This window comes from Leguminivora glycinivorella, chromosome 12 (assembly GCF_023078275.1).
Source record: "Leguminivora glycinivorella isolate SPB_JAAS2020 chromosome 12, LegGlyc_1.1, whole genome shotgun sequence".
Taxonomy (NCBI): domain Eukaryota; kingdom Metazoa; phylum Arthropoda; class Insecta; order Lepidoptera; family Tortricidae; genus Leguminivora; species Leguminivora glycinivorella.
The window spans coordinates 23142340-24295772 of record NC_062982.1 but is presented as its reverse complement, the minus strand read 5'-3'; the positions used below and the strand labels follow the sequence as shown (position 1 = coordinate 24295772).

The 1153433-nt window shown below is 38.9% G+C and overlaps 23 protein-coding genes, 1 long non-coding RNA gene and 1 other non-coding gene across 48 annotated transcripts; 14 read left to right on the top strand and 11 right to left on the bottom strand.

Annotated features, from left to right (window-relative positions):
• Positions 1-93790: 93790 nt before the first annotated feature.
• On the bottom strand, positions 93791-102304 carry LOC125231792 (brain protein I3). The gene is made up of 3 exons (XM_048137370.1): positions 102135-102304; positions 97660-97796; positions 93791-95437 (listed from the first exon to the last, which is right to left on the bottom strand). The coding sequence occupies exons 1-3, from the start codon at positions 102193-102195 to the stop codon at positions 95273-95275; spliced, it is 363 nt and encodes a 120-aa protein (XP_047993327.1). The 5' UTR covers positions 102196-102304; the 3' UTR covers positions 93791-95272.
• Positions 102305-103193: 889 nt separating this feature from the next.
• LOC125231793 (tryptophan--tRNA ligase, mitochondrial) lies at positions 103194-119884 on the bottom strand. Its single transcript, XM_048137371.1, has 7 exons — positions 119667-119884; positions 118860-119033; positions 107009-107158; positions 105487-105721; positions 104891-105042; positions 103937-104062; positions 103194-103562 (listed from the first exon to the last, which is right to left on the bottom strand). Exons 1-7 carry the CDS (start codon positions 119757-119759, stop codon positions 103344-103346), a joined length of 1149 nt encoding a protein of 382 aa, XP_047993328.1. The 5' UTR covers positions 119760-119884; the 3' UTR covers positions 103194-103343.
• Positions 119885-120215: 331 nt separating this feature from the next.
• On the top strand, positions 120216-127266 carry LOC125232138 (reticulon-4-interacting protein 1, mitochondrial). 2 transcript variants are annotated; one of them, XM_048137768.1, is made up of 7 exons: positions 120216-120344; positions 122402-122618; positions 123405-123616; positions 123752-123949; positions 124141-124250; positions 124398-124590; positions 125743-127266. In XM_048137768.1, the coding sequence occupies exons 2-7, from the start codon at positions 122405-122407 to the stop codon at positions 125956-125958; spliced, it is 1143 nt and encodes a 380-aa protein (XP_047993725.1). In that variant the 5' UTR covers positions 120216-120344; positions 122402-122404; the 3' UTR covers positions 125959-127266. The 2 variants fall into 2 exon arrangements, with proteins under 2 accessions (XP_047993725.1, XP_047993726.1); XM_048137769.1 differs by lacking the exon at positions 120216-120344 and adding an exon at positions 120481-120566.
• A 10571-nt stretch (positions 127267-137837) lies between these two features.
• On the top strand, positions 137838-211797 carry LOC125232137 (fatty acid synthase). Of its 3 annotated transcripts, none has more exons than XM_048137766.1 (23): positions 137838-138087; positions 184137-184307; positions 191166-191932; positions 192701-192931; positions 193275-193911; positions 194742-194935; positions 196830-197058; positions 197494-197744; positions 198201-198428; positions 198816-199680; positions 200137-200234; positions 200929-201135; positions 201756-201954; positions 202460-202665; positions 203697-203906; positions 204125-204867; positions 205384-205526; positions 206555-206675; positions 206959-207158; positions 207531-207941; positions 208745-209070; positions 209450-209845; positions 210437-211797. In XM_048137766.1, exons 2-23 carry the CDS (start codon positions 184148-184150, stop codon positions 210794-210796), a joined length of 7182 nt encoding a protein of 2393 aa, XP_047993723.1. In that variant the 5' UTR covers positions 137838-138087; positions 184137-184147; the 3' UTR covers positions 210797-211797. The 3 variants fall into 3 exon arrangements, with proteins under 3 accessions (XP_047993723.1, XP_047993724.1, XP_047993722.1); XM_048137767.1 differs by lacking the exon at positions 137838-138087 and adding an exon at positions 179820-179941; XM_048137765.1 differs by lacking the exon at positions 137838-138087 and adding an exon at positions 183928-184067.
• On the bottom strand, positions 162969-170949 carry LOC125232139. Its single transcript, XR_007177709.1, has 3 exons — positions 170852-170949; positions 167285-167385; positions 162969-163557 (listed from the first exon to the last, which is right to left on the bottom strand). It is a non-coding gene; the product is annotated as an uncharacterized LOC125232139 (long non-coding RNA).
• A 2320-nt stretch (positions 211798-214117) lies between the features above and the next one.
• On the bottom strand, positions 214118-215335 carry LOC125231786 (TAR DNA-binding protein 43-like). The gene has a single exon (XM_048137359.1). The coding sequence runs from the start codon at positions 215127-215129 to the stop codon at positions 214224-214226; it is 906 nt and encodes a 301-aa protein (XP_047993316.1). The 5' UTR covers positions 215130-215335; the 3' UTR covers positions 214118-214223.
• Positions 215336-216065: 730 nt separating this feature from the next.
• LOC125231701 (respirasome Complex Assembly Factor 1) lies at positions 216066-219001 on the bottom strand. Its single transcript, XM_048137234.1, has 4 exons — positions 218816-219001; positions 218629-218732; positions 218301-218430; positions 216066-217786 (listed from the first exon to the last, which is right to left on the bottom strand). Exons 1-4 carry the CDS (start codon positions 218915-218917, stop codon positions 217739-217741), a joined length of 384 nt encoding a protein of 127 aa, XP_047993191.1. The 5' UTR covers positions 218918-219001; the 3' UTR covers positions 216066-217738.
• Positions 219002-219353: 352 nt separating this feature from the next.
• LOC125231788 (mini-chromosome maintenance complex-binding protein) lies at positions 219354-226374 on the bottom strand. Its single transcript, XM_048137362.1, has 9 exons — positions 226144-226374; positions 225868-226050; positions 225231-225581; positions 224580-224826; positions 224163-224280; positions 221406-221585; positions 220800-221043; positions 220299-220463; positions 219354-219664 (listed from the first exon to the last, which is right to left on the bottom strand). The coding sequence occupies exons 1-9, from the start codon at positions 226246-226248 to the stop codon at positions 219455-219457; spliced, it is 1803 nt and encodes a 600-aa protein (XP_047993319.1). The 5' UTR covers positions 226249-226374; the 3' UTR covers positions 219354-219454.
• Positions 226375-226653: 279 nt separating this feature from the next.
• Positions 226654-240240, top strand: LOC125232054 (putative sodium-coupled neutral amino acid transporter 10). Its single transcript, XM_048137667.1, has 10 exons — positions 226654-226828; positions 227029-227146; positions 227500-227656; positions 228132-228255; positions 228384-228502; positions 228986-229134; positions 235931-236067; positions 237002-237238; positions 237919-238075; positions 238169-240240. The coding sequence occupies exons 1-10, from the start codon at positions 226745-226747 to the stop codon at positions 239716-239718; spliced, it is 2832 nt and encodes a 943-aa protein (XP_047993624.1). The 5' UTR covers positions 226654-226744; the 3' UTR covers positions 239719-240240.
• A 1546-nt stretch (positions 240241-241786) lies between these two features.
• Positions 241787-299420, bottom strand: LOC125231645 (protein ELYS). The gene is made up of 39 exons (XM_048137129.1): positions 299125-299420; positions 298626-298755; positions 297654-297949; positions 296900-297291; positions 296020-296172; positions 295549-295684; positions 294676-294792; positions 293602-293769; positions 292402-292595; positions 286718-286843; positions 285337-285428; positions 284918-285021; positions 283862-284015; positions 280109-280228; positions 272498-272656; positions 270197-270308; positions 267895-268204; positions 267283-267427; positions 266343-266542; positions 265897-265979; positions 265689-265813; positions 264832-265045; positions 263928-264052; positions 262934-263090; positions 258456-258550; positions 257646-257921; positions 256131-256202; positions 255541-255672; positions 254839-255015; positions 253359-254190; positions 252870-253185; positions 247302-248016; positions 246012-246152; positions 244957-245096; positions 244136-244216; positions 243389-243469; positions 242935-243044; positions 242515-242642; positions 241787-242064 (listed from the first exon to the last, which is right to left on the bottom strand). The coding sequence occupies exons 1-39, from the start codon at positions 299216-299218 to the stop codon at positions 242019-242021; spliced, it is 7248 nt and encodes a 2415-aa protein (XP_047993086.1). The 5' UTR covers positions 299219-299420; the 3' UTR covers positions 241787-242018.
• A 2238-nt stretch (positions 299421-301658) lies between these two features.
• Positions 301659-308942, top strand: LOC125231580. Its single transcript, XM_048137039.1, has 5 exons — positions 301659-301737; positions 302322-303613; positions 303790-303870; positions 306086-308668; positions 308919-308942. The coding sequence occupies exons 4-5, from the start codon at positions 306119-306121 to the stop codon at positions 308940-308942; spliced, it is 2574 nt and encodes an 857-aa protein (XP_047992996.1). The 5' UTR covers positions 301659-301737; positions 302322-303613; positions 303790-303870; positions 306086-306118.
• A 4274-nt stretch (positions 308943-313216) lies between these two features.
• Positions 313217-324146, bottom strand: LOC125231720 (serine/threonine-protein kinase SBK1). Of its 4 annotated transcripts, none has more exons than XM_048137265.1 (9): positions 323753-324143; positions 320135-320231; positions 319338-319599; positions 316982-317264; positions 316572-316679; positions 316297-316490; positions 314619-314803; positions 314075-314386; positions 313594-313749 (listed from the first exon to the last, which is right to left on the bottom strand). In XM_048137265.1, the coding sequence occupies exons 2-9, from the start codon at positions 320201-320203 to the stop codon at positions 313723-313725; spliced, it is 1440 nt and encodes a 479-aa protein (XP_047993222.1). In that variant the 5' UTR covers positions 320204-320231; positions 323753-324143; the 3' UTR covers positions 313594-313722. The 4 variants fall into 4 exon arrangements, with proteins under 4 accessions (XP_047993221.1, XP_047993220.1, XP_047993222.1 ...); XM_048137266.1 differs by having other exon boundaries at positions 313621-313749; positions 314148-314386; XM_048137264.1 differs by having other exon boundaries at positions 313217-314386; positions 323772-324146.
• A 1426-nt stretch (positions 324147-325572) lies between these two features.
• Positions 325573-504656, top strand: LOC125232183 (protein N-terminal asparagine amidohydrolase). Of its 6 annotated transcripts, XM_048137816.1 has the most exons (11): positions 325573-325648; positions 362003-362034; positions 428859-428905; positions 460394-460441; positions 493633-493826; positions 495947-496012; positions 496925-497107; positions 499794-499951; positions 500388-500447; positions 500761-500922; positions 501932-504656. In XM_048137816.1, exons 5-11 carry the CDS (start codon positions 493640-493642, stop codon positions 502055-502057), a joined length of 942 nt encoding a protein of 313 aa, XP_047993773.1. In that variant the 5' UTR covers positions 325573-325648; positions 362003-362034; positions 428859-428905; positions 460394-460441; positions 493633-493639; the 3' UTR covers positions 502058-504656. The 6 variants fall into 6 exon arrangements, with proteins under 6 accessions (XP_047993773.1, XP_047993771.1, XP_047993772.1 ...); XM_048137814.1 differs by lacking the exons at positions 325573-325648; positions 362003-362034 and adding an exon at positions 400590-400729; XM_048137815.1 differs by lacking the exons at positions 325573-325648; positions 362003-362034; positions 428859-428905; positions 460394-460441 and adding an exon at positions 486913-487049.
• Positions 435139-460414, top strand: LOC125231579 (formin-like protein 3). Its single transcript, XM_048137038.1, has 3 exons — positions 435139-436011; positions 450341-450775; positions 460394-460414. Exons 1-3 carry the CDS (start codon positions 435139-435141, stop codon positions 460412-460414), a joined length of 1329 nt encoding a protein of 442 aa, XP_047992995.1.
• Positions 504657-505050: 394 nt separating the features above from the next.
• On the top strand, positions 505051-519636 carry LOC125232165 (serine/threonine-protein kinase ICK). 3 transcript variants are annotated; one of them, XM_048137794.1, is made up of 10 exons: positions 505051-505327; positions 506054-506220; positions 506859-507020; positions 513568-513750; positions 514159-514275; positions 515131-515345; positions 515695-515757; positions 515945-516067; positions 516909-517135; positions 517542-519636. In XM_048137794.1, exons 2-10 carry the CDS (start codon positions 506065-506067, stop codon positions 517601-517603), a joined length of 1308 nt encoding a protein of 435 aa, XP_047993751.1. In that variant the 5' UTR covers positions 505051-505327; positions 506054-506064; the 3' UTR covers positions 517604-519636. The 3 variants fall into 3 exon arrangements, with proteins under 3 accessions (XP_047993751.1, XP_047993752.1, XP_047993753.1); XM_048137795.1 differs by having other exon boundaries at positions 505051-506220; positions 516909-517123; XM_048137796.1 differs by lacking the exon at positions 516909-517135 and having other exon boundaries at positions 505051-506220.
• A 136-nt stretch (positions 519637-519772) lies between these two features.
• On the bottom strand, positions 519773-524303 carry LOC125231578 (ornithine decarboxylase-like). The gene is made up of 5 exons (XM_048137037.1): positions 524259-524303; positions 522877-523008; positions 521482-521607; positions 520898-521106; positions 519773-520258 (listed from the first exon to the last, which is right to left on the bottom strand). Exons 1-5 carry the CDS (start codon positions 524301-524303, stop codon positions 520108-520110), a joined length of 663 nt encoding a protein of 220 aa, XP_047992994.1. The 3' UTR covers positions 519773-520107.
• Positions 524304-527554: 3251 nt separating this feature from the next.
• On the top strand, positions 527555-544827 carry LOC125231703 (zinc finger protein 62 homolog). Of its 3 annotated transcripts, XM_048137237.1 has the most exons (7): positions 527555-527779; positions 537159-537308; positions 540244-540349; positions 541311-541979; positions 542308-542781; positions 543025-543100; positions 543518-544827. In XM_048137237.1, exons 2-7 carry the CDS (start codon positions 537201-537203, stop codon positions 544488-544490), a joined length of 2406 nt encoding a protein of 801 aa, XP_047993194.1. In that variant the 5' UTR covers positions 527555-527779; positions 537159-537200; the 3' UTR covers positions 544491-544827. The 3 variants fall into 3 exon arrangements, with proteins under 3 accessions (XP_047993194.1, XP_047993195.1, XP_047993193.1); XM_048137238.1 differs by lacking the exon at positions 527555-527779 and having other exon boundaries at positions 536924-537308; positions 542308-542776; positions 543020-543100; XM_048137236.1 differs by lacking the exon at positions 527555-527779 and having other exon boundaries at positions 536926-537308.
• Positions 527779-533992, top strand: LOC125231705. The gene is made up of 4 exons (XM_048137239.1): positions 527779-527928; positions 530242-530347; positions 531310-531472; positions 532597-533992. The coding sequence occupies exons 1-4, from the start codon at positions 527821-527823 to the stop codon at positions 533846-533848; spliced, it is 1629 nt and encodes a 542-aa protein (XP_047993196.1). The 5' UTR covers positions 527779-527820; the 3' UTR covers positions 533849-533992.
• An 8690-nt stretch (positions 544828-553517) lies between the features above and the next one.
• On the top strand, positions 553518-555763 carry LOC125231577. The gene is made up of 2 exons (XM_048137036.1): positions 553518-554034; positions 554685-555763. The coding sequence occupies exon 2, from the start codon at positions 554702-554704 to the stop codon at positions 555761-555763; it is 1062 nt and encodes a 353-aa protein (XP_047992993.1). The 5' UTR covers positions 553518-554034; positions 554685-554701.
• Positions 555764-564530: 8767 nt separating this feature from the next.
• LOC125231877 (glycine cleavage system H protein, mitochondrial) lies at positions 564531-566364 on the top strand. 2 transcript variants are annotated; one of them, XM_048137470.1, is made up of 2 exons: positions 564531-564679; positions 565780-566364. In XM_048137470.1, the coding sequence occupies exon 2, from the start codon at positions 565784-565786 to the stop codon at positions 566291-566293; it is 510 nt and encodes a 169-aa protein (XP_047993427.1). In that variant the 5' UTR covers positions 564531-564679; positions 565780-565783; the 3' UTR covers positions 566294-566364. The 2 variants fall into 2 exon arrangements, with proteins under 2 accessions (XP_047993427.1, XP_047993426.1); XM_048137469.1 differs by lacking the exon at positions 564531-564679 and adding an exon at positions 565205-565344.
• An 8822-nt stretch (positions 566365-575186) lies between these two features.
• On the bottom strand, positions 575187-627363 carry LOC125231653 (lysosomal alpha-glucosidase-like). 2 transcript variants are annotated; one of them, XM_048137145.1, is made up of 21 exons: positions 626547-627363; positions 611971-612138; positions 610122-610188; positions 609278-609400; positions 608741-608834; positions 607298-607506; positions 604172-604320; positions 603588-603762; positions 602977-603067; positions 602218-602386; positions 601201-601270; positions 600938-601070; positions 599679-599788; positions 597854-597970; positions 596870-597069; positions 595161-595294; positions 591944-592095; positions 591037-591185; positions 582347-582548; positions 581533-581677; positions 575187-576261 (listed from the first exon to the last, which is right to left on the bottom strand). In XM_048137145.1, exons 1-21 carry the CDS (start codon positions 626918-626920, stop codon positions 575933-575935), a joined length of 3360 nt encoding a protein of 1119 aa, XP_047993102.1. In that variant the 5' UTR covers positions 626921-627363; the 3' UTR covers positions 575187-575932. The 2 variants fall into 2 exon arrangements, with proteins under 2 accessions (XP_047993102.1, XP_047993103.1); XM_048137146.1 differs by lacking the exon at positions 626547-627363 and adding an exon at positions 613939-614010.
• Positions 627364-627996: 633 nt separating this feature from the next.
• On the top strand, positions 627997-869097 carry LOC125231666. 4 transcript variants are annotated; one of them, XM_048137170.1, is made up of 7 exons: positions 627998-628534; positions 628614-628936; positions 629021-629106; positions 631160-631430; positions 679702-679739; positions 853315-853357; positions 868095-869097. In XM_048137170.1, the coding sequence occupies exons 4-7, from the start codon at positions 631364-631366 to the stop codon at positions 868244-868246; spliced, it is 300 nt and encodes a 99-aa protein (XP_047993127.1). In that variant the 5' UTR covers positions 627998-628534; positions 628614-628936; positions 629021-629106; positions 631160-631363; the 3' UTR covers positions 868247-869097. The 4 variants fall into 4 exon arrangements, 2 of the variants coding, with proteins under 2 accessions (XP_047993127.1, XP_047993128.1); XR_007177654.1 differs by lacking the exon at positions 679702-679739 and having other exon boundaries at positions 627997-628534; positions 868095-868169; XM_048137171.1 differs by lacking the exons at positions 627998-628534; positions 628614-628936; positions 629021-629106 and adding an exon at positions 629290-629766.
• Positions 671896-677633, bottom strand: LOC125231665. 3 transcript variants are annotated; one of them, XM_048137167.1, is made up of 2 exons: positions 677250-677633; positions 671896-673396 (listed from the first exon to the last, which is right to left on the bottom strand). In XM_048137167.1, the coding sequence occupies exons 1-2, from the start codon at positions 677319-677321 to the stop codon at positions 672386-672388; spliced, it is 1083 nt and encodes a 360-aa protein (XP_047993124.1). In that variant the 5' UTR covers positions 677322-677633; the 3' UTR covers positions 671896-672385. The 3 variants fall into 3 exon arrangements, with proteins under 3 accessions (XP_047993124.1, XP_047993125.1, XP_047993126.1); XM_048137168.1 differs by lacking the exon at positions 677250-677633 and adding an exon at positions 675431-676064; XM_048137169.1 differs by lacking the exon at positions 677250-677633 and adding an exon at positions 675441-676064.
• A 36044-nt stretch (positions 869098-905141) lies between the features above and the next one.
• Trnat-ggu lies at positions 905142-905218 on the top strand. The gene has a single exon. It is a non-coding gene; the product is annotated as a tRNA-Thr (tRNA).
• A 103172-nt stretch (positions 905219-1008390) lies between these two features.
• On the top strand, positions 1008391-1025762 carry LOC125231759 (myc proto-oncogene protein). 2 transcript variants are annotated; one of them, XM_048137328.1, is made up of 3 exons: positions 1008391-1008669; positions 1011152-1011809; positions 1022676-1025762. In XM_048137328.1, exons 2-3 carry the CDS (start codon positions 1011263-1011265, stop codon positions 1023221-1023223), a joined length of 1095 nt encoding a protein of 364 aa, XP_047993285.1. In that variant the 5' UTR covers positions 1008391-1008669; positions 1011152-1011262; the 3' UTR covers positions 1023224-1025762. The 2 variants fall into 2 exon arrangements, with proteins under 2 accessions (XP_047993285.1, XP_047993286.1); XM_048137329.1 differs by lacking the exon at positions 1008391-1008669 and adding an exon at positions 1010438-1010682.
• The last annotated feature ends 127671 nt before the right edge of the window (positions 1025763-1153433 follow it).

Genomic DNA, 1153433 nt, shown 5'->3' with positions numbered 1-1153433 from the left:
CTAATCATTTTTCGTCCTTGAGATCCGTTGAAGGTTCAGAAGTTATTAAAACACAAGTAGCTGAAACCCTTTTCATAAGAAGATTGATAAACCCGAGGGCACACCCAATTGACCCGTGTGTTTGAGTTTGCGCGCGTAAACCTTATTGTAGACCTTTTTCATACCCGCTGACAGCCCGGGTTGGTTAGGCCTAAGTTACGAAATACCTAATAATATTATGCTTACTATCGTAATATTGTAAATGGAAAGTATGTCGGTCTGATGGTCTATTAATCCATACGATTCGATCTCTTAACCATCTCAAAACGGATTAGGACGGAATTTAGTTGTTCTGGTTGTTTGATTGTTGGTTTGGTTGTGGTTGTTTGGGGTAATATTGTTAAAACTATAGGTACCTTCAAACCTTAAAGAAAACTCACCTTCCCCTCCCCCAACGCCCTTAATATTTTGGAGTGTCCATGAGCGGCAGTGATCGCTTACCATCAGGCGACTTGTCTGCTCCTTTGCCTCCTATCGCTTCCTGTGATTTATGATAGAAGCCCTGAAAAAGGGGACATGTGAATTTTTTTAAATATTATATATTATTAACAAACTACCTACAAAAATAAAGTTGATTGGGAAGACAATATTTGTAGGTACATATCTATTTCTGCTGCTATTTATTTCACGGATAGTGTATGGGCATACATTAAATCTTATTAAACAGAGCAAACATTAATTTAATTAATCAACACGAGATTGTCACCCCGACCCAAATGTAAAGCTCCGTGAACATTGTTAAATAAATACACATGGAACTAAATTATTGCGCATTCGTTTCGGAGCAAAATCATATCATTTCACAACTAAAATATGACCACAGAGGGAGGTAAAACATAACCATCTATTACGCAGAATTTATTTATTATTTAGGACTTCATAATAAATACAAAAACCTATATTGGCATCGGCAGGACCAGAAAAACGATTTCCTCTTTCGAAGATATTACTAGTTTTCTGGGTAGTAGGTATACCCAGAAAACTAAAGTAATATCTTCGAACAAGATAGTAATGATAGCATCATCGTATTAACTATTCACAAGATCAAAATTCATGATCCAGGCCTCCTGAGTATCCCTTTTGATGTAATCGGGAGCCCGGGAGCAATGGAGTGACGTGGGGCAGGCGCCATCTCAGGCTTATAGTATGGTGTACCTGTCTATCTAGTATCTATTTAGCTCTTGTTTCATCTTAGGCGTAGTGTATTTGGTACGTAGAGCGTTCCGGGGAATTAAACTGTGACTTCAGAGGACGCTTTTACACCGTTCCAAATATTTAATAGTAAAACAACATGCGAGTGATAGGGTCGAGTGGAGGAAGAGAGGGGAGGCCTTTACCCAGCAGTGGGACACTAATGCAGGCTAAAAAAACACAGTAGGACACTAATGCAGGTTAAAAAAAAACACTACAGTAGCTAAAAAAAACTCTTATACTAAGTCCTCATTTAAGCCCCATTTAGATGGCACGAGTTTCTCGCCTCGAACGTACGATTATCGAAGTACGAGAAAAAATATCGTATCATGTAAACTATACTCCAATTGCTAATTCGAGTCCAAAAAAACTACGACAGATACGTCAATGTCACAGCTGTCAATGTCACTTATGTCACTGTCAAAATACTTTTCAGGTTTCGCCAACCTTCTACATTCTTTATTTGGCACGTAAGAAATCCAAGAATACTTGATGATAAAATTGTGAAGAAAATTCGTTTTAGTTTTTTTGTTTTAATTCTCATACGTCAAATTAGTTCCACCGGTCGCCACTACTGATAAATGTTAGTAATTCACATTATATTATGTGTATTTGTGACAATCAACATCACCTTCATTCACGTTGCTAATTAAAACTTAAACCAGACAAATGTATGCACTAAAGATGCCCTGTCTCAGTCAGGTGCAATTTTCGCCAATGTTTATTAAATTAGTCATTGGAGTCTAACAACCCATTACCAATATTAGAATGTTATTGCTGAAGGGTAGTACCTGAACTGGCTCTCAGAATGGCGCGTGGCGAAGTCAGGGGCTCACGAAAGGTATTTCCTTAGCGTATTGAACGAGTGCCCAATGTATCTCTGAGACTCCTCAGGAGATTTGGAACCATTAATTGAAGAACATTACTCAAACTTACTTACATACTTACAAATACTCTCTTTAAGGTAAAACAATAGATCATTACATGTGCCATTTTTTATCTATAGGTTCATAAGTGTCCGTTGTCAATAAAGCGCTACTTGCATATTAACGTCTGTCTATCATATATCAGAGATGTAGTCTGTATATCTGTGTATCATACATAATAATAAATTCAAATAAAGTTTGACAGACCATGGTGTCATGGCCGCTTCCAAAACAATGGCGGCCGTGGCAACCATAAAGCCCACTATACACTATTTCGCTGATTGTAAAATATATGTATAAAAAATTGGTCACAATATCTATATCATCAATAGTTTGTTCTATACCGCAAAATATAGCACCAAATGTTATTGATACCTGAAGTGATACAAGCGCAATACCAACTTTACAACTAAAAATCACGGAAAAAAAGAAAAAAAATCGAGCGTCCTAGTATTTATGTAAATAATAAAAGACTATTAAATATATAAATCAAAGGATTGAAATAAATAGTAAATAATTTATCTTGGCGTGTGTTTTTATAAAAAAGGATTATACTATTTTACAAACATTTTATTGCAGTGGCAACATCGTAGTAGTTTTTTTGGACTCGAATTAGCAATTGGAGTATATGCATACGATATCGCACGGGAGGAGGCGATAATCGCCTCGCCTTTGATGTTTGTATATGTCTCCGTGGAAACAAAACACGTATGCGAGAATCGTATACGAGTTTATGCGCTACTCAGTCGAAATTAATTCTCTTTACCTAGAAACAGAAATCATATAAATCATGGTATTTTTATATTTATAGCTAACTCTCAGTAACTGCTAAAACCCAAAATAAATTAGGGTTATCAATATTATAGAGTTAATTTACTGGCATTTTACCCCATATGGGGTATAATGCTATCATTTAAAATAAATCTTATCTATATTCTATGCTCAATTATGTCCTAAACCTAATCACAAGTATCGCAACCAAGATTTTATTAGCTAGGTAACGCTACGGTCGAATTCATTATTTTCCCTACTATATAATTATTATTTAGACCGTCATAAATAATTTATACTGTTTTTAATATTATAATTGGGTACCTACTATTCAACTTAAATCCAAAGTAGCCACGTATTTTAGGTTGTATTCAATCCTTTTCGCATTTATGAAATACTAGCTTTTCCCGCGGCTTCGCCCGCGTTAAAACCGATAATTGCGGAATGCTCCATATAAACTTCCTCCCTCCATTTTAGGGAAGTGGGGGGTTAGAAAGAGTAACAAAGTAGCTTACGAGTATGTTACTCTCCGTCCCTTCAACTATGTTCATTCAAATAATCACGTCTATTCGTCGCTCCGTTTAGCCGTAAAAGACGGACAAACAAACAGACACACACACTTGCCCATTTATAATACTCGTATTAGTATGGATAGGTGCATAATGCTTCCCTTCGATCCCTACAATCAAAATATTGTTCTACATAATATTGAGGTTACACTTTCGCCTCGGTGTGACAAGTCTCCTCAACAGCTTCCTAGTCTGACTACTGCGACTGCGGCGGTTTCTGACAAGTTGACAGCAGAAAATAATCGGCGCACTTATACTCGCACACATCCGTGTGAATGTGACACGTCTTCCTGTGCACCTCAGTTCCGGTGTTACATCATTCCTTCCCGTATTGCGGTGTTTAAACCCGTTTGCGCTTTAATATGTCTGCTCACATCATGGTGGCACGTAGCTAATAGTAACTACAATGATTCAGACTGCACCGAATCGTATTTATCTACCTCTGACGCTCTTTTGTATTAGTGCGACACAGACAGCTGCATATCGTTCGTCATGAAACGTGATCGATTCGATGGATTGTACTGTTGACTACTACAGGCCCAAATCCACAAATGAAAAATGAAATGAAAAAAAATGAAATTGAAATATTTATTTTTCAAGTAGGCATATTACAATGCGCATATGAACGTCAAATAAAATTACGCCGGCTCTAACCCTACGCCTCAGCCTCGAGAAGATTTCAGTCCCCCCTCAGTTGGGAGGGGGGTATCCACTATGGGACCGGCAAGAAACTCGGCGGGCCACTTCTTTTCAAAACATCAACTTCAACCAAAGAGCATGTATGAAGAATGCTAGGAAAGCGTAAGGAGCGAAAACCATCCCATCGCCCATCGCCCACATCAACTAGTGAACCTACCAGCAGCGGCTGGTCCATACAAGCCGATTCCCACCGGCTTGCCTAAAATTAATTACTAGTAAAGTACCTTAATGTTAAGACTTATTTATGCTCAGTGTTGCCTAGCAGAAATTTTCACCAGCCGCCACCGGAACTTACAGGCCTAAGTTGTTTTCTAAGACACACACAAAAGGAAAGGTAGTGAAATTCTTAACCCGTTATATGTATAGTTTGGTAAACAACCTAGCAGCTACCCAAAGGAAAGCCTGTTTAAAACAGTATCTTGTTAGGTAGTTCCGTCCCGCGTGGGCGCGGATTGAACTTGGAACTTGGCTTAATTAAGAGTTCTTGTGACTCGATACTGCGAACTTCCCGCACTTCGTTAGTTTTCGAACAACTTGTCTTTCGGTAATACAATTTAGCTAGTATAAATATACATATAGTAATATATATATATATACATATATAAATATAGTAAATATACATAAAAATATTTTTTTTTGCTTTTATAATTTTCCTTTTATTTGTGCGTTTGCGAAGAAATTAATTATATTCTATTCTAAAGGCGACGTCTTTGACATCCTACCTACTCGTATATCGGATAGGATAGTGTGAAACGTGACATGTGGACATGTCGGACATAAATGCTAACGGCTGTTAGAACTACTTATCTTGATTCTATAAGACAGAATAGCCTACAAAGTGTGGACAGCTCCAATCTTGCAGCTTACTAATAGAATCAACACGTGATCATCTATTCTTATCAATCGTCATAGAAAACGAAGTGTTTGTCGCTCTGGTCCCGGGGCCCATTTCTCGAAGGTAAGTTACTATATACACGGTTGTCAATCTTCTAAATATATAAAAGAAGAAGCTGACTGACTGACTGACTGACTGACTGACTGACTGACTGACTGACTGACATATCAACGCACAGCCGAAACCGCTGGTCCTAGAGATTTCAAATTTGGCACGTAGGTTCCCTATATAGTGTAGAGGAGCACTAAGAAAGGATTTTCCAAAATTCACCTCCAAAGGGGGTCAAATGGGGGTTCAAAGTTTGTATGGGGAAACAAGATTAGTTTGACTAATTTATTCGAAACTTCACAGGAAGATTCCTTAAGACATATGACTGAATACGTGTTTCAGGTTTTTTGAAAATTTAACCCCTAAAAGGGTGAAAAGGGGGTGATAAAGTCAAAAAATCAATATGGGTATCGTTTTTATGGTTTATCGGGTCGCTGATCACGATAAATACAACGTTTTTAATATCTAACGAGGCGGAAGTGAAATACCTTCTCCCCTGTTGTGGTGCAATGGGGTTTAAATATATAAAAGAAGATATTGACTGACTGATTGACATATCAACACACAGCCGAAACTGTTGGTCCTAGAGATTTCAAATTTGGTACATAGGTTCCTTATATGGCGTAGAGGAGCACTAAGAAAGGATTTTTCAAAATTCTCCTCTTAAAAGGGTGAAAAGGGGGTTCAAAGTTTGTATGGGGAAACAAGATTAGTTTGACTATTTTATTCGAAACTTCATAGGAGGATTTCTAAAGAAATTTGACCCCTAAAGGGGTGCAAAGGGGGTAAAGTCAAAAGCACAATATGGGTATCGTTTTTATGGTTTATCGGGTCGCTGATCACGATAAATACAACGATTTTAAAATTTAATGAGGTGGAAAAGAAATTTTCTCCCCTGTTGTTGTGCAATGAGGTTAAAATATCCAAAATAGCCATAAGTATAGCTTTAGTTTTTATCTTTACTTCTGGTTCAAGAGATTTCAAATTAACACGGAAGTTCCTTAGAGGAGCACTAAGAAAGGATTTTTTATAGTTCACCTCCTAACATGATAATTTGACAGGGGCAAGGACAGGGACAGGAACGGGATAGGGTTAGGGATAGGGATAGGGATAGAGACAGGGACAGGGACAGGGACAGGGACAGGGACAGGGACAGGGACAGGGACAGGGACAGGGACAGGGACAGGGACAGGGACAGGGACAGGGACAGGGACAGGGACAGGGACAGGGACAGGGACAGGGACAGGGACAGGGACAGGGACAGGGACAGGGACAGGGACAGGGACAGGGACAGGGACAGGGACAGGGACAGGGACAGGGACAGGGACAGGGACAGGGACAGGGACAGGGACAGGGACAGGGACAGGGACAGGGACAGGGACAGGGACAGGGACAGGGACAGGGACAGGGACAGGGACAGGGACAGGGACAGGGACAGGGACAGGGACAGGGACAGGGACAGGGACAGGGACAGGGACAGGGACAGGGACAGGGACAGGGACAGGGACAGGGACAGGGACAGGGACAGGGACAGGGACAGGGACAGGGACAGGGACAGGGACAGGGACAGGGACAGGGACAGGGACAGGGACAGGGACAGGGACAGGGACAGGGACAGGGACAGGGACAGGGACAGGGACAGGGACAGGGACAGGGACAGGGACAGGGACAGGGACAGGGACAGGGACAGGGACAGGGACAGGGACAGGGACAGGGACAGGGACAGGGACAGGGACAGGGACAGGGACAGGGACAGGGACAGGGACAGGGACAGGGACAGGGACAGGGACAGGGACAGGGACAGGGACAGGGACAGGGACAGGGACAGGGACAGGGACAGGGACAGGGACAGGGACAGGGACAGGGACAGGGACAGGGACAGGGACAGGGACAGGGACAGGGACAGGGACAGGGACAGGGACAGGGACAGGGACAGGGACAGGGACAGGGACAGGGACAGGGACAGGGACAGGGACAGGACAGGGACAGGGACAGGGACAGGGACAGGGACAGGGACAGGGACAGGGACAGGGACAGGGACAGGGACAGGGACAGGGACAGGGACAGGGACAGGGACAGGGACAGGGACAGGGACAGGGACAGGGACAGGGACGGAACGGGATAGGGTTAGGGATAGGGATAGGGATAGAAATAGGGGACGGGGACGGGGATAAAATACAGGTGGCTCAGTGGGAAGGTATTAGTAAGTAGGCATCGGCGAGTATCCTGCATCCGTAATAACTATTACATTCAATGTGCTGTAAGAAGATCGTTGTTTGCTTGCCTTTTATATGTTTACGTTTGCAATAAGTATAAGCAAAATGGAAAAAATTGTAAGCGATAATGCAAGGAAGTACTTTCTACCCTACCGACAATAGCGTCGAGATACTGGCTATGTGGGTTGTATGAAGTTTCCCCAGTATAAATATTTAAATAGGTAAAATACATACATATTCGTACCTACTACCTACGCTGTGGTCGCTTTGTAACAATTCTACAATCATTGCAAGAATTTATTTTAAAGCAATAGTAATATGTGTAAGGTACAGTCAGCCAAAACCGGACCGTACAGCAAATAGATCAGTTACAATGGCCCTCCAGTCGAGAATTGCCCCGCTTTACCTTAATCAAAATAATCGCGGACATCTGTACCTACAAAGAAACCTACGGATCCAAATGAAAATCTTATTTTTTGTAAACGTTTCAATAAGAATACTTTTATTACGCGGGCGAAGCCGCGGGTAAAAGCTAGTGTCTAAATATGACAAGTTGGAAGGAGACTCCCGCTTGTAACTTGTAACTTTTAGTTTTGAAAAATGGGCTCCAGACCATTTCTTGGATCTCTTTTTTCTTATGATATAGGCAGCAAACAAGTAGACGAGCCGTCTGATGGGAAGCAGACGTCACCGCCCATGGACATAGGCAACATCAGGTGAGCCACTTATACATTCCCGACCTTTGAGAATCCTAAATTACTGCTTCTTGAAGAACCCCATGTCAATAGCGCAGTTTACGTTGGAAGGTACCTAGCTCATTCTACAACTGAAATATACAGATTGGAACAAACTGCAGCATACAATCTTGCTTTCGCCTGTCTCGAAGATCTGCGGCTGCGCTATCCTGATCCCTATTTACATGGTTGTTACGGTGCCGCTTACCAAGAACAAGTTTCAATAAACCAACGCGTATAAGTAAGTAAGTAAGAAACTTTGATTATAGGATTATAGGATATGAATTGGATCCGGTCTACGCATCAAACTAAAGGCTCAATCGTTACCGCTCCGTGGCGAATGAAACTAAAATGGCTCTGTCGCACCAACACGGAAGAGCGAGAAAGAGAGAAAGCTGCGAAATGCTACGGAACGTGATAGATTTGCAATTTTATTTTATATCGGTTTGTTTGAGTAAATGTCTGGAAAGCTGTCGGAATAAGGAGACGGGCTCCAGACGGCGATCAGCGACTGTGATTAATGATACCCATTTATACCGGGATACTACTTCTGCTCAGGAAACTGAAAAATTGAGTTTTTAACCGAGTCTCCTATTCATTTTCAATTTGCTGCGTTGGGATTATGGGTTTTTTATTTATTTCAGTACCTTGTTAATACTACGTTGGTAAACAAGCATACTGTCCACCTGGTGGTAAATAGTCTTCGTAGCTTATGGACGCTTGCAACTCCAAACGTGTTACATGCGCGTTGCCGCTTAAACTCCGCATCCTCGTTGAGTTTTTTAGGGTTTACCCTTATGGTGCCGCTCTGTCCGTATATCTGTCTGTCTGTCTGTCACATTACTAAATATCTCGAGAACTACTTATGCTATCGCTTTGAAATTTGGAATATTTATTTTTAATTATAACTTGCAATGTTAGTACAATCTTTTTAATCAAAATTAAGCCCACTTTTCAATTCGATTTGCCTGAACAGTAATCACATATAAGTGTGTATGTCAGATGACAATGCAATGGACTGATGGACACAGGGGGTGGCTACAGGGCTTGTAAAAACTCTATGATTAATCAATTCAACTTAATCTAGATAAAAAAATATTTGAAACATATAAACGTATATTGATGGATATTTAATGTTTTTGTTTGAGTGAGACAGGAGCTGGAATTTTGTAACAATTAATATTTATAAAATACTAATCGGTTTGCCTAAGTATTTATAATCATCATAACAAATCTTGTTTGTCACATTGCGCAGTTTATAATTGAATGAAATCCAAGTCGGAATGAGTAATGATGGAGCCTAGACCAGCCCGCCGGTGATCCATCAAACTTGGAGCTGCATTAGCGATACTGGAGCTAGATTGCTGTCAAGTGACTTGGATTTTAGATTTGTATATTTAAATTAGGTTATTACTTGGTGATTTTTTTTGTCATCTTTCATATATATTATAAAGTTATATACAATGTGTACGTATATCACACCTATTTCGCGGAGGGCAATGCCTCGAACATCGACCTCGAATTTCTACTTGCTTCGATCCAGCGCCTACCTCTCTTGCTTCTTTCATACACGCACGCCGAAGAAAGGTGTTCCTGACAGCCTTGCCTTCAAGATTTCCCCGATTAGATTAGAGAAAGTCCACCGAGGTCTACCCGTTCCTACTCCGGCTTCTACTTCTAACTCATTACCTCTAACTCCCTCCCTCTTTGTCAGCCTTCTTTCACTGATTCTTACAATGTGTAGAGACCATCTCATCTACACACATTTCTCAGTTTTGCGAATGTAAGGGAATATTTTTTCTAAAAAGTATATTTTACGCAATACAGATGTAGTGCGCAAAGATTTGCCTTCGTATTGTTACGGAAACGTACGAACGTGTCATGCTATTTCAGTCAGTCTCAGTACAAGATGTACAAGACACAAGATGTACAAGATGTAAGAGTCTCAGTACAAGATTGACTGAACGTATTTGCGAAAAGTATTTTCGGTATGGCACCTAAGATTTACAATAAATTACCAAACAACATACTAGAATTAGGTGACATAGTAGATTTTAAAAAAAGTCTATTTAAATTTTTGGCAAGGAAAGCCTACTATTCTATTAAAGAATTTCTCTCCGATTCTGAATTGTAGAATATCATTAAGATTAGGTTTAGTCTCAGGTCTTATTTGTTTAATATTTGCTGCATGCTCAATCGCCACAAAAAAATATTTGTATGCCTAGAGGCAAAGCATAGCGACACTGACACAACTCCATGTAAGATCTGTATGTACCTATGTTTACAAATAAAATATTTATGATTATGATTATGAACTAGTATGACAAATACAAATGTTTCCGAAAAATTACGAAAGAAACCCTTTTCGCACTACATTCGTAACTTAATGTGTTCGTAATTAGCTCCAGTTTATTAACACGGCATATTAACATGCAATTAACACTCTTCCCATATCGCGATCGGTTGCTCGTGACGTCGAGGAGCGGTGCCGGTGTCGCGTCGAGCGCTCGGGAAATTTATTCATTGATAGCTAACTCGGTTTGCTTCGTCGTCGCTTAGGCCGCATAACCCCGCGTAGGCACTGACCTACATGCACATATGTACCTCTACATACAATATTAGGGAGCTTATTATTTGGACACCCTTAAGGTGCTGTTACATGGGCCAACACAATTGCCAGCAATTCACATACTATTGCCGCGTTTGCTCCATAGTTAATGGTGCGTATTGAACAAACGCGGCAATGGTATGTGGATTGCTGGCAATTGTGTTGGCCCGTGTAAAGTACCGTTAGGAGATAAACTAGGCAACTCATGAATGCGACACTTGTTCATAAGTAGCAAATTTTTCTCATAGACTTTAACTTTTTTAAGTTAGGTATTATGTATTGTCGTTAGTTACAATTTGGTATTTCTCAAAAACGCGTTGTAGATTGCCATAAAAACCAGAAGAGTGTTTTAAATGTACCGTGCACTATTGTATAGATTTTCTCAGTATAAATGTATCAGATGAGTCTGATCGGTTATACTAGTGTCGTCATAAAAACTTTCACCTGGGAGATACGTTTGCTAGTGTTGGGCAACGCTTGAGCTTCACAACTCACAAGATTTCAAGGACTGTTTTACGAGTCTTGGATACATAAACTAAATTAAAGTTCGTCTGATTCTACACTAGAGAAAAGAAAAAAGATCATCGAGCGCAATCTGACTAATATATCATGGCTAATATTAACAAGACAACCATTAGTATAACATCGCAACCATCCCATTAGAGTTTTGTATAGGAAATTATGAATGTAAGTTTTTTAATAAACATCATTAAAAATATGGCCGTTTGGTTGTATTTAATGAATGTTTGAAAAATGATTCCTAAAACTTAAAAATATACGAATACCTACTTAGAATGGAGTTCATATATAAGTAAATGTCAAGTCAACTGCCGGAGATCCGGTTACCGAATCGAGTCTTATTTAAGTCTTGAAGTTAGACTAGAATTTGTATTATAGTTTCTTTTATAGATAAATATACAAATTCGGTTGTTTTTTTTTCTACTTTTGTTTTGACCTGTTTTTTATAATGAGTTTGTACCAACATGAATATGTAATAATATGAAGTGGCCTAACGGAGCCGGCATAGTCCCATGGACCAAGGCTCCATATAAGCTAAAAAACAGATTAAAAAAAAAAAGAAGTTAGACTCCAAAGACTCGACGTGGCCAGCACTAACTTCAGCTCATACATGAAGCTATAAAGGTTGTAATTGGTTTAGTTTCACAACCAATCACAAGTGATCGTTTTATTATATTGGTGAAGCCGGCTTTAGGCCGGCGGGCCGGCCATTTTCGCGTCTCGTAAGTTTTCTCACGTTTGGGTTTAGAGAGATACAGACAATATTAAATGAAACCAATATGAGTATGAAATTAAAATCATAAATCTCTACGGTTTTTAAGCTGTGGTGGCCCCGGATGTTCAATTCAAAGTCCTCAGGGTAAAATTTTGACAGACACCGATGAGTTTTTCAAAACTTATTCAGATTCGGGTGGATCAAAAGCTCGATAATTATTCATTTTAAGTTACGTTGAATGCTTCGTTTTACTGGAGAATCCGGCCAATTATGGCTTTATAATTATTTACGAACCAGTGACCAGGGCAAAAATATGAAAATATCGTTGTTTCCTTCAGCGTGTACCGTACTTATTTTCTGGAATCGGTTTGTCCAATTGCATATTTCTCCCATTCCATTTTTAGCATTTATTTTTTTCTCGATAAGTAGCTTTTAGAATGTATTTTTTTACCATTTAGATATTCTTTATCAGCGGACGACGCTTACGCCACAATTTAACCGATTTCCCAAATGTTCCATAGTCGACTTCTACAGGTAGTAGTAACCCGTAACAACACTCATGTTAATTATTGACATTAATGCCTGTGAGCCCTACATTTTTCAAATAGCCGCCTTTTTCAGTGCAAGGACTTGGTCGACAGTTTATAATTAGGTTTTTAAAATGTTAAATACGTGCATCAGCAACATTGTTGGCAAAATTGATGGTCCAAATCCGTCCTAATTTAGATTCAAATGTGGAGCGAGCCGCTCGCAGCGGCGCTGCATTGTTCCCCAATTAACGGTGCCATATCGAACATGCAGCGTCATGTACGCGTAATGGCACAAATGGGAAACAAACATTGCTACAAACAAATTAAATGTTATGGAGGATTTCAATTTCTTTTTTCGTTTATTTGATTCAGCAAAAATAACATGTATTTGTTTATTACAAGTACCTATTTGGTGCTTACTATTTTTTATTCAACTTAATTAAATATAATGTTTACAAGTCAAACAAAAACTGACGAATGCTTAAAAAACTACAAACTTAAATACACATATTTTATAATAAAGTTAAAACAATAAAAACTATATGAATATTTCTTTTGTAGCGCTCCTTGCCATTCCCAGACAAATTGTTATTTTTCGAGCAGCAGGCGTATTATGCTTCCAATTTTATCACTTATCTATGTGGATAAAGCATCCGTCACGCTTTAGCAAGTATGTCAGTGTGAGAGTGACAGATGTCTTATCCACGTGGATAAGTGATAAAATTGGAATCATAATACGCCGGCTGCTTGTTATGAGTTGATTTGTTTGATTCTCACTTCACATTGTTACCTTATAGGTACTTTAATTTTTTCTCCAAACTGTGAGCAAAAACTAATACATTTAAATAATAGGCTACTTGACCTTTTTTTAAAGTCTGTCTTATATGATTAAGTACTGTCCAATTAACCGAAATAAAAAAATATCATATGAGGCCAGGGCCTTGAGGGTAGTTTTTAGGTTTTTTTTTTATTTATTTATATAAGTATAGTTTAAGATTTTTTATTCTCAATAGTGTAATATTTAATTTATACCCTATTTCATTTTAATGATTAAATATATATATTATAATATTTTATTATGACTTAAAAACAGCAAAAAATATTTTTAAAGTATACTTTTACGTAATCAGGCGAAAACAACACAGTCCTGTTAATCTATACATTATCTGTGTATCAGGTCATTCTACTCGAAAACAACATTTTCTGACTTTTTAAATATGAAGGCAGAAAGTTCAATATGTCAGTGTTTGTTTTGACGTGGTTTTGACATGCAGTAAGGTTCGAATTCGATGACGTCACTACATCGCTGCAAGCGTTTTCGGTGTAATAAAAAAATTACACACATTTTTAATCGAAAATACGTAGTCATCATACGCTTTTAATACCCAAAATCTATAAATATTGTTATTTATGTCAAATACTACAGAAGACAATCATTTGTTGGGCCAAATTCGATATGAGTCTAGTAGCCTATTTAGGATATCGATTCATTCTAAAGATTCATCACTTCGTCGGGTAAAATGACGTTGATTAATCCGGCACTTCCGCGGGTTCGTTATCTGGCTCGGGCTTGGTTAAGGACTTCGCCATAAATTTCACTAATAAATTGAACGGTTTCATATTTAAGGCATCTCGGGGCCCGATTCTTGGTCATTTTAAACTGGTATTGATACGATCTTGACGATCTCCTTGATGAATAAAGATTGTCAAGATCGTATAAGTACAGGTTCAAAGCCGTTACAAGAAGTTAGATCCGATCCGTGTCCCGGGGTCATCATAATGCGTCGGTATACTGGTACGAGTCGTACCGCATCGTTTTGAAAACCCACCGACTGTCTCTTATTTTTTTCAATTGCCATGGATTTTGGAGTGTGGTTAAATCAGTCCATTAAGGATTCAACTTTTTACACAGTAGCTGCAGAATAATCCTGTAGTACACAAGTATATATTAGAGCGGTTAAAGTAAATTAACTGGCTGCCTTTCATTACTTGTCCGCCGCTTGAGTACATCACTAAGGATATCATAGTGATGTGAATGTGGTGCGAGTTTACCTCACACTAATCCCCCACCCCGCCCCCGAAAGCGTCAGGATCGCGCCCTTATCTGCTGTAATTAGGTAATTAATCGGCATTAGGGCACAACCGAAGATTTTAAAGTTAAGGATAAGGCGACATATAAATTCGACTGAATAGCGTTTGATGCGCCTCGGTGAAACACTACGACTCGATCTGTTAAAGAGTTTGTATCACGCGCTCTAGGCTCGTATCCGTTCACTAATTTGTCACTGACACCACTTTGCCATTTTCGATGCCCGCCTGCCACGTCCTTACGAAGAAATTTATAAGTCATAAGGCTCAGCCTCTTGATCACGGCTTAATTGGCTTAATTTTATGTTCTGCGTTATGTTGACACGGCTGATTTGTCGACGAGATTACGCTGCCTGGATAAATGTTACACAGCTCTGCTCTTAAAGCCTATGAGGCTTAGCACAAAGTAGTGCGTTTAAATATATGTCGGATCGTGGGCGTATCATACCAGAACCGTTGTCTCTGTGAAGAATCTCCAACAACGCCAGCACTCCTCAACCATTTTCTCCTGCAGATCGATTGACAGCCTCCAACCATCTGTTCATCATCTGTTTTTCGATTGTATTCTTTTAGACAGTAGCGTCCTCTGTGACGTTTTGGCAGAACTCAGTCGAATACCAGCCAGGTTGTACAAAGTTGTAAAACCCTTGTTTGCTCTATTTGTCAAATATAGCGTCATAAAACGTATCTTAAACCGCATTTTGGTCATTCTCCGACATATAAATACTGTGGGTCTAGTGAAAAAGGGTATAACTCAAATTAACTCGGTGAAAAAGGGCACAAGTCCCACCTAAATATTTCCTTTTAGGGTTCCGTACCTCAAAAGGAAAAAACGGAACCCTTATAGGATCACTTTGTTGTCCGTCTGTCCGTCCGTCCGTCCGTCTGTCAAGACCCTTTTTCTCAGGAACGCGTGGAGGTATGAAGCTGAAATTTATATCAATTACTCAGGTCTACTGTCCCTTGAAGCTGTGAAAAAATCAAACTTCTAAGCCAACGCAATCAAAAGATACAGCCGTTTATGCCGCAAATTTTCGACACTTGCAAGGGAATCAAAACCTACAGGGTGCTTCCCGTGAACTCAGAATCTTGAAATTTGGTACGAAGCAACGTCTTATAGCATAGATAAAGGAAAAATTACGAAAACCATAAATTTTTAGTTACATCACATAATATATTTTTTTTTAATAATTTTAACCTTACTACCCATTTCCTCATAAACGCGTAGAGGTATTAAATTGAAATTCATACCAAATACTCAGGTCTATAATACCTTTAAGCTGTAACAAAATCAAACTTCAACGTAATCAAAAGAAACAGCAATTTAAGCTGCATATTTTGAAACTCGCAAGTACTCGCAAGGGAATCAAAACCTAAAGGGTACTTCCAGTCGACCTAGAATCTTGAAATTTGGCATGAAGCAACGTTTTATAGCACACATAAAGGAAAAATTCCGAAAACCTTAAATTTTTAGTTACATTACAAAATATATATTTTTTAATAAATATAAACTTATTACTTTTTTCCTCATGAACGCGTAGAGCTATCAAGTTGAAATTCATATCAAATGCAGGTTTGTACGGAACCCTCGGTGCGCGAGTCCGACTCGCACGTGGCCGGTTTTTTTTCACTAGACCCACGGTATAAGGATCATCATTTTAACTTTAAGTTGGACTTGACACATTTCAGTCAAGGGAAAAACCCTTTATGTATTTTAGGCAAGACCTTGATGAAAAAGAAAACATGTTTAATGGTCATTAACTTATTTCAAGCTGAGAATTGTAATCTTACGTATCAAGACAAGCAACAAGTTGAAATGAAACTAACATTTTATTATATACAGATTCGAATAGAAAATGAATACCTCAAAACTCCGAAGTCGGCTGACCCGGCCCGGCTGGGCTTTCTCCGAAACTTCGGAATGAGTTAGATTTCAAAGGGACTTCCGAATAATATCAGGTGAGCCGTTTGAAGCTTCCTGTTTAGTGTCAACCGCCAGTTACGCCTACTGACAAATTACATAACTCGTGAGATTAGACGTATTTCGATTTATGATTAAATATTTGCGTTGCTTGTTTGTCTGTGTTGTCGGCCTTTAAAATAATTAAGTTATGATTTCCTTGCAAAGTTGAAGACTGTCTTACTAAACACGCACCTAAGTAATCTGATAGTTATTTTTAATTGTAATTTACATATTTTATAAATGCGGCTACAGATTTGGACTGAGTAAATGCCTAGCCCTGCTCTAGTAGGATTATTTTTCTACTTAGGGATGTTACAGTCCGACGTTTCAAACGTAAACGTTACTCGACGTAACTAGAACCATCAATCACCACGTAAAAACGCGTCGGAATCGACACGCGCTCATCCCGGAATAAATGACGCCAGTCCAGTGAGCGAGCCTCTGGCTTGTATCTAACATATATAAAACACTCATCGCTACTTGACCTCTGCTTGCTTACCGTCTTATTTGGTACTTATTCGCACCGATATAAGTTTTCAGATATCAATATATCTAGTCTGTAGTCTACCAGGAAACAGGCTATTCAGAATTGCACTTCACTTGATGGGGTTAGGTACTTGGGTCGCGTGGAAACACAGATCGTTTCTTTTTAAGCAGGAGGGAATTAATTTTCACACGCAAGCATGAATTTTACATGACTGACAAACCTAATATTTAAAATATACGATGAACAATGCCTTATACTTGTGCTTATACTAAACTAATTTCACTGTAAAATAGCTGTGGTTAAGTAAAATATGTTTGCCTATTGCAAGATATCCTCATGACCCCTCCGGAGCAGATTTTCATGGAAATTCTTTGAAGTGAGCCATAAAGATCTACAAATATTCCTTTTTCTTCGAACCGCCACTTATTTAATATGCACTGTGATTCTTTTCATAAAGTCAAATGGAATTATATTTTTAATGTGTACCTACTGCGTAGGCATTTACTCGTATTATAATAAGATTAACTTTAGAAATGTGCCCGTAATATAATAAAAATCCTTTATTCTCATTATTCTCTTCTAAGAATATTATTACAATATTATACTATTGAGTTCCAGTGGTGCGCAGATTGAAGCAATCAAATTGAATCGCCATTAAAAGCAGCGGTGCGAAAATGAGACCCTTCAACGAACAGACGAAACTCGGAATAAGACCTTTTGACGCGGGCGAAACTTATAACGATGTAACCTACACAGGAATCGATTTAAACTTACATTTTCACTTCAAAGACATAACATTGTGTTATCATTTTTCCATAGCTAAGCACCGCTGGCTCCATTTTAATTTCAAAATATAAATCCGAATTGAACTCATAACTTAAGTAACGCAACGAAATCAAACAAACTCCATTAAATATTGAAATTGAAGTAGTGTATTTACTCAGCTGGGTCTCTCTTTAGTGAAGTGCTACTTGTTGAATCACTGGCTCGGGCAACTTAATTAAGATTGTACTTACTCAAATGTTGAATTTGATATGGGTTCGAATTCAGTGATTGATTTTAGCTGCAAGTGCTGCAATTTGGTTTTTAACAAGGTAATTATTGCTTTTTGCGAGTATACTCAATAGCATACGCTGAGATGAGGCCATTTTGTTGCACTTCATTCCTGGATTATGCGACGTTCTTGCCAATTTCACTTCTTCCTATTCGCAATTCTGGACAATCTGAATTCTACGCAATTAGTATTTCACCTCATTCGCTAGTAGTAGGGTACCCCCGTTACCAGCCCGGGTCTGGGGCCTGCCCCCAGGACCCCACCACCGCCCATCCATGGTCTTACTGAACCTAAAAAAAAAAAAAAAAAAAAAAAAAAAAAAAAAAAAAAAAAACTAATAGCCCCCCATTTAGATTCATTGCGCTGGGTCTCGACGCTCTCAGAAGCCTCCTTCTAGTATTTACAGAATACGTTCTTTACACAATAAACCTTGTGCACGACGGTCACAAAAGGATTACCGACCCTTTCTATTGTTCGATCTGGACTCGGCGCTAGACCATTGTTACCCTACCCAGCTACCTGGCAGTGTCATGCACACCTTTTCCTTGTGTCTCATACTGATAGGTATTTTATAATTAATTTTTAGTATAACTTTGTAATCATATGGATTGCGATTCTAACCTAACCTAATTAAAATACCTAACTTTTCCATTCGTAACCTAACCAAATTTAATTAAAACCTACTCTTAGTTAACCTAAGTAGTCTAGACTTACCTTTATGAAACCTAACTGAGTTTCACCTACTTTTACTTTTATTTCTATAAATGTAGGTATTTATGAAATGTATTATAATTACGTTTTATCTTAAGAACTTCTGAGTTACATTTAAGTTTATCCAAATACCTAAACTTAACGATCCTATCTAGCGTATCTTTCTTTTTCTCGAATATTTATGATATCTTATACCTATTTCTATCATACATCTCTTTGTTGTATTACCAAATTTGTACATATGATTAATAAGTCAATTTTTTGATTACGTCTTAATAAAAGTTAATTTCCCATCTTATCAAACTTTTTTTTATTTACATATATTTCAATGCTTTGTATCTGAATAAACCTCGGTAATTTTGTGAAGTTGCGTTTTTGCTTAATTGCTTTATTTATTGTACCTTCTTTGAATAATTTACTTACCTATGTCTATTATTATTTTTTATGACTTGTGTATTGTTTAAGAGAATGCATACTTTCAATAAACTTGTTACGACGTGAGAAACTGAGAACCGGTTAAAACATGTTTAAGGCTAATTCTATGTGAATAAAAATGTCTTTTGTGCATTTTTAAAGATAATATATATTTATTGTTTCCGCTTATTTGAATAATTCGGGTTTTGGGTAAAGAGATCCTTCGACGAACATGTCAAGGCATGATACTTTCTATTCATATTTAACAAAGAGCATTAACTGGTGTAAACATGTTTTAGACTAACGCACCGGTAATTCTTGTGACTTGAATTTATTATTGTAACAACTTAGTTGCTTTATTATAGATGTTTATTGTATTGTAAAATGACAAAAAGTTTATTGTTTGCGTTCAGGTATAAGATGAACTGGTTGAAACAAGATTTATGGTACGTTCCCCTGCTCTCTACATATTACGAGTATAAAAGCCAAAGAGAGTCGAGGCTGAATAAGTATTCCTGTAGAGGCAGCCTTCTGTACCAGAGCTCCTTGTATCTAGTGTGGTATATAGAGAAGTGGAGTGTGCGTTCAAAAGTGAAGTGTTTATAGACAGATCCAACAATGGACGTGAGTATGTTTTTCTTTTTAAATTACTGTAACCCATATTGCCTTTTTATAATATTGTTTCGTCTAGTGTTCTTTGTATTTAATTAATAGAATTGTTAATAGTGTTTAAAATATTGTCTTTCATTGTTTCAGTTCTCTGAAAATACTTTCAAGAACTATTACTACCCGGAAAATCAGGGTGATTCAACCGATGAGGAAGGTACAGCTGGTTTCAAAGTTAAGCAAGCCCTCGCAAAGAAACGTCCTGGAAATAATATTGACAGCTTCTTTGAACGACCTAAAAAGCAGTGTAAAACCTTGAAACGGTCTTCGAATGTAAGCAAAAGTTCGCCAGAAGGCGTGGCTAATTTATCATCTGGACAAGATGATGGGGCGTATTCATCTCACTTAATTAAAATAGAGATATATGATATGCAAACAATCAAAAACATCCCATCCACGGAACACTGGAAGCACGCGGACGTCAGACTGAAGTATTTTGCGTTGGAAGACGACTTGGAATTACAAAATACGCGAAATATTGTATATAATATTACAAAACAATTAGCTTCTAAGGACACATGTGTAAAATATTTTATAGATAATAAGAAACAGTGATAAATATAATTTTTAACGATAGCAGTAGGATAGTGTTAAAGTGTTTCACATTTCTTATCTTTCCTTTTTATGATTTAAGTAAATTTCCTTGTAAGATATTCTTTTGCATTGTTTCACATTAAAAATGACGAAAAGTGTTAAGTCGGTCCACTACATTTGTTAATATGTAATAACCCTCTTTGTTTTATAAAATGTATACTCTTTATTGAATTACTTAACGCAGAAACTCAATGTGGGGAGGCGGCTTCGTTTGACAATGGATTCTCTGAACTGTGATGTTTATGATGCGGAACTTATAAGACTCTGTGAAGTAATCGAACTAGATGAAGAGTTATATGAAGCCGCCCGACTTGTGAGCCAATGTCACGGAGAGACGTAAGTTATTTCCACTTAAAATATTCATGTTCCTGCATGTTCAAACCATTTAACGAATACCTGTTCATGTTGAGTTTTAACTTGTTATGACCGGATCTTGTTTCTACTTGTAGCGATTATTCCATTACCTGCTGAACAATAGGATAGTTTTTTAACGAGGCGATACTTGATCTTATTGTTACGTTGATGGTGAGGTGGGAGAGCCCACATATATAAACGGGGTATCTGAGATTGTTATCATTCAGTGTTTTACCACCGTGCTTCAATAATTGTAATACTTATTTGTGACGTTCATTTCCAAAATGGTTTTTACTTACTATCATATTGGTCCCACTTTACCTCGTGACAAGATTGCACAATTAAGTAAAGAATTTATTTTAAAATGTTTCCATAACAGTATAAGGCTCTGGTACACAGAAAATAAGTTACCTTCTACATTAGTGGAAGATTTTGATATTAAACCATACTTTACACCATGTAGTGGTCATTATATCAACGATTCCAAGAAGAAAACTGTATCTGAAGATGTAATTGACGGTGTTTTAATGATGCAAGCCTATTGTCAGCAGTGTCGAAAAGATTTGAGTTAGTATAAATGAAGTAACATTTAAATATTTTTAATTATATCTCGCATCAGAGTATTTATAAATGTATATGTTTTCGTTGTTTTAGATCTTCTCAAATAGGAGGTGGATTGAAAAGGTCGGCTACAGTTTTAGAGACAGAAGAAGAAGTATCTGTTAAGAAAAGTCGCCTAGCTGTTGAGCCTACATCATCAACGTCATCTAAACCAACCCCTTCTGTCATTGTAAGTACAAATAATAATGCTGAAATTGAATGTGTCTGTATGTAAAAAGTTAGTGTCTAAAAGATATTTTAAAAATCATTTAAACAGTAATCTTCATAAAAATAATGTTATAAGATCTGACTTAGAATGGATTGATGTTCAATTAATTGAGAATGCGTTTAAGAATAGGGTGGCCACTTATAGAATACTACTTAATGAAAAAGTTTACCAACCTTTTACACCTGAAACTATTTTACAAAAGAATAGAGATAAAATCTTTGCATTATTGGATCGTTCCCTTAGTAATCATTTTGCATTGAAAGTTAACTTTATTCTAAATGCCGATTTTACACAAGAGAGCAAACAAATCAATAATACTTTTGATTTCCAATTATGTAACAATATTATTGATACTAGTAGCGACAAGGATGAAATTTTCGAGTCCGTGATTAAGGATATATTAACAAAATTATCTAACTTTGAAAGAAAAGACAGTGGGTGGGGTTTAGTAAAATTTAACTATCTAGATGTTAATGTTAACAAATTTAATCCGTTGCGCGGTTCTTCTTATATTGAGTTACCACGAGATATTCAAAATAAAAAAGCAGTTATTAATGTAAAAAATAGTGATCAAGAATGTTTTAGATGGGCAGTATTGTCAGGATTATACCCCCAACAAACCATCGTTCAAACTGTACTAAATCGTATATTGTTCATAAAAATAAATTGAATTTTAGAGATTTAACTTTTCCAATAAAATTGGGGGATATTCCAAAATTTGAAAATAATAATAATATGAGCATAAACGTTTTTGGAATTGAATACAATTCGCAAAATAAAAAACATGATATAGTAGGACCATTGCATTTAACAAAGTGTAGAAAAGATATCCATTTGAACTTATTGTATATATCCAAAAATAGTAACGGACATTATTGCTTTATCAAAAACTTATCTAGATTAGTATCTAAGCAATTATCAAATACACAGCATGCTGTTCATATTTGCGATGGATGCTTATCCAACTTCACAACTCACGAAAATTTAATGAAACATCAAAAAAACGATTGTTTCCATGTTTGCACACATTTACCTTCAGAACAAGATAAAAAGAAAAACTGGTTCAATGAAAACGTTCCCACCAATGAAGTTACCTTCGATAATTACGAACGTAAATTAAGGGTGCCTTTTGTTGTTTATGCTGATTTTGAAGCCTTTTTAAACCCAATAGCAACACAGTCAAATAACCCTACAACATCTTCTACTACAAATATTCAAAAACATGAGGTATATAGTTTTGGATATTATATTAAGTGTTCTTATAATGATAAATTGTCTGTGTATAGAACATACAAAGGTAAAGATTGCACCCAGGTATTTATGAAGTACATAGAAAAAGATTTAAAAAGCATTTGTAAGAGGAATACTTTCGAAAAAACTCCATTGCCTTTATCCATTGAAAATAATAAACATATTGCTCAGAGTAGGACATGTTACATTTGTGATAGAAATTTAAATAGTGATTCTATCATTTCCTACAATTTCCATACTGGTCTTTACGAAGGCGTAGCACATACATTTTGTTCTGAAAAATACAAAGCACCTCAATTTATACCTGTATTTTTTCATAATTTGAGTAACTATGATAGTCATTTCATAGTACATGGACTTGGTATGGTGGAAGGGGACATTGAATTGATTCCACAGAACAAAGAAAAATACATTTCATTTTCTAAGAAGTTACAAATAAATAATCGCACAATCAAATTGAGGTTTGTAGATTCACTTAAATTTATGCCCAGCAGTCTTGATAAACTAGCAAAAAACTTGTTTCCTAAACAATTTCATGAATTAAAATTGAATTTCACTTGTGAGGACGATTTTAAACGCTTATTACGAAAGGGTGTGTATCCGTATGAATACATGACATCATACGATTCTTTAAAGTTAACTGATCTTCCCTCTAAAGACAATTTTTTTAGTTCTTTGACTGATAGTCACATCTCAGAAGATGATTATAATCATGCAAAAGATGTTTGGTCCCATTTTCGTTGCAAAAATATGGGTGAATACTCCGATTTATACCTAAAAACAGATGTTTTGTTACTGGCTGACGTATTTGAAAATTTTAGAAACCTTTGTCTTAAGACGTATGGTTTAGATCCCGCTCATTATTATACTGCTCCAGGATTAAGTTGGGATGCAATGTTATTTACTACAAAAATAAAATTAGAACTCCTAACTGATATAGATAAAATATCATTCATTGCAAAAAATATTCGAGGTGGCATATCGCAATGTAGTAACAGATATGCGAAAGCTAATAATAAATTTATGGGTGATTTTGATTCAAACATACCATCGTCCTATCTTATGTATTTTGATGCAAACAACCTTTACGGATGGGCTATGTCTCAATGTCTCCCTACAGGTAAATTTGAATGGGTTCATGTAGATACAGACTTCAATATAGCCGATGACGCTGATCATGGTTTCATATTAGAAGTTGACCTCGAATACCCTAACGAAATTCATGACTCACATTCAGATTTACCATTCTGTCCTGAAAACGTTTGTTTGGGTAATTGTAAAGAAAAAAAACTGATTCCTAATTTAAATAGAAAAACTAATTATGTAATTCATTATCGAAATCTAAAACAGTGTTTGAAGAATGGTTTGGTATTAAGTAAAATACATCGCATTCTTAAATTTCAGCAGTCTATGTGGTTAAAAAGTTACATAGATTTAAATACCCACATGAGATCGCTGGCATCATCTGATTTTGAAAAAGATTTTTTTAAACTAATGAACAATTCAGTGTTCGGTAAGACTATGGAAAATGTTGCAAAACGTGTAAACGTCAAATTATTAAATCACTGGGAAAATCGAGGGAAATCGCAAGGGGTTCAGTCTTTGATAGCTAGACCTGAGTTCCACAGTCTATCCATATTCTCAGAGAATTTAGTAGCTGTTCAATTGAAAAAAACTAAAGTCTTTTATAATAAACCGATTTATTTGGGGTTTTGTGTATTAGATATATCAAAAACTTTAATGTATGACTTTCACTACAACTACATGAAAATCAAATATCCTAACAAACTCAAACTTCTTTATACAGATACGGATAGTTTAATTTATCAAATTTTCACTGAAAATTTTTATGCAGATATAAAAAAAGATCTTAATTTCTATTTTGATACATCTGACTATCCTCCTATCAATAAATATAATTTCCCACTTATAAATAAAAAGCGATTAGGATTTTTCAAAGATGAAAATAATGGTAGAATTTTAAAAGAGTTCGTTGGTCTAAAATCTAAAATGTATGCCTTAGATGTTGAAAAATATGATGAGAATGATGACAAAAAAGGTAAATATGGTGTTTTATCAAAAGCTAAAGGAGTCAATGTATGTGTTACAAAGAAATTTACTCTAAATAATTTCAAAACATGTTTATTTAACAAAAATGTGCAACGTGCTCAAATGCTAAGATTTAAATCTATAAAACATGTAATATTCACTCAAAAAATTAATAAAATATCATTATCTCATGATGATACAAAACGTTACTTATTAGAAAACACTTGTGACACCCTTGCGTGGGGACATTGTAAAATAAAAAAATAATTTAAATTTTGTCATGTAAACGACAGAACATTCAAATTCGAATTATTGTTTGTAATATATATTTTGTATGTAAATTTGAATAGTTAACTTAAATTTAATTGTAAATTATATTTTAATTAATTGTTTAATTTAACATTTATTCGTGTTTTGGCATAAGAATATTGTAAACATAGATTTATTGTTTTTTATGTTTAAATTTAAATTGGTGGTTGGGTATATAAAATGTAACAATAGATTATAAAGAAAAGTGTTAATATCAGAATAAATATACATATTTTTTATCAGTTTTTTTTTTACTCTACTTTAGTTTAAATAGTAATATGTTTATTGAATAGCACCATTTAATGTCTATCCGCATTCATATCAACACTGTTAAACATATTACAGCATTCAAAGATGATTCATTTTTATCATCCTTTCACTACCATTGTCGCAGGTCCCAGTGGGTGTGGCAAAACTCAATTTGTTACAAATTTTTTGAATAATACTAAAGAGATATGTAACATAGAATTTGATGAAATTATTTGGTGTTATGATGAAATGCAACCTCTTTATAATCTAGAAAATGTAAATTATAGTCAAGGAATACCAGATTTTTCAACTTTCGATGGGAAAAAACCTAAACTTCTAATAATAGATGATTTAATGAGAGAATCAGATGGACGAGTTGTTGATATTTTTACTAAAGGAAGTCATCATAGAAATTTAAGTGTTTTTTATATAACACAAAACATATTTCATCAAGGAAGAGGTCAACGTGATATTTCACTGAACACAAGCTACATTGTATTTTTTAAGAACCCTAGAGATAAAACTCAAATACGATACCTGTCACGACAAGTTTGTCCTGAAAACTCAAAATTCGTGGATGAAGCCTACAAAGATGCTACAAAGGATGCTCATGGTTACCTTATGATTGATCTGAAACAAAATACAAATGACATATGTCGTTTTAAAACAAAAATATTTCCATTTGATGGACATTGCACAGTGTATGTACCCAAAAAAGGATTTAAATATGATAAAAATCAACAAATTTTAGTCAGTTCTACATGATGCATGCAAGAGTAAACACATATAAACATTTATTAGAAGCATTGCACTTGCTTAAACCCAAATATCGTACTGCATTACTTAAATCTTGTGATGATGAAGAGATCAACATTATATGCGAGTGCATTTATAACGTTCTGAATGGGAAAATTCCTTTAGAAAAAAGGAAAAAACAAAGTTAAAAAAGTACAAAGACATATTAAGGAAATTAGTTTCAAAAGGTAAACATAAATTAAGAAAAACGGTTATAATTCAAAAAGGAGGTGCCTTTTTACCTATTATTTTAGGAGCAGTTCTAAGTGCCTTAGTTAACTCTTTATCATAAATAAACAAAATGGAAAACACGAAAAAAATGTTATTAGTTGAATCGGACTTTATTGAAAAGTTGAAACGCAATGAGAACCCTCCTGAAAATTCCTCATCTCGGCTAGATGAAGAGATGCAAAAAATTCTCAAAAGTAAAATGAACGATCGTGAAAAATGGATGCTTTATTCTCAAGCATTGCAGCGGTTTCTACATTTTATTGAAACAGATCGAAAACCGTTTAAGATACCTATAGTAATGGAGGGGTTCGATCAATTCAACAAAGAAAGTAATGATATCATAAATTCAAAGATACCCAAAAAGGAGGAGACAGAATATAAGGAATCAGCGAAAGGTGATGTAACTGAGATAGCTGCACCATCTTTGTTTAACACGACACCTGGTGAAATAAATCAAGAATCAATGCCGATCAGTCCATCAAAAATAATAGAGATATTACCTAAATCTTATGAAAAAAAAGCTAGAACGCTATTAGATTACATTGTTTTAAGTAAACCTAAAATTTGGTGGAAGCAGACTGGTGAAGTTGTTATAAACAACCAGACTATTCAAAATAGCAATATTACTGATTTGGTGAGCGACACGGTTAGATGTCTTAAACGTCCTAAACCAATTGGCTGGGAAGTGTTTGCTTTACTTTTAAAAGATATCAAAGTTCCTAAGTCATGCATAGGTAATCCTACAAATTTAGCATTTATTAATGACACTCCTTTGATTGAGCCCTTTACCCCCTCTACTTCTATAAGAACACGAGCCTCGTTAGATAAAGAAAACAACACATCTACTCCTCTTACTACACGAGTACAAAAATCATCTGCAAAAACTATAAATTGGGAAAGATGGACTCCTTATTAGATATTAACAGAATCTACTATGATATCTCTCATCCCGCTGGTTATAGCAGTTTAAATAATTTAACAAAGGAAATGAAAGGTCAAATGAATAAAGAAGATGTAAAAAAATGGTTACAATCTCAAGACACGTATACACTACATAAACCTGTTCATAGGCGGTTTACTAGAAATAGATACATTCTATCTAACTTTAATGAACTTTGGCAAGCTGATTTGAGTGACATGAGTACATATAGTCAATTTAATGATGGTTACAAATATATTCTTTGTGTTATCGATGTATTCAGTAAATATGCTTTTGCAAGAGCCATGAAGAAGAAGGATTCAGCAACAGTTAAACATTGTTTTGAAAGCATATTTACTGAAGCCAACTCAGTTCCTCGTCATATCCAATCTGATAAAGGTACGGAATTCGTTTCAAAGGTGGTAAGAGATTATTTCAAAAGTAAAAATATTAATTATTATACCACTAATAACCCTGATATTAAAGCAAGTATAGTAGAAAGGTTCCAGAGAACTCTTAAAACGAAAATGTGGCGTTACTTCACTCATAAGAATACATATAATTACATAAATGTTCTACAAGATCTTCTTTATTCTTACAACCACAGCTATCATTCAAGCATAAAAATGTGTCCAGTTGATGTTAACTCTAATAATATTATGACTGTTTGGTGTAATTTATATGATCGCAATACAGATAGACAAATCTCACCAGAAACTGCAAAACTAAACGTAGGAGATCATGTTAGAATCACTAAATACAAACATATATTTCAAAAAGGTTACGAAAGTAATTGGAGTGATGAAATATTTATAATTAATTCAATTATTAAAAGATCTCCTCGGATTGTTTATACACTAAGGGATTTGGAAGGCGAACGCATAATTGGGACGTTTTATTCAAAAGAAATACAAAAAGTAACTTACCTCCCCTCCAACGAGTATAAAATTGATAAAATATTACGTTCACGTCGAGTTGCTGGCAGAAAGGAAATACTAGTGAAGTGGCAAGGTTATCCTAATAAATTTAATTCTTGGATACCTGAATCAAGCTTAAAGAAAATATGAGTGATAATAGCTTTTATTTAACTTTGTTAAGTAATAGTTCATCCGATTATTACACAGATAATACGACTGCACATTTTTTAACAAAATTACCAAAGACCATTAAATTGGATGGAGAATGGGTAGTTGGTTTGGTGGAATTTCAATACCCTTGTTCTATGTATAATGTACAAGAGCATGAAAACATAATTTATATAAAGAAAAAAGTGTTTTCGCCTGCTGACAAGACTTCAAAAATTGTGGATATAAAAGCTCATATACCAGCCACTACTTACGATAATATAGATCACTTTCTTCAAGCGTTTAATGAAAACCCTCAGTTAAAAAATAATGTTAAATTTCGTTATGATGAACTAACAAAAATGATAGGAGTAACAACATCAAATAAAGATATCACTTCTATCATAACAACTCCAATACTAAGTCTTCAAATGGGTTTTAAACCAAGAACAAATTTGAAACAAATCACATTGGGAAAAAACCCAGCAAATTTATATTTAGGTTTACCATCTCAAATATTTGTTTATACAGATATCATTCATCCACAAGTAGTTGGAGATGTTATAACATCGTTACTTAGAATAATACCTTTAGATCCAACTAAGTTCATTTATGGAGCTTATAAAACACATATTTTCTCACCTGCTCACTATGTACCAGTTTTACGAAGAGAGTTTGATACAATTGAAATAGATATAAGAACAACAACCGGTGTCAGAGTACCATTTCAATTTGGGTCTTCTTGCGTGAAACTACACTTTCAACGTGTAAAATGATGTATAACAGATTATCAACCTCTTGTCCTTACGAACATTATTATTCACACCAAGCCGGCTCTGGTGTAGGAATTGTCTATAAGGGAGTTCCATATCAAAGAGGACATGGTATAGGCAGTTTTTTGGGAGGACTATTTAGATCCGTACTCCCTTTATTATCTAGTGGTTTAAGAACCATTGGAAAAGAAACTTTAGGAGCAGGAGTTGGACTCTTATCTGATATGGTAAATGCTCGCCCTATAGACAGTTCCATACGATCACGATTCAAGGAAGCAAGTGCAAACCTGAAAAGAAAGGCCGATGAAAAAATTGATTCCCTTATGTCAGGATCTGGGTATAAAATGTCCAATAAAAGAAGGGAACCGCTCATTGCTCTAAAAGCATCGCGACGAAGAGGAAGTAAAAAAAATAAAAAAGATATAAATAACGATATATTTTCAAACTAAATAATGTCATTTTTACATAATCATTCATGTGAGTGTGCGAAATCTGAATTAGATATATTTGCCCTTCCATCAACTCAAACAAGCATTGAAAGCGGACAGTGGATTCATTATAAACCAATTTCATCTTTAAGCGATGACGGTCCAATCGAATTTCAAGTACCTGGATCAGGTGATGACTACATAGATCTATCACACACAATGATACACATTACTGCTAAAGTGTTGAACCAAGATGGTACTAAATTAAAAGCAGATGCTGCAGTTGGACCCACCAATAACTGGTTACATTCTCTTTTAATCAACTTGATGTATATTTAAATCAAAAACTCATATCACCACCAAACAATACATATGCCTACCGTGCTTATATGGAAAATCTTCTCAACTACGGACCAGCAGCCAAAACAACTCATCTTACTTGTGGATTGTGGTATGAAGATACGCCGGGCTATATGGATACTGTTGACGTTAACAACAAAGGGTTTAACAAAAGGCTGGAATTTATCAAGGAGAGTAAGGAAGTAGAAATGATTGGTCATTTACATGGTGATATATTTAATCAAGAGAAATTCTTAATAAATGGTGTAGAACTACGTATTAAGTTAGTTCGCTCAAAAGAATCATTCAATCTTATTTGCCACCAAGATAAAAAATTCAAAGTACAAATAATGGATGCCAGCCTCATTGTAAGGAGAACGAGAATCAATCCTAGTGTTTTGTTAGCCCATCAAAAAGTATTAGCCACAACAACTGCGAAGTACCCCATTACGAGGGCAGAAGTTAAGGTTCTCACAATACCAACGGGGGTTCAGGGTAAAACATTAGATAATATATTTCTCGGACAAATTCCTAAAAGATGTATTATTGGATTTGTATCAAATTCAGGTTTTAATGGTAATTTAGCATTAAATCCGTTTAATTTTCAACATTATAATATGAATTCATTTAGTTTGTTCGTAGATGGTCATGAAGTTCCTTCTAAAACATTACAACCTTCATTTAGTTCTGGTACAATAGCAGCAGCATATCACACTCTATTTTCTGGAACTGGTATTCATTTCCATAACGAGGGTAATGGAATAAGCAGAACAGATTTTGGTCAAGGTTATTGTTTATTGTGTTTTGATTTAACTCCTGATTTATCTGCTAATTCAACTTCACACTGGAATCTTGTTAGACATGGTAGCGTTCGGATAGAAGTACGTTTTGATTCCGCTCTAACTAGTACCATTAATTGTATTGTGTATGCAGAATTTGATAATATAATTGAAATAAATAAAAATCGTGATGTATCTGTAGATTACAATAGTTAAGAAACATATAAATACCCCGTTCTCTTTAATTTATTTTATTTGGAATTCACCATTGTTTGCATGATCATCAATAATTTGTATATGTTACTTAACTATGGATACTAAAGAAATTCAATTTTGTATGAGGAAACTAAACCCATTGTTTAATTCAAATGTTTTTGCTGCCAACAAAATACCTATTCGGGTTAATCTACCTACCTTTATTGTCAGTAATTTGGACCCTGATTCAAAACCGGGTTCCCATTGGGTTGCTATACACATTGATGTAAATGGTGTAGGTGAATATTTTGACTCCTTTGGCAGGAAACCTTCCGGTTATCATAAGTCATTTCTAGATAGAAATACGAGACGGTGGTTTTACAATAATAAATCACTTCAAAACCATTTCACTTCTGTTTGTGGTGAATATTGTTTAGTTTATTTGTATTTTAAGTTTCATGGAAAATCTATGAAACATATGCTTAACTTGTTTTCTGATAATTCTTTATGTAATGATCTAGTATTACGAAACATGTTTAAGACCTTTTTTGTGAAATAAATAAAAATACGTGTACTGGTAATAATGATTTTTATTTTGAATTCTCACATAGTAACCTTTATAAAACTACAGACATTTGACACCATTTTATTTCTTATTTATTTTGTTTGGAATGTGAAACAATGCAAAAGAATATCTTACAAGGAAATTTACTTAAATCATAAAAAGGAAAGATAAGAAATGTGAAACACTTTAACACTATCCTACTGCTATCGTTAAAAATTATATTTATCACTGTTTCTTATTATCTATAAAATATTTTACACATGTGTCCTTAGAAGCTAATTGTTTTGTAATATTATATACAATATTTCGCGTATTTTGTAATTCCAAGTCGTCTTCCAACGCAAAATACTTCAGTCTGACGTCCGCGTGCTTCCAGTGTTCCGTGGATGGGATGTTTTTGATTGTTTGCATATCATATATCTCTATTTTAATTAAGTGAGATGAATACGCCCCATCATCTTGTCCAGATGATAAATTAGCCACGCCTTCTGGCGAACTTTTGCTTACATTCGAAGACCGTTTCAAGGTTTTACACTGCTTTTTAGGTCGTTCAAAGAAGCTGTCAATATTATTTCCAGGACGTTTCTTTGCGAGGGCTTGCTTAACTTTGAAACCAGCTGTACCTTCCTCATCGGTTGAATTACCCTGATTTTCCGGGTAGTAATAGTTCTTGAAAGTATTTTCAGAGAACTGAAACAATGAAAGACAATATTTTAAACACTATTAACAATTCTATTAATTAAATACAAAGAACACTAGACGAAACAATATTATAAAAAGGCAATATGGGTTACAGTAATTTAAAAAGAAAAACATACTCACGTCCATTGTTGGATCTGTCTATAAACACTTCACTTTTGAACGCACACTCCACTTCTCTATATACCACACTAGATACAAGGAGCTCTGGTACAGAAGGCTGCCTCTACAGGAATACTTATTCAGCCTCGACTCTCTTTGGCTTTTATACTCGTAATATGGTAGAGAGCAGGGGAACGTACCATAAATCTTGTTTCAACCAGTTCATCTTATACCTGAACGCAAACAATAAACTTTTTGTCATTTTACAATACAATAAACATCTATAATAAAGCAACTAAGTTGTTACAATAATAAATTCAAGTCACAAGAATTACCGGTGCGTTAGTCTAAAACATGTTTACACCAGTTAATGCTCTTTGTTAAATATGAATAGAAAGTATCATGCCTTGACATGTTCGTCGAAGGATCTCTTTACCCAAAACCCGAATTATTCAAATAAGCGGAAACAATAAATATATATTATCTTTAAAAATGCACAAAAGACATTTTTATTCACATAGAATTAGCCTTAAACATGTTTTAACCGGTTCTCAGTTTCTCACGTCGTAACAAGTTTATTGAAAGTATGCATTCTCTTAAACAATACACAAGTCATAAAAAATAATAATAGACATAGGTAAGTAAATTATTCAAAGAAGGTACAATAAATAAAGCAATTAAGCAAAAACGCAACTTCACAAAATTACCGAGGTTTATTCAGATACAAAGCATTGAAATATATGTAAATAAAAAAAAGTTTGATAAGATGGGAAATTAACTTTTATTAAGACGTAATCAAAAAATTGACTTATTAATCATATGTACAAATTTGGTAATACAACAAAGAGATGTATGATAGAAATAGGTATAAGATATCATAAATATTCGAGAAAAAGAAAGATACGCTAGATAGGATCGTTAAGTTTAGGTATTTGGATAAACTTAAATGTAACTCAGAAGTTCTTAAGATAAAACGTAATTATAATACATTTCATAAATACCTACATTTATAGAAATAAAAGTAAAAGTAGGTGAAACTCAGTTAGGTTTCATAAAGGTAAGTCTAGACTACTTAGGTTAACTAAGAGTAGGTTTTAATTAAATTTGGTTAGGTTACGAATGGAAAAGTTAGGTATTTTAATTAGGTTAGGTTAGAATCGCAATCCATATGATTACAAAGTTATACTAAAAATTAATTATAAAATACCTATCAGTATGAGACACAAGGAAAAGGTGTGCATGACACTGCCAGGTAGCTGGGTAGGGTAACAATGGTCTAGCGCCGAGTCCAGATCGAACAATAGAAAGGGTCGGTAATCCTTTTGTGACCGTCGTGCACAAGGTTTATTGTTACGTATTCTGTAAATACTAGAAGGAGGCTTCTGAGAGCGTCGAGACCCAGCGCAATGAATCTAAAGGGGGGGCTATTAGTTTTTTTTTTTTTTTTTTTTTTTTTTTTTTTTTTTTTTTTTTTTTTTAGGTTCAGTAAGACCATGGATGGGCGGTGGTGGGGTCCTGGGGGCAGGCCCCAGACCCGGGCTGGTAACGGGGGTACCCTACTACTTTCGCTATTGTGCACAGTTATTACTTGTGAACAGTGGCGATTCTTCCTGTTCGCAATTCTGCACATTCTGAATTGCACACAGTAGTTTTTGACCTCATGCGCAGTCATTATTTGTGTACAATAGCGATTCTTTCTGTTCGCAATTCTGCACAATCTAAGTTCCACACAACAGGTATTTCGCCTCATTCGCAGTAGTGCACAGCCATTATTTGTGTACAGAATAGTTTCTTCCTATTCGCAATTCTACGCAATCCCAATTCGACGCAGTAGGTCCCATATAACCATAATCGGTAGTCGTTCCTACGCAAATCGTCCTATTTTGTGTACACACAGGTCGTCGGGTCTCAATGCTTAGTCGCAGTACGGTCGACGTTTAGTCGAGGCGACCCAAATGGGGACGATTGGTAACAGGCACAAATGGTCACAGAAGTGACAGAAGTGTGCACTACGCGTGCACACATTGTTACCGTTTGGCGACTACTTTACCAAAATCATTCGTTCATTTCATTCTTTTCAAATGGCGACTGTCAGAGACGTCAAAGTAAATAGTCAAAAAAAAGAAATAAAAACATTTGACATTAAAATGTAATGGCGTAAGAATTTGTTAAAGATAAATATTGTTTGCATTTGTAATATAATGTGGGCTAATTACTATGGCCAATTAAATTGCTCGAGTGATTTCATAAAATAAGTGTCAATTTATCAACGCGCCATCAATTTATCTCAGTTTAACCATCAATAATATTATTGACTACTCGGTGTTTGTGTACATATATTGAATATATTGAATCTGGACCTGCCTAAAAATAATGAAGGTTAGAATAATACTAACTACGTTATGTATAGGAATTTACTCTAGTATGCACTTCACAAGACATCTATTAATATCACAGTAAATACTCTATTTCATTTGATACCTACTTTATCTATTTGTATTATCGTTCTGTACTTTTCTTAACTTTCCCACATTTCTATAAAATGTCGAAGAGTGCTTAAATGGTCGTCGTTGTTTATTATTATTTAATTCGCTCATATTTAAATGATTCAAAGCAACCAGTCCACAACTTCACAAGACAGTTTGAGAAACCTTCGTATTTCAGATTGTCATTTGCGGGTACAGTGGTTTAGGAGCAGTTCGGTAATCAGACCTACACATGTGTGTACAAATTCTGTCAATGTCACTGTCAGAAGCCGTTCTGACAGTGACAATGACAGCCACATTCGTCCACATGTTGTTACCGTTATGTGTGCATACGTCGACTAATAAGGTGTCGTTAAAAATCATTCTGACAGTGACATTGACAGCCACAGATTCGTACACATTTTGTTACCGTAACAAGTGCACACGCCGACTACATTTTGTTATTGTATCAATACGGTCGCATTGATTGCACGATATTACCACGCGTTATGTCACATTTGATAGTTAGTTACTGATTTGAAGATTTTGCGACCGAAATGGTTGTATGGGGTATTTCACCTCATTCGTTATTGTGCACAGTCATTATTTGTATACAGTATAGTTTATTCCTATTCGCAATTCTACGCAATTCGATTTCCACACAATAGGTATTTCGCCTCATGCGCTATTGTGTACAGTCATTATTTGTGTACAGTATAGTTTCTTCCTATCCGCAATTCTACACAATCTGAATTCGACTCAGTAGTATTTCACCTCATTCGATTTTATGCACAGGCATTACTTGTATACAATCTCGTTTTGCACAATCTCAGCTTCCTCAATCCCCGCAAACACGCACACATAGAAACGCAGAAATCTCCTTACATGAGCAGTACGTCGCTGAGGAGTTTCGTTCTGATCTATTATCAGCAGTTTTACTTCATCAAATGTCACAATGTGAACTATTATAGCATGACAAATACGAACATTTCACGAAAAATACGAAGGAAACGCTTTTCGCACTACATCTGTAATTATTTAGTAAATATTGGCCTATACCTATAGTCAGCAAAGGTTTGATTTTAACATTTTGTTTACAAGATATTGATATGGTGACTGGTTAGATTTATTTTATTTTGAAATTGGGTGTCAAAATTGAATACAGTGCCTGTAACAACGCCATCTGACACCTAAATATTATTTTTGCTGAATATGTATAACGGTATAGTTAATATTAATAATGCTATTTGGAGCTTTGTCTACTCTAGTGCGCCGCGGAAGGCACTTTCTGCGTTTCTATGTGTGCGTGTTTGCGGGGATTGAGGAAGCTGAGATAATGCAAAACGAGATTGTACACAAGTAATGACTGTGCATAAAATCGAATGAGGTGAAATACTATTGGGTCGAATTCGAATTGCGTAGAATTGCGAATAGGAAGAAAGTACACAAATAATGACTGTGCACAAAAGCGCATGAGGCGAAATACCTATTGTGTGGAATTCGAATTGCGTAGAATTGCGAATAGGAAGAAACTAAACTGTATACAAATAATGACTGTGCACAATAACGAATTGCGTCGAATTCGGATTGCGTAGAATTGCGAATAGGAAGAAACTATTCTGTACACAAATAATGGCTGTGAACAGTAGCGAATGAGGCGAAATACCTGTTGTGTGGAACTTAGATTGTGCAGAATTGCGAACAGAAAGAATCGCTATTGTACACAAATAATGACTGCACACAATAGCGCATGAGGTCAAAAACTACTGTGTGCAATTCAGAAAGTGCAGAATTGCGAACAGGAAGAATCGCCACTGTTCACAAGTAATAACTGTGCACAATAGCGAATGTGGTGAAATACTAATTGCGTAGAATGCAGATTGTCCAGAACTGCGAATAGGAAGAAGTGACATTGGCAAGAACGTCGCATAATCCCTATTCATATATAATCGTCACGGAAAATTGTACGGAGAAAGTAAACATAATTTTCCATGACTTTTGCGCTGCCGAGTAATTAGTCAACGAATTTTAAAATGTAATGTACGTTGCATTGTAGAGGTTCAATTGATAAGCTAACAAAACGTTTAAACCGACGTGTCATCAAGTGAGAAAATGCGTGAAGTGTTAATTAAACAAGCACCTATGTTCACGGCGAGCGAACCGAGCGACACGACACCGCCAGCCGAGGTGCTTAGGGGTAAATGGAAATCACACTTCGCTTTACAAGTTACTACCAATATGCTTTTCTCAAACATGCAATGAAATATTGTCTTTACGTTCCTTAAAATGGGCTGGGAAGTATCGCTTTTTGGGCGCAACAACTCGAGAGAACTGTAAAGGGATTTCATATTATTTTTCAGGCCTAGGCCTGCAAAGTAACTTTTTTTTATAAAATATTGTCCTTTAGAGCATTTTTTTTTTATTTCATTGTATGTTTGAGAAAAGCACTATACATGCCTCGGCGTGAAAACGGATTCCCGGCCTCGTATCCCTATCCGGCCTCGCTCGCACGCTCGCTCGGCCGTATATACCCACTTGGCCGGAAATGTTCATTTTCCCGGCCTCTGATGTAATGTACTAATAGTATACCTACAAAATGAAAGGCTGCATTAATATCTAACACGCTTGATTATGGCTCTAAAAATAAGGTTGTGTCTGATTTTATCAGCTTTCGTTTTGAGCGACATTATTGCCGGTCACATGTTTATTATGGGACCTGCGGGGCCTGGTTGGGAAGACCAAAAGTTAAGCATAGAAGATTAACTATGTAGGTATTATGCTCAGACTCGGTCTGTAAGTTTTAAAATGTTCTGCCGAACCACTGTGAACGGAGCTTCCGTCAGAATAGTGTGGAGAAAGGCAAGAATTACAAGAGTAGTTAGAAAGAGCTTGTCTTCTGTATTACCTACGGTTCACTATTGTCTTGCAGACTCTTCTTTCGCATAAGTATATTTGATTTTTATAATAGTTCATGGCAGAAGTCACGTTTGGCAGAAACACCTTAGGTACGTAGAATATGCTTATAGCATAAATCATTTCGCAGATTTTTATAATACCGAATCTAGTTTGGCATAATGTTGATGAGCATAATAGTATTTTTTGATAGCGAGTCGGTTGTTTTGGGGATGGAAGATACCTAACACTCGTCCTCGCTTCGCTCGTCGTCGTACCTAACGGGACCTCTGGGGCTGTATTTCCTTTTCCATAGAGTGTCATAATTCTGCTCTTGTAATAGTATGCTATACGTGGCTATACGATTATTATGGTACATAAAATAGCGCTAAATCAAAGTCCACCAAAGTAATGTTCTGTAAAACAATATTCTGCCAAATGTGTCGTATGCCTGGTAGTAATAATGCCAACTAAGTTTTCTGCTAAATTACTATTCGACCGAAAGTGTTTCTGCGAAACATGTTATGTGAAGTGTGTTTCTGACCAAAATTATTCTGCCAGATGAGGGTAACCCATGCCGACTTTAGAGTCTTCACTTCCACACATTTACTTTAATAATTTGTTGAAAGTAGTTTAACACACCAGAGTTTTATCTGACACTGTGAAATATTTAATGCCTAAACGAAAATATATAATAATTGTAGAACATGAAATGACCCCAAAGCACTTCAGCCTCAAACGCTTTACTATGTTTACTCGTGTCGATCTAAATTCGACTACAATTATTTACACTCGCAAACCAGTTTCAACTTTATCATTAACGAATTAAAACACACTTGGGCTCGTTAACACTTGATATTAATTGACGAATTAGCGGAGCGGAATTTGCCTCGTGTAGTTAGCAACACCCTGAGTTGACTAGAGTTGGACCATATTGTCTATGCGATAACGTTTAAGAGTAACCAAATGATTGTGGAAGATGATCCTCATCTAATCGATGAGAGATATCTGAGATGAAGAGTTCCGGCCAAAACACAATCACTTACGTAAGACGTACGTCAGGTACTTACAACCTGTAAGTTACAAGTACCGTCACCGGCAATAACAGCGCACGAAAAGAAGACTTAAAAATATCTGACACAATTTCTCGGAATATTTGACTATTTTAACACATATCAAGTTAAGAAATATGGGCCAAATTGTCAAAAATAAAATAAAAAATAAAATAAAATAAAATAAAATAAAATGTGTTTATTTCAGGCAGGGCCCATATAATATTATTAGTAACATATTACATATAACACTTAAGCTATATTAGTGACTTAAATTATTATTTCCTTTATTTATTTCTTTTCTTAGATTAGGTTTTTTACAATATGAGTATAAAAGTAAAATAAAATAAAACACTTACAAAACAATATAAAACATATAAACACATTATAAAAAACCTAACCTAGGGTGCCGCCAGCAGCGGGGCAGGGCCCAAGCTGCCGGTGGTTAGGGCTGCAGAGAGAGGAACCGTCGGACTATCCGCGCTGTGTCCAAAATCACCGCCTTCTGCATCTGGCCCTTGATCCAACCACCGAGCGAGAGTCTCTTAAGATGTTGGTCGAGACTCTTCGCTATGAGACCGTTCGCTGAAACGACTATCGGGACAATGATCGTTGAATCAACATCCCACATGGTGGTTATCTCGTGAGCCAAGTCTAGGTACTTACTGGACTTGTCCTTCTCGGCTTTCACGAGATTCTCATCATGGGGGATGGTGATGTCAACGAGCACGGCCCGGCGTTGCGGTCGATCTATTATCACAATGTCAGGCTTATTGGCTACAATAGTCCTGTCAGTGATAATAGATCGATCCCAATAGAGCGTGGCACGGCCATTTTCAAGAACTGGCGCAGGTAAGTACTTGTAGTACGGTACTTCGCGGTCCACAAGGCCGTATTGAAGAGCAAGCTGCTGGTGAATGATCCGGGCTACGAGATTATGCCTGTGCAAGTACTCACCGTTAGCAAGATGAGAACAACCGGAAATGATATGCCTGAGTGATTCTCCGGGACGGCGGCATGCCCGACAAATGTCGACCGTGCCGTCCTTCAGGATATATTTCCGGTAGTTGTTCGTCATCATAACTTCGTCCGCAATTGCACAGGCAAAACCCTCAGTTTCTCCGAAGAGGTCCCCGAATCGTAACCAGTTCACCGATGCGAGCAGGTCTACATCGGGTCCCGTGAGGGCCTTGTAGAACCGCCCGTGTAGCTGCTTGCTCTCCCATACCGCCCTGCGGTCCGCAGTACTTAGTACCACAGGTTTGCGCCAGTTCTCTTTCGCCAAGGAGAGCGGCGTGAGGTTTCCGTCCACTGCCACCACATCACGATGCATCCCACACTCGTTGTTAAGGAAGTAATTCCTGAGATTGTACACCTCACGGTTGTGGAGATTTTTGGCGTTTAGGAAGCCTCGACCTCCGCACTTCCGTGGGATGTACAATCTCATAACAGACGAGCGCGGGTGTAACATACGGTGTGTGGTAAGCAGTGACCGGACCCTCCGATCCAGGGCGTCCAGCTCGGTCTGGGTCCACCTTAGTATGCCAAAGGAGTATGTGAGTAGAGGCATTACCCAGGCGTTAAAGGCGCGCACTTTATTGCCTCCTGACAAAAGACTGTTAAGGACTTTTGTGAGCCGACTGAAAAAGCGCTCCTTCACCGACCGTCTAATGCCAACATCCTCAATACCCAACGACTGTGACATACCAAGGTACTTATAGGTTTCTGATTCAGAGATAGATCTGAACGACATCGTCTCAGAAAGTTGTAAATTTTCTGAATTTACAACCTCCCCCCGCTGTACATGCATAACCGCACACTTATCAACACCAAACTCCATTCTGATGGCGGTACTGAAAACTTCTGTGGTTTTCAATAGCACCATCAGGTCTTGGGTGTTCGGTGCAAATAGTTTGAGATCGTCCATGTACAGAAGGTGAGAGATGACTTCACCCTCTCTCCGAAGCCGGCAACCTAGCCCAGAATCCTTCAGCAGGGTGCTGAGGGGATTCAGAGCTAGGCAGAACCATAATGGACTCAGACTGTCACCCTGGAATATTCCTCGCTCAATCCTTATGAAGTCCTGCGGGCCAGTGGGGTCATCCCTGCCTCCTGGTTGACGAAGGACTGTGGTCCACTGCCTCATACATGCAGCCAGGAAGGATATTAAAGCTGCATCAAGTTTATACAGCTCCAATACCCTTCTCAGCCATGAATGAGGCACCGAATCATAGGCCTTCTTATAGTCAATCCAAGCGGCCGAGATGGCCCCCTTGTTCCGCCGAACTTGTTGGCAAATGGTCATGTCTATGAGGAGGAGCTCTTTAGTACCACGGGACCCAACCCTACATCCATTTTGAGCGGGGGCCAGAATGTTGTTAGCGACAATATGCGCGTTAATTTTTGCTCTCAAAATGGATGTAAGGAGCTTGTAGAGTGTAGGCAAGCACGTGATGGGTCTGTAGTTTTTTGCTTCCGTGGTACTACCGGACTTGTAGAGCAGGAATGTAACACCAGTTGTTAAGGAAGGTGGGAGAGAACCAAGATCGAGGGCTTGTTGAAATTGCGTTGCCAAACGCGAGTGCGAGTATCGAAACCATTTTAGCCAGAAGTTGTGCAATCCGTCAGGTCCAGGACTTTTCCAGTTCTGGGCCGTACGGGTAGCACAACTTACGTCGTCGGGGCTGATGGTGATAGCCCCCATAGGTTCGATGTTCTCGCACTCGCGTTCGACAACGGTCATCCACTCACCCTCCGTGTGTTCGACGGGCACCGACCAGATGCTACGCCAGAAATCAGACATGGCAGTAGCATCCGGCAGCCGCACGTCAGACACACGAGGGTCGGTTTCCTCCCACCTCCGGTATACTTTCCTTTGGTCGCTTTGAAAAAGACGATTCTGCTGGAATCGGTCCACACGCTTTCTGTAGCGGCGAATACGGCTTGCCCATGCATAGACTTTCTGCTTCAGGAAGTCGATGCGCTCTGTGACATTGGCCAAATAGTCGCGGGGCCTGATGTCCGTCCCCGCGAACGCCTGGTTCACAAAGCGCATTACTCGGGGGCGATTATTACCCCCTCTGAAGCAGATCAGCTTTGCAATGAGAGTCCTAAACGAGTTGATACGACGCTCGATCCGTACTTGCCATGCAGGGACACCTCCGACGGTCCTAGTTGCACGGTCAGCGTCCGGAAACTTGACTCGAGCAACACGGCACGCCGCGATGGCTCCGCAGTACATGATCGAGTGTGTATCATCTAGATCTTTACTAGTCCGTATAAATGGCTCTAGTAAAGCGTTTAAGGCTCCCATTAACGCTAGATTGCGTCTATTCATAGGCAGACGTGGTAATCGTGGCCTAGGATTGTTTGTGGAGCGATACTGCGTAATCGCCTCTTCCAAAGACCTCCTCAGTTGCTCATTTATTATTATTATTTTAATTTAAATATCTGCCGCCCTCAGGGACACCCGGTACGTGCGTGTGCGTTCGTATCCAGTGACCCTGAATGGGGCAGTCCACCCTGTCACTGATGACCCTCAGGATGTTGTTGCGGCTCCCGCGTACTCTGCGCTGGAGTGATGCGATGCGGTGACGGATCACCGCGCCGAATCCCTCCGTTCGCGCGTGCGCAAACATGGCCGAGGCACTGCAATAACGCGGGAGCCCCAACAACATCCTAAAGGCATTATTATACTGTACTCGGAGGGCGTTGAAGGCTCTCTGCGTGTAATTGACCCACAGGTTGCAAGTGTACAAATTTTGGCAGAAGGCTTTAAAAAGAGTAATTTTCACTTCAACGCTAGATCTTGCGAACCTGCGGGCCAGCATGTTACAGCGAACTGCCATCGCCCTCCTTTCCCTCTCAATGTCGCTGTCATCTTTTAGGTTCTCGGTTACCACATGGCCGAGATACTTAAATTGACTAACCCTAACAAGGTCAACACCATTGAGCAGCACAGGTGGCAGAGTAGTCACTTTACGACTCTTTGGTTGAAATACCAACAGTTCACTTTTCTTTCCATTATATATGAGACCATGTGACTTAGCATACTCTTCACAAGTTGCTAGCAATCTTCTGAGCGCTGCGACCGATGGACTGAGCAGCACCATGTCGTCGGCGTAACTAATACTGTTGACAATATGTCCGCCAATCGAACAGCCGACCCTAGTGCTACCCAGCTCATCGATCAGCTGGTTCACATACAGGTTGAAAAGCGAAGGAGACGTCAACCCGCCTTGTCTCACTCCGCATTCCAACCCATACTGATCAGAAAATTCGCCCAGCCATTTAACTCGGTTAGTTTGATGCGCGTACCAATACCTAAAAACATTTACCAGCTCACCCGGTACTCCGGTGTTAATTAGTTTAGTCCACAGAATATCATACCTAACTAAGTCAAACGCTCTGGACAAATCAAGAAACGCAGCGTAAACAGGCGTATTTCTGTCGGTGTAATACCTGGCGACATGCTTGAGGGACAAGATGGCACTTTCCGTCGATAATCCAGGTCTAAACCCGAACTGCGCATCATGGAAATTTAGATGTTTTTTAAGTTGTCTCTCCAGCATGGCGTCAAGAACCTTGGCCGCTGTTGTCGCCAATGAGATCGGTCGGTAGTTGCATTTATCTGTAACATCTCCGGTTTTATTTTTAGTTATAGGTACCACGACCGTCATCATTAGCTCACTGGGCAGGTAAGAATGACGAATACACAATGTAAATAGTAGCCCTAACAACCTCGGAAGGTGTGGACCCGCATGCTGAAAGTGTTCGATGCTCAGGTCGTCGTGTCCAGGCGACTTGCCTCTCGTCATACCTTTTATTATAAGAGCAACTTGTTTTGAGGATACACGCTCGGGCACCCCGGACACCACGACCTCGACATCCCTGTGAACATTTTTAAGCGGAGAGTCCACTTGAAAATGGCATTTAAACATATCCGCTATACGTTTGGGGTCACTGATACCATCGACACTCACCGGAACGCTAGGTTTTGGACTCAACTTTTTTGTTTCCCGCCAAAAACCTTTAAAGTCTTTATTCTTATGTTTTGACGCTAAAATATTCATTTTAATTAACTCTTGGTTATTTTGACAATATTTTAATTTCTGTTTAAACACTTTTCTAGACTCAAACATATCATTATAAATATTCCCGCTTCTGGGCCGGCCGTACCACACCCAGGTCAAGAACTTGTGCCTAGCCTCCCGGTGAGCGTCACTAACATACCTATTCCAGCCAGCCACATGCCGGCCACGGCTAGGTATACGGGCTCTGTCACGCCCAGCGTGACTATACACAGCGGCCCCCTGCATGGTGGTTATAATCGTCTCATATAGGGTATCAATTACAGCCGTGTGTGCTAAACTTTTATTACTACACATGCTATCAGCACATAAATGGAATTCCTGCGGAAACTCAATATTTCGTAACTTATCACTACAGTAATTAGTATACATTTCTATTTGTTCTAAGCCCCTTTCGCCCCATAGGACTTTATTTGTCATAACGCGCGGAGTGTTAGTAGTTACACAGACAGAGTTTAAGTTACAAAGTACCTCTAACGGGAAGTGGTCTGACCAGTATACGTCATAGTGCACTTTGACCGCTAATACCGACTTCACTGCCGCCTGGGTAACCAGACAGTGATCAAGCCACCTACGGCTGCCGTGCGCTTCGCTAACAAATGTATATGTACCGGAATTTAACCCTAACATCGTAAAATCGATACAGTTCCAGTTTTGCTCCGCACAAAAGTCCAGCATTTCATTACCGAAAAGTTCTCCGGGGTGTGAGTTCAAGTCTCCTAAAATATAAGCTGTTTCGATATTGTTATTTTCAATTATAGCCACAATTTCACTTAAGCACTGAACGTATTCGATTAAGTTATCCGATGAGTCCGTAGGCATATATAGCGAAAAGAACAATATTGTCTGACCCGGCAAACTAGCTTTTATTGCTATAATCCGATCACTTTCACATTGAATTACTGATACATTATGAAACTTACTAGTTCTCCACAGTAATGCGACACCACCATATTTTCGGCCTCTTAAAATGCCACTTGAGGTATCCACCGCTGATTTTCCGCAAAACCTGTAGTCACTATTTACCGCACCAAGCTCCGGGATTTCCGACTCCAGCATCCAGGTTTCCTGGAGGGCAATGAGGTCAGCATTTTGACTTAGCATTCTTACACAATCTATAGACCTCCTGAAGGACTTACAATTAAAACTAATCAATTTTGCTGTATTGTTTGTACTATCCATTAAAGTTTTTGTTAGGCTGCACACTATCAGATTTTATTTTGACTTCTTCGAGATTGCGAAAATCGATAAACCGGCGGAAAGTTATACCATCGGGCCATATATTACAATTCATAAATAGGCTCAATTTATGTTTAGGTACAAACATTTTATAACAGTTATGTTTTTTCTGCTGCTTGGAATTTATTTTATACAAAGTCACTTCTACGCTCGTTTTATTCTTTATGTACGATACTATATCCATTTCACAGGTGTCCTTATGTACATTATCAATAAAAAGAGGTATACATGTGTCCGCCGCTTTAAACTTTCCGATCGCCTCAGTACAAGTACCATGTTTGCCTATAAGACGACGACTTTTATTCCTCTTTCTTTGCGCAATTTCCCAATCACCCTCCTCCTCAACATTGTTTACATTCAATGCGCGCTGAGTAGTTGAAAACAGCTGATTATTTGCCGCCGTCGAACTCGCTGTACCTACACGCCCGGCATAACTTGTTATCGGCGCGGCCGGTACGGTGAAGTCTTTTTGCGGTTGCGCTCCTAGTTCAACACAGAGCGGCCGCGGTTCATAGGGTTCATTATCGTGCGGCGGCGGTGATTCATGCGTGGTAAACGTTGACTGTTGCGCCTGTGCCCGCTGCATTGTCGAGTTTTCGTCCGTTATGACCAAATTATTTTTGACACCGTCACGAGACGATAAATCTTGAGAAATATGCAAGAACCCAACAGGGCCACTGTCGTTATTACACTCGTAGCTGGCTGGGGCCCTGTTAGAACCCCGTTTCTTATTTACGTTATCAAATTGGGAACTGTCGACTACCGACGATTGCTGCAAATTAGTGACCTCATTTTTTAACTCCAGAAACTGATCCATAGGTACATATGTTTCCTTAATCGTCTCAATTTCGTTTTTCATGGCGACTAAATCCCTCAATAATCTGGTCGCATCCAGGTGGTCAAAAGTAACAGGGGGTAGTTTTTGCAGGTCGCGGGCGACGAAGACTGGTAATTCTTCTGGGTCGACTTCCTTAATGACCAGGATTATATCCTCTAATTCCCGCTGGCTCTTGCCTTTCCTTTTGCGAGTTAAGTTATGCGAGTCAAAACGGAGGTTCAAAAGTTTTAATCCTGTGTTAAGGGACTGAGACTACACATTTTACTTTAACAGTAATTGTCTGATATACTCGATCACCTCTGCTTTTATAGACATCTGTCATCGCATGGACACTGACACGCCGCACGTGGTGCCGGATGCCGGGGACTGTCCCCGAGACCTCCCGGAGAATGCATTAGGCGGTAAAAGCCTACAAATTGAATCGGGAGGCTTTGTTTGTTCGGCGGAGTACAGCTAAACTTATTATTCTTGCGCTGTGGAAGTGGTAGGTACTCCTATGTGCTTGTATTTACTGTACTTGATAGTTTAGACCTCCTGTCAAAACACAAAAATCTAAAGCCTCACCAGAAATATATGACTACGCGCCATGTTCCGGAATTTCATTACAACTATTTTCTTCTTATACTGAACTGTCACCCCATACATCAGAATAACAGCGCCCTCCTGACAATAGTCATCTGGTCAGTCTTTAAATGACACTCTATGCCTTAAAAATCTTTATAATACTTAACTATTTCCCAAATTTGGTCAAAAGCCGCGGTCCGCCACTTTTACCATAAATTGAAAACCCCTTAACTCCTTAAACTCAAATTTAATTCACGAAAAACCCTATTGAAAACCGTAGACAATACTATGTAAATTATTACTTTAATTTTGTTCGTTACCCCTTCATTCAGTTGGTTCGTTTTGTCACCCTCAGGGCCGTGCCACACGATCGTTTTATAACTGATTTTTGATAGGACCTTCAATTTTTTACAGTAATTACTTAATATAAACTCAGACTCATAGATTTTTATTCGTTGTTTTTTTTTTACTAAAGCTTTATATCTTTTTATTTCGTATGCATGTGTATAACGAATATATAAACGAGACATACATTAGCAAAGTTCATAAAAACAAGAAAAGACCATTAACGCTAAGAAACTATAAAAGAAACAGCTACAAGAGGTCGATTCTAACTAAGATATTTGTCACACCGTTGAACTGGTTTTGATACAGCATCCAATTCTTTCTGATTCATTAGGTTTTGATACAAACACTTCGATCTTCAAGGTGTAAGTGCGTTTTCACATTATCCGATCCGATATCTCACATAGGAAGGATTTCAAAAGCAAAAATCAAAGATGGCGGCTTTAATACAGGGTGTAACAAAAATGGTGGTGATCCGTTTAAGGGCGTATTCAGTATCGTATTCTCATCAGGAAAAAGTAGGATAAAAATTTTTTTTTCGCAAAAAATTTTTTTATCTTTGTATGGAGATTCGACCGATTCGCGCGGCCCGGCTCATACAAAAATGGAAATTTTTTTAGCAAAAAAAAAAAAATTTCTTCTACTTTTTCCTGATAAGAATACGATACTGAGTATGCCCTTAAACGGATCACCACCATTTTTGTTACACTCTGTATATGGGAAATTGGTCATACATCCGATATCGGATCGGATAATGTGAACGCACTTAGGCGAGCATCTCGCATTACTTTCACTTCGTTTCGCATACGGCCATGCGCCAACTAGTGAGAGCGATTTACAAAGTAGTTTCAAAACCGTAACAATTTGCTATATCAGAGACTCCTTGCATTTTATGGGCTTCTACGGAGTGACTCTTTAATGTTCTAAGTTTTGAAAGCTTAAGGGGTTTTTACAATGCATTTGGATGGTAGCAGGCTCTAAAAGGGTTTATGGGTGTCGAAAAAACATCGTAAGTAGGTTGAAGTGACAGATTACTAGGCCATGCATCGCCCACACCACTATTGAATCCATATCCCACAGTCGACTTATACGATACCCATAGGAGTAAAAGGAGCAAAGAAAAACCTACTTCTTTATTAATCAACAACACTCTTAAAGTAAAAACAATAATACCAGGAACAAATTAAATTTTAAATTCTCTAAATCAGGTGAAAAAGTAAATGATGTGAAAATTCCCTTATTTTAATATTGCTCATATTTTGGAGCCTTACAAAGGTTTTTCTAGAAACTTTTACCTTATTTTTTACAAAAGTTACGACTGATTATCTGGAGTAACGAGGCATACAAACTGGAAGAAACGCAGCACAAATGGACTAAAAACGAGGACCTTTTTTCTTAGTTGAGGTAAGTTTATTTAATAGATAGACTATTTTAGAAGTCAGGTTCATATCACTAAATATTTTGACCTTGAAGTGAATTCCGACTCCACAATTATTTGTTATTGTTTTTCACTGTTTTTGATGAAACCTAAAAGCTATAGTTGTTGATTGTCGCGCACGACTTCCACTTCATTTTGCACCCTATTATCAGCGAGAACGATCTTCAAGGATATCAAAATAAGGTTAATTTGTTAAGGTTGATTCTGATGATCAAAATCGGGTCCCTCATGCTTAGTGTATTTTAAAGTATCGTTTCATGTTTGCGCGCAATCTCATTGGCGAGTGATTACCCGGCGTCGCGCGGCGATAATCGACTTGTGACATGGGTGCCAATTCGAACGTACATATATCTGAATCGTGTCATTTATGTCTCAATCTTGCGTGTGTTTCGCGCGTAATATACGTAAAATGTAACGAGAGTGCTGAGACGCACGAACAAAAAAGATCAAAATTAAAATATTTTGATGCTACCATGTAAGTCTGAATAATTCCCCAAGCATGTATTATCATGTAGGTTATGTAGGTACGATGACTAAGTTTCGCTTTGAATTTGCCGATAGCTTATTAGAATTTATACCAGTTGAACCTTCTTAAAAACCTTCACTTATTTTTCATATTCTAAAATGAATAAATAAACTACTCGGTACTCGTAACTCGTAATAGATAGTAGGTATAGTATAACCGCTCGCACTGCACACCGCGGGTATAAGCAACACTTGTTCCATTTGTGTAGTGACCGCTTCTATGAATAGATGATGCGTGCCACAGTCAATGCACACAGTCTGGTAACTTTGTGCCCATCGTACAATGTTATTAGAGTATTATAATAAAAAATAATAGTTACCCTAGATGCCCTTTCTATACCGCGGCATTATAATAAAACAGCACATAGGTATTCCAGTACGGTGTTACGGACGGATGGTCTACTTGACAACTACTGGGATAAAAAGCAAAAAGGTAATTACTCGTAAGCACTTACCTTTTAGTTTTTTCTGGGGCTCTCGATGTCGATGCAATTACATGCATCATGACCACCTGGTAACGCCTCCGGTCCCCGTGATCATGAACAGAGTGCCTGCAGTGCAGGCCCAGCACCGTCAACGTTTCTTTTAACTCCTTCAATAAATACATATTAAACTAACACAAATAAAACTACACTATGAACTAATAAATTAAACTATAACTAAACTATATCTACCTATAAAATAAAACCCAATAAATTGTGTTGTTATCTACATATATGTTGTATATCACAGTCAGTCAGTCATGAGGCTCTCAGTTTACTGCGCATTTTCCACTATGGCGACCACATCCATTACTGGGAAAACACTTTTAATGACGACATTCATATTTAAACTACACAGCCGGACGCGCGGCCGCAGAGACAACAAAAGAGACGCTCTACATTATTTGTATAGGTACCTAACGTAAATAACTACGTAGATAGTTGTTATTCCCATTATTATATGCCATACTGAATGACTTTTTAGGTAAAAGTACCAATACTCGACACACAAAGGCCCAACACAGTCATCTACCTAAATGACATGATGACCCCTTTCTGACAGATTTATTAACATTGTGGAGCACTGGTACTTTAAAAAAAACCGGCCAAGAGCGTGTCGGGCCACGCTCAGTGTAGGGTTCCGTAGTTTTCCGTATTTTTCTCAAAAACTACTGAACCTATCAAGTTCAAAACAATTTTCCTAAAAAGTCTTTATAAAGTTCTACTTTTGTGATTTTTTTCATATTTTTTAACCATATGGTTCAAAAGTTAGAGGGGGGGGGGGGACGCACTTTTTTTCCTTTAGGAGCGATTATTTCCGAAAATATTAATATTATCAAAAAACGATCTTAGTAAACCCTTATTCATTTTTAAATACCTATCCAACAATATATCACACGTTGGGGTTGGAATGAAAAAAAATATCAGCCCCCACTTTACATGTAGGGGGGGTACCCTAATAAAACATTTTTTTCCATTTTTTATTTTTGCACTTTGTCGGCGTGATTGATATACATATTGGTACCAAATTTCAGCTTTCTAGTGCTAACGGTTACTGAGATTATCCGCGGACGGACGGACGGACGGACGGACGGACGGACGGACGGACGGACGGACGGACGGACGGACGGACGGACGGACGGACGGACGGACGGACGGACGGACGGACGGACGGACGGACGGACGGACGGACGGACGGACGGACAGACAGACATGGCGAAACTATAAGGGTTCCTAGTTGACTACGGAACCCTAAAAAGGGTATTTCTTAGAATATTGGTACAAAAGGTGGTCAAATACGTGCGTCATATTCTGCCTAATGGATATCGGCGTAGAAATGCCTTAACCGAATAAAAGCACATATCAAGTAACCCATGAAATAATCTTTTCTGAAACTTATTACATACATACATATATAATCACGCCTGTATCCCACAAAGGGGCAGGCAGAACACATGAAACCACTAAAGCTTCAGTGCCACCACAGAATATATAATAGTACAATTTGATGTTCACAAAACGCCGCCATTCTAAATTCTTACCTACATTAACAAACGGACCGCACGCGTGCAGACGACATTGAATTCTATTGCGCCGCGCGAAGGTCGTCGCCAGTGAATGGGCCGCGAACTCGCGGCCGCCGGCATGTACTTGTAGCGCGGTGAAAGGATCGCGGAGTGAGCCGCCCCTGGTGCCACTCTTGGCAAACAAGGGGTTGAAAGAAAACGAAACTGTGACATTGCAGTGACAGGTTGCCAGCCTCCCGCCTACGCCACAATTTAAGCCATATCCCATAGTCGCCTTCTACGACACCCACAGGAAGGAAAAGGGGGTGGTGAAATTCTTAACCCGTCACCACACGACGAAACTTATTTATATCGGTTATTGATGTTATCTCATTTGGAATGACCTTACCATGAGACCAAATTTAATTAGAGGAAGCCATGATAATACGCATTCAATCTTCATGAAAAATGACTTGTTTTAAAGAACTGGCTGTAGACTCTCTTTAAAACTTAGAACTGACAAAGAGGGTAATGAGAAAATAAGGTTTCTTTTGATTAGTTCCAAGTTCCAACAGAAAATAGTATCCCAAATATAATTTTTATCGTTTTTTCATTCCATTACATGACACAGCGTTATACAAACTCTTGTTGCCTTTCCTAGCCAAAATAAACCTACTTAAAAAGTCATATCATTCCAGGATGTGCACCTCATTTTCAAACGAAACGTTGTTTAGTTTGAGTAAATATTAAACTTCATTAATTCTTATTTTACCGGAAAAACAATTATATTTTGTGATACATAGAGTTCAAATTTTCCATGTAGCTGTATGTGGATTGTCATGTAAAGAAAAGGTAACCAACTGTTATGTAAAATTAACCTTTGACCTAATTAACTAGAGAAATTCATAGCACTTTTTATCCAAAGAGTTAGGCAAGGGCCCAACATACCTAGGCTTTTCTTTTATTAGAGCCATTCACCCTAGCTAGGCTGACTAGTGTCCTACTCATCGTTGATGATTTTATGACCATCAAGCAATTCATTCGACCAAAGATGGTAAAATTAAATCTTAGACAGGAAAATAATTAAAAACTAGATTATATTTTTCAAACGGTTGTAATTGTTCAATCAACTTCAACAAATATTATGTATTACTTCCTATTATTTTATAATTTCATTTGAGTACCTACTGCATGTAATTTCATTATTCATATTATTATATAAGTAACTAAAGTTATCTACTTGTCTGTATATAAACATAACCAAAGTCGCTACACAAACAAACTCCTTGCACACGATTTTTTCTTCTCATTATAACTAGTGTGTTTAATTCTCTTCTATAATTTGTCATACAAAACCCAGCCGCCGAGCAGTGAATGGTTAGTGAATAGGTCTGAGCAGCAAACACGAGATAAGCACGAATTGCACATGTAGGTATGACGGGACACCGTTATCATATGCGGAGGCGTGCCGCATGCCGCATGCCGCATGCCACATGCCACACGCCACATGCCACGCAAACACTTTTGTAACGAACGAAGTCTCTACCTATTTGATGTTTTAATTCAAAATACATTGTGTAATTTTTGGTAAAAACAATCAAAGTTTGAATAAGCCTGTAGTTAAGTAAGTTGTATTGTATTGTATTGTATTGTATTGTATTTATTTAAGATCTTAATGTTGATATAAGTCAAATAATAGATATACATACGATACTATATATATTTTAGACATTAGCTAGCTTTTAAGTTTAGTCTTAGTTTCTTATACATGTAAATATTTACAAAATAAAAGTACACATATTTACATAATTGTAATAAGTATAATTACGTAAATATTTTCATGTAAATAGAGCGTTTTCGATACGATATATATATCGGACTTCAATTGCAAAAATGATATTATTGTTCGAAGCATTGTTCGATTACGGCAACGATTACACAGTAGCACAAAATATCAAAAAAAATTAGGAAAATGAAGTCCATTCCCTCGAATAGCATACAAAAATACGTGGAACTTCAGAGATAGCATCCTTCAAACAAGGGTGTGCAATGATGCCAAAGATTGTTTGAAGACACACGCTCACAGCCTTACAAAAGAACGCCAAACACAAAGGCAGAGGGACCAGTTACTTGTATTATTCGGCTAGCTTATTATTTACTTACCTATCCACATAATATTTAACTTATCAATTATGATTGAAAGTAGTCTTGCATAATTTAATAAATTCCATTGTAGGGTGCAATTTAAAAATGCAATGTAACTTATTTTTAATTTATTTTCTAAATGTGTTATAGGTATTTTTGCATTTCAAGACATTTTGTTACAAAATTGTTGTTGTTGTGTTGTTTTATTCATGCAAACAAAAATGATGGTTCTGTTTAACATAATATTTCTACGGACCATGTAGACTACGACACGACACACTTGCTGCTCCGTAGCGCGCTAAGAGCTACGAGCTACGGCGTAGCGCTCAATATATTGACCTGACATCTACAATGTTGGTATGCGCAATATTCCATTACATGTATCAAAATAACATCAAACTCGTAACAAATCGTTAAATGTGAATCGGTCCCCCAATAGTTTTAGCTACTTTGACATGTTTGGTGTATAAGACTTATGTATTTGGTATATACTCGTAAGACTTACATAAAATTACAAAATGCTTTTTAACTAATCAGTTTAGTGACTTTTTATGAATAAAGAGAATAGATTATTAGGTACGCAGACGTCAACGAGTATGTCACTTTAGTGGCAAGCTCGTGGTCGCCGCACAGAGGGAATGCGGGCCGGGCCGGCGCAATCCAAGCCGCTAAGAAAGTTGAGCGAAGTCGAGTCGTCCAAGTTTTTTAATAAGACACGTGCCTCCAGCCTCCAGCCTCCAGCCTCCAGCCTCCAGCCTCCAGCCCGCTGGCAGATGGAGACAGGTCGCGTACAAAACCTGACAATAGATAAATACAACTACAAATAAACCACAGTGGATTTAATTAGTATTTTACAGGTTTTTCTTATTCAACATCCTTATATTTTCAATCCCATCTAAGTATAAACTACGGTGACTGCTTACCAGTCTTACCACATGCGTAAAAATATAGATCAATTTCGCACAGTTGCTTAGTATTTATTTATAATTTTAATTCTCGAATTTGAGCAATAATAGTCTGTCAGCCATTAGGATATTTGATGGTTAATTGCATTCCTCATTGGATACGCCGTCGCGCAAATATATTATGCCTAAAGACAATGATAACAATATTATAGATACGTTAAACGAAAAGTTAGGAAACAGCAACTAATTAAAATATTTTTTTAGTGAGATAGAAGGCAAATGAGGGAGAACACCGTCCGCCATGGACAGCCGGACACCAGAAACATCAGACGCATTGTAGGTTCGTTGCCGGCCCTTAAGATAGAATACCTACGCTATTTTCTTCAAGTTTCAGTTCTTGTAGTGGGCGACGCATCTACTACTCTCGTAGATCTAGCCATCTCTTGTCCGTGATAAATCAGAATGAGTTATGGTGTGGTCGCGGGATGATACTTGATTATCGCGTGTAACTTGCCACCTTAGATGTTGCGCTCTAATTTGGGGACATTGCGGATAAATTACTGCAAATTAAAGCCACATTTTCGTTTCGGACAAAGTACTTATTTCCTTTTTTTAATTTTTCTGCCATAAAATTGTTTGACAAGAGGGTTTTAAACTGGGGCAGTAGGCATGCAGTAGTTACCACAATCATACACAACACCGCAGCTGGTTAAATTGTGTGCTTGTTTACCACGGATTTACTAAAAATAGTTATTTGTTTTACAAGGGGGCAAAGTTGTTGTTTAACCGCACGTGCCAATATTGATACCCGAGCAAGCGAAAGACTCCAATATTGAACCGCGAGCGTAGCGAATGGTTCAAAAAGTGGAATCTTGAGCGTTGCGAGGGTTTCAAGGCACGAAGGTTAAACAAACTTTGCCTCCGAGTGAAACACAACATTTTTCACCACACCAACACGAACAAAATACTGACTATAAAACATGAAACTAAATCAAATCCCATTAATTTATCTAATATTCAAAATCATCAATTATAGGAAAATTCTAGCTTAAGACATCAAGTTAAAATTTGTATGAAATTAGGTACTTTGCACTCTTGTGGATAGAATGCAATTTTGCTATCTGTTTTCGAAAGCAAAGTAAGCCTTTAACAGTTGGTGTGGTGAAAAATCTATTTAATACTTATATGAGCACCGTAAGTAGGTACTAGTACTCTGTTGTACAAGATGCCAACTCACGAAGGCAAACATCGCTCGATAGGGATATATAAAGAACAGAGGGGCTAATACATTATTGAAACGCGTCCATTCCAGACACGCGTTACTAAGGTATGTACCTATGTATGAATCTCTAGCTTTTGCCCGTGACTTCATCTGCGCTGCGACGAATTACCCTAGTAATGGATAGCACACGATAATAGTTATTTGTTATACAAGGGGGCAAAGTTGTATTTTAACGCCGAGTGTGGAATTGAAAAACGAGCAAGTGAAAGGATTCTATAGTTGAACCACGAGCGAAGCGAGTGGTTCGAGAATAGAATCCTGAACTTGCGAGTTTTTTTAACACACGAGAAGTAAAATACATTTGCACCCGAGTGTAACACAAAACTTTTCCTCTCACTATAGGGAGGAAACTACAACGCAAAAAATGCATTTATCACTGCTTCCAGTAGTTCCACAGGTGGTAAATCATCTTTATTACTAGATTCACCTACTTTTATCAATTTTAAAGCAGTTAATTTGACTTTATTCAAGGTCAAATTACTTTACCCACTAGTGGATAAAATGCGTTTTTACCCGCTGGTATTAAAGGACAAAACACGTGTTTCCGAGCTAGTGAGGGGAAAAAGTACATTATGCAACGTGGGCGGAGGTGGAATATTTCTAACGAGAGTAAGTTAAATCGCAAATCGACTTGCTGAAGCGATTGAAAGACTCAAGTTTCTTATGCCCGGAGTAACACTCAATGTTTCAACACAAATATGTACAAAAGAAAAAATAATAATACGATACTAGAAATTTCATAACTCCTTAAGAGCGTTATAACATTTCGGCGTCGGGCGAAATTAGGTATTTTACCCGCCGCGCGAGCCCAATATGCCGACCCTTTCTAGCACGTCTTATCACTCGCTCGCACTACAATAATGGACAAAACAATCTTGATCCTTTCTATGGAATTTTGATAACAACCACAATCTACTATCTCGATATAAACTTTTGGTTTCTAATAAACATTATTTTGTACGAAAATACGAGAATATAGCGCGAAATAATACCAATTATGTTAAAATTTATTTAAAAAATTAAAGTAATAATTATAAAAGTAGATCCCATCCCAAATATTTGCTTTTGTTATATGATAAGTATTAGAGTAAAGTATAATTATATTAATATGATGATAAAATAAGACAAATACAATTCTAATTACTTCAAGGTGGTGCTCAGGGTCTGATGATGGAGCCAGATGGTGGTCACCAATACCAATGAACAATACGAGTATGAGTATACAACTTCGTGGTTTACATGTCATTCTAGCATTTTCACTTTCACATTTCAAGTGCATATACCACGAGTATAGGTTTTCGGGTGTGCTGATTTAAAAATTAATGACCGATTTGGAATCTGACATTGCTGACTGTCACTTTGACACAAAAGTCGTCATGGGTGTCGTAAAATAGGTTTTAGGAGGTGCTGATTCCAAAATTAATGGCCAATGTGGAATCTGACATTGCTGACTGTCACTTTGACACAAAAGTCGTCATGGGTGTCGTCAAATAGGTTTGCGGGGGTGCTGATTCCAAAATTAATGAACAATGTGGAATCTGACATTGCTGACTGTCACTTTGACACAAAAGTCGTCATGGGTGTCGTAAAACAGGTTTTAGGGGTGCTGATTCCAAAATTAATGACCAATGTGGAATCTGACATTGCTGACTGTCACTTTGACACAAAAGTCGTCATGGGTGTCGTCAAATAGGTTTGCGGGGGTGCTGATTCCAAAATTAATGAACAATGTGGAATCTGACATTGCTGACTGTCACTTTGACACAAAAGTCGTCATGGGTGTCGTAAAATTGGTTTTAGGGGGTGCTGATTCCAAAATTAATGACCAATGTGGAATCTAACATTGCTGACTGCCACTTTGACACAAAAGTCATCATGGGTGTCGTAAAATAGGTTTTAGGGGGTGCTGATTCCAAAAATAATGACTAATGTGGAATCTAACATTGCTGACTGTCACTTTGACACAAAAGTCGTCATGGGTGTCGTCAAATAGGTTTCCGGAGGTGCTGATTTGAAAATTAATGACCGATTTGGAATCTTGACATTGCTGACTGTCACTTTGACACAAAAGTCGTCATGGGTGTCTTCAAAAAGGTTTCCGGGGGTGCTGATTCCAAAATTAACGACTATTTTGGAATCTCACAGTGCTAATTGTATTTTTGACACAAAAGGAATCATGGGTGTAGTCAAATAGTTTTTAGGGTGCACTGATTCCAAAATTAATGAAATGATTTAAAAAGTAATGACCGATTTGGAACCTGACATTGCACAGTACCCCTGGAAAGGAAACCTATTTGACGACACCCATAACGACTTTTATGTCAAAGTGACAGTCAGCAATGTCAGATTCCAAATTGATCATTAATATTGAGTTCAGTACCCATGAAAACCTATTTGAAGACACCCATGATCGCTTTTGTCTCAAAGTGACAGTCAACAGTGTCAGATTCCAAATTGGTCATTAGTTTTCAAACACCTCCGGATACCTATTTGACGACACCCATGACGACTTTTGTGTCAAAGTGACAGTCAGCAATGTCAGATTCCAAATTGGTCACTAATTTTGGAATCAGCACCCCCTAAAACCTATTTTACGACACCCATGACGACTTTTGTGTCAAAGTGACAGTCAGCAATGTCAGATTGAACATTGGTCATTAATTTTGGAATCAGCACCCCCTAAAACCTATTTTACGACACCCATGACGACTTTTGTGTCAGAGTGACAGTCAGCAATGTCAGATTGAACATTAGTCATTAATTTTGGAATCAGCACCCCCTAAAACCTATTTTACGACACCCATGACGACTTTTGTGTCAAAGTGACAGTCAGCAATGTCAGATTCCAAATTGGTCATTAATTTTGGAATCAGCACCCCCTAAAACCTATTTTACGACACCCATGACGACTTTTGTGTCAACGTGACAGTCAGCAATGTCAGATTCCAAATTGGTCATTAATTTTGGAATCAGCACCCCCTAAAACCTATTTTACGACACCCATGACGACTTTTGTGTCAGATTGACAGTCAGCAATGTCAGATTCCACATTGGTCATTAATTTTGGAATCAGCACCCCCTAAAACCTATTTTACGACACCCATGACGACTTTTGTGTCAAAGTGACAGTCAGCAATGTCAGATTCCAAATTGGTCATTCATTTTGGAATCAGGACCCCCTAAAACCTATTTTACGACACCCCTGACGACTTTTGTGTCAGAGTGACAGTCAGCAATGTCAGATTGAACATTAGTCATTAATTTTGGAATCAGCACCTCCTAAAACCTATTTTACGACACCCATGACGACTTTTGTGTCAAAGTGACAGTCAGCAATCTGAGGTACTACATATTCGTAATCTGAAAGTAATCAAGTCAATAATTTCAGTTATTTTGAATCGACTATGATTCCGAATTATTGGTAATAGTAATGATTGTATAGATGATTAGTGATTCCTTTACATGTAATGGTAATTTACCGTTTCACTTGATTACATTACAAGTAATCTGACACCCAGTAGTGTCAGATTACAAAGTAAAATCAAGTAATCGTGTAATCCGGAATCGATTACGATTGGTTGGTTGGTACTGGTGACCACCATCTGGCTCCATCATCAGACCCTGAGTACCACCTCTTGTCAAAGGTCTTGTTGAGACGAACCCAACGAGCCTAAACACGAAGTCGTTTACTTACATGGTTCACTGGTACTGGTGACCACCTTCTGGCTCCATCATCAGATCCCGAGTACCATCTTGATGTGTCTTATCATCTTGACCGTATTGTAATTTTCACATTTTTATCATCACAACGTTGTAATACTTTAACATTTAAACATAACAAAGTATTACAAAAGCAAATATTTACGGATCTAGGATCAAATTCGTTGGTCGCTGTTTACACACACACAATGCGAGGATAGCCCGTGTAGAAACAAGGCGTCCGACCCACACAACAATAAATATTCTCGACGTTTGCGATGAAAACTCGGAGACCAAAGCGACATACGTCTTACCTCCTCGAGCTCCGGCGCGGCACTGAAATCGCAGGCGTCCGTCGCCGGTAAAATAGCGACAGGAAGGCTAGTTTTCAAAAAATTGGCAAAAAATCATGATAAAATATTATAACGACAAATGGATAACAGCAGTTTAAGCACATTGTGCAGATTATTTATATACTAAAATAACTTTGATAACATGTAGATTTTCGGAGAAATGATCACTTGTTTCGATGTATTTTCAAGACAAAATTGAGTTCGTTTTACTTTCAATTTCTCAATTTCAAAGGATTAAATGATAAATATTGTTTAATGGGCCTTAAGTACAAGATATTTGGAACTTAAATTTACCTCATTTATGAGAGTGATCTTATCAAATTGTACATAATAAGAGCTCCGAATTCTGTGCTTCACGCGGTTTTTCCTAAACGAGCATCAGAAAAACAATCATTACTAATTGAAAAAGCTTTTTTTTTCATATGTTTTTTATTTAACCGACAGTTAATAAGATGTTCTAACTGAAACAAGTACTTTCACTGTCTTTTAGTATGAGTAAAGTGTACAATTTTGTCGATAAATATTGTGCATTTTACAATATATCGCCTTTTTTTGTCATAGCGCTCTGGGAGAAAGATTTTTCTACATATTACTTCCGCTCCGCCTTCGTGCAATTGCACATTTCCTGTATGATGAAAACAAATTTTAAAAATTCAAGTATTATAACTAGTATGGATAGTAATAGTAATCACACAAAAATAGAAGTACCCCCGCTGCGGCCGCGAGCGCTGTGCAATCTGTAAACACGATAATTTATATCGGCGAGTTACCAACTCGATTACAACTTCCAACTTGCCGAGTGTTGCGAATGAAATCTAACTTGACGAGATGCTTTACCGTAGTCTCCGTTCTGAGTGTTATTGATACAACTTGAAGGGTTTACTGGTGAAACCCGATAAATCGAGATAATTTGTCCTTGAAATAACAACATTGTGGAAATTACACACAGTTCTAATTTCAAAAACCAGTTTGCTCAACTTATCGGGTTTCACCAGTAAACCCTTAATTATATAATAATAATAATAATAATAATAATTTGTTTATTTTCGAATATCATGATCCATACATTACAATAACAATATTTACATTGAAAAGAGAAAAAAAAAAAAAAAAAACTAAAAACTAATTTCTTAATTCTAACATACCTTAATAACACACATCATCAAACCATAACATATAAATTAAAACATCACTTTCTACATATAAATTAAAAAGAAAGAAATAAAATCAAATAAAAATAAAAATCAAATAAAATAAATATTTTAATACTATGATGTCCCAATTTAAAATGTCACGATTTGTAAATACATGCAATATCAATTCAATAAAATTCAATAAAATTTACTAGCACTCGTATTGTCCATGTGCATGGCATTCCACTTAACAACTATTGGACTATGGAAATCGTCAATAATAGTGTTCAGAAGGCTGCTGGGGCTGTCCCTAACACGGCGCATCATGGAGGCCACTCTTTTGCGCATTATGGCGTGAAAGCCATCCACTCGGGCCTCGGTAAACATCCCCGATGCGCTACAAAATCTAGACAGTCCCAACAGCACCCTGAAACCGTTATTATACTGAATGCGTAAGGCATTGAGAGATCTCTGCGTACACTTGACCCACAGGCTGCACGTATAAAAAGACTGACAAAATGCCTTAAAAGGGTTATTTTGACACTCCTCGTACAACGGACAAACCTGCGTGCCAACATGTTGCTTCTCACCGCCAATGCCCTACGCTCCCGTTCCACGTCCAAGTCGTCAGAGAGGTCTTCGGTAATCCAGTGTCCCAGATACTTGAACTGAGTGACAGTTTTCAACTCAGCTCCTCCAAGTTTGAGTGGTGGTACGTGTTTCGGTTTTTTAGAACCGGCCTTAAAGACAAGAAGCTCACTTTTTTTTGAGTTGTATCTGAGACCATGGGCCCCCGCGTACCTCTCACAAATACCAATCAGAATCTCAAGACCTCCGATCGACGGGCTCAGCAGAGCCATGTCATCGGCGTAGCTGATATTATTCATAACTTTACCACCAATTGAGCACCCAATGCCGGCGCCACTGAGCTCCTCAATCAGGTTGTTAATGTACAGATTGAAAAGCCGCGGAGATGTCAAACCTCCTTGTCTTACTCCGCATTCCAACCTGTACCCCTCTGAGTATGCACCAGCCCATCTTACACTGTTATTCTGGTTCTGATACCAATACTTCATGATGTGGATTAACTCTCTGGGTGCAGACGTTTCCCTCAAGAGCTTATCCCACAGTACATTGTACGAAACAAGGTCAAACGCCTTCGACAAGTCCAAAAAACACGAGTATACTGGCGTACTTCGCGAAGTATAATATTGAACCGTGTGCTTAAGCCGCAAAATTGCCGTTTCCGTGGACAGTCCTGGCCTAAAACCGAATTGCGCCTCATTCAAATGTATATGACGAGCAAATTGCAGATCAAGCAGACGGTCCAATACCTTCGCCACCACCGTCGCTAACGAAATTGGCCGATAATTGTTCTTGTCGGAGGCATCACCTGTCCTGTTCTTTGGTATCGGAACAACTATGGTTTTCATAAGCTCCTGAGGAAGGTAACTATGGCCAATACACAAGTTGTATAACATTGCTAACACTCTGGGCAGATGCGCACCCGCGAACCGCAGGTGCTCAACACTGAGGCCGTCATGACCAGGTGACTTACCTTTAGTCATGTCTCTTATTACCGTAGCGACTTGCTTGGGACTCACAAGAGTGTAAGCACCTCCCACCACAGCCCCAGCATCGAACGACTCTGCTGTCCTCACACCCAAAGGAGACTTCACCTTAAAATGTTCTTTAAAGAGCTCAGCTATGCATTTAGGCTCACATTGCCCTTCCACACTAGCAGGCACGCATGTCCCTGTTCCCAGGCTCTTAGTATGATTCCAGAAACCCTTAAAGTCCTTAGTTGAGTGCCGAGTCGCTAATATATCCATCTTTATTTGCTCTTCGTTATCCTGACACCATTTCAACTTGGACTTAAAGAGCCTTCTAGTGTCACACATCCTATCATACACATTACCGTATCTAGGTCTTCCGTGCAATACCCAGTTCTTAAAACTAAGTCTAGCCTGCCCGTGCGCCTCCTTTACATGTCTATTCCATCCTATTATCTTCCTACGCCCCGCACGTGACCTTTTAGCATCATAACTGATTTCAGCTGACCGGCTTAAGATTTTAATAATAGAACAGTACAGTCTATCAATGACTAGTCTATGCTCAGTATCATTGCACATCACATCTGCACATTGTGAACACTCCGCTGGAAACTCAATGAGTCTTAGGTTCTCCTCACATGCTGTATGATAAGTACTAATTTGAAAATTGTCTCTTTCGCCCCATCTTACTTTGTTTACTACGTTTTCCTGATAAACAACTTTAGGAGTTAGGCAACCCATTCTACACTGAATTTCAAGCGGAAAGTGATCTGACCAAAATACATCATGACATACCTTTATATCTGTAATACATTGCGACGCCGCCTCTGTTACCACACAGTGATCAAGCCACCTCCTGGAACCATGACTTTCGCTGACAAACGTGTAAGTATTCGAAACCAGCTTAACCACATCGGCACAGAGCCACCTTCGCTCATCACAAAAACTTATTAATTCATTATAAAATAACTCGTTTGGATGCGCGTTAAAATCACCGAGCATAAAAACAGATTCAACTTCACAACTGTCAATTATTGCACTTAACTCGCTTAGCACCTCCGTAAATTCCGGTAAATTATCCATACCATTTGTAGGCATATATACCGAGAAAAACAACGCACTACGGTCTCCCGCGCACACTTACTTTGGCAACCCTTAATTTGGCACCAATCGATCACTCTTACAGGAAATACTGGAGACTGACGTAAAAACACCTTTCCGCCACATTAACGCAACACCGCCATAAGGACGCCCTCGGAATACTCCCAACGATGTATCAACGGCAGACTTGCTGATAAATTCAAAGTCCTTGTCTATCGTTCCGATGAAGCTCTCTTCGTGAGGTAATAACCACGATTCTTGAAGAGCTACTATGTGCGCAGTTTTACACAGTTGCCTCACTCCGTCTACAGATCTTTTAACAGACTTACAATTAAAACTTACTATTTTTGTTATTATATCCATATAACACAATTATGACCTTTTTTGATTATGTCCTTTTTTGATTTGCCTCAGGAGTTCCACATCCTTTCCTTAATTTATTTTCCACGAAACGACGGCATCTAATGTCCTCCGGCCACAGGTTCTCATCAAGAAACGTGTTTAACTTACTTTTAGGTATAAACATTTTGTAAGCTTTATATCCCGTTTGCCGCCTCATTTTTATAGACACTAAGTTAACGGACACCTGCGTTTTTTCCATTAGGTATTCCGAAATATCAGCTGTAGAAACGCCACTATCCACATTCGTAATAAAAATCGGAACGTTTATATCTGCCGCCTTAAATTTACCCGACGGATCTGTCGCCTGCCCTTTCACGCCTATAAACTGGTTCCGGTATCTCTTCGACTCCGCTAATCTCCAGCTGTTTTCCTTATCAGTTGACCCAGTTTTAAACGCGCCTCCGCTCCGAGCGACATACGAAAACGATCGCGTAGGCGTATTTGTCTCAGGTGGACCGCCATTATTACTAGAACTCGGCTGCGACTGCAATTGAGTCGTCAACAAGTCAACCCTTTTTTTATTTTCAGGCCGAGAACTGTCTTGTGTGTAACGTTTCGAGACACTAACACTCGTCGCCTCCGGGTTATTTGTTATCTCAGGAGTGCCTTTATTATTATTACTAGGGCTCGGACGCGCCAGCGACTGAGCTGCACCCAAGTCAACGCAAATTTCAGGCCTAGGAGTCCCTTCAGTACTAACTTGTGTGTTATTGTTCGATACATTAAAACCAGACTCTGCCAATTTACTCATTATCGAAACATCACCCGTATTGGCCCCCAAACCATCAATGTTTACATTCTGCCGCCCAGGTGAAACTGCCTGATTTAGTGAGTTCTTCGGAGACATACTATGAGTAGCATCCAAATTAAAACGCTTCGGCATTTGTGACTGGTCTTCTATCAAATCCTGAGACCAATTTACCATACCGTTTGGCCCGCTGTCCATATCTAATGTTTGATAATTTAGGTGATTTCTCTGACTACCTCTTATTGTATTAACAAAATTATTGGCGTCAAAAACGTTAACCAAAGAGGCTCGTTTTAAATTCACTAACTCCGCTTTCACCAATTCTAACTGCTCACTGGTCACATATTTTTCCTGGACTACTCTTAACTCCTCTCTTACTACAAGGATATCTTTAAGTAGCCGTGAGACATCAATATGATCAAAGCTGACCGCGGGTAGTTTGCGCAGATCTCTCGCTACAAATATAGGCACTAAGTCAGTGGGTGTACATTTCATTAGCGAAATAATATCCTGCATGTCTCTCCGCACCTTATCCTCAGCTTTGCCTTTCCGTAAAATCATTCTCTTCTTTGTCGTAACAGATTGATACAACAAACACTTTGCCTCTTCAATGTCTTTCACAGAAAATGTTGTTACACACAAACGGATTATACAGTCTTCATTCATTATATTAATTTGATTTTTAACAAATGTCAGAAGCTCATTAACCACCACATTACAACCATTACACTTAACCACAGTATTACTCGTCATGATAGCTTAAGACGGTCGATGAGTCATCGATAACTATATAATTATGTATATAATAATGTAAGGAAGAAGTATTTACCTAATCTTTGAATCTCTTTCCAGCTTTTTGCTCTTATCAGCCAACTATTACGATAACTAGAGAATTCCCGTTTCTTTAACATTCCACTGTTTAAGCCGATTATGTAATGTTTGCAATGTTCGCCACAGCTTACTTAACCCCAGCCAGTTCAATAATCACACCAAGATTACAAAGCCGTTCGATGACAGCATCGTCCCGACAGGCATTGTTAGATTTTTGTGTGCGGTCGTACCAAATATGAATCAAACCAGCTGTCGAGTGTCGACCATTGTGATATTGTGGATGGTAAATTCATCTGCTTGTTTGCTTTCAACATCATAAAATCAAACCAATGTCTAGTGTTGCAATGGTACGCTTTCTTACTCAATCTCATGAACAACCAACCAAGTTTTTTCCTGATCAGTTCATTGTAGCTGCTTTGTAGCAGCATCTGTTGCAAGAGTAAGTAATATGTACGTCCTTGATACTTACTAAGTATCAAGAACTTTTTATAATCTAGCTATTACTTTTGACGTCTGTATTAAGAGTACATTCTGTTCCTCTAGTTTATGTCACGATGTAGCAGCCTTTCCATTCAGCCTCACTTGAAAAATCAGTTCAAAAATAAATTCAGTTGCTCAAAAAATAAGATAGAGAATTGAAATCATCTCTCGAATGTCTGTTAGGGCAGTAATGTCTGTTGGGAGTCATTGTGCCGGCATCTGTTGCACTGTATCAAGAACCATTCTCCGCCGAGAGCTGCGTGCGGATGCGGACGACAGCGGCTTATTGTCAATCATTGCCATATGATTCATGTACTGACAGGCAAGCCTATATACTGTACATAAATGTGTCTTTTATGTTATGTCCTGTCCTGTTTTATATCTACTAACCATAGCTGCTATAATTATTTATTACTAATTACTAACACATGTTTTGTTTTGTAAATTTTGTGAATTTTTTTTTGTATATTTTAAATGTATATGGACCTGGTCTGAAATAAATGATTATTATTATTATTATCTCAGTATTTATTTTCATTCTCTAGGCTACTAGGTTTTTTACAATATGTATATAAAAATAAAATATAAAAACATTTACAAAACAATATAAAAACATATAAACATATTATAAAAAACCTAACCTAGGGTGCCGCCAGCAGCGGGGCAGGGCCCAAGCTGCCGGTGGTTAGGGCTGCAGAGAGAGGAACCGTCGGACTATCCGCGCCGTGTCCAAGATCACCGCCTTCTGCATCTGGCCCTTGATCCAGCCACCAAGCGAGAGTCTCTTAAGATGTTGGTCGAGACTCTTCGCTATGAGACCGTTCGCTGAAACGACTATCGGAACAATGATCGTTGAATCAACATCCCACATGGCGGTTATCTCGTGAGCCAAGTCTAGGTACTTACTGGACTTGTCCTTCTCGGCTTTCACGAGATTCTCATCATGGGGGATGGTGATGTCAACGAGCACGGCCCGGCGTTGCGGTCGATCTATTATCACAATGTCAGGCTTATTGGCTACAATAGTCCTGTCAGTGATAATAGATCGATCCCAATAGAGCGTGGCACGACCATTTTCAAGAACTGGCGCAGGCAAGTACTTGTAGTACGGTACTTCGCGGTCCACAAGGCCGTATTGAAGAGCAAGTTGCTGGTGAATAATCCTGGCTACGAGATTATGTCTGTGCAAGTACTCGCCGTTAGCAAGATGAGAACAACCGGAAATGATATGCCTGAGTGACTCTCCGGGACGGCGGCATGCCCGACAAATGTCGACCGTACCGTCCTTCAGGATATATTTCCGGTAGTTGTTCGTCATCATAACTTCGTCCGCAATTGCACAGGCAAAACCCTCGGTTTCTCCGAAGAGGTCCCCGAATCGTAACCAGTTCACCGATGCGAGCAGGTCTACATCGGGTCCCGTGAGGGCCTTGTAGAACCGCCCGTGTAGCTGCTTGCTCTCCCATACCGCCTTGCGGTCCGCAGTACTTAGTACCGCAGGTTTGCGCCAGTTCTCTTTCGCCAAGGAGAGCGGCGTGAGGTTTCCGTCAACTGCCACCACATCACGATGCATCCCACACTCGTTGTTAAGGAAGTAATTCCTGAGATTGTACACCTCACGGTTGTGGAGATCTTTGGCGTTTAGGAAGCCTCGACCTCCGCACTTCCGTGGGATGTACAATCTCATAACAGACGAGCGCGGGTGTAACATACGATGTGTGGTAAGCAGTGAACGGACCCTCCGATCCAGGGCGTCCAGCTCAGTCTGGGTCCACCGTAGTATGCCAAAGGAGTATGTGAGTAGAGGCATTACCCAGGCGTTAAAGGCGCGCACTTTGTTGCCTCCTGACAAAAGACTGTTAAGGACTTTTGTGAGCCGACTGAAAAAGCGCTCCTTCACCGACCGTCTAATGCCAACATCCTCAATACCCAACGACTGTGACATACCAAGGTACTTATAGGTTTCTGATTCAGAGATAGATCTGAACGACATCGTCTCAGAAAGTTGTAAATTTTCTGAATTTACAACCTCCCCCCGCTGTACATGCATGACCGCACACTTATCGACACCAAACTCCATTCTGATGGCGGTACTGAAAACTTCTGTGGTTTTCAATAGCACCATCAGGTCTTGGGTGTTCGGTGCAAATAGTTTGAGATCGTCCATGTACAGAAGGTGAGAGATGACTTCACCCTCTCTCCGAAGCCGGCAACCTAGCCCAGAATCCTTCAGCAGCGTGCTGAGGGGATTCAGAGCTAGGCAGAACCATAATGGACTCAAACTGTCACCCTGGAATATTCCTCGCTCAATCCTTATGAAGTCCTGCGGGCCAGGGGGCCATCCCTGCCTCCTGGTTGACGAAGGACTGTGATCCACTGCCTCATACATGCAGCCAGGAAGGATATTAAAGCTGCATCAAGTTTATACAGCTCCAATACCCTTCTCAGCCATGAATGAGGCACCGAATCATAGGCCTTCTTATAGTCAATCCAAGCGGCCGAGATGGCTCCCTTGTTCCGCCGAACTTGTTGGCAGATGGTCATGTCTATGAGGAGGAGCTCTTTAGTACCACGGGACCCAACCCTACATCCATTTTGAGCGGGAGCCAGAATGTTGTTAGCGACAATATGCGCGTTAATTTTTGCTCTCAAAATGGATGTAAGGAGCTTGTAAAGTGTAGGCAAGCACGTAATGGGTCTGTAGTTTTTTGCTTCCGTGGTACTACCGGACTTATAGAGCAGGAAAGTAACACCAGTTGTTAGGGAAGGTGGGAGAGAACCAAGATCGAGGGCTTGTTGAAATTGCGTTGCCAAACGCGAGTGCGAGCATCGAAACCATTTTAGCCAGAAGTTGTGCAATCCGTCCGGTCCAGGACTTTTCCAGTTCTGGGTCGTACGGGTAGCACAACTTACGTCGTCGGGGCTGATGGTGATAGCCCCCATAGGTTCGATGTTCTCGCACTCGCGTTCGACAACGGTCATCCACTCACTCTCCGTGTGTTCGACGGGCACCGACCAGATGCTACGCCAGAAATCAGACATGGCAGTAGCATCCGGCAGCTGCACGTCAGACACACGAGGGTCGGTTTCCTCCCACCTTCGGTATACTTTCCTTTGGTCGCTTTGAAAAAGACGATTCTGCTGGAATCGGTCCACACGCTTTCTGTAGCGGCGAATACGGCTTGCCCATGCATAGACTTTCTGCTTCAGGAAGTCGATGCGCTCTGTGACATTGGCCAAATAGTCGCGGGGCCTGATGTCCGTCCCCGCGAATGCCTGGTTCACAAAACGCATTACTCGAGGGCGATTATTACCCCTCTGAAGCAGATCAGCTTTGCAATGAGAGTCCTAAACGAGTTGATACGACGCTCGATCCGTACTTGCCATGCAGGGACACCTCCGGCGGTCCTAGTTGCACGGTCAGCGTCCGGAAACTTGACTCGAGCAACACGGCACGCCGCGATGGCTCCGCAGTACATGATCGAGTGTGTATCATCTAGATCTTTACTAGTCCGTATAAATGGCTCTAGTAAAGCGTTTAAGGCTCCCATTAACGCTAGATTGCGTCTATTCATAGGCAGACGTGGTAATCGTGGCCTAGGATTGTTTGTGGAGCGATACTGCGTAATCGCCTCTTCCAAAGACCTCCTCAGTTGCTCATTAGCAGGCTCACTCACGCTCTGACTCGCGAAGTCCCCGCCGTCGTTACCGGAATCAACCCGCGGCGCATCCGGTGCCAGGTCGGGTTCGGGCACCGGGTCCGGCGACATGGCGGGCAAATTCCGCCCCGAGGCGGGGTCCGCGCGAGCAGCGAGAGCCTCCTGGCGAAGCCGATCAAGTGTGGCGTCATCCAACCGCCTTGACCGCTGAATGACGCGCACCTGATCCGATAGTCGCTGCTCCGATACGGTGGTGGTGGGTTCAAGCGTCTGAAACAGAAGCAGCATTCTTGGACGATACGCTGACAGCCTAGTTCCCCCCTCTGTAGCCCCATAGTACGCTCGCATGACGTTCTCGTTCATCAACTGAGACCATCTCATGCGGCGCACTACACCACCGGCAGCGGGAGCCGTGGGCGGGGCAGGATGTCCCGCAGGCCCCAAGCGTGCCGGCAGCGGTGGCCGCCCTCGTCGCGCAGGTGGTCGTGGCGGCGGCGGCGGCGGCCCGCTCTCGTCGCTCGACTCGCTGGTGTCGGCCGCGGCGGTGGCGAACTCGTCGCTCGACGGCGGTTGCGAGGAGACGGACGAGGCGGGCGAGGGTGGTGGGCGTGCGCTTTGTAGAACCGCTGATTGTCCGCGTGCTTTACTTCTCGTAATCATTCCGTGATATTTGTCTTGTACATGTCGATCATTTTTATGGTGAAATATACCCAATATAAGTTTGGTCACATGTAGAACTGGCTTGGGTTCTGGTTTCCACAAAAAGTAACTCAAAAATCAACATGTAAATACAAAATATACAAAAAAATTTTAGAGAGATTAGAAAAACACGTTTGAAGTTGACAGCGTCTTTTTTTTTTTTTTTTTTTTATTATTATTCCCAGTATTTATTTTCTATCTTAGGCTAGGCTGTTTATAATATGGATATAAAAGTAAAATACAAAAACACATACAAAACAATATAAAAAAAACATATAAACACATTATAAAAAACCTAACCTAGGGTGCCGCCAGCAGCGGGGCAGGGCCCAAGCTGCCGGTGGTTAGGGCTGCAGAGAGAGGAACCGTCGGACTATCCGCGCCGTGTCCAAGATCACCGCCTTCTGCATCTGGCCCTTGATCCAGCCACCTAGCGAGAGTCTCTTAAGATGTTGGTCGAGACTCTTCGCTATGAGACCGTTCGCTGAAACGACTATCGGAACAATGATCGTTGAATCAACATCCCACATGGCGGTTATCTCGTTATTATTATTATTATTATTGTTTTTCATGCAAACTACCTACATACTTGCATTACTTACTTATCAAGATAGCAGACCTAAGAAGGTTTTTATTTAAATACCTAAATGGTCCTTCGAGTTTTGGTGCTACTCTAGAGTCTCTAGACGTAATTCCAATTTTAAAGAAAATGAATATTCGTTTGCATTTTTATAACCTTATTTTTGTTTTGAACTGGTTTTGTTAGGATTTTGTTGGATAGTCTTTGGACTCTCGGGAGCGCGCAACGCGCATGTTATAATCAATTGATCTACGTATACAGTAATAAGAACCAATATTCAACTCAGGTTTTATCAATATGAGATAAAAGGATACGATTGTTTAATTCTTAGCGTTCTTTAATGTAGATAGATGGGACTTCACAAATATTTCCTTATTCTGATCTTACGCGTAAACGTAAAAACATGATGATGCTAGTTATGAAAAAAAAGCTGCACTTTTAGATGGAAGCAAGCCGCTTTGCATGGTGATAGTAGACATCGTAGGAAACGATTTTTTCCGAGGATATCGAAATTTCATCCCTTAGGAAGCCGAGCGTAACGAGGCGTTTTATGAAAATGAAAAAAAGTCTATCTTTTTAGGGTTCCGTAGTCAACTAGGAACCCTTATAGTTTCGCCATGTCTGTCTGTCCGTCCGTCCGTCCGTCCGCGGATAATCTCAGTAACCGTAAGCACTAGAAAGCTGAAATTTAGTACCAATATCAATCACGCCAACAAAGTTCAAAAAAAGTAAATTTACGTATCGCACTGAATTAACTTCAAAGAATGACAGATAAAATGTACAATGTCGATATATGAGTTTTTTAAATTAAATACAGATAAATTCATAGTTGAAAACTAAAGACCGCATCGAAATCGGATTAACATTTTTTAAGATACAAGTTGCCAAAGTTTGCTTTATATGGCCACTTTGAAATTCCTTTGCCAGAAAGTCAGAAATAATATATTTTTCTTACACAGAAAAGTACATAGTGACAGTACACATAAAAAAAAAAAAATTCCGAGGATATCATAATTTCATCCCTTAGGACGACGAACGTAGCGAGGTCTGTTAAGAAAACCGAAAAAAAATCGAATTGTTTTGTACGTCGTCCGATTTTGACAAAACATATCTCAATTATTATGGTATTGATTTATGTCACTTAAAAAAAAATTGAAAAACATGTAAGATTTTAAAAAAAAAACCTAAATTTTACGTAGGTATCACACTGAATAACTGCAAAGAACGGTAGACAAGATGTACAATATTATGACAAATAAATTCATGATTATAAACTAAAAACCGGATCGAAATCGGATCAGTAGTTTTTAAGATACAAGTTACCAAAGTTAACTTTTATCTTAAAAAATGCTAATCCGATTTCGATGCGGTCTTTAGTTTTCAACTATGAATTTATCTGTCTTTGATTTTAAAAAACTCATAATCGACATTGTACATTTTGTCAGTCATTCTTTGAAGTTGTTCAGTGCGATACGTAAATTTTATTTTTTTATTCTTTTCTTCCTTTTTTTATAACATATTTTTTTCTAATTTTTTTTAAATTACATAAATCAATACCTTTAATTTGAGATACGTTTTGTTAAAATCGGACGATATGATAAAAAGATGCATTTTTTTACATACATACATAAAACATACATAAAATCACGCCTGTATCCCATAAAGGGGTAGGCAGAACACATGAAACTACTAAAGCTTCAGTGCCACTCTTGGCAAATAAGGGGTTGAAAGAAAACTAAACTGTGACATTGCAGTGACAGGTTGCCAGCCTCTCGCCTACGCCACAATTTAACCCATATCCCATAGTCGCCTTCTACGACACCCACGGGAAGAAAGGGGGTGGTGAAATTCTTTACCCATCACCACACAGGCACATTTTTTTTTTCATTTTCATAAAACACCTCGCTACGCTCGGCTTCCTAAGGGATGAAATTTCAATATCTTCGGAAAAAATCGTTTACTATGATGTCTATCACCATGCAAAGCGGCTTGCTTCCTTCTAAAAGTGCAGCTTTTGGCCAAAAATCCTCCATAACAAGTATGAATAATAAACACGGCTCGAATATATCAATAAGCTAAGTAAGCTTTCAGCCTCCCGTAGCCGTAAAACGAAATGACCCGGGACCGGGACAGGTTTGGAGTCCCGGGGGCTCCGAGCCCCACTTCTAGGTTATTTACATGTAAGGATGCAAGTGCCGGGTTTTCTACGGTTAAACTAGTGAATTTCGCCAATTTCAAGACTGCTAAAATGTTTCATTTCTGTCTGCCAAAACGCCTTCTAGTAAAATGGTTGCACCTGATTCACCTGAATGAGGTGATTTGATTATGTCGTATATCGTGTTATATTTTAATATATTATATGTAGCCCGCTTCCAACAGGCAGGCACTAACGATGGAATCGCTATCATCATTATCCATTAGTTCGCTCAATAGGTATTTGCAGAAGATAGTGATCTTAGGTGGAACGTAAAATCGTAAATTGACTGGTATTATTATGTGTAGGTACTAGTTACTCGTGGTCTAAGTTTGTTCAAGCTTTTAGAATGGGCACATTATCTATCTACCTCATTACCTATCCTAAGTAACATAAAAAACAATTGGAAAATTTATTACGCTAAATCTAAGGATTTTTCAGCTTTTATAATATTCAGACGCTTTGATCAATATAAAATTGGAAGTTTTCTTGGATACGTACTTAAAATAATGATGTTAAAATCAAACTCGATAAGTTTCCGAATTTACGATCAAGTTACAAGGATTTTACTTAGATTCTAGGAATTGTTTCAGAATCCCTAATCCTGTGAAAATGGCATGTTTACATGTCGGCGCGAGAAACCGAGGGAAAAATTGGGGATTTCGGGCCATGCATAATATTACTTAACGGGTGATATTACACTGTCCTTGAAAATAAAATGAATCCGTAGAAGGTCAGCACAAAAGCGCTGCGACAGTAGGTATATAGGCATCCAAATTAGGAATTTGTCCTAATTTCATAAAATTTCTTTTAGCAGCGCCTTCGGTATTTTATCTCAAACTATGAAATCGTAGAACATACTTTAATACTCACTGTCAAATCATATACAATAGTTAGTAATGCCGAACATATATTTTATAAGCAGTAACCATTATGATGAATTGATGATAGTATTTTTAAGGTTGTATCTAAATTAAATTAAAACCATAACTACTTGTTGGAGCTTAAGAGCTCGTAATGTTATAGGTACAACATACTACAAACGACATTATGTGCTACTGAGTTTTCTTTCAACTTTTCCACGATAAACAGGGGACCGTCTCAAATCAAATCAAATCAAAAAATCAAAATAATTTATTCAGCAAATAGGCCACAGGGGCACTTTTACACGTCACATGTAAGTACATAGGTATTTAAAAAAATATTTAAAATTGAGTTGAAATTACAATTGATACTATTATATACTAATTCTAAGTTCTAACTAAAGTTAACTCTATACAATTAATTAGAGATGTAGAAGGTCTCTAAATGTCGAATTACAACCAAGAACTACACTAAATTTTAATATAAAAAGTACAAATACAAAAAAAAAAGTCTAAAATTACTTTAGAGGTGCAAATGACTCTAAATGTCACAACTAAAAATAAAATGTATATCTACTTAATCTAATTCTCCTTAGAGATGTATATGGTCTCCATGAGTCAAAATAAAATAAAATATTCACTAAAAAAATAAATAAATAAATAAATAAAATAAATAAATATTTAAAATATTCACTAAAAGAAAGGAAACAAACGACAACCGAACAAAGTGTCCTAATTTAATAAAAATTAGAATTAAAGTTACTAAGTTATAACAGCCCCAGTAAGCTTAAACAGACCGGTCTTCACAGACGGCACCCGTTCACGAGTATGACGCGTATCTCAGCCATCGCCTCCTCAACCTTTATTCGGGAAGGTGGCGACCCGATCAACGACGCCACCGCAGCAAAGACTTTTAAGTGTGCATGACATGTTCAAGCTGCCAGGCTAAATTAAATATTCAAATAATAAAACATAGCTGTAAGACACTATATTCTGTGCTCGTATGTTACAAAGGAAGGAAATATAGATTTATACAATAAAATTAAAGTAAGATAAACATTAAACATTAAACACATAATCTTGAAGATGTATAAGGTCTCCAAGTGTCCACAACTAAACTTAAATAAAAACAATATAATCAGACGAGAATATGTTCTCATACGTCAATTGAACACTAGTATGCTTAATTACACAATGCAGAGAAAATGAAAAAATATATACGACTTCATTCATCTATTGACAAGCAACCACCTTAAAGGCATCCCTATCATCTATAAAATCCTTCACAGTGTAGTACGCCTTACATAACAACAAACGCTTAATGCGTGCCTTAAATTTGTCAAATGGCAAATCCACTATATCGGTTGGTACTTTGTTATAAAAACGTGTACAGTTCCCGACGAAAGACGTACCAACCTTACGGAGACGGTGGGCGGTCACAGCAAGTTTATGTTTGTTCCTTGTGTTATAGTTATGGATGTCACTGTTAAGCTTGAATTCGTGGATATTTTTCCGAACATACATAATATTTTCGTATATGTATTGAGAGGCAACGGTAAGAATGTTCACCTCTTTGAATTTTTCTCTTAAAGATGCTCGACCGCCCAATCCGTAGATTGAACGGACTGCTCGTTTTTGCAGCACAAAAATAGCCTGAATGTCTGCAGCTTTTCCCCATAACAGGATCCCATATGACATAACACTGTGGAAGTAGCTAAAGTATACCAGCCTGGCCGTCTCTACGTTTGTTAGTTGTCTGATTCGCCTTACGGCGTAAGCTGCAGAACTAAGTTTGCCAGCTAAAGTGGCTATATGTGCATGCCATTGCAGTTTTGAATCCAAAGTGACCACAAGGAAAACCGTTCGATCTTCAAATTCCAGCGTTTCACCTTTCATTTGGATCTTACTGTTATTTACCTGCTTAACGTTCGGAAGCGCAAATCTGATGCACTTGGTTTTCTTGGCGTTTAGAAGTAAGTTATTCGCCGTAAACCAGTCTGTTATGCTAGACAGTGCATCGTTGATGTTATCGAAGCTGCTTTCCTTTCTGTCAACTTTGAATATAAGAGAAGTGTCGTCAGCAAATAACACTATATCATGTTTATCTTGCACTAGTTTCGGTAGATCATTAATGTATACTAAGAACAGGAAGGGACCGAGAATTGAACCTTGAGGCACTCCAAGTGCTACCGGTGAACCTGCTGATTGAGTCCCATTGATAACAACTCGCTGAGTTCTGTCGGAAAGGTACGATGAAACAAGGTCAAGGGCAGCAGCTTTAACCCCATAGTGGCTCAATTTTCTCTTTAAATTCTCGTGATCAACGCAATCAAAGGCCTTTGATAGATCACAGAAAATTCCAACAGCATCTTGAGCTCTTTCCCAGGCGTCAAAGATGTGTTTTAGAAGTACCACACCGGCATCAGTAGTTGAACGACCTCTGGTAAAACCAAATTGATTATTGTCAAGCAATTTATTTCTGTTAAAGTGAGACAACAGTTGATTAAGAATAAGCTTCTCAAAGACCTTACTTAGCGCTGGTAATATTGAAATAGGTCTAAAGTTGGTCGGGTCTGATTTCGTTCCTGATTTAAACAGCGGGATAATTTTGCTGTGTTTCATAATATCAGGAAAAATGCCAGTTTCAATACATCTGTTGAAAATCTCAGCTAAATAGGGTGCGATTGATTCTACTATTGAGTGTAATACTTTAACTGACAAGCCCCATAGATCTTCAGTTTTCTTTAAATTTAAAGATCTGAACGTTTTAATAACTATGGTCGGAGTAACATAAGAAAATGTGAATATTTCTGAACATTCTTCTACATTAGCTTGCAGCATTTCTTCAGCGACAATTGGCGATGAGTTAAGAGACTTTGTTGTCTCTGCCGGTATATTCGAGAAAATCGCTCGAAGTGATCTGCCACTTCACGGTCGGAACTTACTAAAGTATCAGCAACTCGTAGGTTGTAGTGCCGTTCTTTTATTTTACGCTTTCCTGTTTCACTGCTGATCACTTGCCATGTAGTTTTAACTTTATCGCTGGAATTTAAGATCTTTTTGGATAAATAATCAGCTTTAGCGGCGACACACATCCTTTTAAAAGATTTCGAGAAATTCTTTACGTACTCTATAAATTCCGGCCTTTTATCAGTTGTTCGCAGATCATACAAATCATAGAGCCGGCGTCTCTTATCGTGAATATCCGGCGTAGCCCAGTCGCTAAATTTAACCTTGACCTTGCCCTGCATCTTCTTGGGGATGAAGCAGGCATCAAATTCCTTTTTTATACAGTTAAACAACTCAGAACTCAGACAGTCAGGGTTCTCTCGGTTACATGAAAGAAAAGGTAAGTTGTTCCTAATATTACGATTGAATGACTGTAAGCGCCTTTCGGAAATCAGTCTGCACACAGTGTCTTGTGGAATATCCTCTATCTTCCCGCCAAAAGAGGCTTTTAGTCCACAGTGGTCAGAACTCAAGGTGTTTATTACAGATTTACTAATCGCAATATCGTTACTGAAGATGTTGTCTATACATGTTGCACTGGTTGCCGTGATTCTAGTTGGTTCACAAAATAAATTTACTAAATTAAAAGATTTAAAGGTATTTAGTAACCTTCCACACAAAGGCGAATTTTCTAGCAAATTAATATTAAAATCGCCACATACAACTATAGTTTTCTGACTTCTAAAAACACGACTAAGGACTTCATCTATAACCGATTCAAATACATTATAGTCCGCCGATGGGGGCCTGTACACGCATACAACAATAAATCGTTCCAACTCGACACAAGAAAGTTCTATAACGCGTTCTACAGACAAGTCAACAATGTCTCTACGCTCTTTACTTTTTATACTATGTTTAACCTCATGTGTATACATCACATATGAATATAATATTCGCGGCTCATAAGGCCCGCGTCCGCATGCATACAAGATGGAGGCCGGACCATTAACTCCACCGTTTAAGGGTTGAGCTAGGGAAGGGACGGGACTGAGGAATGCAATTTTCAGGAATGAAGCCATCACAATATTTTTTCACATTCTTTTCGTAAATATCGCATCAAGAAACCCGCTGCTGTAAATTTTGGATTGCTTTCTTTAGGACCCATTGAAAAGCATGAAAGAATTGTCAGTCATTCGTAAAAAAGTACCAAGGCTTTATATGATAGGTTTTGTTTCCCCGGATTAAATACGACAAAACGCTGAACGAGATTGAAAGAATACTTAAATTTATTTATTTATTTAGGCTTGCCAACAGGTGTAATACAAAGATACTTATACATTAAATGTACTTATAAATAAATAAATAACTATTATAGGACATTCTTACACAGATTGACTGAGCCGTGGGCCTCAGCTCAAGAAGGCTTGTGTTGTGGGTACTCAGACAACGATACCTATATATAATATATAAATACTTATATAATTACATAGAAAACATCCATGACTCAGGAACAAATATCTGTTCTAAGATAAGCTTGCTCGAGTATTCACCCAATTACAGGCAAACACGGCATGCATGTAAATACAATACAATATACGTTTTTAAACTGTATCATTTTAAAAACGTATATTTAGGTAAGTACCTTATTTTTTCACGAGCAAGAGATCCCAGAGGTTACCCATCCGGGAAATACCCCCAGTAAATCCCAGCCCTAGGTTTAACGAGCCAGACCACGATCTCTATCTACGCTGCCTGACTTCGCTCGAGCCCGTAAGACTTGATAAAATCTTGCTAAGAGACCACGTGGTGGAACTGTTTTAAATAACCGGGATTTAAAAAAATATCCTTTTACCTCAAATTCATCCTGGAATACGCGTAAACCCCACACCTAAGTTTAATGAGCCGAGATGTTTGTCTGCGCTTCCTGTAACTTCGCCCGTTACACGCTTACGACAAAACCGTGATGCTTAAGCCTGCTAATCCAGCACTTGCTTTTTAATGGAGGAAAGAAACATTTTTAAATGACGAGTTTTTTTAATAATAAATCCCTAGTCCGATTTCACATTATCCGATGCGATATCGGATGTCGGAAGACTTTCAATAAACAAAATTCAAGATGGCGCCTGTAATGTATGGGAAATCGGTCCGTTTCCGATATCGGATCGAATAATGTGAAAACGCACTTAGGCAGGAGGCACTTACCGCGGGGCTAGCAGCGTCTCAGCAAACGCCGTCATGACAATTGTTGACGCTCGACGCCGACCGATATGCAGTCTGGCTCTGTCGCACCAATACGGAAGAGCGATAGAGATAGGTAGCTACGATAACGACATTATCGTGAGCATCAGTGCATTTGGGTGACTCCGCCCGGTCAGATTAGCTCGAGCCCTTTGCTCCCTGACGACTTAAGCCGTACACTTAAGCCTTGCTGAGACACCACTTCGTTTTGTGATGGATTAAATGTTTTAAAATTACGACCTCTTTTCATGAAACATACAGTAAAAAAATATGTATGGAAAACCTTTTTAAACGGGTACATAAAGTAGGTAGGCAAACACAGTGTCGAGATTTGCAAATAGCATAAAATTATGCAGATGAACAAGTCCGCTAATTTGTTTGCCCAAGAAGTGTGTTTTAGCTAACAAACCCGAGCCTTACCGGACTACGTGACTATACCCTGGCTTGTACGAGTATATACCTACATAAGATTTACGGAATTCCATATTCAGTTTCGCTTAAGTCAATTTATAAAAAGTCTCTAGATAAAACGTAACAAGTAGTAGATAGGTACAAGTAAAAATCTATTACTTACACTATTTCTCAAATGTTACGAATAGTATAGGTATTTGTTACGTTAAATCTTGGACGAGGTAAATTGAAAAGATATTTGAAGCTGAGTTTTCTTATTTTAAGCCAAGCAACAAACAAGTCTCTTAGGTCTTTGAAAAGGTTGAAGTGGTAATTAAAATGTACAAAGATTTAAAGATGAGAGACTTTCTTTTGATGAGCTAAAATTGTAGGTGCACGCCACAATAAGTTTTGTCTTAATTCTTCTCTTCCGAAGAACTTATAAAAATAAATATTACATAATTCTTATAAGAAAATCTATCTACGGAGACCAACATCTTGAAAGAAATTTAAAAAAAAAATTTAGAAACAGAATTTAAATCCAATGTATCACGTGCCAGAAACTTTTACGTGACAATCTCGGAACTAGGTTTTAAAGCAGCAAGATAAATGGGATTCAACGCTTCCCCAATCCATCTGCTTGATAAGCGACTAGTGAACTTTACTGCTCATAAAACGTGTTTTATTCACTAATAAAAATGCGCTTTTATTCACTACTTATCTGTTTTGGCGCTTCAAAAATGCTCATGAGCAAGCTTGCGCTATGACTTCATAAAAGAAAAATAACAGAAGCATGAAAATAAAGCAAGCCGGAGAGAATTAGCACCTACGGCTCCGTTACCTATAGTTTCGTTTGGCTTGAACATAAACAATTAATTTCAGCACTCATTACTCATTATTACCATTAATCGTTTATACAAAGTAAATTCGAGTCGACGCCATGCGAGTGAAGTCAAATTAACCTGACGTGACCTGCGTGGATACCTTGGCTCCGTCCAACGTCCAACGCTCGGCCCAGAAACCGGGGACTGCTGCTGAAAATGCCCAGTTTAACAAGTGCCGCAAATATGCATTTTTGAAAAACAACTACATATTTGCGGCACTTGCATTTGAAACATTTGGACCATGGTCATCAGACACCAAACAGTTCGTGAAGGAGGTTTCCACCAAACTTGTCTGGGTGTCTGGTGACCTACGCACGGCCAATTTCCTTTCACAACGGCTGAGCCTAGCAATACAGCGAGGAAACGCGGCAAGCGTCCTAGGGACGATGCCCCGGGCAAACGTAGAATTTATATAAGCTGCATGTATTTTGATAAGTCATGTGACGGGATAAAATAATTTGTATTTACAATAAATAGTAACGATACGTAAAAAAAAAAGTCGTTCAAGAAGGAGCACTCAATCTTTTTGTCTTGATATTGTTACATTACAGATTATGTATCTACTATAATCCATACTAATATTATAAATGGGAAAGTGTGTGTGTCTGTTTGTTTGTCCGTCTTTCACGGCAAAGCGGAGCTACGAATTGACGTGATTTTTTAAGTGGAGATAGTTGAAGGGATGGAGAGTGACATAGGCTACTTTTTGTCTCTTTTTATCGCGAGCGAAGCCGCGGGCAAAAGCTAGTTGCAATATACATACATAGGTAGTCCAATTTTAAATATGAAACAGTAGGTAATAGGTATGCCACTGTTGAGCTCAGCAAATTAAACACACCGTTCTATTTGAAAGTCGCCCGGGTGCTTTGGAACATATTACAAGTAGGTACCTATACTAGGTAAGGTAATTTTAATAGCTTACTTTCAAGTTAAGTTGTAAGTATTTCATGTTATACGCACCTAATATATGTGTATCGCAACGTTAAGTATTTAGGTAATGTATTTTTGACTTTTTAACGCATCTAAATTTGTAAAGTTCTGTTTTTAATCAAGACAAACATTACCATGAATTCGCCGTGCAAGAAATGATTGCAGCACTGGACACAGGCTTAATTAACAGCGCATGAAGTTCCAGTTAACTCACAGTTTAATGAATAAATTAACTATCTCGGTCTTTTTCTCGACTGCATCGGACCTACTTGTAAATGGCGAGGGAGTCGTAAACTCGATTAACGGGCAAAGTGCAGAGCAGGAACTTTTAACAGAACAGGGTACCTAGCGAAACGGATAAACGCTTACGATAATAAGTATCGTCACCTTAGCTGGCCATCTCTATCGCTCTTCCGTATTGACGCGACAGAGCCAGACTGTGATTTGATCGGCGAGTACTTAGCGTCAACGATTGTCGTTTCGTCTAGGTCAACAGGAACTTTTAACAGAGCTGATGGTGCATTTTAGGACTCCCTATATATATCTAAAGTACTAAGAACAATCATTGTTAACTCTAAGTCCATTTTCACTTTATCCGATCCGATATCGGATGTCGGAAGGATTTCAAAGGCAAAAATCAAAGATGGCGACTTCAATGTATGGGATATCGGTCCTACATCCGATACCGGATCGGATAATGTGAAAACGCACTAAGGGGTACACACAGCACTTGAAACTGCTCAAACTTTAGTGCCACTCTTAGCATTGAAAGGGTTAACAGAAAAATAAATTGTGATATTGCAGCAGTAGGTTTAAACATCATGTTTCAATTTCTGAATAATCCTCCGGTTAAGTGATATGAATAAGTTTACACCTGTGGTGATGTGAGTGTGTCAAAGTTCACAAGGTGGCAGGTCCGCCCACACCTTCCCTGTCACAGCCTGACCTGACACACTATAAATAAGTAATATGCCCCGTCTGATCCTGACTCTCGCAAAATGTTCTATGTCCTAACTTGTCTTATGTACAATAAAGTGTTTACATACATACATACATACATGAGCTTAAGCTAGATAGATACTAAGTAGTTTTTATTTATGAGAATCGAAGCAAACAATCATAGGGATGACTCATGGGACAGTTACGATAAGAGCGTTTTCACATTATCCAATCATATCCATCCTTACTTAGACTAAAAGACTAGATAGACCAAACAACAATTTAATATTCGAGAACTTCTCCAAATTTTCGGTACGAAGTTTGCCGAATTTCCACTTACCTTTGTGAGCGTTGTAGACTCAGGAGACGCATTCGCGCTTCTCCGATGGGATCTTGACTTGATTAAATATTGATATTCATTCAACAGCGGTCGGTCGGGAAGCACTGGTGGCCTAGCGGACCCCATGGCTCCCATGAACCGTGACGAATGCCGGGATAAGGCCGATGCATGGCAGTGCAGGAGTATTTCTTGGTCTTCTTCCATGTCACTGCGAGTAGGTATAGTTTGTGTCCTTCACGATCACGCGCTTTGTCAAATTTAACCAATAACATGATATTACCTACGAGTCAAGACAAATGCTTTCGTGAATGACTCTATAACATTTTCCAAATCAGATTTCTTTGTTTCGGAAACCGCTTCAAGTATCATTGCCGGTTGAGAAATCGTAGTAAATTTAATTTAGAGCAGTTGCCGACATCAAAACTGTAACGAACAGGTTTATAATTAATTTAATTAAAGAAACGAGAATATTTTCAAGTTAGAGTTAATATCTAACTAGGTACAAGTTTTCAGCTACAATCAAGCAATGCAAAGTACAAATGTATGTGTTTGTAACTCTACATCTATATCCACTAAAGAGTGCACTGTACTGCAAACAACAGAGACACTGACAAAAAAATTAAATGTTGAGAAAAACCCCGACCGCGACATAGTGGAGCAATCTTCATGAAACATGGCTAAGAACACTCCCGACTAATTCAGCCTTCAAACAAAAAAAAACTAAATCTAAATCGGTTCATATGTTCGGGAGCTACGATGCCACAGACAGACACACACAGGCAGATTTATTATTTATTTATCGTATGGCATATATACACTCAACGTCACTGGATTACAATTGTAAGATAGGCACGTCAAACTTGAAACACTCCGTCGTTTTTGCGTGGGGTTGTTAACAAATGCCTATACCGGGTGGATTTGTCTCTGCAGCTTACTAGAAACCTATCATCTCATGTCTCATGGTAGTCATGGCCCATGAACAGACTGGGCGCTAGTTTTCTACGAGATTTGCTGCTGCTATCTCTCAGACGCAGGCAAACTGTGCGCTTAAACGGGCAGGGCGCGTAGGCAAGATGCCAGTCGTTCAGGCTTCGTAGCGTATCGCACCGCACCCGTCTATCGCTCTTCAGTATTACAGAGAGAAAGTATTAGTTTAAATCGCCACGAGGCTTAACACTTTCGCTACCAAGAACCCGACTGTCGGGCACACCGCTCGTAGAAGCGTAGCCGATTACATGGGGAAACCCGTATGTAGCGAAAATGTCGTAGCGCCGCGTAGAGCCCGGTTTCGAAAGTGTTAAGTAATGGACAGTACGATGGCTAAGCTGCCAGGAGTCTCCGAGGAGGAAAACTTGTAAGTCCATTTTCACATTATCCGATCCGATATCGGATGTCGGAAGGATTTCAATGGAGAAAATCCAAGATAGCGCCTGTAATGTATGGGATAACGGTCCTACATCCGATGTCGGATCGGATAATGTGAAAACGCACTAAGGTTCAAAATGAATACACTGTACAGTCGTAGGTACGGTCACGGACTTTAATTGTTGATCCACTTCTAGCTCATCTTATACTGGACATTCATAGTTAAGCATAGTTAAGCTATGACGTCTCCAGTATAAAATGAGCTAGTAGATCAACAATTAAAGTCCGTGACTGTACAATGATTCAATTTAACTTGTGTTGTGTCTTCTGTATTAGACCCAGAGCCCAGGCCCGCCAGACCTTCCTCAAATTCTCAAGGATGAAACTTTGGGACAATGTAGAGTTCATATCGGCGTTTAATGTGTGCATATTTTCTAGTTCGGCCCATCGGCCAATTTTTTGCTATCAAGTGATGAAGGTGAAAAAAAAAGGGCTTACTTTCCTTAAATTCTCAAGGCTGATTTTTATATATGTGTTAGAGCACGTTGTTAGAAATTGGTTATCATCAATGCCAGACCGTTTCCGCCGGCCATAACTTTTACCAGACGCGACAAAGTTGGCAAAAAACGACTCTAACTTACCTCATTTTCTCAAGCCTGATTTTGATATATGATACGCAGGGACCTGTAACCAGACCGTTTGTAAGCAGCCAGACCAATCGGATGGACCCAACCATCTGCCAGACCGACTTAAAGTTTCGATATGAGCATTAGTAGAATTGAAATATTCCGGGTCTATAAAAGCTAAAAACTTGAATTTTCTACATTAAGCTACGTGTATATTGTATACTTGACGTAATAAGCGACTTTCAAAAATTTTACTTCGAAGGAAATAGAAAAATGAAAGTTTATATGTGGTGCAAGATTAATTTTAAGCTATGAATTTTATTTACACTGCGTAAGTACATGTGTATTTTATTATAAACATAACTTTTACCAGACGCGACAAAGTTGGCAAAAAACGACTCTAACTTACCTCATTTTCTCAAGCCTGATTTTGGTATATGATACGCAGGGACCTATAACCAGACCGTTTGTAAGCAGCCAGACCAATCGGATGGACCCAACCATCCGCCAGACCGACTTAAAGTTTCGATATGAGCATTAGTAGAATTGAAATATTCCGGGTCTATAAAAGCTAAAAACTTGAATTTTCTACATTAAGCTACGTGTATATTGTATACTTGACGTAATAAGCGACTTTCAAAAATTTTACTTCTAAGGAAATAAAAAAATGAAAGTTTATATGTAGTGCAAGATTAATTTTAAGCTATGAATTTTATTTACACTGCGTAAGTACATGTGTATTTTATTATAAATATAATTTTTACCAGACGCGACAAAGTTGGCAAAAAACGACTCTAACTTACCTCATTTTCTCAAGCCTGATTTTGGTATATGATACGCAGGGACCTGTAACCAGACCGTTTGTAAGCAGCCAGACCAATCGGATGGACCCAACCAGCGCCGGCCCGTGCACTCGATCAGGGTAGAGCGAGGTTGAGTTTCGGCGCCCCTTGGTAAGGTCTCACCACGTAGGAAAATAAATCGCGAGCGGAGCGAGCGCGAAATTTTTTTCATATTAATGCCGTAATTTGAAGATTAACGTAATACAGAATTTATGGATTTCATCATACAGATACAGAGTACGAAAGGGACAAACGGTTGAACTTTCGTAGTCGCACCCTAGTATAGTTACGTGGGGCTGAACGTGGATAATCATGTAAATACATAAAATAACAAAGAAAATGGAGCACTATAGTGGCTAAGTTAGGAAAGCAGATTCGGATTTTTTCCTAAGTAACTAAAAGAGAACATATAAATAGTAAGCGCGAGCGAAGCGAGCGCGATTTTTTTTACTGGATTTATTATAAGTCAACCCGCCACCGGGGAATCCGCGAACTTTCAAGCTTTTATGTTCTGCAGAGCTGCGGTCTTTGACATATTTTGGGATATCTTGACTTCACAGGGCGCCTATGTTCCCGACTTTTAGGCCTAATATTTCCCCATCACTATTATTTTTATAATACTAAGAGTTAATTAAGAGATTAACTGCGGACTCGATCGTCACCGTCGGGATACCCATTTCGTTATTTTGCCACTAAGTGATCTTAGTGCTTTAAAGTTCGCTCCCCATCTGCTGGGACTCACAAAATTCGATCAACGTAGGCAAGTAGATATTGCCTACTTTGACTTTCAGAAGGCTTTCGATAGAGTTGATAACGATGTGCTGCTTAAGAAGCTATCGGTTGCGGGTTTTGGTGCTGATCTACTTGAGTTTGTGGCCAGCTATCTCTCGGAAAGACACCAATATGTTCAGTACCAGGACGCGCGATCTACACCATTTTTGGTAACATCGGGCATCGGACAGGGAAGTAGTCTCGGGCCCCTTCTGTTTCTAATCCTAATTAACGACCTACCAACGGCACTTAGTCATTCATCATGCCTCCTTTTCGCGGATGATCTCAAATTAGCTAAGCCAATTAACAGCCTCCAAGACTTTTCCTTATTGCAACTCGACATAGATAGCGTTTGCGCCTGGGCGCGCGACAATAGCTTATCCCTCAACAATGAAAAATGCTCAGTTATCACATACACGCGTGCTCGGTTCCCTACAACCCACCCATATGTCATAGAGGGCAAACCGTTAAAACGCACTGAGATTATCAAGGATTTAGGAACGTGGTTTGATTCTCAGCTCACATTTAATCAGCACATTACAAAAACATGTAACGAGGCCCGTAGATGCCTGGGATTTGTCATGCGCCAAGCAAAACAATTTAACAATAAACATGCCATGACTACTCTCTATAACGCATTCGTTCGAAGTAAACTGGAAACTAATGCTGTTGTCTGGAATCCCCACGAAAAACACTACACGGTTCTATTAGAGAGAGTACAAAAGACTTTTATAAGGTTCCTCTATAAGAAGTTATACGGCTTTTACCCCCTTCTCTATCCCACCCTATTTGTTTTAGGTATGGTAGATTATACATCTTTAGAGTCACGCAGAAATATGTACTTAGTAAAATATATTTTTCAATTGATTCGCGGAAAAGTAACGAACCCATCTTTACTGGTACAAATATCACTGCGAGTCCCCCGTCTCACCGCAAAACAGCTACGGCCTCGTAGCCGTGGTCTGTTTGCCGCACAGATCAATACAACAAGATGGCCCTTACAGGGCGACTCGCGGTCACCAAGCATACGACAAATCAGGTTTATAAAAGTTTGAACGCGTACGACACCGATCAGTAGCGCCCAAGTATACGACCCGCTAACAGTGTCCGTGTCCGCTCGGGAAAAAATCTTAAATAATCAATTTTGGTTGCAAACAATGGTCTCTTACAGCATAAAGTGGTGTGGCAAGTCTTCTAACACTTCTACATGTAAAAAAGATGGAATAACATTCCACAGTTAAGTCAAATTAATTATTTTGTTGAATATTGTTTATTGTCCGCGGAGTTCATTTATACTGGTCAATATGGTTGTGCTGAGCGGCGCCGAGGCGCGTCCATCCCTCTTTACCGAGTTAACAATGTGATATGCTATCCCTTTCACGTAAACGACTAGGCATGGGGCCATGTTAGTTTATGTCTGTTGCGGGAACTTCGTACTGCCGTTCGTACCATGTGCTACCATTTTATGAAATATAAAAGAAAGCAGATTTGTAATAGTGAATAATTATTTAGAATCTGTAGAGTCTGTAGTGGTATTTAGTTCATTGATTAGTTTAGAATATTTAGTTGGTTATTTAACTTAGTAAACGTAAGTAAAAATGCACAGTTTAGTTATTAGTTACTAGAATGATTTTTATTGAGATGCTATCACAATTATCATCCTCCTTGCGTTATCCCGGCATCGGCATTCGCCACGGCTCATGGGAGCCTGGGGTCCGCTTTGGAAACTACTACCAAGATTTGGCGTAGGCACTAGTTTTATGAAAGCGACTGCCATCTGACCTTCCAACCCGAAGGGTAACTAGGCCTTATTATAATTTAATTATAATATTATAATTTGTTGCAAAACAAATTCACCACAGTACTGGTACCGGTACCATTGTCTATAATAGACATGTCCCATTCCCATCCCTACTGCTAATCATAAAGGCGCGCCATTATTTGAAACGACCAATGGCAGCACCGTGCGCGCCCGCCTCACCCCGCAAGGATTGGTGATTTGCGTCTCGAACAATGTCGCTTGCATTTGGCTTCTAGTGGGGTGTTCTGTGGTTTGCCGTGCCTGCGGGCCGCACGCGCCTGCTCGCCGCCTCCCCTCTCCACCTGGCACTGACGTTACTAAACGCCATCCTGGACAGCGACAGAGAACTAGATATATTTTTAACGACGGAAGCTAAATTCCTAGCCGCATCAAATTGTTACATCGAAACAACGGTTACCACTAGTTCCATTACCTGAATTGTTTTAAATAAAATTAAGTTTTAAAATTTGACTTCTTTAAATTATTAGGACCCATTTTCGCTATTTTGACATAATTTGAATTAACTTTTGTTTTTATTTTATATGTTTCTCAATTATTTTTATTTGAACATTTTGACTTTTCCGAACGATATTGTATTGCTATGAATTTAATAAATTTATTTCACTTCCCTCACATTTATATCAATGATCAATTTTATTCTCACAACCTGTTTAATGTACCTAAATGACATCTAAATTTGAATGTACCTAATGTAATGTGTTCTATTTAAATTTAATTTAATATTTGTTTCATTAATGAACAATGAACTGTTTCACTTCACTGTACTTGATATTGTATATTGCATGTTAGATCCTAAGAAATACAAAACTAATTAGCACGTAAGGTTTAACTGTCAGTGTTAATTTTATGCAATAAATTGATGTTGATGTTGAAAAAAAAAAATTGCGCCTCTCTGAAACGTTTGCGCCTTTGGCTTTATGAGGAACTCCGCTTTGGACTGCCGGGTAGACTCATACTTTTGCATTTGGATAGCGACGTAACTTTGTCGTTCGCCGCACAACAATGTGGTTCGTCAAGGGCTAGAATCCTCCTTTTACAGCGCCCTTATAAATGTTGGTATATGTTGGCAATGTGGTGCAACTTTCCACTTAATCTGAATTTTCAATAGTGGATTCATTCCCGACTCCTCTCGCCATTTTGTGATATGTGCGCGCCCACGCAACGTATCATTTTTTTGTATGAATTTTTCCACATTCTCGATTTTGGCGCCCCCTTGCCATGTAGCGCCTAGAGCGGCCGCTCCACTCGCTCTACCCTTAATCCGGCCCTGGACCCAACCATCCGCCAGACCGACTTAAAGTTTCGATATGAGCATTAGTAGAATTGAAATATTCCGGGTCTATAAAAGCTAAAAACTAGAATTTTCTACATTAAGCTACGTGTATATTGTATACTTGACGTAATAAGCGACTTTCAAATATGTTACTTCTAAGGAAATAAAAAAATGAAAGTTTATATGTAGTGCAAGATTAATTTTAAGCTATGAATTTTATTTACACTGCGTAAGTACATGTGTATTTTATTATAAATATAACTTTTACCAGACGCGACAAAGTTGGCAAAAAACGACTCTAACTTACCTCATTTTCTCAAGCCTGATTTTGATATATGATACGCAGGGACCCGTAACTAGACCATTTGTAAGCAGCCAGACCAGGGCCTGGGCTCTTGATCTATATCATTGTTTCCTGTTTGAAACAAACCAATCAACAATTGTGTGTGTGTGGATTGAGTGAGCACCTTCCGAAAATAAAAAAAAATATGCTGATCATTTAGTAAAAGTTCTAAAACAATTGTAAAACGAATCTCTGAATTTGTAAAAAGATAAATCAAAAGATACAGCTATTAACATGTGCTCACTCAGTTCTCACAAACTACCAACGAAAACAGTGAATATATTCATTTAACATATAATATTTATATACTAACATTTAGTAAAAAATAGGCCAACCTACCTCTATAAATATTAGATCACCTAGTGACGTATTAAATTTTTTACAAATAGTTTCTTATGCTCACTCAATCCACACACTTTTGAAAAGCCGAATTTTGATGAAAAACATAAGATTTAGACCGCTATTATATGTGTATAGTTTAGTAAAAGTGAAATGGGAATTTGTAAAATACAAAACGAACCACTAACGTGTCAGGTTTTTTTATAATATATTTTTGTAAGTGCTCACTCAGTCCACACGTTTTGAGAAAGTTAAAAATGTAAATATCTTACGATTTGTAGCACCTAAGACACTCGAAAGTACTTCAACATTTAGTAAAAATTTTTACTAAATATCCACCATCTAATATTTTATATTCGTTGTCTGGTTTTAAAGATATTCAGACATAACTTTTCTCATACAAATGTATCAAGTAGGGTGACCACACTATGTCGGCTCCTGATTTTCCCCACCTTCCCATTGTCATATTGAGATTGGGAGTTTCGTTCAATTTTGATAATAGTTTACCGGATTTGTAAGTGGGAGCGAGAAAAGAATAACTATTTCTCGCTCCCACTTACAAATCCGGTACGCTCATCTGTTAGCGCGATTAGATTACCAGGTTCTGGTTTCTTACTAGTGAAGTATTATATTCTTTGTTTCTTACCAATTATCATTCATGTCCTTTTTAATGCATGCATGTCGATATGGTTATTATCCTGACGTCGATAAAAATTACACAATACACATCATCACTAGGTCAAGAACATAACCTAAAAACAGTTTGCAGATGGATATTTATATGGTATTAGTTTAATATTATCAAAATTGAACGAACGAAACTCCCCAATCTCAATATGACAATGGGAAGGTGGGGAAAATCAGGAGCCGACATAGTGTGGTCACCCTACTTGATACATTTGTATGAGAAAAGTTATGTCTGAATATCTTTAAAACCAGACAACGAATATAAAATATTAGATGGTGGATATTTAGTAAAAATTTTTACTAAATGTTGAAGTACTTTCGAGTGTCTTAGGTGCTACAAATCGTAAGATATTTACATTTTTAACTTTCTCAAAACGTGTGGACTGAGTGAGCACTTAAAAAAATATATTATAAAAAAACCTGGCACGTTAGTGGTTCGTTTTGTATTTTACAAATTCCCATTTCACTTTTACTAAACTATACACATATAATAGCGGTCTAAATCTTATGTTTTTCATCAAAATTCTGCTTTTCAAAAGTGTGTGGATTGAGTGAGCATAAGAAACTATTTGTAAAAAATTTAATACGTCACTAGGTGATCTAATATTTATAGAGGTAGGTTGGCCTATTTTTTACTAAATGTTAGTATATAAATATTATATGTTAAATGAATATATTCACTGTTTTCGTTGGTAGTTTGTGAGAACTGAGTGAGCACATGTTAATGGCTGTATCTTTTGATTTATCTTTTTACAAATTCAGAGATTCGTTTTACAATTGTTTTAGAACTTTTACTAAATGATCAGCATATTTTTTTTTATTTTCGGAAGGTGCTCACTCAATCCACACACACACTCAACAATTTACCGGATCCAATTTCCAATTTACGGCTTTGTTGCAAATAATACACAGAAATACACGCGAACATGGTGGACCTTGTGAGTTTGCAATAAGGGTTATATTGAATTGTTTATAGTCCTAAGTCCGTTTTCACATTATCCGATCCGATATCGGATGTCGGAAGGATTTCAATGGAAAAAATTCAAGATGGCGCCTGTAATGTATGAGATATCGGTCCGACATCCGATATCGGATCGGATAATGTGAAAACGGACTTACAATGAAAACAAATTAAATAATATTGAATTTCAACTTTTATTGTATAAATCTTTACAAATTCAATAATCTTAAACTATCTGTTTCAAATAATAGATACCAGTACATACTTAGTGCCTACGTAACTGTAACTAGGGCTCCGTATACTAACTTCGAAATAAAGTAAAACGATACAAACGAACACGAACATTTAAAGGGAAAAAATCATTTAAATGATACCTAATCGAACGATTACTGTATAATAAATTGAAGGTGAAAAATAGTTGAAAAATAAGATATATTATTTTATCGTCGCCAACCAAAACTCAAAAGGCTTTTTGACTAACACCTGTCACTACCAAGAGATGGACTTCTTAGTCGCCGAAGAATATTGGCTGTTTAGAAACACGATATTTGAGAGTTGGTATTTGTCAAACATGTGTCAAAATATTCGCACAAGCATTAGGACAAAAACAGACAGATTGTATCAATGTGAAAGAAAGTTGTGTTAAAGATGATGAAAAATGTCAAAAGAACAAACAAATAATTAGTGTAGAATATGTTAAAACATATACTGAAAATATTAAGACAATGTTAAGACATACCTATGGCAATACAATTTGGTGGGTGATGTAGAAGGCACGTTTATGGCAACATTTGGCTTCCACTTACAGAAGGATCCTTACGCTTCAAGTGCTATACTGAAGGATTGTATCAGGAATCCTGTTGTAATTTTAGATGTAATGGCCCTTATTGCACTTGAAAATAATGATAGAAAACCAGAAATAAGTGCAATATAACACAGCACGAACCATCTTAAAACTATAAACCACTGCCATATTCCAATAACTAACAAACTCTACAGGTCTATCTGACCAGAATAAATGACGGTTTGATTGTATAATTACTGACATCTCACGGAAAGCTTCCAAAATAGCTCTTCAGATACGGTTTACTGACGATTCGCCAAAAAACGTTTCCCAAAGTTTCACATCCCAAACTATTATTCCCAAATTATCATTTCCCAAATAAACGTTTGGCAAAACAACTTATCGCAAATTGACATTTAGCAAAACTTTTTTTGGCAAGTATTTGTTTCCCAAAATATTTACTTGGTCAAATCTCATTTTACCAAATATTATTTAGTCAAATGTATTCTTAGGCAAAATTTCCATTTCCCAATATATTGTAGTTAAATGGCGCACTAGAAATTTGTTTGTTGATTTTATACTTTGTGTCCAAGATTTGTGTGAAATAATGTGTATGTCGTACTTTTTTTCGTCCTGCTGCAAATGTGATGCAGATGACATTTTCACTTACATGTCCGGATACATTTTATTAAAAAGAAACCTGATGTTTTCAAGACCATTTTGTTCTATTAATTTTTAATTACATTAAAAAGTAATTTCCGGTTTGCTCACTGTCAACCTAACACGCTCCTCCTCGCTTCGCTCGTCGTCGCACCTAAACTGACTCTGTCAGACACGAGTTTAATGTTACAATACTAATAAAATCATTACATTACATTTATGCCTTATATTTATTGTCAAACGTGGTTTTGCATGGTATAATTTGACAAAAAAAATTAATTTGACAAATAACATTTTTTGACAAAAAATTGTTGACAAAATAATTTTGTCCAGTAATTATAATTTGACAAAAATAAAGTTGAGAAAACTTTTCTTGTCCAGCTGAAGCACTTGGGAATTAAACAGTAAAAAAGTTTGGGAAATTATCATTTGACAGATTTTAAGTTTGTCAAATGTTAATATGGGTAGTTGGCAAAATTTGTTTGAGAAATTTGACAAAAAAATCTTCGGTAAATTAAATGGATTCCGTAGAAATGAAAATGCAAATGCCTAAATATTTTCGAAATTTGCGATGTGATATTTTGACCAAACACGTTTTTGGGATATAAGTTTTGCCATTAAAAACGTTTGCGAAATAAAGTTTTGTCTAAATAAAATTTGACTAAGTAAAATTGTGCCAAATGATAATTTGACCAAACAAATTCATTGCGAAACATACCTTTGCCAAACAATAATTTGGGAAATGAAACTTTTGCGATATGATTATTGGGAAATGAAATTTGACGAAACGTTTTTCGGCGAAACGGCAGGATACCCTTCAGATACAGCAACAAAACAAAATACAAATATTCGTGGTAATAGTAGACGAAATTTTTCATTTCTGAATTGATCAAAATTTTTAAACTTTCTGGAAACTTTAAAAAAGGTCCTCCGCTCCTCGAACATAGGTATATTTATGTAACCATACTTAACACTGTCAGCGACAGGGGAATATACAATACAAACACACTATGTCGTTGAAATCGCTTCTGAGATCCAGTCTCATCGCCTGTTTGTTCAAATATTTACCCATAACCCCATACACCGTACAATGCCAGGGTAACCTGTATGGAGTAGGCGTCACACTAATTTGTATTTACTATAGCTGTTCTTATTATTCCCCTGTCTGTCTTAAACCTGTATGAATTATTAACGATGATACTGGCCATCAAGTTCTTTTAAAACTGGAATCAAATATAACTTTTAATACACAAATTATTTAATACACTTAGAAAGTAGCAAACCAATTTAATTACGACTAATTGAAGATATTGCTCACACGTCTAAATTATCCATATTAAAATAATTCAAAGACTTACAACTAAACTTGACAGAATACATGAAAATATTTGTAGAGTAGGTTACGCTGAAGTATTTTCAGTTACCAACAGACCCTTTAGCACAACTTGCCTTGTCGCGCGCGAGTCCATACATCCAGCGCGACTTCAAGTATGGAATAGCGCGCGACAAGGCAAGTTGTGCTGGAGGGGCAGATCAAGCCCTACTTTAGGAGCCTGTAAGACATTGCGTAAAGCTGGTTTCATTAAAACTGCCTTTACGCAACTCTTTCTCTACGTTTATTGCATACCAAAATTGGCTTAGCTTTTCCCCGCTTTGAAGGTACCCCAATACCTGTCAGTAATGGCATAAAGCCGCCTCAAAAACTTCAACCTCGCCTAACCATCAATATCACAAAATTAATTGCTCAGTTTTCTCATTCTATATTACAAGTCACAGACTTCATTTTTTGTATACTTTGCAAGTAAGTCAGCCTACAAGCTACAAGTAAGTAGGCAGGCACCTACTTGCAGCAAGGCTTTCATTTTTCATTCCAATTTTGTACGTCATGTTGAAAATTCAGTTAAATAAATCGTGGAATGCAATTCTAGTTTACATGTTGTCCCTTTATGCAAAAAAGGTGATGGAAAATATTAAAATGTCAAATTAATTATGTTGGTACAGTTGGCAAAAAAGATGAATATTTTAATCGCAGGGACACTGGACGGATCGTGTTTGGTTGTATAATTTCAGGCCTTATTTTCGAATTGCCTGCATATCTCGATCCGATTTTAACTTTTTTAGCAAATTCACTACGTATTTATAGTCTGTCAAATCATATTTGTCAGAAGAAAAAAGCGACTTTTCTACTGACAAACTTGATTGACGGACTATACCTACTCCGAAATTCTTTAACTACATTCGTCGTTGTCAAATTTCCAAACCAGAGGCCCCCCGCGAAAATCAAAATTTCTTTGCCTGCCTTCACTTTATACTTAAGATGTAACAAAAATAGTGAGGACTCAGTAAATATTCAGTTCCGTTTACTGATTAGGAAAAAGTTGACGAACTCTTTACCTTTGTAAGGAGACTCAGGGTTTTCCCAAACTTATCGACGCGGAATCGGCTCTAGTCGACCAAAAGTCCCTCGTTAGTATGAAGACGTCGCGTGTCTGAGAAGATGCTAGGTCGCTGCGTCGATAGGTTTGGGGACACCCTTAATCACCGGCAAAAAAATATTTGTACTGTTTCCTAATCTGAACGAGACCCAATATGCCCTTAAAAAGATTCCCAACTATTTTTATTACGCCTTATTAAAGCATTCAAGTGGCAGATAAACCAATTTTTGTTCTCTCGGCAGACCCCTCAGTGGGAACCCCATTAGCCGAATATGGCCCCGCAGTTGGAGCAGCGGCGGTTCTTGAGCGCCAGGCAGCAGAGGATGCCGAGCGGGAAGAAGAAGATGGCGCACAGGATGCCGAGGCACGTGAAGTCGTCCTCCAGGATGCCCACGCGGCACGCCGGGCACGCGTTCACCGCGATTATCTGCACATTATGCACATAGTTATGGGTCAATAACAGTTTTGGAAACATACTAACTAAGAATGTAATAAATGGGTGAATCAACTTTTCTTTGCCAGCAAAATTTCGCATACTACATGTGATCAGAAAATTTAATTTGTATTTAGTGTAATTAATTTAGACTCGTTAAATTAAAGACAGATATACTTACTAGCTACGCAATACAACACATGTTTTTATAGGATTTGCTATGGTATAATTTGGTTTAGAGCAGTGACGCCAGTGACCCAGTGGACATAGCTGTCCCTCACTTTTGTAAAAAGTGTCTCTTACACTGGGTCACATATTGTTTTAATTAAAATGGATCGTTTTTTAATTTTTCCCTTAGGGACCGGCCACATCAGAGCGTCGCGTGTCTCGGGGCGCGCAACGGACGTCCGCGCCACGCCACCTGAGTGTAATTCAAAAAACGTCTCCTCAGTACATTTTGTATAGGAAGGACGTAAGACGCGCCGCTTTAGCGGCGCGGCGCGCGCCACACCGCCGCCACGCCACCTGGGGCGCGTCTTACGTCCTTCCTATACAAAATGTACTGAGGAGACGTTTTTAGGGTTCCGTAGTCAACTAGGAACCCTTATAGTTTCGCCATGTCTGTCTGTCCGTCCGTCCGTCCGTCCATCCGTCCGTCCGTCCGTCCATCCGTCCGTCCGTCCGCGGATAATCTCAGTAACCGTAAGCACTAGAAAGCTGAAATTTGGTACCAATATGTATATCAATCACGCCAACAAAGTGCAAAAATAAAAAATGAAAAAAAATGTTTTATTAGGGTACCCCCTCTACATGTAAAGTGGGAGCTGATATTTTTTTTCATTCCAACCCCAACGTGTGATATATTGTTGGATAGGTATTTAAAAATGAATAAGGGTTTACTAAGACCGTTTTTTGATAATATTAATATTTTCGGAAATAATCGCTCCTAAAGGAAAAAAAAAGTGCGTCCCCCCCCCCCCCCTCTAACTTTTGAACCATATGTTTAAAAAATATGAAAAAAATCACAAAAGTAGAACTTTATAAAGACTTTCTAGGAAAATTGTTTTGAACTTGATAGGTTTAGTAGTTTTTGAGAAAAATACGAAAAACTACAGAACCCTACACTGAGCGTGGCCCGACACGCTCTTGGCCGGTTTTTTGAATTACACTCAGGTGGCGTGGCGCGGACGTCCGTTGCGCGCCCCGAGACACGCGACGTTTAAGTGGGAACGCTGGCTTATGTAGAATAAGGATTTTTATTCACGATGGCCAGGTTAAAACTCACAAAATTAGAGCTAATAATAAGGGCAACTCTTGCAAAAAGCAAGAAAAAGTTGCTTCACCCAAATACAAGGACGTTTTGGCACAGGACGGACTTTTATCCATTAGGGGGATTCCGGCAACGCCAACGGTCGGCTCGCATATGCTCCGTAGCATACATATATTAGGGTTGGTACAGCTTAACGTCCCTTTGACAAGAAAGAAGATACCAAATCTCATTTAGAGAACTTATAATATGGATGTAGATAATAGTATTTTATGCAACTGGTGATTAAAAGAGGTCAAAAAAGGTGAGTGGCGTGGGTAACAATTTGAGGCGAAGCCGAAAATTGTTAATAAAGACGCCACGAGCATTTTTTGACTCAGTTAAACACCGTTGCATACAATACTTTTTCTACGACCAAGCAATTACTTTGAAAGAAAATTATAAATTCAACAAATACCTACTTTCAGTCATCTTAGTTATCTAGTGGACCACCTACCATTTTGAATATGCAATTTGAGTGCAAACATGAAAATAAAACTGTCTATGGTATGGTTCTCTGAAGCCTGGCCACTAAGACGAATCGAGCCGCGTCGAATCGAGTTTTCATATATTTGAATGCGATTCGACGCGTCGCCAATGAACGCAGCAGAAAACGAACGAGACTCGACTCTGCGAATGCCAGGCTTTATCTGACATTCTAAGGTTGGCAACAATGTATTTCAAACAATATTTTCATTTTCTACGATGAAGTGCGTGGTTTGTTAAGTTGGTAGCAATGTATTACAGAACTTTAACAGCTATAACGAGCTACTGCTACAAAATGTTTTCAGGGTATAGACTAGATAGACTTGTCCTGACATCTTTTATGTAGGGTTTTGAAGTTCTATATGCACCACCTTGTAACTCACGAATAACAGTACGGGAGTAGAAAAAATATGTTAATAATTACCTGTGGCGGTATGATAACCGTGGTGGCGCCATAGTTGGGCAGGTACGTGGTGTTGGGGGGCGCGGCGCCGTACGGCGTGTAGCCGGGCGGCGGCGGCGGGTACGGCGCGCCGGCCGGCTGCGGCTGCGGGGGGGCGCCTGGAAGTGGGGGGGCTGTTAGTTCCTTATGTACTACGCACAGTGCTCCAGCCAGTTCCACTGGCCAGCCAATGGAAACCAGGCGGAAAAACCATTATTCCGTTAAGATTCTTCTATAAAACGACACTAGAATGAAGAATTATAAACAGAAATAGATACCATACACCAAAGAAAAAACGATTAAGCAAACTGGTGGCGAAGCCGGGAATCGAACCTGGGTCTCCAGCTATCGCGGCTGACGAGCTCACCTCTACACGAGAATTTTCGAGAAGTTTCGTCAATACTATTACAGATGGCTATGAATGAACTATTACCGTGACGTGGGACCCGTGTGCGTAGCCGAATGCCCAGACGCTTCGCGATTCGCTCACGATCCGTGAGTGTTTCGCACATTCGGCTACACTACACACACTACTTATTATCCACGAGATATTAAATTATACTTACAAAACTAAGGCAACATCATCGTAAACATAATGTTTGATGTGTATACAAATGGTATATTATCGTATATTAGTCATTATTATATCAACAAGCAATTAAAAATAAACCTCATCAGCGATAAGATAAAGTCCAATTCTAATTATATAATGAACTTACTTGTTAACATACGGATCGAGATACAAGTGTAGAAAGGAGAAAATAATGGAGAAATGATTGAAGCCATCAACAACATTTCTTCAATGGAATTTCTGTGGTTACTTTAGCAGGTCAATTACAAAGTAAATCAAATCAATTCTAACTGTTCAAGTTTCCCTGTCTGGGGCAAAGTACAACAGCCAAAACGATTTGCATAAATTAAACATCAAATATTACTTTGTGCTAAAATCTTCTTTGTTACTGTTACAAGTATTATAGTTACTTGTTATCCAACATTATTTTTGGCATTCATTTCAGTTTTTTGCATGTTTTTGTCAGTCATGGAACAGATCCTGAGAATAAAGCCATTGGTTTAGTTGTGTACACATGTAATAGATTTTTTTAAATAACTGTTTCTCTCATGTTTCTTTTTCTATGTATGATCAAGGACTTTATTTAGCAGTCACAATTATTATTTATTTATTTATTTATTTAATAAGTTTACACGGCATTACAGCATAAACACCAATACACCGAATAAACTAACATAGACAAAAAATACAATTTACAAAAAAGTATTATAACGACACACAATTACTTAAAAATATCATACACCGACCGTGGAAGGCCTATCATCCATCGTCTCGCAATACCTCAGACACTCAAGATACACTGTCTTCCATCTCCATGCAAACAAATCGCAATCAGGTGCTGACGTCAGTAGCGCATTGAGAAGTATCAAAGCTCGAGGAAGCGGTGAGTTTTTGCGTGACACTGTGCGCGCCGTCGGCACCGCCAACAGTGGGCGCACACGCGGTCTCAGACTAATTCTGGGAATATCAGGCACATACAATCTGAGAACGCAATTCACCAGATCTGGGCAGTCTGATTCACCCCGCAGCATCCGACAAACGGTGACTAACAGGTTGCAGCTACGCCTTACCTCAATGGATAGTTCATAGTACCTACCTATAAGTATGCAGAAACAATTTCATAAACTTTAGTATTTTTATTAGTACTCGTATTATTCATAGTTCATATTCACAGTAGGCATGATTGATTCCAAAACATTTAGAAGAGTGGCTGAAGATTACTATGAATAAGCTGTCAATATTTTCGTTGCCTTGTCATTCAATATCTGATAACATTTTTATTGAATAAATAAGCAAATAAAGTAAATAATAAGTACAAACAAAAATCCACAGCACAGGCTTCGTCAAATATAGTATCTATGTCATGTCAAGTAGGTTATTAACATATATATATATATATAAAAAGGAACACAACATACACCTAAATCTAAAATAACCCTCCCTGGATCGTACCTGGCTCAAACGTCCCCATTATACCCGCCGCATTTCCCCGCTGAACTGCAATGGAGACCTGTTGGACCAGATACGACCCAGAACGAGGATCGCAGCCCCTCTCCCGCAAACGACGCCCTAATTCCCTGAAAAAGGAGCGAGCCTCTGAACCCCAAGGCCCCGCTGTCTCAATTGCCACCGGCACAAAGTCATAAGCGGTTTCCAACGCGGAGTACTTTGTGTGCTTAGACTTTGCCGCGGACTCCGTGATATCTGATATGAAAAATAACTAACATATCTCAGAAAAGGTGACTCATACAGATAAAAACAATATGTGACAGGCAGCTGATAAAATTAAATATTGAAATGTCATTGTTAAAGATAACTGTGATACAGATTCCAAACAAAAACTGACTCATGATCAATCAAGATATAAATAATTCCCTTATACTTAGACAGGCACTGGGGTACTGTGTTAAAACACCTTTTCCGTAATTCTCAATATTGCTGCGATGCTTCTATTTTCAGTGGAATTTGAATTCTGATAAATTAGAATTAGAACTGAAATTTTACAGAAAACAAATGAGTCTCAGTAATTAGAATTTGCCCTTAGGCAGCGTTCCCACTTATGCGTCGCGTGTCTCGGGGCGCGCAACGGGCGTCCGCGCCACGCCGCTTCAGTGTAATTCAAAAAACGTCTCCTCAGTACATTTTGTATAGGAAAGACGTAAGACGCGCCCCAGGTGGCGTGGCGGCGGCGGGGCGCGCGCCGCGCCGCTTGGCGGCGCGCCTTACGTCCTTCCTATACAAAATGTACTGAGGAGACGCTTTTTGAATTACATTCAGGTGGCGTGGCGCGGACGCCCTTTGCGCGCCCCGAGACACGCGACGCATAAGTGGGAACGCTGCCTTACATCTTGAGAATGACCGTTTTACAACATATGGTTAATAAACAAGAAAGTGTTAAATTTGTTTTTTATCATGCAGAAACGTCTGCGAGCGATATTACATATTTTTAAATTTAAAAAAAATGGAAAAATTCACACCTCCAGCAGGACTCGAACCTGCGACCTCTGGCCTTGCCGGGTGCGCCACCAAGGCCTGCTGGATGTGCGCGAATTTATCCATGTCTTCCCTCAATTCCCAACTGCCTTAGGGTGGCGTTATAGCAAACGTCTACCGGTAAGAATAGATCTTAACAGGCACTGGAGTCTCAATTTACATTGAGAATTCGCCAGTAACAATGTGCTAACCCATACTAAATTTGTTTTTTATCATGCAGAAACAGGCGACCTCTTGCCGGGCCCGGCAAGGCCAGAGGTTGCAGGTTCGAGTCCTGCCGGAGGTGTGAATTTTTCCATTTTTCCTTTAATTTAAAAATAAGAAAGTGTTAAATTAATTAAAATATATTATATTTTAGACAAGGTATAGGTTAAAAGTACATAACATTTTGACAACCCATCTTAAAGGCCAGCAACGCACCTCCAACACTTCTGGTGTTTTGGGCGTCCACGGGCAGCAGTGATTGCTTACCATCAGGCGACCTGTCTGCTCGTTTGCCTCCTATCCCATAAAAAAACACCCTAAGAACTGGCTGTAGCAATGCAGAGCCAGCAGAGCTGAGTGAGTTTAATGGTTTGGTGTGCAACTGTACACTATAGCACCTACACATTAGAAAACTGCCACAAAGCCTACGGCAACCTCAGAGTGACTGCTTTCAATTTCTTCCCATTTGGTTGGTTACACTTTCTGTACTAATTGGTAAAACTACATAATAATCAAAACTAGCAACAATGAGAGAATAAATCTTTTGTTTGTCAATTAATGGTTGTAACACTAATTACTTTGGTGGTTAAACTAATTAGAATATGTAAAAAACAAGTTCTTTAATTTGTATTGTTTAAAAACTCTCATCCACATAACAATGCAAAGAAACAATTAATGTCCCATTCAATCCATATTCAATATTTTAATGTTTCTTAATAACAATCACTCTATAACAAATAAAAAATAGGAATCAAAGGAAAACATTGATGGTCCTTGTTAAAAGGTACAGGTTAATCTGTGTAAGGCTTCTTATGTTATATTTGTTTTGTCTGTATTGTTATTGTTTGATAGATTCCACATTCACAAAGAGCACAAAACCGCAATAATAGTTATTCTATGTTAATTGACACCGGTTTCGATAAGAGCTCTCGTCACGCTGACAAATACATTGATAAACGAATTGTGTATCTCCACAGCCGCACATTTCTGACGAACTCATTGCAAGCTGAAAATTCATGTCATTACTAACTATTTTACTATACTGATGCATCAAAAAGGTTGAAATAATTTTGACTATGAATAAATATATGTAATTTCTCAATCGTTGCGCAGTTTGGAGATACATAAACGCTTATCTCATATGAATCACTAATCGAAAATTATAGGGCTTCATAAACTCTGCGCTTACCTGGCACCGCGGCGGAGTACGGTGGAGGCTGGTCAGTCACGGTAACTGTCGGCTTTTCCATTATTCCGTCTGCTTACAAACTAAAACACTTGCACGTAAAGTTTTGCAATAACTTTCTTTGTAGAACTCTAGAAGCAAGCCTCGCTCGCGAGACAATCAGCTGTCAAGTGGCTGTCAAACAGCAACAAACAACAAAAAAAGTTATCAGCTGTGTTACCATTCCAAAAAATCCGACCATTAAAACCGCTTTCAATAACGGTTATGTCCGAAAAATAACCGTTAGTCTGGTATATCGGTTACATAAACGGAAATAACGGGATAGACGGTCAACCAAATCTTGGCACTTAAAAAAAGGCGACAAATCTGATAAATGTAGGGCTCACCGATCATTTGCCGACACAAAATGTATGCCATCTTAAACCTTGATGTTGGTGGAATCGTGACCGAGCTTAACGCTTAAAAATGATTGTAATGTAGCGGTGACGGCTCAGCCACGACATTGGTCTAAGCGCGGCGGTCATACATTAGAGCGAGACACAGCGATGGGACTTTTCATTCGCACGTATGCCAGCCGCTCATCGCTGTCGCGCTTAGACCAATGTCGTGGCTGGGCCGTGAAGGTTTATCGTCCATAGAAAACTTGAATTTTGCGCCTTTTTATTAGTGACAATATTTACTTGACCGTCTATGGACCGTCTATTCAAGCAAGGTAATCAACCCGCAGCGCAAGCGGTAGGCCATAACAATCGTTCAGGAGTCCTTTCGTTAGTAGTTATATTATGAATTGTATTACACATTGTAATGTACTAATTTTTGTTGACCTGTAAATTTTGTTATAAATTTACCAATAAAGAAATCTAAATCTAGTATTAGACATAAGAAATGTAATTAGATAGGTAACTCACTTAGAATTTAAATTAAATTTTATTCATACAAAATAATTCGACCCTCAGTAAATTTCTAATTTGTCGCCTTCGGGAACGTCGAAGGGATATATGCAATCGTCGGTCGCTTGGTTGAATATAACCTTTTTTTTTATTGCAAATAAGAGCTACAACATTTACAACTTAACTTTTTTATTTAAAATAAAATATCATAACTCGATCTACTTAAATTAACTCTACTCGAACTCTTTCGTATTAGACCTTTTTTTTGTCTATTAGCTTTTGTCACAGACGATAGTCATCGGGTGAACTAGTGTTGCGCTATCTACTCGGCGGCGGCGTGCAGCACGGCGCGAGGCGGTAACGCCGGCGCGGCGACGCCGACACACGCGGCCACGTCGGCATAGGTCTCGTCGGCGCGGCGCCGCGCCGCCTCCGCGCCGCGCGCCAGCACGTCGCGCAGCACGCGCGGCCGCGACCGCAGCTCCAGGTAGCGCGTGCGCACGGGGCGCAGCTCGGCCGACACTGCGGCTGCCACCACGCCCTAGTAAACATAAAATACCGAAGATAAGATGAAGAAAATAAAGTACGAGGAACGCGATTCATATTCGGTTAGACGGCTCTAACATTAATATTTAACAATTTTGACACGTATGAAGCTATAAAGGTTAATGGCGTATAAATGAAACGTTCCTTTTTGTACGACATATTTTTAGTTCTTTATTTCATATTTTTAAATATTCATTTAAATACTTGTGCTTCTTACGCTTCTCTACTAAAAAATGTAAACGTGTTGTCTTTTTTTACATAAAATTGCAATGTGTCTTAGTACCGCGAAATATTTTTTTGTTAGGTCTCTAAATACTAATCTTTAAATATGATGAAAATTTTAAAGAGCTGTTTAAAGATTGACCTTACCTTGTATTGCGCCGTCGTCAGTCCTTTGGCTGCGTCGACCGCTTCGTCGGTAGTCATGCCCGTCGACAAGCAGTGCAGCTGTATGAGGTTCGACACGCCTAACCGATTTTCAGGGTCAAATGTCACCTGTAGAAGATACGAGTGCTTTAAAACAGTTGGATAAATCGAAAATGTAACTAATAACTAATTAAACTATCAGTGAACTTGAAGGAAAATTAGAGGTATCCTAATCCGAAATAGTTGTAGTGAATCTTTATTTAATGTTTTAATTTGGTTCAAAATATTTGTCACCTTTTCACCGTACAGTATAAGTTGGCAACGATTTTGTCGGTATACTCTTGGGTCGACACGTTCGTTTTTCGTCACGTTCCTAAATTTGTCCGATTCTGCTTTCGTCAGCCATTCTTTATTCGTCACGATCATCGATGGTCTTTCTCAACTACGGTCGATTTCGTTGTTCATCTTTATCTTAATTCGTTTCGTTCTGTACTCGTCATAATCTTCTTTCGGCATGTTCGCTGTTAAATCTATATTTTTCGTGTTTTTTCGTATTCTTAGGTCGGTACCAACTTAGAATATGACCAAATACGAAAATCGATTGAGTCGAAATAAGAAAAAAGCCAACAACTCATTATGGTCAAAGACGATAATGACTGCAGACTAAGTTGACGAATGAAGAATGGCTGACGAAAGCAGAATCGGACAAATTTAGGAACGTGACGCAAAACCATTTTGTCAGCCTCGCCAGTACAAACGTTATTTTAGGCGTCAATCTTCATGTCACATGACATCATGTCATTCTGTTCAAGACTAGGTCCCTCCATAGGCGTCTGTTCCTATATCCCCAAGCGCATTCGCGTTCGATTAAATTATGATGTTTATTTACCATTTCCTGTTATCAGTGTATTTTCTATCATCTTACATCCTACCTGGGTTTATCTGCAACCTGCTTACCTCCGGGGTGAAGTCGGTGACGGCTTTCCTGAGCTTGAGCGCGATGGCGGCGTCGTCGTCTGTCAATAAGATTCTTGATTTCCCCTCGGGGTCCGACTTGGACATCTTCTTGGCCGGGTCGCGGAGGTTACGAATACGGTCGCTGCCGTCATCTGTCGAATGAATTAGTAATTAATATACAGCGACAGTTGTTGCCTAATCAGAGTTATTCCAAGTTGGCAACTAATTTATTAGCCCCGCCTGTACAAGTAGGTAAACGTCATAAAAATTAAATAGGGTGTAGGAAACGCGGTACAGTCAGCAGCAAAGCTCTGAATATGTATACAGAACTTTATTGCCTGCCGGTCTAACATGCTTCCAATTTTATCACTTATCCACGCGGATAAGACAACCGTCACTGGCACTGACATACTTGCCAAAGCGTGACGGATGCTTTATCTACGTGGATAAGTGATAAAATTGGAAGCATGATACGCCGGCTGTCCATTATGGTGTGTATAAATTTTTTGGCACTTTTTGTCTGTATTCACAGCTTGGTTGTTGAGTGTACCAATAGTAACTTGTCAGAAAATAGCAGGGGGTCAAAGCTAAGTGACCTGGTAATAAAGGCGCGGGTGTAGGGAAGGCGGGCCCGTAGCGGTGCGCGAACTGGCGCGCCAGCGCCGAGGCCACCTGCAGGTGCTGCAGCTGGTCGGCGCCCACGGGCACGTGCGTGGCGCGGTACACCAGCACGTCGGCGGCCTGCAGCACCGGGTACAGCAGCAGCCCGAGCGGCACGTCGCGCAGTGTGGCGGACTTCTCGCGGAACTGCGGCAGCGCGGACAAACGCGCCTGGAACCAGACACCAAATTTTTCTACATTCTTCAATACATGGCAGCACTACCTCTCTCGCTATATCGTAATCCAGCAAAGGATTCATATAGGAGTTGCAAGCATAAATTGCTCGCCCTTAGAGTTGGTCAAAGGCGTCTAGCCTGCAAAGATAAGATACACTAGAGAAATTTCGACGGGTACCTCGGCGGTCGAGGTGGTGTAACGGTTTGGCAGGTCGCTGCGAGAGCTGGAGACCCGGGTTCGATTCCCGGCTTCGCCACCAGTGGGCTTGATCGATTTTTCTTTAGTGGTATCTATTTCAGTAGGCCTAGCACATGATGGCCGCGGGAGTATGTCGCCGCGAGATAGATGCCACGTCTTCTTCTAACTGTATTAATGACAAGGACGGGTAGTCTATCTCGCGGCGACATACTCCCGCGGCCATCATGTGCTAGGCCTACAGTTTATAATTCAACAACTGAATTATTTACACACTGCCTTCAGACTTGACCTGCCGTTAAAATTGGAGATAGGTATATTTCAAGTAGATAGGGTTTACCATGGTGGCGAGGCAGGAGAGCAGCCAGCAGAGCTCGGCGTGGCGCGGCACGGCCGACTGCACACGCCCGCCGCCAGCGCCAACACTGCCAGCTCTAGAGTGTCCTCACACAGCTGCCTTCAGACCTGTATGTCTCAAGTTATAGTTACCATGGTGGCGAGGCAGGAGAGCAGCCAGCAGAGCTCGGCGTGGCGCGGCACGGCCGACTGCACACGCCCGCCGCCAGCGCCAACACTGCCAGCTCTAGAGTGTCCTCACACAGCTGCCTTCAGACCTGTATGTCTCAAAGTTATAGTTACCATGGTGGCGAGGCAGGAGAGCAGCCAGCAGAGCTCGGCGTGGCGCGGCACGGCCGACTGCACACGCCCGCCGCCAGCGCCAACACTGCCAGCTCTAGAGTGTCCTCACACAGCTGCCTTCAGACCTGTATGTCTCAAGTTATAGTTACCATGGTGGCGAGGCAGGAGAGCAGCCAGCAGAGCTCGGCGTGGCGCGGCACGGCCGACTGCACACGCCCGCCGCCAGCGCCAACACTGCCAGCTCTAGAGTGTCCTCACACAGCTGCCTTCAGACCTGTATGTCTCAAGTTATAGTTACCATGGTGGCGAGGCAGGAGAGCAGCCAGCAGAGCTCGGCGTGGCGCGGCACGGCCGACTGCACACGCCCGCCGCCAGCGCCAACACTGCCAGCTCTAGAGTGTCCTCACACAGCTGCCTTCAGACCTGTATGTCTCAAGTTATAGTTACCATGGTGGCGAGGCAGGAGAGCAGCCAGCAGAGCTCGGCGTGGCGCGGCACGGCCGACTGCACGAACAGCGTCCCTCGCTCCGGACACACGCCGGACGCCAAAGCCAACGCTGCTAGTTCTAAAGTGTCTTCACGCAACGCTTTCGCGTCCTGAAAACAAAAAATGTGTTAGTTTTTAGTAAGACGTCCCACTTCATCGCTTACCCTAAACACAATATTTGCTTGTATACCTTTATATGAATAAACTGACAAAGCGGCTTTATATGTTTATATCAATCGACAAAGTAGGATGTTTTACTAAACTCCCTCACAAACATAAGTTGTTTTATTTCTAAGAAGGTAAGACCATCTTTGTCACAAATAAAATAACCTAACCACAACATTAAAATTTTGTAAAAACCCCAGACCGCGATAAGTAGACCGATTTTGATGAAACATGGCTAAAAATACTCCCGACTAACTCAGCTTTCAGACAAACAAAAACTAAATCTAAATCGGTTCATCCGTTCGGGAGCTACGATGCCACAGACAGACACACACACAGACAGACAGACAGACAGACAGACACGTCAAACTTATAACACCCCGTCGTTTTTGCGTCGGGGGTTAAAAATAAACACAAATGCTATTTTTACAAGTCAACCATAGGCCCAAACAGATGAAAGGGAAAGTTTATTTAATGATTACTCCGAACGAAATAACTGCATACGATCGTTACCTACGGCGGCACTGTGTGTGACATTTGCGCGTTTCTGTTTGATGGAAACGGCTGTAGATAAAATAAGGTTCAATTTTCAATACCAAATACTTATAGTTATGATAGGCTCTTGCTTTGCTCAGGTGTAACACAGGCAAACGCTGCTTTTTAGGGTTCCATAGTCAACTAGGAACCCTTATAGTTTCGCCATGTCTGTCTGTCCGTCCGTCCGTCCGTCCGCGGATAATTTCAGTAACCGTTAGCACTAGAAAGCTGAAATTTGGTCCCAATATGTATATCAATCACGCCAACAGAGTGCAAAAATAAAACATGAAAAAAATGTTTTATTAGGGTACCCCCCCTACATGTGAAGTGGGGGCTGATAATATTTTTCATTCCAACCCCAACGTGTGATATATTGTTGGATAGGTATTTAAGAATGAATAAAGGGTTTACTAAGATTGCTTTTTGATAATATTAATATTTTCGGAAATAATCGCTCCTAAAGGAAAAAAAAGTGCGTCCCCCCCCCCCCTCTAACTTTTGAACCACAAGTTTAAAAAATATGAAAAAAATCACAAAAGTAGAACTTTGTAAAGACTTTCTAGGAAAATTGTTTTGAACTTGATAGGTTCAGTAGTTTTTGAGAAAAATATGGAAAACTTCGGAACCCTACACTGAGCGTGGCCCGACACGCTCTTGGCCGGTTTTTTTTATCGGACTTGTCTTGATGAGTACCCGAAGTCTAGCTGATGCTGAACCCTGGCTGCACCTAGGGGAACTCGGGTTTAGTGTAATACAGGCAAACGCTGTTTTCGTCATCGGACTTGTCTTGATGAGTACTTGAGTGAGCAGTACCCGAAGTCCAGCTGATGCTGAACCCTGGCTGTACCTAGGGGAACTCGGGTTTAGTGTAACACAAGCAAACGCTGGTTTCGTCATCGGACTTGTCTTGATGAGTACTCGAGTGAGCAGTACCCGAAGTTCAGCTGATGCTGAACCCTGGCTGCACCTAGGGGAACTCGGGTTTAGTGTAACACAGGCAAACGCTGTTTTCGTCATCGGACTTGTCTTGATGAGTACTCGAGTGAGCAGTACCCGAAGTCCAGCTGATGCTGAACCCTGGCTGCACCTAGGGGAACTCGGGTTTAGTGTAACACAGGCAAACGCTGTTTTCGTCATCGGACTTGTCTTGATGAGTACTCGAGTGAGTAGTACCCGAAGTCCAGCTGATGCTGAACCCTGACTGCATCTAGGGGAACTCCGGTTTAGTATGCAAGGGCCAAAAACATGTTATTGTATGTGGAGATTTTAATGTTAACTTGCTCGAGTCATCTAGTAATACTGTTAAAATGTTCTGTTTGTTTAAATCATTTAATTTATTTAATTTATTTCTTGAACCTACTCGGGTAGGTGTGACTAGTGCAACATGCCTAGATAATATTTTTTGTAACTGTGAATGTACAGATAAGAAATTATTTAACTGTTTTCATTCCGATCACAGCGGCCAAAGGGCAGCTTTCTTAAACGTTATTCATGATACTCCACAAACAATAACATATAGACCCATTACTGGATCTCGCTTGGAATCATTCAAAAATGAAATTCAACATAGTTTGTCTATAATACCATTTTCGCATTATGACTGTAATCATTTGTATCAAGATGTTTTCAATGTAATTCTTAATCAATTTAATAACAATTTCAAAGTGAAATCTATTAGTGGGTCAAAAGTTAAAACAAAGTTTAGTGAATGGGCTACTGTAGGTATTCACAAAAGTAGAAAAAGACTTTATGAACTTTATGGTGAGAGAGAGCTGAACAAGAATTCAGAATTCCTGGACTATGTAAGAAACTACTCAAGAATCTTCAAGAAAGTGTGTTTAACTGCTAAGAAAAACTTTATTAGTTCTAAATTGAAAGTGTCGGACAACAAAGTGAAAACAACTTGGAGTATTATAAATAAAGAAGCTGGTAAATGTAAATCACGCGATTGTCAAGTCAACATTGTATCAGATAATCAACAAATAGTGTCGAACAGCGATGTTGCCTCGGCATTCGAAGATTATTTCTCAAATATAGCCGTTAACACCACAAAATGTTTACATTCTTCTGCGGCTCAAGCCCATTCATTACTTTGTGCTAATGTTAAGAAATGTAATAATTCATTTGAATTTAGTCAAGTAGACTCTGTAAATATTGTTAAAACATTCAAGTCACTCAATTTAAAGAAAACGGAAGACTTATGGGGAACATCAGTTAAAGTAATTAGTCATGTCATAGATATAATAGCACCTTACTTGGCCGTAATATATAATATTTCAATTTCACAAGGCACCTTTCCAGATCTTATGAAATGTACCAAAGTCATACCGCTTTTTAAATCGGGTGATTCGAGTGATATAACCAATTTCCGTCCCATATCAATACTTCCTGTACTAAGTAAAGTCTTTGAGAAGCTAATGTTAAATGATCTACTGGGACACTTCAACAGACATAGATTACTTACAAGCAAACAGTTCGGTTTCACAAGGGGCCGTTCCACGACCGATGCTGCTTCGGTACTCATTAAACATATATATAATTTTTGGGAAAATTCTTGTGATGCAATTGGCATATTTTGTGATCTTTCAAAAGCCTTTGATTGTGTGGATCATGGAACGCTCATTTTGAAATTAGAACACTATGGTTTGTCTATAAATGCCCTAAACTTTATGTCTTCTTACCTTAGCAATAGAACACAAACAGTAGTTGTTAACAAAACTCGCTCTAGCGGGACTGTAGTCCAATTAGGAGTGCCACAAGGCTCAATTTTAGGTCCATTCCTGTTTTTGGTTTATATAAATGATTTGCCATATATAGTAAAAAACTTTTGTGAAATAGTACTTTTTGCTGATGATACATCACTGCTTTTTAATGTTGACCGAAAATCTACGGATTACAATGTAATTAATAGCACGTTAGCTGATGTACTGCAGTGGTTTACTGTCAACAATTTACTTCTTAATTCTAAGAAAACCAAATGTATTCGATTTTCTCTGCCGAATGTTAAACCAATCGATACAAAAATACTTTTGAATGATGAATGCTTAGAGATGGTAGATACAACACTGTTTCTTGGTTTAACATTGGACAAAAATCTACAATGGAGTCCTCATATAAAGAAACTAGCAAGCAAATTAAGTTCAGCCGCATACGCCGTTAGGAGAATCAGGCAACTGACTAATGTTGAGACAGCTCGCCTAGTGTATCATAGTTATTTTCACAGTGTAATGTCATACGGTATTCTGGTTTGGGGCAAAGCAGCTGACATACAGACTATCTTTGTATTACAAAAGAGAGCCATTCGTTCTATTTACAACTTAGGAACACGTGAATCAGTAAGAGAACTCTTCAAAGAAATTAATATCTTAACTGTAGCTTCCCAATACATTTATGATAGTATAATTTATGTTGTTAAGAATTTCACTAAGACTGTTTCACTAAGAATTCTGATATCCATAATTATAACACTAGAAACAAAAATAAGCTTGCCATAAAGAAGTTTCGTGTCCGTAAAGTACAGAAGTCATTTGTTGGGCAATGCATTCATTTTTATAATAAGTTACCTGACACTGCTTTGAGATTACCCCTCCCAGCTCTTAAGAACTACTTAAAAAAAACATTGATGTTAAAGGCTTATTACAGAGTCGAGGACTATTTGACAGACAAACATGCATGGCCCGAACCAGAAACTACAAAAAACGAATAGCAATTAAAATAATTGTATTATGTATAGAGGACACAGTTCAGATAAGAAAGCACATCAAATATTTTATATTTTATGTTGTGTAGGTAAATTACATATTTAATGATATTGAGATTCATATTATCTTTTTCTTCTGTGACAATTTGATATGTTTTCTCTGAAGAAGAACGACGTATTATTAAGCAATAATATAATTTATTGAAATTAATTTCCATAGAGTACCTAGTCTGTTCATATTCTTTGATGAATACTTTTGCATGTTAAATTGTATCTTGTTATTTAATGCATGTTAATTATAAGATGTAATGTTTTGAAAAGAAGTTGCCCGCCGAGTTTCTTGCCGGTCCCATAGTGGATACCCCCCACCCAACTGAGGGGGGACTGAAATCTTCTCGAGGCTGAGGCGTAGGGTTAGAGCCGGCGTAGCTTTATTTGACGTTCATATGCGCATTGTAATATGCCTACTTGAAAAATAAATATTTCATTTTCATTTTCATTTCATTTTCATTTTCATTAGTGTAACACAGGCAAACGCTGTTTTCGTCATCGGACTTGTCTTGATGAGTACTCGGGTGAGCAGTACCCGAAGTCCAGCTGATGCTGAACCCTGGCTGCATCTAGGGGAACTCGGGTTTAGTGTAACACAGGCAAACGCTGTTTTCGTCATCGGACTTGTCTTGAGGAGTACTCGAGTGAGCAGTACCCAAAGTCCAGCTGATGCTGAACCCTGGCTGCACCTATGGGAACTCGGGTTTAGTGTAACACAGGCAAACGCTGTTTTCGTCATCGGACTTGTCTTGATGAGTACTCGAGTAAGCAGTACCCGAAGTCCAGTTGATGCTGAACCCTGACTGCACCTAGGGGAACTCGGGTTTAGTGTAACACAGGCAAACGCTGTTTTCGTCATCGGACTTGTCTTGATGACTACTCGAGTGAGCAATATCCAAAGTCCAGCTGATGCTGAACCCTGGCTGCACCTAGGGGAACTCGGGTTTAGTGTAACACAGGCAAACGCGGTTTTCGTCATCGGACTTGTCTTGATGAGTACTCGAGTGAGCAGTACCCGAAATCCAGCTGATGCTTAACCCTGGCTGCACCTAGGGGAACTCGGGTTTAGTGTAACACAGGCAAACGCTGTTTTCGTCATCGGACTTGTCTTGATGAGTACTCGAGTGAGCAATACCCGAAGTATAGCTGATGCTGAACTCTGTTTGCACCTAGGGGAACTCGGGTTTAGTGTAACACAGGCAAACGCTGTTTTCGTCATTGGACTTGTCTTAATGAGCATTTGGGTGAGCTGTACCCGAGATAGAGCTGATGCTGAAACCTGGCTGTACCTAGGGGAACTCGGGTTTGGTGTAACATAGGCAAACTCTGTTTGCGTCATCGGACTTGTCTTGACGAGGACTTGGGTGCGCAATAGCCAAGACAGCGCTGTAGCTGAGCCCTGGCGGTATCTAGTGCTACTCTGGTTTCGGTGCATTATAATATAGAAATCTTTCATGCAATGTCAAGTTAGGTATAAAACATAATATTAACTGAATAAAAATCCTACCAGAAGTGAATATTAACATCAAGTAGTTAGAACAAATTTATTAATTTGCCATACATAAAACACTTTATTTATGTCTAAAAAAATACGTATGTATATACATTTGAATATCAAAATTAAGTACAGTCGATTTCACTAATAGTAACACAGGGAATAAAGAGAATACTGGAGTTCCAAGCGTCCATAGACTGCGGTAACTATTTACTATCAGACGGGCTGTATGCTTGATTGCCACCAGAAAAGTATTTCTGTTTTAAACGATCTTCATAGAATTCACAACAATCAACAGAAATAGTTTGACAGATTCTATAGTACTACTCAACTCAACCAAGTACCAGTCATAAAGACGAGTCTAAGATATTTCACACGAAATATACTATGAACAGAAAACAGCGTTTATTTATATTGCACCGAACCTGAGTTCCCCTAGGTACCACCAGGTCTGAGCTACAGCACTGGCTTGGGTACTGCGCACCCAAGTCCTCATAAAGGTAGGGCCTATAACGAAAACCCGGTTTGTCTATGTTGCACCAAACCTAAGTTCCCCTAGGTACAGCCAGAGTTCAATATCAGCTTTACCAGTACTCATCAAGACAAGTCCGATGACAAAAACAGCGTTTACCTATGTTGCACGAAACCCGAGTTCCCCTAGGAATAGCCAGGGTTCAGCATCAGCTCTACCTTGGTTACTGCTTAGTGCTTACTCAAGTACTCATCAAGAAAAATCCGATGACGAAAACAGCGTTTGCCTATGTTGCACGAGACCCGAGTTCCCCTAGGAATAGCCAGGGTTCAGCATCAGCTCTACTCTGGTTACTGCTCACTAAAGTACTCATCAAAACAAGTCCGATGACGAAAACAGCGCTTGCCTATGTTACACCAAACCCGCGTTCCCCTGGGAAAAGCCAGGGTTCAGCATAAGCTCTATCTTGGTTACTGCTCACTCAAGTACTCATCAAGACAAGTCCGATGACGAAAACAGCGTTTGCCTATGTTGCACGAAACCCGAGTTCCCTTAGGAATAGCCAGGGTTCAGCATCAGCTCTACCTTGGTTACTGCTCACTCAAGTACTCATCAAGACAAGTCCGATGACGAAAACAGCGCTTGCCTATGTTACTCCAAACCCGCGTTCCCCTAGGAATAGCCAGGGTTCAGCATCAGCTCTACCTTGGTTACTGCTCACACAAGTACTCACCAAGACAAGTCCGGTGAAGAAAACAGCGCTTGCCTATGTTACTCCAAACCCGCGTTCCCCTGGGAAAAGCCAGGGTTCAGCATCAGCTCTACCTTGGTTACTGCTCACTCAAGTACTCATCAAGACAAGTCCGATTAGAGGTGTGCGCCGATGGCTAAGTCGTCGGCGGCGGCGTCTGGGTCAAAAATGGCCGGCGGCGTCGGCGTAATCGGCGTGATCGGCGTCATAATTAAAACCAAGTAAAATAAAATAAAAAACGGTTCCTTTATAATCTGCGTTACAAAGTACATAAATCAACTTTTTATCATGGGTCCTGTGAGGCAATTTCATGTTTCTATGATGTTTTTGACTCGAAATTTGTCACTAATTTCATATGAACTCGCATGGTGATGCTTTACAGAAGTTAGTTTGTTGGGTTAATGACGTCTGTGTCAATTTTATTTACCCTTTCGGGCTACAGAGCGCTGTTTGGTATATGGCTTGTTTGAAAAACATGTGCGACGCGCCGGCGCGCCGAGGCATTTTTGCCAAGCCGCCGCCGCCTCCCGTCATTAAACGGCGTGACCTTGGTGGTTACTAAACTGCTCAAACTTAGTATTTGGATACATTTTTGGACTTTTTATGCAATATTTTTTACAACTCCCTAATAAAGTTAACTATGAATAAAATATTTATTCAGCAGTAAGAAAGATGAGGGACTTTGGTATGAAGTTTTTAATGACATGCAAAAAACAGCATGAGGGGAGATCGGTGTACGTCTTTGCTCTGGCATACGGCTTGACACATTTGGTTTCAGCGCTTACGAGAATACCAGAGCCAAGGTCTTTTCCTGTTGGATCTTCTATCTATCTGGATGACTACCATGAGTACCATGTAATCCATTCAAGATTTCAGGACTCCTCGAAAAATACCCGCTGTGTGTAGAACTATTAAGAACTATTAGGTAAGGCTTCGAGGTGTCCTTTTATCCCGTTTTTTGGTCTTTGCCGGCCTGGCTGCGATAGTACGGTAACCATTCAGTTGCTACTTTGGCCTGCCGATCCGGGTATCATATAAATACATGGGAAATTAATCAGTGCTGCACGACACAAAAAACAAAACCAATTTTCTGGATAACTTATCTGCATCAAACTCAAATTTATATGACGAGAGCTCCGGACCTCCGTTTCCAGTGCCACAGTTCTGTGTGTAAAGCTTTTTTTTTCTCGACACTCATAAATTGACCGGGCACGATAGAATCCCTATGGTTGTGCTGAAGATGTGTGCTCTTTCGATGCCAAGGCCTCTTTATCAGCTTCCTAAGGCCTTCATAAAGAAAGAGTACCTTGCAGATTCAAGGACATTTAGAAATAAATCCTTCAATGGAAGCCAACATCGTCATTCACGTGTTCATTTACATGTTTTATTTAACTTAACTTACAGTTTATAAATAAAAATATACGTAGTACACCTATATTGATCAAATTTTCAAGAAATATTTTTATGTAAGAAACATGAAGTTCAAGGTCACGACAAATTTACGCCGAAAACACGCCGCCGCCGCCGATTTTTGGAAAACGCCGCTGCCGATCCTTTTGTAATCGGCGCACACGTCCTCATTTTAAATAGCACAGAAAAACAAAACAGAAATTGGGAATTAAATTCCGCTCAATTCTCACGCCGATTTCACGCCGGTGAAATGATCGGCGGCGTCGGCGTGGCAAAAATGACCGGCGGCGTACGCCACGCCGGTCGGCGCACACCTCTAAGTCCGATGACGAAAACAGCGTTTGCGTATGTTGCACGAAACCCGAGTTCCCCTAGGAATAGCCAGGGTTCAGCATCAGCTCTACCTTGGTTACTGCTCACTAAGGTACTCATCAATACAAGTCCGATGAAGAAAACAGCGTTTGTCTATGTTGCACGAAACCCGAGTTCCCTTAGGAATAGCCAGGGTTCAGCATCAGCTCTACCCTGATTACTGCTCACTAAAGTACTCATCAAAACAAGTCCGATGACGAAAACAGCGCTTGCCTATGTTACACCAAACCCGCGTTCCCCTGGGAAAAGCCAGGGTTCAGCATCAGCTCTACCTTGGTTACTGCTCACTCAAGTACTCATCAAGACAAGTCCGATGACGAAAACAGCGTTTGCCTATGTTGCACGAAACCCGAGTTCCCTTAGGAATAGCCAGGGTTCAGCATCAGCTCTACCTTGGTTACTGCTCACTCAAGTACTCACCAAGACAAGTCCGGTGAAGAAAACAGCGCTTGCCTATGTTACTCCAAACCCGCGTTCCCCTAGGAATAGCCAGGGTTCAGCATCAGCTCTACCTTGGTTACTGCTCACTCAAGTACTCATCAAGACAAGTCCGATGACGAAAACAGCGTTTGCCTATGTTGCACGAAACCCGAGTTCCCTTAGGAATAGCCAGGGTTCAGCATCAGCTCTACCTTGGTTACTGCTCACTCAATTGAGTGAAGAAAACAGCGTTTGCCTATGTTAAACCAAACCCGCGTTCCCCTGGGAAAACCCAGGGTTCAGCATCAGCTCTATCTTAGGAACTGCTCACCCAATTAATCAAGGCGAGTTGGATGACGAAAACGGCTTGTTTTTATGTTGGCAATTAACGTTTTCAATGTGTAATGTTAATGGTTAATTGTATTGATTTTCGGCCAACACTGTATATTTACACGCATACATACATATTTACATAATTATATTCATACATACATACCTACATACATTCATACATACCTACATACATTCATACGTACGAACATACATACTGATCTATGGGTGACGATGATCATTTACCAGTCATGTCCCTTGTCTCCCAGTTCATTAAAAATAATTTCTAGCCGTGTTCTACTTTTTATCCAACGAAAACATGTTTCGTTGCAAAATTAAAAATAGGGCGCATAGTGCGGAGTGGCAACAGCGCATTATCCTTCCTGTTCTTACAATAGCTTAGATTCATAATCCTGTCTCTTTCACGCAAGGCTCGACTACGCTTTAACAAAAGGGAAAGCCTTATATATAGCGCTTAAAATAAGGGTAACCCTTATTAAAGGATTGCAAGCCGTATCGGATAGCGCTAAGCCAATGCACAGGGCTAGCTTTATTGTTTTGCTTAGTTTTTTGTAAGGGCTAGTCAAATGAATGGGCTTGCAGTTCGAAAGGGAGAGTCTCTCGATTGGGTCGTCCTTACGTTAGGGATTCCCAATGAAAGGCTTGTAGCGCGGAAGGGGTTGTCCGGTCCCTGATTTAATCACGCTGATTTGACGCCGTCGCTAGAAAACATTGAAAAACGCGGCCGCCGATTGAGTTTAACACACACTCAGAGCTTCAAAAATTTGATTTCAATACTTCCTGCAGTTTAATGATCAGGGTGTCCACTAGGACACCCTGAATGAAAATTTTACTAAACCCAAAAAAATTCCCTGACTTTTCCCTGACTTTCCATGACCATTTAAGAAAATTTCCCTGACCAAATTTTCACTCTATGATGACATTTTTACCACTTTTGCTTAGGGTAGCAAAAAAATGTTGTTAGCAAAAAAAACCTGATAAAAAAGCAGTTTTTCTGGAATAAAGTGTGTGTGTCTGTTGGTTTGTCCGTCTTTCACGGCAAAACGGAGCAACGAATTGACGTGGGTTTTTAAGTGGAGATAGTTGAAGATATGGAGAGTGACATAGGCTACTTTTTGTCTCTTTCTAACGAAGCGAATCCGCGGGCAAAAAGCTAGTACTTTTATACCTACGTTTTTTTTATTTTTATGTTAACTATAATACTTTAATTTCTGGTTTTATAAAACTAAACTTAACGAAATTTGTAGTTGGTAGTTATCATTATTTAGTTTTAGCTACACCAGTTGCCGGCCCGTGCACTCTATCAGGACACTGGGCTAGAAAAAAATATCGCGAGCGCAGCGAGCGCGAAATTTTTTCCCCTTTTATATGTCCCTGGGGCTGATAGTATAGTTATTATGTACAAAAAGTAACAAACAAAATGGAGTAACGAGGGCAGAGTCAGGACAGCAGTCTTGAAATGAAAACGAGATTTCGAGCGTAGTGAGCACGAAATATTGACTAAGTAACTAAAAGATATTACCTATGTAGAAATAGTAAACGCGAGCGAAGCGAAATTTTCTCTGTTTAGGTGTTTTGCCACTAAGTACATGCCTTTAAGTTTCCAGGTGCTTTGAAGTTCTCTCATCGTCATGCTTACTATCCTCCTATGCTCCTTTGACTCATACAAAATTGCGCCTTTATGTGACGTTTTGCGCCATTGTGGCGTTTTGGCCGGACAAATTAAGGTCAGCTAGAGCATGAAGATAATAATTCATTAGCAATCACTGGGATGTAGGCCTATTTGTCAAAAAAAGTCTAAAGAGACAATTCTGAGTTGTCTTGCAATCACTACTAGGAATCCATCTTTGCTGTCATGGATATGTGGCCAACCCAAGAAATCATATTATTTTTTTCAATACTTTTTGAGTTTTTCTGACCTCCAAATCATTTCCCAGACTTTCCCTGACTTTTCATGACCACTATGAGCTTCCCTGACTTTTCTGATTATTTACATTTAGCCCTATTTGTACTACACTTTCTCTTACAGGGGTCACCCCCTTGGATAAGTGGTAAGTGGCCCACATGCATAAGAAAACATGAATTACATGTCTGGTGGTAAGTGAATGCAGGTCTGCTACGAACAGCGTGAGGTCTTCCCCGGCCTGCTGCAGGCGCGCGCAGCGGCGCAGGGCTCCGAAGTAGTTGCCGACGTGCAGCGTACCGGTCGGCTGCAGCCCCGACACCACGCGCCGCTCCCACGGCCCTCCATCTTTGGAACTCTGTCAAACGATTTTTTTAAATAAAAATTAAATAATCACTACTTTGGATAAATGCGAACTCCCAATCATTTGGAAAATTGTTTTTTTTTTTTTGTTTAAAATATATCTGCTAGGGGGGTCCACATTTGTATGAGAAAAATTTAAGCACATATTATTATAATAATAATAATAAAGACGTTTATTCAAAAGTTTGAACACAGGTACATTATAAAAGTACACAGGCATGCTTACAAACTAATTGAAAAGGTAGGTGGCTCAGCTAATGTCTGTGCCAGAGGGCCTCGAGGCGCAGCGGCCACAAGGACCATTCAAGGATTATTCATGGGACCTCATTGAAAAAAATTTAAAAAGGGATTTTTGGACCACACTAAACATGATATTAGAATTACTTAAAATAAAAAAGTGTTTATAGTAAGCCTATTTGAATAAAGAATATTTTGACTTTGAAAATAAAATATTGTGCCCAACCAATATTTGTGACTTATATTTACATACAAGTGTAAACCATTATATGTACCTTATCCTTGACTTGTAACTAACTTTATCAATAAATATATGAATATGAATGTATTAAAGATCTTATAATATAGTAGAGCTATACTTTATCTTATTTTCAGGCCTCCCTCGACTAACCTTGCTGGAAACTGCGGCAGCGCTACTCTGGTGTACCGCCCTGGAAGCTAAACACCGTTTACAATTCACCAAACTCCTTTTTAATATCTCCATGATCAGCCTAAATTAATTGTAGATACAAGTTTTCTTTAATAAATATCTATCATTTCCAAATTCACTTGCACCCAAATCAAATCCCAGCTCGGCTCGGAACTCAAAAAATTGACATGTACCGTTTAATTGATCCAAAATATAGTAAAGATTTTTAGCATCCTATCAAACGTTGTAAAAAGTGGACGATGCCTTTGGAACTAAAGTCTAATTCGGACCATGCTAACAGCTGATTGTCAATTGAACCTTTAGAAGCGTTCGGAGACTTAATTTCTATAGAGATGTTTGGATCATGTTCTGAGAAAATAAAATCCTACAAATGTGTGCTTATCACCCTTGAAACTTTTAAATTCAAGAAGTGCATTTATTTATGAACTACCTACTTGAGAATTACATATCAAATTATAATTTGTCTTTCAAAATTAGAGATTAGGATAAAGATTCCGACCGATTCCTTCGGCGACTGTCAATTCCGTAAAATGTCAAATACCAAAAACTTGACTGTCAAAACAAAATATACATAAGTCGTCTCACGGATTTAAGAAAAATAGACGGAATTAAGTTAGAGTATTTCGTTTCTCATAATAGGTAGGTAAAGGTATAGTTTAGTAATATTTAACCAGTGCCCTTTCCTAAAAGAATATATAATATTTCCTTTTGAGGTTATGTAGCAGAAATTTTAGTAGGTAAACAGTTGAAGTAGGTCACTGTGTATTTATACTTCCTCAAATAATTTATGTGAAAAGAATTGTTTCAGTTTCTGGCTTCACTTACATTTTACAGTTGTGGCGGGCACTTGGTTTGTAAGGTGTAATGTAGATATACTTTTACTCCCAGCATTTTCATCCCCGTCAATAGCTCACTGGCTCTGCTAATTTACCTCGGGTTAATTCACGTATTCAGAACCAGAACATTTTCATGTAGCTGTTCAATTTCAGGCCTTGCAATAATAATTAAAAAAAAAACCTACTTTGTATGGACTAAATAGGTGAACATGGCAATAGTCCACCCCTTGAGCCAGGGGTCAAATATTTTATAGATTTGGAGCCAGAGGATATCTGTTTTACTGCCTCAACACAGACAACAACGCAGTTTGAGGTCCATCTCCCAATTGGTCCTAGCCTATAAAATAGCGAAATGAAATCATATCCTGAATAAATGAGGAGGTAGACTAGGCCAAAAGGTCCCAAACCAACTTAACATGACCCCAGTAAAAGTTGCAAAATTTTCAAGTTGAAACTGTCACAAGTAGGGATTGCAATCCGGTCCAGCGGATCCGGTAATCCGGCCGGATCCTGTGCTTTTTTCATGCTACCGGATCCGGTGAAATTCTCCGGATCCGGTACCGGATCTGGTAATGTCATTTAATATGTTTGAATAGTGCAAAAAAATTACATTTACGCTAACATTTGAACGTAGCTCAACAGGGGATTGCAATCCGGTCTGATTTCCAATCAAAAAATAATTTAATACGTACGTTTTTTGCATTACTAGACCGTTTGGAAGTAAAATAATGTGCTCAAGTGACGCGTCAAACTTTCCGTCTTTGAATCTGTAGTGAAATCTGTGCAATTGTTTGCTTGGATGCAAAATGTGGAATAGTGGAGAGTGACAAAGGGCCATACGACAAAACTTTTCGTTAACATGTCACTGAGGTCGATCCTTCGCGTTTTCTGGCCAAACACTATCCGAAATCAAGACCTATTGAGTATATGCCAGCAAATACCCATTAGTGAGGAAACCGCGACACAAAAAGTACATTGGTAGCACACAATTCCAAGAGTTCCCTCTAACGAAATAACGCAACCATTTCTTTCGGCTGGAAACTCATGGAAGCGGTCCGTTGAGGATGAACTACGAGCGACCGGGTCGAGCTGGAGCGAGGCCACGAGGGTAGCTGAAGATAGGAAGGCATGGCGCGAGCTTGAGTACGCCCTTTGCATCTCTGTGGTGATGTAGGACTACAAGAACAACGTTTTCAGCATGATATAAAAAGTATGAGGGCACATTGCTACAAGAATCATAAAAAAACAATTCAAAGCTTAAATATGAACATTTTTAAAAGGTATCCGGTAAGATTGTGGTTTCAGCAATAGCAAATAATACTAAGGTCAATTACTCTTGATGACTTTAATTTAGCTACTGTAGTTTTTTTAGTTCTTCCTTGCGTGTGAGAAAAGTTAACTGTAAAATAACACAAAACATAATTATCTTTTTTTAAACAGTTATCTCATATGCATGTAGGTAATGTTATAATGTCCGTTCTTAATTGTATCTTAAAAGCTCTATAGGTATTACTGTAAAACAATACAGTAAAATTAATTTTGTTGTCTTATGAAAGTTTAAAAAGAACGAAAGAATTTTATTTGCGACTGATTATTTTAGTAAAATTTACTTGTTACCTGGTAAAAATGTTGATTTCTAAACTTTCAACTTCTGGTTTATTAATAGTGAAGCAAAATACTATCATATTTCTCATATTATGCTGAAAATATATAAAACAAGTTACTATTTGGGTACTTTTAATCCTCAAGGCCAATCCGGCCGGATCCGCCGGATTGGGACCAATATCCGGCCGGATTGGATATCAGACCGGATTGCAATCCCTAGTCACAAGTGAATGCTGAAATAATGTGTATGTGCAGGTAATGGCGGCGGCACGAGCGGCAGGAGCGGCGGAGGCGTGGGCGGGCGCGGCGCGCATGGCGGCGTGGCGCGCGCACTCGTACGCCGCCGACGACGCGGGCGCGGCCGCCGCGCTGCGCCTCGACGCCGCGCGCCGCCCCGTGCGCCGCGCGCCCGCCGAACTGCTGGTGCGGGTGCACGCCTCTTCCATCAACCCTATCGATCTCGCTATGATCCGTGAGTATATAAAGCCTGCCAACACTAAAAAAATTTGCTACACTTTATCGTCCCATAAAACTATAGCTGGTAGAAAACTTGCTTGACGAGATATAGTCTATTCAATATCGATTTAATGTTAATAAACAAACACAACGACACCCCTGTAGCCAATGAATTGTTACCTTATTTTACGAATCAAGGGTTCCGTTTAATACTTTATGCTGTGTCCCTACAGCATTACATTGTTGTAATAAAAACTGATGCAATAATTCACTATGGGTAATAATATAATGCTATTACGCAGCGTAAGACGTCAAAGAGATCACACGTATCGAGTCATAACGTACGTTACTTACTTTCAGAGACTTGCCACTATTCCACCTCGACACCTGAGTGCGACTTGTTTGCGTGGCGATGGGCGGCAATATGTAGTGAATGCTTGAGATTGTTTGAGGCGATGGATGCGAGGTGTTCAACTGTTCCTATATAAAATGTCTGTTAGGTGTATGCCTATTATTGTAAATGTATATGTCTACTTTGTTTTTCTTGTTATGTCAGCCTAAGATACGTGACGCAATGGTTAGCTGTAAAGTCATGTAATCATGTTTACCAATAAATAAATAAATAAATTCCATATTAATACATAATGTGGATCTACTGGTGAAACCCGATAAATCGAGATAATTTGTCCTTGAAATAACAACATTGTGGTAATTTCACATAGTTCGAATTAAAAAAACCAGTATGCTCAACTTTTCGGGTTTCACCAGTAAACCCTCGAATAACCTCTTTAATTTCCCTCAGGTGGTTACGGCTCACGCGTGCTAAACGCCTGGCGAGCGCTCGAAGGGAGCGAGGGCTTGGAGTTCCCATTGACACCGGGGCGAGACTTCGTAGGGACGGTGGCGGGGGCCGCCCCGGGCGCAGCGCTCACCCCGGGGGAGCGCGTGTGGGGCGTGCTGCCGCCGCATAGAGTAGGGGCGCACGCGGAGTACGTGCTCGCCAAGGACAGCTGGGTCAGTCATTATATTGTCATACTGTATTGAGGAAAGAAGTGAAACATTGGAGCGCATGCCACGTACGAATAATTTCACCTAAATGTACGCTTCATAATGTGTTCTATGGTCCAATAATGAAACCTCTTCACCCAGGTGAGCAAAGCGCCGGAGAACCTGGACGACCTGGAAGCGGGCGGCGCGCTGTACGGCGGGCTCACCGCGTGCGCCGCGCTGCGGGCCGCGGGGCTGGCTCCCGGCGGGGCGGGCGAGGGGGGGCGCCGCGTGCTGCTGCTGGGGCTCGGCGGCGTCGGCCACGCGGCCGCGCAGCTGCTCGTGCGCGACACCCACCATGTGAGTCACGTGACACGGCGACTGCGCGACAAGAGAGACGCGTACGCGCGGGCCTCACCGCACCGTAACTTATGGTATCAAAATCGTTATTAAGTTCAGTGATATTTCGAACGCCATAATTATACTCATACACTAATTATATTAATCCCTTATGTGAATTTCGTGGTTCTAATAATTTTATATGAATTGAGGTGGTGGTGAGCTGCGCCAGCGAGCAAGCGGAAGCGGCGCAAGCATTAGGAGCGGAGCCCCTCGACCGCCGCCAAGAAGGTTACGCCGAATCTCTGGCGCAGGCCGGCCCGTAAGTTATCTCTAATTCCTTATTTAAAATTACCCGGGTTCAACAATCTGGTACCTTTTTAATGGAAACCTCACAAATATCGATCGTAATAATCAGGACTGAAAACTAGAATGTGTATTTTATTGACATGTGTTTGTAATATGTTAGGTTCGACGTGGTGATAGACTGCGCAGGGCAGGGCGGCGCCGGCGCCGCGCTGCTTCCCTGCGCGTTCGGAGTCTACGTCACGCTGACGTCGCCGCTGCTGCGCCAGACCGACGCCAGCGGCATACTGCCGGGCACCGTGGCCGCGGCGGCTGATCTCATACAGCAGAACCTGGCTGTCAGACAACCTGCGCAGGTACAGACTAGACACCAGCCCCCTGTGATGTCACCACGCAAGACTGACGGCATCCTGCCAGGCACCGTGGCGGCGGCTGATCTCATACAGCAGAACCTGGCTGTCAGACAACCTGCGCAGGTACAGTATACTAGACACCAGCCCCCTGTGATGTCACCACGCAAGACTGACGGCATCCTGCCAGGCACCGTGGCGGCGGCTGATCTCATACAGCAGAACCTGGCTGTCAGACAACCTGCGCAGGTACACTATACTAGTCACCAGCTCCCTGTGACGTCACCACGCAAGACTGACGGCATCCTGCCAGGCACCGTGGCGGCGGCTGATCTCATACAGCAGAACCTGGCTGTCAGACAACCTGCGCAGGTACACCATACTAGACACCAGCTCCCTGTGACGTCACCACGCAAGACTGACGGCATCCTGCCAGGCACCGTGGCGGCGGCTGATCTCATACAGCAGAACCTGGCTGTCAGACAACCTGCGCAGGTACACCATACTAGACACCAGCTCCCTGTGACGTCACCACGCAAGACTGACGGCATCCTGCCAGGCACCGTGGTGGCGGCTGATCTGATACAGCAGAACTTGTATTTTTAGTATACCAAGTATTGATATATCCGCCCTTGTGACGTCACCGCTACTACCGAATACGACCAAAATACGACCCATATCCCAAAGTCGACTTCTAGGACACTCACTGGAGGAAAGGGGCGGTGAAATTCTCGGAGGACTGTGGAGGGAAACGGAAGACTAAAAACCTACTGCTAAAGAGTTCCGTGACTATTTTTGTATATTTAGATTCAGTTTGGTTCGTCAGGATCGTAGCAAATAGAAATCCATGATCTCTGCCTTATCCTCTAAGAAACAGACTTTAATCAATCTGTGTAAGTCAATCTGTATGAATAACCCGGCTACCTTCAAATCAGGGGTGAACTGGCATCTTCTTGGGGAGCTCACTCCATCGTAGGCACAGAACACCCACCGTTGGGTGTGGTCTATAATCGTAGGCCACGTCTTTGCCTTCGGCTAGTCTGTGATCAAGAGTAAGCCCATTTATAATAATAATAATAAAATAAGAAAAATAATCCTATGATATTTATTGATTGCGCTTGGCGTTTTCTATAGCGATTGTCATTTTGTTCCGTCCAGATAGCGTCTCTGTCCGCGTGGCTGCCGCGCGTGCGCTGGGCGTTCTTCTCGCCGCGCGCGGACGACATCGCGCTGCTGCGGCGGCGCGCGTCGCGCGGGCACTTCACGGTGTGCGTGGAGCGCGCGTGGGGCTGGCGGCACGCGGGCGACGCGTACGCGCGCGCGGCGCGGGGACACGCGCGCGGGAAACTCATGATCGACTTCACCGCACCGTAAATGCCTGACATATGAAAAAATAAAGTGTTGGTGGATCGTTTACAGTGTTCTAAGTCGTATTGGATTGTAGTGTGGTGGTTTTAACATGTAAAAATGTGAATTGACGCAGTTTTTGGTGACCGAGCGACGCGTACGCTCGGCTGTGCGCGCGGGAAACTTAGGTAAATGATAACAGTCATGATTGACTTCACCGCACCGTAATAACTTCACGAAAACAAGTAAAAGTGTGGGTGTGATCTTGTAGATAGTATTCATAGTCGCGTTGGATAGTGGTTTGGTGATTCTATAATATACAAATGTGTTAAAGTTTTCGGTGGCCGTGCGCGGGAAATTTTTAATTTCATACTCGACTTCACCGCATCGTAAGTGCGTTTTCACATTATCCGATCCGATATGTAGGACCGATATCCTATAAATATTAAAGGCGCCATCTTTGATTATTCCTTTGACATATTTTCTGAATCCGATATCGGATCAGATAATGTGAAAATCCCTCGATTCCTCTTACTCTTATATTTATTTTAATACTTACTGTTTCTCACTATCAAATCTAAGGCACATTTGTTAGAAGCCTTATCGCTAAACATACAAATGTAGCTTATCAATAAACAACCATTTCAGTTAGATGACATAAAAGTAAAATAGTAAAATACACAGCATAGAGTATAGAGTCAATACAGCTTGATGATATGAAAGTAAACTCATGATGATAGATAAACGCTTTATAAACCGGAATCCATACTAATATTATAAATGGGAAAGTGTGTGTGTCTGTTTGTTTGTCCGTCTTTCACGTCAAAACGGAGCTTTGGTGAAGATAGTTGAAGGGATGGAGAGTGACATAGGCTACTTTTTGTCTCTTTCTAATGCGGGCGAAGCCGCGGGCAAAAGCTAGTTAGCTTATAAATGTTTGTCTTTAACTATCATGTTGACTTTTGTATTTGTAAGAAAGAGACTAAATACTTTTAACCAATCAATTCAGTGACTTTTTTATGAATAAGGGGATTAGTCAGCAAATAATAATAAATTTTAAATTGCAACATTCGGAGGTCCAGACGTCTTACTAAAGATGAAATGAATTTAACCATGTGTATGTGGTCAGGAAGACAACACCATCTAGACATTTCAACTAATAAGGTATGTTTAAGGAACTGTTACCACCTGTTTAGCTTTAAAGTTGACTGTTGATCATGCGTCATGTCATGAAATAAATAATGTAGGTACATATTATGTACATGCAACATCTTAGATAGTCAGTATTATTTAAGATATTGAATAAAATTTAATATCAAATTTATAATTGTTGTATATGTATATCTTAATATATTCTTCTTCTTCCTCGGTTCCTCATGGCTGAGGGTCGCGACCACATGAGGTCGTTATTTTTCGCACCAAAGCTCTCCACTCCGCACGGTCTTCTGCAGTCCTCATAATAGGCGCCTGTGTTAAACCCTGGCAGGCCTTCTTAACGCTGTCCACCCAGCGGGTCGGTGGATGGCCACTTCCCCGTCCTCCATCCACCATGCCAACCATAATGCGTTTCTCTAGGTTTTCCGGCTCCCGTCTGGCCACGTGTCCAAAGTAGTACAGGATTCGCTGGAGGCATATGACAGACAAGCGGACGTGAATTTTAAGTTCCGCCAGGATCGACACATTGGTGCGGCGCGCCGTCCATGGGATAGCCAACATCTTACGCCAACACCACATCTCAAATGCATCGATTCTGCTCCGAGTACTCGCCTTCAGAGTCCAGGTTTCTGAACCATACAGGAATATAGAGAAGACCAGGGTACGCATTAGCTTGGTTTTCGTTGCTTTACTGATTCCTCTGTTCCTCCAGATCTTCTCTAACCGCTTAACCGCAGATTTTGCGATCTGTGCTCTTCTTATCACCTCACGTTCACAATCGCCATCCGCAGTTATTAGTGAACCGAGGTAGATGAACTCCTGTACGGTATCTATATCCGACAGCTCTCCAGTTCGGACAACAGAGCCTGTCCTCTGCACAAACATTAGTTTGGTCTTGGATCTATTAATATGGAGACCGTATTCCGCGCTCACTACTTGTACCCTTTGCAGAAGCTCAGCAAGTTCCGATTCGTTTGTGCCTATAATGGTAGTGTCATCTGCAAAGCGTAGATTGTTGATGAGCTTAATATATTATTCCCCTTTTTTTACTATAAGGTCGAGTTCACAAATATATTTACGCGTCTCTATGATAATGACCATAAGGTCGTGTATGGAATATTTGTCTGTGGACAAAAGAAATCGCTGTGAACTCGACTGAAAAATAGTACATTACTCTACAAGTGCAGAAAAAAGGGAAACCGACACGAGTTATTACGAAAAAGGCCCGACTGGCGAAATAATAGGTAGGTGGGCCATTTTAAATAAATAATAGGTAGGTAGGTATCTATAGAAAACAATTCCTTAGTGGAGAATTCCATGAAATGGTCTAGGTGCCGTTGTCCTGTACTAACGCGAATTTTCTGCTAATTGGCTTAGGTAAAAGGATATTTTTCTCAGGCAATGTGTCAAATTATGCCTAGAAAAATGATAGCCTTCATTTGAATTTTTTGTCAGCTTCTTTTAAGCTGAAATAGTGAATCTCAATTAGGGTTGCAAAAAAACGGATTTTTTCTGGCTTGAAAAAAAAACAGTTTTTTTTTTTGGAGTATGTTTTTTTTTCTAAAGTACGAAATCTCAAAATTTGCAAAGCAGTTAATACTTTTATACGTTTTTTTAGACTTAATGTTAACTATTAAACGAATTTAATCAAATAACTTTAATTTCTGGTCTTATAAAAGTAACATTTACGAAATCTGTAGTTGGTAGTTATCACTATTTACTATTGACAACACCACCGCCTCTCCACGCTGCACGCCGCATCGGGGATTCCCCAATAAACGTTAGTATACTGAATGTTATTCGAATTAAAATGTACGTTATTGTTATTGAAACACTTTAAGTCTCACGAAAAACTGTTATTGTCGTTTTATTTGTTCATCTAAAAAAAATACATATTTAGAAAAAAAAAACAATGGTGCTCGGTTTTTTTCTTCATAATTCTGAAAAAAAAAAACATTTGGTTTTTTTTCTATTTGCAACCCTAATCTCAATACATGACAATACATATAATGCGTTTGTGTACCATAGATATAAGATTGGTTTGTACGGGACAGGCCATAGAATGTTACACTATCCAATCCAATAGTAGGATTAGCCCGATCTCCTACTACAGGTCCGAGTGCCCGCTTTGTTGTTGCAGGTGCATCGCTATAGGTGTACCTACGCCGCCGCCCGCGCCGCAGCCCTAGCAGAATTCTCAAACCAACAATAACTTCAGTGCAAAAGGGTAAGGTTTACAGATCTCATGCTATTTCACTCAGTCTCAGTACAAGAAGTACTAACATTACCGAAATAACGCGACAAATACGATCGAAACATTATTACATAGTACATACATCACATACATGTAGCCCCGTAGCCTGCATTTCTGCGACGCGAACGCCATCGAAACCCCGCAGAAAGGTACTCTGGCTCTGTCGCGCCAATACGCATGAGCGATAGAGATAGATAATAGCTATGAAAGAGATATACATATTATTATCGTGAGCGTCTGACGCGTTTGATGTGCATTCGGCTACGCACACTGTACTTTACGTAGCAAAGTGAGTCAACGTTGCCGGAATCGCCCGATCGGGATTTGAGCTCTGTTGCACCGCTACAAGTGCTAAACCGTAACCCCCAGCAGGGTTCTCCCGGTATGTAGCGAATATTTCCCGTGGACCCACGTCCCGCAAGCGTGATCGTTAGCCTTGAACTTGCCTCTGTGCTGAAAACTTATTGTATGTAAAATAACCTGGCTATTTTTGCTTTTTAGCGATAATACCACCTGTTGTTAACTTGTTACCTATAGTGGTTTTTAGGGTTCCGTAGTCAACTAGGAACCCTTATAGTTTCGCCATGTCTGTCTGTCCGTCCGTCCGTCCGTCCGTCCGTCCGTCCGTCCGTCCGTCCGTCCGTCCGTCCGTCCGTCCGCGGATAATCTCAGTAACCGTTAGCACTAGAAAGCTGAAATTTGGTACCAATATGTATATCAATCACGCCAACAAAGTGCAAAAATAAAAAATGGAAAAAAATGTTTTATTAGGGTACCCCCCCTACATGTAAAGTGGGGGCTGATTTTTTTTTTTCATTCTAACACCAACGTGTGATATATTGTTGGATAGGTATTTAAAAATTAATAAGGGTTTACTAAGATCGTTTTTTTATAATATTAATATTTTCGGAAATAATCGCTCCTAAAGGAAAAAAAAGTGCGTCCCCCCCCCTTAACTTTTGAACCATAAGTTTAAAAAATATGAAAAAAATCATAAAAGTAGAACTTTATAAAGACTTTCTAGGAAAATTGTTTTGAACTTGATAGGTTCAGTAGTTTTTGAGAAAAATACGGAAAACTACGGAACCCTACACTGAGCGTGGCCCGACACGCTCTTGGCCGGTTTTATTTATACTTTGACAACTTAAACATATACTATGAGCTGCAAAAGTGCAAGGCGAATTTATCAATGAATTCATTCAATTTTATTCATAATTCCTCCATACAATTTTGCTCCAGAGATGTATCCACTTTTTCACCTTATTGCATTGTAATAAGGTATACATCGTTTTGTAGTCGACTGTACATAATGATGACATTTTAAACTTTGTCATATTATTATTAAGCTGGGGATGGGGTGGCCTAATAGAGTTCCAATTGGTTGACTGTACAGTCACCGGCATAAATAAGTGATGTGATTTCGGTAATACCTTGTCGCTTTTAACCATTTGACAACTGCGCGTATGACATTTCAAACGAAATGTTAAGTACTTAATGTGACAAGGTACAGAAATCATCACTTATTTATGCATCACTTATTCGTACAACAGGGGTTGTTAAGGTTCAGCATACGCAAAGTTACAAAGGCTTATGCACCGGTAATGCAGTAAAAAGGTCGCAGGTTCGAGTTCTGCCGGAGGTGTGAATTTTTCCTTTAATTTCAAAATATGTAGTATCGCTCGGAGATGTTTCTGCATCACAAAAAAATAGTCGTAGGTGCTTACTTCTGGGGTTGCAAGCCTTCATAAGTTCATAACATGGAGCTGGGAGCATATTGAATACCGTGACCGCTTACCGCCAGTCGTTTCATATGCGTCACCAATGTTGCTTAAAAACTACTGGCCCCGTAGTTGAATGGCATTTCTGCGATGCGTCTGGCTCTGTCGCGCCAATACGCAGGAGTGATAGAGATAGGAAGGTATGAGAGATATTATCGCGAGCATTTCGTGAGCGATGTGCATTCGGCTACGCACACTGATATATGGTTTTTAACCCCCGACGCAAAAACGAAAGTTTGACGTGTCTGTCTGTCTGTCTGTTTGTCTGTCTGTCTGTGTGTGTGTGTGTGTCTGTCTGTGGCATCGTAGCTCCTGAACGGATGAACCGATTTAGATTTCGTTTTTTTTAAAGCTGAGTTAGTCGGGAGTGTTCTTAGCCATGTTCAGGGCCGGATTAAGGGTAGAGCGAGTGGAGCGGCCGCTCTAGGCGCCACATGGTAAGGGGGCGCCAAAATCGAGAATGCGGAAAAATCCATACAAAAAAATTATACGTTTCGTGGGCGTGCACATATCACAAAATGGCGAGAGGAGTCGGGAATGAATCCAGCTATGGAAAATCTAGATTTGTAATTTAGATTAAGTGGAAAGTTGCACCACATTGCTAACATATACCAACATTCATAAGGCGCTGTTGCTAGGGCGCCGTAAAAGGATTGCCTTGATGAACCACATTGTTGTGCGGCGAACGACAAAGTTACGTCGCTATCCAAATGCAAAAATATGAGTCTACCCGATAGTCCAAAGCGGAGTTCCTCATAAAGCCAAAGGCGCAAAATGTCTCAGAGAGGCGCAATTTTGTAAGTCACAGCATCAGATGGTGAGCGAACTTCAAAGCACTAAGATCACTTAGTGCAAAATACCGAAATGGGCATCCCGACGATGACGATCAAGTCCGCAGCTAATCTCTTAATGAACTCTTAGTATTATAAAAATTATAGTGATGGCGAAATATAAGGGCTAAAAGTCGGGAACATGGGAGCCCTGTGAAGTCAAAATAAGGATGCAGAGGATAAAAGCTTGAAAGTTCGCGGATTCCTCGCTGGCGAGTTGAGCCAAAAAAAATCGCGCTTACTATTTATATGTTCTCTTTTAGTTTGGAAAAATTCTGAATCTGCTTTCCTGACTTGGCCACTATAGTGCTCCATTTTATTTGTTATTTTATGTACATGATATTCACGTTCAGCCACACGTAACTATACTAGGGTGTGACTGCGAAAGTTCAACCTGTTCAACCATTTGTCCCTTTCGTATTCTGTATGATGAAATCCATAAATTCTGTATTGCGTTAATCTTCAAATTACGGCATTACCTACTATGAAAAAAATTTCGCGCTCGCTACGCTCGCGATTTTATTTCCTACGTAGTGAATTTTCTTCCCAGGGGCGCCGAAACTCAAACTCGCTCTACCCTGATCGAGTGCACGGGCCGGCGCTGGCCATGTTTCATAAAAATCGGTCAACTATGTCGCAGTCGGGAGTTTTTTCCAAATTTTAATTTTGTGGTTAGGTTATAATTAGGTGAATATTTAATTGGTTATCATATGAAATGGTTGCGATGTCGTAAAATATAATGAATACGAGTAGGTAATGATGTAACCGCGTAAACCTGTTATCAATGCCAAGGTCGCCGACACGAAGAGAAGAAAGTTGTCGACACGTGCAAAATCGCTTTTTCATTGCACTGTTCCGGAAAGGGGCATTTTCACATTACCCATTTGGAAAGGAGACTTTTCATCCTTTTTAAGAAAGACACTCACCAGGCACTTTTACGTTGAATCACTTTACTATTTTGTATGTTAACGATTCATCGTTTAAATCATAACGAAACAGCCAAGAGCCACATATTTTTATTAAGTACTAGTATAGTTTGTGAAGTTAGTGCATGTAGAGATAAAAGGTATTAGGCTCTACAGGGTGTAATTTTTATAACCGTCAATATCTATAGAGGTACCGTGATCCTGGTCATCATAACTGATATAGAATCAAAAATACTCAAAAAAGATTACCCTAATTTTACCTTTAATATCCGTACTTTATGTGCGCGAAAGTGCATTTGAGTACAAAATCGTCCGAATTGCCCGATCAACTAAGGTATTTCAACTAGCCGCGCAGGTGACGTCACCGTTATGCGTGTGCGCACACGTTAGAGTGTTTTTGAGAAAGAATGAAAGGGGTGACATCTATGTAAAATTGAATAGATTTGAGATTACATAAGAGCGATATGGACAAATAGCTACGATACGCTTAAGAAGCGTAAGCGATTATGACGATGACTGGGTAAGTGGGTACCCTGATTCCTGACTAAAATTTTAATGTGAAAGTGCGCAAGTGACGTGTGACCATATGTTTCTTACCTTAACATACTAAACCTAAAATATAGATCTAACCTAATTTAAATGAAACTGGACATAGGTAGAGATAGTTTCAGGTCTCGGGACGGATTTAAGATAATTAGGAAATCATCATCATTCGAAGTGACGGAAAGAAGCTTAGTTTTTTACAATAGCAGCCATGATAGGTCTGTTGACGCATTTATAATAGCTCAAGCAACGGATACCTACTAGTTGTGTACTATCAGACTACCACTCATAGACTCCAAAATACTTAAGGAGCAGTTAGAAATACTGTGACATAGTAAAGTAGATACTTCATCAGTTTTTAGGGTTCCGTAGTCACTAGTCAACTATGCCTGTCTGTCTGTCTGTCCGTCTGTCCGTCCGTCCGTCCGTCCGTCCGTCCGTCCGTCCGTCCGTCCGTCCGTCCGTCCGTCCGTCCGTCCGTCCGTCCGTCCGTCCGTCCGTCCGTCCGTCCGCCGATAATCTCAGTAACCGTTAGCACTAGAAAGCTGAAATTTGGTACCAATATTTATATCAATCACGCCGACAAAGTGGTAAAATAAAAAGTGTTAGGGTACCCCCCCTACATGTAAAGTGGGGACTGTTTTTTTTTTTTTCATTCCAACCCCAACGTGTGATATATTGTTGGATAGGTATTTAAAAATGGATAAGGGTTTACTAAAATCGTTTTTTGATAATAATAATATTTTCGGAAATAATCGCTCCTAAAGGAAAAAAAAGTGTGTGTGTGTGTCCCTCTAACTTTTGAACCATATGTTTAAAAAATATAAACAAATCACAAAAGTAGAACTTTATAAAGACTTTCTAGGAAAATTGTTTTGAACTTGATAAGTTCAGTAGTTTTTGAGAAAAATACGGAAAACTACGGAACCCTACACTGAGCGTGGCCCGACACGCTCTTGGCCGGTTTTTTATATTTTGCCATGAGAGAGGAGGCAAACGAGCAGACAAGTCGGCTCATGGTAAGCGATCACCGCCGCCCATGGACACCCGAAACACCAGAATGGTTGTAAGTGCCACCATTTTCCCCAGGGATATTTCTGTTTTTTTTTTCTGGATATCCCGGTGTCAAAATATTGTGGAGTAAAATAGAGCACTGATCTAAATCCCCAATACGGACCATAAAAACACACCATAGAGTATATATAATTAATAGCACTCTATAGAATAGCACCAACAGTATCCTGAGGGCACTTGCTCACTGCACTGAACTGAATGAGTGAGCATTCTTGTTTTATAATGAGGAGGCTACTTACAAAATCCTAGTAGAAAGCGTTTTTTCTTGAGCTTTATACACTCTTCTACATATATCGTGTAAGTGATCTGTGTTACGAATCCCCAAGGTCACATTTTTGCATATTAGTTATACAAACACTCGCAGTTTGACAACATATAGGTGATCGGCAATCCGGTGCCTGCGTGCGTCACGCGCTCATTTGCATATGGAAAACGAAACGTACGAAACTCTGTTTGTCGCTTGTTTAAACCTAAAATTGGCGAATCATAAAACCTTACGTTCTAGAACCGGTCTAATAGAAAAAAAATATTGGAGTTATAAACCAATATTGTGTGTATTTACTATGTATATAGGTATTCAATATTCGTAAAAGTACTAATTAAATGGAATACAATTTAAAACCACGATGGAGCGAGATATCTAGATTAAAATTAGAATTGACACGAATAATTATATTCCTGATAAAAAAAAAATCTGGTTCGACGAGCGTTGTATTTGTACGGCAAAACTATTAGCTTAGCATTAGCACCTTCGCCTCCAATTTAACTTCTATGCAGGGGGGTGACTGCGGCTGACTGTACCTAACCTGTATGTATGTTAATCTCAGAGGGCCCTTGTTCAAAGCTCTACACATAAGATCGTGTTAGGTATTAGGTACGAGTGTATACACATTTTAGCACATCATCGTCTTTTTTGTAGGGCATTTATTTTTTGCTTTATTAGGCGCAACCGAGACTTGAACTCATGATTTACTTTGCCATGAAAAGGGAATTGAGATCTATATACACTTTCACCAAGTAGTCAAGGGTCAGAGGTAAAATGCTGAAGACAGTGAAGCACTGTGAAGCTTTTGATGCGTATAGTTCATACTCCGTAGGTTATTGTAATAATGATATAATTGCTTTATCAATCATCGATGCGACGTTGCGTTTTGTTCGCCGCGGAGTGTTAACGATAGACCACGTATCTCTATACTCAGTATACTCATCCAGTAATAGAACTGCCCACACATTAAAAAACTCAACCGTTTTTAAACTGCAATTTGGAACTGGAAACCAATGGTTAACATTGGTCGGGTTATTTGGAACCATTCTGTGTAATTAAGTTCCCATTCCCACTCCCACAGGTAGCAGGATGACGTCACTCGAGGGAGGCGAATGACCTTATGAACCTTTTACGTTCGTTCTCTATGAAAATAATGAACTGAACTGTGAATGAAAATTATGTTAAAGCCTACTAGCTCTACTAAGCCTCTACCATTAGCTTTAAACGATTTTGAATACGTTACTTTGTAATGTCCTAAACGTTACGTTATAATTATGTAGTACCTAAGTAGTAAATAACCGTTGGAGGGCGCTGTTGACTTTCTCCATACAATGATCGTTATTTTTCCGTGAAGTTTACGCTCACAAATTACGTATTCTAAAACGTCATAAGTTTATGGTGCACTCTCTACTGGTACCTTCAAGCAACGTGGAAGGGAGCCACCATTCGCACTAGTTCCTTCTGACGAAGCATAGCATATGCCATTATGTCCAAGTAGCATGCGCAAAGTGCGTGTAGTGAACTTACTTAGTGATTCGTCCGTAGGTACACAAAAACAAAGGGTGCAAAATTTGTCTATGAATTTTTTATGTACCCGATATAGGCCCGATTTAAAACCTTTCGAGACGTGTACGTCAAAAATCAACTCGCAATTTTGAATTATGCCACAATTATTAGGGCCATTTTTTTCAAAGTTGTCCCCACTCCCACTTTTTTTTTGGATTTGGAAATTTTTATGTGATTTCCACTCAGAATCGCGAGTTTTTTCAATCCTAATAGGAGAAAAAAAGTGTCCCAAGGTTTTTTCCCATTCCGTTACCATTTTTTCATACAATTTGTATGGCGGTAACGGAATGGAAGGTCTGAAGAATGTATGGAAATATTGGGACATTTTTTTTTTCTCCTATCAGGATCGAAAGACTTCGTGATTCTGAGTAATGTGAATCGCGCAAAAAATACCCATGTTACACAAAAAGTGGGGTGGACTACTTTGAAAAAAAAATGGCCCATTAACGTGTCGTTTAAATTTTCAAGATTCAGCTTCACTTCACTCCCAGGAAGCCGGCGCGACTCGAAAAACTCACGCCTGTATTCCCAAAAGGGACAGAACAGAGCACCTGCAACTGCTAAGTTTACCGCCATTACAGGATTGAAAGTTTACGAAATTGTAATATTGCAGTGACAGCTAGGTTGCTAGCCATCGCCGGTTATAAAAATTACACCCTGTATAAACTTTTTTCGCAATAAACTATTTATGATATCTATTCAAATGTCAACGTGTAGCTATCAGAATCGGAAATGACTAAAGTATGTTTCAGTTCGATTTTCCTCAAATATGACGTAGTATGTAAACTACACGTCATGTCATATGGAGTACCTACCTATAGTATTAGTCATCTGTAGTATTTTAGGACGAATGTTCCTCAATACAATACACAAGTCGTCGATGTAAACAGTTTGTACAAAAGATACCACGACAGTTAACTTGAAACCAATTTGAAGTATTTGAACCTACATATACTTATTTTAATCTTTCATACTTGACCGAATTCAAGCGAATGAGGCACCAGAGCAGATCGAATAACAAAATGATATCATATAATTATCAAAATCTTGAGTTCGAATTAGCCTCCTTGTTTGTTTGTTTGTTTTTACACGCTATTGCTCATTAGGGTTGAGATGAGATATATGGTTATTCTTTCGTAGCAATGACAAGCAGCAAAGTTTATAGTTTAGTTTCGACATCGACTGTACACGTTTACATGCAGAAATAAGTACCTAACCATGTTTTGCGATATTGGTTATCGGCAATGTTTAAAGTTCTACAAATGTCCAATTATGCAATTAATCAGTGCATATATCGCTGCTGATATTGTAGAGGTCACATCCGTGTTTAAATTGTGTAAGGTGAAGTCCGTGTCAAAAACTGTAATGATTAAGTAATTATAATTACACTAGTGGAGTAGTCTAGATTGGTGGGACTTGGCGGGACGGGACGGCGTTGAGCACTAAGCACGGCACGGCGCACGGCAGCCAGCTGATCGCCGCGTGCCGAGCACGGCGCGTGACGCGCGCGGGCCGGCTCGCCATTGGCCGCGTGCACGTGGCCTGATCTCGCACCATGGCAACGCCGCCCCGCGCCGCCGGCAGACACCGCGACGCGCCCGCCGCAGCGACCCGTCTCCAGTCCACCCCGTTCCCACCAGCGCGACGGACGCTCACGCGACAATCCCGTCGGTCGATATTGCCGTACAACCTTATTTAATCCTGTGACATATTGCTTGCAGTAAGCTGTAACATTACAAAGTGCTCCTCCCTAAATACTTAACAAGTGAGTGGTTTAAATTGTTTCCTTTTCGCTACTTACATCGAGGTTACACCTAGGAATTATACCGCAAGAGCACGGGAAGCTGTTGCGATCAATCGCATTTTTGACAAGTTCAAGGCCACGGTGGCCGTTCGGTCATTTTCCTGGTCCTATTAGAATTTGGTTTTGTGTTTAGATTTCTCTCATTTATTTATAGTTAGGAATAGTTTACAATGACTGCGGTCATCTCAGCAGGTCATTGTTTACAATCATCACATTGTTTGGTGTCAATGTTTATACATATTTCCGCGCCAAGTTAGTTCAATTAAATTCTTATTAGAACTATGATTAATTCACATTTGAACTCCGCTACTTAATTAAATTATTACATTTATGTATTTTTATAACTAATAACACACCATGTACAGTTGTGCAAACATTAAATAATTAATTTAAAATAATTCTAGGAAAGTCGGAATTAATCCTTCTCCGTTACGATTATGACACTTAGGACGATAATTTTCGTTTCGGTGGATTTTTCCCGTTGCATAGCAATGGGATTATTAGCAAATTAGAGTTTTTTTTAAGGCTGCTTTCAAAAAAAACGTCAAAAGAATGTAAAATTGATAGTTTTAGTCGGTGAAATACTACACTTTCCGTTATCCAATAGATTTATTTAATTCAAGTTCCAGTTAGAGCATCTTATTATCTTGATTTTTATAAGACTGGATTTTTGAAAACTAACTCACTAAAATAATTATGAATTTTTCTCTAATGCACGTTTAGAAAAACGCACGTATAGAGCTGAATCAGTCGATCTTATTTGTAAAATTTGGACAATTTTGAATATTAAAACGGGTAAATTTATAATTCGTATATCCTGTACCACAATCATTTCAGACTAGATTTTTATTTTAAGTTTTTGAAAAAGAGTAAACTAGCCTAAGGCGAATTCAATTTTTTTCAGAAATTACCTAAAATTAAGTGACAATTTCTTTGAAAATCTACATCACATCGAAGTAAGTTTTGTACTAAATTAATCTGCAACGTTTACTTAAATTGCTGTTATGCCTTAGTGATTATAAATTGCTATTATTGATTTTTGCCAATTTTTTGAAAACGAGCCTTCACCGGTACAATTATTACCACTTTTGGACATTTTCTCATATTTTGTTAGACCAAGTAGAAAAAGTCCTATAATGTGATATATACTCGTATTTATAAACTACTCGCAAAGCCCTTTAATTTGATACCACACACGGTATGATCGAGCGCTCGGTTGCGATTTCACTATTTTTAACACGAAAGCCCTCTTAAAACATTAGTTCTTTAAACAGTGAAACGAAGGTACAGTCGAGTTCATAAATATGTGTACATTTATTCACCTTATTGCAACGAGTTAAGGTGAAGAAATGTACACATTTATGAACTCGACTGTAGAATCGCTTCGGAGCGGCCTACTTGCTTACACATATCTGAACATGCCTCTACCTACGTATGCGTTAGAGCGTTTTCACATTATCCGATCGGACATCGGATATTGGTGCGTGTTCACATATGTATGAGCACCTCGGCCGCTCACATCACAGATACCCGATATCGGATGTAGGAAGGATGTCAAGGACGTGCGTATTATGTATCCATCCTACATCCGATATCGGAACGGATGATGTGAAAACTCACTTAGTCCTGATACCTTGCATTGACAATTGGAATTATGTGTTGTGCATTGCAATCCAAGAGTTTGCGCAGAGAGAGAGGATCGCATAATTAATATATGTATGGGGCCCCACCTCATACATTTTACGAGTCCTCTCTTTCCGTACAGACTAGTATCTAATCTATTTTTATTCTGCACTTAGTATTAGTAGTACCTACTTGTTAAGTAGCAGCTAAAGAAGTATCCATACTAATGTTATAAATGGGAAAGTGTGTGTGTCTGTTTGTTTGTCCGTCCTTCACGGCAAAACGGAGCGACGAATTGTCGTGATTTTTTAAGTGGAGATACTTGAAAGGACGGAGAGTGACATAGGCAATTTTTTGTTTTGTCTCTTTCTAACGCGATCGAAGCCGCGGGCAAAAGCTAGTCTAAAATAAAGCTATTTCAGGGCCTCAAAACTTTCAGGGTAGGATCAGATCAGATACCTAGAAAAATAATTAAATTAAAAAATAGAATAAAATAATAAATACAATGAAAGTCGTGGTCAAATTGCAGCCAGTTGCTAGTGATTAATTAATAATTGTGTAGTCGTCTCAATGTTATCGATATCGATATGAAGCATATTCAAAATCATAATGGCAATAATTTAATGTAACTTCTCGAACTAACCGTCATAAAAACTATGCCATGCAATTTATGACTGCAGCAGTATAAAGATAAAAAAATCCTCTCATAGGAGTAGAGTTACTCGATAGCCGAGCGTAAATGTATGCAAAAAATGAACAGCGCCCTCAAACGGTTAACAAAGTAACTAGAACCAAAAATGACATTACGTTTTCCGTTTTGTTTACGCTATTGAGTAACGTATATATAACGTCGAATACTCTGAAGTGCGGAGCAGTGTGATGCGAAATGTATGTCTAAGTTTATCGATATCGACAACTTTCATTTGCCCTTGCACAATTAATAGCGTCAAACCAAATTTACTGGGATAGCTAATTCTTATGAGGAGGTAGAAAAAACGCCGCCTTCATATGTTCTATTTTTACTTGTAGAATTCTCCTTTATAAAATCAAGTTCAATAATATGTTACATAATGAATAACGCAAATATACATTACAGGATCTTATTTGTAAAGTCATAAGAACTTATCACACATTTTTGCGTTTTTTTACGGCCTTCGAAGGGAAATTTTTCAATTTCAGCACCATCTTTTGGATTATTATTTTTATGATAGCAATCCGTTTGTTTCCGTTTTTGATCTCGAATTAGATCACCGACTTTAGTGGGAGTGCTAGCCCGTCCACTCAATGGCGAATTTGACAGTTTCCTTTGTTGTCATAATATGTTATAATACTTAGTGTTGTAAAGAGGGGGACATTGAGGACAATGGTTTACATCCCAAAAAAAATTCAATAAACCATTGCCAAAATTAATAAATATTTTTTTTTTAGTTTGATAAGGAAGTTTGTACTTGTGACATATTAAATCAATATAAAATAGCCGAAAACTCGTTGATTTGAAGCCATAAAAAGATTAAAAAGTATATTTTATTCACGACTCCATACTCGGTAGCTCTTGCGAATTTGTTCAAATAACACGAGAACAAATTTAACTCGTTTTCAATAACAAAGTGCGGAATCGCCAGAAACTATTACCAATTTTTATCATAAGGGCCGACAAAACAGACTGTTAACCAACTTTAGATCACATACAAGTTGCAGTTAGATTACAGTCCGTCTGTGTATAAATGTGACTTATGTGAGTATGTGACGATTAAAGTCACTGTAGGTACTGTCAAAGTCGCAAAACTGTCTTACATAGACTCAAGTAAATTTTCCACAATTAAAGTAGCAAAGACGCGAAAGCACGAAAGTTGATTGAAGGTGACCTCTATGACGAACTTGACCCAATGTTTATGTTCTGATCGACGTCCATTAAGATAACAATGTGTCAAATCGTACCTATCGGGGGAGCGGTAATAAACCACTTCACGATACTCGTATGTTTTAATAACAGTAAAACATATGTGCAAAAACTTACGAATACGATACGTAATCTGTCACTATGCTGAATTTAAGAACAGGCGGACGTTAACTTACGTACGTACGCGGACGGTCGCGCGACGGCGATGCGACGCATACGAAATCAAACCTTATCGATATGGAAGTAGACGATGCGATGAGACGCGGCGGCGACGGTCGCGCGACCGTCGCCCACGCAAGACACGGCGTTAGTCGTATGCTCTTGTCCGAGTAGGACTCGTGGTCATTGGGGTCGTTGTGCTGCCCATAGAGTATATTGAATATGGTGCTGCCTTTTAGGCGATTAAGAGCGCTATGACAAAAAAAGGCGATATATTGTAAAATGCACAATATTTATCGACAAAATTGTACACTTTGCTCATACTAAAAGACAGTGAAAGTACTTGTTTCAGTTAGAACATCTTATTAACTGTCGGTTAAATAAAAAACATATGAAAAAAAAAGCTTTTTCAATTAGTAATGATTGTTTTTCTGATGCTCGTTTAGGAAAAACCGCGTGAAGCACAGAATTCGGAGCTCTTATTATGTACAATTTGATAAGATCACTCTCATAAATGAGGTAAATTTAAGTTCCAAATATCTTGTACTTAAGGCCCATTAAACAATATTTATCATTTAATCCTTTGAAATTGAGAAATTGAAAGTAAAACGAACTCAATTTTGTCTTGAAAATACATCGAAACAAGTGATCATTTCTCCGAAAATCTACATGTTATCGAAGTTATTTTAGTATATAAATAATCTGCACAATGTGCTTAAACTGCTGTTATCCATTTGTCGTTATAATATTTTATCATGATTTTTTGCCAATTTTTTGAAAACTAGCCTTCCTGTCGCTATTTTACCGGCGACGGACGCCTGCGATTTCAGTGCCGCGCCGGAGCTCGAGCAGGTAAGACGTATGTCGCTTTGGTCTCCGAGTTTTCATCGCAAACGTCGAGAATATTTATTGTTGTGTGGGTCGGACGCCTTGTTTCTACACGGGCTATCCTCGCATTGTGTGTGTGTAAACAGCGACCAACGAATTTGATCCTAGATCCGTAAATATTTGCTTTTGTAATACTTTGTTATGTTTGAATGTTAAAGTATTACAACGTTGTGATGATAAAAATGTGAAAATTACAATACGGTCAAGATGATAAGACACATCAAGATGGTACTCGGGATCTGATGATGGAGCCAGAAGGTGGTCACCAGTACCAGTGAACCATGTAAGTAAACGACTTCGTGTTTAGGCTCGTTGGGTTCGTCTCAACAAGACCTTTGACAAGAGGTGGTACTCAGGGTCTGATGATGGAGCCAGATGGTGGTCACCAGTACCAATGAACCATATAACTAAACCCAGAGATGGGGAAATCGTAATCGATTCCGGATTACACGATTACTTGATTTTACTTTGTAATCTGACACTACTGGGTGTCAGATTACTTGTAATGTAATCAAGTGAAACGGTAAATTACCATTACATGTAAAGGAATCACTAATCATCTATACAATCATTACTATTACCAATAACTCGGAATCATAGTCGATTCAAAATAACTGAAATTATTGACTTGATTACTTTCAGATTACGAATATGTAGTACCTCAGATTGCCGACTGTCACTTTGACACAAAAGTCATCATGGGTGTCGTAAAATAGGTTTTAGGGGTGCTGATTCCAAAATTAATGACCAATGTGGAATCTGACATTGCTGACTGTCACTTTGACACAAAAGTCGTCATGGGTGTCGTAAAATAGGTTTTAGGGGTGCTGATTCCAAAATTAATGACCAATGTTCAATCTGACATTGCTGACTGTCACTCTGACACAAAAGTCGTCATGGGTGTCGTAAAATAGGTTTTAGGGGGTGCTGATTACAAAATGAATGACCAATTTGGAATCTGACAGTGCTGACTGTCACTTTGACACAAAAGTCGTCATGGGTGGCGTAAAATAGGTTTTAGGGGGTGCTGATTCCAAAATTAATGACCAATGTGGAATCTGACATTGCTGACTGTCACTTTGACACAAAAGTCGTCATGGGTGTCGTAAAATAGGTTTTAGGAGGTGCTGATTCCAAAATTAATGACCAATGTTCAATCTGACATTGCTGACTGTCACTCTGACACAAAAGTCGTCATGGGTGTCGTAAAATAGGTTTTAGGGGGTGCTGATTCCAAAATTAATGACCAATTTGGAATCTGACATTGCTGACTGTCACTTTGGCACAAAAGTCGTCATGGGTGTCGTCAAATAGGTATCCGGAGGTGTTTGAAAACTAATGACCAATTTGGAATCTGACACTGTTGACTGTCACTTTGACACAAAAGTGATCATGGGTGTCTTCAAATAGGTTTTCATGGGTACTGATCTCAATATTAATGATCAATTTGGAATCTGACATTGCTGACTGTCACTTTGACATAAAAGTCGTTATGGGTGTCGTCAAATAGGTTTCCAGGGGTACTGTGCAATGTCAGGTTCCAAATCGGTCATAACTTTTTAAATCATTTCATTAATTTTGGAATCAGTACCCCTAAAAACTATTTGACTACACCCATGATTCCTTTTGTGTCAAAATGACAATTAGCACTGTGAGATTCCAAAATAGTCGTTAATTTTGGAATCAGCACCCCCGGAAACCTTTTTGACGACACCCATGACGACTTTTGTGTCAAAGTGACAGTCAGCAATGTCAAGATTCCAAATCGGTCATTAATTTTCAAATCAGCACCTCCGGAAACCTATTTGACGACACCCATGATGACTTTTGTGTCAAAGTGACAGTCAGCAATGTTAGATTCCACATTAGTCATTATTTTTGGAATCAGCACCCCTAAAACCTATTTTACGACACCCATGATGACTTTTGTGTCAAAGTGGCAGTCAGCAATGTTAGATTCCACATTGGTCATTATTTTTGGAATCAGCACCCCCTAAAACCAATTTTACGACACCCATGACGACTTTTGTGTCAAAGTGACAGTCAGCAATGTCAGATTCCACATTGTTCATTAATTTTGGAATCAGCACCCCGGCAAACCTATTTGACGACACCCATGACGACTTTTGTGTCAAAGTGACAGTCAGCAATGTCAGATTCCACATTGGTCATTAATTTTGGAATCAGCACCCCCTAAAACCAATTTTACGACACCCATGACGACTTTTGTGTCAAAGTGACAGTCAGCAATGTCAGATTCCACATTGTTCATTAATTTTGGAATCAGCACCCCCTAAAACCTATTTTACGACACCCATGACGACTTTTGTGTCAAAGTGACAGTCAGCAATGTCAGATTCCACATTGTTGATTAATTTTGGAATCAGCACCCCCGCAAACCTATTTGACGACACCCATGACGACTTTTGTGTCAAAGTGACAGTCAGCAATGTCAGATTCCACATTGGTCATTAATTTTGGAATCAGCACCCCCTAAAACCAATTTTACGACACCCATGACGACTTTTGTGTCAAAGTGACAGTCAGCAATGTCAGATTCCACATTGTTCATTAATTTTGGAATCAGCACCCCCTAAAACCTATTTTACGACACCCATGACGACTTTTGTGTCAAAGTGACAGTCAGCAATGTCAGATTCCACATTGTTGATTAATTTTGGAATCAGCACCCCCGCAAACCTATTCGACGACACCCATGACGACTTTTGTGTCAAAGTGACAGTCAGCAATGTCAGATTCCACATTGGTCATTAATTTTGGAATCAGCACCCCCTAAAACCAATTTTACGACACCCATGACGACTTTTGTGTCAAAGTGACAGTCAGCAATGTCAGATTCCACATTGTTCATTAATTTTGGAATCAGCACCCCCGCAAACCTATTTGACGACACCCATGACGACTTTTGTGTCAAAGTGACAGTCAGCAATGTCAGATTCCACATTGGTCATTAATTTTGGAATCAGCACCCCCTAAAACCTATTTTACGACACCCATGATGACTTTTGTGTCAAAGTGACAGTCGGCAATGTCAGATTCCAAATCGGTCATTAATTTTTAAATCAGCACACCCGAAAACCTATACTCGTGGTATATGCACTTGAAATGTGAAAGTGAAAATGCTAGAATGACATGTAAACCACGAAGTTGTATAGTCATATTGTTCATTGGTATTGGTGACCACCATCTGGCTCCATCATCAGACCCTGAGCACCACCTTGAAGTAATTAGAATTGTATTTGTCTTATTTTATCATCATATTAATATATACTTTACTCTAATACTTATCATATAACAAAAGCAAATATTTGGGATGGGATCTACTTTTATAATTATTACTTTAATTTTTTAAATAAATTTTAACATAATTGATATTATTTCGCGCTATATTCTCGTATTTTCGTACAAAATAATGTTTATTAGAAACCAAAAGTTTATATCGAGATAGTAGATTGTGGTTGTTATCAAAATTCCATAGAAAGGATCAAGATTGTTTTGTCCATTATTGTAGTGCGAGCGAGTGATAAGACGTGCTAGAAAGGGTCGGCATATTGGGCTCGCGCGGCGGGTAAAATACCTAATTTCGCCCGACGCCGAAATGTTATAACGCTCTTAAGCCCAGTTTTGTGTTGCAGTGTTTGACTTTTATACAAACGTATTACATTTGCCAATGACTCGCGACAGATGTGCTTTCCGTCACCCTTAGATTCCTGCGTAGTAACGAAGTCTTCGTTTAAAATTTCAACAGAATGTATAATCATCATAAGGTCCCTTAAGAGGCCATTCAACGAAAACGTCGAAATAATGTAAAATTGTCAGTTTTAGTCGGCAAAATGCTACATTTTCCGTCATCTAACAGATATATTACGTTTAAGATTTCGATTAGGGCAGCTTCTTAACTTACAACTTGTAAGACTGTATTTTTAAAAACTAACTTAATTATGATTTTTTTTCTGATGCACGTTTAGGAAAACCCGCGTAAAGTGCTGACTTAGTCCGTCTAATTTGTAAAATTTGGACACTTGAATGTTTCGAGTGGTAATTTTGCATTAGGTATATCCTGTACTTGAAAATTCTAAGACCACTTCTTTGTTATAAGGCTTTAGAATAGAGTAAATGAGGATATGATGTATCCAATTTGTTTCAGAAATCACCTGAGAATAAGTGACAATTTCTTCGAAAAATTACGTGTTTTTGAAGTAGTTTTCATATAAAAATAATCGTGAGCGTCAGAATGGCGGGTGTACATTAAGCAATCTTTCAGGAGTAAGTGCTAGCAATGTGCCAAATGTGCGCCAAAATTCGAGCAATTTGGTTCGTACGTAAAAAGGAAAAAACAGAAACCTTTTATTTTAGGACTACTTTACTGCCCGTGTATTCGAGATTAAATTAAAACCATGATTATGTCCCTTTAGCGGCAACCCATACACACGCGCGACACGCCTCAAGCGACGCGCCCCAAGCGACGCGTCGCCTGGGGCGCGTCTTACGTCCTTCCTATACAAAAGGTACTGAGGAGACGTTTTTAGGGTTCCGTAGTCAACTAGGAACCCTTATAGTTTCGCCATGTCTGTCTGTCCGTCCGTCCGTCCGTCCGTCCGTCCGTCCGTCCGTCCGTCCGTCCGTCCGTCCGTCTGTCCGTCCGTCCGTCCGCGGATAATCTCAGTAACCGTTAGCACTAGAAAGCTGAAATTTGGTATCAATATGTATTTCAATCACGCCGACAAAGTGCAGAAATAAAAAATGGAAAAAAATGTTTTATTAGAGTACCCCCCCTACATGTAAAGTGGGGGCTGATATTTTTTTTCATTCCAACCCCAACGTGTGATATATTGTTGGATAGGTATTTAAAAATGAATAAGGGTTTACTAAAATAGTTTTTTGATAATATTAGTATTTTCGGAAATAATCGCTCCTAAAGGAAAAAAAAGTGCGTCCCCCCCCTCTAACTTTTGAACCGTATGTTTAAAAAATATGAAAAAAATCACAAAAGTAGAAATTTATAAAGACTTTCTAGGAAAATTGTTTTCAACTTGATACGTTCAGTAGTTTTTGAGAAAAATACGGAAAACTACGGAACCCTACACTGAGCGTGGCCCGACACGCTCTTGGCCGGTTTTTTAAATTACACTCGGGCGGTGTGGCGCTGACGTCCTTTCCGCGTCTTAAGACATGCGTCGCCTGTGTGTGGATAGTCCCTTAAGCTGTAAAAACATAAAATTGTAATTAAACGCGAAAAAACGGGTCGTTTATGCAAAAAAATATATATATTTCTACAGTCTCTCAACGTTCTCATAACGACGAACCACACGGAGGAGAAATGTGAAAACTATGTCATAAATAAATAAAAAAACAGTTAAATTGTACGGAACCTTATTAGGTGGGTAAGTCCAAATCGCACTTGGCCGGTTTTTTTAATCAAAGAAGTAGGTACTCGTAAACCGAAATTCGCATGATTGTTACAAGGTCAACTCAGAATTGACGTCTATCTGTTTAATTAATTAATTATAGCATTTCGCGTTAAACAACAAAATAAACTTACGGGAACGGAAAACGCCCTGACGACTTCAGCTGGCACGTACGTGACTACGTGTAATTAAATATCGTTTAATAAGAGACAGGATCATTTTATTATGAAAAGGGTAATTTTCTGAGAATACCCAACCAACCCATCCCTGACACTCCGTTTTCGTTAGTTTGCTCCATCAACGCCGGCGTAGCCGAAATGAAAATCGTTGAGACGTTGACACTAGACGCTAATAAAACCGCAGTCTGGCTCTGTCGCGCCAATACGGTAGAGCGATAGAGATAGCTACGATATTAATATTACCGTAAGCATTAGTGCATTTGGCTAACATACCCAGATCCAATTGCGTAGGTATCGTTCGCTACGGTGCGGCAACAATTGCACGTTTGGCTAAAGGCCTTAATTTTATTGCTACGAACATTTTATTTTCATTTTGAATGTTTCTTTCTTATTAAATATTGATATTCTCTGAAATTCCTCAAGATCCTCATTTATTTATTTACATATGCTCTGACGATATTCAAGTCATTGGCAAATATTCTTGACGAAACACTTAACGCAGCATACTTGTCTTGTACTTTAATGAACGTTTAGCGTAATTGTGTGACTTCCTTGAACTCGGCAAACAACTGTTCATATAGGTAATATCTATTCTGGTACGTTGAGGATATTTGTATGATTGTCAATTTCACTGAAACGTGAACAGTGTTATATGCTCTGCCTACCCCTTTTTGGAATCCAGTAGGGTAGGGTGTTGCTGTTGCTTATTTTATCGAAGTTAAAATAGTCTATGGCTCACCCTCTTGTTCTCTGTCACAAAAAAAACTATTGTAATTTATTTCATAATTTTCCGTTAGGTGCATTTTAGAACTTTTTTTTTCAAAGTGCGGTAGCGACCCCTAAAATGTTTTTTTTTTTAATTATCAATGGGCTTACTCTTCGCCACAGACTAGCCAAACTGCCAAAGGCAAAGGCGTGGCCTACGATGGAGTGAGCTCGCCCAGATGCCTGTTCCCCCTTAATTTGAAATGGAAAATTCAAAAAAAAAATACTAAGGTTTTTAGTGGCAGAGAACAATTTTAGGGGATGAGACAGAACATTTTCAATTCGAAAAAATAAGCAACACCCTATGGATAGTATTATGTACTAGCTTTTGCCCACAGCTTCGCTCGCGTCAGAAAGAGACAAAAAGTAGCCTATGTCACTCTCCATCCCTTCAACTATCTCCACTTAAAAAATCACGTCAATTCGTCGCTCCGCGTTTTGCCTTTTTTCAAACAAACAGACACAGACACTTTCCCATTTATAATATTAGTATGGATAATAATAATGTTGTATTCCCACAAAAACTTCAAGATATCTTGAGATCTAAAATGCTAGATTCTCAACTAGCGAACTCCGAGTTTAGCAAATGATCTCTGCAACGTAGATGTAGAGTTGTGAATGCTAATTCGTACCGGCGCTACCGGTTCCGAGGATGACGCAAGAGGACTTTTAAATATTACAATGTTGACGATAGAGCTTAGACACTCTACCAAGAGATTTTGACGTTTTTGAATACGTTGACTATTGGTTTGTATATATCTAGGTCCGATCTCCGTCATCCGATTTCTTTCCGTCGTCTTTCGGAGGTAGTGCGTAAATCCATACTTCCATACTTTTGTTTCTGATATTTTAAATAGGAGTGTGTGTGTAATTGTGTAATGTCCGTCTTTCACGCCAAAACGGAGCGACGAATTGACGTGATTTTTTAAGTGGAGATAGTTGAAGGGATGGAGAGTGACATAAGCTTTTTGTCTACATTTTACCCCCCCCCCCCTACTGATATCTTATTTTCACAAGTTCGGATCGGGCATAGTGCGAAACTGCGAAACCACCGCTTTGCTCTGTATGAAAAGAACATGACCGTTCTTCAAATGACGTTGCATGCTGTTTCTCGGCCATGTTTCATTTCAACGTGACATATGACGTTCAGCTATCAAGGGGTTAAGACTCGCGGAGTGGAAAGGTCGTCATTTCGATATGTCACGCGATAGACAAGATAAATACGTCTCTCCGAGGCATTGCCGAGTACACACGCAACATAAAATCTACCGCTCTTCCGTATTGGGATTGGGGCGACAGAGCTAGAGGGCAGAGGGAGGAAGGTTACCAAGAACACCTAAAGTCACCAAAGGCAATATGTGTGACAGATTCACGCAAAGGTGCCCATGACGCTCGCAGCATTTCGGCTTTAGAACACAGACAGCTTTTGCACCAGGAACGATTCGGAGCGCGGGCGGCGGCCCTCTTCCCTTCTGTCAGAATTGATGGACCAATCCGAAACGCATAGATATATTAAGTGAAATTAAAACTATTTTAACTAACCTTGACCTTGAAATCCAAGTCAGGCGTCAGTCAGGCTGTTTCTGTTTCTATATTTACAACGAAAGACAAGTCTTTGAATTGAAGCTTTAATGAGTTATTATTATAAAAATAGTACATATAATTGACATACTTTACAATTGCACCCAGGCATTTTATGAAATTTCTAGTACAGATGTAGTGCGAAAAGCTTTTCCTTCGTATTTTTCCGGAAACGTTCGTATTTTTTCATGCCTGTTCAGACAGTGTACACAGATAGAAAAGATATTTTAATTTAAGACGGAAAACTCTCTCAAACACTGTTATTTAAAAGGAATAATATAATTCTTCGTCTAATAACATGGTCTTAACCTAAAGGGATATTCCTTTTTCAAAGAAGAATCAAAATTGTTCAGTCGTAACTTTATATACATTTGGTACAAATAGGACAGATTTAAATCAAAGAAGTATTTATTTGCAACAAAATATTACACCGTTTTAGTATGAATATGCTAGTTCTTAAAAAACGTCTTTGGTTCAAGTAACCTTTATCAAAGCAAAAATAAAAACCTGTTAAAAGAAGATTCACCACAATTTAACTACAAGAATTCTGCGTTTTTAATAGGAAATCATAATTTCTTAATTTAACTTTTACGTTCTACAGTCAAGACATAAAAGTTTAATTAAAAAAAATACACGGTTTTACGTCAAGATTTAGTTCAATCTTGGCTTGATTTTAATAGTTCTTGATTTGATGCTTTGCAACTCCATTCAAAGTTCCAGAATAACTTAAAACAAAAATAAACACAGATTTATGTCAAGATTTATTAAGTTCTTGGCTTTGTGTCACAAATTCTTGATTTAATGTCTACAAGCTCCATTTGAGAATCAACAAGTTCAAATCAAAAAATATCAAGGTTTTACTTCAAGATTTAGAACAATCTTGGCTTGATTATAATAATTCTTGGTTTGATGCTTATAGACTTCATTCATAATTCGAGCAGGTTTTAAATAAAAAATCAACACGGACTTAGGTCAAGATTTATTACATTCTTGGCTTCATATCACAAATTCTTGATTTAATGCCTACAAGTTCCATTTGAGAATCAACACGTTTAGATCGAAAAATAATAAAGTTTTGCTTCAAGATTTAGTTCGCGCGCCGAGCGGCGACACCGGTTTAGTTACCAAAAAACCCGCTAGATGGCGCTGACCCCAGCCCATAGAATTCGTACATCGCGGTGTTAAGATTTTTCCCGATTTGGTTAGGCTCGCCGGTTGGAACTTAATATGTATCGAATCATAGGAATACAAATTCCGACATAATAGCCCCCTGCTTCCCTCTGGGAACTACGCGCTATTATTGAGGACTATCCTAAACGTGCTTCCGCTCCAGTTCTCTCTCTCTCTCTCTAACTGGCTGGGGAACTCGAAATTATATATTTTAAATGAAATAAGATAAATTACATCCAAGTAGAGATGGGTAGTGAGTAAATACTCAAGAGTAAATATCGAGTAAATACTCAGTATTTACTCAAAATACCCGTATTTACTCGTTTTTACTCAAATTGTTGGGTATAAACTATTTCGCGTGCTGAAATGGAAATACAAATAAGAAATATTGGTGTACTTTGTTATCGGCTACTAAGTAATCAAATTTATATGAATTTTATTTTAAAGACGTGCTCTCCATACATGTAACTATTTTTCACAAAAATAAAATTCAGAAATTACCAGTGTGTCATACATCATCTGTAGCCTTACCATGACTTTTTTGAGTTAAAAAATACGTTACGTTTTCAGTGAGAGTTACGGAAAATGTATGGAAAAACTTAACAGCGCTCCAAGCGGAAACGCTCACGTACTAAAATTTTCATCGGTACCATAAGTTATTAACGTGTTTACTCCGAGTTTTCAATACGTTCCTAACTTTACAGCTAAGGCGCTCTCTTTCTAACTGTATGAAGTCAATAGAACCAGAACTATTTGACAGTCTCTAGTGAAAACTCAATACTTTACGTGAGTAATCATTGACAGTCACTAGCAAAGAATATAATACTCACTAGGAGAAGAACGATAACTCCATACAGAAATATGTCCCCTTCAAAAAGTTCGTTTATACTAGTGGCGCGCTAAATGTATAGCAGACAACCGGTTTAGCCTAGCGGTTCTTGGTAGTAGGTAATCCAATTTATTGTTCCAATTTATCCTGGGTTCGAACCCCGGCGAGGGTGTTTCTTTTTGTATTTTTTGTTTTTGTTCCTATAGCTTGGCCCAGTATGTTTTAAAATTTGGAAGTTCTTTATATAAAAAAATAGTAATAAATAAACTGTAACACATTTTTGGGCCTATTAAAATAGAAAGAGCTTAGGTAAGGAAATTTAATTTCTTAAAAAATAGCCATTTATTAAGCATTAATAATTATGAGCTATTATTTCCTATCAGTGATAATAAATATCTCTTGATTTAAATAAAATGCAATTTTACATAAAATTGATTTATTTATTGTTAATACATAACATTTAAAATCCATGTAGGCATGAATTTATGGAAACCTGCACTGAAAAATACACCATGCTACCTGATAAAAGAAACAGGCGTTTAGAGCACATTACATTTTTTTCAAGTAATAAATACTTACAAATAACGTAAACCATCTTAGGTATGTCCAAAAATTACAGGGAAAAATAATTTCCCTACTTGCTCTTGGCCACTTATGATACATTATAAATTACTACGTATATAATTATTATACTTAATTAAGTTTTACTCATTCGCATTGCTTTGGTTTCGTAAGTAAGAATAACTTTATACAGTAAAACGACTCATCAAGATTGCGGCGCATTATAATGCCAAAAAAATCAGTAGATAGGCAATAAGAAGAACAAGTGGGTAATGCACACCTTTTTTTAAATATATAAATCTATCTATTACTTATGCATTTTTGACAAAGACATTTTTGATTCAACAAAGAGAGTTTTACTGGAATTCAAAAGTTTTTGCGTCGGAAACTTAATTTATTACTTGGCTTTTGACTGTAAGTACCTAAATATTTATGGCTTGTGTAAGAAAAATACTTTAATACAGTACATAATAAATAAAAGTAAGAATATCATATCTTCATCATGCTCAATAGAAAACAAAAACAAATAGGTGATTAAGCGAAACTTATGAGAAAGCATATCTTTTGTCGTCATTTCAGGGTTAAATCCACAATAATAGTATTTTATGCAACTGGCGTTTAAGTGGTTTAAGTGAGGTCAAAAAAGACGTCAGTAATAATTTGAGGCGAAGCCAAAAATTGTTAATAAGGACGCCAGGAGTATTTTTGACTCCGTTAAACACTGTTGCATACAATACTTTTTCTGCGACCATGAACTTACTTTTTAATAGTTTTCTAGAATAACTTTCGTTAAATTCGCACTGTTTCATGTATTTTGACGCGTCGGCCTCCCCTCTGTTCCTGCCTCACCCTGTCGCTCGCACTCCCCCGCGCCGCCGGCATCCCCCGGCGCCCCGCGCACCCACGCTATATCCATTAAAGGCTTGCTAACAATGCTTTATAGATCAGTCAATGAATGCTCAAAAGGGGGGTCTAGGTGGAATGGCCAAAAGCAGAAAGTTTCACTACGGGATGTTGTTAGGGATAGTCAGGAGACATACATACTAAAAGTCCTCGGACTTTGGACGTGAGCTCGAAGAGGGGAATGAAAAAGGTCCCATTTTTTGGTTTTTTGCTCATATTTCAAAAACCGGCCAAGAGCGTGTCGGGCCACGCTCAGTGTAGGGTTCCGTAGTTTTTCGTATTTTTCTCAAAAACTACTGAACCTATCAAGTTCAAAACAATTTTCCTAGAAAGTATTTATAAAGTTCTACTTTTGTGATTTTTTTCATATTTTTTAAACATATGGTTCAAAAGTTAGAGGGGGGGGGGACGCACTTTTTTTCCTTTAGGAGCGATTATTTCCGAAAATATTAATATTATCAAAAAACGGTCTTAGTAAACCCTTATTCATTTTTAAATACCTATCCAACAATATATCACACGTTGGGGTTGGAATGAAACAAAATATCAGCCCCCACTTTACATGTAGGGGGTACCCTAATAAAACATTTTTTTTCCATTTTTTATTTTTGCACTTTGTTGGCGTGATTGATATACGTATTGGTACCAAATTTCAGCTTTCTAGTGCTTACGGTTACTGAGATTATCCGCGGACGGACGGACGGACGGACGGACGGACGGACGGACGGACGGACGGACGGACGGACGGACGGACGGACGGACAGACGGACGGACAGACAGACATGGCGAAACTATAAGGGTTCCTAGTTGACTACGGAACCCTAAAAACTATGCGTCATAAGAAATTTTGATTTACTACACTTTGAAAGCTTATAAAATTCTCTATAACTTTGATCTAGAAACTTTTTTTCTATTCTTAACCATTGTCTAGGTATGAGCTCCTAAAAACTGTTATTTTTTTTTTAAATCGCCCCCCCCCCCCCCCACTTTTTGTTTCACTTGAAAAATATTTATCTTAGACAAAAGTTTTCTTAAAAAATCTTGTAGATCAGTCAAATACCTTTCATAATAATTATGTGTACATATGCTTCTGTGTCATGTACCGTTGAATAATTATACGACTTTAAAACGAAATGAAACAACAAATGTATGTGATAAACGTGTAAAATGTGTATTTCATGAACATGATTGTATTACATACATACAACATACATACAATCACGCCTGTATCCCATAAAGGGGTAGGCAGAGCACATGAAACTACTAAAGCTTCAGGGCCACTCTTGGCAAATAAGGGGTTAAAAGAAAACGAAACTGGCATTGCAGTGACAGGTTGCCAGCCTCTCGCCTACGCCACAATTTAACCCATATCCCATAGTCGCCTTCTACGACACCCACGGGAAGAAAGCTGTATTACGATGCTGTATAAATGCATTCACACAATAGGTAACAATACAATTAGGGGTAATTCTCAAAATAGTGGCATCGTACCCTGCCATCACGTTTTTGAATAGAAAGTATGCGAAATATATAATTTTGACATATAATTAAAATTTTCATAAGGAGACATTAACGTGACACATCGAGGCCAAAACATATTTTTTCAATAAATATAATACTTTTGTAAAAAAAAATTAAAGAAGACCGTTTTCTACTGTACCCTGCCTTGTCACAACGCGACACTGCTCAAGTTTTCGCTCTATAGATTATTGAATTGCAGTTGCATGATAATAAAATATCGTTTTTTGTAGAGAATAGACTACTATATTCTTAAATATACGTTGCACGGGATGTTTCGATTACTTTTGAACACAAATTTTCACGTTCAAAGTTTGTCCAGCGATATTTTCTCCATATCCTGTGCGTCGCAGTATTGCACCTTACTCACACACAGAAAGTCTTATTAAGACCCTAATATACGTAAAACACGTAGCCAGTACGGTTCTAGCCGCCGGTGTAAAGGTTTGTGTGTGAGGTGCTGCGGTCTTGTGGTTAGAAGTTTTCAAAGTGTGACGTTCGGAGTTTGTAACAGGTATGTCCACTTTATTCTGGCACGATTATTTTAAAATATTAATACGGCAGTTTTTTTACTAATAACATTTTAATGTTGTATTGAAGTATAACTATTTATATTATAGTTATGACAGTTGTATTATCAACAGTTTCGGAGATAATATCTAGTTAATCGGATTTTCACTACACCCTGTGTAACTTTATCCTGCCATCACTCTGCAGGGTAAAGTGACTGTTGACAGGATAAAGAAACACAAGTAAAAAAAAGCTATTTTGACATGGTTTTTACTAACTTGCAATGTATGTATGTATGTACATTTGTATGTATGTTGAGGTCAAATCTTGCAACCCAATTTGAAGCAGAAATTTTCAACCGACTGAGCTGAAATTTTGTATACACGCTGCGGATGACGTTCGCATATAAGCGCCGATATGGGGCATTGGGTCCTTCGATATTGGGCAATATTCTGCCCAGCGCCGAAGCAGCCCCGACGAGGCTAGGAACCAATTTGATTAAATGTTCCTCGGAGTCCCAATTTTGGTTTAAATTTAAGTCCAAGTATTTAATTTGGGGCGCAAACGGGACCGCCTCACCGCCAACAGGCAACATCCCTATCGCTCTTGCATATAGGCACGTCAGAACCAGATTGCGTTTCGATCGGCGTATAGCGTCAACGATTGTCATTTTGGCTAGGTCGGCAGCGATCACTTTCTTCGGGCAGAAGCCAACCTTACCCTCGAAAACCACGTCATCGGTCACGTCATCGTCGTGGCAAGTAACACCGCAAGCCCAAACAAATTAATGCGCCCAACTGTGAGCTCAGTTGCCACTGTGGCTCTCCTTATTATACTGGTACTTTCTTCCCCTCACGCCTATTATTGTGTCATCGGCATAACAAATGGTGATCATGCGGAAAAGTTGGACTATTCTGATAGCCAAGTCAAAGCCAATGCTCCAGAGCAGACGCCCAGTACCGACCCCTGTGGAAAACTGTGGGTAGGTTATGATTATTATGATCATATGCATGTGGATAAGAAGAAGAATAAGGAAGTTAGTCTTGAATTGAGCACGTAGTCTCATTGACCTGTCCCTATACGTTTACATGGCGCAGCCGGTTGGAGCACCACACTCCATTCGTCTTTCTAGGTATCTTCCTCCTGATTCATTGAGCACTACTCTATGTGCAAAGTGAATGATGATCTTCAAATAGAAAGGCGCATCGTGGAAGCAATGCGCCTTTTTTATTACCACATAAGGAAGAGAGCCGAAGTAATTGGCAATGTCAAGAGATACTGCGATGGCTCCCTGCCTTTTCTCTGCTACCAGACCGCTGTATTTATGCAGCGCATCAATTGCGTCTACCGCTCCTCCCAGAATCCGATCTCTGATGTTTGGGCACGTGTCTTCCAATATGCGTGCACAGCAGTAGATGAGACTTACGATGATGCGCTCAAACATCGTGCCAGTTTCATCTAGGAGGGCAATGGTACGGTATCCTAAGGGACAGTCAGCTGGACTACCCTTTTTTCGAAAGGCACAGTCTGCCCACCTTCCAACGAAAATTGATACCCTCACGGAGGCAGTTGTCAATGTGGCCACGTAATCTACATCTAAGATGTTTAAAGAGCCAAGGCACACCGTCCGGCCCTAGAGTGGCCCTCATTTTAAATGCTGACCTCATTATCTCGACATCTGTTACCAAGGGGACATCAAGGAGATGAACCGACTCCTCCACTGGGGCAGCCATTGCAGGCATTACATGCACAAGCACAACTCATATTGTGAATCATGATATGTGCTTTGTTGTTTTACAAGACTGTGATTATAGGTACTTATTTATTTATTCGTTATTGCACATAAAAAATAAGTACAAATGGAGGACATAATGCCTTAAGGCATTCTCTACCAGTCAACCACTGGGTCAAAAAGAAACATTTGATACGTGCAGGCATCGTGACAGAAAACAATAATCAGATATCACTTACTATACTTCAACTGTTTTGAATAAAAAATAATGGATTATTGTTTAAAAATATTTTTTTTTTTGTTTTTGTTTCTACTTAAAGAAAGTATTTATATATATTTGAATCCTAACAAAATCATAATAGTCGATATATGTTGAATTATTAGTGGTAAACTGGTTTTTTTCATTCAAACTCTCTTTATCCTGCCACGTTTTCCCTGCTACCCTGTCTATTCACTTTCTCCTGTATGTTTAAAATTTCAACTCGCCATAAGTTCTACGTTTTTACGACTATTTCGTTCCCTTCCGCAAATTCCGTATCATTGATGCACTCAAAAACATATTTAAATCCAAAAAGGTATGAAAAACCATTTTCATTTTTTTCTATTAACTTTACCCTGCCGGTGCCACTTTTTTGAGAATTAACCTTAGCTGTACATAAAGGCCTTCTCACACCCACATCTACCACTACTACAATCTCTGGTGCACCGGCAAAATATTAACTTCAGTATTTCTTCCGGAGCAGCTGGTACTTTGGTTTGCACAGGAATCAGTAAGTTGCTTTCGTTCCGTGCCCATCCCCATTCATCATCCTCCTTGCGTTAGATATCCCGGCATTTGCCACGGCTCATGGGAGCCTGGGGTCCACTTTGACAACTAATCCCAAGATTTGGCGTAGGCACTAGTTTTACGAAAGCGACTGCCATCTGACTTTCCAACCCTAACTAGGACTTATTGGAATTAGTCCGGTTTCTTCACGATGTTTTCCTTCATCGAAAAGCGACTGGCAAATATCAAATGACATTTCGCACATAAGTTCAGAAAAAAGTCACTGGTATATTAGCGAGGGAGGTAAAAAAAGTGTGGAATACTGATACAACTAACTAACATATAGTTTCGGAGGTAAGAACTGAAAATAACAGCTTAAGTTACAATTATGTCCTAACTCTTAAAAGTTTTACACTACTATTCTACTTTAAATCAAATTTTAACGTAAAAAACGGGCCAAGAGCGTGTCGGGCCACGCTCAGTATAGGGTTCCGTAGTTTTCCATATTTTTCTCAAAAACTACTGAACCCATCAAGTTCAAAACAATTTTCCTAGAAAGTCATCTTTAAAGTTCTACTTTTGTGATTTTTTTCATATTTTTTATTAAACATATGGTTCAAAAGTTAGAGGGGGGGGGGCGCACTTTTTTTCCTTTAGGAGCGATAATTTCCGAAAATATCAATATTATCAAAAAACGATCTGATTAAACTCTTATTCATTTTTAAATACCTATCCAACAATATGCCACATGTTGGGGTTGGAATGAAAAAAAATATCAGCCCCCACTTTACATGTAGGGGGGGTACACTAATAAAACATTTTTTTCCATTTTTTATTTTTGCACTTTGTTGGCGTGATTGATATACATATTGGTACCAAATTTCAGCTTTCTAGTGCTAACGGTTACTGAGATTATCCGCGGACGGACGGACGGACGGACGGACGGACGGACGGACGGACAGACAGACATGGCGAAACTATAAGGGTTCCTAGTTGACACCGGAACCCTAAAAAAGGTTTTTACTTGACGAATACTGGACCAAGTGCGCTAAATACTCGTATACTGGATCAAGTACTCTATATCATAAACTGTTATAAATTTGAAATCCTCATGAAAGCAGAAATAACCTCATTGATTTCGTTAAAACAAATCCGAATTTTTATGTTATTACGTGAACAAATATGTTAGTTAAAATGTTACTTTGTACCCTTGAACGGCTCTCCTGTAAAATCATGATTTTGCACTTGCCTCAGTATCCTTAGGAGGTATCGATATAACTTACACGTGTTTTAATTTACTCGCTGCCTCTTTGGGCGGGACGGTATTAATCGGTCTTCTTTGTTTGTTTGAAATGTTGTTGGTCTCACACCTTACTACTGTTGACAAACACTGCAATTCTCTATTATAACCTTGTGTGTTACTGTGTTTGTTGTCCCAAATAAATTAAACAAATTGAAACTGTTTCTTCCACGTCGTCTGGATCAGATGTGACAAATGTATCTTAGACAATATCCTCCCCGCCGTTATCATCAGTGTCTTCCTCTATCCTGGCGGTGTCGTTGACTTTCGATCCGGAGGTCGCGGGTTCGAACCCGACTCGTGCCAATGACTTTATTCGGAACTTATATGCGAAATGTCATTTGATATTTGCCAGTCGCTTTTCGGTGAAGGAAAACGTCGTGAGGAAGCCGGACTAATACCAATAAGTCCTAGTTACCCTTCGGGTTGGAAAGTCAAATGGCAGTCGCTTTCGTAAAACTAGTGCCTACGCCAAATCTTGGGATTAGTTGTCAAAGTGGACCCCAGGCTCCCATGAGCCGTGGCAAATGCCGGGATATCTAACGCAAGGAGGATGATGAATGGGGATGGGCACGGAACGAAAGCAACTTACTGATTCCTGTGCAAACCAAAGTACCAGCTGCTCCGGAAGAAATACTGAAGTTAATATTTTGCCGGTGCACCAGAGATTGTAGTACTGATAGATGTGGGTGTGAGAAGGCCTTTATGTACAGCTAATTGTATTGTTACCTATTGTGTGAATGCATTTATACAGCATCGTAATACAATCATGTTCATGAAATACATATTTTACACGTTTATCACATACATTTGTTGTTTCATTTCGTTTTAAAGTCGTATAATTATTCAACGGTACATGACACAGAAGCATATGTACACATAATTATTATGAAAGGTATTTGACTGATCTACAAGATTTTTTAAGAAAACTTTTGTCTAAGATAAATATTTTTCAAGATATGGAGCAATCTATGAAACAAAAAGTGGGGGGGGGGGGGACGATTTAAAAAAAAATTAACAGTTTTTAGGAGCTCATACCTAGACAATGGTTAAGAATAGAAAAAAAGTTTCTAGATCAAAGTTAAAGAGAATTTTATAAACTTTCAAAGTGTAGTACCTAAACCAAAATTTCGTATGACGCATAGTTTTTGAAATATGAGCAAAAAACCAATAAAATGGGACCTTTTTCATCCCCCCCTCTTCGAGCTCACGTCCAGTCCGAGGACTTTTAGTATGTATGTCTCCTGGCTATCCCTAATAACATCCCGTAGTGAAACTTTCTGGTTTCGGCCATTCCATCTACTCGTTGACCAAGCTATTAAGACGATACGGTAGGGGTCAATTTTCCATACAAACGCTCTCGACTATTTCCTCCCTGCAGGCCTAGCACATGATGGCCGCGGGAGTATGTCGCCGCGAGATAGACTACCTGTCCTTATGTCATTAATACAATTAGACAAAGACGTGTCATCTATCTCGCGGCGACATACTCCCGCGGCCATCATGTGCTAGGCCTACTGGTTTTTGAAGATAGAGCAATGATTTTTTCAACACAGATTGTTATTATTTTTATCTGTGTCGGACCGTTTTGATTTTTTTGATATTCTGCTTTTTTCATTGTGGCGCAAAAAAAGGTGTGATACTCAAGATTGGTAACAATTAACCAAAAAAAGCGAAACGGTCCGACATAGATTATTTCATTGTTATTCAGATTCTCAAATTTCGTTCCGATTAATTAAGTTTTGAAGGAGGAAAGAGTCGAGAGCGGAACCTCGATTTTAAAGATTTTTTTGAAATATCTTTTGACTGAGTTGTTCTTAATGGACAATTTTTTTTCGATAAATCTAGTTAATAACACTTGTATATTTAACTAAAATTCCCAAGTTGAAAAGGGGGCTCCTTTCCATTTTAGCATTTTCGCTACCGTATCCTCTTAAGAACATATCGTATGCGTGGGTGCGCGGGGCGCCGGGTGGGGGCGGGCATCTTTTATGTAGGGTTTTAACGATCTATGCACGACACTGTAAATGACGAATAACAACACGGGAGTAGAAAAAAGTTGTTAAGTACCCACGACCATGGTCATATTACACTGAAAATTTCAAATGTTGTCGTAAGGGACATTTTGTCGTAAGTACATTAAATACTGCATAGAAATCAGAAAAAATCTCTATCAGCCTATAATATAATATAGCCTAGACATGATCTATTGAAACCTTTAATTGAAAGTAGCATGTCTTTTTGGTGCCAGCAACAACAGTTACAATAAAGGCATTTGAAAATTACTGAGACATATACGAAATCTACATATAAGTACATTATAAAGACCCGTTTTATAATGAAGTTATGAGCTGAAAATACCTTGTCATTAACTTCCTAAGGTTTAGATAAAATAGTTCATATTAGGTAGGTACTTATAGATTTCGTATATGTCTCAGTAATTTTCAAATGCCTTTATTGTAACTGTTGTTGCTGGCACCAAAAAGAGATGCTACTTTCAATTAAAGGTACTGTTAGTACCAAGTATAAACAACAGAATAATGATTTTATTCTGACGGCATCTTTACCTACCGATTAGCTAAAACATTTTTGGCGTAAGGGGCGTTGGAAAATGCGTGAGAAAATAGACTCAAGCAACTATTCATATTTAGTTAATATGTTAACATAGACAAACTTATTTGGAAACTATTATTTTAAGATTCGTCTTAATAGGATAGGTAAGCAGATTCCAAGATATGAATTGGGTCTCTTGAAAAGTTACGTACTACGACATTTGAAATTTCCAGTGTTGATAAGGTATAATAACAGAATCACTCAATAGAAATTGAGTTATATAGATACGTAGGTAGGTACACATGTGCCCCAGAAACGGCTTCTATACTATTACTACTATATGAAAGTACCTTAGATTGCTCAGCATGCATTTGCAGCAGTAACGTCCTATTCATACATCTTTACGTTCTGAGCACAAATGACGCGTCGTCAAAAAAACTTTTTATATTATTTGATATCACTGCGTCATCGTCCTCGCTTCTTGTTCTATATCATTACTACTATATGAAGGTACCTCAGTCTAAGGCGTCTAAGCATCATCAATGATGTTCTATTCATAGACGTTTACGTTCTGAGCACGTGGCGCGTCGACAAAAAACTTTTTGTATTATTTGATAGCTCTGCGTTATCGTTCTCGCTTCTTGTTCTATATCATTACTCCTATCTGAAGGTACCTCAGTCTGCCCATCATCATTAATAAGTATTTATTTATAGATGTTTACGTTTGGAGCACATGCCGCGTCGTGAAAAAACTTTTCATATTGTTTTATATCACTTCGTCATCCTCCTCGCTTCTTGTTCTATATCATTACTACTATCTGAAGGTACTTCACAGTTTGCCCATCATCATTAATTTTCTATCCATAGACGTTTTTACGTTCTGAGCACATGACGCGCCGTCAAAAAACTTTTTCATATTATTTGATATCACTGCGTCATCGTCCTCGCTTCTTGTTCTATATCATTACAACTGTCTGAAGGTACTCTGCCTGCCTCTTTATTCTTTAAAAAATTGAGTCTGTTATCGATTTTAAACTCGGCTATAAACTTCTACCGGCCGTTCTTCTGAAACAAATTATAACTATTACATATTATGATCAAAGTTATAGACGTTATAGTACCTATACAAATAATATATAGTACCTATACAAATACAAGTAATAATAACATATTAAACAGAGGTAACAACAGGCGATCTTATCGCTTAAGAGCGATCTCTTCCAGACAACCTTCATTATATATGGACTTGAATGTATTATGAGCCGGCTCGATAAAGGGATAGAAGTATTGGGTTGGCACAAAAGTAATGACACACTCTACAAAACTTTATACATTTCCTTTCTTAAGTTAATTGTTTTCGATAATATTCTAGTATGTTCTAGAACATTCTAGGTACTTCTAATGTGAGGGTATATAATGCCGCCATCGTGATTGGTTTAGTTAGATTGAAATAAAATGGACGAGCGACAAGTTCGAACACTTTACTTATACGAGTACTTGTTAGGCCACAGTGCGCGGGCTGCGGTTGACAATATCAACACTGCATTGGGCGCTGGAAGTACAAGCCATGCCACGGTGTCCAGATGGTTTGACCGTTTTAAATCAGGAGACAGGAGCCTTGAAAGTCAGTCACGCTCAGGACGACCACCTGCATTCAATGATGACGATTTAAGCCGCGAACTACAGTCGAATCCTGATGCTACTACTCGTGAATTAGCGGAAGCACTTAACTGCAGTTACCACGCTGTGGAATACCATCTGCATGAGCTTGGGTATCGAAAGGTTTTGGCTCGATGGGTACCGCACATCCTTACCGACGCCAGTCGTGCAGTCCGTGTCGCCATCTGTCAATCACTTTTGCTACGACCCCGACGTAAAGAGTTTTTGACTGATCTGGTTACGGGAGATGAATCATGGATTTATTATGAGAACGATACTACACGTCGTGCTTTTTGGCTGCCTCGAGAAGAAACGCCACCAATTCAACCGAAGCTGAGTCAAAAGAACCACTTAAAAGTTTTGCTTTGTTGTTTCTGGGACTCGCAAAGCATGCTGTTTCATGAACTATTACACAATGAAACTGTAAACGCTAACAAATATTCAACACAGCTCACCGAACTATCTCCTGCTATCAAGAAAAAACGACGAAGACGAGCCACTGTAATTTTACTACATGATAACGCTCGACCTCATGTCGCATCTACCGTTCACCAACAGCTGCAGAACTTGGGCTGGGAGACGATACCCCACCCACCTTATTCTCCATCAGACATCGCACCATCAGACTTTCATTTGTTTAGAGCCCTGAAACGACATTTGCGGGGTAAACAATTCAATGATTTCCATGATGTAACAACTTTTTCGAGGCACAGCCATCAGAGTTCTGGGCGAAAGGCATCCAAACTTTGCCGGATCGTAGGCAAGAAGTCATAGATGCTAATGGTGATTACATCATCGACTAAGCTTTTTATATTGTAATAATAATAAAAAATATTCACCAGCAGCTTGCTCTTCAATACGGTCTTGTGGACCGCGAAGTACCGTACTACAAGTACATACCTGCGCCAGTTCTCGAAAATGGTCGTGCCACGCTCTATTGGGATCGATCTATTATCACTGACAGGACTATTGTAGCCAATAAGCCTGACATTGTCATAATAGATCGATCGCAACGCCGGACCGTGCTCGTCGACATCACCATCACCCATGATGAGAATCTCGTGAAAGCCGAGAAGGACAAGTCCAGTAAGTACCTAGACTTGGCTTACGAGATGACCGCCATGTGGGATGTTGATTCGACGATCATTGTCCCGATAGTCGTTTCAGCGAACGGTCTCATAGCGAAGAGTCTCGACCAACATCTCGAGAGACTCTCGCTAGGTGGTTGGATCAAGGGTCAGATGCAGAAGGCGGTGATCTTGGACACGGCGCGGATAGTCCGACGGTTCCTCTCTCTGCAGCCCTAACCACCGGCAGCTTGGGCCCTGCCCCGCTGCTGGCGGCACCCTAGGTTAGGTTTTTTATAATGTGTTTATATGTTTTATATTGTTTTGTAAGTGTTTTATTTTATTTTACTTTTATACTCATATTGTAAAAAACCTAATCTAAGAAAAGAGATAAATAAAAAATATAAAACGTAAACCAAGTGTCTCATTACTTTTGTGCCAACCCAATAGCTCCGTATACTTAGAGTCTAAAAAATCTAAAAGCTATTCGTGTGGGATCTTGTAATAATTGCTTTGTAAATAATTTTTAAGAAAAAAAACCGCCGCCTTTGGGTTTCTGGTGAAAGCTACTTGCGAATGTTGGATTATGTAGAAATGTGTAGGTATTTTTTAAAACTGCTTTTAATGCTTTAATTATTTGATGGCAACACAAATGAATATACGTATAACGTTAAGGTTTGAGGAGTTTCCTCAATTCCTCATGAATCCGATTATAAGAAATCAAATCTTGACAAAATTTGACTTGAAAACTCAATACTTAACAAACATAATTAAATAAATGTCACTGTTCTGAACTTAAATACTGCTTCTCTTACAAAAATACCAAAGTCATTATGAGTGTGCCGTTCATATTTGAGGAGTTCGGTTACAGAAGACCGCAGCCAAATAGCACTAGACCCTACTCATAGTGTTGTGTTCCTGCCGGTGAGTAAGGCTGCCAGAGCTCAACGAGGGTGCGGTGTGCTGATGACGGGAGGACTTACGGAACTAACTTGTTCCGTCTATTGTCCTTTGAGTCGTCGGCAACCCGAACCCTCCTTGGAACTTGTACACTCCTTTTTGCTGTGTACTTAACGCAGCAAAAGGGAATGTACAAGTTTCTAATGGGGTGGAAACGCGCATGTGACACTGTTTGAGTTGCAGGCGTCCATAGGTTATGGTGACCGCTTTACATCAGGCGGGCCGTATGCTTGTTTGCCACCGACGTAGTATAAAAAAAAACCATCATCAGCAGTTCCACTGCAGCAAATATCACTGTTCTGGACGTACGTGCATGCTGTTCTTATAAGAATACCAAAGTCACTATGACAGTGCCGTTCAGATTTGAAGAGTTCGGTTCTGACCATCATCAGCAGTTCCGGTGCACCAAAAATCACTGTTCTGGACGAAAGTGCATGCTGTTCTTATAAGAATACCAAAGTCACTATAAGTGTGCCGTTCAGATTTGAGGAGTTTGGTTCTGACCATCATCAGCAGTTCCACTGCACCAAATATCACTCTTCTGGACGTAAGTGCATGCTGTTCTTATAAAAATACCAAAGTCACTATAAGCGTGCCGTTCAGATTTGAGGAGTTCCGTTCTGACCATCATCAGCAGTTCCACTGCACCAAATGTCACTGTTCCGTACGTAAATGCATGCTGTTCCTTTAAAAACACAAAAATCGTCATATGTATGCCTTTCAGATTTGAGGAGTTCCCTCGATTTTTCCAGGATCCCATCATCAGAACTGGGTTCTGAGAAAAATGGGACCAATCTGTATGCATATACATTCAATAAAAAAAAATTTTCAACATCGGTCCAGTAACGACGGAGATATCGAGGAACAAACATTAAAAAAATATAAAAAATACAGACGAATAGAGAACCACCTTCTTTTGAGAGATTTGAGGCGGCGGTTAAAAAATAAGGTATTTGTGTGGCACATTATCTTGAGCTTGACAGGTAGGGAACTTCCTACTTATATCGATAAATAAAATTAGCGACGATCATTTGATGAACTATAGTGATCGCTTCTATTACAATACAACATTTTCTACTAAATTGTGGTGTACAATTAAAACATACCTACTTATTAGACCATTATCTACGTTCAGCACCAGCAACTAGCAGTGCTTCTGATACATCCTGTAGACTGGCTGGGTCTGAAGAGCTACCGGAAATTCCACCTGTGTAGGATTAAAATACTTCATTAAAGGTTTACAAAGTAGGCTTCGAAATATCAGCCAGACAATTATGGTAAATGAGAAAACATCAGGCCGTCCCTATTTGATAGGGACGGCCCGATGTTTTATCATTTATTGCGCGATCATGATTTAATTGCCCTGCAGGTTAATTGGGAAAATTCAAATATTAGGTACGTGGTACTTATAGATGTGTCTTTAGATACCTACTTACATCCTACTAGCATTTGCCTGCGGCTTCGCTCGCGTTAGAAAGAGACAAACAGTAGCCTATGTCACTCTCCATCCCTTCAACTATCTCCACTTAAAAAATCACGTCAATTCGTCGCTCCGTTTTGCCGTGAAAGACGGACAAACTAACAGACACACACTTTCCCATTATATGATATATATATAAATATGATCCTATGTATATCCTATGTATGATCTTAGAGCCTGGGATCGAGGGGTTAGGGCAGTTCGCTCTACGTAACATCATGGCCAGTCCAAATGGGGTGTCATGCTCCCTATCAGACACACCTTAGCTTTAATACGACTAGGCTTACGTACTCGTACTTACTAAGTACTTCAAGAAAAATCATAATACTCCCTATCAGTTTTACCACTAAATTTCTCTATCGCTACCGCACCTAAATTCACATGATATAATTATATAAAATTAAAATTGAAATAAATTACATATTATGGAAGACAAAAAATTACCAAGGCCCCCAGTGGTCAGTGGCTTACAGTTCCGAGGCTGGAATGGAACCAGCGATGCAACGTACTCTGCAATCGCGGCCTATGCCTGTATCCTCTCGGCCATTCGGGTCACAGCTGCATAGGTCATTAAAATTCTATAAAATTCTAATGAGCTGGGTTACAAAATTTACATTTAAATAAACGCTCGAGAAAATTAAATTCACAAATCTTGTGTCAATTGCCCGAGACATTTATTTCAGGCGCTACGATATTTTCCGTAGAAACTTTCAGTTAATATGTTACCATAGATTAAAATGTTACTCATTACAATTATTAAGAGCATATCACTTCTAGCGCCTATAGGCGTAAATTCTACGTATTACGCTATTAGGCGTCAGGTCATTTAGGCATATCATCTATGGTTATTACCACCTTATGCTAATAGTGGTTCTTTGCACAGGCATAATTTCGTCGCCATAATATTCACCAGCAACATGTTAGTTCATCTATACAACCTTGTGGACGCCAAGTGCCGTACTTCTACTAAATGACTTACTTACTACTTACCACGACCTTTTCTCTAAAATGGTCTTGGCAGGCTCTATTGGGATTGGGATTAATGCAACATTATTTAGTGTTAACAGAGTTTAGGCTTATAATTATCATTCAACATTAGGCTTATAATTATCATTCATCCCATTTGTAAACTCTTTAGCAGATGAATTTTAAAAACACTGTTCTTATATTTTACTAAACTTTTGAAGTTCCTAGCTTAAAAACCTTAATGCCCATGTCCATACAAATTTTCCACTTCTATCCAACTTTTGACTCCCAACGTGGTGGAATTTTGAACCCACATTTCATGTTCTTGTCTGAACTACCTTTTGACGATGTTGCAAGTTTCGTTTGAAATATATCATTCATTCCCATTTTAAAAGTTTTCAAATTTCTAGATTCGAATAAAGCTAGTTGCTCATACAAGCTTTCACTCCATTCCAGGTAAGATTTTCTAGAATGCTGAATTTGATAATCCTTCTTACTCTAATATTTTCATGAAGTTTCACTTAATATAAAACTTGATCCGAATAGAAACTTTCAACCCCTTATGGCCCTTATTAATCAATGCAACCTTAGTCTCTGTATAGTTTCGGCTGTGTATTTTCCCATCGGGAGACTTGTCTGGCTCGTTTGCCTCCTATCTAATAAAAAGTTGGATTTGTGACAGACAGGCAGATAAATTGACAGACAGACAGACTGACGGAGGCGCACCATACCTTTACTTTACAGAACCCGAATTGGTATTTTTTTCGTCGTCACTTCAATTATTTCGGTCATGATCAAATAATGTGAAATTTTATTTTGGCGTCCAGTCACTTAAAGTAAAACTCGATCCGCAATTCAGCAATATTCCACATACATACTTTCAATCGCTTATTAATCGCCTTATTATGGATCTAAACGCACGGTAGTGCGCAGGCCAAGTTCCAGCAAGAGGCCGCGAGCATGCCGTGCACTATTTACACGAACCGTTTCGACCCACTTTGACCCCCTGTAGCTCAGTGCCTAATAGTGCAGTGATAAAAGTGGACCTACGTACAGTATACAAGTACAGTGATAAAAGTGGACCTACGTAATCATATACTAGTACTAATTGATTTTTCTAAACTCGCTTCTTATTCTTACCTCTCGCACGTTTCATAAATCACATAAATGTTAATGCAACCTAGCCCTTGTAGTTTCGGCTTTGCATTGATAATTAAGTCAGTCAGGAGAACTCTTGCATTTATATATTTAACTATTAGCTTTTGCCCGCGGCTTCACTCGCGTCAAATTCGAAAATTGCGGAATGGTCCTTACAAACTTCTACCGACCACTTTAGGGAAGTGTGGGGTTAGAAAAAGAAAAAATAGCCTGTCAATCTCCATCCATTCATCTATCTCCACTTAAAAAAGTCAGGTAAATTCGTGGCTCTGTTTTGCCTTGAAAGACGGACATACAAACAGACACACACACACACACACACACACACACACACACACACACACACACACACACACACACTTTCCCAATTATAATATTAAGTACTGGACCACCCTGTATATATATGTATTATGAATGTATGTATACTCGTATAGACGATCTAGTACACTTACAATGCGACTGAGTTAGCCTTATTCATACTATCATAGACTTCAAATCGATAGCTTCAGTATTTCTCTATATCTCATGGTTCTGGGCGGTGATATTTTGCCATCAGGCGACTTGTCTGCTCGTTTGCTTCCTATCTCATAAAAAAGTGTGATCTCATCATACACTCAAATAAACTGACAGACTGACGGAGTCGCACCATAAGGGTTCCTTTTGTACCTTTTTAATATACGTACCTAATCCTACAAACAGTAGTTCTTCGTCGTCACCTCAATTTTTTCGGTCATTTTAATCATGATCTTATAATTAAATAACGTACAATCGGCGAGCCAACTTAATTTTTGCGTCCAGCCACCTAGGCTATTTACCAATAATGTGAATAGTAGATTGTACAACAGGGGCATAAAGTGACCCATTTTTACCGGAGGCAATTTTTTGGTCTCAGCGAAGGTATTTCCATAGCAACACCACCTTCAAATCTTCAGGAAAAGAGCATACTCCCATATTAAAGGCCGGCAACGCTTCTGCAACCCGTCAGGTGTTTCGAGGGTTTAAGGGTAGCGGTAATCGCTTACCATCAGGCGATCCGTCTCATTTCCCTTCGTTTATTTATCTACTTTACCTTAAAATATTTTTTCCCTCTCCCAGTTTAGGGAAGCGGTGAAATTTTACGGAAAAGTCCTCTGAGGCTGTGGCTCCGAATTTCGTACATTTCCTATGAGCATTGTTATAATTCATGACCATCAGAAGCAGCAACCTAGGTACTGCAAATATATAAGTTGGAAAGTGACATTGACAATAAACATCAATTCATAATATTCCAAAGACTAAACTGGAATAGATAATAATAATTATGTATAGAAACAAGTTCTATGAATAATAGTTTTTGTAAATGGAAGTGTGATAATAATCAAAATATTAAATAATATAATTTGATTTGTTTCCGAAATTTCGTCTTAGACAAAACCGAAACCATTAGAAGCAATGTTGCTACAGGAAAATATGATTGTGTTAATTACTAGCAACATAAAATCCAGCACTAGCACACATAGAAACATTTGGATCCGTTACTAAGAGACATACGTTTCTAAGGAAGTCAATAGGCCTTGGTCACTAGCGTAAAAGTAAACCACCAATTCACTGTGATGTGTCATTACTGTCAAATTATATAACAATCCCACAACATTTTCACGATTATATTTGCAATTTTAAATACAATTATGACTAATATGTATTAATTTATAATATTACGTGAAATTAAAGAACAGCTTAAATGTAGCAGTTAATCAGTAGTTCGATAAAAAGATAAACCAGTGATGAAACCAGTGTTTGATACTTTTACAAAGGTAATGAGTTATATTTATTCATCATTTTGTACTGTTTAGCTACAGTTGAGATGATTATATTGCTTGCTTTCAGAAAAAGAAGTTATTATTGAAAACAATATTTCCATGCCAGCCGTATGGTATTCAGCAAACCCAACGTAGAAGATTGTTCAAATTGATAAGGACTGAGGAAGTTACGAATCAACTGATTACCTACAGCAGCAGGCAGTACCAATTCATAGGCATTTTTGTTCCTCAATGCACAATACGTGTACCCATCCATATTAGAAGTGAACCAAAGGAAAAAAACTTCAAAAAAATTATCCTATTACTGAAATAAAGTATATCATTCTGTGACTTTGTTTATTTTGTGATATTCTTAAGTAAGAGGCTAAGTATTTAATAAATTGACGTGAAACGAAAACTTAAATCCTAAAATTCAGCGTTTCCGTACATATCAAACATCAATTACAACGACATCGACATAACGACAAAGTCTAAGGTAAGGTATGGAACTTTTGAAGGCCATTATGTGATGTATTTGTATATGAAGATTATAATTTGATACAAAAGTGAGAGCATAGTGAAAAGAATTTTGAAACAAGTAAAAATTATATCCCATTTTTTGGCGGGGCCCGTAGCCAAATGCACAAACGATTATGATAACATCGTTATCGTAGCTTAGCTATCTCTATCACTTTCCGTATTGACGTGACAGAGCTAGACTGAATTTCGATCGGCGTCTAGCGTCAACGATTGACATTTCAGCTAAGTCCTTGTGTCAAAATTGTCAAAGCTAATTTTTTTTAATTTATTGGGAGCATTGGCAACTTGGCCATCAGCTCAAACATACAATATTTAATACAACATACAAATAACAGGAATAACAATTACCATGTTAAACATAAAAGTAATAATTGCACATATTGAAATGCTAAACTTATGACTATTTAGTAACTACACAAAACATGTTTTATGACTGAAAAGAAGTATTTTTGAACAATTACTAAATTATTTACAAAGCGCCAATAGTGTGCATAATAAATTCATAAATTACAGGGTATAATAGTGGATATTTTAAAAGAGCCTTCAAGTTGATTTCCCGGTTCTTTTCTTGGCTGAAAATCCCGGGAATTCCCGGTATTTTCGGTAGGTACCGGTATTTCCCGGGAGCAAACTCTAATAGGGATAGGGTTAGGGATAGGGATAGGGATAGGGATAGGGATCGGGGTAATCTGTCGGCAAGCGGTAATTGTAAGCGATAATGCGAGAAAGTACTTTTTACCCACCGACAATAGTGTCGAGATACGGGCTATGACAGTTCTGTTGTATGTAGTTTCCCCATACCAGTGCTTATAGAATACATATCTACTCGTACCTACTACCTACGCTGTGGTCGCTGTGTAACATTTCTAGAATCATTGCAAGCATTTCTTTAAAGACAATAGTAATATGAGTAATCGAAAAAAACGCAGACAAACGTATGCATAGAAACCTACGGATCCAAATGAAAATTTTATTTTTTGTACATGTTTGAATAAGGATTCTTTTATTACGCGGGCGAAGCCGCCGGCAAAAGCTAATTCTATATATGATGCTATGTACCCTTTTTCTGCAAATAAAATATTTCTATTTCTTTACTACTCGAGAACATCACAAATAAACAAAGTCAATTAATGAAATACTTTATTTTAGTAACAGGATAATTTTTTTGGAGTTGAGGTTCCTTCCTCTATTTGAGCACTTCTATACATATACTTGTGATGATCATGGCCAATAATACCATTAAGTGCATCGCGGAACAAAAACACCTATAAATTGGTACTGCTTCCGAAGGTAATGAGTAGCGTATCTGCCACAGTGCCACTGTATTCATATTAATTGAACTATCTTCCATGTTGACTGAATACCATACGTGTTTGTTCGGAAATGTTGATTTCGATAATAGCCTCCATCATCTTTCTGAAACCAAAAACGGCTTTGAGCAATATAATCATCTCAACTGTAAATAGTACAAAATTATGGCCAAAAATAACTCATTACCTTATTTGATTTGTTTACTGGTTTATGATGAATTTCACGTAATATTATAAATTAATACAATATGCTAGTCATCATTTTATTTAAAACTGCAAAAATAATCGTGAAAATTCCGTGTGATTTTTGTATACTCGTAATTAAGTTGACAGAAATGTCACGTCAGAATGACTTGGCCTATGGTTTGAGGCCTACTACCGAAGTTATCGAAATGTGGACATGCGTCTCTTTTACTCTTATCAGTATGAAGTGAAAGAGGAAGAGTCCCTCAATGCGTATGTTTCGGAATTCACAGTAGACCCTATATTGACAGATTTCGATAGGTAAATTTATGGAGATTAGAGGTAAGGAGCGAAAGCTTTAAGTATCAGAAGTGCACATATAAAAGAAAAGATAGGTGGCACTGGAATAGCAGGTACATAAGGGTTTGACAATCTCTTAGCCTTCTCGGTAGTGACCCCGCCTACGGAGCAAGAGGTCCCGGGTGCAAAACCTGATAAGAGCTTTTTTATTTTTTTCTACTACATAATATCTTTTCCTGGATTATGTTATATTTTTACATACATACATACATACATACAATCACGCCAGTATCCCATGAAGAGGTAGGCAGAGCACATGAAACTACTCAAGTTCCAGTGCCACTTTTGGCAAATAAGGGGTTGAATGAAAACGAAATTGTGACATTGCAGTGACAGGTTGCCAGCCTCTCGCCTACGCCACAATTTAACCCATATCCCACTGTCGCCTTCTACGACACCCACGGGAAGAAAGGGGGTGATGAAATTCTTAACCCGTCACCACACGGCATATTTTATAATTTTAATATCAAAAAATATTTTTTGTTACAACTTTTCGAAATTTCATTCGCAAGACTTACAACATTACCTAAGAATCCTAAGATAGGGCAAACAATGTAAAAGGGCTTAAGTTGACATTTTTATTAATAAAACAATAATTAAACACAATTAAAATACACAAAATGAAAATTAAAAAAAAAATTAAAATCAAAAAGAACGCTGTCAGGATCGAACCTGAGAACATCTGCATACGAAGTCAGCGCACTACCACGGGACTACATCTTGACTTGTTCGGTATAACGAAATCAGCCTAGAGAATAGAACGTCTAATGTCATGTCACGTCGCTGATCATTGAGCAAGACATGAGAGATTTGTAACCTCAATTACAAGGCATCAGCCGGTCATTTTTGCGACTGTTCTACTTCGACAAATTTTCCTCCTTACCTCTATTCTCCCTGGGTTAATTACATTTACTTATGATTTTAGTTCCATCGCGTAAACACCAGAGGCGTAGCATTCGTCTATAGTTCTTTGTCCGTTTATTCATAAACTTAGAAAGGGACAGAAGCAGCTTCTTTGGAGTGAAGTTAGGTACAATATAATGTAAACAAACGTAAACTCACTCACTTTCTAAGTAAAGTAATACGGCTCTCACTTGGGCAGCCCATGGTAACGGTACTGATAGGTCTTTAAAAATTAATTGAATGTTTCTAAAAAAGTTTTTTAATAATATGAACAGTTTTGGAATAAACCGATAATTAAGGCCGAAATAATGTTTATACCTTAATAACTTTCGAATTCGTTGTTGGAAAAATATCTAGAAACCGTCAAATTATTGCCCATATAATACAAAACACAAAACTAGTACTTTAAACGTCACCAGCTGAGCCATTTTTGAGTTTTCTTTAGAAAACCCTTAATAAAAGGTCGTAAGTACCACATTAACAATCACTTCCGAACGTCATGCCGTTATCTAGAACATCAATTTAATTTAAGTCTCATACTTTTACTGTAAATACCTGCTTTTTTAAAACAAAACTGCTAACTAAAAATTATCACTATTTTTTTCTCACAATGATTACCTCTTTTTCGACAAACTAAGACTCCCATAAGCTTCTAATAATATAAATCTCATATAAAAATGTCCACAAAGTTAAAATAAACACGATTAAGTACTTAAATCTCATTTTTTAAATTATTTTTAGGTAACAGTTTCTACTCACCCAAATGAGTAAATACGAGTATTTACTCGGTGCTTTGAGTAAATTACGGGTAAATACTCAGTATTTACTCACCCCTACCCATCTCTACATCCAAGAAGTAAGTATATTTGGTTTAAGATACTTACTGTTTCACCCCAAGAAACATTAAATCTAACTTCAAACATGTAAATCTTCATCTAATACCGTCAGAACTTTTAAAATGAAAAATGTATATATTTGGTGTAAGTAACTAATTGTTTCACCCCAAGAAACATTAACTTTTACTTTAATTATGCATAACTCTTAACCGAAAACCGTCATAACTCTTAATACAACAATTTTATTACTTAGAACCAAGAAATATTATACTTGTTTTTAAGAACTTGCTGATTTGCTTCTGAGTAATAATTATCACTGAACAAAACGTTTACGCTCTTGGAATAAATGATTAAGTTTTTAAAAAAAGATTGTTTTGCTAATCATGTTAAGATATAAAATGGTTAGTGCAAGTAATAAACATCGAGACATTTTATGTTTTATATCAAGTAATTAAAATCTTCCTGATATGGGAAACTGGATATCTCTTGGTTCAAATAGGTTTCTTTGGTTGAAGAGATATTTTCTATCTGTGTAGGTAAGTACGTCTAGTACTTAGCATGACATGTTCGTACGAATACGAAATACCGTCAAAATACGAAGGAAATTCTTTTCGCACTACATCTCTACCGTATTTAATATTTTTTTTATGTTGCCAGTGTGATGAAAAACATTGTGTGTAACTCAGGGTGTAAGAATATTGCAAACTCAAGTATTTTGCTCTCGTGTTTAATATTTAACTTCTGCCCCGCTTTGTACAATGTAAACTGTCATACTTTTCGCGATCACGCATGCTTCGCTTAAAAACACTGCTAAAATATGTATATTGTTTAATAAACAGAGATCGGAAAAATTTGCGTCATTGCTCGCAAATCGCAATAATGTGGACATGTCTCCAAAATTAATCATTTAATTAATTTCTTACTTGACATATAATTTGATTCCTAGTCAATAAATACAAAAGTTTGTTAAAGTGTAGATTTTTTTAAACTAGTTCGTCTAGTTCTCTAGATATAAAACCTCCGTGGATTCACTTTTTCTTAATATACACTATGTAACATAATTGCCGAAGATAAATCCTACGGCTTATACATTACCTTCTATAGTACCTTTAATTTTCATGGTGTTTATTTAAAAAAAAAGGAAGTGGTATTCGTAACCGCTATTCGATACCGGTTATGCTCTTAAATGGATCACCAGCATTAATGTTACACCCTGTATATATATTGACATTGATAGTATTCAAATTACAGTCGTATTTGCCGTACCTAAATTACGTACGTACCTTACCTGAACGGCAGCAAAATTAAATAATGGCATTTTCTTTACTGATGAGTACCTACCTAATATCGCCAGGTTAAAAACGAATTAATGGCGAAAATTGAATTTAATATAATACGACGTGAAAATGGTACGTATGCGTATTTACCTATATTGATGATTGACCTACTTATATTGATGTAAATTCAAACAACTATGCAGATACTAAATCCCGATTTTGAGGTTATCGCCCACAACTTAGAACAGAAAATAACTCTGAATTATACTGGAATAATAATATTCCTATAAAACTACTTCAGTAGCGAAAATGCTAAAATGGAAAGGAGCCCCCCTTTCAACTTGGGAATTTTAGTTAAATATACAAGTGTTATTAACTCGATTTATCGAAAAAAAAAATGTCTATTAGTTTAGTTTAGTTTATTTATTCATGAACAATTTGACATCGTGTTTGAATGTGTATGTACAATAAATATTAACCTAGTAAGTCTAATATATACAGTAAAATAATACAAACAAAAACATATTATACAATAAAAACCCCCAATAAAAACGTCTGCTATTATACTTATTAAATAAAACAATGATAAAAATAATGATAAAAAAAAAATTAAAATTAATGAAAGAACATAATAACTAATAATAATAATACGCACTACATGTCAGAACAACTCAGTCAAAACATATTTCAAAAAAATCTTTAAAATCGAGATTCCGCTCTCGACTCTTTCCTCCTTCAAAACTTAATCAATCGAGCGAAATTTGAGAATCTGAATAACAATGAAATAATCTATGTCGGACCGTTTAGCTTTTTTGGTTAATTGTTACCAATCTTGAGTATCACACCTTTTTTTGCGCAACAATGAAAAAGGCCGTTTTTGGAAATTTTTGATTGGCTCTAGAGTCTTTAAAAAAGCAGAAAATCAAAAAAATCAAAACGGTCCGACACAGATAAAAATAATAACAATCTGTGTTGAAAAAATCATTGCTCTATCTTCAAAAACCAGGGAGGAAATAGTCGAGAGCGTTTGTATGGAGAATTGTCTTAACATCAGTGGATTGCGAGCGGAGTTTTTCAGCACTTAAGTATGTTTTTGATGTAAAAAAAATAAACTGACTGCTAAAAATTTGGAAAAAATTGTATTTGTTGACTAGGAATCAAATTATATGTCAAGTAAGAAATTAATTAAATGATTAATTATTTGATTAATTTTGGAGACATGTCCACATTATTGCGAGCAATGACGCAAATTTTTCCGATCTCTGATAATAAATAACATAAGAACATGACAAATGACGTTGTAATGACTGGAGCATGGCTTTGAACGTGATAATATGGCGTTTGTATCAAGCAATAGGCTAAGGCGCATAGTAGGAATTTTCGATGTGACCTGATGACCTATCACGTGGTCGAGACACGACATCACGACATAGATGTTAGACTTGACCGTTATCATATTTAAAAATATTTTAAGCGGGTTACTCACGTATTAAGTCGATATAGCGTTCGAAGCGTAGCGTAGCGTTGAAGGCGGGGTGTCGCTACTCTTGAGAAAGGTTCTCGAAATTGAACCGAAACATGTCGAACGCTATATCGACTTAATACGTGAGTAACCCGCTTAAATATTTTTAAATATGTATGAGTCTCACGGGAGTTTTATAGTTAAAATTGACCGTTATCATTTTATTTATTTTGATTGTGATGTTTATTTTACATTATTGTATTTTATCATGCTTTTCCCCGAGTGCGATCACGCATGCTTCATTAAAAACACTGGAGAGCTAAAACATACCTAGTAATCTTTTTTATAAACATACCTAATTAATATAATTAATAAACATACATAATTTGGCCGTTATACCGACTACCTCACCGGGCGCTCGTACCGTGTGCGGGTCGGCTCGGCGCTCAGCGACGAGCGACAGGTGTCGTGTGGAGTGCCGCAGGGCTCTTGTACCGGACCCGTCAGTTATCTGATGCACGTGAACAGCCTGTGCGGCGTGCTGCGGCGCTGCTCGGCGCACATGTTCGCCGACGACCTGTGCATATTGCGCGCCGGCAGTGCGAGCGAGCTGCCCGACACCTGCCGCTTGGTTCAGCAAGATGTCGATGCAGTAGTTCGTTGGTCGCATGATAATGGCATTGTGCTTAATTCTGATAAAACTAAGCTATTATTCATTCGATCTCCCTACCTAGAAGTATCTAACCTGTCAACTCCTATTATAACCCATAATTTTTCTTGTATGCATAATAATATATTAGTCTACCAATGTAATCCTAATATCTCGTGTTCAATGTGTAACATATTTAGGCCTTAAAGTAGATGAACACTTGACTTGTTGAACACGCAACATGTTGACTTTATTTATAGCAAGCTTAAAATATTATTAGGAAAATTTTATTATCTAAGATTCAAAGTACCTCTGCATATTCTAAAATATTTATATGTATCCTTAGTTGAATCGATAATTGGTTATGCTCTAGACTGTTACGGATTAACAACTAAAACGAATCTAAACAAGATAGAATGTATGCAAATAAATAAATAAATATTATAGGACATTCTTACACAGATTTACTGAGGCCCACGGTAAGCTCAAGAAGGCTTGTGTTGTGGGTACTCAGACAACGATATATAATAAATAAGATTCCTAAAATTGTTAGTAAGTAATAAAACTAGAGATAAAAATAAAAAAGACTACAGAAATTTGTTCAAAATATGTAATATTCTTCCGGTGAGCCATAAGCATAAATATTTAATTTTGTACAACAACCATGGCAGTCGAGAGCATACCCAGTTACACTCTAACGATGTTTGTGGAACCAGGTCGGTGTCTGCGGGCAAGTTTGTTGTGCCCAGGGTCACTAACTACTACGGCGATAGATGTCTTCACAAACGCCTTCCCTACATACTCAACAGCCTGCCCAAGTGCCCACTGACATCAGACAGGAAGCCAACAAAGTTAAATTTGGTAAAAAGCTGCGTAGTTACCTCATAAATTGTGTATAGAAATAGTTTATCATACCCAAGTATTTAATACTATAGATTATTTTATAATATAAGAGAGTAGAGACTGCACGATCCCACAGTCAAACCGTGGAAACTGTTTTGTGGGACACTGTACTTGTATAAGCTGTATACATTTATGTTAATGGGTCACTATCAAGTTTACCTTATCGCTAAACGACTATTTCGGCTAGATGTCAGAAAATTCAAATATACAGTCAGTATAAAGTCAATTCAGCTGGGATGACATGAAAGTAGAATACTCAATCAGCAAAAAGTAAATTTAACTGGATGGCTAAGACTTAGAATGAATGAGTAGCCAAACGTCTGGAAATATACATAGTCCGTATGATTAGCATATCTAAAAAGCCAAAAGTGTAGTTAGTTAATTGACGTCAACACAGAACTATTCAGTAGCAAAACGTCCGGAAATATAATGTGTCTTCGCCATGGTTTATAAATATGTAACAGAACAGTTCTTATTAACAGTGCGAGAAGGTTTGAATTCTCAAGACACTTAAGCATTTTAAAACCAGACGTTTTGCTAACGGGTCGTTTGGCGTATATTCTATTTAGCAATAAAAACATTAAACAATCCAGATTTTTTGCTCCTTGACTGTTTAGCGTTCATGTCTGTTTTGTAATACAGACATTCGAAGATGAAGATGTTTTGCAGTTAGATCATTTTAAATTGTTACGTTTTAAGATCCAGACGTTTTGCTAAAGACACATTTAGCATTCATGTCTACGTAGTCACAAAGACATAACACAATCCAGACGTGTCAGCTATATAGTCTTTTAGCGATAAGGTAAATTTGATAGTGACCCATGTTAATAAATAAATAATAAAATAAAATAAAGGCCCATTTAGACGGTACGACAACTCGCAAACGAGTTTTATTACATTGCGGTATGTAACCTCAACAGCCCGCAAAGTAACTAAAATCGCATGCGAGTTCGCACGCCGTCTAAATCAGGCCTAACAAAACAACATGACCCTACATTACATTCGTACGTAGACGTCAAAACGACGTGTAATGTCTGGAGCATGGCTTCCAACGTGATATGACGTTTCAGGCCATCACTGGGTGCGCAGGCGCACAGTAGGGAGGTTACAACTTCGATATCACACGGTGACCTGTCACGTGGCAGAGAAGATAAAGCGTTCCTGTCGTGACATCATGGAATAGGGAGATAGACTTTAGTGATTTGGCCGTTATCGTTTTATTTATTTATTTACACAAAGAAATTACACAGTATGACAGTATATAAAACTAAAACACATTACAACAAGTAACAACAAATATTAAACTATAAAACCTAACATAACACACTAAATATACTAAACAACAGATGAAGACCTAGCATCCAATCTCACACAAAACAAAACCTCAGACATTCGTCACGTATCAACACCCATCTTCTCGCAAGAATATATGAGTTAATGATTCTTCACAATATAACTTCAACTTGCGGTGGTATTTAAATTTGTTATTATTCAATTAATTATAATTAAATTACCTCTACGAAATTCATTAAAATTGAGATTGTAACTTAAAAACTCATTACTTTCCGTGAGTAAACAATGTAAACATACGCGCCTGTAGCCCCGTTCGTACTGTTCGTAGCGCCGTGCGTAGCGCTACGGCCTACGCCCTCAAGGGCTCGATCGCCTCTACAAGCCCTACCATGTACTTCAGTAATACTACTATCGCCCTTCCACTACCTATACGTGTTTGTATAACATGTCAGTACAGACAGCACTTCAAGAAATTGTAGTTCCACCTCTAAAAAATACTTAGGTAAAATACCTAAATTAAAAAATACATCACAAACTAGATACATTTTTGAGATTTATTTAATCAACAAAAATAACGAAACTTTGCAAGTTTTACGTTGATAATATAATCAGTTTTAAAAGGTTTCATTTTTATAATAATTTCTCCGCGACCAGGTATCAAAATTCATACTTACCTTGGTCCGACTTATTTACTAAAATAAAAACTAATGGTAACTAAATAACGGTCGTGGCGTCAAGAATTTGTTTACGTACACATTTGCAGTTTTTTGAACACGGACGTATTTGACCTGTGACCCGCGACGTATTGTCTCACAGATAGGTAAGCTGGTTCGCGCATGATACACATTATATACCATGTGCCGGCGAATGTTATTGTACGGTACCTACGACGTGAAATTCGAACAGGTTTACCCTTGAACTGACGCATCACTAACATAATGTAGATCACGCGTAGAAATTCATGATATGCAACTTTTCGCGTCCATGAATAGTTTAGTGAATATCACGTGAGATGGCGCTGACGATTTCTAAATCGCGTCAACGGAACTTTCTTTGGGGTTCTAATGTAAAGATGGAATCTACTTTAATTTATTTTGTGACTGGTTGTTATAGTGCCTAAAGTGTGATGCCCTCTTTACGGGTACGGGCCCTCTTCACGCAGCAGATTACATATTATCATGTGGCGTTGAATGTTATCGACTTATCGCACGTACATACAAATTCGTATTGGTTTTGCCGTTGACCTGACACTAATTAATGTAGGTACATAGAAGTAAACCACGCGTTAAAACATGAACTGTGACGTCAAATCAAGTTAAACATCTGTACAACTTTTGTTGGTGAATTAGGTACCTAAGTATATCACGCAGAAAATCCTCATCATCAGCACGTGGCGGTGAATGTACTGCTGCTCTGATAACAACGTGAGATTCGCATGGGGTTGACCCTCGACCTGGCATATCACTCGGGAAGAGAGATATCTTATTCACATTGCACACTGCGCCTTTTTTCGTCTCTATAATTTTTCTATATGAATATAGAGGCGGAAGATCTCTCAGATCCTGATATTTTTGGATTGGTTGAGCTCAGAATCACCAGCTGGTGCTTCCGTTTAGCTTGAGCTCGCTGTATATGAAAATATTGGAAATGTATGGACATTTTAGTTTCTATCTTGTCACGCGCATACAAACACAAAATCTTAACGTGATGTACGTAATGGAAGGGGTGTTTTCGGGACATTTTTTTAAATGGTGGAATGAAAAGTGCAGTAGAAACCGCTGTTCATTTCATAGCGAAAATAAGTTTATGCTAATAATAAGTTTCGACAGGCCTTGATCTCTCTCAGTGTAGGTACCTACTTTACCTATGTGACCTATGTCATGTACATATTTTTACACGTGCAATACGCAGGTAGGTAATGTACGCAGCAGCGTTAGACTAAGTCCTCAAGGAATATGTTTTCGTCTTTCTAATATATCATTTTCAAGCAGGTAGTTTTTATAAGAGCTATTCAAATCTCTCTTTTACTAACTTTCGAATTTTAGTGTCTACGCAGCATTCGTATAAAATTGAGCCCATTATATTTCATCCCGTCCTTTAGTACTAACGCTAAAATTATAAAGGATGAACGCTACTTCTCTCGGGTAATCTAATAATGTCCCGATTGTACTCAACTACTTACTGGCACGAACGGCCGATGACAGCAATTGGCACACAAAGCGCTATTGTACGATTGTCGTGGTAAATGTAGTAATGGCTCCACACGCTTGGTGTTAGACACTAATATCAAATACATACCAAACAGTACCGAACATAAACACGGGATCCCCACGCTTGTCGAACACGCTTTTCACCCCGGCACGCAAACACCAAAGAGAACAGGCAAACGTCTCTCCAACTGTCCGTGTTCGTTTGCCAAGCTTGGTGTTCCATGAGCTCGTATCGCGTCCCAGCGCCGCGCCGTCGCCACGGCTGCTGCACCCGCTAGCCCCGTGGAGGTCGAAGCGGACGGGTCACTCGGAAAACAGTCGACCTTGCTCGTCCTTGCGCCCGTGATAAGGCAGAGCCTCGACGTGCGTCGCAGCTGACAAGTCGCGACCCCGATATCGGGCCCTTTTAACCGCGCGCCGCCCGCGCCCGACTCCACTCTCCGCGTGCTCGCGCCGCTGTCCACGTCCCCAACTCCTCTCAATCTCACCCGGGAGGTAGCCGAGCTCGGTCGCATTTCAACAATCGAATCCGCGAAGTGATTTAGTGGAGACCATTCAGGTGTTTCATTGATCCGATAGAGGTGAGACACCCTCTTTCTCCGGTGCAGTGCAGACTGTGGAAAGTTGTGAAACGGTTGTGCTTGTTGCAGATTCGTGAAAGATGCCGAGCGTAGCGAACGGCCGCGGAGGCGCTGACGACGACGTGGTGCTGACGGGGCTGTCGGGCCGCCTGCCCGAGTCCAACAACATCGAGGAGTTCGCGCAGCAGCTGTTTGACGGCGTGGACCTGGTCACCGCTGATGACCGCCGCTGGACACCCGGTGAGCACGCACTTTATAAATAGTTATATGGTTTGGTAGTAGTGGTAGTGGTTGACCTCTATCAGCTGTTCATACCAACCTACTTATAAGTACTTATTAATGACACATTTGTACAGTATATGGTATGACTTCGTAACAGAACTTCAATTGATAAGAAGTGGATTAACTGTCAGCTGGTAAAAGCATCATAATAGTTACTCAAAGTTACTAAAGACATACCTAAATGGTTATGACTTTCGAAATTCGTAATAGAACTTCAACTCGATCAAGGGTTATGATTTTATGGTTTCAATTTCTATACAAAAATTTCTGCATCTTCTGGAAGTGTCACTGAATGCTTACTATTTTAACTATGGAACACAGTAATATCATAAAATAAAACCTCTTACAACAAATACTTAGAACATTAATAATAATGATATAATTATACCTATATTTCTCTGTTATATAATATTTTCTTGCTTCGTGATAATTTCATGATATTGTAACTTAATTTATTAATTTTATTTAGCTTGGCATGTGTATTTTCTTTCTTTGTAAATGACGATCCTTATTGGGAGACACAATTATTTTTATTTGGAATCTATTATGTAATTTTTGACGATCATGATGAGAAGATAAACATAATTTTGACATGTAGCAAATTTATAGTGTAATTTTTATCATGAAATAAAGAAATCTAAATCTAAATCATTAATGCTATAAGAGAACCTATCATATTAGAGGGTCATTAATGAAGGATAGTTTATTTATTTATTTTCCACTTATTCTTGGTTTTTGTAGTCCCATTTAATTCAGATAACTTGTAGACACATCGAGGGTGAATCCACGTAAAAGTAACGAGTTCATTGAGTGTTTATTAGAACTATAGCTATAGCTGTAAATTAAACGATCTATGCATATATCGGGAAAGTAACACTTATTTAGAGATAGATTATCACTTGAACTTGCATCGTGAATAAATGGAACATGCTAGAAAATCGTGACTCATGTTACTCTTGCCGCGGATTTACCCTCGAGATCATGGCACCCAAAAACCCTACACCTGAAATAGATGTAGAGTGTTATTTACACCTATCTACTTAAAATATAAGCGTGATAGTGATAGGTTGCGTGATTTACAGCTTAATAAAACTTAATGAAACTGCCCGTTGCATGCGGTTGACGTCGTGTACCTTCCGATTGTTTAGTGACACTTACATAACAACTCATAGAGATCTTGACAATTTATGTTGTGTACAATAAAAATCTACAATACCTAAGGGTATTACACAGAGGTTAAATACTTGCAATAGCTCTTCACCATCAAGTATAAGTAATGAAATATGTAATATGAGTCATTGAGTAATTAACCTTTTTATTGAATATATTAATAATTCATTGCTTACATCAATATACTTGCGTGTCCTTTTGTTTTGATAAACGAATCAAAGTCGTGAGAATATTGAGTCAGATTATTGTCTCAGATGTAGATCTTAATCAGACACTACATGTCATGTCAGGTGATCATGAAGGAAAAGTCCGGAAGAGAGCACAGTACAAAGGTATAACAAAGAGCTGTGTAGTGTAAAAAGAGCCTCACCTACTTCTTTTTTACTCCTTATCGTGACGATCATTCTAGCCTATTAGCGCTTAGTGACCCTGCCTGCTAAGCTGATGGTTCTGGGTTCGAATCCCTTAACGACATTTATTTGTGGGACGACACAGATATTTGTTCCTTATAGATTATAGACGGGATACCCCCATTTGCCAGAATTTCATTTGCCATAATTTTATTTGCCATCCTATTCAATAATCATAATATTGTTTCTCATAACATCTTATGCCATAATCATTGTTTACTATATTAATCTAGTGCCAGAAACTTTGTTTCCCATAAAGTCAGTTTCCATAATGTCATTTGTCAGAATCATCGAAATCCGTAATTACCACATTCCATACCATCATTTGTCATACAAATTAGCGTCCAGAAAAGTCAATTTCCATAATGTGCTTTGGCAGAATCGAAAACTACTATAATAGGTACTAGAAGGACTAGAGAATGAAACTGCTATCAGAAAGTAGGTTAGGTTAGGTTAGAACTGTGACCCCCTGGAAAATGAAACCGCTATCAGAAAGTAGGTTAGGTTAGGTTAGAATTGTGAACCTCTGGAAAAGGAAACTGCTTAAAAAGTAGGTTAGGTTAGGTTAGAACTGTGACCCCCCGGAAAATGAAAATACTATCAGACAGTAGGTTAGGTTAGGTTAGAACTACGACCCCCTGGAAAATGAAACTGCTATCAGAAAGTAGGTTAGGTTAGGTGAGAACTGTGACCCCCTGGAGAATGAAACTGCTGGAAAAGTAGGTTAGGTTAGGTTAGAACTGTGACCCCTGGAAAATGAAACTGCTATCAGAAAGTAGGTTAGGCTAGGTAATAATATGGGCAACAATTAATATGGCAATAATTGCTTATGGCGTTTGAATATTCTATGAAACCATATTATTGCACTTAATAATATGGCTAACAAATAGTATGGCATTGTATGATTATGGAAGGTAATATTCGGATAAACAACGAGTATGTCATATGATTTTTATGGTAAACAAATCATTCGGGCAAATGAAATTCAGGCAAGTTAGATTCGGGCAAATGAATATTATGTTAAATGACTGTCGGGCAAACAATAGACAACCATTATAGACAGATATTTGTTGTTATGGGATGATGGATGTTTTCTATATGTATTATTGTATTTGTATATTTGTTTATGTAGGTACCTATATGGTTGTCTGAGTATCCACAACACAAGCCTTCATGAGCTTATCGTGGGACTCAAACTCTATGTAAAAATGTCCTATTATATTTATTTATTTATTTCCTTCTTATTTATTTTTTTACTATGGTATGGTTCTAGTAATAACCTTTGAATGGGCAGAAAATTTGGAGCAAATATTTTACTAACTCAATAATATCATGATGTAATTAGGGGTCAATACGAGCGCAAACTGGCAGGTTGTGGTATCGGTTGATCCCGCATGTTATCTTATTTTCGCGGAACATTTCGGTATTATTGGCACAGTTTTACAAGGATTGCGGCAGAAATAAACACAATGCTCTGAAGGTATAAAGTACTTTTGCTTTTAAAGTCACACGCGGGTCGGACGCGGTAAAACAACATTAAGTATTTTACCTTTTTCTGACATTTCGGCCAGGTTGCAGTTGCATTGACTGTTTTTAGCGTGCATCTGGCCGAAACGTCGGTAAAAATGTCGGTGGTAAAAATGTGTACAAAACGCAAGAATTTAAAGTGTTATAAAGTAATTGTACTGACTTGTAACCGCTCTACTTGTGCATATAATCTATGAGATATAACAGTATTCGTATTGATATTATACATACTTATGTATAATACAGGTTCGCGTCTTTCCAATAGATATCGAGCGTCGCAAAGTTAAAGAAAACTAAACCTACTTTTTACATCACCCCCATACACAAGGGATACAAGTCATGCAAGTTTTCAGAATCAACTTGATACTGATTTATAATACGATACGAAATAACTCAGCTTTCAGACAAAAAAACTAAATCTAAATCGGTTCATCCGTTCGGGAGCTACGATGTCACAGACAGACACACACACAGACAGACAGACACGTCAAACTTATAACACCCCATCGTTTTGCGTCGGGGGTTAAAAAATAACTTTTACAATATTGTCTTCGCAAGAATTTTCTTTAGTGTCCCTCGCAACAGTTACAAAGATTTGCAAACGTGTATTGTAAATAAACAGAAAGATAACATTAGGTCAAGGGAAAAAACAAATTGTTTACAGGGCTACGTATCATCACCCACGCGAAGATACGCGTTACACGTCAAGTCTATATAGATCTCTTATTGCATACAGTTGTTACGGAAGTATGTCATGGATGGAATGGTTGTTGGATGATGTCGGGAGTGCGGCTTGAGATGGGCGCAGTTGTAAGGATTCCGCGGGCGTGGCTATAGAGGCATGCAATACAAAATGACGTGGAATACATTCATTTGTAATGTAGTTCTTTGTTTACTTTTATGGCATTTTGTCACGTGTACGGAAACTTTGTCTTTCTTCTTTCAATTCCTTCTTTACTATTTCTTGTCTTTTTCTATTTCTTTTTGCAGCATTTCTCTTTAGCTCTGTGTGTATATTTAGATTAAATTTGTAATTTATCTAAAACCTAAACGCCGGGTTTGAACCGCGATTATAATAGACAACTTCCATAATAAACTCTAAAAGTCTCTTCTTATTCTTTGGTTAAATTCAATAAGATGTCATATAGTTATACTGTATCATGATAGTTATACTATAGGTATGTATTTGTATACTATATCGACAAGGGGATTGATGAATAAAAAATGTAGTGGCATACATCAGTAGTATATCAACATAATCTCATGGTGATGTACATTGTACATACATATAGAAATTGAATGAATGTTACTGAATTATTTCAGTTTCGAATCAAACAATACAAAAGAAAATCTCTCTCCCATATGAATTGTGCAAATTTAATAACAATTAATTTGTACTAATATCAGAACCGTGGGCTAAATGTTAAATTATGATTAGTTACATGACATTAGGAACCACCGCGTACTCGTAAAATGCCAACGTGAGAGTATCGTGGCTATCGCGAGGGACCGCGTGCTCTTGGCCATTATCTCGCGCGCCGGCGCCGAGCGACCGCGAGGTCTCTCTCGGTCACCTTCCGCCACTCTTATGTCATACTCATACGTTACTAGAGATAACACGAACAAAATCTCTCAACTCGCGGAATGTATGCCAATTATAATTATTCTTTGGGAGCATCCATATTACGTCACAGCAACAGGCAGGGATAGTCGGCAATAAAAATATACATGCTTGAGGTCCCTGCACATTATGGTCGAGTATTCATATTTTTTGCACTTTGTATAAAGTGCCAGGGAAAAGCGTGACCAAAGTTGGCTTAAAAAAAGTCTGCGTAATATATGAATGAAAATAAGATTGCATAAATAAGTAATTGGTAAAATTCCTTTATCTTGATGAGGAGTAATTTGTATTGTATCATAACCGCGAGCGTGTCGTCATCGCATTGTTCCGGTAAATTGTAGGTCCGCCGTTATTGTGCGCGGGAGCATCGAACGCTCCGGATAACCAGTGTTAGTTGGTCCTTATATCTAACTAATGCCTTTAAGCGAGCAATTCTTGTAGATTTTTTTATGTATACCGGCGATCTCGGAAACAGTTCTAACGATTTCGCTGAAATTTGTTATGTGGGATTACAGATGTGAAAAATCGATCTAGCTTAGTCTTAGGTCCCGGAAAACGAGGATTTTCGAGAAACACGATATAATAAAAAAAATTGGCTGTGACAGACGGACAGACAGACGCATGAGTGATCCTATAAGGGTTCCGTTTTCCCTTTTTGAGGTACGGAACCCTAATAAAACCGAGCGAAGCTTAGAAACTAACTTTAGAACACAGGTAATACTAATACATAAAACTAATTATTAACACTTAATAAAAATCACATCAAATCATAAGTTATCACGGAAAATTTGTACTGAAATGTTATTTAAATTCAACTATTTTATATCGCTCTATAGAACTCGAACTGGCTTATATTGGTCCCTCGCGTTTTCCACGTGAGAAAGGGAATACAGCTTTGGTCGCGTGTTCGCGTCGGCTGATGGTGAATGGTGTACTATAACAACTGCAACCTGCCCGTGAACTCTGCGCCGTCGTGATAAGGCTCGCGATCTGCGCGGGCGGCGGCAGCTTTCACCGTTAGGTGGCGTGATGCGCGCGCGCCGGCATTGACCCTGAACTCGCCAAATCAAATATTATGTTACGAAGGGCCATGTGATCTCAGTGCCCGATCTCTGCGATGATCGCCGCAATTCAATTCAATAAATTATGTCAAAAATATTATGCAAAGGTAAAATACAACACAAAAATTTAAAAAAAAGTAATATTACATAAATTATTTTATATTCAGTTTACTATAAAACTCCGGAACCGGATGAATGCCCCGTCAATTAAAGAATCTTCTAGCCTTTTAACAAATAGCTCATAACTCTCATAAGAGTCTTAAAAGAAACGGCCTCTTTAAATTTATAGTGTAATTCTTATCATGAAACAAAGAAATCTGAATCTTATCTAATTTCAACACCCTCGACAAGTTTAGGTACCTACGATTAACATTGTTACATAAATTACTGTCAGGAGTTTACATTGTTAAATAAACAATGATTTGCAATTACGCTGATAATGTTGTCAAAATATTCAAAATGAAGTTCACATGACGCACTGGGAAATCAATGAAGACAGGCTGTTATATAAGGATATAATAATAAGGATATGCCTAAACAAAACAAATACCTAATAAGAGTTATATGTAAGTAATGTATGCACGACGGTCCTAATTTACGATCAGTTATTAATTCCTAGCTATGTCACGATATGTTTATCGCTTGTTCCTCACAACATATTTTTATGTATAGGTTAATCACGTTTCGATACCCTATTGTCACGTGTTTCCCCTGTAATACACGAGCGAATCCCAGGGCCATACAAATTGCGAAATATTTAATTTACAATATCTTTAGATTAAAAACCATTTTTCCTGTTAGAAGCGATGAAAGGGACATTTTGTTCTAGGACACGTTTTTTTGCATAGGTAATGAAAACAAATATGTACTTAACGTGAACATTTTTTCATATGTGATGTAAAAAATCAGTATGGTAGTTGTTCCCTTGTGACACACACCTTGTGTACTATATATTCCACTGTTCAGTGCTCAACCATTTTATTTCCGGTAAAACCAATATTGACATTTGTATTTGTTTTTATTGCAGGAGTACACGGGCTGCCGGAGCGCAATGGCAAACTCAAAGACCTGGCGCACTTCGACGCCACGTTCTTCGGCGTGCACGCCAAGCAGGCGCACCTCATGGACCCGCAGCTGCGGCTGCTGCTCGAGCTCACGCACGAGGTCATCGTCGACGCCGGCCTCAGCCCCGCCGAGCTGCGCGGCTCGCGCACCGGCGTCTACGTCGGCGTCTCCAACTCCGAGACCGAGGAGGTGTGGACCGCCGACGTCGACAAGATCAACGGCTACGCGCTCACCGGCTGCTGCCGCGCCATGTTCCCCAACCGGCTCTCATACACCTTCGACTTGAAGGGACCCTCGTACGCGATAGACACCGCCTGCTCCAGCTCCATGTTCGCCCTCGCGCAAGCCGCCAGCGCTATCCGCGCGGGACACTGCGACGCGGCTATCGTCGCCGGCACTAACCTGTGTCTGAAGCCCGCCAACTCGCTGAACTTCCACAGACTGAGCATGCTGTCGCCGGAAGGGCGCTGCGCGGCGTTCGACGCGAGCGGGCGCGGCTACGTGCGGTCGGAGGCGGCGGTGGCGGTGCTGCTGCAGCGGCGCGGCGCGGCGCGGCGCGTGTACTGCGCGGTGCGCGGCGCGCGCATGAACACGGACGGCAACAAGGCGCAGGGCATCACGTACCCGGACGGCCGCATGCAGCGCCGTCTCGCGCAGGAGACCTTCGAGGAGGCGCGCCTGCGCCCGCAGGACGTCGTCTACGTCGAGGCGCACGGCACCGGCACCAAGGTACTTAACAACTATTATATAACTTTAGTGTACGTTTATGGCTAAAAATATAAACAAAACCATCCGGCGTATCATGCTGCCAATTTTATCACTTATCCACGTGGATAAGACATCTGTCACTCTCACACTGACATGCTTGCTAAAGCGTGACGGATGCTTTATCCACGTGGATAAGTGATAAAATTGGCAGCATGATACGCCGGCATAGCTTCGCTTTAAGTAGTGATAATACTGATAATCCATTAAACTTATACGTGTATTTTTGCACGAAATTAACGCACATACCTAATAAATCACAAACATACTCGTAACAATGCAATAAACATAATAATCTACGCGAAATCATCTGTCTATAAAGCAAACTAAGGCGAACCTTATAAAGTTATAAACAAGAACTTCATTTTATCTCACGACATATCAACACTATCTAGGGACACATTCTTCCCGCTTAGGACTTTCGAACAAAAAAGTTCGCTCGCTTTTTCATTTTCATACTATATTATGAATTATACTTTGTATATTTTTTTTTTGAAGGCATACATTATAAGATTCAAGCTTTGAAACACCAGTGGCGTAGCGTCGATACCACTCGATTCCCAACGGGTTCCCTAAAATTCTGCAGTATCTGTAGAAATCCATACAAAACAGATCCCAAAAACCCCTCCGGCTTTACCAACAAAAATTTTCACGCGTCGCCACTGTGAAACACAAAACTACTTTGTATTAGTTTATATTTCTATATGCTTGACACTATTGCTCTATTACCAGGTCGGAGACCCCGAAGAGGTGAACGCGATCGCGGACCTGTTCTGCAAGGACCGACAGACGCCACTGCTCCTCGGCTCCGTCAAGTCCAACATGGGCCACTCCGAGCCCGCCTCCGGGCTCTGCTCCATCGCCAAGATGGTCGTGGCCATGGAGAGCGGCGTCATCCCCGGGAACCTGCACTTCAAGAGCCCCAACACTGACATCCCTGCGCTCAGCGACGGCCGCATTAAGGTAACTAACAACCAAACACTCCAAAACTAAGTCAACAAATTCATATTTTTTGATGAATACTTTTGCATGTTAAATTGTGTCTTGTTTTTTAATGCATGTTAATTATATGATGTAATGTTTTGAAAAGAAGTGCCCCGCCGAGTTTCTTGCCGGTCTCATAGTGGATACCCCCCTCCAACTGAGAGGGGACTGAAATTTTCTCGAGGCTGAGGCGTAGGGTTAGAGCCGAAGAAGCTTTATTTGACGTTCATATGCGCATTGGATTATGCCTACTCGGAAAAATAAATAGTTCATTTCATTTAACTTTCTATGAAGCAAATACTTACTGGATATTTTCTCTCAGGTCGTAGACAAAAACACCCCCTGGCAAGGAGGTCTAGTGGCCGTGAACTCGTTCGGGTTCGGCGGCGCCAACGCGCACATCATCCTCGAGTCCCAGAGCGGCAAGCGCCCCCCTCCCGCCGAGTACCCCGCGCCGCGTCTCGTGCTAGCCTCAGGAAGAACCGATGAAGCAGTAGAAAAGATGCTCAAGTTAGCCGCCGAGCACCAACGCGACGCTGAACTACACGGGTTGCTAGACGCTATTCACGCGCAAGCTATCCCCGGTCACCCTCGTCGCGGGTACGCCGTGTTAGACCCGGCGCGCGGCTCCGCACCCGTCATCGAAGTTTTAGAAAGCGAGAGCGAGCCACGGCCTGTATGGTTCGTGTTCAGCGGCATGGGCTCCCAGTGGGCCGGCATGGCTAAGACCCTGCTCAGACTGCCGACGTTCGCGGCGAGCATCGCGCGCTCGGCGGCGGCGCTGAAGCCGCACGGGCTGGACCTGCAGACGGTGATCACGGCGGCGCCGGACGCGGCGTTCGACAACGTGATCAACTCGTTCGTGTCGATCGCGGCCGTGCAGGTGGCGCTGGTGGACGTGCTGCGCGAGCTCGGCGTGCGCCCCGACGGCATCATCGGACACTCCGTCGGAGAAGTCGGTGAGTTGTATTCTTACATTATTTTACGACATTTTTGAAGTGAAACCGCTAATGCGGCTTCCTGACTGACAGCGTTAAACATTTAACGCTCGGTGTTGCCAATATTTAAAATACCCTTTCCTATTTTGATTTCCACATTACGAAGTTTCACTTCTTCCGCGCGAAGAAACTCCACGCACATTTCTTTTTATTGAGAGTAGTCCGATTTCCGATTTGATTATTAGTTGGAATTTAAACTTTAATAATTCAGTATTCACCCTATAGTTGAATATCACATCCGACATAAAAAGTTTTTGAGGATACATACCTACAGTTAATTCAGCACTTCCGGTTGAACATATAACTTAACATCTTGAAATATTAATCATAAGATGACAGCCAAGATTAAATTTAATATACTTTTGCTTAGTTATTTTTGTCTAAATTTAGTCACAGTCGATACTTCAAACATACTTAAAGTTATAAAATTAAAACCCACCAAATGAAACTTCTTATTGATATGATAATTAAATTATGACGAAACCTATACGAATCGGGTATTATCGTTTTCAATGCGACGCTAAATGTGCTAAACGGAAACAGATCGTATCGTACGTTTACAAATGAGTGTATTGAGCTAAGTATACGGAATTGGAAATTAATAAAATATGTTTTAGTAATACTGTCAGCATCGAAAGTATTGCGTCAGCTTATCTTATATGGCTATAACGCCTAAATCGTAATCGTAACACACCTTTGTAACCATAAAAACAAAGAGGCGGTCCGGTATATTAGGTGCCTCGGTTATCACAGCATTTTTTCACTCGTTTTCATGTATATTTCCCCGTCAGGCTGCGCGTACGCGGATGAGACGCTGACGGGCGAGCAGGCGGTGCTGTGCGCGTACTGGCGCGGGCGCAGCATCGTGGACGCCAAGCTGGCGCCGGGCGCCATGGCCGCTGTGGGGCTCTCCTGGGAGGACGCCGCGCGCCGCTGTCCCGCCGACATCGTGCCCGCCTGCCACAACTCCGCCGACAGCGTCACGGTGAGTACTCGCCAGCCCGTGTGCGAGAGGCCTGCAGGGAGACCTGTCCCGCCGACATCGTGCCCGCCTTCCACAACTCCGCAGACAGCGTCACGGTGAGTACTCGCCAGCCCGTGTGCGAGAGGCCTGCAGGGAGACCTGTCCCGCCGACATCGTGCCCGCCTGCCACAACTCCGCCGACAGCGTCACGGTGAGTACTCGCCAGCCCGTGTGCGAGAGGCCTGCAGGGAGACCTGTCCCGCCGACATCGTGCCCGCCTGCCACAACTCCGCCGACAGCGTCACGGTGAGTACTCGCCAGCCCGTGTGCGAGAGGCCTGCAGGGAGACCTGTCCCGCCGACATCGTGCCCGCCTTCCACAACTCCGCAGACAGCGTCACGGTGAGTACTCGCCAGCCCGTGTGCGAGAGGCCTGCAGGGAGACCTGTCCCGCCGACATCGTGCCCGCCTGCCACAACTCCGCAGACAGCGTCACGGTGAGTACTCGCCAGCCCGTGTGCGAGAGGCCTGCAGGGAGACCTGTCCCGCCGACATCGTGCCCGCCTGCCACAACTCCGCCGACAGCGTCACGGTGAGTACTCGCCAGCCCGTGTGCGAGAGGCCTGCAGGGAGACCTGTCCCGCCGACATCGTGCCCGCCTTCCACAACTCCGCAGACAGCGTCACGGTGAGTACTCGCCAGCCCGTGTGCGAGAGGCCTGCAGGGAGACCTGTCCCGCCGACATCGTGCCCGCCTGCCACAACTCCGCCGACAGCGTCACGGTGAGTACTCGCCAGCCCGTGTGCGAGAGGCCTGCAGGGAGACCTGTCCCGCCGACATCGTGCCCGCCTTCCACAACTCCGCAGACAGCGTCACGGTGAGTACTCGCCAGCCCGTGTGCGAGAGGCCTGCAGGGAGACCTGTCCCGCCGACATCGTGCCCGCCTGCCACAACTCCGCCGACAGCGTCACGGTGAGTACTGCCGGTGCCGGCCTCGCGAGCCCGTGTGCGAGAGGCCTACAAGGAACCCTGGGTACGTAGCCGAATGGCACAAACGCTCACGAAACGAAACGCTCGTAATAGATATCTATCCTATCGCTCTTGCGTATTGGCACGACAGAGCCAGACTACCTTTGCCATTCGGTTGCGGCACCTGTTCCGCCGATATTGTGCCCGCTTGTCAACTGGAAAAATTTAAAACCAAATATGTCTTTAAATTTTCCTAAAAAAAACCTACGGTCGCTTGCTCGATAGGAACGGTCTATTACCCTCTACCACACCAAGTTATAGTAACATCAAGCAAAATGAACGACACTTGTGGTATAACAGATCGCACAAAACTTTTAGGGCCAGTTGCATCAACCACATTTAACAGACACATCATCGTCACGCAGCAGTCGTCTATGGAACTTACCATACAATTGAATCAAATTTAACGAACGCTTTAACGGCCACAAACGGTTTGGTGCAACCGGCCCTTAAACTTCATACGTATTCAAATCGTCGCAACATGCTTGCTTAGTCTTCTCCGAGGCCACGGGGACAACGCCGTCCCTGAAACGTTGGAGGTCAGTTTAATAAGTAGTCATACGCGATTAAGTCCCGATTTTAAAAATAATTAGCTTGTTCTGCCTCCCCAATTCTATGATCTATCTTTCTATTATCTAAAAACAACCCTCGCAAACATTTTCTCAGCAACAGAGTGGTCAAAACATGGAACAAATTACCAGAGGACGTGATCTCAGCACTGAATGTTAACCAGTTTAAGAACCGACTAGATAACTACTTAACAAATTTAAAGAACACATCTTAAGAAAGAATTGTTGGATACATGCAACTATCACTTGTTATAACTGCCTGCCTGATTAATAAATAATAATAATAATTGATCCTATTAACGTTCCCGTCTTTCGCAGATCTCCGGGCCGCCGGCCTCCATCGAGAAGTTCGTGGCGGAGCTGTCGGCGGAGGGCGTGTTCGCGCGCCGCGTCAACAGCTCGGGCGTGGCCTTCCACAGCAAGTACATCGCCGCCGCCGCCACGCAGCTGCGCACCAGCTTGCTGCAGGTCATCCCCAAGCCTAAACCGCGCACTGCGCGCTGGCTCTCATCCTCCATCCCTCAGGATCAGTGGGGCTCGGATCTTGGTGAGTTTTCACTGATCAAAGAACGTCTGAGTAAAAAAAAAATAAGCTCGTTCAGATGACTCTTATTTGGTCGATAAACGGTTAAAGTGACCCTGATTACATTTAACAATATTAACATTATTTTGAGACATATAGTATCACTCGGCAAGGTTCGGACGAACGCCCGTCATTTGTTTAGAAAACGTTACGATGTTTCATACATAGACACCTATTTATGCCTAATATGTATGCTCTATATCGGCTCTAGACAGTCCGAACGATGCCAAGTTATAAGCGTGCCCTAAATGTCGGTCACGATTTCAAAAAGACCGGCCTTTATTCGAGCCTTGCATATTATCACTCATATCGGGTCAAATTATCACCGGTTTCCACGTACTTCAGCTTACTCTTGATATTCTCGTTGTGAGAAGAAATAAGTGATGTAATATTTTCCAGCTAAAATGAGCGACGCCGCGTACCACGTGAACAACCTGCTGTCGCCGGTGCGGTTCGCGTCGGTGCTGGCGCTGGTGCCCTCGCGCGCCGCGGTGGTGGAGGTGGCGCCGCACGCGCTGCTGCAGGCCGTGCTCAAGCGCGCGCTGCCCGACGCCGCGCACGTGCCGCTCGTGCGCCGCGACGCGCCCGACTGCCTGGTGCACCTGCTCAGTGCCGTGGGCAAGGCGTACGCGGCCGGCGCGCAACCACAGGTAACTACTACTCACACCCGATAGTCCTGTGTTGTGGTGTCTGAGCGTGCTAGGGTGATCAAAGTCGAGTTCTACTGTCAGCTGAGCTGAAGCGAGGCATGCCCGACAGTGTTTGTCGTCTAAAGAACGGGAAACAAAAAAAGACTTGTCTAATAATGTTCACTTATATGACAAAGACGATAATTAAAATAAAGTTGTCTGCTTTTGTTTTTTTTTCTGGGCGGGTGAATTGTGTGAATTTAGTTGTTACATTGGCAGTAATGTATTTTCTAGGTGGGAGAATTATATGAAATGTTATTAAAAAGTGCTTTTTATACGCCGTATCGAAAAGCGCCAAAAAGATACTGGTGTATGTACAAATTTAATAGCTTTTTGAGGAATATATTGATGTTAAAGGTACACGACTAATAAAAGTTCGAAAGTACAAAAAACTTACATTAATTATTAACTGTACAGGTGGCGCGACTGTACCCGGCCGTGTCGTTCCCGGTGTCGCGCGGCACGCCCGCGCTGGCGTCGGCCGTGGGCTGGGACCACTCCATCGAGTGGTCCGTGGCCGACTTCAAGCAGGCCAACAGGACCGGCGAGAACATCATCGAGTACGACCTCGGCAAGCCGGACGAGGCCTTCATCGCCGGACACAACATCGACGGGAGAATCCTCTTCCCCGCCACTGGATATCTAGTAAGTTATTATTTTGTTACACAGCGGTACTTACTGCGGTGCGCTAGCTCAGAGATCTGAAGTGGATCTTGGCTTCCGGCACTAGACTCCGCCATTCGTTCTTATCCTGTTCGATCTGATACCACTCGGTCACTTGAGGGTCACACAGATGTTTCTGGACCTCATCGATCCACAGTAGACCACTGCGGTGGACTTTAAATAGTCGCTCTTTAATAGAGCTCGACAAAAATCGAAAAGTTAATCACGGTCTGTATCCCGGTCAATATAAGTTTAACAAATTAATCGTGAATCATTCAAAACTTGTATAATATATAACCTATTTTCGTGCATCGTGAAAAACTAATTTCAAACAGGCCACATTCCTAATGTGTTCGTTTCTCCCGACAGACGCTAGTGTGGCGCACGGTGGCCAAGGTGCACAACCTGAAGATCGAGGAGGCGCCGGTGGTGTTGGAGAACGTGCAGTTCCGGCGCGCCACCATCGTGTCGCGCGACGCGCCGCTGCGCTTCCTCGTCACGCTGCTCGGCGGCACCGGCGACTTCGAGGTCTGCGAGGGCGGCGCCGTCGTCGTCACCGGCACCGCGCGTCTAACCGACGACCCGGCTTCGGAGCGACTGCCCGCCGCCGACCTCATCGACCCGGAAGAAAAGCAAGAAGACCTCCCCGCTCTCGACTCCGAGGACATCTACAAGGAACTCCGCCTCCGCGGCTACAACTACCAGGGCATCTTCCAGGGGATCAAATCCTCGGACGGGCGCGGCAAGAACGGCCAGCTCAAGTGGGAGGACAACTGGATCTCGTTCATGGACACGATGCTGCAGTTCGGCATCATCGGCGTCGACACTCGCGAGCTCTACTTGCCCACTCGTCTGCAACGCGCGTTGATCGACCCGATCGCGCAGCGTGAGGCCGCCGAGGCGGCCGCGCAGCAGACCGGCGGCACTATTCCGATCAAGCTGCACCGCAACGTGGACGTGACCGTGGCGGGTGGGGTAGAGTTCCGTGGCGTGAAGACGTCTCTGGCGCCTCGTCGCACCAACGCGCAGGCGGCGCCCAAGCTGGAGAAGTACGTGTGGGTGCCGCTGGACGGCGCGCGGGTGGGCACGGAGGACACGGGGCGCAGCAAGCGGCAGGCGCTGACGGCGGCGCTGCAGCTGGCGCTGGAGAACTGCAACGTGCTGAAGATGAAGCTGGCCGAGCCCGCGCTGCAGCGCCCCGCCGAGGCGCTGCTGCTGCCGCACGCCATGCAAGGTAACACTCCTTTATATCCTGTTGCTCTCTGCTGGAGTGTAGGGCTCCAATCATATTCCTCCATTGTCTCCGGTCTTGTCTTGGGCAACTTGGGTAACCTCCTCACACCCTGAGCTCTTGCACTCTTTTACTAATTCAAAAAGTACCTTCGATCTCTCGAACCGTGTACCACACTCGCCCACAATGTTTGAAACATCTACCCTGCAGCGGTTAGTTAATTTTACTTACTTGAACGAGTTTGAAGTAATTTTGTTACACAGGATGTTACACCAATCACAAAGTTATTGATTATACTGAACCGCGACCGACCCCAAAATCGCCAAAATTAAACCAAGTATTTTTGTTATTTTCGGAGTTGGTATCTCAGTTTGACTTACATCTATTATTACGTTTCTGTGTCTGTTTTGTCGTATAAGCTCTCGAGCTCCTAACTAACTGTGGGCACGTTGTCCACAGTCCTGGAAGCGGAGCCGGCGGTGCGCGTGGACGCGACGCTGGCGGCGGGCGCCGACGCGGCGCACTACAACGCCGCCATGGAGCCGCTCGGCATCAAGGTACGCATACTTCTCTCTGGGACTATTGCCAGCGTGACCAGTGGCGCTCACTCTCACTAATACAACTAATTTTATGGACAATCAAACACTAAACTGCACAGCTAAACTGTGGAATGAACTGTCGTCTGCAGTATTTCCGGACCTATACGATTTTCAAACCTTCAAGAAAAGAGCATACACCCGTTTTAAATGCCGGCAACGCACCTTCAGCTTCTGGTGTTTCAGGTGTCCATGGGCGGCAGTGATAGCTTACCATCGGGCGACCTGTCTGCTCGTTTGCCTCCTATCCCATTAAAAAAACCCCGAAAAGTTAACCGTTTCAGAATTATGACTAGGTAATGATAATCTTGCAATCACTTTCAATCATTATGTCAAACAAAAGGATCCGCAATCAAACACTAGTGGCACCTGTGGAAATTTCATTACAACCCCACACTCGTTTTAAAATTAGAACGAAACCGCTTACACATATAGTGCGAAAAGGGTTTCCTTCGTATTTATCATGCTAGTTCAATCAATCTCAGTACATCTTGTACTGAGACTGACTGAAATAGCATGACACGTTCATACGTGTCCGTAACAATACGAAGGTAATTCTTTTCACACTACATCAGTATTATGGGGAGCTGAATTCATCCGTGATTTTTCCTTTAGCTGTTAAGGTCCTACAGATTTTCTAATGTTATTTTTCCAGGTGACGAAGAAAGACGCCACCAGCGGTATTGAAACCGACTGCCACGTAGTACTAGGAGCGGACGTGTTGTCGCGTCACGGCGCCGCGATGCTGTCGGCTTTAGCCGCGGCCACCGGCCCGGCCGGCTTCGTGCTGCTGGAGGAGCCCGCGCGCGCCCTGGACGACGCCGCCGCGCAAGCTGTGCTCACGCAGGCTGGACTCACGCTGGTACGTATTTTATACTTCTGACACTCTGAAGGAGACAAGACGGAACAAAATACCTACTGGCTTGTAGTAAAGTGCAAAAATATGTATAATAGAAACCCCCAAGCCACGAAAAGGTTTCCGTGACCATTTGTCTCCGTGCGCGATACTTTCGTATAGTGGTTAACGGCCATAAATAAAGCAGTAGTAGTCAGCTGACACTGTGTTGGTGCAGGGTTCAAGATTGCTAGCCACGGAAACACGTAAAAAAATAACAGAAGTATGAAACGAGGCGATGACTGATTTTTTGTTGTCGTGGCTAGCATTCCTGAACCCACCTATGAAATAGCTGACTTTTACGAAGATTTATTATTTCTACTCGTTAAGTATTCTACATATTGTCGCATGGCAAGCGACAATCAATCAAGATAATCACCCATAATTTCGCCTAGTCCGCGCTCTAAAGCATTTTAGTTGAGTTAAGGCTCCAAAATGTCTGTAGTTTAAGTCGACATTTGTCGATCTATATAAGGAGGTATACTGCTATACTTTTCTTCAAAACCTGTGCAGAATCGCTTCGTACGAACCTCATACACTTCATGAACGTTTAGTTATGTTAGTAAACATTCGTGTTTACCCCACAGGTGTCCCGCGCGCGCGCCGCGTCCTGCGAGTACGTGCTCCTGCGCCGCGAGCCCGCCGTGCCGGCCACCAAGCTCACCATCGAGGCGCGCGACGACGACTACGCGTGGGTCGAGACCCTCAAGGACGCCATGAAGCGCGCCGAGACCGAGGACATAAGAATATATGTCTGGTCGCGCGACGCCGGCTCCGGCGTGCAAGGTATATAGTCATTTTAACTATAAACTCACGTGAGACTAACATATTTAAAAATATGCTACTCACGTGTTAAGTCGATATAACGCTCGACATGTTTCAATCCATTTCCGAAGATCTTTTTAAATAGTACTCGTAGCGACCCCGCCTTTACTCGTCGCGAGCGCGGCGCAGACTGCGGGCGCATACCATGCGCGCGCGGCTACTGAGTAGAGGCAGGGTCGCTACTGAAATGAATCGAAACATGTCGAGCGTTATATCGACTTAACACGTGAGTAATCCGTTTAAAATATTTTTAAATAGATGTAAAGTACCCATTTAATAACAGACTGAGATTTATATATTATACTTTCATACTTTATTAATCTTATATCTTTTTCTTCTGTAACAATTTGATATGTTTCTCTGAAGAAGAACGACATATTAGTATAATATAATGTATTGAAATGAAACTTCTATAGCCTCTAGGGAGTCAGACGATTACACAACTCACGTAAATAAAATTGTTCAGGGCTCGCCACATGTCTCCGACGCGAAGCGGGAGGAGACAAGGTCCGCATGTACTACCTCCCGGGGGCCAAGGAGGCGTTCAGCCCCGACGCGGCGGCGTACAAGACGCAAGTGCAGAAGGACCTCGCCTTCAACGTGCTGCGCTCCGGCGTGTGGGGCTGCTTCCGCCATCTGCTGCTCGACGACACCACCGAGGCGCAGCTGCAGGTATGTGCCGAACTTATATTTCATTCAATCGGGGGGGCTGAGGCGCCGCCTGCAGGAGGGGTCTCTACCCCGGCTCCGGGTCGTTCCTGGCGCAAAGGTTGTCCATCGCGGTTCAGCGCGCAAACGCAGCAAGCGTGATGGGTACCTTTGCGTCAGGAGTGATGCGGGGCGGGCTACTTGACTAGCATAATTAGGAATATTTAGTTAAGGTTTACTTTTTATTTTGTTTTAATTTAATATACGACCGGTCTGGCGCAGTCGGTAGTGACCCTGCCTGCTACGCCGCGGTCCCGGGTTCGAATCCCGGTAAGGGCATTTATTTGTGTGATGGGCACAGATATTTGTTCCTGAGTCATGGATGTTTTTTATGTATATAAGTATTTATATATTATATATATCGTTGTCTGAGTACCCACAACACAAGCCTTCTTGAGCTTACCGTGGGCCTCAGTCAATCTGTGTAAGAATGTCCTATATTTATTTATTATTATTATTTATAAGCAATAATAATGTAATGTATATTGTAAAATGATTGTCAATCTAGAAATTATATATTGATAAAAAAATAGTAATTAAATTTCATTAAAAAAAAAAACTGAAGCATTTTTTCGCCAAAGTGAACACAGTTTCTTGGCGAATAGTGAGCTCAAATTTATTCCACATAAATTATAACACACTTATTTGTAACTACTTACTGTTATGTGCAAAAAATATTTCGAAACAGTCTCTACGAAGTAGGTAGTAATTAGTAAATTCACCATCTTCCTAAAGTTGCCTCGGAATTTTGCTATAGCTCTCTTAAAAATTTGATATACTCGATAATATTCCCTCATATCGCTGAATAACTAAAGTATAAATAACTTTTATCCCATACATATTTAAATTCCAACAATTCATTAATTAAATTGGGGTTCAAATGCTAAGTGCGATTACACATTTTCCGATCCGACTATCGGATGTAGGACCGATTAAAGGCGCTCTAAAGCTACCAACACTCGTGACAGTATAGTTAACCGTGACATTCCCCTTAGGTGGAGCACGCGTACGTGAACACGCTGACCCGCGGCGACCTGTCCTCGCTGCGCTGGATCGAGAGCGACCTGCGCCACGCGTCCTCCGCGCCGCCGCGGCCGCACACCGACCTGTGCCGCGTGTACTACGCGCCGCTCAACTTCCGGGACATCATGCTCGCCACCGGCAAGCTGCCGCCCGACGCGCTGCCCGGAGACCTCGCCGGACAGGTATGTCTACACACTTCTCTCTTCCCGTAGCTGAATCGAAGCAACCCCACGCTGACTTCAGACGGCGACATTAGGCGTTCCATTGGATATAACTACCGCCTGATGTGATCCTTTGCGTGTCAATATAAACTTATAAGAAATATAATTGATTGATTTTAAAACGCTGAAAGTTTTTGCACACAGTCAAGCTCGTTCTAAGGTGAACGTTTCCTCCGCAGGAATGTATCCTCGGGCTGGAGTTCAGCGGGCGGTCGTCGAGCGGCAAGCGCGTGATGGGCATGGTGGCCGCCAAGGGGCTCGCCACCACCGTCATGGCCGACGAGGGCTTCATGTGGGAGGTGCCGAAGGAATGGTCGCTAGAAGAGGCCGCGACTGTACCTGTAGCCTACGCCACCGCGTACTACGCTCTCTCTGTCCGTGGGCGCATGCGTAAAGGAGAAGCCGTGCTCATACACGCGGGTACCGGTGGTGTAGGTCAAGCGGCGATCGCTATAGCGCTACACGCCGGTTGCACCGTGTTCACGACAGTCGGAACCCCGGACAAGCGCGCATTCCTCCGCGAGCGCTTCCCGCAACTACCCGAAGCCAACATCGGCAACTCTCGCGACTGCTCGTTCGAGCAGCTGGTACTCCGCAGGACCCGCGGGCGCGGCGTGGACCTGGTGCTGAACTCGCTGGCGGGCGACAAGCTGCAGGCGTCGCTGCGCTGCCTGGCGGTGGGCGGGCGCTTCCTGGAGATCGGCAAGCTGGACCTGAGCGCCAACAGCGCGCTGGGCATGGCCGTGCTGCTGAAGAACACCACGGTGCACGGCATCCTGCTGGACGCGCTGTTCGACGCGCGCGGCGACCACCCCGAGAAGGCGGAGGTCGTGCGGTGTGTGACGGAGGGCATGCGCGCCGGCGCCGTGCGCCCGCTGCCCGCCACCGTCTACGCCGACTCGCAGCTCGAGCAGGCCTTCCGGTGAGTCTCCGAACCGAACATCATATACTTTACTTTTCCTAATAGAATGTTAATACTTTTATGGCCAACATTTTCTTGTTTGATAAAAGAAACTTGATACTGAATACTTTTCCGGCGAAAACTTGTTATAACCTAACCAGATAATTAAAATTTTGAAAAAACCCCCGACCGCGACATAGTGGACCGATTTTCATGAAACATGTCTAATAAAAAAAATAAAAAAATAAACGCCGATAAAGAATTCACATCGGTCTTTGGAAAGAGCACATAAGCAAGAAAGAGACAACGCTCTATGAAGACGAAAAACCAATATGCCTTCTTTATCGCCGTTTACTGTGCTGTGCATGTTATTCTTTCTCAATATAATTTGAAATTACAATGTTTTTCGTCGTCTTTTGAACTTCTATAATCCGTCCTCGCAAAACGCTGTGTGTTTCGACAATAGCTGACGGTAGCAAACTGTAGTCAACCCGCTTTGTGACATTACCAGTATTTGAGTGAACATTAATTCCGCAGGTTCATGGCGACAGGCAAGCACATCGGCAAGGTGCTGATCCGCGTGCGCGAGGAGGAGGCCGGCAACAAGCCCGCGCCCGCCCGGCTGCTGTCCGCCATGCCGCGCACTTACATGCACCCCGCCAAGAGCTACGTGCTCGTCGGTATGTACCTATTTCACTTTTCCAATTAACTCACAAGGACCCGCAAAAATTTTATAAAAGTGTGGACTTCATAGGAACTTTTTGTTTTATAAAACACTAGCTTTTGCCTGCTGCTTTGCTCGCATTAGAAAGGGACAAAAAGTAGCCTATATCACTCTCCATCCCTTCAACTATCTCCACCTAAAAAATCACGTCAATTTATCGCTACGTTTAGCCGTGAAAGACGGACAAACAAACAGACACACACACTTTCCCATTTATAATATTAGTATGGATATATAATAATATAATATAATAAATTCTTTATTTCGAGTAACAGTATGACTCATAGTATTATGGTTAGTCTGCACTTAAGAGCTATGTTAGTACTTATTTTATTTACATTAATACTAGACTACTAGGGCAATGTTTCTAGGAGCACGTAATTAGTGGTTAAACATAATACGTACTTCTAGAAACATGCAAGTCCTCACAATGCCTTAAATATGGACAGTCCAACCTCTCGGCTATCAAACACATGAGGGGGTTGGGGCGTAGTCACCGATATAAGAACGTAGTCACCGATTTACGTGTATTAACAGTTATGATCAATTAATCAGTAATTTCCCGTTTGATGAGTTAAGAATTTCACCATCTCCTTGCCTCGTCTGGGTATCGTTGATGCGACTGTAGTGTAGGGTATGGGTTCAATGAGAAGGCACACTCAATGACAGATGGCGCCACCTTATTCATCCATTGCATAGATAAAACATTTTATACATGAGAGCGAGATATTTTTATCTCTCTCACATGACAGAACGACAGTGACATGCTTAGGCACTTGCACAGGCGCCGCCTGGCGGGATAAAATGTCAGTGAGCCTCCTCATTGTGAAGTGGGGGATGGGCTAGCAAGCCAGTGCAATATCAATTTCTTTTTCTTTCAAACCTCTGAAACTTGAGCATTTTCATATGCCTGCCCCTTTTAGTCCCTTTTGGGAATACAGACATGAGTTTACGTATGTGTAACGAGTAATATTCGTGCGACAGGTGGTCTGGGCGGCTTCGGTCTGGAGCTAGGCGAGTGGCTCGTCAAGAACGGCGCGCGCACGCTCGTCTTCAACTCGCGCAGTGGCGTGCGTACTGGCTACCAAGCTTGGTGCATCCGCAGGTACGCACCGTTTTCAATTTTAACTATTTCAGCTGTCTTTTCAGATATCTCTGCAGAATTTTGTCACCCCCCTTCTTCCCGCGGGTATCGTGAAAGTATGGGCGATGAGCTGCTAGCAGTCTGTCACTGCAATTTCAAAATATCGTTTTCTTTTAACCTCTTAATTACTGGCACTGAAGCTCGAGCAATAACACGTGTTCTACCTTGCCTGCTTGAGAATACAGGCGTATGCTCTATGCTGATTGCTCAGTGTGAGACTTTAATAATATATTTTGTTCCCCAGATGGCGCGAGAAGGGCATCAAAGTGCTGGTGTCGACCGCCGACGCCACCACGGAAGCCGGCGCCCGCGCGCTCCTGAAGGAGGCCGCGGCCGCCGCGCCGGTCGGGGGCATCTTCAACCTGGCCGCCGTGCTGCGGGACGCCTTCCTGGAGAACCAGACCCCGGAGGACTTCCGCATCTGCGCTAAACCTAAGATTGACGGTTAGTACCAGAACTTGCACTTAGATGACGTAAGAAGGGCTTCAAAGTGGTGCGCCTGTCGGGGGCATCTTCAATCTGGCTGCAATGCTGCGTGACGCATTTCTGGAGAACCACACCTCGGAGGACTTCCACATCTGCGCCAAGCCCAAGATTGATGGTTAGTACTAAAACACAAATATAGATGGCGTGAGAAATGCGAAGAGCTGGAATCGCTGGAATGATCGAAACGGTATCGTTTAGGATCCGTTCTGTTTATTTTTTGTCAAGTTCTTAAATTCATTCTGCATTCGTCCCCCATTCTTTATTGGTCACTTTTTAAATTGTTTTCATTATGATCGTATTGTATTTATTAAAGTTGAATTGTTCCCTCAGGTACCCGCGCGCTGGACGTGGCGTCCCGCGAGCTGGCGCCCGAGCTGGAGCACTTCGTGGCGTTCTCGTCCGTGTCGTGCGGGCGCGGCAACGCCGGCCAGACCAACTACGGGCTCGCCAACAGCGCCATGGAGCGCCTGTGCGAGCGCCGCCAGGCCCACGGGCTCCCGGCGCTCGCCGTGCAGTGGGGCGCCATCGGCGACGTGGGGCTCATCATGACGGCCATGCACGGCAGCGAGGACACGGAGGTGGGAGGCACCATGCCGCAGCGCATCGCCAGCTGTCTGACCACGCTGGGCACGCTGCTGGCGCTGCCGCACGCGGTGGCCTCCTCGGTCGTGTTGGCCGACAAGAGGAGAGCGCAGGACAAGCCTACGCAGGACCTCGTGCAGGCTGTGGCTAATATCCTTGGTACGTATATTATTATGTGCATATATTATATTTTGACGTAACAACGTCTAATAACTCCGCAAGCGAGAGCGCGGCACGGTTGTCCTTGTCACGTCAAACTACCGTCCGTAAATCGACTTTACAGACAACTATTTTTTTTAATGAAATATTCTGGGATATAGCCAAATACTATATACTATAATACGTGCAGCTTCTGACGTTTCCCATACAATTGAGCGGCAACAATTTTACTAGCGCCATCTAGCGGTTTGAGTTGATCAAAGTAGTTGTTCAGACTTTTATTTGAGTAAATTAAAATAGAAAATGCTATTACTTGATCTACTTTAACATTTTTAGACGGAATAAAACAAAAAAATAAGAATTTGTAATTTTTTTAAATTTTATGCTGTATGAAACTAAACTATTTTGATCAACTCATGCCGCTAGGAGCGCTAGTGTGCCTGTTGCCAACTTTGGCACCGAGCTGCACGTATTAACTCGTAGAGTTTACATAGTATTTGATATAGCTAATCATGTGTAAACAACGGTCGGCAAAATTCTCGAAATGTCGAAATACTTCGACAAGAATATGTATCGCTCTAATCATCATCCTCCTTGCGTTATCCAGGCATACGCTATCGCTCTTATCTCTTTAGAAAATCGAAGCATTGTCTCGAGAACCTACATTTTAAGCTTTAGTGTTAACAATATTGTGCGTCGCCGCGGTGATTGTGAATGACGCAGATAATGAAATGTAGACTATCGCGAGAAGCCCTTTATTTAATCTTTTTTGCAAAAATTCTCACAATTCCATTCACTTCCAGGCATCAAGGACCCGAGCAAGGTCTCCGAAACCGCGAACCTGGCCGAACTCGGCATGGACTCCCTCATGGGCGCCGAGATCAAGCAGACGCTCGAGCGCGGCTACGACGTCCTCCTGGGCGTGCAAGAGATCCGCGCGCTCACGTTCGCCAAGCTGCGCGACATGGGCGGCGACTCCGGCGCCGCGGAGCCCCCGGCCGGCGGCGCCCCGGCCCCCACAGACGAGCTGGTGCAGTTCGCGAGCTTCGGCGAGCTCATGCCCAAGCAGGTGCTCGTCAAGCTGCCGTCGCAGCCGCCCGCCAGCGCCGACGACAAGCCGATATTCATGGTGAGTTTGGATGATGGGATGGTATTATGTACATTTTGTTTGAAGGTAAATTTTGAATGGAGTAAAAAATGCGAAAGCTGTTAGTGTTAATGTACCTAGTGAACTCGTTTATCTAAGAGTATCTAGCTAGACAATAAATATGAAACCATAAGTAACATGTAATATGTAGAACATCCAAAGAACATCATTCGATATGGATACGCGGATCTCCTGATTGTTGTACTCCGATTACTTTTCATCATTCTCCGGATGTAGTACGTAGATGATCGTACAAATAGTTTGATGGTTACGACGGATTTCATTTATACGGATTCGGATCGGACGTAGTGCGAAACCATAATTTTTAAACCAATTGTCTTAACCATGTTTTTTGTGTCAGGTGCACCCGATCGAAGGCGTGGTGGACCTGCTGCGCGGCGTGGCGGCCAACGTGAAGGGCACGGTGTACGGGCTGCAGTGCGCCGCGTCCGCGCCGCTCGACGACATGGCGGCGCTCGCGCGCTTCTACGTCAAGCACGTGCGCACCGCGCAACCGCAACCCCCCTACACTTTGCTAGGCTACTCCTTCGGCGCCGGCGTGGCTTTCGAGATGGCGTTACAGCTGGAGAAGGAAGGCTGTGCGACGCGCCTGGTGCTCGTGGACGGGTCGCCGGCGTTCGTGGCGACGCACACGACGCGCGGCAAGAAGAAGCGCACCGCGCGGACGCCGCAGTCGGATGAAGCTGACGCGTTGGCGTACTTCGCGCAGGTCTTCCAGGACCTCGACGCGGCTAAGGTAATTGTCTAATGTTTCATTTTATTCTAGCTTTTGCCAGCGGCTTCGCTCGCGTTAACTTTCACCCCCCATTTTAGGAAAGTAGAGTAGGTAATCAAAGGGACAAAAAGCAGCCTATATCACTCTCCGTCCCTTCAACCATCTACACTTAAAAAATTACGTCAAGTCGTGGCTCCGTTTTGCCGTGAAAGACGGATAAACAAACGGACACACACTCCGTCCCATTTATAATATTACTAGCTTTTGCTCGCGGCTTCGCTCGCATTAGAAAGAGACAAAAGTAGCTTATGTCACTCTCCATCCCTTCAATTATCTCCACTTAAAAAGTCACGTCAATTCGTCGCTCCGTTTTGCCGTGAAAGACGGACAAACAAACAGACACACACACTTTCCCATTTATAATATTAGCATGGAAGTATCGATTATAGTGCCAGCTAGTGACTCACTTACTAGTATACAAGTTAAAGCTGGCAACGCTAAACGGTTCGTACGTTCAAGATGTTAGCTAAATTTTATCATTTGAATTCCTTTACAAATAGGACCGACGGATGGCCGTTATCAAGTTTCACTTAGTAGTTTTCCCTCGTACAGGTGGCCGGAGAGCTGGAGAAGCTGCCGAGCTGGGAGGCGCGCGTGGGGCGCGTGACGGAGCTCATCGTGGCGGGCGGCGCGCGCGCGGCGCCGGACGCGCTGCGCGGCGCCGCGCACAGCTTCTACCGCAAGCTCGTGCTCGGCGACCGCTACAAGCCCTCCGCCCGTCTGCGCGCGCCCGTCACGCTCTTCAAGGCGCGCGACAACTACGTGGCGCTCGACGACGACTACGGCCTCCAGGCGGTCTGCGCCGGCGACCTCACCACCGCGCAGCTGGCCGGCACGCACCGCACCATCCTCGCCGGCGACGCCGCCGCGCACATCGCCGCCTACGTCTCCGACCTGCTCGCCCAGCACTAGCCCCCCGTGTCCCCCGCTCCCGTGTCGCTCACGGTCGGAGCGACGGACTCGGACTTTTATAGAATATTTAATTTAACGATCTTGTGACCCAAGATTAGACGTAGTGTAAATATTACCGGATTTCGCGAATCTCTTTGAGAGTCTTTTTTATAATTGGTGAACTTTTATCGCTCGAGACGAGCGCGGCGGCGCCCGCGGCTTCTATACGAAGCGCGGGCGCCCCTTTATCTTCTACTTGACAGGTATTTTTTGTAAGCCTCTCTATTTAGTACCTCGGGGTATATTTAGTACATATTTACATGTGTCCATGTAAAATAGTTAGTTTTATAAGTGATTGTATTTATTTGGTCCGTTACTCGAATGTCTAAACTTTTCTTATAACAAAATTTCAACACTGAATTCATTACGATGTAATATGAAACCAAAGATATAAAAGCACTAAAATAGATCTGCCGTAATGATACAACACTATTAAGATGTGATGTTATTTATTTATATTGGGCGTATATAGTTAATATAATCATGAGTCAAATACTTGTACATTCCTAATGCAGACGGCCTGATTATGCTAGTTTACGAGAAAGCTAAGCTAAATGTCTGTTACTCGGGTTTGACTCGGTAATGGAGGGTTCAAAAATACACGCTTTAAGCTAGAAACATTATAAAATGTGTAAGAACGGATAAAAAAAGACCGCTTCGTAAAAATAATTCATACATTTTTTTAAATTGTAAATGTGATGCAAACTTACGTTTTGTAACGAATTTTTGAGTTTCGAACAAGAATTATAAATAATTTCAAGTCCAAAACTGGGTGTAAGACAGCTGTGATGTTTGTAGCTTAGATCAGGCCGCTGCAGCGCCGGGCGCGCTCCGCGAGCGACCCCGGCGATAGTCTAAGGTAGCGCTAAGTAGTTCCTGTGTATAAGTATGGTTGTTGTGCTAATTTATTTTGTTACTGACTTGGCGCAAGCGCTCTGTGATTAAACGTGCATTATTTTTCACCTTGGTTTTTATTTTACCATTCTCCTTGACATACGTGGTGTATTTGATAATGGGTCCGTTAGGTTAGGACAGCTACCCATCCCAGCTAAGGGCAAACAGTCTTGGAAATCCTCTCGATTTCAAAATAATGGTGATTCGTGTTACTGACATATTTTGGAAAAACATACTGTAGGTAGGTAGGCACATGCCCAAAAAGGTATGTAATTATAAACGAAAAAGATAAACTACCATACTAACCACCATACTACCATACTAACTACCATAATAGCACAGAATACATATTAGTACAAGTACAGAAAGCCCTCTCCAAAAACCTGTTTAAAGAAATAACGACTCATGCTACGATACTATTAAGTTCAAATTCCGACCGCGCAACGCTAAATGCCTATAATTATATTAGGGCCCCCACAGACGGGAGACAAAACTGTTTTGTCTCCGTCGCTCGGTCTATGGGCTAGTATGAAGGTGCGCAGACGAGGCGACGCAACTTTTCATACAAATACGAAAGTCGCCGAGCAACTTTGTCGCCCGTGTGCGCGCACCCTTAAAGTAGAAGTACGCTTTCTTTCTATCGCGTAACTCGTACCTTTTCTGACCATATAGGGTTGTCTCCTTTTAAAAAATAATATAATCTTAATATTTAATTCCTACCTTTTTTATATTGCTCTACTTAAGCTCGAAAAATCCTAAGATATGTCTTAGTGGTATGTAGGTTTAATTCTAATAAATTCGCGTGTAACTAAGGCGTACTTACTTACATAAGTACATAAGTAGGTTCTAATGTGTATGTAGGTTTATTTATTGTATTTGTGTATGTTTATTTTATAATGGTAGGTATCGACTTGTATTTAATCATTACAATCTCATACTGGCTTTATAATCTTGTGCACCAAACTAACTATCTCTGTTTTGCCCAATGGTTGACTGGTATATAGAGAATGCCTTAAGGCGTTAAGTCCGCCATTTGTACTTTTTATAGAAAATTTGTGCAATAAAGTTTAAATAGAGGTAAATAAGTACCTTAATTGAAACAGGCCTGATATGATATTACCTACTCAAAGGCCTTGAATAATTCCACCCTTTAGTTATTTTTGTAAACAAATGAGGTTTCGAATAGTACGATCACGATAAAATATCAATTCTGTGACAGCGGTCGAATCACTACTATACGTAGGTATGCGACGAACAACGCTCACGCGTGCGTCACTGCTCGCCCCTACTGATTTGCCCCTCGCGAGGGGACTTACAGTTCGATACCTACACGCGCGAGTGGGACAGGCCTGCTAATAGTTGTATGGCTACGACAGATCTTATTTTCACGGATTCGGATCGGGCGTAGTGTGAAACCGCTCTAACAGTAGCTAGACATGCTGCGCTGACCCCAAGTAATTGGGATAGGGCAAGCAAATGGTGATGATGTTCTAAAAGACAGTTGGTTGGATTAGAGACAGGTATAAGGTTCTTTAAATTCAAGGGCTGAAGCTACAAAACAAAGTTGAGTTATGGTAAACATAGTGACCCTACAAATTAAGGACGTAGCGATAATAGTGGCATGATGTTGTTGTTGCAGTCCTAAGGCACAGTATAATAAAGAGTACTATCGTACAGTATGGCCACTCCCGCTCCCCGCTGAAAGTGCCGCCCACCCCCTCGGTTACCGCCTGTCAAAAACGCGAACAGTCGACCTGTCATATTTCACTCATACAAGCATGGTATGCGTTTACCTACACGAGCTTAGACTGTGTGTTAGGAACGCGCCTCTTTCATATATTTTGAATTAATTTCTCTTACACTTCTTAATGTATTTAACTACACTGCCTATCATATAGTAGGTAATAAATATACTTTAATACTCTTATTGTAACTCGATTTTTGTAAATTGGAGAACTATAGGTCTATAATTAATTAAATTTTGGCAATATAGCTAAGTTTACATATGTATATTGTATGACTGTTTGTTCTTTAATAAATTAAAAAAAAAAAAAAAATATTTGATCGCCAGTTTCCGAGGTGTGCCTAAGCACCCCAGAGGTGCCAAGGGCCTTCATAAGTTCGCGCCACGCCTTCCTATCTTCAGCGACCCTCGTAACCTCGCTCCAGCTCAAACCAGCCATCAATAAAGTATGTAAATATCAAAATAATAGTACATTACGATACAAGTGCGAAACGAGTGGAGATAAATTAAATCGACACAAGACACGAATTTCCTTTTCGCACGCCGAGCTTTGCTAATCACATTGCTGATACAGTCCATCCAAAGACAACCAGCACCCAGGGTCTCCACATTTCGAGTAGAAAAACATAAATAAAACAAGCATGGACAACTTCATACTATTTATATTATATTATTTACACATTTCTTTCATATAAAATCTGACAGCAATCAACGAGAAGAGCATGTCCGTGGACAAAGTATGTACAGTGGTCACTCATATTTGAGGTAGGGCTTGGAGTCGAGTGGTGGAGCTTGCGTGGGCGGCGGAGGCCAGGCCTCGCCCACCCAGTTGTAGACCCGCGGCTCCGGCAGCACATTCCAGCCGAGCAAGGCGCCTCGGCCACGCTCACGCTTCGGCGATGCAGTGCTGATGTTCACCGACACGCCTTTGATGATGTGATCCTGCCCGCACAGAGACTGCGCCACCTCCGGGTCCAGGAACGTCACAAAGCTGAATGCGCGAAACGGTTTGGGTACGAACACATCAGTAACCTGGCCAAAGTTAGCAAAGTACTCACGAAGGTCATCAGCCGACAGGGCCTCCGTGCAGCGGCCCACAAACACTTTACGGGGTGCACCGCCACCCCCCTCTTTACTGTTCGGCACGCGCACGTCACACCAGCGTCCGTCTATCAGGTGCCGCCGGCCGAGCGCCCGCAGCTGCGCGCCGTAATCCGCAAACTTGATAAAGCCGAAGCCCTTGCTGAGCCCCGTGGCGGCGTCGCGCTTCACCTGCACCATCAGCAGCTCGCCGAAGGCGGCGAAGTACTCGCGCACCGCCTCCTCGCCCGTCTTCCACGGCAGCCCCAGCACGATGAGGTCGGAGCAGCGCGGCCTCGGCTCGTCGGGCTCGGAGCGCGGCTCGGGGCTGGCGCGGCGCGGGAACGCGCAGAAGTAGCGGTGCGCCGCCCAGCCGCCCGGCGGCGGCGACAGGCGCTGCTCCACCAGGCGCAGCCCGCGCAGGCGGCCGGCGGCGCGGTCGCGGTACTTGAGCCCGCTGGCGCCCGCGAACTGCGCCGCCACGGTGCTGAGCAGCAGCGATCCGTCCTCCTCGGTGGGCAGCTCGATGGGCTCGTCCTGCTCGCCCTCGCTCACCAGCACGTACTCGATCGACATGACGTCGCTGGGCCGCTCCGCCCCGAGCCTCGATGTCTGGCCTCGCTCACACGCCACGCTCGCTCTCGGTCCGGATCCAGCCACAGCTGATCCGCATGTTTACATGCCGTTCCGGTCGCGCCCGTGCTCGAGAGGCTCGGGCTTCTTTAAAGGGCAATTTCGCGACTTTGACTACGCGTATAATTCCTATTGCGTGACGTATGACGTGACGTTTCATGTCAAAAATATTTGCTGCGTTCGGAAATTGGAATCACGCCCTGTTATTTACGTTCGGAAATATGTAAACATGTTCGTTATGTAACGATGTTGATAACGATATAACGATTCATAATATAATAACAATAACGTTATCGTAAATAATACTGACATCAAGGCGTGATTGGCGCGAAGGTATGAAAATTGATTTGATCTTTATTTGACTTAATATTTTAGATGCTATTTAATAAGCATTTTTTTGTCGTTAGTACTTTATTTTAACGTACACTTTAAAAAACCAGTTAGTTTAGAATCTTAGTTCACTGGACTTAAATTGGTGCAAGTTATAAGTAGTCTTCCTAAATAAAGTTATAATATTGATTAATGGAGTCATGATAGCATACATATAATTAAAACATATACCGGACCGCCTTTCGGCCTAATGAACCAATTCAAATTCAATGGCGTATCAATTGTGATAAGAATGCACCTCAATCGTTGTTTCAATCAGTAGCCAATTAGCCAACATGCATGTGCTCTTTTGTCTCCTAAGTATTACAAACCTCACATAAACAAACATACACATAAGAAAAGAGCGTATGTACACCCATCTTAAGTTTCTGGTGTTTCGGGTGTCCATGGGCGGCAGTGATCGTTGACTGCAAGGCGACCTGTCTGCTCGTTTGCCGCCTATCTCATAAAAAAAATATAATTAGGTATTATGGATTAATAAAAAAAATGTTAAGTTATAAAAACTTTTATTAAATCAACCATGTTTGTTCTTAGAAACATACTGGAAACACAGGGCCTCGCGGGCTTAATAATATTAGAAACAAGGAAATACATTCATTATTGCATCAATATAAAGTTCACATTGCTACCACTCTACAATTCAAGTGACAATCATTTTATTCCCATATTTTTAAGATTCCTAAGAATCTATTGTTAACCCTGCTGGACGGAGCAGGATTATGCCCTGTCCCAGTCGCCAGATGCACAATAATGTAAAATTGAGTCCCGCATAAGCCTCTATGTGCACTGGTGATGCTGTTGGCTGTAGCCTCGGCGAGACTTTCCGGTGACGGCCACAGCCAACCACGCCTGTCAGAAGGAAGGTTGAACAAAAATAAATTCAGCCACTTATGATGTACAAATAATAGTCTGCAACTCTGCATGTAGAATGAAAGTGTGAATAGCTAATGGAGAAATAACAATCCATGATGGCTATATAAAATTCCCATCAAAACTTAACAATGATATTCTGCTTAAATAATTAATGCAAATTCTGGGATAAAATAGTTGAGAGGCAAAATAATATAATAGATGGACTCTTCATATATTTATTTACATTGATTCTGTTAGTAACAGCCTGAAATATTTGTAATTGGATGCATGTACGCTAGGATTCATGAGCAAGAGTAGCCTGTTTAAAAAGTGGTTAGTGCTAAGTTTGCATCAACTATTTTTGGTAGTGACGATCTATGGGAGCACCATATTTCATATAGAACTTGGCATGACAACTGAGCATTTTCAAACTATCAAAAGCACTTTATCAAAGGTAGAAATATATTTTAAGTGTCCCATTTACAAGTAAAATTTTTAGAATATGCCTACAAAGTTTTAGTATTATTATTAGTGACTCACAGGGTTGACTGATTTTTGGAGTAGCTAATATGTACACTAGTACAACATGGATTTCTCATTAAATATCAATTTACATTAACCATTTTCAACCTCCGAATTTTGAAAGCTTATTTTAGCAGCTCCAATCAATCAAATAATATAGATTTAAATATGAAGTAATATCAATTCCAATCATAATTTTCATTCCTTATACCACCCAACATTCAAAAAAATAAATGCCTGCTTTGAATGAAACCAAACTACATTTTTAATCCAAAAGAAACCATATGAAAACCCCTGTAGCACAAACTAGTACTTTTTCTGCATTTTTCTGCAACTATCAACATTGATCATTCTTAAACAAAGCACAGAAAATAGAATAAGGAAATTAGATAAAATGTAGATTGCTCTAATATACACTTATCATAGAAGTAGTTGATATCATTGGTGAGTGTGTACAGGAAAACATCCCACTTTGTTGATTGCTATAAAGCCACTTTGTGAGTTTATTTATATAAAGATACAAGTAACTCTCGCCTTAATGGTAACCGACAAAGTGGGACGTTTTACTAAACACGCTCACATGCGAGGTATCTAACAACTTATGATATTTTTTTTTTACACTTCATTGCATAATACATTAGAGTTACACAGTTTTTGCCGTTTGCACATTTTACCATTACAACACATCTTCAAGTATAAACTCTTTAACATATTGTCTTCCCAAGCTACTAACAATACTTGTACTTAGACTACATAGTCTGTCTGTCTGTACTTCACACGGGTGAACCTCATAAACTACTGCCGTGGAGTCCTGTGTACATGATTATCCAAGTGACCTGAAAATAATCACAAGATTTTTAACAGATTTGTCAATATTAGAAGCCATTTGTATGTTTTAAGTACCAAGAAAAAAGCTTTGCTGAAGTTAATAACTTTCTACAGTAAAAAGAAATACTAATCTTTATTTTTAGTAAAGTAGGTATATTATTATTATTTTTACTTTTATTTATCTTCCTTCTTAAGTTAAGTTTATTTTTTATTATTATTTATATAATTCAGGCAGGCAGTTGAAAAAACAACTGATATGGCCTGTATCCTGGTATCATATTCTAGGTTTATCTCATATTATTATGTTTGTCTAATTTGTTCTTAAAACTGTTGATGTCGGGTGCTGAGACTACTTCCTCTGGTAGCTTGTTCCTGTTGTTTGACATGCAGATTTTTTGTAGTTTTAAGTGGTGCCCTCTCAGTCGGGTATTGGTGTCTCTTTTGATATAGTATAATTTTATTGTTAGTTTGTGCAAAAAAGTTTAAGTAAATAAAAAATACTTTAACAAAATATAAACTCACCAAAAATCCAGCAAATGACGTCATAAATCCTTCCTTAGTTATTTCCCACATACCACCATACTCCTCTTCATCTATGTTTTGGAAATTGTTCACATAGAAGTATATTACCGCAGCATTCACTAACACAAATCTGGAGAGATAAGAATACACAGGTAAGCCATTTAAACCTGCCATGAACTGGAAAGATATCAATCTTTGTAAGGTTTAAACAAATACAAAATTATCTCATTTTTCTTACAGTATCTTGCACAACTCATAGAGTCAATTAACAGGATATATCTAACCCAATTAAATAGACGCTAATCAATTTGGGACAATGATTACTTACAATAATAATCCCAGGAATCCTTTCAAGGGGAGTAACCCCCAACACAACCCCAAAATTATGCCGATGGCTTGTCGCATCCAGTAAATAACGTCGAGGAACTCATCCTAAAACATTAATTATACATTATAGGACATTGTTAGTATGTTTTTTGTCACAAAATTACAAATCCCGTGATCGGAATCCTAACCTTATCGGGCCATTCTGCGTTCGCTTCGAAAATCTTCTTCCAAACAGATTCTGTGACTTTCCCTTTGTTGGCACTGTCAGAAGATTTATTTTTAACGGACATTGTGTTATCAGAGTGTTTTACTCTTTTTTTTAAGTTAAAATACACTTCATTAGTCTAATCAATAATCGCTCATAAAATGTTACACGTCACTGTGACATTGACAACAATTTGACAAGGTTGTGATATAGTTACCAGGAAAAAAAATTGAATCACTACTACTTTGCACGCAGGGCCTGTAGCTTGCACGTAATACTTGAGCTATAAGAAGTATTTTTTTGTGTAAATTCAAAAATCTCCAGTGTCTGACAAAAACAGGGAGAATAGAGGTATGACAAAAAGCACAAAAATGAGGTTTTTTTTCAGATCATTGAAGTCATTGTCAAAATTACACTCTGGCAGTGCCGTTTTGTCTGTAGGCAAAAGTGCGTTCTGTGAAAGTTAGTGACGATGACGGAAACGGAAGGGCAGGTAAAATGTGTAACGTTTAAAGACGGTATCAAAAAATAAAAACATTTAATAAATCACTGGTTCATGCTTAAAAATGCAATAAAAAAAGTTTCGCAAAATGATCTTTTAAAGATTCGAACAGTTTATTTTTTATATCGAAGGCACTCTATTTTTCAGCCGGTGCTGTAGTTCGGCCTCCATGGCCTTGGCGGTGTCCCAGCAGTCCTTGTTGAGCGTGTCGTGTCCGCGCGACAGACTGACTAGCCGGGCCAGCACGAGCAGCCGGTGCAGGTCGTCGGCTGTGACGGGAGCGTCGGTGGTCGAGCTGCGACGCATCTCGATGAAGTCGTCTTCTACAAACTGTAACAATTTTATAGTAATATTAACAGGGAGCAGAAACAAACTAACTATGGAAGCAGTGAGCAGTCTTCTATGGTATCTGATTTTTTTTAATTATCCTACTTGCATGTAGTTGAGCAACGAGATTTTTCTGTTAAAGTTCATAATGATATATTGCACAATAATTTATACAGGTTGTTTGGCGCATGACCCGACAACATTTTTTGGGGGGTTTGTGGTGTCATTTCCTTCATTTACGGTCTTGGAACCTTGGTCTTAGGAGCCACGATTTTGGAGATACGACTTTTTTTCCTTATTCATACAAAATCTCTCAATTAAAATTAGGTTAAATTTAAATTCAGCTTAGTTGTAATAAAAAGGCCCATGACCATGGCCCACGAGCACGTTTGATGCTGTAATTTGTAAGACTAAAGTTTGGGGCTTCGAATATCACATTTTGGATGATATAGGAAGAAAAGTAAAAAATCGTATCTCCAAAACCGTGACTCCTAGGACCAAGGTTCCAAGGACAAAATGGAAGGAAATGACACCACAAATCCCCCAAAAAAATGTTGTCGGTTCATGTGCCAAACACCCTGTATAAAGTGTTTAATGAACTGGTTAGAACATAGCAGCTTTTCCAGAAACTAGTTACCTTCAGATCTTCTGTGATGGTGTACTTGACTAGTTTGAGGTTGGTGAGGTAGGCGCGGATGAGGTTCATGATGTCCTCCTTCAGGTAGTAGGTGGCGGCCTCCACGATGGCGTCGAAGATTTCCAGTGAGGACTCCTCGGGCCGGAGTGGGACGTGATAGTCACTCTGCAACAAAAATTGGTCATTATTTTACTTTTTTACTTACAACAGTACCTATTTTATAAACTGCTTCTATCAATGTTGTCAAAGATTCCGCCAACGTCAAGGTTGAGGAAGGTGCGGGATTTATGAAGATAATTGGCCGGTAAACATTGGAGCAGATCGGATGAGGATTGAATATAGGTCTGTCTAAAACAGAACAAGTCTTACGAGGATTTACAAGGACAGTTTATTTAAAATTACAGATGACTTTGCTTTGCCCTTACTTCTTTACTGTGCCACACTCATATTTGAAGTTCTACTGAACTCACATGTTCTAAAATAAGCAAAAATGAAACGTACCGGTAATAACGATTTCCCCTCTGAAAGTATCAACACAGCCACATCCGACTCGAAGTCCATCTGGTAGTACTTGAAGTCGTACTTGACTTTCTGCGTGTTGATCAAGTTGCCGAGGGCGGATATGTTGTGCACGCCGGCGGCGTCGAGGCGGCCTTGCTCCATCCGGGTCTCGTCGAGGACGAGGTGCGTGTGTTTGCTCAGTTGCAGGATGCCGCTGGTTAGGCGGTTGCATTCATAGTCTTTTCTAAAAAAAAAAAAAAACAAACATTAGTCTGAAAAGTGCTAAATGCCAATTTCTAAGTTAAACAACCTAACCTAACCACGAAATTAAACTTTTGAAAAAACCCCGATCGCGACATAGTAGACCAATTTTCATGAAACGTGGCTAAGAACACTCCCGACTAACTCAGCTTTCAAACAAAATAAATTAAATCGGTTCATCCGTTCGGGAGCTACGATGCCACAGACAGACAGACACGTCAAACGTATAACACCCCGTCGTTTTTGCGTGGGGGGTTAAAAATCGGTCACTATGTCGCGGTCGGGGGTTTTTTCAAAATGTTAATTTTGTGGTTAGGTTATTGATTTATAATATGTACTACTTACTTGGGAAGCAGCGCCATAGTATTCATGTTGTCGACTGTGAGGGGCAAGTAGTAGCTCTTGGTGACGAACTGCTTGATGATGTCGTACAGCTGTCGCGCGTACTGCGGGTACTTGCGCGTCGGCAGGCTCGAGATGTTCAGGCAGAAGGACCCCAGGGTCAGCGTCTCTTGGCGGAGGTAGCTGGAGAAAAAAAAACTATACTGGCGCAATCAGTAGGATGAGTAGCGTTAGATTAGATCGTGTTTTTAGGTTGTCGTTGTTAGGTTCATTAATACGAATAGGCATTGTCGCATTTATAATCGCTTTTCTTCTGACAAAGTAAGTTTGGCACAAAATGCGTGGCAAGGCATAATTATGCCGCGTGTAGTTAGTTTAACATTTTGAGAGCTGTCGTAAACACAAACATCAAAGTGCAAGCGAGTGTGTATGTGTGGATTGAGTGAGCACCTTCCGAAAATAAAAAAAAATATGCTGATCATTTAGTAAAAGTTCTAAAACAATTGTAAAACGAATCTCTAAATTTGTAAAAAGATAAATCAAAAGATACAGCCATTAACATGTGCTCACTCAGTTCTCACAAACTACCAACGAAAACAGTGAATATATTCATTTAACATATAATATTTATATACTAACATTTAGTAAAAAATAGGCCAACCTACCTCTATAAATATTAGATCACCTAGTTACGTATTTAATTTTTTACAAATAGTTTCTTATGCTCACTCAATCCTCACACTTTTGAAAAGCCGAATTTTGATGAAAAACATAAGATTTAGACCGCTATTACATGTGTATAGTTTAGTAAAAGTGAAATGGGAATTTGTAAAATACAAAACGAACCACTAACGTGTCAGGTTTTTTTATAATAATTTTTTGTAAGTGCTCACTCAGTCCACACGTTTTGAGAAAGTTAAAAATGTAAATATCTTACGATTTGTAGCACCTAAGACACTCGAAAGTACTTCAACATTTAGTAAAAATTTTTACTAATTCAATTCAATTCAATTCAAAATATCTTTATTCATGTAGGCCTAGTTACAAGCTCTTATGAATAGTTCATTACATATATATTATGATCTTACTACTAAATATCCACCATCTAATATTTTAAATTCGTTGTCTGGTTTTAAAGATATTCAGACATAACTTTTCTCATACAAATGTATCAAGTAGGGTGACCACACTATGTCGGCTCCTGATTTTCCCCACCTTCCCATTGTCATATTGAGATTGGGGAGTTTCGTTCAATTTTGATAATAGTTTATATTAAACTAATACCATATTAATTCTCCATCTGCAAACTGTTTTTAGGTTATGTTCTTGGCCTAGTGATGATGTGTATTGTGTAATTTTTATCGACGTCAGGATAAAAACCATATCGACATTCATGCATTAAAAAGGACATGAATGATAATTGGCAAGAAACAAAGAATATAATACTTCACTAGTAAGAAACCAGAACCTGGTAATCTAATCGTGCTAACAGATGAGCGTACCGGATTTGTAAGTGGGAGCGAGAAAATAATAACTATTTCTCGCTCCCATTTACAAGCTAGCAAGCATCCATATGGATGACCTTGGTGCGGTACGGCGCTCGTACGGTCATGTGTTAGCTAGCAGCTTTACAGCGTGCGTAGCCGAATGGCATTACTCCGACGCCAAACGAAAACGAAACGCCGTGCCAGTTAGTCTGGCTCTGTCGCGCCAGTACGCACGAGCGATATAGATGTCGATATGGTTATTATCCTGACGTCGATAAAAATTACACAATACTCATCATCACTAGGCCAAGAACATAACCTAAAAACAGTTTGCAGATGGAGAATTAATATGGTATTAGTTTAATATAAACTATTATCAAAATTGAACGAAACTCCCCAATCTCAATATGACAATGGGAAGGTGGGGAAAATCAGGAGCCGACATAGTGTGGTCACCCTACTTGATACATTTGTATGAGAAAAGTTATGTCTGAATATCTTTAAAACCAGACAACGAATATAAAATATTAGATGGTGGATATTTAGTAAAAATTTTTACTAAATGTTGAAGTACTTTCGAGTGTCTTAGGTGCTACAAATCGTAAGATATTTACATTTTTAACTTTCTCAAAACGTGTGGACTGAGTGAGCACTTACAAAAATTTATTATAAAAAAACCTGACACGTTAGTGGTTCGTTTTGTATTTTACAAATTCCCATTTCACTTTTACTAAACTATACACATATAATAGCGGTCTAAATCTTATTTTTTTCATCAAAATTCGGCTTTTCAAAAGTGTGAGGATTGAGTGAGCATAAGAAACTATTTGTAAAAAATTAAATACGTCACTAGGTGATCTAATATTTATAGAGGTAGGTTGGCCTATTTTTTACTAAATGTTAGTATATAAATATTATATGTTAAATGAATATATTCACTGTTTTCGTTGGTAGTTTGTGATAACTGAGTGAGAACATGTTAATGGCTGTATCTTTTGATTTATCTTTTTACAAATTCAGAGATTCGTTTTACAATTGTTTTGGAACTTTTACTAAATGATCAGCATATTTTTTTTTAGTTTCGGAAGGTGCTCACTCAATCCACACACACACCAAGCGAGTTAATGTAAACCTCAGAAGTTTTAAAGGTACATTGTCAGCACCCCCATAACACATAGTTTCTTAGAGCTCAAAGGGTTAAAATGCATCTCAAGACGCGAAATAGTCGAAGAGAAATCGTTTAATGGTGGGATCAAAAGTTTTAGAAACTTACACGCAGGCTATGAGGTGGCATATGAGGTATTCGGCAGCGAGTTTGTCTCCCAGCAGTAGTTCTGTGAGAGCCTTTAGTAAATGCTCCCGCGCTGTGTTGGCCTCTCTTAACACTGTGTCTGAAAACAGAACAAAATAACTTACGTACTTTGGACGGAAACAAGACAGGTTTATCTTCTTTTCAATAGATATTATTTAAGGGTTGTGTTTGTCCTAAGACTCCTAGGGTCATCAATCAATTAATCATCAAATTCATAGTTACCAAACAAACCACACCAAACAATTGCTCATCAATGCCATAGATCAATATCAATTGATTGGTTTGGTAACACCCTAATTTAAGGGTGATGGCTATGAAAATGTTTCAACTCTTCAATTCAACTTCATGCTTTTCAAGTTTACCTAATCAAAAACTTACTTTGATCAAACTCTCCTTCAACTAGTGGGTTACAATGCTCTAACTTCTTCACATAAACTGCATGCAATCTCGGTACAAGGCTGGGCGGCGGGTTGTGTGTGATAGCTTCTACTTCGTTCTCACTATGTGGGTTGACCAGAGGGTCACTCTCCGGTTGGAACTCGCCGGACAGTGCTGGGTCTACGGATAGGAATCCTACAACTTCTATCATTTCGTTTAGCTTTAGTTGGTCATCTTCTGTGTATACCTGCAAACGATAAAAAACTATGTATGTTTGAGGAAATTGATTCTTTAGCAATTCCAGTATGTGTGTTTAATTAAAAAATCTGATAAGAAATTCACTAGGCAAAGATTATCATTATAATGAAACTTATACAATGCACACATATGTAAGCACCCCCCCTTGGTGTTGTCTACATTGACTAGTCATATGAACTCCCTACAATCCGGAATACTGGGCCTACTGGGAGTGGCACAGATATAGATATGTAACCAATAAAGAAAAAATAAAATAAATAAAATAAAAAAGCCTTTTATTCTAATTGCACTATTACATTTTTTTTCTACATTATTTTTTATTTAATTATGCTGGTGCATTAGACCCTTTTTGGGTGAAGGCCTCCTCCATCGATACCAATAAAGATAACTCACCTTAACTATACAAGACTGGCTGGCAACATCAGGCAGTGGGAAGTTTAACAAATGTTCCCGAGAAACAACATTTGCTGCTGCAGCTTCCGTCTCCTTAGTCCTAGGCTCCTTATTCGTAACCTCCTCTACAACTTCCATTGCATCATCCTCTGTCTCATCGTAGCTCCGTTTCAGCTTAGTGGAAGATGTGAGACGTTTGGAAGTGTTTGGTTGCTGCTTCAGGTGGTTTAAGTGGTTCCGCCGGTCCTCAAGTTGCTGTGCCCACTCATTTAGGCCCGGCATGGAAACTACAACCATTGTTTGACGTTGTGCACTCTGAAGGTTATTTGCATAGTTGATTTTCTCATTTTCCTGCAATTACAATTATATAAATTAAGTATATTTTCTTGTAAGTAGATTGAAGCATTGATTTTGAAACAATTAACAATAAAAATTGACACTAAGGTGAAGGTAAACCTAAGAATAACCATCAAATATAGATAAAACTTTTTGAAAATTGTTATCTGGTCTATAAATATGTTAAAAACTAATCTACTCTTTTAAATCTATAAGGATAAGGGACAAATTTTGGCAAAACGTCTTTGTGTATTTTTCATTACTCAATTAAAAACATTGTCTTTACAATTACATTACTTACCAGAATATTAGCAGTGTCCCGATATTTTCCCGACTTGCTCCTAACCTCATTAGTCTCCGAGTTGTACACTTCAAACTGCTCAAAGTAGAACTCCGGGTTGTGCATGTCTTGGATCATGCCGCGGAACCGCACCAGCGTCCCGTCGGGCAGGTTCTGAGAGGCATTCGAGTTTATAAGGGGTATCTGAAAAGGTTAACCAAAGGTCACAGTAATTGTTGAAAAAAAAAACTATTGTCCTGACTTAAATTAAAAGTAAAATCGTAGAAGATAGATTACCTGATACCAGTTAGGTAATTTTAGCAGGTTTTCTTTCCAAGTTTGCTCGTTTGCGAGCCATGAATCCGGAGTTACAGTTTCGAAACAAGAGGCAGTGTCGTGCATTTTGGGAAGCAGGACACAATTTAGAAGAATATGTTGCACTGACCTATGATCATTAAAACAAAGGATATTAATATCTTATTTAATTCACGTATTTAATTGTTTATCTCTGTAAAATGTGTGCACAAATTGACAGCGCGCCAAATAATCGAGATTGTTTATGATTTTAGTTTTTTTGGGTGTCGTTGTCGTTACCAATTTATTGACATTGAACATTTTCAATCAGTTTCATCTCCAAAATATTATTATATTTTTCATAATTTTATGCATGGAGAGAATATTTCGGAAAATATTTTTTTTACTATACATATAATTAAATATCTTTTATTGCCTTATACTACTGTGGGTCTACTTTGTCTATTACTAGAAGTTTTTTTTACAAATGTCAAAATCCTTGAGTGTCATTAGTGTCAAAACATTATTGTGATGTGGTCGTATATTATTTTAGTTTTGTAGGCGTTTTATTTAATTCTAACTAAAAGAAAATAATTCTATTACCATGGGCACGACAGGCCAGTCGATCACGCTAGCTAACAGTATTATAGGTGTCGGCATCCTGGCTATGCCGTTTTGTTTTCAGAAAGTAAGTAAGAACAGAGAAATCTCCTTATTTTCCTTAGTTACCATACAATACGTGCCTAATCGCATAAAACGTTATAAGCAATCAAATCTACTGATAGATTTTGCTATCAGTTAGTTTTTCTATGATTACGAACTATAAAGTACTTAATAGTTCTAATGATTTCACATAAAACAAAAATTTAACCTGCTGAATGTTTTCAGTGTGGAGTGTTATTGGCTACTCTGATATTGCTGTCGATGGGGCTCGTGTCCAGGCTTTGCTGTCACTTTCTACTCAAGTCTGCTCTTCTGGCTCGGAGGAGAAATTTCGAGTTCCTGGGTTAGTCAACAATTCCCACCAATTATTCCTATCATAATAAAAAGTCAATTTAAATTATGGTCAATGTTTGTGAGAAATCTCGTGTCAGTCTTCTGTTTTTGAATCTTGTTTATAGTTTATCAGGAGAAATGTGATTCTGCTTCTCATTTTTCGATAGTGACAAGACAACTGCCATTCTCTGATTTTCCCAGATTTGGACAAACTGTTGCAGAGTAATTTCTACAAAAAATAAAATTTATGAAGTAAAAAATAGCTGGTGATGGTATTATTATTGAGAAACTTCTTTTGTATCTGTCTTTCATATATTTTTTTACAGTTTATTGCAATATACTAAACTTCTGCCTATTTTCCAGCATTCCACGTGTTTGGGTCGGCAGGCAAGATGGCGGTTGAGCTGGGCATCATCGGGTTCCTCATGGGCACCTGTATAGCATACTTTGTGGTCGTCGGGGACCTGGGGCCTCAGATCATTGCCAAAATGTTTAATATCAACCAGAGTGATATACTCAGGTGAGAGCTTTAATAATGTTTAGACTATAAAATGGTGGTATTTGATAGCATTAGCTCTGAATTTTTGACATTGTATTGTCCCCTAGCACCTCAATACATCTGCAAAATATCTACACCTGAATTAAGGAGGGATCGATCTAACTTTGTAGTTAAGGGGAATGGAATAGGCTACTTGCCTCCTAGTCAAATCAACTTCTTTTTAAGAACTGTCAAAACGTTTTTGAACGACTTTTTAATATTGAATTTATATGAAATCGAATTGAGTGACGTCACATCAACTCTGTTACTTTTTTTTCCTACCTGACTTATTTAACAGAAATTAGATTTAAAAATATCTTCTGTCCATGTTTTTCTTATAATTATCTGATGCTTTATTTTGTTCATGGTATAAAATATTTTATTTTAACTACAGTCAAGTTATAGTCACAAGGTCATATTTACTTACCAAATTTTCTGCATCTGACCTGATTTACAGAACCTCCATAATGGTGATAGTGTCGCTGGTGTGCGTGCTGCCCCTCGGCCTCCTGAGGAATGTGGACAGCCTGAGCAATGTCTCCGCGGCCACCATCGGCTTCTACTTCTGCTTGGTTATAAAGGTGAGTTAGGTGAGGTGGTAGAGACCGGTGTTTTATTCCTGCCTTCGCTTTTTTTTGTGTATTGGTAATGGTATCTATTTCAGTTTAGAAAGTCAATATAAGTGTAGTGAACAATGATTGTATTGCAGGTGATATCGGAAGCCACGTCACAGCTCCTAACATCGGAGTGGGGCATGGTGGAGCACTGGAAGCCTGAAGGTGTGCTGCAGTGTGTGCCCATCTTCTCTATGGCACTCTTCTGCCAGACGTTAGTACCCTACTCTCTGCCTTTGCCAGTTTTGTGCATTTTAGATTAATAATTTCTCAAACAAATCTTCTCTATGAATCCGCTGCCACCTACTGCTCGCCGCTGGCCCGCTGCCGACCACTCTCGGCCGCTGCCATTCCAAGCGCGGATCCAGCATCGTGCCCAGGGGGGGGGCCACATGGTAAAGGCCCAGGCCCCAGGGGGGGTCACGTGGTCTATTTGTATGGCCAACCTAGGCTCCAGGGGGGGTCATGACCCCCCCCCCTGGATCCGCGCGTGTGCCATTCCTGTGTGAGCTGACCCTAAAATCCAATAACGTCTATTTTCCTCTGGACAGGAAGGTCGAGACAGCAATCAGTTTCACAAAACCTTCGTTAATCCTTGAGATTAGATGCCAAGCGGAGCTCCCAACTCCCGTTAACGTTAAATTGAAAAGATAAAAAGCTTTTTAGCATGTGCATTAACCACGTGTTGTTTTTCCAGACAATTATTCGAGATCTTCGAATCTATGCCGACCCTGTCTCTGGAGAAGATGAACGTGGTGACCAAGAACGCCATAAATATCTGCACGGCCGTGTACTTCACGCTGGGCCTCTTTGGATACATCGCGTTTAATAAACACGACATTTCAGGTCAGTGACCATTTTTTATTGAACACTTCCGCAACCAAGAGCCCGACTGGCACTCGTAAACTTTGCTCAGATGCCGGAGAACCCGCTGGACGTCGCCATACTAGTGGGTGTTTATAAATTACGACCGGTTTCTGATGGCGTAGTGCGCCATTTTTTGTCTAGATAGTATCTACTAGTGAATGTGTTAATCTATTTAAATTCCGTTCATTGTTGATAAAAGCCTATAATCAAACTATGTAAACGTATTATGTCGCGTGTAGTGTAATCAATTTATATCTATCTAAATATATAAAAGAAGAAGCTGACTGACTGACTGACTGACTGACTGACATATCAACGCACAGCCGAAACCGCTGGTCCTAGAGATTTCAAATTTGGCACGTAGGTTCCTTGTATAGTGTAGAGGAGCACTAAGAAAGGATTTTCCAAAATTCACCTCCTAAGGGGGTCAAATGGGGGTTCAAAGTTTGTATGGGGAAACAAGATTAGTTTGACTATTTTATTCGAAACTTCACAGGAAGATTCCTTAAGACATATGACTGAATACGTGTTTCAGGTTTTTTGAAAATTTAACCCCTAAAAGGGTGAAAAGGGGGTGATAAAGTCAAAAAATCAATATGGTATCGTTTTTATGGTTTATCGCGTCACTGATCACGAAAAATACAACGTTTTTAAAATCTAACGAGGCGGAAGTGAAATACCTTCTCCCCTGTTGTGGTGCAATGGGGTTTAAATATCAAAAAAATATATATTATTCATATTTATATTCATATTCATTTTATTGGTAGTGTTCAATTACAAGTCAACATATTATAAATTAGGAATTAATTTAAATACATAATCTTAAGACTAGGCATATTCAATGAAATAACACTGTTATTATTTAATTGTCCTACAAACTAACAGAGAATAGCTCCCTATGATCGTAGAACGCCTGTTCGAGAAGCCATTTTTTGAGCTTTGTCTTAAAAATAGGTGCACTTGATGCTCCTGTAATATCATCTGGAAGATGGTTTAGTACTTTACGGCCCATGACGTTCGTAAGTTTTTTAGATTTTGCCAGTTTGTGAGGCACAAGGGGCAGTTTCCCAGAGCAGGCGCTACGGGTTGCATACCTGCGCGGGGCCACATTCGCGATCTCGGGTGTTGCAGTGACCTCTTCTCGCGTAGTCACTGCCATTTGTAGTATTAAAAGTGACGGTAAGGTTAAAATGCCTAGCGATTTAAAGTGGGGTTTTGCAGAGTCCGTTTGGGGTACGCGCGCTATAGTCCTTACTGCGCGTTTTTGGAGACGAAATACCCTGTCCCAACCGGCAGCCGCTGCCCATAGCTCGACTCCATATTGCAGGTGCGCATGCACAGTCGCGAAATAGCACGATCGAACTACTTCCATTGGGAGGCATCGTGCTAGGCGTTTTAATATAAAACATGCTGTTGCGACCTTGTTGCATACTTTCTCTATTTGATGACTCCATGTTAGACCCTTATCGAGTTCGAATCCCAGAAATGTTGCATTTGTGACTTGATCAATAACGTCACCATTGATCGATACCGACAAGTTACCAATTTGCCGCCCTGAGAGGTTGAAATGCATATGGTGTGTTTTCTTTATATTTAGAATCAGACCATTATTTGTGAACCAATTAGAAACTGCTGCACCAGTCACATTTAGTTTCTCCTCCAGTTCGTCGAGGGTCGGGGCACTCACAACTATAAAAGAAGATATTGACTGACTGACTGACATATCAACGCACAGCCGAAACCGCTGGTCCTAGAGATGTCAAACTTGGCACGTAGGTTTTTTATATAGTGTAGAGGAGCACTAAGAAAGGATTTTTCAAAATTCGCCTCCTAAGGGGGTCAAATGGGGGTTCAAAGTTTGTATGGGGAAACAATGTTAGTTTCACTGTTTTATTCGAAACTTCACAGGAGGGATCCTAAAAACATATGACTAAAGACGTGTTTCAGGTTTTTTGAAAATTTAACCCCTAAAAGGGTGAAAAGGGGGTGATAAAGTAAAAAAAAAAACAATATGGGTATCGTTTTATGATTAATCGGGTCGCTATCACGATAAATACAACGCTTTTAAAATATAACGAGGCGGAAGTGAAATATCTTCTCCCCTGTTATAGTGCAATGGGGTTTAAATATCAAAAAATATATAAAAAAAGAAACTGACTGACTGACTAACTGACATATCAACACACAGCCGAAACCGCTGGTCCTAGAGATTTCAAATTTGGCACATAGGTTCCTTATATGGCGTAGAGGAGCACTAAGAAAGGATTTGTCAAAATTCTCCTCTTAAAAGGGTGAAATGGGGGTTCAAAGTTTGTATGGGGACACAAGATTAGTTTGACTATTTTATTCGAAACTTCACAGGAGGATTCCTAAAGATATATGACTAAATACATGTTTCAGGTTTTTTGAAAATTTAACCCCTAAGGGGTGCAAAGGGGGTAAAGTCAAAAACACAATATGGGTATCGTTTTTATGGTTTATCGGGTCGCTGATCACGATAAATACAACGATTTTAAAATCTAATGAGGTGGAAAAGAAATTTTCTCCCCTGTTGTTGAGCAACAGGGTTAAAATATCCAAAATAGTCATAAGTATAGGTTTAGTTTTTATCTTTACTTCTGGTTCAAGAGATTTCAAATTGACACGGAAGTTCCTTAGAGGAGCACTAAGAAAGGATTTTTCAAAGTTCACCTCCTAGCATGATAATTTGACAGGGGCAAGGACAGGGACAGGGACAGGGACAGGGTCAGGGACAGAGACAGGAACGGGATAGGGTTAGGGTTAGGGATAGGGTTAGGGATAGGGATAGGGTTAGGGATAGGGATAGGGACAGGGACAGGGTCAGGGACAGAGACAGGAACGGGATAGGGTTAGGGATAGGGTTAGGGTTAGGGTTAGGGATAGGGTTAGGGACGGGGACGGGGACGGGGACGGGGACGGGGACGGGGACAGGGATAGGGATAGGGGACGGGGATAGGGGAGGGACGGGGACAGGGACGGGACGGGGACGGGGTCGGGGACAAGGATAGAGATAGGGCCGGGGATAAGAATAGGGATTGGGGTCGGAATAATCGGTCGGCAATCGATATTTAGGCAGTGTGAAATGCAGGTGGCTCAGTGGGAAGGGATTAGTAAGTAGGCATCGGCGAGTATCCTGCATCCGTAATAACTATTACATTCAATGTGCTGTAAGAAGATCGTTGTTTGCTTGCCTTTCATATGTTTACGTTTGCAATAAGTATAAGCAAAATGGAAAAAATTGTAAGCGATAATGCAAGGAAGTACTTTTTACCCTACCGACCATAGCGTCGAGATACTGGCTATGTGGGTTGTATGAAGTTTCCCCAGTATAAATATTTATATAGGTAAAAGACATACATATTCGTACCTGACGCTGTGGTCGCTGTGTAACAACTCTACAATCATTGCAAGAATTTCTTTTAAAACAATAGTAATATGTGTAAGGTACAGTCAGCCAAAAAACAGTGTAAGGTTCTTGGCTGACCGTACAGCAAATAGATCAGTTACAATGGCCCCCCAGTCGAGAATTGCCCCGCTTTACCTTAATCGAAATAATCGCGGACAGATGTACCTACAAAGAAACCTACGGATCCAAATGAAAATCTTATTTTTTGTAAACGTTTCAATAAGAATACTTTTATTACGCGGGCGAAGCCGCGGGTAAAAGCTAGTCTAAATATATAAAAGAAGAAGCTGACTGACTGACTGACTGACATATCAACGCACAGCCGAAACCGCTGGTCCTAGAGATTTCAAATTTGGCACGTCGGTTCCTTATATAGTGTAGAGGAGCACTAAGAAAGGAATTTTCAAAATTCACCTCCTAAGGGGGTCAAATGGGGGTTCAAAGTTTGTATGGGGAAACAAGATTAGTTTGCCTATTTTATTCGAAACTTCACAGGAAGATTCCTTAAGACATATGACTAAATACGTGTTTCAGGTTTTTTGAAAATTTAACCCCTAAAATGGTGAAAAGGGGGTGATAAAGTCAAAAAATCAATATGGGTATCGTTTTTATGGGTTATCGGGTCGCTGATCACGATAAATACAACGTTTTTAAAATCTAACGAGGCGGAAGTGAAATACCTTCTCCCCTGTTGTGGTGCAATGGGGTTTAAATATCAAAAAAATATATAAAAGAAGATATTGACTGACTGACTGACATATCAACGCACAGCCGAAACCGCTGGTCCTAGAGATGTCAAATTTGGCACGTAGGTTCCTTATATAGTGTAGAGGAGCACTAAGAAAGGATTTTTCAAAATTCGCCTCCTAAGGGGGTCAAATGGGGGTTCAAAGTTTGTATGGGGAAACAATGTTAGTTTCACTGTTTTATTCGAAACTTCACAGGAGGGATCCTAAAAACATATGACTATAGACGTGTTTCAGGTTTTTTGAAAATTTAACCCCTAAAAGGGTGAAAAGGGGGTGATAAAGTCAAAAAACTAATATGGGTATCGTTTTTACGGTTTATTGGGTCGCTGATCACGATAAATACAACGTTTTTAAAATCTAACGAGGCGAAAGTGAAATACCTTCTCCCCTGTTGTAGTGCAATGGGGTTTAAATATCAAAAAATATATAAAAGAAGAAACTGACTGACTGACTAACTGACATAATATATCAACACACAGCCGAAACCGCTGGTCCTAGAGATTTCAAATTTGGCACATAGGTTCCTTATATGGTGTAGAGGAGCACTAAGAAAGGAATTTTCAAAGTTCACCTCCTAGCATGATAATTTGACAGGGGCAAGGACAGGGACAGGGACGGGGACGGGGACGGGATAGGGTTAGGGACAGGGACAGGGACAGGGACAGGGACAGGGACAGAGACAGGGACAGGGACAGGGACAGGGACAGGGACATAGGGATAGGGATAGGGATAGGCATAGGGATAGGGATAGGGATAGGATAGGGATAGGGATAGGGATAGGGATAGGGTTAGGGTTAGGGATAGAAATAGGCATAGGAATAGGGGACGGGGATAGGGATAGGGTAGGGATAGGGGAGGGACGGGGACAGGGACGGGACGGGACGGGGACGGGGACAAGGATAGAGATAGGGACGGGGATAAGAATAGGGATTGGGGTCGGAATAATCGGTCGGCAATCGATATCTAGGCAGTGTAAAATGCAGGTGGCTCAGTGGGAAGGGATTAGTAAGTAGGCATCGGCGAGTATCCGGCATCCGTAATAACTATTACATTCAATGTGCTGTAAGAAGATCGTTGTTTGCTTGCCTTTTATATGTTTACGTTTGCAATATGTATAAGCAAAATGGAAAAAATTGTAAGCGATAATGCAAGGAAGTACTTTTTACCCTACCGACCATAGCGTCGAGATACTGGCTATGTGGGTTGTATGAAGTTTCCCCAGTATAAATATTTATATAGGTAAAATACATATATATTCGTACCTACTACCTACGCTGTGGTCGCTGTGTAACAATTCTACAATCATTGCAAGAATTTCTTTTAAAACAATAGTAATATGTGTAAGGTACAGTCAGCCAAAAAAGTGCTTTACCACTTTTCGATCAATAGAGTCGAAAAGTGGGATACCACTTTCTTGGCTGACCGTACAGCAAATAGATCAGTTACAATGGCCCCCCAGTCGAAAATTGCCCCGCTTTACCTTAATAGAAATAATCGCGGACAGATGTACCTACAAAGAAACCTACGGATCCAAATGAAAATCTTATTTTTTGTAAACGTTTCAATAAGAATACTTTTATTACGCGGGCGAAGCCGCGGGTAAAAGCTAGTTTTCTATATAAATTCATTCATTGTATTTAAATATTTTATTTCTTGAGTAACTATGACGCTAAAAGAAAACGCTAAGAATATTATTAAATTAATTCGACTTTTAAAATTTTATTACGGACAAAAAAATTCAAGCGAATTACAGTGGTAAAAAAAATGAAATAATGATTTCACATATTTTTTTTTAATCGGGACTTAATAAAAAAAATATGTGTAATAATCGTGAAAGTTTAAATCAGTGATAATGATTTCAATTCGTTTTTCTTACTTTATACAAAACTTAACTTTAGGTACGTTGAAAAACATTGTCTCATTTTATGATACCTATGTGAAACGATTAAATATGTATATCAAACAATATGCATGTAATTTATCAACAGTTGTTTATTTTCTGCTTTTGTGTATTTCACTTGAGTAAATATTCAGGTTTCCTTCAGAAGGCGGTGATAAATTATTTGTCATGTAATATCTATCTCCCTCAATTTATACACGGTGTAACATGAGGTAACCCACAGATGTCATATAAACCATAGATCAAGCAAACGTATCTACTTAGCGTGTCAAATGAACTCAGTGAAATCCACTGAGTTGTCCGTCTTTACTCGCAGCTTGCAGCTTTCGGGCGTCAATTTTTGTAAGTTGAAGTCAACCAAAACATAAAAAATGCCTCGTTACGTGATATTAAATTGCAACAACACAAAAATTATGAACAATCAACAGCCTGAGACATATTTAAAATTACAGGCAAGAATCAACTTCAGTACAAAATTTGACACGCTCGGCCCCTATACAAATATATGAATTTGTTTCTTCTATCTAAATTAAGTTCTGTGAGGTAACCGAATAATTTCAACCACGCATTTCTGAGGCCAAAAAAAGTAAAAATATGATATAAGTTTCAAGCCAAGTAACACAAAAACGAACGATTTTTCTATAACTCCCGCTCCGCCTGCGTACAATTGCACATTTACTGTAATTTCCCTTTTTCCAGGTAACATCCTGATGAGCTTAAGCCCGACGATGGCGAGTGACGTCATCAAGCTGGGGTTCGTCATGTCGCTCGCTTTTAGCTTCCCCCTGATCATCTTCCCCTGCCGCGCCAGCTTGTACTCTTTCCTCTACAGAAAGGTGAGGTCAAGAAATTATTAATGTATTTAAGTAAATGGTCATTACCGCTTACCATAAGGATGAAATTTTCTCGTCCTTATACTCCTTATGCTTTAGCTAGCTAGCAAATGGCACATTGTATAATGATTTTCTTTGCCTAATGAGAGTAATAAGTCCTTATAATGTAATGTGATATGGATTTTTAATTGTCCGAAATAAATAAATTTTATTTAATTTTCTTTTCTTATTTTTAATGCATATGATTGTATGAGTACTATTTAGACATGGAATGATATTGTTTTCGAATTTACATTAAAATAATTTTCCCTCTAGATCACTAAGTCATCAGTGTGTGTGTGCTGTGTGCGTGTAGTGTAGTTATGTAATAACTTTAATATTAAAATATTTGTAAAAATAAGATTTACAACACCCTACTGGGGCCATGAGATTTTTTATGTTTTATAACAACTTTTTACCATGGTGCAATATACAATATTATGATTATGTAGCGCGTGGCAAAAAAGTTAAAAAATGGCAACACTGTAGTGTCGTCTCTTTCCACTCAATAAACTGGCTTGACTGTATAGTTAGCAACAGAAGTTAATGCACCCTTTTGGAGTTTATTTTAGTTTTTGTAACTTAAAAAATATGGAAGTGTGAACTAAGAATGTGGGATATGTTTTTAACCCCCGACGCAAAAACGACGGGGTGTTATAAGTTTGACGTGTCTGTCCGTCCGTCTGTCTGTCTGTCTGTCTCTGTGTGTGTGTCTGTCTGTGGCATCGTAGCTCCCGAACGGATGAACCGATTTCGATTTAGTTTTTTTTTGTTTGAAAGCTGAGTTAGTCTGGAGTGTTCGTAGCCATGTTTCATGAAAATCGGTCCACTATGTCGCGGTCGGGGTTTTTTTCAAAATTTTAATTTTGTGGTTATACCGTGATTGTAATACCGGCAGGTGCACCCCTCGCAGCACGACCACATCATCAACCACTCCATCCCGGAGCCCACCTTCCGCGCCATCACCGTGGCCATCGTGGCCGCCGCGCTCGTCATCTCGCTGCTCATCCCCAACATCGAGCTGGTGCTGGGCCTGGTCGGCTCCACCATCGGAGTACTCATCTGTGTGGTCTTCCCGACTGCGTGCTTTGTTAATGTCACGTTTAAGAACACTAACGAAAGGGTTCTTGCTAAGGTAAGTTGATGTTATAGCATCTGGGCTGTTTATCTCTCTGCTCATATCCAACATAGAGCTGGTACTTAAAGTAGCTAGAAAGAAACCGTCCACCATGTCATAAAAATGTTTAACGGTATTAGAAGATACTGTTTTGTTTTAATAAAAAAAAATACCATCTTGCCTTTCAATTTGTAAAGCATACCCAAGGTTCTTTAAGATGCAATGTGGTATTTCTGCCAGCTCGGCCAAAATGGCAATCGTTGACGCTAGACGCCGACCAGGCCCAGTAGCCGAATGGCATTTCTCCGACGCCAAACGAAAGCGATACGCCGCTGGCTCTGTCGCGCCAATACGCAAGCGCGATAGAGATAGATATCTACTAGCGCTTCGTTTCGTGAGCGATTGTGCCATTCGGCTAGCCACCCTGAACGCAATCTGGCTCTGTCGCGCCAATGCAGAAGAGCGATAACAATATTATCGTAAGCGTCTTACCATTTGGCCGTGCCACGCCGTACCCTGGGCCGATATGACTTTTACACCTTCAAAAAACTGCCGGCAACACATTTCCAACTCCTCTGGTGTTACAGGTGTCTATGGGCGGCAGTAATCGCCATTAGACGACTTGCCTGCGCGTTTTGCCACATATGTCATAAATAAATAAATATGTATTTGTAATGGTTGTTTGTATTGTCCTCCAGGTGGTGCTGATCCTCGGGCTGGGGATCATGATCCTGGGCACGTACGCGAACCTGCAAGCCGCGGAGAACGCCCCGGACAAGTACGACACCATCACCCAGGAGCGCATCGACAAGATCGTCGAGGACTTCTTCCAGGCGCGCCAGCTCGAGGACGGAGGTATTTCATATAAGCCATTTTACCGCTAAACAGTACAACGTCAGAGTACAACATCATCACATACTTTACATACTGTTCGTTTATTTTTACCAGGTATGATCAAGGCAGCACCGAAAGTCGATATCAATAAAGTTTCAGACGAAGATGCAAAGCATAGCAAAGAAAAAGTGGCAGACTCTGAAGTTCAACCTCCCAACCCGGTCCCGCCGGAGTCCCAGCCTGACGACGCGCCCAAGGAGCCTCCGCGCGCAGAGATTGTCAAAAAGAAGCCTGAAATAGCACAGAAGCAAGAAAAAGCTGTACTCAAAGAAATCAAGCCCGACACAGACAGAGTTTCTGAAACACATCCAAAGAACTTAAAAATAACAGAAGAAAAACTTTCCAACGGTGATACCAACAAGGTGCAAAAGATAGATTCTCGCTTGAAAGAAGAAATAAAACAAATGAGCAATCAACAGAAAATTGACCTTCTCAAGCAAGCGCAGCTAGCGGAGACCATCAAGCAACACGGCGAGGAACAGAAAGAGTTGATCAAAGAGCAGAAAGAAATCCTAGATAACATCATCAAGACAAAACAAGAGATACAGCAAGATAAAAACGAAGCTAAGAAAATTGCAGTGGAAAGTATACAAAAGATAGCTAATGTTGCGATTCAGAGTTTGAGTGCTGTTTCTGAACAACCTTCAGCGGGGAAAATAGAGCCTGAAAATACAGCCAATGAAGCCGTGAAGAAAATAGCCGACGTGGCCGTCGAAGCCATTAAAGAAATTAAGGACAAACCGATAGAAACGCTGCCTTTACTCAATAATATTGCTGCACAACTTCCTGAAGTAAAAATAGCACCAGTACAAAATAGCGTAAACGAAGTGAAACAAAACAAACCAATTGCTCAAAATCCTGTACAAAATTTTAATCCATCCAAATCTCAAGATACAGTTTTGGAGAATAGTGGAGTAAAGGTAGATGTAAATAACAATAATATCCTACCACCAGTACAAAATGTTAATATAGAGAAAAGTAATAATGCTGCACCGGATAATAAGAACATAGAGCTAAATAAACCGCAAGAAGTTATTAATGTTGCACCGATAGTTCAAAACCCTGTGTTAGAAAATAATAACCCATTGGAAAATAAGCAGCCATTGATACCATCCAACAATAATGTGCCTATACACGAAGCTCACCAACTAAATTCTGAAGTTCTAGTTGAAAAGACACATTCGCACTCACCAGATGAACCGCAGTCTTACAAACAAGGTGAGGATGCGCAGACACAACCGGACGCTCAAGCAAGTATACTAAACGTACCGCTACCACTCGCAATGAATGGAAACAAAATCAAATCAGAAGAAATCAAACAAGAAGTTGTAGATAAATCTATACATATTCAAAATGATGCTAAACAACCAAATACTATAGAAAATAATGAAAAATCAAGACAGAAGCGCGAAGCAGTAGATTGTTTAAATAAAGCTACATTAAGGGCTGAAGATAAGGAAGTTTGTAAAAGTATAGATTCACCAGTTTCACCAGAAATACTGCCAAATGTAGACTTGAACGAGCTGCCCAAACTGCCAGTAGATTTACACATGGTTCATCAGATAAGATCACTGAAAAGTTACGACGAAGAGAAACGAAGGTAACAGTGAATAGTTGAAATACTTCGAGTTAAATGTTCCTCTTGAAAAGATGACTGCCCGAGATATGTTTTTCTGAGAAATGTGTGTGCAATGTGGAATTTAGTCATAGTAAGTTATGTAAATATATGGTATCATCGTTAAATTATGTCAATTTTAAATTGAACCTTAATCGTAAAGTTAATAGTTTAATTTGAAGTGTTAGTCGCGCGATATTTCTTATTACTTTTTTGTTTTAATTTAAATGTGTATTGGAATAATTATTATCTTTATTCTCAAGATTTCGGAAGTTTCGTGATACACATTCCTTCATTGTCACTCGCTGTTGATGTTTTCGTCACAATTAGTAATGACTATTTGTCGACGAATTAAAAAAAAGAAAATAGTGCGTGGAGTTCCTCCGCTCGGAAGAAGTGAAACTTCGTAATGTGGAAATGAAAATAGGAAGGAGTATTTTAAAATTCGAGTTGGCAACACTGAGCGTTAAATGTTTAACGCTGTCAGTTGGAAGTCGCATTAGATTATACTTCGTTTCTTTTAAGATTAGAATTATCTGTCAAACGGGTAAACAAAGAAGCAGTGGTCGTAGACCTTCCTTCTTCGATTTCGGCCGATACCACTGATTTCTTGGAACTTATAACTTATAATACTATGTACATAAGTTCCAAGAAATCAGTGGTATCGGCCGAAATCGAAGGAAGGTCTACGACCACTGCTTCTTTGTTTACCCGTTTGACAGATAATTCTAATCTTAAAAGAAACGAAGTATAGTTGTTTCACTTCAGAAGTAATAATGAAATGAAAAAGAGGTAAATACTTCTCCGAGTCTCTTTTATATACCTGTTTTGTTGATTTTGCGAATCGAGCATAATTGGAGAAATAACGTACTCGATGATACCATGTTATTCCAACCGTCAGACTACCTAATCATATCATATAAATTATTATACATTACTGATATCGCGTAAAACGTGCATTTATTATATTAATTTATTATTATTGCTTAATGTTTGTGCTCTGTTAAGATATACATACTAAGTATTTATGTAATAAGATTTTTGACGTGATCTCGTACTGTTTCAAAATTTATCGTAAAATGCAGTTTGGAAAACTTTTACAAATATTTTTCTATTAATGATAATTACGAGGTTTATAATGAGCCTTTTTCATGAGCTTTTAACTTTTTAGTATACGATACAATACATGGATAGCGTATTTAATACCTACCGGGCTGTGGCCCTGCCTGCTAAGCCGCGGTCTCGGGTTCGTATCCCAGTAAGGGCATTTACTAGTGTAATGATCACAGATGTTTGTTCCTGGGTCATGAATTATTTCTACAACACAACATAAGCCTTCTTGTGCTTACCGTGGGACTCCTCAATCTGTGTAAGAATGTCCTGTAATATTTATTTATTTATAACAAAAATAACATACATTTTCGTTGACGTTCACACTATCGAGTAACGTATTATAAAACGTTGAAATCTCGTGGTAGAGCTCTGAAGTGCACTTGCACGCCGCTACTGTGTGTTAGCGAGACAGAGATATGCATGTTTAGACTGTGTGTTAGCGAGACAGAGATATGCATGTTTAGATTTGTCTCGCTCCCACTCCGGAGCGGCGTGCGGATTCGCAGTTCGTGTGAGATTCTTTAAACACGCATAACTAATGTAAGATTTTGCATTCTGTATGTCGACTGATTATTGGTGACTAATAAAATTATAATAGAACTCATTATCTTTTCATTTCCTAACCGTACTTGTGATTGTCTTTGAATGTAATCGGCTCCATTTAGATGTCTTATCAAGTTATCAAACGTCCTTATAAGTAAAGGAGCCCAAATGAGGTTTTTTGTGCAATGTCTTGCACCATGTTACATTCTGACCTTAAAAGACGTTAACTGACCCGCGCGGTTACTGCATTGTATGGAGAAAGTTTACTGCATTGCGCTCCCAAACTGTTATTTACTAGAACCAAAAAAAACATACATACTAGTATATTTTCCGTGTTATTAACTCTATCGATTATAGATAGAGATTAGTAGAGGCTCTGGTATAAAAGAAACCCTCGACATTTGTTAATCCATCTTTTATTAGTTAGTGGAAAATGTAAATAAATAAAACAAAAGTTACCTAATAGTTAATAGGCTGACCAGAAATAATATTTTATTGCATTTCACTATGCCTTAGTATGTAAATACGCTTAATTTACTATATAACTATACAATTTTATTTCTGGTTGGACTATTTGTATAATAAATGCAAAAACAAAACAAAATAAATATAACCTACACTTATAAATAACAATTATTTCTTGGCATCACTTTCTTCTACAGTTGATAGCTTTTTAGACCTGAAACAAAAGAAAATGCAATACATACTACACACGTATTACTATTTTGTTCTATTATTCATTTAAAATGAGCGATAGAGATAAGAGTGAAGTAGAAAAAAAGCTTTTTTTGAAGTTCTGGGCAAGCAAGAAATTCGTCGAAATATACATAAGAAAAAAGGGGAGATATTTAGAAAATTACAAAATATCGAAACAAAAATCACCAAATAAGTCATGTAGAAGAATAAATCAGGTTTTATTCGTTAATAATCATCACACCATTATGATGCATAGTTTCCAAGATACTGAAAAATTGGATCATCTATCCGGGTATTTATGATATCCTAAAGTGGCTTAAACAAAGTTACAGAGTCGAGAGTTATGTTCTTTGCATTTCCCTTTATATCTTCGAGTATTAATTTCTTGGTCTCAGTAGTAGCTAAGATGACCGATTAGAAGAAGAGTCCCTACCGTTTAGTAGTGTCTTTAGTGACGCTGGAGCTGGAGTGTGTGGAGGCGCGGCGTCCGCGGCGCGCGGGGGTCGCCGGGCCGGACGCCTCCGAGCCCGCCGGGGAGCCCGGTGCGCTATCTGTATCCTTCTGTAAACATACAATATTCAATCAACTTCAATAATTATAATTTATAACCTACACGAAATCTGTTATGGATATCGGTTTCTTTGGAACGAAGCATGTTGCCGATTCGCATAAGCGGTCGACTGACGAAGCCCGCATTACGGATGACGTTTTAAATGAGATCACTAAAGGCGCAGTCGTTTCATCATGTCATTTTATGTGAGTTCGGGAAGTATGTTGAACTTCAAAACTAGGAATTACGGCTCATCAGTCGTTATATCAAAAGTGATGTTTAACTGGTGATAAACTTTGTTACCTTGAGATCCATAGAAGCGCGGCGCCCCTTAGGCGTGTGGAGCGCCTCGCACGCCCGCGTGAACGACGCGCGCCGCCCGGCCCGGCCCGCGGGCGAGCTCGGCGACGACACTAACAAACAAATACACATGTAAATACAATTTAAATACTCGAACTATTTTCACAAAAGATATGATGCTAAATATTAGTAAACACAAGTAGATCCAACAAAAAAGTGATAGGACTTATTTATTCCATACGTAGTAGGAACTATAAAAGCGATTTATTTTTCAATAGCCAGGTCCGCACAGAACGAAACGTGTCGAGAGGCACTGTGCTCACGCGGCAAACGTCCGATGTGGCCGTTCCTCGCCTGTGGCACATCGCTCATTGCTCGGCATAGCAAAATGCACCCGGCTAATCGACAGTTTGCAATCGCTACGAAAAAAAGTCTAAAGTATGAATTGTATACTCACCGACATCTACAGAAACTCTTCTTCCAATTTTGGCCGCTTTAGGGACAGTTTTCGTCTCGGACGCCGCTCGGGCCAGGCGAGCTGAAATCATTATCACCATTACTATTTGGCACACTACTAATATCTCGAATGTATTTAAGTTGAGTTGTTTTATCACAGAATTCCTAGCAATAGTTTTGTTTTATAAAAATTATGTTACCACGTACGGGAAAGCGGTGTCTGTTGACACAAGTGTCATGTATCCTTAAAAAGAGGCACCAGCCCAGTTGTAATAACGATTTTTGTGTTACCACAATAAACATTTTTCATTTTCAATTCCTGTGACTACTTCTTGTTTCAATCACATATGAAATTATAATATAAAGATGTAGGTCTATTGAATTTAATTGTACGACATAAAACAATTTATGAATATTCCACATTCAGAAATTACATGCACAACTGACCCCACGTTTTCCGAGTACTCCTAAGTGGGTTTAAACACGCTAAAACATACATACTTCACACCTCGTATTTCCAAAAGAGGTAGACAGCTCACAAGACTGTTCAAGCTTCAGTGCCATTCTAAATAGTTGAGGGGTTGAAAGAAAACGAAATTGTGATATTGTAGTGATATGTTATTAGTCGACTTCTACGAGGGAGGAACTCTTTCGGCGGTAAAATACTCTTTTACACGTTAGTTTAATTATGAACTAGGAACTAGGAAAGCAAGCAAGCAGTATTCACGTATTAATAAGCAATACTCACGCGTCCTGCGGCCGGAGGAGTGCGACACGAGGGAGTCCGTCTCGGGCGAGCGCCGCGCCGGCTCCGCCGCGTCGGGGGAGCCTGCAGGAGGGCCGCGGTTAGGCATAGCGTGCTAGTAGGGTGGTTTAATAACTATTTTTCTTTTTGTCCACCCCGATGGCTAAGGGTAGGTTAGGTTACAAAAGAAATGCTAAGCTTTGGCCAAAATTATAATAAAGTCAGGTAGGTTACGCACGCTAAAGTTAGTAGCACGATTTCAAACTCGGGCAAATTGGTTTTGGATATTGGTATTGGGAAAAGGTGATAATGGTGTGTTTATCTAAGTTAGGAAATAAGCGATACGAGTGCAGTACATAGATAAGATTATAAAGGGTACTAAAGCACTGATCCTATTTTGTGTGGCTATACCGATGTTCTGTAACGCGGCCTTTCATAGTTTTCAGTATGATCTCGAAATTCAAAGATTTTCAACAAGTAAATTAATCGATGTTATAAAAGTCTGATAGGTTAGAACATTAGGAATACACACAAAAACAATATTTATACATTGTGTATAAATAAGAAGTCAGAGGTACCACTTTATCGCACACCGTAAGTGTGTTTTCATATTATCCGATCCGATATTGGATGTAGGACCGATAGCCGCCATCTTGGATTATCGCCTTTGAAATCCTTCCGACATCCGATATCGGATCGGATAATGTGAAAACGCACTAAGGATGACATTTGTCCACGGACGAGTATAATTCGTTATTATGGCAAGCGACAATGTGGCACATTTGGCCCGGAAGCAACACGAAAATCCAGCATAAAATATTGACCTTCGAAGTCGGTCTTGTTGAGCAGGCTGATCCTGTCGAGGGGCTGCACATCGAAGGGCTCCCTGTCCTCCGCAGCGTCGCGGCCCACGCGCGGGCGCAGCTCCAGCGTGGAGAGCAGTGACTTCTGGTGCCGGGTCAACCTGTATACAAGTTAATACTATTAACGTACTAGATAAACTACCACTCCGCAATTTAAACAACTGGGAGGTTAGAAAGAGACAAACAGTAGCACATGCCACTCTCCATCCCTTCAACTATTTCCACTTAAAAAAGCACGTCAATTCGTCGCTGCGTTTTGCCGTGAAAGACGGGCAAACAAACCGACACACTGCAACTAATAGCCCGTCTGTGTTGCTCATGTCCACACAGAGCGAGCAGCCACGCGAAGATATAGAATGGTGTCCTGCAGCAACCGCGACACGCGCCCCACAAACGAACTGAAGTGCACGCGACGCGGCTGCAGGCTGCCTCCGCGTGCAGCCGGGCTGCCAGGCGGCGGAGCAGGCGAGACACGTACACCCACCCAGAGCTGCGACCAGACTCCAGCGCGGATCCAGCTTCGTGCCCAGGAGGGGGGGGGGGGTCACGTGGTCTATTTGTATGGCCAACTTAGGCTCCAGGGGAAGATCATGACCCCCCCCTCTCCTGGATCCGCGCATAACCAGACAGCGAGAGAGCAGACCAGAATAGGCGAGACGGCTAAAAAAACTGATTAGTCCGACAGTTACAATTATCAAAGAATTTTAGACACGTATTTTTTATTTTTTCTCGTAAACGAAAAATGACGACGGTACAGTGCGTTGAAGTTTCGCGTGACGTCACGTCTAGGTACAATTTTTACTTAGAAGTGACGTCACAAACCCCCTTTCTGGAACTTTGATGCTCTATATCTTCGTATTTTTTCATTAATTAGAAAAAGCGAAAAATATTTGTTTAGTATTTTTGGACGATCTAACTGACGGACTAAACAAAATGCAATTTTTTTATGTAGTCGTCATCCCTATTAACCGTCTCTGCGGTGCCACACCGTCCTACGAGGAAGATGTAAAGCGTACCTCCTCGAGCTGGAGTAATCCCCGACGTCGACCTTGGACTCGTCTACAGACATTTCCGGGATGGCGCTGAGCTCCGGTTTCACCGCCACTATGGACTTCCTTCCTTTCTTCTCTTTTTCACTAGCCTTACTCCTCGTCGACCTGAACAATGAAAAAAAAAACATTTACTTCACTAGACCAAAAGCACAGTAATAAAGAGTACTGTCGTACAGTTTGGCCGCTCCCTCTTCCCGTTGAAAGTGCCGCCACAGAATATATAATAGTACAAGTACAGAAGGCTCACTGCTTTGATGTTTACGAAATGCCGCCTTTTTAAATACCTACAAAATTCTTACAAAGAAACGAGCCGCACGTGCGCGGCGTCCGGCGATAGGGTTACCTATGGATTAAAACGAATTAATACTCACATAAAATGTTATACTATTATACGAGTATTCAAGTCTTGGGTACTTTCTAAGTATATATACTGTATTTATATATTTTTGTTCAAGTTCCAACATTACAAGCCTTATTGAACTTTTTCGTGGGACTTAATTAGTAGTAGATCTGTGTAAGAATGTCCTATGGTATTTATTTTATTCATGATGTCTATTTAACTAAGTATTATTAGCCATTCGACACGCGGACATCACATATGAACCTTAAAAAAACTCGCGACGTAAAGTAACAATATAAAGTGCGAACGTGCATTCCGTGAGAACGCGCGCCACCCCTGAGTAGGCCGCGAACTCGCGGCCGCCAGGATGTACTTGTAGCGCGGCGATAGAATCGCGGAGTGAGCCGCTCCTGGTGCCGCCTACCCGTTCTCGGTTACCTCACAGTTACCACCTATACCACGCGACCAGTTGACCTGTTTTATCTCACTCATACCAGCATGGTTCGCGCTCACCTACACGAGCTTAGACTATGTGTGTAGGAACGCCCCTCTTTCATATATTTGATCACCATTGTCCGAGGTGTGCCAAAAATTATCAATGTTAAAAAAAAAGTACCTGTGTACCACTTAGTAATTTTGGAAATACTATAATTTTTTAGGGTATATATTTATCACGGAGATAGACAGGACAGTCCTATCATGGAGAAATATGTACTATATACGGTTTTAAAAAGGAACAACTAAATACTTTTTAAACAGTTTTTGCGCGATGTTCCCCAATTTTTTCTAATGAACCGACACAAATCGGTTCCTGTAATTTTAACTCGAAAACCAACTTAAACAACTGCACGATTTTCTGAAACCCCTGTTTCGATACTCAAAACATAATCGTAACATAACATTGTAACACTCACCTGGCGGAGTCCTCCGACGTGACGCTGACATTGTCATCATTGTTGCTGCGCCGGCGCGTGGCGCGGCGCTGCGGCCTCACCGGACTCTCGGCCTTATTCTCCGCCTCCTTAGACTCAAGTTTCGCCATCAACCTCCTCATGGCAGGCGTGGGGTTACTTATCTTACTCGGCGTCTCTTCAACCTCCTCCGATTGGTTGGACGCTGTAGATTTAGCGCGCTTTCTAGTCATAGGCTTTCTCGTTTCAATTTCTGCAACATCCATTATTTTATCATCCTGTTTAGATTTATTCGATGATGTGGACGCGGCGCGTTTGCGTAAACGAGATTCAGGTTTTTCCTTTTCAGATTCTGCAGTTTCTATAGTTTTTTGTGACTCTTTAGCTTCTTTTTCAACTTTATCTACCGTTTTCTCTTCAGGCACTACCTTATCTGCAACAATATCTTTAGATGTAGGATCGACTTCCATGAACTCCGGTTTCTTTATGTCTGAACTGGCGTCTACTACATCAGTACCTTTTGCAGTCGCAACAGCAGGAGTTTCTTTTAATTCAATAGGGTTCACTTCTTCAACAACCACATCTATCTTTATGACTGTTTCCATCTCCCTTTTGAGTGCTTGTTCTGCTGCATCTTGTTCCGGTGTGTCCTTTTCCGGTTCTGGTGCCTTTGTTTCAATTTTCGATTCTCCAGTTTCAGTTTTAGTCGAGTCTGTTTCTGAAACAATAGGAAATATGTCGAAATCAACGCGACAATTACACTTATAACCTATAAGGCATCTCTCTGATGATGTCTGAATGTGAATATTAAAAATAATTATGATACGTTGGAATTTATTTTCAAAATAATTCAACATTCTAATTTACACCGATACATCCCATACACTATATACACATACAGCCCCTAAGTAGAAAAACTCGCTTTTAGACACTTTATGTAAACTTCATAAAAGCGTTAAGGCTGACTCACCAATAAACCTCCTATTACCACTAATTGGTAGCTCACAACAGAGGAACAGGATAGCAAAAAAAGTTAACGGATAAACTCTCTGATCTGCCTCTGTCTGTTGATGACAATGCTGACAGATGAACTGTTACGTACGCGTGCTGGCTTGCTGGCTAGAACCGAACTGGGGGTACCCGCAGATCATCATGATCTACCCACATGTCAATATATAACATGCCTTTCCCTCAGGATAGATGACACTTCACTATATTTCGATGTTCTGTTTTAAGTCCGTTACACTACACTGTCTATTCACTTAATCTATATTGTTCACTTATACCCTACACATGCTTTCATAGTCTTTTGGGATTATTATAGTATTGGTAACTAATTATCTAACTATTGGCTATCTGCATTATAGTGAGCATCATCTCCACTATCAGACTCTATATCTGTGCTACCATATTCCTGGAGAGCTATCTTCTTCAAAGATGGTCTGTCGGACGGTGGGCTTTCACTCGACCGGGTCGTTTGTTACTGATCAGTTCATTTCTTGACACTGAATCATTGGAATCCCGAACTACACACTCTTCTGGACCTTTAACCCCAATCATCTCTGCCCACTGGCTCGGCGGGGGAATTCTTATTGTGCCAAATCCCTCATCGTCTCCCCCTTCTTCCACTTGTTTTGATTCTTTACCCTTACTTGATGATTGCATTCCTACATCAGTCTGTATTTCTTCTCCTCTTTCACTCCTAGTAAAACCTAGCATCTGGTTAACATGTCTAATGAATAATTTTTTTTCTTGTTTAATTTTATATCTTAACACTCCAATCCTTTTCACTATTATTCCTTCTAACCATCTAGGCCCCTTTCTATAGTTCCTGAAACAGACTGTCTCTCCCACTCTGAACTCTCTCACTCGTTTTGTTTCATTTTCCTGGATATCTTCAGTCTCCTTTTCTTGAATAGAAAGGGGGTGAAGCCTATCAAAGTTAGTCCGAAAACGTCTATTGTTGAGGAGTTCTGCAGGTGTCTTACCGGTGACAGAGCTAGGTGTAGTCCGCAACCCATACAATATCTTATGCAACCTGGTTGCCCATGGGATATGTGACATCTTCTTTAACTTTAATTTCAAGGTCTGTACCGTTCTCTCTGCCTGGCCGTTAGACGCTGGATGATATGGAGGTACTAGTATGTGTCTAATACCATTGTTTTTAAAATACTGACATATCTCTATTGATGCAAACGCTTTCCCGTTGTCACTCACTATTGTGTCTGGCAGCCCTTGTTCAGCAAATATCTCATCTAGCTTATTAATTACCATACTTGAACTCTGGTCACTAACTATTTTGACTTCTGGCCATTTTGAGTAAGAGTCAATTAGTACCAAGAAGACTTTGCCCATGAAAGGTCCTGCAAAATCAATATGCAACCTAGACCAAGCCTTTGGTGGCGTAATCCATCTATGAGTCATCTTGGCTGGCATATTCCTTACTTCTTTACAAGTTTGGCAATTCTGTATCAAACTCTCTATATCTCTGTCAAGTCCTGGCCACCAGAAATAACTTCTTGCTATTGCTTTGGTGATGACTATGCCATCATGATTGCTGTGCAGCTCTTTCAGAACACTTTCACGCAGTTTCAGAGGCACAATTACTCTACCTCCCCACAATATACAGTCCTTGTATTCTGTTAATTCATCTCTCCTTACATGAAAGTCTCTATATTTTTCTTCAACTGTACTTGGCCACCCATTCCTAATCCAGAACATCACCTTTGCTAACACACCATCAGTTTTACTCAACTTAGCTACCTCTTTAGCTGTCATCTGTAATTCAACTGGTGTCTCATTGAGGAACAAAACATTTACCTCTTGCAGTTCTTCTTCTTTTTCAGTACTTTCAGGTGCGGGCCATCTACTTAGTGCATCAGCATTCCCTATTTTTTTCCCTTCAACATATTTTAACTCGTAATCGTATGAGTTTAGCAATAGTGCCCATCTCAACATCCTGGGTGAAATCACATTAGGTATCGGCTTCTTCGGATCAAATATACCCAAAAGCGGTTTATGATCCGTCTGTATGACAACCTTACGGCCAAAGATATATGCGTAAAATTTCTGTACCGCAAAAATAATTGCCGCAGCCTCTTTGTCAATCTGCGAATAATTTCGCTCATGAGAGCTCATCGTCCTGGAAGCAAACATGATTGGCCTCAGGGAGCCATCCTCCATCCTGTGTTCCAGAACCGCACCCAAACCGTACTGCGAGGCGTCACATGTAATAACCACTGGTTTCTTTAAATCATAATGCACTAATGTATCCCCCGCAGTCAGCATTCTTTTTAAGAGACTAAATGCTTGTTGGCAATTTGGAGACCATACCCACTTGGCTCCTTTCAACAGTAACTTGTACAGTGGTTCCGCTACTGTTGCTTTTTGTGCTAGAAATCTGTCATAAAAATTCAGTAATCCAAGAAAAGCTTGCAACTCCTTTACATTCCTTGGCGCTGGTGTCTCCATTATAGCCTTTATTTTGTCTCCACAAGGATGCAACCCATTAGCATCAATCATGTGTCTCAGAAACTCTACACTTGCCTTCCCAAACTTGCACTTCTCCTTGTTGACTCTCAACCCTGCTTCCTTCAGGATTTGTAAGATGCGTTGAAGTCTATCCCTGTGCTCCTGTATTGTGCGACCAGTGACCACAATATCATCTAACAGCACCGCTGTTCCCGATACCCTCGCCAATAAGTTGCTCATCATGCGCTGAAATATCCCAGGGCAGGCCTTAACCCCGAACGCTAACCTCTTACATCTAAATAGACCCTTAGGAGTATTCAATGTTAGCAATTTTGAAGTAGGTTCATCTACAACCACCTGGGTGTAAGCTTGCTCCAAATCTATCTTACTGAATATTACCCCACCTTGCAATACTGCAAAAGCTTCGTTCAACGTTGGCAGAGGATAAGTATCAGTCTCAGTAGCCATATTCACTGTCGCTCTGTAATCCCCACAAAGTCTGACTTTCCCGTTCTTCTTAATAATTGGAACTATTGGGCTGGCAAACTCCAAATGACTCACAGGTTCCAACACATCTTCTTCAACCAATCTGTCAATTTCTTGTAAAACTCTTTCTTTAATTGCAAATGCCACGGGCCTACATTTCAAAAATTTTGGTTTCGCATCAGGTTTCAGAGGTATGGTTACTACTGGCCCGGTGTATTTTCCTAAACCAGACTGGAAAACTTCTTCATATTCTCCCAATAACGTATCTATACCTGCATCTTCTATCCGTACGTTATTAATACCATGAATGCCTATACCCAAATTTGGAAACCAATCCCGGCCTAACAAATCTGGTCCGTTGCCTCTTGCAATCAGCAAATTTAACTTTGTATGTATATTTTTAAATTTTACATCCACTTCAGCTTCTCCCAGCAACTCTACTTGATTTTCAGTCCAGGTTGTCAACCTAACCTTTGACTTATCCAAACTTGGCAGGTTACCATTCCAAATTTCCCTCGCTGTACTCTCTCTCAACATGGTATATGCTGCTCCGCAGTCGACTTCCAAGTTTACTAATCGACCATCTAATTGCACCTCTGCATAAAACGGAGCCACCACTTTGTTTGACACCCAGTTACACAAGACATCCTCATACAATCCATTAAGTCGACTTGATTCCTTCGACTTACCTTTGTCTCGTGTATCCGAACATACCTCTGCGATATGGCCCATTCTTTTACATACATAACATCTACTATATCTGAACCTACAGAAATTCCCATGTTTTTTGCCACACCGCCAACAATCCTTATTCTCCTTATTCGGTTCTAACGGTCTTGCTTTAATTTTATTAACTTCCATTGGCTCATCCCCGCTAGTTGTAGCAGGCGCCACGCTAGAGGTCGCCGTCGTCGCCGACGCCGCCATAACTATCACTCCGGCGTCCGCCGTTTCTGCCGTTAACGCCAATTTTACCGCTTGATCGAATGATAACGTCGTCTGCTGCAACAACTGCTTTTGGATATCCTTATCACGAATGCCACATACTAAGCGGTCGCGCAATGTGCGATCCAGATCGGTAAAATTGCACTCTATAGCCAATTTCCGCAAACTAGCCACGTACTCTTTTATATTTTCAGTGCCCGATTGACACCTCATATGAAACTTATACGATTGCACTATTTCATTTTGTTTAAGATTAAAATGATCGTCTAACACGGCCTTCACACTTGTATAGGTTATGTCCGTTATCTTTTTTGGCGAAATTAAAGATTCTACCAAATCATATAAATCACGACCACATACCGAAAAGAAATTCGCTTTTTTTAGTTCATCCCTTTCAATACTATTCGCGAGCAAACAATAGTCGAACCTATTCACGTAGTTTTTCCAATTATCTTTGTCCATATGAAATTCACTAAATTTTACCGCCATTTTATTCACAACACTAAATCAACACTTTTAAACATTCAAACACTATGTTTAAAGCACTTTTAGCCTATTTTCGAATTAAATCCCGTCGCCAGAATGTTACGTACGCGTGCTGGCTTGCTGGCTAGAACCGAACTAATACTATTCTTCTATTTCAATAAGACAATTTTAAACGTAACCAACCTTTCTTAGTTTCCTCTTCATCATCCTCATAATTAAGATCCATATCATTTTCGGACAGCTTGGAATTGTCATCAGTAAGCAGCGACACCCCCCCTTGGTTCAACGGATCTCGCTCCGACTGTTCCATCTCTGGGCTTTCCCTATTCACGGTTAGTTCTTCAATCTTCTCTCTGTTGCTGTCGGAGCTTTCATCGTCGTTTCTGTGTTGAACGTTACTGTCGGATGAGGTTTGGTCGGCGTTGGATTCGGCTGAAGAGTCTCCGATTGATATTATTTCGTCGTCGTCGGAGCCTGACCTTGACACGTCATCAGCATCCTGAAATGACAAGATTTTAGATGTAAAAAGTGTCTGTTTTTATGAATAAATGGCTTTATATAGGAAATAACTATTGGCTTGAAAATCAACAAGGTTATTAGTAATAAAAGCAAATATTATCAATTGTTAATTTTCTGTATACTCTGTGGCCTATTTGCTGAATAAATACTTACCTCTTCCTCTGAACTGTCCTCATCATCATCATCTGCAGCTCCCTCCACGATCTCCTCATCAGTCGACCCCTCCTCGTCGCTCATGTCTCCTTCTATCTCATGGATCTCCCTCTCTATTTCCACGATCCTCTCCTTCTCCTTCTGAATGTCCCGCGCGGAGCCTTCCACGCGCTCCACTCCCTTCCAATCTGACTTGTCTCCGGTTTCTGAATCGCTGTCGTTAGTCAAAAGACTGGATTGGTCTCTTAATACAGACGTACAAGCTATAGATACTTCTGTTTTAGTTACTTGAGTAACTGATATCTCTTTAGTAACAGATACTTCATGTATTGAACTTTCTGCTACACTGCTCTCATAACTATGCAACACGGATTTAGCAAAAATACTATCGTTCATTGAAGTAAATGCTGGGAGAGTTTTGACATGTACAGATTCATTGTCTTTTTCTTTTTCGGTTTCTTGTGAAGTTTCAACGGCGCTGCTTTCGCAACTTTGCAGTACTGATTTACCGAATTGAGTTTCGTTCATTTTGGTGAATGCAGGCAATGCTATGTTGGCCTTACTGCTGTCAGCTGACTGTACCTTATCTGGAGTTTCAGTAAGAACAGACTTATTGACTATTGGAGATAACGATACATCCATGCTAGCGTCTGGTTTAGGCTTCATAGGAGTACATTCGATCAATTCTTCATTTTCATTAGTTTTCTCTGGTTCGGTGTTTTTGGCTTTGAACGTATTGGCTTCTAAGACTATTCTGGTGAGCGATTTTTTGGCTTTAGTGGTGCGGTCGGCTTTGGGCGACATGAGTTTTTCTGGCGTTTTTGAGCGGCTTCTATAACAATCAAGATGATATTGTTTACTACCTAAATGGTTAATCGCTTATGTAGACAAATACTTTACTAGTTATTCCTGAGATTCCTGAGAGAGAAACTTTGAATCTTTTTTAAAAACTTAATTGACAACAAAAATAATCGGCTGAGACAGACGCACGAGTGATCCTATAAGGTTTCCGTTTTCGAGGTACGGAACCCGTGAAATCCTTCAACACAATCGGGAGAATCGGTTAGGAAACGGAATATGCGAAAGAAATTTTGCATGTCCGAAAGTGGAGCGACTATCTTTTGTTCATTTCTGTCGCCGATAGCTCATCGCATCGCTTCCTCGCTTCTGGTGGGACCAGTGCCTTACGTACACAGGAAGGCTGAGCTAGTTAACCTTACACATTGATAGTGAAAGTACAGTATAATAAAGTGTACTATCGTAGAGTATGGCCACTCCCGCTCTCCGCTGAAAGTGCCGCCCGCCCCTTCTCGGCTACCTATCGGCTATCGGTCGTTCGATCCTTAACAGTCGACCTGTCATATCTCATACGCGTTCACCTACACGAGCTTAGAATGTGTGCTAGCATCGCGCCTCGTTCATATATTTAATCGCCAGTGTCCGAGGTGTGGTGAAAGCGTGGAGATATTAATTAGTTTACCTTAAACTCCTCGGGCTCTTCGGCACGTCTATTTCGAGCTGCGGCGAGCGCGAGCGGCTCCTGAGTGGCCTCCGCGGCGACGCGGGCTCCTCCGGTTGTGTGGGAGACTCCGTGATGGCCTCGAGGCGCGGAGATTCGGCCACTTTCTCAATTCTCTCAGGGGTGCGAGAACGACTTCTGTGTAACGAAAAATAAAACATATAAAAACTGGACAAGTGGCAATCGGATTTCTGCTACTGTTACAATATCTCATCAAATGCTTCACTATAAAGTTTTGTCAGTTTTTGAGTATAGAATTATTATATTATGTACAATTCTCACACTTTTATATTGCTTCGTATCTTAACCTATTAGATAGTTTTAAACATGCCATCCGAGATGTCACAGTAAAACAATTAATTCAAGAGGAGATTGAATCTATTTATCCCAGCGCGAACAAGTTGTTTACAGAAATCGCGAAGCGTCTGGTTGAGGTAACTGGTGACCGAAGAGCTGGCGACTGCCTCGCACAACGTATCAGCATTGCGATACAGCGAGGAAATGTCACCATCCTTGGTACAATGCCTCAAGGGCCTATTTTAGACATTAGCTAGCTTTTAAGTTTAGTCTTAGTTTCTTATATAATTATGTAAATATGTTGATGTAAATAAAATTTAAAACTTTATAATCTGAATTATGTAGCCAGTAGAACAATAGATATACCTTAATCGGCTCTGTACACTAAGAGTAGTCTTGATAGGATGTGGTTCACTCTCCACTTCCTGTCTGGGTTGCTCCAGGATGGGAGCCAGTGGCGACGCTCGCGGACTTATTTCCGGTGTGCGGGAACGGCTCCTAATACAAAAATAAACTAATTACGTAACAAGCAAGAAAAAGGTGGAAAAGAAAATTTTTAAACGTAGGGTAAGTACGCAACTATAAAATCAATATTTTAAATACATGAGACTCTGAGGACACTTTAACCACGTCGCGGACGCTGGCGATCAAATATATGAAAGAGGCGCGTTCCTAACACACATTCTAAGCTCGTGTAGGTGAACGCGTACCATGCTTGTATGAGTGAGATATGACAGGTCGACTAGTTCTCTTTATTATACTGTGCTTTAACATTAAAAACTCCCTATTAGATCAATTTCTACCAAGATATACTTTTTGCTGAGTGATACACGTAACTGTGTCGAAATATCGGGAGGTCGACAAGAAACAAGAAGGTATATACCGATCAATATTAATCATTCAAAACGGTGAATCATTTACAACTCTCGTTATATTTCAAAATAGATTTTGTTTACCTTGTGTTTCTGCTCGATCTTAGAGGCGTTACTATAGGAGAGTCCACGTGCTCTGGCGTGCCGGAACGACTTCTAGAAAATAAGAAGTACAATGTAACAAATCACTAATTATTTATTTATTTAATCAAAAAGTAACACAGCATTACAGTTTACACCAAGGCAAGGTGGAACTACAAAATACAAACGATAAATAATACAAAAAAAAATAACACATTATCTCAGTTTACGAACGTTTCCGTTAATATACGAAGGAGGGGGGGGTCAGACCCCCCCCCCCCCCGAGCCTAAGTTGGCCATACAAATAGACCACGTGACCCCCCCCTGGGACCCCGGGCCTTTACCACGTGACCCCCCCCTGGGCACGAAGCTGGATCCGCCGTTTTGCCTCCTATCTCATAAAAAAATGTACAAAAAAGCTTGAAACACAGATCAATACAACAAGATGGCCCTTACAGGGCGACTCGCGGTCACCAAGCATACGACAAATCAGGTTTATAAAAGTTTGAACGCGTGCGACACCGATCAGTAGCGCCCAAGTATACGACCCGCTAACAGTGTCCGTGTCCGCTCGGGAAAAAATCTTAAATAATCAATTTTGGTTGCAAACAATGGTCTCTTACAGCATAAAGTGGTGTGGCAAGTCTTCTAACACTTCTACATGTAAAAAAGATGGAACAACATTCCACAGTTAAGTCAAATTAATTATTTTGTTGAATATTGTTTATTGTCCGCGGAGTTCATTTATACTGGTCAATATGGTTGTGCTGAGCGGCGCCGAGGCGCGTCCATCCCTCTTTACCGAGTTAACAATGTGATATGCTATCCCTTTCACGTAAACGACTAGGCATGGGGCCATGTTAGTTTATGTCTGTTGCGGGAACTTCGTACTGCCGTTCGTACCATGTGCTACCATTTTATGAAATATAAAAGAAAGCAGATTTGTAATAGTGAATAATTATCTAGAATCTGTAGAGTCTGTAGTGGTATTTAGTTCATTGATTAGTTTAGAATATTTAGTTGGTTATTTAACTTAGTAAACGTAAGTAAAAATGCACAGTTTAGTTATTAGTTACTAGAATGATTTTTATTGAGATGCTATCACAATTATCATCCTCCTTGCGTTATCCCGGCATCGGCATTCGCCACGGCTCATGGGAGCCTGGGGTCCGCTTTGGAAACTACTACCAAGATTTGGCGTAGGCACTAGTTTTATGAAAGCGACTGCCATCTGACCTTCCAACCCGAAGGGTAACTAGGCCTTATTATAATTTAATTATAATATTATAATTTGTTGCAAAACAAATTCACCACAGTACTGGTACCGGTACCATTGTCTATAATAGACATGTCCCATTCCCATCCCTACTGCTAATCATAAAGGCGCGCCATTATTTGAAACGACCAATGGCAGCACCGTGCGCGCCCGCCTCACCCCGCAAGGATTGGTGATTTGCGTCTCGAACAATATCGCTTGCATTTGGCTTCTAGTGGGGTGTTCTGTGGCTTGAAACTAACCTGTTAGCCAGCGGCGTGCTCTCCCCGGCCCCCCTTATACCCCTCCTCCCCCGCGGCGTGCGCGGCACGATGTCCCTCTCTTCTTGCTCCATCTCTGTCTCGCTCCTGCTCGGCGAGCGCTCCTTGCCCGGCGACGCGCTGTCTCTGTCTAGTGTGTCCGTCTCTTTCTTGCGGTAGCGCGGGTTGATGAGCGTGATGGGGATGTCTGCGATGCTCTCTATGGAGGTGTTGGGGTCTTCGGAGAGACTGCTGTTGGCGGAGATTGAGAGAGAACGTCTGGAACAAAAAGTATAAAATCTGTCAAGAAGTTTCCGGCACAAAAAAAACGGCAAATAAAGAAAAGAATACCTTAAATTTGTACAGGTTTACAATATTCATAACTATTCCAAATTTTAAACTGATAGCACAAGTAGTTTTTGAGATATTTAGTAATGTAATAGACAGACGAATAGAGTCGCACCAATAGGGGTTCCTTTTGTACCTTCTTGGTAAGGAATCCTTAAAATGTAAATATCAATGTTAATTAGAATTTCGCGTCTTTTTCTAAATAAAAAAATAATTCTGCTATTCATATTATCAAGACGGAAAAGGAGAAAAAATTGCTTTCTAGTTATTAATTTTAAACCGACGTCATTTGGAGTTAATTAATAGAATAACCTTGAATAAACAATTTAATCTTTAATCTTGAATCTAAGAGTAAAAGATAAGTAGTTTTAAATTTCGTTTGAAAATCGAACGAAACAAAAACAACTCTGTCCCATTTGACTAATATCAGGTCATAGAACCTCAAAAGGTTAATGAAATACATACCTCGACCGAACGCTATCCTTGTAAGATTTCCTTGACGAAATCTTCTCTTCCGTTGCCAGTTTCTTGAGAGGCGATTCGAAAGGATTGTCATCCTTCTGTAAAACCAAAACATTACATTTTTATTCCAATATAAATTAATCAACTGTAACAACCTCAAAGTTAAAAATCAAGTAAGCATACCCGCCCAATAAAATTCTATTCAATTTTTGAATTGAATAGAATATCTTTCGTATGTAAAGCCTGACCACAAATATAATTGCGGAATTCCATTAATATACTGAATAATTTTATTGTCACCTCATATGGCCGCTGTACACATATGGCCAACGGTTCCACCAACCCCCTTGGCCAAGCGTGTAGAGGGCTACTTGGCCGTAAGTTGGCAGTTGGCGCTAGCGCTGGCCAGCCAACCGATTGGTGTCGGTTTTTTTCCACACATCAAAGGATCTTGGCGCCAATGGCCAACTGCGTTTACACGTTGGCGCTTCATTCAGTTTGTCGTCAGCCGTCAGAGAGGACAGTAGTGAAATATTTACGAAAATAATAAGTTTATCTATGCCAATAATAGTGTTGATTTTAGGAAATAAAATAACCTTGCAAATGTTTAATGTATTGCCTAAAAAAGATAAATGTGCTTATCAGAATATTAAAAAAATTGTTAATATTTCAAATAAAGACTACCGACATCAAAACTACCTTAACGGCGTACCATGCATATGCCCACTCTTTGTTCCGTTATGGCATATTGCTTTGGGGCAATAGCACAACTATCAATAGCCTTTTTATTGTACAAAAAAAATGTATAAGAATAACCTCCTAAGGCCCAATGCGAAATTCGGCCCCTAGTCATTGCGAACCACGGTACTACCAGTAGTACTATTGTTTTATACTCGTTCAGGCCCAAACATTAGAAACACATTTTTTTAATGTTATTGTACTTGTATGCCACCGACAGCTTTGGGGCATATTTACTATCAGTTTATGATGCCTTTTAGGATAATTTGATTTTAATTAAAAAAGTCCTACAGGAAGGACCATGGGCTTATAAAAAAAAGTTATTTATATTACGAAATTTAAAAACTCACTTAAGATTTGTTTATTTTTTAGTTTTATTGAAAGAATACAATAAAATAATAGTCTTTTTTAAATAATACAATGCACAAATCACTTTTAATCAGTCTTTAGAGGTTTACTAGACCCAAAAATTAAGATTTTATGCTCTTCTTCGACGAATGTTACCCCTCTACTAGCGTGAGATCGTCCTCTTGTAGGCGCTCCTCGACGACGTCCTGCAGAAGCTGCATGGCGAAATATCGGATCCTGCCGTGGATAGGCTTTGGAATTAGTTCTGACAGAGAAATATCGGAGCATACCGTTTCTTCGTCTTCAGTTTCTATTTCTGATTCCCTAACAGCGAATTATGTTTCTCTGTCATTTAATCCTACATCAATAAAAGCAATATGTGTCAGTTTTTGCAACCACCACAAACATTATTATTAAATTATGTAGTTGTATAAACCCGAAGTACTACTCATAGGACTTAATATTTTTACATCCTGTATTTAGTAAAATATAAGCAAAATCAATGAAATTATTACTTAATTTCGTAAAACAACTAATAAAAAAAAATATTATTTACAAATTAGTAAAAAATACTCAAGATTACATGAATAAAATTGGATTTACTAACGTCTCCTTCACGGAATACCCATGTCGCCGTCTGTACCTTGTCAGTTTGACACTTAGTTTTTATTTTTCAAGCGTATGAGTGTGTTCACATTCAAACTAAAATACCCCTCTAGGAAATCGGATACGTCAGTTTAGATTGGCGCGAAATTGGAAAAAGAAAAGTCGGCTTTTATAATAAGTCCTACTGGTAGGACCGTGGTACGCTACGACTATACAGTCGTTGAAGAAGCTGGGTCTGAATGACCAACTTAATTATTACTATAGGAAGGACCTTGGGCCTTAGGAGGATAATACTAAATCTAAAACAACTGCAAAGCTGTCGGACTCGCTTTAAAGAACTCGGCATCCTGACACTTGCGTCCTTATACATTTTTGAAGTATGTAAGTTTGTAAGATCCCATAACCATTTCTTTTCACAAGCCAAAGACCGACACACTAAACCTCTAAACCTCCGACATAATAACGACCTTGCATTGCCCACATCCAACCTCACACTATACCACGCAGGACCCCACACAATGTGTATAAAAATTTATAATAAAATACCACAAACAATAAAATCAATAGCAAAACCCAAACTTTTTGAAACCGCTTTGAATAGATATTTGTTAGATAAAAGCTATTATACAATGAAAGAATTTTTTGATGATGCCTCCTGGAAAAATAATTAAAATCACTCAATGTTACAAATATGTTTAGTTATAGTGCAGATGTCTATATGTATAGCCATATCATTAGCTTATAAGAAATAATTGTAATTATAATTAGTACATAATTACAATATGTAAGTTGCTATGCCCTTACAGGGTCTGTATTACCTGCTACATTTATATGTAATGTGTAATATTACTGCAATAAAGATATTTGATTTGATTTGATAATTTAATTTAATAAGGGGTTTATTATTTTTTAATCAAATTTTGCTGACAACGTAAATAAATAAATAAAATAAATATAAATAAATAAATATTGGGAACACCTTACACAGATCAACTTAGCCCCAAACTAAGCAAAGCTTGTACTATGGGTGCTAAGCGACGATATACATACTTAAATAGATGCCAATGCCAAGTGATTGGTTCGCCAATGTGTAAACAGCGGCTCTTATCTTGGCCAAGGGGTTTCACAAAGGGTTGGTGGAACCGTTGGCCACATGTGTACAGCGGCCAATACATCAGAATAACAGCGCCCTCTTGTAGTAATAGTATTTCTAGACAGAGTAGACTGGCTTTAGTCTCGTACAGTCATTATGGCCACTGCCGCTTCCCGCTGAAAGTGCCGTCCACCCGCTCTCGGTTACCTCACAGTTACCTCCTGTCAAGAACGCGACCAGTCGACCTGTCATATCTCACTCATACAAGCATGGTACGCGTTCACCTACACGAGCTTAGACTGTGCGTAGGAGCGCGCTCTTCATATATTTGATCGCCATTGTCCGAAGTGTGCTTTAGTATAGTTGTTTGAAGATAACACAATGCACGAGGTAATTGGTGTGATACTATACAGCACGACGTATGATTTTATTAATTCTGATGCGGTACAAATTCACGAAAAAAAATGTACTTTTTTGTACTGACGTTTAAAAAAAATGTACCCTTATGATTTTGGAGTTTCGACATAGGGCCCGTGGTCGTGCTAGGTAGGTACTCCCTGGCACGACCACACTATATTTAATGAGATTTTAAATTTCTGTTGCAGTACAAATTCACGAAAAAAAATGTACTTTTTTGTACTTACCTTTTTAAAAAAAATACCCTCATGGTTTCGGAGTTTTGACATGGGGTGTGGTCGTGCTAGATAGGTGGTACTTCCTGGCACGACCACACTATATTTATGTTTAATTTGATGGTCAAATGAATACTAAACAAGTGTTTTGAAATTGTACTATGTAAATTACTTCAAAAACTTAGTGCGGTCGTGCCAGGGAGTACCTATCTAGCGCGACCACAACCCATGTCGAAACTCCGAAACCATGAAGGTACTTTTAATAAAAAGGTAAGTACAGAAAAGTACATTTTTTTTTCGTGAATTTGTACTGCAACAGAAATTTAAAATCTCATTAAATATAGTGTGGTCGTGCCAGGAAGTACCACCTATCTAGCACGACCACACCCCATGTCAAAACTCCGAAACCATGAGGGTATTTTTTTTAAAAGGTAAGTACAAAAAAGTACATTTTTTTTCGTGAATTTGTACTGCAACAGAAATTTAAAATCTCATTAAATATAGTGTGGTCGTGCCAGGGAGTACCTACCTAGCACGAGCACGACCCCGGGCCCTATGTTGAAACTCCAAAATCATAAGGGTACATTTTTTTAAACGTCAGTACAAAAAAGTACATTTTTTTTCGTGAATTTGTACCGCATCAGAATTAATAAAATCATCCGTGGTCGTGCTGTATAGTATCACACGGTAATTGGCCCACCAATGTGATTAACACACAGAACTTAATTTAGATAGAAGAAACAAATTCATATATTTGTATAGGGGCCGAGCGTGTCAAATTTTGTACTGAAGTTGATTCTTGCCTGTAATTTTAAATATGTCTCAGGCTCTTGATTGTTCATAATTTTTGTGTTGTTGCAATTGAATATCACGTAACGAGGCATTTTTTATGTTTTGGTTGACTTCAACTTACCAAAATTGACGCCCGAAAGCTGCAAGCTGCGATTAAAGACGGACAACTCAGTGGATTTCACTGATTTCATTTGACACGCTAAGTAGATACGTTTGCTTGATCTATGGTATATATGACATCTGTGGATTAACATAAGGTTCAAAACAGTCACCATAGGATGCGCGGTGCTGGTGGTAGTGACGAAGCTCTCCATGGACTCGTCCATCTCTCTCTGGCGCGGCTCTCTCTCTCGCAGCTCGGCGTAGGGCGCGGGCGGCGAGGGCGTTGACCCCGACTCGGACGCCGTCGGGATCGTGAAACGCAGGTGTCTGGAAATAGGGTACAATCAAATGGCAAGTTTTTAAAAAGCTATTTTAAAACCATATGTGCCAAGTTAAGCGCTGGTGGCCTAGCGGTAAGAGCGTGCGACTTTCAATCCGGAGGTCGCGGGTTCGAACCCGGCTCGTACCAATGAGTTTTTCTAAACTTATGTGCGAAATGTCATTTGATATTCGCCAGTCGCTTTTCGGTGAAGGAAAACATCGTGAGGAAACAGGACTAATTCCAATAAGGTCTAGTTATCCTTTGGGTTGGAAGGTCAGATGGCAGTCGCATTCGCAAAACTAGTGCCTATGCCAAATCTTGGGATTAGTTGTCACAGCGGACCTCAGGCTCCCATGAGCCGCGCCAAATGCCGGGATAACGCAAGGAGGATGATGATGATGTGCCAAGTCAATTTTGAAACCATATGTACCAAGATAATTTTGAAAACATATGTGCCAAGTTAATATAGAAACCATATGTGCCAAGTCACTTTTGAAACCATATGTGCCAAGATAATTTTCAAACCATATGTGCCAAGATGATTTTCAAACCATATGTGCCAAGATAATTTTGAAACCATATGTGCCAAGATAATTTTGAAACCATATGTGCCAAGATAATATTGAAACCATATTATGTGCCAAGTTAATTTTGAAACCATATGTGCCAATTTTCAAACCATATGTGCCAAGTTAATTAAGAAACTATATGTGCCAAGTTTTGACAGTCTGTAAGTGTTTTGCCTGTGCCTGTGGCCGTCGCAAATTATAGCACACGTTATCAATATCCCCCTTACCTCCCTTGTTGCACAGTGTGCTATTGCTATAATTAATATTATTTACTTGTTGGTGGAGTCGCTGTAGTGAGTGTGGTTGCTGGCAGTTTCCAATAGTTCGTCGTCACTGTCTCCGAGGTATCGGGAGTCGACCGGAGATGGAGCATCGCGACCGAGGGCCGAGTTTCTTATCTGTATACAAAATGAAAATCAACATTTACAAATTAGATAATAACGCTAAAAAATACGTTCAAGACAATGAAAGATCAAAATGTACAAGTATGTGTACCTATAAAACAATATGGCGACTGATCCTAGCAATTTATTATTATTATTATTATTTGTAAAGCAGGCAGGCAGTTGTAGTAACTGATAAAGCCTGTATCCAGTTGTCGGTAGAGGTTTCAGGTGTTATGTGGAATTAGCACTGTGCTTGTCTAACTTATTCTTGAATTCGTTTACACTTTGGGCCGATATTACATCCTCCGGGAGCTGATTCCAAGCTTTTACCACTCTACAACAATTGCGAGAATTTTGACATTTACAGCGAACAGTAAGTGCCTTTTCACATTATCCGATCCGATCGAATATAGGACCGATATCCACATTACATTACAGGCGCCTTCTTGGTTTTTTTCTATTGAAATCCTTCCGACATCCGATATCGGTGTTGTCTCCTTGAATAGGGAACTTAACCATTCTTAAAATAAAATATTTTATACCATGAACAAAATAAAGAAAACCATGGACAGAAGTTTTTTAAAAATACAGTTTCTATTTAATAAGTCAGGTAGAAATATATAAAGTAACTGAATTGATCGTGACGTCACTCAATTCGATTTCATATTAATTCCATATTAGCAAGTTCAAATTCGTTGTGACAATTCTTAAAAAGAAGCTGATTTGACTAGGAGGCAAGTAGCCTATTGTACACGGAGTTTTGGACGTTATAGTATAGGTTTAAGCCATACCTTGAGTATACTATGTGGCGTCCCAGCCCCACTCCTATCATATATCTTCCCATCCGGACTCTGCACTTCGGGCATGTCCAACAGTGTCGCCATCTGTCGACTCATGTGTTCGGCTTGCGGCGTGCGCGGGAACTTGGGCGTTCGCGGCGTGCCGGTAAGGTCGAGTTTGGCGCGCTTTGGCGGCGTCGACTCGGATTGGAAGTCACTGAATATACTAAAAGGAAAGGCAGGTTAAATGTGTGTATTTTAATACCGAGAGCGATTACGAAATAGTACATTTCGATACAAGTGGCGAAAAGAGGAAGTTCGAAACGAGTGGCGATAAATTAAAACACGACCGAAGAGGAGTTATTTAAATCGACACGAGTTACTAATTTCGTTTTCGCAGGTGTATAAACGTTTTTCAGTACAGATAGATGACCCTCCGAAGTTTCGACCTGACAAGAAATGAAATCTCTTCTCGCACTAGTGCGTAAAAAAGCACCACCTGCACTGAAAATATTCTAACAAATCAAGGGCTGCTTATTGAACAACAGTTAAGTATTTCTCAAAGTTCGATACGAGTTTATAGTAAACCAAGTGCAAGCAATAAATATTAAATAAATAAAAAAATATTTTGGTTTTGCTCGTAGTTTACCTTGAGGATGCGAACTCTCAAACAAATTCTTAGTTCTTCTGTTAATCATACAAAAAACTAATATGTAACTTAAAAAAAAAACAAATTGATAAAAACTGTTAGAACTAAACCGGCATACAAATTGCGTATACGGTTTGAAATACAACCAGTAACTAAGGTTTGCAGTATGTATAGCTTATAATCTCTTTTGAGTTTTATTATTTAGTATACATATGATTACCTCTTAGTTCTTGACAGCTTCGGAGTGCAGATGAAGGGTGTGTCTTCAATATTCAGCGCTCGTTTAATACCGCGCCTCATCTTAGGTCTATTTACCCAGGTTTCACTTGCGTTTTCTATCGTGTCCTGGAAAATCTCATCACATTTAAGTATACTTTTTCTCTCAATAAGAGATTATGATAAATACACATTGTTATTACTAAAAATACCTGAATAAAGGAGGATTTGTAGGTGAAAGTGTTCTTAGGAGATTTCGCTTGAACAAACACCGACATCGGCTTGGCTGCCAAAACTGAAACAAAAAGACACATATTAACCTCGTAAGACTTACAAACTATCCTACATGTCCTATTTTTAATTTGGACTAAGGACGTTACAATAAAACTATCTAAGTACTCATTGAATTTTCTACAGTGTCTAAATAGCATTGAAGTCTTTTTCATTTTATATTTTCCGTTGTTTTTTATGAAAACGGTGGATGGATGGAAGTTACAACAAGAATGTCGAAGAGCGAAATATTCCTGATTAAATTCTCCACAATTTTCCCATTTAAAGTATATCGCTACGACTTATAATTCTCATGTTACAAGTAACTTAGTATGCCAGTCAAGCGCGTCTGCTATGGAGGACGCTGGCGTCATGTCGGCACACTTACTATGCGGCTCGCAGTCGTTGCTGAGCGCCGTGCGCGCCACTCTGGAGGCGATGGTCGGCAGCGACGCGCACACCACATCTACTAGCGTGTCTCGTGCCTGCTGCCGGTCTAACGCGTCCGCTATGGAGGACGAGGAGGCGGTTATGTTGGCGCGCTTCGTGTGACGGAGCTTGCAGTTGTGCTGTTGAGCTTCTAAGTACCTGGTTAGAAAATAAACAATCACTTACAAGCTTTAGACGGGAGTTGCTCACGATTTTTTGGTTTAAGCTTAGGTATGCACTTGAATTTAAACACGAATAAATGAACTCTTTCCTCTTAGACACCTCTAGAGTATTATCCTTCTTCATATCAAAATGAGAAGGGATTTGCTGAATTTGTAATTAAGTAGGTCATAATTGTGTATATTTTGAAAGGCTAACTGAAAAATAACTTATGACTCTTAAGTTTGACTTTGTCTTTAGATGCTTCAAAATAAAGGCCACATTCAATTTGATTGCCAATTAAAAATGACAAAAACATAACTGTTTTTAAGCAACCAACCTTACGAAGACAGGTTAAAAGAATTGGGTCTGACAACCTTGGAGCAACGGAGACAACGCGGCGACTTAATAGAAAAGTACAAAATACTCACACCTACCTTAAGTGACATTTTCACTCAGAGTGTGTGTGACAGATTGAGATGACATTCCCTAAAGTTGACACGGATACAGAGCAGTAGCAACCCTAGACGTCACTTCTTGTCTAACCACGTAGTGAGAGTGTGGAACAGTTTGCCCGAAACCGTGATCAGTGCACCTACAGTGAACTCTTTAAAAAAAGACTCGACAAATATTTATTGAATGGACAAAATGCATCAGGACATTGACGTGCACGTATCAGCTTTAAGCTGCCTGTGCAACAACAAATATTAATAAATAAATGTAAAAATAGTCCCAAATACCTGGCTTGCTGCAAGTAGTACATGATGAGTATGTCCGAGGTATGCGGGTCGCTGCACGTCTCCAAGTACTTGATGAACGCCTCCTCTTCAAAAGGCAGTAAGGTCACTTGAAGGAGTTTAGACAACTGCCCTGTATTGCGGCACCCTGAAATTAAAACTCTATTACCAACATGTTTACAATGTATTTTATGATTTTTCTGCGATTTTATACAGGTAAACTTACAATTCCATAAGTGCAAACCGGCAACAAAACGCGGTAAATGCCGTGAGTACAATTGACCCATACTAATATTATAAATGGGAAAGTGTGTGTCTGTGTCTGTTTGTTTTTCCGTCCTTCACGGCCAAACGGAGCGACGTATTGACGTGATTTTTTAAGTGGAGATAGTTGAAGGGATGGAGAGTGACATAGGCTACCTTTTGTCACTTTCTACCCCCTCCCCCCCCACACTTCCCTAAAATGAGAAGTGGAAGTTTAACGCGAGCGAAGCCGCGGGCAAAAGCTAGTATAATCTACCTCTTACAGGTGAGTGGACAATGATAAGGATAGGTACTAGGAGATCCTGTTCAGGTGTTTCTGGACGAAAAATACGAGTTCATTATGCAACTTACCTTTGAAAAAGAAGTTCAACACGTGAAGCTTCTCCTCTAGACTCCCCGCGTTCTGCGCACACATTCTGACCACGTCCAACGCCTCAAACACCAATTTTCTCGCTAGATACAGGTTGCAACAGCTCTGCCAGTCCTCTAATTTATCATGGTCGTTGACCCTGTTGTTCTGGACAGGTGCTGGTTTTCGCACGTGCAGGTATTGTAGGGCGGCCTGTGTCATGTTCTGTGCTAGAAGGGAAGAGAGGACGGCGTGGTGTTGCCAGGGGGAGAGAGTGTTGCCCGTCAGGCATTGCAGCTGGTCTAGGGCGAACTGGAACAAAACTTGGGTATTTTATACTGAACAAAGAGTGTAAACTAAACTAGTCTGTTATTATTATTATTTAGAGCCTAATGTGTCCCACTGCTGGGCAAAGGCCTCCCCCCTCTTTTTCCACTCATCCCTGTTTGGAGCAACATCTGGCCAATCTTTCAAAAAGGAGTCCAAGTTATCCCGCCATCGCCGACGTGGTCTGCCGGATCCCCGGTTTGACTCGTGGGGCTCCCATTCCGTGGTTATCTTGGCCCACAAGTCGTCCGGCATTCGGCAGACGTGGCCAGCCCAGTCCCATTTTAGCTTAGCCGCTTTTTGAGCTACGTCTATTATTTGAGTCTTAGAGCGCAGCGTGGTGTTTCGGACCCGGTCCCTTAACTTTACACCTAATATGCTGCGCTCCATAGCTCTTTGGCAAACCCCGAGTTTGGACTGCTGAGCTTTTGTCAAAGACCAAGTCTGAGCACCGTAGGTGAGAACTGGAAGTACGCACATGTCCATGAGCCTACGTTTGAGTGACAGAGGTAGGTCTCCCTTCATCAAGTGCTTCATCGACCAATAGCTCTTCCAGGCGTTTTCAGTGCGTCTCTGGATCTCTTTGTCCTGTCGCGCCTGGAAAGAGACTATTTGGCCCAGATAAAGGTACTCCTGGACATATGCGATGTGTTCTCCGTTTATCTCAATCCTACGTTGTGTGCTTTGATTGGTCATGATCTTGGTCTTTGACATATTCATTTTTAGTCCAACATCGAGGCTTGCGTTGCTGAGGTCTTCTAGCATAACTAGTCTGATGTGACGATAAATTTGAAATTACTTATAAAAACTAAAACTGGTACCTAAATACTTTCGCAAATAATGTGAACATTTTTCAAACTTAAAATACAAGTTTACCTAGCAAGTAAAAAATATAGTTCCCTTTTTTTACAGCCTTTTGAAACTGCCAAGTATCAAATTATCAATCCAGGTTTTATCTATCTAAATCGACAAAGACTAGATCCATTAACACTTTTGCGTAGATAAAATATTTATCACCCATTCTTTTCATTCGTTATTCGACATTCGACAATTCATTATTGCAAACAGTTTTAATAGTATTTTATGCAACTGGTGGTTAAAAGAGGTCAAAAAAGGTGAGTGGCGTGGGTAACAATTTGAGGCGAAGCCGAAAATTGTTAATAAAGACGCCACGAGCATTTTTTGACTCAGTTAAACACCGTTGCATACAATACTTTTTCTACGACCAAGCACTTATTTTGAAAGAAAATTATAAATTCAACAAATACCTACTTTCAGTCATCTTAGTTATCTAGTGGACCACCTACCATTTTGAATATGCAGTTTGAGTACAAACATGAAAATAAAACTGTCTATGGTATGGTTCTTTGAAGCCTGGCCACTAAGACGAATCGAGTCGAGTTGAATCGAGTTCTCATACATTTGAATGCGATTCGACGCGTCGCCAATGAACGCAGCAGAAAATGAATGAGTCTCAACTCTGTGAATGCCAGGCTTTATCTGACATTCTAAGGTTAGCAACAATGTATTTCATACAATATTTTAATTTTCTACGATGAAGTGATTGGTTTGTTAAGTTGGTAGCAATGTATTTACAGAACTTTAACAGCTATATCGTGCTACTGCTACAAAATGTTTTCAGGGTATAGACTAGATAGACTTGTCCTGACATCTTTTATGTAGGGTTTTAAAGTTCTATGCACGACCTTGTAACTCACGAATAACAGTACGGGAGTAGAAAAAAGATCTTAATGAAGGTCACCCAATCCGATCCATGATTTTTGAAGTCGAAATAATTGAAGTGATGGAGAGTGACATAGGGTACATTTTATCTCTTTCTAACCCCCCTCTTGGCTAAAATGGGGGGTGGAAGTATGTATGGAGAATTCCGTAATTTACGAATTTAACGCGAAGACAAATAAAACAAAGGCTGAAGTGAAAGCAAACACTCGATAAGTATAAAATAGAAGCACTCACATCGAAATCCCTGTGGTCGAGATGCCAGAAGGCCTGCGTGGCCTTGATGGCCGTGTGGCTCAGCCCGAACATCGTCGGGAACTGCATGAGGCGCCGCACCACCGCCTCGTACCTGCCACACACACCGCTACAGCCTGTCGCCTCCACGACACTGCAGCCTGGTGTTACGGTCCAGCCACGACATTGGTCTAAGCGCGACAGCGGTGAACGGCAGCCATACGTGCGAATGAAAAGTCCCATCGCTGTGTCTCGCTCTAATGTATGGCCGCCGCTCACCGCTGTCGCGCTTAGACCGATGACGTGGCTGAGCCGTTAGTGTCACGTGGAGCGATCCGCACGATAAACATGTTGTCGTCCGCGCCACTCTAAAACGCTCCCTGCGGATGGCTCCACGCAGTCGGTCTGCTTGACAATAAACCAGCCTTATAATAATAGGAATATGTGACGTTATCTGGGTCATCATCATCATAAATTTAGCTGGGCTCTTGTCGGTGAAGCAATCTCCAGCTATGTTTTTCCTGGGCTTTTTCTTTGACAGCCTGATACGACACGACATTCACTTTATCTGTGTAAAGGGACCTTATTGTCGATGGCGCTTACGGCGTTAACGCAGATAACGGCACATATGTTTGCCAAGAAAATCGTACCTCGGTGCAATACCGTCTACAGTGTCAGTTTAGTTACGCACTGGTCCCAGCAAAGGCGAGCAAGCGAGCTATCGGCGAGAGAAACGAATAAAAAATAGTCGCTCCCGTGTAAGTAAAATATAGTTCCTCGCCGAGCAACGAACTATAAATAGCTCGCTCTCTCTTTTAGTTACACGGGAGCGACTATCTTTTGTTCGATTCTATTACCGATAACTCATCGTTTACTCGCTATTGGTGGGACCAGTGCCTTAGTCAACAGACTCGGTGTTAGAGCGTTCAAATACGACTCTATTGACTGTACCATTATTATGAGCAACAAGATTATAGTAGGATAAATGTCTCTGAGAAACAAAGAGAACTACATAATAAAGGCCGATGCTTGGCTTCAAATGTTTGGCAAAGATACCTATCCTATTAAATACTTACTTTCGTAAATATTGCAACAAGGTACATAATTATCCGAAACAATACTCAATACCTTCAAACACCTTAGCAATAAAATAATATTTGAAAGAGAAGTACTATGTATGTATCTTACGATCAAAGATAGCCTATAAATAAAACATTTTATGCATTAAATTTTTACGATCAAAACATCCGATGTGCCAAATGGCACGATCTGTTTCGTTAAAGAATTCAGGTCAAGTCTTAACAAACAACTTGTAGCCGTCTATTATATTCGATATTATACAATATAATATACCTCTTTCAAGGCGGGGTTATGGAATCATAAAATGAGAATTGATTTTTGAATAATAAGGGCCAGGTTGCATCAAACCATCTGTCACCGTGAAAGCGTTCGTTAAATTTTATTGTATGGGAAGTTCCATAGACGTCTGGTGCGTGACGATGATGTGTCTGTCAAATGTGGTTGATGCAACTGGCCCTAAGTATGGGAATGTAACGGATACTTCAAACATGCCTCAAAAGTACTCAAAAAGATTATTACTTTGACTATGTAAGTAATCAGCACTAATCACGTAGTATAAAACAAGTTTCAAGAAGATTTCAGTGATTAGGAAACATTGACGACCGGTCTGGCTCAGTCGGTAGTGACCCTGCCTGCTGAGCCGCGGTCCTGGGTTCGAATCCCGGTAAGGGCATTTATTTGTGTGATGAGCACAGATATTTGTTCCTGAGTCATGGGCGTTTTCTATGTATATAAGTATGTATTTATCTATTTAAGTATGTATATCGTCGCTTAGCACCCATAGTACAAGCTTTGCTTAGTTTGGGGCTAAGTTGATCTGTGTAAGGTGTCCCCCAATATTTTTTTTTTTTTTTAATTTTATTTTATTACACATTTTAATAATTTTAGACCGGGGGCCCATTTCTCAAAACTGAAAGCTACAAGTTACAAGCAGAAGTCTCTTTCCAAATGCTTTCTTTTACAATTTACAAGCGGTTGTGAATGTCTAATATGACAAGTTGGAAAGAGACTTGCGCTTGTAACTTACTTTCAGTTTTGAGAAATGGGCCCCAGCAGTATTACTTTCCACTGCCTTACATACACACAGTACACACACACAGTGTACAGTCGAGTTCATAAATATGTGTACATTTCTTCACCTTAATTTCTTGCAATAAGATAAAAAAATGTACACATATTTATGAACTCGACTAAGAGCACTTATGAATTGAATGATGGACTCACCTGACTTCGTAGAGCATGGAGTAGTCCACCAGCAGGTACAGCACCAGCGAGTGCTTGTGCTCCTCGGCGATGTCGGGCAGCAGGTACAGCCGCAGGAGGGAGTAGAGGGACGGCGGCGGGTACAGCCCGTTGGTCTCGCTGCCGCCTTTCAGCCACATCCTAAAAACAGTTTTGCTAAATCAATGGCGAGCTGTATCAAATCTTGTAAAAAAAAAATAATAATAAACATTGGGGACAACTTACACAGATCAACTTAGCCCCAAATATGAATATATCCGTTCATGTGGCCAAGATGGGACACTGACAACTCTGATTGTCGGATGTGTGGCGAAGAGGAACAGACCGTCAGACATCTAACGTGTGAATGTTCGCCCTCGCCAGACAAAGAATGAAGAACTTTGGAGCAGGTTACCTGGCGCCAAAGGACTTCAGAGAGCTGTTGGCTGTCAAGTTGACTCTGTGACCAGCTGATTTCAAATATTGAAATTTAATTCTATTTTTAGCTTTAAAGAGGACTTCTACTCATTGTTAGTTAATTTAAGTAGTAAAGTATTATCAGTGATACAGTTTTGGTGAAATTGGCAACGTTACACCGAGTATTTATTGGACTTTGAGGCAGGACTACCCAACTGTCAACGAGTGATCGCAGCCGTTGGAATCTGCGTTTGAAACGGGGAGAGTATTCCGTTTTATTTATCATTTATTTCTACACTCAAACAAAGCTCATTGCTGCGGCCGTGAGCAACGTCAAACAAACAACATTGGCACCGTGCAGTCTCCCTTTGCTTGACGAACTAGTGGAAGCACAAGACGAGACAAGACACATTCGCCACAGACACTGCCGACTACTGACACACTGCACACTATTCATTCCTACAGCTCTCATCTCTGTCGTCATCTTGGCAAATCTGTCAATCTCTATTGAGATAAGTACTCATCCTTTTTTATTACATCTTTCAGAAAGCCAGACGAGTGACAATGGACACCGAAATTGCGGCCGAAACTCGCAAGGCAACGGCACGACAACTAGAGATGCAGCTAAAAACAACAGCACAGGACCTACACGAGTCGAGGGCCTTGTCGAAGCAGTTGTTGGAGGAAAGGGAGGAAAGCGAAGTGGAGCTCCAGAAAATAATCAACAAAAACTCAGAATTGAGAAGGGAGCTGGCGGACAATGATGTGCAGCTGACTGATGCCCGCGGAGAAGTGGACCGTTTGCAAGGCACAATAGACACCTTCAACCAGTGCGCTTCGACACATGAAGTGGCCTTGGCCCGCATCACACAGTTAGAAGAAGAACTGGGTGTGGCAAATGAGGAACTTAATTTGTTTAGGAAAGAGCGGGAGCACTATGATGCTTCGCAGTTACAGAATGTGTACCAAGAGTTGGTAAGCGGTGAAACACAATTAAGTAGGGACTCCAAACACATAGTATTCTTTAATAGTAGTAATAAGTTAAAAAAGTACATTAAGATTAATAGGTATATTAGGAGAACCCAAAAGCTGATCAAAGGCCAGGCATGTATTAAAAAATATAGTAAATTAAAACATACATTAACAGTTATGAAAAATAGGGTTCAAGACTGTCATTCAGAGCTGGAAGTCAAGGAATCAAATTTTCTGAAATTAAATGCCGACATTAACAGGCTGAAAGATGAGCTTTTGGCAGTATCCACCATGTATGAGACTACTAAAAAACAAGTTGAGGAGCACATACAGGCTTTTAATAAATTGCTGCTAGAAAATAGAGATTTGGAGGAGCGGTGTAAGGCATTATTAAATGGAAAACATTGTAATTGTGGCCAAATGCCACCAGCAAAGATTATTCAAGCCGATGTGGCCCACGACACAACTAGGCATGCGGCAGTAGTTAAACAGCCCCCTAGAGCAGTCAGTAAGACGGTTGTTTTTTCAGATCAGATTGGGTTAGGAATGGGCCCATTATTGAGCTACCAGTTAGAGCAACAAGTGACAAATTACTGTTATCAAAACATTACTTTGTCTCATTTATGTGACCTTATTTCAAAGGGATGTTATGATAGCAGTACTACATTAGTAATTTTATTAGGAAATAGTCTTAATGTAGATAAGCTTAGCATAGATAAATTGATGTCCACACTAAATGTTATTGAAAAATCTGGTGTGGGGAAAATTATATTATGTGCACTACCTTATGCAGAAAATGTATCATATGACTATAATTGTAAGATAGCTTACTATAATTATTTAATGTACCATGCCATAGCTGTTAATAAAAAGTACCATTTCTTTGACTTAAATAAATTCATTGAACGCTTCATGCTAGCTCCACGGAAGGTATTTTTGCCAAAGAAATTATTTGTATATTTAGTGGAGTTATTGGCCTTCAATATTGAGCCAAATAGATGTAATAGTGTTATATATAAGTCTCAGTCAGCTGACAAAGCCAAGGACCCCATGCCTCATTTAAACTAGATTGTAAGACAGCGGAAAAACACCTGAATATGAACGTTGTTCACCAGAATATTCAGGGTTTTTCCAGCAAAGAATTAGAAGTAGGATTATTTTTAGATAGTAATAATGTTGAAGTTATGTGTATTACTGAACATTGGTTGAAACAAGAACAGTTGATATTTGATTATGTTAATTTTAAATTAGCTAGTTTTTTTGCCAGAAAATCTGCTGCTCATGGTGGCTCCCTTATTATTGTTAAAAATTGTATGAAGTGTAAAGAGCGCAAAGATGTTGTAAAATATTCCATAGAAAGAACTATAGAAATTTCATGTGTTGAATTAGACAGATATATTATTGTATGTGTTTATAGACCACCATCAGCTGACTTCAGCATATTTGAATCTACAATGGAAAATGTTCTGAATTTAGTATGCAAGGGCCAAAAACATGTTATTTTATGTGGAGATTTTAATGTTAACTTGCTCGAGTCATCTAGTAATACTGTTAAAATGTTCTGTTTGTTTAAATCATTTAATTTATTTAATTTATTTCTTGAACCTACTCGGGTAGGTGTGACTAGTGCAACATGCCTAGATAATATTTTTTGTAACTGTGAATGTACAGATAAGAAATTATTTAACTGTTTTCATTCCGATCACAGCGGCCAAAGGGCAGCTTTCTTAAACGTTATTCATGATACTCCACAAACAATAACATATAGACCCATTACTGGATCTCGCTTGGAATCATTCAAAAATGAAATTCAACATAGTTTGTCTATAATACCATTTTCGCATTATGACTGTAATCATTTGTATCAAGATGTTTTCAATGTAATTCTTAATCAATTTAATAACAATTTCAAAGTGAAATCTATTAGTGGGTCAAAAGTTAAAACAAAGTTTAGTGAATGGGCTACTGTAGGTATTCACAAAAGTAGAAAAAGACTTTATGAACTTTATGGTGAGAGAGAGCTGAACAAGAATTCAGAATTCCTGGACTATGTAAGAAACTACTCAAGAATCTTCAAGAAAGTGTGTTTAACTGCTAAGAAAAACTTTATTAGTTCTAAATTGAAAGTGTCGGACAACAAAGTGAAAACAACTTGGAGTATTATAAATAAAGAAGCTGGTAAATGTAAATCACGCGATTGTCAAGTCAACATTGTATCAGATAATCAACAAATAGTGACGAACAGCGATGTTGCCTCGGCATTCGAAGATTATTTCTCAAATATAGCCGTTAACACCACAAAATGTTTACATTCTTCTGCGGCTCAAGCCCATTCATTACTTTGTGCTAATGTTAAGAAATGTAATAATTCATTTGAATTTAGTCAAGTAGACTCTGTAAATATTGTTAAAACATTCAAGTCACTCAATTTAAAGAAAACGGAAGACTTATGGGGAACATCAGTTAAAGTAATTAGTCATGTCATAGATATATTAATACAATTTATGTGTCAGGAAATTATCCTAAAGAGCTTAAAAAAACACGTGTGTGTCCACTGTTTAAAGGGAAAGGAGACAAAACATTAGTAACAAACTACAGACCGATCACAATAGTCCCTACAATATCAAAAGTGGTTGAGTCATTAATATCCCGCACTATAATGAACTACATGGAAACAAATAATATTTTAAGTGACTCGCAGTATGCATACAGAAAAGGAAGATCAACTACCTCAGCAGCATTGCAGCTTACAAATGACGTCATACATACACTAGACAAGAAACAAAAAGTAGCCGCAATATTTTTAGATCTGTCTAAAGCCTTCGACAGTATTGATCATGAATTATTATTGCTAAAATTAAAATTGTATGGTATACATGGAACTGAGTTGCAACTTTTAGAATCATTTTTAACAAACAGGGAACAAACAGTGGAAATTGAAATACATGGAAAGAAAATGAAATCAAAACCAAGAACAGTTCCAAATGTTGGGGTACCTCAAGGGTCGGCGTTAGGCAACACCCTATTTTTGTTGTTTATGAATGATCTTGCAGGATTAGACATAGATGGTAAATTTATAATATACGCAGATGACACCACTATAGTCGTAAAAGGCGACTCAACTGAAATAATTTCAGAAAAAATTAAATGTACAATGGAAAAGGTCATTGAGTGGTTTGATGATAACGGTCTGATTTTAAACTCTGACAAAACCCATATTATGCTTTTTAACGGTAAGACTGCTATCAGTGACGAAGTAAAAATTGAACTCTCTAATGGTACCTGCTTGAAAAGTTCAAATATGGTTAGAATGTTAGGATTTACCATTGATCCTGCTATGACATGGAAAACACACATAGACAATGTATGTGCTAAAATGGCAAGTGGTGTCTACGCCCTTAAACAACTTCGTACAATTATATCCCATGAATGTCTAATCCAATCCTATTATGCGTATGTACATTCCATTATGTCTTACGGTATAATTCTGTGGGGAAACTCGTCAGACCATCAGAGAGTATTGAAAATGCAAAAGCAAGCGATAAGAGTGATCATGAACGCGGGATACAGAGATACGTGCAGAGAATACTTCCAAACCCTTAAAATAATGACGTCTGTGGCTCAATATATATTTGAATGCATTATGTTTGTTCGGGAGAATATACACATGTTTAAAAAGAAAGGTGACTCCGAGCGCCCGAATCGTTACCCAAACGATCTCTGTGTAAGTCCCCACAAACTCGCCATGACACAAAAATTGCCAGGCGTAATTGGTCGTAAACTTTTCAATAAATTACCTGAAAATTTCAAAAGGGAATCAAAACTGACAGTGTTTCGTGCTCAAGTGAAAGAACTTTTATTAAGCAAGACTGTGTATACCATTAGTGAATTTTATGAAATGTTAATGTGAAAATAATGAAATGCAATTATTATTAATTAATATTAATTTTTAAATTCTAGACTAGTCACACTTGTTAGTAGTATAGATATTTTGTACACAATGTATATTTTAAATGTACCTATTACCTTGTGTGATGAATAAATGACTATCTATCTATCTATCTATCTATCTATAATAGCACCTTACTTGGCCGTAATATATAATATTTCAATTTCACAAGGCACCTTTCCAGATCTTATGAAATGTAGTAAAGTCATACCGCTTTTTAAATCGGGTGATTCGAGTGATATAACCAATTTCCGTCCCATATCAATACTTCCTGTACTAAGTAAAGTCTTTGAGAAGCTAATGTTAAATGATCTACTGGGACACTTCAACAGACATAGATTACTTACAAGCAAACAGTTCGGTTTCACAAGGGGCCGTTCCACGACCGATGCTGCTTCGGTACTCATTAAACATATATATAATTTTTGGGAAAATTCTTGTGATGCAATTGGCATATTTTGTGATCTTTCAAAAGCCTTTGATTGTGTGGATCATGGAACGCTCATTTTGAAATTAGAACACTATGGTTTGTCTATAAATGCCCTAAACTTTATGTCTTCTTACCTTAGCAATAGAACACAAACAGTAGTTGTTAACAAAACTCGCTCTAGCGGGACTGTAGTCCAATTAGGAGTGCCACAAGGCTCAATTTTAGGTCCATTCCTGTTTTTGGTTTATATAAATGATTTGCCATATATAGTAAAAAACTTTTGTGAAATAGTACTTTTTGCTGATGATACATCACTGCTTTTTAATGTTGACCGAAAATCTACGGATTACAATGTAATTAATAGCACGTTAGCTGATGTACTGCAGTGGTTTACTGTCAACAATTTACTTCTTAATTCTAAGAAAACCAAATGTATTCGATTTTCTCTGCCGAATGTTAAACCAATCGATACAAAAATACTTTTGAATGATGAATGCTTAGAGATGGTAGATACAACACTGTTCCTTGGTTTAACATTGGACAAAAATCTACAATGGAGTCCTCATATAAAGAAACTAGCAAGCAAATTAAGTTCAGCCGCATACGCCGTTAGGAGAATCAGGCAACTGACTAATGTTGAGACAGCTCGCCTAGTGTATCATAGTTATTTTCACAGTGTAATGTCATACGGTATTCTGGTTTGGGGCAAAGCAGCTGACATACAGACTATCTTTGTATTACAAAAGAGAGCCATTCGTTCTATTTACAACTTAGGAACACGTGAATCAGTAAGAGAACTCTTCAAAGAAATTAATATCTTAACTGTAGCTTCCCAATACATTTATGATAGTATAATTTATGTTGTTAAGAATTTAGACTGTTTCACTAAGAATTCTGATATCCATAATTATAACACTAGAAACAAAAATAAGCTTGCCATAAAGAAGTTTCGTGTCCGTAAAGTACAGAAGTCATTTGTTGGGCAATGCATTCATTTTTATAATAAGTTACCTGACACTGCTTTGAGATTACCCCTCCCAGCTCTTAAGAACTACTTAAAAAAAACATTGATGTTAAAGGCTTATTACAGAGTCGAGGACTATTTGACAGACAAACATGCATGGCCCGAACCAGAAACTACAAAAAACGAATAGCAATTAAAATAATTGTATTATGTATAGAGGACACAGTTCAGATAAGAAAGCACATCAAATATTTTATATTTTATGTTGTGTAGGTAAATTACATATTTAATGATATTGAGATTCATATTATCTTTTTCTTCTGTGACAATTTGATATGTTTTCTCTGAAGAAGAACGACGTATTATTAAGCAATAATATAATTTATTGAAATTAATTTCCATAGAGTACCTAGTCTGTTCATATTCTTTGATGAATACTTTTGCATGTTAAATTGTATCTTGTTATTTAATGCATGTTAATTATAAGATGTAATGTTTTGAAAAGAAGTTGCCCGCCGAGTTTCTTGCCGGTCCCATAGTGGATACCCCCCACCCAACTGAGGGGGGACTGAAATCTTCTCGAGGCTGAGGCGTAGGGTTAGAGCCGGCGTAGCTTTATTTGACGTTCATATGCGCATTGTAATATGCCTACTTGAAAAATAAATATTTCATTTTCATTTTCATACCCATGAGCCTCATCATCCGATACGTGGAGATGGTCGAGAAGCTCCTGAATAGCTGAAGGATCTTAGGATTGTGGGGGTAATTGCACAAAAGATCCCAATGGGTCGAAGTGTATCCTAAAGGGTCCCGTCAGATATAAGATAAGAGCTTAGGTAGCTGATTACGAGTTTATTTGAAACTAAAACTGACTAAACTCACTGTTGTATCCTCTCGCCGCCGAACTCGTTCTCGATCAGCTGATCGATGTAGAGCAACGAGCATGATTTGCTCGCGTCCTCGTTGGGCAGTCCGCTCTGTAGCCGTTGCAGCTTCATTCGCCTGCAACAACAAATCAAACTCATGTTGGTTCGCGTAGTCGGGTCTAAGTCTGGAAGATTCTGACGGAAGAGTATTTCGGCATTCCTGGGACCTCGCCTTCTAGCGACGGAGACAAAGCGGTGTTAGTGGCTAACCCATGGGTCTCATCAGCTTGGGGAGTCCCACATAACCATCCCAGGCCCGTGTCCACGTCTGGTTAGTATAAATAAAATAATGCATTAACCCCTCTTTAAAAAAATGGAATATAATATATGCAGTAAATAAAATTGGCAGTGTTTTCTCGAGGTTCGCGAATTTGGTTGTAGTAGTTGCCATACAAAGCAAACGCATATTATCATAAGCGACATTCTCGTAGAATGCCCCGCTACAGTTGTACAGAGTGTATAAACATACCGTTTGGTGTATATCTCGCTGAGCTGGCTGGCCGGGTAGGGCAGGTCGTGGCGGCGCTCGGGCAGCAGCCCCACGCGCAGGAACCACTGCACCACCTGGAAGTACAGCGCCACCGTGCCCACGCCCTTGTACTTCTGCTGGACCTCGCTGAGGGCTGGAGCCAGTATTGTGGTGTCATACCTCTTAGTGTATATCTCGCTGAGCTGGCTGGCCGGGTAGGGCAGGTCGTGGCGCCGCTCGGGCAGCAGCCCCACGCGCAGGAACCACTGCACCACCTGGAAGTACAGCGCCACCGTGCCCACGCCCTTGTACTTCTGCTGGACCTCGCTGAGGGCTGGAGCCAGTATTGTGGTGTCATACCTCTTAGTGTATATCTCGCTGAGCTGGCTGGCCGGGTAGGGCAGGTCGTGGCGCCGCTCGGGCAGCAGCCCCACGCGCAGGAACCACTGCACCACCTGGAAGTACAGCGCCACCGTGCCCACGCCCTTGTACTTCTGCTGGACCTCGCTGAGGGCTGGAGCCAGTATTGTGGTGTCATACCTCTTAGTGTATATCTCGCTGAGCTGGCTGGCCGGGTAGGGCAGGTCGTGGCGCCGCTCGGGCAGCAGCCCCACGCGCAGGAACCACTGCACCACCTGGAAGTACAGCGCCACCGTGCCCACGCCCTTGTACTTCTGCTGGACCTCGCTGAGGGCTGGAGCCAGTATTGTGGTGTCATACCTCTTAGTGTATATCTCGCTGAGCTGGCTGGCCGGGTAGGGCAGGTCGTGGCGCCGCTCGGGCAGCAGCCCCACGCGCAGGAACCACTGCACCACCTGGAAGTACAGCGCCACCGTGCCCACGCCCTTGTACTTCTGCTGGACCTCGCTGAGGGCTGGAGCCAGTATTGTGGTGTCATACCTCTTAGTGTATATCTCGCTGAGCTGGCTGGCCGGGTAGGGCAGGTCGTGGCGCCGCTCGGGCAGCAGCCCCACGCGCAGGAACCACTGCACCACCTGGAAGTACAGCGCCACCGTGCCCACGCCCTTGTACTTCTGCTGGACCTCGCTGAGGGCTGGAGCCAGTATTGTGGTGTCATACCTCTTAGTGTATATCTCGCTGAGCTGGCTGGCCGGGTAGGGCAGGTCGTGGCGGCGCTCGGGCAGCAGCCCCACGCGCAGGAACCACTGCACCACCTGGAAGTACAGCGCCACCGTGCCCACGCCCTTGTACTTCTGCTGGACCTCGCTGAGGGCTGGAGCCAGTATTGTGGTGTCATACCTCTTAGTGTATATCTCGCTGAGCTGGCTGGCCGGGTAGGGCAGGTCGTGGCGGCGCTCGGGCAGCAGCCCCACGCGCAGGAACCACTGCACCACCTGGAAGTACAGCGCCACCGTGCCCACGCCCTTGTACTTCTGCTGGACCTCGCTGAGGGCTGGAGCCAGTATTGTGGTGTCATACCTCTTAGTGTATATCTCGCTGAGCTGGCTGGCCGGGTAGGGCAGGTCGTGGCGGCGCTCGGGCAGCAGCCCCACGCGCAGGAACCACTGCACCACCTGGAAGTACAGCGCCACCGTGCCCACGCCCTTGTACTTCTGCTGGACCTCGCTGAGGGCTGGAGCCAGTATTGTGGTGTCATACCTCTTAGTGTATATCTCGCTGAGCTGGCTGGCCGGGTAGGGCAGGTCGTGGCGGCGCTCGGGCAGCAGCCCCACGCGCAGGAACCACTGCACCACCTGGAAGTACAGCGCCACCGTGCCCACGCCCTTGTACTTCTGCTGGACCTCGCTGAGGGCTGGAGCCAGTATTGTGGTGTCATACCTCTTAGTGTATATCTCGCTGAGCTGGCTGGCCGGGTAGGGCAGGTCGTGGCGGCGCTCGGGCAGCAGCCCCACGCGCAGGAACCACTGCACCACCTGGAAGTACAGCGCCACCGTGCCCACGCCCTTGTACTTCTGCTGGACCTCGCTGAGGGCTGGAGCCAGTATTGTGGTGTCATACCTCTTAGTGTATATCTCGCTGAGCTGGCTGGCCGGGTAGGGCAGGTCGTGGCGCCGCTCGGGCAGCAGCCCCACGCGCAGGAACCACTGCACCACCTGGAAGTACAGCGCCACCGTGCCCACGCCCTTGTACTTCTGCTGGACCTCGCTGAGGGCTGGAGCCAGTATTGTGGTGTCATACCTCTTAGTGTATATCTCGCTGAGCTGGCTGGCCGGGTAGGGCAGGTCGTGGCGCCGCTCGGGCAGCAGCCCCACGCGCAGGAACCACTGCACCACCTGGAAGTACAGCGCCACCGTGCCCACGCCCTTGTACTTCTGCTGGACCTCGCTGAGGGCTGGAGCCAGTATTGTGGTGTCATACCTCTTAGTGTATATCTCGCTGAGCTGGCTGGCCGGGTAGGGCAGGTCGTGGCGGCGCTCGGGCAGCAGCCCCACGCGCAGGAACCACTGCACCACCTGGAAGTACAGCGCCACCGTGCCCACGCCCTTGTACTTCTGCTGGACCTCGCTGAGGGCTGGAGCCAGTATTGTGGTGTCATACCTCTTAGTGTATATCTCGCTGAGCTGGCTGGCCGGGTAGGGCAGGTCGTGGCGCCGCTCGGGCAGCAGCCCCACGCGCAGGAACCACTGCACCACCTGGAAGTACAGCGCCACCGTGCCCACGCCCTTGTACTTCTGCTGGACCTCGCTGAGGGCTGGAGCCAGTATTGTGGTGTCATACCTCTTAGTGTATATCTCGCTGAGCTGGCTGGCCGGGTAGGGCAGGTCGTGGCGCCGCTCGGGCAGCAGCCCCACGCGCAGGAACCACTGCACCACCTGGAAGTACAGCGCCACCGTGCCCACGCCCTTGTACTTCTGCTGGACCTCGCTGAGGGCTGGAGCCAGTATTGTGGTGTCATACCTCTTAGTGTATATCTCGCTGAGCTGGCTGGCCGGGTAGGGCAGGTCGTGGCGCCGCTCGGGCAGCAGCCCCACGCGCAGGAACCACTGCACCACCTGGAAGTACAGCGCCACCGTGCCCACGCCCTTGTACTTCTGCTGGACCTCGCTGAGGGCTGGAGCCAGTATTGTGGTGTCATACCTCTTAGTGTATATCTCGCTGAGCTGGCTGGCCGGGTAGGGCAGGTCGTGGCGCCGCTCGGGCAGCAGCCCCACGCGCAGGAACCACTGCACCACCTGGAAGTACAGCGCCACCGTGCCCACGCCCTTGTACTTCTGCTGGACCTCGCTGAGGGCTGGAGCCAGTATTGTGGTGTCATACCTCTTAGTGTATATCTCGCTGAGCTGGCTGGCCGGGTAGGGCAGGTCGTGGCGCCGCTCGGGCAGCAGCCCCACGCGCAGGAACCACTGCACCACCTGGAAGTACAGCGCCACCGTGCCCACGCCCTTGTACTTCTCCTCAATCTCGCTTAGAGCTGGAACACATATTATGGTGTCGTTACAAATTAAAAAAAAAACTCCTACAAACCTTAAAAGTCAATAAACAAAACAAAATTTAAATTTTGAAAAAAAAAAACCTACATAGTGGACCGATTTCCAAACCGATTTCGAAACATGGCTACGAACACTCCCGACTAATTCTGCTTTCAAACAAAAAAAAACTAAAAGCTAAATGCGTTCATCCGTTCGAAAGCTACAGACATACACACAAACAGACAGATAGACACGTTGTTTTTTCGTCGGGGATTAAAACGGTTGGACTGATTTTGGAAGAACAAGTATGTATAAGAACCATCGCTTGAAAACCCTCTTTCAATTAAAAACACACATCCAAATCGGTTCACTCGTTTAGGAGCTACGGACAGAGACACATAGCGTTGAAACTTATAAACCCCTCTTTTTGCCTCGGAACTTAAAAATACGGAGCACTAATGCAAAAAAGTTTCAAAATTATTTTTCTTAACCAGAGACACTCATCAATATTACAGATTATCGGATTTTAGGTAACAAATAAATACAAGTAGAGAGATCTCATTCAGGGAGATGGCGAGATCGACAGAGCAGTTCAGCACAGGATTAACGCAGGATGGATGAAGTGGCGACAGGTCACAGGCACAACGTGCGATCCCCGAATGCCTCTCAGGCTGAAGGGGAAAATTTATAAATGCTGAAGGTGGATGGATACAATGGTAGTGGAAGACCTAAGAAAAGATGGATGGAATGTGTGAACAATGATATGAGAGTGAAAGGTATTAGTATGGAAATGACGGCTGATAGAGAGGAATGGAGGAAGATGATCTGCTGCGCCGACCCCAAATAATGGGAAAAGGGCAAGGGAATGATGATGAACTAAATACAATACAACAAGTATATTTACCATCGGGAACAATGAGGTTGCAGCATTTAGTAAGTATGGCGTCCAGTAAGCCGGTCAGCTGCGTCAGCTGTTGTACACAGTGTTCCAGACACCGCACTACGTTTCTGTAACAAATATTAATACATTTTTACGTAAAATATTACCTATACTATAAACTATCAATGAAAATATAGTAATTCGAAGTCATTTCTATTTTTTAGTGGAGAACTTGTTCGACTGACTAAATAATAGCAGTTGTGCAACGTGGGGCGAAAATATTGCTAACTAGAGTAACAATTATGTCACAATTGAAAGAGAAACGACACGGTAATAGAAATTTCACAACTCCTTAGGGAGAATGATTTTTCTATAACGCGCGGCTTCATTTCTACTGTTGGAGTATGATGATGATGAAAATAAATAAATTAAGATATATTCACCTGTCAGGTAAAGACGAAGAGGAGAACAGCGGAGCAGTGAGCTCTTTCGCGTTCTCTTTTAATTGTATGGCGCGGCGCCAACACCAATCCACCTACAGGATTATCACAAATATTTGTTATAAAATTGCAAAAAATATTGTCTACAACAACACACACGTTGGTAACAACAACCAAGTTCAAGTCAACCAACAACAAACAATGTCGTTCTCAATCAAAAGGTTCCGTCGCTTGACGCTTATGCATGAGGGCGCTCTACTCCAACAGGTAATTCGTAAAAATATACGATCAAATTTCCTCCCTAAGAGGCCATATTAATATTTTCTCCCTGTTACTTGCTTTAACAGGCCTATTGTGATCTAAAAACATCCAGTTTATAAGGTCCGACCGAGATCTCGGTCTCGGTCTCGGCATTCTCGGCCGAAAATCGGGCCGAGATCTCGGTCTCGGCTCTCGGCCAAAATGGGCCGAGATTCTCGGTGAAACCGAGACTCAGATTTTTAATTTATCTACCCTTTACGCGCACTCGGGTCCAATCGGTTTTTAGCTACCCTTTGATTACATCGGCGGTTTGGTATACCGATTTTAGTGATTTTGGTAGGTTCTTTATCGATATTTCTCTTTAAGCTATGGCGCCTGCTTACCATCGGGCGAGCCGTATGGCGTATACTTGTTTATCACTGATGTAGTCTATTTTGCTACGGTAGATAGGTAAGGGGTGCGGTAGGTTTGGGTAGTTACGGAACCAAACATCTAAACACGGCCCGACATGCTCCTGGATTCCTGATTAATAGGCGAATGTCGGTTATGAAAACATTTTTTTTGCAAAAATTGCATGTTTTTCGCTGTTTTATAAATTCTCGGTCTCGGTCTCGGCCGAGAATCAAATTGAATCTCGGTCTCGGTCTCGTTCTCGGCCGAGACAAAAATATCGTTCTCGGTCGGACCTTACCAGTTTAGATGTACCTTAGTGACTTTATATGGAGAAATCTCAACTCAACAAACACTCGAAATTTACCAAATTTAAACAAAAAAAAACGGGTTTACCCACGTATATATTACTACACGCAATTAATTTAAGTCTTGGCTCTTTTACTTGCTCAAATTAAAGTCAAAGTATTATATATAATAAACAGTTAGTTAAAATTACCTATACTTTCTTCATAATTTGAGTTGTAGTATTTTTCCAAGGCGTAGGCCTCTTAAGGTAAAAGAAGAATGTACCATATCTCTCGAAATTCTTATAGTGAAGAGAAGAGACAGGTTATACCAAAGACCATAGATCATCCATAGGTTACGGTGACCGTTGTTCATCAGGCGGGCCGTATACTTGTTTGCCACCGATGTGGTATAAAAAAAATCAGTAAGAGTTGTTCGAGAGTACCAGAAACGGAAGCGTGCAGCCGACCCCATGATGGCTGCCTGTGGCCCAGTCGTGGGCGCAGCGCTTGAGGAACCGAGACAGGCGAGCTTCCAGCGCCACTGATAATAGGAATCTTCGTTGCTCCTCCTGCATAATAATTAAGAGATAATTCACTTTATTCACCACTTCGAACGCGAATAGGATATAATAGTACATATCTATATTAACACAGCTCTCAGCAATAAGATACAAAATAAAACAATTGCTGAATACTGCACGCTAACTGCAGCGTCGGTGATAGAACGAGTGATAAAACTTCCGTAAAAAGAATTAAGGGGCTCCACACGGTTTTCATCGATTTTTGACAAGTTTTGAGTTGAAACTCCTAAATTTGCACTACAGATCCATCGGTTTTTCAATCTTTTATCTCTATTCGAAAAAGCCATATTTTGAAAAAAAAAAAAAACTTATTTTTTAATGATTTTTTTAAATATGGTCTAAAAAAACACTTTTATCGAAATTTGATTTTAGTGATGGGTGTTGCATACATGAAATCGACGTTTGGATTTACCTTTGACTTTTGTAAAAATTCAAGACAGATTTTAATTTTAAACTAATTAAAACAAAAGTTATGACCAAAAAACCAGATTTTGACCCTCAAATTGTTCAACTTTGATGCCAAATATCACTGAAACAATAAACTGTAAGTAATTGAATGAGATACTATTTTGTTTAAAAACGATGCTGATAAAATGATAGGTTTTAGAAACTATCATAATATGAATGGATTCAAATCGCAGGTCATTGGTGCAGGGAGGGAACGCCCTTAAGACTCACCGGTATTCAAAGTATTTGGCAAAAACTGAGAATTTTCTACAGGTCATACCTGTAGAACATGTTCAGCGTTTGCCGTAAGTTAGGTGAGAGAAATGAAATATAGTGTTCTGACCGGCGCGGGGTCGGCGGCGGCGGACGGCGCGTCGGCGTAGAGCGGCGCGAGGCCGGCGGCGGCGCACGCGCGGTGCAGCCGCGCCGGGTGCAGCAGCGCCGCCGGCCCCGTCTCATCATGGACGCCATGCTCTGCTACATACTGTGGACACGGTAGAGTCTCACCGGCGCGGGGTCGGCGGCGGCGGACGGCGCGTCGGCGTAGAGCGGCGCGAGGCCGGCGGCGGCGCACGCGCGGTGCAGCCGCGCCGGGTGCAGCAGCGCCGCCGGCCCCGTCTCATCATGGACGCCATGCTCTGCTACATACTGTGGACACGGTAGAGTCTCACCGGCGCGGGGTCGGCGGCGGCGGACGGCGCGTCGGCGTAGAGCGGCGCGAGGCCGGCGGCGGCGCACGCGCGGTGCAGCCGCGCCGGGTGCAGCAGCGCCGCCGGCCCCGTCTCATCATGGACGCCATGCTCTGCTACATACTGTGGACACGGTAGAGTCTCACCGGCGCGGGGTCGGCGGCGGCGGACGGCGCGTCGGCGTAGAGCGGCGCGAGGCCGGCGGCGGCGCACGCGCGGTGCAGCCGCGCCGGGTGCAGCAGCGCCGCCGGCCCCGTCTCATCATGGACGCCATGCTCTGCTACATACTGTGGACACGGTAGAGTCTCACCGGCGCGGGGTCGGCGGCGGCGGACGGCGCGTCGGCGTAGAGCGGCGCGAGGCCGGCGGCGGCGCACGCGCGGTGCAGCCGCGCCGGGTGCAGCAGCGCCGCCGGCCCCGTCTCATCATGGACGCCATGCTCTGCTACATACTGTGGACACGGTAGAGTCTCACCGGCGCGGGGTCGGCGGCGGCGGACGGCGCGTCGGCGTAGAGCGGCGCGAGGCCGGCGGCGGCGCACGCGCGGTGCAGCCGCGCCGGGTGCAGCAGCGCCGCCGGCCCCGTCTCATCATGGACGCCATGCTCTGCTACATACTGTGGACACGGTAGAGTCTCACCGGCGCGGGGTCGGCGGCGGCGGACGGCGCGTCGGCGTAGAGCGGCGCGAGGCCGGCGGCGGCGCACGCGCGGTGCAGCCGCGCCGGGTGCAGCAGCGCCGCCGGCCCCGTCTCATCATGGACGCCATGCTCTGCTACATACTGTGGACACGGTAGAGTCTCACCGGCGCGGGGTCGGCGGCGGCGGACGGCGCGTCGGCGTAGAGCGGCGCGAGGCCGGCGGCGGCGCACGCGCGGTGCAGCCGCGCCGGGTGCAGCAGCGCCGCCGGCCCCGTCTCATCATGGACGCCATGCTCTGCTACATACTGTGGACACGGTAGAGTCTCACCGGCGCGGGGTCGGCGGCGGCGGACGGCGCGTCGGCGTAGAGCGGCGCGAGGCCGGCGGCGGCGCACGCGCGGTGCAGCCGCGCCGGGTGCAGCAGCGCCGCCGGCCCCGTCTCATCATGGACGCCATGCTCTGCTACATACTGTGGACACGGTAGAGTCTCACCGGCGCGGGGTCGGCGGCGGCGGACGGCGCGTCGGCGTAGAGCGGCGCGAGGCCGGCGGCGGCGCACGCGCGGTGCAGCCGCGCCGGGTGCAGCAGCGCCGCCGGCCCCGTCTCATCATGGACGCCATGCTCTGCTACATACTGTGGACACGGTAGAGTCTCACCGGCGCGGGGTCGGCGGCGGCGGACGGCGCGTCGGCGTAGAGCGGCGCGAGGCCGGCGGCGGCGCACGCGCGGTGCAGCCGCGCCGGGTGCAGCAGCGCCGCCGGCCCCGTCTCATCATGGACGCCATGCTCTGCTACATACTGTGGACACGGTAGAGTCTCACCGGCGCGGGGTCGGCGGCGGCGGACGGCGCGTCGGCGTAGAGCGGCGCGAGGCCGGCGGCGGCGCACGCGCGGTGCAGCCGCGCCGGGTGCAGCAGCGCCGCCGGCCCCGTCTCATCATGGACGCCATGCTCTGCTACATACTGTGGACACGGTAGAGTCTCACCGGCGCGGGGTCGGCGGCGGCGGACGGCGCGTCGGCGTAGAGCGGCGCGAGGCCGGCGGCGGCGCACGCGCGGTGCAGCCGCGCCGGGTGCAGCAGCGCCGCCGGCCCCGTCTCATCATGGACGCCATGCTCTGCTACATACTGTGGACACGGTAGAGTCTCACCGGCGCGGGGTCGGCGGCGGCGGACGGCGCGTCGGCGTAGAGCGGCGCGAGGCCGGCGGCGGCGCACGCGCGGTGCAGCCGCGCCGGGTGCAGCAGCGCCGCCGGCCCCGTCTCATCATGGACGCCATGCTCTGCTACATACTGTGGACACGGTAGAGTCTCACCGGCGCGGGGTCGGCGGCGGCGGACGGCGCGTCGGCGTAGAGCGGCGCGAGGCCGGCGGCGGCGCACGCGCGGTGCAGCCGCGCCGGGTGCAGCAGCGCCGCCGGCCCCGTCTCATCATGGACGCCATGCTCTGCTACATACTGTGGACACGGTAGAGTCTCACCGGCGCGGGGTCGGCGGCGGCGGACGGCGCGTCGGCGTAGAGCGGCGCGAGGCCGGCGGCGGCGCACGCGCGGTGCAGCCGCGCCGGGTGCAGCAGCGCCGCCGGCCCCGTCTCATCATGGACGCCATGCTCTGCTACATACTGTGGACACGGTAGAGTCTCACCGGCGCGGGGTCGGCGGCGGCGGACGGCGCGTCGGCGTAGAGCGGCGCGAGGCCGGCGGCGGCGCACGCGCGGTGCAGCCGCGCCGGGTGCAGCAGCGCCGCCGGCCCCGTCTCATCATGGACGCCATGCTCTGCTACATACTGTGGACACGGTAGAGTCTCACCGGCGCGGGGTCGGCGGCGGCGGACGGCGCGTCGGCGTAGAGCGGCGCGAGGCCGGCGGCGGCGCACGCGCGGTGCAGCCGCGCCGGGTGCAGCAGCGCCGCCGGCCCCGTCTCATCATGGACGCCATGCTCTGCTACATACTGTGGACACGGTAGAGTCTCACCGGCGCGGGGTCGGCGGCGGCGGACGGCGCGTCGGCGTAGAGCGGCGCGAGGCCGGCGGCGGCGCACGCGCGGTGCAGCCGCGCCGGGTGCAGCAGCGCCGCCGGCCCCGTCTCATCATGGACGCCATGCTCTGCTACATACTGTGGACACGGTAGAGTCTCACCGGCGCGGGGTCGGCGGCGGCGGACGGCGCGTCGGCGTAGAGCGGCGCGAGGCCGGCGGCGGCGCACGCGCGGTGCAGCCGCGCCGGGTGCAGCAGCGCCGCCGGCCCCGTCTCATCATGGACGCCATGCTCTGCTACATACTGTGGACACGGTAGAGTCTCACCGGCGCGGGGTCGGCGGCGGCGGACGGCGCGTCGGCGTAGAGCGGCGCGAGGCCGGCGGCGGCGCACGCGCGGTGCAGCCGCGCCGGGTGCAGCAGCGCCGCCGGCCCCGTCTCATCATGGACGCCATGCTCTGCTACATACTGTGGACACGGTAGAGTCTCACCGGCGCGGGGTCGGCGGCGGCGGACGGCGCGTCGGCGTAGAGCGGCGCGAGGCCGGCGGCGGCGCACGCGCGGTGCAGCCGCGCCGGGTGCAGCAGCGCCGCCGGCCCCGTCTCATCATGGACGCCATGCTCTGCTACATACTGTGGACACGGTAGAGTCTCACCGGCGCGGGGTCGGCGGCGGCGGACGGCGCGTCGGCGTAGAGCGGCGCGAGGCCGGCGGCGGCGCACGCGCGGTGCAGCCGCGCCGGGTGCAGCAGCGCCGCCGGCCCCGTCTCATCATGGACGCCATGCTCTGCTACATACTGTGGACACGGTAGAGTCTCACCGGCGCGGGGTCGGCGGCGGCGGACGGCGCGTCGGCGTAGAGCGGCGCGAGGCCGGCGGCGGCGCACGCGCGGTGCAGCCGCGCCGGGTGCAGCAGCGCCGCCGGCCCCGTCTCATCATGGACGCCATGCTCTGCTACATACTGTGGACACGGTAGAGTCTCACCGGCGCGGGGTCGGCGGCGGCGGACGGCGCGTCGGCGTAGAGCGGCGCGAGGCCGGCGGCGGCGCACGCGCGGTGCAGCCGCGCCGGGTGCAGCAGCGCCGCCGGCCCCGTCTCATCATGGACGCCATGCTCTGCTACATACTGTGGACACGGTAGAGTCTCACCGGCGCGGGGTCGGCGGCGGCGGACGGCGCGTCGGCGTAGAGCGGCGCGAGGCCGGCGGCGGCGCACGCGCGGTGCAGCCGCGCCGGGTGCAGCAGCGCCGCCGGCCCCGTCTCATCATGGACGCCATGCTCTGCTACATACTGTGGACACGGTAGAGTCTCACCGGCGCGGGGTCGGCGGCGGCGGACGGCGCGTCGGCGTAGAGCGGCGCGAGGCCGGCGGCGGCGCACGCGCGGTGCAGCCGCGCCGGGTGCAGCAGCGCCGCCGGCCCCGTCTCATCATGGACGCCATGCTCTGCTACATACTGTGGACACGGTAGAGTCTCACCGGCGCGGGGTCGGCGGCGGCGGACGGCGCGTCGGCGTAGAGCGGCGCGAGGCCGGCGGCGGCGCACGCGCGGTGCAGCCGCGCCGGGTGCAGCAGCGCCGCCGGCCCCGTCTCATCATGGACGCCATGCTCTGCTACATACTGTGGACACGGTAGAGTCTCACCGGCGCGGGGTCGGCGGCGGCGGACGGCGCGTCGGCGTAGAGCGGCGCGAGGCCGGCGGCGGCGCACGCGCGGTGCAGCCGCGCCGGGTGCAGCAGCGCCGCCGGCCCCGTCTCATCATGGACGCCATGCTCTGCTACATACTGTGGACACGGTAGAGTCTCACCGGCGCGGGGTCGGCGGCGGCGGACGGCGCGTCGGCGTAGAGCGGCGCGAGGCCGGCGGCGGCGCACGCGCGGTGCAGCCGCGCCGGGTGCAGCAGCGCCGCCGGCCCCGTCTCGTCCATCGCCGCTATGATCTGCCGCTGGATGCCGGCCGTGTTCAGCACGCACGCGTCCGACGTGTTCAGGCAGATGCAATCTGAAAATAAACATGCTTATTGACTAGTACCAAATACATTTATATAACTCCGTATGGACAGATAATGTCTAACAAATAACCTAACCACAAAATTAAAATTTTGAAAAAACCGCCGACCGCAACACGGTAGACCGATTTTCACGAGACATGGCTAAGAACACTCCCGACTAACTCAGTTTTCAGACAAAACAGACAGGCAGACACACAGACAGACACGTCAAACTTATAACACCCCGTCGTTTTTGCGTCGGGGGTTAAAAAACGTACCCCAGTATCATACAGAAAAAGATACGGTGGCCTAGATGGCATTACACCTTTGGAGTACGCTAAGCTAGATGGCGCTAATACTAATATTTGACATTTTAACACATATCAATCTAAGAATATGGGCCAAATTGTCAAAACTGAGGTTTAAAAGTTCTAAGCTTGTGTCGGGAGAGGGCAGTCTATGCACTGTGATTACATATTTTACTTTGACAGTAACTCTCTATAATACTTGATCCTCTTTGCCACTTGTTTCCCTGACAAACAACAAGCACGATTTAGCGTTTCTAAACCAGCGCCCTAAGATAAATTTTATTTACAATAAATATCGGCACTTTGTTATATTGCTATTTAAAACCATTACAAATACAAACTTAACGCACACGACACTTCCTCTACATGATTGCCTTCTGTATCAGCTTCCGTTTCGCCGCCACTATGTGTTGGAACAATATGCCACCACCAGTACTCAACAATAAGCCCTTCTTCACTTTCATTATTCACCTATACAAATTGACACTGGCTAAGCAAAAGTGCAACACAATTCGTAAATTACTGTAGGAGGAGTAGTAGTAAAACAGTGTTGTACAAGAAAATACACACACGAAAGAAATGCTTGTCATTAGTACCCTTTGAGGAATCTCTACCAGTTAACTGTATAGAGTTAAAATAGACGCGATACTGCATTGTCCAGGATTCGAATCCCAGCTCAAACCAGAGATTTAAGGAAAAATTGACTTACTGTAATGTATAGAGTTCGGGTAGAAGTGCTCCTCGAGGCGAGTGGCGTGCGAGTAGGGCGTGACGGAGCCGGGCTGCAGCCGCACGTCCAGGGTTCGAGTCCCGGCCGCGGCCAGCTGCCCGCACCACGAGGTGCTCATGAACGCGTTGCTTTGTAGGCTGTACGTTGCTACAATACAAATTCACTTTTAAAACTTGGGATTTAACATTTTTTTCTCATTTTATACATTTTCTATACAATCGCAAGAGCCTATAAGAAGTTTGGCATTTCAGCATCAATTATACAGAGGTGTAAATGTTTTCCCATCGTATAATACGATGCCTTGCGGGACCTACTAACGTTGGTTGTCGTAGTTTAAAGACATGCCCGTGTCCTATTAAGTAGTTTAAGGACATAACATTAACTCACCCTCCAGTATATGACTATACACTGTGTTTTTATGAAATTGTGAAAACTTTAACTAAGCGTATCTCAGAAACTACTGGGGCCACAATGATCCTTTTTATATTATTTTATTGGTAATTTATTATTCTTAAAATTGTTCATAATGACTTCAGCCCTTAAGAAAGTTTTTGATGGTGAAATATGAGAAAAACCAAAAAAAGTCATGGTTTTTCAAGTACTTAATAATGACCCGGTGGGCTTTCGAGGTGGAAAACTCGGATTTGACATCACTATTTCATCCTTAACAATATGTATAAAAAATTAGAACTACCTCATTTGATGCAAACCAACCCCCCCTGAAACATACGATTTCAATGGATCATAGCGTATCTGAGCATTTCAGAATTTGGGTTAGCAAAAGTTGTTGACAAAAATTAACTCGCTGTCAGTTTTGTGACGACAATTAACCATAAAATCTGTCTAAAAATTTACTTTTTTCACATTCTGAATGTAGATTATCGCTTAAAGTTTATGTAATTAACACAAAAACAATTTTTTTATTGAAATCTTATGCTTAGTTATCGTCACAAAACTGACAGTGAGTTAATTTTTGTTAACAACTTTCGCTAATTGGTGGGGTCCCAAATTCTGAAAATGCCCCTCTTATCAAATTAGTATGATGATACTCACAAGGCATCTGGTCCTTATACCACTGGTCCAGGTCGAACAGCAGCATGCCATACTCCGTGGCGGAGTTTACGTTCTCGCCCCAGCACTCCCAGACCAGCTGGCAGATGTTCAGCATGCCTATAAAAATGTTCAATCCGTACTAATATTATAAATGGGAAAGTGTGTGTCGGTTTAGTCCGTCTTTCACGGCAAAACGGAGCGACGAATTGACGTAATTTTTGAAGTGGCGATAGTTGAAGGGATGGAGAGTGACTAGGCTACTTTTTGTCTCTTTCTAACGCGAGCGAAGCCGCGGGCAGAAGCTAGTATAGAATAAAACATTTTTATTTAAAAGAAATACTTCGCAGTGAAAATTTTGTTAATATTTTATGGTATTCTTGTCACATGGCATTCACATTTAGTGTAAAACAAAATTGTTCCATTACGATTTTTCTTATTTTGTTACCATTTTCTATACATTTTGTATGGGGTAACAAAAATATGTGGAAATTCTGGGACACTTTTTGTCTCCTATTAAGATATAAGGTGCTCGTGATTCTGAGTACAATTGACCTAAACCCTAAAAATATCAAAATAAAAAAATGGCAGAAAACGGAAGGGCTCAGAAGTTGAACAGAAGAACTAGTATAATCCATACTAATATTATAAATGGGAAAGTATGTGTGTCTGTTTGTTTGTCCGTCTTTCACGGCAAAACGGAGCGACGAATTGACGTGATTTTTTAAAGTGGAGATACTTGAAGGGATGGAGAGTGATATAGGCTACTTTTTGTCTCTTTCTAACGCGAGCGAAGCCGCGGGCAAAAGCTAGTTTAATATAATTATGCTAAAAGGCCAAAGATTTAATTGTTATAGAATACGAAATATTACTTACTATCTTCACCCTCCTCCCCTAAGGTAGAACTAACGGAGTACGCGTGACAAGACACGCATCTACCACCAACGAACTGACCGGCGTTCTCCATCACAGTCAGCTCCACTTGGAACCTTATTGTCGCCATCATGAAGTCCTGAAATAAACAAAAAAGTCAACCACACCGTGGAGAGTAATGTTTTCTAACTTGATACAAAAAGAGAAGGAAATTCTAGAAGATAACTTTGCTAATTCCCAAATAGATTAGCAAAGTAATCTTCTAGAACGTTAACAAGGATTTCCGTAAAGTAATCAAATTTCAAATTTTTCAAAAACGATAGCCAACATAATACAGTTAACCATAGTTACAAAATTTCATAAGAATCGGTTGAGAATTGCGACCTATAGAGGACAACATCCGGAAATACAAAAAAAATCGAGTTTAAACGTAGAGCTACACTGTCGCTGCCATCAACAACATAATATCCATACCTGATAAAGACACTTGGTATCCGAAAGCATCCTCTTCCCTTGATAGGTGAGGGAGTACATGACAGCCAGGGGGAACTCTTCTTCCTCAAACCTCTCCATCACGGAGAACACGGCCCACAGGTAGCAGAAGGCTCTCGGGTCGTCACAAGGCTCCTACAAAGTATATTATTTAAAATACTTGAAAATAAAAGAATGATGTGAAATTTCCCTTACAATTAAGATTATGACTGTGAGCTATTAGAGGAATGGGGCATCCCAATACAGGTTTACTTACCAAGTAATAACCACTGATGGCAATAATGTATTAACTTTTCCAAGGAAATAAAACAATTTTTTTTTTTACTTAAGAGTGAAGTTAAAATGGTCTCCAACTCAGTAATGCAGTTTGGCACGACTAAGTGTTGCCAACCGCTCTGGTATTCTGTGGTTTAATCAAGTTAAAACCCACTAACTGTATTGATCTCTCAAATAGGTGGTGGAAGATTGTTCCAGCACTTCGTGGCAGCGTAACAAAAACTGCCGCGAAATGCAGCGGTGTTGTGCTTGGGCCGATCAGTCAAGGATCAGTATCAGTATAATAGATCGGCAATGCAGCAGGGTTTCTTGGCCCAAATTCTCAGTCAAATCAATTAATTTGGCTATAGATAGCAAAAGTAACTGCAATTTTCTACATAACGCTAATTTTTAATAAATTGACGATTCAAGACTTTTATTTCCCTTTAGGAACCTCATTTTCAATCCAGTATTAAGTATAATAATATAGCATCATCATTCATCAGTTGTCATTCATATTAATCATTTATAGCACACAAGGAAAATAAAAAAGGTGGTTAAAACTAAACAAAAGAGGGAAGAAACAAGTTTGATATAAAAAAAATACCTGAAATCCAAAATGCGTGACCGGCAAGCATTCTCTATTAACCTGCGACGCGAACTCCAGCTCCAAACTCATCATGTTCCAAATCTGGAACGCCCCGAAATTAAATCCAACCGCCAAACTGCCCAATTGCGGCACATACTGAAGTGATGACACTCTTATGTGGTCCTGTTTCGCTTTCATCCGAATTGAACCATCTGGATTTCTAAACAAATACTGGCCGTCAACTAGTGAGTTTTCGTTAAGGATTAGAGCAAGATGGTCATCGTTTTCTAATGCCTGATCTCTGTGTTGGTCTATTTGTGAGACAGCATTGTGAGAGAGGAATGCTAGATTGGCTGGGTTAGATTCCATGCGGACTAGGTGCTCGTAGCCTTGGGATATGTCTTTTAATGCTGGAAAAAATGTTTTAGCTTATATAACAATGCCATAAGTGGATTATAACAGAAGAAAAGGATATAATATGATATCGGTAGCTCTCATTTTTAAACACTTTCAACTCTCACTGTGAGGGTGTGGAACAGTTTGACCGAAATCAGAGTACCTGCAGTGAACTCTTTTAAAAATAGATTTGATAAATATTTCTTGAATGGACAAAACACAAGTGGAGGAAGCGGGAAATTGATATGCATAGTATCAGCTATACGCTGCCTGTGCATTAACAAATAATAATAAATCTGCTGTAGCCTCTTGCTGATCTCAATTTGCCATAGAATGATATAAGATTCTAATTTAAACACAACATCTAATAACTTACCTTGAATAAGACTGGCTCTATTCAGATCAAACGCAAAAATCTCTCCTCTCTTGGAGCCAGCCATGATAACTCCATCAAAGCATGTCAACGGGCCATCCGGCACCTCATCGCACACAGCTATCTCCGTAATCACCACATCTGTCTGGATGCACCGGAGGATCTGTGAGCCGTTGACATGGAGTACACAGATGAGGCCGGTGAGGTCTTCGCATTCTAGGCAGACAATGAGCTGCTTGGAGTTTTCGGTGAGCGGTGTGGGCAGTTCTATTACGCTGGTGATTGTACAGTTGGTGTTGCTGAAATTAATAAGATATTTAAAAAAAAGTTAAATCTAATATTTTAGTTTTGTGCAAATCAAAGTCTTTGGCTACCAATTAACCATACAACCACCTTGTACATTAGTATCTTCAGAGGATTATAAAGGTTTAGTAAATTAAGACTTTAATGAGTAAGACTAAAAAGAAATTGTGAATTCAAACACCTCATCACCATCCTTAGTCAATAAGATGATCTTAATATAAGAAAGGGTGGTTGTTTTTGAGTCTTCAGGCTATAAAGGGTTAAAGGAAAGGTGAATTTGTGAGTATGTTTAGTAAAACGCGCCACTTTGTTGGTTACCAGTAAGGCGAGATTTACTTGTATTTTTATATGAATATACTGACAAAGCGGCTTTATAGCAAATGACAAAGTGGGACGTTTTCCCCTCACACTTATTAAATCACACAAATAGAAAAGATACAACAGAGAATAGCAAAATTTATGATGTTGCAGCTAGTTTTATAAGTAGAGCATTGATACTGTTTACTTATGGTGTGATTTTCTCCATTAAATTTATTGCATCCTCAACAAGACAATATGAAGTGCTATATTGTGGATCCATTTACACAGAGCATTTAGATATTACTGGTATTTATTAAGTTGGCATTTTTAAGTTCAAAGTAGTCCACTTTGATGAGATGTAAATATTCTCACCTATAAGGGACTCCAAAGGTCCTGGCAGCTACCTTCAGCCCGGTTCTAAGGTCCACCACACAGAATTTGGTGCCCAGCGCCAGCCAGCCATGCTTCGTGTCACTTAGAATACCACCCAGAGGAACATTTTCTGAAAAAGACAGGTTAAAAACTATTCAGATCTTTGGTTATAATAATTCCCAATAGAGAATGTGATTTGTTGTATGATGAGTTTATTATTCTTGCTAGAATACTGTTACAGCTGTATGCCACTAGGTAGTTATTTAATTGAAGCTTAAACTAAAGGAAGAACTGAATTGACTACAAAATAAATGTTGACTTATAAAATAAAAAAAAGAGTCATTAATTTCGATTACTTAGCAATAGCAGGGTGTGAAAACAGTGATTACATCAACTTAGTGTCCACAAAGGAAGCTGCGGCCTCTGTGGGATCATAAAAAGTCGAGTTTTTTTTCGTTGTCACTACCTACTAATTTCGTAGATTCTGTCATCAACATACCTGCATTTTCCGATGGCTGCAAATAACTGAACACGGCAGGAGAAAGGTTTGTAGTTTTTATTATTGAAAAAACACTATCTTGTAACTTCTGCATGTTAAACTGAACAGATTTTAAAATTTATAACGGAAAACAAATTCAGCTTTGAGGTTATGATGCATTATACTTTCGCCGCTTAAGGTTAGAACGGCAAGTATTTTACTTTGGAAAATTTAATCCTATAGATTTTTATTAACACTTAAATTATACACAACTAAATAAAAAATCTGTTGGAGCGTAATCTTCCATTTGAATTTAATAAGATACTCTACGCGCGCGGTATCACAATAACCAAACGTCAGATTTTGACTTTTGGTTTGGCAGAGGAAATAAACCCGCTCATAAGTAGTGATGGCCCTGCAACATTGTTAAGTAACGTTAAATAACGACCGTTATTGAGATTCGTTTCATGATATTTTTATGTTTAATAAAAAAAAAACAATGACGATTGATTTAGTTTCTATAGACAAAAAATAATTAAGAAAATTTATTTATGTCTCCATTCTGTGAGTGAGTGAAGGTCATAGCAATTACTATTGTTTGTCAAACGCCTAACGCCTTGCTCGGTAGAAAACGGCGAAAATAAAATGTTCTATGGGGCAATAAACCTTTGCGTTTAACTTTTTTTCAATACAGATGGTGTTTTTTTTACGCACTAGTGCGAGAAGTGGTTCATTATATGCCAGTAGGCCTAGCACATGATGGCCGCGAGAGTATGTCGCCGCGAGATAGATCACACGTCTTCTTCTAACTGTATAAATGACATAAGGACGGGCAGTCTATCTCGCGGCGACATAGCGGCAATCATGTGCTAACCCTGCAGGTCGAAACTTCGGAGGGCCATCTGTACTGAAAAACGTCGTACGATACACGTGCGAAAAGGAAATTCGTAACTCGTGTCGATTTAAAACACTCCCTTCGGTCGTGTTTTAATTTATCGCCACTCGTTTCGAACTTCCTTTTTACGCACTTGTATCGTAATGTACTATTATGATCCATAGAACATGATATACGGTCAACCAAGCACTAAACAAGGCGCGAAATTCAAATTTTCTATGGGAATTAAACCATCGACTCTTCATTTTCAATCATTTTTAAGTGTTATTGCTCCATCGATGTTGTTTATGATGACAACTGGCTGGTGAGCACTACATTTTTCTTTGTCACCTTTTATGAGTGATAAGATTTGTAGAGCAGTCTTTATTAGTAGGAAGATACTTACGTTTTATAGCATGATCATAATACTTACTGATTTTGAATGGGATAGTTATGTATATAAGTTTATATTTATTGTACTCTTTGAAGCTATGTAAATTAAAATGGGCAAAAGTAAATTATTTATTTATTTTGAAAATTTACAAAATATGAATAAATATCATCTTACATGTAATTAACATAAAATGTCTTTATTTTAACCTACATTAAACTATAGCTGTAATTTACATAATCACGATTATTTAAAAACCTTTGTACAAAAATACCATCTCATTTCTTAATCGTTATGTATTGTTCATTAATCGTCAAAAACAGGCCATTTATAACTTTTTACGTTTCGCTCCTATCTGTGTTCAAAAAATGATTACAGGCGTAGAGCAAAAATGTCAATCACAGCCGAACATATTGTATATTTTTACTATAAAGGCTTTCAAGTATTTTATCTATAGACTACTTTTTAGAACATTTTTTATTGAAGATACATTCTCAACAAAATACACTGCTAATAAAGACTTCAGACATAGTAATCATTATTTTGTAAGTTACATGAAACTGCTGACCTAGACTAGATGAAGTCTAGAAGTACCTAATTTTGTATTATATTGAATAGAGCGGTGCCAAAATGTCAGTTATATACATCAATCAGAAGTTATAAATGTCTCAAGTGTTCCACTTCGAGCAGATGTTTGAAACCGTAAAATGTTTTACCTAAGTACTGTAATCACGCTTTTTGAACCAAAATTACAAAGGAAGTATACGGTTTATTAATCAGCAATATACAGTATGTAAACTAACGAAAACCATTTACTATAACCCGTAAATGTCCAGGTGATACTGAGAAACTTTTACTATGGGACCAACACCCAAAACGCGAAATAAAAATTTACTCTCCCATAGGAAATACTTACTATAAAATAAAACTACCTATGAAACTGTCAGAAGATATTTTCGTGATTTCGGGGTTGATCCCATAGTAAAAGTTTCTCAGTATCACCTGGACATTTACGGGTTACAGTAAATGGTTTTCGTTAGTTTACATACTGTATATCGTTGTTTAAAACCTAAGCTGAATACATTGTAATTACACACAATAGTATATCTAGCGCTTTTTTTTACAAAGATAAAGATAATGTAAATATATATATTATTTATACGTATATGTTCTAAGACAGGGGTTGGCATCCGCAACTTGCATAACTTGTATGAGAGAGTTTTGGGTAGATACTGTTGTGGCTTTTATTTATAATAGTTACTTTTCTTGTAAAGAATTTGACAGGGGTGTCGCGAAACACGCGATGATTGTAAAAATTGTAAATAGCAACATTATGAAGAAAAGAAAAAATAAGTAAATTTGTCTATGGGTGAGTGACATCTTGTTTTCATATTTTGTGAGTAAACTCTTAAACTTTAAATTCATAAACTATATTAGAATCAGTGTTTGTGCACGAAGATCTCCAATTCGCAGTTAACGAGATAAAGCTAAGTATTTAGAATAAACCAATATTTATAAATATCCCAATTAGAAAGTATAAAACGACGATCGACATGATGAATTAATTTATATGTTACCATGCTTTCATGAACTCTAATTTCTTTAGCCATGTCGGGCTGGATAGAGACTATAGAAATTGTGGATACGGTGCACCGTCGTCTTAGTATCAGATCTGGAGATGTCTTCCATATAGGTTGTTTCGAGATTTCCAGAACCTTAGCACGTGAGCTTCATGTTTGTAGTCAGGAGATCCAACAGAGTGACTGGCATAACCTGATGAATGAGGGATGTATGTTGAATGTTCGCATGTGTCCACCTTTGAGAATGTCTTGAACGTTTAAACCCAATAATTCTTATTGTGTAAATAATTCCTAACCTTGATCTATCCATAACTGTGTCTTAGATTAAGTGCTTAGTGATTCAGAAGGAATCAATTTAACAATCTTTAAACAGATTGGAGAGATGACTACCATTAGCTGTTAATGAAAGGCTGCGATGGTTGGGGACCTTCGGAGCACTGTAACATATATTTATAGAGGTAAGGATGACCACATTATAATAATAATATTGATGCCTTATAATTGAGATATCAAGTTTTCTAAACCCAGATTAATTATATATATAAAAGCGAAGCAGTAACTGAATATTCACTGAGTTATAATTCAATGAGAACTCAGGCCAGTATTTATGATTAAAGGAACACTAAATAACTATTACTAATTATCATAATCAAATATGTATTGAATATCCCCCTTTGGTACATATTTTTGGTGGAATGATGATGGGGATCTGATTAATGAGCATATATTCTACTTATATTTGCTATAAAATAAACAAAGGCTTCAATAAAACGAATGTAGTCATCCTATTTTGAAATACAGTCAGAAAGATAAATAAATGAGAATAATTAAATCATGTGATTGAGGCGACATCTGTGGAGGAGCGGTGCAAATACATTCTACAATACATGGACCCTGAAAGGGTGTAGTAAGATTGGTACTTAATTTACAGTATCTTAAATCATAAGTACTTCGTTTATAGTACTTAAAATATGTTATCATGTCAAAACATTTTCAGCATAAGCCCAGGTGGAAGCTTCAGGCGACGGATTCTTCAAAATAAAGAAATTGTTTGTACTTTATTTATTATGCCCTCAGTTTGTGATACCCTTTTCAGCTAAAGATTGGATAGAGTGGTCTTCATAGTTTGACTACTCTCTCATAGATGGCGTTAAAGCGAGAGAGTCTTCATGGTTTGACTACTCTCTCATAGATGGCGTTAGAACGAGAGAGTCTTCATGGTTTGACTACTCTCTCATAGATGGCGTTAGCGCGAGAGAGTCTTCATGGTGTGACTACTCTCTCATAGATGGCGTTAGCATAGGAGGAGACTTTTAGTTTGGCTACTCTTCCGCAGATGGCGTTGTCAACCGTATATTGGAAAATCGATATTGAAAATCTTTTTATTTGTAAATAAATTCGACTTTCAATAATGAAAATTAATCACAGTAAATAATAAATTAATTTATGCCATTATTTAAATAAGAATTTTGGCAAAATTTGAAATTGAAATAAGTATTTCCGATCACTGAACGAAACGTATCAGTGAAGTGACATTAATGACGTTTTTACAGTAAGCAATCACCATCAGTGTGGAAGAGAACTTTGTTTATTTGCAAGTTAGATAAACTTTCAAGCAAAAGTGCTCGTGAATCAAAAATAAGGAACAAGCTATTGTCCTTACAGGTGAGAACATTTATGTTACATACTTCTAAAGCGTTTTGTTAAGTATTAGAGATAAAATGAATTCACAATGGCGGAAACTTTCCGCAATTTATAAATTGAATTAAATTGTCACTGATTTTAAACTACAAATACTAGGAAACACCTCATAATAAAGTAATTGTTATTTACTCACTAAGGTTTCCCATCGCACATGGAAATGTGAGAAAATTTCACGTGAAAAGGCTACTTATTGGAAATCAGTTTCTTGAATAAATCAGGTACGTAAATTTCCTACTTACAGTGAAATGATTTGTCCTAAAAGATTGAACTACTCTCTCACAACTAAACTCACATTGATACTAGATAAATAACTAATTGATAATGAGAAATAAATCAGTTTATAATAGTTACATACTACATTGTTTATCAAAGACAATTAAGTACAAATAAATATAACATAAGAGAATTACTTGTGAGTAATGATGTCACATTTACATTTCATACTATGAAGGATCCCTTTGTGAAAGGGGCAGTTTCAAATTACTAAAGCAGTGTTGGCTACCGGAAATTACATGTGATCTTAAGTATTGTCTGATAACACATAATAAATTAGATATTTGTGTTATATGAAGTTAACATTTAAAATAAAGCACATGGAGTAATGAATGAAATTAAGTTTAGTCATTCTAAACTAAATAAACAATGAGTAGTCAATTGCATTAATGAAAATAAATAAATGAAAAGGGTTTAATTAAAAGAATTGTTTGTGCTGTCTGTGAATATTTAAAATAAAACTAGAAATTGTTTCTAAGATCCCTGTTACATTAAAGACAGACCCAATGTGCATGATCATGGCCAGGTTGAATCAAGTCAATTAACGGTGGCAAGCAAAAGGTGTCATCTGGTCGGTAACTATCCTAAGCCGAAATAGTGGGACTTGGATTCAAAGATTAAATATACCCAAGGGTTTGGCCAGGTTGAATCAAGTCAATTAACGGTGGCAAACAAAAGGTGTCATCTGGTCGGTAACTATCCTAAGCCGAAATAGTGGGACTTGGATTCAAAGATTAAATATACCCAAGGGTTTGGCCAGGTTGAATCAAGTCAATTAACGGTGGCAAACAAAAGATTGTGTCATCTGGTCGGTAACTATACTAAGCCGAAATAGTGGGACTTGGATTCAAAAATTAAATATACCCAAGGGTTTGGCCAGGTTGAATCAAGTCAATTAACGGTGGCAAACAAAAGGTGTCATCTGGTCGGTAACTATCCTAAGCCGAAATAGTGGGACTTGGATTCAAAAATTAAATATACCCAAGGGTTTGGCCAGGTTGAATCAAGTCAATTAACGGTGGCAAACAAAAGGTGTCATCTGGTCGGTAACTATCCTAAGCCGAAATAGTGGGACTTGGATTCAAAAATTAAATATACCCAAGGGTTTGGCCAGGTTGAATCAAGTCAATTAACGGTGGCAAACAAAAGGTGTCATCTGGTCGGTAACTATCCTAAGCCGAAATAGTGGGACTTGGATTCAAAAATTAAATATACCCAAGGGTTTGGCCAGGTTGAATCAAGTCAATTAACGGTGGCAAACAAAAGGTGTCATCTGGTCGGTAACTATCCTAAGCCGAAATAGTGGGACTTGGATTCAAAAATTAAATATACCCAAGGGTTTGGCCAGGTTGAATCAAGTCAATTAACGGTGGCAAACAAAAGGTGTCATCTGGTCGGTAACTATCCTAAGCCGAAATAGTGGGACTTGGATTCAAAAATTAAATAAACCCAAGGGTTTGGCCAGGTTGAATCAAGTCAATTAACGGTGGCAAACATAAGATTGTGTCATCTGGTCGGTAACTATCCTAAGCCGAAATAGTGGGACTTGGATTCAAAAATTAAATTAACCCAAGGGTATGGCCAGTTCAAACCAAGTCAATTAACGGTGGCAAACAAAGGGTTGTGTCATCGGGTCGGTAACCAAACTAAGCCGAAATACTGGGACTTGGATTTGAAATTAATAATGATCAAGGCATGGTCGTGTCAGCTCCAGGTCAATTAAGAGTAATAAACTATAAGATGTATCACTCCGGTTTGGTAATTAGGGCCTGTGTGCCTAAACCAAACCATGTGGGACCTGGATATGAATATTAATTAATAAAAGGGATTAGTTTCACGTCCAAATTAAATTAATGAAACATTTAAATGTAAAGTTTGTCATGTTCGGGTATTAAAATTAAATAAACTAAGCCGAACTATGTGAGGGACGTGAATATAATAAAGTTTTGATTGACAAGTTTAATTTCTAGAATGACGACCAGTAATTAATAAAGTTTAATATATACCATAAAGGGATATTGGTCGATGAAATAAATTCACAGTCGGTACAATCAATCAGCAATTTTTAACTAGAAAGTCACTTACCGTAAACAAATTAATGAATAACACTGAGTCTATTAAGAGACTATATGAATAACCGTGGAATTATGATGATTTCAGGTTTCATTATAAGAATTGCAGTATCTTGAAAAAATGGAAGAAATCCATATAGAAAGATTAAATAAATTTGTGTCAGAAATAAAGAATCTATCTAATAAGGCCAAGGAGCTTTGTGCGTCAAGATCATGGAATGAAGAAGAATATGATCAAGCTAAGATCACTACAGCTAAGTTGCAAGCTGTAGTTACCCGTTTCAATACAGAATTGTACCAGTATTTTAAGATGGCTAGTAACCCTAATGCGGATGATATAAGCATCTTAACAACTGAACAATTAGAAGGAGAAGAGTCCTTGGCTGAGATCAACTCGCGAATTCAATCCCAAAGGGAAAAAACTAATACTTCCTCCTTCCAAGGTAAGCCCACAAATAGAGGAAAGTTGCCAGAATTAAATTTACCTACCTTTGATGGAAACGTTCTTCAGTGGACACCGTTTTGGGATCAGTTTAAATCAAATATTGACCAGAGAGAGCTAAAAGACGTAGATAAACTTCTGTATTTAAAAACATCTCTGAAGGGGGATGCACAAACCATTTTAGATGGACTAGAAACAACTAACGATAACTATAAAATAGCTGTAGAGACCCTTACTAACCGGTACGGCAAAAAATCACAGATAGTCGATGCGCATTACTCCACCTTGTATAAACTAAAACGTGCCGAAAATCCAGATGAATGCAGGAAAACTTTAGATGACATTGAACGACACCTAAGAGTACTAAATTCTTTAGGTGAAAACATAGAACACAATCACTTGAGATTCTTAATCATGGAGAAATTTCCGGAAGAAATAATATACGAATTAAAATTGAAATTAAAGGACGAATCCGTAGAAGAGTTAAGGAAAGTGCTACAGGTAGTACTCACAGCTAGAGAAGAAGCAAAAAGAACTTGTGAAGAAGGCAGTAGTAAAGTGAAGAATTTCACTACAGAAACTTTACTCATACAGGATTCTGGAAACAAAAGGCGAGTAAAACAAAGAAAACCCGATGTCAAATGCAATATGCGTAAGAAATTTAAACCAACTTTGACAGCGTTTACAAAGACATATCAAAACAAAAGAAAACTAATTGATGAAGAGAATACCTCTGCACCTGTTCAAAAGAAAAGGAAGTTTTCATGCATATTCTGTAGTGGAAATCATTTCAACGATGAGTGTACCAAAGTCAAATCATTGCAACTCAGAAAGGCAAAACTTAATAATCGCTGCTACAAGTGCTTAGGGCTGGGCCATTTCGGAAGAATGTGCAAAGCTAAATTACAAACTTGCCCGCATTGTGGTAAAACGGGACTACACAATAGAGCACTCTGTCCATCTAGGGACCAGCCTAAGAAAGAAACGACCACTTCTTTACATGTCAGTGATTGCGGATCTACTGTGCTCGAGACGATAATTGTCAACGCTATAGGAAGAGACAAAACTGTACAGAAATGCCGTGTACTTTTAGATAACGGCAGTATGAGGAGCTACGTCTTACAAAGTGTTGCGAAAAATCTCAATTTAGAACCTGAAGAAAACCATCACCTCACAGTATTCACTTTCGGTAAGGAAGAACCGCGCGAAATTGAAAGCCCTCTAGTTAGACTTTGTCTGCAATCGAAAAATAATAACTCAAGGATTATATATGTCAATGTAGTACCTACAATCACGAGAGAAGTATGCACACAAAATAAAGATTTCTTAGACTGGGAACACCACAATAAGTATGTTTTAGCCGATGACGGATCTCTGGAGGATCGCATTGATATCCTGATTGGTAACGATTACTATCAATCCATTATGTTGCCTGAAAGGGTAGAAATAAAAGAAAATTTATATCTTGTGAACTCAATGTTTGGTTGGATCTTATCCGGTCGGTCAAGAAAGGAAAGGGGAGATGATTTATCTGCACTCACGTACTTTCAGGCCGCATACGAAACCAAATTAAATGAACCTGACTTGCCACTGGACAATGCATCGATGAAGACTTTATGGGATCTAGAATCTATAGGTATCGTCGACTCACCTAACACAAATAGAGAAGGAGAAGCTATTAAACACTTTAATGAAAATACCAAGCTAGTGGAAAGTCGATATTATGTCAGTTGGCCTTGGCAGGATTATCCCCCAGAGTTACCCACCAACTATGGATTAGCATATGGAAGACTGGTAGGACTAGTAAAAAGACTAGATAAGAACACCTTGTCGATATACGACAAGACACTAAATGAACAATTACAGAGAGGAATTATAGAATGGGTCCCTAATGTTAAAGAGAAGAAACATCCTGTACATTACTTACCTTTTCACGGAGTAATGGCTCCAGGTAAGGCTCTCAGACTAGTGTATGATGCCTCAGCAAAGGTAAAGAATCAGAAAAGTCTTAATGAATGCTTATATGCTGGTCCCATGATGCTGGAAGATCTGACTGGTCTATTGATTCAATTTAGATGTCACGATATAGGATTGACAGCAGATGTTGAAAAGGCATTTCTACAAGTTGGATTGAATAATGACGATAGAGATGTAACTAGATTTCTATGGCTTAAGAATACTGAAAAACCTGTTACAGAAAACAATCTTGTACAATACAGATTCACTAGAGTTCCCTTTGAAATTATATCCAGTCCATTCTTGTTAAATGCGACGATCAAAACTCATCTCCAAACATGCGAAGGAAACTACACAAAACAACTTGCTAAAAACATATATGTAGACAATTTACTTACCGGTACAGAATCATTAGACGAAGCAATCGACTTGTACAAAGAGGCAAAGGAAAAGTTCTCCGATATATCAATGAACCTACGAGAATGGAGCTCTAACTCAAAGGATTTTCTTGATCAAATACCAGATGCAGCACCAGAAACAACAGTGAATACTTTAGGTTTAAACTGGAAATTACAAGAAGACTCATTACATCTTAGAGCACAGATAAACAAGACAAATGCTATAACTAAAAGAGGAATTCTTAAAACCATTGCTGCAATATATGATCTGTGTGGCTTTAGTGTACCCATAGTATTACCAGCCAAGTTACTTCTACAAAAACTATGGAAGGAAAAGATCAAATGGGACAGCTCGTTATCTAATGAAAGGAAACAAGAATGGATAAATATACGGGAAGACCTAGATGAAATTCAATCAATAAGTCTACCAAGAAAGATGACTGTACCAAATGAGAAGAAAGCACAATTGCATTGTTTCACAGATTCTTCGATGGTGGCATATGCGGCTGTTGTATACTTGGTACAAGGAAATAACGTACAATTTGTGATAGGTAAATCAAGACTTATACCCATCAAAGATCAAGAAAATCTGAAGATACCTAAACTCGAATTGTTGGGCGTTTTAATTGGAAGTAGACTTATAAGCTATGTACTACAATTCCTGCAGTTGAATATAAGTGAGATGATATTATGGACTGACAGCCAAATAGTGAAAAGCTGGTTTTACTCAGACAAACTATTGGAACCGTTCGTGTCCAGAAGAATACAAGAAATCAAAAAGAACAAAAAACTGGTTGTGAGATATGTTCCATCTGGACAAAATCCAGCTGATGTCGCAACGCGGCCGAATGCCTCATCAGAAGAGAGGAAGAGGTGGCTAGAAGGACCAGTCTTCTTAAGACATGATGTGAAAACTTGGCCGAAAAATCCGAATATTGAAGTTTCTCTTCTGTTGGGGGAGGGTCCGTCCAAGACAGAAGAACATCAAGGAGCAAAAACCTTGTCAACCAAATCTTGTTCTGGGCCTAACCTAGACCCTGAAGTACAAGAAATAAGACAGCTACAAGAAAAATGGTTTTTAGAAGAAGTACAAGGAAAAAAGACAAGTCTAGCTCGCAACTTAGGTTTGTTCTGTGACACAAATGGAATCTTACGCTGTGACGGTCGCTTGACATATTCAGATTTAACATTTGATGCAAAACATCCAATCCTTTTGCCAAAAGATTGTGAATTTACTGAAAAACTCATAAAAGAGACTTATGAAAGATTGATTTCTATAGTGAAACATTGTTTAAAAAGAACGTTGGAAAAGCACATTTTAACTGATAACCAGTTATTGACAATAATGAAAGAATCTGAGGCAGTAATCAATTCAAGACCGCTCACATATGTGGGAGCAAATGTAGATCACATTCTCAAACCTGCAGATTTTCTGACACCAGGAAAGTGTTTCAGTGTCGAAGTACTCACTGAAAGCTTACCATTATCCGGTTCACTTATTAAAAAACAACTTATAGAAGGATGGAACCGAGGCAACATGATAATGGCCGAATACAAGGAAATGTTCTTAAACCAGTACTTGTTGAGCTTAAGAGAAAGATATCGAAATTCACCCAAACAAGCAAGGGTGAGGTGTCAGAGAATTCCAAGGATTGGAGATGTAGTACAAATAAAGGGTGAAGCCAAGAATAGGGAAGGATGGAAGGTGGGAACAATCTTAGAATTAATCAAAGGAAAAGACGGTTTATGTAGAATTGCAAAGGTTAAAGTAGAAAACGGTGTATTCACAAGGTCAATAGCACATTTATATCCTTTGAAAGCTGATGAAGATACGTCTTTCCAAGATCCTATCAGAACATCCTTAGACAATGAAGCTAGAGGCGTATGCATTAACTTAGAAGAAGAATCTCAGACCTTACCATTGAGAACTAATGAGACTCAGGCGTACGACTCTACAAGTGCAGGAAGTTCTGAGGACAATCATAAAAATTCAAATAATGATATCGAAAATGAATTAAATTTAAATGACCACAGTGAATTGTTGATAGATTCAGATTTGACACAAAGAGAGGATACTGCTCCAGTACAAACTCCCATTACTGACACAGAATCTGACAATGAAGAAGCCTCGAGTCAAGCTGTTGATTCAGGTGCTCAACGCAGAACTGCCGCGGTCCAAGCTATGCAAAAAATTCATAGATGGACGCGAGATTTGATGTCAGCCATAAATTAATTTCTGAGAGGCGGGAGTGTCGCGAAACACGCGATGATTGTAAAAATTGTAAATAGCAACATTATGAAGAAAAGAAAAAATAAGTAAATTTGTCTATGGGTGAGTGACATCTTGTTTTCATATTTTGTGAGTAAACTCTTAAACTTTAAATTCATAAACTATATTAGAATCAGTGTTTGTGCACGAAGATCTCCAATTCGCAGTTAACGAGATAAAGCTAAGTATTTAGAATAAACCAATATTTATAAATATCCCAATTAGAAAGTATAAAACGACGATCGACATGATGAATTAATTTATATGTTACCATGCTTTCATGAACTCTAATTTCTTTAGCCATGTCGGGCTGGATAGAGACTATAGAAATTGTGGATACGGTGCACCGTCGTCTTAGTATCAGATCTGGAGATGTCTTCCATATAGGTTGTTTCGAGATTTCCAGAACCTTAGCACGTGAGCTTCATGTTTGTAGTCAGGAGATCCAACAGAGTGACTGGCATAACCTGATGAATGAGGGATGTATGTTGAATGTTCGCATGTGTCCACCTTTGAGAATGTCTTGAACGTTTAAACCCAATAATTCTTATTGTGTAAATAATTCCTAACCTTGATCTATCCATAACTGTGTCTTAGATTAAGTGCTTAGTGATTCAGAAGGAATCAATTTAACAATCTTTAAACAGATTGGAGAGATGACTACCATTAGCTGTTAATGAAAGGCTGCGATGGTTGGGGACCTTCGGAGCACTGTAACATATATTTATAGAGGTAAGGATGACCACATTATAATAATAATATTGATGCCTTATAATTGAGATATCAAGTTTTCTAAACCCAGATTAATTATATATATAAAAGCGAAGCAGTAACTGAATATTCACTGAGTTATAATTCAATGAGAACTCAGGCCAGTATTTATGATTAAAGGAACACTAAATAACTATTACTAATTATCATAATCAAATATGTATTGAATATCCCCCTTTGGTACAAGGGGTAATGAGAGCTTATGTATGTATTTGCATAATAATTCAAATAACTAATTATACAGTGTACTGTAAGGTCTGTAAGAGATTTCCTCTTAAAGTACCTACTGTCTAAAGTTATCGGCAATAAAGTGATTAATTTGACTTATATATTTTATCAGTCAGATTCTTCATTATTTTACTAATCGGTTACTTGCTACCATTAATAAACTGTATATAACCAAATTGTATATAAACTGTTGTACACAATAAAGTGATTACTACTACTACTACTACTACTAATAGTTATTTGTTATATAAAGGTGCAAAGTTGTATTTTAACGCCGAGTGTGGAATTCGAGCAAGTGAAAGGATTCTATAGTTGAACCACGAGCGAAGCGAGTGGTTCGAAAATAGAATCCTGAACTTGGCGAGTTTTTCAACACACGAGAAGTAAAATACATTTGCACCCGTGTGTAACACAAAACTTTTCCCCTCACTATAGCGAGGAAATTACAACGTAAAAAAACCGGCCAAGAGCGTGTCGGGCCACGCTCAGTAAAGGGTTCCGTAGTTTTCCGTATTTTTCTCAAAAACTACTGAACCTATCAAGTTCAAAATAATTTTCCTAGAAAGTTTTTATAAAGTTCTACTTTTGTGATTTTTTTCATATTTGTTAAACTTATGGTTCAAAAGTTAGAGGGGGGGGGGGACGCACTTTTTCTTCCTTTAGGAGCGATTATTTCCAAAAATATTAATATTATCAAAAAACGATCTTAGTAAATCCTTATTCATTTTTAAATACCTATCCAACAATATATCACACGTTGGGGTTGGAATGAAAAAAAATATCAGCTCCCACTTTACATGTATGGGGGGTACCCTAATAAAACATATTTTTCCATTTTTTTTTTGCACTTTGTTGGCGTGATTAATATACATATTGGTACTAAATTTCAGCTTTCAAGTGCTAACGGTTACTGAGATTATCCGCGGACGGACGGACGGACGGACGGACGGACGGACGGACGGACGGACGGACGGACGGACGGACGGACGGACGGACAGACGGATAGACAGACATGGCGAAACTGTAAGGGTTCCTAGTTGACTACGGAACCCTAAAAACAAGTTTATCACTGCTTCCAGTAGTTCCACAGGTGGTAAAACATCTTTATCACTAGATTAATCCACTTTCATCAATTTTAAAGCAGAACATTTGGCTATATTCAAGGTCAAATTACTTTATCCACTAGTGGATAAAATGCATTTTTACCCGCTGGTATTAAAGGACAAAACGCGTGTTTCCGAGCCAGTGAGGGGAAAAATAAATAACAATGACTAGATCTTTATTAATGATTTAGAATTGTAGATTAACCACTTTAAAGGATGATTCTGTATTAAACAATACACTTCCTTGAATTATAACAATTCATAGCAACTGCACTTTGAGCAATTATTTATTTTTACTGCGATTAACATTAGTAACTGAAACATTAACTACATTTCGGTTAGTTTCACTACCATGTGGACTAATCTTAATTTGGCCCTGAACAATATTCATCATTGAAGTGTACGGGCTATCGGGTACTAATGCTTGAGTTAAATTTGTGTTGTCTGCCGTAGAACTAGGTTCGTTGCGCACGATATCGTATGCAGTTTCCTTCATAGATACGTAAGCTTGAGATTTCGTCTGTTGTTGTCTCGGGCCAGGACTGAAGCCATTTTGTGTTACGACTGGGTTGTGTGGCCTAGAAGCTGCAATAACATTATCATTTTGAAGTTGAACGTTATTAGCTTGAACTAATGAACTGTCGAGAGAGCCGTTGCGTGATATTTGCAAGCTGTTAGATCTTGATGAATTTCCTAAGGAATGTAGTGTTGATGTGCTTCCTTTTGCGCTTTCGATTTCTTTCGAATAAACCTCTTCAGTTTTTTGAATTCTTTGAGCGTGGGTGGTCATTGGTGATCGATTTGGTATAGATGAACCACTTAATGATCTACTAGGTGAATTATTATATGATTTTTCTACGTTCGTGATGTGTTTATTTTCTACTCTATAAGTGGCAGAACTCGTATTTACTTTTCCTTCCATTGAACCATATGCGCTGTCTTTTGTGGAGCTATGAGATGAACCTTCTTCTTTGACCCCGTACCTGCGAACGACATTTGCTGGCGCAACAGGCTCAATGTTTTGAACGTCGTAAGAAAGAGGGTTTTTCTCAGGTGGAGGTTTAACTCCTTCAATTACTTCACCAGTTCTAGGATTTATGTGCTTTTCAGTATCATAACGTAATGTAACTCTGTGACTTTCATCAATCGGGTGTCCTCGCGATGTTTCTTGAAGTTCTTCATCAGTTTCTTCGTCAAACATCAGCTCGGGGTTTTCTTCGTCCTTAAAATATACAAGTTTTCATTAAAATAAGAATAAAAAAAGAGTAAAAGAATTAATGCTGTGCAGATAATTATAAGAGCATATAAAAATACAAGAATTTCCTTTTCAACGCGTAAAAAACTTTTTTTCTGAATTGGCTAACCCTTTAATACGAAGGCCCACAGTTTTTACATGTCAATGAATTTATTTTTCTTTTGTGTTTTGTAAGTGACTGTAATGATATTTTACGTACATCTTCATCGCCTTCTTCGATGACACTATTCTGTATCCAATCACGTATCCTTTGTTTTTTTGCTTGACGGTCAACCGTTGTCTCAATACCATTGTCTCGAAAATGTTTCAAAAGAATATTCTTTTCATTGACATCGCTGTGGAAACTATACATTGACGGGCAGAGTTCATCTATGTCACTTCCCGCTGAAAAAAAAAAAGACAAAAACAAAGGATCGCATTAACAAAGTTATATGTATATCCATTTTATTAATATAGAGTGTTTAAATATTATAATTATTATATTTAAATTTTTTTTTGAACGTTGTTTTATTATGTAACAATAAAACAACGTTCAAAAAAAGATAAAAGTAATCATGAAATTATTTTTTCAGCAATTCCCGTTAAGTTTATACATAGGTTTCCCAAAATGTCCTAGGTTGATTGTATGAAACTTTCCTTTTTTGTTACCGAAAATGTATAGAAATCTGGTAACAAAAAACCGGCCAAGAGCGTGTCGGGCCACGCTCAATGTAGGGTTCCGTAGTTTTTCGTATTTTTCTCAAAAACTACTGAACCTATCAAGTTCAAAACAATTTTCCTAGAAAGTCTTTACAAGGTCTACTTTGGTGATTTTTTTCATATTTTTTAAACATATGGTTCAAAAGTTAGAGGGGGGGGGGACGCACTTTTTTTTCCTTTAAGAGCGATTATTTCCGAAACTATTAATATTATCAAAAAATTATTTTAGTAAACACTTATTCATTTTTACCTATCCAACAATATATCACACGTTGGGGTTGGAATGAAAAAAAAAATCAGCCCCCACTTTGCATGTAGGGGGGGGGGGTACCCTAATAAAACATTTTTTCCCATTTTTTATTTTTGCACTTTGTTGGCGTGATTGATATACATATTGGTACCAAATTTCAGCTTTCTAGTGCTTACGGTTACTGAGATTATCCGCGGACGGACGGACGGACGGACGGACAGACAGACATGGCGAAACTATAAGGGTTCCTAGTTGACTACGGAACCCTAAAAAGGAAGGTTTCATACAAACTACATAGGACATTTTGGGAAACCTAGTGGGTCTTGCTCAGCAATCTCATCAGCATCTACTCCATCAGCCTACCAATTTTTATCAAAATCGGAGACGTGATCCAAATGTACAAACTGAACGGGAATTTCTCTCAAAAAAAAATCAAAATAATTTATTCAGCAAATAGGCCACAGGGGCACTTTTACACGTCACATGTTACATTGGTATTTAAAAAATATTTAAAATTGAGTTGAAATTACAATTGATACTATTATATACTAATTCTAAGTTCTAACTAAAGTTAACTCTATACAATTAATTAGAGATGTAGAAGGTCTCTAAAGGTCTCAATTACAACCAAGAACTACACTAAATTTTAATATAAAAAGTACAAATACAAAAAAAAAAGTCTAAAATTACTTTAGAGGTGCAAATGACTCTAAATGTCACAACTAAAAATAAAATTTATATCTAATTCTCCTTAGAGATGTATATGGTCTCCATGAGTCAAAATCATATATTTAAAATATTCACTAAAAGAAAGGAAACAAACAAACTCTTTTATCCCACTTGCTCAATATTCACTGTACTCTCGTATGCAATATGTCACACGTTGTGTCATATCATGAAAATGCATTAAATAATAACTTTTTCGTACCAACTCTATCCGTGTAACCTTTAGCCATCCATCGATCATCATAATATCTAGACAGTTCTTGGAAATTGGTCGCTCTTCTGTCTTCCCTGGGCTCTACAAACTTCTTAAACATTTTTTGGGCTCTTGATGACACCATTTTCCATAACTTTGGTTGTTTCTTTAAAGGATTCGCACTGTTATACCAATTGTAAAAGCTAAAACAAAGAAAGGGTTGAATAAGGTAGATTTTATTGAAAACTCTATATATCGAAATTTCAGGTTTTAACTCTATTTACCTTGTGTACCGTGGGTCGTCAAAAGCCGCCTTTTGCCACGGCAAGCAACCCGTGAGGCAGATGAAAATAACGATTCCAAATTGCCAAACGTCGTGTGTTATTAACGCTCTAAAAACAGAAATACATACAATGTGAGTAATGGGCGCATACATTCTTAGTAATTTTACGATAAACATAGTGTTGCTAGGAATTTTTCACATTATGTTCCTCAGTCTATTGCTAATAAATAAACTTTAAATGATATTGAAATCAATTCAGAAAAACATATAACTTAGTGCTACTACATGTCAGAATAATAATTTATGTACTATTACTAAAAAACGTTAAATAACTGTTGCTTTTGCGTTTTCTAATATCATCAATTTAGGCGTGGTAGAAAAATCAAATTCAAATAAAAAACATATATTTACTTGTAACTTGCATCCATGGGTAATTTTAATACTTCGGGAGGAGAATACGGCAGCCATTCGTTTCTTCTTCGGACTAAGGAATTTACTTTTCTGGTCTCTCCAAAATCACAAAGTTTTATTCGTGAAAAATCTGATTTAAATATTAAAACGTTGTCAAGTTTTACGTCTCTATGCACCAAATCTCTTTGATGAAGATGTTCCAATGCTGAAGCTAACTGTTTAGCTACTCGTTTTGTATGAGTTTCTCCAATTCCTGTGTCCAGCATATTCGATGTGAGGTCACCTGTAAATTGTAATTTATTAAAAATTTCAACTAGCTTCAAAAGTAATTCAACTGGTGAACTGATCAAACTTGTCTAATAACACCTGTCGACTCGCAAATAGCTTTTTAACGGCGCCACAGACATAAATACATAATTACATACACAAAGCAAGCTTAATTTTTTGTGATGCATAGGTACTTACGCCGTGGCTTGCGTGGGCGACGGTCGCGCGATGGTCGCGCGACGGCGATGCGACGCATACGAAATCAAACCTTATCGATATGGAAGTAGACGATGCGATGAGGTGCGTCGCGCGACGGTCGCGCGACCGTCGCCTACGCAAGACACGGCGTTAGACTACTTAGTTAACATAGTTCAACTTTAGTTTTGATTTTATAGTTAATTTAATGTTAGTAGCTTGTTAAAATAAATATTTATATATAATAAAATAAGAATAATACTTTGTTCTTTTCCTCTTGAATTAACAAATTAAATGCATTAAAAAAACATTTAAAAATACTGTATCAAAATCCGTTGCGTAGTTTTAAAGATCTAAGCATACATATGGATAAATAGACAGATTGACAGCTAAAGCGGGAAGCGACTTTGTTTTATTTATACCATGTCTTCATTGGTTGGCGATTCTATGATGCCAGTTTTTATTTATTTCTACTACACAAGTAGTAAGTAGGTACTCGAATGTCATATATTATCCAGACGGCAAGAGAACCATCAAGCAGATAAAACTACATGAATGTTGCACGGCTTTCCAGGCAGAATGTGTTGCTATAGAGGCAGCCTGCGAAACATCCCTAGAATTGAAACTCCAAAATATAACCATCTTCTCCGACTCCATGGCAGCTCTTCAAGAAATTACTAACAGAAGCAGCACCAACCACACCGTAAACAAAATCCACAAGGCAATTAAACTGTTACAACAAACTGGGTCCATAACTTTCTGCTGGATCAAAGCACACGTGGGAATCGCAGGAAATGAGGACGCTGATAGAGAAGCAAAAATCGCCGCTACACTTCATAACACTCCTGACTTCGACCGGATCCCCGTATCTTACATAAAACGCCTTTGCCGAACAGAGACCAAAGAAACTCATAAAAACATATATATAAGCTCTACCACCGGACTGCACTTAAAAAACTGGCTACCAACATTGGACGACATCCAAAATCTCAGAAATAAGATTACGCTATCATTCCACCTCACCCAAATTCTCACCGGCCATGGCTATCACAAAACGTACCTCCACCGCTTCAAAATCACCCCCGATGACCTATGCCCATGTGATCAAACCACTCCACAATCCATAGACCATCTCCTTAGATATTGCCCTAAATTTATAAACCCACGTCTCGACCACGAAATCATATGTCAAAATCTCAAAATTGACCCTTATAACCTTTTGGAAATTATTACAAAAAACACGACTCTAGAATCATTCTGTAAATTTATCACTTATATAGTTAACCAACTCAAAAAATTTAATGGTACATAACTCATTATCATTCATTTATTCATCATTACATTATTTCACATATTTCATTATTACACACAGATTTTATATACTGTGCATACAGGAACAAAAAAAAAACACGATTATTTGAATTCAGCCGCCCGTATCATTCGCGGGGACTGGAATCAGAAGTTACAGGATTTAAAAAAAAAAAAAAAAAAAAGGTACTCGAATGTATGAAGAATTCGTATTTCAGCATTTTTAATAAATAGTTTTGGTACGTTGATTTATAATGACAATGACCGGTATTAGAAATGAGTCAGTTTTAATATTCATTCAGCTTTCGTTTGGCGGGTTTCCAAATGAAAACGCATTAGTGAAGAGCGAATCAGCTCAATTGGTCTTTATCACGTTTTTGCTAAATGACAATATTTTAAACGAATCTTTTCAAACGGATATTTTTTCAGTTCATGGACATTAAATTAATAGAACCTGTGAAAATAAACATTAAAATATCGTACCAAATCTAAAAACATTAGATTTAATTCTTTTAATCATAGATACTTGTACTTACGTATATTTTATGTGTGTATTGCTGTATTCATAATGTTTATAATATCTTACCTAAAGGAGCATATTCCTGGCAGAACACGTAAAATCCGGCAGTCTCAAAAGCAACATCAAATGTAGTCACTATGTTTTTATGGGCACTGAGGTGCAATCCATAATGGAACTCTCTGTAGAAGTCTCGTATAGACACATAAGGCTTTGGCAAGGCTTTCAGTACAATTTCTGTATCTGAAGCTCGGTGCTCCACAAGTAGTATTTTTCCAAACCATCCTTCACCAACTATTTGCAGAATGTCAAATTCCTCAACCAAACACACCTGTGGATCAGTTAAAAATATTAATGTTTTAGTTTAACTAATGAGTGCCCAGAATGTTAGCCGTGGCCTGAAAATTTATTTTTGTTATGAAATCACATTCTTTAGATCTAAAACTATGATTAACGCTTATAGAAAGAAACGTCACATTTAAAATATAAAAATACCATCATATATTCTGTTAATTAATAATTTGTAAACGTTTATTGCAAAGAACTAAGATCCATTAATGGTTTGTTGTATTGTAATTTAGGAAAACGACAGAATAGGATATCGAGTAACAAGAACTTATTGAGGTAATTGCTGCTATACTCTGTAAGTGACACTTTTATTTTTTATTATTTACCAAATAAATTCTTGCGCAATAAATCTTAGCATAAAAATAGTTATTTGTTATACAAGGGGGCAAAGTTGTATTTTAACGCCGAGTGTGGAATTGAAAAACGAGCAAGTGAAAGGATTCTATAGTTGAACCACGAGCGAAGCGAGTTATTTTTTTTACACACACACACACTTAATAACTATAATAAAGACTTACTTTTTCCAACTCAAATTCTCTGATTTTGTGGATAGAGCCTGTCAAGGCTCGCCTTGTGCCGTTATTCATGGCTAGTTAAAAGCTCATTTTGATTACGCTGTAACAAAACACATAGCTTAGGTACCTTATTTAATACATAATCTAATTTTGTAACACAGATCACAATCATAAGATTAAGAAGGTCGTCTTATAATATCTCATTTACCATTCAGTATATAAATATTCTACAGGATGTAACAAAAATGGTGGTGATCCGTTTAACACTTTCGCTACCAAGAACCCGACTGTCGGGCACACCGCTCGTAGAAGCGTAGCCGATTACATGGGTTTCCCCGTATGTAGCGAAAATGTCGTAGCGCCGCGTAGAGCCCGGTTTCGAAAGTGAAGGGCGTATTCAGTATCGTATTCTCATCAGGAAAAAGTAGGATAAAATTTTTTTTTCGCAAAAAAATTTTTTATCTTTGTATGGAGATTCGACCGATTCGCGCGGCCCGGCTCATACAAAAGTGAAAATTTTTTTAGCGAAAAAAAAATTTTCTTCTACTTTTTCCTGATAAGAATACGATACTGAGTACGCCCTTAAACGGATCACCACCATTTTTGTTACACTCTGTATAGCGTTAATGCCCTAGTGGCCCGTAGTACCATTTTTAGCAAAATTATTCATTGTATGATCGCGGAAACCATACAAGTGTAATTTTACAATAGTCATTATTTCAGAGAAATCAGCGAATGAGTGTTTTGGATAAGAGCCAACTTTTGATGTCCAGACTTCTGATCCAGACAGATGTCCTGACGTCACTGGTGACGTCAGCATACCTATACATCCATTATACTAGTAGTTAGTATACAGTGCAATACTCAGCGATTTGTCAAACTTTATATATTTGTAATATGCCGTGCCCCTTTGCATCTCTTTATTGCAACCGTAAGCAACGACGTAGACGTTTTATAAACACAAAACTGAAATGTGTTGTGAGTAAGATTCTTGTATGTTTTGAAGCGGCTATAATATTATGCATGCATTTCTTATTTTCGCAGTGTTCGTTACCTACTCGTTCGTTACCTATTCATGAAGTACCGACGCTCTTTATTTTTATGCAAACGGGCTGGGTTCCGTCCTAGTCGAAGTTAGGTAAGGACTTAAGGAGTCAATTTTCAGTTATGAATTGACTGTTATTGTATAGTACATATACGTATATAGAATGGTGAGCATGTAGAATTTAGACTTAGTCGATTAAGTGATTGAGGCAATCCAAAAATTAAATATAAGTAAATTATACCATCCCACACATTAAAATGCGACCGCCTAAAGACATGCAAAAAGTAGATGACGCCACTAAAAATGCCTTGTTGCCATCGATTACTTGTAGATTTGCGTTAAGTGTCACTTTTGACTCGAGCCATAAATCTATCTCGAAAGCATGGACTTTCAATAGGGACTGAGCTCACACTTTTTTTGCCATACTAAATTGAACTTTATCACCCGTGCAGAAAGGCGTTCTTATCAGACTAGTAAAAGTGTGTCCACATGAGAGGGTCAAAGTTGGGGCTGGTGTCCCTCTCGCACGTGTGACCAGTGTTAAAGAGATTACTATTGTAGTAGTATTTTTACCTGTATGATAACTAAGGTTATAAACTTCTTAAATTATTTTTGTATTATTATTAATTATTTTCGAGGCAAGGATATTAATACCTTGTAACGAATTGATAAGTCATTATTATGAATCCATAAAACCAAAGATTTGCGCAATTAAAAAAATAATGACAGTGATGACGTCATTCAAATAATTTTGACAGTGGCAATAAGTGCGAGAGGGACACCAGCCCCAACTTTACACTTTTTGGCCTAACAACTCAATCTAGCTTAATAATATATAAATCTATGGTCGAAAGTGACACTTAACGCCACCTACAAGTATAATCGACGGCGACAACGCATTTTTTTGTGGTGCCGTCTACTTTTTGCACTTCTTTAAGCGGTCGCATTTTAATATATGGGATGGTATAATCATCTTATATTTGATCTGAAAATTGCAAGCAAGCTGAAACATGTCTGATACTTCTTCTATTATTGTTTGACTCGGCACTGCGGGTCTGACTGTAGGGTAACGGACTGAATCAATCCATATATTCCTAAAGATTTACGGTAGTAAAAATTTTTTTTTTGGTTAAACTATACTTTTTTCTTAAGTACATGTTGAGTGCCTGCAGCTACCAAGTAAGTACTAACAGTAGGTCTAAAGTTCTAAACTGATTCTATATTATGTATACCGATACAAAAGTAAATTAAACTTATCTGACTTTAACTATGTATAAAATATAATAGATACAATTTTCATTCTAATTGAAAGTGGATTGACTGGAATTGAATAGAATGTATATTGTAGGCGATTTAAAATTGCTTATTGACAAGCTTTTCACTTGAAAGTGCTTATTTATTACTTTAAGGATATAATTATTTACTCTGTGTAAACCAAATCATTATTTAAGTAAATTGTTATTGCGTCATCGAACCAATACAAGAGGGGTACACAAGAGTTAGAAAACTTATACTTAACAAGACATTGCTGCTGATAATGCATCTAATAAGATACTAACTGCCCTGCCCTTCAAAACAACTCAACCTCGATATAATACCTTTTTTTTTATGGAATAGGAGGCAAACGAGCAGACAGGTCGCCTGATGGTAAGCGATCACCGCCGCCCATGGACACCCGAAACACCAGAGGTGTTGGAGGTGCGTTACCGGCCTTTAAGATGGTTATGGTTATGGTTATGTTATCGTTAATTTAACGTTTTTTACTTGATAAACTCCTGATAGTCCTGATTAATTTTACGTACCTTTTAAGTACCTAAAAATAAAATATAATTGCTCCATGGGTTACCTAATTCAATGTGATGTGCAATGTTCGGTTACGTTTTGATATGCTGAATATGAACATTGATAAATAATACTGTTATACTGCCAAAACAATAAGGTTCTCAAACTTTAACTTTTGTACCTTAAACAATGCTATTGACCCCTCTCCAAAAAAGATAAGGAATTACACTTAGGGCTCATTAAATTCGTTAAGTTTTGGTACTATACGATTTTCTAATATGTATTTTTATAGTAACTGAGTAACACATATAGTGGATGTCTGATATGTATATGCGGTTCCAGTATGTATACTACGGACTCCTAGAACTCCATGGACCCCACTTAAAAAAAACCTGGTTTAGCGTATTATTTAGCATTTATTTATTTATGTGTTGACCTTAAAGAACAAAAGGCGAACATAATGCCATAAGGCATTCTCTACCAGTCAACCTTTAGGCAAAGCAGAAAATTATTTATTTATTTGGATATGAAACAAACAGTCATACAAAAATATTTATACAGTTTCTTCTCTTAATCTAGACCTATAACCATCCACCACCAATACACCATCTAACCATCAACCATCTATCCATCCACCATTAACCATCTATCTAGAATTATCCTATAAGATTAGTACCTACTATTAATCGCACTTCATCAAATAATAAATGTATTATATGTACATATTTACATATATCTATATATTATTTGGAGGTTGCTCTTAAGTATAATCAAACAATATGTATGGAAATTACCAGACAATTAAGGGCAGACCTTGCACTTATACGGTTCACAAATACACTTGGACTTCATCCAAACAAATATAAATCAAAATCACATTCCGATTAATTTAATCACGGTTCAAACATAAATTTCACTGCACTGTAATCCAAAAGGAGTGGTGATGTGATAAGAGTTCACGCAATGTCGGATGTATTTTGGTGCTAGGGCGGAACGGGGGAACGGGTTAGGCGTCCAGCGCTGGTGTCCCGACTGTCGGCGCGTACGCAGCGACGCCCGGGACGCTATTTTCGTGCTACACATGCAAAAATCAATTTGTAACGGAAATGTTACGATCAACGACCTGATAAGTGAAATTTGTTGGATGTTAATGATCATCTAAGATCTTACGGTGAGTTTTAATCGAGGTGCTACGGATATCCAGACGTGGAAATCGACACCTAGCAGTGACAGAAACTTCTTTCAAGCGTAACATAGGCAAAGTTTTCGTTTCCATCGACTATACTTACTGTGTAATTGTGTCAATAGAACTCATTACATTTGATTAGAAGTGGAGACTTTCTGTGTGCCTAGAGTGCCTACTCCCTGAATTTATTTTTAATTTATAGGCTATTCTTACATTTATATTTTTATCTGTTGGAGCTTAAAAATATACCTAGTTAAGTTATCTAGAATAATTACTTTAATAAATAAAGTATCACAGAATTTGAAAATCCCATAGGAGATAAACTAATCAATATATTTATTTTAACTATAAAACTCCCGTAAGACTCAAATATTTTAAGCCTCGGAAATGTATTGAAACATGTCGAGCGTTGTTTCGACTTGTCTAATTAAAGCGTCAGTAACCCACTTAAAATATTTTAAATATATTTATTTCTTCTTTATTTATTAATCAGCATTATATAAACATAACAAAGATACTTAGAACGAATGTAGTGATAACACGTAGTACCTTCTTATAATAGTAGTCTGTGTCTGGAATGTACCGACAAGTACAACCAAAACCAAACCAAAGTTAAGATAAAAAATTGTAGCAACACGAACTTTTTTTAAATCCTCTTTACTATTTCTAATCATGGATGAGTTTTTTTGGTTAAAGTTTTAATGAACCTTTGAATTACATTGTTTATTTGTCCTCCGTGTAAAAATAAGTATTATTTTTAGTTTCTGCGTACAATGGTTGCCTTACTTTTTTCCGGCAACACATCCAAATTGTCAGTTGTAAAGGCAAGAAGAAACAAATGAAATCCAAGCACCTAAAATGGTGTAAATTTGTCCGTTATTTTTTCAAAGAAAAGGTCGCGTTGGCAAAGTAAATTCTTTCTCAAAGATAACTTTTAATATAAGTGTGGTAATATATGTAGAGATAGACCGTTCATCTCTACTGTACAATTTTTATGGATAATAATAATCATAAAATAATTTGATAACCGTTATTTGAAATCCTCACTTCGCGCAACGGTTATAACGAAACAATTTCTTAACCACGTCCCTAGTTGTCCTAAAGATTGCCAGATGGAAATAAAACTACTACATGGTAGATTATTTTCGTTAATGTGTGCTGAAAACGATTAAAGCATTTACTTTTCAGCTTTTTGTGTGATCTATCTTGAACTTCTATTGAATTAAATTTTATGTCTGTGTTTTTCGTAAATGAAAAAACATATAATTGAATTCTTTGTTGAACTACATGTAAATATTTTCCAAGATTGCAATATAAATTAACAATAAATCTACCAAATTCTACCATTTTGTTTGACAATGTCTGTTTGTTATGATTTCGTTGTGTCACTTCACTGTCAGTCAATGTTGACAAATTGTATTTTGATGTTTAACTAACAATTAAATTGAATGTGGACTTTTGTTTTATAATAAAACGTGTTTGAAGTGTTCCTGGCGAAATTTTGGTGAGTGTAGCTTCTAAAATATCTTAGTTTTTTTTGTTTATTTTTAAGGTTATATCCGTAGTTGACTGGGCTAACTTTATTTTTAGTAATTTTAGTCAATGTGCCCTGGTCAAGTCCTCTTGTCGAATATTACTTATGTTTTATCTTGAACACTTACAATATCTTATACTAAAGAGTCTAAAGACCCCTAATATTTTGTGTTAGGTAAGTATTAATGGATCTCACAATTTATACCAATGTTATTTCGGTAAAACCTGTCCACAACTAATGGATGTACGAACGTTTATGTACGAACAATTGTACAGTGAGTATCTGTGCAATAGCAGAATGAATGTTTAATGAATAATATTGCCGGGGAAAGAACCAACATCTAAAACTTTCTAGCTTTGCTAGGCTTTGCTTTTGACTCAATGGTGTGTTAAATTTGTATACCAGCTGGGCTACCACAATCCCAGTGCAAGTTGAACAGTGTGATATACCTTCATTGGCTATACTTCTTCAATTCATGGGTCACCATCCATGTTAAGTCCTTGATTGCAGGGAAACTTGGTAAGTTTCTTTATGTTTAATCCTCAACTATTAGCTAGCTGAATTAACTTAGGCTGAATGAACACACCATGTGAATGACAGCCTGCCTGTGTCTGGCCAAACGTCCCTAATTCTTTAAAAAAAAAAGTTATAAATGCATAAAAAAATGTTACTACTACTACCTATATTGTTATACCAAAAGCGCCTTCCACGGAAGTCTCGCCCTAAACCGTCCTACGCATATACATATAACAACCAGGGGCAGCTTTATTGCGCACAGTGCGACCAAATATTTAAAACGAAGTTAAGTTTAGCGAGCCATAGACATGCTCATCAGAGAAAGTTGTAAAGGTTGCCGTTGTCGGATATGACATGGAGTACTATATATATTGTTATAGTATATTAAAGTGACTTGGTTGGCTAAGATCTGTGGAGTAAATGTTTTTTATGCATTATTACTTTAAAAGAAAAGATTGATTCTGGCTATATTTTGACATAATTATGTAACCAAAAAAGTAATAAAAAAACAAGATAAATATATGTCCTCCTGAGAATGCTCAGACTGTGGAATGAGCTCCCGGATTTGGTTTTCCCGAAGATGTATAGTGTGAAGTTCTTCAAAAAAAGAATGCTCAGGCTATAGTGAGTGGTTACCATAAAACACTATGGGCTATTACTATTTAAAAAAAATCATCGTTCGGCATGTCATCATCAAGTAAAAAATAAGACCTAACTAAATTTGTTTTTTATCATGCAGAAACGTCTGTGAGCGGTATTATATATTTTTAAATTATAGGAAAAATGGAAAAATTCACACCTCCGGCAGGACTCGAACCTGCGACTGCGAATTTAAAAATAAGACCTAACTGTTAAGTTTACCTATGACTTCTTATTTTGTAACTAATTCTATATCTTTTTACTATATATAACCTTTATTTTTGCTCACAGTTTTATACAATTTTTTAAAAACAAAATTATATTCATATTGAAAAATTTAGAAAGCCCACACCTCTGCAATAACTCGCATATTGAATGCAAGAAACATGCTCAAACAAATTATCGTATAGCTGTCCACTAATAACAGGTTACAGGTACAAATAACCGTCTGCTAATATTTCGCTATTACTGCATGCTAAGGCTGAGTCAACAGCGAGAAGACGCGAGCGCGGCGCGGGCGAATAATTCGCGGCTGGGTAGTACGTACACACTAACGCCGTGGTTTGCGTGGATGACGGTCGCGCGACGGCGATGCGACGCGACGCGGCGCGACGAAATCAAATGTTCGATCTCTATGGGAGTGGGTCTTGTCTTAGGTGGGCCACATCTATGAACTATCGATGGTAGGCAATGCGATGCGACGCGAAGACGACGGTCGCGCGACAAGTACATATTATAAATCCTATCAAAAACACTTTCATATAAAGTGGCCTACGAGATCACGAAGCTCATCTGTAAATTAGTAAAGAGATTTTATGTAGAGCCAAGTTTTTAATTCTAAAACCCTTCATAATCATATTCAATTATTTGGTCAAAATACGTGGCTTGGCCGATTCGTCACTACATTACACAGTGAATTATCTGTATTTTTCGCGTAATGTCTTTTGTAGATTTCATTCTTGGGATTTCTTTTTATGACAAAAAATTCAAACGAGCGGCCAGGTTGCCTGATGGTACGCGATCCATGGGCAACACATGGAAGGGTTGGAGGTGAGGCGGTGTAAACTCTTATGTTGAATATACTTTAAACTAGTTTTGCCCGCGGCTTCGCTCGCGTTAGAAAGAGACAAAAAGTAGCCTATGTCACTCTCCATCCCTTCAACTATCTCTACTTTAAAAATCACGTCAATTCGTCCCTCCATTTTGCCGTGAAAGACAGACAAACAAACAGACACACACACTTTCCCATTTATAATATTACTAGCTTTTGCCTGCGGCTTCGTTCGCGTTAGAAAGAGACAAAAGTAGCCTATGTCACTCTCCATCCCTTCAACTATCTCCACTTAAAAAATCACGTCAATTCGTCGCTCCGTCTTGCCGTGAAAGACGGACAAACAAACAGACACACACACTTTCCCATGTATAATATTAGTATGGATTATGGATTATGGATAAATAAATGAAAGTTTAGCTCCAATCAGTCTGCTCCACGCAGCGCAGTGTGGCTCAGTCTTTACAAACTTGCTGACCAAACGGTTAATTAAGGCTTCTGTAGAATATTAACTTAGTGGATGGAAATAAACATGCATTTACTATATCTGACTGTGCCATCTATCTCCTGCTTGCGATTACTATCTTGGGATGAAAGCGCTTGCAAATTAATTGCGTATTAGGTTTGCTATCGATACTACAATGTTTAGACATATTAAAAAATATAAATTAATACATTTCATACGTGCCCGTGTGCTGGTGACGGGTTAAGAATTTCACCACCCCCTTTCTTCCCGTGGGTGTCGTAGAAGGCGACTGTGGGATATGGATATGGGTTAAATTGTGGCGTAGGCGAGAGGCTGGCAACCTGTCACTGCAATGTCACAGTTTCGTTTTCTTTCAACCCCTTATTTGCCAAAGGTGGCACTGAAACTTGAGTAGTTTCATGTGCTCTGTCTACCCCTTCATGGGATACAGACGTGATTGTATGTATGTATTTAATACTAAAGAGGTCCACTGATTATCAGTTCGAAAAGGACAGGACGATATCAGATTGTTATCTAAGCGAATATTTCTACATGCGCTGTGTGGGTTCATGAACTTGCGACAGGCGTATTAAATACATATCGCCCAGCGTGACTTCCGTCCTTTTTCTGTGGAAAGTACATATTACTAGCTTCTGCCAGCGGCTTCGCTCGCGTTAAATTCGGAAATTACGGAATGCTTCATACAAAGGGTGGAACCCGCCCCCCCTTTAGGGAAGCGGGGGGTTAGAAAGAGACAAAAGTAGCCTATGTCACTCTCCATCCCTTCAACTATCTCTTCTTAGTAAATCACGTCAATTCGTCGCTCCGTTTTGTCGTGAAAGACGGACAACCATTTCTAATATTAGTATGGATTACAGTGGTCCTGGAGCCGGTCGCAAACTAAGTTTTATATGCTATTAGCACTAAAAATGGAACTGCCTGTTAAACTAGCCACTACCAGTACCGATTTTATTACCCTATTTCCGCGCGTGAGAAGACTTTGAAAATTTTTGCGACGTTTTTGCAGTTACTAAACTATTTCAATAAGAAGTTATTTTAGAATTAGTTATTCCTGTTGTGTGTAGGTATATAAATAAATAAATATTGGGGACACCTTACACAGCTCAACTTAGCCCCAAACTAAGCAAAGCTTGTACTAATGGGTGCCAAGCGACGATATACATACTTAAATAGATAAATACATACTTATATACATAGAAAACATCCATGACTCAGGAATAAATCTCTGTGCTCATCACACAAATAAATGCCCTTACCGGGATTCGAACCCAGAACCGCGGCTCAGCAGGCAGGGGCCCTATCAACTGAGCCAGACCGGTCGTCAAATAGGTCGTATAGGTCCTTACATGATAGCTTGTGCCTGAGGTACTATACTTATAAATTTATAGGTAAGGTGCATTAGGGTAATTCCGGGAGTCGTCTAATTACGAAAGACGTACAAAAATCACCATTATTTCCATCATATCAAGATTCTCCTTTCGGTATTACCCGAGCATTTCTGTCATTCGGAATTACCCGAATGCACCTTAATATGACAAGATTTTGCCCGCGATGAATGTTCATCTTATCTTCAATAAAACTAAGTCGATTTTGATAGTTGAAAATTGTCTTTTTCGTGGAAAAACGTAGGTATTAACGTAGTTGTGTACTTAAATATTATTAAACAATTTACTAGTACTCTTTATGGTTTATGTAAGTGTAGTAGTTATTAGCTTCTAACCTAATATGCGCCGTCACCCCAAGACAAAGCGGTTCAAGACTATTGTCGTAATTGCATACACGTATGTTTATGTATGATTAGAGACATGATAAGTGCACTGCGCTAGTTATACATATTATGGTTGTAAGACGTCAAATTGCTGATTTATTAGTTAGTGCCAATAAATCGCTAGCCAAAATGAAGAGATGCATTCTAACTCAAGCTGTTGAAGTGTATCGTACTTATGATTTATTTTCAATTTGTAGTTATTTATTTATTTATAGGACATTTATAGTACATTAGCTTTTGCCCGCGGCTTCGCTCGCGTTAGAAAGAGACAAAAAGTAGCCTATGTCACTCTCCATCCCTTCAACTATCTCCACCCCAAAAATCGATTCGTCGCTCCGTTTTGCAGTGAAAGACGGACAAACAAACAGACAGACACACACACTTTCCCATTTATAATATTAGTATAGATTGTGTATTAAGGGCGGAAAGTGAAAGATTACGAACGAGAGGCTGTTTGAAGCCCGACGCCGAAGGCTCGCCGCTCGTGATCACTCACACTCGCGAAGTAATAACCAAATTTTAAACTAAATGTATTGAAATACCTACGCTGACATTTCGAACATTCGTCCGCCATCTTGTATTTTTTGACAGGTCGTGGAAAGCCAAGGTATTCACTTTACCGCCCTAGGGCGGTAAAATAGATCATTACGTATCAGTATGCCTTTATGTAATAACACCGTTTACGAGCGAGTGTGATGAAAAATATTTTAAATATGAAGTTGAAGATGCGGGTTCGATCCCTGATGGCTCGGCCACCAGTGGGCTTGGTCGTTTCTTCTGTCGTGTATGATATCTATTTCAGTTTATAATTTACGAAAATAAAATCCGCCCGCAGGACTCTTCATAGGTACAATCAGATGCAAAAGTGCATGGCGATTTTATTAATGAATTCATTCCTTATTTCTCCATGCAATTTCGGAGTTTACTGTACCTACCTAGTAATACTATAATTGATAGCCATACCATTATATCCAAGTGTTATAAATACCAAAGATGAATTGACATTGCAACCCGTGCACTATTGCATACAATGAACATATCAACTCGCTATGCTAATTAGGCAGCACAATGGAGCGAATTATGGCGCACATGACTTATCTAATACCAAGATAATGGTAGCAATTAATGTTATCTAATTATTACACGCCAGTGGGATAACTCAATGGATTCACTAATATAATTATTTAAATAAAAGAACGGCTACTAAAAAAACTGGTAACGAGTGGATTCGAGCTTCAAATACTACATACATATTTTGAAACGTATGTAGTTTGTATTAGATTAGAATTTTTAAACACCAGATCAGCAGCAGCACGTAATTATACAGTTTATTGTACGGAAACCTAAAATACCTATAAAGGTATGCGTGATGCGACTCTCTTCTGACAGACGCCATTTTTGGAGCGTAGGGATGTCCCATGTCGGTAGTGATGTTCCCTTACATTTTGAATATTTTTCAAAATTTAATACCACTGGAAAATACCTCCTTCAAGAGAATCTCAGCCAAAGAGAACTAGATCCTACCCGGTCGGGTAAGTTGCCACTATAGCCAGACGCTATTATGGTCGGCATCGCGCTGGTCACCTTGAAGGCGTCTATAGGCAAGTAACTGCTTGTACCGTAGCAATCTCTCGGTACAGGAATATCGAGAACCCATTCTGCGAAAATTTGTTTGAAGTCCCCAACACATTTTAATTATTAGCCAAGCGGTGGAACTTATAGCCTAACTAAACCCTTTCATGCACTAGATTCGTCTCAGCTTGAGAGCCTGTGCCCAGCATTTGGTACCTGTAATAAGCTTCTATCCATGGCTATACTTAAAAATCTCAATATAAAATTACAATGGCGGTTCTTCAAGTGCGCCCCTAGTAGCGTCGCTTCTAATGGCCAGTCAATGCCTTATTAAAATCTCAATCACGCGTCCTATTAAAAGCGATACAAAGCGAACACCGTTAAAGCTCGCAGCAGTTTCGTTAGGAAATTGAGCGCTGGCAAACAATGCATCCTAGGCCAGGCATCCGGAGCGCGTGAGCTGTTCGGAAACAAAGTTGTAATGCTAATATAATACCAAATGTAAGGCCCAGTGGCCCAGTTCTACTATGACATCTATGAAGCACGATTTACAATTTGACGAACACTGTTGATCCATGAAGTAAGTACCTAATTCATGGATCAACAGTGTTCGTCAAATTGTAAATCGTGCTTCATATAGTAATTAATACTTATTATTTATTGAGATACGAGTACATATATGTATAATTTTTGTATATCGAAAAATGAACAAGAAATTGACAGTCGTCGATTGACACTGAGGTGAATCTGAGGTAGCCAAATGCATAAACGCTTAGGATAATATCCTTATCGTCTTATCGTTAGCTATGTTTGTTGCCCTTCCCCGTGTTACCCGTGTGGTGACGGGTTAAGAATTTCACCTCCCTCTTTCTTCCCGTGGGTGTCGTAGAAGGCGACTGTGGGATATGGGTTAAATTGTGGCGTAGACGAGAGGCTGGCAACGTCTGTCACAGTTTCGTTTTCTTTCAACCCCTTATTTGCCAAGAGTGGCACTGAAACCTGAGTAGTTTCATGTGCTCTGCCTACCCCTTCATGGGACACAGGCGTGATTGTATGTATGTATGTATGTATTGCCCTTCCGTATTGGCGCGACAGAGCCAGACTGCGTTTCGATCGGCATCTACGCCGTCTACCTAGAGTGTTAACGTTTGTCGATTCGGCTAATTCGCGTTGCAACAAAAATGATAATTAAGTTCAATACGCACAAGTGTTGTTTCTATGGGATAATCTACAAACGAGTCCTTTAACTAGGCTCACATGTTTAGCATTTGTAAGAAATGTCAGACTGAAGGAGAAGTGAAGAAGTGACGGATAAATGTTTTCTGATTACATTCGAGTCCAATCTAGCTGTTAGGTTTAAGCCCTTAAGCCTATGATGGAGGTCCATTCTGAAAGCGATAATGAAATGAAATCGGTCTGTCTTAGATTCTAAGGCCTTGGCACTGAAGTTCAGGTGCAGAATAAGGCCCCACGTGAGCCGTTAGCGAGATGCACGCCGCGCGCGATAACGGCGACGATTTAATTAGTATATTGTATATACTCCACCCATTAACTCCAATACGGATTAAGGCCAGGTTTCAGGTTTTTCATGATACTGTATTTCATTTTATAAGGGGACGTTTTGATCCCAGTAGCATACGAGTAGTCTAGGGGGACCTACAAGATGGGTCACCGTTCATCTAGTCTAACATGCCGTCAGTTATTTATTCTTTCTTTGCTACTTCCAAATCCTCACTGGCATTAAGATCCGTATTCATTGTAAAAATTAGGCGACAAGTTTGTCTCTTTAGGTACTAATAAGTTTGTAACGCAACTTTAGTCTTGGAATTCGATAGGCTGCTGAGAGTGCTGAGCGTTGCCTATTATTTTTTTGAGAATCAAACTGCTTCAATCGACAAGGTTTTGAAAACTCCGGAATTTCCAGCAATGATATATTTTACTCTGCAAGCAGCTTTTCAGTGGGAAAAGCGGTAAATACAATTATTACACTAGCTGTGTGTGTTGGAGTACCTATAGTTCACCAACAGAGCCCGAGACGGCAAAGCTCTTCATTATAAGACAAGCGTGGAATGCTTTTGTTACGATTGTCAATTGGGCCTGATTAGGTCCGGTTGTCTAAGAGGCAGATATAGAAATATCTTTTAATTTTATTCTTGTAACAAAGTTACGAAATTAATACGTTACGAGCTATGACACTGATTTTGTACCCAAAATCTTCATAATAACTCATCTCGTTACTTCGGAATGATATGCTTCATTGCAAAAAAAAAAAAATCATTTGAACAATTGCAAAGCCTTTAAAAAAGTTATTAAAATAAAAACATATTATGTCCATCTTGTAGAAGTAGAAGCTACAAGATAGGTTTAGATATCATTCTGGACACCACCCTTCCGAAAATTCGACATGCAAACAACAGTTCTATCTCTATCAAGTAAGAGTTTTAAATGATTCACGGTTATTTCTATTAGCTTATGCATGCTTATGCATTAATGACATAGCGAACAATGTATAAAACATTGAAAAATTCTTTCAAAATTGTCAGACGTTCTCAATGAAACACCAGCTTCGCTTTAACGCTCATCGATAAGGCATGATACGCCATTATTATGCAGCGGTGTAAGGTTTCGGGGCTTCGTCAATTAAGGTATCGCCCATCTCCATTCAGGCTAGAGCTAGCCCGCCTAGGCCAGGCTAGACCTAAACGGCACAATGCCTGGAAATAATGAGACAACCGGGACTTACTTAAATGGTTTTCGGTAGATGAAAAGGTTAGTGAGGTTATTTAATGGATCCTAATAGGTTTTAGGAGGAAATAACGACTGCTAAACCATATAAATGGTGTTCCCCTTTTTCTCTCTTGATATTAAAACTGTAGAATGTAGGTTTACACTATTGGATTGTACCTATAGATTCGCCTGAGTTTTTTTTTATAAATATAAGATAGAAGAGTACATGGCACAAAAAGAAGGCCTAAAAATATCTGACATAATCTTATTTCTACAGTCTTAAATCGTGTCAGATATTTATGCAGCCTTCTTTAAGTACGATGTCATTGCATACATACATATACATAAATTCACGCCTGCTCCCAAAAGAACTAGGCAGAGCACATGAAACTGCTAAAGTTTAAATGCCAGTAGATGCCGTAAGAAATAAACAAAATTGTGATATCACTGCGACATGTGCGTAGCCCACATCCACAATAATTTTGGCCCACATCCACAGTTGAACCTATATCCCGCAATCGGTTTCCATGAGAGGTAAAGGGTGGTGAAATTCCCACCCCATCCATCCCCACCCATCATCGTCAGCGTCACTCACTTTAATACCTAGTGTAGAGAGAACAGGGACTACCTTTGTAAGGAAAGTGGGGTCGGCCACTTTCCGTGTTAGGGGCCGTGTGTTAGGGACTGATTTAAATGGAAAATGGTTCTGTCAGCCGGCCCATTGTGTGAGCTCCAAAATGGGCAATTTGGCTAAATTATACTCTTTTGTGGTGTCACGTCACAGCCGTATGCAGGCCATGTAATTGACTAGTAGAGGAATAAATGGCAAGTCCTATTTGTACTTGTAACACTAAAACGCGCGTTTTCTACACATATTTAGTGACTGAAACATCGAATAAGATGCAAAGTATGTCAATATTGCATCAGAGGTCAGAGCCATAAATCACGAAATATCTACAATACCTATTAAACCTAATAAAAAGGTCTACTTTTAGATGTTGTGTAGTTCCTAAAATAACCCTTCTTTACTGACACGTTACTACTGAACAGTGTCTACCCGTGACCGCGAACATAAAAGGTGATGTTCGAAAAGTCGGGCCAAATATGTAAGTGTTTACGCGATTAAGTCCCGTTTAGTCCTAAAATTATGTAGTACTGAACACTTCGGTACTGTTAGCTACTCAGTTACAATTAAGTACCAAATTACCATCATGTATCAGTCTAACAATATGACACATTCACACAAGGGCAGCATCCGCTCGGTGTACCCCGTACATTTCAAAAGGGCCTCTACGTATTGACTTCCGCGCACGCCTCCCAAAGGTCCGGAATTTCCGTTGTGGCAAAGACACACATTTTCACGTTTTGGTGGCCGCTATCTTTAAATAATTTTTTCACCACCAACATCAATGGCGCGATAAATCATGAAGACATAGATCTGTCACTTCGAAAGCAGCATACATTTAGTGATAACTGAATCTAACAAGAATGTAAGTAGAAGACTATAATTGTGCAGCTTGAGCAAGCTCGTGAATCTGTAAACAGTGTCCAGTGAGTTAGCGGCTGGAAATCAATTGCTACGCGCATCGGAATGTGCTGGGAGCTGGGTTTGGTTCCTAGTGCTTTAATAGCGCTGAGTCGAGTTGTAGAAGCAAGGGCAAATGTCTCCGATTTTGCAAGTGGATGCCGCGAGTCAAGCGCTGACGTGGCAGGCCCAGACTGAGATGGCGGGACCACCGACACCTTTATCATTAATTGGCCAGAAATAGCACAACAACGGGAGCTGTGGAAATCACAGGGAGGCCTTTGTCTAACAGTGCATGGGACACATAAACGGACTATTTAAAAAAAAAATCAAAAACCTTTGTATTTTATTAGCAGTCAGCGCCACTGAAGATAACAGGCGTACACCGAGAGTGGTCTGCGCTCAGCAGTGAGATCTGTTCATCTGGAGGACATGGATTTTCCTGGATTATGGCAGCGATACAACTAGCAATGGTTTAAGCTCATAATACTACCCATGGTGTTCTGTGGTTCAAGCACATAGTCCGCTGATTGCTAAGACATTTGGGATCATCAAAATCGTTGCTTACATGCTTCTATGTCCTGACCGAAGGCGGGTCAGAAATAGTTTACGAATAGCACCTTATTCACTCTGGAGATACTGGTATGCTATGTTTTAGACAGGTAGCCTGGCTGCGTATCTAAACCAACGGCTAAAATAAATTGAGATTTGGTACAGGAGGCTTTTAATTTGATTTCTGTTTACCATCTAAAAATGCTGGTTTTTTTTGTTATTCTTTTACTAGTCTTATTTTTGTCCTATATCATTTAAAATACAGTGGTCCGATCGAACTTCCGACTAACTTACACATCGTAACAACAAATTAAACCATGGGAAGCAGGATGACTTCTTTAGAATCCGCGTGTTCGTAAATTGGCGACGTAATGAGGCGTCCACACCGTTAATGAATGAAATCGTTTATTCACAATGAGCATATGGTGCCTTAAGATCTTCATTTCTATACAATGGTGGCTGTGAATGTGTTAAAGGGCAGAAACTTCGACGGAAAGATTGGGGATTTCACTTAACTGTGTACAATTTTCACAAAAAAGACAACCAGAATTTACTCTGGCTGGCTCTCCTTCACAAAAGTTGGCTGAATTGAAATTGTTGGAACTGGAAGTGTAAATTTTTGGGTGGCTTGAATTAGATTGCCTGCTGGATATTTATTTAGATCATTTAAAAAACTACACGCCTCTTTAACATATTCTGGTGAATAATTACAATAATAGACATAGACATAGACATAGACATAGACATTTTATTAATAATATATAAGCTCTAAATAATACATTAGCTCTTCTCTTCAGAAAGGTGTTGCGTCGCTGACTAGCATACGATCCACCTGTTTATAATCTGTTACCGTTGCGTAGCTTGCCTGCGGAAAAAATCCCTGACAATGAGGGAAATTTAATTGACCCCCGCCCATTGCCAGAGGTGTATTGATAGTTGGCGTCCCGTCAAACAATTCTACTCGGAGCTTTACCAAGGTACGAAGTGACACAATTTCCCGGACCGTTCGCCACTACCTCTGCACTTCTGCGTTCTCACGAGCCGCGCCTGTCCCTACGCTGCGTGGATTTAATCGCACACGACGTCATTGCCGATTTATGACCCGCCATTTACTGTTTCTGGCCTTGTGAGGTTTGTTTACAGCAATACTGCTAAATGAATGTCCACTTTGTTTTGATGTCTCGGATAACTTTAAAAAGCGCATTATGGATGACAATGTTGACTGGAGAACGGGGTAGTGAACACTGAACATTCCCCAACTCGCTGAGTGGATTTTGTAGATAAAGATCTAAGATCAGAAATAAGAAGAGCATAGTCAGCATAACGTCTGGCCTGTAATGCACCATCAACCCTTCTAGTCTTCGATGATCGCTTAGAATTAGCGACCTGTCTGCTCGTTTGTACCCCATCTCATAAAAAAGAGCCTACCTAGGCACCTATTAGGAAGACCAATGGCGAGCTTTGGATATAAAATAACTACCTCCTGTGTAATTTCCGACTGACTGACAGAGAGCGGTCACAGAAATCGTGGAAGAAAAATAAGTACATACTACTCGTCTTGCGCCCAACTGTCATTGCGCACACGTTTCCCCGTGTAGTTTAACCTGTCGTCGACCCTTCTTTATTTGTCCCAGCTGTCAATTACCCGAGAACCACTATCCAACATTATCCAATTACACGTCGCCAATCCCTTTAAGTTTACACATGCTGAGTGTTATAAATCCGTGTTCTACTCCAATTATTCGCTGACGCGGAAACATCGTTCCAGGTTCACACGACTTCGAATTTATGATCCGGACTCGACGAGGGACATTCTTAGACAAGTGTATAAAATTGGCTGTAGAATTACAGGAGGGACTATTGGGAATCCTGTGTAAAATTCTTACTTAGTTTTTTACCGTGTAAGCTACGGCCTCCGATTACGCTCGGGCAAAATGCTTTCGCACGGTTGTCCTGACTCCTGTTCTTCACATGTCGTGTTTCTCAACAGATTTTCATAGATTTGTTGTAGGTTGACAAATAAGACGAATCGGGGCCCGGACTCAAAATGAAATTTTACATGCAGTATTTCCAATTATTATGTAGAGTAAACACAATCCTGTTCTCCGCAGAAATTCCCGAAGCACTACAAAGATAGGTATACATTCTGTAAATTATTTAGAGTTAAGTACAAGGCTAGGGTATTTTAGTGGTAATGGAAAATTCCGCCAAGAGGCATTATTACTCGTATTTCTTCCTAGTTACGATATGAAAGTATATTAGCATGGTAATATCTACTTATTGGATATCTTTAATTGGTTTAGTGTACCCGCGCGGTCAATAAAAGTCTCATTAGATATGTAATATACGTTCTTGGCCAGTTTACTGCCTTAATAATACCGACAGCCCAAAGTACAGGATTAGAATCTGCAAATTGATTTTGCCTTTTACCCATTTTTATGGGGAGGCAGAGGAAGCTAAGTAATTATGTACTAATTTCCATAGTCAACTAGAACACCAGATTGTAATTCTAATCTTCTATCAATTCCATTTATCGGTCCGACGTCCGTTATAAATTGGTGAGATGATTGCTTTTAAGACGAGTTTACACGCTTTAAATCGCACATTATGTTTATTTTTGTATGCCATCTGCGTTAGTAACTGACATGTTTGAATTTGAATTGCAGTGAGTATAATTCATTCGTCCAATAAAAATACACCGTGTTTTTAATGAATTCCGTTAACTTCACCATATAGTTAGGTCCATTATAGGAAACAGAATAGCAATAGTTAGTTTTTTTAAATCCGTAACTTTTTTCTGAAAAATACCATAGACCTGCGATAGACGTTACAACAATTGCTGTTAAGAAACGGGCTTTGTGTTCCATATGCGATTGACATGTCATAGTTTTGACACTTACTTAGTGTGAGTTAATTGTAGCCCGTTTCTCAACAGCAATTGAAGTTAACATCTATCGCAGGTGTATGGTTTTTTAAGAAAAAACACAAATTTAAGAAAACTAACTATGCCATTCTGCTTTCTATAATGAACCTTTCTATATGCCGAAGTTAACGGAATTCAATTAAAACACGATGTATAAAACAGTACTGCAAGTTTGTGTTGGATACAGTCCGTTAAAGCACTCTAAATAAAACTCGTTGAATTATTTAAATGAAAATGCAGATCAAAAGTTTTCAACAAATAACGCAGAGAAGTCGCGAGCGAAGCCACTATAATATAGTAGAAAGTTCCATAATGATAAGACTAAGCCAATAGGTCAGTCAGACTCCGTATTTCAACAAAACACATGCACGGTCGGATCAAGACGTACATCATTACACATGGTTAGGGCCCCGGGTGTTCCACAATCCATCAAATTGCTGGCTGCTAGCCTAATATCCACCGCCTCCTCCTTGTTCTTGTGACTTGCAAAGCTTTGGCAATCTTTACTAGCTTTCTTATCAGATCTTTCATCAAAGTTGACTTTTACTTTACTATATCTCTATCATTTCAAATACGTAACGGCGAGACTGATTTGTATTTTATTTATAATAACCTGGGTCAGTGGAACTCAGTAGGTATACTTAACAGAACACATGCTCAAATAATTAGTGGCCTTCCTTATAATGTCAATGTTCAGTCTTACGAGTTTCGTCCTCAAGCCGTCTTTTGTAAACTTCTCATCAGGGTATATGATACCTACTTAATTTCTCGACTACAAATTCTATGTTTTTGTCAAAGGTAGAAGCCTACTAACTCCGTCTTCTCAAGCCTGATTTTCCGTGAGATTCATTACAGATTAAACAGATCCTGAATAAATCCTGATGACTTAAAAAGCAGAGACAGTTACACTGGTCCACCTAACACCGACATAAAAGCTCGTCAACTGTTGAAAGCGATGGCAACACGCCGTTGGACCTTTCAATAAGACCGCCGCCGAACGTAATTACATGCGCGCACGCACCTCCGAGCGGATTTGTAGTTTGCATTGTGATCGTCTGAATGGTGCTTATTCTTTTGATTGCTGAAGCTGCGGGCGATCTCTGAAAATACGTCAATTTTGCAAAAACAAGTCGAATATTTAGGTCAAGATCAAGACGTTGCTAACGTTTATTTTTTCGTTTAAAGTGTAAGTGGAAATAAGGATGTGGAAGTGGACAATGTTGATAGGAATAACTTTTGTTTCAACCGAATGAATGTAATAAGCGATCGACAACCCACTTAGAGCCCACCAAAGCCAAAACTCAGACCACATAGATTAACAAGGAGTCGCCATAGCTGGATACGGTTTGGACGATGATGTTACCAGCCCGTCTTCTCTCTCTTACAATCTTAATTTGGAAGCAACTAAAAGTAAAAATGTTCTCCAAATATGTGCATTAAAACGTATCATACCGACACCTGCTATGTTATACTGTTTATTTAAATCATCATCATCATCATCATATCAGCCGAAAGACGTCCACTGCTGGTTATAGGCCTCCTCCAAAGATTGCCACAACGACCTGTCCTGCGCCACCCGCATCCAGCGGACTCCTGCGACCGTCACCTGGTCATCAGTCCACCTTATGGGGGGCCTACCCACGCTGCGTTTATTTAAATATTGTCACAGAATTGTATAGGTAGGTGAACGATGTTATATAATTATATTTCTTATATCGTTTCACTTCGGGCACCATGTCAATACATAGACACGCTTAACCCACAAGTTTCAAACAAAACATACACAAACTTTTTGTATCCCTTTAAATCGAGTAAACCCTATTCTTAACGGCCAGTTTCCTGATGACAAAATCGAAGGAAAGGATATCGAATCGCTTTGCATAATTAACATCGAGTTAACATGCGCTTGCGCAGGAACAACAGAAGTGACTTTGTATGCAAATGATGCGTTTTGAATACAGGTGCTTGTTTAAGTGCATCGGACTGACGTGCATAAATAAACGAGGGTTTAAAGTGTTTTTAAAATATTGGAAATCAAATTAGTTCATGAATGTTGAGTCACAATTATAAAGGCGATTCCTATGATAATGCAGTGGGATCTCCTGTTTAATTTACACATTTTTTGAATTTGAAATCGAACCTGCCTCAAAGATCAGCGAATATCGGATTTATGTACAAAAATTGAGTTCACATCACTCTTTTTTTTTTGTCTGTTTTTGTACCCTTGGGCATTTTACAACACTAAATTGACACTTACCTTCTAACAACCGGTCCTTGTCCTAATCTATTTAGCTCTTGACACATTTATTGGCTTCCTAAAGCAATCTTTTTGATTTTGATTACATGGATTTCCGCAAAAACGGCTATAGATTCGTTTTTGGCTGTCCTTCAGATAATGGTCATTATATAAAGTTATTAATTTATGGAATGTCACTCGTTAAAAAGAATCTTAGTATCCTTGTATAAAGTAACAAATGACAGTCGTGACAAAAACCAGTAAACAAATGAATGAAATGATTGATTCAGCGTCGATGTAGGCACATTTTAAGTTAGACTTATATTGACCGGGATATAGACCGTGATTACCTTTTTGATTTTTGTCAACATTTTAAGTTAATGGTCTAACTAAGTGTCTGTACGAGCTGACTGCAGATTGTTTGCCGACAAAACAATTTACTTAGCCGGTTCGCCATAGATTACGGACCGTAGATACCGCTTCTCGATCTCGAACTATTTGTCAAAACTGTGAGGTCTAACGCTGCTTAATTTATTCCCTTAGTGACTACTATCTACGGCGACTTCTTCTCAAATATTTTACCTATGTAATCTGATCTCTCTATAGATTCTTTATAAGAACACTCGACAGAGAAACCATTGATCGTGGAACTTTGAATAAATTCTTCCGAACGAAAATATGCTGAATAAAGTACGACGAGCCCATAAAGACGTTGCAGAGAAATACTGCTATCATTAGATGCAATGGTAATCAAGGGCTTCAGTGACCAGAAGTTGATCTTATATTTTTAACCGACTTCAAAAAAAGGAGGAGGTTCTCAATTCGACTGAATGTTTTTTTTTATTTTTTTTTTGTATGTATGTTACTCGATATCTCCGAGAATCATGGACCGATTTTCAACATTTTTTTTCCAATCGACCAGGTATAACCCCGAGATGGTCCCATTGGCACCAAGTCGGGGTCTGATGATGGGATCTTGGAGAAGCACTAGGCACATGTAATGTTTTTAGTGTATTTTTCAAAGGTACACTAGTATTTACGCCTGATGGTAATAATTTTATGTGGCTGAGCTGATGATGGAAGGTCAACTCCTCAATGGTTAGGAGTTAAAGGATAATTCTTTCACTACTGTACATATATTCAGACTGATACATATAATATCAATAGGAACCACTAAAAATCAATAAATAAATAAACTTTTTAACAAAAAATAAAACCGCCTTCAAAAATAAGCGCGTTACAAAACATGGAGAAACTAAAAAGCAAAAAATAATAAACCTTTGAATTCAGATTTCTTATCGGATTGCGATAATGTAAACATCCAAATTATAAACAAATCAATTATTTTTGGAGTCGGGGCCAGCCTGCGTATGGTTGGGTGGGGCAAACAGGAAATAGCAAGGCGACGAACAGGTCTGGTACCGACTACAAAAATAATTGATTTGTTTATAATTTGGATGTTTAGATTATTGCATTGCAATCCGATAAGAAATCTGAATTCGAAGGTTTATTACTTTTTGCTTTTTAGTTTCTCCGTCTTTTGTAACGAGCTTATTTTTGAAGACGGTTTTATATTTTGAAAAATATGCGCCGTCTAACGAGTACCTAATCACTTATCTATGGAATTAACCCTGATTGTGATTGATGGAATGTAACTAGTAAATAATTGGACGTAACCATCGCAAAACAACAGCTAACTGTCCTGTCATCATGACCACCTTAACTACCACTACGCAACCTGTTCAAATTGAGATTTTCCTGCTTGGGAATATAGTAAACAATAGAATGTACTTCTACAAGTCGGTTACTGCTGACTTGTGTAAATATGTTAACATTATGCTGTCTATCAAATGTTTTTGCTAATCATGTTTCCATGTTGGGCTTTCTTTATTTATTTACGGTGCAGTACCGTTTGGATTATTATTTTAAACGTCCGCTTTGACAGGTAAAGTTCCAGTAAATGAAGCTATTCAGTTTGGCAATGTTAAGACACAAATGGTGAAGACGACATGTCAATTTTAATTAGATGTTTTTATCGAGCGTTCGACTCGAATCTTTAGCTCTGGGCACGAAGCCAAATGCACAGCAAATATCGTTATAGTTAATTATATCGTATAGTATCGTTACGTTGTAGCTATCTCTATATCTCTTCCTTATTGGTGCGACAGAACCAGACTCCGTTTCGATTGTCGTCTAGCGTCAACGTCGTCAACGATCGTCATTTCGGCTAGGCTGGCTGGTTGCGATCCTCGCTCCGGATCTTACGTCCAACTGATTTTCTTAGCAGCGTGGTAAACGTGCCGTTTCTCCAAGGTGGTAAAATCGTCAGTCGTGTCATGGAGACGTTTGGGTCGGTTTCGCACAAGGGTAGAGTCTCGGCGTAGCTTAATTTAGTGATTCAAGTTAGCAGGGTATGTCAAAGCTTGCGTTCTCGATCATAAACTATGAACTTTTGACTTTGTTTGTAAATTTTTTTAAGTAGGTACCTAAATAAAAAAATACTTACTTGTCCAACTGATGACAGGTGGACCAAAATGTTGACAAAATGGTGGCCGCTTTCGGATATAAGAAACGCCTGGCATCCGTTGGCTTGGCTCGTGGGGTGGACGACATTCGAAAAACTGTGGGGCACCTCTGGATGAGACTAGCCCAGGACCGGGTTAAAGTGACGAACACGAATGGAGGCCTATGCTCAGCAGTGGGCGATTAGCGGTTAAAATCATGACTTGTCCGACTTATTGCCGTGTGTTCTACAAATTGTTTGAGTGATACATATCGCTTTTACAGCGCTGGTTATCGCCGCGAGTCCTACAAATCCCGACTTTCCCCGCAAATGTCCTCTGAATTGGCATCGTGAGTCTCGCGCGGGGCGCGGGACATAAAGCAACTTGCATTCATCGCTCCTATAGCGAGCGTTCGACTCACACCTGTCTACGGGCATTTTCAGAATTAGCGTAAGTTGTTAACAAAAATGTGTGTCAATATCACAGGTTGATAATGATCAGTTAAACAAAAATAACAAAGTATATATCTAATTACTACATACAATCACGCCTGTATCCCATAAAGGGGTAGGCAGAACACATGAAACTACTAAAGCTTCAGTGCCACTCTTGGCAAATAAGGGGTTGAAAAAAAAACGAAACTGTGACATCTAATTACTGCCTATAAAAAATATGTCAATGACTATGCAGGAGGGGTAACTTGAACCAGTCTAACAAATAGACAATTAACATTTTAGAGATCGCATGTCGTATAGCAAGGAGATAAGTTTAGGTTTATCCAATTTTGGACGTTATGGAAATGATGACTCTTGGGTCTCTTGGCTATCTCATTGTGGCTAGGCCAGCCGCCAGTCTACTTTAATCGAAAGCTCTCGTGCTTAAGGAAATCGATGAATATACCATAGTCAACATATTGACTGAGATAAAGAAAGCCTTATTGCAACGACGCAAAATGCATCGATGGTCATATAAAATGATGCTGCTAGTAAGTCGCAAGGCGACGCGTTTATGATCCAGTAATAATGTGCTAAGACAATGCCAGGAGATCTAATCGGTGAAATATTGTTACAAGGGCTGCCATGAACGGTTATTGAATCTAAATTGTCAGACCACACGGATAGGAACAATTAAGGAGAGTACGGAGCAAAATGTTAACTTACTAAAAACTATAATCGTAGCATTTTTGAACCCATTTTCACGAAGAGTGTTTATTCTGATGACATTTATAGATTTGGTGGTAATTAGGAATTACGACTAAAAATCTCTAAGCTAAATGCCTTAGCACTCCGTCAAAAATATGTCATGAAATAAGAGAAACAAAATGCGGTCATTGACCCTAGAGAAACTCGTATTGTCCTGTCCGTCGAGTAATGATCCTCCAAAGGCCGCAGGCGCCTCCGTCCCACTTGCATGACAGTCCCCCTGACCCTGCGACCGACTACCGTGCAGTCCAGTTACCGCCGCAGGTGCCCACGACCGACTGATCAGTGGTAGGCCTACTCGCATAGCAGCCGGCGTCGAATGGCAATCGTCGACGCCAGACGCCGACAGAAATGCAGTCCAGCTCTGTCGCGCATATAATACGCAAGAGCGATAGAGATAGATAGCTACGAAACATATATTATCGTGAGCGTTTGTGCATTCGGCTACGCACGCATTAAGGCTTATAAGTCAGCTTGTGTTGATGTTGCCCCTTCGGATAGCGATACAACTTGACTATAAGTCTTTATTATTTTTGTAATAAGTTTATGATTTTATGAAAGATCATGGTGTCATGGTGCTCTGTCTATCAGTGATACGTATAACTTATCATTCTTATCTTCTGGGATTACGGCTTATGTTTGGTCAGTTACAGTTAATGATAGTGCATGTAGACCTTTAGTGCTCCTTATGTGGTTGAGATAAGGTTGTGTCAGCTATTGTTGATGGTGGTACGTTGGTACCGTGATCCGCTCCAGGCTTCTTCCAAATTAATACGCTATTGTGAAGGACAGGGTTGTCAGTTGTGTGGACGGTGCGGTTAAGATTTAAGTTTATTTTTATTTTGTGTATGATTAGATACCTTGATAGATAAGTAATAGGTTTTGATTTTGATGCGTCTTAGTTTATCTGTACCCCGTGCTCTTGGGTTACCGTCCGCTTTCTACCAGTATTCGTGGTAGCCTGGTCATTATGGATTCGGGACAAATTGCTACAAGTATCGCATGCATGGGCTCTATGCCTCACGAGTTGTATGTGTTTTATCAACTCCTGCCTAATTCCACATTCTACCTTTAAGTACCTAATGCATGATAGTTGAAGGCCCGATATCGAATGTTGTCTCCTTTCTGCACTGGCGTAACGAGCTGTCGTTACAGTGTCCGCTTTCTAGCAGTACCCGTGGTAGCCCGGTCCTTACGGATTCGGGACAAATTGCTACACGTATCGCATGCACGGGCACTATGCCTCAGGAGGTGTGTGTTATGTGTGTATGATCTATCAACTGTATTCCAGCTTTAAGTAATGGTGGCGCGATATCCGATGGCGGCCCTGCCCTCTGGTGTGATGCTCTGTCGTAACTACTATTTTTAAATTGTTACCAAGTACTTATACCTCGGGAGTTGGGAGCTGTTGCGTGACGGTGTTAGGTATGTCGAATTAAGACGTAAGGCCGAAATATCTCCTATCACCAAATCTTACAATCCTCTACCATAACTATTAACTACATAGGATCCTGAAAACTATGTTGACTTTATTCATGTTTAGCCGCTGGATCTGTTCCGTGAAAATATCTACAAAGAATACAAATCTACAATAAAGCTGGAAAAATGTCTGTGACTGTGCGTTAAAATTATCTAACACAAAAATATTTACTTGTACATATAGAACAGAACAGTTAGGTTAGAGTGTTTTTCAAAGTGTGGGTCGCGACCCCCAGGGGGGTCGCGGCATTTATCCAGGGGGGTCGCGAAGTTCAGCTTTAAGATAAATTTATGACAGGCTGGTTAATTTTTTTTTTAACTTTAAAAAGTCAAATTCGTGAAAATTAAAAGGTTAACCTTAAAACAACTCATTTTATGATAAATAAATAAATTGTGTTTATTTGTTGAAAACGTCATCGTCAGCTCGCATAAATATGAAGTAGCAAATGGGATCAAACTTTAAGGGCTTCTTTTACTAAATGTAGATATTCAGCCATTATTTTAACCCAGAATGCATCAATTGAAATGGTGCTTCTTTCACCGAGGCGTTGAGATCGGCCAGCTCAACGGACTTAATATTAAAAAAAATATTCAAAATCCAACTTTCCATCACCAATCAATGTTTCAGTTGAGAAATAACTTAGGAGTTGGTTTTTTAAACTTTGCAAGCGCTCCACCATATCTGATGATATTTCTTGAATGATTTTAGCCATGCAAGGAAATAATCAAACTGCATACGCATACGCAAACTGCATGCTGTGTAAAAATGTTGTCCACAAGTCAATTTTTGCTAGAAATCCGTTAACTTTATCTTTTTCCGTAATTATGTTTTCGTTTTTTTCTCAGACTTGCGATCATAGCATTCAAGTGGTCAAAGATACCGGCAAGATATGCTACTTTCAATATCGTAACATAATCAGGAACAATATTGTAAAAACATTAATAATTCTGATTTAAGCTTCATAAAGCGTGTCAAAACCCTTCCTCTCGAAAGCCAGCTCACCATTCTCACCTCTGAGTGATGTGATAAAGTACACCCATATCTACGCATACTATTCGCAACAGACGAGTTTGCAAATCTTTACCTTTGATCGAATTTACAGCTTTATTCATTTTAATTCTTAGGCTAGGTTTTATAATATGATTATAAAAGTAAAATACAAAACCACATACAAAACAATACAAAATATATAAAAACATTATAAAAAACCTAACCTAGGGTGCCGCCAGCAGCGGGGCAGGGCCCAAGCTGCCGGTGGTTAGGGCCGCAGAGAGAGGAACCGTCGGACTATCCGCGCCGTGTCCAAGATCACCGCCTTCTGCAGCGGACCCTTGATCCAACCACCAAGCGAGAGTCTCTCGAGATGTTGGTCGAGACTCTTCGCTATGAGACCGTTCGCTGAAACGACTATCGGGACAATGATCGTCGAATCAACATCCCACATGGCGGTTATCTCGTGAGCCAAGTCTAGGTACTTACTGGACTTGTCCTTCTCGGCTTTCACGAGATTCTCATCATGGGGGATGGTGATTACAACTTTATTATTATTACATCTTTCAGCACTCAGTTATAGGTAATATTAGGATCGAGGTATGGGTATGGGTATGGGGGTCGCGAAAAAATTTGAGAGGTCATAATGGGCCGTGGCACCATAAAGTTTGAAAAACGCTAGACCGTAGCGTGCCAATCTTACGGATAAATCTGTGCGTGTACACTCGCAGATATTCAACCCACAATGGAAAGCTTTACTAAATCAAAACATAACTACGAAAATTACAATAAATATAGATCTTAAAGGCAATATAAGTAACTTTATTAAGGCCATTTTAGCGTATCCCACAGAGCATACCGCGTTATTTCTCTTTATTCGCGCTTCGGCCAATAATTTCTTATTAACATTCGCCATCGACGTACATTTCGCTACCAGATATCTTATTACTGAATATCTTTCCCGTAATACCAGTACTATTTATTAGATTGAGTCGTGAGACCGCGGACGGTAGCAAGCGGTAGAATAAATATTGAAATGAATAACTTTGGTGTTATTATGAACAAGAAAAGGATTTCGCCTCAGTCTTTTAGAAATTTTCATAAATTATCAATTCAATTGGCACTATAATATATTTACTTCAACAGCTGCTTTTAAGAGATATCGTGGGCCCTTTTCAATCAATTGTCTAATATTCAAACTAAGTATTTCATGCCAGTTACTTCTTCAACATCATCATCATCATCATTCTCTTGCCCTTATCCCAGTCACTTGGGGTCGGCGCAGTGTCTTTCTCTTCCATACATCTCTATCACTCGTCATCTCATCATTTCATCATTAACTTGTTTTAGTTCCATATCATGGAAATCTTTTTTAGTTACTTCTTCAACAATGGATCTTATATAATATAATAACTTATGGCATCGGAGGTTATGTCCCAGATGGGTTCTGGGACATAACCTCCAATCTGGAGTGACGTTTGCTGTGCTCTACCACCGAAAGCGTCTATATTCAAGCTCATATAAGCCAGCAAGTTTCAAAACAAGGGTGCTAAACAGGCACCTTCTGGGCTAGCTTCATCGTAGGCCACGTCTTCGTCTCGGCTAGTCTGTGGCCATGAGTAAGCCCATTTATAGTAAAAAAAGAGAGATTTCATTCACAGTGTCTATAATAGGTACCTATGAATCGAAAGCTCGGCAAGCAACGTCAATGACTTGCGGTGGTCGGTATAGGGTAACGGGGTCTGGTCAGTCATTATTCGTATTCTCTAATCTGGAATCATATGCATGTGCTTGCCAGTTTACAATGCTTCGTTTGTCGTTGTCAAGTTCATCCAATCTGGACCTTATGGGAAGTGAGAAATGTGACTTATGATTTCTAATAATATTCTGATATGTAGTAAATAGGTGTGTAGCTGAATCCAAAATGGCCATTAGATGATTTGGGAATTGAGTAGCGCTCTGAATTTGAAGTAGGATTAAGGTATACGACATAAGCAGACATCGTGTGTACCTATTCTATCATGGTAGAAAATTAAATAAAGAAATTCATACATGTGTTTTCTAAGTAGATGACCAATCAAGGTTCATTTTACTGTTATTAATCCTAATTAACTGTTCCAGCTGGCATCGGACGTATTCCTGCGATAATGCTGTACCAAAATTTCTGGAAAGCAGTGATCAATTTTCTCTCGAAAAAAATCACACAATGAAACTTCTTTCACTCGCATTCATTCTAATTGTAGTATAGGGAAGAGCGGAGATCTGTGCTTATTGTACCTAAATCAAAGAATGTGTAGAATTTCCACCTTAATTAGTGTTTTAAGAGCTGTCGGGGATGATACATCGCCCACTATCCTTAACGATTGATATTACCTTTGCAAGCCAGCGTGCATAACATCGCATAATGCGAGATGGTTTATTGCTCTATTACACAATCCTTATTTATAGCCAATGCCAGGCTGTGTTCGCGTTACTTGATGCAGGCGAGTCGGTTACTCGTAAACACCATGGTATGTTGAGGAGCCATTTTCTGCCGGGAGATAGCCAAAAGAATCTCATATAGGGGCCTATTTTACTCGTATGACGATTTCTTGTCAACGTCAGCTGCCGATGCCGGCTAGGTATGTACTGATGATCATTGATAGATTGATTGCAACTCTCACCGATAGATCCAAATGTGTTTGACGAAGATTCAGATTCAGCCGAATAACTATTTATCGCATCTATAAGCATGCCTCTAAACCACAGTATCCCACCGATATTTGCTTCTAACATATCATGTATTGGCCGTAGATTCAGTTTAGATTGAAATGAAACTATTTAGAGTAAAACGAACTCAAAATGTACAATATTGAAATCTAAAAAATAGTACGGCTATTTTCAGGGTTCCGTGTCCTAAAGGAAAAAAAAACCATAAAGGATCACTTTTTGTCTATCCCTCCGTTTGTCCTTCTTTCTGGCTCTCTGTCAAGGCTGATGACAATAGGCTTCTTGGCTCGTCCAGTAATCGACTCACTAGCTTTCAATGCAATAATAGGAATAGGAACCGCAGCCATACGGTACCTACGCGTTTTTTGCTCATAAATCTGTGATGAAGAATGCAGTAATGGCGTTTTATGTCATCTTATCTATTTGTTCTCTGCATTAGATCTTAGAAACATCCTCTCATCTTGATTATGAACGAATTGAGCTTTTAATTATTAATGAAATTATACGATTCCGGAGTTAGCACTTCACAGTGACTTCACACATACTTACTAAAACTATCTTGAATGACTTACCGTAGTGTTTGTTTCTTTGTCTAATGAAGACCAAACTACCCTTAATGAAAATTGGAACCGAGGGTTCTAAAGCGGGTTAAACTTTTGCATCTCTTCACTTATCTTCTTCCTCGTACCCTCAATGCGGGTCGCGCTCACAAGTACACTGAGAGAAATTTGCATTGTGAATTTAACAAGTTCGACTTGTTGCGGTTTATCCGTTTGAATCAGCCAAACGTATGTTTAAAACAATATGTGTCAGGTTGTTTTTATAAAATCGACTTGTTGATTCAAATATATTGCCGATTCAAATGACAAGTAGCTTGTTGTTTGAACCAAAGAGCACGTAGGCGCTATTTTAACCAAAAAACTTGTTGAACGAACATGAAAACTGGTTGTATTTTCTCTCAGTGTAGCGTGTCTCCACTCCACTGAATGCGATCATAAGCCATGTCATGGACTGCATGGTATAGACTGCCGCTAGTTGACTTTTTCAATAGCTAGACCACCTCTTACGTGCCCTACTCCAAGCACGTGAATTTCTTTACTAATGTTTTGCGTTGTATGCACCACAAAAAACTAGTCTATGTCATATAGATATTTTTGCTTACTTGGTTGTCTGTTGTGTAAGGTATTCACGTAGCGAGTTCACCAGACTTATTGTTATTAAGTCCGCTATTTATTCCTAGTATTAAATGAAAGGACATCGTATGATATACTGGTTCATAAAACACGGCAAAGTTACATATTGTTATTTATTACGCTTCGATTTTATGATGGCAACAAATAATGCAGCTTGCCACATTTCATATTTCAATGTACAATCGGCCTCAGAACACGCTGCATGCACGGTTAGATATTAAGAGTTGAATCCTTTATTGATGGCAGGGCCTTAGGAGAATAGAAATGGGTCCAGAAAGACGAAAAATCTAACTAAAAAAAAAGTGCTTTCTGTGTACGGTTTAAATACCTCTACAAACGATATCTTTGCGCCTTATTATATTCAGTATTGAATATATGGCCATTGGCCACACACTGATAATATTCAATTCAATTCAATTCAAAATATCTTTATTCATGTAGGCCTAGTTACAAGCTCTTATGAATAGTTCATTACATATATATTATGATCTTAATCTAACCTAATTATCAGAGCAATTTATTGTTGTAAATTATTGTTCATAATAATATTGAGTCTATAATATACAATTTCATATAAAAATAATCGTTAAACAAAAAATATATAATTAGGTATTATGTATATATAAAAATACATGTCTAGAATATTTCTAGGAAAAATCCAATGTCCAAAAAAATACAATATTAATTTCATCAACAATAATAATAATAAAAAACGTAAAAATAAGAAACCATTTCGAATAACAATTAATCCCACGTTGTTTTATCATTCATGTAGTCTTGTGTTGTATAATAAGCTTTGGAAATGAGTACACGCTTTGGGGGCGTCCATTAATCGCGTCATACTGGATAGGGGGGGGAGGGGGTCATGAAAAAATCACCAAATATCACCATGGGGGTTGGGGGGGTTAGGAACATATCACGTGTATTTTTTTTTGTTACACTAACGTAAAGAAAAAAACATATTTCTGAGCTATTTTTATATCAACTTTTACAGTCAGAACTTGCGTTGTGCAGTGCAAAGAGAACAGAATAGAATAGAATATAATTTATTCGTGAACACAGTGAAGATTAATTACACATTACAACATAAACAGAAAGGAATGAAGTGCCAAGAAATGGCCTCATCTCAGCGTGTTGCTGGTGACTTCCAGCGCTGATTTTCCGATGAGACCATCAAGTGAGAAAAAAAGAGCTGTGTGCAGTCGGTTATTTTTAATTCTCAAAGATTTTTTTAGTTTGCCCTCATCACGTGTACACGGACAGTCGGTTATAGACGGTCAACCTAATCATGGCACTGAAAAAGGCGGCAAATTTGACAAATGTAGAGCTCACCGGCCAACTGTCTTCAAAACACGCGTGCCTTCCTAAACCTTGACGTTGGCGGAATTATAGACGAGCCATAACACTTAAAAACCGGCCAAGTGTGAGTTAGATTCGTGTTGCAAGGGTTCCTTACATCACAAGAAGAGCTTAAGCGCCCAGTCATTTTTGAAAATAAAATAATCGATATTTTGAACAATTTATAAAAAACCGGCCAAGAGCGTGTCGGGCCACGCTCAGTGTAGGGTTCCGTAGTTTCCGTATTATTCTCAAAAACTACTTAACCTATCAAGTTCAAAACAATTTTCTTAAAAAGTCTTTATAAAGTTCTACTTTTGTGATTTTTTCATATTTTTTATACATATGGTTCAAAAGTTAGGGGGGACACTTTTTTTTCCTTTAGGAGCGATTATTTCCGAAAATATTAATATTATCAAAAAACGATTTTAGTAAACCCTTATTCATTTTTAAATACCTATCTAACAATATATTACACGTTGGGGTTGGAATGACAAAAAAAAAACAATCCCCACTTTACATGTAGGGGGGTACCCTAACAAAACATTTTTTTCCATTTTTTATTTTACCACTTTGTTGGCGTGATTGATATACATATTGGTACCAAATTTCAGCTTTCTAGTGCTAACGGTCACTGAGATTATCCGCGGACGGACAGACGGACGGACAAACAGACATGGCGAAACTATAAGGGTTCCTAGTTGACTACGGAACCCTAAAAAGACGAAATACTCAACACTTTCAAAAGATTTGGTAACTCCTTGCAGCCCCAGTGAGTGAAATTCGTAATTTGAGTTTTTTCTTTTAAGTCCAATTTAGGCTTGACCTTATATTTCTAATAGGTTTTCTTGTAATCTATACATTAAAGGCTATCTCGGGTATTTTTTTGAAAATTTTGGTCATTTTTGCCTGTTTTCTTAATTTACTTGAAAATTACTTGACTGAAAATTATTAAAAACATATATTTTTGAAATACGTATAAGGGCCATTTTTTTCAAAGTTGTCTACCCCACTTTTTTTGTAACATGGGTATTTTTTACGCGATTCATATTCAGAATCGCGAGGTCTTTTGATCGTGATAGGAGAAAAAATGTCCCAAGATTTCCATATTTTTTTTTAGACCATCCATTCCGTTACCGCCATACAAAATGTATGAAAAAATGGTAACGGAATAGGGAAAAAAAACCTTGGGACACTTTTTTACTCCTATTAGGATTGAAAGAGCTCGCGATTCTGAGTGGAAAGCACATAAAAAATTCCAAATCAAAAAAAAAAGTGGGGTGGACAACTTTGAAAAAAAATATGGCCCAATTAACGCTCTTTCATTTGATATGTAACACGCTAAAAAACTATTTCAAAAAACTTTGATTTCTAATTTTCACTTTTACCCCCCAAAAGTTAGCCCCTATAGTTGTTTTTTTTATTTTATTTAAATTACATGCCCGTCTTTGGGTCGCAAGTTTACATATGTGTGCCAAACAAGTTAATCGGTTCAGTGGTTTCCTTTTTGGGGTACGGAACCTTAAAAATGAGGGGGCGAAGGTTAAATTCTCATAGAAAATTTGAATTTCGCGCCAAGATTTGGTTGATTCGTGGGTTGGAAAAAAGTCTACTTAAGTTGCCAAAAAATTACACGTCATATTGGCCAGGGGGGGAGGGGGTCCTGAAAATATCACCAAAGATCACCATGGGGGAGGGGGGGGTCTAAAATAAGCCAAAAACGTATGACGCGATTAATGGACGCCCCCTTTACATGATTCTTAAATTTATTAATTGACAATTCAGTAATATGATTCGGAAGATTATAAAATCGAACACAATTACCCATGAATGATTTTTTAATTTTACAGAGCCGTGTGAAGGGCACCGCGAGTTTATGTTTATTTCTAGTATTTATATTATGTACATCACAGTTTTTCTTAAAATTACAAATGTTTTTATGTACATACATAATATTCTCATAAATATATTGACAATGCACTGTCATTATATTAATGTCCTTAAATTTATCTCTAAGTGAGTCTCTATGGTTCATTTTATATATTGCTCGAATAGCCCTCTTCTGCAGAATAAATATGGTATTTATCTCTGAAGCACTGCCCCAAAGTAAAATACCATATGACATAATGCTGTGAAAGTAACTAAAATAAACTAATCGAGCTGTTTTCACGTCTGTTAACTGACGGATCTTGCTCACTGCAAAAGCTGCAGAACTAAGTCTATTCGAGAGGTTAACAATATGGGGACCCCAATGAAGTTTAGAATCTAAAGTTATACCAAGAAAAACTGTACTATCTACCAGTTCCAATTCCTCATCCTTCACAACGACACTTGTTTGCTCATTCCTTACGTTACTATTAGTGACAAACTTAATACATTTAGTCTTTTTTTCATTTAATAATAAATTATTAGCATTGAACCAGTTCACTACTTTAGAGATAGCATTGTTTACATCACTGTGAGCTTGTTGCTGTCGTTTGAGTTTGAAAATAAGTGAGGTGTCGTCTGCAAACAATACTATATCATGGTGGGTCTTTACAAGGAATGGCAAGTCATTTATGTAGATAAGGAACAGGAAAGGCCCCAATATTGATCCCTGTGGTACACCCATAGAGACCAATGACCCAGTTGATCTCTGTCCATTGACATCTACCCTTTGTATTCTACCATTTAAGTAGGACTTGAGTAAATTTAGTGCTGATCCTCTGACTCCATAATAATGTAGTTTCCTGATCAATGTTTCATGACAAACACAGTCGAAGGCCTTAGATAAATCACAAAAGATACCTAAAGCATCTTGTGACTCCTCCCAGGCATCGAAAATATGCTTAATTAGCTCAACACCAGCATCGGTTGTCGAGCGACCCCGTGTGAAGCCAAATTGCTTATTATGCATTAAATTATTAACGTTAAAATGTCGTACTAATTGCGAAAGAACTAATTTTTCAAATATTTTACTGAAAGTTGGCAGCACAGATATTGGTCTAAAGTTAGTGGGGTCAGAGTGGCTGCCGGATTTAAATAAAGGAGTTATTTTGCTATGTTTCATTAGATCAGGAAACTCGCCACAGTCAACACTGTTGTTGAATATAACTGCTAAGTCAGGCGCTACAATCTCAACTAAGGATTTTACGGCATGGACGGAGACCCCCAGAGGTCACTAGTTTTTTTGACATTAATTGATTTAAATGCCTTTACTATATCTGAGGTACAAACATGTTCAAAATAAAGGTCTCTACAACACTCAGGAACGTTTTCCTCTAATAATGTGACGGCAGATAAGGGTGATGAATTTAAATCCTTAGTTGTGAATGCTGGTATCTCGGTGAAAAATTTTTCGAACTCTGTTGCTACTTCGAAATTGGAATCTATAATTTTGTTGTCAATATTCAGTTTAATATCTTTTACTGCGTGTTTCGAGCGACCAGTTTCCACATTAATTACTTTCCACGTTGCTTTAATAATGTCAGAGCTATTTTTTATTTTATTACTAAGATAATTTCGCTTAGCGATATGACAATCTATCTTGAACTTCTTCGAATATTGCTTAACATGTTCTTTAAATTCATCACTCGTATTAAACCGCCGTTCTTCATACAAGGCATACAATGCACGTCTTCGTTGATGTAACTCTGCAGTAGCCCACTCACTAAAAACTGATGCACCACTAACTACGACCGATTTTGAAGTAAATATTGCATTATAATGTTGCAGAAAAGTGTGAAAGAATGAATCATACATACTATTAGGACTCATATCGGAAGACAGGGAGGGTAGCGCCTGAACCAAACTTTGCTTCATTCGTTCCACGCGGTCGGAGGTTACTGGTACAAAAGTTATTTGTTTTCTCAAAGTATTTTTCCTTAATGTCTCAAATTGACCTAAATGGTCTGATTCTAAGTTGCTAATTACATTTTTAGTAGTAGGAAAAATATCAGTGAAAATATTATCTATACAGGTGGCACTAGTGGCAGTCACTCTAGTAGGCTCCATAAAAATATGATTGAGATTACATGATTTGAAAAGATTCAACAATCTGATACTTATTGTTGAATTTTCCAAGATATTTACATTAAAGTCGCCGCATATAAGTATTTTTTTACTAGAAGATGATATTTTAAGTAGCACAGATTCCATAATTTTTTCAAAAGTTTCAAAATTACTTAATGGCGGCCTATACACACAGACAACAATAAATTGCTCCAATTCTACAGCACTTAGTTCTATAGTCCGTTCAACAGACATGGAAACGATATCCTTACGTTCCTTAAATTTTAACTGGCTATTTATTATAATTAACGACCCACCATGTATGGAACTATGTCTGGTGAACGAACTTGCCACCTGGTGATTATTAAATTGAGGCATTAATTCATTGTTTTTTAACCAGTGTTCAGTAATACATAAAATGTCTACATAAAATTCGTTCATGAATAGTTCAATTTGTAAATCTTTTCCTCTAATACATTGAATATTTTGATGCACCAGGTGGATATACTTTCCTTGCTCACAGTATTGATTCTTATAGTTACTTAAAATTAAATTGCCAGAGACAGAATCTTTTGTCTTAGAAGCTAGTTTAAATCATTGGTTATGACTGGAACCAATTCCAAGTTCATACTTTGCTGCTCAATAGGAGCAGAGTTGTCTGCCAAATTCTTGGCAGAAATGTCAAATAAATAGGATAGCGATAAAGCTATTTGTCTTTTATAATAATTTGAAAGGTAACATTTACCTTTAGTCAAAAACACCATAGGCATATGGTATTTACTAACAAATTTGTTAGTGTCAATTATGCTAACCTTACTACTATATGTACAAAGATTATATAAAGCTACATTCAACTTATGTCTAGTGTTATTTTCTTTTTTTTCTGCCTCTGACATCTGGTTACAATAGGGGAATGTAAAGAAAATAATTTCATGCACTGCCAATGAGTTTAATTGTTCATAATATCAATCAATCAATCAATCAATCATTTATTGATAACAGGAGTTACACGTCATTTTAACATTTTCTGCTTACTTAATTTAACATAGGTACATAGTAAACAAGACCAACATAAATAATAATAAGGAAATCAATAAAGGAGAATAGTAACTACAATAATCATCAATTATTCACTTAATAATAACATTAGATAGGTACATTATAGGGAGATACTGTCGAATTAGATTCTTGCAAATCATATAATTGTGCAATTAAATTATGAAATATAAGTTTTAGCAATATTGAATGTCATAGGCAATTGGAATATACATAGCTACTAGTCATTTGGGTTTAGGAATTCATCTACCGAGTAGAAAGCTTTCTCTATTAGGTATTTCTTGAGTTTGGTTGTAAACATGGTGTCAGACATTTCAACTACTTTTAAGTCATTGGGTAACTTGTTGTAAATTTTGGGACCTGTGTACCACACACACTGCTCTGATTTTTTCAGTCTGTGTCTATTCGGCAGAATGTTATAGCCATGACGATAGTTTGGACCACGCATTCTGAATTCTTCGAGGTTCCTACGCACCACTTTTGCTACCTCAAATATATAGAGACCTGGAAAGGTTATTATCCTTAGAGACCGGAAAATATCACGGGCAGGCGTATTCCAGGGCACCCTAGCCATTATTCTAATCACTCTTTTTTGGAGAATAAATACCCTTTGCCTATCAGCCGCCTGTCCCCACATGTCAATTCCATAAGTGATGATTGAATGAAAATAAGCAAAATAATCATTTCTTACGCAATCGTTGTCGAGCATTTTTGTTAGGCGTGAGATGGCGAAACAAGCTTTACCTAATCTTTTGCACAGTTCATCAATATGGTCATTCCACTTTAAGCCAGAGTCCAAAATGAAACCCAGGTATTTTGCCTTCTCGACTCTAGGAACGGTGATATTATCCAATTCAATTTTAAGTGTTTGTAGTGGAATACCCCTAAGGTTGATTTGAAGAACGTTCGTCTTATCCAAATTAAGTTGCATACCGTTAACCGTAAACCAATTCCTTACATCCATAAGTAAGGCATTCACTTTGCACTGAAGTTCCGTGAAATTTGCCCCAGAAACAACAAAAGCGCTATCATCCGCATATGCTATCAGTTGACCATAGGATGTGCATGCAGATAGATCATTCACTAATGTTATGAACAAAATATTGCCAATAACGGAGCCTTGTGGCACCGAAGTAGCGTCAAGTGACTGGCAATTGGATTTTCCTTTAATGCCATCAATATCTATTTCACAGGATTGTTTCCTACTGTAAAGAAATGCTTTGAAGACTTTTAGGAAAGTACCACGAATACCATAGTGATGCAACTTTCTCAAAATAAGTGCATGGTCAACCAGGTCAAATGCCTTCGAAAGGTCGCATAATACGACTGCAACTTTACTAAATTATTTTATTATTATATTATATAATATTTTACTAAATTATTTTTGTTTACATTACCCCTATTCCCCATAAAGATAAGCAGTGTTGTCTTACAATTGATATTACTGTCATTTAAAATTTGTTTAATGATATTTTCAAAGCTGCTATGAGGCAGACAGTTATTGATTGTACTAAGTCCCTTTAAGTAAAAATTTAAAAATGAGCTCATATTGCTCCCAATCTCATCACAGTACATAACAACATTAGGTTTAGGTGTGCTTTGTTGTGAAGTGTGGAAGGGGCCATTATCATTCATTTGCCCCTGCGGTAAACTGTCACACAGGCTTGGGTCAAGCGCACTGGTCGACAAATCTCCAGTCACTTGCTTACATGCACATGCCTGGGCATTTGTCAACGACTCAAACCGCTCTGAATTATGCTTAATCTGGGATATTAAATCATCCATGGCTAAAGAATATTCACTAATAACTTTTTTTGAACTCTCATTTATCACATCTAAAGATTTTATTGAATCCTCTAGGCTTTGAATTTTTAACTTTAATGCCTGTGTGTCAGTTTCATACTGTAATCTACTGTGTTCTAACTGAGCTGTATACAAATCTAACTTATCTACTAAACTTATATTAACTTTACAAAATCTCAATTTTTTAAAAAACAATTTATTAATTTTTGACATCTTTTGATTTTTTTTGATCAGTTTATTTAATTTTATATACTTCTTTAGTTTGTTTCCGCTGCAATTTACTAACCTTGGTGTAGTGGCATCATTGGTTAAATCTGTAGTTACTGAAGGGTTTTCAATTGCTGCGGTAACCAACTGTGATGCAGGCCGGACCAGTTCCTCGAACAAGGTCTGAGTGTGTGCCGCAGCTGCTTGGTTTTGGGCCTCCCGTAGCTCGTAAATGTGTTCGTGGGCGTCGTGCAGTGCTCTCTCCAATGAGTCGATGTCTTTCAGGGCCTGTTCATATGCAGCATTACACTCCATAAACCTGTCAACCGTCTCCTGAAGCCGGGCCCGCTCCGAGTTTACATTATTAAAATCACTCTCTAGTGTACACAGTTCCTTTTTTAACTTATCGTTTTTATCAATTACCAATAATAGCTCCTTCTCACTGTCTTCTCTTTCACTGAGCAATTGAGCACTAAACTCCTTGGATTGTTTTAATTCCAGCAAGGTAAGTTGGAGCTTATCACACTTCTCAGGCTCCTGCTGGAGAGCCGCTGCTGCAGCGGCGGCAGCTGCTCTGCGTGTTTGCATTGTAAATGGGTTTTTAAAAGAATTAAACACAAAACAAAGCAAGGAATTGCCTACTCAAGCTCAGCGGTTACTTACATAAAATAGTGACGTTTCACTATGCCTACACTTGTTCTAGCCTTGTACAATGATTAACACTGAAAAAGAAACACAATCGGTACTAACTAGTGATAATAAGACTCAGAAAGTGTACAAAGGCGAACAGATATTTCAAATTTATAACCTATAACGGCTACAAACCTGAGACATCAAAGACACTTGTAAACGTCACTAAAGCACTTCACTACTTATATTTATACAAAACTTAATGTTAAATATACTAATTTCACGCTTTAAATACTAATTAATACTTAAAAATATTAAACTAATAGGTACTGTTCAATAATTGGGCTCCTGGTGGTCCGATCGGGAGTCAACATGCTCATAATGTCCACGTTGTAAAACTAGATGGTAAAGTGTCCACCAACTTTAAAGGCGAACCGTACTCCTTAACGATGTAGATTTATATCAGTTTGATAAAACACGATATAAAACATTGATTAATCGACCATTAGCTTCTGGTTTTAACTGAAATTTCCACATTCTTGAGGTGCTTTGCAATATAAGTGCATCTGCTTATACATAGGTACCTACATGCTTGTATATTATTGTTGCTTAAGATATAAGTGCATGGTAATTTCTTTACACACGACGTATTTTCATCTTATTTTTGTATGTACATATTTAAAAATGTCGTTGTTAAATTGAAAGCATACACCTGTACATACTTACCTCGATTATTCTTAAGCGATAAGACCGCCTGTTGTTACCTTGTTTAATTGTTTTTGTGTATCTTGTGTAATTGTGTATAACTTGTAAATAAAGTATGCGAGGTGTGCAATGAAGAGAATTGTATTATTTGGCGGCTTTTTCCGGTCTAATCGCCAAAAAGGGATTTGGTTCACTGATAAAGCGATTAAGTACTTGAAATATCGCTTCACCTTATACTCCGTTGTAAGTTTCGTGATTGCAGTCAATTTGCATAGATATTGCTTGTATATCGGTTCCTAAACACTATTAGCTTCGATCGAACTGTAGTATATTATCTAAACAATTTAACTAACTTAAACACTGAGATTGTAGTCTAAAACTATTTGATGATCAATTTTCGCATTTGCATTGCACTCAGCTGTGGACATAATTTTTGACAAAAAAACTCTTTTTTTACTAATATAATTAAGACTGTTATTTCAAAACATACTTATTCTTAATCGATTTATTGTTTGTTCCAGGTTTTCACAAGTGTTTTAGTGATGCGTTATCGGTGAGTACCTTTAATTGATTTATTATAAAAGCGACAGTGCAATGTTTTATAGTATACTATAGCTTTTGAGCGCTGCTTCGCTTGCGTTAGAAAGAGACAAAAAGTAGCCTATGTCACTCTCCAATCTCTCCATCCCTTAAACTAACTTCACTTAATCACGTCAATTCGTCGCTCCATTTGGCCGTGAAAGACGGACAAACAAAAAGACACACACACTTTTCCATTTATAATATTAGTATGTATTTTAAGGTCCAACCAAACAGTGACTTGTCGCTCGACAGTGACACTTCGCTGTTCATTGCCCGTTCCGTTCAACATGGAAATATGGACGCTGAGTGACATGGTTACTTATCAAGCCAGAAATATCACTGTCAATGTCACAGTGGTGACTAAGCCACCACTGTGACAGTCCAGATTGGCTGAACATCATAGGTACGTGTGCGTCGTTCTTGCTATGGTATTGTTTGATAAGTAACCTTGTGTTTTAAAAAGATAGTAGCAACTTGTTTGTAGTTCGAAAAACATTACTTTTATGTTGTAAACTCTGCCAGATGCACCTCGAGTGCACTCAAAGAAACCTTTCCTCTAAAGCCCATATCGAGAGCTGTCCCACTGCGTTTACTTTATTAACCTGCTCAATATGTGCATACGGAATTAATCCTACTCGACACCGAACTTCTGTGTCAACGTAATGCCTATGCCACACTTGTTGAAGCCAGCTGAGGCAACTGATCTAGTATTATGCAAAACTGTATTTTATTTTTTATAAATGGGCTTACTCTTGGCCACAGACTAGCCGAAGACAAAGACGTGGCCTACGATGGAGTTGAGCTCGCCCAGCAGATGCCTGTTCACTCTTGATTTGAAGCTTGCTGGGAATAAAAATTGACTATTTTAAATGGATGCTCCATTTCTTGTGACTTTGTCTTCGAGATTCCATAAACTTTATCCATATTTCAAGAAACTTTTCTGACTGTGCACATAATACGTATTGGTAGTATGTACCTAAGTAGCGAAGGATCTTTCATTTACAAAGCATCTAGCGAGCAATAATAATTTCAATTACTATAATTTGTAAACAAAAAAACCCAAGCTTGAGAAGAAAATTATCTTTCTTCGCTACTGCATTCTTTCTTATTACCGCCGCTGCATGACGGATGGCTGCCACAGTAAACTTAACATTAACTCATCGTCATCATTAAGAGTTGGTTGAGTTCGAATCTTTCACCAGCTCGTTGATTTTTTAGTACCACTTTAATTCCTCCTTTTCTTTTACTTGGGTCATGTAACTGCATTTAGGTTTCCCTTACGTTCTATTCTCATTCTTATTAATAGTAATAGCTGCGCGTCATTAACATTAAATAGACCCTTAAACAGATAGTAACTCCCAAGTGTGGAGCAGGCACTACAATGGCGCCATATCACTCATTCCGCAATTCAAAGGCACCGTGCTCGCGCCATATGTAGATGGAAACCATGTCTCCAACATTCTTGCATCCTACCATTTCCCTGTCACGTAAAATATATCCCTCCATTCAAAAACATGCTTTAAAACTCATGACTCTTACGGCTTTACTAGACAAGTTTTAAAAGAAATGCAACGCGATGTGACGTAAATGCCAAAAGCGCTTAAGTTCTTTTCAAAGATCAATGTCACATATAAGTTCTAAAAGCACATAGGTCTTTTCAAACCATGTTGAAGCTCGATCGTGAGGCACGCCTGTATAATCCGCGCATCCAAGACCTATTTTTTGCTGTTGGGAGTGAATTTTAAATCGAACATGTCTTTATAAGAGAGTTTCTATTTCTTGCGCCTCTGAGGTTAGTACTATGGGATTCTGTTAAAGGGAAAGCTGATTAAGTATTGTAGCTGTGAAAGTAGACGTGAATAGAAAAAATAGAAGAGTTTATAAGCATTCATTAATACAGACGCAGCGTAAATAGGCGGTCTTATGTCCGAATAATGTAGACTGCAAGAGTTCTTCTGCGAACATCTTTTACAACTACTAAACACTACACTGAGATAATCGTATAGAAGATTAGAAAAATATACTCGTATATCAGAACCTTTGATTTATTAAACGTCGTGAGCCAAAATAATATTTTAAAGAAAACTTACCTTACCATAATGAATGTCACAGTTCCCACGTTTATTTTAGGATTTTTTCAGGCAGGTAACTGATTCTATGTATTTTAAACCATAGTAAGGGTAACTTGTGGTAACGGTAGCCAGGCATCGGAATAATCGATTGAGGAGGCTTTGTTTTCGAAATTGAGAGGTTGGCGCGATCGTGATGCCTCTGCTAGCCGTGCATATACAACGTTCACGACGCTCAAAGCTTTGCACATACCCGTCACTTAGTCAAACTCTTGAGGCAACCAAGAGAATTGCAGTTCCTTAACGTATTTGGACATTTTATATTTCTTGTATTAAACCACATGATCATGCACTTTCTAAAGAACTTATTAAACACTGCAGAAAGTAGTACCTCGACAAGAATCTCTAAACTCGAATGGCATCTTATCCACCTACTCGGATTCCTCGGGTATTATTAGAGCGACAGCAATTATTGATTTGCAAAACAACAGGGTCTCTCCTCTAACCTCAGTTTTGTAGTAGTAGTTACTTGTATTAGCTTCAATTAAGGCCAAACCTTTTTACTTTAAGAGCTAAAGGAAGCAGAAGTTCGACTCTAAGCAATAAGAACAGCATAGTTTTATGGGTTTGTATTGGAAAGGTAAATTGATTCTGCGGTTTGAGAGGATCCCCGAAGTGTTTAAGGCGTGTTTACTTGTACGGTGTTCCGGGGAAACTGTGGGATAGTCACTGTGATTAGTTTTAGAAAGATCAAACGTTATGCTTGGCACACTTCGGTTCGCGTACGTTTTCAATAAACCCTGTTGATTAACTTGTATATTTATTTACTTTTAATAAAAATCAGATAAACATGTTTTCTTTAAGTAATAATTCTAAGGGCATCGACTGCAGAAGTTTAATTCTGCTAATTAGAAGTTAAACGATAAGACCGCCTGTTGTAATCTGCTATTTTAGTCTTGGCTTTGTAAATTGCATCTTTTTTGTAGTGCACAATAAAGTATTTTATTATTATTATTAAAAATAATAATTCCATTAAGTTCCCTTAAATGTGCTTAGATATACCCAGTCTCCGAATTAACGGATTTATAGATGGTTGTTTGTTAAGTTGTGGGACCAATAAACGCAATAATAACTCATAATAAAATCGCAATCCCGGCTCTATCAAATGACTAATCCCCGTTCAGATTCACATTCCTCTCGGTAATCTTAATAAGAAATCTACAAATTTTCTCACCGGCCTATTACAAATAGTATTGGGTTTCAATTAGCCGCGTTTCTCCGAGCTGGCCGCTATAATTGGAGTGTGGCGCGAACTATGAGATATGAATTGAAATTTGTAATATTTGCTGGATATGCCTTTAGCTCTTGATGGCGGAGAGGAACATCTCAAGGAAGCTTTTGGGACCTAACAGAATTGAAGAGGGAAATTGCAAGCGCAGAAGAACAATTCCACTACATTTCGTTAACTTGGTGAACCGGAGAGGATGGGAGAGAATCGAGCGTACATAAAATAGGGGACGAATGTCCGCCTGGTCGTCCCAGCAGATGCCGCTGGAGTAGCGAAGCACTTTGAAGTACTCAACTGGAATAAAGTGGCCCAGAAGTTGTTAGCGGACGACCATGAAGCTTTTTTACTTGTAATCTGGCTCTAAAAAATCTAATGCGCTGATGTGATCAACACTCAAGACTTAAATTCAAGATCTCTCTAAGAGAAACAAACACGAGCGAAAAGTTAGGCAATTCCAGCAACTCTTTTTCATTAAACAAAAGATTAATAATGTTCATAATATCGCACAGCGATAGCCGGCTAGATACGGGGGTGTGTCACGGGCGGGGCCGTGTAACGTACTATCTTTACCAATACCTGATTATACACCGACCTTATTGCCAACATACACGGCCTAGGAGCAGGCAGGCGAGAGCGGAGGGAATCCAAGAATAAACATTGGCAACAATGAGCGGCTATCGTGACGGAGATATTGAAATGGGTATTACGAATGCACGCTTCGGGAAACGTTACGGCGTTGTTGGTATTTGTTTACGTGAAGTTTTGAAGGCAGAATGTAAAAAATATCAAGAGAATGTTGGTAGAAATTAGGATTCCTGGAGCTATTTTTTATATTGTGTTTTTGATGTCAATCGCCTTACACAATCCGGGGATAATAGTGTCTGGCTGGAGAGAGTTTTGGGTTTATGTAGCTCAATCTTGTTCAAGTACGTTGTCTTGTCAGCAAGCGCTCAGCTATTGCAGATTTGTTTACTTGGCGATTTTTAACAGACGCTACAACCAACTTTAAACATTACGCTCAATCTGGCCTGGCGAATATAAGAACTTCCTCAACTGCATTCTATCTTGTCGCCACCGAAATTCTGGCATTACATCCTCACGAATACAAAAAATCTTCAAGACCCACAATAGATGATCATTTGCAAATAATACGGGCGAATCATTGGATTGCGGAAGCCCAAAAACCTTCCCACCAAGCGATTTTGCATTTCAATAGCTGTTGTAAAAGAAAAAACATCAGAATTAGGAGCTATTAGTCCCGTTAGATATAGTAATGTCATTACTCGTAAGCACCCATTGTCTGATACATTCGCGACTATGTTGCATTAAGATTCGTGTCCATATACGTTGCCAACATGCTTTGGGCTACAGAAACGGGAAGTGCTATTTGTCTCTACAAATCTTTATTCTAATCTTGGCTGTTTCCATAGAAGTCTCTTAACCAAGATAGTTGTGAAATTTAACCTTGAAGATAACGTTTCTAAACTGAGCAACACCTGCAATTAAAATATACTTCATGGAGTTCATTAATTCGGAAAATAGGTATCCACTTGTTGGACGTGAAAACTTTTTAACAAAAAATAAAACCGCCTTCAAAAATAAGCGCGTTACAAAACACGGAGAAACTAAAAAGCAAAAAATAATAAACCTTTGAATTTAGATTTCTTATCGTATTGCAATAATCTAAACATCCAAATTATAAACAAATCAATTATTTTTGCAGTCGGTACCAGACCTGTTCGTCGCCTTGCTATTGCCTGTTTGTTGTACCCAACCATACGCAGGCTGGTACCGACTCCAAAAATAATTGATTTGTTTATAATTTGGATGTTTAGATTATTGCAATACCATACCATTCTTCAGACCCCAACTTGGTGCCAATGGGACCATTTCGGGGTTATACCCGTTCGATCAAAAAAAATTTTTGAAAATCGGTCTACAATTCTCGGAGATATCGAGTAACATACATACAAAAAAAAAACATTCAGTCGAATTGAGAACCTCCTCCTTTTTTTGAAGTCGGTTAAAAATAGCGAAGTCATGTCAAGAATATTATGTTCATGCTTTTCCTTGTTAATGTTGCACAAAGACTAGGTAAATGATTGCTTTTTATGTTGTTAATTGAGGTGTAGCTGCATAGGTAATAAAAATGATTTTGTAACATGTGTACCATTTGTTAAATCAATCAACCTCATTTGCTAATCAATAGTAAAGTCCGGCAGTTATTCATCATAAATCTGGGGGAAGCCATTTTTATTAGTAAGAAAATAGTTTAATGCATTATTTTTATAAAACCGGATGCTATAAACAAATGGTCAGTTTGCTAATTGTGACTCTCCTTCGGGGTTCAAAATATCCATCCATATGTATAGCTCGGCCTCGGCCACCCAAAACACGGCTTAGGTTATTGAAATAGGAGCGCTAGACGAATGGCGGCCATTTGTACGGCTCGCCCGAGGGGCCGGCCGCTTTGACTTGTGGAAACTTTGTGTTTTTACTTGATTAAGCTGTTGGTTTAATATGTAGTGTAATGGAGACGGGATGCGTGGCAGGAATGAGTGATGATATGAGTGAGTACCTCATAACGATACGGGTTATTTTTCATTGCAACTAGACAAAGTCGTGGAAAAGTAAACCGGTTCACTGTCGCATTATCATACCAACCAAAAGATGTCCACTGCTGGAATTCTGGACTCCTCCCCCAGGAATATCCACAACGATTTGTTTTGGTCTCATCCATTGGTTTTTTTTCGATCTGCAACAGATTTTCCAGTTCAGGGTCTCCACTCAAGAGCTTTTCCGCCTTGATGATGATTATTGATGATGACATTTTCTCATAAAGCCTTATTATTTTATGGTATCGGGTTTGTCTCAGCGTGCACGAATTGTGTAATGATAAGCGATTATCGTACCCATGGATATTGAACTCAAAACAGCAGCGAAACTCACGCAGAGGGGTTGCAAGTGTATATTCTAGGTCAAGGCTAGAGCTTAAATGAAAGAATAGATGGACCTGTCAAGTAACATTATTTGTAAACACTCGCATAACTTTACCTTGCAATAAGTACCCCTAGAAGAACGTAATAGACCTTGCTCGAAAGTCCCGAAATATTAGAGGTAAATTACTAAATTATGCCTACGCGATTAAGCCCCACTGGCTGGACTTAGCTTATAATATATCATTATTATGAGTTACAAAATGTAGACCTCGTAATAACCAGTATGTAACATCGTTTTAATATCTTGTTACGCTAACAATGCGCGCAGTATTTCACCCCGTTTTTGCCATATTTCTCCGCTCGCAGCATTTGTATCGCGGCGTGGCGTCTACTTATTTACGACACAAAATCTCATCCTTCATACGATATATATTGTCTATCTGTGTAATTATTTGTGGCAAAAATATACAGGTATCTATAGAATATCCTTCATCAGTTGTCGATTATCGTAAAGTCAGGGTCATATGATCAGCTGCCAATACAAGAGAAGAATAGGTTAGTTTATGCTATGAGTTTTTCACAATTACCAGTCTCACACCGCTTTTCCCGATCGTTTTTGACCCAGTTCCCTCAATGTCTTATGATTGCGACGAAGTGACGTAAAAGCAAAAGGTCTAGAACAACTGCTGACCGCGACCTATCTCGTGCGCCGAGAGACATTTTTATGCTACTTAATGTTTAATGACTAGTCTTACTGAAGCCTGTCACTTCATCCGCGTCCGCGAATTAGAAGCCGAAAAAAACCTTTCATCCCATTGTCAGGGGCTTTGATTGATTAACTGCAATATGTGTCAAAATCTAGACGATTACATTGATAATCCGCGAATAAAAAATATGTGTTTATACATTTCCAGATTCTACTTTCAACCTTGCTTTGCAGTGCAGCAACTTGCAATAGAACTCGCGTGCACGTGTATACGTGTTGAATTGAATTGAATTGAATATACGAACTATATTTTTGATGCCGTCATCACAATTTTTCGATTTTTTTTATGCAATCTCCAAAAAACTTCCTCCAAAAGGAAAACAATGCCATTTTAATAATCAATTTATTTTAAGAAACTCTGACAGAAACTCGTAATGCATTATTGCATTCGCATTGACAAATCGTCTAATACGATAACAAACGACTATTACCATCGATATCTCTCAATATTATTACCTTTCCTGGCCGGGTCTGCAACTACACCCACCGCAGGCATTTGATTAAGAGCGAGCTAATGAAATTAATAACCGTGGCACACCGGCCAGTCTCCAACTCAGTCTTCGTAAACCTTATGTGTATAAAGTAAAGGTTCAAGAGGAGTGTTGGCACACCGGCGCCTCCCCGCGTTGACAAATGAGCGAGTGGAATTTCACGCGGGTAATCATATACCGACGATGTCATCCTTTATGAATGACTTGAGTGGCTTATAAAACTGTGTTTTTTTTTTTAAATATGATGCCAGGGCTTGATAAAGCTAAAAACTCACTAGAACGTTTTTCTTTCCAAAATGTATAACAATCACGATACGAGAAATGAGACAATGCCTGCGACAGTTTCATTTGACGGAAGCTTCAGTGAAAATCTCTATTGTTTTCAATTTTTCGTACGTTCTTATCCAACGGGTCGCAAATCTCAAGTTCTCAGTCGGTCCTCGTCTAATTTTTGAACAGATTGCATGATTTCTAACTGTTATAGTAATGACTCAACGGAATTAATAAGCGTTTTCGTGTTGCAGCTTTACATTTTCTAAGCCCGTAGCAGATTTCGATTGCGTCTTGGCAGAGCATCACTGCTTCATCATGTTTGCCACACAAGTTTTCTATAACGTACACGTTGCTTAGTTTTTAATTCATGGACACAACACCCCAGCGATATATCAGTTTTAGATGAATTGCGCTCGCAGCCTGCAATTATACTCCACGAGTAAAGTTCCAGTGATATACTGGTATCAGGCACATGCCAGTGTTTATCATAGTGCACTTGCTGAACGAGATCGTCGAAGAGCGGGGGGCAGTGGGCTATTCCCACTTAGATACACCGGTCAAATCTTACATGAAAATCGGCTAAAAAAACAAAGTGTGATGTAAAGCTAGATTTTTGGTATGTTATTTGAGTCCTTGGGGGAATGTAAGACTATATTTTGCAAGCAAACAAAAAGTGTGCTAACTTCGTAATTTAAAAAAAAAGTAAAAAAATCGGACTTTTTTTGGTTTTTATTTTTTTATTAAAAAACTATGCGTTTTTGGTCAAAAGTTGCTTTGTAGAGTTGAAAGCGCATTAAATTTCAAACAGTTTGACATCTTTTTTATCATTGTTCGTCAAATAGTTTTCGAGATATGAAGCGTCAAAAAAGGTTAATTTTTGACGCATTTATAAAATGTAGCGTTTTGCCAATATTTTTAGACAAATATCTGCAAAATACTTCAGGATATGATATATATTGCAATATAACATTATATAAAATTTATTTTGCTTTAGTTTTAGTGCAAATAAAGGTCAGTAAGACGAATAGTTACTTTGGTAAACAAAAAAAATCTATAAATAGAGAAGCCAAGAGTCTGGTAGATTGGTTAAGGTAAAATAATTTACGCTAAAAGTTTTAGGTTGAAAGTGCTATCTATTCGATCTTACTTTCTTTGATATCCATTTATCTGAAAAAATTGCCTAAGCTAACTTTGCATCGATTTGACTATTACTAATGAAGAAATAAAATACAGTAAAATTTTGAAGTTTAGTAAATTAGAAAAATAAAACAGAATTAGTTACATTTTCCTGGTTCTGCATCTTGATGGCACAACTCCTGTAGTGATAGAAAGTCCACTTGAGTTGTATTTGACCACCAATTGCTGTGGAATAAACTACGGGAACGGAAAGCGCCCACGCCAAATATTAAGATACTGGAGAAGTGGTATTCCCAGCAGAAGAACGTAGTAAGATGGAAGTCAACTCTGTCCACAGCCAGCGGGCTAAACTGTGGCGTGAGACAAGGAGGCAGTATGTCTCCGGCTCTCTTCAGCGTGTACATGGATGGGCTGTCGCAGGCTTTGACCAGTACCGAGGTTGGCTGCTCCATCAATGGGCAAATGATAAATCACATCGCATATGCAGACGATATGGTCCTACTAGCACCATTTGTGGGAGCTATGCGTAAGTTACTCGCAGAATGCGAGAGATACGCCAGCCAGCATAACATGAGATACAATCCGGACAAGTCTGAATTTATGCTCATGGAGGCAGCACATATGCCCACACAGGTACCACCTCTTTTGCTTGATGGAGTTCAATTGCGGAGAGTACACGAAGTCAAATACCTACCTTGGCCACATCTTGTTTTCCAGTTTAAAAGACCTGGAGGACATAGAAAGGCAGAGGCGAGCCACTCGTAAATATTTTTTTCCGCCAAGCGGCGATCCTGAGGTCTTTCTGACCGTAAACTTAACTTACTAAATAAATGTTGATTTGATATACGCAAATATGTGTCTGAGTAATACTTGAACAGCCCCCAAATAATAATAATTCGTTCTCCGCTACGCCTCCTGTAAATATATGTAAACTATCCCATTTGGCCATTACCATCCACCGATTATTTCTGATCCAGTTATACTAGACTTATGATATAATCCTATTTTTTTAAATAACTCGCACTCTTTTGGTCTTAAATGAAAGCTAGTGAAATTTTCTACATTTTTATTTTACAATTTATGTAATAGCCTGAGTTGTTTTGCTGATATCTGTCTCAAAATATTAGCAAAACGAATATTTTCATAGAAAGGGGGAAAATGCTCTTTTTTTGACGCTTCATATCTCAAAAAATATTTGATGGACATTGATAAAAAAGATGTCAAACTGTTTGGAATTTAATGCGCTTTCAACATTACACAGTAACTTTTGACCAAAAATGCATAGTTTTTTAATAAAACGGCAAAATACAAAAAAAGGCTGGTTTTTTTACTTTTTTTTTAAATTACGAAGTTAGCACACCATTTTTTTGCTTGCAAAATATAGTCCTACATTCCCCAAGGACCCCAAATAACATACCAAAAATGCAGCTTTACATCACACTTTGTTTTTTTATTTCTCTTTTTGACCAGTGTAAGAGGGCCCGTATTGTGATATTGTGTTGCCATTACGGGGAGGCTGGACGTCTCATAAATACCGCGTGTACTGACCGTTACCGTATCTCTATCCGTGTCACGTCAGCTGACAGACTGTCCAACAAAGCTTAGACAAAATTCTCACGGCGAGCAATTTCTGCAAATTCTTTCGAAAATATCTTGTAAGCCATTTCTGTCATCGAAGGCTTTCGCACGTCCTAATAGGGTCGGCGCGACCGCAGCGCGAATATCGAGATACTACACGTGTTGCAGCGAAATTACCATTATTATCGATGATCGCGCGGCGCCGTAACGACCCTCAATAGGCGCGGCGCGGCGAATCTTATCGAGCAGAACCAGTATCCCGTTACGGCCATCTGACGATTTGATGCTTGTTTGTTTTGAGGTGAACGACACGCTCATGTAATCGCTTGCGTCACCGAACCTATCTCAACATCGGCCGCCAACAAATCTCGGTTTAATCATGCAGCTTTCCGAACGAAAGCTCATCCTTAACTTAAGGGCCTCCTGTGCCTCCGTGCGGTGACATCAGGCTTTGGCGAGTTTTGTTTCTGGCTATCGATAGATACGTACAATTGAATATAATTAAATATGGGAAAGGGTGTTAGTATTTAAGTAGTTTTGATTTTGTAAAAAATTTTCAACGTGTAATTGATATTACAATTGATATTATAATTGATATCGCACATGATTGTGCGATAGTTGGGATCAGAATGTCAACGGATGTATTTGCACGAAACTTAAGATAAGACCAAAAACTGTACTTACAATATGACTGATTATGGAAACTACTTACGATACCAAACCTATCGTCGTCGTTTTGATAAAATAAACACGGAGGAGGAGCAGGAAGCCTCTTAAGTAAGACCTCTAGACCCTAGTGCAGAAATTGAATTGTAATTGCGGTCTATGAGAAATGCTAAATGGCCATTCTTTCTTGATTGCTCGCGCCGCGTCCAAGTGCCCGGACCTGCAGCAATTATAGCATTGAACTGGTTCGGCCTCGCCATACGTCCACGATTTATATTTTCATTAAATTATTGTGCATATCTCTGATTAATGATCACATGCGTTTGTTATCTCGTTGTGCGGGAATTATTGAGACAGCTTTGTTACTCTGTCAGTCTGGTGGTAATTTTATTTACGGACTGTGAAATTGGATACTGAGAGTAAGTGCTCATTTGTAATTCGGTTAGAATGCGCGATATTTATTACTGGCTTATAATATATTAAACGGCATTCCTGTACGTAGTAAATAGTGTTAATACTATTTGACAAACTAATACCTCTATAATCGTATATAATATAAACTATATATACATAAATGTTTTAGAATAATTAAAGGAATGTTTTGTTTGCCAAATCTCTAGTGGCTCCTGTCCTATTGTCCTTCTATTTTGTCCTGTGTGTACTATTCTGCCTGAAATCTACTGGTGTCAGAAATCGGTCAGGGCATGAGACATGCCTACTACTCCTACTAGATACTGGTCTTGGAGCTGCACCTTACAAAGTGCTGTCGGTAGCCAAAGTAGATAGGTTCAAATTTTGATCCCAAAAGTAAGAATGCACGTAGTTAAATTAAACAACAATATATAGAGATTGTAAACAGGTCATGTTTAATTGTGACTCTATGTACATAAATTCAAGACACGGTTCCATCTTAAACCTCTCTAGTCTTGTCGCCACACCCAGCCATATTAATAGGCGAACAAACGTTTAAGGGCATGGGAGAAATTCGCGCGCATCGCGACGACGTCGCGCGTAAATCTGCTGCCACTGTTTACATTCATTTAGAATGTCAAGGGAAATGCTCGCAGCTCCGCTCCGTCGTTTCTGAGGCAGATGGGCATTATTCGATTAAATTTTTATTCGACTAATTAATCGATTAAAAAAATAATTGTCAAAATTAGTCGACTATACGGTAAACAAATGAAATTGATTCAATCTATATCTTAATCGATTGATTTTACGATTAATTGTCGATTGAAAATTGAGAGGTACTAGAGGTGGTCAATTTGTACCTCCGTAAAGGCAGGCTAAGCTAACTCTGCTCTGCACCTAGGGTTTTAAATAATTATGATCTTTTTGTTTCAAAGGTTTCTCTTCGATTAAAACTAATTAATCATCCTTTTCAATCGTCACTCTCGATTTAGTCGTTAATCGTTAGTCGATTACGTTTTGCCCAACTCTGGTCTCAGGAAATTTGTAGATTCTTTATATAGTAACAGTTTTGCCTTTCTCAAACTGATGGAGGGGTCAGATTCTGTCTCTACATTACAGCGAAATGATTGCCAGGCTTTTTCCAAAGTTACTTACTGTTTTTGTGACAGATTCATTGGCGGTCCTATTTGCTTCAGCAGTAGACAAACTCTACGGATTTTTATGGCAATCATAAGGTACCATAAGATATGTAATTCGAATTGAATTGAATAGGCACTTACTGTAGAAGAATTTATTGGATCTTCCATAATACCTTAAATCGTATACTAAGTACCTAACGTTATTTGCTGATTGACTTCTTCATTTTGTTTGAGAGAAAAGTGCCGTTCAGAGTCACCATGTAATGTTCAGTCAGTTTCATTAATTCTAGGATCAAAAACATTCCAGAGATAAGTACAAAAAGAGAAAACAGTTTTACAATCTGTAACTAAGAGTATTTTCATACTATTTGGAAGCCTCACTTATGTTATGTATCTAGGTACTTGTATAGATAAAATTCTAGTTATAGGCGTAGCAAAATCGTTTAACACAGATCGTCAATCTGACATGTTGTAGGGAAATATTAGGGGCATCAAACACCAGGATTGGATTGGCTATCTGCACAGTCCGTCCCCATTTCTCATGCAGCCAGGGCTGGAAGGGTTCTCTGCTATTCCCGTTGCTTCGAATGTTCATTGCCTCAATTGAACTAGTGTATTGGTCTCTGATAGTCATTAATAAGATTCCAAAGTGCTATCTGGATATCTTGACGGTTACTGAATCTTGAATAAAAATGGATTTGATTAGGTCCGACTTTTAACTTCGAAGATGTGTGATGTTAGAACCCAGACTATGTATTAAAAAACCTAGAAGTTCTATTCGTGGGCTAATAAATATTTCAATTCTTGAGGAGATCGGGCTCTTTCGTAAAACGAATGTCAATATCAATAGCGTCTTCACGACGACGAGTGGACTTCAGAAATTAAATACAATTCCATCAGAATGGATTTAGAATAAAATCGAAATGGTTTCTCATTGTTCATTATACTGGTAGAATCAAGGCGATTGGCTGAGTAAGCCTAGTAATATTACCCTCGGAAAACAATCAAGAAGGCTCCCCCGAACGGCCCAATCAGTTGAAACAAATGACGCCATTTGTCTGGCCAGCCAGGCGATGCGCAAAAATGAACGTCTACATTTGCATTTTGACTTAAACTTACGTGGAAAGATGTGGAGCAATATCTTTACGGAACAAGTGTTATACTCGTATGTGTATAAATTAGATACGTCTGGAAATGTATTCCTATGCTACTTTATAACTTGTAAGATTAGGTTAGAAACTTAAAGTATACGAGTATATTTACTCGTAAGCTAAGAATCACTACCTTTCTTTAGAATTGGGATTTTATTATTTTTAATGTAACAATGGATCCCTACTTAACTATAAGATAAAAAGATGTACCTAAACACACTAATTGGGCCTAGCAATATAATATACTAGTCTGTTTAGTTAATAAGAATTATTTATTATTGGAGCGACATGTAAAATTACTTATAATTTTATCAATAAAAATCTCATTTCTCTCATTTCTCATTTCTCTCATATGATCCCAATGACCCTCTCTAAATATTCATTAAAACAGATGGTGGCCCTATGAGGAAACTGAAGGCGCCGGTTTGATTCAGCCTCGTCTTCTAGAGCCTGGCGACTATTTCTTTTTTTTTATTAGCCTCTTTTGTGTCCCACTGCTGGGCAAAAGCCTCCCCTTTCTATTTCTATTTCTATTTCGTTACATAGATTTATTCCAGTTTATTATAGGTCCGTCTTCAAGAAGTCAACGGGACGTGTAAGTACCGACAAAAAAAAGGATCCCCACAAAAACTTTTTCGAGATGTTGAATTGTTTAAAATGAAAACCCTCTGTCCCTGTGCTATCTGTCCTTGAGTATCTTAAAGCTAAGCTGCCCAGCTACCCGCTTACGCCGATGAAATACTAGTTCATTTATAACAGCATTAAACAGTGGCCGGCCTAATCACGATTAATGTCCGCTGTTGTCCGATAACTCGGATAAGTCACGGTGCTATGCGGGTGACTAAATATTGTCATAAGTTTGTACTACGTCGGCGCTCGACACGGTTTAATGATTCGTCGATCGTGTGTCGTAGTTCAGGTAGATTAGAGCTAGGAACGGTCAACAGGTGTGGCGATTATGGTGATTACAGTACCTATACCTACGCGTAACATAACGTGCAATATTGTAGAATTTTTATTTGGAAATTCGCAGTGCCTTTACCCCCGATCCGACTTATAAAAGTTATAAAGAGTCTAGAATAGGTATTTGACACGAAATTATTTGCTATGTAGATATTAATGGGCATTATCTTACTCAACCTTTCTTGACATTGTCGATATCAAGTCCCATAGACTGGCAAAATGTTATCAAAAACTTTGGCTGTAGGACTCACTTAAATTATGCGCGAACTCCCATGCGATTTTCTTCTACAATATAGACTTAGTGGATCCAGCATGGTTATATTACATCGCCTTATTTGCTTATAATACGGGAGTTGACCATCGACCATCAGCTCCGTCCAGTCGTAATCCGGCGGACATCAATTAATGAACATTACGTATTTAAACCGATTAGGACCGCCGGGAACTCGCCAAGAAGGATTACTACAAAATCTGTTCATAAATAATTATACTTACTTAATCAATTTTGGTACAGTTGCCTTTGGAAATCTCTGTAGCTTTATTACTTTGTCGATTTAAGAACGGAAATGCTGAAGCAAATTGGTAAATAATAAATTACAACAGTTTGGTCAGCAGGCATATTAATTAATTTTGGATCATAAGCATTGGTGTACTGGTGTAATAAAATAAAGAAGAAGGAGATCGAGAGATTGAGTGACATGAACAACTCTAGTTTGAAGAGTATCTTGTATATTTTCTAAAACAAATTTAGACAGTTTGTGGATTCTTCTATAACTGCGGCGCAATTACCATTCGTTGTCTGTTATTTTATTTCGATTCCTTTTAACGATCTTTCAAATCCCTACGCTTTCAAACCACTTTTCGCTCACATACCTACTACGTGGCATGTGAAATCCTCATGTTCCGTGAACTAGGCTCAGCCCCAACAAACCCACCATTAATAGGTCTCGTATAGCCGTATAGCCCCATTCGGCCCATTTGTTACAGTTATTACGACGGTTCATCCTTTAAGGCAAGAATAAGCCTATCGCAACGACTTACCGAGCAAACGTGGCACATATCAGCAACTCCATTAAATTATTGAGAGCCTGCATTTCCCCCCTGCTCGTTCCATTCCCCAAAAAAGAATTCAGCCGTTATTCTTTAAAAAATCTGCCGGGTTCTCGTGTTGGCCTGGGCTGCCGCTTTTTGGTAATCTTGGCCCACAGCTCATTCATTCGGCACATATGAGCAGCCCAGTCCCACTTCAGCTTGGCCGCTTTCCGAGCTACGTCGACTATTTTTGTTTTGGAGCGCAACTTGGTGTTCCGGATACGATCCGTAAGATCCGTTAACTTCACAGCTAATATGCTGCGTTTCAAGGCTCGCTGACAAACCCCGAGTTTGTACCTTGACTATCCATCAAAGACGTCATTATATTACTTAAATCACAATGAAAATCAGGTTGGCTTTGCAAGTTGATGTGAAACCAGAGAAAAGCACAGAAATGGCAAAATACCACCGCATTTCCACTTTAGGTGGCTTTTATTTTTCTTGCATCTTTAAAAGGGACATTCTTCAAGAGTACTTACATACTCGTACCTACTTATAACTCATTTAAGCTAGTCCGGTTTCTTTTTTTAGCTCATTTATACAGTATAATAGTTTTATCCGGGGAACATTTGACAGTGTTCACTTCATAGTGCCCCTAGTTAACTGCTTCTTTACTTTTTCTGTTTTTTTTAATCAGCTTTACCTACTTACTGTTTATCTCTACGAGGGCAGGGTTTCGTCTTATTTATTTCCAAACTTGTAAAGTCTACCCATACAACCATTTCAGTCGCAAAATCTTCAAATCAGTAACTAACTGTCAAATGTGACATAACGCGTGGTAACGGCGTGCAAACAATGCGACCGTATTGATACAATAACAAAATGTAGTCGTCGTGTGCACTCGTTACGGTAACAAAATGTGTACGAATTTGTGGCTGTCAATGTCACTGTCAGAATGACTTTTAACGACACTTTATTAGTCGACGTTTGCACACATAACGGTAACAACATGTGGACGAATTTGTGGCTGTCATTGTCACTGTAAAGAAGACGAGACGGTTATATTCACAAAATTTTATTAAGGGAATTACTACTTTCAAAATATCGAAAGAGGACAAGGCGTCCACTCGGATGGCCGAGGTAGGATGCCTGAGTAGGTTCGCACTGTCGCGGGTGCCGCGGTAGTACCAGGGAGCTCTGTCCGTCACGGATGGCCGCGGTGGACTGAATGCCGGGCGCTGCGACGGCTGTCTTTTATAGGGGCGCGGCGTGTGAGTGTGTGCCGCCTCGACGCTCCGTTAGGTGTGTGCGTGAGTTGTTTGTGATTCCCGGCGCGGGCGCGTTGCTAGAGTCTTAGGCACTACATCCTCCCCTCTGGATCCGATGGCGGCCCGACGAGGATACAGTATTATGGCTTCCTTCGGCCTCGAAGTTGTCTGGTCACGGGCGCGGAGGCAGCAGTCTTCCGTGGGCGTCCTCGTTTGCGTATTGCCTGTACAGGTTTTGGCAGGTCATCATTTGGACCGTGATAGGGTTCCAGAGCTGATGCATGGTATATCCCCAAATCAGTATCAAGATTGTCGGGTGCGACAAGCTGGTAAGACGATGGACCGTGTTGTTTACCGACAGCATATGGTCCGTCTCGACGTGGTGCGAATTTTGCGCTTATTCCTTGGGCTGCTCGGCTGATGGGATGAGTTTTTACCAACACCAGGGAGCCTGCGGGGTATGGTATCCCGCGTCTTCGAGCTTTATCCCCGTAATCTTTCCTGGACTCTTCCTTCTCTTCTTGTATCTCTCGTGCTCTTTTTAGCGTTTCTGACAAGAGAATCAATTTTGGAGTGATCTCTGCAACAAAATTATCATTGAGGATGATTTCTCTCAGATCGTTAGATGTATCATCAGCCGTTCTAAGTTCGCGTCCAAAGGTTAAGTAAGCCGGAGTATATCCGGTAGAGGTCTGTTGAGCCGTATTCATGGCGAAACGGATTATTGGAAGTTTCTCGGCCCATTTACTGTGATCATCTTGCACTAGAATGCTGAGCTGAGTTTTCAGATCACGATTTCTTCTTTCGACCGGATTCGCCTCCGGGTGATATACCGGAGTAAAATTGTGTTTGATACCGAGGCAGTAGACGACTTGCTGCATCACGGAGCTCACAAATTGAGGGCCATTATCGCTAATTAATCTCCGTGGCATGCCATATCTCAGAAAGATCTCATTTATTAAGGTGGTTGCACACGCTTCGGCAGTCGCTGTTTTTAGGGCAAACAATTCAACCCATCTGCTCGCTATGTCTTCCACTATAAATATACATGTTTCCCCATTGGGAGTGGGGGTAGTGGCCCGAAGAGATCAAATGAAAGAGCTTCAAACCTTTTCGCGGTTGCGGTAGTCTGAAGTAATCCGGCGGGTTTCATATTAGAGGGCTTAAACCGCTGACACTGGATACAATTTCGGACGTAACTATCAATATACTTGCGCATTCCTTTCCAGTAGTAGCGCTGCGATATTCTTTGGAATGTTTTGTCAGATCCGTAATGTCCTGAAGTCGGTTCGTCGTGATAGACAGCCAAGAGGTTAGCCCATTCGTGCTCAGGGACTACTAGTTGGGCAGTTTCAGCATCTGAACTGGGATTGTGCCGATAGAGTATGGCGTTATTCGTCAGATAGCCCTTGTTGCTCCAATACGCTGCGTTTTCATACTGTGTTGGGTCTTCCATAGAGGCGATTATTTCGTAAGAATGGATCTTTTAGTTGCTCGTCCCTGATATCCTTTGGGTCTCGGGTAGGCATGTCTACAGCGATAGAACACACGCCACACGTTTCACTCGTTTGCTCACCACAGGTTGGCCTTGATAATGTATCAGCTACTACATTAGTCTTGCCGGGGACATACTTGATTGTAATGTCAAAAGCCTGTATCTGTAATGCCCATCTGGCCAGTCTGCCCGTCGGTGATTTAAGCTGCATTAACCAACGTAAGGCCTGGTGATCGGTGACGACGGTAATGGGTAATCCTTCTATGTAGCCACGGTATTTCTGCAGGGCCCATACTACAGCCAACGCTTCCTTCTCTGTGGTTGAATAATTGCGTTCCGGAGAAGTGAGTAGTCGACTAGCATACTCTACCACATATTCTTCGCTTCCCTCCCCCTGGACTAAAGCCGCTCCGAGCGCGTAGTTACTGGCATCAGTCTTCAGTATGTAGGGCTTAGTGTGGTCAGCTTGACGTAATATTGGGGAGGAAGTCAACCTATGCTTCAGTTCCGTAAAGGCATTTTCCTGCTCTTCAGTCCAGGTCCAAGCAGCTGACTTCTTTGTCAGTCTGGTGAGTGGTTCAGCCACAGTTGCAAAGTTTTCTATAAAACGTCGATACCATGAACATGTCTGTAGAAATGTGACCAGGTGTGTCAAGTTCTTTGGAGATGGCAGATTAGTAATGGTGGTAACTTTCTCAGGATCAGCTTTTAGGCCTTCAGGTGTGATCAAGTGCCCTAAATACTTGATTGAAGAAGCGAAGAATCTGCACTTATCCTTGTTGATAGTGAGATTATATTCTCTCATTCGCTGGAATATTTTCCTGAGGTCTGCCAGGTGAGTTTGAAATGTCGTGGAGAAGACTATTAGATCGTCTAAGTACCCAAGCATCTTGATTCCTTCTAGGCTCACTCTGAACCTGTCTATCATCCTTTGGAACGTGGCAGGCGCGTTACGCAGGCCAAATGGCATACGTATATATCTATATATACCAAAGGGCGTTATGAAGCTTGTCTTGTCTCTATCCGCTTCCGCGACCAACACTTGCCAGTATCCAGCCTTTAGGTCTAGGGCACTCATGTATGGCGTAGGCTTGGCTTCATGGAGTAAGTCATCGATGCGGGGTATAGGATATGAATCAGGTACAGTTATAGCATTCAAGCGCCGGTAATCCACGCAGATCCTGACTTCGCCATTCTTTTTGGGTACCATGACAACTGGTGAGGCCCAAGGAGATGAACATGGTTCTATGATGCCTCCTTGAAGCATTTTATCTATTTCAGCTTTAAGGATTTCTCTTCGTGGTGGAGACAATCTGTAAGGTGGTGAAGCTATAGGAGGGTGATCTTTTGTGATGATACGATGTTCCACGTCGACTACAGCTTCGCCCTTTGAAGTAAAGACGTCTTCGTATTCCAGTAGAAGGTCCTCGAATGCCTTTTGCTGGTTTTCAGGTAAGTCTTCAGGTATGTGTACATCGACGGCGTCAATTCCGACGTCCCAGTCAAGTTCTCCATCAAACAAGCCTTGCTCACGTAGCGTCAGTTCAACGGCCTGAGAATGAACATTTATTTGTGCATCACGAATCATGTAGTCCAGATCTGGGGAGCTGGCCTCGTAGAACCGTGACTTCTTGGGTGACGGGGATTTTATGGGAATCAAGTTCCAATCAGGTGTTCTCGGGGCTATAATGGTCCTTTCTACGGGTGTTTCGGTTGTCATCATAAAGCCTGATACCTCTGTTCCCTTATCTGCTGGCTCTGGTAATGATGGTGATGAACACGATGGCAAGGATGGTGAAGCGCAAACGTTTCCTGGCAGCGTAGATGATGAATTCCAGGTCAAAACGGATACAGGTGATTGCATTTGGAACTCTTCCATTGAAGGCTGTTTGAAGGTGGCAAACCCCTCGTCGTATAGGTCGTAGTCCTCTTCTGGCCGCTCAATGAAGGACATCGTGAATTGAGGTAAGTTGATCAGTATCCCTGCATCTTGGATGTAGCCAACGCCAAGTAAGGTTTGGTTCTTTTTGCAACCGGGCAAAACGACGAAAGTGGTGTACGTTGTTTTCCCATAAAGTTCCACGGGGGCTCTGACTATTTCAACGTTCTGACGCTTGCCAATGCCGTCCGCGAGAGTTATCTTCATTCTCTGTTGCTGGAAGACGTACCCCTTCTTTCGTAACTTCGTGGCCAGTTGGTATGACGCAACGCTAGACTTGGCGCAGCAGTCGAGCTTAGCGCACTCTTCGATATCGCCGATCTTCGTAAACACCATAGGTCGGGGCCTTACATCCAGCTGAATATCGATGGAACATGCACCAGTTTCCACCGGCCTCTTTTTGTTGCAGGTGGAGCACTTGGATCTCACCACTCCCGGGGCTCCGCAGTCATAGCAGTAGAATCGGGGCTGCGAAGGTGATGGAGCCTGAGTCACCGCTTCCTGTTTCGGTACAGCCATCGCTCCAAGTGCCTTTTGTCTCCGCCTGCACGACGCCATGTCATGTCCTATAGCACGGCAGAATTCACAGCGCTCTTTTCCCCGAGCGAATCTTTCACGCTTCGATTCGCTCGCACTGGTAGTCAGAGGTTCATTTCGCTCCTTCATTATGTTTTCTGCGGCTCTTGCCAGCTGTACCAGGTTATCAAAAGAGCTGACGGCTGACCTAGGTACGGCAGACCTCATATCCAGGCGAAGAAGTCCATACACCATGTCCAGCTGACGGATCTCGGGTATCTTCGGGGTTGGCAGTTGGGCGAACAAGACTCGCTTCTGAGCCACAAACGTTTCTGTGAGCATAGATTTAGATTGTTCGTTGCTCATTATTTCCCGTAGTAGCTGGTAAGCTTCCTTTCTGGGCGCAAATGCAGCGTGCAGCCTCTCCTCTAAGCCTTCCCAGGTCTCGACTTCGTGTTTGATGCCTTGCCACCAGATGCCTGCTTCTCCCACCAGGATTAAGGGTAACCCCATTATTGCCTCTTTCTCCGGGATCTTCTCCACCATTATATATGTGTCTACTGCCGAAAGGAACCTTGTCACCACACCAACATCCTTGGTTCCATCATAATGGTGAATGCAGCTTGCTAATGTGGAGTGGCGTGATGATGACGATGACGACAGTGTAGAAATCAGCCGAGTAAACTGGTCTTCGCTAAAGGACGCCATAGTTTCTTTTTTTGTTTTTACGTATCTTGTTGTGACACGCCCTGCCTTCGTGACGAATCTTGCGCGTGGAGGAACGTGCCGCTCGTTGGACGCCAGTGTAAAGAAGACGAGACGGTTATATTCACAAAATTTTATTAAGGGAATTACTACTTTCAAAATATCGAAAGAGGACAAGGCGTCCACTCGGATGGCCGAGGTAGGATGCCTGAGTAGGTTCGCACTGTCGCGGGTGCCGCGGTAGTACCAGGGAGCTCTGTCCGTCACGGATGGCCGCGGTGGACTGAATGCCGGGCGCTGCGACGGCTGTCTTTTATAGGGGCGCGGCGTGTGAGTGTGTGCCGCCTCGACGCTCCGTTAGGTGTGTGCGTGAGTTGTTTGTGATTCCCGGCGCGGGCGCGTTGCTAGAGTCTTAGGCACTACAATGTATTAAATATATAATTTTTAATTCTTATTGATAAAAATGAAGTGTAGTGTTGCTTTACACAATAAAAGTAGGAATCAAATGAAATAGAGTATTTACTGTGATATTAATAGAATTTCTGTTGCGCAATGATAGTTTTTTTCAGTACAGATGCTGCTTTTTTTAACGCAGTAGTGCGAGCAAATCAAGCAATGATTCATTTCTTGTCTGGTCGAAACTCTTAGCTTAGATTTAGGTACTGAAAATCGTCGTACGATACACGTGCGAAAAGGACATTCACAACTCGTGTCGATTTAAAACACTCCCTTCGTTCGTGTATTAATTTATTGCTACTCGTATCGATTTTCCTCTTTTCCGCACTCGTATCTACAAGTATTTTGTTTGGGTTACAAAAAAAACACATTATTTACTCTACTACGTTTTATTTATGTCTCTTTAACATTACAAATTTGTAGACACTTATCTATACAAAAATCTTGACAAAAGAAGTACAGATCGCTGAAATGAATGTTGATAGTAATATTAATGAAGACTACTTCAACAAGTGTCAATTGTGAAATGCCGCACAATACTAGTTGCTCTATAGAAGACCATAATAATATGATCCCCGATCCTTTACAACCCAGCAGCTCGGTACGCACGTTACAATTTTTTTTTAATCTTCTTTAGTGAGGGCAACTGAGTACGACGGCATATTTAATTGTTTATAAAGTTTGAGGATACCTGAAAAAAATGAATACAAGAAGCCATTCTGCTTTCGGTCACGCGTGTACGGTGCGACCATTTTGCGACCGTTTGTTGACCGTTTGGTGACCGTTTGGCGACTGTTTTTTACATGGAATATTACCGTCTTAATCCATATTTTAACAACTTTATTGGTTTTCTAGGCATTATTTTTATTATTTCAGTATAGTATATGCACCAGAGCACTAAAACTTCACCAATCAATATACATAACACGCAAACACCGAGTAGTCAATAATATTATTACTGGTTAAACTGAGGTAAATTGATGGCGCGTTGATAAATTTAGACTTATTTTATGAAATCACTCGAGCAATTTAATTGGCCATGGTAATTAGCCCACATTATATTACAAATGCAAACAATATTTATCTTTAACAAATTCTTACGCCATTACATTTTAATGTCAAATGATTTTATTTCTTTTTTACTTTGACGTCTCTGACAGTCGCCATTTGAAAAGAATGAAATGAACGAATGATTTTGGGAAAGTAGTCGCCAAACGGTAACAATGTGTGCACGCGTAGTGCACACTTCTGTCACTTCTGTGACCATTTGTGCCTGTTACCAATCGTCCCCATTTGGGTCGCCGCGACTAAACGTCGACCGTACTGCGACTAAGCATTGAGACCCGAAGACCTATGTGTACACAAAATAGGAGGATTTGCGTAGGAACGGCGACCGATTATGGTTATATGGGTAGTGCCGCTAAAAGAGCGAAAACAATTGATGTTACATACCTATTGGATAGTTGAAGCGAATCCTCGTTTAGCGTGGGGAGGATACCTAAGGCCTATAAGAAGATTAACTGGAAGTATGAACTCGTTAATAATGTCCTCGACTTAGAAGTTTCCACATTATTGGTAAGGTATTAAGTGAAGGGAATTTATAATACGTTAAGTAGATCGACCCTTCGAAAGTTTACAATTCGATTAGAAGGCATTAATATACAATGGTGTTTGAAAGTAGGTGTATTTCTAAATATTTACTAACACAACTTACCATGAATAAAATAATACACTCGAATGCGATAGTAAAATTAATAATTCTATTAATAGAAATAATGCGAAGCTCTTAATTCCTCACTTGCTCAAAAATAAGACAATATCTACCTACAAGAACAGGTAGAGCGGCTGTAGCTATGTATATTGTATAATAAATAGTAAATACACTTGAAAGATTCTTGGTGTTTATTATATTTAGCATCGTTTATGAAGAATAAAATAATCCTCCCCTGTTTATCCGTACAATTATCAGCACCTGCCGGCCTAGCCGAAGTGACAATCGTTTGCGCTGCTTGGCGATCGAAAAGCAATCTGGCTCTGTCGCACCACTATCTACAGAATCCCTAGTGATAGGGAGAGCTAGCTACGATACGCGTACACCGTCGCGTGGCACCCTATAGCCTATCATCCATAGTTCATCGACGCGACGTCGCCCACCTAAGACACTTCCATAGAGATCGAAGGTTTGATTTCGTCGCGCCGGGTCGCGTGCCCTTCAACCACGCAAATCACGACATTACGAAACGTAAGGGATTGTGACGTTGGCTAGGTACCCTGCTCCGATGCGCGATCAGTTCGCCATGTTTATGTTATTGATAATTCAGGATGAGCGAATATCCTTCCACCACTTCTTGTGGCCTTACGCGAATCTTATTACAAGATAGTATGGTCGGAGTATGGATAGTCCTGTTTGGTTTGTTCGGCATAAATCGCGTTATCGGGTGTTGGTTGGATCCCGTTGGTAGGTACTCTACGAGTCTGTGTAGTTCACAGTCTGCAGAAAATTTAAAACAATAACTGTTTATTGGTACTTAACTGAAAATTGCGAAAGTTCTCCATTAATCAACCTCTGGAGCTCAAAAGGGAACTCAAAAAGTAACACAAGTAAAACGTGATTGTGATAATAGATGAAATACAAATATAAATCTTATTCAATTCCAAATGTTGTATCAGTTGAAAATGTGGGCATTATTGGATGTGACTGATGTGAGAGAGCAAAAGCCAACTAAAAAGGTGTTAAAAGGACGAAAGAAGGAAGAGAAAAACGGTCGCCAACATGGTAAAGTATAGGTATGAGATTATAAGGCAATGCACGTTCTATCTCGACGAAGTTAATATGCTTGCTTTGAATGAGGAAAAATTTACAATCAAGCCTATCGATAATTGCGAATTTGTTCGGAGGTACCTGCATTAATCTCATATGAATAAATTAGTCTAGACTCAACCTACACAGTTGACTAAAGTATAGGCGACATATAAACAGTGAATCTAAGCTTGAGATATTCTGCAGCCCCGATGTAGCTAGTTCCGATTTCGATGCGAATTATTTTACACACGGCAGCCGTGTACAGTGACCTTTACACGGCTCCCTGTAACTCGCTCATGAGTGGCCGCCCTAAAATGACGCTTTTGGATTCTATGCATTGCTTATTATCTGCAGAGAAATTGCGGGATTGAAAAACTATTCGTACAGTTTATGCTTCATTCATCTGTGTAATTCAATGGAACTTAAACACCCTTCAATTACATAACAACTAAAGATGAATCGCTTCTTAAGTCAAAATAATCAAAACATCTTTTGGGTTGGGTATTCTTTTGGGGGAAAAGTAAACTGACAGAAGAGAACGCTTAAAAAAATCTGGAGCTTTTGCGCTTTCATTTTGCAGTGTTGCTGATGGAATAATCCGGCTGAGCTGAGTATGTTAACTTATGAAAATTTGCCAAATATACCGAATAATTCATAGTCAGTCCGTCTGTGGTTTATTCAGGATATCAGTATCACTCGATTTTCAGGACCAGAATAATTTCGATGAATGAATAATTAATCTAATGACCGATTTTCGACTTTCGAAGTCGATTAGAAACTTAAACGAATAAAGCGGAATTTTAAGGCTCCTGTAGCGGGCGCGAAAGTAAATAAATGTCTGCCTTATTTACAGGCGTCGTTTCCGCTATGCTTTATCGTTACAACCGCACACACTCGCATTATCATATATCCCACTTATAACTGGCTAGAGAATATGCTGCAGGCTTGGCTTTGGCTAACTTCTATTCATTGCAATTATTTGTTTGATATTTTAGCCCGCGCCCTTTTTCTTTTTGGCCGTGTGGGGACACGTTTAGAATTTCACCACCCCCTTTCTTCCCGTGGGTGTCGTAAGTGGTTTGTGGGCATTATTATAAACTCCCAGTTTTAGGGTGCCTTTCCACCAGAGATGTGATACGCTACGTTGCTATGGATGCGTCTGATATCCACCAATCAGCTTAATCGAACCCGTTCCCACTAGGGCTATGCTGTGGAACAATAAACGTGATTGGTGGATACCAAACACATCCACGTAGCGCTTCTTTGGTGGAAATGCACCATAAGTATCCAATGCTCAAAATGCTTTAATAATACTCTACTCAACTCATTAAGGCCCGTTCTCACCGCGCATAATTAGCCGGACCTAATCGCGGAAACTACTTGGACTAGTTAGGGCCAGACTGCACTCCGTGAGAACCAGGGCTGGCGTGTTATGTAAATACAGCCGATACATGCATGCTTTATTGGGATAGGCTGCTGATAAGGGAAATGCTGCATTTATCTAGATGTACGAAAGTCTCAGGAGTTGCGAGACTCGGGTATAACCTGACTAGAAGAGTATTGAATGATTCACGGCTATTTTCATTACCATTAGACTTACAACCCTAGACATTAGACTTATTGACCGAGTATATATATATAGACCGTGATTACCTTTCTGATTTTTGTCGAGCTCACGATATTTCGACGCATGCATCATGAATAATGATCACGGAAAACTGAAGAAGGCGGGTTAATAATGTTAATATCAAAGTTGTACGCGCGCGATCTATTTCTTCGCCCGTACTGGCTGTGTTCGCTTTCAACGTTACCATAATCACGGTCTATAACTAGAGTTCCAAAACAACCCTAAACCCCCATTTCTGCCATGAGTGATTTAACTTACTATTATTATTTTTGTGTTGTTGTTTATTATTAATATTGTGTTTTTTTTTATATGTATATCAATCACGTGTTGGTCCAGTCTATAAGTGATATGTATAATTAATTGTAAATAAATATATAAAACTTGCAACGCATGTAATCAATGACATTAAATATCAATGCATGTAATGAACAATATACCTAATGTTTAGGTGGGGATTAGGTATATTTTACTGACTGATCACAACCTTGTGCACTACCGAGGAGCAATAATTTAATTAAATAAAAATAGTTTATCAATGTCAATGAGTGCTAAATTGCTGTAAGTATATACCGTCGATGTATAAATTCTAGTGTAGGAATAAAGTCACCATTAATTTCACCTTTGAGTCTTTGAATCACAAAATCAACGCCTTAAAGAACGGCACATTTTGATTTTATACTCCGTGAAATGCATCTGAACTTTAGCATTACATTTATTTTAACGATACTGTAATGCCCACATGACTCTTAAGAGTCATAAAACCTTTTCAAATTCACTTATAACAGTTATAACCGCCTCACCGTCGTAGACAAATTATGTACGATTAAGCATCGTAAAACCCTCGCTGTAGCTTTCCCGGGCAGATTGGTAATGATAAAAACGTATTGGTGTCAGGAGATTGTATAGTGAGGCTGAAAGCGCATGTTGCACCTATCTCGTCGACACGGGCCATGGGCTAGGCTAAGCAAACACTGGGGCCGGTGTAAGACACAAGACATCTGTTTACCTCGGTTCTGTAATGATTGGGAATGATGGTCATTGCCGATTGAATTGCACAATCGTTTGTATTATACCAATTTACCAAATTACATGCACCATATCTGAGGTGTTTCTTGAAACAGAGTAGGAATTCTAGGAATCTTTTAATTAAGCTGTTTTATCTCATGAAGATAGCATATCTTTGATGACGGTTACTTGAGATTTAAGTATGCCTGAAAATATATTGTATTAGGACGTAGTTTTAAGTACAAAGATACACTGCCAGGCAACGAGTGAAAATATATATATATATATAATGTTAAAACCTGAATGATATTTATATTATTAATATTACTGTCGTTCTTGTCGACTTTGACATTTTGTATGTCAACCGGCGAATGTACACATATATACCTAAGATCTAATAGATGTTCCTATGCTTGACAAATAAAGCATTCTGATTACATCCTTACTCTATCTATAACCCGCTAACATCTAATGGCTCACACCACCCCCCTGTTACCTTTCACCGTGGAGAGATATTGTCCATGCTGCATCCCCTCATTACCATATATTGCGCGACGCAATTAACTATCGGTATATTGTTGTGGCGATGGCGCGGCGCGGCAGTGCGTTCGGTGGGAGTGGCGTGTGAACTGAGGAAAGTTGCTGGGGTGCCTGAAAGTGGTAACTGGTTCTATTGTGCTTTTCAGATGGAAACAGATAGGTCATAGACAGTGAGTGCGCATGTGCACTCGTACCTTTGAATGGGACTGGTTTACCCTCAGATATGTCGCAAATTATTGAACACACACACACTTGTAGATGGACGTTCCTATTGCGCAATGTATGCGCATCATTTCCATGCTGTGTATATGCTAGCGACCAGCGAGTCGACAGCATGCTCAATGAGCTAACATCTGCGATACGTCCGTCGGCTTGTCAGCACTCTAGTATTATATATTATCATTATATGCTCTACTTATACTCGTAGCTGTTCGGCCACTACAACATGGAGAATTGGACAGTTCATTCTTGCTAAAAAGCCTCGTATTGAAGGTAGTTCTAGCCTATCGAACTTGTGCCGATATTTTTAGCTTTAATCATATGCCTAACATGTAGTCTCTAAGTCAGGTGTACTTATTGACAAGTTGAGTAACTTAGCACGGACAAATAAGTAAATTCAATCATTTGATTTTAACTATAAACTGATATAGGTTGCCAAAAATTGTAAATTAGTAAAATCTTTTAGTCATATTCACTAGTTAGAGACCATCACTAAAGAGACTGATTTATGTCAGAACGAAATTTACGTTGTCTGGAGATATCTCAGTTTTCAAATTGTTTTAATTTCAATGTTTCATCCAAATTATTCTTGTTTACATTACTTACCTACTAGTTTTAAGGAAGAGCGGTACCCCTTACACAAGGTATTTGTTTACTTAAAAAGGGGTATCCACAACTAAAATTATGTGAGTAATTCTTAAAATGAATAAAGAATTTTTAATTTTTATTTTTTAATCTCAAATGTACAGGCTAACCTAAAGATGATCCTGTATGTAAACAGTGTTAGAATCTGACAGAAACGCACGCGCCACGCCCGCTGTCGGCGTCTGACACTTGCGCAGGCGCATCCTAACATTACCGCTGACATTACCAGTGCTCTACGGACACGGACACTCGCATCCTCTACTTACAAGCGATAAACCATGATAGCTGCTAGTTATAACCTGAATATTAGTCACTTAGGCATTATCCTCGTAAGAGTCGTAAGTCTCAAGTACCGATGACACTATTTTTTTAATTCGGAAACTATTTTATTCCATTATAAGACTAGGTATCACTGGGCGCTTTCTGGTTTTGTTTTATATGAATTACTTACTTATGTTTTTTTTTTAAATAAAACATCTTACATAAAAACTGAAATATAATAGTACATTGTGCAACAAGGGAGGTAAGGGGGTCATCAAATACGAGTGTCGCGATATATTAACGACAGCCGCAGGCTGGAGTGAATTTAGACACGAGTATTTAATATCCTTACTTCCTGAGTTACACACAATGTTTTTCATCACATTTGAGAGAAGAATACAGAGGAAAAAGTCATAAGGCAAAACCTTCAACGCAACGCCGGCGTTGCGAATGTACTATTTTAGCATACAGTATCTCTCACGCCCTATTATGTGCATGTTCCCCCAGTTACACCACAAGCACAGCTTCCAATAAATTCTGCCAAATGTCAATTCGGTTAGTTATTTGAGCAGGCTATTGTCATCCGTTTTCGACACGGTTATTTATAACCCTTGCAGTGCTGCGTGGTATTTAAATCAAGGGATCTGCTGATAGTGCCTTCACCTTTCACGATGTCTTACGAGACTCTCTATTTGTACAGTCAAATTGATTTCTAGGCCAGGTCGTACATTGTTACAGGAATGCGAGATTCCTTAAGGTTTCATATTTTATTGTGAAAGGGACGAAGTGACCCGGAATTTTAAAAGGTTGACTTGATTTTGCTGATGCTGTAGTTCGATTCTCGGCATATCACGGGTATGTGTCATTCCTATTGAGTCATGGATATTTTCTATGTATGTAAGTATTTGTATATTATATAATAACGTTTTCTGAGTACCCACAACATAAGCCTTCGTGAGCTTACCATGGGACTCAGTCAATCTGTGTAAGAAGTCCTATAATATTTATGCCAATTTCCTCAATACAGGTCTACATTGTAAATAATAATTATTATTACTGTAGTAATAATAATTTCCCGGCTCCTGAAAGCGACATAAAAATACATTAGTCTAATGCTCTCAAGACCAGCATGACAAAATAGAAGACAATCTGATTAATTAGCTCACCGCTTAAGGTCAAAGATATTTCCTAGCGGAACGCTCCCAATCCCACGGCAGAAGACAGATCATCCCTGTGAATAACCAAGCACATGGTTAGGAACAAACCCATAACGTTTCACGCCATTATGGAGTTGATCTGAACAATTCAAATACTCACTCAATTTGAGGATTATTGCAGGCCTGCTTCCACCGTTTTGACCACCATGCGGTATGGTCTTGTGGAGAAAGTGCGTGTGCACCCAAAAGGGTCAAAAAAGGAAATGGACCACCCATGATCATTAACCTATTTGCATATGGAGCATCAAGGACATAGGGTGACAAACCCAGGAAGACATAATATATAGAATTAATATATTATATTTATTTGAGACTCCTTCAGAGTCATGAAAGATTTACTATTATGTACATAGCAAGATTGTCACTCCAGACAGGCCTCTTATTTAGAGTATTAATATTACAGCATTTTGTTATGTATTTAAGATAATTTTCTGCATTATTTCTATATAATTATATTAATTTAATTTATCAAAATGTACTGGAGTAACAATAAGAAATCTCATACAACGCGTTATTTTTAGCTATCTGGCAACCCGTGCACAGATTATGCAGAAAAGTGCATACATGGTATACAATTGGAAGCTCTAGTCAAGCAAGAGACTATTGTTCGGTTCTGCAAATATCAGCGCCTGAGATGGGCTGGTCACCTTGAAAGAATGCCAGATATGAGGGCTCCTAAAATTATGACCAGGTGGACACCGCAACAAAAAAGGCCCAGGGCTAAACCTCGGAAAAGGTGGCTTGACTGTGTGGAAGAGGACCTGAGGAGAATAAGGAAATATACCAACTGGAGGAGGGTTGCCAGAGATCGCGACAACTGGAGGAAGATAGTGGAGGAGGCCAAGACCCACAAAGGGTTGTAGCGCCATCGGAAGTAAGTAAGTAAGCATACATGTGTGGATGCAAGTATTTTTGCACCACATTAGGATTTCAACTTTTGAAACAAAATAAAATGAATGAAATTTCGATTATTGATTTATATAAAAAATATTAATAACGACCAAGAAAATGTACTACGTTACAACTGGACCTCTGGACCCGGCGACCATTGGTCCATATATCGTTGACGATAAGTGCACGCGTGAGTTATGACTTAATTAAACCAAACCTTCATTCTCACTCGTAATTACTATTGCACAGGGTTACCAGGACTACAAGTCTGCAGCTTGGTAGTAGATGACAGTGTTTACATTTACACAAAGCTTAAGAACGATGTTCCTTCAATTATTTTTTTGATAATATTCTGAAATCATAAAACGGAACGCATTTGTACAAAGAATTTCATTAGATTATGAATTGCTTCTGGTTCTGCTGCCTAGTAGGCAAAGAGGTAATGTTAGTCCCTGCAAGGCAATAAAGAATTTCCGTAGCCGAATGAAAAGCCATCATCATCATTCGCTTGCACTTATCCATTTATTTGGGGTCGGCGGAGCATGTCCTTCTGTTCCATACCTCTATCGCCCGCCATCTCATCATCTAGTTGCTTTCGTTTCATGTCATCTTTTATGCAGTCCATGCATTTTTTCTTTGGGTTTCCTCTTCCGTTTATTTCTTCCACATTCATTCCCAATACCTTTCGAATGAACAGCCACTTACACTTTTAAATTAAATTAATATTAATAGTTATTCAATATGTTTTCAAAACTCCTATAATTCATCTTCAACCGTTTGGTAACCCTGGCCTGGCATGGCAATAGGGAACTGTGTTTGATAGCCGAGTGAACAACTAATAGCTAATATCTTTAAATTTAATTACACGTTTAGATGTTTATACGGCCGTAAATTTACGTCCCTTGTCGCGGTGAAAGGAATTACGTGTAATGAGTTTAGACGTACGTTAGGGTTATCACAACGTACTGAGACGGTGGGGTGATTTCCCCAAGAGTCGGGTCCGAGTCTGGACGTTTACTGGCGAGGTTGCGGACGAGTGCCTGGGACCTCGCCGTATTATAGCAAACCGACGGCGATAGAGGGGTTTTAGTGGGTAAACCATGGGTCTCATCAGCCTAGGGACTCCCACATAACCATCCCAGGCCCGTCCCCGCGCCTGAGTGGTATGCGTAGCGTAACGCATTTCCCCTCTTTAAAAAAGGGTTATCAGGACATGTCCTTCCTTTTAGAATTGAGACACTTTCTGCGGAGGATGGTGGAAAATTACATGATGTTTCCCTGTTCCATTTGGCGGTGAGATAGCGAAATATATTTGGTGAAGGTATACAAACCAAAAAGTTCTCAGAGATCCTTTTGTTTGCAGTGACTTGAGTACCTATTTGCCAAGTTTCGAGTTCAAAAGATCCTTAAAATTTGGTGAAGCAAAAGAAGGCGGTTATTTGAATATTTTGAACGCACGCCTGAGGTATTCATGAATAAATTACCAACGTAAAAGTGTTTGTACTAAGTAAAACGGCTGTGCATAACCAAGGAGAATATATAAACTGCTTCTAGTACGACTAGTTTCATCAGTATCATTAAGTGTTCAACTGAGGTAAAGATAAATAAAAGGAATTTATTAACTGTAAAGCATTTCGCAGGCCGAGCAAATAATGATGTTGCAGTACTGATCAATTATACGATTCAAGTTGTCTACAAAGTGTTTATAGTCCTGTATCTAATTAAATCTTTAATTCCAATTTCTATGCAATGAAGGCATACCGTTCAGTAGCTATAAATCCTTCAGTGGGTGTTGCCATTGCTTAGCGAACACTTGTTATACGTATAAGTTGGTTTTTAACGATTTAATGGTGATACATTTTACTTCTATGAGTTTAGTTATTATTGTAATATGTTTAACAACTAAGGTAACTAATCGTTCAAAAAACAATAATTGTACAGTGCTCTTAAGATTCAGATTCATTGTGTTCCTTGGGGGTGGGGGTGCCAAAAAAAAGTCTGTCATGCTTTTCCATTTCCTGGTGTCTTTTTCATTTCAACTATAACTTCAACTATTTCCCTCATCCTCATAGTTGGCGACTCGGTATACTCTCGGGAGTCTCGGGGCGACACGTTCGTTTTTCGTCACGATCCTAAATTTGTCCGATTCTGCTTTTGGCAGCCATTCTTCATTCGTCAACTTAGTCTGCCGTTATTATCTTCCTTGACCATAATGAGTTGTTGGCCTTTTTCTTATTTCGACATTTTCGACTCAATCGTTTTTCGTGATTTCGTACCTATTTGGTCATATTCTAAGTTGGTAGGTTGGTACCAATCTAAGACTACGAAAAAACACGAAAAACATAGATTTAACAGCGAACATGCCGAAAGAAGATCATGACGAGTAAAGAACGAGACGGTAAGATAAAGATGAACAATGAAATTGATCGTAGTTGAGAAAGACCATCGACGATCGTGTCGAATAAAGAATGGCTGGCGAAAGCAGAATCGGACAAATTTAGAAACATGACGAAAAACGAACGAGATGAGCCAAGAGTATACCGGCGACTCTTATCTTGGTTTCACATTATGCTCGGCAACCTTGGGGAATAACACCACAAAGGGATGTTCTAATAAGACGTCTACAAGACTTATGGTGCTCCTACCACCTTCCACACTTCTCTGACACGTACAAAACCTTACTGCCTGGATATATACAAGACCCATTAAAATTTCAACCAATCATTTTTCGAAGTGCTTCTATTGCAGTAAGCTAAGTAACTTTTAAAACTCTCGTCTACTTTTCTTTTTGACTTTGGATTCTGTTTTTTGGTTGACTAAGTTGATTTTGATCAGAGAAATAGAATCAGATAATAGTTGAGAGAAGACCTGAACGTTGTAATTACGAGTATACGATTATAGAAGTTGAAGTCCGGGCTGTATTGATTAGTTATTTATTGAAAAATAGGTAAGGCACAGGGTAGGTATTTTGAAATAGTGTTCACTGGTCATATATGTGTATATGGCACCCGTCCCGTGTTCAATGGATACAAATGGAATTCACGTTAATAGTGTAATACATAGAAAAAAATCAACCAGTTGAATTTGCCCCCCTGTTCCTTACTTATTTATTTCAACATTCAACAATATAAATATTTAAAACTTACACATTTTATAATGGTAGAGATTTATAATGGTACAAAAATCTTAATTCAAACCTACCATGAAAATAGAAAAGACCCATAGACGAAAGAACGTTATAGTTGCCAACATGCATGTTTACCCGGTTTTAAATTCATTTGTATCGTTCGTTCCTTTAGCTTTACAATAATCCAGTCCACTGTCATAAGTGTCATAACATCTCCAATACCGCACCATGTCATAAGCTGTCACTTAAACATGTCGAACGGCACCCTATAGAAAGTAAGCGCTCGCCGCATTCACATGTTCCCGAGCAATCGGAGATAAGCGCCGAAGATAACAACCACCAAACATAATTAGTCTGTCATTGCCGCTATCGTGTGTAAAGAATACTTTATCTCATCTGCTTTAGGGTTCCGTGCCGAACGGTGACAAACGGATACTCATTTAGATTAGTAATAGTCCGACTAGACGTAGATTAGTAATAATTTAATAGAACTACATGGCTGAAATATAAATGTTCAATTGAGTGCTTGCATGGTTCTCCACTGCGCCGCCGCCTAACACAATAAATTAACAAAATACTTTTAGTAAATATCATATTCACTGTCTTATTTTTTGCCTGACGTATTAGGTTCCGCTTGGCAACTAAACCTAGGACATGGTGTAGTTCCACCAGTTTTTACGGAAGCTGGAAGCGTTTACCATCTGTTTACGTCCAATTTCGAGGGTAAACTAAGGCCTATAGAGGTATTTAATTGTCCTTGCGATGTTTTTCTTCACTGAAAACGATTAAGTAAAATACTGAAAGTACTTATGAAAGACAAAGTTAATAATCGGCTTTCATTATAATTTATAAGAAAGGTGTTTAATCGTCGGTGAGAATGCCAAATCCGTTATGTGCTCGATTTTTGATTGACAAATAGTTACCTAGCAACAAAATACATAGTGTTATTTTATTTACTTTACTCAAAATCGCGCACATGCGGGATTTAGCATTCTCAACGACGTTATTTTATTTTGGTAAGTATATCTATGTAACCGTTGAGTATTGATGTGGAAAAATACACGCCAAACATTACAAAAATAGCCAAACGTAAATAGGTACGTTGATTTTATGGAAGTCATTTAACAAGTCCGATAGTACGGACCCCTCAGGGCGCCAGTTTATATCGTACATTTTGTTCCTACACAGTATTAATGAACATCGACTTTCACTAAACAATTAAGAGCCCGTCACGATGGGTAAAAATTCAGTATCTGTCAAATTACCCCATTTACACACACTAACGCACGTCACACTCACCAACATACTTTTCGCACACTACCGCAATTTACTGGAAGAGGTCAGTGACCTAAGTGAGAGGAACTTAAGACAGGTCTATAGTTTCACTGAAGATCAGTTGTAACGTTAAAATCCCATCAAAACCAAAAAAGGGAAATATGAGCCAAGTTCAATATTATATATGCCTTGGTTGTTGGCGTCAACGACAAAAGCAGTGAGATCTAAACGGGTGCCAAGTTCAATGGCAGTCCTTAAAATGTTTTATGACAATTGATGACATAAAATATCATTATTTTCTTATAACTTTTATAATAGAATAGAATAGAATATAATTAATTTATTCGTTAACACACACACAAAATAAACGTTACAAATAATAAGACATAAATAAGAAGGAGATCCAACGAAATGGTCTAATCTTCCGATCAGACCATCCGGTGAAACAATCACGACAGGCACATAATATGTATGTCACAAATAATAAGAGCCAAATTTAAGACGTTTATGTGAAATAGTTTTTGTTGTGAGGACGCCCATAGAGGCTCCAAATAGTTCGTGTAATATTACACACGATGTTGTCTGCCAGTTCGGTTACTTGAACTTGGCTTGACATGCTGCCGCATGTTTAGATTGCGGACAGTGTCAATTTAGTGTTACCATCTCACACGAATTGACTCCGATTATTTTTCAAAATAAATTTGTGCAAACACCATATAAAATCAGAACAACTCTGGTGTAAAAAACAGTGCTTCGTTTAATATTCTAATTATAAATGGTTAAACCCTTTTCCGAATGAATTAAAATAATTCACTGTTCCTGATCGGTTTAGCCATTATAACATCCGTTATAAATGCACTGAGACAAAGGTTGAGGTTATGTATGAACAGAGGTTGACAGTCAGTTTACATGTAAAATTGTTGCCATATATAGAATTCTTCATTAAAATAATAATTTTCAAAATTTAGTTAAAGTTGTCTGAATCTAAGGTTACGTGCCCCGTGTGCAAACACCATTTAAAAATTATATTGAACGTAAGAAGGTAAGTCATACAGAACAATTTTGTGATAAGATAATATATTATTACAATTAATAATTTCGCCATTTACGTAAATAATCGTTTATAAATATAATTATAATGATTAGTTCTGTTAGTTTTTTCATACGCCACACTGAATGTCTCTTCGCGATAGAGAATGTTACACACACTGACACACTAAATAATGTGACCAGTATAATGAAAATAAAGTCCAACGAGTTAAAATTAATTTTAAAACTCTTTCATTTTAATAAAGTTTAGAAGACAAAAAATACCTATATTTCTTATCATTGTATTAAAGTTACATATATTTTTTTATTTCTCAACAATAATAAGTAGTAAACAACACAAAAAAAATGATTTTAAACTGAGACTCTTTTAGACGTGACGATATTTATTTACCTTATTACTTTTGAATACATTCATAGCACTGGCAATCTTTTTGTATCCGTATATGATTTCCAGTGTCAAAAACAAATGTCATTGGAGCAAATTTGGCGACACGTCCGCTCCGAACGAGCCCGATCGGGCGTCTGACTAAATAGAATCTGTTCGCAGTTTTGACGTTTGTATGGAAAATTTACGAAAGTTTATATTCAACATTGATTTTATTCGTTCTCTTTGTAAGGAAAAATATGAAAAGGTAATAATTCTGTAGTCCAGTTATCTAGCTTATAAAATAACATTATTTTAAAACTAAAACACGGTCGTACATATTCAAATTTATGAAGATGCCGACAGGGGCCGACCGCATTTTAGTTACAACTTTAAGTAAGTATGTATCTAAAATTGGAAGTGTTTCCTGATTTGTATTACACACAATTTTGCATACACATACTTAAAGTTTATAATTATCAAGAAAGCCTTTTGTTTGCCTAAAAGGTTTTCGAAGTAATTGCCATTTGATTTGAAGTATTTTTAGACAAATATTGATGTCGTTTAACTTCCATTTACTGTATTTTAGTAGCATGATAACACACATGTAAACTACTGAATTTTTAGTTTAGGATATAAGTAATGCGACAGCATCAATTTTAGTAGCCTAAAGTATACAAAATTGAGCTCAGCTCACTCAGACGTGAGCACTATTTGCGGGTTTTCTTAAACTAGCGTCAGGAAAAAAATCATAATTAATTCAGGGAGTAACTTTTCCTTGATGTTAACTACTGATTTTGTAGATAAGAATACGCGCTGTTTAAAACAAGTGCTTTTCTTATCAATAAGTATATACTGAAACTAAAACCGGACGTAGAAAACTACCAATTTTACGATTTTCTACTTTTTGATATTGACGGCCTCTTAACCACCAATCCGCGTCTCTACGTCGCACACAATACGTGTGCGTTTTTGACACTTTTTCTGACAGAGGCGTGTACGTGCGAACACACGACATGCGCACGCCCGCCACGCCCCCTGCCGGCTTAGCCGAATGACAATCGTTGGCGCTAGGCGCCGATCGAAACGCAGTCTAGCTCTCTCGCGCCAATACGGAAGAGCGATAGAGATAGATCGCTTTTATAACGATATTATCGTGAGCGTTTGTGCGTTTGGCTACGTACCCTGGCCCGTTCCCCGCGAATTCTGAGCCGCATCCATTCCACGCTGGCTCGTCTCCTCGGTCGGACGCCGCGGACGCTGTTGTCGAAGTGTTAACTCTGTGCCGTGAATCGAATCGAATTAACTAACTTTGAAGTGTCTTGTGAATTGGTGGAGATATTTTAGAGAAGAGTTTATGGTAAGTTTTTTTATAATTTTCTGTGTGTAATTTAAAAGTTACTTAAACTTAAGTTGCAGTGGCCAAAATTAATTATGATATATCTTGTTTTAAAGTTTTATCTAATAATATTATGCTATAATTTAAGAAGCGGTAGTTTGAACAGCTGTGTTTTTATAATTACTTACTTTATGAGTCAGCAAAGTACATGGGTACATAACTTTGAAGTCGTTATTTGTCTAGCAAATGAGGGTTTTAGATTAAAGTTAGAAACTTCCTTATACAGCGATAAGGTATGTGTTATTAAAAGTTCATTAAGTTTTATTTTATGAATGAGTTATGAATGATAAGAGCTAATTTCGATATGCAGTTGATAAGTCATGGAGGCTGTTAAAATTGTTATATTGGATGATTGATAAGCGCTAAGATATGAAGTACCACGTGCTTTATTGACTATTGGAAACTATTTGTAATATTATTATTTTATTTCACTAGGTGTATTTCTCAGAAAAAAGTAAGCTATTTAGCAGAAAAAAATGCTTATCAATTTGCAAAAACAACATGTGTACTTTGCATTGATAACGCAATGTCCTATAGATTCTACTACGTTTATTAAGGAGTTGTAGTAAAACTTATTATCTTTGCCGTTACGTTTTTTAATGTTATTTTAGAAACTGTAAGTTTTACGGATTTACATTTTGTAGAGTCATTTTGTGCCGGTATGGCCAATGGCTTCATCTCAAAGAAAGGTATCAATGAACTGTTTTAAGACTTTTAAGCCAAAAGTGCCATTAAACACGGAGGAAACAGAACAATTTTCACAGCATATTCCTCATAAACTATGTAAGAAAATACGTAGAGCAAGCGACCGTCGCTAAAAGAGCAACTTCTTCCAGACAACCCTCCAGGTACCGGCACATTTGTTTTCGTTTTCATATTTGTTCGTCGCCGGATAAAATACCTGTTGCCGAGACCAACTTGGTTGCTGACATGTGGGCGGAGCCTATATTATTTCATTATTTGCGCATGCGTCCTAACACGCCAGTTTTTTTTGCTAATTGTAAACTCTTTCTGCATTTTCGACACTAAGTCAGGATGACAAAGCATTCGCTGATCACAAGAATCGTCATCGTCTTTATGATGTTGATTAAATGACTAAGGAAACTTGATTCAGGCTATTAAGGGCCACTTGCGTTATAGGGTTAGCCAAGAGGTAAGTGGAAGCTACAATTAAAATACAAACCCAGAGGGACCCTGTTTCATCGCGGTGGCAATTTATTTTGGCACATGTACAGTCAGCTGCAGAAAAAAGTAGACCCCCTTGCCTACAAAGTGGTGTTCAATACTAAATGACACGCAAAATATGTTGTCGCTACGATCGGTACCGTCGCTATTTATCAACCCAGTAAATATCGTGATATCGTCAAGAGTCTATTGTTAATTTCGTATTTTAAATACTTGCCCGGGCCCAGGCTCCAAGTATTGCATCGCTAACCTGGCCATTTTCATTATCAAACTCAATTATGAGATTCGTATTCGTAACTGCAATTTTCACAGACGTTTAAAACTATTGATAGAAACAACAGGTCCCATTGACCAAAAATGGTGGGAAATTTCGCTGGCTTAGTTGAAGTCTTGGTGGCTCAGTTGGCAGAGTGCTGGAGTATCGATCGATCCAGAGGCCGTGAGTTCAAGTCTACAGTAATTTTCCACTTTTAAATTTATTCTAAGCCTGATAGAAACAGTATAAAAGTAGAATTAATTGTAAAAGCAAGGCATATGGGAAAGCCTCTGCTAAGTCGCAACATTCTTCAGAGCATGTTATTACATTATTACGATATAATTTTATTCCGCGCGGCGGCGGCGGTGGGCGGGGCGGGCATAATTCACCAATACAGAAATATATGGGTTTATGTTTTTATAAAATCTACCATTTTATTACCCTTTGTGAGCGCGTGGAAGCGATGAACTGAATTGAATGAATAACATTGAAAATGAAGAGTAATAAAAGTGTGCTGCTGTTATGCCCATTGCCGACGGATTATTAATATTTTTTTTAGAAGTCTCTTGGACTGTTTCGGAAATTACATACATACATATAATCACGCCTGTATCCCATAATGGGGTAGGCAGAGCACATGAACTACTAAGTTTCAGTGCCACTCTTGGCAAAAAGGGGTTGAAAGAAATCCAAATTGTGACATTGCAGTGACAGGTTGCCAGCCTCTCGCCAACGTCACAATTTAACCCCACATATCCCACAGTCGACTTCTACGACACCCACGGGAAGAAAGGGGGTGGTGAAAGTCTTAACCCTTAATTTGGCAGAGACTCTGGTGACATAAATTTTCCGATTTTACTTAATATATTGAATAACAGGTGTTTTTAAAGCGTCCGAAAAATATTAAAAAAAATCTAGATTTATTAGTTTTGGAAAAAAAATATGTCCGCCACAGCGGACTCTGCCAAATATTGGGATAAATTAATATGTCCGCTGAGGCGGACACTGCCAAACATACGGTCATTTAAAATAAACAAGTATTTCTTAACATATATTTATTTTAAAAATTAACAAATATAATAATTTTGTATGAAAATCAAACTGACACATATTTATAGTCAAATATCATTATTTTAACTTTTTTCCGACTTTTTGGCCAGGTTGCACAGGCCGTGATCACGACAGACTGATGTGACAGTGATGTCCCAGCAAAATGTCGTCGAAGATGTAAACAACACAAAACTACCCGAAATTAATTATATCAATGTTCGGGGCAGACAAAGAAATTATAAATTTTGATCTACCCGGTTTTCTTTAATGTTTATTGCCCCTCGCGCGACATGTAACATTCACAATATCCGCGCACTACGTATACCTAAAAGTGCCAAAATTTTAACTGCTTGGTCCAGCACCACACGCTGTTGGATTAAATAAAAAATCTAAGCATAAAAGCAGGCCACCAAAACAAGAAAATCAAAATAATAAACAAAACAATATAATAATTTGTTACAACACGTGTCACCGCAACATTGGCATAGTCCGCCACGGCGGACAAATCGTATTTAGTATATATTTGGCACTGTCCGGTGCGGCGGACAACTTGTTTAGATGATGATTATGAGTATTAGAAATTGAGAAATAAATTGAAAACATAACCACTTGCAACTATTATGTAATATATTTTATTATTTATACAACAGAAATACCCTGTTCTTACAAAAACCAAAAGAAAAACGCATAAATATTTTGCTAAAAACAGTTGAATTCTGATGCGGTGCCATCTTGACGAGTAACTGTCAAACGAGTGTTGACAGTGGTCAAATAGTATTTTTATACAAAGCATGTATCATAAAAGAGTCTCTTTCCATATGTTGAATTAAATAAAATTATACCTAAAAAGCGAAATATTTTTTTTATCACCTGTCCGTCCCACCGGACTTTGCCAAATTAAGGGTTAACCCGTCACCACACGGGGAATTTCGGAAATTGAAACTTTAAAATTATGCATTTTATTCTAGTCTAACCAAAACGATCTAATTTTGTAGCCTTAAGTACCTAGTACACTTGTCGTCAAACGTCAAAGATTATTTTTACCTACATTTTTCGCCTTGATACATGCAAAAGTATAAATGTATCATTGATATAGATTAGGAAGCTACCTTTAATTTTCCGGTATCGCGGTCGCCAATTGCGTCGGTGCATTCCTTTCGCAAATTTTAAAAAGGACGCACCGATGCGACAGGCTTCATCAGTATCAGACTAGTGTGCTAGGTCCACAGAAGTCTTAAAAGCTCTCCCATACTTAATGAAGAATGAAGATTGTCGGAATCTAAACCGTGTCAAATTGACATGTTTCCTAGAAATAGACTAGCTACGCTCTCGGAATATTCATGGTGCATTATACATAATATTAATAATATAAACAAAGCATTAACCTAGTGTAGAGGCTTTTCACGGTCTAATCGCTCTTGTCAGTCTCGAGAAATAGGGATAACATCTCATACGAGCAATATTAGGTTGCTCGTATCTTACAATGTTGCAAAAAGTAATAAGTGTAGTATTTTCATGGTTCATTCTGCAAACTATTTGTGACCCTTTATGCAGATTCAGACACATCTAAACTTTCTATACCCATTACTAAATAAATACCAGCAACACCAGTGACCTCTACTTCACGACAGTGACAATTGGCGCCCGAAAGTGACGCTGACACTTCGCCGTTCATTGCCTGTTCAACAAGGAAATGTTGACGCTGAGTAACAATGTTACTTATCAACACAGAAATAGGCACAGAATCGTCCACAAAGGTGCTTAGCGTGTCATATGAAAATCTCAGTAAAATCTACTGAGTTGTCTGTCTTCACTCGCAGCTTGCAGCTTTCGGGCATCAACTTTTTGTAAGTTGAAGCCATTGAGGTATATGTACTACGTAGTACATATACCTCAATGGTTGAAGCCAACAAAAATATAAAAAGTGCCTCGTTACGTGATATTTTATTGCAACAACACAAATATTATGAAAACTCAAGGACCTAAGCCATATTTCCAATCACAGGCAAGTAACAACGTCAGTACAAAATCTGACACGCTCGGCCCATCCCATATACAAAATGAAAAACTTGTTTCTTCTATCTGAATCTAGTTCTGTGGAATTGTCAAAGTCAAGTGCCAATATTACTGGTGAAATAGCCCACAGAGGTGTTGTAGGTGCCAGTCCTTTCTTGGAGATAATAACAATCGTATCGCATTGGAAATACCGTAGGCGATAGTTCATTTTTGTAATCTAGGCCTCTTCTGTCACACCTAAATTATATCGTTGCTAATAGCAATACATATATTACACCTATGTGTACGTTTAAACGTTTTATCTAATATCATTACGGCAAAGATGCGTGGGCGCGCGTCCACCGTCTTTACGACTGCTAATAGCCAGTTGCACCTTACCTCGCTCAATGAGGTTAACTAGACATCGCCAGTGCGATGGGTGACGAGATTTAGGTACTCGTTCAACTTTGCTAGGCTTAGAAAACTGTGTCTTTTTACCTGTCGTCTTTTTCTCTCTGTATTACTTTCATAGACAGTATTGTATCTAATAGCGGGTGATGATATCGCGGCTGATGATATCGCGGCTCTTGTTTTAAATCTACAGATTCCTGAATTTTAAAAGGGATAAATACAATTAAGGGCCGGTTGCACCAAACCGTCTGTCACCGTTAAAGCAACCTGTCCCTTTCATATCACTATTTCGTTTTCTTTCAACCTCTTAATTACTAAGACTGGGAGTACTAAGTTACTAAGACTTGAGTAGTTTCATATGGTCTGCCTAACTTTTGAGAATAGCACTGACGTGAGTTTTATGTATTTATGTAGGTACAATTTGTATCATTAACGTAGAAATGGACGTCGCCCTTTTGGTGTTGTACCTAAGTGAACGATCGCCTATCGCTTTTGAGATGGGAGTACACTATTTTCTTGAAGGTTGAGTTACATTTTTTATATTTTATAATTAATGCGCATAATATGGCAGAAACTCAAACCTTTGCAACCTTGGCGTACACTTGTATGAATGCAGCAGACTGTACACGTTAAAGCTGAGACTAAGAGAATAAGTGAAAGCTATTCAACTAAATCTAAATCGGAATCTAAATTGTCATTTACCTGACTTAGAATTCTATTCAGTCAACTTCTTTTTCCCCATAACAAACTGATAGATAGCAGTTAGCGCTAACTAGCTCCACAATTAAGGCAAAGTTCACAATGACCAAGGAAAGCTTGCATGTGTATCTGTCTTTAGCCCTTTAGCTAATAGCCTAGACGTGACTGTTCGGATCTGGCCGGTTAATCTGCGATCCTTAATGTGTGTGATTGTATGGCATTTGAGCGAGCGCGGTCGGGGTAATGGTACTCTTTGATAGAGTTATTTCTCTAAATGCGTGATAACCGATCATGTATGGAATGCATAATGGTACGGTGTACAAAGTATGGAGCGTTTGATGCTGATAGTACAGTCAGCTGCCTTAAAAGTTTATAGACGACGCAAAATATTTAAAGCATCAAAGCAAAATGATAGCTCGTGGACGTGTAAAAACTCAATGTAGTTATTAGTAATAATTTGTTAATAACAAGGACCATGTAATAATAAATAAAGGCTTATTTGGAAGCCATAAGGAAATCTCTGGGCTCCTCTAATACGTGTGCGTTTCCATAACAAATGTCCCGTATCCTCATTTTATAAATAAGTAACTTTTAGTTTAGGTATGGAACACCAACATGATTTGGCTAACATATATAATAGTTTTAGTTACTAAGCTGTTGGTTTTCAGAAGAACATAACATAAATAAAATCATATTTATTTATTCATATGTATTGGTAACGTTTATATTATTATTTATTTCTATTTGAAAATCGATGAAGATCGCTCTCGCGACGGGATGCGTTCAATTACAACATATTGTCTCCTCCATTAGCACATGAATGTGTGTCTGTGTGTCGTGACTAACATCCGGCGCATCTGCCTCTGCCGCTTATCAGCTGATGTCATTATCAAATCGCTATTTTACTCATCTTTATTCTTAAGCAAGCTGCCGGCTTGTAGGTGCATAGGCAAAAATCGAGAAAAGAATGGTATGACCGTGCCGCTTTTTTGCTAGACTTATTAGATATCTATGTGGTTTGGTTTCAAGAATTAAAAGAAGAATTAACAGGTGTAAAAGAAAGAATAAAATGGTTTCTTAAAAAGTTTTAGAAGTCTGCTTAATTTCTTTTAATGTTTACGGTTGATATATGCATTATAATGAATTCACTAAGTTAGTGATTAGAACACATGCAAAGCAATCGTGGCAAGTACAATACGGCTATGTTCAATAAATACAACAAACGGCTCAGAGTTATAGACCGCACCACTCATCTGTCACAAGTCCGTGTATCCCGTAGACGTCACCCAACAGAAACAGTTATTGTCCTGGCCAGTGAGAGCATTCGACTCGAAGACACATGATGCAAACCATCGCATCTTATGGAAATGACTTGAAGTTCAGAGATTAGGACTTTCTGGTGATGCTAAGCCTCGGTCATAAGATTTTTTTTTTGTTATTTTAGAATACGTTACTGCAAAGTATTGGGTTGGCACAAAAGTAATGACACACTCTAAAAAACTCTATACATTTCCTTTCTTAAGTTAATTGTTTTCGATAATATTCTAGTATGTTGTAGAACATTCTAGGTACTTCTAATGTGAGGGTATATAAAGCCACCCTCGTGATTGGTTTAGTTAGATTGAAATAAAATGGACGAGCGACAAGTTCGAACACTTTACTTATACGAGTACTTGTTAGGCCACAGTGCGCGGGCTGCGGCTGACAATATCAACACTGCATTGGGCGCTGGAAGTACAAGTCATGCCACGGTGTCCAGATGGTTTGACCGTTTTAAATCAGGAGACATGAGCCTTGAAAGTCAGTCACGCTCAGGGCGACCACCTGCATTCAATGATGACCATTTACGCCGCGAACTACAGTCGAATCCTGATGCTACTACTCGTGAATTAGCGGAAGCACTTAACTGCAGTCACCACGCTGTGGAATACCATCTGCATGAGCTTGGGTATCGAAAAGTTTTGGCTCGATGGGTACCGCACATCCTTACCGACGCCAGTCGTGCAGTCCGTGTCGCCATCTGTCAATCACTTTTGCTGCGACCCCGTCGTAAAGAGTTTTTGACTGATCTGGTTCAGTGGCGGTACAGCCATATAAGCCCAAAAGCCGGGCTTGCCCTAACATTTTTAAAATCGCGCGCTAATATTAGATATTATTAAGTTCTCCATAAGTGAAGCTCACGGCCGACCGACCATACGGTACAGACCACAGCATGTTGCCATGTTTTGCCGTGGCGCTAGTGCAGCGCGGAAGAGCACGTTCACTACGTTCAGCTATATCTTGCTCGCTCGCACTCGTTGGCTTGCAATGGGGCTTGCTCTTGCATCCTTTTTTCCTAGCTTTTAGCCTACATTCTGCCTAGCAACTTATATAACTATTTGTAGGTATATATAGAACATTTGTTCCACGATTTAAGCCGGGCTTTTGGTATGAAGTGAGGAACAAGATTGAGCGCGCGTTTGATTGACAACTTCAAGTGTATTATTATTTAGTCGAAAGTTTTATTTGCGTTAAGTGAATGTGCTCTTCTTCGTTTTCTTGTTATTAAGTGTTTAATTCGTTTAAAAATCCAATTGACAATGGATGAATTTGTTCCTTGTGACGGTGACAAATGCGTGGTACACATATTACTCGACGAAGGCAAGGTAAAGTAGTTAAATTTTGCCCAAAAACGAGACATTATTTCCGCGCGAAAACCAACGCCCGGCTTGTGTATTTCTCAGAAAAGTGCGGCGCGTAATAGAACATTTTGTAGGGCTGTGAGTTCGAAAATTGAAGATTAAGTAGTTAGATATTGCCAAAACGTACCTTTCGGCTTGCCTCACTTTGAAACCCTAGGCACGCCACTGATCTGGTTACGGGAGATGAATCATCGATTTATTATGAGAACGATACACGTCGTGCTTTTTGGCTGCCTCGAGAAGAAACGCCACCAACTCAACCGACGCTGAGTCAAAAGAACCGCTTAAAAGTTTTGCTTTGTTGTTTCTGGGACTCGCAAGGCATGCTGTTTCATGAATTTAACACATTGAAACTGTAAACGCTAACAAATATTCAACACAGCTCACCGAACTATCTTCTGATATCAAGAAAAAACGACGAAGACGAGCCACTGTAATTTTACTACATGATAACGCTCGACCTCATGTCGCATCTACCGTTCGCCAACAACTGCAGAACTTGGGCTGGGAGACGATGATACCCCACCCACCTTATTCTCCAGACCTCGCACCATCAGACTTTCATTTGATTAGAGCCCTGAAACGACATTTGCGGGGTAACAATTCAATGATTTCCATGGTGTACAGGTGGAGTTGAACAACTTTTTCGAGGCACAGCCATCAGAGTTCTGGGCGAAAGGCATCCAAACTTTGCCGGATCGTTGGCAAGAAGTCATAGATGCTAATGGTGATTACATCATCGACTAAGCTTTTTGTATTGTAATAATAATAAAAAATATAAAACGTAAACCAAGTGTCTCATTACTTTTGTGCCAACCCAATATAAAGCTCACGGTATTTTTTTGGTTCTAGTAACCGTTTGGGATCGCTGTTCACTTTATGCCGTTTTGACTTGCTGGTGGATGGTGCTGGTAGTACGACCGTTAGGTCGTGTCCAATAAATTCCGCGGCGCCGCGACAGGTCGGCGGCACGCATCCATCTGTCAGCCGTCCGCCGCGGACCAATACATCACGCACCGCCCGACACACATACGTCAAAATACAGTACAACTGACTTAAGGTGCAGTGTGTTTTGTTTTAGAAAAATTGCAGGGTCTAAAACTTTAAAATCTCATGGTAAAGTATTTGGTAGTCCGTTAGTTCGTGTCCAATAAATTCCGCGGCGCCGCGATAGGACAGGTCGGCGGCACGCATCCATCTGTCAGCCGTCCGCCGCGGACCAATACGTCACGCACCGTCCGATCCGTCCGACACGCATACATCAAAATACAAAAGCTATCAGCGTAAAAAGTGCTCCTAAAATGCGTATTTAAAGCTACAGTACTACCAACGTGTCATTCCGCGCGACGGTTGGACAGTATGATAGTATAACAGGCACTGCTGATAAATCTGCCGCCAAACAAACAACCAAGATGCCTTTATTGTATACTGATCACTGCACCTTAAGATGATTTAGATTCAAATATGGCCGATAAACGCATGATGGTTGATAAATGCTTCCGAGTTGGTAATGACGGACAAAACGCGCCGGCCATTGATTTTGTAATGCGTCCGATAAGAGAGATTATAATCAATCAAATTAAAATGAGCTAGATGCCAGAGGTCGAGTATGATCGTGCCAATCGGGTAGTGTTGTAATTGTTTGTAAATTGAAACTAGATTGAGTTACTAAATTATATGGGTGGCACTAAAGCTTCAGTGCCACTCTTGGCAAATAAGGGGTTGAAAGAAAACGAAACTGTGACACTGTGTGTGTGTGTTGTGTGTGTGTATTTGCCAAGAGTGGCACTGAAGCTTTAGCTTTAGTAGTTTCATGTGTTCTGCCTACCCCTTTATGGGATACAGGCGTGATTGTATGTATGTTGTATGTATGTATGTATGGGTGGCACTTACGATAGAAAAATGGCATGACCGGACGGATGATTTGACGACCGGTCTGGCGCAGTCGGTAGTGACCCTGCCTGCTGCGCCGCGGTCCCGGGTTCGAATCCCGGTAAGGGTATTTATTTGTGTGATGAGCACAGATATTTGTTCCTGAGTCATGGATGTTTTCTATGTATATAAGTATTTATATATTATATATATCGTTGTCTGAGTACCCACAACACAAGCTTTCTTGAGCTTACCGTGGGCCTCAATCAATCTGTGTAAGAATGTCCTATAATATTTATTTATTTATTTATTTTATTTATTTATTTATGATGGCTGATTTTCAGAAGCAAAGGCTTGACTTATAAATTAATGTTATTATGAATAACAATGAGGTTTTTTTCAAATTGAATGAATACGACATGAAACAGAAATCTGTCGGTTTTTGTATACTTTTTCGAACCTTGTGAAAAAACCTATCGTCGGCGGCTTATGATTATATAATTTTGGTAAGAACTGCGTGTGTGTGTGGATTGAGTGAGCACCTTCCGAAAATAAAAAAAAATATGCTGATCATTTAGTAAAAGTTCTAAAACAATTGTAAAACGAATCTCTGAATTTGTAAAAAGATAAATCAAAAGATACAGCCATTAACATGTGCTCACTCAGTTCTCACAAACTACCAACGAAAACAGTGAATATATTCATTTAACATATAATATTTATATACTAACATTTAGTAAAAAATAGGCCAACCTACCTCTATAAATATTAGATCATTTAGTGACGTATTTAATTTTTTACAAATAGTTTCTTATGCTCACTCAATCCTCACACTTTTGAAAAGCTGAATTTTGATGAAAAACATAAGATTTAGACCGCTATTATATGTGTATAGTTTAGTAAAAGTGAAATGGGAATTTGTAAAATACAAAACGAACCACTAACGTGTCAGGTTTTTTTATAATAAATTTTTGTAAATGCTCACTCAGTCCACACGTTTTGAGAAAGTTAAAAATGTAAATATCTTACGATTTGTAGCACCTAAGACACTCGAAAGTACTTCAACATTTAGTAAAAATTTTTACTAAATATCCACCATCTAATATTTTATATTCGTTGTCTGGTTTTAAAGATATTCAGACATAACTTTTCTCATACAAATGTATCAAGTAGGGTGACCACACTATGTCGGCTCCTGATTTTCCCCACCTTCCCATTGTCATATTGAGATTGGGGAGTTTCGTTCAATTTTGATAATAGTTTATATTAAACTAATACCATATTAATTTATCGACGTCAGGATAATAACCATATCGACCATATAGATGTCGATATGGTTATTATCCTGACGTCGATAAAAATTACACAATACACATCATCACTAGGCCAAGAACATAACCTAAAAACAGTTTGCAGATGGAGAATTAATATGGTATTAGTTTAATATAAACTATTATCAAAATTGAACGAAACTCCCCAATCTCAATATGACAATGGGAAGGTGGGGAAAATCAGGAGCCGACATAGTGTGGTCACCCTACTTGATACATTTGTATGAGAAAAGTTATGTCTGAATATCTTTAAAACCAGACAACGAATTTAAAATATTAGATGGTGGATATTTAGTAAAAATTTTTACTAAATGTTGAAGTACTTTCGAGTGTCTTAGGTGCTACAAATCGTAAGATATTTACATTTTTAACTTTCTCAAAACGTGTGGACTGAGTGAGCACTTACAAAAATTTATTATAAAAAAACCTGACACGTTAGTGGTTCGTTTTGTATTTTACAAATTCCCATTTCACTTTTACTAAACTATACACATGTAATAGCGGTCTAAATCTTATGTTTTTCATCAAAATTCGGCTTTTCAAAAGTGTGAGGATTGAGTGAGCATAAGAAACTATTTGTAAAAAATTAAATACGTAACTAGGTGATCTAATATTTATAGAGGTAGGTTGGCCTATTTTTTACTAAATGTTAGTATATAAATATTATATGTTAAATGAATATATTCACTGTTTTCGTTGGTAGTATGTGAGAACTGAGTGAGCACATGTTAATGGCTGTATCTTTTGATTTATCTTTTTACAAATTCAGAGATTCGTTTTACAATTGTTTTAGAACTTTTACTAAATGATCAGCATATTTTTTTTTATTTTCGGAAGGTGCTCACTCAATCCACACACACACAAGAACTGCTACGTTAGAGTTTGACGACATTTTGGTCTCGCGCTATGCCTTCTGTTCTGGTGCTGCTGATTTTCTTCCTTTGTAAGTATTATTGGGAGATCTTGCCTGTAATAAACAAGAATAGCCAGAACAGTGCGCGTACATTGCAAATCCGAGTTAATAAATCCAGCGTGTACGCCACTAAATATTGCGACTGCAAGTGCATTTGGGCAATAAATAATGACGTTAAGGAAAGTCAACTTTACGCGGATAGCATTTCCCCACCAATATATCACTTGGAGTCTTGGACCATGTTCAGGATATTGTTCGAATAGCCATGGTGGAGTCGACTGGTTAGGGCAACCAGAAAGTAACCATACATGTAAGCAGGTTCTATCGGAGCGATAGCATAGTTCTACGGGTTAACTCGATTTGTTTTTTGGATGTTCGAATGCTCTCCCTGATTTTGGTGAAACTTTGTGCCCATATTCTACCTACTTACAAATACATATTTTTGAGATTTTCTTTAAATGCGGAAATTATCACATGTTACTTAAACGTCAATACACACTATAGACGTTTAAGACTATCGTGAATTGACTTTGATAATGACTTTAAAAACTGTGCTTTTCGCGTTTTCTAAGCATTAGCGAAGCAGCTCGCAGAGCCACTTCAGTGATAATAGTTCTACTCAAATAATACACGGCACAAGTGGAAGTTGCTCTTGGTAGAGCACACACATTTAAATTATTTAACATATGTGATAAAAATAAAACTCTATACTCAATTAATTCTTTATATCGTCACTACTTTGAAAAAATCTCATATCTCACATTGCTCCTCAAAGTTAAAACGCAGTAAGTCTACATGCATTCCATACATACTTATTACATTTTTCTTTTCATTGACAGAAGAAGATACAAGTTTTTTTCAAAGTAGTGACGATATGTTAACACTACGATTAGTGGGACAACTACTTGTTGAGTTTCATTCTCTAATATTGCGTTGTACTCTCCTATTGTATTCGAGTAGGTATCGCGAGAGTCTCGGAAATTTGCATTTTGTCATACATACGTATATTATTTAACAAAGGAAAACACGTTTGTTAGCATTTGGTTTTGCCCGCGATTTGATTTTCATAAAACTTGTTATAGGTAGCACTCTTTTATTTATAGGTTCATTCAAATTATAAAGTACGTATCAACTCATTTCGATTTGGTAAATTGTTAATAGTTCCTAATGATATTGTTACTTAAAGCACGTGATGTGATGTGAGCCACCCACGATGTAGTGTTTCATCCTGGCCATAATACTCGTACATGTATATGTGGTGGTCTAAAGATTATGCCTTACAAATATGCGGAACCTATCTGAACGTCCAGACACAAAGCTCTCGCATTTATAACATTGTTTTTCCCTTTATTTCCCAAGCATCTCTCACACCAATGAATAATGTCGTTATTGTGTATCAGATAGTGTCCAAATGAAATTGTATCGCTCACTCTGACGGCCGATGGAGCAGTGAATGTGTACTAACTAGCGGCTATATTTTATGACGGCCGATACTATCGCACGGACTTGTCAATCTCTTCGACGCAATGTCAGAACCTCACTTGAATATCCACCTTATGGGGAGGGAATAAAAAGGTGTAAAGCATGGATCTGTCAATCTTTGTAACTCGAATGTGTTAAGATAAACTTTGCTGGATTATCAATCTTAAATGAAGGGGATAAGGCGAGGGAAAGGTGAAAAGACAGCGCGTGCTGCGATCCGACACGGCCATCCATCATACTCGCGTAACGAGCGACTATTTGAAGACGCTCGTCAAAAATCTCTGTCCAATATCCGACTTATTTCTAATAGAATAAGGTGCAAACATGTCAGTTGTCTCTCTATAAAACTTTTTGTATATCTTCCCAGTGTAACTTGACTTCTAAATTTGAATGAAATGTTTCAAATCAAAGCCCTCGTGTAAATTGGTTCGGATCGGTTGTAAACTGCGCTTGCGACGGTTTTTTCAACGTCGTGTCTTGTATTGATGGATCACGAATTTGTATAACGTATTTGAATATCTTCTATATTTGAACGTTTTAGAATCCTTATCTATCTAGGTTTGCATAATTGAATAGTGAGTGACGTAGCTAAGGATCGTCAGATGGTATCGGAGACGTTTCAATAGGTGCGCAGACGCAGAAGTATCCGCGCGTCGATCGGTGCGCGGGAGTCGATACGGTGGGCGTGAATGGGCATCTTGCTTAGATCCGCTCTTTGGAACTTTTAATTGGACGGAAGATTGACGACCGAAAGATAAGCCATTCACGTAAGATATGTGATAATCTGATAGCCTTCATCCTCATTTGCTGCTTTAGCTGCATTCACGAATTCGACATGAATTAGTTGCAGCCGACGTGTTCACATCAGCTTGATTTTTTAACGCTGTGTAGAGGGTGGTAGAGGTGTACACCTAACCCGGCATTCCCTAGGAATCCGCCGAGGAATTATTTGGAGTAATCTATTCTTGCTTGCTTTTTTGCGCCAGCGCTCTAAGCGATATTTCCATCTTTGAGATGGTTATTAGCAGTTCCTTTTACTTTGGGTAGAATGTGCGATATGATTCTTAGTTCATATGCAAGTTTATTCTTATCACATGTCGCAATGAAGATAATGTACACAAATTCCTGTAAGTATCCTGCTTGAATTTCCTCATGAAGTAAACATGAATCGATTTCAAACTGCCCATCGCGTGTCACCGCAAATGTCAACCGTCTGTCGCATCAGGACTTTGAGTACCTACTAGCATATTATAATGCTACATTATGGTTATTACTATGATTCTTGCCACATTTGAAAATAATAGTGATTTATATATTGCCAGTAATACATAGATGCGTTTCTTGTAAGCTTTCCATTTTAATATTCACACGATTTGTAAAATTTTGTTTATCATGTCAACAATGAAGATTTTTGAGCAGCGACATCCGAATAAAATAACCATATTTATAAATTATCGTGAATGTATAATCCGGAAAACAGAGTCATTGACCTACTCGTAGCTTAAAGAATTTATAATATTTGTTCATCTCATAACCGATTATGCACACGTCAAATAAAAGAATAAAGTAATCATAGCGATCAAACATGTCCAGTCACACCCTCGACTCGATCGTATTCGATACCCTTTAAAATTAGACGGGCAACGACAAGTACCTACTCGGTTTCACAATCGAATGACGATTAATAATCGAGTTTTTGTATCGATTCTCATTGCTCCACGGTTGTGTCGGAATGTCGTCGAGACTCGGAGTCGATTTAGCTTTAGATTCAACACTTTTAGCGTTGACTTGTTACGGTATTAATCTAGGTTCAATGATACGACTTTAGAGCATCACTAGGGCTGATGGGTGCATGCAAAATGACGTGAAAGCCGTGCATGAAATGCACCCCAAGACTAGGGCCTGCACAACTTTGAGCAAAAGAGCAAATAAAAGTACAAATCGCTAGTTCTCCGGGCTGGCAGGCTGCCAAAGTGCTAAAAAATATTATTTTTCGTGTTAGTGTTTCGTGATATAGAACTCCTATCTATATCTTTTGTTGGTGATGAGCATGTGTCATCCGAGCGGCGGCAATTTGCTGACCTCTGATTGTAAGGATAAATACAATAACTTTTTCCCCTCACTAGCTCGGAAACACGTGTTTTGTCCTTTAATACCAGCGGGTAAAAACGCATTTTATCCACTAGTGAGTAAAGTAATTTGACCTTCAATAAAGTCAAATTAACTGCTTAATAAAAATTGATAAAAGTAGGTGAATCTAGTAATAAAGATGATTTACCACCTGTGGAAATACTGGAAGTAGTGATAAAAACGCATTTTTGCGTTGTAGTTTCCTCGCTATTTATATCGAGGGGAAAAGTTTTGTGTTACACTCGGTTGCAAATGTATTTTACTTCTCGTGTGTTAAAATACAACTTTGCCCCCTTGTATAACAAATAACTATTAAATATACGTCTTGATACCCGATCAAACCAGGATATGCTAACAAATGTAAAATAAAATGGTAATACTAAATAAAAAAAATATCAAAAAGCTAATTTTATAGTTCAGGAAATAATAGTTTTAAACTACTGTTACTACAAACTACTGTTCCGCCAGTCACCTCTCTATTTTATAGTCGTGGTCGCGAAAGTGATATCATTAGCATATCAATATCGGCTTTATACGGTTATCCACACCTAATGGTTCAAGTCCCATCCTATGCGAGGAACTAAACGACCTAAAAGCATCCTTTGCTACTTGATTATACACCATATTACTTCTGTATGTTGAAGTTATAAAGGTTGTTAGGGTTTGAAACGTATTGCTTGTAAAGTAAAATTAATATTAAAAGGAGAAGTCACATTAGAAAACATTATCATAAGATTTACGAAGTTCAACACTTCTTAATCCTATAGTGGTTATAGTCATAAGTCCATAAACAAAAGTATATAAATAATCATAAACGCGCAAGCATAAAAGTTACACGTAATATTTTCAATAGTTTAAGCGTAAGCTGTGTCTCGTAAAAGTTAATTACGGAAGTACAGTAAAATGCCATTTTCTAGCAAAAGCTCGACAGGTTGGATATTATTTTCATAGTGGATTTGCTTGTAAAATTATCTAAGTGTCCATCTGTGACGTCGTTATCGTAAAACGCCTAGTTTCTTTACGCTGCGCGGTGTTCATAAAAATAAAATTAATTTATATTTAAATGCAATCCGCAAATAAATAGAAATGAACTTAACTGCACTCTTATTTTAAATGCAAATAAATCGCTATAACTAACTAACTAACTAGTATGGCTCTGTGATCCAAAGAGGATCTTGGTCTCCAAAACGAGAGCACGCCACTTATCCCGATCCTGCGCAGCTTCCTGCCAATTATCGGCTTGTAGCTGACGCAGATCCGCCATCTCCATACTCCCTCTTGGCAGCCCAATCCTCTCCCATTCTTAGTAGGTGGCCGAACCAGCGAAGTCTGCGAGATTTGGTTACGCCGATGATGTTCGCTTCGCCCACCAACTCCTCTATTTCGGCTTTCCCCTTAACCTCCACGTGCCGTCATCTCTCTTGACAGGTCCCAGGATTTTCCGGTAGATCTTTCCGCTACCAGGAGCTGACTTTCCTCTTTTTGTATTAAATAAATCGCTATATGAGGCTTTTAATTTTAGTTTTAATATCCCCGTTTCTATCTCAAATGCTAATTTGGTAAGGGCTCAAAGTTTCAAATTAAATGCCCTTTTTATATGTTTGTGCATCTCTTATTATACTTTATTATTTAGTGCTAGTTTGATGTGTGTTTAGTTTCTACGGTTTCAGAATAACTCGCTTTTGAATGCTTTTACCTTGAGCTCGGTAAACTGTCCCGTTGCAAAACATGTGAGGTACCTACGTGTATTTAGTCATCGTCGTCCATACTAGTATGTCCTATCAGCGCAGTGATGTAACGCTCTTAACAGAACCAAATGTTCTGAAAGCAGACGAGAGCATTTGTCACTTGAAGTAGGTACTTGAACATGGGGTCATACGGAAAAATAAATTTTCTTACAAAGAATTCTGCCGTTTCTGAGACGGTAATTTACCCAATTCGCCTACAAAGTGAAATAAATTGTGGCTTCTTATTTTTCTCGGGCTTGAGCTTTTTCAACTGCACTAGTGACACTCGTCAAGCTTCCAAACAGTGCTGTCAAAAGACCAAAAACTCTTACAAATCAGTCGACCTGCAAAGCAGATGCGATGAGTGCTTACTTTATTGCACAATTTTAAAAATGTGCGTGGAGTCCCTCCGCACGGAAAAAGTGAAGCTCCGTAATGTATTGTTTTTCACAATTCGAGTTGGCAACACTGAGCGTTAAACGTTTAACGCTGTCAGTTGGAAGTTGCATTGGAAGTTTCATTTCAAAAGAGGCTTGTCTCTACCAACACAGAATATATAATAGTACAAGTACAGAAGGCTCACTCCTTTGATATTCACAAAATGCCGCCATTCTAAATTATTACCTACATTAACAAACGGATCGCACGCGAGTAGCCGACATTGAATTCTATTGCGCCGCGCGAAGGTCGTCACCAGTGAATGGGCCGCGAACTCGCGGCCCCCGGTATGTACTTGTAGCGCGGCGATAGATTCGCGGAGTGAGCCGCCCCTGCTACCAATCAACCGTTGGGTTAAACAGAAACAGTTTAGTGCAGGATATTTTTTTTGGCGTTGGTTGGAGTCAGTTCTTCGCGTTTGGTAAAGCCGTTCTCGGCATGCGTTTGCAATGCGTCTGTAATCTCAGTGTTTTATGTGTCGGAGATGTCTGGCGAATGATTAATGAGCACATCACTAGCGATAGCCGCGGCTTCACAATGCTAACTCTCTGCGTTTGTGGGCCGTGGCTTACGTAAGCTGACCCTCTGATTTGGTATACCATGGTAACCCTATAACCACCTGTAGGTATTACACGTGATGAAAACGAAAATACATTACGAGTGTTTGATGGTAAGCATTTACCTTCAAGAAAAAACCTAGTTGTATTTATTATCTTATCTTAGAGGTTAACAATGCACCTAGCTATAACCCCTCTGGTATGGAGGGTATCCATAATAGCATACCATGAGGCGATCCGTCTATTCGTTTACCTTCTCCTAAATCATAAAAACCAGAGGGTTTGCAAGTTTGTCGTCTGCAAGTTTGTGGTTTGCAAGTGTGTCTTTAACGCCGTGGCTTGCGTGGGCGACGGTCGCGCGATGGTCGCGCGACGGCGATGCGACGCATACGAAATCAAACCTTATCGATATGGAAGTATGAGACGCGACGGCGACGATCGCGCGACGGTCGCGCGACCGTCGCCCACACAAGACACGGCGTAAGACGGGAATAAGCTCTATAGGCATTCTATATTCGGATATATAAGAAACTACGTTCAGGCAGTGCGAGGCAAAAGTTCTGGACAAACGTGCAGTGAGCTGAGAATAATTGGAATATCATTTGAAAAAATATAAAGCTTAGAGATCCAAGTTATACTGGTGGATTAACGATTAGTATCCGTTCGTAACTGACAGCACGCAATATTGTCTCATTTACTGCTAATGGTGGATTGAGCGTTTTTCTGTCTCGTACATTACTTTCTAATAATAGTTATTTGTTATACAAGGGGGCAAAGTTGTATTTTAACGCCGAGTGTGGAATTGAAAAACGAGCAAGTGAAAGGATTCTATAGTTGAACCACGAGCGAAGCGAGTGGTTCGAGAATAGAATCCTGAACTTGCGAGTTTTTTAACACACGAGAAGTAAAATACATTTGCACCCGAGTGTAACACAAAACTTTTCCCCTCACTATATCGAGGAAACTACAACGCAAAAAATGCGTTTATCACTGCTTCCAGTAGTTCCAACAGGTGGTAAATCATCTTTATTACTAGATTCACCTACTTTTATCAATTTTAAAGCAGTTAATGTGACTTTATTCAAGGTCAAAATACTTTACCCACTAGTGGATAAAATGCGTTTTTACCCGCTGGTATTAAAACACAAAACACGTGTTTCCGAGCTAGTGAGGGGAAAATGTAATTTGAGTTGAGTTGAGACTTACTGCTTATCAGCTGTTTCTTTTTAGCCAATGTTTTATTATTGCCTATATTATATACTCGTACAGTTAAGTTCGGAACTTTACACATATATTATCTTAAGGGATTATTCACACATGATGCATCTTTTGCGCCGGCGTCGTATACATCAACGTCTCTCAGTCGCACTAATATGGTGACAGTGACTATAGTTTAATTCGCTATACGGAGCAAACGATTAGCGTGGAAGATTTCTTTAGCTACTTCTGCTGCTGACAGTTAATAGTTTCTGATTCTGAGCCAAGCGCCTTGTCTTGTCTTTTTGTCAGCGAATGCTTAAAGTTTATGCTCTTTTGTGTCTGCCTTAAAAATTAGCTGCTCTTGTGTCATAATTTGTGACTGATTAGATGTGGTTTTCTAGGGTTTAGATTTTTGCAGTTTTATGTTAATCTAAATATGATTTAGATAAAGAAATACAAGTAAAAAAAGCTATTTTGACATGGTTTTTACTAACTTGCAATGTATGCATGTATGTATGTTTGTATGTATGTTGAGGTCAAATCTTGCAACCCAATTTGAAGCAGAAATATTCAACCGACTGAGCTGAAATTTTGTATACACGCTGCGGATGACGTTCGCATATAAGCGCCGATATGGGGCATTGGGTCCTTCGATATTGGGCTGTAGTCTGCTCAGCGCCGAAGCAGTCCCGTCGAGGCTAGGAACCAATTTGATAAAATGTTCCTCGGAGTACCAATTTTGGTTTGAATTTAAGCCCAAGTACTTAATTTGGGGCGTAAGAGGGACCGCCTCACCGCCAATAGGCAAGGCAACATCCCTATCGCTCTTGTATATAGGCATTACAGAACCAGCTTGCATTTCGATCGGCGTATAGCGTCAACGATTATCATTTTGGCTAGGTCGGCAGCAATCACTTTCTTCGGACCCTTTCCTTCGAAAACCACGTCATCGGTCGTGGCAAGTAACACCGCAAGCCCAAACAAATTAATGCGCCTAACTGTGAGCTCAGTTGCCACTGTGGCTCTTCTTATTATCCTGGTACTTTCTTCCCCTCACGGCTACTATTGTGTCATCGGCATAACAAATGGTGATCATGCGGAGAAGTTGGACTACTCTGATAGCCAAGTCAAAGCCGATGCTCCAGAGCAGGCGCCCAGTACCGACCCCTGTGGAAAACTGTGGGTAGGTTATGATTATTATGAATATGCATGTGGGTAAGAAGAAGAATAAAGAAGTCAGTCTTGATTTGAGCACGTAGTCTCATTGACCTGTCCCTATACGTTTATATGGCGCAGCCGGTAGGAACACCACACTCCATTCGTCTTTCTAGGCATCTTCCTCCTGATTCATTGAGCAGTACTCTGTCTGAAAGGTAATGCCCTATGGTGAATGATGATCTTCAAATAGAAAGGCGCATCGTGGAAGCAATGCGCCTATTTTATTATCACATAAGGAAGAAAGCCGAAGTAATTGGCAATGTCAAGAGATACTGCGATAGCTCCCTGCCTTTTCTCTGCTACCAGACCGCTGTATTTATGCAGCGCATCAATTGCGTCTATCGCTTCTCCCAGAACCCGATCTCTGATGTTTGGGCACGTGTCTTTCAAAATGCGTGCACAGCAGTAGATGAGACTTACGATGATGCGCTCAACTTCGTGCCAGTTTCATCTAGGAGGGCAATGGGACGGTATCCTAAGGGACAGTCAGCTGGACTACCCTTTTTTCGAAAGACACAGTCTGCTCACCTTCCAACGAGAATATATACCCTCTCGGAGGCAGTCGTCAATGTGGCCACGTAATCCACTTCCAAGATGTTTAAAGAGCCAAGGCACACCGTCCGGCCCTAGAGTGGCCCTCATTTTAAATACTCACCTCATTATCTCGACATATGTTACCAAGGAGACATCAAGGAGAGGAACCAACTCTTCCACTGGGGCAGCCATTGCAGGCATTACATGCACAAGTACAACTCACATTGTGAATCATGATATGTGCTTTGTTGTTTTACAAGACTGTGATTGTAGGTACTTATTTATTTATTCTTTATTGCACATAAAAAAGTACAAAATGGTGTACATAATGCCTTAAGGCATTCTCTACCAGTCAAACACTGCAGGCATCGTGACTGAAAATAATAATCAGATATCACTTACTGTACTTCAACTGTTTTGAATAAAAAATAATGGATATTGTTTAAAAAAATACTTTTTTTTGCTTTTGTTTCTACTTAAAGAAAAAAAATTGAATCCTAACGAAATCATAATAGTCGATATACGTTGAATTATTAGTGGTAAACTTGTTGTTTTATTCAAACTCTCTTTATCCTGCCACGTTTTCCCTGCTACCCTGTCTATTCACTTTCTCCTGTATGTCTAAAATTTCAACTCGCTATAAGTTCTACGTTTTTACGACTATTTCGTTCCCTCCTGAAAATTCCGTATCATTGATGCACTCAAAAACATATTTAAATCCAAAAAGGTACAAAAACCCATTTTCATTTTTTTTCATTCACTTTACCCTGACGGTGCCACTTTTTTGAGAACGAACCAAACACACTAAGTATAAAAAGTAATGAGGTTATTGAACCCAAGCAATATCAAACAAACGATTTGTTTTACGAACAAGTTAATCACAACCACATGTGGCAACACTTATCTTTGTTGAGTCGTAAATTATACGGAATATAAAATATTTCAGTGAGCGACCGTTTTTTCTCTTGTTCTTCGTTTACTTTACGCAACTCAGGCGTTATCTTACTTCCAAGAATAGTAAGAATCGAACGTGGAAAAAACGCCCGGCGACGAAAACTGAATTTTATGAACAATGTCAAGTGTCTAACTTAAATCTGTGCGAAAATCAACTTAAAGTTTATTTGCGAAGTGTCTGAATTGGTTTTTTAATGTACTGTTTTGAAAGACCTTGGTAAATGAAACGAATTCCCATTACTTAGTATGCTAGAATGTAACAAAAATGACTGCAACCTTGACAACAGGGAGCTAGCGATGCCAATCGTACGTCGAGAAACACGAAATGAATAGAAAAACGTATAGAAATGGTAATGTAAAATATTTACGAGACATTTCCATTATATTAGACAAGTTTCTATTGGTGGTTCTTTAGTTATTATCGATTAAAAGTAAGTGAACACGTGACAAATATACATTACATAGTTTGTTCTTGAGCGTAACATGTATCTCGCTTGCGAATGATATGCGATTAGAAGAACACAAGGTCCGAGATTAGTGATCGAGAGAAAGTCATGCACGATCAAATGTTACACGTATAGTTCTAGATAAAAGCAATGTAAAAATATTCCAAGTTCTATGTTGAACTTTAGGCGAGTTTTTTCATGCGCAATATCCTTTTTATTACCAGAAATACTTTTGGAATTTGTGATAAAATGCCACATAAAATAAAAAATGTAGGTACCTATTCACTGTTCGTTGGTTGTTAATAAATAAATAAATAATATAGGACGTTCTTACACAGTTAATAGTTAGGTATATTAAGATTAGACATAGGAAAGCTCTCTAATTTTAAAGAAAAATATCAAACAGACTTGGCCGACATCTGCCGTGTCTACACTACACCAGACCAGAAAAAACAATAAGTGCAATAACATTTGTAGAATCAACACGACATAATTGCAAGATCGCACCAAATCACACCAATCACGCTCATTACATGTTTCCTAAAATTACACGTTATGCCAGAGATAACAACACTCTGCTGTGGACCATATCTCTTCATAATACGGTTGTAAGTGAACAGAGTATAAGAAAGTATTTGAGACGCGCATTTAGGTAAGTATAAAAAAGGCGCTCTTTCATGGCCATCACGTCTAATTTGCGTGCGCGATGTGCGCATCAAGCGAGATGGGTTTAAATTGCGCGATGGCTATCTGTGAATATTTGAAAATATTTAGAATTTAACTATGTTATATGCTTCGTGAATTTTAAAACTTTATGACTTGAACATTGACTTGAAGGCAGGTGAATTGCAGGTTGCAGGTGACATTATCCAAAAGACGACTAGTTTCTCACTGTGTAGAGGGTAAGGTAGTCATAATATACAATCAAATGACTGAAATGACCTTAGTCAGCGGTCGTAAATCGTAATATACGGAAACATTTCAGTTTTTTTCAGTAAATACAAAGAAATTGGCGTCGTATAAAGCACCTACCTACCTATTATCAAAAAAAGTGGCGAAGAGGTACCGTCATTTTTAACCGACTTCAAAAAACCGCCTTCAAAAAAAGCGTGTTACAAAACACGGAGGAACTAAAAAGCCAAAAATAATAAACCTTCGAATTCAGATTTCTTATCGGATTGCAATAATCTAAACATCCAAATTATAAACAAATCAATTATTTTTGTAGTCGGTACCAGACCTGGCCCCGTAGCCGAATGGCATTTCTCCGACGCCAAACGAAAGCGATACGCCGCTGGCTCTGTCGCGCCAATACGCAAGCGCGATAGAGATAGATATCTACTAGCGCTTCGTTTCGTGAGCGTTTCGTGAGCGTTTGTGCCATTCGGCTAGCCACCCTGTTCGTCGCCTTGCTATTTCCTGTTTGCCCCACCCAACCATACGCAGGCTGGCCCCGACTCCAAAAATAATTGATTTGTTTATAATTTGGATGTTTAGATTATTGCAATCCGATAAGAAATCTGAATTCGAAGGTTTATTATTTTTGGCTTTTTAGTTCCTCCGTGTTTTGTAACACGCTTTTTTTGAAGGCGGTTTTATTTTTTGTTAAAAAGTTAATTTATTTGTTGATTTTTAGTGGTTCCTAGTGATATTATATGTATCAGTCCGAATATGTGTACAGTAGTGAAAGAATTATCCTTTAACTCCTAACCGTTGAGGAGTTGACCTTCCATCATCAGCTCAGCCACATAAAATTATTACCATCAGGCGTAAATACTGGTGTACCTTTGAAAAATACACTAAAAACATTACATGTGCCTATAACATTTGAAGAGTTCCCTCGATTTCTCCAAGATCCCATCATCAGACCCCGACTTGGTGCCAATGGGACCATCTCGGGGTTAGACCCGTTCGATCAAAAAAAAAATTTTGAAAATCGGTCCACGATCCTCGGAGATATCGAGTAACATACATACAAAAAAAAAATAAAAAAAAAAAAAAATTCAGTCGAATTGAGAACCTCCTCCTTTTTTGAAGTCGGTTAAAAAGGAGGAGGTTCTCAATTCGACTGAATGTTTTTTTTTTATTTTTTTTTTTTTTAGTATGTATGTTACTCGATATCTCCGAGAATCGTGGACCGATTTTCAAAATTTTTTTTTTGATCGAACCGGTATAACCCCGAGATGGTCCCATTGGCACCAAGTCAGGGTCTGATGATGGGATCCTGGAGAAATCGAGGGAACTCTTCAAATGTTATAGGCACATGTAATGTTTTTAGTCTATTTTTCAAAGGTACACCAGTATTTACGTCTGATGGTAATAATTTTATGTGGCTGAGCTGATGATGGAAGGTCAACTCCTCAATGGTTAGGAGTTAAAGGATAATTCTTTCACTACTGTACATGTATTCGGACTGATACATATAATATCACTAGGAACCACTAAAAATCAACAAATAAATAAACTTTTTAACAAAAAATAAAACCGCCTTCAAAAATAAGCGCGTTACAAAACACGGAGAAACTAAAAAGCCAAAAATAATAAACCTTTCAATTCAGATTTCTTATCGTATTGCAATAAGCTAAACATCCAAATTATAAGCAAATCAATTATTTTTGGAGTCGGTACCAGCCTGTGTATGGTTGGGTGGGGCAAACAGGCAATAGCAAGGCGACGAACAGGTCTGGTACCGACTACAAAAATAATTGATTTGTTTATAATTTGGATGTTTAGCTTATTGCAATACGATAAGAAATCTGAATTGAAAGGTTTATTATTTTTGGCTTTTTAGTTTCTCCGTGTTTTGTAACGCGCTTATTTTTGAAGGCGGTTTTATTTTTTGTTAAAAAGTTTATTTATAATATAGGTACTTAAATAAGTAATAAAGTAATTTGAATTTGGATTTTTGCGGTTCTAAGCTTGTAATTTATCTTTCAAAACCACCTGAGCTACTCTTATTTTATTCGGCAATTGAAACAAAAACGCAACTGTACCTAACTTACCTATATACTCATCCTGAGACATCTATTTATCAATATAGCCATTATCAATAACATCAGCCTTATAAGGCACCGTCGGCGTTATCCTTTAGATACCAGCACTCTTACCTGACCGGAGGTATACCTGAAGTCTAAGCGCTAAGGTTTACAATATTAAAACAATTTCCTGCAGATATACTAAGATTACTAAGTAACAAGAGCTACATTTTTAGCAGTAAATGGACTTTGTATGTTGGGAATAGGGTTTAAATGTTTTCAGTCGATGTGGAAGATAGTAACATGGCCGTTTAGATGTGCACGATCTCTCCTTGTTATGATTTTGTTCCGATATGGGAATTTGTTCTCTGAAAGTGCTTGTAGTGTGTATGTACCAATAAAACTCGTATTGGTAAACTGTCAGAAGTTTGAGATATTAGATCAGTGGATAAACCTATGTACTTATATTCTATTTGGTCTTGACAAATAATGAAATAACTCAAACTTACATCGTCAGTGTGTAGTTCCTATAATAACAATACAAGTTGGAGTTGGTTGCAGCCTGTTTGTTTATAAAAAAATAAAAATATATGTGTGCTTACTGTCATGTTGGCTAAGATACTAATATAGGGGCATTTTCAGAATTTGCCCCCCCCCCCCCCCCCCCCCCCCCCAATTAGCGTAACTTGTTAAAAAAATTAATTCGCTGTCAGTTTTGTGACGATAATTAAGCATGAAATTTCAATAAAAATATTGTTTTTGTGTTAATTACATAAACTTTAAGCGATAATCTACATTCAGAATGTGAAAAAAGAAAATTTTTAGACAGACATTTTATGCTTAATTGTCGTCACAAAACTAACAGCGAGGTCATTTTTGGTAACAACTTACGCTAATTAGGGGGTCCCAAATTCTGAAAATGCCCGTATAATGGTACTTATATGTATAATTTGCTGGTAATATGCAGAGAGCGAGAGTTATCGAATTTCATCGATGTAATCCGAAAAAGAAAATTCCTATTTCATTACGATTTCATTATATAAGAATTCTAAAAAAACTCTCATAAAAGTACCACAACAACACTCAATTTGCATTTCAATTATTTGTTGTTTTAGATATGAATCAAAATTTCCATCGGAAATTGAATGAAATGTTCATGTTGAACTTTAAAGAGCTCTCTAGGTAGTTTTAACTAAGCATGGTCAGTAAACGAAGAGTCAGTTCAGTCAGTGAACGATATTGTCGCGCAGCGCGGCGCAGGCCGTTCACCGCGACGTGCATAAATAATCGTCCGTAATCACTTTTTATCCGCGACGCACCGTTTAGCGTCTCTTCATCTCCTACTTGGAATTCCTACGGTCCATCGCGTGTTTATTAGACGCACCTAATTTCGATATGGCTCGAACTATGAAACTGTGTGAACAATGGTCGACGGCTAGTTGATCAAAACTCCATTTAAGAGTTTTGAATGATTCACGGTTATTTTCATTAGACTTATATTGACCGGGATATAGACCGTGATTACCTTTTTGATTTTTGTCGAGCTCCCGATATTTCGACGCAGTTGCATGCATCATGATCACGGAAAACTGACGAAGGCGGGTGGATGTTAAAGTTGCATAGACAGCGCGCATCATGATGCATGCAACTGCGTCGAAATATCGGGAGCTCGACAAAAATCAAAAAGGTAATCATGGTCTATATCCCGGTCAATATAAGTCTAATGAAAACTCCATTTGTTTTTACGAGACAATCGAGTCTAGTGTTTTATTTAATTCAAAAGACTCTATTAGGCTTCGGATAAAGAATCATCAGTGTCATAATATTATTATGTAGGGCTGCCACCTTATTATACACTGCAGCATATTTCAAGATTTTAACAAATGAATAGGTTATATTCTATTACTATGGAATTCACGAAAACAATGCATAATCGAGATATTCAAGATTACCAAGCAGCTGGTCATTTTATACCTCATGTGTATTGTGTATATGATAAGTACTAGATTAATTTAGTAGATATATTTTTGTTACAGATATTGGTGCTTCGGATCCGATGAGACAGTGACTTCGCGATATAAATGTAAGTTTAATAACAAAGCGTTCAGTTTTTTTACAGCAATACTGCATCAACCACGCTGTAGTAATAATGCAGTTGACATACGAACGATACTTTCAGAATCTGCAGAGCAGTGAAAAAACCAATTTACGTATTTTAATTTCCATATTTCTCAAACTTTATTATTTTCTTGTAATACTTGATTCTACGCAACCACAAATACAGTCCGATCTGCGCAAATCGCGAATTTCGCAACCTCGCATCCTCGCAGATTGCCTTCCCAGAACTACTCTCATTAGCTCGCAATAATTACGTTTCAAAATGCCCTGTCCCTCTCCCACCCACCGCCGCACAGATAAGATGGAACGTGACAATAAGATCTAGATAACAGATGAGATCGGGATACCGAGACATTAGTATTGCGATATTTATTGCGATATTTTCTGCTAAACCGGTATTTATTGTTATGATGCTGGGTTACGTAAATGATGGCAGTAAAACACAATGTTGCAGTGGAAATACGGTTAGAATTAGGACACGGTGTTTATGACAACGAGTAGGCATAAACGATATGTAAATGGACCCTAAAGTTATTAACGTATTGCTACTGCATGTATTAAAACGAATAAAGTTATTGAGGTCGGCTTGTAGGTAATAAAAAAAATTAAACAAAAAAGAAAGTAAAATACCAGCACTGCGCATGCTTGGCCACTGGCCAGTCAATCATGGGAAGCAAAATGCTCTATGAGCAGCTGGCCATATACATATACACTAGTGCAGTATTCAATATTTAATATTTAGAACCTTGAGAAGGGTTCCGGCAATCTGTAGGATTTCTTATATATATTCCCCCTTATTCATAAACGTACTCTAAAGTTATCAAGCCGATAAAGTTCGTTTGTCCCTTTCTATCACACCAATACGTCGGAAAGGGACAAACGAACTTTATTATCGGCTTGATAACTTTAGTGAACGTTTATGAATAAGGGGGATTATGTTTAGTTAGTAACGAGATTAGGAACGTTAAAATGTTCGACTAGATATAACTTATTTTAGACAATAGAGCTCTTTGTTACTAATGTCCAGTTTGGTTTTATTAACAGTTTACAAGAAATTAAAGAAGTGAACATTAGTAATAGTTCTAGCAATACGTACAACAAGTAACACTACATTGTTCTAAGGAGTAATAATATAAAACATAGAATAACTAATATAAAACAATAATAAATTAGCCTCGAACAGCGATATAAGATATAAAGCAAACGTTTACAGCCAATAAAGGTGGCGTCCATTAAGCGATGACACGTTGTAACGTTTTATTGCACTACATAGGAATTTTAATCGCGTAAATAATGCTATTAGGCTGATGATGCTGTAATGTTTGTGCAATGCCACACGCACACACACATACACACTCTTTGCTATGAATGCTATTTTATCCGGAATAAACCTTACTCCTGAGTCCTGAGATACGTGTTTTTACGTCCCACATCACATGGCGATCCTGCCAGTGCGGCTTTGTACAACTGCACGTTCTTTCGGACGAGCAGGTGGCCTAGACTAGACACGTTGCAAATTGATCACGCTTCGTATCGTTAACTCTCTATATATAGCTCCACTACTGAAAATATAGTACCTACACATAAGGTAATTCTAAGAATAGTGCTAGTACGTGGTACAGTGAGCTGCGAAACTGCATGGAGAAATTATGAATGACTTGAATGAGTTCATTGAAAAATGTTGCCGTGCACGTTAGCATATATATATATAGGATTTATATTTAGGAAAAGTGTATGATATTTTCCTAGTTTACACAGCAAGCAATTCTCACTTTTATTTATAAGGAAGTGTTACCTCTTTGACGACTAAAACATAGAAACTTTTATCCCACCGCATTCACGTCATGTTTCATAACTGTTGTATTGTTTTATCAGTAATATCGCCACGAGATTAGACTCGCTGCGCCGGCGCCGCCCCGCGCCACCTCTTCGATACTATTCAGAAAGCTCACGGAAATGCCTTCATGCAGCAGTTGCACCAGTATACTTGCAAAGCTCGATTTCAATGGCGCAAGTCTAAAGAGAGAATACACCTACTTATCCGGAAAATGCTGACGAAGTTTTACTTCGTCTTAAAATTCTCTATTCGCAATAAGCGTGAAAACATGTCGAAATCGATAGGTACCTACTTGAACGTCTAGAAAGTAACGTCTTAAATGTAAATCTAACATCCGAGGCAACTCAAAACTTCCGGTGATATTTTATGACTAGTGCCTGAAAACAATAGGTCCCGCTACAGTAGACCCGAGCAACAAGCAAGACGAAATATGTATGAATATCTCCCATCATGCGCGTGCGATTATGCACGCGTCTCCACGCATGCGCTTATCAAAGCTCATTCCACCCAAGCTTACCTAATACCAACCCTATATCTACACAGTTTGAATCAAGTTTTAAACGTACAGCCGCCATCAAATATATGTGAGCTGCCAAAGCTATCACAAACATCTGAACATGCTCTAAAGTCTCGACAATAGAGGTGAGTTCCGGCATTTGTAAGAGCATTAGCAGCTCACATGTCTTTGATGCGGAGTATACAAAGTGTTTTGAAAAATCGTACTTGTTTGTTTGCAGGTAAACATGATGCTAGTATGTAATTTGTGTGATACACGATGTTCGGATTGGAAAGGGGTGGTCGGATGGCTATTATGTTTTCGTCTCGCTATTGTTTGAGTGAATACTGTAATATTCTATCAGATTTGATGGGCAGCTTTCTCGATATAACTATGCGATTATTTTCTTCAGATAAGTGTAAAGAAAATGCTTAAATATTTTGCTGGCTGGTTTCTTAATAATTGTGATGATGTTCTTAGCATATGTTCTCGACATTTAATGCCTCTTTATTTTCATGAATTAGACTGACTAATAGTGAATAAGGAGGTTGGTGGAAGCTTTTTTTACTGGCTAACCGTTTGGACAAAAAGCAACAGTAACAATCGCGAAATATTACAATAAGGTGCTAAAACTTTGCCGAATTGTTACTCCTTTCATCAAGACCTTCTGTGTGTTAAAAACAGCCATAAATAATTTTTGTCGGATTACAAGTTTTTCTAAATAGATGCCAACATTTTACGGTTCTACCTACCATGTAGAGGTCGAGTCTTTAAAAATGAGCCTTAACTTGTTGCGTTATCTAGTATCTACACTCTGGAGCCTCTGGAGGTAAAGTTTCACCTACAAACAATAAATAGTATAGATAACATTATGCCAAGTTCAGAATTGAATTTACCAGCGCTTCACCGTCAACATGCTGTCTGGTCAGCCTGGCCGTATGGCAAATTGAATGGGAATGAGCATCTAATGCGGGCTGAATGAATTTAATATGCTTGCTTTGTTCGCATTCGCACGCCATCACAATCACAACGCCGGTATGATGTAGTGAGTTATGGCTGACAGATATCTTTTATAGATAAATAGCTCTAGACTTTATGAAGGAGACTGTCGGTTTTTTTTAATGGTTATTAGATTAGGTTTTCAATATGAAAGGGTGGCCAGGCTATTAGAAGATTCGCATTTGGGTCCAATAATTTAAGCATCAGTAAAGTGAGCTTATTCTATCGGCTATCGGCTGCTGGCCAATAGAATTTTCAAATCTAACAACCAATTTATAATCATTTGTCCCCATGGGTTTCTATCTATTAAGAAATAACTATAGGTTTATAACAGTTTGCTAAATTTTGTAAATAAAGGGGGTACAAACTGAAATAGATATCTTACACGAAAGAAAAAGCAACCAAGCCCACTGGTGGCCGAGCTGGGAATCAAACCCAGGTCTTTAGCTTACGAGGCTAACGCGGACGTCCTGAACTTTACTTACCACTATAGATTAAGTAGACCACCTGCTGCCCGCCATAGTACCCGTCGAAAATTCTCTAGTGTATCTCTGATAAGATAAGGCTAGGCGCCTTTGACCAAATCTAAGGGGCGAGTAATGTGTGCTTACACCTCCTATACGAATCCTTAATCCTTTATAAAGGGGTTAGTTTCTTTAGGAACCAGCATGCACTGGCCTTAGTCGGCTATACCTAGTTGTGTTGTGGAACTTGTGGACTTGTCGTGTCCGGCGCCGCATTATGCAGCGAAATGCATAACATGCAGTGCCGGATATTAATCTCTGCACTGCCAACTGCATTTCCAACTCACTGCGCCTACCTCGTATCTTAGCCTCAACCGCCGGGCTAAAATGACCCTTTTTATCTTGTGATAAAGTAAGATGTGCGTTGGAATGAGGCGGAAGATGTGAGGTGTGGATGTTGACAGTTTAGTTACGGACGTCTCATGCATGTTTCTGCTGACAATGGACTTCAAGCTTTAAGACGGTCTATTAAGACGATACGGTAGGGGTCAATTCTCCATACAAACGCTCTCGACTATTTCCTCCCTGGTTTTTGAAGATAGAGCAATGATTTTTTCAACACAGATTGTTATTATTTTTATCTGTGTCGGACCGTTTTGATTTTTTTGATATTTTGCTTTTTAAAGATTCTAGAGCCAATCAAAAATTTACAAAAATCGGCCTTTTTCATTGTGGTGCAAAAAAAGGTGTGATACTCAAGATTGGTAACAATTAACCAAAAAAGCTAAACGGTCCGACATAGATTATTTCATTGTTATTTAGATTCTCAAATTTCGTTCCGATTAATTAAGTTTTGAAGGAGGAAAGAGTCGAGAGCGGAATCTCGATTTTAAAGATTTTTTTGAAATATCTTTTGACTGAGTTGTTCTTAATGGACAATTTTTTTCGATAAATCTAGTTAATAACACTTGTATATTTAACTAAAACTCCCAAGTTGAAAGGGGGGCTGCTTTCCATTTTAGCATTTTCGCTACCGTATGCTCTTAAGAATTTTATAGTGTTGTATTTTACTCATTGTATGTGTCTAACCGTTTGAGTTTGAAAGATTTTTAGCAGCTTCTCGTAAAAGCCAATACGTGCACAAACGGTAAGTGTAATATTGAGATTTAAATTATTGACATATTTTGACATTGAGGTTTAAATTATATCTAAAAGCAACCGGACCAGCCGGCGTATTATGCTTCCAATTTTATCACTTATCCACGTGGATAAGACATCTGTCACTATCACACTGACATACCAAATCGTGACGGATACTTTATCCACATAGATAAGTTATACAATTGGAAACATGATACGCCGGCTGGTTGCCTGGCTTAGCAACCTTAAGGCTACACATATACCTTAATATGACAAAATAAGACTTCTATGCCACGAATTCTATACAGCAAACTATTTTACAATACTTACTAAGTATTTTTAGTTAAAGATCACGCACCTCGTTTAGATACTTTAGATATTTGGCCCCGCAGAATTACGCTCGACGATGAGCTCTTTGTACCTATATCTAACTACTATGAACTATGAATACATTACTCGATAAGTCGATAGCAAGAACGTCACCGGAAATATATGGACCTCAAGCGGAAACTTAGTGCCCCTGAATCGCCGAAACACCACACCCTTGGGGCCCACAGACGAAGTGAGGTGCACGTAAACTAAAATTCACAATTCTGCGGACTAAATTGACAAATGACTGACAGATGAAATGTTACCAGGAACAGTGAAATAAAAATAGTGAAGGGTATATGTCGATAACAATATATCGACAAGTTGTAAAGTACAAATAACAGACTAGTTTAAATCAAAAAAATACGAATGTTATTTTTAAATACAAGGTAAACATTTTGGTTTGTTCGGTTTTCGAGGTAGTGGATGGTCGAGGATGGATAAAATGCGTTTTCACCCACTAGTTTTATAGCATAAAAAGGTATCCGAACCAGTAAGTAAAAAAAAATATGTTGTCTTTATTATAAAATATTATTCATTTCTAAGAAAAAAGATGGCGCCACTGCCATGAGTACGAAGCTAATTTGTATAGCTCTGTTTATAATTAATTATACTTAATTCAATTATACTTATAAAGTGATTTGTGTAGTTAAATATTACTGTGAACGCTAAATTACTAATTAAAAATTGTAAAAATGCCTCCAAAAAAGGACAAACTGAAGGATAACATAAACGACGACAGGTTAGTGGACGTTATTTTGAATTTAAAAGTGACAGTGAATGAAATAAAAGATAAATTGGACAAAACATATGATATAATGATAAACCAACAACGTGAAATCATGACGCAAAAGCAAACAAATACGGAGATATTAAAAATACTAAATTCAAAAATGACTGACCTCAATTTGGAGACGCAATACACTACACCACAATATCTCCACTCTCACGGGACACTGAATATCTCACTGAATGACTCTGGTCCGGAAGGACTGGCCTTTATGCATGACACCAACCTGGACACAATGCAAGTCCAAAATGTGGGCTGCGTAAACCAACCACAAAAAGAAGTCTCAACTCCCACTCGCTCCTCAAGAACATTGCCAGTGGAAAAGATGCAACTTAGGTCCCGCCCTCGTCGCAAGCTGCAGTCCGAGGCTGTGGCAGCACAACTACTGCCGTCACCAGATGCTCCCCCAGCTGGATCGGATTTCCAGACGGCAGCTTCCAAGCCGCCCGTGCCTCCTGGCCCAGCCTGGCCGGCTCAGCCTGCTGATCGTATGTTGCCCGCGACACAGGGCCCACCACCGCCACCAGATGTTCTCCGAGGATCAGCTCTCCAGGCGATAGTCCCCAAGTTGCCCATGCCCATGCCTCCTGGCCCAGCCTGGCCTGCTCAGCCTGCAAATCGTAAGCTGACTGCAACCCAAGGACCACCGCCAGCACCAAATGTGGTCTCTCCTTGCCCAGCGTGGCCGGCTCAACCCACTGGTCATATGTTGCCTACAACGCAGAGACCTCCACTATCGCCAGATACTTTCAAAGCCAAGCCGGCTCTCCAGACAGCTGTCTCCAAGCCCTTCGAACCGCCTGTCCCAGCCCGGCAGGTAGGACTGATGGAACGGCGGGATGGTTTGAGAGCGGCTGTACCACGATCTGTCAGTCTTCATGTTTTCAATCTGAGTGAAGAAACCACATCTGCAGACTTAGTTGACCACATCAAGTCCACCACAGGCGTGCAGGTTGCCGAGTGTGAAAAGCTGACGGTAACTAGAGGACATTACTCATCGTTCAAGGTTGATGTACCAGCAGATAAAGTACGAATAGTCCGTAGTCGTAAGAACTGGCCGGAAGGTGTGTCCATTAGAATTTTCAACGTTGTGAAGCCAAAAAACTTCAAAGTGAGCAGCGGCGATCGGTTGCCACGTTAGCGAATTCCTCGGTCTTCAAACTAATACACCAAAACGTAAGATCCATTTGTGGCAAAACCGCATTGTTGAACATTTTATTAGACACCGAAAAACCAGATGTTTTAGCATGTAGCGAAATTTGGTGCAAAAGTAACGAAATTGACAAAGTGAGGTTATGTAACTACGAGTTAGCGAATGCATACTGCCGCAAGCGCATCGCCCATGGCGGCGTTGCGTTGTACATACGGAACGATATTCGGTATAAACAGCGCAACGACCTGCAAAGCGTTTCCGTTGAGTATCATTTTGAGATAACATCAATTGAAATTGTAAATTTAAATTTAATTATTGTTGCGATTTATCGAACTGGGAAAGGAGATTTTGACATATTTATTACGAAATTAGAATTATTGTTAAGTAAAGTAACTTTAGAAAATAAAAGATTCGTAGTGGTTGGCGATCTGAATGTCGATTTCTTATCTGAAAAAAATGAAAAATTAAAAGTAAATGATATACTGGCCAGTTATGGATGCGCGAACACAGTTGGGTTTCCGACCCGTGTGTGCGCGGAGAGTTCCACCTCCATCGACTGCGGCATCGTAAACAACACCTGTGACGTCACCGCCTCACCGATAGATACACCGATAAGTGACCATAACGCGCAGCTATTCACAATAACGGTCGAACATCTGTACCGTGAGGAAACAAATACCTTTCAAGAACGTAGGCTAATTAATGACGAATCAATTTATTTATTTTACTGTGACATTGAGAATTATGATTGGAATTTTGTATTTAATAATAACATTGACATTAGCAATAAGTTTAGCAAATTAATACGCGTATTAACATATTTTATAGATATTCATTTCCCCATAAAACGGATACGAATAAAAAGTAAACCAAGTATCCCATGGATGACTGACGAAATCTCAAAATATATGGAAAATTTAAATGATCTTTCGCATTTCCGACAACAATATCCAGATGACATTAGTATATCCACAAGTATTAAGTACTACTCAGACCTGATTAAACGAAAAGTTTTAGAAGCCAGGCAAACTTACACCACCAAAAGGATAACAGACAGTCAAAATCCTTCAAAAGAAATCTGGAAAATAATCAAGGACGAAACCTCTCAATCACAGGACAGGAAAGACATTACTTTAAAAAAAGGTAATTCAATTCCTGTGAAAAAATTAGAAGTTCCTGACCACCTTAATAGCCATTTTTTGAGTGTCGCTTCAACTTACAACATAGGCGTAAATGAACAACTCGCGATAAATTATCTGCACGCCCACTTACAAACCGCTCAGATAAATGCCTATAGTTTTCCCACTGTCACACGTGCTGACCTCGATCGCACTCTCAGAACATTATTAAAAAGTCGAAACACACTTGATATATATGACATATCAGTCAACATTCTATTGTCAATTTGGCCATTAATTTCGGATAATCTGGTCTCCCTCATCAATGAGATGTTCAATAAAGACGTTTACCCCGATATACTTAAAAGCACACGAGTGTGTCCTGTTTACAAAAGTAAGGGTGATAAAACATCCGTTGATAATTACAGACCGATCTCAATAGTACCCAACATATCCAAAATCATAGAGTCCATCCTGTCCCAACACCTAATGAAACATTTCGAGAACGACCTACTGACTGACAGACAATTTGCTTACCGTAAGAACATGTCCACTACTACTGCAGCGTATAACATGATTGACAGCATCACCACCGCTATCGATGACAGGCAGAAAGTAGCTGGCATCTATTGTGACTTGTCGAAAGCATTCGACGTTATAAGTCACGACCTGCTTATAAAAAAACTCTCCTGTTATGGGCTGCATGGTAACCTACTGAAATCTTTTTTAGAAAACCGAACACAGACAGTAGAAGTGATGGCGGGAGGGAAAAGAATACGATCAGAAACTGGCCACGTGACAGTGGGAATTCCTCAAGGTTCGGCTCTGGGAAATACTCTATTTCTCGCGTTCATAAATGACCTGCCCTCAGCTGTTAAAGACGGTCGAGTCATTTTGTTTGCCGATGATACAACTGTAGTTGTCAGCGCTGAAACATATGAGCATCTCAACTACAAAGTCACCACCGTGTGCGATCATCTTAATAAATGGTTTTCGGCGAACGGACTGATTCTAAACGTTAACAAATCGAACGTCATGCTGTTCGCAGGTAGGTGCGTCCCTAACGTGAATATTCAGTCTCCTATCCCGACAAGCGATTCATGTAGGTTTTTAGGATTCACAATGGATCCCACCTTGAGTTGGAAGCAGCACATAAACGTACTATGTGGAAGGCTGGGTGGTGCAATCTTCGCATTGCAAAAGGTGAAGCCAATGATTTCATGTGCTGCGTTGAGGCAGGCTTACTTCGCATACTTCCACTCGCTTATGACATACGGCGTGATCTTGTGGGGTAACTCGACCGATGCAAATAGGGTGTTACTCATGCAAAAAAGAGCGATAAGGACTATACTCAATTTAAAACCGAGGCAATCCTGTAAAGAATTGTTTGCTGAACATCAAATCATGACTCACTATTCGCAGTACGTTTTCGAGGTAGTTATGTTGACGCGTAAACACTTGTCTCAATTTAAGCGAGTGGAGGTTGCGGGTAAATGCCTCCGGAGTTCGGGAAAACTACGAACCGTCCCGCGCCGTACAGCATTACATGCAAGAAACCCACGTGTAATAGGCCCGACTTTCTACGAGCACCTACCAACTGAAATAAAAAACGAGATGTGCGATGTGACATTCAGACGCAAACTAAGAACCTTTTTAGTAAATAAATCTCTTTACTCAGTACAGGAATATCTCTCAATGTGAACTGACGATGACCAAGATAATACATTGTATTAGCATTTAATTTATTTTATTATGTAGTAACTAATTCATTTGACATATTTTTATTAGACACTTTCTGTCTTTATTTATTTAATTTGACATTATTTAATAGTACAATTATTTTTTATTCATTGTGAAACCATTTTATTTAAATAATTAATGATAAAACTGATTTATAACGTAACAAATGGTTCTTAAAATGTTTTATGAATTGAATTGTTTACATTATGTACATTACGACGATCGCTATACAATAAGTAATTGCTATTGTACTCTTTTACTTTAAATATGAAAATTGTATTGAGAGATCAATAAACTAAACTAAACTAAACTAAGCTCCGTTATTTCGTCATCTTCATCATCATCATCAGTTACATTAATGATAAAACGATCCGAGACATTGTCCACTAAATGGTCGAGTTGTAACATTTTGTCTTTGGTTTTTACTATGTGATTTACACAATCTTTTCATCTTTCGGCTGTAACACAATAATTATTGTAATAATTCATTTGTAAAGATTCAATAAACTATCATAATAAATATATAAATTTCATTTACATTATTGCTGGTTTGAAATTAACATTTTATATCTAATTAGGGGTCTACAGACCTTTCGATCTGTCGAAATCACAAAAAAGTTGGTATATTGATTAAAAGATCAAATTGCCAATTTGATTGTACCGTCTGGGTGCACCTTAAATCTACGGTGTAATAATAATTTCAATATCGATAAGAACGACACTGGCCAAACTGTGGCAACATTTGTTCACACCTACTTGTCAATTTGGTCCGTAGGATTATGGATTTTAGTTTAGTGGCGTGACTGCACCCTCAGTGAGTCAGTCTTCCGGCGAACGTAAAGCCTGACCACGCGCCCTGTTGCGAGATTTCATTACAACTAATTTCTTCATACTATAGTATGTGTACAGAACTGTCACCACATGCTCAACGAGGGTGCGGTGTGCTGGTGACGGAAGGATATACGGAACTAATTTGTTCCGTCTATTATCCTTTGAGTCGTCGGCAACTCGAACCCTCCTTGGAACTTGTACACTAATTTTTGCTGCGTACTTAACAAAAGGGAGTGTACAAGCTTCTAATGGGTTGGCAACGCGCATGTGACACTCCTTGAGTTGCAGGCCTTCATAGGTTACGGTGACCGCTTTCCATCAGGCGGACCGTATGCTTGTTCGCCACCGACGTAGTATAAAAAAATACGTTAGAATAACAGCGCCCTCGTTACAATAGTCACATGTCACATATTTCTGGTCAGGCCCCGTAGCCGAATGGCATTTCTACGTCGCGAAACGGAAACGAAACGCCGCAAAAGTATTTAGTCTGGTTCTGTCGCGCCAATATTCAAGATCGATAGAGATAGATATCTACGAGCGTTTCGTTTCGTGAGCGTTTGTGCCATTCGGCTACGCGCACCCAGGTTTTACTCGACCAGACCACTACGTCAGTCGCGCGCGGCGGAGTAGTGCAAGCGCGACACGCAGAGCGCCTTACTCCGTGTACATAGTTAGCAACCAATTAATATGCATAGTCGGAGTAAAATAATGGGAAAAATGTTAATTATGCAAGCTTTTTGTGTGTTTGGGTCAGACTGACGTGTGTGGTTCGACAGCTTCAAGTGTAAAGCGATGACAATAGGTACAATGTTGCGGTGTGGTCTTGACATGTTACGAGATACATGATAATGGTTTCCCAGGCAATGCTGTAGATATGTTAATGCTTATTTCATGGTTATGAATTTGAGAAACATGTTTAGATGGTACCTATAATGCCACTTGAAAAAAAAACTTTAATTATTTGTTATGGTACAGCGGGACAAATCTTGACTGGGTGGCAATTATAACAAATCCATTTTTTCCATTATTACACTATGATGTTGAGTTCTATATGTATCCACTAAACACGCCTACCATATATAACCGGTGGACACTCTATTTAATAATGCAAACATTGTAAAACATGGAAAATATGGACCAGTTACATTTGCCCCCCAGTCGAAATTTGTGTACCTTATTGCTGTACCTTATTTATTTAATCTTTCTTGCACAATAGAAAAAATAAAACCGCCTTCAAAAATAAGCGCGTTACAAAACACGGAGAAACTAAAAAGCAAAAAATAATAAACCTTTGAATTCAGATTTCTTATCGTATTGCAATAATCTAAACATCCAAATTATAAACAAATCAATTATTTTTGTAGTCGGTACCAGACCACCTGTTCGTCGCCTTGCTATTGCCTGTTTGCCCCACCCAACCATACACAGGCTGGTACCGACTCCAAAAATAATTGATTTGTTTATAATTTGGATGTTTAGATTATTGCAATACGATAAGAAATCTGAATTCAAAGGTTTATTATTTTTTGCTTTTTAGTTTCTCCGTGTTTTGTAACGCGCTTATTTTTGAAGGCGGTTTTATTTTTTGTTAAAAAGTTAATTTATTTGTTGATTTTTAGTGGTTCCTAGTGATATTATATGTATCAGTCCGAATATATGTACAGTAGTGAAAGAATTATCCTTTAACTCCTAACCATTGAGGAGTTGACCTTCCATCATCAGCTCAGCCACATAAAATTACTACCGTCAGGCGTAAATACTGGTGTACCTTTGAAAAATACACCAAAAACATTACATGTGCCTATAACATTTGAAGAGTTCCCTCGATTTCTCCAAGATCCCATCATCAGACCCTGACTTGGTGCCAATGGGACCATCTCGGGGTTATACCCGTTCGATCAAAAAAAAATTTTTGAAAATCGGTCCACGATTCTCGGAGATATCGAGTAACATACATACAAAAAAAAAATAAAAAAAAAAACATTCAGTCGAATTGAGAACCTCCTCCTTTTTTGAAGTCGGTTAAAAAGAACAAACGGCGTGTTTAATGCCGGCGGGGTAAAGGCATTCTCCGTCTATATTTTTTTATGTATACGCGCATACCTACTGATGTGTCATAGGAAACTTTCCGAAATTACTAAATTCTACCAAAATATCCTCTCATACTTTCCATTACATTTCCCTACGTTGTTAAATTTCCGAGAGCTCTAGAAGCAATCCCAATAGTTATTAACATAAACAGCATATTTATGAGCTGCTACAAGCACTTCACACGCATGCGCGGTAATGCGAAGCTCCAACTAATGGCTAGAAGATAAAGTATGTTATAACTAACCGACTGCTGTAAAGTAGTTAGGCCATAAGCTTATCCCAATCAGATTTGCATCTGTAGACTTCCACAATATAACTAACTTATGTAACATAAAGTTACTGAACTGATTAGATATAAAGTGTTTTGTCCTTTTCTCACAAATACACATGACGGAAAGGGACAAAACACTTTTTTAAAATTGCACCTACTTGCGAATCCACTAGCAAGGTATGGGCATGTGATGCGAAGGGATGAAAGTCCTGTGACGAGAAAAGTAGTACGAATAAATGTCGAAGGAAGTAACGGGAGAGGAAAAACGAGGATAAGGTGGGTGGACTGTGCAGGAAGATGATATGAAACGGAAACAAGTGAGTGATGAGATGACGGGCGATATAGGTATATCGTCACTACTTTAAAAAAAACTTGTATCTTCGTCTGTCAATGAAATGAACATTGTAGTAAGTATGTATGGAATGCATATAGACTTACTGCGTTTTAACTTTGAGGAGCAGCGTGAGATATGAGATTTTTTCAACGTAGTGACGATATCTATGGAAGAGGACATGCTGATGCAACGACCTCAAGACGAATGAGGGCAGGCAGGGGAGGGGAGGGGAGGGGCAAGCGAATGATGATGAGTATAAGTAACTTTAACAGAATTTTCAGTATGGTCTTGGTAGAGTTAGTCGCGAATTTATAAGCGAAAAGCGCTGTCAAGCACATATACAAGCGCGTCGAATGAATTCACAACAATGTGATATGTAATCGCTTTGTGTCAGAGATAATGTCCATACCAATTGTCATGTTATTTTAACTAGCAGCAAATAAGGTGAAAAACTGTACACATAATTATGAAGACTGTATGACGGAGATGCTTTCTTGTGTCTCCCAAGTCACGATACTGGAAAATACCTACTACTTCTACTCTGACATAGTCAGCGAGCTTTTCATTTAATATTATTATGTATCTATGCGTATGCGCAGTGCGCACCTCGCCGTATTATTGCTAGTTGCGATCGACAGTCTATTGGGTCACCCCGAGGAATCTGGTTACCTACTCAAAGGGACCTGCTTATCTATAAAATCCAGTTATTTGAGACTTTTACTTAGAAATCTAGATTCTGAGACGGTTTATGAGCGAATCTTCAATTAGTTTTACCGAGGTATAAAATTCTCTATTGAATTTCTCTTTCGGAATTTAAACAGAAATGTATTCAATCCGTACGTCGACGTGGGGTGAAAAGTCTTTTCTAGGGCGACCTGTAGGCCTAGCACATGATTGCCGCGGGAGTATGTCGCCGCGAGATAGATCACATGTCTTCTTCTAACTGTATTGATGACATAAGGACGGGTAGTCTATCTCGCGGCGACATACTCTCGCGGCAATCATGTGCTAACCCTGCTGGTCTGGCAACACGGTTATTGAGTTAACCGTGAAACAAAAATCATCCAAATTATAAAAAAGAATACCTAATACGTACTGGCTGCCGGCCTAACTGAAGTGACAATCGTTCACAATCGTAACGAATGTAACGCACATAACTCTCAAGCACCAATACAGAAGAGCGACAGAGAAAGATAACTTCATCGTGCGCTTGCGCTACGGAGCGTCAACGATTTGCACATTTTGCACCCTGTATCACTTTTTACAATTTTCGTTTTCTTTCAACAGTTTCAAGTTTCAACCCCTTAATTGCTAAGAGTGGCACTGAAATGTGTTTAAGTAAGATTACAGGCGTGAGTATATACACCCTGTTTTTATTGAATCCCGTTAACTTTAAGGGAAGGTTCTTTAGATCAAATTCTATTAATTTCTCTAAGAAACAAGCGTCTTAACTTTTACGGTTATCGAGTTATTAAAAAAATTAAGATAATTACTGCACATGTGAGTGACAGCCTTTACCAATTCCTAATGTTACTTATTTGTTTTGACTTGTGCCGTCAATCACTTGACACTAACTTGAATGTAATTCTTAAGGGTCTCTCACACTAACAAATTCATTTATTACGAGTATGTATGAAAACGATTCAGATTCAGAAATTTATTTGCTGAAACATGGTATTTACAATAAGGTCTTAATACTAGGTACTTATAACAGTTCTACATGTTTGGTCATAGAGACATGCAAATATTTTGTAGTGTAATGTGTGTCGCATGCATTAATTTAATGTCTACTTACTTATTAATTAGACAATCTTATAACTATCATTATCATTACTATTAATATATTATGTGTCATTCAGATATTCCTGAATACTGTAGTAGGCCTTAGAAGCTAAAAAGTTATACAAAGCTTTTTTAAATTCATGAACGCTCTCAAGTTTTAAAATGTTAACTGGTAATTTATTATAAATTCGGGGTGCCATACACAAAATACTTTTTGATACAAAAGCTGTTTTGGATGATTTATAAGTAATTAATTTTCTCCTGTTGTCGCAGACTGTTAAATTTAGTGAACTGATGTAAATTACATTTGACATACATTGAAATTTCATAAACATAAAGACACGGTAGAGTCAATATTTTGAGTGTAATGAAAAGTTCCTTGCAAGATTCCATGGTTCGAGTACCGCATACAGATCTCAAACATTTCTTTTGACTCAAGAATGCCATTTCCCTGTCAGTTGCATTACCCCAAAACATAACGCCGTATCTTAGTGTCGCAGTTACGTGCGCATGGTAAGCCGTTAGCACTGCTGTTTGATCTACAACCTTTCTTAAATTATACAGTGCATAACTAAATTGATTCAATTTACTACATATATTGTCAATTTGATTTCTCCATGTCAAAAGCTTAATCGATGAATTTGTTTTTTCGAATTTAACTAAAAGTGATATACAGGATGGTTCCTGAAAATGAACCTATAACGACGTATCGAATTTAACGAAAAACAAAAAAAGCACGGTGTATATATGTATTACTTAAATCACTTTACATGATCGCGTGCACAGCGGCGATAAATGATAACGTGATAAGAGTGGACACTTCACGCACGGCAGCGATCTGATAAGGTTACGAGAACTAATGGGTGGTGAGATGGTGCCGGTGGGAGATTCACGTCGTGGTCGTTATTCATTGACCGGCCGAAGTGCGTGCTTTACTTGTACTATTATATATTCTGTGGCTATACGGTCAACGTGCGAGGGTCGACTGGAGATACCTACATTCATTTTTGACTTTGAGCTTTTTTATTAGCTTATCTTGGCTACAAAGATTGCTTCCTCCACCCGTCCTTTACCCCGGCCTGCAGTTTGTTGTGCTGTCAATCCATTTAGTGCCCCACCTTTCTGGGCTTTAATTTTCTTTTTTTTTATAATAAAAAAAAAAAAGTTACAGCCTTACTCTTGGACACAGACTAGCCAAAGGCAAAGACGTGGCCTACGATGGAGTAAGCTCGCCCAGAAGATGCCTGTTCACTCTTGATTTGAAGGTTTTTTATTTAACGAGTAAATCATTATTATTTTTAGCAGGTTCTTGCTCTCTTCTAACATGAATTATATGTTCTTGCACGCGACTTCATATTACCTACATCTAGCACGACTTATAAATATGAACTCACGCACCAGAAAGCAACTTACCAACTTACGCTAGCCGATCTAATGGTCATAATATTACCGTAACTCAGTCGTCCCGGGGGTTATTTATTCACTTTCCCGTACAGCCTTGTAGCCTAGGAATTAGCGCCGCACCATCGTCGGGTTATCTCCTAATCAGAGTACAACACGGTGCAAACTTTCCTCGCGTTTCCACAATTAGCAGACTCTTTGTTATTTCTCTATGGAGAGATCACCCGTAGTACTCCCGCGCACAACACTATATGTATTCTAAATGATCAGATGATCTATGACTTGGCCTTTTGAATATTAACTTATTTTTCTGACTTCCTTTGGCATTACCTTTGTGAGTCGGGTCCTGTTCTTCAGTCTTTGCCTTCCACCTTAAGTTCCTCAATTCGTATAGGTACTTTCCCATTTTTCGAAGATCAACTACAAATACACCTACGGGGAAGCTAGTAGTTTTCTTAAAGGTGCATACGTCTGTTAAACATACTTGATAATAGAACTACAAGCGGTCAATCAATTTCTCTAACTTATTGCGCTTGTAATACACACCCCAGAATCCCATAACTCACATACAGATTTCCCGATATATGCAATTAATAAAGATCTCCCGGCTATCTTTTAAAGTTAATTGACCATTCGTACCTTATTGCAAATATATCTACAAAATGCTCAGTTGACAGTTGTTGGTTTCCGCTCCTTAACCCTCTGACCGCCAAAGATGTCAAAACCCTCGCGCGACTGCAACTTAATATCAACCTTCGCGTATTCCGACAAGGTTGACGAAGACGCGCCACGCGATCAGCGTGACGCCCAAAGGGTTAACCGATGAGTTATGTGTTTTATAATCGAACGATAAATTACTTATAGTCGTTGGAAAACATGGAAACGTCCACAGCTTGTGTGCGTTCAAAACTTGTTCATACACCGCATTATGGAGTAGAAACCGCGTGTGAAGGTGATCCCTCCTGAATATTGCATGAACATATAAATAGAAACGACAACGACATACAGGGGCGCATTACAAATACATAAGTATTCGTAATATGCTAACTTGTTTGGACTTTGAAATCGTTGTATTACGAAATAATCTGATATTATCATTGAGTAATTATTACTTCGTATAGAGGAGCTATAGCAAACAACGAACGTGTCACAGCCTGTAAGCTGAAGGCGGGGCGAGGGGGCGGGGTGTGAACCAATGGCCTGCTTCCGTAACGTCGCAAGCGCTACGATTTTACTCGGCACTTACGACCTTTCGGTCGCGATGATGAGCCCTGCATAGAGTGCATAGATTAGAAGTCGTAGTATAGAAGTGACATGGGTTTACATGGGCATTTTTTAAATTTATGACTCTCAATTAGCGTGAGTTGTTAACAAAAAACATAAATCGCTGTTAGTTTTGTAATGATAATCAAGCTTGAAATCTGTATTTAAAACTTTTTTCACGTTCTAAATTTAGATTATAGCTTAGTATAATTCACGATGTTTTTATTGAAATTCCATGCTTAATTATCGTTGCAAAACTGACAGCGATTTAACTTTTTTTTAACAACTCTGTGAGTCCCAATTTTTTTAAATGCCCACATTTTTTAAAGCTGCATACGGTCTGAGCGTACATGTGTACACGTAGCCGCAACTGGATATTAGTTATTTATGTGACATTTGCATAATGGTAGGCATTAAAACATGAGTGTTGTTTTTGTTGTGTTAATAAGATAACATGAGTGTTTTAATGCCTAATTATGTATAGTCGCACACATAACTTTATCTACATCCATGTATGTATGGGCGCGGGTTTATCGTCCCATAGAAAATTTGAATTTCGCGCGTTTTTATACTCTCATAATTTGCTTGACCGTCTACCTACCCAAATACATTCAGGCATGTTAGGTACTGCACTTACATTTACATACTCACATGAAATTCGACACGCGTATTGAGAATCTGTTATAGACCGACATGTCGGAAAACTGCAATTCTGACAATAATAATTAAATAACCTTTTTTGTGTCGATAAATGTATATAATTTAATGTATGATAGGAAACTTGAACTAACTTGCGATATTGTCACGTCTGCTTTTGTTGCATTTTTTACTCTTTGGTTTCAACGAAACATGGCCGCCGCAACATGGCGCTTCGGCATGAGTTTATATTGATACATTTTTTAAAAAGTAAGCGTGTTTAAACAAAAATGCAGTAAACCTACGTATGAAAAGTCACTCCTTGGCTTTTGTTACATTTTCCTGAGTTTGTACAGTACCTCACTACACATGACGGCATTATTTAGACGAAATATTTTTCATTGCGATACGTCAATCTACCACAGCCGTTCGGCACAGACTAAGCGCGTTTGTGCTGATCAGCTCTAAGTGTTGTTACACAAAATCAAGTTGAGGTGCCCTCTCTAGTTAACATAATTACTCAAAGGATATTATACATCTGTATGTAGTATTTACCTCCATGACAGGAGGTAATTACAAGATTTCTTAACGAGTAGACACACCTCAAGATATACGAGGAATACTTCTGGTCACACGTAAGGATGATGATGTTTCCTATTTCTACAACACTTGACCATTATGGCAAAGTAATTTAGCGCGAGTGCAATTATCGAAAAAAGTAATTACGCCGCCAAGTCGCGAACTGGCCTAATCTGGAAGATGCACAATTTTCCAAGCCTAATACATATACAGTAGGCCGTTAATGAAAAGCGAGCGTGTAGTTCATATAAGGCTCGATATGATCAGTACAGGCGCAGGCGCTCAGCGCTCACTTTCTATCTGTTATCTCGATGAGGGCTGGATGACACTACCGTGGGAGCTGCATGTTCCTAATCGCTTGAGAAGCGACGACAGCGGACCAGCGGTGATGTGACCTCATACCAGACGTCCCATTTACACAGCATCTTCACTTCGATTATATTTCTTATGTAGATCGTGTAGACGAGCTTTTGGTTATAAAGTAGTTTAATCGAAGAACATCGTTGTGTGGTTTACAGAAAGGGGCTAAAACAGTAAAGGAGACCTGAAATAAAGACATTTCCCTTCAATACATCTCAAATAGCATAATCGTTGAACGGTTTTCAAATATGTATGTATTTAAAAAATACAGCATCATTATTTTCCGTGGTCGCTGTTTTGATAGATATACTGCGATTAATTTTATGTGTTTTTTTGTATATGATATCGGCTAACGGCTTCCGTAACTCAATTGGTTAAGGACTAGTCGGATTCTAGCTGTTGTTAGTGTATATTTATCCGGGTTCCCATGACACGGCAGCGTTGGCGACAGTCTCGTCGCCAATTACTCGTTGGCCGTGTTGCGCGCGCGCACGATTAGCCGTTATTTATTTAATTCCGGAAACTTGACGATATGTTACCACTGGACGTTTTCTCCGCTTTGAGTAAATTAAATAAATACATAGTATAGAATATAGATAGGGCATTATTATCACAAACTAAAGCTATTTCAGCTATTTGTTAATAGAGGTATAATGAAATCCGCTAAGTTACATTCCAACAACTTTCACATATATTTCAAGAGAAATACATCGCGGAGAAGCACAAGCTGTGTTAAATATTGTCTCCCGACAAAATAGCCTAGAATTTAGGCGAGATCTAGGCCCGAGACGAAACATGAAGCTTGAATAAACACTCCTTTATAACCTATTCACCGTGCAGTTTACATTGCAGCGCAAATTGCACAGTGAACTTCTCCAAATGTCTCGACTATCATGTGCTAATAGAATCCGACTAGCTACAGCAAAACTCACTGATCTCTAACAGGCGTTATCTCTATGTAATAAGATTCAGTAGTTCCTAGGATAGTGTTATTCGTTAATGCCACGAGGAATTACATTGGCACATCATGCAATATGTTGCGTTCGTATCTAATTAAAATTTATGCGTACTTGGGTCGGTTATCTGCCCAGGGTACGTAGCCAAATGCACAAACGCTCACGATACTATCTTTTTCGTAGCTATCTATCTCTATAGCTATTGCGTATTGGCGCGACAAAGCCAGACTGCATTTCTGTCGGCGTCTGGCGTTGACGATTGCCATTCGGCTACGTCGGCAGTTGTTTATACGCGCTGATAGGTCGGCGCTGTCGGCAGTAAGCTAGCATTCAGATCATTGCGAGGAAACTGTACCGTTTGCTTAATCTTAACTAGGAAGTGGGTTTTATGAATTGACGTGTTTACACCTGCGAAAGTGCCGCTGAATTTAAAATATACATTTAATGTTAGAGGTTTTGAGATATATAGTACTACGTTAGGCTTATGTTCTAAAGGGTCTACTGACGATCAAAAAGCATCAGCGACAAAGAATTTCATCATTATTAGTGCAGCGGACTACAACTCTTAAATAAAGGCAATGAGCCGACATTCGTCAATGCTAGGCGAGGTGAGGTCATTGATATAACGCTAGCGTCCAACAACGCAAGTAATAAAGTTAGGTCATGGCATGTCTCTGGGGAGATTTCTTTATCGGACCATAGATATATATGCTTTAGGTATACCACTAAAATCAAAGTAGAAGTTATACTCAAACGGAATCCCAGGAATACCAACTGGTTATCGTTCAAGGATGACCTCAAGGCGGACCTGGGAAACCCCAATGGTAAGCTAAACTCTATTATTGACATAGAACTTGAAGCTGACAAAATAGGGCAAGCCATCCATTCGGCTTGGACAAATAACTGCCCGGAAAAGAAAATCCTGGCGAAGAAGGTACCCTGGTGGAATCCGGAGATAGCAAAACTCAGGAAAGAAACCAGGGCTGTCTTTAACGATGCCAAAAGAAGTAATGATTTTGAGCTCTACGCGCGAAAACTCACAGAGTACAGCAAGGCAGTGAGGAAAGCGAAAAGGAAAGCGTGGAAAAACCACTGCGATCAAATCGGTTCCATTCCGGAAGGCATGAGACTCACGAAGGCATTAGCCACAACGAAGTCAGTCCCACTCACCTCTATCAGAAGGAGTGATGGTGGAATGACTGAAACGGGGCTAGAGACCCTCAAGGTGATGTGTGCCACACACTTTCCAGGCTCGATAATAAATCAGAGTGCACCAGACGATGAACCAATTAGTGTTACGGAACAGTGTACTCGCACGACCAGACATAATTGGGACACGTCAAAAAAGGTAGTAGACCACAACAAAATACAATGGGCATTATCGACATTTCAGCCGTATAAAGCCCCGGGGCCAGATGGAATCTACCCCATACTACTACGAGAGGGCGCTAACGTACTTATACCCCACTTGAGTAGACTGTACAAAGCGTGTATTGCCTTCGAACATGTACCGCGTGCATGGAGGTTAGTAAAGGTAACATACTTACCCAAACCGGGCAAAGCGGATTACACAGAAGCCAAATCATATAGGCCCATCAGTCTATCATCATTTCTCCTTAAAACGCTGGAGAAACTGGTGGACAGACACATCAGGGATGGTCCGCTCAAGAGACATCCACTACACCGCTTGCAATGCGCATACCAGCCGGGCAAGTCCACGGAGACAGCACTACACTACACCTGGTGACAACCAGAGCGGAGCAGGCCATAGAAAACAAAGAACTATGTCTTGCTGCATTTCTGGATGTCGAAGGTGCCTTTGATCGCACCACATATGGTGCAATCAATAATGCTGCACTCAAACATGGCATAGAACCTACCATCTGCCGCTGGATAGGTATTGTTTAAGTCCAGGTATTTCCTCTTACATACTCGTAGGTTGGCTTGGCTTCTATCTATGGAGTTTTTCTTTTAATCTTCTTGTCGAGATTCTTCGTTTTTGGAGCTTCATCAAACAAACAATAGATTAGAATAGATTTCAGTTTGACACACCTAACATAAACCAGCTCGCTTTAGAGGCGATTTATTACCTAGTTCTCAAACCAACTTCATTCCGTATGTATGTACCTATAATATCTATTTAATATTTATCAATACATATTTAGTAATACCCGATTTACCTCCGTGTTAAGTAATTCCTCGCAGGAACGTTTTCCGATCGCATATCGCGACAAAATCGCGTCGTAAATCCAAGCCATTGTTGGTCTTATATGGCTCGGCCGAAATAAATCACGAGAGGCCATGTTGCAACTAGTCTTACTGGCGAGTGCTGGTGCATGCGACTAGTGTAAGAACGCGCTCTGGGGGATAGCAGGCTGGCAGGAACCAAAGTCAGATAGTCATAATTATGACATTTGTGACTTATACAAGAGTTGGAAGACAGCCTCTCCGCTGAGATAGAGATGAGAGGATGCGTGTAAGAATCAAACAATGGCATGGCTATACGAGTAATCCAGTCGGGCGGAGAAGAGATGTGGATTACAAATATTACAATCAATTAGATGGTTGGTTGCTGCGTGTCTCAGTCCTCTTTCCGTGGCACAGTGGCAGCATTTAAAAAAAATACTTTATATTGTATTTTTAGACAAAGACCTTTTGATCATCGTCAATTTGAAAAGTCCTAGGTATTCATATTGTGCAATTTACTTGAATCCAAAATATGAAAACTTCGGACTTCAAATCTTTATTTGCACTTTCTCCTGCGCGACCTGCCCAGACCAAGTCTGACTTCGCTTGCGTTCGCGCATCCTTCTGGAATACACGAGCAGACAATCCTCCGATCGGAGATATTGCTATTGAATTAGCATTACGCTGTTCTAGATATCGATTATTGAAAAAACAGTGGCCGTCGGAGAATGCATCATGGTTGGAAAGATTGATATGGCATATTTTGATCGATGAATCGATAACTTCGTTTTGAAGATTGAACGATATAAACTTTTTATTGTTGTATTTATGCTGTCATTTATTAGGGTCTTTCTGAGTGAAGCGCGTGACTGTTGTCTTATCATTTTATTCACTTGTGAACCTATTAAAATACAAGGTGTCATTAAAAGTTACACAGGTATTACAAGTCGTCATTGTGAAATTTTAATAGCTCTATAAATAAAGTGTTAGACATCTTAAGCACTCTATCGCATTAGATATCTTTTACGTGTGTTGCAACTTTTTACTCAAAGCATTCTTATCAAGCCTCACCATATACGGTCCACCCGATTACCATCAACTATTCACAGATGCCACAGTCGCGGATGGTAAAAATTCGCGGCGTACAAAAGTCGCAGATCGTGAGAGATGGTCCGATAAGTCGATTAGGGCCGTATCTTAGGCTGTGTCATTTGTGGCACGTGTGTCTTGGACATGCTTGGTCACAGAGTATGGAAGCGAGTAGCTTATTTGTAGAATTTCGTTGTTTATAGTATGCTGGCGAATAGTGTATGATAATGATAAATACATGATCAATATCATCGTTTTATTTTACTGCGTGGTCACTTATAATGAGTTTACGTGAGTGGAATGGAGTCCTTTTCTTACCTTCTGTATAAGTGCGAAATGGACGCGCCGACGCAATAGGGTTTATCACACTAATGTGCTAGGCCTGTGCTAGTGTAGTAGATAGGCTGTGCCGTGCCGTTTTAGGCTGGTTTTAGCGTCACGCGGACCGACCGTGCGAAGCGATCAGCATAAACAATTTGTTTGACGTTGATGTTGTAGTACTGGTCGTCCGCGCGGACCCGTCCGCTTTACTCTAAAACGCTTCCTGAACTCTACATATTAGTCCGGTGCGGTAGGTCCGTGTGACACTAAAACCAGCCATAAAGAGTCTACTCGTTTGTACTCTGCCCCGTGCGGCGAGATTCCTAGGTATTCGGTTGTCGCAAGGCTTCGTGCACGTGTCGTGGTCCGTGCCTCCGAATACGGACTCGCGGATGTTGCGGAATCCGAGGGCTTCTGTACGGGACCGCGGTACCATTGTAACGTTCGTGTCTTTCACGAGCCACCTTGTTCCTTGTTTTCTTGGGAGCATTGTTTTCATTTGCGAAATATACACGTGATCAGACGGGTGTTTTTAACTTTCGAGAGTCAGTAATCTCTACATTGGTAATCTGTGCTATCTTTTTATTAATTGAATAATCAAATATAAATATAAATGTAAATGTTTACGCGATTAAATCCCGTTTTGTTTTAAAATTATGAATAATTAAAATCTAGAAGCTTAAGCTTTGCTAAGTAATCCGCGAATAGATGTCGTGCGTGCTATGTAGACTGCTAGTCAATCTAGATTCTTCAATAGTCTTTTCTAGATTTTGATTATCCTGGATTTCCGCAAAGTAACTCCTGATTCCATCGATTATTCATTAAATAGTATTATTTAAAGTATCGTCTTATGTAGGTATGTATGTATGTATTCCGAAATATCATGACCAAGCTATGTTACAACTTTGACTTGCCTTTCCAGATTGGATATCGTAAAAATCGATAGTGTAATTTGGGATTGAATCATGGTGTAGGCGATGGCTTGCAACGTTACTGTAATATCACAATGTAGGTACATACTTTTCAACCCGTTCATTGCTACACTTTTTTGGGAACATATTGTATGTCACTCGGCTTGGAATAAAATGAATTAATTTAAAAGTGGAATATTTATTCTAAGCGTAGAGGTACGTATAGCCCAGTTTTACAGATTTGTATTACAGATTTCTATCTCTACAGACTCCCAATTCTACATAATTTAAATTTTACCGAATCTTGATTCTACATATTCACAATTCCACAGATTCCCAATTTTACATAATTCACAATTCTACATAATTGGTATTCTACAAAATTTCAATTCAACATATTCGTAATTATACAGACTCCCATTTCCACAAACTCCCAATTCTACAGATTCCCAGTACAACAGACTTCCAGTCCTACAGATTCCCAATTCTACAGATTATAATTATGTACTATTAGTATGGCCATATTTGAAAATATGTATACTATTTTCAATTTTACTCTTACTTAATTTATACAATATTATTAAATAATATGGTGCTAAATAATAGCACCATAAAAATATGATATGTTATTTGAGTATGTTGTATCAAATTAGATAAAAACTTTTTCGTTAGATGAATATAATTACTGGCTGTCATTTTGAAGGATGCTAATCTGTAGAGTTTAAAAATTTTACCAAAGTTTTTCATCTGACTACAAAGAAAGCGGCTCTGTTTTATAATACAGTACCGGTCAAAAATTTAAGTTCACTCCTTGTTTTCAGTACAATTGACTGCTTTAGAGAGATAGTTTTTTGTAGTTCAGACGTCAAAATTTGTTTCGTAAACAATTTATATTTTTTTAACATCTGTTTCCCTCAAATCTTATAGGCTAAATAATTATTTGGCCTATATTATATGGCTAAAACTGTGTTTCGTGTAAAGATGTGTCTCAATTAGTAAGATAAGATAAGATAAGATAAGATATGATTTATTGTATAACTGTGTACAAAGATATTTACAATACTACAATTTGAGAACCAACAGTTTATCCATCACGGACGTACAATATAATTTCCTTACACTAAACTATAACTAATTAATACATGCATGCACTATTGTCGTAAGCATCAAACTCTTTCATGCTGTAGAATACTCTACCAATAAGCCACTTTTTGAGAACACTTTTAAATTGTTTGTCGTCAGCTGACTTTATTTCAATTGGCAATTTGTTAAAAACTTTTATTGCTGAAATATAAGCACTTTTTTCCATTACTTTATTGTTAGTCTTTGGAACACGATAGTTATATTTGTATTGTGTGCGCAAGTTTTCATTGATTGTGGACATCTTTGTGAAATACTGTCCGTTGCGCTTTACAAAAAGGCATAGCTCAAGTATGTAGATTCCAGTTAAAGTCAATATCTGATTTTTCCTGAAAACATTTCTGACTGAGTGACGTTTGTGTAAGTGAAACATGTTTCGTAAGCATCTTTTTTGCAATCTGAAAGTAGTCAAGACATCAGCAGAATCACCCCAATAAATGATACCATACGTGAGATGCGAGTAAACATTTCCGTAGTATGCACTCTTTACTACAATCTCTGAACATGTTTCAGAGAGTATGGATAAGGCATAAGGCATAAGCTGCTTTTGCAATCTTACAATTTAAATCTGCTATGTGAGATTTCCAATTGAGATGAGAATCTATTGTAATTCCTAGAAATTTAGCACTGTCAACCTGTTCTATTGCCACTGCTCCTTGTCTTACGGCAATAGACATCGGTGTGGTTTTGTAATTTCGAAACTGAATAATTTTTGTTTTGTTTAAATTTACATATAAGTTTAATGTTTCAAGCCATTGAACTACAGTTCCTAAAGTGTTATTAATACTTTGTTCGAAGTGCTCGTCTGTTAGCGATCCTGAAAATAAAAGCGTAGCGTCATCAGCAAATAGAACGCATAATTCATTGACAATTTTGGGTAATTCATTTATATAAATTAGAAAAATAAGTGGGCCTAACACACTTCCCTGCGGAACTCCTACGTTGACAATTTCATAATCAGATTGCTCTTGCTCTATGGACTTTGTTAAATCATTAAACGATTCGATAACCGTCGCTTGCTTCCGGTTACATAGGTATGTTTTGAAAAGTTTTAATGCGTTACCTCGTATTCCTAAATTTTCTAGTTGACTTAAAACAGTATTGTGTACCACGCAATCAAAGGCTTTTGATAAATCCAATAGAAGAGCAAAACATGGTCTCTTGTTATTAATCTCATCCCATATGTTCATAAAAATTTTGAATGTTGCCAGTGAAGTAGATTTTCCCTTCTGAAATCCGAATTGATTTGGATTAAGTATTTTATTTACTTCTATAAAGCTAAGTAACCTATTGTAAATAACTTTTTCGAAGATTTTCGAAAAAGTTGGAAGCAGAGCAATTGGTCTATAATTACTAATTTGATCCTTTTCGCCTTTTTTATATAAAGGTTTAATTAGCGCTTTTTTTAAATCTTCAGGAAAAAATCCAGTCTCAAGAGTTAGGTTCAAAATGTGTATCAACGGATCTAAAATAAAATCTACGCTTGCTTTAATTACTTGCACTGGAATTGAGTCATAACCAACGCTTTTTTTATTGCTTAGTGATTTTACAATGTTTTGCAGTTCATTTCTGTCAACCGGGTTTAGGAAAATGCTTTTACAGACAGTTTGAGATACAGATTTATATTGATCTATGGAAGCATTACTCGAATTCTTATTTAGAAAAAAATGGTTAAAAGTTTTGGCTATCATCGAGGGATTTGATATAGTAATTCCATCATCCGTTATCTTTTCTATCATTGTCTTCAAAGGGTTTACGAAAGAGGAAGTATGTTGTTTAATCAGTGCCCAAGAGGCTTTAGATTTATTTTCACTGTTCTGAATAAATTTATCATTCGCAATCATTTTTGCACGTCGTACAACTTTTTTATACAGTTTACAATAAGCCTTATACTTAATCAAGTTTTGAATATTTTTGGATCTTTGAGTTAACAAATGCAGTTTGCGTTTAGTTTTAGATGCCTTCACAATACCTCTTGTTTTCCAGTTTGGGTTACTCTTGAACGTCTTACGAACGGTTTCAAGAGGTATTGTTAAGTCAAATATTAACTTATACAAGTCTATAAATGTCTGATAAGCACTATTGGAGTCCGATTTTTCGAAAACCTCAGAAAAATTTGTCTGTGAAATGTACTTAATAAAAATTTCGATATACTTATTAATGTTTCTACTTTTAACGAACCAATGTTTCTGTTTAAAACCAAGAGATGTAGGAAAAGTCATTATTTGTCCTGTGTGGTCAGATATACCCAAATTTAACACTTTAGCTGCGCATTGTCGAAAATTTGAAATTAAATTGTCAATGCACGTTTGAGACGTGTTCGTAATTCTTGTCGGGTCTATAATTTTGGCTTTAAAGTTATACTTGGTTAAACAAGAAATGAAAGAATGCTTTGCTGTATCGTTACTTAACAAGTTTATATTGAAGTCACCTGCCAAAATTATTTTGCGCTTAAAGTTACGAGAACGCTGTGTCAATTTATCAAGCAGGACTTCTAAACTTTCAAAGAAAAAAGTTATATCGCTATCAGGGCTTCTGTAAATACATACCACTATACAGTTAAGATCAGGAATTAAAACACCGCATGATTCAAAATGCAACTCTTTGGACAGTGCAGAGATCCATTCAAGGTTTATACAGTTTATGGATTTTTTTATGTAAATGCACACTCCACCTCGAGTCATTTTGCTTCTACAAAATTGCGAACACATCTTGTAATCGTTAATTTGAAGAGAGTCTACCTCATTTTTTTTTAGAAATGTTTCAGAACAACAAAGAACATCCATATTTATAGAGTCTGTTAAAATTTCTATTTCACCAATTTTAGACTTTAGGCCCTGAACATTTTGGTGAAAAATTGAAAAGGTGCAATCGTTAGGATCGAAAAAAATCACATTCGTTACGGACGTCAATTGGTTTTTCCTTAACATTTTCGTCTTCCAGTTTTACTTCAGTATCATTGTAGCTGTAATACTCATACTTATAGTTAAGACTAAGTATCCGATTTAACAATGCTAAGCTTAGATTTCGTTTCCTGGTTCTAAAAGTAAATGAAGTGCCGTCATAAGGACTTATAAAATAAGACCACTGCCTATATTCATCGCATAACAACTTATACATTTCGCTGATTATAGGGACATTAAGATTTTTACTAAGAAATACATCGGTAAGTAAAAGGTTAGTGTGAGATAATCGGTCCATACAATTATATAGAGTTGCCTGTAATTTCATGAGGCTTTTATCATTTTGGCCACTTAATATAATGACATAGTCATACTTTGTGAAGTCTCTACACATATTTACACAAGATTCTAACAGTTTATCTGTTGATGCACCTGGTTTTACAATAGAAGTAACGATGTGTGTATCTCCGAGATGGTTTTGTAGATATCTTCGTAAAAATACGCATTTTTCATCCGAAAAAATCAGTACTCTATGTTTTTTGATTTCGGCAAAATGCGAATCCTCCGTGACAGTAGAACTGTCCAGGAGTTCTTGATCGCTTTCCTTGTCGGGTGTATCTATTTCACATTCTGGATTAATTGAATTTTCTTTTTCAAAGCTCGTGACAGTCGACATCTTGAGATCAGCAGTGGAATTATTTAAAGAGTCATTTAGTCGTAAACTATCTGCTTGCATGATGGGAGCACGGGTTATGATTTCCTGATTAGTGCAGCTGAATAAGGTGTCTGTTGTAAGTTTATTTGCGTTCTTTTTCTTGGTTGACTTGGTTTTAGGTGTTCCTTTTTCTCCCAAAATTTGTTTGTATGCATTTATTTTTTTCAGTTTCTCCTCTAGATCTTTTGACATTTCTGAGATAGTACAATTTAAACGGTCTATTTCTTCGTGCGCGCTGGCTAGCTGCACGGATAAATTTGAGACCTGAGTTTTGTGGCAGAGTGGCAAAGGCAAGGCCATAAATATAACTAGTATTTTGCCGTCATGTTTATTAGATTTTAGTGAAAGAAAGGTACGTGAATTGTATCTAACTAGTAAAACAAATCTCCACAAAACAATAAATATAAGTTGAAAACATATTTCGACTACCAAACCGAAGATAATTATCGTACAAAAGTAATCATTTGTACCGAAATCAAAGGGTGAACTCAAACTTTTGACCGGTACTGTAGATAATAAATAAACTAAAGAATCTGTGCGGTTAGGAATTTGTATAATTGGGAAACTGTAGAGTAGAGAAGAAACTGTGGAATAAAGAATACGTAGAATTGGGAACCTGTGTAATTGGTTATCTGTTAAATTGGGAATCCGTATTATAGAGAATCTGTGAATTTGTATAATTGGTTATATCTTAAATTGGGAACCTGTGTAATTGGTTATCTATTGAATTGGGAATCTGTTTAATTGGTTATCTGTTAAATCGGGACTCTGTAGATTAGAGAATCTGTAGGATTGGGAATATGTAGTCATGGGCCTAAACCCGTATATACCCGTACCCGTACATATTACCAACACCTATTTGCAATATCTAATCTCATTTCCATCCATAAAGTTCAGTCATGAGCGCTCATATAACTCACCTACAGTAAATGACTTCTCAGAACACTAATCTAAATGATGAACGTTAACACTTGTTCTTGTCGATTAGCATAATGTCCGTCTGTCTGTGTGTTTATGCTGATTGTGTTCATGCGATTATTGGGACATGTGGGTCGATTAGATATGTTTATGTTGATTAACTTTAAGGCGTGGGCACAGTATAATAAAGAGTACTATCGTACAGTATGGCCACTCCCGCTCCCCGCTGAAAGCGCCGCCCAACCCCTCTCGGTTACCTCACAGTTACTGCCTGTCAAAAGCGCAAACAGTCGATCTGTCATATTTCACTGATTAAGCATAGTACGCGTTCATCTACACGAGCTTAGACTGTGTGCTAGGAACGCGCCTCTTTCATATATTTGATCGCCAGTGTCCGAGGTGTGGCGTGGGTCCTTCATTATGCGGTTCTATAGATGAGTCGATTGTAGCAAGTTCAGCGTTTATCCTAGAATGTTCCACAAATACGAAAACTTGGGATCAATCTTTTTTGTACCAAATTGACAGAGATTTTGTTTATTCCTTCCAAAATGAAGAGCTATTGAAACTAATATTAATTTTTAAGAGACGCTAGTAAAGTGGCCTTATGGTAAATTTGATAATTATTTACTAACATAATACAAATGTGATGTTTGTTGCAGGAGGACGAGCGAGCTGAATGAGCTTCACATCGAGACGTCCACTTAAACGTGAGTTTATAATCATATGAGTCTACTGTATTTACACTACTATATTTGAACCACTAGGTAAACCTAAGTAATAAATGAAATAGTATTAAATTAGAAAGCGTCGGAGTTATGTCTCATGTCGACTCCATCTCTTTATAATAATTGTATTAAACCTGCCTTAAAGCTTCGTATTATTTTATTACATTTATTTTACATTTCAAAATGTGCTAATACATTATATATTGAAACCACACATTTAATGACTTGATTGTACTGAATCACTTGTTGATAATGTTGATATGTGGTTTCAGAAATGTGCTTTACAAACGAGCAATCCACACTCAATATTCAGTACCTATTCCTCAAAAAACAATCGCCAGTCGGCCTAAGGTCGTTGACCCTTGAAATATTCAGACACACTCGGTCCGTGTTGTTTACTTGTTTGTTGAATTCGTTGTAGCAATAACTTAATAGTGATAAGAGTGATAAGGTGTCGAGAATTGAACGGTGACCTGAATTATGGACGGGCCAGATATATGGACCAATACTGTTAAGAGAAGAGAGGACGATCTTACATCCAAATGAACTTTACATTTTAATCTTACGGATAAAAAGATATCTGGCCTGTATTTATAATATAATAATACCTCTACATATCGATTAACTGTAGCTATACTCTTTCAAGTTTACTTTCGTCAATCTATTTCGAAGTTTACTTACGAACATCCTGGAAACATCGTAGTGTGACCCTTTCAAACTACACAGGTAAGAAAACGAGACGACATTACGAATTACGATGTTGCCAACTTGCCACTTTTTGATTTCTACTCTGTTTTTTGCCAGGCGGTACTTAATTTGTGCCAAAAATGTAGGTAATCTGTTGGGCAAAGTCTCTGGTAAGTTAGCGTAAGTTGACGAACTTTGGCTTAAAAAGCTATTCGAGTCGATTCCAACTCCAAAAAGCCGGAATAGTTGAATAATAAGGTAACAAATCACCCAATCCACGAGCAATCTGTGCCATTTACAGAGGTCCCACTCGGTCGTGCCCCGGTCAAGTGACAATCATATCTACTAATTGAATAACTCGATACACCACTCGATTGATACATCAGAACACCGATACAATGGGCGCCGATTGGAGCAATAAACGACGCGAGCTATCGATAGATAATCGAATAAAGGTGTTAATTTCAATGGAATGTTGACAGTACTTGCAAGCTATATTGAACCGTAGAACCTATAGAGAGTTTTTTGTATTTCATCGTAGGTATGAATGAGATCAAAAAGAGTTTTAGATGTTAATATTTGAATGGATTTAACATCTAACGAATAATGATATATCAACACATAAGTTCGTCTGAGACTTAAAAACGTATTTCCGTTTTTAAGGTTATGTAAAGAAAACCATTAATCATAGTTATCTAAGCATCTTTCTGACAAACTTCAAGATTAATTATTTGTGTGATATTTTTGCATTTGTACATATTTTATATTCGATGATGCGGTTAATAATGTACTACTCATAATCATTAGATGACGTGCGGTTACTTTCACAACTTGTCCTAAAATACGTGAATAACTTATTGGGATAGTCTCGTACAGTCACCGGCACAAATATGTGATGATTTCTATACCTTGTCACATTAACGTCTTGTTTGAAATGTCATATGAAATTGTCAAACGATTATAAGCGACAAGGTACAGATATCATCACTTATTTATGCGGGTGACTGTACATTTCACTTTTTTATCGTCATATTTCGGTAAAATCTTACGCGTAGACAAAGTTTCTTTTCCTGTATCTAGATAGGTAGTACCTACTCGTATAAGTCTTTTATCGTATGTCCTAAAAATGCTACAAAAACTTTCGGAACTCAAAGAAAAATTATATAGGTCAGTAATTGACAACATTTCATATTTTTGAGCACTACTTTTTATTGTTTGGTTTGAAAGAACTTAATACTAAAAGATACACGTATTTTTTTATTTTTCCAAAAACTGCTATTTTAATGAGAAAATCCCTTCTTATTACTACTTCGAGCAGAAAGAGCGTAAGTTACAAACGTCAAGACGCAGCTTCGTGACGTCACATGTGTTGTTTCATACACCTAAGAAAACGACAAAATCTTTAAAAAAAAAAAAGTTTTAACAGTCAGCTCAAACAGTCCGGTATGTTTGACTGTCAAGTGTCACTGTCAACCCATAGTGAATGACTACGAACCATAGACTAAGCCATGAAATTTTTAATATCTTTGCTACGAACTGTGATAAGTGTCACTGTCAAACTCAAGGGACATCCCAACTGGAAGATTTTTTTCTTATAGTGGCAGCTCTAAATCAGCTATTTGACGTCACTTCCCCTTTAAACTATTTTTATGATATTTTATACTAAAAATACGGAAAAAAAATTTAAAAAAATATTTATGTGATCTACAAGCGTATATCTCGAAATGGTTTTCGATTTAGGGACATTGAAAATTTTGAAACGTTGTCAATTGTGTGTTGTTTGTTTATACGTTTTCTATAATTCCAAAATAAATCAAGCAATGCATTAAATAGCAAGACATAATAGAGAGTAAAGTGACCCGTCCAATTCATAAATAGCCAATATAAAAGACAATCAAGCACGATATTGAATAATAATTGGTGCAGTCACGAGGCAGATGGTATCTGCGGGCGTGCCGCATCCATCAGCCGTATCGGCGTATCGGCCGAATCGTATCGGCCCGATAACCGAACGGCTCGGAGGATGTAAGGCTTATGTCTGCTAGAGTGCTTGGTGGCGCGAGCGGTAGTCAGGCGACGATAATTACTAAACAGTACATATTGGACAATAGGTGCTGTTAGAAGGCGGGAGGTTAGCGGGCGTGCCACGTCCATCAGCCGTATCGGCGTATCGGGCCGATAACCGAACGGGTCGGAGGATGTAAGGTGTAAGGCTTATGTCTGCTAGCTTGCTGGCTCTGTCAAGAGGCGTGGTGTAACGTGCTACAACCATCAGCCGTGTCAGGCGTATGGGTATGATGAGCGCTGCTTGGAGGCTATACCCCATATTTATATAGCCATCCATGCTGGCCAGGCAAAGGCGGTCAGATGACCAGTTCTGAAGTGCCTACATGTGCCTACACATCATCATAACCGTCCAAATCTTAGAACAAATTAAATTATTCTCATTTGAAAATATTTTAATTTGTATTTTTAAGTAGTAACACTACTATTATACTATAAACATTAAATATTTATTTGGCTTGGGGGCGCCAAGCCTTCGGTAATTGTGTCATATACTTGGAAATTTCGACCCTTGCTTTCGTGATCCGATGGCCGAGTGGTTTTACAGGTGTTGGATTTGCCATTATAATATTTAATAATTGTAACATTTTAAGATACGTTTCTCTCAAACATTTAAATTTATGGCAATAATGTCGGTAGACAAAGAAACCGGGTCGGTCTGGCAAGTTTACCTGGACTGGTTATAAAAGGGACTGCTCGTCGGCGAGCAGTCACTTTTAGTTCTACCAGCGCCACGAACAGAGATAAGTACCTTAATCTGATTATATAATAATAATAATTGTCTGAATTAATTTATGAGATTATTTGAAGTACCTTAATCTGATTATTTAATAAATACCTGAATTAATTTATGAATTTATTCAATGAAAATTGTCTGAATTAATTTATGAAATGGATTAATGAAAATGTAATTAAAAAGTTAATGTTTTAGTGTTTCGTTATAAACAACTCTACAACGCTGTTTATGTCTGATTATTTAATAATAATTACCCGTATTTAACTATGAAAATTAATTAATGAAAACTACCTGAATAAATTGATGAAACTGACTAATGAAATTGTAATTAAAAATAAGCATATTTTACTATTTCATTATACGTAACTTAATAGTAACCATGTTTATGATTTTACTCCCTTGTTGAGTATTTGATGTGTTTCTAAAGAGTAAATATATAATTGGTGTCATTGCTTTATAACCAACGCAGTTTTATTATGTCCCATATTTGCTAATTGAATTACATATTTAAATTTATCCCAAAAACAAATTTAATTAGGATCGCTTAAATGGAGAATTGCCCGAATTGTAATACAAATAAATGTTTACAATTATTTTATCATATTAGTCACTTCAGGTCATATGACATTTGGGTAAAGCTAATTTGTTCTTTGGAGGTTAGTTATTTCGTCATATTAGTAGTCACTACAGGTCATATGACATTTGAGTAAATTTGTTCCTTGGAAGTTAGTTACCTTTCTTGAAGTAAAAACGTTGATTATTATTTTGGACAAAAGGCTGCATATTATACACCTTTAACATACTCGGTCGCATAATTGAATTGATATGATCTCTCATACAAGCATAAAATAAAAACGTTTCATTATATAACCAAAATGCTAAATTCAGAAGTGGAGATACGTTTTACCTAGCCATCTTTTAACACTGTGAATTATTTCAGAGATAACGGATTGAAATCTGCTGACCAACTTTCATACCACCATTCGGAGTGAAGTTTCTTCGGGCTGCCGATACCACAACATTGTGCTTCCTACATTTGGTCCTACTAACAGCGATGATGGGGCTGCACGGCCGACGCATGGTGCACCGATTTCGGGACCTTCTGAAAACCTGAATGGACTGGCGTTGTTATGATCATTAAAGTCGGTAAGGCCCTGAGGGCTCTGCATTATCATGTAAAAAATCTTGCTTTAAAGAAATATTTTTGTACCCACTGTGTTTAAAACTGATTTTGTTTACTTATTACGGAACTGCAGTTAATCGAGCTAGTTATTGAAAGAGCTAGTGTTATGATTATGACATCTTGAATAAATAAATTACCTCGTATTAGATCATGTTGTTTAAAAGAAAAACAGTTAAATCCTGAAGAAAGGGTATAAAAGTCAGAACTGAACAATACAGGTTTAGAACAATACTGGTTTAGTTTCTTCCTTTGGGAATAAATTATATTTTGTTAATGACATAATTCGGTATACAAGTTCTTGTTGTAAAGATTGTATTATGACACTACTGATCCGGAGTGATCCTATAACTGCGAAACAATATTTCGATTTTCGTATTGGTATAGGGTCTAAATCTCTGTATTGACCAACGTTTATTTTATTTTCCAAAAAATATTTTTAGCTATTTCTCTTGAGAAACACTAATTTGAAAATCACTAATATTTTTTTTTGTTTATGTATTTAGCAAAGTGGCAGTTTTCACTTAATAAATAAAAATTTGATACTAATAAGTGACTCAAGATCGATGTTTTTAAGCAAATATGTACGTTTCAAAAATCGTTTTCATTTTTTTTTAATACTCGCTTTTCAATTGTCCAATATTTGTTTTCGCTTACATTTTATAATGATTTTTCTCCACTTTGACCAGAATGAGACCTAAGTGGATTGCCATTATAATGAGATACAAAAAAATTGGCAATCGATATGTGATTTACTTTAGGTGGTTTCGTTGTTTATTTAACTATACTATACCAGAAACAAACAAATTAGTAAGTAATTAAACCTGCCTACCTACAAAAATGTCAAATTTAAAAGTAGTATATTAGTGTTTTCTTCGGATAGTGGCATGGCTTCAAAGTGAAAGTTATTGGGTTATTTAAATACAGTAGTTTAGTTACATACTTACCTACATCATTAAAAAAAATAGACTCAAAACTTGCTGCTAAAAATGCTGTGCTTATTTTAACCTGTTCCTGCCCACCATGTAGGTACAGTTTGAGGTATTGAAATTTAAACCAAATTATTTAATAAATATGGTAGACTTTCTTTACCTACCTAATTAATAAAAAAATAGATTCAAAACTTGCTACTATAAATACTGTGCTTATTCTAAGAAACGCTTGAACGTTTGTATCCCGCACTAACGTATTTCAAAATTATTTCACCAATTGCGGAGCAATAAAATCTACTTTTAGTACCCAACAGTAATGTTACACACACATCCCTATTGGTTTGAATTCAATTAACATTGAAACTTTTTCCAAGTAGCTGTACTTCGGACAAATTACTGATCTGATAAATGATAAATCTATTTATCATCATTGCGAGTATGTTTACAATTTTGTCTTCTCTTTTCGTTGAGAAGTAACGATTAAGAAAGTCTGAGATTTTAATTCTACTTTCACGTTTGTGTGTCTGTTATCGCATATCTTAGGCTCAAAAACGAATAAAGTTTTATTTATTTATTTAAACTTTATTGCACAAATTAACAATAACAAGTACAAAAGGCGAACTTAACGCCTTAAGCCATTTTCTATCAGTCAACCATTGGGCAAAACAGAGATAGTTTGGTGGACGCCATTATAAAGCCAGTATGAGATTTTAATGATTAAATACAAGTTGATTCTATTATAAAATAAACATATATATAGATACAATAAATGAACTTACATACATATTAACATATACGTAGATAAATAAATGGACCTAGTGCAAATAAAGGCTTACGCAACTTGCTTTATAAAGAGAGTTTACTCTGTGCTTGCCTGGTTTTCGAGTTTGGGTAGATTAATATCTACAAAGAATTTTTATTGATTTCCGTTAATATTAGGGGACGGTTCTTTAGGTAAATTACAATTAATTTCTGTAAGAAAATATTGTCTTTTCTCTTACTGTTATCGAGTTATTCAGGGAATGAATTTAGTGGCTCAGTAAGCATAGTAATAAAGGCTGCCTTTGTAATTCCTTATCATTATTTATTGTTACATGTGTCGTCATTTACTTGAGACTGACTTTACTGTTTCTACGGGTCTCTCACATGATTGACAAATTTATAATGTATGAAAACGATTAAAAAAAAAACCCTTTTTCTAATTTAATAAGTGATTTGCCGGGTGGTTCCTGATAGGGATCCTGGCGACTGTCAAATTTAACAAAAAAACACTGTGTTTTCATATCAGCGGGTTCGTATAAGTAATAAAATTAATTTGGTCTCCCAACAAGAAAGTCATTATTAAAAAAAGGAAAGCAAAAAAAAATAAGATTAATAAATTAAATTATGAACAATAATACAAATCTCACAGAACAAGATTCTGCAAAAAAAAAACCGGCCAAGTGCGAGTCGGGCTCGCGCACAAAGGGTTCCGTAGCAGCAAATATTTAACCAAAATTACAGTTAAATCAACCTATCTCAAAAACTATAAGAGATACTTTGATCAAACCAAAAATCGTTGAAAGAGTTAATTAGCATGCATCACCTCTATTTTTTTTAGAATTTTATACCCCGTAGTTATAAAAATAGAGGGGGGGGACATACTTTTTACGACTTTGAGAGCTGATATCTCAAAAACCGTTCACTTTAAGAAAAATGTTTTTTAGAAAACTTTATATCATTTTAAAAGACCTTTCCATTGATACCCCACACGGGTATGTACATCGAAAAAAAAATTTTCATCCCTCAGTTACATGTATGGGGGCCCCACCCCCAATTCTTTTTTTTACTATTTAGTGTCATAATTTTGTAGCGGTTCATACAACACATATTCCCATCAAATTTCATCACTGTAGTACTTATAGTTTCCGAGTAAATCGGCTGTGACAGACGGACAGACGGACAGACGGACAGACGGACAGACGGACATGACGAAACTATAAGGGTTCCGTTTTTGCCATTTTGGCTACGGAACCCTAAAAAAAGGGTCACTAGGTAGGTACTTATTCATCTTTCATGCTGAGTAGAGTACCTACAGAAAATTGTGTGAATAGATTCAAATAAATAAGATTCTTTGGGAAAAGGGACCATTTTCAAAATATAACTGTATAAATAAGTGGGCGATTCTATATGCTTCTTTTCCTGATTATTCGTCACGTTTATTCTTTACTTCTCAAGATAGCTCATTACATAGTTAATATGTGATACTGTAATGCTTAATAAATATATTAGGTATACTATTTACTGAAAACCGTTGCTGATAAAGCGATATTTACCATGTAATAAGCTACGAATAAAGGAACATGAGTTTTCAGTTTGTACGGCATTTGCATCTTACATGACATGCCCTTCATAAAATATTATGTCGTTAGGTCAGACTGGCCGAGCTGTTTGGAAGATATAATAATATTCACACTTGTTGATTGATCGTTAAGTAATCAGAAATAAATATATAGCTCGATTAATTGAAGTCCTATGATACTGTATCTTTTTACAGTACAATACAAAGATAAAAACATTTTGTGATAAAACTTGATGAAAGATATACCTATCGATGATGCTATATCTGTAAAGAAAATGTAAAATAGTATACAAAATGGTAAATGGCCATATTAAGTGCTGATTATCTTAAAGCATTCCGCAAAAAAAAGCTGGCTATATTTATTGTGTACTTGCTATACTGTTACATCAATTTAAGGTTACAATAAATAACTGAAAAAAAGGTAGCTTTTTTTTTGCCGATTGCTTTAAGTCCGGATTAGCCGTGTTGGATATATACGTATGTAATAAAATGTGTAATATATATTATATACTGTGTATAATTGACAACGTTTCAAAATTTTCAGTGTCCATAAGTCGAAAACCATTTCGAGATATATTAATTTTTTTTTTTCCCCGTATTTTTAGAATTAAAAAAAAAATCTTAAAAAATAGTTTAATGGGGAAGTGACGTCAATAGCTGATTTAGAGCTGTCACTATAACAAAAAAACTTCCAGTTAGGAAGTCACTTGAGTTTGACAGTGACACTTGACAGTCAGACATACCGGACCGTTTAACTTTTTTTTTGGAAATGATTTTGTCGTTTTCTTAGGTGTATGAAACAACACATGTGAAGTCATAAAGGTGTGTCTTCTTAAGCTCTTTCTGCTCGATGTAGTAATAAGGGATTTTCTCATTAAAATAGCAGTTTTTGGAAAAATTAAAAAATACGTGTATCTTTTAGTATTGAGTTCTTTCAAACCAAACAATAAAAAGTAGTACTCAAAAATATGAAATGTTGTCAATTGTATATATACTGCTGGTCGGTTATGTGTCTGATGATTGCTTGACGTCATGGTGCAGCAGGTGACGGAGCTTTCATGCCAGGGCACATAGCTACAAAAATACTGTTGGTCGGTTGTGTGTCTGATGATTGCTCGACGTCATATCGCAACAGGTGACGGAGCTTTCATGCCAGGGCCCACAGCTACAAAAATACTGTTGGTCGGTTGTGTGTCTGATGATTGCTCGACGTCATGTCGCAACAGGTGACGGAGCTTTCATGCCAGGGCCCACAGCTACAAAAATACTGTTGGTCGGTTGTGTGTCTGATGATTGCTCGACGTCATGTCGCAACAGGTGACGGAGCTTTCATGCCAGGGCCCACAGCTACAAAAATACTGTTGGTCGGTTGTGTGTCTGATGATTGCTCGACGTCATGTCGCAACAGGTGACGGAGCTTTCATGCCAGGGCCCACAGCTACAAAAAATGCTGGTCGGTCACAAGTCTGATGTTTGCCTGGCTTCACGGGCAGCAGGTGATGGGGCTTACATGACAAGGCTTGTGGCTATTTAGTGTTAGAGTTAGATTAAGATAGATAATTATGTAAATACTTTTGTACTTCGAGATCGAAGTACTTGTCAGTATGGCCGTGTTGGATTTGCCATTATAATATTTAATAATTGTAACATTTTAAGATACGTTTCTCTCAAACATTTAAATTTATGGCAATAATGTCGGTAGACAAAGAAACCGGGTCGGTCTGGCAAGTTTACCTGGACTGGTTATAAAAGGGACTGCTCGTCGGCGAGCAGTCACTTTTAGTTCTACCAGCGCCACGAACAGAGATAAGTACCTTAATCTGATTATATAATAATAATAATTGTCTGAATTAATTTATGAGATTATTTGAAGTACCTTAATCTGATTATTTAATAAATACCTGAATTAATTTATGAATTTATTCAATGAAAATTGTCTGAATTAATTTATGAAATGGATTAATGAAAATGTAATTAAAAAGTTAATGTTTTAGTGTTTCGTTATAAACAACTCTACAACGCTGTTTATGTCTGATTATTTAATAATAATTACCCGTATTTAACTATGAAAATTAATTAATGAAAACTACCTGAATAAATTGATGAAACTGACTAATGAAATTGTAATTAAAAATAAGCATATTTTACTATTTCATTATACGTAACTTAATAGTAACCATGTTTATGATTTTACTCCCTTGTTGAGTATTTGATGTGTTTCTAAAGAGTAAATATATAATTGGTGTCATTGCTTTATAACCAACGCAGTTTTATTATGTCCCATATTTGCTAATTGAATTACATATTTAAATTTATCCCAAAAACAAATTTAATTAGGATCGCTTAAATGGAGAATTGCCCGAATTGTAATACAAATAAATGTTTACAATTATTTTATCATATTAGTCACTTCAGGTCATATGACATTTGGGTAAAGCTAATTTGTTCTTTGGAGGTTAGTTATTTCGTCATATTAGTAGTCACTACAGGTCATATGACATTTGAGTAAATTTGTTCCTTGGAAGTTAGTTACCTTTCTTGAAGTAAAAACGTTGATTATTATTTTGGACAAAAGGCTGCATATTATACACCTTTAACATACTCGGTCGCATAATTGAATTGATATGATCTCTCATACAAGCATAAAATAAAAACGTTTCATTATATAACCAAAATGCTAAATCAGGCATCCGTCCGGTTAACGGAGTACGCTGGTTCGTTTCCAGCTCGGAACACTTGGAGGCCTTGGTCACTTTTTCTTTGTATATGACATTTATTTAATATCATCACCGTCTTCAAGGAGTTCAAAAAAGCTGCCTCTTTCAGCGTGATACCTACGCCACGATTCAAAGTTTACTTCCTCCTCTCCGTTCTACTGCTTTTCTTACTTCTTTAGAACTGTCATCACCATAATTTTCTTCATCAGTTACTACTTACTATACTAGTCCACTTCATCAAATCATTGATGATGGGATCAATTACCTAAACGAGTAATTTACCCCTGTTTGTGCTTATAAAATTTAGAGTTTCCTTGATTTTTGAGTTTATGACTAACTATAAAGTGTTATCTAGACTGTAAAGAATGCCCTTCAGGCAGATAAAAATAATTGGTCCAGCCATCTCGAAACCCATAAAAAAATGTTATTTTCATTCATTTACAGATCAGAAAATTTTGATTTTGTGATAAGATAAAAAATCACTTAATATATCCATTTAGTAATTGGATCTATTTATTGCTAAAATAATCCCAATCTATCCATCGGCTGGAAGTTGGGTTAACATAAAATAATCTCCCTAGATTCATCTTGGATCTATGTTTAATGAAGGACCTTTTTAACCCCCGACGCAAAAACGAAGGGGTGTTATAAGTTTGACGTGTCTGTCTGTGTGTATGTCTGTCTGTCTGTCTGTCTGTCTGTCTGTCTGTCTGTCTGTCTGTCTGTCTGTGTGTGTGTCTGTCTGTGGCACCGTAGCTCTCGAGCGGATGAACCGATTTTGATTTAGTTTTTTTTGTCTGAAAGCTGAGTTAGTCGGGAGTGTTCTTAGCCATGTTTCATGAAAATCGGTCCACTAGGTCACGGTCGGGGGTTTTTTCAAAATTTTAATTTTGTGGTTAGGTTATTGCAACATAATCATTCAAGTATCGACAACATATCCCATAAATATTGCATGTTGCTTGTAAAGCCCCGCATTGCCTTCGTATGACCCATTTATTTAACTCATGTAAATTAATCATATTAACTCATTTATAAATGAGGAAATAGGAAAAGCTCGGAGTCTTCAAGTATCGATAATACATTGGTGACTTGTGCCCTTCCAGTTGTGGGCGGAGCATTGTCTCGAGCGATTATATCGGCGAATTTGTGCCCGCCGACGACCACGTTTGTCTTTCGCCGCAAATGAGCCGGAATGGCCCGCAGGCGTTCCGACTTCTCAAAACTATACTTGATTTGATATTAGTTGGGACGTAGAGCTAAAGACAAAGACTGTCTTCACTTCCCATCAGGATCAGTCCATAATAAAAAAAACCGGCCAAGTGCGAGTCGGACTCGCGCACCGAGGGTTCCGTACAAACCTGCATTTGATATGAATTTCAACTTGATAGCTCTACGCGTTCATGAGGAAAAAAGTAATAAGTTTATATTTATTAAAAAATATATATTTTGTAATGTAACTAAAAATTTAAGGTTTTCGGAATTTTTCCTTTATGTGTGCTATAAAACGTTGCTTCATGCCAAATTTCAAGATTCTAGGTCGACTGGAAGTACCCTTTAGGTTTTGATTCCCTTGCGAGTACTTGCGAGTTTCAAAATATGCAGCTTAAATTGCTGTTTCTTTTGATTGCGTTGACATAGAAGTTTGATTTTGTTACAGCTTAAAGGTGTTATAGACCTGAGTATTTGGTATGAATTTCAATTTAATACCTCTACGCGTTTATGAGGAAATGGGTAGTAAGGTTAAAATTATTAAAAAAAAATATATTATGTGATGTAACTAAAAATTTATGGTTTTCGTAATTTTTCCTTTATCTATGCTATAAGACGTTGCTTCGTACCAAATATCAAGATTCTGAGTTCACGGGAAGCACCCTGTAGGTTTTGATTCCCTTGCAAGTGTCGAAAATTTGCGGCATAAACGGCTGTATCTTTTGATTGCGTTGGCTTAGAAGTTTGATTTTTTCACAGCTTCAAGTGACAGTAGACCTGAGTAATTGATATAAATTTCAGCTTCATACCTCCACGCGTTCCTGAGAAAAAGGGTCTTCACAGACGGACGGACGGACGGACAGACGGACAACAAAGTGATCCTATAAGGGTTCCGTTTTTTCCTTTTGAGGTACGGAACCCTAAAAAAGGGCGAAGTGGAAGCAAATGAGACACGGAAAGCTGACCCTCCAAAAGTAAATATTACATAGTAATATGAAAATGGATTCATTCTTTTCTTTATTGTCTTCTTTTTCTTCCTTACTCCATTCCACTTTATTGGGGGGGGGGGGGGGTCGGCTCTACACCACCAGCTCCCAGGCCAGACCACCTAAGCATCTTCAGATTTCATAGAGATTTCAAATGAATATCAAATTAAGTGAAGCTGTTTCAGTACAAATAGCACTTCCGCCAAAGGATTCCGCCTTTTGCCTTGTCATGAGCCGTGGGAGAGTTGGTTAATAGAAAATTTGCTAAATTAGATAGCCGAGATAATGCCGCCATTTATATCGAGATGCGATAAGCGATAAGAACAAGGGCTTCGAACAACTCTTGTAGTGACGTCTTTAAAGGTCGCCATCGGTTTGTCGTTCATTGTTCTAATCGAGTTCTAATCTCATTAATTTATTAATTTTAATTGTAAATCGGAGTTTTTATGTTTGGTTTTCACAATTATCATTAACATACATACATATAATCACGCCTGTATCCCATAAAGGGGGAGGCAGAGCACATGAACTACTAAGTTTCATTCAGTGCCACTCTTGGCAAAAAGGGGTTGAAAGAAATCCAAATTATGACATTGCAGTGACAGGTTGCCAGCCTCTCGCCTACGCCACAATTTAACCCATATCCCACAGTCGACTTCTACGACACCCACGGGAAGAAAGGGGGTGGTGAAATTCTTCATGGCATCATTAATCTACGTTGAATTTCAATGTTTTACCACAACTCTTACTGCTATGCCACCAGCACTAATTCTAATTTTATCTATTGTGAAATAACCTCTTCGCACGGCGTTTTACAGTAGCTACGTATGTCCATACCAATTTTTGACATAGTTGTGTAATGTGCTTATTACCTAACTAGTGCGGTATTATAGCGCCATATGTACTGTAAACATATTAATTAGACCTTACACATCTGACACGACTCACACTCTATTTTCATGACAATCACGCAATCAAACATGCAAATACGAGCATCAAGGCATGATAATGACTGCCTGTTGATATATGAGTGCATTTCCTACCGCCGTTGCATTAGCATCTCCAATCGTCATTTAAGGTTGCAGGTGCATGCATTTAGTATTTACACAACCGCTTTTGGCACTGGTCCTACCCTACCACTCCCACCAAAAGCGAGTGTCGCTCTGATTCGCTCGATTTACTCTCATTTGCACCTAAAGACCTGAAAACTACGACTATACGACATTTATGCGACTTTTTGCTTTATAAAGTAAAACGAGCATGTGTTAGTTAATTTTGTACATACCTACTCGTAACATCGTAGTATATATTCATAGTCAATGATGACGATAGTGACTAATAATGGAACTAATTAAGTTAAGTAACACTTATTATTGCGAACATTTTATTGAGCTTTTAATTGTTAACACCTACGTGCGAATTCTAATAGTTTATTTTATTAGTTGCACGAGTACAATGATTTCTTGAGACAATGCGTCATATCTGTTTTGATGCTTTTCAATTGAACTAAGCATCACTTCTGTTTATACTTGGCATACAATTATATCTTCATTATTTAGTTGAAAAAAAAAAGAATACACCGTTTTTTACCGATTTCCAAATCACAAAAGGAGGAGGTTATCAAGTCTATCAAGTTATAATAAATGTCAAAACAGCTTAATAAAGAAAATCTAATTGCGCTCATTGAGTTTAGTGTAAGATTTATTACCGTCCAGCAGTTGTATTGCCGTGCCCATAACTGGTGCGGCCATTGTCACGAGTGCGCCAATAATGGGCGCGACGAGTTATGGACGGTCCGCTATGGGAGCTCATTAAAGGACCTGCCATGATTTAGAGCTGGCGAGATGTACGGACAGCCTTATATGAGTAATACGGAATGATGAATTAGGAGAACTGAGTTTGGAGTGTTTGAACTTTACAATGCCAATCTGAGGTTTAACAACTGTTTGGAGGTTCTGGAATATCAATGACAAACGTAGGAATGTCATGATGACAAGACATGTCAATCTAAGCGATAGTCTGCTCTCTTGGAATGATTTGATTAGTAGCCACCTCAGCTGATTAATATATAATATAATAATATAAATCAGTCTATATTTATTATTTTTGCTTGCATGCCGTTACTGCCTACCCAGCATACATATCTACGCACAAAGTAATATGTGACAAGTAGTGCTGAGTATTAATTATAACGAAAGGATTTTAGTATTTATATAAATTTTGGTGATATTTAACCGCTGGCCGTTTAATTTATAATTTTATCTGTAGTGCAAGTTTTGGAGATTCAACTCAAAACATTTCAAAAATCGCTGAATTCCACGGGTAGCCCCTTAAGTGACTCTAGGCCGACTAGTAATTTATCAAAATTTCGCACACTTCACCCAACGTTTATAGCCCAATCACGTTTATAGTTGTGGTTTACTATTGAATGACTCTAAATTGCATTTCTCGCCCATTAGCACCGACGCAAGTGACCCACTAGATAATGAATTAATCCTCTAACGCGTTTACACCCGATTGCTAAATCGCTGCACCCGACAGCTGGAAACCCATTTAACTTATTTAAAACTTCCTACACGATTTACGTTCTTATACCAGGGATATAAGGCATGATAGTGCTAGTTGGTGAACAGAAGCAAGCCCTCAATTGTGGTTAAGAGCACGCGCCAAGGAGAATCCAGTTTTTGGACGAACCAAAATAACAAGACCTTGATGTGTATAGCGATTCAAAGTGTCAGAACTTTTAAACTGAATACCTACTCATTTAATGAGTTGTCGCCAGCGGCTTTTTTAGACGGATACAACGCTCACAACCCCATGAATGACCGGGCCAGCTCCTCTGGCGGCCTAGCCGAATTGACAATCGTTGACGCTAAAGTCTCCTCCAGAATCAGGCGAACAACTAAATTACGCGTCGTCGCTGAAAGCATCCGTACGCATGTTCATACTAATTTTTGGTCAGCGAAAGTCGATTCCGCGTCGATATGTTTGGGGAGACCCTAAAACAATTCCTTTGCTTGTTTGCCTTTTACATCATTAAACATCTCTATACAGGAGCGAACTTATTCTGGTTATCGGAACGTTAGCTCGGTCTCGCTGCACGCGTGGGGAACAAAAGCTGCGCGTGCGCCGGCCGTCAATTACGTCCAATTAGAGCACGCCTTTGATGCGCGCCGCAAGCCCGACGGCTACTGTCTTCACGCATATGCCATGTATACTTATTATATTGTATACTTTATTACTTTGAATAAAGTACGTACAACACGTTACAATTGTACTGGGACTGGGACACCCTGTAGGTGTAACGCCTAGGAGGTTATGCTAGTGTGTTGCCGAAATTTTATGACAGTCAAGGTAGGTAGGTACAGTCAACAACACAGCTGTGAATACAGACAATGTGCCAAAAATATGTATACACACCTTAATGTACAGGCGATAAAGTTCTGTTAATGTTGTAATTTTTGGCACTTTGTATTCACAGCTGTTTCAAGTACTTTTAAAATATGTTAAAAATATTTACCAATATGCGTTGTATCCGTCTATCAGTCTTAGTCCCTACGTTGCCGTTTAAAGCTATCCCCATCTACACATCAGCTAACCGGTAATCTAAACAAGCCTAACAATGAAAGATCAAGATCCGATATTATCACCGGTCCAACCTTACCCGGTATCTCTCCGGCTAGGAGCCCTATCTCACGATCTCCTAAATCTGTCAATTGACAACCACGGGCAACCCTCCAAATCTGTACACTTGTTAATTGACAACCGATAGAGACTGACGTTGCTATCTTTGGTTTGGAGCTTTCGTCTCGAGATCTGTATACAAAATACAAATAGGTACATAAATATTGCTGACTGGAATAGGTGAAGGGTTACAACAAGTACCATTAAGTAAGTCATACCTGTGCACAATAGTCTACGCAGGGGCAATCGAGAAAAGTGCCGAGTGGTCGATGCAACCTTTTTCAAATATGAAGCTGATATTTGGCATAATAACGTTTAATAAGTTGAATTTATTATGAGATAGGAGGCAATCGCGCAGGCAGGTCGCCTGATGGTAAGCGATCACTGCCGACCATGCACCCACAACACTGGGTTGGAGGTGCGTTGCCGGCCTTAAAGATGTACACCCTTGTCACTCACACCATTATCAGGTCTGTTCTCGGACTTGTCGTTGTTATCAGTGCAGTGGAATGCAGCATCGTAAACACTTAACTACGCCGTAAACATAAACCGCTCTATCTCACAGCTGATTAATTCGTTTTGTGGTTACCTACCACAAATACGAAATATGTTTGCCTGGTGTTTCATTTGACTTAAGAGGGGGTAGAGCAGGGAGAATTTTCAAAATCTGTCAAATTACCCCATTACACACACAAACACCCTTCACTCACACTACCTCAATTTACTGTGAAAGGTCAGTGACCCTTAATTTTTTTCAAGAGTGTTATTTTGAGTTTGTAGTCAACTACTGACCTCCTTTGAGAAATTAAAACTGTAAAAAAGGTAGCATTCAAGAAGACAGAGAAAAAATACGCATCATCTAGCTTTCCTTCTCTGTTCATGTCTCATGTGAATTTAATTTACCTAAATAAGTATGTAGATAACGTTCCTTATTCAATTGATTGTTTATCTAGGTGTATTTCAAATTACTTTGCACTACATTTTGCGTTACTTTCCTATACTTAGATTAAAAATCGTCAGCCTGCCTATCCCCGCAAACATTATTCAAAGACGTGTGTGAAGGGCTAAAGGCCGATACCTCCAGGCAGACAATTATTATGGTCGCGTGATAAATGATAAAACATCAGCCCTATCACACTATTTGTAAGTGCGATAGGGACGGCCCGATGTTATACCATTTATCGCGCGACCATGATTGCCCTGCCGGTCTTCGGAGGCCTGTGCTGTGCATTACGTATATGCGGGGTGTATTAAAGACTAACAGATAGGTACTTTATTCTTTTTGGTCGTTAGGTTTTTTATCAATTTATCATTTATTTTGATACAAAAATAAAGTATGTGTATAAAATAAAAACCTAATGAATAGAGTACAGCTAGCAGCAGTCATGTCAGAGACACAAAGAAAGACAGGGAATATCGACGCATATCTTATCTTATCCAATACTGCCATCGGCATCTGCATCAGACTCTTCATCTTACCCAATTTCCGAGTCCCTTCTCTTAATTTCAGTTCCTTGAGTTGAAAATGTTGAAACTCATACTTAGTATTAAATAAACCACAAATACATATAAAAATCACAATATAATTTTAAATTATGGCTTGGGCCCTGTACCAGTTGCAGTCGCTACGTCTGTAAAGCCCTTTGTAGTTTCTTTTAAATGGCTAAATACCTAGATGTACACATATCATACACATCTGTGATGTAACTGAAAATTAAAAAACATCGCTCAGAGATAAGGTTCAAATTAGCATGGCAAAAAATACAGTGCAGTCAAAATACCATCAAAATACGAAAAAGCATATGTCAATGTCAATATCACTGCCGTATGCCGTATTTCAGGCCATAAGGGCTGTTTTCTCAAATATGAAAAAATCACAAAAGCAGAACTTTAAATAGTATTTTATGCAACAGGCGTTTAAAGGAGATCAAAAAAGACGAGTGGCGTGGGTAACAATTTGAGGCGAAGCCGAAAATTGTTATTAAGACGCCACGAGTATTTTTTGACTCAGTTAAACACCGTTGCATACAATACTTTTTTTACGACCATGCACTTAGTTTTTAATAGGTTTCTTGAATAACTCTCGTGAAATTCACACTGTTTCCTGTATTTTGACGCAAAGGTTTGCACTGTCAGCTCAGCTGCCCAAAGCCTTCCCGCGCACGCGTGCCGTATCATTATAAGGCGTTGCCATGGTTACAGAGCCAAACAATGCGTTTTCAGTTTTTTCGATACTGCGCGCATGCGCGGAAAGCCGGCGGACACTGGCTTTGGGGAATAGACTTTTATGTAGGGTTTTAAAGATCTATGCACGACCCTGTAAATGACGAATAATACATAGTTCGGGAGTAGAAAAAAGACTTTCTAGGAAAATTATTTTGAACTTGATAGGTAGAACAATTTTTAAAAGTTGTACAAAAAAAATCTGAACTAAGTTTGTAACTATATGAAAAGTATTTTTTATCTTAGATTGCATATTATCGTAACGAATTTTCTTTCACATAAAAAGAGAATTATTAGAATAGGTTGACGGTGTCTACCGTAAACTGGGGTTACATTGACCAATTTGGGAATTTAAACTTCTCTAGCTTCTACATTTAATGGGTATTTTTACCCATTAAATGTAGGAGTTAGAGAAGTATAAATTCCAAAATTGGTCAACGTAACGTAACTAAGGAAGAAAAAAAATGGGACCATCAACTTTTTTAGTCTTTTCCTGCTAAAAATCTAAAAAGGTAACAAAATAAGTGATATCAGGATTATTGTTTTCTGTCACGATGCCTGCACGTATGAAATGTTTCTTTTTAACCCAGTGGTTGACTGGTAGAGAATGCCTTAAGGCATTATGTCCACCATTTGTACTTATTTTTTTATGTGCAATAAGGAATAAATAAATAAAATAATGTACGCAGAAAAAAAACGATGTAATCAAACATAAACTGACATTGGGGTTACTTTGATACACTATATATTTTTTTAATGATAATTGAATGTAATCCCTTACAAAAGTATTTTATGTCAAGAAAAGATAAAAAAAAATGGTTTGCAATCAAATATTACAACTCTTTAACACTATTTTGGGGTTACTTTGATCAAGAATAAAAATTAACATCTTCGAAAAACCAACTTTATTTGCAATTATTTCAATATTTATCACAAGAAGCGATCAAATTATCAGCCTCAACAAGTACCGTGACAAAATCAGACAATAATTAACTATGTGTCATTATGGTAAATGTTACCCCATGCAAGTGATCAAAGACACCCCACAGAGTAAATCATTAGTAGTAAATACCTAGTTTGACTTTATGATACAAAATTCAATACAATGGTATAGCTGAACACATTTCTGGCAACCTAATATTCACTGTGAACCTTTTACTTTAATACCCACTACGTTAGTTTAGAAGTTTATTTAAACATGAAAAATAGCAACAAACTATGCTTATATTTTGACACGTTATCCGCACTGCCCACGACCATACTTACTTATTCACCGCGTCAGAGCACCATCTAACTATAAAGGTTGGTTAAGGGTTATCATAATATGTGTAGATTTTATTACCGACCACTCATAACATATTAAATCCTTATTTTTTGGTAAAATAAATATAATACGCTCGTGACAGGTCATATTTTGTTCGCAATCCGAAAGAGTCAACCCTTTTCCCTATTCACCCCCTTCCCGACCCTATTCACTCCAACGTTAGGGTGAGCGAAAATTACTAAATAAAACGACATATTTTCAAAGACAAACCGAAGTTCACACTGCCGGAAGATTTTTTGTGTAAAAAATTAGCATGGCACATATAAAAAAACTGCTATCGACGTTCAAAAGTCGGTTTTGGCCCTATTCACCATAAATTACGTTAGGTATACCCGTTCCGACCCCATGAACCCAAAATCTTCAGAAAACGATGTACTATGTAGCCCAATTTTATTTGGTATTTTGGAGGTAGCTAGTAAAAATAATTTAGTTTAACAATTGTGCGAAAATAGATTCTCATTTGGCCGGTTTTTTTAACCTGGCCTGGCCTGGCTGGTAATAACGTTAGCTGCGTAAGCTGAAGACCCGGTTTGATTCCCGGCTCAGCCACCGTGGGCCTTGTCGTTTTTTCTTTCGTGTATGATATCTATTTCAATATATGTATGTATGTATGTGAACACTTTATTGTACATAAGACAAGTTAGGACATAAAAATACAGTAAAGTTATGATGTACAAAGGCGAACTTATCCCTATAAGGGATCTCTTCCAACCTTTGAGCGAATTGAAAATTTATTATTTATATAAACTTGAAAAAGAACAAATCAAAAATGATTCAATAAAATAATTTTACTTCTTCCCTAGTTGTATAGTTTCATACTTATGATTTTTATTTTAAAGTAATCCGTCTATATTATAGCAACCATGGGTGATTTTTGCGGAGTTAAGTAGAAACGTGGAGGTAGACAGAAGTGTGATTAACATTTCTAAGTGTTAATTTCTTGTATCTAGTCTAACTACGAAGCAATACATTGACGTATAAATTGCGTCCATATACAGAGAGGTCATTCATAAAAATACCACTTTAGGTAAGTTATATATATTTTATACAATGTGACAAGCATTGACCACACATCCGTTCCAAAGGTATTTTTGCTACAAAAAAAATGCTTGCGAGCAGTATACGGCGTCAGTCAAACTGACTCATGTCGACCAATCTTTCGAGAATTAAAGGTTTTAACACTTTATTCTCTTTATATTTATGAGGCGTGTTTATTTGTAAAAAGTAACATTAACTCTTTCTGTAGTTTTGCCTCCACCTCGAGGTATAATACTCGTCATGGATTAAACCTACATTACCCGGGAACAACATCTGCCCTCGTTAATAAAAATATAGTATTCATGTGTGTAAAAATTTATAACCACCTTCCTAATGATCTGAAGGAACTAGAATTGCCGAATTTCAAATCAGAATTATACAAGTGGTGTTTGGAAAAAATGTATTATGGCAACTCGGAACACTTTGCACCTGACATTCCTTAAATCCCAATGTAAATATAGTTATAAGTTTTGTAAATATAGTTGTTAAGGTAATTTTATTTGTATGTCTATAATAGGCTGAAAGTGGAGATACTTTTCATAGAATAAGATCTTTTATGTACACCCATTTTTATTGACAAATAAATATTTCATTTCATTTCATTTCATTTCATTTCATTTCATTTCATCCCAATTCACCCCTCTTCCGACCCTAATCAGCCCCTTCGTAAACCTACTTGCGACCCGATTCCCCCCATTCCTGATCCCATTCACCCCTCAGGCCGCGGATATTTATTCATCCCGTAAAAATTCCCCAACACAGTTGCATCGCTTTCTTCATGAAAACCATTATAAAAATGAAAATATGTCATATGATTTTCTGTTATACATAAACTTTAGAAGTGTATACACATTCAAAAGGATAATGAACGATTAAAATGAGTAAAAATCCAATAAATTTGAACGTCAACTTTGACAGACATGAAACTGTAAATAAAAATGTGTGGCTTGCACATTTTCACTGTAATTTTAAATATTCACACATTTTTTTTTAGTAACATATTGTGTATAATAATTTTCACTCAACAGATAACTGTTATTGGCCTAAGACTATATAAAAATACCTATGTAAGTTGAATATTTACGGCTGTTGTCCTAAATACCAATAATAATAATAAAAAAAAAAACATAATATATATTATTTTCCTACTTTGATTGCGGAAAATAGAAAGTATATGTCAAGAAATATAATAACATTATATACCCCCGGAACCCTTTTCACCCCAAATTACGGTATTTATTAAATTGTCATTATGTAAAATGTCGGAAACTACGGAACCCTACACTGACGCGCTCTTGGTCGGTTTTTCTTCTTAATGCTATGTAAGAGATAATAAAAAATTACACCTCCCAATTTATAATGTTTTTTTTGCAAAAAAAATATTTATTGCTCTCCGAGACATTTCTAAAAACCCCTGACTCAATGGGGATACGACGTTTCATAACAGAGTTCCTATGATCACCTTTCTGCTCCATCATCAGATTAGCTCCATGATACCATAATATTGCATTGTCACTTGATTTACATATGTGTGCAAAATTTCAGCTCAATTGGAAACCGGAAAGTGGGTCAAATTTAGCTTCTACGTTTTGACTCAAACTAACATAACTAACAAGGCAAGTTGAATAAAAGCTTGTACCTATAAAGGCTTCTGATACTAGATTTGCAATAAGTTTACTTGTCATAATTTAAGAGCAGATGAGACAGACATATCCAATGACACAAAGTCTATACCGTTTTTGTGAACTGTCAAATCACCTCATACAATTAACGGCTGTAAGGCAACCAGGTAGGGTTTATTATTGCACTTTAATTACATATTAATGATTTCTAGCCCGTAAGATATATATTTGCTTTAACAATGGATAGATATTTATGCGGGTGAGAGTGTAATTTAGGTTTTTATAAAGAATCAAATATTTTTAAGCGACCCGATCAGATATGTATGCGGATAAGGACCCTCCCACATCTACCGTCTTGCGATCGTAGCGTCGGGCCAACTGTATGGCCGCGCTGACGCGGCGTCTTTTTCCATACAGTTGGCCCGACGCTATACGCTCGCGAGACGCTAGAAAGAGAGACGATGTTTTTGCCGGTCACGGAGCATCACAAATTTTTGCCGGGAACATGTCGTCATATACTTATGACCCCCTATAGAAAATCAGATATTTTTGCACGGCTGTTCATAGTCATTTATGCTGGTCACCAGCTGGTTTTCCATGAATATTTTGGCTAGTTGAGTGGAGAAGTGCCATTCAAAACAAGCGCTTTGTAAACAACGATGTATTTAGGTGGGGTGCGCCAAAGTTCATATAAAATTGTTATATAGATTATTGGTAGTCCGAAAATGTTTCTCATACAATTTTACATTATAATGATCATTATTTATAACAATTTTATGTTAATAACTATCGTAACTTCGAAGGACTTATGTTCATAATGTCATTCATCATAAATACGTTTTATACTAATGTTTATGTTTATATACTTATTGATCATAACGATTGCGAGTAATATAATTTATCGTTATATTATTGTTAACAGAACAGACATCACATGTGACAGTCCAGTTAGGTGCGACGACGAGCGTAGCGAGGAGGAGCGTGTTAGGTTGACCGTGAGCGAACCAGAAACGAATTTTTAATGTAAATTGTAAATGTCACTGTAAAATCTTCAAGCGCGCTTCTATAAATGGCACAAGTTTTTCATAGAACTTCCCCAAAACTTTTTAAATAATTTTATGATGAATGATTTTCTTAAACACAAAATTATGAATGTTATTAAATATTTGTATAGAATTTATGATTAAAAAATTTCGACTAAATGATTATTATGAACAGTGATAGTAGTACTATTGATAATAATGAAACAAAATTATGATAAGTAAAATTATGAGAAATGATCATTCGGAGCACAAATCGGTATAAACAATAATTTTATAACAAATAATTTTATATGAGCCAATATGGACCCATTTAGGTGATTTATAATTATTATTGTTTTCAACTTACGGTTACGTGTTCGCGGTATGCACAAAGTAAATCTTTAATGAAATTGAGTCATTTTTTTATATACACAATTAAATTTGAACCAGAAGCACTATACCTATACCCGCTCGCATTCCCCTTTTTTCTATTCTAAGTAAGAATCGATTAATACGTATCTGAATATGTATGAATAAATTAAATTGTAATTGTTTAGATACAACCTGTGAAGTTTGGTTGACAAAATTTGACGTAGGTACTGTCATATATATTTTTAAAATGACGTACTGTTAATACCAGCGTAATGAAAATGTATTCCGATGAGTAAAACAAAACATGAAACTTTTTTAAATTTAACCGAACTAGAATGAAATCATTTATACTCATTCGGTTGTGTTCGTTATTTTCTTTAATAATGTGATATATTTTTATTTATTTTTTATGCACAAGCCATGCACCTTTAAATTTTAAATGAGATTGGATCTCCACCTGACATATTTGATTTACCCTATTTATTTTGAGCACAGTTTTACACTGGTATGGTTTTTCGTGTACGTACACCATTTTCTGTCAAAATATTTGTCAAATTTAATTGTCAACGCGGAGCGACCGGCGACACGTCTGCCTCCGATGAGCCGCTCACGGCATCTAATCGAAAGGAGAATTCTGACAGCAATGGCGAATGTATGGAAATTTTACGATACTTTAAATTTAAGGTAAAATTTCTTTGTTGCCTTTGAGAGGAAAAATATAAAAAACCTCAAAACTTCTAGTCCATTTATCTGGCTTTTAGAATCACTTAATGTTATAACTAAAGTATTGAATTTTTTTAACAAAGTTTACTAAACGGCGACATACGTTTTTCTCATTTTAGGTCAACTTTGCGTGTGTTTATTTATTATACCTTTAATAATTAGAGATTCTGAATAGTCAAAAGTTGTAGACACACTCTTTAAGATAATAACTCCATTTATTTTATTTCATTTAATTTAGAAATGTGAGCAGCATTTGTTAAACGCCGAATGCACTTTTCGAGGATTTCGTACGACCCCCTCTTAAATAGATCACCAATCTAACTAAAAGGTACTGAAGTTGTTTCTTGCCTGTAATTTTAAATATATCTCAGGCTCTTGATTGTTCATAATTTTTGTGTTGTTGCAATTGAATATCACGTAACGAGGCATTTTTTATGTTTTGATTGACTTCAACTTACAAAAATTGACGCCCGAAAGCTGCAAGCTGCGATTAAAGACGGACAACTCAGTGGATTTCACTGAGTTCATTTGACACGCTAAGTAGATACGTTTGCTTGATCTATGGTATATATGACATCTGTGGCTTCTACAATACCGTCTGGAAAGTTGAAACTTGATAATTTTTAAAAACAAACGCATCCGATCAACATGATAATTCGACTGATGAAACAGGGCAATTACGACATGAAACTGTCAATACCGTTTCCCAGAAATGTTCTAGCCAATCTAAACCCTGTTTGCCATGTCATGCTGTAATTAATTACCAGTTTTAACCTCAGGTTTCTGAACGAGCGTTGACAATTGATAATGACAGAAGTTCTAGGAAGTGCGATTATTAGGATAATCGTCTTGATTATGCATACCTTCAACTTGTCGACACAATATGCAGTTATGCCCCCATGGTAGGTCAACCACTTATATTTCTTGGATGTATATTAACCCTTAAACCTTCTTTGAAATAATTAGGCCTTCATTCCTACTAAAAAACTCACTCAGCAAGTGTAGGGTATTTAGTGCAAAATATCCCAATGTAACATTTACTAGGTAACAAATTGGTGATTGTTATCTAGTTTCGAGCCATTTTTTCACAACAAAACTTTGTGTTCAGCGTGCGTAGCCGAATGCACAAACGCTCACGAAACGAAACGCTCGTAGATATCCATCTCCATCGCTCTTAAGTATATTGGCGCGACAGAGCCAGACTACCTTTGGCGGCGTTTCGTTTTCGTTTCGCATTGTAGAAATGCCGTTCGGCTACGGGGCCTGACCTGGCAAAGTTTGGTGGTTTTGCAATATCAGTACGTACTTAGTCGACAGTTCAGTGTGCACAATGCACATATCAGTTGTAAGTTGTAAGCTGAGCGCGTACAAACTATTCATTTATATAACATTGTCTATGTTTTCAAAACACCCATTGATAATCGCAATTATTTTCTAGGAAGTTTAGCATAATCGCCTTAATTGCTTATGCACAGCGTTGTTTGCACGATATGGCATATTTCTTAATTGCTCATTGCGTTATCGGGGCTATTTCCAAGCTAAATATAATAAGCGTTATCATAACAATAACAGGCTAGTAACTCGCGCTGTCTGAGATAACGCCTCAGTCGGATGCTGCTGGCGAGATCGTACAGTTTTATATTCCTCTTGGTCAACCAAGTGTAAAGTGTCAGTGTTCTATTTTTAAAAGATAAGTGAGTGTATATGCGTTGAAGAAGATATTTTTTAAGGTAATTACTATTGAGTTATGAAAAAGGAGGGATTTATCTTCCTTGGGTCTCTTGTCTATCTGGTAAATAGGCTGTATTGCATCAGTAAGTTACATTTTTCTGCTTAAAAACGAAGAGTGAGGTTTAATTTCGTGTTATTTTGGAGCACCGCCAGTGTAGTTTGTCAATTGATTTGAGGGGACAAATTCCAAATAACTTATCATGAAGATAGTTAGATGTCGCGTTTTACTATCATGGTAATTATGTCTGTGTCGATGGCGATTCGTGTAATTTGGAAACTTCCTATCGTAATGATTGTAATAAGGTACGCAAGTAACACAGAAATGTAATTCATTGCACTTCCCTTCCTCTTTTAAACATTAATTTAGTGATAAATTTAAATCTAATTTGATTTTACCAATGTTGCCTGAAGGTCAAATAACCAGATGCCTAAATGTATAATGTAAAGTCCTTACAAACATCTTACACCAGCAAGACATTTGTCAACTGAACTTAAAGATAAAACCTTAACATTATTGAAAGCAAAATTTCGTACTCTTTTTACAACTGATACTTTGTGTCAGTGATTGATGGTACCAGTAATGGATATATTTGTGGCCAGTAATGGTCATTTATTTTGAGCCATATAATTAGCCTATTGTTGCCTCCAATGGTTTACTCAAGTTATTTTAGAGCGCACCACGGCGCAATGATCGTTTTTAGGATTCCGAAGGCAATGGTCTTAAGTTTTGTAAACGATTTTATTTAACCAGGAAAGTTGTGCCACTTCGTTAACAATCAATGAGTGTTGTTTGTTTGGAGAAATGTTTTACAATTTGATGGAAAATATTTAGTTGAGTTAAACCGTTGGTTGAATTGTAAGGATCCAGTAATGTTCATGATAATTTCATGACACTCAGTATTTTCTTTATGAATTAGATTGTGTCCTACAAACTGATCCAATACACAATACGGAACCCTTCCTTTCTCGTGTTCCAACACACCTGCCCGGTTTTTACGGGTCGTGTGCGTCTCAATTCCATACCCGAGTTCATTAATCATACCTCATTATTGGTCGAAGGACGATTCGACTTGTGAAGCTGTATTTCAAGCTGCAGCTAGCCTTGGTTTCAGCAATCTGTAGCAATCTCCCACTTGTTCGGTAGGTACACAGTTAATTTACCCGTATTACGGAACCCTTTATCCCGGTACTTGCCCACTTTTTACGGGTCGTGTGCGTCTCAATTTCTTACAACCGCTCATTAATCATACCTCGTTGTGCCAAGGACGATTGGACTTGTATTCCAACCCGCAGGTGGCAGTGATGGTCGGTAACTACCAGGAGCAATATTACTTACACTTTTGTGACATTGTGTTGTAAAATAGGAGTTTATGACCAATATGGACAAACTATTAGTGTGACCTCATGTGATGATTAAATGACCGTCACAGAGCTTGGGACTCCTGTTTGATACCCAATTCCTGTTTTGTTATATGAAACCATTATCACAAATAGTGAGACAGACTATACCTATACCTAAGAGACGTTTTGCCTGACTTAGTTTGACACGCTAAGAAGATGTATTTGCTTGGTCTATAGTATATATTTACAATTAAATCTGTGCAAACTATACCGGTTTGTTACAAACTAAGCGATACTACCTACCACTAAACTGATTACACCTTTACCTAACCTACGCTCTAATTCGCGAATCAAATGAAAATAACCGCAAACTAGCCAGAGTATATTTACCTTTATAATTAGACACATTACATCCGGAGTTTATATGCAATCGCAAAGCTCATCGAATATTACTATCCATATATGCGTTCTTTACTCATCGCGATGTGAAAGTATTCTAAAACAAGTATTTAATTTATTCTCCACATATCCAAATGCAAATGAAACATCAAACCAATAGTACCGCAATCAAATCTATCATTTCTCGCCACTTGTGAGGTCTGACAACGGTTTTTGCAAATTGTAATTAAACTTGGTAATTTGTACAGGTATACATCTAAATAGATATCGCATGTAACATACCAGAAAGGAAAGCACAGCAGGAGACGAATAACATTATCTTCTTTACTTGTCATCTGTGACCACCTTTGCAGTTTCTCTCTTGTTTTCTTGCCAGAATACGTAGCCAAATGCACAAACGCTCACAATAATATCGTTTTCATAGGTAGCTATCTTTATAGCTTTTCCTTATTGGAGCGACAAAGCCAGACTGCGTTTTTGATCGGCGTCTAGCGTCAACGATTTTCATTTCGACTAGTCCGGCAGTATGGCTGCATTACTTTCGTTCGTCCATTTTTTATGCTGTCGAGCCGAGTCCTCCTTTATCTCTTCGCCTCCTGCCATCAATTTTAAAGTGCGAAGTACTCGAAGCAGTAAAACGCGTTATTGCACAGGACGAGAATATTACTTTGTTTATTAGTAGGTGAGCAATGTACTCGAAAATCGATAAGTTTATTATGAGTCATGAGAGGACATTCTCGCTTATCGTGTTACTGTTACCTTTGCTTATAAAAGTTATAAACATCCTATTAGGGATGTTACTGTACTTCGATATATTTATTCGTAAAAAAGAATAAGAATTAGAAGCGTACATCGTAAACATTTATTTCGACTTTTATAAAATAACTTGTGACATTTACATTAATTTTTACGTCTTTTCTCAGCCTCAATGTACTGCGATGATACTTAACGTGCAATAAAGTTAATGGTTATTAATATGAATGAAAAGTTAGATGAAATATATTGTGTTTTTAACGAGTATATTTAAACCATTTTCGGTATGACCATATATTTAGGGAAGCGGGGTAAATGTAACTGATCCATTTTTTCTGTTTTACAATGATTGCATTATAAAATAGAGTGTCCAGTCCACCGGTTATAATATATGGTAGGCGTATTCAGTGGATACACTCAACATCATAGTGTAATAATAGAAAAAACGCATCAGTTACAATTGTCCCCTAGTCGAGATTTGTCCCGCTATACCTTACCTAATACCTTATATGATCCTACACAAGATGACAAGATGTATCACCACGATTGTAATTGCCAGTTTATTAGATATTGTTTAGCGAAGACGTCAATGGTTTTGTATGGCATTAAATGTTCCGGTCGATATTGAGCTATGAATAGACGATACGTAATTTATGAACGTCAAACAATCCAGAACAAACGGAATGGTTTATGGTTATTTACTTTGTGGTTTAACATGGCTATATATGGAGTTTTTCGGGTGCCTTGGGATAATCACAGACTCCCTTTTTATTGTAACTTTCGGTGGCGCTCGTCATTCTAGAGTTTATGAAATATTAAGTGTCAATTGCTAAAATTTAAAAAAGATGAAGGTTGTTTGACATATTTTATCACTTGAAATAAGTATTGTACAAAGTTCAGTTAACTACTCCTTTGACTTTGTCTTTCTCTGACTCATGTCTGTCTTTACTCTTCGACAGTATGATATATGTACCTAATTGTAAGTATATTCTGAGTTTCCGTAATAAATTAGGAGAATACACAACATTGATTTTGTACATACTGTTTTGCCACCAAATAAAACTTAATTTTATCAATAATTTAGGAGATGTAATTAGATTTGTGTTCCTTTTTTTAATGATGATGATCGTAAAACTAATTTTCAACTCATCAACCGTCATATTTTATCACCGATGCTAATTTACATCGTAATCTCTACAAAGAAATAAAAAATCTAATCTAATCTAAGCCAATAAAATGTCATCTTTATTTACCTATTCAACTGATAGTTGTCGGAATTACCTCAAATCCCTTATTTGATCAGTCTCAGTGCTCTAACGAGTATGCTATAGCACGCATCACTAGCCGGTGACCGCTAAACTATTTGCGTGAAATCCCTCGCTCCACTCATGTTTACAGTTGGACTTGGGACTATATCAATATCACGTCAATAATTATTATACTAATTTGTTTATCGCGTTATTGAGTGCATTATCTGTGGTCTCGAGATATTAATAAATGAGATATTGTTAGTGATAATGACGGTTGCCATGAACGTTAAAAGTTTGTGTTTTTGTGTTTTGATTTGTGTGAAGAGGTAGGTTATACGAGAAGCTTTTTTTGTTTTACGAGAATTATCGTGTTTCAAGATAAGTAAGTACCTACCTAGTGCTGAAGTTACATAGGTACTATTTAATAGTCGTGGACTCGTGCAAAGTTTCTCGGAAATAAGATGAATGCGCGTCACTGTTTCTCCATACAAACATTACAAACTTAGTCGCTATTTTCCTCTCCGGATATTGGAAACATTCACCTAATTTGTTGTATATTAATACAAATATAAAAGGAATTCGATGGTTGAGCAATTTGTACCAACAATATTTTTCTGATGCTGATCCAGAGACGTAATAAGAAATGTTTGTATGGATAGCTAAAGTTTGAAATGTAGTAGTAGGTAGCTTAGGTTATTTCGGTAAATATTCGGTAAAGTAAAACGGTACCTTTCCTTACCTTAAGCTGAAGTAATAAGAACTTGAGTAATTTGATATTTACCTGTTGCTGTTCGGTCAAGGAACGCACTGTGAAGAAAATGTAACACCTTAGGATTTGCAGGAGTCTTACAGGCTGAAATAAAAAGGACCAGCCATACAGCAACTTTTATTATGGAACCAATACTGTAATAGCGAAAAAAGTTGGCCGTACCATACGTTCCGTCTTCCGACTGACGTGGTGCCGCTCACAGCCAACTTTGTTTTCGCAATATCAGCATTGGTCAAGCAGGGGAACAAAAGTTGTTCATTATGACCTCAAAAGCCACTATGCAAAGTACGACTGGTCCTTTTCATTTCACCCTGTGCTGACGTAGTATAAAAACAGTCACAATAACATGGTATTATGATTTATATCTAATCTACTAATTCTGAAATCCTCGGAAAATGAATCACTTTTAAATCGTAATTGTCATTAATGATAAACTCAAGGTACCTAGCTAAAATTATCGCCATCTGAAAAATATTTCGTCAAGCCAACCCCTTTACCGTAAACCAAGGGACCTGAGACTTGCAGCGCCATTTAAACTTAGTTTTTTATCCCCTATTACAAACATACAATTGAAAAAGTGAACAAATCGTGTGTGGGCGAGATGTAAATGAGCGCGGTAGCCGCGTCACCCGCGACCCGGCGCCCCGCATACATTACAACCGTCACTTCTGTCATTGTAATGTACAGAATACCAGCTTTGTGTGTTAACAGCCACTCGGATATATTTTGACAGGTTTTCATATGCTAAGTGGATGGTTTAGCGAGAAAAATATCATTTGAAGCACTAAAACGTAAACGATTACCGTCGCGATTATGAGTCAGAAAGTCGAGGGAGAAATATTGTCATTTTGGGTTTTGAATCAACTCGAGCAGTCATACTGGTGTCAGAAAATAGTGTTTAGAGTTCTAAATAGGACCTACGCATGTCATGACGTACCACTAGGTACCTATACCTGTAGTAATTACTAATATAGATAATAATAACATAATTTACTTCTACCAAATTCGTCAGACCGTAGGACTTTCAAAGTGACATTGTAGCAAAAATATTAACTGATATTTGATCATCATTATCATCAATGTAGAAATATAATCTATGATATGTTTTAGAAAAGTATAGACAAGAGTTTGGTCTTGTTTGCGATATCTAATTTACAATTTACATTTACTTGCATGTTGTTTTGTTAACAAGGCACGTTCGTTCACCTTTATTAGCTTTGAAAGTAAAAGTGACGAGAATCGGAAATTGATTTCTTGTTTCACTCTTTACAATCTTTACATAGTATGTGGAAAAATGTATATAATTAGGTAGGTAACGCTGCCGCGATAAGACTTTCTACGAATTTTGATAGGTATCGGACATGAAATGATGCCTAATAAATATTGCGACGATCAGATTATAAATATAAATACATTTATGGGAATTGGTCTCCTTTGACTTTATTAATCATAATCAGGTATGTTTAAATGTTATTAATGTACCTTGTGGTTTCTACAAAACTATAACTTAGATTAAATACCTAGCTCTTTATAAATCTATTTCTTTTATACTGAATTTAAACTAATGGTGCTCGGAACACACAGCACACAATAATTATTCTGGTATTATATTAGGCGTGTATGGGCGGCAGTGATCGCTTACCAGACGACGATCCGTCTGCTCATTCATCCATCTAAGAAAATGTTTAGTCAATCTTACCCTGTGCTGACAGAATTTCTGCGTCTTGACTTAGTGTTCTGAACAATTCTGAGACTTCTGAGCGACCATTCGTTCCTTCGTGCACCGATAAAGGTATGGCAGTCAAATGTTTTCATCTGCGCACGAACGAACGAATGCTCGCTCAGAACGGGCCTGCTAGCCGAATGGTATTTCAGCGACGCCAGACGCCGATCGAAAGGCCGCTGGCTCTGTCGTGCCAATACGCAAGAGCGATAGAGATAGCGCCTTTCGAGCGGCATCTGATGGCGTCGCAGAAATGCCATTCGACTACGGGTCCTGTTAAGAACACAAAGTGAAAACGCAGCGTAATTGCCAATACTGAAACTTATCTCGTGTGGTTTTGGTTGCAGTGTCAGCATGGTGGTGGTGCTGAACGGGGTGCTGGCGGACGAGTGCCCGACGTCGGTGCGGGCGCTGCTCAGCGCGCACCCCGGCTACCGCGACGCCGCCGCTCAACTGCTAGCCGCCGCACCGCGGGTCGTCGGCACACCTGGGCTGCTGTATGTCGCTCAGCGGGAGCTAGCGGCGGTGGTGCCGCATGACAGTGAGTACATCTACACACGCAGTCCACTACCGCGACGCCGCCGCTCAACTACTAGCCGCCGCACCGCGGGTCGTCGGCACACCTGGGCTGCTGTATGTCGCTCAGCGGGAGCTGGCGGCGGTGGTGCCGCATGACAGTGAGTACATCTACACACGCAGTCCACTACCGCGACGCCGCCGCTCAACTACTAGCCGCCGCACCGCGGGTCGTCGGCACACCTGGGCTGCTGTATGTCGCTCAGCGGGAGCTAGCGGCGGTGGTGCCGCATGACAGTGAGTACATCTACACACGCAGTCCACTACCGCGACGCCGCCGCTCAACTACTAGCCGCCGCACCGCGGGTCGTCGGCACACCTGGGCTGCTGTATGTCGCTCAGCGGGAGCTAGCGGCGGTGGTGCCGCATGACAGTGAGTACATCTACACACGCAGTCCACTACCGCGACGCCGCCGCTCAACTACTAGCCGCCGCACCGCGGGTCGTCGGCACACCTGGGCTGCTGTATGTCGCTCAGCGGGAGCTAGCGGCGGTGGTGCCGCATGACAGTGAGTACATCTACACACGCAGTCCACTACCGCGACGCCGCCGCTCAACTACTAGCCGCCGCACCGCGGGTCGTCGGCACACCTGGGCTGCTGTATGTCGCTCAGCGGGAGCTAGCGGCGGTGGTGCCGCATGACAGTGAGTACATCTACACACGCAGTCCACTACCGCGACGCCGCCGCTCAACTACTAGCCGCCGCACCGCGGGTCGTCGGCACACCTGGGCTGCTGTATGTCGCTCAGCGGGAGCTAGCGGCGGTGGTGCCGCATGACAGTGAGTACATCTACACACGCAGTCCACTACCGCGACGCCGCCGCTCAACTACTAGCCGCCGCACCGCGGGTCGTCGGCACACCTGGGCTGCTGTATGTCGCTCAGCGGGAGCTAGCGGCGGTGGTGCCGCATGACAGTGAGTACATCTACACACGCAGTCCACTACCGCGACGCCGCCGCTCAACTACTAGCCGCAGCGCCGCGGGTCGTCGGCACACCTGGGCTGCTGTATGTCGCCCAGCGGGAGCTGGCTGCCGTCGTGCAGCACGACAGTGAGTACATCTACATACGCAGTCCACTACCGCGACGCGGCTGCTCAGATACTAGCCGCAGCACCGCGGGTCGTCGGCACACCTGGGTTGCTGTTCGTGGCAAAGCGGGAGCTAATAGCGGTGGTAGTGATCCCGCACGACAGTGAGTACATCTACACACGCAGTCCACTACCGCGACGCGGCTGCTCAGATACTAGCCGCAGCACCGCGGGTCGTCGGCACACCTGGGTTGCTGTACGTGGCACAGCGGGAGCTAATAACGACGGTAGTGCCGCATGACAATGGGTACACACACAGACGTCGTCACACCGGGTGTATTATACGTGGCGCAGCATGAGTAGCTTTATACAGAGTGAACCACTGGCAGGTAGTGCACAGTTACCAGCAGAAGCTCGACACACGGGAGGCAACGTCACAACCCTTGCCATATAGTGCCACATGTGTGTGACATTCAGTCTAACACAGACCGTTGCTACTGATCAGGGTACATGAGTGTCCCAAGTGATATTTGCTGATCAAGTGATCATCATTAACTCCTAGCTCGGCCACAGCGACTGTGTTTTACGATTGAGAGTATCGCAGGTGCGCTCTCAGGTAACTGACGTAGCCAATTTTAACCTAGGTACATGATTGTGGGTGTTAACATGCTAAAATATTGTGACTACAATAACCTAAGTCTTTGATCTGCAAGATCTTGTTGAGGTCACTATCCAAATACTATCCTATCTTCTATAATATCTATATCTTTATGTACCCATGATGTTCATGGTCGGGCTGGGTAGGTAAACTAAATCTCGTTGAAAACATATTAAATTTTTAATGAATTTACCTAACTTCACACGCACTGAGAAATCTCAGAATACTGTCACGGAAATGTATTCTCTGATCACGCATACTCCACCACAAAAACATTCAAAAGATAACAGTCGTCGTTAAACTTATCTTATAACAATGTTATTGCACTCGTGTGTTTAAGTTTCATTTCGTCATTTTATGGGTCGAAGACGATTTATTGTTTCTATTTGTTTTCAGAAAACGTAAACATCATCGGATCTGATGACGCCACATCATGTATTATAGTCGTTGTGAGGCATTCAGGTAAGAAATTATCCTTAACAGGTTATAAAATAACCTCCTCATATACCTTGTTTCATTAATACTCAGTTAAGTAGGCAATTAATTAAGATAGGTTTAAGATTGCGTTCCGGGCACATCCCGTCAAAAAAATTCGCTTACCTAATGAAAAAAGAACCATCCCCTAATTGCGTAGTTTGTGGTTTTGTTGAAGATGTGCAACATATCTTGACGGAATGTGCACGGAATGAAAGCGAGAGAAAATCTTTGCTTAGCAGACTCAATGTAAATAGATTGGATGTAGGTATGCTTCAGAGCATTTTAGCAGTACCCACCTCAGAGGAGGCTAAGCAAATATTTCGTTTTGCTATTGATTACTTTAATAAGTACAATTTGTAAACACTAGAATAAGGTACAATGGGGCTGGCATAATCATGTTAATGATTTAAGTCCCTAATAATAAATGAATTTAAAAAAAAAAAAAAAGGTTATAAAATACTAATACGCCTTAGTCCATTTTCACATTATCCGATCCGATATCGGATATCGGAAGGATTTCAATAGAAAAAATCCAAGATGGCGCCTGTAATGTATGGGATATGGGTCCTACATCCGATATCGGATCGGATAATGTGAAAACGCACTTATACATATAAATAGGTACCTTGTATACCGAACTAACTTAACTTGTTTCAAAAACTTTGGAGGAAAGTGAGGTATACCTGCATGTACAGTAAACGGCTTACCCACCAGAAATAAAAATTACATTATTTTTCTGTGTCAATTACGCTACCAAGTAACTACAAAAAACTGAAGACTGGGTCTCCCTTGAGTTGACCTACAATATTCACTATGTAACATCAGTATATTTTGATCTTATTGAAAACCTCCCAGTATTTTCAAGCTAAGATTCTACAGCTGATATATCTCTTTCAGGGTCAGGAGCAGTCGCCCTGGCACACCTCGACGGCTCCGGCACGGGCGAGGCCGCGGCAGCCATGGTGGCCCGCGTCCAGCAGCTAGCCGTGGGCTACCCCGAGGGCAGGCTGGAGCTGCAGCTGGTGGGGGGGTTCACCGACCCGCATCGCTACTCGGACGAGCTGTTCGCCAACATCATGTGTAAGTAGAGTGGGACCAGTAGCCAGGGTCCAGCAGCTAGCCGTGGGCTACCCCGAGGGCAGGCTGGAGCTGCAGCTGGTGGGGGGTTCACCGACCCGCATCGCTACTCGGACGAGCTGTTCGCCAACATCATGTGTAAGTAGAGTGGGACCAGTAGCCAGGGTCCAGCAGCTAGCCGTGGGCTACCCCGAGGGCAGGCTGGAGCTGCAGCTGGTGGGGGGGTTCACCGACCCGCATCGCTACTCGGACGAGCTGTTCGCCAACATCATGTGTAAGTAGAGTGGGACCAGTAGCCAGGGTCCAGCAGCTAGCCGTGGGCTACCCCGAGGGCAGGCTGGAGCTGCAGCTGGTGGGGGGGTTCACCGACCCGCATCGCTACTCGGACGAGCTGTTCGCCAACATCATGTGTAAGTAGAGTGGGACCAGTAGCCAGGGTCCAGCAGCTAGCCGTGGGCTACCCCGAGGGCAGGCTGGAGCTGCAGCTGGTGGGGGGGTTCACCGACCCGCATCGCTACTCGGACGAGCTGTTCGCCAACATCATGTGTAAGCATTCACAAAATGCCGCCTATCATAATAGGGAAGGATGACGACTACATAAAAAAAATGGCATTCTGTTTAGTCCGTCAGTTAGATCGTCCAAAAATACTGCACACATATTTTTCGCTTTTTCTAATTAATGAAAAAATACAAAGATATAAAGCATCAAAATTCCAGAGTGGGGGCTTGTGACGTTACTTCTAAGTAAAAATTGTATCTGGTCTAGGCGTCACGCGAAACTTCAACGCACCGTAGTCGTTTTTCGTTTACGAGAAAAAAGAAAAAATACGTGTCTAAAATTCTTTGATAATCTAAGTGACGGACTAATTAGTTTTTTTAGGCTTCTCGCCTATTCTTACCTACATTAACAAACGGACTGTACGCGAACAACCGACTTTAAGTTCTAATGCGCCGCACGAAGGTCGTCACCACTGAATGTAACTCAACGCAAGAATCACGGAGTGAGCCGCCCTTGTTGTAAGTACCTACTGTACCTAGTAGACAGCATGGCATAGACAGCCATGTGGGTCAGCAGCTTCTACGGTACACGTAAAATTTAACTTATTCGTAATATGCTCTATTTACTTCCTAATAGTCATAGACATTTAGCTTGTCATGTTGCCAACGGCGTCGCAAATATTTCCCCGCGTGGGCGCGCGTTGATCCCAATCATCGGCTAAACAAGCCAAACCAATCACTATTTATTTTTGTTGCGATTAGTTAGCTTACCATGGCTTGTGTATGTTGTTTTGTATGTTAGTCAGTTGCCAAATTAGCAATGCCGAATAAGGGTCTCCAGGCAGGGCCTCTCACGAAACTGTGACAAGTAGGACGTAAATACGTACGAGATGTTTACCAGTCTAATTATTGGTTGTTTCTCTGATGTAATAAGTACAATTTGTACATTGTCGTACCTGTTTCAAATACCTACATACGTAATACGAGTCAGAGGCAGACAAAGGAGACAAGACAAAGGAAGGGGCAGAGAGAGAGGGAAGGAGGGGGAAGAGACAAAGTTTCAAGAGTTTCCAGTTATTTCACCAAATCGGCTAAAATAACAGCGAACAGTGAGCTACAAAAGTGCATGGTGAATTTATCAATGAATTCTTTCATGATTTCTCCATGTAGGTTTTGCAGCTCAATGTGTATAACTACGATTGTATGAGTCGTATGGCGGCGGCTTGATTCACAACATGTTACTCAAGTAAATTGGCAGAAACTACTCGTATCTTGTTAATAAGTATGTAAGGCATCAGCCTTATAAGGCACCGAACCCATTAGAACACTCCTAAACTATCGGAGCGCTGATTCTCAAAGGAATGTATTAATTAATTAAAGTTAATAATACCTTACAGAGAGAAGTGCACGGAACTTGTTTATAGATTACGTATAAGACACCCATAAGTCTACTTTACCAATTTTGTAAATGACTTTCACTATCGAAAAAGAAGCGGCTATGATGGAGTTATGTGAAGACGAGTTTTTCTTAATCGTTCACTTAAATATTGCATTACTGTAGAAAACTTTTCTGCCTTTGTAAAAATGGTGATTAGAATATATAGGTACCGGCAGGAACTGAATAATCTTAGTTCATTTTGTATAAGTATATTTAGTCGGTAATTATAACATAACGGAACCGATTATTTGTTGGGAATAATCGGTTATAATTAAAACTTGGTATGGATTTAAGACATTAATTAAAATATGTTTTCACTTATGAAACAAAAACTTACAAAAAACTAATGGTCTTTGACGAAAGCTCAGAAGTCCAAACTCGGGGTTTGCCAGAGAGCTATGGAACGCAGCATATTAGGTGTAAAATTAAGGGACCGGGTACGGAACACCACGCTGCGCTCTAAGACTCAAATAATAGACGTAGCTCGGAAAGCAGCTAAGTTGAAGTGGGACTAGGCTGACCATGTCTGCCGAATGCCGGACGACTTGTGGGCCAAGATAACCACGGAGTGGGAGTCCCACGAGTCAAACCGGGGATCCGGCAGACCACACCGGCGATGGCGGGATAACCTAGACTAATTTTTGATTAGCTGGCCAGAAGTAGCACTAGAGAAGATTGGAAAAAGAGGGGGGAGGCCTTTGCCCAGCAGTGGGACACAGTAGGCTCTGAATAATAATAATAATCACGTTCCAGTATCTTTCCACCGGCTGTCCGTGGAGATCGACCTGACCCTCGCGTGCTGCTGCGAGCTGAACACGGCGCTGGGCGGCGGCGCGCCGGCGCCGCTCGTCACCGGCGTCGGCGTCGACATCCGCCAGGGAGACCTGTTCCCCGCCACCTTCCCGGACAAGGTGAGGAATTCATTTCAATAACTATCATTCCTTTCTAGATCGACCTAACTACACCCCTCCGGCCGTTTTGGCAACCAAGTTTCGCAACCAGTTGCCATATAACTTAAGCGGAGTACCGTAAGTGCGTTTTCACATTATCCGATCCGATATCGGACCGATATATGTAGGACCGATATCCCATACATTTAAGCCGCCATCTTTGATTTTTGCCTTTCAAATCCTTCCGATATAAGATCGGATAATTTGAAAACGCACTAACGCTTTCCAAAACGGTTAGAAACTTTAGGAATCAAATCAATAGTTAGTTACTGTATTGTACGTATAGATTGTTACTGTTATTCAAACACCTTTCTATGCATAAAAGGTCCCATAATACTGTACATACAGTTTACACTTTCTCTAATAGCATATTTTGAATTTAACATTTAATTTTCAGGGACCTGAGCTGCCGCTGAGAGGAGCTAGGACAATAACCGGAGGGCCACATTCGGCTCAGGTAATAAACTTTTTTTGTGCTGGACTTATTTGATCCACTAATTTTTCCGTTGTTTGTGATTGTGTCCATGTCTTTATAGATTACTTCCACTTATTACCTCTATATTCATGTTAATACGAACAATAATCTCAATGGTAATTACTGACAATGTGACTATAGTTTGCTGTTTTATAAATTTATATCGAATTTTATACTACACCATCATGCTGACAATCACCAAAATTTAAAGATCACCCAAAACTGAAACAGAATACCCCACTATCCACGTGGTGTTGTCTGTCCTCCCTCTACAGAGCATTTATTGCCTTTCCAGGTGTTAGACATATACGACAACGCAGTGGGCATGCTCCGCATCGGGCCGTTCAACTACGACCCGCTGCGCGGGGTGGACCTGTGGCTCGAGCAGTCCGACGACTTCATCCTGCAGCACCTGAGCACGACGCCCGCTGTGGAGCCGCCGCACTTCGTGCACCACGTGAGTTCACTCCGACTTAAAGTTCTTTTTACAATTATTACAAGCCTACACCACAGTATAAAACCAATAATAATGCTTGTAACAAATTTTGCGCCGCGCGGTTTGTCCTCGAGTAGCGCTCGCACGCAGCGAGGTGCAGAGAGCACATGTGAAACCGGAGGATGCCGGTCGCGTCAGTACGCGCTGCGCTGCGTGGTGCTGCCGCGGCGCGTGCGAGAGACCCAAATACCGATCGCGTCGCCGCTGCCGGAGATTAACTACTGAGTCGTCCTTATACTGTGCCTATATTGTGTCCCACTGCTGGGCAAAGGCCTTCCCCTTCGATTTCCACTCGTCCTGGTTATGAGCTATCTCCGGCCCGTCGCTGAGACACGCAGGTCCCGCCATCTCCGCCTGGGCCGGCTAGATCCTCGCCACACTGTGCCTACTTTAGCACACCTCTGTGAATGCATACGGCGGACATGGTCGAACAAGAAAAATAAAAAGCGAACAAGTCCACTGGTGGCTGAGCTGGGAATCGAACCCGGATCTTCGCTAACGTCGTTACTATGTTGAGACGAAACATTTTTTTGTATTTTTACACATAATCGTATAATGTATGTAGGTACGTAGCGTACAACGTGTTAACACGTCGCATCGAATTTTAATAATGTGATTCCGCCTTTAAGTTGTCGTTTTGGGCAGGAATAAAATAGAATGGCACTCGGAAACCGTTTTATTTTTTTAAACCGTTTCGGTCATCGGCAGGAACGAACTGTTTTTCGGTAACCGGTTAAATAACTGTTATGTTAAGATATCAGTTTGTGCCTAATTGCTCTTTATTGCACACCTCACATAGTTTACAAGTAATGCACAAGAAACAAAAACAATTAAACAGAGGTAACAACTTAAGAGCGATCTCTTCCAGTTCCAGACAACCTTTGGGTAATGGGTATTTGGCCTTTGGCGAATTTAGTGTTTATTTAAATCGAAATATCGGTTTTATAATAGTGTTATTGCAACGTTCCAGATCCGTGCCACCCTGAAGTTCATCCAGCAGCACCCGTTCCCGGCCGTGACCGTGTTCGCGGACAACCGCCCGCACTACTACCGCCGCGACGAGCAGAGCGGCTGCTGGGCGCCGGTCCGGTTCTAACCGGTTCAACATTCATTTACTGCGCGATGGTTGAACACAACTACTAGCATGACTATCGCCATGATCACATTGGACCCTTAGTCCGGTTTTAATTGCGGTTTATAACCGGTTCGAGTTCGGTTCTAACCGGTTCACTATCCATCTGACCGCGCGGTGTTTAAAAACAACCACTAGCACTGTTATGGCGTAAGCTTGTGGTTACAAAAGCTGGTCGACTTTAAGGTATGAGCTATGGAGGCAACTGTACACCAATTGTGGAGCTGATGGGCCCGGTACCGTCCTAACCGGTTTTAAATTGTGGTGTTTGTTGAAAATCGCCCACATAATAAACCGAACCGCACTAAAACGTAAGCGGTAATTTAATTTTGTAAAGCCAGGCAAATTATATCGGTATCAAGAAGAAGAGACGGGCTTTTTCGTAAACTATTCCTACTCAGATTTTGGCTAAATGGCATAAATGATGATGATGTTTCAGTAAAAAAAAATTAACGGTTTCAAAATGGCTGGTAATATTATAATCGCACAAACTGTTTTAATAATTGATACCAGCTGTACCTAGTTTTCTGACTGCAGAAAAATTAGTCATATTTAAACCAATTATTTTTTACAGTAATAATTGTTTATGTAATAACACGCACATAGTAGGTATTTTTATAAAACAAAAGAATATACTTAAGTTATTGTTATAATTATAAACTACCCATAAATGACAATGTAGTTAGTCGATGTCTGAACCCGAACAAAGTAGTTAGTTATAAAAAAATGTGCAGTATCATTAAGAATTTTTAAACGAAGCATAATTGATATTAAAATATGACCGAATGTCGCCCAGTAATATTTGTAGTCATATTACTTATGAATTATATACGAGTAGAACCTATGACAATTGTGCGGAATATGGCACACTATAATATTTTGTGATAAATAAACTATTAGTATATGATAATGATTATTGAGTGATGTTTATATTATGGAATAGATGTTACATAATGCAGATTGGTTAAATTCATCGTACAGGCAGGTGACAATCAACATGGAACGGGATCTCATAATGATCGTCATCTGTTCCTTGACCTATTTTTTTAACAGTTTAAACTAGGGCTTGAGATGGGATGCGGTATAGCTTTTAAATCGGTTTCATCTATTTAACCACAGAATATATAATAGTACAGGTACCGATTGTGTGTGATTGGGGTGATTTAACGGGGAACGAAAAGAATTTCGCTTTGGTTCCGAGTTAAATAACGGTAAAATACCCAAAGACAAAATTGTTCGCCTTGTTTTTGTGGAAATAAATGAACCGATTAAAACATTGAAGCGAGATGGAACGAGGGGGTTGTTATTTTTCCCCCTGTTAACCGGTAAGGAGAGACAACAACATTTTTCACATTCAATCAGTTAACCGGTTTTAAGCAACAACATAATATAACGTGTTTGAAACGGTATTAACAGTTATTTAGATACCGGTTCCAAGTCCTGGTTTATAAGTACATATAACAGAACAGTATGTTAAAATATCATTGTGTTTGTCTGTAAATAATGTGACATTAATTTTATATACTATTTTGTTAAGTTAACTATTATTTTGTATATTTTGGCTTACCATGACTGCAAGCTTTTTATATTAGGTAGGTGCTTTAATACAGTGGCATTAGTATTGGGTTGGCTCCATTTGCGATAATATTTGCGCTACTAGATTCAGACTAATCTAAATTTACAATTATTTTGATATCACAAATTGTGCAAGAATTATTTTAAATGTCAAACTTGTATCAGATTACATGTGACATATAATATAAAACGTACAAATGTCCTATCAAAATCGCTGTAAAGTTAACTTGGTTTGACTTTAGGCATAGCCCGACCAGAAATATATGACTACGCGCCATCTTGCGGAATTTCATTAAAACTATTTTCTTCATACTAAACTGAACTGTCACCCCATACATCAGAATAACAGCGCCCTCTTGACAATAATCATATATTTCTGGTCAAGCTAAACTTTGTTTTTTTTTTATATTATTAAGTGATCTAAAAATGTCTTTATAATTATTTACTTTCATTGTTACTTTCGAGCGACTCTGAAATTGTATAAGAGTATGTTTCTGTCAGATGTTTTTGTAATGCGTTTATTATAATATACATTCACTGTTGTATTTTTAGTTGCCAGTAGTAGATAGGTAGGTACTAGTTTTTGCTTGGGTACGATCACCCTAAGGCACTGGTCACACCAAAAGCGCGTAAGCCATGAGCTATACGCAATAGACATGAACAAAATATAGTCGCTCCGGTGTAAATAAAAGAGAGAGCGAGCGATTTATAGCTGATGCGTCTCTTTGTTTACACACACGCACACACGTACACGTGAGCAATTATTTTTTGTTCAATTCTATCGCCGCTAGCTCATGCTTTTGGTGGGACCAGTGCCTAAGGCCCAACAAAATGTCATCACTTTGGCATATTGACATATGGAAAATTGGCCCCAGACAAAGAAGATGAATCTTGTAAATAATAGTGAACAATTAGTTGTAACTTAGTTAATGTCGTTGATAGTTATTGTTTTGTGAATTATAATGAATATATTGAAAGTTCAAAAGTTTGCCGTGTCTTTTATTTTATTAGTTATTTAAAAAAATACTGTTTTATGTTAATCAGGCTCCCAAGGGTGTCGTTTAATCTATGTGCGAAAAGTTCCTGGAGTACGGCTGATCATTATTACTTCCCTTGGAGAATTTCACATTATCCGATCCGATATCGGATGTAGAAAGGATGGCAAAGGATATCGGATAATGTGAAAACATACTGAAACCAAGGACCATTATAATCGTCCTTGCTGAAACATAACCGTCATATTGATAGCGCCCTCTAGTTACATCGAAGGTGAAACTTCCGTATGTTGGTCGTTGCCATGGTTACGGAGTATTATGGATGACACAAATAAAGTAAACTCAATATTGTTCGTTGTGACGTGTCGAAATTAGATCAAAGTTTATTTTGAGTGTCTTCCTAAAGTTTAACTATTTATTTTAGTATTTCACACAGGTATTATAGAAGAATATTCTAATTCTATAGTTTAAATGTTCTTAGTCCTACAAAATTGGGAGGAAACGTAAAAACGAAGTCGTCGAAGTATTTCATGGAATTGCAAGTTTTTCTATCCCTTAGCAGTTGTTATTGTAATTATTTACCAACATTAAATTCTGTGAAACAGAGAGCCATGACAAGAAGATAGTAAGGAGTTGAAAGGGGCGGGAATGAACGACGAGTGAGGTGAGTACAGTTATTTTTAATAGACCTTGAGACCTTGCCTAATAATTTAGGCGTCCTTGTTCGGCCCGGAAATTTGACTAATTTGTTGCTACAATAGAATTTTGCTCTTACACTATAAACGGGCAATATAAGTACAATGTATCAAAGAAAATCGAAGGAACTTCATGTTATCGCGGACTAGGCCTTGCAAAACACATACGTAAGTACCTCTAGGGTAAATTAAGGATTCCTGACAATCTTTCCCTTCTGTAGGGAGAGGGACTATCTCATCCACTCCCCTTACACCCTTACCTACTCTTATAGATGCACCAATCACGGGTCACAACTGAATTAGACTAGCTCTAGCTCAGGACCGCAAGAAAAAGAGAGGCCTATGCTCAGCAGTGGGCGATAAAGGGCTGATTTGATGATGATGATTCGAAACAAAGTTTGGAGACCTCACACTTGCGGTTTTTGATCCTCATCGTCAATAGTGCAACACAATCCTTCGTGAGCTTACTGGGACTCAGTCAATCTGTGTAAGAATGTCCTATAATAGTTATCGCTACGCAGTTTGTCTGTCGTTTTGTAGGTAGGGTTTAAGGGCCACTTGCACGAACGAAAATGGAGGGTTAACCCACCATTTTATATGGAATTTGACAGATGATAGCCCACTAACCCTGAGTTAAGTGGTTGGTGCAAGTGGGCCTAAGAGGGCAGACTACATAATTATTCTGTTATTTGTAGGTTGGTAAAGGATGAACCGGTACGTGGTGCTGCAGCAGCTCGGGGACGGCACGTACGGGAACGTGGCGCTGGCGCGGCGGCGGGACTCGGGCGAGTACGTCGCCATCAAGCGCATGAAGCGCAAGTACTACTCCTGGGAGGAGGCGATGGCTCTCCGGGAGGTCAAGGTGCGTGTGTGTGTGTGTGTGTGTGTGTGTGTGTGTGTGTGTGTGTGTGTGTGTGTGTGTGCGTGTGCGTGTGCGTGTGCGTGTGCGTGTGCGTGTGCGTGTGCGTGTGCGTGTGTGTGTGTGTGTGTGTGTGTGGCAGAGCATGCACACTGCTGCAGCTGCTGCGAGTACGTCGCCATCAAGCGCATGAAGCGCAAGTACTACTGGGAGGAGGCGATGGCACTACGGGAGGTCAAGTTGTGTTGTTTGTAGGTTGGTAGAGAATGAACATACAATTAACATAACATGTTGAGAGGAAAACATTGGATCGTCAATCCAAGGATGTGGTTTCGAGTCCCACGTTACTTTGGTGGCCAGTGTAGACGGGTTCTCTGCAAATGACGTACTCAGTGAATGTTGTGTGAAATTAGACATTTGGCAAAAGCAAAGTTACGCAGTTGGTATAGCTTTGTTCTAGCTGTAACAGTACATGGCGCGTGCTCAATAAGTAAAAGTAGGTAGGTAGGTAGGGTAGTTAAGTTGTTATTCTTGAAAAATATACTCGAAAATTTACCGAAACATGTCGAGCTCTTTTCGACTAATTTAACTGGAGAATTTGAATAACCCGCATAGAATATTTTAATAACTATTGATTCCAGGCACTGAAGAAGCTGTCACACGCCAACATCGTGAAGCTTCGCGAAGTGATCCGCGAAGACGACACGCTGTACTTCGTGTTCGAGCACCTGCGGGGCAACCTGTACCAGCTGCTTCGCGAGCAACCGCCGCGGGAGCCCGCGCTGCGGAATGTACTCCTTCAGGTCAGTAGTAACAACTGCATAGCTGGGCATTAACTCGTTAATCCGTTAATCGTTAATTAACGAAGTTAACATTTTGGTTAACGGATTAACTTTTAAGTTAACTTTAAAAAATGTTAACGGATTCGTTAACTTCCGTTAAATTTTTTCGAGTCCGTTAATTGTTAATCCAGTTCCGCGCGTGCCGAGTAAAACTTGTTCTGACCGCTACTGTAAAAGGCCGGAGTACGGCGAAACCTAGGATTTTCCCGTAAATTCACAGTCTACAGAGTACAGAGCAATTGGTGCTTTTTCACAGATGTCATATATACCATAGATCAAGCAAACGTATCTACTTAGCGTGTCAAATGAACTCAGTGAAATCCACTGAGTTGTCCGTCTTTACTCGCAGCTTGCAGCTTTCGGGCGTCAATTTTTGTAAGTTGAAGTCAACCAAAACATTAAAAATGCCTCGTTACGTGATATTCAATTGCAACAACACAAAAATTATGAACAATCAAGAGCCTGAGACATATTTAAAATTACAGGCAAGAATCAACTTCAGTACAAAATTTGACACGCTCGGCCCCTATACAAATATATGAATTTGTTTCTTCTATCTAAATTAAGTTCTGTGTGCCTTTTGGATCACTTATTGGAGACCTGCTAAAGTTTATTAGTCCTACTGCACTCATCACTAACTGGGAAATAGAATGTAAATCATCAAGGCGTACACAAATCGCGCTACCGACGCATCAAGCCAGGGTTCGGCGGGCCGCGCTATCTAGCAAGTTACCGTGGATCACAACTTCGATTAGAGGTGTCTCAATCCGAGGAACCTACGCACCATGACTACGACCGCATGAATGACCCAATATCTACAGGTCACCAATTTAAAACCTAGGATTTACCGAACCAACGTCGGTGTAAGTCCACAGAGAACAATATTTTATTAACATTTCGCTTTTACCAATTGGCAGCTGGGATCTTTTAAGAGATTTTGGCGAACTTCGGGCCTTTACAGTAACATACAAACTTACGCACACTACAGTAAAATTATTTTTTTATCACGATTAACGGATTATCGATTAACTTTAACTTCCGTTAAATTTGTTGAAATGTATCGCTTTAACGATTAACGAAGTTAACTTTTATAGTAACGGATTAGCGATTATCGAAGTTAACTATTTGATTAACGGTGCCCAGCTTTGGTAACAAGTACTAACGTATCACAGGGTGCCTTATTGTTAAATAAACTTAAAGCTCCGGCTGTACAAAATTAAGGACACAAGTGATAATAATAGAAAAAATACTAAAACTGAAAATAATAAAAACCGGTGTCGAAATAAGCTTGCTAGGGGAAGTATATGGTGGAGATAAATAATTTAAGATTTTGTATATTTTATAACATTTATTTATAAAGAAAATTCTTGCCAAAATGTGTTTGTTCAGTTGGTTCTTAATTTAGTTACTTACTGCGCTAACCGTGTGAAAACTGACCTATAATTCTCTTGTTCGACACCAATGAAATGTACAGAGCTCAGCGGGAAGCTAGGTCGCTTAAAAGGGTTCTAAGTAAATTTTCACACAAGTTATCTTAATTTTTAACTAGAAATTTATACTACTAAAATACCTAGGTACCAGTTCTCAAAAATATTTGCTTGCTCTAAATTACTGACTCTATGAATTTAATCTAACTAAATTTCAGCTGACGCAGTTGCCCTGACCATTAGAAGGATAAATTGGACCGACCTCTAAGATGGTGAACCTTCGGGAATGCTGTGGAAGGTGGCACGGGACCTCCCGGGGAATGTTGGCTGCACTGCGGAGACTTTTCAACCCGGAACGCGTGCCACGTGGACACCGAGACAAATGCGGCAGAGGCAGGCCGTCTTCCAGCAAACAGGACTCAGAACTTGCGCCGGTCACAAGGATTTCCAGAGTTAATAATATATATATCTATAAATATAATTTAATATCCCGGCTCCTGAAAGCGACATAAAAATACATTAGTCTAATGCTCTCAAGACCAGCATGACAAAATAGAAGACAATCTGATTTATTAGCTCACCGCTGAAGGTCAAAGAAATTTCCTAGCGGAGCGCTCCCAATCCCACAGCAGAAGACAGATCATCCCTGTGAATAACCAAGCACATGGTTAGGAACAAACCCATAACGTTTCACGCCATTATGGAGTTGATCAGAACAATTCAGATACTTACTCACTCTGAGGATTATTGCAGGCCTTCTGCTTCCACCGTTTTGACCACCATGCGGTATGGTCTTGTGGAGAAAGTGCGTGTGCACCCAAAAGGGTCAAAAAAGGAAATGGACCACCCAAGATCATTAACCTATTTGCATATGGAGCAATCAAGGACATAGGGTGACAAACCCAGGAAGACATAATATATCGAATTAATATATTATATTTATTTGAGACTCCATCAGAGTCATGAAAGATTTACTATGATGTACATAGCAAGATTGTCACTCCAGACAGGCCTCTTATTTAGAGTATTAAGATAATAGTATTTTGTTATGTATTTAAGATAATTTTCTGCATTATTTCTATATAATTATATTAATTTAATTTATCAAAATGTACTGGAGTAACAATTAAAAATCTCATACTACGCGTTATTTTTAGCTATCTGGCAACCCGTGCACAGATTATGCAGAAAAGTGCATACATGCGTGGATGCAAGTATTTTTGCACTAAGACAGGATTTGAAACAAAATAAAATTAAAGAAATTTCGATTTTAGATTTATAAAAAAATATTAATTACGACCAAGAAAATATACTACGTTACAATACCTCCCTCCCCGATTTAAAGGTTCAACGTAGGTGAACCGCCCGCTGTCCCCAGCGGCTTTCATCACATTGAACTGTGAGGAACCAAGGCAACAAACAACCCTAAGGCAAGAAAACTAAACTATAATACTAAAAGAAATAGTATCCCAGAAGGACAATGAAAAAGGGAAAACAAAACGAGGCTTCGAGATTTCATTTCAAAAAAAAATGTCTACACAAACCCATCAAAGCTTCCTAACTTTTGAACAATTCTACCATTTTCAACAACTTGCCTGAAAGGCCATATCCACAAAACTCAAAATTAAAAAAATCTCGAACCCACGTAATCAATAACGGCAGGTAAAAAAAAACTATGAGGCCAACCGCGCAACACATAGAAAAAACCTCCGTAATACCTAACAACCAGTGAACGAACCGTTGGCGTTCTCAGCACAACGCGATGTAGCACCTTGTGCTAAGAAAGCCAATATCCAACGCCAGGACCGCTGATCAGCATTCCTCAAAATATACTCTTCTTGTCCGGGCAAAATGAAAATGTCTAGTCCATAAACTATGGGCCGACTCCGAAATCCAAAGAACCTGAAGTTCAAAACAAAACAAAATCGTCAAAATCTAAGTTTCAGTCCCTCTTAGTTGAAACTCCTAAATATTCCAAAAGCGTGTCCCCGACTAACTTGTCGGAGGAAACGAAACATCCAAAATCATGTTGCACAACACCCACAAAACATGGTATACCGTAAACAAAACAAGGCGTGGCAACATGCGAAATAGTACCTAAACTAAAACGTTAGGTATTTAGCCTAACGACGCGTTACCTACAAGATACGCTAACAAAAAACAAAAAAAAACGTACTATTTCTGTGTTTGTCCGGTATGGTAGTACCTGACAAATTTTTTTGCAACAAATGTTGCTATTTGGTCATATTAAAGACGGCTCTGACCTTGAGGTTGAGAGGCACAGTAGCTGGTGAGTGGTTTGTCGTCCTTGGCGGCACGACGACAGGTACAAGACGAGGGATCGTGCGTCCAAGGATAACTCTTCCAAACTCTTAACCAAACTATAAGTACCTACAGCCCAATTCGATTTAAGACTGAGCACAGTATCGATCGCGCCTAACATACTTCACGCATTCATAATACCTAACATACATCACACAATGCAAACATAGTAACGAAGCAGCTTTCCTGTTCGTCACGTTCCGAACAAAATTCGTGAATTAAATATTTACCGAATATTTAACACTACTAACGATTTCAACCGCATATGTTATGTTACGAGAGCTAGGTGATAGCAGTTGTCAACCCTGGTAAACTTTTGCTTACAAGTGACAAGCCCTTTAGGCTCGAGGCTATTGCGTCCTATAATGAAAGCTTCAAGGCGACCAAATCAAAAAATGACTCCCAATTAATACCTACTTAAAATGTCTTTCAATATGACACTTGACCTCGATTGATTACGTCACAACCTTTCTCCTTTCAAATAATGAAAAATGGGGAAATCAAAAAATGCACTTCTTAATCTGCACGGTTTTCATAGTTAGGAGCAAGCAGCTTCAAAAGGTGAGTCATAAAAAAAATTCTAGAAGCGTACTTCTCGTGTACGTACGCTTCTGAACAATATCCCCAAGCTTTTAAATCTCGCCCCACGTTGGGCGCCAATTATCACAGGGTGCCTTATTGTTAAATAAACTTAAAGCTCCGGCTGTACAAAATTAAGGACACAAGTGATAATAATAGAAAAAAATACTAAAACTGAAAATAATAAAAAACGGTGTCGAAATAAGCTTGCTAAGGGAAGTATATGGTGGAGATAAATAATTTAAGATTTTGTATATTTTATAACATTTATTTATAAAGAAAATTCTTGCCAAAATGTGTTTGTTCAGTTGGTTCTTAATTTAGTTACTTACTGCGCTAACCGTGTGAAAACTGACCTATAATTCTCTTGTTCGACACCAATGAAATGTACAGAGCTCAGCGGGAAGCTAGGTCGCTTAAAAGGGTTCTAAGTAAATTTTCACACAAGTTATCTTAATTTTTAACTAGAAATTATACTACTAAAATACCTAGGTACCAGTTCTCAAAAATATTTGCTTGCTCTAAATTACTGACTCTATGAATTTAATCTAACTAAATTTCAGCTGACGCAGTTGCCCTGACCATTAGAAGGATAAATTGGACCGACCTCTAAGATGGTGAACCTTCGGGAATGCTGTGGAAGGTGGCACGGGACCTCCCGGGGAATGTTGGCTGCACTGCGGAGACTTTTCAACCCGGAACGCGTGCCACGTGGACACCGAGACAAATGCGGCAGAGGCAGGCCGTCTTCCAGCAAACAGGACTCAGAACTTGCGCCGGTCACAAGGATTTCCAGAGTTAATAATATATATATATCTATAAATATAATTTAATATCCCGGCTCCTGAAAGCGACATAAAAATACATTAGTCTAATGCTCTCAAGACCAGCATGACAAAATAGAAGACAATCTGATTTATTAGCTCACCGCTGAAGGTCAAAGAAATTTCCTAGCGGAGCGCTCCCAATCCCACAGCAGAAGACAGATCATCCCTGTGAATAACCAAGCACATGGTTAGGAACAAACCCATAACGTTTCACGCCATTATGGAGTTGATCAGAACAATTCAGATACTTACTCACTCTGAGGATTATTGCAGGCCTTCTGCTTCCACCGTTTTGACCACCATGCGGTATGGTCTTGTGGAGAAAGTGCGTGTGCACCCAAAAGGGTCAAAAAGGAAATGGACCACCCAAGATCATTAACCTATTTGCATATGGAGCAATCAAGGACATAGGGTGACAAACCCAGGAAGACATAATATATCGAATTAATATATTATATTTATTTGAGACTCCATCAGAGTCATGAAAGATTTACTATGATGTACATAGCAAGATTGTCACTCCAGACAGGCCTCTTATTTAGAGTATTAAGATAATAGTATTTTGTTATGTATTTAAGATAATTTTCTGCATTATTTCTATATAATTATATTAATTTAATTTATCAAAATGTACTGGAGTAATAAATTAAAAATCTCATACTATGCGTTATTTTTAGCTATCTGGCAACCCGTGCACAGATTATGCAGAAAAGTGCATACATGCGTGGATGCAAGTATTTTTGCACTAAGACAGGATTTGAAACAAAATAAAATTAAAGAAATTTCGATTTTAGATTTATAAAAAAATATTAATTACGACCAAGAAAATATACTACGTTACATATGGGCCGATCCAGATCAATACATGTACTTTCCTTGGCGGTGCCTATTCGACTAACTGCGTTTTCACATTATCCGATCAGATAATTTGAATTTCTTCCGACATTAGATATTGGATCGGATAATGTGAAAACGCACTAAGTTTTCTTGCAATTAATATTTGATTATGTAGGTTTGAATTAAAAAAAAATATATATTATTATAGGACATTCTTACACAGATTGACTGAGGCCCACGGTAAGCTCAAGAAGACTTGTGTTGTGGGTACTCAGACAACGATATATATAATATTTAAATACTTATATACATAGAAAACATCCAGGGCTCAGGATCAGGAACAAATATCATCATCACACAAATAAATGCCCTTACCGGGATTCGGACCCGGAACCGCGGCGTAGCAGGCAGGGTCACTACCGACTGCGCCAGACCGGTCGTCAATTGTTCAAACATTGATTGTTGTCTGTGGCTGCCCAGCGAAAATATTGACCCTTTCTTTACCTTCGCATGCAGGTCCTCCGTGGCCTAGCGCACATGCATCGCCACGGCTTCTTCCACCGCGACCTCAAGCCTGAGAACCTGCTCTGCAGCGGCCCAGAGCTGGTGAAGATTGCAGACTTGGGGCTAGCTCGTGAAGTGCGCTCCCGACCGCCTTACACGCAGTATGTTTCCACACGCTGGTACCGAGCGCCTGAGGTGAGATATCATTACATTTCCTTTGTCAGTCAGCGCCTAAGATGTATTCCGGTATATTTTGCGCTTTCGCTGTCTCTATATTCGATGACGATTGCCGCAGTCAACCAAGACGTCCTCCCATCCTCCTCTCACAACTGATCCTCCTCAACCAAATCAAAGTCTTAATAGAGTGATTGTGGAATTACATGATTCGATGCAGGGCCGGATCTAGTGGTGCGGCCGCTCTAGGCGCCAAACCATACGAGGGGCGCCAAAATGTAAAAAACAGCCTTATTTCCGACTTTGGGTAAAAAAACGGTAGATAACCACAGGCGCCAACTCCATTTCGCTCTACTGATTGCTAGGGCTGACGCTGATTCGATGACCTATTGAGAACTGTGTAATTTTAACCCCCATTCACTTGCTAAGGTGCTGCTACGCGACCCGGCGTACGGCGCGCCGGTGGACCTGTGGGCCGTGGGCTGCATCGCGGCCGAGCTGCACACGGCGCGCCCGCTCTTCCCCGGAGCCTCCGAGATTGACCAGGTACGATTACAGTCAGGCCAAGAAGTTGACAACGGTGTTGATAGCCCTGCCTCCTAAGAGTTTTTCCCCTCACTAGCTCGGAAACACGTGTTTTGTCCTTTAATACCAGCGGGTAAAAACGCATTTTATCCACTAGTGGGTAAAGTAATTTGACCTTGAATAAAGTCAAATTAACTGCTTTAAAATTGATAAAAGTAGGTGAATCTAATAATAAAGATGATTTACCACCTGTGGAACTACTGGAAGCAGTGATAAACGCATTTTTTGCGTTGTAGTTTCCTCGCTATAGTGAGGGGAAAAGTTTTGTGTTACACTCGGGTGCAAATGTATTTTACTTCTCGTGTGTTAAAAAACTCGCAAGTTCAGGATTCTATTCTCGAACCACTCGCTTCGCTCGTGGTTCAACTATAGAATCCTTTCACTTGCTCGTTTTTCAATTTCACACTCGGCGTTAAAATACAACTTTGCCCCCTTGTATAACAAATAACTATTAAACGTTTAGTTTCATTAAACCGTGAATCTTACCATTTTGATTTTTGTCAGCAACTGCAACTGTTGTGGCAGTTTTATGCATCATGATCAGGGATAAAAGAAGATGAAGATGGCGGGTGGTGTCTGCGTCTGCAAGCTCTGCAGCAACACTCGAATTGTTGACCCGTCATCCCAATACTTCCCGCCTACTAGGTTACTACTAGGTGCCTACTAGGTTAAGTAAATGTTAATTTTCGAAACGTTTTAATCGAAGTTTTTCATTTAAATAGACTTTTAATGCTCAAAGCAGCACGTGGAGTGTTTGCTTTCTGGACTAAAATTAACATTTCTATACCTACATCACAAATACCACATCGATTCCAGTTGTACAAAATCGCCGGAGTTCTGGGAGCTCCGACGCGCGCGTCGTGGCCAGAAGGGCTGGCGCTAGCGGAGGCGCTCCGCTTCCGCTTCCCGCAGACGTCGCCCGTGCCGCTGTCGCGGGTCGTGCCGGGCGCCGCGCCGCCCGCGCTGGCGCTGCTGTCCGCGCTGCTGCGCTACCCGCCCCGCGAGCGGCCCACGGCGCAGCAGGCGCTACGGTATGTATTGGCTGCAGGTTCACTCTACACTAGATTAATCTTTTTAATTAGTAAAAGCTCAAGTGGAATTAGGGCAAGACATGTCTGCCAAATGCATCCAGATCCGTGGGCCAAATTTGGTTACTGACTGGACATCGCCAATAGTCGGGATGGAGGCAGACTAAAACAGAGATAACTGGTTTTATAGAGAGGGAGTCATCATTTGTAGCGACTAGTGAGTGTGATGAGTGATCGACGAAAGGAGAGGTGGTTGCTGTTTGCTCAGCAGTGGGACATAAAATAGGCTAAGTAAATTCGTATAAAGAGCCAATGATTAAGTGTGGATTTAACCAGATCTTGATGTTTACAGGTTTCCATATTTCGCGGTAGGAACTGAACTCGGCGTGCCACCGCCACTGTCTCGCGCAAGAAGGTAACTAATTCAACATTAACACGTTCGTTTTGGTACCAGGTGGAAAGACCTTATATATGGTTAATTACGATTTTTGGGTTAAATTAATTGCTGCAACGAAGGTATTAATTTTATGTGAAACGTAACTTAGTTCTGTGTGTGTTACGTTTCTTTTAACCCTTTATTATCTACTTTGCTGTATTTGCAGAAGTAGTGTGCGTGTGGAGATGGAGCCCTCGCCCGCTCCCGCTGCCGCCGCCGCTGTCGCTCTCGCGCCTGCGCCTGCGTTGGCTGCGCCGCCGCCGCGGGATCATTTCGCGGATATATTGGGGTATAGCCACATATTTATATTATATAGACCGTCAACCAAATCTTGTCACTAGAAAAAGGCGGCAAATTTGAAAAATCGCGGGCTAGCAACACTAGTTTTGAAAATCGGTGGAAATTCGCGTGTCATTTGTATCTTATCTGTGGAAATCTCCACCCTACCGAAAAGAGAAATAACTAGCACATATCCGTCCCTTTTTAATACATTATCTAATTCGTAAGGAAGGAGCGAGCCCCTTGAAAAAAAATATATGTGGCTGTTCGACGTACATTGCTGGTTTTTGTTCGTTTCATAGGGATACCATACTTTAGTGTGATGTACATTGCTACTGCCAAAATTTGGTTGACAGGCTATATACCTATTACTAGCTTTTACTCGCGGCTTTGTACGCGTTAAATTAGAAAATTGTGGAATGTTCCATACAAACTTCCACTCCCCATTTTAGGGAAGTGGGGTTTTTAGAAAAAGGTTAAAAGTAGGCACCCTATGTCACTCGCCATCCCTTCAGGTATTTCCACTTAAAAAATTACGTCAATTCGTCGCTCCGTTATGCAGTGAAAGACGGACAAACACAAACACAGCTTGCCCATTTATAATTTTAGTACGGGTTTTTTTTTCACTCTCTGCCACACTATGCTTACATTCTCCCGTGTAAATTATATTCCTCGGATTTTATATTGGCGTTTAATAATGCATTTTGTGATAGGTACTCGTACAGTACCTATATATATTATGACGATCCTCGGTCCGTCAACATTTCCTGAGGTTTCCTCGTAAAGTATAAATTCTCGCAAAGTAACACCTGACTTCATCAATGAATATGTGTCTTTTGCACATTATGCAGAGACGCAGTAGTGCACGAGACGCGCGCCGAAGAGTCGCTCCGCCGCGCCGACACGGCGGCGCTGGCGGCGGTGCGCGGGCGCAGCGTGCTGGCGCCGCCGCCCGCGCCCGCGCCGCCGCCGCGCGCGCTGGGCGCCGCCGCCGCCTACCTCGGCGCCGCGCGCTACGTGGCCGGCGCCCGCATCGACACGTCCCTGTTCCACCCGCTGGCCATGCGTGAGCATCACGGTAAACGTTTATCACGTACTGAGCCCGGGGCCGGATCTAGGGTGCAGCAAATAGAGCGGCCGCTCTAGGCGCCGAACCGTAGGAGGGGTGCCAAAATGGCAACTGACAAAAAAAACCTCACTTCCGTCTACTATGAGCTATGAGTTAGGCTATCGATGCAGTCTCATATTTAATGTTAGATACGTGTGTAAAGTACGTATTATGTGCAGTATGAAATAATGCCTACTACGGCGCCACTATATACTAGGTATGTGTCTCAGTTTCACTCGCTGAGTATGCGTCATATCTATGCTCCCGTTCATCTCAGCTTTGACTTTGCAGAAATTTGGTAGCTAATACATCGCATCTCAAATAACCGTATTTATTTCCTATATGGATTACCTAAGTATAACATCTGTGATTGCAGAAACAGCGACGGTGGGCAGCGGCGCGCCTCGCGTCGACTGGGCGGCGAAGTACCTGCGCTGACAGTCACCCACCTACACGGTCTAACACGTGGAGCCTGACTCATCTTCAGACAAACTCTAGATCAGTGGTGGACAAAATACCTACGGCCTGCGGGCCATTTCCGGCCCGCGAAAAGATTGTGTCCTTCAAAATAGTGTGTGATATGATATGGCCAGCACTGCAGTAAACATGCATTTTTGATTTAAATCCCCCAGTGAAAAAAGTTTGCCCACCACTGCTCTCTCTAGGTCATATAAAGGACCATGGGCAGAAATGTCCCCACCCACCAACAGAAATGAAACATGTCTCATTTAATAGATCTTAGCAACCTGATGATTTTTTACTATGACGAGGATCGCCATATATATGGGGTTTTCTTGGAAAACCGTGTTTTGTTTTTACATATTCTTTGCTCATTTCATTGAAAGTTTTTGTTTTTTTATTATACTAGTTGATTGATAAACAAGCATGCGGGGCTGCGTGATGGTAAACAGTCACCGCAGCCTATAGACGGATGTAACAACTCATTCTGTCCTAAATATATATTTGTGAAGTATTATTGTTAGTAAGTAACATAATATTTTTTTCAACCTTCTCTTTGTAACTTTCAATGAGATGAGCAAAAAATATGTAAAAACAAAACACGGTTTTCCAAGAAAACCCCGTACATAGGGCGATTCTCGTCATACTAAAAAATCGTCAGTTTGCCAAGATCTATTAAATGAGACATGTTTCATTTCTGTTGGTGGGTGGGGACAGAGCCCATACAAATTTGCCCATGGTCCTTTAAAAGTGAAAAATTACTGCCATAAATGTGACTTCAAGTCACGGCCTCTGCATCGATATTCCAGTGCATTGCCACCTGAGCCTGAGTCAGCTAAGTTTTCGACCACTCACCCAAGGCAGTAAATCAAATTTTCCACTTTTAAATTTATTATAAGCCTAGAACATTGATTGAGCGTTCCTTATTATCAAAAAGTTGGATCTATGTAGGATAAATCTACATAATGTATTAGGTAATATATTTATGACATGGGGGCTCGAGGCTAAAATAAAGGACACGTTTATCCTATGTATACGGATGGATTTCTTGCAAACTTTTATCGCTTAGAATTTTTCATTGAGGCTCATTTATTGAGGATGCTCGTGCGTCGCCGAACGAAGTTATACGAAGTTTGCCTTATTTTTCTAATCTCGGCGAAATTAGCTCGATTATGAATGTCTTGTTATCAGTCTACTGCAGTTAAAGGGTTGAGAGGAGCAGTGACAAAACGTATCGGGGACTTTAAATTTAAAAAATGTGAAAGTGTTTGAAAGCGAGTCTCGGTAGCTTAGTTGGTAGAGGTAGATCGGTATTACTGAGTCGAGTTGTATTGCCCGAAGTGGTAACTTTCCTTTTTTATTTTATTACATATATAAAAATTGTGATTTAACAGATAGTAGGTAGCAATATAATTAAGGTAACTGGCGGACCTCCATATATGAGACAGAAGTGTCAGAACTGTGTATAAATGTGTGTTTTTTCTTTACATAAGGAATACGCAACCCTAGTTACTTACAGAAAAGTATTTAAAATCGAGTGAGTAGATAGTGCTTCTTTTAACCCTTAAATGCATTTTATGAATACCTGAGTATTTATCCGAATATAATATTCTGATCTGATAATTTGATTGGGAAGTCAAATATTGTTTTATAAATAATATTTTCTTACCTACCTACGTGTTCTGTTGGTGACGTTGATGTATTATTAATTCCAAATAACTCTTTTCCAGGCCTCACATTCGTTCAGACTTTCAGAGCCTGAACTTCAGACACTTGTGAGCAGCTTGATCGCTCTGATATAATAATATCTGATGTCAAAATGTAGGTACTTAATACTTATTACCTATTACTTATCTGGAAAAGGCTTTACGAACTAGTCTTAATAATAATGCATTACAAGGGTTGGAAAAGTACTTATCACAAAATTGGTGTGTAGGTAATACCATTTACGTAGTTCTGTAGAATGACTGAGAAGACGGTTAAGGATAAATTTAATAAAATATTTGTTGAAAGTAAGTTTTTTACTTAAGTACCTAATCATCCTTAGATATTCTGTGTTCTATAAGTAAATAAATTTAATAGTGACTGTCTACAAAAAATTAAGTTTAGTCACCCATAGGTGACCGCATAGACTGCGGCTGATGCGGGTTCGAGTTCGAGTCCCGCCGGAATCGATTTCTTTTCCTATAAAACTCCGCTACTGATACTTGTAGTATCATTAGCGGATGTTACCGCTTGTTACAACATTGATTCAGTTTACATTCCGCGCAGTTTTTCATTAATGCGGTTTAGTAACTGACAAGTGGAATGTCAGTAGTGAGTCTACTGTACACTGCCCTCCTTGCTTTACCAGTGGACCCTGTAAATGGAAAATGGAATGTCCAAAGTATACCTCTAAAAATACTTCTGGTTTTTGTTTTAATTTTTGCATTGGCTACAACAATCTGTGTAAGTGCGCGCTGCGCGTGGATAACAAAGTCTATTTACTCTTTAGAGAGTAAAAAAGTTTTCAGGAAGGATCGTAGAGTGTGTCTTCGTTGAGCGCGCACACGCGCGACAAGCGGGAGCGCCCCCAAGGGCGGCCCGCACTGATTGTGAGCCTCCACCAGCGGCCATAAGCCTTTTAGCACTGACCTGGAAGGCACATCTACTTGTGAGACACTACACCAAGATAGAACCATTGTCATAGAGTATCACATTTTTAAATGAGTTTAGCCAGAGCCAGGCAGATCATCAAATTACGAATGAAATGCAACAGACTACTAAAACCCGCATGATGACAGTTGGCTCGGGGTATAACAAGTTGGAAAACAGCAACCATGAGCCAACGGGTAGGAGCGAAGGCAAATGGAAAATAGCACTAATATCACATAGACTAATATCACGTAGGCCAAAGAAAAGATGGCGGGATGACCTCGACGCATTTTGCGGCGACTGGCCGGAGCAGGCGGCAAATCGGGATGAGTGGCGGAAGAAAGGGGAGGCATTTGCCCAGCAGTGGGACACAATTATAGGCTAGGGAAAAAAAAAATCACATAGACCCTGCTGTAGCATGGATATAACCCTCGAGATACTCTCTAGCTGGGAAGTGGTGAAGCAGGGATGTCTAAACCACAGTCACCACGGGGCCATCCCATCCATCCATCAATACACCATTGTAAGCTCCCAGGAGACAAGAAGGAAAACGGGTGATGGGTAGACTAGTATTACACACACTCCCGGTAGTCGCAGTCCCACTGGTGAAGCAAGGAGGGCAGTGTACAGTAGACTCACCACAGACGATGGTCCACTAATGTCCGCACGGTAGGCAGCGGGAACCCGTTGAAGTCAGTGGCCACAGGAATGATGTAAGCTCCCATGTCTCGGAACAGCAGCCAGAAGCCGACGGGCAAGGGGGGGAGGCGGTTGGAGGGCATCACGCAGTCCCGGCTGTCGCACGTCGGGCCCCACAGCGAGCAGGGCAGTGGCTTCTCTGTGTGCGGCTGTATATAGAAATAGTTTAAATCATTTGTGGTCTGGTACGCTATAGGAGGAAGAAGCTATACTTACATTGAACGCAGGGTGTGCATGAGGCAGGGTGTCCTCTGTGGGTGGCGTTTTACAACATGTCATGAAGTAAATAAAGTCCCCTGTGTTAAGAGTATTATTACTACCCCTTTTTCTCCCGTAGACTTCGTACCTATAGAAGTCGACTGAGAAGTATGGGATATCGTTTTTCAATGATGGCGTAAGCGAAGGGCTAGCCTGTCTCTGTAACCCCTTACGTGCTAAGAGTGTCACTAAAACTTGAGCAGATTCACATGTGATCTGTCTACCCCTTTTGGAAACGCAGGCGTGGGTTTATCCACTATTCTTACGTATAGAGTGGTGGGCTTAACCCGCTGGTTGTGGTTGGGTACGCTGTAGAAGGAGCTGTATATCCCGCTGTTCATAAAGTACATGGTGTGTGGCTCCTCCTCGCCACTGGCGTCTTTGGTCACGATCTGATAAAATAACATACTCCTTAATCCCCTTATTCATAAATGTTCACACATATTGAATAAATTGATGAATTTTATTTAGTTTGATGTTTTTTAAATACATAGTTAGTATTTTGTTCGTGTTAGTGTGGTGAAAATTTTTGTGTTACACTCGGTGGCAAAGTATCCTTCGTGCCTTCTTGACCATCACAATCCACACAAAATATGATTGACCCAGACGTTCAGACTTCAACCGCTCAAAAGTTAAACCTTGTGCGAAAGCACTTATGTAGGACTGTATATAGACAGATTTAGTCGTATTTATGTGACGCTGGCGTCTACGGTCTACTGCACGATTTTGTTGTCGTCTATATGTCGCAGGGAAATGGCCAAAACAGAGATTTAATCAAATCTCTAAGGGATTTGATCAAATCACGCAGAATGTTAAAATGGCGAATCCATTTCATCATTTCTCTAGAAAATTTCAGTCATTTGACTAAATCCCTGACTCTGTTTAGTGATATCACAAAATCGGCCAATAGACACGCCATGTTTTGTCATTTCACTAGATTTGTTTAGGGATTTGATAAAATCCCTGAACCACGACAGTGAGTTGACGAAACGAACTCAAAAAGTCAACTAGTTTTAACATTTCCCTAAACAAATTTAGGGAAATGATAAAGTCTCAACTGGTGATTTGATCAAATGTCTGAACTGGTTTCGTGAAATGACAAAACCAAGAATCTAATATATCCAATTAGATTTATTAGACTCTTGCCATTGTCACTTGATTTGATTGAATCCTTAACTAGATTAGTGAAATGGTAAAATTGAATCCGTTTCTAAAAGTTTTTGGTTTTCTATAAATACGAAAAAAATAGAATAAGTGAAGAAACAAATCTAAAAATGTTTAATTTTAAATTATTTTCATATTTATTAAAACATTTTGTGTTTTCACTGAACTTGTTTAGTGAAATGATAGAACTAGTTGACTTTATAAGCTCGTTTCGTCAACTTACTGACGTGGTTCAGGGATTTTATCAAATCCCTAAACAAATCTAGTGAAATGACAAAACGTGGCGTGTCTGTTGGTCGATTTTGTGATTTCACTGAACAGAGTAAGGGATTTAGTCAAATGACTGAAATTTTCTAGAGAAATGATAAAATGGATTCGCCATTTTGACATCCTGCGTGATTTGATCATATCCCTTAGTGATTTGATGAAATCTCTGTTTTGGCCATTTCCCTGCGACATATACACGACTGTGGCAATCAAAAGAAAGTTCCATGTACCTCCCTCTTGGCGTAAATCATGACGGCGAGCGAATACGCAGCTGCCGCAAGGTAGCGGCCCGGTTCCGCGATGACGCGGACGCTGCGATCCGGGAAGTGAGTCTCCAGGGCTTCATTTATCACCTGGGACACCTAGAAATTGTTAGGATACTATTTTATATTTACAATGTTTTAGTGAATAAATACGTTTTTTAACACGCTTTTATTAGGTCGTCGTGTATGTAACTAACTATGTAATGGAATCTAAGGAGGCTAATTTAACCATCTTCCAAGGATCGTAGCGTAATGAAAATTGGCAGCTGTATGTAGTTCTGATGACAATACAATAATATGGTACTGTTGAACTGATCTGATGATGGAGCCGGAAGATATGAACTGGAACTACATGATGGAACATCGTATCATAGCAGTTTTTGGGTTTCTTAGAAAAGTCTTGTAATGAACTTTGACTACGATAAGGTTTCAAGGTCTGATGATGAAGCCGGAAGAGTTGTAATTCAGTAAATGCAAGTTATTTGTAGTGACATCTAGCGTCAATCACGCATCAAATAGCGTAAATTATCGATACCACTACTCGACACTAGGTGTCAACAGTGTAGCGTCTGCCAAAAATTTAATATTAAAACAGTTTACAACTTATATTACAAGCAGAAGGAATTGAAAACAGAGTACTGATTAATATTATTGTAATATTAGCTAAAAATTGTTGAGCATTAGGTTTTTTGTTCGTCGCGACATCTATTGACAAGTAGCAGTACTGATAATTTACTCTAGTTGACGCGTGATTGACGCTAGATGTCACTATAAATAACTTGCATTTACTGACGTATGGAGTTACAACTTCCCTTACTTATTCCTCTATGGTAAAAAAGAAGAAATTGAAAAATGGCAACATCGCAGTGTCGTCCCTTTTAAATCAATATTATACATACATACATACATACATATTACAATCACGCCTGTATCGCATAAAGGGGTAGGCAGAGCACATGAAACTACTAAAGCTTCAGTGCCACTCTTGGCAAAAATTAATATATTACCTCCTCATTCGACCGAAATCACATTGTGACTACTTTTATCCATCGATAATCAATTATTCGCTTAAAATGAAAATCAATAAGATTTATTACCGACTAGTTTCGATCGCAGCTGCGATCCCCCCTACTTGCTTGCGTGCTGTCTACTTACGAGTTCTCTCTATCGAATAATCGTCTATTGTGCGACTAGTTCCTAATACCTACTATGGAACATAAGCTATCTTTTGGTGAAAAAATCATGTCTCTAGGTGCTATAGTTATTTTTTTTAAATTCTTCAAGTTTGCAAAAGCGTAACCGACAATTGAGAAAACGTTGGTTAAAGTATGGGATGGTAAAAAACACACTTGTAGTGTGAAGTATGGAGTGGTGGGTATCAAATTAATCGTCATACTTTAGGGATTTCGAATAAATCATGCATGTAATCATAGTAGTTTTAATGTTACGGAGACTTAAACATAAAAACAGAACAAAAATAGGTCAACGTGAATATGTCTATTTTTTCCAAATTTATAGCGCAACTAGGGTTGCCAACCGTACTATATAATATAGTACTGTACTATATTTTGGCCCAGCGTACTATATTCTATATGAAGCATATATAGTACGCAAAAGTACTATATTTTTGGGGTCCATGCCAGTGGCGAATTTACACTAGGGTCAAACCGCCAGGAGCGGCGTTTTGACAATGAAAAGAATTTCGCGCTCGCTCCGCTCGCGCTTTTATTCATGTTTAACCTTCTCTGTACATTTTATTACTTCGTTCTGACCTGCAAATATTGCAGTTACGTATAAAGCCACCGTTGTTTGAAAACATTTGTATTTTTTCCATGATATATTTAATAACGACATTTCTTAAGGGGATTCTCTACTCCGATGAGCTTAAATTTGAATCCATTGGTATTATGAATATTACGATAGTTTCTAAAGCATATCATATTAACAGAATCGTCTTTAAACAAACTAGCATCCCATAATTAGGTACCTACTTCACAGCTCATTGATTCTGTGATATTTAGCATCAAAGTTGAACTATTTTAGGACCGAAACTGGTTCTTTGGTCAAAATTTTTGTCTTAATTAGTTTAAAATTAAAATCGCTTTGCATTTTTATAAAAGTCTAGATTTCATTGAAGTAAAAATGTTTTTAAAACAATGTCTAATTTCATAAAAAATATAAGTACTTATAATATTATGGGTATATTTTTTTTAAATATGGGTCTTGTAAAAAAAGTAAGTAGGTAACTATTGAAATTAAAAGAATATTAATAGGTACGTAAGTAAAAATTGCATACCTGTCAATAAATGTAGAAAGTGATAGAAGACTCAATATTGCATATTTTTCTAAATACGCCATATATATTGTTGGTGTTCAATAAAGCATTTGGTACAACTAGTTATATATTACGCTAAGTAAAACATTCGACAACATGAAAGTTTGCTTTTTAAAAAAGGCCAAATGTTAAGTTGGTAAATGTGAGCTTGGCAAATAAAATAATAAGTTGGGAAATGAACATTCGGCGGAATAAAATTGCGCGAAACGTGAGTTGGGAAGTGATATTCGGCCATACAACTTTCGACGATACTTAAATAAGAGAACCAATGCAACACAAAACTTGTCAAAAATCGATGAAAACCGAATGGAGCCCCTTAGAGTGGACAGAAAGAACGATCTCTACGACTTGGTTATCGATTATGTGTACCGTACTATATTTTATTTCGGTGTACTATATTTTTTAGATGGAATTTTCTAAAATACTATATTTCCCTAAAAAAAAGTTGGCAACCCTAAGCGCAACATGCAGTTTTATCATTAAAATTGTATTTATAAATGTATTCTTATGCTAAAAAAAGTAGAAATAATTCTATGAATGCCCTAAGTTAGTCATTATATTAAAAAGTTAATAAAGATATATTTGAAAATATAATATTAAAAAAATACAAATTACCTATGTATATCAATTTAAAACATATGATTACTTAAAAACACACTGATCAAGCATAAAAAGTATGAAAACATCAAATATTAAGTATTTTTTTATGCAAATAAAGTTTAGTGATTTTCTGTAGGGAGCGTCCCACTTTGTCGGTTTACTAAACTTTATTGCTTGTTCAGTGAAATACATGTGTGTGGTATATTAAACACATTTTATTTATGATATAAAGGTTTATTATTATTAACATAATAGTCATTGATACTAATGTCGTTTGTTTGATCTATTTTTACGGAATTTGAACTGAATTTATTTTTGACTCAAGTTTAGTGACCCACTTTGTCGGTCTAGTAGTCCACACGCTGAAAATAGAGTACAAGTATAAAATCAACTTTTAAATCGTAGCTGTCATGTTTTTCGAATCCATGAAAATGTTTGTGATAATAATATATTTTTAATTTATAAAAGTTTAAAAGTCTATAATCTAGTTAATAACAATAGGTATTAGGTACTAAACTAATCATAAGTCATATATATCGAAATAGACGAAATAAAACTTTTAAATAACTCATTATTATTCTGTATTTTATTTTCATGAGATTCTATGACCAGTGACCAGATTCTATGATAAAGTAAAGTGTTACGCCGTGTCTTGCGTGGGCGACGGTCGCGTAATTACGTAATCATCATCTAGACCCCTCCCCCCTACCTCCCATGTCATTAAAAAATTAAAAATAAGAAAAGCAAAAAAACCCCACCCCTCTTTGCTTACGTAATCTTGACCGGCCCCACAGCTCAGCCCAGAGCCACAAGAATATAATAAATTATATTTTTGACTGAAGAGATCCATAGAACTATTTCGGTCTTTTTAGCTTCAGAAAACTGTCAAGGTCACATACATGATTTTGACTATTTTGAAATCCTTAAAGTGTGGCGATTTATTTGATACCCATCACTCCATAACTTCAAAGTACAAGTGTGTTTTTTGCCGTCTCAAAGTATAACAGTTGTCGCTTTTTCACTTTTGCAATATTTGAATACATTAAAAAAAATAACTATTTGACATACAGACATAATTCTTTCACCAAAAGATAGCTTAAGTTTTGTTATATTACAATAAAATTACTCATTGAAAAAGTAAGAAGTTTTCCCTAAAACAGTCACAAGTATGATATTCATATGTAACCGACAAAGTGGGACGGTCGGCACTAAACTTTGAGGCCCTGAAAAGGTGCTTAAATTTGACATTTATGCACCGGCATCAAAATAATAGTTTTATTAGAGTCTTATTAATCAGTTTTTATTGAAAACCGATTTTCGGTATGTTTTGCCATATTTCACTAAACTGCCCGTAGCTCCGTAACTAAATATCTGTACGTACATTGCTGGTTTTTGTTCGTTTCATAGGGATACCATACTTTAGTTTGATGTGCATTGCTACTGCCAAAATTTGGTTGACAGGCTATAGAAACGACAAAGTGGGACGTTTCACTAAACTCACTCACTATTATACTGGTTTCATTAGATCAATATTACGAGCAAGTGTGTTGAAAAGTATAACATTCGGGAAATTCACGTTACACGTCCCGTGTGCAATGCCCACAAGTTTGATAAAACGGAACGCACCCGAAATATCACGCCAAATCAAACGTCAATGTCAAAATATCTTGAGATTCTATTCTTTTAATTCTTTAGAAGTGGAGAGTTGAATTGAGGACGATCGGTTTTTATTATATGTATTTGTTACCGCAGATCTATACAAGTATTTTTTTTATAAGAATACTAAACTACAACAAGATATTTTGCTTTAAATCATATTCTTATTTAAAAGAGAACACTATCTAAACACAACTCACAAAACATGAGTATCCGGTGGTTATTCTTTGACTTTATATTGATAAAATAACAAAACAGTTCATATTAAGTGGAACAAAAATTGTGAACAACCTACTACGCTTCATTCAAGTTCTAACACGATGAAACCACTTGCTAAATCCACACCGACAGCAAATGAAACAAAGAAGAAACCGTCGCGTCAGCACCTTCTTTGGCAACCTGATAAGGACCCTTTAATAGTCCCTAAGGTAACTAAAGCTTCCTTTTCACCCACGCCGCAGCCAGAAAACCTTCCCAATTTTACAAGTAATACATGAAATTAGCACACCGAGGGTTTCAGTTTCAGTTTCATTTATTTGCTTTATCAGGTACATTACAATACATTGTTGTTATTTGTAAAGTAGGAGGTACATGATACCCTGTCAGGGCATTGCAAAAACATTCTAAATACTAAGTTTATATAAATATAAATATTATCATTATCATGCATTAAAAAGAGAAAAAAAAAAATATTAAATACTTAATATACATTCAAGGTTTTAGCAATAATTAAGATTTCAACTATACAATATGTCAGCAATATTTATAATTATTATAATTATGCACATTAATAAACATCAGTACAAAAATTGTCATTCATATATTCCTTAATTGAGTAATAAGCTTTATAAATAAGAAAACTCTTTAACTTTTGACTAAACATGCTCAGTTTGCTTTCCGCCTTTATAAAATCAGGTATTTTGTTATATATACAGGAACAGGGGTGTGCTCGAAACATCTAACTTCAGACTGACCAAATCTACCAAAACGACCTATGCTATTGGCCCTAAAATTTATAATTGTATCCCCGAACAAATAACCGCTATATCCAATGATAATGTATCTTACAATAAATTAAAAAATGGCTTATTGATAATGCCTTCTATGACATCAATGAATTCCTTGAAATGTAATAATGTATATGTGCAATATGAATAAATATGAATATATTAATATTGATTGATAGTAAGGTCCTTGTTTGTAAATAGTCAGTTTAGATTCTGGGGTTGCGAGCTTATTCTGACGTCGTGCACTTTTTTGGAACTCATACATAAATATGTGCTTCCTTACAAACATACTAATTTCGTATATGTATATGCATGGTAGAGTCAAGAAATTCATATGTATAAAGTAGTCTTTGCAGTTTTCTGGTAAATGAACATTCATGATAATATGCAGACATTTTTTTTGTTCAAGAAACATTTCGTGAGCATTTACGCTATCTCCCCAAAGGATCACTCCATATCGAAGCCAGGCATAGGCGTAGGCATAATATGCGGTGCGCGCGCATTCTATGCTTGTGCTTCTTTTTGTTATGCTTAGCGCGTAGACGAAGCGCGAAAATTTTGTTTTTAAATTTTGTTTATGCCCTTTCCAATTTAAGGCCGTGTCCAGTTGTAAGCCTAGGAGGTTCACTTGGTTTACTGGTGAAACCCGATAAGTTGAGCAAACTGGTTTTTGAAATTCGAACTATGTGCAATTTCCACAATGTTGTTATTTCAAGGACAAATTATCTCAATTTTAGAGATGGGCCGAATACGGACTTTGCCGAATACGAATATTTGGCCGAACATTCGGTTCAGCTGTTACCGAACCGAATATTCGGTTCCACCATATTTTAAATCTTAGCTTAGAGTTAAAAAATTGGTTAATGGGTACATTGGGTACTAACTAAGGCTCTTAGTGTTCCTATAATTTAGTGCATAAGAAAATTTAGATTTTTGTTTCTTAAGCTATGTTATTTTTACTTTGTTACATAATTATTGTAGGTACTTATATTTAACCCATTTATAACCCCCTTTGGTCCTTAGGGTCCCCCCACATCTAGCGTCTCGCGAGCGTCGCGTCGGGCCAACTGTATGGAAAAAGACGCTGCGTCGACGTCGCATCGACGCGGCGTCAGGCTTTGCCCATACAGTTGGCCCGACGCGACGCTCGCGAGACGCTAGATGTGGGGGGACCCTTAGAATCCTGAAATAGGATGTCATTTTCTCATGAATTACGAAACAACTTACGCTATTTATTTACTTTGTTTATTCGGTAAATATTCGGCAATATAACCGAACTATTCGGCCGAATACGAACATTGAAAAACTTATGAATATGCCGAATACCGAATATTTACCGAATATTCGGCCCATCTCTAATCTCAATTTATCGCGATTCACCAGGAAACCCTCGACACACGTTTTTTTGGATGCGAAACAAGCCTAGGAAATACAACCCATATATGTAAATCAGAAGATTTTCATATAATATGCTCTCTGTATAATCAATCACCTTCAATTGAATTTGATAATAATGTACGTTATCACTACTGAAACCATACACAATTCAAATAAGAAATGAAGAACTAGATCTAATAAATTTCTATGTTTTGTTAATAAGGTAAAGATCTTGCAGCTATTAATATTATTGTAATAAAGATGACAAACTTTGCTACACTGCAGTGTTTTTTAACTATATTTTTTTTCTTTTACTCTTAAGAAATGGACTGAAAAGAGAAACATTTAAATTTGCAGATAATAAGGCAGTATACAAGAAAGAAAAAGGCAGATACTGTAGAGTCACTAAATAACTGCCAACTGGCCAGTACAACCAGTACAAATGTTGCTGCCACATCCCCAGGTGACTTGATTTCTTATAATAAATAAATATTCATCCAGTTCCTTAACCTCCAACTGGATGGACACCGCTCAGAACAGAGTAAAATGGCAAAGCTTGGAGGAGGCCTTTACCCTATCAGGGACCACAAATAACTAAAAAGACAAATAAAATGAAAAGTAAAGAAGAAAGACAAGAATGTGGAAACTTATACTTTTATATTTTAATGGTTACATGCACTTGCTTCTCGCAACCTTGGCACCATTCTTCACTTTGGAGCCATCGGGCCTCTGAAGGGGACGGCAAGAAGATTGATGGCTGCACCCTGGTGCCAAGGAGCCCTTTAGCGTTGATTGAAGGTTCTACGCAGAAGCCTGGGTCTGGCACAGACTCTCAAGCGTCGCAAGTAGTTGTTCTTAATGAATGAATACGAGTTTACAGCGCTTGCAGTGGAAACACAGAGGTGTCAGTTCGGCTAGTGGGCATCTCAGGTGACCCTAGGGCGGGCTTTTCCTATGCCCAGAGAATAAGTTCAGCATATTGGGGGGTTTTCCGGAGGGAGATGAATTGGGAGAAGATTTTTATATATATATGAAATAAAACTACGGAAGCCGATTAAATCGCGTATAATGAATTTTTAACCCCCCACGCAAAAACGAAGGGGTGTTATAAGTTTGACGTGTCTGTCTGTCTGTCTTGATTTGAATTTTGATGAACGTTGATTTGAAAAAATTAAAATTTTGAAAAACCCCCGACCGCGACCTAGTGGACCGATTTTCATGAAACATGGCTAAGAACACTCCCGACTAACACAGCTTTCAAATAAAAAAAACTAAATCTAAATCGGTTCATCCGTTCGGGAGCTACGATGCCACAGACAGACAGACACGTCAAACTTATAACACCCCGTCGTTTTTGCATCAGGGGTTAAAAAAGAGAAAATGTTTTAAATCTAGAAAATAATATACTGTATCATATTTTTTCAGAGCAAAATAATGAACAAACAAATTGCACATCCTTAGTCAATAATCATGAAGAAATCATGGGAAGACTTTATGATATTGAAATCATGGATGTTGATGTTAAAATTGAAAATCATGTTAAAACTGAAGAAAAACCTGTATCACTGAATGAAGTCATATTAGATAGGTATGATTTTTAAATTATGTTAGTCTTTTAGATTTCTTTTGAAGATATTGAACATCTAGAGGAGTCATTATTGAATTTTCAAGAAGAAGAAAAAAAAACAAGGATCATGACGATGACTCCTCATTCTCAACTCAACCACCTCATAGGAGCGAGTAATTCAATTGTCCCAGGACATATTTAGTGATGATGATGTAAGTTAATACTACAAGTACATATATTTCAACATTTATTATTAACTAGCTTTTGCCCGCGGCTTCGCTCGCGTTAGAAAGAGATAAAAAGTAGCCTATGTCACTTTCCAACCCTTCAACTATCTCTACTTAAAAAACCGGCCAAGAGCGTGTCGGGCCACGCTCAGTGTAGGGTTCCGTATTTTTCTCAAAAACTACTGAACCTATCAAGTTCAAAACAATTTTCCTAGAAATTCTTTATAAAGTTCTACTTTTGTGATTTTTTTCATATTTTTTAAACATATGGTTCAAAAGTTAGAGGGGGGGGACGCATTTTTTTTCCTTTAGGAGCGATTATTTCCGAAAATATTAATATTATCAAAAAACGATCTTAGTAAACCCTTATTCATTTTTAAATACCTATCCAACAATATATCACACATTGGGGTTGAAATGAAAAAAAATATCAGCCCCCACTTTATATGTAGACCCCCCCCCCCCCTACATGTAAAGTGGGGGCTGATTTTTTTTTTGCCTACCCTAATAAAACATTTATTTCCATTTTTTATTTTTGCACTTTGTTGGCGTGATTGATTTGATATACATATTGGTACCAAATTTCAGCTTTCTACTCTTTCTAGTGCTAACGGTTACTGAGATTATCCGCGGACGGACGGACGGACAGACAGACATGGCGAAACTATAAGGGTTCCTAGTTGACTACGGAACCCTAAAAATCATGTCAATTCGTCGCTCCGTTTTGCCGTGAAAGACAGACAAACAAACAGACACACACACTTTCATATTTATAATATTAGTATGGATACGTTTACGAAAATTTTAATTCAAATAACGTGTGTTATCAAATATTAACAAGATTTAATGGCTATATCAATCATTATTAGTGTTTGATTACTTAATTAATTTGATAAAATATCGATGATTTTTTTGCAGAACCGCTAACAATCACGCTATGGCAGATCAACCTGATGAACCTATGGGTCTCACAGATCTTCCACCACCTTCAACAAGCAACATGACGCAAGATGCTGCTGTATCAACGTCTGCAATGCCATTCGCTGAACCACTAATAACTGCTGCTCCAAAGTCGAAGGCACAGAGACAACGTGAGTACAGACAACGTATTGCAGCGTCCAGAACTCCTGCAGAAGTGATTACTGCGAGAGCAGCGGAGACCGCAAGAAAACGCAATTACAGACTACGTGTATCTGCTGGTTGGTTACAATCAACGACTGCATCCTCATCTTCTGCAACTGGCAGGTCAACTTTGGCAGCAGAACCAGTACAAACCACTGTACGACCAAGTACTTCTTCAGATTTAGTACAAGTACAACAGGCACAATCTACTTGGAACACGAAATGGAAGGTCTCGATCAAGAGATTTAAATCAACTTTTCTGGACAATGAATTTGGCTACGCTTGCTCGGTTTGCGACAAACTGTGGTTCAAGAATGACCTCAAGCCCATCACTGCAGCAAACCTAGAGGTGATGTCGGATTGGGTTGTCAAAGAAAATCGTCAACTGTGCAGAGAAAAATACGAATTGGTCTGCAACACGTGTAAACTCAACACCCCGGACCTGTATCTACAGTTCCAGAAAATAACAGAGACCATTGTCAACGAAGCGGCCAGAATCAATGTCAACGGGCTAAAGAAACTCATGCGAAAAGCTTTAGACATGATGGACGTTATAAACAACTATGTCGAAGATGATGATGATGAAATCACTAGCTCCAACTCCGTATTAAAAATGGATTCTGATAAAGATAATTTACAAGACGATGTGAAGTTAGCTTTAGCTAATTTTAAAAGAAAATCAGATTTATCGAATGAAATATCTCCTAAAAGAAGCAAAATTTTTCAAAGCACTGAAAACTTGAAAACGCCTAAAAATAACAGATCTTTTACTATAGAAAATAAAAATGTTTCGCCGAATCAGTCTAAATTCATAGACACTTTTCAAGATTTCGTTGGGAAAAGTTTAGCAAAGAAAGATGATAGGACGGTGAAAGTCAGTAAAAAGACGCCTCCGGTCAAAACTAAAATTGGTCAGTATAAACCTAAAAGCCCTCCTAAGAAAGTATCGTTCTCTCCAGCTAACATTTCTCCTAAAAACGTTAAGGATATTGAATATGAAGTGAAAGAACAAGAGAATGACTGCAATATATTGATTTTAAAGATTTAGGAAAACTAAGTCCCTTAAGGGCATTTTTAGAATTTGGGACCCCCCAATTAGCGTAAGTATGTTAACAAAAATTAACTCGCTGTCAGTTTTGTGACGACAATTAAGCATAAAATTTACTTTTTTCACATTTAAATGTAGATTATCGCTTTTAAAGTTTATGTAATACACAAAAACAATTTTTATAGATATTTCATGCTTAATTATCGTGACAAAACTGACAGTGAGTTAATTTTTGTTAACAACTTACGCTAATTAGGGGGTCTCAAATTCTGAAAATGCCCTTAATCATAAACGTTCACTAAAGTTATCTAGCCGATAAAGTTCGTTTGTCCCTTTCTATCACACTAAGGCCGTTTTCACATTATACGATCAGATATCGCATATCGGAAGGATTCCAATGGAAAAAATCTAGGATGGCGCCTGTAATGTATGGTATATCGGTCCGACATCCGATATCGGATCGGATAATGTAAAAACGGACTAATCGGAAAGGGACAAACGAACTATCGGCTTGATAACTTTAGTGTACGTTTACATTATAAGGCACTGGTGCCAACGCGAGCAAGGCTCGGAACCGGCTTATTTTTTACCGGTTAAAACTGGTTTATTTCGATTTTACTCCGAACTTTTCAAAGAGCGACGACGACGAGAACTTTATTTTAACCGAAAAAAACCGGTTTATTCGACGAGCGGCGAGACGCACCTAAATACCTACGTTCACTCAGCGAGTTTTTTGTTTGGTTAAAACAGTATTACCTATCATGCTGCGGAATAAACCGGTTTATTTTGTTCTAAACCGGTTAATCGAACGACCCCTTTATGAAAGAGTTCTCCTAAAAACCGGTTTAAAATAGCGGTTTTTCGAGCGAAAACGAAGTTTAAAGGTTTGTCCGCAGGTACATGATAACGGTTTGAAAATTTAACCGGTATCCGAGCCCTGACCGCGAGCTAGTAAGCTATGAGCTATCGGCTATAAAAACGAATTAAAGATAATCACTCCCGTGCAAATAAAAGAGACACGGCGATATTGATAGCTCACCGCTGGGCGAGTAACTATAAACATCGCCGTGTCTCTTTGACTTGCACGGGAGTGATTATCTTTTGTTCGTTTTTATATTAGCCGATAGCTCACAGCTTACTAGCTCGCGGTGGGACTAGTGCCTTAGGGGGTTAACATAATTATAAGTGTAAATGATTTTTTGAGTATGTTGAGAATCAAAAGTAGCATAAACCAATAGGTTTAGCTCGCCGGGTTTTTATGCGATCATATAAAGCTTTAGAATAAATATTGTCAAGAGGGCGCTGTTATTCTGATGTATGCGGCGACAGTTCAGTATAGTATGAAGAAAATAGTTCGAATGAAATTCCGCAAGATGGCGTGTCGACATATATTTCTGGCTTTACCTACTGCATGATACTATCAACGTTTCACTATACAGACCTGTGTATTTATTATGTAGTTTTATTATTTTCCATATTTCCACCGACTATAGTCTGTAAAATTAAATTTTTGAGAAAACCCCCGACCGCGACATAGTAGACCGATTTTCATGAAACATGGCTAAGAACACTCCCGACTAACTCAGCTTTCAGTCAAAAAAAACTAAATCAAAATCGCTTCATCCGTTCGAGAGCTACGATGCCACAGACAGACAGACAAACACACAGACAGACATACACACAAACACGTCAAACTTATAACACCCCGTCGTTTTTGCGTCGGGGGTTAAAAAAGCATAGAGGAATAAGTAAGGAAAGAAGAGTTGTAACTCCATTCAGTAAATGCAAGTTATTTGTAGTGACATCTAGCGTCATCAAGAAGTTTTCCCTAAAACAGTCACAAGTATGATATCCACGGTTTCATATGTAACCGACAAAGTGGGACGGTCGGCACTAAACTTTGAGGCCCTGAAAAGGTGCTTAAATTTGACATTTATGCACCGGCATAAAAATAATAGCTTTATTAGAGTCTTATTAATCAGTTTTTATTGAAAACCGATTTTCGGTAGGTTTTGCCATATTTCACTAAACTGCCCGTAGCTCCGTAACTAGAACCGACAAAGTGGGACGTTTCACTAAACTCACTCACTATTATACTATTATGGCCCAACTGGCTAATATTACAGTGAAAGTGCTAGCTAACATGACAAAAAAAAAATAATAATTTCGTGACTTATGAGCCTAAAAGGGTTTCATTAGATCAATATTACGAGCAAGTGTGTTGAAAAGTATAACATTCGGGAAATTCACGTTACACGTCCCGTGTGCAATGCCCACAAGTTTGATAAAACGGAACGCACCCGAAATATCACGCCAAATCAAATCATATTTTCTTTTCATGTAACCTATATGACCGTACTATGTTGATGAATCAACTGTCAGATTTAAAAGTTCCATTTCCCTCTACTATTACATCATTACTTCTCATTTCTGATTCTTCCCCATATGTATTTAAATCATTATATTCATTTATTTCTAGCCATAATATCAAACTTTAACATAATAAATAAATAAATATTATAGGACATTCTTACACAGATTGACTGAGGCCCACGGTAAGCTCAAGAAGGCTTGTGTTGTGGGTACTCAGACAACGATATATTAATATAATATATAAATACTTGTATACATAGAAAACATCCATGACTCAGGAACAAATATCTGTGCTCATCACACAAATAAATGCCCTTACCGGGATTCGAACCCGGGACCGCGGCGCAGTAGGCAGGGTCACTACCGACTGCGCCAGACCGGTCGCCAAATAATATGTCACCTTTTCCTGATCCTCTCCCCAAAATTCCGTATTTTCCGTTTATTTAATAATCCTTTAATTCCGTTTCCCCGTTTTAGGCTTCCCACAGACAGTCTTAAAAATTCATAATCTTAAAAAAAACTTGTATGCAATCTGACAGTTCAAACTGACACTGACAGATTTGAACTGTCAGATTGCATACAAGTTTTTTTTAAGATTATGAATTTTTAAGACTGTCTGTGGGAAGCCTTACTCGGCTGGCTAAATGCGCCAGGAGCGCGATGCCATTAAAAAAAAAAAAAAAGTCAATGTCAAAATATCTTGAGATTCTATTCTTTAGAAATGGAGAGTTGAATTGAGGACGATCGGTTATTATATGTATTTGTTACCGCAGCACAAGTATTTTTTTATAAGAATACTAAACTACAACAAGATATTTTGCTTTAAATCATATTCTTATTTAAAAGAGAACACTATCTAAACACAACTCACAAAACATGAGTATCCGGTGGTTATTCTTTGACTTTATATTGATAAAATAACAAAACAGGAACACAAATCTGTGAACAACCTACTACGCTTCATTCAAGTTCTAACACGATGAAACCACTTGCTAAATCCACACCGACAGCAAATGAAACAAAGAAGAAACCGTCGCATCAGCACCTTCTTTGGCAACCTGATAAGGACTCTTTAATAGTTCCTAAGGTAACTAAAGCTTCCTTTTCACCCACGCCGCAGCCAGAAAACCTTCCCAATTTTACAAGTAATACATGAAATTAGCACACCGAGGGTTTACTGGTGAAACCCGATAAGTTGAGCAAACTGGTTTTTGAAATTCGAACTATGTGCAATTTCCACAATGTTGTTATTTCAAGGACAAATTATCTCAATTAGAGATGGGCCGAATACGGACTTTGCCGAATACGAATATTCGGCCGAACATTCTGTTCAGCTGTTACCGAACCGAACATTCGGCCGAATATTTGGTTCCACCATATTTTAAATCTTAGCTTAGAGTTAAAAAATTGGTTAATGGGTACATTGGGTACTAACTAAGGCTCTTAGTGTTCCTATAATTTAGTGCATAAGAAAATTTAGATTTTTGTTTCTTAAGCTATGTTATTTTTACTTTTTTACATAATTATTGTAGGTACTTATATTTAACGCATTTATAACCCCCTTTAGTCCTTAGAATCCTGAAATAGGATGTCATTTTCTCTGGTTAAAGACATTTATTAACTCAAAAGAAATAATTACATTTCACTTAATGAGTAAAGGCATAGCTGGGCATTAACTCGTTAATCCGTTAATCGTTAATTAACGAAGTTAACATTTCGATTAACGGATTAACTTTTAAGTTAACTTGAAAAAATGTTAACGGACTCGTTAACTTCCGTTAAATTTCTCCGAGTCCGTTAATCGTTAATCTAGTAGGGCACAGGCGCCATCTGCGTTGCGAAAAACACGTTCTGAACGCTACTATAACAGCCCGAAGTACGGCAAATCCTATGATTTGCCGGTAAATCCTAGGTTTTACCGATGTCGATTGCTAAAAGTCCGAAATATTACCTAAAAAAGGATTCTTCACGTGGATTTGCTTTTACTAACTTTGATTCGGTGAATCCTAAGCTTTACCATGGCGACTGTTGTAGTGATAGGGCAGCAAATTCGAGCCTTATTTACGACCACATTCGCTTCCCTAGCCTCTACCGCCCAAAGTGCCACAACAGTCACCGCCAGCATCTCTCCTGACACACCTCTTGGCAGTAGCTCAGGCGCGATCACTGCCTTCCACGTGCAGCCTAGAGTTCAATAGGCTAGCTGTACTTCGGGCTTTTACAGAAATATAATACGTTATAGTGGATACTGATGCAACTAAATATTTAAAGAAAAGTTATTTTTTTTTTCACGTGTTAACGGATTATCAATTAACTTTAACTTACGTTAAATTTGTCGAAATGTATCGCTTTAACGATTAACGAAGTTAACTTTTTTAGTAACGGATTAGCGATTAACGAAGTTAACTATTTGATTAACGGTGCCCAGCTATGAGTAAAGGTATTTTACAAATGTAGTGAGCGCCTACATGCATAGGTACATAATATGTTAAAATAAATAATTAAACAAAGTTATTACTTAAATAAAACTAACTACTTATTCTACCAAAAAATAGAATATTTCTCAAAACATATATATATCACATAAACATGTTTTTTTTTCTCTTTTGGAAAAAAAAGATATGTGTGTGGTAGGTAGCTGAATTTATGTTAATATTTTACGCGGTGGCACGGCACCGGGTGATCGGAACCGGCCGGTTGCTAAGCCTGGTGATAAGACATTGCGTTTGTCAGGGCCGTATTTAGATAATCGGAATTTCAGAAAGTATATGTGATTTTAATTTATTTTTAAAGATTGGTAAACTTGGTGCGTCTTTTATATTTTTGGGAAGGTCGTTATACATTCGTGCACCTTGGTATGTAAAATTTTTATTACCGAAGTTTTTAGTCCGCGCAAAGGGTAAGCATAGATTGTTTGCACTTCGAAGATTTCTTTTGCCACTTTCTTTGTTGGTTTTAAATGAGATTTGACAGTGTACTTCTTTGTGCAGTATGTTCCTTATTAGTAAATTGGTATTGTAAAAATATAGTTGATTTATGCTCATTAGCTTAGTTTTGGAATAAACTGTTGTTGTAGGTGTTAAATGATCAAAATGAAAAAGTTTTTTTATTAATTTGTTTTGGATTATTTGGATTTCTTTAAGATTAGTTTTACAGGCACTGCCCCAAACTTCGATAAGATAGTTCAACCGGGATTTTATCAGTGAATTATATATATTACAGCGTACTTGGTAAGGAATTAAAGTAACAATATTTCTAATGGATGCCAGAATAGAAATCAACTTTGACTTAATTTGTTTTATGTGAGCAGTCCACGTAAGGCCATCATCTAGTATGAGACCTAGGTACTTCTCTTGTGCCGATTGTTTGATTAAGGTATTGTTAACAGTTAATGGGTTAAATGTAGGATATTTTTTAGTTTTGGATTTAAATATCATGTACGATGTTTTAGAGGCGTTTATTGTCAGCAGGTTGAGCTGAAACCATGTATGTAATTTTCCCATGAATTACCAAACAACTTACGCTATTTATTTACTTTGTTTATGCGGTAAGTATTCAGCAATATAACCGAACTATTCGGCCGAATACGAACATTGAAAAACTTATGAATATGCTGGATACCGAATATTTACCAAATATTCGGCCCATCTCTAATCTCAATTTATCGCGATTCACCAGGAAACACACGTTTTTTTGGATGCGAAACAAGCCTAGGAAATACAACCCATATATGTAAATCAGAAGATTTTCATATAATATGCTCTCTGTATAATCAATCACCTTCAATTGAATTTGATAATAATGTACGTTATCACTACTGAAACCATACACAATTCAAATAAGAAATGAAGAACTAGATCTAATAAATTTCTATGTTTTGTTAATAAGGTAAAGATCTTGCAGCTATTAATATTATTGTAATAAAGATGACAAACTTTGCTACACTGCAGTGTTTTTAACTGTATATTTTTTTCTTTTACTCTTAAGAAATGGACTGAAAAGAGAAACATTTAAATTTGCAGATAATAAGGCAGTATACAAGAAAGAAAAAGGCAGATACTGTAGAGTCACTAAATAACTGCCAACTGGCCAGTACAACCAGTACAAATGTTGCTGCCACATCCCCAGGTGACTTGATTTCTTATAATAAATAAATATCCATCCAGTTCCTTAACCTCCAACTGGATGGACACCGCTCAGAACAGAGTAAAATGGCAAAGCTTGGAGGAGGCCTTTACCCTATCAGGGACCACAAATAACTAAAAAGACAAATAAAATGAAAAGTAAAGAAGAAAGACAAGAATGTGGAAACTTATACTTTTATATTTTAATGGTTACATGCACTTGCTTCTCGCAACCTTGGCACCATTCTTCACTTTGGAGCCATCGGGCCTCTGAAGGGGACGGCAAGAAGATTGATGGCTGCATCCTGATGCCAAGGAGCCCTTTAGCGTTGATTGAAGGGTCTACGCAGAAGCCTGGGTCTGGCACAGACTCTCAAGCGTCGCAAGTAGTTGTTCTTAATGAATGAATACGAGTTTACAGCGCTTGCAGTGGAAACACAGAGGTGTCAGTTCGGCTAGTGGGCATCTCAGGTGACCCTAGGGCGGGCTTTTCCTATGCCCAGAGAATAAGTTCAGCATATTGGGGGGTTTTCCGGAGGGAGATGAATTGGGAGAAGATTTTTATATATATATGAAATAAAACTACGGAAGCCGATTAAATCGCGTATAATGAATTTTTAACCCCCACGCAAAAACGAAGGGGTGTTATAAGTTTGACGTGTCTGTCTGTCTGTCTTGATTTGAATTTTGATGAACGTTGATTTGAAAAAATTAAAATTTTGAAAAACCCCCGACCGCGACCTAGTGGACCGATTTTCATGAAACATGGCTAAGAACACTCCCGACTAACGCAGCTTTCAAATAAAAAAAACTAAATCTAAATTGGTTCATCCGTTCGGGAGCTACGATGCCACAGACAGACAGACACGTCAAACTTATAACACCCCGTCGTTTTTGCGTCGGGGGTTAAAAAAGAGAAAATGTTTTAAATCTAGAAAATAATATACTGTATCATATTTTTTCAGAGCAAAATAATGAACAAACAAATTGCACATCCTTAGTCAATAATCATGAAGAAATCATGGGAAGACTTTATGATATTGAAATCATGGATGTTGATGTTAAAATTGAAAATCATGTTAAAACTGAAGAAAAACCTGTATCACTGAATGAAGTCATACAAGAGGGTGTTGAAATTAAAGTAGAAAATATAGCTTCAGATGTAAATTATAATTTGGACCAAATTTGTAAAAAATATGCTAAAAGAAACAATCATGACAAAATTAAAGAAAATGTAGCCATACACAAAGAAACTTACCAAATAAACTCAAACAATGTTGATACCATTAAAGTCAAAGAAGAAATTGTAGATACAGGTTCAGATGAAAGCATCATCAATAAATATATGCTAGAAAGTGCACAAACCGCAATTAAAATAGAACCAGGTGACGATTCACAATATTCGAACATAGAAGAACATATAGATGGGTTACCATCAAATAGTTTGAAATCTGAAAATGAGCTGACTACAGAAATAAAACCAAAGGCTGAAGAAATGAATTGCAATAATATAATTCGCAAAAAGGACCCAAGGTGTAGTGAAAAACTAAGGCTGGACCAGAGTGGTCTTAAAATTGTTCCCATCCAACAACTACAACGAACTTTTAAACTTCCAGGTGTTCAAATTCTACAAAGTAAGTGCAAATTAAATTTTACTTAGTCCGAAATTTTACTACATTTTTGTTCAACAGAAATCATTGTTAATATTTTTTTTCTTCCAGTATATAAATGGTAATTAATGTATGTCTATTGAAAAGGCGCAGTATATCTTCAAAAACACAATAATATAAAATGACGATAAAATAGTGGTCGGTAGATGTGATGTGAAATTTGCTGTGACTTATTTAAAATGTCAAGTTTACTTACCTTCTTTCTAATGTATGTATGTATAAACATTCGGAGTAGGTAATAGGTATAGTGTACTTGCAAGCACTTGAATATAATTTATATTTTTTATTTCAGACAAAATATTGATCACTGAAGAAATTCATATTAAAGAAGAGGCAGTTAGTGACTCAGAGGATTGTCCCGAGGTAAAAGATGAAAAAAAAATTAGCAGCAGTGCAGCAAAAGATGAAATCCCAGTAATTATTAACAAAATTGAAGTGAAAGATGAGACTGCAGTATCTTCAAGCAACATTGAAATAAAATATAAGATTCCTATAGCTAGAACAGCCACTGAAGTAAAAAAGAAGAATCCTGAAACCACTAGCAGCATTGGAGTAAAGAATAAGATTGAAAAAACTGCTAGCAGCAAAACAAAGGATATTATTGTGTCTCCGGTAGATACCATTCAAAGTAAAAGTCCTCTACCAGAAAAAATACAAGTAAGAAGAGTTATGAATATGCCTAAAATTCTAAAAACATATGGAAGGAAACAAACAGATCCTGTTACAATGAAGAAATGTTTTCTTCTAGCAGTTAGTAACCCTTTAGGTAAAAACTACATAATTATAGTGTTTATTTTAATTATAGAAATGAATGAATACTGAGGCGTTATTTTTTTTGTTACATAAGACCATTATTGCCTGTTTTTGAGGCTGTCCTTAAATTGGTTAACATAATGGCAAGTATTTTTCAGTTTGATATAATTATGCTCTAATCTCTATTATTTTTAACAACACAAAGCTCTAACGAAGTCCGCGTTCAAATCTAACATTCTAATTCATTCCATTGCAGCGAGGCTCCTGCAAGAAGAGGTACCTCCCGATCCAAGGCTTGTCTGCGACATGTGCGGCAAAAACTTCAGGGGCAGGTAATGTGAATCCAATGAGTGAATTATCTTTTGTAATGTATGATATGAGACTTCAGGGCGTTCCACGAGAATGCCGCTTACGACACGCAATTCTTGTAATACGTCTGAAGACGCTAAGAAAGCGAAGTCGTGTCCGACATCCTTTCATGACTTTGTTAACAAATTGACAGTATTTTCTCGAGATTTACAGATTTCATCGAAGTAGCCGTCATACAAGGCGAAAGCATATCGTTAGCGACGTTCTCGAGGAATGCCCTTTGTACGATTAAGGGCCGGTCGCATCAAACCATCTGTCAACGTGAAAGCGTTTATCGTATGCGATGTTCCATAGACGTCTGCCGCGTGACGATGTGTCTGTCAAATGTAGTTGATGCAACTGGCCCTAATATTAGCAATAAAATTGTATCTATCTACTAGGGTCGGGCTGGGCATGCACGTGCGTGTCGCGCACCGCGTGGCCAGGAGGCACGCGTGCGTGGAGTGCGGCGCCGCCTTCCCGCACCACTACCTGCTGCTGGCGCACCGGCGCGCGCACGCCGCCGCCGGCGCGGCGCTCGCCTGCGCGCTGTGCGGCCGCTCCTTCCGCTCCCACTACAAGTACGCCGCGCACCTCAACACGCACCTGCGCGAGCGCCTCCACCCCTGCCCCGTGTGTCTGCAGCGCTTCCCGCTCCTCTCGCACCTGTCCAGGCACGCCGACAAACACACCAGGGACGACATCTTCTCGTGTACTCATTGCGACGAGACCTACCGGTTGCTGATACATTTGAAGCGACATAACGAACGCGAACACGAACAGAGAGAAGAGTTCCCCTGCTACGTCTGTAGTAAAATTCTCACCTCGAACGAGGATTTCCTCGCTCACGTGAGAACTCACGATAACGCGATGCACGAGTGCGCGTTCTGTCATAAAAAATTCACCGACGCGCTACAGTGGGAGGCGCACTCCGCCGAACACGTCGACAAGATAAGCCGAGACCGAGCGATCGACAAACCCTACTGCTGCGAATACTGTAAAAAGTCCTTCGAGTACAAGAGCGTTCTGATAACGCATATTAGAATGCATACCGGGGAGCGGCCGTACGAGTGCCCTAAGTGTAAAAAGAAGTTGAAGACCCGGAGTGCGTTGTCGGAGCACGTGAACAGTCACACGCGTCCTTTTCCTTGTCCGGTGTGCAAGCGTCGGTTCGGCAAGCGCGACTCGCTGTCGAGACACATGTTGCTCCACACGGGCGAGCGGCCGCACGCGTGCCCCGGGTGTCAGATGACGTTCGCGCAGCGCTCGTCCATGTTGCAGCACATGCGACGGTTCCACCAGCCCGGCCTTAAACGGGTCGTCAAAAACAAGAGAGGTACGAGAAAAAGTAATAAAAATAAAGCTTCCAAATAATGGTTCAATAACGAAAAGCTATACATATATGTATAGCATAAGCTATTAAATTAATTGTGGTCCATGTGTAGGTACATGATGAGTTGTGCTACTTGTGCTCTTAGTGATTATTTTAAAATTGTCATCTATCGCTTCAAGTTTATTTATATGTTTCAAGCCACCATGCTGAGTTTCTGTTGTATACATATAATGCATATAACTGCGTATCTCTCTCTATATAAGTTGAGTGGAAGGTTGTTACGTCTGTGACCTGTATCTATTACGACTATTACACTCATAAGCTAGATAAATAAATTGTGATCATGGAATGAATTAATAAATTATACAAGTGTATACAGTCTTAAACTTTTTTTAGATATTCTCCTAAACTACCCTAGAACATACTGTCCAACAAGAAATTTAGAAAAATGGCAAACTAGGAATATATATCATATATCTCTCCCGGCCGTATCCGACCATGGTGACTGTTTTCAACTCCTTTGTTGATTACGTTGATGTGCTCGCATGTGGCTCACGTAGCCGATTTTATTTGCGAAAACCCGTGCACACGACGGGCATGACAGCACACCGTTAATATAATTATATGTTATGGCCGCAGGTGGGCGGGCCTTCAGCTCATCCCGTCGGATATCCAGTTCTAAAAGTCGACGGGACTCAAAGTCATTTGTTTTCTTAGCGACAAAAGATCTCCACACAGGGCGGTCGGCGGCTTGCTTCTCCCAGAGAAACGGGTCAATGTCACAGCTCTTCATGTGGCGTTTAAGCACATCTTTATACCTGAGGAGTTGCCCGCCATGCTTTCGCTTGCCCTCCTCTAGCTCCGAGTAAAAGATGCGCTTAGCCACCCGACCCTCAGCCATTCTTGAAACGTGGCCGCTCCAACGAAGTTGTCGTCGCATAATATAAACTTCGATCCCACCTACTTTGGCTCTCCGCAAAACTTCGGTGTTCCGTACACGATCGGACCAGCTGATCTTCAAGATTTTGCGAAGGCATTTAAGGTGGAATCGGTCTAATGCGCAGATGTGGCGACGATATACGGTCCACGTTTCAGAAGAATACAAGATATTAGGAAGCACAATCGCCATGTATATGGAGATCTTTGTCGCTAACGTTAAGTCATGTGAACGGAAGACCTTTGCATCCAGCTTACCAAATGCTGCAGCAGCGGCACCGATTCGGTTGTTTATTTCAGTGTCGAGGTCACACGTAGAAGTAACTGTGCTCCCCAGGTAACGGAACCTATCTACCTGTTTCAACACGTCCTCCCCAAGCCGGACAGTCAGTGTCTCGCGACCGCGGATGTCTAGTGACATAACTTCTGTCTTCTTAACACTGATTTTCAGTCCAAACTTGTTGCAGGACTCGTGAAAGTCAGTGACAAGTTCATGCAGGTCACCAGGAGATTCCGCAATAAAGCACAAGTCATCCGCGTACATGATCTCTGTGATCACAGCGTACGAGACTTTAGTGCGAGCTTTGAATCTAGCCAAGTTAAAAAGACCAGCGTCAGTACGGAAACGGATGCGAATTCCGAGATGATGATGATGACAGATGCGAGCTCTGCCTCTGCAAGACTTCACGGACAGCCACAGCAAAGTAGAGAGCAAAGAGTGTTGGTGCTAGGACGCAGCCTTGCTTCACCCCACAGGTAACGGGAAAGAAGCTAGACTCTTCGCCATCTACAGCGACGCAGCACTCCATATTGTCATGCAAAAGTCTCAGAAGTCGAACGAATTTATCCGTACACCCTAGCTTACTTAGCACCATCCACAGAGCTTCACGAGGGACACTGTCGAAGGCCTTCTCAAGGTCAACGAAGCAAAAGTACAGACTTTGTCCCTGTTCCCTGCTTTTTTCCTGCAGTTGACGCAATGAAAAGATGGCTTCACAGGTGTAATGTCACGCTATTACACTATATTACATTGGGTTGGCTCGCCAATACACACCGCACGTCCGTCCTCTATCGCACTCGGACACCGACTGCCATATGTACTCGAGACACCTATACACTACATCCCTTTCTTGTTTTAATTTTTTTTATTTTTTTATTTGTAAATATTTAAATAATAGGTCAATTTAGTTTTAATTCAAATACTTGCCATGCTGTGCCGTGTATCTTTTTTTTTTTTAATGAACTACGTTTCTTCTAATTGTCTGCCCACTTTCGTCATTCCTAACTTGATCATCTCCGTCTTCACCACTTAGTACTGTATGTGAAGTAGTGTTATAATTAGGGATTAATTTTCTATCTTTAGTCATATGTTTAGGACATTCCGGTCTGAGGGTTGACTCAGAGCGGACGCTGCACCACCACCTGCAGTGTATACTCAAACATACTTGTGTGTTTTATTAACTACAATTCCTAGATGTCAGTCTCACTCCTTCTTTTTAGGGTTCCGTAGCCAAAATGGCAAAAACGGAACCCTTATAGTTTCGTCATGTCCGTCTGTCCGTCTGTCCGTCTGTCCGTCTGTCCGTCTGTCACAGCCGATTTACTCGGAAACTATAAGTACTACAGTGATGAAATTTGATGGGAATATGTGTTGTATGAACCGCTACAAAATTATGACACTAAATAGTAAAAAAAAGAATTGGGGGTGGGGCCCCCCATACATGTAACTGAGGGATGAAAATTTTTTTTTCGATGTACATACCCGTGTGGGGTATCAATGGAAAGGTCTTTTAAAATGATATAAAGTTTTCTAAAAAACATTTTTCTTAAAGTGAACGGTTTTTGAGATATCAGCTCTCAAAGTCGTAAAAAGTATGTCCCCCCCCCTCTATTTTTATAACTACGGGGTATAAAATTCTAAAAAAAATAGAGGTGATGCATGCTAATTAACTCTTTCAACGATTTTTGGTTTGATCAAAGTATCTCTTATAGTTTTTGAGATAGGTTGATTTAACTGTAATTTTGGTTAAGTTATTGGTTTATTATATTTGCTGCTACGGAACCCTTTGTGCGCGAGCCCGACTCGCACTTGGCCGGTTTTTTTTAAATCTGTTACCTTTTTCAATTCAGACTGTTTTGAAAACTAGATTAGTACATTTTTTTTTTAATATTTATATACATGAGTGATTTTTTTTTTCTTTCTTCAATAGCATACAATATAATTGTACAATGCAAGCATCGCACATTTCTTGCGTCAGCATTAAAATTAATATAATTATGACTTGATTAGAATTGCTTTGCATTGCTTGATTGCATTTGCATGCATTTAGTTATGTTTTATTGCAAATAAATAATGATTGATTGATTGATTGATTGCTGTATTTGCGATTACGCTATACATCGATTTATGCATTAGTTTACGTTTATACGTGCTCCTAGCTAGTACTCAGTATACCTTGGTTATCAATAAATTTATAAGTGTATCAAAAATCAGTGTTTCTATCAAGACTACCATCAACCATCAAGAATCATATCATCTAAGGTGTACGGCTCGTACAATAATATTTCACTCATTTCATACCTTTTCATGATTTACATTTTTTTTTTTAATAGGTCGCTTGTCAGGCGTCTAATGTATATTAGGTAATTATTGATGATAACTGATTGTATCGGCCCTATACTTCATTATATGCACCTATTATTGCTAGTAACTAGTAAATAGTACATGTAAGTATTTAGTTATAGAACCTAATGTATCTGGAGCCTCGTCTGCCGACAAACCATACTCTGGTTTGGCAGAAGATAAATTTAGTTGTAGGTTTAGTTTTTGAATAAACATTTATTTCATTTTTCATTTCATCTAATGCAATTCATAATACTTACGGATATTATAATGTTTAGTTAGATCTACTCATAAATTTAATTATAAATTGCAGTGCATAGTTATTAAAACTTTTACTGTCTCCTGTTTTTTTTTTCTGGATCGAAAGGGCTCGTGATTCATTGCATTGTAATACATAGAGATACTATATAGAATATGCATTAAAATCCTATTCAGGGTTACGTATCCACTTTATCGTTTTATTTATTTTGTTTCATCATGATCAGCTTTCTTTCTCGTAGATACTTTGTACCTCACAAAGTAATCAACGATTAATTTTCTAAAATAGATAGCTGTTCATATACTATTTAAGATGTGCTTACCCAATTGACCCAATTATACTAACATCCAATTTATATCTACACAGTATGTATATATTTTAGATAACACTTTTCTTTTAAAGTATTTTATCAACATCTTTTTTTTATTATTATTATCTCTTTATCTATCTTAAGATCTTAACTCTTAGGCTAGGCTATTTTATAATATGATTATTAAAGAAATTACAAAACCACTTTTTTTTTTTGGCTGATTGGCGATTGACCATAGTCACACCTGATGGAAGGTGAAGACATAGTCGAAGATGGAGCTCACCGAATCAGTAATACTTAGCATATTCACTTTTATCTTAAAAAGACCGAGGTCGTATTTTTCTGGGAACATCTATGGTCGGAGTGCATTCCATTCCTTTGATAAAATATTATCTAAATTATTACCCAAATATTATCTCCTTCATTTACTTTCTTTGCGCTGTTAACCGAACAAATCAGCATGCCCATTTACAAGGCATCAAGTCATACTGAAATTGACCGGAGTAACAGGAGTAACAGAATACTTATACAGCTCACCGAACTACGAAGTAGTTTAGTAGGTAAGCACAGTGTTTCTCCCAAGTAGGGTTGCCAACTTTTTTTTAGGGAAATATAGTATTTTAGAAAATTCCATCTAAAAAATATAGTACACCGAAATAAAATATAGTACGGTACACATAATCGATAACCAAGTCGTAGAGATCGTTCTTTCTGTCCACTCTAAGGGGCTCCATTCGGTTTTCATCGATTTTTGACAAGTTTTGTGTTGCATTGGTTCTCTTATTTAAGTATCGTCGAAAGTTGTATGGCCGAATATCACTTCCCAACTCACGTTTCGCGCAATTTTATTCCGCCGAATGTTCATTTCCCAACTTATTATTTTATTTGCCAAGCTCACATTTACCAACTTAACATTTGGCCTTTTTTAAAAAGCAAACTTTCATGTTGTCGAATGTTTTACTTAGCGTAATATATAACTAGTTGTACCAAATGCTTTATTGAACACCAACAATATATATGGCGTATTTAGAAAAATATGCAATATTGAGTCTTCTATCACTTTCTACATTTATTGACAGGTATGCAATTTTTACTTACGTACCTATTAATATTCTTTTAATTTCAATAGTTACCTACTTACTTTTTTTACAAGACCCATATTTAAAAAAAATATACCCATAATATTATAAGTACTTATATTTTTTATGAAATTAGACATTGTTTTAAAAACATTTTTACTTCAATGAAATCTAGACTTTTATAAAAATGCAAAGCGATTTTAATTTTAAACTAATTAAGACAAAAATTTTGACCAAAGAACCAGTTTCGGTCCTAAAATAGTTCAACTTTGATGCTAAATATCACAGAATCAATGAGCTGTGAAGTAGGTACCTAATTATGGGATGCTAGTTTGTTTAAAGACGATTCTGTTAATATGATATGCTTTAGAAACTATCGTAATATTCATAATACCAATGGATTCAAATTTAAGCTCATCGGAGTAGAGAATCCCCTTAAGAAATGTCGTTATTAAATATATCATGGAAAAAATACAAATGTTTTCAAACAACGGTGGCTTTATACGTAACTGCAATATTTGCAGGTCAGAACGAAGTAATAAAATGTACAGAGAAGGTTAAACATGAATAAAAGCGCGAGCGGAGCGAGCGCGAAATTCTTTTCATTGTCAAAACGCCGCTCCTGGCGGTTTGACCCTAGTGTAAATTCGCCACTGGCATGGACCCCAAAAATATAGTACTTTTGCGTACTATATATGCTTCATATAGAATATAGTACGCTGGGCCAAAATATAGTACAGTACTATATTATATAGTACGGTTGGCAACCCTACTCCCAAGGTACCACGATTTGATTTTGTTTTTGCAGCTGTGTCTTTAAATTCCTTCAGGAGATGTTATATCTTGACAGACTCAGCGTTTATTTATGTGTCACACGGAGAGAAAAACAAGGGTGTCACACGCTCGTCGTCGACCCATTAGAAACTTGTATACTCCTTTTTTTTTTTTAGAACCCCATACTGTAGTTCATCGGGAATACCTTGACATAGCTCATTCCACAGCCGGAGCGTGTCGCGGACTCCCGCGATGTGTACATATTACAACAGGCAACACACATGACAGCTTCAAATTAGTCTATGGTAAGCTAGACGTTTCCTCTTCCTTTTTGATTGCGCCATCTTTGTGTGTCAAAGTTAGTTTGGGAACGTGCGATATAAAAGTTATAAATAAAGTGCCTCGTGAAAGCCACATGCATCTTCCCTTCGGCTCTCCAAAAGCTAAGTATAGTTTGAGTATAAAAGAAATAAAAGAGGACATGGTTGTCCCACTCGCATATTTATTTTCTTCATCATGATCTCCATTTAGAACGAGAGATCTGTCTTATTTGAGTTTGAGCTGCTTATCTTTATTTGAGACCAATGCGCTTAATAATCACTATAATTAATATGCCTTAAAAGTTAACCTGAGGTGAAGATGATGTGCATGAGTTTGGCGAGAGAGGAGAATATCGTTTGCCCTTAACCTGTTTGTCTCACTTGCGTACTTGTCGAGAGGCTATGTTTGCCTGGCTACGGCCGAAGTGAAAGAGGATTTATCCTTTTATATAGAGGCTATGTTTGCCTGGCTACGGCCGAAGTGAAAGAGGATTTATCCTTTTATATAGAGGCTATGTTTGCCTGGCTACGGCCGAAGTGAAAGAGGATTTATCCTTTTATATAGAGGCTATGTTTGCCTGGCTACGGCCGAAGTGAAAGAGGATTTATCCTTTTATATAGAGGCTATGTTTGCCTGGCTACGGCCGAAGTGAAAGAGGATTTATCCTTTTATATAGAGGCTATGTTTGCCTGGCTACGGCCGAAGTGAAAGAGGATTTATCCTTTTATATAGAGGCTATGTTTGCCTGGCTACGGCCGAAGCGAAAGAGGATTTGATCCTTGATATAGAGGCTGAGTTGCCTTGACCATGGTCAGTGACGAAATAGAGGGATTACCCTTAGAGTATGAGGCTGTGTAGCCTTCTTACGGATATTGAACGAATGCGTAACGTTGTGTTGCAACCTGTGCAATTACTTATGTGTTGACATACAAATATGATCATATTATGCGTTATAACCAATCTTAATAAATCCAATATATGGATATATCATACCATGTTTACAAGTCATATTATTATTATTATTTTAAACCCAGATCGGTTCATGCTATGAGCCAGTAACTATGCTAATATAATTCTACAACATAAATACATTCACATATATCATAATTCTCATATAGATAAGGAATAATAAGGACCAAGTCCTCAGGATAGTTTCCCAATTGATTGAGATAGTAAAACAATAACAATCATAATACTTCAATATATTCTTGGTATCAATATAATGACAATTGTTCATGTTATAAATACATAGGTTGTGTACCTTAGTGACCCATGGTTATAAAACTATTTTCTATACAGGTGGTGGCATATAATCCGGTGGAAGCTATCAGCTGTGCTGAGAGCTTATGGGCGAGAGAGCCACCGAGGTCATATCTTCAGCTCAAGGTATGAATCATTTCCTTCTCAGTGTAACCAACCTCTTATCTCAACAATGTTAGCGAAGCAGATGATGATGATTTGTTATATTACTAAAATGATGTACATGTCAGGTCAAAGGTAGAATTGTACCTCATTATCTAGGACTGAAATTGTTCTCCCAAACTCACAAGCAAATGAGAGCTCAGGCAAGAAACGTTTTGTATCAGAGTCGATACAAAAATTGGTGGTAGAGTGTCTTGGATATGATTACAAATTTATGAAACTGTTTCACAAATGATTTACCAAATTTGTACTAAATACAAACTTTAAGAGGTTAAAGGTTGCCCTGTGATCGTTGTGATTCATACAAAGTGCTGCCACCTATTGATTGTGTGTTGTAAACTATAAGCGTCACCTTACATTTTTGAATTTCCCGCGTAAGGAAATACCATTGAAATCTGCGTGTGATTTACATCTTTGAAACCCTAATTACCTTATAAAACACGTACTTGTTCAAAAATCATGAATTTGTAACATAAAAACTAAATAATTATAATATTACGCAACTTATTTTGCGAAAGTGATGTAGACATGTCGATGTCGGCAAGTTTCATATCGATAATTATTGTACACTATATCATAAAACAGAATAACGATTATTTCAGATATCGATACTTTAACCAAAAAGAATATTGAAGAAATATTAAAGATCAAATAAAACTTAGAAAATAATTAAAATCACTTAAAAAATTTACTGTCATTTACATCTTGTGAGTGACAAATTGTTTACAATTTGCACTTGATTGAAAGTTTATGCTTGCAATTTCAATAGAAAACCAGAGATTTAATAATATAACTGTTCAACTATTCTATATCAAGATTTTGATTCAATGGCGAACATAATGACACTCTAGAAATGCTTAAATTTGAGGTTATGATTATCGAGCATACTGCTGTTCGATACGATTCACTTATTTGTTCGCATCAGAAGGATACTACACTTTATTCATCACATGTCACTACTGTCATAATTCAGTTGATTAATTATGCTTTTCTTTACGGAGTAATAAATAAACCGAATATTATAAGATACACTTGATGTTTTAATAAAGATCTTATCGATGATTTCGATAGAAACCCCTTTTGAAATGTATTTACAGGTAACTTACCTTGAGTGTAAGCACATGGAATACCGGTATGCAAAAACCGATAATTTATCGATATAATTTTATCGACAACCTTGGCCACAGCAAGATGGTGGAACCGATTACTCCTGTCGAAAAACATTGTGCAACAAGTGGTTTGCGAGTGAATAATTAAAATAAATATAAAGTTGTGCGGCGAATGGGAAGTGTTGTATTGTGTTTGAAATAAACTATATAAGGCTTAAAGGTGAGTGTTTGTAAATAGAAACTTTTAGGTTACGGCCTACCAAGTCTGTGTTATTTCAACAACTTACTAGTAAACTTTCTTAAAGGATTATTTGCAATTATTTATGTAATATTACGATCATTTCTTTGTCTTTATGATTCAAAACCTGTGAGATGAAACGTGAGAGTATATTGATTGAAATTTACATGGCCAAGTTACATATTTGCGAAAAAATACATTTTTCCCGGCGACATGACATGTGCATTGTGATTGCGTATTGCGTACGGCGTATGAGGTAACCTTATGAAGGGAATAATTAGAGACGGAACACTAAATACATTGTTGGGATAAGGTCATTAAGTAAATTTAAAATGACTATTTATTGAAATCAAAATGAATCCCAACTTATTTCGTGTTCAATTGAAACAGCGTACGAGTGCTGACGAACGTCGAGTCAGGCGTGAAGACAAAGTATAGGCATAAAGCCGAACGAAGTTCTCGGCTGCCTCCGGCTGCGTGAGGAAATAGAACTCCTTTGGCCACATATTAGCAGGTATGTAAATATGACTGTTGAATAATATAGTCAATTGCGTTTATGAAAATAAAGAAAATTCTTTCATTAAAGTAAAATCATTGTGATAATGATGTTGTTGACGTTTACATCCTAGTGAAACTAGATGGCGCTAAGCTATGATATAACATTTTATTAATTTCATAAAAATAATCAGTGATTGATTAATTATAAATAAATGAAGTGATTCAACATTTACTGAATAATGTTTGTTGCCATGATTTTCATCGAATACTCTAGAATATTCTACATTTCTGTGACATTGTCACAATTTGAGTGTCGTTAAATCATATATTTGGTAATATAAATATTGAATGTGAACTTAAATGCTTAAATATGTGATAAATGTTTATGTACTGATCCTAGCGATGAGGATAAGTTATTATTGACAGAGACTATTTAGATTTACACACAATTCAGTTCATCATCATCATTATAGAGGTCAAGTCGTACCATCTATACTTAAAATAAAATAAAATAATTTAAAATAAATTCATATACCTACAATACTTATCCGTCAATTACTCCAAATTATTTATGATTTGCACATTAAATAAAAAACTTATAAAATGCCTTACTACTTTAATTAATTTTGACATGTTAAGTTGATTTGTCTCAAAATGCGTTTTCAGAATAAAGAAAGAACACAATGGACATCATATTATTGAAGCGTCTTAGAACATTTGCCAATAGTATAAAAGAGCATCAAGCGAAAGCATCAGAGCTATGTGCGTGTCGTCCATGGGAAGGTAATGAAGTGGAACAAGCCGCTATCATTGCCTCCAAGTTACAGTCAACGCTGGGGAAATTTCAGAGTGATCTCTATCAGTATTTTAATACAAGCACTGATCCGAACCCTGATGAGGTCTCGACCTTAACAGAGATACAATTACAAGGCGAGGAAATTTTAGCTGAACTTAATGCCAGAATACAGATTATTGACGCTCATTACTCCTCCCTATACAAAGTTAAGAAAGCGATGAAGCCTCAAGATTGCAGGAAAACATTAGATGAATTAGAAAGACACCTTAGAGTATTGCAATCCCTAGGAGAAGACACTAATAAGAATAACTTAAGGTTCCTTTTCATGGAAAAATTTCCTGAAGATGTGATTTATGAGTTGAAACTGAAGTTGAAAACTGAATCCACAGAAGAGATAAGGAAACAGTTAAACGCTATCATAACGGCAAAGGAGGATGTTGACAGAATTAATGCAGAGGACAAAAATATAGAACCTACCTTCACCACTGAAACGTTACACGTGAAAATTAATAAAGTTAAGGATAATAATAAACATTTGAAGAAATTCACTGGTGAAAGGAAATTTAAAAATGAATATAATATGAAACCTAAAGGGAAACCCATCAAAACCGAACCGGGTACTTCAACATTTTCTAGCGTAGACAGAAGGAAGAGACCGTATGAAGCCAATAACGAATCAAGAAATCAATATCCACCTAAAAAGCGAGACAGGAAGGACTGTATATTTTGTCACGGTGATCATTTCAATGATAGTTGTCCGCGCTTTACAACTTTAGCTGAGAGAAAAGGCAAGTTATCTGACCGCTGCTTCATATGTTTTAAATATGGTCACAGACAAAACACCTGCAGAACAACACATGTCTGCCATTATTGTGGGGCAAGAAACCGACATAACAGAGCATTATGCCCTGACAAAGAACTGCAAAATACCACGACTACGTCTACTTAAACAACAAAAATCAAGATAAACAACCATTTTCAAACAACTGTAGTAAACAATTAAACAACATAAGACATGATAACTTCATGAAAATATACAGAGTTTTGTTAGAATGTATTATACAAATAATCATTAATCACCTGATTCATTATTCAAGTTGTCAGAATGTCTGCCTGAAAAAAGATAGTATAATGATAGAAAATTCATGTAATTTGTTAATGAAATTTAGATGCCACAAAATTGGAATAACCGCTGATGTAGAAAAGGCTTTTCTACAGATAGGCCTGAATGATAATGACAGAGATGTCACAAGATTTTTATGGTTAAAAGATGTATCCAAACCAGCAGTGAAAGAGAATCTCATACATTTAAGATTTACACGAGTACCTTTCGGAATTATATCAAGCCCATTTTTATTAAATGCTACAATCAAAATGCACCTATCCAGATCCGACAATGACAAACTAAAAAATCTAGCCAACAATATATATGTAGATAACGTTTTGACAGGAACAAACAGCGTCGAAGAAGCAACAAAACTGTATAAAGACAGCAAAGACGTATTCAAGCAAATATCAATGAACCTTAGAGAGTGGAGTTCTAACTCTAAAGAATTTATGCAAAATATAACAGATGCGACTACAGATAAAACGGTGAAAACTCTTGGTCTGAACTGGGACTTAGAAAAGGACTCTAGCAACTGGCCATGCCCACCCGTACGACACACTCTCCTTTTTCGAGGGGAGGGTCTGTCGAAAGAAACAATACATGAAAATGAAATGAACCTAGATAAAGAAAATCAGTTTAAAAAGAATAGTCACTTGAACAAACATCAGAAGCATCAATCAAAAATCAAAGATATTCGTACAACAACACAGACAAACAATACAGATAACAGAGTAAACTCAGAAACACAAGAAATAAGAAGTATACAGAAACAATATTATCCAGATGAAGTCGATAACAACCAGTCTTACCCGTAACCTAGGATTATTTAAAGATGTGGACGGAATCCTTCGATGCGACGGTCGTCTGACACACTCCGATTTATCGTATGATGCAAAGCACCCAATTCTTCTGCCCAAAGATTGCGATTACACTACAAATGTTATAAGGAAAGCACATGAGAACAACTATCATGTTGGTATACCTCACACCCTTGATATAATCAGACAACGCTTTTGGATTCCACAAGGAAGAGCACAAGTACAAAAATATATCCGTAAATGCCAGCAATGTGTGAAACATGGCGGAGGACCCTACTCCTTACCAGAAACTCCTGCTTTACCACCTGAAAGAGTAAAGTATGAGACAGCATATACATATGTAGGTGTAGATTACTTTGGACCAATGTATGTTAAAGAAGAAACTCAACAAAAACGATGGATTTGCTTATTCACTTGCTTAGTCGTTCGTGCTATACATTTGGAGCTAGTAAAAGACATGACAGCAGAAGAATGTTTACTAGCATTTAGAAGATTCATGGCTACCAGAGGTGTTCCTACTCTGATTGTAACAGACAACGCACTTCAATTCAAATTACTATCTGAACTAATGACAACTAAAAGTTTAACAGAGGAAAATATACAATGGAAATTCATCCCTCAGCTGGCCCCATGGCATGGGGGCGTATACGAAAGATTAGTGGGTGTTACCAAGCACTGTCTTAAACGAACACTACAGAAACATCTATTGAACGATACCCAACTACTAACCGTTCTTAAAGAAGTGGAAAGTGTCGTCAACACAAGACCATTAACCTACGTAGGTACTGGTTTGGAACATGTATTGAAACCAGCAGACTTCTTGACACCGGGAAAATGTCTAGGACTACAGATGTCAATGAAGGAAACACCCGTTAACGCCACTACAACCAAACAACAACTCATAGAAGGTTGGAGACGTGGTGAGACTATCATGAGAGAATACAAGGACATGTTCATGAATCAGTATCTGCTTAGCTTAAGAGAACGTTACAAAAATTCAACCAAACAACCCAGAGTTAAAACTCACAATGAACCATGTGTTGGAGACATTGTACAAATGAAAGGTGATACTAAGAACAGAGAGAACTGGAAAGTAGGGAAGATCGTTGAATTAATTAAAGGAGCTGATGGATTATGTAGAGTCGCTCGAGTGAAGATCGACAATGGTACATTTACGACATCCTTATTACACTTATACCCTTTGGAAGTAGAAGATGTTCCAACACCTAACAATTTGTCTAATCATCAATTAGAGGAAGAACCTACAACAAGGATAAAAGAAATGAAATTAGAAGAAAGTACAGATTCTTCAGTGATACAAAGAGAGTTTTATCCCGATGTACAACTAGAAATAGAGCTTGATACAACTGATAACATGGACATGGACACGGCACATAGCAAAGAGATGACAGAGGAGAACCTCAACGTTCCTAATGCAGACAAAGATATGATAGAATTAAACTTAGAGCAGAAATGTGATAATATAAACCCAAAGGCTGATATGGCTGATGAGAGCTATGAGTCAGAAGTAAACCAGTCTGACAATCAAAGGCAAATGAGGACTGCGGCGGTCCAAGCTAGGGAGAAAATCCGAGAGTGGACCCGCCATTTGATGACCACACTAACTGCATCGTTATAGCTCGCTCGGCGGGTGTGTCGCGGACTCCCGCGATGTGTACATATTACAACAGGCAACACACATGACAGCTTCAAATTAGTCTATGGTAAGCTAGACGTTTCCTCTTCCTTTTTGATTGCGCCATCTTTGTGTGTCAAAGTTAGTTTGGGAACGTGCGATATAAAAGTTATAAATAAAGTGCCTCGTGAAAGCCACATGCATCTTCCCTTCGGCTCTCCAAAAGCTAAGTATAGTTTGAGTATAAAAGAAATAAAAGAGGACATGGTTGTCCCACTCGCATATTTATTTTCTTCATCATGATCTCCATTTAGAACGAGAGATCTGTCTTATTTGAGTTTGAGCTGCTTATCTTTATTTGAGACCAATGCGCTTAATAATCACTATAATTAATATGCCTTAAAAGTTAACCTGAGGTGAAGATGATGTGCATGAGTTTGGCGAGAGAGGAGAATATCGTTTGCCCTTAACCTGTTTGTCTCACTTGCGTACTTGTCGAGAGGCTATGTTTGCCTGGCTACGGCCGAAGTGAAAGAGGATTTATCCTTTTATATAGAGGCTATGTTTGCCTGGCTACGGCCGAAGTGAAAGAGGATTTATCCTTTTATATAGAGGCTATGTTTGCCTGGCTACGGCCGAAGTGAAAGAGGATTTATCCTTTTATATAGAGGCTATGTTTGCCTGGCTACGGCCGAAGTGAAAGAGGATTTATCCTTTTATATAGAGGCTATGTTTGCCTGGCTACGGCCGAAGTGAAAGAGGATTTATCCTTTTATATAGAGGCTATGTTTGCCTGGCTACGGCCGAAGTGAAAGAGGATTTATCCTTTTATATAGAGGCTATGTTTGCCTGGCTACGGCCGAAGCGAAAGAGGATTTGATCCTTGATATAGAGGCTGAGTTGCCTTGACCATGGTCAGTGACGAAATAGAGGGATTACCCTTAGAGTATGAGGCTGTGTAGCCTTCTTACGGATATTGAACGAATGCGTAACGTTGTGTTGCAACCTGTGCAATTACTTATGTGTTGACATACAAATATGATCATATTATGCGTTATAACCAATCTTAATAAATCCAATATATGGATATATCATACCATGTTTACAAGTCATATTATTATTATTATTTTAAACCCAGATCGGTTCATGCTATGAGCCAGTAACTATGCTAATATAATTCTACAACATAAATACATTCACATATATCATAATTCTCATATAGATAAGGAATAATAAGGACCAAGTCCTCAGGATAGTTTCCCAATTGATTGAGATAGTAAAACAATAACAATCATAATACTTCAATATATTCTTGGTATCAATATAATGACAATTGTTCATGTTATAAATACATAGGTTGTGTACCTTAGTGACCCATGGTCATAAAACTATTTTCTATACAGGTGGTGGCATATAATCCGGTGGAAGCTATCAGCTGTGCTGAGAGCTTATGGGCGAGAGAGCCACCGAGGTCATATCTTCAGCTCAAGGTATGAATCATTTCCTTCTCAGTGTAACCAACCTCTTATCTCAACAATGTTAGCGAAGCAGATGATGATGATTTGTTATATTACTAAAATGATGTACATGTCAGGTCAAAGGTAGAATTGTACCTCATTATCTAGGACTGAAATTGTTCTCCCAAACTCACAAGCAAATGAGAGCTCAGGCAAGAAACGTTTTGTATCAGAGTCGATACAGAGCGTTCGTGGGAGGAAATATTATTGTTTTGTTTTTTTTTTTTTGAACCAATCTTTTATTTAAACCAACAAGTCGATTTTGTAAAAGCACATGTCACATATTGTTTTAAACATATGTTTAGCTGATTCAATAAAATATATTTTAACAAGTTTGACCTTGTTGTTTGGTTCGTACAAATTCGACTTGTATCATCAATATTGTGATTTATTCCCTTTACTAAAATACTATTGTTTCAAACAGATAAACACGCAACAAGACGAGTTTGTTAGATTCACAAGGCAAATTTCTCTCAGTTGTACCCTTAACTTCACATCCGTCTATCAATCCATTTATATATAGAATCATGTTCCCTAACCTCTTAATAATGTGCATTGTAAGTAGTTAGGTACCTAGATAATTGACGTGAAGCATTGAAATCTGTGATTATTTAACATTTTACAATCACTACAGACAAAGCTGATTCAGCCGCTGATTGTTGTCCTTTTGTTCATTTTCTTGACCAGACGAAATAAGGTCACTAGTGAGATTTATTTTATAAATTTACAAACTTAGGTTACTAGTTCGCTTGGAAAATCTTTAATATGTATTCACGAAAGAGAGACCACATTTCAATATCCTCCCGTGAAATTACGCAAACAAGTTCAGCATTTTTATTTCTTATTTTTTTTCTATATTAGTTCAATAGAGGCTCACAGATCCATTAGTTTATTTGTTTTAACTGGATACCTGACTTGTATGAGATTCACCTACATGAATCTCTGCAGTATGTACCTATTACCCTAACTGATATCGAGTACCTTCAGTACCAATATATTTTTTGTAATGATTTTCAACTGACGTAGATTGTCTTTGAAAATCTATCATAGATCAACTTAAATAGGCATGTCTTTCTCTTGAGGTCACCCATACTGACAAAGCCTTGTTGACGGTAAGCAGAGTTAGCAACTTGTTTTTTTTTCCGCGTTGTTGAAATGTATCAAGCGTTCGCTTAATTTTATTCAATTCAGCTGCACCACTACGTGTTTTTTTTATATACAATGCAATGTCAAACCAATGCACTGTCTTTTTTTTTTTTTCACTCTTTTCACTCTGATTGACGTTAGCGCCATCTAGGTATATAAAGAGTGCTCTTTTCCAGCGCTCCCACCGAACTCCTACTGATGTAGGATCACCTTCGCTGTCAAATGCCTCCAACGACAATTAAGAAGCCATACTGGACTTTCTTGGGGCAACCTGTACCCAATCAATTTAATGATTCTAACTAACACAAGTCAAAATATATTATATTGAAAATATTTCAACTTATGCTATCTCAAAGTACTCAGTCATTGTACTTGAGTGTTTTACTGGGGTAGTTGTCTCAGACTCTCAGGCACTGGAGGCCTTGGTATTTTTTCTTTCATATGTGTAATTTATTTCGGTCTCAATTTAATGATATTTATTGACCGACGTCAATCTACTATTATGACAATTGAAGGCTCAGATAGTATTTATCATCTGATCTAAGCGTCATTTAAGCGCACGTTCAACCAGTATAACCGTAATTTACTTCGTGTTTAGGTTATTATCATTAAACTGATATTTGCAATAATTCAATGTTCAGTTTTTTTTTCTTATTGCTATTTAACTACTGTTTATAACAATTTAATGATCAGTATTATCTGCTGTATCCAACTTCGCAATTTAATGTCTTATTTTCAACCACAAATGGCATAAAATTTCTTAGTATTTAAGTGCCAATTAAATGGTCGAAACTAAACAATACAATTGTATGTACAGAGTGGACCTCCATGTGCGGTTTGCAAATTCGCAATTTAATGCCTTATTTTCAGCCACAAATGGCATAAAACTTCATAGTATTTAGATGCCAATTAAATGGTCGATACTAAACAATACAATTGAATGTACAGAGTGCACCTCCATGTGCTGTTTCCAAATTCGCAATTTAATGCCTTATTTTCAGCCACAAATGGCATAAAATTTCATAGTACTTAGGTGCCAATTAAATGGTCGATACAATTGAATGTACAGAGTTGCACCTCCGTTTAATGCCTCTTTTTTTCTGCCGACTTTACTGACAAAGTAATTTAATACTCAGATGGAAACTGCTTATCATAAGTGCTTCAAAAATGTGTTTTTTTTTTGTTCTATACCGTGTTTTTTTTTTCGTTAAATTTGACACGTCGTTAGGTTCATTATCAAGAACCATCCTGTATATCACTTTTAGGTAAATATGCAATAAAAAATGTTCATCCTTTTCATACATAATAAATTAATTTATTATTGTGAGAGACCCTTAAGAATAACTTTCAAATTAGAGTCAAGTGATTGACGGCATATGTCAAAACAAATAACATTAGGAATTGTTTTGTTCAGCACTTTTTTTTTTAACTCGATAACCGCAAGAATTACGACGCTAGTTTCATAGATAAATTAATTGTATTTGATGTAATGAATCTTTTTTTTTTTAAGTTAACGTAATCCAATAACAACAGGGTGTATATTTCTTTATTTATTATAAGTAGGTATATTTAGCACTTAATGTGAACCCATCTGGTTTTCTGGTTTTTAAGTAATTAAATACTCAGATAAAACTGCTCGAAATCGGCGTTAGGAATGTTTACGTAAGTCAATCCGCGACAAGAGTATTAGTCACGATTTTATGGCATGTTCAATCAATTCAAAAGATTCACGTTCAAGTGATAATCTATCTCTAAATAAGTGTTACTTTCCCGACATATGCATAGATCCTTTCATTTGCAGCTGTAGTTCAAATAACCACTTAATGAAGTCGTGACTTACGTTACTTTTACGTAAATTCACCCCTGTAAGGAAGTATACTTAGGTAAGTATTTATCTAGTTTGTTTTGGTTTTCACCTTACTCTCAAACATCGACTAATGCTACCATAGGACATATAGTGTGATGGTTGTACAACATTTTATCATTCAAGTAAATGCCTTATTTAGGTAAATAGCTTAACCATTCATAAATTTAGCAACATCACATAATTTTGTGTATTAAACCAACCAACAGGTAGATGGTAACTTCACTAATTAAAAATAAATATCATTTCTTTTGGTTGGACGGAAATTATAATATTGTAATGATTCCGGGCTGTGATTTATGTAATAAATCAATTTTATAAACCCACTACACATAAACTCAAATAACATTTTGGTACCTAAAAACATTTTGCAATCTAGGTAGGTAACCAAACCGTTTACTAGGTAGGTAGGAGCCACACACCAACACCTATATAGGCATGACAATCTAGGAAGGCTGGCCGTATGTTGTCAATTGCCTCAAACATTTTATTAATTGCATCGTTCGGTTACCTGCTTAAGGTTTTAAATTCGCACGGTTGAAAGAAATAACATTTCATTTATTTTTATTTGGTTTTGACTTAATTCTTGAAAAACTGCCATTATAATCATTTCGCTTTGTAGTATTTAATGAACACTTTCATTTAGCTTCATTACGTTCCGAAACTACTAAGAATGCCAGTAATTTAAAACGGCAGGTAACCAAACCTGTTTACAAAAAGATAACGGTGCATCGTTACTCGATTTTATAGGTTATGTTACTTATGTTTCTATCCCATCCTCGTCGCCACTTGTAATGTCACGCTATTACACTATATTACATTGGGTTGGCTCGCCAATACACACCGCACGTCCGTCCTCTATCGCACTCGGACACCGACTGCCATATGTACTCGAGACACCTATACACTACAACAGGTACCCCGATTAGGACGGAAGCCAAACTGTGTTTCGGGTAGGATCTCTTCAGAGAGATTTGTAAGGCGGTTCAAAAGAACTCTGGCAAAGACCTTTCCAGGAACTGAGAGAAGCGAAATACCGCGGTACGAGTTACAATCCGCTCGGTCACCTTTGTTCTTATGAGGAGGCACACGGACATGTTATCCCGCCAGGCGGCGCCTGTGCGTCTTCTCTCATGTCACAGTCATTCATATGTGAGAGAGAGAGAAAAATATCATCCTCTCGCTCTCACGTATGAAATTCTTTATCTATGCAATGGACTAATAAGGTGGCACCATCTGTCATAATCTTTGAGTGTGCCTCCTCATTATGTAAGTACTTATCCAGACTTATTCCGTCGCCTTTCAGTTGGTGGGCGATTTTAATCATGTTACAGCCTGGCAGAAAAAAAAGAATAGAAATCAAATAGTGGCAACATGGTAGTGCCGTCCCTTTCGAACCAATTACTTCGATATTGCCATTTTTAAATTTCTACTCATTTTTTGCCAGACTGTACGGTTCTTCAAAAAAGGAGGCACATGTTTTTAAAGGATCTGCAAGAGAAACATTTCTGGAGTTGTAAGCGTCCATAGGCTTCGGTGACTGTATATCATCAGGATGTTCGGCCATGAGCGTGTAATCTTTTTAACTGGCCGTGCATCACATAGCTGTTTATTCAGTTGTCAATTTTGTCATACATTTGACAGTTGACACTGACATTTGTAAATTAAGTTTCTTAGCAGAATTCGTGATATTTTTCCAATACTATCAGTTTTTATTTATACCTAGCCGTGATAAGTTCGCCGGCAATTTGTCTTCTAGCTTGAAACATTTAAAAGGTATTGTTTAACTTTAAAATAAATCTTTTTGTTTACTTAAGAGGTTAGGTTACTTTTTTTAGCCGAATGCTTCATGAAGTGTCTCATAGTTTGGCCCAGCTCTGTTTTATTTCAAATACCTATTCACAGAGGAAAGAGAAAAACATGCCGTCTTTGCTTTACGCTTATACTGGCACCCAAAAATCCTAAATTAATGGGAATTTTCCCGGTTCTTGTTGACAGACGAGTTCTGTTTGCCAGGTTATAAAATAGGTAATTTATTAGGGTTCCTTAGCTGATATGGTAAAAATGGACCCCTTACATCGTTAATTATGTAAACCATTAGCCTTATAAGCATGACGTAAATTGTAGTTTTAGTTGAGTTATTAATATTAAGTAACAAATATTTTTCTATTCCTTCAGATAAGCTCAATTTATTCCATTATTTATCTCGTAGTTGTAATTAAGGCGATTGTAAACTCATACTGTTTACAGTTCACGGGGTCATCTGTTATCTAAATGTCATAGGTGATGATAATCTGTGGTCGTTGCTGTTATCTGGTCAGTTTGCGTCCGAGTGTCTTGCATTTACAATGTTACTCTGCTAGTGTCCTATTTAAAGATATTTCTCTGAAGAATCGCTTTTATTGGTGCATATTTTATTGGTTAATAAGTTTTATTTTAAGGTTAGTACATTACTATGTTTAAAAGGATTTTAAATTAAGTTTTATTGTGTCAGTGTTCATAGTTAAAATTATTTATCTTATTTGTAGATTACATCATTTGTTATTAGTGAATTAAAAGAAAACTAGGTAGTTTAAATGAGTGTTATTGGTGTCTATCCTCTAAAGTTTAGCATTTAACTTTTAAGTGTTTCATACATGGTCCTACAGATTACTTAGCCTAAATTCAAATACATACAAATTACATCAGTTTTAATTTAACCATGACCTGTCCAATAATGTTCTAAGGTGCATCCACACTGCAGTTAATAGTGAAGTAACTGTGCAACACAGTCATGTGCACTGTGCAGTGTTGCTTCACAATAGTTAACATCAACACCAAGATTTGTAGTAGATATTATTTTCACTTTTTAAATCTAGAATTTTCACCTATTTCAGAAACATGGCTCTACAAAAGCACATTTTTTTGGCTACACAGCAATACATTTCGAGATGCTCCATTCTCCAACCTACTCTCAGACAGTCTTATTGTGCGCTCCGACACAAATACAGTACGGAAGCCTCCGAAGAGAGGAAGTTCACAGACCGCCACGAATGGGTAGTTGTTAAAAATAATGTTGGCACTGTAGGAATCAGTAAATACGCACAGGAGTCTCTCGGCGATGTTGTGTTTGCTCAACTCCCCGAACCGGGCACAGAAATCAAGGCCGGAGATGAATGCGGAGCCCTTGAGAGTGTGAAGGCAGCAAGTGAGATCTATTCACCAGTTACAGGCACTGTTACCGAGAAAAACAAAGAAGTAGAAAGCAAACCTGGTCTCATCAATACCTCATGTTACGACCAAGGCTGGCTTTTTAAGCTAAAATTGTCAGATCCGGCTGAAGTCTCTAAGCTGATGAATGAAGAACAGTATGAAACGTTTCTAAAAACAGACGCGGAGAAGGACCATTAGTGAATGTGTTAAGTTTTTGTTTTAATATTTAACTTAAATGTGATTAGATTTAAATATATTGAGAGTTAATATTTTCATTTTTTATTTCTAAATAGCCAGTTTTCACATCTCTTTATGCAACACTTGAATAGTTGGGTCACTTGGGTCCACACTCACCAAGTAGCCTCGCGAGCACTATTTTAAACAGCTGACTAAAGGCTGATCTTGCCGAGCCAATTGGCTCGGGTGAGGCAAATGTGCACTCACAAGTATAATAAACGTTTTCCCCTCACTAGCTCGGAAAACGTGTTTTGTCCTTTAATACCAGCGGGTAAAAACGCATTTTATCCACTAGTGGGTAAAGTAATTTGACCTTGAATAAGTCAAATTAACTGCTTTAAAATGAATGAAAGTAGGTGAATCTAGTAATGAAGATGATTCCACCTGTGGAACTACTGGAAGCAGTGATAAACGCATTTTTTGCGTTGTAGTTTCCCCGATATAGTGAGGGGAAAATTTATGTGCTACACTCGGGTGCAAATGTATTTTACTTCTCGTGTGTTAAAAAACTCGCAAGTTCTCTCTCGCTACGCTCGTGGTTCAACTATAGGATCCTTTCACTTGCTCGTTTTTCAATTCCACACTCTGCGTTAAAATACAATGCCCTCTTGTAAATACCAAATAACTATTTCCGCACGAGGCTGCTCGGTCAGTGTGGACCTACCTAATGACTGCAAAAGTTAATAAAGTACCTAGAAGACAATTATTCATTGCTACATAGTAAAGTATTTTGTCATAGGTTTTTACTTGCTTAAAATATAAATCTCTCTCCACAGAAATCTACAGAAATATTTGATAAAGAAGTATAAAAATAGCACAACAGTGTATGCGTAGAATCACATTAGATAAGGTGGGTCCACACTCAACACGTCGCGAGGCAATATGCTTGCATGGCAAATTTGCAAATAGATGTGCCTCGGACGAGGCAGATCGCTCGATCGAGAAAAACGCAGGAGAGTAAGTACTCTGGCGTGAATTATCTCCTAAGTAGTGTAGTTTTCTCCGTCCTACGTTTTTTTATAATTATTATAAACTAGCTTTTCCCCGCGGCTTCGCCCTCGTACCTACCACAAACTACTAATAAGATACTACGTATTATGTACCTACTAAAAGACATCGTATTCAAATGTTGAACTTTGGACCCCTATAGGATGGAGCCTTAGGAATCTTAGGATGTGAATTTTGAAATAGTTATTTGTTATACAAGGGGGCAAAGTTGTATTTTAACGCCGAGTGTGGAATTGAAAAACGAGCAAGTGAAAGGATTCTATAGTTGAACCACGAGCGAAGCGAGTGGTTCGAGAATAGAATCCTGAACTTGCTCGTTTTTTAACACACGAGAAGTAAAATACATTTGCACCCGAGTGTAACACAAAACTTTTCCCCTCACTATAGCGAGGAAACTACAACGCAAAAATGCGTTTATCACTGCTTCCAGTTACATTTGGTAAATCATCATTATTACTAGATTCACCTACTTTTATCAATTTTAAAGCAGTTAATTTGACTTTATTCAAAGTCAAATTACTTTACTCACTAGTGGATAAAGTGCGTTTTTACCCGCTGGTATTAAAGGACAAAACACGTGTTTCCGAGCTAGTGAGGGGAAAAATCCTTTCTTAGTCTACACCTTATAAGGACCCTACCTACCTACCCTACGTGCCAAATGTGGAATCTCTAGGTCCAGCGGTTTCGGCTGTGCGTTGATATGTCAGTCAGTCAGTTTCTTCTTTTATGTAGGTATTTAGATGGGCTTAAAGCTCGGCCACTCAGGCGCGTTTTGAGAGCGTAGGCGGAGCGCAATGATAGCGGTGCGCCGGACGAACGCTTTACGCTGCGCCCAGCGGATGCCGGCGGGAACTAACGAGCGCGGATTGCGAGCGGAACGCCAGCATTCGTCCGGCGCACCGCTATCATTGCGCTCCGTTAACGCTACGCTATCAAAACGCTTTGTGTGGCGGAGGCTTTATTCTTGACTTAGTACATACCAGTATAAGACTTATGAGTTATATATAGAGAGGATAATCTAGTTTACGCGCAAGTATAGTTATTTATTTATTTCCAATTCCAAGGATACAAGATGAGATCCTGACACGTGGGTCCATATTGCTTGCCTACTTGATAACAAACAGTTTGTTTTGAACGACACAGCGAGTAAATGCGTCCTTATCAATATCATTATCAGCACACATGATGAAATATGTACTTACTTAGGCCGCAGGGGGTCTTACAAGTTGCAAGGTCTTACTCAACATGTTTATCTCTTACGTAGATTACAAATGTGTCGTTCCTTCGGAAAAGGCACCTTATGAAGGTCGGCGCTTACGTAGCATCGCACATGCGCGGATCCAGACCCCCCCCCCCCTGGAGCTTAGGTTGGCCATACAAATTGACCACGTGACCCCCCCCCCCCTGGGTACTCATAAGTTCTCTATAATATGCTTAAGACCGACAAGGAAAATCGATTTAATACTGGACTGACAAAGCTCATACAAAAAAGCGGGCCCCTGAAATGTATTGACCTTTTAGGCTTAAATCTAGATGGCGCTGTTCGCAGCCTGACAGTGGCCAAAATCCTATTTACCCCAAATGTTTTGTAACAACAAATGACATATTTCTTTATTTTAAAATCATGATATCACGTCAATACAAATTTTGAAAAAAAAAAACATAAAAAAAAATAACACTCTGTGTTTTAACGGCTCTCATTGTGCACCAGTCATGCCCAGTCACATAAATAGCTATAATAATAAGTAGCACACATCGGACAATGGCGATCAAATATATAAAGAGGCGCGCTCCTACGCACACAGTCTAAGCTCGTGTAGGTGAACGCGTACCATGCTTGTATGAGTGAGATATGGCAGGCCGACGGATCGTGTTTTTGACAGGCGGTAACTGTGAGGTAGCCGAACGGGTGGGCGGCACTTTCAGGGAGCGGGAGTGGCCATACTGTACGATACTACTTTTTATTATACTGTGATAATAGTTTAAGCCATACGGTACCTTTTTTTGCGGGGCGTCACAAATAAAAGTCAAATCCGGTGCAAGATCATGTTTATTTATGTGCAATCTTACAGTTAACAATTTGATTGTTTAAACAATAACTTTGGCATGATGAAACATGACTGGACTATAATTATATCACTACGGGTTAGCTTTATCACATTCATACAGGTATTACATGCATGGCATAGTTAGTTGCTATGACAATGGGGAAATGTCACTATTAATGTCAAATATCAAAGGGCATTTATTTGTATGATGAGCACAGATGTTTGTTCCTGAGTCGTGGATGTTTTCTATGTATATAAGTATGTATTTATCTATTTAAGTATGTATATCGTGCTAGCACCCATAGTACAAGCTTTGCTTAGTTTGGGGCTAAGTTGATCTGTGTAAGGTGTCCCTAATAAAAAAAAAAAACAAATCGCTCCCGTGTAAGTAAAAGAGAGCAAGCGATTTATACCTAGGTCATCACTCGGCGAAGAACTGTAACTCGCTCGCGATAACATTGCGTCTTTTTAGGGTTCCGTAGTCAACTAGGAACCCTTATAGTTTCGCCATGTCTGTCTGTCCGTCCGTCCGTCCGCGGATAATCTCAGAAACCGTTAGCACTAGAAAGCTGAAATTTGGTACCAATATGTATTTCAATCACGCCGACAAAGTGCAAAAATAAAAACTGGAAAAAAATGTTTTATTAGGGTACCCCCCCTACATGTAAAGTGGGGGCTGATATTTTTTTTCATTCCAACCCCAACGTGTGAGATATTGTTGGATAGGTATTTAAAAATGAATAAGGGTTTACTAAGATGGTTTTGGCGATAATATTAGTATTTTCGGAAATAATCGCTCCTAAAGGAAAAAAAAGTGCATCCCCCCACTAACTTTTGAACCGTATGTTTAAAAAATATGAAAAAAATCACAAAAGTAGAACTTTATAAAGACTTTCTAGGAAAATTGTTTTGAACTTGATAAGTTCAGTAGTTTTTGAGAAAAATACGGAAAACTACGGAACCCTACACTGAGCGTGGCCCGACACGCTCTTGGCCGGTTTTTTATTTACACGGGAGCAACTGTTCGTTTCATAGCCTCTCATAGCTAACTCGCTTTTGGTGGGAGTTCCTAACGGCCCGGCCACGACATTGGTCGAAGCGCGACAGCGGTGAGCGGCAACCATACGTGCGAATGAACAGTCCCATCTGTCTCGCTGCAATGTATGACCGCGGCTCCCCGCTGTCGCCCACATCCTTTGGAGAGTCGTCCCAGACTCCCGGCCGATTACGTCAAGCAAATTTGAAATTTGATTAATTAGAATAAAATCCAAATTCCAATGACTCATAAATCAGTCTGGCACCCGATGAGTTAGACATGCTTAGACCAATGTCGTGGCCGGGCTTCGCGAACGCTTCCACACTGTGCTATGAAAAATTGATTGAAAGATTTGAGCGGACACTTATGACATTTATAATGACATGTCCACACATGCATTAGCAGTTTCGATATCACAAAACTCAATTGTACGCTCAGATATGTCGATATTGTACTAATTGTAGAATTGTTCCTACAAATATAAGCGAAATATGAAACACTTAAAATGACTCTAAGTGCGTTTTCACATTATCCGATCTGATATCGGATGTAGGACCGATATCCAAGTTTACAGGCGCCATCTTGTTTTTTCCATTGAAATCCTTCCGACATCCGATATCGGATTGGATAATGTGGAAACAGACTAAGATAAGTTTAACAATTAGAAGTAGTCCATGACCGCGTCTTTCAAGTTTAAGACCAGTTAGGAAACTTTGGTAAGTATTTTTAGGTGTACCTAGAAAAAAAATGTCTGGTGAAGAACGAATATAAAACTTATAACAGTAGGAAAATCGCTTTGGCAACGTCCGCCATAGTGGTGCTCCCACTCTGGCTGTTATCAATGTTATATAACATTATGTGACAGGGACAGCGCGATGGAATTAATATTATGCTGTACTTGTCACAAATTTATAACAGCCAGTGTGGAAGCGCCATAACACTTTCAAGGCGCTACAGGAGCGAAAATGCTAAAATGGAAAGGAGTCCCTTTCAATTTGGGAGTTTTAGTTAAATATACTAGTGTTATTTATTAACTAGATTATTGAAAAAAAAATTGTCCATTCAGAACAACTCACTTAAAAGATACTGCAAATTTTTTTTTAAATCGGGGTCCGCTCTCGACTGTTTCCTCCTTTACAATTTAATCAATCGTAACGAAATTTGAGAATCTGAATAACAATGAAATTATCCGTGTCGGACCGTTTAGTTTTTTTGGCTAATTGTTACCAATTTTTAATACCAAACCTTTTTTTGCGCCATAATCAATAAGGCCGTTTTTGAAGATTTTTGATGGGCTCTAGCATCTTTAAAAATAAAAATAGGTATCAAAAAATGCAAAACGGTTCGACACAGATAAAAATAATAATAATCTGTGTTGAAAAAATCAGTGCTCTATCTTCAAAAACCAGGGAGGAAATAGTCGAGAGCGTTTGTATGGAGAATTGACCCCTCCTGTATCGTCTTAAGTGCAAGTCATTGGCGTTGCAGGCACGACAGACGACCTAAGTATTTAGAGGGTTCATGGCATCAAAAGGGTTTCGTTATATACCTACATATAACAAAGCTATTATAACTATGCTATTCTTAACTTTCAGGTTTTCTCAATAATACACGATGAATTTTGTGCGTGGGTTCTTTTGTGCAATAGCTAAAATATTAAGAATTGGGGAGGGTATGTACCTATCTTATAAGTAATCTTAATATTCTTAGATGAATTGTCTATGAGCATTTAGCGTAAGTCGTTAACAAAAATTAACTCGCTGTCAGTTTTGTGACGACAATTAAGGGTGCTTTCAAAAAAAACGTCAAAAGAATGTAAAATTGATAGTTTTAGTCGGTGAAATACTGCACTTTCCGTTATCCAATAGATTTATTTAATTCAAGTTTCAGTTAGAACATCTTATTATCTTGATTTTTATAAGACTGGATTTTTGAAAACTAACTCACTAAATTAATTATGATTTTTTTTCTAATGCACGTTTAGAAAAACTCACGTATAGAGCTGAATTAGTCAATCTTATTTGTAAAATTTGGACAATTTTGAATACTAAAACAGGTAAATTTATAATTCGTATATCCTGTACTACAATCTTCTCAGACTACATTTTTATTATAAGGTTTTGAAAAAGAGTAAACGAGGCTAAGACGAATTCAATTTTTTTCAGAAATTACCTAAAATTAAGTGACATTTTCTTTGAAAATCTACATCACATCGAAGTAATTTTTGTACTTAATTAATCTGCAATGTTTACTTAAATTGCTGTTATGCCTTAGTGATTACAAATTGCTATTATTTATTTTTGGCAATTTTTTGAAAACGAGCCTTCATCGGTACAATTATTACCACTTTTGGACATTTTCTCATATTTTGTTAGACCAAGTAGAAAAAGTCCTATAGTGTGATATATATTTGTAAACTACTCGCAAAGCCCTTTAATTTGATACCACACACGGTATGATGAAGCGCTCGGTTGCGATTTCACTGTTTTTCACACGAAAGCCCTCTTAAGCATAAAATATGTCTTAAAAATTTACTTTTTTCACATTCTGAATGTAGATTATCGCTTAAAGTTTATGTAATTAACACAAAAACAATATTTTTATTTTTATCGTCACAAAACTGACAGTGAGTTTTTGTTTATGACTTACGCTAATTCGAAAATGCCCCTATAAGAAATGGATTGTCTATAAGAATTGGTTTCAAGTATTTATGAATCGGGATCTAACCGAATTAATAATTACAGTAGATGTAGGTACAGTACAGTCAACCAATTGGAACCCTGGGCCACCGTAGAACTATGTCACAGTGATGTTATAAATCAGATTGTAAGAAATCTCTTACTGCTTGTCATTTTGACATGGTTGTAGAGTGGCCTAGGGTTCCAGTTGGTTGACTGCACACTAAGGTACCTATTTAATGGAAAAGAGATACAAGAGCTAACTTCATTTCTTACAATACTATAAGAATCGCAATACTTTTTAGTGGACATCTAAAATGACTACTAAGTAAAACACGTAAATATAAAAATAATACAAAAAACGTTAAGGTACAGCGGGGCAAATCTCGACTGGGGGGAAAATGTAACTGGTCCTTTTTCCATGTTGTACAATGTTTTGCATTATTAAATACCAACCATGCCAACCGTCCACCGGTTATATATGGTAGGCGTGTTCATAATATATAAAAGTACAAGTACAGTAGGCTCACTCTGAACAACCTGTCAACGGACTGCATGCGACATTGAGTTCTATTGCGCAGCGTGAAGGTTGTCAAACTTTACTGTCGAAATGTATGGAAGAAACGCGGAGTGAGCCGCCCCTGGTAATAATGGAAAAAATGGATTAGTTGCAATTGCCCCCCCCAGTCGAGCTTAAATCCGATGTACCTTATTATTAATACATCTATTAATCTTATGACTAGACCTATAATGATTTTCTGAGCCAAACGCGTGAGACATTGCTTGACTAAGAATCACTATCGCAGGAATTGATCGAATTTTCCATTATGTGTTGTCGCTTTCCATACAAAATTTTGTATAGAAAGCTACATTTAGCCTCATTGTTTAGAAAATAATAGCAAGTATATTTGACATCAAAACAAGGGCTTATTATTATATACGAGTAAGAACACCATGAACAACTATTGCCGTTCAATTTAGGTTGAGAGAGAGGGACGGAGCTATATGACTGGTATAGCTGTCCCTTTCTCTCGAACAACGCACCCTGTTTCTTTTTTCTTTGTTTTTTTTTTCTCTGAATGAGTGAAAGGCTTCGTGGTAACCCCCCAGTACATCTAGCATGAGTTGCTCGCGCGCGAGTCTATACTTAGTCGCGCTAGACTTATCGAGAATGCAATTATTATTGCGTTTTTCGTTGTTCATAATATTATTGCAAATGACTTATAATACACGAATAAAGCCCCCCATTCACGGTACGATACGGTACGATTAATCGCAACGACCGATCGACAGTGTATGTCAATATCGTTAATGATTTACTTGATCGCATACGATATCGCACATCACAACAAAATCCTGTGCAAGTATGAATATCGCAACGATGGATCGAAAGTGTGTGGTAATGGCTGGCACTTTCGATGCGACGACCGATCGCCACATCTGTCCAATCGATCGAAACTATGAATCGTATCGTGTATGGGGGGGCTTTAAGGTGAATAGAATACCAATTATTGAACATATGACAAGCACCCGGTTTTTATTGTTTTCAAATATTAGGATTTATGTACATAAACAGTTAAAATGGGACAGACATAGTGTAATATTTTCACAATTCACTTTCTCATATCGCTTATTGTAATAGGTTTAAACTTACACCTATATTTATGAGATTTATTATTGCTATAATCGCGTTCAGTTATTTTTACAAACTTACGCGAACAAAAATATCTGAACACAACTCTAAATGTGTCTTGTTTTTTACCCCCGACGCAAAAATGTTTGTTAACGTCTGTTTGTGTGTGTGTCTATCTGTGGCATCGTAGCTCCCGAATGGATAAACCGATTTAGATTTAGTTTTATTTGTTTGAAAGCCGAATTAGACGGGAGTGTTCTTAGCCATGTTTCATGAAAATCGGTCCACTATGTCGCGGTCGGGGGTTTATTCAAAATTTTAATTTTGTGGTTAGGTTATTTATTTATGTAGGTATATTTCTTTACTATTACTCGTTACATCCAAATCATGCTAATCTCTACGAACCAAAAATGTACTTACAGATATATTTGTTTCCCTAAGTGTGTAGATGTTATTGAACGCGACTGTACCTTATAAGGGTAACTTTATCCTACACGACAGCTAAGATTTTTCTTATAAAATTCTACAATATTGACGTAATTTGCAAAATGCAAAAAATGCACAATCCCTCAATTCCACGACTCTCATTTAATTTTGAACTTTACCGAGAAACGTACAAAATCGTTTCTGAAACGCGCTCTAGTAATCTCTACAAGGGATTCTTATACACAAAAAGAGCTCTTGTTAAAATAGAGTAACTTTTCGATGAACGCATCCTACTTTTCTTAATTGATTTTGAGCGTTAGCAACAATCGTACACGTAGTACGATGTTTTCCTCCACCGAAAAGCGACTAGCAAATATCAAATGACATTTCGCACATAAGTTCCGAAAAACTCATTAGTACGAGCCGGGGTTCGAACCCACGACCCCGGAAAGTCGAACGCTCTTACCGTTCAAATGATCGTATCATTCCTAATTTTCTCAACTCTATGGACTCTCAGACTTTGAACTTTATTACAAAAGGTAACTTGGTGGCAATTTTTGACTAGATTTGACAGCCTCGCCGGTGAAAATGTTATTTTAAAGGTACCGTCTATGACATTTAGTTAATACAAGCACAGGAAGTTTCAAAGTCTCAAAGTCCGAGAGCTATTAACTCTCAGTCGATTTTAAATTTTATTAAAAACGCAATTTTGAGTATTTTAGCATGCGTTTTTTTCCCATCCCTAAAACCCAACCTACAACCCTATTTTGTTCAATTAATCGTACCGTTCCTAATCTTCTCCACTCTGTTCACAAACGGCGTCATCATTTTAAAACTCCACTTAATACTGAACGGCTTGTCCAAAGCTAGAGTCATATTATATATCTCAAGTACCTTAGTTTGACCATTATAGCTGAACTGACAAGTCTTGACACAGGGTGCGTTGTTGATGGAGACGGATTGTACGGGCAGCTCTTGGCCGAGTAGCGTCACCTTGTTGAGGGGGGGGACCCCGAAGCCCCACCAGTGGACTTCGCTCTTGAGCTCAGTGTAGCTGAGGACGAACTCTATGTGGCTGTATTGCTTCTCTTCGTAGCTATCTGAAAATTAAAAAAAAATATGTTATTACGGGCAAGGATTATTTTTAGGGTTTTTTTTATATAGGATTTACATATTTTATATTAAGAATCGTACCTCGATTTTTAGCGCCACCTATTTACTATCAACTACACTGATGATGACTACTTTTTTTTTTAAATGTGTATTGAAATAAAGAAATATGTCATGTGTTCTTATAAAAAATAAAAACAAAATTTTTTCATCACACCCGCACTTTAAATGTGCTATTGCACGCAGGCGGAGCGTGAGTTATAGAAAAATGGTTCTCCCAAGGGAATAATGAAGTTTCTTGTACGGTACTTAACCTTTTTACATCTATTTACATATTTTTTACATTGCGAGTGTGATGAAAAACATTGTGTGTAACTCGGGGAGTATGAATATTACAAACTCGAGTCTTTAAATCGCTCCGGCAAGCCGTCGCGATTTAACTTACTCTCGTTAGTAATATTTAACTTCCTCCCCTTGTTGCACTATGTACTATTTAAGACATTGTCTTTATAATTTAGACTTTTTCAGTTCAAACTTGTGTAGTGGGGCTATCCATCACCCTGCCACTGACTCAGCGTGACCACGTGGTCCCAGTACAACAGTCCTTTAGGCACTGGTGCCACCAAAAGCGAGTGAGCGATGGGCTATAGAAACGAAACAAAAGATAGTTGCTTCCGTGTAAATAAATGAGAGAGCGAGACTTAGGTAGTAGGTACTTTATCCGTTTCTATTGCCGATAGCTCATAGACTACTTGTTTTTGGTGGGATGTGGGACCAGTCCAGTTTGGCGGCCACAGGCTTGTGTAGGGTCATTTTCAGAAATGGGGACCCATAATTAGTGACAGTTGTTATCAAAGATTAACTCGATGTCAGTTTTGTGACGACAATTAAGAATAAAAAAACCCCCGACATAGTATAAAACAGATTTTCATGAAACATGGCTAAGAACACTCCCGACTAACTCAGCTTTCAAAGTAAAAAACGAAATCTAAATCGGTTCATCCGTTCGGGAGCTATGATGCCACTGATGGACACATACACAGACAGACAGACACGTCAAGCTTATAACACACCGTCGTTTTTGCGTGGGGGGTTAAAAAATTGTATAAAAGCCAACTTTTTTCATGTTCTCTAAATGTAGATCATCGCTTATAGCTAGTTTACGTAATTAACTCAAAAGCAATATTTTTATTGAAATTTCATGCTCAATCTTCGTCATAAAACTGAGATCGAGTTAATTTTTGTTAACAACTTTCACTAATTTTGTGTCCCAAATTTAGAAAACGGCCGTCACTACGGCCGTTTTCTAAATTTGGGACAACACTCACTCACTCACTAGATAAGATAAGATAAGATGTTTATTTGTAAAAGTCATGTACATAGAATTTTAAAATTATACAAATAGCTTCCATGACACCCTGTCAGGGCACACAAATTACTTATACCTAGCTTAATATTAAGTTTCAGGCCATGCGTTAGTTAATAATTTGGATAGGTACAGTCACGGACTTTATATGTTGATCCACTTCTAGCTCATTTTATACTGGAACGTCACAGCTTAAGTATGCTTAACTCTGTACACTCAGTTCAACCTAACTTGTCCAATCATGTACACAAACACTGCTGGAAAACATTATCTCAATTTTCTCTGGAATTGCACATTAACCATCACTAAAAATGTTATGATACACTTAAATAAACTCACAAAGTATTGAATTCAATCAAAAAACCACTGAAAAATATCATTTCTAAAAAGATTTTCATCAATAATTGTAATTACGAATGGATGACATCAAAAACTCCTGACATTACGAAGTCTAAATTGTCTATGAGTCATAATGTTGGGATGACAACTTATCGTTATGAACGATCGATATGAACGTTTGAGTTTGTATAGCTTTGAAAAAGTGCGTTGATATTAATTACAATAATTTATCAGATTTTTTACCGACTTGTTTACGTTTTATTTTCTACCTCTTTACAATAAATATTTTACTATCAGTATATTTTTTGTTGTATTAATGTTAATGTTAGGTACTATAAAATGAATACTGTACTAGCCTTTTCCATAGGATTGTTGCAAATGTGACGAAACCTAACAAAATTTAGGTTTTACATAAATATTATGTGACCTAAAATTGAAAATCCTCTGATGACGTTAGCAGCGTTTATTTACAAATTATCGTTAATACATCATTTTATCGACATTTCCAATCACTAGTAATTGTCTTTGATCATATTTGACGTTTCGTTTGTTTACATGATAGGACAAGTAAAGATGAACTGACTGTAATGTCCAGTATAAAATGAGCTAGAAGAGGATCAACAATTAAAGTCCGTGACCGTACAATTATGATATAATAATTTTTGGTCATAGCATAACCATAAATTAAATATAACAAGATCATACCATCCCATACATTAAAATGCGACCGCCTAAGACCGCGCTTACACTCCACCACACATAGATGGCGCCACAAAAAAAATGTCTTGTAGCTTTCGATTATACTTGTAGATGGCGTTAAGTGTCACTTTTGACATAGATTTACGGCTCGGAATTGCACTTAATGCCAATCTACAAATAATCGGTGGCAACAAGGCATTTTTTGTGGCGCCATCTATGTGTGGTGGAGTGTAAGCGCGTTCGTAGGCGGTCGCATTTTAATGTATGGGATGGTATGATCTTGTTATATTTAATTTATGGCATAACATAATTCGAGTAATACGATTGAGTGGGAGTATGGAGACCCGCCCCTACTCACTGAGCGTGTCGCCGTGGTCCCAGTACAGCGCGCCGGCGGCGCGGCGCGCGGCGGCCGCGGCCAGCAGCTGCAGCGGCGACGAGCGCGCGCGGGCTGTGTTCACCGCGCCCGAGGGGGGTCCAGCACCCGCCCCTACTCACTGAGCGTGTCGCCGTGGTCCCAGTACAGCGCGCCGGCGGCGCGGCGCGCGGCGGCCGCGGCCAGCAGCTGCAGCGGCGACGAGCGCGCGCGGGCTGTGTTCACCGCGCCCGAGGGGGTCCAGCACCCGCCCCTACTCACTGAGCGTGTCGCCGTGGTCCCAGTACAGCGCGCCGGCGGCGCGGCGCGCGCGGCCGCGGCCAGCAGCTGCAGCGGCGACGAGCGCGCGCGGGCTGTGTTCACCGCGCCCGAGGGGGTCCAGCACCCGCCCCTACTCACTGAGCGTGTCGCCGTGGTCCCAGTACAGCGCGCCGGCGGCGCGGCGCGCGGCGGCCGCGGCCAGCAGCTGCAGCGGCGACGAGCGCGCGCGGGCTGTGTTCACCGCGCCCGAGGGGGTCCAGCACCCGCCCCTACTCACTGAGCGTGTCGCCGTGGTCCCAGTACAGCGCGCCGGCGGCGCGGCGCGCGGCGGCCGCGGCCAGCAGCTGCAGCGGCGACGAGCGCGCGCGGGCTGTGTTCACCGCGCCCGAGGGGGTCCAGCACCCGCCCCTACTCACTGAGCGTGTCGCCGTGGTCCCAGTACAGCGCGCCGGCGGCGCGGCGCGCGGCGGCCGCGGCCAGCAGCTGCAGCGGCGACGAGCGCGCGCGGGCTGTGTTCACCGCGCCCGAGGGGGTCCAGCACCCGCCCCTACTCACTGAGCGTGTCGCCGTGGTCCCAGTACAGCGCGCCGGCGGCGCGGCGCGCGGCGGCCGCGGCCAGCAGCTGCAGCGGCGACGAGCGCGCGCGGGCTGTGTTCACCGCGCCCGAGGGGGTCCAGCACCCGCCCCTACTCACTGAGCGTGTCGCCGTGGTCCCAGTACAGCGCGCCGGCGGCGCGGCGCGCGGCGGCCGCGGCCAGCAGCTGCAGCGGCGACGAGCGCGCGCGGGCTGTGTTCACCGCGCCCGAGGGGGTCCAGCACCCGCCCCTACTCACTGAGCGTGTCGCCGTGGTCCCAGTACAGCGCGCCGGCGGCGCGGCGCGCGGCGGCCGCGGCCAGCAGCTGCAGCGGCGACGAGCGCGCGCGGGCTGTGTTCACCGCGCCCGAGGGGGTCCAGCACCCGCCCCTACTCACTGAGCGTGTCGCCGTGGTCCCAGTACAGCGCGCCGGCGGCGCGGCGCGCGGCGGCCGCGGCCAGCAGCTGCAGCGGCGACGAGCGCGCGCGGGCTGTGTTCACCGCGCCCGAGGGGGTCCAGCACCCGCCCCTACTCACTGAGCGTGTCGCCGTGGTCCCAGTACAGCGCGCCGGCGGCGCGGCGCGCGGCGGCCGCGGCCAGCAGCTGCAGCGGCGACGAGCGCGCGCGGGCTGTGTTCACCGCGCCCGAGGGGGTCCAGCACCCGCCCCTACTCACTGAGCGTGTCGCCGTGGTCCCAGTACAGCGCGCCGGCGGCGCGGCGCGCGCGGCCGCGGCCAGCAGCTGCAGCGGCGACGAGCGCGCGCGGGCTGTGTTCACCGCGCCCGAGGGGGTCCAGCACCCGCCCCTACTCACTGAGCGTGTCGCCGTGGTCCCAGTACAGCGCGCCGGCGGCGCGGCGCGCGGCGGCCGCGGCCAGCAGCTGCAGCGGCGACGAGCGCGCGCGGGCTGTGTTCACCGCGCCCGAGGGGGTCCAGCACCCGCCCCTACTCACTGAGCGTGTCGCCGTGGTCCCAGTACAGCGCGCCGGCGGCGCGGCGCGCGGCGGCCGCGCCAGCAGCTGCAGCGGCGACGAGCGCGCGCGGGCTGTGTTCACCGCGCCCGAGGGGGTCCAGCACCCGCCCCTACTCACTGAGCGTGTCGCCGTGGTCCCAGTACAGCGCGCCGGCGGCGCGCGCGCGGCGGCCGCGGCCAGCAGCTGCAGCGGCGACGAGCGCGCGCGGGCTGTGTTCACCGCGCCCGAGGGGGTCCAGCACCCGCCCCTACTCACCGAGCGTGTCGCCGTGGTCCCAGTACAGCGCGCCGGCGGCGCGGCGCGCGGCGGCCGCGGCCAGCAGCTGCAGCGGCGACGAGCGCGCGCGGGCTGTGTTCACCGCGCCCGAGGGGGTCCAGCACCCGCCCCTACTCACTGAGCGTGTCGCCGTGGTCCCAGTACAGCGCGCCGGCGGCGCGGCGCGCGGCGGCCGCGGCCAGCAGCTGCAGCGGCGACGAGCGCGCGCGGGCTGTGTTCACCGCGCCCGAGGGGGTCCAGCACCCGCCCCTACTCACTGAGCGTGTCGCCGTGGTCCCAGTACAGCGCGCCGGCGGCGCGGCGCGCGGCGGCCGCGGCCAGCAGCTGCAGCGGCGACGAGCGCGCGCGGGCTGTGTTCACCGCGCCCGAGGGGGTCCAGCACCCGCCCCTACTCACTGAGCGTGTCGCCGTGGTCCCAGTACAGCGCGCCGGCGGCGCGGCGCGCGGCGGCCGCGGCCAGCAGCTGCAGCGGCGACGAGCGCGCGCGCGCCGTGCTCACCGCGCCCAAGGGCGGCGCCTGCAGCGGGATTATCCCGCCACCCTGCCATGAAAAAGAGATACATTACTGACCAAGAAATTAGACAACTCTGGCTCGGGAAAACGCCCGTCATTTTGAAAAGATAATCATAATTTAGGACCCATTTATGAGTCGGTAATGTAACTAATGTAGAAAGAAGTGAAAAACATACGTTACACTGACTACATATTTATTAAAGCCTCAAAAACGCCTGTCATTGTGAATTAGAAAATTTACAGGCTTTAGAAGAATGTCATAGCCACCAGGCAAAAAATCACTAAAGTACAGCGGGGCAAATCTCGACTCGGGGGCGAATGTAACTGGTTCATTTTTTCCATGTTTTACAATGTTTACATTATTAAATAGAGTGTCCACCGGTTATATACGGCAGGCATGTTCAGTAGTAGTAGTCAACATCATAGTGTAATAATGATCTCAGTTGGTCCTTTAAATAAATGAACTGAATAATGGAAAAAATGGATTTTGCCCCCCAATCGAAATTTGCCCCGCTGTACCTTACACAGAAACCGGTCGTAATTTATAAGCCCAATGGTATAGCGAGAACCCACCCAGCGGGCTCTCCGGCATCTGAGTAAAGTTCACGAGTGTCCACCAGGCGAGTTCTTGGTTGCGAGAGTGTTAATATCGGATATCGGTTCTACATCCGATCCAAAGTACTGTAGTCAAACTCACCCGGACAGAAACCGTCTGGTTTTCATCCAGCGTGTTCCACTGGTCTTGCGCCAGGGCCGAGCCATCCTGCAGGTGGTACCACACGCCAGGGAAGTAGGCCCTTGTGGTCCTGGCTCCTTGTTCCAGTATGGGCGATATCATGAGGTACGGGCCAATGAGAAATTGGGCGTCTATGTCGTGAGTCACCGGGTTATCGGGTGTCCTGCAAACATTTTTTTTGTTAATGTTGCTTAGTTACGTACGTCCTGGAGTATATTTATGTATGTACATAAAGAAGGTCCGGTTAAGTTAATTTATGATGCAGTTAATTAAACAAAATGACAATAGGAAATAAAGTAGATTTGCGAGAGTTAATAAGTAAATGTTTTTTTTTTGTTTTTGATGAGTTGGCTCAATATGTCACCAACATTCAACAATTTCGTGCGGGCGTTTGTGCACGGAGTGAGTGAAATCGTGGCACATAAGATATAATATCTGGGCGACCGAGCTTCGCTCGGTTCTATTTTAATATATCGTGTCTTTAGATAAAAAAAAAACTCTTCTAAATACAAAAACAAAAAAAAAAGACAAAAAAAACTGACTTTATGGCCGGGATTCGAAACCCTGACACCTACGATCTATCGGCGTACATTAGACCGACCTCGTACGACTGAGCTAAGCGGAATCGATGGCGCGCGGCGAAATTAACGACCATATTTTACGTTTACTAACGCGAAAGAAAAACTCATGAAAACTCGAAAATTCGCGTTTTCCGGGATCTAAGGCTACGCTAGATAGATAGATAGATAGATAGATAAGTCATTTATTTGGCAGACTGCAAACACACACAATACAATACACAATTTAAAACACACAAATTAGGCGCAACATAAAAAAGAGACAGAACAGTAAAATACAATTGAGACAGTAAAAAAAAAAACAACAATAACAAAAAAGAGAAAAGAAAAAGAAAATATAAACTGTGTGCGTTGCAGCAGGACAAAAGGGTCGCGGCTCAGTGATACGCTTCGCTCTTTCGACCGAAGCACTGATTTTCTGCCGGAACCCAGGTCACAATCACAATAGATAAATAATTACTTATATAATAACGATTTCTATAACATTAAGAGGCCTTATTCCTAAAGACGAGCGTTTTTTGCAAAATAGAACCTTTTTCATTCAAAATTATAAAGAAACTATAAATGATTATTAAAAAAATTATAATGTTCCTAAAAGTACGTATCTTAAGCTAGAAAGTCAATTGGTACTACTTTAAAATATGTCTTTTTATACTTCCGAAAAATCAGTTTTTTCGGAAGACGTTTTCAATTTTCATAGTGGGATAGCTCGTTTAGAATCGTGATTGTGCTGTTAAAAATGTTATTTGGGGTAATAAATGATCACAATCCTATTTGTTATATCCTGTACGAGTTAGCTAATACTTTGACATTTTAAGATTTACTTGAAATGGTGGATAAATAACCTTCCGTATCCTCCCCATTTTTTCGATAAAAAGAGGTTTACATTATGTATTTTTTTTCCTGCGATTCCTGCATTTTTTGTAACTCTTAAATAATATTATCCTAAACTAGAACTTCTTATTGACCTACAAGAAAAAAATCATACATATAAGACATACCTTTCTGTCGATAGATATGTTTTTAAAACACCTAAAATTCGAATAAAAGACACTGTGCTAACGCGAGCCCGCTCAGTCTGCGCCGAGCGCTCGAAGACAACGGACCTGCGTTTGATCGTCCGGCGCACCTAGCTTTCGTAAGCAGCTCGATAGTTCCGAGAAGTGCCGTAAACTGCGACTAAACAAATCTTGATCCTTTTTACACCTTATGCAATTTTAGCATTCGACATGCTTTTCATATGATTTTGGATTTTAAGTTATACGTGAAGTTTGTTGAGAGTTTGAATTATTATTATATTTTGGGACCAGGATGAGGTTCTGGTTCTCATTATGATGGATTCAGGCAGGAGATGTTCAACAGAACTGCTATTCTACTTATCATAACTCCACCATGTTTGGGCTCATTAGATTTGGGCTGATGAGCACCATCGATCTAGATGAGGTCCAAGGTCTCATGATGGAGTCAGGAGGTGGTCAACAGAACTGCTATTCTCCTCATCATAACCCCATCATGTTTGGGCTCATTAGATTTGGGCTGACGAGCACCATCGAACTAGATGAGGTCCAAGGTCTCATGACGGGGTCAGGAGGTGGCCAACAGAACTGCTATTCTCCTCATCATAACCCCATCATGTTCGGGCTCATTAGATTTGGGCTGACGAGCACCATCGAACTAGATGAGGTCCAAGGTCTCATGATGGAGTCAGGAGATGGTCAACAGAACTGCTATTCTCCTCATCATAACCCCATCCTGTTTGGGCTCATTAGATTTGGGCTGACCAGCACCATCGAACTAGATGAGGTCCAGGGTCTCATGATGGAGTCAGGAGGTGGTCAACAGAACTGCTATTCTCCTCATCATAACCCCATCATGTTTGGGCTCATTAGATTTGGGCTGACGAGCACCACCGAACTAGATGAGGTCCAAGGTCTTATGACGGGGTCAGGAGGTGGCCAACAGAACTGCTATTCTCCTCATCATAACCCCATCATGTTCGGGCTCATTAGATTTGGGCTGACGAGCACCTTCGAACTAGATGAGGTCCAAGGTCTCATGATGGAGTCAGGAGGTGGTCAACAGAACTGCTATTCTCCTCATCATAATCCCATCATGTTCGGGCTCATTAGATTTGGGCTGACGAGCACCATCGAACTAGACGAGGTCCAAGTTCTCATGATGGAGTCAGGAGGTGGTCAACAGAACTGCTATTCTCCTCATCATAACCCCATCATGTTTGGGCTCATTATAAATATGTGGAAGGTCGTTAATTAATAATAATAAATGTTTTATTAGGGTACCCCTACATGTAAAGAGGGGGCAGATATTTTTTTTCATTTCAACCCCAACGTGTGATATATTGTTAGATAGGTATTTAAAAATGAATTAGGTTTTACTAAGATCGATTTTTGATAATTTTCATATTTTCGGAAATAATCGCTATAACTTTTGAACCATATGTTTAAAAATATTAAAAAATCACAAAAGTAGAACTTTACAAAGACTTTCTTTGAAAATTTGTTTTGAACTTTATAGGTCAGTTTTTGAGAAAAATACGGAAAACTACGGAACCCTACACTGAGCGTGGCCCGAGACGCTTTTGGCCGGTTTTTATTTTATTTTAATACTTTTCTGTGCTATTCATACATAGCCACCATAGGGGATTCAGTATTGACAGCTTCTTTTTTTCTTTCTGCATATATTTGTTTCCGCTTTTAAGTTTATTGTAAATAAGACTGCTTGCACTTACATTGAGATTATAATTACATAATGTTATTAAATTAAATCTAATGAAGCGTTGTTTTATTTCCTAAATCTCAAAACCCTTTAAATCGAATATGTATAGTAATGAGCAAAAATTTTACCGCAGGCTTTCCAAACCGACGATGCTTGATCAGCTACTTTTAGAACGAACATGTACACCGTGTCCAATAAGTCCGAATACTCACATTTTACCTCAGTTCTAAAGATATAGGGATCACAGGCCATCAAATTCTTATTTAAACTGAAGAGTATATTCCTTTTAATAAAATACAAGCACAAAGTTCATGAAATTTCCGAAGTGTCTAAGAAAAACAAAGAGGTAAAGTGCCAACAAAATACTTGCTCGGCACGCAGGTGACGAGTTATTTTTTATAAGCAGAATCTGTATGTGATAAAACAGACGCTACGTGTCCAAAATAAACTATTGTGGGTACCGAGGATAGATAACGTTCCGGGCAACTAGAAAAATGTGCCTAGGTTCCAGAGCTCACCATCGGCCCAGGTGTGGGATGCAGTATGTAAGCGAGGTAAACTACCTTCAGTACTTACAGATAAAAGCGTTAAAATCAACGTTTTTTTTCTTTAAAACCAAGGTTTTGGAGAAAAAAATGCCTTAAAGTTAAAAAGGATGCTTGGGAATGAGTATCATGTGTCCCAACAAGACGCACCTCCAGCACATTCGGCAAATGGTATTCTAGCGTAGTTTCAGACTAATTTGGCAGTTTTTTATCCGAAACATGAGTGGCCACCCAGGCCTCCAGGTTTAGGCGTATTAGACTACTTTGTATGGTCATACATGCTTTGAAGACTAAATTTTTATAAAATCATAAACCTGGATCATTTCAAAAAGATTATTGAGAGTATTTGGGATGAAATGTGAAGAAAACGGTGCGTGCCGCGTGTGATCCGTTTGAGAAGCGTTTGAGGCTGGTAAACAAGTTAATGCTGGAGTTATTCCAAAACATTTGTTGTGAATGTAGTAAATAAGAGTGCCATTCATAAAATATAATAATAATGTAGTAACTATTTGTTCATTTTGTTTTATTGGCTATTTGTGCTGTATTCAAACTTATTGGACACGGTGTACATATTTTGATTTTCACCCTTTAAAATGTTTCTAAGACGCAACGTTTTGCAAATTTGGTCACGTCATGCACAGTTAAACTGTGGAATGAATTGTCGCCAGCGGTATTTCCGGACCAATGCGACCATCAAACCTTCAAGAAAAGAGCGTACATCCATCTTAAAGGCCGGCAACGCACCTCCAACACTTCTGGTGCTTCTGGTGTCCATGGGCGGCAGTGATCGCTTACCATCAGGCAGCCTATCTGCTCGTTTGCCTCCTATCCCATAAAAAAACGTTTAATATTTTTTAAGAAAAAAAAAAACCGCCGCCTTTCGGGTTGTGGTGAAAGCTACTTGCGAATGTTGGATTATGTAGAAATGTGTAGGTATTTTTTAAAACTGTTTTTAATGCTTTAATTATTTGATGGCAACACAAATCAATATACGTATAACGCTAAGGTTTGAGGAGTTTCTCAATTCCTCATGAATCCGATTATAAGAAATCGAAGCTTGACAAACTTTGACTTGAAAACTCAATAATTATGCTTAACAAACATAACTAAATAAATGTCACTGTTCTGAACTTAAATGCATGCTTTTCTTACAAAAATACCAAAGTCACTATGAGTGTGCCGTTCAGATTTGAGGAGTTCGGTTCTGACCATCATCAGCAGTTCCACTGCACCAAATGTCACTGTTCCGGACGTAAGTGCATGCTGTTCTTATAAAAATACCAAAGTCACTATAAGCGTGCCGTTCAGATTTGAAGAGTTTGGTTCTGAGTGTTCTGACCATCATCAGCAGTTCCACTGCACCAAATATCACTGTTCTGGACTAGACGTAAGTGCATGATGTTCTTATAAGAATACCAAAGTCACTATAAGTGTTCCGTTCAGATTTGAGAAGATCGGTTCTGATCTGACCATCATCAGCAGTTCCACTGCACCAAATGTCACTGTTCTGGACGAAAGTGCATGCTGTTCTTATAAAAATACCAAAGTCACTATAAGCGTGCCGTTCAGATTTGAGAAGTTCCGTTCTGGCCATCATCAGCAGTTCCACTGCACCAAATGTCACTGTTCCGTACCTAAATGCATGCTGTTCCTTTAAAAACACAAAAATCACCATACGTATGCCTTTCAGATTCGAGGAGTTCCTCGATTACTCCAGGATCCCATCATCAGAACTGGGTTCTGAGAAAAATGGGACCAATCTGTATTCATATACATTCAATTTTTTTTTAATCGGTCCAGTAACAACGGAGATATCGAGGAACAAACATAAAAAAATGAAAAAAATAAATAAACATACAGACGAATTGAGAACCTCGCCTCAAATCTCTCAGATTTGAGGCGACGGTTAAAAAGTGACACATCATGAGCAGTTCCAATGCACCAAATGTCACTGTTCTGGACGTAAGTGCATGCTGTTCTTATAAAAATACGAAAGTCAGTATAACTGTGATAATTTCCGAAAATATTAATATTATCAAAAAACGATCTTAGTAAACCCTTATTCATTTTTAAATACCTATCCAAAAATATATCACACTTTACACTAATAAAACATTTTTTTCCATTTTTCATTTTTGCACTTTGTTGACGTGATTGATATACATATTGTTACTAAATTTCAGCTTTCTAGTGCTTACGGTTACTGAGATTATCCGCGGACGGACGGACGGACGGACGGACGGACGGACGGACGGACGGATGGACAGACAGACATGGCGAAACTATAAGAGTTCCTAGTTGACTACGGAACCCTAAAAAACAGAAATCACTATTAAACTATTCTCTAATTTCAAGTTCATAACTAAAATTTTCCTAATAAAAAAAAAACAAATTGATCCCGCTACAAACTTTCACCCCCTTTTTCCCTCTACTAGGGGTGTAAATTTTCATAATCTATTCTTATCTCTTCGAAATTTTGTTAATGCAATCTATACAAATTTCGACTTTCTAGCTTTTGTAGTTTCGGCTCAGCGGTGTTGGTTGTTGAATCAATCAATTAGGAAACCTGAATTTATATATGTACATGTAGACTAATACTATACTTTTACTACATTCATATACCTTATTTACTACTACCATACCATGAATATGAAATTAAATCAGATTAAATAAAGAGTCCCCATATAAAATTTAAAATTATGTTATTAGCAATTTAATTCAAAACTATCAAGATTATTCGTGTCTGCGTTGAAACGCGCGTTGAGTTGCCGGTGCTCGCGTACCGAGCGCCAACGCCATCTATCGATGGCCGTTTCGTGAAATTGATGAGCGCTCTAAGGAGTAAGGGGTCTTAAAATGGAAACAAGTGTAAAGTGTATAGTGTGAATGTTATCTTATGTGCATATCGTGTGATGTTTTCTGGATAGTGTTAATGTTAAAATCGCAAGTATGTAAGCCTAGTTTGACTACTGTTCCCACCAGATTATATTCTGAAATCTGCAACCAAGTACCCGAATGGGATCCCATTTGTTTGCTTCTTGAGGAGAATATTTTTAAATCGAATCTTAAATGATTTTTTGGATTTTAGGTCTCTTAAAGGCGGGGGGATATCATTCCAGCACTTGGTCGCAAGATATCGAAAACAACCTGTAAAGGCAATCGTCCTATGAGGATGTGATTCTAAGATGCAGCGTCGAGTAGATCTAGTGCCGTGTCGATGGTGAAAAGAAGATTGATTTATTTTAGAGTACAAATATTCAGGTGACTTGCAATTTATAACACTGAAGAGAAGACAAGCAAGGTGCAAATGTCTACGTGATGTCATGTTTAGAGTAGAATATTTGTTTAAGTATGGCGTGATATGGCTCCTTGGAGGAATTGTGTAGCAGTATCGATAACAAGCGTTCTGAACTCTTTGTATTAACCTACGAGTTTTCTGCTGCAGGCGGGGTCCGTACACCACATCGCCAGATCGATTTTTCACCCCCGAAAACCCCCACATAACAAATTTTAGCGAAATCGTTAGAGCGGTTTCCGAGATCGTCGGTATATATAAATAAATAAATAAATATACAAGAATTGCTCGTTTAAAAGTATAAGATTATAAGATAAAATATATTTATTTCACACATTCACGAACATGTACGGACATATGTATCAAAATCAAAATCAAAATAATTTATTCAGCAAATAGGCCACAGGGGCACTTTTACACGTCACATGTACATAGGTATTTAAAAAAATATTTAAAATTGAGTTGAAATTACAATTGATACTATTATATACTAATTCTAAGTTCTAACTAAAGTTAACTCTATACAATTAATTAGAGATGTAGAAGGTCTCTAAATGTCGAATTACAACCAAGAACTACACTAAATTTTAATATAAAAAGTACAAATACAAAAAAAAAAGTCTAAAATTACTTTAGAGGTGCAAATGACTCTAAATGTCACAACTAAAAATAAAATGTATATCTACTTAATCTAATCGTATACAGAGAAACAAAGAGAAATATTGAGTGCGCATCACAAAATGGGCTAGCATAAGGTAAAACAGGTAAAACCTAGCGCCAGTCTTCGTAGGGCCCATTCGGTGATGCCACATGAATTTTTTTTTTATTATAAACTGGCCAGTGATTGGCCTTAGTCGTACCTGATGGAAAGTGACGACAACGCCGAAGTTGTAACTCACTGGTTCAGTTATAGCCTATTCACTCTAGACTTGAATACACCCAGATTGTATTGCCCGGGAATACAGATGAGGGGAGCATGTTCCATTCCTTAGCAGTTCGCATTAGGAAAGAAGAGGCAAACCTCTTCGTGCGAATGAAAGGCAGGTCGACAACGTAAGGGTGAAACCGCTCCCCGAACCTGGTTGTCCGGTGATGGAACGGGGAAGGAGGAACCAGGTTCCTGTGCACACTCTCCAGAATGTATCCGGTAGAAGACGGACAAGGACGCAACTCGACGGCGATGCTCGAGGCTACGTAATCCTGCCTCGCCTGCCGGAACGTCGCCAATGAGTCTTCGAGCTCGACGTTCCATTGAGTCCAAGGCTGCCAACTGGTAGTTGGCAGAGCCGTCCCACAAATGGCAGCAGTATTCCATACACGAGCGAACCTGCGCCTTGTATAATGAGAGAAGTTGCTCCGACGAGAAATGATAATAACTAAATAATGATAATGACTGTACTGTCAAAATGTCTTTTTTATTTTAGGTATGTACATGTATTCAATTTACCTACTTGTCTGTGTAGATGTACATATGTATAAAAGGGAGTATGTACTCACTCGAAGAACAGAGGCCTGGCCACGGTCTCCCCGGCGACGTGCGCGCGCCAGAACATGGTGTAGTAGTAGGGCAGCAGCCGGTAGCGCGTGCGCAGCGCCTGCCTGCTCGCCGCCACCACCTCGGGGCCCAGGCTCACTGGGTCTTGAGGCTGGAAATAAAAGGATGCTGAAAAATCTGTTTTTTTTTATGCGATAGCAGTCGCTAACGAGGAGACAGGTCGCCTGATGGTAAATGATCACTGCCGCCCATGGACACCCGAAACACCAGAAGTGTTAGAGGTGCGTTGCCAGGCTTTAAGATGGATGTGGGCATTTTCAGAATTTGGGTCCCCCCAATTAGCAAAAGTTGTTAACAAAAATTTACTCGCTGTCAGTTTTGTGACGACAATTAAGCTCAATCTGTCTAAAAATTTACTTTTTTCACATTCCGAATGTAGATTATCGCTTAAACTTTATGTATAATTAACACAAAAACAATATTTTTATTGAAATTTAATTCTTAATTATCGTCACAAAACTAACAACAAGTTAATTTTTGTTAACAACTTTCGCTAAATTGGGGGGTCCCAAATTCTGAAAATGCCCATGTTCCTACGCTTTTTCTTGCAATTTCAACTTAATAAAGACTTCAGTATAAATTTCCTCTCGCTCTACATTTTGCTTACCCCAGTACAGACAGGGCAGCTAATAGTTTTTACGAAAGCTACTGTCATTTGACCTTTAAAATTTAACAATTACCTAGACTTTATTGGGGAAAATGGGCTGGTAAATTTCGAATGATATGAAAACTTGAATTGGTGCTTGAACTTCATATATCGTACATTAGCCGGGTCCATACGCACACATATTATGTTATGTACTTCCTTGATATGTACATACATAATTACATATGTTTATTGTTACTCACGATGGACCGGTCAGAGTTGTGGTTCCGTGAGAAGGGATAGAAGGCCCCTAGTTGCATCCACCGCTTGCACAGCTCCACTGTAGTGTCGCCGTTGAACCCGCAAATGTCGGCGCCCATCATCGGTATACCGAACAGGCTGAAGCTTAGGATTTCTGCAAAATGAAATTAAATCAATATTCGGAACAACAAAATAGAAAAAAAAATTGTTTGTTTTCTTATTTATTTATCTGTTCTTCGCACTAGTATTGATCTTAATTTGATTAAAAAAACCTTTTGGTACAAGGTATTTACGTACGTTTACATCGTTTACGATTTGGTTACGTAATTTACGTCCTGTCTGGAATGCCCTTATATTATAACCGACTAAACCGACTCACAAAGTCGAATAGTTTTCTATGAACACTGTTAATTTGTTAAACGAGCATGGCTCTATATCGTACAGCAGAATTAAAAAAACTATTTATGTCCCTTAGATGACGCATTATTTACCAGGCAGGTCTATGGATATGGATGTACTACAGTTTTATAATAGGCTACTTGCCTCCTAGTCAAATCAGCTTCTTTTTAAAAACTGTCAAAACGAATTTGAACGGCTTGCTAATAAGGAATTAATATGTATTCGAAATATTCGAATTGAGTGACGTCATGGTCAATTCAATTACTTTTTTTTTATTATAAATGGGCTTACTCTTGGCCACAGACTAGCCAAAGGCAAAGACGTGGCCTACGAAATAATTTATTTAATAATAATATATTTCTACCTGACTTATTAAATATAAATTGGATTTAAAAATTACTTCTGTCCATGTTTTTCTTATAATTATCTGATGCTTTATTTCGTGCATGGTATAAATATTTTATTTTAAGAACAGTCAAGTTCCCTATTATTCGTAAAATACCTATAAATAGTATGATATTTTTCAATATTATTTATTAGAACCGCGACCACGCAGAATAAAATGAAAATGTTGATAGTCTATAGAGTGTTACATTAAACATATAAGTATTAAAATAAAATAAAATATAACAAGATGAGTGCGTAGACATAAAATAACTAACACAGTATTTTAACCCTTAACAGGACGGAAGAATTTCGGAAATTAGTCAAATTTGAAATCTGACAAATTGTCAAATAAAGTCTAAACTATCTTCTTCTTCTTCTTCTTTTCCTGAGCCTATTTCCCATGTCTCTTGGGGTCGGCCCTCCTAGTCCTAAGACGCCATTCTGGGCGTTTTTGTGCAGTTTCGGGTTTCAAGTCCGTCGTCTTCATGTCCTTGGAAATGGTGCCCATCCAGGTCGTCGGTCGGCGACCTGGCCCTCTTTTTGGTTCTTCGATTTCCATAACGACCCTTGTCATGTGCTCTTTGTTTCGCCTCATGACATGACCGTACCACCGTAGGCGATTCTCCTGGAGTTTGTCAGTGATACACGCTACTTTAAATGTTCCCCTTATGTATTCGTTCCTGACTCTATCTTTGAGCGTTACCCCGCCAGACCACCTTAGCATCTTCATTTCTGTGACATGGAGTTTTTGTTCGTCAGATTTTCGCGTGGCCCAGCATTCGGATCCATACATTAAAGCCGGTCTTACTGCTCTCTTATATATGTTTCCTTTGACTTCTATAGGCATCTTCACGTCACAGAGAACTCCTGTTAAAGATCTCCACTTTAACCAAGCAGTCGTTTTGCGGTTTTCTATATCTTTGTCAATAGAGGCTGTAGATGTTAGGACAGATCCTAGATACTTAAAGTGATCAACTTGCTTTAGTGGAGTGTGGTCAAGGTGTGGTTGCTGCATCGCGTTGGTAGGTTTTACTTTTCCCGAAAAGTTGCAGTACATATATTCGGTTTTGCTTCGGCTTACTCGTAGCCCTCTGCGCTCCAGTGCTGTGCACCATGCCGTTAAGTCAGTTTGAATTTCTGGCAATGTTTCCGCTATCAGAACTATGTCATCAGCATATAAAAGAGACCAGGGAGCAGGTTTTTGGAGGTCTTCAGTGACATAGTTCATGACTATGTTAAAGAGGAGCGGGCTAAGAGTAGAACCTTGATGGACCCCGACATTCACTTCAAATTCCGTGCCAGTTCCAGCAGGGCAGAGAATTCTGGTCCTGATACTGTAGTACATGTCCTTGAGAATTCTGATGTAGTTTTCAGGAACTAGTTGTGCTCGTAATGCTTGCCACATTAGCTCCCTTGGGACACGATCGAACGCCTTTTCGAGATCTATAAAGACTAGATGGAGGTCCTTTTTTAGCCCCTTGTATTTTTCAAGAAGAATTCGAACAGTATGGATAGCGTCTATCGTGCCTACTCCGCTGGTGAAGCCGCATTGATTTGGTGTAACTGTAGTCAGTTTTAATAATCGTCTAGCAATTACGCTCTCCCAGATTTTTAACACATGTGAGGTTAGCTTAATAGCACGATAATTTCCACATTCAGCCACATCCCCCTTACCCTTATAGAACGGAACCAGATTACTTTGTCTCCAGCCATCAGGCATTCTTCCGTGAGTAAGCACAAGATTGAAAAGATTAGTTAACCATGACAAACCTGCGCTTCCAGTCATTTTTAGGAGGTCTGATGGTATTTCGTCAGGGCCCGTTGCTTTTCCATTTTTCATTTTAAAGTCTAAACTATGGTGGTAAATATATGCCCCCTGCCCTACTAAGTGCCACTAGCTGGACACGTCCCCGCTCCAGTGGCAGTGGAGATGATGAAGGGACGCTTGCCGCGAATCTAGTACTTTGTGTCACAAGGGAGGAAAGTGTACATATATACCAGGTATGGACATAGCCATGTCGTGCCACTCGCTGAACACGTCCCCGCTCCAGTGGCCGGCGAACGTCGAGTGGGAGATGATGAAGGGACGCTTGCCGCGAATCTAGTACTTTGTGTCACAAGGGAGCAAAGTGTACATATATACCAGGTATGGACATAGCCATGTCGTGCCACTCGCTGAACACGTCCCCGCTCCAGTGGCCGGCGAACGTCGAGTGGGAGATGATGAAGGGACGCTTGCCGCGAATCTAGTACTTTGTGTCACAAGGGAGCAAAGTGTACATATATACCAGGTATGGACATAGCCATGTCGTGCCACTCGCTGAACACGTCCCCGCTCCAGTGGCCGGCGAACGTCGAGTGGGAGATGATGAAGGAACGCTTGCCGCGAATCTAGTACTTTGTGTCACAAGGGAGGAAAGTGTACATATATACCAGGTATGGACATAGCCATGTCGTGCCACTCGCTGAACACGTCCCCGCTCCAGTGGCCGGCGTAGCGGCCGGAGCCCGCGAACGTCGAGCGGGAGATGATGAAGGGGCGCTTGCCGCGAATCTCTGTCAGCGCGCTGGAAGAGATTATGATCCATCAATTTTTTTATTTATTTATTCAAGAACAAACAGCCATACAGTATACATATGTAAACTTAGCTATACAGTGAAACCTGGATAAGTGAGACTTCAAGGGACGACAAAATTTATCTCACTTAAAGAGGTATTCCACTTATTCAGGGTCTCAGTTAGACAGACATAATAAAATGTTTGTCTCATTTACAGAGGGTATCACTAATAGAGGCCAGAATAGAGGGTATGCCAGTTATAGAGGTGATAAATAAGGTGTTTTGCATAAAGTTGTTATTAGTTACATACTACTTAAAAGAAAAGGTAAATAAGCCTTGTATTTAAATAAAATATAAGACTCTAACGTCATTGTGTCTTAAAACTTTTATAGGTATATTATGAAAATATTTTCTTTTAAATATTTTTATGTAAATTATCGAGACTTTAGTTTTAATTACTTAAAATAACCAAGAAAAACCTTAAACTCATCTGAACACAAAAAGGATCAATCGCGTAATTTAAAGATAGGCTAAGAATGATTAAAAATATGGAAGTAGATTTTCAATGAAGTCCAAGTTATAGAGGTCATAGATTGACTGTGTCTCAGACACAGAGGTAAATTTTTATAAAATTCTTAACAAACAATTAAGTTTATATACATTTCAAATATAGTCTCAGTAACAGAGGTAAAATACACACTCTATCTCACTAATAGAGGGAAATGTGACTATAAAATCGAAAAGGCTAATCTCACTTATAGAGGTCTGTTTGGTCTCACTAATAGAGGTAAATCGGTGCGAAAGTGTCGGGACCACACTTTGGGTCCCAACTAAAGAGGTTTCTCACTTGTCCAGGTCCCACTTAACCAGGTTTCACTGTAAAATAGAAGTACAGTCTGAATACTTTTAATATAGGTACTAATTATTTTTTATTTTAATAGAGAATACGGTACATTTAAAGAGTCCTAGTGAACTGCCAAATAAATTTGCGTCCACACAAGTTTCGTTGTAATCTGCGTCCATACAAATTTCGTTATACTGCTTACATTTATTTATTTCGCATTTATGATTCAAAATTTTTAAAAAACCTCCGACATAGTGGACCGATTTTCAGGAAACATGGCTAAGAACCGGGAGTGTAACAACTCAGCTTTCAAAAAAAAAAAATCTAAATCGGTTCATCCGCTCGGGAGCTACGATGAGGTAAACACATATTATTCGCCTTACCTAATTACTGAAAAAATACAAAGACACAGAGCATCAAACTTAAGTAAAAATTGTACCTAGGCGTGACGTCACGCGAAACTTCAACGCACTGTACCGTCGTGAAAAGAAGAAAAAATAAGTGTCCAAATTTTTTTGATAATCTAACTGACGGACTAGATTTTTTTTTGTCGTCTTGCCTATTCTACCAGCTAGCTTTGGGTATCAAGTTAAAATTGGTATTCAATTACTTTGTCGATGTTAGCGAGTAAAAAGTTGTGCCAATCTGTATGGGTGCTTTGCGTCTGTACAAATAGTCTTGGAGCGGAGACCGTCAGATCCTGAAGTATGGGGCTTGTATGGGTGTGTATGGCTACTCACAAGTCCGTAGCGATGGCTTCAGTGAGCGAGTACAAATTGTGCCAGTCTCTGTGTGTCCCGGCGTAGTGCTGCGCGTCCATACAAATGGTTTTTGAGCGCAGACCGTCGGCTCCTGATGTATGGGGCTTGTATGGAAGGTCCTCTGGGGCGCAGGAGCCGTGGAGGGGGCCCGATAGCATGTTAGATGGCTCATTCATATCCTGTACAAAATATTCGGAATAGTAATAGCAGAATTAACCTAGATTATAATAATGTCTAGAACATTTAATTTTGCAATAAAACGTTAACATTAAAGTCATTAAACAATTGAACATGATTTTTAAAACATTGCTCAATATTACCGAAAATACACTTTTCAGCAGATTTAGAGTCAGGCCAAAATATCTAAATTAGCAACCGTTTTGATAGTCCCGCCCCTGCACCTTAAGTAAACGTTGATATTCATAAAAGTTTGACGTTTAAAATAGCATTTGCGTGGGCGATGCTTGTAAAATAGTTTCCAACTTATTTTGGACTGACTTTAATCGAAACCAAAAGTTTTATTTACACCAATTTTAGGCCGCACGATGCTGGAATAGTTTTCCTCCACCGCTTGCTTAAAGTCAACACAAGTCATGGTACTCACAATCCAAGCTCCAACAAAAGGCACTTCCTTGTGCAAGCTTATCATCTCCACCCAATACGCGGTGGCGCTAGGGTGCGTGAACTCAGGGTAGGCTGTCGATATCTTGGTATAGGCGGGACGATGCTGGAATAATATCCCACCGTCTGCTAAAAGTAAACATGAGGGGAATGTTACTCACAATCCAAGCTCCATCAAAAGGCACTTCCTTGTGCAAACTGGTCATCATCTCCACCCAATACGCGGTGGCGCTAGGGTGCGTGAACTCAGGGTAGGCTGTCGATATCTTGGTATAAGCTGGACGATGCTGGAATAATATCCCACCGTCTGCTAAAAGTAAACATGAGGGGAATGTTACTCACAATCCAAGCTCCATCGAACGGCACTTCCTTGTGCAAACTGGTCATCATCTCCACCCAATACGCGGTGGCGCTAGGGTGCGTGAAGTCGGGGTAGGCTGTCGATATCTTATTCCATGTCTGTAAAATGAGAATATCTACAGTTTAGAACTACGGCATAGCTTTCAGACATCGAATCAGCCGAGGTCGTCAAAAATATTTGAACACGCTATAACGCTTTGACTGGGTCCGTACCAGCGTAAAAATAAATATGTATACGGGTTTTTTAATCCGTGCCAATCGGTCAGGTTACGCTGGTTGTTTTTAACAAGTCGTGTGTCTTTTCTTCACACTCCAGATGCTGTCATAACGGTTAAAGAGATTTGTGACATTATCTGTGTAAAGGGACCTTATTGTCGATGGCGCTTAGGGCGTTATGAGCGATGTTCGTGTACAAATACGACGCCACGGGACGCAAGCGCCATCGGCAATAAGGCCAAGATAACGTCACAATTTTTATATTTACAATTTGATGTTGTGATGCAGGCTTATGTTTGTACTTGTAGAGAATTAAATTGGTCTCGAATGAAATAAAATTAGGAAAAAATTTGATTATTTCTAGGGATGTACCGACTATTGATTTGGCCGACTAGGCCGACTACCGACTAGTCGGCGCTTGGGTGGCCGATTAGTCGGTCGACTAGTCGGCCAAAACTTAATTTTCGACTAAATTCACATTTTGAATTTCATTTTTGGTCCTTCGAACGCGCTTTTCATCATTTTTTGCAAGTTCAAAGGTTCATGACAATGTTTATATACATTTTCCATTTTTGACAACCGGCTTGGCTTAGTGGGTAGTGATCCTGCCTATGAAGTCGATAATCCTAGGTGAGATATTTATTTCTGTGATAAATACTGATATTTGTTATTTAGACAAAAAAATAGGAATTACGAATAGTTACATAATACAAGCATAATTTTCAGATGGTAATTTAATTTTGTACTGTTTTTCTATCACTAATGAAGTGCCGACTAATCGGCCTTTTTTGCCGACTAGTCGCCAACTAATCGCCGACTACAAATGTGGCCGGATAGTCGGCTTTCCCGACTAGTCGGCGACTAGTCGGTACATCCCTAATTATTTCACTTCGCATGGTAATCGATTAATGAATGCGCGCGACACTGCCCTGCACACTCACTCACTGTTAGTCCTGCTCAGTTGCTCATGTTATTTCTCATTTGTACTTGATATGATCATGAGATCCGTAACTCAATACTATCTCGTGTTAGTATTTATTCAGGTAGCAATCTCAGTTCCACCTTAGCAAAATAAAGCAGCAAGAACGATTTAATACTGGGTGTGTAGCCGAATGGCACAAAAGCTCACGAAACGCTCACGAAACGAAACGCTCGTAGATATCTATCTCTATCGCTCTTGCGTATTCGCGCGACAGAGCTAGACTACCTTTCGCGGCGTATCGTTTTCGTTTCGCGTCGCAGAAATGCCATTCGGCTACGGCACCAGCACTGACAAAGCCCATACAAAAAAGCGAACCCCTGAAATGTATCGGCCTTTTAGGTTCGAAACTAGATGGCGCTGTTTCGCAGTCTGAACGTGGCCTAAATCATATTTCCACCAACATTTTTGCGTGTTTTTATTTTTTATAAGAACAAATGACATATTTATTTATTTTAAAATCATGATATCACCTCAATACACATTTTGAAAATAAATAAATTTGTAGGCAGGTATTTAATTTAATAGGTGGCGCTAAAATAATCGAGGTAAGATTCTTATGAAGTATGTAATGTAAATCATATATAAATAATCCTTGAAAGCAGTAAATACCTTGCCGATGAAAGGTTGCTGGGTGGAGTTCTTGATGAAGATGTCGAGCTCCACGCCGCGGTCGAAGGGAGGGTACTCGCCCGGCGGCTCGCCTGCGCTCACGCCGGGGTCTGTACACACATACACATACATACATATTTAATATACGATATACGGATTTAATATACGGACGACCGGTCTGGCGCAGTCGGTAGTGAACCTGCCTGCTACGCCGCACACATTACAAGGCCCCATAGCACAGAATATATAATAGTACAAGTACAGAAGGCCCACTGCTTTGTTGTTCACGACATGCCGCCTTTTTATATACCTACAAAATTCTTACAAAGAAACGAGCCGAGATTTTATTAAAATGAATTTTATTAATACTCACATAACATTTTATACTATTATATTCAAGTCTTGGCTACTTTCTAGGTATATATACTGTATTTATGTATTTTTGTTCTTCAAGTTCCAACATTGCAAGCCTTATTGAACTTTTCCGTGGGATAATCATCAGTAGTAGATCTGTGTAAGAATGTCCTATGGTACTTATTTTATTCATGATGTCTATTTAACTAAGTATTATTAGCCATTCCACACGCGGACACCGCATATGAACCTTAAAAAAACTCGCGACGTAAAGTAACAATAGAAAGTGCGAACGTGCATTCCGTGAGAATGTGCGCCACCCCTGAGTTGGCCGCGAACTCGCGGCCGCCAGGATGTACTTGTAGCGCGGCGATAGAAGCGCGGAGTGAGCCGCCCCTGCCCATAGTAAGCTCAAGGAGGCTTGTGTTGCAGGCACTCATTCAACGATTTGTACACGGTTTTACATGAGAAATCCGAATGATTTTAACCATGTATTTCTCAGGCGAAAAGAAAGAAAAAATGTTACATATATGAATTTAAGCATGCCAACAAAAAAAATGTTTTCTGTAATTATTTTTTTCGGTTTTTTGGGGGTATTTTCACACAAAAAAGCAAATGTTATTCATAAAGCTGGCACTTAAAATGAGTTTCTAAAAATACTAATTAGAAGTAAAAATCATTTTTTTTTTCTTGCGCTATGAACCTCATCAAATGCGTAGTTATAAAATAGCGTCACATGAAAACTACATCAAGTATCATGTGCAAACTATATCCGACATAACCTACCTCAAACTTTGTCGAAACTATACATATTTACTGAATAGTATAGGTTTATGAATTTCTCAAATGAGGTCTATGCTAAGGTTTTAGGAGATTCTGGCTATTGTGATATAAATATAACTCACCAATAAGCACGACGTAGTGCATCCCGTCTTTATGCAGTTCGTCAACGAACTCCGGCAGACCCGCGTATTTCACCTTGTCGTACGTAAAGTCGTTCGAGTTGTTCATATAGTCTAGGTCGTTCCATTGCACATCCTGGTAACATATAAGGTGCATTAAGGTAATTTCGAATAGCAGAAATGCTCGGATAATTTCGAAAGGGGAATATTAATATGATGGAACGCTTTAACAGAAAGGTAAATTTATATTATAGTATGTAACTTACAAAAGGAATGCCAGCATCCCTATTTTTCTGCCATACGTCTCGAGTCACGTTTAAGCTGCCGTAATCGAATCTGAAAGAAATTATTATAATATAACGCTAAATTCTATCGTTTCGTATATCTAGCCTCCCCAAAGCTATAGCAAGCCCAAAAACGGACGCGGAAACCGCCAATTTGACGTTTTCCCACTATTTGACTTTGACGGACTCTTAAAGTTACTGGAGTTTTACCCCCTTTCCGAAAATGTTAATACCGTTCGATCCGTTTTTTAAATATTTTTAACCCCCGACGGGGTGTTATAAGTTTTACTTGTCTGTCTGTGGCATCGTAGCTCCCGAACGGATGCACCGATTTAGATTTAGTTTTTTTTGTTTGAAAGCTGAGTTACTCGGGAGTGTTCTTAGCCATGATTCATGAAAATCGGTCTTCTATGTCGGGGTTTTTATCATTTTTTTTTTTGTAGTTACTTGTGTAGAAGTGACGACTGAAGAATGGGAGACAAGATCAAAATGAAACGAAACGGTTCTTAAAGAACAATAAATGAATATAATCAACCAAGACAATACCTGGAGTAATACGACACACAAGAATTGTAATACTTAACCGTTCTACATTTCCATTACCACAGGGTGTACTTTTAGACTGGTATCTTTCGTATGCCTTAAAAATATACCGATAGGTTAGATACGAAAACTTTCCAAAAACCTAAAAGGTCCTTGGAAATGTCATAAAAGTTTCACAAGAAATATAGGAAAATAAAATCTATGAAATGGAAAGTTTCAATTTCCGTACAAAAATGAGTAAAGTTTCAGAATTTTTCTTTGCTGAAGATTTCCATATTTTGGAGAGTTTCTGTTAAAGACGTTAAAGTTTCGTGACACATATCGTTATTGCTACGACATGTTTCGGGCCAATTTGGAGGGCCCTCTTCAGGCATATAGGAATTCATGCGTCAGCTAAACATGACGCAGAAACAGCGATATAATAACGATGAGTACAACCGTAGATTAAGTACTGACTTGCAGAGATGGAAGCCCAGCGCCCAGTAGGGCGGCATGGCGGGGCGGCCGAGCAGCCGCGAGTACTGCGCCGCGGCCGCCGCGGGCGCCGGGCCCGCGAACAGGAACAACGACAGCGACCCGCCAGTGGTGCGGTACGTTATACCCGGTGCCGGCTGCAGGATCACGTCTACAAGAGAACAAGGTATTTCACTTATAAATTGTATATACTTATATGATGGATATCTGACATCATCATGGCATCACTTTTCCATTACGACAATACAGTTTTCGCTACGTTACATCTAAATGCCGGAACGATTTGCCGCCACCAGTAGTGCATTTATAAATATCGTAGAAACCTCTAGATGACAGGTATATATGGCACCATTTATCCGGCAATATCTGAAAGGCAGTTTTCGCTACGCTACATGTGAATGCTGGAACTTGCTGCCACCTTTTCAAAATTCAACTACTTGTAAGGCATTGTTATTTACTGGACCTATTCTAGGAATTTGCGTACACTACATGCGTTAAAAAAAATCGATATTCTGATATGAACTCTAGGACCGTATTAAATTATAAACACATACAATTTGTATGTAGATCATTAGATATCAGGGGGCCGTTTCTCGAAAGTTACAAGCCTTGTATTACAAGTGTGTTTCCATGACAACCCATACGATTTGACAGGTCGCGCACTTGTAATACAAGGCTTGTACCTTTCGAGAAATGGGCCCCTGGTATAAAAAAAAGAAATATTGTCATTTGTATATTTACCCATGGCGTAAGTGTTTAGCAGAAGCATGCCGTGACTGTTTCCGCTGGGCTCCAGGTTCAAATAAAACGGGTGCGTCCCGTAAAGGTTCGTCTGTAACAATATTGTGGTTAAACATAAATAAATAACAACACAGCTTGATATACACAATGTAATTTTTATAACCAGCAGCGGTGACGTCGCGAGCTGGTCCAGTTGATCGGGCGATTGGAGTAATTTTTGTCCATAAGTTATAGAAATACAGGGCAATTTCAAATAGTACACTTTTTAATTGATTTTGGCTTTTTAATTGATTCAGATAATGTGCTCACCTCCTTAACCTCTAAACCATACAAGGAAAATTGTCAGTCAAATCAATGTTAATAGCAAATAAGTTGAATAAGTATTGCTTTAAAATCTAAAAAAACAGTAACAACTGTTTTCCCTTAAATTTCAATTTCATTGGAGTCTAACAGAACAAAAGCTATTTTGTAGCAGTATTAGTACATCTAACGCCAAGTAAATATTGCCGGTTATAAAAATTACTTGCTGTATAACTGTAAAATTGATGCCGGTTAATATTGCAAGTAAATATTGCCGGTTATAAAAATTACTTGCTGTGTTCAGAACTTACATTCTCAGTAGGCGCTGTGTCGTAGTTGAACATAGCGTACGTTTTCCAGCCCATGTCGAGTTTGAAGCGCGACTGCCGCTCGCCGAGGCCGTACATCTGCGACGAGGGCAGAATGGCCGAGAGTTGCAGGAATTTGTCCGATAGAATGAGACCGCCGACGTCTTGAGTGTTTATACTGGAAAAAAGTTGTATTTTTAACACATATTATAAGGAATAGAAGGCAATTAATGGGCATTGTTTGTCATTGACAAAGAATTTTATCTAATTCATTAAAAAAAAAGCGCTGGGGCTCAGAGGCAAGAGCGTGCGATTTTCAATCCGAAGGTCGCGGGTTCGAACCCCGCCTCGAACCAATGACTTTGTCTGAACTTAAGTAAGTGCGAAATTACATTTGATATTTACCAGTCGCTTTTCGGTGAAGGAAAACATCGTGAGGAAACCGGACTTATCCCAATAGGACCTAGTTACCCTTCCGGTTGGAAGGTCAGATGGCAGTCGCTTTCGCAAAAGTAGTGTACGAGAGATCTTGGGCTTAGTTTTCAAAGCGGACCCCAGTCCGGGTTAAATTAAGGAGGATGACTTACAGAGTGACGTTGTCAGAGTTCCTGATGACCTTGAAGCCGACAGTGGCGCTCTCTATCTGCACGCGGTACTTGAGGTTCGCGATAGGCTCCGGGACCATAGGGATTTCGGGGTAGGGGGGCTCGAATCGCTTGTTTTCCGCGTCGTAGATCTGAGACATAAGAGAAATTACATAAGATTTGATGTTTCAGTGCACTTATTATTAGGGTGAATCAACTTTTTCTTGCCTGTTATTGCCATGGTGACGGTCCCCTGAGTCACGCTGGTTTTATGCAAAATTATGCTACTTAAACTATGCAAATATGCATTTTCCTGGTGTTAAAAAGTCCTTTCCCTTAATTTTCCACCTACAAACATGGACTACATGCATGCTTGCATAATTTCAGTAGCATAATTTTGCAAAAAAAAAACCAGCGTGACTCAGGGGACCGTAACCATGGCAATAACAGGCAAGAAAAAGTTGATTCACCCATTATTAATGTCAAAAACACCACATGACTTGTTCCGTCTATTGTCCTTTAAGTCGTCGGCAACCCGAACCCTCCTTGGAACTTGTTTGTACACTCCTTTTTGCTGTGTACTTAACACAGCAAAAGGGAATGTACAAGTTTCTAATGGGGTGGCAACGCGCATGTGACACTGTTTGAGTTGCAGGCGTCCATAGGTCACGGTGACCGCTTTACATCAGGCGAGCCGTATGCTTGTTTGCCACCGACGTAGTATTAAAAAAAATGACTTAAAAACGAAGTGATGACACAGGACCCATGATAAAACGGCCGAGGTATAGTTAGGGTTTCCCCAAACCTATCGACGAATCGCTCGTTAGTATGAAGATGCTTACGCGTCGTCGTTGCTGAACGTAGCTGTACGCATGCTATAAGTGCTGTAGGTATCCTTTTCTCTAGCACCCTAAAGAAAAGGATGCATATAGTTTTCTTTGTTCTTATTTACTGACAGACTTGTTTGACAGAGTATATTTATTTATTTATACTTTTTTGCACATAAAAAAATAAGTACAAATGGTGGACTTCATGCCTCAAGGCATTCTCTACCAGTCAACCACTAGGTCAAAAAGAAACATTTGATACGTGCAGGCACCGCATGTTCATACTAACGAGAGATTTTTGATCGGCGAAAGCTGGTTCCGCGATAGGTTTGGAGAGACCCTAAAAAAGAAGCCGTCTAGCTGAAGCGTTGGTGGCCGAGTGGATATGATATGACGGAGGTCGCGAGTTCAAATCCTGACTGGTTACTGGTTGACATACCAATGAGTTTTTCAGAAGTTATAAACGAAATATTATTTTACCACTGGTTTTTTTTTCTTCGAACTCTTCGAAGTCAGCAAGTTATCTAGCATTCGCTGGTAGTACGCTGTTGTCCCGTGTTTGATTTACGACTAACCTTGATGTGTAAGACATCATCCGACAGGTACTTAAAGTCCATCCTGGCCACTTCAAAGTCACCAGGGTATCCTGAAAACCTCACGAGTAGTACGCTGTTGCCCCGTGTTTAGTTTAGTACTAACCTTGATGTGTAGGATATCATCCGACAGGTGGACAGGTACTTAAAGTCCATCCTAGGGACTTCAAAGTCACCAGGGTATCCTGAAAACCTCACGAGTAGTACGCTGTTGCCCCGTGTTTAGTTTAGTACTAACCTTGATGTGTAGGATATCATCCGACAGGTGGACAGGTACTTAAAGTCCATCCTAGGGACTTCAAAGTCACCAGGGTATCCTGAAAACCTCACGAGTAGTACGCTGTTGCCCCGTGTTTAGTTTAGTACTAACCTTGATGTGTAGGATATCATCCGACAGGTGGACAGGTACTTAAAGTCCATCCTAGGGACTTCAAAGTCACCAGGGTATCCTGAAAACCTCACGAGTAGTACGCTGTTGCCCCGTGTTTAGTTTAGTACTAACCTTGATGTGTAGGATATTATCCGACAGGTGGACAGGTACTTAAAGTCCATCCTAGGGACTTCAAAGTCACCAGGGTATCCTGAAAACCTCACGAGTAGTACGCTGTTTACCCGTGTTTAGTTTAGTACTAACCTTGATGTGTAGGATATCATCCGACAGGTGGACAGGTACTTAAAGTCCATCCTAGGGACTTCAAAGTCACCAGGGTATCCTGAAAACCTCACGAGTAGTACGCTGTTGCCCCGTGTTTAGTTTAGTACTAACCTTGATGTGTAGGATATCATCCGACAGGTGGACAGGTACTTAAAGTCCATCCTAGGGACTTCAAAGTCACCAGGGTATCCTGAAAACCTCACGAGTAGTACGCTGTTGCCCCGTGTTTAGTTTAGTACTAACCTTGATGTGTAGGATATCATCCGACAGGTGGACAGGTACTTAAAGTCCATCCTAGGGACTTCAAAGTCACCAGGGTATCCTGAAAACCTCACGAGTAGTACGCTGTTGCCCCGTGTTTAGTTTAGTACTAACCTTGATGTGTAGGATATCATCCGACAGGTGGACAGGTACTTAAAGTCCATCCTAGGGACTTCAAAGTCACCAGGGTATCCTGAAAACCTCACGAGTAGTACGCTGTTGCCCCGTGTTTAGTTTAGTACTAACCTTGATGTGTAGGATATCATCCGACAGGTGGACAGGTACTTAAAGTCCATCCTAGGGACTTCAAAGTCACCAGGGTATCCTGAAAACCTCACGAGTAGTACGCTGTTGCCCCGTGTTTAGTTTAGTACTAACCTTGATGTGTAGGATATCATCCGACAGGTGGACAGGTACTTAAAGTCCATCCTAGGGACTTCAAAGTCACCAGGGTATCCTGAAAACCTCACGAGTAGTACGCTGTTGCCCCGTGTTTAGTTTAGTACTAACCTTGATGTGTAGGATATCATCCGACAGGTGGACAGGTACTTAAAGTCCATCCTAGGGACTTCAAAGTCACCAGGGTATCCTGAAAACCTCACGAGTAGTACGCTGTTGCCCCGTTTAGTTTAGTACTAACCTTGATGTGTAAGACATCATCCAACAGGTACATAAAGTCCATCCTGGCCACTTCAAAGTCACCAGGGTATCCTGAAGGCCTCATGAGTTACTACTCATGAGGCCTTCAGGATACCCTGATGAGGGCTGGTGCCCCGTTTAGTTTAGTACTAACCTTAATGTGTAGAACATCATCCGACAGGTACTTAAAGTCCATCCTAGCCACTTCAAAGTCGCCAGGGTAACCGGAAGGTCGCATTCGCTGGTAGTACGCCGTTGTCCCGTGTTTAGTTTCAGTCATATTCACAAAACGGTACGTGTCGTATTGTGGGGGGTAGAAGCAATATGGCGCGCCTTGCGTTTTAGCGGGGAGCCAGCAACAACCTGAAAAACATTAGGATTATATTGTGCAAGATGAGGCGTATGTTACATTGCTCGTTACTGAACTTGCACGCGTATACACATTCGCGAATTTCTGTTTGGCCCTATGGTTGACTGGTAGAGAATGCCTTAAGGCATTAAGTCCGCCATTTGTACTTTTTTTCCAATTGTGCAATAAAGTTTAAATAAATAAATAAATAAAACTTGCGCACCAGCTTATCAATGTGTACCTAAGCGTCTTCACACTGAGCGATTTCTCATACATAAAATCGTCACTACTTTGAAAAAATCTCGTATCTCACGCTGCTCCTCAAAGTTACTAAAACGCAGTAAGTCTATATGCATTCCATACTTACTACAATTTTCTTTTCATTGGCAGACGAAGATACAAGTTTTTTTAAAAGTAGTGACGAAATGCGGCTCGATGCTGCTAGATGTGACTTCACCCTATGGCACTGGTCCCACCGCGAGCTTATAAGCTATGTATGAACTATCGGCTATAAAAACGATCAAAAGATAATCACTCCCGTGCAAATAAGAGACACGGCGACATTGATAGCTCACCGCTGGGCGAGTAACTATAAACATCGCCGTGTCTCTTTTATTTACGCGGGAGTGATTATATTTTTTTCGTTTTTATAGCCGATAGCTCATAGTTTACTAGCTCGCGGTGGAACCAGTGCCTATGGCATAAAATACTTCGGGGGGCAACTCATTCCACCTAGATTCGGAAATTGTTTTTTCTACTCAGAATGATGAGCTTTCTCTATCAGTAGGAGAAAAAGTGTCATGGTATCTGGATGTTCGTGTTTTTCAGTGGGCCCTCAGTAAAAGTTCCCTATTACTCTTACTGCACCTCTAATCAGTTTTTGAAGACTATAGAGATTAGAGTTATAACATCCATCCTTCCATCCATCTTCTGTTTAAAGTATTTGAGTAATACTTAAACGTACAGGCCCCGTAGCCAAATGGCATTTCTCAGACGCGAAACGACAACGAAACGCCGCGAAAGGTAGTCTGGATCTGTCGCGCGAGCGATAGAGATAGATATCTACGAGCGTTTCGTTTAGTGAGCGTTTGTGCCATTCGGCTACGTAAGTACGTACCCACATCTGTATTGTATCTATCTGTGTGATCCTGTATTTGTTTTTCCATCTCTTATTCATTAGTTTCCATAACCTAAGTAAATAAATAAATATTAAATAACCCGATGTGATGATAAAGATTAAAGACATACCTCGTTGCACACATTCTTTCTCATTAGCGCCATCTTGCGGGAAACAGTCGAACCTCATGTTATCCTCGATCTGCGCGCAGATGTCGCTCATCACCTGAAACGAAAGAAATGAAAGAATATTACGAAACTCGTGTAGTTAGTCAACACTTCCATACTTTTTATATTATTTTGAAATATTGCCGTTTTCAACCACAAGATAGCTTGGCCACATCTCAGACACTTGCGATAAAATATATGAAAGAGGCGCGTTGCTTGTATGAGTAAAATATGACATGTCGGTCGTCTGTTCGCGTTTTTGACAGGCGGTAACTGTGGCCGAGAGGGGTGCCCGGCACTTTCAGCGGGGAGCGGGAGTGGCCATACTGTACGGTAGTACTCTAAAAGCTCGGCCACACATGCGCGTTTTGAGAGCGTAGGCGGAGCGCAATGATAGCGGTGCGCCGGACGAACGCTGGCGTTGCGCCCAGCGGACGCCGGCGGGAACTACTATTCGGAGGCGGAGATATTCTTTATTATACTGTGGAAGTAGGTACCTACCTCGGGCGGTCGTTCCGTGTACGCCTTCTTGTAGAGATCGGGTTTCTTCTTTAGCTCCGTGGCGTTCAGCTTGTTCTTCGTGCTTAAGTTGTTGTGGTCGTGGTAGCGGAATTCAGGCAGGATCTAAAAATATAATTCTCATTTTAGTTAGAAAATCTTAGGCGCCAGAACTTTACCATGCCTAAGTCCGTTTTCACATTATCCGATCCGATACCGGATGTCGGAAGGATTGGAAAAAAATCCAAGATGACGTCTGTAATGTATGGGATATCGGTCCTACAACCGATATCGGATCGGATAATGTGAAAACGCACTAAGGAGTCTTTTTTTCTCGGCTTGTTGTTCTAGCCTGAAATTTTGTTTGGCTAAATCATAGATTAAATATAAGAAGATCATACTATCCCATACATTAAAATGCGACCGCCTAAGAACGCGCATACATAGATGGCGCAACAAAAAAATGTAGCTTTCGATTATACTTGTAGATGTAGATGGCGTTAAGTGTCATTTTTGATTGGATGGCTCGAAAGTGACAATTAACGCCAATATACAAATAATCCATGGCAACCAGGCATTTTTTTGTGGCGCCATCTGTGTGGTGTAGTGTATACGCGTTCTTAGGCGGTCGCATTTTAATGTATCGGATGGATCTATCTACCACATCTATTATCTTTGGCCAAATACAAACTTTTGTTGGCTTATAATGGGATGGATTTAAATATTCGCATCCATTTTTTTTAATCTATTCCAAAATACCTACATCCTCTCTCATCCTAGCTATCAAAATACACCCTTTGTTGAACACATTGCAAAACACACTTTATGTTATACAAATGTGTTTAACCTTTTCGTATGTGATTGGTGCCGGTGGTTTCTTCACGTTGTCCGGGTGTGCTCGCTCCCATAATCGTCTGTGGAGAGAGGAACACATTAATAATCTATATAGTAACTCTGTTAGACCTATAGTCAAAGTAAAATATGTAATCACAGTGCATAGACTGCCATCTCGCGACATAAGCTTAAAACTTTTAAACCTCAGTTTTGACAATTTAGCCGATATTCTTACCGTACCTTTTTCTTTAGGGCTTTGAAGTACGTTTTTGTCTTAGACTTTATCCGTCTATACGGAGTTACATATGTCTTTGATAGTATGTAAAGCAAACGTTAAACACTGTGTAAGGCCTGTGGGATATAGCCAAATGCACAAACGCTTACGATAATATCGTTAGTGTAGTTAAGTAAGTTAGTAAGTTAAGTAGCTATCTCTATCGCTCTTCCGGATTGGCGCGACAGAGGCCGACTGCGTTTTGATTGGCGTGCAGCGTTATAGTATGAATTTTCTGAAATGAATTTTTGAGTTGTGCCGTAATCTGTTAAACAAAAGCCTTTGTTTCTATTATTCACAGCGGCTAGCTCCCGTTTCCACGGCACGTGCTAAAGTCTCAGTGTAGTTAAAAAGCAACTATCATGATAACAATAAGGTTCAAATCCATAAAAAGCCCTTTCGGAGATAACACGTTTTGTCATCTTCAAAAAAGTTACCTGCATACTGTAAACTGTTTCATAAATTTGAACCTTATTGTTATCATGATAGTTGCTTTTTAACTACACTGAGACTTTAGCACGTGCTGTGGAAACGGGAGCTAGCCGCTGTGAATAATAGAAACAAAGGCTTTTGTTTAACAGATAACGGCAAAACCCAAAAATTCATACTATAGTCATTTCGGCTAGGCCGGCTGAGTGGACGCTCGGAGGGGAGCGTTCGGGCGTGCGTCCACCCTACGCAGCGTCGACTCAGGACACTTGCATGGTCTTCAATTGTGTGACACGCACGCCGCACGCCCAATATGAGCGCGCACTCAGGCCTAACACGGCTCAGCCACGACATTGGTCTAAGCGTGACAGCGGTGAGCGACGGCCATACATTGGAGCGAAACACAGCGATGGGATTCGACTTTTCATTCGCACGTATGGCTGCCGCTCACCGCTGCCGCGCTTAGACCAATGTCGTGGCTGGGCCGTTAGTTCTTCAAGTAATTATCAAGTCAAATCACGATAGTGCAGTATGAAGCCTGGCGTCCACTTAGTGCGTTTTCACATTATCCGATCCGATATCGGATGTAGGACCTAAATCCCATATATTTAAGCCGCCATCTTTGATTTTTGTCTTTGAAATCCTTCCGACATCCGATATCGGATCGGATAATGTGAAAACGCACTTAGGAGGAATCGAGCCCTACATAAATTTACTAATGAACGGTGAATTCGATTCGATGCGCCGCTAATGGACGTAGTTTCATTCAATGCAAAAGGCGAATTAATGAGATTCGATTCGGCGAGCCTAAAGACGCCAGGCTTCAGACCAATGTACGAGCATGGGGGTATTGTAATAAAATAAAATAAATAAATAAATATTATAGGACATTATTACACAGATTGACTGAGCCCCACGGTAAGCTCAAGAAGGCTTGTGTTGTGGGTACTCAGACAACGATAAATATAATATACAAACACTTATATGTATACATAGAAAACAACAAATATCTGTGTTCATCACACAAATAAATGCCATTACCGGGATTCGAACCCGGGACCGCGGCGTAGCAGGCAGGGTCACTACGCGCTAGGCCAGACCGGTCGTCAAATAATTAAATAATAATTAATAGGTAATTGTGTGACAGAGACAGACATACCGGTAGTGCTCTTCCCCCCACGCGCCGCCCACGGCGCCGCAGACAGCCCACCAGGCGCCTGCGCACAGCGCGCACACTATTACAACCAGTATGAGCCCGGACCCGTAGCAAGGCAGGCCGTCACACACGCGCTGGCATATGTTGCGATGGGACGAAAATCGTTGGTATCTAGATCAATTGAAAGAACAAAACTCATTAAAACCTCGGCCACACATGCGCATTTTGAAAGCGCAGCGTTAGGGACCGTCCCCACTCAAGAGACGCGTCCTGAGGCGCGGGACGGACGTCCGCGCCACGCCGCCTGAGTGTGATTTAAAAAACGTCTTCTCAGTATATTTTGTATAGGAAGGACGCGCAAGAGACGTGTCTTGGCGCGTCGCCTGGGGGCGCGTCTTACGTCTTTCCTATACAAAATGTACTGAGGAGACGTTTTTTAAATTAAATTCAGGCGGCGTAGCGGGGACCACCGTTCCGCACCTCAAGACATGCGTCTCTTGTGTGGTGATGATCCCTTAGAGGTGCCCCGGACGCTGGTGTTGCGCCCAGCGGACGCCGGCGGGAACTAACGAGCGCGGATTGCGAGCGCATTCCGCTTCGCTAACGCTACGCTATCAAAACGCTTCATGTGTGGCGAAGGCTTTATAGTTTTGTAGTGTTTTACAAGGAGGCAAAGTTGTTGAACCTCACGTGCAAGCGAAATATTCCAAAAACACGAGAGTTTCAAGGCACGTAGGTTAATCAAATTTGCCACCGAGCGAAACACAAAATTGTTCAGCACATCAATATTAGGAAAATATTATGTAATAGCTGTAATTACAGGTTACAATCTCGGGGACAGCGGACAGCAAATACATAATAACCAAATAAGTATGTAATTTTCTGATTTTTTTAAGTATATCTATATATAATAGTTTATGTAGACAATAGGAACAATGCCCACTTAATGAAGTATACATAGGTAGTGTAGTATTGTTTACATAAACAATTTCAGTTATTATAATGTTAAATGATGCTTGACTGTACGCAGAACATATAAAAAAAACATTGTTCATACACATACAATAGTGTAGCTTTTCCTACCAATCGCTAGTACTAGCGATACTGAAATGAAATCTTTATTAACATATATGTTAATAAATTGTGTTTATTATATTTATTGTAAACCTTACAGAGTGGAAATCATAAGCATAGAAGAGTGTACAAACCCAAGTCCACCGTTTATCAGGCCATTACCTTACAACCTTGAAATCGAAGTGTACAAAGGACTTAGGAACCAATCTCTCATCAGAGGAAACCTGACAGTGTACAAACACATAGCGGCGGCAGGTTTAAAAGGATCCGTTTTGGTCGGAAAAGGAAAATACGCACTAGCCAAATGGCTACTGATGCTGAAGGACTTAAACTGTAAAAGTCCGTTCGCTGGCACATTCTTCCGTGCATTCGGCTTCCCGCTTCAAAGATGTTATCTTAAAAAAGGAAATTATCATATGAATGGGGTAGATATCGATGGAATAGATTCTACGTTCCCTGGGTCGGCTAGAGATTACGGGGAATACGTGTCGAAGGTAACGATATATTCTGAGACTCATACAATCGGTTGCTGGGTGTCGCAGTTTAGCATGCTTCCTTTGAAGAAAAGCAAGAATTGACTAATAAGTCGACTCATCCGGATGTAAACAAAATAAAAACTTGTAAAAACAAACCACTAATCGCGTTATAAATAAGTTAAATATTCACCTTCACGTCCTTCATTCGTAAACTAAATCTAAACTTAAAAGTCTTAAAACGGCTTAGCTAAAATCTCCTTTAAGCGTCACTAATATTTGATTTACTGTCGGTTCTAAACTGAATTTTCTAAAGCAAGATAATTTCTAAAAAAACTGGGAATAATATGAGTAAATACCTAACTTACTTGAGTTTTGACATATTTTATTAGCATGAGAAAATAATTTATATTTAAATAGGTACCTTATAGTTTTTCCCGCCATCTTAAGCTAAACAATATCACTAGCGAAATGGCACTGAGCGACTAGGAAACGTTTCGTTTTTATATCAGTGTCATTGGTAAACAAAGAGAGGGTAAAGGCAATATTTGTGACTCACAAGTCACAAAGATATCGCATTGTTGTATAGATACCGTCAGTGTATATTAAGAAATGTCTATAATTATTAACTGGGTTGCAGACATTACAGGTCACATATGAATGATCAGTCAGCACTATTTTGACGTCACCACTTTCTAAAAAAAATCTCGCATTTTTTTCATCAATGAAAAGTCGTATGCCTTCTTACATGAATGAAAAGACAAATTCACCAACTATGTAGATATGCGTTTCAACTTAGAGTCGCCGCGTGATGTATGTACTAACCTAAGTTTTTTTTTAACATTGATTATATGCGTGCCTATTACGAATAATTTTTATTCTATTACTTAGACTTAGGTTGTGCCTAAGAAATAATATTCTCTTCGACAGGTAGCTATGTTTTGCCCTTTTGAGGGCCACCCCTCTAGAGTTTCCTGATAGCTACTTCTAATAACTTTGTACTTTTAAAGGTACTTTTAACGGCGCTTCCTCAGTGCCAAAATAGTTAATAAGTTTACATATCCTATCCAGTAAGTTATTGTCAATGGAGACCGGAATGTATAGTTAATGTTATAAATAACTGACAACCAATCATTAAAACAGCTACATCATAAATTACATACGTACAAAGACGCATTTGTGTAAAGTACTTAAGTAATTGCCTAGTGTACAGTGACCGGCAATAACATCGCACAAACGGCCGCAAAAATATCTAACACATTCTTAAAACATTGCGTATTTCTCGCAACTCATTGCCCTAGCAATACAGCGAGGAAACGCTGCCAGCGTAATTGGCACCATGCTGCAGGCGGAACATCTGCATGGGGTGTTTTTTTTATGATTGAGTTGCTATAGTTTTTTTTTAGTGTGTAAGTACTTTTGAAATATTTATAATTTAGTGTACTATCATTGTCATAATAAACATTGTCATCTATCATTGTCATAATGTCATTGAATATTTTGTCATAATAAACTTAAAAATCTCACACATTCTTATTTATAGAGCCATAAGAGCGTAGGTACCTATCCGATATTGTGTGTGTGTGGATTGAGTGAGCACCTTCCGAAAATAAAAAAAAATATGCTGATCATTTAGTAAAAGTTCTAAAACAATTGTAAAACGAATCTCTGAATTTGTAAAAAGATAAATCAAAAGATACAGCCATTAACATGTGCTCACTCAGTTCTCACAAACTACCAACGAAAACAGTGAATATATTCATTTAACATATAATATTTATATACTAACATTTAGTAAAAAATAGGCCAACCTACCTCTATAAATATTAGATCACCTAGTGACGTATTAAATTTTTTACAAATAGTTTCTTATGCTCACTCAATCCACACACTTTTGAAAAGCCGAATTTTGATGAAAAACATAAGATTTAGACCGCTATTATATGTGTATAGTTTAGTAAAAGTGAAATGGGAATTTGTAAAATACAAAACGAACCACTAACGTGTCAGGTTTTTTTATAATAAATTTTTGTAAGTGCTCACTCAGTCCACACGTTTTGAGAAAGTTAAAAATGTAAATAGCTTTATTTGACGTTCATATGCGCATTGTAATATGCCTACTTGAAAAATAAATATTTCATTTTCATTTCATTTTCATTTCATTTCATTTCATTTTCATTTTCATTTTCAATATTTTACGATTTGTAGCACCTAAGACACTCGAAAGTACTTCAACATTTAGTAAAAATTTTTACTAAATATCTACCATCTAATATTTTATATTCGTTGTCTGGTTTTAAAGATATTCAGACATAACTTTTCTCATACAAATGTATCAAGTAGGGTGACCACACTATGTCGGCTCCTGATTTTCCCCACCTTCCCATTGTCATATTGAGATTGGGGAGTTTCGTTCGTTCAATTTTGATAATATTAAACTAATACCATATTAATTATCCATCTGCAAACTGTTTTTAGGTTATGTTCTTGGCCTAGTGATGATGTGTATTGTGTAATTTTTATCGACGTCAGGATAATAACCATATCGACATGCATGCATTAAAAAGGACATGAATGATAATTGGTAAGAAACAAAGAATATAATACTTCACTAGTAAGAAACCAGAACCTGGTAATCTAATCGCGCTAACAGATGAGCGTACCGGATTTGTAAGTGGGAGCGAGAAATAGTTATTCTTTTCTCGCTCCCACTTACAAATCCGGTAAACTATTATCAAAATTGATAATAGTTTACCGGATTTGTAATCCCCAATCTCAATATGACAATGGGAAGGTGGGGAAAATCAGGAGCCGACATAGTGTGGTCACCCTACTTGATACATTTGTATGAGAAAAGTTATGTCTGAATATCTTTAAAACCAGACAACGAATATAAAATATTAGATGGTGGATATTTAGTAAAAATTTTTACTAAATGTTGAAGTACTTTCGAGTGTCTTAGGTGCTACAAATCGTAAGATATTTACATTTTTAACTTTCTCAAAACGTGTGGACTGAGTGAGCACTTACAAAAATTTATTATAAAAAAACCTGACACGTTAGTGGTTCGTTTTGTATTTTACAAATTCCCATTTCACTTTTACTAAACTATACACATATAATAGCGGTCTAAATCTTATGTTTTTCATCAAAATTCGGCTTTTCAAAAGTGTGTGGATTGAGTGAGCATAAGAAACTATTTGTAAAAAATTTAATACGTCACTAGGTGATCTAATATTTATAGAGGTAGGTTGGCCTATTTTTTACTAAATGTTAGTATATAAATATTATATGTTAAATGAATATATTCACTGTTTTCGTTGGTAGTTTGTGAGAACTGAGTGAGCACATGTTAATGGCTGTATCTTTTGATTTATCTTTTTACAAATTCAGAGATTCGTTTTACAATTGTTTTAGAACTTTTACTAAATGATCAGCATATTTTTTTTTATTTTCGGAAGGTGCTCACTCAATCCACACACACACTCCGATATTTAGGCAGCCTGCTTTTTGTACGATGTTATTGCCGGTGACCGTACCTTCAGTACCTTGTTAAATCGATAAAATAACTGAATACGTAATTACGTATAGGTACACTTATATAACATTAGTGATGAACCTACAAAATATTCACGCAAGGGTGTCAAGTCAATCTGAAATTTACAGCACTTACTCAAAAGGGAAATTCAAAAAGGTACTAAACATAAATCATTAATATATTATGTAATTATTATGACATTAGCTTACATCATTTAAAGCCTTACTACAAATATATGAGCAATATCTGGGCGAAGCTAGGTTCTATTTTAATATATCACGTCTTTAGATAAACAAAAACTCTTATAAATACAAAAACAAAAAAAACCGGCCAAGAGCGTGTCAGTCCACGCTCAGTGTAGGGTTCCGTAGTTTCCGTATTTTTCTCAAAAACTACTGAACCTATCAAGTTCAAAACAATTTTCCTAGAAAGTCTTTATAAAGTTCTACTTTTGTGATTTTTTTCATATTTTTTAAACATATGGTTCAAAAGTTAGAGGGGGGGACGCACTTTTTTTTCCTTTAGGAGCGATTATTTCCGAAAACATTAATTTTATCAAAAAACGATCTTAGTAAACCCTTATTCATTTTTAAATACCTATCCAACAATATATCACACGTTGGGGTTGGAATGAAAAAAAATATCAGCCCCCACTTTACATGTAGGGAGGGTACCCTAATAAAACATTTTTTTCCATTTTTTATTTTTGCACTTTGTTGGCGTGATTGATATAAATATTGGTACCAAATTTCAGCTTTCTAGTGCTAAAGGTTACTGAGATTATCCGCGGACGGACGGACGGACGGACGGACGGACGGACGGACGGACGGACGGACGGACGGACGGACGGACGGACGGACGGACAGACAGACATGGCGAAACCATAAGGGTTCCTAGTTAACTACGGAACCCTAAAAAAGACAAAAAACAAAAACTTAATTTCTGGCCGGGATTCGAAACCCTGACACCTACGATCTATCTGCGTACATTAGACTAGACCGACCTCGTACGACTGAGCTAAGCGGAATCGATGCGCGCGCGGCGAAATTAACGAGCATATTTTACGTTTACTAACGCGAAAGAAAAACCCATGAAAACTCGAAAATTCGCGTTTTCCGGGATCTAAGCTAAGATCGATTTTTCCCCCGAAAACCCCCACATAACAAATTTCAGCGAAATCGTTAGAGCGGTTTCCGAGATCGTGGGTATATATAAATAAATAAATAAATATACAATAATTGCTCGTTTAAAAGTATAAGATTATCAAGAGGGCGCTGTTGATCTCATGTATGTTGTGACCGTGCAATATACCTAGTATACCTACTATGACAAAAGTAGTTCGCTTGAAATTCCGTACCATGGCGCGTAGTCATATCTTTCTGGTATTTTTGATCTACCCTCATATTTTACATATACCTTATCCTCATCAACAATCACTGTCCTACCTACATATAGTATAGATAGATATAACATCAAGGTCAGGAAATGAAAAGTATTATTTGTTCGATCATTATGATTTATTCTTCTACACAGTCAAGTTTTAGACAATATTTTACACAATAATGACTAAACCTGTAGATATACTATTGCGATTTACTTTCATACATATTTCAACAAGACCACATAAAATTACATAATATACATAAGAAAAACTATTTAAGTAAGATGTGAACATTTTTTTTTCAAAATTTTGATTTGTTTCTAATATATACAAGCTTGGTGTAGAATGTATTTAGTTTATTACCTATTTAATAAATTAATTCAACAATTTACAGACTTAGTACAAATAACAATAACTTTTTATATACATACAAAAACAAATTAAAGAATAAATGCAGAACAGTTTATTCACTGATAACTTTTGAAATGAATAAAATTGATTTTCTAGTATAATTACATTTTAAAATACAAAAAATTGGAATTATGTATTTCCAGGAGTAGATAGCGTTTTATTTTTTTACTAAATCAAGTTACTTTTTATTACAGAGGGTGTACATTATTTACAAAAATTATTGAGGGTTTTGGAGAACGCAGTTTTTCTGATTAATTTTTTCATGAACATTTTGACGAATATATTAACAAATTATATAACATTTAGTTGACCTTACCAATAAATTAAGGATAACAATAAAATATTTACAATAAACAAGACTTTTTAGTCCATTCAATCTATATTCTATCCTCAGGCATCCATTTTATTGATTTTATTTGGATATCTGATACCATTTACATATCAAAACTGTAAACGTTTCACTACCATACCCTGGCATACTTTACAATCTTTATTTAATCACTCAGTTCATGTTACAAAACCCTTAAAATTTTGGAAACCTGTTTTTCACATATAATACACGATCTGTTTTTTTTAAGTCATTGTTAATTTAAAAAAAATTAAAACCTTTTTAACCCCCGACGCAAAAACGACGGGGTGTTATATTGTTTGTGGTATGAGTGTAGAAATTCCATAATAGTAATTTCTAATAATTTATGGTTTAAAAAATATATCTACTCTATAGTAATTTAAGAAAATGATGACAGCTAAAACCATTTTCAGCCAGTGTTTTTGTATATTTATTACTGCATGCAAGAGGAGCTCTAGATTTATGATTTGCATGCAGCATTTTCAAACATGATGATCATGAAAATCTCTAGTTTTCAATCGGTGAGAAACAGGTGTCCGAGATTTGTTACAATCCTTTTCTACAATAGGCAGTATATGGGTGAATCAACTTTTTCTTGACTGTTATTGCCATGGTTACGGTCTCCTGTCACGCTGGTTTTATGCAAAATTATGCTACTTAAACTATACAAACATGCATTTTTCTGGTGATAACTTGTTGTATGTTGTTGTTATGTGTAAATAAGAAAGGGCTAACAAGCCCTTTCTTATTTTGCCACCTACAAACATGGACTACATGCATGCTTGCATAATTTACATACATACAATCACGCCTGTATCCCATAAAGGGGTAGGCAGAACACATGAAACTACTAAAGCTTCAGTGCCACTCTTGGCAAATAAGGGGTTGAAAGAAAACGAAACTGTCACATTGCAGTGACAGGTTGCCAGCCTCTCGCCTACGCCACAATTTAACCCATATCCCATAGTCGCCTTCTATGACACCCACGGGAAGAAAGGGGGCGGTGAAATTCTTAACCCGTCACCACAAAGGATAATTTCAGTAGCATAAATAAAAAAAAAAAAAAAAAACTGCGTGACTCAGGGGACCGTAACCATGGTAATAACCGGCAAGAAAAAGTTGATTCACCCATACCTATACCTTTCAACAGTTTAGAGTCCATTCTTATTGGTCTTGGGCTTTCCTATAGAATTCTAGTCATCTTGCCGTACATTTGATTATGTTTGATACAGCCTGGCAAAAAGCAGTACAAAATAATGGGGGCGCCACCATCTATGTAAACTGTTTTCCATGTGGCAACTATTGAGTCACTTTTGTATGAGAAAAGTGTTGCTGTGATAAAAAAATAGTTCAAGTTCTACTCTTTTTGCCAAGTTATAAAACCTAAGGCTCTTAATCTTAACTAATACTTTGTATAACTTTGATTGATGCCTTGTGTCGAAGAGCATATACAGTAAGTAAGTAAGCATAATAATATAATGTAAGCCGCGGTCCTGGGTTCGAATCCCGGTAAGGGCATTTACGATGTAGCCGTGGTAGTGTGTGCACCTAGCATCGACAGCCTTGAGCAATGCCTGAACAAAGCCGCAAATCAGGTGTCACAGTATTTTAGGGCCAATGGCCTGGTATTAAACCTCAAGAAGACCCACTTTCTCCACTTCCATCTTGAAGGAAGAGGCCCAAGAAGTCTTGGAGTATTTGTCGACGGCGTCCAAGTTGATCAGGTCGAGACTACCACATTCCTGGGCTTCGAACTGGACAGAGGACTGCAATGGGAATCGCACATAAGCAAATTGTGTAATAAGCTAGCGAGCGCCTGTTTTGCCCTGCGCCGCCTAGCGAGAGTCGTGCCCATAAATGTGGTAAGATCTTGCTACTTTGCCACCGTACCCTCTCTCCTACAATACGGCACGGAGCTGTGGGGACGCGCTGCCGAATGGGAGCGTGTCTTTCGTATGCAAAAGAGAGCCGTCCGAGCGATTGTGCAGGTGAGTCAAGGCACGTCTGCACGACCTTACTTTAAGGATCTTCGGATACTTACCCTGCCCTCCATGGTGATATTTCAAGTGGCTACATACGTGCGCTGTCACTTTCACGAATACTCAAGTGGAGCGGACATTCATGGGCGAAACCTACGTAATGCCCAAAAGCTCGTGGGAGTCAAGCATAAATTGGCAAAATCCGCAAAACTCACACATATGTATTGTGTTCAACCGTTTGCCGCCACACGTCACTGACGCGCCGACACTGACCAGTTTCAAAACTAGGCTTAAACGATGGCTTATCGAGCACACTTTCTACAGTTTTTCAGAATTTACCAACTTAGTAAATACCTAATGTAGGTAACCAACTGTAGATAGTAATATTTAATTTTTATTTTTTATTTGCGGTATGTTAAGTTATAACTTAATAAATCAATTATAAGTATTATTATAAGAAATTATGAAGAATGACATGTAATAGGAATTATTATCAATAAACGAATATGAATATGAATATTTGTGCGATGAGCACAGATATTTGTTATGTATTTATCTATTTAAGTATGTATAACGTCGCTTAGCACTCATAGTACAAGCTTCGCTTAGTTTGGGGTTCGTAGGGCCTGAACCGGCACTGCCCATGTCAGCGGAAGTCACGAAAGGAGTAATAGACAAGGTCAACGAAGCAAAGGCACAAAGGGAATGGGAGAACGAGCATGGACCAAAGAAGAACCAGGTATCTGCTGAATCTAGGTAAGAGCAGTCTGAGAATGTTGACAGGTATAATTACTGGGCACAACACTCTCAATAGACACCTCAAGGTAATAGGAATAAGAGATGACGAATCCTGTCCACACTGTGGTATGGAGGTAACTAGCCTACCTTTGTTAGCGGAATGTATCGGAAGTGTGGGAATGCTGCCGGAACAGTAACCTGCAGCTCCAACTCCAGGGAATTGGGCTGAATGAACACAAGTGATCGACAGCCCGCCTGCCTCCGGCCAGGCGTCCCTACACTACATCTACATCATCTACATCTAGTTTGGGGCTAAGTTGATCTGTGTAAGGTGTTCCCAACATTTATTTATTTATGTTATTTATTTATCATTTTAAATGTTAATGTTAACGTGTTATGTGTGTGTTTGTATGTTATGTATGTATGTATGTATAAGCTTTATTGTACATAAAGGAAACAAAAGAGACACAGTTACAGAGTCAGTAATATACAATGTAGGCGGACTTATCCCTTAATGGGATCTCTTCCAGTCAACCTTTGAGGAAATGAGTAGAAGCGAATTAACGATGAGTGACGAATTCAAAAATGTACAACCACTAAAAGAATTAAAAGAATTAATTATTATGTTATAGTTTTACAATTTTACATGTTAGTCAATCCAGTTTTACATTAAATATCGATTTTATTTTGTTTTCTCATCATCATCATTTTCCTTCAGGCATATTCCTACACTTCACGAGAGTCTGGGGTCTGCTTGGTAGCTAATCCCAAGAATTCAAGAAGACACTACTTTTTGTAAAAGTGAAACCTTCGTATTTTTTTATACCCACGTTATTAAAAGAAAAACTGAACTTAAATGGAGTGTTTGGGTCCCCCCAATTAGCGTAAGTTGTGAATAAAAATGAACTCGCTGTCAGTTTTGTGACGACGTCTATATAAATTTACTTTTTTCACATTCTGAATGTAGATTATCGTATAAAGTTTTTCGTAGTATCGTATATCGTAGAAATTTCATGCTTATAATTATCGCCGCAAAACTGACCAAATTTCTGAAAATGCCCACCTGATGCTTTATTTATCCTGATATTTTGTGAACTTTTTAGGTTACACACATGTTCTATTTCGGTCCATCTAATATTAAGTTTAAGACATTATGTAATATAGCCTATCGTAAATCGTTTAATTTAATGTCTAGGCACAGGTATTCCATAAAACGCCGGGAAATTAGAATCGTTACCGAACTGAAAATTAACCGGCGTCTTCGGCGACACGGAGCTGTAGCTCAAATAGTCGTCATTATGCAACTGTCTATTAATATTAGGCTCGGAGGCACTTCTGGTTATCTTAGGCAAGGCTCGCAGCATCGCTTCAAGCGACACTAGGATTTGTAGGAAGAGCGGCCGATGATCGCGGTCGAATTTTATACAATCGTTAAATAAACGCTTAAGAGCTTGAGGAGCGTCCGGACGAAGCAATCTTGGATCAGGCTTCAGCAGCCCTCGGCCCACCATCCATAGAATCTGATCTTTGTTATTTAAATTGTTATACGGGAGCACTCCAGCCATCAGTTCGTACAACACTATACCGAACGCGTAAACGTCCGAGCGGAAAGTATAAGGCGCCGGGTCCGCCATACGGATGACTTCGGGCGCCATCCACAATATCGAGCCCGTGGGCTGCTGCCACTGCACGCCGCCCGGAGACTGCGTGTTCGACCACCGCACTTTAGCCGTCGCTAAACCGAAATCGCCTATTTTCACCGACCAGTCGTCTCTTAAGAAAATATTATTCGATTTTAAATCTCTATGTATAATATTCTTCGCGTGTAAGTAGTCCATGCCCTGCGCCGCCTGCCGCGCCACATATATCAGATACAACATAGGTAAATGCGTCTCGAGCACGTGTAGATGCTGGTACAGCGACGAGCCCTCGCACCACTGCGTGACTATAGCGAGCGACGGCTTCGACACGCAGCCCATGAACAGCAGAATGTTGCAGTGCCGCGTCTTACGTAAAACGGCTACTTCGTTTTTGAAGGCTTGGAGTTGGGCCGGAGTCGGCGTTTTCACGTTGAGGGTCTTAACGGCGACCGGGCCGTGCCAGTGGGCCTTGTAGACGGTCCCGAAACTGCCCGAGCCTATTCTGGCGCCTATCAGGATCTCGTCGGCGGGGATGACCCAGTCGTCGTAGCTCTCCCTGGGGGCCAACGCGTTCTTGACGGACTCGTCGGCGGAGCGAGCGCGCGCGCGGCGCGGCCGCGGCGTGCCGGTGGGCGAGGCCTGCGAGCTGCGGCTGCGCTGGCTGTCGCGGTCGCGGTCGTCGCGGTCCCTGCTCTCCGAGCTCAGGTACTTGCTGTTCTGCTGCGGGGAGCTGGTGGCTCCCTGCTGGTACCTCCGCTGCTCCATGCCCTGCCGCTGCACCATGTTGATGCAGACGTTCGGCGCCGAGTTCGATCGGTCGTGCTGGTTCAGCGATCTCGGGTGCTGCTTCTGATTGGGCTCGTTCCTATTGTAATGGTATCCGAAGTAAGGCTCGTAGTGGAGAATGCCCGCCTGCGTCTCCGGGTTCTGCGCCAGGAGCGCCGCGTAGTACGTGTCCGTCATCCGGACCTGATGGCAGATGCTCGGTACCTTGTTCGCGCACCGCTGGTGGAACTTGAAGTTGCACTGCGAGCAATAAAAGCCGTTGAAGAGGAGCCTCCGGCAGCACTCGCAGAAGGCTAGCGTGAAGAATGTCTTCCTCGCGAACTGGTGCGAGATGTGGGACATGATCGGGAATTTGTCGAGAACCCTGACGGTCACTTCCTCCGCCTCTATGGTAGATATGTCGATGTCCCATGGGAGCAGCACGTTGTCGTCGGTCCGGACGACCTCACATACCTCGCAAGTCAGGTTGCGGAGCTTCAGGGCCTTGGACAGGGCCTCCCTGAGACTGACTCCGGCCTTGACGGGGACGCTGGTGCGCTGCTGGTTGGGTAAGTGTGCTCGTAAGAATACCTTGGGCTGGCGCGTGAGGGTGTCAAACTTTTTGGAGTCATCGTTGTCGATGGAGTTGTCGTCGGGCTCCGGCGACTCGGCGTGCAGCAGGTCGCGCAGCTCGCGCTCGCGCAGCTCCAGGTTGTGCAGCTTGGAGGTGAGCTCCTGGTACTCGGCCACGTACAGCGCGGGCGGGTTCTGTACGTCCGCAAACTTCGCATTCAACGTGTCTATGTTTTCCCGGGTGACATTGATAATACTCTGTATGTTCCTCAGTTCGTAAAGCGGGTCTGTGGTTTCGTCGCTGTCGGTTGACGTCGAGACGTTGTCGCTGTTGAGAGAGAGTGCCGGTATATTTCCGAAATACATGCTAATAAACTAAAATCTTCGTAAATATAACATGTGTTTTAAAGTTTGTTTGTCGAGTGTACCTCACTGTGTTCTATGTAATAACTGTCATAAGAACTCAATTAACTTTTCATAGGAAAAATATTTTAAATAATAATGAAACAAATATTGTAAACATCAAATTCTTGACAATACGCTTAACAACAATGATGTATTTTATTCATAATGTATTTGAAATACTAGTAAAATATTCTTATCTTAGAACAATTTGGTTGGTGATCATGCACTTTCTAAACATAAAGAGCTTAACAAATAATTCAATAACCAGTAGAGTTCTTCGTAATTTACTAAATGATATTAACGGTGCTATCATACTACTTAGTAAAATATTTAGAATTTTTTGAAAAACAAAGCCTAAAATATTGTACTCTAATTACATATTAGCTTTGATACAATGTTCAAGCCTGTGTGTAAACTAAGGTTACATGTACTTTCGTGAAATCTACTTATTCTGTTAATGTATGTATTTTATGTATGAAATAAGACCTTAGAACGGCACAATTAAAAGTTTACTTCTACGCCATCTTCTAGTTGTATAAATAACCTATTTTTAATTCGACACTAGAAGTAAACATAATTCAACACGGAACCTTGCTTCTCAATAAGGAATAAAACATGTTCGCTTAAATACTTATGTGAGTGACCAATACTGATTAGTTGTACTTAATGTATTTATTTTTCTGAAGTGAATGTTCACAGATTTAATGTAAAAAAGAAATGAAATGGACCGTAATATTATATTTAGTATAATTGCTTAAAACTGTCAGTTGGACCTGTTAACTTGTTTGTTACCTGTATATTCCGTTTTATTCTAAAGAAAGTAACAAACCTTTTCAAATTATCTTACTGTGTTATAATTGGCTGTCAGTGATAAAAATAATATTGTCCTAAACTTGACTGTAGTTAACCACAAATGTACTGTGGAGGAGTTAAAGGTATAACTTGGGATCTAAAAAGCCCTTAGTTTACTAATTCTTTAACTTGGTAAAAAGTATTTAATTAATAACACTTAGGTACTAACTAAGATTAACAGTAACATACTGTATTTAGATATCGGGGCTCATAACATGATGACAGATTTTGTACCACATCTGTTTATGTTGGGTGTCCCTACTCATCCTCATGTTTGTATTGGTTAAGGTAACAATTTCGAACAGAATATCATCATTGAGAATGCCATATCCTACCTAATACTAGCGATTGAAAGATGAATGGCAGTTAGGTCATAAAAATCGTATAAAAAAAAATCTTACCTATGCTCCCTTGGAGAGTCGCTTTCAGCCCGAGCCTTCGGTATAACTCCACTGAACGGGGACGCTCTCGTCGTCTTCGACGCTTTCCCAAACGGCGCAAAGTTTGACAACCGCTCCTTGAAGCTGACCTTTGAGCCGTTCAGGGAGGTTTCCAACTGCTCCAAGTCTCTGCTGCTCGTCCCACCGTCATCATCCACAAATTTCACTGGCTTCTCGCCCTCGTAACAAATGCGATAGTTGATATTGTCGTTCAAAGTCAATAAATCTGTTTTCGATCCCGGAGACTTGTCGCAGAAGTCCTCAAACGACACGATCTCATAATCCTCGTCGTCCCGATTGGGCTGGTCCGACGACTTGTACGGCACCTTCGGCATTGTTTAATCCTAAATGCGCCGAAACTCCATCTAATTTTAGAATCAGTTACACTTGATGGACACGAAGCTTAACAGTAACTTGGCCAATCATTATTCCTGAATCGATTAGATATCATTATTTCTATAGAAACCAAACTTTCATATCAATTATGTTTTTTATTTACGCACTATCCGCAATGGAAAAGGATTACCGTAAAATGCTGAAGATAAGAACGTCAAATCGAAAATATACTCTGTCGAAAACGAAAAGGTCAGTGTTTTCGCTTGCAATCACTTGCAAGGTAATTGTCTATGCTTTCTAAATATTGTTAGGTTGGCTAAAGAGGTCTACAAACTACATAAATATAACACACGATTGTATACAATTTCTAATACATTGCTGCTTTTGGACGATCAATTGAATACGTTTTCGTTTCTTTTGTAAATATAGACCGTCAACCAAATCTTGTCACTAGAAAAAGGCGGAAAATTTGAAAAATCGCGGGCTAGCAACACTAATTTTGAAAATCGGTGGAAATTCGCGTGTCATTTCTATCTTATCTGTGGAAATCTCCACCCTACCAAAAAGAGAAATAACTAGCAGATATCCGTCCCTTTTTAATACATTATCTAATTCGTAAGGAAGGAGCGAGCCCCTTGAAAAAAAAAATCTGTGGCTGTTCGACGTACATTGCTGGTTTTTATTCGTTTCATAGGGATACCATACTTTAGTTTGATGTACATTGCTACTGCCAAAATTTGGTTGACAGGCTATAGCACCCACTGTTTTAAAAAACTCTGAAGTGACGTATCATTATCAAATATCGTGTCGTGTATAGTTATCTATGATGTCTGTAGAGCCCACACGACTAAGATATTCTATATACTAAAAAGTAATTAAAATTAACAAAAGGTATTTTACATAATATTAATTATATTAAATTCATATACTTATTTAACACGCACAACCTTTTTTTTTCACAAACATTCTATTGTCTTCTACTCATACTCGAAATTTTACATATATTTGTTAAAAGAGGGTAGTTCATAAAATAACGTGGAACGTGATATTGAGAATATAGTTAAATGCGTGAACAACATGGTGGACTACTGATTACTTTATCCAAAAGCATTTTAATTTGTGATTTCTGGCGTTAAATCGATACGTGAATGAAAGCATCATGGACTGGAAAAGTGTTAAGATTATTTTGGCGTCTACGGCTACGGCAATCGTCGCTTCCCAAGTAGCAAAAAAAGTGTACAGGTATTTTTTCGACACAGGAAAATGCTCTTCAGAAGAGATTCATGACGAAATATGCAATGACGCTTTAAGCAAAAATCGTGAAATAAATGATGTGATTTTATTCTCGGACGATGTCGTTCGTCACACTATTCGAGTGACACCGAACAAAGAAATAACAATGTGTGAAAGTAGAGAACTCAATTGCTTCAAACTTATAAAATATATAAAGTCAGCACGTGAAACACTGGACGTCTGTATGTACTTAATTACAAGCAGCCAAATAGCCGAGCAGATCATTCGGCTGGGACAGAAGCACGTGTTGGTTAGAATAATCGTCGACAGTGACATGGCGAACACACCGCCTTCGCAAATAAAAAAGCTGAAAGAATACAGTAAGTATACCAATCTTTAATACCTTCATAGATATTTACCATTTGACTAAATTTTGTTTAAACTTGATTTATATTACAGGTTTCATTCAGGTGCAGACCAATAAAAAAACAATTTTGATGCATCACAAGTTCTGCATAATTGACGGTCCCAAAGCCGTTAAACGAAAGAATATTTTAAAAATGTACGCGGAAAAGCTTAACGTGCACGCCCAGTTCAAAACTCTGAACGAGAAAAAGCAGCATAAAAACAGGCCTGTCAAGGGTTTCGTGATGTCGGGTTCTCTGAATTGGTCCACCCAGGCTATGGTTTCAAACCATGAAAGTGTCATAGTTACATCTCAACAGAATATCGTTGGTAAATTCGAGAAAGAGTTCGAAAGTTTATGGGTGGAAGATGAGCCGGTAAGTAAAACAATAATATAGCTAATCGTGGTTATATAATATTATTTATTTATATTTATAATTTCAATCTTTTGTTTGTTTCAGGCACTCCTTACGACCTCATGACAACATATGACTAGAATTGTAGCAGCATATATAACATAATAGTTACCGATTGTTCGACATCCACGGTTAGTATTGTAATAAATAATTATTTTACAGGATCAATCGATCCCAAGAAAACATATGGGCGTGAGTATTGAAAGTGTGCTACAGCCTTAAGTTAACATAGACAAGTATTGGTTTTTTGTTGCTAGTGGTTGGCTGCAATGCCTTTTGACGGCTCACCGACTGACAGTATGTAACCATAGACCTTCCATGTGCACTTCTGCACTTCAGTTTTGTTCGATCGATCATATGTTTTCTTTGTGCAGTTTTTTCAGCCGCTGTAATTCGAATTGGTTATATTATTCACGTGTTAATTGATACTATTTCGATAGTAAAAACCATATTCTAGTTGGTAAATCAGTACAAAATTGGGCCAAACATATTTACTCGAACTATACTTACCTTAGTGCATGTGCATTCTGAGTGCACGTGCTATCAATTTTCAGGCAAATATTCGAGATTTTTTCATACAGATTGGCCTGAAAAGTAGTTTTGACACGTTTGTAATTTCCTTAGCCGCGCCTGTGTGCATCCTTAGTCAGAAATATTAGATTTTCGGTTTGAAAACTGCGTAAAATAAAGTGTTAGATTGAGTTTTACTTTTATTTTGGTTAGTAACTACGCGTGTTTTCACGATGGATTTTTCCCTGAGGATTAGAGCTTTCATGGATGAAGTGTTAGTGGTAAGTACGTTATTATACTAGCTAATAAAAAATATTAAAAATGCAATTAAATTGCAGAATGCATTTTGAAGGGCACTGCAAAAAGGTCACTACAAAGTGTGCCTGCATAGTAACACGAGAATTGTTTATCTTATGCACTGGAGTAATCTACAACCTATTACGCATATTATAGAATTACCTCCCTTCAGTTTATAGGATAGTTTTTGCATGAATTTCTTCATTAATGTTTTCAATGATGTTCATCTTATTTATTTTTCATCTTTCTTTTAAAAATCAATGTAGTTAGTAATATAAACCATTTAACTTATTATCTGAGTCATGTATCCTATTAATACTATTACCAACATGTTTACCGTCTATTTTTGGCAGACATATTTTTACATATTTATTATTATTTTTGCATATTTTTTACATTTATAATGGCCATGTGTCAAGATATGAACATAAAGAAGACTAAAATTTCGAAGAACCACAAGAAGTGGCATTTACTCTTTAACTTATAGTTAGTGTTCCCAAAGTAACTAATGAGTCCCTAAAGTATTTTAAAGCATGCCTCCCTGCCGTCAAAAATGAAAGGAAAAAATTATATAATCAGTCTATAATTTTAAAGTGTAAACCATTTTGTTAATTGTTAAAAATACAATTAATAATAATTAATACCGGCAACCTTCAAATCCAGGGTGAACAGGCATCTTCTGGGCAAGCTCACTCCATCGTAGGCCACGTCTTTGCCTTTGGCTTGTCTGTGGCCAAGAGTAAGCCAATTTATAATTTAAAAAGAAAGTTATTACTGAAGTTTAAACAATTGCACTACAAATTATTAATTTCTTACAAAATGTAAGTCGTTTTTTCATTGAAACGAAATGGCATTGATTAGTGTACATATTTTTTAAATAGCTGAATTCTCTTCTGTGTAGGTTGAGCTCAATGCAGCCTAGATTCATGTATAAGAATAAGGTCTTCATTTTTTTAAGAAATGGTATATTTTGTATGTTGCTAAAATCTTTTGAACCTGTGTCAATGTCATTCTCAACAAAAAATAAATTAAATATAATGTTGTATACTATTCATTTATTTGTATACTTGGTGTGAAAAAAAATATATATAAAGAAAGTATGTACATCAGAACGGAGTCAATTTTTTTTTTCAATTATAACATAATGCTAATCAAGATATTAGTTTAACATTATTACTATTGACATATTTTTAGTTCAGAATTCATATTGACTTGTCATAGGTTTGCACCTGTATTATTTAACCTTTAATTGTGGCAAAAAAGCTAATTAACAATAAATGTCCTAAAGATATGTTAAATGCTTTATGAAAGTAATAGGTATATTTTAATAAAATGTGTTCTCAATAACCATCTCATGAGTAATTCTCTTTGTTTCAGATAAATGCATTAATGATGCAACACCACATGTGCAGTGAAATGTGCCAAATATTCAATTCAAACGTGTACCGACACAACACATGTGACGTGAATGCTAAACATAAATTATTGTTCAAAATATATTGTGGATGTAGACAGTTGTTCGAATTTACGTGAAAAATGTGTTTTTAAAAAGTGCGCTTTGGATGCAGTGTTCACCGGTAGATGGCGTTGTCGTCGTTGCTGAGCAAGTTGGGGTACTCGTTCCGCTATTCTCCACTAGGTGGCGCTGGTAAGTACAAATCCACAAGTTTGTTACGATGATACGTTTTTAGCGCCATCTACTAACGAGTAGCGCTCAATTTGTAGTTTCTATTATGCTGGCTAGATGGCGTTACGGGTACTGTTAATGAATACTTGCGTAAATGAATAATGTAATTTTTAATGTTTATCAACATATAATTTGTATGTTTTGTTTACTATAAATAGTAATCGATTATGTATAGAAATACAACTTACCACTCAAACAAGAAACACTCATATAATTTATGAGATAAATAAAATAGTTCTACATACTTAATAAAAAAATATTGAGGAGTGTCTTTTTGAAATTGCTTGTTTCTTTATGTCAGCAGAGGTTATTTTTTCTATTTTTCATTAAGTTTATAACTAACCTGTGCTGGCATAAATAAACAAGCCGTTTCTAAAATTACACTCCTCATTATCCAACATAATTACATCCATTCCAAATCTAAAATACCTATCTTGTTAAAATATTAATCAAGCCCTTAACGTTTACGTAAAACGTACCATGTCAAATAATTAGTAAGTTCAACAACACTAAGTACTTATTAACATTAGTTACCATAGCAACCAGTATTGGCATTCCTCACCCAACATCACCTTGAACTCGAATTTCCCCTGAATCTTAATGACGAGACTAGCATACTGCTTAAAAAAATTAGTTGTGTCGGTTTGTTTCGACGAGTCTTATGTTTTTTTTTATAGGACATTCTTACACAGATGACTGAGGCCCACGGTAAGATCGAGAAGGCTTGTGATGTGGGTACTCAGACAACGATATATATATTATAAATACTTATATATATAGAAAACATCCATGACTCGAGAACAAATATCTGTTCTATGCTCATCACACAAATAAATGCCCTTACCTTATGTAGTAGTACTTGAGCACTTTCTTGAACACACAGCTTTAAAAGTGGATACCTAGAATACCTAGACACTATTTAGACCATACATGCAATTTCTACATATGTTCTTTTTGACCAATTTTACTTACATAGTGTAAGTGTGTGTTCGGGTTTCAAGTGTCCATGGGCGGTGATCGCTTACCAGCCGACCTGTCTGCTCGTTTGCCTCATTTTTCATTAAAAAAACCAGACCGCAGGCTCTCATGAGCCGAGAGAACTCTAGGAAGAAAAAGAAAATTTTCAAATTCAGAGTCATTCATATGATCCTACAAATGAAACGAGAAAACTTGTCAATTGTCTTGTTAGCAAGTCACCAATATCATGCTTGGGTTGCAAGCGGTTTCGTATTCCGTACAAGATTCTGACGTCACGTACTAACCGACGCGACGTCCGTATTATATCGTATATTACTTCTCACGATACTTTTATATTGAGTAATAGCTAATATGGAGTCCTCATATTTAATGTCGTTTTATTCAAACAGGTAACTGCATTGAACAAAGGGCGAAAGTTATATGAAACTCATTTATATCATAATCGATTTGAACATAATGAGAAAAAAAAATCTTCGAACGAGTTTATAACTGTATTTGCTATGCTAAATAAATTGACTGAGCCATCCGTTCTTACACGTAAAAGTTTAGTTTGAATTAAAATATTTATGTGCTAATACTACATTTCCACACATAGTTTTAACATAATTAAATCGCGTAAGTCCGTTTTCACATTATCCGATCCTATATCGGATGTCGGAAGGATTTCAATGGAAAAATCCAAGATGGCGCCTGCAATGTATGGGATATCGGTGCGACATCCGATATCGGATCGGATAATGTGAAAACGAACTAACGCGTGGAGTATATTTTTTTGGCCAATAAACTAAACATACGGTTTACTCGATTCGGCCGTTTTAAGGTATACGAGGGGTGATCCAAAAGTAATGATAATCAGTATGAAAGACACATAAAATGTTTAATAAAATAATTTATTTTTCTACGTAATCTCCTTCCAAGTCTACACACTTGGACCATCGTTTCTCCAGACTACGAATTCCTTTAAAAAAAAAATCTTTTTCTTGACCCTCCAAAAATGCCTCCACAGCGGCCATTACCTCGCCATCATTCAAAAATTTGTTGCCTCTAAGATCTTCCTTCAGCCGTGGAAAGAGATAAAAGTCGCTGGGGGCTAGGTCTGGCGAATATGGGGGGTGTTCCAGCAATTCGAACCCTGAATCACGGATGGCAGCCATCGCAACACCGGCCTTGTGGGGCGGTGCGTTGTCCTGGTGAAACAGGATGCCAGCTCGAAGTTTACCCCGCCGCTTTTCTTTGATTGCCTCTCTCAATCTGCGTATTTGGTCAGCGTAGTAGGAGCCCGTAATAGTGGTTCCCTTTTCCAGGTATTCGATCATTATGACTCCCTCAGCATCCCAAAACACTGAAGCCATGACCTTACCAGCGGAGCTTGCTACCTTGAATTTCTTCGGTGTAGGGGACGACGCTCGCTTCCAGGTCATGGATTGCTGTTTGGTCTCAGGATCGAAATGATGGATCCAAGACTCGTCCATGGTTACAAACCGACGCAAAAATGTTTCGGGATCAGTTTGAAATTTTTCAAGATTAGACTTCGAAATCTCACAACGTATTTTCTTTTGTTCAGCCGTTAACATTCTAGGCACCCAACGAGCGGAGACTTTTTTCATATGTAATTCATCAGTTAAGATTCTTTGAATGCTGCCATACGAGATGCCTGTGAGCTCAACTAGATGCCTGATAGTCATCCTTCTATCTGTTAAAACGAGATCATTAATTTTTTTACGTTTTCTCCAGTAAGGGCGACAGATGGACGGCCTTCGCGGTGTTCATCTTGAGTGGATGTTCTTCCCAAGTTAAACTCCTTTGACCAGCGTGCCACTGTAGAATACGGCGGAGCGGACTCCCCCAGTGTTCCCACTAATTCAGCGTATATATCTTTAGTACACATTTTTTTCAAACAGAAGTATTTAATAACCGCTCTCACCTCAGTTTTCTCCATTTTTGCGATATTGTTCCGACTGCTCGTGAAAAAACAAATGCAACTCTCTGACAGATACATATTTTTTATTTTTATTTTTTTTTATTTACTAAGGAGTCTTTGTGGACAGTAACGGCATACCTATTTATTTTAATCCGATGCAAAAAGTATTCAGTTATCATTACTTTTGGATCACCCCTCGTACTCTGTCAAACAAGTCTGTCAGTAAATAAGAACAAAGGAAACTGTATGCATCCTTTTCTTTAGGGTGCTAGAGAAAAGGATAGCTATAGTTTTCTTTGTTCTTATTTACTGACAGATTTGTTCGACAGAGTGTATGTATTATGTTCGTTTATTCTATACATGTAGATAGAAAATAGATACCTACAGACTGTGTGTAGGTATCTATTTTCTATGACAGGCAATTCCGTGCAAAATTCGTGTAAAAATAATTAAATACATTTAACTGCGTACTTACCTTAATTTATAATACGTAGTTTGTTAACCGCGAATTATAGGTGCTTTTCATCATATGATACAAATACGCAATTAAGTTAGCACTAGTATAGTAATTAAATTGCGTAGATCCGCTATTCAATACAAATTTTGTATATGGCGCGATTAATCTTGAAAATGTTTAATATCTTTGAGCCATATGTCATGTAATTAAGGCCTGTATAATCAAGTCGATAGAACGTATCAGGGGTCGCGGGTTCAAGTCCTAGCGACGCCATCAATATTTTATTTCCATTACCTACTTACTTACAAAGTAATATTATAATTCTGGTAGTTTCGTTCTTCTGGTATCGATATAGGCAGAAATTTCAATAAAACTGGTCGTAGTTAAAATTCGCAGCAAGCCATTTTTATGTCATTTTAATTGTAGGTAAACACCATGATGGTATGAATACCTTTCTGTGTGAAATAGTGTTTTTAAAAACGCCGTATCAAAAAAAAATCACAATGTTTATCATTAAATTGAAATGAGGTTAACAACGAGATTAGAGCCACTGGTACCTAAGGCAGCGTTCCCACTTATGCGTCGCGTGTCTCGGGGCGCGCAAGGGGCGTCCGCGCCACGCCGCTTAAGTGTAATTCAAAAAACGTCTCCTCAGTACATTTTGTATAGGAAAGACGTAAGACGCGCCCCAGGTGGCGTGGCGGCGGCGGGGCGCGCGCCGCGCCGCTTGGCGGCGCGCCTTACGTCCTTCGTGGGAACGCTCCCTAAGAGCTTTACACGCATATACTAAAATTATATTCGCAAACTTTAAACTCAAACAATAGCTTTTCTCTAAGTTATCCAGTTACCATTGACCGAAATTTCTATCCACTAAAAAGGTAAATAACTCATTAAAATGCATGTCCGACACAAAACAACCAAAAAAGGTGAACAAACAACAATAACATCCTTAAAAGTAATTTTAAGTATTCTATGACCATTTAAAAAGGTATCGAGCCCACAAATTCTCGAGCCCAGATGAATATAAACTGCCTTCATACATTTAAATAACGACAGTGTATAGTTTTTTTGTCAAGTATTTTGACCTGAAAGAGAAAGGGTCAGGTAAAGCTTATTGTACACTGAGCCATAACAGTAGATTTGTAGCTTCAAGTGTCAGGAAAAATGGCTTAAATGTAGAATCCTATTCAGTTTAAATCAGAACCTATGTGCCTAGTTGCCTATTTATTAAAAACAGGACGTAGGAGAAAGGAAAGGATATAGGAACGTATAGTAATTCAAGCGACCTAGCATTGTATTATCATCGACCCATAAAAAAAACTTTTCAAAAAAGAATGTGACCAGAAGTCGCGTTTTTCTAACCTGATTACTTTCTTATAAGTCTTAACATGTTTCCGTAGCCTACTGGATCTGAATTCAACACAGTACCAGTACATCCAATAAGAAAAAATCTTAGATGATCGTTTCCTAAACTAACGCTAAAATAATGAAGACTGTTTCCAAATTTTTATTACATTTTACATTTGCCAAGTGTCTTGTTGGCGCCAGGAATGATTGAAAACATGTTTAAATGAATAACTGATAAGTAATGTAAAAAGACACTCAACATTTCGAAACAGCTGAAACATATATTTCGTAATACTCAATATACATCAAAACACCGTCAGTATTCGTAAAACAACGATTCCGCACATTACGAGTACGACGCCAATGTCAAACATACTTACCTGTTTACCATTCGAACTATTCGAAGCAATAGCCCCCAAATGACTCCAGACTAAGTAAAATGGCGGCTGACTCACGCCCAGTTTAACATATTGAAATCCTTTATTTACAAACAAAGCAGTTAAGGGTTAACAGCACCGGACGTGGACAGGAATGGACATAACTCAAAGGAAGTCGCATAAAGAAGAGCGCAATCGATATTGAAATGAGAATACTTCATTATGCATTGTCTGTTAATGCCTTTGTTTTGATTGAAACCTGCGCCTGTTACTTGAGCGGGATTTGTGTGTTCTATGAACTGTGGTGTAAGCTGACCTACATCTGAACTAACGTGAACTAACGATAAACTAACGAATGAATATAGATATAGATATGTAATTTGCGGGCACTCGATATGGGGCGGTCAACTTAACGGAGGTTACATTTCAGTTCTCTAGCGACCCACCAGCAAAACAAGACATGAAAAATTTGCGATAAGATTCTAATCCATGGCATTAGACATAGACATACATTTATATATTAGACAGTTGACAACATAAATTGAATTTATTTTGTTTTCAAATCGAATGAAACATTAAGTAACTCTGTTCTCTCCTTTTTGATATGTTATTACTTATTAGGACATTTTCAGAAATTGGGACCCAAAACTAGTAACAGTTGAGTGTCTTTTCAAAAGGACTTATTTCTAGACGTCAACAGAGGTTATTTTTATCTATGTCTTTATAGAGAAATAAACCTTGTTGATACAATTTGTCTAAAAACCAACTTTTTGCATGTTCTAAATGTAGATTATTGTTAATAGTTTATGTAATTAACAAAAAACCAATATTTTTATTGAAATTTCATGCTTAATTGTTGTCACAAAACTGACATCGAATTAAGTTTTGTTATCAACTTTCACTAATTTTGGGTAATATTTTTGAAAATGCCCATTAGATTGTATTTAGATTCTATCATCAAATAATGAAGAACTATGGGTTATTGATTTTTTCTTATTTGAAATATTATCCTTTGATACATATGTTATTATAGTCAGCAGATGTCTGGTCGAACTGTTGAATGTTATTTGTTCTCGTAAACATTAAGTTAATCAAACATGCTTGCTAAGAAGCTAGTTTTAGTTTGAAGTTTTAGACAACTTTTGACTTACTATACTTCGTCAAATAAAATTGGAATCATAAACTTGAAATTCTATTTAAACCTAGTTAAACATATTTGTGGTTACAGACCTTTATATCTACTTGTTTGTACAGAAGTCATAAAAGCTTTGAAGCTAGCTTTAAAGCGATCGAATTGCATTTTTTACGACCTTATAATAGTCATCTGAAGCTTCTCAAACTGTCTATAATGATCTTTGCAAGTCATAAAATTCGTCGGTTAAGTGGCTCCGCCTCGCTTTTGAATAAGCGCACAATAGTCGGCCGGAGCTAAACATAACGCTGCATTATGACATGAGCGACTTTACGAGCCAGCGACGTGCCAACCATCCCGCTTCCGCCTGCATGGCGACAGGGATTAGAAACGCTCCAAATTCTTATTGTCAATAGACGAATAATTGAATTTTACGTTTTCTATAACAGTAACATCACCTGCGTTTGCTCTAACATGAAAAAATAGAGCACATCCCCAATATTTGGCGTCTCGTTACTCAATGTCTTTCCTTTATGTCGTTACGCGCAAGACGTCTATTGTTCCTCGCGAATTTGGCCGCGGCCGACCCCAGTTTCGTATTAAGCAATTAGGCCCTTATTTATCGGGGGCCAGGGCTGATTTATCGCCGGCCCGGTGCGGCGGTTGGGACCGTTCTGACGCGGAGCGGAGGACGCCTTCCCGCCAGGTGTGCTCGAATTATGAATCTAGCTTTGTTCGGCTTCGTTTCGTTTCACAATGGATGCAAGATTTGCACAAAAACGTCTCAGAAAGGGGGCTTTGAAAAAAACTGGTGCAGGCGATGCAAACGGTCGGCCGCGGCGCGCCGGACGCCGTCGCGTGCCACGTTTTATTTTGAATTTAATAGGTTTTATACCGGCTCGGCGACGCGCTCCCGCGCTTAATTGTGCTTTATGGAATCAGGATTTAAAAAGCGCATTTTACTATAATCACCTTGAGTGAGGCCGTGTTGTTGCCCCCGGTTACATCAGATGCCCGAGGCAGCAACGTCTTCTGAAGGTATTCACAAAGTGGGATCGTAAGGATCCGATCCCAAGTATTTTTTTCGTCCTTCGACATAGGACCATAAGTTGAGTTTTTAAAAATTTCAAGTTTTATTATTTTATGGTGAATCTTCTGCGAGTGCCCGCAAATGACCTATGTATCTTGATTCAGCAACGTCTTTTGAAGGTATTCACAAAGTGGGATCGTAAGGATCCGATCCCAAGTATTTTTTTCGGCCTTCGACATAGGACCATAAGTTGAGTTTTTAAAATTTTCAAGTTGTATTTTTTTATGGCGAATCTACTACGAGTGCCCGCAAATGACCTATGTATCTTGATTCAGCAACGTCTTCTGAAGGTATGCACAAAGTGGGATCGTAAGGATCCGATCCCAAGTATTTTTTTCGGCCTTCGACATAGGACCATAAGTTGAGTTTTTCAATTTTTTAAGTTTTATTTTTTTATGGCGAAACTTCAGCGAGTGCCCGCAAACGAAATGTGTATTATGATTGAGCAACGTCTTCTGAAGGTATTCATAAAGTGGCATCGTAAGGATCCGATCCCAAGTATTTTTTTCGGCCTTCGACATAGGACCATAAGTTGAGTTTTTAAAATATTCAAGTTGTATTTTTTTATGGCGAATCTACTACGAGTGCCCGCAAATGACCTGAGTATCTTGATTGAGCAACGGCGTCTGAAGGTATTCACAAAGTGGCATCGTAAGGATCCGATCCCAAGTATTTTTTTCGGCCTTCGACATAGGACCATAAGTTGAGTTTTTAAAAATTTCAAGTTTTATTATTTTATGGTGAATCTTCTGCGAGTGCCCGCAAATGACCTGTGTATCTTGATTTAGCAACGTCTTCTGAAGGTATTCACAAAGTGGGATCGTAAGGATCCGATCCCAAGTATTTTTTTCGGCCTTCGACATAGGACCATAAGTTGAGTTTTTAAAATTTTCAAGTTGTATTTTTTGATGGCGAAGCTACTACGAGTGCCCGCAAGTGACCTGTGTATCTTGATTGAGCAACGTCTTTTGAACGTATTCACACAGTGGCATCGTAAGAATCCGATCCAAAGTATTTTTTTCGACCTTCGATATAGGACCATAAGTTGAGTTTTTAAAATTTTTAAATTTTATTTTTTTATGGCGAATCTTCTATGAGTGAAAAATTTATGTTTTTATTGGATCGTAATGATTTCACATACTAAACGTCGTGAACTAACGATGAACTAACAAATCCATATCGATTTTGCACGATAGAAGCCATAAAAACAGTTTACTGCTGCAACCTATGTTTTGGGTTCCCCCATTTAAATGAATAATGCGTAGTGGTGTTGCACTTAGGATCCTAACGATTTTATATACTGAACTAACGTCAACTATTTTATTTTGGTGGGCGGTGTAGCCTGAAGTTGGCCGCCCCACTTCATTTAAAAAAAAAAATACTTCTAATCGGATCCTAAAGATTTTATATACTGAACTAACGTCAACTAACGATCATCTTTCGATTCTAATTGACAGAAATAGTAAAATCGAGTTTGGGGCGGTGTAGCCTGAAGTTGGCCGCCCCACTTCATTTAAAAAAAAAAATACTTCTAATCGGATCCTAACGATTTTATATACTGAACTAACGTCTACTAACGATTATCTTTCGAATTCAATTGACAGAAATCGTAAAATCGAGTTTGGGGTGGTAGCGTGAAGTTGGCCGCCCCACTTCATTTAAAAAAAAAATACTTCTAATCGGATCCTAACGATTTTATATACTGAACTAACGTCTACTAACGATTATCTTTCGAATTCAATTGACAGAAATCGTAAAATCGAATTTGGGGCGGTAGCGTGAAGTTGGCCGCCCCACTTCATTTAAAAAAAAAAAATACTTCTAATCGGATCCTAACGATTTTATATACTGAACTAACGTCTATTAACGATTATCTTTCGATTCCAATTGACAAAAACCGTAAAATCAGTTTTGGGGCGGTAGCGTGAAGTTGGCCCCCTCCATTTTGTTTTTTAAAAAAAGTGATGTTGTTATCGGATCCTAACGATTTCACATACTGAACTAACGTGAACTAACGATGAACTAACGATATAGATATGTAATTTGCGGGCACTCGATATGGGGCGGTCAACTTCACGGAGGTGATTATCACTATTGTGAAATAGGCCGTTGAAGTCTCGCTAGATGTATGGATTCGCGCGCTAGAACGCAAGCGGTGCTAGATTGCCATCTCCCTGGCATACGCTTCTCTGGTACATGTAAGTGGGGTGATTAGGGCGCATCCAAAGTGAAGCCACTGATGGCTGATTGCATTAGTTTACAATCATGAAAGAGAGAGTATCAATACACTTGTTAGAGCAAGATGGATTTACTTTTTGTTAATACAATAGGAAATTTGTTTACAGTCAACGGACACCCAGTAATTAAAAGCTTGTAAAAAGGTTAAACCATTCCAAGTATGCACTAACACATTAATAATCCGGAGCGGAAGCCGCGGATAATAATGTGTTTTTGCGGCGTATACGTTACTGGTGATTATGGCATTATGCGGCCGGCGCGCGCGCAGCCCACATATTCAGAATTTCTAGCGTAAGCTTATTATGCTAAAAACTGGGATACATGGCATGAATAGTCGGAATGGTACCTACTGACTCGCTTTACGGACAGGAATTCACTTTATAAGTGACCGACCACACCAGACCGTCGCGTGTCTCGGGGCGCGCAACGGGCGTCCGCGCCACGCCGCTTCAGTGTAATTAAAAAAACGTCTCCTCAGTACATTTTGTATAGGGCAGCGTTCCCACTTATACGTCGCGTGTCTCGGGGCGCGCAACGGGCGTCCGCGCCACGCCGCTTCAGTGTAATTCAAAAAACGTCTCCTCAGTACATTTTGTATAGGAAGGACGTAAGGCGCGCCGCCAAGCGGCGCGGCGCGCGCCCCGCCGCCGCCACGCCACCTGGGGCGCGTCTTACGTCTTTCCTATACAAAATGTACTGAGGAGACGTTTTTTGAATTACACTGAAGCGGCGTGGCGCGGACGCCCGTTGCGCGCCCCGAGACACGCGACGTATAAGTGGGAACGCTGCCTAGGAAAGACGTAAGACGCGCCCCAGGTGGCGTGGCGGCGGCGGGGCGCGCGCCGCGCCGCTTGGCGGCGCGCCTTACGTCCTTCCTATACAAAATGTACTGAGGAGACGCTTTTTGAATTACACTCAGGTGGCGTGGCGCGGACGCCCTTTGCGCGCCCCGAGACACGCAACGGTCTGATGTGGCCGGTCCCTAAGTATGTTACTCGTTTGAAACTCGAACAGTTTCTAAAGTTGGTATAAGATATTAATTTTGGTAATACTTTTTTATTTTGGGTTTCAGCTTTTTTAATATACATACATACATACAATCACGCCTGTATCCCATGAAGGGGTAGGCAGAGCACATGAAACTACTCAAGTTTCAGTGCCACTCTTGGCAAATAAGGGGTCGATAGAAAACGAAAGTGTGACATTGCAGTGACAGGTTGCCAGCCTCTCGCTTACGCCACACTTTAACCCATATCCCACAGTCGCCTTCTAAGACACCCACAGGAAGAAAGGGGGTGGTGAAATTCTTAACCCGTCACCACACGGGTTTTTTAATTATGTCGTAAATATCTAAATATTCTTATAAGACCAACCACCTATCAACAAAAACTGTACTTATAATTATTTACTGTATGCGTTTATGCTATATTTTAGGTTGTTATAAATGTTCATATTCACTAAACAGTGCTTCAGAAAAGACATCTTACTGATTTCATTCACTATTTCTGTTTACGTTCCTCAAAAACGCATTGATTACTTCGCAATAAGAAGTGCTGGCTGGACGTTGTGACAGCGGACATGCAAGAGAGCTCACACCTCAGGCCCCGTAGCCGAATGGCATTTCTCCGACGCCAAACGAAAGCGATACGCCGCTGGCTCTGTCGCGCCAATACGCAAGCGCGATAGAGATAGATATCTACTAGCGCTTCGTTTCGTGAGCGTTTCGTGAGCGATTGTGCCATTCGGCTAGCCACCCAGGATGCCTAAGGCAGCGTCCCCACTTAGGCGTCGCGTGTCTCGCGGCGCGCAACGGACGTCTCCACCACGCCGCCTGAATGTACGCCTGAATGCCTGAATGCGCGCACCACGCCGCCGCAACGCCGCCTGGGGCGCGTCTTACGTCCTTCCTATACAAAATGTACTGAGGAGACGTTTTTTGAATTACATTTCGCGCCGCCGTCTGTTGCGCGCCGCAAGACATGCGTCTTATGAGTGTGGATGGTCCCTAAGACCGGGCAAAGTAGATATTGAGCAGGAGAGCGGACCCTGGCGCTAGGCCGGGAAAACGCTAGGTCGAAGGAGAAGAATAGCAACTGTCAGTAGGTAGAAACGAAATTCCCTAACTCTACCACAAACCTCAGGATTAATCGTTGGCCACGGAATCTAGATATAAAAAAAAACCTTAAATATTTATGCGCCCGCGCACAATGTATCATACAATTAACATATAACGATACCATCGTGGAGATCGCAATTAAGTTTTTCCTGTTTGCCCTAATCCGAAATAATTGTAACTTTGCGTGGGGTAATTTGAAGCCAGGGGAACTATGATAAAGATTTTAACCATGGGGTTGGTAGGATAGCTCTGAGGTTTTATTAGTAAAATGCATATGATTTTATAGATTTTTTTTCTAGGTTGCTAGTGTCCAACTGTTAAGTAAAGTTCTCCCCTCTTTTCCTCCTCTCAATACTATCGCACTTTCCCACCAATTTGGGAAAAATGATTCCAAGTCGTCGCAAAATCTCTTTTTCGGTCTACCTACATCATTTATGGTAATCTGTGTTAAGCTTAAGTGGGACTGGGATGGACACGATTGCCGCATGTATCCTGAAAGGTGGGCTAAAATGGTTACCGTGTGGGATTTTAGACTAGAAAGAAGAAAATAACTTCGACGTATGGACCAGCTCAATGACAATATCGGGAGAAAGTGTGACATCTTCGCTGGCTCGGCCACTTTTGTTCTGATTTCCTCGTGGATCATCTGATGAGAGAAGATCATGTGCCTAAGATTCTTTTGATTGTCTGTCTAGAAAAAATCTGAAACTTTTTGTAAGGTAGACTCAGACTTGCCCATTTATAATTTCCGGATCCGACAAATCTTTCGTGTGTTTCATATGTATGCGGCGCCATATTAATATTAATGTGTGTAGTTAACACGTCGGCCCGACTACAGGAGCTTAACGATCGGGTGTAAACTCACGTTTGTATTCCCAGAAAAATAGGCAGAGCACATGCAACTACTTTCAGTCCCACTTTTGAGCAATGAAAAAGAAAACGAAGTTGTGATATTGCAGCCCACAACCCACCACACATTTGAATCCATATCCCACAGTCGACTTCTATAGCAGGAAATGGGGTGGTGAAATTCTTAATCCGGGCAACACACAGGTTACGGAAACATTAGATTTCCAGACGAACAGAGCGTCGCCATAAGGGTTCCTTTTGTACCTTTTTGGTACGGAACCCTAAAAATGATATTTATGTCAGGTAACTAAGTCACAAGACCTCTGTCACCGGCCACGGCCACCTTTAACAATGACTAACTTTCGTCACTCTTTAACCTATACAAATTGGTCAGACAGGTGCCCATAATTTAATGTTACGATTTACGATAAAAAAACAAACACAATACAAACGGGCATTCTTTTTGTCCACCAAATTTGCTTAGACGAGGGTGGTCCTAGCCGTATTAATTAGGGATGTACCGACTAGTGATTTGGCCGACTAGGCCGACTACCGACTAGTCGGCGCTTGGGTGGCCGATTAGTCGGCCGACTAGTCGGCTAGTCGGCCGGAGCATAATTTTCGACTAAATTCATCAGAAATTTAGAATTACATTTCTTGTCCTTCGTTCGCGCTTTAAATTTTTTTTGACAAGTTCTATTTTTCAAAGGTCTATGAGAATATTTATACATTTTCCATTTTTAACAACCGGTTTGGCTTAGTGGGTAGGTTAGTGATCTTGCCTATGACACCCGGTAGCCCTAGGTAGGACATTTATTTTTGTGATGATCATAGATATTTGATCTTTTGACTAACCAAGGTATAACGAATCGGTACATAATACAATTATATCAGCTGTTAATTTATTTTTGTACTATTTTTCTATGACTTGTAAAGTGCCGACTAATCGGCCTGTTTTGCCGACTAGTCGCCGACTAATCGCCGACTACAAATGTGGCCGGATAGTCGGCTTTCCCGACTAGTCGGTACATCCCTAGTATTAATGCATTTTTTACCTGCACATTCTCATTCAAATGAAAATGCACTATCTCTATTCACAACTAGACAATATAAACCTTTACCTACTATAGTCTATAAAGTCGTTTCATAGTTGGATAAGCTAAGACACTCGTTAGTTCAATTGCAAAAACAATCTAATTACCATCGGTTCATTAAAAAGGTACGTTTTAAGTAGGGCTTGTGATATACGTGTTACACGCGGAACCGTAGCTACGTAGCCTTAGCACCGGCGGTGCTAAGATCCCGTACTACACGGTCACGTCAAAGATACGTATCCGTTTCTGGATTCGGCTACGTTCCCGCGAATCTCGGCTTCGGCTCCTCTCCGCTCGGTTGTTGAAAGAGAGCTTGTAAGTGTCGAACGGACCCTTCGCATTATGTGTTATACTCGTGGTCTTTGCATTGATTTGATTCCAGATGTTTTTTTTAAGTAATTACATATTGGTATTATTCTGTTCTCTGATAACCAGACATTATGAGTTTGTACAAAAAAAACCAGAGGTGGTATTGGTGGGATTTTTGAATCTCACCGGTGCCTTGTTTTTTAAAAGCAGCCGATGACTATTTAGTACGAAATAAGCCACCCGATGAGAATCAAAAATCGCACTTCAGGTAGGTACTAGGTACCTACTTGGCGATGTCGATGAATATGAAAGTCCATCCAAATAAATATATTAATATCTCTAATTAATATTTACTCCCTAGTAAGAAATGCTACAGGTAGACCAATGCAACAATTTAAAAGTATTTTAAGTGACAAAATAATAATATACACTGTTGTTCATAAATATTATTACTGTCTGGACAACCGTCTTTCGTCGGTGAAAATACTAAGAAATAGTTGCACGTGCAGATAAAGATAACAAACAATAGTGTGCGGGCCATTGATAATAATTACCTTCAAGTAGCTTTGGGATTTACCTGTTAAGTACCATGTGTTCCTATTGTTTGTGAAGTTAAGTGAAAGCAAAAATAACAAACTATTTGACTACTTCGGATACTACCAACTATAAGACGCTGACTGTACATGTTAGATTATTTAAAAAAAGTTGATTAATTATAGTCTGTGTCATGTGAATGAAAATTAGAATTTTACCTATTTTTTTATATGTTGATTATACGCGAATTCTTTTGATATAATACACATCTTTTACAATTTGTACTGGTCTATTATTTTTGCCTCCAACATAATATTTGCATCTTATTATTTTTGATCACTCTTAAAACTTTATTTAAAATGCATAAATATGGAAACTGAAATTAAAAACTCGCCCCTTGCATTACATTCGGGGGTCTTAGTGACACGCATAAAATCTACACTAAACGTCACGGTCACGACTGGATCCGATCTACGTATAAATAAGATACGTATCTCCGTGTACACGTAGCTACGTATCTTAATTACACGTAGCCGAATCACACGGAGCAAACGGAGCGGATCTCCGTTGCCGAGTAACACGGCAACGGAGATTCGGCTACGGGTACACGAAACACGGTCACGACCAGGAGCTCTAGTTTTAAGTAGTTTTAACGTTTTTAGGGTTCCGTACCCAAAGGAAAAACGAGGTGTTTTTTCCACCAAAACACAACGTGCTGTTGCGTGCTATGGCGGCATGTTTTTTTTTTTATACTACGTCGGTGGCAAACAAGCAAGCGGCCCGCCTGATGTAAAGCGGTCACCGTAACCTATGGAGGCCGGCAACTCAAACAGTGTCACAAGCGCGTTACCATCCTATCAGAAACTTGTACACTCCCTTTTGCTGTGTTAAGTACACAGCAAAAAGGAATGTACAAGTTCTAAGGAGGGTGATGATGGGAGGGGAGGGTGGTGGGTAAGGGGGGGATGTTCACGAATGAAAGAAAATGCAGTATACGATACGCTTCCGCTAACGTTTCGTGGACAAGATCAGGCCCCGTAGGCGAATGGCCACCGAATGGCATTTCTGTGACGCCAAACGCCGCAGAAATGCAATCTATCTCTGAGCTATCGCTCTTGCGTATTGGCGCGACAGAGCCAGACTGCATTTCTTCGGCATTTGGCGTCGCAGAAATGCCATTCGTACATAGCCAAATGCACAAATGTTTAAATGATAATATCGTTATCGTATATCGGTATCGTATCCTAGCTATTCTATCGCTTTTCCGCATTGGCGCGAAAGAGCCAGATTGCGTTTCGACCGGCGTCTAGCGTCATTATCATTTCGGCTTGGTTTATACGCCGACAGTACGCCGGACTACTTGAATGGTGCACGTCGAATGTGTACTGTACAGCGTCTATGCAACTACTCCTCGGGGACTGTAGACCACTAGAAGGCTTCGCTGGCCGTGTCCGTCTATCACCAAGCTGTATCTCATGAACCGTGATATTCCGTGAACCGTTAATTCTCTGGTCGCTTAAGCAAATACTGTAAAAAGTAAAAATTGAATAAAATAAATATTTACAAGCCTCACCCATACCACATCATTTTATGCAGTTTTTATGGACAGTGGTACGGAACCCTCCGTGCGCTTGTCCGTCTCGCACTTGTCCGGTTTTTAAGAAGAAACGAGCCGCCTGAACCGAAACGTTTTACGCTAGTGCGTCACACTTCGCGAGTTTTACGTCTATTTTTAGCTACGACTAGTAATCTATTCATTCATGTCTTTCATAATTCTCAAAAATAACGTGCCGTGTTACTTGCATGTCTTGGGGACCGTCCCCACTCAAGAGACGCTCAAAATCTTTCAGAGTCAACGATTGTTCGCTTGGCTACGAGCCCTGCCGACCTAGCCGAAATGACAATCGTTAACGCTAGACGCTGATCGAAACGCAGTCTGGCTCTGTCACAAGGTAGTGCGATAGAAATAGATAGACAACGAGATTATAGTAAGCGTTTGTGCATTTGGCTTTGTGCCCTGGCCGGTAATTATGGTCACGCGATAGATGATAAAACATCTGGCCGTCCCTATCGCACTTACTATAGTGCGATAGGGACGGCCTGATGTTTTATCGTCTATCGCGCGACCATGCTACCCGTGCTGGTCTGTTTTTAACCCCCGACGCAAAAACGACGGGGTGTTATAAGTTTGACGTGTCTGTCTGTCTGTCTGTTTGCTTGTCTATCTGTCTGTCTGTGTGTGTGTGTCTGTCTGTGGCATCGTAGCTCCCGAACGGATGAACCAATTTGGATTTAGTTTTTTTTTATCTAAAAGCTGAGTAATTCGGGAGTGTTCTTGTACTTAGAGCACTTGCATTTTCTGTGCATTACTTTAGTAATAAAGTTTTAACTTTATTTGACTAATTTAATTTATTGTGCTGTTAAAATGGCATTTCGCCACGACCTTATGTCAATAACCCCCACTTAAAATAAAAACTTAATAACCGTGTAATATATCTGAAAAGTTTTATGTTTTTCGGTTCACGCGTACGATTTTGATAAGCACTTTTAACTGTTTTAGCATTGTCTGAGATTCTAAATGTGTATTTCATTATTATCTTGTAAGTTTTATGTTGATATCATCAGAATTATAACAATTTTAGCATTTAATTGTTAAAAAATTACCTTATCTCGTTTTACGATGAATTAATCAAACAGATTCTCATAAAACCCTTTTATTCATAATCCGAATTAATTATGTTTTACATGAGAGTGTAATTTGATATTTGAGTAAGAGCATTTTGAGCAACGCTTAATTAAAAATATTCTGAATTTACCTATGACTGAATTAAGTTACATTTTGTATTATTTTTTGTACTGAAGTGTGCAATAAAAGGATTTGTAAGTATTGTAAATATTACGAATGTATGAGTATGCGTTTTGTTTTTCAATTCATCTTAATTAGTTGATAATTGTATAACTTTAAAGAGTGAAAATTGTGTTATTTAACGTCTATGAATATCGCTGTCGTCTTAGCTTGGTTTGACTTTAGTAATTATTTATAAACATACCCCGGCCGGCGAGAGCAAAAATGCGTTGACAGCTTAATAGTGCGAGGACACACACTTTGGTCGATGTCGATAAAAACAACACGATGTACTGGACCACCGTTATGATATGCAGAAGTATTAATTATTGTCGTAAACAAAATTAAAACCAAGTGTTTGTATTTATTCAGTATTTTATGTAATTTTCGTAATATACAATTAGCATTTTTTCTAAATTTTCTGATTTTAAACTCCTTCGCCTTGCCGATAAAATCCATTTCATCCAACTAAAGGACCGTTCTAAATCTACTGTAGTAATCGGAACTGTACTGTTATTCTTAGAAACGCGTGGAGGTAACAAGTTGAAATAAATAACAAATACTAATGGCTCAGTTTGAAAAATAATAATAATGATTGTGCTTAATTAAAAGTCGACTATTCTATCGACATCCATATGTCGATAGAATAGTCGATATTTAATTAAGCACTAGGAGCAGACGCATTTTTGCTCTCGCCGGCCGGGGTATGTTTATAAAATATAATATCTTGGCTTAAAGGCGTACATTTACCGTTTGTCATACATAAATCTCAATTAAATCAGGACTTAAGTTTTTTTTATGAATTAGGGGTTATATAAAAGATCCGGTATATGTAATGATGTTCATAATATTTTATTACATATTATAAACGTAAACTATTACTATACTTTAATAACATTAATGAACTGTAAATACAGGAAACGCCCACACAGTGTCAATTGACATGTCAAACTACATGTTAACCGCTCCGGCATCGTTAATACTTATCTGTGGAACACAAACTCTTTTTTTGCTTCAATTAGTATTAAAATAAAGCTATTACCAGTAGTAAGGAGAAGGATTAGTATGAGGTTGATAGTAATAAACTAATAAATCATTTAATAGTTATTTGCCGATATCACCATAATTAGCTTTTATCTTTACCCATTACATATCTTCACATATACACAAGTTTCAGTGCTACTCTTGGCAAATACGGAGTTGCAAGAGAACGAAAATTGTGGCTTGACAGGTTGCCAGCCGCTCGCCTACCCTAATCATCATCATCATCATCATCACAGCCTCGAAAAACCTGACACTGCTTGAATAGTAGAGAGACTTGAAGGCCGATGATGATGGATTACGATACAAGGGCGAAAAATAGCTAATCCCTTATTTAAAGCACTATTGAAGCAGTATTAAAACTTACCTGCCTTGCCTGTGTGGTGACGGGTTAAGAATTTCACCACCCCCTTTCTTCCCGTGGGTGTCGTAGAAGGCGACTGTGGCATATGGGTTAAATTGTAGCGTAGGCGAGAGGCTGGCAACCTGTCACTGTAATGTCACAGTTTCGTTTTCTTTCAACCCCTTTTTTGCCAAGAGTGGCATTGAAACTTGAGTAGTTTCATGTGCTCCGCCTACCCCTTCATGGGATACAGGCGTGATTGTATGTATGTATGTATTAAAACTTATTGTCGCTCGTTTAGAATTTCCTACTTTTCTCACTTGTTTCGTTATGTACTATGTTGACAAAAGGCTTATTCCATTTTTTTATCTCCGTGTAAGCACCAAGTAATTTTCGACAGGTTCAGTTCGCGTCCAAATTCGGAAGAACGCGTGAGAAACCGCTCGGGGCCTCTCGAATGACCAAATGTGAATGAACGATGTAAAGACAGTATAAATGACTTGTGTGTATTTTTTTTTATTGCCATGATATAGTGTCCCACTGCTGGGTAAAGGCCTCCCCTTGTCCACTCAACCCTGTCACTTGTGTAATTCTGCCAATCTGGATAGAATGCTGAATGCGAATGCCAAGTCATCCCGCCATCTCTTTTTCGGTCTACCTGAACCCCGTGTGTGTATTATACCTCTATGTTATATATTCTTTAATACTATAATGTCTTCTGGGCAAAGGCGTCCCCTTTAGACCTCAAGTCCAGTTGCCTATAAATCCAGGTCATCCCTCCCATCTTCCGGGCGGGCGTTTGCATGATATATTTTGGGACGCCTTACATAGATAAACCTATTAACCTAGTCCCAAACTAAGGATAGCTTGTACTATGAGTAGACTATGGGTGACGATATAGAAAACAACCATGACAGGAACGAATTTCTGTTCATCACACAGCTAACCGGGATCCGAATCTAGGATCATCGGCATAGCGGGCAGGGTCATTCAACACCCAGTTTGATTCTAGATCTTGGGTTGTTGCAGGATAACGTTCAAGCTACCTTTCGTTTTTCGTCGCTTTTCTAAAGTTTTTCTAAAAAGTAGTTGTTACCTTTCTCTGAAAGACATCCTTTTGAATTATTTTTTCCGTTTTTTGCTTTGGTGCGAAATTTCACACGTAATAGTAATATTTAAAAAAAAAGTAAATAACGATGTAGCCTCGGTGTCGGTTCTGCCGCGGGCTGGTGGTTGCTTTATTATCTCCGAATCTGGTGACCATCAACACTAACCTAAGCAGGAAATATTCTTATTAAAAATCTAGACTGGCAAGTTACGGAAAGTTAAAAGAAGTGGTAGCACATTTCGACTTAATAGAAACGTACAAAATACTCACAGGACAATACTTAGTGTCCTTCATTAATTGACATTTTCACTCGGAGTGTGTGTGACAGATTGAGAGGACATTCCCTGACCCTTTAGCACAACTTGCCTTGTCGCGCGCGAGTCCATACATCAAGCGCGACTTCAAGTATGGACTCGCGCGCGACAAGGTAAGTTGTGCTGGAGGGGCTGAAGTTGACACGGACACAGAGCAGTAGCAACCCTAGACGTCACTTCTTATCTAACCACATAGTGAGAGTGTGGAACAGTTTGCCCGAAACTGTGATCAGTGCACCTACAGTGAACTCTTTTAAAAACAGACTCGACAAATATTTATTGAATGGACAAAACGCAAGTGCATCAGGACATTGACGTGCACGTATCAGCTTTAAGCTGCCTGTGCATTAACAAATAATAATAACATTTAATCTAAATGTCTTTAATTTTCGAAAAAAATTCCTAGTTTTTTAATGTGGATATTTCACAATTAACTTTAAACTAAATGTCATGATCCAAACGAGAGTGTAAGTGTTAATTATCTAAAAAGTTACAAAATATCTTATGGGCTTCGAAGTCGTCAGTCCATTGAGTTTCGACATACCGACATATGTGTAACACTATCCCATAATATTTATTTGATTTGTGTTAACTCATTACGTCCGTCTGGCCCGATCAATCGACCCACCAATCAAATGTTTACAAATAACCACCGCGCTCACCTTGGTTTGCCTCTCGAAACCTTAACAGAAAAATGTTAGTTATTTGCTTCAGAACCCGAACTTATCACATCCCACTTAACAAATTTAACTTCATAATGAAGAAAAGAGATGATCCAAATTGTTCAAGGTGTGAGAGAGAGGAGGACCTCCTCCACTTAGTTCTCGAGTGTACAATCAACGAACAACCAAGGCTGGACCTCTTAAAGGAAACTCAGTGCTCTGCGGGGGAACTCCTTTTCTTCTTTCATCAAATCTTGAGCTCAGAATTCACTACTAAATATAGTGGTAGATTTTTGAGTTTCATGATACAGTCACTAGAACTTAGATTTGAATATTATAAAAGTAATCCTTAGTTAATTATCCTGTTAAACCAACGTTTAAAATGTAATTTCAATAACTGTTGATTTAGGTAATACCTAAAGTTTGTTATTTTTAAGCCGACTTAATCAAACTAGATGTATGGCTTATAAAATAAATAAGATTAAAAAAAAAAAAAAAAGTGACTGTCCACCGCGCAACACGATCATCGTCACCGCAGCTTGTCAATTTGCGGATTCGGCTGACCGGACCGGTTGGCCGACTATTCGGGATACGGATCCGGTTCTCGTAATACCTACGCATCCCTTACCGAATACGAAACGACTTATCTCCACTTATAATCACAAAAACTAAGACCTTATACTGCGCGTGACTTGTTTTACATGTATCTCGACTGGAAATGGAATGTCTGCCAATGGACTTGGGTATATATTTGATTGGGTTTGCTGTTGCTAAGTGGTGCATTTTAAAGGTTTATCTCATTTATTCAATGAGCTTTTTTTCTTTGGAATGTTTGGCGGTTTTTTAACGTGTACTGTGACATGTTTGCTTAGGGTTTTGCTGATTCTGATGATTAATTAGTATCACATGTTTGAGGTTTTTATAGTCTGTATCTTTAAATCTACCCTCAGATAGCTCCTTAATCCAGTTGAGGGTATGAACATGTCGTATTAGCTCACTGTAATGTCATGTTAACGTATCGACAAATAAAAAAAATACGCTACTTAAACAGAAGGTTATGTTATAGACAGGTCAGTGACAAATTCGCTTGGTTTTGTATTTGGTTGGTTAACCAACAAATGTTGTAACTTACTTAACTACCCGAAAATTTACATATTATTTATTTACCTTTAATTAAGTACCTAAAGAAGAAATGACCTGAAGAAGAGATGGCGGGATGACTTGGACGCATTCTATCCACGCTGGCAGGATTATGCACGTGACAGGGTTGAGTGGAAGAAGCGAGGGGAGGCCTTTGCCCAGCAGTGGGACACTACAATAGGCTAGTAAAAAGTCGTCAATGTCACATTGTCACATAAAAAGCTTGCCAAGACAATCAAAACTGAATCTGCTGCAAGAAATTACATTTAAAAATAAAACGATAAATATAATGTTGATATTAATCCTACACTCGTCAGTTGTCCCGTAACTATACTAATAAGATTTCTAATCTTATGTTCTTGTGTATATTTATTTTATGTTTATTTATTTATAAGCGTTATAAATAAACATTATAATTATAAAGCAGTCTATAAACAGTCCTATTAAATCGCGGAAGGAAGCTACGACTCATTTAAAGACATACTAAGCGTGTGTTGACGTTTATGTTAATAACTTCGTGTCTATGGTCTATTTCTTTTTTTATACAGTACCGGCCAATAATATATCACTAATGTGATTTTTTGTATGAGCGTGCGTGGTAGGAGGCGTATGTTCGATAAAAAATGTTTGAACGCGCATTCTAGAGCCATGGCATAGGCGCGATCAGATTTTTGTCAGGACATTACGGTGCTGTTACACGGGCAACACAATTGCCAGCAATTTACATACCATTGCCGCGTTTGTTCAATACGCACAAACTAACTGTGGAGCAAACGCGGCAATGGTATGTGAATTGCTAGCAATTGTGTTGCCCGTGTGGCAGTACCTTTAGGCAATAATACAAAATATAGTCGCCATCGCATTATCTATTGCCAAAGCATTAAAACTCGGCCTCATATGCGCGTTTTGAGAGCGCAGGCGGAGCGTTAAGGCCCATTTAGACGGTACGAGATCTCGCATACGAGTTTTATTACAATGCGGTATTTGATGTATGTGCAAAATTGTATGTACCCTCAACAGCCTGCAATGTAACTAAAATCGCATGCGAGTTCGCACGCCGTCTAAATCAGGTCTTAGGGACCGGCCACACTTAAGAGACGCATGTCCTGAGGTGCGGAACGGACGTCCGGGCCACGCCGCCTGAATGTAATTCAAAAAACGTCTCCAAGTGGCGTGGCGGCGGCGTGGCGCGCGCCGCGCCACCTGGGGGCGCGTCTTACGTCCTTCTTAGTGACCGGCCACACCAGAGCGTCGCGTGTCTCGGGGCGCGCAACGGACGTCCGCGCCACGCCACCTGAGTGTAATTCAAAAAACGTCTCCTCAGTACATTTTGAATTACACTCAGGTGGCGTGGCGCGGACGTCCGTTGCGCGCCCCGAGACACGCGACGCTCTGATGTGGCCGGTACCTTATACAAAATGTACTGAGGAGACGTTTTTTGAATTACATTCAGGCGGCGTGGCGGAGACGTCCGTTGCGCGCCGCAAGACACGCGACGCCTAAGGCAGCGTTCCCACTTAAGCGTCGCGTGTCTCGGGGTGCGCAACGGACGTCTCCGCCACGCCGCCTGAATGTAATTCAAAAAACGTCTCCAGCGTGGATTGCGAGCGGAATGCGCCTTCCACTCCGCTAACGCTACGCTATCAAAACGCTTTATGCGTGGCGGAGGCTTTCAAGTGCGTGTGCAGATATTTATGAGGATCTCCAATATGTCTGATATAGGGATGTTACGAATATTTGCATTCGCATTCGCATATGCGAATGATTCGCATTCTTTTAAACATTTGCATTGACATTCGCTAGGGCTCTGGATATTCGTTACTACTACCGACTGCCGATCCGTGCGCCCGGCCCCTTAGCCCCGGCGGTGCTAAGCGTCCGAACTACCCGAACCCGCCGAAGTCCGTTCCCGTGTAGTGCCGTTCGCGCGTGTAGTGCCGAATCGGCGTTCGGGGCCGGACGGCCGGACGCACGGACTTCGGCTCCGTTCGGGTATTGAACACACGAGGCGGCCGGCGGACCGATCGACTTATTGCCGTGCCGGTTTGTATTTAAAAAATAGGTGAAATTTAAAATTTATATTAATTTAGCGAACGAATACGAATTGGTTTTATACATACTCGTTTTATTTTGATCAATAACGTGTTAACTATATTTTTTGTACTTGTTCCCGTTACGTTGTAGGCTACTCGTACAGATTAGATAATATGGTGATATTCAATACAAATATTACAAACGTATTCCTATTCCTATAGGTCCATACCATAATTCACCAGGCGCACTAGTCAACTGGTTTTTTTTTTCAATAAAGTTGCTTAAGACAATTGCGAAAAGTAGAGTTTAATGGACTTTATTTGTCTGTAGGTTAACTAATAGAAGTCTAAACAGGGTATTGGTTTGTGTGAAAAGTTCTATTACTTGATTGTTTTATAATGTTCATGGTGCCTTACTATAGGGACCATACCACCCATAGTATAGTTATATCAGACCCATAGTATAGTTATATCAGACATAGATTCTATGTCTCATAGTTGTAAAATAAATAAATAAATATTGGGGACATTACACAGATCGCCTTAGCCCCAAACTAAGCAAAGCTTGTACTATGGGTGCTAAGCGACGATATACATACTTACAACGACGATACATACGACGATATACAAATACATAACTATGGAAACGGATTATATCGCGTATCCTGAATTTACTATTCATCCCGACGTTTCGAACACTTTACAGCGTCCTTGGACAACGGGTGACACTCAGTTTCCACAGTTTTATTTCATAAATATAGCTTTCAAATTAAGGAAATGTATTTGAACTATCGAGTTATTAGTTTTTATCTAAGAAGTTAGTAGAATTAACGTCGCATGAGAAGACAAAGGTAATAATAATGACTTGTGGGCGGCACAATAACCAATAACCGTGGTGATTTTTACTGATAATAATGACACTCAAACCTCACACTCGCCTTCCCTTTGACATGGACAAACCTTTTGTTTGAAAAGTTCTAGATGTAGCCGCGCTGTTTTACAAATACCTATAGTTAAGAATGGTATTTTTTTTTGTTATTTTGGAGGGAACCACTTTGAAGTGAATATGTATCCATGGTCCTGGTTCTTAACTTGAGCTAGTCGGATAGGGTGTGACAAAAAGCATGAGACTTGACATGTATATAGATAACTTACAAACACTTAACAGAAAAATATAAAAGTACGCAGACGCCGAAGTGTCAATGTTTCCCCTCTTTTCCCTCATTTTTATATCATTATCTTCAGTTTTTTTTTTTATATTGTCATGAAAACCGTGAAAGCTATAATCACGATATTTAGGAAAAGTATATTCTCTATAAAAATTTTCTACAATACTGTCTTTTAAGGTATATAGCTTTACTCATCATTTTCAAATTATGCTTAAGTCCCCCGCATAATATTTGTGTTTAACTACTAGTGGGATGAGTAGGGGTAGCACTACCGACTGTTAGTAATATACTTAAAATGGAAATATTGTAGAGAATTTCATGGTACTTCTCCTAGACATATTTCTGGTAAGTACCTACTCGTAATATTTACTTATCAAAACCTTTAATTAATAGTTTTCGTAAAAATTTTAAAACGCTAAAAATGGGATATAATAGTGGGGGAAGAGATTGACTCCTCGGCGTGTTTCTCCTTCTATTTATTCTTATGAACGTCAAAGCTATGTGCATACCAAGTTTCATGCTTTCTGACATCATAATAATTTAGGCCACTGAAAACGCGTGCCCTATATAATAATAAAAATGTAAAACATGGAAAAAATCGAGTAGTTAAAATTTGTCCCCCAGTCACAATTGCTCCGCTGTCCCTTTTTCGTTTTAGCTATTAAGGTTTTATCATTTTTGGTTCTTTAAACTGATTTTCATATTCGCTTGAACCAAGAACGCGAACGATTATCAAGCATCACTATGCGTCGAGAACGGATCGGACCCGCGGGTTTTTAGAGTCCGTCGATCCGGACACACGGACTACACGGGTACCCGGACCTTAATTACACGGTCCCTAATTACCCGTTCCAAACGGGCCAGAAATCCGGATTCGTGTAACACGGGAACGGATACCCGGCAACGGGTACACGAAACACGGACGCGACCGGGAGCCCGAAGATTACTTATTCGGTCTACCAGCATTCTTAAAGATTCATGATCCATGGCACTGAATTTATTAGTTTGATTTTTATCCTGCAAATAAGAGTGAAACTTTAAACTGTCACAGCGCCGATCGCAATCCCGATAGATAATAATAGAGGTAGAAAAAATGGCGGATTTCTGAGATAACAACCCCTATCTATAGACACGGATTTGTTTTTTCTTCCGCCATATACTACGAACACGTGCTGCCTCAAAAATTACGGCCCTGCCTTTGTTATATTAATATGTAGTTTCTATATGATGTATTTGTGTAGGGTGGCCAGGTTTGATACAGGTTTGCCGGTACTGGTTTGTTGTTAGAAAATTTTCTAATTTGACAAATTTCCACAACGAAATAATGAATTGTTTTTGTGCGGGAATCGAGTTTCAACAAAGACAACGCTTATTTACTTATTTACAAATAATCACATGTACTACAAAATCATCAATAATATTAATACCCATTTCTGAAGATAACTGAATTCTATTTTTATCAGTCAAATAAAGAATGCACTTACAAGTTAAATAACATACATACCTATCAATTACCGGAACTTTTTATTTTGCTTATTCTTTGAAAAAAAAAAAAGAGATGAATTTGCAGGTGCAGCTATAAATAAGCCAAAACAATTTTAATAACATTTAACTTTCCTTACTGATCATCCATAAAACTTAATACTACAACAAACCATTGTTTATAGCCTCTTCAAAATTCAATAATACCGACATAATCATAATTTGACCCCTTCTAAATTTTTGCCAGCGCCATTACACGCTTAATCGTGTACATGATCGTAAAGGGCGTAAGATTGTTCGTGTCCGCGGTGGGTAAGACTTTGTGAGTCGAGACTGTCCCGGGTAAGTGCGTCGTTTGGTCGCCGCGGCGCCGGGTGCGGCAGATGGTAAGACGGTCCCTTTTCAATAGCCCATCTTACCAGTGTTCCTAGTTTTTAGGATTGCGCTGGCACTAATTTTGTAAGTTCTAAGTTATCGCTATTAGGCTCGGATTTGTATTATTATAATGGTTTTGAGCGGCTTTCAGATAGGTATTTTGTTCGTTCGTAGTAGAAATAACACATTTTTATTATTAAACAATTTGACTTCATGTGTATATGACCTTTTCATTATGTGTAGTCGTAAAGATATCCATAAACTGATTAATTGCAAGAGTAACACTGAAACAAAATGCAAAATGCACGTAAAAGTGTAGGCAGGTATGTGTACATGTCCATCACAATTGTTTTCCTTTGCAAAATTAACTTTTAATGAATAATATGCGTTTCGAAAAGTAGGTATCTCTAGGCGCCAATATTAACTGTCATTATGGCAGATAGATACTCAATAAATGCACAAATAGCTAATATCCACGGAACCCTGTAACATCCTACCCAAGATGCACTTTACAATATTTTTTCCCCGCTCGATCTGATTGTAATCGCGACCATTGTAACTGCGATTGTATTCAAGCAACCGTTCTCTTTCCAAAGATCTTATCTTAACCCAACTTTACCAACACTTACGACCTTTCGAAAGAAATCAAATAGAAATTTTAAAATCCACTTTTCTTAGGCAAATTGCGATTTCCTATTTGCGATATTGTGGGGTACGAGTGTGGGAACGGGACACAATGAGGGATAAACCGGGTTTTTTGCCGTTTGCTGGAAACAGTAATCCGGGTAAACGTTTTTTGATGGCTTGTTTTTATTTGTACGTCTTTTCAAGTTTTCGTGATGTCATTTTGTGGTTTCTGTCCCTAAAACTTAATTTTAAATCTGTTTATAAAAATTGGTTACGCAATATTAATAATATATATAGTACGCCAAATCCCTGGCAATATGGCTAGCCTGGCTAATGAATATAAATATGTATTGTATATGCTTGTTTTGTAGGTTTATTGTTATAATAAACTACTTACAGTTGCTGTTTTTTTGGACAAATGTATCACATATGATATGACAAATGTATGACAACTATATCAGAATATATGTGCATGCTATGCTGTATTTAAAAAATCTAGTTTCACCCACAAAAAAGTAATAGAGACCTAAAAATCAAAGTCAAAGGTCGTTTAGTTTACAAATAATCCTTGAAGTTATCATAAGGCTATATAATCCAAACGTTCACGGCCCAACTGCGCCCATCATAGCACACTACAAAAACGAGAAACCCTATCAAATACACGTTTTAAAAGTTAAGCCACTATCCCTACTCGCCGCACGTACGGACGATAATGTAGGCATTTCAGCACACGAGCCCGTTCTAGAGATGCCAATTGTGCTTTTGGCCGAATAACTAATATTCGGCCACGTTGTTGAAGCTCTCGGCCACAGCGCCGATTATGTGGCAAAATTTGTTATCCGTCATTTTATCATGTAAACTAGATTTAGCTTAAGACTTATATGAACATTTTGCTAAAGATTTTCACCAAATTAAAACTCTTAAAGCTCGGCCTCACATGCGCTTTTTGATAGCGTAGGCGGAGTGGTAGCGGAGCGTTAGCGGAGCGCAACGATAGCGGTGCGCCGGACGAACGCGCCCAGCGGACGCCGGCGGGAACTACGGCGCACCGCTATCATTGCGCTCCGCTAAGCCAGCGTTCCCACTTAAACGTCGCGTGTCTCGGGGCGCGCAACGGACGTCCGCGCCACGCCACCTGAGTGTAATTCAAAAAACGTCTCCTGACGTTGACGGGAGACGTTTTTTGAATTACACTCAGGTGGCGTGGCGCGGACGTCCGTTGCGCGCCCCGAGACACGCGACGCTCTGATGTGGCCGGTCCCTAACGCTACGCTATCAAAACGCTTTATGTGTGGCGGATGTTTTAGGAATTAATTTCGTTAAAGTGTATCTTCGAACAAAGTCTATCAAATCTGCGAATTCTTGAACAGTTCATCTCTTTAACAACTTCTTCAAAATATGATTGACATTTACATAGGGTAGGAGATACATTGGAGGCTTTGGACCCTTTTTTCAGAATTTAATCAGACTATTTGGGCGAATAGTGGAAAACTACCCTAATACGCCGAATGCCGAAAACTTACCGAATGTACTGACCAACTCTACTCAACCCGATAACATTTACTTTACAAAAGGTCGGGTTATACCCGTTGGGGCGTGGCGCTTGGGCCCATTTCTGTAAGCGATCCGTTTCGAGAGATTTACTCTTAAACGCTCTCCATACCCAATCGGATATTTACCCCTATGCTAAACAAGGTTTGGCTGTAATTTGTTTTGGTTAGCCTGTTTTATATCCTTTTATTGTCAGGGTTTTATAAGGCGATGGGATGAAACACCCTTTTAAACTTTCACGATTATTACACATTAAATTATAAAAAAACGGGACTTAATCAGTCTCAGAGACCACGGGGACAACGTTGTCCCCGAAATTTAGTAGCTAGTTTCAAAATGTAATGGGTGAGGTGTATGTGATTATGTCCCGTTATTATAATGCGAAACACCCTTTTTCAGTTCAGATGGTGGTTGTATTACGCACTAGTGCGAGAAGTGGTTCATTATATGTCAGGTCGAAACTTTGGAGGGCCATCTGTACTGAAACACGTCGTACGATACACGTGCGAAAAGGAAATTCGATACTCGTGTCGATTTAAAACACTCCCTTCGGTGGTGGTGGTGGTTTTAATTTATCGCCACTCGTTTCGAACTTTCTCTTTTTCGCACTTGTAACATAATGTACCTACTATTTTATTTCCGATGAAGTAGCATTTTACTTCTGGTCACGAAACGAATTGCATCTTTTTTTAATGATTATTTCCGAAAGTAAGGAATAATTAATTTAAGTAAATTATCTTGGTACAGGAAGTAAATCCACTCTTGATTTTCAAATAAAAGGAATGTCTCCAATCTCTCAAACTTCAGCTCACTATATATTTCGTCAACATTACGTATTGCCAGTTACTGTCACTAAAATATTTCCATAAAATACGTACAATAATAATGACATCTTTATTTTCATTAAATTAGCGAGGCTTGTTTATTATTGTCTCGGGACACGTCTTAAACTTTTAGTATCCATTAAAGCGTATAGAGCAATGAATTTAAATTTACGACACACGGCCTAAGACTTTCAAGTGGTGCTAACTGTGTATCGTCCTCAATGTTACACAAACACGCGTAAAAACTTCACCATTCTGAGAAATGAAGAACAATGAGGAAGTACTATCAGCTGCAAAAGTACATGGAGAAATTATGAATGAATTCATTGATAAATTCACCATTTTGCAGCTGATAGTACAAGTTGCAACTTTAAAGCTCGGCCACACATGCGCGTTTTGATAGCGTATAGCCGGAACGGTAGCGGAGCGCAACGATAGCGGTGCGCCGGACGAACGCTGGCGTTGCGCCCAGCGGACGCCGGCGGGAACTAACGAGCGCGGATTGCGAGCAGAACGCCAGCATTCCGCCGGCGCACCGCTATCATTGCGCTCCGCTGACGCTCCGCTAACGCAGTAACGCTACGTTATCAAAACGCTTTATGTGTGGCAGAGGCTTTATTGCTAGGCAAAATTATATGACTCCACTCTGGACGGCCAGCCAAGGCAAGCCAGAGGTAGAGAGTACTGTCCCACCCACCCGCCTTACGGGTAACAGAACTCCCCAGGAGCACTCGGGTACGTGGGGTCGCTGTTCCCCAACAGCTCGCCACAAGTTGCCCTGCGTTGACTGATTGCACTGGTAAAACCAGTGGGCGATGGGGTCGTCAGCGTCACATCCCTACGCCATATTTAAGTTATTATTATGTAATTGCATAGTTACTAACAACAATGATCTCAGTTGGTCCTTTAAATAAATGAAATTGATTGATTGATTGATTGATAACTCTCATAAGAAATGTAGAATTCACTTATAATTGGAAAAATAATGTACCTATGTTACTTATTTTTCTATGTTTATGTTACGAAAGGAGCAAAACCGGTAAGACCGGCAGTAATGCCACACAATGCTAGGCCACAAACGAATGCCACCTAAACAAACTTCACACCACGGAGATGCGTATGTTGCGTTGGTCTGCAGGCGTCACTCTGTTAGATAGGATTCGAAACCAGTATATCAGGGGCAGCTACAAGGTTGCACCTATAATAAAATAACATTTTGGTCAAATGCCGATGATGGAATTTAGAAATCATCTCTTCACGTAGATCAGGCGCGGCTACTACGCAGGAGCTAACTAGATGGGTAGTATTTAATATTTAGGTATACTACTGTTTTGCGCAAATAAGCGTAGACAAAGAATCTACTCTACAGCATAGCGTGCGAGTAGGCACTTGAACTTTCACATTCGCAATGACATCCATTCCACAACCGCTTCCAACCCATAACCTTCACCGGCTTCACCCCTAATTTAATTTCAACCGCCATCTGAGCTGCTCGAGACACGCATGCCTGATGAATAATCTAGTGGGGTCATAGTTAGTAGAAACCCCTATACTCTGTACTCTGTACTTTTGCCTAAAAGCACGTTCTTTTAAATGCCTATTTAAAAGAACGTAAACAAATGATTTGAACTGAACATCTTCGGGTAGTTACAATATGTGTCGGTTAACCAACCAAATAAAAACACTAAAGCCTCCGCCACACATAAAGCGTTTTGATAGCGTAGCGTTATTAGCGGAGCGGAATGCGCTCGCATTCCGCTCGCAATCCGCGCGCATTCCGCTTGCAATCCGCGCTCGTGAGTTGCCGTCGGCGTCCGCTGGGCGCAACGCCAGCGTCCGTCTGGCGCACTGCTATCATTGCGCTCGCTCCGCTAACGCTCCGCCAACGCTCTCAAAACTCGCATGTGTGGCCGAGCTTTAAAGCTCGGAGCGTCAGCGGAATGCGCGCGGATTGCGAGCGGACTGCGGAACGCCAGCCGCTATCATTGCGTTCCGCTGACGCTCCGTTAACGCTACGCTATCAAAACGCGTCATGTGTGGCTGAGCTTTAAGCGGATCTGTCACTAAGCGACCTGTCTTCAACCTTCTTATTTGGTCGTGTAATGTTTTTATTTACCCTCAACTGTCATGTAAGTAAACCTACTATCGTGAAGGAGTCTTTCGAGGGTAAATTTTTACATTTATTGAAATACCTAAATATACAGACTACTGAAGACGGGAATGTGACGTCCTCCAATACGATAATGATGACCAGCTGGTGAATAAACAGACGTACAAATGTTTCGTAGTTTAAATTTTCGGCGGCTATATTTCCGAGCTCATATAACCCGGCAACCTTCAAATCAAGAGTGAACAGGCATCTTCTGGGCGAGCTCACTCCATCGTAGGCCACGTCTTTGCCTTTGGCTAGTCTGTGGCCAAGAGTAAGCCCATTTATAATAATAATTTAAAAAAATGAGTTGGAGACTGGAGAGAAAAAGCGATACCACGGTACTGATTGAATATTAAATAGGGTAGCTGCATCGTTGTATGCTTCATATCATAAGAGCTTGGAATGACATTTGGTTATTTATTCGTGCTCAAAATCTCCCGTCTATATTTTTCTGTCTATGGTGAAGGTAGTTTTAGTTTTAATCTGAGTGGAATGGCCGTTTATAACGACTGCTCGTCTGAATTATGGCGCAATAAATAAGTCGGTTTAACGTCGTGTATTACCCCTTTTAAGGCAGGGGCGAACTCTGACCATGTCAGTGCGAAAAGTTCGTCGATCTCACTTTACTCAATGAGCAAATTTCGGACCAATTGGTCTCAAAAAAGTTAAATATTTCAGCAGTTCTCAAAAAGTTTGTACAAAAATTAAGGAAAAAGTTAAATTTGTTTCTATTATTCCTATTTTGTTACCAAGATTTTTTTTTATGAATTGAGATTTTAGTAAGTTTTATTTCGTCATTAAGGTTCTCTAGTATCTATATTTTCTTAATTATAATAATTATCCTGTATATATCTTACGAAAGTCGACTTATTTTACTATATGTTGGTAACAAAATAGGATCAATTAAAATTTGCTGACGTGGCTAGGCTATGTACAAACTTTTTTAGAAATGCTCATTTAATGATAGAATTGGACCAAGCTAGCATAAAAGTAATATATTTTATAGAGATATGATACTCTATAAAATATATTACTTTAACAAAGGTTTTTTCTATCAAAGGCCGAATCACACCTTCCTTACTCTACCCCGACAGTTTGACACGGTTCATGACAGCCTAGGGTCAGGTTTGACAACTAACAATTCCGAGTCACACCTAACAGCTGAAAACAACAATAATTGTTATCTTTGGCCTTTTTTTTGGCAAATTATGTCAGTTCAGTTCAGTTCAGTTTTTAAAATTAAATGGCTTCAGTCCATTGGGACTATTTCGCCAGTGTCAAGGTGATATGAGCTAATAAATATTAGTAATTTTTGTACGGTAAGTACGACATTGTACGGTGACTTAGCACTTGTAAATTGATAACTAGATTTTACAAGAGCACGTGGACTACCGGCTGTTTACGACAAAAAAACCGGCCAAGAGCGTGTCGGGCCACGCTCAGTGTAGGGTTCCGTAGTTTTCAGTATTTTTCTCAAAAACTACTGAACCTATCAAGTTCAAAACAATTTTCCTAGAAAGTCTTTATAAAGTTCTACTTTTGTGATTGTTTTCATATTTTTTAAACATATGGTTCAAAAGTTAGAGGGGGGGGGGACGCACTTTTTTTCCTTTAGGAGCGATTATTTCCGAAAATATTAATATTATCAAAAAACGATCTTAGTAAACCCTTATTCATTTTTAAATACCTATCCAACAATATATCACATGTTGGGGTTGGAATGAAAAAAATATCAGCCCCCACTTTACATGTAGGGGGGTACCCTAATAAAACATTTTTTTCCATTTTTTATTTTTGCACTTTGTTGGCGTGATTGATATACATATTGGTACCAAATTTCAGCTTTCTAGTGCTAACGGTTACTGAGATTATCCGCGGACGGACGGACGGACGGACGGACAGACAGACATGGCGAAACTATAAGGGTTCCTAGTTGACTACGGAACCCTAAAAAGAGGCTAAACGCGTTTCGAGAACAATTCTTCATCAGCTTCTCACTACACCATTAGTTTACTGCATAATACGCTATCAATATTACACTTTAAACAACATTAATGAGTAAAAGAAAAATAAATTATTCACGACACGAAACCGCTATGATGGCGTCCCAACCGGAAGTCCGGCAAATTATGTCAAAAGTTTACTATGTAATATATATAGTAAGTATTCTATTTATTAGTATAATATTTTTTTAGTACCGAGTTAAACGCTTCTATTACATGACTCATTAATTTGATTTGTTACTTAACTGCAAATGAGCCTATGACAGGTTTTGTTGAGTCGCTACAGCTGTGGAATGGCTTGCACCTTGCAGCTGCATGTGCATCTGCTGGTAACAATATAGGCTCGGAAAAATGCACTACTTATGAAGTGTATTTATAATTTTTATGTCTAGGCCCTAGGGCTTGTCCACTCTTGTTTTGTCAACATGGTGGATCAAATATCCATCACACAAATAGGCGATGCAAAAAAACTGGTTTTGTTGTTAAATCGGAATAATTTACGGTAGGTAACACTGAGCAACTTACAATATACATATTTAGGATAAATCCCGAAATCGCGAAAAAAAATTACTCTCCCATAAAAAAAATATCTACGTCCGATAGTCAATATGTATGAAAAGAACAATACCTTTTACTGCTGCTACTTATACTACTGGCCTTAGCGTCTATTTCAGACGATTTATGGTGCAATGTCCGAGAGACATCGCTTTTGATGACTAAAGAGACCTATGCGAGGGCGACATATTTTGCCACATAGCTGACAAGGGAAGCTTGCAACCGATTGCGACGTTCCGCTATGGTGTCTTCTTTCCCTTTTGTCAGCACGTGCCGCAAACCAGGTCTCATCGACGAACTTGCGACCATCTCCAACGCACTTTCGCCACTCCTTTCGCTTTTCCGCAAGCTTCTCCCAGTTTTGGTAGTCGATTTTAAGCCAGCGTTCCCACTTAAACGTCGCGTGTCTCGGGGCGCGCAACGGACGTCCGCGCCACGCCACCTGAGTGTAATTCAAAAAACGTCTCCTCGGTACATTTTGTATATTGGCGCAATCTTTGAAGGTCTCCCAACATCTCTTTTGGCATTCGCTACTAATACTTAAAGCATAATACTGCAATGTACAAAACATACAAATCATGTAAGCAATTCATAGTCGCGTGTTTATTTACCAACATCATAAAATAGACACTTATCTAATACTCTTGAATTTATTATTCATACTACAGTATTTACGTCTGTGCATTTAATTGGTCTAGCACGCACCCCACGGCTCACCCTCTTTTATCACTGCCATCGACCTAAACATTGCCAATTCGTACTTTTCACCTTGGTCCCCTCCCGTGCAACTAGAGGGCGCTGTATGTCTCTAAAAAATGCAACTTGGTACGTGATTTTGGCAGGCTTTTAATACCTTTTTAAGAAATTATCGCCCTATGTGATTAGGGGAAAATTCATGGGGCTAAATGCTTTATTATGCTTAAAAGTAAATTATCTTCTCGTGTCGTTAACCCTCGGCCGTTGTCTGGAGGAAAATCTTTATCGTCTGATGCAGCAGTTTAATGTAATTTTATGATCATTTAATTTAAACATACTGTGCTAAGTGTCTTCTGTAACAGGAGGAAATGTCGGATATACTCTTCAAACGGACTATCTAAAATAATTTGCTTTGATTTTTTTTCTAAGATTCAATGTATTGCGAATTTCGTTATGTTTGAAGCGTGACAGAAAACGTCAATACAAAAAATGATGTCTTACATTGAAGCTAATATAAATTAGTATCGAATATTAGAATCTAAAGAGTTCATCATTTTTTAAATCTATCTAAACAAAAGTATCAACGTTTAAGGAGTAGGTACAAAATATACAAATACCTAATTAAAACACATATTGATGTGTTTTAATTATTTGATCATGCTACAGGCAACATACTGTATATAATCTATAAGTATTAGGATCTGCTGCCGCTTTTAACTAGGCGTTTGATTTATTTATTTATAATTCCTCCAAAATAAGAACAGCGGATTGATAAGGTCAGCAAATCGGAGCGCCCCTTTTAGCGTAGGGCCGTCGGAATGTGCTCCGTAAACATTCACGTTCACGTGGTGCGCCCGATCACGATTTGTCGATAAAGTGTTTAACTAATAAAGTATACGAGTCTTTTTTTTATCTGTTAGGTTTCTGTTTCGACCGCGCCCCGGGTGCAAGTTATCAGAATTGGAAAATAACAAATAAATGATAAATAATATAGGACATTCTTACACAGATTGACTGAGACCTTCAATAAGCTGAAGAAGGCTTGTGTTATGAGTACTCATAAAAAACACCATGACTCGGGAACAAATAGCTGCCCTGATCACACAAATAAGTATCCTCACCGGAATTTGAACCCAAGACCATCGGTTTAACAGGCCAACTAGGTTAGAGCGGTCGTCAAAAATATGAAATTGAACACCACTTTCCAAGTTTATATTAATCCTCGGGATATTCGACAGACATAAAATGAAATATCAGAATGACAGATAGAAACTAATGGTTATCAATGGTTTGTTAGTATATGTATGCATTTGAGTTCCTGCATTAATATTTGAACAAGTCTATCCCAAATAAGACGGCAAGTTTCGCAAATAAAACTTTCATTCTTATTGTGATTTTTTCTATTTATAATGCTCGGCCGACCATTCACGCTCAATCTCTTCTTAGAAGTATGAATTACCTCAATTTTCCATTCACTGAGCCGTTCGCACAAAACAATACCGCGCCATCCATCAAAGATCGAGCATCCCCTTTCATAAACTCTTCAAGCGAAAATACCGCCTTGCAAATACTAAAAACCACAACCATGCGTTTGGATATACTTCTAATAGCAACCCCAAACGTGTCAGTATTGCTTGACGGAGCTTCTAGCAATACCATACCTGGTTCTACCTGCGTCTTATGCATGTTAAGTGGTTGGGGAGAAAGATAATTGACAAATTCGACAGCGCCATGTTGTTTTTCGAAGCCCGAGGGTCCATCGCGAACACCGAAGTCCTCAAGATCTTTCTCTTTTACTCTAATCACAGAGTATTTAAGAGTGACGGAGAAAGTTGCCCGGGAACTTCGGTGTTCGTAGACCTCTAGAGTTATTGGTACTCGACACGCGTGCTGACAATTTTCGAGTGTTTTAAGCTATCAATCCGTGTCATTTAACATGCATTTTGTCTGTTCTGTCACCCTCGTCTTGGGGCTATATTTAAAATCGATTGTTTTGGAGCGCACATCGCGTTCATTTGTCTAGTCCTTTGGCGTCTGTTTATTTTTGTTCATTTGGTTAATTTAGTTATTCTTGGATTATTGTTGGGCCTTATGTCTTTGGAATAACTGTTAATGTTAGTCAGTGAAATATTGACAATGATAAATAGACAATTAGAACTTTTTAAAGCGGGTACTTTTTAAGAGTTACCAAAATAAAACAAACTCTTCGGTGGAAATGATTAGTATTTAAAGTATATTCTTGTTTCCTTCGCGACTCACTTTGTTTTATTTTTAAGCCCAAAATTGCAAAGATAAGCAAAACTTCACCGGAAAGCGCTTCGCAAAAAACAATGTAAGTAAGTCTCAAATTACTTCAAGTATGTGATAACACGCGCGAATTCGCCGAAACAATAGCCCCAGAAACCCAAACAGTAGCAAAAACCCGCAAATTAATAAGAAAAAATAAACAAATTAATTTAGGTTTAGTTTACAGATTGCGAGATTGTTCCGCTGTTCCCCCAGAGCGGCTCTAATAAATTGTGTTTATTTATGTAATGAGATACTGTGCAACATTGACGCATGCTACAAAACTGGCGAACGGTCGGGCGAAGTGGATGACTCGATGGTCTTGGGTTCGAATCCCAGTAAGCATTTATTTGTGTGACGAGCACAGATATTTGTTACTGAGTCATGGATGTTTTCGAAGTATTTAAGTATTTGTCTATTATATATATCGTTGTCTGAGTACCCACAACACAAGCCTTGTGTGAAACCTGTGTAAAAATGACCTATAATATTTATATTAAAAAGGCTTTTCTCGTTCATTAATTCAAATCAATTTACAGTCTGTGTGCGACTGTGCGTAATTGCGTATACGATGTCATCATTGACGCATGACAGATGTCTCAATAAAAGAATTGTACAGGTATAGCGGTAAATATGTCAAATAATACCGACAAAGCTTCGGCATGTTTGATTTTTGTCTGTAACACTGTTATTACACGATTCTGACTTGCAATATTTTGCATCTAACTCTTTGTGATTAAGTTAACATTTATCACAACCTAGCACAGACACTTATTATAATGGTCTATTAGAGAAGTGATTGTTTCGACAATCTTTTAACGAATACGTTTTTGAATAAATACGGTTCACATCTTTTTACCATGTGATGCGAATGTGCGTCAACCCTTTTTTGCACCGGTTTTGCGATTCCTACTTCTCTAGCAATATGTGAAAAATTTCTAGAAAAAAGATGATGTCAGATCTTTCTGTATTAGGCTGCAGGCGACTGTCCTAAACCATAGTCTTTATAAAACAATACTTTTTACACTGCGCCCAACTGTGGCACAGTGTGTCCCCTACTGAACCCTAAACAAGACATCGCAGTAATTAACATGCATGCTGAATGCACTCGCGTTTAGGACGGAGGTGCAAATATGCATGTCCATGCACATTAGTGCGTCGCGCTTCGGCGCGCCCACTCCAATGCTGCGCTTCTAATGAAACTATGTTTACTTGTGTTTTAATTGGCCCCTTAGCTGTTTTTTGTAGTTCATTAACTAGCATATAGCAGGAGGCGTAGGTCATCTACATATAGCGCATACTGCATATCTAAGACTCGTCTGGCTCGTGGCCACTGTTCTTTCCTTATCGCTATTTAGACGCCGGCGCTCAAAAGACGCTACTGTGAGGTGGTCCTTAACTAAAGCTACTAGTACTAAATAGAAGCATGTACCTACCTTTAGAAGACCACAGTTGCCACAATCTCGGCTAAAGTACCTCGACTATGGTCTTCTGAAGATGAAGGTAAACTCTAATTTGCTCGAGATTCAAGGGCGATGAAATCCCTCTATCCCTAATATCCTACTTGATATGATATCCATAAGACGTTGCTCTCATATCACAAGTTATATTAAGTCTTATAAGATGAACAGTGTCTGAAGTAGCCCACCGTTTCCCCCCAAACATACCCAAATCAATATGCAGTCTGCATCAATTAAATAACCCAACATAAGGGGGATGTTTTATGTCCGTCAGTTCACGTCATTACAGGGCCATCAAATCCCCGGATGGATGGCATCGCGTGCTCCTCCTGACGGCAGGAAGCTGTTGGACACGCGAACATGCGCATTTTGTAGGAATATATGCAGTTTGAAAGTAGACGGTTAAGACAAGGAGCTAGTCTGTGGCTGTTTTCGCAGATTAACGCGTTGGAAGATAAGGAAAACGGATTGCAGATTGGAAGTAGACGTTAAGAGTTGAAATTAGGCTGTGGTTGACTTTTCGTCTTGTAGATAAAAGAAGTGAAGATAGATCAACGATGCGTTTTGGAAGTAGGTTCTTACGGCAAAGGGTTAGTATGTGTGGTTGTCTTTGGCTGTGCATTCCGCGCTCGTTAGTTCCTGCCGGCGTCCGCTGGGCGCAACGCCAGCGTTCGTCCGGCGCACCGCTATCATTACGCTCCGTTGACGCTCCACTAACGCTCCGCCTACGCTCTCAAAACGCGAATGTGTGGCCGAGCTTTAAAGCTTAGTATGCTTTCTATTTTATAGTAGTAATATACACTACAATTTGAATAGTCCTTACCGTTTACACTTCCCATATACGACATATGTACTTGTACGTACTTCAAAAATTCTAGGAAGCCAAACGCAAGAAAAACATCTTCGCAATATTAAACGACAGAGCGCCTCCACTCTCAATGCGCTCGAAAATTTATCACCACAAACCGAGCGAATAACTCAACAAATAAATTGGGTGCCTTCCATAATGGAGTAACTAGGCGGTACTTATTCGTTATTCAGATGAAATGAAACTAACGTTCAAGACGCCCGATTCCATATTGTTCGCGGCTCGTTCTCTCGCAGTTATTGCCGGTTATTGTTCGACTCGGGGGTCGGATACGAACGGTGTGCTCGTAAATTTCAATAAATCGCTATGTGATTGCCGTTATTGAAGTATCTCTTTAAGTCACTATAGGTTCTTCCAAGAAACTTGTGCGGCACTTAACTTTTTTATATTAACAGAATTTGTGTCGTTGGTAATTCTAATTACGCACGCGATATATTTTATTAGATTAAACGAACTTACCTTAAGTGAAGTTCTATCTTAATAACATGATTCTCTCTCCCTGTTAACTTAACCATTGTATAACCTTTATTGTATCCAACATTTATCACAATTTTCAAAGCTTTTAAAAAAGAAGCTCGAACAGCTCCAGTTGTCTAGTCTATGGCATCCGGTACGACAAGTCATTTCGTTTAAAGTATATTTCAGTAGATTATTAGAGCAACCCTGTAAATGGGAAAAGTATATTAGCATATATACACAAGGGAAGGGATGGGACTCTCTTAACAGGGAGAGAGAATCATGTTATTAAGATAGAACTTCACTTAAGGTAAGTTCGTTTAATCTAATAATAACATTTATCTCTCTCCCTGTTAACTTAACCATTGTAGATGTTCAAAGATAGGGTTGCGAGTACATAATCATACAATCTGATTAAGAAATAAAGCTGTTTATTAAATCAGTAACATTTAAGATAACAATGTAATTATAATCAACATGACATTCAGTCTGATATCAAGTTACATATCGTACTACAAAACTGGTCAGGTTCTGAAGAAATTGGTCTGTTATAATGCTTAGCAAAGCAAATAGAGTTTTCTGACCAACCAGCTGTTTTTTGGATAATATCTATGGATATACCAGATCTGCTTGCAGCTGATGTGCTGGCGTGTCTAGTGCTATGGGCTGTAAAGATGTTAACGTCTATGCCTGCCTCCTTAAGTACATTTTTTATCCAGCGACTTATAGTCTGGGTAGAAACAGCATGGTGAGGTTTTTTATGCGTAATTAAAAGACTGTTAGTATCTCTAATAGACTGTGTTCTTTTGATATAAGAATTTAAAGTAGTGACTGGGCAGACTTCAATCTTATTACTGAATATTTTTAAATTTAATAATGGTTGTTTACTGTTTTTTCCTGAAGTTTTAATTAAATCTGGTATAAAAATTTGAACTCCCTCATGAGTAAATTGAATATTATTAATCTTAATTAAGGATAATGTTTGGACTCTGTGTCCTGTCGTTAAGGCAAGTAACATCACCACTTTATGGGTAAGCTGTTCCAAGCTTATAACTTCGTTAGGGTACAAGCCTTTTAAATAATTGAGGACAATGCTAGGGTCCCATGTTATATTATATTTTGGAGTAGGAGGTTTTAATCGAAATACTCCTTTAACAAACCGTTTTATCCTATCATCATTTCCTATTCTAGGTCCAATAAGAAGAGATAGAGCGGATCTAGTACTATTAATTGTGCCATAAGAGGCTCCATTTTCAAAACGCTCTGTTAAAAACTTAAGTACGAATGGTATAGACGCCTGATAAACATCAATCTTATTTTGCTTACAGAATAGCCACCATTGTTTGAAAGAAGTATCATACTGTTTCAGCGTGTTATTTGAAAGAGAATTTAACATTATCTGAATTGCTGATTTTGGCGTTCCGCGCCTACTGTACGCCTCGCCGATAGCAGCCCGGCAGCCAGGGTAAGATGACGATGTAGGGGATGGACATCTCTGAAAGGAGACGACAGTAAATTTTTATTAGGCTTGAATATTAAAGGGTCTGTAATTAACAATGATTTTAGAAGAGGGAACCATGACTGAGAGGGCCAATATGGGAACACTAGTATACCTTCCGCTTTTTCCCTTTTAATTTTGTTTAGACATTTTAACAATAAGGAAAAAGGAGGAAAGGCGTAAAAGAAAATATCACTCCAATTGACAGTGAAGGCATCTACGGTGAAAGCATATGGATCAGGTTTCCAGGAAATGAACTTCAGGCATTTATTATTAATCCTTGACGCAAATAAGTCTATATCAGGGTGGCCAAATGTTTGTATGATTTTATCAAAATATTTCTGGGAAATTTCCCATTCAATATTAATTTTTCTGGATTGTTCATCTGCTTCAAAATTATCGTTAGTGTTTATATAGGAAGCAAATATCCAAATATTTCTTTCCTGCCTGTGTGGTGACGGGTTAAGAATTTCACCACCCCCTTTCTTCCCGTGGGTGTCGTAGAAGGCGACTGTGGGATATGGGTTAAATTGTGGCGTAGGCGAGAGGCTGGCAACCTGTCACTGCAATGCCACAGTTTCGTTTTCTTTTAACCCCTTATTTGCCAAGAGTGGCCCTGAAGCTTTAGTAGTTTCATGTGCTCTGCCTACCCCTTTATGGGATACAGGCGTGATTGTATGTATGTATTTCTTTCCTCACACCACTTCCACATTTCCCTTGTAATTTGATTGAGATGAGGAAACTGAATGCCACCCATCTTGTTTATATAAGCTACTGCAGTTGTATTATCAACTCTTAAAAGAATCTCACAGTCATGTAAATTATTAGCAAAACATTGTAGACCTAAAAAAGCTGCTTTTATCTCTAGATAGTTTATATGACTTTCTTGTTCAAGTTTTGACCATGATCCAGATGTTCTATTTGATGCACATACTGCCCCCCAGCCCGTTTTCGACGAATCGGTGTTAATTTCAATGCAAAAATCGTGATTTTTAATTATGTTGAATTTGTGTAAATTTTGACTCCACCAATGAAGTTCAGAAAAAATAATATTAGGAAGAATCATGTTAGCTTCATAGTTCTCCTTGGATTTTAATAATGCAAGATATTTTTCTCTTTCTAGTAGTTTAGTATAAACCCAGCCATATGGAACAGCTGGACAAACAGAGTTAAGTTTTCCCAGTAATTGGGAGAATTCCCTTATTGAACAGGATCTTTTACATTTGAACTGCTGAATAATTTCCAGAATACTAAGTTGTTTCTTCTGTGGAACTGATAAGGAGAGGTTAGTAGAATCGAGATTAAATCCCAGATACTTGCATGTTTTGCTAGGGGTCAAAGAACTTTTTTCAAAATTAATTACAAACCCTAGGTCCTGAAATAGTTTACATGCTACTTTGATATCATTTAAACATCCATTATATGATTGGTTAAAATAAATACTGTCGTCTAGGTAGCATGTCAAAATTATATTTTGTTCTCTGAGGTAGGTACTAACTGGTTTAACTAATTTAGTGAAAACATAGGGAGCTGAGCATAGGCCATACGGTAAAGCGTTAAACTGAAATAATTGTCCATCAAATTGGAACCTTAGAAACTTCCTGTGTGTCTCCGCAATTGGCACGGAAAGATATGCCTCTGACAAATCAATGGAACCCATAAAACAGTTTTCTGATATCAATTTGCAAGCAGTTCTAATATCCTCTAGTTTAAAATGATGTGTTATTACATATTCATTCAACTTTTTTAGATTTAATATAAATCTAAATGAACCATTGGGTTTTGGTACTAAAAAAATTGGAGATGTAAACTGATTGGGGTCTGGAGAACACTGTGAAATTGCACCAAGTTTAAATAATTTCTGGATTTCACAGGTCATACTTTCTTTTTCCTTTCCATGCCACACTTTTTGTATTGCCTCATGAGGCGGAGGAATAGTATGAAATGGAATTTCGTACCCTTCCAGCCATTTCAAAATTATTGGATCATCAGTAATCTCAAGCCAATTGTCAATAAAATGTTTAAGTCTACCTGCATGTACCTCAGGTTCTATCGGTGATATCTGGACCTCTGCTTGTGGGAGCTGTGTCTCTCTTTCCGGTGAGGCTGGTTGTAGTGCTTCCGGGGTTGATGGTATTGTTGCCCACCACGCATCCGATGATACTGCTGACTGTATTGTGGTGGGCTCTTCCAGTTTAACTGCTTGAACTGTTTGTTATTTGCTGCTTGTTTCTGCTGCTTCTTTTCTTTCTCTGGATGGTTCTTAATAGTATTTGAAGTTTTCTGGATTGTTTGTGCAGCTCTGATCTTGTCAGCACAATCTGTACCAAATAAAAACTTATCGGTCTTTTGATGACGAATAGCATCTTGGATGGTTTTATTCGCTCCAGCCAAACAAAAGAATTTTCTCGAATTTGAATCATGGTGGTGGATTTCCCCAGCCAACTTCGCAGCGTCATTGATTTCTTCAATTAACTTTTTAGAGTTAATATTTCCTAGTAAAACGTCAGTTAAGCATTTTCCTAGGCAAGACAATAATGTGCCTGTTAAGCCCTGTCTTATCATAATCCTTTTATCTCTTTTGACCGAGGGATCTGAGAGTGTAGACGCAATCTCTGGATTAATTATCGGTGCTATTGCAGCAGAAAAATTGGCTGGTGGAGGGTATTTTTCACAATTGCTTCTCTAGCCTCTTTACCCAAGCCGTCATTCATAATTTTTGTCCAGCGGGAGGCCAATTCAGGTCTGATAGGGTTTCCAACTTCTGCCTGTTCCTGACCTTCAGTCCCCAGAGCAAGTAGGAACTCCTCAGGGAGTTCATCGTCCACAATTTCTGTAATAATAGGTAATATTATGACAAAGTTGTACATGAATGTAGGCTCGTCTATCCTCAAGTGATAGCGCAAAATATGTATTTTGTATTAAACTGTCTATCCGCAAGTGATAGCGCAAAGTTGTATATTGTATTAGCATTGTCTATCCGCATTGTGATAGCGCCTGCTATAAAACAAGATATAATAGTCAATGGCATGTCTTATATCCACTCTGCCTAGCCAGTATTTGCTACATCTTATATTGGTCGGTTTAATATGTATGAGATGTTGACAAGAAGAAGCCTCAGTATAAATCTGAACTATGTATATTTAACCATAAACGCACCTGCATTTATATCAGGGTCATCGTGTGGCCTAGTATGCAACGGTGAAGACGCCGGTGATGGTGAAGAGTCTTCTGTCGGCGGCTGCTGCGGAGTCTTCGACTGCGGTTGTACAGGAGGAGTAGAACTGCGATCTGGTTCGACGGAATGTCTTTGCAGCTTTTCTTGAAGTTTTTTTATCTTTTTCTTAATATAAACTTCATCTTTTTCTTTATCTCTCTTCCTTTTTCCCATTTTAACAGCACTCGCGAAAAAATAAGAGTAATTTCGACGCACTTGTTAACGATAGTTTTACTTCGAGACCAGTATTCAAACGAGAGAAAAAACGAACATAGTTTATGGGCAACCGGAAAGTGCCAGCATAGAAAAAAATATATATATATAAACAATTCAAACGTTTTGGTCATAAAGTCTGGCACACATAAAGCGTCAGTCAGTATTACTAGTACGGTAAAGTATAACCCACTCTTTCTAAAGTATGGTTAATAACAGCGAAAGAAAGAGACGGTATGATACTCTGTCCATGAGACGGTGTTGATCCAAACAATAGAGTTTGACAGTAAAACAAAACGGAAGTTGTACTCTTCCGCCATTTCGATATATGAATGTATGACACTGAGATTTGTCTAAATAATCTTGTTTGGTTATTATATAACAATAAACGCAACATACCTGAGGTTCTTGTTACCTTACTTGTTTAAAACATAAGTCCCAAAACTGAATACGAGTCGCTGTGGAGTGAGCGCCGGACCGCCGCCGGCGCATTGTTTACATTAGGCGGATCACCGCTAAGAACATGATTTTGCCTGTCAATCACACTCATTTTCACTGTAATCACTTGTCTACATAACTTTGACATAGTTATTCACTGCATATTTATTTAAACAATTTAATAAAACAATATTTTCTGATGATTTTCTGAGAGTAACGTGACAATGTTGGTGCACAAAAAAGTTAATGACTTGTCGTACCGGATGCCATAGACTAGACAACTGGAGCTGTTCGAGCTTCTTTTTTAAAAGCTTTGAAAATTGTGATAAATGTTGGATACAATAAAGGTTATACAATGGTTAAGTTAACAGGGAGAGAGATAAATGTTATTTACCATTAACACCACATATATTTATCATTTATAGACGATATGCACGCGAGTTTAGCTTATTATGTATTATAGGAATCTCATCCGCTTCGGAAACATGTGAAGAAAGTTGAATACACAGACAGTTGCAAAAAAGCCAATGTACTTTCATCCATAATTCAGCAAAACGTGATGAACACACAAATGACTTTATCAGCGGGCGGTGAAAGGTGGGAAAAGGATGCACCGACGCGATAAGCTACCACACTACTCACACTATATAGCTGCTAGGCCCGTAGGATATGAACATGGCTCCTACTAATTTGTCGGCAGGGTTACTACCGATAAGGCACCCTGTGTGACTGCTTTTAGTTACAATATTCCTACTATTCCTAGTTTTAGACAGATGTGTACCTACTTTTCCTCTCAAAAATCGCTACGGCGGGAAGTGGGCGGTCGTAAGCTCAAAATTATGTTGAAAACATGATGCCGAGTTCCCAAAAATGTCGAATTTTTACTCCAGCAGTAGGCCTAGTACATGATGGCCGCGGGAGTATGTCGCCGCGAGATAGATGACACGTCTTTGTCTAATTGTATTAATGACATAAGGACAGGTGGTCTATCTCGCGGCGACATACTCTCGCGGCCATCATGTGTTAGGCCTGCTGGGCTAGCACGTGATTGGCGTGACAGTATGTAGCCGCGACTTATGTAGATCACAGTGTTCTTCTTGTTTTAATAACATTAGGACGGGTAGTCTATCTCGCGGCGACATAATCTCGCGGCAATCGTATGCTAGCCCTGCTAATGTCGTTGCGTGAGATTATTAATTTATTGTTAAAATACACACTGTTCTTTATTTCTCTTTAATCGTATACACACACAAATCCTCTCAAGTGACGCTACCACATAGTTTGCTTACTGCTACTTACTTATGTACATGGCTGGCGCGATAACCCAAAATGGGTTTTGGCCTCCAACACAAGAGCACGCCACTTTGCCCGGTCTTGAGCGGTATCGCGCCAGTTTTCGCCAATGCAGAGCTCATGGAGGTCAACTTCCACTCTGTCTGCCCAACGATATTTTGGATGACCAGCAGGACGGAGTCCATTCGAAGACTCGTGAAGATCGGGCAGCCAAAAAGAGCCTACTGCATAGTTAACACATTTCAAACACCAATAAACTTCAATATTGGCGCCTAAAACGGATATTAAACATATTTATGGGGAATTATAAAGCTCCGTTGGGTGTTTGATATTCTGTTCTAACTCTGATCGTAAACCTAGGAGCGTGTAATGAGATTTCCAGGAAACGGAAGACAAGCTAGCTGTAAAATTGTATTTACCATGCAAATTGTTTTTTTTTTTGTAAATTAGGTGTAAGTACTTACTTAGTAGTCGCCTTGTGCCTCAATCTCCACTGTCCACTTGTCACGGTAGATGGTAAGGTAAATTGATTCATATTGCTTAGTTCACATACCTGTATAATTTCAAGATATGAAGTTCTGTACTCAGTCGTCCGTCCAGTCCGTCAGTACGTCCTTCAAAACATTCTGTCTCTGATACTCTATTATTTTGCGTAGATGTCCCACTTGTCCCAGTCCCACGCTGGATACTACGAACATAACTTTGTCTATAATAATATTAATATTTCTTACGTCATTCACATTTTTGGAGAGTTTCTTTTTTAATCAACTATTTAAAGCCTCCGCCATACATAAAGCGTTTTGATAGCGTAGCGTCAGCGGAGCGCAATCCGCGCGCATTCCGCTCGCAATCCGCGCTCGTTAGTTCCCGCCGGCGGCGTCCGCTGGGCGCAACGCCAGCGTTCGTCCGGCGCACCGCTATCGTTGCGCTCCGCTGACGCTCCGCTACCGCTCCGCCTACGCTATCAAAACGAGCATGTGTGGCCGAGCTTAAAGTACATATGTCTTCCTCTCCTATATATCTCTATCACTGGTATTTTAACTTGCTTTGGTTTCATATATGTCTCACAAGGTCCATGCACCTCTTCGGTATTTACCATTACAACTTGTGTTTTACTTATATACTTTATTTTCTTTTTCAGGTAAGTTGATTTCATTTCTACACGAGGACATCTTGGAGGTAAGTTACAAATTAATGTTAAAACCATTGATGATTTTTCGTCCTCATACTATTCCGATTAGAATTTCAATCTCCTAAAAGTAATTTCTAATTAGAACACAATTGTTACTTAATGGTGCTGTTTTACACGGGCAACACAATTGCCAGCAATTCACATACCATTGCCGCGTTTGCTCCATAGTTAGTTGGTGCGTATTGAACAAACGCGGCAATTGTAGGTATGTGAATTGCTGGCAATTGTGTTGCCCGTGTAACAGCACAGTTACGTCTTTTCGAAACTTGGTTTGAAGTAATTGACGCTAGAGGGCAGTTAAAGATTGTAGCACCCTTAGGCAGCGTTCCCACTTATGCGTCGCGTGTCTCGGGGCGCGCAAGGGGCGTCCGCGCCACGCCGCTTAAGTGTAATTCAAAAAACGTCTCCTCAGTACATTTTGTATAGGAAAGACGTAAGACGCGCCCCAGGTGGCGTGGCGGCGGCGGGGCGCGCGCCGCGCCGCTTGGCGGCGCGCCTTACGTCCTTCCTATACAAAATGTACTGAGGAGACGCTTTTTGAATTACACTCAGGTGGCGTGGCGCGGACGCCCTTTGCGCGCCCCGAGACACGCGACGCATAAGTGGGAACGCTGCCTATCATTTTACATCTGTCGTTAAATTATGTACGCCATTACTCGAAAGGAGGGATACGTTTAAAGCTCGGCCACACGTGCGCGTTTTGATAGCGTAGGCGGAGCGGTAGCGGAGCGTTAGCGGAGCGCAACGATGGCGGTGCGCCGGACGAACGCTGGCGTTGCTCCCAGCGGACGCCGGCGGGAACTAACGAGCGCGGATTGCGAGCCAGCGTTCCGCCGGCGCACCGCTAACGCTTAACGCTATCAAAACGTTTTATGTGTGGCGCAGGCTTAAATGTTTATTTTGTTTGACAAACATTTATTTACATGAACTAGATACAAAGACTAAGCACAAAACGTAATAATAGCTAGCTTAAATCTCATAATAGCCCTTGAGGCATGGAACCAAGGTGGCTGGCGACATTTCCTAGCTGTATTGGAATTTTGACGAAAATTTTGTGTGTACTTTTACAACGAATGAAACCGTAAGCGAAATGCGCGTAAGAGACTAGAACCCTCTCAGTTGGCATACAAATTTTCGCGCTGCGTTGATTGGAATAAAGCCCTATTACGCATTCAAGTCACGCGGTACTATTTATAACATCGCCTACACCATTATAGTGATATACTGTACAGTTAAAAGCATAAAATCTAGAAATAAGAATGAAATTCGGGTGATTCCGCATTCCCGCGCGAAAAGAAGTAATTTACTCCATTACATCCCACGCTTAAGGAGCGGACGGGCTTGGATCCGGAAAATCTGGTTGAGATCGGAAAATAATGGGCTCGGACTTGAGGCAAATTTGCGTGTCATCCGGAGGTGGAATTTGGTCATGTCAGCGAACTTATATCTTTGAATTGAGCCTGTTGTTACTTTTCATCAGAGACTGGGGTCAACGTACTTGTAGTGTAACGAAAAAAGCTGAAATCAATATCATATGGATTGGATACTAAAGTGACCAAGCCACATCTTTAGTGTATTCCGCTAGTTTGTATTATGCTTTCCCTGTTAATTAACACAAACATACTTTATCATTTTCTATTTTATAAATATGTCGATCTTACTATTTCACTGGCCCAGTGACCCATATAATTCGGCTATTTCAGTAACAATTATTATTCTTAACCAACGTCTCACAATGTTACATTTAGAAAATAATTATTGACCTATTTTGTTTTGGTTTGTGTTGTATTGTGTTTTGTTTTCTTTGACATTGACCAACTGTTACAAATCTCGCACCATCTTATACATCGGCCGTATCCTCGACCTCTGAACCTAACCGCGATTCCCACACGCTAACAATCCGCAACTTAAATTCCATTCAGTCGTACTCATTCATTCATTCCTCTAATCCGGTCGCAACCGGCGCGGCCGCGCCTTAACTAGTTGTAATAATTGGGCCAGGATGTTGGAGCCACCACATTCGTAATAACCACCTACCTTTCATCTCCACTAACTTCCTAGTCTAGCCTGACCTTTAAGTTCTTCACAACTCTGTGACCACGCGTATACTGGTTGTGTATAATACTCCTGAGGCAATGGACTTTGTAGTTATTGTGAATAGGATCTGTTGGGAATAGCCAGTGAGTCATCAGTCTCTCCCGGGCTCAGCGTAGTTGCCAAAAGAAACGTCGGTACTCCATTATGAGCATACAACTCAAGTGGGCTTTACAGTTCACTGTTCCAGAAGCGGATTTAGAACTGAAAGTGACACTCGAGCCCTTCGTTTGACCTGTTTTTGTAGTAGGTATTTGAATAGACGTCCATGAATTGTTAAGCACACTTGAAATAGAACAGTTGATGTGTCTTCATCAGAAATTCAGAACATTCAAAACTGGACTTCAAATTCGTGAAATCAAAACTTAGGCAAACCATTTCGGATGCTAATGTGCTCATCAAACTCGTCGTGTTGCTACTTTGAAACGCGATAGATAGCATATGCACCAGTGGCGTAGCGTCGATACAACTCGATTCCCTACGGGTTCCCTAAACTCTGCAGTATCTGTAGAAGTCCATACAATACAAAACAGATCCCAAAAACCCCTCAGGCTTTACCAACAAAAAATTTCACGCGTCGCCACTGATATGCACCAAGAAGAACCTGCAACGAGGGGTTTAGTAGTGTCAACTAGGATATTAAACATTTCAATTCCTTCTGAAAATTTATATCCATAGCGGTGGATACGACAATCCTGCCCGATCCGGCTTTTCAGGATCTAGGTACTGGATCGTTGAACCGTCGCATTAAAAAATGGGGCTGTTTTTGATAACGGCTACTTGGTTTTAGCCGTATTTTTAATAGAAAACGGATCCGGCCTGATTGAAAATCAATCGAGATTACAACTCTTCATTACCGTAGTTTTAATTTGTAGGAGTTATTCCGCAAGGAAAACTACTCGACCGTGCATAACAATGTTTCAACATCGAATAAACTTTAAAACGATGGGCTGTCCGCCCGGCGCCAGCATTGTATGACTTTAATGTCTGAAGCTAGCCGTTTCAATTAGCTAATGTATTATGCATTGTGCACAGATTGCTCGCTAACCCGATGCAGTTCGCATGTCCCGGTATTGATTAAATTCTGTTGCCGAGCGTGATTACATTGATGCCATGTGTAGTTAGCTAATACAGTATGATTTAGCTGGAAGATAGGGATAAAAGGTACGCTAGAAAGTAGAACAAGTACATAAATATGTCTACTCCAGAGCTGTGGGCGAAATCGGTCAGGGATACTTACTTCTGACCGTCATCATTATCATCATAAAGGTAATATTTATCATCGTTCAAAGCGACTTGAGGAGTGACGTAATTCTACTTAAGAGGTTTTGCCATGTGTAGTTATTTTCGGATAAGTATTCCATCTTTTTTCTACTCCCGTACTGTTATTCGTGAGTTACAAGGTCGTGCATAGAACTTTAAAACCCTACATAAAAGATGTCAGGACAAGTCTATCTAGTCTATACCCTGAAAACATTTAGTAGCAGTAGCACGATATAGCTGTTACAGTTCAGTAAATACATTGCTACCAACTTAACAAACCAATTCGCAGAGTCGAGACTCCTTCGTTTTCTGCTGCGTTCATTGGCGAGTGGCGACGCGTCGAATCGCATTCAAATGTATGAGAACTCGATTCAACTCGGCTCGATTCGTCTTAGTGGCTTCAAAGAACCATACCATAGACAGTTTTATTTTCATGTTTGCACTCAAACTGCATATTCAAAATGGTAGGCGGTCCACTAGATAACTAAGATGACTGAAAGTAGGTATTTGTTGATTTATAATTTTCTTTCAAAATAAGTGCTTGTTCGTAGAAAAAGTATTGTATGCAACGCTGTTTAACTGAGTCAAAAAATGCTCGTGGCGTCTTTATTAACAATTTTCGGCTTCGCCTCAAATTGTTACCCACGCCACTCACCTTTTTTGACCTCTTTTAACCACCAGTTGCATAAAATACTATTCTAGTGGTGTCAAAACTTATTCCATTTTATCACGTCTCCATCAGCTGCGTTGTTGTTATATTTTTTTCCTTTGTACTTAATGGGTTGCAGTGGCACTGTTTGATATGATGCCCGTAGCATAGCTTAAAATCTTCACAGCGATAGTCCTAACCTACGAAACATCTAGAAGAACCAACATTTTCGTTCACTGTCTAGGTATCTGCGTAACCATCTCGCGAAGACTGGCTGATCCCTTAGTAGACCAGTTTAAAAAAAAAAACTATATTACAGCTTTAAAGTTTAATTTTTGCCGGATCTTCTAGGAAAAAGTGATATTTTATCTAAAAATTCTCTAGGAATGTTCATTACCCTCGTTTCGCTGATACAAGTAGATGACAGGTGGCGTATTACCTCTCAACTTTTTCGCGCTATTATAAAATTGATTCACAAATTGCTGTCTCAATGCCACCGTGTGCCAAATCGACGTTCAAGGCCCGGGCGGATTCCATCCTACTGTCCTTTTTAAATAACCAATGACAGCTCTTATGTCTGTGGAGTAAGATTCAAGAATCGTCAGCGAACGAGCTTAGGGCTATACTAGTTGGGCTAGGGCGGGGACGGCGATTGTTCATCTATTTTAAAATTTAAGTATTGGACGTCATGTCGTTAATGTGATTTAGAATGAGAACTCAGGGAGAACGTTTGCGTATTTACGGACCTGGTGCTATATTTGTATTAGGTAAGGAACAATCTAGAAAATCGCATAATCCTGGTTTAGGGCATCCGGTGTGTCCGGGCGAGATTTCATTTATAGTCCCGGTCCGGGTTCAAAAATTCATACGTACCAGGCCCGCACGACGCGATCAACCGACGAACAGACTCGCTAAATTAAAAACCTGTTGACATGCCGGGGTTTTGGGATTCCAAATTCGGGGTTTCCATGTGTCTTGTGCCGGTTACCAAATTTTTCAAAGGTTCCGTTAATAATTAGAAATTCCATAATTTGATTTTGGAACTTAGCTATGGTGTAAAAAGGTACCATACTATTCGCTTAGTACGAGTATATTTGCATACAAACTATGCATGGACGGTCACTTTTCTTTGCAGCTGCCGCAGTACATGAAATCGCATATAGTATATCGCATATAGTATTACATATTATGTAATACTAGCTTTTGCCCTCGGCTTCGCTCGCGCTAAATTCGGAAATTGCGGAATGCTCCATACTTTCACTCCCCATTTTAGGGATCCGGGGGGTTAGAAAGAGACAAAAAATAACCTATGTCTCTCTCCATCCCTTCCAACTATCTCGACTTAAAAAAATCACTTGAATTCGTTGCTCTGTTTTGCTGTGAAAGACGGACAAACAAATAGATACACACACTTTCCCATTTACAATATTAGTATGGACTTTCTATAACGGTAGGATCCAGGGAGAGAAATAGAGACAACGATTTTAGGAGGTCGGTCTTTTCCTCTTAAGGACAGACGATGACGGTTTCTTAATGTGTAACTCTGAGCTTTCGTACACGGAAGTAAGTTCAGTTATTAACAAAAAACGCGTTTTATTTACAATAAATATGTTAACGAACACGTCAAATTCAAGAATAAAATTCTTCACATTTATTTCGGATTATTTCTGGTTCGTTTCCTGTTTAAATATCGTTCCGAATCGACATTCTATTCGGTTTATTTTGTTTTGTAAAAATGTTTGTTTACTAACAGAAAGTGTGATCTAAATACAGAACTATATTTATTATAAATTGAAATAGATATCATACACGAAAGAAAAAACGGCAAGGCCCACTGGTGTCCGAGCCAGGAATCGAACTCGGGTCTTCAGCTTACGCGAGTAGTGTGACTATACTTAAAAAAAAAACAAATCAATAATATTCAATAAAATAATTTGATTTGTTCCCTAGTTGTACAGAACTATATTTAGATAGAAGAAATAAGTTCATAATATATTTGTATAGGGGCCGAGCGTGTCACATTTTGTACTTACATGTAATAGGAAATATCTCTCAGGCCCTTGAGTGTTCATAATGTTTATGTTGTTGCAATTAAATATCACGTAACGATCACGGATATTTTATGTTTTCTTTGACGTCAACCTACAAAAATTGACGCCCGAAACACCCGAAAGCTGCAAGCTGTGAGTGAATATGACGGACAACATTTTGACTAAGAATCACTTGACACGCTAAATACAGTCAGCCAATTCGCATCTTAGATCAGTCTAGAACCCTGTCGTATTGACACCGTGCTTTATTTGCTACAGAAGTCAGTTTGACTTTTACTATGAAAGGGTTCTACAGTGGCCTAGGATTCAGATTGGTTCAAAGTACATGAGGAAATCTTAATTTTACTCCTCTCATTTCAAAGACATTTCCGCTAATAATTCAAATCAAACTTTCATAAACGTAATAAACCTTTCAATACACGTTCTAAATATAATCTGTTCTAGGTTATTCGGTTTCATAACGCCTTTGATATCGGAGAAGCGGCCTCCGAGGAAGTGTCGCCTGTCTTGCACGCTAATGTGTTTCCATTTTACATTAAATTATAATACATGAGTACATAAAAATGCCAACTATAAAAGAGGAGGTCAACAGATATTGTATCAAGTACAAAGAACGTCTGAAAAACATACAAACCAACTTGCGAGGGACCTGGTGAACACTAACGACAACCCGAGCAGGCTTAAAAGATGGGAGATACTGCGTCTGGACCAGAGGCACTAGAAGATAAAATTCTAGGAACATCATGAGAGAGTGTTTAATGGAATACCTCTCCAACTTATAATATATACACAAAAAATCTGATTATGGCTAAGCATAGCCGATGGCAGATAAAAAAAAAAAAAAAAAACATTAAATTATATGTACATGCGGAAAGATCACAGGTTTTATTGTAGACGTGTGATAGAACAGCGGTATTTTACTTGAATTATTTAAGGGGCCGTAGGTTCAGAATACTGTACTGAGCATATGCTTTCAAGGTGGTCACATCTATAACAGCATCGACGCGTACGCAGCGGAAAGCTGAAATACGCATACGCATTTTCATACAAACGAGCAATTTCTCATACCACGGCTGATGCTGATAGATGTGACCTCACCCTTAAAGCTCGGCCACACATGCGCGTTTTGAGAGCGCAGGCGGAGCGCAATGATAGCGGTGCGCCGGACGGACGCTGGCGTTGCGCCCAGCGGACGCCGGCGGGAACTAACGAGCGCGGATTGCGCGCGCATTCAGCGCGCATTCCGCTCCGCTAACGCTAAGCTATCAAATCGCTTTATGTGCGGCGGAGGCTTTAGTGGGCCATTTGTCCCGGTCCTGAGCTAGTCTTATCCAATACACCCAACAAGCATGCGAGCAATAAATACTACAATAATAAACCCTTTGAGGATGATACGAGTATAAGTAGTGTTAAAATTACTGTATTGTAATTATTCTTAATTAAAGGTTCTCAAATAGGTCATGAGGCTAACAAAGGTTAAGAACCACTGCCCCGCCGTGATGCAACAAGTGACATTTCTGCGAAACGCTAGATGATAAATCTTGGCCTTTACGTAGCGCCGGCGCTAACTATTAATAGCCTGCACTGACTGCAGTGCCGTCAGATAGCTATTAGCCACATTGTCTCTGCATATAGCTTGTGAATCAGCGCAGCGCTGCGCAAGAGCATATGAAGGGTAATAGTCTCGCTACTTGATCTGCTGCCGTAGCCGAAATGACAATCGTTGACGATAGACGCCGAAATGCAGTCCGGCTCTGTCGCGCCAATACGGAAGAGAGATAGTGACAACTAGCTATTACGATAACACGCTGTTACGGCTTTGTGCCCTGTTCCCACCAGTTTGAGGATCTTAAAGACCGGCAACGCAACTCCGACCTATCTGGGGCCCGTTTTTCGAAAGGTACAGTCGACTACAAAGAGATGTATCCACTTTTTCACGTTTTTACATTGTAATAAGGTGAAAAAGTGAATACATCTCTTTGTAGTCGACTGGTACAAGCCTTGTATTACAAGTGCGCGAACTGTGAAATCGTATGGGTTGTCATGGAAACACACTTGTAATAATACAAGGCTTGTACAGTCGACTGAGAAACGGGCCACTGGTGTTTCCGATGTCCATGGGCGGTGGTGGTCGCTGACCATCAGGTGACCTGTCTGCTCGTTTGCTTCATTTCATATTGCTACGCATTCTATCGTAGTTATCACTTTCTATCGCACTTCCGTATATAGGTGCGACGCGAGCTAGCTACGATACGTAAAAGTGTCAGCGATTGTGAGGTTGGCTAGGCACACTGATTAGCACTTGTGTTAACGTTGTGCAATAACCCAAAACACATTGCATTTTATATCTTACGTTTGGAACAAATAAGTTTGACAATTGTATGTTTTAAAGGCCGACTCAGGTATTTCTTGCCAACGTGGCCTTTCATGACTTGTGCAAATCTGCTACTCGTTTAATTGGGAACTGATAAGGTTTTTAGTAGAATGTTATCTCAATTTTTAAAGATTACCTATTCATTATTGGACGATAGTGTAACTTCCTGTTTACAAGGGAAGCCATTGCACCTATTTATAAGATATAAATCAATTCTATGAATTCTTCAATATAAATTATATTTTTATCAAAATGCCATACGTACTAGTATTTAGCTGTAAATATCAAAGTATATACAAATTAAAATTGCAAACGGGACTTAATCGCGTATTTACTATGTTTTTGGTCTCGGAGCAGTCTGCTCCGAGACCACGGGGACAATGCCGTCCTTGAAACGTCGGAGGTTAGTGTTTAAAACATAGTGTTTAAAACATAGTAAATACGCGATTAAGTCCCGTTTGCAATTTTAAATATGTGTAAAAATCGTGAAAGTTTGAATCAGTGTTTTATATACAAATCATCTGATATAATTATTGGTAGTGTGAGAAGTCCTCGGATAAATAAGACGAACGCCTTTGAAACAGTACTTTGTATTCTTGATAATCTTATTTATAAGTACATCAGATACAATTGTCTATCCTATTTCCCTCGAGTTCTTCGTCAATCGCCTAATGGCCGCCCTGCGCACATCTACCGCCACTTTTCTATATTCAATCTTCAACTACCCTTTATGTTTTAATAGTGCGTTTAGAGAGGATGCTAACAGTAGGTACGAAGCCCATACCCACTGTTGTCTGTACATCATTTCTTGTTTTGTAAATTGAGCGAAATTGCATGCAATAAATCAGGCCATTTAGAAGGTGATCGTGATTTTGGAGTAGTTCAGGAAATGATAGGATTTGTAGGGTAGTGTTCGGAATTTGCAATGTAACGTAATGGATGACTAGTCTGTTTCCATTCACACAAATGGGTTCAAACTGTCATACCGGATTACTCATTTGTGGACTCTGTCTTCGTTAAACCTATTTCCCCATATGGTAACATTGGTAACCCTACCAGACATCGAACTGCATCTAGCACACCATTTCCCGCCAAGCCTACGCCACACCTACGCACACGAAAGGGCAACGACAAACCCGTCCATCCTCATAAACATCTACACACTTTCCAACCTCAACGCCATTAAACTTTGTATACATGTTTATAACCGTGACTGATCAATTTCTAACGCATAGGCCCTTGTAAAAGTATGCCCACTGGCTAACTGTAACCAGCCTACGGCTCTTAAATGTCTTAATTGTTTGATCGATTGTTTTAATACTCATAATTGATCAGATGACTCAAGTTGTTAGTCATAAGTTTGTGTTTCTGTAATTGAAATTGAAAGGAATAGCCATCGTATCTATCATTTCAAGCCTCCGCCACACATAAAGCGTTTTGATGGCGTAGCGTTAGCGGAGCGCAATGATAGCGGTGCGCCGGACGAACGCTGGCGTTCCACTCGCAATCCGCGCGCATTCCGCTCGCAGTCCGCGCTCGTTAGTTCCCGGCGGCGTCCGCTGGGCGCACCGCCAGCGTTCGTTTGGCGCACCGCTGACGCTCCGCTAACGCTCCGCCTCTCAAAACGCGCATGTGTGGCCGAGCTTTAATAATGACGACTGTTGTGGCCTAGATAGATAGTGTCCTGCCTGCTATGCCGACGGTCCTGGGTTCGAATCAAATCTCGGTAAATGCACATTTGTGTAGTTCTTTTAAATGGCATTTTCATATTAAATGACATCATCATTATCTTGCCCTTATCCCATTCAATTTAGGACAGTTTTGTCCGCATTTTTCGCTCTAACTTACGTCCTTCTGCCGATCTGCCATATCTGGTGTAAAGTTTTACGACCCGTTAATTTACCAATGACATCATGAGATCATGACAGATTTCGCAGAACTTCTATACACTGCATTCCATTTACTTAAATAAACCTGAGTCATTGTATGGAAATTTTGCTAATCATTCATCAATATTGGTAATTTGCATTTATAAAACATACAATGATTTTCCTCATATACATTTTTTTCTTTGACGACCGGTCTGGCGCAGTCGGTACTGTCGGTAGTGACCCTGCCTGCTATAGTCTAGAGCCAATTTGGCCACAAGTCGTCTCCTTCACGATTTTCGTCGACATCTCTTCTAAATACCTAAAACAGGTATGGATATGTTCCTCGTCCTCTCCAGATTACGAATTGACCTGTTTTAGTTTAAGGCGGGGGGGACGGGTCGAGAAAAAGGGGGGGAAAGATGGCGACCGACCATCATAGATATTTATTCACATCTCGAGTCCTATGGCACCAATCTGTTCGTGCGAGATGTCATTTGAAAGCTTATTAAACCTACTTTAATTGTTTTCAAATAACTATGCTCATAAAAGTAACCGTTTAGGAAATATTTGAAAATATTTGTTTTTTTATCGCGCATGAATTGCACAAGTACTAGTAAAAAATGCGTCTAACTCAATAAACAATAACTTTACCGCAATTGATGTTATTATAAAATTTTTGCGTCTATTCATGCTCTTTCTAAAAATATAAGTTTCATTGGTATATGATAATATTTAACCATGTAATTAAGAATTTTGTTTGGCAGGGGTTATCCTCCAGGTCGCATAAACGGGCGCTAACCGTAGTAAAGTATTCAATATTTTTGAGGTCTTATTTTACGGATCCATATAGGAGAGGTATCGTTTGAAAGATAATTAAACCTACTATAATTGTTTACACTTAACTATAATATTAAAGGTAGCTGTTTACATAATATTTGAAAATATGTGTTTTTTATCGAGCATGAATCGCACAAGTACTGGTAAAAAATGCTTCTAAGTCAATAAACAATAACGTTACCGCAATTGATGTAATTATAAAATTTACGCCACTATTCATGAGCTTTCTAAAAATATAAGTTTTATTGGTAAGTGATAATATAACCATTAAATTACGAATTTTGTTTCGTAGTGGTCATTCCGCCGGTCGCATAAAAATGAGCGCTGACCGTAGTAAAGTATTCAATATTTTTAAGTTCTTATTTTACGGATCCATATGTAAGAGGTATCATTTGAAAGCAAATTAAACCTGCTGTAATTATTTTTGAATAACTATAGTTATAAAGGTAGCTGGTTACAAAATATTTGAAAACATGACTTTTTTTTCGAGCACGAGTTGCACATATACAGATAAAAAATGCTTCTAACTTAATAAACCATAACTTTACCGCAATTAATGTTATTATAAAATTTACGCGAAATTTCATGCGCTTTCTAAAAATATAAGTTTTATTGGTGTATGATAATATATGACCAAGTAATTACGAATTTGGTTTAGCAGGGGTCACTGCGCCCTGTCACGATATTGGGTGCTGACTGACCGTCGCCAAATTTTCTACGTTACTCAGATCCTATTTTACTGATAAATTTGTGAGAGGTATCATTTGAAAGCATATTATGCGTACTATCTTTATTTCTAATATTTCAAGTCGAAACTGTAGAAGTTTACAAAATATTTGATTAGTAATATGTGTATTTTACTGTGCATGAATAGCATTGGCATTGATAAGACACGCTTCTAGCTCAATAAATTATAGTTTTCCGCAATTGAAATAATAACAAAATAAACGGAAAATGTATGACTTACACAAAAAATAAGTTTGGTTTGTATTGCATAAACAATTAATTTGAATTTGTTCAGCTCACCTACTGCGCACCATCATATAAATGGATGTCCACCGTCGTTGCCTTTTTCAGATTTTATTTCACTAATCGTATATTCATAATAAATATAATCTATCACGTATCGAATTTACTTATATACTTAATTGATCAGTAAAATAAAATCTGTAAAATGATGAAAAAATTAAGGCAACGGCGGTGGACATCCGTTTATATGACGATTGACCGTGCGCAGTGGGTATGGTGGACAAATTAACATTAATTGTTTAGGCAAAACTAACAAAACTAATTTTTTGTAAAGGCCATACATTTTGCGGTTCATTTCGTTATTATATCAATTGCAGAAAAATATAATTTATTGAGCTAGAAGCATGTTTCACTCGTATCAGTGCGAATGCTATTCATATACAGTAAAAATACACATATTGTCAAATATTTTGTTAACTTCTACAATTACGACTAAAATTATTAAAAAGTAACGATAGTACGCATAATATGCTTTCAAATGATACCTCTCACAAATTGATCGCTAAAATAGGATCTGAGAAATACGTAAAATTAGGCGACGGTTAGCACTTATTTACGTCACGGGGGTGCAGTGACACCTGCTAAACCAAATTCGTAATTACTTGGTTGTATAATATCATACATCAATAAAACTTATATTTTTAGAAAGCATATGAAATGTCCTGTAAATCTTATCGTAACATTATTTGCGGTAAAGTTATTGTTTATTGGTCATGCACCAAGATACAATCTTAAAAATTATGAACACGGCAACGAAAATGGTCATCCATGTATATGACGGTGCGCAGTGAGTATGATGGATAAATTAACATTAATTGTTTATGCAATACTGACAAAACTTATTATTTGAAAAGGTCATACATTTCGCCGTTTATTTTGTTATTATATCAATTGCGGAAAAAATATAATTCATTGAGCTAGAAGCATGTTTTACTCACATCGGTTCCAATGCATATTTTCAAATATTTTGTTAGCTACTACAGTTACAACTAAAATTATTGAGAACTAATGATAGTACGCATAATATGCTTTCAAAAGATTCCTGTTAAATAAAATAGGATCTGAAAAATATAGAAAATTTGGCGACGGTCAGCATCCATACGTGGCCGGGCGCTGTGGCCTCTACTTATCCATATTTGTAATTACTTGGTTATATAATATCATACACCAATAAAACTTATGTTATTAGAAAGCGCACGAAATTCCGCGTAAATCTTATACTAACATCAATTCCGGAAAAGTTGTTGTTTATTGATTAAGAAGCATTTTTTACCAGTAGGTACTTGTGCGACTCATGGTCTATAAAACACATATTTTCAAATATTTTCTAAACAGCTACCTTTATGATTATAGTTATTTATAAAAAAATATAGTAGGTTTAATTAGCTTTGAAACGATACCTCTCGCATATGGATCCGTAAAATAGGACCTCAAAAATATTGAATACTTTACTACGGTCAGCGCCCATTTCTGCGACCGGGCAGAGTGACTCCTGCTAAACCAAATTCGTAATTACATGGTTATATATTATCATATACCAATGAAACTTATATTTTTAAAAAGAGCATGAATAGACGCGAAAATTTTATAATAACATCAATTGTGGTAAAGTTATTGTTTATTGAGTTAGACGCATTTTTTCTAGTACTTGTGCAACTCATGCGCGATAAAAAAACACATATTTTCAAATATTTCGTAAACGGTTACTGTTATGAGTATAGTTATTTGAAAACAATTAAAGTAGGTTTAATAAGCTTTCAAAGGACACCTTGCACGAACAGATTGGTGCCATAGGAGTCGAGATGTGAATAAATATCTATGATGGTCGGCCGCCATCTTTCTCCCCCTTTTTCTCAACCCGTCCCCCCTCCTTAAACTAAAACAGGTCAATTCGTAATCTGGAGATAACGAGGAACACATCCATACCTGTTTTAGGTATTTAGAAGAGATGTCGACGACTTTTTGTAAAAGAGGTCGTTTGGTCCCTGACTACTACGCCGCGGTCCCGGGTTCGAATCCCGGTAAGGGCATTTATTTGTGTGATGAGCACAGATATTTGTTCCTGAGTCATGGATGTTTTCTATGTATATAAGTATTTATATATTATATATATCGTTGCTGAGTACCCACAACACAAGCCTTCTTGAGCTTACCGTGGGCCTCAATCAATCTGTGTAAGAATGTCCTACAATATTTATTTTATTTATTTATTCTTCTTTTTGGCCCTGCTGAGGTGAAAAGTTGTATGTGCAACAAGAGACCAAAATTATTAGCATTTCGTGACTTTGAGTTCCTCACTAGCTCAAAATGTTATTAAAAAATCTTTCGCTTCCTCGGAATCAAATTTGTCACTTTGCTCTCTTGTTGCACAAATTGATTATTGGGTTCCTCGTCGGAAATTTGCGCTATATACTAAAAAAATCTACTAGAATTCTTTAATTATTTATTTTAGAATTCTTTATTTTAGAATTCTTTAATAGAAGAAGTATTAGTAATAAATTATTGTAACGCCATAATGTCTCGTTTCCGGTTATGAAATGAAAGCTTTTCTAAACACTGTGTGGGAAGCTGTCAAAAGTATGGCTCTTACTAAAAGCTTACACTGTGTATCACTTAATCACTTGTGAGGCTTTTTAGAATAAAGTGTCAAGTGAAGCGCTGGTGGCCTAGCGGTAAGGGCGTGCGATTTTCAATCCGAAAGTCGCGGGTTTGATCCCCGGCTCGGACCAATGAGTTTTTCGGAATTAAAGCGTTAAAATGGGTCGACAACGCGGATGTGACACCCCTGAGTTGCAGTCGTCCATAGGTTACGGTGACCGCTTTCCATCAGGTGGACCGTATACCTGTTTGTCACTGACGTGGTATAAAAAAAAGGAAACGAAATAGTGATATGTGAAACATGCATTTGCTAAATATTTTTATAGAGTAACCGATCTAACGTTAGCAATTTCAGTGTCAGCATAGAGGAATAAGTAGAAAAAAAGTGTTGCAACTCCATACATCAGTAAATGAGTGTTATTTGTATAGGCATAGTTATAGTGACATCTAGCGACAATCACGCGTCAAATAGCGTGAATTATTAGTACCACAAAATCATTTGATACTAGCCAGTCTTTTTTCGGTGAAGGAAAACTGAGAAAACTGGACTAATCCCAATAAGGTCTAGTTACTCTTAGGGTTGGAAGGTCAGACGGCAGTCGCTTCCGTAAACCTAGTGCCCACGCCAAATCTTGGGATTAGTGGTCAAAGTGGACCCCAGGCTCCCATGACCCGTGACGAATACCGGGATAACGCAAGGAGGATGATGAAAATAAAATGCCAAGTTCAACTCCAAGAGATACAGAGTGTACTTACTCTTTACTGAGGCTCTTGTATGCGTTTCGAAAGTATAACGAAGTTCATAAAGTCTCAAAAAGGCTTCACATGCTGGGATAAAGATTGCATAAAAATAATACCTAATACTCTCGTGACTATTACTAGTTACGAGTGAACTCGTAGCAGGCGCGTGCGCACGGCGACCGAGATGCGGGCGCCGGCAAGTTACGAGCACGCTCCGCTTGACACAACATATTTACCCCCTTATTCATAAACGTATACTGAAGTTATCAAGCCGATAAAGTTCGTTTGTCCCTTTCCGATGTATTGGTGTGGTAAATAGAAAGGGACAAACGAACTTTATCGCCTTGATAACTTCAGTATACGTTTATGAATAAAGGGGTTGGGGTAATTTGGCACCCTGCAGCGCAATCATGGTCGTGCGATAAATGATAAAACATCTGGCTATCCCTATCGCACTTACAAATAGTACGATAGAGACGGCCTGATGTTTTATCATTTATCGCGCGACCATAATTGCCTGTCTAGTCTGGACTGGTTGGACGATAAAGTACTACTTTATATAAGAAAATAACCTGCTCTGAGTCTTGCGCCAGTTGCGCCCAAGCCCATGGCCCGGTTCCCCCAAGTATAGATACGCGACGTTATGGTACTTTAAGGAGCAATTAAAGTAGGTATGGGTAATAATATTTTTGTTCTATTCATTTTCTAAATACTTCTATAATACGACATTTTTCATTTGATACTACGTTGAAGTCTCGAGGTTGAGGATCTCTCCATTTTTGTTAGCTACATGACCGCCATTAACGCCGTATGTAACTGTTGCTTTTAATTTATAGCTAAGCTACGTTCGCTGTGCTACGCCGTAACCAGTCAATCACAGCAGAATAGAATTGCAAAGGTTTTATTTTCGTAACTATAACATGAACGTGCCAAGTGGAACGTATCAGTTATGCAAGAATTGCAGTCTATCATAATATGTCTGGGATTTTCCTGAGCATCACTAATGAATAGGAAAATGGAACTACCTACTTTTCGTCACATTTATAATAGTTTCATTCATGAGATAATGTTTAAAAAGTGTTTCAATTGTTGTATAATGTTTATACCCTTAGTACATGTTTCTTCTACGCCTTGCGTATAAATCGCGTCGTTTTTAAACGTATTGTAATACTATTGTTATTAAGACCAGTGGCCCATTTCACAAAACTTAAAGTTACAAAATTCTCTTTACAACTTGTCATGTAATATATCAGACAAATACCACTTGTAACTATACAATGTAGAATATTAGAAAAGTAGTAAGAGGAGTAATCCTGTGACGCAATCTCAAAGAATGGGTCACCCATCACGTGAGTCTATTCAGCCTTCCCGTTCCACGTCAAATACATCAATACATTTATCACCTTTATTACAACTGTATAAGTTTCTACTTTGTTGAGATATTTCAGAAATGATAGACGGTGGAAACCTCGACCATTCATAGGTCTGTTATCATTTGTCGAGTTGTGTGATCATTTATCATTTGTCAGTCGAGTTTTATCACGATCGGTCAGTTCATTCACAGCAAATCGTAGTTTAATGGTATGTAGTATGCGTTTTGTTCCCGAGTTATTTTGTAGTGGGAAGGGTATTCTGAAAACGAGTAAAGGTGTCGATAGTAAATAGTAATATGTCGAGCACTCGTGCTAATTGGTGCGCGCGAAATGCAAGACATGTCACGATCAAAATTTCGCGATCATCACATAAATTGATAGCAAATATTATTTTTTTACTCCCCCCTTTCTTACTATTATTAGGTAATGTTTGATGTGTGCCCTTGTCTCACGGTCCCAATCTCCGGGCCTCCTTTACAATGTTGCTACGCAGTTTGAAAAACGCTGGAATATATGGATGGTTCAGACTCCAGACCACCTTTATCTCTTTGATACATAGGTCCCCAAGAGTAAGCTTTCCCACCAACACACCAACGACCTATGCTGTGACCCATTCTGTCCGATCTGCTCCCATCCGGACTATGCTGTTTGTCCCAAATACTCGTTTCTCCAATGATGTTCAGTTCAGATATCAGATCCTTAATGTCCTGGTTCCTGCAGACACATACTTAATTACCATAATGACGCATTCTAAAATAGCCTACATTCCTAGAAGTGCAGCGTCCACTATCATAGGTGCATATATGGTCAAAAGCCGCCGTAACACAGGTGATTCACCCGGCCTTGACCAGTTATACAGAAGGGCCGATCGCAAATTGTTCGAAACTATGGTGTTGTCAACTAGCTAGTGATCATTTCGAAACGGTCCCCAATTTTGTAGAAAATTGTAGAAAGGCCAGTTTAGACCTATTTATTACCCCATTGTGTGTTGTCAATTGTCTGACGTGTCAAGGTAGTTCATTCGGGTTTTTGACCAAACCGCTGGTTAATGTTGTAGTTTTTTGTGTGACACATTTTTAGCTTGTTCAATGCATAAGTTCATACCTACATTCAAATTCAAAAGTATTATACCTTTTCACTCTGATACACCAAAAACACATTATCAATTTATTCTAATAAGTATGATGTGAATTACACAAATTACGTTAGACCCCATACTCTCAGATGTTATCACTAGTGAAAGAAAATATGAACATTCCTCCATACAGATGTCGGGATTTGTAAAGGCATCACGGGCCTTTGGCCGATGAAGCCATTAGACGGTATTGCCTCCATTATCGATATGGCTCAGACTTTGTGGTGACTATGATTTAAGACGCTACGGGAGCGAAAATGCTAAAATGGAAAGGAGTCCCCCTTTCAATTTGGGGATGTCAGTTAAATATTCTAGTGTTATTAACTAGATTTATCGAAAAAAAAAATGTCCATTAAGAACAACTTAGTTAAAAGATATTTAAAATCGAGGTTCCGCTCTCGACTGTTTCCTCCTTCAAAACTTATTTAAACGGGACGAAATTTGAGAATCTGAATAACAATGAAATAATCTGTGTCGAACCGTTTAGATTTTTTGGCTAATTGTTACCGATCTTGAGTATCACTCCTTTTTTTTAAACCATATTGAAAAAGGCCGTTTTTAGAAATTTTTGATTGTCTCTAGCGTCATTTAAAATAAAAATAGCAAAAAAATCAAAGCGGTCCGACACAGATAAAAATAATAATAATTTGTGTTGAAAAAATCATTGCTCTATCTTCAAAAATCAGGGAGGAAATAGTCGAGAGCGTTTGTATGGAGAATTAACCTGTATCGTATCGTCTTAATAATAAATCGGACAATGAGTTTAAGTAGATGTATTTCCTTTGCTAGGTCTTGTCTTGGATCAAACGTCTATCAAATTAATATGACGTTTACTTAATACTTGCAAAATTTACCGTGTCAACATAGCTGTAAACTTAACTTGGTTGACTCTTAAATTCTTTAATGGGTTTTAGAGGTCAATAACGTAATTGCAAGGGCTAAAATTGCTTTCATAATTGATCAAATAAAAAAAAATTACTTTATTTTCAAACAGTATGCTGTTAGGAAAAAAAACAAAATATGAAAATGATTTGTAGGTTTGATTGTTTCTCCGCCAATACTCGTGTCTTCAACACTGCTTAATGCATTTATCATTTAAAGGCAGCAAGCCAGAGAGCAGAATTTACCTATTTACGAATACGAATAGTATTCCAGTCCATTTTCCTTAAAGCCTGGTCACCTCGCGAGGGTTGATAACATGTCCAATTTGCAGATCTAATATCTGTGGCCCGAACCACCCCTGCAAGGGGCCGACACTCTAGTGATGGGAAATGCTTTCTCAATCTCGTACCAGCTTTTTTTTTAAATACGTAAACACGTAATCCAATTGGTAGGCAAAGCATATTAGGAAACTGGCCAAGATCCGGTGCCGCTTTAAGCAATTAAGGGACCGTCCACACTCATCAACAAGAGACGCATGTCCGCCGACGCGGAACGGACGTCAGCGCCACGCCGCCTGAATGTAATTTAAAAAACGTCTCCTCAGTACATTTTGTATAGGAAGGACGTAAGACGCGCCCCCAGGCGGCGCGGCGCGGCGCTCGCCGAGCGACGCGTCGCCTGGGGCGAGCCAAGCGACGTCCCTTGCGCGTCCTTCCTATACAAAATGTACTGAGGAGACGTTTTTTAAATTACATTCAGGTGGCGTGGCGCTGACGTCCGTTCCGCGTCGGCGGACATGCGTCTCTTGAGTGTGGACGGTCCCTAAGAGGTTGAAAGTAGTCAACATTTTGATATTACAGCGACTCGTTGCTGGTCCATCGCCCCACAACCCACGACCCAATTAAAACATATCCCACAGTCGTCGTCTACAATCTACAACACCCGCGGGAGGATATTTTTTGTCTGTCCATGTTCATGTTCACTTATCTCTAATAAAGCCTCCGCCACACATGAGCGTTTTGAGAGCGTGGCGGGAGCGGGGCGCGGGCGCTGGCGGCACGCTCTCACGGCTCTCATCGCGCCCCGCTCACGCCACGCTCACAAAACGCTCAAGTGTGGCGGAGACTTAAATATCCAAGGTAAATAAACACAAAGCCAAATCTCTATATATTCTGATCAAACATAGACAAGGTAGCATCGATCAATAAGATTAGTAACTTTTCTCGTAATAGTTTTGAGGTGACTCGACATTTTCGAGTCTCTAGTCTTTGGTAAAACGTGCCCCTCCCTCGCGGTGACGGATCCATATGCTTGAACCGCTACCATGAGTGTGTGACATTTTAGAATATGTATTGTATGGAGAAAGTGAATGCGAGCGTTCTGATACCATTACACTAAAACCAAAAATCATATAGATTCTATAGTAAAGTCACTTTGTTATGTACTTCTTGTGAATAATTAATATGACAAAAGTCGAGGAAATCTAAAGCAAGTTTTTAGGCTAAATTGATATGTTATTAAATTTCTTGTAATTTGACTTATATTTGACGATCCGCTACAGGATAATACTTTGACATTAATTAGATATTGTTAAATGAATTATTAGTTTTTTAGTAAAAAAAGTACTAATTAGTAAAAAAAAAATATTATGAAATTATTTATATTCTTGTATTTGACGATCGTAATATAAATTCTTGTAGATTGACTTGCAATTTATACTGTAATTTGTATAATGAAATAAATGAATCTAATCTAAATACTTATGGGCGAAAAATATTTCAGTACTTGAGACTCAAACAAGAAAAACGGGAACCTACCTTTGTACCATGCGTAACTTTTCAGTTTTTTTTTTACTAAATTTGTTTGCCAGTGCACGTAACAGTGAACTTAAAAATGTATATAGATGTTACGTGGCATACTTATCAAGTATTCTATTCTCGTGGTAGAGGCTCTGCTTTATGGTTGTATTTTGAGGGTATAATGTACTTTATTATTAGTTTATATCACAAAAGTGCCTTTTTGACGACCTGCTTTTGAGGATTTTTGTTTGTTTTTTGATATGGCCTGTTGATGATTTTGGTATGGCTAGGGTGCACCATCTAAGGCGTATTATTTTATTACCTAATAATAAGATTAAGTAGCATCAAAATTCGTTTTGTAGGGTGCCATTGTACACGATTAAATGAGCATTTCTTTTTAACCGACTTCAAAAAAGGAGGAGGTTCTCAATTCGACTAATTGTTTTTTTTTTTTATTATTTTTTTGTATGTATGTTACTCGATATCTCCGAGAATCGTGGACCGATTTTCAAAATTTTTTTTTTGATCGAACCGGTATAACCCCGAGATGGTCCCATTGGCACCAAGTCAGGGTCTGATGATGGGATCCTGGAGAAATCGAGGGAACTCTTCAAATGTTATAGGCACATGTAATGTTTTTAGTATATTTTTCAAAGGTACACCAGTATTTACGTCTGATGGTAATAATTTTATGTGGCTGAGCTGATGATGGAAGGTCAACTCCTCAATGGTTAGGAGTTTAAGGATAATTATTTCACTACTGTACATGTATTCGGACTGATACATATAATATCACTAGGAACCACTAAAAATCAACTGAGCTGATGATGGAAGGTCAACTCCTCAATGGTTAGGAGTTAAAGGATAATTCTTTCACTACTGTACATGTATTCGGACTGATACATATAATATCACTAGGAACCACTAAAAATCAACAAATAAATAAACTTTTTAACAAAAAATAAAACCGCCTTCAAAAATAAGCGCGTTACAAAACACGGAGAAACTAAAAAGCCAAAAATAATAAACCTTTCAATTCAGATTTCTTATCGTATTGCAATAAGCTAAACATCCAAATTATAAACAATTCAATTATTTTTGGAGTCGGTACCAGCCTGTGTATGGTTGGGTGGGTCAAACAGGCAATAGCAAGGCGACGAACAGGTCTGGTACCGACTACAAAAATAATTGAATTGTTTATAATTTGGATGTTTAGCTTATTGCAATACGATAAGAAATCTGAATTGAAAGGTTTATTATTTTTGGCTTTTTAGTTTCTCCGTGTTTTGTAACGCGCTTATTTTTGAAGGCGGTTTTATTTTTTGTTAAAAAGTTTTTTTATTGCCACTTTTATGAAGTGTGATATTTTTGAATAAAAAAATGCTATTTCTACTCAGACTTACTAGCCTTTTCAATCCTAGTAGTAAAAAAAATGTCCCAAACGATTTTTTCTTATTTTGTTACCATTTTCTGCACTATTTGTATGGGGTAACAAAAGAGGAAAGTAACAAAAATGTATGGTAATTCTGGGACACTTTGTCTCCCAGTGAGATTGAAAGTACTCGTGATTCTGAGTACAATTGACCTAAAATTTCCTAAAACAATAAAAAAAAATTATTGGCAAAAAAAAAAGAAATGCTCAAATATGTCTCCATCAGCGAAAAGTAAAAAAATGGGAAAAAGTATGCTTGTTTTACTTAAATACACTGGCGAATGGTGATCGATCAATTAACACTTGCTGAGTGAGGTGCATTCCAGCAAAATGTCTCTTACGGAATGTTTTTTCCTTTTAAAATACACATCAGAAGGGGCGCAAGTCGCTAAGACGCGGGCCGGCGTGGCGCCGCGACGCTTGGGGCGAGTCTTTTATGTTTGCGTCTTAGCTAATGATTTTGAATAGGAAAGACGTTCCTATTCAAAATCATTAGCTAGTTTAGCTATTACTTCAATCAAATCCGTAAAGCTCGTGAAAATACTACCTTTGTTAACCAAATCATGAAAAATTGTCAGACACAAAATCGATTTCTTAGCGTTTTTAGAAGTATTAAAGCTCGGCCACACATGCGCGTTTTGAGAGCGTAGCGTTAGGGGAGCGCAATGATAGCGGTGCGCCGGACGCCAGCGTTTTGCGCCCAGCGGACGCCGGCGGGAACTAAACGAGCGCGGAATGCGAGCGGATTCCGCTCCGCTAACTATCAAACGAAACGCTTTATATTTGGCTGAGGCTTTAGAAAAATCGTATTTCATATGAGACATTCTCGTGGAATGCCCAGTATGCAGCGTTAATCCTACAAATGCACTCTACATTATTTTGAGGAAAACCTCAAAGTATTAACAGTGGCGCCGCAGTTTCCTAGTATTCGATTATGGCGGTCAGCAATTATGTTGTCTGTTCACGTGCAGTGAATATACCTACTGACATCAGCAGCATCAATCTGGGACAAGAAACTGCATCGGCTCACGTGCTTGCAAAAACTACGTTTGCACTTAAAATATGAAGAAACTGCAGCGTGGTATTACGCAAACATAGAATAATTTAGTATAAATAGCTTGTAAAAAGTGTAAATAAATCTCTTTGATCCTGGACATCGTGGCTGTATCATTTGAGTATAAGGTTTTCCTCTCACTGTTGGTAGCAGTGAGAAAATCCTTTCCATTACCCATTTCCTTCCCTGTCCGTCTGTACCTTAGGTCTCATGGTGCAGATATCCTGTACTTATTAAATATATGTATTATTAATTTATAGTTAGGGCTAGGGCTGTAGGGATGTGTAGGGTTGTTTAGGGTGCTAGGGCACTTAGGTTGGATAGGCTACAGTTCTCTCCTTAACTTCTTGGTAAAATCACTTCATGATTTGAGCGGATTCCGCTCCGCTAACTATCAAACGAAACGCTTTATATTTGGCTGAGGCTTTAGAAAAATCGTATTTCATATGAGACATTCTCGTGGAATGCCCAGTATGCAGCGTTAATCCTACAAATGCACTCTACATTATTTTGAGGAAAACCTCAAAGTATTAACAGTGGCGCCGCAGTTTCCTAGTATTCGATTATGGCGGTTAGCAATTATGTTGTCAGAGCCAGTATTGTTATGGCCGGCGATCATTCAGATCGATGATCACCTGTCGTGCTCGAACTGGTCATGTAATTTATTTATAGTTTACTCGTAAATTCTGTCGCACAGTTTAATGTTTAATTCGATAGGTGCACGACTGGTACTAGTCACTTTATAGGTTCTATGAGGTCAAATGAGTGAACGGCCGCCATGTCCATAATATGCCTTGTATTATAAACTGAAATAGATACCATACACTAAAGAAAAAGCGATCAAGCCCACTGGTGGCGAAGCCGGGAATCGAACCCGGGTCTCCAGCTAACGCGGCTGACGTGTTCGACCGCTACACCACCCCGACCGCCGAGGTACCCGTCGAAATTTCTCTAGTGTATGTTATCTCTGAAGGCTAGGCGCCTTTGACCAACTCTAAGGGCGAGCAATTAGTGCTTGCACCTCCTATATGAATCCTTTTGCAGGATCCTTTTTTTTCGCTTTTTCTTTAGTGTATGGTATCTATTTCAGTTTATAATTTATATATAGTAGTGTTACTACTTAAAAAAAACAAATCAAAAAATATTTCATAAAATAATTTGATTTGTTCCCTACATCGATAGATGGCAGCACCATCTCTCTCGCTATATCGTAATCCTGCAAAAGGATTCATATAGGAGGTGCAAGCACTAATTGCTCGCCCTTAGAGTTGGTCAAAGGCGCCTAGCCTTCAGAGATAACATACACTAGAGAAATTTCGACGGGTACCTCGGCGGTCGGGGTGGTGTAGCGGTCGAACACGTCAGCCGCGTTAGCTGGAGACCCGGGTTCGATTCCCGGCTTCGCCACCAGTGGGCTTGATCGCTTTTTCTTTAGTGTATGGTATCTATTTCAGTTTATAATTTATATATAGTAGTGTTACTACTTAAAAAAACAAATCAAAAAATATTTCATAAAATAATTTGATTTGTTCCCTACATCGATGCCTTGTATTTTTGACAAACAGCACAGCACCAAATCCTTCGCGCATCAAATTTCAGATATCATTTTAAATTTTTTATAGGTAAGTGCGCGATTAAAACATAAATAATTAATGAATACAAATAATACACGCAAGATTTGAAAAGCAAGGATAGGTCCTTTCATATAATGCTTAATATGAGTTTTGAATGATTCACGGTTATTTTCATTAGACTTATATTGACCGGGATATAGACCGTGATTACCTTTTTGATTTTTGTCGAGCTCCCGATATTTCGACGCAGTTGCATGCATCATGAGGGCAGACCAAGCGCACTATTGCCTGCAGAATTAAAGAACACATTGCTGCAGTCAAAAAGAACGATACTCGCAAGTCTGCTATTGCTCAACATCTCATTGAGTCGGGTGCAAATCATTGGATCGAGTTGCATAGTCCTAAGGTAATTTCGACGGAACGCCACTACATACCGAGATTGGTAAGAGAAGCCATTGAGATTCACAAATATAAAAATGTCAATCGTGAGGATGGCTTCAAACTATCTAATGTATGGAATCCAGTGATTTGTTTGTGTAAAAAACCGGTGAAGTCAGAATTGAACAAACGTAGTGACACTGTGAGTGTAGTGTGTTTGGACAGACCATCGAGTGTGAACGCGACCAGTGGTAACGCTGAAAGTGAACGCAGCCGATGCGCGCGAAGGAGGGTAGATCGCGCGCTGTCTATACAACTTTAACATCCACCCGCCTTCGTCAGTTTTCCGTGATCATGATGCATGCAACTGCGTCGAAATATCGGGAGCTCGACAAAAATCAAAAAGGTAATCACGGTCTATATCCCGGTCAATATAAGTCTAATGCTTAATATGAATAGCAAAAATGCGTGCGTACCGACGAAACTGTGCACAAACACCACTCGTGCAGTAATGGACTGGCCAGGAACGCATTACGAATAGTTCGGAGGTCCAATCTTTGAAGATATCACCCACTAAAATATATTAGACTAGACTTAAACCTAAGACTTTTTGATTCCCCTACAGATTTTGACGGCAAGCCCTAAAGTATTAGAGATAAGAGCAGGCAATTTATCCAGACTTTAGCAGGTAATTCAGATAATGACAGGGGTCTGATAGGGAATTGGTTTTCATAACTGGGGGCCGATTTTTGAGTCTCACTGTCACTAAAATACCAGTTGAAAACGGTGACTTGCCTGTTATTTTCATGAAACTCAAAAATCGGCCCGTTGATTAGAGATTTGATTCAAAAATGATATGACGACTATGTATAGTTGTGCATACAAGTATAAAGAGTATTTTGTAGCAAAATATCTGTACTGTGGGTGTATGCCAAAATTGTGTAGACAGCGATGTAGACAGCCCCTCATAGAAGATATTCAAAAAACAATTAGTTAATCATGTCTATATCCTGGTAAAGCCTGACCAGGAATATATGAGCATTGTCAAGAGGGCGCTGTTAATCTCATATCATATCAAACACAACACAGCTCAAAATACTATAAACAAATTAGTTCTCTTCAAATTCCGCATCATGGCGCGTACCTACTCATATATTTCTGGTTAGGCTTTAATTCTAGTTTCAATAAAGTCGGCGAGTACAATAGTTACTAAGTAACTCCCACGCGGTTAATGTACTACCACTACTAGTATAGTATAAGTAGTACCGTAGCGTGGAAATAGTCCAACTATTATTGGCAAAGGTCGCGGCCGGCGTGTTTGGGTTAGCGCCGGTTAACACCGCCTCGATACTCTCTCTACTCTCTATAGACGGCGCATCATGAAATGTAATACAATAATGCAGTACCAATACTGCTTCGCACTATGTCCGCATAAAACGTCATACTTGTACCTACCCGACATGTTTTAAAGCTCGGCTACGCATGCGCGTTTAGAGCGTAGGCGGAGCGTTAGCGGGGCGTCAGCGGAGCGCATGGATAGCGGTGCGCCGGAAGAACGCTGGCGTTGCGTCCAGTGGACGCCGGCGGAAACTAACGAGCGCGGATTGCGAGTGCAATGCGCGCGGATTTACACGGAGAAAAATTTTAAATGTCTCGTCCATGATACCTGAATAGTGTAATCTGAACGAGAAAATCTAGTAAATTCTGGGACAATTGTTCACATAGTATAAATAACTAAACTAGTCTGTTTAAATGCGTTGAGCTTAGTGAACTAGTTATCTTGTAATTGCTACACATTAAAATAGCGTGTATTACTAGAATATTTAGTAATCATAACACGTGGACCGTACAAATAAATAATATTTTCTTGCAGAGCTTAATAAATGAAATGTGACCTTGACAATATATTCTTGTAAAGGTAATATATACATTACGTATCATAAAATAAAAATATTGTAAGGGTCACACAGTCAAATTGTGTGTATTACTAGATTATTCAGTATTTATAACAAATGGAGTGTCTAAATAAACAAAATAATGTAAACTCCACAAGAAATTCTTGTAAAGGTTATAAAACTTTAGTTAGGCCAATAATAGGTATCGTTAAGAATACAAGTCATCTGATATATATTACATTCTCTTCATTTATGTAAACTTCATTAAATGGTTGATAGAACAAGAAAGTTAGTTACAGCAACTGCATTTATGGTACTCTCTAATAAATATACAATTGCGTTAACGTGTTATATTTTTATCGGTACCTATGAATTTGTCTGTGCACTGTATAGACAACTAACATTTCTTGTAAATGTAAAAAAAGGTTTGTTGTCTTTACAAGGTGGTTCAGTAGGATTAAAGGCCGAGCCACGCCAGATACGTGTACGTAGACGTGTGCGTGGCGTGCGCGCTGTAAAGTACGAATCTTCAAAAGAGATGATACACCGCTAGACACACACGGGAAACACGTCACACAAGCGGTGTAATCTCTAATGAGGATTCGTCATTTACACCGCGTACGCTACGCGCACGTCTACGTACACGTATCTGGCGTGGCTCAGCCTTTAATCCTACTGTACCACCTTGTATAGACAACAAACCTTTTCTTACATTTACAAGAAATGTTAGTTGTCTATACAGTGCACAGACAAATTCATAGGTACCTACCGATAAAAATGCAGGTTGCTAGGACCAGTTCCAAGAGACAGAAGCCTAGAGTTGAAACTGGGATCCGGAAACCTGGGTCACCCAGCATATGGAATGGATGCTATGAGCGGTGAAAATTGGTGAATCTGAAAGTAAATAAAATAATTATATAATTTGTTAAAAAATATATTTCAACGATCCTTAGTGCAAGACTTTGTTCATATATTCGTCAGTGTTAATAGAACCGTCCTTCATTTCGTCCAAAATTTATATTTTGCAGAATTTTTCCACTTTTGTTCCATAGTATGGCATGGGTCACAGGAAACTTGCAACCATTGTAAATCATCTGAAAAAGACATTAAAATTTCTATGAATAAATTTTACATTAAGTAATATTCTACGTCCACTTCAGATATATATAAAGACTGTCCACGATAAAAAGTGGTCATATATAACATGGTAAATCTTGAGAATAATGAGAATTTATAAGCAGCATGTTTGTCAAATAATTTGTAGATATTAAACTACATTATAAAAATACAAACAAATTATAAACTTTAGGTGGCCTATGAATTTTAGCAGTATGTATCTCATGATAACAATATTTTTTTTGTACAGTGTCTTCTTGCAGTCTTTAAGTACAACAGTTTTAATGACAAAAATATTTTTTTAATGTTTAATTATAATAGCCAAAATATACCCTATTACATACTGATTTTACGATAGTAATAATTTTTCTGATTGTAATCAGATTAAGAAAGTACTGAGATTTTCTAACTTTGCTGAATTCGAATTTTTGACACTTTTTGGCTCTCCATACAAAAACAACTGTCAGTGCTTGGAGTAGAAAGTCTTCCTGACTACCAAAAGTCGAAATGAGTTTCAAAAAGTATTTTTTTGTCTGCTAAGATGTCATTCTAATGTGTGTAAAACAGCTTATAAAAATATAAGTATTTATAAAATTGTGCCAGGAAGCGTGTGAAGTTTGTTAAAAAACACTGTACAAGAAATGAAATGCTTGATGGTATACATTCGGCGAAACCTCAGACACACTAAAGCATTATAAGGAATAGCTTTAATTATTATATAGTTTTATGTATACAGATTTATCAAAATATAATATTGCTTCAAAATGTGCATTCAGGAAGAAAGATTTATCATGTTATGTATGACCACTTTTTATCGTGGACAGTCCTTATTAGTTCAGTATTTAGATTTTGCCCACGTAATGTCGTATGAATTTGTATGCAATGTAAAATGAATACAACATTAAATGCCTTTTTACTCACCATTCTAATTATCTACTAAGTTCTACATGATGTACGGTATGTGACTCACCTGCTTTTGCCAACTCTGCCATCTCCCATCCTTGCAAGAGTTTTTGCACCTCTTCATCCATTTCCTAAAATGGAAACTACCAAACGAATGGATAATACGTAGTGAGTACGTTTAACGATAAATAATATAACCTATTGCGATCCGCGTCCACGCGTGATCTCTCATGACACGTAAATGGCCGCCGACCACGCCGCAAAACATTGCGTTTCGTTACACAAGCAAAACATTTATTTATGCGGACAATATTTTTGTTATAACAATTATTTTTCGGTGTATATTACGAGAATATCATTGTTATTTTTTACAAGAGGCGCAAAGTAAAATCAACTATACTGCTATAGCATTCACTAAGATATACAATGGTACTTAAACATGGCGTTTCGTTACAAAAACGAAACACATATTTATACTAACTAAATACTTTTTCAACAGAACTATTTGTTCACCAGTATACATTACGAGAATATTATTGTCATTATTTACAAGAGCTGCAAAGTAATACCAACTTATAAAACAGTCATATCAACTATACTGCGATGGCATTCGCTACGATACAAATAATAGAGTTGACAGCGATGCGTACATATTTATACAAACTTAATATTTTTAAATATAACTCTTCGTTGAGTTTACATTACAAGAATATTCTTTTTATTTCTTTACGAGAACTACAAAGTAATGGCAACGTATAAAAAAGTTACAGGAAGTATACTGTGATAGTAACCGCTAAGATTAAGATTGTAAAGATAATTTTAATTTTTTTGGCATTACAAGAAGCTTCTTGTTAATAGAATTATCGTAACCTTTATTCTATTAGTTGTAAATAAAACTAGAGTTCTCGTATATGTAATTCAAACAGAACTGTTTAGTGCATATTAATGTTTGCTTAGTTCTATTGAATTCAAAATATAGTAAACGTAACAATACAGTTGTTTTTATTACGAGATTGTAGTATCAGTTACGATAAATCTATTTTACTAAACGTTCTGGTAGTATTGTTAAAATATTTTTTTTCCGTGTAAATGTTTTAATTGTCCCATCTAGTGGGAGATGTGTGCTTTTTATTCCTCTTACCATCATTCTGCCTAACAACATATTATTATCCCGTTACTTTTGTCCCGATGCTCAAAAAAAAAATTACTTTATGTATATACATCATATAACCATGTGCATTTCCTCCTAATGGTCCTAATGCATCAAATAAACGAATGAGAGTTATCATTCCCGTCCCTCTGTTTTACGCCAGCTCGTCAAAACCGGCATAACTCTAAAACGGGCAGGCATAAAACTTACATGCTAAAAATGTATGGCGGAATGCAGATAGTAGATCAAGAGCCCAGGCCCGCCAGACCTTCCTCAAATTCTCAAGGATGAAACTTTGGGACAATGTAGAGTTCACATCGGCGTTTAATGTGTGCATATTTTCTAGTTCGGCCCATCGGCCAATTTTTTGCTATCAAGTGATGAAGGTGAAAAAAAAAAGTGCTTACTTTCCTTAAATTCTCAAGGCTGATTTTTATGTATGTGTTAGAGCACGTTGTTAGAAATTGGTTATCATCAATGCCAGACCGTTTTTGCCGGCCATAACTTTTTCCAGATGCGACAAAGTTGGCAAAAAACGACTCTAACTTACCTCATTTTCTCAAGCCTGATTTTGATATATGATACGCAGGGACCTGTAACTAGACCGTTTGTAAGCAGCCAGACCAATACGATGGACCCAACCATCCGCCAGACCGACTTAAAGTTTCGATATGAGCATTAGTAGAATTGAAATATTCCGGGTCTATAAAAGCTAAAAACTTGAATTTTCTACATTAAGCTACGTTTATATTGTATCTTGACGTAATAAGCGACTTTCAAAAATGTTACTTCAAAAGAAATAAAAAAATGAAAGTTTATATGTGGTGCAAGATTAATTTTAAGCTATGAATTTTATTTACACTGCGTAAGTATATGTGTATTTTATTATAAATATAACTTTTACCAGACGCGACAAAGTTGGCAAAAAACGACTCTAACTTACCTCATTTTCTCAAGCCTGATTTTGATATATGATACGCAGGGACCTGTAACTAGACCATTTGTAAGCAGCCAGACCAATCGGATGGACCCAACCATCCGCCAGACCGACTTAAAGTTTCGATATGAGCATTAGTAGAATTGAAATATTCCGGGTCTATAAAAGCTAAAAACTTGAATAACGAATTGAATTTTATAAGAGTTTTGAATGATTCACGGTTATTTTCATTAGACTTATATTTACCGGGATATAGACCGTGATTACCTTTTTGATTTTTGTCGTCGAAATATCGGGAGCTCGACAAAATCAAAAAGGTAATCACGGTCTATATGGTCAATATAAGTCGAATTGAATTTTATATTATAAATAACGTAAACAAGGAAAAAACAAATTGGTACAGTGCATTATAAATTAAATATTCAGTCCAAAGAAGCAAACAATCAATGTTACAACGGTATATAACTAAACGAATTTCCTTTCTCCTACAAAACATGGTAACATACCTAAGTGACGAACTTTAGAATTACAAGTTTAGGAAGTTTAAACATTTGTACTCAATACGAACATCATCAACCCCGTTATAACCCATGTCGGAGATGTTGAATTTTCAGACACGAATACATTTTTGGCATTCTTCAAATACATGTATGCCGTTATAAAAAGTTTAGAATACTTTACGTGTGTACACAACATATACACTTATACTTTCCACCTCATTTTAACTGAACTTATATAAATGCTTAAATAACCTTTGTAGTATGCGAGGGATTTGACATTATATGCAACATACACATAGTGCCTTTATACATAGTGTGAGGTCCCTCGCCCACAAATTAAAAAGGATCGATCTTAAATAAAACTAATTTTAAACCACCTTGTTCGACGACCGAAAAAAAAGTTTAATTTACTTTTCTTCTTTAAATTTATAATAAAATACACTTACGCAGTGTACTTACGCAGTGTAAATAAAATTCATAGCTTAAAATTAATCTTGCACCACATATAAACTTTCATTTTATTATTTCCTTAGAAGTAAAATTTTGGAAAGTCGCTTATTACGTCAAGTATACAATATACACGTAGCTTAATGTAGAAAATTCAAGTTTTTAGCTTTTATAGACCCGGAATATTTCAATTCTACTAATGCTCATATCGAAACTTTAAGTCGGTCTGGCGGATGGTTGGGTCCATCCGATTGGTCTGGCTGCTTACAAACGGTCTAGTTACAGGTCCCTGCGTATCATATATCAAAATCAGGCTTGAGAAAATGAGGTAAGTTAGAGTCGTTTTTTGCCAACTTTGTCGCGTCTGGTAAAAGTTATGGCCGGCGGAAACGGTCTGGCATTGATGATAACCAATTTCTAACAACGTGCTCTAAGACATATATAAAAATCAGCCTTGAGAATTTAAGGAAAGTAAGCACTTTTTTTTTTCACCTTCATCACTTGATAGCAAAAAATTGGCCGATGGGCCGAACTAGAAAATATGCACACATTAACCGCCGATATGAACTCTACATTGTCCCAAAGTTTCATCCTTGAGAATTTGAGGAAGGTCTGGCGGGCCTGGGCTCTGGGTCTATAGCGAGTTTCTTGAAATAATTCTAGGTACCTAATATTATTAATCAAATAGCAATATTTACTCTATTTATTTCTAATGACTTTAGTCTCGAAATTGAAACTTACTCTTAGATAGTTACGGTCTATTAGTTCTCTTCATGTTGTTACCTAGAAGTTTTGACAGCAAAACTACAACCAAACTTTTCTATGAGTATTATTTTAATATTTTCACCCGCCGCTGCTGAAAATCGTAGGTTACCTTTTCATAATAAATCTTCATAATCGATACATTCTATTATGCGGCTGAAATGCCATATTTCAATATCTTCGTATATTGTTGAGATTTTGTTTAAAGTTTATTCATGAGGTATTCGTGTTACTATCAAGGATCTGCCAATTGTGTTATGGACAACTTAATGTGTATTTAAATTTTCCATTTCGCCCGTTTCGTACACTATCAAAAACGCTCCCAAAAATAACTTTTACTCCCAAAAATAAATAACTAACTGGGTATGCGAATTTGAAATGTAATTGAAAAACATTTCAAATTCGCATACCCAGTTAGTTTATGTGACACTTGCGTGTGGTCACCCCCACCAGCTAACAAGCATCCGGTCTAGACGCTCGAACACTTTAACTAGAGTGCCCACAAACTTGGAGTCGTTGTTGCCCGTTAAGTTTGGGGGTTGCGTGGCTATCTGGGAGTGCACGTTTTAATGAGGCTATTGACCTGTGAGATTTGTATCTTTTATTCAATGTACAACTATATATGTGTGTATTACAAGTGTACTACTATATATGTGTGTATTACTATATTTAGTAAAGTATACTCGTACCTAAAGACCCGATTATTTAATAAACAGATCGCGAGACTCGCGTTAGAAAGAGAGAAAAAATAGCCTGTGTCACTCTCCATCCCTTCAACTATCTCCACTTAAAAATCACGTCAATTCGTCGCTCCGTTTTGCCGTGAAAGACGGACAAACAAACGGACACACACACTTTCCCGTTTATAATATTAGTAGGGATTGCCATTGTATGATATATTCTAACAAAACTGTTTTTCTTTTCAGGTAAGTTGGTAACAGCTATTAAAAATCTTCAAGGAGAAGTTATTAAGGTAGAGTTATTTCCTTTGCATTTGTCACGCTTCATGGGAGCCTGGGATCCGCTTCGACAAGTAATCCCAAAACAACCCTTTATAGAATGAGCCATTATCGTCGCGAATTATTCGCAGTAGACTAACTTGGCCGCATTGACTTATATTCAACGGTTCTGTTACACGGGAAATACAATTGCCAGCAATCTATATACATACATACGATTGCCGCGTTTGTTCAATACGCACCAAACTATGGAGCTAACGCGGCAATGATATGTAAATTGCTTGGAATGTTGCCCATGTAAGATCACAGTAAGAACTTGATGAATGAGAACAATTCCTTGAAAATTGAAATTCCTTCAGTAATTTTAACTTAATGACAAAAAAGGAAAACGTTCAGAGAATCAATTTAAAATACACGTGTACTGGGAACAATTTGTGATTCCATGCGATATTGAACGTTGTTATGGAGCCAAAAAAACAAACATTGTTACTTTATTTTTCATTTACTTTAATGGATTGATATTTTTTTTAGATGTCCGGTATTTTATACTTTTGATGCTAAAAAATACAGACAAATTGATAACCACCTTCCTTGAGATTTGTGTTAAAAATGTCATTCATTTTATTGATTTAATTAGCAGCCGAGATCAACCCGCCACGCCATCCTCGACTCTAGTTTTCGTGTTAACGAAAATAACCCCCTTTAATCTACATTCAGCATTTTTAATGAACAAGTCGATAGATCAAATGTGCGTCGACGCACAAAACGGAGCGTTTTGGCGGGCGCGGTTCAAAGAGCTAAATATACAACAATTCAGCTATCTCGGGCGGAATCGGGCCGAGTACGACAGCCTGGTGTGATTTACGCGCAATTTCACTATTTTTAGACTCGGTATCAGGTTCGGGAGGAAGCGGATTCCGAATTTCATTATTAGTTAGCACAGAATGTATAAAAGTACAAGTACAGAATGCTCACTTCTTTGATGTTCAATAATGCCGCCTTTCATCATTGTTATCTACATTAATCGGACCGCACGCGAGCAGCCGATATTGAGTTCTTTTGCACCGCGCGAAGGTGCACCTCTGAATGCAGGCAGCTCGGTGAAAGAATCCTGGAGTGAGCCGCCCCTGTCGCACGTCGTAAGACGCGGAACGCACGCCGCTTGTGTGCGGATCACGGCTAATAGTGGCCAAGATTAGCTACAACAACGGGAAAATGATGACGATAAGTGCTTCGATGGTTCTGAGAAATCTGCAGGGGAAACTCTTTATGTAAATGTCATAGTCGCATCGACAGGTACAGTTTGAATTTGAACTAAGCAGCAGCTTCTATAAGACCAGCTTTCATTTCATACTCGCACTTGTAAATTTCTAAGGACGCGGCAATTAGGTACATAAATGATACCGATTTTTTAAATTCGTTAGTAAGGTTGACTCTACAAAAAAAGGTGGATGAACTGTTCTGAGTGAGAGATGATATGAAACGAAAGCAAGTGAATGATGCGATGATGGGTCATACAGACGTATGGAAGAGGAAGATATACTGCGCTGTCGCCAAATGAATGGGATAAGGGCAAGCGAATGATGAGTAGGGTTGACTCTACCTGTTATGAAGATACCTTTGTATCCTACCGGTTTTCACGGTACACGAGGCAGCCATTGCTGATGATTTCTGTCCGCAATGGTTGGTTAATGTCCAAACACGCCATCAGCTGGTAAATTACAACCGACGCAACGTTTAGGCCGCGCACAGTCCCTGACACAACTGTTTCTAGCTCGCTGGCCATCCAACCTTATTCTGTAGCAACAAAGCCTATGTTTCATAAACAGCCGCCTCACCTTCATGGAAATAATAACAAGAATTGTAGTCCAAGTACAAATCATTCATGAAATGTTTGCAGTTGTGATTTAGAACGTTTATTTACAGCCGAGCACGTGTAGTACAATGTCTTCGTGGTTGTTAAAGTGTAACTGGCCATTGTTTATACACAAACATTCTTCTTTATTTATGTTCTAGGTGTATTTCGATCAAGAGGGTGATATGCATGTCCGGTATAAAATTAAGAGAAAACGGGAAGTAAGTTATTTAGAGAAGTTCCTAAAATATCGGGGAAAAAATCACTGGAAACAACGGAGTGTTTTAACCAATGATAAATCAAAAACCAAAGATATTTTATTTTACAATTATGGTAAGAAATGACCTTTTGCTTTATGATCTTTTGTGATATGCATGCGAAGATATGCTATGCTGAGTTTGGGGCTAAGAGTCAAACCTTGCAGTTGGCAGCGATTTTGACTTGCTGATACAAATGCAAATGTATTTGAGGTTCCTAATCCGCATCAGGGTAGGGAGGGGACTTTAGCAGTGGGAGTGGGACGTATAAAGGCTCAATTATTTATTATAAAACTATTCTGGACTTGATATTCTAAGTAATAAGGAATACGCTCCATCTCAAAGGTACCTAAACTCTGTAGTTCTGCAATCAGCATAAACCACATCCCATGGCAGTATCAGTTTTCCTGTTCCACTATTTACATAATTCGCAAATGACTAGGGCTTCCCCTCTGCCGTTAGTTAAATTATCATTTTCCTTCTAAACTGGTCGGTTAATTTGACATTTTGTTTTTTAACGTTTTTTTACCTGCTAGATAGGATAAAGTCTTGGTTTGTTGCAATTGTTGCGGTAAACTATAGAGAAGTACGAGTATGATCATTCGTTTTCTTTGTATCATTAAAAACGTTGCTATATATTTTGAATCTTTTTCCATGTTGAAAGTTTAAAAAGTTTCATATTTCAAAGCAATTATGTTTTGTGTTAAGTAATCTTACTATTTATCTACTGGTTTTATGGTACTATGTATACCAATTATACCACATAATACATAGAACATAGAAAAAGTGCTCAACTGTTCTAAAAGTAGTTTCTATGTATTCCTCGCTACTAATATAACGTCATCAAATTTGAATTCGCATAATAGAAACACGTACTTGCAGTGAACTGTTAGAACTATTCGCACTATGACCGACTTGTTAGCATTGTCAAACACATTGCTTCAGTGCAACAATGTTGCTGTGAGCAAACTATCGGCCTGGCCGATGTGTCAATCGTTAACACTACGTGGCGATCGGAACGCTGTCTGGCTCTGTCGCACCACTACAGAAGAGCGATAAGGAGAGCTATCTACAAGCCACAAAGCATAAGCGATTGTAGGCGCCCTAAATTAGGACTACCGATCTCCTCATCATAATTGGCAAACCTTATCGACGAACACATATAGGTCAGAATTGGTTCAAATCAAACAACACGAAGTACACATTTGACGGCTTACTTCGAAGGAATAACTCCCAAATGTATGAAAATTAGATAATGTTGTAGTTGGTAGTTCGCGGTAGGTAGTTCGGACTGTAATAGCCTAGTATAGTTAGCCTCACTGAAAACCACAACAATAAAAATAGGCGGAGCAATTAAGTAATACAAATTATGTTATCATAATTAGCTATTTGTTATTAGCGCGTTTAATAACAGATATAATATTAAGTCGGTTCTTTTGTGCAGTTTTGCAGCTTTTTCCAAAAAAAAAAACCGGCCAAGAGCGTGTCGGGCCACGCTCAGTGTAGGGTTCCGTAGTTTTCCGTATTTTTCTCAAAAACTACTAAACCTATGAAGTTCAAAACAATTTTCCTAGAAAGTCTTTATAAAGTTCTACTTTTGTGATTTTTTTCATATTTTTTAAACATATGGTTCAAAAGTTAGAGGGGGACGCACTTTTTTTCCTTTAGGAGCGATTATTTCCGAAAATATTAATATTATCAAAAAACGATCTTAGTAAACCCTTATTCATTTTTAAATACCTATCCAACGATATATCACACGTTGGGATTGGAATGAAAAAAAAAAACAGCCCCCACTTTACATGTAGGGTACCCTAATAAAACATTGCACTTTGTTGGCGTGATTGATATACATATTGGTACCAAATTTCAGCTTTCTAGTGCTAACGGTTACTGAGATTATCCGCGGACGGACGGACGGACGGACGGACGGACGGACGGACGGACAGACAGACATGGCGAAACTATAAGGGTTCCTAGTTGACTACGGAACCCTAAAAACGGGACTTGGTGATAAAACATTAGTTAACAGGTACCACGAAAAATAGACGCAAGACGTCGAGTTGCGGAAAATCGCCCGTACTACAATACAATACATACCTGTACCACAAAATCAAACATGAGCGTATGAATTTCGGTTAAACTTCACTACATATTTTAATTAATCATAAAATTATGCTAAACTGTGCACGCATGCATAAAACTGTTCAAACACTAACGGATCGCATCATGCAGTAACGCACAAACGACAATTAACCACTAGTAAAAAACTCGATAGTGTAACAGTCACACATTGTGGGGGATTGGGGATAGCATACATTAATCATGTCGAATGTTCTATAAGGCATAATACGCGCTAAACCTACTACTTATCGGTGGTTGGCATGCAGTTGCTCTGGTTTTGGAACTCTCAAGAGACAGGAGAGAGCGATTTTGACGCGAATACGCAACGAGTATGAAAAGAGTAGTATTTTCAAGCAAGATCTCGTGTGCGCTCGCGGCAAAGATGTTGCGCACTCGTGGCGATTCTTGCAACTTGGCAAATATGTTTGTACAGATGTAGTGCGAAAAGAGTTGCCTTCGTATTGTTACGGAAACGTACGAACGTGTCATGCTATTTCAGTCAGTCTCAGTACAAGATGTACTGACATTGACTGAACTAGCATGACATATACGAACGTTTCCGAAGGAAACCCTTTTCGCACTACATCTGTATATGTATTGAAAACCAGTCACATTCTGCAATTTGGTAAAATATATCTTAACCAAAATGTAATGTCACGAAAAAAAGCCTTGCTGTCATTGCCGCTACGGACAACGTTAGACTATAGGACTTCATGTTTGGAATCCCATGGCTCACATGGCTAACATAAGCATTATTATTATTATTGAGGGCCTGTCATGTCCCACTGCTGGGCAAAGGCCTCCCCCCGTTTCTTCCACTCTTCCCTGTGTTGAGCAGCCCTCGGCCATTCTTCCAAAAAGGAGTCTAGCTCGTTCCGCCATCGCATACGTGGTCTGCCGGGTCTCATAAGCATATCATAGAAATATTAATCAGTCTCCCACTTTATCGGAGAGACTGACAATCACACGAAAAACGCCAGCACTGCAGTGAGTAACGCTGAGTAATAACACTACAAGTACTACAACAGTCTAAGCTTCGCCCTTGAGCCTGTGAGCGGCCTGGTCTATGTCACAATAAAATATTCCGCTAAAACATTCTAACCACTCATATCTTATGCATTGTAGAGTACAAATTATTCGTCGTCACCCCTGCGAGAGGAATGGTGACAAATGATGTTCTGAAATGACAATAACACCCCACGAACCGCCAAATCGGGCCTAATCTTATTTGTTATATTCTTTAATAGGCTAACGGCCTGGCCATCAATATTGATTCTGACTGTGTGAAGATTTTGTTTATCAAAATACTGCGAGAGCCTGATGTTTTCGTCGGCCGAGGCGGAGCCGAAGTCAATAAACATGGGATCTGAGACTTTCATATTTACTGGCCAAAGTGTGTATACTATTTTTCTGTTCGGAGCTGGGAAGCGGTAATTTCGTTTAATTGCGTCCTGAAATTCGACCGACGGAGACACTTGACAGGAGCTGGTAATCCATGTGGTCACGATCCTCAGTAATGAGGAATTGACAGCTTAGTTGTCAATAGTGATCATTAGTTAAGTCATGAAATAAACAGGGAAAATTTTGCATCTACATGGCAAAATAAAAACTAATCTTTGGTCATAATAATTAGAAAAAAAAACAACGTTAACAATATCCAAAACATAGTTTCCGCTCCATTGGCCGACTTCCTGTATTGATAAACTATTAATTGGCTTATGGATAATTAACTCCTATTGACCAGCATATTTGGTTTTCCTCCTTTGATAGGACTTCGTCGGTAGAGTATTTAAGTAAGGATTGCAACTACAAGGACGTCAGGCATCCTGCCGACGAAGTGTTATCAAAGGAAGTCCTATCAGAATATTGCGGTACCTACTGTATAAGATCACCCATTGTTAATATTAGTTCTTTAGAGTTTTAATGTTGTACTAACCATTTATGGACCTTGAGTGAAATAAATGTTTTATCTTTTTTTTTGTTTGTACCGCCATCACAGCCGATGTAGGCTGTAGACTGCCTCCTCAGGATACCGCCTTAGGGCATTTATTTGTGTGACGAGCACAGATATTTGTTCCTGAGTTATGGATGTTTTCTATTTATTTAAGTATTTGTAAATTATATATATCGTTGTCTGTGTACCCACAACACAAGCCTTCATTGGACTTAGTCAATCTGTGTAAGAACGCCCTATAAAAAGAAAAAATATTGAGGGTCCCTATCGCATTGACACGGTCGCGAAGCAGAAATCTGTCTTGTTGCTGTATATTTGCTGAATACATGATTTGATTTTGATTTACTCACGTTTGATTTCATTTTAGAAATGGGAGAGAGAAAAAGACTGGTATTTGCGTCATCTAACCTTAAGACAGTGGCAGTAAACCTGGAGTTATCATGTTTAATTTTAGTATGGTGACCAATTGTTTCGTATTTGGTTAGCCGGCTGGAATAGAGTTTATGGACGCCCCGCCACTGATAGTAGGTATGTTTATAGGTAAGTTTTCTAAAAGGGAGAGAGAACAAGACGGATTCGTTCTAAGTTCGGCGAGCAGGTAGGTAAATTTATTTTTACAAATCACCTGCGCTTTTAAACGTGTAAAACGTGCTTTGCTTTTAGGAAATTATTATTTTAGTTGAATTCTACAAACTTTGACCAGTACAGCTACAGGAAAATATTACCGTCAATTGTTTTAGTTTAGTACTTAATAGTAGGTTTTCCGTAAAAAGAAAAGGAAATGTTTTAATATTGTAGCATGGTGTGGGTTACATTAGTAATAAACCAAGTATAATATCGATCCTTCAAGCTGTATCAGCTGTATGTCTATGTCTCCTAAAATGTGCAATCGGCCAAACCGCCAGACAGTTCGTCAATGGCAGCTGTTTGTGTTGCATGTTGTGTATTCCCATTTGATACCGTGCCTGGGTGAATCGAGTCGCTGGACCAACCAGAATACTGAGATTACACTGTGTCTTGATTGATTATGTCTCATGTGTCACCGTTGGATCTTCTTCAACCTGGCGTTTTCCCGGCCTAGTGCCTTTCCTGCTGTCTTCTCCACTTTGCCCGGTGCTGATTAATATTAGGAATAGGTGTCCTAATATTAATCATTCCCTTCTGTCCCCATTAATAGTACATTACATCAGAGGCCGGGAAAATGAGGATTTCCGGCCAAGTGGGTATATACGGCCGAGCGAGCGTGCGAACGAGGCCGGATAGGGATACGAGGCCGGGAATCCGTTTTCACGCCGAGGCATGTATAGTGCTTTTCTCAAACATACAATGAAATAAAAAAAAAATGCTCTAAAGGACAATATTTTATAAAAAAAGTTACTTTGCAGGCCTAGGCCTGAAAAATAATATGAAATCCCTTTACAGTCCTCTCGAGTTGTTGCGCCCAAAAAGCGATACTTCCCAACCCATTTTAAGGAACGTAAAGACAATATTTCATTGCATGTTTGAGAAAAGTTGTATTTCTCGCCTGTCAATCGAAGCCATCCTTCCATCTGCTATGGTTTTTGTGGTGAGTGGCGTGCACAGGTCTCATGAGCAAAGATTCCGCTAAGGATACGGGCCTTGCTCATGTGCATACATGCCGCCTTCCGTTCCCTTAGTCGCCTTATACACCCATGGGACGAGATAGGGAGCTATTCTTTTCTGATGCTGGCACCACGCGGCAATATCTCATGGGTCATCTCATCTGCCACAGTTTGATTCAAGTCACGAAGTCCAGTACTTCCAGGTGCCCTGCCCATCACCACTCTTTGTAACCAATCACGGCTTAAAAGTTGGCGAACAGCAAAAGGTAACAGACAGAACACTGTTTCACATGATGACATGTCATTTATTTTGGACTCGTATGCTATAGCGATCGGAACAGCGGCTTGCAATTCTGACTCACCGCTCCAAATTATTTTAATGACGCCGAATTGCTCTGATAACGGACGCAGTTAAGATCCTATCGACGCCAACTCACCAAATGGAACACATTCTATTCACTTACAAAACGACGCTTCTACTTGGACATAATTGAGAACTTACGTCACTTTGAAGTTATAGGAAACTGCAGTCAAAATTTATGCGAATATGGTTTTTTTTTCAGCTTGTTTGCGATATAGTGTTTTACTGGTCGGTTGACGACTGATAATGATATCGCCGAGATCGTTTGACGTTTTTGTGTTTTTTGTTTTATGGACACAAATTGGCGCTGCTCTGGTGGCTTGGTTTTGAGTACACATTCATTTGCAACGATGTTTTTTTACGTTTTAAAAAGTACAGCGTTCTGCAATCGCACGTAGCCACTTTATGAGTAATTTCCAGGCATTTCATACATACATATAATCACGCCTGTATCCCATAAAGGGGTAGGCAGAGCACATGAAGTGCCACTCTTGGCAAAAAGGGGTTGAAAGAAATCCAAATTGTGACATTGCAGTGACAGGTTGCCAGCCTCTCGCCTAACGCCACAATGTAACCCATATCCCACAGTCGACTTCTACGACACCCACGGGAAGAAAGGGGGTGGTGAAATTCTTAACCCGTCACCACACGGGCCAATCCCAAGGGATCCCAGGGAAGTAATTTCCAGGAATTAAATCAGAAATATCGGAATGTATTACAAATTGTTTTACCCTCAAATTTCCATGATTGTGTATCTGTAATTAGTAATCGTATCATATTTGTAGCGTTTGCTGCAGTTGAGGAGCTTAAACTGTATAAAAAAACCACAAAAGGCATGTGTTACGGGCGTGTCACTTTGACCGTTTAACACGTCAGAAATGCCACAAAAATTAAAAATCAAAGTTAAAAAAATATGCGGGCTAACAATTATAATAGGTAGGTAAACGTTAAGAGGGGGTCGTACGAAATCCTCGAAAAGTGCATTCGGCGTTTAACAAATGCTGCTCACATTTCTAAATTAAATGAAATAAAATAAATGTAGTTATTATCTTAAAGAGTGTGTCTACAACTTTTGACTATTCAGAATCTCTAATTATTAAAGGTATAATAAATAAACCCACGCAAAGTTGACCTAAAATGAGAAAAACGTATGTTGCCGTTTAGTAAACTTTGTTAAAAAAATTCAATACTTTATTTATAACATTAAGTGATTTTAAAAGCCAGATAAATGGACTAGAAGTTTTGACGTTTTTTATATTTTTCCTCTCAAAGGCAACAAAGAAATTTTACCTTAAATTTAAACTATCGTAAAATTTCCATACATTCGCCATTGCTGTCAGAATTCTCCTTTCGATTACATGCCGTGAGCGGCTCATCGGAGGCAGACGTGTCGCCGGTCGCTCCGCGTTGACAATTAAATTTGACAAATATTTTGACAAAAAATAGTGTACGTACACGAAAAACCATACCAGTGTAAAACTGTGCTCAAAATAAATAGGGTAAATCAAATATGTCAGGTGGAGATCCAATCTCGTTTAAAGTTTAAAGGTGTATGGCTTGTGCATAAAAAATAAATAAAAATATATCACATTATTAAAGAAAATAACGAACACAACCGAATGAGTATAAATGATTTCATTCTAGTTCGGTTAAATTGAAAAAAGTTTCATGTTTTCTCTTACTCATTGGAATACATTTTCATTACGCTGGTATTAACAGTACGTCATTTTAAAAATATATATGACAGCACCTACGTCAAAATTTGTCAACCAAACTTCACAGGTTGTATGTAAACAATTACAATTTAATTTATCCATACATATTCAGATACTTATTAATCGATTCTTACTTAGAATAGAAAAAAGGGGAATGCGAGCGGGTATAGGTATAGTGCTTCTGGTTCAAATTTAATTGTATATATAAAAAAATGTCTCAATTTCATTAAAGATTTACTCTGTGCATACCGCGAACACGTAATCGTAAGTTGAAAACAATAATAATTATATGGTACCAAAATACATCGTTGTTTAGAAAGCGCTTGTTTTGAATGGTACTTCTCCACTCAACTAGACCAAATATTCATGGAATACCAGCTGGTGACCAGCATAAATGACTATGAACGGCCGTGCAAAAATATCTGATTTTCTATAGGGGGCCATAAGTAGGTATATGACGACATGTTCCCGGCAAAAATTTGTGATGCTCCGTGACCGGCAAAAACATCGTCTCTCTTTCTAGCGCCTCGCGAGCGTAGTTTCGGGCCAACTGTATGGAAAAAGACGCCGCGTCAGCGCGGCTTAGCCATACAGTTGGCCCGACACTACGATCGCAAGACGGTAGATGTGGGAGGGTCCTTATCCGCATAAATATCTGATCAGGTCGCTTAAAAATATTTGATTCCTTATAAAAACCTAAATTACACTCTCACCCGCATAAATATCTATCCATTGTTAAAGCAAATATATATCTTACGGGCTAGAAATCATTAATATGTAATTAAAGTGCAATAACAAACCCTACCTGGTTGCCTTACAGCCGTAAATTGTATGAGGTGATTTGACAGTTCACGAAAACGGTGTAGACTTTTCATTGGATATGTCTGTCTCATTTGTTCTTAAATTATGACAAGTAAACTTATTGCAAATCTAGTATCAGAAGCCTTTATACAAGCTTTTGTTCAACTTGCCTTGTTACTAGGCATGTTAGTTTGAGTCAAAACGTAGAAGCTAAATTTGACCCATTTTCTGGTTTCCGATTGAGCTGAAATTTTGCACACATATGTAAATCAAGTGACAATGTAATATTATGGTATCATGGAGCTAATCTGATCTGTTATGAAACGTCGTATCCCCATTGAGTCAGGGGTTTTTAGAAATGTCTCGGAGAGCAATAGATGATTGTTGAAAGAAAGGTACAGTCGGCGATAATAGCTTGTGCCAAAAATGAAATTTTTGCATAAAAAACTTATTAAGTATAAATTGGGAGGTGTAATTTTTTATTATCTCTTAAATAGCATTAAGAAGAAAAACCGACCAAGAGCGCGTCAGTGTAGGGTTCCGTATTTCCCGACATTATACATAATGACAATTTAATAAATACCGTAATTTGGAATTTGGGGTGAAAACGGTTCCGGGGGTATATAATGTTATTATATTTCTTGACATATTCCTTCTATTTTCCGCAATCAAAGTAGGAAAATAATATATTTACAGTTTCATGTCTTTCAAAGTTGACGTTCAAATTTATTGGATTTTTACTCATTTTAATCGTTCATTATCCTTTTGAATGTGTACACACTTCTAAAGTTTATGTATAACAGAAAATCATAAGACATATTTTCATTTTTATAATGGTTTTCATGAAGAAAGCGATGCAACTGTGTTAGGGAATTTTTACGGGATGAATAAATATCCGCGGCCTGAGGGGTGAATGGGATCAGGAATGGGGGAAATTGGGTCGCAAAGGGGGTGAATAGGTTTACGAAGGGGGTGATTAGGGTCGGAAGAGGGGTGAATTGGGATGTGTGGTCAATGCTTGTCACATTGTATAAAAGATATATAACTTACCTAAAGTGATATTTTTATGATTGACCTCTCTGTATATGGACGCAATTTATACGTCAATGTATTGCTTCGTAGTTAGACTAGATACAAGAAATTAACACTTAGAAATATTAATCACACTTCTGTCAACCTCTACGTTTCTACTTAAGTCCGCAAAAATCACCCATGGTTGCTATAATATAAACGGATTACTTTAAAATAAAAATCATAAGTATGAAACTATACAACTAGGGAAGAAATAAAATTATTTTATTAAATAATTTTTGATTTGTTCCTTTTCAAGTTTATATGAATAATAAATTTTCAATTCGCTCAAAGGTTGGAAGAGATCCCTTATAGGGATAAGGTCGCCTTTGTACATCATAACTATACTGTATTTTTATGTCCTAACTTGTCTTATGTACAATAAAGTGTCCAACTGTCCACATACATTTATACATATATTGAAATAGATATCATACACGAAAGAAAAAACGACAAGGCCCACGGTGGCTGAGCCGGGAATCGAACCCGGGTCTTCAGCTTACGCAGCTAACGTTATTACCACTAGGCCACCAGGCCAGGTAAAAAAAACCGGCCAAATGAGAATCTATTTTCGCACAATTGTAGAACTAAATTATTTTTACTAGTTACCTCCAAAATACCAAATAAAATTGGGCTACATAGTACATCGTTTTCTAAAGATTTTGGGTTCATGGGGTCGGAACGGGTATAAACTAACGTAATTTATGGTGAATAGGGCCAAAACCGACTTTTGAACGTCGATAGCAGTTTTTTTATATGTGCCATGCAAATTTTTTACACAAAAAATCTTCTGGCAGTGTGAACTTCGGTTTGTCTTTGAAAATATGTCGTTTTATTTAGTAATTTTCGCTCACTCTAACGTTGGGGTGAATAGGGTCGGGAAGGGGGTGAATAGGGAAAAGTGCTAGGGTTGACTCTTTCGGATTGCGAACAAAATATGACCTGTCACGAGCATATTATATTTATTTGACCAAAAAAATAAGGATTTAATATGTTATGTATGAGTAGTCGGTAATGAAATCTACACATATAATAACCCTTAACCAACCTTTATAGTTAGATGGTGCTCTGACGCGGTGAATAAGTAAGTATGGTCTTGGGCAGTGCGGATAACGTGTCAAAATAAAAGCATAGTTTGTTGCTATTTTTCATGTTTAAATAAACTTCTAAACTGACGTAGTGGGTATTAAAGTAAAAGGTTCACAGTGAATATTAGCTTGCCAGAAATGTGTTTAGCTATACCATTGTATTGAATTTTGTATCATAAAGTCAAACTAGGTATTTACTACTAATGATTAACTCTTTGGGGTGTCTTTGATCACTTGCATGGGGTAACATTGACCATAATGACACATAGTTGATTATGTCACGGTACTTGTTGAGGCTGATAATTTGATCTCTTCTTGTAATAAATATTGAAACAATTGCAAATAAAGTTGGTTTTTTGAAGATGGTAATTTTTTTTCTTGATCAAAGTAACCCCAAAATAGCGTTAAAGAGTTGTAATATTTGACTCTGCGAACCATTTTTTTTTCTTGAGATAAAATACTTTTGTAAGGGATTACATTCGATTATCGTTACAAAAAAAATTGTGTATCAAAGTAACCCCAATGTCAGTTTAAGTTTGATCACATCGTTTTTTTTGCGTACATTTTATTTATTTATTTATGCTTTATTACACATAAAAAAATAAGTACAAATAGTGGACATAATGCCTTAAGGCATTCTCTACCAGTCAACCACTGGGTTAAAAAGAAACATTTGATACGTGCAGGCATCGTGACAGAAAACAATAATCCTGATATCACTTATTTTGTTACCTTTTTAGATTTTTAGCAGGAAAAGACTTAAAAAGTTGATGATCCCATTTTTTTTCTTTCTTAGTTACGTTACGTTGACCAATTTTGGAATTTATACTTCTCTAACTCCTACATTTAATAGGTAAAAATACCCATTAAATGTAGAAGCTAGAGAAGTTTAAATTCCCAAATTGGTCAATGTAACCCCAGTTTATGGTAGACACCGTCAACCTATTCTAATAATTCTCTTTTTATTTGAAAGAAAATTCGTTACGATACTAAAATATGCAATCTAAGATAAAAAATGCTTTTCATATAGTTACAATAGTTCAGATTTTTTTTGTACAACTTTTAAAAATTGTTCTACCTATCAAGTTCAAAATAATTTTCCAAGAAAGTCTTTTTAAAGTTCTGCTTTTGAGATTTTTTTATATTTGAGAAAACAGCCCTTATGGCCTGAAATACGGCATACGGCAGTGATATTGACATTGACATAATATATGCTTTTTCGTATTTTGATGGTATTTTGACTGCACTGTATTTTTTGCCATGCTAATTTGAACCTTATCTTTGAGCGATGTTTTTTAATTTTCAGTTACATCACAGATGTTTATGACATGACATCTAGGGATTTAGCCATTTAAAAGAAACTACAAGGGGCTTTACAGACGTGGCGACTGCAACTGGTACAGGGCCTAAGCCATAATTTAAAATTATATTGTGATTTTTATATGTATTTGTGTTTTATTTAATACTAAGTATGAGTTTCAACATTTTCAACTCAAGGAACTGAAATTAAGAGAAGAGACTCGGAAATTGGGTAAGATCAAGAGTCTGATGCAGATGGCAATGGCGGTATTGGATAAGATATGCGTCGATATTCCCTGTCTATCTTTGTGTCTCTGACTTGACTGCTGCTAGCTCTGTACTCTATTCATTAGGTTTTTATTTTATACACATACTTTATTTTTGTATTAAAATAAATGATAAAAAAAACCTAACGACCAAAAAGAATAAAGAAAATATCTGATAGTCTTTAATACAACCCGTATATCGAACCCAATCATGGACAGTTTAAGAAAAAAATTCGTCTGTTTTTGATATTTCACTGATAAGTGTAAAAATTCTACCGCTAAGCGTGTTAAATCCTGAATGTCCTATCCTTCTTTCACATTTCAAGCGTATTGCAGAATAGATTTTCCTATTGGTTTCTTCATAGTTAACAAATTGAAACTAGGTGTTTTTTCTCCAATTATGGACGGCAGTTCTCCAGTAATGGATCCCCCATTATGGACAGTTAAATAAGTTTAAAATTTTACTTTTAAAGCCAATTGATACTCAATGAGTCAATTTTATATAAGTTCCATAAATAAGACTAGGGTTGGCTTGGGTTATTTTAACATAGGATTGTTTCTTTTAAATTTTGGTTTTGTAAATTGTTCCTTGTCCATCATAGGAGGTACGCAGTTTTTCGGTTCCAGTAATGGACACTCGCAAAATAACGCTATTTCTTTATATCTTTGGAGCAACAAATTAGTATGTTTTATACCTTATCTGATGCTTAATGCAACAAGTAAAACTCATTCAAGTTTACACCGAGTATTATTTTTTTATTATTTTATACATGAACTCAACTCTCTTAGCAACATTACTAAGAATTCGTCTTGATATTTTTTTCAGTAAACTGGTGAATTTTATCTTGTCGCTAAATCCTTCAGAAATAACCGAATTGATTGAAACTTCAAAATTAAACAGCTCTATAACTCTAGTTTATGGTACATACTCCGTCAGTTTTTAGAAACCAATTTTAGATACTTATTTTTAAGGATTTGTGTTTTTTTGTCCATAATGGCATCACCGTCCATTATGGGGTATTTTACTACGTAATGCGCAACACAGGCCTCTGACGACCTGCAGGGCAATCATGGTCGCGCGATAAATGATAAAACATCGGGCCGTCCCTATCGTACTTACAAATAGTGCGATAGGGACAGCCTGATGTTTTATCATTTATCACGCGACCATAATTGTCTGCCTGGAGGTATCGGCCTCCACACACGACTTTGAATAATGTTTGCGAGGATAGGCAGGCTCATAATTTTTAATCTAAGTACTTATAGAAAAGTAACGCAAAATGAAGTGCAAAGTAATTTGAAATACACCTAGATAAACAATCAACTGAGTAAGGAACGTTATCTACATATTAAGGTAAATTTAAGTCACAATTCATGAGACATGAACAGAGAAGGAAAGCTAGATGACATGTATTTTTTCTCTGTCTTCTTGTATGCTACCCTTTTTACAGTTTTAATTTCTCAAAGGAGGTCAGTAGTTGACTACAAACTCAAAATAACACTCTTGAAAAAAATTAAGGGTCACTGACCTTTCACAGTAAATTGAGGTAGTGTGAGTGAAGGGTGTTTGTGTGCGTAATGGGATGGTAATGGGGTAATTTGACAGATTCTGAAAATTCTCCCTGCTCTACCCCCTCTTAAGTGCAGCCCTAAACAAAGTATACGGGGCCATTAGACTCAATGGTCGAATAAAGTCATTATACTGCAATATTTTCTCCCTAAAATCGAAAAGTCCTATCCTACGAACACATTCCTATTAAAAAAAAATCCTTTTATGTCAAAGTGTTAAGATACACAATAGTATAGATATTTTTGACGGATTATAACGGAATATGATAAGCCCTATTGTATAAGGGTAATATAGCTACCCGCATATGGGCGCGTGCTACTAATGAGTCTCGTCATGCGTTGTGTTATATTCGGTTATAGACAGTTCTTCACTTTGCCAAAGTCATATGACGAGAAAGGTTATGAATGTGAAGAGATGTAGAATCGGTAAAAGTGGTTCCAAATGTTATGAAAATGAATGATGAAATGACGATCGACGGAGGCGTGGAGTAAAAACGTCCATCGTTGACCCGATGTGATGGAAAAGGGTAAGCAAACGACCTTGTTTTTGGTTAGACAAGACATGTCGCCAATGTGGTCTTCTTCTTCAATGCCGAGGATCGTGACATCATGTCATTCTCCACCGCCAATGTGGTAGGTCTCCACTGATGTAATGTGACGTATAATTTGTGTCACTCTTGTGGTCAAACGCAATTAAATGAAAATGAAAAATATTTATTACCACTAGGTTATACATTTCTACACGATTAGCTTTAGTACCCGCACTAGGCAAGCCTGTATCGCGGGGACCAAAAAACATAAGTTGTAACAAGTTGAGTTGTGTATATCTAAGACTAAAGTGAAATAGGTAATTAAATTCTAATATGTTTGCAACTCAAGAATTAGTAATTTCTAATTTGTACAATTTTCTCAGCCTCGTCATAAGTTAGCTAGCCATTTTTTAACAAGACATTTAGCGTTAAAATAATTAAAAAATTAAGTTAAAATAATTTACATTTTTCAACGTTTCAACTAGGTTTTACTGGTCATCACGGTCACAGAATACCACATCTTTTCACCGCCATGTCGTTGATATTAGCCTCGAGGCCTCTAGGGATATCCTGTTTCCTGATATTTAAATTCGTTTTCAATATTGATCATCACTATTATCCTCCCACGAATAATGTCGCGGGAACAAACGTCCCAACAGACTGATTTATTAATTCAATATTTCAAATTGCAATTTATTTCATTCACTTTCGCGTCACGTCACGCCGTTTTTTTAATGGTAACTCATATTTATTTGCCGCTAGAGACTAAGGAATCTCGTCTATGCCGAAAAACGTTCCGAATTGTAGATAATGTGAGTAAAATCTGGCCAAGTGCGAGTAGGGCCCGGTTAACAAGGGTTTCACATTAGGGAGGGTTTTGAGAATTCGAAACCCAGGATTTAGTTTAGACAGAAACAGATTTACTTACAGACACCCATCGCAAACGCATCGCAAAGAGCGTACACCCATCTTAAAGGTCGGCAACGTCCTCGACTTGTCTGCTCGTTTGCCTCCTATCCCATATAAAACGACACTAGTTTTCATGCAGTCAGTACAAAGATATATATTTTGCTTCACTTTCACAATCATTCTATTTTTTTACTTTGCCGTTTTAAGGATTACCAAGTACACACATATTTACTCTTTTTTTTTAATTAACCTCTTTTGTGTCTCTTATTATTAATAACTCGACTCTTATTATTAATAAATATCTGGGCGACCGAGCTTCGCTCGGTTCTATTTTAATATATCACGTCTTTAGATAAAAAAAAAAACTGTTGTAAATACAAAAAAAAAAGACAAAAAACAAAAACTTAATTTCTGGCCGGGATTCGAAACCCTGACACCTACGATCTATCTGCGTACATTAGACCGACCTCGTACGACTGAGCTAAGCGGAATCGATGCGCGCGCGGCGAAATTAAGGACCATATTTTACGTTTACAAACGCGAAAGAAAAACTCATGAAAACTCGAAAATTCGCGTTTTCCGGGATGTAAGGCTACGCTAGATCGATTTTTCACCCCCAAAAACCCCCACATAACAAATTTCAGCGAAATCGTTAGAGCGGTTTCCGAGATCGTCTGTATATATAAATAAATAAATAAATAAATAAATAAATAAATAAATAAATATACAAGAATTGCTCGTTTAATAGTATAAGATTACTCGTATCTTGTCAAGTAGCGAGAAACCTACGACGATATCTACAGATTTTTAAGGGCTGTGCGCACAATGTGCCTTCATCTGCAGCACCCAGAAAATGAAATCCTATTTCACACTGGTGTATATATTTTGCATATGCATCCGGTGTCAGGTCACACCGAACCTAAGAATCAAGTCCCATTGGAACTACGGAACCCTAAATATAATAAAAAATGAACCGGAAACGCAGTACCAGCCAGTGTCAACACGGGCCTTCTACGAAATAGCATTCGTCAGGCCGGGTTATAAAAGCGCTATAACCGAAAGTAAATATTTTCTATGCAACAATAGATTGATATGACGGTCGAAAAAAAGGCCACACTTGGATTTGGATGAATGCTGCCTTATCGCTTGTTGCGTTTAGGGTTCCGTTCTGACCAGTTCTGACAATTCTACGTCCCGTCCTGGGTGGGTGTTTGAAGTATTAAATATTTTTATGAATACAAAAATACATACATACATACATACATACAATCACGCCTGTATCCCATAAAGGGGTAGGCAGAGCACATGAAACTACTACAGCTTCAGGGCCACTCTTGGCAAATAAGGGGTTAAAAGAAAACGAAACTGTGGCATTGCAGTGAAAGGTTGCCAGCCTCTCGCCTACACCACAATTTAACCCATATCCCATAGTCGCCTTCTACGACACCCGCAGGAAGAAAGGGGGTGGTGAAATTCTTAACCCGTCACCACACAGGCCTAGGAATACAAAAATATAAAAAAAAAACCGGCCAGTGATCTGTGCCTTATTAGCCAAGTAAAGAGGAATTGCCAGGATTACATGGTCATGACAACACCACCTTCTGATTGCATCTGACCCTTGATCCAGTCACCTAATAGAGATAGATAATATTTATTTTATTACCAGGCATTTTATACATTAGACATGGACCCTAAAAACGGTGTTATGTAAAAAAACTACAGGTCTTCATATCTAACAAACATGGTGGAGTACATTTGATACTTTATTATGAATATTTTATTCTCAACAGTTAAACTATCTGAGACCCACAGTGAACCAAAGAATGACACCGCATTCATGTCCTTATCAGCTAGATAAAGTTATGGCGTCAAAACCGTCAAACGCTGATTGATAACCCACGTGGGACAGTTTCAGATTAAAATATTGTCAATCCCATTCAAGTAAATCCTTTTATTTATATCCTTTTATTTATAAGTTAGTTGAGCCAGTATAACTTCCAGTAGCTTGATTTGTGCAATGAAAACAGTCATTATTGACAATGTTAATAAAAAAGGTCAGACGGTAAAACTTTTTAACGTAATTTGTGTACTAAGTACATATACAATAAACTCATGCCTGTATTCCCATAAAGGGTAGGCAGAGCACATGAAACTGCTCAAGTTTCAATGTCACTTTTAGAAACTCAGGGGTTGATAGAACTAAAAACCCCATATCCCGTCCCATTCTAAAGCCTCCGCCACACATAAAGCATTTTGATAGCGTAGCGTTAGCGGAGCGCAATGATAGCGGTGCGCCGGACGAACGGTGGCGTTCCGCTCGCAATCCGCGCGCATTCCGCTCGCAATCCGCGCTCGTTAGTTCCCGCCGGCAGCCGCTGGTCGCAACGCCAGCGTTCGTCGGGCGCTCCGCTAACGCTCCGCTACCGCTCCACCTACGCTATCAAAACGCGCATGTGTGGCTGTCTGGCTGAGCTTTAATAGTAAGTCTGCTGTAGGTACTTAATAATTTTGTTAATGCTTATGAAAAAATCTTATCTGTCAATCCTTATTAATAACAGATCATCTCCTATCTTGATGAGCATTATAGTTTAGAATGCGTACATTTTTTAATTTAGGCTAGAGAACCCTAGAAAAGTGTTTATTAAAAAAACTAAATTTCACTCATTCATTACATATTTGTTCTTTTAGTAGGAGTAGCTGATTATGTTGTATTGTATTATGTAGATGCTGAAAAAACTTGTCTAACAAAAATATTAACTGTATTATTCCCACAAAATATGCAGTGTATTAAAATAGGGGTAAATGTGTGCAGTCTGGTTGGCGTGGGGTAAATGCACTTATGTCCTTCGGCACGCTAGGGGCAGAAAAAGGATTAGGTTACTGCACGGGGGCTAACTGGGGCCCTCATCGCATTGTATTCGCTCATCTCAAATTTATTTCATGTAACATTTTGACAATTGGTTCATTTAATCGATGGGATCGGGTGTTATTTTGCGGAAATCGATGCTGATCGAAATTAAACAGATTACTTTGGTAGTCCGCGAATACATACACGAGTAGATAACACTCCACACAGCAACATCTTTCTGATTTCAAATTGGTTAATCTGTAATGATTTTATATGTCACAATACTTTTTATGAAGCATCGAACAATCTCCTCATGTTTTTGTGTACAACTTAACATTGCCTAATAATAAAAAATACGTAAGTAAGCAACATATAAAGTTGTATTAAGAACTAGAGTTTCTTCGAACGTATTATCGATTGACATATCACTGTCACATTACTACGAATCTGGTTTCCACATTCAGAAAGTTTTTTCCCATTTCGTCTACAAAACGAAAGTGTTGACAAATAAATCTGTCAGTACATTTAGAAAATACGAGACTGATAATCTCGGGAACATTCTTACAGCTGTAAACATAGGATAGAAGTGTTTTGGGAACTTTCGATGGACAAGTTTATAGGTTTTATTATAGGTGTGTGTCGGAATTGCTCAACAGTGGGCTATTAAAGAGTAAAGTGATGATGATGATGATGAAGTTGGAATTAGAACGACTGTCAAAACATTCACGTTTCATCACGATAGCTGATAGATTGAGGTTACTGGGGTGTTTCAGTTTGAAAGACTAATAATAGTAATAATAGACGTGATCCATGCACCTACGGACAAATTCTAAAAATACAAGAAATCTAGAGCCTCATAGATTTTGCCAGTCATGAAAGTAGTGCACTGGTTGACTGATAGTATGTTATGAGGCATTAAGACAGCTCTTTGTATAATTTACTTTGTAATAAATAAATAAAAGAGAGTTCATCAAAGTTATAAATGGCTCCAACTCTCTACTCAGCTTTTATAGAAAAGTTGTAATTGTCGTGGATCGCCTCTACTTCAATTAATTGTTTGTATTCAGTATAATAAAAAAATTAAAATAAAATATTTATTTTTCAAGTAGGCATATTACAATGCGCATATTCACGTGAAATAAAGTTACGCCGGCTCTAACCCTACGCCTCAGCCTCGAGAAGATTTCAGTCCCCCCTCAGTATCCATTCTTCCCCTTATTTGTTTAATAAGGATGCAACAAGATAATCCTAGCTAGCTAGAATCTCCTGACTGTACGTAAAAGTTTAGGCATCAAATTAAGTAACTACACCTACATATTCCAATTTGCTCAAATCTCACTTAAATAGGGCTGAAATAAATTGCTAACAAGAATCTGTAATCCAATTTCCCTCTTACATATTAAAGGATTCAGGGATAATCTCTCGCAAAATTTGTGAAAGGTGAAGGACTAGACAGTGTCACCCCGGCGACCTTGGACGAGGTAAACAAACACGTTCGGCCTTCGCATCATACACGAGCCAACGTATTCCCGTTCCCGCTTGCCAACCATTGTAACGTGACCTGAACTCTGACCTTGAACGCCAAGAACTTAAGCCATGAGGAGCTATACCATGGCGCCAAGAACGTTTAAAGCTCGGCCACACATGCGCGTTTTGAGAGCGTAGGCGGAGCGTCAGCGGAGCGCAATGATAGCGGTGCGCCGGACGAACGCTGGCATTGCGCCCAGCGGACGCCGGCGGGAACTAACGAGCGCGCATTCCGCTCCGCTAACGCTACGCTATCAAAACGCTTTATATGTGGCGGAGGCTTTAGTGTAAGGCCTGAGTGGATTCTCGGAGCGGAGCGTCCAGCAAGGCGTACAGCGATCGGCGTCCACCCTATGCAGCTTGGTCTCAGGACAGTCAGGACACTTGCATGAGCTTCAGTTGTTTGACATGCACGCCGCGCGCCCCGCCCCGCTGCATGCGCAATATGAGCATTGAGGGTGCACTCAGGCCTTCAACTTAGGACCCCTAGCGACTCCTGAGCGTTGGCGGCTAGTCAATTCCATGGCTGCTGCTTCAATGTTGGCGCAAGCACGCCAATAGCTCCGACTAGAAGCCAACGTTTATAAGACGAGTGTGGTGGTGTCATGTGTGTTATAAGTGGTATGGCACACGTTGTCAAAGTTACCAGGCTGTTCGGTTCATATTTAATTATACGATACTGGCGTGTGCATGATGTTCTTAGGGACCGGCCACACTTAAGAGACGCATGTCCTGAGGTGCGGAACGGACGTCCGCGCCACGCGGCCTGAATGTAATTCAAAAAAGTCTCCTCAGTACATTTTGTATAGGAAGGACGTAAGACGCGCCCCAGGTGGTACTGAGGAGACGTTTTTTGAATTACATTCAGGCGGCGTGGCGGAGACGTCCGTTGCGCGCCGCAAGACATGCGTCTTATGAGTGTGGATGGTAGCTTAGGTTTGGCGAACAAAAGGTTAGATTTTACTTAAGAGTCCACTTATACTGGATGACAGCATCTACTTTGCTCCTGTTCTGTAAGCGATTAGAATAGGTTCTATTTAAGGTTATCAAACGCCAGTGGATAATTTGTTTAGGAGTGAAATCTTATCATTTTTGTGTGGCTGAAATCCAGTTTTTTTTAGGTGCTTTTCTTACTTGAAATATCTATATAGAAATATGTATAAGAATGCAGATTAAAATAGGTACTTATAACTTATAAAATAAATTATTTCAATGACTTAAAAATGTAACAGTGGAAAGTTCAAGCACCTTGCTCGGATTGCGTTGAGATGATCACACATTTTATTTAAAAATAAAAAAAATCTTGGACAATTTATATACTTAATTCTTTATTCATTGATGAATATATAAAGATAAAACAATTACAATCAATACTCAACTAATTTATACTTGACAACCCTACCTCTGGTTCTACCGAACTTTTATTTACTCGTGAAAAGTTATATTTTGCATGACTCTTTATGATGTCGCAATGTCACAACATAATAGCATATTATGTCATTGACACGTGTAAGCCTGCGCTAAAATTGACTCGCGTTACATTAATTTTAGCATGTGCTTTGACTTTAAATTGTTTGATGGTGAGCAACTTTATCTGAATTTTAGGTTAACTTTGGATGCGTGCGTGGGATGAACTCAACGAGAAGGACTGCTAAGAGATGTCTAAAAACGTTATATCTGGAAGAAAACCATGGAATTTTGAATAGGAGAGTCACTTAAACCGACGATAATTTACGGGATTAGCGATGCTGTGCCACTTCGTGGCACGATCGATAATTTAGAAATGAGTAAAAGCTAAGCTAACATTTGGAAAATGAAAAAAATCGTCAATAGGAATATTTGACCGCCTTTGTTACTTTTAGGATTTTAGTTGAGCATTCGCAAAGGCGAAAGACGGTGCACAAGCCTTTTAAGGTCCATGAATAAATATACCAGTCCGGGTATAGGTTCATGAAGACAAGCTTTTAGGCTTCAATTTCTTGCAGACTGTACGCATGGAAGTATGTTTCCAATGTATCCATTGGAATGTCAGCCAAATAACAATGACGTTCTCAGTTCACATCACCCCAATCTGTAAACATGCGGTCCAAACGCCTTCAGCAGTGCATTTCGCACAATCACTATTTTTTGGCACCAAAACCTTACGCCCTCCCAATCGACGGAGGAAGATTTATTCCAACGAATCTAATTTCGTTTCACAGACTGCGTCATCGTCACTGCATCATTTTAACAATCATTACGCTTGTTACACACAGAAAGACAGAACTAGAGAGCAAATGTGCGTGAAAAAGACTCTTCTGGTTTCCAAATTTCTAACCCAGCTCCCGACAGATATTTGACTCTTGCGGTGCCCAGATTTTTAACTATCTAACTACTTGTGATCTGGCTCTGGCTGAAGCGAGAAAGGTACAATGACAACATAATTAATCTACAAAAAAATGAGCGTTTTATGCGCTGGTGGGATGGGACGTATAGCGAATCCCATTCTGATACTCGTAGCAACCTACACACGGTTAGTTCGTGATAAATCCCTAATTTTGTATACATATCTGGGTATACTAGGGCTCAGTATGGACACTCAGTGCTCTAAGCCAGTCCCCATATCGCCTCCCTTCTCTAAACGTGTACAGCATTACCTGCTCATGTGTCAGGCTGAAACAATGCGACATTTACAAGTCGCACCGTTGATGGTCGAATCAATGGTAATGCAATCCTGCTGCCGATCGTAATTACCATGTCGCTGCATGCGATTGACCTCACGGCCTTAACATTGCCGACGTTTTTAAATATCGTGAATGTAGCATCCACTGGATGAGACATCATCTTCTTCTTCATCTTAGTCGTATACCTAATTACCTACTCTTGTCAGAGCTGTCGTGGTCATTAGGGTCGTTGTGCTGCCTTTCTAATGGTTTCCCGCCATGTTTCTCTATTTGTAGCGTTCCGTTGAACATTGAGACACCCCCGTCTGGGAAAAGGTGACTGAAGATCACGACCTGCGACGTGGAATGAGCAGAGATTTTTGTTCCTGAATCATGGATGTTTTGTGAGTGTGTGTCTGTGTCTGAGTACCCACAACGCTAGCCTTCTTGAGTTTACCGTGAGGCTTAGTGTGGCTTAGTCAATCTGGAATACTTTATATATGGGAGACCGAACGGGATAGTCATAATACTTTTGAGAACTCCTACCCTATGTTACGTATTTGGTCGGATTCATTAGGTCGCTTTTGGTTTAGTTGTTCTGACATTGCGTATGTTTTGCGGGGCGAAGTTCGCGAACGGTGAACGCGTATGTCTCATCCGTTATAGAATTTCTATATCTATGTAAAATATATTTGTTTTGTTACAGCTGTCCTATATTGCTTTGGTTTTTTCCAGTTAAGTGGGTGTTAGAAATAATTTATGAGTTAGGAAATGTTTTCATTGTAAATAGGGGTAACGAGTAATCTCTATGTTTGTATGGTTTCTTTGTTTTAGATATAAAGAAACAATAAGAAGAGGAAGAAAAGAAAAATAAATATTCCTTATTTCTTATGTATTTTTAATATGCACGTGTACAAAACCGTTTGAAGATTTTACGCACATGTACTTCATTATTAAAATACGAATCAAACAAAAAATGCGTTCTGTTATGTAAAATGTGACTTATTTCGTATTCTGTGCGTCAATGGTTTCAATATTTGGCTCTCGGTTTCATTGTGAATCCTAATGTCAATTTTAGTCGCACTTTATTTGTTTTACCATTGAATGAGATTATTGTGTTTACACTTGAAGATTTAGCACTAGATTTTGTAAAATTTGGGAGCGAAAACATATTATCCCCTTTCATCTTCTACTCAAACACGGCTCGTGCACAAAATTATAAGCAAAACCTCGTAATTACCAAAGAAATCAATTACCAATCAACGAAAAGATAAATTGAATGATCACATCAGCGCCCTCAATAACGCCGACGGAAAGTTCATTTGCTATTAGATAAGATTGAATTACCAGAACGTTGACCTCCGACGTCAGCCCGTCATGAGATCATTGCGACGTCATGCCGTCATGATGACGCGAGGAAATAGATCTCGTCAATGGAGCGTAGACCGAGCAGCATCTAGCATGAGTCGTGACAAAACTTGGCTGTAATTTTTAGGATTCTGTTCCGTACGTCCAAAAAATGTAGAACTCTACTAGGATCGGACGTCTGTATATCAAGACGATTTGTTTAGGGAACGCGTGGAAGTATGGAGTTGAAAGTAAACTACTTTTATAATGCGCATTGCTCAAGTCTATAGTCCCTCGAAGTTGAGGCAAAATTGGGCTTACAACTGAAATAAAAGAAGATTACCGAAAACGTATATAGGTACTTAAGTACCAGAGTAGGTAATTATCTGGCGTTAGTTCGTTACTCGCTTTGAGATGACGTGAGGAAAATCGATCTCATTATTGGATCACCTACTAGTACAGTAACATCTAAAGGAACATTACCCGTTCCCCAGTGACCGCCCATATACTTAGTGCCAATTAGGGCTCTGGATACACGTGATTCACGCCGAACCGTAGCTACGTGATCTTAACACCGGCGGTACTAAGATCACGAATTTCACGAACACGGCAAGGTACGTACCTCGTACGCACGTACGTACGTACTTGCCTTAGCGCCCGGATTCACGTGACACGCCGCGGGCCGTGACACGCCGCCGCCCGAACTAAGTTCGTGTGCAGAGTACTTATCGTACGTTTTGTAGATTTAACTCGCCCGGGAGAAAACCAAATCATGACTATTATTGAATTATCACTTAATACCTATACTTAATACTGGACGAAATTTTTTTTACATATGAATTAAACTTATATTTATGTTTTGCTTCGATTTTTATACAATACATATAACTAGCGGCCCTCCCCGGCTACGCACGGGGATTATAATAAGTTATCCGTAAAAGATAGACATATGCCATCGCGGACTTTTATTGTAGACCTATTAGAGAGACACAATTTTCCAATACATTATTTTGATATAGCTCAAACGGTTTCGGCAGCGTTTTCGATTAAAGCTCTCAGCCAGCGGGATTTTGTCCAACTCGATTAGAAAATATCGTCATATTTCAACCAATTCAAACAAAACTTTAACAAATTATATACCTGAACTTTCCTCAAGAATTACTCTATTCATAAGTGAAAACCATATGAAAACCCGTTCAGTTTTTGAGTTTATCACGAACACACAGACAGACGCGGCTCCCCGGGAGTTTATTTTATAAGAGAAGATTAAGTGATTTACGGCGTTATTCTGTTTCCGATTTTATTGAAATTAAAACTAGCAAACTGTCCGATGCCTTACACTATCTATATACCTGTATGGTAAATGTCAACCTGTGTTACGTTACGTCTTAATATTGTTTATTTTTTGACATGTGCCGTCAGAATCCTCAAATACTTGACACTAACTTAAAACTGTATGTGGTGACAGTTTAGTATAGTATGGAGTAACTATTGTCCCAGAGCTGTAAGAAGTGTAAGAACCTCTTTTTCACACATGACAGCGTCCACAAAACGTAAAATCCTGTAATAATGGTTAAAAAAATCAAGTACTTAAAATAGTATTTTATACAATCGCGATATAATACAAAGCTTTTCAGTCGAGTACCATGTTTAGGCCACGAAGCTTTGCTGAGTGGCCTAACAGTACGGTACGAGAGTGAAAAACTTAATTATATCACTATTGTATACAATACTTTTTCTACGAGTCATCATCTTCATCATCAATGGACGGAAATATCATCATTCATGCAAGTTTAAATTAATGTTAATAGCGTCGTTCACCGTTGTATCAACATCGAATTACCTAGTAACCAATTATTTGTAACAACCGTCTCTGATTGGCCGATAACGCCACAAATAAAAAAAATGTATTTCAGATGCAGAAAAATTTGCCAGGTATCGCAAATTAGTATATAAGTTGTATGATGTTCTATTTTTGAAATTATTACAGTTAACTTAAAGTCAACTATAATGAGATTAAGTACATATATTATTATAGTTGAGTCGGAACTGCCATAGAGTATCCAACACTGAAAAGTTAGCACTTATAGTTTAGTCTGTGGTGTCCTAATTGACAGATTACAATCGACGAGTAGAAAAATAATATTTCCCTTACTTTAAACATAATCTAAAACATGTTACATTTTTGCGGATCTTCGTTAGTAAGTATTTTACGATATTAATTTATAACGCAAGATTTACTTATTAAACCATTTATCATTAATTTTTATTTTTAAACTAGTGCTGTGGCAGAGTGTAATTTCGATTCAAATGACATTTCAGTAAGTTGATAGAAATCGTATCTTTGTTTAAGCGCCTCCTTGTCCATAGGGCCTAATCGATTCAACCAATTCGAAATTAATCGTTAGATTTGGCAAACGATACGCCTTAGCCACATCGCAACATATGTACTTCAAAACAAATGTGTCAAAAATGTGAACTTACGGATCCGGGACAATAGTTCTGATGAAATTCAGCAACACGACGCTTAGCCATATATTTCTGGTCAAGCATTATTATGTTATTCTTAAGGTTTTCACATTTATTCTTTCATTTATTATGTATGCAAATGAAAACCTACCAAGTGGCTTTAATTAATTAATATTTAAGCTTGCTCTTATGTAAGCATATAACGTAATCTTAAATGTAAACAAGACAAACAGGAGTGTAGGTGAACAAAAGAGCAAGTTTATGATGACTATTATACTCCAGGCAAAAAATATGCACACATGTGCGCGGGGCCACGGCTAAGACAAAAAAAATGACAGCTGCAGTTCTTATCAGTTTCGGTACATTAAATAATACTTTTAGATAGTATATTCCTTTATAGCACTGTATTGTTTGACGAACGAGCTCAGCTATCTTACTGTGGTGGTATTTTGCAAATAATAAGCGCAGTTCCACCACGTGGTAATAAAGACAGTAAAATTTACGAGCAGCCTTTTGTACGTGAAGCTGAGTGAAGTGAGCGATGTGTTATTTTTACATTTTAGGATTTTTTATTTAATCTGGATGAGGCAGTTTAGAATTTTAGTTTATTTCAATTAGTCACTTGTAAGATCCCAGTTGATCAACACTTGAAGGCCTTGACATTTTACTTTAGCGGTGAATTTAAAAGTTATTGTCTTGTTGTTTTGTTAATTTTTTGTATTGTTACTGTTAATGTTTGAAACTCTTAACAACGAAGAAAAGTTTGATGTGGAGATATGCCACCAGAGTCGGAGATTCAACTTTATGTAGTCTCTGCAAGGATCGGACAAACAATGAGTTTCCGTGTCGTCATGGTACTACAGGATCTATCGCGAGGCATTTGACGTCAGTTCATTTGAAATCTGCTGTTACTGTTACGACATCAAACGAGTAAGTCAATTTTTAAATAGGTGTAATCCATAATAAGTAAATGAAAGCAGCAAAGGTCTAAGTTTAAATACCATGAAAAAATAATTTTAAAGTTATTGCATGTAAATAGTATAACGAAGCTCACTTTATTAAGCAGTGCCTATTTATTATTTTTGAAACAATATATCAGTCATAAAACAGTGTTTACATCTTAATAAAATGATAATCCTGCGCCTTGAACCCTCTTAAAGTAGACTTTTTTTACTACCATCAATCTTATTACTATATAACGTAATTACACTAATTACCTAATTAAATAGTGGCTATAACAGTTAAGTAAGTTCGCGTAAAATGTATAACATAATTATTAACTAGGTATGTGTTAAAATTACGTTTCCGTGGATGTCATCCTATCGTCACATTCTTAATTTTTATACTAAATTGACAAATGTCTTACTCCTTGCATCAATAATTGAATGGTACCGTGAATACTTATCTTCCTATTAAATCTTATTAATCAGAGGGTAACTAGAGAGTTTTTGTCAACGAACATTGCAGACACATAATAAGCAGATTCAAGGGTATCACGGTGCACGGTTAAGCCCATATTACCACGTTAACGCATGGTATTTTTCAACCACAACCACTCAACAGATAAGCTTAACAAAGGATAAGGTATAGTCATGGTATAGTGCCATTTTAATAAACATAAAAGTAATATTTTAGTGAAAGTATAAGCATTTTTTGAATTTGTACTCGAAGCGTCGGTTGTAGCGTAGAGACAATGCTAACAGTGGTTATTTAATAATAAGTCGAATTTAGAATTATAACTGTTGAAAACCTTTGGATAGAGTAAAAAACTCAAATGACTGGAAGGAAACTTTATCTGAAACGGTTACCAAATCTAGCAGTTACCCTTACAAAAGGTTACCTACCCATATCGTTGGTATTTTTATAACCACTTCTAAATTAAGCCTATCGGAAACCCCGGATCGTTTATTTGGTTATATTTATTTATTACTTACATATTAATATTTGAAAAACCGCAGTATTGAATATAAATTTTAATTCAAAAGTAATTAAGATATAACCTCACGATACCTACATTTTTATTCATAACTTATAGAGACTGCATCCGATCTTATCTTCTCTCATGAAACGCCGCTGGCGGACCGAACGGGCGTGTCACGTGAATTCGTACGTACGTACGGACGGATCTACGAACGTACGTACCCTAATTTCACGTGATTTATTTTCACGTGACGAACGAACCAGAAATCCGTTGCCGTGTATCACGGCAACGTGCGTACGGCTACGTGTTCACGATACACGGTCACGACCGGGAGCCCTAGTGCCAATACAGAACCTTACAATTTTCACGTTGTAAAACTATAATATATTTTGAAAAACCACGTGTTTTTCTTAGAGGATCACGAACTACCTACGTGATGAAAGCTTAAGATATCTCCTCGCTATAATCAAGTCTGGTAATTTAAAGATTCTGGCCTTTTTGACTAATCGTTGTATAGGTTTGGTCCCTGACATGACTAGTGACATAAACTTCCTCCTTTTATCTATCAAACGTTACATTTCACGTGCTAATTAGAAACAGTGGTCTTTGCCAAATTTTCTAGCTTTTTTTCTGAGAAAACGAGTGCGTTGAACTGCGAATTAGGGCTTTCAACTTACGAATGTGTCTGCACGCCTGTTTGATTCGACCTCACGCATGCAAAGTCGTTTAAAGACACTTTAATTTTGTCGTATTTTAACGAAAATACAACTGCAATAGCGAGTCTTTATTGTTCGAAATAAATGCCAAAATAGAACATTTAGTTTCGGGTTTATATCACTTTGCCAGTTTTGTTTTTAGTAAATTGTTTAGGGGGATCGCCAATTCCCTGTCGCGACTATTACTAAATAAAATAAGTTTTTACTTATCGCCCTTTTTGCTAAATTATTGTTTGAGGTGTGCAAAAAAATACCAATCAATCTCGTTTAAGGATTTCGCACACCTTGAACAAACCAGGTCGTACTTTAGCTTGTTATAGGTACTTTATTACTCCAGTTTAATTATTCGATTGATTGCTTCGATTATAAAAATACTTTAGCAATAAATTTAATTGAGGACATTATAAGTTATAACTACACGTTTATTGAGATTGATACTTATGTAGTTTTTATTGCATTACAGTATGCACTTTGAATGGTGTTATGCAATAGATGACCTCCCATATACAGTAATCGGGAGGAAAGGGTGATTCCAAAGGTGCAGTTACACGGGCAACACAATTGCCAGCAATTCACATACATTGCCGGGTTTAGTCAATACTCACCAACTAACTGTGGAGCAAACGCGGCAATGGTATGTGAATTGCTGGCAATTGTGTTGCCCGTGTAACAGCACCGTGATGCAGTCTTAAAGCTCGGCCACACATGCGTGTTTTGATAGCGTAAGCGGAGCGCAACGATACCGGTGCGCCGGACGAACGCTGGCGTTGCGCCCAGCGGACGCCGGCGGGAACTAACGAGCGCGGATTGCGAGCGGAACGCCGGCGCACCGCTATCATTGCGCTCCGCTAACGCTACGCTATCAAAACGCTTAATGTGTGGCGGAGGCTTTATAAACATCTGAGCTCACGCGCGAAGAGCCTGGTCCTGTCCACAAAAATATTTGGTACCTCACACCTATCATGTGCTAGCCCTTCAGGTATCCATAGGCCACCCTGACTGCTTACCATCAGGCGGGGCGGGCGTATGTAGTTCAAAAAATGCAGTTCTGGCCGTTATGGGGGTCACCTTGCGGTCAGTTCACCGAGATTCTAATTTATGTAAATGCAGGCTTATAAACCGTGCTCTGAACCCTTTTGGATGCACTGTTTGACCTTCGACGGCTGTACATGTGGTCACTTTTGTTTAGTTTTGTAAATGCTAGTAGAAAATGTTTAAGGTACAGCGGGGCAAATCCCGACTGGGGGCCAATTGTGACTGATCAATTTATTACACTATTGAGTTCCACATGTATCCACTGAACACGCGTGCCTTATATAACCAGTGAACACTAACTAATAGTGCAAACATTGTAAAACATGGAAAAATGGATCAGTTGTTTTTGTCCCCCAGTCGAAATTGTCCCCTTATTCTATACTTTGTCTTGATGCGGTAAAGAAGACGTGACTCTTAGCTAGCGTTCCCACTTAAGCGTCGCGTGTCTCGGGGCGCGCAACGGACGTCCGCGCCACGCCACCTGAATGTAATTCAAAAAACGTCTCCTCAGTACATTTTGTATAGGAAGGACGTAAGACGCGCCCCAGGTGGCGTGGCGCGGACGTCCGTTCCGCACCTCAGGACATGCGTCTCTTAGATGTGGCCGGTCCCTTAATAACACATGAAATTCAAAATACACCTACTGTATATCTCAAGGAGTTCCAAAAGTTAATTATTACATTTCAAATTGTAAAGGGGCTAATAGATAAGCTCATAAAACTTTTATGTACGTTTTATGACGTACTAAATTATTTTTTATCTTATCTGTCTTGAACTGTCATTTACATAAACATCTTCTTCCCCTAGTTATTTCTGTTTAGCCCATGATTGTTGATAAAAGTACTTATTTATGGAAAAAATATAATGTTTTTTTTACATGAATGTCAAAATAATTAAATAATCCTCGATGGATATAGATTATGACGATGATGTCGCGAAGGGCGTTCCCTGCGCCAATGACCTTCGATTTGAATCCATTGATATTAGAAAAGTCAAAGGTAAATCTAAACATGTCGATTTCATGTATGTAACACCCTTCACTAAAATCAAATGTCGATAAAAGTGTTTTTATGTTTAAAAAAATCATAAAAAATAAGTTTTTTTTCGAAATTTGGCTCTATACTAGTAGAGATAGAAGATTGAAGAATCGATGGCAGTTGCACGGGAAGCATGGTCGCGCGATAGACGATAAAATATCAGGCCGTCCCTATCGCACTTACAAATAGTGCGATAGGGACGGCCTGCTATTTTATCGTCTATCGCGCGACCATGCTTCCCGTGTTGGTCTTATAATTTTATCTGTTGTGCAAATTTAGGAGTTGCAACTCAAAACTTGCCAAAATCGATGAAAACCGTGTGGAGCTGGAGCCCCTTAAGACGATACAGGAGGGGTCAATTCTCCATACAAACGCTCTCGACTATTTCCTCCCTGGTTTTTGAAGATAGAGCAATGATTTTTTTAACACAGATTATTATTATTTTTATCTGTGTCGGACCGTTTTGATATTAAAAGGGGGCCCCATTCCATTTTAGCATTTTCGCTCCTGTATGTAGCGTCTTAATAGGTTTCAAAGTGCATTATGACTTTTTTAGTTCTCAAGGAGAATATCTAAGGCAGCGTTCCCACTTAAGCGTCGCGTGTCTCGGGGCGCGCAACGGACGTCTCCGCCACGCCGCCTGAATGTAATTAAAAAAACGTCTCCTCAGTACATTTTGTATAGGAAGGACGTAAGACGCGCCCCAGGCGGCGTGGCGGTAGCGTGGCGCGTCTTACGTCCTTCCTATACAAAATTTACTGAGGAGACGTTTTTTGAATTACATTCAGGCGGCGTGGCGGAGACCTCCGTTGCGCGCCCCGAGACACGCGACGCTTAAGTGGGAACGCTGCCTAAGCTTTCTGAATATTCGTAGCATGTCTAATAGGGCACTGCAAACCAAATATACCGCAATCAGGCAAAAGTCCCCGCAAATCTTCCGCAATGCAGGCGGCGAAATTGTTGTTTATAGAGTCCGTGCCTGCCACACGAACCACTACTTCAAGGGACTGACGATCTAATGTTGGTCATCTTTAGTGCCATTTTTCATTGAATAATGTTTCGAGTGCAATTCATTCAACTCTTGCAACAGGGCTGGTTGTTTGCTTTATAGTAGTTTTAAGTTGTTATTAAAATTAAGGTATTAATTTAAAAAATATATATATTATTTATAGGACATTCTTACACAGATTCACTGAGGCTCTGGTAAGCTCAAGAAGGCTTGTGTTGTGGGTACTCAGACAACGATATACATATATAATATATAAATAAATACTTATATTATATACATAGAAAAAATCCATGACTCAGGAACAAATATCTGTGCTCATCACACAATTAAATGCCCTTACCGGGATTCGAACCCGAAACCACGGCGCAGCAGGCAGGGCCACTACCGACTGCACCAGACCGGTCGTCAAATTGTGAACTGTGTTTATTATACACCGTGTCCAATAAGTGCGAATACTCACATTTTACCTCAGTTCTAAAGATATAGGGATCACAGGCCATCAAATTCTTATTTAAACTAAAGAGTATATTCCTCTTAATAAAATACAAGCACAAAGTACATGAAATTTCCGAAGTGTCTAAGAAAAACAAAGAAGTAAAGTGCCAACAAAATACTTGCTCGGCACGCAGGTGACGAGTTATTTTTTATAAGGAGAATCTGTATGTGATAAAACAGACGCCACGTGTCCAAAATAAACTATTATGGGTACCGAGGATAGATAACGTTCCGGGCAACTAGAAAAATGTGCCTAGGTTCCAGAGCTCACCATCGGCCCAGGTGTGGGATGCAGTATGTAAGCGAGGTAAACTACCTTCAGTACTTACAGATAAAAGCGTTAAAATCAACGTTTTTTTCTTTAAAACCAAGGTTTTGGAGAAAAAAATGCCTTAAAGTTAAAAAGGATGCTTGGGAATGAGTATCATGTGTCCCAACAAGACGCACCTTCAGCACATTCGGCAAATGGTATTCTAGCGTAGTTTCAGACTAATTTGGCAGTTTTTTATCCGAAACATGAGTGGCCACCCAGGCCTCCAGGTTTAGGCGTATTAGACTATTTTGTATGGTCATACATGCTTTGAAGACAAAATTTTTATAAAATCATAAACCTAGATCATTTAAAAAAGGTTATCGAGAGTATTTGGGATGAAATGTGAAGAAAACGGTGCGTGCCGCGTGTGATCCGTTTGAGAAGCGTTTGAGGCTGGTAAACAAGTTAATGCCGGAGTTATTCCAAAACATTTGTTGTGAATGTAGTAAATAAGAGTGCCATTCATAAAATATAATAATAATGTAGTAACTATTTGTTCATTTTGTTTTATTGGCTATTTGTGCTGTATTCAAACTTATTGGACACGGTGTAAATAACAATATTGAAATACAGATACATAAAGGTAATGCTTACGTTCCCGTATTGTTCATGATAATTATTCAGTACCCGCGAGAGACCCAAAAATTGGTAGAATGCGTCCAAGTCATCTTCGGGAAAAATCGGGAGGCCTTTGCCCTGCACTAAAATAGGCAAAGAAAAACTGCCCGCGAGGCCAGACCGGTCGTCAAATAATAAACAATGAAAAGTTTGTATCAAATACTTTTCCTACGTTTTTAAATTTTTAATTTTAATTTATTATTTAGAACAACATGTGCACTTACAAATTTTATATATCTCGCCAAACTATGACGTTTGATGGCGAGTTAGCGCTCATTTTTGTACTTATAACTTAACCTATTTACTTAATTCTAACAACTTGTTAATAGTTTTACTTCATTTAAACAAACATTTAAGCATATACTCAATACGTACTTATTGCAGGATTCATCTATCTAACTTACAGACTATGACAACACTGAGGAAAAAACTTTTTAATCTGGATTTGATTACCCCTTTGCTCACTTTTGGAGTTTGCCTTAGTATATTGATTTTATTAAACACTCTGGGTACTATATATTTCGCAGTTCTTTTGCCATAATAATTTCTCGTTTTTCGTTGTATTAATTTTTCCTTAAAGTTGTCGTCTTAAATAATCCCAATCTGATCAAATAATTTACTTTGCTTTCGTTTTCCTCCCCTAGCTTATTGTTAGGTAAGGCACTAAGGCAAAGGTCGAAAGTTATTTTTAGACAACTTTATTCGGCTTCAAACAAACTCAAAAGAGTCTTTAAAATTTCTTACCCAATTTGTTAAAATTATTCCTCAAGCAATCGGCCACTGAGGCGTTACGTTTGAACTCACTTTGTGGTTAATTATAGCGGTTGTACAAATATTATGAAATGTTCATTTTCTCCCGCATTTTCCTGTAGAAAAGTACTCAAGTTAAACTTTGGAGGCTTCTTTACGTAGGCAAAATTTTAGAAGACTCTTGTTTTATTTGTAGGGGGTAAATAAGTTAATGTAAACAGTTGTGAGTAAGTAGTATTACAAAGCCAAAATTGCCAGAGTTATATTACCGACGGAAGATGGAAAGGTGAGAGGTAATAAATTGTTTTTAAACAGCTTTGTATAGCACAGATATTTTGTTTAGAGATGAAAATATTTCTTAATTGGGGGAACCCATATTTTTTTATCGCGCCATAGAATCACGTTCTTAACACACAAAAACATGACAGGTCAAAAACATTACCTTTTATTTAAATAAGTGCGCATAAGGTCTTTGCCCTGCGCAAAAACTGCCCACATCTCACAACTCACCTACGATATAGTTCCCAATTCCATATTTCATATAGGTAGGCAGTGTGAAAAAATAATCTCCTTTACATATTTATTTCTATGCCTTAAGAGGATAGTGGACGCTTGATTGGTCGAACACAAACGCGAGCCTACATCAATTCCGGTCCATCGAATTGCTAAAACATCGAAGGATTTAAAAAAACTCCCCATGTCTGAGTTGATCAGCCCATCTCTTTTCTTGAATCAAATTTGTTAAGTATGTGTTAGCCTTTTGGGCATAAACCTGCCATCAAATAACTCACAGGAAATATAAAAAGGAACCACCGGCATTTATTCCATGCAGTCATAAAATGTAATTTAAACTTTAATTGACAGGCTCAAAAACACTTAAATCTAACCGTGCCTATACTTAAAAATAAAACAACATACCTACCAATTATTTATCTTTAATTAGGCTCGTTACGACCATTAACAGCGCTAAATACGTTAAGGTCACACATGAGGGATGGCCATGTTAACATGAAGGTCCTAAGGCCGTGTTGTTTGAGCCGCGTATGTGACTTTTAGGGGAGTTGTAGCCGCGAGTAAAGAAGTAAAGCGTACACACGGTATATTTGAGTTTTCGTGGAGTAGCCCTGAGTAAAGCGTGCACACAAGGCGTGTTTGCTTTCCACTCTAGACACAACTTTGGTTTCTTCTCTGCCACCGTATCTGGAGCTGCGAGAAGGCGCTGTGCGCGCGCTACTGCCCTCTTAAATTGTTTGATTAAGGCAGCGTTCCCACTTAAGCGTCGCGTGTCTCGGGGTGCGCAACGGACGTCTCCGCCACGCCGCCTGAATGGACGTTTTTTGAATTACATTCAGGCGGCGTGGCGCGGGCGCGGACGTCCGTTCCGCACCTCAGGACATGCGTCTCATAAGTGTGGCCGGTCCTTAAGGGCGTTTTATTAAAATTAGTAATGTACTGAGGACTTTAGCTATGAATAATATAGAAGAGTCATTACAATATGTTATTGAAGTGAAACTTCTCTTGCGACTTCCAACTGACAGCGCCATCTCGCTCATTCAATCAAGTAGACTGGCAGCACATAACACTTAAATTTGCACCCATTCGTTTAAACCACGGTGGTCCAGTGGCATTCATGCTACATTTTTCCCCTCACGCTATCCATAGTTCTAGGTTCGATCCCCAAATGCAAAACTTTGTATTTTTATTTTTACAATTTTTTCTTCTGGTTGCCCCAAGCATTCCCCCAAGCTCGTTCAAACAGTGTATAGTCTTGTACTGAGATTGAAATAGCATGACATGTTCGTACGTTTCCGTAAAATACGAAGGAAAATCTTTTCGCATTACATCTCTAGTAAGGTTCTTTCTGACATGGAAAGACACATGTCAGCTACAAAGGTGTCAAACTGGGCTAGTAAGGTTCCTTCTGCCATGGAAAGGCACAGGCAAGCTACGATGTTGCCAACCTGTCCCGGTCTCTGGAAACTTCCCAGTAATCCGTCACGCGCGCGACGTGTGAACGCGCACGATACGTTATCCTTATCGGTCGGCACCCAAATTATAACAGATTTTGTTTGACCGATTAATGGGTGACACGGTGCACGGTGGGGGTATCTCGGATGAGCTAATTTTAGCGTAGCAACAATTGTAAAGGAGCTATGACGTTGGCTAATAGTTCTTCTTCTACTTAGCGTTATCCCGGCCTTTGCCTGCTGACGTTGGCTAGTTCATGTGCAATATTTGACGAAATGTCTGAACGATATACATAGTATGTGATTGATTTCTATGAAAGAGCAATAACAATCTGCTTTCAAATTCCAAATACACCTGATTTTTTTTGATCGATTTTTACCAACATGTACTGTGCAGTAATTGAAAAAATGTCTTTGCAAATTGTGCAATTAGGTGTTCCTTTCTTTAAGCACCCAAATTATTGTTACCACCTTTTGGTTTGACCGTACATCTGTGTTTGATGTTGTGCTATGGTGACGTTATCTATTGATTGGTGACAAGAAGCTCACGGCTAAGCTACAGTCTTTGGCCCCTCGGCGGAGAGTCTCCAGCCTGTCTTTATTTTATAGGTTGCACTTCGGGAAGTGTGATCAAAAGCTACAGAGCTTATTCCACCGTCCCCATTCTACCATCGGACTTTTAGACGCATGCCCGGTTTCCACCCTCACTTGGTAGATATTCCACCAATTCGCACGAAGCGCTTAGCAGCTTCTAGTATACTAGTGAATGACATACATCGATCCCAGTGCGCCCTCACGAACGGCTAAGAGGATGAAACGCCGGAGTGGGTTTAGTGGGTAGGGCCAAGTTTCCCCCCTCTCGTTAGGGTGATGAGGCAAGCATACTATACGAAATCTCTGGTGTCGAGTGAACAGATTGAGGACTGGTCACGGGCGCTGTAATTATTTCCGCCATAAATGAAGTTGGCGGGACTCTACGCTCTGCAAGTGCGTTGATCGTCGGACCAGTGGAGGGCCATCGTAAGAGAGCCGGATTACCCACGCGCTGGTTCAACACAATAAAGAAGGTCACTCGCGTTGGGCTCCAGGGATCCTTTAGGAAGGCAAAAGATCGGCCTGAGTGGAGAGCACTGCAACGTACAGCGACTTATGGTGGTCACGACCCTCAGTCATGAGGTTTCGACGAAGAAGTGTGGTGAAGAGGCTCAAACCATTGATCACATTATATAGCGCTGCCCTCTGCATGCTTGCCCATGCCCTCCGGAACTTCCGGAAGACCTGTTTAAATTAACCTGTCGCAATCTCGTGGCAAGCCACGAGATTGCGACAGGTTAATTTAAACCTGAATGGACCCTGAATGTGGACTTATAATTCTAGCTACATATTGTTTGAAAGTTTATGTAAATGCGCCATACGAATAAATAAATAAAACTATACGATACGATGGTCTAGTTAAAACTTCTAAAGTCGCAAGAATTCTTTTGCTAGCCCACAATTCACGTAGTGACAGTTTACCCCACATCCGCGTTTGGCAGACACCTCGTCACGAATCAGTCTTATTTTGGACCGGGTCGTCACACGATAAGACGCTGATAACGAAGACACCCGCTGTTACCACCACGCTAACACCGACAGAGTAGAGTTTTAACAAGTAATCTACTTATATCTGCTAATGAAAAGTACAATGAATACTTGTAGTCCTGTAGGTTCACGCAGATTCACGGACAGTCTAAACTTCACCCTTCCTGACGTGAAAATGACCTTCGTGTCATTTTTTATAAAAATCAATTACTATAACCAGCATCACAAAAACTTGCCACCAATGCCACCTTAATGCTATGCTCTATGCTGTGGCTAAAGCATATTTTTTCTTCCATCTGCCCAACATTGATCTTTATTGAGATTACGAAAACACTGAAATTAGCAAAACGCCTGAATTCTCAAGAAGGGTAAGCAAAGCACATGAAATTGCTCAAGTTTCAGTTTCACTTAACAATTAACGGGTTTAAAGAAACCGAAATTGTAATATTGCAGTGAAAGGGCAAATTTCTTACACCACAATTCAACCCAAATCCCACAGTCGACTTCTACGATAAACACGGGAGGAAAGGGAACGATGCAACTGAATTAGGTACTGTCTTATATTTTTACTGTGATAGCAAGGAGGGAGTGGCGCAATCGATTTTGATTACTTTGTTTTAAATTAAAGTCATATTAAGGGGTCATTCAACTTCTTCATTATCCTGAGATAATGCAAGTGCTTACTTACTGCCTTAACAAAATATAATTATTACTTGTATGATTGATAACATTCGTAAACTAAAGTAAAAGTTTCCACCTACTAGATAAAAGGGGAAAAGAGAAGTTCTTTTTATATGCGATAGTTTCCGACGCAAGCGACCGAGCAGCGCCGGGGGCAGTGTGGCCGCGCTGCCCAGGCCGCCCGCTCGCACAGGTTGACAAAATGGCGATGTTTGCCGATACACCGGTCAAATCTTACATGAAAATCGGCTAAAAAAACAAAGTGTGATGTAAAGCTGGATTTTTGGTATGTTATTTGGAGTCCTTGGGGGAATGTAAGACTATATTTTGCAAGCAAAAAAAAAGTGTGCTAGCTTCGTAATTTAAAAAAAAAAGTAAAAAAATCGGGCTTTTTTTGGTTTTTATTTTTTTATTAAAAAACTATGCGTTTTTGGTCAAAAGTTGCTTTGTAATGTTGAAAGCGCATTAAATTTCAAACAGTTTGACATCTTTTTTATCAATGTCCGTCAAATAGTTTTTGAGATATGAAGCGTCAAAAAAGGTTAATTTTTGACGCATTTATAAAATGTAGCGTTTTGCCAATATTTTTAGACAAATATCTGCAAAATACTTCATGATATGATATATATTGCAATATAACATTGTATAAAATTTATTTTGCTTTAATTTTAGTGCAAATAAAGGTCAGTAAGACGAATAGTTACTTTTGTAAACAAAAAAAAATCTATAAATAGAGAAGCCATGAGTCTGGTAGATTGGTTAAGGTAAAATAGTTTACGCTAAAAGTTTTAGGTTGAAAGTGCTATCTATTCGATCTTACTTTCTTTGATATCCGTTTATCTGAAAAAATTGTCTAAGCTAACTTTGCATCGATTTGACTATTACTAATGAAGAAATAAAATACAGTAAAATTTTGAAGTTTAGTAAATTAGAAAAATAAAACAGAATTAGTTACATTTTACTTTTTCCTTTTTGAGGGTCCTGGTTCTGCATCTTGATGGCACAACTCCTGTAGTGATAGAAAGTCCACTTGAGTTGTATTTGACCATCGACTACACCTGCGCGGCGGTGAGAGACCTGCGCGTGCAATACAACACATACTATGTATGTACTGATATTTCGTTAAACGGAGAATACTATGATTCGGGCACGTCCACGACAACGCTCGTGAGATTGCATCGATGTTATTGACTCTCAGTGATATGCTTTAAAAACCAGTCCGTATAAGAACAATTTCGGAACAATATATTGATTTAAACTAACACGATCTTCACTCATATTATTAAAATTAAAACACAATGTGTGAGATGTCACACATTCAGGAGGTTCTTAGGAAGAATGGGTACAGGGTGGATTGTCGGCAACCGAGACGAAAGCCTGCGAAGAAGCATCCGAATGTTGCAAGACGACCGGCATTTATGCCCTATGTCAAGGGAGTGACAGACAAGGTTGGTACCATACTAAAGAAGTATTCGATACAGACTGTGTACATGCCGTTGTCGAGGGTGGCGGGGCAACTAAGGTCAGCAAAGGATGTTATTCCATATCAGACGCCAGGCGTTTATAAGATTGACTGTAGCTGTGGTAGTTCTTATATTGGAGAAACCAAACGCACCATAGCGGAAAGGGTCAAAGAACATATCGCGGCGGTCAAAAAACGACAAATAAATAAGTCTGCGGTTGCCGAGCATTTGCTTGAGTCAGGACCGAACCACTGGATTGAACTGCATAATCCCAAAGTCCTTTCAACTGAACGTCTTTACTATAGCAGGAAAGTACGTGAAGCGATTGAAATCAGGAAACATCGTAATTTCAATCAAAATGAAGGGCAAGGGATTTCATCTTCGTGGAATCCAGTGATTAGCAAGTGTAAACGTGAGAAAACTTCCCGTCCCATACCATCGGATGTCGTGAGTGTTGTATGTAGGCAGAGTGGCAACCCTAGCGTAAAAGTGACTGATGACAATCAAGTGCGGGTAGTTCGAAAAACTCGTACAGCTAGAAGATGTTGATACAACTCCCAGCCAGTCTACCCGTGACCACGGACGTAATGTCATGTCCGAAACGTCGGATTAAATATAAAACGTAAGTTTTACGCGATTAAGTCCCGTTTTAATTTTAATAATATGAATTTCGGAACAATCTGATTCAATTAATGAGGGTTTTCTACTCGTAAATATTTTTTTCCGCCAAGCGGCGATCCTGAGGTCTTTCTGACCGTAAACTTAACTTAACTACTAAATAAATGTTGATTTGATATACGCAAATATGTGTCTGAGTAATACTTGAACAGCCCCCAAATAATAATAATTCGTTCTCCGCTACGCCTCCTGTAAATATATGTAAACTATCCCATTTGGCCATTACCATCCACCGATTATTTCTGATCCAGTTATACTAGACTTATGATATAATCCTATTTTTTTTAATAACTGGCACTCTTTTGGTCTTAAATGAAAGCTAGTGTAATTTTCTACTTTTTTTTTTTACAATTTATGTAATAGCCTGAGTTGTTATGCTGATATCTGTCTCAAAATATTAACAAAACGAATATTTTCATAGAAAGGGGGAAAATGCTCTTTTTTTGACGCTTCATATCTCAAAAAATATTTGACGGACATTGATAACAAAGATGTCAAACTGTTTGGAATTTAATGCGCTTTCAACATTACAAAGCAACCCTTGACCAAAAATGCATAGTTTTTTAATAAAACGGCAAAAACCAAAAAAAGTCTGATTTTTTTACTTTTTTTTTTAAATTACGAAGTTAGCACACCATTTTTTTGCTTGCAAAATATAGTCCTACATTCCCCCAAGGACCCCAAATAACATACCAAAAATGCAGCTTTACATCACACTTTGTTTTTTTATTTCTCTTTTTGACCAGTGTACGATAAAAACGACGTGTTTTGGGATTTGATACTCATGGGTTCTGGACGTGTATAATGAATTAATTTTATACATCTTTGATGATAGTAAGAGCAACATTACTTCAGCAATAAAATTCTATTCTATCATCCTCTTCTCCGTCCTCTATCAGTCTCTTCAGGAGTTCTCGCTTTCTTTTATTTTAATTAAATTGTCTGACATACTTAGTTAATGTTCAACACACGAATGGAATGCACTGAATTCTCTTTGACTACTGGCCCCTGTTTCAAAAAGGCTACAATTGTCAGTGACATATGTCGAGCGACAATTGTCGATGACAGGTGACAAATTACAATTTTATAAAATATTTTATATAGAATTGCTTACAAACATGACAGGCATTCTGCTACAATTGTATGTATTACAATGATGTTGTGAAACAATAATTATTATTTCTAGGCGACATATTTGTAGAATTGTCGGTGAATCTCGACAGGAGGATTAAGATGTGTCGAATTGTGTGACAGTTGTAGTAATTTGTGGTTGACATACGCGTTGTTCAAAATGGCTGCCCATGCGAGTAGTATAGTGACACTATTAGTGACAGTAATTCCTACCTATATACTTAGGTTTTCGTACTTAGTTAGGAGTTCCTGTTACTTCACCGTCGATATAAGTTTCAATAATGCTACGTAAATATGAAATTAAATTTGTAGCAAACGGATATCTCAATTTATTTTTATCATTGTACCATCGGCAGCAATGTTACTACCTTATTACAAGGGCATAAAGCCTACCGATGATTAGTTAAGAGTGTTGCTGTTAGTAAACGCTATTGGCCCCTCGTAACATTATTAGTACTTAGGTATATATTTGAGATTTCTCTGCGTTATATGTATTATTATACTAAATTGTGTTTTTAAACTTATGTATCATAAAAAATACTAAATACCTATGTACCTAAATAGCTATCATTAATATCATTTTAAACAAATACCCTCAAAATTAATTTGAGCGTTTTTAAATGAACGAGTTACCTTCGTATTTAGGTACACCAAATTCCAAATTTAAATATTTTTAGTTTAGTAAAGCATTTTTAACTATTAGTTTAGATTAGTTTTAATTTGTTTTATTTGTATATTTTTATTGTAGTAATGGTCAATGTTTTTACTTTTTCTTGTTTTATTCACGTTTATAAGAAATAAATTTTATATATCTTAATAATTAATAATTCAAACTTATTAAATACTTAGTATAGTGCCAAGTTAGGTATATATCTTAGATATTTCTATTTCTTTGTCATACACCCGTTTCAATCAAACGTTGAGCTATTCCTTTATATTTAAGTATTAACTTTCATTGCGCATGTTAATTTGTTATCAAATAACACGAATTTGCGGTCGGAAATCAATTTTAAGATAGTCATCTTTCTTATTATATCCATACTGCAATATTGTTTTTGAAGCAAAATACTAACACATAACCAATGCCTACTTGATACACATAAATAATGTTACCGAAGAAAATTATATAATGGTGGCAGAGGATTTAGGTAATGAATAGTTTTAAATAAGTTTTATCGAAGTTAATAAAGGCATTTATATTTATAGTCAGCGAATAAACATAAAAATATCCATTAAATAAATTTACTTACTTATTGCCATTTGAGTCAACTACTATTAATAATTTGATACATTTGTCCCTATGGTTAGGCATGACAATTGTATTCTACAATTGTCGCACCTGTCAGCGTGGTGAAACCAATAATTCTACATATGTAATATTTTGTGACAATTGTCGCACCTGTCACCTATATGAAATTGGGGCCTGGCCGTGGCAGTCGCTGCCTGGGTCGCGGCCGCTGCTATCCGAAAGCTTATGGCAGCGCCGCCCAGCAGCGACAATGGGTCGGTCGCGGCCGCTGGGCAGCGGCTGCCGGGTCGCGAGTCGCGACTGCTGGGATCCGAATGCTACCTTTAAACTTTGTTTTATTCGTTAAAATGATAATTTAATTATTGACAGGGAAGTCTTCAAAAGTTACTGACTTTTTGAAAAGTTTTTTGTCACAGTCTTTGACTTTTTTAAGTATTCTATTTAAAAGTGTGCCTCAAGTAATCTGAGTTTGCGCTTTCTTAATAAAATTAAAACCCAAATTTTAGTTTAGCCCTCTAAACATTGCATCAGTCCCAAAGCGATTTTAACATTGTGCTATGTGGATGTTTCATTTAAAGAATTGCTTTAATCTTTGTGTAGGTACACTTACATAAATAAAAAAATCAGGTCAAGTGCAAAAATGTTTTAAAAAGGAATGTGAACATTTTTGTGACTATAAAGGGCCGCTCACACGGCCAGGAAAAATTTAAATCCTTATCTTGCCACACTTAGCTCCTAATAAATCAGCCTGTGTGAACCGGCACATATCGTAATTATCATCGGGTAGGGCTTTTAGGGTTCCGTCAATACGACTGAAACTCTTGGAACTCTTGGAAACGTATCAATAACTATTTCGCCCTTGGGTTCTTTCAGCTATTTTTTTTATGACAGGAGGCAAACGACCAGACATGTCACTTGATGGTAAGCTGTAAAGGCCGCCCATGGAAACGCCAGAAGGGTTGAATTGATATATTGTGATCATTTCATATTTGAGAAACTCTGTATTTAAATATACGTTGTCTTTCTTTTTGTTTGCCTAGACAATTAGTTGGTTAAAAAGGTAGCGAAATTCAAATTGTATACCAAATACTTATGCGTGACAGTGACTCTACATTTTTTTAAACTACCTGCTACCTTACTAGTGGTAAAATTGATTTGCCAGTCAACGTTTATTGCCTTTGATACCAAGAAAAATAAGGGTGCAATGCAAGAACCCATAATTTTAAATATAAAAACGTATGTTTTACGCGGTCACGTTTTAGTTCTAAAAATTCTGAGTTGAAATCGTTTTAGTTTAAATCAATTTAAAACAGAACCCTTTCTGTCCAACTAGGCTCGCTCCCACCTCCCAGCTGGTAATTTTTCGCCAATAACTCTCCGCGATACGATCAATCGGTGCACTATCGTAGTGATAAATCAGCTCGCAGGAATGAGCCATTGTCCCACTGACAGATGGGGTTCCGTTTTTATTTCATCCATGGCTTGATTTATGCCGGAATTATCAATAAGTTGTAAATTAAGCAGCTGGCGGGGTGTGATCTGGAAATTGTGAGGAGGATTAACGGACAGACCTGCCTGTGCCGGCGTAGCTTTATTTGACGTTCATATGCGCATTGTAATATGCCTACTTGAAAAATAAATATTTCATTTTCATTTTTCATTTTTTTGTGCCTAGTGCCTACATAGCCAAATGCACAAACGCTCAAGATGATATCGTTATCGTATTGGCGCGACTGCGTTTAGATCAGCGTCTAGCGTCATCGATTGTCATTCAGCTAGTATATTTTAAGAATATTATGATAAATATTATGAGTACGAGTATGAGTATGTGTATGCGTATATCATTGCTTAAGTTCCGCAACGCAAATCTTCTTGAGCTTATTGCTAGAGTCTAAAATTAGTGTAAGAATCTTACTGTTATTATTTTGTATTCACAAACACACACAAACTTCTTCGAGACACACTTCTAAATAATTGAGGCATCGTTTCTTATTTGTCAATGATTAGTTAACAAATTAGTATACTTCTATTCTTCCCACACTTTTTCCGGCCGTCCAGCGTTTATTCTAACCCCAAACGTGTCTTGTCAAACTCGCGAAGACAACCCATCGACTGCTAACTGGAAGTAATAAAACACCGACCTCTTGAATTTAGATTTATTAGCTCCTTTCGTATCTCCATAAAGTGAGAAATAAAACATACTTTAATCAAGTAAACGATCGTTTATCAAAACTGCATCATGTCGGCCATAAGTATACACTGTACCTTATATAAATGAATTAGAGTTGAGAATTTGGGGCCGCATCGGGTCGTGGGAATGAAAAAAAAAACGTACTGTTTTGATACATTTGTATAATATGAGCGTAACGTCAGTGTTTTATTATGTAGTAGTATGACTTGTACGCTTTTGACCTGTTTATAGAGTTAGATTGAGTGATTTTGAATTGATGTGACTTCTGTATAAAACTACTCTAGTCCATATTCGGCCTAATAAATCGATATTTTGGTCCACAGTAACAATGTTTCTTACTTACTGCTGATATTAAAGACGGAAAGAAATGACTTTATTACAAACTAGCTTTTGCCCGCGGCTTCGCTCGCGTTAGAAAGAGACAAAAAGTAGCCTATGTCACTCTCCATCTCTTCAACTATCTCTACTTAAAAAATCACATCAATTCGTCGCTCCGTTTTGCCGTGAAAGACGGACAAACAAACAGACACGCACGATTTCCCATTTATAATATTAGTACGGATTACGGATAATGGAAAAACTTATCATTAGTAATCACTAATCAAAAGTATTTTCCCATAAAAACTATATTAAAGCTTTAGACTTTGGTGTACAAATTTGCGAACATAATTATTACCCACACTACTTCCCCACAGTACGAGTACGACGCGCCCCGCTCGCCTTCACTGCGCGTAACCGTAATACTTATGTATTTATAAGCCTCAATAAAAACGTCGTAAAGCTGCGTCTCCATTGTTGTTCAATGGCCGCTGTTTATGTTTCTTAGCCATAAACATGTATATTGTATATCGAAGCAGGTTTGTTTGACGTGAGTCTAGGTCGCCGGTAGTTGATTCAAAGTATTTTAACTAGTGTAGGTACTTAGGTACAAAATTGGATACCTAGGTTAGGTCCAATAGCTTACATGATATTTTTCAGATATTGGAGGCAAATGTGCATCCATATATCGAGTAGGAATCTTGTAAAAATTAAATTATATTAAAATTAAATTAAGAATAGGAACAGAATAATTCGTACAATTCTGGAAGGCACCAGTGGCATAGTCGGGAAAAGCGTGTTGCTCCGTGCTCAAACTGTAGCATGTTCTTTAACATTTTCTTAAAAAAAAACACAAACACTATCGCTTCAAAACACCAAAATAAACAAAAAACACACTTTTAGTCTACATTCAAATGTAAAACAGTAACACGCGATAATTAGAATAATAGATACTAAAAAGAACAAAGTATTAAAAAAGAAATTGAAATTAATTATTAAGTTCGTGCACGTGGCGCTAATGATAGGTAACACCTCAATACCAATTGTCGTAACACGATAGCCCTTAAAAAAAAATACACAAGTACAATTAAAGTAGTCACCAGGGGAGAGCTTTACACGAAATAACTACTTTATATACGATCATTTCACGTTCACATGAAATAAGTTAAATATGGGGGTATATTACACCACAGTGACATTGACACTTGGCACTGACAATTCTGTGCCTACACTGAGAGAAAAAACAACCAATTTTCATGTTCGTTCAACAAGTTTTTTGGTTAAAATAGCGCCTACGTGCTCTTTGGTTCAAACAAGTTAGATTTTGTTAAGTGTAACTAGTACATTCTACAAGTTTCATTTTATTTGAATCAACAAGTCAATTTTATAAAAGCAACATGACTCATATTGTTTTAAACATATGTTTGGCTGATTCAATCACATATCTTTTAACAAGTTTGACCTTGTTGTTCGAACAAATTCGACTTGTATCATCAACATTGTGATTTATTCCGTTTACTAAAATACTTTTGTTTCAAACGGATAAACCCGCAACAAGTCGAACTTGTTAAATTCACAATGCAAATTTCTCTCAGTGTACTGCTGGGTTGATAAGTCTCAGTTCAGCGTCAATATTTCCTCGTTGGAGAGGTAAAAGGCGAAGTCTCGCCCCCGGGCGACAATTGTCACTATTGTGAAATAGGCCACTGGTTTACAGAACACATCTGATCAATATTTGAACTAAAGTCACGAATAGGTCTGCCAAAAAGCCGCGATACCTCCCCAGGACCGGTCTGGCTCAGTCGGTAGTGACCCTGCCTACTGAGCCGCGTTCCTGGGTTCGAATCCCGGTAAGGGCATTTATTTGTGTAATGAGCACAAATATTTGTTCCTGAGTCGTGGATGTTTTCTATGTATATAATTATGTATTTATCTATTTAAGTATGTATATCGCCGCTTACCCCTTATTTGCCAAAAGTGGCACTGAAACGAGTAGTTTCATGTGCTCTGCCTACCCCTTCATGGGATACAGGCGTGATTGTATGTATGTATGTATCGCCGCTTAGCACCCATTAGTACAAGCTTTGCTTAGTTAGGGGCTAAGTTGATCTCTGTAAGGTTATGTGCATTACTCCCCGTGCTAAAAGCCGGGGCGCATCGTAGCGTACAACAACTGTACAGTCACCGACATAAATATGTGATGATTTCTGTACCTTGTCATATTAATGTCTTATTTGAAATGTCATACTAAAATTGTCAAACGATTAAAAGCGACAAGGTACAGAAATCATCACTTCTTTATGCCGGCGACTGTACTCGTATAATATCCAGTAAGTAGTAACTAGTTAAAAATAAATTCATGTTTACCCACCATTACCCAAATACACACCCTTAATTCTTGTAACTGTACCTATAAAGCCTATCATTTAAATTCACCTGAACCTTTACTAAGTATAAGAAAAACTTTACTAAAAAATTAACCTTAAAACCATATCAAATACACTAAATTCAATAATACGAATATTTTGACAAAAAGAACTTAAGAAACTTTGCCTACAGTTCAAATAAAACCATTCTAAATTCAACTTTACGTTGAACTTATTAAGGGGCATATAAGTTTTAAACAACAGCATTATTAAGTTTGCGCGCCGATAGGTCGTTTACCTAAGGGTGCGCGCACACTTGCAAGGTTACCGTGTAATTTAGATTAGCTTGCACGCGATAGTTTTGACGTTTGTTACTTACAATTATAGGGGAATTCAATGTAATTGTTTAAATTGGTTAATCTAAGTTTTGGGTGGCAAGTTTCGCGGCGGTCGACCAGTGTGCGTAGCCGAATGCACAAGCGCTCACGAAACGAAACGCTCGTAGATATCTATCTCTATCGCTCTTGCGTATTGGCGCGACAGAGCCAGACTATATAATATACCTTTCGCGGCGTTTCGTTTTCGTTTCGCGTCGTAGAAATGCCATTCGGCTACAGGGCCTGGTATGTTCTTTTTCGACTCACTTTAGAACGATTCAAAAAGATTAATATTTCTTAGAAAATGTCCAATTAAAATATAAATGGGTGATTCTAAGTTAAGAGGTAATACGTTGTATGGAGAGACGGCGCGAACTTTTTTGTTGTTTTTTACCTATTTGTTTATTTGTATTAGTTAAAACTGCCAGTTTGAAGTGTTTACAAAGAGGACCAGTCAATTTATTTGTTTTATCGTGTTTTATCAGCGACCAGGGGAAATACTCAGTCCAGGGGAGATACTGTTGCACAGGGGAGGATACTTTGTGACCAGGGAAGAGACAGTTGTATGAAAAATTTAATTTTATTTTTTTAAGAAATAACTCTATTTATTGTTTTTATTATAATTATTGATTATTTATACTCAGACTTTACATTTCATAACATTTTTACAGCAAGAAAAGTGATAATTCCTTAATGAGTTGACTTATTTTTCACTTCTCCATATTATCCATTAAAACAAAAATAATTTTAATGTACAATCAATAGGCAACAAGTAAACAAAAGCCTATCCTTTTAATATCAGTATTAAACCTTTATATTAAACAGCTTCACGAAAATTTCATATGAAGTTGAATGTGAATGTGTCCTCTTTTTTTCTTAATAGTTGCGTTTTTCTGGAAAGAAAACCTTCTATCGTAAAGCTAGAATAAAAATAGGTACAACGCTAAACAAAGGTTAAGAGAAAACGGAAATAAAAATAATCAAAACTAGTACAAAAGTATCTCCCCTGGCTTTTTTGATACGCCAGGGGAGATACATTTTCGATGAAAATCAAAAATAGCTGTAAAAGTGTTTCTCGTACGCAATTCATAAATAAACGTAACAATATATTCAACATTTACAGTGGATATTGTTATATATATTAGTATTTAAACAAATGATTGTGAAATAAAAGTGACCAGAGGAAAGACTGCATTCACTCAACATTTCTGTACCCAGCGAGTGCCGTGGCCGAAATAATCAACAAAACGGATGCATAGTTGCCTTACGCGCCTCTTGACGGTAACTTCACATAACACCCTGTGTATTAGAGGACAGAACCTCCACAGATTAACAAATTAAACCGACTTTTGAACGAAAACTAAAAAGCCAGGGGACGAGACACGAAACACGTAGGACAAAGTTTGGAGTTCATAATTGTTGTTAAATACAGTAATGTAAGAAATTCCACTCATAAAATACTGTTCCTTAGTTATTTATGTTTGTAAAATTAAGGCTATTAAAATAATAAGTGAATTTTAACGAAGTCATAATTACTTGTTGACAAATAAATTCGGTTGGGGGACAGGCCAGGGGAGAGACATTTTTCCTACATTAGAGCTGATTGTGACTAATTTACATGAATTTCTGTAATAATTTTGAGTGCCCAGGTAGAAAACATTTAGTTTTATAAAATAAATATGTTATTATGAAGTATTATCCTGAAAAAATATATTTTTTTGTCAGTGCCGTCGAAAGTACCTCTTAACTTAGAATCACCCAAATATTACTTCGCTAATCCGCGAACAAATTCTAATCTATTCGCAGATTAGCTTTAGTATTATTTTTATTTCAATTAGTATGGCTTTCGGCAAAGTAAAACCTGATCCCACCAACTATTAGAAAATATCTAGTAAGCTGCTCTTTGTTTCTTATTATGCTGTTTATATTCTAATTCTTACTGAATTTGATTTATAAATTGCGTTAGAAACTCTCTAAAAGCTCAGCCACACATGCGCTTTTTGATAGCGTAGAAGGAGCGGTAGCGGAGCGTCAGTGGAGCGCAACGATAGCGGTGCGCCGGACGAACGCTGGCGTTGTGTCCAGTTGACGCCGGCGGGAGCTAACGAACGCGGATTGCGAGCGGAATGCGCGCGGATTGCGAGCGGAACGCCAGCGTTCCGCCGGCGCACCGCTATCATTGCGCTCCGCTAACGCTACGCTATCAAAATGCTTTATGTGTGGTGGAGGCTTAAATCTCATTTATCCCTTTTTTATCCAACTGTAACTTCAAATTGGTTTCCCGTTAACTAAATTATCTTTACAAAACATTATTTCATCAATCCTATTAGGTATACCTATAAGATTATTCCATTGATACGAGTCAGATTCAGATTCAGATTCAGATGCAGACATTTATTGGTAAAAAGTAATACATTTCCCACCCAACCCAATATACCCAATCCAGTCGACCCATTATAGGAAAAAAAACCCACCTGCCCCCCCAGTCAACTCAAAACTGCGACATTAAGATACAACAAAAAATATTTGACAATCAATAGAAGGACATTAAAAAGACATTCGGACGCGAATAACAGAATGTTCAAATGCTCGTTAAGAACTTTTGATCACAGAAGGGAATAAATTATATCCTCTGTCGTCGTAATACTTCTTCTTCTTTTTCACTCTTACATAGTTTAAACCAAGAGGGAAAGAGATGGTGGTGAACAATTTGGGTTGATAGCATGAGTTGTGACCTTTTGGTGGCGGATGGTGGACAAGGGGCTTCTAATTTATGATCTGACATATCACCTGTCCGAACCGCTTGTGCCACGTTACGAATACAGGGTGGTATGGATTTAGGGACTCCTAGGAATTTGACGGTAGTAATGAAAGCTACCATCATCATCATCTGCATAGTGTTTAAAATGGAGACGCAGGGTAGGTATAAAATCCAATGGGTCCAAAATATGTCGCGCGATTGACAAAAACACCTAACATTGCCTTAGAATGCTTTTGGTAATAGGTACGATGTTTTTGTCGGAAAAAAATAGAGGTTAAATCTTAATATACCCCGAGAAGACTGTTTCAATGTTGCCTTATTGACGGTTGGAAAAGTAGTTATAAAAAAATTTAATATCTTGTGTTCATCTTCTTCTCCATCATCCACATAATCCAAAAATGTATTTGGTGCCTTTTGAATGCCACATTTACATATTCTATAACTAACTTTTTATATCTCAAACGTCAAGTGAATTCTTATGTATTAATAATAACTTTATTCATTTCCTTCAGGCCTCTTTTTTTATTATGGACTGATCGGCGATTGACCCTAGGCACACCCGATGGGAAGTGAAGACAGAGTCTAAGATGGAGCCGATTTCACCCTGTATGCGTGCCTCTATTGATATTGATAACATCAGTTACCACTGGCTGACGGATGCGCCTCATTTCCCGAACTAATGATTAAGTTGTCTCAATCGGAAATAATTAAGCGATGTGGAAGATTTGACCTATTTATCTCTATGTTTTTATTCTATTGTTTTTTTTCCTGAGTTATGTCTATGTACCTACTCAAAAGGTTTTATATTTTACTTAAAAGTAACGTATAGACTAAACTGATCGATCACTAGGTATCGCGATTGTATATCTACAATGCTTTTGATTGTATAGGTATTTAGGTCAAATATGTATTTTGATGCAGCCAAATTTGGCTAATACTCAAACCGAATGCAAATGCAAATCAATAGGTTTAGGCTAAAACTTCACTGCTTAAGATTTACTTAATGCAGTGACTACTATTGTTAAAGCTACGAGTTCTTTAAAATGACATACACCTAATTAATATGTTGCCCTTACTAAGGAATAAGGATACTATAAATCACACAAACTGAAGCTTGTCAGTATTTGTCAACAGCCTCACGAGTCAAAATACTGTACTTAAATTGAAATAAACATCCATTTGCCTTTCGGAGATGTTATCAGACCAGAGTAATAAAAGTCTACACCGATTGTTGGGGCATACTCGTTGTGCCCATAAAATCACCAATCAAACGGTAGTATAAACGGCACGTACAGCTTGGAAAAATAGAGAAATAGAGTAGAAATGTAACTATTTTTTTATCCTAGCAACACTAAAGCCTCCGCCACACATGTGCGTTTTGAGTTCGTGAGCGGGGCGCGGCGCTGACGATACGCTCTCATCGCGCCCCGCTCACGCCACGCTATCAAAACGCTCATGTGTGGCGGAGGCGTTACTGTTCTCATACAAAAGTGACTCAATAGTTGCTACATGCAAAACGGTTTATATAGAGGTAGGATAGGCGCCACCCCTCTTTAATTTCTACTCTATTTTAACACTAAGTTCTCGAGTTTTGTACACATTTTATCCCGTTCGACCCGTGTGTGTCTTTAAAAAATGTTCTTCTCTATTTTGCCAGGCTGTATCTTCAACTTTGTTGCAATCGAATAAGGTAAATCCATGATAATCTCTTGTACGATACGACCGGCCATGATCATATATGAATCTTATTTTAAAAACATAAGGCCAAATAGTGATCAATTCTGTTGGCTGCACCTGCCTGGGCAGGGTAGGTGGGCGCATCTAGTGATTGACGTTTTTATGATAGTACTTACTATCAACTGTTTGATTGCTGACCCACTGACTAATATATCTGCACTGATGCATTTTATTTTCCAAGTACGAGCTTTAGGGTTCCGTAGTTTTAGAAACAGCTACAGTTACTTTATGTCCGTCGTCTTGCCGTGGCTTTGATTTTAATTGGTCATCGATAGGAGGCATAAGTTCTATACAGCGCGTAAAAGTAATAAGGGCGATAAATGAAACCAGGCGTATATTTAATTCAATATTGTTATAGGTGTTTTTGATTTACTCCTAATTTTCACCCCATAATTAATTTTTGAAAAAAATCTCAGCAGCAATGTACTGTAAACGTGGTTGCGATGACAATCAATGACAACTGTCAACGAACGTTTAACGGGAGTGTGTTTGCATTACGTTGCGGGCCGAATTAATTTGTTATCTAATTACATTTTATACGTCCTATACTCACCACCGTTAAGAGGTTCGCCCGTATTAGGTTTACACCCTGTATTGCCCATAGTGAAGTAAACAATTCTTGGCATCAATCAAAGCGATACTGACGTCAATGAATCGGCAATTAGACTATTTGTAGGCTCGTATAGCATGTCCTTACGAAGTAATATATAACTATAGTCTTACTGGGAAAACTTTCTGTTCACGGTTCTGTTTGACAAATGGGTGGGCCACAAATCAGGTTGCATAACTGTAGCTGGGGGCTGAAATGCTGTTCGGGATTACCCCGTGGGACTCCTGGGGTTTCCCGTATTGAAAATATTTGGTCGCATTTATCAGTAGTACATTTTGGTTCTACAGTTCCAAAAACAGATGGCGAGGCGCCATTGATGCGTCATCAATGATCAGATACTCACTCACTGTATTACATATTTTAGTTTTGTTTAAATATGACTAAGCAATTCTTCTTCATGTCTGCACCAGATTATTTAGATGTTGAAGTAGGTACATAGACTACTTAGACTAGGTACCAGTGGCGGCTGGTGAAAATTTCTGCTAGGCAATACCAAAACAAAAAGAAACCTACCTTAACATTAGGTACTACTCGTACTAGTAATCAATTTTAGGCAAGCCGGTGGGAATCGGCTTGTATGGACCAGCTGCTGCTAGGTACGTACTTAGTCTAGGACAAATGGTTGGTGTGCTGTATTGTAATACTATAACTAATAAATATGTATTCACGTTCACTCGGTGCGGCTTTCAAAAGTTGTTTTTGACCGAAGGTGTCACAAAAGTACCTACAAAAACCGTGGCAAACTTCGAATAAACATCATTGAACATTTCGTATCCCTATTCTTTAATTCAAGCAGTTGCAACTTGCTCAAAACTTATCAATGCAAAGATCATAACTAAGTGATTAAGATCAACCTTAAAGTTAATGCCCAACAACGACTCTAATTGAGGGACAAATGAAACCCGACCCCCAATCAAAAATATCAATTTAAACAGAATTGGAAGACAACAGCGAACTTGAAAGACGATAAAATGATTTTAACAAGGAAGCAGGTGAGGACAATTAAGGATAGATACAGATGTTGAATTGAAACAAAGCGCACCGCTAGCAGGCTAGCACCTTTCCTCATTGTGCCTCTGCATCTGCCGCATTCAAAACGAAGTGTCATTTATGACGCCTCAAATAATATTTGTTTTACAATGGTCAACAGCTAAACAATAGCTTTCTCGAAAACGCTAGTAATACTTGAAATGAGGCTCGCTACATACCACCCATAGATTCCGATTCATAAACCCGGGGCCTTGACAATGGCAACGCACAATGCGCTCCCTTTTGTTCCCTTCCATTTGCGGGCGGAGAAATGAGTCTTCCCGGTAACAGACTTTTTGTTGTTTCTGATGAATACATTTTTGTTTAGATTTTACCTTGTAGACAATGCTCCGGATGACAAAACCTCCGAGAGGTGTCGAGAAAGAATGGCGCTGTTGTTTTTTGTCCGTCAATGAATTCTTTAATTGCTCCGTTACCGCTACAAAGCTCCACTTTTCAAACTCTTTTTTTCTTTTTCCACTTAAGAACATTGTTTCGCCGATCAAATTAGCGTAAAACTCGTCTTATTTAAACCAATCAATCTGTACAATTAGTAACCTCCATCAAGATCGACCGCGATATTTACAGATCAAAAAATCCTTTCGGGCGTTAGGAAAAAAGATAAGACCCGCCGCAAAAAACTTTCCTGTTATCGTCAAATTGTTAAGATCGGGACACTGCTCACTTGCACGATAGATGAATCATTATTACCTTGATTTCATTTTAAATTTACTTTATTGTAGGAATCATGAACATGCAAATGATGTAAGTAAATACCGCATTTACAACTTAAAATTATGTAGGTCCGGGGATAGTCACAGTATTTTATGCACAATTGATTAGGTACATGTTACTGGAAACAAAAAATGAAGGCATTATTGCGTAATGAAAACTTACCTCTTACTGAACTAAATTTAAACAAAAAAAAATGAATTAAAATAAAAAAATAAATTATTTGTAGTTTTATTTCATAAATTTAAACATTTAAATTTTAAAAAAGCTTCAAAATCGACAAGAGTATCTTGCTAATCCGCGAAGAGAATCTTTTAAACTTTGGTTATCATTTCCGCAAAGTAACGCCTGATTCTATTGACTAACCTCCTTATTCATAAACGTTCACTTAAGTTATCAAGCCGATAAAGTTCGTTTGACAAACGAACTTTATCTGCTTGATAACTTTAAGAGTAAGTTTATGAATAAGGGGGTTTGTCTGTAACAGGTAACTCATCATTTACATGTATGTATCTAGACATGTGTGTAATAAATAGTGTAACAATCTTTTACTTGTTAGGACCTTGTATATTTGTATATTTATTAAGTTAGATTAAGCACACCTTCTTTGCATGCTTTGATAAGCAGAATGTACTATGGGACATAATGTATACTGTAAGAACTTGTTTTGTGTACTACATTCTTGCAAATGAATAAATGATTAAATGATTATGATTACAACTACCATATTTTGAGTAAACAGTGACGAACCAAGTTACTTAGGCAATTCGAGTATGTTAGTATTTATTGCGGCGTCTCAGTAAGGTTATCTGTAGCTGGGAACAATATAGGTGCATCGGCTTGTGAAACCGTTTGTCGGCGGGCTCCGTAGTTTTTAGGGTTCCGTATTTATTCGTATTATATCCGTATTTATTATTCCGTACCAAAAAATACAAATGGAAATCTTGTGGTGCGACTCTGTCCAATTCTCAATACCTCTATCTATGTAGGACCTTTTTTTAACCTTTATTGTCCTTCTGTAAGTTTGTCTATCTTACCTACTGGAACGATCCTCTCATCTACTCCAAGGTTAGCTGGAAGAGATCTCTAATAGGGATAAGCTCGCCTTTGTATTTCTATTCCTACAAACTTGTACACATTAAAGTGATTATTACTACTACTACTACTAATATCTCGATCCTATGTCTACATATCTTCGATTACTACTTCTCTTAACTAACAAATAACACTTCTAATTTTCATTTCACCACCTTCACTATGTACCTACAAAATTGTGCATTAGTGCCTAGCCTCTACGATACGTCTGGTCAAGTCTTTAAAGTACCTAAGTTACATGAGTAACATGAGATCATTTTAAATTTGTACGGAACCCTCGGTGTGTGACTTAAACGCGCTCGCACTTGGTTTTTTTAATTCATCTCCGAGCTCCGGGTTCTCGGAAAGTCGGCGGCTTTTTGGCGCCTCCATAATACATTTTTTTCTTTGTTGGTTTTTTCTTAAGAATTTGGCGCTTCGTTTAGCATTCTACATTACGGTGATGAGTTGCGTTGTATTTGTCCGGTTTGTGATTTGTCTTGTTGTGTAATTTGAATATTATTTGTAACAATTGAGTTCTCGATTTCGCAGAGCCTCTAATAATGATATTTGACATTCACGGTTCCTATGACACCCACGGGCAAAAGGGATAAATAAGAGTTTTCGTGATAAAGTGATAAAATAATTACACAATACCCCACAAATCACAACACCCAAAAGCACGAATACAAATGCATCAAGAAATTCACATCTTATTAGTGATTGCCTCAAACGACAAACGGTACATTTTTTGCGTAAAATCTCCACTAAGCGTTTGATTGAAAATTGATGGGCAAGTAATAACACGTCCAGAGAGATGATTACCGTTTTTTTCGGCATCGGTTCATTTGAAAAAAGAACACCATTCGTAAATACAATGGTGAATAGTAAGCTTGTTAATTTAAATGAAACGAGGCAAAATTTGCATGAAAAAATCCTATTACCTACATATTACTGCAATTGAAAACTTCAGAAACTGCCTTTTATGAAGATTTTTCATAAACGGCAGATTCTATAGTTTGAGGAATATTATCAATTTGACTTTTTGAGCAGCTGAAATGTCTGCAATTGATGCCAGCACGCTTAGAATAAATTTAAAAGAGGAAAATTACTGCCTCTTTAAGATTAATTTCTGCACTGCGAATCGTGTGGATGTTTTTGTACTCGAAGTTCAAATACATCGATATAGCTGTCCAGATTTTTGGCATTTTCGGCAGATATTTCTGCAGCACTGCATGGTTGTAACCTGGACCTTTATTACGTATTGATTAACCTTTCTTCCGATGAACATCACTTATCCTTAACGGACCTTACGTCATCGCAATAAAATCCAAAAATGGTAAACAGTGTCAGTTCTCTTCATAATAGCAAAGTTGAATAGTCCCGGCAACCTGTCTAATGATATCCGGAAACCGGGTTATTACGGAATTAAATTATAACTATTAAGGGTCAAGCCACCTGGAACACGCGAGCTCATTTTGGTCACGAGCTTGTTGTGCCATTTGCTTGACAAGTCCGGGCGAACTGAAGTGCTGTCTAGTAAACATGAGTTTTTACAAACTTGCTCTGTGTGTTGGTCAAATGTTGGAAGCTAATTTTAAAGAAATTTTGCAAATGTATATTGGCCGTGTCAAAAGTCAGGCGTTATGAATTGATAACGAACACAGGTGGTAGCAAAGAGACGTATTTAATTTACTGTTTATTAGTTGCTTTAGGAATGAAAAATACAGGTAGCGATAAAAGTATTTGCCAAAAACTTATCACGGTGATAAATAACTTTACACCTAATAAGCCAGGCTCCTTATTCAAGAAACCATTATGTGGATTTGGATTTGCAGATGAATGCAAAGTTACTACAATCGAAAGTATTGAATAAGCTTTCGATTATGTTACTAGACAAATGTCAACTCGATTCTAATACCATCCATTTTCACCAACCTACCATTTTTTTACAGACTATACAACAGAAATACATAATTATGTACTAAACTTATTCTTTCGTTTCAGGTATGTAATTTCGTTGCCCGAATATCCTTCCTGATGCCGATGATGCACTGTAATGGCGGTGAGAGTCCTGCATTTGTCTTTACTTTGATTTGAATCCGTTTAATATTGTAAATTTTTGCCAAACCACTTTCGCAGAGGGCCTAACGTGAAAATCGCGAAGTTCTTAGATTGTGGACATTCAATTACACCCCCTTTTTAAAAACTAAAGTAAGCCCCATACCCGTGGGTCACATTTTATTGGTACATTTATTGATACTGTCATGGCCTTCTGGAATAGTAGCAGCAGATGTTCCCCGCGAACATGTCGCGACTAGTTCGCTCCTTGAAAAGACATTTCTTACGCAACGTTTTTTGTGCTCGATTGTACCGAAGGGCGCTCCATGCGCATACTTTTGATGAACACCTTTGCTTAATGTTTTGATCGTAAAGTTTATATATAGCCGAATAAAGGGCTCTAAAAGCCTTCTACAGACATTACGAGTATTACGACCAGTAGGATGCTAAGGGTGACTTTTGTTCTTTTGTCGGAATAAGGAAATAACAAAATAGAAAATAACAAAAACGTTCAATTAATAAAAAGGGTACAGTAATTAAATAATCACTAAATAAACCGTCTTGGAGCGACGAAGGTTTTGTTTGTAGTTTTCTTTTTGTCGTGGACTTCTTATATACTTATAATGTTCAATACAAACCTACTAAATTAATAAATCCCGTCGTAAATATACTTATTATACTGTTACAACCAAAGCGTCACTGGCTGGCTGTCACAGTGGCAAGGACATGCTAATGGTGCCGATTCATTGGCGTCAAAATTCCTTTGATTGACGCCTATCACGCTCAATCGTGTCGTGACTGTAGAACACTACCGGCGTCGTACGAGATTTCTGGATCTTAAATTGATATCGTTGCTCACAGAAATTACATACTAACTTTATTTCTGTTTAGCAAGCAAGACGATTAGCAAGCTTTCTTAACCCCAAATTTCCAAATCGTTTCCCCCCAATGGAACAATAGGGTGATTAGCAACCCCCAGGCTAGTATAACGTTCGCCTCTTCTCGGAACGATCTTTTGATATCGGCCGGCGTTCTTTTTCCAAAAAGAACGGCTTGGCGGTTGGGAATTAAGCTGTCGGTTTTGAGATTAGATTGCGAACTTTTGGAGCCTTAAATGGTTTGCATTAGGTATAATCGTATAGTTTATTTACGTTGGATGTGTTTATAGACATTAAGGGCCGGTTGCATCAAACCGTCTGTCACCGTTAAAGCGTTCGTTAAATTTTATTGTATGGGAAGTTCCATAGACATCTGCTGCGTGACGATGATGTGTCTATCTGTCAAATGTGGTTGATACAACTGGCTCTAAATTGCATATACACAGATATTACAGTTCCTTAAGATTTACATTTACATTTATTTTTAATAAATATCTGGGCAACCGAGCTTCGCTCGGTTCTGTTTCGTATCCTTGACATGTGTCGCCATCTAGTTCAAAAATGAATAGTACCTACATCGAGCGAAAGAATTCTCAGCCTTAACAACACAACTACTCCACACGAGATGGCGCGCATTTCGCCACAAAAACTCAAATAGTGTATTTTCTATTCGTTTTAGCCTTGACCTGTGTCGCCATCTAGTGTTTGCAATAAATAGTACTTACATCGACTGAAAGAATTCTGTCTTAACAGTACAACTACTGCACACGAGATGGCGCGCGAAGAAAACGCATGAAAACTCGAAAATTCGCGTTTTCCGGGACCTAAGGATAAGTTAGACCGATTTTTCACCCCCAAAAACCTCCACATAACAAATTTCTGCGAAATCGTTAGAGCGGTTTCCGAGATCGTCAGTGTAAATAAATATATATATAAATAAATAAATAAATAAATATACAAGAATTGCTCGTTTAAAAGTATAAGATAAAATACCTTTACAATATGCGCCTTACGCCGTGTCTTGCGTCGCGTCTCATACTTCCATATAGATAAGGTTTGATTTCGTATGCGTCGCATCGCCGCGCCGTCGCGCGACCATCGCGCGATCGTCGCCCACTCAAGCCACGGCGTTACAGCTAACACCAAAGTAGAAAAAATATGTTGTTTTGTGTCATCTTTCACAGCATGCCATATACTCGTATTAGGTATTACAACTCAGGTATTATCTATCGTTCGGTGCTGGATGCAGTATGTTTTGGCTTTACGTTACGCTTCTGCACAAAACAAGGGTCGTAACACGTTACCCACATCGCTTGTATGTACACACCCTTATGAATCTTAGCATACCAGCTATGTTTGCAAAGTGACTCTATGGTATGACCTAATACTTAGTATATTCTTTAATCCATAAACCAAACCACGGTGGTCCGATAAGGAACAGTAGAATCTTCGTCGCACGCGCACATACGAAACGCCGGTCGTTCACTGTCTGCATTCCCAAGTCCAAGGTGACTCGCATAATCGGACTAATTTAAAAGAATTAAGCCCCTTGATTAGAGGAGCAGACTTATTGACAGACGGCGCTTGTGCTGCAGTTCAATAATCGCGTCCGTGGGGTGGTTGCCACATGGGTGGCAGCGGTTAAACACTTATATTTAAAAAAAAACTGAAACGGGTCTTCTTCGTATAACACTTTATGTTTAGCCCGACGTTTCGAACGCGACATTTCGTTAACGGGCACGAGGAGACTCCCGTTACTCACGTCACTTCCAGTCGTCTTGCTGCCCCAGATCCTGTGCTCGTCAAAGTAGCCTTATAAATATTTGTTTATTTATTTATATAAACTTTATTGCGCAGTAAACATATACAGTCACAAAAGGCAGATGCTTTATTTGTGACGATTTCAATCAAAAGGTAACCACATTATGGGATGTCATTAATCTAGAAGCTGTTGTAAAAAGAGCCCTATACCAACAACACAAATATTGTCTCTGTAGGAACCCTTTTTACTAAAAATTTCTGTTAAATGTTGATTTATATATTTATTTATGGAGGTACAAGATTGAACTCATACTAAGATATGAATTTGCACCATAAACATCGTGCGTCGTCTCAAAATGACTACATACATACATACATACAATCACGCCTGTATCCCATAAAGGGCTAGGCAGAGCACATGAAACTACTTAAGCTTCAGAGCCACTCTTGGCAAATAAGGGGTTAAAAGAAAACGAAACTGTGGCATTGCAGTGACAGGTTGCCAGCCTCTCGCCTACACCACAATTTAACCCATATCCCATAGTCGCCTTCTACGACACCCACGGGAAGAAAGGGGGTGGTGAAATTCTTAACCCGTCACCACACAGGAGAATGACTACATAATATATGTATTTTTATATTAACATAACTTACATAACAATAACGCTTCAAACTCGTGTTTTACTCATACAGCTCTCAGCCGCCATTATCACATATCATTTGCTTAAGTATATGACCACTATAATGGCGACCGAAATATCAGATGATGAGGCCGGATAAGTAAAGTGCAGTTTGATATGATCTGCATATGAATGCACATCCCAATTCCCAGCTTATATGAAAGTTATGGTTTTATGTGAGATGCGTGATGCGTCTGATGATACGGCCTGTGAAATTCTTTAGGTTTGTCAAAAAGATCGGTGGCTTATTCAGAAGTTTCACAACAGTGACAATTGTCGCCCGACATTGACACTTCGTCATTCATTGCCTATTCAACAAGGAAATATTGACACTGAGTAACAATGTTAGTTATTAACCCAGAAATAGGCACATCATTGTCAGAATTAACGGATAAGAACAAGGGTTCTTCAAAAAAGGAGTGTACAAGTTTCTAATGGGTCGGCAACGCGCATGCGACACCCCTTGAGTTGCAGGCGTCCATAGGTTACGATGACCGCTTTCCATCAGGCGGACCGTATACCTGTTTGCCACCGACGTGGTATAAGGGTAAAAAGTGTCTATAATTTTCGCAGAGAAAAAATTGCGGCAAGTAGCGCGATATATAACTTGCGACCCGCTCTGGCTTCGCATGGGTATCAACATATAAACCTTCCTCTCGAACCCCTCTATCTATAAAAAAAATGCATCAAAATCCGCTGCATAGCTTTAAAGATCTAAGCACAACACTACATCGAGACAGACAACGGGATGCGACTTTGCTTTATACAACTACCTACTACTGGTACTGTGGAGTTATTATCGTTTCCATTATTCCGGGGTGATGCCCCGCGGAGTAGTAATGGACACAGTTTGTCACATCTAATCGATGACCACGAACGCTGTAAAGAGTTCGAAACGTCGGGATGTATTTTAAATTCATTATACGCGATTTAATCCGTTTCCATAGTTTTATTTCATGAGTAACTATCGCGGTAACCGAAGACAATATCTAATCGATGTAAAACGCTTTTCAAATAAGACATCAAATGTGCGTGCCTCGATTTGTCCATGGGATGTTTACAATGCCAGTTAGCTGGTTAGGCTGGGAGCTATTCTCAATTATCCTGACCTCACTAGATTTATAACGTAGTGGTCTGTTTTAAAAACTATTGCAGACTAGATTTAATTAGGAATCATATATACATTTTATAATGATCTAAATTATATGTATGTTTATATTCCCATACTAATATAGCGTAAGATACAACTTCTGTATTTAGACTCTGTAGTCCTTCTGCTTTTCCTGCAAAATCTGAAACAAACTAGCAAGCAGGTAATAACCTAATACATAATTATTTGTTTGACAGATGGGGTGCTAAAGTATTAACAGTCGACACTGCCTGACTATCCGTGTTAGGCAGCGTTCCCACTTATGCGTCGCGTGTCTCGGGGCGCGCAAAGGGCGTCCGCGCCACGCCACCTGAGTGTAATTCAAAAAGCGTCTCCTCAGTACATTTTGTATAGGAAGGACGTAAGGCGCGCCGCCAAGCGGCGCGGCGCGCGCCCCGCCGCCGCCACGCCACCTGGGGCGCGTCTTACGTCTTTCCTATACAAAATGTACTGAGGAGGCGTTTTTTGAATTACACTGAAGCGGCGTGGCGCGGACGCCCGTTGCGCGCCCCGAGACACGCGACGCTCTGGTGTGGCCGGTCACTTACGTGTTTAAACGAAACACCTTGATTACAATTTGTTAACTGGTGAATTCATTATTCGTAAAAGTCTTTGCTTACGGTGACGTCGTTGATCGGGTCGCCACCTTCCCGAATGAAGGTTGAGGGAGGCGATGGCTGAGATGCGCGCCATATTCGTGAACGGGTGCTGTTTGTGAAGACCGGTCTGTTTCAGCTAATACATTACATTAATTTTGAATGAGATTACGTTGAGGCACTCTGTTCGGTCCTTGTTTGTTTATTTTTCTTTCTGACTCTTGGAGACCATATACATCTCCAAGGAAAAAAGTAGATTATATATATATTTTTTTTCCTTTGCTTAAGACAAAAAGAGTCTTTTACAACTCTAAAGTTATTTTAGTTATTCGTTTTTTTTCTTCATGTATAATTTTTTTAGATGTACTTTGACACTTAGAGACTCTATACATCTCTAACATCTCTTATTAATAATCATAATACATAGCTTTGTACTTTGTATAATTTCTTGTGTTAATATTTTTTTTATGAATACTTTTGCTTATTAAATTGTATCTTGTTTTTTTTAATGCATGTTAATTATAAGATGTAATGTTCTGAAAAGAAGTGGCCCGCCGAGTTTCTTGCCGGTCCCATAGTGGATACCCTCCTCCAACTGAGGGGGGACTGAAATCTTCTCGAGGCTGAGGCGTAGGGTTAGAGCCGGCGTAGTTTTATTTGACGTTCATAAGCGCATTGTAATATGCCTACTTGGAAAATAAATATTTCATTTCATTTCATTTCAGTGCTAACTGGTGGTAGAAAACGTGAAAGTTTCATATGTAAAACATCAAATGTTTACTTCACAATTGTAATCGTTGTCATTATTCGATCAACTGCACAATACCTACTGGGATCTCGGTCTATACGCAATGTCACGGATATCGTGGCTATAGATGCGTGTCTCGCATGTTAGACAGAAACGGCTATCAAGTTTCTACCTTCGTGACATACCTGCTATAATCGTTACAATTCGCTTGTTTTAAGGGCACCACACACATAGCGCGGGCGCGGGCGGGTGCGTGCGTCTGCGGGCCCGCCGCTCGTTGTGTTAGCCAGTTTATAATGTACATCCACACACACAGCGCGGGCGCGGGCGGGTGCGTGTATAAGCCACACGCGCCCGCCCGCGCCCGCGCCACAGACAGAGAGCGGGTGAGGCGGGTAACGGGCGGTAGCTTTTTTCGTAATTCATTGGTTTGCGTATAAGCTCACACACAGCGGGCGTGCGCGGGTCGGGCGGGCGCGTGCATTTCATGGCGTTTGTATTACAAAGTTTGTATCCTGTTTCGTGTGAAAATTTGTGTCCTGTTGTTCTGTTTGTTTGTATTTGTATCCGTGTGGTGACGGGTTAAGAATTTCACCACCCCCTTTCTTCCCGTTGGTGTCGTAGAAGGCGACTGTGGGATATGGGGTAAATTGTGGCGTAGGCGAGAGGCTGGCAACCTATCACTGAAATGTCACAGTTTAGTTTTCTTACAACCCCTTATTTGCTAAGGGTGGCACTGTAACTTTAACAGTTTCATGTGCTCTGCCTACCCCTTTATGGGAAACAGGCGTGATCGTATGTTGTTGTATCCTGTTTGTATATTTTTGCACTCAATGTTCATGTAACTCTTCAAAGGCTGCCTTTGACATGTGAAAATATTTAAAAAATCTATGTTCATATGTTTCCAGTTCTCTACAGTCTATGGTACTCTCCAATAGTCTAGAGCCAATTTGGCCACAAGTCGTCTCCTTCACGATTTTCGTCGACATCTCTTCTAAATACCTAAAACAGGTATGGATATGTTCCTCGTTCTCTCCAGATTACGAATTGACCTGTTTTAGTTTAAGGAGGGGGGGACGGGTCGAGAAAAGGGGGGAAAGATGGCGACCAACCATCATAGATATTTATTCACATCTTGAGTCCTATGGCACCAATCTGTTCGTGCAAGGTGTCATTTGAAAGCTTATTAAACCTACTTTAATTGTTTTCAAATAACTATACTCATAAAAGTAACCGTTTACGAAATATTTGAAAATATGTGCTTTTTTTTCGCGCATGAATTGCACAAGTACTAGTAAAAAATGCGTCTAACTCAATAAACAATAACTTTACCGCAATTGATGTTATTATAAATTTTTCGCGTCTATTCATGCTCTTTCTAAAAATATAAAATTCATTGGTATATGATAATATATAACCATGTAATTAAGAATTTTGTTTGGCAGGGGTTATCCTCCAGGTCGCATAAACGGGCGCTGACCGTAGTAAAGTATTCAATATTTTTGAGGTCTTATTTTACGGATCCATATGTGAGAGGTATCGTTTGAAAGATAATTAAACCTACTATAATTGTTTACACATAACTATAGTCATAAAGGTAGCTGTTTACAAAATATTTGAAAATATGTGTTTTTTATCGAGCATGAATCGCACAAGTACTGGTAAAAAATGCTTCTAAGTCAATAAACAATAACGTTACCGCAATTGATGTTATTATAAAATTTACGCGACTATTCATGAGCTTTCTAAGAATATAAGTTTTATTGGTAAGTGATAATATAACCATGAAATTACGAATTTTGTTTCGTAGTGGTCACTCTGCCGGTCGCATAAATGAGCGCTGACCGTAGTAAAGTATTCAATATTTTTAAGTTCCTATTTTACGGATCCATATGTAAGAGGTATCATTTGAAAGCAAATTAAACCTTCTATAATTATTTTTGAATAACTATAGTTATAAAGGTAGCTGTTTACAAAATATTTGAAAACATGAGTTTTTGTTTCGAGCATGAGTTGCACATATACAGATAAAAAATGCTTCTAACTTAATAAACCATAACTTTACCGCAATTAATGTTATTATAAAATTTATGCGAAATTTCATGCGCTTTCTAAAAATGTAAGTTTTATTGATGTATGATAATATATGACCAAGTAATACGAATTTGGTTTAGCAGGGGTCACTGCGGCCTGTCACGATATTGGGTGCTGACTGACCGTCGCCAAATTTTCTACATTACTCAGATCCTATTTTACTGATAAATTTGTGAGAAGTATCATTTGAAAGCATATTATGCGTACTATCTTTATTTCTAATACTTCAAGTCGAAACTGTAGAAGTTTACAAAATATTTGATTAGTAATATGTGTATTTTACTGTGCAAAAATAGCATTGGCATTGATAAGACACGCTTCTAGGTCAAAAAAATATAGTTTTCCGCAATTGATATAATAACAAAATAAACGGAAAATTACTTACACAAAAAATAAGTTTGGTTTGTATTGCATAAATAATTAATTTTAATTTGTTCAGCTCACCTACTGCGCACCATCATATAAATGGATGTCCACCGTCGTTATTTTTTTTCATGATTTTTCAGACTTTATTTCACTGATCTATATTCACAATAAATATACCCAATTTATCACGTATCGAATTTACTTATATACTTAATTGATCAGTAAAATAAAATCTGTAAAATGATGAAAAAATTAAGGCAACGGCGGTGGACATCCGTTTATATGACGATTGACCGTGCGCAGTGGGTATGGTGGACAAATTAACATTAAATATTTAAGCAAAATTAACAAAACTCATTTTTTGTAAAGACCATACATTTTGCGATTCATTTCGTTATTATATCAATTGCGGAAAAATATAATTTATCGAGCTAGAAGCATGTTTCACTCGTATCAGTGCGAATGCTATTCATATACAGTAAAAATACACTTTTTGTCAAATATTTTGTAAACTTCTACAATTACGACTAAAATTATTAAAAAGTAACGATAGTACGTAAAATATTCTTTCAAATGATACCTGTCACAAATGGATCGCTAAAATAGGATCTGAGAAATACATAAAATTAGGCGACGGTTAGCACCTATTTACGTCACGGGGGTGCAGTGACACCTGCTAAACCAAATTCGTTATTACTTGGTTGTATAATATCATACATCAATAACACTTATATTTTTAGAAAGCACATGAAATGTCCTGTAAATCTTATAATATCATTATTTGCGGTAAAGTTATTGTTTATTGGTCATGCACTAAGATACAATCTTAAAAATTATGAAAACGGCAACGAAAATGGTCATCCATGTATATAACGGTGTGCAGTGAGTATGATGGATAAATTAACATTAATTGTTTATGCAATACTGACAAAACTTATTATTTGAAAAGGTTTAAGGTAATTTTGGCGTTTATTTTGTTAGTATATCAATTGCGGAAAAATATAATTCATTGAGCTAGAAGCATGTTTTACTCACATCGGTTCCAATGCATATTTTCAAATATTTTGTTAGCTACTACAGTTACAACTAAAATTATTGAGAAATAGTGATAGTACGCATAATATACTTTCAAAAGATTCCTGTTCAATAAAATAGGATCTGAAAAATATAGAAAATTTGGCGACGGTCAGCATCCATACGTGGCCGGGCGCTGTGGCTCCTACTTAACCAAATTTGTAATTACTTGGTTATATAATATCATACACCAATAATACTTATGTTATTAGAAAGCGCATGAAATTCCACGTAAATTATATACTAACATCAATTCTGGAAAAGTTGTTGTTTATGGATTAAGAAGCATTTATTACCAGTAGGTACTTGTGCGACTCATGGTCTATAAAACACATATTTTCAAATATTTTCTAAACAGCTACCTTAATGACTATAGTTATTTATAAAAAAATATAGTAGATTTAATTAGCTGTGAAACGATACCACTCGCATATGGATCCGTAAAATAGGACCTCAAAAATATTGAATACTTTACTACGGTCAGCGCCCATTTCTGCGACCGGGCAGAGTGACTCCTGCTACACCAAATTCGTAATTACATGGTTATATATTATCATATACCAATGAAACTTATATTTTTAGAAAGAGCATGAATAGATGCAAAAAATTTATAATAACATCAATTGCGGTAAAGTTATTGTTTATTGAGTTAGACGCATTTTTTACTAGTACTTGTGCAATTCATGCGCGATAAAAAACACATATTTTAAAATATTTCGTAAACGGTTACTTTTATGAGTATAGTTATTTAAAAACAATTAAAGTAGGTTTAATAAGCTTTCAAATGACACCTCGCACGAACAGATTGGTGCCATAGGACTCGAGATGTGAATAAATATCTATGATGGTCGGCCGCCATCTTTCTTCCCCCTTTTTCTCAACCCGTCCCCCCCTCTTTAAACTAAAACAGGTCAATTCGTAATCTGGACAGAACGAGGAACACATCCATACCTGTTTTAGGTATTTAGAAGAGATGTCGACGACTTTTTGCAAAAGAGGTCGTTTGGTCCCTGACTACAAATATTAATCGTTTCATATTAATTTCCTGAACCCGGATTTTTTTTGCGAACTTTATTCCTCAAAACAAGCAGAAACAATAATTCCTCGTCTGTGTCCGTATCTTCTGACATCTTGGTGCAGACTGCCAAGGATCGATGGCGGATGGGATGGGAAACCCGCGTCGGGCCCGACGCGGGCCCGCCGCGGGCCCGCCGCACCCGCGCCCGCGCTCTGTGTGAAAGGTTTGAAAAACGCACCCGCCCGCTAGGACCCGCGGCGGGCCCGCGCCCGCGTTAGATGTGTGGTGGGCTTTAGTGTAAGCCCTGAGTGCACGCTCTTATTGGGCGTGCAGCGTGCGTGTCAAACAATTGAAGCTCGTACATGTGTCCTGAGTCGACGCTGCTTAGGGTGGACGCACGCGCGCCCGCCCCGCCGAAAGCTCCGCTCTGAGCGTCTACGCAGACCTTACATTACTGTCTTTTACAAATAACTGAAATAACGGGCTCTCGAACTACGTCATGAATGTCGTCAGTCATAGTTGCGTGCCTCGCATGTTAGACACGGCTACCAACCTACCCGTCAGCTTTCGTGACCTACCTGCTATTATCGCTGAAACTGCCTCTTTTGTTCTAATACCTCGTTAGTGTATCAAACATGAATATCGTGTGCTTTCTTTTTTAAACTATCTTCATGCTAATATTATAAATGGGAAAGTGTGTGTGTCTGTTTGTTTGTCCGTCATTCACGACAAAACGGAGCGAAGAATTGACGTGATTTTTTAAGTGGATATAGTTGAAGGGATGGAGAATGATATAGGTTACTTTTTCTCTCTTTCTAACCGACCTTTTCTCTAAAATGGAGAGTAGAAGTTTGTATAGAGCATACCGTAATTTTCGAATCTAACGCGAGCGAAGCCGCGGGCAAAGCTAGTGCAATTATTAAGTGTTCCCAAAATAGTCAATTGTGGGTGGGATCTTTTTAACGTCTGATTGATTGAAAACTGCGCTTCTCGTATAGTTCTATCTGGCCCCGTAGCCGAATGGCATTTCTCCGACGCCAAACGAAAGCGATACGCCGCTGGCTCTGTCGCGCCAATACGCAAGCGCGATAGAGATAGATATCTACTAGCGCTTCGTTTCGTGAGCGTTTCGTGAGCGATTGTGCCATTCGGCTAGCCACCCTGATCATATGAGGGGTCTCTTCTGGCCCCGTAGCCGAATGGCATTTCTCCGACGCCAAACGAAAGCGATACGCCGCTGGCTCTGTCGCGCCAATACGCAAGCGCGATAGAGATAGATATCTACTAGCGCTTCGTTTCGTGAGCGTTTCGTGAGCGATTGTGCCATTCGGCTAGCCACCCTGGTCTCTTCTAACGCGTACCCCGTTCGACGTCACACTGATACATGTTTGCAAGTAAGTAAGTGAGAAGAGTCCAACTTGGTTCGCGATGGACTCTCTTGGGAAGTGCTTCGGTGCAGTTGCAATTTTTTAACCCCGCTTTCATCGTTCTTATCCGGCAGACCACATCGGCGGGATAACCTGGGCTCATTTTTAAATGGTTGGCCAGACGTAGCACTAAACAGAGACGAATGGGAATAGACGCATAGTGTATGGATGTATGTTTACAATCAGGCGATTCCCCGATGGATTTTGTGCGTGTTCAAGTTACATTTTTGTCCTTCAGGATGAAATAACGTGTGACAAGGATAAATATACGTTACGCAACAGGAAGCCTACAATGCGCCGGAATTAGACCGGCTCGGGCCGGCCCGAATTAGAACGGCACGAGACAAAAAGTATGGAGAAACAAGCGCCTAAACGACAATCGGCCGGCGCTTACACCGACGAGGTGGCTAGCGCAATAGGGGTAACCTGGAACCAAAGGACTTCAGAGAGCTACCCATGAGCCTCATCATCAGACACATGGATGGTCGAGAAGCTCCTGAAGAGCTGAAGGATCTTAGTGACCGGCCACACCAGAGCGTCGCGTGTCTCGGGGCGCGCAACGGACGTCCGCGCCACGCCACCTGAGTGTAATTCAAAAAGCGTCTCCTCAGTACATTTTGTATAGGAAGGACGTAAGACGCGCCCCAGGTGGCGTGGCGGCGGCGTGGCGCGCGCCGCGCCGCTTGGCGGCGCGTCTTACGTCCTTCCCATACAAAATGTACTGAGGAGACGTTTTTTGAATTACACTTAGGCGGCGTGGCGGAGACGTCCGTTGCGCGCCCCGAGACTCGCGACGCTCTGATGTGGCCGGTACCTTAGGATCGTAGGGGGTAATTGCACAAAAAATCCCGATGGGTCGAAGTGTATCCGTAAAGACATAAAGATTTACTTACTTAGGTACTTACTTCACTGGCTCAGCGACCCAAACAGGATCTTGATTTAAGATAAGATAATAGGGGTAAGATACAACGTACGGAGCCACGGTCCACAAGTTGAAAGTCGCTCAGCGGGCAATGGACAGGGATATCCTCGTCGTGTCTCTGTCTTTGCGGGATCGAATTGGGAATGAGGTAATCTGACTGAGAACCAAAGTCATCGACATAGGCCACCGTCGTATTAGCAAGCTGGCAGTGGGCTGGCCTTGTTAGACGTCTTCTGGGTAGAAAGCTTAAGACATTCTTCATTTCTCTATATTTCGTCTTTGTATATATCGACGACCGACGGTGGTCTAGCCTAATGGAGACTAGAGACCTTGCATGTGAATCCGATGATAATACCTGTGTAATACCTGTCCACAAATATTCTTGAGACATGGATGTCTTGTATAAGTTTTGATTAAGAATGTATTATGATATTGATAAATATTTATTTACCTACATAGTTATTGACTTCATTAAAAGAATCAGGAACTAGACACTCGGAAGATGCGACTGAAAGAATGGCAACATTGGCAACATCTTCTGTAGCTTTTATCGCGTCCCTGGCCACCGCGTCGCCTGGGGCGCGCCAAGCGACGTCCCTTGCGCGTCCTTCCTATACAAAATGTACTGAGGAGACGTTTTTTAAATTACATTCGGGCGGCGTGGCGCTGACGTCCGTTCCGCGTCTCAGAACATTCGTCGCTTGAGTGGGGATGGTCCCTAACACGATACGTTGAGTACTTACTAGCACACGTCTTTTGAGTGAGCAGCAAAAACATTTCATGTAAAATGTTGCCAAGACGATACCATAAGTTTGTCCTTTCAAAAAGTTTTCAGAGTGTATTCGGTGTGAGCGCGCATCATCAAATAGCCAGATATTTCTGGGCGCGAGTCCCGACACGACACCGATACCGTGTCCACTTGACTTATATGGCGGCGACGTTTCACTTTTATAAATAACGCCAGCAGGGGTGGGACACTCAGCAACGATCGGCTCGCGTTGCTACCTACCAAGGGTTGGTACAACTTGACGGCCCTTGGTGTGCGCTACCACAGATAAGATAATTACGAGATTTTTGACTGCCCTAAAATAGTCGGAAGGTATAGTGCCATGCATTATAAAAGGTCTACACGATTCGACCCCGATTTTTGAGTCTCACGCGTTCGAGTTCAGGAAATTATCACTGGAAATAATAAACAAGTCACCGTTTTCAACCGGTATTTTAGTGACAAAATCCCGTATGCGAGATTCAAAAATCGTCCCCCTTGACTGTCATAATTCAGTAATGTAGCAAGTGTCTTCTTCTTCAATTGAACCCATATCTCACAGTCTACTTCTACGATACCCACGAGAAAACTACACACACATGAACATACAGGCATATCATGCTGTAGCAACAATAAGACTAGCAACATGTTGTTTACACTGTGTATGTGTATTACATACTCTTCCGTGTTGTTCAGACAGACTAAAACACACAGTAACTAAAAGTATGCTTGATAAATTAGCTTTGTCATTATCTATAAGCTGTACATTTTCTCAATAAGCGATAATTAATTTAATCTACTAATCACTATGTCTCCCGACTCTAATTGTCCCGAAACCATCTGATACATCTTCAGCTGCCCCACATAAGCGGATGTCGTTCACATACCTGTACTCCTTATCACATCTCATGCTCATTAATACTCTGTACAAGTGTACAGTCAGCATATACTTATTTTTATTGCTACAAAGGTATTCAACAAATATTATTGGCTCTCATAGTATATGCTGACTGTACACTTGTACAGATGTGTTCTGGTGTAGTTGTCACATTATATTGCTGACGCTGACGGTACTTTCTGACTAAAAAATTAACTTCGAATTAGACGCAAAGCTTTCTTGCTTGGTCAACGACCGCACCGCACCTAGTCGATACCTAAAAGTCATTTCATTCAAACTGAAGATATCAGAATGCCAAATGCGAGAGAGTATGCGTTAACGCATGTTGGCACATGGTGGATGTTGTGCGAAAAGGGTTTCCTTCGTATTTTTCTGGAAACGTTTGTATTTGTCATGCTAGTTCAGTCAATGTCAGTACATCTCGTACTGAGATAGACTGAAATAGCATGACACGATCGTACGTTTTCGTAACAATACGAATGCAAATCTTTACGCACTACATCTGTATAGCCTGTATAGGTACGAGATTCATTGTTTGTCACACAATTTGATGTCAATTGTTTCTGAAAAGTTCTCCTGACATCTCAGTCATATCACCATCGCACAGTTAGGATTTATATCAAAATGTCACACATGTATCGCTCGGCGATGGTATTGGTAAGGCGACAGCTACAGGAGTTAAATACTATAATTACCCTCTCCCACGCCACCAATCCTTAAAACGTCGAACAACCGTTTTCTATAACCTCTGTCGGGTTAACAGCCTAGCTGTCCCTTTATCCGACTCATTTGGTTAGATACGCGATAAGATTTTGTCGCGCGATAAGCATCTGACGACAGCTCCTGACAGCGATATACTGTCGCGGGGTTGTGCGTTGAATGAACAATGATAACTTATTTCAATGTGATAATATTGTTAAACGTCAAGTTAGTTCGGAGAATTACGCACTTAAAACTTTTCCACACTTTGATTTTCTTTCGTCGAGTGCTTAAAGCCTAATTAACTAATTGATGTTGAAAAAGTTTCTCAACTTTTTCAACATCAATTAGTTAATTTATATTTTTCCCCTTACGACACTATAACTGAAACTTGACAGATTAGAATAAAATCGGATAAACTATTAATAGAAAACTGAGGCTTGGAACTGGCTTCATGAATACTCCATTATTCGTTTTCCCCTTGGCTTTTCCCACTAGGTGAATATTAGCGGAAATAAACTACTGATATTATTGTTAATAAACCAACGGACCGAATTTAATGCACTTTCCTTTAAACGAATCCAAACATTCTTTCATAGAAAAGCTTTTAAATAATCTTTCTGCATAAAATGTTCCTGAAACAACTTAACGCTCAGTTTCACAAGTTCACTATATGAGTAAAGCAAGCTATGTAATGTGAGTATAATTCTTATTTATATAAAATGCAAAAAATATACAATGTAGGCGGTTTAGCACAACTAGCGTTCTAGCGTGCGAGTCTATTATCATACTTCAAGCGCGACTTGAGAGCGCAGGTTGTGCTAGACCGCCAATCCAGCGGAGATCTAGAGTCACTATACACGGCTCCATACAACAACAAACTGTCCTGCAGTTTGGCAGAAGATTTAATGTTATTAAAAAAGGGTTTATTTTGAGAATAAACGATTTATTTTTTTTTATTTTTTTTTTTTTTTTTTATACATTCACAAGGAGAAAAGCTTTTTGTAGCATCTACAGGAAGACTATTAGTAATGTCAAAGACATATGTAACTCCGTATAGACGGATAAAGTCTAAGAAAAAAACGTACCTCAAAGCCCTAGAGAAAAAGGTACGGTGGCCTAGATGGCGTTACACCTTTGGGGAACGCTCGGCTAGACGGCAGTAATATTAACATTTGACATTTTAACACGTTCACTGCGTTACGGGGGTTTTTGAACCCCGTACGCTGTCATCACTCAGTGCGGGTGAGAAAAGTCGTGTTCACTCCGCTGGTGCGGAAGCTGTATTTTGGTCATTTTTACAACTATGAAAATGACAAATATACATTTGAATTTGTGTTCAAAAGTATTATTTATTGATATATTAATTATATACGGGGTCTCAGGAACCCCGTACCGACCAGGGGACAAAAATTACCTTCCAGTGCGATACGGGTCTCCGTGAACCCCGTAAAAGAATTTGCTGGCTCGTACGGGGTTGTGGGCACAGTATCGCTAGTGCAGTGCTTACTAAAATACTTGTTATCGGCAAATTAAAAATGAAGCGCTCGAACCACATGTCAGAACTACTATATTTCAAAAACAAAGGTTATCCCACACGATCAACGTCAAAAGCACCACAAATTGACATCTAACTGCAGGCAGGTAATTAAATATATGTTTTTAATATGTAAAAACGGTGGTGGTTTATTTTATTTTATTTATTTTTGTTACTTAATTATATTAACTACTTTCACAAAAATACAAGAGTGCGAAGTATCATATTTTTGATATGTAATTTTTTTATCAATACAGTATATACATCGATTTTTTTTATTTCCCATCACTACTAATTTATCGACCTTAATACATTACATGCGTGACGGGGTGTACTAAGCCCCGTATTTTTCCAATTTTAGTGCGATACGGGGATAAAATAACCCCGTATTTTCTTTTCTATATAATTTTGTGAGTTTTTATCGTATCCACGTGCGGGGAGAATAAGACGTAGGAAATTTCATACTCTTACAGTTAGTCGAAAAAATATTGGAAAATCCAATATTTCAGGAACTTACAGCAATTTTAACAGACTTAGGCATACGGGGCACTTTTATACCCGTAACGCACTACGATGTAAACTTTTACGGGGCGGATTGAGCCTCGTAACGCACTAGATTTTGGGTTAAGGTTTTGGCTTGCCGCAGTGAACGTGTTAACACATATCAAGCTAACAATATGGGCTAAATTGTCAAAACTGAGGTTCAAAAGTTTTAAGCTTGTGTCGAGAGATGGCAGTCTATGCACTGTGATTACACATTTTACTTTGACAGTAACTCTGTATAATACTCGATCCTCTTTGGTAATGTGTACGTGTAAGCGGAGCGGACAAGATATTCAGTATTGCGGAGAGAGTCACTTTTACATGTCTCCGTACAATCTCGAAGAGAGAGGCTTTTCAAAAAACCCGTAGTAACTAGTTGTATTAGTGTTAGTATCAGCGCGAAGGCAGCACGCGTCGCTAATTAATACGTGCCCTTCCAGTTCTTCATTACTGCGCAGACGCGTTTTTGCGCGGCGGCGGTACGGCGCGCGCGCACGTCTGAGGTGTACTGCGCGAAGAATTAACCTACTGTAATAAACATATTTTTTCTTCATTGAGGAATAAACAGATACAGACCACTAATATTTAGTAACAAATTATAAAAACACTTACAGCCTACTACATACTAACACAATTCCCAATAGGAGATATGACAGTATTTTTTAGGGACGGCAGTGGGGGTTAGTTATAATACTTACTTAGCCGTGACCCACACAGAAGCAACGTAAGTCGTAAGACGCGGAATGGAAGCCTGCGCCGTGCTGCCCGAGTGTTATTTAAAAAACGTCTCCTCAGTACATTTTGTATAGGAAGGAAAGACGTAAGACGCGCCTCAAGCGACGCGGTGCCACGCGGGTGTCCGTTCCGCGTCTTACGACGTGCGTCCCTTCTGTGTATTTTACGCCTTACTTTGTTGGCGCGACGACCCAAAGTGAGTCTTGGCCTCCAACACAAGAGAACGCCACTTTACGCGGTCCAGAGCTGTCTCAGAGATCTGCCTCGAATCTTTCCGCCCAACGATAGATATTGGTTCGTTTTATATGGCATCAGTTGTTTACTGCACAATCAAGTGCAACGCGCCCAAGACCTGAAACCTTATCATCTGACTTAAACCTTGAGCCCGCCATCTGGTGAGTTTCTACCGATTTTATATCGCGTCATATTTTACTTTGAACCTATTACACAGTACAACTCGAGCGTGCTGCGCGCATCGCAATAAACGGCACATGCTATGCGCTCGCGCTAGTATCCAAGTATAATCGCCAGTTTTTTTCCCTTCGCCTTTATTACTATAATGCTAACATTCCTCGCGGTAACACGGATTTACGATTACGATACGATCACGTGATCTTTGCGGCTTTTTTAACGTTCATCCATATCTGCTGTTTGTCTGGTATAGACAGTAATTAAAACGGGCACGCTTCATGCTTACGTGGTTTCTTTGTTTTGACCGTATTTTAAATGCGATTGATTTATTTACAATAATTTATAGTATTTCAATTGACAAAACAAACACGTGTGAATGAGTGCTTTTTTTTTTCAGAAAATCGAATCTGCAATCATGAGTGGCGTTTTCTCGAATACGTGGAGTCGCGCTGGGGATGGGCTGAGTAGATATGGACTCACGAACGAGAACACGACTCATGCTAGCTGGTCAGGAAAGATATAGAGATATAAGATATACCGATACCTTCTGTGCCGACAAGTAAAGCTCTTCGGCCCAGGCCATAAACGGCAAACTTTCAACTCAGTTCAAGTCATCTATTATAGGGATCTAAAGGGTTAGTCTCAATATTTTGTGTCATGAAACGTCGCTATGTAGGTCTTGAGAATAGGAGACATTACAAGCGTCACTAAGGATCGGCGATCGACGTGGCATGAAAAGCCCTTTTAAAGCCTTTACGGCTCATAAAAACCATTTGTACCTACCATAGAATAATGTACCTACCATAAACAATCTAATTTTTAGTCCTCGCGCGATTCACACCCAAATTCGACACATAACATTGTTGGAGATAGTTTTACTCCCTCAAGGGCCCATTTGAAACTCAGACAATCTGGTTATAAAACTATCATAACTCGGCCGTTATGGGGGAATGGCCAGATAAGCTACAAATTTCACATAATCCTTAACCTGAGAAGTGCCCTTAGACCCAGTCGTTATTTTAAACATTATTCTATAAAGGCAAGTGGACCCTAAAATATGATTACTGACTCGTTAAATTTCGGTCTGAAAACTTTTAGAGTGGGACGCACTAAAATTTTACCACTTAGTCTTCTAAAACGACCCTTACCCGATGTTGGTTCACCGTTCATGGAAAATTACGTACTCTTATTTACCGAAATATGGAGAGGCGACCTATACAAGACATTAAAGTTTACACTAAATGGACAGACGCATAATAAAATAGGGCAGGAACAATTAGATAAGACCAATAAAAATACATGACAATAATGACAATCAGTTTTCCGACATTCGTTTTTAACTGTTTATAAACATCTTTGATTTTGACTTTAAAGGATATAAACTTATAAAGTGAAAAAGAATAATAAAGAATAAATATTAAACATCAAACCACAAGCAGAACACATAACGGGGAAGCCAAAGCAACGAGAAAAAGTTGTGACGACCCGCAAAAACATGATACACTCGGTTACCGACGAAGTTTTGCGCAGGTTGTTGCTAAGAACCAATAATCGAACATTTGTTAAGAGTTGCAGTGGCTTCATTACAAACGGGGTTCCTTGTTTATACATAATAATACACGCAAACCGATTTAACCGATGTAAACATTGTGGGTTATTAGTGAAAACGCTTAAATTACACGGTATTTCAATCCACGAAGCGGTTCGAGACACCTTACCTAATAAGACGACTGTACAATATTATTGTTTTACTGATTCATAAAAGAGCTCATTTCCATGAAATATCTGCAGAAAAAAATACACAAAGTAACGTCTAGACATAACACTGCAGTCTGATTCATTTCCACCACTAGGCAACAAATAAACAAGCTTGACGAATGCGCCAAAAATCTCAGGCAGCATCCTGAGAGATTTAAAAAGATCATAAAGACATGTCGACCAATCGGCGCGGATGCCGATTTACTTTAGGAGGTTTATATACCTATCAACTTCGCAATCTCCGTCTAGCGGCCTGTCTATCAATCCCAAACATAGCCACATCAATTAAATGCAGTCTACAAACCAATTTTACACTTATCAAAGCTTCTTAAGGCTTTCTGATTAGGGCTAATTTAAGTTGTTGGCTGATTTCTCGGGTGGCAAAGTTATGGTGGTCTGTGTTGTGGGAAAATCGACTCGTGCCTTTTAATCTAGCGTATTAGAAACGCGGCGTAATGCCGACGAGTCGAAGACCTTGGTGGAATGCGAGTGACGCTCGTTTATTTCATTTTTAATCGACGCGTTATCGGAGCCGAGGAAAGTTGGGACCTCTGTGTAAATTACATGAGAAGCACATTTAACGGGTACGGGATACGCATTAGTAATTGATTTACTAAGTCTCCTCCAACTCTGTTCACGGTGGATAAGTTGTTATCTTATCTTTTGATCGTCGCCCCTTTTGGATGTTTAAATCGAGTGGTTATGCTGTCTCTGAAGCAATTGACCCTTGAAGAACTTAAATAATGTTGCTTCTGATGGGTATGCGTGTCTAAGTTCCTATTAGCAGTAAACGCATCTATCCGCTCTGCAGAGAGTACCAGAATTATCGGAAATTTTAAGAACCATTTTCAGAAGCGAATCATCATTTTGGAAATAACTGTTCATTAGGAAATTTTCAAATTTTGAAAACATTCCGACTGATGCTTTAGTTCTTTACTTTTGACCCAGTTCACAAGGATTTAGGACGCCTGTCAACATAAAATAACCCGTCGTACCAATTCTTAGTCACGTTTTTAGGGTTCCGTAGTCAACTAGGAACCCTTATAGTTTCGCCATGTCTGTCTGTCTGTCTGTCTGTCCGTCCGTCCGTCCGTCCGTCCGTCCGTCCGTCCGTCCGTCCGTCCGTCCGTCCGTCCGTCCGTCCGTCCGCGGATAATCTCAGTAACCGTAAGCACTAGAAAGCTGAAATTTGGTACCAATACGTATATCAATCACGCCAACAAAGTGCAAAAATAAAAAATGGAAAAAAATGTTTTATTAGGGTACCCCCCCTACATGTAAAGTGGGGGCTGATATTTTTTTTCATTCCAACCCTAACGTGTGATATATTGTTGGATAGGTATTTAAAAATGAATAAGGGTTTACTAAGACCGTTTTTTGATAATATTAATATTTTCGGAAATAATCGCTCCTAAAGGAAAAAAAAGTGCGTCCCCCCCCTCTAACTTTTGAACCATATGTTTAAAAAATATGAAAAAAATCACAAAAGTAGAACTTTATAAATACTTTCTAGGAAAATTGTTTTGAACTTGATAGGTTCAGTAGTTTTTGAGAAAAATACGAAAAACTACGGAACCCTACACTGAGCGTGGCACGACACGCTCTTGGCCGGTTTTTGAGGTTAGTATTAAGACTGTACTTTTATTTACATGTCCAAATCGTTTAGCAGCTATAGTGCTTGCATAGTTTTGAAACGCATGCAAGTTTAAACCGTTTTTTTCCCAATCGTCAACGATCCTTTGTTCTTGGTTGTAAGTTAACGAGTTCCCTGTAGCGATTGGCCCGGTAATGGCTGCTGTTCGACCGCACACGAACAAGGCAGGCTGAGGCAAATTTACTGGAAACTCCATTTTATTGGACCAGAAATCGAACTGCTTGATGGTAAACTGTCACCGTCGCCCATGGACATAAGCAACATCAAAGCAGCTACACGTGTTTCCAACCCTTGGGAATCCTGAATCCTGACACACTTCTTACAGAACCTACAGTTTGGCCAGAAAGAGCAGAGTCATAGAACATATGAGTTCCGTGGAATGTAGGGGAATCGACCCACAGAAGAATGTAGTTTCACCAGTGTGAGTGTGACAGACTCTCAGTTCGCAAAGACTCTAGGTTCGCCAAATGGGCATTCAGGATTCTCAAATCGGGAGACGTATAAGAGGCTCTTCTGATGTACAACTGTATTGATGAATATATCGTAGCATAGCCCAGAGCCCAGTCCACAATCGTTTCTGGGAAGAAACCGGTAAGATGTCTGTTTATTACAAACAGGCCTCAGTGGACTATCTTAATATAAGCTGACTTATTTATAGGTACGTTGCCGACCCTTGAAAATCCGTAATACTCGCTTCTTGAGTTGCAGGCGTCCATAGGTTACGGTGACCGCATTTCATGAGGTGGAGATGTATAATAGTACATTCAAATCGTAGCAAGAGACCCGTAATCTTTGCCTACCCCTCCAGGAAACAGGCGTGACTATATTTATGGAATGTATGTATTCAGTACAGCCATCATCACTTCATCAGATATGTTGGAATAGTAGACAGTCCGTTATGTTAGTTATGTTCCGACATTTAAGTTAAATTTAAAATTAATTTGGGATTAAAGATCCCTTTAATTGGGCTGTCATGTTACCGAAATGACACACTCGTGCGCATTTTTTCTTTTCACTCTGCGTTTACAAGCTCTTTGATCTATAGCAAGACGAAATGACTTACAGAATATTAATAAAAAAACGAAAAGTAAGTAGTTCTCGACGTATAAATGGCCACACGGACGCATAGACGCGAGAGAGGTGTGACAGACAGACGCACGGATAGAGTCGCTTCATAAGGGTTCTTTTTGTACCTTTTCGGTACGGACTCCTAATTAGGCAGCTGCTAAGAAGCTTAATTACCAGTTTCATTTACGCGAGCGCACACATGACCTTATAAAAATGCCAAACATAAATTATTACTAAACATTATAAAAAATATAACTTATCGATTCAAGAAAAGCACCGACTAACAGGTCGATTTGAACCTATGTTACTTACATGCCATCATAATGACATCTTAACTGAAATCATTTTTTATCGTGTATTTTTACTTGTACTATCATGATTGAAATATCGTTCTAATGATAATCATTCTACGCTCGAATTGCCCTCTTAGTAACTATCCAAATGACCAAGTAAATCTAACCTTTATCAAATAAATTGAAGATTAAACTTTAAAATTAACGGAAGAAGATTGGTTTTCAATCAATTAAGAATCACGGACGTGATCCATTGACACCTAGCGCATGTTATTAATTGTAACACACTTATTCACTTACTTGAATGTGTTTTAGACGCAGATCACTTGACATTATATACCTCTACATTCGATACGTTACAAGAGTCTGTGACACCAAATTTTACGAGTGGGTGTAATAAGAGAAAATGAACATAGTGAAATGGGCAGCCTTTTTAAAGAACTGATAGAACCTCTGAGCGAGGAAAACAAATGAAGTGTTTCCACGTACATTATAAACTCACGCATGCGTTCCCAAACCATGTAGGTAGAGTACAATGAAACTGCTCAAGTTTCGATGCCACTCTTAGCAATTAAAGAGTGAAGGACAGACAAGATAACCTAATATGGAGTGAACTCACCGTATGCGTGACAGAGGGGATTACTCAGCTATGCTAAGTCTTAATAGCTTATCTTGTCTGTGGTTGAAAGTAAACGAAATTGTGATATTGCAGACAATAACACAACTTGTTGCAATCCCATCGCCTGCACCACAATAGAACCCTTATCCCACAGTTAATTCCTACAACACCCACGGGTGACGTTATTACGTTCGTTTTTAAAAATGCATCCAATAATGCGGAGTCTACTTACCTCGGTGTATGCCCGAATCATTTGATGTGTTTTAAGCCGTTGTTTTTGTTGTACCGCGGCACGTGTAAGCAAAGGATGTCGACCCGCGATTGATATTGGAGATACAACCGACAAAAAGAAAAAGTCAGCGTAAGGAGGGTTGCCTCTAATATAGTTATTATTTAATATTTATATTAACATGTACACATTGACCGTGGAGGATGCAGGCCGGGGTCCAGGCAGACCGAAAAAGAGCTGGCGGGATGACTTGGACTCATTCTATCCGGGATGGCAGGGTTACACAAACAACAGGGTTGAGTGGGACAAGCGAGGGCCGGCCTTTGCCCAGCAGGAACACTAAACCAGGCTACCAAAAAAATTAAACAGTGTACACTACAGGCCCATATATAGTCGAAACGTTTAACGTGGCATGTGATGCGGAGGGATGAAATTCATGTGGCAAAAAAGTGCCAATTGAATGTGGAGAGAGAAACCAAAGAAAATATGGATGGACTGTGTGAGAGGTGATTATGAGGTACTGAGAGGACGTTTAATAGAGAGGTATGGAAGAGGAAGACATGCTGCGCTGAACCCAAATTAATGGGATAAGGACAATAATGATGATGATGATAAAATACAGGACTCAGTACACGGGTGGAAATTGCACATAATGAATACATTTACCGCTAAGCTTAGGGTCGCCGAAGTTAAGTAAGAAGTTATTCTCAACTTCATTTTTACTAACATTTTTGAGGATTCTTTACGTGAAGGGTGCTTTCGAAATCCCAAATCAAAGGGTTAAAACTTTGCCGAAAAAGTTTTCGTAGGTATAGGTATTAGGTATACATTTGTGTTTAACCGACCTAAGTAGAGAAGCTGATATGTAAATTCTTGAATGCCCTAACAATTGTTCGAGGCGCGTGGGCAAGTGTGGCAACCCTGAATAACGGAATAAGTGCAAAATCACGGCTGACCTAGGAAGCGGTTGCTAACCGTGCGACTAAGCAGGCTCGCACTTATGCTAACCGTACTAATTGCTGCGTCCGGGTACAAACTGCAACTATGTTTCATGTCATTCCACGTGAAAATTACGGTTGGGGAAAATGAAGATTTCTAGAAGAGACTTTAGAATCGATGGTACAAAAATAAGCGACGATGGTGGATAATATCGGGTGGTGGATTCCTTCGATATTTGCTGTGTCCACCTTGTGGTTCGACGGTTGTTGTAGTCCCCGGCAATGGTCCAATTGGTCGAGCTCTATGGTTGTAGTTAGTTACCTAGCTAATTTCACAATCGCTTCCGCTCATAATATATGGTTATCGTAGCTAAATACGTATCTCTCCTCCGTTGGCTTCTGGGCGAGCTTATATTGCCCTTCCTTGTCAACATAGATTCTCGTGTCGAACAATTAGCATTCTTCCTTGGACCTTTAAAAAGGCGTGCTTCTCATCTTTAAACCACTTAATATCAGTTTTACCCCTCTGTTGTTGCAGTGTTCTTAAGCCCTGAATTTCTTACTATCGTGTGATTTTGTTGGCCGCCTTCACAAAAAAGCGCTTTTCAGATTCATTCTAGCTCTCCTAGGAACGAATACCAAAAGTCCACTCCTACTGAATGAAACTAATTCGCCATGCTGTGCAGAAACCATTAACATACAATCACGTTCCGTTCTGCGTAGGACGTGACTCATCCGAGCGTAGATTTTGGTATGTCCTGCTGGTTGGTCCAATGTCCGGGGCCTTTTATATATGCTAATGTATGTAAAGTATGCGAGGATGTCACATTGAGGAAAATGCCGCTGGAAGTTTCTACCGATTTAGGAGCTTAAAGTGTTTAGTAAATCAGTTACTTAATACAATTTTAATTGTATGGGAGGTATACTGAAACGTATAGTTTCAGCTTTGACCATAATTTTGCCATCAGTGGGGTGGGTATTTATTCAACTCACCCTAGAGCAAGTGGTGGGCAAGTACAACCCGCGGACCAATAGTGTGTGATATGGCCAGCATTGTAGTAAAAATGCACTTTTTGTGTAAATCTGGCCCTCTAAACTTGGTTAAAATTTTCGCCCACAATGAAAAAGTTTACCCACCACTGCCCTTAGAGCATAAAAGTTACTAACTGTAAAATGAGTTAGTTCACTACAGGGTCTACATTTATTCAAAAGACATGTAGTTCTTTTGAACAGATTTCTAAAGAATCAGCAACGCGCATGTACGATTAAGGCACCGGCCACATCAGAGCGTCGCGTGTCTCGGAGCAAACAACGGACGTCGGCGCCACGCCACCTGAGTGTAATTCTAAAAGCGTCTCCTCAGTACATTTTGTATAGGAAGGACGTAAGGCGCGCCGCCACGCCGCCGCCACGCCACCTTGGGCGCGTCTTACGTCCTTCCTATACAAAATGTATTGAGGAGACGTTTTTTGAATTACATTGAGGCGGCGTGGCGCGGACGTCTGTTGCGCGCCCCGAGACACGCGACGCTCTGGTGTGGCCGGTCACTAACACCTGTGGAGTTGCACGCATAGCTTACGATGACTGTTCTGGCTGACCAAACTAATTCAATCTCAACAGCAATGTATCAAAACTGGAACTCTGGACCTGTCAAGCTTCAAATACACGTGTGAGAGATTAAGAGCGCTATGACAAAAAAAGGCGATATATTGTAAAATGCACAATATTTATCGACAAAATTGTACACTTTACTCATACTAAAAGACAGTGAAAGTACTTGTTTCAGTTAGAACATCTTATTAACTGTCGGTTAAATAAAAAACATATGAAAAAAAAAGCTTTTTCAATTAGTAATGATTGTTTTTCTGATGCTCGTTTAGGAAAAACCGCGTGAAGCACAGAATTCGGAGCTCTTATTATGTACAATTTGATAAGATCACTCTCATAAATGAGGTAAATTTAAGTTCCAAATATCTTGTACTTAAGGCCCATTAAACAATATTTATCATTTAATCCTTTGAAATTGAGAAATTGAAAGTAAAACGAACTCAATTTTGTCTTGAAAATACATCGAAACAAGTGATCATTTCTCCGAAAATCTACATGTTATCGAAGTTATTTTAGTATATAAATAATCTGCACAATGTGCTTAAACTGCTGTTATCCATTTGTCGTTATAATATTTTATCATGATTTTTTGCCAATTTTTTGAAAACTAGCCTTCCTGTCGCTATTTTACCGGCGACGGACGCCTGCGATTTCAGTGCCGCGCCGGAGCTCGAGGAGGTAAGACGTATGTCACTTTGTTCTCCGAGTTTTCATCGCAAACGTCGAGAATATTTATTGTTGTGTGGGTCGGACGCCTTGTTTCTACACGGGCTATCCTCGCATTGTGTGTGTGTAAACAGCGACCAACGAATTTGATCCTAGATCCGTAAATATTTGCTTTGCTTTTGTAATACTTTGTTATGTTTAAATGTTAAAGTATTACAACGTTGTGATGATAAAAATGTGAAAATTACAATACGGTCAAGATGATAAGACACATCAAGATGGTACTCGGGATCTGATGATGGAGCCAGAAGGTGGTCACCAGTACCAGTGAACCATGTAAGTAAACGACTTCGTGTTTAGGCTCGTTGGGTCGGGTTGGGTCGTTGGGTCTCAACAAGACCTTTGACAAGAGGTGGTACTCAGGGTCTGATGATGGAGCCAGATGGTGGTCACCAGTACCAATGAACCATATAACTAAACCCAGAGATGGGGAAATCGTAATCGATTCCGGATTACACGATTACTTGATTTTACTTTGTAATCTGACACTACTGGGTGTCAGATTACTTGTAATGTCATCAAGTGAAACGGTAAATTACCATTACATGTAAAGAAATCACTAATCATCTATACAATCATTACTATTACCAATAATTCGGAATCATAGTCGATTCAAAATAACTGAAATTATTGACTTGATTACTTTCAGATTACGAATATGTAGTACCTCAGATTGCTGACTGTCACTTTGACACAAAAGTCGTCATGGGTGTCGTAAAATAGGTTTTAGGAGGTGCTGATTCCAAAATTAATGACTAATGTTCAATCTGACATTGCTGACTGTCACTCTGACACAAAAGTCGTCATGGGTGTCGTAAAATAGGTTTTAGGGGGTGCTGATTCCAAAATGAATGACCAATTTGGAATCTGACATTGCTGACTGTCACTTTGACACAAAAGTCGTCATGGGTGTCGTAAAATAGGTTTTAGGGGGTGCTGATTCCAAAATTAATGACCAATGTGGAATCTGACATTGCTGACTGTCACTTTGACACAAAAGTCGTCATGGGTGTCGTAAAATAGGTTTTAGGAGGTGCTGATTCCAAAATTAATGACTAATGTTCAATCTGACATTGCTGACTGTCACTCTGACACAAAAGTCGTTATGGGTGTCGTAAAATAGGTTTTAGGGGGTGCTGATTCCAAAATTAATGGCCAATGTGGAATCTGACATTGCTGACTGTCACTTTGACACAAAAGTCGTCATGGGTGTCGTAAAATAGGTTTTAGGGGGTGCTGATTCCAAAATTAATGACCAATGTTCAATCTGACATTGCTGACTGTCACTCTGACACAAAAGTCGTTATGGGTGTCGTAAAATAGGTTTTAGGGGGTGCTGATTCCAAAATTAAATACCAATGTTCAATCTGACATTGCCGACTGTCACTCTGACACAAAAGTCGTCATGGGTGTCGTAAAATAGGTTTTAGGGGGTGCTGATTCCAAAATTAATGACCAATGTTCAATCTGACATTGCTGACTGTCACTTTGACACAAAAGTCGTCATGGGTGTCATAAAATAGGTTTTAGGGGGTGCTGATTCCAAAATTAGTGACCAATTTGGAATCTGACATTGCTGACTGTCACTTTGACACAAAAGTCGTCATGGGTGTCGTAAAATAGGTTTTAGGGGGTGCTGATTCCAAAATTAATGACCAATGTGGAATCTGACATTGCTGACTGTCACTTTGACACAAAAGTCGTCATGGGTGTCGTAAAATAGGTTTTAGGAGGTGCTGATTCCAAAATTAATGACTAATGTTCAATCTGACATTGCTGACTGTCACTCTGACACAAAAGTCGTTATGGGTGTCGTAAAATAGGTTTTAGGGGGTGCTGATTCCAAAATTAATGGCCAATGTGGAATCTGACATTGCTGACTGTCACTTTGACACAAAAGTCGTCATGGGTGTCGTAAAATAGGTTTTAGGGGGTGCTGATTCCAAAATTAATGACCAATGTTCAATCTGATATTGCTGACTGTCACTCTGACACAAAAGTCGTCATGGGTGTCGTAAAATAGGTTTTAGGGGTGCTGATTCCAAAATTAATGACCAATGTTCAATCTGACATTGCTGACTGTCACTCTGACACAAAAGTCGTCATGGGTGTCGTAAAATAGGTTTTAGGGGGTGCTGATTCCAAAATTAATGACCAATGTTCAATCTGACATTGCTGACTGTCACTTTGACACAAAAGTCGTCATGGGTGTCGTAAAATAGGTTTTAGGGGGTGCTGATTCCAAAATTAGTGACCAATTTGGAATCTGACATTGCTGACTGTCACTTTGACACAAAAGTCGTCATGGGCGTCGTCAAATAGGTATCCGGAGGTGTTTGAAAACTAATGACCAATTTGGAATCTGACACTGTTGACTGTCACTTTGACACAAAAGTGATCATGGGTGTCTTCAAATAGGTTTTCATGGGTACTGATCTCAATATTAATGATCAATTTGGAATCTGACATTGCTGACTGTCACTTTGACATAAAAGTCGTTATGGGTGTCGTCAAATAGGTTTCCTTTCCAGGGGTACTGTGCAATGTCAGGTTCCAAATCGGTCATTACTTTTTAAATCATTTCATTAATTTTGGAATCAGTGCCCCCTAAAAACTATTTGACAACACCCATGATTCCTTTTGTGTCAAAATTACAATTAGCACTGTGAGATTCCAAAATAGTCGTTAATTTTGGAATCAGCACCCCCGGAAACCTTTTTGACGACACCCATGACGACTTTTGTGTCAAAGTGACAGTCAGCAATGTCAGATTCCACATTGGTCATTAATTTTGGAATCAGCACCCCCTAAAACCTATTTTACGACACCCATGACGACTTTTGTGTCAAAGTGACAGTCAGCAATGTCAGATTCCAAATTGGTCATTCATTTTGGAATCAGCACCCCCTAAAACCTATTTTACAACACCCATGATGACTTTTGTGTCAAAGTGGCAGTCAGCAATGTTAGATTCCACATTGGTCATTAATTTTGGAATCAGCACCCCCTAAAACCAATTTTACGACACCCATGACGACTTTTGTGTCAAAGTGACAGTCAGCAATGTCAGATTCCACATTGTTCATTAATTTTGGAATCAGCACCCCCGCAAACCTATTTGACGACACCCATGACGACTTTTGTGTCAAAGTGACAGTCAGCAATGTCAGATTCCACATTGGTCATTAATTTTGGAATCAGCACCACCTAAAACCTATTTTACGACACCCATGACGACTTTTGTGTCAAAGTGACAGTCAGCAATGTCAGATTCCACATTGTTCATTAATTTTGGAATCAGCACCCCCGCAAACCTATTTGACGACACCCATGACGACTTTTGTGTCAAAGTGACAGTCAGCAATGTCAGATTCCACATTGGCCATTAATTTTGGAATCAGCACCCCCTAAAACCTATTTTACGACACCCATGACGACTTTTGTGTCAAAGTGCCAGTCAGCAATGTCAGATTCCAAATCGGTCATTAATTTTTAAATCAGCACACCCGAAAACCTATACTCGTGGTATATGCACTTGAAATGTGAAAGTGAAAATGCTAGAATGACATGTAAACCACGAAGTTGTATAGTCATATTGTTCATTGGTATTGGTGACCACCATCTGGCTCCATCATCAGACCCTGAGCACCACCTTGAAGTAATTAGAATTGTATTTGTCTTATTTTATCATCATATTAATATAATTATACTTTACTCTAATACTTATCATATAACAAAAGCAAATATTTGGGATGGGATTTACTTTTATAATTATTACTTTAATTTTTTATATAAATTTTAACATAATTGATATTATTTCGCGCTATATTCTCGTATTTTCGTACAAAATAATGTTTATTAGAAACCAAAAGTTTATATGTGGTTGTTATCAAAATTCCATAGAAAGGATCAAGATTGTTTTGTCCATTATTGTAGTGCGAGCGAGTGATAAGACGTGCTAGAAAGGGTCGGCATATTGGGCTCGCGCGGCGGGTAAAATACCTAATTTCGCCTGACGCCGAAATGTTATAACGCTCTTAAGTGTTGTAGATCGATCCGCGAAACCGTAAGAGGCTAGCTGTCATGTTGTGGCATGTCTTTATTCTCTTTTTTTTTTGCTTTCAATTGCTTCGGTTGTGATTTCTCGCGACATAGTAACATGCTCTGGTATGTTTAATAAATTGATGGACTTGATTTATTTTCATATTTTACAGTTAGTGTTTCCTTGTGTTGATGTGAACACTGTGAACCACACACCTCTCAAGATTCCACTTTTCGAATCACTCACTACGCTCGCAGTTTTAATAATGGAATCTTTCACTTGCCTGGCTATCAATATTGGCACGTGCGGTTAAACCACACCTTGCCCCCTGGAAAAACAAATAACAATTTCATATATTCCATCCGCATAATAGTACCTAGATGGGCACTCGCTTTAAAGGAATTGTACCCTGATCCTTTATATGTAAATAACTTTCGCCCGACCACACGTGTACGGACACAGTGCCAAAAATGTGTAGCCACAACTTTAACGTATAAGCAAAGATATATATGTATAACTCCGTATAGATAGATAGTCTAAGAAAAAACATCTCGGAAATATCAAGAATGTACGGTCGTCTAGATGGCGCTGCAACTTTGGTTGATTCTTGGCTAGATGGCACTAATACTAATAAATACGTATTAATATTTTACAATTTTAACACATATCACGTTAAGAATTTTTATTAACAATTTGGCCCACAATTGTCAAAACGGTAACTACACATTTGATTTCGACGGTAATTCACTATATACTCGACCCTCTTTGGTATAAGTTGTGGGAACATTCCAAATAATGAAAGTTCTCGGAAATTTCATGAAAGTTTCTCAAGAAATATAGGAAATTTATGAAATGGAAAGTTTCAATCTCAATACGAAAATGAGGAAAGTTTCAGAATTTTTCGTATCTTGAAAATTTCGCAATTTTGGAAAGTTTCATACTCATTTCCGTTGGCACATCAGTAGCATAAGCAATAAAGTCAACGTTTTTCAGTGACTTATCGAAGAGACTAAGAGACGCCACCGGAGACCGAAGAGCTGGCAGCTTCCTCGCTCAGCTTATTAGCTTGACAATCCAGCGAGGAAATGCTGCCAGCGTCTTCGGTACTATGCCACAGGGGCCGGTTTTAGATTTACTTAGTTTAATTTTTATTTTAAGTTTAATTTTAGAATAATTTTAGATTTAATAGTTTAGTTTTATTTTAAGATAATACTATGTGATATTGTTATTGAATAAATAAAGAATAGCTTGATACCATTTCAATAAAATTGTGTATATACATATATTTGGCAACTTGTTCGCGTCTATATTTATACCTTGACTATAGGATCAGCCTCTGGCCTTTTATATTCGGGAAGCAGGCATCCGCCCGAGCTTTATGACGGCATGGCGTGGGCGGCGGTCAAGGTCGGGCGGTGCCAAGGTCACCCGCGATGTCAAACTGGTCCGCGTGGAAGTTTCCATTTCTGGTTAGATTTGGTAGTAAAAGTGTTTAGGTAATGTGTGTTTGAGACTGACTGTTTTCACGCGTGACTCATACTGGGTGTGCCTAAAACGAACACCAAAACGAAAAGGGGTAAAAGGACATCTCATTAGCTATCATATTCGACGAATTTGACCTTAATAAAATGTCAAAATAAGCTTCCATCATGGTTTTTCACATATCGCCCGTTTTATTTATAAAAGAAGAAAAATAAAGGAAAAAGTGCCAATATCTCGAATTCGCTTTGTGATAGCTAATGAGAATTTTCTTCTTCGTTTTGGCGTTGGTTTTAGGGATACCCAGTATATCTTTACGGGGAATATCTGTACCTGAGACTAGCAACTCTGAGTATAAAAACTTTTTGCGAATACTAAAATTCGCAAATAGTGAGCATTTTTCGCTGTCAGTTTATTTACGCCTTAAATGAAGTAAACGAGGAACATGGGAACAATTCAGGGTTTTCGGTAGGCCCAATGAGAAACTGACTTTTGATCCTTCGTGAAAACGTCGTCTCTGACTAAATACCGCACCGTCAATGTCACTATGAAACGAATACCTAATGCACATCACTAAATTTCATCAAGTCGCCATTTAAATTTAACAGGACACATTATTTCAATTTGTTGTATGAAGCGTAAAAGTAGAAACGATTCTGAGTAAGATAAGCCCAAAAAGTCAATATTTTCAAGAAATGAGTGTCAATTCAATTCAAAATATCTTTATTCATGTAGGCCTAGTTACAAGCTCTTATGAATAGTTCATTACATATATATTATGATCTTAATCAACCCTAATTATCAGAGCAATTTATTGTTGTGAATTATTGTTCATAATAATATTGAGTCTATAATATACAATTTCATATAAAAATAATCGTTAAACAAAAAATATATAATTAGGTATATGTATATATAAAAATACATGTCTAGAATATTTCTAGGAAAAATCCAATGTCCAAAAAAATACAATATTAATTTCATCAACAATAATAATAATAAAAAACGTAAAAATAAGAAACCATTTCGAATAACAATTAATCCCACGTTGTTTTATCATTCATGTAGTCTTGTGTTGTATAATAAGCTTTGGAAATGAGTACACGCTTTACATGATTCTTAAATTTATTAATTGACAAGCCAGTAATATGATTCGGAAGTTTATTATAAAATCGAACACAATTACCCATGAATGATTTTTTAATTTTACAGAGCCGTGTGAAGGGCACCGCGAGTTTATGTTTATTTCTAGTATTTATATTATGTACATCACAGTTTTTCTTAAAATTACAAATGTTTTTATGTACATACATAATATTCTCATAAATATATTGACAATGCACTGTCATTATATTAATGTCCTTAAATTTATCTCTAAGTGAGTCTCTATGGTTCATTTTATATATTGCTCGAATAGCCCTCTTCTGCAGAATAAATATGGTATTTATCTCTGAAGCACTGCCCCAAAGTAAAATACCATATGACATAATGTCTATGTCTATGTCTAATGCTGTGAAAGTAACTAAAATAAACTAATCGAGCTGTTTTCACGTCTGTTAACTGACGGATCTTGCTCACTGCAAAAGCTGCCAAACTAAGTCTTTTCGAGAGGTTAACAATATGGGGACCCCACTGAAGTTTAGAATCTAAAGTTATACCAAGAAAAACTGTACTATCTACCAGTTCCAATTCCTCATCCTTCACAACGACACTTGTTTGCTCATTCCTTACGTTACTATTAGTGACAAACTTAATACATTTAGTCTTTTTTTTCATTTAATAATAAATTATTAGCATTGAACCAGGACAAACACAGTCGAAGGCCTTAGATAAATCACAAAAGATACCTAAAGCATCTTGTGACTCCTCCCAGGCATCGAAAATATGCTTAATTAGCTCAACACCAGCATCGGTTGTCGAGCGACCCCGTGTGAAGCCAAATTGCTTATTATGCATTAAATTATTAACGTTAAAATGTCGTACTAATTGAGAAAGAACTAATTTTTCAAATATTTTACTGAAAGTTGGCAGCACAGATATTGGTCTAAAGTTAGTGGGGTCAGAGTGGCTGCCGGATTTAAATAAAGGAGTTATTTTGCTATGTTTCATTAGATCAGGAAACTCGCCACAGTCAACACTGTTGTTGAATATAACTGCTAAGTCAGGCGCTACAATCTCAACTAAGGATTTTACGGCATGGACGGAGACCCCCCAGAGGTCACTAGTTTTTTTGACATTAATTGATTTAAATGCCTTTACTATATCTGAGGTACAAACATGTTCAAAATAAAGGTCTCTACAACACTCAGGAACGTTTTCCTCTAATAATGTGACGGCAGATAAGGGTGATGAATTTAAATCCTTAGTCGTGAATGCTGGTATCTCGGTGAAAAATTTTTCGAACTCTGTTGCTACAGATAATGTTGTCTAACTGTTGCTACAGTTGTAATATTAAATAAACACTTGTGAAAAAATCTTATTATTTATTTCATTTATAAACATGTTTCAATGACGCTACAGCTAAATCCATTCCAATAAACCTTAATTTATAAACAGCAAATGGGTACATAAAAATATAATCTTATATTTATAGACTTTATGCGCATTAAATCCTGCTCACGTCTCCTAAAACATCCTGTATAAAATAGTATAAATGCCCCGCTGGTATCGTGGAAGTTATTTTCACTGCAGCCTTGGCACTGAATTATAACTGGAGGAGTTCAAGGCTGGTCAACCCGCGGTCTATGCTAAATGCCAACGGGTCAACCGTTTATAACACCTTATTATACAAATACCACATATCAAATTTAATAGTGAACAAATATTTTATATTAACTCCATAGACATTGGCCTTTCAACTAGACTTTACTAAGCGGATTGCGGATTAAATAAGGGCTGAATTTTAGTCCAAAGTCTAAGGGCCAGTTGCATCAAACCATCTGTCACCGTTAAAGCGTTCGTTAAATTTTATTGTATGAAAACTTCCATAGACCTCTACTGCGTGACGATGATGTGTATGTCAAATGTGGGTGGTACAACTGGCCCTTAGTCGTAGTCGATATGTCGGTTCAATGGCGTAGGCGAGGGGCTGGCAACCTGTCACTGCAATGTCACAATTTCGTTTTTATTTAACCCCTTATTTGCCAAGGGTGGCATTGAAACTTGAGTAGTTTCATGTGCTCTGCCTACCCCTCTATGGGATACAGGCGTGATTGTATTTGAGTTTGAGTGACCTTAAGATTATATATTTAAAAATGGTTAAGCTTCTGGCTGACGTGACGTGCTTTACTTACTTAACTTGTGACCGAAAAGCTGGCGACTTCCTCGAACTATTTCTTCCTATGACCTTAGCGATTGTTTCACACATAGCTCCAAATTCAAGCGGGCAACAATTTGCCTTCAAGTTGCTGCCGACATGACAAAATGTTACCATTGTATAAGATGTTGATCCTTTTTATGCGTGGTGTGAGAAAATTCCTATAAGAAAATCAGGAAGGTTCCAGGGCACCTAGCCAACTTCACAATTTCCATTGCCACGCCAACGATAGTCACTTCGGCTAGGTCAGCGAAGATGAAAGAGGGTAGGACAGTTCATTGAACGCGTGGGACGGTTGCTCTGATTACGTCTGTTCACATATCACGTGCGAATAATACAGGTTAATGCGGGAAAACTCGCTGTAAATAATTTATGAATATTTATTTAGGACATCGCTGGTAAACATGATTAACATAATTTGGCCCCGTTGTCTGCTATAACCATGTGTGGATGATTTTCAGTCTTTATTTTAGAACTCTAATATATGGTAATGTAATTCGTTGAGGACGTTGATCAATACATACATAATACTGAGATAGCACCGTCAAGATACCTTGTACAGGTAACTTGACATAATGCCGAGGGGAGATCTTTTCAGTGCATAGATTTATATATTATTAAGCTAGATTGAGTTGTTAGGCCAAAAAGTGTGTCCACATGAGAGGGTAAAGTTGGGGCTGGTGTCACTCTCCCACTTATTGCCGCTGTCAAAATCATTTGAATGACGTCAACACTGTCATTATTTGGGGATACCAGTCAATATTCAAAGTTACTACCAAATCTACTAATACCGAATTAAAGGTTTTTTTTTTTTTTTTATATGGGATAGGAGGCAAACGAGCAGACAGGTCGCCTCGCAAATCTTTGGTTTTTTGGCTTCATAATAATGACTTACCAATTCGTTACAAGGTATTAATATCTTTGCCTCGATATAATACAAAAATAATTTAAGAAGTTTATAAACTTAGTTACAATACAATACAATACCATACAAATCCACTTTATTGCACAACCTCAGAAATGTACATAGGAACACACACATTACAATAGATATCATACAGTTAAAAATACTACTAATTATAGTAATCTCTTTAACACTGGTCACACGTGCGAGAGGGACACCAGCTCCAACTTTGACCCTGTCATGTGGACACACTTTTACTAGTCTGATAAGAACGCCTTTCTGTACCGGTGATAAAGTTCAATTTAGTATGGCAAAAAAAGTTTGAGCTCAGTCCCTATTGAAAGTCAAACTACATATTAATAAAAGTTTATTTAACAGACATAAGGAATCTTGTATACGTTCCCAAATCCCACAGTCGACTTCTACGACACCCACGGGTGGAAAGGTGGTGCTGAAAATGTTAGCCCGTCACGGCGATCAATGACTTCAACAAATTTAAATTTGTCATACTTTCATAGCGTAATATTTTGTTTGTCATGTCTTGATGAAGCTTTGATCGTCATCATGAGTCTAATTTAATAGATTAAGGTCTTGACGTTTGAAGAACACACCTAGGCTGTCTTATCGGGCTTATCTTGCCCCACATAAGAACTCCCTTCGAGTTAATACTATACGCCTCTAACCTTATATCCTGTTCAGAATTTGATTTCTTAAACTGGATTGGACTAACTTTATGTCAATTTCGTTTTTTAGTCGTCTTGTGTCTCTGAACATTCGTCGGTGAATTCTTTATTTTATAAACAATTACTCATAAAGAAATATTTTATGATTAAGTGCTGGAAAGACCAACCGTTGTTGACTCGGAACTTTTGACAAGAGGCTGTCGGTGACCAAATAAGATATATCCCCTCTAATAGATTATGCTTTTTATGTTTCCCCACCCACTGTTTTCGCATAAAACAATATTTAAATAGCGAAACACGTGATTCCCATTAATCTGCGGAAGCAAACTGATTGATGCACGCGTTTTTTATGACGGCTATAAAGTGCTGGCTATTCTAAACATGTAGAATATTCACCCCCACCGTCTCACTGCCAAAAATAATATGCCGAGGAAAATGGCGGCGCGGAGGATTCGCGAGGGTTCTCACTAATAGAGGTGGGACGAGTTTGCCGGATACGTTCTTTTTTTAACGATAAATGGGCTTCTCATAGCCACAGACTAGACGAGGCGAAGACGTGAGCTACGATGAAGCTCGCCCGATGCCTGTTCAAGTGTTCACCCGTGATTGGAATATTCGGGTTATCTAACTCTCCCCCGCGTGGTGACGAGCTAGGAATTTCACCACCACCTTTTTTCCCACGAGTGTCGTAGAAGTCTACTGTGGGATATGGATTTAATTGTGACGTGGACGATATGCTAATAATAGTAGTGCTGCTAGTAGTAGTAGTGGCACTGAATTTTCAGGTGTTCTGTTTATCCCTATTGGAAATACTAGGCTAGCCTAGGCTTCCATTACATACTTCATTTACTGCTAGTGTCAGCGTCCGTAGACGAGCGTTATGTTCTTAGTACCTTTTCGCTACATAATTATCGCCTACGCTCGTAGCTCGTAGCACACACTGACACAGAATGTTAATCTAATAATTCGGCCGAATAATATCGAACAACCGAATACCAAATACTCAGCCCCTCTCTAGTCCTAAGTGCCGAATCAAAATGAGGAATGGAGCCGATGGTTGATTGATGCCAATCATTCTTCAAGTGGTTAAGGGTGGGACAGGAAATTTTCAATAATGGCTGCAGTATGCAAATAAGTGATGAAATAGATGAGCAGATTAGTGGTTGTCGTGTTGATGAAGGGGAAGTTTTGAGAATTAAACCGCTGTGCTTAGTGGGCTATATCTTAATTATTAGATGTCGGGCCTTTAGCAGTTAAAGATTGAAGCTCAGAGGATGTTGTGGATTCTTATTTTCTTTACGTATTTTTTAGGTTAGAAAGCTTTTCATTTTGTGCAAGTCCTCTTCCTTTTGTATAGCACAAATTTTGCGGTTCTGGTTGTGCCTAAAACCACCCATTTTTTAACCGACTTCAAAAAAGGAGGAGGTTCTCAATTCGACTGAATGTTTTTATTTTTTTTATTTTTTTTTGTATGTATGTTACTCGATATCTCCGAGAATCGTAGACCGATTTTCAAAATTTTTTTTTTGATCGAACGGGTATAACCCCGAGATGGTCCCATTGGCACCAAGTCGTGGTCTGATGATGGGATCTTGGAGAAATCGAGGGAACTCTTCAAATGTTATAGGCACATGTAATGTTTTTTGTGTATTTTTCAAAGGTGCACCAGTATTTACGCCTGATGGTAATAATTTTATGTGGCTGAGCTGATGATGGAAGGTCAACTCCTCAATGGTTAGGAGTTAAAGGACAATTCTTTCACTACTGTACATATATTCGGACTGATACATATAATATCACTAGGAACCACTAAAAATCAACAAATAAATTAACTTTTTAACAAAAAATAAAACCGCCTTCAAAAAAAAAGCGTGTTACAAAACACGGAGAAACTAAAAAGCCAAAAATAATAAACCTTCGAATTCAGATTTCTTAACGGATTGCAATAATCTAAACATCCAAATTATAAACAAATCAATTATTTTTGGAGTCGGGACCAGCCTGCGTATGGTTGGGTAGGGCAAACAGGAAATAGCAAGGCGACAAACAGGTCTGGTACCGACTACAAAAATAATTGATTTGTTTATAATTTGGATGTTTAGATTATTGCAATCCGATAAGAAATCTGAATTCGAAGGTTTATTATTTTTGGCTTTTTAGTTTCTCCGTGTTTTGTAACACGCTTTTTTTCAACCAGAGTAGGTAGGTCCATGCAGCTACTTTAACTTTATCAACATTATTATAATTATAACCCACTTTGTCCTATCCAAGGCGGCACACGGTTATCTAGCTTTAGATGGCCTTTACCTCAATTTACTATTTTAACACAGTATCTTTGCAGATGAAAGTTGCAGTGACTACGGAGGTATCCTGAAGAAGCAGCGATGGCTGTACAAGCCAATGGCCGATCTGCATTTCCTGCAGCATCTATCACAAATATGCCTTGACTCCTGGGGTGGTCCAGCAGCTCCACAGAGGCGCTTTGGCTTGAATTGACCCAATGTGTTTAAAAACTACACAAATCCTATTTCACAGTTCCACGGATCTCTAACCGCAAGCTGCAAATGTAAAGCGAGTATAGCCACTGTCTTGTGCCAACATACATCACAGTTCAAGGCCGGGCGAGCCTACGCAACGCTCGAATCGGACTCAGTATCCGACTATTCAGAAATCCGCCTTGATCTTACTCATCAGAATGACTAAGTGTGAGACACTAGGTATTATGATTTATTGATTAGCGCAAAAAGGCGTTTGGCTACTGTTGTATCTGAAAAGTTTTCTGAGGCGCAAAGGCCCTTAGGTACCTATTAGTACCTGCTTACTTCAGCATGCGCTGCTATGCAAATCAGCGAGTTAGGTTCAGTAGTGGACGTAGCCAAAAAATACCATTTTATTTTAAGTTGGACAACACTTTTTTTCTTGGCATTTTTATGTTATTCCTATTCCTAATCACGAGGTTTTTAGATCCCATGTGGAAAATATAATTTATCTCAATGATTTGTCATTCAAACTCAAATTTTGCATGACGATTAAAAATTGATAGATTTATGAAAATTTCGACACTGTTAAATTCTTCTTCTTGAGCATGATTATGAAAATCTTTTTTATTTGCCAAAAAACCGCTTGCTTCTCTGTTCCTATTCGGTTTCTCTACAATGCGAAGAAAATATGCGTTAATATTACGAGAAAATTAACTCCGAGTATCAATATGTATGAGGTATCTAGTTTCTGTTCTTTAAACCACCAAGCACCACGTGTTAGACTGTCCTTAACGCGTATTCTCCTGTCCGAACCCATTTGTCCCACTTGTATTTATGCGGGATTTCTCAGGCGTGGCCGCATAATCAAACGCTTGTTGTGTGCACAGATTTACGAGTATATGTGAACACGCCTTTCTCTACAAAAAGCTCTTGTTACTGGAATGGGATTTCTTTTAAAATATGCAGGAGTTGATTCATTATAAAGCTCTGAGCATACTTCTTTTGGTTAGGTTTTAGAAACAGCAGGCTTATACCGAAATAGATGTCCTAAATGTAGATTAGTGGCCAAAGCTTCCCAGGATCGGAATCGAAGTAGGGATGTCGTTAACTGTCGCGGCTGGTGCCTAAGCTCCACAGCCACCCGTCCAGGTCGGCATCGGAATGAGCTTATTGCGCTCCCTGGCTGACACTAGGTTAGTAAAAATATTTCCACTTAAATAGTACATGATCGTTAACAGCAAAAAAACTAAGTACAATTAAAAAGTATACATAAAAAAAAATTGCACGTGGTAGCTAAACTAAACTAAAAAAAACTAAACTAAAAAATAAAATAATTCCTATAAAATACAATATTATTACTAATAATTAAGCCTCCCTCGATTAGTTTCGAGGAACCTGGCAAATATAAAATTATAATAATGAATATATATAGATATGCTTATACACTAATGCACGCCTTATTTATATTCTTTGTAAGTATTGTAATTCGACCCCAATAATAAATAAATTAATAGTAAAAAATAAATTAAATAAATAATAATTAATATATAATATATAGATATGCTTATACACTAATGCACGCCCTATTTATATTCTTTGTAAATATTGTAATTCGACCCCAATAATAAATAAATCAATAACAAAACATAAATTAAATAAATAAATATAATAAACATAAATTTACAAAAACTTACGAAAATATCCAATTACTTACCGTTTAAAATGAAGTTCTTAAAACTAAACAGATGAATAAAATAAATAATGAATTTACAACAAAATATTACATTGCTATCGTAATGACCATCGTCCACTTGCCCATAGCAATATAAAACTCGGTACGTAATAAAGCCTCACATGCAATGCAATGCTACACTGCCAATTCTAACTGCTCCCCGAGTATCGAGTAAGCGCCGACTGCGCAAACGAACCGGTATACGAATAACGGCTAGTATACCGACTCATAGGTCACGTTACGCTGGACGGTCGGCCCCGCCCGCGCTCGTACTACTTGACTTTATTACAGTTTGGTCACTTATCAGCTAATACCGGCGAACGCTGTACCCACATATTTAAATATGATTTTATTGCATGTTTCGTTTATATAAATTTTGTATTCATACATTTGTAAATAATACTTAAGTAAGACTGTTTTGTATTTCTCTAAGTTAAGTGAATGTTATATTCTTTTTGGAGAAATAAATTCTTAAACCATAATTAACTTAATCTAGCCTAGGTTAGCTAACATTTATTATAAACCCATGTCGCTTATCTAAACGGGTTCCATTACTACTATTACCATAAAATACATAAATATATTCATGATGACACCGATGCATAACTCATGCCATGTGTGCATTTGCGATGTTATCTAAGTAATAAGCATTCGTTACATCATTTGCCCTACAAGTAGGTATACCTTACCTTAAATAATCAAACAACATATATTCCTGCAAGTATATTACATAACAACATCCCAGACGACTACTAATAAGTCATAACGACTTACATTATGCAATAATCAATTAAGTATGCTTCTCATAAACAAACGACGATCGTGAAGCGAGGAAGTACTTCCTTCCTCACAGTCCTTAAAACCAACATGCCTCAAGCGACAATGCAACTGTTTCAATAGTAAACCTAATCAAAAAGCTATCAAGACTCCAACTCTGTTGTCATAGTGTGTGTAGGATGACCACCGCAAGTTCAAGGGCTGTAGTCCGTTCACTCGGCGAGACTGCCAACTTTTTTGACTGATCTATTATCATGCTGCTATATTAATCTGAAGGAAACGTCTTATTGGAGCGACGGAAACCGAGCTGGTGGGAGGTTAATACAACGTTTTTAAAATTAATCTTAGTACAAACAGCATAAATAGCGGATTGAACAACGCGCCAAAAGTAGAGAGCTACCACCCTAGATTACTTTTTTAAATCGCTTCATCAGTATCAGTTAATGTGCAAAAGTATTTTCACCACACCAACGGGTAAAGGCTTACTTTGCTATTCGAAAACAGATAGCATAATTGCATTTTATTCACAAGAGTGAAAAGTAATTTAAAGTAACTTGATGTCTTAAGCTAGCAGATAGAATGTCGTACCTATGTTCAATGATTTTGAATCGTAAATATTGAATAAATCTATGGATTGGATGTAGTTTGATGTTTTATAGTCTGTATTTTGTTGGTGTCGTGAAAAATTTTGTGATTCACTCGGTAGCAAAGTTTGTTTTTAACCTTCGTGCCTTGAAACCCTCGCAACGCTCAAGATTCCACTTTTTGAACCACTCGCTATGCTCGAGGTTCAATATTGGCATCTTTCGCTTGCTCGGGTATCAATATTGGCACGTGCGGTTAAACAGTAACGTTGCCCCCTTGTAAAACAAATAACTATTGTACAGTCTAGTTTTTTTCGAAGCAAAGATATACGTACATATATTTGATACTTAAGCTGTATGAGATTTGTAGATCGTAGTTTTACCGGTATGATATAGGACATGATATTATCGGTTATTGAATTCATATTTTTTTGTATTGTTCCAGATTTCAGTCCAGACATTTATTTATGTAAGTACAATTAAAGTTAATAATTATTGTTTGTTGAACAAAACAAAGAAAATACATACAGAAAATGTCTTCAGAAAAGGTCTTGCGACCACCGCAGCATATTTATGACATCGGCATCGTTATACATTTTTCTTTCCTTTTAACTTTTATTTTATACCACGTCGGTGGCAAACAGGTATACGATTCGCCTGATGGAAAGCGGTCACCGTAACCTATGGACGCCTGCAACTCGAGGGGAGTCACATGCGCGTTGCCGACCCATAAGAAACTTGTGCACTCTTTTCTTGAAGAACCCCATACTGTAGTTCATCGGAAATACCTCGACAATGAGGGAGGAAATTCCTTTGAAACCGCACGGTGCGCGACCATTTAGGTTTGTGTGATTTGTTACTACGAAAAGTTAGGTGCCGATTGCTCTAATTCCACACAGTTCATAAATATTTCCTCGTTGTCCTTGCTCAGCTGTGGACTCCTTTGCTGCAAACTTGAGATCGTTAAACCAAAGAATGTACATATTAGGCGTATGTCTGATTCACACGGTGACCTAAACCGCGACAAGGTCGTCTCCAGACCTACGCAATTGTTTTATGGCTATTCAACTCTCTTTACATACCAGAAGGACGTAAGTCATGTGGTCTTTTTAAATATCATACGGCGTTTGGTAAGCGAAGCGCTAGATAGTCCAGTGGCCCCTTTTAACGCTGGTATGTTGAACTGAGATGTAATGGCTAATAGTGTCGCTGGGATGTTGATTACAGTTTCCTGATTCGGATTACAACTTGGTTTAGGACTCGCTTGTGATTTTAAAACAACCTTATAGCTCTTAGATCAAATCAAACTATTTTCTCATAGAAAATATTTTAATTTGTGTTTTGTAAGTAGTCTCACTACTATTATACTACAAATTAAAAAGTATACTAGGTACAAAAAATAAATTACAAATACATGCAAAAATCTTTAATTAACTTATATTATAAATATTCTAAACTACATCACTAATAATTAACTACGATCACCCATCAATCATAACAAGAACACCCCATCCCGCTGTACCGCCTGCGGCATAGTGCCGATTACGCCAGCAGCATTTCCCCGCTGTATCGCCAGGGCAATACGCCGCGAGAAGTACGCGTCAGCCCTGGGGTCCCCTGTGGTGCCCACCAGCCGAGTCGACAGAGCCCTCACAAAGGCCTGCATGTCTGCTGACAGTGCTGACCAAGGGCCCAGCGTCTCCACCGCGAGTGCCGCAAACTCATAGTCCTTATGTAAGGACGAGTATTTGCGGCGCTTAAGAACCTGAGCCTGGTCAGCCGCACCACCGGCCTGCATACGGGTCGCCCCAATGTGGGACCCTGCAAGGGTGTCAACGCATGTCGCGTCCCATACCAGGGCCGCGTCTTAAGACATGCGTCGCCTGAGTGTGGGTTGCCGCTAAGACATTAATAATGGACTAATGAACTTGATTGGTGGATGTACACATTTAGAATTTTAGACGATCGGTCTCTGTCCTAGTGGTCCTGAATCTCGGTAAGCGGACAGTCAGTGTGTGCATGAGTGTCTTACCCACGTAACACATCTCTCGTGGAAAGGCATCCGAAGCCTGCCTACTAAAGTTTTATCCGTAGGTAGGTACATACTTCATAATTTTTCCGCTCCATTTGTATCCGGACATGTTTCGCACATGTTAAGCCTAACCCGACACATGATCTGTCTATTTCCGCCATCTTTAATCGCGGTTGATTAATGTGTCCTATTTAGTGTCATCGTGGGACGACAGATGGATGGACGACAGACGGATACATATGCGTACATCATGCGAATATTAGGCGTATATGTTACTTTAAAAAATAAGCACGCGTTGCTTAAATGGTTTGACTGATTTCAATGTCATGTCATGTCATTAGGTGTGGGTGTGACTTGATGATGAGAATGATATCTGGTAACGATTTAGCGGCCCGCTTTTTTTTATTGATACTTTTATACTATACTTTAGGTTGTTACTTTTTCTAAGTCATATTCGAATTTAGTTCCATATAATCAGCAACAGAATTATCTGAGGTTAAAGTAATTTGGACATACCTATATACTAGTATATTAACATAGAAAAAAAGGCCTTTTCAAGTTTTATTATATGTATTAAATAATTGAAATGTCTAGTCAAAACATAGGTAAGCGACGGAAAAAACACATTATGTTGTCCCATCAATCAATGACTTTTTTTTATACTACGTCGGTGGCAAACAGGTATACGGCCCACCCGATGGAAAGCGGTCACCGTAACCTATGGACGCCTGCAACACACGGTGTGTCACATGCGCGTTGCCGACCCATTAAAACCATAAACCACACAAATATGAGCCGCTTTCAAGCAATAGGTACCATTGTTGCTAGGACACGAAAATAGGTAATTCGCTAAAATACTCGTAGGTAATAAGCGACTTGTACTCAAAACGTCTATGTTAAAATATTATCTAAGGGACCGGCCACATCTAAGAGACGCATGTCCTGAGGTGCGGAACGGACGTCTCCGCCACGCCGCGTGGCGGAGACGTCCGTTGCGCGCCCCGAGACACGCGACGCTTAAGTGGGAACGCTGCCTAACAGTGGCTTATCAATAAAGTTAGTAATACATGCTGGTAATAGAACAAGTGTGAAGCGGATCGTGGCATCCGTTCTCGAAAGTGCTCGCCTGACTCAGGGTACAGAGTTCAACACAAAATGCACTCGACGTCTGCCCAGTGCCCAGACACGCAAGTCATGCTAATGTGGTTGTTAGCAGCATTTGGGCTTAATACGGGCATTGACCTTAAAACGCGAATAAATTGTTATAGGATATTGTTACACAGGTTGACTGAGTCCCACGCTAAGCTCAAGGAGGCTTGTGTTGTGGGTACTCAGACCATATGCAAATACTTATATATGTCGCAGGGAAATGGCCAAAACAGAGATTTCATCAAATCACGCAGGATGTCAAAATGGCGATTCCATTTTATCATTTCTCTAGAAAATTTCAGTCATTTGACTAAATCCCTGACTCTGTTTAGTGAAATCCACAGAACTTAATTTAGATAGAAGAAACAAATTCATATATTTGTATAGGGGCCGAGCGTGTCAAATTTTGTACTGAAGTTGATTCTTGCCTGTAATTTTAAATATGTCTCAGGCTCTTGATTGTTCATAATTTTTGTGTTGTTGCAATTGAATATCACGTAACGAGGCATTTTTTATGTTTTGGTTGACTTCAACTTACAAAAATTAACGCCCGAAAGCTGCAAGCTGCGAGTAAAGACGGACAACTCAGTGGATTTCACTGAGTTCATTTGACACGCTAAGTAGATACGTTTGCTTGATCTATGGTATATATGACATCTGTGGTGAAATCACAAAATCAACCAATAGGCACACCACGTTTTGTCATTTCACTAGATTTGTTTAGGGATTTGATAAAATCCCTGAACCACGTCAGTAAGTTGACGAAACGAGTTTAGTTTAAGGGATTTTATCAACCTACCTACTCTGCAATCGCGGCAGGAAAACCGCTCGGCCACTCGGATCATAGCAGCATATGTCGATTTATCCTCTCATATGCAGATTGACATCCGTTCTTGGAAGTGGCGTCTTAGTTTGATTCACGGTACAGAGTTCAGACAACATTCATACAAACTCACAGAGTGCACTTGATGGACACGTGAATAAAATACATGATATTTATTAAATAAAGTATTTAAGATTATATTGATATTTTGATGACAATTTAGTATTTGTGTTCAAATTTTTACTGTGACTACTATAAGCCTTTCTGCTGGGCTTGCTAACTTCTGAATTTTCTGAAATACTGATTAACTACGTATAAAATTTGGACGTAGGTACGGTCAGCCAAGACAGTGGTTTACCACTTTTCGACTCTATGATAAACACATAAGGTCGAAAAGTAGTAAAGCACTTTTTTGGCTGACTGTTGACTGTACTTACGTGTTTCCATGTTTGCCCCGTGAGAGCGGATTCGTACTACGTCCGTTCCACTGGTAGCCTAGCGGCTTTCGTTCCGAAGGTCGCGGGTTCGAACCCCGGCTCGTAGCAATGAGTTTTTCGGAATTTATGTGCGAAATGTCATTTCCGGACTAATTCCAATAAGGTTCTAGTTTACCCTTCGGGTTGGAAGGTCAGATGGCAGTCGCTTTCGTAAAAACTAGTGCCTACGCCAATACTTGGAATTAGTTGTCAAAGCGGACCCCAGGCTCCCATGAACCGTGGCAAATGCCGGGATAACGCAAAGAGGATGATGAGTATCCGTAGAACTATTTGTACACCCGAAGAATAAAAGTTATCGGATAACGGAGATCGAATCTAGTGCGTAAATCACCATTATAGAGGTAAATTTTAAAATTGTACGGCTTCTACGAATCTTATTTTCACGGATCGGATTCAGAAAGTACATTTATATTTTTTTCGGCTGTAAAAATTTTACCATATTAATCGTCTCAGCAGTGTGAGTGACATGTACCACCTATCTTCGTGTGGTCAGGGTTTTTCAAGTTCTTTCAACGTTCATGAGCCGTACGTCAAACCGCAGACATATAAAATAATATACATTCGCTCGGATAAGCATACTTAAACTAAATTCCCAATAAAAAACGACCACAAATTCATTAAGAGTTTTTATAGGTGCTCTCAAGAAGCTTAACCCTCCTGGGTCGCAGGTTCAAGTCTATTTGGTCTTGCGGGTCGATGGCCGATCGTTGTGAGAAATGTGTTGAAAACGTTTTTGCTTGTAACCAGTTTGTTTTTTATCAATGAGGCCGGTATGTTAAAATGGCTAGTAGCTTCGACTTCTGGAAGTTATCGATTTAGGTTATGTAAATGCCGTCTATAAATCGGACACAATGCTAAAAAGTTTTACCTAGAATGACTCTCATAAGAATCTGTGCCAAAAATGAGAACAGGATCCCATCCCATACATTGCAGGAATCTTCTCTTTCCGAAAATTGCAGGAACGATCAACCATCTCTGTAACTGATTGTATAGAGTGAGGTGATCTAGTTACATTTTGAAGTTTACTTATCTACCCGAAAGTTGCACGATCCAACTCTAGTCTCGTGCGATGCAGAAAATGTACTAAATAAATTGATGCGTAGGTACTGTACCTGTCTCATAAATATGCTCATACCTTAAAACCATTGCACAGAAAATGGACTGAATACTCAGTTTCCATATCTTCATTGACACTTAATTTCTTCATCATCGTTGGCCTTAACGCCTAAGTATACAGACGATTTATGGTGGAACATTCGAGAAGCACCTTTTTTGATGACATACCTAATAGACCGATGTAGGACCGACATAGTCTACCGCAGGACTGACAAGAAAAGTTTGCAGAAGTTACACATACATGGTTTTATTTTTTATGTCACTCATAAAGTCGTCTAAGGTAGGTACTTGTGGTCCTGGTGACTAGTGGGGGTAGCTGACGGTGGCGGAAGTCGTAAAAATTCAACTTACTGGAAACTTCGGACAATACATTTGTCATTACCACTCATCTCGCATAATCAGTTTTCTTTAAACTATCAGCATCACTTCTAAAAAACAATAATCTGCCCTATGTCTTTACATTAAGGCTTATGATAACTCAATTAAAAGTATGGTATGAACTCTATCATATCAAGTGTGGCGTAAAATGACTCACCGCTTTACAATTCATTAATTTGTGTACTTATACAGATGAGTCAAAATTGAAACATATGTGTTGTTACCAACGCGATAAATATTGTAGGCATTTATTAAACATTAATGGGCAAATATTAAACATGTCTAAACAAAAGTAATTTTGCGTTTATTGTAAATTTTGAATAGTTGTATGATTGCGAATCGCTTTGTCTTTCTATCAAAAAGTATAATGGGTATAAAGTCCAAAAGTTACCTAGGTTCAAGGCAAACGCAATATTAATTTGGCAGTATTTATACAATCCTTTAAGTATCAGTAACGTCTTAGGATTTAATACAGCTCCAAGATATATATTACCATGTAAAAGGTGAAAGATGGTTCAAAGTAAAAAGTAAGAGAAACTTAATAGTGCTTTGAACTCAAAATTAGTACGGCTTATTGCCAATTTTCTACCGTCCGCTCCAACATCAAAGACGTAGAATAAAATAATAATACGCAGTACATATACAACATTGTCTACGTACTATTTATTCGCAAATACGCACTTTGTTTCCGTCACCTGAATTTCGACCACATTTAATGAATTCAATAGGCTTCACTATTAGCTATGCAAATTCTTCTAATACATACTCGTATTTATAGCGCATGTTATGTGACTATTCCCGAATTGCCAAAGTAATCTTCTAGAATTCGATATCCATCTTGATTCTTGTCAGATTATTTCAAAGTCCATCATGACTGTACAACCCTCTTCGGGACATGCATTTACGGCCGCATTTATGAAAATTAAATCCCTGGGTGCGTAGCCGAATGGCACAAACGCTCACGAAACGAAACGCTCGTTTCTGCGATGCGAAACGAAAATGAAACGCCGTGAGAGGTAGTCTGGCTCTGTCGCGCCAATACGCACGAGTGATAGAGATAGATATCTACCAGCGTTTCGTTTCGTGAGCGTTTCGTGAGCGTCTGTGCCATTTGGCTACAAATCCTGTCGCGGCTGGTGCCTAAGCTCCACAGCCATCCGTTCAGAGCTGTGTGACAACTGACACCCATACTATTTAGGCAAAGCAATGCGGACCAAATTTTGCTGAATTTTTTAGGCTCTAGCGTTCTCGCCGTCAGTTAGTTGCTGATTAGTGATTACTTATAAAAAAGAGATTCTTAACTTAACCCATGTTTTCAATGTCACGGTTGTGCGTCACCCGGTTTAACGACACCGTTTTATTTTTATACACAATTCGACTGTTTTACGCCGATACCTTTTAACTTGTCAATCATACGCGGCCCGTAACCTCTTCATTATGCTTATTGTCTGTACTGACATCAAACGGCTTAACCAACAGCTTATCCTGTTTAAATTTGAACTTAGTGTCTTTGTAAGACGCTTCATCATTTGTTGTATTTGATTTTGATTTGTTATTTTTCTTGCAAAGGAAGCCTTTTTGTACAAGTCGTTTTACAATCGTTAATCATAACTGTTTGTTTGCTTTCACCGAGTTTATTGAATTAAATCTTCAATGCACTAATCAAATTCGTATAAAGGTGTATTTTTATAAACATTTGACGGCGGCAGGGATTAGCTTTCATCTTGGAACTGTTGATTTTTGATTGCCGCTCGTAAATCGCTTGGGAATGTTTTTCTCTATTAGTTTTTATCGGGTTCTTTGTTCTGGCTTCGAGTTGGAGAACAAAAGTAGCCATTTTGTTATAGACTCGATTTTAATTGGCGTCTTTTAATCATTAATGATTTTAGTCTTTATTAACATTGTATTACATGTTTACGTGACTTGAGTTATATGGCTATACATTAGTATACATACATATTAGTTACAATTTGGTAAACCTTTGCTGTCATAGTTATTGTATAAACTTTCTTCTTTTGTACATGTTTAACAAGGAACCGTATAAATGAAAAAACTGAATGTAACACACATAAAGTGCGTATCAGTTAAAAGTATAAAGATAACAAAATCAACATTTTTTATTCCTTAAACAATTCCCCATAGAACTGATTTCGAATTCAATTACAGCTAAGAAAGTTCATTCTTGGAGGAATGTCAAAGAAAAAACTCTTTCGATACCTGATCCCTTGAAATCTACCTTTTGTTCGCACAGATAAGGTTTAAAATATAAAAGGGATTTGACAAATTGGTGGTTGACTGATTGTATAGTACCAATAGGTCAACAACTTAACAGAAGTGACAATCGTTGACGCTACATTACGATCAAAACACAACTGGCTCTGTCGCCCCACAGCAGAAGAGCGATAGAGAGAGCTAGCTTACGAAGCGAAAGCGAATGTGTGTTGGCTAGGTGTTACGGAATGCGAAAGGAGCTGGTTTCTCGTTAATTGGCGCATTATTCGTACGAGAGTTTTCGTGGAAGGACTCTGAGTGCAGCTTAACCTTTCCGATGCCGGTGTTGTCAAGCCGGCAATTGGATGATTGAGTAATTTTTAGTAGCACATGCCGCCTTTTGACGCCTTTCTTTAAGTAAACAAGATTTACAGAGGAATGAACCTTTGTTTAGAAACGTTCATTTCAAAAAATTCATACTATACCATGAACTGAGAGTAAATTTAAGACGATACAGGAGGGGTCAATTCTCCATACAAACGCTCTCGTCTAATTTACTTCCTGGTTTTTGAAGATAGAGCGATGCTTTTTTCAACACAGATTATTATTATTTTTGTCTGTGTCGGACCGTTTTGATTTTTTTTGATATTTTTACTTTTAAAGAGGCTAGAGCCAATAAAAAATTTCCCAAAACGGCCTTTTTCGTTTTTTGAAAAAGGTGTGATACTCAATATTGGTAACAATTAGCCAAAAAAAGTAAACGGTCCGACACAGACTATTTCATTGTTATTCAGATTCTCGAATTTCGTTCCGATTGCTTAAGTTTTGAAGGAGGAAACAGTCGATAGCGGAACCTCGATTTTTTCGCAATATCTTTTAACTGAGTTGTTCTTAATGGACAATTTTTTTTTCGATAAATCTATTTAGTAACACTAGTATATTTAACTAAAATTCCCTTTCGATTTTTAAAATTCCCTAATTGAAAAGAGCCACCCTTTCCATTTTAGCATTTTCGCCCCTGTATCGTCTTAATTCGAAAACATTATCTCGCGAACGGTGACATGAGTACTATAATACAGGCAGTCACAAGATGTTTAGATGGTTGGTATAGAGATAGACGATAAGTTCATTTAACACGCGAAAAATAAATACATAACAATATTGCTAAAAAAATTCTACAATCTAAAACTGACACTAGGTTACATAGGACACGTGACGCTCAAAATCTAATGCCATAACCCGTCAGCTATCGGGTGACGTTCGACCGGCGATAACCCGCGCTTCCGCGAAGGGCGACCTCGCCAGATAACGCCAGATAGTGTTTTTTGTGAATGGAACGCCGTTCAGTGGGAGTATAGTGTGTTGATGTAAGTGTGGTGCTGCTGTTATTTTATGTACGTGAGCTGCAAAAGTGCATAGCGAATTTATCAATGAATTCATTGATAATTTGTCCATGCAATTTCGCAGCTAACTTTACGTCTGCAAACTCCTACGTTATAGCAGGAGTTAAAATATAAGTTAGTTACAGAAGGCCGGTAGAGCAAATTAAAGTTCTTTCTTTCTGTTTCCGATTGAAGTACAGTCGAGTTTAAAGTAGCGTTTCCTAATGCTAATCCAGCATTTTTCACATATCATGAGAGTCTGGTGTCAGCTTTGGCAACTAATTCCATCAGGTTTGGCGTAGACACTACTTTTTACGTAAGTGCCTCAAAAGGTAAACTGGGTAGTGGGATTTGTCCGGTTTTCTCACGGTGTTTTTTTTTTTCACCGAAAAGCGATTGGCAAATATTGTATTGTACCTTTACCTTGTATTAGTTCCGAAAATATCGAGAGCCTTTGAACACGCGACCTCTAGATTGAAAGTCGCACCTTTGTTTGTGAGGAGATTTTTCTGTGAGACTTGACTGGTGTAATTGATCTTATTAGCACAGCGGGTAGAGTAGAGAAAATAACTTTCCCAAAATGAGATTGTGTGTCCAAAAGTGAAGCCAGGTTTGATGTCGGCATTCTTTGCCTATCGATATTGACGGTTGGCATCGTAGAATGTAGATAAAATATACACTTAGGTATGTGTTTGTGTATCTACTGACCTTAAACCTTATCGTGCACGTGCGTTTACTTTATGTTATCAACTACAATTCAAGAGATCTATCAATTCCCAATACTATTTTACCTTCTTTGGAATGTAAACATAGAACCAAATGTTTCTTATGTAACTATCTGACTGAACTGAATTAACTACTGAGATAAATAAGGTCTAGTTATTTAACCGAAGATTTTTGTCGTAAATGTTGGGTTCAACCAAACATTTATTAGAAACTAGCTAATGCCCGCGGCTTCACTCGCGTTTTAATTCGATCATTGCGGAATGCTCCATACAAACTTCCACCCCCCCTATTTTAGGGAAGTGGGGGCTTAGAAAGAGACAAAAAGTGGCCTATGTCACCCGCCATCCCTTCAACTATCTCCACTTAAAAAAACACGTCAATTCGGCGCTCCGTTTTGCCGTGAAAGACGGACAAACAAACAGACACACACACTTTCACATTTATAATATTAGTATGGATCAGAGATTCAATAAGCAACATAGACATTTAGCGCCTGCTGTTTTTGCATTTTTACATGAATATATAAACTAAGATGAATATCGAATTCTGCGAAACAATTAAAATTGATAACGACATTTTTGAATCGAATTCAAAAACCTTTAGGCCCAATATTTGTATTTTTTGCTCTCGGCAACTTTGTTCCCTGGCATCGCCTGAAATGCCGTTACTCCCGCTTTTTCTCGTTTTTCGTCATTAGTAGGCCCGGCCCGAATCCCAAATAAATTAAAAAGTCATCAAGTTTTTTTTCTACGGGAAGTGACTGATTTTTACGTCGTAACGATTGCGTGATATTATGTCAGGTGTAATTTTCACTCGTTTGTGTCATTTTAAACTTGCTTATTTGTGTCAAGTGTTTTTTTTACGATTTGATCATTTGTCTACTTTCTTTTTGCTGATGAGCTAGTTTCGCATTTGTAGTTTTTTTTCCTTATGAGGAAATTTATTTATTATTCATTCTAATCTATCATCTCATTAATGTCTTTAATAATAAATAAATAAATAATTTAGACAAAGTAGGGTTTATTTACGATACCTAAAACTTATTTATTAAGGAACTGAAGTAAAGCTGCTGCCTATACCATAAACAAAAAAAAGCTTCGATAAGTATTACTACATATATGCCGTTTTACCTTCAGTCCCGGCCCTGGTCAAATTAGTAAAAAAAATTAAAACGCCAAAATCGAACAATACTATATCGCCACTGCCTAATGCCACATCCGTCCCCTTCTTCAACTAACCACAAAGTTCGGTAGCTGTTATCATCTGTGTCGGATCAAGGTCCAAGCCGACCGTTTCCGTAGGAAACACCACATTGAAAATGAAAAAAAATGAAAATGAAATATTTATTTTTCAAGTAGGCATATTACAATGCGCATATGAACGTCAAATAAAGCTACGCCGGCTCTAACCCTACGCCTCAGCCTCGAGAAGATTTCAGTCCCCCCTCAGTTGGGAGGGGGGTATCCACTATGGGACCGGCAAGAAACTCGGCGGGCAACTTCTTTTCAAAACATTACATCTTATAACTAACATGCATTAAATAACAAGATACAATTTAACATGCAAAAGTATTCATCAAAGAATATGAACAGACTAGGTACTCTATGGCAATTAATTTCAATAAATTATATTATTGCTTAATAATACGTCGTTCTTCTTCAGAGAAAACATATCAAATTGTCACAGAAGAAAAAGATAATATGAATCTCAATATCATTAAATATGTAATTTACCTACACAACATAAAATATAAAATATTTGATGTGCTTTCTTATCTGAACTGTGTCCTCTATACATAATACAATTATTTATTGATTGGGTTTTTTTAAAGCTCAGAATAGGTATTGTTGGGAAAATACCGGTTTATTCTTCTATTACGGGGAAAATGTATGTCCAACGATTAGCCGGACTGTACATCTAGTAATTGAGCTACTGAATCTCGTAAAATATGGTGGAGGGATAGTTTCTACTTATTAAATTGCGGAGCCCTGGGTTCACTCACAAAACCACTAGTTCAGATAATTTCCATAATACGTTTGCGTTGCGGTTCACCGACAACAAGGCAAGTGAATTTACTTTTTAAATCCATGTATCGCTGTTTTCGGACGGTCTCGCCTTAACCACAGCACTGCGTCAAAATTCAACATCACTGTGGTTCGTTTAAAATACTACTAAATTAAAAAGTCGGAAGAACCCTTTACTTGAACGTTTTTAAGCTCCTTCTGAATCATTCCGTAGAATACTAGACGTCGATGATTGGGTATAATGAGCGATAACTACTTCATTATGGTAAGGTTTAATATCGAGTGGTAATCGTTTCAAGCCGTGACATTTTCGAAATTGCCGGTAAACTTTCAGTTTTATACCAATTACTTTAATGTAAAAAATGAGGACAGTAATGGCGGCGTAAGTTTTCGGTTAGTTCAGGTATAAAGCGCGATTTAAGCATATTTTATTTAGGTACGCAATATTTACCTACTTACCATTGGTCCTGAGATTTTTCTATATTTTGCTTGTTACATCATATAAATACTCTCTACTCATAATAATTCTAGCTCATTCGTTATTAGTCCTAATCATCTTTGGTCTTATTCTAAGTTCGTATGTAACTAACAATAACATAGATTAAAAAGCGAACAGCGATACCTAAGGTGCCGGATTAAGAAAGTCTAGAACAAATGTAGGTACCTAAGTAATCAAAGACGATAAATTACTGAAGAAAGTGACGAATAAAGAACGGGTGACGAAAGAATATTTAAAAAAAATACCAAAAACGAATAAGACTATCCAAGACTATAAACCATAATGTACATACAAAACATTAACAAGTAGGTACAATATAGGCAATTAACCTCATTAAATGAATCAACTCATCGATATTTAATATGCATAACATCGTGGCCGTCACCAATCACCATTCATCAGCATTAAATCAATGAATAGCCGTGAAAATTTATTATAACATTTCAAACTAGTTTACTGTTTTGTTCAAAGGGAACGACTTGTATTTTAGGTTATACATACTATATGCTGTGTTTAACTTCCAACGCAAAAACGAAGGGGTGTTATAAGTTTGACGTGTCTGTCTGTGTGTTTTTCTGTCTGTCTGTTTGTCTATCTGTCTGTCTGTGCGTGTGTCTGTCTGTGGCATCGTAGCTCCCGAACGGATGAACCGATTTACATTTAGTTTTTTTTTTGTCTGAAAGCTGAGTTAGTCGGGAGTGTTCTTAGCCATGTTTCATGAAAGTCGGTCTACCATGTCGCGGTCGGGGGTTTTTTCAAAATTTTAATTTTATGGTTAGGTTATAATATGATAGTTGCCTTAGGGCCGGTTGCACCAAACCGTCTGTCACCGTTAAAGCATTCGTTAATTATTATTGTATGGGAAGTTCCATAGACCTCAGCTGCGTGACGATGATGTATCTGTCAAATGTGGTTGATGCAACTGGCCCTTAATCTACTACATATACAGTTTGCCCGGATTTGTCCGATTGGCTAATATCCAACATTGGCTGTATTTTTATTTTTTTTTATTTTTTTATACAACGTCGGTGGCAAACAAATATACGGTCCGCCTGATGTAAAGCGGTCACCGTAACCTATGGACGCCTGCAACTCAAACAGTGTCACATGCGCGTTGCCACCCCATTAGAAACTTGTACACTCCCTTTTGCTATTTTTTTTTGTATCGCGTAATTCGCGTATTACCATTAGTATTTTGGATGGGTATATGTAAAACACACAGTAGGTATATGTGAAACGCTGGTAGCCTAGCGACAAGTACGTGCGACTTTCGTTCCGGAGGTCGCGAGTTCAAAACCCGGCTCGAACCAATGAGTTTTTCAGAATTTATGTGCGAAATGTCATTTGATATTTGCCAGTCGCTTTTCGGTGATGGAAAACATCGTGAGGAAATCGGACTAATTCCAATGGTCTAGTTTACCCTTCAGGTTGGAACTGCAGCGCAGGCGCACTGCAGAGTAAGTAAATGTGGTGATGTTCCATCCGTTGTCATAGAAGCACAGAATATATAAGAAGCTGACTCTACTTACGGAAATGATCAAATCATCGACATTCCATTTCCCGCATAGCACCAACCGGGTGGTAAGTATGATATGATAACAGTATGACTAGGCAGGCGGTGAAAGGCCCATTCAAAAGAACGAAGGACGCCGGGAGGAATGTCGGTAGCGTCTCGCGCGCAAGGCCAGTGGCGATATTCTCATCTCACAGCGGTCTGAGGCGGCCCAGTAGACGCTAATTAAGCCAATAATTACCTAAAATATATGCAATTACATGTAAAAGACGCAATTGGCTTAGGCTATAGACGTAGACGTTAGTATGCAAAATAAATGCTGGCTTTTCTACGGAAGCTTTTCGTTAGGATTTCCTAATCAATCCATTAAATTTTTGCAAGTTTTAGTAAAATTCCCGATAGATATAGAGAAGTCAAACTTACAGAGAAACTGCTTCATGACGACTGCAATCCTCTATAATAGGTCTACTCCAGTATGGCTGCAGGCTGCTTCAGATTCAAACCAGATCTTGTGGTCTTTACAGTCAGAAGTAGGATACTTGAGAGGTAAATACTTCCTCCGCTAAAGTACTACTTGGCTTCCTTATTAAGCGAGATGAAGGCTTATTCCATTCATCTGGAGTCGGCGCATCATGGTTTCCTCCAGACCTCTTTTGGGTTGGGGAGACAAGTAGACATCCAGAAAATTGCGGGTCAATTAATAGATAATGAGACTAGCTCAGGACCAGGACAAGTGGCGTACTGGAAGAGAAGCCTATAGTGTCTCAGCTGGACGATAAAGGGCTGATACGACGATGATAACTCCTCTAACAGAATTAATGAATAGGGTCCTAGGGTAGTATTTTCACTGGTTCATTTGAGTAATCGACTCGGTCAGCTGTGCGAGTGTCGTGGCATCTGCTCGCACCGGACGTCGAACCGGGCTCACATAGCGAACCTTTTCATATACAAATACGCTCTTTAGCGAAGGGTCCGCTAAAATAGCTCGACTTTCACGACTTTTTGACTTAATCGCGTAAGTATAGGTTTCTAAACTAACCTCCCAACGTTTCGTTGTCCCTTTGGTCTCGGAGAAGACGCTGGGTGCGCCATTAGTTTCAAAACTGAGTTTAAAAAGGCTCGTTCAAAGTGTGTTTCAATTTATAAATTTGCAACTTTTATCTATCGTAAATCAAATCGTAAATATGAACGTTTTTCCTTATTTGCAACCTTTGAAACAATTTCGTAGAAAATATTCTCTGAATGACAATAGAATTGGGCTTTGTATAAATAATTCAAAGGAAAACAATCATTCACCGTCAATATATCTCGATTGCAAAAATAATAGTAACTATTTTCCCTATAATGTTTTGCTTCACCGAAAACCTACTCGTACCTAAGTATCCAATGTTATATCGAACATATGTATGAGTAAGTTCACGGTTCTGAAGGTACCTACCACATTCGCTTGATAGTTCAGCTGGCACCTCTTTACATAATCAAGGATATTGGCTACACCGCTTGACGTGCACGACTTTTAAATGTCACTTGGAAACGAAACTAAATATTTTCATAATATAATAGTTAGGAAAATAAAATAACAAGTTTTTAAATATTTATTATTTTTTTGGGGCAACAACAACACATTTTTTGTTGACCAAACGTGTGTCAGAACGATTGAGCCATCTGTCTCAAATTCTGCATCTGTTGCTGGACTATGCTCTGGAGAGGTCACTTTTTCTGTCACTTATAACTACATATTTCAGTTTACCATGTAACTGATATGAGGTTAGTAGCATGGGGTCTAAAACGCAACTCGCCTAGGAAGCTGCTTTTAACCGAGAATTAAAGTTATTGTTATAAAACCGGCATGCCAACACACCGCATGCCTTACATAAGAACATAATCGCGCGCCTAGACAGAGACACCGCTAAACCAATTTAAATAAGTCTGTTAGCGGATCCGCCCGCTCGCGTAAAAGGGCTCAAATGAGGAAGGAATGTATTCACATACGTCCTTTAGTAGGAAAAGGTCATGTACATCACGTGCGAATCAGGTCAACGATTAGCTTGTTCGTAACCGATTTTGGCGATGTACAATCGCGAATCGGCTTAGGTACTCAGTAGTTGGCAACAGACTTTATAATATAGGTACGTATGAAAGTTGAAGGAAATGAAATACGAATGCATAGTTTTCTCACGTAAAAAAAATCTACCGTGCATTTAAAACTAATCAATGCAGATCGCTTTGATCGTTTTTGCGCGTTTGAAGAGACTGCCGGCCTAGCCGAAATGACAATCATTGACGCTAGACGCTGATCGAAACGCAGTCTTCTCTGTCGCGCCAATACGGAAGAGCAATAGACGGCAGACAACTACGGTAACTAAGTATATTATCGTAAGCGTTTGTGCATTTGGCAACGTACTCTGCATGGCGTCTTCTTACTGTCGGCATCTAGTCTCCGTTTTCTTTGCCGTTTGGCCGCCGACTCTGAAATAACGCTGGTGTGAGCTTTATCTGGACATCTTCCCGAGAGTTTCAAATACTTTGACTTCAGTGGCAACATTACTACTTGAACCCCGGAAGAATACCATGAGATTTCTTCGATCCTTGTAGAAATCCGCGACTTCAACTTAAACTGACAAAATTTCATGGGACTGCCAGCGAAGTCAAATGCAATAGAAAAGGTCGGAGATCTGGGATAGATCTTACCGTATTTTCTACAGCGGCTTTCTGCTAAAATGTCAGATTTAAAATCCGTTTTATCCGGAACCGTCTTCGTTAGCGTAATTATATCGTTAGTTCGCGACATGTGGCCCCCGCTAATGCGTGCGAACCGGGTCAGGCGGGTCTGACTCATTCGTTAAGGGCTCGAACGAGAGTAACGAGACTCCATGCTCGAAGTTCTGTTTAAAGAATTCAAGGATGTACTTGGTAGAGGCATACTTAATTAATACTTAGGTAGCATATTTGAAATGTAGCAGCAGCCCAGCATACTTAAAATGTAGGTTGGTCTTGTGTTGACATTTTCTATATTTATTCCTGGTGACTTGGTATGGAAACCTCAATGGAGGTTTTCTCTCGTCCGAATTTTAAACTTCACACATGATTTTTAAGACAGCACTTTGGAGTGGCTGTTTTACTACGTATTTTAGTTCTGCTACAAAAGAGTGAAATGCCCACGAATAAAAAAAAAATACATATTAAAAGTCAAGTTGAACATTTCTGTCGCGTAACCTTTTGCCAGGCATTTATATTGGAAAGGTGTGTCCTTAAATCAGTTGTAATGTAATTGTGCGTAGTAATTTGTGACAGTTATTAATGTTTTCGTTTAACAAATACCATGAAAACCTCAAGACCGTACAAATAAATTTTACAAATCCATTTGTAAAAATCTTGAAAATAATTACAGCATCGGTATTTGACACGTGTTTCTCACAATACATTACTGATGATCTTACAGATACCCTAATGCAGGGGCGGTGGCGATCTGTGTCACGTAATTACTACCTTTGTCCCCCAGCGTAATGCATCTGCCCATTGTAAACCAAACATTTTGCACAAAGTTTTTTCCAAACCGTCGTCAAACTTCAAAAGGTAATTTCGCGAAATTTACGTCATTCACCGCGAACAATGCGCCATTCCTCGCAGCCGTACCCGAGGTACGAAAACAAAATCTCTCGTCCTCACAGTCCAGCGAACGCATGTTGAAACTAGTTCGCCGCTTTGTGCACTTCTTTTGAGAATTCTCCTCGGTGCATCGCAAAATTTACATTTATAAATCATACCTTTGCATTCGCCGCAGGTGTTCGATGAGATGAGACGCTATTGTCGTGCGTCCGTTTGTTCGTCCCCATTCACCTGCGATTTCGTCCATCCCTTATTAGCCCGTAGATTCCTGCTCACCGAGGACGCGTCATACTATCTCAATCGGCCGCATCATGCCGCTCTTCTCAACTCTTGAACTCTAGCGCTTGAGATTAAGGTGTATAGCGGCATGGTGTGCGAGGTTCGTAGACCGGATGGGAAGCCGAGATGCTGTAATTTGGCCGTACAATACCGTGCAATAATAATCGCGCGGGTAATTGCGACGACATCCGTCGCTCGGTACATGTGCGCGTGTGAAAGTTGGAAAGGGCCTCGCCAGACAGTTGTTATCGGAACCAGTTTGGTGCATTTTAGATATGACCGCTTTCCGACGCCTCGGTACTTAGACAACAATTTGTATCGTTTTATTTGGACGGAAATTAATGCGTTTGTTTAAGGGGCGTTACAATATGTTATCTTCATCGAAGCTTCACCGCTGGGTAACTTAATAATATTTACATGTGGCTGACTTCAGCCACTTACCGACTGTACAAAAAACGTTGTTTATCTTCTACGTATTATAAACAAATGATAGCTTTAAATATATTTAATTATTTGCGCTTGTGCTATGCAATGTATTCGTTAATTGACTTATATGTTAATAACGTGAGGGTATCTTATTTGAGCGTCGATTATATATTATTTTATACCTGAATGGTTTGGTTAGTTTTTGTGAATTATTTATTATTTAGCTGTTATAGTAAGATATAATACCGATTAATTTTGAAAGCAACTAGTGAACTCAGTCATCCAATAACAACGCTCAATACTCATACATATTAATTAATATAGAACAATATATAAAGATACGATTAATCGTATCTTCTTGGGGAAAGTCAGACAATCGACAAAAACATGTGGTTGGTGTCATGTATAGTCTCACTTTGCCCGCGAAGACTTTTGTCATCAACAAATTACGACTCAACGTCGGGATGTATTTTAAATTCATTATACGCGATTTAATCCGTTTCCATAGTTTTATTTCATGAGTAACTATCGCGGTAACCGAAGACAATATTAAATTACGACTATTTAAAAGTGTGTAACATACTTTTTGCAAATGAAATCTGAAGGCAATGCACGTAGGTAACTGCACTAACTGCTCAACGACTTCCTAGCAACTTGTAACGCCTCGTACAACACATGACCTTACCCAATCCGTAGACTAAATACTTAAGGACATTGTGTACTTATATTCAAATCCGTTTCCGAACATAAGAATAAAGGCCCCTTGTTCCGATGTAAACACCGACCCGTTGACGGACGGCGACGGTCTTCACGCCTAATCCGACGACCTACCGCAACATGTGGTCACCCGCGATTATCCGCGTTTTGTCCCGCGGCGGAAGTCCTTTGTGGCCGCGTGGTCACCGAGTCTCATGTTTTGACAATCGGCGTTAGATAAACTGCCCACAATTGGTTTCCGGGTTTTTGGGGAAATTTCTAATCGTGAAAGGTTTGTGCAATCTCTTTGTCTGTACCAATGTGCTAAACCATACTCTATATGTTCACTTTAAAGTTTAGTTTGGGTCATGCTTTAGTGTAACAGGTAACGTCCCGTTTTCTGGAACTAATTGATATCTTGCATGGAACGATTGTGAATGGATGCTTGCTGGTGATATATGTTTTAGAATGCTTTTCAAGTAGTTCTTGGAAGGGATTCAAGGGATGCGTCAAACTATACACTTATTCATATTTTTATACTAAATCAAGTAACCAGACTGTAAAGAAAAGATACGGAAAATAGCGGTTCACAACAGGATGAGACTAGCTCAGGACCGGGAGAAGTGGCGTACTAGAAGAGAGGCCTATGCTCAGCAGTGGGCGATAAAGAGCTGATATGATGATGATGATGATGAAAAGAAAAGAAATATACATACCTATATCGACTCACTGCTAGGCGGAGTCGTTCTGAGCGAGAGAAGGTTTGAGATATTCCGATATTTGCTAAATTAGAAAAAGGGACTTCTTAAACACTTACAGGAAGTAAACAAAAAAGTAATCACATCAGTATAAAGTTCACAAATGTGTAAATTTATCTAATGACACCGCATTCATTAATTTCGGAAATTAAATCACCGATATGAAGGAAGTGGGTTGTGCCCAAGCAAAAAACGATTATTCCAAGGATACTGTTACGATTTGAATAGACGGGATTATGCTCAAGACAGGAAGCTACACGATTTGATCCATTTTTTACCGCCATTTTGATCAGTATAACCCGATAATATCTATTTCCGTTGATCCTTTAGCATTTTTTAAAGGTTTACAAGTGTCTTTTATTGTCGCAGTAGTTTTATAAGTAAAATGTGGGCGTGGGAACGACCTATCCGGATATCCTTTAGCGTTTTGTATCTTTTATTTGTGTTACAAATTTTTATTGGTATAAAAAAGGTTATGCGCGGGTTTAATATCATTATAGTTATCCCCTTCGATGATGGTAGTATGATGTTCGTTACAGCCACTTGAGAATGGTTAGTTGAGCGTGTAAAGATTTAAGTAGGTGCAATAGGTTAGGTACTTGTGCCAATCAACAAGCACATACCTAATCGGTTTAAATATCGCACCAAAATATTTCCTAGTGAAAAGTGGCTGACATTATAAAATTATAATAAGGCTCGCGCTGTCAAAAAGTTATACCCATTTATCCAACACTGAGCATTATTAAACAATCATACAGCCTTTTCACATTATCTGATCCGATATCGGATGTAGGAAGGATGTCAAAGGCACAAATGTATGGGTACCTACTGGGTACGATCGGTCCTACATCCGATATTGGATCGGATAATGTGAAAACGCACTTAAACGGCATATATTTGACAGTTCATAAACACCAACAAGAAGCATTTATTATATTAAATATGCATCGTATTACCTACTAACCATAATAAAACCTATTACGCGTTTTGAACCGCTATAGCATGAGTATGTTATAGCAAAAACTAAACTACATAATACATATCAGCAAAAATCGCCGTACGTCAAACAGTTTTTTATATCGCTTCGAGCAAATAAGCATGAGGTATCGTAACCACTCGTGCCATAGACAATGACTCGCAGATTTGTCAAATCTAACCTTTGCTAGCATTAAAATAAGAGTCGGATCACGCGTCTTCGCCAATGAAAGGGTCAACTAACAAATGGCTGTGCGTTAACGAGCTGGGAGAAGATAAAAATGTCATAAAATAGTTCCGACACCGTTTTGTTAGCGGCCGATAATTGGTACGTTAGCTTCGCCTGCCTTCAGCTTTGATAATGTACGATTTATAGAGATTTTAAGAATAGGAAATATACTGGGTTCTTTATACCATACCATGCAGATTACGTTGTACGCTGATTTATAGTGATTATTTACGTTTTTTATTAGGGTTCTATACCAAAAAGGTACAATGAACATGGTGCGACTCTGTCCGTCTGTATGTCTGTCTGTTTATTATTAATAAAAATCATGAACTATTAAGTGGTGACACGTAAAACTATGAGATACAGGTATGAACAGTAGGTACATCATTAAAATCCTAACCCTTAATTGCCAAGAGTGGCACTAAAAACTGAGTAGTTTCATGTGCTCTGCCTACCCTTTTATGGGATACAGGCGTGATTATAAATAATAATAATAAATTAGTGAATATTGGGGGACACCTTACTTACTGTCGTGGTTCAGGGATTTTATCAAATCCCTAAACAAATCTAGTGAAATGACAAAAGTGACGTGTCTCTTAGCCGATTTTGTGATTTCACTAAACAGAGTCAGGGATTTAGTCAAATGACTGAAATTTTCTAGAGAAATGATGAAATGGATTCGCCATTTTGACATCCTGCGTGATTTGATCATATCCCTAAGAGATTTGGTCAAATCTCTCTTTTGGCTATTTCCCTACGACATTTGCATAGAAAATATCCATGACAGGAACAAATATTTGTGCTCAGGATTGTATGTATTAACAGTTTTTCATAGATTTCCCATGAATAGCTTGTAAGCCTCACTAAAATCCACACTGCAAACAGCGTACCTTTAACCTAGTCCCTCATTCAAAAACCAAAACGAAACATTGTATTGCATTAAAAAAAAAAAAAGATTTAATCACGACCCGCGAGTTTCCAAGAACTTGCCGGTTTTTGCCAAACACCCACCAACCGTACAAAAGGACTTACCTTCATTAAAATACCTGACACTTAGACCCCTTTTCTATTTATAGCAGAATAGGGGCCCGCGGGACTGGGTCATTGACTAGCTATATAGCCCGACCAGAAATATATCACTACGCGCCATGGTCGCGTAATTTCATTAGAACTAAATAAAGCTTTTAAAATTAAAGGGCCTCAGTCCATTGGTGGGACTATTTTGCCAGTGTCAAGGTGATATAAGCTAATTGTTATCGATTTTGGTACGGTAAGTACTAGTTCTTCTTCCTCCTACCCTTATCCCACGTTATGTGGGGTCCATTCTCCCCTATCTCTCGTCATCTCAACACTCACATCTTTCTTTCTCATGTCCTCTTTCTAACAATCCATCCATCGTTGTTTGGGTTTACCCTTCCCTCTCCATCCATCAACATTCATCTCCAACATTCTTTTGCCTATATGACACTCATCCCTCCTCATTACATGACCGTACCACGCCAACCTGCCACTCCTCATCTTTTCCGTTATAGGCGCAACTTTCAAACTTCCCCTAATATACTCATTCCTGATCCGATCCATTCTGGTCACTCCACACATCCATCTCAACATTCTCATTTCCGCTACGTGCACTCTCCTTTCATCCTCCACCTTTGTCACCCAGCATTCAGATCCATACAATACAACGGTAAGTACTAGTTGGCACTTGTAAATTGATAGCTGGATTTTACAAGGGCACGTGGACTATCGGCCGTTGACGACAAAAAAGTGGCTAGACACGTTTCGAGATTAATTCTTCATCAGCTTCTCACTATAACATTAGTTTACTGCATATTAAGCTATCGATATTACACTTTAAACAACGAAGGAGAAACGAAAAAGAAGGGGAAATTATTTACGAGACGATACCGCTAAGATGGCGTTCGAACCGGAAGTCCCTTCATTCGAACTATTCTCTTCATACTATACTGAACTGTCATCGCATACATCAGAATACCAGCGCCCTCCTGACAAAGTCGTATCTTTATGGTCAGGCTTTAATTTAAACTGAATTGAATATGACACAGCTAAAAATGGGTGTATTAAAGTATCGTCAACACCTTTGAAATCCCTGTGGACAAGAGATAGTGTAAAATTGATTGTCATTTTATATTTAAGGGCGTTAATGGTAGTTTAAAAGGCATGGAAAAGCGTCACGCCTTTGCAGTTTTATCTGCAATCATTAATGCTTTGGAAACGCATGGAACTATTATGTTAAATTCTCCTTGTGAAGTGTTAAAAACAAAGCAGAACCGAATTGAACAGTCTTTTCATTTTTTTTTTGATACGGGAATTCACAGGAAAACCTCTATCCTAATATCCTCTATACGGACGTAACGCCGCGCGCATTCCGCTCCGCTAACGCTACGTAACGATGTGTGGCGGAGGCTTTGAGTAGATGTATCAATATATTTATGTATATGTATTATATTTTATATGTGTAGGGGACACCTTACACAAAAATATGAAATGTGAAAAGATAAGATAATTAGGATATGGAAAGAACTACACTAAGCGGGTTTTGTCTTCGACTGTCGAGGCTTGAATAGTTTATTTTTTTATTTAGTAGGAAATACTAAGAGTAGGATCATGTATGTAAATAATTATATAATTGAATATGTAATCTTTTGTTCAATATGAAGTTTATAATAAACATTTACGAGTATGTTTTCGTCATAGTGGCCCCTAAATCTTGATGATGGTGAGTTATTTTTATTATAAAAGCGTACAAAGCATTCTGACTTAATGCTATGAACTATGCTATGTCAGAGTCAGCAAATATTTCAACTAAACGTCTATAAAGCAATATTGTTAATTAATGTGCATTAAGACATTTTAGATTTATTATTGGTATTTTAATTAGCAATGTAGTAATATTTCAGTAGCTACTAAATTATGTAGCTAAGCGCCACTTAGGTATTTCGGCATGAGCTGACAATTAGGTAGGTACTCTCTGCTGCTGATAAAGCTGAAAATGTTTAATTTACTCCATTTCTTGAAATGTCTAAACTGGAGTATTTTTCTTTCTTGCAGAAACTACTTATTACAATAATTCTACGCGATTATCTCATACCTCCTTGTCATACCCCCTCTTATGATTTGGAGGTAAGCAATATGCCTCCATATCTCTATAGTAGTAGTGAGTGGGCCACTATAATTCATAATCTAGTATATAGCCAAGATTGTTCGAGAGCACTCTAGCTAGACACTGCTAATGGTTACAGAACTAGCGACCAGCCCCGGCTTTGCACGGGCAGTAAAATATAAACATGTGTAGGATGGATGACAAGGTCAAAATCATAAGTACCTATGTAAGTTTTACTTGATGACTCAGATTGCTTCTTAAAGAAATGGTCAGTCTACCCAGGCGGGCAAAGGCCCAGCAGTGGGACACAATAGACTCCCTAATAATATGATAACTTTTGATGAAGCGATTGCCATCTAAACTTTTACTGAACAGAACAGAACGCTTCACACCGGTCCCCGGAGCGCGCTTGGCATCCATTTTTTCCTCCCACCCAGGAGTCGTGACGGTTTTTCACCCAAAACCGTTATCGGCCCCGCACCTTACACATTCTCGAGGCCGAACCTAATGCTCCAACACCATTGATGCTCCGACTTGGATCAGTTTTCCATTCTTCTTCCTGACGAGCCATGTATCTCATGTGCCCTGTTTCAGACTTTTGCGGATAGCAACAGTTGTTTCTTGCTGTCATGCTAGGTTTACATAAACATTGGGCGTTAGGAATATTCGTGGGCAAGTGACGAACAGCGTACCTTTTTCTTGACACCTAAAGTTCAGAATTGAGCTTAAAAGGTATCGCCGAAATTTTAGTTTCTTATTACGTACTTCGATTAGGATCTTGAATCAATAAAACGCATTATTGCTTACAAATAAAGAATTAGGTCCAAGTCATGTTCGTTAGGTAAGGTGCCCAGAAGGCTAAATATTTTAGTGAAACGAAGTTTTTGCATTTGTCTGTACTCTATAATTGGTTCTGTGTTACTATTTTGGTACTATTATAATAGTTAAAGCTGGTCCTCCATGAAAAAAAAAATATGTTAGATGGAATGTACAAAACAAATTAATAAATCGACATTCGATTTTTCGAGGTGGGCCTTTAGATCCTCTTGCGTTCACTAACTCATATCACAAATATCTGTCTCTATACATATTGCTGGTTTACATATTTACGAAGCACGTGTAATATATAATATGCACGGTCAAAAAGAGATAGATAGTGACAAGTACTAAACTCACGTAAAGGCAGCACTAGGGTGTAGGATTACTAGCAAACCGACAAGTAACAATGCACTTTTGCAAAAGCGCTGATGGCGTGAATGCAAGCGCGTTTGATATCGGACTCCGCCGCCTGCATCTATGGCAATACTTCCTTTATGTCGATTTCTTGGAAAGCAAATATAAAGTGAAAAAGCATGTATTATCTACCAACAATTCATGCACCTGACTAGACAATAAACTTTTTATCGTAAAAAAGAATTTTGATCGTTACATGTTTTTGCTATGTCACCTGACCTGGTATAAAAAAGGGCGCTAAGTTTATTTGTGCCAATATTTTAAAAAGTATGGAGATTTCAGTAGGTATGAGACGGAATCTGTTAAAAGGTATGACTGTTTTGTTAGAAGAGTGAGCTGTTGTTATGTTCAGTTGGACACAGGACGACGTAGCATAACGTAGGGTAGGTACTCTCGTAATTAGGTAGTTAAGTTATACATACATACAATCACGCCTGTACCCCATGAAGGGGTAGGCAGAGCACATGAACTAGGTACTCAAGTTTCAGTGCCACTCTTGGCAAAAAGGGGTTGAGAGAAAACGAAATTGTGACATTGCAGTGAAAGGTTGCCAGTCTCCCGCCTACGCCACAATTTAACCCATACCCCGCAGTCGACTTCTACGACACCTACGGGAATAAAGGGGGTGGTGAAATTCTTAATCCGTCACCACACGGGCTAGTTAAGTTATGTATTACAAAAAAAACGTAATCTAAGTATATACTAACATACAACCACGCCTGTATAGAGGCAATAAAGGAGTAGGCAGAGCACATAAAACTTAAAAAGTTTGAATGCCACTGCCACTTTTGGCAATTAAGGGGTTGAAACTGAAAGAAAACGAAAACATTTAATTTTATAATAATGTAAATATGTAGGTACATTAGTATAAAATTCAATGTTAGTAAGTTTAAATACTAGAAAATCCATTACAATATAAGTATGGCTCGGACGACCGTAACCATGGCACCGAAATAAGTGGCAAAAAGTTGATTCACCTCACATCTAAAATCGGAAATTATAACATAGCCACACATGAAACACAAACAATTAATACTACTTAATACTTTGTTATTATACGTGCATCGTAAACTAAATATTAAGCATGCATTTAATTAATAACAGGCCTCATTTGGAATGTAAACACATAAATAACCTTAAAAAAGTGTCTCGAGTCGGCAAATCGTCTCGCGTTGTCGAAAAAACATCATAAGCGCCAAAAAAAAATGCATTCCAAATTCGATGCTTTTCTTTACAATTTAGTTCAAATAAGGTGAGTTATTATATTCGACTTGGTCCGTCTTTGAGTGGGATGAATTATTGATATTTTTTAACAGCCGCCGGTTGACAGTTAAATGATGAAGGGCGCTGCGCGCGCGCATATGTTGAATGAAAAGATTGAAAAGGTTTTTTATCGCTGGATGATGTTTTATTAGTATCTTGTTTTAATGCAGTTTACTTTAAGACAGTTATATTTACACTTGTTTGTTATATGTTTAACAGGCATCTGGTTGGAACCACACTAGGCGACGAAATGTCCACTGTGTCATGTCATGTCATAAGTTTAGAAGGCGCGCGATGGTGCACCATTTCCCCTCAAGTCGCTGGTGAAGTTTATTTTGACGTTGTATTAAAATAAGTCATTCGTTTAAACAGTTTTCTAATGTTGATGATGATGATGATGATTCTAGTAAGATCACGCAAGAAATGATGTCCAAATCTTATCCAAGACATAAGATACATACCTACTTACATAAAACCACTAAGTATGCCAACAACATTATGATTTTATAAGATTCTACCCGTCTGTCCGGGGAAACCAATCTCTGACTAATATTATTTACCTAGTGTTTGCCTGTGTGGTGACGGGTTAAGAATTTCACCACCCCCTTTCTTCCCGTGGGTGTCGTAGAAGGCGACTATGGGATATGGGTTAAATTGTGGTGTAGGCGAGAGGCTGGCAACCTGTCACTGCAATGCCACAGTTTCGTTTTCTTTTAACCCCTTATTTGCCAAATGGCCCTGAAGCTTTAGTAGTTTCAATTGCTCTGCCTACCCCTTTATGGGATACAGGCGTGATTGTATGTTGTATGTTGTTGTTGTAGTGTTAGTTAAGACTATTTTATCGGGAAGTTAACAATGTTTAAATTACAGAACTGTTTTACCGTATAAATCCGCGCTATGGTTATGTTAGTATGATCTTATATTTAAAAACAAATTATTAAGTCATCCTTTTTATTACTCAACCCTATATGTATTTTGTGCGTAAGTTAAATAGGCAGATCGTCGTATAGTTTCATCATAGACAGCCTTGCGTATTGCGTAGTGTACCGTTACAGGCCTGAAACGTCTCGGTGGTAATGAGCTCAACACGACTGATAAAACAAGGTCTTACGGTTTCACCATTATTAGGCTGCCTGTCTACAGGAGCGGTGAGCGAGGTAAAGATCCACCAATACAATATCAGGAGCGGAGATTTTATGATATTCTATTGGTGATTTTTTACCTCGCTCCGCTCTTGTGGACAGGCAGCCTTTAGGGTCTCATGTGACGTAATCAGACGGTTTGCCCAACCGTACTTCTTCTCAGCTCAGCATATTCGCGTCCACTGTTGAACATATTAAATGCCTTTTTCATGGTTTTTGATTCTATTCTATATGCGGCGGTCTGGTCCAGGTTGGCCCTGATTCTTTTTTGCTTTCGTGCGACCATCTGGCTCGTGGGTTTCTCCAAATCCAGGTCTCCAAACATTATAGTAGCCCCATCGATCGCCATTTCCACCTATGCCTACAAATAGTAGCATAAGTAATTAGAGTGACATCAGACATTTGGCTAACTTCGATTTTCGCTCAATTTGCGATACTTATGTTTGCTTTGAAAATTGAGTGACGTTCGTCGCGCGTCGTAGCTAATAAATAAGTTAAGCTATGCTTTGTCGGAAGAACCTTTCTTCTAACATACCTATTACTTGACAAATAAAAAGGGTAAGACAACTTTAACCTCTATCAATGGTCATGTAAATAAACGTGTAGCAGTAATAGTAGCGCCACTGACTCATTGATGAAAAGCAAGGGTCCGCCCACGCTAAACAATCCATGGGATTCTACTGTTCCATTCATGCCAACGCTTAATAGGCTGTGATTACGCGCGCGCGCCGTGAGACGAGTATATTATATTAGGTTAGCTACAGGCGGGCGACTTGATGTTTGTTTATACAGAACTTTGTAAACTTGACCTGTATAAACATAGGCATCCCATGGTATAAGAGTCCTATACCATGGGATTGTGGTCATTCCATTGATGTAGCGTAATAGGTGGTGATTACGAGGCGCGCGCCGTGTGACGGCAGTAGGTATTTAGGGTAACAAAACTCGAGCTATTTGATATCGAGATCCGACAGATCGATCAAACGATTAAGGCTCCGTTCGGCTCGCATTGCTACGCAGCAATTATTAATTTAGATTAGTTACAACTTGATATCCCTTGGCCTGCGCTAACACAGATAAGGTTTGATTACTTGATTTTTTAGCAACCTTAAACCGTCTAAAGGGAAGGCATGCATTAGTAAGGGCCAACACGATTTAAATTTTGTAGTAAGTGTCCTTTCTATACGTTAGTACTATTATCTATTCTGTAACGCTCGTGAGGAGATTACTGGAGGTTTTTTCATTTACCTATGACTCTGAAACTCATTTCAGGCTTTTGTCCAACGCATCATAACTCCATTCATAAGCCGGCCGTGTGTGAACGCCTAAATGCGTAAGGGCATGCGCACGCGCAGGCGCCAGCGCCGTGGAAAACAAAACAATGAACAAACATTTTACTCGCTCGGTTGCACCTGCAGCTATCTATTATCGTGTTCACTGCGTCCGTACTATGTACCTACAATAGCCGATGCCAGCGTTTTCCCGATCTGTAGAGGCAAGCGGCGAACGACTGCTCGACACTTATTGTCACACGTGGCAAAAAGAGTAGAAATAAAAAAATTACAATCACAAACATTTTAATATTGTCTTCGGTTACCGCGATAGTTACTCAAGAAATAAAACTAGATATGGAAACGGATTATATTGCGTATAATGAATTTACAATTCATCCCGACGTTTCGAACACTTTCCAGCATTCGTGGTCAATGGGTGACTGAGGAAAAATGACATTGTGCAAAAGCTACCCACATAAAATGAAAAATGAAAATGTAAATGAAAAATTTATTGATAACAATAGTTGTCTTATTTAATTTTAATCAGTTTAGTCGAACTAAACTTTTACATAATATTGCATTTGAATAAACAATCGATATCATACAAGAAATATTAATGAACCATGACCACAAATAACATAGATTTTTTTAACATAGTAATTTTTTTTTCTATTTTTGTATAATTAGCTTTATTAACAGTGTGGTCATATGGAATTATTTGTGGTCATGGTTCATTAATATTTCTTGTATGTGGGTAGCTTTTGCACATTGTAATTTTTCCTCAGTCACCCGTTGACCACGAATGCTGTAAAGTGTTCGAAACGTTGGGATGAATTATAATTTCACTATACGCGATATAATCCGTTTTCATAGTTTTATTTCACAAACATTTTGTTTCCATTTGCACTAACACTAATGCGTCATTCCGTACGAGATGCGTAGAAAATACGAGTAAGTTGCACTAGGTAAGTAACGAAAACGAATATGCTTCTGTCAATTTGTAAAATTGGTAACTAGTAAGGTAACATGTGCCTCAAAGTAAGTTGTAAGGTTGTAACTGGCAAAATCGGCATCATTATTTATAGTTGCCCCTGCGATCATAATTATATATTAACCTCCTATTATCTTTACATCCTGCGCCTTGTAATTTGCAACATTGTAACACAACACCGGACATAGCACTTATGTTACTGCAACCTCACAAACATTAAAACAACACATGCCCTGTAATTTCCACTGTATAACACTTTTAATTGGCATGTACAGTTTTGCTATTTTATGTTTGATTAATGATAAGAGTAAGCGTTATTTGATTTGTAATATGACTTCATCGACGCTTTTGTTGAGCGTTTGTTGCCTGTCACTTACATATACAGGTTCAGGATTGCGACATTCGTGTTTACTAGATATTATAATAAATACATAACTTTATCTTTCCATTGAAACTTAATAGTACGATACTTTCTCGATGAGTATGCAAAAATTGATGACGTAAGATTTATTCGTCGCATTCGCAGAACAATTTTTCAGGCTCCATCTTCACTTTTTAGAACAGGGACCATCGAATCTGACCGACCAGATTGCTATGCAGACTGAGTTTTGTTGTACATGCATCCGGATCGCAATGATCTTCTTTACAATCCGGAACTCTGGAAAAACTATTTGGGTGACCAGTGCTCCTAAATTGTCGCGCGATTTGCAATTGTATATTGCTTTCGCATACGTCGCGGTATAAAAAAGAATACCAACTAGTCGGTGGTTCCCCTTTATCTGCTATCTCCGTGTCAATCATAATGACACACGCCGTAATTGCAGTGTGATAACGCCATAATAACGCGAGGCTGGCATTACGCGACGCGATTCGCCATCGGGAATTAAAGTATAGAACGGTTTCGAAGGTGTAGTCAGCACCGTCAAGTCAGTCAGTGGTTGGAAAAAACCAGTAGATGCAAGTCAGTTTATAGACTAACTGATTTTTCATTACTTTTCGTACTACCGATACTTGCCACTAAGTTAAAGTCTGCAATTCAGGGTACAAATTAGATTGCACTTTTCCAAAAAGTAACTCACCCTAAAATCTATCGCTAAAACATCACTATTTAGGATAAGTATACGTTGGACTTTGTATAAAACTTTCTAGATTGGCGGGGCCTGGAAAAGAGTAAAACGAGTAAGCTCATTTGACGTCCGTAGACCATGCACGAATATTTTCGATTTAATGAAAGGCCAAAATCATGGTTATGTTTTCATATCAATAGTAGCAACGCGCCAAAACTTGAAGCTACGCTACGCTTGAAGCTTCGAGCTAATTATTAGAAAATTTAGATACTAGTAGAGCACAGAGCGCAGAGCCACTTTTGATGCCAACAGTACTCTAACCGTATACACTCTAATCAATGTCTAATACACAGTGTAAATACCATATTGATTACGATCCCTTTGTAGTGTTTTTTTTTAATCGTTATTGTTTCATTTTTGAATGAATGAATATTTTATTTTTATTTCTTGTGTAAAATCAGCTATTCGTGTGATCTATTATTCTTTTAACTAATCATTCGTGAACATAACTACCTATCACACGAACGAAAACTTTCAAAGAAATAAGAATCACAATTGATACCAAAAAAATGTATTATGTATTGCCTGTCTCATGTCAAACAGACAAAGCGAACTTTGCGAAGAGTGAGCACCTATGTAGATATTCCTTATTGTTCAGTATAGGGCAAAAATACTGTAAATATATGGAAAATATTTTTCCCCTCACTAGCTCGGAAACACGTGTTTTGTCCTTTAATACCAGCGGGTAAAAACGCATTTTATCCACTAGTGGGTAAAGAAATTTGACCTTGAATAAAGTCAAATTAACTGCTTTAAAATTGATAAAAGTAAGTGAATCTAGTAATAAAGATCATTTGCCACCTGTGGATTTACTGGAAGCAGTGATAAATGCATTTGCGTTGTAGTTTCCTCGCTATAGTGACTATAGTGAGGGGAAAAGTTTTGTGTTACACTCGGGTGCAAATGTATTTTACTTCTCGTGTGTTAAAAAGCTCGCAAGTTCAGGATTATATTGTCGAACCACTCGCTTCGCTCGTGGTTCAACTATAGTCCTTTCACTTGCTCGTGTTTCAATTCCACAATCAGCTTTAAAATACAACTTTGCCCCCTTGTATAACAAATAACTATTCTCGTTCTTCTATATTATATTTTCTTGCGCAGTCTATTGTTGAAGGCAAATAACCCATTTCCAGAGATATATTACCCATATTACCATAAATATATGTTGAGTGAGACCTGTCTGTCATTCGATGGCTCATTCTCTGTCACTCTAGGTATAGTATGAATTTTCTGAGATGCACTTTTCGCTTTTGCCCTAATCTGTTAAACAAAGGCCTTTGTTTCTATTATTCGCTGCGGTTAGCTCCCGTTTAAACGGCACGTGCTATAGTCTCAGTGTAGTTAAAAAGCAACTATCATGATAGCAATAAGGTTCAAATCCATAACAAGCCCTTTCGGAGATAACACGTTTTGTCATCTTCAAAAAAGTTACCTGCACACTGCAAACTGTTTAATAAATTAGAACCTTATTGCTATCGTGATAGTTGCTTTTTAACTACATTGAGACTTTAGCACGTGCTGTGGAAACGGGAGCTAACCACCGCGAATAATAGAAACAAAGGCCTTTGTTTAACAGATTAGGGCAAAACCGAAAAGTTCATCTCAGAAAATTCATACTATACCCGTAGCCGTCACAGTCGCTTAAGCCCATTCACGGTACGATATATCTGTACGATCCGTCGCAACAGATTAATCGAAACGACCGGTCGACAGTGTCTTTCAATATCGTTGACGATTTACTTGATCGCATACGATATCGCAAATCGCAAGAAAATCCCATGTGATCGAGTGTGTGTCGCTCCTTTGCGACCAGCGATTCTGTTTTTGTCTCATACTTACCTACTGATTTTATTATTCCGTCTCGTGCACCCCCCTGGCGGGGGCGGGGCATGGAGATCGTTTACGATATCGTAATACAATAAACGTTTGCGCATTTGGCTGAACTAGAAGCGAAACGTTTTCTCCGTGTCAACCCGCGCGTTGGTATGTGAAATGGTCGAAATTTTGAGAAAACTTTTAGATCATGCTAGACCTCTTAGGTATATTGGTCATAGTTTATCAGAATCTGTTTTAAGGTAACGTTTTAACACGAAAAACGGATGAATCTATCTAAGTTATACACAAGATTGCCAAGAATTTTCTTCTGGATCTTAAGACGTTAGAAATTAATAATTCATAAAAATAACATTTCGATAAGTAACCTACGCATCATGGGAAGTAATGTCAGGCCTACGAAGGTCTCACGATACCTACTTGCCTAGTAGAACTGCTGACGGACAAGCTTGACAACCCAATCTGCCCTACATACTTGGCGACACATGTTGCTAGGCAGAGTGATGGCAGATGGACTAAAATGTTAACAGAATGGTGGCCGCTCACAGATGTAAGAAGCGCTTGGCATCCGTTAGCTCGTTGGGTGGACGACATCCGTAAAACTGCGGGTCACAACTGGATGAGACTAGCTCAGGACCGGGACAAGTGGCGTACTAGAAGAGAGGCCTATGCTCAGCAGTGGGCGATAAAAGGCTGATATGATGATGATGATGATGTTATTAAAAAAATGGATTATGAGGCAATGACACTTGGCAAGTGAGAAATATGTCGACTAAACTATGTCGACTAACGACAACGCAAATAGGCTAAATCATTTTTTTTATATATTATAAATGGGCTTACTCTTCGCCACATACTAGCCAAAAGCAAAGACGTTTCTTACGATGAAGTGAGCTCGCCCAGAAGATGCCTGTTCACCATTGATTTGTACTATTTGAAGGTTGCCGGGTTATATGAGCTCGGAAATATAGCCGCCTGTAAGAAATTTTGAGCCCTTGATAACAATATGTATTTACAGTAGGTACAAGTCTGACTAACTTTGCTTGCCTAAAGCCTATGTTATCGTTTTCGAAATTTTAAAGAGCCATATGTACTGCATAACGTCGTACGATACGCTTGCGAGGAGGCAATTCGCTATTCGTGCTGATTTCCTTTGGTCGTGTAGTTTACACCCATGTTTCCGAATTTCCAGTTGGACATATTAAACAATACATGTAAAATCGGGTAGCGTAAAGTAGCAAACACGTAAAGGGAGCATTTTCATCGAGCACGCGCGATACCGATGGTATCCTCAATGCTCAATGAAAATGCTCCTCGTCGGAGCGAAACATGTAGAGCGATCTTCGACAATTGTACGTGAGTTACCCGATTTTACATGTTTAATATGCCAGTGTCTCATGGTAGTTTTATTATTAAAATTGCTAGTTTCCACGTTTGTATCGTACAACATTGTTATTAACCCATTGTGCTAATACGAATACCAAACCAAATAGTTGACCAATGGTATCTCTAGTCTGAGTCCTTCAAACCTTCAACAATTCTATTCAGTAAAGCGGGCGTACTGCGTATTTATAGCGAGTCCTCAGCGTATGCCGGGCGGGCGTCGCTCTCGCGGTGCTTATCGCTGCGTTTCCGGCCTCCCAGCGGGAAACGCACTTCAATACTCGCAGGTGGCTTTATTTTCCTGTAGCGCTACCACGGGTTTAACATTCACATAATTATTTGGTTACGTGAGTTACTTTTTATATCATCTCGCTCGCATATGCCATGATGCCAACACGAGAGACGCGCATGGAAAGTAGCTTAGCACATAGAATTCGATAGTGTCTACTGGTAAGGTCACCACCAGTTTGATTGTATAGGTATACAAAAAATTATTTTGGCCATGTTTGCTTGTAGAGCAATTCTGTGCAGCATGTTGCATAGGTTCTATCATAGTACCTAGTATTCATATTATCAGCTGCAAAAGTGCATGGCGAATTTATCAATGAATTTATTCATAATTTTGCAGCTCACTGTACTTAGTGTTGCTTCCAAATATTACTGTAGCATACATAAATAAATTGAGCCTAATACACGTCCCACTGCTGGCCACAGGGCTCCTGTCACGCATACGAGGGCACGGGCGCAATGTGGATTAGGGTAGCATAAAATTAAAATAAAACCTCCAAACTCCATATTGTAATGTTTCCATCTCACAACATCCAATCCTCTCAAAACAGCTGCAATCTAAACCCGGCAAAGTTACAATTACAATCTCCAACAATTCAAACAAACAATCTAACTCAGTAAATCGATAGGGATGTCGCGTCTGCATTAACTGCAGAGTTAATCGCACCTATCTATAAATAGACCGGCGCTCCGCCGCAGACGTCTCGGCAACCCTGCCGCGAACCAAACGTCATATAGCCGACTCCTACCAAGCGATAGACAAGCTAAACTACTAAGCGCAGAGACCCATTTTCATTGAAAATTTAAAGAAAAGTCAGTTTGGACGCTATTAGCACAACATTAAAGTCCATAATCGAAAAGCAGCGTTAAATACATTTCCAATGTAGGCTGCAAACTAGCGCTCGGAAAATGTAGCTCCGTTTATAGTACTCGTATCGTACTATCGTAGTATATCGCCTGTGTGCGCACTGTATGAATGGCCGTGTTGCACCGCGCCCCGCCCATGTGTGCGTGCGCTGTACTTTTATATTTTATGAATGAGCTCCCGAGCCGCAGTGCAGTTTTTTTTTGTTTTTTTTTTATCGGAGCGGTGATTATTAAACTGGGATTTTTAGATCTTTTATCTGTGGAATTGATTTCTCAAGCGGTTTCGATTTGTACGCGCTGCTTGAAATCTTTGCTTTGGAATGGTTTCAAAGATATTTTTTTTAATGACTGCGATCTGCGATTGAGCTCAGATATTGCAGTTTGCGGGGGCATGAGTTTAGGAATCGGTTTTAGTATTTCATTTAACTTATATAAGTTTTTTATAGAACTTATATCCTAAATATAAAAATATTTCTGAATGGTTTCGATTTCTATGAGAAACCTTATAACTTTGATCTACTCGTTGTTTTTAAGAATGTTTAACTTTGTGAGAACTTGGTCATCTGTGTATAAGTTTAATATTTTTATTTAATTTTATTTTCAGGTACAAAATATCAGCGTCGCTGTTCCTAACACTTGCAGCAATGGTAAATATTAGTTCACTTATTGTTTGTACGTATAACTTTAAAAAAATGTTCAAAATTTTATATATGTACATTTTCTTAAATTGCCATTTCAAATCTGCCGTGCCAGAGTCGGAAAATGTCTCACAGATCATAGATATAGATTTTTTTTTTAAAGATAAAAAAATGTTTATTGCACAAAAAGACACAAATGAGATGCATTCTTACATAGCTTACAATTACTTAATTAGTTGGTTTACCGATACCTCAGGAGTCCCCGCACTAGGCTAGGCCTGTATCGCGGGAGACCAGATATAGAAAAGGTCTCATCTCATTGATACAGATAGTACAATATCTACACTATCATAGATTTAAATTATGAAAAGCGTTGTTCTAGATCTTCCGATCGTAACACGTGAAACCTGACTGATAACAAGTTATCAAAGTCTTATCGCCTCCTTCCTAATAATGGGAGCCCAACAGTAGCAGATAAAAGACTAGTCATATATGCCGGCGATTAGTATAGATTATTTATTCGGCTAATCTTAGGACAAAGGAGTAGGTATAACAGTTTTACTTCGTCGCCTTGGTTGAATTTTAATTTTTTATTTTATCCTTGTTAGGGTTGTAAATAGAAAAAAAACCAAATGTTTTTTTTTCAGAATTATGAAAAAATACATGAAAAAAAACCGAGCACCTTGGTTTTTTTTTCTAAATATAGTTTTTTTTCAGATGAACAAATAATACGACAATAACGGTTTTTCGTGAGTTGTAACGTGTTTCAATAACAATAACGTACATTTTAATTCAGTATACAAACGTTTATTGGGGAATCCCCGATGCGGTGTGTAGCGTGGAGAGGCGGTGGTGTTGCCAACAGTAAATAGTGATAACTACAAACTACAGATTTCGTAAATGTTACTTTTATAAGATCAGAAATTAAAGTTATTTGATTAAATTCGTTTAATAGTTAACATTAAGTCTAAAAAACCGTATAAAAGTATTAACTACTTTGCAAATTTTGAGATTTCGTACTTTAGAAAAAAAACATACTCCAGAAAAAAAACTGTTTTTTTCACGGTTTTTTTTCAAGCCAGAAAAAAACCGTTTTTTTACAACCCTAATCCTTGTCCTGCCCAATTTGATTTATAAAGGACAGGTACAGCGGGGCAAATCTCGACTGGGGGCAATTGAAACTGATTCATTTTTTCCATTATACACTATGATATTGAGTTCTACATGTATGTACCACTGAACACGCCTACCACATATTACCGGTGGACGCTCTATTTAATAATGCAAACATTGTGAAATATGGAAAAAATGGACCAGTTACATTTGTCACTCAGTCGAGATTTGCCTCGCTGTACCTTATTCCGTTGTTTAGAAATTTTGAATGAAAAGTCTGGATAGGCAAAACAATACCTATTTTTTATGGTTTTTTTTTTACCTAAATCGTAATACAAAGGAAAATCTACCATATTTCTTCAAACATTTGGTTAAAATTTCAATGGCTTAAACTGTACATGGTGGGCAGAACGAGGCTATAGGAAATAGGTAAATCATTAAACCATAATCTCACCTGATGGAAAGTGTCAATGCAGTTTAGGATGAAGCATGTTTACCCAAAAAATGTTTATTCTATTTGAGAAATGTATGTAGTTACATTGTTACGAACGGAATGTATGTAAAATATATATGCTGGTATTCTTATATAACAATAATTGTCCTCTTTTTAAATTACTTAGGGACCGGCCACATCTAAGAGACGCATGTCCTGAGGTGCGGAACGGACGTCCGCGCCTGGGGCGCGTCTTACGTCCTTCCTATACAAAATGTACTGAGGAGACGTTTTTTGAATTACATTTAGGCGGCGTGGCGGAAACGTCCGTTGCGCGCCCCGAGACACGCGACGCTTAAGTGGGAACGCTGCCTTAGGTTCGTTAGATATTACGTAACCCAGTCATTATGTCAGCGTATTTCTGATATATAAAAAACCGGCCAAGAGCGTGTCGGGCCACGCTCAGTGTAGGGTTCCGTAGTTTTCCGTATTTTTCTCAAAAACTACTGAACCTATCAAGTTCAAAACAATTTTCCTAGAAAGTCTTTATAAAGTTCTACTTTTGTGATTTTTTTCATATTTTTTAAACATATGGTTCAAAAGTTAGAGGGGGGGGACTAGGGTTGCAAAAAAACGGTTTTTTTTCTGGCTTGAAAAAAAAACCGTGAAAAAAAACAGTTTTTTTTCTGGAGTATGTTTTTTTTTCTAAAGTATGAAATCTCAAAATTTGCAAAGTAGTTAATACTTTTATACGGTTTTTTAGACTTAATGTTAACTATTAAACGAATTTAGTCAAATAACTTTAATTTCTGGTCTTATAAAAGTAACATTTATGAAATCTGTAGTTGGTAGTTATCACTATTTACTGTTGGCAACACCACCGCCTCTCCACGCTACACGCAGCATCGGGGATTCCCCAATAAACGTTTGTATACTGAATGTTAATTGAATTAAAATGTACGTTATTGTTATTGTTAACACGCTACAACACTTACAACTCACGAAAAACCGTTATTGTCGTATTATTTGTTCATTTGAAAAAAAACCATATTTAGAAAAAAAACCATGGTGCTCGGTTTTTTTCATGTTTTTTTTTCATAATTCTGAAAAAAAAACATTTGGTTTTTTTTTCTATTTACAACCCTAGGGGGGACGCATTTTTTTTTCCTTTAGGAGCGATTATTTCCGAAAATATTAATATTATAAAAAAACGATCTTAGCAAACCCTTATTCATTTTTAAATACCTATCCAACAATATATCACACGTTGGGGTTGGAATGAAAAAAAATATCAGCCCCCACTTTACATGTAGGGGGGGTACCCTAATAAAACATTTTTTCCATTTTTTATTTTTGCACTTTGTTGGCGTGATTGATATACATATTGGTACCAAATTTCAGCTTTCTAGTGCTAACGGTTACTGAGATTATCCGCGGACGGACGGACGGACGGACGGACAGACAGACATGGCGAAACTATAAGGGTTCCTAGTTGACTACGGAACCCTAAAAATGAATCTAAGAAAATTCAATAAACTAATGAATAACTAGAAGTGCGTTTTTCAGCAGTATCATAGATATCTAAGGGACCATCCACACCCAGGCGACGCATTTTGTATAGGAAGGACGCGCAAGGGACGTCGCTTGCTTGGGGCGCGCGCTGCGTCGCCTGGGGGCGCGTCTTACGTCCTTCCTGTACAAAATGTACTGAGGAGACGTTTTTTAAATTACATTCGGGTGGCGCGGCGCTGACGTCCGTTCCGAGACTCAGGACATGCGTCGCCTGTGTGTGGATGGTCCCTGAAATTGCGATATAGCGATTCAATCGAAAATGTACACAGCTTACATTATTCCAGAACCATATAACAAGTAGCGACTTGTTTTATGTTAATTATTACTTTAAAAGTAAACATTTCCATACAACAGTAGGCCGTAATTTATATTTTGTTTGTATAGTTGTTTTAGATATTGTGTTTGTGAGCAAAATATACAATTATGTTCAATTAGATCTTTTCTAAAACAACTATGCAAACAACATATGAATTACGAACTACTGTTTTACAGAGATGTTGGACATTGTTGTATATTTTGCGTACAACTATGTTCAATACAATAAGTACGAGTATGTATTGCGAGGCTTTAAAGCCTCCGCCACACATGAAGCGTTTTGATAGAGTAGCGTCAGCGGAGCGCAATGATAGCGGTGCGCCGGACGAACGCTGGCGTTGCGCCCGGCGGACGCCGTAGGGAGCTAACGAGCTTGCCTTTTTTGCGCCATAATCATTAAAGCCGTTTTTGGAAATTTTTCATGGGCTCTAACGTCTTTAAAATAAGAATATCAAAAAAATCAAAACGGTCCGACACAAATAAAAATAGTAATAATCTGTGTTGAAAAAATCATTGCTCTATCTTCAAAAACCAGGGAGGAAATAGTCGAGAGCGTTTGTATGGAAAATTGACCCCTCCTGTATCGTTTTAAGATATTTTTAACCGACTTCAAAAAAGGAGGAGGTTCTCAATTCGACTGAATGTTTTTTTTTTTTTTTTTGTATGTATGTTCCTCGATATCTCCGAGAATTGTGGACCGATTTTCAAAATTTTTTTTTGATCGAACGGGTATAACCCCGAGATGGTCCCATTGGCACCAAGTCAGGGTCTGATGATGGGATCCTGGAGAAATCGAGGGAACTCTTCAAATGTTATAGGCACATGTAATGTTTTTAGTGTATTTTTCAAAGGTAAACCAGTATTTACGCCTGATGATAATAATTTTATGTGGCTGAACTGATGATGGAAGGTCAACTCCTCAATGGTTAGGAGTTAAAGGATAATTCTTTCACTAGTGTACATGTATTCGGACTGATACATATAATATCAATAGGAACCACTAAAAATCAACAAATAAATAAACTTTTTTAACAAAAAATAAAACCGCCTTCAAAAATAAGCGCGTTACAAAACACGGAGAAACTAAAAAGAAAAAAATAATAAACCTTTGAATTCAGATTTCTTATCGTATTGCAATAATCTAAACATCCAAATTATAAACAAATCAATTATTTTTGGAGTCGGTGCCAGCCTGCGTATGGTTGGGTGGGGCAATCAGGCAATAGCAAGGCGACGAACAGGTCTGGTACCGACTGCAAAAATAATTGATTTGTTTATAATTTGGATGTTTAGATTATTGCAATACGATAAGAAATCTGAATTCAAAGGTTTATTATTTTTTGCTTTTTAGTTTCTCCGTGTTTTGTAACGCGCTTATTTTTGAAGGCGGTTTTATTTTTTGTTATCTATTAAATATAATTTGTTGTTACAATCGTTCAATTATCGACGTTTTATGATAACCCGATAAATCGAGATCGAACTATCGATCCGTCTTTGGTCGATCGTCGGGATTTAGATATGTAGGGCCGATATCGGGGGCCCTACAATTACACAATGTGTATTATCTTTCAATATTATATGTTCCGATTTTCATTATCTATAATATGATTTTGAGGTTAACTAACAAGATTAGTTTTCTTGTGAACAATACCGCTGTAAATAGGTAAAAACATAAACTCACGCCATTATCTCCAAATGGGGTATATAGAGCATAAGAAATTGGTCAAAACGAAATTGTTATAGTGACAGGTTGGGCGGTGCACGGTGGCGCCCACACCATAATGGAACCCATATCCCACAGTAGACTTCTACGATACCCAATTTTTGATTTCAGTTCTATAGCGTTAACACAGGGGGGCTTAGCATTCGCCTAAGAAGGGACAAAATAAGGGACAGAAGCAGCTTCGTTTGGAGTGAAGTAAGCAACACAATTAGGTACTGGTCCCACCACAATGAAGTAAGCGACGAGGTATTGGCGATTTAGAACAAAAGATATATAGATATGTTTATATTCAGTAATGAACCTCCAGGTCTTTTTTTAACCCCCGACGCAAAAACGACGGGGTGTTATAAGTTTGACGTGTCTGTCTGTCCGTCCGTCCGTCCGTCCGTCCGTTCGTCTGTCCGTCTGTCTGTCTGTTTGTCTGTCCGTCTGTCTGTCTGTTTGTCTGTCTGTCTGTCTGTCTGTGTGTGTGTCTGTCTGTGGCATCGTAGCTCCCGAAGGGATGAACCGATTTAGATTTAGTTTTTTTTGTCTGAAAGCTGAGTTAGTCGGGAGTGTTCTTATTATCCTAATTACTTAGTACCTACATTGTAGACTTGTAGTACACCAACTCATTTGTTTATGTGACTGTTTGTGTTCTAAAAAAAAAGATAGTCGCTCTAAATAAAAGAGAGTGCGAGCGATTTTTTATTTACACGGATTTTTTATTTTTATTTTGGGGGGTAGGGCATAGCGAATGATATTCCGCTTTGTGTGGTATAGGGCACAGCACAGCGGATATCATCTCGTTCGAATCTAGAGCAGAGCCCAACTGGGGTAGTACCTCCGCCTTACAGAAGACCGCAGCCAAATAGCACTAGACCCTACTCATAGTGCTGTGTTCCTGCCGGTGAGTAAGGCTGCCAGAGCTTAACGAGGGTGCGGTGTGCTGATGACGGGAGGACTTACGGAACTGACTTATTCCGTCTATTGTCCTTTGAGTCGTCGGCAACCCGAACCCTCCTTGGAACTTGTACACTTCTTTTTACTGCGTATTTAACGCAGCAAAAGGGAATGTACAAGTTTCCAATGGGGTGGCAACGCGCATGTGACACTCTTTGAGTTGCAGGCGTCCATACGTTACGGTGACCGCTTTCCATCAGGCGGACCGTACGCTTGTTTGCCACCGACGTAGTATAAAAAAAAACACGGGACACGGGAGCAACTATGTTTTGTCCGTTTCTATCGAAGATAGCTCATCGCTTAGGTACTCGCTTTTGGTGGGACCAGTGCCTTAGCCCGTAAAGAAACAGTTACATGTGACATATGACATGACCTGTTTACCCACTTACTTTGAAAGTAAAGTGACACTTTAGGCAGCTTGGTATTAAAGGCAGTTAAAACCTTCTTTTCTAATCACTTATCAGCATAGTAACAGCAATAGAATCTTCACACAAAGGCACAGCGGCCAGCTCTCATTTACGCGATGACGCAAATCCATACAAAAGTCCACATTTCACTATACACCGTGTCATTTACAGCGCGTGCGTTGTTCTGTATTGTCATGTATTTAAAGTAAGTTTTGTCAAATTCTTAATGAAATGTATAATGTTCTTTGCTCAGCTGATCCGTGGACCATTGTGTCCGTTCCTAAGGTTTGTTTGATAATTGTAATTAAATTTACTTGAGTATCGGTTCTTTACATTATTTAAGGCCAAGCATTGTTTTAATTTAGAGCTACTAGTAGTGTACTACTTTCTTACCCGTATTGTATTGTATTGTATCAGGGGCGGCTCACTCCGCGATTCTATCACCGCGCTACAAGTACATGCCGGCGGCCGCGAGTTCGCGGCCTAATCAGGGGTGGCGCGCGTTCTCGCGGAACGCACGTTCGTACTTTCTATTGTTACTTTTCGTCGCGAGTTGTTTTTAATTTTCATATGCGATGTAAGCATGTGGAATGACTAATAATTCTTAGTTAAATAGACATATCTACTATTGATTATGTCCCACGGAAAAGTTCAATAAGGCTTGTGTGTGATGTTGGTATTTACAAAAATATATAAATACTGTATATATACTAGGGCTTCCAATACCGGGATCCCGGTATCTCGGGATCCCGGGATCCCGCCTGTTTTTGGGCACATTTCAATACCGGTATTAAATTTAGTAATACCGGGATCCCGGTATTTTTAGTAACTAACAAATTATGACAAATGAACGTAAATTACTGATCAAAAACGTTAAATTTCTGCATCATGATGGTCGCTACACGCGTAAATCTTGCTTCTTGCTCTCGTTTCTCGATTTGACACATTTTCTGTTTGGTGTTTTTACAATATTTGTATGAAAATGATGGTTTTTTCGATGATTACCTAGATAAAGAATTAAAGATGCTTATCAAAAGCATTCGTTGAGGAGGGCCTGCCGCGAACCTTATTTGACACATTTGTCGCACTTGTGAATTCGCACGTAAGTGTGACAGAGAAGCAACACATCAAACGTAGTTGTAACAGGCCACAGACCCTCTGTAAACAAATAGCCTTGCTGCATCTATATAATAAATAACTTTTCAAAAAAATTGGTTAATGCATACGAACTAACGTATAACGTAGCTACTCAATGGTTTATTTTGCGTGTGCGTTAATGTGTTGAACTCTAGCGCAAAACTTTGCCGTAACATTCCCTATAGTAACTAAATTGGGAAATCTGAATTATCAAAATCAAGAAAATTACTTTTCTAATCCGTAAATTAAGATACCACTCAATTGTACCACAGATATTGATTACAATGTGTTTCCAAAAAAATCATCCCATGTTCTAGTTTCAAAAGTCAATGATGAAACTGTAGAGTGTGTATAATCGAGAAATGCTCTTAATGCTTGTTATTTAATAAAGTGATATTATAGTTAAATCTACAGTACAATGACACCATTAAATAACACTGACTATACAATGTAAAAGATTACCTACTGAACTACAAGGTTCTATTCCGCACGAGCCTAAAGAGATCGATGTGGCAGAAAACATGGTTAGGCATGACCGCGTCTTCTTGCGAAATGTCCGATCTGGCGGCGATATTTAACTTACAGAATCACCTGAGTAGAAATTTGGCGCTCTTTCCCGCTTGCTTTTATACTGCGTCCTCATGCAGTCCCTCTCATAACTCATAAAGAGCACGGGGCGTAGCCCTTTGAACTATGTATACTTAAAATCAATAGAAGTTGAACCGACTTGGCAACATAAGTTTGCGAACCGTTTTGGGTTGAAATAGAAACTTATGAAGTTCGAAATGTATTCGATTTGACCCATTGCTAAGTCGGATTGGCAAGATTTCGCTGTAGTATAACACGCATGAAAAGTAATAAACGAGATTTTGAATAAAATTTGTTATTTTAAGCAAATTACTTGGTTTTTATATGTTCCCGATTTCAATACGGGATCCCGGGATCCCGGTATTGAAATCGCCAATACCGGAATGAATACCGGTATTGGATAAGGTCCGGTATTTGGAAGCCCTAATATATACCTATAGAGTACCCAAAACTTGACTATAATAGTGTAACATTCTATCTGATATTAATTCGTTTTAATCCATAGGCAACCCTATCGTCCGACGCTGCGCACGTGCGGCTCGTTTCTTTGTTAGAATTTTGTAGGCATTTAAAAAGGCGGCATTTCGTGAACATCAAAGCAGTGGGCCTTCTGTACTATATATTCTGTGATTGTATGAAAATTAGAATACCGAATATCGTGTAATTCGCACATATTGGGTCTTATTTATTAAGAAATCTATGTGCTTTACTTTGGTTAGGTACTCAAAACTTTTGAATGTATAATAACAGTATCTTAATCAAATCTCATAATATAAATTAAATTACTTACTTTATTAATAAATGCACTTCCTATCCTATCATGACTGAAATTCGCCACCGGGCCACATGGATTTTGGCACCAAGGCTCTCACAAGGCATAATAACAACAACAGACAGCCTGTGGCCTATTTCATAGAGTCAATAAAATTGTCGCCCGACAGTGACACTTCGCCGTTCATTGCCCGTTTAACAAGGAAATATTGACGCTGAGTAACAATGTATCAAGCCAGAAATAGGCACAGAATTGTCAAATGTCAATGTGGCTGTGGTGAAGTAGCCCACTGTGTGTAATGTTATACAATCGTAATATAATACAAAGCTTTTCAGTCGAGTACCATGTTTAGGCCACGAAGCTTGCTGAGTGGCCTAATAGTACGGTACGAGTGTGAAAAGCTTAATTATATCACTATTGTATACAATATTTTTTCTACGAGTCATCATCTTCATCATCAATGGACGGAAATATCATCATTCAAGTTAAAATTAATGTTAATAGAGTCGTTCACCGTTGTATCAACATCGAATTACCTAGCAACTAATTGTTTGTAATAACCGTCTCTGATTGGCCGATAACGCGACAAACAAAAAAAAATGTGTTTCAGATGCAGAAAAATTTGCCAGGTATCGCAAATTACTATAGAAATTGTATGAAGTTCTATTTTTGAAGTTATTACATAACAGTTAACTAAAGTCAACTATAATGAGATATTATAGTTGAGTCGGAACTGCCATAGAGTATCCAACACTGAAAAGGTAGCATTTATAGTTTAGTCTGTGGTGTCCTAATTGACAGATTACAGTCGACGAGTAGAAAAAAAATATTTTAAACAATTTAGGTCTTGAAAACTGTTGAAAACCTTAAAGCGAGATCGCAGGCGCCGGCGCCGCGGGCGTGACGTCAGCGAACCTACGAGTCGCGACAACGTATCTCGGCCCTTTTATGTCGATAACGACTGATTGGCAACCGTGTGGGAAGGCACGAAGTTGGACACGTCTATTGCGAATCGCTTTTTGTTGTATTTACTTTAAGGGCTCCGCCACACATAAAGCGTTTTGATAGCGTAGCGTTAGCGGTGCGCCGGACGAACGCTGGCGTTCCGCTCGCAATCCGCGCGCATTCCGCTCGCAATCCGCGCTCGTTAGTTCCCTCCGGCGTCCGCTGGGCGCAACGCCAGCGTTCGTCGTGCGCACCGCTATCATTGCGCCCCGCTGACGGTCCGCTAACGCTCCGCCTACGCTCTCAAAACGCGCATATGTGGCCGAGCTTTAATTTGTATTTGCTTTAATGTTACCTGTATACAAGGTGCTCGCGAGGAACCCATATAACTTTAACGGCATATTCTTGGTCACATTTTAAGACTAAAATGTCATATAAACTTTTCTAGATTTCGTCTAGTTTCAGAGTTATTGCCAATTAAAAAAAATATTTCCGTATTGTTACTCAGTAGAAAAGGTCTTCTTAACGGCGCTGATGCGCAGTTGTGGAGCATAGTCTCACAGTAGTCATTGATAGATGTCAAAATGTGACAAGAAAAACTTCAAAAAAATTGGGTTTTTAGAAAAATAAATTAAGGAACTCATTTTAATTGCCAACTTCATGGATAAAAATTACTTTATATGTGAAAATACGTCCAAAAAAGTAAAAAAAAAAAAAAATTTTTTTTCGCGAAAAATTTTAAAATTCATATAACATTTTTTCTTTCTTTTGGCCTCAGAAACGCGTGGTTCAAGTTATGCGGGTTCCTCGCGAGCACCTTGTATATGAAAAGACGTCATCTCGTTACATAAAAAAAATCAGGGTCGTACCTATTCAAAAAGTAAAACACATTTTTATTAGATTTTCAGTGGCTAGTTAATAGCATCACAAGAAATTGGTCTGGTCTGGAAGATCCGGTTATATAAAATTGAGCAGTTATGTGAAATAAAAAAAAACCACGTCAATGTTCAATTTGCCACTGCAAAAACGGTAAGGGCAACAATTAGCTAAGATTTCGAATTATACACGGTAGTAATCTGTAGTCTAGCTTATATTGTTACTTATGTCCGCGGGCGGCATACCTTTCACTCTGTCACTTGCCACTAAGACTCTTTTTAAAGATTATTCGTATAAAGATACAAACAAATCCCATCCTTACAGTGGCGGACAAAGTGGACCGTTTTCCCGGACACATTAACGGGTTGAAATGCCAAGACGAATGCTGGCAAATTGGAATCTAAATGAATAACTGCTAAATGGTTTAAATGCGGCCAGGCTATCACTTCTCTTTGTGTAAATTGTTGGCTCAATCGTCGGCCCGACTTTAATCTACACATCGATAATAATTCTAATGTATGTATCGTTATATTTTTTAGTTTAGTTGTAACTGTCGACTGCACGGAGGTTAAATCATAAGTTCATAATAATGGATATACTTATACTCGTAGTAAGTTATCCTGTAAAAGATAGACAGATAGACCGTCGCGAATTGGTTGTAGATCTATCAAAGAGAAATGATCCTACCGTACATTCTTTTTTTATATGAGTTCCTACATATATCAAACATATTCTAATAAAGCGAACGTTTGATTCTGTGCCACAAAATGCAGTTACGGACTGTAAAATAAACTTACATAGCTACCTATATAGCTACTAAAATAAATTGAAATAGCAGGATTAGTAGATATAAAATCTTTTGTAGCAATATGTATATCCTGTATATTATGGCTGTAACACCGTTGGCGAAATGAGAAACCGTTTAAGTTAATGAGTATGAGCATGTCAGTTTACTACTTCTGTAGCCGATTCATTTGCGGGTTAATGCTCAAATAAGGAAGTAAATAGATACTTGGCAGTCAGGACAACTTATCTATAAATTGTTAGTATATTTACTAGATGTAGCCCTTTTATTTAGTGAGACGCAACCAATCGCGACGCTGACGCGAGTAACTCCCTAATAAAAGCCCTAATAGCCATCTACAAACCATAATAAATTACAATAAAACCTGACACATATAACTACTACATTTAGACGGAAGCACATATCGTACATTCTTGGCAATATTTTTATTTTCCCACCACACACAAAGAGCTCATTCTCCAAACTAACAAAGATGTTACACGTGTCTGTCTACAATGGACATAGAGTCCACTATACTCGGACTCTCAACTAGACATGGTCCTTCATTGTTACAGCTCATTTTATACTAGTGGTATTAAATAAGATTAAAAATCGGGCAATCGCGAAGATTATCGCGGGGCGTGGGCCAGATCGAGGCCGTGACGAAACTGATTGATAACGCCGCGATAAACGCTGTTGCCATGCGCGCGCGCGGGTGTGCGAAGTGCGAACCCATTACTAGATTCGCGAGTTTCGCGCCCAAGGACGCGCGACACACATGGCTCGCGAGATTTCCTTAATGCTATTTTTAATTCGATTACACGCAAGCCGCGTGTAACTGGTAACACGGATAACTCAGTGTGTTGGAGTTTTATTACTTTTAAATTAATGCCGTAAATAAAACGCAATTTATGTTGAACTAGATTTATATAGAATCCTAGAATTGATTCGTGAAGGCCTCAATGGCATAAAGAGATTAATTACTCTTAAGTGACCGTTAATAGCGCAGATAGATTTTTATGAAAATTTAAAACCATAGTTTATCTAGATTCTGTCTGACAAAAAGATTTAAGATTTAACAAAAATATAGGTAATTCCACGGAGGTTGAAGTGAATGATAACACACACAGCTAAATGAAGATTAGTACTGATTGCAAAAAAATGAATGAATGAAATGAGTGAGTGAATGTAAAAAAAACGATTAATATATTTTTGAAAAACATTATTATTTATTGATATACTTATCATTAATGGTATTAGAAGCAGTAAAAAATAATGAACAAATCCTTTTATAAACCACCGTCACTTGGCATATCTTCATCTGATTCGTTAGGATTGATTATAAGGTTTTGGTTTTCGGTTAAATCATCTATCATAGGTTCCCTATCGATATATTTTATATCGGAAGGATGTCCCTATGTTAATTGACGTTATTGCTACTGCGACTTCTATGTCTGCTAATAAGTAATGAAAAAATAGGTAAACACCATTTTAACAGCTACGATGATAAAATAAGGCAATTTATTACATATTATCTTTGATTTCTACGATTTATATTACAATCATAATCTGACAATTAATTAATCACATACGAGATAAGTATTTCATTTTCTGGTTTGAAAATTGTTCTATAGACGTAATTCTTAACAAAATAGTAAATAGAAACTTTTTGGTCTTTCTTACAATTCACTGTTGAATCTGCAGTCGGTACACGGTAAGAACACTAATTTCAAAATCTCGTTGTCATTACATGACAGTGTTATAGTGTGCGTGGCCTCAACTGAGTTGAAACTACCTATACGTTCGCGTAGTTTTCTGAGCTTACCGTTGAACTTTGTGAAATTTGTGTATTAATCATATTTTCACCACACCAATTAGTAGTCTCTTAAGATGATACGCATTGTACCCCCATAATTTCATACATCTTCTTATTTTAAATTGAATTGGCTGGTAAAATAGACTTTCCAAAGAATATTTTTTTGGTTAGATTTGTTTGGAATCTTTTGTCTAGCATAAGCGGTTAAGCAACAACTTTGCCCTCTTCTAAATCAAACATTTATTCTTTATTTATTGTTTTCTATATATGAGTGTATTGTGCAATTCAAATATTTAAACAGGGTCGAATTTGAATACATAAAATACGTATTGCGGGCAGTTAGCGTACGTGTTAACATTAGCACCGGATTGATAAATCGAAGAACCGCGTCTACCCCGCGGCACCTCCGTGCAATCTGCCATTGACCCACGCCATTCTAATCTGGAGCTTGGCCGCCGACGGCCGGTCGTGCACGAATCCTATTACTTTACAATGCAATTATAATCTAAAAACTTAATGACTTTAATAATCTAAGGTTCAGAGTTCAAAAAAATGGCCGTGATGATTTTGGACTTCGAAAAAATGAAAATGAAATATTTATTTTTCAAGTAGGCTACTTTTCAACGTATTTCAATGGGCGGTGCTGAAAGAAATACAATTTATACAACGTGCCTGACTTATAGCTTATAGCTAATCATAATCAACCAGATATATTTAAAGAAAACTTTTGTTGACATTTATGTTCATATCCACAATTTTATTTATCCACGAACGTTTCTGTTTGTCATCACTGTAGTAAAAAAATGCAAATGTCAATTTCTTTTAATAAAATAATCACTGAATAATCACTGTTTGCCGTCTTTAATACAGAAGTTACATTCGGAAACTTAGATAAAATTTCACACTCCGGTTTCCAGAAGGGGTTGTTTTGAAAGCAGGCACTTTCCATCCATTTTAGATTACATTGAAAACTTTAGATTGTTTGCGTACGCACAATGGTGGTCTAATTTGAGCGGCGGATCCCTAAAAAACCTTTTAACCTCCGAGCGGATTCATTGTCCCAACTTATTGATCCGAAATTTTAGCTCAAAACGCAAAGTCACTCTGTACGTATTAATCTTGCTAGCCCTCCCCTGCTTTATTGCGTACATTCGTCACAGTGTGATGTGCTCGAGCTCCGCAATCAACGGGTTACTGTGTCATCTTCTGTCTATTGTGTCTAGACTAGTTTTTATATCCGCAATATTTTCCCATACTTGCTGTTCATTGATTATATTAAAAGGTTGCATCATCCATTCATCGATTTTCTTTTCTTTGTTACAGATACGGCTCGGCTCATCTACTGCAGCTTCCGCGGCATTTTCTTTATCTATGTCCACCAGTTTAACTACAACATTTTGTGTTGCAATGATAAGGTCGGTCACTTCATGGTTTATATCAAGATCAGGAACAGTTTTAAATGCAGTCAACACTGATCACCGAATCCGCCTATTTTCTCCCATCTTTGTTATTACGTGATCTGTATGACTGAATTTGTCTCAGTTCCTTTAAAGAGCAGTTGATTTGTAACACAAATTGTTAAAACCTTTTTACCATAAGACTGTTATACATTATTGACAATTGTAAGGGCCGGATGAAATCGGGAAAATGCCATCCTAGTTAGTAAGCCAATGACTCCACCCTATTGTGATCTTTATACCGTTTTTCCGATTTCCGCCGAGCTCCTAACGTTCGCGCATTACTTTTATTTATACAATTTATTTTTTATATTTTTCTACACATTGGATATAAGTGTTGTGTCGTCTTCGTGTTTTGAATTATATTGACTAACCATTACTAAACATTCTAACGCATGACTTTTTATTTTTACAATTCCAACTCGCGAGTGTGCATGACAATGATAATGCTAATTTTAATAATTTTATATTCAATGTGTTTTATCTCTTGTTTTTAGACAAGATGCTAGACTTGACATGCTTTTATTTTATATTACATTATTTAAGATATTATGAATTTTATTTGATTATGAAATGTTTACTTCAACAATATGTAATTATAATTATTAAATATCAATATCATCATAAATCAATATTATTGTCGTACGCCAATGCGTCATAAAACTTGATTTTAGGTTAAAATTCAATCGTTACTTAAATTCGAGTTTTAGTATTTGCATGGCAATACCCGGGATTGCATTTTATGTTTTTTTATGATGAAAAATTTGATTATGCAATCTGTAAAATTAATTCAAATTATGAGTAATTACTTAATTCAGAATTGTAAACAATACTATTATAAATCTTAATAAAACAACGTTTCGGCATGACATTATGTTTTCTTTTCCCCTGTACAGTCAGCATCAAAAGTAGAACAATGCTTTAGAAGTGTCTATCATTCCTTAACCGCTAAACAAAAAGAGACGTGTGTATAAACATAGAGAGAATATTTAAACTTTGACATTTCTGTCCGCGAACTGATTTATCTATTTTGAAAAAGATATTCAGGATGTCAGATACTTTTGGAGCGTTGTTTCATCTGCTATTGATGCTGACTGTACACTCATCTGAACGGAAAATGCCTCTATTCCTAAGCAAAGTCGTATCCTCGCGTCTTCTGACTGTACTCAGAGGTTCTCACAGAAGTCGGCATGCCAGGTCACAGTTGAATAGCTCCGCTGGAGGTCGCACATAAAGCCATTTTTCAATTAGCCCAATGTCATCAGGACGGGTCGACCTCCTCGAACCGGCTAAGTAACCCATTTCCTATAAGTGGCGCTCGGCGACACTTGACAATGGACTCTGTTGGGCTGTATTGCAGTGTCGAGCTAAGGACGAGAGGAAGCGTTTCGGCGGATTTAAACAGTTGGTAGGTATGGGTATGCAGTTTGCATTGGCATGTCTGTGCTCAAGGGCAGAGCGTCTCCGATCTGTCTACAAGTATTTGGAATATCACAATGTTAGGTATGTGTATAAACTTGTATATAAGTATAATGTCATGATGAGAACTGACATGAAAACTGGCGGAATGTGATTCTATGTGGAAATATAAGGAGGCAAAACGCAGGAGAAATCAGATTTTTTGTTACTATAGGTATATGAAACGAGATTTCAATAATTACCTAACCTAAATTGCCTCTGTGTATGCGTAATTTATCTATATATGTATTATTTAACACATAAACTGCCTCATTGGCCTTAACCTAATATGTAATTTTTATATAACCGTTTAAAATGCTATGCTATGCTATAAAATAAACATATTAACTAGGTCTTTAATTAAGTAAATAGTGAATTAGAAATTCCGCACACATCTCACACTAAGAGGTTGATTCGAACGTGCATCTGACAATAAATTGATATCATTCATGTTCGCGTTTAATAACTACAGTCGCCATTACATACACGGTGAAACAAAAAGGACTGGATAGTGACTTTTGAGGTCATAATGAACAAGATATATTATGGGGCCAATGATGAAATCGCAAAAAAAAAATTGGCTGTTTCATACATTTCGACTGTCATGCCGCTCATTTCTATGGAACAATCAATTTTTTTTTCGCGATTTCAGCATTGGTCCCATAATAAAAGTTGTTTTTTTTAAATTATAAATGGGCTTACTCTTGGCCACAGTTGTTCATTATGTCCTTAAAAATCACTATGCAGAGTTTGAACGGTCCTCTTTATTTCACCCTGTATAACGGAGCTGCTGAGCTCAAAAATATCCGAACACCCACTTACGCCACGCCTTGAAAATAAAAACATGTGATGTGATCACCGTGGCCGCTTCGATATATTTGATGACACATGGTTTTGGGTCAAACAGGTTTTAATGTATGGGTAATTGGTTATATCTCTCCTGTGGACATTACAAAAGTTAAGAAAATCTAGTGCTAATTTTTAGACGACATTCTAATGACGGGAAACATTTTTTTTAGTTCTTGACACTCAAATACGAAAAACGGGATACGAATGTACCAGAGTCGTTAACTTTTATAATATTGTCCACAGAAGTGACGTTTTTACTCAATCTTTTTCACCCTTTTATTAGAGCGAGAGAGACGCTGTCATTTAGGTATCGTTTAGATGGCAGGTGTAATAATAATAGACACGCCACTATTTACGAGAATGCCTATGCCTGTACATAAAAAGAGGCCATGGCTATGTAGGCCGCAGCTTATTGTTAATATGTTAAATATACAATAACAATTTTCAAATATAATCATATTTTTTTTTATAATCATATTTCGTTTTAGACAGGCAGCTGTTGTACCTCTAAATCATAGTTCACTTTGCACGTTTTCACTATTTAGATAATTTGTCTAGTCTATTTTAAATCGATTGACGCTGGACGCGTTCACAACTTCAGAGAGTTATTTGGTATTTGGTAACTATTTGCCTATATTTGTTTTGTGCTTTGTTGTTAGGCAGCGTTCCCACTTAAGCGTCGCGTGTCTCGGGGCGTGCAACGGACGTCCGCGCCACGCCGCCTGAATGTAATTCAAAAAACGTCTCAGTACATTTTGTATAGGAAGGACGTAAGACGCGCCCCCAGGCGGCGCGGCGCGCGCCACGTCTGTTGCGCACCTCAGGACATGCGTCTCTTAGATGTGGCCGGTCCCTAAGATTGTGTCCTCTTGTGCACGTGTTAGAGTTTCGAGTGAACAGGTCGACTAGTTCTGGACAAATTTTAGCTGTAGATATTATAATACTACCTTGCCAAAAACCCTTGTCTTGAACTTCGACCTTAGAGACTATAAAATAATTTCAGGTTATTATTACCTCATTCCTAGAATGACCCCTTTTTTGCCTGTTCGCAAAATTAAACTACCTATGTAAATCTATTTCGAATCGAGGGCGTCTGTAGAGAGCCCTCTAATCATTATTTTTTCGCGAAGGTCTCGCGTAGGTTGGTTTTTATTTCTGCACCAGATAAAACACAACGACCTCGTTCCGTACTTGTATTCCCAAAAATATAAACTGATGAAATTGAACTGGTATATTGGTAGTCTGAGAACGCTTTCTTTAGAATAACTTAAGTTTTATTACATCAGTAAAACAAAAACACTTAAACTTTCACGATTTTTTACACATTACAACACAACACGGGACTTCCGAGTAATTATGTTTTAAAACTGACCTTGGAAATTTCGAGGACTGCGTACTTTTCCGAGACTACGGGCACAAAGCCGTCCTTGAAAAGTCGGAGGTAAGTTTTAAAGCGTAATTTTACCTGATTAAGTCCCGTATTGTGTTATAATTAATAAAACGAGAAGTCGAAAAACATGGTAATATTACTTTTTCAGTACATTTTTGCCCGCACTAGTGCACAAAGTGGTTGATTTTTTGTCAGGTCGAAACTTCAGAGGGCCACCCCGGCCATCTATCTGTAGCTACTGAAAAACTTCGTTAGGAATCGTACAATACACGTGCCAAAAGGAAATTCGTAACTCGTGTAGATTTAAATTTATCACCACTCGTTTCGAACTTCCTGTTTTCCGCACTCGTATCGTAATGTACTATTTAAGCATAAGTTTTTTAAGTTACACTCACTTTCGTTTTTAAAATTCCAAGCCGGTCAGTCTGTTAGAGTACTTTCTAAATTGAAGTAAATTTTTAATTAATGAACAATTTTAATGAAGATTTCTTGAATGTGTGCACATGCGTTGTCGGGAGGATGATCAGCGGGCGTTCAACTCGCGTTTTTGTACTTGCATCTTTATAGAATTTTTTTCGTAGTTTATTATGTGTGTATTTTTTATTTAGACGACTGGTCGTGGGTAGTGATTGTGTCTGCTAAAGTTAAAGGATATTATCTTTTGATATTAGATTCAAAACGTAACGCGACTCTGTCCCGTGTAGGTACTAAATAATAATTAAAACATGTAGGCGCGAAGAGTTTCCTTACACAAGTTCGATGTGTCAGTGTATTTGTTGAATATCTAGGATAGGAGGATATTGTATATGGCTCCCGATTTCGTTTTCTGCCAGTCTCTTTAACAATAAAGTGTCACTGAAACTTGAGCAGTTTCATAAGCTCCGTCTACCCCTTTTAGGAATACAAGACGTAAGTTTATGTACGTGTATGTATCTAGAAAAAAAATCTGAAGGACGAGTATTAAAATACTGCAGTATCGCACTTTGACCTATAAGAGCAGAAAGCGGTTAAACTCGTCTGACTTTCGCTTATTACCGAACCATTGAATTGTGAAAATACTCAATGTCCTGTGTCGCTATAATTTCATTTTGAAGACTTTATTGGACACCGATTCGTAACTGTCAATGCCGGAATGGCAAGTACCTAGGTAAATACGAGTAGGTATGTAAAGAATGTGACTTCAGTACTTAGTCGCTGTGGTCGAAATTGGTCAGGAGGAATAAATGTAGGTAGTACACCACTCGACTACAACTCATACGAGTACATAAATCTAAAGAAACGGGCACCCACAGTTATATTTTGTAATTGGGTGAATCAACTTTTTCTTGCTTTTTGCAAGAATTACCCTTACTTATTATTAGGTCTACTTTTGTGATTTTTAACCTTACCATTGTGAATAAAGATCCTTATTTCACGTATACCAATTAGGGAAAAATTTAAAAACGATTCATTTTTAATTAAAACAATATGTGACCCAGTGGAAGAGACACTTTTTTCATACAAAAGTGAGGGACAGCTATGTCCACTGGGTCACTGCTCGAAACAAAGTTATAAAATAGGAAATCCTATAATTAAATGTTGTATTGCGTTGCTAGTATATTTGTATTTAATATAATAAGTATACATTAATTACTTAGATTAAATCCCAATTAAATTTTCTGACCACATGTAGTCGAAGTATGCGAAATTTTGCTGGCAAAGAAAAGTTGATTCACCCAATTAAGTAATTTTCTGATATCGTGTGGTAAACTGGTACCAGTACCACCCTTAAGTTTTCTTCGCCACGGCAATGAAATATTAAACTGTCTGCGCCAAGTCAAAAATTGCACCGAAACAACCCGTAGGTACACAAACCGGGCCCAGGGGGCCGATGTTTGAGTCTCACTCGTTCGAATTCAGAAAATTGTCACTGAAAATAATAAGCAAGTCACCGTTTTCAACCGGTGACAAAATGGGAGTATGCGAGATTCAAAAATCGCCCCCCAGGACCGGGATGAGTGGCGTACACGAAGGGAGGCCTATGCTCAGCAGTGGGCGATAAATTGCTGAAATGATGATGATGATGAGGTACTCAAAGATCTGAACAAGATCTATCAAGACGTTACATGAGTGTATGTTACATCGAATATCAAGTTCTAGTGTGCTGGAATGTGCTGATTTTTTACCATATCAATGGCGAAAAGGTTACATAATTAATTAATAAAACAATAAGTACCTACGCTTTTGCGTAAACAGTTGTTGGTTTCCATTTCAGTACGTGTGCTGAATAAAAGTGCAGTAACAGCGGAATGCGGCACCCAGGTATGCAGAATGCACTTAATTGCTTAAAACCGATTGGTAAATCATTTATTTTAATTATAGGGACATTAAATGACGAGTTTTTATAGCTAATTATCGATTTCGGGAGGTTATTGTTAAGCAAGGTTAACCCGTTAATTAAATAATACGTGTCTTATTATTTATTAAAATTATACTTTGTCATGCATCTACATACATACATATATGTTGCGAAAAGCTTTTCCTTCGTGGCAATGAACGAGTTAAAATATACAGATAAAACATCTAAGCAAAGTATAAAAGAGACATGCTCTTCAGAAATTACGATTACAAAGCTCTATAAGGTAATCCATACTTACTAATATTATAAATGGGAAAGTGTGTGTGTCTGTTTGTTTGTCCGTCTTTCACGGCAAAACGGAGCGACTAATTGACGTGATTTTTTAAGTGGAGATATTTGAAGGGATGGAGAGTGACATAGGTTACTTTCTGTCTCTTTCTAACGCGAGCGAAGCCGCGGGCAAAAACTTGTATTTTAATAAAAAGCTCTATAATTCTCTTCCTAATCGAATAATCACGTTTGACCTATTTCAAATTATTCGTACCTATAATTAACAAAAACCTTGTCTACCTGATGTTTAAATTTCAGGTTTCCTAACCTTGGTATTAACTTGATGTCTAGACGAATTAGTTAGGTTCTACGAATTAATACCTAAAGCATTTGATAATAATTATTGTCTCACTTTAAATGAGGATTAGCATGGTACATATTTCTAGATGCCATTTAATATTTTTAACTTCTGATTAGCAGAAACGTCTGCAATCGATGCCGTTAGGCTTAGAATAAATTTAAAAGTGGAAAATGTCTGCCTTGGTTGGTTAGCGCATCGTAACTGGTGAATTTCCAATATGACTTGGAACTCCGGTTGCCGTTTAAGAAGTTTAACACTCTTACGGTAGATGTCGCTAGGGGTCCCATTGACCTTAGTAGTGGAAAATTTCGCTGGCTTGGTTGAAGTCTTGGTGGCTCAGTTGGCAGAGCGCTGGAGTATCGATCCAGAGGCCGTGAGTTCAAGTCTCACCCAAGGCAGACATTTTCCACTTTTAAATTTATTCTAAGCCATTTAATATGTCTTTACTGATTAATGGTTATGTTATATTACATATTGTGTATTGTAATATCTGATTTTTTTTTCACATTACCCATTCGGTAAGTGTACTTTTCTTCACTGTTAGGGGGGAGCAAAGTGGCACTTTTCTGTACAAGGACTTTATGTTGCCAGTATAAAATATAAACATTATAAACGCAACGAAAAGAGTTTCGCACCGCATCTATGGATAAAAAATTGTGTCGAATAAGTGTAACAAATAATATTTTTACAACAACGATATTTTGGAATTTCCTCACAGATGATGTGAATAGCACTGTGTCACATGGTAGCAATCTCCCTTGAATCCCTTGTTAACACAAATAACACAATCAACTATTTTTCCAACTATTTCTACATCATGATGGTCATGATGATGGCGACTACACATATTACTTTGAACAGTCATTTATTCTCTACTACGAGTGGTATATGCTCTAGTCACTTTGCTCTGAGTAACCGTTTGCCGAGTCTGATGCTCCACCTTCTGTGTGACGCTGGAAATAAAGCGAGCTCTTTTAATTTTATTTTAAAGTAGTCACGTGACTGCTGTCCGCCCGTCTGTCATTCCGCCTCATCAGCTTACGAAATGTGCGCTACCACGGGTTCTCGACAGTGTCAAACTCGATCCTGTTATCCAGGCTCCGTAGCCGAATGGCATTTCTGCGACGCGAAACGCCACCGAAACGCCGCAGAAATGTAGTCTAGCTCTGTCGCGCCGATACGCAAGAGCGATAGAGATAGATAGCTACGAAAGAGATATTATCGTGAGCGTTTGTGCATTCGGCTACGCACACTGACGAATCCGCTTTTCTCCTTCCGCTTTATTTTGGCCAAAGTACTCTGTTGACCTATAGGCGTCTAGGCCAGCGTTCCCACTTAAGCGTCGCGTGTCTCGGGGCGCGCAACGGACGTCCGCGCCACGCCACCTGAGTGTAATTCAAAAACGTCTCCTCAGTACATTTTTTTGAATTACACTTAGGTGGCGTGGCGCGGACGTCCGTTGCGCGCCCCGAGACACGCGACGCTCTGATGTGGCCGGTCCCTAAATGTTGGGGTATGGCGAGTCCAAAACCGATTCGATCGATTATTCTCTTCGACTGATAAAAAGTGTCATATCAAAATCGGATTTTTATCTGATGGTGCTTCGGTTTTGTCCTAGTTTCGGACGATATTTCGGTATAAGTTCAGCTGAAATATAAACATTAACGAATCTTAAGCCAACGATTTTAATAACCGAAATCGAAATTGAAACTTCTGTACTAGACGTATGAAACGTACAAAAAACGTCACTTTTGAGAGTATTCAATCCATGCCGAATCTTACTCCAAGTTTAGACGTTAGTCAAAATTATAATAGGCCTGTATTTTCAATATATAATTCAAGTCGAAATCCCATAGTAGCGCCGCAGAGGTCGTTTACCGTATCGAATATATTCGAAGCGCTTCCTGCTCCGCCATTTGTCTTGCTAGTGGCTTCAACACCTCCAGGATCCTGTGAAAAATGCGCTGGACGTGTAAAGCAGGGCTGGCTATAGTCTCCTAATTTATGGATAAGTTGAGAGATAGATAAAGATAGAACTCTTATTTATTGTATTATTGTTTTTGTATTTTTGACATGTGTTGTTTATGACATTAAAGGTTTTGAATTGAATTGAATTTAAAAATTGCGGCCTGTCCCGTTCCGTTTCAATTGAATGGAACGGTGCTGTTACACGGGCAACAAAACTGCCAGCAATTCACATACCATTGCCGCGTTTGTTCAATACGCACCAACTAACCATGGAGCAAACGCGGCAATGGTATGTGAATTGCTGGCAGTTTTGTTGCCCGTGTAGCACCTTAAGTCCGTTTTCACATTATCCGATCCGATATCGGATGTCGGAAGGATTTCAATGGAAGAAGTCTAAGATGGCGCCTGTAATGTATGGGATATCGGTCCGACATCCGATACCGGATCGGATAATGTGAAAACGCACTAAGACATCACGCACGGAAAGGTAGGTATACCAAGCTAAGTACTTATATATGCTAGCATCGATATTGACGGCCTCGCCGACGGAGTGTTATTTTGAATGTCAAAATTCTATAAAAATATTTGCTTCATGCACTTGAACTTAGTCACTTACTCTTCAACGCAACGGGATTCTACAAATATATCATACTCTTTCTCCTAAGTACAATGTGAAAGAGACAGTATCTTACGTTTTTCAATCGTCAGCGGTCACGTGCGCAAGCGACGAAATAAATCAAAACATCCTCGCTCTCCGTGAATGCGTAAGTAATGTTTGTAAACAACAACGTAACTACAGATCATTTCTTTTGTTTTGGTGACAAATTAGATAAAATGGGCGTTCAAGAAGTGTTATTGTTATTACTTAGTTTGTTAGTTGATATACAGCGCGTAAACCTAATAAGGGCGATAAATGAAACCAGGCATGTAATTCAATATTGTTATCATCAATTAAGAGGTTTTTTTGAGTTACTCTTAATTTTCACCCCATAATCAATTTTTGAAAAATTTCCCAGCAGCAATGTACTGTAAACGTGGTTGCGATGACAATCAATGACAACTGTCAACGAGCGTTTAACGCGAGTGTGTTTGCATTACGTTGCGGGCCGAATTATTTTGTATGGATTAAAAATATATTAAAATTTTAAGTAAAAGTTATCTAATTCCATTTTTTATGTCCTATACTCACCACTGTTAAGAGGTGCGCCCGTATTAGGTTTACACCCTGTATGTATGGTTATTAATGTTTCAAGTATTATTTAAGACTAGCGTCCCGCCCAGGTTCACACGGGTATTATATTATTCATATAAACCTTCCTCCTTCTTTTTAACCGACTTCAAAAAAGGAGGAGGTTCTCAATTCGACTGAATGTTTTTTTTTTTTTTTTTTTTTTTTTTTTTTTTTGTATGTATGTTACTCGATATCTCCGAGAATCGTGGACCGATTTTCAAAATTTTTTTTTTGATCGAACCGGTATAACCCCGAGATGGTCCCATTGGCACCAAGTCAGGGTCTGATGATGGGATCCTGGAGAAATCGAGGGAACTCTTCAAATGTTATAGGCACATGTAATGTTTTTACTCTATTTTTCAAAGGTACACCAGTATTTACGTCTGATGGTAATAATTTTATGTGGCTGAGCTGATGATGGAAGGTCAACTCCTCAATGGTTAGGAGTTTAAGGATAATTCTTTCACTACTGTACATGTATTCGGACTGATACATATAATATCACTAGGAACCACTAAAAATCAACTGAGCTGATGATGGAAGGTCAACTCCTCAATGGTTAGGAGTTAAAGGATAATTCTTTCACTACTGTACATGTATTCGGACTGATACATATAATATCACTAGGAACCACTAAAAATCAACAAATAAATAAACTTTTTAACAAAAAATAAAACCGCCTTCAAAAATAAGCGCGTTACAAAACACGGAGAAACTAAAAAGCCAAAAATAATAAACCTTTCAATTCAGATTTCTTATCGTATTGCAATAAGCTAAACATCCAAATTATAAACAAATCAATTATTTTTGGAGTCGGTACCAGCCTGTGTATGGTTGGGTGGGGCAAACAGGCAATAGCAAGGCGACGAACAGGTCTGGTACCGACTACAAAAATAATTGATTTGTTTATAATTTGGATGTTTAGCTTATTGCAATACGATAAGAAATCTGAATTGAAAGGTTTATTATTTTTGGCTTTTTAGTTTCTCCGTGTTTTGTAACGCGCTTATTTTTGAAGGCGGTTTTATTTTTTGTTAATTAAAAACCGAATCAAAATCCGTTGCGTACTGTTAAAGATCTAAGCATACATACGGACAGACAGCGGGAAGCGACTTTGTTTTATTTCTCGGCTTTTGATCTTTTCAGGGTTTTCATTAAGGTCGGTTAGGTTGGGTTTGTTTAATAACAACTCTGAAAAGTGACGTGTTTCTGAGAAATACCAAATTATGACAAACGCTCCAGAGACCCGATAACTCACATATCGTCACTACTTTAAAAAAAACTTGTATCTTCGTCTGTCAATGAAAAGAAAATTGTAGTTTGTATGTATGGAATGCATATAGACTTACTGCGTTTTAACTTTGAGGAACAGCGTGAGATACGCGATTTTTTAAAAGTAGTGACGATATAACTAGGGAACAAATCAAATTATTTTATTGAATATTTTTCGATTTGTTCTTTTTTTCAAGTAGTCACACTACTATATATAAATTATAAATAGATATCATACACGAAAGCAAAAACGACAAGGCCCACTGGTGGCCGAGCCGGGAATCGAACCGGGTCTTCAGCTTACGCGGCTAACGTCTTCACCACTAGACCACCCCGCCCGCCGCGGTAGTGACGATATGTTTAATGCATCGAGTACATACCCTAATAGAGCAGAAATGTTATTTAATTTGTTCGAGAACGATTCCGCCAACTCGCGGCTACTCATATCCCCTCTCACTGCGCTCCCATTGGCTGATACAAGGTCAAGTAATAGGTGCTAGGGATGAGGTAGTGCGTAAGTAAGGTTTATCGATAAGGATATTTTAACCCCTTACGCGCTTTATGCACCACTGTGTGTGCAAGCCCCAAAAGTCCGTAACATTGCATGCACACACGGTGGTGCAGAAATCTATTACATACTACTATATATTATTATTAGTATAAAACACGGTATACAAAAAGGGAAATCTATATTTTCATGGAAGTAAAAATCTGATTATAATTATTTTAAGTAAAAGTTATGAAATTTTCCAATCCCTAATTATGTACCTTCGAGTTTCTCAAGTTGTGTTTTTTATTTCGATTTAAATAGCAATTTATTATTTCACAAATTACTTGAACGTAATATTTAAATTAATACATATATCAGATAGAGATTTTACGAAATCGTGTCACCTAAATATACCCAAAACATATCTAATTACACCTAAGAATTAGGTACCTAATACATTAATATAATCAATCAAGCTTAACATAATCGATAATATACAAATATTCGACATAAACCATTAATGCAAACATTAGTGCAAGATTTTTATATTAAAGGAAAAAATGGAAAAATTTACGCTTCCGGCGGGACTTGAACCCGCACCATTTTTGCAATCCGTGCAATGCTCTTACCAATTGAGCTACGGAAGCCACGCCGGACTTCGCAAATCTTTCCATGCCTTTCCTTTTTTACACGTCTTAGGGTGACCGCCGGAAGCGTAAATTTTTCCATTTTTTCCTTTAATATAAAAATGTTTAGAATCGTTAGCAGACGTTTCTGCTTAATAAAAATTACATTAGTGCAAGATAACTTTCTCGTTTCTTTATTTAAATAGAGTGTGATCATTATGTAGTAGGTACACACAATAATATTCCTTACTCATTACTTAAATATCGATACACCACTTGATGCTATAAATTAAGCATGTACAACACTAGTGCAGACTGGAAAGAGATGGTGTGATGTGAATTGAGTTACGTGGAAGCAAGAGATAACGACATACGTCTAGCCTGCGTCATCACCTTTCACTTTTGTTGTCCAGTTTAACTTGGCCTCCGGACAAAATTTAATATAAAGTAATTTATAATTTAAAATCGTAACTTACCGATGAAAAGTTATTCCTTATGTTTTAAAGTCAGATGTTTTGCTGTTTTTTCTACGAAACTGAATAGAACAGCACGCCATTATAATAATAGTAAAACAAACTATAATTTATTTCGTAATTCGCAGAGACGTACGCACGGATCCAATACTGGTTTTGTACTGTTTTAGTGAGAGCGTGCGCTAACATTTATAAGTGACAAATCACATATCCGTTGCGCAGACGGACAGCCCCATATTACCACTCTATTGGGTATGTCCTCGATGGTTTAATGACTAATAATATTCAACGTATCTCTCGTAATTGAGCAATTCCCGAATAGTTTGTACATTACGACCACGTCTCCGATTTTGACAAAAATTGGTAGGCTGATAGAGTCCATGATGCTGAGCAATATCCACTAGGTTTCCCAAAATGTCCTATGTAGTTTGTATGAAACCTTCCTTTTTGTTACCAGATTTCTATACATTTTCGTTAACAAAAAAGGAAAGTTTCATACAATCAACCTAGGACATTTTGGGAAACCTAGTGGATCTTGCTCAGCATCATGGATTCTATCAGCCTACCAATTTTTATCCAAATCGGAGACGTGATCCAAATGTACAAACTTATCGGGAATTGCTCAATTAGATTTTTGGAAATGTCAGTGGAGGAAAAAACCGGCAGATATGAATGGACCGCGGATCGATCGGGTTCTAGTGAAGCCTGATTCACTGTTATGAGTCAGAGGCTTCGCGGAGATAATCTGTAGATTACTGGAAGAGTCTTCACACATTCACTACCAGACAAAAAAAAATACGCACTACATCAGACACCGGAGGTTATTGACTAGATCGTGTACCTATATACCTACTAATGTATTACGTGTTTTTTTATGTTTTTTTTTAATAGCCTCTTTTAGTGTCTCACTGCTGGGCAAAGGCCTCCCCTCGTTTTTTCCACTCGACCCTGTTATCAGCGTTTTCCCACCAGTTTGGGTAGAATGCGTCGGTCGTCCCGCCATCTCCTTTTTGGTCTGCCCGAACCCCGGCCTGCATCGGCTATGGTATTCCGCGGGTCCCAGTCTGTCACCTGTTTTTTATTATTATAATAATTTAGAATACCTAATGTGAAATGTGTTTTTTTTTACGGATAATTAGTAAATCATGTAATGGACGTGTAAATGTGAATATTTTACCAATAAATATCTATATCTTATCTATAACCGTCCGCTGGTATGGCGACAAATCGCTCTAGGTGGGTTCTCCGGCATCTGAGCAAAGTTAGAGTCTGAGCAAAGTTAGTTAGTTAGTTAAACGAGTGCCTAACAGACGGGTTCCTGATTGCGAAAGTGTTAAAAGGCGGGCTTAGCAAAGAAGTTTCCAATATTGTGAATGTACATAGAAAGTTGTCGGTATTGTTCTTTACACATTTCTTGCCAAGCTATAGGGTCAAGTTCTATGGCACTTGATGAGTTGATAAAAAAAGTCAGTTTGTAAAGTCTAACATCAAATGAAGCGTCAACTGAAAGACATTGCGTTTATATATTCTTAAAGAGGGTGTTCTTAATGGCAACTTGCATGAAACTTTTCCCAAGAAAATTTCCAGAAATTTAGAATTAGAATTATTTTTTTCATGGCATATTTATATAACAGTGAAACAAAAGAAAAGAAAAAACTACACGTACAAAAAAGAACAAAAGAAGATTATTTACAAATCATTACATTTACGAAGATTATGAGAGTCAGGTAAAGATACCTGTTTGCAACTATTTTGATAGTTTGACGAATAAAATAACATTTACACGGTGCGAGGCTGTCAAAATAGTTTAAGTTTTATTAATTTTTTAATAAAAAAAATCACTGTCATCACGCACGTTTGCTTGTATAATTTAGAATTGTCGAAATTTCGTCGGGTACCACGGCGGGCGGGTGGTCTAGTGGTGAAGACGTTAGCCGCGTAAGCTGAAGACCCGGGTTCGATTCCCGGCTCGGCCACCAGTGGGCGTTGTCGTTTTTTCTTTCGTGTATGATATCTATTTCAATTTATCAATATTAATATTATAAATGGGAAAGTGTGTGTGTCTGTTTGTTTGTCCGTCTTTCACGGCAAAACGGAGCGACGAATTGACGTAATTTTTTAAGTGGAGATAGTTGAAGGGATGGAGAGTGACATAGGCTACTTTCTGTCTCTTTCTAACGCGAGCGAAGCCGCGGGCAAAAGCTAGTAATTTATATATAGTAGTGTGACTACTTGAAAAAAGAACAAATCAAAAAATATTCAATAAAATAATTTGATTTGTTCCCTAGTTGTATACAAATGATCGCCGAAAAGTATCAATATCAATAAAAGCTTTGAAATAGCGGCACTTCCATTAGATTCTAAATCTTCATCTCATTAATACAGCGGTGGAGTTGTATCAAAACTGGTTCAGCACTAGATCGATGTGTCATTAACCGACTCTCGTGAACATGGCCATTATCTATACGTCCGCCCACGCACTTATGTATGTAAATATTGTTAATAAATATACATAACAAAACTATACAAGAATGCAAGTTTTGGCGCATGTTTAGCTGGTTTGCATATTTCCGAGAAGTGTTTTTCAAGGTTGTTTTATTTTGTTTATTTGTATACAAAAGTTTCTTATTCTTAGAAATTTATGAATGGCAAAAGGATATCACAATTTCAAAAATGAATGGTGGATTTTGTGATCACTTTTTTAGGTAAACTTACCTAGACAAAATAAGTTTATGTATAGGTATATACTGAAATTGATTTTACTTATTTCATACACATACATTTCTAAGCTATATTGGTAATACAAAGATAGAAGAAAAGTTAACCAAGTACACCAACGGCCGAGCCAGGAATCGAGCCCTGGTCTTCAGCTTACACGTGCTAAGCTGCCTCACCTCTAGAGTCTAGACCCACCCACTTGTTTTTTCTTTATTTGATCAGTTTATTTCTTTATGTACGTTTAAGTATATATGTAAGTTTCCTTTATTTATATAACCAAGAATTAAAAAAATTTAATGCTTGAACGCTCTCAACATGGCATGGTTTTATTGATCATGTCACGATTACATGTCGAATGTAGCCCGGCAAGACCGTCGTCACCTATTAAAATAGATCAAAAGTAATGTCGTTAACCTCAGTAAAAAGAGATTAGATGCAGAATCGGGATTAGACAAAGAAAATCGTTCACCCACGCCGCGCTGTCGTCAGGTGATCATTTCACTGGGTGCGCGGGCGCAGGCGCGGCGCACACTGCGCTGGGTGTTCATGTACTTACTATCTAGTCTAGTCTAGTACTATAGTGTGGTCAGCAACAAAGATATGAATACAGCTAAAGTTCCAAAAAGACTTACACGACCTTAACGTTCAGACAATAAAGTCTCAAGTTTCAGTGGAGTTTAGCAGTTAAGGGGTCGGAAGAAAACGAAATTGTTATATGGCAGTGACAGGTTGCTTCATGTCCTACGCCACAGTTAAACCCATTTTCCATAGTCGACTTCTAAGGCAAGTACTGTAAACGTACATTTTGGTATGTTTACTCTTCATTGAAAAAGAGTGAAAAAATCAGTTAGGCCAACTTTACTCAAGAAGTACCAAAAACCAAAGAGCATGTGTGACTTGTGTGAGGAATATTATGTGAGCGAGTGAAGCGAAAGTGGTAAAACAGGATGCAATAGGAAATTAATCCTTCATCTTTGCCTATCCCTCTGGAAATCATGTTGAGTAAATATTTGTATGTACAGTCAAGTGTAAAAATATGGGTGCGTACAACTTATCAAAAATATGTCCCATAGCACTTTATGTCGGCGGAATAAGGTCTCGGTACATATTTTTGAGCGGATAAAATCGATACGTATTTTTGCACTTGACTGTACATACAACTATGTACCGTGTGTGTTTGTATGCACCGTTAATTAGCTAAAACTTACTTGAAATGAAATAAATATTGTGTAAATAAGTCCAGTGTGCGCCGCGGCTGCGACCCACTCCCGCGTATGGAAAGTGAACAATTCGGCCGAGTAGGCGGACTCCCATTGTAGCCGCGCCTTCGACTCTGCTTATTGACGGCTAATAACTTTAATAACACTTATCAATAAGTAGCTGCTTATGTGTTGTTGTGGTTTTATGGCTGATGGGCCTTCATTAATAGGTTTAAGTTTATTGTGTGGTGGCCCAGTGGATATGACGCCCGACTTTCAATCCGGAGGTTGCGTGTTCAAAACTTCAAATTTCGAATACTGGCTCTACTAGTAATGAGTTTTTTTGGAACTTACAAAATGTAATAATATTTAAGCTCTAGCTTTTCGGACAAAATCAACAAGCTACGATTCAGCACATAAAAATAATTACGAATATAAATTATACTGTCGATTTGTGAAAGAGTACACTGTGACGGTGACTTTTATATTCGAACTGTAACAGTTGGCGTTCAAAATTAACCACCATGTCTACCTGTAACTGCTAGTCTGTTGAGAAGAGAAGAGAACAGAATGTATAGATCTCCAAACATTCTACGATTCTATTTTACGTTTTATAGGTAGCATATTATTTAAATGACATTTAACATTTTTAGACATTTTTAACTTAGGTTAGCTTCAATTTTGATTCTATAGTTTAGTTACATTAATTTTAGTATATTGTTTAAACTTTTGTGGTCATACTATAAAGTCTTTTTCCACGACTTATTTCCGAAATGAATCTTTATGAGTGCTTAATATCCACTATTTGAAAAAGTAGTCGAGGGTGGCCGATATTAGTGAACTAGTGAACCAAAAGAGTGAAGTAGGTACTTAGTGCACTAAAGATACGTATCACTATTATTTTTTTGAATTTAATTTTGCACATGACTAGTACGTTGTTTCATTATCTGCTTTGGTGTTTACTGTGCTATTGACAAATCATAATATCTGACATACCTAAGTACGTTTAAGTGAAAGAAAAATATAACAAATATGTAGGTATTACAAATATTTGCTATTTAGCACTTTCAAGTGTCGGTTTTCAGTATAGGTACATAACATTATCTATAAAATATGCGACCGCAAACCAAATGACGTCAAAGCAATTAGTTTTGCAAATGAATATATATATCCGTTTTCCTATTTAAGTGCAACAGCTAAACATAATAATACTAACATAATAATATACCTATAGGTATAAAGTCTTCAGTTAGCGCAATAATTAGGCACTCACGAAATAAAAGTATGGAATCCGATTACATCGTGTATAATGAATTTACAATACATCTTTTACTTTTCCTTAATTGTTGTACAAACTTTTCGAGAACTGAGGTATTCAAGCTTTTATTCTTGTTTTCCCTTATCTGTCATTTTGACATTCGCGTTTCCTTCGAATGGGATACAATTTTGCAAGAATCTATTATCATAAAATATCATCCCTGAGTTACATCGTTCACTAGCCAAAAAGTTTCCACAGTCATGATAAAAGAAAGAATTCCAAATTTTTGTTCCAAAATGACATTACTCTCAGTACTACCATAAGCGGATTGTAAAACCCGCTGAATTGACTGGCATTCCACGCACGGCCTCTAGCAAAGAGAACCATCGTCGACGTTCCGCCTCCAACTGGCTCTGACGTACCAATACGGGAGAGCGATCATCATCATACCAGCCTTTTACACTGCAGAGCATTAGGCCTCTCTTCTAGCCCGGTACTTGACCCGGGCCTGAGCTAGACCTGAGTTGTGACCCTCGATTTTCCGAACGTAGTCTCAACGTCGAGCCAACCGATGCCAGGGTGCTTCTTACATACAGAAGAGCGATAGAGAGAGAGTGAGAACTACGATATGATTCGGAGCGCCACTGTTGGCCTAGCGGTAAGAGTGTATTGCGACTTTCAATTCGGAGGTCGCGGGTTTGAATCCCGGCTCGTACCAACGCTCGGAACGTATTTGCCAGTCGCTTTTCGGTGAAGGAAATCATTGTGAGGAAACCGGATTAATCTTTCGGCTTTCGGGTTGGAAGGTCAGATGGCATTGGCAGTCGCTTTCGTAAAACTGTGCCTATGCCAAATCATGGGATTGGTTGCCAAAGACTCCAGGCTTGCATGAGCCGTGGCCAACGCTGGGATTTGCAAGGAGGATGATGACGATCCGGAACGCCAACGAGTGTAGGTACTCTTGGCTACAGGCCCAGGGCTGACTTGCCCAGCAACAAGCGGTCATTATCGCTATTCCCATTAAAGTACATTAATTAGAACGCGGAGCGACAGTAATTGGGACCAAATATTGTTTCAAAAAACCTGCCGCTTGGTACAGTTCCTGAGCGGACTTGCGAGTTGTCCTGACCGGGATTCGAACAAGAAGTCTGACACCTTTAATGTGATTGTGAGGCCGACACTCTTTACGACGACGACGACGGAGCAGTGCCATTTTTTTCAAAATTGTCCAACCCGCTTTTTTGTAACATGGGTATTTTTTACGCGATTCATTCTCAGAATCGCGAGGTCTTTCGATCCTTATATATAGCAGAAAAAAAATGTCCCAAGACTTCCATACATTTTTCAAACGTTCCATTCGTTACCGCCATACAATATGTATGAAAAAATGGTAACGAAATGGGAAAAAACCTTGGGACACTTTTTCTCCTATTAGGATTGAAAGAGCTCGCGATTCTGAGTGGAAACTATAAAAAAATCCAAATCCAAAAAACAAAGTGGGGCGGACAACTTTGAAAAGAGAGGCCCAGATACACTTTGTGCATATTATTAGGCTTCCGAAATTAGTATAGCGACCGTATTTTGCGTTTAATATTGCGAAACAAAAACGCATGAAAACTCGAAAATTCAAGTTTCCCGGGCAGACTAAAGCCTGATCGATTTTTCACTCTCGAAAACCACATAACAAATTTGAGCGAAATCGAAATCGTTAGAGCGGTTCCCGAGATCGCCGGAATACAATAAATCTCGTTTAAATGTATTACTTAGACATATCTTTAATAAAAACTTACAAATTACGACCAAGAAGAATATTCAAAAAACATTTTTCTTTAGACTTATATTGAACGGGATATAGACCGTGATTACCTTTTTGATTTTTATTGAGTCTAATAATTTAAAACTAATAACTAATATAATTACATTTTTCTTATTAAGTAGTACTCAACTGAAATCATCATTGCCATTTCATGACAATAGCATTTTTTACAACCAACACTATTTTAGCACTCAAGCAACTAACTGGTCCAAAGCACACCCACAAAGCATTGGCGAACCAGACTGGAACAGGCCTTAAAAAACTTTTTGAAAAGCGGCAGGTTCTGCCAGTTCGGGGGTCAATAACCGGGGCAAGTGGGCCGAGCTGCGCCTACGCCGCTTGTATGCGAATGTGGCGGCCATTTTTGATTTCGCGGATTTTTTTCAGATGCCTTTAAGGTTGGTCGATGGAATGCGATTTGACGAGGTGTTTGACAATACATATAGTAAAGAAGAAGTTACAGCTTGGCAAAAAATAGTAGTAATGAAACAATTTTTTTTATCATAGCAACACTGGTACTTTTCTCAAGTGTCAAAATAGTTGCCACATGCAAAGAAGTAGACTTGAGCTCACGACTATGATTATTTTTTGCCTAATTAATGATTAAAAGAGAAATATGATTTCTACATTTTTGTCTTGTATCTAAGTATTACTTATAAAAAGTATAGTGGAAAAATACTGTAATGATATCTATGCTTCTCATAAACATCTTTCAGAAGAAATAATTTAATGACCAAATAACATAAATCATTAAAATAACAAATGATATTTGTTCTGACTCAGCGTCGTTTGTACAAATGCATCAAATTATGCAATAGTGATCGAGAGTCTTCTGCAATTTATAGCCAAGTAAATAAACGTTGAATTATAGGAGTATTATATTTATAGCACGTTCAAACACCAGTCGTGTACCATTTAAACAAACATTGTCTGTAATAAGGTAAAAGTGCTAGTATATTCCATCTTAAGTAATTGTTATTAAATGCGACAGAAGGGTGTCATCTACTCGTATTAGGCATAAGCACTGGTAATTTTCCCTCGTATCTTCTTAACTTTCAACTAAAATTTGTACCATTAATTTCTCAACATCCAGATTATTGTAAACCTGTGTTTAGCCTATTAGTTGACTGGTAGAGAATGTCTTTAGGCATTAAGTCCGCCATTTGTACTTTATTTGTTATATTGTGCAATAAAGTTTCAATAAATAAATTATTTGGCTCGAGATTGGCATAAACACACGTAAGACAAATATTAGCATTAGCATAAAGAATGCACCAAAAATACTTTTTCACAGCTACAATTGTCACCAGAATCCTGTTTAACCACCCACTCAAATCCCAAGCTTATTCTTCAAGCTTTAAAGTATATAGCTTGTTATTGGGGTGAAGGAACGACTCCTACGCACGTTAGTTTTTGTGTGATCGATGATGAATCGATGCTGATCGATGCGATGGCGTTGTTGGCATTACTGCCGCATACTAGACCGCTGCAGCGTCGCTTGGGTATGGTTTTGTTAACATCGGTGTCGGCATACGGATGCGATAGCACAACGGGATTGAGGATTTTTTACTATCTAGTTAAAAAAACTCACAAAATTGTATCTAGTCACGAAAGTCACATGTTTTCTGATATCCTCGAATAATCTTGAGGAATACGGTTCCTTTCGGCAGACTATTTTAGGACAGGTCTAAGAAATATAGAGATAAGATCTGAACCAGTGAGGCTACATCTACGACGTTGTCGTCACTTTCCATCAGGTCAATCACTGGCCAGTTAATAATAATAAATAAAAAAAAAACTATTTAGATATGAATAGCTTAAGTAGGAAAGGTTATGTTTTAGATATTTGGTGTAATGCAATAGTAATCCGATTAAAAGACTGATAATCAAGTAACAAATTGTCAGGCTACTGTACGTCTACATGTCTTGTAAATAAACCTGCCACAAAACATATGGCATCCACGTATTGTGAGACAAATGGACACATTATTTTGTTAAGCAATGAGATAAAAGTCACGTCTAAACTCATTAGAGGATCATATAATTTTGCGGCTATTTACTTATCTCAAAATATGTTTTTCTAGACAGTGTGTACATGTCTAACCAATTAGACAAAAACGAAAAGTATCAAAAAGAAAAATATTGGTGTTTCTAAGGCACGTCTGCCTCGTCAATCCTTTGTGACAAATGTTTCTGAGTCAACAGATGGACAGACATAACCCAAGGGAGATTAGTGATAATAGTTTTTTTAATGATACCTATATTTAGAGTACGAGCAGTCAAATCGATCACGATCAGTAGCGTAGGTATGTCTTTATCGCTCTTCCGTATTGGTGTGACAGAGAGAGAGTGAACGATGGTGACTTTGGCTAGGGTGGCTGATAATACCTAAGCAATTAGTCACCTATGGCCACTTGCAAGATGTGAAGAGGAGGTACATACATTCTTTGGCTTTAAGATGGCAATACGAAGTATAGGTATAGGTTCCAAGGTTTAGCTGTACAAAGCTGGAAGTTTCTGGAGTTTCGCACAGTTGGTGTCTTGTGACAATTTATTTGTCTCATGCTGTCCTGCCGGCCTAGGCGAGATGACAATCGTTTCGATCGAGACGCAGTCAGGGTCTGTTGAATATACAATGAATATATATGTAATGTAATAGTTCGGAACCAACGAAAATAAGTCTTGTGTTTATTTTCTTATAAGTTTTATTAAGTGAATAATTAAAAATAATTCACTAGTCCTTCCTCTGCCTGAAACACAGGAACTATCCTAGCTCAGGCATTTGTATAAAACATCTCTTATATGTATAACAATTCTTAGCCTTTAAGAACAATCACTGTACAATTATGTTTTTATTAATAAATTATTTGTATTTGTATTTGTTCCGCCACTATAGAAGACCGATACTTGCTACGCGAAGCGAACTACTACGAACCATAAGCGACTGTGTCGTTGGTTTATAGACTTCCCATATCCCAGGAAACTCTTCGACGTCGGAAAGCGTCAGTCAATAGGAAACGTTTAGTAAAAATGTAGAAAAACGGCTTGTTCCGGTGCCAGTACAGAAATAACCAGATTCTGGCCGGTCCTTCACCCCTCAGTGCCAGCGGGAATAGATCAGCTGGCGTCACGCACAGAAGTTACAGTTTACTTTTTGGAGCCTATTATGTGATCTGCTGGAGTCATCCATTTTGGATAATATCGTCCCTGTCTTCTTTTTGGGTATGTTTAGTGACTGATAAAGATAGGCGCGGGGACAGTTTATGCTATTTCCTCTTTTCGCCTTACTCTAGCAATTTTTTTAATATTGTTATGAATGTTATGATAAGCATTTTTCGTAAACGCATGACCAAAACTCTCTGGGAACGTCCAAGACTTTATAGTGTGTTTTTGAAATAAATAAAGAACGCTCACTTCAAAATCTTTTTAAACACTAGTAAAACATAAACGTAACCTTAATTAGAGAGCAGAAATTGCAGCGATTTAAACAGCCCCAGACTGCAAAGTTAATTTTTTTAAATGAAATGATGACGCGGCATAATTGTTGCCAACTAAGGTTGGTCTGAATCGAATAGTACTTAAATGTTACTGGTGTTTATAAGAATGGTCACAAAATTGTTTATTCTCTTGTCTAAATTTAGTCCAAAATGTCCAAATACGGTTACTGTTATTGCCATGAACTTCGATATTCTTAAAACTTCGAAGGCATTAACTCCTCTTTCTGAGGAGTTCTAAACTCCGTCGGTAATCGCCCTGATATATCGACTTTAATTTGGGAACTCATTAATGTGGTGTCCCGAACCTCTTCTAATGCGCGGGACTATTTTGGTAGACGTTTAACTCGGAATCGTCTCCTGCGCCGTAAATAACTGATGGAGAAGTCATGTTCAGGGTTTTAAAGTGGTGGCTGGAATCCTTTGTGACAATTGATGGAATGCTTTTGATGATGATGTTGAAAGAGAATATCATAATGGAAAACGAATAAATCTACTATTAAAATTGACATAATCGTGCGTGCATAATTGTAGAAATTTAGACTTTTAAGTTTAAGTCTTCTCGTAATTCCTTTCCTATTTATCTAGTTTACTGATTTAAGTAAAGACAAGACGGAGACATTTTACGGATTTTGATATGTTTTACAACAAGTCTTTTTAAAAGCTTTTTTTATTCGGAATTCCGTTACGAAGTTTTGGCACAACACATAATGGTGTTACAAAGCCAATTTGTATGAACTTTTACAAATCCTTCCGACACACGCTAATTATTCAAGATGGCCGACCTTTTTAATTTCCGAACGCGAGCGCAACCGCAAGAATGCGACGATCCGTTGCGCGAAAAAACAAATGCCGATCGACAAAACGATTTTTATCGATACTCGATCGACTGTTGCTACGCCATTGAGTTCATTCTGCACTCGTTAAGAGCTTTATACTAATGTAAACCTTAGATTTCAAGGTTGTAGGTTCGATTTTACTTTTACAAAGTTTTAGTAAAAGATGCCGAGTGTAAATAATTAAATTCTCGTGGTATCACCTTTATTTTAGCTTGGGGCGTAAATAACAAGCAAGAGGGTATTATCGTTAATGAAACTAATTTGCAAAATTCCGGTGGAAAGTGAAACAGTCGTAAAAATCAGGTTCTAAAGGTTTCACTTGAAAAAATTCCGATACGCGAAAACGATACAAGATTACGGCATAATTAATAATACAACAAGGATACTGATAGGTACTCAATATTTTGTAAGTACTGCGAAAGCCTTCTGGCTCAGTGACATTTTGAGTTATGCACCTAAATTGTTAAAAAAGTGCTTTTTAAATGGAGTACTTACTTACTTAGTAACTTTAAACTTCTGATTTTCTTTTCTGCACCAATTATTAGGTTATATTTAGAGCAAAATAAATAAATTGATTAATTCATTGAATGACTTTAAGTGCGCCATTTCGCTTTTATGTTGTGTAATAAATGATAAATAAATAAGTTTCAGTAGATTTGCTAGTTATCTAAAAAAATACATATACCGGGAAAAATCCCCAATCAAATCGTCAAATTGTTCATCAAATTACTTAAGTAGTTCAACAGCTCACACACCCGGCAAATGACCAAACTAATTTTTAATGTAAATACTAAACTTAAACACTGTTTGACAAGTACTTTTGGTTCAAACCTCTTAACCACTTTCGTCTCACAAACTACTTTTACCATTAAAAAAAAGAGTTTTAAACGAGTAACAACCTTATTTGTGTGTGATAGAGATGAAGGGGTGGTGAGTAGATGGTCGTAGGCGGTGGTGAGAAGTTGTATGATTAAACGCGTAAAGCTCCGTAAGGTGGTATAGACAAACAAAAAATATTCATTATGCTAGGCTCTGATCTGCCGCCGGTAACGTCAGCATTCGCAGAGACGATAATATTGTGAGCTTATTTAAAAATTTAAATTTTGTAAAAACCCCCTACATAGTCCGACTTTCGTGAAACATGGGTAAGAAACACTCCCGACTAAGTCGGCTGTCAAACAAAAAAAAAACTAAACAGACACACGTTATAACACCCCGTCGTTTTTTCGTCGGGGCTTTAAAACAAATGGTATTTTAGAGATGGGTAAGAATTTCGTCACCCCTTTTCCTCCTGTAGGTGTCGTGGAAATAGACTGTAAGATTAGGTTTCAATATTGGCGTAGGCGACTATCAACCTGTCACTGCAATATCATTATTTTGTTTTCTTTCAACCCCTTAATTGCCAAAAGCGGCACTGAACCTTGTAGTCTGTTATTCAATGATCAAGTTTCATGTACTCTGCCTATTTTAGGAATACGGGCGTGACTTTTGACAAACAACAAGAAGGTTATCAATAGCAAGAGTTACGAAAACTTCATAATTTCATAGAAATTTGACTTGACGCCTAAAATAACTTTTGCTATGGCGGGGTTGTTAAAATCGTTTAGTGCGTGCGTGCTATTGCGTGCTCCCCACAAGTGGTGACGGGTTAAGAATTTCACCGCCCCTTTCTTCCCGTGGGTGTCGTAGAAGTTGCCCACAGTCGATTAGATATATTATATCCATATATGGATTACGTAAATTGTCACATTTGTGATGTACACGAGATGCTGGCAACCTGTCACTGCAATGTCACAACGTCACAATTTCAGTATCCTTCCACCCCTTGTTTGCCAAGAGTGGCACTGAAACCTGAATAGTTTCATGTGCTCTGCCTACTCCTTTAACGAATACAGGCGTGCTACTGCTGTGGCGGGGATGCTAAAATCATCAGCGCTAATAGTTTGTTTTGCTGTCGGTACGTCTGAGCAGTGGAGCAAAGCGAGCAATCATGGCGCACAGTCGCACGCGCAACTTATAGCTTAATATTATAGGGGAGGGTGGCGCAAGTTGCTCTCTCGGGTAAGGTAATTCTGAAATTAATAATGTCAGGTAGCTTGTGGTGGCGGGTTAAGAATTACACAACTCTACTGTGGGTGTGGGCTATATTAGGTTCAATTATAGTGTGGGGGAAGGCTGTAATATGACAATTTCGTGTTCTTTCTAAACCCAAAAGAGTGCCACTGAGACTTGGCAGTGTCCTGTGCCCACTCTTTTGGGAATACAGTGTGCGTAGTTGAATGCACAAACTCTCACGATAATATCTCTTTTATAGCTATCTATCTCTATCGCTCTTGCGTATTGACGCGACAGAGCCTGACTATTTTTGGCTGGGAGTTTCTTCCCTAGGTGTATGTATGTAATGTACGAGTAATGTCAGGTAATGAACAGACATCGGATTCCGTGGGGCGAAACTTCTTGACAGCTAGGGACTTCCTATATCGATAAACTCATTTATTGATACTAGTTTTAAATACTAGTGATCACACAAAGGTTTGCTTATATATTTTTTTTTATTAAAGATTATTATACAATAACCTCCACAGAAAATGAAAAATCTTTTAGCCACCTGAAATGGATTTTTCAGCCAAGACGGAGACGCTTAACGCCCGAAAATATGGAAAAAATTCTGGTGGTTTACTTTAACAATAATAGATGGGACAGTCATGAAGAAATAAAATGTGACGAGTAGATAAACTTTTAAAAACGTTTTCAAAAAAGAAGAAAAAAATTGAGTTCTTATTTTATTATATAATACTCTTTTAATAAAAAAATATTTTATAAGCAAACCTTTGTGTGATCACTAGTATTTAGAACTAGTATCGATATAGGAAGTCCCTAGCTGTCAAGAAGTTTCGCCCCACGGAATCCGATGTCTGGTAATGAATTTCTGCGTACGGGTGATAAAAATAAGTAAGATTGAAGTTTGTTTTGCTATCGGTACGTCTGGGCGAGCCGTGGAGCAGAACTCGCAATCATGGAGCACAGTCACAAGTATAGCTCAATATAAGAGGGGAGGGTGGGGTCGGTTCGTCCGTCGGGTAAGTTGCGCTTTGCGTTATACTAAAACAATATTAGAATCCAACAAACCTTCTTTGGTATAACAATCCTTAATTTGGCTATTATTACCAACCACGTATTGTATGTGACGTTCTCTAGAAAAGGCAACATTGCTTACCATTAAGAACTTAATTTGCTCCTAATTTTTAACTCCCGACGTAAAAACGACGGGGTGTTATAAGTTTGATATGTCTGTCTGTCTGTCTGTCTGTCTGTCTGTGGCATCGTAGCTCCCGAACGGATGAACCGATTTAGATTTAGTTTTTTTTTGTAAGCTGAGTTAGTCGGGAGTGTTCTTAGCCATGTTTCATGAAAATCGATCCACTATGTCGGGGTTTTTTCAAAATCTTAATTTTGTGGTTAGGATATATACGAATAACCTGTTACAGCGCCCTTCCTTATGCTTTAGCATTAGCAACACTGTGGTGACTTTTGCATGAGAACATCGCATGGGTTATTATATTTAATGCAGCTATGGCTGTTACCAGAAATCACCAGTTGTCCGCGTTCAGCTTGACAGCATGTCAAGGATAAGCTGTCACTGGCAGTCGTTTTGACAGGTGGTATTTTGGCCGCTTTCTCTGATATAAGTTGTGGGGTGTGAAGACTGTGGAATAACTTTTTATTTGTTATTTTTTGTTGCAAACGTGATGTTTAATATTATATTTATAAACTTACTAGCTTTTGCCCGCGGCTTCGCTCACGTTAGAAAGAGACAAAATGATGTCACTTTCCATCCCTTCAACTATCTCCACTTAAAAAATCACGACAATTCATCGCTCCTATTTGCCGTAAAAGACGGACAAACAAACAGACAGACACACTTTCCTATTTATAATATTAGTATGGATTGTTTTGTTAACCCTTGAACAGGCGGAGGTTATCAACATTGTTGCTGAAAAAAACTGAGAAGCTGAAAAATAAACATAAGCAGGGGCGGCTCACTCCGCGATTCTATCGCCGCGCTACAAGTACATGCTGGCGGCCGCGAGTTCGCGGCCTAATCAGGGTGGCGCGCATTCTCACGGAACGCAGGTTCGCACTTTCTATTGTTACTTTACGTCGCGAGTTTTTTTTTAAGGTTCATATGCGATGTCTGCGTGTGGAATGGCTAATAATGCTTATTTAAATAGACATCATGAATGAAATAAATACCATAGGACATTCTTACACAGATATCTATTGATAAAGTCCCACGGAAAAGTTCAATAAGGCTTGTGATGCTGATGTTGGAACTTCAATAAAAATATATAAATACTGTATATATATACCTAGAAGGTACCCAATACTTTAATATAATAGTATTATACATAATTATGTTATCGGAGCATTAATTCGTTTTAACACATAGGCAACCCTATCACCGGACGCAGCGCACGTGCGGCTGGTTTTTTTGTAAGAATTTTGTAGGCATTTAAAAAGGCGGCATTTCGTGAACATCAAAGCAGTGAGCCTTCTGTACTTGTACTATTATATATTCTGTGACATAAGTAAGTACGTAACTTTTTTCATTAACTGTTATTATATGACGTAAGACATGTCAAATTATAATGCCTACCCTATATTATTTATAGACCCTTATATTGTTTAAGGTTAATTAATACCTAAATACCTCACTTTTTTTTTTAAACGAGGGGAAATGCGTTACGCATACCATCCCAGGCACAGGGACCGGCCTGGGATGGTTATGTGGGACTCCCATATAGGCTAATGAGACCCATGGTGTACCCACTAAAACCCCTCGATTGCCGCCTCAGGGCTTATTGGACGAGGTCGCAGGCACGTTTCGGCACTTCTCCGCAACCGGCACTCCTCGGCAACTAAATACCTCACCCTGCCCCAACTCTGCTGATAAGTAGGTAAGTACCTAGTAATCTTAATAGATTTAACTTTTTGACAAGTGGTAAATGTCAGCCTTGGGTGAGACTTGAACTCACGGTCTCCGGATCGATACTCCAGCGCTCTGCCAACTGAGCCACCAAAACTTTAACCAAGCGAGACATTTTCCATTTTTCAATTGACTCTAAAAGCCTATCTAAATACATATGTTTATCCATACTAATATTATAAATGGGAAACTGTGTGTGTCTGTTTGTTTGTCCGATTTTCACGGCGAAACGGAGGGACGAATTGACGTGATTTTTTAAGTGGAGATAGTTGAAGGGATGGAGAGTGACATAGGCTACTTTTCGTCTCTTTCTAACGCGAGCGAAGCCGCGGGCAAAAGCTAGTGTTAATATATTGTAATGTTCATTTAAAAAGAGTAGTCATACATGAACATGGTAATTCTTAACCGATCGGGTCTTTGACCTCAGGATAAAACACATGAGTAGTCATGTAAGGTGACCGAAGATTATATCAATGGATCAGTCAGACATTTTGGCTACTACGTCTTACCACGGTGGTCTAAGGTTTGAAATAGAGTAATAAATGTATAGGAACGCCGCGGGCGCATTCTGAGCCGGTGATCTAGTTGCCAGATAGTGTACTACTGGACATTAAAAAATGCGCAATGTTGCTCTTGAAATGTCGCTCACTAGATCTCGCATAGTCGGTCGCAAAAAAGCTGAACTCCTATGAAAGTTTTTTTCTAGAAAATTTTCAATCCTAGCAGTGTTGGCTCTTCAGTTGTGTTCACTTTTTGATCCAGTTGTGCTTTTAATAGCAACGACTGTACAACATCAGATCGCACAGGACAAGTGTCAAGTCCAAGATCCACTTCAGATCACTAAGATAAGTAACACCAACGCATTTTTATTCCCCACTGAGCGTAGCTCTCTCCGCAGTCATTTCATTTAACATGTCCTGCCTACTTCTAGTTTAGAAATATAATTCAGCGAATCGATAGTGTAGGTTGGACTGGCTCTGTATTTCCGAATGCTTTTATCCACAGGGCGCATTTCGCTTATGGTCATAAACATCTTTATAGGAACCACTTTAGCGTTGCCGATTTTTGAGAACTTTTAAATACCTACCTGGGTCTTCAAGAGCCCATGTCGAAAAGCGCAAGCACTTTTACGGTTTCTAAGCATGTACAAAGAACTTACAGAGCCACTATAGTTGATTCAATCATTGTGCTATCTAGTGGAGAGTGATCTATAATGGAATGTATCGTAACGAGTTGCCGGCCAATGAGGATCCAGATGGAACATGCCAATCAATAGAAATGTAGTTTTTGTCGAAGTGCCCCCAATACAACATTACTCTTAGGAACAATGAAAGCGGGACTTATGTGCCAATGTTCGACTCGCTACCTAATAGAGGACACTAAAATTCTGGGCATACAGCGCTTGTCTTTAAAAACTTTTTTAACAAAAAATAAAACCGCCTTCAAAAATAAGCGCGTTACAAAACACGGAGAAACTAAAAAGCAAAAAATAATAAACCTTTGAATTCAGATTTCTTATCGTATTGCAATAATCTAAACATCCAAATTATAAACAAATCAATTATTTTTGAATTTTTGCCTGTTTGCCCCACCCAACTCATACGCAGGCTGGCACCGACTCCAAAAATAATTGATTTGTTTATAATTTGGATGTTTAGATTATTGCAATACGATAAGAAATCTGAATTCAAAGGTTTATTATTTTTTGCTTTTTAGTTTCTCCGTGTTTTGTAACGCGCTTATTTTTGAAGGCGGTTTTATTTTTTGTTAAAAAAGTTTATTTATTTGTTGATTTTTAGTGGTTCCTATTGATATTATATGTATCAGTCCGAATACATGTACACTAGTGAAAGAATTATCCTTTAACTCCTAACCATTGAGGAGTTGACCTTCCATCATCAGCTCAGCCACATAAAATTATTACCATCAGGCGTAAATACTGGTTTACCTTTGAAAAATACACTGAAAACATTACATGTGCCTATAACATTTGAAGAGTTCCCTCGATTTCTCCAGGATCCCATCATCAGACCCTGACTTGGTGCCAATGGGACCATCTCGGGGTTATACCCGTTCGATCAAAAAAAAAATTTTGAAAATCGGTCCACAATTCTCGGAGATATCGAGGAACATACATACAAAAAAAAAATAAAAAAAAAAAACATTCAGTCGAATTGAGAACCTCCTCCTTTTTTGAAGTCGGTTAAAAAGTACTGTATCCTTCAGACAACCCGTCCTAACCTAAACTGTATTGGTACTTACCTTGAGGTGAGATTGTGGTAAAATGCCTTATCCAATAAAAAGGAGGGTGTAAAAGGGTGCATAAGAGTTTAAGGACCCCACCAGCCGTTGTATTAAGCCGTACCGTCACGCTTCGGCCCTCATCGGCACACGAAAGCCACAGGTGGTCTGTTTCCTACTTCGAGTAAAAACTGTAAAGCATGCGAGTCTTGAAAAAATTGTCTACGTCGTGTCTGGGTGCCGTTCCGTGGTCGTTCCGGTGGCGCTTCCAACGGACGCGGGTATTGCCATTGCTTTACACGTTAAGAATATAGGGAGAGCAATTGGGACTTAAAGCCTGACCAAAAATATATGACTGACATGTTCCGGAATATCATTAGAACTATTTTCATCATACTTTTTTGTAATGTCACCGCATATATCAGAATAACAGCGCCCTCTTGACAATAGTCATATATGTCTGATCAGGGTTTATCATGTCGGAGCCCGTGTGGTGTCGGGAATCACCACCACCTTTTCTGCCATGGGTGTCGCAGAAACCGACTGGGATACTGGTTTAATTGTAGTGTTGGGCGATGCTGGCAATCTGTCTAACATCATCAATGATTGTGTAACATCACAATGTCATTATCTTCCAGCCCTTGAATTGCTAAAATTCCTCTTAAACCGTACAGTGCAGATGTAGGACAAATCAAGTCAATGCTTCCGTATTATGAAGGATTCCCGTCAAAGACTGAACAGTGTACTCGTAGCTGAGGCAAACACTCGCTAACAAATCGTTCAGCGATCGGAACTCCGCAAAGATCTACGCAAGCGCGCATGCTAAATATTAATAACTACCCTCACAAACCAAAACGCCTATCTTCACACAAAATCTTATCGACTTACGACCTTTGCGTCCCACAAATATTAGCCACTTACAAAGTTGCATTAATATCGTGTAATGTGAATTTTTCAGCGATTAATCTTATTTTTTGCGGCAAACTTCTCATTAGCGTAGGTAAATAATGTTAAGTCATTAGTTTTAACGGATGCATACGTTCATGCTAGGGAGTAATAGGGTATTAACAATTTAACATTGTCCTTTTTGGCTATTAAATAAAAGTAAATGCTAAACGCTTGAGAAAAATGCAAAATAAAATGCAGCTGTAGTGCATAATAAACAAAAGTATGAAATATACATATTTTAAGTACGGTTTTAAGGTTGTCTGGAAGAAATCGCTCTTTAGTGATAAGACCGCCTGTTGTTTACCTTTGTTCGTGTTGCTTCCTTGTTTTGTATTGTTGTACTTATTTTATCAAGGTGTGCAATAAAGAGTATTTGTATTGTATTGTATGGTTTTTTTATTACAATACTAGTGCTATAATCACCGTTGCTCTAGGTATCTACGAAGTGTGCTGCTGATGATGTTCATATATTTATGTATAATGGAGGACTTCTACTTACTTCCTCTAGACCATTTTAGTCTTTAATCGCCAACATGCTTAGGCAAACTTAGGCCTCGTATAGGTACACCACTTATTTCCGAATGTCGTCCACCCAACCTAATATGTATTCTGTGACCCATAGCTGATGCCAAGAGAAGCGTCGGCTGGCCAATGCTACGACATAAAGATTGCGCCAAACGAGACATGCACGCCTTCAACATCCCGGTCCACAAATGGGAAGAGCTTGCCGAAGATAGAGACAAGTGGCGAAAATTGGTGTTTGATGGACGTACAATCCACGACAATGCTTGGTTTGCGGCACTCGCAAGTAAGCGAGGCAAGAGCGTTATCAGCGCGATACCTGTTCGCCACGGGTACACTACACCTGCCAGAGTTGTGGTCGTGTTTGCCGCTCCCGTATTGGCTTACACAGCCACGAAAAACGTTGTCGCCCCACCTGACACTGCTTGAATAGTCTGTTAGAGACTTGAAGGCCGATACTGACCCAACGACGGATGCCAAGCGCTTCTTAGAAAGCGGCCACCTGTCTTTCAACATTTTGGTCTTCCTACCATTTACTTACCTAATTACACTTAAGTATTTGGCTGGCGCGTTGATCCAAAAATAGTTTTGGCCTCCAACACAAGAACATGCCACTTGGCGCGGTCCAGAGCATCACGCCAGTTGTTACCGACGACGACCTCATGAAGATCTACCCGCCTAAAGAAGATGCTAAATTCCAATTTGTAATTTCCAATAACCCTTTCTTATCCCTTATCCTCCACCTTCATTAAAGTTCAACCATAAGATACCGCACAGAAATTATCAATTATTGTTTTCACCCCCATTACTATCTTTGCAGTACAAAACCCATGGTTAATTAATAACCGCGAAAGTGTTAATCAGCCATAGAATTCGGCTTATAAAAAGCGGACGTGATCATGTGCATCGCCGCGGCGGCGGCCTGGAACTAATGTCTTATGCGCCTGCGCAGGCGCGCAAAAACTGCGCGCGATCCATTTTAATCCCATTGACTTACTGCGTAGGGACGTTGCATCATCACCCTCCTTGCGTTATCCCGGCATTTGCTACGGCTCATGGGAGCCTGGAGTCCGCTGTGACTAATCCCAAGATTTGGAGTAAGCACCAATTTTCACGAAAGCGACTGCCATCTGGCTGAAGCCGAAGGGTAAACTACCCTTATTGGAATCAGCCCGGTTTCCATGCGATGTTTTCCTTCACCGAAAAGCGACTGGAAAATATCAAATGCCATTTCGGTACGAGCCGAAGGTAAGTAAAGGATACGCATAGGAGGTGCAAGCACACATTGCTCGTCCTTAGAGTTGGGCAAAGCCGCCTTCAAAAATAACATACTGACAGATAATTTTCGACGGATACCACGAGTTTGATTCCCGGCTCCGCAAGCAAGGGAATTGATCGCTTTTTCTTTGATACATATATGGTATCTATTTTAGTTCATGCCTTATCCTTATATATGAAATCTTTGTTTAATCCCGGTTCACTGGTTGTGTGCTGAACGTTGCGAGGGCTCCACAGACGTTACCGATAGTTGCAGGGATGGTATTATGTGCATTTTAGATTATTCGTGATGCGCGTGCTGCGGATGCTGTTTTGTGTTCTGGCTGAAGGCTTTGGTATTTCGGAGTTCTGTGAGAAGTAATGTCGCTAAAATTATTTCTAGTTTTTAAACTTGGTTGTGAATGAGATTTCCTCAGGTTCGGGACAAGTAGCGGGCCGGATGAGAGTGATGACTGTCATGAGAGGCCTTTACTGAGTAGTGGGCAGAAAAGGGTTGATACGCTAATGATGATGATGAAGTGGTGAGCTTGCCTCTGCCGCTGCTGGAAACTATCGTGAAGGCCAAAGTGATCTTATACAAATTAAAACTATGAGTATATGTATGCAAACAAAATGTTTAGCAAAATTCATTGCAAAACCATTTCATAAGCTTATTTCGGCAAAAAGCAATTTCTAAACACTAAAGAAATAGATTCATCTCCTAGTGTTGAACATCTCTGCATTCTCGAACAATATCTGCTTGACAGGCAATCTACCGGTGAACGAGTTTTTGCTAATCTAAAGCCTACGCCACACATGAGTGAGCGATGCGAGCCGTGCGCGGTAAGCTTTGATCGCAGACAGAAATGTTACTTCTTGAGACTTGAGTGGTAACCCACACTCAGGCGACGCATGTCTTAAGGCGTGGAACGGATAAGACGTGGACGTCGCCTGGGGCGCGTCGCTTGAGGCGCGCGCCGCGTCGCCTGGGGGCACGTCTTACGTCCTTCCTAATATACCTACAAAATGTACTGAGGAGACGTTTTTTAAATTACACTCCGGCGGCGTGGCGCTCACGTCCGTTTCGCGTCTCAGGACATGCGTAGCCTGTGTGCGACTGGTCGCGCGCTACTCGCGCCTCGTTCACGTCTCGCTCTCAAAGCTCTCCTGTGTGGCGGAGGCTTAATTATTTCAACAGTGTAGCAAGATTTAGATTCCGTAACCGTTCATTGTAGTAGAGAGGTACCTAACCCCGACTAAGCACGTGCCAACAGTTGATTCGGAATTGGTTGGCACGTGTATTAGCAGGGACCACCACAATGAATGGTTACATTTATCTATGATTGCGAATGTGTAAATTATATATAAAAATTTTTGATCACTCAGAAGTCTCAGAAGTCTCAGAACTCTCAGAAGTGAATGGTTTGGTGGCGTATGATGGATGGTAAGGCCAAGGTGTCTATTGGCAATCATTTGCGACAACATTATTACGAGTAATATGCGACTTTTGGATGAAACTTTTTTGCTTTATCCCTCCATACATAGGTTATATATAGCCCACTAAGGCAAATGGTTTACACAATAAAATGGACCCCATGTGTGGTGGATAAAATGTTTCACCACAACTTATCCTTATAAGGGTCACTTGCACCACCAAAAATGGAGGGTTAACCCACCATTTTCGTTGGAGCAAGTGGCCCTAAGTAATATAAGTATAATACGTGTGAAATAGTTTTATGAAAAAAATGCTAAGAATTATTATAATAAAACAAAGAATTTAGTTAATTATGAAAACTATGTGATCATGTCCTGTCAGCCGTAATAAAGACTCCACGAAGACATTAAAAGAAAGTCGAAGATCAATGTTTGCACTTTGTACACGACATTTTTCGTAAAAAATACGATGAAACGCAACATAATAGAAAGTCAACGTATAGAAAAACTTACCAAAGAATTGATGAAGACGTTCATATGGTGTTAGATGTATGATTTAGTAGTATTTGTATAAATTTCATTCACCATATTCCCTAACTCTCCTGGACGAAATTATTAATGATTCGATTGCACAATCTGGAACGAATCCTGTCCATAAAGTAAAAAAACCTGTCTCTTTGAAACAAATGTCCAAAACATCCAGTCTCGCAGATTTACAAACAGATATTTTCTGTTCAGTTTAGTCGTTAAAGTCAATATATTTATAGTGGGATCTAATCGCTAGATAATAAATCTTAACGAAAATAACTCCTTAGTAACATGTCTTCTAATTTTAGGAGACGTTTTTCGTGTTCTCTCTTTTAGGGGGATAGAATGATCGATTCTCTGTAGAAATAACCTAACCACAATTTTTTTTTTAAAAACCCCCGACTGCGACATAGTGGACCGATTTTCATGAAACATGGCTAAGAAACACTCCCGACTAACTCAGCTTTCAGACAAAAAAAAAACTAAATCTAATCGGTTCATCGGACGGCAACGGAGCTACGATGCCACAGACAGACACACACACAGACAGACAAACAGACAGATAGACAGACAGACAGACAGACAGACACGTCAAACTTATAACACCCCGTCGTTTTTGCGTCGGGGGTTAAAAAAATAGTACTAGAGTATATCTTTATACAATTTATTTTGAATATTATAATTGTCAGAAAATGCCAAACAAATATTCTGACAATGACTTCGTTTAAAGAACTGAGGAACTTCTGTCTTCCTGAAGTTTTTCAAGTGCATGTTTTTTCGCGTCATACATTTTCATGAAACTATATTTTATCCCTAGCTCCTTTTTTTATCCCTAGCTCCTTTTTTATCCCTAGCTCCTTTTTCGAGCGATGCGATGTTAGTTTACATTTTTGCTACCGTCTATCCTATTTTTTTATATTGAAGGAAAAGTGAGTGTGATTGATGAGCTTCGGTAGCTCAGTTGGTTAAGAGCAATCGGACTGGTGTTCCGAGAGATTGCAAGTTCGAGTCTTGCCCGAAGCGTTAACTTTTTCTCTATTTTTCTTTTAATATAAAAATGCCTTAATTAGAATATTGATACTGTTGAGACAAAACGCGAATTTTTATTTACTAATATTATAAATGGGAAAGTGTGTGTGTCTGTTTGTTTGTCCGACTTTCACGGCAAAACGGAGCGACGTATTGGCGTGATTTTTTAAATAGAGATAGTTGAAGGGATGGAGAGTGTCATAGGCTACATTTTGTCTCTTTCTAACCCCCCACTTCCCTAGAATAGGAGGTGGAAGTTTGTATGGAGCATTCCGCAATTTTAGAATTTCACGCGAGCGAAGCCGCGGACCAAGGCTACCCATACAACCATTTCGGTCGCAAAATCTTCAAATCAGTAACTAACTGTCAAATGTGACATAACGCGTGGTAACGTCGTGCAAACAATGCGACCGTATTGATATTATAACAAAATGTAGTCGGCGTGTGCACTTTTTACGATAACAAAATGTGTACGAATCTGTGGCTGTCAATGTCACTGTCAGAACGATTTTTAACGACACTTTATTAGTCGACGTATGCACACATAACGGTAACAACAAGTGGACGAATTTGTAGCTGTCATTGTCACTGTCAGAACGGTTTCTGACAGTGACATTGACAGAATTTGTACACACATGTGTAGGTCTGATTACCGAACTGCTCCTAAACCACTGTAACCGCAAATGACAATCTGAAATACGAAGGTTTCTCAAACTGTCTTGTGAAGTTGTGGACTGGTTGCTTTGAATCATTTAAATACTTATGAGCGAATTAAATAATAATAAACAACGACGACCATTTAAAGCACTCTTCGACATTTTATAGAAATGTGGGAAAGTTAAGAAAAGTGCAGAATGATTATACAAATAGATAAGCACTTTATAGTTACTTAATGTGTTAAATATATAATTTTTAATTCTTATTGATAAAAATGATGTGTAGTGTTGCTTTACACAATAAAAGTAGGTATCAAATGAAATAGAGTATTTACTGTGATATTAATAGAATTTCTGTTGCGCAATGATAGTTTTTTTCAGTACAGATGCTGCTTTTTTTTTAACACAGTAGTGCGAGCAAATCAAGCAATGATTCATTTCTTGTCTGGTCGAAACTTTTAGCTTAGATTACTGAAAATCTTCGTACGATACTCGTGCGAAAAGGACATTCACAACTCGTGTCGATTTAAAACACTCCCTTCGTTCGTGTATTAATTTATCGCTACTCGTATCGATTTTCCTCTTTTCCGCACTCGTATCTACAAGTATTTTGTTTGGGTTACAAAAAAAAATACATTATTTACTCTACTACGTTTTATTTATGTCTCTTTAACATTACAAATTTGTGGACACTATTATGGATACAAAGAAGTACAGAACGCTGAAGTTAATGTTGATAGTAATATTAATGACGACTACTTCAACTAGTGTCAATTGTGAAATGCCGCAAAATACTAGTTGCTCTATAGAAGACCATACTAATATGATCCTCGATCCTTTACAACCCAGCAGCTCGGTACGCACGTTACAATTTTTTTTTAATTTTCTTTATTGAGGACAACTGAGTACGACGGCATATTTAATTGTTTATAAAGTTTGAGGATACCTGGAAAAAATGAATACAAGAAGCCTTTTTGTAAATCCAATAAATATTTACTGCTTTCGGTCACGCGTGTACGCTGCGACCATTTTGCACACTTCTGTCACTTCTGTGACCATTTGTGCCTGTTACCAATCGTCCCCATTTGGGTCGCCTCGACTAAACGTCGACCGTACTGCGACTAAGCATTGAGACCCGAAGACCTGTGTGTACACAAAATAGGACGATTTGCGTAGGAACGGCGACCGATTATGGTTATATGGGTAGTATGTATATAGAGAGATTTGGGTGTATTCCAGTATAATGTACCTACAGTAATTGGAAAGTGCACATAGACTACGAGAGAGCGTCGTGATTTATCTACCCAGACTAGATTTCTAGGCTATCTGTGAGACCTGAGTCAAACTGGTTTCATATAATCTCTATTGTTTATTAAAAGCTACTATTGGACATGATCCATCTAGACTTAGGTTTAATGCAATTTTTGTTCACTGATGATTGTGTCTTTGTATTTTGGTGCAACAACTCAGAACTAAAAAAACCCCCGACCTCGACATAGTGGACCGATTTTCATGAAATATGGCCAAGAACACTTCCGACTAACTCAGCTTTCAGGCAAAAAAAAACAAAATCTAAATCGGTTCATCCGTTCGGGAACTACGATGCCACAGACAGACACACACAATGACAGACACGTCAAACTCACACCACGTCGTTTTTGCGCCGGGGCTTAAAAAAGGGAAAACGCCGATGACAGACCGTGAGCCTCCTGTAGACTGATCGTCTGTGGGTACCTTTAAATAGTATCCACGATAGAACCGGACGGGGCGGGCTGATGAGTCTATTCTATACTGTCACATAATCTCTGGTCTGTCACGTGATTTCTTCTACAATTTCCACCCTAATCTAGCGTGACATAAGGTATGTAATGTGAATTTTAATAGCTACGTTTTGTGATCTTTTGGGTTAGAACTCCCGTGGAGCAAAGAACAGTGCTTTATTTGGTTTTTTTTTCAGCATTAGAAAAAACAGCAAAATAAAGTTCGTCCGAAGTTCTTTCAGGCTCTTTAACTGTTAAATGTTAACTGTAAAAAGACTTGATACCTAAGTGTCAGTTCAAAAAAGTTTTTGTTTTAAAATTAACAAAGCTTTTGAAGCTTAGCAATAAATTCACTTAACCGATCGGCAAGAACATTAGACTTTGCATACTATTCAGATAATATCTGACCACCTAGGTGGTCAGTATTAGCCTAATGGCCTGTTAGACTAGTCCATTTCTTTTTATAAGTGCTAGATAAGAGGGTACCGATCTATCTAAAAGCGATCGATCAACGACAGGGTATTGAACTACTGAGCGAATTCAAGTCTCATAAATGAAAAAAAAAAGAAAAAGATTTTGTTTGAAAATGGAATGAAACAATACAAATACAACTTTGTTCCAAATAACTGACTGACTGAATAACTGAATGACTTGAATTTAATCATTTGATCGAACTGAATAAGTACTACAGGTAAAGAGGGGTCTGGACACCGGGAAACCGGTAAATATCTGTCTACTTACAGTTTACACTGCACATGTGTCTTAATTTCTTTATTGTTTTTACTAATTTCCATAGACAATAATTTGTTTCTACGGTCTCGATATTGACCTTAACTTAGTTACGCTTCCGTCCACGACTCAGAGCCCTCCTTAAATACATCCACGCAAAATTACAGAGCAATGAATAATTCATTACTACCGTGAAATATGGATATTCGTCGAATTTTCACACCGCATTTTATTACAACCCGAATGGCTTCATCAATTGGAGGCAGATTACATGCCACGGAACGGAACTATTAAATTTTGGCCAAAATAAAATTTAAATACCGCTATCAAGTTTTTCACCGACAGTATTGAGTGTCTTTGGCATTACTTGAAGTTAATAAACAAAGTTTCAATTTTATTGGGCTTATCAGTTACTTAATACTTACTTTCAACTTTACTACATCAAGTATGTTAAAACATTGATGGCCCTAAAGCCTCCGCCACACATAAAGCGTTTTGATAGCGTACCGTTAGCGGAGCGCTATGATAGCGGTGCGCCAGCGGAACGCTGGCGTTCCGCTCGCAATCCGCGCGCATTCCGCTCGCAATCCGCGCTCGTTAGTTCCCGCCGGCGTCCGCTGGTCCCAACGCCACCGTTCGTCCGGCGCACCGCTATCGTTGCGCTCCGCTGACGCTCCGCTACCTCTCCGCCTACGTTATTAAAACGCGCGTGTGTGGCCGAGCTTTAACATTTTACAACGAAGCTTAAAGTCTGCCCATTTTTCCGGATGTCGTCGACCCAACTAGCCAACAGATACCAAGCACTTGTTACATTTCTAAGTAGTCACCATTCCGTTAACATTTAAATCCACCTGCCATCACCAAGTTTGGACACTGTCGATGGTCTACTTGCATTTTTATCCAACAGAGAATATATTTGCCTTTTTCACGCATATAAAACTGATTATTTTGAATGATACATATCACTCAAGACGTCTACGTTGTTTAAATTACATAATTAAAACTGTAAAATCTTTTTTCCATTTGCAAAATCTCACGTGGACAATTACCTCATTTTCTCACTGCCCTCATAATTTATCTGTCCAAGTTTCCCGAAACTACCCGTGGCCTTACAAGGTGGCCGCACTGTATTATTTTAAGGAACGCATTAAGCACTTAAGTTCATAAAATTTGGTGTTCAGTTGCAGTGTAATTACAGAAATTGCGGGTTCGGTGCAATCAAAGCACTGGAAATGACATTCCGTGGTGGTCTGATAATAAATAAATTTTGCAATTTTTTTATCGTATCGATTTCTGGCGGGAAAGTACGGTCGCGTGACATGGCCTTTTGACACTTTCTGTGAAAGGGACTCACTGACGCGATAGGCCCTATCACATGTCTAACCTAACTAGTGGCTACTTGGAGTATCGGATTTTCTTTCAGTGTCAGAAAAAACGATCTAAACTCGACAGGCAAACAATAAGTTAAGCGATAACATTACCTATTTTCCGCTGCTACCTCTCATATATTCTTTGCCTCTTATGCAAAGGAATCGTTTCCTACAAAAAAAAGTCGACAATTTTTGTTTTATAATTATCGCTCGATTGTACAAGAGCGATAGTAACTTCATAACGAAAATATGATTTTCGCGGTAAGCCCTTAGCTTTGCACAATACGACCACGACACAAACATTTTTTTTTCTTTTTGACACATCCATAAGTTTAAGCATCACTGCCAGCGGTCAGTGTACCCCCGTCCAAACGGACCCGCAGAAAAATGTGTAAAGGAGCAAAATAAGCCGCTCCAGATCAAATGAGGCCCGGCGGCAGAGTACGCTGCATCAGATCAAAACACCAATTATGTTGTACGAGTAATCTGTTGTTTTAATCTGTGCTTTTTTAAATCATTATTCGTTAAATGTGATATTAAATAAATGTATAATCATTATTTTGGAATGGAGTCGGTCGATTGGTTTTGGTCGCGGTATTCAGTTTACATTACACATATAGAATAGAATAGAAGAAACTTTATTCAAAAACGCTTAATTTATATATATCCATATAGCTAGTCATATACATATAGCCATCGTAGGTTTTACATTTACGTCTCAATCCTACAAATATTAAATGAACTAGCTTTTGCCCGTGGCTTCGCACGCGTTAAGTTTGAAAATTGAGGAATGTTCCACACAGACTTCCACCCCCATTTTAGGAAAGACGAAAAGTACTTAGTCTATGTCACTTTCCATCTCTACTAGCTTCACTCAAAAAATCATGTCAATTTGTCTCTCTTTTGCTGTGAACGACTGATAAACAAACAGACACACACACTTTTCCATCCCATTACCCATTTATAATATTAGTATAAATAAGGTAGGTACTTACTCTAAGGACAAAGTATTATGAGAGTGTAATTTAGTTGTGCCCATTGGGCACAGTGACCAGATAGCCGTGCGGTTTAGGCATCTGTCTGGAAAACATTGGATGGTTCGATTCTAGCTGTGAACACAGGATGCCTAATTTTTTACCTTTAGAAGTACCTTAGTCACATTAATTTCGGGTTTTAGTTAGGCAGATTTTTTTAGGTAGGCAGAGTACACAATATCAGATCCACGAAGCAATTACGTTGTTATCTGTTATTTTAATCTGTGTCTGCAAACTTCCAAAAATATTGAAAATATTGGTTTACTGTTCAGGGCGTTTGTTTTTAATGAATATTTAATGAGGACAGAGAATAAGCAGGCAAAAGAATGTATAGATATCAAATTGGTATTAATCTATTAATAGAAGAATGATTTATTTTTAATAGCGTTACTAGGTACCTATGTAACCTTAAGTAACCGAAAGAGGAATCATTAGCCTGATGAAATATAAAGCAAGGTACAGCGGGACAAATCTCGACTGGGGGACAAATGTAACTGGTCCATTTTTACCATGTTTTGCATTATTGCATTATTTTTTCGCGTACCGGAAGGCGAAGCGTAGGTAGGCCCCCAACAAGGTGGACTGATGACCTGGTGAAGGTCGCAGGAGTCCGCTGGCTGCGGGTGGCGCAGGACAGGTCATTGTGGCAATCTTTGGGGGAGGCCTATGTCCAGCAGTGGACGTCTTTCGGCTGATATGATGATGATGATGATGATGATGATGATGACATTATTGCATATGTTGCATTATTAAATAGTGTCCACCGGTTATATATGGTAGGCGTGTTCAGTGGATACATGTAGAACTCATCATAGTGTAATAATGGAAAAAATGGATTAGTTACAATTGCCCCCAGTCGAGATTTGCCCCGCAGTACCTTATCCAAGTTCAGGCACATATCATCACTAATCTATACTATAATATTATAAATGGAAAAATGTGTGTGTTTGTTTGTCCGTCTTTCACTGCAAAACAGAGCGACCAATTGACGTAATTTTTTAAGTGGAGATAGTTGAAGGGATGGAGAGTAACATAGGCCACTTTTTGTCTCTTTCTGACCCATCACTTCCCAAAAGTAGGGGGTGGAATCTTGTATAGATCATTCCGCAATTTTTGAATTTACTGCAATCGAAGCCGCGGGCAAAAAGAGTTTTAAATATTAGTGTTTGATGACAATAGGCAATACGTGTTTTAAATAAATTATGAGTTGCAGGCGTCCATAGGTTACAGTGACCGCTTTCCATCAGGCGGGCCGTACGCTTGTTTGCCACCGACGTAGTATAAAATAAAATAAATATTTACGTTTATTAGCATACTCTGTGCGTAAAATTCGATCGTCTTAATAACGCTGTGCCGCGAATTTCTCCTGACCGGTTTCCCAGTACTGATACAGAGTTTGGGGTTCGGGGGCCGATTCTCGCCAATTCAGATTGATATGGATTTCAACTTACCTCATTATTCTCCTTGCGTTATACCGGCATTTTCCACGGCTCATGCGAGCCCGGTGTCCAAAATTTAGCGTAGGCACTAGTTTTACGAAAGCGACTGCCATCTGACCTTCCAACCCGAATGGCCTTATTGGGATTAATCCGCTTTCCTCACGATTTTTTCCTTCACTGAAAAGCCACTGGCAAATATCAAATGACATTTCGCACATAAGTTCCGAATAACTCATTGGTGCGAGCCGGGGTTCGAACCCGCGACTTCCAGATTGAAACTCAAACGCTCTTACCGCTTGCAAATAAGCATTGCTTATAAGCAAATAAGCTCAAAACCATAAAAAAGCTTAAAATAGAACCATCCTCGGTTTTGGTATCATTATCTCGCGCTTGACAGGTGAATTCTTTTTGTCAGATGACCGAAATGGGGTAACGAACGAGAGTCGGAACGAGTACTCAGAACTCTCTGGGAACGCATGATGTGGACTGATTACAATTATGATTACATTTAAAAGTGTAACTTGTTAAAATTGTTTTATTAAAGTCTTTTTTAAAGACTTTTTATACCACATTGGTGCACACCTGATGGGTAAGCACAGTCACCATAGCCTATGGACGCTTGCAACTTCAGAGGTGTTACTTGCGCGTTGCCGATGTCAACCCTTTAGAAATCTGTACGCTGTATTATGTAGGTATGCAACTTTTGGGAGAAACTTAGGCGCAAACATTATGTAGATCTTAGTTTCGATATGGGTTATGACCTGAGTCTCTTGAAAGAGGTATTCAAAAAGCTTGATTTTTAAAAAGTTTTGAAAAGGCGTGGGTTCAATTATTGTTTTAATAAAATTGTTTGTTTAATTTGCTTCCGTACTATCGCTCTATGCTATACAGCCAAAATGGTTGGGAATATTATAGTGTATGTCTATGATCTTTGCTGATGTTGGTGTTTCCACTTTTAATTTTTTGGGTAAGACAATTTATTAATCTATTTTAGTCTTTAACAATTATTTAAGTCACTTCGCTATAAATCTACATAAGTATAATTTACTTGTTACAATTCTCTCGTTATACACGAATTTGCAACCGACAGCCGAAACCAAGACCAATCCCAAAATTCCAATCGCAATCTTATCGCGTCCATCAACCCGAGTGCAGGCTCATTCCCATCGTATAGCGAGCATTTACTTTTAAACCAGTTAAGGGCTCTTTGGGTGCTCAATCGTGGTCACTTACAGATAGTCAGAAGTCCAAATTGAAGGTTTGCCAACGGGCTATTGAGCACAGTATTCTAGGTGTGAAGAGGACCGATGTTCCCCGGAACACCACGCTGCGTTCAAAAACCCGCATTGCCGACGTCGGCAAGAGAACTGCTTAGGCTCAAATGGGACTGGGCTGTCACATGCATACATGTACAGATCTGTAGGATCAGCACTCATATAAATCCAAATCCAAAAAGCTTTGGTTTCCAAGGATTGTGGTGGTCTGTGGTCTTCTCATTTTGTATAGAGACAGTCAAGCTTAACCAATAGTGGACTATAGATATTTGGTGTTCCTTGGGAATAGCACCGCAATCTATCTTCACATGCGAATTTGGGCATCGCACGCGCAGCTCAAGGCGCACCCTCTGCCCTCCATAAACAGACTGAAGACACTCTGATTCTCTCGTAACATAAGTCCTTCTGGAAAACTCTTGGCAGCAGTGTTCTGTATGAATGCATCGAGCGACGCTTATGAACCTTTGAAGATAAGCCCTTTCTTCAAGAACTGGAAGAGAACTAACGTGGTAGGAAAGGACGAAACAACTTCCATTGCCTCCTAACATAAGCTCCTTCGCAACAACGACCAGATCCAAATTGTGAACCTGTTCCCCAGACCGTTGACCTCGCCGCCGCGGGCGCCGGAATTTGGGCCAATTTCGAACCAAAAATCGCACGTCGTACTTTGTTTTTACCCACCGCATTATTATTAATTGGATCAGAGCTGCATCGTTCATTTCGCTGCACGGTCGAATGGGATTCGCGCGAGCTGGGCGGAGCTGGGCTGGGTGGGTCGACATCGCGATTTAGTGGGGTAATGGTGCCGGTTTATGCTGGTGGTCGAGGGTTGTGGTCGGTTTAATTTAGTCGGGTTCTTGCTTCGGACATCGGTGGCTGTAATTTCGGACGCCGGCGGCATCTTGTTTATATTAGCGTAATGAGCGCGAGATGCCTTTTTGCGGTAGGCATTGTATAACCACAAAGTTACTTTTGCAGCTCTCAGCTGCATTGTCAACTGCCCCTTTCATACATTTTTGAGTTTTTGCCGGAGAACGGTGTAAGTTGGTAATGATGTTTTGTAAGTAGAGGTCACGCCTGATGACTTCGACACTTAACGGAAAGCCTTGGGCCTTGAATTTGTAAATGTTACCGCAATGTTGCCCTAAGTTCACATGTTTCTAAATTTAAACACAGGTGACGACCCTTTCTGCGCTATTCATGAATAGTGCATTTCCATATTTTAAGTAGGTACCTACGGATTTGTGTAACATGCTGCCATGTTTTTTGTATTGATGACCTTATGGACTCACCAACTTTCTTTACCATTCTGTAACCTTGACCTCATTTATCACCGATTATTTGACCTTATCCTGCGAGACCTCTTATTTTATTAGACAAAAATTTCATACATTTGTTCGTGTCTGCGAAGATCTCACTATTCACGTATTCAAGACTCGTGGCAGCCACTGCAGGCAACATAAATTCTTGAGTAAAATCTTCAAAATTCACCTGAAAAACCCCTGCCGAAGTGGCAATCGTTGACGCTACGTGCCGATCGAAACGCTGTCTGGCTCTGTCGCGCTCAAAAGAAGAGTTAACCCGAGGGTTAACCCACCATTTTATATGGAATTTGACAGATGACAGCCCACTAACCCTGAGTTAAGTGTTTGGTGCAAGTGGGCCTAATAAGCGCATGCGATTGTGACGTGTTGGGTAACCAATTGAATATTAACTGCCAAACTCATTTTACTTTCGTCACGCAACGAAGTTTTCAAATAGTTCTAAGTTACTCCAACAATCTGCCTAATTGTAAACGATCTGGCAATTTGCCCAACAAGTCTTCAAACTAGTTTAATTAATTGATGAGTCACAAATTAAGTGATCCGCAAAATTCGCAGCTTTAGTTAGGACTTACAGCCACAGGGATCTATTAAATTAAATCTAACATTTTCTAGCTTTTCTAAAGGATATTAGTAGGTATTCTTATATCAATTGTGTACTTAATAAAGCGCTGGTGGCCTAGCGGTAAGAGCGACTTTTAATCTCGAGGTCGCGGATTTGTACCCCGGCGCGTACCAAATTATCAATGAATTTTCCGAAACTCAAGTAGTAAATACGTCTGTCATAACGGTTTCCATAAGTTATTACATTACTAAACCAGACTAGGTATTCCGAATAAGGTCTAGTTATCCGTTTGGGATGGAAAAGTTGGTTTCGTAAAAACTAGTGCCCACGTTAAAATCTTGGGATCAGTTGTAAAAGCGGACCCAAGGCCGTGGCAAATGCCGGAATAACGCGAGGGTACTTTCTTTTTATTCCACGACATTGTCAATTTGTCACTGAGACGTAAGTATGCTCTAACAGGGTATACTTATTAAGGATACGAGGAACTTTCATCCTTATGGCAAGGGACAATGTGGCATCTTTTACTTGAAAACGTCTCATCTTATCGGTCCTAAATGTACGTAGGGGGATCCTTATATGATTTTTACGTGACGATGTAATTTTGTGGGTTCTAATATTGGTTTTGTTTTACGATTCGCTAAATGAGGGAGGCGGGGAAAGATGGGGACCTTAGTGCAAATGTTTACTTAGTGATTTGATAATTGAAATACTGGGGTTTGATGTCTTAAGATCAATGGAAAGAAAGATTTTTTATTAACGAAGAGCGTCACTTTACAGGGTTCGAGGATGGGATATGGGGCCAACTGTGGTGTAGGCGACGAACTAGCTACCTACCAGTCACTACAATATCACAATTTCGGTTTCTTTCGTCCCGTTAATGGGCAGAAACTTCGGCAGTTTCCATGTGATTTGCCTACCCCTTTTAGGAATACACGCGTTAATTTATGTGTATGTACAATTTCCCCAATGGAGGCGCGAGACCTTCGACTTAAATATTACAAATACAGAAACAGACAGATATTACTATTAAGATAACCGAAACTTCCGTAAGTGACACTATTAAGACAACACAGAGGAAGGGCCTTATGACGACCGGTCTAGCTGGCTCACTCGGTAGTGACCCTGCCTGCTGAGCCGCGGTCCCAGGTTCGAATCCCGGTAAGGGCATTTATTTGTGTGATGAGCACAGATATTTGTTCCTGAGTCATGGATGTTTTCTATGTATATAAGTATGTATTGATCTATTTAAGTATGTATATCGTCGCTTAGCACCCATAGTACAAGCTTTGCTTAGTTTGGGGCTAAGTTGATCTGTGTAAGGTGTCCCCCAATTTTTATTTATTTATTATTTATTCTACTCACATTGACTGTCAAAGTTAAATAATTTTATTATAAAACTTTCTATCCTCTGGTGTATCATTGTGGCCTCATGGTGACCACGGGTGGCAGTTATCGCTTACCATCACCGCGTGACCTTTCTGCTCGTTTGCCTCTTATATCATTAAAAACATAGTGATTGTTGCATATTGATTCTATCAAGTCTTGATTCATACATACAACATACAATCACGCCTGTATCCCATGAAGGGGTAGGCAGAGCATATAAAACTACTCAAGTTTCAATGCCACTCTTGGCAAATAAGGGGTTGACAGAAAACAAAACTGTGACATTGCAGTGTTGCATTGCAATACAGGTTGCCAGCCTCTCGCCTACGCCACAATTTACCCCATATCCCACAGTCGCCTTCTACGACACCCACGGGAAGAAAGGGGGTGGTGAAATTCTTAACCCGTCACCACACGGGGTCACCAAGTCTTGATTCGATCACCTAATATGCACAACCAAAACGTATTAATTGTATTGTATCAATAATGTATAATCGATGGAAAACCTTTTGATCATCCTGCTCAGTCGTTGTTTCAAAAATATGAAATTCTAACGTTGCCATCTGTATACATATTGACTGTGTGCATGTATGTAAGGTCCAACATAATCAACTTTAAATGTAGCTCAAAAATATCCTGCACTCAGTCGCGTCGACGACCACGATTGCAAATCCCAAAGCAACGACTCGCGAAGTCTCGACTATCGCTTGACGTCATGGGACCGATTGCTTACAATTCTGTGCCTAATGCCATCAAAGACTCGACAAGTGATGCCATATTCAAAAAGAAACTTAAATCGTTTCTTATAGATAAGGCATACTATCGTATCGCCGACTTTATAAATGCTCCGGTGAGTAATTGACCCAGCACCGTCTGATAATCAGGTTTTTGTAGTAACTACCTACACTTTTCCCAGGTTTAAGTATTTATAAATTATATTGTTTTAATTCATTTAAAATGGACGAATTTAGTGTAATTGTTTTAACTAGTTTTAAGGCTATGACGTGTAATATGTATATTTTATATTTACCAATAAAGTCTGTATATCTGTATATCTGTATAGTGTTATAAAACCACTCTTGTTTTATTACCACTATACGAATTACTATTGCTTTATTGCAAACTAGCTTTTGCCCGCGGCTTCGCTTGCGTTAAATTCGAAAATTGCGGAATGCTCCATACAAATGTCCACCCCTTATTTAAGGGAAGTGGGGGGTTAGAAAGAGACAAAAAGTAGCCTATGTAACTCTCCATCCCTTCAACTATCTCTACTTAAAAAATCAAGTCAATTCGTCGCTCCGTTTTGCCGTGAAAGACGGACAAATAGACACACACGCTTTCCCATTTATAATATTAGTATGGATTAGTACAGAAGTATGGATGTCTAATTCTGACATTGATGTGAATAAAATCGCATGCTGCATTGAATAGCTATAATCACATGTCCCATCAACATCACTTTGAGCGAGTCGAATAAAGCTCTAAGGCTACATGCAGGTATTTAGATAATTGATATCTCTATGATAACATAAAACATGTGCCAAATAATTTTATAGTGTTTATAGAGCAATAATAAACCGTAATACCTAATACTTGTCCTTGAAATGTGGCTCAGGAACTAAAGCAAAGGGTTGTGTTCTGAAGAACTGTTTGACATGATGCCAACGTCCACTTTTCATCATCGCATCGACAGGGAGCTCATCCACACACCTTGCAACCTAAATGGTAATGAGGAATTTCCTCCCACGAACGCTCCGGCTGTGGAATGAGCTCCCTGTCGAGGTATTCCCGATGACCTACTACAGTATGGGGTTCTTCAAAAAAGGAGTGTACAAGTTTCTAATGGGTCGGAAATGTGCATGTGACAGACCTTGATGCAGTCGTCCATAGGTTACGGTAACCGCTTTCCATCAGGCGGACCGTATACGTGTTTGCAACTGACGTGGTATAAAAAAATCCGAGGTATGTGAACTTTTTCACAGTTCTTATGAAGTCACATGGGAATTTTGATATGTAAAAATACTTTCATGATAAAGCCTTTTTATTCTTTAAATGAGAATTAAAGTTGCAGTTTATAAAAATTCCCAGCAAACCCTCGCAATGTTCAAGATTCCGATTTTAGAACCACTCGCTTTGCTCGTGGTATGATGATGATGATTTATTGATATTTCGAAACAAATATACAATAAGATTCTTTTTTTACAGAGTGACGTATTCTCTTTAGCCTTAGATCCCTACCCTAGCTTCTATTAAGTCTAGTAGGCCTCGAGCAAACCAGTAGGTTGTGGTAACCAACACGTACCATATGGTTCGCTCCTTAGCCCTATTGTTGACTGTCCCTATACTATAGTCCCAGCTCGTAGTACGGTCAGCCAAGAAAGTGGGTTACCACTTTTCGACTCTATTGTTAAACACATAAGCTCGAAAAGTGGTAAACCACTTTTTTGGCTGACTGTACCTAACCCACGTGTGAACATGTACTTGTCAGTACCTAGCCAACGGCATAATCCTTTACGCCTAGTACCTATCGTAGCTGGCTGTTTTCCAAAATAAATCTCGAATATCGAATTTCACCAGATCTGGACGTGTTGGCTCATTCTTCTCAGAATCACGAGTTGATTCGATCCCGACGATAAAAAAATGTGTCTTAAATTTTCCATACAAAATTCGAGTTTCCAATACGTCACGCACTTAGTAAGTTCATACGTGACGTAAAAGGACATAAATCGTGACGTAAAAGGAAAAAAAATAGGACACATTTTTTAGCATCAGGATCGAATCAGCTCGTGATTAAGAGAAGAATGAGCCCAGACACGACCAGATCTGGTGCTTACTTAAAAGTGCCTAGAGGCCGGCAGACCAGCGTCTACATGTCAAAAGTCCGACATATGCATCTGACAGTAACAAGACTACAGAAGAAATATGGGCATTATACACAACCGAGTTTTCTTTCGTCCGAGACAAAAGTTCATTGACTGGCAAATGAGAAATAGAACAATTTGGCATTCGTTTGAAGTTCCACGCTCCTTTAGGGAAACTTTAGTACCACAAGGTTCTAACTCACTATGACAGTTGTAGGGACGCGGAACTTTTTCTTCGGGAAATGTTCGTGAAAACAAGTAAAAAGCGAGGCGACAAGCGACGCGTTTAAATATATCGCTGAATGAGTTTTTATGTTGGTACTGTTGGTAGATTAAAGGTTCGGGAGTGGGTTCAAAGGTAATTTTTGTGGGTGGTCTTCGTTTTCTTTCAGCCGACGTATATTAAAATATGGAGAAAATCTTTTTTTTATAGATACTAGATACAGTTGGGTTCCTGCCTGTTTATCTAACTTAGACCTACCTAGTTATTTCTCTTATAATAGAATAGGTATCCTTAAAACACATACAAAACAAAACAGTTTAAGGTACCGTTTCAGGAATTAGCATTTTTTATTACTATCACACACCTAAATCTCTTAATTTTCATCCTATTACTTACCTAATACAGTATATTTTCGATCACAAAAAATAAGCAGTATCTATCGGCAGAGCGTGTCCAATTGTCAATCCAAGCAGCAACGTTATGTATAATATTACAGGAACCATTTGGAGCCACTTACGACCCACCATAACTGAAGAGCCACTTATGACTATGACCCACTATAATTGAAAAATTTTGTCACATAAACTTGCCAAAATTTGCATATATTGAATAAAAACTTGCGAGATACAATCTTTTACAAATTTCATAAACACGGTTATTTAGATATAATTAGAAAGCTACTTCGGATTGACATGCAGGTGTTTCTAAACTAAAACAATTTTTCTCAACGAACAGATTCCTCTTTTGAAGATAGAAATAGATTTGACGAACGTTTATAACTCGGAAATAAATTACACGTAAAATTTAGCTTCTTAGGACCTTTTAGATCAAATAGGCAATAGTGAATGTTTTGATTTATTTCAATGTTGACGGAGTTGACTTTGACGGGTCGGAATTTAACGGACAGTTAAGTGTCATTGTTTTTATTAAGTTCGTTAAAGTTAACGATTACTCTTGTGTCATTTAGTTTGTAGGAAACTGTTCTCTGGCTATAAACGGATAAAGAGTAATTTTTCGTCTTAGAGAGAAAAAAAATATTTAGTTGTTTCATACATTCCGAACTCCGACTGACGTCATGCCGGTCATTTCTATGCAACAGCCAAATTTTTTGCGCAATTTCAGCATTGGTTTTATAATAAAAGTTGTTCATTATGACCTCAATAGTCATAATGATCAAAATCACCCTGTATAGTCACTTACCTCACGTTTTCCCTCGCTTTTCGGTGAAGGAAAACATCGTGAGGAAACTGGACTAATCCCAATAAGGCCTAGTTACCCTTCGTGTTCGCAGGCGCTTTCGTAAAACTAGTGCCTTTGCGAAATCTTAGGATTTAGTTGTCAAAGCGGACCCCAGGCTCCCATGGCGCAAGGAAGACGATGATATAGGCCCTGAGATTCACAAACGAATCATGAATGGTGAGACGCTGAGAAACGATCCGCGGTGCAAATCAGCGCATTCATTAACGCCTTTTTTTGAAGCCGAATAACATCCTGCGGGCGGAGTGATTGCAAAAAAATGTTTTGCGGTCAGGGTGCGGCTTTTTTAATCTATGGTTAGATATGATAGGTGTGTTTTTCGTGTCTCTTAAATAAGCCAGGGTCCTTTGCGTCCATGTCCAAATCAACGGTTCACTTCACAACAAATCACATCACCCGTTGATTCTACCATCTCGATTCGATCAACTGTACAACCAAAACTTTTATTTATCTAATCTATTTATTAATTTTCATACCTTCAAACGAGTAATTCTTGCACATTATTTATTTTATACATACCTACCGGCGGCGATCTCAGAAACAGCTCTAATGATTTCGCTGCAATATGTTATGTGGGGGCTTCCGAAGGTGAAAAATCGATAATATTGTCTTCGGTTATCGCGATAGTTACTCAGTTTTATTCAAAGACCTTTACAGGGGACAGCTCAATTACATTTTTGCCATACGAAATTAAACCTTATTACTGAAACAGAAAGTCGATCGTATCAGACTAGCGAAAACGGTCCACATGAGAGGGCATTGTTTGGTTGGGCTGGTGTCCCTCTCGCACGTGTTGCCACTTGCCAGTGTTAATGAGGTTCCCATATTAGTAGTATTTTTATCTGTATATTACCTGACTTTATAACTTCTTATTTTATTTTAATGTTATATTCAAACTAGGGTTTCGATATATTTCAAAAAAATTTAAAATAATTATAATGTAATTATTTTGATGCCAGTAAATCAAAGATTTGTATAATTAAAAAAATACTTTCAATTGGGTGTTAGTAGATTTGGTAGTAACTTTGAAAATTGACTGGTATCCCCAATTTATGACAGTGATGACGTCACTGAATAATGCTGACATTGTCAGCAAGTGCGAGAGGGACACCAGCCCAAACAATTACCTCTCATGTGGACACACTTTTTGACCTAACTAAACAATCTAGTTTAATAATTCTAAATCTATGGTTTTATTTCACGTGAAAAATCGATTTAGGTTAGTCTAAAGCCGGGTACTCACTAGCGAGCTGCAACTGTTACCGTACAGACACTGTAACGAGGTTCTAGTGTGTACGCATGTTACAGTTCGGGCTCGCGACGTCGCCGGATCCAGTACCCCGAGCGTACTCATTTAGCGAGTCGTAACTGTAACCGAACAGATACAGTAATGAGGTCTAGTGTGTACGCGTGTTACAGTTCAGGCTCGTGACGTCGCCGGATCCATTTCCTGGAGCGTACTCATTTGTGAGCAGTAACTGTAACCAAAAAGATACAGTAACCAGGTTCTAGTGTGTACGAGAAGGCCACATCACTGTAAAATTAATGACGAGCCGGATGTATCTGCATTTTTGGATTGTAACTCCACAATGTCGGACGAAGGTGTCTCTCGCTTGTGCAGCATATATGTATATGTATATTTATATTTATAGATGCATTACTTTATGATACCTATCGGCCACGAAGAAGGTGGATTCAGAGAATGTACCGGAAAAGAAGTGATCTACTGTAAATAATGAAAAATAAAAAAAATTGTAACCATTATAAAAAATCACTCGAATGAGTGCAACCGATTTCGAATATTTAATAAATTTAGGAGTCTACAGGACACTATTCTCCATTTCTCCCTGTAGGAGTCTATCAATAGAAGCTATTAAATTTCTCCTCTGACCATTCACTCATGATGAAAAGTTTGACGTTCGCAGCGGATTGTTACAACCTCTCTTCTCGACGTCCACGAGCGCACTGCGAGCGCCCTTTGATTCGCGGCAAAAACCGACAATTATCGGCTCGCTGTGAGCCGCTCGTGTTGCGTTCGTTGCAGGCTCGTGAACCACGTACACACTATGTTTTTGGTTACAGTAACGGTTACGGTTACATGCAATGTTACAGGTTCTGAAATGAGTACGTTATAAACATTGGTTCGCTGCGAGCAGCAACGCGCACCGCTCGCAGGAGGTTCGCGAACCATGTACACACTATGGTTTTGGTTACAGTAACGGTTACGGTTACCTGTAACGTTACAGGTTCGGAAATGAGTACGTTTTGCGAACCACGTACACACTATGTTTTTTGGTAACAGGTCATGCAACGGTTACAGTTACAGCTCGCTAGTGAGTACCCGGCTTTAGGCCCCGGGAAACGCGAACAAACTGACGAGTTTTCGAACTTACTCGAGCGAAGCTCGGTCGCCCAGGTACTTAATGTACATACTTATATACCAATTATAAATTAAAACCGAAATAAATTACACATATGAAAGAAAAAGTGACCAGCTTCATATTATTGTATTGGGTTGGCACAAAAGTAATGAGACACTTGGTTTACGTTTTATATTTATTATTATTCTCTTTATTCATTTTGATTCTTAGGCTAGGTTTGTTATAATATGATTATAAAAGTAAAATACAAAACCACATACAAAACAATACAAAATATATAAACACATTATAAAAAACCTAACCTAGGATGCCGCCAGCAGCGGGGCAGGGCCCAAGCTGCCGGTGGTTAGGGCCGCAGAGAGAGGAACCGTCGGACTATCCGCGCCGTGTCCAAGATCACCGCCTTCTGCATCTGACCCTTGATCCAACCACCTAGCGAGAGTCTCTCGAGATGTTGGTCAAGACTCTTCGCTATGAGACCGTTCGCTGAAACGACTATCGGGACAATGATCGTCGAATCAACATCCCACATGGCGGTTATCTCGTAAGCCAAGTCTAGGTACTTACTGGACTTGTCCTTCTCGGCTTTCACGAGATTCTCATCATGGGGGATGGTGATGTCGACGAGCACGGCCCGGCGTTGCGATCGATCTATTATAACAATGTCAGGCTTATTGGCTACAATAGTCCTGTCAGTGATAATAGATCGATCCCAATAGAGCGTGGCACGACCATTTTCGAGAACTGGGGCAGGTAAGTACTTGTAGTACGGTACTTCGCGGTCCACAAGGCCGTATTGAAGAGCAAGTTGCTGGTGAATAATCCTGGCTACGAGATTATGTCTGTGCAAGTACTCGCCGTTAGCAAGATGAGAACAACATATTTATTATTATTATTACAATACAAAAAGCTTAGTCGATGATGTAATCACCATTAGCATCTATGACTTCTTGCCAACGATCCGGCAAAGTTTGGATGCCTTTCGTCCAGAACTCTGATGGCTGTGCCTCGAAAATGTTGTTCAACTCCACCTGTACATCATGGAAATCATTGAATTGTTTACCCCGCAAATGTCGTTTCAGGGCTCTAAACAAATGAAAGTCTGATGGTGCGAGGTCTGGAGAATAAGGTGGGTGGGGTATCGTCTCCCAGCCCAAGTTCTGCAGCTGTTGGCGAACGGTAGATGCGACATGAGGTCGAGCGTTATCATGTAGTAAAATTACAGTGGCTCGTCTTCGTCGTTTTTTCTTGATAGTAGAAGATAGTTCAGTGAGCTGTGTTGAATATTTGTTAGCGTTTACAGTTTCATTTGTGTAATAGTTCATAAAACAGCATACCTTGCGCGAGTCCTAGAAACAACAAAGCAAAACTTTTAAGCGGTTCTTTTGACTCAGCTTCGGTTGAGTTGGTGGCGTTTCTTCTCGAGGCAGCCAAAAAGCGCGACGTGTATCGTTCTCATAATAAATCCATGATTCATCTCCCGTAACCAGATCAGTCAAAAACTCTTTACGTCGGGGTCGCAGCAAAAGTGATTGACAGATGGCGACACGGACTGCACGACTGGCGTCGGTAAGGATGTGCGGTACCCATCGAGCCAAAACTTTTCAATACCCAAGCTCATGCAGATGGTATTCCACAGCGTGGTGACTGCAGTTAAGTGCTTCCGCTAATTCACGAGTAGTAGCATCAGGATTCGACTGTAGTTCGCGGCGTAAATCGTCATCATTGAATGCAGGTGGTCGCCCTGAGCGTGACTGACTTTCAAGGCTCCTGTCTCCTGATTTAAAACGGTCAAACCATCTGGACCCCGTGGCATGGCTTGTACTTCCAGCGCCCAATGCAGTGTTGATATTGTCAGCCGCAGCCCGCGCACTGTGGCCTAACAAGTACTCGTATAAGTAAAGTGTTCGAACTTGTCGCTCGTCCATTTTATTTCAATCTAACTAAACTAATCACGAGGGCGGCTTTATATACCCTCACATTAGAAGTACCTAGAATGTTCTACAACATACTAGAATATTATCGAAAACAATTAACTTAAGAAAGGAAATGTATAGAGTTTTGTAGAGTGTGTCATTACTTTTGTGCCAACCCAATACCTCTTATATGTTAGCATGCCTAATTATAATTACATATCATTATTGACGATCATAATGTAAATTCATACAGGTTAACGTAGATTAATTTATACTGTAATTTATCATTATGTAATAAATAAACTAAACTAAACTTCAGACACTGGAGACCTTGGTCACTTTTTCTTTCATACGTGTAATTTATTTCGGTTTTAATTTATATATAATAGTAGTGTGACTACTTTAAGATAGCACAAGTTGAAATATTTTCAATAGAACATAATTTGACTTGTGTTAATTAGAATCAATTATAAATTGTATACCTAATTGTTGATTGCTAAAAAACAAGAAATATTTTAATAAAGTTTTTTGTAATTTAAAGCAGAGAAAGAAGCTTGAAATTTACAGTGTAACCTTTTTAGGGTTCCGGAGCAAAAATGTCTAAAACGGAACTATCAGAGTATTTTACTCGTATGTCATAGTTTTCGTTTGTGGCTTGGGAATGTTTAGTTTGGCGCTGAGAACTAAACATACGTAAAATGTTATCAAAATCACAGCAATCTTATCAGTCGTTAGCCTCGCACTCTTAACACTTTCGAAACCGGGCTCTACGCGGCGCTACGACATTTTCGCTACATACGGGGAAACCCATGTAATCGGCTACGCTTCTACGAGCGGTGTGCCCGACAGTCGGGTTCTTGGTAGCGAAAGTGTTTCAGAATATCTCCTTTATTGGGCTGACAGCTCTTCAACAAATATGTGTATACATAAACCTAAAAAATAAACATGGTTCTTTTTAAAAAGTTTCATATGTCAAATAGAAATTTATGGCGGTTTTTCAAATTAATTATAATAACTCTAGTAAATTATAATAATCTTGGGATCAAGCCTATACCTGTTAAAAATAATGGGTAGGTAATAACCTACCCATTTATTAAAATGGTTATTAAGTAAACTTTTAATATTACTAAATACTTAAGTTTATTTTTTTAACCCCCGACGCAAAAACGACGGGGTGTTATAAGTTTGACGTGTCTGTCTGTTTGTCTGTCTGTCTGTCTGTCTGTCTGTCTGTCTGTCTGTTTGTCTGTGTGTGTGTCTGTCTGTGGCATCGTAGCTCCCGAACGGATGAACCGATTTCGATTTAGTTTTTTTTATTTGAAAGCTGTGTTAGTCGGGAGTGTTCTTAGCCATGTTTCATGAAAATCGGTCCACTAGGTCGCGGTCGGGGGTTTTTCAAAATTTTAATTTTGTGGTTATGCAAATAAGCATTCACAAATAAACAATTTATTTAGAAAAATCTGAATCCGTCTTATACTTGGCAGGTACTTTCAGCTGCAAAAGTGCACGACGAATTTATCAATGAATTCATTCATAATTTCTCCATGCACTTTTGCACCTGATAGTACATATGTCTATTTTTAAACGCGCATGCAACGCGCAATTTTCTCGGCCATCCAAAACACTAATAGGAACTTTGGGTCAGTTTACCCTGTATATTCACCCTCAGTCATGTTTACCCTGTATATTCACCCCTTTTTTGCAGGTATAGTCACCCGTAACACCAAACAACAATCTTGTAAATATTTGCTTGCAATTTTTCTGCTATCGCTGCGCGAATGTGAGTGTGGGAAAGCTGCGCGGGCGCTCGCCGCGGCGGCGTCTGCGACGCACGTGGCCCTGCCCTCTAGCCAACGACACAATCGCTTACGCTTCATACTATCGTAGTTAGCTATCCCTATCGCTCTTCTGCAGTGGCGCGACAGAGCCAGACTCCGTTTCGATCGCTACATAGTGTCAACGATTGTCACTTCGGCTAGGGCTTCCCTCTAGGCAAGAGTTTAATCGCTTACGCTCCTAATATAATCTTTGACGCTCCATAGCGTATCGTCACACCTCGGACACTGGCGATCAAATATATGAAAGAGACGCGTTCCTAGCACACAGTCTAAGCTCGTGTAGGTGAACGCGTACCATGCTTGTATGAGTGAGACATTTCACAGTTTTGACAGGTGGTAACTGTGAGGTAACCGAGAGGGGGTGGGCGGCACTTTCAGTGGGGAGCGGGAGTGGCCATACTGTACGATAGTACTCTTTATTATATTGTGGTATCGTCTAAGATCTCTATTAGCGCGACAGAGCCAGTAACATTTGGCTAAATACCCTAGAACCGCATTCTGAATGTCCAAATCTGACGACCGGTCTGGCCGAGGATCCTACCTGACCTGCCTGCTAAGCAGATAGTCCTAGGTTCGAATCCCGATAAGGATATTTATTTGTTTGATGAACACAGGTACAGATGTAGTGCGAAAAGAGTTGCCTTCGTATTGTTACGGAAACGTACGAACGTGTCATGCTATTTCAGTCAGTCTCAGTACAAGATGTACTGACATTGACTGAACTAGCATGACATATACGAACGTTTCCGAAGGAAACCCTTTTCGCACTACTGAACCGTATTTGTTCCTCAGATAACCATTTGTTTCGTAAGTTTTTTGAAACCAAAGGGGACTCTGTGTTCTGATTTAAGAGCACTTAGGACCGCCCAGTAATCTCTTTGGACAAATTATTTAAGTGAGTATCCATTCCATAATATGTGTAAAATGTTATTTGAGTTTAACGACCCGTCATTTGATGGGTATATTCGACATTAAAGTTGATAACTTTATTTCAAGCGTTCAATGTGTAGGCGGATATGGCCATAAAGGTTGATAGAATAAGGGCTTAATTCTGTTAAAAAGGATCAGATCAATATATTTTGGACACTTGGTTTGAAGAATATTTTATGAATGAAATGAACAAGGAAAAAGTTACATTTGTAAAGTTGTCGTAAAATATAATTTGTTATACGTACGTACACATTTTAGTTCATTATTTCTGACTAATACTAAATTTTAGGATGATAGTGATTATAATATTATCTTATTTTTTATTTTTCTCAAATTCATTAATGCATGTATATGTAAGTATATACCTATTCTTGCATTAAGATATTTAAGTAAGTAAATAAGTAAGTAAGTAAACTCTTTATTGTACCTCCAGAAAAATATACAATGCATCAAATATAATAGAAAGAAGAAGGAGGAAGTACAAAGGCGAACTTATCCCTGATAGGGATCTCTTCCAGTTAACCTAATGAAGATAAGTAATGAAGATGTTTAATTTAAATAGATTAGATTTATGTTCGTCACAAAAAGCAAGAAACGTAAAAAAAAAAATTCGAAATAAGATGTCATATATTAAAGAAAAAATGACGAGCACCACCAGTGGTGAAGGCCGGATTCGAACCGGCGTCTTTAGCAATACGGGCTAACGCCACGAACCCCTAGGCCACCTCGCCACAGCGGAAGCCGTCGAAGTAATTTGATTTGTTCCCATAGTTGCGTTATAGATGGCAGCACCAGTCTCTCTAGCTATATCGTAAACCTGTAAAGGTTTCGTATAGGAGGTGCAAGCACCTACTGCTTGCTCTTAGAGTTGGTCGAAGACGCCCAGTCTTACAAAGATGACATGTAGAAGAGAAATTTCGACGCCGGTTCGAATCCGGCCTTCACCACTGGTGGTGCTCGTCATTTTTAACCGACTTCAAAAAAAAAGAGGAGGTTCTCAATTCGACTGAATTTTTTTTTTATTTTTTTTTTGTATGTATGTTACTCGATATCTCCGAGAATCATGGACCGACTTTCAAAATTTTTTTTTCAATCGATCAGGTATAACCCCGAGATGGTCCCATTGGTACCAAGTCGGGGTCTGATGATGGGATCTTGGAGAAATCGAGGGAACTCTTCAAATGTTATAGGCACATGTAATGTTTTTAGTGTATTTTTCAAAGGTACACCAGTATTTACGCCTGATGGTAATAATTTTATGTGGCTGAGCTGATGATGGAAGGTCAACTCCTCAATGGTTAGGAGTTAAAGGATAATTCTTTCACTACTGTACATATATTCGGACTGATACATATAATATCAATAGGAACCACTAAAAATCAACAAATAAATAAACTTTTTAACAAAAAATAAAACCGCCTTCAAAAATAAGCGCGTTACAAAACACGGAGAAACTAAAAAGCAAAAAATAATAAACTTTTGAATTCAGATTTCTTATCGGATTGCAATAATCTAAACATCCAAATTATAAACAAATCAATTATTTTTGGAGTCGGGGCCAGCCTGCGAATGGTTGGGTGGGGCAAACAGGAAATAACTAGGCGACGAACAGGTCTGGTACCGACTACAAAAATAATTGATTTGTTTATAATTTGGATGTTTAGATTATTGCAATCCGATAAGAAATCTGAATTCAAAAGTTTATTATTTTTTGCTTTTTAGTTTCTCCGTGTTTTGTAACGCGCTTATTTTTGAAGGCGGTTTTATTTTTTGTTAAAAAGTTTATTTTTTCTTAAATATATGACATCTTATTCCGATTATTAATTTATATATTAGTAGTGTAACTACTTAAAAAACATAAATCAAAATATTTGTTAAAAATTATTTGATTTGTTCCCATAGTTGCAAGAAACGTAAATTAAATGCAACTATTTCTTTATCTCTCTTAAACAAATTACATACAACCAAGATATTTATACCTTAAGACACAACAAAATAATGAAAAACATATGTTCCCGATAAGAAAAATCAACATCTGTTTTCGAGTTAAAACAACAGAGGAAAAAAAATATACCCACATTATTTTGAGTGATTCGTTGACAAACATTACGAAGTGCATAATATTATGATGCACTTTACATGTCGTATCATAAGGTCTTAAAAGCCCGTTATACGTACATAAGACTTGTTCTTTTGTCTACTAGGGGCCCATTTCTCGAAAAGTACAAGCCTTGTATTACAAGTGTGTTTCCATGACAACCCATACGATTTGACAGTTCGCGCACTTGTAATACAAGGCTTGTACCTTTCGAGAAACGGGCCCCTGGGGGTTAAAGTAGGTTAATCACACAGATTAGATATCACGCAAGAAATGATAAGAGAAACATTTTTGATAATTTCGTTTTGTCACTTGTGATAGTACTATCTAAATACCTTTGTGATGGCAGATTACATTTTTGGAAATACGTATTTGATATACTTATTATAAGGATTATGAAGGCGCCGGTCTCATTTTGTTTAATTAGTATGACCAATTGACTATAATTAATGTTAATAATCTTTGATAACGGGCCCTTTTTACACCATTAAATTAACTTCATTTTGTTAGACGTTCGATCCTTTTTAAGAAGATTTATTCCCTATTCTACAGTTCAGAATAAAATATTGTATACAGAGTGGGGCCTGTAACAAAGGCGAAAACTTGAACTCTAGGCCAAGCGCGGATCCAGCTTCGTGCCCAGGGGGGGGTCATGTGGTAAAGGCCCAGGCCCCCCGAGGGGGGGTCACGTGGTCCATTCGTATGGCCAGCCTAGGCTCCAGGGGGGGGTCATGACCCTCATGACCCCCCCCTGGATCCGCGCATGCTCTAGGCTATTCTTCTTATATACTGATCAACATTTGTTCGGCGACTTTTAAAAATAACTTGTATTTTGATTTTTATCACCCTTGAAAGTTTTTTCTAAGAGGTAATGTATTGCGAATTCTGTTAAGTCTAAAGTGTGACAGACAACGTCAATGACAACAATAATGGCGTACATTGAAGCTAATATTTATTTTGTATGAAAAATTAAATATTTAAAGATATCATAATTTTTAAAAGTCACTGAACAAATGTTGATCAGTATAAGGAGAATAGCCTACAGTTCAATTCTTCGCCTTTGTTACAGGCCCCACTCTGTATATGCGTAATACGCGTGCCTTCCCAAATCTTGACGGTGGCGGAATCATCGATGAGCCCCATATCACTTAAAACTACAAAATTTAAATTTTGAAAAAAAGCTCTACATAGTGGACCAATTTGACCTACTCCAGACAAAATTCAGCTTTTAACCAAAAAAAACTTCGAAAGCTACGATGCCACAGACACGTCAAACTTATAACACTCCGTCGTTTTTGCGTTGCGTCGTACGAGAAAATTTGAATTTCGCGCTATTCTTTATTGCCAAGATTTGGTTGCCCTGACCAAACTTGCAGCACTTGAAACATTAAATCGGGTTCTTCTACATTCGCACCTCATTCTGTTGTTATCAGTCGTATCTAGGAAGTGATAACAGCGGCGCCTGGCCAGGCGCCAGTATGCGATAACGTTTATATTATATTCTGTGTAATCCTTGATTACCTAACATAATGCACGATTCGAATAGTACCTACATTTTAAATAGGTTTCATGTAAAGTTTAATTTTGTAACTTTTTGAAAGCTTTAAGTGCTTTAACCCAGATCCCACGCTTTTAACTGTACAGTAGTTGTAGTTGTTTAACTAATAAGGAACTGTACAGTAACGCACCAAAAGTAGGTATCTGGGATCCTGGAGAATTCTACTAAATACCTATATGTAGATAAATCGGTACAGGTTGCGGTTACGGAATGCGCTTTTCGCATATTATAATATTTATTCGCATTCGCATAATTATACCTAGTAAAAATTATTTTAATTTTTTGTCTGTTTTTTAACATTTTGCCTTTTGGCGTCCCCTTACTGTCTGGAGCAGCCGCTCGACTCGCTCTACCCTAGATCCGGCCCTGCAGGGTTAGTACATGATTGCCGCGAGAGTATGTCGCCGCGAGATAGACTACCCGTCCTTATGTCATTAATACAGTTAGACGAAGAAGACGACGACGAGACGTTAAGAAGACGTGTCATCTATCTCGCGGCGACATACTCCCGCGGCAATCGTGTGCTAGGCCTACTGCGATTATCCTTAAAGTTGCCTGCCACGTTCAAACTCGGTAGTCAGTAGGAATAGGTGCGAAACGTGGAGAATTCAATTAAAAGTAACTGTAGGCGTACAGCCTATTGTTCCGTCTTGTTTGCTACTGAACTTTCCAAACTTACTAAACGCATGGAATATTGTTAATGTTTGTATTGAATAGTGTCTGATTCAATCTTGTCAGTATCGCTTTTACAAATGTAGCAAATCATTTTAAAGAATATATAGTTGTCGGCGAACTCATGGATAATTGTCATGGAGCTAAAATCAAAAACATTGCGTCCAGGAAAAGTTACGATTGTTCTATGAACAAAATATAGGTATGATTTAAAAGCAGAAACATAACATACTAGATTTAAATTTTTAACGGGCAAGACTGGAAAAAAATCACAATTCTAGCTTCATGGAGTGATTCTGTAATCCTAAAATAGTACATTACGATACAAGTGCGTAAAAAAGGAAGTTCGAAACGAGTGGCGATAGATTAAAACACGACCGAAGGGAGTGTTTTAAATCGACACGAGTTCCGAATTTCCTTTTCGCACGTGTATCGTACGACGTTTTTCAGTACAGATGAGCCTCAGAAGTTTTGACCTGGCATATAATGAACCACTTCTAGCACCAGTGCGTAAAAAAAACACCATCTGTACTGAAAAATCTATTTTTAATCAGGTGCATTAGTGTTTTTTGATGCCGGTACACTATAAAGAGTTCAAGTTTTCTAGGTAACTATTGTTAGACTAAAATGCCAATCATCATCAAATACAAGGATTTAATAAACCACGAGAAACACACAGAACTTGGGGAATTACAATAGGTACGACGCGAAAAATGGCGGGCGATGCTCTTCTGTCAAATCCGCTAGAGGTGCGACCATAACCTTTTGGAATACCGATCGTAGGGCTGCACATAATCGGTTATCACTACATACATTATATTTAAACATATAAAAGTAAAAACCTAGAAATACTAAAACGTACAAGCAACCTACTTAGTAAACAAACATTGAATCATTCGCCGAAAATACGCATGACAAAAATAATAGAAATAGTCGGAACTGCAATAAATAATGGCTTCGTAATATCTTTATCGCTTATCAATTCATCGATATTTACCTATTCAAAGTCTAGAATTAGAATACCTATTGACAAAGGATAATAGACTTTAAGAGCTTACTATTTGGTAACAGTGAACACTAGTTTTCCTTGCACGTAACTTCTTATCATTGTCACACAGAACATCATTGCACGATGCGCAATTCCGAAACTGCGCATTGAGGTGTCAAAATGATATTAAACATATTTATCACCAGATACTGGATAGATGACGGAAAGTTTACAAAATTGCATTGCATGTTTTTTTTTTAATATAGAACTTACAACGTGCTAACATAATTTAGAAATCCAGCTCTCGTACGACTACCGACCATCTCTCTAGGGCTTTGACCACAGAAAGTAATTATATTGCGTTTCTGCTACTTCTCACATGGATTTTAAATTTGCTATAAATAAACGTGCTTCACCTGCCACTTGTCTATCAGAGCATATACAGAGTGGGGCCTGTAACAAAGGCGAAGAATTGAACTCTAGGCCTTATACTGATCAACATTTGTTCGGCGACTTTTAAAAATAACATGTATTTTGATTTTTATCACCCTTGAAAGTTTTTTCTAAGAGGTAATGTATTGCGAATTCTGTTAAGTCTAAAGTGTGACAGACAACGTCAATGACAACAATAATGGCGTACATTGAAGCTAATATTTATTTTGTATGAAAAATTAAAAATTTAAAGACTTCATAATTTTTAAAAGTCACTGAACAAATGTTGATCAGTATAAGGAGAATAGCCTACAGTTCAATTCTTCGCCTTTGTTACAGGCCCCACTCTGTATACAAGGGAGCTAGGGAGCGAACGAGCCGCAAGCGGTCGTGTCGCAGTTGTTAGCTCGATATGCATACAGTTATCGTTGTGTGCGTGCGTGATGACACGGCGTTCGTTCTACACTATGGAAGTTATGCGAGCGCAATAGGAGCGTCCGTCTATAAGTGTGTGTGGGTTCAAGAGCTTCCGACAGGCGTATTCAATTCAAACCGCCCGTCTCTCCTTCTTGTCTCTGTGGTCCGTAAGCAAATTTTATTACAACACTTTATTACTCAATATACTAAATTTATTGTTTTGTAGCTTTAAGTGTACACCAACAAACAAAATATCCTTATAAAATCAATCTATAAGGGCTAAACACTCATAGTAGTTTTAAAATAGCATTCATTATGCCAGAGTTCCTTATAGCGGCTCATTATAAGAGAATTTGGCCTAATAGTACATTTACTCTTATAATTTGGCCATGTACACGTTAATAAGTCAAATTTATATGACTGCAATAAGGGTTTAAAAATATTTACTCTTATAGTAGCTCATTATAAGAGGATTTGGCCAATAGTACATTTACTCTTATAACTTGGCCATGTACACGTTAATAAGTCCAATTTATATGACTGCAATAAGGGTTTAAAAATATTTACTCTTATAGTAGCTCATTATAAGAGGATTTGGCCAATAGTACATTTACTCTTATAACTTGGCCATGTACACGTTAATAAGTCCAACTTATATGACTGCAATAAGGGTTTAAAAATATGTATTCTTATAGAAGCCATTTAAAATGCCTTTTCGCTGTATAATATTCAAAGCACTATAAAAGCTTTTGTTATGGCCAATTATTCTTATAAAAGTAATGCATAAGATAACTATGATGCTTTATGCCTCATAGGAGCATATAATAAAACGTCTATCCAGCAAACAAATTATAGCATTTTATAAAGTGTTTTAAAGAATTAAAGCAATACATTTTCTCTTATACAATAATTATAAAGGCATTATTCTTGAAAGTGTCGTATTAAAAGTTTTTATAAAACTTGATTCGTCATTTTGAAAATCCAGCGAATGTGAACAATCTGATCCCAACTTATCGATTAGTGGTTCCGTAGAGGATGCCATTATGGAATAATTATAAGAATATGCAGGCAAGCAGCAGTGACAGTAATACAGGTATATCGTTAAATGATGAATTGAGTTTGGATTTAGCTTAATAATTATATTTTTTGTTCTTATTTAAGGTGTCTGTAGCTCTGCGGTGAAAAATGTTAAGGTATATACAGCGGGGCCGCGGGGCAGATCTCGACTGGAGGGCAAATGTAACTGCTCCATTGTTTCCATGTTTTACAATGTTTACATTATTAAATAGAGTGTCCACCGGTTATACCAGACTAGCATGCACTCGGAGGTGGCCAATTATACATAACTGAGCGTATAAGAGACTATTACCAAGGCACTCAGTTTTTTTATCTATCAGTACCTACTAATATTAATTTTTAAGATTAACTTTATTAGAATAAGTTCCAAAAGTGTATTCCTTACTTTATGGACTTTGGTCTGAAATAAAAAAAAATCTTTTATTGCGGGTTATCATTGCGAATGTTGGACGATCTGAATAAGTGAATACAATGTTCGGCTATTTTAAGAAGAAACCGATTTTATATGTAGTCCTTTTGGGACTAAGACAGATTAAAATTGAGGACAAATAAAGACAAACTCACTGTTTTTAAGATATTTATTTATGTGCAACGAAACCAAACCGATACAAGTAACTTTATAAGATTAATATTTTCAGTTCTATTGCTCACGATGTTGCTGTTTCAATGAGTCTACATACTTCAAAATATTAATATATTCTTCAGAGCGCCTACACGGTGGTAGAAATTGTAATAAACCTATCAGTAAATTTCCAAAATAATAAGTAGTTTCTTTTATCGAGGTCTTCATCAAATTCACAAAAGATATATTGATTTTCGTTTTGTTTTGAATTATCAGCGCCATCTTTGCTTGGTGTGATTTTCTTACAACCTAAACTATTTCCTGCGTCCTCTTCCATTTTGCATGTTTTTTGATCCACCACTCCTGGCTTATTTTTGGGTGTAAGTAATGATTGTGACTGATTTTCTCCATCAGAATTGTGCCGTTTTGTAGTTCATCTGTAATAAAAAAAAAATATTTATTTGAAGTCTTAGGCTAGGCTGTTTATAGTTATCGACACAAAGTGCATTGTGATGGCGGTACTGAAATCGTCCGTGGTTTTCAATAGCACTTACTTACTAAGAGGAGGAGAAGAGTTTGTCATCTTCACGTCACTAAAAACGGCTGACTATGTATCTCATCCACAGATTCTGTAACAATAACCATAATAATAAATATCAAATAGAGTATTTGACTCAGCATTTACAATAAATCAATAGGAAGTAATAAAATAAGGCACCAGAAGATTAAATATTCCGAAGCACAAGTTTGTTTTAAATTGAAAATTCTAGGTATAACTTCCTAATGAAATATTGAAAATATCAGTATTACCTGACATGCTGCGGACTACACGGTTTTATTTTGTTCTATGCCGGTTAATCGAACCAAACCTTTATCAAAGCGTTCCCCAAAATACCGGTTTAAAAAGAACGGTCTTTCGAACAAAAATGCAATTTCAAAGGTTTGCGCCAAGTACATGATAACTAGACAGCGGATTTCAGGTAGCGATTTAAATATTAATATGGATATGACTAGTGCAATTTTTTAAATACATGTCATGTGGTTTATAATCTATTATTATTACCTACATCGCACACCACAAACTTCACTGAATAATTAGATTAAATTAATGTTATTTTTTATTTTATAAATTAAAGTATTTTATTCTAAATAATGGACTTTCAATTTAAATATATATAAGAAGCGAATTATTTTCATTTTTATATTATTTGAGCCATAATAGAAGTTTCTACTGTGCAATGCGCAGAAGAAATATTAAAGAAATAAGTATAAATAAATATTTTTTTTATTTTTATTTATTATGATTATAATTTTTGCCCAATATTCACAAAAGCATCCAAAAAGGGTTTTACTTTTATGTTCCCATACATTTTTTCGTGTGTAGAAAAAATAATAAATATTGTATGCGAGTCATATTCATATTAATATTTAAATCGCTACCTGAAATCTGCTCTCTAACGATAACGTTATGAATTTTTAACTGGTATCCGTTACAAATATTTAACTAGATGGTAAGGTTCGGGATTTCACTAATTGTGAGAAGGAACCCTAAAGATATATAAAATGGCGAATCATAAGTAACACCGGTGGCTATTATAAAGTTTTTACTCTTATAGAGTATTTGTAAATGATGTGCTTACTGCTTTTACTCTTATAACAGCCTTGCTCAAGACATGTCAAAATTAATTAACCGCATTTTTAGTACAAAACCGTTGAAATACAAGGGCGCATTAATAATACAACACATTTTATATCACATTTCACCATGAAATTGGATTCCCACACAGTTTTCATAATAAATAAGCAAATAATTGTAATATGTAAAAGTTAACTTACCGTTTACTAACTTGCAAAATGGATGACTTGATGATGATGTACACATAAATCACTACGAAAAGCACAATAAACTTTTAAAACAGTATCATGTTCGCCGTTATGAGTTTTACTCCCTTATATCTGATGATCACAAAACGTGTACAAGAGCTATTGCCCTTATTAAAGCTTTGAATATGATTCTTACAAGTATAATTGCCTTTATTAAAGCTTTAAATATGATTCTTATTAGTACATTAGCCTTTTAAAAGCACTTTTCTTGCCATTATAAGGTTAACTTTCTTATTGCATGCCATAATAAAGCATGTACAAGATAAGAAAGCTAATAATATAGCAACTACAAGGGGGATATAAGGTTTTTGGCCTTATAAGGTGTGCCCAAATGCCCTCTTGTAAAGGGTTTACAAGGTTATTATAAGAGTACTATTTTTGGCATTATAAGCCACTATAAGACTAATTTTTGTTAGTTGGATGCATTAGTCCTAAGTCAGCATGCTTTTTGTAATTTTTATTTTTTAAGCCGCTATGTCTTTGGATGTAAATGTTAACGACTTCCATGATACAGGCTCTAGTGTGGTAGTCACTGCCAACTGTTACTGTTAATTGATTCATTTTGGTAAATAAATATTTTTACTTTTTTACTTTTTTTTTACTTTTTTTACAAATTATTATATTGCTATTAAGTTTCACTTTCTGAATACAGGGAGTATTCAGAAACTGTGCATTGTAGGCGAATCTGGAAAAATACTGCAGCTGGCGCGAATCCAACGCTTCGCGGAACGTTTTTATCAACGGGAAAACTGTGTTAGTCGACTGTAAACATTGCATTCGTAGTGTCTGCAGTTTGTTTTTGCGTTTCACGATAAGCCTAGACATTTCGTCATCTGCCGAATTTTACGATCAGTCACTGACGTATAGACAAGCAAATGTTGTCGCTAAAAAAGGCGGCAAATTTGTAAAATGTAGGCACTATGTATGTATTCAAATCTGTTGCTGACTGTCTCAATTTCGTTTTCATTAAACCCCTTATTTGCCAAGAGTGGCACTGTGGCACTGAAACTTGAGTAGTTTCATTTGCTCTACCTACCCCTTTGTGAGGCGTGATTGTATGTGTGTTTGACGGCCGGTCTGGCCTAGCGGGTAGTGACCCTGCCTGCGAAGCCGCGGTCTCGGGTTCGAATCCCGGTAAGGGCATTTATTTGTCTGCTGAGCACAGATATTTGTTCCTGAGTCATGGATGTTTTCTATGTATATAAGTATTTGTATATTAAATATATCGTTGTCTGAGTACCTGCAACACAATCCTTCTTGAGCTTACCGTGGGACTCAGTCAATCTGTGTAAGGATGTCCTATAATATTTATTTATTTATTTATTTATGTTGCTGACTGTACCTACTATAATACTACTTTGCATCTAAGTATGACAAATCGTTTAATCACGCAGGACAATATCCTGAGGATGTGCAAAATATATCATACATATTTCCTAGAATGTCCCAAGTCAGTGTCTCGAGCATTTGGACACCACACCGCACAAGTGCACATGCAGTATTTTTATTTTTATTCATGAATAAGCGCAGGCCGCATGCAAACAGCCAATAACCACAATTTTTTTTTTAAAAACCCCCGACCGCGACATACGAGTAGTATACCGATTTTCATGAAACATGGCTAAGAACACTCCCGACTAACTCAGCTTTCAAACAAAAAAAACTAAATCTAAATCGGTTCATCCGTTCGGGAGCTATGATGACACAGACAGACAGACAGACAGACACGTCAAACTTATAAAACCCCTTTGTTTTTGCGTCGGGGGTTAAAAAAGCCGGAACCTAACAAATTTTAGCAGAACGTGCGTCTCATTACGTCCGATACGATCCCAATCCTTGAAAATATGGTCCGTAGTAGACGTAGAACTATTTCTATGGTAATTTATGCACTAGATCCGATCTCCGTCCTTCGATTTCTTTCCGTAATTAGAAATAATTCTACGGCTACTGACGGACCTTTTCACGAATCGGATCGGGCGTAGCGCAAAACCGCTCTAAGGGACCATCCCCACTCAGGCGACGCATGTCCTGAGACGCGGAACGGACGTCAGCGCCACGCCGCCCGAATGTAATTTAAAAACGTATCCTCAGTACATTTTGTGGGAAGGACGCGCAAGGGACGTCGCTTGGCGCGCCCCAGGCGGCGCGGTGCGCGCCAAGCCAAGCGACGCGTCGCCTGGGGGCGCGTCTTACGTCCTTCCTATACAAAATGTACTGAGGAGACGTGGTTTAAATTACATTCGGGCGGCGTGGCGCTGACGTCCGTTCCACGTCTCAGGACATGCGTCGCCTGAGTGGGGATGATCCCTAACAATCTCTTTCAGCTTGTGATGAACTTTATTACGTTTCAAGAATGGTGAAAATTAGAGGTACAGTCAGCTGCAGAGAAAAGTAGACCTCCTTGCATACAAGTTTTTATGGAGGAGGGTCTACTTTTCTCTGCAACTGACTGTACCTAAATCGTTAATTGTGGCCATGATGGTACGAGTATTATCAACAGGTGCCGTAGCCGATGTCATATCTGCGACGCGAAACGAAAAGCCGCGAAAGGTAGTCTGGCTCTGTTGCGCCAATACGCAAGAGCGATAGAGATAGATATATCTGCGAGCGAGCGTTTCGTGTCGTGAGCGTTTGTGCTATTCGGCTACGTACCCAGGGTGCGTAGCCGAATGCACAAACGCTCACGAAACGCTCGTAGATATCCATCTCATCGCTCTTGTGTATTGGCGCGACAGAGCCAGACTACCTTTCGCGGCGTTTCGTTTTCGTTTCGCGTCGGAGAAATGCCATTCGGCTACAGGGCCAGGACTCTCAAATTAGCTTTCGTTAGTTACATAAGTTCTGCCTATCACCCATTTTGGGAATACTGCCGTGAATTTGTGTATTATGTAATTTTATGACCGATATTGGCAGTGCACCCCACGGAGCCTCTTCGGGCTCACCATTCTTACGCCGCCTGTGTCAACATTGGCTAGACAAAGACTGTATGCTCACATGTGTCGAAGGACAGACTCACGAGACACCAGGGGGCGTCGCTAAGGTGACAATCATCATCATATTGAGCCGAACAGACCATTGCGAGACTTTCAAATCAAAGGCGTAGGCACCTTCTGAAAGAGCTCGTTCTATCGTAGACCACGTCTTGGAATCGGCTAGTCTGTGGCTCTCAGTAAGCCCATTAATTATAGATTAAATAATCTAACAAAATCACCGACATAGTGGACCGATTTTCATCAAACATGACTAAGAACACTCCCGACTAACTCAGCTTTCAAACATAAAAACTACTAAATCAGTTCACCAGCTCCAGAGCTACGATACCACAGACAGACACACACAGACAGACAGACAGACGGACGGACGGACGGACGGATGGACGGACGGACGGACGCACGGACGGACGGACGGACAGGCGGACAGACAGACAGACAGACAGACAGACAGACAGACAGACAGACAGGCAGGAAGACAAACAGACAGACAGACACGTCAAACTTATAACGAACACCCCGTCGTTTTTGCGTCGGCGGTTAAAAAATAGACGGAAATATTAGGTGAAATTTCTAATGCGACTTCCAACTGACAGCGTTAAACGTTTATTCACTGACAGCGTTAAACGTTTAACGCTCGGTTTATTTATTTATCCGTATGGCTTAATTGTTCAGTCGTTTATAAAGGTATTCTAAGGTTCTGGATCCATTGGATTACGTCATTATGCAGGGTGAACAAGTCCGCAGGGTTTCCACTGTATTTGATGATAGGGCAGTGCTGAACGATGTGCTCGATGTCCTGCGCGGGAGCCCCGCAACTGTACCCTGGAGATTCTATCCATCCACATTTGTGCAGGAACGCTCTGGTACAGCCGCCGCCGGTTCTCAACATATTTAGTAGACACTAGACACCATTCTTTTCTAGGCAGCGAGAAGCCAGGTGGTCTTACTGTAGGATTTATAGCTATCCCTATCCCACAGGGGAGGTTATCGTTCCATTCCTTTTTCCAGCTGTCCAACAGGTTGAATTTGTCTTCCATGAGTTTTCTCGCGGTTCGGTGAGGAGGGTGTTGGGATTTTAACCGGCGTGGTGGAACACGAATTTTGAAATACCCCTTGCTATTTATTTTAATTTCCAGATTACGAAATTTCACTTCTTCCGCCCGGAGGGACTCCACGCACTATATTTCTCTTCTCAAAAGTTTTTTTGAGTCTGGAACTAAGGGACCGTCCACACTCAAGAGACGCATGATCGCCAACGCGGAACAGACGTCAGCGCCACGCCGCCTGAATGTAATTTAAAAAAACGTCTCCTCGTTACATTTTGTATAGGAAAGACGTAAGACTCGCCCCCAGGCGGCGGCGCGGCGCGCGCCAAGCGACGCGTCTGGGGGCGCGCCAAGCGACGTCCCTTGCGCATCCTTCCTATACAAAATGTACTGAGGAGACGTTTTTTAAATTACATTTAAGCGGCGTGGCGCTGACGTCCGTTCCGCGTCGGCGGACATGCGTCTCCTGAGTGTGGACGGTCCCTAACCCCGATGCGCGAAGATTAATATCGCTATAGCCAAACGAATTACCGAATAAAATTATCGATTTGTCATCTAGGTACTTACCTGACTATGTCATCGTGATGCTGACATTTCTACCAACTACGGGCCATGGCGATATTTTAGAATACCTAAATAATTTTGTTCCGCAATACCACATCAACTTATTTTAACAAATATACTTACTACTATAGCACCTACTGCTTGCCCTTAGGCAGTAGAGAAATTTCGACGGCTTCCTCTGTGACGGGGTGGCCTAGGGGTTCATGGCGTTAGCCCGGATTGCTAAAGACGCCGGTTCTAATCCGACCTTTGCCACGTACTGGTGGTGTCCGTCAATTTATCTTTAATATATGTATGGCCCGTGTGGTGACGGGTTAAGAATTTCACCACCCCCTTTCTTCCCATGGGTGTCGTAGAAGGCGACTGTGGGGTATGGGTTAAATTGTGGCGTAGGCGAGACGCTGGCAACCTGTCACTGCAATGTCACAATTTCGTTTTCTTTCAACCCCTTATTTGCCAAGAGTGGCACTGAAACCTGATTGTATGACTGTATGTATGTATGTATGGCATCTTATTTCGATTTTTTGTTCCGCAATATTTATTTAAATAATTATCTTTAAAAAATCGCTCATTTCACGCACGGTAACATCTCTGTCCTTAAGGTGTGTCTACAGTCAGTTTGTTTACTATGCACCAACGGTGTTATTGACTCTCCGACGAAGGGATACCATGTAAGGATCGGCCGTTACCGAAGGGTGATCGCAGACCGCGAAATTTCTTGCCAACTTGTTATTGTAAATACCGTATTGTTATGGTACGTACATGTCCCTGTAGAAAAAGGTATAACTGTCAAGATATCTTATACAAGTTAAGACATTTCGTCACTAAAGCTTAAATCCAGAGAAAGCGTATTTCGTTGCTCTTATAGTCTTAATGTTAAGGTATGAATTGTCGAAGGTTGGAGCTATAATTAATTTTGTATATGTCGGTATGTTGAGTTGAACAATAGTAAACAAGTTTTTTTGTTCTTCCAGGGAAACTGTGCTGTTATTGAATATTACTGTCCATTTCATATCGCTCGGTAGCACAGAATAAAAAATAAATAAACTTTTTAACAAAAAATAAAACCGCCTTCAAAAATAAGCGCGTTACAAAACACGGAGAAACTAAAAAGCCAAAAATAATAAACCTTTCAATTCAGATTTCTTATCGTATTGCAATAAGCTAAACATCCAAATTATAAACAAATCAATTATTTTTGTAGTCGGTACCAGACCTGTTCGTCGCCTTGCTATTGCCTGTTTGACCCACCCAACCATACACAGGCTGGTACCGACTCCAAAAATAATTGAATTGTTTATAATTTGGATGTTTAGCTTATTGCAATACGATAAGAAATCTGAATTGAAAGGTTTATTATTTTTGGCTTTTTAGTTTCTCCGTGTTTTGTAACGCGCTTATTTTTGAAGGCGGTTTTATTTTTTGTTAAAAAGTTTATTTATTTGTTGATTTTTAGTGGTTCCTAGTGATATTATATGTATCAGTCCGAATACATGTACAGTAGTGAAAGAATTATCCTTTAACTCCTAACCATTGAGGAGTTGACCTTCCATCATCAGCTCAGTTGATTTTTAGTGGTTCCTAGTGATATTATATGTATCAGTCCGAATACATGTACAGTAGTGAAATAATTATCCTTAAACTCCTAACCATTGAGGAGTTGACCTTCCATCATCAGCTCAGCCACATAAAATTATTACCATCAGACGTAAATACTGGTGTACCTTTGAAAAATATACTAAAAACATTACATGTGCCTATAACATTTGAAGAGTTCCCTCGATTTCTCCAGGATCCCATCATCAGACCCTGACTTGGTGCCAATGGGACCATCTCGGGGTTATACCGGTTCGATCAAAAAAAAAATTTTGAAAATCGGTCCACGATTCTCGGAGATATCGAGTAACATACATACAAAAAAAAAATAAAAAAAAAAACATTCAGTCGAATTGAGAACCTCCTCCTTTTTTGAAGTCGGTTAATAAGAGTAATGGCATCACCTACGAGAATCGGCAGAAAAAGAGGCTTAGTTATAAACCGAAGTTTGACAGGGATTCTGCTGCGGGGAATTACCAACACACTTCCATAACATCCAACTATCCATACCTAATCCATACTTATTATAAAAATATCTAATATAGCTTGCAGACTTCCTATCCATACTTAATACTTAATATTATAAATGGGAAAGTGTGTGTGTGTCTGTTTGTTTGTCCGTCTTTCACGGCAAAACGGAGCGACGAATTGACGTGATTTTTTAAGTGGAGATAGTTGAAGGGATAGAAAGTGACATAGGCAAAATTTTGTCTCTTTCTAACACGAGCGAAGCCGCGGGCAAAAGCTAGTGCTACATAACGGCATATACTTGTCATTTAACACACAATAAACGTATACTCCACCCGAAGTAGTTGTCATTTCTCCACAGAGAGCATCAAGATTTCTTTCACTTATTCATTGGATTTGGACCGTCTTCATGTTGGGTGGTATTTATTTATTTTTAACAAAAAACAAATTAGCAAAAACTTACACTAAAAACACTTATACCACCTTATACTAAAATCTTACAAATAAAAACAATAATGCCAATAATGACAATAATGCCAATAATGAAAAGACAATAATGCCAAAAGTGTTGCGAAATTACTTTGCTCTTTCATTTATGACTGCTTCCTACCATGCATGGGCCCACTTCTCAAAACTGAAAGTTACAAAGCGGAAGGCGATGAGTGCTTCCCCCCAGGGGCCCATTTCTCAAAACTTTACAAGTTACAAGCGGAAGTCTCAAGCGCGGATCCAGTTTCCTGCCCAACCTGGGAGGGGGGGGGTCTTGTGGTAATGACCCGGGGCCCCAGGGCGGGGGGGGGGGGGGTCACGTGGTCTATTTGTATTGTCAACTTAGGCTGGATCCGCGCATGGGAAGTCTCATTCCAACTTGTCATACAACCATTTGTAAATTGTAACTTGTAACTTCGAGAAATGGGCCCCTGGCAACTCGTCTTTTGCTGGCATGAACTATTTATTCTATATGTAATTGTAACATCTCAGCAGGTTCAATTTCTTTTCTCCACCACCTAATGCTTGTCTGGAAGCTGGAAGAGATCTTTAGCGATAAGGCCACCTGTTGTTTACCTGTTTAATAAAATTGTTTGTAATGTGTCTCCCTATCCTCCTAAGGCCCAAGGCGAAATTCGGCCCCTAGTCATTGCGAACCACGGTCCTACCAGTAGTACTATTGTTTTATACTCGTTCAGGCCCAAACATTAGGAACACATTTTTTTAATGTTATTGTACTTGTATGCCACCAACAGCTTTGGGGCATATTTATTATCAGTTTACGATGCCTTTTAGGATAATTTGATTGAAATTAAAAAAGTCCTACAGGAAGGACCATGGGCTTATAAAGAAACGTTATTTATATTACGAAATTAAAAAACTCATTTAAGATTTGTTTCTTTTTTAGTTTTATAGAAAGAATGAGATAAAATAATAGTCTAATTAAAATAATACAATGCACCAATCACTTAAAAATTAAGATTTTACGCTCTTCTTCGACGAATGTTATTCCACTGCGAGCATGAGATCGTCCTCTTGTAGGCGCTCCACGACGACGACCTGCAGAAGCTGCAAGGCGAAATATCGGGTCCTGCCGTGGATAGGCTTTGGAATTAGTTCTGACAGAGAAATATCGACATAGGAACTAGAGGAAGCATACCGGGATCTGGTTTGTACAAAATTTGTTTCTATGAGTTTTATGTGGCAAAAGTCTGTTTTTTCATCTTCAGTTTCTATTTCTGATTCCCTAAGAGCGAATTATGTTTCTTTGTCATATAATCCTACATCAATAAAAGCAATATATGTGTCAGTTTTTGCAACCACCACAAACATTATTATTAAATTATGTAGTTGTATAAACCCGAGGTACTACTCATAGGACTTAATATTTTTCATCCCGTATTTCGTAAAATATAAGCAAAATCAATGAAATTATTACTTAACTTCGTAAAATAACTAATAAAAAAGAAGATTATTTACAAATTAGTAAGAAAGTACTCAAGATTACATGAATAAAATTGGATTTACTAATCTCTCCTTCACGGAATACCCATGTCACCGTCTGTAACTTGTCAGTTTGACACTTTGTTTTAATGTTTCAAGCTTATGAGTGTGTTCACATTCAACCTTAAACACCCTTCTAGAAAATCGGATACGTCAGTTTAGATTGGCGCGAAATTTGAAATCGAAATGTCGGCTTTTATAATAAGTCCTACTGGTAGGACCGTGGTACGCTATGACTGTATAGTCGTTGAAGAAGCTGGGTCCGAATGACCAACTTAATTATTACTATAGGAAGGACCTTGGGCCTTAGGAGGCTATGTAAGTAGTACATTTCTGAAGTTGTGCAACAAAGTAAAATATAGGTATACACTACAGACATTTTTTTAAAGATTTAATCATGTCTGCTGTCTTCGATCTTCATTTGAACAGTTTGCTACTATTTACTTGGTGACATGGAATTAATATCAATTATTCGCGAATTATTTGGACGTTTAAATACGTCATTGGTGGCCTCGAACATTCACCAAACGCCAAATATTGTATCTTAAGGGTTAATGGTCAAAGCACACATGAGCACAAAAAAAGCGAAGCGAGCCGAAACGTTCTATGAAAATTCATAGAGTCAACTAAGAGACCAGAGAAATAATCTAAATCGGCAGGGATTTTGACAGCAAAAACGACAGAATAAAAAAAAGTTTAAATTATAATAACACTTGCATAATCTGTGGCATCAAGTTTTCTGACAAATTAGTTTGATCTTAAATAGTTTGTATATATAATAGCTGTAAGAGCTATAAATAGCTTGTTATTAATAAGTAAAATTAAATAAATATTATTAAAAAAAATTACATACAGGACATTCTTACACAGATTGACTGAGTCCCACGGTAAGCTCAAGAAGGCTTGTGTTGTGGGTACTGTAAGAGGTTTCGCATTCAGAATGAAACCTTTTACAGCAGTCATGGTCGCTGACTGGCAGTCCCTGATTTAAAATTGGAACAGTATAAGAACGTCAAGGAAAACAGACACTTCAATGGGGCATTCATATAGAAGCAGCGATTGAGAGTAAACGGTTGTTATTTAGCTCATAAAATATAAAAAAAATATTGATTCAAAGCGTTGTTTAAATGTTTGGATGCTCTCCACTGATAGGCCGACTCTCTTACATGGTGGAGGCACTAACGTCTGAAAGTTTCCCCTAGTTTCGGTTTCAGAGTTTTCAGACAACGAACCCCGACCTCATAGCGCGAGGAAGCACATGCCAAGCGATAAGCCAAACGCGCTTTAAGAAGAAGGAAAACAAAGTGACCATCGTCGCCAATACGAAGAGCTATTCCGGGTGATATATTTCTTATTATCTAATATTCAGTGTCACCCATTCAGTAGTTAGAATATAGCTGTGCAGAATTGACGTAAAAATGGAATGCGAGACATTCAACAGAGCAACGGGCGCTCAAGATTGTGTTGTTCAAGAAATCTTCGACTCCTCTTCGGTGACCATGGGCGTCGACGCAAATTGCGTGAACATCAGCTCCATCATACCTATATACTTAATCATACACATATGCAGTAAATCTTCCTAGATATGTAGGTTACATTAGATAGGCAATGTAAATTTAGTTTCAATCTTTTAATTATACATTATATTGTAGAACTTAGGGAATAATTGTGATTTGTGAACTAAAATGTACATTATTTCAAAGGAAAAACGACTTGTGACAGAAAATGTCATTTGCCTATCCCTAATATTAAAAAGGATAATTATTTGTAAATAACCACATAGAACTAATTATTTTGGCGCAATATATAACATGTAGAATACTATGCATATTATTTATACAATGTTTATATTAGAATAAAAACTATTTGATAGGCTTATTTATTCCATAATGTTTTCCTATAGCTACCAATAAGGCTAAGTTATATGAAAATATGTAAACTGTGGAATAAAACACGCCCCAAACTGTAAATATTTAATAAATAGATACAATCATTTAAAGTTATAGAGTAATATGTCACAACACCCTTATAATTTCCTGACTACAAAGAACAACGTTCATACACAATTCTTTTACATGTATCAAGACAAGGCCGACTAGATGACCAGTTGATCCAGCTGTTCACGGTGTGGCGAGATGGCTGGCGGTCATATGCAACCCCCACTTCGTCGTCATCACCAACGTGCAGCACACTACAGCTGTAGCAATCTTCATGAGCCGTTCGGGCTCCACTTCACTTCGCAACCGGCGCGGCGGGAAGATTGGCGGCCATGAGAAGCCCCCACTTCAACGCCACCGCCAACAAGAATCGGCATCTTCAAAATTTATTATGTTTTTTCATGTGAAATAAACGTTTTGCCTTGTTTTTTTACTTGAAGTTAGGTGAATTTGCTAACAGCTGTCATGTCAATGTCATCTAGTCATGGCCACAGACAATTAGCTGTCAGAAAGTTCAAAATAAAAGGGTTTAGTCGATGGGCAGGGGTTAGGTTTTTGCCATTGGTTTTCCTAACCATAGTCCATATCTGACTAATTTGCGAGGACCTTGGCTATAGTCCAACTATCCAAATTATGGCGGTCTCAATCCGTGGACTAGGCAACCACGCAAAGAGCGTTAGATGTTGGCTACCTTGAATGAGGCTGTCACTATTGGGTGTTAGGAGATTTTTTTTTTTTGTATGTAGGGGGCCTGGCTTAGGTAGGGCCAACCGGTAGTTAGGGTAGAATAGGATAGGATAGGGTGTAGTATTGTGAACAATGGCTGCTTCTAACATAAGGGGGAGGGATATGTAAGAGGTTTCGCATTCAGAATGAAACCTTTTACAGCAGTCATGGTCGCTGACTGGCAGTCCCTGATTTAAAATTGGAACAGTATAAGAACGTCAAGGAAAACAGACACTTCAATGGGGCATTCATATAGAAGCAGCGATTGAGAGTAAACGGTTGTTATTTAGCTCATAAAATATAAAAAAAATATTGATTCAAAGCGTTGTTTAAATGTTTGGATGCTCTCCACTGATAGGCCGACTCTCTTACAGTACTCAGACAATTATATATATAATAATATACAAATACATAGAAAACATCCATGACTCAGGAACGAATGATTGTTATATGAAAGGATATGAAAGTATTGTAAACTGGATTGATTTTCAATTTTGCGTAATATGAGTACCTATGTATAAGAAGAAAAATGTATTTATTGAAATGAGAAAAAAAAAGAAAAGAAAATGCACCAAATTGCAATCCCTAGCGAGTAGGTGAGCGTTAACCTTTATACGCGAGGCACTGCACAATACTATCAAAATGGAAACGTGACTGATTACATCGATTATTCAGATTATTGTCTTTAATTTTATTATATTATACAGAAATGTAGGTTTCTAGGTGCATTTCAATAAGAACTAGGTTAAGAACTTAGATGAACCCTAACAGCTGGAAAACAATACTAAATGCCCATTATTGTTTCTTTTTGACCCAGTGGTTGACTAGTAGAAAAAGCCTCAACGCATTTAAGTCCACCATCATCCTGCTTGCGTTATCCCGGCATTTACCACGGCTCATGGGAGCCTGGGGTCCGCTTTGACAACTAATCCCAAGATTCGGCGTAGGCACTAGTTTTTACGAAAGCGACTGCCCTCTGACCTTCCAACCCGAGGGGTAAACTAGACCTTATTGGAATTAGTCCGGTTTCCTCACGATGTTTTCCATTTTGCATTTAAGTCCACCTTTTGTAATTATTGTATTGTGTGTTAAGTATAACCCCCTTATTCACAACGTTCACTAAAGTTATCAAGCCGATGAAGTTCGTTTGTCCCTTTCTATCATACCAATACTTCGGAAAGGGACAAACGAACTTTATCGGCTGTTTATGAATAGGGATAAATAAATAAAACCAGCCCATTCAGACTAATACGTATAATTTTAATATTTTATTATAAGTCGTCTGTGGGATATGGGTTAAATTGTGGCGTAGGCGAGAGACTGGAAACCTGTCATTGCAATGTCATAATTTGGATTTCTTTCAACCCCTTTTTGCCAAGAGTGGCACTGAAACTTAGTAGTGCATGTGCTCTGCCACCCCTTTTTGGGATACAGGCGTGATTATATGTATGTATATGTTTAATATATCATTAACTTATCTTCTACCTCCTCGTGGTAATGGGCTAAGAATTTCACCACCCCCTTTTCTTCTATAGTTGTAGTAGGTATGTAGAAGTAGACTCTAGGATTTGGGATCAATTGTGATGTGGGCAGGGCAATGAGGCTGGGTCAATCCGCGGTACGAGTAACATGAGTCACGATTTTCTGGCATGTTCCATTTATCCACGGTGCAAGTTTAAGTGATAATCTATCTCTAAATAAGTGTTACTTTCCCAATATAATGCATAAAAGATCCTTTCATTTGCAGCTGGTAGTTCAAATAAACACTCAGTGAAGTCGTGACTCACGTTACTTTTACCAGGGGTGGCTCACTTCGCGATTCTATCACCGCGCTACAAGTACATGCCGGAGGCCGCGAGTTCGCGGCCCATTCACAGGTGACGACCTTCGCGCGGCGCAAATTCAATGTCGGCTGCTCGCGTGCGGTCTGTTAATGTAGGTAAGAATTTAGAATGGCGGCTTTTTGTGAACATCAAAGGAGTGAGCCTTCTATACTTTCTGTGTTTTTACGTGGATTCACCAAGCTAGCAACCTGTCACTACGATATCGCAATTTCTGCTTCTTTCTTCCTTTAAGTGACACTAAAACTTGAACAATTTCATGTGCTCTGCCTATCCCTTTTGGAAAAACATGCTTGAATGTATGTTAACTTGCTCCTAAATACACTCAACTGCATTTTTTTGAGCGTCGCAAAGAAAAATGGTGTCGCGGCGTTGCGTCAGAGTTTCGTCAAACCATAGTTGACATCTGACACGCAACGCAAATAATCATTATAATTTAATAATTATAAAATATATGTATTGTTGTATCGGGAAGCTTGTGTACGCTCGGTTCCCTAGAGATCGGCGCCATTCATAAATCCGCGGCCCGTGCGCAGTTTTTGTGACTAATTGTGACAAAGGACACGCTTAAGGTGCCGTCCAACTAAAGTCTGGCGTCGCTAGAATCGAGCCGCGTCGATTTGAGTCCTCATACATTTGAATAGGATTCGACGCGTCGCATAGACAATAGACGCAGCATAAGAAATGCAGAAGGTGAATTAATGAGACTCGACTCAGCGAGCCTATAGTAGGCTCGCTTAACAAATAACTGACTGTGTTTTCTGTTCCTTCAAAGACACGTTAAAATATCAAAGCTACTTCTACTACTTACTGCTTGTTACTGTCCCGCTTGATTTTCTATGACATATTTCTTTTGACAAATGTTTCCATTGGGGAGATCTTGACGCTAAACGCCAGTCTCGAAAATCTCTGCCCAAGCATTCTTACCCATCCTGTCCAAGATATCCGCCTTCTACGTCCGACCCTTATATTAGAGGTAATTTCTTTCTAGCGAGAGTCTCTCACGCTGATATGACGGACAAACAAACAGACACACACACACTTTCCCATTTATAATATTAGTATGGATAGTTTAGGAGAAGGTTTAGGTTTAGTTTAGCTGACAGGTTTTTAATCCTAAGGTTTTGCCGCTGCAATTGTTGTAAGGCACCTTAACAGGCATATCAGTTACTCATAGTGTTCTACCTGAGTGTAATAGTGCCGATTGTGACTGGGTTGTTCCCATGCGCGATCCCACGGCCCTTGCCCAACAGTGGGTGAAGGTCACAGCTCACGTGTCTATCTTCTGCAAAGTAAACATGACTCGGAGAGTTTTTTATTTTTTTGAGTTGGCAACATGCACAGGTCTTGTGAGCAAGCACCCCGGATATGTGCATATCTCCTACCATCATTCATCATCATTTCAGCCATTAATCGCCCACTGCTGAGCATAGACCTCCCTTCGTGCACACCACTTATCCCGGTCCTGGGCTAATCTCATCCAGAAGTGCCCCGCAGTTTTTCGAATGTCGTCCACCCAACGAGCAAACGGATACGAGGCGCTTCTTACATCCGATAGTCGCCACCATTCGGTCAACATTTTGGTCCACCTGCCATCCCTCTGCCTGGCAACATGCCCCGCCCAATCCCATTTGAGTTTGGAAATGACGTCACAGTTTTCCCTTAGTCGCCTGCCGCCTTATACCGACACCCACGGGACGAGATGGAGTGGTGCTATTCTTTTTCTGATGCCGCCACCACACGGCACTGAATTGAGCAGTTTGCAACTGATTTTAGCTAGAAAAAAATAGGAGTTCAATTGTGATGGAAAGCACTGTAGCGCGATTTAGGCTATCACGTCAGGCAGTCATTTTCACACTATTTCTAAGTGCGACAGGGATAGGGGTTTATCACACTAGTGTGCTACTGCTACGCCCGCTGATTCTGTGACAAGCTTAATATATTTATTAAGTGAGTTAAATTTTATTAGGGCTTTGTATCGAAAATTTATTCGCCATCAGCCATCATTGCGTTGGCGGTTGGCGCCGCTTTTACCTTTAATGCTTCTATTGTTTTCTAGATATTGAAGATGTCGCTCTTCTCCATATCTTCTCCGATATGATGAAGAATTTTAGTGATCATAGTACCTACCCAATAAGTAAAGTAAAGTCAAACCTTTTATACAATTTCGACTCCACCGGAAAGAGTAATGTCGGAAACATATTATATTTATGGTACAATGCCTTTGCAAGTTTTATTACAGGCACATATATTAACATATTACATTCTTGTATAAAAAAGCCGATCGTGCAAAAGCTCCGGCGTCTGGGACGTGTGCGGAATGAACTCCTGCGCATGAATGGAGTGACGTCACCAACAGGGTTGCCATCATTATTGCAATACCAAACACATATACTCAAATACTCGCCTCTCTGCTATCTGCCGGGAGAGAATTAATAAGCTTCTTTGGTCATTTGGCTAGACGAGATCCTGACAGCCTTGAGAAGGCGTTGATCGTCGGACCAGTGGAGGGCCATCGTAAAAGAGACGGATTACCCACGCGCTGGTTCAGCACAATCATGAAGGTCACACGCGTTGGGCTCCAGGGATCCTTTAGAAAGGCAAAAGATCGACCTTAGTGGAGAGAATTGCAACGTACAGCGACTTATGGTGGCAACGATTCACGACCCTCGGCCATGAGATGAGGTTTTGACGAAAAAGAGAGCTACATATTCACGATTGTATTCCCGAAGGGAAATCAGAGTAGGTAAATGAAACTGCTCAAATTTCCTTCCACTCTTAGCAATTAAGGGGTAGCAACTTGCTAGTGCTAGCCCATAGTCACAACTGAACCCTTATCCCACAGTCGATTTATACGATACCTTGTATTGCTTCCTTTTTGAGAACAAATACAAAAGGTAGGGCTTTCAAGAAGTTGGGCTGGAGGTACCTACCTACTTACTTCGAAAACATTTTCATGAAAGCTTTCAATTAGTTTTGCTGGATATAGTGGATATTATACCTATACCCAAGTACTTGCTGAAATTATGAAATAAAATTATGGAACCCGATGTTCCGCGCTATACATTAATCCGTATCCACAGTTTCATTCTATGACACTCGTTTGATAAAATTATAACCTTATGTATCGTACTTTTCCGCATTGTTATCACTGAATAAATGTGAAAAACGAAGAGAAAAGCACCGTCGACAGTCGACACAGTACTTCAAAATCTGTAAGAACCATTGAGCTAAGAATAACAGTCACAGATTAAGATACACAATGGCAAACATTTGTAGACATACATAGATCACTTAACTTCTAGACGGAGCGCAATAATTATATGATTCGCTAATGATGATGATAATGATACGTTTTGTAGAATTATGGTTCAACAATTTTATTAACATTTCCAAAACTGCACTTGTCTGAACCTTCTATAACTTGACTCCATTTGTAAAGAATACTAACTAATGTATCACACGAGACTGTAAGGAATAAAAAAAATTTGACGATAGACATTGTTAACACGTATATATTTTTTTAATTTGCTGCATTTTCTAATGACGAAATGTCTTAACAGCGTTGGTGGCCTAGCGGTAAGAGCGTGTGACTTTCACGGTCGCGGATTCGAACCCTGGCTCGTACCAATGAGTTTTTCGGAACAGTGTGAAATGTTATTTGATATTTGTCAGTCGCCTTGCGAGGAAAACATCGTGAGGAAACCGGACTAATTCCTAATAAGACAGATGTCAGATGGCAGTCGCTTTCATAAAACTAGTGCATACGCCAAATCTTGGGATTAGTCGTCAAAGCGAACCACATGCTCCCATGAACCGTGGCAAATGCCGAAATAACGCAAGGAGGATGGAAATGGCTTGACAGGTACCCAGGTCCCTAAAAACGTCAATATGTGGAGTCTGTAGTGCAAAATCCTTTGTTTGTAGTGCCACGCTAGCTCTAAATCTAGCACCTTCGTCAGCAGACTATAGGACTTCGCGCTTGGTTCCTTGCCAACCGTACACCTTGCAGATATGAACCGGTGCCTCAAGTATTCTGTTTGTTTTTAATATGTCACAACATCACTTATTTCAATAAAAGGATACATTCACATCTGTATTCCCAAATGGTGTAGGCAGAGCACATGTGACCGCACAAGTTTCATTGTCACTCGTAGCAATTGACGGACTGAAAGACACAGAAATTGTGATACTGATATTACTGATATCGCAGTGACAGCTTGCCACTACCAGCCTCTCCTACGCCACAATTTAACCCATAGTTAATTGGAAACATACCCAAACTACGTGCCCCCCTCCCCCCTGGGTGACCAAGCGTAGTATATGCCAAGATCCCCCTGTAGTTTTCACGTAGTATTTATAAATTAAGTTTTAAATCAAATTTTGCAGAAAGTTGTTAATAAATATTCGTGTGCCTGATATAAAATTTAATATTTGATTTTAATGACGCGTGTTTGTCATCTTTTTTTCCAGCCTTCAAACAATGTTTTCATTTCATCCCATCACCTTCATCATCATCACCAGGCTATATATGCGTCCCACTGCTGGCCACTGCTGGGCCAATATTCCACTGTTTACGTGCCACGAAATTAGACCCCCCCCCCTCCCCCTCTGTGACCAGGCGTAGTATTTTGACGACCCCCCCTAAACGTGTCACGTAGTTTGGGTACGTTCCCTATGAGTGGCACTGAAACTTGAGTAGTTTCATATGCTCTGCCTACCCCTTTATGTGAGAGGCGTGTAACATTTTTATTAGGTTACATTTAATTATGTTTTAGGCACAGCCCTGACCGGATGTCGCTGCGTCTGCGCCGCGTCTGGCGTATGCGCCGCGCATCCTCCGCTTCCGCCGGCAAAGGGCGCAAGTGCAACAAACTCGCAGCCAGGCTCAGTCTTACCAACCTATCCACATTTAGGGTCATTCCTCTTTTCATAAGTGTGTGCTTGTAAGTCAGAAACATTTTTTTTTTCAATTATTTTGTTCGTTCTTCGTTTTTCTTTCTACTTAACTTTGATTCAAAATAGTGCCAACACAGCAATGCCATGGCACTTTGCTATACTTAAAAAAAGTTTAAATAACAAATTTAATTTGCTTACTGGTTCCCCTTCTACAAGTAAGTGTGATGAAAAATATAAGTATTTAGGTAAGTATCACTGGTCTAATTGCATTGGAGCTCAAATGGGTGCGCGGTAAATTTTGGCGAATGGAGGTTCTAAGTTCCTGGTGAACTACTGCATAAGTTAGATTATAGGTATTTAATTCTAGTAAAAATTTTGGGGGCAAAGAACTCACCAATTTCCGAAGGCTACAGAACAAAAGCCTTAATGATTTACTTAAGCCCAATTTAATCAAGTGTTCGAAATTCGAATATCGGTGCCAGTGGCTATGCAAACTGAAGATTTCGAGGTCGTACACTCGGCGCCTCGAATGGCTCAAATACAATACGAAATGTGGTGGGATTTGGGTGGACTGGTGTACATTTCATTCAAACACAGCCCTAGTAACAAGAAGATACGCAATATTGGGCAGGTTGTGTAAGATTAGTAATTTTCTATTGTTTCTAAGTGTAATGGCCCCTCTACACTTTTGACAATGACGATCAAATATAAGTATGAAAAAAGCGTGTCCTAGTCCTAATACGCACACAGTCTAAGGTCGTGTAGGTGAACGTGAACGCCATGCTTGTATGAGATATGGCAGGTAGACTGGTCACGTTCTTGACAGGCGGTAGCTGTGAGGTAACCGAGACCGGAGGGCGCCGAGGGCGGCATTTTCAGCGGGAAACAGGAAGTGGCCATACTGTACGATAGTACTCTTTATTATACTGTGGTTCTGGATATGATGGGCAATGGTGATCATTATGGATTGCTAAGAAATGCCTTACAGTGGCTCATGAATCGTTGCCCTTTATGTAATGGATTGTCATTGCCGACAGTGTAGAGACGCCTTAAGAAAACCATTATAATTATAGTTTATTGTACTTTTAAATAAACATACGCTCAGCTAGGGCAATACAACAAATGTTGAGAACGGTATGTTGCAATGGTTTAGACGAGGTTCGCAAAGGTTTGTGTGTGGTAAATATGTGTAATTTAAAGTTCTGTTTGGATTAAATAATATCTAATATTTAAGATTCTACTACATATTAGGGGGCGTCCATTAATCGCGTCATACTGTATAGGGGGGGAGGGGGTCATGAAAAAATCACCAAATATCACCATGGGGGGTGGGGGGGTTAGGAACATATCACGTGTATTTTTTTTGTTACACTAACGTAAAGAAAAAAATATATTTCTGAGCTATTATTATATCAACTTTTACAGTCAGAACTTGCGTTGTGCAGTGCAAAGAGAACAGAATAGAATATAATTTATTCGTGAACACAGTCAAGATTAATTACACATTACAACACAAACAGAAAGGAACGAAGTGCCACGAAATGGCCTCATTTCAGCGTGTTGCTGGTGACTTCCAAGCGCTGATCTTCCGATGAGACCATCAAGTGAGAAAAAAAGAGCTGTGTGCAGTCGGTTATTTTTAATTCTCAAAGATTTTTTTAGTTTGCCCTCATCACGTGTACACAGACAGTCGGTTATAGACGACCAACCTAATCATGGCACTGAAAAAAGGCGGCAAATTTGACAAATGTGAGCTCACCGGCCAATTGTCTTCAAAAAACGCGTGCCTTCCTAAACCTTGACGTTGGCGGAATCATAGACGAGCCATAACACAAAAACCGGCCAAGTGTGAGTTGGACTCGTGTTGCAAGGGTTCCTTACATCACAAGAAGAGCTTAAGCGCCTTTTGGAGGCGCTAAGTCATTTTTGAAAATGAAATATATTTTGAACAATTTATAAAAAACCGGCCAAGAGCGTGTCGGGCCACGCTCAGTGTAGGGTTCCGTAGTTTTCCGTAGTTTTCCGTATTTTTCTCAAAAACTACTTAACCTATCAAGTTCAAAACAATTTTCTTAGAAAGTCTTTATAAAGTTCTACTTTTGTGATTTTTTCATATTTTTTAAACATACGGTTTAAAAGTTAGAGGGGGAGGGGGACACTATTTCCATATTTTTTTAGACCTTCCATTCCGTTACCGCCATACTGAAAAATTGGTAACGGAATAGAGTAAAACCTTGGGACACTTTTTTACTCCTATTAGGATTGAAAGAGCTCGCGATTCTGAGTGGAAAGCACATAAAAAATTCCAAATAAAAAAAGTGATTTCATTTGATATGTAACACGCTAAAAAACTATTTCAAAAAAGTTTGATTTCTAATTTTTACTTTTACCCCCCAAAGTATAGTTGTTTTTTTATTTTATTTAAATTACATGCCCGTCTTTGGGTCACAAGTTTACAAATGTGTGCCAAACAAGTTAATCGGTTCAGTGGTTTCCTTTTTGAGGTAGGTACGGAACCTTAAAAATGAGGGGGCAAAGGTTTAATTCTCATAGAAAATTTGAATTTCGCGCCAAGATTTGGTTGATTCGTGGGTTGGAAAGTCTACTTAAGTTGCCAAAAAATTACACGTCATATTGGCCAGGGGGGGGAGGGGGTCCTGAAAATATCACCAAAGATCACCATGGGGGAGGGGGGGGTCTAAAATAAGCCAAAAACGTATGACGCGATTAATGGACGCCCCCTTACTTATAGGTAACTGATAAAGTCTAATTGTAAGAAACAAAAACACTTCGGAACCATCATCCTCCTTGCGTCATCCCGGCATTTGCCACGGCTCATGGGAGCCTGGGGTCCGCTTTGACAACTAATCCCAAGATTTGGCATAGGCACTAGTTTTACGAAAGCGACTGCCATCTGACCTTCCAAACCGAAGGGTAACTAGGCCTTATTGAAATTAGTCCGGTTTCCTCACGATGTTTTCCTTCACCGAAAAGCGACTGGCAAATATCAAATGACATTTCGCACATATGTTCCGAAAAACTCATTGGTACGAGCCGGGGTTCGAACCCGCGACCTCCGGATCTAAAGTCGCACGCTCTTACTACTAGGCTACACATCGGAACCATTAAGAGAAATGTACGGTCGCCTAGATGGCGCTATGTAAACGAACATAATTTTCTCGTATTAAGTTTCGCTTTAAAAATATAATTTTGAAGTTAAACTTCTAATGCGTAAACGTTTAACGCGTTAAACATTTAACGCTCAAGGTTGCCAACTCGAATTCTGAAAAACAACACACTATTTTTTTTCTTATTTGACCTACATTCCAATATCCACCGTGGAATTTCTAGTTGTGTCTATAAAAGACAAAACTTCCGCTCCATTGAGCCGAGTGAAACAAAACTCCGGTCATCGGAAGTGTAAATTGGGCAGTTACACGCCTTTTAATAGCACGAGGTGCATGAACCCGTAGCCAAGAGCACTAGCGTTAACGATCCTCAATGACTGTCCGTGTCGCGAATACGGAAGAACGAGAGAGATAGCTATGAGTAAAATGCTGCAACATTGCCTACCCTTTTTTTTTGACGGAGTGGGAATGCTGTTACGCACGATATGTGGGACTCGCCGTTTGTTTCCCCTCCCCTATCGAGAGGGGGGAAACTTGGCCCTACCCACTAAACCCACTCCGGCGTTCCATCCTCTTTGTCGTTCGTGAGGGCGCGCTGGGATCGATGTTGTCATCATGTCATTCACCACGGAACATTGCCTACCCTGCCTCTGCCTAACATTGCCGGGCTTGAAAAATAGTGATTTATGGCCGAAAAGCGTTTTATGATAAGATATTTCTAACCATTACGGGTAGGCAAAGTTGCAGCATTTGACATAAACTATGCCCCCTGTGGCGGGTCTTGGCTATCCGCTTAGGGTACGTAGCCAAATGCACAAACGCTCACGATAATATCTGTTTCGTAGTTATCTATCTCTATCTATCTATCTATCGTTATATGATTTTGACTCTTGGAGACCATATACATCTCTAAGGAGAATTAGATTAAGTATACATTTTGTCTTTAGTTGTGACATTTAGAGTCATTTGCACCTCTAAAGTAATTTTAGACTTTTTTTGTATTTGTACTTTTTATATTTAGTGTAGTTTTTGGTTGTAATTCGACATTTAGAGACCTTCTACATCTCTAACTAATTGTATAGATAGTTAACTTTAGTTAGAACTTAGAATTAGTATAAAATAGTATCAATTGTAATTTCAATTCAATTTTAAATATTTTCTAAATATGTACATGTGACGTGTAAAAGTGCCCCTGTGGCCTATTTGCTAAATAAATTATTTTGATTTTTGATATCGCGCTTGCGTATTGGCGCGACAGAGCTAGACTGAATTTCTGTCGGCGTCTGGCGTCGACGATTGCCATTTGGCTACGCCGTCTGCTCGACGCTACTACGTTGATGGCTTACAAGCGTACGGTGGTAAGCAGTCTCCGTAGTCTATGGACGCCAGCATCTCCCGAGGTCATTTTCCATTACTGTTTGGTGACCCCTTTTTTAATGCGATTATTTTTTAAATAGTTTCCGACTACGTGAATTCGCCTACATATTACGATCACAATTTGCGGAGATATCCACAAAGTAGAAAAATATATTTTCGTGAGAAATGAAGGAAGCCTGAAATTTTTATAAAATATAGTATAGGTATATAATTGTTGCCTGACTCAAATTTTAAATAAATAAACAAACAGCAAAACAATGATATTGTGACAACCCTAGATAGACCTTAAAAGCTAGGTGCTAAAGAAGTATAAACATTACCACCAAAAAACAGGCGGTTCCGATACCTTCAAATATATCAGTTTTATTTGTTTTCCCCTCACTAGCTCGGAAACACGTGTTTTGTCCTTTAATACCAGCGGGTAAAAACGCATTTTATCCACTAGTGGGTAAAGTAATTTGACCTTGAATAAAGTCAAATTAACTGCTTTATAAAAACCGGCCAAGAGCGTGTCGGGCCACGCTCAGTGTAGGGTTCCGTAGTTTTCCGTATTTTTCTCAAAAACTACTGAACCTATCAAGTTCAAAATAATTTTCCTAGAAAGTCTTTATAAAGTTCTACATTTGTGATTTTTTTCATATTTTTTAAACATATGATTCAAAACTTAGAGGGGGGGACGCACTTTTTTTTCCTTTAGGAGCGATTATTTCCGAAAATATTAATATTATCAAAAAACGATCTTAGGAAACCCTTATTCATTTTTAAATACCTATCCAACATTATATCACACGTTGGGGTTAGAATGAAAAAAAATATCAGCCCCCACTTTACATGTAGGGGGGGTACCCTAATAAAACATTTTTTTCCATTTTTTATTTTTGCACTTTGTTGGCGTGATTGATATACATATTAGTACCAAATTTCAGCTTTCTAGTACTAACGGTTACTGAGATTATCTGCGGACGGACGGACGGACGGACGGACAGACAGACATGGCGAAACTATAAGGGTTCCTAGTTGACTATGGAACCCTAAAAAGTAGGTAAATCTAGTAATAAAGATGATTGTTCTTATTTATTAGAAAAACTTAACATTAACCTAATACTACCTGTACCTGTATTATATTCATAATTAAATAACTCAATTAGGTCTCCCAATCGTTCACTATTGTTTTTTGGCCTAACGTTTCGAACGTGACAAAGTCCAATAAACCACGAGAAACGGTATAACATTTAGAAGTATCAAATCCGCGACACCCAGTTACAAAACTCCTCAAAATTAGAACATCTGAAATGCAGCTATGCGACTCATTACGAAACAATTATCTCTAACCTATTTCAGACGACAAGGAAACATTTAACGCTTAGTTGCACAACTCTTACAGACAAAACAATGGGAATTTCTCCATTCCTACTAAATTTTCCGCAATATTTTTCACCTACATTGCATGCATTGCTGCGCGGTGATGTACTCCGCTTCTACACTGGAAAGCGCGACGCGTAATGTATGGACTAAAGATATATTTCAGTGTTATAGTAGGCGGCTATGGAGACATTATGTCCTAGTTGGCAAGCGATGTCGGCCCACGCTTGTCTGAGATCAACGAATTTGTATATGAGACGCTGCAACTAGCAACAGGATGGGAATAGATAGCTTTCTTTTACTGGTTGACTGACCCATTTGTTGTATATGTAGGTTTATTGCAACGGCCGGTGGACTTTGGATTGTATTTTTCCCATGATAATGTTTATGTGTCTGAGAATTACTTCGCAAAGAAATTTCCAGGAAATTTCCAACTTTCTCGAGAAAAAATAGTGCACTATCTATATTGAAATTTTCATATTTCATTTTCTTTACATCTCTTGCTTCAGATAACGTGTTTAGGGAATTTTGTGAGGACTGCCGAATTCTTTAACCAATTATTTTATTTATTTAATCATCATCCTCCTTGCCTTATCCCGGCATTCGCCGTGGCTCATGGGAGCCTGGGTCCGCTTTGACAATTAATCCCAAGATTTGGCATAGGCACTACTTTTACGAAAGCGACTGCCATCTGACTTTCCTATCCGAAGAGTAACTAGGCCTTATTAGAATTAGTCCAGTTTCCTCAACATGTTTTTCTTCACCGAAACTAAGCGACTGGCAAATATCAAATGACATTTCGCTTATAAGTTCCGAAAAAATCATTGCAACCTCCGGATTAAAAGTCGCACGCTCTTACCTCTCTTATTTTTATTTATTTAATATTACCATGAAATTACCAAAGGCCGAGGTAGACCAACCTCATTTTGTGGCGGCTGGCGAGAGCATGCACCTTGTGTCGCCGTGACAACGTGGCCTTTGCCCAGCAGTGGGATAGGCCATTAAAAAAATATATTACCATGAAAACAAAGTATTTGCCTTCAAGGTTCTATGGCATTTCTTCTTCTACTAAGAGATTTACCAAATGTGCGACAAAAAGATTTTAGGTACCAGAGAATGTTTTCGGAAACATCATCGATAGATTTCTCTGTTCTCTGGAAAATTTCAGAAACGCCACATCACTAATCAAATAGAGATTGTTTATTAATTGTCAGAAAAGAGAAACAAAACTACATATAATGAACGAGGTATGACGTTTTCCTATCAGTCATGTCCAACTGTCATCGATCTGCTATTCTGCGGCCAATTTAGCTCTTCATGCATCAGATCTCGATCTCAGCTGTCCATTGTCAATTTAATTTGAGACCGACAAGAAATTATAGAAACGTATTTATTATTTTACTCACCAACGGTCCAATAAGACTGTGATATGACTAGGGTCTTCGCTTAAACGCGTTTTTGTTTTTTAATTTATTTAGGCAACAAACAGGCATTCTTAGACAGACGGACTTAGTGTCCTAACTTCACATTATCACATTATCCGATTCGATACCGGATGTAGGAAGTATGTCAAAGGCAAAAAATGACAAACATGGCCCCTTTTAATATCCTACATCCGATCTGATAATGTGAAAATACAAAGTTACCTACAGTTTCAGACCTTTCAAAGAGAGCAAGGACGAGTTTCTAAGGAGCAGGACAATTGTTAGTTTTATTTGTGGTCATCTACCAAAAGCACGTTGGTGCTTATAAAATAGGGCAGAGGTCAGAAATACTCCCCTAGTATTACTATTACTATACTACTGTATCGATCGCCAGACTCCGGGATAGAGCAGACGAAGACTAATTGATGAACGGCGGCTGCATTTAGCTCGGAGCCAAGTTGAACCGGTGAAAACCGAAAGGTCATTGACAGCAGGATGATTTTAGCTTGAAAACTGAGGCAAAGCTTTAGGCACACCTAGGACAATGGCGATATTTATATGAAAGAGTTCCTTTTCCTACGCACACAGTTTGAGCTCGTGTAGGTGACCGCATACCATGCTTGTATGAGTGAGATATGACGAATCGACTGGTTCGCGTTCTTGACAGGCGCTAACTGTGACCGAGAGCGTGTGGGCATCACTTTCAGCGGGTAGCGGGAGTGGCCATAATGTACTTAGTACTCTTTATTATGCTGTGATTTAGGTGTCTTTAATCAAGTTTAAGAGCGAGATCAGCAGTGCTTACACCTTCTATAAGAGTTCTTTGTGATATTATAGCAGGAGAGGTAGTGCCAAGCTAAACGTGAAAACCGAAAGGTCATTGACAGCATGGACGTTATAGCTTGAAAAACTGAGGCAAGCTTTAGGTGTCTTTAATCAAGTTTAAGAGCGAGCACACAAGCAGTATCTACAGCGCTACACACTATAAAATAAAAATAAATAAATATTATAAGACATTCTTACACAGATTGACTGAGTCCCACGGTAAGCTCAAGAAGGCTTGTGTTGTGGGTACTCACACAACGATATATATAATATACAAATACTTATATACATAGAAAACATCCATGACTCAGGAACAAATATCTGTCCTCATCACACAAATAAATGCCCTTACCGGGATTCGGACCCGGGACCGCGGCTTAGCGAGCAGGCCAGACCGGTCGTCAACTATAAGAACGCCTTACGCCATTACAGTTGAGATAGTGCTGTTTTGGAGTTAAAGTATATATCCTGATGATAAAATAATATATAAAAAATTAATTGTAGCTATAATATGCGTCAGGCGTATACAAGTGAAAAAAATAGTATTTTATACAATCGTGATATAGGTAATACAAAGCTTTTCAGTCGAGTACCATGTTTAGGCCACGAAGCTTGCTGAGTGGCCTAATAGTCCGGTACGAGAGTGAAAAGCTTAATTATATCACTATTGTATACCTACAATACTTTTTCTATGAGTCATCATCTTCATCGTCAATGGACGAAAAATATCATCATTCAAGTTAAAATTTATGTTAATGGCGTCGTTCACCGTTGTATCAACATCGAATTACTTGGCAACCAATTGTTTGTAATAACCGTCCTGTCGATAGATAAAAAAAAATGTGTTTCAATACAGAAAATTTTGCCAGCTATCGCAAATTAGTATAGAACTTGTATGAATCTTAGAACAAATTAAATTATTCTCATTTGAAAATATTTTTATTTGTATTTTTAAGTAGTAACACTACCATTATACTATAAACAAAAAATTTTTGGAAATTTCGACCCTTGCTTTCATGATCCGATGGCCGAGTGGTTTTACAGGCATCCGTCCGGTTAACGGAGTACGCTGGTTCGATTCCAGCTCGGAACACTTGGAGGCCTTGGTCACTTTTTCTTTGTATATGACATTTATTTAATGTTAACTTGTATGAAGTTCTATTTTTGAATTTTTTTCAGTTAACTAAAAAGTGAAGTGTAATGAAATATTATAGTTGACTGAGTGTCAAAGACTATCCAACACTGAAAAGTCAGCACTTATAGTTTAGTCTGTGGTGTCCTAATTGACAGATTAAAGTCGACGAGTAGAAAAAAACTTCTCAGGTTCTCAGGTATGTAAGTGACGTTGTGGAGTCGGAACATACATTTTGGGACATCTTGTTTATTTTAAAGCCTGGCCAGAAATATATGACTAACTACCTATTGTCAAGAGGGCGCTGTTAAAGCTCGGCCTCACATGCGCGTTTTGATAGCGTAGGCGGAGCGCTAGCGGAGCGTCAGCGCAACGCAACGATAGCGGTGCGCCAGACGAACGCTGGCGGTGCGCCCAGCGGACGCCGGCGCGGCGGGCACTAACGAGCGCGGATTGCGAGCGGAATGCGCGCGGATTGCGAGCGGAACACCAGCGTTCCGCAGGCGCACCGCTATCATTGCGCTCCGCTAACGCTACGCTATCAAAACGCTTTATGTGTGGCGGAGGCTTTAGTCTATGAAATTCCGCAACATGTCGCGAAGCAAATATATATCTGGTCAGACTTGAATAGGGTCAAGAAAGAACGATCCAAGAAACACTGGAATCTGTAAGAATCAGGTTTCCAGCACCATTTTGTGAAACTCCCTAATATGTACATTGTACATACTCTAAACATGTCATTCCCACTTTCGTAACGTTTTAATTATAAGAAATTGTCTTCTTATCACGAAACAACTTATTTCCTGATATTATAGACTTAAGGATGAAAACTGCTTGTAGCAAGTATCAAGAGGGTCCATCCCAACTGTGACAACATGACTATTGTGAGGTAACAGCGAATAAGGTCTTGTACGACTGCCATAGATTAGATAAGATAGATGTTCTGCGGAATCGAATATACTCGGGTAAATCTACTGCGTACTATGTATCCATTAGGGATGTACCGACTAGTCGGGAAAGCCGACTATCCGGCCGCATTTGTAGTCGGCGATTAGTCGGCGACTAGTCGGCAAAAAGGGCCGATTAGTCGGCACTTCATTAGTGATAGAAAAACAGTACAAAATTAAATTACCAGCTGAAAATTATGTTTGTATTATGTTGCTATTAGTAATTCCTTTTTTTGTCAAAACAACAATTATCTGTTATCACCACAGAAATAAATTTCCTACCTAGGATTATCGACTTCATAGGCAGGATCATAGTGGGTACTAAGCCAAGCCGGTTGTTAAAAATGGAAAATGTATATAAATATTGTCATGAACCTTTGAACATCTGTAAAAAATCATGAAAAGCGCGAACGAAGGACCAATAATGACATTCAAAATGTGAATTTATCGAAAATTATGTTCTGGCCGACTAGCCGACTAGTCGGCCGACTAATCGGCCACCCAAGCGCCGACTAGTCGGTAGTCGGCCTAGTCGGCCAAATCAATAGTCGGTACATCCCTAGTATCCATCTATACTATTCTAATATTATAAATGGGAAAGTGTGTGACCCTGTTTGTCTTTCACGGCAAATAGGATAGTTGAAGGGACGGAGAGTGACATTAGGCTACTTTTTGTCTCTTTCTAACCCCCCACTTCCCTAAAATGGGGTGTGGAAGTTTGTATAGAGCATTCCGCAATTATCGTATTTAACACGAGCAAAGCCGCGGGCAAACGCTAGTTTATTATATTTCCGGTGACTTTTCCTATACTACGTGCACGACTTCCTGCTCTCATTTTGTCGGCTTTTCCATATTAAATTGCTCCTGTAGTGTCAAATTAGTTCCAACGACCGCCGCCTTATTTATGACAAGCAGCGCCACTATGGTCACGCACGTTGCCTATTTTTTTGAGTTTGTTTGAGAGTTTTTCCAGGCAGGCAAGCACGGTCGCGTGATAAACACTATTTGTAAGTGCGATAGGGACGCAACGATGCGACAAAGTTTATCCAACTAGTGTGCTACGCTACGCCCCGCCCGTAGGACGAGTCACGTGACTAATTCTTCAATTGTTTTTATTTTCGAAAGTTTGTCGCATCTATTGTTAATCAAACGCTTTATCCTCAAAGCACACACAGGTGTCTATAGCGTGGAAACAATGCGCACTGTCCATATTTGCCATTAGGTATTGTGTAATAAGTAAAAATGTAATTTATTGATCACATACGTGGGATTTTTATTTTTTAAACTCCAACAAATATAACTATTTCTAATAACATAAATACATAACATTTTTAGATGGACAAATCCCTAGCAATTTTATCATCCTTGAAACGCTTTTTGCTGATATTCTTTATCAGTAACCGTCCCTTTCAGCATACCGTATAGGATTCTGGTTAATCAAGTTATCACAAATCCGACAAGATATAAATAACGATAAATTATATATTTATAATATATCTTGATATAAAACAAATCGCAATTAATTGCTACTAGTTGTATTTTTATCACATACCTAGTGTTTAAATTATTTTTTCTACTCCCGTACTGTTATTCGTGAGTTACAAGGTCGTGCATAGAACTTTAAAACCCTACATAAAAGATGTCAGGACAAGTCTATCTAGTCTATACCCTGAAAACATTTAGTAGCAGTAGCACGATATAGCTGTTACAGTTCAGTAAATGCATTGCTACCAACTTAACAAACCAATTCGCAGAGTCCTTCGACTCCTTCGTTTCGAGACTCCTTCGTTTTCTGCTGCGTTCATTGGCGACGCGTCGAATCGAATTCAAATGTATGAGAACTCGATTCAACTCGGCTCGATTCGTCTTAGTGGCCAGGCTTCAAAGAACCATACCATAGACAGTTTTATTTTCATGTTTGCACTCAAACTGCATATTCAAAATGGTAGGTGGTCCACCTAGATAGCTAAGATGACTGAAAGTAGGTATTTGTTGAATTTATAATTTTCTTTCAAAATAAGTGCTTGGTCGTAGAAAGAGTATTGTATGCAACGGTGTTTAACTGAGTCAAAAAATGCTCGTGGCGTCTTTATTAACAATTTTCGGCTTCGCCTCAAATTGTTACCCACGCGGCCCACGCCACTCACCTTTTTTGACCTCTTTTAACCACCAGTTGGCAGTATATTAGGCAGGTGTCTAAAATGCAAAATATAACAACCAGTGTCAAAATTGCTATCTAAATCAAGTGTATTGAATGTTAAAAATGTAGCTACCCACCATTTACCTTTTTTATTGCGTAGAAAAAATTACAGGATTGTTTTTTTTTTCTTTTATTTATCATTATAAATGGGCTTACCCTTAGCCACAGAATAGCCAAAGGCAAAGACGTGGCCTACGATGGAGTGAGCTCGCCCAGAAGATGCCTGTTCACCCTTGATTTTATATAGTATATGTAGCGATGAGGCAAGGGTGCAACGAGTGCCAAGCGAGATCGTCGAGTGGTATTTTCGAGCGAGTTCGTTCCGCAGTCCGCACTCGCGGCTCGTTTCGCTCGCAACTCGCCAAATGCGATAGTGCCCGCGCTCTTCCCAGCCACGACATTGGTCTAAGCGCGACAGCGATAAGCGGCAGCCATACGTGAGAATGAAAAGTCCCATCGCTCTGTCTCGCTCCAATGTATGGCCGCCTATCACCGCTGTCGCGCTTACGCCGTGGCTTGCGTGGGCGACGGTCGCGCGATGGTCGCGCGACGGCGATGCGACGCATACGAAATCAAACCTTATCGATATGGAAGTACGAAACGCGACGGCGACGGTCGCGCGACCGTCGCCCACGCAAGACACGGCGTTAGACGAATGTGGTGGTCGTGGCTGAGCCGTTATGCTCCGCGTTCTGACTTGCCGAGGGTCTAATATTGTTTGAAATACGTGAAGTTCGTGAATTTACTCGTATTAGGAAATTGATCTTTATCTACTACACATTAAATAAAATGTACATCATGCGATAGCTTATTAAATTCAACTTTTAGCACAGAATATATAATAGTACCTATATATAATAGTACAAGTACAGAAGGTTCACTCCATAGATGTTCACAAAACGCTGCCATTCTTAATTCTTACCTACATTAACAATTGGACCGCACGCGTGCAGACGACATTGAATTCTATTGCGCCGCGCGAAGGTCGTCGCTGCTGAATGGGCCGCGAACTCGCGGCCGCCGGCATGTACTTGTAGCGCGGCGAAAGGATCGCGGAGTGAGCTTCAGCAGGTGATTTCTGGCAGTATGTTTAATAATCCATCTTATCACTAAAAGGTAACTGCACTAACACTAAACTGTAAATAGCATACAAGTTGAAGGTCTCAGGTTCATGAAACCCATCTAGAAAACTTAGTACAACTTGCCTTCACAGCCAAGATAAAGAGTCGCAAAAAATATATCACAAGTATAAACCGAACGCATCATGCGCTTGCGTCGTTTTTCGATAACAATTTTATCGAAATGATGTCATAAATGTCGTAAACGACACTAACGCTAGGACCTCTTTTAATATTTGTATTTGTATTGATTTATCGAATTATAATCGAGTGATCAAACACGGCTATCTGAAGTTGGCCGCACCTTCTGATTTCCGGCTACAAATATTGGATAATCTTATCGATTAATGTGAAAAGCGGCATTTGGCTGTGTTGGAAAGTTTTTAAATGCATTTAGCCTTTGAAACTACGAAAATGGAATTCTTCTCCTTGTTCTTCAATGGTGCTAGCATAGTTGACAATCGACAAACGCCAAACGAAAAAAAAATGTGACATGACGACAGCAGCACATGATTGGCGCGAGAGAGATATACCTATTACCTACCTACTGTCACGTTAATCACATACAAGTGTTAGAAATATCGTTTGATTAATAATAAATACGGTTAATTTAACATATTTTGCTATCGAATTATTGTAGATGTTAAGTAAAATTTACTAGCCTGGCTACACTATGTCATTGGGGATCCGGTGTAGCTTAATGTTTTTTAAAATACTTACTACCTAATATTATTTGCATTGTTATGTAGCTTGAATTTATGCCAAAACTAATGTAATAATAAGTAAAGAATTTACAAATGTTTAATAATGAATATAAATGTTATTGTTGTTAAAGAGTTAAAAAAAACACTGAATATAAAAGCATTGTTCCTTGTTCCGTTTTCGGTTTTTTGATACATAACCTGTGTTTGTTTTAACAAGCGCCGGTCAAGGGTCGTATGGATATGAAAATAAGTCTAATTTGGTCTAAATGTGCTTACATTTTATTTGTACAAATTCGTTTTAGAATATAGACTTCAGCAAATTTAATATAAGTGCACAGTGTCTTGTATACTTACTGAACCGAAATTTATTTAATTGTCAGCTTGGGCTGTATTAACTGATTCCCGCCTAGTTTCATTGAAGTTTGTTATACAAAAAATAGCAATCTTATTTCGTAACGGAAAGGTTCAAGTTTTAGTGACAAAAGTTGATAACGAGCTCGCAATTGTTTTTTAAAAAACATTGAGGTATATGTACTACGTAACGTAGTAGGTACATATACCTCAATGTTTAAAAACAAAACAACAAAGTTTTCCCTTTCCAGTCAAAATCGTTAGTGTATTTTCGCATTTCGACATTTCTTGTTGCCTACTGAGTGTTCATCATTTATGATGGACAGCAACTTGCTCCATTTATATTTATTTTATTATATGGTTTGATGTGCAATTGTGCACCTCTCGTTGTAGGTATATGAGTACTACCTAGAAATGAGCACTAACTTTGACATTGTAACCTACAAATACATATCTGGTTGTGGTACATTATTTTGTTAAATTAATGTTATGATTTGCTTACTTGCCGACATTCAAAGACAATATCTAAGCTTGGTGGTGTATGTTTATGTGTAAATAAATAAATTAAAATTGAAATATAGTGCACAACACACAGTCTATGAATAGCGACAATATTAGTCATACAATATAAATGAAAGTTATACTTTATTTCAAGGCTTATCTAGTTACAAACGCAACATATGAGTATCTATAACTGTTCTTTAATTTAGTATGGTGTACCATGTAGGTATGGTGTTTAATAAAAAAAAAAGTTAACCGAGTTGAGTATTTTGAAAATTATTGGTCACCTTGTATCAACCTGTTTGTCCATGGAAAGTACAGTTGGTATGAAAAGTGGTGAATGCTGTGGATCTTTAATCAATTTAGCAGAAGTGCAAGCAATTTTACAATAAGGTAACGGACCCAATCATGGACAGTTTAAGAAAAAATTTCGCCTGTTTTTGATATTTCACTCATAAATGTAAAAATTCTACCGCTAAGCGTGTTAAATCTTGAATGTCCTATCCTTCTTTTACATTTCAAGCGTATTGCAGAATGGATACTCCTATTAGTTTCTTCATACTTAACAAATTAAAACTAGGTGTTTTTTCTCCAATTATGGACGGCAGTTCTCCAGTAATGGATCCCCCATTATGGACAGTGAAATAAGTTTAAAATTTTACTTTTAAAGGCAACTGATACTCAATGAGTCAATTTTGTATACCATAAATACAATTAGTTTGAGTTATTTTAACATAGGATTGTTTCTTGTAAATTTTGGTTTTGTAAATTGTTCCTTGTCCATCATAGGAGGTAGGCAGTTTTTCGGTTCCAGTAATGGACACTCGCAAACTAACGCCATTTCTTTATATCTTTGGAGCAACAAACTAGTATGTTTTATACCTTATCTCATGCTTAATGCAGTAAGTAAAACGCATTCAAGTTTACACCGAGTATTATTTTTTTATTATTTTATACATTAACTCAACTCTCTTAGCAACATTACTAAGAATTCGTCTTGATATTTTTTTCAGTAAACTGATGAATTTTATCTTGTCGCCAAATCCTTCAGAAATAACCGAATTAATTGAAACTTCAAAATGAAACAGCTCTACAACTCTAGTTTATGGTACATAGCCGTCAGTTTTTAGAAACTAATTTTAGATACTTATTTTGAAGGATTTGTGTTTTTTTGTCCATAATGGCATCACCGTCCATTATGGGGTATTTCACCTTAACTAAGATATGAATCATAAGTTTCATGTATTGGCGGTCAATCATTTTCTGACCTGAATGTAATATGTATATATAGTTCATATTTTATTTATAGGTATGTATAAACAAAGTTTAATATCAACACTAGTTGATGAGACATATAGGTACAGTTGAAAATTAGGAAACAACATTATCCGGGCCAGACTTCGGACAAACCACATTAAGTACCTGTCATAAATCTTTAGGAAACATAAACCTAAGTATACACATACTGAAATAACACATTTTAATTTCAGAAGGCACATACATGACTCGGTTTCGGTTGCATATATGTACAATAGTGTTAATATATTATACTTAATTGAGAATAATAAGTTTTCTGCGGGCACGGCATCGCCCCCGCCAAGTCGAGGAAAAAGAGGCACGGCCGTACCATCCTTTTCTCGAAGCATTTCAGACCATTTTCAACCCCCTGTTACTCCGTTCTGAATAAAACTAGGAGCCTTAATTTTCAGCACCCAAGTAGTCATTGTATAAACATGGTATATTCCAAATTTCATTAAATTTGAACCAATTCATTTCATTAATTCTTTTTAGATACAACTGCATCAATAACTTTGTAATCTCATATCAATATATGGGATTACCAAGTTATATTTGCAGTGAATACCTAAATTAGTGGTCTATGTAAAATAATAAATTTATACAGATGCCCGGTGTGGTGATGGGTTAAAAATCTCACAACCCCATTTCCTCACATGGAAGTCGTAGAAGTCAACTATGGTATATGGATTCAATTGTGGTGTGTGCGAATAGGCTGACAACCCTTTAATAATTTGCCAACAGTGGCACTGAAACGTGCAGTTTCGTGTGCTCTGCCTAATCTGTTTGGAAATAGACATGACGGCGCGCCCTCGCCAAGTACAACAAAAAATTAAAACAAGAAAATTGCAATTCTACATCCACCCAGCGCCGGCCCGTGCACTCGATCAGGGTAGAGCGAGTTTGAGTTTCGGCGCCCCTTGGTAAGGTTTCACTACGTAGGAAAATAAATCGCGAGCGTAGCGAACGCGAAATTTTCTTCATAGTAATGCCGTAATTTGAAGATTGACGTAATACAGAATTTATGGATTTCATTATACAGATACAGAGTACGAAAGGGACAAATGGTTGAACTTTCGTAGTCGCATACCCTAGTATAGTTACGTGTGGCTGAACGTGAATATCATGTAAATACATAAAATAACTAACAAAATGGAGCATTATAGTGGCTAAGTCAAGAAAGCACATTCGGATTTTTTCCTAAGTAACTAAAAGAGAACATATAAATAGTAAGCGCGAGCGAAGCGAGCGCGATTTTTTTTACTCGATTTATGAAGACTCAACCCGCCAGCGGGGAATCCGCGAGCTTTTATGTTCTGCAGAGCTGCGGTCTTTGACATATTTGGGGGTATTTTGACTTCACAGGGCGCCTATGTTCCCGACTTTTAGGCCTTATATTTCCCCATCACTATTATTTTTATAATACTAAGAGTTAATTACTAGAGATTACTGCGGACTCGATCGTCACCGTCGGGATACCCATTTCGTTATTTTGCCACTAAGTAATCTTAGTGCTTTGAAGTTCGCTCACCATCTGCTGGGACTCACAAAATTGCGCCTTTCTGAAACTTTTTGCGCCTTTGGCTTTATGAGGAACTCCGCTTTGGACTGTCGGGTAGACTCATATTTTTGCATTTGGATAGCGACGTAACTTTGTCGTTCGCCGCACAACAATGTGGTTCATCAAGGGCTAGAATCCTCCTTTTACAACGCCCTTATGAATGTTGGTATATGTTGGCAATGTGGTGCAACTTTCCACTTAATCTGAAATACAAATCTAGATTTTTCAATAGCGGATTCATTCCCGATTCCTCTCGCCATTTTGTCATATGTGCGCGCCTGCGCAACGTATAATTTTTTTGTATGAATTTTTCCACATTCTCGATTTTGGCGCCCCCTTGCCATGTGGCGCCTAGAGCGGCCGCTCCAATCGCTCTACCCTTAATCCGGCCCTGCATCCACCAACCGCATAATTTCGTAAACCCATACAAATATATGAGAACACAAAGTCACATGTGCAGTAATTAACAGTGAATAAATCAGTGTGTTGTAAAATACAATTAAATAATACGTACCTAAATATTATGTTCAAATGTGAAAAAAACTTGTATGTTTCGTTAAGTCGTTAATAGTAGGTACAGTCGAGATCATAAATATGTGTACATTTTTTCAACTAATTTGCAATGGGTTAAGGTGAAAGAATGTGTAGCTAAGCGTAGAGCAAGTAGAGCGACCGCTCTAGGTGCCAAATGGTAAGGGGGCCGCCAAAATCGTACAGCTACATGTGAAAAAAAAAATCAAATTAAAAGTATTACTTAGATTGCGTGGGCGCGCATATATTCCAAAATAGCGAGAGGTGTCAGGAATTAAGTCAGATATTGAAGTGATTGTGGAACGATGTATAAAACATCAAACGATTATTACAAAATGTCGCAGTGTACAACATTCATAAGGCGCTTGCTGCTGCTAAGGTGCCATGAAAGGAGGATTTTAGTCATTGACAAGCCTTTGAAAGACAATACCTATTCTATTGAAATTGTATCAATTATGTGGTGTTGCCTTACATCAAATAAAGTTACGTAGTTACAAAGTTACGTCGTAATCCAAATATGTAGTTAAAATACAGTCCGAAGTGGAGTTCTCCATAAAGCTAAAGCCGCCAAAGGCGCAAAACGTCTCAGAAAGTCAAAGGAGCGTAAGCGTGATGATGAGCTAGTGGGAACCGAAGGGGCCTACCTACTGAAAAAAACACCGAAATGGGCATCCTGAATTCCTGACAGATTTACTGGACCTATAAGTACATTTGGCCTATGAAAGACAAGGGCTTTTATATAATCTCCCCCTTCCTCTCCTCTAAGCAGGTTGAGTCTTGATAAATTGAGTCAGTAATAAGAATAAAAAAATTCGCGCTCGCTACGCTCGCATTTACTGGTTCCGCCAAACGTCTTTTATTTGTTGGACATAAAGAAATAGGTGCAAATGGTAGACAGAATGCATTTTTTACTTACATACTTAGTCAAAATTTCGCGTTTGCTAGTTTTGCTCCGCTCACGTTCTTATTTAAAGTCGGGTTTCTGACTCTGTTATGTTGTAGGTATATGAACACAATATCCCCTATCAGCCCCAGAGCCATATACCTATTAGGGCGTGTATGAGGAGGTTCAAATGTACAATCGATATTAAGCTTATAAATAGGAAAGAAGGAAAAAAGTTGGACTATATATATATATATATATATATATATATATATATATATATATATATATATACAGAGAGTCTACAAAAAGAAATGAGATCCCATCAAAAACAAAACTTGTGTGTCAAGTCTTCGCAACTCAGTTCTTCTGGCGTAAAAAGAGTTGAGATCCCTGTAATACCAAGTCGGTTAATTTATTCAGTCCCTACTTAAAGGACCTTCTGCCACATTGTGTGTTCTTTGTTAAAAACAAAATATGTAAGTGATTTGTAAGCAGAGTTTGTTTTTTTATCACAAGCTCTACAGGTCGCTCAGTGATAGATCCGCTTGGCTTTGTATAACCAATTAATGTTGTGTTTGGGAAGCGTTTTGGAGAACGAATCCGATCAACTACTTACAACGTCATTCTTAAACACTGCAACATTAAATACTGCACCATGACAGAAGCAAAAAAACTCTTATCTCAATTTTTACTTTCCCTCACTTATGCCGAGACAGAAGATATTTTAGTTAATGTTCTTTAAATCTTGTTTTTTTTTTTATACATTTCAAAAGCATGTAGGTATCTTTGTACTTACCTGTATTCCTTACACTTACTTTACTTAAGATTATTTGCATTGTGTAACTAACTCAATTACTTAAATTGTAACTGGTTCCCCGCGATACAGGCGTAGCCTAGTGCGGAGACCTCTGTCATATCTGTTATTCATTTTATGGGCAATAAAGTTATTCTTATTCTTATTCTTATTTATTCTTAACTACCCGAAAATGGCAAGTAATTTCTTTACGTCTTTTTAAATATCTAAAAGTTCAAAGTATAGGTACGCACAAAGTGCTCCAATTCTTGATAGAATTGGATGTGGATGGGATGACACATGCTATAAATACAGAATATAGTTTTGTACCTACTTTCACCGGACTACAAAAAAACAATATTATTATCGCATCGACGTATTATTTGCTTATTTCCAGCTTTTATTTCCATTATATTCCTTCCAAACCGATCGGCCGTTCAATTGATTTGTAAAACTTTTTATAACAAGTACATATGCTATTGCAGGTGTACTCTTGCCTAAATGTAACCCTTATCACAAGGAATTAAGTTCTACAGGTTTATACACCGTGTCATTTACAAAGACGCATGTCTTGGTTCGTGTTTTCATACTAGTAAAGGTTAAATTTTAGAAGTTTACGCGTCATCTTTAATGGCACGTTATATTTGTTCAGTATTGGACAAATCCCACATTTGACGAGGCAACAATGTAAGCGATATTGGTAATTTAAACTACACCCGCATATTGTAACTTTTTGTAATTGTAAGATTTTTTTTTGGAGGTATCGTGGGAAAAGCGCAAGGTGTGGGTACCTGAGGTTTGGGGATTTTAAGCCTTTTACTGTAGTTTGATGTTACTTTATGTTCTGTTAACAATGTTTTGTGTTAAATGTTTGCTATTTTATGTGGAGCATCAATTTCTAATTCCTATGTTATCTAATAGTCGGATCTTGCAAATTCAATGTAGTTGTAGGTACAGTCAACCAATTGGAACCCTAGGCCACTCTACAACCATGTCAAAATGACAAGCAGTAAGAGATTTCTTACGATCTGATTTATAACTTCACTATGTCATAGTACTACAGAGGCCTAAGGTTCCAATTGGTTGACTGTACATGATTGTGGAGTATTAGTTATGCAAGGATGCTTCACATATTTTTGCTGACCGTGCTAGCGCATTTGAAAATAAAATTATTAAAAGTTAGAAATAAAAGAGCTTATACACTTCTTTATTGAGACCGAAATGACGCGCCCGGTCTTCTGACAGCAAATTTCGTAATCCACCAATCACATTAAATCTACATTAATTTGATTGGTGAATCTTGAAGTGTGCTGTCAGAAAGAGAGGCACCTTGGTATGCTGACTGGCGAAAAAACGATTCAGAAAATCCTCATTGATAGAATTTTTACGATGTCCGATGAAAATTTATCACAGACACAGAACAGAGTTAATCCGTTTCCACATTATCCGATCCGATATCGGATGTCGGAAGGATTTCAATGAAAAATATCCAAGATGGCGCCCGTAATGTATAGGATAGGTCCGACATCGGATCGGATAATGTGAAAATGCACTTAGGCCACAGAATATATAATAGGTTAGGCGTAAAATACACACGGGCGGCGAGGGACGTGGGGCGTAGAGCGAACGACTGCGCCGCGTCGCTTGAGTGTAATTTAAAAAACGTCTGCTGTACTTTTTGTATAGGATATATATGAGGCGCGTCTTTCCTACACAAAATGTACTGAGGAGACGTTTTTTAAATAACACTCGGGCGGCGCGGCGCTGGCGTCCGTTCCCCGTCTTGCGACGTGGGTCGCCTGTCTGTAGATAGTCCCTAACATTTGTAGTAGCCGTTATCGGACGCGGAAACGTTTTCGTCCGTCTTGGCCCTGACCGCTTCCTGTGTCACAAAGGGTTCTTGTGCAAATATTCATTATTCTTGTTTCATTGTAACATAAAGTATTTGTACTTAGTAGTGCTGGAACGTTTATGACGTCCGAAAGTTCTTAAAAATACCTACGACCATGCACTTAGTTTTTAATAGTTTTTTTGAATAACTTTCGTGAAATTCGCACTGTTTCCTGTATTTTGATGCAAAGGTTTGCACTGTCAGCTCAGCTGCCCAAAGCCTTCCCGCGCACACGCACAGTATCGTTATAACAATGCGTTGCCATGATTACAGAGCCAAACAATGCGTTTTCTGTTTTTTCGATACTGCGCGCATGCGCGGGAAGACGGTGGACGCTGGCTTTTAGGAATAGACTTTTATGTAGAGTTTTAAAGATCAATGCACGACCCTGTAAATGACGAATAACAGTTTGGGAGTAGAAAAAATATTTAAAAGTACTCATTAAACATTTCAGAAACGCCTTATCCCCAGGGAATGAATTGTTCTTTTCCAAACTGAAAGTATTGAATTTTCTATTATTACCTATGACATAAGTATTCTTTTAATATGAAGAATCGGGTAACGCACGTAAAATTGTCGAAGATCGCTCGACATGTTTCGCTCCATAACGATGGCCCCTTTAACATGTCAGTGTCTCATGATCACGGCAGTTTTAGTATTCTTCATATTTGTGATGACCTGCACCTAGTCTTCAGAGATTAAATTCTTAATCTAACTTCTTACACGACTGTTTTGTACTTTTGGTACTCACTAGGCGACGACGTACATAATGTACTGACTACTGATTCAGTCCATGATGTATGTCGTCGCCTAAAATATTATCAAAACTATAAAAAGTACAAAACGTAGCTACTACATTATAAACGACTTCAATTACCTACGATATGTCAACGAACCTTCGTTGTAGGGTTCCATACGTAGGTATAAAATTAACTCTGACCGGCCACACCAGAGCGTCGCGTGTCTCGGGGCGCGAAACGGACGTCCGCGCCACGCCGCCTCAGTGTAATTCAAAAAGCGTCTCCTCAGTACATTTTGTATAGGAAGGACGTAAGACGCGCCCCAGGTGGCGTGGCGGCGGCGTGGCGCGCGCCGCGCCGCCTGGGGCGCGCCTTACGTCCTTCCTGGGCCATTTTTTTCAAAGTTGTCCACCCCGTTTTTGGCTTGTCCCATACTTTTGATATAATATTTAGCGTATTTAAAGAGTCTAAACTAATGAAGACTATTTTTTATTCGAACCCAAATTTAGTTGACAGTAATTTACAATATTCATTTAAATTTTTATTATAATTATGTATTTGTTAAAAATTATAATGTGATAAAAAATGGGCAATTTTTTGCTGTCCCACGTCAAATATCGTTTTTGCTATGGATTTTATTCTATAACTAATTGTACTAAATATTGATGACGGCATAATTTGAAAAGATTGAGTTATACGCTATTATGTTATAAAATATTTCATGTTAATAAATAAACGTACTATTTAAAATTAACTATAATTTGCCGAGACGGAATCTGGTAATTGTGGAATTTTCCATTCCGAAACCGCAGAATGACTGTTAAAATTAAAAGAAAGTTCCTAACATTTGGTAGCATTTTATTCAGCTTGGCAAAATTAATTTAAAACTACTCAATACCGTCATCTTGCATTTGCCAGTTGCCGCCAAACACGCATCAAAGTAGCTCGTACTCAGGGGTAACATTTTCTCATTCCACCTCCCGAAACCAAATTTGCGGGTAAATACGTAATATGCAACCTTTTAACATCGATTCCTAAAACAAAGTACTAATATTGAAACCAAATAAGCCAATTAAAAACAAGATTTGTGATTATTTAATAAATAATTAAGTAAAATATCGCCGGAGGTAGCGTTCCGTTACTTCCGATCCGATACTAGATCGTTGGTTTCGTATAGGCGGAAAGAAAAACGTATCGGAATGGAAGTATAAAGCGGTATTCACGTGGTTTTAATGTGATGTTTTAGTTTCATTTGATTGCAGGAAATAAAAGAAAAACGTATGGGATTAAAACTAACTCATCTAAAATATGGTAATCAATCACGGATTACACACTCCGGTTGTTTTAGTCATTACTCGCGATATGTTTTGGAGGTCTTAGGTACCCACGTTCAAGTGTAGACGAGACCTTAGCTTTCATCCGTTACCCATACAGTCAGATCCGTTACTGTCCCATGTTTCAAATAGTTTTATTTGCAAAAATTAAATACAATTTGTTATTAAACTACGTTTCCGTTATTTTATATTGAAATAGTAACATTTAAACTATTGATTACAAGTGATGGCATCCTATAAACTTGTGAAACAGTATAGTAATCTTAAAAATTCTCCTCTATTTTGTACTGAAAGTAACGGAACGGATATATATATGGGTTTAAAAAAATAGTAGTCCGCATTTATGTGAAAATGAAAGTGTAATTTCTTCATTTGTTATTTTAGAATGAATAATAAAAATATTGTAAAATTCCCAAACCTTTTATATTTACATTATCTGCGATTAAATTTGGTTGCGGAACGGAACACTCGCTTCCCCTCAACTCAACAAAAACATATTTTTTTCATTAATTACTTAAAAGTCAAGTGAACCTTCTATATTTTATATAAATTTATCTATTAAAGAATCTATAAAAATAGCTTTTAATAAATTTCTATCGGTTTCATTTTCATATCAACTTTTTTCGGGGTGGACAACTTTGAATAAAATGGCCCTCCTATACAAAATGTACTGAGGAGACGCTTTTTGAATTACACTCAGGTGGCGTGGCGCCGACGTCCATTGCGCGCCCCGAGACACGCGACGCTCTGATGTGGCCGGTGCCTTACGGTTCGACTCTGTCCGTCTGTCTGTGCGTCTCGGACTTCCTTTTGAAATTTGGAATAAGTAGTCATTTTTAAATTGAAAAAGTTGTATCTTTTAAGTAAACAATCAAACTAGTATTAAGTACCTAGTAGGTAGTACTTTAACTATTTGTTTTGGGGGCTACCGATACAGATAAGCTTTTTGCGGTAATGGCGATAAGCGATCGGTTACTGACTCAATTCCTTGTAACTTATACCTAAGTCTGTTATTACCTACAATGGTTATTTTTAGATGTTTACTTTGTTTCCCTGTGTTTATTTACCGCTGGTTCGAGCATGTTCTAAGTTTTTTAATTTGGTGCTCACGAATATTTAGGTGTAATAAATTGATCGTTACGTAATTTTTTTTAAAGAAAGAAAATGTCTTAAGGTTCTCGATACGTAACGTATACTTACAATTTCACAAAAACTTTAATTTTAAATAAGTCAAGGGAAATACCGTCAAATAACTTATTACTCATTATACAACATACATACATACATACAAACAATCACGCCTGTATCCCATGGAGGGGTAGGCAGAGCACATGAAACTACTCAAGTTTCAGTGCCACTTCACTTCACTTCATTATAGAAACAATGATTAAATCGTGCACCAAACTAACTGTTTCTGTTTAGCCCGATGGTTGACTGGTAGAGAATGCCTCAAGGCGTTAAGTCCGCCATTTGTACTCTCTTTTTGTAAATTTGTGCAATAAAGTTTAAATAAATAAATAAATTAATTGAACAACTTTAACGGAATAAATGGTAGACCAGTAAGTATTAAGTATACTTAGTTAAGTATTAAGTATACATGCGGAAAGGCTATAGCCGGGTAAGCTAACAAAAAGTGCCCCTGGTGTTATTGGCCAATGTGTATATCCTATGTATTGGTCATAGTACTAGTTATTAATCTGTCAAGTTTCATGTCATAATTATTGATAGTTTTCGAGAAACGTCAGTTTAAAGTGAAAGAGTTTGTGTATTTGGGAACGTTGTTTACAAGGGACGGTAAACATGGAAAAGATATTGAAAGGAGAGTGAATGCTGGGAATAGAGTGAATGGAGCACTAAACGCTTTTATGGGCAGCCAGAAAGTATCGCAAAAAGCACGTCTGGCAGTGCATAGAGGAGTTTTGGTGCCTACACTTATGTATGGTAGTGAAAGTTGGGTGTGGGAGAAAAGACTTCAAAGTCAAGTGAATGCCGTGGAAATGAGAGCGTTAAGAAGCATGGCTGGTGTAAAGTTGAGTGATAGGATCAGAAATAGCGTGATAAGAGAGAAGTGTGGAGTGGATGTAGATGTGGTGACAAAGATTGAGATGGGTATGTTAAGGTGGTTTGGGCATGTAGAGAGGATGGATGAGAGGAGATTAACGAAGAAAGTATATGAAAAAGGAGTGAAAGGGTCAGTTGGTAGTGGAAGACCTAGGCGAACTTTTCTTGATCAAATCGGGGAAATATTGCAAAAAGGCCAGGTCAGAAGTACTCGAAACCGACGAGCGTGTATGAGAAACGTTATGAAAGTGTGTGAAGCGAAAGTGGTTTGTCAGGATCGTAGTAAATGGAAATCCGTGATCTCTGCCTACCCCTCTGGGAAACAGGCGTGATTGTATGTTGTATGTATGTATGTATGTCAGTTTAAAGTTTTTTTTACTTTCCTAAATATCTTAAAAACTACTGATCCGATTCTTTTGTGATTAAAATATGTTGTTAATGGCTTGAAGAGGAATATATTTGCAGAAAACTAGACGTCTCTAGGTCAACAATAACTTGGTCATTTTTGATGTCAAATATTTCAAACTTTTTTTTTTTGACACTTGTGAGTCAGCGACACCCACCATTTTTTTAACACTAATGCGAAATCTCTTTCGTATAAAAATATATTTATTTCATGTCAATTGGTGTGGAGCAACATGATGATTTTTTTTAATTTTGAATATACCGGCCTAGTACATCACCAAGGTATACACGTATTACGAGTATATTCATATCGTATATAAATCTTCATTATTCTACAGATTATTTAAGCGTACTTGTGGTACGTTACAAAGTACATTCTAGGGATTGACTATCCTGAATCTACACGTCTATAGTAAAAGTCAATATAAAATAAAAATATTGTATTTTATTAATCAACATTACAAACTTAAAAATCTCTCTAAAACAAGGGTACACCGTCTATAAATAGTCAGGGGCTATTATAGAAACAAAGTCGTTATGGTAACCGACAAAGTGGGACGTTTCACTAAACTTCTACACGTTTTATTTACCTGTCAAATCCAGCAGACTTCCTATTTCCTTCGCTTTATCCAAATTACAGGGCTTCAAACTATTTACCAACTCGGCACACCAACGATTTCTACCATTTCTACTAAGTCAAGTCCCCGAGTTAATTAAAACCCCGTTGTATCGACTCTTTGCTCATTTAAGGACTGTTGGTACATACATTTAGGACCGGTTGCATCAATGAAAATGGAGGGTTAACCCTTTATTTCATATGGCGTTTGACAGTTGACAGCCCACTAACCCTGAGTTAAGTCACACCTCGGACACTGGCGATCAAATATGAAAGAGGCTCCTTCCTAGCACACAGTCTAAGCTCGTGTAGGTGAACGCGTACTATGCTTGTATGAGTGAAATGACAGGTCGACTGTTCGCATTTTTGACAGGCGGTAACTGTGAGGTCGCCGAGAGGGTGGGCGGCACTTTCAGCGGGGAGCGGTAGTGGCCATACTGTACGATAGTACTCTTTATTATACTGTGGTTAAATGGTTGGTGCAAGCGGACTGGTGATGGTGGTGCTGTAGAAGTAAAGCGCGAGCGTACCTGCAGCCCACCGCCACAGCATAATGGAGGCAGACGGGGGGGTTATTTAGTGGGGAGACTTGGGGTCTCATTAGCCCTTAACAAGGAGTCCCACATAACCGCTCGGGTCCTTCCCCGCACCCGGTTGTATGCATAGTGAATTTTCCCCCTCCTAAACAAAAAAAAAGTCTTCTGCCGTGTATCAAATGACTTTAAGACGATACGGTAGAGGTAAATTCTCCATACAAACGCTCTCGACTATTTCCTCCCTGGTTTTTGAAGATAGAGCAATGATTTTTTCAACACAGATTGTTATTATTTTTATCTGTGTCGGACCGTTTTGATTTTTTTGATATTATGCTTTTTAAAGACTAGAGCCAATTAAATTTTTCCAAAAACGGCCTTTTTCATTGTGGCGCAAAAAAAGATGTGATACTCAAGATTAGTAACAATTAACCAAAAAAGCTAAACAGTCCGACATAGTTCCGATTGATTAAGTTTTGAAGGAGGAAAGAGTCGAGAGCGGAACCTCGATTTTAAAGATTTTTTTGAAATATCTTTTGACTGAGTTGTTCTTAATGGACAATTTTTTTTCGATAAATCTAGTTAATAACACTTGTATATTTAACTAAAATTCCCAAGTTGAAAGGGGGGCTCCTTTCCATTTTAGCATTTTCGCTACCGCATCCTCTTTAAGTGTTTGGTAAATACTTGTAACTTGACCACATATTTAAAATCATTGACATACCTAAGTAAACAACGCGTGAAAAATTGAAAAATTAACTCCTCATGTGTGTAGACTGTGTAGGTTAATACTAAGCATTTTTTACCATTTTTCCCATACAAAATATTAAATGAAATAGTACATTACGATACAAGTGCGAAAAAAAGGAAGTGAGAAACGAATTACGAATTTCCTTTTTGCACGTGTATCGTACGACGTTTTTCAGTACAGATGGCCCTCCGAAGTTTCGACCTGACATACACCGTGTTTCCGGTAACACTCAAAACCTCAGACACCCCAACTGATTTTTATTTTTTTAAACTCATCTAGAGTATTCATCTTTTAATCTGATGGTTACTTTTTTTTTAATTGAATTTTTAATTTTCTGTACAGCTCTACTTGACTTTTAGCTCTACACTCAATAAAATAATTGCTAACTTCCACCATAAACCATAAAACTATTTATTTGTGTACGTTACTGCAACGACATAAGGTTTACCAATAGACAGCTAAGATGTCATTGTAAAACACTTTAAAGCTTTGTCACAGTAAACTTCAAATTGGACAGGTAATCGCAGTAAGCAAATTTAAATCCAATATTCAAAATGACAAGGTTGTAATTAGGTACGAGTTCAATTTGTTATGACTTATGATAAACATTAAGATTAAACTGACAAACAACGTCAAACTCGTAGCGGAAAAAATAATCGTCCAAGTAACCAGCCAGTATTAGTACCCCTAAATACTGAAAAAGGTAAACAACCTCTAGCAATTCGATATACACAATGTTGTCTTACGAGTACAATAGAATAGACACTTAAAAAATAACTAATAATACAAATTTTAATAAAAATATTACCCCCATCAAGATATAGCTCAATCGATTCTACTCTCGATTCTGAACAAACTGTTTTCAGGTTTTTAGTGTTAAGTGAAACACGGTGTATAATTAACCACTTCTCGCACTAGTGCATAAAAAAAACACCATCTCTACTAAAAAAATGGTTTATTGAATGATAATGAATAAAATAACGCTAATTTGATATTTATGCTAGAAAAATTCAATTAAATTTGTGATTAAATGAATACCTCGTAGGTTTTTTTCAATTTCTGAATAAGCTTCTCGCTTCCTACGTAATAATTATTTAAATATACATTTCAAAAGTTTGACATCCCCATTTAAATATATTGTTAGATTTGAGGTTAGGACTCGGAGAATGATACACGCACACGGTCGGTAGCTAACTAACGTTTATTGGTGCGCAGGGTGCGCTATAGGTACATGCATACATAACTATGTAGGTACTTATAGATATAATAACACGGCGTCAACAAGGTATACGCTACAATTATAGCTAGATACATATAATAATATGTATCTAGATACCTTGTTTATCCTAACATTTATAAAGGGACAAGGGGAAGTACGAAGTAGGTACCTACTTAATAATATTAATTGCTTGAGACGTCCAAATTCGCAGAATTTAACGATCTTGTTAGTAAATTATTAATAACTGTATTTTTATAACATGAAATATTGAGAACTCCTGCCAGCGTAGGCGTAATTGAGCATTTCTTTTTTTTTTGCCACTTTTATGAAGTAAGTAAGTAAGTAAATATTCTTTATTGCACCATTTTACATGTTATATGTATACAGAATGAAGAAAGAAGTGTGATATTTTGGAAAAAAAATATGCTATTTCTACTCAGAATCACTAGCTTTTTCAATCCTAGTAGTTAAAAAAAATGTCCTATACGATTTTTTCTTATTTTGTTACCATTTTCCGTACATATTGTATGGGGTAACAAAAGAGGAAAGTAACAAAAATGTATGGAAATTCTGGGACACTTTTTGTCTCCCAGTGAGATTGAAAGTACTCGTGATTCTGAGTACAATTGACCTAAAATACCCTAAAACAATCAAAAATTTTTTTGGCAAAAAAAAAAGAAATGCTCTAATCACAATCCTTGACGCTAAGTGGCGATCGAAACGCAGTCTGTCTCTGTCTCGCCACTACAGGCCCCGTAGCCGAATGGTATTTCTACGCGAAACGAAATCGAAACGCCGCAGAAAGGTAGTCTGACTCTGTCGCGCCAATACGCAAGAGCGATAGACATAGATAGCTACGAAAGGGAATAGAATAGAATAGAATAGAATAGGATAGGATAGGATAGGATAGGATAGGATAGGATAGGATAGGATAGGATAGGATAGGATAGGATAGGATAGGATAGGATAGGATAGGATAGGATAGGATAGGATAGGATAGGATAGGATAGGATAGGATAGGATAGGATAGGATAGGATAGGATAGGATAGGATAGGATAGGATAGGATAGGATAGGATAGGATAGGATAGGATAGGATAGGATAGGATAGGATAGGATAGGATAGGATAGGATAGGATAGGATAGGATAGGATAGGATAGGATAGGATAGGATAGGATAGGATAGGATAGGATAGGATAGGATAGGATAGGATAGGATAGGATAGGATAGGATAGGATAGGATAGGATAGGATAGGATAGGATAGGATAGGATAGGATAGGATAGGATAGGATAGGATAGGATAGGATAGGATAGGATAGGATAGGATAGGATAGAATAGAATAGAATAGAATAATTAGACTAGCGCTAGACGTCACCCCAAGACGTGTGTACATAAAGTGTGGAAAGGCATGGAAAGATTTGCGATGTCCGGCGTGGCTTCCGTAGCTCAATTGGTTAAGAGCCTTGCACGGATTGCAAATGATGCGGGTTCAAGTCCCGCCGGAAGCGTAAATTTTTCAATTTTTTCCTTTAATATAAAAATATACGTACAAATATTTACTATCACACTTTTATAGCAATTAAACACTACACCGTTTAAAACTAGATTTTCTACGACCATTGAACCGTTATCCACCCTAACACCAACCGTTACATAACACCCCTTTAAAAACTAATTCCAAACTTAAATAAGGATTAACTACACTCGGTGTCATAATGGGCATAATCTCTTCCTGTTTTGTCGACTATTTGTCATTCCCCTGCGCGTGATTTTGTATAAATTATTTATTAGGCTCATTGGCCTTTTAACTTTGAATTTTTTAAAAGCCTTTGTGTGTCTAGTCCCCTTTGAGAAAGTAGGAAACGGAACAGATGTCAAAATTGTGACGTGTCAATAGATCAGGTGTTGGTTGATAAAAAATTTAACGTTTTGTCCAGTTTACTAGTTTCTCACAGGTTTTTTTTATAAACCCTCACCCTTGAAACATTTATAATCTTTGAATGTAAGATTTCTCCAGTAAAAAAAATGTTTTAAGGTAAGACAAAAGCCGTAGGTAGGTACCTAACTTCTCCTAATTCTTATTAACCGACTTCAAAAAAAGGAGGAGGTTCTCAATTCGACTGAATTGTTTTACGATATTGGCTCTGTATTGAAATTTTGCAGGGACTTTAGTTTCCGCGAATACCTGTGTCTAAAGTGTCGAAACCTTCGAAAGTTAGATATAAATAGAATGTGTATGGTACTGTATACTTTATTAATTATTACGCTTCTGCCCACTTTAGGAGTTCAGCTTTCATAAAGTGGGTATGTAATACCTATACATATGAAGGGACTTTTGCAGCACGGTGTATACTTATGAAATTTAAATATTATGTTTATAAAAAAAAGATATTCTCGGTAAATATGATTTTTGGTGGCCTACTTTTTTCCGTGGCATATCAATTAGTTCTACCTAGTTTTAGTATCTAGAGATTAATTTAATTAATTACTTAGACTTTGAATGAAGGTGGTCTGATAAGGGAGATAACGTTTATCATTCTGTCACAGTGCGATAAAATTCCAAACTCCATTTATTTTGGGAGGAATTATAAAATGGTTTCAGATTCAAATTGTACGTTTCAGTAGAAATGGTGCTTTTTTACGCACTAGTGCGAGAAGTGGTTCATTATTATGTCAGGTGGAGGGTCATCTACATGTACTGAAAAACGTCGTACGATACACGTGCGAAAAGGAAATTCGTAACTGGTGTCGATTTAAAACCAAGTACGAATTGCATTTTCGCACTTGTATTTTACAAGAGGCCAAGGCACATTAAGGCCATCGCGCCTACAAAGTATGTGAGTACCTACGTGCATTGTACGACGTTATACAATGCATATGGCACTTTGTAATTTCGATATGTGCTTTTTGCACACTAGTGTAAAAACACACTAAGACGTGTTGTAAACATAGATACATACAGACATACAGACTTACATGGTGGGCCCCGATAACAGACACACTTTAATCGTAATCACCGGTGCTCAAATGAAGCCAAAAAAGATATATTCAACCGTGAGCCCGCCCACAGTTACAACTGAGCATGCAAATGCAACACACTTTTAAGCAAATGTTATGTAAAAATTAAATTTTGAAAAAACCCCCGACCGCGACATAGTGGACTGATTCTCATGAAACATGGCTAAGAACACTCCCGACTAAAGTAACTCAGCTTTCAAACAAAATCGGTTCATCCGTTCGGGAGCTACGATGCTACAGACAGACACACACACAGACAGACAGACAGACATTTGCATCCAGTTTGCATGCATTTGCAGCCATCGGGCCAGTTGCATCAACCAAATTTGACAGACACATCATCGTCACGCAGCAGACGTCTATAGAACTTCCCATACAATAAAATTTTACGAATGCTTTAACGGTGACAGACGGTTTGATGCAACCGACCCTAAGATGTTATTTGAAATTTAAACGAATTAAAAAAAAACATTCATTGTATCGTTGACTCTCTAACATCTTACATTAACTGGCAACCCTTAAAAATAACTATATTTATATGAAGAAAAATTTGAAGTTAATAACCCTTTTATTATTGCGGCGACCTGCTGTCAAAGTCGTCAAAATAATAATAAGGGCTGTCAACCCTAGTTTGTGGATTAAGGGTTTGTGACAACCCTATTTTTACAGGCAGCTTGTTAAGCACTTGTTGCTTTTAGGGATCATTGACTTGGTAATGATTTATTAATATTAAAAGTCTGAACGGAAAGCTCAATCACATTAATTAATTAGCAACTTAATTTGTTTATTTTAATCTCCTAAAGAACTTCATCTTAATTCGCCCCCGAAGAGATTTTTTTCGACGTAGGTATTGCAAATCAATTTTGAGTTTTTATAGATTCATTAGACATAAAATACTTACACCTAAATAAATTAAAAAAAAATACAAATAAAATTAGGACCAGTCTAAACTACTCACTGAATCCATCCCGATGCAAAGGAGCCCAACGCGCTCGTCGCTTTGGCCTCTGCACACCAACAGCCAGTGGTTTCTGTTTCTACGGCAAAAGGGACAAACATGTAGTTTTGGTCAGGACTGCTTACTTTTCCCAGATTCATCAAAATTTCCAATTTCAAAAACAATAAAACACTGTTGTATCTTAACGGTATAAAAACTAATTTGTTTCTTATTGTACACAATTGAAAATGTAGATGCAAATTATACAAATTAAACTAGTCTCGCAATTTCCCTGTACACATCGGAAAGTCAAGAGGATCAAAATAGATCAAGCAAACGTGTCAAATGAACTCAGTAAAATCCACTGAGTTATCCGTCTTTAATCGAAGCTTGCAGCTTTCGGGCGTCAATTTTTGTAAGTTGAAGTCAACAAAAACATAAAAAATGCCTCGTTACGTGATATTTAATTAACAATATAAAAATTATGAACATTTAAGGGCCTGAGACATATTTAAATCGCAGGCAAGTAACAACTTCAGTACAAAATCTGATACGATCGGCCCCTATACAAATAGATGAACTTGTTTCTTGTGATCAAAAAGCTGTTTTATGAACTGCACCAGGCAGCACAGACAAGCAGGGTCGATACACTTTCCAGCACTTGAGGCAAAAAAGTTATTTTTCACTACAGATGGTAATTTTTTTAAGCACTAGTGCGAGAAGTGGTTCATTATATGCCAGGTCGAAACTTCGGAGGGCCATCTGTACTGAAAAACGTCGTACGATACCAGTGAAGTGCGTAAAAAAGGAAGTTCGAAACGAGCGGCGATAAATTAAAACATGACCGAAGGGAGTGTTTTAAATCGATACGAGTTACGAATTTCCTTTTCGCACGTGTAATGTACGATTTCAAAATTACAGCATGTCGTGGGTACGTACGGTAAGTAAGTAATCATTTATAGTCAGATTGTCCATATACTTAAGTGGTTGTGTTCTGAAATGTTTGGCCCTAATGACGCACTTGTCATCAATGCAAAAAGTTAACATTTTAATTATTTTTTCCATAAATGATCCCTCACGGAACCCTCGTTGATATTCTAGCTTAACCAATTAACCCGTCCGCTACCCGGAAGGATTGTCATTGCCTTTGTCACTAACGACCATCGCCAGTAGCTAACCCTTACTTAAGAGGATACGATACCGAAGCACGAATTCAAATTTGAGATTTTTAGGTCTTTATCGCCGTCGCGCTGACGGGGGTGGAACCCACAGAGAGGCCGGTGCGTGCGCGTGGCGCACGCACACACCCGCGTCCGCGGCCGGCGCAAGTACTTACTCGCGCTCAAGCGCTCTCTATATTTGTCTAGTTTCGGACTTCTGATGCATAATGTTTTGGACTCCGTGAAGATATTAAGTGTACTGATTTGACTAAAATGCAAATTTGTAATGTTTTAAGGAATGGTAGAAACAATTCCTTATCTTATAGATAAAGTGATTATCTTAAAAGATGATTTCTTTTAAGGTAGTCACATTGTTAGCGAAATAAAGTTATTCGGTATGTAAAAAGCTAAAACCTTTTCGATTTCAAAGAGAAGCCACATTATAGGAGTAGGTACGTACAATCAACCAATTAATCTGAATCCTAGGTCATAGGCCAATCTAGACCCTTTCACAGTAAAAGTAAAACTGACTTCTGTAGCAAATAAAGGACGGTGTCAATACGACAGGGTTCTAGAGTGGCATAGGATTCTACATAATTGGTTGACAGTATCTACCTACCAAAAATGTATGTGAATCTTATTTTTTTTTTTGCACATGTTTGACAGAAGTAAAGTGACAGCGTAGGAAAATTTAACTAGGTAACAATTTGGTACCTATTATACTTACCAGATACCGGATTATGTTCCAAGGTAATTAGAACTTTTTAGCAGAATTCTAACAAAAAATCTGCCAAAGCATAAGGACCTTTTTCAGATGGAAAGCTATATATGCATCTTATATTTCTAATTTTCTAGGGTTGTGTATACATATTACCTACCTAGCATTAGAAATACAAGGCTTAGCACAGAACAAGACCAACCATAAAAATTTGCCAGCTAAATTTTAACCTAGGTATCGGTACTTAAACGTATTGATTGATATTTTTATTATTTAAAACTTATTTATACTTACATATCAGCATTTCTGTTACCATAGAATTAATACGTATATAACACTCATTTCATCTACCAACTAAGGGCATCTGTAATCTACATACAAATAAGGCCCGGTTAAAAGTCTCGAAATGTTATGTACATTTTATAATTAGATAAGTGTAAATGGGTCAAAAAATTGGGTCCATGTGCAATTGTGCATTAAGTAGGTGCACTTTTCCCAAATTGCTGCATGTATGAAATAAGGCCCATCAGTAACTTAACAAAAAATAAGGTATTTACATACCGAATTGAGCGTAATTGTGTCGCTTAACTTCAAACCTGGATAAATCCATTCTGCTACAAGGTTAATATATATTTTTTATATATTCAATCTTAAAGCAGAATGGATTTAAGTACTCAAGTTTGAAACTAAGCGACACAATTGATAGTATGTATCTAGGAGATATTTTCTTTACAAAATCGTATTATTCAAGAGCGCTATGATAAACGCACGTCGAAATAAAGTAAAATTTACAATATTTACCGATGAGATTGTGCTCTGTGTGTAATGGTAAACATTAATAATATGAAAAGTAATTGTTTCAGTCAGAGCATCTTCACTCGTCAATTTCGTCTTACTCTTTAGTTGTGAAACATGGGTGACAAAGGACGGTCGCCGGAAGGAAAAGAATAAAAATATACGAATACCTATATATATTATAATATTTATCCCGTAGGACAGCAGGTTACTTCAAAGTACTTTAATTAACTACCTAATTTTAATGTTGTCTTCGGTTCCCGTCGTCGTTCGTCGTTCGTCGAATCCCGGTAAGGGTATTTATTTGTGTGATGAGCACAGATATTTGTTCCTGAGTATGTATTTATCTATTTAAGTATGGTTTTGTATTTATCTATGGGATATGGGTTAAATTGTGGCGTAGGCGAGAGGCTGGCAACCTGTCACTGCAATGTCACAGTTTCGTTTTCTTTCAACCCCTTATTTTCCAAGAGTGGCACTGAAGCTTTAGTAGTTTCATGTGTTCTGCCTACCCCTTTATGGAATACAGGCGTGATTGTATGTATGTATGTTATCTATTTAAGTATGTATTATTTATTTATTTATTAGTAAAAACATGTTTACTTGACATTACAGTAAAACCAATGCGTCACGAAACTTAGATAACAAAAAAGAAAAAAAAACAGTAAGTAAAAACATGAAAAAAAAAAACAAACAATAAAGTTTAAAACTAAACAATTTATTTGGGCGATGACGATGACGTAACAGCGTGGCTCCGTTGCGTCGTTTACCCCGGTGTAGGATTCGGCAAGTTGCCCCGGAATCGCCGAAAAACCGCACCTTTCTGCGCCGCTGTTTTAGTCTGCGCTCGCGATGGTGTCCTGCGCTATATCGTCGCCTAGCACCCATAGTACAAGCTTTGCTTAGTTTGGGGCTAAGTTGATCTGTGTTGTGTAAGGTGTCCCCAATATTTATTTAATTACTTACCATAATCATAATGTAATAAAATGTGCATTTTTTCGTGGTTACCAACATGCGTACCAACCATAAAAATGCTTAACTAATTTGCCAGCTAAATTTAAACCTAGGCTATTTAAACGTATAGATACTTTATATACTTTTATTATTTAGATCTTATTTATACTTTTCGGCAAAGCATTTTTGCTACCGCAGAATTAAAACGTTGGTAATACTCATTTAATTTACCTACTAAGGGCATATGTAATGTTGCTTGTGCAAATAAGGCCTGGCTATTAAGTTTCGAAATGTTATGTACATTTTATAACTTGATAAGTGTAAATGGTTCAAAAATTTCGTGCAGTAAGTAAAAAAGTAAAAAGTAAGTATTATTAAACAGAAAAACTATGGGTCTTATTTGATGCAGGTATGAAATAAGGCCCATGCCGCCCATGTGTCCACATGTTCACAACCTTCGATACCCAAGAAGTAGCGTTGCGGAAATAGAGATGGATCGGATATAATCTTCAAAGATGAGCTATCATCAGCGCCAGTATTTGAGTGGTGGCCTCAGAGTGGAAGGCGACCCCGCAAACGCCCAGTACTTATGATACACAAGACACATAAACACAATACATTATAATATATATTGCCCCGTAGGACAGCAGGCTACCCCACACTACTTTAATTAAGTACCTAATTTTGTCCCTTTAAACTTAATATGAAATAAAGTCTGCATATCTTGACCACATTGACCTTGACGCACTGCTTGTAAAGACTTGAACCCCTCTAATTTAGAGTACCATATCCTAAATGCATAGTCCTGAATAAATGTGTTTTAGACGACAGACCGTAGTATAAATACTTATCACAAAAATTGATGATTGAATTCATGAACACAATGTTTACACAAAGTTATAAAACTTAAGAAGCGAGCGATGGGCCTTATTAAGAGAAGTAACTATTTAGGGCATTTTGTGATTCTATGTCTGCGAAGAAAATATACAAAACGGCATGATTGATAAAACTTAGAAGAAATATAAGCACTGGGCCTTATTAAGGGCAGGTACTGGTACCAACCTGAACAAACTATGTATTACTAAATAAGGCCCATCGTTTTTTTAAATAAATAATAAATAATAAATATTATAGGACATTCTTACACAGATTGACTGAGGCCCACGGTAAGCTCAAGAAGGCTTGTGCTGTGGGTACTCAGACAACGATATATATAATATATAAATACTTATATACATAGAAAACATCCATGACTCAGGAACAAATATCTGTGCTCATCTGCTCTGAAAATATCTGTGCATAATGCTCTGTGAAAGCGACCGATGACTCTGTGAGTAGGAGTCACATGGAACGTCTGCATCAACTAAAGATTAAAAATTGTAACTCGATTTTCTTAAGACCCATTACTGAGTTAGAAATTGTCAAAATAGCAAAGGACCTTAAAAACAGCAACTCAAGTGGACCAGACAACCTCAATACAAAATTTGTCAAAAACAATATAATGTTCTTATGCACGCCATTATGTATAATTTTTAATGCATGTTTAGAAGAAGGCATTTTCCCCGATGCTCTGAAAAAGGCCAAAGTCGTTACAATATTCAAAAAAGGAAGCCGTTCTGATCTGAACAACTATAGACCTATATCACTTTTACCAGTAGTATCAAAAATATTTGAGAAGTGTATAGCTATAAGACTGGAGAAGCATTTCGAGAAGAACAACCTGTTTACTTCATGTCAGTATGGCTTCAGGAAAGGGAAGAACACTACTGATGCTGTCATAAACTTAGTTACTGAGGTGATGTCCAGCTTGAACTCAGGACAGCACTGTGGTGGAGTGTTCTGTGATCTGACAAAAGCTTTCGACTGCGTCAATCACAGAATACTTCTTAACAAGCTGGAGTATTACGGAGTTCGTGGAACAGCCCTTAGTCTCTTTGAGTCTTATCTGTCTGATCGTTCACAGTATGTTGAAATTTCGTATGGAGATAACGGCATTAAGTATAGATCTGATGAAGGTATAATTAAGTATGGGGTGCCACAGGGCTCAGTACTTGGGCCCCTATTATTTCTTATATTTATAAACGACTTGCCAGCGAATCTTACTCACGGCTCGCCTTACTTATACGCCGATGACACTAGCATTATACTAAATGCGAAAACCACTCACGAGTTTTGTTCGCAAATCGAAAGATGTTGGAAAGAACTCGAAAGTTGGTTTACAAGCAACGGATTAAAAATAAATTGTGGGAAAAGTTTTTACACTATCTTTCGCCGGAGCTCTAGGAGTACTGATCTAAGCTGTAATCTACCTATAGAAAAATCTGACTGTATTCGATTTTTAGGAGTTGATTTAGATCCATACTTAAGGTGGCATAACCAGATAGAGACGGTATGCAAAAGGTTGGCTAGTGCGTGTTACTCATTGAAAAGTATTTCCAAAATTGCAGACACCAAGATTTTAAAAACTGTGTACTTCTCATATTTTGAAAGTATCATTAGGTACTGTGTCGAAGTATGGGGCAATGGCACTAATATAAATTCGGTATTACTCTTACAGAAAAAGGCGTTAAGACTAATTACTAGATCAACAAGCATACCAATTACTCATAGAGATATGTTCAAAGACCTAAGAATCATGACGATCACCTCAATGTACTTGTATCGCATATGTATATATGTATATTTAAATAGAAATAACTATCCCACTTCTGGTGAAAGTCATAATTTCAATTTGAGGAACAACAATAGACTAGCCCGAACCAAATCAAGCTTTGTCCACTTTGATCGCAGTTTTAATAACATGACAATCAAAATTTTTAATAAACTTAGTAATGACATCAAAGATTGCACAAATTTCAGAATATTTAATAGAAAATTAAAGGATTATTTTACCAATAGGCCATACTACTCAATTAATGAATATTTTGCTGATGCTCTCAATTAAATAATCTTTATTGACTTTTTTGTAATTATTTAGTTGTAACTTGTAACATGACATTATATGTAATAATTTCAATATTTTAATGGACAACTGCATGATCTTGTACATCAGCATAGAATAAGTAATCCTAGCATTTAAGTACTTAGAGTATGATTTGTAACTATATTTGCATGTATTTATACTTGTAATGGCAAATAAATCATCTGAATCTGAATCTGAATCACACTAATAAATGCCCTTACCGGGATTCGAACCCGGAAAACATTACAGAACATTAAATATTTTAAAACATGACTTAAATTATTAATATTATGTCTGTTTTTATTGTGTGTAAATAAGTACATATAATATGACTAATATAACTACTTACCTAATTGGTGTTCGGCAGAATAGTAATAAATAAACAATGATGACCGAATACCAAATTTTCGGCAAAATGGCTGAAAAGACCGAATACCAAATAGTTGCCTAATGTTCGTGGAATCTATCGTAAAATACAGCATAACTTTATAATTGTTACTAGTAAACCAATGACGAGAAAAGTTATGCATGTATAAAATAAACCTATACCTGTATGCAATTGTTACGTACTTATAAAAATATGGACTTAGTATTTCCACAGAATATATAATACAGATTCAAACTTTCACGATTTTTACACATATTTAAAATTGCAAAAGGGACTTAATCGCGTATTTACTATGTTTTAAACACTAACCTCCGACGTTTCAAGGATGGCATTGTCCCCGTGGTCTCGGAGCAGACTGGTCTTTTTTGGACCACCAATTTTAAATATGAACATATAATAGTACGTATTTCTAACTAAAAAGTTCGTCAAACACGGTATGTCGATATTTCGACGTAGTATATCGATAACTTTTCACATCACTAGATTATCGACATTAGATGTCGAGTATTTCCCATCACTTTATTTCAGTGTACGTATATAAAAACTTAGCCCCGCCCCTAAATTTGGTGCGATAGGGACAACTGCAGCTCAGGCGCGAAATCCCGCGTAAAAACTGCAAAAATCAAGGTTCCGCTCTCGACTGTTTCCTCCTCCAAAACTTAACCAATCGTTACGAAATTTGGAAATCAGAATAACTAGGAAATTATCTGTGTCGGACCGTTTCGTTTTTTTGGATAATTGATCACAGTTTTGAATACCACGCCTTTCTTTCTGGCAAATTCAATTAAGCCGTTTTGGCCAACTTTGAGAGGCTCTAATTCCTTTTAAAACAAAAATATCAAAAAAAGCAAAACGGTCCGACACAGATATTGATAATAAAAGTCTGTGTTGAAAAAACCATTGATCTAGCTTCAAAAACCAGAGAGGAAACAGGCGAGAGCGTTTGTATGGAGAAATGAGGGGTATCGTAGCGTCTTAACTGTCCCTTTAAAATAAGCTTAGGAAATTCTAGAAATATAATAATCACTAGCCAGGACAGGAGATAATGTAATTAAAGCCACTTGTCGTTTTTTATTGTGAACGGGGTAAGCGCTTAGGGTTAGATTTTTGTTTTTTTTTTCTATGAGAGTGGTTCAAAGTAGTATAAGTTGTTTGAAACTATTATTTCCGTGTTTTTTTTTAAGTTGGATGGTATACCTACTTATTGAAAAAAATATCCTATGTAATGCAAAGTTACAGCTATAAGACTGTTATCCAATAGTCGATTGTAAATTTATTTATTTATCGTATGGCGATTCATTATAACCATAATATTTACATTTTTTTTATACCACGTCGGTGGCAAACAGGTATACGGCCCGCCTGATGGAAAGCGGTCACCGTACCCTAGGGACGCCTGCAACTCAGGGGTTGTCACATGCGCGTTGCCGACCCATTAGAAACTTGTACACTCCTTTTTTGAAGAACCCCATACTGTAGTTCATCGGGAATACCAACAAGTTTCTAATAGGGTGGCAACGCGCATGTGACACTGTTTGAGTTGCAGGCGTCCATAGGTTACGGTGACCGCTTTACATCAGGCGGGCCGTATGCTTGTTTGCCACCGACGTGAAATAAAATAAAAATACCTCGACAGGAATCGGGAATACATTTAGTTAAACTTAAAATTTAGAAGTCTGCAGGTACAAACACGCAGTTTGTGTCAGGTTTATAAAATCCTCAGCTGGTCCATTATATCTAGTAACAGGGCACTCAATTAATATGAGAGATGAGAAGATAGGAGGCTTACACAGATTGACTAATAAAATTAGCGAAACGATCCCCATTGATTTATATGATGGAAAGTTTCACTGACTGTGATGAGGTCTTGGTGGCTCAAATGGCAGAACGCTGGAGTATCGATTCAGAAGCCGTGAGTTGAAGTCTCACTAAAATTTATTCCAAAAATATTCAATACAGCATAATCGTAAATTCAAAGTGCAATGACCACTCAAAAAGCCCGCATGAATGGGAATGATTTATCGTACGATCCATACATTTCGTACGCGCCTGCGCGCTGTAATTATTTGTTGGTGCTAATTATAGTAAATAAAAGAAGTAGAGTGTGTTGAAGGTATCAAGGTTCCGTAGCAACGAAAATATAGTTATTTGTTTTACAAGGGGGCAAAGTTGTTGTTTAACGGCTCGTCCTAATATTGATCCCATCAAAAACATAAATATGTGAAATGAGAGCCAAGTTCAATTTTATGATAAACGCCTTGATCGTTGACTTTAACGACAAAACAAGATCTAGATGAGTGATAATTTCAATGATAACTTCTGAAATTTATTTACAACATTACGAAATATTATCTCTTAGGACAACAGGATAGATAACATTAAAGACTGGACGCATACGAAAGACGCAGCCACCCTCAAGATGTTGGCAAAGACCGGAAAGCTTAATGCCATGCTGACCGCCGACGCCCATTAGATGGACATGGCACCAGAAGAAGAAGAAGATCTCTTAGGATAACAATATTACTGTGTACCTACTTGATTTGACTTGGCTCGTTCTCATAATACGAATTATTATGTTTGATGACTAGTTTCAACTAGAAAGCCAAATCTTCGGAATTATCAAATAAAAAGCCCGTGCAAGCCCGTCTATAAGTCCGTGTGGTGACGGGTTAAGAACTTCACCACCCCCTTTCTTGCCGTGGGTGTTGTAGAAGTCGACTGTGGTGTATGTGTTAAATTGTGGCGTAGGCGAGAGGCTGATGGCAACCTGTCACTGGAATGTCACAATTTCGTTTTCTTTCAACCCCTTTTTGCCAAGAGTGGCACTGAAACTTGAGTAGTTCATGTGCTCTGCCTACCCCTTTATGAGATACAGGCGTGATTATATGTATGTTGTATATTTTATAAAATAAAAACTGACAAGTAACAGGTTTAGCACTTGCGAAGGCCACTTGTCGTCAATATAATTCGTACATGAAAACTAACACTGTCTGCCTCTCAAGGATCCCTAAGATGCGCACACGCACGATTCGTCAATCCGCCTCGCTCACGGTTATGAGGTTATGACTTCATCTCTCCCGTCAAAGCCTAATTATACGAGCCTTTTCACTCAACTTAATGACTGTTTCCGAATTTAAAATACGAGAATAAATAATATTACTAACGTAAAAAGAACAGACGTACAGAAAGGACGGATCCTTAAAAACCAAAATGTAGTTCTGGGTCGTCTCGTGTTATCTCTGTCTAATTCACATCTCATTCGACAAAGTTGTCAAAAATCGACTGCACGCAAAAGATCGTCAAGTTGGGCCAGCCCTACTCCCTACTACTCGTAACTGCTACGCTATGCGAACCGAACGGAGGCTCTCCCTGTTCGTCTTGGCGCTAGAACGCTGAAGCTTTTTAGGTGAAATTTATGACGAAAAATATTGTATATAATAATATTATATACATATACAGTTTATGTCCTGGGCAACAATACAGGTGGGCCATTTTTTTTCAAAGTTGTCTACCCCACTTTTTCTTGGATTTGGATTTTTTTATGTGGTTTCTACTCAGAATCGCGAGCTCTTTCACTTATGAATAATAGGAAAAACCGGCCAAGTGCGAGTCGGGCTCGCGCACAAAGGGTTCCGTAGCAGCAAATATAATAAACCAATAACTTAACCAAAATTACAGTTAAATCAACCTATCTCAAAAACTATAAGAGATACTTTGATCAAACCAAAAATCGTTGAAAGAGTTAATTAGCATGCATCACCTCTATTTTTTTTAGAATTTTATACCCCGTAGTTATAAAAATAGAGGGGGGGGGGACATACTTTTTACGACTTTGAGAGCTGATATCTCAAAAACCGTTCACTTTAAGAAAAATGTTTTTTAGAAAACTTTATATCATTTTAAAAGACCTTTCCATTGATACCCCACACGGGTATGTACATCGAAAAAAAATTTTCATCCCTCAGTTACATGTATGGGGGCCCCACCCCCAATTCTTTTTTTTACTATTTAGTGTCATAATTTTGTAGCGGTTCATACAACACATATTCCCATCAAATTTCATCACTGTAGTACTTATAGTTTCCGAGTAAATCGGCTGTGACAGACGGACAGACGGACAGACGGACAGACGGACAGACGGACATGACGAAACTATAAGGGTTCCGTTTTTGCCATTTTGGCTACGGAACCCTAAAAATGAGTATCCCAAGGTTTTTTTCCCATTCTGTTAACATTTTTTCATACATCTTGTATAGCGGTAACGGAATGGAAGGTTTGAAAAAGTATGGAAATCTTGGGATTTTTGTTCTCCTGTCAGGATCGAAAAACCTCGCGAATCTGAGTATGAATCGCGTAAAAAATACCCATGTTACACAAAAAGTGAGGTGGACAACATTAAAAAAAAAAGGTCCAGGTATGTCTTTATCAAAGAAATCTTTCCTTGAATGCAAAATACCTATAGTCCAGAGTTCTAATAATCTATGCAAAATAATAAGTCATAATAATTATGTCCTAAAACCATTTACAAACTTAGCGACAAAGTAACCTACTTATAGAGTAAAATAATAGTAAAACTTAAAAAAATCCTATTACCTCATTGTTTCGTTAATCCCGATATTCCCGATATGAGCAGATAACATTTACGACGAAATGTAAAAAAAAAGTATAACAATGACCGCCAGATTTACCTTTTCCTTCCTTCCCATCTAAAAGGGAAAAAGAGATAAAAACTAATCCGACCAAAACATGTTATGTAAAATGTTGCCAAGACTAGACCCGACTGGAATGTCAAAAAATTATCAGATCTGCCATAAAACCAAACTTCTAACTCTACAACTTGGTCAAAATACATATGTGGCTTGGCCGTTTCACTACTACAAAAATCATTGTTTAGAAACTGAGTGAATACATATTTAAGTCACATTTTTTCTAATAATAAAACGACACTTAGTTTGTGTACTTAGTATTTATTTACATAGCAAGTTTCAGTTTTCTAGGACTTCAGGAAGTAGGTACCCTAGAATTTTGATAATCACCAGTGACTCCAGTGAGTCGGTCAGTCAGGATAGGTATAGTCGACTACAAAGAGATTTATTCTCACCTTATTATATTGCAAAGCAATAAGGTGAAAAAGTGGATACATCTCTTTATAGCCGACTGTACACTAGGTACAGATAGGTATGTAGCATACCTTGCGCTTAGCTTGGCTGGTCTTGGCGGAGGCACTGGCGTGCCCCCAGATTAACAGGAACATCTTTGGGGTTTCCCCTAATAAGGTCGTAAATTTTATTATGACAGCTTCATGTTAAAAGTGCTTTGACAGATGTCGTAAAGCAATTGTTTTTGTTTTCTGACCGTTTGTCGGTCTTTCTGGACTGCACACATTTTGACATTGAGAAACAAATATTTGGTTTAAAAAAAAACGCCGTTTTTTTATTATTATAAATGGGCTTACTCTTGGCCACAGACTAGTCAAAGGCAAAGACGTGGCCTACGATGGAGTGAGCTCGCCAGAAGATGCCTGTTCACTCTTGATTTGAAGGTTGATGTTTGTAGAATCAGGCAGATTGTGAAACTACTACGCTACGAACCATCGCAAATGCCGGAATAACGCAAGGACTCAGCAAGGAGCATGTACGGTCCGTACAAGGATTATCATATCGCTCATCAGCACTTTCCGTCAGTCAGCATTTATTTTACTTATATGAGACATGCATGTATGGGTGTACAGTACCTACGAGTACATGCCCGACCGCCGCGGAGTGTATTCAATAACCCGCTATTGTATCATATTTATCATATTCAGTGTTAGAAGTGTAGGTATATACTTAATACTGATAAAATAAAATGTTTAATTTACTCGTTAATTACTATTTCATGTAACGGTCCATATATCTTCCTGCAGCTGTTTTGTTATTTTATTAAATTTCCATAGTATATTAAATTCGAAGCCATGTCCTAATATGATACTTTAGTAAGCGATTCGAACATGTTTAGAAACAATCAACATTTGTAACATTGATAATAATAGCGGTGGTTTATTCCCTGATCCCTATATGACAGGTTAACCTAGTTTAGGGCTCAGGACACTATTCCAAGGCTATATTTACATTTACTCCATTATACATATAACATACATTTCATGTAATAAGCTGACATTTTGATACATAAATAAAGCATTTTTCATTTTCATATTATCAATAAATCGTTATATCGGTGGAATCTGCAGTGTTATCAATTATCAACTATATCATCTTAAGACTGTGCGGGGAGCGGGGAGCATCCCGTACAGAGCATGTGTGTGTGAAACTTCTAAGCCAATTGCAGAAAATCTGAAATAGGTACACCAGCCCACCCAAATCCTACATTTGGTATTATATCCGAGGCGCCGACTGTACGCCCTCGAAATTTTCAGTTTGCAAAGCCATTTTTATATTAAAGGAAAAAATGGAAAAATTTACGCTTCCGGCGGGACTTGAACCCGCATCATTTGCAATCCGTGCAAGGCTCTTAACCAATTGAGCTACGGAAGCCACGCCGGATATCGCAAATCTTTCCATGCCTTTCCTTATGTACACACGTCTTGGGGTGACGTCTATCGTCCATTTTTTCCTTTAATATAAAAATGTTTAGAATCGTTAGCAGACGTTTCTGCTTGTTAAAAATAAATTTTTGCATAGCCATATTCGAATTAAAAACACTTGTTTAAACTAAGCGTAAGTAAATCATTAAAGCTTTTGTTCGGATATTGGTGAGTTATTTGCGCCCAAAGTCCCAAACATATTGTGTTTGCTATATATAGCATTCAATATAATCTAAGTAGACGGTCAACCAAATCTTGTGCCCACATACAAGAAAAAGAAGGTTGGTTCGTTAATATTTCTTGTATGTGGGTAGCTTTTGCACATTGTAATTTTTTCTCAGTCACCCGTTGACCACGAATGCTGTAAAATGTTCGAAACGTCGGGATGAATTGTAAATTCATTATACGCGATTTAGTCCGTTTCCACAGTTTTATTACATTGTTTTATTTATTTATTTATTTATTTAATCTTTATTGCACAACAAAATAAGGTACAAATGGCGGACTTAATCCAATCTAGTTTTTAAGTACTAACATTATTTTATAAGCGATTACTAACAATAATGAGATCAATGTTATCTTTATGAAATAAATAAATATTATTATTATTTATGTTTAAAATTTTATTTTCTCTCCTTTAGGAGGTTGCTTTACTTCTAAACTCGCGGGCTTTTGGCCAAACGAGCATAGAAGGACGTGGGTTATATAATGTAAGGCCCTACTGCTCTAGGGTAAGAAACTTACGTACTATGCGGCATGTATTCATGATCGCAGCTTTTTGCAGAAGTATGTATGTGAGTGGTTGAATGTCCAGTGTTTTAAGGCTGGTGTGTAGAGTGCGGGGAATGACACCCGTGGACGGAATTACGATCGGCACAGTCCTCACGGTACTCACTCGCCACTGGTTTTTTATTTCAATGGAGAGATCTGTGTACTTACTTAACTTTTCGGTGTGAGTTGATACAAGATTATGGGTATTTGGTATAGCTATATCTATGAGGTACACGGTTTTTGCAGCTTTATCGTGCAGCGTTATGTCAGGTCTGTTATAGTGTACGGTTTTGTCAGTAATTATTATTAATGCCTCAAGGCATTCTATACCAGTCAAGCAATGGGCTAAACCAGAAAGATTAAGTAGGTGGTGCAGTGTCTTAATAAAAAGAAGGAAAAGGAAACTGTAACCTAAACTATGGATAGATGAATATTAAACTATACATATTCAAGATAAACTTACATATACATATACGTAATAAAAATAAACATACATATACATATATTTACATTGATATACATATATACACCTAGTGTGAATAATTAAGATGACGATGAAGAAGCTTTGTTAAGGAAATACTTGCGCAACATGCGCTTGAATGCGAATTTGGTCTGTGCTTGTCTAATTGAGAGAGGAAGAGAGTTCCAAAGTCTTCAAGAGTTTCAAAGTTTTAAGTGTTATGGCTCGATGATGGCTCGAGGATGATTCCGCCAACGTCAAGGTTTAGGCCGGCAACAAACAGTCTTAATATTCATAATCTAAAAAAATCATATTAATCTGGAATCAGATCGAGTGCACGGATTTCCATACAATTCCGCAACTGTCCACACACAATCTTATTTTTTAAGATTATGATTTTTTGCAGATTGATGTAACAGATTCCGAATAATCTGAATTTTAAGAATGTGTGTGGCAAATGTGGCAATGTGTTGATCTGATTTTTGTAAGATTATGATTTTTTCAGATTATGAATTTTAAGACTGTTGGAAGAACCTTTGGAAGAAGGTTTAGGTTTATGAAAGACAATAGGAGGGATTTTCCTTAAAATGTTGCTTAGTATTTTTATGCATAATACAGTGTGTAAAGCTAATACGGGTGAATCTCTTAACGGGGCCTTGGTGAGTATATAATAGAGGTAGGACATAAGAAATGTAAATAAAAATGTATTATTGGCACGGAATCTAACATTTTCAACAAATTTGCCATCTATATTCACTTATTTTCCTGTTTGCAGAATAAATAATAATAATAGTAACGCCCAAGTGCAAAAAGCATACAATGAACACAGGTACCAGACCCAGGTAGGTCTTATCAGTAAGCTACAGAATTCAAAACAATAAAAATAAATATTTCACACCTTTTACTTAGACATTTTGCCGACAGCCTCAGGTATACGAAATTCATTGTCTTGGCCAGGTTTTACAAAATAAAAAAAATAGTTACCTGTACAAAGTTTGCAGAACTAGAACGTACAATGATTTTTTTGCAGTGTTTTTATCCGGTGTTTAAGCCAGGTGGTTGATAACTATTACAATCTTTTTTTTTAAAACCGCTATCTAGTCTTGTCACGGGCTATGATACTTTATTGCACTAATGCGAGAAGTGGTATTTTATACTATGGCTACTGCCTATTGAAAGGGCCATATTATCTTATTGAAAAAAAAAACTTTTTCCCCTCACTAGCTCGGAAACACGTGTTTTGTCCTTTAATACCAGCGTGTAAAAACGCATTTTATCCACTAGTGGGTAAAGTAATTTGACCTTGAATAAAGTCAAATTAACTGCTTTAAAATTGATAAAAGTAGGTGAATCTAGTAATAAAGATGATTTACCACCTAGTGGAACTACTGGAAGCAGTGATAAACGCATTTTTTGCGTTGTAGTTTCCTCGCTATAGTGAGGGGAAAAGTTTTGTGTTACACTCGGGTGCAAATGTATTTTACTTCTCGTGTGTTAAAAAACTCGCAAGTTCAGGATTCTATTTTCGAACCACTCGCTTCGCTCGTGGTTCAACTATAGAATCCTTTCACTTGCTCGTTTTTCAATTCCACACTCGGCGTTAAAATACAACTTTGCCCCCTTGTATAACAAATAACTATTACTCTTACTGAATTTCCTATAGGTACCTAGTTGTCATGCTCTCTAAATTATTTTTCTTACTGTACCCACATTCGCGAATTTCTGTTTTTCCCTATGTTTGACTGGTAGAGAACGCCTTAAGGTATTAAGTCCGCCATTTGTACTTTTATTATTATTGTACAATAATGTTTAAATAAATAAATAAAAACGTCATACCTGCGATACACGCGCGAAGAGGAAAATCGGAACTAGTGTCGATTTGAAATAAAACACTCCATTCGGTTTTGTATTAATTTATCGCTACTTGTTTCGTACTTCCCCTTTTCCGCACTTGTATCGTACATACCTATTTATCTTTCCAATTTAACAAAAAGTGATACCGGGTGGTTTCTGATAATGAACCTAATGCGTGTCGAATTTAACGGAAAATAAAACACGGTGTATAAATTATATCATTTATACGTATTACAAGTTACAACGAGCAACGCTAGATCACAATGCTCCGTTGCTCCTATTTCCTTATACCATCTAACAGGACGTGACCTTGAACTGCGACATTGAGCCGCGAATCACAAGCCCTACGGACTCCTCCATACGGCGGCCCGCACAGTTACCCACCTAACCAACTCAATACACTACTATAGATGGTCGAACTTGCGCTGCTTACCGTACGCCGAACTATGCGAAGTTTCCGTCACTTAAATTTGGACTCTTATCCGGTTGAGCTACAGTAAGTTTTACCTTGTGGTTGTTGTTGCTAAGTAAATTATATCGGTTATGATATGTAAGAGGTCCTTCGTAGTAGGTCTATCTTTACTTTAAGTAATGATTTTTGAGTTAATATTGGCATTAACATTAATATCATTACTTAAATAGTATCATTACTTAAGTAGTTTTATCATTAAAGCTTGTAATGTATGGTGATTATCGCAATAGGATATGTCCTTGAAGCTAGTAAGTACCTAATTTTGGTCTGACTCGGATTATTATTTACTTAAATTTTAATAGATACCTGCACAGTGTCTCAAATTTTGCGGGTTGCTAAAGCCACCCTGTATAAGTAGTAGATTCCAGCTATCCGACTTAGTTGCTATACCTACTACAGGTATTAAATAAGTACCTATTTAATCCTTCTTAAGTGGTAATAGGTATATTGTAGGTTCTATACTGTAAGTAGTTATTAAAGTAGGTAGATGTATACTAGAGATGGGCCGAATATTCGGTAAATATTCGGTATTCGGCAAGTTTTTCAATGTTCGTATTCGGCCGAATAATTCGGTTGCATTACCGAATAAACAAAGTGAATAACTAATGAAGATCTTACGTATTCCATTGGATAATAAGCTCCTATTTTAGTAGCTTTCTAAAGAACTACTAAAAATGCGTCAAAATATAAACACAATTGTTTTGTAAAAAAGTTAAATAATCGTAGTTTAAGAGTTGAGAAGAGTTCAGAGTTGGTTTAACTAAGTTTTAGTTATCCACTAAATGATAAGAACATAGTTGTAGTATGTATAACCATTATCAATCATTTCATAGTTTTAATCTTAACATTCGCTTTAAAAATATGGCGTAACCGAATATTCGGCCGAATGTTCGGTTCGGTAAGAGCTGAACCGAATGTTCGGCCGAATATTCGTATTCGGCAAAGTCCATATTCGGCCCATCTCTAATGTATACATATATGTTTCCTTTGTAATGTATCTAGTGTAAATGCAATTAGATAAGTTTAATAAATAGGTTAACATAATTTGCGTTATGAACAAATTGCAATTTCCTCATTTTAGCGCAGGTAGCAACTAGAGTTATTAAAGACACATCTTCTATTTATAAACACAAGACCTCACAAATGCTAATCGTACGGCGCGTCGATAAATAATGCGTGGCAATTCATCAGGAGCAAGGTATTTCAGTATTTCTGCTTCGCGCCATAACCTGGCCGCCTGCGGAATGTCGACCGACTAGTCCACGATCTCCGCAGCTGCGGACCTGACGACGAGCGGCGTGACCACTCTCCGCCGCGGCCCGCAGCCGAATGCTCAAGTACCAACAAACCAGCGATCACAAGTACATCGGGTACTCCTTCCCTCTAGCTGCGGCACTCACACATCCACACTTATAGACACAGCTATAGTATTCTTTGCCGCTGATTTCCTTCCTCGCAACGGAGTGCCTCTCCCCCCGTGAGACGCTTCGTCAGAAATTGCAAATACTCGTTTTCTATGAGATCTAGGTTTCAGAAAAGGTTTCCTGTGTTCAGTTTAGGGTGGAATTAGGTAGATTGTAGAAAGTTTTGAGTGTTTTAAAGCGTATTTTCAGAGAATTAGTTGAATGGACGGTTTGTGGCCGGGTGCTTGCGGAGTGCGGGGGTTTGCCGCGCTGCGCAACGCGCCCCGCGCGCCTCGAGCCGGCGAGCGCGCCGCGACGGCCGACAGTCGTGTCTACGGCGCCACACCAGACGCTCGCGCGCTTCTCTACCCCGACCGGCTCACGAATAATGTTTCAGTGTTTGCCAAACTCAATTGGGGGTCTCGGTAGAAGTATCGTATTTAATAGTTTACACTGTATAACCAACAGCATAGTCTCAGTGAGTGTTACGCAGTGTGTACGGAAAAAACTTTGTCGAAGATTCTGAAGAATCTTTCGTAAATTGTGTAAATCGCCGGCCGCGGTCGGATAGCGTTTTGCACAAACTTTTTGGTGAGTAGAATTTTGTTATGTGTTATGTAGGCTTTTCTAGTGTGTAGATTTTAATTTTATTAGTGTCAGAGTGCTTGTGGTATAGCGAGATAGTATGTAGTTAGCTATGTATACTTCGCGGCGCGGGGCGTTGGCTTGCCGGCAAGTACCCACGTACTTTTCTGCGAAACAGCGCCGGCCGAATTCCACGCATAACTTGCTAAAAAAGATAGACCGTACTTTTTAAAACAACGTATATTCGTTGAAAGTGTAATAACTTAAGTTATACAATTTAATAATTATTAAAATGATAGATTTCATAACTATTCAGTATAACATTTTTAACGATAGTTTTCACTAGTAGTCTGAATAATATTGTGCAAGTAATGTTTACTAAACAAAGTAGCTATTGCACAATTTCGAATTGTTGTGAAATTGGTTGGATATGGGTGCTGCGATATAAGTACCTGCCTAGTGCCTGCTTCGAAATCACCTGAAGCGAACTGAGGGTAGTAAAAAATAGTTTGAAAGTGAATTATTTGCACTCTTGAAATAATTTAAGTGTCTTGTGAAAATTACTCATTTCGACAAAAGTTTTCGATTTCACACTTAAAATTGTGAAATTGAATTTAAAAATTCTAGTGTTTAGTAAGTTAACATACCCTTATGTTTAAATACAATTTTACCCGCTATTTATAATTTTTATGATATGTTATAATAATGAGTTGTTAGATTTTTCGTAGTAAATTGATGTGCTATCTCCTATAACACGTTCACTTGAAGTCGAGCGCTCGAAGTTCAAAAGTTTTTTTTTCGTAATGTTATGCGAAAGTGTTATGTCTTGTAGAGTAGTATTGCACTACATAGTTAGATAATTGTAATGACTTAATCAATGACTGCAAAAAAAAACATCAGAAAAATATAAAATGTATTGCATAGTAGTTGGATGTCTAGAATTGATTAAATAAAAAAAAACCTAAATATGAAATATTTGGATGTACCCCAGCAAGTTATATAATTAAATAAAAAGAAGTCCGTAAACTGAATGTTTCTTAGAGCCCTTCTTCGGATTCTGCAATCTTAATTTTTAAAATAATGATAAAATAATTATGTCTTTATGTAAAATAAATTCAAATATTGTAATTTTGCACCCGTGCGTGCAAAATTAAAGTGTGTAATTAATGCATTAAAATATCGTGCTTAATAATTGTAATTGTACTAAGTTAACAAAAACTACGACAAACTTATTGTAAAAAGTATGGTAATATGTTATTAAGTATAAAATTGACAAGTAAGATAAATCTCAGTGATAAAATTAATTAAAATTAAATAAAAGAAGTCCGTAAACCGAATGTTTCTTAGAGCCCTTCTTCGGATTCTGCAATCTTAATTATTGAAATAATGATAAAATATGTCATTAAGTATGAAATTGGCAAGTAATATAAATGTCAGTGATAAAATTGTTCAAACATGATATGGCGGGAAACCGTTTGATCCGTGTGCGAATCAGATCGGCGCGATCTCCGCCTCGTTCCGATGGTCGCGTTATTGGTAAACAAAGGACCTTCTCATTTCGCGCCAATTTCACTTGTAAACAAAATCGCTTACAGAAATCCGTACCTGAGCGAGAAAAAAGTAAAATTAGTGATGTGCGCAGGTAGAAAGCGCCCAAAAAATTCGCGAATTCCGCTCGACAATTCCTTTGTACGCGGGTCTGTGTTTGTTTTTAGACAAAAGTGGGATAAGTCCCAAGGCCAACCGAGTCTTTATAACAGTTGGGTTTTGCATCCAGACTTCAGTCTAGAATCGGGCTTCGCCGCGTACACTTCCCCGTTTCGCAATCTTTATAATTCACTGTTTGTAAATACGAAGGGTCAACACCCCTCGTCTACAAACTTAATTGTTTTTTTATTTTATTTTATTTTGTGGTTTTTTTGTTTTGACTTGTGCTGCCAGTGACTTGTATTGTGCCGTGAATGGTTTTAATGGTTTACAATTAAAGTGGACTTAGTTATTGAGACATCATTGATAAAGGTATATTATATTGATAAGAGTTATTACAATTTTTTTTTTTAAATATTGTTGATCATATTTCACGCGATTAATTAATTAACTGTTAATTATGTTACACCAATGTCAGGCCTTATTAATAAAGTAAATCGATATACTAGTTTGAGATTTCATCGAATCATTGGATTTCGCAAGAGAAACAACATTTTAAAATTATTACGATTTTAATTATAAATATTATAATGCAGACCATACTATTAGCTGTTGGACTTAGCCTAAAACTTAATTTTTTATTTAAAAATTTACAACCAAATGTTTAAATATTATTGTATTAAATATTACATTAATACTACATTTACTATAAGTACTTTATATGACTGTTAGATTTAAACCATCATATTACTATTTAAATAAATTAACTTAGTATTTAATTATATTATATATTTTGTCTAAGAGCACGCATCTAATTTAGGATATTTTTTGGTTGTTGCAGACGGTGTGCGTTGAACCCATCGCGCGCATCGTCCCTGTGATAAGGGGCCCTGTGATATCGACGACTTCGTCTTAGCTTTAAAAATAGTTAGTCAAACCTAAATTAAACAAAATGTCGGCTGCCGACACTCAGATATTCCCATTCGACTTCTGGGATACGTTGGACGAGGAGTCAATGGAGTTGACTCAAACATCAGAGTTCTGGACGCAAGTCCAATATGAGGCAGAGCGGCTGGACTTGGTGCCGCCAGCGGACCTAGACATGCTCCAAGATGAACTGGACTGGAGAATATTGGACGCACCGGAGGAGTTAGAACATAAAGAGAACATAGTCCACCATGACTGTATGTGGGCAGGCTCGTGCGCTGACTCGGTTCACCCTACCAACACATTTGTACCATCCGAGCTGTCTCGGGCAGCGACGCCTGGGCCGGGGCAGAGCCTGCTCCGACGGGACATGTCCCCGCCGAGACCTGACACTCCGCCTTCGCTGGACGGCGACGAGCCCCCGCAGTTCCGGCACGCCGTGGACGTCGTGGGCACGGCGCAGCGCCTGCTCCGGGACTCCGCCGCCGTCGCCGCCGACCACTCCTACACCCTCGCCCGGCAACAGTTCGACAATCTGGGCGTGCAGACACCATCTGACTCCTGTGAATCAGGTTAGTACAACTTCTAAATTATAGCCTAAGTTTAGAAATCGTTTCTCATCTTAATTTTATATCTGGCCTTAGTAACCACCATTAAATCTTATTGAACGTTCGAGCAACAGATAAAAGTAACCAACGATTTCCGGCCTGCGGAACCCTTCCGAATTGAGAGAGGCTTTCTTAAACGACAAGTTGGGCTGACCGGGATGTCTCCAATACGCAGGCGCGGAATGAGCGCGGGAAACGGTGCGTATCGACCGCCACCCCCGCCTCCCGCGTCTAGACGTACCCGCGACTCCGCTCTTCCGGGACCTTCGTTCACTGCGACCTTGAACGTTCCAACCTTCCCTAATGTCAAATTGCGCAACCCTCCTCACCCGGCAGCTCATCTCCCGGGATTGACATGGTTAATTAAAACAGGAATGAAATGCTAGTGTCTTCCGAAAAGTCACGTTGAAAGGACTAGGGTCGCTGGTGCGTCGACCGCGACTTGTCCTTGACGCATCCTCTGCGAGTTGACGTATCCCGCCACAGACCGGGTGAACACACTCTGGCCCCGCTCTTAAGTGCATTTCGTTCACATAGATAGCTACAAACATGTTTCTAAACTGATCGAGGATTAGAAATCGACTTGGATGGATTAAAATATTCTGTTACTCTCACTGTCCCTGTGAAGTTTCTTGTTCTGATAAGTTCGCCGACGAAAGAGGCCGGATATTTTATTACCGCGCATTTACTGCGATATCACAATGTAATTAATTGCAACGTTACAATGTTATATAATAATTAACTTGTACATTATTGAGTTAGGAGCAAGGTTGAATGGGTATATTAATGACTTGTTTGTTTACAATTCATACGACACATGTTCGCATTATAACTGCACATTACTGAAGGGTAGATAAACATCAATAAGATTCCATTGCAGTATTAAAAACTACTAAGGTCGCTCGGTAATCTTGCTGTGTCTAGACCGTTACTCGTATAAGAATGCAGCGGAATGAAATGAAATCTCATTGGAGTGGAGCTCGGCTCGCCAGACCGGTTCGAAATGAGTGCTTCCATGTCTACGGCGTCGGATGACAATTTGATAGACAGCATCTAAATACTTAATCTTGATTAAAAATCATTTAGTAACATTTAGTTTCTGTAGATGAAAAAAAATCACGTGCGCGTACGCGTGTGTTTATATCGGCGCAGTTGGACTGCACGGCGTGATTAAATATGTATTTAACTGGATTCGCGACGGTCCGTGTCACATCACTAGCTAAAAACGCGCGAACATTTTACGGCGCATGCGTTCGTTATCGCGCGTACTCCAACCAGCTTACTGTTAACGGTCAAAGTTGACACATTTTCGCGCCAATTTACTTCGGTGTGCGCTGTAATGATTGGTTTTATGGCCAAGAATTTTACTACAACGTTGTTTAACTGCAAAGTGTTAAACGCCGCGCTCCGTATTGTAAATCATGTTTATTAGCAAAAGCGAACGGTTCCAGTGCCATCCTGTATCTAATAAAATGTTCGTTTTACTGTTTACTTTTAGTACCCATACGTTCGTAGCAAATCTGTTTCGCAAAGATTAGTTATTTTTGCTAGATTGTTAATAATTGCAGGGGCCTGAAAACCTAATAAACTCGCGGGAGATAACCTTCTTTAAGTAGCGCTCGGTGGTTTTGACCCGCTCACATTATCTTGACGGATTGCTCGGTCGCCATTTGATGAATAGCGTTAAGTAAAACTAGAACTAGTAGGCAGTAAACTAGGCCGGTCGAATTTGTAACTCCTTTAAGGGCGATTCAGGACATTAGATCCGCTTCGGCGTGGTGCCCTAAAATACGTGGATATCAATCTAGACTGAACCAAGGCTGTTTTAAGTAACATTCTCTCTACGTCTATATTTGGGATGCAAAAAATATACGTTTGACAGATCGCGCCCGTCAAGTCGCATGAGGTTGTAATTTTTAACTAGTTTTTAACGACATTTCTTATACTGAGCCCTGTATTTAATGCTTTAGGTGCACGTTATGTAGGAATTTATATTTTATCGAGTTGCTGGGTGTAATAAAAGGCCTCGGGCGCGTAGTTAAAGCAATTTGCGCGGTCCAACTTCAACAGCGACCTAAATATAGCGATCATTTAGAAGCCTAACCTAACCTAACCCAGCCTCGGTTACCGGCCCGCCTGACACACATTCGAACACCTGATCTCGATCATACTTAAACACACTCGCATACCTAAACCTTGCTATAATGTCGCAACCAACCTGACATGATAGCACACACGCGCTACACGAGTACGCACTATCAAAATATGTTCAGATTTGCAACTATTTATGTAACGCCACATAGTAGTTAAAGACCTTGGTATTATCGCGTATGCACGTAGACATCCAACAATCACTATGTGTAGTAGCCTGATTGTAAGAAACGTCGTGAATATCGTGATGTACACGTACTCGCAGTTATAGCCGCCTGGCCTCACTGCGGCCTTCATGATTTATCAATGCCGATAACAATATGCAATGTGACATCCTAACATAAATTCGTATTGTCTTATCATTATCACGAAAACTTAAAGTATGCTGGCTGATAAGTTCCGTGGTAACAAGACATTAATTTTTGATCTAACTAGTTTAATTCATGTGTTCTTGAAGTTTCCACTGCGTATAGTTGTCAAGCAAATCATCATATTACATATTGGTTTTGATCCGTCGCGGAGCGCTTTCAAAAACGCAACATCTGCTTGCTCGAATTTCGACGCCGGCGGCGCGCTGGCGGGCTGTCCCCCTACGCATTGAGTGTAATTGATACGCACACTATAACCAGAAGCATAACGATTGCCGGCGGCCTGCGCCTGTGTGCAGACGCACACTACAGACATTGTAGCCTGCGGTACAGACATAGCGTGCGATCCTCTTCGAACCAACCTTACGTGCGGCTAGAGCGAAAGGGATAGCATTCATGGTCGGTACCGCCACGCCGTCAGTAGCGTTGCGGACTAACCATTATTGATACTTGCGTAAAAACACCGCCATATAAATTACATATTTGCATACATGATTTCGTGCATAAATACTTGACCTTTTAGTTTAATTATTAAAGTTATCACAGTTTTTTCTATTAAAACGTGTGTAGCCTTGGAAGAAATAATTTAAAAAACCTTTTATAATATAATAAATTGTGTATATAATATTGTCTTCTGTCACCGCCATAGTTACTCATGAAATAAATTTATGGAATCAGATTATTTCGCGTATAATGAATATAATCCGTTTTCTTAGTTTTATTTCATTTTGCATATGATATATGTTTTCTAGGTTCTTTTCGGTGAAGGAAAACATCGTGAGGAAACCGGACTAATTCCAATAAGGTCTAGTTTACCCTTTGGGTTGAAAGGTCTGATGGCAGTCGCTTTCGTAAAAACTAGTGCCTACGCCAAATCTTGGGATTAGTTGTCAAAGCGGACCGCAGGCTCCCATGAGCCGTGGCAAATGCCGGGATAACGCAAGGAAGATGATGATGTTTTCTAGGTACATATATATAATGGAACTAAGATCGGTTTTCTTTAATTTTAAGTAGTTTTTTTTATATTTAAAATGTGTTTTTAGGGTTTCGTAGTCAACTAGGAACCCTTATAGTTTCGCCATGTCTGTCTGTCTGTCCCTCCGTCCGTCCGTCCGTCCGCGGATAATCTCAGTGACCGTTAGAACTAGAGAGCTGAAATTTGGTACCAATATGTATATCAGTCACGCCGACAAAGTGCAAAAATAAAAAGTGGAAACAATGTTTTATTAGGGTACCCACCCCCCTACACGTAAAGTAGGGCGTGATTTTTTTTTCATTTCAACCCTAACGTGTGATTTATTGCTGGATAGGTATTTAAAAATGAATTACTGAAATCGTTTTTTGATAATATTAATATTTTCGGGAATAATCGCTCCTAAAGGAAAAAAAAGTGTCCCCCTTCCCCCTCTAACTTTTTAACAATATATTTAAAAAATATTTAAAAATCACAAAAGTAGAACTTTATAAACTTTCTAGGAAAACTGTTTTGAACTTGATAGGTTCTGTAGTTTTTTAAAAATATGGAAAACTACGGAAGACCCGAGCGGCTATCTACCGGCTGAGAGCGTGTCGGGCCACGCTCAGTGCAGGTACTGAGCGTGGCCCGACACGCTCTCGGCCGGTGTTTAAATATTATGTTGTTTTAATTGCATGGAGCACAGGAAGGTCCACATCTATGTATTAGTTTTTTGTAAGGAAATACAACTCTACGCTACGCCTACTTGCTTTAGTTGACTGTTGACACACTGAGACAGTGGATGCGCCAGAGTATAAAAGAGTGATTACCATCTCTTGTCAAAGATCTTGTTGAGACGAATCAAACGAACCCAAACAAGAAGTGGTTTCAAGACCTGGTCGTGGAATACTCTTGACTACCTTCTAGCTTCATCATCAGTTCCTGGGTACCATCTCTTGTCAAAGATCTTGTTGAGACGAATCAAACAAGCCCAAACACAGAAGAGTTTCAAGACTTGGTTGTTGAATACTCTTGACTACCTTCCGGCTTCACCATCAGATCCTGGGTATCATCTCTTGTCAAAGGTCTTGTTGAGACGAACCAAACGAGCCCAAACACGGAGTGGTTTCAAGACCTGGTTGATGAATTCTCTTGACTACCTTCCAGCTTCATCATCAGATCCTGGGTACCATCTCTTGTCAAAGATCTTGTTGAGACGAACCAAACGAGCCCAAACACGGAATGGTTTCAAGACCTGGTTGATGAATTCTGTTGACTACCTTCCGGCTTCATCATCAGATCCTGGGTACCATCACCTCTTGTCAAAGATCTTGTTGAGGCAAATCAAACGAGCCCAAACACGAAATGGTTTCAAGACCTGGTTGATGAGAACTCATGACTACCTTCCGGCTTCATCATCAGATCCTGGGTACCATCACCTCTTGTCAAAGATCTTGTTGAGGCAAATCAAACGAGCCCAAACACGAAATGGTTTCAAGACCTGGTTGATGAGAGCTCATGACTACTATCTGACTTCATCATCAGATCCTGAGTACCATCTATTGTCAAAGATTTTGTTGAGACGAGTCAGTAACCTAAAATGATATTCAATAATAAATAATACTTACTAAAAATATTAGTCAAGTTAATTAGTTAGTTACCAAAGTCGTCAACCCAAGGATCAAAGTTTTCGGTCGCAGTATACATGCAACAGTACAGCCAAACACGCACACAAGTGCGGTTTTGGACACGGCGGATGCCGCACACAATGACAAAATAACTTCGCGATCGTCGAGCCGCGTGCGGAGCGGACTAACATACGTCCTGCCTCTACAAGCTCTGCCGCGGTACTGACATCGCAAGCGCGCGTAACCGGTAATAAGGAGGCATTTTTAAAAAATCGTCAAAAATATTAAATTGCAATTAATAGAAAACTTTTGCATAAAATCTGTTTAAGTAAGCGTTGCAGATTATTTTTATATTAAAACTACTTCAAAAACACGTAAGTTTTCGAAGAAATTGACACTTAATCTGAGGTGATTTCTGAAACAAATTGGATTCATCATATCCTCATTTACTCTATTCTAAAGCCTTATAACAAAGAAGTAGTCTCAAAAGATTGTAGTACAGGATATACATAATACAAATTTACCACTTGAAGCATTCAAAACTATCCAAATTTTACAAATTAGACGGACTAAGTCAGCACTTTTCGCGGGTTTTCCTAAACATGCACCAGAAAAAAAATCATAATTAATTAAGTGAGTTAGTTTTTAAAAATCCAGTCTCACAACATGTAAGTTAAGAAGATGTCCTAATCGAATCCTGAACTTAATAAGTCTTTTAGATGACGGAAAGTATAGCATTTTGCCGACTACAACTATCAATTTTACATTATTACGACGTTTTCGTTGAATGCCCTCTTAAAAAATCAGCCTACCGTAAAATTACCATTCACGCTTCACTTTCATTGTTAACTTTCCAGGCCTAAATTCCTTATTATGCCTAAATTGGTGCCATTTAATCTACATACGCGCGAAAGACACTAAACACTCATTAATATCTGCCAAATTGAAGTAGCCAATTGGGGTCTTGCGTCACTTTTTTCCACGCACGCGCGAGGCCGTGAACTTCCGCATAACCTCGCCAAGGTCGAGGCATCGATCCACTATGTACCGGGCCCTATGAATTATATCGTGGGCTTGCAGGGTGGATGACCGACTTTAGATCGTCGCGTTATATGTAACCTTTTTAAAATTTCATGCGAATCTATGGATTTTTTAAAAAACGATGGAAAGTTTTTTTAAAATAAAAACTCTTTGAAGCTAGTAGTAAAAGACCAATGAGTATGATAAGATAAAAAAAGTTAATTAATAAACGTTAAAAAGCGGGGAAGTGAAAAAGTACAAGTATGTACTTATAAAATGCTTATAATAACGAGTTCTTGTTAGAAAACGGATGTTCATTCTAATTAGTATTCTTATGACGGTTATACAGAGTGTTATAAAAAGGGCGACGCCATTTAAATTCAGAGACTGTATAAATCTAATAAGTCATACTCGTATCTTTTATCAAATTGAGGAAATCCCTGTGTGTAAAAAGCTGTTATCTTTTGCATGCCACTGGCAGTACTTACTGATAAAGAGTTGCTCTAATGCTGCTAGGTATTTCTTAGGCAACGACATTAAGTAAAAAGGTTTTTCCCCCTCACTAGCTCGGAAACACGTGTTTTGTCCTTTAATACCAGCGGGTAAAAACGCATTTTATCCACTAGTGGGTAAAGTAATTTGACCTTGAATAAAGTAAAATTAACTGCTTTAAAATTGATAAAAGTAGGTGAATCTAGTAATAAAGATGATTTACCACCTGTGGAACTACTGGAAGCAGTAATAAACGCATTTTTTGCGTTGTAGTTTCCTCGCTGTAGTGAGGGGAAAAGTTTTGTGTTACACTCGGGTGCAAATGTATTTTACTTCTCGTGTGTTGAAAAACGAGCAAGTGAAAGGATTCTATAGTTGAACCACGAGCAAAGCGAGTGGTTCGAGAATAGAATCCTGAACTTGCGAGTGAAATTCCACACTCGGCGTTAAAATACAACTTTGCCCCCTTGTATAACAAATAACTATTATTAAAAAAAAACTTGAAACATGTATAAGATTCGCACATTACATGCTATGCAGTATGCATAGAACATTAACTCTAAAGTTTCATAGAATACTTTTTTAATCCCATTTACAGCCATTTAAAAACTGCCAACTTCAAAACGGTCGTTTGAATTTTGAAATTAGAACTTCATATCCGTTTTACCGCGCGTAACAACCAGGCCGAGTATTACCATCGCTTGCACACGCAAACTCATCCAGCGTATGGCGAACTTTGTTACCCACGGCGACGAGAAGGGTATTTTATGCTGATTAAACTGGTCCGCTTGACCGTTTAGTTAGAATAGCTTAGGTTTTTCCTTGTCGGGCCGTTGCTAGCACGCTATGTGAGATGGCGTGGCGCACGATAATTTTTAATTATCGCTCAAATGCCAGTGAACTTGGCCTCGTCGGCGCGGCGGACCGTGCCGCCTTAGCAGGTCGTCTGTCATATTGATATACGTCAATTCCTTAACAAGATTTTAAAGCTTGTTGCCCGTTTTACTGCTCAAAGTTGCCTACAAAGTTTTTACTTTTTAATACTGGTAAAATCCACGAAACTTCCTCTAGCATTTTCCTCAACTTTAATATGTAAATTATGTAAGAACGAAGTTGTGTAAACCTTTTTGAAAGCTGTAACGTAACACCGAGATAAAACCATTATACGTCTATAAATCCTACAAGTCTATGACTCATTGTCTTTCTCACGGTGAAATTGCAACAGTACTCAGAACAGTGACTAATCTTATTTAAGAATAGCTTTTGCGCTATTTGCTAACTAGATAGCGTATCGTTCAGTTGCCCATACGCATTTTAAGTTTAAAATCGAAACAAAAGAGACTGGATGTGTTCGGATTAAAAAATTTGAAAACTGATGTTGCCGGCGTTTCATAGACAAAGGAAGATCATTTTTATTGGACAGTAAAAAGCTGATCGTTTAAAATTGGAACGGCGGTAGCAACTTTTTATACCATCGAAAGAAAATTTGAAACACGAGGGCCCGATCGTGATGTTCTAAATTTAGATTTCGAATAAGAACAATTGAAGGTTCGAAATGGAGTTTTAGAGATTAGGGAGAAAAAAGTAAGAAAAGTAGGCAAATTCTTTCCACTTTAGGCGCGAAAGAAGCATATTTCGTGGTATTTTCTAGTGACACCAATATACCCGACTATAGGATTACTGTCTTCAGTGCTCTAGCGATATAATAAAGCACTAGACCGGACCGGCGCGCCGCGACAATACGCTGTATCGTTTACATTTGAAACAAATGACGTTCCGTTAATCGCGGCGCCGACAAACCCGCGAGAAAACTGAAACTTTGCTGCTCAAAATCCTAAACTTTTTTTTATAGAATGAGTATATTTTTTTTATCGCCTCACACATAAAAGCATGGGCATTATCCTTTTAATTTAAGCCAAGTTGGCATGGTAACCATCGTAAGAAAGACGTTCCGCCCACCAAAGACTATCATAGGCGCCAATATATTTATACCCGTTTCTACGCGAATCACGTTTTTCGCGGCGTAGTACAGAATTACGTACTTGCGTTCGGTTTAGTAACAGCTGCCCGTGGAACTGGTTCTGGTTCTATTTCTGATAAGTGCTGAGATGCAATCTTTCGTCCTTGGGGCTCGTGAATGGTAGGGCTGGGCATAGATTCCATAAATATTTTTACAATGTAAAATAAATTTATTACAAGACTAGCAACAAGCGCCATTACTATTTAGGTACCGCGAAATGACGCAGTTGACTCATGGTAATTTTGAATGCGATTTACTTGATAATTATACTTTTATAATTTAATCCTCTTTTTGATAACTGTCTTGTAATTTATCAGCATACGTGATAGTTTATCAACGTGGTAGCGGAATCATTGTAAGTGAACCTATGTACTGTACCTATGTTTACCAATAAAATGATTGATTGATTGTTCTTTATGAGTAATAAAGTCTTTAAACCCAGATAAAGTACAAAGCGCTAAACATCTGAAACACTAGAGTACTGTTCCGTATATTTGTATTAACTATCTATATCCAAATGTTGTATAATCATAATAATACTCGTATTTCTCTCGAACATTGTACTCTAACAATTTCAAGTGACACTGACTTTGCTAGATAAATGTTCACTCAACATGCGCTAAAAGCATAGATAGATAGCCCCCCCCCCTAACCGGTAAAACCAGAAGTCCTAATATTCCCAAGCTGACTTGATTATTCGCGAAACCGGATCGCGTGATCAAGCGATGGATTCTATGAATCAGTCGGACGCGATCGAGTACATTTATAGGAAACATCTAGGTTAACCTATATCGATATAAAGTATATAAGCAGGAAGTATTCTGCTGATTTACAATTTCGTTTCTTCTGTGACCTAAAAATTCTCGCAAATTGCAGTGAAACTGCCGCGATGACATTCTTAAAAGAACGCGAGTCGGATTGCTTTCGTAAAATCGCGTTACGCGCGATCGGCCTTCCCGAGCTCTTCCGATAACCTACATCGTTTTATGTCTTCGTACTTTCCTTTACGATTTACGATAATTCACACATTGCAAGGCTTTGAAATTGGTGCTGTTTTAAGTCAATCTTTGAATTCTAGTGCGAGTTTATATTAGAAGTAATGAAAGTGTAACAAAACATTTTGTCGTATTTTACCCTGTTCATTTGGGAGCCCTGTGCCCTGTGGCCTCGGTTCTAGAAAAAACAGGCAGATTATAACAGAGAGACGCCCGTATTGAGGCGTTACCATTGACGCCAACCAACCCCGTACGTCTCTCACAAGCTTCGAATAAATCTACGATCAAATATGTAAGTTCCTGATTTATCTTATCTGAAAGTCCAGATTAGGGAACAAAAAACGTAGGCGTTAGCAAAATCCTAACCCTAAATTAACATAGATAACGTTTCGTCACCGGAATGTCAATCTGATAGCCTAATCCTAAGCTAGGTTACTAAGAGCCTTTAGGTTTTAACGAGCGGTCTGCCTTGACCGATTGCCAAGAATTGTGGCAATTCCGGCCTAAAGCCGCAGCTATGCATAAAATTATCCTTATAACCCACTAATTCTAATTTGTGGCAAAGTCACTTATAACCGAACACAATCCCTTCTACGTTGCGTTTTACGAGGATCCGCAGTCATGCGAACATTGCGTAAGACTAAAAATAGACTCTAAATCTATCTTTTACGGGCCAGCCGCGCGCGTCATAAAAAACCGTTGAATAAAAGATGTTCCGATTTATTTATATCGGAATGTCGCAGTGCAGCGCAGAAGCGCATATTTAGATTTTTGTAGAATTTTCCGCTGGTAACCCTAGTAGTAGCGGGACGCGTAGTACTCCATTCAGGGTGCAGCATCTCGTTTTGGCGCGAACGTGACGTCACACGATCGATGTCGGCAGACGCTGCGGTAGTGGGGTCGACGCCCTCGCCCCACCCGCTGCAGTCGCATCCTAGATAGATCTAGGTACACTAGACTATATGCAGCGAATAGCTCAATGAACGCTATGCGGCCGGGACGTGCAAGGATTTAATTTCGCGCTTAATCAACTCCGCCGGGGCATTTATCCGTTTAACAAGTGGAGTTATAGTTCCATTTATCCTCATTCTTAATGATTGGCGGTTCAATTTAGCGCAGTAAACGAGGGTCACCTATAAATCTTTCACATATCTCGGTGTTTTTGAGAGCAAAAAGCTAAACTCGTTCTCCATTGTTACAGAGGAGGAAATCGACGTGGTATCCCTCGGCACGTCGCAGCTGCCTCTGGCCGCGACGCACGTGCGCACAGACTCGCTCCCCCGCGTGCCGTCGGCCCAGGAGCGCCAGCACATCCAGCGGACGGTGGCCTCCGCCATGAGCCCGCGGCCGGCGGCGCGCAAGCGCCTCGTGCCGCCCGCGACGGTGGCCGCCGCCGTGCCGCGCCGCCGCGCACGTGGCCCCGGCCGCCGCGGCCGCCGCTCCAACACCGACACCGATTCCGAAGCCGAGGCCCCAGAGATGGAGCGACGCTCCATACACAACGACATGGAGCGCCTCCGGCGGATCGGCCTCAAAAATCTCTTCGACGAACTCAAAAAGCAAATCCCAGCCACGAAAGATAAAGAGCGCGCGCCGAAAGTAGTCATCCTCCGCGAGGCCGCGTCCCTTTGTCGCAAGCTCAGAGAGGAAGAGATCGAGCGCGAATGTCTCAGAAAGCAGCAAAACAAACTCCTCACCAAATTGAAAAAGCTCCGCACTATGGTCGCCGCGCGCTATCGTCCGTATTGAGGGGCGCGCCGCCCCTCCTTGGTTTTAGCTTGTTCCTTGCGGGACTCCCGGGGCCTCGTCGACGTGTCGACGTGACACTATGAACTATGTACGTAAGTCTCATAACCTACTGGGCGTTGTAAGGGGCATCGAAGGCCTCAAGGTCGGGAGTATGTAACCGTTCAGCTTTAATGGCTTACTCTGCTTCTGTGGGAATGTACTGAAGTTTTAAATCAATAACTTGGAGTTATTATGTGTTGCTCAACGATATTAAATATGCAGTGCCAAAGTGAGCCATAAAACTGTTTTTAACTTTAAATTCCTAGGTTCTCAGTAAAATATCTTAACTCACAGACTGCTTCGTGAACTTAGTAGACTGGTTATACCTCTAAAATGTTTTTGAATTATCATTAAAGTATAAATAGTTGACATAGCGCATTACAGATTTACTCCGTGTTGAATATTCGAAAATTTGACATTTGTTGATATTGTTTCGAAACAGTAACGAAGATTTTTTACTGGACCTTCCATTTTTAAGATAAATAGATGATAATGTACCATGGTGTTTCAGTGTCACGTTTTAAATGTATGTTGCGAGAGAGTTTGTGGATGGTGTAAATAGTAGGGAGCGACGCTAGTGATGTGTTTTAAGATTGTTGGTGCGGGCGCGGCGGCAGCGCGCTCGAAGCCGCTCGAAGGCTCTCGAATGCGCTCCGCGGCGCTTGCACGCGCCGCTTCAAGTTGGAGGAGACACGCTGGCCAATATATATGTTTTCGGGCCGTTAAGTAGGTTTTCTATTACAGTCCTCGACCGGCGAACGTCGGCCGAGGTGTGATAACTTGTTTTAATTGATATTACTATAAGTTTAAAGAATACTTAGGTTAGTTCGCTTATGTTTTTAGCGTTTTGTTATTTTGTAAAATTTTAACACTTTAAACGTTTTTACATGTAGTCGCGCAATTAACTCCGATTCACTATTTTATCACTTGGATTAACGTATTGGACCATTTTAAGCGTTTATACATATATTTAATTTACATTGTATTGCAGCTGCAAATAAATTGTTATCGCATATTCTGATCGCTTAGCAATATATATAGAATCACCAAGTATGACATAGAAATAGAATATGAAATTTTAAAATTTATTTTCGGCTTGAAAATAAAATGTTACTTTAATCGTATTGACTATTGCAATAGTTAAGGTGTCCGATTGACATATGTGAAACAATCTCAGTGACCGTTTACCGCCAATAGCTACAATTGAAATATTCCTAAAGGAGATTTATAAAGTAACCACGTCATAGTTCCTCATAGTACCTACTTATAGTAAATTTTGCATTTCTTTATAGGTTTTTTACATCAGTAAGTTAGTGTATGTGTCGCTAGAGCCCGGACAGTTAGTTTTCGGCTTTCATGGCGGAATGTGCCTTGCTGTATATAATAACGATAATTAGGTTTACACTCGAATTAGTTGCAAGAAATATTTTTTGTGAGAAATATTATGTAGGGTAGTCGATTTATACGAGTAAGTAGCTGTACACGGGATCGAAGTATCGTGTTAAAGATTCGCAGTTTATCTTCCACTAGCTCTACGTGTACATATAGGTTAGAACATAGTTGTATGTTAAACGGTTTTTTTTTATAAAACAAGTTTTTTTTTTCTAGTAATTGTTTAGTTTTTTTTCTGAACTGGAGAATAGATTACGAATTCTCGAATGTTGTACCTGCATTTAATTTTTTTGTTAATCTTCTTGACATAAATAATAAAGATAATCTAATGATAATAGATGGATTACCTAATGATTTAGTTATCCGCAAGCGATATTGGTTTCTTGTGATAGGAAAGGAAAGTTATAGGTTTCACATAAGAAAAAGTCAGTAGTTTAATGGTTAATGGTAAGAAATGACAGCTTTATAATCTGTATACAGATCGGGATAGAAAAAGCGAAAAAAATACTGCACATTTTGTGACAAGGCACATTTCCACCACTGCCAAATGAATATAAAAGTAATCGAAAAATATAATTACGTAGCAACTTGGTTTGTAAATTTTATAAAAGTAAGGGTTGGATGATTAAGTCATGTTATTGTTTAATTTTTATTAGTTTTTCTTTGTGTAGTATCCTAGTAAGGCAACATCTGCGCTCGCGCGGCGGCCGGTGCTCGCACGCGGCGCTTGCGCAGCGCTCGGCGCTACTGGGGGTGCAGCCCACAACATAGATTCCGCCTAATTTTGACAGTGTGCGCTGCAACCCCGGAAGCGGCGTATATACGACCTGTGTACTTACCACATATGTTTTGGATACTATTATTATTGAGAAATTTGAGAGAAGTTTTTTGGTTTTTTGTTCCTTAATTATGTGTATCGAAAATATTAAGATAATCTTAAATATGGAAATAAAAAGCCAAGTTAAGGCGGAGCTTCATATGTTGGCTAGTTGATTGTGATTTTTATACTGTTGGGGATGATTATTAAATAGGGTTTTGATACTGTGATTGGTACATTTGGTACCGGTGGTAATTATAAAAGCTCTGCCTTGGCTAGCTGTAAAAAAAACTTTGGTTTTTTCATTATATTCTTTTCCTAATTCCTTTTCTCCTCTACCCAAAGGATTATAAGTCCGCCTAAAGTAACATTGTGTCAAGTAAGCAGAACAAAATAAAGTGTCATATTTTTTTTTTCATAGAAATTCAACATTTATGATGCAAAGTTACTTTAGAGCGACTTAGTTAGGCAAATAAAAAAAGTCAGATCACCCTATTTCACCTATTTGCCAACTTTACTTGTTATGAACGCAGAAATTAATTTCATTTTGACGTACTTGACCTGACATTTTTTATAACTTATAAAAATATGAATAATGCAGTCATGTTTATTCATTTTGAAGAACAAAACTGACTTCGGAAGAATGGAATACCTATGTCTTCATATTTGAATATTCGAGTAGGAAACTTTCGTCTGTATTTTGAAGGTTTTGGAATATTAATTTTGTTCTAAAATGAATGTCACCTTCACTGTCAGACAAAAATGATTTAATCATTTCATCATTACTTATTACACAAAAAGTGATGAGTTACTACCTTGGCTGCTCCAATACAAGGGTCTCTCCAAACCTATCGACTCGGAATCGGTTCTACTCATAGATTTAGAATTATTAAACTAGATTGTGGAGTTAGGTCAAAAAGTGTGTCCACATGAGAGGTCATTGTTTGGGCTGGTGTCCCTCTCGCACTTGCTGACAATGTCAACATTATTCAGTGACGTCATCACTGTCATAAATTGGGGATACCAGTCAATTTTCAAAGTTACTACTAAAACGCAATTGAAGGTATTTTTTAATTATACAAATCTATGATTTATTCGCATCAAAATAATTACATTATAATTATTTTCCAATTCTTTGAAATATATCGAAACCCTAGTTTGAATATAACACTAAAATAATATAAGAAGTTATAAAGTCAGATAATATACAGATAAAAATACTACTACTGTGGTAACCTCATTAACACTGGCAACACGTGCGAGAGGGACACCAGCCCAAACAATGCCCTCTCATGTGGACCGTTTTCGCTAGTCTGATACGATCATCTTTCTCTCTCGGTGATAAGGTTCAATTTAGTATGGCAAAAAATGTGATTGAGCTGTCCCCTGTAAAGGTCTTTGGTTCTACTAGACCAGAAATAGCTCGTTACGAGACTCATTTACGCGCCGTCGTCGCTGAACGCATGTACTAAGGCTCGCAACAGACAGCCTTATAATTCATAATCTTAAAAAAAGACCAATATTCTGACTGCTCAATCTGAAAACTCATAATCTTAAAAAACAAGAGTGTGTGGACAGTCGCGAAATTGTATGAAACTCCGTGCACTCGATCTGATTTTTGTAAGATTATGAATTTTAAGACTGTCTATTGCCGGCCTATATACTAACGAGCGATTTTTGGTCGGCCAAAGCAAATTCTGCGTCGATAGGTTTGGGGAGACCCTTACCTAATACAACACAATACAACATTTTGCAGTAGTTATAGGCAGCATCACTATTTTTTTATCGCATATGAAACGAAGCGCTGTCGCTGTAACTAGTTTCACTTAAGCAAAGCTGTGTACTTATGTCTTGGATCATACATTTTACTTACATAAAAAACATCCATGAGTCAGGAACAATGTCAGTGTTCATCATACAAATAAATGCTGTCCTTACCGGAATTCGAAGTCAGAACTTTCGGCTTTCAGAAGCAAGCCAGGCAGGGTCACTACCCTACCGACTAGGTCAGATCGGTCGTCATACTGCAAGCCACAAAATATCTTCAAAGAATAGGTAAGTAACAATTATAAAGTCAGTTTTGCAATAAAAAACACAAAAACAGGGATGTTCACACTTGCACGACAGACGTCATTACTGGGCGGTCTAGCGTCCTCGATCATAGAGGTCGAATATTTCAAAAGTAACTATACCGCCTCCTTACCTCCTGCTACTGTCTGCCTTCTTTATACTAAAGAATGCTAATGTAATGTTACATCATTTCATTTCAGAATTTGAAAAACCCAAGCCCCCCTAATAAAAATTCGTGTAAAATGCATATACTCATCCTTGACTTCCTTATGACTTAGATAATGTATTGAAAAAGGATGGATATATGCTAGTTATTTCTCTTTTTGGTAGGTGGTCCCTGGTTTTGTGTTAGCTAGGGATGTTACTTTGTCGATTCAATTATCGATAAAATATGCACTTACTTACGTTCTCACCTTAAAAATAATATAAACGTTATATATATAAAAGTAACGAAAACATACAATATTGATATAAACATTTCATTTGGATTATTATGTGGCTTTTTGGCTATGAAAGTCATATATTCATACATTCTTGCCTTCTTGGCTAACCGTACCTACTGATTGCAAATAAATGGTTTGTTTATGTACTTACCTACATAAACGGTCACTTCTCTTCTCTACCAAGTCCTAATATTACATTATCATACCTATATCTCTGATCATAGGTCTGTATGCCTCCCTTTTTTGTAACGTGAATAAAAAGGACGGCATGTTGTCTATGACTATATTTCTATGATAGTGTAATATCGGCCTAAATAGTTTGTAAAAAATAGAAGATGGGAGATACGAGTATAAAACAAATAAATACATTCTTCTCTTCTCCTTACGCAAAGACCTAAGTAATTTAATTCGTGTAGCATCCCTCTATTAATTTCTAGTCCACCACTCAAGAATCTACTTATACTTACCTCAATAATATTTTCTCTATCAAATAGAAAATAAAACAAAACGGCAGTGTAGGTACCAAAATTTATTATTTCAATAGTTTCACCTATTTTTAGTTTCTTTTTAATAATGTTTGAGAATTTCTGGAAAACTAAAAAATACTATAAGTTTAATTCACTAGAAATGTTACATTACCATTTACCCAGTCTGTGATACCTGATCATCATTAATCATTTTTATGTCCTTTTCAATGCAAGAATGTCAATAGAGTTAATGTCGGGACGTCGATAAAAATGACACATCACTAGTACAAAAACATAACCTAAAAACAGTTTGAAGAAACTTCAGAACAGAATTTAACATGGAAGTAGTTATTATATAAACTATGAAAAGATCGTATTTTATGCTTTGTTTAGATCCTACAAATAATAGTATCAATAACTGACCGAAATTCACTAATGAAACACAGCAGGTTCTTGGGAGTTTTCTTTTCTCCATGTACGTGAATTACAGTCCTTAATCACACAAGCCATAATATCACAAGGAACTTGAACACATCACAGATAAGAATTTAGCAGGATCATCAACTATCTATCAGGAATAAACACAATTAAATTAAAAATCGGCCAGACGACCGCCGAGATATTTGATCTAATATAATACGATTATGTACAATTGTGAAAGGTAGACACCTGGGGAGACATCTGGGGGCCTGCTCCATTTCAGCTTCTTGGCCTTCTTTTTGGTGGAGTCTTGGGAGTAAAGGAACCGCGAGCATCGCACCTTGAACTTCGTGTTTCCGGTCTTCTTCTTCGGAAATCTAAGAAATATATAAAGTTGAATTTGTAAAATAGCTAAATAACAAGAGAATCATAACAAAGAACAATAATCATTGATGGCGTTTTTAAGGTATGAATATTGATAGGTTATTATTGCAAGGTCGATAAAACACATCACATCACTATGCTAAAAAACATAACCTTTCAGAGTTTGAGAAAACTTCCAAAAAATATGCAAAAATCTATACAGAATTGAATAAGATTTGAATTGTATAAACTACTAATATGTACATTTATATTTTTGCCAGGTCGTATCAATAAATATTATCAAAAACTCAAGAAACTTACCGATGAAATGATATAACCTCTTGCGTGTTTTCTTTTCTTCCTGAATGTGATTTGCAACACTTGATCACACAAGCCATAGTCAGAAATGAAACTTGGAACTATCACAAATATACACTGAGCTATTTTTTCCACGATCTATCAGAAATCCTCACAAAATAAATAAATATCGTCAAGACGACCATTGAAGTCGCGCTAAAAACTCGAACCAATATAATACGACTATGTACAGTTGTCAAAGATGGAGACCGAGTGTGAAATGACAAACGTATATTTAATTTTGCCGTATAATAAATGGACCCCAGGTCCGTTTTGACATCAGCATTTAGGGACAACCTTCGAGAAAACGAAAGAAGTTGTGGAATATTGTCTCATTGCTCTATAAAAAAGGTAATAGTGTGGTGTGAGTAAGATACATGCTCATTTTATAAAAAAAAACCCGGTAACACGAATAGTGTGCTTGAAATGGAATGCAGCCGTAGTAAAGTTGGCTACTGTCAAAATAAATAACATGTTCAGCCGAGATGGCTTTTCGGTCTGTAATGGCTTCAAAAATAGCATGGTGATAATTCTTGCTACATGGAAAGACTTTAAGTTTGAGCTGGCCCAAAAATTCCTTATTAGCGCGGATTCTATGCTAACCTCAAAATAAATCAAAACAATGGGTATAATGTTACTATAAAGCATAATATAATTCTTAAAAAAATGTACTAGGTATGTTCCACAGACTGATGCTTCGGATCTAAGAAGAAAAGGAAAGAAATCTAATAAGGATCAATATCTAATAAGAATATTCATGCAATATACGTATGTGCTACCACGATAGGTATGAATGAAATGATGCATGCCGGTTACCCCACATTAGAGACATAGGTATTCCAGAAGATTTCTCAGCAGCTACTTCAAACGCCTTCCAAGTCCAGTTTAGCCAATCTATTTCTCAATTGATCGCTTACATAGTAGAGTCAAGTTTATAATAAATAAATATTAGCATCTTAAACCTAATATTACAGGACATTCTTACACAGATTGACTGAGTCCCACGGTAAGCTCAAGAAGGCTTGTGTTGTGGGTACTCATCATCATCATTGGCCACGACATCTTAGCAAATCATTGTTGCAGTGATTTTATTGTGTGGTGCCGGTACATTGTGGGTACTGAGTCAACAATATATATATAATATACAAATACCTATATACATAGGAAACATCCATGACTCAGGAACAAATATCTGTGCTCATCACACAAATAAATGGCCCTTACCGGAATTCGAAACCGGGACCACGGCTTAGCAGGCAGGGTCACTACCCGCTAGGCCAGACCGGTTGTCAAATTCACAGTTGTCAAGTTTACAGTTGGGTGTTTGTGTTAACACAAATATGGGTGCTGGAAAGTTGTCCAAAAATATGTCCCCGTAGGTACGTCTTAATTCATATACCCGTACCTATTTTTTTATACTTTATTGGGGATATTGGGGACAATACTTGACTATATTATGTAATATAAGGCCTTCGAGACCCTCTACATTCAGTCAAATGTCAGCGAAGGTCCTCCTTGGTCCGTTGGTGGCTGTTATTTAACACATATTATTACTTTCGATGCTGAGTCTGTTGACTATTCCTTGCTGGTATTCTGTTCCATCGGTGAGGAGATAATATTTGTAGAAACATAGATTGTAAGAAGAACTGTGGCTCCTAAGTATGCTTATTTTTTTTTATTGTATGAATAGGTAGACGTTTGACCACGATCACACCTGATGGTAAGTGATGATGCGGTCTACAGTGGAGCACGCTTATCTATGAGATACCTATTTACTCTTTCTTTAAAGAGACCTGGATTGTACTCATGCGGAAACATACATTGTACAATGTGAAAAAAAAAAAATTAATACCAAAGTGAAGACTCCAGGGCAACAATTGAGGAAGTCAAAGTTTATTTATCAATAGTTGATTCATCCAGTTACATCCTATGTACTATTTACACTATACATAAGTGCTTTGTACTATAAGTAGCAGACATAACATTAAACGTAACAATAATATAATAGAAATTTATTAATATCAATGGCATGTGGGAAAGTCCACTATGAATACAAATAACCACAATTGTGGCGATGAATAATAATTTTCCTCATCATGTAAACAATGAATTTAATAATATAATAAAATCTATAAAATCCCGGTAAGGGCATTTATTTGTGTGATGAGCACAGATATATAGGTCCTGAGTCATGGATGGTTTGGTATTTGTATATTATAATTATATATTGCTGTCTGGTCTGAGTACCTGCAACACAAGCCATCTTCAGCTTACCGTGAGGCTCAGTCAATCTGTGTAAGGATGTCCTATAATATTTATAAATTTTGGAACAAACCTGTATGTTATATTACTTGACTTTCAAGAAAAGAGTGCACTTCCAGTCTCCCATATTAAAAGCCGCCAACTCGCTTACAATAATTACAATCCATCTGCTGTTGAGGGTCTCCACGGGCATTATAATAACTTTCCGTTGGACGTTGTGTCTGCTAGTTTTCATTCTTTCTCATGTAAGCAATTTATATTATAATAAAATTCATCGACATAGTAAAATGTGATTCATAAAGTAATTCATAGATGGCCCCTAATGTCTACCAAAGTCTCCTTAAATTGCATTGAAGTCATTGAAGACTCAGCTATGCAAAAAAACTGAAGGCTGAATTCTCACACTGGTTCCTGAAATAATTAGGTAAGGTATAGTGGGGCAAATCTCGACTGGGGGGCAAATGTAACTGGTCCATTTTTTCCATGTTTTACAATTTTTGCATTATTAAATAGACTGTCCACCGGTTATATAATATGGCAGGCGTGTTCAGTGGATACATGTAGAACTCAACATTATAGTGTAATAATGGAAAAAATGGATCAGTTAGTTCGAGATTTGCTATACCTTACTGAAATATAAAATGATAATGAAATTCTTATAGTATAAGGAAGATCCTATTAGAAACTACAGGAACATAGTTTTTTTGAGCTTGAATAAATGGCGAACTCAATGCCTAATGTTTTCTTTATGGAAATCTTGTCTTTATAGACCACTCCCGACTAACTCAGCTGTCAAACCAAAAAAAACGAAATATAAATCGGTTCATCCGTTCAGGAGCTACGATGCAGTCAGACAGACAGTCAGACAGACAGACAGACAAACAGACAGACAGACACGTCAAACGTATAACACCCCGTCGTTTTTGCGTCGGGGGTTAACTACATTACAAGTGCGTAAAAAAAGGAAGTTCGAAACGACCGAAGGGAGAGTTTAAAATCGACACGAGTTACGAATTTCCTCTTCGCACGTGTATCGTACGACGTTTTTCAGTACAGATGGCCCTCCGAAGTTTCGACCTGGCATATAATGAAATTAATGAACCACTTCTCGCACTATTAGTGCGTAAAAAAAACACCATCTGTACTGAAAAAATAGTACAGCGTCTATAACATCCCGGCGACTTTGAAAATTTAGTTCTTTAGGGACCGGCCACATCAGAGCGTCGCGTGTCTCGGGGCGCGCAACGGACGTCCGCGCCACGCCACCTGAGTGTAATTCAAAAAACGTCTCCTCAGTACATTTTGTATAGGAAGGACGTAAGACGCGCCCCAGGTGGCGTGGCGGCGGCGTGGCGCGCGCCGCGCCGCTTGGCGGCGCGTCTTACGTCCTTCCTATACAAAATGTACTGAGGAGACGTTTTTTGAATTACACTGAGGCGGCGTGGCGCAGACGTCCGTTGCGCGCCCCGAGACACGCAACGCTTAAGTGGGAACGCTGGCTAAAGTAACTGTCTCGGCAGGCACGGTCACTATAATAATAATAATAATAATAATATTAATTTATTTAGGACCAACTTGGATCATTTTTGTTAGTAACATAATATATAGAACAACTTAAGACTAGTGTTAGTATACGTAACTATTTACATTTAACTTAAATCTACTTATTCCTAAGTGCATGGGTCATGCAGCAATTATTTAGGTATAGGCCATCAACCCTGTCCGCAATCATGGTCAGGATGCTGTTGGAGCTGGCCCGTATCCTGCGCACCAGGGATGTGGCTCGCTTACGCATAGTGGTGTAGAAGCAGTCTACCCGCGCCTCTGCGAACATCCCTGACGCGCTACAAAATCTGGACAGCCCCATCAGCATCCTGTACGCGTTGTTATATTGAACGCGCAGAGCGTTGTACCGTTTATATGTATAGTCTGCCCACAGGCTGCTTGTGTAGAAACTAGTACAGTAGGCTCTGAACAAACTAACTTTGACTTCTTTAGAGCAGCAAGCAAACCTGCGGGCTATCATATTTGCCCTGACGGACAACGCTCTGCGCTCACGCTCAATATCGGCATCGTCTTTAAGGTCAGCGTTTATCAAATGTCCTAAGTATTTAAATTGGCAATTTATACTTAAAGGTTGTCCATTTAATTTCACTTGAGGAAACATTGGCGGACATTTACCCTTGACCCTAAAGACAACGCATTCGCTCTTGCGGACGTTGTAAACCAACCCATGGCTCGCCGCGTATCGTTCACAAATCGAGATAAGTTTGGCGAGCCCACATGCTGAGGCGCTGAGCAGCACCATGTCGTCCGGTGCACTGAGGCGTGTACTGAGGCCGTCGTGGCCAGGAGACTTCCCTCGCGCCATGGACTTTAAGGCATTCCTAACGTCCGTCGCGGTAAATGAGGTCTTCATCTCCTGCCCACCCGAGCCACAGCCTCCAGCATTATCTGCCCGCGATGGTCCCAACGGTGACTTAACAGAAAAGTGTTCTTTAAATAGTTCGGCTATAGACTGACTTTCGCTCACTCCTTCGATACTAACAGGCAGACCCGGTCTGCCACCCAACTTATTGGTCGCCTTCCAAAATTGACAGAAATCACGCTTAGAATGGTGTTCCGCAATGATGTCCATCTTAATCTGCTCTTCGTGTTTCTGACACCATTTTAAACGAGACCTGAAAATTTTTCGAGTATTACACATTTCGTCATAAATCTGACCTGACCTGGGTTGACCATGCCACTTCCATAATTCAAATTTAACTTTAGCGTTCATGTGCGCTTCACGTACATATTTGTTCCACCCCAATACAGGTTTTCTCCTTTTGAGAAACTTAGGGTCGTGGTCATAGCTTAAAGTTGCGGCCTCACTTAAGGCATTTATAATGTCACTATACAATTTATCAATAGCAGATTTATGATTTTTATCACTACACATTTTACCACAACAGTTGCGAAATATATCAGGAAAATCTATAACTTTTAACTTTTCATTACATTCATGATTATAAATATTTATTTGTTCTTGCTTTCTATCGCCCCATACAACTTTATTAACTATTTTGTTTGACGGGGCCAAATGCTTAGGTTTTACAAAATTTAAATCACATTCTATTATTAAGGGGAAATGATCGGACCACATTACATCGAGTTTGACATAAATATCAACAATAGAACGCGCAGCAGCCTTTGTTACCACACAGTGGTCTAACCATCTTCTGGATCCGTGCGCGTCACTAACAAAAGTATACGTTCCCGACTGTAAACCTAACTCGTCGACGTCAGCACAAGTCCATTGCTGATCCGCACAGAAACACGATAGTTCTTTATAAAACAGTTCGCCTGGGTGCGCGTTGAAATCGCCGAGTAAGTACACAGACTCCGCTATGTTATTATTAGCAATCGCACTTACCACAGCTAAACAATCCGTAAACTCAACTAAGTTTTCCAACTTGTCCGTGGGCATGTAGACGTTTAACACCAAAAACGACCTTTGACCTATGGTGACATTAATGCCACACACTCGCGGGTTACCACACTGCACAACACACACATTTTTAAACACTGCTTTGCTCCATAAGAGTGCTACTCCCCCATGTGGCCGCCCTTGCAGCATACCAGCCTCCGCATCCACTGCCGATGTTCCCGTGTAGCCAAAGGAATCGTCGATACTGTCAAGAAACTGGATATCCCACGGCGTCAACCAGGTCTCTTGTAACCCAATGATGTCACACGACTTACATAGCTGTCGTATACTGTCAATAGATCTTTTGACACTTTTACAATTAAAACTGGCTAATTTGTAAACAGTACTATTCATTTAACTGTCGATTATTATTGCCGCTAGGGCCACTCAGCCCTTTCGTATTTCTATATTTAAAATGTACAAATCTTCGAAATATTACGCCCTGGGGCCATAATGATTCATCTAAAAACAAGTCCAGCTTACTTTGAGCCACGAAAAACTTATATGCCAGACCAGTCGTCACGTATTAAATAAATGTAATTGTATTTGATGTAAGCCTAGCCTCTCACCAAATCGGATTGAAGATGAAGACTCACTGTGCAAAAAACCGAAGCCTCCATTCCCATACCGGTCACTGACCGCTAATAGATTAATTACATGTAATCATCGTGAGTAAGTGATTGGCCGTTTATATTTTATCGTCAACGACACGATTTTATCGTCACGACAGCAGACCCACAACACACAACTTGCCGCGAATCCATACATGAAGCGCGTAAGTATGGACTCGCGCGCGACAAGGCAAGTTTTTGCTAGAGGGGCAGACGACATTGTGGCCTATGTCTCAACCGTGACAATTGTCGGCTGTCGCCCGACCCCGACAGTAACGCCGTGGCTTGCGTGGGCGACGGTCGCGCGATGGTCGCGCGACGGCGATGCGACGCATACGAAATCAAACCTTATCGATATGGAAGTATGAGACGCGACGGCGATGGTCGCGCGACCGTCGCCCACGCAAGCCACGGTGTAACACTTCGCCGTTCATTGCCTGTTCAACAAAGAAATATTGACGACGAAGCCAACTTACCAACCCAGAAATAGGCACAGAATTTACTTGGTGTTAAGATTTTTTTCATCGTCAAAAGTTTTTACATACATAGTTCATTCCATTCCGTTACTGCCATAAAAAAATAAAAAGTATGTGAAAAGATGTAACGGAAACAAAAAGTTGGGTTTCATTCGAGATTATATGGAACGAAAGAGCTTGTGATTCTGAAGTTGTAAGAACATACACAACTTTAATTTGAAAGCAAAACTCATAGTGTATTTCAATCCCCCTTTTCTTTTTAACCCCCGACGCAAAAACGAAGGGGTGTTATAAGTTTGACGTGTCTGTCTGTCTGTCCGTCTGTTTGTCTGTTTGTCTGTCTGTCTGTGTGTGTGTAGGTCCCGAACGGATGAACCGATTTTGATTTAGTTTTTTTTGTCTGAAAGCTGAGTTAGTCGGGCGTGTTCTTAGCCATGTTTCATGAAAATCGGTCCACTATGTCGCAGTCGGGGGTTTTTTCAAAATTTTAATTTTGTTAGTATACATAGTGTAGCCGGCCTAGTCGAAGTGACAATAGTTGACGCTACGTGGCGATCAAAATGCCGTCTGCCTCTGTCGTGCCATTACAGAAGAGCGATACAGAGCTACGAAACGCTTATGAAGCGTAAGCGATTGTGACGTTAGGCTAGGTACCCAATATATGTAGGTCAGGCAGAGGCAAACCATCTGGCCGTCGTTATCGCTCTTACAAATAGTGGAAAGAAGAGGACAACACCCCTACACCACACTGAACATCACAACACCATCACGCCCACGCTAGCCCGAGCTGCCGGTCGCCTTCACTGCGGCCCCGAAAACCGGCCCCGCTCAAACGGTATCACCGTGGCTAGGGGTCGCGGGGTTGGATAACGGCCGGTAGCAGTAGGGCTAGCAATCACCGGATCGCCCAGTCGTCCCCAAAAAGACGGCGTCAGACCGCCCCACGAGGATGGGGCGCGCTCCGACACAGCCCCCACAGCGCCCAGCGCGGAAGGGGCCACTCACACCCCAGCAGGGGTGTCGAACGAAGATTCACCACCTACAAATAGTGCGATAGGGACGGCCTGATGTTTTATCATTTATCGCGCGACCATCATGCTTGCCTGGCAGTTCTCCAGTTTAAGTAGTCGTGTCGATGTCGTGTCGTTACCGTGCCCACGACGAGGTGTAAAAGAGCGCATTGACCGTGAGTCTCCATTACATATTATTTGGTTTTGTTTACAGCCGGTGTATTTTTGAATAAGGTTTATGGTTTTAGAACTAGGTCTGTTGATTTAGGTGGATTTTAGACGGTACTAGTTTGCGTTTAAAATTTAGACTGGAATGTGTTGAATTTCGTTTCTTGAAATGTTGAATAGATGTGGTGCAGTAAGCAATAACCTAACCACAAAATTAAAATAACCCCCGACCGCGACATAGTAGACCGATTTTCATGAAACATGGCTAAGAACACTCCCGACTTACTCAGCTTTCAGACAAAAAAAAACTAAATCCAAATCGGTTCATCCGTTCGGGAGCTACGATGCCACAGACAGACACACACACACACACAGACAGACAGACAGACAGACAGACAAACAGACAGACAGACACGTCAAACTTATAACACCCAGTCGTTTTTGCGTCGGGGGTTAAAAATAGGACATTTATTTCTTAGAAACTTGGTACAAATCGTTTAAGTGTTTACAGTATTTTTTCGAAAGTCTTAGTCTTTACCTCTCAATTGAGAAATGCACAAAATTAATTGCCCCTTTTCTATTTATAGAAAAAAAATGTTCCAAATTTTTTTTTTACTTTACGGTTTCCAGTGTGTCACGCGTTCTTACAAGTCATATGAGGTCGTAACTCATTGGAAAAATATAGGACATTTATTTATCTTATTAGAATAGTATGATTTCATGAATCTGAGTAGAGAAATATTAAATAAATATAAATAAATATTAAATATATTAACAACAAAGTGAAACTGACTACAAAAAAAAATCTGATTTTCATTTACTTCCCTTATTCAAATTTTACATACAATCCCGCCTGTTTCCCAGAGGGGTAGGCAGAGATCATGGATTTTCATTTTACTTTCGCAAATCGGGCTCGTACCAAAACAATGGGAAAGGCGTTCTTGTTTGTCTGCAGGTTATATAACTGGCATAACTGCAGCCTTCGACACGGTCGCCGGCACCGCAGTATATGCCAAATGCAGATTTTGCCAATTCTAATTACGTTAATGAGAGATTATTTATTAAAATCTTTTGTCTACATCCATATAAATAAATTTTCTATAATATTGTATAAGCAAATGTAGGTCATTTAGAAATCTGTATATGCTAGTGCATCTACATTTTTACTGTACCAGCAGTTCTCGAAAAGTTTGTACAAAGAATTAAAAATTTTGAAAAATCCCCGACCTACATAGTGGACCGATTTTCATGAAACATGGCTAAGAACACTCAGCTTTCAGACAAAAAAAACTAAATCTAAATCGGTTCATCCGTTCGGGAGCTACGATGCCACAGACAGACAGACAGACAAACAGACAGACGGACAGACAGACAGACACGTCAAACTTATAACACCCCGTCGTTTTTGCGTCGGGGTTAAAAATTAAGGAAAAAGTTAAATTTGTTTTTTTTTTAGTTTTGTTTTTTGTTACCAAGATTTACTTCATAGAGGTTTTAGTAAGTTTTAGTTGGTCATTAAGGTTCTCTAGTATGTATATTTTCTTAATTATAACAATTATCCTGTACATATCTTACGAAAATCGACATATCACTATGCAGCAGACGTCTATGGAACTTCCCATACAATAAAATTTAACGAACGCTTTAACGGTGACAGACGGTTTTATGCAACCGGCCCTAAGTAAAATAAATGAGCATTTCTTTTTTTTGCCATAAAAAAATTTTTGATTGGTTTAGGTATAGCCTGACAAGTTTTTATTTGACCCTCGCCACGTTGCGGATTTTTAGCTGAACTAATTTCTTTTACTGGCAAGGATTACTATTTGACACCCGTCATCGAAAGTCATCGAATGTCAGTGATGTAAACAAGAAGTAAATATTTTAAATTTTCTAACGGTTTCATCGCAATTTTGCCCAAAATAATATTAATAAAAGTGAAAATAATTATACTGAACGTGATACATTACTTACAACAAAAAAGGATGAAGGATTTCACAGCATTTAGGTACCAATGTTCTGAAATCGGTTCTTGACATGTCCGGTACTGACGGTTTATAGCGCGGCTCTCCTGTATTGATTAGTTGGTTTCGCGTTTAGCCTAATATATTTTTGTTCTTATTTAAGGTGTCTACAGCTCTGCCGTGAAGAATATTTATAGAAATAAGGAGGCCGTTCCACAATTGCCACTAGTACAGAACAAGGTCCCACGCAAAACGAAAATAAACATCGACGCTTCGATTAAGGCACAACATTAATGGATTTTAGGCTGTGCGGAAAGAAGTAGCGAGTCTTAAAACCTTGCTTATTAAATTTTATTCTCTAAAACCATGTTTTAATTGTCTACAAATATCTTACCGGGTAACCAGTACACGCTGTCCCGATTATATATGACGTCGGCACATTATTGCCATATGAAAGCGGTTTGTAGCGACACTCTCTCAGGGTCAAATAAAATCTTGTCAGGCTTTAATTTTAGGTCAATTGTACTCAGAATCACGAGTACTTTCAATCTCACTGGGAGACAAAAAGTGTCCCAGAATTTCCATACATTGTTACTTTCCTCTTTTGTTACCCCATAGGTACAACATGTACGGAAAATGGTAACAAAATAAGAAAAATCGTATGGGACATTTTTTTTAACGTAGAAAAAATTTTAAAGTAGAAATAACATGTTTTTTTTTTTCAAAAATATCACACTTCATAAAACTGGCAAAAAAAAAGAAATGCTCAAATAAAAAAAAAGTAGGCGTTATATTAAAGTTGTAGGTACTCACCTAATTAATGAATCATATACGAAAAAACCTACGTTTTAACCGCCGATACGCAATGAAATCGCACCAAAAACGATTAACATACAACCTTGACAGTCAATGGATGGAGTTTGAACCATTAACACGTTTATTTATTCTTTATCCACGGTTTTTCGCATTTCAATTAAGAGTTCATTAATAGTCGGTAACCATGGGCCCTTGAGAATTTCGACCTCAAGTATTTTATGTCGAAATCCTTGGGCATGCTGAATTAGCCCATGCCAAACTGGTATAAGGTAATTTGCATAGTGGAGGAAAAAAGAAGTATTGAAACGATAATCATAATTATTGACTTTATTAAGTAACTTCTCCATTAAGGTTTTTTTTTAATTTTAGTTAATTTTTTATTGCACATAATATATGTGGTATTTTCAACTTTGCGATCTAAATTTTCTTTTTACATTTTGGTAAGGTAATTTGGCAAATACTTACATCTTTTGTAAATATTTTTTTTAATACATTATTCACGGATAAAATTTATTTAAATAAACAAGGTTGTAATGTTAGGTTGAAACTTCGGAGGGCCATCTGAAAAACGTCGTACGATACACGTGCGAAAAGGAAATTCGTAATTCGTGTCGATTTAAAACACTCCCATCGGTCGTGTTTTAATTTATCGCCACTCGTTTCGAACTTCCTTTTTTTCGCACTTGTATCGTAATGTACTATTCTAAAACTGTATTATGATAGTCTATTACGATACAAGTGTGTAAAATTCGAAAGGTTTGTATATTAAAACACGAACGAGGAGTGTCAGAGAGGCCATTTAAATTTTTAACATATAGTTGCGTAATGTGCTAATTATCGCACTAGTGCGGCAATAAGGCGCAACATGTACTGTAATAATATATTATAAAAACATTTACGTACTTACTGTATCATTAGTACGTACCATTACCTACTGGTCAATACTCTTTCGATTAAGGAATGGTCACAAATATGTTGCATTAGCGCATGCGTGTTACATTTGTCTACGAGTTATATAGTTACTTATATGTTTTTGTTGCTGTAATAGAGAACACGTAATCGACATGAAAAATTAAAGAAAAAATGATAATTTATTTACTCCGGCAGGACTCGAACCTGTAACCTTTTGGGACACTTACCACAACCAGTATCAAGGTATAGGGTCTTATAAATGCTATTAATTAATATTGTAAGGAATACAAGACAGTGATACAGTGTCTTTTAAAACCATAGCTGGAGCAAGTGCACTACTGGCTTTAAAAATGTAATTCTTCATTCGCTTGCACACTACCTCATTAGTTTTCTACATAATAAAGCTTTGTATATTAAACAGGCAAGTGGACCAAAATGTTGATCGAATGGTGGCCGCTATCGGATGTAAGAAGCCTGGCATCCGTTGGCTCGTTGGGTGGACGACATTCGAAAAACTGCTGCGGGGCACTTCTGGATGAGATTAGCCCGGGACCGCGACAAGTGGCGCACAGGAGGCCTATGCTCAGCAGTGGGCGATTAATGGCTGAAATGATGATGATCACGATGGTGTATATTAAACTTACAATATTAAAGTTAAAAAAAAACCGGCCAAGAGCGTGTCGGGCCACGCTCAGTGTAGGGTTCCGTAGTTTTCCGTATTTTTCTCAAAAACTACTGAACCTATCAAGTTCAAAACAATTTTCCTAGGAAGTCTTTATAAAGTTCTACTTTTGTGATTTTTTTATATTTTTTAAAAATATGGTTCGAAAGTTAGAGGGGGGGGGGGGGGGGACGCACTTTTATTTCCTTTAAGAGCGATTATTTCCGAAAATATTAATATTATCAAAAAACGATCTTAGTAAACCCTTATTCATTTTTAAATACCTATCCAACAATATATCACATAATGGGGTTGGAATGAAAAAAAATATCAGCCCCCACTTTACATGTAGGGGGGGTACCCATAAAACATTTTTTTCCATTTTTTATTTTTGCACTTTGTTGGCGTGATTGATGTACATATTGGTACCAAATTTCAGCTTTCTAGTGCTAACGGTTACTGAGATTATCCGCGGACGGACGGACGGACAGACAGACATGGCGAAACTATAAGGGTTCCTACTTTCCTAGTTGACTACGGAACCCTAAAAATGAAAGAATTATTCACGATCCGTGACTGTCAAGAGAGATACTAATACTACTAATATATACTGACCATAAAAGGGCAAATATTTTAAGCAAATAGGCGTAAAATGTCAATGTCGTCTGGCCTAAGTTTGTTTCATGGAAGATTTGAAACGTTTACAAATTATGTTGCAGTGGGGCGTAGGAGAATAGAAATAAAATGATTAGGTAATTGATTATATTGAGGTATATCTTACGTAAATAAATATTATTGTCATTCTTTTTGTATACTAAAAATCTTTAAGGAAGTAACACAGAAAATAGCTATGACCCTGGGAAAAAGCTGTTATATACAGGCAGGGTCCATTACCCATTTTTTAGGTCAGAAAATTTTGAAAAAAAAAAACCCCCCGACCGCGACAAAGTGGACAGATTTTCAGATACATGGCTAAGAACACTCCCGACTAACTCAGCTTTCAAACAAAAAATAAATAAATCGAAATCGGTTCATCCGTTCGGGAGCTACGATGCCACAGACAGACACACACAGACAGACAGACAAACAGACGGACAGACAGACAGACACGTCAAACTTATAACACCCCGTCGTTTTTCGTCGTCGGGGGTTAAAAATAAAAAAAATGCTAGGTACTATGTCAATGTCACACGCAGTCAAGTCTTTGATACGACGCGGATAGTAACGTCCGACGTTTCCTCTTTCTGCGGCCTTAACCACCGGCAGCTTGGGCCCTGCCCCGCTGGTTGTAAAAAGTATAAGTATTTTTTATATTATATAGGTGAAAAAAATGGGCCTCTAAATGCCACGCAGTTCCAAGGCGTTTGCGCCGACTGTGCGCGTGCGCATATACTGTGAATTTCGGCAACTGCCCGCGTTTGCATTCCGCGGAGTTCGACGCCTCGGCCAAGGTTAGCCCCCGCCGGTGCCTCCGTACCGCGTACCTGCTAATAAGATGTGTGACAACGCGCGAGCAAAAATATGTAGACGGACGAGGTAGCAAAAAGATGTAAACTGCTAAACATTGATGGAGGAAATATGTAGACGCACGATGTAGGACAAAATAAGTACACGCCGACGCATTAAGAATTTCATCACACAACCTTTCGCGGGTGTTGTAGAAGTCGACTGTAGGATTCAGTTCAATTGTGTTGTGGGCACTGAGGGCGCTGGGCTAGGTCGCTAGGAAAGGAATATGTCACTGCAATATTATCACAATTTCGTTTTCTTTCAACCCCTTAATTATTGTTAAGAGTGACACTGAAACGTTCGCAGTTCTACATGCCCTTTAAGGGAATACAGACGTGACTTTTTTTGATAACCTATAAAAATATTTGACTATTTGACAGCATAAAGAAAGCTTTATATCCGGCTACGTTTAGCTTCCATTCCACATCCCACGCAGACAGAGCCGCAGGCGCAACTAGTAGCATTAAATCTAATTTCTAGCGTATCATGACCGACTAACGAATGACATCACTCGGTTAGGCCATCTGCATTTCAACGTGAGTCACTGGGCGTGAGCACCTAGCACTAGATAGGTTGTCTAGATCTTACTTACTTATTGACGCAGCGACCCAAAATGAGTCTTGGCCTCCGACACGAGTGTACGCCAATCATCTCGATCCTTAGCGACGTCCCTCCAGTTGTCTGCTTGGAGATCGTGCAGATCCGCTTCAACGGCATCGCCCCAACGATATCTGGGTCGTCCACTTGGACTCCGTCCTACTGGAAAACCTAGGTACGCCCTTTTCGTGACCGAGCCAGGGAGATCTAGGTCTGGTCTGGACAAAAACGCGTCGATAAGTTGATAAATTCTAGGATTCCTCATGGGACAAACATCTGTATCGTCTTCAACTGTGCTTCTCCTGAAATTTCCTTCCTAAGTGCGTTTTCACATTATCCGATCCGATATCGGATGTCGGACCGATACCCCATACATTACAAGCGCCATCCTGGCTTTTTTCTATTGAAGTCCTTCCGACATCCGATATCGGATTGTATAATGTGAAAACGCACTAAGGACGAGCTTACGAATAGTGCAGATTCTCCGGGCAGTGTCCCACCACTGTCATTGTCATGGTGCACCATGCACCATCATACATCATGGAGGGGGGAGCACTATCTGATCAGACGCCCAAGATTGAGTCTATGATGGCTGTACTGTCGTATTATGACTATTTATTATACTAGTATGATAAAACTACCGTGAGACACTGGCATATTAAATGTAAAATCGGGTAACTAACGAGGAGCATTTTCATTGAGCACGCGCGATGTTGAGCGGGGTTCGACAATTTTACGCGAGTTACATTTACATGTTTAGTATACTAGTATGGTGTTTGAATATGAAGACGTCATGAGATGTGACGTTGGGCTCTAAATAGATTATCCAGACCAAAGCTTTTTATGACACTAGACGATGACGTCATCAACACCTACAGACTCAAGTAACGACAGTAATTGAAAGCGGGGGTTAAAGAATCGATAAAATACTAAAATACTCGTTACTGACGTATTTCATCGATTTTGTAGCTTTTGACGGTCCGTGTGGCTTTGTGCTTATAAATTTGATGGTCCGAGGTTCGAATCCCGGTAATAAGGCCATTTGGGTGATGAGTACAGATTGTTCTTATGAGCCTATGACTTGGACAGGACTTGTTATGGAACAGTGAGCTATGCGCTTAAACATAAAAATAATTCTTATTTTAAAAGTGATTGTATGTCCACGCTGATACAGAAGAGAAAAAAAAACCGGTCAAGAGCGTGTCGGGCCACGCTCAGTGTAGGGTTCCGTAGTTTTCCGTATTTTTCTCAAAAACTACTGAACCTATCAAGTTCAAAACAATTATCCTAGAAAGTCTTTATAAAGTTCTACTTTTGTGATTTTTTTCATATTTTTTAAACATATGGTTCAAAAGTTAGAGGGGGGTGGACGCACTTTTTTTTCCTTTAGGACCGATTATTTCCGAAAATATTAATATTATCAAAAAACTATCTTAGTAAACCCTTATTCATTTTTAAATACCTATCCAACAATATATCACACGTTGGGGTTGGAATGAAAAAAAAAATCAGCCCCCACTTTACATGTAGGGGGGGTACCCTAATAAAACATTTTTTTCCATTTTTTATTTTTGCACTTTGTTGGCGTGATTGATATACATATTGGTACCAAATTTCAGCTTTCTAGTGCTAACGGTTACTGAGATTATCTGCGGACGGACGGACGGACGGACGGATGGAGGGAGGGACGGACGGACAGACAGACATGGCGAAACTATAAGGGTTCCTAGTTGACTACGGAACCCTAAAAAGGGAAGGGGGAGGGGGAGATGACTACGATACGGAGAGTGATAGAATGGCTTTTGTCTACGCGCTCCAACGTTGCTGGCGAGACGACTTGCCTCCGCTTGGCTTCCAAGTTGCAAATACATATTTCATCATAGCGTAGGTACACAGATAAACATACAAGTATTCTAGAGTTTTATACCTACTCGTAGGTATAAAACTCTAGAATCAAAACTCCTTTTTTGCGTCACAGAAAATAAATTGAACATTAATTTTTCTGTTAAGTACTAGATAAGCTTTAAAAGGGGGCGTTTTAGTACACCCATCTGGGTGTACTAAACCGCCGCTAAGGACTTACGTCATTCGATTCCGTCATGTTAAACCTGCAGGGGTACGATGGTTGCGATTTTGTCGTCTATCTTGTCATGCATGCCTGTTTCACCACTGTGAGTGAAATGTCACTCACCGATCTGGGTGTAAAAAAAAAAATTTTTTAATTTATTATTGAAATAAGTTACACAGCATAACTGTAAAACCAAGGCACTGTGAAACTAAAAAATAAAAACAATAGGTATAGCACATAAATAGTAAATAACCTAACCACAAAATTAAAGTTTTGAAAAAACCCCCGACCGCGTCATAGTAGACCGATTTTCATGAAACATGGCTAAGAACACTCCCGACTACCTCAGCTTTCAGACAAAAAAAACTAAATCTAAATCGGTTCATCCGTTCGGGAGCTACGATGCCACAGACACACACACAGACAGACAGACAGACAGACAGACAGACAAGTCAAACTTAGAACACCCCGTCGTTTTTGCGTCGGGGGTTAAAAAGAGATTAAAAACAGACGAAAAAAAAACACAATGTATTGCTAGGCTAGCACATGATTGGCGCGACACTGTGTCGCCGCGACATGGACTAGAGTGTGATCTATGTCGCGGGTGTAATACAAATTGGTACAGTCAGCATCCGAAGTAGCGGATCAAATAACTCTTCAGAAGTGATTACTCGTAACATTCTTTAACCGCTAAACAAGAAATATTTTGTTTAGCGGTTAGGAGTTCCCTGTGGCCTATTCCACATTAGTGACAAGGAACACATTGTTCAGCAAGGAAATATTGACGCTCAGTAACAATGTCGCAATCAATCTAGAAATAGACACAGGATTGTCAGTGCCAAGTGTCTATTCTATGTCACTGTGGTGAAATAGCCCACCTTTTTTTTTTTTTGACGGAGTGGGAATGCTGTTACGCACGATGGGAGTTATGGAATTTCTAGTACCATAATCTCGTTTGCAATATTTAACTTACGTTACACTGTGTACTAATTTATGATAACGGTTGTCACATGATGAGTTTGACATGTGTAGGTGTACTGTGGGGTACTGTTACAGTGGGTAGACTCGTCTAGAAAGGATTGACTCATTTATCTGTCTGAAATCTAAATGGATAGTTGGCGGTTTTACTATACAGTGTTTCTATTGTTTTTTAATTCAACCGATAAAATATAGCTAGTGAAATAAGTTTGCCACAAGAAAAGTACGCGAAAAACTAAAATTTTCTATGGGAAATATGGTAAACTCGCCTCATTCGGTGACACGCCTAATTCGGGGAAACAACCAAAAATCATCTTTCGGAATAGTGATTCAAAGCTGGTATGTATCATATAATTTGACAGGCGGCATAATTACAATTGCAATCTTAAATGCGTGGTCAACCTGCCACGTCTGTATATTTTTCAATTAGTATAATTATTTATCTACGTATAATTTTTCATATTTTTGATTGTATATTAGATTAACACACATTGGAAGATAAAATCGTGACCACCTTAGACTTATTGGACAAGGTCATAAATATAATATTGCATATTAAACCTCTGAATTAACGTATAGCCAGCAATTACATGCAAAAAACTTTGGCATACCGTCCCAGGTCTACGAACTTTAAAAAAAAGTATATTTTTGTCTATTAAACTTTGCCAACTGTAAGAAGACAGCGCCATTGCCAAATCATAGACGGGTCATTGTCTGTGGTATGTTTTATTTTTAAAAATGGACGCTTTCTGTTTTGGTCGCGTGACACAACCGAGTTCTAAAACTGTGAAAGGGTTTCGCCACGTAATTTTGTGGAACAGGGAGACAAAATGTCTGACAAAACGTCAATATTTACAAATTTTAAATCTAGTAGGTATTTACGTTTGGGGACATACACCTTCGTGAACTTTAAAGGTGATGTTTGGCGCCTTTTTGTATGTTTTTCTTGCGCTAGGTACACATTCATAGGCAAATTTAGAAAATTCTTATTAACAGTGGTGAATTTGATGTGTTGCAAATCGAAACAGCTTTTGGAATGAACTGTTGCCTGTGACATTTAAAGCCTGAGAAGTATATGAGCAGGTAGTAGGCATAATGTTGCGGAATTTATTTAAAACAATTTTCTTCCTACTATACTGAACTGTCACCATGTTCATTACAACAAACGAAATAAAAGCGGCAATTAGACAAATGAAAAACAACAAGGCTGTAGGTCCCGATGAAATCCCAGCCGAAATGTGGAAGCAACTAGGAGATGTGGGAGAACTCTGGTTGTATAAGCTCTTCAACAAGTTTATTGCCGGCCAGCATATCCCTGACATATGGCGACAAAGCTATCTTGTCCTTTTTTACAAGGGAAAGGGAGATATTCGTGACTGTAACAACTACAGGGCGATCAAACTCATGTCTCATACATTTAAAATTTGGGAACGCGTACTTAAAAACCGATTTGAATGCTTAATACAATTAACTCCGAATCAGTGCGGCTTCGTCGCTGGGAAAAGTACGTCGGACGCAGTCCAAACATTGCGAATCATGCTCGAAAAGGCAAAGGCAAACAAGTCAAATCTACATATGATCTTCATAGATTTAGAGAAGGCCTTTGATCACGTGCCTCGAAATTTAATATGGGACGCTCTAAGAGCTCAACAAGTTCCCGAGCAGTACATATCGCTGATACGAGATATGTACAGCAATGTCACCACCCAAGTAGTCAGCCCAGCTGGTACCAGTGATGGTTTCGCAATTGAGGTCGGAGTACATCAGGGATCCGCACTCAGCCCTCTGTTGTTCAACGTTACCATGGACTATCTAACAAGAGACTGCCAAAAACCCGTACCCTGGAACATACTGTACGCGGATGATGTCGTGCTGATTTCTGACAACGCCCAGGACCTTCAATGCCAGCTTAATACCTGGACACAGTCTCTGGAAGAAAGTGGCCTCAAAATTAGCCGCAAGAAAACCGAGCACATGTCTTGTATATTCGATGGTACAACGGATGGACAGCAAATTCAGTTCCTGCTTGACGACACACCTATCCCAACCATACAACAATTTAAATATCTTGGGTCAATCATAAACAACGATGGCAAAATTGACTGCGACGTGATCCATCGTACCACGTGTGGTTGGAATAAATGGCGACAGCTCACAGGCGTAATGTGCGACAAAAGAATGCCTCTAAAAACAAAGGGCAAACTGTACAAAACGGCTATTCGCCCTGCTATTTTGTACGGAACAGAGTGCTGGGCTTCTACCAAGAAACATCTCACAAAGTTGCACACCACTGAGATGCGCATGTTACGCTGGTCAGCGGGTGTCACCAGGCTCGACAAAATCAGAAATGAGTATATCAGAGGTAGCTTCAAAATCGTCCCCATAATTGAAAAAGTCCAAGAAAAACGTTTACGCTGATATGGACATATCCTCAGGCGTCCTGAAGACCACATGGTGCGTGCAGCCTTAAACATACCTGTGACGAAGCAAGGCCGTGGAAAGCCTACCGCCACTTGGTTAACGACGGTCCAAAAAGACCTGAAACAACAACGTATAAACCCAGATATCGCCCAAAACCGCCCGGAATGGAGAAAACGGACAAGGAGAGCCGACCCCAGATGATGGGAAATGGCGCAGGCAGATAGATATATACTGAACTGTCACCGCATACATCATAAAACATTCAGTCGAATTGAGAACCTCCTCCTTTTTTTGAAGTTGGTTAAAAATAACAGCACGTTTAACTATAGTCGTTTTTTTTCTGGTTAGGCTTTATGGACCGATAAGGTACGTACATGCAGCATCTTAAAGAAAAGATCGTAGTTCCATTTCAAAACAGTCAATTCATTTGTAACTCTGCAGACCGGAGAGTTACAAAAATTGCTGTTCTATTCAAAGTATAGCTCTTGTGTTGTCAAGACAGAAAGATCTTCGACGACGAGACGAGACGTAGTCGTAAAAGTCGTGGTATATCTCTTGACTTGATAAAATGTCAGCTTACCTCCTTTGCGCTATCCTCATCAGGAGATACGTCAACTCTGTTCTCCTATATAGAAATAAAATCTTCCTGATGTGTCCTCAAAGCAACGAGCTGAACGATCCACAAAGCCCTGGCCCAATGATAATCCGCATGGCGTCTTTCCAACGCGAGCTCTCTATTTCCCTTCTCAACGTAGGCTTACGGTGATTATGACTAATTACCAATTAGCCAAGTGATAATTTGAGGGCCCGTTGACATGTCTTCCTTGACAGACAAAATACAAATTCATTCAGTAACGCCGTGCGCTTCGCCGCCGCTAAAAATTGTTGTAAGTGTTCCAAAATCTAAAAGTGTCAGTTGGATAACACGGTTGATGCCCTTTCCTCTAGGGAGCAATGGATAATATAAGTTCAGTGACTGAGAATGTCTATCTACTGAATATTTGTGATGTCTTTATTCAGCATTTAAAATACACCGAGATTTTTGGAGTATGGAAATATGTTGGGAATTTGTGGGCGTTTCATTCATACCTACCGAAGATATGATGCCAGGACCTTTAGTCATTCATGGTGGACTAGAAAATTTCGATAAACTAATCTCACAGTATTTCGTGGACAAAACATAAGTAGTATGGGAATACTCTGAACACGACAGGATCTATGTTAACATTTACAAGTAGGTACAAATACAAATTAGAGTAAAAGATCGCATCTAGTGCTAATAATACTCCTAGGTAGACGGGACGGGTCGTTAGCCCCGGGACATTAGGAACGAAAGGGCGCATTTACACATTACTGTACCGAAATGTCTTATCTACAGTTTTTCATCTGACAGATGACCTATTGTAACTATTTTGGGGATCCTGTGCCAAAATTTTATGGAATGACTCATCGTCCATGGTGAAAAGGAAGGCAAGCCGAAATTTATCCACAGTTTTTCACCTGACAGATGACAACATGACAACAGTTACTGTTGTAAGAATTTTGGGGATCCTGTGCCAAAACTTCTTTGAATGACTTCATCGTCCATGGTGAAAAGGAAGGAGACGCAGACGCGAGGTTGATCGCCTACACCAGGTGCCGTAGCCGAATGGCATTTCTGCGACGCGAAACGAAAACGAAACGCCGCGAAAGGTAGTCTGGCTCTGTCGCGCCAATACGCAAGAGCGATAGAGATAGATATTAGCGTTTCGTTTCGTGAGCGTTTGTGCCATTCGGCTACGTACCCTGGCGTCTCCCAAACTTTTTTGTTTCAGAGCCATATGGCATATTGGTCCTCAGACCGTAGGCGTCTCTGCGGACAGCGCGGACGGATTTAATCCTTTCTTAAATCCAAGACACTAAGACGTTGTGGCATATGATATGACGTTTATGCAAATAGAACAAACTGTGCTAGTTTGTTCTATTTCAGCACGAGACAATCGACTGGAGGCCAGTGAAAGTCAAAATGGGATTTTTTTTTATGGAGATCGACGCTTTGGTTACTTAGCTGTGTTTATGGTATAGTATTATATTGTGTTAGTTTCTTACTTAATATCTGATAAATAAATAAATAAACACTTGGGTGAAAAAGCATGAGGTGATGACCCTTAAAAAATGTGGTAACCCTATTATTAAATTTACCCTAGAAACCCTATTCTTTGTTTGCCAAACGCAGGCCTTGTTGCGGGACATGGGACCGTCCTTATGTCATTAATACAGTTAGAAAAAGACGTAGGTATGATCTATGTCGTGGCGAAATCATGTGTTACCAGCAGGGCTGCTGGTAGTTTGAGTGATATCCATTTAGACTTATATTGACCGGGATTACCTTTTTGGTTTTCCGTGTGTAACACTTCAGAGGTTACGCATCTCCATAGTCTCTAACGTATTAAGCTGCAAGTAGATGGATGGGTAAATGGAAAACGTAATACAGTATTAATTCATAACACTGAGCCCTAGAATGGAGTTTTTAAAGTATAAAAACGTACCGGTAAAATTCTGATGCCGGAACTGATGCACTAGTTTGCTATTTTACACGTATTTCGTAGCCAGAAGGCCCTGCAACTTTAAGATGCACTTCACTTGTATTCCACCACACAGTTTTAATCCCATTTTGTTTAGTTTTCACTCATTTTCGTAATAAATTCACTTTGTTTTTGAGGCCCTGTGTTGGTTAGATGTGTTCTGTCACTTCTGACAGCTTGACGTTTATAGAACCGTTCGAGTTTCCGTTTTCTAGTTGGGAAAGATTTGAGTCACGTAAATACCCGTTCAATTAAAGTTTTTTTTTTGTCGGATAAAATCCGATTTCCTTTTCATTAAAATATAAATTAACATTATAACATGTAAAGTAATTTTAGGATATTGGACTGCAATAAAATGTAGCTGATGGTTTGGTTTCTTTTTTTCTGCGGCGTTAGTTTTGTTCTTTTTTGTCTATGATACGGTCATAGCAAAGGTGACTATTTGCATTACGGGATTGAAGATTCGTTTAATGTAAGTTAATTTCTTCTTTCCATATAAAAATACTTGTAATTTTAAAAGGAAGGGTAGGTTGTTATTTGTTTTAATTTTTGGTGAAAGTGTTCACAATCTAATATTTCTTTTTTTGGTTGGCTATGTGGCTAGGACCTCAGGTCGACTAGAGGCCACCATTACGATTTTGTCATTGTCTGGAGAGAACCGTATCTGACAGGATGTGAAACCTCGTCCCTTAATATCCCAGGCAATCTATTCACTCCGGGGTATGTTTTAGTGTTCAAAGAGTGCTTTGTTTTCTTTATTGTGTGGTCTTCACGTATTAATTAATATTTTGTTCTTTTAGCCGAGCCCGTTAAACTCGACATAACCTAAATATGTGAGCCGCCCTTACATTCCATAGAAAAGTAAACAGCCAGTTTTATTTCGGTGAGTGTTGTTAATAAAACAAGTGTTGCTCGGAGGTTATTCCTTCATATTCTTTGTCCAGAACACCGTCTCTTATTATTTTGTATTGCCTTTCCAGCCTTCAATCTCTTCCCATCGCTGCCACGTGAGAACGTGACGGTGACATCCAGAGGAAAACAAGGAAAACACCCAGCCTTTCTGGTGAGTGGTTTTATTTCTGTTACACCAAAAACCCCAAAAGCAACCCCGCGTTGTAAATATAAAATTAATTAAAAAGACAATTTACCGATTTCCAAAATTATCTCACCTGGTTATTTTGTTTGTCCACCAAGGTGTTTTTAACCGGGTATATGTTCCATATACTATCCTGCTACTATCCTGGTATTATGTCCTGAACTGGAGTTAGCAGTTTGCTGCAAAAACTACTCGTGAGAGAAACCGCCCAAGTTTGTGAAACGGATTAATACCTAGGACATTTTATACTTGTAAAATAGCATTTTAATTAAGGATATCCATCCAGGAATAAGGACAATATAATTTCGTGGAACGATATAAACATACTTCCTTTAATAGAACCTTTAGTTAAATACTTCCACCTCCGTTGGACTGCACGTTGGTGATAGAGAATAAGAACTTAGTGAAGGTTGTTTTTACAATAAATTAGTTAAATTAGTTATAATTGTTTTCTTCAATTGCGATCATTCGTTAGCTAAAAGAGTGAGGAAAGGGGCGCTCTAAAAACTTAAATTTGTTCTTTAGTACTTTCGTCAATAAGTTTTAATATAAATACCTACCTCATTCTTTGCTCCCAGGCGAACGATATCCCATGACCCTGCTCGAGTTTCTTTAAATTAGCTGAGGCATAAATAAAACGGTTGTCCGAACTTATCCCCATAGAAATAAAGTTATTGTCCGAACTTATCCCAACCTATGGGCATAGGTGAAAGACACTGTTACATGTTACTAGTGACACCCTGACACCCTATGTGGTGCCAAACATTATACGTGATCATGATGCATGCAACTGCGTCGAAATATCGGGAGCTCGACAAAAATCAAAAAGGAAATCACGGTCTATATCCTGGTCAATATAAGTCTAATGAAAATAACCGTGAATCATTCAAAACTCTGATTGATATTCATTTAGTTCTAAACGCATTCTGTTAGTCTAGTCAGTAGATAGTGATCCCGCCTAAGGAACGAGAGGTCCAGGATTCATATCCTGGCAATCCTGGCATCCTTCTTTATGTGTTCATCACAACAAATTTCACTTTCAAGAGACTATTTATCCAACTCAACACCACGAAATTTTTACTCTTACTGTCTTCAATCACGTAGATATACACCGTGTTTCCGGTAACACTCAAAACCTCAGACACCCCAACTGATTTTTATTTTTTTAAACTCATCTAGAGTATTCATCTTTTAATCTGATGGTTACTTTTTTTTTAATTGAATTTTTAATTTTCTGTACAGCTCTACTTGACTTTTAGCTCTACACTCAATAAAATAATTGCTAACTTCCACCATAAACCATAAAACTATTTATTTGTGTACGTTACTGCAACGACATAAGGTTTACCAATAGACAGCTAAGATGTCATTGTAAAACACTTTAAAGCTTTGTCACAGTAAACTTCAAATTGGACAGGTAATCGCAGTAAGCAAATTTAAATCCAATATTCAAAATGACAAGGTTGTAATTAGGTACGAGTTCAATTTGTTATGACTTATGATAAACATTAAGATTAAACTGACAAACAACGTCAAACTCGTAGCGGAAAAAATAATCGTCCAAGTAACCAGCCAGTATTAGTACCCCTAAATACTGAAAAAGGTAAACAACCTCTAGCAATTCGATATACACAATGTTGTCTTACGAGTACAATAGAATAGACACTTAAAAAATAACTAATAATACAAATTTTAATAAAAATATTACCCCCATCAAGATATAGCTCAATCGATTCTACTCTCGATTCTGAACAAACTGTTTTCAGGTTTTTAGTGTTAAGCGAAACACGGTGTATTGTACCTAATTGAAAATCTCTATTTCTGATTCTACCTCTAAGTTTGTCAATCGTTATCAGATGTAGGCAATTTGTATAAAAAATACTACAAAAACACTGTAAATATACCGAGTTGGCAACCTTGATCTCGAAACAGCCACGTTTGAATTTCGAAGCGTCTGAATTTGGAACGCGATATACATAGTTTACATTTGCAACGGTTTTGGAGCATCACTGAATCCTAGGCCACTCTAGAACCCTGTCTCATTTGCATCGTGTTCTATTTGCTATAGAAGTCACATTGACATTTAGACTGCAAAGGTTCTAAAGGTTCTAACCTGAAAGCGGAGCGTGAACGAGGTGTGGTGACGGGTAAAGAATTTCACCACCCTCTTTTTTCCCGTGGGTGTCGTAAAAGTCGACTGTGGGATATGGGTTAAATTGTGGCGTAGACGAGAGCCTGGCAACCTGTCACTGCAATGTCACAATTTCGTTTTCATTCAACCCCTTATTTGCCAAGAGTGGCACTGAAACTTGAGTAGTTTCATGTGCTCTGCCTACCCCTTTATAGGATACAGGCGTGATTTATTTATTTATTTAAACTTTATTGCACGACATAAAATTGTACAAATGGCGGACTTAATGCCTTAAGGCATTCTCTACCAGTCAACCATTGGATCAAACAGAAACTAATATGATATGGATTGTATGTATGTAGAACGAAACTAAGGCGGTGGCTGAAGATAGAAAGGTGTGGAAGGATTCTGTGGATCCCTAGGCACCCTAAGTAATGACAAACTGCATTGATAAGTGATAACAAACCTTTCCATTGCGTACGGGACAAACAATAACAAACGGTATTGATAAGAGTTAAAAAGGTTTCCATTACGTACAAATTGTTACAAAGGTTTTTTGATTGCTTTGAAAACTTTCTCGACACGTGGCAAACTAAAAGGGCTTTTGCAAAAAACGTGCAAGTTATGGAATGAGATACCTTCTGAGGTGTTTGCGCTATGACATGGGGTTTTTCGAGAAGCAGGTATTTATTTACTTATTTAAACTTTACTTATTTTTTGCACAGTAAAAATAAAATGTACAAAAGGCGAACTTAATACCAGAAGGCATTCTCTACCAGCTAACCTTTGGGCCAAACCACAGAATATATAATAGTACAAGTACAGAAGGCCCACTGCTTTGATGTTCACGAAATGCCGCCTTTTAAATGCCTACAAAATTCTAACAAAGAAACGAGCCGCACGTGCGCAGCGCCGGACGATAGGGTTGCCTATGGATTAAAACGAATTAATACTCAGATGAAATGTTATGCTATTATATTCCAGTCTTGGGTACTTTCTAGGTATATATACAGTATTTATATATTTTTGTTCAAGTCCCAACATCACAAGCCTTATTGAACTTTTCCGTGGGACTTAATCAATAGTAGATCTGTGTAAGATTGTACTATTTTATTCATGATGTCTATTTAACTGAGCACCATTAGTCATTCATACGCGGACATCGCATAAAAAACTTTAAAAAAATCTCGCGACGTAAAGTAACAATAGAAAGTGCGAACGTGCGTTCCGTGAGAACGCGCGCCACCCCTGATTAGGCCGCGAACTCGCGGCCGCCAGCATGTACTTGTAGCGCGGCGATAGAATCGCGGAGTGAGCCGCCCCTGGCCAAACAGAGATCAATAAGAGCTAATAGGTGCAAGAAATGTAAATGGAGGTATGTAGGGTTCTCAAAGGTCGGCGACGCAAAAGTGGCTCCCCTGATGTTGTTCATCTCATGGTCGGCGATGACTGCTTCCCATCAGGTGGGTCGTCTGCTCGTTTGCTGCCTGTACCTATAAAAAAGAACATTAAATTTTCACGGTGACATAAAATGTAATTAGCGATTTTAACGATCAATAACCGTTTAAATTGTGACGCGATTTTAGCGTGTTAAAAATCAATTTATACTGAAGGTGTCCATTATAATTAATAACATTGATTTTTACGAGGTCGGAAGGGCTGCCTTTATGGGAACACAACACAATGAACAGTCCTACAATTATTTATGTTTATGATAGACAACTGTCTGGCCTAGTGGGTGCCTGATCCGCGGTCCTGGGTTCAAATCCCGGTAAAGTCATTTTGTCAATTTGGATGATGATGATGAGCACAATGCAATTTCACAATAGTGACAATTGTCGTCTGACAGTGACACTTCGCCGTCCATTGCCTGTTCAACAAGGAAATATTGACGCTGAGTAACAATATGTTACTTATCAACCCAGAAATAGGCACAGAATTGTCAGTGTCTGTCAATGTCACTATGGTGAAACATCCCACTGATGTCGCAGACAGTCGCAGTCACTGTCAAATCAAAATTTTTAGATATGACTTTCTGTATTCCGTTACAGAGGTTGAGTGCCGACATCTATCCTAACCTTTCAGTTTGCATCATTCATGTATAGTCAACCAATTGAAACCCTAGGCCACTCTACAACCATGTCAAAATGACAAGCAGTAAGAGATTTCTTTCTGGCCCCGTCTGGCTCAAAATAGAAGCGACTGGCACGAGATGGAGGAGGCCTTCGTCCAGAAATGGATGATCCCCAATTAAAACTAGGTTTAAGCTTACTTATATTCTAAGTCTTGAATTAATATAAATTTCCTTTCTTTATACGATAATTTGTAATACTTTTTGGGGAATAAAGGCTATTTTTATTTTTTATTTTTTTATTTTATTTTAAGAGATTTCTTACAATCTGATTTATAACGTCACTATGACATAGTTCTACAGTGGCCTAGGGTTCCAATTGGTTGACTGTACAGCGGGTCAAATCCCGACTGGGGGGCAAATGTAACTGATCCATTTTTTCCATGTTTTCATTTGATTTAGATTTAGATTTCTTTATTTCATGATAAAAATTACACTATAAATTTGCTTGTCAAAATTATGTTTATCTTCTCATCATGATCGTCAAAAATTACATAATAAATTAAAAAAAAAATTTGTGTCTCCCAATAAGGATCGTCAATTACAAAGAAATATTTTACAAAGAAATTATTAAATAGAGTGTCCACCGGTTATATATGGTAGGCGTGTTCAGTGGATACGTATAGAACTCAACATCATAGTGTAATAATAAAAAAATGGATAAGTTACAATTGACCCCCAGTCGAGATTTGCCCCGCTGTACCTTACTTAAAATATCGCTAGTACTTTCCATTCATTAATGGATACTAATATGACCTCGTCTAGCGAAAACACTTCAACAGTTAATGTCGTTTGTAAGTCGCAGTTGCAACTACTGAACGACAAGATTTTAGACGTTTAATGAAAACATTGTTTCCTCATTTGTTTTGCTAAATAGCTTTTTGTGACTATTTCATTTGTATACATACACTGTCATACACTGTCGTGAATTTACATACAATAACTAGATATTGCCTAATCTTAACGGGGTATAGGTATTTCAAATGTGATCACTCAAACGGTGTTGCTAACCCGAGATTTTCAAAATTTCCGCGTGAGAAAAATGGGTTTTCCAAAGAAAGGACCTATCCATTCATGTGACGTAACTCCCCGTTACCCGTTGCCATGGTTACGAATCGTAACCTGAGATCTCTTCGGCCACACTTGCATTTTAGTTGTGCATGGGGACATTTTTTTAAATATATTTTCCCCTCACTAGCTCGGAAACACGTGTTTTGTCCTTTAATACCAGCGGGTAAAAACGCATTTTATCCACTAGTGGGTAAAGTAATTTGACCTTGAATAAAGTAAAATTAACTGCTTTAAAATTGATAAAAGTAGGTGAATCTAGTAATAAAGATGATTTACCACCTGTGGAACTACTGGAAGCAGTGATAAACGCATTTTTTATAGTGAGGGGAAAAGTTTTGTGTTACACTCGGGTGCAAATGTATTTTACTTCTCGTGTATTGAAAAACTCGCAAGTTCAGGATTCTATTCTCGAACCACTCGCTTCGCTCGTGGTTCAACTATAGAATCCTTTCACTTGCTCGTTTTTCAATTCCACACTCGACGTTAAAATACAACTTTGCCCCCTTGTATAACAAATAACTATTACTTATTGAAACTGAGACGAGACTAGCTTAAATCTAAAACAGGTCCTTGAGTCATTATTATTATTATTATTATTTATTTGATACACTAGCAGCTCTTCGAGCTGATGCGTGTATATCACTGCACTTGTGTTTATTTTGCACTCTTCAAAGTTCTAATATAATTGTCCAGTCTATTTTTGAAACAGTTCACTGACGGCGCGCTAATAACAGTTTCTGGTAGAGAGTTCCACATATTAACTATGCGATTCGGCAGGAAGTGTTTCTTAGGGTTGCTAGCACATGGAGGTTTGATAAGCTTTTTAGAATGCCCTCTTAGTTTTGAGTTCTGGCTTAGTATATATAGGTCTTTCATATTATTCACATTGTAGTGTCCAGACAAGATTTTGTAAGTCTCAATGAGATCACCACGCTTTCTTCTATCCTCCAATGATGTAAGACCTAATTCCTGAAGCCGTTCGTTGTATGGCTTATCTTTCAGTGAAGCGACCATTTTAGTAGCTCTTCTCTGGACTTTTTCTAATAGTGTAATATCCTTTTTGAAGTAGGGGGACCATACCTGAAAAGCGTATTCAAGCAAAGGACGTAGGTATGTCTTGTAAATCCCAACAAAAAGATCCTTAGTGATCACATGGAATGCCTTTCGAATCATATACAGCATAGAATTGGCTTTCTTCGTTATATTGGTGATATGCGTGCCCCATTTCAGGTCATGCGAAACAGTGATGCCCAGGTCTCTTTGACTGGTAACAGCTTGCAGGGGAACAGAATCAATGTTGTAACCTAGTTTCGGGTTGGTTTTCCCAATGTGAAGAACTGTGCATTTGTCAGGATTTAGCGATATGAGCCAGTCTTTAGTCCACTGGACTATGCGGTCTAAGTCACTTTGGATAATGTTATTAGTTATAAGTGGATTACCCATAACTTTGGTATCGTCAGCAAATATTGATAGTTCTGATTGCACTACACTCTTTAGGTCTGTTATAAATATGCCGAACAGAATTGGTCCGAGCACTGAGCCCTGCGGGACACCACTATAGACATTGTGAGCACTAGATAAAGTTTCTCCTACTCTTACTTTAAATATCCTGTGAGATAAAAAGTCCGATATCCATTCAAGGAGTTCATGGATGTTCAAGGAGTCATTGTACCAAGGATGCTTGCGGCATTTCCTAGTTGTATCGCAATGGTTGATAAATGGAACTTAGAATAAGCATTGTGCTTATTCTCAATCATCATCATCATCATCAGGCCTTGTACATCTTTACAGATGATTTAAGCAGCGTCTCTGATCTAGCGACAGCGGCGCTTGTGGCTATATAAGTTATATGTATAACCCAATTCGTGATCGCCATAACCTACCACACATCTGTCACAAATAAGACTAGAATTAGTCCACACGAGCGCGATCCTCATTGTGCCTTATTGCTCGTTTTCGGGCTAAGTTTTGAAACCAGGACCTGTCATGGGTTTCACGACCTCTTAAAAGGCTGGCCCTCCACTCGACATGATTTGCTGCTATAGTAGGGATTGCAATCCGGTCCGGCGGATCCGGTAATCCGGCCGGATTCAGTGCTTTTTTCATGCTACCGGATCCGGTAAAATTCGCCGGATCCGGTACCAGATCCGGTCATGTAACTAAATGTGTTAGTTTAGTGCAAAAAATTAAAATTTATGCCAACATTTGATCGTCTCTCAACAGGGGATTGCAATCCGCTCTGATTTCCAATCAAAAAATAATTTACTACGTATGTTCTTTTCATTACAAGGCAGCTTAGAAGTCAAATAATATGCTCACGCTACGCGGCAAACTTTCCGTCTTTAAACCCGTAGTGAAATCTGTGCAATTGTCTGTTTAGATGCAAAATGTGGAGTGGTGGAGAGTGACAAAGGGCCATACGAATGCAAAAAAGGTACTATTTGGGTACTTTTAATCCTCAAGGCCAATCCAGCCGGATTGGAGGTCAGACCGGATTGCAATCCCTAGCTGCTAGGTCTTATTCTCAATAAGCTTAATACTTCTACGTTCTACCAATCCAGATCGACTGGACACCGACTATTAGCCGTGGCAGAGGCAGACCAAAGGAGAGATGGCGGGACAACCTCGACACATTTTGCAGTGATGAGTGGCGGAAGAAAGGGGAGACCTTTGCCTAGCAATAGGACGCAAAAATAGGCTAGATAATAACCTAACCACAAAAAAATAAAATTTTGCAAAACCCCCGACCGCGACATAGGAGACCGATTTTCATGAAATATGGCTAAGAACACTCCCGACTTACTTAGCTTTCAGACAAAAAAAAACTAAATCCAAATCGGTTCATCCGTTCGGGAGCAGACAGACACACACACAAACAGACAGACAGACACGTCAAACTTATAACACCCCGTCGTTTTTGCGTCGGGGGTTAAAAATAAACATTAGTTCAAAATCGTAATCAGAACAGAATAGGGCCGCGTACTTCAAGTAGATAAGCAACGCTTACAATGTATAATCGTCTAAACGGCGTCGTATCTAGCACAGGGCGCCGTGTCAAGTTCGTTCGATTCATCGCGTTTGGTGAACGTTAGATAAACGAATTAATTATAGATTTATTGACAAACACAATAGTTTATTACGTTATTGACTTCGGTGCATTTGTTTTACTGCAAGTGCAAGTGTTCAAAATGTTATCCAACATTGCCCCCCTTTTCGCTAGCCCCTTTGCTCCCGTGGATGTTAGAAATCTACTGTGGGGTACATATAGGTCCAACTCTGGTGTGGACGATTGGCTAGCAACCTGTCAATGCAATAAGTTGGTACTACAATTTCGTTATTTAAAATTTTAACCCCCGATGCAAAAACGACGGGGTGTTGTAAGTTTGAAGTGTCTGTCTGTTTCTCTGTCTGTGTGTGTTTGAAAGCTGAATTAGTCGGGAGCGTTCTTAGCCATGTTTCATGAAAATCGGTGCACTATGTCGGGGTTTTTTCAAAATTTCAATTTTGTAGCTAGGATATTCAACCCGTTAATTGCTAAGAGTGGCACAAAAACTTGAGCAATTTCTTGTGCTCTTCCTACATCTTTTGGGAATACATTACGTACGTACGTTAGCTTGTGTTTTGGCTTGTTGATTCACCGACAAAAGAATGGCTCCTAAATATGGCAGAACAAGCATTGTACCTACACAAACGAATGCAAATGTGATTAACACTCAATTACAAGTCAATAATCAGACACAATAAACTATTATGATATAATGTACCTATTGACCATTTTAAATATTAACGAAAAACATTCACTGGAAAACGTTAATATTTAGATCACACTGCCAAACCGCAAAGAGCGAAATTAAAATGTACTGTTAGGAAACAACAGCTTAAGTACCTATGGATCTGTCAGAAGATATTAGGTATAGTGGGGCAAATCTCGACTGGAGGGCAAATGTAACTGGTCCATTTTTTCCATATTTTACAATGTTTGCATTATTAAATAGAGTGTCCACCGGTTATTTATGGTAGGCGTGTTTAGTGGATACATGTAGAACTCAACATCATAGTGTAATAATGGAAAAAATTGTTTAGTCACAATTGCCATACTGTAGGTATGTGATCTTTTCATTCATTCAAATTTCAGTGCTTTTAGATGGCTACGTAATTGTGGCATAGTAACTCGTCACAAGCAATATCATATTTTCGTTTTCTTCCCCCTTTGTTTTGTTGAGTGATATCTACTGAAACTTGGGCAGTTTCATGTGCTCTGCCTACCCCTTTTGTAGCAAGCGTGAGTTTATAGTAGATGAGATCAGATACCATTTGACTTGATGACATTTTGACTACTTTAGCTGCATTCTGAAAACTAAAAACTGAAATTGGTACACCGAATTCGTAAAAAAACGAATCGAGAAGGTATTCGACGTCGGTAAATCAACTATGCTAATTACTATGCGTAATACATGCCCGCCAATCGCCAATCAATTTATCGTGTCATGTAACAATGAATGTATCCCTACATATGGCGCACGATTGAATACATTATCTATTGAGTCAAATCGTTAATTGGTCGACAATTAGCCGATTATGGACGAAATTTGAACAGCGAATATATTTTTAAATTAGAGGAAAAATGGAAAAACTCACGCTTATACGGGACTCTAAAGCTATCTTATACGTAGTATTAGTATCGTAGACCACATCTTATAATAAACTAGCTTTTGCTCGCGGCTTCGCTCGCGTTAGAAAGAGACAAAAAGTAGCCTATGTCACTCTCCATCCCTTCAACTATCTCCACTTAAAAAATCACGTCAATTCGTCGCTCCGTTTTGCCGTGAAAGACGGACAAACAAACAGACACACACACTTTTCCATTTATAATATTAGTATGGATTAAGGAAATGGCTGACTTTAAATGCATTTTAAGACATTTCAGGATATTAAATATAATAATGATTCAGAAAAAATTATCGCTCGAAGACATTTCTGCATTCTGCATGATAGAAAATACGTTTTTCTACTCATCGACTTTAATCTGTCAATAAGAACACCACAGACTAGACTACTTACAGACTTTTCAGTGTTGGATAGTCTTTGACACTTAGTCAACTATAATATTTCATTAAAGTTCACTTTAGTTAACTGTAATAATTTCAAAAATAGAACTTCATACAAGTTCTATACTAATTTGCGATACTTGGCAAATTTTTCTGCATCTGAAAAACATTTTTTTATCTATCGACCAATCAGAGACAGTTATTACAAACAATTGGTTGCCAGGAAATCGATGAATATCGATATTGATACAACGGTGACGAACGACGCTATCAACATTAATTTTAACTTGAATGATGATATATTGTTCCTCCATTGATGATGAAAATGATGACTCATAGAAAAAGCATTGTATACAATAGTGATATAATTAATTAAGCTTTTCACTCTCGTACCGTACTATTAGGCCACTCTGCAAGCTTCGTGGCCTAAACATGGTACTCGACTGAAAAGCTGTATTATATCACGATTGTATAAAATACTATTTTGAACAGCGTTGGCGAACGGCGCGGGCAGTGCACAGAGTCTTGCCAACGCGAGCACTTATTTATTTATTTATTTATTATTCAAATATGTTACGCAGCATATCAGTAAAAACCAAAGCACTGTGAAACTAAAAAATAAATTAAATACATTATAAAAATACAAAGAAAAAAGAGAAATACATGCCTTTGTCAATGCCTAATGATGTATTGTAATGTTAATATAATTCGCGATTGGCGAAATATTTCGAGTCACATGGAAACCCATCATTAGGCATAGACAAAGGCATGTATTTCTCTTTTTTATTTGTATTTTTATAATGTATTTAATTTATTTTTATCGCGATTTATATTAACAATACAATACAACACAAATATTCTTTATTGCTCACCAATATAAGAAGATGACGTTAAAAAAATAAGCACATAACTTTAATTAACTATGCTACCATAGTTAATTAAAGTTATGTGCAACAGGCGGTCTTACCGCTAAAGAGCGATCTCTTTCAGAAAATCTTTGGGTAGTGGACCTTTGGGTATTAACGTGAGTACATCCGTAAATTTCAACAGGTGTCGACGACAGTGTGTCGTGAGTTGTTTCCATGCGATAAAAAAAAAGCTTCTAGTGTAAATTTATTCATTTTAAATCGTGTTTTTTAAGTGGACATAAGTTGGACGTAGTTACGCAATAACGTTCCAATCCATCTGAAATTGTCATTGAAATGAAAGACTTTTGTTTTTCATACAAGGTCTAAAACTTAATGACAATTTCATGTGGATTGGAACGTTATTGCGTAACTACGTCCAGTTGTTCGTTGTTCCACAACCTTCTGGGCGCGCTGTCAAAATTCCCATACAAATTTAGGCTTACCAAAAGGTTTATGTTAGACTAGTTAGAGCGTATTCACACTCAGGGGGCCGATTTTTGAGTCTCACTGTCACTAAAATACCGGTTGTAAACGGTGACTTGCCTATTATTTTCAGTGACAATTTTCTGAATTCGAACGCGTGAGACTCAAAAATCGGCCCGCTGATCCGATACCGGAATGTAGGATGTGATATCATCTGTGAAAATTACAAATTAACGGGGTTCATGATATACAGCTTTGTGACATACAGACGGACGGACGGACCGCGGAGTCGTACTAACTAGCAATATACTCCCGTTTTACTCGGGTACGGGTACGTTTGAAAATTATAGGGGCGGAGGTGTATCCCATAGGAAATTTGAATTTAGCGCCTTTTTTGGTGAAAAAATTTGCTTGACCGTACATGTGCATAGACTACTATACAGAGTGGGGCCTGTAACAAAGGCGAATAATTGAACTCTAGGCTATTCTCCTTATACTGATCAACATTTGTTCGGCGACTTTTAAAAATAACTTGTATTTTGATTTTTATTACCCTTGAAAGTTTTTTCTAAGAGGTAATGTATTGCGAATACTGTAAAGTCTAAAGTGTGACAGACAACGTCAATGACAACAATAATGGCGTACATTGAAGCTAATATTTACTTTGTATGAAAAATTAAAAATTTAAAGACTTCATAATTTTTAAAAGTCACTGAACAAATGTTGATCAGGTATAAGGAGAATAGCCTACAGTTCAATTCTTCGCCTTTGTTACAGGCCCCACTCTGTACATATGTATACACAAAAAGGTACTCAGTCAAAAGCTGTCATCGCTGGTTTATGCTGCTTACATAGCTTGTTTGCCTGAAGTCTACGAGGTGCGTACGCGCACTAATGCGCGACTCACGACGTAATACTTTGTTGCTAGATTCTTTAGATATGTTAAGAATTAGAATTAGGGCCCATTTACACGGTTCGAGAACACGTACGCGAGTTTTGTCACATTGCGGTATTGACGGCAGTGCAAGATTGAATGTAACCTTAACAGTCCGCAATGTAACTTAAATCGCATTCGTTCGCGCGCCGTCTAAATCAGGGGGCCGATTTTTGAGTCTCACTGTCACTAAAATACCGGTTGAAAACGGTGAATTGCCTATTATTTTCAGTGACAATTTTCTGAATTCGAACGCCATGAGACTCAAAAATCGGCCCCCTGGGGGCCGATTTTTGAATCTCACGGCGTTCGAATTCAGAAAATTGTCACCGAAATTGCCTACTATTTTCAGTGACAATTTTCTGAATTCGAACGCCGTGAGATTCAAAAATCGGCCCCCTGGCCTTAGAATTTTCCTGGAAAAATTAGGAACTAGACTACTTATGAAGAAACGTGATATAACAGCAGTTCTCGAAAAGTTTGTACAAATATTAAGGAAAAAGTTAAATTTGTTTTTATTAATTCCTATTTTGTTACCAAGATTTTGTTGATGAATTGAGATTTTATTAAGTTTTATTTCGTCATTAAGGTTCTCTAGTATCTATATTTTCTTAATTATAACAATTAACCCGTATATATCTTACGAAAGTCGACTTATATTACTAAATGTTGGTAACAAGATAGGATCAATTAAAATTTGGTGACGTGGCTATGTACAAAGTTGCCGGGAATTGCTCATAAGTACATTCTTTTCATATGTTATTCTGGCTTTTACTAACTCCAAAATAGACAAGTTTTGATGCATAATTATTTATTTTAAACAGTATAATAAAGACGCTCATAAAAACAAAGTGTCTTCTATGACGTAGGTACATTAACTACGTCCCATTTCAAGATATTCTGATCCTAGAAGCCGCTTATTAAAGGAAATAACAAAAACTAAGTATATGACGTAGTCCATATATTATAATATTGTTGATTCTAGAAGTGTCTGCGTGATAAACTAGTGGTTATGTGAGCTTTTAGACCTTCGCGATGTGCTCTGAATCTGCAAATCTAAAATAAAATCATAATCAAGTCACGCTTAGTGCGTTTTCACATTATCCGATCCGATATTTTTTTTTATTATTTTTATTTTTTTTTATTTGCCAAAAACAGTATAGAATACAATATTAATAACTACTACAATACTATTATTTAAAATAAATTGCAGGCAACTATAACATAAAATAATACTAAAAACTAAAAGTAAAATTAAATAAAAACCTGAGCGAGCAATGGCAAATGGGTTCCAGTTTCAGCATGTGCTAGGCTACCTGGTAGCCTGGCGCTGGTTTTCAAACTGGTCCCTGAGACTTGAGAGAGTGATCACTACAGAGGTATATGTAAGGCGAGAACAATATTTATAAAAAAACGTGATTCTGCGCTGTGTGTGTGTGTGTGTGTGAGTGTGTATGTGTACACAGGTGTGTGTGTGTGTGTGTGTGTGCGTACTACTTTTGGTTGTTTTTAATTTTAATATGCAGGTGTACGTTAAATACATTTACTTAAGAGGGGGGTATTTGGCCTGGGTCTCTAGGAGGTATGCTTGCGTTAACTGTTTGAACTTTGCAAACGACATAGGCTCTCGCAAGGGAGGTGGTAAATCATTCCAAATTTTGGCAGCAGCGTATTTGAAACCGCCTCTGGAAAATGCAGTCCTGTGCTGTGGAATGATTAGTTTTGTGCATCTTCTGAGTAATTTTAGGCGAGTATCCTGAACCCATTTCAGTTTCTCAAAAAGATAACACGGTTTCTGGAACTCTATGATCTTCCGGACGGTAGAGACTAAGTGAAGACGCCTTCGATTGTCCATGTTCAGCATTTTTCTGTCATTAAGGTAAGGTGTTATATGGGCTCTTTTAGGGACGTCATAGCAGAAACGTATGCAGGCATTCTGTACCCGCTGTATGCATCGTTTGGTTATAGACAGCAGTCTTGGACCGTACACAATGTCTGCATAGTTCAGCTGAGACAGCACCAGGGATTCGACTAATGTTTCTCTGACCTTTTCTGATAGGTATTTCCGAATGTTGTATAGAACTTTTAATCTGTAAAATGCGTTCCTTATTTTTATATTTACGTGTTCTATGTATCTTAATTGTCCATCTAGTATCATACCAAGATTTTTAGCATTTTCAACTTCAGTCATATCGGATGTCGGAAGGATTTCAAAGGCAAAAACCGGCCAAGAGCGTGTCGGGCCACGCTCAGTGTAGGGTTCCGTAGTTTTCCTTATTTTTCTCAAAAACTACTAAACCTATCAAGTTCAAAACAATTTTCCTAGAAAGTCTTTATAAAGTTCTACTTTTGTGATTTTTTTCATATTTTTTAAACAAATGGTTCAAAAGTTAGAGGGGGGGGACGCACTTTTTTTCCTTTAGGAGCGATTATTTCCGAAAATGAAAATATTATCAAAAAACGATGTTAGTAAACCCTTATTCATTTTTAAATACCTATCCAACAATATATCACACGTTGGGGTTGGAATGAAAAAAAATATCAGCCCCCACTTTACATGGTTGGGGGGGTACCCTAATAAAACATTTTTTTCTATTTTTTATTTTTGCACTTTGTTGGCGTGATTGATATGCATATTGGTACCAAATTTCAGCTTTGTAGTGCTTACGGTTACTGAGATTATCCGCGGACGGACGGACGGACGGACGGACGGACGGACGGACGGACGGACGGACGGACGGACGGACGGACGGACGGACGGACGGACGGACAGACATGGCGAAACTATAAGGGTTCCTAGTTGACTACGGAACCCTAAAAATCAAGGATGGCGCCTTAAATGTATGGGATATCGGTCCTACATCCGATATCGGATCGGATAATGTGAAACCGACGGTGAAATTTACGAATTTAAAAAAAAAGCGTTTTTTTATGACAATGTTTACTTAATATTTACTTTACTTTTTATCTATTTTTTTGCTCTTAAGAATGGAGTAGTGTTAATTTAGGAGATACAACACAAAACTTGTCAAAGTTGATGAAAACTACGGCCCCTTAAGAGCGCTTTCAAAAAATCTGCTTGCTCGAATTTCGACGCCGGCGGCGCTGGCGTGCGCCTGTGTGCAGACGCACACTATAACCAGAAGCATAACGATTGTAGCCTGCGGTACAGACATAGCGTGCGATTCTCTTCGAACCAACCTTACGTGCGGCTAGAGCGAAAGGGATAGCATTCATGGTCGGTACCGCCACGCCGTCAGTAGCGTTGCGGACTAACCATTATTGATACTTGCGTAAAAACACCGCCATATAAATTACATATTTGCATACATGATTTCGTGCATAAATACTTGACCTTTTAGTTTAATTATTAAAGTTATCACAGTTTTTTCTATTAAAACGTGTGTAGCCTTGGAAGAAATAATTTAAAAAACCTTTTATAATATAATAAATTGTGTATATAATATTGTCTTCTGTCACCGCCATAGTTACTCATGAAATAAATTTATGGAATCAGATTATTTCGCGTATAATGAATATAATCCGTTTTCTTAGTTTTATTTCATTTTGCATATGATATATGTTTTCTAGGTTCTTTTCGGTGAAGGAAAACATCGTGAGGAAACCGGACTAATTCCAATAAGGTCTAGTTTACCCTTTGGGTTGAAAGGTCTGATGGCAGTCGCTTTCGTAAAAACTAGTGCCTACGCCAAATCTTGGGATTAGTTGTCAAAGCGGACCGCAGGCTCCCATGAGCCGTGGCAAATGCCGGGATAACGCAAGGAAGATGATGATGTTTTCTAGGTACATATATATAATGGAACTAAGATCGGTTTTCTTTAATTTTAAGTAGTTTTTTTTATATTTAAAATGTGTTTTTAGGGTTTCGTAGTCAACTAGGAACCCTTATAGTTTCGCCATGTCTGTCTGTCTGTCCCTCCGTCCGTCCGTCCGTCCGCGGATAATCTCAGTGACCGTTAGAACTAGAGAGCTGAAATTTGGTACCAATATGTATATCAGTCACGCCGACAAAGTGCAAAAATAAAAAGTGGAAACAATGTTTTATTAGGGTACCCACCCCCCTACACGTAAAGTAGTATTAGGGATATTACCAGGTTGATGATGAAAACTATTACTTGTACCAACATTTTTACTTTATTCGTTTATAACAAAGATAATGACAACCAATTTTCAATAGATAATTCAAGACTTCTTCACTACAACTCGTCTGTACTCGAACTGGCCACCGTCACTGTATGTCCGCCATTTTTATAACAATCCAACATGGCGGAAACCAGTGACTAGTATGAGTCAATTGATATTCTTTAATACTTTCATCATAAATAACAGTAAGATAAATCAAAATATAAGGCATTAATAAATAATTACTCTTACAGCTCGGCCATCCTGTTCGAGGCGAGACCCTTCGCCAAAGCTTAATGTGAAATAATTCAAAAGAAAGACAATACCAGTTTATACAACAAAAAAAAGTGTAGTATAATATGCATTTGAAATAATTCTTAAACAATAGAAATACAAAACATATAACACTTCATACCGATACCTTTACCACATAATTACGATATGCTGTAAGACTGATATTAGCAAAATATTATTTATGGAAGAGTAATTCTCAATTATAATAAAACTATAACTTACGTATACTAAAAATGGATTTTTAAATATTTCTATAAACCTTATCAAGTGTAAAGAAAGAGCATTAATCAGACATAGGCCTGTGAAAAATAAATATATGAATAAGATTTACTTCGATTTAAATTATTGAGATCCAATTAAATTCATTACATTTAATTAAATTCATTACATCCAATTGAATTCATTACATCCAATTAAATTATGATGATTAAATTAATTAGAAGGCATTCACAAGTTATAAACATATTTCAGTAAACAATGCAACACTTCACTGCACACTTCACTCGCGAAACATAAGCAAAAAGAACATATTTACACGATTTTATGATATCACCACATGATTGATGAGGTCATCACATGATTGAACGGAATTCCCGTGCCGCTACGGGGCAATAGCATCATGGGCCACCCAAGCTCTGTCAGCCTGCTGCCGCAGCTGCTCATCACGGACGCCGGATATTGCGCCGCCAGACGCAAGCTCGCATACCATGCCAGCATTTAAGGACTCAGTCGACGATCGAAACAGAGGTATCTTTACCCTGACCCTCTCTCCTGGGCACTCCTGGGTCGGAAGTGAATCTACACCCCGACCCTCTCACCTGGGCACTCCTGGGTGGTAAATGAATACCAGACCCTGGCCCTTTCACCTGGACGCTCCTGGGTCCTTGATCTGAAACTTGCAACACTTTAAATTTTGACTGTTTACGATTAGAAACATAAAATTTCGACTGTCTTCGAAATTATGGTAAAATTATTATGGTTCGGTAATCAATTTAATAAGTCACAATGTATTGATAGTCGTTATGATTAAATAAATTATTGTCGTCACTTATTAATATATCGCTATACTGAGTAATTATATTTAAGATTTTTCTGATTTATGCAGTATACACATCTGCAGAATCTTTAAATACTCAAATAACCCGTCATTGATGAAATATCGTGCCTAATTATTTATTTACCATTTGTAACGTATTATACATATTATATTAAACAACTATTTAAGCACCATCGCAAATACACGACTATGGTGCACGGTGTACGTTTTTATTTTTTTTTATTCTGTTATCATTATTACTTTTTTTAGGTTCTAGTTAAGATTGATGCAATAGTATGTCGAAATAGAAAACTTCTTTATATATTGGGGATATAATTAATGTAAGTTAATTCCAAGTTATTTTATTTAGGTTATAGGCCCATATAAGTGGAATTAAATTGATCTGTATTTCTGATTATAGTAAAAATAAGGTTTTGTCAAAGAACTTTTGAGATTCATTTTTGTCAACAAGTTAATATGATTGTCACATGTTTCTATTGCTATTCGAATTGCTATTTATTATAGCGACAGCCGTTAGATATTATATACATAAGCAATGTGGCTGCAATGACATAGATAAGGTATATGAATAATTATTATTCGTACTGCTTACAAGCTGTGGGGTTTTCATATAATTATCAAGAGGTCTATCCACATATACATCAAGTATAACTTTATTTTCCATGAAAGGCTATTGCGAATTTAGACAATGAATATTATGTTGGGTTTCTACATTTTAGTTTTATTCCTGATATCTATGAAATGGGTTTATACATTGAACCTTTTATATTATTCTTAACGAATGTAAGTATATCGCAGAATATTTGTCTTACAAAGAGTCATAACAGATACTTGGATAGGTCTCTTCATAACCGATACGAGGTATATGTACTTGACTTTTAGTATGTACCAAATATATCACCAACAAAATATGCTAAGTAATAAGTATAAGTTGCGTATGTTATTCAAATTTATTGTTACTTCTGATTCGAGCATAATAATTTAAAACATAATGTTCTTTGTTACTTTATTTTTGAGAATGAGCACCCAAGGTTATATTACACATAAAGAACTAGATACGGGTAGCCAAAAGAGAAAAATGTAATTACTGTACTACTTAACCAATCAAAAAGTCGCCATAATTGTAATGTTTGACATTGTCGATCATAATATAAATTATTAAAGATTAAAGTGTACTTTTATATTAATGAAATAAATAAATCAAAACTTATCTAATGCAGCGATATTCGCGGTAAGTATAATGTGAATAAAACTAATTAATAACCGCTTTATGAAACATCATCGCAATGTAGTTTGAGCGATTTAAGCTTTCTGAAGAAAAACCAAGAACTGCATATATATTACTAGCGACCCGCCCCAGCTTCGCACGGGTACTATACCTACATGTAAACCTTCCTCTACAATTACTCTATCTGTTAAAAAAAACCGCATCAAAATCCTTTGCGTAGTTTTAAAGATTTAAGCATACATAGGGACATAGGGACAGAGAAAGCGACTTTGTTTTATACTATGTAGTGATAAGCCATGAGACCAGAATTTATGCATGCATTATAGCGATGTACTTGTGTTCAATTAATATTATATATAGTTACCCTTTATTTTTTAATTAAATAACACATTATATCGAATAATATCGAACTTACGAAGATCTTTTTTTCATTGGAAGTCGACAAAATGATCTATCATATCATTAAGGTAATCATTTTTATGTTATATAATACGGGCAAGCGAGATTACGTGTCCATCTAATAATAAGTTTTCCGAGTTACTAAAATCACATTACGCATATACTTTCATAATGTCAATGATCAAACAGATTTTTTTTTTAAGATGCTTTTGTAGGTATTTACGAACAGTAATATTTTTAAATCAAATAATAAAAGCACACATGAACATGGCATTGCGCCTCAAATTATCTGCAATTTACTAATATTTTATTTAAGTTTTCCAAACTACATATCCTGATCTTGTTAACGTTAGGCGTGCAATAAAATATTTGAATAATTATTTTGAGCCGATTGCTTATATCAATAAGAATTCTACTACTTATATTATTGTTCAATGTATTATTCATTAAGATTAAAATTAAACGTCTGCACGTTCATCAACGTGTATTAAAATTAAAAGCTATGCACGTACATCTACGCGCTTCAAAAGTCGCACGTTCATCCACGCGCTTAAGACTACATATGACTCTACATATGACTCTACATATGACTCTACATATGACTCTACATATGACTCTACATATGACTCTACATATGACTCTACATATGACTCTACATATGACTCTACATATGACTCTACATATGACTCTACATATGACTCTACATATGACTCTACATATGACTCTACATATGACTCTACATATGACTCTACATATGACTCTACATATGACTCTACATATGACTCTACATATGACTCTACATATGACTCTACATATGACTCTACATATGACACCGACAAGGGCGACCGTCACCCATGTCATCTCATTTGCCTGAATTATCACGCGACTTTCACGATCTTCTCATAAATACCTTCAATATAAATCATCATTTCAATTAATATTGAATTAGTGTTATTGCAGAAACAAACAAAGATATCATTGATTAAATTCACAGCATACAAATACATTAGTAGTCGATTTCCCATCGAATACATATATTATCCAACGAAGAATGATTTGATATACAACTTGCGCCATCACTGGCCATTGTATAATAGTAATAATAAATGTAACCTTCTGCCTGCCGTCAACAACCAAGAGCAGACCAAGCAGTTCAATTCATGGAATAAAACTTTGTAAAATCTATAACACAGTTCAAATATTTGAAATTTATGCTAATGATGAATGATCATATAATGCTAAACATTTTTTTTTATAACGAGTTACTACTCGTATATCCGAAAATGATTTCACGAACAACCAGAGGTGAGCAAACTTTTTTTAAGGAAATTGTAACGATATTATTAGATTGTTATAGATTGACCACTAACGATAAACATGTTTTTAAAACGAATTGACGTACAACATTTATGCTTCATAGATGAAGATTTATAACTTAGTTCGATTGGAAACGAATCCAATCAGGTTCTTACCAATCAGGGCAAAATTTTAATTTTCTAGTTACATTTACAACTTGCTTTTTACAATAAGTAGTCACATTATTAAAACAGACGGATATTAAAGACATTTTAATACAATAACGTTTCTTTCATTAAATTTAATTTAATTCAGTGACAGAATTGAATGACAGTGACACAACTTCGATTTAACGATTAATGGAATGGATTCAATATTATTAATGTGTTTAAAAATAAGTAAACACAAAGTCTGACTCAAACAACAACTTAGTCCAGGATTTGGTGAGCAGTCCGGCATTATGCAACGCGGTCAGATGGAAATGGCTTTTATATAAATTAAAAATACTATGATCAATATCGTACTTAACGCATCAAATATCAAGTAACCCTGTATTAGGTACAATTTTCAGTTTGAACTAAGACCAACATTTATAAATATACATAATTTTCACCAATCTTGTGTCGCGTAACTGAAGAAATGCAATATTAGAATATTTTACGAGTACATATTTTTACACAGCGTATGTAATTAAATACCTATTTATTTTAAATTGTATTCCCGATCTGTATTATCTGATAAGTTCGAATATTTATTATAATTAAGTAACACATATATACTAATAATATATTTATGTTATTTATTCAAGTATTTGAACGATGATTAGTTCTTACTGGTATAAAGTATTATACTGGTATTGGTTGTTAGCCGTATTTAACAACTCGAGGTATTGTTAATACAAAGGAAAAATCGTTTAATCAAGGGTTTATTACTAATTTCCTATTGACAAAGTGTAAGTTTACTGATAACTCCACGATTTCTTCAAGACGTATTGTCACAAATTGACCGGCGCAGCATATCGTACCGCTTAATGTGTAAAACAATATGTTATTGTAGCCTTCTATTTTCTGAAAAAGTTGTATTCCATTTTAGATTCATAAAAATAAGAAATCGTTATAACTTTTAATCATACACAGTACTGTGGGTAGGTAAGTAAATGTAAAGTTGTCATCTTTTAAAAACAATAATATTAAGAAAGTAATGAGAGGTAATTGACAATTGCGGGTTTATGTTGTTTTATCAATAATAATACTTTCGTTTTTATGCGTACCTATGGTTGATCTATTGATATAATATACCACAATTATTTTATTCCATCGTATTTTGCAATACAGTCATGACGGTAGATTATCAAACCAGTTTTACAACGCCAAAGAAAGAAAAATAATTAATGTCTCACTTACCATAAAAATTTCAGTGCACGTTTCATAAAGTAAGCTAATGATACTCACAAAAAAAAAAACAAAGAAAAGAAAAACTTTACGTTTGTGGGGCGTGGCAGAAATCCTTTCGATCTCTGTTTATCCCAATTTCTGATATATTAGGGATATTACCAGGTTGATGATGAAAACTATTACTTGTACCAACATTTTTACTTTATTCGTTTATAACAAAGATAATGACAACCAATTTTCAATAGATAATTCAAGACTTCTTCACTACAACTCGTCTGTACTCGAACTGGCCACCGTCACTGTATGTCCGCCATTTTTATAACAATCCAACATGGCGGAAACCAGTGACTAGTATGAGTCAATTGATATTCTTTAATACTTTCATCATAAATAACAGTAAGATAAATCAAAATATAAGGCATTAATAAATAATTACTCTTACAGTAGGGCGTGATTTTTTTTTTTCATTTCAACCCTAACGTGTGATTTATTGCTGGATAGGTATTTAAAAATGAATTACTGAAATCGTTTTTTGATAATATTAATATTTTCGGGAATAATCGCTCCTAAAGGAAAAAAAAGTGTCCCCCTTCCCCCTCTAACTTTTTAACAATATATTTAAAAAATATTTAAAAATCACAAAAGTAGAACTTTATAAACTTTCTAGGAAAACTGTTTTGAACTTGATAGGTTCTGTAGTTTTTTAAAAATATGGAAAACTACGGAAGACCCGAGCGGCTATCTACCGGCTGAGAGCGTGTCGGGCCACGCTCAGTGCAGGTACTGAGCGTGGCCCGACACGCTCTCGGCCGGTGTTTAAATATTATGTTGTTTTAATTGCATGGAGCACAGGAAGGTCCACATCTATGTATTAGTTTTTTGTAAGGAAATACAACTCTACGCTACGCCTACTTGCTTTAGTTGACTGTTGACACACTGAGACAGTGGATGCGCCAGAGTATAAAAGAGTGATTACCATCTCTTGTCAAAGATCTTGTTGAGACGAATCAAACGAACCCAAACAAGAAGTGGTTTCAAGACCTGGTCGTGGAATACTCTTGACTACCTTCTAGCTTCATCATCAGTTCCTGGGTACCATCTCTTGTCAAAGATCTTGTTGAGACGAATCAAACAAGCCCAAACACAGAAGAGTTTCAAGACTTGGTTGTTGAATACTCTTGACTACCTTCCGGCTTCACCATCAGATCCTGGGTATCATCTCTTGTCAAAGATCTTGTTGAGACGAACCAAACGAGCCCAAACACGGAGTGGTTTCAAGACCTGGTTGATGAATTCTCTTGACTACCTTCCAGCTTCATCATCAGATCCTGGGTACCATCTCTTGTCAAAGATCTTGTTGAGACGAACCAAACGAGCCCAAACACGGAATGGTTTCAAGACCTGGTTGATGAATTCTGTTGACTACCTTCCGGCTTCATCATCAGATCCTGGGTACCATCACCTCTTGTCAAAGATCTTGTTGAGGCAAATCAAACGAGCCCAAACACGAAATGGTTTCAAGACCTGGTTGATGAGAACTCATGACTACCTTCCGGCTTCATCATCAGATCCTGGGTACCATCACCTCTTGTCAAAGATCTTGTTGAGGCAAATCAAACGAGCCCAAACACGAAATGGTTTCAAGACCTGGTTGATGAGAGCTCATGACTACTATCTGACTTCATCATCAGATCCTGAGTACCATCTATTGTCAAAGATTTTGTTGAGACGAGTCAGTAACCTAAAATGATATTCAATAATAAATAATACTTACTAAAAATATTAGTCAAGTTAATTAGTTAGTTACCAAAGTCGTCAACCCAAGGATCAAAGTTTTCGGTCGCAGTATACATGCAACAGTACAGCCAAACACGCACACAAGTGCGGTTTTGGACACGGCGGATGCCGCACACAATGACAAAATAACTTCGCGATCGTCGAGCCGCGTGCAGAGCGGACTAACATACGTCCTGCCTCTACAAGCTCTGCCGCGGTACTGACATCGCAAGCGCGCGTAACCGGTAATAAGGAGGCATTTTTAAAAAATCGTCAAAAATATTAAATTGCAATTAATAGAAAACTTTTGCATAAAATCTGTTTAAGTAAGCGTTGCAGATTATTTTTATATTAAAACTACTTCAAAAACACGTAAGTTTTCGAAGAAATTGACACTTAATCTGAGGTGATTTCTGAAACAAATTGGATTCATCATATCCTCATTTACTCTATTCTAAAGCCTTATAACAAAGAAGTAGTCTCAAAAGATTGTAGTACAGGATATACATAATACAAATTTACCACTTGAAGCATTCAAAACTATCCAAATTTTACAAATTAGACGGACTAAGTCAGCACTTTTCGCGGGTTTTCCTAAACATGCACCAGAAAAAAAAATCATAATTAATTAAGTGAGTTAGTTTTTAAAAATCCAGTCTCACAACATGTAAGTTAAGAAGATGTCCTAATCGAATCCTGAACTTAATAAGTCTTTTAGATGACGGAAAGTATAGCATTTTGCCGACTAAAACTATCAATTTTACATTATTACGACGTTTTCGTTGAATGCCCTCTTAAGAATCTGGGGGCCGATTTTTGAATCTCACGGCGTTCGAATTCAGAAAATTGGCACTGAAAATAATAGGCAATTCACCGATTTCAACCGGTATTTTAGTGACAGTGAGACTCAAAAATCGGCCTCCTGGTCAAAAATATTCACGAGTATCGGTTGAGAATTACGACCTGTACAGAACATCCGGGCAAAAAGCAAATCGAGGTAAACCGTAGACCTATGTCATGTTACTCATGTAATATCAAGAGCTCCGTGACATACGCTATCAAATCACATTTATAACGTAAACATAAAAGGCAAAGGCGTAGAATATACGGAAGTGTTGTTTCCATGGCGAAATATTTGGCGTTAGATACGAGTATGTGACATCACGAGCCAGTGACCTACCGAGGCCGCGCGTTTTTGCGTGCTAGGGACACACCGGCGTGCGCAAACGCTGAGGTTTTGTGTTTAGCGACGGGAAATATACAGGGCCTCTATATAATCATTGATCCCTGGTGTAGAGATATAATTGGCTCTGTCGCGCCAATAAATGGAAGAGGGATAGAGAAAGAAAATTGCGGAAGTATATGTCAACGATGTCACGCTTGGGCCAGGCAAAGCTTTCTGTCACCACGACAGTTTGAATCGTTGGGCCTCTGTTGATTATTACTCGTTTATTAGGATAATTGGATTCGGGCTCGCTTAAAATGATGAAGCGTTGATACCAAAAGGTTGCAATGTACTTACAGCTATGTATTCCTGCAAACATTTTTTTTATCTACGAAACAGAAAGATAAAAGCGATACTGTAACATTTTGCTAAAAAGTATTTAGATTTTGATTAATGAATCAGTTTTCGACACTATTTAGATTCTAAACTTCAGTGGGGTCCCCATATTGTTAACCTCTCGAATAGACTTAGTTCTGCAGCTTTTGCAGTGAGCAAGATCCGTCAGTTAACAGACGTGAAAACAGCTCGATTAGTTTATTTTAGTTACTTTCACAGCATTATGTCATATGGTATTTTACTTTGGGGCAGTGCTTCAGAGATAAATACCATATTTATTCTGCAGAAGAGGGCTATTCGAGCAATATATAAAATGAACCATAGAGACTCACTTAGAGATAAATTTAAGGACATTAATATAATGACAGTGCATTGTCAATATATTTATGAGAATATTATGTATGTACATAAAAACATTTGTAATTTTAAGAAAAACTGTGATGTACATAATATAAATACTAGAAATAAACATAAACTCGCGGTGCCCTTCACACGGCTCTGTAAAATTAAAAAATCATTCATGGGTAATTGTGTTCGATTTTATAATAAACTTCCGAATCATATTACTGAATTGTCAATTAATAAATTTAAGAATCATGTAAAGCGTGTACTCATTTCCAAAGCTTATTATACAACACAAGACTACATGAATGATAAAACAACGTGGGATTAATTGTTATTCGAAATGGTTTCTTATTTTTACGTTTTTTATTATTATTATTGTTGATGAAATTAATATTGTATTTTTTTGGACATTGGATTTTTCCTAGAAATATTCTAGACATGTATTTTTATATATACATAATACCTAATTATATATTTTTTGTTTAACGATTATTTTTATATGAAATTGTATATTATAGACTCAATATTATTATGAACAATAATTTACAACAATAAATTGCTCTGATAATTAGGTTAGATTAAGATCATAATATATATGTAATGAACTATTCATAAGAGCTTGTAACTAGGCCTACACGAATAAAGATATTTTGAATAAATTGAATATTGTAGACGGCCCGCTGACATGTATGAGTCAAAATCACGTTTGACCCTGATCGATATAGCGCTGTGAGTGTGGGCAGTGACGTTTTCCAACCTAGTGTGTCTCCGGCATATAACCGTTCGCGAATCAACTTCTAATTTTAAAGGCAATGCTCCGTCTGTTTGAACTATTACGCAGTTCGCCTTTTAATCGCTCGCCATTCACGTCTTCGTCCGCCATTTAATGTATTTCGAGACTTAATTAGTTTACCTGTTGTATGTTTTATTTAACTGGCGTAAATGTTGGGTATTGTAATGGTTGATAAGACGAATTAGACATACTCAGTATTATTGTGTAAACAGTTTTATGTTTAAGAATTATGTAAGTGAGCACTCGATAAGCATTTGCCTCTCAGAGTATTGATAATTTTAAGTTTTTAACCCCCGACGCAAAAACAACGGGGTGTTATAAGTTTGACGTGTCTGTCTGTCTGTGTGCGTGTTTGTCTGTGGCATTGTAGCTCCCGATCGGATGAACCGATTTAGATTTCGTTTTTTTTGTTTGAATGCTGAGTTAGACGGGTTTTATCAAAATTTTAATTTTGTGGTTAGGTTATAGAAGGTAAATAACTCAATATAACAAGCGAGGGGCGTGGCAGGCCTGGGCGAAGATGGTTAGACGACTAAGACACCTTTATGAGTGACTGGTCGGAAAAAGCGCACCAGAGAGGGTTGTGGAAATCAAGCGGAGAGGCCTTCGCCCAGCCTGCAGCGGGACACTATAACATGCTAATTAAAAAAAAAACTGTATAATGCCAGTGATGACGATAGTTTATTACTTATTTGTATTAAAATATTAACTAAGTATTTTTAACGGGGAGTCTAGCGTATTATTTTATAATTGAATATTTAAGTTGATAATGATAAGCTATATAAGGATAATCATGTTTTACCTCAATTAATATTTTCTAACAATCACATTAATAACTATTTTGTTTAAACAATAGTAATAGTATTGATCAATCGTCGTAAAATGGGTTTTATTCCGAAGACCAAGATCTTATTAGGACAGTTTTACCTAAAATGTTCGTAACCGACAATCACCATAGACATTAATTCGAATGCTATACAAACTCAAAACTGCCAACTTAACGAATGAAACGCAAGCGAAAGTTGTGCAAATATAATCTGTGGTACCTGTTTCCGCGTTATGTTGCCTCCCTGATGTTATGTACATATTCCATTCGTTCATTAACATTATTTTCTATTCACGGGCGACTTGCGTATACTCGTAGAAACCAGTATAAGTACTATAAGTGTATCGTTAGTCGGACCACGCAAACTCTGCAATTTTGCTTTGTGACGGTTCCATCGAACGTCGAAACTTAGTTCATTGAAAAATTTTCTCTTAAACTGTCAAAGCTGTAGGCGCTGTAGCAGATCCAAAAGAGATAAATAGATAGATAGATAGAATACTCTTAATTGGCACACCTCAGCAAAAGATACAGTGGAGACAAAACAAATGATTATAAATAGAGGCAGACAACAGGCGGTCTTATCGCTAAAGAGCGATCTCTACCAGACAACCTTTGGGTAGCGGAAATAAAAAACATAATCAAAAAGAGTAGGAAAGAGATGTGTAGGGTACAATAATCTAGCGCGCTGGGAAGCTGCTGCCGGAAAAAAGTAGGAAACCTGCTTAAACAAGACAGTCTAGTCATAGATATATACCTACATTGAATACATTTTTTAAATGCAAGCAATCTGTCTGTCTGTCCTTAAGTAAACTTACATATTTATAACCTAACAACAAAATTAAAATTTTGAAAAACCCCCAACCGCGACATAGTAGACCGATTTGATGAAACATGGCTAAGAACACTCCCGACTAACTCAGCTTTCAAACAAAAAATAAACTTAATCTAAATCGGTTCATCCGTTCGGGAGCTACGATGCCACAGACAGACACAAACACAGACAGACACGTCAAACTTATAACACCCCGTCGTTTTTGCTTCGGGGGTTAAAAAGTAGGTGTGCAACGAGATCTCGCCTCGACGTACGAATCTTTCTGCGTTTCGCTCCCCTTTTAATGACGCGATCGTGTGCTATCTGTGTTTCCTGGTTCCGATGATGTTTGAAAATGGAACGTGGGGATAATGTTAGGTTAGGTCCGGGCCCGTTTCATGAATGTATACAGGGTGTAACATTAATGCTGGTGATCCATTTAAGAGCATAACCGGTATCGAATAGCGGTTACGAATACCACTTCCTTTTTTTAAAATAAACAGCATGAAAATTAAAGGTACTATAGAAGGTAATGTATAAGCCGTAGGTTTTATCTTCGGCAATTATGTTACATAGTGTATTACGGTGAATTTAAAAGGTTATGCTTGTGTAGGAAAATTTTGAATAAACCTTTCTAAGTCTTTCGTTTTTATTCAAATTGTTTTTAACCCCCGACGCAAAAACGACGGGGTGTTATAAGTTTGACGTGTCTGTCTGTTTGTCTGTCTGTCTGTCTGTGTGTTTGTCTGTAGCATCGTAGCTCCCGTACGGATGAACCGATTTCGATTTAGTTTTTTTTGTTTGAAAGCTGAGTTAGTCGGGAGTGTTCTTAGCCATGTTTCATGCAAATCGGTCCATTATGCCGCGGTCGGGTCGGGGGCTTTTTCAAAATTTTAATTTTGTGGTTATTTATATAAATACGATGAACCTAGTCCCGCAGTAAAGGTGAACGAAAACATTACCCTGTCATGCTAATATTGCCAAGGTCATCCCATAACATAAGTGAGAGGGAGAAAGAGATATTTTTTCTCTCATTGAAGGGATGACCTTGACAGGGTCTGGTAAAGAACTATAAGATCAATAAGGTTTGTACTGTACCTATTGTTGGTAGGTACAAGACGACATGAGGAAAATGGAAAAGATTTGACTAATATGACAATTAATAACTATACTCTAGTGGTTTTAGCAAATAAATCATTTGTTGCAAATATACCTACATTTTAAGTACCTAGTTAACAGGGAAAATGTTAGCCCTGGTAGACAAGTCCAAAGGTTTTAGTTTGTTTTTCGTTTATCCTTGTGTTTAGTACCTTTACAAAATATACAGTGTGGGGCCCCCAACAGCAGTAAATTTTTAGGGGTTTCTTGAGTTAACGGTATTTGGCGCATTAAAAAAAAATGGGAATTTAATTCGTCGTAAACAAATATGTATTCTCAAAAGTAGGAATAGTCAAAGGGAAAACCCACTTTTTTTCATGAGTTACATTTTAAATTCCAAATTAAAAAAATCGAAATCGGCATGGCCAGTTGGTGGGTATTTTGGATATTAGCCGAAATAAAAGAAAATTCTTGTCAAGGGAACTTTTAGTTCCAATTTTAAAAATTGTAATCGGCCTGGCCAGCGGGTTTATTAGACCAGCGATTAAAGTATTGACCAAGTAAAAAAACAAAAGAACATTCTTGTCAACGGAACTTATATTCAGCCTTCAGATCTGGTCAGCTGGAATATTCGGCCGGCGATTAAACAAATACCTTCAAAAGTAAACATATCAAAGGGAAACTTACTTTTCTTTGTTGGTAACGGAACATTTAGTTCGAAATTCAAAAATCCAAATCGGCCTGGCCCTATGGCTGTGAGATTTTCGTTCGGCGGCGTCGTTCAATATTTTGCTATTATTGGCTGAAAGAAGAAAAAAAAAAACAAGAAAATTCTTGTCAACGGAACGTTTAGTTCCAAATTCAAAAATTGAAATCGACCTTCAGATCTGGCCAGCTGGGGGGTATTCGGCCGGCGAGTAAACAAATACTGTCGAAAGTGAAACCTCCATTGTAACGTGTCATGGCCTTGTCGGGTCACCGAGGCATGGGGCGCGAACACTATGTTTTGGTGATTTCGTTTTTTCGATTGGGAATCGAAGTGACGATTTTTTTGACCGGAAGACATCCCTTAAAGGGATAAGTTGATAAGATAAGCTCTTTTTCTTGTGTGTTGTATTATTTTCTGGTACAATAAAGTGTTTTACTACTACTACTACTACGATTTTTTTTCGTAAGATCCTGTGAACAGTGAAGTAGCTTCATAGTTTTCTGTCCTGTTCGAGTAGGTATCTATCTGTTTTTCAATAAGTTTTGTGTCGTATACTGTTTATTTTTTAATAAAATAAACCGGAAATCGTAATCATAATAGAATAATTTCATTCTTTTATTTTAAAATTTCAATGCCTGGAATTGCATTACAGAACAATACATTCTATAAGATAATAATTTACAGATGTCATAAATACTGATTTATCCTTTTTTTGTCGAAGTTTATATTATATCATTGTCATAATAGGGTTTTTAGGGGTTAGAGCTTTAATATTGTGTGTATGTATTTACGAAAAATATTATCTTATTTTTAATATAAAGAAATGTTTTATTATATTACTATTATACTTTCACAGCCTCAGTAATATCTATTATCAAAATATTTATAGCGACAACACATTTCGAAAAAATACTTGTGGAGTTTTGAAATTAAGAATACAACATAATTTTATTGTTATGTACTGCACAGAACTAGTCATTGGCCTTTTTTAGATTCATAATTTTCATAAATGACATTACGATACAAGTGCGTAAAAAAGGAAATTCGAAACGAGTGGTGATAAATTAAAACACGACCGAAGGGAGTATAATAATAAGGAGTGTAATATTAATATTTTCGGAAATATTCGCTGCTAAATGAAAAAAAAGTGTCCCCCCCTCTAACTTTTGAACCATATGTTTAAAAAATATGAAAAAAATCACGAAAGTAGAACTTTATAAACACTTTCTAGGAAAATTATTTTGAACTTGATAGGTAGTTTTCCAGAAAAATACGGAAAACTACGGAACCCTACACTGAGCGTGGCCCGACACGCTCTTGGTCGGTTTTTGTAAATGTTCGGGGTAGACAAATAATCAGTGTTATATTAATGCAAAACTCGAAAAAATAAGTCTTACATGTTTTGGTTTGTCTAAAATTTTGATGTCTACTACTACTCAATAATCAACCTGCACACTTAATAAATCATGAAAAATAATATATTTCCAACAGTTCCCACTTCTATCGAGACGGAAAAGAAAGATTTTCCTTGTATCCATGGAATTCTAAAGAGCGACGCCTGATGTAATAGACAATGAAATTATTCTTACTCGGAGGAGTGACAAAAAACGATAATATTTATGTTTGTATCCAACTGGTCAAGTTTCTTAACTATTTACACATAATATACTATTTTATGCTGATTGATCAATTGTATTACTACAAATCTACGGCGAAATCAAGAATTTATTTATTTTATTTATTTAAACTTTATTGCACAACTAAAGAAACATGTACAAATGGCGGACTTAATGCCAAATGGCGGATTTATGATGATATCAGGCAAATTCTTTAGACAGTATTTTATAAAAAGATTTTATAAAAAGTTTCTAAGTTTTTTTTTTAATTCTTAACATTATTATTGCCTATTTCTGTGAAAACATCAAACTAAAGATGTAGTCTTATTTCAGTCAGTCTCAGTACAACACGTTCTAACTTTGAACGAACTAGCATGACACGTTCGCGTTCGTGCGTTTCCGTGAAAAGCAGTATTGTTTCATGAAAACCCATCATTTCAGTCCCCAAGCCGACCTTTACTCAACCCAATATTACATTACACCAAGCCTCTATCGTCCTACTTCGCTAATAAGCTGAGCGTTACGCCACTCGCGAAGGCCTAGGTTAGGCGAATGACCCACCGAGGCCGAAACCGTCCATCACCAACTTACCCTAAACACCCCACGAACTCCTTAAAACGAATACTTAAAGCTTACAATTGTTTGGCTCAACGTCTATAAAAACTTTGCTAGACTATGCGGAAACACCAATTTATATCTATCAGTCCAAATTAGGCGACATCTACCAATTCTCTTCTAACATCCATTCTACCAGCTGCAAATGGAAAATTGCAATTCAATTACAAAGTTACAAATGCGGTTGATAAAAGACAAGATGTACTAGTTTTGTTTAGGAGTGCGGGTTAGGGGATAGTAGGGATAAGTTGGTGCTTTATTAAGTCGATGTGTGACGACGCGGATTTTCGAAGTTGAAGGCCGAGCACCTGCGTAATGGCACAGCTGTTTGTCTGGTGCGAATTTTAGTGCGAAGAAGTTTTAAACGATTTTTAGAGGAGTTTAATTTTACTATGAATCAATTTTTTTCATATGTTTTGATAACGTCTTTGGAAGTGGTTACAAAATAAAAGATTCTAGAATAACGAAGACCCAGTCGTGGCATCAATTGGATTTTGTCTATTTTTTATGATTTCCTATTAATATTGTTAATAGTGTGAATATTCGTGTTTAATTATTAATAACACCAATCTATATAAATACATGTTCTTAATATAACGAAATACTCATAGAATAAAACCTGAAATTCTCGGGTTTTATTCGAAAAATAAATTACGGAAATTTGCATTTTATTTATAATGTTTGTATGTATATGTATTGTGTTATGATATTTGTAATTGTATTTGTTTTATCAGCTAATACATACTGCGGCCATGATATGATTTATAGTATTAATCATATGTTGTCTAAGAAAAAGTCTAAAAACGCGTTGTAGTTTTTTATGCGATTATGAGTAATCCTCCTACCTCAGTAGTATAAAAAACTATATATAAAAAACCAACACAAAGGGTAAAATATTAACCAATCAAATTACAAAAACCTTGCAAATTAAGGGTACCTAACTTAATTAAAATACTTGGTACCTAGCCAAATTACAATCGCTTACACTTCGTAAGCGTATCGTAGCTAGCTCTCCCATCGCTCTTCTGTTGTGTGACAGAGACAGACTGCGTTTCAGTCGTCACGCGTCAATGATTGTCACATCGGCTAGGCCAGCAGTCCATGTCCAGTTCAGTCAACACTCTTCATGGTGTCAAGGCCGAGCGGCCCCACGCGAAACCAAATTAGGCAAAATGCGTAACACACCCACGTACCATCTTGTCCCTACTTACCCTTTTCCGTTTGGCATTTTTGACTGAAAGTAGGGGGAAATAGGGTCGGTTTTCGGTGGTTGAAAGGACAATACCCATAATGATAGACATGAGCGTTACTTTTTATTTCAGGGTTGTGAATGTTGTGATTGTCATTGCTTGAAGAGATTGAGCTTCAAAATAAAATGTGACCCTTTGTAAATGGACACTATGGTCAGTATTATTTTCATACTATAATGGGGATAGACGTAGCTCGAAAAGCGGCTAAGCTAAAATGGGATTGGGCTGGCCACGTCTGCCGAATGCCGGACGACTTGTGGGCCAAGATAACCACGGAATAGGAGCCCCACGAGTCAAACCGGGGATCCGGCAGACCACGTCGGCGATGGCGGTATAACTTGGACTCCTTTTTGAAAGATTGGCCAGATGTTGCTCCAAACAGGGATGAGTGGAAAAAGAGGGGGGAGGCCTTTGCCCAGCAGTGGGACACATTAGGCTCTAAATAATAATAATAATAATGGGGATGAATAACCGCAGAGAAACTGACAGAAAATCAACAAGAGGCCTATGATTTTTGTGACTTCGGCTCAGGCTTTATACATGGAATAGGAATATATTAGAATTTAGAATTTACAAATTAAAAAGTCCTAGCTAGACTTAGACGCGAAGATCTGTCTATTTTATGTCTATCTACCTTTATAAGTTTCGCTTTTGTGTTATAAGGACATTCAAACCTCAAGATGATTTTTAACCCCCGACGCAAAAACGACGGGGTGTTATAAGTTTGACGTGTCTGTCTGTCTGTCTGTGTGTGTGTGTGTGTGTCTGTCTGTGGCATCGTAGCTCTCGAACGAATGAACCGATTTCGTTTTAGTTTTTTTTTTGTCTGAAAGCTGAGTTAGTCGGGAGTGTTCTTAGCCATGTTTTATGAAAATCGGTCAACTATGTCGCGGTCGGGGGTTTTTTCAAAAGTTTAATTTTGTGGTTAGGTTATTTTAAATGAAATAAAATACGTTTTCCGAGGCGGTCGCTCGCTAAGTTACGGGATGCATATAATGGTGGAGTTTGATAACCGCGCATGCCCGGTGCCCTTTTTATTGCCCGTAGAAATTAAACGTACAAACTTCCTGGCCACAATGCACTGCCGACCTGGTGTACTATGGCATTTTAGGGCAAAACAAGTGTTTTTTTTTTCTACATTTTATTTGAAATATTTGCCTGTCTTTTTTGGTCAAATCGTCTAATAACATCAACAGCAACATACGATCACGCCTGTATCCCATTAAGGGGTAGGCAGAACAGAACTAACTACTCGAAACTACCCAAGTTTCAGTGCCACTCTTGTCAAAATAAGTTGAAAGAAAATGAAATTGTTACATTGGAGTGTCATTTTTTCAGCCTCTCGCGTACGCCACAATTTAACACATATCCCACAGTCGACTTCTACGACACCCACGGGAAGAAAGTGGGTGCTGAAATGTTTATTCCACATAGGGATCGTCTAATAAATGTAATAATAACCTAACCACAAAATCAAAATTTTGAAAAAAACCCCGACCGCGACATAGTGGACTGATTTTGGCTGATGAAACATGGCTAAGAACACTCCCGACTAACTCACCTTTCAGAGAAAAAAAAACTAAATTTAAATCGGTTCATCCGTTCGGGAGCTACGATGCCACAGACAGACAGACAGACAAACAGACAGACAGACAGACACGTCAAACTTATAACACCCCTTCGTTTTTGCGTCTGGGGTTAAAATATAGATATGCTCAATGGTACCATAATATCGTAAATGAAAATGAAAATGAAAATGAAAATGGAATGGAATGGAATGGAATGGAATTGAATGGAATGGAATGGAATGGAATGGAATGGAATGGAATGGAATGGAAATTGTTATTAAATTGATTAAGAATTACATTGAAAACATCGTAGAAAATTGGGTTCCTATTTTTGTGCACTAGTTCTACTGCTAGCCTACCCTGAAGGCCTATAATGTTTCGCTTATCAACGTGGATAAAGCATCCGTCACGTTCTGGCAAGTATGTCAATGTGAGAGTGCCAAATGTCTTATCCACGTTGATAAGTGATAAAATTGCAATCATAATATCCCGCCCGGTAAAGTAGCCGTATTTAGGTCATTTTTTTTAAAGTTGTCCACCCCACTTTTTTTTGGATTTGGTTGTTTTTATGTGGTTTCCTCTCAGAATCGCGAGCTCTATCAATCCTTATAGGAGAAAAAAGTGTCCCAAGGTTTTTTTCACATTCCGTTACCATCTTTTCATACACGGCACGGCGGTAACGGAATGGAAGATCTGAAAAATGTATGGAAATCTTTTTTTTCTCCTATCAGGATCGAAAAACTTCGCGATTCTGAGTATGAATCGCATAAAAAATACCCATGTTACAAAAAAAGTGGGGTGGACAACTTTGAAAAAAATGGCCCAAAGCCTCAGTTAGCCTGCACTAAGCTCTTGTTACAGTAATTACGTTATTCCCAGTCCATTTGATGCCAGTTTAATTTCGCGCCCTCCCAAGGGGTAAATAATGAACATATTACCAGGGGCGGCTCACTCCGCGATCCTTTCGCCGCGCTACAAGTACATGCCGGCGGCCGCGAGTTCGCGGCCCATTCACTGGCGACGACCTTCGCGCGGCGCAATAGTATTCAATGTCGTCTGCACGCGTGCGGTCCGATTGTTAATGTAGGTAAGAATTTAGAATGGCGGCGTTTTGTGAACATCAAAGGAGTGAGCCTTCTGTACTTGTACTATTATATCGTCCCCTTACTGCAAATACCGACTATGTGCAAAAAAGTGATTTTGAGATAATGCGATTTTAATGTTTGAAGGTACGATTTCATATGAAAACATGAAAAAAATTACTATTTGTATACAGCATTCTACAGCCCGTATTGTGTTGTTTAATACTTAATCGTAAACAATATCCAGGCTTGATTTGATTGCCGATAAAACTACGATTTAAAAAAAATAGTAGCAAACTTAGTTGGTTTTTCCTGTAGAAATAAAAATTTGTATATTTCTCTTATTAATACATATAAAGCAGTGTTTCCCTTTGATTAAGCTTTGCTTTTAATACACTTTACTTATGATTTGCAAAAAAAGAAAAAATATACAAAAGTTTTGAACTTATTTCAAAATATATTAAATATTCTCAATGACATAGGCGGTTTTAGTTGCAGGAAATATAGCTGCTCTAATTTTATGTTACAAAACTTCACTTATCATTGTTAATTTAACTGGTACATTTGTAATAAAAAGTTTTTTAACATTACTAACCATTAATAATACTTTATTTATGGTTTTGAAGAGTTATTCTCAAAAAAAAAATTTTGAAAAAAATCCTCTTCAACCGGTTTTAGGAGATTTTTCACAAAATAATTTAACCGATTTCAGTAAAATTTAACAAGAAGTAACGCAATAGCATTCCCTTGAAATCACAAAAAGAATTTTACAAATCGGTTAATGCGTTTTTGGGTAATAGCATAATATGCATAGGTACTTACTACATACTAGTTCACTGTCTCAGCAATCCGAAGTCCGCCATAATTTATGTTCGAAATTTCACTATCTACACTGTTACATTTAGTATAGGTAAATAGTTTTTGTACGCTCAATAACCTGAAGTAATAGTTTATTTAAAGTTTTGTAGTATTTACGCCAATGTCACTAAAATGTAGGCGTAGATGAGGTAATAAGTAAGAAAAAGTAATGTGTAACGGTAATTACATAGGTTTCTGGGGCGATTTAAAGCAATCATGTTTGCAATATTCTTACGCCCCCAATTACACGCAGTGTTTTTCATCACACTTGCAATAAAAAGATAAAAAAGTATTTATGGTAGTCCAAAATACAAATTTAAACACTCTTTTGGGAAAAAGTTTTTCTTTTACTCCTGATACGCCTTCGTGCGATTGCACACTTACTGCGCAAGAGTGATAAAAAGTTATTAAACAACATCTTCATCGCTGGTGGAATTCGATACAAACACGTCCGTAATACGGCTGACAATGCTAGACTAACTAGGTATTAAGTGATTGGAAGCACTCATGGTACTATTTAGTTACGATACCTTTGTCAAAAAGTCTGCGTAAGTCCATTTTCTTGAACGCAGAGATAGCTAGTTGTTTATCGAGCTTTAGACCGAGATAGAAATATGATATGATACATTAAGAGGTTTGAGGTGGTTCTACTGAACTGGAGTTTAATTTGTGGCGTTGATTTTCTTGCCTTGTGCTACGTCCAGATCTCGACATGAACTTAAGCCTAGTGCCCACTAAGCTCGCCGAGTCGAATCTCATTAATTCGCCTTCTGCATTTCTTATGAAACTACGTCCATTAGCGACGCGTCGAATCGGATTCATCGTTCATTGTAAATGTATGCAGGGCTCGATTCGACGTGCCTCGACTCCACCTAAGTGTCCTCAAGACTTTATTCAGCCTTTGTGACAGAGATTTAATACCTAAAGGGTACCATGAGTGGTTTCAACCACTTAATACTGCAGTTGGTGAAGTGGTACACAGTTGTGACATCTGAAGTCTACTCGTACCGTAGGTATGCTAGTAAGTAAAGTAAAGTAAAGTTTATTCATTGTTAACTGTGTACATAAGATGGTATGATATACAGGAAATACAGTATCAACAGTGCCCATTTCGAGCGTACAATATTCTTAAAAACTACTGACTATATTAGCTTACTGGCTAACTTATAATTATTACCCGGTATATTTCAGAAAAAACTCATTTAGGTTGTAGAACATCGTATGAAAAACGAAGCTTTATTTAAGACAAACAATGGGTTATAATTATGTATAAAGAAGAGAAATATGCAAACATTTATTTCTACAGGAAAAACCAACTAAGTAGGTATTCGACTGTTTCATTAAATCGTATTTGATCGTCAACTAAATACATTCTGAATATATATACGACAAAGTAGTAAACAAAAAAATATAGGGTTTAAAATGCCATACACATAACGTAAATTTCTTCATGTTTTCATATAAAACGTGCCTTCAAACTTTCAAACCGCATTATCTCAAAATCGCCTATTTACACATAGTCGGTATTTGCAGTAATAGACCGTTATCCTTTCCTTCGTCACATCACATGCAAAACCAATTATAGTCCCTATACAACTTTTTGGTAGAATGAAATTGCTGATGTTTGTAAACAAACATCTTCTGGAAAAACATCTTAAAGACATTTGGTGTATTTAGCCTGGCTTAAAATAAAGAATTTTGTTGATAGTTTTATTTGCAAAAATCAAATATGTACACATTAAACTTTTTTGTAGAACATAAGATGGCTACTTTAACAAAATGTTTAAATGCAAAAAAACACTATACACCATTAAAAGGTTCTACTTGGCGGATAAAGCATAAAAGTTTATATTAAATATTCATATTACATTCTGGCAGTTTATAATGCAACAAATTGACCATTAAGTAACTTTATGCGGAAGCTATCTTTTGAATGCAGCGTCGTATCAATACATGGGTTTTAACATATTGTAGCCCTTGAAAACCTTATTCTATAGGTGCTAAAAACTCGATTTCGTCAAAAAGTCACTTAGTCGGTATTTGCATTAATGGGACGATATATTCTGTGATATTACCCCGCTGTACGTTTTGGGTACACCTACCCATTCCGTTACATTGCTTATTTATTACGATAGCCTGTTTGAAGGGGATTTGAGGAAAAATGACAAATATTATGTGAACTTATGTGAATAATTTTTAAACCTACTACGAATCAATACTTAATATTATAAATGGGAAAGTGTGTGTGTCTGTTTGTTTGTTCGTCTTTGACGGAAAAACGGAGCGATGAATTGACGGGATTTTTTAAAGTGGAGATAGTTGAAAGGATGGATAGTGACAAAGGCTACTTTTTGTCTCTTTCTAACGCGAGCGTTGCCGTGGGCAACAGCTAGTATTTTATATTTTGAGATGCCTAATTTGTCCCTAAATCTTCTGTCATTTACAGACAGAAAAAAATATATAGTTGTTTTTATTAAAAGTTTCTTGTTTCTTCTTCTATATTAGCAAATTTACGCATATAAACTAAAACTAAGCATAAAACTTAATAGCCAGCTTATTTATGTAAAAATATAGCTATTAATTTATTAAACCTAGAATAACACGTACGTTATAAAAGTAGTACATGAACTACAAATAAGGTAAAACGTTAAATATTAGTAATGTATATCTCAATCAATGTGGGTAAATCGATTACGTTTCGCATTCTTGCAGCACACACACGCGCACACATTACACACACATGCACACCTCTGTTGCAGTTACAGACCACTTCAACTGTTAGACGGAGCATTCAAATCTACTCAAAACTGAGTCACTCCTCCCGTACCTAGTAATTTATTTTTAGTATGGGATATGGGAATGGGAACGCAATTGTATACATATGTAATTTTGGATTCTTTATAAAATAGTACATACGATTTACGATACAAGTGCGGAAAATACGAAGTGTGGGGAGTGTTTTAAATCGACATGAGTTACGAATTTACTTTTCGCATGTGTATCATCGACGTTTTCCAGTACAGACAGATGGTCTCCCGAAGTTTCGACCTTACAAAAAAAGAACCACATTAGCACAGTAGTGCGAGCCAATAAGCATCATCTGTGCCAAAATAGTACCTTACGATACAAGTGCGTAATTACGTAAGTTACTAATTTTCTTTTCGCACGTGTATCGTACGTCGTTTTTCAGTACAGATGGCCATCCGAAGTTTCGACCTGGAATAAAATGAACCACTTCTCGCACTAGTGCTTAAAAAAAACACCGTCTGTACCGAAACATTTGTTAAAGAGTTGAAACAGTAAAATTGCACATAATCTTTGGTGGCCATGCTTTCTTTGTAAACTCTTCGTAATGCGATGTCTAATATGTAGTCTGTGCACTCTAATCTACACGCGTTCTTGAACTTGAACTATTATACAGGTAGATTAAAGAATACTTAACCTTATCTGTACACACATAAGGGTGTATCCAACTGTAGAATGCTTGGCAAATTTACATAACGCGAATTTACTTAAAATGCCTTAAAAGGTGATTAGTACTTTTGTATTAGGAATCTTAAGGTGGTTGTTTTAGTGTTCAAAATAGGGATTTCAGGGGATTTTGGAAGTTGATGAATAAGGTAATATTATCATTGATAGCCTTGGCCGTGGATTATTACATTTAGTAGCGTTTAGTATATTACAAATATTGAACATTTTCTTTTCTCAAACATGCAATGAAATATTGTCTTTACGTTCCTTAAAATGGGCTGGGAAGTATCGCTTTTTGGGCGCAACAACTCGAGAGGACTGTAAAGGGATTTCATATTATTTTTCAGGCCTAGGCCTGCAAAGTAACTTTTTTTTATAAATTATTGTCCTTTAGAGCATTTTTTATTTTATTTCATTGCATGTTTGAGAAAAGCACTATACATGCCTCGGCGAGAAAACGGATTCCCGGCCTCGTATCCCTATCCGGCTTTCCTCATTTTCCCGGCCTCTGATGTAATGTACTATTACTGTGCCTAGTCATGAAACCTAGAATTTTTCCATTTGTTAACTGGTGCCGGTAATCCTGGCAGTGGGCTATTTCACAACAGTCGCCCGACAGTGACACCAGGGGCGGCTCACTCCGCGATTCTATCGCCGCAATACAAGTACATGCCGGCGGCCGCGAGTTCGCGGCCCATTCAGTAGTGACGACCTTCGCTCGGCGCATTAGAATTCAATATCGGGTGCTCGCGTGCGGTTTGTTTGTTAATGTAGGTAAGAATTTCGAAAGGCGGCATTTTGTGAACATCAAAGGAGTGAGCCTTCTATACTTGTTCTATTATATATTCTGTGGTGACACTTCGCCGTTCATTGCCTGTTCAACAAAGAAATATTGACGCTGAGTAACAATGTTATAAACTAGCTTTTGCCCGTTTCGCGCGCGTTAGAAAGAGACAAAAAGTAGCCTATGTCACTCTCTATCCCTTCGACTATCTCCACAAAATCACGTCAAGTCGTCGCTCCGTTTAGCCGTGAAAGACGGACAAACAAACAGACACACTTTCCCATTTATAATATTAGTATGTATAAGGACGACCGGTCTGGCTCAGTCGCTAGTGACCCTGCCTGCTAAGCCACGGTCCTGGGTTCGAATATCGGTAAGGGTATTTATTCGTGTGATGAACACAGATATTTATTCCTGAGTCATGGATGTTTTCTATATACATAAGTATGTATTTATCTATTTCAGTATGAATATCGTCGCTTAGCACCCATAGTACAAGCTTTGCTTAGTTTTGGGCTAAGTTGATCTGTGTACGGTGTCCCCAATATCTATTTTAATATATAATTTACTTTTTTAAATTTATTACCTACTTTTTTGTTGCAAGTGCGGTGAAAATATTGTGTTTAACTCGAGTCGTAAGAATATTGCAAACTCAAGCCTTTATATCGCTCCGGCAAGCCGTCGCTATTAACGCTCGTTTGCAAAATTAAACTTACGCCCCTTGTTCCACAATGTACTATCACTTTGAAGCTACAAATGCTACAATGCTTCCACAAAGTACTTGTACTCGTTTTGTACTAAGCTTAACTGGAATTTTCCGCTTACAAACCCGAAAAGTTGCTTAAGTTTATTTTAGTTCTTGCATTTTCTTTCGCCATGGCGCCTTGCCAAAAGTAATTTGCTGTCCTGTACGGAAATGCACCAAATTTCTACGTTTTGTAGCCCTGCTTCGAGCGATTTTGTAATTGGGATAAATACTGGTAAGGCTGTTGGATAGCTTAGATAGTATGGGTGAGGCTTTTTGGAGGCTAGTCTTTGTCCATGAGTAAGCCCATTTATAAAAAAAAACTTAGATGGTAATTTACACATCGGACTTCATTTTTTGAGCAGCCTCGTTGAGCTCTGACAACCTGACTCACTAGCAGCATCACAACATTGACAGGGAACACTACCGCCTTACAGAAACGGCGGCCTAACGAATCTTACCATAAATAGTCTGTATCTTTAGGTACTTAAATAAATTTAATGTTAACAACATGTAAACTATAAAACCCTCAAAAGGCTCCTTAAGTCAGTTGATGATAAATTAATACATTACTCGACCAAATAACGCCGTGTCTTGTGTGGGCGCCGTCGCGTCTCATGCTTCCATATCGATAAGGTTTGATTTCGTATGCGTCGCATCGCCGTCGCGCGACCATCGCGCGACCGTCGCCCACGCAAGCCACGGCGTAAGAAAGTTACCTACAGACAGGTCGCGCAGTGACAGATCTACTTGGATTTGTATTTTGTTGGTTAACCGTTAATGTTGACGTTGTAACTATCCGAAAATGTACAAATTATTTGTTTACTTTTTTGAAGTACCTGCCTAAAAACACAGAGTATACAATAAGAGTTATTCACGGCTAGTATCATTAGACTTATTATGACGAGGATACTTATAGACCGTGATTACCTTTTTGATTTTTGTTGAGCTCCCGATATTTAGACGCAGTTCCATCATCATAATCACGGAAAACGGAAAGGTAATCACGGTTTATATCCCGGTCAATATAAGTCAGAGCATACAATGTTGCCACTTTTTGATTTCTACTCTTTTTTTGCCAGACTTTTCATACAAAACGTCTGTCAAAACGGCAGACGCTAACCATCCCGGAACTCCAATCAAATCCCGAAATTAAGTCTCACGTTTTATAGTATTCATGAGTGCGCTTAAAACGTATTAGTCTGTTGTAGTTTTTTCCGCGGGTCGATAACCGGCTGCCAGATAACGCATAAAAACTAGCCACACTGGCCTTCGGGCCAAGAGTATGACTTGACTTTGACGCTTCGTAGCGTATTGTTACCTCTCTATCGCTCTTCCGTAATGGTGCTACCAAACACGGTGTTTTCAGTCAAAGGAAACAGTAAGGCTCCCCACAGACAGTCTTAAAAATTCATAATCTTAAAAAAAAATTGTATGCAATTGACACTGACAGATCTGTCAGTGTCTTGTCAGTGTCAGTTTGAACTGTCAGATTGCATACAAGTTTTTTTTAAGATTATGAATTTTTAAGACTGTCTGTGGGGAGCCTAAATCCGATGTCTTTAGGATATGTTTAGGGAAATTAACGATAGAGGGCGTGAAAAACAATGTAACGCTAACTGACGCGTACAAATATACTTTAGTGCAAATTGTCACTAGATGTCACTATTACCACTGCAAACTGGCTAACGACTTGGCGTCGTAAAATGTATAAGTATTTTTGATGTCTAAATTTTTCGCTAGATGTCGCTGTACCACCTGCAAACTAGCAAACAACATTCTATGGTTAATTATATGTAATTAAATTGTAAGTTTTGATGATAATTTTGGTCTTTGGAAAATAAGTTCGTGCTCTTATTCATAATGAAAACATCAAACCTGTTTAAAAATCTCGCCATAATCCCGCCATAAATATGTGGCGTTCTGTGTCTAAAGGGTCCAAATATTTTATGTGCTATAAGGAACCTTTAGAATGGAAAGTCACATGAAAAGTGGTCGTAACTTAATAATAGATGGCGCTGCATTCGAAAATCTTGACTGATAACTCTATACCATAATATACTCTATGCTACCAAAGAGGATCGACTGTCAAAGTAATATGTGAAGTCACAGTGCATAGACTGCTATCTCTCGTCACAGGACTTTGAACGTCCGTTTTAACAATTTGACCCATATTTGTCTTCGGTTAGCGCGGTAGTTACTCGTGAATCATGAAAGAAAACTATGGAAATGGATTATATCGAGTACATATAATGAATTTACAATACATCCCGACGTTTCGAACACTTTACAGCGTTCGTGGCCAACGGGTGACTAAAAATTACTTATACAATGTGTAAAAACTACCTACATACAAGAAATAGTAATTTTCCTCAGTCACCCGTTGTCACGTTGACCACGAAAGCTGTAAAGTGTTCGAAACATCGAGATGTCTTGTAAATTCATTATACGGGACATAATCCGTTTCTGTAGTTTTATTTCTTGACCCATATTGTTCACTTATAAATATAAAAAAAAAGCTAAAAATGCTTAAGAGGGCATTCAACGAAAACGTCGCAATAATGTAAAATTGATAGTTTTAGTCGGCAAAATGCTACACTTTCCGTCATCTAAAAGACTTATTAAGTTCAGGATTCGATTAGGACATCTTCTTAACTTACATGTTGTGAGACTGGATTTTTAAAAACTAACTCACTTAATTAATTATGATTTTTTTTCTGGTGCATGTTTAGGAAAACCCGCGAAAAGTGCTGACTTAGTCCGTCTAATTTGTAAAATTTGGATAGTTTTGAATGCTTCAAGTGGTAAACTTGTATTATGTATATCCTGTACTACAATCTTCTGAGACTACTTCTTTGTTATAAGGCTTTAGAATAGAGTAAATGAGGATATGATGAATCCAATTTGTTTCAGAAATCACCTCAGAATAAGTGTCAATTTCTTCGAAAACTTACGTGTTTTTGAAGTATTTTAAATTTAAAAATAATCTGCAACGCTTACTTAAACAGATTTTATGCAAAAGTTTTCTATTAATTGGAATTTAATATTTTTGACGATTTTTTAAAAATGCCTCCTTATTACCGGTTACGCGCGCTTGCGATGTCAGTACCGCGGCAGAGCTTGTAGAGGCAGGACGTTTGCCAATCTGCTCCGCACGCGGTTCCACGATCGCGAAGTTATTTTGTCATTGTGTGCGGCACCCGCCGTGTCCAAAACCGCACTTGTGTGCGTGTTTGGCTGTACTGTTGCATGTATACTGCGACCGAAAACTTTGATCCTTGGGTTGACGACTTTGGTAACTAACTAATTAACTTGACTAATATTTTTAGTAAGTATTATTTATTATTGAATATCATTTTAGGTTACTGACTCGTCTCAACAAAATCTTTGACAATAGATGGTACTCAGGATCTGATGATGAAGTCAGATGGTAGTCATGAGTTCTCATCAACCAGGTCTTGAAACCATTTCGTGTTTGGGCTCGTTTGATTTGCCTCAACAAGATCTTTGACAAGAGGTGATGGTACCCAGGATCTGATGATGAAGCCGGAAGGTAGTCATGAGTTCTCATCAACCAGGTCTTGAAACCATTTCGTGTTTGGGCTCGTTTGATTTGCCTCAACAAGATCTTTGACAAGAGGTGATGGTACCCAGGATCTGATGATGAAGCCGGAAGGTAGTCAACAGAATTCATCAACCAGGTCTTGAAACCACTCCGTGTTTGGGCTCGTTTGGTTCGTCTCAACAAGATCTTTGACAAGAGATGGTACCCAGGATCTGATGATGAAGCTGGAAGGTAGTCAAGAGAATTCATCAACCAGGTCTTGAAACCACTCCGTGTTTGGGCTCGTTTGGTTCGTCTCAACAAGATCTTTGACAAGAGATGGTACCCAGGATCTGATGGTGAAGCCGGAAGGTAATCAAGGGTATTCAACAACCAGGTCTTGAAACTCTTCTGTGTTTGGGCTCGTTTGATTCGTCTCAACAAGATCTTTGACAAGAGATGGTACCCAGGATCTGATGATGAAGCTGGAAGGTAGTCAAGAGTATTCCACGACCAGGTCTTGAAATCACTTCGTGTTTGGGTTCGTTTGATTCGTCTCAACAAGATCTTTGACAAGAGATGGTAATCACTCTTTTATACTCTGGCGCATCCACTGTCTCAGTGTGTCAACAGTCAATTAAAGCAGGTAGGCGTAGCGTAGAGTTGTATTTCCTTACAAAAAACTAATACATAGATGTGGACCTTCCTGTGCTCCATGCAATTAAAACAACATAATGTTTAAAAACCGGCCGAGAGCGTGTCGGGCCACGCTCAGTGTAGGGTTCCGTAGTTTTCCATATTTTTCAAAAACTACAGAACCTATCAAGTTCAAAACAGTTTTCCTAGAAAGTTTATAAAGTTCTACTTTTGTGATTTTTTAAATATATGGTTAAAAAGTTAGAGGGGGGGGACACACTTTTTTTTCCTTTAGGAGCGATTATTCCCGAAAATATTAATATTATCAAAAAACGATTTCAGTAATTAATTTTTAAATACCTATCCAACAATAAATCACACGTTAGGGTTGAAATTAAAAAAAAAAATCACTCCCATCAAAAAATTACGTGTAGGGGGGGTACCCTAATAAAACATTTTTTCCATTTTTTATTTTTGCACTTTGTCGGCGTGACTGATATACATATTGGTACCAAATTTCAGCTCTCTAGTTCTAACGGTCACTGAGATTATCCGCGGACGGACGGACGGACGGAGGGACAGACAGACAGACATGGCGAAACTATAAGGGTTCCTAGTTGACTACGAAACCCTAAAAACACATTTTTTTTTAAATATTAAAAAAACTACTTAAAATTAAAGAAAACCGATCTTAGTTCCATTATTTAAATGTACCTAGAAAACATCATCATCTTCCTTGCGTTATCGCGGCATTTGCCACGGCTCATGGGAGCCTGCGGTCCGCTTTGACAACTAATCCCAAGATTTGGCGTAGGCACTAGTTTTTACGAAAGCGACTGCCATCTGACCTTCCAACCCAAAGGGTAAACTAGACCTTATTGGAATTAGTCCGGTTTCCTCACGATGTTTTCCTTCACCGAAAAGAACCTAGAAAACATATCATATACAAAATGAAATAAAACTAAGAAAACGGATTATATTCATTATACGCGATATAATCTGATTCCATAAATTTATTTCATGAGTAACTATCGCGGTCACAGAAGACAATATTATATACACAATTCATTATATTATTATGTATTATAAAAGTTTTTTAATTTATTTCTTCCAAGGCTACACACGTTTTAATAGAAAAAACTGTGATAAGTTTAATAATTAAACTAAAAGGTCAAGTATTTATGCACGAAATCATGTATGCAAATATGTAATATGTATGGTGGTGTTTTTACGCAAGTATCAATAATGGTTAGTCCGCAACGCCACTGACGGCGTGGCGGTACCGACCATGAATGCTATCCCATTCGCTCTAGCCGCACGTAAGGTTGGTTCGAAGAGGATCGCACGCTATGTCTGTACCGCAGGCTACAATCGTTATGCTTCTGGTTATAGTGTGCGTCTGCACGCACACAGGCGCACGCCAGCGCCGCCGGCGTCGAAATGCGAGCAAGCAGATTTTTTGAAAGCGCTCTTAATATTAGTGCCATCTACCCGAGAATCCTTTTATTGACAGTTTCGAGGTCAGCAATTCCCGTTAAGTATTGTACATTTGGATCACGTCTCCGATCTGGATAAAAATGGGTAGGTTGATAGTCCATGATGCTGAGCAAGATTTACAGTATTGATAAGTTGTGCTATGTGTTTAATGATTATGAATAAATTGTAAGTCCAAGATCCACTAGGTTTTCCAAAATGTCCTAGGTTGATTGTATGAAACTTTCCGTTTTTGTTACCGAAAATGTATAGACATATTAGACATCTGGTAACAAAAGAAGGTTTCATACAAACTACATAGGACATTTTGGGAATCCTAGTAGATAAAAAAAAAAGTAAAGGCGGGGTTGCTACTCTTGAGAAAGGTTCTCGAAATTGAACCGAAACATGTCGAACGCTATATCGACTTAATACGTGAGTAACCCGCTTAAAATATTTTTAAATATGTATGAGTCTCACGGGAGTTTTATAGTTAAAATCCTAGTAGATCTTGCTCAACTTCATACTGAGTTATACTCATATATGTAGGTAACTATGTATTTCGTGCTACGGAGCCTATTGCGTATCACTCGCGATTTATTTATGATCTTGGCTAGAGGCTGGCCTTGAATCAGGCGTTCACCTGTTCAGGTGAATGATAAGTGCCTCGGACGCGTGACGGCCAGTTTGGAGGTCCTTCTAAGGATTGCGAAACTGGTCACAATAGACTGAGATGGATGGAATGGGAAGAGGAAGCGATTATTGTACTTTCCAAAGTTTGGCATTGGTTTTACGTCACGCTTTTTAGGGTTCCGTACCTCAAAAAGGAAAAATGGAACCCTTATCACTCGTGTGTCTGTTTGTCCGTCTGTCACAGCCAATTTTCTTTCTTCTAAGAAAATAGGCAAAAAATTACCATTCCCCCCCTTATCTCCGAAACTACTAAGCGTAAAATTTTCACAAAAAATACACGAGATAGTTTTCAATCTATACATTACAGGAAAACCTATTAGAAATCGACAGTAAAGCGTAAGTCGGACTTATAAGAAAAAATCTCAAATTACGATTTCAATCACTGCCGCTGCAAGGAGTTACCAAATCACTTGAAATTGTGTGAGCGCGTTTGAATATTACATATAAACTCATTTCTGTTTCGTTTTGTTCAAAATATCGATTATTCGCAAAAATGACTTAAGTTCCTACTAAAAAGGAGGCGCTTAAGCCCTTCTTGTAGTGTACGGAGCCCTTACAACGCGAGTCCAACTCGCACTTGGCCGGTTTTTTTGTAGGTAGAATGAGCAGGCGAGTCGTCTGATGTGAGGTAGTCATGACAATGGGTGGCGGCGGCGGCACATAACTATTTTGTTTTATTATTATAAATGGGCTTACTCTTGACCACAGACTAACCAAAGGTACAGACGTGGCCTACGATGGAATAAATAAATATTGGAGCCATTGGGGGACACCAGCACAGATCAATCCAGTCCGAAACTTAGCAAAGCTTGTAGGTACTATGGGCGCTAGGCGACGATATACTACATTCTTATAGAAAAAATCATACTTATATACATAGAAAACATCCATGACTCAAGAACAAATATCAGTGCTCATCACACAAATGAATGCCCTTACCGGGATTCGACCCCAGGCCCATCGGCTTAGCTGGCAGGGTCACTATCACTACCGACTACACCCGACCAGTCGTCATATAAGCAAGTGGAGCCAATCTTGGAGAACTCTAAATCTAAATTTAAAAGTGGAAAATGTCTGCCTTGGGTGAGACTTGAACTCACGGCCTCTGGATCGGCTTTTGGATCTGGGTCCCATTGACCTTAGTAGTGGAAAATTTCGCTGGCTTGGTTGAAGTCTTGGTGGCTCAGTTGGCAGAGCGCTGGAGTATCGATCCAGAGGCCGTGAGTTCAAGTCTCACCCAAGGCAGACATTTTCCACTTTTAAATTTATTCTAAGCCTAACGGCATCGATTGCAGACGTTTCTGCTAATCAGAAGTTAAAATTTAGCATGGTTAGCGCATCGTAACTGGTGAATTTCCAATATGACTTGGAACTCCGGTTGCCGTTTAAGAAGTTTAACACACTTACGGTAGATGTCGCTACGGGTCCCATTGACCTTAGTAGTGGAAAATTTCGCTGGCTTGGTTGAAGTCTTGGTGGCAGAAGTTAAAACTCTAAATCTAATTTGTTTATTTAACTAAATTCTTGATATGCTAAAATTACCTCTGAAATTGAGCAGTTTCGAGTGCTCTGCCTACCCTATTGCGGATACAGGTTTGTGTATGTATGTATCGAAGTTCGAATCAGGCCTAAGAACAAGTTATCTCACAGGTTGTATCAATCAATCGTGAGGAGGCCATAAGGCAATGTTTATTTTGCGCTGCTCCCTAATTCGTTGCTGATCATATTTTACAGTCACGCTGGATGGATATTTTGAACTGGATAGAGATACATCATCATCATCCTCCTTGCGTTATCCCGGCATTTGCCACGGCTCATGGGAGCCTGGGGTCCGCTTTGACAATTAATACCAAGATTTGGTGTAGGCACTAGTTTTACAAAAGCTACTGGCATCTGACCTTCCAACCCGGAGGGTAACTAGGCCTTGTTGGAATTAGTCTGGTTTCCTCACGATGTTTTCCTTCACCGAAAAGCGACTGGCGAATATCAAATGGCATTTCGCTCATAAGTTCCGAAAAACTCATTGGTACGAGCCGGGGTTCGAACCCGCGACCTCCAGATCGAAAGTCGCACGCTCTTACCGCTAGGCCACCAGCACTTCTTGGATAGAGATATATATTTACAAAATTACGTATTTTTACAAAGGAATTTAGTTTTAAAGGACGAATTACATGCTTTATTTACCTTAAGTACTGGAATAAGTAAATATCTTGGCTATCTACTACCTTAAAACGAACATTTCTTGTAGGTATATTTATTTAATTGTATATCTAGCGGCGATCTCAAAAACATCTCTAACGATTTCGCTGATATGTATTATATATGTTTGGGTTTTCGGGGGTGAACAATCGACTTTGCTTAGTCTTAGCCTTAGATCCCGGGAAACGCGTATATTGTTCGAGTTTTCATGAGTTTTTCATTCGCATTACTAAACGCAAAATACGGTATATCCTCTAAAACCACGATATAAAAAAATACAACTCCGAGAGAAGCCCGGTCGCCCAGGCACTTAGAAATATGTATATGTACAGTACAAGTGTAGCACCTATTCAAAAACCAAACTCAATGAAGGTATAGAAAGGCATCACGACTGTCTTCCATTTTAGCACTTGACAGGTACTTAAGTAGCTGTAATAACAAGCTGCGATATGACAACAGCTCTGAATCGGATATAATTGCGTCTAGGTGACCAATTCGGTGCGCGCCATTTGAGGTGGGTACGGTTTCTTGAATAGTTGGCTTGGTAGTGTTGCTGTTGGTTCGAGTATTTCGAGTCTCCTTGAAATACTCGAGCTTTCCAAACTCGAGTTTTTTTATGTACCTATCTACATCAATAATGCTTAGAGTCTGGCCACGCAAGTTTTAACGTCAAATGCTACATCAAGTCACCATCATATCAGCCTTTTATCGCCCACTGCTGAGCATAGGCCTCTCTTCTAGTACGCCACTTCTCCCGGTCCTGGGCTAATCTCATCCAGTTGTGACCCGCAGTTTTTCGGATGTCGTCGACCCAACGAGCCAACGGATGCCAGGCACTTCTTACATTTGTTAGCGGCCACCATTCCGTTAACATTTTGGTCCACCTGCCATCAAGTACATAGTTGAAAGGGAGGGATCTTTTAGCGTAGACAATTGTTTTTCACTGCTCCTATTATTTAGAATATTTAGATATACCTAACCTACAATAGTATTTTTTCTACTCGTCGACATTAATCTGTCAATTAGGGCACCACAGACTAAACTATATGTGCTAACTTTTCAGTGTTGGTCCATTACACTTCACTTTAGTTAACGGAAAAAAAAAATCGAAAATAGAACTTCATACAAGTCCTATACTAATTTGCGATACCTGGCAAATTTTTTTGCATCTGAAACACATTTTTTTTTAATCTATCGCGTTAATTATCGACCAATCAGAGACGGTTATGCTTCGTGGCCTAAACATGGTACTCAACTGAAAAGCTTTGTATTATATCACGATTGTATAAAATACTACTATACAATCGTGATATAATACAAAGTTCTAGTTAACTAAAAGTGAACTGTAATGAAATATTATAGTTGACTAAGTGTCAAAGACTCTCTAACATTAAAAAGTCAGCACTTATAGTTTAGTCTGTGGTGTCCCAATTGACAGATTAAAGTCGACGAGTAGAAATAGTTATTTGTTATACATTTTATACAAGGGGGCAATGTTGTATTTTAACGCCGAGTGTGGAATTGAAAAACGAGCAAGTGAAAGGATTCTATAGTTGAACCACGAGCGAAGCGAGTGGTTCGAGAATAGAATCCTGAACTTGCGAGTTTTTCAACACATGAGAAGTAAAATACGTTTGCACCCGAGTGTAACACAAAACTTTTCCCCTCACTATAGCGAGGAAACTACAACGCAAAAAATGCGTTTATCACTGCTTCCAGTAGTTCCACAGGTGGTAAATCATCTTTATTACTAGATTCACCTACTTTAACCAATTTTAAAGCAGTTAATTTGACTTTATTCAAGGTCAAATTACTTTACCCACTAGTGGATAAAATGCGTTTTTACCAGCTGGTATTAAAGGACAAAACACGTGTTTCCGAGCTAGTGAGGGGAAAAAATAATTATGTAGTTGACTGGGTTTTTATTAGGAGGCCGAAGTTGGCGTGCTTAAAAACACACAATAAATGACTGGACTCGGGACATACAGGGTGGGGCCTGTAACAAAAGCAAAAAAATAAACTGTAGGATATACTCCTCTAACTGACTGAAGAAATGTTGATCGGTATAAGGAGTACAGCCTACAGTTTATTTTTTTTTTTGCTTTTGTTACAGGCCCTACCCACTATATGTATGACATACTTTATTATATAATTATGTATATACTCACGCTTGTATTTTCATAAGCAGAGTACATGCTCAAACTGCTGCTGCTGAAACGCCTGAAACTACTCAAGTTTCAATGCCACTCTGAGTAATTACAGAATTGAAAAAAAAAACCGGCCAAGTGCGAGTCGGGCTCGCGCACAAAGGGTTCCGTAGCAGCAAATATAATAAACTTATTATGTCAATTTATACACCTGCCAAAATTACAGTTAAATCAACCTATCTCAAAAACTATAAGAGATACTTTGATCAAACCAAAAATCGTTGAAAGAGTTAATTAGCATGCATCACCTCTATTTTTTTTAGAATTTTATACCCCGTAGTTATAAAAATAGAGGGGGGGGGGCATACTTTTTACGACTTTGAGAGCTGATATCTCAAAAACCGTTCACTTTAAGAAAAATGTTTTTTAGAAAACTTTATATCATTTTAAAAGACCTTTCCATTGATACCCCACACGGGTATGTACATCGAAAAAAAATTTTCATCCCTCAGTTACATGTATGGGGGCCCCACCCCCAATTCTTTTTTTTTACTATTTAGTGTCATAATTTTGTAGCGGTTCATACAACACATATTCCCATCAAATTTCATCACTGTAGTACTTATAGTTTCCGAGTAAATCGGCTGTGACAGACGGACAGACGGACAGACGGACAGACGGACAGACGGACAGACGGACATGACGAAACTATAAGGGTTCCGTTTTTGCCATTTTGGCTACGGAACCCTAAAAACGAATTGAGACATTGCAGTGACAGGTTGCCAGACTCAGAAACTCTTAACCCGACACCAAATGGGCATTACGGTCATATGACTTGGCTTTTGAGTCGTAAAATCATTGCGTCAAATCTAGACACGATAAACTCGAGTTCCTTCCAACCCTAGTTGAGATTTGGTCAAAGATTAATAGATGGGGGCAGAGATATGATTGAAGTGAATGGAATGGTCAATTATGTGTTCTGGATACACGATTGTTGTGTAAGTTGTGAGATCTACCTGTGAGCTATGTCATTATTAGGTGTTTACAGTAGGTCTAGATTTCTAGAATGTTCAAGATTGTCTGACAAATGTCAAAAAGTGCGACCAAGAATGGAATGCTGTTGTTTTGTTCCATTCGAAGTATCGGAAACAGAAGGAATAAATTGTTTTCTAATGTACCTCTATACAAGTACTAGCTTTTGCCCGCGACTTCGCTTGTGTTAAATTCATACAAACGTACACCCCCCCATTTGAGGGAAGTGGGGGGTTAGAAAGAGACTAAAAGTAGCCTATGTCCCTCTCCATCCCTTCAACTATCTCCACTTAAAAAATCACGTCAATTCGTCGCTTCATTTTGCCGAGAATGACGGACAAATAAACAGACACACACTTTCCCATTTATAACGGAGCGACGTATATTATTGACGTGAATCTGAAAATGAAATAATTGAAGTTGGTTGAAGGGATGGAGAGTGACATATGCTCCTTTTTTTCTCTTTCTAACTCGTCACTTCCCTAAAATAGGCTTTTTCTTTGGAGCATTCCGCAATTTTCGAACGCGAGCGAAACCACGGGCAAAGTCTAGTAATTCTTATATTCTAATTTCTTTAGTGCATATTTTAATATAGGTATGTTACAGTTTAAAACAATAGGAATCTAAAATTTTCCTGTGTGTTGTTCTGGAAACTTTAATAATCTACGTAATTTTCTATTTCAGAGAACTCAAATTGTAATAAAAGAAATGTACTGCCACGTTTGCTTATTGTTAATTTTAATTACTTGCGAAAAGCTTAGGAAATTGCGAAAATTTCGTGTGGAAATGTTTTCTTCGCTAAACGTTTTAGAGTAAAGAATTTTAGGTACAATTTGGTATTTCGAAATAACAAGTATTACGGAACGTTTAAAAAATTAACATATTCATTACTATTCCATCAAGCCAGTGAGACTTGCGATTGAACAAAAATTGGTTTCGATTATATTCAAGTTTTTTTCTTTTACCTATACTAACTATAATGTAAACCTTTTTGACAATTTAATATCCTGTCAGTATAAATTAACTCTATTGTTTTATCGTTCATATGCGCATTGTAATATGCGTACTTGAAAAATAAATATTTCATTCTCATTTTCATTTTCATTGTCCCGGGTTCAAATCCCGGTAAGGCCATTTATTTGTGTGCACGATGAAAACATGAAAACAGATATTTTGTTCCTGAGTCATGGATGTTTTCTATGTATAAATGTATGTATTTATATTAAGTATAAGTAAGTAGCATAGCCCATACCCATAGTAAAAGCTTTGCTCAGTTTGGGGCTAGGTTGATCTGTGTAAGGTGTACCCTAATATTTATTTATTTAGTAAATGAACTATAAGGAAGCCTTTCAAGTTTCCTAAAAAAATATATTAAATAATTATTTAAAAAGTGATGCGATCGTAGCCAACGTAACGATTGATAAGTATGATGTGATTCACCCAATGGCATATTTTCTTTATTTACATGAACATATTTACATAATTATATAAGAAACTAAGACTAAACTTAAAAGCTAGCTAATGTCTAAAATAGGCCAACCTAATTAAATATTTTAGCATTTTTCTCAACCAGGAAAAACCCTGACAAGCGTAACTTAAGGCCCGTTTACACTGTGCAAGAACTCGCCTGCGAATTTCATTGCGTTACCTTAACAGTCCGCAATATGACTAAAATGGCATGCGATTTCGCATACCGTCTAAACCAGCCTTTAAGCGACAAGACTTCCATTAAAATGTCAAAATTAGCAATCTGCGTTAAATTATGTATGGTCTGTTAGAAACGGCCACATCCGTGAAGGTCTGGGACAGTATTGGATATGCAATTTGTAAATTAAGAGCCTTATTAGCCTGGTTATTAGTTTCAAGGACACGTCTGTCTATGTGTAACTCGTGTAAGGTGCGAATTCTAAAGAGAAGGCATCAAGCCGCGCCTTCTTATGCTACAGATCATCGTCATCGTCCTCTTTGCGTTATCTCGGCATTTAGCACGGCTCATGGGAGCCTGGGGTCCGCTTTGACAACTAATCCCAAGACTTAGCGTGTAGGCACTAGTTTTTACGAAAGTGACTGCCATCAGACCTTCCAACCCGAAGGGTAAACTAGACCTCACGGTTTCCTCACGAAGTTTTCCTTCACCGAAAAGCGACTGGCAAATATCAAATGACATTTCGCTCATAAATTCCGAAAAACTCATTGGTGCGAGCCGGGGTTCGAACCCGCGACCTCCGGAACGAAAGTGGCACGTACTTACCGCTGGGCTACCAGTGCTTTCTCCTTATGCTACAGATGTAGTGCGAAAAGAAACGTTTTCGTAAGAATAGGAAGGAATATTTCAGTCAGTCTCAGTACAAGACGTACCTTCTGACACTGAACTAGCATGACAACAATTGGTGGACGGCAAGCGGAAGCATGGCGGTCAGCATCTGCGATATAAGGATGTGCTCAAACGGCACCTGAACGCTTGCAGCATTGACCCTGAGCGTTGGGAGGAGCTTGCTGCAGATAGGTCATCTTGGCGATCAACAATCTTTAAGAATATCAAAGTATTCGAGGAAAGACGCCTCAATACTTTAGATGCCAAACGCCAGCAACGCAAAGACAGACCGAAGTCCTCCTACGTATATACATACAATACCTCTGGCCAACTCTATTGTAGCACTTGCCAAAGAGTCTTTAAGACGAAGTTCGGCCTGGCCAGCCATATTAGAGCCCATAACAGGCGTAATCCATAGTTGCTGAGGTCGCCATCGCCGAAATCGGTGAGGAGGACTATATATATATATATAGCATGACAAATACGAACGTTTCCGTAAAAATACGAAGCAAAAGCTTTTCGCTACATTTGTATTTCTGTATAATGATAACTGATAACGAGTAAACTTTTATTCAGATTTTTATCTCGCTTATTAGTTTTGTCAAACCTAAATGGGACTGCATGGGCACTCTGGGCAGGACGCGTTTGCCGAATGCCAGATGCCCTGTGGTCCAAGACTCGTTGGGTAGTACCACAAATTGTGATGTATTTTTTATACTACGTCGGTGGCAAACAAGCGTATGGTCCGTCTATTGGAAAGCGGTCACCGTCGCCTATAGACGCCGCAACTCAAGGAGTGTCACGTGCGCGTTGCCAACCCATTAGAAACGTGTAAAAAACGCGTGATGCGTTGGAAACGTGTGACAATCCTGATTGTGGCATCACTACAAATTAAGAAAAAAAAATCTTCAATTGTTATCCCTGTCGAAGGCGCCATCTCTGGTGGAGGTTTACCGTTATACACTCATTTTGGCTGTGTTAAGTGCCAGCGATGGCGTCCTCGACAGGGATAACAATTGAATTTTTTTTCTCAATTTGTAGTAATACCACAAGGATTCCCTAGAAAAACATTGCAAATGGGATGACCTGGCATAAAATAAATTTCAGACTGCTCAAGTAACTCCAGTGACTGACATTTATGGTAACTTAAAAAGTGATCTAAAATATCATTTCCCCCAAATTCACCATTACCATATTACAATGTCGCACGAAGGGAATCTCATTTTACAAACCATATCGCTTAAGTATTTTTCCCAAGGAGGTTGCAGAATTAACATCATTATGCGGGGCCAGTGACCCGTAACAGCTCCTTAAAAGCCTTAAGGTACGCGAAGTTCGTGTGAAAAGGTTCCAAGAACTTCAGCTTATGAGATCCCTTGGCGTATTAAGAGGATTATTGCAGGTATGTCGATGGTGGAGGTAAATATTTTCTAGTATTTGGGGGCCTCTAACTTTTGAACCATTATGTTTAAAAAATATGAAAAAAAATCACAAAAGTGGAACTTTATAGACTTTCAAGGAAAATTGTTTTGAACTGGATAGGTTTTTGAAATAAATACGGAAAACTACAGAACCCTACACTGAGCGTGGCCCGACACGCGCTTGGCCGGTTTTTTATTATAATGTGTAAATTTGTCTCGTCTGAGTACGAATAAATTATATTCTATTGTTTTGGTCTGAATGCCAGTGTGGTGGCGGATTAAGAGTTTCACCACCTCGCCCGTGGGTGTCGTAGAAGTCAATTGTGACTTGTAGGTTCAATCACTGCGGTGTGGGCGATGGGGTAGCGCTTGTTTTGGGCAACATGTCACTGCAATATCACGATTTCGTTTTCTTCCAAGCCCTCCTAGAGTGGCACCGAAAATTGAGCAATTTCATGTGCTTTGCCTACCCCCTTTCGGGATTAGGGGCGAGATGTAATGTGGAATTGTCTGCCTGCTTAGTAAAAGACTTCCCGCTTGGCGCGCTGTTCAATATCCCATATGAAATAAAGGCTAAACGAGATGTTTATTATACGTCAAATTTTCAGAGATTTACTGTGGAAATATACGGGATAAGTCTAAGAAAATGGCGGCAGTGAACACGTTAACGTTCGCCTTTCTGCCGTTTACGGTAAATAACCACCATGGCTTGATATTCTTACCATACCGATTAATCGTCTCTCACACACTTGACGGGTCTGGCTTACGGTTATGCATTAATTGACCCTGCTTGCTAAGCCAATGGTCTGGGTTCGAATCCCGGTAAAGGCATGAGTTTGATGAGACCGGTCGTCGATTCATCGATCGACCGATCGTCGAAATTTTGGTTTCTTCTATTAGAATTGAAAGAGCTTGCGATTCTGAGTGGAAAACCACATAAAAAATTCCAAATCCAAAAAAAAGTGGGGTGGACAAGTTTGAAAAAAATGGACCTCATATTTGATAACGACTGTACAAAGGCCTTAAGGCGATGGAAATAACACTCCTTTACGTTTATCTTTATGCCCGCTCTTTACCAAATGCATCCACTATAAGGACCCCACAAGTAGTAAAAATAAAATAAAATTAACACTTATAAAGCCCAATGATGGCATGTAATCCTTTTGGCACATTTTGCTAAATTACTTGTTCGTTCAGTTTGGCGGGTCCGACCTTTAGGGCTTTGTGTTATTAATATTACATTTACTTAATTTTTTTGTTGAATTTGTGCCGATGTATGTTTTAGTAACGAACTTTAAACTATAGTTTAAAGAAAATATTAAGTATCTTAAAAATGCTAAATAACACTACTTATTCTCAGTTAATCTGTGTAAGAATGTCCTATAATATTTATTTATTATTTTTATTATTTATTTATTATTATTTTTTGGAAAAGAGACCATATGCTACTACATTTTGCGTAACGGCCGTGAAAAAAATTCATCATATATGTATGTAGTCCCAAATTTTTTTGTTAAGAGTTTCAGTACAACGATTGCGCTGATATGCGTTTGAGTAGATATTATTTCCATATTTGAGACCCTAACATATGTAAAGGTCTGGTAAGAGTCCGGCACTGTCTGGGCCCTCCATTCCCAGTCGTCCGATGCAGGATTTTTCCTAGCGGCTCAAACATATCTGACCTGTAATAATGTTATTATTAGTAGCCTGCTGTGTCCCACTGCTGGGCAAAGGCCCTCCCCCTTCTTTTTCCATTCGTCTCTGTTAAGCGCTATGTCTGGCCAACCACTCAAAAATGAGTCGAGGTTATTCCGCCATCGCCGATGTGGTCTGCCGAATCCCCGGTTTGACTTGTGTTAGGATACTATTTCATATTTACAATGTTTTATGTAGTTAAGACGAAACGGTAGGGGTCAATTCTCCATACAAACGCTCTCGACTATTTCCTCCCTGGTTTTTGAAGATAGAGCAATGATTTTCATTGTGGCGCAAAAAAAGGTGTGATACTCAAGATTGGTAACAATTAACCAAAAAAGCTAAACGGTCCGACATAGATTATTTCATTGTTATTCAGATTCTCAAATTTCGTTCCGATTGATTAAGTTTTGAAGGAGGAAAGAGTCGAGAGCTAGCGAGAGGAAAGAGTTTTAAATATCTTTTGACTGAGTTGTTCTTAATGGACAATTTTTTTTCGATAAATCTAGTTAATAACACTTGTATATTTAACTAAAATTCCCAAGTTGAAAGGGAGGCTCCTTTCCATTTCAGCATTTTCGCTACTGTGTAAATAAATAAAATCGCCTAACGTAAGGATGAAATTGATCGTATTCGTATCTTCATATGAATTAAATCTGTTATAGAGCATCAGTATGTTTAATCGACTATAGGGTACCTTTTACTTAAAAATGGCACATATACCGACTGATTATACATTCAGAGTCGACATATCATGAAAATTAATGTGGCATTGTCCTCTTAAAACTTGAAAATTGAATTTAAAACGCAAATCATTACTTTTACGTGCCCAATAAAATAGGTAACATACGATAAATATATGTAAATAAATGGAAGTATATAAGTTATGTAACAAGTTAAACGTGGGCCAAATACTAAACAACTATAAACGATATAGAACGTTCGATTAGAATACTAAGTCTACACGAGTAGTCTTTTGGGTAGGGTTGCCACAAAACAACTTTTACATTTATTTTTTTAATACTTACCAAGAGATACGAATGAAATGAATGAATGAATGAATGAATGAATGAATGAATCTTCGATCGGCTTGACCCCTTGGCGCTGCGTAGAGATGTGGCCTCGCTCTGCATTTTCTATCGCATGTATAACGGGGAGTGCTCCGAGGAATTGTTCGGATTAATCCCTACCGCTTCTTTCCGCCATCGCCCTACGCGACAACATTTCCATCGTCATCATCTAGATGGCTGGCAGTCCTCAACTGTGCGTTTCTCCAGAAACTTCCTGCCCCGCACAGCTAAACTGTGGAATGAATTGTCGCCTGCGGTATTTCCGGACCGATACGACCTTCAAATCTTCAAGAAAAGAGCGTACACCCATCTTAAAGGCCGGCAACGCACCTCCAACACCTCTGGTGTTTCGGGTGTCCATGGGCGGCGGTGATCGCTTACCATCAGGCGACCTGTCTGCTCGTTTGCCTCCTATCCCATAAAAAAAAAAAAAAAAAAAAAATGAATGAGAATGTCAGTATTTACGTAAGTCCCGTTTTCTTAAATTATGAGTGCAAATCGTGTTAGATTAAAGCAATATAATATACGAATAACTATAATATAATATATTTGCCAACTGGGATACGATTAACATTACTCGTATCCCAGTAGTCGTAGTCGAACTTGTTAAATTCACAATGCAAATTTCTCTCAGTGTTCCAACCCGGAGGGTAACTAAGCCTTATTGGAATTAGTCCGGTTTCCTCACGATGTTTTCCTTCACCGAAAAGCGACTGGCAAATATCAAATGACATTTCGCACATAAGTTCCGAAAAACTCATTGGTACGAGCCGGGGTTCGAACCCGCGACCTCCAGATCGAAAGTCGCACGCTCTTAATACCGCTAGGCCACCAGCGCTTCTATTTATTACTTCACATCATTTCTTTTTATGTTTTTTTTTAATAAATATTATAAGTTTATTTTTAACAAGCAGAAACGTCTGCTAACGATTCTAAACATTTTGGACTTGAACCCGCATCATTTGCAATCCAAACCAGAAATTCCAAATCCAAATTTTTCCATTTCCATTTTTTCCTTTAATATAAAAATATTATAAGGACATTCTTACACAGATTGACCCGATTGATTGATTGATTGATTATTATATTTTTCACATGTCATAGACAAGCAAACATCAATGGGCTAAACATTATTTACTTGCTGAAGATTTTTTTTTATTGCGTTTTAGTCTAGGTAGAGGGTTATAGTTATAGGTAAACTTGTCTGAACTATATACCTACTCGTAAATACGAGTATTACCTACTTCGTAAGGATACGCTATACGAGTCTACTAATGATGCCGGCTCATTGGCGTCAAAATAAAATAAAAATAAATATTATAGGACGTCTTACACAGATTGACTGAGGCCCACGGTAAGCTCAAGAAGGCTTGTGTTGTGGGTACTCAGAAAACGATATATATAATATATAAATACTTATATACATAGAAAACATCCATGACTCAGGAACAAATATCTGTGCTCATTACACAAATAAAATGCCCTTACCGGGATTCGAACCCGGGACCGCGGCGCAGCAGGCAGGGTCACTACCGACTGCGCCAGACCGGTCGTCATCTCTTCGATTGTCGTCAAGCGCGCATAGTTGTGTCGCGTTTTGTTTTGAATATATAATCCGTATAAATTATTTGGAACCCTATATTGACCACATATTACGTAAGCGCAGTCAAACGAGTATTAGCATATAGCTCGCGCCGGCCCATTTCTCCGCTGAAATCAAAACAGAAGTTAGCCGGTTTCCTACGGCGGTGATGCAATGATATTTGAGGAATTCTTTAGAACAAATATTTGTCATTCATAGAAAGTTAGACGACATTTTATTTCCAGTTTGACCACTTAACGTTTATGACGGTCGTATACGTGGTAAAATGTTAACTATGGTAACTTGTATGAGATAATATTATCTATATTTTGTTTCAAGTTTCATCTGGAAATTTTTGATCTGCCACGAAAAAGAGTTAACTTTCATAATTATTTTTCAAACTTCAATACCTAATATACCTATATGAGTTTAAAATGATAGAGATTAAAATATGAATGTGACATACATACACACATATTTATTTACTTCGTTAAATGAAGAATGATACATAAGGTACAGCGGGATAATTACGACTGTAGGACAATTTTTAAATAGGTAATCGAATCTTTCCATGTTTTACAGAATTAACTTGTGCTCCATATATTATGTATCCACTGAAAATGCGTGCGATCGTAAAACATGTTCAAAAAAATCATACATACATATAATCACGCCTCTATCCCATAAAGGGGTAGGCAGACCATATGAACTACTCTTTCAGTTTACATACATACATACATACAATCACGCCTGTATCCCATAAAGGGGTAGCAGAGCACATGAAACTACTAGTCTCAGTGCCACTCTTGGCAATTAAGGGGTTAAAAGAAAATGAAAATTGTGACATTGCAGTGACAGGTTGCCAGCCTCTCGCCTACGCCACAATTTTAACCCAAATCCCACAGTCGACTTCTACGACACCCACGGGAAGACAGAGGTGGTGAAATTCTTAACCCGCCACCACACAGGCACAGTGTTTCAATTAATTTTATATACTTATTGCTATAATTAGCTATATTTATTAAGTAAAAAATGCATGCACCTAGACCTAAGAAATATTGAATACCCTTACAGGGTGTCATGTACCTACCTCTTTAATGTGTAACACCTAATGTATTATGAACATGACTGCAATACAATAAAGAATAAAGAATAAAGAATAAGTGGTAAAAAATCGTGTAGTTGAAATGCTTCCCAGTCGTAATTGTCTATATCTTAATCATGTTTTTGGGTTAATTATTTATACTTGACTTACAAGATTTTTTGGTTTTAATAAAGTCTAATAAATTATTTTTATGTTTTATAAACTTTTTTAAAACGATATGGCACGGATTACAAAAATAACGTCCCTACTTTGCCGTAAAACTCAACATTAGAACAAAAATATGTTCCTAAACGACATTTTATAAAAATACTCTAAACCGTCATTTTTGACATAACGTATTCAATAACCAATACTCATTTCCGTTACTTGAATGGAATGTACAAACAGGTTTGGGGAAACCTGTCCGTCTGTGGGTGCCGATCTTGGGAACCCGTACCATAAGTTTTCAACAAATTTTGACGCTTGAATAAGAAATAAGGGCGTTACCCTTCGGGTTGGAAGGTCATATGGCAGTCGCTTTCGTAAGACTAGTGCCCACGCCAAATGCTTGGGATTAATTGTCAAAGCGGACCCCAGGCTCTCAGGAGCCTCCGCGAAAAGGAGTCGCTGTCATGCTTTTAAGGCCTTCCCGTGGTCGGGGGGACGGTGCGTAAACGCATTCCCCACTCCGACAAAAAAAAAAAAAAAAAAAAAAGGGTACCCCCGCTACATGTAAAGTGGGGGCTGATATTTTTTTCATTCCAACCCCAACGTGTGATATATTGTTGGATAGGTAATTAAAAATGAATAAGGGTTTACTCAGATCGTTTTTTGATAATATTAATGTTTTCGGAAATAATCGCTCCTAAAGGAAAAAAAAGTGCGTCCCCCCCCCTCTAACTTTTGAACCATCTGTTTAAAAAATATGAAAAAAATCACAAAAGTAGAACTTTATAAATACTTTCTAGGAAAATTGTTTTGAACTTGATAGGTTCAGTAGTTTTTGAGAAAAATACGAAAAACTACGGAACCCTACACTGAGCGTGGCCCGACACGCTCTTGGCCGGTTTTTTTTTGTATCCCTTTAATATGAATTGTCACATTTAGTATGACCCCGTCCGGGGTTAAGCAGTTACGTTATATGTGGATGACCCCTAATAAAGTTTCCACATTATCCGATCCGGATGTAAGTAGAATCACAGAATATATAATAGTACAAGTACAGAAGGCCCACTGCTTTGATGTTCACAACATGCCGCCTTTTTACTCAGATAATACTCAGATAAAATGTTATACTATTATATTCAAGTCTTAGGTATTTTTTAGGTATATCTATAGTATTTATATATTTTTGTTTAAGTTCCAACGTCACAAGCCTTATTGAACCTTTCCGGGGTACTTACTAATAGTAGATCTGTGTAAAAATGTCCTATGGTATTTATTTTATTCATGATATCTATTTAACTAAGCATTATTAGCCATTCCACAAGCGGACATCGCATAAAAACCTTTAAAAAAACTCGCGACGGAAAGTAACAATAGAACGTGCGAACGTGCGTTCCGTGAGAACGCGCGCCACCCCTGATTAGGCCGCGAACTCGCGGCCGCAAGCATGTACTTGCAGCGCGGCGATAGAATCGCGGAGTGAGCCGCCCCTGGAAGAATGTCAGATGCAGATTTCAAATATATCGGTGCTACATCCGTTACGGTTCTGAAAATGTGAAAGCGTACTATTAACGGTTATTAATATACTACACAGATGTCATATAAACCATAGATCAAGCAAACGTATCTACTTAGCGTGTCAAATGAACTCAGTGAAATCCACTGAGTTGTCCGTCTTTACTCGCAGCTTGCAGCTTTCGGGCGTCAATTTTTGTAAGTTGAAGTCAACAAAAACATTAAAAATGCCTCGTTACATGATATTTAATTGCAACAACATAAAACTTATCAACACTCAAGGGCCTGAGACATTTAAAATCACAGACAAGTAACAACTTAAGTACAAAATCTGACACGCTCGGCCGCCATACCAATAAATGAACTCGTTTCTTCTATCTAAATCTAATTCTGTGATATACTATAACCGAAAATTATACATTTAGTGCGTTTTCACATTATCCGGTCCGATACCGAATGTCAAAGATGCCGCCTTTAATATGTAGGATATCGGTTCTCAATCCGATATCGGATCGTATGATGTGAAAACGCTCTTACGCTACAGATTAATGTAATCTAAGGCCACTCACGGTAGTGGTATTTGAAGTACCAAAACCGGATCCTTCCGTCTTTTCCCAACTAATTAATTTCCTTGTATATGTAAGTGACATACATGTATTAAAGTTGAATGCGTCCGTTTGTCTGTCCGCGTAATCTCAGAAAATGGTGCTCATTTTGTTGTCTTGTACAATCTAACGATACATTTCTATTGGGTTGGTAAGAAAGTAATGAGCGATCGATTGAATTCCACATAAAATTTTTGAGAGAGTTCTAGAATCTTCTATGGTCGAAAGTATATAAAGGGCGAGTCGCACAGTTTCTCGTCAGTCATTCACTAGCTGTCGCCGAGCTAATAGAAGGAAGAAAATGGACGAATTAAAAGTGCATGTAAGGCATTGCTTACTATATGAATTTTAGTCTGGCCATTCATCCGCCGAAGCAGTGCGTAATATATGTCAGCGTGTTGCTCCTGAAGTTGTGTGTGAGGCCACGGCGAAACGATGGTTCCAGCGGTTTCGTAGTGGCGACTTTTCATTATCAGATCAACCTAAGTCTGGTCGACCGGTGAAGATTGATGTAGCCAAATTAAAAACCTTAATTGAAGGAGATCCGAGGCTAACGAGTCGTACTCTTGCTACCGAGTTAGGCTGCTCTCATGTCACCATAGAAACACATTTACACGAGTTGGGAAAAAACTACAAATACAGTGTTTGGATACCGCACGAACTTGATAGAGATCAACTAAACCGCCGTGCCGATATCTGCATACAACTTCTGTCTTTTCGCCGCACATTCGACTGGTTGGACCATCTTATCACTGGAGATGAAAAATGGGTCTTATATATAAATCACACACGCAAACGTCAGTGGCTAGCTCCAAACGAAAAAGGAATAGAGGCACCAAAAACAGAGCCTCACCCGAAAAAAGTTATGCTGTCCGTTTGGTGGGATATTCATGGCATTATTCACTGGGAACTCCTACCAAGTGGAATGACTGTTACCGCATCAGTATACTGTAATCAGCTTGAAAATTTAAACCAAAAAATCTGTCAGAATCGTCCACAGCATGCTAAAGTTTTTTCTTACACGACAATGCTCGCCCACACATTGCAAAAGTGACTCGGCTAAAGCTATTGGAGCTAGGTTGGAAAGTGATACCTCATCCACCGTACTCTCCAGACTTGGCACCTACGGATTACGCATTGTTCAGATCGCTAAGCAATGCCTTGAATGAAAAAAAGTTCGATGATCAAGCCCATCTACGACAGTACATAGCTGAGTTTTTTGAATCTAAACCTAAGAACTTCTTCGCCGATGCTATTCATTCTTTACCAGAACGAATGAGACAAGTAGTAGATAACGAAGGCCGTTATATTTTTGATAAATGATTAAAATAACAAATTAAATAAAAATTACAATATTGGTTATGATTCGCTCATTACTTTCTTACCAACCCAATATTTATAGCTTATAATAAATTAAAACTAATACAAATAGATACTAGTACAAATTAAGGTATAATTGATGTACTTGACTTGGCTAGTGACCCGAAGCACAGATTATTAATAAGTTACTAACATAACGTTTTTGTATTTGTACTTTTATATTTAGTGTAGTTCTTGGTTGTAATACGACATTTAGAGACCTTCTACATCTCTAATTAATTGGAGTAGATTTATACTTTAGTTTTTTTTTTATACTACGTCAGTGGTAAACAAGCGTACGAACCGCCTGATGTAAAGCGGTCACCGTAACCTATGGACGCCTGCAACTCAAACTGTCACATGCGCGTTGCCACCCCATTAGAAACTTGTACATTCCCTTTTGCTGTGTTAAGTACACAGCAAAAAGGAGTGTCCAACTTCTAAGGAGGGTACGGAGGCTAAGGAGGGTAAGGGGGGAGTTAGAACTTAGAATTAGTATAGTATCAATTGTAATTTCAATTCAATTCTAAATATTTTCTAAATATGTATATGTGACGTGTAAAAGTGCCTATTTGCTGAATAAATTATTTTGATTTGTTTTGATTAACAGATCCTTCACTTGCCTGCGAAACGACAAATTTTCAGTGGATATATGTAGAACTCAATGTCATAGTGTAATACAGCAATTCCCGTCAACTTTGTACAATGCCACGTCAGCAAATTTTAATTGATCCTATTTTGTTACCAACATTTAGTAATATAATTCGACTTTCGTAAGATATATACAGAATAATTGTTATAATTAAGAAAATATAGATACTAGAGAACCTTAATGACGAAATAAAACTTAATAAAATCTCAATTCATCAACAAAATCTTGGTAACAAAATAGGAATTAATAAAAACAAATTTAACTTTTCCCTTAATTTTTGTACAAAGTTGACGGGAATTGCTGAATAATGGAAAAAATGGATCAGTGACAATCATAGAAATAGAATTACAAAAAACAACTGTCGAATATCAAAAGTGAGACCAAAACTGGACCAATGTCAAGTGTCATTGGGAATATTAAATTCAGAAATTATGTATGGTAACGTGAATAATTTGCTTTTCTAAAGGTTTAATCCAAACGGAAATCACTCACTGTATCCTCTAAATACAACTTTTTGTACTGAAAAGTAGTATTAATCCGTTAACTTAAATTGAGTAGGCCGCTACCTGTCATCAAAAATTGTTACGTTTTTTTCATTTGTATTAGTCTGCCTCTTTTGCACTCATATCTAGGATGATCATATACGTGAAAGCTTCCCTTTTGCACACTTCAGCAGCCTTTAAGCGCTATCATTTCGATAGGTCTGTGGTGACAATTGCCTCCCAGTCGAGACTTGCCCCGATGTAACTTACCATTTTTTTTCTAGTTTTTTGTCAAAGCTGAAATTTGCAACATAAAAGCTTTAAGGACTAAGCTTTGCACTTATTCGTAATTCCTGGTCCTCTATAATTTGAAATTGTTAGCTAACCATACAATTTTCTTACAGTATAAACTAAACATATCATATCTTTTCTCAAGCAGTTGACAGGGAGCTCCTCCCTAACAATCACATATTAGATTAGGGACCGTGACATTGGCACGATCAACATATATTACATCATTACATACATCTCAATCTACTTCCAACCTTATTACAGAAGCTACAATGTCGAGATTGGTTTCGTGCGACTATATTTAAGGGTCATGTACCTTTTTAAAGGAATTGAAGTCCATTTAAGGTCTCGTCTGTTATGGAACCAATTTGAATAGCACGTGTTCTGTTTTTCTATATTGAAATCATTTAAGATTAGTCCTTCCTAGTCGAAATGCTTGCTAGACGCCGAGTGAAACGCAGTCTGTCTCTGTCGCGCCAATACCGTAGAGCGATGATAGCTAGCTACGATAGCAATATTATCGTTCGCGTTTGTTCATTTGGCTACGTCCTCTGTCGTTAATCTGTCGGTCATATTAGGGACCAGTGATGGACAGGCATCATAGTCTGATCCATTGATGGACTCTCAATGGCGAAGATTTGCGGTCGTTGTCAGTTGACTATTAAATACGAGATGAAATTTTAAAGTAGGTTCCGTATATGTGAGGTAGTAATAAAGTGAGCCTTTATAGGGCAGTAGTTATTTTACGCAACTGGCGTTTAAGTGAGGTCAAAAAAACGAGTCGCGTGTTAATAAAGACGCCACGAGTATTTTTGACTCAGTTAAACACCGTTGCATACAATACTTTTTCTACGATCATGCACTTAGTTTTTAATAGTTTTCTAGAATAATTTTCATGAAATTCGCACTGTTTCCTGTATAACCAGGCCATAACATACGCGTGAGTGCGCGGGGCGCCGGCCGGGGGCTGGCATCTTTAATGTAGGGTTTTAAAGATCTATGCACGACACTGTAAATGACGAATAACACTACGGGAGTAGAAAAAAGTAATAAAAATATTTCCAACGTGATTCTGTTTTTTAAACAAACTGTGTGCAAATTTTGACAGCCTAAATGTCGAGTTTTGAAGAAGTAACAAATAGATTTTAACGAAGAAAAGTTATTTAAGTTAAGTATTTATAAAATAATCTCTTTCCGCACAAACTACTACTTGGTACGTATCGTTTCGTAAAATTCGTAGTTTTCTCTGTCGCTCTTCCGTATTGGGGCAACAGACCTAATTGCGTTGCGTACGTTTGGCTAGAGGCCCAGGGTGGCTAGCCGAATGGCACAATCGCTCACGAAACGCTCACGAAACGAAGCGCTAGTAGATATCTATCTCTATCGCGCTTGCGTATTGGCGCGACAGAGCCAGCGGCGTATCGCTTTCGTTTGGCGTCGGAGAAATGCCATTCGGCTACGGGGCCAGGTGCTAGCTATGACCCAAATGTAACGATAACAATGACCCAAGCGCAAATACGGCTGAAAAGCGGTGACATCCGGCGTGATCAGCGTTTACACATGTATACATAGTACTTACTGTACATTCGTCGTTGTAAATAGATGTGTCCTACCATATCTAGCTGTTATACTATACGTGCAAAAAAGGAAAATAATAGGGGCGGCGCCGTCTATGTAGGTACCTAAACCGTATTGCATGTGGCAACTATTGAATTGAGTTACTTTTGTAAACTATGATCAATCAATGGCCTCTAACATCAATAAGCAGCATCCATAAGATTGCGGCACTTCCGCAAGTGGCTAGTGAGCCCAATGCGAGAGCGGCAGCCGCGACCGCAAAGCTGGCAGGAGAATGTGGCCGTGTCCAATGACAGAGGTTGGTTAGCGCGCTGCAGCCTTAGCACATGATGGCCGCGAGAGTATGTCGCCGCGAGATAGACTACCTGTCCTTATGTCATTAATACAATTAGACAAAGACGTATCATCTATCTCGCGGCGACATACTCCCGCGGCCATCATGTGCTAGGCCTACTGGTGTCTTAATTGTCGCCTAGAGCGAAGAAGGTCAAATCATGCTTGGTCGTGTGCAACTACTCCTTCACCCAGGGTCTTCCTCCAGTGATCGCGGTCTTCAGCCTCCATTTCCCAGTCGATAGGATTGATCCGGAAGGACAACATATCACGCTTCGCACTGTCTTAAAAACGAAGCATGGGTCGCCCAACCGATCGTTTAGCATACGCTATTTCGCTCAGGAGAGTCTTACGTCTTACTATAACTACTACACTAATAATAACGAATTTGACTCTCTTTTTCTGCAATATAACTACCATCTTAATAGTAACTATGCAAATATGTTTTTATCGCCCACAAGCTCAAAGGAAGTGTCGGACTTAATAAAAAATCTGAATAATACCCGATCTGTTGGGTATGATGATATTCCAACTGATGTACCTACTGAAATTGACAGGTGATTTAATAGCCCCTGTGTTATCTTATCTGATAAACTTGACATTTGAGCAAGGCACTTTCCCTGATAAACTAAAATTATCTATCGTCAAGCCTATCTACAAGAAAGGGGACAAAGTAAAAGTAGAAAATTACAGACCCATTACACTCATCCCAATCCTCGCCAAAGTCTTAGAAAAAGCCATGCACAAAAGATTAATGAGTTTTGTAAATAAATACGAAGTATTAAGTACCCAACAGCACGGTTTCCAAAAAGGAAAATCCACCACACTAGCTGCTTTTAACGTCGTGAACAATATAATTAATAATGTAGATGAAGGAAACAAAACAGTATCATTTTTTTCGACATGAGCCAAGCTTTTGACCATGTTTCTCACGACCTCCTTCTAAAAAATGTGAAGTGTATGGTTTAAGAGGTGTAGTTCAGAAATGGCTTAGAAGCTATCTCAGTAATCGACGTCAAATGGTTGAAATTACAAGTGTCAACTGCGAAAATATAGAAGAGAAATTCCAATCAGAAACGAAACACAATAGAGTAGGAGTTCCACAAGGGACAATTTTGGGGCCTCTTCTTTTCTTACTTTACGTCAATGATTTGCCATTAATTAGCAATTATAATTGCACACTATTTGCTGATGATATATCGGTGGTCATACCTGACAATAATAACTCGAAATACAATGACTCAATTAATAATACCATCAGTGATATAATACTATGGCTTAAAGCAAATAATTTGCAAGTAAACCTAGACAAAACTAAATATATGCAACTTATCAACCAAAGGGGGAAAAAGATTAATCTTAATGTCTCATATAATGGTCATAATTTAAAAGAATGTGAGAGTACTACTTTTCTTGGTTTCGTGTTGGATGAACATTGTAGTTGGAAACTGCACGTTGACAAGATTTGTTCTAAAATTAATCGGTTTGCATATGTCCTATGGCGACTAACGAGAATAGCGGATACAAAAACCGCCTTAAAAGCATATCACGGTTTGGTAGCGTCGAACTTGCGATACGGGATATTGATATGGGGAAATTCTGTGCATATTCATCGTGCTTTCCTAGCGCAAAAGCAATGTGTAAGAGCAATAGCCAACATCAACATACCAACATCCTGCAAAGAATACTTTGTTAGCTTAAAATTACTAACAGTACATTCAATGTACATTTATGAAGTGTGTATTTTTGTTAAACAGCATAATGAATTATTTCAAAAGAAAAGAGAGGTTACAAAAATTAACACACGTTATCCAGATCAACTTGTCCTTCCAAAAATGCACACTGCAATGAAGGGTAAAAATTGTTATGCGATGTGTATTAAGATATTTAATCATTTACCAGAGCCGTTAAGAAATCTGCCAGTCAAAAAATTTAGGGGACAACTATTTAGTTGGCTAGTCCAGAAATGTTTTTATAGCACCACCGAATATTTTAATAATGTAAGTAAGTAGCTTTAGTTAAGTAGTTAGTATTAGCAAGTAAGCTAAAAAATGTAAAATTTGCATGACTAGATATATGAAACTATATGTTTGACTAAGATCTGTAAACACTATATCTATCGCAAATAAAGAATTATGAATTATTATGAATTATGAATTATGATAAATAAATAAAAAATTGTCCCATTTCTACTGTTTTTTTTGCCAAACTGTACAAAAATGCGTATATGGTTCAACTTCCAGGTTTTGTATTGTGTGGTGTAACTCCTTATGCAATGAGCTGTGTGATACTATACAGCACGACCACGGATGATTTTATTAATTCTGATGCGGTACAAATTCACGAAAAAAAATGTACTTTTTTGTACTGACGTTTAAAAAAAATGTACCCTTATGATTTTGGAGTGATAGATAGTGTGGTCGTGCCAGGAAGTACCACCTATCTAGCACGACCACACCCCATGTCAAAACTCCGAAACCATGAGGGTATTTTTTTTAAAAGGTAAGTACAAAAAAGTACATTTTTTTTCGTGAATTTGTACTGCAACAGAAATTTAAAATCTCATTAAATATAGTGTGGTCGTGCCAGGGAGTACCTACCTAGCACGACCCCGGGCCCTATGTCGAAACTCCAAAATCATAAGGGTACATTTTTTTTAAACGTCAGTACAAAAAAGTACATTTTTTTTCGTGAATTTGTACCGCATCAGAATTAATAAAATCATCCGTGGTCGTGCTGTATAGTATCACACAATGAGCTTAAGGACCCATTTGCTATTAAAAGTCACATGTTTTATTACATAATTTAATGGTATTAAGTAGATTGATTAAGACGGATTAGTGTCATTTCGATGTCAACAGCACGCGATAGCGAAGTTGGATGAAGACATTGTTTGGACATTCTATTCCTATATTTTTATCTGATACTCGTGCCATGGGGGATATTACGCAGAACCACAGAATAAGTACAAGTACAGAAGGCTCACTGCTTTGATGTTCGCCTTTCATAGTTCTTGACTGTACACAAACGAACCGCACGCGAGCAGACGACATTGAGTTCTATTGCGCCACCCGAACGTCGCCACTGGATGGGCCGCGAACGCGCGGCCACCGGCATGTACATCTTCTTGAGATGCAGCGCAAATTTTTATCTCCCTCCTAAAGATAAGCAAGCCAGCGGTACCCACTCACAGACACGCAAACACACACACACACACACATACACGCACACACACACGCACACACACGCGCGCGCACACACACACACACACACACACACACACACACACACTTAACATACCTTTTATATTTCAATCTTTAATTTATAATATCAATTACCTATGTAATGTAAAAGCCTATCAGCACGGTAATTTTTAGGCAATATAATATTTAGGCAATATAATATATGTAGAATTATTTATTGTGGTTAAGTTTTGTATATATTGTTTTATTGTTAATTAGTATGTATTTTCATTAGGATAGATTAGTATATAAGTTCTAGATTATAAGATAATCTGCTATGCCCTAACAGGGTGTCATGTAACGTGTACCCATTTTTATGTATACTTATGTGAAAGCATGAATAAATGAATATGAATATGAATATGAATTTGTTAACCTGCGACCGATCGATCCCGAAGGTCCAGTCTGAAAACCAGCGCTAGGCCCTCAGCTTGGCACATGCTGAGATTGGAACCTATTGCCAATATACTGTATATATCACTTGTCTAGTTAAGTAACATTTAGTATGTAAGATAATATGTACTGTACTTAGCATGTAAGGTTACTTGTAAGTTTTTTGAGGCAATAAATAAATTCTTATTCTTATTCTTATTCTTATGTACTTGTAGCTCGGCGAAAGAATCGCGGATTGAGCAGTCCCTGGCAAAACTCTGTTCACAGCACATTAAGACTTTAAACCTTCAAATCTTATCAGTAATCAGGGACCTATTACATCTCCAAATTTTTTTTTATTATACTTACGGAGAGTTTGGAAAATGCATCTGTTATTTTTATTGACTGTTGTATTTATTAATATCTAAATGTGTTCATGTAAACCTTTTTTTTTTAAAGAAAATATGTAAGTACCTTTTTAGTTCTAAAAAAACCTTTGTAAGTAGCCTACTTACAGAATGTTTGTATGTTTTTGTGTCTGCTTACTGACTAGTATACATAAAAAAATGCTTTAACACCTAGCCTGCTAACCAGTTTCTCCCCACCACATTTTTTCCCCAAAACTCTCCCACATCCGAACAACCAAACATGGCGACAACAATTAACTGCGCAACAGGTCGTTGACCCCAACCTTGGCATTGGCTCATTACCGCACCTAAACTAGAACCAGTATAACAACTTTGCAGAGGTAGGTACTTATATTTGTTTTACGCACTTTTTTATCTACAAACATTTTTTGGGTCGGGTGGTCTAGTTGGTTGGGATGTCAGCAGCGTAAGCAGGTTCGTTACCTGGTATTTTGCTACAGCTTGTGGGCTGAAATAAATGTCATATATACAAAGAAAACATTACCGAGGCCTCCAAGTGTTCAAAGCTGAATTCGAACCAGCGTCCTCCAGCGTGGTGCTGTTGTTGATGTTGTTATAGTCCTAAGGCACCCCAGAGGTGCAAAGGGTTAAATATAACTAGGTGTGATAAAAATACAAATTAAAATATTTTCTATAAAAATAATTTAATTTTCCCCTCACTAGCTCGGAAACAAGTGTTTTGTCCTTTAATACCAGCGGGTAAAAACGCATTTTATCCACTAGTGGGTAAAGTAATTTGACCTTGAATAAAGTCAAATTACTTGCTTTAAAATTGATAAAAGTAAGTGAATCTAGTAATAAAGATGATTTACCACCTGTGGAACTACTGGAAGCAGTGATAAACGCATTTTTTGCGTTGTAGTTTCCTCGCTATATAGTGAGGGGAAAAGTTTTGTGTTACACTCGGGTGCAAATGTATTTTTCCCCTCACTAGCCCGGAAACACGTGTTTTGTCCTTTAATACCAGCGGGTAAAAACGCATTTTATCCACTAGTGGGTAAAGTAATTTGACCTTGAATAAAGTCAAATTAACTGCTTTAAAATTGATAAAAGTAGGTGAATCTGTAATATAGATGATTTACTTATCTGTGGAACTATTGGAAGCAATGATAAACGCATTTTTTGCGTTATAGTTTCCTCGCTATAGTGAGGGGAAAAGTTTTGTGTTACACTCGGGTGCAAATGTATTTTACTTCTCGTGTGTTAAAAAACTCGCAAGTTCAGGATTCTATTCTCGAACCACTCGCTTCGCTCGTGGTTCAACTATAGAATCCTTGCACTTGCTCGTTTTTCAATTCCACACTCGGCGTTAAAATACAACTTTGCCCCCTTGTATAACAAATAACTATTACTTCTCGTGTGTCAAAAAACTCGCAAGTTCAGGATTCTATTCTTTTCCACACTTGGCGTTAAAATACAACTTTGCCCCCTTGTATAACAAATAACTATTGTTCTAAGAGCAGCTAGTGGAGTTTGCTTTGGCAACTAGTCGCAAGATTAGGCGCAGATACTAGTTTTTACGAAAGCCTAGGTACACCCCTTCCAAAGAAGAGGGTAAACTAGCCCCTATGGGGGTCAGTCCGGTTTCCTCGCGACTTTTTCCTTCACCAATATCGACTGGTAAAAATTGCGAGCCGGGGATTGACGTTCCACCAACTGGATCAGCGTTTGTTAGACCTCTCGCTGTCCGAGGGGGATCACGCGTTTCTGATCCCCTCCTCATACGGATCGTATGAGGAGGGGGATCATACTTGGCCGTAACCCCGGTCAATGCCGGAGGGCGCCGTGGTGAATGACATGATGTATGTACCTACATACATCGATCCCAGCGCGCCCACACGAACGGCAGAGAGGATGAAACGCCTGAGTGGGTTTAGTGGGTAGGGTCGTTTCCCCCCTCTCGCTAGGGGAGGGGAAAGAAACGGTGAGTCTCACACATCTTGCGTAACTGCATTCCCACTCCGGCAAAACAAAAAAAAGGCCTCTCGCTGTCCTCTGAAACATCTCATACAATTTCTTATCCATCACATCTCACCTTACACTGGTCTTTACCTGCGCGTACGCACAAAAGCGCTTACGTCACCGGCGATGGCGACTCAAATCGTAAATTGGACAATTACGGCTATTGCCGTGGGATTGTGCTGGTTGACCGGCGCGGGAGTGGGTCGGCGGGTTGAAAGTGATAGCGGAACTTGTTTGTGTTGTCGCCACTATCACATTATCATTAGGCCAGTCTGAGTAGCCGAATGCACAAACGCTCACGAAACGAATATATCTTTCGTATATCTCTATTACTTACTTTCTCACTTGGCTGGCGCGATAACCCAAAATGAGTTTTGGCCTCCAACACAAGAGCACGCCATTTGACTCGGTCTTGAGCGGTATCGCGCCAGCTTTCGCCGACACCGAGCTCACGGAGGTCTACCTCCACTCTATCCGCCCAACGATATTTTGGGTGACCAGCAAGACGGCGTCCATTCTCCACATCGTCTTAAAAACAAAGTCCTGCGCCGCATCTGTCTTCATGTTTCTTCTTGTTCGCGATAAACTTCAAAACCTGTGATGTGAATGGAGTGATTCTTAAGGAAGGTTTAAGTATATAATTTGAGAATATTTTTTGTGAATTGGATGAAATAAGAAGAATTTCTATTTATTGTATATGAGTAAGAAGTATTTCCATCTATTCAGATATGTATGATTCCTTAAAATAATGGCGGCAACACTAAGAAAAGTGAACTAGGTTGCTATCTACCACCATCTTAAGGGCCCATTTACATGCCCATTCCGCATTACCATCAACATTCCGCAATATAACCTCACAGTTAGATATCGTCTGTCAAAAAAACGAACAGTCGAACTGTCATATCTCACTCATACAAGCATGGTACGCGTTCACCTACACGAGCTTAGAATGTCTGCTAGGACCGCGCCTCTTTCTTATATTTGATCGCCAGTGTCCGAGGTGTGGTGTTTCGGGTGTCCATGAGCGGCAGTGATCGCTTACCATTAGGTGGCCTGTCTGCTCGTTCGCTTACTATCGCATAAAAAAAGATCAGTGAAAGGGTAACCGATGATGCTAGCAACTATTCAATAGTTGGTAACAATGGTAACTAATTTGAGCAGGATGCAGGATGGTAACTTTGACGTCAAATTAAACCATTTAATTTAATTAAACAAGGCAAACTACTAATTCATTCATGAGGGAATAATTCATAGACATAATCTTATGGGTGTTTTAGAATATTAATCGTATAACTTATTATTAATAAATGTTATACGTAAGACTGATATTATAATACAAAAACGGGTCTATATAAGTGATAAGTTCGATTTGTAGGTATACATTCGATGACATGTATTCGATGGCCACACCTTTGGTTGATGGTCGGAAGATGGTGCTAATATTAATATTTAACAATTTCGCAAACAGCGAGTAAAGAATATGGATCAAATTGTTGCGTCTTGACAATTTGATCCATATTCTTTACTAGTAACAATAAAAAAAAATATTTTTTTACACTTCGTAATAACTTTGAAACTAGGCAATATCCAGAAATAAGAGTTTTGAATGATTCACGGTTATTTTCATTAGACTTTTATTGACCGGGATATACACCAATATCCAGAAATGTTTATTATGACATTATAGTTTCCAAATGTGGTCAGGAGTACATTGTTATAGTCTTTCGGTGTACTGCACTCTAGTCTAGGCCTAAATAAATTTATTAAGGGCGTTTACATGGAGATTCCTTGTGTCTATTGATACATTAACATAAACGTTACTGAAAAGGTCTCCCCTCAGCATTTTGTCAAGTTACCTACTAGGTATCTTATTGACGCCGCCGCCGGTCTTTCGTGGAGTTACGTATAAATCAATTCAGAAATATGCACTAACTGGACCTCGATCTAAACAGATAACTATCAATCACCGGTCGTTACCCGCGGATTGTTCCATCTGAATGTATAATGCGCTTTTTTTGATACTTTTTGTCCACGGCCTTAACTGGTCAGTTTGGACACACCTAGATCACTCAGATAGAGATCCCGCTCGGCCTATCTTTTTTTTTCGGTTAATGTATTGCGTGCTTGAGAATTTAATGTCTCGACTATACATACTCACGCCTGTATTCCCAAAAGGAGTTGGCAGAGATCCTGAACTAGTCTCATTCAATTGTAACCCGCAATTTTCCGAAGACGGCATTTTTACCCATTTTAAGTACATGCTTCTTATTTATTAAACATCCATACTTACTAATATTATAAATGAGAAAGTTGTGTGTTTGTTTGTTTGTTCGTTTTTCACGGCAAAACGGAGCGACGAATTGACGTGATTTTTTGAGTAGAGATAGTTGAAGGGATGGGGAGTGACAGGCTACTTTTTGTCTCTTTCCGGATTTTCCCCCACTTCCCTAAAAGGGGGGGTGGAAGTTTGTATGGCGCATTCCGCAATTGTCGTAACTAACGCGAGCGAAGCCGCGGGTAAAAGTTAGTTAGTCTAGTTACTTATACACGTCAGTTAGACTTTAGCACTAATTTTGCATACGCGAAGTCTACACTTTGACGCCAATATGTATTAATGTCAACACATTACAATGTGTCGGCTCCTTTGTAATCATACCCTCGCATTCCGTCAACAATCACCTTTTATATCTTGAGCCCTACATTCATCCCTTCTTGGGAAATTCTATATATTTTTAAAATATAGGAAAAATGGACTCGATCCTGAGACTGAAATGTTCATAAATCCCCCTTAGGACTCGACAGAGTCATCAAACCCTGTGCTGAAAACTGTCCAGACTTGTCCATTCCCGGTATGTTGCATTATGTCCTAAATGTGTTATTAAATATGAAAAAAAAATCTATTTCAATTGTGCTGCAGTCCGTTGGTACTGCTATAAAAATAACGTCTGTTTAATAATAAAGTTTAGGATAAAAAAAGTGATCCTGCTGAGTAGACAAATCAATCAATCAATCAATTATTTACATAACACTAAGTTCTCGCGTTTTTTACACATTTTTTAAAGGTTTTTATGCAACGTTTCAGCTAGGTTAATTATTTATAGATAAAAACCCTTTATCACAATCACAAAATTAAAATTATGAAAAAACCCCCGACATAGCTGACCGATTTTCATGAACAATGGCTAAGAACTAAATCTAAATCGGTTCATCCGTTTGGGATCTACGATGCCACTGACAGACCGACAAACAGACAGACAGACACGTCAAACTTATAACACCCCGTCGTCTTAGCGTCGGGGGTTACCTACCTACAACTTTTCATAGAAATGCCCTCATTCATTGTATTATTAAGTGCATAGTCTAAAATGTCTAGGTAAGTTGGTACGTACAAGGTAATATAAGATATAATATCTGGGCGACCGAGCTTCGCTCGGTTCTCTTTTAATATATCACGTCTTTAGATAAAAAAAAAAACTCTTATAAATACAAAAACAAAAAAAAAGACAAAAAACAAAAACTTAATTTCTGACCGGGATTCGAAACCCTGACACCTACGATCTATCTGCGTACATTAGACCGACCTCGTGCGACTGAGCTAAGCGGAATCGATGCGCGCGCGGCGAAATTAAGGACCATATTTTACGTTTACAAATGCGAAAGAAAAACTCATGAAAACTCGAAAATTCGCGTTTTCCGGGATCTAAGGCTACGCTAGATCGATTTTTCACCCCCGAAAACCCCCACAAAACAAATTTCAGCGAAATCGTTAGAGCGGTTTCCGAGATCGTCGGTATATATAAATAAATAAATAAATAAATAAATAAATAAATAAATAAATATACAAGAATTGCTCGTTTAATAGTATAAGATTATTGATAATTTTGTTTGCTAGCGATCTATTTTGTAGTCCTTGTAATACAATACTGTTTCGTGCTTATTAGTAGTTTAAATGAAATACGAAGTTCGCAAGTAGTAAGTACATTACTTTTGTCACAGTATAATGAAGAGTACTATCGTACAGTATGGCCAATCCCGCTCCCCGCTAAAAGTGTCGCCCACCCCCTCTCGGTTACCTCACAGTTACCGCCTGTCAAAGACGCGAACAGTCGACCTGTCATAGCTCACGTATACAAGCATAGTACGCGTTCACCTATTGTCCCAGATTTGTAAGAACCTCTTTTTGACACATGACAGTGTCCACAATACGTAAACACGCGCAACCTAATGAAATTTTAAATAAAATCCTGTAATAATATTTAAAAAAGTCAAGTACTTAAAAACAATATTTCGCTTACTTTCAACATAATCTAGCACATGTTACATTTTTGCGGGTCTTCGTTAGTGAGTATTTTACGATATTAATTTATCACGCAGGATTTACTTATTATGTCATTTATCATTCATTTTTATTTTTAAACTAGTGCTGTGCTGTGGCAGTCTGTCATTTCGATTCAAATGACATTTCAGTAAGTTGATAGAAATCGTATATTTGTTTAAGCGCCTCCTTGTACATAGGGCCTAATCGATTCAACCAATTCGAAATTAATCGTTAGATTTGGCAAACGATACGTCTTAGCCACATCGCAACATACTTCAAAACAAATGTGTCAAAAATGTGAACTTACAAATCCGGGACAATACACGAGCTTAGAATGTGTGCTAGGAACGCGCCTCTTTTATATATTTGATCGCCAGTGTCCGAGGTGTGCTTTTGTGTAGGCATAGGCATAGGCACTAGGCACATTTATTATTAAGGGTTTATAGAAAACAATTAGGTTTTTATATAGGTAATAACGGTTTTATTCATAAAAAATCCTTAAATCGTTGATGATCTACGTTTTAGTAGTTGGTAAAGGTCTTTCTTTACCTGCAGTGGGGCTCTTGCAAAACCAATAAAAAGTAGTTACGTAGTTTTTAAGTAAAAAAAATTTAGTCACTGAAAAGATAGTTTTTTAATTCGAGTATTAAGTATTTGTACTTGTACTGAACTTGAAAATGTATGCAAGAAATAAAAGGCTTTTTTATTTTATTTTATTTTAACTTAGTTGGCTGGCAGTATACTCAATTCTATGATTCTAAACAATCTTCCCGCAATATTTCCGATCTGATCGAGCTTTGACAAGTGCGCAATGCGCATACTTCCTTCTAAAAGCCGGCAGCGTATTGGCAACTCCATTGGTCACTCATTAGTCATTGTAAGGCCGTTTTCACATTATCCGATCCGATATCAGATGCCCGCCCGCCGAGGGCCCAGAGGCGACTGTAGTTGTGTACCTCAAGGCAAAAGCGACTCTTATGTTCGTTTATCTAAATAACCTAACCTCAAAATTCAAAATTTTGAAAAAACCTCCGACCGCGACGTGGTGGACCGATTTTCATGAAACATGGCTAAGAATACTCCCGACTAACTCAGTTTTCAAACAAAAAAAATTAAATCGGAATCGGTTCATCCGTTCGGGAGCTACGATGCCACAGACAGACACGTCAAACTTATAACACCCCGTCGTTTTTGCGTCGGGTGTTAAAAAAGAAACTGGCAGAATTTGAACTTGCACTAAATCTTTTAACTCTTTGCAAATAAAATTTAATTAGTTAAGGTACAGCGGGGCAAATCTCGACTGGGGGCAAATGTAAGTGGTCCATTTTTTCCATGTTTTACAATGCTTGCATTATTAAATAGAGTGTCCACCGGTTATATATGGTAGGCGTGCTCAGTGGATACATGTAGAACTCAACATCATAGTGTAATAATGGAAAAAATGGATTAGTTACACTTGTCCCCCCAGTCGAGATTTGCCCCGCTGTACGTTAATTTATTTTTCAGTACGCACTGGTGAGCAAAGTGGTTCAATTCTTATCAGGTCGAAGCTTCAGAGGGCCATTAGTAACTGAAAAACGTCGTACGATACACGTTCAACTTCCTTTCTTCCGTACTTGTATCATAATGTACTATTTTATCACACCTATAAAACATGTGCTTTGATCGTTACACACATCGCTTCCTCTCAGCACGCGCCCACAAAATCGCCTCGTGTAACCAACATAGCACACATGTGTCACAAAGTCTATCACCCGATCACCGGTCACGGTACCAGTGTGTTCAACGCCTTATTAACACAAATTACGCTTGTCCGATCTCATAATCGTCACTCCCTGGCTCCGTAGCCGAATGGCATTTCTGGGCCATTTTTTTCAAAGTTGTCCACCCCACTTTTTTTGTAACATGGCTATTTTTTACGTGATTCATACTCAGAATCGAGAGCTCTTTCGATCCTGATAGGAGAAAAAAAATGTCTCAAGACCGCCATACAAAATGTATGAAAAAGTGGTAACGGAATGGGAAAAAAACCTTGGGTCACTTTTTTTCTCCTAAATATTAGGATTGAAAGAGCTCGCAAATCTGAGTGGAAACACATAAAAAATTCCAAATCTAAAAAAGTGGGGTGGACAACTTTGAAAAAAATGGTCCTCCTACGACGCGAAACGAAAACGAAACGCCGCGAAAGGTAGTCTGGCTCTGTCGTGCCAATACGCAAGAGCGATAGAGATTCGCCTACGCACGCTATCGGATGATGCCGTTTTTATTAACCCGGTCATCAAACCATAATCATTCTTGACAAAAGCTTTCGTTTTTTGCGATTAATTATAATTATTTAAAAAACTCACACACATACATTACTTACAAAACACACACACACACACATACATTACTTAAAAAAACTCTTACTTCACATTTACGCTGTTTAAATGTCATCTGTATTGTATATGGTGTTAAGTAGATTTTAAAACGAACTACAGAGCTTTGTTAAGAGTTTTTCAAAGTTACTTTTTCTTGACACGTCGATCGGTAATTCAAAAAATGTATCAGTACATCGACTCGGAGAATGACAAAGATAAACAGTGTATGGGTCAAGCGATAATACTCTTAATTGCTTTGATATTAAGGTTGGCGAGGACGGTTGAGTTATCGTGGTTATTTGTGGGCGGTAAAAACTATCACTAGGCGAGAAAGATTGTACACTGTACAGTCAGCAACCAAGCTGTGAATACAGAGTGCCAAAAAGTATGTGTACACACCTTAATGTACAGGCAATGAAGTTCTGTATACATAATTTTGACACTGGCTGTATGTATCTCTTTGTTGCTGACTGTACGTTTAAGTTGGCGCGTGTGTGGAGTCTTTTAATTTTTTTTTTTTAAATAGTTCCTGGGTGTTCCTCCTTGTACTATGGGTGCTAAGCGACGATATACATACTTATAGAAAACATCCATGACTCACTAACAAATGTCTGTATTCATCACACAAATAAATGCCCTTACCGGGATTCCAACCCAGGACCGCGGCTCAGCAGGCAGGGTCATTACCGACTGAGCCAGACCGGTCGCTTTATCGCACTAGTGCAGAAGGTAGTATTTTATGTGCCTACGTCGAACCTTCAAATAGTTTTTATGTACTGTAAAACGTCGAATGATACACGTGCGAAAAGGTGATTCGTTATTCGTGTATTTGAAACACTCCCTTCTTTTTTTGAATTTCCTCTTTTCCGCACTCGCTCTTTTCTTGAATTTCCTTTTTTTCGCACTTGTATTCGTGTGTTTTGTTTTAAATAAATCCGTAACCATGTTTTTATCCAAGAAAATCGTATTAAGTGTCCATTAAGGCCTGGCTATTTGGTTTGAAAGGCCAACCGTCAGTCACGATTATAAAAATTAGTGCATGCGCCAGTTTTTGTAACTACGATTTATACACTCTCTTCATTCGAGTTTTATCGTCACTTGTTTCGGATTTTCTATTTGTCGCACTTTTATCTTAAATTTAAAGAATAAAAAAGTTAAATTCGAACGGAACCCCGTTGGGCGCGTCCGACTCGCCCTTGACCAGTTTTTTATACACGTGTATTCTCAAGGATAAAAATACAAGATGGCGGTGACGTGCCATCAAATTCCAAATTTAATGCAATTACTGTGCTGACACATTTGTCGCCAAATGACAGGCGTATAATACACACACAGATACAGACATACAGATATACAGATATTTGTTGGTGAAATAATTGAAGACTTTAACGTCCCTTGTTTTATTTTTTGTCACTAGTGCGGAAATGTTGGTTTTATGTGCGTGATAATTGTTTGTGACGTTTCGGGGGTTTGGGAGAATTGTATCTTAGTTATGAATTTGGTCTTAGTGCGTTTTCACTTTATCCGATCCGATATCGGATGTCGTACCGATATCCGTACATTACAGGCGCTATCTTGGATTTTTTCCATAGAAATCTTTCTTTCTGTAATGGGTCGGCAATGCTCATGTGACACCCCTTTAGTTGGAGGCGTCTATAGGCTACGGTGACCGCTTTCCATCAGCCGTGGTATAAAAAAAACCTAAAGATACAGACATGTAATAAGTAACCCTTTGGGAGCGCTGTTCGGTTTCTCCATACAATGCAAGTCGTTTTCCGAAACGTTGACGCAATCTATTAACGTATTCTTAAAGTCTTAACTCTTGGTAGACGCTCCAAATGCAACAATTTAATTTTCCCCTCATTAGCTCGGAAACACGTGTTTTGTCCTTTAATACCAGCGGGTAAGAACGCATTTTATTAACTAGTGGATAAAGTAATTTGACCTTGTATATAGTCATTTTTTCTGCTTTAAAATCGATAAAAGTGAGTGAATCTAGTGATGACGATGATTTACCACCTGTGGAACTACTGGAAGCAGTGATAAACACGTTTTTTGCGTTGTACTTTCCTCGCTGTAGAGAGGGGAAAAGTTTTGTGTTACACTCGGGTGCAAATGTATTTTACTTCTCGTGTGTTAAAATACTCGCAAGTTCAGGATTCTATTCTCCTTCGCTCGTGGTTCAACTATAGAGGTAGAATCCTTTCACTTGCTCGTTTTTCAATTCCACACTCGGCGTTAAAATACAACTTTGCACCCTTGTATAACAAATAACTATAATAAGTTACCAACCGGACTCGAATCTGCGAACTTTAGGCATTGAACCACGGGTTCAAATACTATCAGCACTTAATTAACTATACTATATATAGTGCGTGTGATATGACCTATGTTCTGCTATGTGGTTTACGAATTATCACTTAAGAGGAACATGGACGGCCGTCACGACTCTGCCTTTCTATATAACTAGTCCTTGTTTTCCCCTAGTGATACCTTTTTTTTTCAACGATGTGGTAATGCTGTTACGCATAGGATATGCGCATTGGTTTCGAGGGTTATGTGGGGCTCCCATCTCCCATGGTTCTCTTGCTGAGAAAAGGGGAAACGTCCTACACACTAAATCCACATCGGTTTACTCTGCACTGTCGTGTAGGGGAAGTCTAGAGATCGCTGGCATTTTGTACATATCTTTTTCATAATGTAAATAGCAAAACTGGGACTGTATACAGACTGTATACAGAAGTATCCATCACCTTTACTCTTAAGAATGTGAATATAGATAAGTTATCAGTATCCAAATATGTTGCATTCAGGAAGATTGCATGGACTTATCATGTGGTGACATAAATTGAGACAAAGGTCGTGGGTTCGATCTTCGTGGTAGCTTATAGCGTGATTATTCGTGTAGATATGTATGTACCTATTGAATTAAGTAGCCAAAATCAATAGTAAACCCTGTATCGCAATGGTGATTGTGGTAGGAAGTCGCAATACAGTAGTAGCAAATGAAAGCGAATTAATGACATAGATTTATAAAGGAAATGTATTGTGATTAGGGAAAGTTACGTTTAATCACGTGAGTGTCAAGTTTATTAATCATGTAAGGTACAGCGGGGCAATTCTCGACTGGGGGGCAAATGTAACTGGTCCATTTTTTCCATGTTTTACAATGTTTGCATTATTAAATCTTTCAAACGCGCGAACAAGTTTTTCACTGAAATCGCGAAACGTGTAGTTGAGGTAACTGGTGACCGAAGAGCTGGCGACTTCCTCGCACAACGTATCAACATTGCGATACAGCGAGGAAATGTCGCCAATATCCTTGGTACAATGCCTCAAGGGCTTGTTTTAGACATTAGCTATAGCTTTTAAGTGTAGTCTTAGCTTCTTATATATGTATGTAAATATGTTCATATGTATGTCAGCATTTAGGACTAGTTAGGCATGTATTTATACCAGTATTAATGTCAAAATGCAGTATCGCGGTTAAACTTTCCGTTGCAATGATAAGTGCTCTAAAAACTTAAAAGTTAAAGATTAAGGCCAAAACTTCAACAGAAGAACGTCGTATGTGACAATGGGTTTCATACATGTACCGTTTTTTTTTGAATGAATTTGTACCTACCGGAATTGGGACAACTGAGACATTATAGATAAGGCAGTGATCTCGTATCGGAGGGTTAACTGCACGGAAAAATACAGATATACTATGTTTTTGTTTGATTTTGTTTCAAGTAGTTATTTAGGTACACACTGCCATTAATTCTTGAGGAAGGTGTAGGTATATAATTTGTTAAGATTTTGTGTGAATTGGTTAAATTTTGACGACATTTGCTAATCAAGTCGGAAAAAATCACTAAGTATCCAAGAGTTTTCATCGAAAAATCTGCCCGTCAGTATTTAAGGGAAACACTACCTATACTTATACCCACTTTCTGATTTCCTCCGGGTTAGAACAATCGGGTATCATACGTATAAACTGTCGTCTGGAATTACTCTAGGTATGTATTAAAAAAAACCGCGTTTCGTAGACTTAAGGCGCCTTTCCACCAATGCGCGTATCGAACTCGCTCCCACTAGCGTGACGCTTTGTGGAACAATGAACATGATTTGTGGATATCAAACACATCCACGTTTCTGGTTAAAAGGCATGCACCCATAAAGATCTAAGTATGCACCTATAGGTGCATACTTAGATCTTTATGGGTGCATGAAGACAGACACAGACGGCGGGAAGCGAGTTTGGTGCATTGTTTCATACTGCTGACTGTACTAATTTATAAGCTCACTAAACCCCCACAACTAAAGGTGCACAGGCAGACACGGGCGCGGCAGGAGCGAAAGCATCTCCTGCGGTTGTAGCACCAAGACCATCACGCCAAGCGAGGTCTGCGGCGTCCCAAGGTGTCGGCAAGCGTTGAAATCTTTCGCAGTTGTGCTCGGTGTTTTTATATCAATGACAATTTCATTAAACTCCAGCTTTTTATCTTCACAAAGCCGTGACGTCACAGATTCAAAATGCTTTTTTTTTTATCTTTACTACGGTACATTTCGAAATCACTTTAGTTTTTGCAGCGGTACACTTAGAAAAGTATTTTGGTTTTACGTTTTCATAACCTACCGTGCCGTCCTGTCACACTGACATTCATCAATATGACATTTGACGTTTTCAGCGTTTAGTTTTTGCTCTGTTGAGGTGTATTTTTCTGTTTACTTTAACTTCTGACTATTAACCAATCTAGTAACATGTTTAACCTCAGATTTTTTTTTTACTTTTTTCTTCTGTTCTTACTACTGCTTCTAAAATATGTAACTGCTTAATTTATAATAGCTGCTGGCGAGCAGATGAGGAGGTTTACTATTAAGTTACTCTTAATAGTACTTATTAGTGAGCTTTATATATTTTTGTTATCTTATAACACTTTTTATATTATAGACTGTATATATATATATATATTATATATTTATATAAATTATTACCAACTATATAGAATGTCAGACGTTTCTAATGCTAGTTTTGACAGCGAATTTTTCTCTCTTTCTTCTCCAAGCCTTTATGATTCTTTGAGTGATGCTTCAGAGCTACCTGATTTGGGTGAGCGGCTGCAATATACGTTTAAATCTTCATTTAGGAACTTTAATGTCGTTCACATCAATGCACAGAGTGTGCCAGCACATTACCCGGAACTGCTGTCAGCCTTCAGCTCCAATAAAAATATTCATGCCATTCTAATTTCTGAGTCATGGTTAAAACCTTCTCTACCTTCTACACTTTATCCATTGCCGGGGTTCTGCCTGATACGAAACGACCGGACCGGCGCTAGTGTGGGTGGAACCGGTGCCGTCCGCGGTGGTGGGGTTGCTATTTATATTAGAAGTGGCATTGCTTTTCGGATAGTAGCGCAATCACCATCACTCTACTCTAACTCTGCCGAGCATCTCTTTTTAGAGGTCACCCTACACCATTCCAAAGCCCTTCTAGGAGTTTTTTACAGCCCTTCTTCGAATATCAATTATTTCGATGCTCTGCACAACACTTTAATTGACTTAATCCCCCAGTTCGACCATAGTATTATCATGGGCGATTTCAACACTTGCCTCCTCAAAAATGATCTTCGCTCCTCTAAACTTCATTCCCTTACCACTTCTTTAAACCTGAGTGTTTTACCTCTCACAGCCACACATTTCCCGCATAATGGCCCTCCGTCCTTATTAGACCTCATTATTACTTCTTCTCCAGACTTGGTTTCCTCTCATGGTCAGTTTAATGCGGCTGGTTTCTCCAATCATGATTTAATATATGCTTCCTTTAGAATACGTCCTCCAAAACGTAAGCACAAAATCATACTTCGTCGCAATCTGCCCGATTTGGATCTGCAAGCCTTTTTTGCCGACTTATCGAGTGCAGATTGGCAGGGGCTGGAGAGTCTCACAGATATTGACATGAAGGTGAAGGCTTTCAATGAGATGTTGCTCGGTATCTTTGATAAACACGCTCCGTTGAAGCCTTTACGCGTTAAGCATTTCCCTGCACCGTGGCTCACGCCGGACATCAAGCTGCTGATGGCCAAGCGAGATCGTGCTCGTGTGAAGTTCCGTCAAAATCCCTCGGATAGTAATCGCGAAAAGTATCAATCATTGCGTAACCGTTGCAACAAGGTCTGTAGGGAGTCAAAGCGTCGGTATATACACCGTTCTATTGAGGAGTGTCCCCCTGCTAAGTTGTGGAAGTTTTTAAAATCACTTGGAGTGGGCAAAACTCAGTCTTTTGGTTTAAGTTCTCTTGACGTAAATGGTCTTAACCAATATTTCAGTACGTCGCCGGTTGTTCTAGATCCTATAGTCAAATGCTCTACCTTATCTCTTCTTGCTGCTATCACTACCCAACAAACAAAATATCCTTATAAAATCAATCTATAAGGGCTAAACACTCATAGTAGTTTTAAAATAGCATTCATTATGCCAGAGTTCCTTATAGCGGCTCATTATAAGAGAATTTGGCCTAATAGTACATTTACTCTTATAATTTGGCCATGTACACGTTAATAAGTCAAATTTATATGACTGCAATAAGGGTTTAAAAATATTTACTCTTATAGTAGCTCATTATAAGAGGATTTGGCCAATAGTACATTTACTCTTATAACTTGGCCATGTACACGTTAATAAGTCCAATTTATATGACTGCAATAAGGGTTTAAAAATATTTACTCTTATAGTAGCTCATTATAAGAGGATTTGGCCAATAGTACATTTACTCTTATAACTTGGCCATGTACACGTTAATAAGTCCAATTTATATGACTGCAATAAGGGTTTAAAAATATGTATTCTTATAGAAGCCATTTAAAATGCCTTTTCGCTGTATAATATTCAAAGCACTATAAAAGCTTTTGTTATGGCCAATTATTCTTATAAAAGCAATGCATAAGATAACTATGATGCTTTATGCCTCATAGGAGCATATTATAAAACGTCTATCCAGCAAACAAATTATAGCATTTTATAAAGTGTTTAAAAGAATTAAAGCAATACATTTTCTCTTATACAATAATTATAAAGGCATTATTCTTGAAAGTGTCGTATTAAAAGTTTTTATAAAACTTCATTCGTCATTTTGAAAATCCAGCGAATGTGAACAATCTGATCCCAACTTATCGATTAGTGGTTCCGTAGAGGATGCCATTATGGAATAATTATAAGAATATGCAGGCAAGCAGCAGTGACAGTAATACAGGTATATCGTTAAATGATGAATTGAGTTTGGATTTAGCTTAATAATTATATTTTTTGATCTTATTTAAGGTGTCTGTAGCTCTGCAGTGAAAAATGTTAAGGTATATACAGCGGGGCCGCGGGGCAGATCTCGACTGGAGGGCAAATGTAACTGGTCCATTGTTTCCATGTTTTACAATGTTTACATTATTAAATAGAGTGTCCACCGGTTATACCAGACTAGCATGCACTCGGAGGTGGCCAATTATACATAACTGAGCGTATAAGAGACTATTACCAAGGCACTCAGTTTTTTTATCCATCAAGTACCTACTAATATTAATTTTTAAGATTAACTTTATTAGAATAAGTTCCAAAAGTGTATTCCTTACTTTATGGACTTTGGTTTGAAATAAAAAAAAATCTTTTATTGCGGATTTTGTGAATGTTGGACGATCTGAATAAGTGAATACAATGTTCGGCTATTTTAAGAAGAAACCGATTTTATATGTAGTCCTTTTGGGACTAAGACAGATTAAAATTGAGGACAAATAAAGACAAACTCACTGTTTTTAAGATATTTATTTATGTGCAACGAAACCAAACCGATACAAGTAACTTTATAAGATTAATATTTTCAGTTCTATTACTCACGATGTTGCTGTTTCAATGAGTCTACATACTTCAAAATATTAATATATTCTTCAGAGCGCCTACACGGTGGTAGAAATTGTAATTAACCTATCAGTAAATTTCCAAAATAATAAGTAGTTTCTTTTATCGAGGTCTTCATCAAATTCACAAAAGATATATTGATTTTCGTTTTCTTGTTTTGAATTATCAGCGCCATCTTTGCTTGGTGTGATTTTCTTACAACCTAAAACTATTTCCTGCGTCCTCTTCCATTTTGCATGTTTTTTGATCCACCACTCCGGGCTTATTTTTGGGTGTAAGTAATGATTGTGACTGATTTTCTCCATCAGAATATGTGCCGTTTTGTAGTTCATCTGTAATTTAAAAAAAAAAAATTGAAGTCTTAGGCTAGGCTGTTTATAGTTATCGACACAAAGTCCATTGTGATGGCGGTACTGAAATCGTCTGTGGTTTTCAATAGCACTTACTTACTAAGAGGAGGAGAAGAGTTGTCATCTTCACGTCACTAAAAACGGCTGACTATGTATATCATCCACAGATTCTGTAACAATAACCATAATAATAAATATCAAATAGAGTATTTGACTCAGCATTTACAATAAATCAATAGGAAGTAATAAAATAAGGCACCAGAAGATTAAATATTCCGAGGCACAAGTTTGTTTTAAAATGAAAATTCTAGGTATAACTTCCTAATGAAATATTGAAAATATCAGTATTACCTGACATGCTGCGGACTACACGGTTTTATTTTGTTCTATGCCGGTTAATCGAACCAAACCTTTATCAAAGCGTTCCCCAAAATACCGGTTTAAAAAGAACGGTCTTTCGAACAAAAATGCAATTTCAAAGGTTTGCGCCAAGTACATGATAACTAGACAGCGGATTTCAGGTAGCGATTTAAATATTAATATGGATATGACTAGTACAATTTTTTAAATACATGTCATGTGGTTTATAATCTATTATTATTACCTACATCGCACACCACAAACTTCACTGAATAATTAGATTAAATTAATGTTATTTTTTCAACAAACTACATTTAAAAAAAAGTATTTTATTCTAAATAATGGACTTTCAATTTAAATATATATAAGAAGCGAATTATTTTCATTTTTATATTCTTTGAGCCATAATAGAAGTTTTTACTGTGCAATGCGCAGAAGAAATATTAAAGAAATAAGTATAAATAAATATTTTTTTATTTTTATTTATTATCATTATAATTTTTGCCCAATATTCACAAAAGCATCCAAAAAGGGTTTTACTTTTATGTTCCCATACATTTTTTTCGTGTGTAGAAAAAATAATAAATATTGTATGCGAGTCATATTCATATTAATATTTAAATCGCTACCTGAAATCTGCTCTCTAACGATAACGTTATGAATTTTTAACTGATATCCGTTACAAATATTTAACTAGATGGTAAGGTTCGGGATTTCACTAATTGTGAGAAGGAACCCTAAAGATATATAAAATGGCGAATCTTAAGTAACACCGGTGGCTATTATAAAGTTTTTACTCTTATAGAGTATTTGTAAATGATGTGCTTACTGCTTTTACTCTTATAACAGCCTTGCTCAAGACATGTCAAAATTAATTAACCGCATTTTTAGTACAAAACCGTTGAAATACAAGGGCGCATGAATAATACAACACATTTTATATCACATTTCACCATGAAATTGGATTCCCACACAGTTTTCATAATAAATAAGCAAATAATTGTAATATGTAAAAGTTAACTTACCGTTTACTAACTTGCAAAATGGATGACTTGATGATGATGTACACATAAATCACTACGAAAAGCACAATAAACTTTTAAAACAGCATCCTGTTTCGCCGTTATGAGTTTTACTCCCTTATATCTGATGATCACAAAACGTGTACAAGAGCTATTGCCCTTATTAAAGCTTTCAATATGATTCTTATAAGTATAATTGCCTTTATTAAAGCTTTAAATATGATTCTTATTAGTACATTAACCTTTTAAGAGCACTTGTCATGCCATTATAAGTTTAACTTTCTTATTGCATGCCACAATAAAGCACGTACAAGATAAGAAAGCTAATAATATAGCAACTACAAGGGGGATATAAGGTTTTTGGCCTTATAAGGTGTGCCCAAATGCCCTCTTGTAAAGGGTTTACAAGGTTATTATAAGAGTACTATTTTTGGCATTATAAGCCACTATAAGACTAATTTTTGTTAGTTGGGTAGTAACCCTAACTTAGAACCTTTTGATGTCGGCTTCATTACTTCACAAGAGACTCTTAAAATCTTGAAATCTATTAGCACGAAGGCCGTCGGTGACGATAACCTCAGCGTGGACATGCTTATGCTCGTGGCGGATTTCATCTCCCCCATAATAACGAATATAATAAATTTTTCCTTATCCTCCGGCACGTTTCCTGCATCCTGGAAGTATGCCCATGTTATCCCTCTCCCTAAAATATCCAATCCTGCATCTTTCTCCCAATACCGTCCTATTTCTATTCTCCCTATATTATCTAAAATTATTGAGCATCATGTAAACCGTCGTCTCCTATCTTATCTTAATAAAAATTCTCTTTTTAATCCCCTACAATCAGGGTTTCGTCCCGGTCATAGCACAGTTACTGCTTTGGTGAAAGTCACCGACGACATTCGGTTTAATATAGAATCCAAAAAACTTACTGTCCTTGTCCTCCTTGATTTCAGTAGCGCTTTTAACACGGTAGACTTTGACATCCTTTTAGGCATATTAAAAACTCTTAGTATTTCCGAAACTTCATTGTCCTGGTTCCGCAGCTACCTTTATGGCAGACGCCAGCGTGTGAAAACAGATGATGATTTGTCCAACTGGTGCGAGCTCTCCGCTGGTGTTCCGCAGGGGGGGATTCTTTCACCAATTTTATTTTCCATTTTTATCAACGGTATCACTAGTGCACTTAAGTCATCATACCATCTTTACGCAGACGACCTACAGATTTATGCAGCGGCTGGCTTAGACGATCTTCCCTCGCTGATTCATCAAGTGAATTGTGACTTAGAGTCCATACGGGATTGGGCGAGCAGATTTGGGCTCAAAATTAATGTTCTTAAGTCACAGGCGATAGTCATTGGCAGCCCTTACTTCGTAAGCAAGCTCTCAGACATGGTGATACCTGAAATTTTGTTTGATGGGTGCACTATCCCTCTCTCCTCTACTGTTCGAAATTTAGGTATCACCATGGATCAGACGCTGTCTTGGGCTCCTCATATTGCTGAAGTGAGTAAAGGTATTTTTGGGTCCCTTCATTCTCTTCGTCGATTGCAGAATTTCCTCCCTTTCCATACCAAGTTGACTCTTGCACGATCTCTCTTGCTACCCCTTCTTGACTACGGTGACGTTGCATTAGTTGATCTCAACGAGGAATTGCTGGACAAGCTCGAGCGATTACAGAATGTTTGCATCCGGTACATATTTGGCCTCCGCAAATATGACCACATTTCTGATTTTCGCTCCCAGCTCGGGTGGTTGCCGATCCGCCGACGTAGAGATGTGCGTGTTCTGTCCTTACTTTACAACGTACTTTATAACCCCTGTTCTCCTTCTTACCTTACCGAGAGATTTAAGTATCTGGCTGAGGGCAGTGAACACCGTTTACGTTCAAGTGCGAATCTCACGCTTGCTATTCCTATGAATAATACACGTACGTACGCAAAATCATTCACGGTGCGCGCTGTGAAATTGTGGAATGAGGTGCCTCTGTCGCTCAAACGGTCTCAGTCTGTGACATCACTCAAGGTGAATCTGAAGAAACTTTGGCTTTCTGAACAAGTATGATAATGGTTGGGGATTTTATATATATATTATGTATGTATTGATATATTTATATATTGGTTAGGTACTTATTTTGTATTTTATTTATGTACTCTAGTATGTAATTTATTTAATAGTGTCATTTTGTATTTATGTAGTTTATATAATTGTTAGCAATATTTTGGATTACTTTTGACCTTTATTGTACTCCTGTAAGTTTGTCTATCTTACGTACTGGAACGATCCTCTCATCTTCTCCAAGGTTAGCTGGAAGAGATCCCTTATAGGGATAAGCTCGCCTTTGTATCTCTATTCCTACAAATTGTATATAAACTGTTGTACACAATAAAGTGATTACTACTACTACTACTACTAAAGGGTTTACCGCCCATTTGGTTAATTAAACGGTAATGAAGAAGCTTAAAGCTCTCTGATTAAAATCTCGATCAATACTGAGGCGACATGACATCTGATCGGCTTTGTTCTGTGATACAATCGTTCCGGCTTACACCGTTAGGAAATGTGGGGTGAGATGAACTCACGGGCTGATGGTTCCGCAGGTTCAGATCGGGCCTATAGCACACTTTAATATTGAAAGTAATATTTGTTTTACAAGGGGGCAAAGTTGTTGTTTAACCGCACGTGCCGTGCCATTATTCATACCCGAGCAAGCGAAAGATTCCAATACTAACTGTAAAACATTAAACTAAATCAAATCTATCAATTTAATCAATATTTCATTAGACTTATATTGACCGGGATATAGACCGTGATTACCTTTTTGATTCACCCGCCTTCGTCAGTTTCCCGTGATCATGATGCATGCAACTGCGTCGAAATATCGGGAGCTCGACAAAAATCAAAAAGGAAATCACGGTCTATATCCCGGTCAATATAAGTCTAATGAAAATAACCGTGAATCATTCAAAACTCTTAATCAATATTTATTATTCAAAATTATCAGTTATAGGTAAATTCTATCAGCCAGCTTAAGACATGAAGTTAAAATTTGTATGAAATTACTTTGCATGTCTTGTCGATAAAATATATGCAATCTGCTATCCGTTTCCTTATAAAAAAGGTAGCTGTTAGCAATAGATTTAACTTATAAAATAGTCTTAATGGATTTACAGACAAATTTTAAACCTATTAGATATTTATTTATTTTGCTACAATGTGGAAATTGTCCAATGCTGTAACTGTTTGACATGTTGCCAACGGCCACTTTTCATCATCGCACCGCTCGCCATCGACAGGGCGCTCATCCACACACCTTGCAACCTAAATGGTCGCGCACCGTGCGGTTTCAGAGGAATTTCCTGCCACGAACGCTCCGGCTGTGGCATGAGCTATGTCAAGGTACTCCCGATGAACTACAGTATGGGGTTCTTCAAAAAAGGAGTGTACAAGTTTCTAATGGGTCGGCAACGCGCATGTGACACCCCTTGACTTGCAGGCGTCCATACGTAGTATAAAAAAAAAATTACACACTATAACCAACGGACGAACATAAAATTGGTCAATAGGGAGCAAGCGGTTGCCAAGGCACGACCTGTCATTAAACAACGCCGGTTTCCTCAAAGCTTTACATGTCTGTCACGTAAAGTAACCGTCGACGACGATATTTGAAAGCGCCACTTTCGCCCCTCGTTCCGCAATAGTTGGCAAGCTTCCTCCAGCCTATCTATTAGCGAAATAGTGTTCAGTTTTATAGGAAGAAGAAGAGGATACCTAATTTAGATTCGGAAACTACCAATTTTTAACCCTCGACGCAAAAACGTCGGGGTGTTATAATTTTGGCGTATCTGTCTGTCTGTATATGTGTGTGTCTGTCTGTGGCATCGCAGCTCCCGAACGGATGAACCGATTAGATTAATTTTTTAGGGTTCCGTACCTCAAAAAGGAAAAACGGAACCCTTATAGGATCACTCGTGTGTCTGTCTGTTTGTCTGAAAGCTGATATAGGTAACAATAAACCTTAAATCAACACTAAAAAGCCAAACAAAAATTATAAAAATGTTAAACTGAACCTTTCATCTCACTGGTATAAAATTAGGAATCTTGTTAAAGTATGCCCTACGTCACACCGTTGTAATAGCCCCGCCTTCCGGATTCCCCGTCGCATGACGCGGGCCTATTCCCGGACAGACGGTAATAGGACACACGTATTTATACATTCACTGTCCGACCACTGATATTTCGGGTGACCAACCAACCAACCAACCAACATACTTATACACCTACCTAAAGGTGCTCTTACATGGGCAACACAATTGCCAGCAATTCACATACAATTGCCGCGTTTGTTCAATACGCGCCAACTAACTATGGAATACCTCACCTATGCCACACTATGCCCTACTCGCACGATTATCGCACTAGGTTGTTGCCGTCCCTTTGACTCGCGCCAAAAAACCGACATACCTCTGCCACACACTCGACGAGCGGCGTGGGAAGTAGCGAGGGAAGTAGGCAGAGGCATAGTGTGGCCGCGCTACTCGTCATGCCGCTCGTCATGCTCCTCGTCATGCCCACCGCTCCCTATTTTGTCGGCCCCAGGCGGCGCGGTGCGCGCCAAGCGACGCGTCGCCTGACGCGCCCTTCCTATACAAAATGTACTGAGGAGACGTTTTTTAAATTACATTCGGGCGGCGTGGCGCTGACGTCCATTCCGCGTTTCAGGACATGCGTCGCCTGAGTGGGGATGGTCCCTTCAAAGCTTTTCTTATCATTTCCCACACGTCATTCAAGGAACGGTACCGTTATCATATGTAAATATACGAAATACTCGGTAAATCATTGACGCAGCCCGCACGTATTATCAAAGGGCCTCTGTCGGTGTCGACAGGATGTTCGCATATTTTTCTAAGTGCCACCGTTATGGTATTTACATAGGGAAAATATAGTGATATGGAATAAACTAGCGAGCATTGAAATGGGTAAATATAAATATTAGGGGACATGACATCTTACATATGAACCAAATACATATGTAACTCCGTATATAGACGGATAAGGTCTAAGAAAAAAACGTACCTCAAAGCCATAGAGAAAAAGGTACGGTGGCCTAGATGGCGTTGCACCTTTGGGGAACGCTCGGCTAGATGGCGCTAATATTTGACATTTTAACTAGGGTTTCTGCTCGAGAGTCTCGAACTCGAGACTTCTCGAGACTTTCGGCTTCATTCGAGACGAGAAAAACCGGCCAAGTGCGAGTCGGGCTCGCGCACAAAGGGTTCCGTAGCAGCAAAAAAATTACAGTTAAATCAACCTATCTCAAAAACTATAAGAGATACTTTGATCAAACCAAAAATCGTTGAAAGAGTTAATTAGCATGCATCACCTCTATTTTTTTTAGAATTTTATACCCCGTAGTTATAAAAATAGAGGGGGGGGGACATACTTTTTACGACTTTGAGAGCTGATATCTCAAGAACCGTTCACTTTAAGAAAAATGTTTTTTAGAAAACTTTATATCATTTTAAAAGACCTTTCCATTGATACCCCACACGGGTATGTACATCGAAAAAAAATTTTCATCCCTCAGTTACATGTATGGGGGCCCCACCCCCAATTCTTTTTTTTTTACTATTTAGTGTCATAATTTTGTAGCGGTTCATACAACACATATTCCCATCAAATTTCATCACTGTAGTACTTATAGTTTCCGAGTAAATCGGCTGTGACAGACGGACAGACGGACAGACGGACAGACGGACAGACGGACATGACGAAACTATAAGGGTTCCGTTTTTGCCATTTTGGCTACGGAACCCTAAAAAATGACAGGTACTCGAGACGTCTCGAGGCCCGAATGTAAAGTACGACCTGAAGTGAAATGCAACTTTTTACCTTCTGCCCGGTCTTATCGCGAGGCGGTGGGGATGGTGTCGAACGGCGGTCATAAATTATAACGAGATAAATTAAGCGATCTAACCTCTCATTCCAACGTAAGCTGGCAGCGACTTTGGCTAGTTTTGACAGCCTCATGTTATTTAAAAGCAATTCTTCATTACAAAAAAGTCAGCGCGTTTATGTATATTGTTAACCTGCGAAGAGTGCTATGGCTAACTTCGACAAGATTTGGAAGAACAGAGGAATCCGACGTCAAAATAAAGTGCGATTATTTCAATAATCTCGATATTTATGTACTTATGGACTTGGACCCCGAAAAGTTTTGATGTGGCTAAGATTGACGCTATTGAGATGTGGTGCTGGCGAAGACTGCTACGAGTATAACTTGAAAAGCTAGAAGAACTAACAAACATCTCTATTTTTTTGCAAGAATTGAATATCACCACACGGCTCTCTAAAATATGCCAAGAGCGACCCTCAGATTTTTCGGACACATTATGAGAGCACCAATGCATAATATGGCGAATTAATGGTAAACATTCTTGGGGTGGGGCTCGTAAGAGATGGTCTGACTATGTGAAGAAATCGTGTGGCGACAGCGTATACTGTGCAGTCCACATGGCTTATGACCGCGTTCAATGGAGACACGCTACTTGTGGTCGCGAACCTCGGCAATGAGGAAACGAGGAAGAAGAAGAAGTTATTTTAAACGTTTAATTTCAATGAAATTATGATTTAATACATGACATTTTAATTTACTTAACCCGTGCACAGGCGGGGAAGTTAAAGGATTAGGTATTATTTTCAAGACTATAATTGTAGTTTTCTTGTAAAAATTTGATTTATGTTTATTTCAAATAAGATTTTTATTGCTCTTACGCATTTTTATGATAGTGTGGTGCAATAAAAACTACTAATCATATTGTTGTTTATTGTTTTATCAAAATTTTACCATTTATAAAAAAAGACGAGACTCGAGACGACTCGAGACTTTGGGCTCGAGATTTCTCGAAACTCGAGACTTCTAATAGGTCGAGAAATCAGAAACCCTAATTTTAACACATATCAAGCTAAGAATATGGGCCAAATTGTCAAAAAAGGTTCAAAAGTTTTAAGCTTGTGTCGAGAGATGGCTGTCTATGCACTGTGATTACACATTTTACTTTGACAGTAACTAATTAATTGAGATACGGTTGTACTCACGTTATTATATCGCTATTGCTGCGACATGCAACCGTATCTCAATTAATTATTTGAATATGTCTCACGGAAGTTTGACAGTAACTCTCTATAATACTCGATCCTCTTTGATATGAACCTAGCCCCAAACTAAAAAGCATACTTGTAAAGGTAGGTACAGTATTGTATTGCTTGGAGAAGTTATGAATGAATATTTAATGAATCAACGGTTGTGCTCACGTTATTATATCGCTACATGACGATTGGTATAGCTTAGCGCGTAGTGACCCTGCCTGCTAAGCCGCGGTCCCGGGTTCGAATCCCGGTAAGGGCATTTATTTGTGTGATGAGCACAGATATTTGTTCGTAAGTCATGGATGTTTCCTATGTATATAAGTATGTATTTATCTATATAAGTAAGTATATCGTCGCCTAGCACCCATAGTACAAGCTTTGCTTAGTTTTGGGGTTGGGTTGTTGTGTAAGGTGTCCCCTAATATTTATTTATTTATTTATTACTGTTGCGATAATGAATTCATTGGTAAATTCGCTATGCACTTTTGCAACTCACTGTACATAGGAAGCACCCATGGCTCAGGGTTCATATGTGACCCTAATCAAAATAATAAAATTTTCGGCAAAACATACTT

Excerpts from the sequence above, each read along its gene's own strand:
- LOC125231580 (XM_048137039.1), top strand. The coding sequence starts at position 306,119 with ATGGAAGAAATCCATATAGAAAGATTAAATAAATTTGTGTCAGAAATA. Across the intron at positions 308,669-308,918 it reads TACAATACAGATTCACTAGA|ATGCAGCACCAGAAACAACA; the intron begins GTTCCCTTTGAA and ends ATCAAATACCAG.
- LOC125231653 (XM_048137145.1), bottom strand. The coding sequence starts at position 626,920 with ATGCCGAAGGTGCCGTACAAGTCGTCGGACCAGCCCAATCGGGACGAC. Across the intron at positions 592,096-595,160 it reads CATGGCTATGTCCATACCTG|AAATCCTAAGCTTCAGCCTG; the intron begins GTATATATGTAC and ends TTCATTTTGCAG. Across the intron at positions 576,262-581,532 it reads GGACCACGGCGACACGCTCA|ATAGCTACGAAGAGAAGCAA; the intron begins GTGAGTAGGGGC and ends TTTAATTTTCAG.
- LOC125231703 (XM_048137237.1), top strand. The coding sequence starts at position 537,201 with ATGAAACCACTTGCTAAATCCACACCGACAGCAAATGAAACAAAGAAG. Across the intron at positions 537,309-540,243 it reads ACTCTTTAATAGTTCCTAAG|ATAATAAGGCAGTATACAAG; the intron begins GTAACTAAAGCT and ends TTAAATTTGCAG. Across the intron at positions 543,101-543,517 it reads GGCAAAAACTTCAGGGGCAG|GGTCGGGCTGGGCATGCACG; the intron begins GTAATGTGAATC and ends TCTATCTACTAG.
- LOC125231877 (XM_048137470.1), top strand. The coding sequence starts at position 565,784 with ATGGCTCTACAAAAGCACATTTTTTTGGCTACACAGCAATACATTTCG.
- LOC125231579 (XM_048137038.1), top strand. The coding sequence starts at position 435,139 with ATGACTGACCTCAATTTGGAGACGCAATACACTACACCACAATATCTC. Across the intron at positions 436,012-450,340 it reads CCGAGTGTGAAAAGCTGACG|GATGACCTCAAGGCGGACCT; the intron begins GTAACTAGAGGA and ends TTATCGTTCAAG. Across the intron at positions 450,776-460,393 it reads CGGGGCTAGAGACCCTCAAG|GAGGACGAGCGAGCTGAATG; the intron begins GTGATGTGTGCC and ends TGTTTGTTGCAG.
- LOC125231792 (XM_048137370.1), bottom strand. The coding sequence starts at position 102,195 with ATGGAAAAGCCGACAGTTACCGTGACTGACCAGCCTCCACCGTACTCC. Across the intron at positions 97,797-102,134 it reads GTACTCCGCCGCGGTGCCAG|GCGCCCCCCCGCAGCCGCAG; the intron begins GTAAGCGCAGAG and ends CCCCACTTCCAG. Across the intron at positions 95,438-97,659 it reads CGGTTATCATACCGCCACAG|ATAATCGCGGTGAACGCGTG; the intron begins GTAATTATTAAC and ends CATAATGTGCAG.
- LOC125231577 (XM_048137036.1), top strand. The coding sequence starts at position 554,702 with ATGGACATCATATTATTGAAGCGTCTTAGAACATTTGCCAATAGTATA.
- LOC125231786 (XM_048137359.1), bottom strand. The coding sequence starts at position 215,129 with ATGTCGATCGAGTACGTGCTGGTGAGCGAGGGCGAGCAGGACGAGCCC.
- LOC125231720 (XM_048137264.1), bottom strand. The coding sequence starts at position 320,203 with ATGAATAACGGCACAAGGCGAGCCTTGACAGGCTCTATCCACAAAATC. Across the intron at positions 319,600-320,134 it reads GAGAATTTGAGTTGGAAAAA|GTGTGTTTGGTTGAGGAATT; the intron begins GTAAGTCTTTAT and ends ACTGATCCACAG. Across the intron at positions 316,680-316,981 it reads CCCATGGATGCAAGTTACAA|AGCGTTAATAACACACGACG; the intron begins GTAAATATATGT and ends TTCTGTTTTTAG.
- LOC125232183 (XM_048137813.1), top strand. The coding sequence starts at position 491,061 with ATGACGGTTGCCATGAACGTTAAAAGTTTGTGTTTTTGTGTTTTGATT. Across the intron at positions 496,013-496,924 it reads AGTCGTTGTGAGGCATTCAG|GGTCAGGAGCAGTCGCCCTG; the intron begins GTAAGAAATTAT and ends TATCTCTTTCAG. Across the intron at positions 500,448-500,760 it reads GAGGGCCACATTCGGCTCAG|GTGTTAGACATATACGACAA; the intron begins GTAATAAACTTT and ends TTGCCTTTCCAG.
- LOC125232054 (XM_048137667.1), top strand. The coding sequence starts at position 226,745 with ATGGGCACGACAGGCCAGTCGATCACGCTAGCTAACAGTATTATAGGT. Across the intron at positions 226,829-227,028 it reads TGCCGTTTTGTTTTCAGAAA|TGTGGAGTGTTATTGGCTAC; the intron begins GTAAGTAAGAAC and ends GAATGTTTTCAG. Across the intron at positions 236,068-237,001 it reads ACTCTTTCCTCTACAGAAAG|GTGCACCCCTCGCAGCACGA; the intron begins GTGAGGTCAAGA and ends TAATACCGGCAG.
- LOC125231665 (XM_048137167.1), bottom strand. The coding sequence starts at position 677,321 with ATGCGCCGGCGGCGGTCCGGCGCTCACTCCACAGCGACTCGTATTCAG. Across the intron at positions 673,397-677,249 it reads GGGACTTATGTTTTAAACAA|AGATGTCCATCCCCTACATC; the intron begins GTAAGGTAACAA and ends GTCTCCTTTCAG.
- LOC125232165 (XM_048137794.1), top strand. The coding sequence starts at position 506,065 with ATGAACCGGTACGTGGTGCTGCAGCAGCTCGGGGACGGCACGTACGGG. Across the intron at positions 507,021-513,567 it reads TGCGGAATGTACTCCTTCAG|GTCCTCCGTGGCCTAGCGCA; the intron begins GTCAGTAGTAAC and ends CTTCGCATGCAG. Across the intron at positions 516,068-516,908 it reads CATTTCGCGGATATATTGGG|AGACGCAGTAGTGCACGAGA; the intron begins GTATAGCCACAT and ends CACATTATGCAG.
- LOC125231705 (XM_048137239.1), top strand. The coding sequence starts at position 527,821 with ATGAAACCACTTGCTAAATCCACACCGACAGCAAATGAAACAAAGAAG. Across the intron at positions 530,348-531,309 it reads TGTTGCTGCCACATCCCCAG|AGCAAAATAATGAACAAACA; the intron begins GTGACTTGATTT and ends ATATTTTTTCAG. Across the intron at positions 531,473-532,596 it reads AATGAAGTCATATTAGATAG|AACCGCTAACAATCACGCTA; the intron begins GTATGATTTTTA and ends ATTTTTTTGCAG.
- LOC125232138 (XM_048137768.1), top strand. The coding sequence starts at position 122,405 with ATGGCGGCGGCACGAGCGGCAGGAGCGGCGGAGGCGTGGGCGGGCGCG. Across the intron at positions 123,617-123,751 it reads TGCTCGCCAAGGACAGCTGG|GTGAGCAAAGCGCCGGAGAA; the intron begins GTCAGTCATTAT and ends CTCTTCACCCAG. Across the intron at positions 124,591-125,742 it reads CTGTCAGACAACCTGCGCAG|ATAGCGTCTCTGTCCGCGTG; the intron begins GTACAGACTAGA and ends TGTTCCGTCCAG.
- LOC125232137 (XM_048137766.1), top strand. The coding sequence starts at position 184,148 with ATGCCGAGCGTAGCGAACGGCCGCGGAGGCGCTGACGACGACGTGGTG. Across the intron at positions 194,936-196,829 it reads ACTCCGCCGACAGCGTCACG|ATCTCCGGGCCGCCGGCCTC; the intron begins GTGAGTACTCGC and ends CGTCTTTCGCAG. Across the intron at positions 202,666-203,696 it reads CCACCGAGGCGCAGCTGCAG|GTGGAGCACGCGTACGTGAA; the intron begins GTATGTGCCGAA and ends CATTCCCCTTAG.
- LOC125231793 (XM_048137371.1), bottom strand. The coding sequence starts at position 119,759 with ATGGAGATATTAAAAAGGAGTTTGGTGAATTGTAAACGGTGTTTAGCT. Across the intron at positions 119,034-119,666 it reads CTGCCGCAGTTTCCAGCAAG|AGTTCCAAAGATGGAGGGCC; the intron begins GTTAGTCGAGGG and ends ATCGTTTGACAG. Across the intron at positions 105,043-105,486 it reads ACCCGCGCCTTTATTACCAG|ATGACGGCAGCGACCGTATT; the intron begins GTCACTTAGCTT and ends TTCATTCGACAG.
- LOC125231645 (XM_048137129.1), bottom strand. The coding sequence starts at position 299,218 with ATGCAGAAGTTACAAGATAGTGTTTTTTCAATAATAAAAACTACAAAC. Across the intron at positions 292,596-293,601 it reads CCCGAACTCTATACATTACA|ATTGCATCTGCCTGAACACG; the intron begins GTAAGTCAATTT and ends GTTTATTTTCAG. Across the intron at positions 242,643-242,934 it reads GCGCTTCTATGGATCTCAAG|AAGGATACAGATAGCGCACC; the intron begins GTAACAAAGTTT and ends GTATGTTTACAG.
- LOC125231701 (XM_048137234.1), bottom strand. The coding sequence starts at position 218,917 with ATGTCCGTTAAAAATAAATCTTCTGACAGTGCCAACAAAGGGAAAGTC. Across the intron at positions 218,431-218,628 it reads GGATTCCTGGGATTATTATT|ATTTGTGTTAGTGAATGCTG; the intron begins GTAAGTAATCAT and ends TTATCTCTCCAG. Across the intron at positions 217,787-218,300 it reads CGTCATTTGCTGGATTTTTG|GTCACTTGGATAATCATGTA; the intron begins GTGAGTTTATAT and ends GATTATTTTCAG.
- LOC125231666 (XM_048137170.1), top strand. The coding sequence starts at position 631,364 with ATGGCGTTGTCGTCGTTGCTGAGCAAGTTGGGGTACTCGTTCCGCTAT. Across the intron at positions 631,431-679,701 it reads TTCTCCACTAGGTGGCGCTG|GTAAGTTGATTTCATTTCTA; the intron begins GTAAGTACAAAT and ends TTTCTTTTTCAG. Across the intron at positions 853,358-868,094 it reads TCCTAACACTTGCAGCAATG|ATACGGCTCGGCTCATCTAC; the intron begins GTAAATATTAGT and ends TCTTTGTTACAG.
- LOC125231788 (XM_048137362.1), bottom strand. The coding sequence starts at position 226,248 with ATGCACGACACTGCCTCTTGTTTCGAAACTGTAACTCCGGATTCATGG. Across the intron at positions 226,051-226,143 it reads AATTACCTAACTGGTATCAG|ATACCCCTTATAAACTCGAA; the intron begins GTAATCTATCTT and ends TAACCTTTTCAG. Across the intron at positions 225,582-225,867 it reads GGGACACTGCTAATATTCTG|GAAAATGAGAAAATCAACTA; the intron begins GTAAGTAATGTA and ends TTGTAATTGCAG.
- LOC125231578 (XM_048137037.1), bottom strand. The coding sequence starts at position 524,303 with ATGACGATTAATTTGATACCCACCACTCCATACTTCACACTACAA. Across the intron at positions 521,608-522,876 it reads TGATTTACGCCAAGAGGGAG|ATCGTGACCAAAGACGCCAG; the intron begins GTACATGGAACT and ends TTATTTTATCAG. Across the intron at positions 520,259-520,897 it reads TTAGTGGACCATCGTCTGTG|GTCAGTGCTAAAAGGCTTAT; the intron begins GTGAGTCTACTG and ends TGTGCCTTCCAG.
- LOC125231759 (XM_048137328.1), top strand. The coding sequence starts at position 1,011,263 with ATGTCGGCTGCCGACACTCAGATATTCCCATTCGACTTCTGGGATACG. Across the intron at positions 1,011,810-1,022,675 it reads ATCTGACTCCTGTGAATCAG|AGGAGGAAATCGACGTGGTA; the intron begins GTTAGTACAACT and ends CCATTGTTACAG.